This window comes from Homo sapiens, chromosome 8, assembly GCF_000001405.40.
Source record: "Homo sapiens chromosome 8, GRCh38.p14 Primary Assembly".
NCBI lineage: Eukaryota > Metazoa > Chordata > Mammalia > Primates > Hominidae > Homo > Homo sapiens.
This window is the reverse complement of record NC_000008.11, coordinates 46,998,169-48,151,601: the sequence shown is the minus strand read 5'-3', so window position 1 is coordinate 48,151,601 and position 1,153,433 is coordinate 46,998,169. Positions and strand designations below refer to the sequence as shown.

The window sequence follows — 1,153,433 nt, the reverse complement described above, 5'->3', positions numbered from 1 at the left end:
AGCTAGGGGAATGGTGTGGGTATTAGGACCTAGCATTAGGCTACCTCTGACCTTCTGGCCATCCTTGAGGAGACTCACCTGCTCCAGGCGATCCTGGGTCATCAAGCCATAATGATTGGCTGTCAAGGAGCAGATGAGCTCAATGACTAATGAGTAGATAGCGTGTACAGCGGTGCATACTCTGGGTAAAGAGATGATTCACATCCCAACACAGGACAGTCTGAGATTTCATCATGCTACTCAGAATGACATGCAAATTAAAACATGTAAGTTGCTTATTTCTGGAATTTTCCATTTAATATTTTCAGACTGTGGTTGACTGCAGGTAACTGAAACAGCAGAAGGCAAAAAGCCACAGATAAGGGGGAACGTACTTGGGGCTACATCTTCCCTTTTGCCACAGGCCTGTCACGGTACTGTGGGATCCTCTCTTTGCCTAGAAGTTTGATATTTTGTTCATCCTGGATTTTTTGGCACTAATACTGATTTTTTTAATATTGTATTGCTTATCTTGATTATTGAGTTTTGAGGGGGATCCTTAAATTTGTGCCTCAGGCAAGTCTGTCACTCACCCCACCATAATCCCAGCCCTGACCAGTTCATTGGCTTCCCATGGTTCTTAACCACACAAATGAGGGTCCACTGCGGGAACTGGTCCCACCTGTCTGTCACTCACCCAGGATACTGCCATCCCTGTCGTCTGTGTGCCTGTCACATTGGCCTCCACTCCCCTCTTCAGTGGCCCTCCCGGTCCCCTGCCTCTGCACCTGTTCCTCTCTCCCTGCAGCAGGCTCTCTCCCCGCCGCTCCTCCCCCTCACTTCCCCGGACACATCCATCTCTTTCACTGAGGGATACTACAGAATAGTTTTCTAAATAGTTCTCTCTTGGTTTCTAATTGTATATTTATTTTATTAGATTACTTGATGAATGCCTGCAGAGCCCATGAGGGTGCAGCTGCCCTAGTGCTAGACCATGTGACTGCAGGGCTCACCACAGAATTCCCCGTGCCCAGCACAAAGCCTGGCGCAAGGTGGGGATTCCATGACTATCTACAGAATGAGCAGACAGATGAGGGAATCTGCACATCTAGGTTCTAGCACAGGAGATAAATCAGCTTCACCGTGTTTCCCAGAGTGTCCTCCTCTCAGCACTAGTTTGGTGGAATAATAACAGATGTAATGTGGACTTTGTCTTGTGGACAAATAACTAAGAGAGGCCCTGGGTTCAACAAAGTTCTACATGACTTTTTAACCTCTGATATACCAATATGCATCGTGAATTTCTAAACAGAAATCTTGTAGCTCTATCTCCCAAACTGATTTGACCACAATACCATTTATTTTCATGGAATAACTTAGGGAACTAGTTTCATAACTGAGTCTGGTGGAAAAAGACAAATTGATGAGCAGAAAGTGTATGTAGCCTGGGAGAAACCAGACCTCTCCACAGGATTCACAGCCCAGGAATGGTGTGGTCAGGCATTCGTGGTAGAGGAGGAAATGCAACCCTCACCCTTTGGGTTTAATTTTACCTTTGTGGGGTTACGCACCAACTATTTCCTGTCTTTAGAGATATTAAACACCAAAATATGTGAGGCACTAAAATGGGGCTCAGGAGACTGTGATCCTCTTTTTTAGCTCCGTGACCTTGAGCAAGTCATATGGCCATGGCCACCGACAACACGAGAGCAACACCACCTACCCTGCCTATCTGGCTGTACAGAGTAAGGATCCAAAGAAATAATGAATATAATAACAACAATGGCTAGCGTTAATGATTTCCTTATTCTGTGCTAGTCGACACTTCTAGGAACTTTCCAAGTGTTATCTCATCCCATCCCTTGAAATAGACACTATTTTTACCCTTGTACAAATGACCTAATGGAGCTTCGGGAGTTCAGTAACTTTCCCAACACCACACAGCGAGGAAGCGGCCGAGTCAGGACTCAAGCTCAGAAAATCTGATTCTGGAGTCTGTGTTCTTAACTTCCACGCTCAATATGAGAGTTCTTGGCAATCCCCAAAGTGTGCAGTGAGGATATTACTCATCACCACTTCTGAACTTCGTTTTCCCACATGGTCTTAGCACACCAGGAAGATGGCATTGTGTGGAGCCAGCATCAGGTGCCTGGCGCCAGCCTGTCTTGCACCAATAGCTTGTGCCCCTGTGGAAGGCACTCAAAAATAACCACTCCACTCACTGAGCATCGGCCACCATCAGGCCCTATACTATGACTGTACTGGTTTATTAAGCAACGTGGTCAGTGGTTTACTCCCTAATCTGCCTTCCCCCACGAACAACGAAGGGAAAGGGACAGTGACTTTCCTCCTTTGTTCCCAGCCCAAGCTTCAGAAAATTGCACAGAGCAACCCTGGAGAAGGTTTCCACAAGGACAGTGTCCCCACAACATCAGAACCTGGGCACACTGGCCACTACCTCCTGCTTGCACACAGACACTCACCATGAAATCTCTCATTTCCACACTAATATTATTTTGAAGTTGAAAAAGGTAACCATGCAAAACTTCTTTTTTTTGAGACAGGGTCTCACTCTGTCACCCAGGGTAGAATGCAGTGGTGCAAACACAGCTCACTGCAGCCTCCACCTACTGGACTTAGGTGATCCTCCAACCTCAGCCCCGAGTAGCTGGGATTACAGGTGTGTACCACCATGCCCAACTATTTCTTTTTTTTGTATTCTTTGTAGAGATGGGGTTTCACCATGTTGCCCGGGCTATGAAAAACTTTTTTTGTTGTTTGTTTGTTTTTTATATTCTCCAATTTAAAACTTTTAATTAAAAAGTAAACTTAATGTCAAAAATGCAAACTTGGGGAAGACAGAAAAGATCACACACAAGGCTGGCCGGGCAGAGGCGCTCCTCACTTCCCAGACGGGGCGGCGGCCGGGCAGAGGCGCGCCTCACTTGCCAGATGGTGGGGTGGCTGGGCAGAGGGGCTTCTCATTTCCCAGACAGTGGCCGGCCAGGCAGAGGTGCTCCTCACTTCCCAGACGGTGGGCAGCCAGGCAGAGGTGCTCCTCACTTCCCAGATGGTGGGCAGCTGGGCAGAGGCACTCCTCACTTCCCAGACGGGGTGGCCAGGCAGAGGTGCTCCTTACTTGCCAGATGGAATGGCCGGGCATAGGTGCTCCTCACTTGCTAGACGGGGTGGTGGCTGGGCAGAGGCGCTCCTCATTTCCCAGACGGGGTGGTCAGGCATAGGCACTCCTCACTTGCCAGACGGGGTGACCAGGCATAGGCGCTCCTCACTTGCCAGACAGGGTGGCCGGGCAGAGGCGCTCCTCACTTCCCAGATGGTTGGCGGCCAGTCAGAGGCGCTCCTCACTTCCCAGACAGTGGGCAGCTGTATGAAAAATTTTAATTAAAACATTTCCGTTTACTCTTTTATGAGGATGTAACCAAAAGATTTGAATTGCAGCAGGTGAAATGGGAAAGGGTCAGGAGAGATGGTCTGTTCCTGAGCTCTGCCACTGAAAGCTGTGTGCTGTTGGGCAAATCTCCTAAGCTTATCTAGGCTTTGCTGTGTTCAGCTTTCAAATAAAAGGACTGTATAGATGATGACGCATGCACTTACTGTGGCCACCTGCTACTTGTTAGGCCTTGCTCAGCATACAATCCCATTATTTCCTCGCTATAGCCACATTTCGCAGACAGCAGAACAGAGACTGCGGAGACTCGGAGGCTAAATGTCCTTATCCTCTGGTAGTGGTAGGACAGTACTCAGGAAGGCAGCCCCAGGGGCTGCTCTTTTCTAAACATCCCTAAACTTCCATTTGAAAATTGCTGCATTACTGATATCCCCGAGGAGTATGAAGCTGGAGTATGAAGATGCTCCCAAGGCAGTGTCTTAGGTCGGCACACACCGCCTGAACTGCCCCATCTCTGTCAGTCAGCCTCCATGTCAGTCGGCCTCCATCACTTCCGTCCCTCTACTCCACAACTCTGTCTAAAAGCAACGTGCAGCTCTGACATTCTAGGGTTCCTATAGCCCCTGAGTAATCCTTTCCAATCCTTCACCACGCCCCTTCCCTGTCTATCTCCAAACCCTGGGATGCGGCAGAAGAGATACAACACTGGGGTGTTGCAATCTCTAGTTCCCGGAAATAGCACCTCTAAAACCAGCCTGAGCCAAGCTTGCCCAGGCGCCACCCAACAGGAGGAAAGCCTCCCCCACTGGCACAAAAGGCAGCATAACCCCAGGGCGGGTGGTGCAAAGGAGTCTACAGAACAGTTCTCTTATATCTGGATTACAATCAGCAATGAAAAGTGAAGGTACTGAGCCCGGTAGCCGGCTTTTGGGCAAGCAAGGGCAAGTGTCTGAATGGGACCCTCCAAGCCTGCACACTGGCAATCCCGTGCCAACCCCAGTGCAAGGAAACAGAAGCCATGGCCAGGGAAATGAGTGTCTTGGCAGCCCCTACTGCTGGTTTCTCAGAATTGCTCCGTCTTTTTCCAAATGAACCTCAGGAGAACCACAATTTTAAAACTTACTTCATCTGGGACAGTCGAAATTATTTTGGCAGTTCTCTGGAAGGGGGAAAAAGACAACTAATCCCTTTTCTACTCCCTCCCCATGACAAAAAGAAAAGTTACAACATAAGGCATATTGGAGCCAGTTCCCAGTCACAGAAATACATTTGAAGATCTACAATGTTGCACAATGTGCAAATTTGGAGAAGTAATTTTGAGGCTAAGTAAATGTCTGGAGACTTTATTAAAATGTCCCTTTGTCTTTGCTGGCCAAACTGGCACCTCAGGATCACAGAAGGAGCTTTTGTTTCCTCCATGACATCAAGAAGCTCTGGGTGCAAAGGGCAGTCTTCAGAGAATCCTGGAAGCAGAGTTGCTCCTGCTTCAGGGAGGATGTGCCCTTGCCACCTGCAGGGTTAGAGGGCTTTGGGATGTGCCCTTATTAGCCTTGTTTGGTTTTGTGGGGGCGGGGTTTTGGTTTCTGGGTTGTTGTTTTTTTTTGTTTGTTTGTTTTTTGTTTTTGAGACAGAGTTTCACTCTTGTTGCCCAGGCTGGAGTGCAATGGCGTGATCTCGGCTCACTGCAACCTCCGCCTCCTGGGTTCAAGTGATTCTCCTGTCTCAGCCTCCTGAGTAGCTGGGATTACAGGCGCCCGCCACTACGCCTGGCTAATTTTTGGTATTTTTAGTAGAGACGGGGTTTCACCATGTTGGCCAGGCTGGTCTGGAACTCCTGACCCCAGGTGATCCACCCACCTCGGCCTCCCGAAGTATTAGCCTTGTTTAAATATATACATGAGGCATAACTAATTTACATGCTACTGCTCTGACAGGTCTCTCCATAGTTTACCCAGAGCACAAATCTCGAAGCTGCATGAGAGCATTACACATTGGCAGTTTTGATGCCACAACCTGTGCTGATGCTTCACACCGAGAAGGACAGATCAAAGAAGAAACATGCCGGCCGGGTGCGGTGGCTCACGCCTGTAATCCCAGCACTTTGGGAGGACGAGGTGGGTGGATCACGAGGTCAGGAGATCGAGACCTTCCTGGTTAACACGGTGAAACCCCGTCTCTACTAAAAATATAAAAAATTAGCCGGGCGTGGTGGCGGGCGCCTGTAGTCCCAGCTACTCGGGAGGCTGAGGCAGGAGAATGGCGTGAACCAGGGAGGCAGAGCTTGCAGTGAGCCGAGATCGTGCCTCTGCACTCCAGCCTGGGCGACAGAGTGAGACTCCGTCTCAAATAAAAAAAAAAAAGAAAGAAAGAAACATGCCAAGGACATCAATTAAAGTGTTGGTAGGGACTTTCCACGAAAATAATTCAGAAAGATGATGAAGGACCCAAAACATACTAGCAAAAGGATTTACAGAAACCAAGTGTGAATGTGCTCGCTGAGTCCCAGAATTTCTGATTCCTGGGAAGTAGGACCCATGAACATTAAGGGGTCATTTTAGCACAAGTGAAAGGAGCAGTGGGTGAGAACGCATGACCGGAGGTCCCGGCCTTATGCGACTGACTGTCCCTCCTGGCTCCCCGCATCTGAGTGGGTTCAGGCCCGTATTAATGGAGCTGTACAGTACCCGCCCTCCAGGAGCTTGGGAGGTCTGCACCAATCCTACAAACATTTGGGGCGCCTTCTAATCACCGGGAGCTGCACCAATAGCGGTGGGGGCTGCCAAGCAAGACGCACAGGGCACCCAGATCACACACAGGACCCTTCAGCCAGGCAGAAGGAAGCACAGGAAAGTTCCAGAAAGGCTTCAGGGAGGTACAGCTCGAGTGGAATTTTAAAGGACGATTAGAAAATGGGGTTGAGCGCAGTGGCTCATGCCTGTAATCCTAGCACTTTGGGAGGCTGAGGCGGGCGGATCACCTGAGGTGAGGAGCTCCAGACCAGCCTGGCCAACATGGCGAAACCCCGTCCCTACTAAAAATACAAAAAAAATTAGCCAGGTGTGGTGGCGTGCTAGCCCCAGCTACTCGGGAGGTCGAAGCAGGAGAATCGCTTGAACCCGGGAGGCAGAGGTTGCAGTGAGCCGAGCTCGCACCACTGCACTCCAGCCAGGGTGACAGAGTGAGACTCCCTCTCAAAAAATAAAGGAAGAAAGAGGGCCGGGCGCGGTGGCTCACGCCTGTAATCCCAGCAACTTGGGAGGCCAAGGTGGACGGATCACGAGGTCAGGGGATGGAGACCATCCTGGCTAACACGGTGAAACCCCATCACTACTAAAAATACAAAAAAAAAATTAGCCAGGCATGCGCCTGTAGTCCCAGCTACTCGGGAGGCTGAGGCAGAAGAATTACTTGAACCTGGGAGGCAGAGGTTGCAGTGAGCCGAGATCACACCATTGCACTCCAGCCTAAGTGACAGAGCGAGACTCCATCTCAAAAAAAAAAAAAAAGAAAGAAAAGAAAAAGGAAGAAAGAAAGAAAACAGCCCAGTGGATGGGCAGGGGAAGTGGAAATGTCACTGGTTGGAATATTTCTCCTGAGGCAGAGAAAACAGCACCTAGACGCCTCCATAGCCCACCCCGGCCCTGTGGCCTTGGTGAGAGACCTTGCTCATTTTCTGCCCACTCTCCCACGGGCCCTCCTCTCCTTACCCTCCAACTACCCTACCTTCCCCACCCTCCATCCACCCACCCTCCTGCGGGCCCTCCCCTCCGCTCTTCACCCTGCAGCTTCCCTCCTGTGGACCCTCACCTCCCAAGCCTCTCCACAGCTTTGCAAGACACTCCCTGCACCCACGATCTCACTCCACTCCATGCACAGTGGTGCTGCTTCCTTGATTGAACCCCAACAAATTGTAGCTAATCCCTCACCTCCCACTTTCTCCTCATTGCACTCCAACCTCCCACTTTCTCCTCATTACACTCCAGTAAGAATTCTGTCTTCATCTCTTCATGAAAAAGCTTTTTCAGGCCACCCATAGCCTCCAAATTCCTAACTCAGTGACCTATCATTTGCTTTCTGGGCACTTGCTCTCTCAGCAGCATTTGAAACCACCAATGACTGCACCTTTCCTGGGAGACTGGGTTTTCCTCACTCACCTGACTGCTTCTCTTGCTTCTCTTGCGTGTATTTGCTGGCCCCTCTTCCTTTTCCTGGCCTTCAGATTCTTGTGTCCCAGGGCTTGGTTGTTCTTTGTTTCTTTTTTTGAGACAGGGTCTGGCTCTTCCACCCAGGCTGGAGTGCAGTGGTGAGTGCAATGGCCTGATCACCGCCTGCTGCAGCCTCAACCTCCTGGGCTCAAGTGATCCTCCTTCTTCAGCCTCCTGAATTGCTGGGACCACAGGCACACAGCATTGGGCCCGGCTAATTTTTGTTTCTGTTTTTTGTTATTGTTTGTTTGTTTGTTTGTTTGTTTAGAGGCAGGGTGTATTAGGCTGCTCTTGCATTGCTATAAAGAAATACCTGAGACTGAGTACTTCAAAAGAAAACCTGGCTCACGGTTCTGCAGGCTGTACAGGAGGCATAGCAGGGGATCTGCTTCTGGGGAGGCCTGGGGAAGCTTCCAATAGCTGGCGGAAGGCGAAGGGGGAGCAGGCGTCCCACATGGCGGGAGCAGGAGCAAGCGGGGGAGGTGTCACACTTTACAACAACCAGATCTGGGCAAAATCCCTCACCATCTGGAGCACAGCACCGAGCTCCGAGGGATTCTCCTGCCCTCCACCCCAACCCCATGACCAGAACGCCTCCCACCAGGCCCCACCTCCAACACTGGGGGTTACAATTCCACAGGAGATTCAGCAGCCTGGAGCTGAGTTACATGTTCAAACTTTCAGAGGCTTCCCATGGCCCATCTCCGCTTCCAGCACATTCGCCCTCCTACACATGCCGCCTCGCTGTGCACAGCAAGCCCTGCGGGAAAGGCCGCCGGGCCTAAGAAGGGCTTTCCTCGCGAGAAGGCCCAGGCAGAGAAGTCCCCCTTTTATCCCCGATGTGGCCGTGGGAGAATTTGACCGTGGGGGCTCTGTCGTTCACCTAGCTTCTGGTCCCATAACTAAGCAATAGCGGAAGAGTAAAGCAAAGCCAGAGACGGATAGTCCTGGGGCCTTGGCGACATGGTGGTGTCTCAGACAAACAAACCCTGCTCACCTATTTCTAGAATGTCGGCAATAGATCACCAGTTTCCCTACAGTTTAAGTCAACCTGAGTTGGGGTTTATTTTACCCGCATCCAAAAGCATCATGAGGTTGCGCTTCCTTCTCCCACGCCGCATGGCTGGCCTCCTTTCTGTCTGGAGCACGCGCCAAGCCTGCTCCTGCCACAGGGCCTTCGCACTGCTTGTTCCTGCGTGGAGTGCACTGTCCAGAATCTTAGCCAAACTGCTCTTAGTTCAAGCATCACCTGGTCACAGGGACCTCCCTGACCTCCTAGCTAGAGGACCACACTCCCACACCGCTTTTATGCCACACTTTCTGTCTTATTGCCGTCTTTACGCCACAGCATCTATCATTACATTACAAGGTCCTATTTATCTGCATGCTTTTTTTTTTTCTTGAGATGGAATCTCACTCTGTCGCCCAGGATGTAGTGCAATGGCATGATCTTGGCTCACTGCAACCTCCGCCTCCTGGGTTCAAGCGATTCTTCTGCTTCAGCCTCCCGAGTAGCTGGGTTTACAGGCCAGAGCCACCACAGCCAGCTACTTTTTGTATTTTTGGTAGAGACAGGGTTTCACCATGTTGGCCAGGCTGGTCTCAAACTCCTGACCTCAGGTAATCCGCCCGCCTCGGCTTCCTAAAGTGCTGGGATTATAGGCATGAGCCACTGCACCTGGCCTGCACATTTATTTTCTGCCTCCCCTGCTAGAATGTATGCCCGCACGAGGGCAGGGACAAGGGGGCATGTAGATTACAACCTGGTACTTAGTAAGTGTTCAGTAAATATCCTTTAAATAAAATGTGGCAAGAGAACACAGCACATTAGAAGGACTGCAAGTATTTCTGTGTGCAAGGCTAGCAGAGAAGGCAGGAGGGAATGAGAGGTAAATGCCAGATCCTTAAGAACCTTACATTGTATCCTAAGATTAATGGACAGCCACAGATGAACTGTGAGAAGGAGCACTATACACTGCAGCACAGCAGACAGGAGGGGAGAGACCATTCAGAAAACTGTTCCACTCATCTAGGCCAAGAAATGTGACTCAAACCAAAGACAGTGGCTTTGGGATGGAGAATACAGAATGGATTGGGTTCATGAGGCATTAGTAAAGGATTGGCGGCTTGGCCTCCCACTGAGGGCAGTGAGCTAATGAAAGGGAAGCATCAAGAACAACATCCAGGCTTCTGTTTGGACAGTGTGGTGCCAGTCATGGAGCCAGGGCCTGGCGAGGCAGCTGATTCGCATTTGGAGGAAATTAGTCTGACTCTGAATATGTTGATTTTGAGACACTCAGGACATTCCCAGGTAGAGATGCATAGTTACCATCAGAGACACAGGTCTGGAGCATAGAGGAAGGGTCTGTCCTAGAAACAGGGCCTGGAGATTGCAGTTCAGCCTTGAGAGTGTGGGGGTCATGCAGGAAGACCACAGAGAACCTAGAAAAGGAAGAGAAGACACCTGGAGACAAACCCTAAAGAGCACTAACATCTGAGAAGCATGGAGAGAGAAACTGCTAAGAGACTGAGAAAAAGTAGCCCAGATGAAGAAAACACCAGAAGTGCATGATTTTATGAAAGTTAAGAGAATATTGCAAAGAGGAGTGGTCAAGTGATATGAGAACTAAAACATGCTCATTTGACTTGGTAGCCAAGAAGTTTTTGGTAATCTGAGCAAAACCATTTTGGGGACGGTGGGCGCAAAAGCCAGATTGTTGTTGTTTGTGGAGTGAAGAGATGAGTGAGTAGGTATGACTCAGGGAGACCGCATCCTTCCTGGGTGTTCAGCTGTAGCCAGCATTCCCCATCCTTCCAGCTCCGAGGCTTCTTTCCAAAACACCAGGAAGGGAAATAACATTTGCTCTAAAATCGCTGGCACCATGACCATCTTTACTGTATAAATGACAGTGAAGTCACCTACTTTTGGAAGGGCACAACTTCCTTAAAACTGTCACAAAATTAAAATGCAAACAATACAGAAACGCATGATGTACAAGTCCTCTTCCCTCTCTCCCAAATCCTGTCCCTTCCCTCTGGGTAACTGCTGAGGACACTTGGCTGCATGCCCTTCCAGAACTTTTTCTATGTGTTTACATAGATTTCATTCAACAAGCACATTTTGAGTGCCTGTTGTCTGCTAGATCCCTTGTGCATAGAGATTTTTTTCTTGCTGCTTTTGAGATAAACAAGAATTTCACCAAATATATATTGGAGAATAAGTGTATGTATCTATATATCTAACTCGTGTTTTGTAATACCCCATAATATTTCACAAGATCTATATATGTACCAAAAATGTTTACTATTCCCCCCTTAATGGGCACGAAGGTTGCATCCAATTTTCACTATGTAATAATGCAAGATATATGTTATTGTTTATTCATTTTGTGTTTATAGGCAAGTATTCATATAAGACATATTCCAAAAATAGAAATACTGGGTCAAAAATGTGCATTTTTAACTTTTCCAGATCCTGCCAAATTTTGATGGCCATTGCTAAAATGGCACCGAAACAGCTGCACTCGAATGCACTGGGGGGTGAGAGGGCATCTTTTCCTGGGCCCCACCTCCTCAGATACAGTCTCAGCCTCCTGAACGTTGTCCAATCTCACCAATGAACCATGACATCTCACTGATGTTTGTATGTACATTCCCCTCATTTTTAGTGAGGATGAACATCTTTGCAGTATTGATTGGTCATTAGTAGGGTTTTTTTTCTTTTTTCCCTCTTGGGCTTGACTTTACTGCCTCTTCTATCATTTATCTTCTTCTTTCATTGACTGGTGTGCACTCTTCAACTATTACAGCTATGGCCTTTTTTCTGTTACATGTGTGGCAGATATTTTCTCTGGCTCTTTAGCTTGTGTTTAAACTTTGCTTATGGTGTCATTCACTAATCAGAAGTGGTTTGGTTCAAGGAGGGAAAGAGAAGGGAAACTGACATTTACACCAACAATATGCATATGTTGTCTCTTACATATATTTCATTAATACCTATAGCATCTCTATGACATAGGTATTATTATTTCTAATTTTTTTAAAGTAAAAATCTTAGGCATTAAAAGAGGTTACCTGCTCAAGATCACCCAGTGAGTAACTGAAACCTCACCTGGAATTCACATCTATTGGTACAATTCCAAAATCAAGTTTTCCCCCAAAGCATCTTTTCTAGTTTCATTATCTATTTCTGGGTAGATGTTTGAGGGGAATGATTAAATATAGGTTCTTGTAGATTATACCTTTATATAAAAGTGACAGATCCTTACTAAAAATTTAAAAATTAAAAAAAAGAAGTGGCTGGGGTTTCTATTTTGTTTTGGTTTTGTTGGTCAAATCTGTCTATCATTTACTCTATGGTTATTGGATTTTGAGTCTTGCCTAGTAAACCCTTTGTAACCCCAAAGTCATGAAAATATCCCCTTATATTTTCTTATAGCACTTTTTCAAGGTTTAGGTTTTCCATTTTCGGAATGTATTTCCTCTAGAATTTTCTTGTGTATTTGGTGAAAGACAGGACTCTTTTTCCCTCCACTGGGGAGGCAACTTCCCAAAGGCATTTACTAGATAGTTCATCCTTTTTCTACTACTCATTACACACTCTCCCAGGCCCCAACTTCTCTATATCCAAGGACAGGTGATGTGATGTGGTAGCCTTTAGGCCACATCAATTTGAAAATATTTTGGTCAATAGAAAAGTGATCAAAAATATATTTCAGAGTCTTACTGAAAGTCCACCAATGGTTTCCAGTCTTTGTCAACTTCCTTGCAGCCTCAAATCTCTGTCTCCCCACCAGGAAAGGCCACTGCTGGAGGCAGTTGCATTGCCACTGAGGCTGTGCCCTCCACATGGGAGGGGCTGGATGACTGCTGGCATGTCACCAGGAAAGCCCCCATGAAATGACTGCGTCTCCATTGATTTTCCTCCATGGCAGCTTCTCTGCAAAAGGCCTTTGTTCTTTCACTGACATTTGCAAGTTGTTAGGGCTTAAAGTAAGAAAGGGAATATTTCAAGAGGAAAAGCTTTTCTTCCCAAGAATAGTCAAGAAAGTTGGGAGAGATTAGTGAAACAATAGATTCTAGAGGCAACACGGTTTTCATGACTTTTTCAAAAGGAAAGAAAATACTTTATTACCACAAACTGATTTATTTGAGTGGATCAAACCAGCGTGCTGCAGCTCACTTCTGTTGTGCAATTGTCCTTTAATGCATGACCACCACCTGGCAGAACTTCCTTCTCACAGTGAACAAGAGCAAATGGTCTTTCACTAACTATGCAGATAACTTTGTTTCAAACCTCATGGAAGTAGTTGATACAGTTATACTTCTGTTTATTTTTTATTGTATTTTTTTAATTCCTCAAATGCATGGTCCATGCTGTCCAAGGTCTCTGGGTGTGTATAAGCAACTTTTAATTATACCATCTTTTTTTTATTTTTTGAGACAGGGTCTCACTCTGTCACCCAGGCTGAAGTGCAGTGGCTCGATCTCATCTCACTGCAGCCTCGACCTCCCAGGCTCAGGCGATCCTCCCACCTCAGCCTCCCAAGTAGCTGCTGGGACTATAGGTGTACACCACCACACCCAGCTAATTTTTTTTTTTTTTTTTTTTTTTTTGTAGAGATAGGATTTTGCCATGTTGCCCAGGCTGGTCTCGAACTCCTGGGCTCAAGCAATCTGCCCACCTCAGCCTCCCAAAGTGCTGGGATTTACAGGCGTGAGCCCCTGTGCCTGGCCTAATTATATTATCTTTTGAAAACCTCTACCACAGGCTGGGTGCAGTGGTTCACGCCTGTAATCTCAGCACTTTGGGAGGCTGAGGCAGATGGATCATGAGGTCAGGAGTTCGAGACCAGCCTGGCCAACATGGTGAAACCCCATCTTGACTAAAAATACAAAAATTAGCCAGGCATGGTGGTGCGTGCCTATAGTCCCAGCCACTTGGGAGGCTGAGGCAGGAGAATCACTTGAACCTGGGAAGTGTTGGTTGCAGCGAGCCAAGATCATGCCACTGCTCTCCAGCCTGGGCAACAGAGCAAGATTCCGTCTCAAAAAAAAAAAAAATTATACCACCAATCAGGCAATACACATAATTTGAATAAATGGTTCAAAATGAGCACCTGCATTGCAGACCTTTGAGAGACCACAGATTGCTAAACGGCCACACGCACGAATAGCATAAACCCATATTGAGCCAAAAAAAAATTAGAAATGCTAAGTTCCAGATTCTAACATACCCACCGACTGTCTGCGGAACACGCACTTTTGAATTATTTTGTAGTATAAATGTGGATCCCTCATTATCCATTGTGACCATGTGACACAATCAGCTGAAATTGGAATTTGGCTCTTCCTGTGTGCAGGTGATGTGGCCCAACTTTCCATGAATAAAGGAGCTTTCTCTATTACACTGAGTCAAGTAGCTCAGAGCTTGGTTTACACCGGAGCTCATGGAGAGACTAGTGTCAGTCCAACTTAAAGACTCAGGAGAAGTTACCGCCATGCTGTGGCATGGCGTGGCAACCCCACATGGCCGTGTCTGGGAGACTGAGGGCTGCGAATACACTCCAGGTGCCTAGTTCACAGCAGAGATACCCCAATTTAAACCAACGACAGCCACCATCTCCTTCAGGTTGCTGCCAGCAATAGCCTCCACCTTCCTAGATTTGCCCTACATTTGTTTGCGCAGATTTTCTGGTCACCATATCAGGGAGGCACATATGATGAAATGGCAAACCTTCTCAGCTTACTGAAGCGGCAGCAGTGCATGGAATCCTCATGCTTTGAATCTCTCTCACTTCTGCCGCAGCTCTTTCTTGAGCTCCCTGCTGTTACGGGCTCCTGTGATAACAGTAGCCCCGCCCAGGTAACTCAGGCTGATCTCCTTACCGCCTGTGCCACAGAACGTGAGATAAGCAAGGAAAACTATTTCCTCCTGCTGAAGGGTTGCCGGGGGCAGAGTGGGGCATCTTTGAGGGCAATTTTAGAAACTCTGCTTACCACAGCTATGAACACGGCTGCATGCCTCCTTGTAGGTGGCCTGTAGTATGTCATGAAGTTCCCAAATTGGCAGTTTTCTTTCCTATAATTTTGGGATAACAACCCTTTTTCAGGATTCAGCACATCATGAGAGTGATTGCAAATTCGGGTCAAACATTTGTTTGCAAATATGTGATTGCTGCAGCACAAATCCTCAGCAAGTAGAACATGCTGTGTTGACCCTAATTCCCTCAGACAACGCTCTCTAGCGCCTGCCCTGCCCACTGAAAGGGACTGCATTCTGAAGATCCCTCCAGGAGCGGCAATTGCACAATGGGCTCATTCTCACTTGTTTCATCTGCCCTGCGACAATGCCCAGGGACTCAGGGAGTAATTGAGGGGTTTAGTGAAGTGGTGAAGTTAAGGGAGATGACAGGTTTGACCTGATGAAGCGACAGCAAAAGGCCATTACCTCCATGTCTGAGGGGCAAGGGGAGGGGTGCTTACCAGCTCACTGAGACCTCAGGTAAAGGAACATAGCCATCCCTAACCCACTGCCTGGCAGGGAAAAGCCAGGGGATAAACACCTTGGCACTCTCTTCTCCCCTCTCCACTGTCTCACTGGGGCCTTCCATTGGCTGAGCCCAACCAGAAGCCAGAAGGAAAGGGAGCCTGGCAGATGCAGGCAACAGAGACCAGCTTTCCATCACATGGAGCAGGATGAGCAAGGTGGAAATATAGTGACCTGAGTATCAAGGAGGAAGAGGGTATTGGTCATGACCAACAACCCACGATCTCCACAGCTTTCTATAGCAGTCACGCTCTCCAGGGCCAAGTGCAGCACTGCTCCATGTCATCTTCCTCCAGAACGGGGTCAACAGAGTATCTCCTTTCAAAGCACATCCAGTCTTATGGCCAAGAATAAAGAGGCCATCCCCATACCAGCTGCAAAAGCATCTGCCTGGAAACAGCTCACATTCACTCTGCACACACTTCATTGGCCTAGGGTATATCACGTAGCTGCTCCGGAGTTTTAAAATGTGGTGATGCATAACTTCCCACTGTGAGAGGTATCATAAGGAGGAAAACCAGAAAATCTGACAAACAGGCATGCAACATTACGTAAAAGGGAAGAGTGGGCGTCATCTTCAAAGCCAGCACCTATGCATCTCACCACTCCTGCTTCCTGTCTCTCTTGACTCTTCTTCCATCTTGTCCACACGATTACACTGGGTTCACCTAAGAAAAGGCATAAAAATGCATACAAGGCCAGGCACAGTGGCTCACGCCTGTAATCCCAACACTTTGGGAGGCCAAGGCAGGTGGATCACGAGGTCAAGAGATTGAGAACATCCTGGCCAACATGGTGAAACCCTGTCTCTACTAAAAATACAAAAAGTAGCTGGATGTGGTGGCACACGCCTGTAATCCCTGCTACTAGGGAGGCTGAGGCACAAGAATCACTTGAACCTGGTAAGTGGAGGTTGCAGTGAGCCGAGATCGTGCCACTGCACTCCAGCCTGGTGACAGAGCAAGACTCTGTCTCAAACAACTCCGTCTCAAACAAACAAACAAAAAAAAGTACAGCCAAAGGATAGTAACTCAGTAGAGGAAGAATGGTTATTTCAACAAATTGGAGATCCACAAATTATTAGGAAAATGAATGTCAACCTCAACCTCACACTTCATATAAAAGTTACCTTAAAATGGGATGGGCACGATGGCTCATGCCTGTAATCCCAGCACTTTGGGAGGCCAAAGCAGGTGTATCACCTGAGGTCAGGAGTTCGAGACCAGCCTGGCCAACATGGTGAAACATCATCTCTACTAAAAATATAAAGATTAGCCAGGCATGGTGGCGGGTGCCTGTAATCCCAGTTACTCAGGAGGCTGAGGCAGGAGAATCACTTGAAACCGGAAGGCGGAGGTTGCAGTGAGCCGAGATCATGCCACTGCACTCCAGCCTGGGCAAGAAGATCGAAACTGCATCTCAAAATAAATAAATAAATAAATAAAGTTACCTCAAAATGGATCTCAGGTTTAAACATAACACTACAAAACTTTTAGATAAAAAAAATGGAGAAAATCTTCAGGAACTAGGTAGGGCTTAGGAAGATTTCTTAGATCTGACACCAAAAGCACAATCCATAAAAGAAAAACATATCAGTAAATTGGACTTCACCAAAAGTAAAATCTATTGCTCTGCAAAAGACTCTGTTAAGAGGATGAGAAGGCAAACTACAAACTGGGAGACAATATCTGCATATCGTCCACCTGACAAAGGTCTCCTATCTAGAACACATAAAGAACTCTGAAAGCTCAACAGTAATTTTTGAAAATCCAATTAAAAACTGAGCAAACACATAAAGAGACATTTCACTGAAGAGGACATATGGATGGCAAGCACATGAAAAGATGCTCCACATCATTAGCTATTAGAGAAATGAACATTAAGAACACAATGAGGCCGGGTGCAGTGGCTCACGCCTGTAATCCCAAAACTTTGGGAGGCCAAGGCAGGTGAATCGCTTGAGCTCAGGAGTTTGAGACCAGCCTGGGCAACATGGCAAAACCCCGTCTCTACCAAAAATACAAAAATTAGCCAGGCGTGGTAGCATGCATCTGTGGTTCCAGCTACTCAGGAGGCTAAGGCAGGAGAATCACTTGAGCCCAGGAGGTCGAGGCTGTACTGAGCCATGTTCATGCCACTGCACTCCAGCCTTGGTGACAAAGTGAGGCTGTCTCAAAAAAAAAAAAAAAAAAAAGAAAAGGAAAAGAACACAATGAGAATCACCACACAACTATTACAATAGCTAAAATTAGAAATAGTGACAATACCACACACTGGTGAGGATACATAAAAACTGGTTCTCTTATACATTGTTAGTGGAAATGTAAAAGGGTAGAGTCACTCAGAAAACCAATCAGCAGTTTCTTCACAAATGAAAGATATACCTGGCTGGGCACGGCAGCTCACACTTGTAATCCCAGCACTTTGGGAGGCTGAGGCAGGCAGATCACCTAAGGTCAGGAGTTCGAGACCAGCCTGGCCAACATGGTAAAACCTTTTCTCTACTAAAAATACAAAATTAGCCAGGCATGGTGGCATGTGCCTGTAATCCCAGCTACTCGGGAGGCTGAGGCAGGAGAATCGCTTAAACCTGGGAGGCGGAGGTTGCAGTGAGCAGAGATCACGCCATTGCACTCCAACCTGGGCAACAAGAGTGACACTCTGTCTCAAAAAAAAAAAAAAAAATTAAGAAAGATATACCTATCATACCACCAATCCTGAGCATTCGTACCAGAAAAATGAAGATGTATACCCACACAAAAGATTCTACACAATTGTTCATGGTAGCCTTATTTGTGATAGCCAAAAACTAGAAACAACTCAAATGTCCTACGGCAGGTGAATGTTTAGACAAACTGTGATGCACTTGTACCATGGCCCCCTACTCAGCAGAAAAAAGAACTAACACTTGACACATGCAACAATTTGGGTGTGTCTCAAGGGCATTAGGCTGAGGGGAAAATGTCAATATCAAAAGTCACATGCTGTATGATTCCATTATATAAAGTCCTTGAAATGACAAAATTAGAGAAATGGAAAAAAGACGAGCGCCCAGGTGAGTGATGATGGGGGGCCGGGGTGGAAGGAGAACGGTGAAGGGGTGGCACAGTGGGATTGTCGTGGGGCTGGAGGAGCTCCAGCCTGGCTCTGGTGCTGCTTATCCTAACCCGCCCACATGATAAACAGAACCGCACACACCTCGAACCAGTGTCAGGTCCTGGCTTTGATTCTGCGCTATGTTTACAAAACTTGTACCCACTGGGGGAAACTGGGGGAAGCACTGAATCTACCCATACATTTTCACAGCTTCCTGTGAACCTATAATTATTTCAAATAAGAAGTTTTTAAAAATCTGAGCAGAATCTAGAAAATGTGAAGAATGCATATACTCTAGAACTCAGCAAAAATATCCCAGTAACAAACAGTTTGAAAATGTATTCTTTAAAAGATACACATGAAAAAAATACAAAACAACTAACACTAAATCTAACAAAAGATAAATAAGATTTTTGTGAGGAAAATTATAAAACTTTATTAAAATATCTTTCTAAAGAATTTAAACAGAGAAATAAGCCATCATGTTTGTGGATTAAAATACTAAATATAATAGAGATATTAGTTCTTCCCCAGTGGATCTATAGATTCAATGCAATTTCATTTGAAACCCAACAAGTTTTTTTGTGAAACTTGATAAACTGATTGAAAAATGCATAGGAGTAAAAAGCAGAGAATAGCCAAGACACTCCTAAAATAAGAATAAGGTGTAAGGAATTGACTCACAGATATCAAAAATCATTGTGAAACTACAGAAAGTAGGATAATGTGGTACTTATTTAGAGACAGACAAATTGACAAAGAGAACAGAATGGAGGCTAGACCTAGACCAGCACACGAATGGAAGTTTTCTGTATGCCCAAGCTGGTATTGCAGATTAGCAGAGAAAAGATGATTATTCAATAAATGGTGGTGGGACATTGATTATACCTATGGAAAAAAATGAAATTAGATTCTTAGCACACACCATATACAAAAATCAATTCTAGTATATTGAAGACAAAGGAGAAAAGCAAAAACCACAAAATTTAAAAGGCAAAATATGAACACATCAAGACAGTGAGGAATTTCTTAAAATACCGCAGCAAAAACATAAAGGGAAAGATTGATGATTTCTACTAAACTAAAATGTTTAAATTCTGTTCTAAAAAGACCTTATAAAGGGAATGAAAAAAAATTCTCTGGGAGAAAATATTTGCCACATCTGTAACTGACAAAGGATTATTGTCTATAACATATATATAAAGAACTGTATCAGTAAACAACTCTGAGATGAAATGGGGAAAGGCTTGAAAACACTTCACAGAGAGAAATAAAAAACGGCTCTAAGTACATGAAAACGCACAAGCTCATTAGCAGCCACAACAAGAAACCATTTCATACCCAGCAGACTGGCAAAGATTTTAACGTTGACAATACCAGCGCTTGGGAAGGGGAAGGATGTGGAACTCTGTGCACATGCCCAGTGGAAAGTAATTGTTACAACCCATTTGGAAAAAAAAAAAAAAAAACCATTTGGAAACCAACCGAGCAGAATCTAGAAAATGTGAAGAAGGCATGTGCTCTATGACCCCTCAACTCAACCTCTGGGGAAAAAAGGGCCTTGGAGACCTGCTGTGTCTGTGCAGGAAGAGATGGAAGAGAGTGGGCACAGTGGCTCTTTCTGCAGTAGCAGAAAGCCAGACGCCAATCCAATGTCCATAACAAAAGGATGGTATACTCCTTCAACTAAAATCCAGATGGCAGGGAAAGTAGATAAATCACAGTTACACAAAAAACATGGATAAATCTCAGAGACACACAGAACTGAATGAAACTAGAAATCACAGAATAATATATAAAGTATGATTCTGTTTATTTTAAACTCAAAAATCAGAAAAACCAAACTAGCTGTTGTTTAAAATAACAAACGTGTGGAAGAACTGTGAAGAAAATCAAGGGAGGGATAAACACAAAATTTAGGATACAGTACTTGGAGGGGACAGAAGAAAGGGATGGCTCCGGAGGGACCTAGAGACCTCAAACAGGATGGTGGCCTTTTACTTAAACTGGAAATTGAGTCTACGGGCATTACACACATAGTTAAGTGCATGTTATGCATATTTTCAAAATTACAAAAATAAAAGGAAACCGAGAGGCTCCGTGGGAACCACTTGATTCTCACTGAAACTGATGGAGGGGAAGGAGGGTGCCACCTCCCTGCCATTCCCAAGGCCCGCGCTCAGGCAGCTGCTTCCGACCCCCGGGGACGCCCGCCCCGTGGACCAAACACACACTATCATTTCCTAAGTGTGGGAGCACGGGAGTAAAGGAGCACGACTGGGCCGCTCATCACTGGGAGAGGCGGGCAGGGAAGGAGCAGTAGGGGGAGAAGCGGGACAACCCCTGGCCGCCACCCTCCACCACGGTCCGCATTCTGCCGTTGGCCTCGGCCCAGCGTGCTTTCCTCTGCTAGCCAGCCAGGTCCTACTGTGTGTTGGGGGTAAGGGGGAAGCAAGGCTATTCTGAATCTCCACTCCACGGCCTCTCTCCCTCTCCTCCCAAATGCTCCTCCTTCAGGCCACATCCTGACGCAGCTGCTGACACCCTCATATTCAGCATCCACCGTAAGCTTTTTCATTTGCTCCCAGTGAACATTTTCAGGGATGTCAAGGAGGAGGAGGAAAGGGGGTGCCATCGGGAAGGGCTGGCAATGACAAGGCCAGGGATGGTGAAGAGACCCTGCAATTAGTTCCTGACCTCCATCTCACCTCAAGCCCAAGTCCTGCCATTTCAACTCAGGGAACTTGTTTCTGGCCACTGCTGGGGCCGCCTCCTCCACTGTGGGCGCTCAGCTGCCCGGTGTCCTGCCAGTCCCCTCCCTAAACCAGGATCACTGCGCGGAGGTCACCTGGAATCACCCGTACTTGTGGGTCCTAGACACCCTGTGACTCATTAATGTCCCTGGTGCCAAGAAGCTACAGCAGGAAAATTCACTACAGCAGGAAAATTTCTCTGTTATCTCAGAGAAGCCCACCTGAAGAGGCAGTCCTCGCCAGATCTCCGCTTATCGCCTCTGTGTGAGCACAAGAATTATGGTGTCTTATCAAGCAGCATTTTCCCGCCGAATTAAGGGGAACGGTCCATTTGCCCTCTGACCTTTTGGAAAAGTAACCACTGGGCGCCTTTCTGGTGTGGTGGAAAATCACAGCATAGGCGCTTCTAAAGCACAGGCTATAAAACATTCTTCATGTCTTGTTCAAATCTTCAAAGCTCCCCAGTTGAAGCTCTCAGCTTGACAGCGTCCAGCTAACTCCTCCGCCTTGAGCTCTCTGTGCCTTTGGGGCCTGGGCCGCTGCTGCTTCCTTGCAACTCCAAGGAGCCTAATCAGACTTCAGATGCCCACAAGCGCTTCTTCTTTCTTCTCTACCTCTCCCTAAAAAGAAAAAACAATCATGTTGGCAAAAGGGAAATGGAACAAGGCAAATCCAGTTTATACAAATGCATCAGAGAGGTTTAGTGCTTTTCTCCTAAAAATATTCACCCATAGGCAGGGCAGGGTGGCTCACACCTGTAATCCCAGCACTTTGGGACGCCGAGATGGGTGAATCACAAGGTCAAGCGACAGAGACTATCCTGGCCAACATGGTGAAACCCCGTCTCTACTAAAAATACAAAAATTAGCTGGGTGTGGTGGCATGCACCTGTAGTCCCAGCTACTCGAGAGGCTGAGGCAGGAGAATCGCTTGAACCTTGGAGGTGGAGGTTGCAGTGAGCCGAGATCGCGCCATTGCACTCCAGCCTGGCGACAGAGCGAGACTCCATCTCAAATATATATATATATATATTCACCCATAAATCTGTAAAAGGAAAGGCTTGTAACAAACAGCTGCATCTGTTTCTACCCCGTGTCCTCAAAGCTGATACCACACAAGATACCAAGGAGGCTTCCAAAGACTTGAGGCAGAAGTCTTCAGTGTTCAAACATCCATTACGTTTTTGAGCCACTTTTTTCATTATTTAGGTCAATAAAGTCCAGTAACCAAAAGAAAGCAGGAAGGAGGGGTCAAAAGCCAGAAAGGAGCTGTGATCTATGAGTGGTTATAACACCCTGGCCAAAGCAAGGACATCCAACTAAACTTAGACAACATCATAGTGATTAAACAGTCCCAAAAATGATCAGAAATGTGTGACATTTGGTCCAGGCGTGGTGGATCATGCCTGTAATCCCAGCACTTTGGGAGGCTGAGGTGAGTGGATGACCTGAGGTCAGGAGTTAGGGACCAGCCTGACCAACATAGTGAAATCCCATCTCTACTAAAACTACAAAACAATTAGCGGGCCATGGTGGTGAACACCTGTAATCCCAGCTACTCAGGAGGCTGAGGCAGGAGAATCGCTTAAACATGGGAGGCAGAGGCTGCAGTGAGCCGAGATTGCACCACTGCACTCCAGCCTGGGTGACAGAGCAAGACTCCATCTCCAAAAAAAGAAAGAAAGAGAGAGAGAGGGAAAGAAAGAAAGAAAGAAAGAAAGAAAGAAAGAAAGAAAGAAAGAAAGAAAGAAAGAAAGAAAGAAGGAAGAGGGAGGGAGGGAGGGAATGAAGGAAGGAAGGAAGGAAGGAAAAAAGAAGAAAGAAAGAAAGAAAGAAGGAAAGCAGTGTGGCATTTAGGGAAAATACATCAATCAAGATTATCACTTCTATAAGAAGGCAAATCTTGGTAACCAGAAATATAAGAGGATCCTTCCAAGAAGGAGCCAGTGAAGCAATGAGATTGAGGTGGAGACAGATAGAAGGGCGGGGAAAAGGTGTGCACCACGCAAGCCACTGGGAGCACTGGAGTTTAATTCCATGGGCAATCCAAATAAGCACACTTCGCAACTCCTTCCTTTAAGGAACTTACTTTACAATTGCAACTCTAATACCCAGAAGAAGTGAAAACAGGCACTGAGAGAAAGACTTGTGCACACGTTTACAACAGCATTATTCACAACAGCCAAAAGGTGGAAATGGCCCGAATGTTAGTCAACAGATGACTGGATAAACACAATGTGTGGATGCATCACGCATGCGGGGGTGCAGGACAGAGCTGGCAGTGGGGCGGGGGCCACTGAGGATGGGACCTGACAGCCGGGTCCTAGGCCAAGAGAGCGCTGCAGGCATTCCGGGAGAAATACCTGCACACAAAGACCTCATTGCGAATTACTATTATGTATAAGTACAATAAATAGCTTAAGCAGGTGAAGATTAAATTAATACAAGATAGGGCTGGAAAGGTATTTGCAGGAGACAGTGGGAAATAGCCAAGTTTGTAAAATGGTAATAAAAGGTTTTGACATATTTTGGCTTCAGATAAAAGACATAAATGCCCTCTCGGGGGAAAAAAACATATCCTTGTCAATAATTATGTAACATGATTAACTCTATCCCTCTGGCCTTGCAGCTCACCCAACAGAACAGCCCAGGCCTCTCCTCTCCTCAGCTCCTGCAGAGGAACACAGAGTGGTGAATGCCCACCAAGCACCTTCCCACAGACTCAGCCTGGAGTTTGTTTCAGACCCTGTCTAGGTTGTCCACAGAGAAGGCATGTGTCCTCTTCCACTATTTCCTCCTAATGGTTGTTAGGGCAAAAAGTGAATATTCCAGATTGCCATACTCATGAAAGCTACTAAACTATACAAGGGGGCTGGGCACAGTGGCTCACACCTATAATCCTAGCACTTTGGGAGGCCAAGGCCAGTGGATCATCTGAGGTCAGGAGTTTGAGACCAGCCTGGCCAACATGGCGAAACCACGTCTCTACTAAAAATACAAAAAAATGTTAGCCAGGCATGGTGGCACACACCCATAGTCCCAGCTACTCGGGAGGCTGAGGTAGGAGAATCGCTTGAACCCGGAGGCAGAGGTTGCAGTGAGCCAAGATCACATCACTGCACTCCAGCCTGGGCGACAGACCAAGACTCCATCTCAAAAAATCATAAATAAATAAACCATACAAGGGGAGATTCTGAACTTACCAGAAACAGCTCTTATTTTCCAAAGAATGAGTATCATTCAAATGTATAAAACAAAGAAATGACGAGCCAAGTGGAGCACATAATCAGAACAGAGGTGCATTTCAAAGCCAGCAGATTTCTAGCATGGATGCAGTGGGGCCACGTCAGTGCTCATGAACTCTAGGGACAACATACACCTGGGGCCATGCTCCGTCTCTCTCCCTGCGGATGTCAGCACCTTGCCAAGAGACAGGCACTAGGAGAGGAGGTTGTGCTCTGGACCCAAAACATGGATGAAGGAAGAAAGTGACAAAATGCAGAACATGCCCAAGCTGCTGGCATGGCTCATGCCTCAGGCCTCCCAGTCCAGCACCTGTGCCCCCCCAGGTCCCACTTTGATTCTAGAATGGACCCTCGACTCTCAGCAGGGCCCAGGCAGGAAGCAGTCAGCCAGCTGCGCAGCTCTTTGCATGCCTGATTCACCCTTATCAATCATGTGCTCTTCCCTAACCAAGGAAATAAGGTTCTGTGCCGCCAGAAACATACAGCTTCCCGAACCCTGCCTATTTTCCTTCAAGACTGTCTTCAGAAACACATGAATATGCTTCCTCTGCGCTTTATTAATGTTCATATTGAGAGAAATAGCAACGACCTGCCAGAGATGCTAAATGGGTGAGCAGAGGAAAGTCTACCATGCACACGTGTGTGAGTGATAAGTTCTCCACCAGAGAATAGGTTTTGAGGAGAACAGGGGAAAGATACAACCCCAGCTCCATCCAGATGTATCTATGCTCACATGGAATGGGCTTCCTTTCGCAGAGCACAGGGGCCTTTCTTCCTTTATGAGAACAGGCACTCCCTTCTGTTGATCACTAGGAAATGGGGGGAGAAAAGTTATTTGATAAAAGGGTAGGGATCTCTCTCCCTCCCAACCAATTCCAGAGGGAGGCTGAACAGGAGGCGGCGCCCTTTCTCTCTGGCCCTGGTCATCTCACAGCCCTACCCCACGCCACCTGACTCAGACCTTGTTCTGTGGATGCCCAGACCAGGTTGTTCTCCATCAGCCCTGGATTCCAGCAAAGTTCAGAGAACAAAAGGGACACCTGCACACAGAGGAGGAGGAGCCCCTGGCTACTCGTGGGAGCGCAGACCTCAGTGGGCAAACCCTCCCTTCTGAGGGTCACCTCATCACAGAGGCCTCAGCCTGAGTCTCCGCCAACCAGTGAGAAGCGGGCAGGGTCGGGGGGATACAGAAGCGTAGCTGCCCTGCAAGGAAGAGCCAGACTGTGTTTACTGCTGGGGGTGGATGGCACCAGCTCCACACACAAAGAATGAAATGCACACAGAGCTCATCTGACATAGTACATGTGCTCCTCAAGTTGGCCCTGGTCAGGCACCAGGGACACTGAAAATGAGTGCAGCACAGCCCTCCTGCTCAGCACGGCAGCCGGGCCAGCACCACAGGGGGTGCCTGAGCCCAAAGCCCATCAGTAGGGTGACCATGGCGAACAGTAACCCACTTTGTCTTTCAAAATAGCTAGAACAGTCCCAATGTTTCCAGGGTAAAGAAATGACAAGCATTTGATTTGAGCGTGGCAGCTCACGCCTGTAATCCCAGCACTTCGGGAGGCCAAGATGGGCGTATCACCTGAGGTTAGGAGTTCGAGACTAGCCTAGCCAACATGGTGAAACCCCGCCTCTATTAAAAACACAAAAATTGGTGGGGCATGGTGGCATGTGCCTGTGGTCCCAGCTCTTCAGATATGAGGCAGGAGAATCGCTTGAACCCAGGAGGTTGAGGTTGCAGTGAGCTGAAATCGCACCACTGCACTTCAGCCTGGGCGACAGAGCAAGACTCTGTCTCAAAAAAAAAAAAAAAAAAAAATTTAAAAACAACAAAAGCTGTCATGAACATGAACCAAGGTTAAATCCAACAGCTACTCTTTAGTGAAAATAGCATGATAAACTTTATCTATTGACTTCAACAAAGCAGAGAAGCAGTCCCTGATTTCATTTGAAGGAAGCACCTTGAAGCTTTGTTAAAAAAAAAAAAACATTGAAATGAGAGCATCCGAATGCTAAAATCAGCCAATTGCTTAAACCAACAAAATAAACTCAATCTACTTCTAAGCACCTGGTTTTGTTTCAACTCGTTCTTTAAGAGAACTGAAGGTGCCCAGCGCCAGGCAGGGCAGAGAATTCCTCTAGTAACCTTAGACTCAATAGAGCAAAACTGAAAACAACAAATTATTCTCCCCCTTCCAGCTTTCTATATGCATTTATTTAATGTAAGCATGCTTGATGAATGCCACAAAACAGGTAAGGCCTGGTGTTCCCGGAGTCTGATAGTCACTTCTGGTGACTGGGGCAGCTGGATCTTGGACTCAGAGGGGCCCTGGACCCTAAGCTTGTTCATGGCACCTCTGTCTTGTGTCTCTGGAGCTGTTTGGTAAAACAAGCATTTGAATGTCCAGACTCATGCGGTGCCTTTCACCAGGGAGTGTTAGAACCCTTTGCAAATCTGAGCTCGCTCATCTGCAGCACATGGTATGTTCAGCTGGGGAGGGCTCGGGCCATTTCTGCCAGAAGGGCAGGGCTGAGTGTGTCTCCAGGAGCCCCCACCTCAGACCAGATGCCCAGACCCCAAATAAATCGCCCAAGTAATCTAAGCTAACGAGTGTCTTGGGGGTTGGCTCCATTATCCACATAGCAGCCTAAATCTCCTCCTCTCCTTCTCTTGGGGCCACAGTCCATAAATCTGAATGGCTTAAGAAGAGAAGGGGCCTCAGCTCTCCACAATTCCATCCAGCAAAAACTGGACCTCAGGCTCGTGGTTTCACAGCCGGAGCCCCCTCAGCTACCATGCCAGGCAGCAGAAGCCATGGCAGGCCACCAAGCCTGCCACCAGCAATGGACCAAAGGGATGAATTTGTCAGACAAGGGAAAATATTTCAAAGGAATATTCACTGCAACAAGAAACAGATGCCTCAAAATCTAGGTAAACACTCAAGGCATCTTCCGAAGCCCTCCAGTTTGGATTGGACTTGGTCAAGGAGGGGCCCAGATCACAAGAACCCACTTCCTGGGGACTAAAACTTGGCATTTATAGATGCACCAAGACTCCTCTAACACGGCTACTGATTGTTGCACAGTCGAGATCTAGGGCAGACCACTGTGGCTAAAATGGGACTGCCAGGGGTCTGCAGGCACTTCCCAGCAGCACCTGTGGCTCTGGGGACCAAACCCACAGACCGGAAACTCTCTCAGGACACTCTGGGTCTGGAACGCACTTGCTCTTTGAGAATTCGACTTTTTAATATCTTACTCTTCTAAAAAAGCTGTCTCTCTTCTAGACTGCTGGGGTTCACAGTGAACATCTGAGTGATCATAATGCATCAGTAGATGGAAAATCAGATTATGGGATGCAGAGGTCTTAGAGATGAGAGGCAACAGAATGGAAGGAGTATTTATGGAAGCAAAGATTTTGCTCAAGACAGATGCAGCCGAGCAGGCCTTGGGAGCAGAGAGATCACGGCAGGGGCACATAGCTTCATTTAATGACAAAAGAAACCACCTTAAGAAAAACATAACCTTTGTATCACAGATGACATTTCACTACAGGGAACGAGTAATGTAAAACATGTTATCTGCTCATCACAGAAACTTCTTTCCTCACCTAAGAGCTGAGAGCATTGTTTGTGGTCTCTAAAACGCTTCTGATCAAGTCAAGGCCCCCCAGTGAATAAACAGGATCTAGGCACCTACTTGGTTGCTGCTGCCTGCCTCTGACATGTGAACGAGACTTTCTGTGAACAGGACTTTTGCCTTGAACAGCCTCAGTGATCTCCACCTGAAAATTCAACACTTAACTTCAGAAGAAGATTCGCCTTTATTCCATTCCACTTATGCTGCAGTTGGGAGAGCCTCCACCCCAGCCCAGGGCCTAGGGGGAGAAAGGGGCTCCCAAAGGGCTGGTGGCTGCGGCCAGGTTCCCAAGAAATGACAGCAAACAGTCAAATCACAGCCTGAACTCACTTTGCAAAGGACTCGCCACCTTCTCTGCTTCTGCCCAGGTTGGGGGGAACGGGGGAGCTGTTCTACAGAGTCTGTCTCTACCACCCCTTCCTCCAGGTGGAAGAAAGCCCCCCACTCCCGTTTGCTGTGAAACACTGATTTGAATACCCCATTTCCTTCTCTAGGCCAGTGCAGGCAAATGGAGCAAACCAGGCTGAATTCCCCGTCCCAGGCAACAGGGTTCTATCCTGCTCTGAGATAGAAAAGTTTCCTGTCGTGGGGTCAGGCCTACTGTCATGAAGAAAAGCTATTACTTTCAAGAATAAAACATTCTTAAAAACCACTCATCTGATATAAAAGATTCTCTGCTCTTCCCCTTCCCACACATACTTAGCCACTGGGAATGGAAACATTTTAGTAAAAGCCTTTGGGAAAATCTGGATGACTGCAGAGGATGAAGAACTTTAAAATGTCTGAGTTTGTCAGACACAGTAACATATTTCAAAGGAGCACTCACTTCAACAGAAAATAATACCTGTCACCCAGCACGTACACAGTGTTACTATTTTCATGGTAATTTGGAAAATAATGAGTTTGATTTTTGAAAGCAGATATAAGATACTTTAAAACCATATCGTGAATATCAAAAATGAATCTGTAAGTTAATGCAATGTCATACAAGACTTGAAAACATGTTTAAATACGTAGTTCAAAATTATATCTACTCTATTGATTACAATTGCAATACAACACAACCTCATATTAAAAAACAAATAGGGCCTGGCACAGTAGCTCACACCTGTAATCCCAGCACTTTGGGAGGCCAAGGCAGGCAGATCTTGTGCCTAGGAGAACAGCCTGGGCAATATGGTGAAACCCAGTCTCCACCAAAAAATACAAAAATTAGCCAGGTGCGGTGGTGCACTCCCGTAGTCCCAGCTACTTGGGAGGCTGAGGTGGAAAGATTGCTTGAGCCTGAGAGTCAAGGTGGCAATGAGCTGTGTTTGTGCCACTGCACTACAGCATGGGTGACAGAGCGAGACCCTGTCTCAAAAAAAAAGAAAAAAAATGAAAGAAAAGAAAAAGCTGCAGGTTCCCCATGCAATGAAAGTGATATTCTTGTGTTTAGATATATTTTTGCTACTTATTAAATACAAATGTTACAGGCGATGTGGAGAAGCGGGTGGGGGGATGATTCTCCCCAGGGCACACCCGGGAGAGGAGGCTGTATGGCCCTGCCTCCAGGAGAAATTTCTCCAGCAACCAGTTCATCCTGCAGCTGCACGACAGTGATGCGAACCCTCTCATAACACACAACCAAAAGTAAAATCCACGTGCTGTACAAATTCATCCCTACCTGACACAGCCAAGAAAAAGCACTTGATTTTAAAATTGAAGAAAAAAAAAATCTCTCAAGCCATTAGTATTGTTAGTATTGCCCTAATAAAACCATTCCAACATTAATGAAAGTAACTTGTAGTACACTTACGATCCCACCACCTTAAAAAATCACTTTTATCTTCCACATTTTCAAAACATTTCAACCTTATGATAACTCCATAAGCTGCGCACAGAAAAAAAATCACTTCCAGCTTTGATAAAACTCAGTTGAGAGAAAACAATCCCCCCCCCAGATATTTATAAGAACTAGGAAAGTGACTGATCAAAACAAGGCATGCTTCCTACATAGAGTATTTTGAAACCCGACACACCTACATTTCTTTCTCTCAGTTCCAAACATGCCCAGGAGAAGTTGCACAGATTTCCTGGGTATAGGGAACAGATGTGTAAAGCACCTGACACTGACCCAAATTATAATTGACTTTCAGTCAATTCCATCACTAAAGTAGGGCTGGCCCGTGGAGCAAGTGCAAAACTTAGAGGCTTCTCTATGGTTTCTGCACCCTCTTTATCATAATCTCATTTAGTTCTTACAGCAAATGAAACTGTTTCCAAACAAAACAGTCACCCATGGATGGGGAATCGCGCTCAGAACTTATTCAACTTAATCTTAAAAGTGTAATTCCGGAAATTCATCAGGATTTGCAAAGCAACACGGACTTGCTATGTGCATGCTCCTCCTAGTGACTAAACTGGGGAAATGAAAAAGATTTTTCAAAGTTGCATCCACTCCATGTCTAACTCTCGGTACTGGGAAGCATGGGCTCCCCTAATCCTGCGCGGAGACCACCCACCAGACAGTCTCGCCTGTGCGTTCTCCATGTTGTGTAGTGAACTCTGTCCTGCCGTGGGTCTTCAGCTTATAAAAACTTCCCGGGAGAAAGGCCTGTTCTGTTCTTGGTTTAGCAGATGACATTTCAGAAGGCCAGTGCTCATGTCCAGCACTTCACAAATAACAACTCACGCAGACCTCAGCACGTTTACCTTCAATGTCCAGCGTCTGAGAGGGTCTCGGCATCTACAGGCACTGCTATTTCTGTGTCAAATATCACCTTGTTTCACCTTATTTTTAAGCCAGATTTCTTGTGACTCCCATTAAAAATGTAAAAAAAGAGACCAACATGGTGTTTATGAGTTCTAAAAAATACGCTAATATTTTTATTAAAATACACAGTATCTGGGGAGACTTGAGGGCTCCCCAGGCAACATCAGCACTGTGCAGGTGGGGAGGGGCTGGGGCTGGAGGCCAGGCCTCCAGGGAAGTGCTCCAGCAGCAAGTTCATCCTACAGCTGCATGACGTTGACAGGGACCCTTTCACAAAGCAGTCAAAAGTAAAATCCAAGTGCTGTACAAATTCATCTTAAGCTCAAAATGCTGCAGAGAACCTTTTTGTCACAGCATAAGGAAAAGTCACTTGTGAGTTTCCTGAGCCCTCTGGTGTTCCAGAGCCCTGTTCTGTTTATACCATCCTAGGGATCCTAGCCTTCAAGGAGATGAAACCCCACGCCAGACAGAAAGGTGTAAGGCACAGGCGGGCCAATGTCTGAAATGCAAGAGGCACTTGTCTGAGCGTCTCTCGCTCCCCATGCCCCAGCACCTCTCCCTCCTCCACGCACTGACCCTGCAGTCCTCCAGGGCCCTTTCTCGCCCCTCAATGCTGCAGCCAGTGGGACAGTGCTAAATGTGTGTCCATACATATCCCTTCTCAGCTCAAGACCCCGAAGTGGCTGCCCATGTCCCTCAGGGGGAAAACAGTGTCTTCACTGACTGGCCCACGGGCTCTGACCCCTCTCACCATCCTGACTGCTCCCTCTCCTCCTGGGCCTCCCTTCTCATCTCCACCAAAGCCGGCCTGGCCTCCTATTAGAAGGTGAAACCTGAGCTGGGAGCAGTGGCTCACACCTGTAATCCCAGCACTTCAGGAGGCCAAAGTGGGAGGATCATTTGAGGCCAAGGAGTTTGAGACCAGCCTTATCTCCAAAAAAGAACTTTTTAAAAAAAAATTAGCCAGGCACAGTGACATGGCTGTAGTCCCAGCGAGTCAGGAGGCGGAAGTGGGAGGATCACCTGAGTCCAGGATTTCGAGGCTGCAGTGAGTCACGATTGCGCCACAGCACTCCAGCCTGAGTGAGAGTGAGACCCCGTCTCAAAAAAAAAAGGAAAAAAAGAAGTGAGACCTCCCACCCCACCCCCACATCCTCGTGGTCGTTCGCCGGCTGAGCACTCAACAAGATGTTCTAGGTACTTGTTTACTGAGCTATTTCAAGCACAAAGAACATGGATAATAAGATAAATATTATTTTGTCACATTTTCTTCTCTTTTTTTGAAATAAGGTCTGTCACCCAGGCTGGAGTGCAGTGGCATGATCTTGGCTCTCTGCAGCCTCAGCCTCCCAGGCTCAAGTGTTCCTCCCACCTCAGCCTCCTGAGTAGCTGGGACTACAGGTGCTCGTCACCACACCCAACTCATTTTGTACTTTTCATAGAAACAGAGATTTGCCATGTTGCCCAAGCTGGTCTCAACCTCCTGGGCTCAAGCAATCCACCTGCCTCAGCCTCCCAAAATGCTGGGATTACAGGCGTAAGCCACAGCACCCAGCCTTTACTTCCTTTTCTAATGAACATAACTTCACGGATCACTTTGAAGCCCATGCGCCACCCTTCCTCCCCAGAGGAAAGCATTTCCATCATCCCCATGTGTACTCAGATGCTCTCACTACCATGGGCATAGAGGCTCCCTGTACGTCTTCACACTGTCTTCCCTCTGTCGGGTCTGCGTCCAGATTTCCTCATTTCATAAGGACACCAGTCCATATTGGATTAGGGCCCACCCTAATGACCTCATCTTAACTTGGTTTTCTCTGTAAAGACCCTATTCCCCAATAAGGTCCCATTCTGAGATACTGGGAGTTAGGACTTCAGGAGATCTTCTTGGAGGGACACAAATCAACCCAGAAGAGTCTGCTATATTTTTTCTCTCAAAGTTTTAGAGTTTTGCTTTTCACATGTAGGCCTGCATTTATCTGGAACTGGTTTTTGAGTATGACAGGGAATCTCATTCATTTCCTGTCTGCATAACCTCTCCTCCTGGCGCCTCATATGGAAGAGTCCATTCTTCCCCAGGAGTTCCCAAAGATCCCTCTGCCTTGGATCTAGTTTCTATACACATGTGAGTCTATCTCTGGGCTTTTTCTCCTCTGCTTAATTGAGCTATTTCTTATTTCTGTCTCTTAATTACATAATTGTATAAAGGGACTTGCTATCTGGTAGGAATAACACTCTCTCTTGGTACTTCCTCTCCAGATTGGGTTTTTACTGTTTATAGCTGTTAGAGTTTCCAAGAGAATCTTGGGATCAACATCTCAGGCTTTAACAAAAGTCAGTTGATATTTGATTGGTATTGTACTAATTAATCAGGGAGAAGTGACATTTCTTATATTAATACTTCCCAACAGTGCACACAATCTCACTTCTTACTCGCTCATACATTCGACGAAGTCTTACTGTTTAGTCCAGACATATCTGCACAAGTTCATTTCATTTGTTATAACCTACAAGTTGTTAAGTTCTGTTTCTCTGGAGAACCCAGATTAATACAATGCCAAACAGTTTTTTTAACTACTTCAAATTACTCTGTGACTACCTCCCTTCCCCTCCTCATATTAATAAAGACAAGAAAATTCTGGTGTCAAACAAGGTGTTGGAGGTAAGGGCTGTGAAAGCTCCTAACATCAAAAGCCAGTGCTGGCCAGGCATGGTAGCTCACGCCTGTAACCCCAGCACTTTGGGAGGCCAAGTGGGGAAGATCACTTGAGCCCAGGAGTTCAAGACCAGCCTGGCCAACATGGTGAAACCCTGTCTCTACAAAAATTACAAAAATTAGCCAGGCATGATGTCGTGCTCCTGTAGTCCCAGCTACTCGGGAGGCTGAGGCAGGAGGATGGCTTGACCCTGGAAGGTCAAGGCTGCAGTGAGCTGTGCTTGCACCACTGCATTCCAGCCTGGGCAACAAACCGAGACCCTGCCTAAAAAAATAAAATAAAATAAAAAAGCCAATTAGCCTGGCATGATGGCTCATGCTTCTAATCCCAGCACTTTGGGAGGCCAAGGTGGGTGGATCACAAGGTCAGGAGATCGAGAAGAGCCCCACCTCTACTAAAAATACAAAAAAATTAGCCAAGCATGGTGGTGGGTGCCTGTAGTCTCAGCTACTCCGGAGGCTGAGACAGGAGAATGGCGTGAACCCGGGAAGTGGAGCTTGCAGTGAGCCAAGATCGCACCACTGCACTCCAGCCTGGGCGACAGAGCGAGACTCTGTCTCAAAAAAAAAAAAAAAAGAAAAAGAAAAAGGCCAATAGTGGCATCTACCATTCTAGTGCAACGCCAAAGATGTCATTCCTCAACTCTTCATGTTACATCTCTCACCCACTAAGATTATAGAAAACACAGCCAATGTAGTCCCAGGGTTTGTAGTAGGGAAAAAAAAAAAAACAATGGTGGCAAAGCTTTACACTCTTGCCTTGCCCTTTTGATTTCCTCAGCTGTGATTCACACAGCTGCATGATGCTCCCTGCTCTCGAGGGAGGACCGCACAGGCAGGAGGGCCCATTCCACACACTGCTCGACAGACCCAGGGCTGTTGGGCCCCGAGAGCCATGGAAGAATAGGGCAGGCAGCCTCAACACACACTGGGACATTCTCTAAGGAGCAGTGGGGCTGGGATCATAGACATGCTTGTGAGCATATGTAAGGTGCCTCTCTGGGGACTTGCAGAAATAACAGAAAGGGGATGCTCTGCAGGAGGGGAGGAGAAGTACTCTATGGGCCTGGGAGACCAGGAGCCTAGGTTGTCAACATGGTTGTCAATAGGAAGGAGACTATCATGAATGCCTGTGTGGTTGCCTGCCCTACACAGCAGTGTCCTTGGAAAGACCCCTATACCCCACCTCAGTCCCTATGGTCTGAGTGTGGCCCATCCCATCCTCTAGCTAGAAAGTTTTTGCTGGAGGCCAGAGGGCTTCCATTCACCCAGGCCAGACGGCCTGGCAAATGAGGACTATGAGCTCCTGGATGGAAAGGAAAGGCCAGGTAGCGCAGGCAGCAACCCCAGGATTCCACAGGAGCAACTGAGGGGTGGCAATCTGGGTTTCCAGGCAGAAGAGATCCCGCCTAGGGTTGCCTCCACCTCATGGGTGGAAAGTGGGGTGTGAGAGTGCAGGAGTCCCCCTGCGAAAAAGCCCACACAGAGGCCAAAGGCATGAAGCAACCAATTCCTTGGCAGCCAACTGCATTTTTACTGGCCTGTGATGCATGTGACACACCCAATGCAGGTCACTCCATGAAGGACATGGATAAAAAGTCATCTGTGCCTAATCAAAACCATTATGAAACTAACCGTGCAAGAGCAGAAACTTCCTTAAGTGAGAGTCAACCTTTGATGGAGGGTTTCAGCAAACACAACCACTAACAACATCTTCTTGTTCAAGCAGGAACAAGACAAGACATTCGGGCCTGGCTGGCTGGGCCTCAGGTCTGTAATCCCAGCACTTTGGGAGGCCAAGGCGGGCAGATCACAAGGTAACAAATTCTAGACCAACCTGGCCAACATGGTGAAACTACATCTCTACTAAAATTACAAAAAGTAGCCAGGTGTGGTGGCTGGTGCCTGTAATCCCACCTACTTGGGAGTCCGAGGCAGGAGAATTGCTTGAACCCTGGAGGCGTAGGTTGCAGTGAGTCAAGATCATGCCACTGAACTCCAGCCTGGGCGACAGAGCCAGACTCCATCTCAAAACAAACAAACAAAAAAGACAAGACGTTCACCACCAACACTCTGTCTAACAAAGCTGAGGTTCAAACCAATGCTACAAAGAAAAGGAAGAGTACTAGAATGGAAGAGAAAAGGCTTACTATGTGTGGACGACTAGAACTTTTGAATGATGAAATAGAATATAAGCAGTGTGAAAAGTGACAGGCTGGGAGAAACTGTTTTCAACGCACGTAAAAACCAATGGATTAATAGCCAACATTTATCAACAGTTTCTATAAAACCAACAGGGGGCCGGGCATGGTGGCTCATGCTTATAATTCCAGCACTTTGGGAGGCCACAATGGATGGGTCACTTGAGGTCAGGAGTTTGAGATCAGCCTGGCCAACATGGTGAAACCCTGTCTCTACTAAAAATACAAAAATTAGCCAGGTGTGATGGTGCACGCCTGTAATCCCAGCTACTTGGGAGACTGAGACAGGAGAATTGTACCTGGGAGGTGGAGGCTGCAGTGAGCCGAGATGGCGCCACTGAATTCCAGCCTGGGCGATGAGTGAAACTCCGTCTCAAAAAAAAAAAAAAAAAAGAAACAAAATTATTTAAATAAAGCTGAAAATTTAAATTTGTAATTTGTTTTTTAAAAAAACTAATTACAGGTGTGTGTTGGAGTCAAAATGTGAAACTTGTGTTCAACATTTGCTGAGGTTATTTAAGTCTTTACCTTTGTAGAAATAAAGATTTCCAAAATAGTTACACAGGGCCAATTAGCTGGGCATGGTGACAGGAGCCTGCAATCCCAGCTACTTGGGAGGCTGAGGGAAGAGAATCTCTTGAACCCGGAAAGTAGAGGTTACAGTGAGCCGAGATCGCACCACCACTGCACTCCAGCCTGGGTGACAGAGCGAGACTCTGTCTCAAAAAAAAAAAAAAAAAAAAAAAAGGGAAGAAAAGATACTTCCCCCCTCAAAAAAGTAATTCCCAGAAGAGATGCAAATGGGTGATAAATATCTGAAAACGAGCACAATATCATCAGTCATTATGGAGATAAAGATTGAATCTTAATGAGATACAAAATTTTACACACAGGATCTCTCCTCTAGAAATATTCACACATGTGCACAAAGAGGTTCATACAAATTTATTCTTTGCAGCATCATCAGTAATGACGAAAACTAAAAATTGACCTGAATGTTGGACCAACTGTGTGCAGGAGTCAAAGTGACTAACATGCAGCCACTTAAAGCATGGGGTGGACCCACATATACTGCCAGGGAAAGGCTGATAAAACACATTGTTAGATTCAAAAAAAAAAAAAAAGGAGGCGGGGGTGCGGGCACAGTGGCTCACACCTGTAATCCTAGCACTTTGGGAGGCCAAGGGGGGCAGATCGCAAGGTAGGAGTTTGAGACCAGCCTGGCCAACATGATGAAACCCTGTCTCTACTAAAAATACAAAAATTAGCTGGTGTGGTGGCCTGTGCCTATAATCCCAGCTACTCGGGAGGCTGAGACACAAGAATCACTTGAACCCAGGAGGCGGAGGTTACAGTGAGGCAAGACCGTGCATCTGCACTCCAGCCTGGCGACAGAGCGAGACTCAGTCTCAAAGAAAAAAAAAAAAAAAACCAAGCCATGGAGCATTACACGTAGAATAAATCCATTTATGCTGTTTTAAAAATATGTAAACACAAGAATAATGGACCCTCTCCAAGGCTGTAAGAAATGCGCATTTTATTTTTGTTTTTTAAGTGTGCAATGGTATTGAGAAACCAACTATTAATATTTTATAAATGGATTTGTTGGGCTGGGCGTGGTAGCTCACACCTGTAATCCCAGCACTTTGGGAGGCCGAGGCGGGTGGATCACGAGGTCAGGAGATCAGACCATCCTGGCTAACACGGTGAAACCCCTTCTCTACTGAAAATACAAAAAAAATTAGCCGGGTGTGGTGGCGGGCGCCTGTAGTCCCAGCTACTCGGGAGGCTGAGGCAGGAGAATGGCATGAACCGGGGAGGCAGAGCTTCCAATGAGCCGAGATCTCGCCACTGCACTCCAGCCGGGGGCGAAGGAGCGAGACTCCGTATCAAAAAAAAAAAAAAAAGTTGGTGTGAATTCTGTAAATGTTTGGTAGAGTTCAGCAGCAAAGCATTTGGGCCTGAGCTTTTCTTTGTGGTTAGTTTTTTTTTTTAATTACTAATTTGATCTCTTTTCTTTTTGTAGTTCTATTCAGATTTTCTGTTTCTTCTTGAGTTAGTTTTTTAGTTTGTGTCTTTCTAGGAACTTGTCTTTGTTATCTAGCGTGTTGGCATAATCCTTTTTATTTCTCTAAGGTCAGTAATAATACCCCTGATTGGAGTCATTTCAGTCTTCACTCTTTTTATTTTCTTGGTCAGTCTAGTTAAAGGCTTGTCAATTTTGCCCATGTACAGACTCAGCAGAACTCAAGGTGTCAAGAGACACCTGATGCCATCTGAGTCCCACTCTCATGTGTAGTGGTGGTTCAGCAAGCGCTTATCCCTCCATGCATGCTCCAGAATCTCACTCTCTTCCCTTCCCCTCAATGACATTCAAATAGCATTGAAATTTCCTATTTTGGAAAACTTTATTTCTACAAAGGTAAAGGCTTAAATAACCTCAGCAAATGTTGAGCACAAGTTTCACATTTTGACTCCATCTAAAAAATTAAAACCAGCAGAATGATCAAACAATGACACATAATATCATTAGAAAATATATGTAGCATCGGCCAGGTGCGGTGGCTCACACCTGTAATCCCCAGCACTTTGGGAGGCTGAGGTGGGCGGATCATCTGAGGTCAGGAGTTCGAGACCAGCCTGGTCAACATGGTGAAACCCCATCTCTACTACAAATACAAAAATTAGCCAGGCATGGTGGCAGGCACCTGTAATCCCAGCTACTTGGGAGGCTGAGGCAAGAGAATTGCTTGAACCCAAGAGGCAGAGGTTGTAGTGAGCTGAGATCCATACCATTGCACTCCAGCCTGGGGGACAAGAGCGAGACTTTGTCTCGAAAAAAAAAAAAAATATGTAGCATCCTGGCCAGGTGCGGTGGCTCATGCTTGTATTCCCAACACTTTGGGAGGCCAAGGCAGGTGGATCACTTGAGGTCAGGAGTTCGAGACCAGCCTGGCCAACATGGTGAAACCCCGTCTCTACTAAAAATACAAAAATTAGCGGGGCGTGGTGGCATCTGCCTGTAGTCCCAGCTACTCTGGAGGCTGAGGCAGGAGAATCACTTGAACCTGGGAGGCAGAGGTTGCAGTGAGCTGAGATCACACCACTGCACTCCAGCCTGGGCAACAGAACAAGACTCTGTCTCAAAAAAAAAAAAAGAAAGAAAGAAAATATATGTAGCATCCATGATCAACTTACTTTGAAGTCATTTTCCCTCTGTTAACTAAGATTATTTAACCAGCCTCCAAAGTGGATGACCTAAGTACTAAAATGTTAGAACCTGAAACCCGGACAGTCTCATAATTTTCAGAAGGACAACAGGGTCCTTGTACCTGCCTTACTGCTATGGCTTCCTGAAGTCACTGCCTGGGCAAGGAAAGGACGTCTCATGTGCTGTGCACTTAAAGGATATGGGCCAGTGGCCGTTCATTTCTTCTCTGTAATAAAGAAGTGATAAGAGTTGGACTTAAGTCCTAATATCGGTGGTGGCCTGGACAAGGACAAGATAATAACATGAAAGAAGCAGCCTTCACAGCCACCTTTTCTTGAAACTCACATCTGTGCCCCTGCACACAGTGTGCAAGTGTACACACACACACACACCTGAACTAACCCCAAAATAGAGAGATGCAGAGAGAGATCTGAGCAGAACTAAAAGTTTGATGCACAGCTCCAGCTGCAGCATGACCTGGAATCAGGCTCATCCAAGTCATAACAGTTTGTTCCAGAAAAGAACAAGGTTTGACTGTAGGTATTCATGTTCTCTGCAGTCTTTCCCTCAGATCCCGAGCTCATTTTGTCCAATAATTTGTGCATCAATTTTGGTGGTAAGAACGCTGAGAAGCAGGATGGCACTACACATGCACTCTCGGGACAGCCATGATCCTGTAGGGAGGGAGGGAAAGACATAGAAGAGCAGTGAACATTATCTATACCATGTGGAGGACTGAGGCTTGCTCTACTAATTACAGATGAGGAATCTAGCAGGTTGACTCTCAGATTTAAACACTAAACAAAGGGTCAAAAACTTAAATACAAGAGTAACTGTGGCTGGATCAAGGTGACATCAGCCTTGCTAGGCTGATGACAGTGAGAAGCTCCTCCCTACCCATCAGAGATGAACAAATGAGTGAAGCAGGGTGCTATGGACTGAACTGTATCTCCCCCAAATTCATATGGTGAAGCCCTAACCCCAAATATCATTGTATCATTGGCAATGGGCCTTTGGGAGGGGTTAGGGTTAGATGAGGCCATGAGGGTAGGCTCCTCATGATGGGGTTGGTAGCCTTATAAGGAGGGAAAGAGGGCTGTCTCTCTCTCCTCCATGTGAGGACACAATGTGGTGGCTGGCTGCAAGCTAGGAAGGGGTCCTCACCAGATAGCAAATCAGCCAGCACCTTGATCTTGGATTCCCAGCTTCCGGAACTGTGAGAAATAAATTTCCATTTTTTAAGTCACCCAAACTGTGCTGTTTTGTTATAGAGACTCAAGAGAATTGATACAAGAAGCAATCACAGAGCTGGGTCTTAACTGAGCCCTAGGTGTCCGTTCCTACAGATTCACAGAGGAATGATTGGGAACATTGTCACTTTCACGGGACTACACCGTGTGTGTGTGTGTGTGTGTGTGTGTGTGTGTGTGTGTGTAAATATATATAATGGCTCTGACCTTAAAAAGGTCAGGACTCCAGCCTAAACAACATAAGAAGACTCCAGTTCTACAAAAAATTTAAAAATTAGCACAATGGTGCACAGCTGTAGTCCCAGCTCTTCAGGAGGCTGAGGCAGGAGGATCACTTGAGTCCGGGAGGTCGAGGCTGTGGTGAGCTATGATTGTGTCACTACACTCCAGCCTGGATGACAGAGTGAGACCCTGTCTCAAAAAAGAAAAAAAAAATAGAGGTTAGGACATGGCAAAGAAGGATGTCAATATAAAATAAGAGTATTACCCTACATTCAATTTTCTGTCATTGCAGACGCTGAGACACATATGATAATCACACAATCCAGCAAGAAATACTTGCAAACTTATAATTATCTTACTAATAAGACATGCTAACCTCACAAAAATTTCCCAGATGCATTTTTATAGCACATATATTTTCATAGCAGCATTTCCCAGTGGATAACACTATTGTATAATCAATCTTATTGATATTTTGGAAGATAAATGTAACATGGACCATGGGAGTCTACAAATTACTTTCTCGTTGGGAGCACATCAATCTAGTGAAGGAAAGAGTGTCCCAAGATGTCTGATTGTTTTAGACCAACAATTTTCAAATCAATTGGTGCAGAATTCCTCACTGCTTCAGGGAAATGGAGCACTGGGATGGGAGGTCAGGGGAAGGGCTCCACGCTCCTCCAGCACCGCCCCTCACCCACAGCTGAGCCACTTTTATCTAGTTCACATACTGTACATAAAAATCGTGGGGTTTATGTGTATCTTATATTGTATACAGTTTATGATTTCATGTTACATGTTTATATACTTCTATCTCTGCTAGAACTCATAAATTGACAAAAAATACTATTTATAATAGGATAAAAAACTAAAAGATTGGGGGTACACTGAAACTACTAAATATTATTGAGAGAAATCAAATAAAACAAAAATAAATGGAAGACCGGGAGTAGTGGCTCATGCCTGTAACCCTAACACTTTGGGAAGCCGAGGCACGCAGATCACTTGAGGCCAGGAGTTCGAGACCAGCCTGGCCAATATGGTGAAACCCAGTATCTACTAAAAATACAAAAAAAAATTAGCCAGGCATGGTGGTGCACACCTGTAATCCCAGCTACTCGGGAGGCTGAGGTGGGAGGATTGCTTGAACCCAAGAGGCAGAGGTTGCTGTGAGTCGAGATTGCACCACTGCACACTCCAGCCTGGATGACAGAGCAAGACTCCATCTCAAATAAATAAATAAATGGAGAGATACTGTATTAGTCAGGGTTCTCCAGAGAAACAGAATATACATATTCTAAAAACACATATATTCTGAGAAAGGGAGAGAGAGAGATTTATTATAAGGAATTTACTGGGCTGGGCATGGTGACTCTTACTTGTAATCTCAGCCCTTTGCCCACAAAAAAGAAAAAAAAAAAAAAAAGCTATAGTCCTGTGTGATTCTGGAGGCCGGCCAGCCAGTCTGAATATCTGCAGGGTGAGCCAGCAGTAAGGAGAGCTGGAGACTGAAGGCTTCAGGCTGAGGCGGGGAGGCTTAAGACCCAGGAAGAACCAGTGTTTCCGTTTGAGTCTGAAGGAAGGAAAATGCCAATGTCCCAGCTCGAAGGCAGGCAGGAGGAACCTTCTCTTACTCGAGGAGCCCTTTTGTGACTCTTTTTTCTCTTGGTGTTTCATTGTGGATGCTTTCTATTGCTATGTAGTTAACTTCACTACTACGTATTATTCTTCAGTGTCTAATCCCATTCAGTTAGGATGAATTCCTAATCCTATCAATTCTGCTTTTCATCTCAGACATTGTGGTTTTTACTTCTAGAAGTTCAACTTGAGTCTTTTTTATATTTTCTGTGTCACTACTTAACATGTTCAATCTTTCCTGTAGCTTCTTGAATGTATCAAATGCAGTTATAACTGTTTTAACGTTCTTGTTTGCTCATTCTATACCTACGTTATTTCTGGGTCAGTTTTGATGATTTTTCTCCTCATTGTGGATCTTATTTTCCTATTCCTTTGCATGCTAGGCAATTTTTTTTATTACCAATGTGATTGTCAGGTGCTAGACTTTTTTGTATTCCTAAAATAATCTTGAGTTTTGGACATAGTTCATTTCTTTTTTTTTTTTTTTTTTTTTTTTTTTTTTTTTTTTTTTTTTTGAGACGGAGTCTAGCTCTGTCGCCCAGGCTGGAGTGAAGTGGCGCAATTTTGGCTCACTGCAACCTCTGCCTCCTGGGTTCAAGTGATTCTCCTGCCTCAGCCGCCCGAATAGCTGGGATTACAGGCGCCCACCACCACGCCCAGCTAATTTTTGTATTTTTAGTAGCAACGTGGTTTCACTGTGTTGGCCAGGCTGGTCTTGAACTCCTGACCTCGTGATCCGCCCACCTCAGCCTCCCAAAGGGCTGGGATTACAGGCGTGAGCCACCGTGCCCAGCCATAGTACATTTCTTTAAAACAGTTTGATCCTTTTAGATCTTGCCTTTAAACTTTGCAAAGCAGGACCAGGTCAGCATTTAGTCTCTGGTCAATGTATCCTCATAACAAACTGGCTTTTCCCCATTTATCCAGCTGTCTTTGAATATTAAAAGTTGGACTTTTCAAGGGAAAAATTATCTTCACGACTGAGGCAAAACCCTTCTGGGTGTTCTGCCTGACTGCTGGGGGAGCAGGCTCTGTCTCAGGTCCCAGGTGAGCTCTGAGGAGTGGGCTTCGGATCATCCCAGGTGTCTCTTTCCCCAGCCTCAGGTGCTTTTTTCACACTCGTACTAATCTGTACTGAGCTGGATACTCAATGGGGACCTCTGGAGACCTCCAGAGTTCTTTCTTACTGTGCAGCTCTCTCCTCGCCAGCACTCTGCCCTGCAAAATCCAGCCATCCTGGCCTCCCAGATTCCCAGCTATGCCTCCCAAGTCAGGGAGGCTGTGGGCTTTTCCTGGGTTCTCCCTCCCATGCCACAACCTGGAAACTCCCTGCACGCGGCAAGCTGGGGCGGCTGCGGGACTCATCTCCCTTGTTTCCCATCTTCATTGCTTGATATCCATGGTTTTATATCTTCTGTGTGGATTTTTGGTTGCTTCGGGTAAGAGAATATATTTGGTCCCTGTTAAAGAAATGTCTATCCTTATCTGTGCAAGTACCCTATAGCAAAACAAGTGAAAATTATGAACAAGTATTTCATCATGGACTTTTTCATGATGTTGAAGCAACTGCCAATATGATGCAGGAGATTCAAACCACTACAAAGAGGAAAGACGAGGACACAAAAAATATTTCATAAGGAAATAGAGTATTTTTTTAATGACTAGCAGACCTTGGAAAAGAAGTGGAAGGAAAGAAAATCACAAAAATGAAAGAAAAACTGGAAGTAACACAAGGGAGACTAAGCATTGCCAAAAACCCAGGAAGAGCTGGAGAAGAGAGAATTAGAAAAGCAGGAAAAAGGAAATGGAAGCAAATAATTAAAAAAAAAAATCAGAGAGAAACTAACTGCTATGGATGAATGGCAATGGCGGCCCAATTTATGTATAAGATGAAAACAAAAATAATGAGACAAACTAAATATTTAAAAATATAACTCAAGAAAGTGTCCCAGAACTAGGAGAAGACATAAATCTACCATGTCCGAGAAAAAATTGACACAAAGCATTCAGCACTGAGGCATATTCCAAAAAGCCTGTATAGGCTGGGCACGGTAGCTCACGCCTGTAATCCCAGCACTTTGGGAGGCTATGGCAGATGGATCACCTGAGGTCAGGAGTTCAAGACCAGCCTGGCCAAAATGGCGAAACCCCATCTCTACTGAAAATACAACAATTAGCCAGGCGTGGTGGTGTGTGCCTGTAATCCCAGCTAATCAGGAGGCTGAGGCAGGAGAATAGCTTGAACCCTAGCTAGGAGGCGGAGGTTGCAGTGAGCCAAGATCGCACCATTGCACTCGAGCTGGGGCAACAAAGCAAGATTCTGTCTCAAAAAAAGAAAAGAAGAAGAAAACAAAAAGCCTGTGTACATCAAGGTAAAAAGTTCAAGTCACCCATAAGTAGAGGCAGCAGGGAGTGGATGAGGCTGACCCCAAGGCTCTGCCCATCAATGTTCAATGCTAGAAGACAGTGGAGCAATGTATAAATGTGCTCAAGGAAAGAACAAATAGCCTGAGAACTTTATATACAGCCAAGCTGTCATTCAAGAATTAAGCTAAAAGATTAAAAAGCCTCAACCTCCTGTTTTCCATAAGTTTGTCTTTAGAAACTACCAAAGAATGAATGTCAGCCAACCAAACATAACAGGAAAAACTACTGCAAAAAAGAAGCTAGTGGTGGTGGCTCACACCTGTAATCCTAGCACTTTGGGAGACTGAGGGCAGGAGGATCACTTGAGCCCAGGAGTTCAAGACCAGCCTGGGCAACATAGTGAGACCCCATCTCTACAAAATAATACAAAAATTAGCCAGGTGTGGTGGCACACACCAAGTAGTCCCAGCTACTTGGGAGGCTGAGGTGGGAGGATCAATTGAACCCAGGAGGTTGAAGCTGCAGTGAGCCATGATCAAGCCACTGCACTTCAGCCTGGGCAACATAGCAAGACCCTATGTCAAAAAAAAGCAGGGGTAGGCCAGGTGTGGTGGCTCATGCCTGTAATGCCAACACTTTGGGAGGCCGAGGCAGGTGGATCACAAGGTCAAGAGATCGAAACCATCCTGGCCAATATGGTGAAAACCCATCTCTACTAAAAATACAAAAATTAGCCAGGCATGGTGGTGTGCACCTGTAGTCCCAGCTACTCAGGAGGCTGAGGCAGGAGAATCACTTGAACCCAGGAGGCAGAGGTTGCAGTGAGCCAAGTTTGTGCCACTGCATTCCAGCTTGGCCACAGATCAAGACTCAGTCTCAAAAAAAAAAAAAAAGTGGGGCTGGCAAGAATAGTACTAACATTAAAACAAATATGATTACAGAATAATACAAATATTATAAATACTGGCAACTAAATATAATAATCAAAAATTGGAAAGGGAAGGGAGAGAAGTTGGCAGCTGACAGCTTTCACATGAGATCCCCCCGCCTGAGGTTAAGTCTTTTCTGGGGGCAGTGCACATGCAACGCTGGTCCATGCACGCGTCTGAGGGCCCAGTGCCCTCCCTGGATCCGCAGCACTCTAAAGGGCCTCCCCAGCTTCAGAGCACCTCAGGGACTGGCTGCAGCTTCTACTGTGACCATCTCACATCTCAACCCTCTTCTGGGGTACAGAGGCCCTGCCACTTGGGCCACACAACTCAGGAAAGCCTATGATATTAGAGGTATCTGCAGTGAGGAAAGACAGCAGGTGGAGCAGTGTCTTAAGGCAGGTCCCTCCAGGACCGCCAGGCCTTAAGCAATGCCCTGTTGGCTGGAGCAGACAATTACACCTTTCGAGAATGGCTCTTGGTGCACTACTGGCCCTGGGAGAGAGAGTGTGCATGATCATAGCCAACCAGGTGGCCGAGCAGCCAGGGCTGCCACGATGGCAGGCTCTGTCGGACCTACTAAGCCACAGGTCCAGTGAGCCCATCACCTCACCTTGCAGGGAGCAAGCCACTGGGAAGGGAAGGGGTGCCCGGGGTCAGGCACAATCCAGACCAGAACGGGCAGCGAGCCCACAAGCCAGCGCTCTGAACATCACGCCACCCCCATCATCACCTCAGTGTCCTCCCCCGGCGCACACCTGTGGCCACACTGGGAGGCAGCAAGTCTGGACCAGCTCATCCAGGAAGAGCAAGGCCCACATAGCTCCAGTGCTGGTCCCTGGCATGCACCACAGCCCCACCGAGGGCAGCCCCGCGAGGCGGCAGCCCCTGGCCCACACCCACCATCCCTGTGGCCTGAGGTTGGAACACACAGGGACTTGTGGAAGAGGCAGCAGGCTCGGCTGGCAGGGAGGGGCCTGAAGGAAAACAACGGGAAGCCAGAGACATGGAGGACAAAGGAAGGGGCCGCGGCGGCCCTGTGGGAGTGGCACAGAGCACCATGCCCACCACAGAAGAGACATCCAACACCCAGGCAAGCAGAGTGGCTCAGCAGTCGACATCAGCGCGTCTGTCATCAGCCACCTTGGGGCCGGCACGGCAGGCACATGCAGAGAGTGTCAACGGTAGAAGGAAAGGTGGAGGCCAAAGGGCCACAGGGCCATTCTTCCAACCACCGCTGTTCAGTGTGCCACCCACTTGTGACAGCAACCGACACAGGGCCCTGTACACCACCACGCCAGAGATGGTCAACCAGATCCCTGGGGCACAGAAGGTCTGCTGGAGCCCTTTCCCTGGGAAGGGTGGCTTCACCCTGCCTGGAACAGATATCCTCTCAGGATGGGTCAGCCCTTCCTGCCTCACACCCTGTTCCTAGGGGCAGCCAGGACCAGGACTGTCTGATGGACATAAAGGCCCAGCTCCCTAAATTCTGACGGTTCTGAAGGGCCGTCACTCTGTTGTGACTGCATCACAGCTCACATTCTCCCTCTGCCCAATCCTGATCTTTTTACTCCCAGGAGTGTTGCTCCCAGGAGGAATTCTCAACAACCTCCCTGCATGAAAAGCTCCACCTCACAGCCTGCGTCCTGGAGACCTACTTGCAACAGGGGGCCAGGCTAGAGACAGAAAGACCAGCCCAGGACAGTGTGTGTGGACACCTCTCCACACAACTCACTGTTGGTCCGGACCAGAAGGCTAGGCACAGTCTAGTGTTAGGTTCCCAAAAACAAAGCAGTTGATTCTGATCTCTGAGTTTCCATCAAGGGACCCAGGCAGCGGCTCACAGACCTGAAGGTGCATCCAGGGTCTGGGCCTCTGGATTAGAGAATCAGGATTCCAAGAGAGAACAAGAAGAAAGCTGTTAAACTGGCGAATACACTTAACAACAACAAGGACCCCATTTGCAGCCACAGGCTGTGATGCAACTTGCATTAAGTAAATAAAAATCATAAAATAAAATATGCCCTGTGTGAATTTTAAAACAACCAGAACAGAGGCTGGGCATGGTGGCTCATGCCTGTAATCCCAGCACTTTAGGAGGCTGAGGAGGGCAGATCACCTGAGGTCAGGAGTTTGAGACCAGCCTGGCTAACATGGTGAAACCCCATCTCTACTAAAAATACAAAAAATTAGCTGGGCATGGTGGTGCACGCCTGTAGTCCCAGCTACTGGGGAGACAGGAGAATCACTTGAACCCAGGCGACAGAGGTTCCAGTAAGCTGAGATCGCATCACTGCATTCCAGCCTGGGCGACAGAGCAAGACTTTGTCACAAAAATAAAAACACACACAGAACTGCTTGGCTTGAATATGACAGCAAGGATGAGAACATCAGTTTTCTGACTCGGAAAATGGGTTGTGTCTGGAGGAGAGCTTATTATTAAGCTGGATTAAACCACACTAAAATAATGTCTCTGCAGTCAGCTAGATGATCCCTATCAACGGCCTTCAGTGAGTTGATCCATAGTGACACAAAGCAAGGTGCTGTTCTTAAGGTGCTGTTCTTAAGGTGCTATTCGCAAGGTGCTATTCTTAATCCCCGCAAAACATGAAAATAGGCAAAGTCATACAAATCCTGAAATGATTGAAATATGGCTAATATGGCTCCCTAAGAAAACTGCCAACTCTGATAAGTCAAGGAGAAATAGAGATTTAGTTACTGTATCCCCCTTTCCATTCTGCTTTCTCTTTCTTTCCTTTTTTTTTTTTTTTTTTTATTTTGGATGGACTCTTGCTCTGTTGCCCAGGCTGGAGTGCAATGGCACAATCTCGGCTCACTGCAACCTCCATCTCACAGGTTCAAGCAATTCTTCTGCCTCAGCCTCCCGAATAGCTGGGATTACAGGCACCTGCCATTATGCCCGGCTGATTTTTGTATTTTTGTAGAGACAGGGTTTCACCATGTTGGCCAGGCTGGTCTTGAACTCCTGACCTCAGGTGATCTGCCCGCCTCTGCCTCCCAAAGTGCTGGGATTACAGGCATGAGCCACTGTGCCCAGCCTCTTTCCTCTTTTCTCGGAGGTCTCTTTTCCTGCCACAAAAGCCAGAAATTACCAAATAAAAACAAGCCCTTGAAATCATATAAGGCTATTTGCAGGGACTGACTCAAAAAGATGATTCTGATATCTGTCTTCCTAGAACTTTAATTTTTATAGATGCCATATTTATAAACTTCATATTAATCCTAATATCTCTATTCAATTTATCAAATGAATATAGCAAGATATCTAAGCAATTCAATATTTCAAATTTTCTTATAATTTTATCATAGTTCATTAAATGATCTTCGATATATTAAAACAAGATAAACCCTGTAGATATAAAGACTATAGTCAAATCCCTGTTGAGACATAACCAAATAAGGTGGCAAAAGTGATAAAATAATAATTTAGGGCCCTAGAGAAAATATGGGTTCTAATTCAATACTGGAAATACTAGAAATTCAATCAGAAAGCAAACAACAGCCCTCCTGGCATTTGGTTTTCTCAACCAATATTCTGATGTTAACCAACAGTTTTATGTCCCTGGTAACTCTGGTACATTCTCTGTTTGCTTATCTAAGATCAGTCTCTGTTTACAATGGGTTTCCTTTTTTTAAAACTGCCAGGGGCCAGGCACGGTGGCTCATGCCTGTAATCCCAGAACTTTGGGAGGCTGAGGCAGGCAGATCACTTGAGGTCAGGAGTTCTAGACCAGCCTGGACAACACAGTGAAACCCCGTCTCTACTAAAAATATAAAAATTAGCCAGGTGTGGTGGTACGTGCCTGTAATCCCAGCTACTCGGGAGACTGAGGCAGGAGAATCACTTGAAACCAGAAGGTGGAGGTTGCAGTGAGCCAAATGGTGCCACTGCACTCCAGCCTGGGCGGCAGAGCAAGCTTCCATCTCAGTCAATCAATCAATCAGTCAATCAATAAAAATAAAACTGCCAGGATCATTTGAGGAAACTCTATCCATAGTTTCTCTGAACATGGTTGCCACATATTGAAATGGCACATAGCATTTCATAAAAGGAAGTGTGGGCGTGCTCCCCTCGCAGGTTTCTGAACCCTCATCCCTGCCTCCCACAGCCAGGCTGGCTCCACCTCGCCGCATGTCTTCCGCCAACAGACTCAGAACTACAAGGGAAGGGAGTCGTACTCAAGGTAACCTACTTTTTTAAGAGCAACAGAGGAAGACAAAGGGCTTCAGAACTACCTAGGTTTCACTTATGTGTTCACAGCATGATATAAAAAATGAATCTTCAGGAGAATCAAAAGGAAAAGCACCTTCATGCTCTGAGGACATGCATTTGGTTTCTGATGAGTCTCTCTAGAAACCTGTGTTTTTATGCACACACTCCTCTCACCCAAGCTGGACTCCCTCCATGTACACAGCGCTGAATGCTATGGTCGGCTCTGATTTCTGTTGTGTCACATGAAAGGCAATTGCAATAAAACATGTATGCACATTTTTACGTTTATAAAGTGCCTGATACTAAACAAGTCTGGTATTTGCAAAATTTCAGCTTTTATTTAGCAAAACCAAAAGTAAAACAAACAAATGCCCTGTTTCTCTTAGGAACTGCCTACTGGCAAAAACAGCTCTGGTCAAACACAGGAATTTTTGCTCCCAGAAGGCCAAGATAACACATGTGCCTATAAATAGCAAAGAAGCTGTTCTGGAAAGTAATACATGAAAATGGGCTATGTCAAGCTTCTTTCTCTCTGAGTCTTGCATCAGCCCCAGTGAATTTCCTCAAATGGCTGCCTTGCTGAGCCTGCTTATTTTCAAGTCAGTCTGGTCACCTCCAGCTATTGCCTTCACTACCAGGTCAGAAGAAACAGATGGGCTTTTTGCAGGTACTACTTTATCCAGAGCACTGCCAAGTGACACCATTACTCACCCAGATTAGTACTGTTTTTCTCTGAATCATCAAGGCTGTTAACTGTAACAACAGAATAGAAAGCACTATGTTATTCAGGTGTTCTTTATTTAGCTTAAGTTTTAGGTGTCTCCACTACTTCCCAATTCAGCTGGATGGGAATTGACAACTTACTTGATGAGCTGGTATTTCAGAATTCAGTCAGCTCCAGTTTTAGCAATATTCCACTCCTTTCTTTGCATATTGCCAACCAGGAACGTCTGTCCTGGAAAAACCAAGGAGGCAGAGTAAGATGGTAGAACAGATGGCTCCACCAATCTTCCTTCCCCTGCAAGGACACCAGTTTAACAACCATCTACACACACAAAAAAAAAAAAAACCTTCATGAGAACCAAAAATCAGGTGGACACTCACAGTACCGGGTTGTAACTTCATATCACTGAAAGAGGCACTGAGGAGTTAGGAAAAACAGTCCTGAATCACCAATGCCACCCCTCCCCAACCCCTGGCAGTGGCTGCATGGTGCCCAGAGCATCTCTGTGCACTGGGGAGAGGGAGAGCATAGCAATCGTGAGGCCTAAAACTCAATGCTGCCCTGTTATAGCAGAAAAGAAAGCCAGACCAAACTCAGCTGATGCTCACCCAGGAAGGGAGCATTTAAATCAGCCCTGGCCAGAGTGGAGATGCCCATCCCAGCGATCTGAATCTGAGCTGCTACAAGCCTTGCCACCATAAGCTGAAGTGCTCTGGCACCCTACATCAACTAGAAAGGCACTCTAGGTCACAAGGACTGCAACTTCTAGGACAATCCTAGTGCTCAACTGTGCCCAGAGCCAGAGGATTGGGGGGGCACATGACATACTGAGACACCAGCCAGGGCAGCTAAGGGAGTGCTGGCATCACTCCTCCCTTAACCCCAGGCTGCACGGCTCATGGCTCCAAACAAGACCCCTTTCGTTTGCTTGAGGAGAGAAGACAGATGAGTGGGGTGGACTTTGTCTTGTATCTTGGATGTCGGCTCAGCCCTAGCAGGATAGGGCAATGGGCAGAGTCACAAGGCCCCCTTTCCAGGCCCTAGTGCCTAGATGATATTTCTAGACACACCCTGGGCCAAAAGGAAACCTGCTGCCTTGAAGGGAAGGACCCAGTCCTGGCGGATTCATTACCTGCTAACTGAAGAGCCCTTGAGCCCTGAATAACCAGCACCAACACCTAGGTACCACATCAGGGCCTTGGCTGAGACTCTGAGGCTCAGCACATTCCCAGCTGTGGTGGCTATGGGGCAAGACTCCTCCCACTTGAGGAAAGGAGAGGAAAAAGTAAAGGCGATTTTGTCTTGCACCTTAGGTACCAGCTAGGCCACAGGGGAGTAAAGCACCAAGTGGGCTGTTGGGTCCCTGATTCCAGGACTTGGCCAGAGGGGTGCCTGCTGCCCTGATGGGTGAGTCCTCGGCCAGATAGCATTCACCACAAGCTGAATGAAGAGCACTTGGGACTCAACGGAACATTGGCAATAGTCTGGCAGTACTCCCCATGGGTGGTCATGGGGTGAGGCTCTGCTGCCTTAGAAAGGGAAGGGAAGAGTGGGAAAGACTGCATCTTGTGGGTTCAGTGCCAGTTCAGCCACACTACAATAGAACACAAAGTAGACTTCTAAGGCTTTTTACTCTAGTTCCTGGCTCCCAGACAGCACCTTTAGACCTGTCCAGGGCCTAGGAGAACTTGCCAGCTTGAAAGGAAGGTCACAGGCCTGGCTGGCGTTGCTACCAGCTAATTGTAGAGTCCCAGGGCCTTGAGAAAGCATGGGTAGTAGCCAGGGAGTGGCTACAGCAGGCCTTGAGCAAGACCCAGTTCTGTGCTGGCTTCAGGTCTGACCCAGCACGGTCCTAGTGCTGGTGGCCACAGGGGTACTTGTGTCTCTCATCCCCAGGTCCATGTAGCTCAGAACCGAGAGAGAATTTTCATTTGTCTGGGAGAAAGTAAGGGAAAAGAACAACAGTCTGCCTGGTAATCCAGGGAATTCTTCCAGATCTTGTCCAAGACCATCAAGGCCATACCTCTACAAGTCTACAAGAACCACAGGGGCTTGGGATGACCCCTAATGCAGATACATCCTAGATAAAAACATTTAAGTCCTTTTGAATATCTGGAAAGCATTCCCAAGATGGACAGATTCAAACAAGCCCAGACTGAGAAAACTACAATAAATACCTAACTCTTGAATGCCCAGACACAAACAGACATCTACAAGTATCAAGACCATCCAGGAAAACATAACCTCCCCAAATGAATTGAATAAGTCACCAGGGATGAATCCTGGAGAAACAGAGATATGTGACCTTTCAGACAGAGAATTCAAAATAGCTGTCTTGAGAAAACTCGAAGAAATTCAAGATAACACAGAGAAGGAATTCAGAATTCTATCAGATAAAGAGATTGAAATAATTTAAAAGAATCAAGCAGAAATTCTGGAGCTGAAAAATGCAATTGGCATACTAAAGAATGCATCAGAGTCTTTTAAAAGCAAAACTGATCAAGCAAAAGAATTAGTGAGCTTGAAGACAGGCTATTTGAAAATACACAGAGAAGGCTGGGCATCGTGGCTCATGCCTATAATCCCAGCACTTTGGGAGGCTGAGGCAGGTGGATCAACTGAGGTCAGGAGTTCAAGACCAGCCTGGCCACCACGGTGAAACCCATCTCTACTAAAAATACAAAAATTAACTGGGTGTAGTGATGGGTGCCTGTAATCCCAGCTATTCAGGAGCCTGAGGCAGGAGAATTGCTTGAAACTGGGAAGCAAAGTTTGCAGTGAGCTGAGATCACACCACTGCACTCCAGCCTGGGCAACAGAGCGAGACTTCATCTCAAAAAAAAATAAAAAGAAAAAAAGAAAATACACAGAGGAGACCAAAAAGAAGAATTTTTTTTAAAAATGAAGCACACCTAAAGGATTTAGAAAATAACCTCAAAAGGTCAAATCTAAGACTTACTGGCCTTAAATAGGAGGTAGAGAAAAAAATAGGGGTAGAAAGTTTATTCAAAGGAATAAAAACAGAATTTCCCAAACCTAGAGAAAGACATAAATATCCAAGTACAAGAAAGTTAAAGAACACAAAGCAGATTTAACTGAAAGAAGACTACCTCAGGACATTTAATAAACAAACTCCCAAAGGTCAAGGATAAAGAAAGGATCCTAAAAGCAGGAGAAAAAAAAAAAAAACATACAATGGAGCTCCATTACGTCTGAGAGCAGACTTTTCAGTGGAAACCTTACAGGCCAGGAGAGAGTGGCATAGCATATTTAAAGTGCTGAAGGAAAAAAAACTTTTACCCTAGAATGGTATATCTGGTGAAAATATCCTTCAAACATGAAGGAATAATAAAGATTTTCCCAGACAGACAAAAGCTGAGAGATTTCATCAATGCCAGACCTGTCCTACAGGAAATGCTAAAGGGAGGACTTTGACCAGAAAAAATAAAGGACATTTTGAGCAATAAGAAATCATCTGAAGGTTCAAAACTTGCTGGTAATAATAAGTACTCAGAAAAACACAGAATATTATAATACTGTAACTGTGGTGTTTAAAGTACTCTGAAGTAGAATGACTAAATAATGAACAATTAAAAATAATAACCACAAGAAGAAAAATAATAATAATAACTACAACTTTTGAGACAGAGACAGTACAATAAAATATAAATAGAAACAACAAAAAGTTTAAAAGTGAGGAGATAAAGTTAAGGCATAGAGTCTTCATTAGTTTTCTTTTTGCTTGTTTGTTTCTTTATGCAAACAGTGTTATCAGTTTAAAATAATAAGTTATAAGATAGTATTTGTAAGCTTCGTAGTAACCTCAAATAAAAAAATTCAATGAATACACAAAAAATAAAAAGCAAGAAACTAAATCGTATCAACTGGGAAAATCATCTCCTCTAAAAGGAAGACAGAAAAGAAAGAAAGAGAAGACCACAAAACGACCAGAAAACAAATAACAAAATGGCAGGAGTAACTTCTTACATATCAGTAATAACATTGAAAGCAAAGGGACTAAACTCTTCAATCAAAAGATATAGAGTGAATGAATGGGTAAAAAAATAAAATAAATTTTAAAAAATGATCTGTTGCCTACAAGAAACACACTTTACCTGTAAAGACACACATAGACTGAAGGGATGGAAAAAGATAAAATTCCATGCCAAAGGAAACCAAAAAAGAACAGGAGTAGCTGTATTTATATCAGAAAAAAATAGATTTAAAGACAACTATAAGAAGAGACAAAGAAGGTCACTATATGATAAAGAGATCAATTCAACAAGAGGATATAACAATTTTAAATATATATGCACCCAACACTGGAACACCCACATATATAAAGCAAATATTATTAGAGCTAAAGGGTGTCATAGGCCCCAATACAATAATAACTAGAGACTTTAACACCCCACTTTTAGCACTGGACAAATGTTTCAGACCAAAAATCAACAAAGAAACATTGGACTTAATCTGCACTATAAACCAAATGGACCTAATAGATTAACAGATATTTACAGAACATTTCATCCAATGGCTGCAGAATACACATTCCTCTTTTTTTTTTTTTTTTTTTTTTTAGATGGAGTCTAACTCTATTGCCCAGGCTGGAATGTGGTGACATGATCTCGGTTCACTGCAACCTTCGCCTCCCAGGTTCAAGCAATTGTCGTTATTCCCAAGCAGCTGGAATTACAGAAGTGCACCACCATACCCGGCCAAATTTTGTATTTTTAGTAGAGACTAGGTTTCACCATGTTGCCCAGGCTGGTTTCAAACTCCTAAGCTCAGGTGTTCTGCCAGCCTTGGCCTCCCAAAGTGCTGGGATTACAGGCATGAGCCACCACACCTGGGCCAGAATATACATTGTTTTCTTCAGCACGTACATCATTCTCAAAAATAGACCATATGTTAGGTCACAAAACAAGTCTAAAAACATTCAAAAAAATGAAATAATATCAAGCATCTTCTCTGACCACAATGGAATAAAATTAGAAACTAATGACAAGAAGAATTTTGGAAACTATACAAATACATGGAAATTAAACAATACGCTCCTGAATGACCAGTAAGTCAATGAAGAAATTAACAAAGAAATTGAAAAATTTCTGGCAACAAATCATAACCAAAACACAGCATACCAAAATCTTAGTACTATAAAAGCAGGACTAACAGGAAAGTTGATAGCTATAAGCGCCTATATCAAAAAAGAAGAAAAACTTCAAAGAAACAATCAAATGATACATCCTAAAAAATTAGAAAAGCAAGAGCAAACTGAACCCAAAATTAGTAGAAGAAAAGAAATAATAAAAATCAGAGAATAAATAAATGAAATTGAAATGAAGAAAACAATACAAAGATCAATGAAACAAAAAGTTGGCTTTTTGGGAAGTTAAACAAAATTGGCAAACCTTTAGCCAGACTAAGAAAAAAAGAGAGAAGATCCAAATAAATAAAATCATAGTTGAAAAAGGATACATTAACAGCTGATACCACAGAAATTCAAAGGATCATTAGTAGCTACTATGAGCAACTATATCCCAATAAATTGGAAAATCTAGAAGAAATGGACAAATTCGTAGACACATACAACCTACCAAGACTGAACCACGAAGGAAACCACAATCTGAACAGACCAGTAACAAATAACAAGATCAAAGCCATAAAAAAAGTCTCCCACCAAAGAAAAGTCTGGCACTTTGGGAGGCTGAGGCAGGCAGATCACCTGAGATCAGGAGTTCAAGACCAGCCTGGTCAACATAGTGAAACCCCATCTCCACTAAAAATACAAAAATTAGCTGGGAGTGGTGGCACACACCTGCAGTCCCAGCTACTTAGGAGGCTAAAGCAGGAGAATTGCTTGAACCCAAGAGATGGAGGTTGCAGTGAGCTGAGATTGCACCACTGCACTCCAGCCTAGGTGACAGAGTGAGACTCTGTCTCAAAAAAAAAAAAACAAAAAAAAAAAAAAGAAAAGAAAAGAAAAAGAAAAGCCCAGAACCCAATGGCTTCACTGCTGAATTCTACCAAACATTTAAAGAACTAATACCAACCCTACTCAAACTATTCGGAAAAATAGAGGAGGAAGGAATCCTTCCAAACTCACTCTACAAGGCCAGTATTACCCTGATACCAAAACCAGATAAAGACACATAAAGAAAGAAAGAAAGAAAGAAAGAAAGAAAGAAAGAAAGAAAGAAAGAAAGAAAGAAAGAAAGAAAGGAAGAAAGAAAAAGAAAACTACAGGCCAATATCTCTGATGAATATTGACGCAAAAATCCTCAACAAAATACAAGCAAACTGAATTCAACAATACATTAGAAAGATCATTTATCATGACCAATGGGATTTATCTCTGGGATGCAAGGATGGTTCAACATACACAAATCAATCAATATGATACATCATATCAACAGACTGCAAAATGAAAACCATATGATTAAAAAAAAAAGAAAACTGGCCGGGCGTGGTGGCTCACGCCTGTAATCCCAGCACTTTGGGAGGCCAAGGCAGGCAGATCACAAGGTCAGGAGATCAAGACCTTCCTGGCTAACACGGTGAAACCCCGTCTCTACTAAAAATACAAAAAATTAGCCAGGCATGGTGGCGGGTGCCTGTAGTCCCAGCTACTCGGGAGGCTGAGGCAGGAGAATGGTATGAACCTGGGAGGTGGAGTTTGCAGTGAGCCGAGATCATGCCACTGCACTCCCGCCTGGGTGACAGAGCAAGACTCTGTCTCAAAAAAAAAAGAAAGAAAAAGAAAAAAAAAAAGAAAACCATATGATCATTTCAATTGATGAGAAACAGACCCACAGCTAGTATCGTATTGCATGGGGAAAAACTAAAAGCCTTTCCTCTAAGACCTGGAACATGACAAGGATGTCACTTTTACCATTGTTATTCAAGATAGTACTGGAAGTCCTAGCTAGAACAATCAGAAAAGAGAAAGAAATAAAGGGCATCCAAATCAGAAAGGAAAAAGTCAAATTATCTTTGTTTGCAGATGATATGATCTTATATTTGGAAAAACCTAAAGACTCCACAAAAAAACTATTAGAACTGATAAATTTAGTAAATTTGCAGGATACGAAATCAGTATACAAAATCAGTAGCATTTCTACCTGCCAACAGTGAACAATCTAAAAAAGAAATTTTAAAAGTAATCAACTTAAAATAGTCACAAATAAAATTAAATACCTAGGAATTAACCAAAGTAATAAAAGATCGCTATAATGAAAACTATAAAATGATGAAAGAAATTGAAGAGGATACCAAAAAAAATGAAAAAATATTCCATGTTCATGAATTGGAAGGATCAATATTGTTAAAATATCCATACTGCCCAAAGCAATCCACAGATTCAATGCAATCCCTATCAAAATACCAATGACATTCTTCAAAGAAATAGAAAAAAAGAACCCTACAGTTTATATGGAACCACAAAAGACTCAGAATAGCCAAGGCTATCCTAAGCAAAAAGAACAAAACTGGAGGAATCACATTACCTGACTTCAAATGATACTACAGAGCTATAATAACCAAAACAACATGGTACTAGCATAAAAACATTCACATAGGCCAACGGAATTGAATACAAAACCCAGAAACAAATTCACACATGTACAGTGAACTTATTTTTAACAAAGGAGCCAAGAACATACACTGAGGAAAAGACAGCTTCTTCAATAAATGGTGCTGGGAAAACAAGTATCCATATGCAGAAGAATGAAAGTAGACCTCTATCTCTCACCATATTTAAAAAAAAACAAATAAAAATGGATTCAAGACTTAAATCTAAAAACTCAAACTATGAAACTACTACAAGAAGACAGAAGAGAAACTCTCCAGGACTTTGGTCTGGGCAAAAATTTCTCCACAAGCACAGGCAACCAAAGCAAAAATGGAAAAATAGGATCACATCAAGTTAAAAAGCTTCTGCACAGCAAAGGAAACTATCAACAAAGTGAAGAGACAACCCCACAGTATGGGAGAAAATATTTGCAGACTGCCCATCTGACAGGAGATTAATAACCAGAATATATAAGGAGCTCAAACAACTCTATAGGAAAAAAATCTAATAATCCAATTTAAAATGGCCCAAATATTTGAAATAGCCATTTCTCAAAAGAAGACATACAAGTTCTGGCGCAGTGGCTCATGCCTGTAATCCCAACACTTTGGGAGGCCGAGGTGGGAGGATCACTTGAGCCCAGGAGTTCAAGGCCAGCCTGGGCAACATGGAGAAACCCTGTCTCTACAAAAAATACAAAAATTTGCCAGGCATGATGGCATGTGCCTATAGTCCCAGCTACTCAGGGAGCTGAGGTGGGAGGACTGCTTGAGCCTGAGAAGTGGAGATTGCAGTGAGCCAAGATTATGCTAGTGTACTCCAGCCTGGGTAACAGAGTGAGACTCTGTCTTTAAAAAAAAAAAAAAAAAAAAAAAAAAAAAAACCTACAAACAAATGGCAAACAGGCATATCAAAAGGTGCTCAACATCACTGATCATCAGAGAACAGAGACATGCAAATCAAAACCACAATGAGATATCATTTCACCCTATTTAAAATGGCTTTTATCCAAAAGACAGGCAATAACAAATACTGGTGAGTATGTGGAGAAAAGGGAACCTTCATACACTGTTGGTGGGAATGTAAATTAGTAAAACTACTATGGAGAACAGTTTGGAGGTCCCTCAAAAAGCTAAAGAGAGAGCTACCATATGATCCAGCAATCTCACTGCTGGGTATATACCCAAAAGAAAGGAAATCAGTATATCAAAGAGATTTCTGCACTCCCATGTTTGTTGCAGCACTGTTCACAATAGCCAAGATTTGGAAGCATCCTAAGTGTCCATCAACAAATGAATGGATAAAGAAAATGTGGTACATGTACACATGGAGTACTACTCAGCTGTAAAAAAAAGAAAAAAAATGAGATCCTGTCATTTGCAACAACATGAATGGAAATGGAGGTCATTATGCTATTGAAATAAGCCAGGCACTGAAAGACAAACATCTCATATTCTCACTTATTTGTGGGAATCTAAAAATCAAAACAATTGCCTGAGGTCAGGAGTCCGAGACTAGCCTGGCCAACATGGTGAAACCCCATCCCTACTAAAAATACAAAAATTAGTTGGGCATGGTGGTGTGCGCCTGTAATCCCAGCTACTGGGGAGGCTGAGGCAGAAGAATCGCTTGAACCCAGGAGGTGGAGGCTGCAGTGAGCTGAGATTGCACCACTGCACTCCAGCCTGGGCGACAGAGCAAGACTTTGTCTCAGAAAAAATAATAATAATAATAATAATCACATACTACTTGAAAATAAACAAAGGCAGTACATATTCAAGACAGTAGGAAATAGTTTAAAGTCATACTCAAAGGAAAACTTGTAACATTGATTTCATGAAAAACAAGAGTGAAAATAAATTAACTCATCTTCCACTACAAGAAAGTGGTAATAACAATGGTAGCTAACATGCATTGAGGGTTCGTATGTTCTCAGTGTTTCATGTGTATTACTTCATTTAATTCTCATGCCACACTACAATACAGGCATGATTATATTGTCATTTTACTGATGAGGGCACTGAGGCTCAGTGTCTACTAAACACACTGGTACAACAAACTGAGAGGAAGCTTCCACAGCCCATGCTGTTAACACTGAACTGTCTATGACTCAGATAAAAACAGCAAAAAAAGCCAGAGCAAGCAGAGAGCAGATACTACAGAAAAAAAACAGAAGTGAATGAAATGGAAAATATAATTTTCAAGAAATATAGAAAGAACAAAATATATTTGACAAGTAGTATAAATACTAAAGAAAACAATAACCTCAGAAGTTTAAGGTTAATCCCCAAATAGGTGATATGTTCTGAATGCTCTAAGGGAGAATTATACCAAAGCTTTAATGAGCCTATTATTATTATAAACTGTTCCACAGAGCAGAACATGTTGGGAAGCTTCTAAATTCATTATCTTACTACCACAAATCCTAGTATAACCCTGATAATCAAATTATACTGTAACAGAACAATTAAGAAAAGCTCAAAAATGCAAAAAAATCAATAAGTAAATGTCCCTATGAATAAAACTGCAAATATTTGTAAAAAGTAGCATACAAAAGCCATCAATATATTAAAATTATTATAGTACAACAGTAACACATGGAAAATTTATCATTACCACATTTAGCAATATAACTCGCCTTATTAATAAATATTACTTTCTAGGCTGAGCCCAGTGGCTCATGCCTATAATCCCAGCACTTTAGGAGGCTGAGGCAGGCAGATCACCAGAGGTCAGAAGTTCAAGACCAACTTAGCCAACATGGTGAAACCCCGTCTCTACTAAAAATACAAAAGTTAGTCGGGCGTGGTGGCGGGTGCTTGTAATCCCAGCTACTTGGGAGGCTGAGGCAGGAGAATCACTTGAACCCAAGACACAGAGGTTGCAGTGAACAGAGATCACACTACCACACTCCAGGCTGGGCAAAGTGAGACTGTCTCAAAAAAAAAAAAAAAAACTTTCTAAAACAAATGACCGTGAAAGTTAAAAGTTGATCAACAGGTTGGAAGTAACTTTGTTGTTAATACATATAACAGAAGAAAAATATTAAACTTCGAAAAATATACAAAAAGAGTTCATACATAAGATGAATACCTAAACACAAAAAAACAAACAAGGAGTAAATAGCAAGGGAAATACAAAGGAATAAGCTTATTAGAAGATGACCAGGCAGGGCGTGGTGGCTCCTACCTGTAATCCCAGAATTTTGGAAGGCCATGGCAGGAGGATCACCTGAGCCCAGGAGTTTGAGACCAGACTGGGCAACATAGCAAGTCCCCATGTATAAAAAAAAGAAATGAGCCAGGCACAGGGGTGCATTCCCAGCTACCCGGGAGGCTGAGGTAGGAGGATGACTTGAGACCAGGAGTTCCAGGCTGCAGTGAGCTCTGATTATACCACTGCACTACAGCCTGGATAACAGATTGAGACTCTGTCTCAATCTGTATGCTTGAGGAAATGGATTATGTTGTCTACTCTTGGTTAGAACATAAATTGGTTCAGCCTTTGAAAAGAAAATCTGGCAGCTTTCTCTTAAATTTTTGAGTTTGCCATTTCTAGGGAATGATCCTACAGAAATACGCATTTATAAGAGTACGTACAAAAGCTGTTCACTGCAGAATTATTAAGAGAAAAAAGTAGATGTTCACCAATAGCAGTTTATTAACCTGATACACCCATAGCATGGAATGCTGTGAGCAATGAAAAAGAAAAAGGTAATTTATATGTATAAACATGGAAAGATCTCCAAGACAATGTAAAAAACAACAAAAATATGTGCAGGATATATAGTCAATATGGTACCACTTAAGTAAAAACAAACACACGAACTCCCAAACTCTTTTTCTAACCTTACATAAATATGTATGTAAATATATAGAAACCAATATGAAATAACAAAGGCAAAATTGTTAAAGGTGGTTATTTTGGGAGAGAAATGGAATTAACAAGGGAGAGGAGGTTGCTGTAGGAATAGGGGCTTGCATTTTAACATTTTCCTTAAAAATAAGCAAATATTATCTTAAATATATATATATATATATAAAATTTACATTAGCAAAATGAGAAAGTCCTAGAAATATGCAGACATTATAAAACACTATTGGCAAAATAAAGGCTCAAACCAAAAAAGTGACAGACCAATTTTTGGTTCAAATAATGGTTCTCAACCCAGGTGCCATAAAGTGAAGACTATGAATTTGATAGCATATTAAAATTAAGACATATGGCAAATGACTGGGGGAAATTATCCTCAATACATATGACAGATAGTAGCTAATTTCCTTAAGAAGGGATGGTCACAAAACAATGAAGGGGGACAAATGAACGACTGAAAAATGGGTGAACAGCCAGGCGTGGTGATGTGCACCTGTGGTCCCAACTACTCAAGAGGCCAATGCAGGAGGATTGCTTGAGCCCAGAAATTGGAGGCTTCGGTAACCTATGACTGTGCCACTGCACTTCAGCCTGGGTGGCACAGAGACCTTGTCTCTAAAAAAACGTTTTTAATTAAAAATTTAGGCCAGGTGAGGTGGCTCTTGCCTGTAATCCCAGCACTTTGGGAGGCCGAGGCGGGCGGATCACCTGAGGTCAGGAGTTCAAGGCCATCCTGACCAGCATGGAGAAACCCTGTCTCTACTAAAAATACAAAATTAGCCGGGTGTAGTGGTGCATGCCTGTAATCCCAGCTACTCCGGAAGCTGAGGCAGGAGAATTGCTTGACCCAGGACGCAGAGGTTGCAGTGAGCCGAGATCACGCCATTGCACTCCAGCCTGGGCAACAAGAGCAAAACTCTGTCTCAAAAAAAAAAAAAATTTAGAAATCGAAAAATGAGTGAAATATTTGAGAAGGCTGTGAACAGAGAAATGACAAAAAGTTATCAACTATGACCACCTTTATTGTTAGCAATGAAATTACAACCGGGTGGGCGCAATGGCTCATGCCTGTAATCCCAGAAGTTTGGGAGATCGAGGCGAGTGGATCACCTGAGGTCAAGAGTTCAAAACCAGCCTGGCCAACATGGCGAAACCCCATCTCTACTAAAAATACAAAAATTAGCCAGGCGTGGTGGCATGCGCCTGTAATCCCAGCTACTCGGGAAACTGAGGCAGGAGAATCGCTCGAACCCAGGAGGCAGAGGTTGCAGTGAGCTGAGATCGTGCCACTGCACTCCAGCCTGGGGAATAGAGCGCGACTCTGTCTCAAAAAAAAAAAAAAAAAAGCAAGAAAGGAAAAAAAAATAAAAGAAATTAAAACCAACATCCTTTTTACATATCAAGTTGACAAAGATGATACATTTTTATTATAAGTCCAGTGATCCTCAATATGTGAGAAAATAGACCCTTTTACATTATAGGCTGGGTGGAAAAAAAACAAAAACTTTTTCCTCTGCTCTCACAACACAGTAATCAACACAGAAGACTCTATGACCACACATGTGGGGATTTCTCTCCATCAAACAAGCATACAATCAATTCTGCTGTGGACACCATCTGGGTGTCCTCCAATTCAACTGGAACGCTATCTACCTGGACATAGCATCAGATCCCACAGGCCCACAGGACTGGCCTCCAATTCTAATGACAATGGCAAGCCCCAGTTTGTTTTATCTGTGCTTCTGACAGACTGGCTATAAATCAGGTTTCCACCACCCCCTCTTTGAATTCAATTAATCTGCCTAGAGCAGCTCACAGCACTCAGAAAAACACTTATATTTATCAGTTTATTATGAAGGATATTGCAAAAAGTACAGATAAAGAGATGCATAGGGCCAGGTATGGAGGGAGCCAAGCACTACCTTCCAGGAAGTTCTAACCAGAAGGTCTCTAAATCCAGTCCTTTTGGGGTTTTTATGAAGGCTTCATTACATAGGCATGATGGATTAAACTACAGGCTATTGGTGATCAACTCAAGCTTCAGCTTCTCTCCCCTCCATGGAAATTGGGTTTGGAGCTGAAAATCTCACCCCTCTAATGTTGCCTTCTTCTTTCCTATGAGCAGCCCCAACCTGGAGCTACCTAGGGGCCTCCAGCCACCAGTCAGCTCATTAGCATGCATCCAAAAAAAGACATCACTTTGAAGATTCCTAGGATTTAGGCCATGTTGCCCAGCCTGGTCTCAAACTTCTGGGCTGAAGAGATCCTCCCATCTCCAACTCTCAAAGTGCTGAAATTACAGGTGTGAGCCACCATGCCCCGCCACAGGACTGCTTTTTCATAAGTCATGGATATACTCCATGATTTTAATCCCATTAAGTCCAAGCATTTAAATGACCACTCCTCCTTTGAAAGTTACAATAAAATATTCAAAGTAATGAATGATAAAAACATTGTTACCAGTACTGGAAAATACAAGAGTCATGAGCTTTGAGACATTTCTCTTGCACTGTAGAGATGTGCATGGTTCTCAATCCCAAGGGAGCAGCACAAGGTGTAGTAATTACCAATCCCAGAGGACGACTCTAAATGCATCTATCCATTGCATCTTGGTATAGCATTCACCCAAGTGAACATAATGCAGACAAGCACTGGATGGAACAAGGCTTTACCTACCTGCAGAGAGAGGAGACAGTGGAAGTGGAATATTAGTTTCAGTGGTGTCCGTCAGTCCCCCATGGCTAGCAGCCAACCCTAACACCATTCCAGGACAGAGGGCAATTTGGCTGCTCATACCCCTCTCCTGCAGCAGCTCCAGAAGGACCCTGACTTCTGTCAGTATAGTGTGAAATACTGAACACTGGGGGTACACCTGGGAGTAGTTGATGCGCACTCTGAAGCTAAATAAAGGAACAATGAGTCTGAAACAGGGAAAGTGTCACTTGGAACGGAAGTATTCCGGGCTCCAGGTCCAGTCTTATGTAGCCCAGTGGGGTCAAAGACTGCACACACGAGACTTTTTCCCAGGCAGTTCAACGAAGTTCTGAATGCGTCAGACTTGTTTTGCACCACTAAAGAGTAAAATATGCTCAAATTTAAGCTGACATCTTACTTATACAAGTCATGTAAAGGAAGAAATGACATGGTTGAATGTTAGATTTGCTGGTTTAATGACAATTTCAGTGTTGTACAAAAGCCATGAATGTCCCTCATAAATGCCTATTGATGTAATGTAAAATTAATCATCTACTAATCAGCAAAGAATATTACCAACATTGGCCAGACACAGTGGCTCGCACCTGTAATCCCAGCACTTTGGGAGGCCAAGGGAGGTGGATCACTAGAGGTCAGGAGTTTGAGACCAGCCTGGCCAACATGGTGAAACCCCATCTCTACTAAAAATGCAAAACAATTAGCCAGGTATGGTGGCGGGTGCCTATAGTCCCAGCTACTTGGGAGGCTGAGGCAGGAGAATCACTTGAACCCGGGAGGCAGAGGTTGCAGTGAGCCGAGATTGTGCCACTGCACTTCAGCCTGGGCAACAGAGTGAGACTCTGTCTTTAAAAAAAAAAAAAAAAAAAAGGAATATTACCAACATCTGAACAAAATATTCATGATTCATCAGCAGCTGGACTTGAAACATAAGTAAAGTTCTTAAAATAGCTAGTGGGTCCATTGAAGGAAATGAGAATATCCTTCAAATTTAGAATAGAGTGAGAGTGGTATAATACGTCACCAAAATTTATTTCAGATGTAAATCATTTAGAAAAAGAGAAGATGAATTAAAGTCATAAGTTATCTCAGAAGGCTTGGAAAAAAGGAAGAATAGTAATGAAAGGAGAATGTAACATACGTATAAAACAAATGTTCTTTTCTTCACAAAGCAACAAAGAATGAAACAGTGTCAGAAATCCCTCCCCTCACCCTCCTTGTCTCTTAAAGTCCTTGGAATGAGACATCAAGTCTGGGAAAAGAAAGCTGTTGACCCTTAATGAGGCCACCAGGCAAACGAGGGTAGAAAAGATTAAGTTCTGATGTAAATATTTACGTAAAATCTGGTATTTGTCACACCTGAGCATTGCCAGTCTCAGTCTGATTAATAAAATTATTCAGAATCACCCTCCTCCAATCAATGCTCTCCCCACCTGACCCTGATTTCTCCAGATGACTCCAGAGTAGAATAATATTTAAACAAAAGACATCCCCACTTTTTCTTAAAGGTCTTTTGGCGAACACACGTGGTTCTTAAACTGCCATGCATCAGGGGCAGGGGCAAGGCTTCTTACAACACAGATCTGCAGATCTCCGGGTTTGAGGGTTACAAGGATGCTGCTGGTCTCAGGGCCACAATGTGAGAACCACACAGCTAGACGGTTTTCAGAGTTAAGTGCTATTGATTCATCATATATTTGGCCAACAAAAGTTCTAAGTTTTTAGACTGTCCCAAATGTTTCACATGAAAGCAAATCAGGAGAGCATCTTCCTATGCAGTGGAGCCTGGGAAAGCTGGGTGAGACTCAGGGAAAAATGCATAAAGCTCCACCCTTTCCGCTGTCAGGCCCTGCCCACGGCTACTTAAGCCCACCCTGGCCTGCTGGTGCTCAGATCCTTGCAGGGGACAGCAGTGGTTAGAGCGTGCTGCTGGTTCTGGGTGCACCCGGGAGCTCACCGCATCCTATGACCTGGGAGCGGATTCAGAGGACAGGACAGAACACTTGGGTAAGTGAATCTCTGTCTGTCTCATTTGTTTATTCCCACTTTCTTAAGGAGCACATACTTCTCACCACACACACACACTCACTCTACCCTTCATATTAGGGGTCAAAAAAGGAGTAAGGGACCCTGGGAGTGCAGGTTTCTAATCATGTCTGCATCTAAGAACAGTGGGGTCTCACCTGGCTCCTCCTGTGAGCAGTACCCCAGCCTGGCCTCAAGATCCATGCCAGCCTCACCCAGCTTCTCCTTCTCCCCTCTCAGAAACTCAGACCCAGGAGGGGGCTCCTCACCAGGACCCCGGGGTACTTTTCATCATCACCTAAGGCTTCACCACACTCACTTCCGTCTTTACCAAAATCCCACAATATCCCATTTCCCTTTCCTAACCATGAGGGACAATCACAGAAGCCACTGGGCTCTGCCCTTCCCTGGAGCTTCTTCAGAGTCACCATGTGCATCAGTAATATACCACGTGTTCTTACTGCCATTGCCCCACAGCTCACCCCCAGCCCTCAGGGACTCTCCTGTCTCTCCCAGCTACTCCCCAAACCACTGTGAATTTCTGACACAGTCAGCCCGTCACACCCAGGAATTACGTAGAAACTAACAGACCTCACTGGGATCCTCCCCTATGACTCCCACCCCTTCAGCTCCAGCCCTCAGGGACTCTCCCATGTCTCCTAGTTACTTTCTAATCATCCCCAGATGTCTCCAACTGACTGTTGCCCCCCAACACTCAAGAATCACCTACAGACGCAAATCTGAGTGCCCTCCTCCACGCTGTCTCTCATCTCTTCTCCTGCAGCCCTTTGGGACTCTCCAGTGCCTCCCAGCTCCTCTCCAGCCATCCCCATATTTCTCCTGGGGGCAGCCCCTAACACCCAGGAGACCCCTAGAAACTCACAGGCCTTCCTGGAATCCTCCCCCCTGTCTCCACTCCCAGCCCTCAGGGACTCTCCCATGTCTCCCAGCTCCTCTCCAACCATCCCCAGATTCCGAACCCCCCCACACCCAGGAATCACCTAAAAACCCACAGACCTCCCTGAGATCCTCCCCCATCTCTCTCACCTCTTCACCCCCATTCCTTAGGGACTCCTGTGTCTCCCAGCTCTGGTCCAACCATCTTCAGTTTTCTGCAGGAGCCAGCCCCAGGCACCTAGGAGACCCCTAGAAACTCACAGACCTCACCAGTTTATTCTCCCACAACCTCCGTCTACACTGCAGTGGCCCCCACATATTCCCCAGTGGCCCGCACCCATCTCCGTTCACACTCAGACACTCCCAGGGCCTCACAGCCACTCCCCATTATTGTCCTTCAGCTTATAGTGCTGGCCAATCTACTGGCCAGCATGATCCGCTTACCTGTCCATTTCCCCACATTCCTGGTCAGGGTCCCACATCCAGCCACAGAAGAGCCCCTCCTGCGTTCCACGCAGGCCTGTCCTTCTTGCTACTGTCACACACTTGCCAGCAGAAGAGGCCCCTCTAATGGCCGACATCACCACCCAGGTTATCATTACCCCTCAGCTGGGCATCTGGACCCTCCTGCCTGCCGATGTGGCTGCCAGCGCCCATGGCAGTGTGAACCCCAGTCTGTCTGCAGCCCTGCGGGTGACCCTCCTGTCTGTCAGTGACACTATTGGTGTGAGCCTCCATTTTCAGATCTCTGATTTGTAAATATGACCATGTTCCCTTCTCTCTGTTTCTTCCATTCACAGGACGTCTCATTCTCTTTGTTTCTGTCTCCATTTCAAACATTTACTCATTTTTTTCCCTTTTTCACTACATCTGCCCCAGTCTCAAAATGGATGCCCTAGATAAGATTCACCCATTTAAGGTGATGGATTGAATGGCTTTTAGTATATTCATAATTGCGCACAGCCGATTTTAATCAGTTTTATAACATTATATCACCCCTCCCCCAAGGAACCCTATAAACATTAGTCATTCCTCACACTGTCTCCAAGCCCCACCCCCAACAACAACCTCTGCCCTAGGTAACGGCTCCATAGAGAGCTCTCCCCTATCTCTATAGATTTGCCTATTCTGGGTATTTCCTATGAACAGAATAACACAATATGTGAGCCTGTGCAACTGTCTTTTTACTTAGCATAATGTTTTCAAGGTTCATCCACATTGTAGAATTACCCACAGTTTCATTCATTTTATGGCCAAGTGATACTCGATTGCATGAATATGCTCCTGGGGATGCTAATGAGTTGATGGGCATTAGGTTGTTTCTACTTTTTTGCTTTTGTGAATAATGCTGCTATGAACACTGCTGTACACTATTTGGTGTGGACATCTTTATACCCAGGAGTGGAACTCCTGGGTCATATGAAGACTTATGTGACAAAAACATGTTGAGGAACTCCCAGATTATTTTCCAACATGGCTGTAGCATTTGACAGTCCCACCAGCAATGCAGGAATGTTTCAGCTTCTTTGCATCCTCATCAGCATTTGTCATTATCTGCTTTTCCGTTCTGGCCATTCTGGTGAGTGTGAAGTGTCACCATTGTTGTTTTGACTTGCATTTCCCTAAGGACTGAGGATGCAGAGAATCATTTCATGTGTTTCTTGTCTATTTGTGTATCTTCTTTGGAGAAATATCTACTGCAATCCTTTGCCTATTTAAAAATTGGATTATTTTTCTTCTTTTTATTGAGTAGTGAGAATTCTTTTTGTAATCTAAATGCAAGTTCCCTATCAGGTATATGATTGCAAATATTTTATCCCATTTTGTGGTTGTCTTTTCACATTTGAATCACAAAAGGTTTTGCTTTTTATGAAGTACAATTATTGTATTTTCTTTTGTCGCTTGTGGTTTTGATGCCACATCTTAAAAGCCTTCATCTCACCTGCAGTGATATTTTCTTCTAAGATTTTATCTTTTTTTGTTTTATTATTTTTTATTTTTTAAGATTTTATCTTTATTTTTTTATTTTTCTTTTGAGACAGAGTTTCGCTCTGTTGCCCAGGCTGGAGTGCAATGGCACAATCTCGGCTCACTGCAGCCTCTGCCTCCAGGGTTTAAGCAGTTCTCCTGCCTCAGCCTTCTGAGTAGATGAGATTACAGGCACGTGCCACCACGCCCGGCTAATGTTTGTATTTTTTTTTAATAGAGACAGGATTTCACCATGTTGGCCAGGCCTGGTCTGGAACTCCTGACCTCAGGTAATCCGCCTGCCTCAGTCTCTCAAAGTGCTGGGGTTACAGGCGTGAGCCACTGCACCCGGCCAGATTTTATCTTTTTAGCTCTTAAATTTAGATCCATAGTCACCTTGGAGTTAATTTTTGTGTGTGGTCTGAGAAAGGTATCCAACATTATTCTTTTGTATGAGGGTATCCTATTGTGCCAGCACCATTTGATAAGAAGAGGATTCCTGGCCAGCCACGGTGGCTCATGCCTGTAATCCCAGCATTTTGGGAGGCCAAGGCGGGTGGATCACCTGAGAGGTCAGGAGTTTGAGATCAGCCTGGCCAACATGGTCAAACCCCGTCTCTACCAAAAATACAAAAATCAGCCAGGCATGGTGGTGCCCACCTGTAATCCCAGCTACTCGGGAGGCTGAGGCAGGAGAATCACTTGAACTCGGGAGGCAGAGGTTGTAGTGAGCTGAGATCACACCACTGCACTCCATCCTGGGCAAGAGAGTGAGACTGCATCTCAAAAAAAAAAAAAAAAAGGGTTCCTACCCACAATTAGTTTTCTCAGCACACTCTGAAAATCAATGGACTGCAAATGTAATGGCTTACTTCTGGGCTCTGTTTATTCCCTTCATCTATATCTCTATGTCTGTATCCCAGTACCATATGGTCATGATTATTGTTATCTTGCAGGATGCTTTAACATAGGGAAGAGTCTTCTAATTCTGTTTATTTCTTTGAAGATTGTTTTAGTTATTCTGGGTCCTTGGCATTTTCTGTATGAATTTTAGGATCAGCTTACCAATTTCTGCGAACTCGCCAACTAGGCTTTTGATGGGAAGTATGTGGAATTGACACAGGAATTATCTCAGTTACTTTGCCAGTCGGGACCTCTGGCCGGCGACACCCCCCCAACCCCGGACCTTGCTCAGCCCCGGGACTGCCACTGGTGGTGCCCCAGCCCACCTGTGTTACAGCTTGGTGGCTCCTGAGTTTTTGTCCTGTGTCCAAGAAGAATGAGGATACACTGACAGTTGAAGGGTAAGGATAGGCGGAGAATTTTATCGAGCAGTGGAATAGCTCTCAGTGGAGAGGCGATGCGGAAGGGTGGGTAAGGGGGTCCCCCACCTCCGCAGTCGGGTGGTTTTCTTCTCTCAGCGTGGCTGGGCCCTGGGCTTTTTATGAATTCAGAATGGGAAATGTTTGCTGATTGGTTTGTGAGTATGCGAAAAAGGTTAAAGCAAAGACACCACTCAAAGGTGGACATGACAGTGTAGAAAATCAATTAGGAAAGATTAGGTATACGTAAAATAGATGAAGGGTGGGGATCAATCAGAGGAGAAAGCATGACAAATGGGAAGACAGGTTCTCAATCCAGTCCGAAGATTTAACTTGTAGCTTGGCTTTCAAGCTTTAAACTGCCTTCAGCTTGGGGGTGGGGTTTCACCGGGGACTCGCCCCTATCTGCCTGGGCATTTGGCTGCCTCCTGTCACTATCAGAATGTGTAGAACACTTTGGGAATTATTACCATCCCAGCAATATGAAGTCTTTCCATCCACGAACGTTTTTTGTCTTTCCATTTATTTATGCCATCTATAATTTCAACAATATTTTGTAGTTTTCAAGGTATACGTTTTGTATTTTTTGGTCAGGCTTATTGCAAGTATTTTATTCTTTTTGATGCTATTGTAAATGGAATTGTTAAATTTCATTTTCAGACTGTTCATTGTTATTGTGTGGAAATTTAATTCATATTTGTATATTGATCTTGTATCCTGAAACCTTGCTGGACGCATTTCTTAGTTCTAATAGTTGTTTTAATGGTTTCCTTAAGATATTCTATATGTAGGATAATGTCTGCAGGGAATAGAGATTGTTTTTCTTCTTCCTTTCTAATCTAGATGCCTTTTATTGCCTAATTTCCCTGGCTAGAAACTCTGGTACAATCTTGAATAGAAGTAGCAAAAGTGGACATCTTTGTCTTTCTTATTCATGACGTGAAGGGGACATTCAGTATTTTGCCATTAAACATTGGTCTTTTGTAGGTTTTTTTTTGTGTGTGTGTAGCTGTTCTTTATCAGGTTAAGGAAGCTCCCCTCTGTTTACAGTTTTTTAAGCATTCGTATTATGAAGTGGGCTGTATTTTTTCAAATGCACTTTTCGTGTCGATTGAGATTGTCATGTGGTTTTTGTTTTTATTGATATTGATATTGATAATTGATATTTATGTTTCACATTTAGTTCTCCAAGAACTCTCCTTCAGGACTCATATTCCTAGTCATGATCTTTGCGTTTTTGCTCTGTTTTGAGATATTTCTTCTATTCGACATTCAAGTCCACACTATAGTTGAAATATGCCAAAATTTCCCTTTTTATCTCCTATTTCAAATGTTTAAATTTCAGAAACTGATTAAGTTTCTGCTTTTAGTACCACCAAGCGTCTTCCCCTTCCTCCCTTCCTTACTCCTCCCCCTTTCCTTCTTTTACTTTCTTCCCTCCTTCCCTTTCTTACTTCTTGTATGTTTCCTATGTTTCCATGTCAAATCCTTCAGAGTTCTCAGTACGATTTCACTGTTGTTATGTACCAGAGTCTCTCTCCCATGGTTCCCCGTCAATTGTAAACATCTACTGGTTTCTTTCAAGTCATTCAGTATCCTTTCATTAGTTACACCTTTTTTGCCTTATATAGCTACTCCTGGATTTTCGATGGTGTTATGTGCTGATCAACCCATCATAACTCAAAAATGCATTTAATATCCCAATGAACCAATTGTAAAGTTAGGGGAAAAAGATAATGGAAGAGCGATTAGACAAAAAAAGAAATCAAAAGTATTTAGATTGGAAAAGGAGAAAAACTATTTGCAAATAATAGGATCTTAGATATAGAAAAGCCTAAATAGTTTATGCAGAAAAGCTATTAGAGTTAATAAACTACTTCAGCAAAATTGCAGGATACAAGACCAATATACAAAAACCAGTTGTAGCAATAATCCAAAATTCAAATTAGGAGAACAGTTCCAGGTATGATAGCATCAAAAAGAGTAACATATGTAGGGATAAACTAAAATGGAAGTGCAAACTTATATGCTGAAAACCACAAAATATTGTTAAAAGAAACTAAAGAAGATATAAGTAAATGAAAAGTCATCTCATGTTCATGTGTTGGAAGATGTAATATTAAGATGGCAATACTCCCCAAAGCAATCTACAGCTTCATTGCAATCTCTACCAAAACTTCAACAGCCCTTTTTTTTTTTTTTGGCATAAATGGACAAGCTGATCCTAAAATTTATACAAAAATGCAAGGAACCCAGAATAGCCAAAACAGTCTTGAAAAATAAAACTGGGCCTGAACAGAACAAAAAGTGGAGGATGGGAGAACTTGTCCCTTCTACCTGATGTTTCAGCTGGGACATCAGTCTTCACCTGCCCTTGGACTAAGACTTACGTCGTCAGCTCTCCCAGTTCTCAGGTCTTTGAACTCAGACTTTCCTGCATCTCCAGCTTACAGACAGCACATGGTGATACTTCTCTACCTCCATAATCACGTGAGCCAGGTCCTCATAATAAATCTCTATCTATCAATTCATCTGTTGGTTCTGTTTCTCTGGAGAACCCTCTACAGTGACCTTGGACTAGGCAACAGTTTCTTAGATAAGATCCCAAAAATACAAGTCACCAAAAAAAAAAAAATAGAAAAATTGGGCTGCATCAGAATTAAAAACATTTTTTTGCATCAAAGGATAATATTAAGAAAGTAAAGAGACAATCCAAAGAATGGGAAAAATATTCACAAGCTATATATTTGATAAGATCCAGATAAGCTATATATTTGATAAGTATCCAGAATACATATAGAAAAACTCTTACAAGTCAACAAAAAATGGGCCAGGCATGGTGGCTCATGCCTGTAATCCCAGCACTTTGGGAGGCCATGGCGGGTGGATCACCTGAGGTCAGGAGTTTGAGACCAGACTGGACAATACAGCAAAACCCCGTCTCTACTAAAAATACAAAAATTAGCCAGGCGTGGTGGCACATGCCCGTAGCCCCAGCTACTCAGGAGGCTGAGGCAGGAGAATTGCTTGAACCCAGAAGCAGAGTTTGCAGGGAGCCGAGATCGTGCCACTGAACTCCAGCCTGGGCAATAGAGCAAGACTCCATCTCAAAAAAAAAAAAAAAAAAAGACAACCTAAATTTCAAAATGAACAAAACAGCTGGGCACAGTGGCTCACACCTGTAATCCCAGCACTTTGGGAGCCTGAGGCAAGTGGATCATTTGAGGTCAGGAGTTTGAGACCAGCCTGGCCAACATGGTGAAACCCTATCTCTACAAAAATTAGCCGGGTGTGGTAGCACGTGCCTGTAATCCCAGCTACTTGGGAGGCTGAGGCAGGAGAATCACTTGAACCCGGGAGGCGGAGGTTGCAGTGAGCCAACCGAGATCATACCACTGCACTCCAGTCTGGATGACAGAGCGAGACTCCATCTAAAAAAAAAAAAAAAAGGCCAGGCGCACGGTGGCTCACACCTATAATCCCAGCACTTTGGGAGGCCGAAGCGGGCAGATCACCTGAGGTCAGGAGTTCAAGACCAGCCTGACCAACATGGAGAAACCCCATCTCTACTAAAAAGACAAAATTAGCCAGGCATGGTGGCACATGCCTGTAATCCCAGCTACTTGGAGGCTAAGGCAGGAGAATCACTTGAACCCAGGAGGCGGAGGTTGCGGTGAGCCGACATCGTGCCATTGCACTCCAGCCTGGGTGACAAGACAGAAACTCCATCTCAAAAAATAAAATAAAAAGGCCAGGCATGGTGGCTCATGCCTGTGATCCCAGCACTTTGGGAGGCTGAGGCGGGTGGATCACTTGAGGTCAGGAGTTTGAGACCAGCCTGGCTAACATGGTGAAACCCTGTCTCTATTAAAATACAAAAATTGTCTAGGTGTGGTGGTGCACGCCTGTAACCCCAGCTACTCGGGAGGCTGAGGCAGGAGAATCACTTGAACCCGGGAGGCAGAGTTTGCAGTAAATCGAGATTGCACCACTGAGTGACAGAGCCTGAGTGACAGAGCGAGAGACTCCATCTTAAAAAATAAAAAATAAAATAAAAATTTAAAAAATCAAATGAGCAAAAGAGTTGGACAGGATTTCTCCAAAGATACACAAATAACCAGTAAGCACATGAAAAGATGTTCAGCAGCACTAGTAATTTAAAAAAAACTGTGAAACCCCGTCTCTACTAAAAATACAAAAAAAAAAATAGCTGGACATGGTGACAGGCACATGTAGTCCCAGCTACTCAGGAGGCTGAGGCAGGAGAATGGCACAAACCCAGGAGGTGGAGCTGGCAGTGAGCTGAGATCGTGCCACTGCACTCCACCCTGGGCAACAGAGCGAGACTCCATCTCAAAAAAAAAAAAAAAAAAAAAAAACACACACACAATGAAATACCACTTCACACCCACCAGGAAGGCTAGAATTTAAAAGATGAGCAATAACAAGTGTTGGTGAGGACAGGGAGAAATTGAAACTCTCATCCACTGCTGGTGAGGATGTGAAATGGTACAGCCACTTTGGAAAACATGCTAACAGTTCCTCAAATGGTGAAGCATAGCTTCTGTATGACTCAGCAATTCCACCCCTACCCAACAGAAATGAAAACGTCCACACAAAAACTTGTACACAAACGTGTATAGCAATATTATTTATAATAGCCAAAAGGTGCAAACAGCCCAAATGTTCATTATTCTGGAATGTTCTGGAATTAGTGGTAATGGTTACACAATCTTGTGGCTATAACAAAAAACACTGAATTGTACACTTTAAAATGGTGCATTTTATGGTATGTAGTTTATATTTCAGATAAAAAATAAATAGAAATGAAAAGCCCATGGAAATAGAGGCATGCCAGAACCTCACCTCCCAGCCATTCCTGTCCTCCGAGCTCAGCACCACCAAGGTTAGAACTGAGTGGGCCTCATAGAATGGCAGGGCCACATTCCAGCACTGGTCAACATGATTTCAAGTCTAGTGACCACCCTGGGCACACGAGTCATTCATGCTTAGAAGAGTAGGTCTGATGTGGATGTTGGTCACCCCCCTCTAATAAAGAGCCCACTGGGGCTGGGTGCAGTGGCTCACACCTGTAATCCCAACACTTTGGGAGGCCGAGGCAGGCAGATCACGTGAGGTTGGGAGTTCAAGACCAGCCTGACCAACATGGAGAAACCCTGTCTCTACTAAAACTACAAAATTAGCCAGGCGTGGTGATGCATGCCTATAAGCCCAGCTACTCAGGAGGCTGAGGCAGGAGAATTGCTTGAACCCGGGAGGCGGAGGTTGCAGTGAGCCAAAATCGCACCATTGCACTCCAGCCTGGGCAACAAGAGCCAAACTCTGTCTCAGAAAAAAATAAAAATAAAAATAAAAAAAGCCCACTGGGCAGCGTTTCATATGAAGTTAACTTAAAGGTGGACTGGCTTCCCCTATATGCTCTACCTCCACATGTCCAGGGTGCATCTGACACATCCAAAGAGGACCTGTCTAGCCCCTACATGGTTACCCTGGAGACTGAAAGGTCTATATTTCTGGTGGGCCGCACCAACCAGCAGGGCATGTGCCAATACCTGGGCCCCAGTAAGCACTTGATAAAGACTGACTGAAGCATGAATAAACTACACCATGAACAACACTTCCAGATTCCATCTACAGCTTGTATTAGGACAGAAAAGCAAGGCAATCATAAACCTACTCATAGCTCACGTGACCATGGAAAGGGCATGCATGGAGCTGGGCTTCAGAAACCACAGGAGCCAGCCCTGAGTCACAGCACCTTCCCCTCTGTCCAACCCCACGTCTGTCTCTGTGGGCCAGCTTGTCCTCTCAGACTGCTTTCACCCTCACTTGGGGAATTATGGCCCACAGCATCCCCTCTCTCCCATATCACACACATCTGCCCTCAGGGGCCACTAATCAATGTCCACCTCTCAGATGAAAGCAAAGAGGCCAACAGTGGGTGTCTCCCACACTGCTTTGCAAAATGTTTTTCAAATTATACAGAACTCATGAAAATTTCATTCCAGGCTACAACATAAATATTTAGAACCTGAGCTGACAAAAAATGTTCTGAGTCATCGTGGGGGATTATTTGTACCTTTACTGTTTGCCTAGAGAAAACAGTTCCAAAAAGCAGTACATCTGTTGACAAAAACATACTTCTCAGTGATGAAATTATTTTCAACACAAAGGCTGCTCGTAATGAAACTATTCCCATCTTTGGTTCTAGCAGGATCCACCCATAACATAGCTGATCCTTGACAAGTAGCTGACTTCTTCGTGGCCCAGGGAACACATCTTGAAACTCAGTGGTAACCAAATAGTTAGAGCCACCATTCAATGAGAAATATTCTCAAAAGAAAGTATTTCGGCCAGGCGCGGTGGCTCACACCTGTAAGCACTTTGGGAGGCTGAGGCAGGCAGAGCACCTGAGGTCAGGAGTTTGAGACCAGCCTGACTAACATGGAGAAACCCCGTCTCTACTAAAGATAGAAAATTAGCCAGGCATGGCTGGGCACAGTGTGGGCTTTTGTGTGTTCATATACATACAAAAGCTCTGAAGTTTGAAGTAGTTGAAACTCAGCTTGAGAATATGTTTCTTTACATCCTAAAGGAAAAAAAAAAGTGATTTCCAAGGTAGCATCTTGGAAAGCTCCCTACCTAGCCCTAGGGTAGATCACTAGGAGGTAGATATGCAGAGGCAGAGCCCAGCAGGGATTCAGCCTGGGTTTGGGTGAGCTGACTCAGGTTTCTCTAATGCTGGTGGGAGGGATGGCATTTGAACTCAGACCGTCTAACAGGCTTCCCCCCATCCCTCACAAGCCAGGCCAGAGGATGAGCCCTGGTGTGATGCCGTAATTCTTACTCATGTCTAAAAGAAGGTATGCATTTTATCACTGTGGCCTTTTAAATCAAGAATACAGTGCTTTATGTGTGGTAGACATCTGGCTATCTGTCGCTGGGTTCTAGGGTGTGGTTTCCATGGGCAGAAGGATGTTCCTAGTAAAACTGTGGCCAGTGTAGTTTTGTTGTTTCCATTATCCTCTCCCAGCCCATGGTTGGAAGAGAACCATGAGTTTTTTAAAATACTGATATCCTTGTGTTAAACTATGCTTCAACCCTCCTCCACTAGCACAAGTCTTCAGCAAAATTGGCCAAACCCAAAAAGCTGATATCACTTACAGGATATCAGCTTTCATTAGTGGAGTAAGGGATCAGAGTCCTGTCCAGTTGGGCGGGGAGGGAAAGGAGTGAGCAGCAGTCATAGGAGGCAAGATTCAGAACAGAGATCCAAGGTTTCAACAGATGCAGGATCCTGGAAACAAGAATGACCCTGTGAGTGGTCACTGCTCCGTGATTTGAAGGATAGATTAGGGGAAGTGTGCCATCCACAGTACACAGGCTACAGGATCAGTTGCTCTGTTCAATATTAAAACATGGAAGAACCCAAGTAGACTGCAGAATTAAGAGCTATCCAAGGAGCTTACACTTGGCTCACAGGATTTTCTTGTTGTTGTTGTTGTTGTTGTTGTTGTTGTTGTTGTTGTTAATTCTTTAAAATAAGAAATAGCTGGTGAAGTTAGGGGGAGGGAGAGTATAGGGATAGATTTGCTCATGGATATAAAATTACAGCTAGATAGGAGGCATGAGTTCCAGTGCTCTATATGACTGTAGGATGACTATATAATAACAATGATATATCATATAGGCCAGGCACAGTGGCTCACGCCTGTAATCCCAGCACTTTGGGAGGCCAAGGCAGGCAGATCACCTGAGGTCAGGAGTTGGAGACCAGCCTGGCCAACGTGGTGAAACCCCATCTCTACTAAAAATACAAAAATTAGCTGGGTGTGGTGGCAGGCGCCTGTAATCCCAGCTACTCTGGAGGCTGAGGCAGGAGAATCGCTTGAAGCTGAGAGGCGGAGATTGCAGTGAGCCAAGATCGCACCGTTGCACTCCAGCCTGAGGGACAAGAGCAAGACTTTGTCTAAAAAAAAAGAAAGAAAGAAAGGAGAGAGAGAGAGAGAGAGAGAAAAGAAAGGAAAGAAAATTAGCCAGGCGTGGTGGTACATGCCTATAATCCCAGCTACTCGGGAGGCTGAGGCAGGAGAATTGCTTGAACCAGGGAGGCGGAGGTTGCAGTGAGCCGAGATCACGCCATTGCACTCCAGCCTGGGCAATAAGAGTGAAACTCTGTCTCAGAAAAAAAAAAGAAATTATCTCAAAATTAGAGAAGAGTCATATTCAACCAAAAGTGCTAACAGAGGCCTTAGATAAATAACAACGTAATCTCAGAAAAATGTTTGTAGTGCTTGGAACACATTACAAGGCTTTCTACCTCACAAATTGACAAATATCTACTATGTATCTATTTGTATCTATCTGTCATATATCTATTGACCCTGGTCATTTAAAAATGTTTCAGGAGTGTATACTGAGTTAAAGCCCCTCCACAGTTCTGCCGCGCTGAGATGAGACCTGAGTAAGAGGCCGCGCTCTTCCGCTATACACTGGCGTTTCTACCTCACCCCACAGCTTGTTTCTACCCGCCCTGACCCTCACACCCAGGTGCTCTGCCAGCAGCAGGCAGGGTGGCTGGCGCTGGCGAGCATGGCACACACACCACGACAAGCACTTTGTGACTTCCATCTCATTATTTCCCTTTATCAATACAGCTTGAGGGAGAGAGAAATAAGCATGACCTGCAATTTTTAGTGGAAAAGGTAACATTTAAACTTGGCCTTAACAGATGGAAGGACACTTTTGGGATATAAAACCTACCTACTATGTTTTTCCCTGAAATAAATTTCATTCATTCTGCAAAAGGAAGCAGTCATGTGCCTGGAACAGGGATGAGGAGGAGGAGCTTCCCAGGCCTGGGGAAAGGGCAAGTGTGCCCGGAGATGAAGGTTAGAATCTGCGAGGTGGCATCAGGTGAAGGGCCCTGCAAACACAGCCTAGAAGACTCAGTGCTGCAGGTGCACACCCACAGATCATCTACAAGGTGCCCAACCTCAGCAAGGGGATGTGCCAGAGACATCATAAAGATTATTGTACACACAGCCCAGATGGGAACATCTAAAAGGAAACTGATTTTCGTGATGTGGCAATGTTAAAATTTAAATATTTGTGGTGAAATTGCCCTCTATGCCCATCCCTGCCCACACACAAATATACCAAATACACAGGCTCTGAGAGTCAGAAGGTCTCAAGTCAAAAGTCTGGAGCTGGAGAACACCAGAGGAAGTTCCAGCAGAGGGCCATGAAAAGTGAGTGGGGAGAGTGTTAGGGAGACAAAACCAAAATAGCCAAGGACACCGTGGTGAGATCGTGCCTGCTCCTCTGTAAAGAGAATTTGAGTATATGCACCCCAAACATGGTCTACATTTCCTACTCCACGGTGCCCGCCAGACACACTTCCATTAAGCCTCCTCCCAAACCACTGTTTATTAGGCCCTTTGCTCCTCAAAGTGTGGTCTGCCAACCAGTGGCCATCATGGGAAGCCTGTAAGAAACAGAACCTCAGGTCCCACCATAGACCTACTGAATTAGCATCTGCACTTTAACAAACCCTCAGGAATGCCATTAAAATCTGAGAAGCACTGGTGTATACCAAAATGATGTCCTTTCAAAAGACAGACTGTACACTACATATGAATAAAACTATCATTCTGTGTGCCTCCCACAGGACCAGCAAGGTTCCATACACCATAAAGCATTCTATGCTTTTAGAATACACGGTGTAGGCCAGGCACAGTGGCTCATGCCTTATACCCAGCACTTTGGGAGGCCAAGAAAGGAGGATCACTTGAGCTCAGGAGTCCAAGACCAAACTGGGCAACATGGCAAGACCCCATCTCCACAAAAACTGCAAAACTTAGCTGGGCATAGTGGCTCATGCCAGTAATCCCAGCACTTTGGGAGGCCAAGAAAGGCAGATCACTTGAGCTCAGGAGTTCAAGACCAACCTGAGCAACATGGCAAGACCCCATCTCTACAAGAAATGCAAAAATTATCCGGGCACAGTGGCTCATGCCTGTTATCCCAGCACTTTAGGAGGCCAAGGCAGGTGATGATTTGAGCTCAGGAGTTCGAGACCAGCCTGGGCAACATGCCGAAACCCTGTCTCTACAAAAATTGCAAAAATTAGCTGGTCATGGTGGCCCATGCCAATATTCACAGCTATTCAGGAAGCTGAGGTGGGAGGATCACTTGAGCCCAGGTGACAGAGGTTGCAGTGAGTTGAGATACCACCACTGCACTCCAGCCTGAGTGACACAGCGAGACCCTGTCTCAGAACACACACACACACACCACACACGTAGATTAAATGACTGAGAAGTTAGCACCAAGAAATTGACTACTCCAGTTTCCATTTTGTCAAGACTAAACTATTCCCGAGAATGTGTGGGCTGTCCAGAGTCTAAGAGGTAAAGCTCAATATCACTGATCATTAGAGAAATGCAAATCAAAACCACAATGAGATACCATTTCACACCAGTCAGAATGGCTATTAGTAAAAAGCCAAAAAAACAACAGATGCTGGCGAGGTTGTGGAGAAAGGGTAATACTTATACACTGTTGGTGTGAGTGTGAATTAGTTCAACCATTGTAAAAAGCACTATGGCGATTCCTCAAAGAGGTAAAAGCAAAACTGCCATTTGACCCAGCAATCCCATTACTGGGTATATACCCAGAGGAATATAAAACATTCTACCATAAAGACGCATGCAAATGTTCATTGCAGCACTGTTCACAATAGCAAAGACATGGAATCAACCTAAATGTCCATCAATGACAGACTGGATAAAAGAAAATGTGGTACGTATATACCGTAGAATACTACGCAGCCATAAAAAAAGACAAGATCATGTCTTTTGCGGGAACATAAATGGAGCTGGAGGCTATCATTCTTAGCAAACTAACAGGAATAGAATACCAAATACCACATGTTCTCACTTATAAATTGGGGCTAAATAAGAACTTGTGAACACAAAGAAGGAAACAACAGACACCGGGGTCTAGAGGTGGGAGGAGGGAGAGGAGCAGAAAAGATAACTATTGGGTGCCAGGCTTAATACCTGGGTGATGAAATAATATGTACAACAAAACCCCGTAACATGTTTACCTATGTAACAAACCATCACATGTACCCCCAAACCTAAAAGTTAAAAAAAAAATTTTTTTTTTGAGACAGGGTCTTTGTCACCCAGTCTGGAGTCCAGTTGTGCGATCACAGCTCACTGCAGCCTCGTTGACCTCCTGGGTTCAAGTGATCCTCCCACCCCAGCTTCCCAAGTAGCTGAAACATGCCCAGCTATTTTTGTATTTTGTGTAAAGACAGGGTTTCACCATGTTGCCCAGGCTGGTCTCAAACTCCTGGGCTCAAGTGACCCACCCACCTCGGCCTCTCAAAGTTCTGGGATTGTACGGGGGTGAGCCACTGTGCCCAGCCAACAATATAACTCTTTTTTTTTTTTTTTTTTTTTTTTTTTTTGAGATGGAGTCTTGCTCTGTCGCCAGTGGCGTGATCTTGGCTCACTGCAACCTCCGCCTCCCAGACTCAAGCGATTCTCCTGTTTCAGCCTCCCAAGTAGCTGGGATTACAGGCACACGCCGCCATGCCCGGCTAATTTTTTGTATTTCAGTAGAGATGCGGTTGCACCATGTTGCCTAGACTGGTCTCAAACTCCTGAGCTCAGGCAATCCACCTGCCTTGGCCTCCCAAAGTGCTAGGATTACAGGCGTGAGCCACCGCGCCCGGCTTAACTCTTTTTTTTTTTTTCTTTTTTTTTTTCCGAGACGGAGTGCCACTCTCGCCCGGGCTGGAGTGCAGTGGCGCAATCTCGGCTCACCGAAAGCTCCGCCTCCCAGGTTCACGCCATTCTCCTGCTTCAGCCTCCTGAGTAGCTGAGACTACAGGCGCCCATCACTACGCCTGGCTAATTTTTTTGTATTTTTTTAGTAGAGACGGGGTTTCATCGTGTTAGCCAGGATGGTCTCGATCTCCTGACCTCGTGATCTGCCCGCCTCGGCCTCCCAAAGTGCTGAGATTACAGGCGTGAGCCACGGCGCCCGGCCCCGGCTTATCTCTTTAATGAATACAGTTACCAAACACCAGGATGAGGAGCAAACTCTTTATATTTAGGTATAGTTTATATTATCCTTAAAAGGCAAGCTATTAATAACACTTGTAGCGCTTTTCAACAACCTCAGAAATTTAGTCCTGGCTGGGCATGGTGGTTCACACCTGTAATCCCAGCTCTTTGGGAGACCGAGAAGAGAGGTTGACTTGAGCCCAGCAGTTCCAGACCAGCTTGGGCAACAAGGCAAAACTCCATCTCTATTAAAAATACACAAAATTAGCTGGGCGTGGTGGGGCACGCCTGTAGTCTCAGCTACTCAGGAGGCTGAGACACGAGAATTGCTCGAAACCAGGAGGGAGAGGTTACAGTGAGCTGAGATGGTGCCACTGCACTCTAGTCTTGAGTGACACAGCAATACTCCATCTTAAATAAATAAATAAATAAATAAATAAACAGCCTATCTCTAAGTTCCACCACATTGTACATGTGAGAAAAGAGGCTGTATATCTTCAGCATCTAACAGTGCCTGCCCAAAGGCAAGGATTAATAAGACAGAAGCCCTAGTCTCAAGATTTGCTGGAAGCACCACCCACTGATGCTTATTAAAAGTAGAAATCGACTTTCTTTCACAATTCATATGACTTCACTGTGATTACATTCACAAGTGACTAGTGGAAAAGATAAGCTTAAAATGTAATCTCCTTTTTCTAATTAATCATGTTACTTTACATAGGTTGCATATATGAAGAATTGAGTTTCCTATTATAATGTAGTTAAACCATGGACTTTTCAACCCAAGCTTTGTGAACCTGGCTTTCCATTACCAGTAAGTTACCTCTTTCCAATGGACCTCATCTTAATGGCCTGCTGCTGGTACCAAAGCAATTGTGCCCAACCTGAGATGCATCCATCAGGGCCCCTGCGGCAAGACGTGCAGGGGCGTCCTCTCAGCAGTGTGGGGGCATCAAGAATCACAAACATCCAGAAGCATATCTGTTCACCTTTGACCACGGGCAGAAATTAACTTAATTCAGAATGCACAAATGCCTTAATGGCATCCCATATGACCTCTTTTAAAAAACCAACCCATTCTTTACACAGAAGTACAGGCTTGATGCAAATGTATATATTATTATTATTATTATTATTATTATTATTAGAGACGGAGTCTCACTCTGTTGCCAAGCTGGAGTACAGTGGCATGATCTCGGCTCACTGCAACCTCAGCCTCCCGAGTAGCTGGGACTACAAGCACATGCCACCACGCCCAGCTAATTTTTGTATTTTTAGTAGAGATGGGATTTTACCATGTTGTCCAGGATGGTCTCAATCTCTATACCTTGTGATCCACCTGCCTCAGCCTCCCAAAGTGCTGGGATTACAGGCGTGAGCCACCATGCCCGGCCACAAATGCAAATCTTAACATAGACTAAGCATTCTTAGATTAATAACATTAAGAAATGCTACCATTTATTGATCAATCACTCTGCATCAGACCGTGATTAAACCTATTCATGTTATTTCATTAAATGACAACTCAGAGGCAAGCACAACCTTTACAGAATAAACTGAAGGTTACAGGGCTAACTGCCCACAGTCGCAGGGCAAAGGGCAAAATAGGTGTTTTCCCTAGGATTTGCAGTAGATTCCTCTGGACTGCTCTTCATTTATCAATAGTACTATCCAGTTCGGCTTAGAACATCATGCTAATGGCTTCATTTATCCATATTACTGTCCAGTACAGCTTAGAACATTGTGATAATTGCTTCATTTATCCATATTACTGTCCAGTTAAGCTTAGAACATTATGCTAATGGCTTCATTTCACAATATTACTATCCAGTTCGGTTTAGAATATCATGCCAATGGCTTCACTTATCCATATTACTATCCAGTTCCGCTTACAACATTATGCTAATGGGTAGTTACACTCTACCAGATAGGAGGTGCCAGATGAGGGACCGGCAGACTTGATCATCATCTCTGTAACCAGGAGTTGACAATAATGTACATATATTTACCTATGAACTCAATATTATCATCTACATACAAGTACCAAGTAAGCAGCCTTTTATAAGGACTTAACATGGGGAGGGTTTAATAACAAGCATGCCAACATGTTTGATAAACACAACTTAATAAAGTTCACATTTCATTAAAAATTACCTAGTTTTTAGCAATGAAGCTTTTTTTGTTTTTTTTGAGGCGGAGTCTTGCTCTGTCACCCAGGCTGGAATGCAGTGGCACGATCTCAGCTCACTGCAACCTCCGCCTCCCAAGTTCAAGCGATTCTCATGCCTCAGCCTCCCAAGTAGCTGGGACCACAGGCACGCACCTCCATGCCCGGCTAATTTTTGTATTTTTAGTAGAGACGGGATTTCACCATGTTGGCCAGACTGGTTTCGAACTCCTGACCTCAGGTGATCTGGCTGCCTCAGCCTTCCAAAGTGCTGGGGTTACAGGCGTGAGCCACTCTGCCGGGCCCACTTTATAATTTTAAAAGATCTTGCAGTTTTGTTACAGGTCTAAAGAAGAAGAAAAAAAAAGATCTAAGAGCCTAAGTTCAATGTATGCACTAAACAATAGTTTAACAAAAATAATTCAAGACAATACTAAGTCCACAAGAACTTTCCTTCTCAAAGGGATCCATATGTTACTAAAATTTAAAAACCGATGCAATTAATTTACTCTTCTTGTGAACTCAATTATTTTCACTTGAGTATTAGGATAACTGAAAACGTACCCAATACCCACTTTAAATTTGTCTGAATAATCATTGCAATTATCCAGATTTTTTTACATTATAGCAACAAAAAGGTAATTTATAATAATGGATGTAATCGGAACATTTGACCACCATTACTTAAGTGGCTAATGTGGCGTGATAAAGAATGAAACAATATATTTATCAATTATCAACTGTGGAAAAAATCTGTTCTTCAAGTTAAAGGCTGATAAACTACAAGGGCTATCAAATGTAATAAAGCATTAGCAAGTATCAAGTATCATGTTTATTAATTATAAATGGATGAAAGTCTTTAAATAAAAAACAGGACATTCAGTATTAAAACTAATTTTACTACATTTTAATATGAGGATGTCCTGTTAAAATCTCATTTCATGATGTGATTTTTCAGTATTACCCTGTAATCTATTATTAAAAGGAAAAAAAAAACTGAGCTGGGCAAGGTGACTCATGCCTGTAATCCCAGCACTTTGGGGGGCCAAGGCAGGAGGATTGCTTGAGGCCAGGAGTTTGACACCTGCCTGGACAACATAGCGAGACCGTCTCTACAAAAAAATTTTTAAAAATTAGCCGAGTGTGGTGGTGTGTGCCTGTGGTTTAGCTGCTCGGGAGGCTGAGGCAGGAGGACTGCTTGTTTAAAAAAAAAAAAAAAAAAAGCCTCCTTGTAATCCTTGAACAATATTTTTCTTTCATTACTCAACTACTGTACTGAACAAGCAATGCAAAGTATTCACTATGGATAAGATCAACAATTTGCTTTTCTATTGACCACAGGTTTCTTTTGACTATTGGTTTCTTAGTGCCAACTAAGAATAACAACTCTGCTTTGGTATAATCTTTTAACTGCCAAAATTTCTGGATAAAGTAGCTGCTCACTATTGACAATGACAAGATAGAAGAATTCACACATTGAGTCTATCTATTTGGCAGCAAATGGATCACTGCACAACACTTAACATGGTATTTGGTCAGTTAAACACTGGAGAAAGGATAATCCCTGGAATCTCTATAAGAAAACAACATCTATCAGCCTTTATCATTTACTTCACAAATTAACCTGAAGCAAAAACTTTTCAGATGGTCTTATAGACTACACAGAAATATGAGATGCCAGCCAGGGGTGGTGGCTCATGCCTGTTATCCCAGCATTTGGAAGGCTAAGGCAGGAAGATCACTTGAGGCCAAGAGTTTCAGACCAGCCTATACAACAGAGACCCAGTCTCTACCAAAAACAAAAAACAAAACAACAACAACAACAGCAAAAACAGACATGGTGGCGTGCACCGGTAGTCCCAGCTACTCAGGAAGCTGAGGCGGGACGATCACTGGAGCCCAGGATAGCCAAGGGTAAAGTAAATCGTGATCGCACCAATGCACTCCAGCCTGGGTGATAGTGCAAGACCCTGTCTCTAAAAAAAAAAAAAAAAAAAAAAAAAAAATTTAATTTTAAACATGAGATGGAGCAGATTCTTAGGAATTTTTTAGATGAAAAGATCCTATTAAGGATATAAACACCATAGCAACCTCCTCATATCCAATGGTTTTTTTCAATCATGTAACTCACTCCTTGAGTTTGCACAACTCCTTTATTGAAACAAAATGGACTTTAACTTGTCACTTATTTCCTATATCATTAAATACCTTCATTAATTTTCTCTTCAGAAAATACTTATTGTGTATCTTTATTTTCAACACTCCACAATACTTTTAAATAAACAACATTTTCAGTATGAACTATGGTAAGATTTCATCATTCTATAAGGCATATTATTTAGGAGGTATTCCTTCCTATGCATTTCCTATTTTACAGTAAACTCAGTATCAGGTAAAAATTAACTGCTAATGTTCCTATCAACAATTCATCCATTCCTTTTTATGACACTTTTATCTTGTATACAAAAAAATACACAATTTTCCCAAACCTTGAGGAGTTGAATTTTGTGTGTGTGTGACAATAATTAAAAGCCAGTCAAGTTGGTACTGGAAAATCATTTTGATACTTATCAGAAAAGTAAAAGCAGTGCTTTTCGATCCATCCCAGCAATAAATGATACTATGATATTACACATACAGATGCCTAAAAAGCATACTATAAAAGGAAAATTCCTGAAATGCCTCCAAAATCCTATTATGCATACTAGACTTTATCATCAGTACTTATATTCTTCAAAATGTACCTAATACAGTCACATGCTCATTAAAAGAGTTGATACAGTTTTGATGGCAGGCTACAGTTCCCTGCTGTCTTTCCATGATGCATCAGCAGAACCATTCAAAGCCACACACACCAAACCTATTAAGAAAAAAGCATTCATAATTCCCAGCTGTGTCCTCTACATTTTCCAAACAATATTAATTTCACATGTATTTATCAATATTATATATTTAGTGGGAATTAACATTAAAATCAACATATTGTTCTTAAGTAATCCAGACTAATAAACCATGAGTCAAACAAATCTACTCTGCGAAAACCTCAAATCACTCTGTGTGATAAATTATTTTAATAACATAAAGCTATAAATTTTCTCTATTTTTATATCCAAGACTAAATACCATTGACTATCCTTCAAAATGTTTATGTTCCAAAATCCTGTAGTTACACATAAACCCACAACAAAAGACATTACTTTAGAATGGTAGAAAAAAATATTTTTAAAAATTGTCAATTCTTAAAATTGGTTAAGTAATTAAAACCATTAAATCATAACACTGACCTAACAGGACAAGAAGTTTCTTTTGGTAATCTTTATTAGTATATGATCATCCTCAAGGGTCTCACTTGCTAGCCTTTTAAACAAATTTCTAAGGCAAATTTACAGTTCATTTAAAAGGTAATAAATACCACACACTCCTACAACCTTAGCCACTTTACAAAACAAAGGAAAAATTTCTTCCAAATGTTATTATAATTAAGAGCTTTTCTATATTAATTCCTCTTACAGTCTCCCAGTGTGTCTTAGATTGCCAAGTACATCTTGATTGTGACATGCAAAATGGATTCTGCTTTAGAAATGGGTTAATTGGCATGCAGATTTCTGCAGAGATCCATAATCCCACAAACAAGAGGGGAAATGAACATTATAGGGCTGACTCTGACAACATGTACTTGGCAGGGGAAGGCGGCAGGGGGTTGGCAACTTCACAATGGTGGATTTGGGGGAAGGAAACAGGACAAGAGACTGAGGTACCCAGACCCTCATCCTGCCAACAGCATTCACGTAGTTACTAGCTTCCATGTATAATAAGACACATTTTCAAAATGGAAAGGAGGTTATCAGAGAGACGGATTCAGATCATCAGTTACCATTAGACTACAGTTTCATTCAATTTAATCTTTAACCATTAAAAATTTTTAAAGACTATATTTCAAGGTAATAGTTCATTTCAAATTTAACAAATTACAAATGCACTAATTTGTATGTATGTGTATGTTCTCTATGTGTCATCTTAAAGCATTTTAAACATTTTTGATAATTAAAATGCAACAGCCATGTTGAAATTAATGTTTACATAAACTGTCAGTGACTTTATTGGCCAAGAAAAGGTAGCTCAAAGCTTTAACTTTATATGAGCTTGATAAAAGCCTTTCAGGGCATGTTTGAGAAATGTGCTCTACTATAAAAGTAACTATTTTAATATACAGCCAAGGTCAATTATTAATATTTTTCTTTTTTTTTTTTTTTTTGAGATGGAGTCTTGCTCTGTTGCCCAGGCTGGAGCAGTGGTGCGCTCTCGGCACTGCAACCTCTGTCTGCCAGTTTCAAGTAGTTCTCCTGCCCAGCCTCCCGAGTAGCTGGGACTACAAGTACCCACCACCACACCTGGCTAATTTTTTGTATTTTTAGTAGAGACAGGGTTTCATCATGTTGGCCAGGCTGGTCTCAAGCTCCTGACCTCAAGTGATCTGCCCGTCTCAGCCTCCCAAAGTGCTGGGATTAGCGGCATGAGCCACCACATGGCCAATACTTTATAAGCAAAGTTTAAACAACTAATTTAATATTTGATAAGGTTTTGGTTTGCCTATATATACTGGGGTAAAGTATGACACAAATTATTAAGCTTGACAAAATAAAAGTAGACTTTACCTGACCACCTTTCTATATTCTTCAGTGAATTCATCAAACAGCATTTTCAACAAAGCTTTGGATCCAGTACTTTGAAGTGAAACAGTGACCTAAAGCCTCACGTCACTTTGGTGAAAGCGGAACATAAATGACTTTTCAACTTCAGAGTTCATATTTGTTAGAGTAGAGAATACGAGGAATGAATAAAGTTATCCTTGTTAGTATTAAAAGCCCTAATTGGAAGAGAAAAGTCTCCAATTAGTTGACCCTATTTATTAACCAAAAGCTTCACAGAAAAACAACTAAAAAAGATATTATGCTTTAAAAAATGGGATATATATTTGGATAATTTGCAACCTATAATCCTAAAAGAACTGCCAGAATGCAAAGATCTTTTTAATATTATTATTTCTGGTGAAATCAAACTCAAAATATAATACCTAGGACTCCTTGTCCAAAGAAGAAATTAAACTAGATAATTTCTTTTCTGAAATAGTCTGCAAATTATAATTCACAAGAAGTACACAAAATAGGGTAAATAAAAGTGTGTATACATGAAAAGCTACAATAATTCCAATTTTTGCTTCCCTGGCAAGGTACTGTACATATACATCAACATAATAGAAATGGCACAGTCTCTGAGGACACGTTTCACATTTTATTTACATTTTAAGACTAACTTTAATCTCAAAATCACATATCCATACACCTATTTCCTTTTTGTTGACTTCACTTAAACTTAAATGCATGGTTTGTTAAACAAAGACTGTAAACAAATATTTACCATGTCTGTTACATGTAACACACAAGAACAGCTTTTAACAGGAATTCATCAACTCCCCCCAACATTTTTTATTATAAATACAGGTATCAAAACAATCCTGAACATATTTTTGATACTACTAGTAGTCAGCACCCACATTGCTTCAAAAATTAACACATCTGTGACAATATTCATTGTACCTGCTACTTTTTAAACAATTTCAACTGCAGCTCTCTTTCACTAAGTAAGATGGGTAAAGCATGCCATTTCTGTTTTCTTGAGATTTTTACTTTTTAGAAACACACATGCTTCCACTGCCATCTGACACTTCTCCACACGCTTTCATCTTGTAAACCTGAATTCTATTTCGAGTACTCCAGGTTTATGTTTAAATGACAGTGCCTTTCAAGAGAAAAAAAATTGTGCTGCATTTTTCCTCCTGTTACCTGAAAACATAATGGGTGTACATATATTAAATATATTCTTACAAATGTCCAGGTCATGTTTACCAGCTGGAATTCTTTTACTTAATGTGTATTTTGCATTGTGATATTTAATCAAGACATTAACATGAGTAGAAGGTTGTTGATTTAAGACAAGTTTGAGATCCACTAAAATTAATTGTTGTATGTTTGTCCTTCTGGTGGCTGTGGAAGCTTCATATTTTCTTTGGACATCATTAGACGTCTTAGCTCTTGAAGTACAACTTTAATGCTATATGAATTTTGCCATTTTGCTAACACTGGTATGCTCCGGGCATCCACCTGAAAGGGGAGGAAAGAGTACAGTTAACTAGCAAGTTTAAAGTACTATGGCACCAATTTGTTAAGCATATTTTAATAAGAATGATTTTGAAAATTCATAGCTTGCCTCTATTTTCACAAAACATACACTATGGAATTACTAATACCATAATTAGTATATTTTATCATAATTAGTTTAATATTTTGGGAAAATATAAAGACATAAAACATACAGTGAACTTTGGTCATCAGAAATAAATGTTATATTAAATAACTACTTTGTCAATAAATTTACCAATTCTTTCTTAATGGAGTAAGGTCAAAAGGTTCCTCTCCATTTCCAATGCCACCGCCCAAAATCTGGGGAATTATCTCACACTGAGATTTAGACAAAAGCTACTAACCTGATCTCTTCTTTCAGATTTTTCTTTCCAATGTATTCTACGCACTATTCCTAATTATTCTTTCCTTTTTTTTTTTTTTTTTTTTTTTTGAGACAGAGTCTCACTCTGTCACCCAGGCTGGAGTACAGTGGTGCGATCCTGGCTCACTGCAACTTCCGCCTCCCAGGTTCAAGAAATTCTCCTGCCTCATGAGGCCTCCCAAGTAGCTGGGATTACAGGCACCTGCCACCACGCCAGGCTAATTTTTCTATTTTTCGTAGAGACAGGGTTTCACCATGTTGCCCAGACTGGTCTTGAACTCCTGAGCTCAAGTGATCTACCTGCCTCAGCCTCCCAAAGTGCTGGGATTACAGGCATGAACCACGGCACCCGACCCAAATTAATCTTCTGTGAAAGAGCAACAGAATGGGGATGGAGCTCCTTGCAAGCCCATTCCCAGTTAACTGTCAGCATTTGACCTGTCCTGCAGTTCCCTGGAAAACTCCACTCACACAGAGCTTTCCTTTATCTGACCTCAGAGCTCACATATCTTCACTCACCTCCTACCTTGGGCATTTGTCAAAAAAAGTTGAGTCAAACAGGAAGGTGGGCCGGATGCGGTGGCTCACGCCTGTAATCCCAACGTTTTGGGAGGCCAAGGCGGGCGGATCACAAGGTCAGGAGTTTGAGACCAGCATGGCCAACATAGATAGTGAAACCCCGCCTCTACTAAAAATACAAAAATTAGCCAGGTGTGGTGGCACGTGCCTGTACTCCCAGCTACTTGGGAGGCTGAGGCAGGAGAATCACTTGAACCTGGGAGGTGGAGGCTGCAGTGAGCCGAGACCACGCCATTGCACTCCAGCCTGGGCGACAGACTGAGACTCTGTCTCCAAAAAAAAAAAGCAGGAAGGTAACCAAAATACTTAAGCAGACAAGCTGGGAAACGAAGTGTCTCCAAACAGGCCTGGGAATCTAGAAGACCACACACATGTGTAGGGCTGCGCACAGGCTTATGAAAGAGCTGAGAAGGCCATAAGCTGTCATCTACAGCTGACCTCAAGCAACATATAAGACTATATACAGGCTGGGAATGGTGGCTCACGCCTGTAATCCTAGCACTTTGGGAGGCCGAGGCGGGCGGATTGCCTGAGTTCAGGAGTTCGAGAACAGCCTGGGCAACACAGTGAAACCCCGTCTCTACTAAAATACAATAATATTTGTATTTATAAATATATAATAATATAATATTTAGCATGGTGGTGTGCACCTGCAGTCCCACCCACTCAGGAGGTTGAGGCAGGATAATTGTTTGCATCTGGGAGGCGGAGGTTGCAGTGAGCTGAGATCGTGACACTGCACTCCACCCTGGGCGACAGAGCAAGACTCCATCTCCAAACAAAAAAGATTATATACAAGTAGGACCTATCCCAGAAACACAAGATAGATTCAATATTTTAAAAATCAGAGTAATATATCATATTAACAGAACAGAGAACAAAAACCATGATCATCTCAATGGATGCAAAAAAGCATCTGACAAAATCCAAAAACCTTTCATGATATAAATACTCAATAAATTAGGAATAGAAGGAAACTACCCTCCAACCTAACAGGAATCTACAAAAAACTTAGAGCTAACATCATATTTAATAAAGACCAAATACTTTCCTCCTAAGATGAAGAATAAGATAAGGATGTCCATTCTCATCACTTTTTATATTTTCTTTTTTTTTTTTTTTTTGAGACAGGGTCTCACTCGTTGCCCAGGCTAGAGTGCAGTGCAGTGGCACAATTGTGGCTTACTGCAGCTTCGACCTCCCTGGGCTCAGGTGATCCTCCCACCTCAGCCTCCCAAGTTGCTGGGACTACAGGCGCACACCACCACAGGCCCGGCTACTTTCACTCACTGCAACCCATGCCTCCCCAGTTCAAGCGATTCTCCTGCCTCAGCCTCCCAAGTAGCTAGGATTACAGGTGCTCACCACCATACCCGGCTAATTTTTTGTATTTTTAGTAGACACAGGGTTTCACTATGTTGGCCAGGCTGGTCTCGAACTCCTGACCTCATGATCCACCCGCCTCAGCCTCCCAAAGTGCTGGGATTACAGGCATGAGCCACCACGCCCGGCCAATTTTTGTATTTTTTATAGAGACAGGGTTTCGTCATCTTGGCCAGGCTGGTCTCAAACTCCTGGGCTCAAGGGATCTGCACACCTCGGCCTCACAAACCACTGGGATTACAGGCATGAGCCGCCACCACCACCTGGCCCCGTTCTCATCACTTCCATTCAACATTGTACTGGAGAGGTTCTAGCCAGGACAATTAACAAAGAAGCGAAATAAAAGGCACCCTGATTAGAAAGAAAAGAAGTAAAACTACCTCTATTTGCAGAAGAAATACAAGAAATGATCTGGTATATAGACAATTCAAAGGAATCCACTAAAGAAATTATTAGAGCTAATAAACAAGTTCATCAAGGCAACAAGATACAGGTTCCATATACAATAATTAGTTTTTCTTTACACTTGCAACAATCTGAAATAAAAATTAATAAAATACCTAAGTATAAATTTAACAAAAGTGTAAAACTTGTGCACTGAAAACTGTAAAATATCTCCCCTCCCTCCTTCCTACCACCCTCCTCTCCTACCTCCCCCTTTCCCTCCCTCCCCAGAAAAAAGAGAAAAAAAAAATTAAATAGAAATAATTTAAAGGTCGGGTGCAGTGGCTCATGCCTGTAATCCCAGCACTTTGGGAGGGCGAGGTGGGCAGATCACCTAAGTTCGGAAGTTCGAGACCAGCCTGGCCAACATGGCAAAACCCCCGTCTCTACTAAAAATACAAAAATTAGCCGGGCGTGGTGGTACATGCCTGTGATCCCAGATACTTGGGAGGCCGAGACACAGGAATTGCTTGAGCCCAGGAGGCAGAGGTTGCAGTGAACTGAGATCACGCCACTGCACTCCAGCCTGGGCAACAGAGCTAGACTCCATCTCAAAAAAATAAATAAATAAAAATAATTTTTAAAAACTGTAAAATATAGTTGATAGAAATTAAAGAGCTAAATAAATATACATGGGTCAGAAGACTTATTACTGTGAAGATGACAATATTCATCAAGTTAATTTAGAGATTCAATACAACTCCTATTAAAATTTCAACTGCTTTTTTCTTGCTTGCAGAAATGAACAGGCTTATCTTAAAATTCATAAGCAAATGCAAGAAACCCAGAATAGCCAAAACAATATTAAAAAAAGAAGAACAAAGTTATGATTTCAAAACTTATTACAGGCCAGGCGTGGTGGCTCACTCCTGTAACCCCAGCACTTTGGGAGGCCAAGGCAGGCAGATCAACTTGAGGCTGGGAGTTCAAGACCAGCCTGGCCAACATGGTAAAACCCCATCTCTACTAAAAATACAAAAAATTAGCCAGGCGTGGTGGCGCATGCCTGTGATCCCAGCTACTTGGGAGGCTGAGGCACGAGAACTGCTTGAGTCCAGGAGGTGGAGGTTCCAGTGAGCCAAGATCGCACCACCGCAATCCAGCCTGGGCGGCACAGCAAGACTCTGTCTCAAAAACAAACAAAAAAACTTACTACAAAGCTACGGTAGTCCAGAAAGGCAGGCCAGGTGCAGTGGCTCACACCTGTAATCCCAATACTTTGGGAGAGATAGGCGGGTGGATCTCTTGAGCCCAGGAGTTCGAGACCAGCCTGGCCAAGATGACGAAACCCTGTCTCCTTTTCCTTTTTTTGAAGGTGATTGTTTATGTTGTTATGTTTTAATTTCTTGCTTTTTATTTGGGGTTAGCAAGGATGTGGAGAAGCTGGGAACCTGCATACACTAGTGGTAGCAATGTAAGATGGCCTATTCACTTTAGAAAACTGTCTTGACAGTTCCTCAAAAACTAAAACATAGATACCGTATGACCCAACAATTCCACTCCTAAATATATATCCAAAAGAAATGAAAATATTTGCCCACTCAAAAACTTGTATACAAATATTCATAGCAACAGTATTCATGATAGCCAAAAGTAGAAAAATAGAAATATCTACTAGGTGATAAATGGATAAATAAAATGGGATCTCCATACAATGGAATATTGTCCAACAATAAAAAGGAATAAAGTACCAATACACAATACAAACATGGGTAAATCTTGAAAACATTACGTTAAGTCGCCAAAGAACACATACTCTATGATTCTATTTATATGAAACATCCAGAATGGGCAAATCTATAAAGACAGAAAGTGGGCTGGGCACCGTGGCTCACGCCTGTAATCCCAGCACTTTGGGAGGCTGAGGAGGGCAGATCACAAGGTCAGGAGATACAGACCATCCTGGCTAACACAGTGAAACCCCGTCTCTACTAAAAATACAAAAAATTAGCCCCGTGTGGTGGCGGGCGCCTGTAGTCCCAGCTACTTGGGAGGCTGAGGCAGGAGAATGGCATGAACCCAGGAGGCAGAGCTTGCAGTGAGCCAAGCCATTGCACTCCAGCCTGGGCGACAGAGTGAGACTCTGCCTCAAAAAAAAAAAAAAAAGACAGAAAGTGGATTAATGGTTGTTTAGGTCTAAGGGAGATGGGATGGGAAATGACAACTGATGGGCACAGATTTGCTTTGGGAAGAACAAAAATGTTCCAAACCTGGGTCATGGCAGTGATTCCACAATGTTGTGAATACTAAAAACCCTTGAATTTTACCCTTTAAATGGGTGAATTGTATGGTATGTGAATTATATCACCATAAAAGTGTTTGAAAGTAGAAAAGAAAAATAATTTTAGAGTGATATTTATTTTAGAAACTAACAGCAGGCGCAATGGCTCACACTTGTAATCCCAGCACTTTGGTAGGCTGAGGTGGGTGGATCGCCTGAAATCAGGAGTTCAAGACCAGCCTGGCCAACATAGTGAAACCCCGTCTCTACTAAAAATACAAAAAATTAGCTGGTCATGTTGGCGGGCGCCTGTAATCCCAGCTACTAGGGAGGCTGAGGCAGGAGAGTCACTTGAACCCAGGAGGCGGAGGTTGCAGTGAGCCAAGATCGCACCATTGCACTCTACCCTGGGCAATAAGAGCGAAACTCCGTCTCAAAAAAAAAAAAAAAAGGAAAAGAAACTAACTAAAAGAGTAAGAAAAATGTTACAATGGTAAGGTACATTTAAAATGCTTCCTCTAACACTTTCACTTTAAAGAGTGGCAACCTCCTTAGCCTATTTTAAATAGATTCCATAACTGAACAGTTTATAAAAATAAGTAGAGAGAATACCAAGCTATTTCTAAATCAGAAACAAACACTTCCAGCTGTAAATGGTAGTTAAATAAACATAAGTGATTGCAAATCCTGTGAAATACCAACAGGGTGCAGAAAAAAAAAAAGAAACATTGGAGGAAAAGAAAAAAAAGATGAAGAGAGAGGACGCAGTAAAGAGCATGAGAAAATAAATATCATGTCAGAATAAAATCTGCATCTTATCAGTCTACAACATACAATGACCTCCAAAATGTGAGATCTCACTGCATAAGACAATAAAATTTACACTTCAGAGTGCTAACCACCCACAGGGAATAACTTTGCCTCGTCGTATTAAATACGTATAAACTAAAATTACTAAAGCAACACCCACCATCAATGCCTATGAACTACAATTCATGAGACACTTAAACAGCCTCAAAATATAAAAACTATCCTGGCACAATCACCAATGTGAAATTCTGTACCATTTACTAGTTATAAAAGTAATAATCCAAACTCTTAGATGTAAATGAAGAGAAAAACAGATGTCCAATATATTCACCCTACCCACAACCCTCTATACACACATCTACACTCCAATAATGATTAAAATCAGTATTTATTTTTCTATTTCCCAGTCCCCATTCCAGATTGACAGTAAGAAGGGTTGGTGGGAATATACATTCAGAGGGTCCTGTTATACACCACTGGTGGGGCTGACATTGACCCAGCCGGGAGGAAAGCAGCTTGGCAATATTCAAGCTGAAGAAAGCCCCACGCCACGGCACACTTCTAGATGTATTCCCGAGAGCAGCACTACTCAAGGTGTGTCCATGGAAAGGGGCAGGCCACGAACTGAATTCTATTGCTCCTTGACAAGATACACATTGCAATTGAGAGTAAGAACTTAGAAAGTTTTATAGCAATCTGACGGAGAACATTTTAATTTAAAAATTTTAAACTTGGCCAGACGTGGTGGCTCAAGCCTGTAATCCCACCCAGCACTCTGGGAGGCCGAGGCAGGCAGATCACCTGAGGTCAGGAGTTGAACACCAGCCTGGCCAACGTGGTGAAACCCCATCTCTACTAAAAATACAAAAATTAGCCAGGCATGGTGGCAGGCACCTGTAATCCCAGCTACTCGGGAGGCTAAGGCAGGAGAATCGCTTGAACCCAGGAGGAAGAGGTTGCAGTGAGCTGAGATCATGCCATTGCACTCCAGCCTGGACAACAAGAGCAAAACCTCATCTCAAAAAAAAAAAAAACAGGAAGGGGAAACAAGAGAAAGCCACACACAGAATTAACTCTATTTATAATGTAGTCTTTGTACTAATAAGAAAAAAATCTAGCTGGGCAGGGTGGCTCACGCCTGTAATCTCAGCACTTTGGGAGGCCGAGGCGGGCGGATCATTTGAGGTCAGGAGTTTGAGACCAGCCTAACCAACATGGTGAAACCCTGTCTCTATTAAAAATACAAAAAAATTAGCTGGACGTGGTGGCACATGCCTGTGGTCCCAGCTACTTGGGAGGCTGAGGCAAGAGAATTGCTTGAACCTGGGAGACAGAGGTTGCAGTGAGCCAAGATCGCGTGACTGCACTCCAGCCTGGGAGACAGAGTGAGACTCCATCTCAAAAAAAAAAAAAAAAAAATTAAAAGATCTGTTACAAATAAGACAAATGTTAACATTTGACAAAGCTAGGTGAAGGACACATAGATGCTGGTTCTATCATTCTCTAAAACTTCTATTATGTTAGAAACATTTCTTTTAAAAACAAAAAAATAAATTTATAGTTAAGTGCAACAAAAGAATAAGAGTGACTCTAACAGAGCAATAGAAGGGACATAATTCAAGTTGGAACATCAATAAAGATACTAAAAAGTGGAATTTAGGCTGGGTGCGGTGGCTCATGCCTGTAATCCCAGCACTTTGGGAGGCCAACGCGGGTCAGGAGTCTGAGACCAGCCTGGCCAACATGGCAAACCCCCATCTGTATTAAATTAGCCAGGTGTTGTGGCACACACTTGTAGTCCCAGCTACTTGGGAGGCTAAGGCAGCAGAATCACTTAAACCCAGGAGATGGAGGTTGCAGTGAGCGAGATCATGCCACTGCACTCCAGCCTGAGTGACAGAGTGAGACTCTGTCTCAATAAAAAAGAAAGTGGAATTTACAGTGAGAAATGAAGGACCCATAGGAGTTAGCCAGACTGGGGAGGAAGGAGGAAGAACAGAAGTGCAAAGGTCTTGAGACCAAACGAAAGGCATGCAGGCCAGTGTGCACCTTGAGCACTCCCAGTGAGCCATGGCAAGAAGCATGCATGCTGAGGCTGATGCCCCTAAAGGAATCTGAAGTGCAGAAATGACACGACGCAATTTGTCTCTTAGGAGGATCCCTCTGGCTGCTAACTTTGGAAAGACTGGAAGGGATTTTAAAAAGTAGAATCAGAGACGTTGTTGCAAGAGTCCAGGAAATAAATGATGGCCAATATTCACTTGGTGGCAATGTAAATAGAAAAATAAGACCTAAATCCAGTCACATTTGGAACATAAAACTGACAAGGCTTAATGATAAATGGGTTGGGGGAAGGGAGGTAGAGAGGGAGGCAAAATATCAACTACTGGACCAAAAGCCCAAGAGATCAGATAAGCTTATTAGAGGTAGGTCTGAAATTTAATCTAAATTTCCTAGCTTCCATGACAATGTAGAACACACCATTAGTTACTTAATTTACAGAAGCTATAATGTAAAAACAAAACAGTAGTGGAGAAAACCAGATATGTCTAGTAGCAAAATCTAACAAAGGTCTTCTTCATAAAGGCAATGCTGTGTGTCACACAGGACATTCCCTAAATAATATCTTTTCTGTGTACTCATATGCTTTATAATCCTGCTCCTATCAAATTTCTTAAAAATAGATAAGTGTGCATAATTTCTAGAATAATCACTGAAAGAACACAAACAGAATGAAAGAAGTTGAGAACAACCATTCCAAAAGTAGGCAAGAAACATGTAGAAAAATAGAAACCACCAAATAAGATGATCTGTTTAAACCTGAACATGTCAGTAATTAAGAATATTAAATGTAAATGGACTAAATGCTCCCAGTAAATCACAAAGACTGACCAACTGAGGACTGTGAGGGCTGGAGAGACTCTCAGGTCCCAGCTCTGAGTTGGCACAGGGGTGGGGGGGTGTTAATGGCCCAGCAGGTGCAGGGCTAAGGTTTCCAATGACCTTTCCCAGCTTCTTCCTTTCTCAGGGTCATGCTTTATTTGGCCTGGTGCCTCCCTGCTGGATGCACCAGCCAATCTGGGGCCCCGCCTCAGACCTGCGTATTAGGTTGGGGTTGAGGGGCAGGGAGCTGGCTGTGAATCCAAGATTCAACTTGTTGCCAGAAGTACAGTTATATGAAGGGGAAATTGAGCAAATAAGTAAATGCACTGGGAAGCATGGGAGCCAGGTTTCTCAACTGGAAAGGAAGAATCATAGAACAAACCCTATAGTTTTAGAATAAAATTAGTGGGAGTTGTTAGTATAAACTCGTGATTTTTAACAGATGGTAAACAGATGAGAAGGAAAGAGAGAAGGAGAGAAGAAAGGAGGATGAATTTGTGTACATATGTGATACATTTGTAGTACAAAATACACTGGTAGAGAGAGGGAACGCAGGGATGGGATGAGAAATCAAGGATACTGAGGCCCTATTTCCTAAGATGGATGATACTCATTTTATGATGATGATATGTTATTTTGCTTCCTAAAATGTATTTTGTATGTGGCGTGCTCTCAACATGGCACCAAGAGAGCCTAGGCTTCAAAGACTTATCATGAACTTAACAATCTACTCATACTGGAAATTCAGCTGTTTCTACTAACTAACTTGTGTGGGTCAAGCAGGGCATGTCATTTTGTTTAAAGAGACAATGGGCTGGACACAGTGGCTCACGCCTGTAATCCCAGCACTTTGGGAGGCCAAGGTGGGCAGATCACTTGAGGTCAGGAGTTGAGTCCAGCCTGGCCAACATGACGAAACCCCATCTCTACCAAAAAATACAAAAATTAGATGGGCTTGGTGGCATGTGCCTTGTAGTCTCACATACTTGGGAGGCTGAAGTGGGAGAATCACTTGAGGCCACAGGAAGTGGGGGAGTACCACTGCACTACAGCCTGGGGGACAGAGTGAAACCCAAAAATAAATAGACAATGATGCTCAGCCATGACTGTTTCAACACAGACATATTTGCTCTTTAAAGAAAAAAACCCTTCATGAATATTCATCCTTTTCATGAACAGTCATCCTTTTAATCCCACCAAATGTACCTTAACCCTCAGAAAAGTAACATTCAAAGAGAAATAATGATCATCTCTTTTTTTTTTTTTTTTTGAGACGGAGTTTCGCTCTTTCACCCAGGCTGGAGTGCAGTGGCACAATCTCTACAAGCGTGAGCCACCATGCCCCGCCCAATAATGGTCATCTTTTTACCAAATAAAGATCAACTGAAATATGACTATTAAGGCAATTAAAACCCTAAGAAAACTTTTGGCCAGGCACAGTGGCTCATACCTGTAATCCCAGCACTTTGGGAGGCCGAGCCGGGCGGATCAACTAAGGTCAGGAGTTCGAGACCAGCCTGGCCATTGTGAAACCCCGTCTCTACAAAAATACAAAAATTAACTGGGCATGATGGCAGGTGCCTGTAATCCCAGCTACTCGGGAGGTTGAGGCAGGAGAATCACTTGAAGCCGGGAGGCAGAGGTTGCAGTGAGCCAAGATCGCACAATTGTACTCCAGCCTGGGTGACAGAGTGAGACTCTGTTTCAAAAAAAAAAGAAAAGAAAAAAAAAGTTTTAACCACCACATGCATCTATTCTAGGCAAGTACATTAAGGTTTTTAAGGATGGCCTAATTTATATTAATAAAAGAAAAACAACATAATGCAACCTTCTTTAGACTTTTGGCTTAACAAAGGTCCTCTTTTAAAAACTTTCTCCTAACTACATATTAATATCTTACATATATTATGGTGTGTGTACGTATAATATATAACTCTATACATTATGTTATATAAAACCAAAATGACTATATTAACTTACCATCCCACTGGAATTATTTATTCCGTTCATATTAATTTTTGTTACAAATCTAACTGACGGAGGAGCTTCTGGGTATTTAGGTCCACATTCTACTTTCAGGCTATATATTCTGTTTTCATAATTTGTCTGGAAGGCAAAAAACAAAAAGATAATCAAAATAACAATACCTAAAATATTAATGTCTAAGTGCTAAAAAAAAAAAAGGGAAAGTACAATATGAATGTACGTAAGACAGTGTTTATGATTAAGAATTTATTTTTCTACATTCAAATTTATTTCACCTATATGGTGAGAAAAAATGCAATAAGCATACTTAAAAATTGAGATTTTACAAAATTAATTCCATGAGATTTTACAAAATTAATTCTACAAAGTATTATCAATATGATCCCAAGTTGCTTTTGTGATAAAAATGATGCCTGTAACAAATTAGAACGAAGAAGGAAAAACGAAAAAGCAAACCACTTAAATTTAGATTTTGCTAAAAAGTTTACATTGTAGAGGGAGGGGCTACTTGAGACTTGTGTTAAACATATATGAAGGTTTCTGTTTTACAGAACAGTTCTGCTTATTCCTATTGTCCCAGAATTGACTATTAACAGTGCCTCCTTTCATTCTCAAAAGGGTCTTGTTGGATAACAAATTATATGATTATCCTACTAAATATGGCAATCAATAACTTCTAGCAAAAGAGAAAACCCCATATTATACTATTTTGCAGCAATAAAACATAATTATTTTATGTCCCCTGTTAGTTATACTTACGTTGCCACTTCATTAATTTTGAGGTTCATTAAATCCCATTATCTGAATTCAGAGATACAATGGCAAACTTTATGTTTACACATCATTTTCAAATAGGTATCAAACTTAAAGCTTCTAGATTATCCAGGGCTTATTTTCATGCCTATAAATTAACTCTTCTTTCTGCTATGGCTTTTGTTCACTCTGTTAACTTATTAGTGTACCATTAAAACAGCAAAGTAAAAAATAAATGAATCCTCACCTTGACTCAAGAGATTAAAAAGAAAAAAAAATTGTTTTAAAGAGAATTATAATTATTGAAACTTTAAATTTTCTAAATTATAATTAAAATAACATAAAAATATATACATAAATAAATGAAAGTGAAAAATTTAATATCTGCTGGCTGCTGTATAAGACCAGAGAGGGAGGAAGCTAACCAACCATCTACAGATCTCACCTACTCAAACTGATCCCATCCCCATAAACAAGAGCTATCCAAATGGAGGTCAGATTTGCAGTATTAAACTACTCTAATGTAAAACCTATGCAACAATGTTATATGTATGTTATTAAATATTTCAATACTTTAAGAAAAAAAGAGCTATATAAAACTCATCTGAGATTAATAGCAAGCAAATATTAATAATATCCCCAGCACTTTCAATATATAAAAATGACTAAAATCAGATAGATCTCATGATTATCTTGGCTGTGATTCTCCAATCTGGATGCATATCAGACTCCCCTATGATACAGCAATTCTATTCCTAGGCATTTACCCAAGCGAAATGGAAACAAACACATGTTCACAAAAAGACTTCTACAAGAATGCCCATAGCAGCTTTATTTGTAAAAGCAAGAAAGTAGATTAAATCCAAATGTCCATAAAAAGAAGTGATAAACACATTGTGGTATATCCATACAGTAAAATACTATTCAACAATAAAAAGAAACACACTCCTACTACATGAGATAACACAACTGAATTGCTCAGACTTCATGCTGAGTAAAGAACCGTAAGTGTACACACTACATGACCCTACTTACCAAAGCTCTACAACACGCAAATCTCTCAGGTGTGGGAAAGCGCAAAGGGAGCTTTCTGGAATGACAGGAATGTTCTGTATCTCAGTAGGGGTAACAAGCTACATTTGTCAAACTCATGGCACATCTGTGCATTTCACTACATGTAAATTCTACCTCAATTCCTTTTGTTTAAAAAAAAAAAAAAAAAAACCCAAAGCTCTTTTCTGAAAGATTTTATGTAAACAAAAAAAAATTTAATCCCAAAGCTAGCCTATTAATCTAATCCAATTCTTACAGTAAATATCACCCTAACTTCTGACACCTTTGATTTTATCCCCTCTAAATTTTAAATTAACAGGCTGGGTGTGGTGGCTCATGCCTGTAATCCCAGCCCTTTGGGAGGCCAAAGGCGGGCAGACTGCCTGAGGTCAGGAGTTCGAGACCAGCCTGGCCAACATGGTGAAACCCCGTCTCTATTAAAAATACAAAAATTGGTAGCACACGCCTGTAATCCCAGCTAGTCGGGAGGCTGAGGCAGGAGAATCACCTGAACTCGGGAGGTGGCAACTGCAGTGAGCTGAGATCACGCCACTGCACTCCAGCCTGGGTGGCAAAGCAAGACTGTCTCAAAAAAAAAAAAAATTTTAATTAACAGTCAAGTTTTTCTGTTATCTAATAAAAAGCAAGAGCAAAAAAAAGAGGAGAAAAACAAACTAATATTTACTAAGTCAAGTACTCAGGTATTCTCCTATTATCTAATCATTATTTCACTTAATTCTCACACTGTTTCTATTTTAAAGATGGGGACAGTACCTTCATTAAATATGAGAAAACTTGAAAAAGTACTAAACTCTAGTGACAACAAATATTGCTTCAGAAAACTGAACACAAAAACATAGAAAAACAAAACTGCTAATCATATAAATCCAAATAAATACTAGAACAACATAAAAAATGAGGGATCTGGCTGGACATGGTGGCTCACACCTGTAATCCTAACACTTTGGGAGGCCGAAGGGAGTGGATCACCTGAGGTTGGGAGTTCGAGACCAGCTTGACCAACATGGAGAAACCCCATCTCTACTAAAAATACAAAATTAGCCGGGCATGGTGTCGCATGCCTGTAATCCCAGCTACTCAGGAGCCTGAGGCAGGAGAATCACTTGAACCTGGGAGGCAGAGGTTGCGGTGAGCCCGAGATAGTGTCACTGAACTCCAGCCTGGGCAACAAGAGCAAAGCTCCATCTCAAAAAAAAAAAAAAAGAGGGACCTTAGTCAATAAAGTACAAAAAATAAAAAACAACTGGCCAGGCACAGTGGTTCACGCCTATAATCCTAGCACTTTGGGAGGCCACGGCAGGTGGGCCATTTGAGCCCAGGAGTTTGAGACCCGTCTGGGCAACACAGTGAGACCCCCATCTCTACACACACACACACACAAATTAGCCAGGTATGGTGGTGTACCCCTATAGTCCCAGCTACTCAGAAGGCTAAGGTGGGAGGATTGTTTGAGCCCAGGGGGTCCAGGCTGTGAGGTGTGATCGGGCCACTACACTCCAGCCTGGTTGACAGAGTGAGACTATCTCAAAATAAAATAAAATAAAAATAAAAAACAACGAACCATGTAACATGTTAAAAGTCTTCCTCCTCTCAACCGGGCACGGCGGCTCACGCCTGTAATCCTAGCACTTTGCGAAGGCCGAGGTGGGCGGATCATCTGAGGTCGGGAGTCTGAGACCAGCCTGAGCAACATGGAGAAACCCTGTCCCCACTAAAAATACAAAATTAGGCCAGACGCGGTGGCTCACGCCTGTAATCCCAGCACTTTGGGAGGCCGAGGCGGGTGGATCACAAGGTCAGGAGATCGAGACCATCCCGGCTAACATGGTGAAACCCCATCTCTACTAAAAATACAAAAAATCAGCAGGGCGTGGTGACAGGCCCCTGTAGTCCCACTACTCGGGAGGCTAAGGCAGGAGAATGGTATGAACGCGGGAGGCAGAGCTTGCAGTGAGCCGAGATGGCGCCACTGCACTCCAGCCTGAGCGACTGAGCAAGACTCCGTCTCAAAAAAAAAAATAAAAATACAAAATTAGCTGGGAGTGGTGGCACATGCCTGTAATCCCAGCTACTAGGGAGGCTGAGGCAGGAAAACCGCTTGAACCTGGGAGGCGGAGGTTGCGGTGATCTGAGATTACACCATTGCACTTTAGCCTGGGCAACAAGAGCCAAACTCTGTCTCAAAAACAAACAAACAAAAAAGTCTTCCTCCTCTCCTGGCTAGATGTAGATACTCTACCCTGGGGACAAAATTGTTCTCAACATTGCACCTTCTAAGGAGAAAACAACTGTGGTAAGATACCAACTCCTGCCTGTTTTATGAAAAGGCAACTGAATATGCCTGCTGTGACCTGCCTTCAAGAGAACTGAGAAGGTGATGCAGAGAAGATCATCAGGTGGTGAGCAGAGGCCAGTTCCAGAAGAAGCCTGTGCCTTTGCAGGGCACACCCTCCTACCTCTGCCTGGCACTCAAAGGAAGTGAGGGGGTCTCTGATGAGGTTCAGGACATACTATCCCAAAATACGGCACCTTGGCACTTAAGAAAACAGCAGAAGCAAGGTTACTCTTACCTTACCTTCGCCCCCTTCTCCCCTGAAGCAGACCCTAAAATCTAGCTGACCTCCCCACGAAGTAGGTAGGTCATGAGAACCACTCCAAAGGGGTCTTGTCTTATGCCAAGAAAGGAATGAAATCCAAAGACACAGGAATAATGTGAACAAACAGGCCCTGGTAAGTTCCCCCAGTTTATTACCTAGTGTGTTACCATCAGATCCAATCACGCTGTTGCATCACTGTCCACTCTTCATCAAATTTAGCATAAAAATACACGGTTTCCCTGTTTCTTTGGGTCTTCCTTTCTGAATGTTCCCATGTCATGTAAAACTTAAATAAATTTGTATGCTTTTCTCTGCTTTTTATTATAAGTGCCTCAGCGTGAAGCTTGAGACAAGTGAGGAAAGGCTATTATGACCTTTTCTCTCCTGCAGCTCCAAAACCACCACCCACAGGGAATGGAGGACCACAGTAGCATTTTGTCTGTGTGCCCTGAGAGGGGAGAGAGTTGCAGAGAAGCAGCCTTCACCCCCATCCCAGTGGATAGAGTTTCCTGAGGTTCGGTGACACCAGGAATGGCAACTAGTTGGGGCATCCTGCAGGGGACCCCAACCGGGTGAAAGACCAAGCAGGAACCGGTCCACGACAGCTAGGAACTGTGCTGTGGGTCAGCCCACAAGACCACTGATGAACTCATCACAAGTTCCAAAACATTCTTAAAGTCTGCTGCAGGCAGTGGCTAGAGAAAAACGAAATCTAAATAATTTCAAATTTATATTCTACCAAGTTCTGACTGTTAAATCTTCAAATCAGTAAGTCAGAATGTTCATCAATTATAAGCGCTTTTTTTAAACCAAACAGACCACAGTAATGATGTTCACAGGCAGTGAAAATCAAGGCTTCCATTATATATACCAAGTCATATGGAACTCTATCCATCAACATATCAACATTATATTTCCTTCCTAAAATGTCTTCAGGAAAAAATAGAGCAAGGGAGTAAACAGGGAGCCTATCAGTGTAGGAGTGTGCATGAATTTTGCAAAGGAACACCAGAAAACAACATAAAACACACACTAATTCATTCTCTATAATTAATGTTGCTAATTACCTGATACATTTTTCTTTTGTAATAATCAGGAGGGGCTGGGTGCAGTGGCTCACACCTGTAATCCCAGCATTTTGGGAGGCCAAGGCAGGTGGATCACTTGAGGCCAGGAGTTCGAGACCAGCCTGGCCGACATGGTGAAACCCCATCTCTACAAAAACTACAAATATTAGCCAGCAGTGGTGGTGCACACCACCTCAGGAGGCTGAGGTGGAAGGATCGCTTGAGCCCAGGAGGCTGAGATTGCAGTATGCTGAGATCACACCACTGCACTCCAGCCTGGGTGGCTGAACAAGATGTTGTCTCAATAATCATCATCATCATCATCATCATCATCATCAGGAGGAACTCTAAACTCTACCCAAGAGCAAAACAGTTAAAATGCTCTCATCATAAGGTAGCAACCAGTATACAAAACCAAAGACTTAAAAAACCCTTCAAATGTGTGCTCTTTCCAACAAGCCAAAAACATTAGAGAGACAAATTTCAAAGATTCACTGCAGGGAGTGCAGTGGATGGGACCATTAAGTAAGGAATGCAATGTAAAAAAAAAAAAAAATCCCAAGCTAGAAAAAAAGACTAAAAGACTTTGAGTAAAAATAAAACTTCATAAACCCAAGAAAGACAAAGTACAATGGGCCAGTTGCCAACCATACTAGAAAAAAATGTAAGAATCATAGACTTTTTATAGATGAAGAAGCTGAGACCTACAGCATTTCTATGGCATGTGAAGTGTCAGAGGGCAAATAGCAACATGCACTCAATGCAAACCAATTTAGAAACCCTCAGGTTCACACAAGAGGTAACATGTTACGTCAAAATGACTGCTCTCCCCACATACCCCCTCCATTTCCTCACCTTTTCTCCTCTCTATCTGGAATGTTCTCCATCCCCATCACCACCTTCTGAAATCCTACCAGTCAGTCCTTTAGGGATCATTCCAAAGGCAACTTCCTCCACTGTTCAGCCTTCCTCAATTATTCCAGCTAGAAGAAACATATTCTAAAGTCCCGTAGTGAACTTGCTCTGTCATATTTAGAATCTGTCATTTGTACTGATTTTTTCTCCCTTACTAAACTGCAAAACTTTGATGGCAATGACCATATCAACCTTCCTCCCCCCAATCCTCTACGTAATCGAGCATTATATCCTGCACGTGGGAAGCATCAATAAATGTAAACAAAATAAAAAGGAACTATTTTAGAAGTTATCATAATTGCTTATTTTAATATCAATAGTATAAAATTAAATGCTAACTTTAACAATAAGTATTAATAGAAAAAATATAATTTATAACACTGACCCTTGGTGGCCCAATAATCATGCCTGTCCACCTTGTAAGTGTCATATCTTCATCATCTTCAAGGCCCCAGCTAACTGTACCGTCGCCTACTCCTTTTTGTCCTTCTTCAAGTTCTTCCAACAAGCGAAAATTACGAGGAACTTTAACTCCTATACAAAAGAACGTCAGTGTAAATGTAAAAAGCTCATAATTATAAGAGCTACACGTATTTAAATTCAGCTTTTTCCAAATTAACCTTTATAAATTATTTCCCAAAAAGACCAAATCCCCTTTAAAAAGCATTCTGCTCCAGAAAATGCTGAATCTAATAACCCCTCAAAATGAAAACACTAAAGAAAGCACTGTACCAAACATTAACAGCAGTATACAACGTGTATATAAATTCCTCATCAATTTTATACTGATGTAAGTCAATCAACCATAAGGAAATCGTTTTCCCTATTTGATGTTTCTGTTACAGCCAAGGACTCTGCACCAATCAAACAGGCATGCCCAGAAAGTTCATAGAAGCCAAAGTTCATTAATATATACTCTCTAATGATTTTCAAAGAGTAGAATTATGTTCCATCTTAGAAAGTGCACCAGAAGGTACTGTCTTTTAGAATCCTGAAGCAGTCCCACCCAACCTGTCTCAAAAAAAAAAAAAAAAGAATGAGGAGTGAACCTTCATGTGAGGGGCATGTGAAAACAGAATCTGTCAGAGAGTAAACAGACCATGGACTTCTAAAGCAAATTCACACATCAAAGTTCAAATAATGGTGCAAAACCACCTCCTGTGAACAACTGACTTGGCTTTCAGTATGTCTCTTTAAAGAAAACATTATCATTTTATATGAGTTTCTTAAATGCTATTGGTAATATGGAGTTTAATTTTATGCACCTTAGATAATACATTTTTTAATGTGTTTGTGAGATTTTCATGGATGGTTTTTCAAAATTCCTAATTTTAGTTAGTAAGGATTTGACTTTGGGAAGACAGAAAACCTTTCAAGTAAAATGAATAGGCTTATATACATAAAGAAACTTCTTAATGAATTTAAAAGTGATCCTGTGAAAAACATAATTCCAGTGACATGGATGCCTAAATTTAAAAGAGTGGATACGGCTGGGCCTGTAATCCCAGCACTTTGGGAGGCCGAGGCAGGCAGATCACCTGAGATTGGGAGTTCGTGACCAGCCTGACCAACATGGAGGAACCCCATCTCTATTAGAAATACGAAATTAGCCGGGCATGGTGGCACATGCCTGGAATCCCAGCTACTCGGGAGGCTGAGGCAGGAGAATCGCTTGAACCCGGGAGGTGGAGGTTGCGGTGAGCCAAGATCACACCATTGCACACCAGCCTGGGCAACAAGAGAGAAATTCCATTTAAAAAAAAAAAAAAGAAGAGTGTTTACACAAGTAAAGTGTGTCTGCTTTTTAAGAGTTTATTCAGTTTAGGAAGGGGAGTCAAAATTTGTACTTGATTTCAATTTATTGTTATCTGAAATTGAAAGTATTCCTACCTTTTTTTGCTTTCGTGTATATGCAAAGGTAAATATTTATTAATCAAACCTTATAAATTTGAGGTGATTTTAGCCTGATTTCTCAGAACTTTTAATTTGTCTGTGTAGAAATGGGTTTACTAAATATTTTTAGACAATTTCTTAAGTATCTACTTTTATTTGCATACAGTAAGTTAGGAAAGACATTTAATGTTCCTCATACACCTGCTGTGTTATTTTGTGTGTGTGAGACAGAGTCTCGCTCTGTAGCCGAGCCAACCTCCACCTCCCAGGTTCAAGCTATTCTCCTGCCTCAGCCTCTCAAATAGCTGGGATTACAGGCGTGCAACACCATGCCCGGCTAATTTTTGTATTTTTAGTAAAGATGGAGTTTCACCGTGTTGGCCAGACTGGTCTGGAACATTTAATGTTCCAGAGGCGGAGGCTGCAGTGAGCCGAGATCGCACCACTGCACTCCAGCCTAGACGACAGAGCGAGACTCTGTCTTAAAAAAAAAAAAAAAACAACAAAAAAGGCCGGGCACAGTGGCTCACGCCTGTAATCCCAGCACTTTGGGAGGCCGAGGTGGGCAGATCACGAGGTCAGGAGATCGAGACCATCCTGGCTAACACGGTGAAACCCTGTCTCTAGTAAAAATACAAAAAATTAGCCAGGCGTGGTGGCGGGCGCCTGTAGTCCCAGCTACTCGGGAGGCTGAGGCAGGAGAATGGTGTGAACCCAGGAGGCAGAGCTTGCAGTGAGCCGAGATCGCACCACTGCACTCCAGCCTGGGTGACAGAGTGAGACTCTGTCTCACACACACACACACACAAAAAAAAAAAAAAAAAAAAAACCCAGCCTGGCCAACATGATGAAACCCCATCTCTACTAAAAATACAAAAATAAGCCAGGCATGCTGGTGCACACCTGTAATCCCAACCAGCTACTTGGAAGGCTGCTGCAGAATCGCTTGAACCCAGGAGGTGGAGGCTGAAGTGAGCCGAGATCAAGCCCCTGCCCGGGAGACAGAGCGAGACTGTCTCAAAAACAAAAACAAAACAAAAAAAGAAAAAACAGAGGGGACACTTTCCTAGATTTTAAGACTTCCTCATCAGCTAAAGAAATCATTAAGAAAATATGGAATCAGTACAGAAATGGACAGACTAATGAAAAAGAAAAGCCCCAAAGCAGACATATCATATATGAAAATGTGCTTCTTAGTAGAGGCAACACTAAAAGTCAGTAAAGAGAATAGAGGCATGACAACCAAATGCAATCTTGGTATCAGGAAAAATATTATTATCATTATTTTGCTTTAAAGAACAGTAGTGGTGAAATCTGAATAGGGCTGGTAGATAATAGTCCTCTATCAACATTAATTTCCTGATTTTGATAATTCTATTGTAAGAAAATGTCCTAGTTGAAGAATGTAGGGGTGAAGAGACAGTATCTGTTAACTTACCCTTGAATGGTTCCCCCAAAAAACAAAATCGAATGTGAAGGGAGGGGGGAAGAGAGAGTACACACAAGAGCAAGCAAAAATGTTAAACATCAACATTTGATGGATCTGCATGAAGGTATATGGGAATCCTTCGTACTACTTATGTTAACTTTTCTGCAAATCTGAAGTTATTTCAAAAGAAAAAAAAAAAAAAAAGTAGAAAAGGCTGGGCATGGTGGCGGCTCACACTTGTAAACCCAGCATTTTGGGAGGCAAAGGTAGGCCAATCAACTGAGCCCAGGAGTTGGAAACCAGCCTGGGCAACATGGCAAGACCCCATCTCTACAAAAAATACAAAAATTAGCCAGGTGTGGTAGCTGGCACATGCCTGTGGTCCCAGCTATTCAGAAGGTGGGGATCACCTGAGCCCAGGGAGGTCAAGACTGCAGTGATCTGTGATCACACCACTGCACTCCAGCCTGGGCCACAGAGTGAAACCCTGTCTCAAAAGAGAAGGAAAAAAAAAGTAGGAAAAGTTAATGGTGTTGGAACACTTTACCAATATGAAAAAATAAAATTAGAACCCAATCTGATCTCATAGTATACATAAAAATCAATTATAGGCAGATTAAATGAAAAGATAAGCCACAGACTGAAAAAGGATGTGAATAACATATAGAAGACAAGAACGTTATTCAAAATACAGAAATAATTCCTCCTAGAAATCAACAAGGAAAAGAAAACCCTAGAGAACAATGAGAACATATTAGGAATAAGGTTTACAGAAAACAGTAATGACCAACAAACATAAAAATATGTTCAACCTCATCAGTAATCAGGGAATCATAACGGCTTATTCTAGCCACCAAACTGACAAATACTAAGTCTGATAATTCTTGATCTGGGCAAACGTGTAGATATTGGAAGTTCATTCACTGCTGAGATTAGAATAAACTGGTATAGAAGCTATAAATAAACATAGTTTTTATACATATATACATATGTAGCAAAAAGTATAAAGGTGTTAGTGGAAAAGATATTTAAAAATCAGGGGTCGGGCGAGGCACGGTGGCTCACGCCAGTAATCCCAACACTTTACGAGGCCAAGGCAGGTGGATCACCTGAGGGCAGGAGTTCGAGACCAGCCTGGCCAGCATGGTCAAACCCGTCTCTACTAAAAATACAAACCCATCTCTACTAAAAATTCTCCTAAGGCAGGAGAATCGCATGAACCCAAGAGGCAGAGGTTGCGGTGAGCTGGGATCACGCCACTGCACTTCAGCCTGGGTGACAGAGCAAGACTCTGTCTCAAAAAAAAAAAAAAAAAATCAGGATTATTGGGCCAGGTGTGGTGGCTCATGCCTGTAATCCCAACACTTTGGGAGACTGAGATGGGCAAATCACTTGAGTTCAACACCAGCCTGGTCAACACAGTGAAACCCTGTCTCTACTAAAAATACAAAAAACTCGCTGGGTGGCTGGACATGGTAGCTCACGCCTGTAATCCCAGCACTTTGAGAGGCTGAGGCAGGCGGATCATTTGAGGTCAGGAGTTCGAGACCAGCCTGGCCAACATGGTGAAACCCCATCTCTACTAAAAACACAAAAGAATTAGCCAAGCATGGTGGCGTGCGCCTGTAGTCCCAGCTACCTGGGAGGCTGAGGCAGGAGAATCACCTGAACCTGGGAGGCAGAGGTTGTAGTGAGCCAAGATTGTGCCACTGCACTCCAGCCTGGGAGACAGAGCGAAACTCTGTCTCAAAAAAAAAAAAAATTAGCTGGGCATGGTGGTGCGCACCTGTAGTCCCAGCTACTCAGGAGACTAAGGCGGGAGGATCACTTGCACAGGAAGCAGAGGTTGTAGTAAGCCAAGATCACGCCACTACACTCCATTTTGGGTGACGGAGTCCGACTCTGTCTCAAAATAAATAAATAAATACAAATAATAAAAATCAGGATATTGATGACCTCTGGGCAAAGAGAAAGTGGCCTAGGACTAAGAAGTGAAAATAGGACTTTAAATGTACTAGAAATGTTCTGTTTCCAAAAAACAATCTGAAGCAAGAATTTATTAGAATGTGAATAGCCAGGGTGGGTATATGTGTATTCACGTATTTTCCTGGTGTTTGAAATATTTTATTTAAAAAGAAAAGGGAGGATTGGACGGGTGGAGCCAAAAAAGGCGTGGGGAGGACATTACAAAAGAGAGAGAGAATGCTGGGCAATGTTTGGGGACTGCAACTGAGTATGAGAGCAAAGAGTCAGAAATGGCCTGGAAGGGCACCCTTAGCAATTCAGCCTTTATCTGCAGCAATGAGGATTCAGGGAGGGGTTTTAAGCATAAACTTCACTTTGCTGCAACGTGGGAATGGATTGGGAGGTAAGAGGAGGAGAAAAGTATCAGCTGTTATAAAAGACCAAGAAACAGGATGATCAGGGAAGAAGTGTTAAGCACTCAGTTAACTGAGACAAAGTTGTGGTTCATTTTACTGTTGTAATTCTTTGGTTTTATTTATTTATTTCCATTTTAACAGCACCAAATGTCTACTGTGAGCCAAAGAATTGTGGCTAGGCCCATGATCTAGCCATGATAGTCAAAGTCCTGCTCTTGTGGAGCTTAAAGTTCAGCAGGGCATCAAGACACAGAAACCACAATTAGAGAAGGAGAAGCGTAAGAAGGAGGAGGTAACATCATAAAGCGAGAGTTTTGCTCTACTAAGAACCTAACCAGATGACTGAGCAAAGTGCTTTCTTTTTATACTTTGCATACTTCTACTAAACTGTATCAGTGGTATACATACAACTTTTTGTCTACCCCAATATATCTCAATGACCAACACACAAGAGCCTAGTACAGGAAGGCAACCCACTGCCCTGGGGAGAAGAGGCAAAAGAAAGGAGAAATCCTATCACTTTGCTTCCTTCCCCCACCTCTATCCCTAGTCAGAATCCCTGCTGAAACACATTATTTCTAAAGCCTTATCCTTTCATAGACTGATTCTAAAAGAAACAACCAATCCCTGTGATGCCCAAAATGTCACTTCCTAAAACTTCATAACCTATATACGTATTTTTCTGAGACAGAGTCTTGCTCTTGTCGCCCAGGACAGAGTGCAATGGCACGATCTCGGCTCACTGCAACCTTTGCTTCCAGGGTTCAAGTGATTCTCCTGCCTCAGCCTTCCAAGTAGCTGGGATTACAGGTGCCTGCCACGATGCATGGCTAATATTTGTATTTTTAGTAGAGACGGGGTTTCGCCATGTTGGCCAGGCTTGGTCTCAAACTCCTGACCTTGTGATCCGCCCACCTTGGCCTCCCAAAGTGCTGGCATTACAGGCGTGAGCCACCGCGCCTGGCCAGCTCATATATATTAACTATCTGTCATGAGTCAAGAATCTGGATACCACAAATACCCTGAGATTTGATCTATACATTCTATGCACACAATGAAAGATCACATGTACCCCCACAAAATATGTAAAATATTATGTATCAACATCAATTGAAAAAATATTTTTGAGTCGGCCAGGCAGTGGCTCATGCCTGTAATCCCAGCACTTTGGGAGGCCAAGGCGGGTGGATCACAAGGTCAGGAGTTTAAGACCAGCCTGGACAAGATGATGAAACCCCGTCTCTAGCCTAAAGATACAAAAAATTAGCCCGGCGTGGTGGTGCGTGCCTGTAATCCCAGCTACTCAGGAGGCTGAGGAAGGAGAATTTCTTGAACCCAGGTGGCAGAGGTTGCAGTGAGCCAAGATCGCACCACTGCACTCCTGCCTCAGTGACAGAGTGAGACTCTGTCTCAAAAAATATATATTTTTTTGAGTCAAGAATCATTATACTCTATACCAAATTAAAGATGGCCACAAATTCTTTGCTATTCCTCCCACTAGTAAGTGAAGTCTGATTTTCCTCCTCCTTTAATATTCCTTCATTTCATTTGGAGCACTACTTAAGAACATCAGACATGACCCTATCCTAAGAAATTTTTTTTTTTAATTGGCCAGGTGTGGTGGCTCACACCTGTAATCTTAACACTTTGGGAGGCCAAGGTGGGAGGATCGCTTGAGCCCAGGAGTTCAAGACAAGCCTGAGCAACATGCAAAACCCCATCTCTACAAAAAAATGCAAAAATTAGCCAGGCATGGTGGTGCACAGCTGTAGTCTGAGCTGCTCCGGAGGCTAACATGGAAGGATCACTTGAGCCTGGGAGGTAGAGGCTGCAGTGAGCCATGTTTGTTCACGCCACCACACTCTAGCCTGGGTGACAGAGTGAGATTCGGTCTCAAAAAAAAAAAAAAAAAAAAGAAAGGCAAGGGGAGAAAAGTAATAATTACAAGGTATACAACTTCCAATTTTTTTTTTGAGACGGAGTGTCACTCTGTCACCCAGGCTACAGTGCAGCGGCATGATCTCAGCTCACTGCAACCTCCGCCTCATGAGTTTAAGTGATTCTCCTGCCTCAGCCTCCTGAGTAGCTCTGGCATAGTGGCATGTACCTGTAATTCCAGCTCCTGCGAGGCTGAGGCAGGAGAATCACTTGAACCCGGGCCCAGTCTCAAAAAAAAAAAAAAAAAAAAAGCATACATACATATACACACACACACACACACACACACACACAAAAAAAAAAAAACAATAATTTTTAAATATGTATTGTGATTTGACTTAAATGCTACTTTGTGAAATTTCCCCTCAGGACAAAAAAACAGGGCGCAGAATGCCTGCAGAGTGCTGTGAGCCATCCTCCACCCTCCAGGCCCAGGCACACCCCTCCTCCCCTTGAAGCTGCGCAAACCTTCCTACCTGTTTTATCAGTAGAAGAGGGGAGCAGTGGCAGGGCGCGGTGGCTCATGCCTGTAATCCCAGCACTTTGGGAGGCCAAGGTGGGTATATCACCTGAGGTTAGGAGTTTGTGACCAGCCTGTCCAATATGGTGAAACCCCGTCTCTACTAAAAATACCAAAAAAAAATTAGCTGGGCATGGTGGTGCACACCTGTAGTCCCAGCTACTCTGGAGGCTGAGACATGAGAATTGCTTGAACCCGGGAGGCAGAAGTAGCAGTGAGCTGAGATTGTGCCACTGCACTACAGCCTCGGCGACAGAGTGAGACTCCACCTCCAAAAAAAAAAAAAAAAAAAAAAAAAGAATAAATAGGGAAGCAGCAATGCTAAGGCCAGTTCTGGCACTCACCTTGTAAGAGGAATGCTAACTTCTGCTTTCGTTCTTTTGGAAGCCAACCATCATGTAAGAATTCTGAACACCCTGACACCACCGGGATGTGAGGAAGTCCTAACTGGCCACCTGGAGAGGCTGCAGGGAGGGGGAGCAAGGCGTCCCGGGCAACAAGCCTATCCCTTCACCAGCTGATGCAACCACATGAGTGACTCTAAGTGAAACCAGCAGAAGAACCACCCAGTCAACTCCCATATTATAAGAAAAAAATCAATCATCGTTTGAAGCCACAAAGTTTTGATGTAATTTGTTACACAGCAATAAATAAATGAAGGGAGGGGGGTTGGAAAAGCAATCTGAACAAAAATGTTTATTTGGCAGTGCAAAAACTTAAGAAGCCAATTGGTATACATTCAGGCAAACTATGTCACATAATTTAAAATATTATATAAAGTCATTTTAAACTACATGAATTATATTAATTGTGTATAAGTTAAAAAAAAAGGGGGGGTGGGGGAGACCTAATAGCAGCACATATATTTTGATCATAATTCTAAAAAAAACTCTCATGTATACATCAGTATGGATCCAAAGACAAACTACAATTGACTTTTAAAATTCATTGGGAGTGAGGAATCTTTAAAAAAAGAAAACAGGGCAAGTGCGGTGGCTCACGCCTGTAATCCCAGCACTTTGGGAGGCCAAGGCAGGGGGATCACAAGGTCAGGAGTTCGAGACCAGCCTGGCCAACATAGTGAAACCCCATCTCTACTAAAAATACAAAAAAATTAGCCTGGCTTCATGGTGGCGGGAATCTGTAATCCCAGCTACTTGGGAGGCTGAGGCAGGAGAATCGCTTTAACCCAGGAGGTGGAGGATGCAGTGAGCCAAGATGGCACCACTGCACTCCAGCCCGGTGACAGTGCGAGACTCCATCTCAAAAAAAAAAAAGGAAAAGAAAACAGAGGTCAAATATTAAGACAGAATAAAAACAGTGGTTACCAAGGTTGGAGCTGGAAAGGAAATAGGGAGCTATAGACCAAGGGATACAAAGTAGCAGGTATGTAGGATGAACAAGTCTGCAGATCTAATGAACAGCATGAGGACTTTCTTCTTTTTTTTAGCAACAGGGTCTCCCTCTATTGCCCAGGCTAGAGCACAGTGGCTTAATCAAAACTCACTGCAGCCTCATCCACCTAGGCTCAAGCGATCCTCCCACCTTAGCCTCCCAAGTTGCTGGGACTACAGTCGCATGCCAACATGCAAGGTAATTTTTGTATTTTTTGTAGAGACGGGGTTTTGCCATGTTGCCCAGGCTAGTCTCGAACTCCTGGGCTCAAGTGATCAGCCTGCCTCGGCCTCCCAAAGTGCTAGGATTATAGATATGAGCCCGCACCCAGCCATGAGGACTTTTAATAAGAGTTTGCTATAGTCAGGATTTTTGCTCTTGCCACAGGGAGGAAAACAGGTAACTGTAAGATGATGAATATGTTAATTTGACTCACTATAGTAACCATTTTCCTATATATCTCATAACATGATATATATGCCTTAAATACACACAATAAATTTTATTTTAAAAAAACAAGGAATGAGCCAGGTGTGGTGGCTCATGCCTGTAGTCCCAGCACTTTGGGAGGCCAAGGCAGGAGGATTACTTGAGTCCAGGAGTTCGAGACCAGCCTGGCCAACACGGTGAAACCCCATCTCTACTAAAAATACAAAAATTAGCCAGCGTGGTGGTGAAAGCCCATAATCCCAGTTACTCAGGTGGCAGAGGCAGGAGAATCGCTTGAACCTGGGAGGCAGAGGTTGCAGTGAGCTGACATCACACCACTGCACTCCAGCCTGGGCAACAGAGAAAGACACCGTCTCAGGAAAAAAAAAATGGAAAAAGAATAAAAAAAATCACTGAGTCTTTTTGCCTTGTAAAGTTGTTAGAATATCTGAGGACACTAAGAAAAGTCAAGTCTTTTCAAGCAAATGAGTCCTTCATGTGATAACTTTACTCTGTCTTGTACTCTGGATGGTATGCCCCTGCTCCTTTCAAGGCATCCTCAGTGGAATTCCTTGCTGAGTGGGTCTGCCATCCTATCCGCTTTTAACACTCATCCAGCAAAGAAATGAGTATGAATCATAAGCCCCACCACAGTTCTACACTCAGGAAAACTGTTCCAGAATCCTAACTGGGCCCATAACCCCCACTGGCTGTTTCAAAAACATCAGTTACAACCCCACTCTCAAGAACACTATTTGTTGACATTAATAATGTCAATAATGTCAATAATACACAATTATTGACATCAAAGCATATGCTGGGGTGTGTGTGCATGTGTGTCTGCGTGTTTGTTTTGAGACAGGGACTCTGTCGCCATGGCTCACTACAGCCTCAAATTCCTAGGCTCAAGAGATCCTTCCACGTCAGCCTCCAGAGTAGCTGGGACTGCAGGCATGCACCGCCACACGCAGCTAATTTTTAAAATATTTTTAGTAGAGACAAGGTCTTGCTAGGCTGCCCAGGCTGGTCTCAAACTCCCAGGCTCAAGGGGTCCTCCTGCCTCAGCCTCCCAAAGTACTGAGATTATAGGTGTGAGCCCCATGCCCAGCTACACTTTTTCTGAACTTTAAATTTGAAATACATCCATCATTCAGACACTGTGAATTTATACAAATAGATTTAATACTAAAAACTATATTTATATAATTCACCAAAAAAAATCAGAAGGTAATATTCTTTTGCTGAAATGAAGGTTTACCAGATAAACCAATTTTCAACTTTAGCCTCTAAAATATTTCAAAAAATTGTATGAGATTAAAAATATATTTCAATAGAATACATTTAAGTTTAAATTGATCACAATTGCTTAGTATTCAGTTAACAAATGAGAACACGTCAGTATGTTTGTAGAATCCAGTATTTGAAATCTATTATATATTCACCTCAATGTGGGCATCTTAACAGTTTTTTTAAATACTGTCTTTGATCAAATCTAAGATGGCATAACCAACTACATGATACCATAATTTTAAAAAATTTAAACACTCTACCAATTAAACTACAACACATATATCCACTTCGGATATTTCAATGTGTTTTAGAATTGATGAAATATAGCAGAAAAAAATGTAATTTATAAAAACAAAATTTACTCACACCTGCAATCCCAGCACTTTGGGAGGCCAAGGCGGGTGGATCATGAGGTCAGGAGATTGAGACCATCCTGGATAACATGGTGAAACCCCCGTCTCTACTAAAAATACAAAAAATTAGCCGAGAGTGGTGGCACACACCTCTACTCGGGAGGCTGAGGCAGGAGAATCGCTTGAATTTGGGAGGCGGAGGTTGCAGTGAGCCAAGATCACATCACTGCACTCCAGCCTGGGTGACAGAGCAAGACTCCGTCTCAAAAAAGAAAAAAACAAATTCAAGTCAAACTTCGTACATCTGAAGCATCTGTACTACACTTTCAAACACAAGTGGAAAAACCTCTGGATTAGAGGATTTGCAAAGTATCTCAATTCTGTGGTGTGGAGAATACATTACATACAGGAGAAATTAATCATACTACTGTTACTCTTTAGGTTGTAACCAAAACCACCCTACCCCCAGCCACTGCCAAAAAATCACCACCTATATGGAGAGTTCATTTAGAATCTATTTGTTAGATATTAACTCAGCTAGATAAGGGGAAAATAAGCGGCTTCATGATTTTAGATTTAATGAATATATATGAACTAAAATATTCTTTTAGTAGTTTTACTTCAGAAAAGCAAACTAAAAATAAAACAGTGAAATATTACAATCTACAAAAAGGAAAGGCTAAGTTGTTTTTTTGTTGTTGTTGTTGGGGGGGGTTTGTTTGTTTGTTTTGAGACAGAGTCTTGCTCTGTCACCCAGGCTGGAGTGCAGTGGCACCATCTCAGCTCACTGCAACCTCTGCCTCCCAGGTTCAAGTGCTTCTCCTGGCTCAGCCTCCGAAGTAGCTGGGATTACAGGTGCCTGCCACCACACCTGGCTAATTTTTGTTTTTGTGTTTTGGTTTTTTATTTTTGAGACAGAGTCTCGCTCTGTGGCCCAGAGCCACAATGAAGGGCAATGGTGCAATCTCAGCTCACTGCAACCTCCACTTCCCAGGTTCAAGAGATTCTCCCGCCTCAGCCTCCCAAATAGCTGGGACTACAGGCATGTACCACTACTCCTGGCTAATTTTTGTATTTTTAGTAGAGACGGGGTTTCACCGTGTTGGCCAAGCTGGTCTCAAACTCCTGACTTCAAGTGATCCGCCCACCTCAGCCTCCCAAAGTGCTGGGATTACAGGAGTGAGCCACCATGCCTAGCCAGTTTTTGTTTTGTTTTTTGTTTTTGAGACAGGGTCTCACTCTGTCACCCAGGCTGGAGTACACGATCTCAACTCACTGCAACCTCCACCTCCCAGGCTTAAGCAATTCTCCCACCTCAGCCCCACAAGTAGCTGGCACCACTGGCGCATGCCACTACATCCAGCTAATTTTTGTATTTTTAGTAGAGACAGGGTTTCGCCATGTTGCCCAGGCTGGTCTCGAACTCCTGGGCTCAAGTGATCTGCCTGCCTGGGCCTCCCAACATGCTGGGATTAGAAGCGTGAGCCACTGCGCCCAGCCTGAAAAGCTAGGTTTTACTTGAGTCCTTTATTTTCTCATTATTAAATCTCTGACATAGAAAGAAACTGTACCATAGAAAATGATGACACAACAGGCACTTGATAAACACCTGGTGAATTTATGGCAAATGTTTGTTTTTAATCTTTCTCTCAATATGTATAAACTGACAGCAGATGTTGCTGATACTGAACACAGAATCCTTTCCCCAGGACATTACTATCTCGTGGGGAAGACAACCATGTAAGTGAATACATCCAAATATAATGCAGTAAGTTATTGCAGAAGATTTCACCTGGATACACTACAGATATCCCAATGAGATAAGCCAATGAATGTAGCAGTTACTTCACATTCTCCAGTGAGGTAGCTAAGAATGTTTATTGCAGAACTATCAAGGGAGACTTCCCTTAGAATACACTAGGGAGTGGAAGAAAGTTAAGTAAGCTAATATATTCTGGTTCCTCTCTAGTTTTAATTTCTAAGTAAAATTAGGATGGCATGCACTTTAAAAGATGTGAGGTCTTCTAACGGAGACTATTAAATGGGCATAACTGCTCACCTGTGAGTCCAGGAAGCTGTAGCTGGCTTCCACAGTCAGAAAGCCATATTAAGCAAAATAAACAGATATCTCTCCAAATCACTGTTTATGAGGTAAAAACTTGAGAAAATTAAAGACTTCTCAATAACATAAGTATTTCCTCTGAGGACATAACCATTTACATCAGTACTGTTTAGTAAACAACAATCAATAATTTAGGTAGCAGATGACAATGGCATGAAGAGCAGTACACCAAGCAATGCACTGTCTGTACTTTTCAAGAACATTCCAATCCATAAATTGAAAAACCTCTGGCATAATTATACTACTTCCAAAGAATAAAACTGTTTACAGTATGCATGGTATCTGGCTATCGAACTTTTTTTAGTGAGATTAAACCTCACCTGGCAAGAAGAGCTCAGACTCCTGCCCTTCTGTCATACAGTAATCACAACCAGAGCATCAACTAGAATTCACAGTACTTCATCAGGTTGTTTTTATTCATTTATATTTTAGTTTCTGACCATATCCTGCATGAAACATGGTTCTCTGATGTTTGTGTGTTCATTTTAGAGACAGGGTCTTACTCTGTTGCCCAGGCTGGTGGGCAGTGGTACAATCATGTCTCACTGCAACCTCGAACTTCTGGGCACAAGTGATCCTCCTGCCTTAGCCTCCTGAGGAGCTGGAACTATAGGCACACAGCATTGTGCCCAGCTAATTTTTTTATTTTTTTGTAGAGACAGGATCTCGGTACGTTGCCCAGGCTGCTCTCAAACTCCTGACCTCAAGTGATCTGCCTACCTTGGCCTCCTACTGCACCTGGCCTGAACATTATTGTTTTTAAAACAAAGTACCAGCTAGATGATGAGCTACATACAAAAAGCCAGAATCTGCATTTAAATGAAGTAGAAAAAAAATTAATTGGTCTTCATCAAAATTTTAAACTTTTGGGTTCCAAAGGACAACATCAAGAAAGTGAAGACAATCTACAGAATGAAAGAAAATACTTGCAAACCATACATCTGATAAAGGACTTGTATCCAGAATACATAAAGAACTCCGATAACTCAACAATAAAAAGACAAACAGCCCAATTTAAAAATGGGTAAAGGGGTCGGGTGCAGTAGCTCACACCTGTAATCCCAACACTTTGGGAGGCCGAGGTAGGCAGATCACTTGAGGTCAGGAGTTTGAGACAAGCCTGGCCAACATGGTGAAACTCCGTCTCTACTAAAACTACAAAAAAAATTAGCTGTGTTGGTCTGGACACAGTGGCTCACGCCTGTAATTCCAGCACTTTGGGAGGCCGAGGTGGGCAGATCACCTGAGGTCAGGAGTTCGAGATTAGCCTGACCAACATGGTGAAACCCCATCTCTAATAAAAATACAAAATTCGCCAGGTGTGGTGGCACATGCCTGTAATCCCAGCTACTTGAGAGGCTGAGGCAGGAGAATTGCTTGAACTCAGGAGGCAGAGGTTGCAGTGAGCCAAGATTGCGCCATTGCACTCCAGCCTGGGCAACGAGAACGAAACTCTGTCTCAAAAAAAAAAAAAAAAAGAAAACAGCCGGGTGTGGTGGCACACACCTGTAATCCTAACTACTCTGGAGGCTAACGTGGGAGGATCACTTGAACCTGGGAGATGGAGGTTGCAGTGAGCTGAGATCATGACACTGCACTCCGGCCTGGATGACAATGCAAGACTCCAGCTCAAAAATAAATAAATAAATAAAAATGAGTAAAGGGGCCAGGCACAGTGGCTCATGCCTGTAAATCCCAGCACTTTGGGAGGCCAAGGCAGGCAGATCACGAGGTCAGCAGTTCAAGACCAGCCTGGCCAACATGGTGAAATCCCATTTCTACTAAAAATACAAAAATTAGCCAGGCGTGGTGGTGGGCACCTGTAATCCCAGCTACTTGGGAGGTTGAGGCAGGAGAATCGCTTGAACCCAGGAGGCAGAGGTTGCAGTGAGCCAAGACCGCGCCATTGCACTCCAGCCTGGGCGAGAGCGAGACTCCGTCTCAAAAACAAAAAAAAAATGAATAAAGAATCTGAATAGACATTTCTCCAAAGAAGATATATAAATAGCCAGTAAAGGGCCAGGTGCAGTGGCTTACGCCTGTAATGCCACAATTCTGGGAGGCTGAGGCAGGTGGATCACTTGAGCCAAGCAATTCAAGACCACCCTGGGCAACATGGTGAAACACCATCTCTACTAAAAATACAAAAATTACCCAGGCATAAAGGCGCGTGCCTGCAGTCCCAGCTACTCAGGAGGCTGAGGCAGGAGAATCACTTGGGTATAGGAGGTGGAGACTGCAGTAAGCCAAGACTGCACCACTACATTCCAGCCTGGACAACAGAACAAGAACCTGTCTCAAAAAATTAAATAAATAAATAAAAACTAGTAAGCACATGAAAAGATACTCAATAACACTAGTTATCAGGGAAATGCAAATCAAAACCACAATGAGATACCACTTAACACCCACTAGAATGGCTACAATCAAAGTCAGATAATAAGTGTTGGTAAGGATGTGGAGAAACTGGGACCTTCATATACTGCTGGTAGGAATATAAAATGGTCTCCTTTTGGGCCCGGGCAGAGTGGCTCATGCCTGTAATCCCAGCACTTTGGGAGTTCAAGGCAGGGAGATCACTTGAGGTCAAGAGATCAAGACCAGCCCGGCCAACTTGGCAAAATCCAGTCTCTACTAAAAACACAAAAATTAGACAGGCATGGTAGCGCAGGCTTGTCATCCAAGCTACGTGGCATCCAAGCTACGTGGGAGGCTGAGGCAGGAGGATCACTTGAGCCCAAGAGGCTGAGGTTGCAGTGGACTGAGATCACACCACTGCACTCCAGCCTGGGCAACAGAGCGAGACTCCGTCTCGAAAAAAAAGAAGTCTCCCTTTGGAAAACAGCCTAGCAGTTCCTCAAACAGCTAAACATAGTTAACATGACCCAGCAGTTCCACTCCTAGGTATCTACTCAAGCGGGGCGGGGGTGGAACGTGTACATAAATGTTTACAGCAGCCTTATTCCCAATAGCCAGATGGTGGAAAACACCACCAACATGATGAATGAATAAACAAAAATGTGGTGTATCCAATGCACTGGAATATTCTTCAGCCATAAAAACATGTAAATACTGATACATGCTACAACATGGATGACCCTTAAAAACATTACGCTAAGTGAAAGAAGCCAGTCACAAAAGACCACATAATATATAAATCTACACATATGAAAGTACAGAATGGGTAAATCTATTGAGACAGATTATAGTAGTCAGGGGCTGAGGTTTGGAGGTATAGAACAGTGAGAGCTAAAGGGTACAGAGTTTCTTTCTGAGGTGATAAAATGTTCTAAAATGACCACAGTTACATATATCTGTGAACATGCCAGAAATCAGTGAATTGTACACTTTAAATAGACAACTGTATGGTATGTGAATTATATCTCAGTAAAGTTGTCTTGAAACAACAGCTCCCTGAAACCAAACTCAATATTCATTTACATCTCCATCCACCAGAAGTTCAGCTTTCTTATGAAGCATCCCTCAAAGGTGTGGTCAAATCCTAGAGGAAACTGGCCCTTTTCCATAGAACTTTAGATTTTAGTAACCACTTCATAAGCCCTAGAGAGAATAAGAAGCCCGGGTTACATAGCTGTTGTCCAATCTTCCCAGTCCCAAAACTCCTGGAACCAAGTTCTTCCTACCCGATAATATACAGTTTTATCTAGAGGCAGCCTACTTGGGGAAGTAGGTAAAAGGAAGAATAAAATGAAAAAAAAAAAGAAAGGAACAGTACTAAATATTCTAAAGGGTCACTTTAGGAATAACAGCTGCAATACTGAAATGTTTAGGATAACTCATCAGGTTGTAAATTCTACCTCTGATACAGAGATACGTTTCTATCAAACACTTAAAACACTCCCAATAACCTCCCTTTCCCTCGCCTCCCTTAGATAAACCTCAGATAGAAAATCCAGAGCCCGGTGCGGTGGCTCACGCCTGTAATCCCAGCACTTTGGGAGACCAAGGCAGGCGGATCACGAGGTCAGGAGATTGAGACCATCCTGGCTAACACGGAGAAACCCCGACTCTACAAAAAATACAAAAAAATTAGCCGGTCGTGGTGGCGGGTGCCTATAGTCCCAGCTACTCGGAAGGCTGAGGCAAGAGAATGGCGTGAACCCAGGAGGCGGAGCTTGCAGTGAGCCGAGATCACGCCACTGCACTCCAGCCTGGGCAACAGAGCAAGACTCCATCTCAAAAAAAAAAGAAAGAAAAAAAAAAGAAAATCCAGATTTAGGCCAGGCACGGTGGCTCACGCCTATAATCCCAACACTTTGGGAGGCCAAGGCGGGCAGATTACTTGATGTCAGGAGTTCAAGACCAGCCTGGTCAATATGGTGAAACCCTTTTCTCTACTAAAATACAAAAAAAAAATAATAATAATCAGCTAAGTGTGGTGGTGCACACCTGTAATCCCAGCTACTCAGGAGGCTGAGGCAGGAGAATTGCTTGAACCCTGCACAAGTTGCAGTGAGCCGAGATCGCACCACTACACTCCAGCCTGGATGACAGAGTGAGACTCCATCTCAAAAAAAAAAAAGAAAAGAAAAGAAAATCACAGATTTATAAGAATCACTGGCCAGGCATGGTGGCTCACGCCTGTAATCCCAGCACTTTGGGAGGCCGAGGCAGGCAGATCATGAGGGTCAGGAGATCGAGACCATCTCCTGGCTAACACGGTGAAACCCCGTTTCTACTAAAAATACAACAAGCTAGCCGGGCGTGGTGGCACACGCCTGTAGTTCCAGCTACTCGGGAGGCTGAAGCTGGAGAATCACTTGAACCCAGGAAGCGGAGGTTGCAGTGAGCTGAGATTGCACCACTGCACTCCAGCCCGGGCAACAGAACAAGACTCGTTCTAAAAAAAAAAAAAAAAATCAGTAAGGGAACAAATAATATATATGTATTTACCTGCAATACCAAATATGTGCTTACAAAAAAGATTTATGTGAATATTGACCAGCATTTAGCCACTGAAATCGCTTTTTCTAAATTTTTGTTACTCATTTCAATAAAATCCTTCACACCTTAAAAGAACATGGAGTTTTAATATTCTATTAATGCCTTTAGACTCTATCAAGTATTTTGTCTTGATCCTTAACAGCATTTATCTGTAAAATAACATCACTGGGTTTCCAGGAAATAAAAGCAACCAAGGCATACGTAGGATACAGTGTGATACAGAAGCAGTATTTAAGAATCTCTTTTTTTTTTTTTTGAGACGGAGTTTAGCTCTTGTTGCCCAGGCTGGTGTGCAATGGCGCGATCTCGGCTCACCACAACCTCCATCTCCCAGGTTCAAGCGATTCTCCTACCTCAGTCTCCTGAGTAGCTGGGATTACAGGCATGTGCCACCATGCCCAGCTAATTTTGTATTTTCAGTAGAGACGGGGTTTCTCCATGTTGGTCAGGCTGGTCTCCAACTCCTGACCTCAGGTGATCCACCTACCCTGGCCTCCCAAAGTGCTGGGATTACAGGCATGAGCTACCATACCCAGCCAAGAGTCTTAAATCAAGATACCAGCTCTGGACTCAACATCTAGCTAAAAAATCCTGCAAAAGCCATTTCATATCTGTATTTCTACTGCTCATCTATAAAATGAACTTGGTCTAGAGTCCAGGCAATCCATAACATATATTCTATTAAACTGTTTTTTCTATTTCTATTTAAAAGTACCTATACACAGCCACAAGGATTTATCTCCTTCTAAGGTTTGAAACAGCTGCTGAGTTCCAGCTTACTGAAAATACCATCTGCTCTCACACAAATCAGCTAAGACTTTATAAACAAGAATAAAGCACTCCCAAACCCAGTCCTGAAGTCCCATCTTACATATGTCAAACTTATTTTAATCAGCTCTTTGAAAAAGAGCCTTTGAAAAAGTGAACTACGTTTGAAACAAACTTTCAAACATTGATTTTTTTTGTTTGTTTTTTTGAGACAGGGTCTCATTCTGCCACCCAAGCTGGAGTACAGTGGCGCAATCTTGGCTCAATGCAACCTCTGCCTCCTGGGTTCAAGTGATTCTCCCACCTCAGCCTCCCAAGTAGCTGGAGCTATAAGCAAGCACCATCATGCCTGGCTAATTTTTTTTTGCATTTTTAATAGAGATAGGGTATCACCATGTTGGCCAGGCTGGTCTCAAACTCCTGACCTCAAGTGATCCTCCTGCCTTGGCCTTCCAAAGTGCTGGGATTACAGGCGTAAGCCACTACTGCGCGCCCAGCCTGAACACTGAATGTTACTGTTTATTCTAGTTTGAATGCCTCATATCCACTTCTATCAAGTTTCATGTTAGGCTGGGCATGGTGGCTCACACCTGTGATCCCAGCACTTTGGGAGGCCGAGGCAGGTGGATCACCTGATGTCAGGAATTCAAGACCAGCCTGGCAAACATGGTGAAACCCCGTCTCTACTAAAAATACAAAAATCAGCTGAGCGTGGTGGTGCGTGCGTGTAGTCACAGCTACTCAGGAGGCTGAGGCAGGAGAATCACTTGAACCCAGGAGGCGGAGGTCGCAGTGAGCCAAGATCGCGCCACCGCACTACAGCCTGGCGATAGAGCAATACTCTGTCTCAAAAAAAAAAAAAAGTATATCTAAAGAAAAAGTAGCAAAAAAACTGTACAAATATGGAGAAAGTTATAAGTATATGGCTACAGGTTGAAGGGTCTCCAACCAGATTCAACCCAAATAAGACTACTCCAAGACATGTTATAACCAAACTGTCAAAGATCAAAGACAAAGAGAGAATCCTCAAGGCAGCAAGAGAAAAGAAGCAAATAACATATAAGAGACTTCCAATATACCTAGCAGCAGACTTCTCAACAGAAAACTTAGAGGCCAGGGGAGAGTGAGATGATACATTTAAAGCGCTCGCAGGGGCTGGGCTCACACCTGTAACCCCAGCACTTTGGGAGGCTGAGGCAGGCAGATCACTTAAGCCCAAGAGTTCAAGACCAGTCTGGGCAACAGACCTTGTCTCTCTTTAAAAAAAAAAAAAAATGCGACCAGGAAAAAATCTGTCCTTTAGACAAAGCTGTCTGTCCCAGGACAAAGCTGTTCTTCAGAAACAAAGGATAAAGACTTTCTCAGGCAAGCAAAAGCTGAAGGAGTTTATCACCACAAGACCTGCCTTACAAGAAATGCTATGGGAAGTTCTTCAAGCTGAAAGAAAAGGATACTGATGAGTAACACAAAAACATCTGAAAGTATAAAACTCACTGGGAAAAGTAAACACAAGGTCAACTTCAGAATACACTAATACTGTAATGGTGGAGTGTAAATTACTTGTATCTTTAGTAGGAAGGTTAAAAGACAAAACTATTGAAAGTAACTACAATAATTTGTAAAGGAATATGCAATATAAAAAGATGCAGGCTGGGCGTGGTGGTTCATGCCTGTAATCCCAGCACTTTGAGAGGCCAAGGCAGGTGGATTACCTGAGGTCAGGAGTTCGAGAGCAGCCTAGCCAACATGGTGAAACCCCATCTCCACTAAAAATACAAAAATTAGTGGGGTGTGGTGGCAGCCGCCTGTAATCAGCTACTCAGGAGGCTGAGGCAGGAGAATCACATGAACCCGGGAGGCGAAGGTTGCAGTAAGCCAAGATCAGATCATTGCACTCCAGCCTGGGTGACAAGAACGACACTGTCTCCAAAAAAAAAAAAAGATCCAAACTGTGACATCAAAAATTCAAAATGGGAGAGTAGGGTAAAAGTATAAAGGATTTTTTAGGCCATCAAGGCTAAGTTGTTATTAGTTTAAAATAACCTTTTGTAACTGTAAGATCTTTTCTGTAAGCCTCATGGTAACCACAAAGCAAAAACCTATATGCCAGGCGTGGTGGCTCACCCCTGCAATCCCAGCACTTTGGGAGGCTGAGGCAGGTGGATCATCTGAGGTAAGGAGTTCCAGACCAGCCTGACCAACATGGTAAAACCCGGTCTCTACTAAAAATTAGCCAGACATGGTGGCGCATACCTGTAATGGCAGCTACTCAGGAGGCTGAGGCAGGAGAATTGCTCGAACCCAGGAGGCAGAGGTTGCACTGAGCCAAGATCACACCACTGCACTCCAGCCTGGGTGACAGAGCAAAACTCCATCTCAAAAAAAAAAAGAGAGCCAGGCGCATTGGCTCATACCTGTAATCCCAGCACTTTGGGAAGATGAGGTGGGTGGATCACCTGAGGTCAAGAGTTCAAGACCGGCCGGGCGCAGTGGCTCACGCTTGTAATCCCAGCACTTTGGGAGGCCAAGGCGGGCAGATCACGAGGTCAGGAGATTGAGACCATCCTCACTAACACGGTGAAACCCCATCTCTACTAAAAATACAAAATATTAGCCGGGCGTGGTGGTGGGCACCTGTAGTCCCAGCTACTCAGGAGGATGAGGCAGGAGAATGGCATGAACCTGGGAGGCAGAGCTTACAGTGAGCCAAGATTGCACCACTGCACTCCAGCGTGGGCGACAGAGCGAGACTCCGTCTCAAAAAAAAAAAAAAAAAAAAGGGTTCGAGACCAGCCTAGCCAACACAGTGAAACCCTGTCTCTACTAAAAATACAAAAAATTAGCTGGGCGTGGTGGCGGCCACCTGTAAGCCCAACTACTAAGGAGGCTGAGACAGGAGAATTGCTTGAACCCAGGAGGCAGAGGTTGCAGTGAGCCGGGATCACGCCATTGCACTCCAGCCTGGGAAACAAGAGTGAAAATCCATCTTAAAAAAAAAAAAAAAAACCTATAATAGATAAAACATAAAAAGCAATAACAAGCCAGCAGAGTGGATCATGCCTGAAACCCCAGTGCTCTGGAGCCCAAGGTGGGAGAAGCACTTGAGGCCAGGAGTTCAAAGCTAGCCTGGGCAATATAGCAAGACGTTGTCTCTACAAAAATTAAAAAAAAAAAAAAAATTAGCTGGGCATCGTGGCACATGCCTGCATTCCTAGCTACTCAGGAGGCTGAGGCAGGAGGATCACTCCAGCCCAGGAGTTCAAACCCGCTTGCGCAACATGGCAAGACCCCGTATCTACAAGAAAATAAAATTAGCCAGGTTTGGTGGCACACACCTATAGTCCTAGCTACTCCAAAGGCTGAGGCAAGAAGACGGCTTGAGCCCATGAGTTGGAGGTTATAGTGAGCTATGACCAGGTCAGAGCAACACACTGTCTCAAAAAATAAAAAGGCGAGGAATCAAAAACATACTACTAGAGAAAATCAACCACCAAAGAAGACCATAGGAGAGGAAGAAAGGAGCTACAAAACAAATAGGAAACAATTAACAGGATGGCAGTATTAACTCATCTATCAATAATTACTCTAAATGTAAATGAATTAAATTATTTAATCAAGACATAGAGTGACTGAATGGTTAAAAAAAACAAGACCCAACTATATGCTGCCAATAAAAGACTCACCTCACCTGTACGGACACATGTAGACTGAAGGTGAAGGAATGGAAAAAGATATGCCATGCAAATGGAAATCAAGAGAGAACAAGACCCTATAATCCCAGCATTCTGAAAGGCCAAGGAGGGAAAATTGTTTGAGCCCAGGAGTTTGAAAGCATCCTGAGCAACATGTTGAGACCCCATCTCTACAAAAAATATAAAAAATTAGCAAGGCATAGTGGCATGCATCTGTGGTCAGCTACACAGGAGGCTGAGGTAGGAAAATCACTGATCTCAATAGTTCAAGGCTGCAGTGAGCCATGTTCACGCCACTGCACTCTAGCCTAGATAGGGAGACCTTGTCTCAAAAAAAAAAAAAAAGAGAGACAGAGAGAGAGAAAGCCCAAGAATTGCTTCACTTATATCAGATAAAATTATTTTTGTTTTTCTTTTTAGACAGAGTCTCACTCACTCTGTTGCCCAGGTTGGAGTACAGTCGCAGGATCTTGGCTCACTGTAACCTCCACCTCCTGAGTTCAAGCAATTATCCTGCCTCAGCCTCCCAAGTGGAATTATAGGCATATGGCACCATGCCTGGCTAATTTTTTTTTTTGAAACGGAGTCTAGCTCTGTCACCCAGGCTGAAGTGCAGTGGCGCAATCTCGGCTCACTGCAGCCTCCACCTCCCAGGTTCACGTGATTCTCCTGCCTCAGCCTCCTGAGTAGCTGGGATTACAGGCATGTGCCACCACGCCTGGCTAATTTTTGTATTTTTAGTAGAGACGGGGTTTCACCATGTTGGTCAGGCTGTTCTCAAACTCCTAACCTCATGATCCGCCAGCCTCAGCCTCCCAAAGTGCTGGGATTACAGGCATGAGCCACCATGCCCTGCCGTTTTTTTGAGACAGTCTCGCTCTGTTGCCCAGGCTGGAGGGCAGTGGCGCAATCAAGGCTCACTGCAATCTCCCGACTCCCAGGTTCACACGATTCTCCTGCCTCAGCCTCCCGAGTAGCTGGTACTACAGGAGCCCACCACCACGCCCAATTTTTGTTTGTTTTGTTTTGAGCAGGAGTCTTGTTCTGTCACCCAGGCTGGAGTGCAGTGCCGTGATCTCGGCTTACTGCAACCTCTGCCTCCCAGGTTCAAGCAATTCTCTGCCTCAGCCTCCCAAGTAGCTGGGGTCACAGGCGCCCGCCACCACACCTGGCTAATTTTTGTATTTTTAGTAGAGATGGGGTTTCACCATTTTGGCCAGGCTGGTCTTGAACTCCCAACCTCGTGCTCCACCTGCCTTGGCCTCTCAAAGTGCTGGGATTACAGGTGTGAGCCACCGCTCCTGGTCCAATTTTTGTATTTTTAATAGAGATGGGATTTCGCCATGTTGGCCAGGTTGGTCTTGAACTCCTGATCTCAAGTGATCCGCCCGCCTCGGCCTCCCAAAGTGCTGGGATTACAGGCATGAGCCACTATGCCTGGCCCCCAATAAAATAGATTTTTAAATCAAAAACTGTAAAAAAAAGATAGAGAAGGTCATTATGTAATAACAAAGGGGTCAATTTAGCAAGAGAATAATTGTAAATATATATGCACCCAACATCAAAGCACCTAAATATATAAAGCAAATATTAATAGATCTGAAAGATAGGTTGTACTACAGTAACAGTAGGAGATTTTCACACCTCACAATTAGCAATGCACAGATCATGCAGACAGAAAGCCAACAAGGAAACATGAGACTTAAGCTACACTATAGAACAAATGGACCTAAAAGACATACACAGAACATACCATTCAACAGTGGCATAATACATTATTTTAAGCTGCACATGGAACATTCTCAAGGATAGATCATATGTCAAGCCACAAAATAAGTCTTAACAAATTTAAGAAGATGGAAATCATATCAAATATCTTTTCTGACCACAATGGTATAAAACTAGAAATCATTAACAGGAGGATCTTCAGAAAATTCACAAAAACATGGAAGTTAAACACATGCTCTTGAACAACCAATAGGTCAATGAAGATATTAAAAAACAAATTAGGAAGTTTATTGAAAAAAATGAAAACTGAAACACACAGCATACAAAGCCTATGGAATACAGCAAAAGCAGTTTTAAGACAGAAGTTTTTATAACAATAAACACTGACATCATATGTCTTCTGCAAACAGGAACAGTTTAACTTCTTTTCCAATTAAGATGCCTTGTATTTCTTTCTCTTGTCTTATTGCTCTTTCTAGGACTTCCAGTATTATGTTGAACAGAAGTGGCAAAATTGGGCATTGTGCAGCTGGGCATGGTGGCTCACACCTGTAATCCCAGCACTTTGGGAGGCCGAGGCGTGTGGATCACCTGAGGTCAGGAGTTCGAGACCAGCCTGGCCAACATGGCGAAACCCCATCTCTACTAAAAATACAAAACATTAGCCAGGTATGGTGGCGTGCACCTGTAGTCCCAGCTACTCGGGAGGCTGAGGTGAGAGCCTGGGAAGTTGAGGCTGCAGCGAGCCGTGACTATGCCACTGCACTCCAGCCTGGGTGACAGGTTGAGACTGTCTCAGGAAAAAAAAAAAAAAAAAGGCAATCTATGAAACTACTAGAAAACAGGAAGAAAAGTCAATGGCATTGGTCTGGGCAATGATTTTTGGAGGATATGACCTCAAAAGCACACTCAACAAAAGCAAAAACAGACAATTTGGATCACATAAAACTAAAAATCTCCTGCACTGCAAAGGAAACAATAAAGAGAGAACTGGCAGGCGCGGTGGCTCTCGCCTGTAATCCTAGCACTTTGGGAGGCTGAGGCAGGCAGACCACCTGAGGTCGGGAGTTTATTACCAGCCTGACCAACATGGAGAAATCCCGTCTCTACTAAAAATACAAAATTAGCAGTGCATGGTGGCACATGCCTGTAATCCCAGCTACTTAGGAGGCTGAAGCAGGAGAATCCCTTGAACCCAGGAGGCAGAGCTTGCAGTGAGCTGAGATCGTGCCATTGCACTCCAGCCTGGGCAACAAGAGCGAAACTCCACCAAAAAAAAAAAAAAGAGAGAGAGAACATACAGAATGGTTCACTATACTCGTAAACTATATATCTGATAAGGGGTTAATAACCAAAATATATAAGGAACTCCATTCAATACCAAGAAAATAACCTCATGTAAAAATGGGTAAAAGATCTGAATAGACATTTCTCAAAAGACATACAAATGGCCAAGAGGTATATGAAAAAAATTCTCAACATCACTAATCATCAAAGAAATGCAAAAAAAAACCCACATGAGGTATCACCTCACTCCCATTAAAATGGCTATAATCAAAAGGATGAAAGATGAGGCCAAGCGCAGTGGCTCACGCCTGTAATCCCAGCACTTTGGGAGGCCAAGGCAGGTGGATCACCTGAGGTCGGGCGTTTGAGACCAGCCTAGCCTGGCCAACATGGTGAAATCATGTCTCTACTAACAATATGAAAATTAGCCAGGCATGGTGGCGGGTGCCTGTAATCCCAGCTACTCGGGAGGCTAAGACAGGAGAATCGCTTGAACCTGGAGGTGGAGGTTGCAGTCAACTGACATCTCGCCACTGCACTCCAGCCTAGGCGACAGAGCGAGACTCTGTCTCAATTAAAAAAAAAAAAAAAAAAAGGCTGGGCACGGCGGCTCACGCCTGTAATCCCAGTACCTTGGGAGGCCAAGGTGGGAAGATCACCTGAGGTTGGGAGTTCGAGAGCAGCCTCACCAACATGGAGAAACCCCGTCTCTAATAAAAATACAAAATTAGCCAGGCATGGTGGTGCGTGGCTGTAATCCCAGCTACTCGGGAGGCTGAGGCAGGAGAATTGCTTGAACCCAGGAGGTGGAGGTTGCAATGAGCCGAGATCATGCCATTGCACTCCAGCCTGGGCAACAAGAGCCAAACTCCGTCTCAAAAAAAAAAAGATGACAGATAACAAGTGTTGGTGAGTATGTGGTGATAAAGGATAATCTAAGCATGCTGTTGGTGGGAATGTGAATTAGTACAACCATATGGAGAAAGAAGAGTATGGAGTTCCTCAAAAACCTAAAAACAGAGCTACCGTATGATCCAGTAATCCTGCTACTGCATATATAGCCAAAGAAAATAAAATCAGTATGTCAAAGAGAGGCCTGCACTCCCATTTTATTGCAGCACTACTCAAAATATGCAAGATATAGAATCAACCTAAGTATCCATCAACCAACAAATGGATAGGCTGAGCGCGGTGGCTCACGCCTGTAATCCCCATACTTTGGGAGGCCGAGGCAGATGGATTGCTTGAGGTCAGGAGTTTGAGACCAACCTGGCCAATATGGTGAAACCCCATCTCTACTAAAATACAAAAATTAGCCGGGCTTGGCGGCGGGTGCCAGTAATCCCAGCTACTAGGGAGCCTGAGGCAGGAGAATTGCTTGAACCCAGGAGGTGGAGGTTGCAGTGAGCTGAGAACGCGCCACTGCACTCCAGCCTGGGTGACAGAGTGAGACTCCGTCTCAAAAAAAAAAAAAAAAAAAACCACACAGACAAATGGATAAAGAACATGTGGTATACGTATACAGTGGGACACTGTTCCAATCATAAAAAAGAAGGAAATTCTCTCATTTCCAACAACATGGATGAACCTGGAGAACATTATGTTAACTGAAATAACACAGGCACAGAAAGACAAATACATATTATCTCACTCATATATGGAGTCAAAATTGATCTCACAGAAGTAGACAGGAGATGGTGGTTACCAGAGGTTAGGATGGTTGGGGTTACGGGGGTGGGGATTGGGAAGATGTTAGACAAAGGATACGTAATTACAGTCAGGAGGAACAAGTTTAAGAGCACTACTGTATAGCATGGTGATTAGTTAACAACATACTGTATTCTTGAAAAATACTCAGTAGCTATTAAGTATTCTCACCACAAAAATGATAACTATGTGAGATAATGTATTTGGTAATTAGCTAGATTTAACCATTCCACAATGTACAGATAATGTACTTCAAAACATTAGCAAGCATTGTTCAAATTAATTTTTTTTTTGACACAGTGTCTTGCTCTGTCGCCCAGGCAGGAGTGCAGTGACACGATCACAGCTCACTGCAGCCTCAACCTCCCAGGCTCAACCCATACTCTACCTCAGCCTCCCAAGTAGCTGGGACTGCAGGTGCACATCACCACACCCAGCTAATTTTTGCATTTTTTGTAGAGATGGGATTTTCTTGTATTGCCCAGGCTGGTCTTGAACTCCTAGGCTCTAGTAATCCACCCACCTCGACCTCCCAAAGTGCTGGGACTACAGGTGGAAGCCACTGCACCCAGCCTCAAGCTACTCTTGACAAGCCTTATTTTTTTTTTTTTTTTTTTTTGGAGATGGAGTCTCGCTCTGTCACTCGGGCTGGAGTGCAGTGGCACAATCTCAGCTCACTGCAAGCTCCGCCTCCCGGGTTCATGCCATTCTACTGCTTCAGTCTCCCCAGTAGCCAGGACTACAGGTGCCTGTCACCACGCCCGGCTAGTTTTTTGTATTTTTGGTAGAGACGGGGTTTCACCATGTTAGCCAGGATGGTCTTGATCTCTTGACTTCGTGAACCACCCACCTCGGCCTCCCAAAGTGCTAGGATTACGGGCGTGAGCCACCACGCCCAGCCAACAAGCTTTTTTTAATGAAATAAAACATTTTAATTCTTAATATCTGATACTTTAAATTATGACATACTAAATATTAATTTTACTGGTTTCATTTTCCTGCACATTTTTTTTTTTTTTTTTTTTGAGGCAGAGTCTCTCTCTGTTGCCCAGACTGGAGTGCAGTGGAGCAATCTCAGCTCACTGCAAGCTTCGACTCCCAGGTTCACACCATTCTCCTGCCTCAGCCTCCCGAGTAGCTGGGACTACAGGCGCCCATCACCACACTCGGCTAATTTTTTGTATTTTTAGTAGAGATAGGGTTTCACTGTGTTAGCCAGGATGGTCTCCCATCTCCTGACCTCGTGATCCGCCCCCCTCAGCCTCCCAAAGTGCTGGGATTACAGGCGTGAGCCACCATGCCCGGCCCTTTCCTGCATATTTCTAAACAGGGAGAGTTCTTAATGTGTTGACATTTTTGAAGGTCTCAGAATAACCATAATTTTCCCAATTATTAAGACTGCTTTGGGTAGTTTTTTGCATGGCCATTTTTACCTCTGCCAACTGCCGTTCAAAGGACTGCCTGTACAGTGAGGTTGTACCATATTATCAAAAGCATGTTTATCAAGAGAATTCAGGCTCCCAAATGACCTAGAAAAATCAACCAGGCCAGTTATGGAAGCCTCAAGAGGGAAATACACTAGACTACCATAGTTCAGCTCTTCTATCGTTTAGTTCCCAAGTTCTAGGTTATGATTTAAACTATGTAATTCTCTTCTATCACCACACCCGAGTTCTGTCCATATCCAAGTATCTTCATCTAAAGAGGAAAACAAGATGATGTTGTCCAATCTTTTCACAGATGGGATGGGAAAAGCAATGTTTAGTGATTAACTGACATGCCCATGGTGGCACAGTAGTCTGTCAGGGGCAGCAGGGAACTCAGAACACTGCTAAACTAGTTCTTCCAGTATATACAATGCTACCCACTTCTGAAGAAGGCAATTAGTAGGTTATATTTTGGTTTTGTTTTCTGCCTACATAGCAGAAAACATATTCTTTCATCAATTTTTTCTGAGTTTCTCATAACTCAAAGACATTTTCCAGGCATCTACAGTCAGAGACTAGAGCTTCACTGTACCATTAATATTACCTAAGTGATAAATGTAAAACGTTTCATGTGGGCCGGGCGCGGTGGCTCACGCCTGTAATCCCAGCACTTTGGGAGGCCGAGGCGGATGGATCACGAGGTCAGGAGATCGAGACCATCCCGGCTAACACGGTGAAACCCCACTTCTACTAAAAATACAAAAAAAATTAACCGGGCATGGTGGCAGGCGCCTATAGTCCCAGCTACTTCGGAGGCTGAGGCCACAGAATGGCATGAACCCAGGAGGCAGTGCTTGCAGTGAGCCAAGATCACGCCACTGCACTCCAGCCTGGGCCACAGAGCGAGACTTCATCTCAAAAAAAAAAAAAAAGTTTCACGTTACAATGTAATGTGGTATCCTGGATGAAGTCCTAGGACAGCAAAAGTACATTAAAGAAAAACTAAGGAAATCTGAACTTTAGTTAATAATAAATGTGTCAATATTGGTTCCTTAATTGTGACAAGTGTACCATACCAATATAAGAAATTAACAGCGAAGCCAGATGCAGTGGCTCACACCAGTGATCCCAGCACTTTGGGAGGCCAAGGCGGGCGGATCATGAGGCCAGGAGTTTGAAACCAGCCTGGCCAACATGGTGAAACCCTGTCTCTACTAAAAATACAAAAAATTATCCGGGTGTGACAGCACACACCTGTAATCCCAGCTACTCGGGAGGCTGAGGCAGGAGAATCACTTGAACCCAGGAGGCAGAGGTTGCAGTGAGCCCAGATCACGCCACTGCTCTCTAGCCTGGGCGACAGAGCAAGACTCCATCCCGAAAGAAAAAAAAAGGAAATTGACAGGGAAAACTGAATGTGAGGTGCATGGAAACTTTCTGTACTATCTTCACAACTTTTCTGTAAAACTAAAACTATTGTATTTTTTTAAAACTATTGCACACGCTTTTTTTCTTTTTTTTTCTGAGATGGAGTCTCACTCTTCTTACCCAGGCTGGAATGCAATGGCGTGCTCTCGGCTCACCACAACCTCTGCCTCCCGGGTTCAAGAGATTCTCCTGCCTCAGCCTTCCGAGTAGCTGGAATTACAGGCATGTGCCACCACGCCCGGATAATTTTGTATTTTTAGTAGAGACATGGTTTCTCCATGTTGGTCCAGCTGGTCTCAACCTCCCGACCTCAGGTAATCCGCCCACCTCGGCCTCCCAAAGTGCTGGGATTACAGGTGTGAGCCACCCCACCCGGCCTGCACATACTTTTCTATCTAAACTAATTGTTATTATTAATGCTGGAATCTAATAAAATTTTGAATCATGAGTACTAAACAGTATCAAATTTCTATTCCCGAGAGTAGCTTCTTAACCTCTGTCCTGTGAAATACTCTTGAATTGCATGGGTAACTCTGTCTCTTGGAAAAGGAGAACCTAGCTGGTGAGGGCTACGTTCCCCTTTCATCCATAAGAAGGATCTAAGAGTCTGAAACAAGGATTGTGCTAAGAAGGGAAGTGTGAAAGGGAGTAATTAAGATTCATGTTCTGAGAAATATTCCAAATTCAGAGTTCTTCATAATGGAGAGCGCATCAGACTAAGGGTAAAAGACCTGGATTCTAGTCTTGCCTGTACTAGTAACCACCTATGTATAGCCTTTTACTTGTTTGAGCCTCAGTTTTCTCATCTGCAAAATAAGAAGACCAGATGGGATGGCCAAAAATGTTTCTGCTTAGAAGTCTCCGTCTGGCCAGGCACAGTGGCTCAAACCTGTAATCCTAACCTCAGGCCAGGGCAGGAGGGTCACTTGAGTCCAGGAGTTCAGACTACACTGGATAACATACGGAGACCCTGTCTCTACAAATAATTTAAAAATTAGCCAGGTGTGGCAATGCGTGCCTGTGTTCGCAGCTACTCGGGAGGCTGAGGTAGGAGGATCACCTGACCCCAGCAGGTCGAGGCTGCAGTGAGCCATGATCGCATGCCACTGCATTCCAACCTGGGCAACACAGCAAGACTCCGTCTCAAAAAGTCTCAGTCTAATTAAAAGTTTTTTCCTTCCAAAATTCTCTTCCAGTAGAAGGAAGGGTTAAAGGGGCTAAGGTATATGATGCACACTGAACTAAAGATCAAAACATATTTGTCAGGGTTTTTCTTTTTGGCCTCTTAAACAACTGTTATCGAGATACTTTGGCTTAAATAAAAAACACGTGTATTAGACCAAGCTCAGTGGTTTATGCCTGTAATCCCAGAACTTTGGGAGGCCGGAGCAGATGGATTACCTGAGGTTAGCAGTTTGAGACCAGCCTGGCCAACATGGTGAAACCCCATCTCTACTAGAAAAAATATATATACAATAAATTAGCTGGGCGTGGTGGTGCATGCCTGTAAACCCAGCTACTCAGAATGCTGAGGCAGGAGAATTGCTTAAACCCAGGAGGAAGAGGCTGCAGTCAGCCGAGATCGCACCATTGCACTCCAGCCTGAGCAACAAGGCGAGACTCCGTTTCAAACAAACACGTGCATTACATCGATGTAGCTCATCTAATTTTAAATTTTAAGCTGTATCATGCTGCTTTCACAAATACACAGGTACTATTTACTTCCCATGTTACCAAAAAGCAAACAAAAGTATAGCTAATAGTAAAATTAAAACTAATTAATAGGCTGGGCACTGTGGCTCACACCTGTAATCCCAGCACTTTGGGAGGCCAAGGTGGGCGGATTGCCTGGGGTCAGGAGTTTGAGACCAGTCTGGACAACATGATGAAAACCTGTCCCTACTAAAAAAAAAAAAAAAAATACAAAAAAAATATATATATACAAAAAAATTTGCTGGGCGTGGTGGCATGCACCTGTAATCCCAGCTACTCAAGAGGCTGAGGCAGAGGAATTGCTTGAACCAGGGAGGTGGAAGTTGCAGTGAGCCGAGATCATGCCCTTGCACTCCAGCCTGGGCAAAGAAGCGAGAGACTCAGTCTCAAAAAAAAAAAAAAACAAACAAACCCAGGCGCAGTGGCTCACACCTGTAATCCCAGCAATTTGGGAGGCCGGATCACGAGGTCAAGAGATCAAGACCATCCTGGCCAATATGGTGAAACCCCGTCTCTACTAAATATACAAAAAATTAGCTGGGCATGGTGGCACGCGCCTGTTGTCCCAGCTACTCAGGAGACTGAGGCAGGAGAATCGCTTGAGCCCGGGAGGCGGAGGTTGCAGTGAGCCGAGATCGCGCCACTGCACTCCAGCCTGGGTGACAGAGCAAGACTGCGTCTCAAAAAAAAAAAAAAAAAAAACTAGTAGATGGGAACGGTGGCTCACCCCTGTAATCCAGCACTTTGGGAGGCTGAGGCGGGTGGATCACCTGAGGTGAGGAGGGTGCAGTGAGCCAAGATCATGCCACTGCACTCCAGCCTGGGCAATGCAGCGAGACTCCATCTCAAAAAAAAAAAAAAAATACAGACTCCCTATGTACAATATGCTAATAATTTATCAGTAATCTTTATAATTTATATTCAACTTCCAAAACAACTAAAAGTGATTAACAAAAAGTATTTGCCATTAATATCATCTAACCTTTGGTCTTTTCAAAATATTAACATACACTCATGTATAGTGTTATGAAAAAATTGTGTTTAATAATGCAACCCACAAAAGGAAAATGAAAAGTATTAAATTAAAATGCATTATTTTATTACTAAATTTTCAAAAATCTATAAGAGGTCCTAAGCACAACTGTTATAAAGATATGGCCCCGTTAACGAGCACAGATTAGATTTCAGCAAGCACAGTAAAGTCATAACACTAAAATTCCACTTTTAAAACAATCCTTGCCTTACTAGCTAGCTGACCCAAGTATGTATACTACCCCAACACTAGAACTGCTAAAGATCTTAAAACCTATGACACCTATATGTAATAAAGATGTAAAAGACACCACTTAATTAAAATGTATGCAGAATGTATCCTGAGGTATTACTCTAAAGCAACAATTACAACATATATTCAAAGCCTTCCATTTCAGTACATATAGATTTGAAAATTCATTTTATTATGCAATGATGGCATAAACTATTAAATCACACTGCTCTATACTCTTGTTTCAACGAAGACTAGGAAAAGGCAGATCAGGCCGAGCGCGGTGGCTCACACCTGTAATTCCAGCACTCTGGGAGGCCGAAGTGGGCGGATCACCTGAGGTCAGGAGTTCGAGACCAGTCTGGCCAACATGACAAAACCCCGTCTCTACTAAAAATACAAAAATTAGCCGGGCCTGGTGGCACGCGCCTGTAATCCCAGCTACTTGGGAGGCTGAGGCAGGAGAATCACTTGAACCTGGGAGGTGGAGGTTGCAGTGAGCCGAGATCACACCACTGCATTCCAACTGGGCAACAGGGTGAGCCTCTGACTCAAAAAAAAAAAAAAAAAGAAAAGAAAAGAAAAAGGCAGATCACACGGGTTAACATTTTTAAATGTAAACTAAAGCTTAACGTTTTTAACATTTCTGAAATGGTCTAATGTCTAAAACCTCAACGTTAATACTTGTGTGCTCACAGGAAACCAAACATTGTATTCAGTAGGAAAGAGGAGTTGAACAGCTTATCTAAGAAACCACTTGTTCTTCAATTAGCTTTCATCTTGCTCTGGTCTTTTATTTTGTTTGCACTGCAGTTTTCCTCATAAATAATAAAAAGATCACACGTATTCAGTCAGGTAAGAAAGATCCTCTCGCTCTTATTTTAAGGAGCAATCGTCCTCTACTCCCCAACCCATGTCAAGGAGAGTCCAAAGGAATGGGACCCCTACTCTGATCCAGGACACCTCTTGGCCTGACCCATCTTCGGTGCCGGTTGGCCTGACCCATCTTCGGTGCCGGAGGTTGACACCCGCCCACCTTGGGCCTCCTCGCCTCCCTCCCGTAGAGCCTTCAGCCTACAACTCGGACCCGCGCCCGCCGGAACCTACGGGGGCGCCCGCGCGGGAGCCACCCCGCCCCCAGCCCGCCGGCGCGCGGCCGACGCGCGAGCACGACCCGCCAACCCGACGGCCGCCGGGGCCTCGGCGCCGGTCCCACCCGGTCCCAGGCTACGCTCTGCGGAGAGCGCGGCATTCGAGACAGCGCACTCGGGCTTCTCCCGCACGGTCAGCGCTCGGGCGCCAGCAGCAGACGGAGGGGCAGAGCCGGGTCGGAGCGGAAAATCACGCAGCCCGGCCCGGGAACCGACCTGTGGAGACCGCCATCTTCTCCTGCAGCCCGACGCAGCCGCCCGCACGCACGCACGAACCGTCGCGCGTCACTTCCGGGAGCGCGCCGCCCTGCACGCGTCACAGCGGACTCCGCCCCCGGCGGGCGCGGGGCGACCCGAGGGACAGCGCGCACGTGGGCCGAGGGGTCGCGGGGCCTCGCTGCTGTTTCCGCAATTCCCTTGTGAATCCCGCTCTCAAAATGAAACGCTAAAGAATAAGTTCATGAGGGCCGGGCGCGGTGGCTCACGTCTGTAATCCCAGCACTTTGGGAGGCCGAGGCGATCGGATCACCCGAGGTCAGGAGTTCGAAACCAGCCTGGCCAACATGGCGAAACCCCGTCTCTACTAAAAATACAAAAATTAGCCGGACGTGGTGGCGCGCGCCTGTAATCCCAGCTATTTGGGAGGCTGAGGCACGAGAATCGTTTGAACCGGGGAGGCGGAGGGGCAATGAGCCGCGATTGCGCCACTGCACTCCAGCCTGGACAACAGAGCGAGACTCCGCCTCAAAAAAATAAATAAAAATAAGTGGGCATTGACAGATTTGCGTTGATAAACGATTCAAAAGAGTTGGACAATAAATTTGAACAGCTAGGGATGCTGAGGTGGGAGGGTCACGTGAGCCCAAGAGGTGAGGCTGCAGTGAGCAGAAATCGCTGCACTCCAGCCTGGGCAACAGAGGGAGACTCCATTTCAAAAAAAAAAAAGAAAGAAAGAAAAAGGAAAGTAATACAGGCTGGGCGCCGAAGCTCACTTCTGTAATCCTAACACTTTGGGAGGCTGAGGCAGGAGGATGGCTTGAACCCAAGACTTTGAGACCAGCTTGGACAACATAGTGATACCTAGTCTCTACATAAAACTGAAAAAAAAAAAAAAAAAAGATTTTTCACATCCCTTGTAGGTTGTATTCCTAGGTATTTTTATTCTCTTTGTAGCAATTGTGAATGGGAGTTCACTCATGATTTGGCTCTCTGTTTGTCTGTTATTAGTGTATAGGAATGCTTGTGATTTTTGCACATTGATTTTGTATCCTGAGACTTTGCTGAAGTTGCTTGTCAGCTTAAGAAGATTTGGGGCTGAGACTATGGGGTTTTCTAAATATACAATCATGTCATCTGCAAACAGAGACAATTTGACTTCCTCTTTTCCTAATTGAATACCCTTTATTTCTTTCTCTTGCCTGATTGCCCTGGCCAGAACTTCCAATACTATGTTGAATAGGAGTGGTGAGAGAGGGCATCTTTGTCTTGTGCCGGCTTTCAAAGGGAATGCTTTTGGCCGGGCATGGATCCCAGCACTTTGGGAGGCGGAGGCGGGCGGATCACGAGGTCAGAAGATCAAGACCATCTTGGCTAACACAGTGAAACCCTGTCTCTACTAAAAAAAAAAAAATACAAAAAATTAGCCAGGCATGGTGGCAGGCCCCTGTAGTCCCAGCTACTCGGGAGGCTGAGGCAGGAGAATGGCGTGAACCCGGGAGTTGGAGCTTGCAGTGAACCGAGATGGCGACACTGCACTCCACCCCAGCCTAGGGGACAGAGCGAGACTCCATCTCAAAATAAAAAAAAATAAAAAATAAAAAGAATCCTTCATTCCAGTTTTCGCCCATTCAGTATGATATTGGCTGTGGGTTTGTCGTAAATAGCTCTTATTATTTTGAGATACATTCCATCAATGCCTAGTTTATTGAGAGTTTTTAGCATGAAGGGCTGTTGAATTTTGTCGAAGCCTTTTCTGCATCTATTGAGATAATCATGTGGTTTTTGTCATTGGTTCTGTTTATGTGATGGATTACATTTATTGATTTGCATATGTTGAAGCAGCCTTGCATCCCAGGGATGAAGCCGACTTGATCTTGGTGGATAAGCTTTTTTGATGTGCTGCTGGATTCGGTTTGCCAGTATTTTATTGAGTATTTTCGCATCAATGTTCATCAGGGGTATTGAGCCCACGTAGCCAAGGCAATCGTAAGCAAAAGGAACAAAGCTGGAGGCATCACACTACCTACCTGACTTCAAACTATACTGCGAGGCTACAGTAAAAAAAATTGCCTAGTACTGGTACCAAAACAGATATATAGATCAATGGAACAGAACAGAGGCCTCAGAAATAACTCCACATATCTACAACCATCTGATCTTTGACAAACCTGACAAAAACAAGCAATGGGGAAAGGATTCCTTATTTAATAAATGGTGTTGGGAAAACTGGGTAGCCATATGCAGAAAGCTGGAACTGGATCCCTTCCTTACACCTTATACAAAAATTAACTCAAGATGGATTAAAGACTTAAACGTAAGACCTAAAACCATAAAAACCCTAGAAGAAAACCTAGGCAATACCATTCAGGATGTAGGCATGGGCAAAGACTTCATGACTAAAACACCAAAAGCAATGGCAACAAAAGCCAAAATTGACAAATGGAATCTGATTAAACTAAAGAGCTTCTGCACAGCAAAAGAAACTACCATGAGAGTGAACAGGCAACCTATAGAATGGGAGAAAATTTTTGCAATCTATCCATCTGACAAAGGGCCAATATATAGAATCTACAAAGAACTTAAACAGATTTACAAGAAAAAAATAAGTCCATCAAAAAGTGGGCAAAGGATATGAACAGACACTTCTCAAATGAAGACATTTATGCAGCCAACAAACATGAAAAAAAGCTCATCATCACTGGTCATTAGGGAAATGCAAATCAAAACCACAATGAGCTACCATCTCACACCAGGTAGAATGGTGATCATTAAAAAGTCAGGAAACAACAGATGCTGGAGAGGATGTGGAGAAATAGGAATGCTTTTACACTGTTGGTGGGAGTATAAATTAGTTCAACCATTGTGGAAGACAGTGTGGCGATTCCTCAAGGATCTAGAACTAGAAATACCATTTGACCCAGCAATCCCATTACTGGGTATATACCCAAAGCATTATAAATCATTCTACTATAAAGACACATGCACATGTATATTTATTGTGGCACTGTTCACAATAGCAAAGACTTGGAACCAACCCAAATGGCCATCAGTGATAGACTGCATAAAGAAAATGTGGCAAATATACACCATGGAATACTATGCAGCCATAAATTAGGATGAGTTCATGTCCTTTGCAGGAACATGGATGATGCTGGAAACCGTCATTCTCAGCAAACTATCACAAGAACAGAAAACCAAACACCTCATGTTCTCACTTATAAGTGGGAGTTGAACAGTGAGAACACATGGACACAGGGAGGGGAACATCACACACTGGGGCCTGTCAGGGGTTGGGGGCTAGGGGAGGGATAGCATTAGGAGAAATACGTAATGTAGATGACAGGTTGATGGGTGTAGCAAACCACCATGGCACGTGTATACCTCTGTAACAAACCTGCATGTTCTGCCCCTGTTCCCCAGAATTTAAATTAAAAAAAAAAAAAAAGGAGAAAAAGTAGTTAAGAGAAAAAAAAAAAAGCTGGCATTCTGGTTCGTGCCTGTAGCCTCAACTACTCAGGAGGATGAGATGGGAGGATCACTTGAGCCAGGAGGTTAAGGCTTCAGTGAGTTATGATGGCACCACTGTAATACAGCCTGGGCAACAGAATGAGACACTGTCTTAAAAAAAAAAATGCAGGGGGCCAGGTGCGGTGGCTCACGCCTGTAATCCCAACACTTCAGGAGGCCAAGGCAGGTGGATCACAAGGTCGGGAATTCAATACCAGCCTGGCCAAAATGGTGAAACCCTCCCTCTACTAAAAATAGAAAAATTAGCCAGGTATGGTGGCGGCCACCTGTAATCCCAGCTACTTGGGAGGCTGAGGCAGAGAATTGCTTGAACCCAAGAGGCGGAGGTTGCAGTGAGCTGAGATCACACCACTGCACTCCAGCCTGGATGACAAGAGCGAGACTCTGCCTCAAAAAAAAAACAAAAAAACAAAACAAAAAAAAAAAACAGAAGAGGAAATAAAGAAGAATCATAATATACTATCCTTATCTACTCTCAAGCCACTGTAACTTGACAAGCCAAAATGAGACTGTTTTTCTCACAAAGGGACCTGACACAATAACCTAACTGAAATTTCTTACCAGTGCAGAGAAAAACTCTAATATTATCATCAAATTATTAAACTTTCCCCAAGTTTGTCTGCTGAGTTCTAGTGACCTCAGCATTATATACTTAGCAACAGCCTCTAGCTGACCTATCCTAAATATCAATATTTCTTAAACACCACATTTATTATGTCCTTACTGATTGAGAAAACCTGCATTTGCTTCCTTTTGCCTACCACCAGATTGGTAGTAAGTTTCATATTGATTGCCAGTAATGATTATCTGAAGAGCCATTTCTAAGACCATATCCAAGTTCAGCAGAAAAAAAGTCTTGTCATCCCATGTTGGTGTAACTACCATAGGTAGTTATAGCAGAAAATGGTCCATTTACCACCCTGGCCAAGGATGCCAAGCCCAAACACCACGGCCTGATTTTCACAACCTACCAGAACCCAGCCTCCACTGATACCTCCTGAATGATTTCCCATCTCTCTCCAGTGGATGCCCACACTCAGCCAAGCCGCCTCTCAGGTGCACTATTGCCACTGCCCTGGTTGTTTCTCCACCTGAGATACCACATCTCTCCTCCACCTTTCAACATCCTGTCCTCCCTTAAGGCCAAATTGAAATCCCACTTCTCTGAATCCTTTCCTGATTTATTTTTCTTGTCTTTTCATTAAACTGATCTGCTCTTTTAGTCTGTACTAAGAAGTTAGTACAGCAAAAAAACTAATATGTTCTCTCTGTAACATGAAAATCAGATCCATTTTAATCCACTTGACTTTTTAACCCTCAGAGTTGTGGGGCCTCAATAGCCAAGACATTCATGGACCCTCCCACTAGCAGGAAGCTCAGTACCTGCGATCAAAGCACACTCACACACATGCACACACAGAAAAACCCATTATGCGCCCTGGGAACATTGTTGCCTTGACATTTTCATGCTATCTCCCCTGTAATTTAAATTTGGAACTGGGCTTCTTTCTCCTGTTGAGGACAAAGTTCAACCACTTAAAGTGTTTGGTCTAAAGCTTACTCTTCTCCACTTTCATTATGTTTTCCCTGTTTACGGTGCCATCCAATTATGGAATCTGATGGTTAATTCCCAGTGCTCATCCCACTTGACCTGCCAGCAGCTTCTAGAGCAATCAACAATTCTGTTATCTGAGAACTAAATTCTCTCTTTTTTTTTTTTTTTTTTGTTTGAGACAGAGTCTTGCTCTGTCGCCCAGGCTGTAGTGCAGTGGCGCAATCTTGGCTCACTGCAACCTCCACCTCCCGAGTTCAAGCGATTCTCCTGCCTCAGCCTCCCAAGTAGCTGGGACTACAGGCATGCGCCACCATGCCCAGCTAATTTTTGTATTTTTAGCAGAGACGGGGTTTCACCATGTTGGCCAGGATGGTCTCAATCTCTTGACCTCATGATTCGCCTTCTTCGGCCTCCCAAAGTGCTGGGATTACAGGTGTCAGCCACTGCGCCTGGCCAATTCTCTCTTTCTTTTTTAACGACATGATATTTTGAAATACGTATACATTACGGAATGGCTAAATCAACTTAATTAACATATGCATTACCATACGTATCATATTCTGGTAAGGACACTTAAAATCTATTCTCAGCCATTTGCAAGAATACAGTACGTTGTTATTAACTATAGATCTGAATTTATTCCTCCTATCTAACTGACATTTTGTATCCTTTGACCAACATCTCCCCAATCCCCCCACACCCTGGTAACCACTGTTTTTCCTTTCCTTTCCTTTTTCCTTTCCCCTCCCCTCCCCTTCTCCTCTCCTCTCAGTTTCACCATATTGCCCAGGCTAGTCTCCAACTCCTGAGGTCAAGCAATCTGCCCACCTCGGCTTCCCAAAGTGCTGGGATTACAGGTGTGAGCCACCATGCCTGGCCTCCATTCCTTACTTTTGAGTTGAAATTATTTTATATTCCACAAGTAAGTGAGATAATGTAATATTTATCTTTCTGTGCCTGGCTTATTTCACTTTAATATAAGGTCCTCCAGGTTCACCCACATTGTAACAAATGACTGTTTCTTTCTTTTTAAGACTGAGTAGTATTCTACTGTGTACATATATGCCACATTATCTTTATCCATTCATCCACTGATGGACACAAGTCAATTCTGTATCTTGAGGCTATTGTGAATAATATTTGCAGTGGTTTGAATGTGTCCCCCAAAGATCAAGTGTGGGAAACAATCCCCAATGCAACAATGTTAAGAGGTACGACCTTTAATTAATTATTAGATCATAAGCCTCTGCTTCTTTTTGGAATGTCTTTTTGGATCTGTTGCCCTTTTTTTTTTTCTGAGTCGGAGTTTCACTCGTTTCCCAGGCTGGCATGCAATAGCGCAATCTCAGCTCACTGCAACCTCCACCTCCTGGGTTCAAGCGATTCTCCTGCCTCAGCCTTCCAAGCAGCTGGGATTACAGGCATGCGCCACCACGTCCGGCTCATTTTGTATTTTTAGTAGAGATGGGGTTTCACTATGTTGGTCAGGCTGGTCTCAAACTCCTGACCTCAAGTGATCCACCCGCCTTGGACTCCCACAGTGCTGGGATTACAGGCATGAGCCACTGTGCTGAGCCTGTTGCCCATTTTTAAATCAGGTTATTTGCTTTCTTGCTTTTGAGTTGTTTGAGTTCCTTATATATTTTTGATATTAAGCTCTTTTCAGATGTATGGTTTGCAAATATTTTCTCCCATTCTGTGGGTTGTTTTTTCTGGAGGACCAATTTTTCACTTGGCTTCAAAGCTACCACACTTTCATAGTGTTTTTTTGTTTTGTTTTGTTTTTGAGACAGGGTCTTACTCTGTTGCCCAGCCTGGAGTGCAGTGGCACCATCACAGCTCACTGCAGCCCTAACCTCCCAGGCTCAAGTGATCCTTCACTTCAGCCTCTTGAGTAGCTGGGACTACAGATACATGCCACAATGTCTGGCTAATCTGTTGTATTTTTTGTAGAGACAGGTTTCACCATGTTGCCCAGGCTCACCTCAAACTCTTGAGCTCAAGTGATCCGCCCACCTCGGTCTCCCAAAGTGCTAGGATTACAGGCATGTCCTAGTGTTTTAAAGGTAGTAGGTTTGGTCAGGAGGCAGGAGCAAGAGGAAAATGTGGGTAACAGCCTTAATTGTATTTTCCATGGGAAGGAACAGGAAAGGAATGACAAGCAGGCTTAGCATTGGCTGCTAAGCCAATGCTAAGCGGGCTCTGAGGCATAAGGGCTGTCCCTAATTGTCGGTTACTTTGTCCTTGAATGATTAAGTTGGGAAAATAGTGTCCAGAGTGTGAGAGCTCAATAATGAAGGTGGTGAGGGAGCGCACTCGGTTGGTTTGTATTTGAAAGGCTCAATCCACAAAGTGCTGTTTACTATCTCTAGGAATTAGCTAACACTGAGAGGGGCCATCCTTCAAGGGTCCACAAGGCCTCAAGTCGTCAATGCATCAAAATACAGAGAAACACCTGGTCCTTCTGCTACTTCACTTGCCATTTATTCTGAGTCTTCCTCTTCTACATGAATTCATAGTATTGAGGACTAGTTCTTTTTTTTTTTTTTTTTTTTTTTTTTTTGAGGCAAAGTCTCCCTCTGTTGCCCAGGCTGGAGTGCAGTGACGTGATCTCCACTCACTGCAGGCTCCGCCTCCTGGGTTCATGCCATTCTCCTGCCTCAGCCTCCCAAGTAGCTGGGACTACAGGTGCCCGCCTCCATACCCAGCTAATTTTTTTGTATTTTTAGTAGAGACAGGGTTTCACCATGTTAGCCAGGATGGTCTCTATCTCCTGACCTCGTGATCTGCCCACCTCGGCCTCCCAAAGTGCTGGGATTACAGGCATGAGCCACTGCACCCAGCCATTGAGGACTAGTTCTTAGTGGCCTTATCAGAGCCCCAGCAGCAGAGAGTGGTTGGCTTGCAGGTGGTAAAATAATTTACCAACAACAGTTTAGGTTTGAAAAGGAAAGTTATATTAGATAACACATTGCAGCAGACTGCAACAGGGCGCTTCGGCAAGAGAGGACTGAGCTGCACAGTGGATTTTACTTAGGAGTATTTATGGACCTTAAAGTGGGAGACTAAGGATAATTTGGACCATCTTAGCCACACATGTCATGATAAGTGATTACATCTGTAGACATTTTGGTGCCATGATGTCAGCAAGGGTTGCACAATGAGTTTCAACATGCATACATTCCAGAGACGTATAGAAATTCTAGTTAAGGGAGGAGACCACCCCTCATATTGTCTTATGCCCAATTTCTGCCTCCAAAGAAAGAAGATGTAAAAACTAAAAGGCAGAAATGAAATCCACAGGCAGACAGCCTGGTGCCATGGCCTGGGCCTGGTAGTTAAAGATCAACCCCTGACCTAACCGGTTATGTTATCTATAGATTCCAAACATTGTATGGAAAAGCATTGTGAAAATCCCTGTCCTGTTCTGTTCCATTCTGATTACTGGTGCATGCAAGCCCCCTGCTTGCTCAATCGATCACAACCCTTTCATGTGGACCCCCTTAGAGTTGTCAGCCCTTAAAAGGGACAGGAATTGCTCAATCGGGGAGCTCGGTTTTTGAGACGTGAGTCTGCCGATGCTCCCGACCGTATAAAGCTCCTTCCTTCTTTAACCCAGTGTCTGAGGAGTTTTGTCTGTGGCTCATCCTGCTACATACTTACTTATAAGTTTTTTGTAAAGAAGCTTGGTACCAGATGCTGGCTTTAGATAATAGGGAAGTCTGGGCTGGGCGCAGTGGCTCATGCCTGTAATCACAGCACTTTGGGAGGCCGAGGCATGCAGATCACAAGGTCAGGAGATCAAGACCATCCTGGCTAACATGGTGAAACCCCGTCTCTACTAAAAATACAAAAAAAAAATTAGCTGGGCATGGTGGAACATGCCTGTAATCCCAGCTACTCGGGAGGCTGAGGCAGGAGAATCACTTGAACCTGGGAGGCAGAGGTTGCAGTGAGCCAATATTGTGCCACTGCACTCCAGCCTGGCGACAGAGCAAGACTCCATCTCAAAAAAAAAAAAAGGGGAAGTCTAATTACTTATGAATTCCTCAGATAAGGAGTATTGCCTCTGGATGGTCCACTTGATAGCCACCAGGTGATCTTTGCTCTCCTCAGTTCTCAGTCCTTGGATATTGTTAGGGACAAACTGCCCAAAGAAAGCTTCTTTGGTGCTGCCCACCCCTCCCCCTAATGCTCTGCAACTCTTCTCTGTGCCACCCACCCTTCCCCAAGTCTCTTTACATTTCTAAGCCCTTATCAAGGGCCATGGTGAAGCCAGCCGACTTTCACTTATCAGACCTTGCTGCGATAAGCAAACCCCAATTACAAACCACTCAGACCGCATAGGGGAAGGTTGTGGGAAGCATAAACAAACTTTACCTACACCCTCCTGTAATAAACGTCACAAGGTGATATGTGGCAAAATTAACCAGCAAACAACCCCAGGATGCGGCCATACCAAAGAACTCCCTCAAGCTACTTTCCCCAATATAAACCCCTCATTCTGTAAGCTTGGTGCTGCTTCCCTTGACTGTTAAGGGGTCAGCCGGCAGGTTAATAAAAACTTGCTCGCCTGACTTTGGGTCTATTTTTCCTTTCTCTTGGCTGACCTTACATTCTGGTGCCGAAACCGGGAAGGGGATAGACTCTGGCCGGCTCTCGCTCTCTGTCTCTCTCTCTCTCACTCTCTCTTTCTCTCTCTCTCTCCCCCTCCCTCCCCTATCACCTATCTCCTGGCCAGTCTCTCCCCTTCCCTGAACCTGCCGAAGTCCCAGAGAATCTCCTAGACTCTCCCACTGCTGACGACTTCATCCACCATCAAAGCCTCCGCCAGGGTGAGTAAAAAGAGACTGTTGCTGTTCTCCGAAACCCTTGACCGCCTGTCTCTCAGTTTCCAAAAGACCCAGCCCTGGGTCAAGGGCTTCCTCCGGCCTCCAGGCTTCTGGTTCCTCTGTGTCAGGGACACCTGACACGGCGGTTACCTTCTCTATTCCAGACAAGTTCCCCAGGAAAGGGAACGCCCTCTTCCACGTCCTTGTCACCGGCAGTCTCTTCTTCTTCTACGTGCGCCCCTACTTCCATTCATAATAGGAGCCTTTCAGTCTGCTCCTTCTAAAACTACCTGCCTTGGGTGCCTCCTATGCAATCTCAATACTCTTGGCCTCCGTTCAGAAATCTGCCCTAAAAGGCTTATCTTTTACTGTAATACCGCGTGACCTCAATACAAATTAGACCATGACTCCCAATGGTCCGAAAATGGCACTTTCGATTCCAACGTGCTCAGAGACTTAAGACAACTTTTGTCACCGCAATGGGAAGTGGTCTGAGATTCCTTATGTTCTGGCTTTCTTTACTCTCTGTAGTCATCCTTCCCTCTGCCAGTCTTGCTCTACTTTTCAAATTATCCTCGCCCGCTCCAAACTCCACTCGCCTCCTGCTCCCCTCACCCCAATAGCCCCAGCCGATGACTTCGCCTCCTTTGATCCCACTGATTTTTCCCCTCCTTGACAACATCCTAATCCTCCACCAGAACAGCATGACCCCCCCACCGTATGCCTCCACTCCGGCTCTACCTCCGTCTCTCCAACCATCCCGCCTCCTACTCTGAGTCCTCCCCGTCTCCACCCCTTACTCGTCCTCGAGCCCAGCATGCCCAGCAGCCCGCTCCCTTGCTTCCTCTCCGGGAAGTGGCAGGGGCCAAAGGGATTGTCTGTGTCCACGTCCCCTTTTCCCTCTCTGATTTCTCCCAAACTGAGGAACGTCTGGGGTCCTTGTCCTCCCATCCCGACACTTATATGAAAGAATTTAAATATCTCACCCAGACTTATGAACTTACTTGGCATGATCTCTATATTATTCTGTATTCTACCCTCCTTCTGGATGAGAAGGAAACAATGTGACTTGCAGCCCAGGCCCATGCGGATGACTTCCATTGGCAAGATTTTACTGGCCAGTAGGGGCCGCTGCAGTCCCCCTGGGAAGAGCCTACCTGGGAATATTAACCCCCAGACACCAGCCGGGCCTCCCGTAATCATATGATTACTTGCCTCATTGCAGGCCTTAACAAAACTGCCCATAAGGGTGTACATTTCGAAAAACTCAAAGAAACCTCCCAAAAGGCCGATGAAAACCCTGCCCAATTCCTTTCTCGCCTTATAGAGGCTCTCCAAAAATATACCCATGTCAATCCTGCCTCCCAGGAAGGAACTATTGTTCTTAACACCCATTTTTTCCCCAATCTGCCCCCGACATCCAGCGCATATTTAAAAAGGCTGAAGATGGCCCTCAAACCCCACAACAAGACCTCCTTAACCTGGCTTTCAAAGTCTTTAATAGCAGGGATGAGCAAAATAAATTAGAGAAAGCCCAAAGAGATCGTGCTAAATACCAACTTCTAGCAGCGGCTATCCATCAACCCAGCCATATTACCCAAGGGCACAAAGACCTGATAGCAGCAAACCTCCTGGGCCTTGTTTTAAGTGTGGCAAAGAAGGCCACTGGGCATGGGCATGTCCTAACCCTCGAGTACCAAAGAGCCCTTGCCCAGTCTGCCAGCAGACAGGCCACTGGAAGTCCCTCTGTCCTCTCAGCAAACGGACAGACAAGCCTGCTCCTCAGAGCCACCACCCCTTCAGCAAGACAAAAAGTGAAGAATTGCTTGCACTCCCACAGCTCCTCGGCCTAGCCACTGAAGACTGACAAGGCCCAGGGCCCCTGGCCCCCACTGCCATCACTGCATGGAGCCCAGTGTAACTCTACTGGTAGCAGGTAAGCCGATCTCTTTTTTAATCGATAGCGGGGCCACCTACTGGGCTTTGCCTGAATTTTCAGGACCCACTCATGCCTCCCAGATCTCAGTTGTGGGGCTTGACGGACTCATCTCATGTTAGTCCACGCGCCACCAGACCCCTTACTTGCTCTCTGTTTGATACTGTTTTCTCACACTCTTTCCTTATCATGCCTCATTGCCCTACCCCCCATCCTAGGCCAAGACCTTTTAGCCAAATTCAAAGATTCTATCACCTTTTTCTGCCTTCCTCAACCAGAGTCCCTCCTACTCCTTTGCGCTAGTCTGGCCCCTGAGCCCTCTCCCCAGTACCCACTTCCCACCTCTCTTGTAAACCCAATAGTATGGGACACCACCACCCCTTCCCTAGCTGCTCACCGTGACCCCATCAAAATCCAGTTAAAAGACCCCTCTAAATTTCTCAATGTCCCCCCAATATCCCATCTCCCTAACCCACCAAAAAGGCTCACAGCCAGTCACAAGCTCTGCTCACGCAGTCTTCTTAGGCCAACACATTTTCCATATAACACCCCCATCCTCTTGGTTAAAATATCAGATGGCTCATACCAACTCATCCAAGACCTCCAAGCCATCAATCAGGCCATCCTTCCTATTCATCCCATAGTCCCTAACCCCTATACACTTCTCTCTTTCATTCCCTCCAACACTACCCACTACACTGCTATTGACCTGAAAGATGCCTTTTTAACTATTCCCCTTCACCCTGATTCCCAAAACCTCTTTGCTTTTACCTGGACTGACCCTGACACCCTCCAGTCACAACAACTCACCTGGACTGTCCTCCCTCAAGTCTTCAGAGATAGCCCTCATTTCTTTAGACAAGTTTTAGCTTGAAATCTCACCTCCTTAAACCTTTCCCCCAGCTGTCTTCTTCATTACGTGGACGAACTTCTCCTTTGCAGCCCCTCTCTAGAAGACTCTCAAACCCACACAGTCTCTCTCTTAAACTTTCTTGCCACCAAAGGGTATAGAGTCTCCCCCTCCAAAGCTCAATTTTCCAGCTCCGTAGTAACTTACCTAAGAGTTCAACTTTCCTCTGGGGACCAGGCTATGACCCTGCCCAAGAGGCACTAATAGATAATCTGCCCCCGCCCCACCAAAAGGAAACTCCTTTCCTTCCTAGGACTAGCGGGCTTTTTTAGAATATGGATTCCCAACTTTGCCCTCCTAGCTCACCCCCTGTATGAAGCAGCCAAAGGCCCCCTCAATGAGCCCCTAAATCCCTCACATAACATATTCCCCATCTTCCGCAAACTTCAAACTGCTCTTGTCACTGCACCAGCTCTGTCCTTACCTGATATCTCCCAACCTTTCACTCTCTCCTTTTTTTTTTTTTTTTTTTCAGAAGGAGTCTTGCTCTGTCGCCCAGGCTGGAGTGCGGTGGCGCGATCTTGGCTCACTGCAAGCTCTGCCTCCCAGGTTCAAGCCATTCTCCTGCCTCAGCCTCCCAAATGGCTGGGACTACAGGCACCCGCCACCATGCCCGGCTAATTTTTTGTATTTTTAGTAGAGATGGGGTTTCACTGTGTTAGCCAGGATGGTCTCGATCTCCTGACCTCATGATCCACCCGCCTTGGCCTCCCAAAGTGCTGGGATTACAGGTGTGAGCTGCCGCACCCAGCCCAACCTTTCACTCTCTATACTGCTGAAAGCTGAGGAATAGCCCTTGGTGTCTTAGGGCAACAGAAAGGAGACCCTCCTTCCTTTGCCCCTGTAGCCTACCTCTCTAAACAATTAGGCAACACAGTCGGAGGATGGCCAACCTGTCTTAGAGCGCTAGCAGCAGCAGCCGCTTTAGCTCTAGAAAGCAGGAAACTAACATTTAGTCAAAATACCACCATCTATAGTCCTCATAATCTACAGGATCTCCTCTCCTCCCGAGAATTAGGCTCCCTTCCTCCTTCCCAGATTCAGTTACTTCATGCCCTCTTTTGTTACGGGAAGTCAGGGACCCTGAATGGAGGGACTGACTGGAGCCAAGGCAGAAGAACATAAATTGTAAAGATTTCGTGGACATTTATCAGTTCCTAAAATTAATACTTTTATAATTTCTTATGCCTGTCTTTACTGCAGTCTCTGAACATAAATTGTGAAGATTTCATGGACATTTATCAGTTCTCAAAATTAATACTTTTATAATTTCTTATGCCTGTCTTTACTGCAGTCTCTGAACATAAATTGTGAAGATTTCATGGACATTTATCACTTCCCCAATCAATACTCATAATTTCTTATGCCTGTCTTTACTTTAATCTCTTATTCCTGTTATCTTCATAAGCTGAGAATGTATGTCACCTCAGGACCACTATTGTACAAATTGATTGTAAAATATGTGTGTTGAATAATATGAAATCAGCACACCCTGAAAAAGAACAGAATAACAGTGATTTTCAGGGAACAAGGAAAGATAACCATAAGGTCTAACTGCCTGTGGGGTCGGGCAGAACAGAGCCATATTTTTCTTCTTGCAGAGAGCCTCTAGACGGACATATGAGTAGGAGAATTATTGCCGAATTCTTTTCCCAGCAAGAAATATTAATAATTGAGACCCTGGGGAAGGAATGCATTCCTGGGGGTAGGTCTATAGATGGCTGCTCTGGGAGTGTCTGTCTTATGCGATTGAGATAAGGACTGAAATACACCCTGGTCTCCTGCAGTACCCTCAGGCTTACTAGGATTGGGAAATTCCAGCCTGGTAAATTCTAGTCAGACCGGTTGTCTGCTCTCGAACCCTGTTTCCTGTTAAGATGTTTATCAAGACAATGTATGAACAGCGGGACATAGGCCCTCATCAGTAATTCTAATTTTGCCTTGCCTTGTGACCTTTATTGCCCTCTGAAGCACGTGATCTTTGTGACTTACTCCCTGTTCATACACCCCTTCCCCTTTTAAAATCCCTAATAAAAACTTGCTGGTTTTGTGGCTCGGGGTTGCCATCACTGTGTTCTACCAATATGTGATGACACCCCCGGAGGCCCAGCTGTAAAATTTCTCTCTTTGTACTCTTTCACTTTATTTCTCAGACCAGCCGACACTTAGGGAAAATAGAAAGAACCTACATTGAAATATCGGGGGCTGGTTCCCCCGATACTCTTTATCAAAAATCCCAAATTCAGTCTCGCCAAAAGTGCTCACCTCACCCAGCATCCTTACTCCCTGTATCTTCTTCCCCTCCTACTCATTCTTGCACTGACATCCAAGATCACCTGCAGCCATACTTTCCCAACATTTCCTCCAAGCCTCTCACCAACCCTGACGACCAGCTATTTATAGATGGCTCCTCTTCCTGTCCCACTTGCTCCCCCAAAATTGCTGGGTATGCAGTTGTTTCCCTTGACCAAGTAACTGAAGCTAAGCCCCTACCTCCAGGAACCTCCTCTCAAAAAGCTGAACTCATAGCTCTCAACAGAGCCCTAACCGTTTCCAAAGGCAGACGAGTCAATATTTACACAGACTCCAAATATGCCTATCACATTCTTCATTCCCACGCCACCATCTGGCAAGAGACGGGATTTCTCACTGCCAAAGGGACCCCTATCACTAACGGCTCCCTTATTTACCAACTCCTTCAGGCCACTAGGATTACTCAGACTTACTAGGCTTACATCTCCCAACTGAGGCAGGAGTTATACACTGTCAGGGACATCAAATGGGACAGATAAAATCTCAGGAGGGAACATAGAGGCTGATGAGGCAGCAAAAGAAGCCTCCCTTTCTTCCGCTCCTGCCTCCCTCCTCCTCATTACCCCTGCAATCCAACCTCAATACTCCCCTACTGAGAAGGCCTTATTACTGCAACAAGGAACCTTCCTCCAGGGGGACTGCCTAGTTAAGGACCAGAAGCTAGTTCTTCCCCAGGGACAAACCGACAAAATCCTGACATCCCTCCACCAATCCTTCCATACTGGTGCATGTCCCCTGTATCTCCTCCTCCACCCATATTTCTTCTTCCCTCACCTATTCACCTCACTAAAAAACATAACTTCAAATTGTCATATATGCTCTGTCACCTCCTCTCAAGGAGCCCTCCATTCCCCATCTATTCCTGCACACCAGCTAAGAGGAATACTCCCAGGGGAACACTGGCAAATAGACTTCACCCACATGCCTCCTGTCAAAAACACAAGATTCCTTCTCACTCTTATAGACACCTTCTCTGGGTGGGTGGAGGCATTTCCTACCTCTTCAGAAAAAGCCGCAGTAGTCTCCCAGATCCTCATCACAGAAATCATCCCTAGGTTTAGTCTCCCTTGCTCCATTCAATCAGACAATGGCCCTGCCTTCATTTCCCAAATCACCCAACAGGTCTCCCAGCCCCTTGGCGTCCACTGGTGCCTCCATATCCCATATTGACCCCAGTCATTAGGAAAAGTCAAAAGGGCAAATGGAATCCTTAAAACTCAGTTGACCAAACTCACTCTAGAAGTCCAGAGGCCCTGGACTTCCCTCCTACCCATAGCTCTAGCCCGCATCAGAGCCAACCCAAAAGCACCCTCCTTCCTCAGCCCATTTGAATTAATGTATGGATGCCCTTTCCTCTTACAAAACAGGCCTCCTTCTGATTTTCAATTAGGAGAATACCTCCCAACACTCTCCCTCATCTGCCATCTCCTCCGCAAACAGGCAGACCAGGCCCTCCCAAAACTGAATAAACTCCCCACTGACCACAGCCTCCTACCAGGAGAACATGTTTTCCTAAAAGCCCTTAACCCAACCAGCCTTTAACCAAAAGGGGAAGGCACTTTCCAGGTCATCCTTACAACCCCTACTGCAGCCAAACTCTCAGGACATACCTCCTGGTATCACCTTTCCAGGTTAAAGAGAGCTCCCACCTCCAATCTACTGACCTGCACTTCACCAACTTCTAATCGGTATTCCAGCACATTCCTCGGGCCAAACTGAGTCTGCCTCACATCCATCCCAGAAGAAACTTCACATCAGTAAATCCATCCATCTCAAACAGGTTTAAACTACTATTACAACTAGCCTCCTTTAATGGAAACACTCTATTACACCTTAATTGCAGGCATTATAGTACTTACCCTGTATAGTGCAATTCCTTTCGATTGGAATACCAGCCAAAAACCCTCCCTCACTTTAGCCTTCTGCCTAATTGTTATCCGTATAGCAGGAATCACAATCACTAACAAACAAACATTCCCACATCCTCCCTAGATGCCCTGCTTTTGTCTATCCTGCTGCTTCACTCTCTTCCTCACTCCCTCTCACAAGATATTTCCTAGTTCCGCCCATGGAACAACACCCTGGAAGCCTTTTTTGAGTGGATAACCGACCTTTTCTTCCAAGGCTCTCTATGGCTTCACTCTGGTGAAACCGAACTATTTACTTTTCTGCTCACTCTCTTCCTTTCTAACCCATCTCAGAATCAATACCCCAACCCTTCTTTCAGCCCAACCAATACCTATAACCCCTGAACACCTATACAGAACACTTAGTCTCACACACTCCTTACTAAAAAACTCCAATTCCTCCCTGGCAAGAGACTGCTGGCTCTGCGTATCCCTCTTCTCCACAACATACAATGCAATCCCTGCCTCAGCCTATAACTGGACTTCCACCCAAGTAACCTACCATCCCGAAATCCTCATTAACAGCCGCCTCGAACTCGACATGCCGGCATTAACAGAAATCTCCCCCAACTTAGCTAGCGAGTTCTGGCTCTTACAACCTTACATCCCTACTTACGCAACGTATCCCCCTACCACAGCCATGATAAACCCATATTAGGAGCCATAACAACCCACACAATCTTATCCTATGCAGCACCACTGGGCGTCCAATGACATCTACCCTCTGGCATTCCCCTCGGCAACCTGAATTCCAAACTGTGCAACTATACCCTACGACTCAAACCTTCCACTGAACATACTACTCTCAAAGCTGCCAACAATAAAGACAGGCTTCATTTCTCTAGCCCCCCCTGGCCCTTGACACCTCCCACCTCCTTAATAAAAATTCAGAGTACTGTAATGGCTGACACTTCCCCTGTTTATCCCTCTTCCCTTGGCTGCCCTCTCCATGCACCATCCCTGCACCCATCACCTGCGACTGTCTCCTTATCCCAACATTCAGCAACACTCCCACATGGATCTTAGTGGACACAAAATGCTTCCTTTTACACAAGGAAAAAGAACCCAAAAGCCTCCCGGACTAAACCAAACACCCCTTTACAACCACTTACACCAGCAGCCCTAGCCAGGACCCTAGGAGTATGGATGCATGAGAATAACAAAATAATACATCTTTTTAGCACACACAATCAGTTCTGTCTACCAAGCTAAGGTATACTTTTCCTATGTGGTACCTCAACTTATATTTGCCTCCCTTCTAACTGGACGGGCACCTGCACCCTGGTTTTCCTCAGTCCAAAAATCAATGTTGCCCAGGAGACCAACCCCTACCAATACCCCTATCCGACACTGCCGTGCTATACAATTCATACCTCTATTAGTAGCCCTTGGAATAACTACAGGAGTTGGAACTGGGATTATGGGATTAACCATCTCCATTTCCTATTACCAATCCCTCTCCAAAGACCTCACAGATAGCTTGGAAGAGATAGCCAAATACTCTCCAATCACAAATAGATTCTTTAGCGGTGGTGGTTCTTCAAAACCGCAGAGGCTTACACCTACTCACAGCCGAAAAAGAAGGACTATGCCTTTTTCTAGATGAACAGTGTTGCTTTTATCTTAACCAATCTGGCTTAGTATAAGATGCTGTAAAAATATAAAGGACCGAGCACAAAAAATTAAAGAAAACATCCTGCGATGGCCAGCGTGGCCCTCCCAGTCCTTTAGTAGCTGGTTTCCATGGCTAATGCCCGTCCTAGGCCCAGCCATAACCATTCATCTTTTTCTAGCATTCAGCCCTTGTCTCCTATGCCTTCTCACCCAGTTTTTACAGGACCCTATCAGCGCTTTCACCCACGGGACAATACAAAATATGATGCTGCTCCAGGAATACCAGAGGCTCCAAGAACAGCAGTCCCTACCGTCCAGCCTTCCCCGACAACTGTCGCCCTCTCCCAGTAAGAAGCAGCCAGATGATAACAGCACCCCTCTTCCATTACCTATTAAAAGTCTGGCATGAGAGGGACAACTGCCCCGAGAAAGCTTCTTTGTGCTGCCCACCCCTCCCCCAATGCTCTGCAATTCTTCTCCATGCCGCCCACCCTTCCCCAAGCCTCTTTACGTTTCTAAGCCCTTATGTAGTCGCTACGGTGAAGCCAACAGACTTCACTTATCAGACCTTGCTGCGATAAGCAAACCCCAATAACAAACCATCCAGACCGCACAGGGGGAGGTTGTGGGAAGCACAAACAAACTTTACTACACCCTCCTGTAATAAATGTCACAAGGTGATATGTGGCAAAATTAACCAGCAAACAACCCTGGGATGCAACCATACCAAAAAACTCCCTCAAACTTCCCTCCCCAATATAAACCCCTCATTCTGTAAGCTTGGTGCTGCTTCCCTTGACTATTAAGGGGGCAGCCGACAGGTTAATAAAAACTTGCTCACCTGACTTTGGGTCTATTTTTCCTTTCTCTCGGCTGATCTTACAGATATCTTTTTATCTCTCTCTACATTCACTTGGTGATCACACAATTAGGCTCATCACTTTAAGTGGCATCCATTTTTTTTTTTTTATTGTTTGTTTGGTTTGAGATGGAGTTTCGCTCGTCGCCCAAGCTGGAGTGCAGTGGCACGATCTCGGCTCACTGCAGCCTCTGCCTCCCAGGTTCAAGCGATTCTCCCGCCTCAGCCTCCCAAGTAGCTGGGATTACAGGCATGCACCACTATGCCCCGCTAATTTTTGTATTTTTAGTACAGATGGGTTTTCACCATGTTGGCCAGGCTGGTCTCGAACCCCAGAACTCAGGTGATCTGCCCGCTTCGGCCTCCCAAAGTGCAGGGATTACAGGCGTGAGCCACTGCGCCTGGGCAGCATCCGTATATTTCCACTCCCAATTTCTTATCTGAAGCCCGAAACCCTCCCATAAATTCTATGCTCTAATATCTAACTGCCTACTCAGGTTAGCATCTAAAAGGCTGTGTATTAGATGTCTCAAATTTAATTCAACTCCTATATTCTTCCCCAACAGAGTTCTACTGGAAGCCTTTTCTTTTTCTTTTTCTTTTTCTTTTTTTTTTTTTTTTTGAGACAGAGTCTTGCACCGTCGCCCCGGCTGAGTGCAGTGGTGCGATCTCAGCTCCCTGCAACCTCCGCCTCTCGGGTTCAAGCGATTCTCCTGCCTCAGCCTCCCAAGTAATTGGTATTACAGGTCCCGCCACCACACCCAGCTAATTTTTTGTATTTTTAGTAGAGATGGGGTTTCACTATGTTGGTCAGGCTGATCTCAAACTCCTGACCTCGTGATCCGCCTGCCTCAGCCTCCTAAAGTCCTGGAATTACAGGTGTGAGCCGCTGTGCCCGGCCAGAAACCTTTTCTTTCTTAGTAAACAACAAATCCATTCTTGCTGAGGCCAAAATCCTTGGAGTCATCTGATTTTAATTGCTTTCCCATATACCAGCAATCATCAAGTAGAATCTGAAATTTAAAACAAAATACTGAAACTGCCTTTGCAAAAATCATAACTGAGAAATATTACAATGAAAGAGATCCATCTTGCTTCTAACCCCCAGGCTGTCATTGTTCATTCCTGGGCCTAGGTTGAACTAACTTTGGGAGGAACTTAGTTTATAGTTTAGCTTTGAAACAAAGACAACAACCCTTTCCCAAAACAAGCCTTCCTGGAGACTAGACTGCCTTTGCAGGACTAACAAATTAGCCACAGGATTAGAAATTACAGTTTAGGAGCCATACTGCTGGAGGCTGCAAGATTCTAAACCTCTCCAAATTGCTCCTAGGGATAACATCACTATTGCAAAACCTAAGATCAGTGCTTGAGATATTTTGCAGACACTGCACTTGATTCATCAGCTGGCACCAATCAGATCGATAAACTGGCTCATCTGGTCTTGTGGCCCCCACCCAGGAACTGACTTAGCAGTGACAAGAGGACAGCTTTGACTCCCATCTCTGACCCGACCAATCAGAACTCCCAACTCACTGGCCCCCTACTCAGCAAATTTTTTTTTTTTTTTTTTGGAGACAGAGTTTTACTCTGTCGCCCACGGTGGAGTGCAGTGGCATGATGTCGGCTCACTACAACCTCTACCCCCCGGGTTCAAGCAATTCTCCTGCCTCAGCCTCCCGAGTAGCTGGGACTACAGGCGCACGCTGCCATGCCCAGCTAATTTTTTGTATTTTAGTAGAGACGTGGTTTCACGTGTTGCGCAGGCTGTTCTCAAACTCCTGAACTCAGGCAATCCGCCCGCCTCGGCCTCCCAAAGTGCTAGGATTACAGGCATGAGCCACCGCACCAGGCAGCAAATTATTCTTAAAAACTCCAATTCTCGAATTCTCGGGGAGACCGATTGGAGTAATAATAAAACTCTGGGCCAGACACGGTGGCTCACACCTGTAGTCCCAGCACTTTGGGAGGCTGAAGCAGGTGGATCACCTGAGGTCAGGAGTTCAAGAACCAGACTGGCCAACATGGTGAAGCCCCATCTCTACTAAAAATACAAAAATTAGCTGGTGTGGTGGCGTGTGCCTGTAATCCCAGCTACTCTGGAGGCTGAGGCAGGAGAATCGCTTGAACCCGGGAGGTGGAGGTTACAGTGAGCCAAGATCACGCCACTGCACTCCAGCCTGGGTGACAGAGGGAGACTCCGTCTCAAAAAAAAAAAAAAAAAAAAAAGTGGGACGTTTGAGAGGTGATGAGGTCATTAGGGTTCTGCTGTAATGAATGGATGATAGCCCTTATAAAATGGCTCAGGGGAACTAGCTAGCTCCCTTTCCACCTCTTACACCATGTGAGGACACATGTGTTCCTGCCCTCCAGAGGATGCAGCATTCCGGTAGCCATCTGGGAAGCAGAGACTGAGCCCTTACCAGACATCACACCTATTGGCACTTTGCTCTTGGACTTCCCAGCCTCCAGAACTGGGAGGAATAAATTCTGTTCTTTATAAACTACCCAGTCTCAGATATTTTATTATAGCAGCACAAATAATTAATAAAAAATTAATTAATTATTTTTTTTAAATGCCTCTCCATCCTAGGAAGCCTAGCCAAGGTCCTGCTATCCTATAGGTTTCAGTGACTTTCTCTCTTCTTGCGATCCCCAAAATGTCCTGAGGTTCCTGGGCCTGTGCGAAGTGACCGTCCCTTACACATCGCAAGGGAAACATGTGAGGGAATCTTGTGTACAAGATACAAAGCCAGCTTTTTCCTTCAAGGGGCCGTATTGGCTCCATGGAGTCAATCTTAGTTCCTAAAAGTTGTGTGATTATATCTGAAAATATGACATTTCAGTCAAAGCTTTGGTAACATGACTAATGTTTCCAATTGTGTCTTGGTACAAAGAGAGCAGATTCTTACTGAACTTATGCAAATAATTATATTGCCATGAAAATAAAAATACTAATAGTTTCTGAATTCTGCAGGGATAAAGTAGGAAGAAAAGATAAATGTTTACATTCTTTGTACAAAATTATAACTTACCAAATTGCTGTAAGCAATAGATAGCTTAGGAGAAAAGAAAATGGTATTCATATTATAATGATACTGATAAGGAAATTTTGTTATTTCAAGACATACAATATTTTAAGATAATAACTAGAATTAAGACTAATACTATGGTATCAGGACTATCAGATTTCTAGGAACTTTATGTAATTTCTTGAACACTAGTACTAACTATACCCAAAAATGTATGACTTAAAGAAGGTAAAACATCACTTTTCATTTGATAATACTTCCTATGCAAATTTAACATATCAAATAAGCTTAATTATTTTAATATCTTCCCTAAGGAGGGAAAAAAATTCTTTTGAGATAATGTAGGGGCCCTTGGAACATTCCAAAGTAATTTCAAGGTCAAAAGAACTTAATTTAGAAGTTGATTTTGGGAAGTTGTAAAAAATGTCAAAAGGTTTAAAATACTCAAATAGTACCACAGGTCACTGTGAAATATTTAGTTACACAAAGAGACTGGGTGCGGTGGCTCACACCTGTAATCTCCGCACTTTGGGAGGCCGAGGTGGGAGGATCCCCTGAAGTCAGGAGTTCAAGACCAGCCTGACCAACATGGTGAAAACCCTGTCTCTACGAAAAATACAAAAATTAGCCGGGCATGGGGGCACGAGCCTGTAATCCCAGCTACTCAGGAGGCTGAGGCAGAACAATCACTTGAACCCAGGAGGCGAAGGTTTCAGTGAGCTGAGATCGCGCCACTGAACTCCAGCCTGGGCAACAGAATGAGACTCAGTCATACAGTCAAAAGATTTTAAAGACAAAGACAGAAAGTTACAGAGTTGTAGGGAAAACATCCACTCTTTTAATAGAGAGGACTCAGTTTTCTTAAGTAATGAAAGACCTGATAAAACACAAGATCAAGTACAGGAAATTATTTTGATAAAACACAAAATCTTTCTTTGGCAGATTACTTAAAAGGTGAAGAAAAACCTCTTATAATTTTTTCCTTCCGTCCTTCCTTCCCTCCTCCTCCTTCCTGCTCCCTCCCTCTCTTCCTTTCCTTTTCTTTTTCCTTTCCTTTCCCTCTCTTTCTCTTTCTTTCTTTCTTTCCTTTTTTTTTTTTTTTTGACAGAGTCTCACTCTATCGCTCAGGCTACAGTGCAGTGGCACAATCTTGGCTCACTGCAACCTCTGCCTCCGGATTCAAGCGATTCTTCTGCCTCAGCCTCCCTAATAGCTGGGACTACAGGTGTGTGCCACCACACCCGGCTAATTTTTGTACTTTTAGTAGAGATGGGGTTTCACCATATTGGCCAGGCTGGTCTCGAACTCCTGACCTCAAGTGATCTGCCCGCCTGGGCCTCCCAAAGTGCTGGGATTATAAGCATGATCCACTGCACTCAGCCACAATTTCTTCTTACTTCAGAATTCTAAACGTTAGGCATGGTGGCTCACAACATGTTAACCAGCCTGGGAATCATAGCAAGACCCTGTATCTACAAAAAATAAATTGGCTGGGTGTGGTGGCTCACGCCTGTAATCCCAGCACTTCGGGAGGCTGAGGCTGGCGGATCACGAGGTCAGGAGATCAAGAACATCCTGGCTAACACGGTGAAACCCCGTCTCTACTAAAAATACAAAAAATTATCCGGGCGTGGTGGCGGGCGCCTGTAGTCCCAGCTACTCGGGAGGCTGAGGCAGGAGAATGGCGTGAACCCAGGAGGCGGAGGTTGCAGTGAGCCGAGATCACGCCATTGCACTCCAGCCTGGGCGACAGGGTGAGACTCCATCTCAAAAAATAAAAAAATAAAAAAAAATTATTCGAGAATGGTGGCATATGCCTATAGTCATAATTACTTGGGAGACTAAGACAGTAGGATTGCTTGAACCAGAAGTTTGAGGTTACAGTGGCCTATGATTGCACCACTGCACTCCAGCCTGGGTGACAGAACAACACTCCATCATTGATTGATTGATTGATTCTGTTGCCCAGGTTGGAGTGCAATGATGCCACCTTGGCTCACTGTAAACTCCGCCTCCCAAATTCCAGTGATTCTCCTGCTTTAGCCTCCAAAGTAGCTGGAATTACCAACGTGCACCACCAGGCCCGGATAATTTTTGTTTTTAGTACTCCTGACCTCGTGATCCGCCCGCCTTGGCTCCCGAAGTGCTGGGATTACAGGCGTGAGCCACTGTGCCCAGCCAATATTTATTTATTTTATTTTATTTTATTATTACTATTATTATTATTATTATTATTATTTTGAGACAGAGTCTCTCACGCCCAGGCTGGAGTGCAGTGGCGTGATCTCGGCTCACTGCAAGCTCTGCCTCCCAGGTTCACGCCATTCTCCTGCCTCAGCATCCCGATTAGCTAGGACTACAGGAGCCTGCCACCACGTCCAGCTAATTTTTTGTATTTTTAGTAGAGACAGGGTTTCACCATGTTAGCCAGGATGGTCTCGATCTCCTGACCTTGTCATCTGCCCACCTTGGTCTCCCAAAGTGCTGGGATTATAGGCGTGAGCCACTGCGCCTGGCCAATATTTTTTTAAAGATGGGGTGTTGGCTGGGCTCGGTGGCTCACATCTCTAATCCCAGCACTCTGGGAAGCTGAGGTGGTGTATCACCTGAGGTCAGGAGTTCGAGACCAGCCTGGCCAACATGGTGAAACCCCATCTCTACTAAAGATATAAAAAATTAGCCTGGCGTGGTGGCGCATGCCTGTAATCCCAGCTACTCGGGAGGCTGAGGCAGGAGAACAGCTTGAACCCGGGATGTGGAGGTTGCAGTGAGCTGAGATCATGCCACCGCACTCCAGCCTGGGCAACAGAGTGAGACTCTGTCTCAAAAAAAAAAAAAATTAGCTTGGCACAGTGGCACACGCCTGTAGTCCCAGCCAGCTAGCCGGGAGACTGAGGTGGGAGGATCAATTGGGTCCTGGAGGTCAAGGCTGCAGTGAGCTGTGATTGCACCACTGCACTCCAGTCTGGGTGAGATAGGTTAAGATCCTATCTCAAACAAAACAAAACAAAACACCTCCCCTAAACCCACAAACTTTCCAACTGGGGCCACCATAATTCTAATTTTTTTTTTTTTTGAGACTGCATATCACTCTTGTTGCCCAGGCTGGAGTGCAACAGCACGATCTTGGCTCACTGCAACCTCGCCTCCCAGGTTCAAGCGATTCTCCTGCCTCAGCCTCCTGAGTAGCTGAGATTACAGGCATGTACCACCATGCCCAGCTAATTTTGTATTTTTAGTAGAGATGGAGTTTCAACATTTTGGTCAGGCTGGTCTCGAACTCCTGACCAGAGGTGGTCTACCTGCCTCGGCCTCCCAAAGTGCTGGGATTACAGGTGTGAGCCACCGCAACTAGGCATTATTTTTTTACCATATGTACCCATATCTCTAGAAATGCACAGGTTCTGAGCAGGAGTCCCAGACTCCTTGGATTCAGATGAACCTATTATTTTCTGACTTCTTGAAACATTACCTACCTGAGACTTCCCGCAGAACCCAGGTTGAATCCAATCTGATGTCTGGCCCTAGTCTGAATGAAAAATGCTCAAATAAACTCCTAAGTTGCCACAAGTTGTGAAAACTTGTATCTATCAAGGGGGCTTATCGATGCAGGTAGAAAAACAAGCACAATGGCTTCACCAGTGCCCCTACAGGTGGCTCATTGCTGCAGGTGCCACCCTCAGTGCCCTCCTTCAGATCCTCACTTCTGACAGGGCTACTATGAGATAAACTTAGGCATATATATTCAAATTTTAAAGTTTATTTGAGCAGACAAGGCAGCACCAGACCATAAGAAAACCTTCGTAAGGTGTTCATGGAAGCAAGACAAGTTTAAAAAAAAAATATATATATATATGTATTTATTTATTTATATATTTATATTTAATCCCTGAATAGCTGGGATTACAGGTGTAAGCCACCAAGCCCGGCTATAAAATATATTGAATGCAGGGGCTGGGCACGGTGGCTCACACCTGTAATCCCAGCACTTGGGGAGGCCGAGGTGGGCAGATCACCTGGAGTTCGAGACCAGCCTGGCCAACATGGTGAAACCCTGTCGCTACTAAAAATACAAAAATCAGCCAGGTGTGGTGGCACACGCCTGTTGTACCAGCTACTCGGGAGGCTGAGGCAGAAGAATTGCTTGAACCTGGGAGTTGGAGGCTGCAGTGAGCTGAGACCACACCATTGCACTCCAGTCTGGGTAACAGAGTGAGACTGTCTCAAAAACAACAACAACAACAACAACAACAACTACAAAAAAAAAAAAAAGGAAATCGAGGGAACATATGAACAAAAATGAGAATATCAACAAAGAGATAGAAATTACTAAAACGAGGCCAGGAACAGTTGTTCATGCCTGTAATCCCAGGCATGATTACAAAAAAAAAAAAAAATTAGCCAGGCATGGTGGCACACGTTTGTAATCCCAGCTACTCAGGAGACTGAGACAGGAGAACCACTTGAACCCATGAGGTGGAGGTTGCAGTGAGCCAAGATTGGTTCTGTTCAGCCTGGGCGACAGGAAAAAAAAAAAAAAAAAAAAAAAAAAAGCATCCATTAAAGGCTGGGTGCAGGGGCACATACTTGTAATCTTAGTATTTTGGGAGGCAGACGCAGGATGATTGCTGAGGCCAGGAGTTTGAAAAAAGCCTGGGCAAGGTAGCAAGACCCCATCTCTAAAAATTAGCTAGGCATCATGGTGTGTGCCTGTAGTCCCAGCTATTCAGGAGGCTGAGGTAGGAGGATCACTTGACCCCAGGAGTTTGAGGCTGCAGTGAGCTACGATCACACCACTGCACTCCAGCCTGGGTGACAGAGGGATACCCTCTGTCTTTAAAAAAAAAAAAAAAAAAAAAAGGCCGGGCACGATGGCTCACACCTATAATCCCAGCACTTTGGGAGGCCGAGGTGGGCGGATCATCTGAGTCCAGGAGTTCAAGACCAGCCTGGCCAACATGGTGCAACCCCGTCTCTACTAAAAATAAAAAAAATTAGCTAGGCCTGGTGGTGGGCGCCTGTAATCCCAGCTACTAGGGAGGCTGAGGCAGGAGAATCGCTTGAACCCGGGAGGTGGGGGTTGCAGTGAGCTGAGATCGCACCACTGCACTGCAGCCTGGGTGACAGAGACAGGCTCTGTTTCAAAAAAACAAAACAAAACAAAACAAAACAAAACAAAAAAGCAAACTTGATAAAATAATATCATTAAAGGAATGTCAGAGTGAAGGGTATATGGAAACTATACTGTTCTTGCAACTTTTGTGTAAGTTTGAAATTATTTCTATTTTTTTTTTTTTTTGAGATGGGAGTCTTGCTCTGTTGCCCAGGCTGGGATGCAGTGGTATGATCTTGGCTCACCACAACCTCTGCCTCCCGGGTTCAAGCGATTCTACTGCCTCAGCCTCCTGAATAGCTGGGACTACAGGCACGCACTACCATGCCCGGCTAATTTTTTTTTTGTATTTTTAGTAGAGACGGGGTTTCACTATGTCAGCCAGGCTGGTCTTGAACTCCTGACCTCGGGTGATCCATCCGCCTCAGCCTCCCAAAGTGCTGGGATTACAGGTGTGAGCCACAGTGCCTGGTCATGAAATTAGTTCAAAATAATAGTTTAAAAAACTGAATTACAGAAGAATTTTAAGAGTTTCTTAGATTTAGTAAGCAACAGCAGTTTTTAAAAGTATTTCCTAACTGATGTGCTGAGTCATTAAATTCTGGGTTTCCTCATTCCTCTTATTAGTTGTGTACTCCTTTAGATGGAGTTGGTTTTATCTATGATGGATGCTGAAGGAGAATGGCACATGCATTCTCCAATCAAATAAAGCAAGTCGTTTTAATTAGCAATACTAGATATCTCCTGGGTTCCATGAGATTATGAGGCATACCCTCTAAGGGAATACTTATAAGAATTTATGGGGCAGGACTGTAATTCCTCTTATTCCTCCACTCTACAGCCTAATACTTCGCTGTTTTCAAGAATGCCTTCTGACTTTTACACCTTCACCCTCCTTTCATAGGAGTTATCTCTACTAACATGTAACAAGCATCTAGCGCCAAGCACCAGGTACTGCACTGAAGGATACGACCATTCCTTCTCTCAAGAAACTTATGACCAGTAGGCAGGTTACAGACATAAACAAGTTTGCTAAATAACTACAATTTTTTTTTTCTTTTGAGATGGAGTCTCACTCTGTCACCCAGGCGAGTGCAAGGGCATGATCTCGTCTCACTGCAACCTCCGCCTCCTGGGTTCAAGTGATTCAGCCTCCTGAGTAGCTGGGATTACAGGCACCTGCCACCATGCCCAGCTAATTTCTGTATTTTTAGTAGAGATGGAGTCTCACCATGTTGGTCAGGCTGGTCTCGAACTCCTGACCTCTTGATCCGCCTGCCTCGGCATCCCAAAGTGTTGGGATTATAGGCGTGAGCCATTGTGCCTGGCCAAATTTTAGTTTTTATTGAAAGTATAGAATGCTTCATGGATTTGTGTGTCAAACTTTGTGCAGGGGCCATGATAATCTTTTGTGTATCATTCCAATTCTCACATATGTGTGGCTGAAGCAAGCACTGAATTATTTTAGACTCTGGAGAAAACAAAGTTTACTGAATTAAACTGAGATTCACTATGATGGAACCTGACAGCAACAGGACAACCCCATTATTTTCATTCTACTAAAATCCCCTTAAAATGAAACTATACACACACTTCATCTACAGTTGAATATACCTTCAACTTGGTATTCAAATACTAGGTTTAGAAAAATATTACTAGTACATAAACTTCAGGGGGAAATCATCTTAGTCAATAAGTACAGATTATTTAATTATTGTTCGACTTATGATTTTTCAACTTTACATGGTATAAAGCTGTTACAATTTCAATGTTCTTCAAATTTTGAATTTTGACTGACCTTTTCTTGTGTTACCAATGTGGTACACAAGACATTTAACACTTTATTTGAGACAGTATCACACCATCGCCAGGCTGGAGTGCAGTGGCATGATTTCCGCTCACTGTAACCTCCACCTCCGGGGTTCAAGCAATTCTCCTGCCTCAGCCTCCTGAGTAGCTGAGATTATAGGCACTCACCACCACACTGAGCTAATTTTTTTTTTATTTTTAGTAGAGACAGGGTTTGGCCATGTTGGCCAGACTGGTCTTGAACTCCTCACTTCAGGATCCACCTGCCTTGGCCTCCCAAAGTGTTGGGATTACAGGCGTGAGCCACTGCACCCAACCGTAACACTTTATTGTAAAATAGGCTTTGTTTTGCACTATTTTACTCAACCATAGGCTGATTTAAGTATGCTCAGCCTTTTTAAGGTAGGCTAGGCTAAGGTATGTTTGGTAGATTAGGTGTATTAAAAACATTTTCGACTTAGGATATTTAATACAGCATTCTACTGCTAACATTTTAATGCTATTTAAATATTCAATTAGATCTTTTTTTTTTTCTTTTTTTGAGATGGAGTCTCACTCTGTTGCCCAGCCTGGAGTGCAGTGGCATGATCTCGGCTCACTGCAAGCTCCGCCTCCTAGGTTCATGTCATTCTCCTGCCTCAGCCTCCAGAGTAGCTGGGACTACAGGTGCCCGCCACCAGGCCCGGCTAATTTTTTTTGTATTTTTAGTAGAGACGGGGTTTCACAGTGTTAGCCAGGATGGTCTCGATCTCCTGACCTCATGATCCAGCCATCTCGGCCTCCCAAAGTGCTGGGATTACAGGTGTGAGCCACCGCGCCCGGCCAGATCTATCATTTTCTATGGATACTTTATTAAAAAATGTTGATTCCAAGTTATAAAAAAGGCCCAACTCATATGATTTAAAGGTTTCAGAAATTATTTATTGTAGTAGTACTTACACGTAAGATTTTAGCCTATGGTCATTTTATAAAGATGACTGTTAGGATTTAATTCACATTTAAAGAAAATGAGATTCGTTATATTATGGTGTTTTTTATGACCTATAAAATACTTACCCCTACAAATTTCCATAAATGTAGTGGTTAGTAAAGCTTTTTTCTTACTGAAAAATAATGCCAGGTAACCAAGTATTATTCCTTCCATCATTTATTTAGGAAAAAGTTTTATGTATTAGGGTAAAGTGGTAGAAGTTAACCTAGAATCTAATAATCTCCAATCACCCATTCCTGATCTAATAGTAGCCATGAGAAAAAATCTCTAGAAAGAATCATACCTCTCAAAAAATAAAAAATAAAACAAAGGCTGGGTGCAGTGGCTCACACCTGTAATCTCAGCACTTCCGGAAGTTGAGGTGGGCAGATCGCTTGAGCCTAGGCATATCGCTTGCAGCCTGGGCAACGTGGCGAAGCCGTCTCTACCAAAAAATACAAAAAGTAGCCGGGCATAGTGACATACACCTGAGCCCAGGAGGTTAAGCCTACATTGAGCCGTGATTGTACCAGTGTACTCTAGCCAGGGTGACAGAGTAAGACCCTATCTCAAAAAAAGAAGTGCCATAAAAAAGAAAGGCTCTAGCCCTTTACCAATGAGGTGATATGCCCAGGCTATGCCTGTCATCAAATCCATAAGCATACTGATGATGGCCATGAGAAAGTCCAGCACACAAACCATGCCCCAGACTGCATCTGTGCATACACAGAGTAAAAGCCCTGCTGCTATACTATAAAATGGCACCTGAAAATAATCTCTACGGTATGTTTGAAAATTGGCAGGTTTTTTTTTTTTTTTTTTTTTTGAGACAGTCTCACTCTATTGCTGAGGCTGGAGTGCAGTGGCGCGATCTTGGCTCACTGCAACCTCTGCCGCCTGGGTTTAAGCGATTCTCCTGCCTCAACCTCCCGAGTAGCTGGGATTACAGGCGCATGCCATCAAGCCCAGCTAATTTTTTGTTATCTTTACTAGAGACGGGGTTTCACCATCTTGGCTAGGCTGGTCTTGAACTCCTGACCTCATGATCCACCCACATTGGCCTCCCAAAGTGCTGGGATTACAGGTGTGAGCCACCGCGCCCGGCCAGCATAGTATTTTTATTTATAACGTGAAAAAAATGAAAACAGATACTTCACTACAAATATTGAACCCAAGTTAGAAAATTTTTATGCAGCCAAACCATGACTTTAAGCTCTATTTACACTGATGGCGGCCAACTGAGATGCAGACCACACCCATGTGGCGTGCAGCAAGCAGGACATGCAGGGAGCCTTCCTTGCTCACAAGGCTTCAGAGCAAGCGCACGGTCTTCCCAGTCACTGTCAGGAAATCATCATCTGCCAGGGCACGCAGTGCTTCTTCAAACATATCTTTAGTAATTGCCTGTGGGGAAGAGAAAGAAAATAAATATTGTACACGTCAAGTCCCTCCTTTACCTGTTAGAAACACAATAATTATAATGTTAAAGTACCACCCAGAATCTTTCTCTTTTTGGTGGCTGTACACATGCCTTATGCTCTAAATCAGGAGTGGAGTAGCCAGATGGTCCATGTGGTAGACTTGGCATCTGTATAGTCCACGTTGTAACTATCAACTCTGCCCTCTCAGTCACAACACAGCGATGGAAAGTGGACCAGCACTGAAAGACTGCATAGTTCTTTTCACTAAACAACTACCTTACTTATTTACAAAAGGACACCCAAATATTTCATACCTAAAGCAAACTTATAACAACTATGAAAGGGGCATAACAATTTTTTCTTTTTTTTTTTTTTTGAGATGGAGTTCCGCTCTGGTGCCCAGGCTGGAGAGCAATGGTGGGATCTCAGCTTACTGCAACCTCCGCCTCCCAGGTTCAAGCAATTCTCCTGCCTAAGCCTCCTGAGTAGCTAGGATTTCAGGTGCTTATCACCACATCCAGCTAATTTTTGTATTTTTAATAGAGACAGGGTTTCACCATATTGGTCAGGCTGGTTTCAAACTCCTGGCTGCAAGTGATCTGCCCACCTCAGCGTCCCAAATGAGATTACAGGCGTGAGCTACTGCACCCAGCCAAAAATTTTAATTGTGATTATTTCTTGATGATGGCTTATGGTTCATCTTCCTTTTCTTCATTCTTCTCTATATTTATTATTTAATAAATAAAGGAAAAAAACCCAAAAGCAATATTAAGGAAAAAGAGAAAGCTCTATCAAACAAAAAATACATATAAACACTTACTATGTCAGATTGTCCCCGAATATCTTCAAAAAGTTGCTGGTATTTTAGAGCTGGTGTTTTGCCCTTAGATAAAATAAGCTTTTTCAATGCTTCAGCTAATTCTTCTTTCCGTTTACGAGAGGTGGCACTCATCCCTGATTTAAAAAGAAATCAATGAAAACATTTTTGCTATTATGAAATGAAATGCTTCAAATTCTCAAAAATATTCCTTTAGTAGTATCACCTAGAAAGATAAGGCGACAGGGGCTGAGTACATTTGAAGGGAATGAGTTTTTAATTATTTGGAAATTTCTGTAAGCCACTAGCTGCTGCTTTCCTTAACAGTCTACACATCTGTGCAGCAAGCAGCTGCTGCTAAGAAACAAACAACTTCTCTAAAATGGGTTAACAAAACTTCCCAGACAGTCAAGGAGACAGAATCTCCTTAAAACTATACACAAAACTGGAATTGAACAATGAGAACACACGGACACAGGAAGGGGAACATCACACACCAGGGCCTGTTGTGGGGTGGGGGGAGGGGGGAGGGATAGCATTTGGAGATACACGTAATGTTAAATGACGAGTTACTGGGTACAGCACACCAACATGGCACATGCGTACATATGTAACTAAACTGCACGTTGTGCACATGTACCCTAAAACTTAAAGTATAAAAAAAAAAAACAAAAAAAAACTATACACAAAACTGTGTGTGTTAATCAATATTTTTATCAAGATAAGATTAAAGGGCAACTTTCATCAGATTCTCAAAGGGGTCCTAATCCAAAAAAGGTTAAGAACTTCTGTTTCAAATGATTTAACTGTTAGCTTAAATCTGACATATAAACTACATGCATATTGAAATAATTTTCAAAAGCTTTTCTGTTCACTGAAAATAACGAACCCGTAGTAAGAATAGATATGTCCACGATGCCAGTCCGGGGATCAGTTGCAGACTGCTTCAGAGCTTCCCGATGGAGGCGTTTGGCCTCTTCCACATCAATGGCTTCAACTTTGTTAGACAATCTTACTTTAGCATGGGCTTCTGCTAAGCGGATTAATGACTCTAGCTGTCGAGGGTATGCAGAAACCATTCCCCGGCTACTGCCAATCTTCCTCATGTCTACATAAGCCTATTGTAGGTAGAAAAACAAAAGCAAAAGCAAACCTCCTTGGTGACAACTTTAGTTTTGTGGGTGAATTTTGAACACTTAGGCTTCCATTAAGTAAACGGAACTCAGATATGGTCCTGGGCCCCGGAGCTCATCAAGTGGTAGAGACTACACAGACAGACCACAGAAATCGCAGGTGAAGACATCAACGTGCAGCGTGCAGTGGTGGGTGAACATATTCCAACTGGGAGATGCTTGGGAAGAATTCTTGGAGAGGGTGGCATCTAACGTAGCTCTGAAGAACAGAGACGGGCATGGCGTGGCAGAGGGAAGGAATGTGGCATGTGGGGAGAGGAGAAGGCTGTGAGCACTCATAGGGAGAATCAGGCCTGTCTGGGAAAAGTGCTCACATGGGGCACAATGGGGCTCATAAGGATTGCTGGGAGAATGCTGCAAAGGTAAGTTGTATCAATTTCACATACAGATGACACAGTCTTATTTCTTCATTAACAACCCCCAAGACTATGACACACAAAAAAATTACATAATGTCTGTAACTTTCATCTTAGAATTTTTAGGAGCTCAGTTAGGATGCAAAGCTCATCAAAGCACCAGGAACCTTCTTAATATCACAATGCTTGAATAACCTAAATGTGCCATCATGCACTTCAGCTCATGTACCAGGATGCTGAAAAGTGAACCTAAAAGACAGCTCATTCTGTTTTTTACAAGCAAAAGGAAGCTTACAGAAACTGGATGACTTTTTCAGTTTCCAAATTACTGTGTAGTGTTGCCTCTATTTGAAACCAGGTCTTTGATCTTAAATTCACTATGCTTGTAAGTACTTAAACATATAAAGTGTGTGTACTACCTACATAAATGAACTATTTCCCCCTTTTGCAACATTTGGAAAGATCAATTTTGCAATATGGGAGGAAGTAATAAACAGTTATAAAAAATAGTATATTGCTAGGCGCGGTGGCTCACGCCTGTAATCCCAGCACTTTGGGAGGCCGAGGCAGGCGGATCACGAGGTCAGGAGATCGAGACCATCCTAACACAGTGAAACCCCGTCTCTACTAAAAATACAAAAAATTAGCCAGGCGTGGTGGTGGGTGCCTGTAATCCCAGCTACTCAGGAGGCTGAGGCAGGAGAATGGCGTGAATCCGGGAGGTGGAGCTTGCAGTGAGCCGAGATCGCGCCACTGCAGTCCAGCCTGGGGGACACAGCGAGACTCCGTCTCACAAAAAAAAAAAAAAGAAAAGTTTATTATTCTTAGGCCCAGCATGGTGGCTTGCGCCTGCAATCCTAACACTTTGGGAGGCAGAGGCTGGCGCATCACTTGAGGTCAGGATTTCAAGACCAGCCTGGCCAACACGGTGAAACTCTGTCTCTACTAAAAATACAAAAATTAGCCGGAGTGGTTGTGGGCACCTGTAATCCCAGCTAATAGGGAGGCTGAAGCAGGAGAATCGCTTGAACCCAGAAGCACAGGCCACAGGCTGCAGTAAGCCGAGATCAAGCCACTGCACTCCAGCCTGGGCAAGAGAGCCAGGCTCTGTCTCAAAACAAGGAAGAGAACAGTATGTTATTCGTAACAAAATAATTAATATTTTAAAGGAGATGATTGGTCAGTTACATTAATGCTGTGGGCTACAGGCACAGTAAGCCTTTTTTCAGCAGGGTTACCTCGATGAGAGCCTGGCTGGCTTCCTCACTTAGCCGCGGCATGATGGTGCTGTGCGCGTAGGCAATGTAGTCCTTTAGCACCGCCATGTCCAGGAGCTCCTCCTCTGCCTGCTCCTCGCTCTGGTAGTACAGTGCGACCAGGTGGTGAGCCAGACGCCTGTCATAGGCTTCGTCCTGAGGGTCCAGCAAGAGGAAGATCAAATCAAACCTAAGAAAACAAAGTAAAAATACTGTTTTTCCAGCACCTTGTGAGGCCGAGGCAGGTGGATCACCTGAGGTTGGTAGTTTGAGACCAGCCTGGCCAACACGGTGAAACCTTGTCTCTACTAAAAATGCAACAATTAGCCAGGAGTGGTGGTGCCTGCCTGTAATCCCAGCTACTTGGGAGGCTGAAGCAGGAGAATCGCTTGAACCTGGAAGGCGAAGGTTGCGGTGAGCCAAGTTCGCGTCACTGCACTCCAGCCTGGCCGACAGAGGGAGACTCTGTCTCAAAAAAACAAACAAAAAAACCCAAAACAACAACAAAAAAACTGTTTTCCTAGTTGAGACACCAATACACCTACAAACGACGTACTAAAGACTGCTTGAGCACCACAGATGTGCAGTCAATGTGCACCCTGTGAGCGCCATCAGGGAGAAGCATCTTTGCCTGGTGTGGAAAGGGCCTTCGTGTCCATCCACTCACCCCACTCACCCTGTGCTGTCCCTAGTCCTTAGGTCGGCCCAGGGAACGGCTGGGGACCAATCAGCTGAGTCAAAGGAAGTCTTCCCTTAGGGAAACGTTACTATAATTTTGACGATGGAAAGTTTTTTTTTTTTTTTTTTTTTTGAGACAGAGTCTCACTCTGTAGCCCAAGCTAGAGTGAAGTGGTATGATCTCAGCTCACTGCAATCTCCACTCCCCCAGGCTCAAGCAATTCTTGTGCCTCCTCAGCCTCCCGAGTAGCTGGGATTACAGGCATGCGCCGCCACGCCGGGCTAATTTTTTGTATTTTAGTAGAGATGGGGTTTCATCAAGTTGCCCAGGGTGGCCTCAAACTCCTGAGCTCAGGCGATCCACCCACCTCAGCCTCCCAAAGTGCTGGAATTACAGGTGTGAGTCACTGTACCTGGCTGACAATGGAAAGATTTGAATGAAAACACATTCAACTGTTTTTTTGGGAAAAAAAACTTCTGTCAAAAAAAAAGAAAAAAAAGCAAGTAATTAAAACCTAAAATCCATTTATGAAAAATGTCCAATATTTGTAGTGGGGCCAAGAGTGAAGATTATGTGATTGCACTTTAATAAATCTAACTTTTCAGAGCCTCATCTACTGTACGGAATTGTTCTCTGTTGACTCTCAGCAGTGGCTTTAGGACTAAGAGTAGTGAGTGACAGCCATGTGTAAACGGCGTGGGAGGTAAACATCCCAACTGCTTAAAAAACAAATGAGAACACACATCATCCTTGTCGTGAAAACTCTTGACCAACCAAATTTGAAACATCTTGATAAGAGTGAAGAGTTTCCATTAGCAGTTGCTGAAATCTTAGTAGCTCCTTTTCAATCTCACCCTGAATATTCTACAAATGAACAAAATAAAAATCTGTTTTAATACCTTGATAATAAAGTATGAGGCAGCTGGATGTTTTCAATGGTTGTTTTTTTAGGATTCCACTGAGACTCAATGGGATTTGCTGCTGCCAGGACAGAGGTGCGCGCATTGAGCTGACAGATGATCCCAGCCTATCAGAGCAAAGAGTGCAGTTAGAAGCCTCTCCCTGACGCTGGCAATTAACAAGCACCGTCTTCGCCCGGCCACCTACTAAACCCATATTCCCTCCACTGAGTTTCTATTGCCTGAGCCATGTTGCCTTTACTGACTTCAGCAGTTCACCTGGATAAGCCCTGTCCTCAGATTCATGCCAAGGACTGAGTTTAGATGAATGTGTGCTATAACCACATCTTTCTCAGGAAGCAGGCACCTTGCAAGAGCTTTAGGACAAATTCAAGGCTAGTACAGCAATAAAGACAAAACGTGACACCCTGTAGAAGACATGTTGAGATTTAGCTGAAATATGATGTGGAAAGCACTTATCAATCTCCCCAAGTTAGAACCAAGGTAGCACAGCACAGTTCCACAGACCCTGTCTTTCAAGGGTCCACATATTTTAAACACGTCCATGTTCACGGTGGAGAAGGCGACTCACCTTTGCAATGGACAGAGTCTGCTGTTCCATGACTTCATGCAATACCGATCTTGTACTTTCATTCATCTTGTCGAACTCATCGATACAGCAGATGCCGTTGTCACTCAGGACAAGAGCACCTGTCTGCAGGACCAGCTGCCTTGTCTCAGGGTCTTTCATTACGTACGCAGTGAGGCCAACTGCACTGGAGCCCTTCCCAGACGTGTACTGGCCCCTGGGGACGAGGTTGTACACGTACTGCAGCAGCTGGGACTTGCTGGTACCAGGGTCGCCACACAGCAAGATGTTGATCTCAGCCCGAAATTTGCCCCTTCCAGTGTGACTAAAATCCTTCCTTGTCCCGCCAAAGAGCTGAAGCAAAATTCCCTAAATAATCAGAGACATGTCTAAACATTCATTTTCTGCACAGTTAACTGAGATGTAGTTTAAACTTTAGAGGTACTTTTCTCTCTTATAAAGAACTACAATTAAGAAATCACAGGAAGGTATAAAAAGGCTCGTGAAAGTGCTTGATATGCTTTAAGTTATCACTGACCAGTTCATCAGCACCTATCATTACACCAGAATGGTGGCCATGCAAGTCCCTATTCTGACACTGTGTGGCCTCTTCTGTTTAGAAACCTAAGTTTAGACCAGAGATGAGGATAGACAATGCTATGATTCTTCTCAACCAATGGCAAGTCAGGTTGCCAGCACTTGCTCTAACAGGCCACAACTCTGTCCTTTATGGCGGATGGCTCGAGTGGCGGAGTGGATGTTTATACTATTTGATCCCAAAGAATTGTAAATCCCAACCCCTAGTTTAAAATCCACTGTTACCTTCTTTATATCTTCATGTTCATAAATGCTTGGAGCCAAGGCTGAAGCAAGCCTCTCATAAATGTCTGGTTTCCTGGAAAGTTCCTTAAGCAATTCCACACGTTTCTCTGAAAAAAGTTTCTGTTCTGCTTCTTCATCAAGGCCATGCAGACGTTTTGCATCCGTTTTCCGATAATGAATGACATCAATGTGGGTTTTGTAGACAGACTTCACATTACTCACTCTTGGATTGACTCGAATAGGCACAGCTCGATAGATGCCTGAGGGCACAACCAGGAGATGCACTTTTACCTTCCCATATCTTCCTCCGAGTGGCTCAGCAACCAGCGTAGGCAACAGGTGCACTTCAGAGCGAGGCACCACGTCGGGCTGGCCCTGGAAAGGGTGAGCTCCACCGTCTCTTAAATGACCCTCCCAAGCCCAGGACTCAGGCCCACATTGCAAAGCTCCCGCTTGCTATGAGCAAGCAGGGAAATAGCAGCAGGAAACGGACAAGCTCGAAAGAACCAAGGTGGCTCATGTCTGTAATCCTAGCACTTTGGGAGGCTGAGGCAGGCGGATCACCTGAGGTTGGGAGTTCGAGACCACCCTAATCAACAAGGAGAACCCTGTCTCTACTAAAAATACAAAAATTAGCCGGGCGTGGTGGCACATGCCTGTAATCCCAGCTACTCGGGAGGCTGAGGCAGGAGAATGGCTTGAACCTGGGAGGCGGAGGTTGCGGTGAGCCAAGATGGTGCCATTGGACTCCAGCCTGGGTGACGAGAGCAAAACTCCGTCTCAAAAACAAAACAAAACAAAATGAAACAAAACAAAACAAAACAAAACAAAAGAGAAAGAACCCAGGTTTCTGCAAATGATAGACCCGAGGACGTGTTCACCTGGGCCCACTAGTCAGCAGTGCTCCAGGGCAACTGTAGCTACGTGAGCATGCCCACGGGCACAGTCACCCTGAGGGTGAAATGGAGCTGCTGTGCTTCTAGCTCAATGCTGGGTTCGTGGTTGTTTTTAATAAGCAGTATTTTTACTTCCCTAAGTTGAGTGTACAGAATCTGCCTAGCACTTACTTGACTGCAACAAAATGCTAAAATCCTCCAGTCATTAAAACTAGACTAGGTCCCCCCAACCTACCCACCACCCCCGACAAAAGCATGCAAATCATGCATTCTTCTGGAAGCCAGGCTCCTCACATACAGAGGTCTGATCTGATGTTCGTCTTTTCTGGATTTCAAACCAGAAGGCTTTAACTCCAGGCTGATTCCTGCAGCTTTTGGAGAAAGCCTGGCCTTTCCCCGTTACAGCTATCTCAACGCAATGGCACAGAGCACTGTCCTTGTTTATTCAGTGGGTCAGTGTAATTCTTGTTTAACACAACAAACCAGTTTACACACATTCTTAGAATACACACTATTCTTCACTCCAATATAGGCTAGGGATGGAAGATTATGTTTAAAGTGGCCCGGAATGATTTATCTCACAGAGCAGCATTGATACTTATTTCACATCTACACAGCACTTTCCACAGCCCCTTGGCCCCAAACACTCTCACACATGTATCATCACATTAACTCCACTTTGTAGGTGAGGAAACAAAAATATTGGACTAAATACTTTATCAAAGGTTTCAGGGTAGCAGGACTGGAAATGCGCACGTCACTCACTAAAAACTACGCATTCTTTCAAATTCTCCATGACTTCAAGTACTTTTACGACGGAAGATTGCCAGTGATAACTGCGGGACTTCACACTGGGGAAGAAACAGGGTGAGCACTGCCTCACTGAAGACAAGAGCCGATGCGTGGTGTGCCCCAGGCCCTCCGCTCAGGAGCAGATTCAGGCACTCCGCGACCGTCGCCACCTTGCCCATCAATGAAGAACCGTGCTGCCATCAACACTCCCTTGCCCCCAACCAAAATCCATTGTGACTCTACAGCATCAAAAGGAGGACTGCCACACTCATATGGTGCTGTGCAAAGAGCACTCTTGTGGCAGCAAGAGAAGGAGACCTGGGTCCTGGGTTCTGATTTACCGTGGCATCTGAGCTACTGCTGTCTATGCATCCCTGAACCTCAGCTTCTACACATGGAAACAAGTCACTGACTCATTTTTCTCTGTAACAAACAAATGTTAACCCTTGGCTATACATTTGGGAAATTAAGTAAAAATTACTTAAAACTCCAGCATTGGTGAGTAATACTTCTCTGAGCTGATGGCATAACTCAAAACTTTACCCATACAAGCCTGTCTGAGGCTGCTCTCTCATGATGCCAACAGTACTGACTTGAGACACACACAGCTCCAGGATACTGAGGTATCAAGAGGCGAGTGACCACACGAACCATGAGCTCCAACATTCAAGTTTGGGAAGAACTGAACAATTTCATACTGCTGGGCCATGGTACTCAGTTAAAAAGGTGGCAGATAAAGCAGGGATATACCCCACAGTCTCAAAGACAAGCAGTGACAACTGGAGGTAGAACTGGACCTGTGACCAAGTCCAATGACTCACTAAAGCACAGCATTGAAAGCAAGCCAGACATGCTCAAGTGCTGGTGCAAACCTACACTCTTACCTGTAACATTCACTCTGTCCCCAGGCTGGACCTTGTCAACGAGATCATTGTGAGCAAACAGGATAACTGTGTGTGGTGTCTGCCCTGCAGGCATGTCTTCCGGAGACTCCTGAAGCTTGATCTGAAGGTCAGCAAACAGAGAACATGTGGGCCACAAAGAGAGGGCAGGGGGACAAAATCTGCATGTCTTTGTACTGCTTTTGCCATATAAGGCTGCAGTGCATATCCCCACATAAATGATTGTCCATGTTTCTCATTATTTCCTTAGAAATTACTTCTTCTAAAGAAGTTGCTGCAACAGACAGCAACAAAACAGGGGAAGGAATGTAGGGAGCTGCGGTGGGGGAAGCTGAGATGCTTTTCATAAAGCAGGGTCGAGGAAGGCCTTTCCAAACCAGGTACCCTCTGAGAGGCCTAAGGATGCTGGGCTTTTCTCTAAGCCACTTTGGGGGCCTGCATGATTCTGAGAATAGGAGGCCATGTGCTCCTGCGGAGCAGGGTGCCTGCCTTTCTGTCTCCAGCTCTCCATCCCATGCAACATTAAAGAAACCATGCACACGCAGTCACAGAAAAACTCAAATCCTGTCCTCCCACATCTTTACAGTCACAATCACGGTAAATAAGCAATTTTCTACCTTCCCCTCACTTTTTTCTGTCATTTTAATAACTTCATCTTAAAATTTCATGAATATAGAGAAAAAAGACCAAACTTCTTAGACAGTAAAATTTGTGAAAAAATTTCAGAAAAATTCCTCAATCCTTTACCAATGGAAAAAGCAGAATGACATTTAACCAAGTATTCTCATCTCAAACGTTTGAAGCATTTTAGGCCATGAAAATACAGTGTCTCTAACAACAGACAGTGCCACTGGCAACAGCACAGGGACAGTGCCCTGAAGCAGGGGCTTTGCGTGCTCTGCATATTTAGCCCATAGGCCACTAACGAAACCCACAAGACCAGAGAGGGATGGATGCCATTCGGGAAGTGAGGCTCAGGGTCCGAGGGACAAGTTATAGTTGGCCTTTTGAGGATACAGACAGGCAAAGCATAGCCTGGGGGGCCAGGGTGGCTGCGCACCATCTGCTTGTCAGAGAAGAGGGAGCGGTTGTGGATGAGTGCCATGCTGTGGGTGGTGTGGCAGCGCCCGCACACACTGGGCTCTGCAATGCGGCCGCGGTCCATCTCCACCCGGGTCGTGTGGGCACACACTTGGCACTGGAAGAAGGCCTCCTGCATCTCGGGAATCAGCTGGGATGTCCTGATCACCATGCCGCTGATGGTGATGAGCTGGTCAATGTCTGTGAGGGGAGAAGAGAGGTCAGCACACCTGACCTGAGGTGTGGAGGTCCAGGAATAGCTGGGATCACAGACAGGAGCTAGGTGCCCAAGACTCTGCCTAGGGCGACCTTTCTGTGTCCAGTCATCTGCAGGCTATGTCTTCAGGAGACTCTCAAGCCCAGCGAACCTCTGGCCCTTCTTCCTCAGGGCCCCTGTCCAGCAGGCATCCCTCGTTCCCTTCTTGTCTGCCTACCCTGCTCCCTGCCTCCTGCCTCACTCACCTGGCCTCCTGTATGACACCCTGCTGTGTCAGGAAAAAAGCCAGACAGCCTGGACTGAGTCCTGACCCTAGCCTTTCTGTGTACATTTTGTGTCCCCTATAGAATGGGGTGGTATCAGCACCTATCCCAGAGCCAAGGACTGAACGTGCCAATGTACTTCAAGCCTAGTAAGAGCACCTGGTAGAGAAAAAGTCCTCTATACTTTAAAGTCATTATTATCCACACAGGAGAACCCCTTAGATGCTCTGATCTTTCACTCTTGCTCGTTTCCTCTATTATTTGAACCTTTCCTGACAGACAACTTTTTCCCTTTGAAGGTCCCACTGCCCGCAACTAATTTCCCCTGCTGGTTTCAGACAAGCTACCCTGTTCTGGCCTGTATTTAGCCACTGCTAGCCGTGAAGATCACCCTATCCTGCCACTGATTCATGAGACCTCTACAATTTTGTTGTTGTTGAGATGGGGTCTTAACCTGTTGCCCAGACTGGAGTACAGTGGTGCAATCACTGCTCACTGAAGCCTCAACCTGCCAGGCTCAAGTAAGCCCGTCACCTCAGCCTCCCAGAGTGCTAGGATTACATGTGTGAGCCACTGTGCCTTGCTAATTTCTTCTTAAAAAGAGATGGAGTCTCTTATGTCACTCAAGCTGGTCTCAAACTCCTGGCCTCAAGTGATCCTCAAATCTTTAAAATCTAATTTTTTTTTTTTTTTGAGACAGGGTCTCATTCTGTCACCCAGGCTGGAGTGCAATGGCACAGCCTCTGCTCAGTGCAACCTCCGCCTCCCGGGTTCAAGCGTTTCTCCTGCCTCAGCCTCCCGAGAGTAGCCGGGACTACAGGCGTGTGCCACCATGCCCTGGTAATTTTTCTATTTTTAGTAAAGGAGTTTTGCCATGTTGGCCAGGCTGGTCTCAAACTCCTGACCTCAGGTGATCCGCCTGCCTCGGCCTCCTGAAGTGCTGGGATTATAGGCGTGAGCCACTGTGCCCGGCCAATAGTCACATCTCTTATATCAGAAACTTCAATTAAATTTAAAAAGTATAGGGGGTTCATAAGTATATAGGATAACTGAATCTATATTATTGTCAATTTATAATCCGTCACCTTGACTACCACCGCCAATTACTTCTTTCATAATTTCTCAATGAAAACAAGGCTATTTTCATGTAAGGCATTTTCCTTCAACAAAAGTAATCCTATGAAAAATACATTACCTTCTGGATTCAGGTTTCTCATATTCTTAGTCTTCAATGCGTTGAATGGTCTTACTTGAATCTGATGTTCTAAGATTGAGTCAGGGTAACGGTCAAAGAAGATTTCATTGACAGCCATGTCAAAAGTTGGAATAACTTCCTGTAAAAACAAATATGAAGATGTATTTGTATTCATATCTCAGTGTTAAATATAATAAAGGCATGTCAGATTAGCAAAGTATAAAAAGACAACATGTCATGTCCCCAAAGTATTACCCTACAGAATCATGCACGTGCTGTTTTCAAATTTAGGTATGCTGAACTATCTATTTCTGCATATTTTCAATTGGGTTAAATTTCATAATTTATACGAAAGTGCCTTCTTGATGTATACTGGCATATTCTTTGCTTTCTATTAGAAGGGAAAAAGATTTTGACCTCACACTTTATTTTCCTTCTATAATGAAGTGATACCAAAGTAAGTTTTTTATTTATTTATTTTTAATTTTTGAGGCAGAGTTTCACTCTTGTTGCCCAGGCTGGAGTGCAACAGCATGATCTTGGCTCACTGCAACCTCTGCCTCTGGGATTCAAGTAATTCTCCTGCCTCAGCCTCCCGAGTAGCTGGGATTACAGGCATTTGCCACCACGCCTGACTAATTTTGTATTTTTAATAGAGACGGGGTTTCTCCACGTTGGTCAGGCTGGTCTTGAACTCCCAACCTCAGGTGATCTGCCTGCCTCGGCCTCCCAAAGTGCTGGGATCACAGGCATGAGCCACCGTGCCTGGCGATACCAAAGTAAGTTAAATCATATTTATTCAAATTTCTTAACATATGGTTCCCATTTTACAGATGAGGAAACAGCTTTTGGTTGGCTAAGGAACTTGACCAAGGTTATGCAGCCAGTAATCAGCAAAACCAAGATTCAAAAACCAAGTCTGCTTGCCTCCAAAGACTACACCCAGAGTCAACAGAGCTGATACTTCATTAATAGAAACTGACCTGAGGCTTAGAAGTAAAAGTCTACAGTACAATATATTCTTTCAAAGCAGCAGGAAGTATGTAATTCATTTAAAGTATTTCCATTTAAGATAACTTACTTCATGAAACCCAAGAAGCTATCAGTTTTAAGATTCATCATTTTTCTACATGAAAAACACTGCCAAGTAAACCATAACCTGTCATTGATAGTAATACAAGTCCCACTTTCAGGAACATTAAAATGTGAAAAAAAAATGTTCATCTTAAAGGAGATGATACATAGTTTTTTTTTGTTTGTTTGAGATGGAATCTCACTGTTGCCCAGGCTGGAGAGCAGTGGTGCCATCTCGGCTCACTGCACCTCTGCCTCCGGGGTTCAAGTGATTCTATCGCTTCAGACTCCCGAGTAGCTGGGACTACAGGCATGCACCACCATGTCTGGCTAATTTTTGTATTTTTTAGTACAGATGGGGTTTCACTTTGTTGCCCAGGCTGGTCTCAAACTTCCGACCTCAAGTGATCCATTTGCCTCGGCGTCCTAAAGTGCTGGGATTATAGGTGTGAGCCACCACACCGGGCCAAAGGAGATGATACTCAGTTTCTTAAAGTGTTTGCGCATACTATCTTCATTACTGAAGAATTTCTGTTATCTGGAAACATTCTTTCTAGACTGTTACTAAAATTCATCAAGGTCAAAGCTAAATTCTTACCTGTGGGTAAGAGATGAGTTGTCTGTACAAATTTTTGTCAAATGATTTGATGTGTTCACAGTTCACATTTAAAAATGGCTCACCAATAACATTAATCTAGAAAATAAAAATGAACAAGTTATATTTTGCTAATTTAACTATTTTAAAACACGTAACTTGAATTTAAAGAGTATTTGATTACCTCCCCAAGTCGTTGCATGTATAGAGGTTCAGTAATATCTATGCCAACATTTTCTTCTTCTTTAGCCAGAGGGTCAATAAAACGCTGAAGAAATCTCTTTAAGTGGAGAGAAAACTGTATTAGGCATATAGCATTTGGGAACAGGCAACTACTAAAAACACACAAAGTTATGAGTATGTCACTATCAGGAGACAGAAATAAATAATATTTTTCTTCCTTTTTCTTTTCTAAAATTTAATTTGGAGATGGAGTCTCACTATATTGGTCAGGCTGCTATCAAACTCCTGGCCTCAAGTGATCCTCCCACCTTGGCCTCCCAAAGTACTGGGATTATAGGTGTGAGCCACCACAGGTGGCCCTTCTAGTCATTATGGCTACTTAGATATAGATTATAAACACGGTCTCCCAACATTTTCAGAGCCCAAAGTAAGAATTTTAATACATGTAGCTCACCTGAAAGTTTTCTTTGCATGCTGCCACATTTACATCTGTTCCCCAGATCACAAGTTTTTGGCCTAGAGACTGCTCACTTGCCACTATATCTTCTGCTGCTGCCTACACAGAAAAACATGACAGAATCATGAAAACAGAGTTACCCACATGATACCCGCCATAAGATGGTTTCAGGAGACTGCATACTCACCCCGTCAGACTGCAGATCCACTTGCAGGCCCTTCTGTGCAGAGCCCAGGTCAGGCCTCTGTCTCACAGGTGTGCCCCTAACACCACTTCTTGGGGTTCCCTCTACCCGAGAGCTGGGAGTGCCGTATGTCAGTGGTGAACTAACATCAAAGTCAAGAGGGATAGCTATAAAAACAAAATTAGGAAATTCTGGTGGCATATCAAACCTGAAATTACAGCATGTTGTCTGTTGATCTATACCATCTAATCGCAACAGCAAACTGAATATTTATTGCAACCTGCGGTGGCTGAGATTCTGAGCACTCTTAAATGTTCTATTAAAAAAAAGCACCAGAGAAGCTGCTTCCTCTGCTCACTAAGCCCTAAAACTACTATTTTCTGCACTCCGTTCAGCTCCTCTGGTTAAGAACATGCTCAGTCACGTGCAGAGGGGATGCTTTAGGCGTTATGCCAACTGTTATAAAGCCAGTAAACCTGAGCAGATAAAGCATCAGCTGTGTATCAAGCACAGCAAAACCAAGATCTTCAGACACGCACCTGAAGAATGCATTTGGGGAGGGCTGGAAAACAGCACGTCCTGCGCAGCAGGGCTCTGCAGGTCCACTCCAGGCGAGGTTGGCATCGGCTGCAACTCCCCCGTGGAGGTGGAATCCTCGCCTCTACGTCTCTGAGAGGGAGATGACCTGGCATCCTCACTCCGAGCTTGTGTCACACAAAACAGAAAAGACAGCCATTAACTTTCAGGGCCGGCCTTCCTGGATTTGTCTTTTCCTTGGGGCATTATGACTCACCACTGAACCAAACCAAACAGAGGCAAATGGCAATCGAATTAAGCAGCACCCAGGCCACAGCCTGCTGTGGGTGTCTGTGCGCACCAAGCGGCAGCGCCCAGCCCGAGGCTGAGCGCCCGGGTCCCGCGCACCCACCCAGCGCTGCCAGCTGCGGCGAGAGGGCAGACGGGGCGGCGCCGGGGGCTGTAGTGGGCCCGGCTCGGGGGACTCACGCGTCTGGGCGGGGGTGGCCCTTCCACGCCGGCTGCCGCGGCGGCTCGGGGTCGACGCCGGGGACGACATAGTGCTCGGAGTACCTGCGCGACAAGGACAAGCTCGGGCCGGGCCCGCCTCCCGGCTTCCCTGCCCTGCTCCGCAGCGCGGACGTTCCCGTCGGCTCCGCGCCACGCCCTCCCCGCCGGCGCGCGGTTACCGTGGAAAGGCGGCCGCTTGCCGACGACGCTCGCGGACTCCGAGTCCACCTGGCGAGTAGCGCTCCCAAACCGCGAGACCCAGAGTTCCCGCCGGCGGCAAGGTCGTCTCCGCCCCTGGCGGGGCCTCACCAATCACAGCGGCGCTCGTACGTGGCTCCGCCTCCGGGAGGCGCCACTGCGCATCGGCAGGGGGGGACAGTGCCGCTTCTTTCAGCGCCCGTGCGTAAACCAGAAGTAGGCCTCGCTCGGCCCCCCTTGGTCCAGATGGTCTGACCCCCTGCGCGGCAGCGTTTTCGCGGGAAAACTGGGTCCTACAGCACCAGCTCTCGGGGTGTGTTCCTCTAGCGTTGGCTAGGGAGCGTGTGCTTCTTTATCCCTTAGGCGTTTTTGGTTAATAAGGACATTACAGATGCATTTCTCACTTAAAGATTTTTTTTATTAAAAAAAATTAAGGACGGGAGGTGGTGGGGATGGTCTCATTATGTTGCCCAGACTGGTCTCGAACTCCTGCGATCCCCCCGCCTCAGCTTCCTAAAGTGTTGGGACTGCAGGCGGGCATCACCGCCCCCGACCGCGTTTGTCGTTTTTTATCGAGGAACAAACTTGGAACTCTTGACCTAGGCCCCTCGCTTGTTTTATCTGCCTCTGGTATTTATTTAGCCAAGTCCAACACCAAGTAGCCACCCAAACTACCTCCGCAGGTCAGACGTTTTTCCTTAGGTTTCCATGTTGATTCGGGCCAAAGAGGCGCGCTTACTGGCCAGGCCTTCCCGCAGGGGTCCCCGGGAAAGTTCCTGCCGCCGCGCCCCGCAGCCCCGCCTCCGCGCGTAGGGGCATTTCCGGGTCCGGGCCGAGCGGGCGCACGCGCGGGAGCGGGACTCGGCGGCATGGCGGGCTCCGGAGCCGGTGTGCGTTGCTCCCTGCTGCGGCTGCAGGAGACCTTGTCCGCTGCGGACCGCTGCGGTGCTGCCCTGGCCGGTCATCAACTGATCCGCGGCCTGGGGCAGGAATGCGTCCTGAGCAGCAGCCCCGCGGTGCTGGGTGGGTACCGGCCCGAGCTGGGCCGCGGGTGGGTCCTGGCTTCCCGAGTCGTTCTGGAGCCGGGCAGCCCGGCGCTTCTCTGTGTTTAGATGACGGTATTTTGAAGTACAGCAATTAGATTCTTGGGGGAATTTCTGTGTATGTGTATAAAGGGATTTGTCATACTGCTTTTTACCCCCTAGTATTAGAGGAAAGATATTTTAAAGCCAAAGTTGGTGAAAACGACCCCTAATATGGCAATCATTGCTATGCAGAGTGGGGGGCAGGGCAAGAGAAATAATTTTTTTTTTTTTTGAGACGGAGTCTCGCTCTGTCGCCCAGGCTGGAGTGAAGTGGCGCGATCTCGGCTCACTGCAACCTCCGCCTCCCGGGTTCAAGCTATTCTCCTGCCTCAGCCCCCCGAGTAGCTGGGATTACAGGCGCGCGCCACCACGCCCGGCTAATTTTTTTGTATTTTTAGTAGAGATGGGGTTTCACCATGTTGGTCAGGCTGGTCTCGAACTCCTGACCTCGTGATCCCCCCGCCTCGGCCTCCCAAAGTGCTGGGATTACAGACGTGAGCCACCGGGCCCGGCCAAGAGAAAGTATTTTCTTTCACCTGAATCTCGCCTAATCCCACCAGTACCTTTTCCAAACCCCTCTATTTGCCGTTCCTACTTTGAGAAAAATTGAAGAAATGTAATTGAAGTCATGTTCTTTTAACTCTTTAGCAATGCCTGGGTGGGAACTTTTTCCCCTTTGTAGTAAAAGTGCCTCTTTTTAGCATTTTAAATATTCAAATACTTAATTATGTGGATCTCCTGTATTCCTTCTTTAAAACACGAGTATGCAGACCTTGATGTTGTGCCCTATTAAAAGGTGAGATTTTCTTCCGGAGGGTCTAGTAGTGAATATGGTGTAGGAATAACTTAAACAGTTTAAACTAGATGCTATATGTGGCACGGTGCGGTGGCTCATGCCTGTAATCCCAGCACTTTGGGAGGCTGTGGCAGCTGGATCACCTGAGGTCAGGAGATGGAGACCAACCTGACCAGTATGGTGAAACCTTGTCTCTACTAAAAATACAAAAATTAACTGGGCATGGTGGCGAGCGCCTGTAGTCCCAGCTATTCGGGAGGCTGAGACAGGAGAATGTCTTGAACCCAGGAGAAGGAGATTGCAGTGAGCCGAGATTGTGCCACTGCACTCCAGCCTGGGCAACAGAGCACGACTCCGTCCCAAAAAAAAAAAAAAAAAGATGCTATATACATGTATCCTATATGTACTCTATCTGTTGTCAAGAATATATTAACAATGGGGAAATATCAAACAAAAAACTAACATTGCGTGATTACTTTCTCTTCTCAGGGTTTCAAATTTAGAATTCATTTTTGTTCGTTTAGTAACTTGTTTCTAAAGCACTTCCAAGTTTACCTTCCATTTATGCCATATCTCCTTTCACTTGAGAGATTCCAGGGGAAGTGTATTAGTTCCTTATTGCTGCTGTAACAATTACCACAAGCTTAGTGGTTTAAAACAGCACAGGTCTGTTACTCTTACAGTTCCCACTGTAAGGGGGATTCTGTGAGTCAGAATCCCACACAGGTCTCACCAAGCTAGAACCAAAGTACCAGACAGGGCTGCTTTCTTTCTGAAGGCTCTTGGGGAGGATCCATTGCCTTATTCATTCAGGTTATATAGGATTGAGGTCCCTGACATTCCATACTTCTTGAAGCTGTCCCCTTTCCTTGGATCACAGCTCCCTTCCCTTGGTCTTCAAGGCCAGCAACAGCATGTCAAGTCCCCCTAACTAGAGGTTTGGAATCTCCCGCTTTCCCAACTTCCTGTCTCTCTGACCCACTCTTCTTCATCTCCTTACTTTAAGGGCCTGTGTGATTACATTGGGCTCTCTGGATAATCCAGTATGATCTTCCCATTTTAAGGTCAGCTGATTAGCTACCTTAATTCCATCTGCAAGCTCAATTTCCTTTTGCTATATACATTTAACATATTCACAAGATGTGACCCCAGGGATTGGGATGCAGGCATCTTTGGGGCCATTATTTTGCGTACTGCATCCCTGTGGAACATTGTCTAGAATTTTCTGCTTTGTTTTAATACAGCAACCTTGGGTTAGTGTTTTATATTTATAAGGCTGCCTTGAAAACCGTTGCAACCTTGGCCAGGCGCGGTGGCTCACGCCTGTAATCCCAGCACTTTGGGAGGCCGAGGCGGGCTGATCGTGAGGTCAGGAGATCGAGACCATCCTGGCTAACACGGTGAAACCCCGTCTCTACTAAAAATACAAAAAAAAAATTAGCCGGGCATGGTGGTGGGCACCTTTAGTCCCAGCTACTTGGGAGGCTGAGATAGGAGAATGGCGTGAACCCGGGAGGCGGAGGTTGCAGTGAGCCGAGATCGCGCCGCTGCACTCCAGCCTGGGCGACAGAGCGAGACTCCATCTCAAAAAAAATAATAAGAAAATCATTGCAACCCCTTTAGGAGTGGTTTACATGATGCTCTTGGCACTCTCTTAACTTGTTTACTTATTTTTTTGAACAGCATTACAGACATCTTTAGTTTTTTCCAGAGATTTCGGTTTGCTTGTATTTGTCCGGAAGTCACTCAACAGTATTGAAGTAAGTTGACAATTTTGGTTTTGCTTTTCTTGTATATTCCTGGAGTGACTCCTCTTACCCATATTTACAATATGTATCTCTTTCATTACAGTTTCGTGAATGTAGAGAAGAAATCCTAAAGTTTTTATGTATTTTCTTAGAAAAAATGGGCCAGAAGATCGCACCTTACTCTGTTGAAATTAAGGTAAGAATTAAAAAACATACCTTATTACATTATATATCAACATCTGTTTTAACTTATGGTGTGAGGAACTTGGATTTTTATTTTAAAGATAAAACATTTTCCTTTCTCATTGGGGAATTTGCTTATTTCTGCTTCATTGTGTTACAAATGAAGTGGGCTCTTCATTAGGTTTTTTTTTTTTTTTTTTTTTTTGGAGAAGGAGTTTTGCTCTTGTTGCCCATTAGTTATTTAGATTTAGTAAGCTAAGGCCTTTGTGAGAGAAACTACTTTGATAATTTTTTTTAATAACTATCTTAATACTTTTTTTTCCTGAGGAGGTGGCAGTGGCACCCTGGGCTCCCTGGGGCCCTGATGGCCTCTTGATAACTTCACTGCAGCCTGGGCGACAAGAGCAAAACTCCATCTCAAAAAATAATAATTTTTATTTTGTATTTTTTTATTTTTATTGTTTATTTGTTTTTATTTTGTGAGACAGGGTTTTGCTCTGTCATCCAGGCTGGAGTGCAGTGGTGCAATCATGGCTCACTGCAGCCTCCATCTCGTGGGCTCAGGTGATTCTCACACCTCAGCCTCCCAAGTTGCTGGGACCACAGGATGTGCCACTATGTCCAGCTAATTTTTGTATTTTTTTTTTTTTTTGTAGAGACAGGGTTTCGCCTTGTTGCCTAGGCTGGTCTTGAACTCCTGGGCTTAAGTGATCTTCCCGTCTCCGCCTCCCAAATTGCTTACAGGCACGAACCACACTGTAATCCTCAAAGGGATTACAGGCATGAACCACACTGTAATCCTCAAAGGGATTATAGGCGTGAACCACAGAGTCCCGTGAATACTTTCAGGCTGGAGTGCAGTGGCACAGTCTTGGCTCACTGCAACCTCCGTCTCCCGGGTTCAAGCGATTCTCCTCCCTCAGCCTCCTGAGTAGCTGGGATTACAGGCGTGCACCACCGTACCTGGCTAATTTTTATATTTTTAGTAGAGATAGGGTTTCACCATGCTGGCCAGGCTGGTCTCGAACTCCTGACCTCAGGTGATCGCCTACCTCCGCCTCCCAAAGTGTTGGGATTATAGGCATGAGCCACTATGCCCGGCCTAATGTTATATTTTCCACAGCTAAATACTGAATTTTGGTATTGCTCCTCTTGGAGAAGTAGTTTCAGGTATTGCTGAGTCTTAGTTTTTATATCTTATTGATGATTTTGGTTATTTTTTTTTTAAAACCTAGAACACTTGTACCAGTGTTTATACAAAAGATAGAGCTGCTAAATGTAAAATTCCAGCCCTGGACCTTCTTATTAAGGTAATTATGTTTCTAAGTACACGTATTTTACATTAAACATGTAACTTTTAAAAGAAAATCAGAGTTTTGAGTTGTGTTTTGGGTGATGTGTTTGGGGAAGGATAGGATCTAATCACATTGATGTGTGGGTAAGATGCACATTCTCCAACCATCACCTGACAATACCCTGGCTTTTTGTTTTCAGACTCTTCTGGGTAGTAAAAGAAGAATTCTGAGTTGTGAGGAGAATGAAGGAGGAAAATGACTAAGGAATTTATTGCTCTTTCATTTATCACCCTTACTGGCTTTGGCAAAACCTAATGCTATTAGGAATTGCTGAAAGATCACCTTATATCTCTGAGGTTTTTCCTAAAACCTTAGCAATGGGAAAGAGTTCATATGTTTTCTTTTTTTTTTTTTTTTTTTTTTTTTTGAGACGGAGTCTCGCTCTGTCGCCCAGGCTGGAGTGCAGTGGCGGGATCTCGGCTCACTGCAAGCTCCGCCTCCCGGGTTCACGCCATTCTCCTGCCTCAGCCTCCCAAGTAGCTGGGACTACAGGCGCCCGCCACTACGCCCGGCTAATTTTTTGTATTTTTAGTAGAGACGAGGTTTCACCGTTTTAGCCGGGATGGTCTCGATCTCCTGACCTCGTGATCCGCCCGCCTCGGCCTCCCAAAGTGCTGGGATTACAGGTGTGAGCCACCGCGCCCGGCCCATATGTTTTCTTTTCTTTCTTTTTTTGAGACAGAGTCTTGTTCTGTCATTCAGGCTGGAGTGCAGTGGCGCAATCTCGGCTCACTGCAACTTCTGTCTCCCAGGTTCAAGCGATTCTCCTGCCTCAGCCTCCTGAGTAGCTGGGATTACAGGCATGTGCCACCATGCCTGGCTAATTTTTGTATTTTTAGTAGAGACGGGGTTTTACTGTGTTGGTCACACTGGTCTCGAACTCCTGACCTCGTAATCCGCCTGCTTGGGCCTCCCAAAGTGCTAGGATTACAGGCGTGAGCCACTGTCTGGCGGGAATCAGTTGATACGTTGCAGTTAAGTGGTTGTTGGGGTCACTGTGACCTGTTTCTGTTTTTTTTGTATTTGTATTTTAGAATTCCTTTGTTTCTGGTTGCTCCTTGGTTTTGTAGGCTTCTGGGAGAAAGGTTCTAGTCATGTTGTTGGTTTCTTGGGAACGTAACACACCTAGAGCATTCTTCCCCTGATGTTCTTCCACCATACCCATCTCAACCTCTAATTCCCAGATAAGCTGGGTGGATGTGAATCCTGTGAGACCAAGTGTAAATCCTTGAGACACACCTAATTCTGAACCTTTGCTGTGGACAGATGCACTGAGATAGAGGAATCCCGTTATTTCCCTCTTTAGAGAGAATGCTAATTTGTATTGTGTTTTTTTTCTTGATTCCCGCACTACATTGATGTACTAATTTGTATTCTTTTAGTTACTTCAGACTTTTAGAAGTTCTAGACTCATGGATGAATTTAAAATTGGAGAATTATTTAGTAAATTCTATGGAGAACTTGCATTGAAAAAAAAAATACCAGATACAGGTGAGATGCATTTACATGTTATTTTCAAATAGTTTAGCAAATTAATATTAACAAATTATTAGCATAAGACTTAGGTTTTCTCTACCAAGGTCTTATTTTACAGTCGAATACTTTTTGCTGAAAATAAACCAAAATGGAACCAAACAAAAACAACATGTGAAGACTTCCCTTCACAAAAATGTTAATTTTTACAAAATTATTCCTGTAAATAGAAAACTCACAAGATATGACAAATATGATTAATACATTTGCATAAAACTTAGGAAAGAATGCAGTCCTAAAAGCTTTATATTTTATATCTCTTACTGTAAAATCAATTTTGAACTTTATTTTATTTTATTTTCTTCATACATTTTGGTTAGTTTAACTTATTTAAATGTAGTTTGAGGCCTTCACTTGTCTAAAATTTTCTTTTCAGTTTTAGAAAAAGTATATGAGCTCCTAGGATTATTGGGTGAAGTTCATCCTAGTGAGATGATAAATAATGCAGAAAACCTGTTCCGCGCTTTTCTGGGTGAACTTAAGACCCAGGTATGATGAACTTTATGACATTCTGCTTCCATAGATGTGGTTGTGTTTTTCTCTTGTAATGACATCTTCTTAAATCTTTTCTTTTAGATGACATCAGCAGTAAGAGAGCCCAAACTACCTGTTCTGGCAGGATGTCTGAAGGGGTTGTCCTCACTTCTGTGCAACTTCACTAAGTCCATGGAAGAAGGTATTGCTTGGCTTCACTTGATTTTCTTTATTCAAAAACTGTAAGTCTAACCAGCAATGCCTGATTATTTCTTTGAACTCTTAACCAATCCTGAATTTACATACAGTAGTGAGAAATAATCTAGAGGGACCTGTGGGCCCTCCCGAGTTCCCCTGATGATGACATCTTTCCCAACTACAGCACAACAGCAAGGTGGGCATTAACATTGATGTTGTCCACTGAGCTTTGTCAGATCTCACCAGTTTAACGTGCACACATTTGTGTATGTGTATTTAGTTCTGTGCAGTTGTTTAAAATTTTATTTATTTTTTTTGAGACAGAATCTTGCTCTGTCGCTCAGGCTGGAGTGCAGTGGTACTTTCTTGGCTCACTGCAACCTCTGCTTCCCAGGTTCAAGCAGTTCTTCACTTCAGCCTCCTGAATAGCTGGGACTATAGGCACGCACCACCACACCTGGCAAATTACTTTCTTTTTTTTTTTAAACAGAGTCTCGCTCCGTAGCCCAGGGTGGAGTGCAGTGGCTCGATCTCAGGTCACTGCAGCCTCTGCCTCCCTGGTTCAAGTGATTCTCCTGCCTCAGCCTCCCGAGTACCTGGGATTACAGGCACTCGCCACTAAATGGCAAATTTTTTTTGTATTTTTAGTAGAGATGGGGTTTCACCATGTTGGCCAGGCTGGTTTCGAACTCCTGACCTCAAATGATCTGCCTGCCTTGGCCTCCCAAAGTGCTGGGATTACAGGCATGAGCCACCGCACCCGGCCTAATTTTTGTATTTTTAGTAGAGATGGGGTTTCACCATGTTGGCCAGGCTGTTCTCAAACTCATGGGCTCTGGTGATCCGCCTGCCTCAACTTCCTAAAGTTCTGGGATTACAGGCATGAGCCATTGCACCTGGCCCTTTTTAATTCTTTTTTTTTCTTTTTATAATTGAGACAGGGTATCATTATGTTGCCCAGGCTGGTCTTGAACTCCTGGGCTCAAGTAATCTGTCCACCTTGATCTCCCAAAGTGCTGGGATTATAGGCATGAGCCACCACACCTAGCGAGTTTTGTGTAATTCTGTCACGTGTATGTACCATTGTAATCAAGGTATTGAACAGATTGATTAGCACAAGGGTCCCAATGTGCTACTGACTTAGAGCCATAGTTAATCTCTTCCCCCATCTTGGCCACCTGATAACCCTTCATCTGTCTCCATCTGTGGTTTCGTCATTTCAAAAAGTTACACAGATGAACTCATGGTATGTAGCTTTTCCTGTGTGGCTTATTTCACTTAGCATAGTGTCTTTCAGGTTTGTCCATATCCTGATATGTCAGCATTGTCTTTTTTTTTGAAGGCTGAATCATATTCCTGTGTGTATTTACTGCATTTTGTTGATTCATTCATCCGTATATGGGCACTTGGTTTGCCTCTACTTACTGGTTATTCTCAGTAGTATTGCCATGATCATTGTTGTACAGAAATCTGTTGGCAGTCCCTGCTGTTGATTCTTTTGGATATATACTTAGAATTGTGATTGTTGGGTTGTATGGTAACCTTAGTTTTAATTTTCTGAGAAATCGTCATACTGTTTTTCACAGTAGCTGCAGCATTTTACATTCCCACCAACAGTGCACAAGGGTTGCAGCTTCTCCACATCCTTACTAACTTGTCATTTTCTGTGTTTTTGGTAGCAGACATCCTAATGCCTAATGGTTGCGAAGGGATATCTCGTGGTTTTGATTTCCGTTTCCCTGATGATGAGTGACGTTGGTTGTGCATCTTTTCATGTACTCACCATTTGTGTGCCTTTAGAGAAATGTCTGTTCAGATCTTTTGCCCATTTTTTAGGTTAATTGGTTTGTTTGACTTTTTGTTGAGTTGTAGATATCATTTTCTTTCTTTCTTTCTTTCCTTTTTTTTTGGAGACAGGGTCTTGCTCTGTCACCCAGGCTGGAGAGCAGTGGCTCAAACATGGCTCACTGCACCCTCAACTTCTTGGGCTCAAGGGAACCTCCCACATTAGCCTCCCAAGTAGCTAGGACCACAGGTGTATACCTGATATTAAAAAATGTTTTGTAGAGACACGGTCTTGCCTTATTGCCCAGGCTGGTTTCAAGCTCTTGGGCTCAAGTGATCCTCCTGCCTTGGCTCCCCAGAGTACTAGGGTTGCAGGTGTGAGCCACTGTGCCTAGCCAGATACCAGTTTCTTAACAGATACATGATACATGAGTTGCAAATATTTTCTGTCTCCCTTTTTCTTTTCTTTTTTTTTTCTGAGACAGGGTCTCACTCTGTTGCCCAGGCTGGAGTGCAGTGATGCTAGCATGGCTCTCTGCCTGCCTCCACCTCCTGGGCTCAAGTGATCCTCCTACCTCCGCCTCCCAAGTAGCTGGGACCACAGGCATGTGCCACCACAGATGGGTAATTTTTGTACTTTTTGAAGAGACATGGTTTCCCCATGTTGCCCAGGCTGGTCTCCAACCAAGAGATCTGCCCACCTTGGCCTCCCAAAGTGCTGGGATTACAGGTGTGAGCCGCTGCACCTGGCCCTTCTCTCATTTTTTGAGTTGCCTTTTCACTGTGTTGATTATGTCCTTTGGTACACAAAAATCCCTTGTTTTGCTAAAGTTCAGTTTTTTTATTTTTTTTATTTTTTTAAGAGATGGGGTCTCCCCAGGCAAAAGTACAGTGGCTACTCACAGATGCAATCATGGCTCACTGCAGTCTTGAACTCCTGACTCAAGCAGTTCTCCCACCTCAGCATCAAAAATAGCTGAGACTATAGGCACCACCATGCCTGGCTCCTTTTATATTTTGCAGAGATGGAGTCTCGCTGTGTTGCCCAGGCTGGTATTGAACTCCTCCCATCAAGTGACCCTCCCACCTCAGTCTCCAAAGCATTGGGATTATAGGCATGACCTGCCACGCCTGGCCAATGAAATTCTTTTCTTTTTTTGAAAGGACAAATATAACTTTTTATCCTGAAATAATCTTTTTTTTTTTTTTTTTTCCGGAGTCTTGCTCTGTCGCCCAGGCTGGAGTGCAGTGGCATGATCTTGGCTCACTGCAAGCTCCCCCTTCCGGGTTCACGCCATTCTCCCGCCTAAGCCTCCCGAGTAGCTGGGACTACAGGCACCCGCCACCACGCCCAGCTAATTTTGTTTTTGTATTTTTAGCAGAGACGGGGTTTCACCGTGTTAGCCAGGATGGTCTCATTCTCCTCACCTCGTGATCTGCCCGGCTCGGCCTCCCAAAGTGCTGGGATTACAGGTGTGAACCACTGTGCCTGGCCGATCCTAAAATAATCTTAAGGGGAGGGAAAAAGCTCCTTTGCTCTTCCTTATCACTTTTTTTTTTTTTTTTGAGACAGAGTTTCACTCTTGTCACCCAGCCTGGAGTGCAATGGCGCGATCTTGGCTCACTGCAACCTCTGCCTCCTGGGTTCAAGCCTTTCTCTTGCCTCAGCCTCCCGAGTAGCTGGGATTACAGGCGTGTGCCACCATGCTCAGCGGATTTTTGTATTTTTAGTAAAGATGGGGTTTCACCATGTTGGCCAGGCTGGTCTCCAACTCCTGACCTCAGGTGATCCACCTGCCTCGGCCTCCCAAAGTGCTGGGATTACAAGGCATGAGCCACCACCCCTGGCCTCCTTATCACTTTATCTTCAAGTAATTACCAAATGTTTGGACCTACTTTGTTTTTCTTCCATTAGGTTGAAACTTACAAAATTACTTATATCCAATGATTTTTTTTTAACCTATGTAGGCAGCAGTTTCATTTTAAGCTAATGTTTCTACCCATGCCTTCTTCCTTGCTTATCAAGATTGTTAGAGTAGCCCTGTGTAATTTTCCTTCGTGTCTTCTCTCTCCTCTCTCCTGTATCCTATGGCTCCCACTTCCTCAGCTTCTTTTCAACTGTCACCCCTCTTAGGAAGCATTTATGATTCCCCTGAGGTGAGCACTTCCTCTGGCCTCTGTACTCCCCTCTGTGACAGCACTTACGGTCATATTTTAAGTTTGTTAGGTCATATGTTTAATTCTCTCCTTTGACCCTGTTGGCAGGTGATGTTGCTTATTTGTCTTTATGTTTACTTGGCTTATAAATCAGCACTCAGTGAACATATATAGTGGAAGGAAAATAGTAGCACTTAGTGCTCATTTATTGTGTGTTAAGGACTATTCTAGACGTGTTGCAAGGCAAGTTCCTGTAATGACTCTTCATGGCAGGTAAAATGTCTCTGTTGTATAGATTAGTAAACTGCCACTCAGACAGGTTAAGTAACTTGCCCCAAGTTACACAGTGACTTGCGTGGTTAGGAGAATAATGGCCACCAGGGTGTCCCATCCTAATCCCTGTTATGCTTCATGGCATAGCGGAATTAAGGTTGCTAATCAGCTGACCTTGAACTGAAGAGATGATCCTGGATCATCCCCATGGGCTTGGTGTGATCACAGGGTCCTTAAATGTGGAAGAGGGAGGCACAGAGGAGGTCAGAGGAAGGGGATCTGGAAGGCGGCAGGAGCCAAGGCATGGGGGTGCCTCTGGAGGCTGGAGAAGTGAGAAAAGGGTTCTCCCCTAGAGCCTCTTGGAAGGAGCACAGCCCTGCTGATGCCTTAAATTTAGCTCAATATGAGAATCATTTCAGACTTCTCACCTTTAGAATTATAGGTAATAAATCTGTATTGTTTTAAACTATTAAGTTTGTGGTAAGTTGTTATGGCAACACTAGGAAACTAATATAGCTAACAAATGGCAAGTCTGGGATTTAAGCCTTGGTCTGAGGCTAAAATTTATACTTTTTTTGTGATGCCATGATCATGTGACTTCAAGCACTAAATACTAATTCATGGGTACATATATATAAGGCACCCAGGGCCGGGCGCGGTGGCTCACGCCTGTAATCCCAGCACTTTGGGAGGCTGAGGTGGGCGGATCACCTGAGGCTGGGAGTTCGAGACCAGCCTGACCAACATGGAGAAACCCCGTCTCTACTAAAAAATACAAAAAATTAGCTGGGCGTGGTGGCGCATGCCTGTAATCCCAGCTACTCAGGAGGCTGAGGCAGGAGAATCACTTGAACCTGGGAGGCGGAGGTTGCAGTGAGCTGAGATCGCGCCATTGCACTCCAGCCTGGGCGACAAGAACAAAACTCTGTCTCAAAAAAAAAAAAAAAACAAGGCACCCAGGAAATACAGACTGTATGAATGACTTATAAAAATAATTGTAAGGCCAGGCAAGGTGGCTCCCGCCTGTAATCCCAGCACTTTGGGAGGCTGAGGTGGGCAGATCACAAGGTCAAGAGATCGAGACCATCCTGGCCAACGTGGTGAAATCCCGTCTCTACTAAAAATACAAAAATTAGCTGGGCATGGTGGCACATGCCTGTAATCTTGAACCTGGGAGGCAGAGGCTGCAGTGACCCGAGATCGCGCCACTGCCCTCCAGCCTGGCAACAGAGCAAGACTCCATCTCAAAAAAAATTTTTATATATATACATATATATAAACGCGTGTGTGTGTGTGTGTGTGTGTGTGTGCAAATATATTTTTTTTGAGACAGGGTCTCACTTTGTTATCCAGGCTGTAGTGCAGTGCTGTGATATGGGCTCACTGCATCCTCAACCTCCTGGGCTCAAATGATGCTCCCACCGTGGTCCTCCCCAAGTAGCTGGGGACTATAGGTGCATGCCACCATGTCCTGCTAATTTTTATTTTATTTTTCTTTTTGAGACTTGAGTCTTGCCCTGTCACCTAGACTGGAGTGCAGTGGCGCGATCTTGGCTCACTGTAACCTCTGCCTCCCACGTTCAAGTGATTCTTGTGCCTGAGCCTCCCAAGTAGCTGGGATTATAGGTGCGCAATGCCATGTCCAGCTAATTTTTGTGTTTTTAGTAGAGACGGGGTTTCACCATGTTGCCCAGGCTGGTCTTGAACTCCTGGGCTCAAGCAATCCACCTGCCTTGGCCTCCAAAGTGCCGGGATTACAGGCATAAGCCACTGTACCCGGCCCCAACTAATTTTTGTATTTTTTGTAGAGATGGGGTTTCACCATGTCGGTCAGGCTTGTCTTGAACTCCTGAGCTGAAGCAATCCACCCGCCTTACCCTCCCAAAGGTGCTCAGATTACAGGCTTGAGGCACTGTGCCTGGCCATGGGTGCCATCTATCTAAAGAGTGATGAACTTGGTGTTAAACCAGTAATTGAAATCACCAAGTTCCTACCATCATGAGCTCAGTCTAGTGGAGGAGACAGATGAACAAATAAAGCAGCTCTGCTGATTTTGGGGTTCAGCAGTGCCCAGAGGTGGGGTGTAGTGAAGAGGAATGCCAGAATTTGGAGAGGTGGAGCACACGACCCACGGGTACTTTCTGAGGATGTAACGCAGAAGTCGTGATCAGAAGGAGGAGAGGGAGACAGCTGGGGAAGTGCTGGGAAGAGCAGTCATTCCAGGCAGCAGCTGCTCAGCACCTGGCCCCATGCTCGGCCAGTCTCTAGCCCTGTGCTTAGCCTGCGTGCAGTGGTCCGAGGGTCCACAAGAGCTGGTGTGTCAAGAGTGTGGAGGTACACAAAGTGGGCCAGGGTGAGATGGGAAGGACGCAGGGTTGGTGTTTGACAGTTTTCTGAGCTGGGATCTCATTCCAGATGGAATGGGAGCCAGAGCTTTTCAAAAAGGAGTGGATGTGGGCCAAGAGATGTTTCACAGGGGTCTGCCTGACTGCTGTTGGGTGTGGGATGTGAGTTAGTGTAGGATTGAGAGACTGTGAGTGAGGGACTGAGGGCTGTGCAGTGACTCCTAAGCTGAATGGGATGGGAGAGACCGGGTTTTTTGTAGAAACCTGGCCTTTTGTGTTGGATATATTTAACTAGAGACACTTAGGAAGCATCCAGGCTTAGATATCAGGTGTGCAGTTGTGCGTGTAACAGGGGATCTTGCAGCAGAAATCAGACTTCAGGCTATACATTTGGAGGTCTTCATCACGTAGGTAGTATTTAAAGTTAGGAGTGTGAGCAAGATGAGGAGGGGGTGAGAGTGCAGAGACCAGGCGGAGGGTCTCAAGAGAGTGCTGAGGAGGCAGTGCAGGGCTGCCTCGCATCCGGTGGAGTTTGGGGAGGAGGAGGAACTGGCAGTAAGTGGTGGGTTCAGCTCCACGAGAACCACATCCATTGAACATTGGAGAAATGGGACCTCTAGAGTGAAGAGCGGGAGGAAGTGGAGGCCATTTGTAGAAAACATGCTAGACAAATCTTGTAATGGAAGAGAGTAAAGAAATGGGCTGTGGCTGATGGGAGATGTGGGGGTAAGAGAGGGGTTTTTTTTTGAGGCAGAGTCTTGTTGGAGTGCAGTGGCACGATCTTGGCTCACTGCAGCCTCTGCCTCCCGAGTTCAAGCAATTCTCATGCCTCAGCCTACCAAGTAGCTGGGATTACCGGTATGCGCCACCACACCCAGCTAATTTTTCCTATTTTTAGTAGAGACGGGGTTTCACTGTGTTGGCCAGGCTGGTCTCAAACTCCTGACCTCAGGTGATCTGCCCACCTTGGCCTCCCAAAGTGCTGGGATTACAGGTGTGAGCCACTGCACCTGGCCAAGAGGGGGTTTAAAAAGTAGAAGTAGGCCGGGCGTGGTGGCTCACACCTGTAATCCCGGCACTTTGGGAGGCTGAGGCAGGTGTATCATGAGGTCAGGAGTTCAAGACCAGCTTGGCCAAGATAGTGAAACCCCATCTCTACTAAAAATACAAAACAATTAGCCGGGCGTGGTGGCAGGCGCCTGTAATCCCAGCTACTCGGGAGGCTGAGACAGGAGAATAGCTTGAACCCAGGAAGTGGAGGTTGTGGTGAGCTGAGATCGTGCCACTGCACTCCAGCCTGGGTGATAGAGTGAAACTCGGTGTCAAAAAAAAAGGATAGAATTTTCACACCTATGTTCCTAGCAGCAAGTCCATAGTGAGCCAAAGGGCCAGAACCACCCAAGTGTTCATCCAGGGATGAATGGATAAGCAAAATATGGCACGTAGACACAATGGAACATTACTTAGACTTAAAAAGGCAGGAAAGTCTGACACATGCTGCAGCATGGATGAACCTTGCAGACAGGATGCTAAGTGGAATAAGCCAGCCACGAAAGGCAAACAATGTGTGGTTTCACTCACACGAGGTACTTAGAGTAGTCAGATTCACAGAGACAAAGTAAAATAGAGGTTACTGGGGCTGGGGGAGGGGAAATGGGAGTTAGTGTTTGATGGGCACCCTTCTGTTATTGATGGTGAAAACATTTTGGGTATAGACAATAGTGATGGTTACACAACAGTGTGAATATGTTTAGTGCCAACGAATTGTATCTGTACACATTGTTTAAATGATAAATATGTCTGTTTTACCACATTGAAAAAAACAGATACAAGACCATGCTTCTACAGGGAGTGGGCCACTAGAGGGAGGGGCTGCAGGAGAGTGGACTGTGGAGGGCAGAGCCTGGAGAAGTCTGTCCTTGCTAAGTCCCCACCCTAAACCCACTGTGTACTGTGGGTGTCCTTGTGTCTGCACACTTGCGTTTATTAACATGACTATTTTCTATCTGAATGACCTTTTCCCCAACTAGTACCTATTCTTTCAGTCTTAGAACAAATGCTACCATATCTGGAAAGCCTTTATAGAATACTCATAGTCAGAAGAAATCTGCTTGTCATGAATTCCAAAGTAGCTTTTTTTGTATCTCATTTATGCCACCATTCTGCAACCATACAGATGTTTCTCTGCTTTAAGGCCTCTCTGACCACATTCTCTCTCCACCTCCTATCACATCATCATCAGGGCTCTGTCTCAAATATGTCAGTCCTTGCAATGAAAAGCAAACAGTTCTTGAGTCTCTGCTGATTACAAGTCACTGTTAGAAGGGTAGAGAAATTAGTGATGAATAAAGCATGACTCTATAGCTACAATGAATAATGTGGTGGGAGACAGTTATGCAAATAATTGTGATGTCAGTCAGGCCAGGATTAGAGCCTCATGTTATAGTTATGTGCCTGTTTTATCTTCCCTTTTAGTTAATAAGTATGCTGAGGTCAAAGATCATAATTTATTTGTATTTGTAATTGTCATAATATCTTGGCATGTACTATGTTTTTTTTTCTGTTTTTTTTTTTTTTTTAATTTTTTTCTTACATGTACTAGGTGTTGAATAAATGCCTGGGTGTATTGGGGAGAATGGTATGTTTGGCCATGAGTAAGTTACTTTATTTAATCCTCCAGACTATCCTAAAAGGTATATACGGTCCCTATTGCAAATAAGAAAATTGAGGCTCTGAGAGATTATCTAACAGAGCTTTTAAGTGATGAGTTGGTGTTTAAATCTCTTAGAGCTTGTAAGTGATAGGTTGGTGCTTAAACCATGTCTTTGTTATTCCAGATTTTCTTTCTGTTTTCTCGCAGTCATAACCGTGCAGCAGTAATAACTTGCAACTTTAGCTGGATGGAATGATGAAAGATGTTTCTCCTGAATTCACAAGAGATTAATGGGGTTAATATAGGTGTCAAGCTGTCTGTAAAGTGTGTTATGTGATACTGTTATTACGATTTGTAACAGGCTTCTTGGTATTTCCCTAGATCCCCAGACTTCAAGGGAGATTTTTAATTTTGTACTAAAGGCAATTCGTCCTCAGGTAGGATTAATATTACTATTAATATTATTCTAATGCCTTTACAGTGCAGACTTTCAAATACTGATGGTGAATTTTTCTTTTCTAAAATAGATTGATCTGAAGAGATATGCTGTGCCCTCAGGTAGGATTCTGTTTATAATGAGGTATAATATTTTAGATTACTAAATTAACATCTCAAGTAAGCTTTTGCTTAAACTTTGAATGAAAGCAAATGTGATAACATCTGTGATGTTTCACACACAGTTATTTACAGGGAGGCTTTCGGTGACTTAGTAAGCTCTGGTTGAAATGCTGATACTCAGGTTACATGGTTGAAAGCACTTTATTTTAGGGTATCTTTCAGGGGATCCAGGCTGTTTGATTCTGACTTTGCCTCAATGAATCCTGATTCCACTTCTGACCCTTGTTTTGGGATTTGTCAGCCAAGTTATGGGCCTGTTAATTGGTAGTGTTAGAGCTCTGACAGGAATCCCTGGGTTACTGTAGTGTAATGGTACTAGATCTTCCTGAGCACAGTGTTGACTTTGACATATCCCTGCAGGTTTGTTGGTTTTCTGTTCTGTGTTATGTCGTCTGATTTTAAATATAATGGCATTTGCATTTGCAGCTGGCTTGCGCCTATTTGCCCTGCATGCATCTCAGTTTAGCACCTGCCTTCTGGACAACTACGTGTCTCTATTTGAAGTCTTGTTAAAGTGGTGTGCCCACACAAATGTAGAATTGAAAAAAGCTGCACTTTCAGCCCTGGAATCCTTTCTGAAACAGGTACCACAAATTCAACTGTCATTTAACAATATTTCTTTCACACACAGAATTAAATTCCCTTTGCATGCATGCATGTTTGAAAATAAATACAAGTTGATCTGTAGCTTCTGTAGTATTTAAAGCAGAAAGATGTTGATCAGCCAGCCATATGGGAGGCAGCCAGACTGAAAGAGAGCTAGGGAGATGCCAGATTTGATTAGGGCCTCAGAGCCTAGATTGAGACAAGTGTAATGGAGCAAAGACGTGGTGAGGTGATGGCCGGAAGGGCTGGGAGGTCAGGGCTGGAGAGTGGGTGGAGGGCTGAGGGGAGCCCCATCTCTCCTGGAAGAGGAGGGCTAGCTGTCTCCAGGGGATAGATGCTTGTGTGTCAACTTGAAAACAAGGGGTGCCTCTTTGCCATTGTGGATTTTCCACCTGGATAGGAGGTGGTTACAGAATCTGTACCTGCGTATGTGGAAGCTTGTCTGGTCGGCTGAGGAGACCGTGCTTGTCATTCTGAGCACTGGTCTCCAGGATGTCCTGGGTGTCCAGAGGTGGCTGCAGGGGCCTGGCCATTAAGGAAGTGGACTTCTGGGGTTGCTCTGAGGGAAAGGACTGGAGATTCACAACAAATGTTTTCTTAGGGGCCCTGCTGTACATGGGTAAACAGTAGCTGCATTCACAGGGTATCCATGCAAACCTGTGTGAACAGTGTGGCAGTTGTGTTAGCCTGAGAGTCACAGCCGGGATGTGTGGAAGGAGAAGAGAGAGCACTGGCATCCTTTTTTCATGTCTGGGCCTGCCTTCCAAAAAACTGAGCCGATGGGCCTCATCTTTGGCCTCTGCCTCTGCCGCCTGTCCCTCTCGCCTCCTTAGTCTCCCTGCTGTACTTGGCCTTCCCGTCAGACTTGTGTTCCCCCTGAAGTCACTCTTGGCTTTGAGGTTACCTTGGTCCTTCTCATAAAACTCCTGTTACGCTGAACTTGGCTGGCCTTACTTGCTAAGGGAAATAAAAATCAGAGGAATTATTTTTTACTGATTCATATGAATATGTTTGGATCTCAGTAAACATTTACTGCGATAAACATCTTGACAGAGAGAATTTCATGCCTTGTTAGCAAGGAGGAGTGTCCGGAATGTGTGCAGAGGGATCATCCCTGGTGGCACCCTGGGGGCCTTGTTCCCTAGCGATGCCTGCCTTTCCTAGCACAGGGCTGGGTGGGGCGTGGGCCTGCAGGGAAGCCGGCCAGCCCTCCCTCCACTGCGCTGGTTGTCTTTAATGAGCCACGCAGACATCTCTGTTTCACATCCTTGCCAGAGACTTTTCAGTCCCCCACTCCAATTCTTAATGAAAACTACATTGAATAGATTTTAGAGTTTCATTGAGGAAATATATTCTACCTGCTAATCTCTACCTCGTGAGAAAGTTATTTGAGCTTAGTCAGGGGAGAAGTTCAAGAGAACTATCCTCAATGCTGCCCTCAGGGCTGATGCCTGTTGCAAGTTTGGGAGTTTGCAATATACCCTCAAATTTGATACTCACATCTATGGTTTATTACAGCTAAAGGGCCCAGATAAAAATCAACCGAAGGAAGCGGCACACAGTGCAGAGATGAAGAAAGTACCAAATGTGGATCTTCCCTGGTCCTCTCCCCGCAGAGTCAGGGCAGCATTCCTTTCCCAGCATCCATGTGTGGAGCATTGACTGGGTGCTCCCCCAAACCTCTGTGTTTGGGGTTTCCCTTGGGGCCCCACCCTGTAGGCATAGTGGGTTGTTGGGTCTCGGCTTCCAGGGATGCTGTGTGACCCAAAGCTCCCATTCCGAGTCACATTGTTACCAGGTGTGGTCAGCTCCACCCTGAGTCCCATTATTAGATCATCCCTTGTGACCTGAGGCCCCAGGCAAGGAGAGGCACCCTCTTTCCCTCCTTCTTCAGAATAGGGAGTGAGGAGAGAGGAAGAAAGAGGGAAAGAGGACTTTACATAAAGGATACATAATTTTTTGGCCTTTTTTCCACTATGTTGAATATATTTTCCTCACAGTGACATCTATATGATGTGTTTTTTTTGTTGCTGTTTTTTTGGTTTTTTTTTTTTTTTGAGATGGAGTTTTGCTCTGTCACCCAGGCTGGAGTGCAGTAGCGCAAGCTTGGGTTACTGCAACCTCTGCCTCCTGCGTTTAAGCAATTCTCGTGCCTCAGCCTCCCAAATAGTTGGGATTATAGGCACCTGCCACCGTGCCTGGATAATTTTTGTATTTTTGTTAGAGACAGGGTTTCACCATGTTGGCCAGGCTGACCTCAGGTCATCCACCCTTCTTGGCCTCCCAAAGGGCTGGGATGACAGGCGTGAGCTACTGCGCCCGGCCAACATCTGTGTGATTAATTTTCAGTGGCAGTGTAATATATGATATTTATGAGCCATAGTGTTTTAATCTGTCCTCTGTCTGCTACTGTTGAATAATTATTTTCAAGTCTTTAATACTATATCCAGGAAATAGTTGAATAAAGATGCGTTAAAAACATGCTTACTGGGAATACAATAATAGAAAATTAGCATTATAGTATATAATATTTGCTATTCTGTAATTAAGTAAAATGCTGTTGTTTACTTCTTGAGAAACATTTATGATATGTTTTGTGAAGAAGGAAATTATGAAACAGTATATACAATGTTTCATTCTTCTAAAACAAATAAGGAGCAAAGTTCCCCGAAGGTCAGGCGCTAAGACCTAGTGGCTTTAGGGGGATTGGGAAGTGTATGGATAAGTTGGCAGTGGAAGGTGGATTTTTTTTTCTGCCTTTGATAATTGTCTAGATAGATTTCTTCCATTCTTATTCTGGGCAGTCTTTGTGCTGAAATGGGGAATGCTCTTTGAATACCTGTATTAGTTCTTGCATTTAGGCTCTTGTCTCTTGGTTTGGTAAATAATGATCTATTTGCTTCTCAGACGACATTTTCCCCTTGCATCACTTAATTTAAGCTTTATAGTTTGTAGCTTATTTTTTTGAAAACTGAGATGCTTTGTCTTTCTGATTGTTCTGAACTCTATTTATTGATGACGTCTGAAGTCACTGGTCCCCTGACAGCTCTCTTTCACCCTGTGGGTGACAGGTGAGATTGTTCTGAACTCTGTTTATTGACGATGTCTGAAGTCACTGGTCCCCTGACAGCTCTCTTTCACCCTGTGGGTGACAGGTGAGCTCTAAAGACTGCTCTTTGCTTCCTCAGAGAGCCTTAATTCAAAACCTGTTTTTGGTTTTTTTTTTTTTTTTTTTTCAGACTTATGTGTATCCTTGGTCTCTTAGTCCCTTCTCTAGGAAAAATGTATCACATAGCCTTATTTAAGACACTTTTCTGAACCTGATAGAGACTAAGCAAAATGGAAGCAAAGGGTCTTTATGATTAAAAGCAATTGCGTGTAACTATAACAGTACATTAGTAGCATCTAAACAGTTCTAGTTTTTCCATGTTTGTATAGATTCCATTGCTATTAAATATTTCCAAAAAAATAAATATTATGTATTTGCAGGTTTCTAATATGGTGGCGAAAAATGCAGAAATGCATAAAAATAAACTGCAGTACTTTATGGAGCAGTTTTATGGAATCATCAGAAATGTGGATTCGAACAACAAGGAGTTATCTATTGCTATCCGTGGATATGGACTTTTTGCAGGAGTATGTCTCATTAACTTACTCTATTTTGTCTTGGTTTCACGTGATTGTTTAAAGGAATCTAATTCATTGCATTTTGAATAGTGTCTAATACTTGTAACAATACAGTAGACCCTTGAATAACATGGGCGTGAACTGCACAGGCTCACTTACATGCAGATGTTTTTCTACCATACGGATCAAAAATACAGTGTGTGCTGGATGTGAAACTTATATAGAGGGCTGACCTTTTGTATATGAGGCTTCCACAGGGTGACTGTGGGACTTGAGTATGCATGGATTTAGGTATACTGAGGAGGCCTGGAACCAATCCCTCCCGCATGTACTGAGGGTCACTGTATTAGTATTGTTTATTAACAGTTAAGATTTCTTCAGTGTCTGCTGTGTACTAGAATTCTTTACATGTGGTATCTCAAAATCTCCTAACCCTTAGGAGCTCAGTATTACTCTGTTTTGCAGATTAGCAAACTGAGATGCAGAGAAATTAGGAAACTTGTCAAGAGACTCAGAATTGACAGAACCAAGGCATAAGTCCAAGTGTGAAGAATAGAAACACCATGTTTCCCCTCTGTGCTATGCTGCTCCTTATTCCTAAAGTAAAATTGTAGTTGATTTCACAACGTTTTAGGAAGAGAAGTTAAAAAAAAAGTTTATATGACAGAAAGAGATATATTTAAGAATATTAGCTAGGTGTGGCGGCCCACACCTGTAATCTCACCATCTCACCGCTTTGGGAGGCCGAGGCGGGCAGATTGCCTGAGGTCAGGGGTTTGAGACCAGCCTGGCCAAGGTGGTAAAACCCTGTCTGTACTAAAAATACAAAAATTAGCCGGGCATGGTAGCACATACCTGTAATCCCAACTGCTTGGGAGGCTGAGGCAGGAGAATCTCTTAAACTCAGGAGGCAGAGGTGGCAGTGAGCTGTGATCGAGCCACTGCACTCCAATCTGGGCAACAGAGACACTATCTCTTAAAAATTTTTTTTTAAAGAAAAAATATTGAGAATAACCCTAGTTATTTCCTCTTAGTGGAATTCTGTGACTTCTGCTTTGTAGAAAAAACAACTGATTTCTTTTTTCTTCCTACAATCTCTCCCTTTTTTTCTTCTTTCTTTTTTTCTTTCTTTTTTTTTTTTAATTTTTGAGTTGGAGTTTCGCTTTTGTTGCCCAGGCTGGAGTGCGATGGCATGACCTCGGCTCACCACAACCTCCACCTCCCGGGTTCAAGCAATTCTCCTGCCTCAGCCTCCCAAGTGCTGGGATTACAGGCATGCTCCACCACACCTGGGTATTTTTTTTTTTGTATTTTTAGTAGAGACAGGGTTTCTCCATGTTGGTCAGGCTGGTCCCGAACTCCCGACCTCAGGTGATCCGCCCACCTTGGCCTCCCAAAGTGCTGGGATTACAGGCATGAGCCACCGCTCCTGGCCTCTCCCTTTTTCCTTTCTTTTTCTTTTTTGCCTCTCAGGCTGGAGTGTAGTGGTACAATCATAACTCACTGTAGCCCTGACCTCTAGGGCTAAGCAATCCTGCTGCCTTAACTTCCCGAGTAACTGGGACCACAGACATGAGCCACCATGCCCAGCAAATTTTTTAATCTTTCGTAGAGACGATATCTCACTTCGTTACACAGACTGTTCATGAACTCCTGGCTTCAAGCAAACCTCCCGCCTCAGTCCCCAAAGCACTGGACTTACAGCTGTAAGCCACAGTGCCCAGCCTTTCCCTTTTTCTTAATCTTCATCTCCATTTGTCTCTGTTGGCGACTTTAAATATGCTTAGGGCAGAAGAAACAGAATGGCAGAAGGCTCTGAGCTAAAAGATTGCATGAGATTTTCCCTTTACACAGTGATCTATCCCCACTTGAGCTTGTCCCTGTGGCTAGAGCATGATAGGCAGGAGAGGGGAAATGGATCTGAAGAGGTGCACCATCAGATCCTCGGGGAGCCTGGACTAGATTCAGAAGTCCTAGAAAAGAAGCCTTGGAAAAGTCTGAAATTGAGCAATTACATTAGCGCATTTGTGAGTCTGAAAAAATGGCTCTGGTGTGGTAGGGTGTGTGACATGGAGCATCTTCCAGTCATGTATGGACTCCTGGCCTCTCCTGTAGGTGGACAGCCTTGGGGCAGGGACTGCCTCTCATTTGTCCTCAGTACCCACTGTCTAAACAGTGCCTAGAACATAGCTGACAACCAATAAATGCTTCCTGTGTGAATAAATATTTAAAATGTGGTTACAGATTATTATACAAAGCATCTTTATAATGAGATATATTTTATTTATTTATTTATTTTTTGAGGTGGAACCTCACTGTTGCCCAGGCTGGAGTGCAGTGGCGCGATCTCAGCTCACCGCAACCTCCGCTTCCTGGGTTCAAGTGATTCTCCTGCCTCAGCCTCTTGAGTAGCTGGGATTACAGTTGTGCGCCACCATGCCTGGCCAATTTTTTTTTTTTTTTTTTTAAGTAGAGACGGGGTTTCACCATGGTGGTCAGGCTGGTCTCAAACTCGTGACCTCAAGTGATCTGCCCGCCTCGGCCTCCCAAAGTGCTGGGATTACAGGCATGGGCCGCCGCACCCGGCCAGATACTGTATTTTATATCTGTATTTCTTCTTAATTAAAAAGCTTGTGGCTGGGCACAGTGGCTCCCGCCTGTAATCCCAGCACTTTGGGAGGCTGAGGTGGGCAGATCACCTGAGGTCGGGAGTTTGAGACCAGCCTGACCAACACGGAGAAACCCTGTCTCTACTTAATACAAAAAAAAAAAAAAAATAGCCAGGCGTGGTGGCACATGCCTGTAATCCCAGCTACTCGGGAGGCTGAAGCGGGAGAATCACTTGAACCTGGGAGTTGGAGGTTGTGGTGAGCTGAGATCACGCCATTGCACTCCAGCCTGGACAAGAGCGAAACTTCGTCTCAAAAAAAAAAGAAGCCTTGTTAAACTTGTGTTTATAATCACATGGCTTAACATGACACCTTAAATATTATTTTGATCTTGATAAGATTGATGAAGACTTCTGTTTTACCTTTTCTAAAGCCGTGCAAGGTTATAAACGCAAAAGATGTTGACTTCATGTACGTTGAGCTCATTCAGCGCTGCAAGCAGATGTTCCTCACCCAGACAGACACTGGTGACGACCGTGTTTATCAGATGCCAAGCTTCCTCCAGTCTGTTGCAAGCGTCTTGCTGTACCTTGACACAGTAAGTGAACTAAACTGAGCACAATTTTAAGTATTTAATCTTCATTTCTTCAAATAATTTGATGGAGTCATACAATACATTTAGTGTAGGCACTGTTGGGAACAACATGACAGTTTTAGTTAGTACTTTGTGGCAATAGAATTATTGTCATGAAACTCGATTTTTTGTTATCCAGAACAGGAAAAAAATATTTGTTTCTCCTTCCATCTTTCTGAAAGATTTGGAATTGTTGCTTGGGATAGAATTGCACCTCAAGACAATTTTTACTCTGAGTGTGTGTTTTTTTTTTAAGGCAATCACAGTAATACATGTTAAGCAGCAGGTTAGATGACAAACCATGTTTTTCTTTTAATAAGTATCTAATTCAGTTGTAATTACTTTGAATATTTGTATTATTCCTGTATTCATTGATTACCTCCTCTAACTCACGGTTTGCTGATTATTTCCGGTAGGTTCCTGAGGTGTATACTCCAGTTCTGGAGCACCTCGTGGTGATGCAGATAGACAGTTTCCCACAGTACAGTCCAAAAATGCAGCTGGTGTGTTGCAGAGCCATAGTGAAGGTGTTCCTAGCTTTGGCAGCAAAAGGGCCAGTTCTCAGGAATTGCATTAGTACTGTGGGTAAGTTTGCAATTTATTGTATTTATGAGTAATGATGGATAATTAACACATTATTTGATATAGGTAAAGAGAATCTGGTTACCAAATTCTTTTGTATCTTTGACACAACTTTTGAACTCCTAAATTTTGGTAGACCAAAATCTTTTCCTTTTTTTCATCCTATTACCTCTGAATTTTAATAGTTCTATTAATAGAACTATTAATTTTAATAGTTTTTTTTCATTTTTTTTGGTGACAAGAGTCTCGCTCTGTCCCCCAGGCTGGAGTGCAGTGGCATGATCTTGGCTCACTGCAACCACTGCCTCCTGGGTTCAAGCGATTCTCTTGCCTCAGCTTCCAGAGTAGCTGGGACTACAGGCGCCCGCCACCATGCCCGGCTAATTTTTGTAGTTTTAGTAGAGACAGGGTTTCACCATATTGGCTAGGCTGGTCTCGAACTCCTGACCTTTTGATCCACCTGCCTCAGCCTCCCAAAGTGCTGGGATTACAGGCATGAGCCACCGCGCCTGGCCAATAGTTTTAAGTTTTAAAATTAAAGCCGTGAATGAACTTAGAAAATAAATTGAGAGGTAAAGTTGGGTTCCAAAATATAATGACTGTTTGTTTTTTTTTGTGAGTTTTGATTCTGTTTTTCAGTGTTTCCTTCATTTTTGTTTTCTTTTTCTTTTTTCAGTGCATCAGGGTTTAATCAGAATATGTTCTAAACCAGTGGTCCTTCCAAAGGTAAATTCTGAATTTAATGTTTAGAAAATTAATCTGTTATCACTGAAAGCTAGGAATGTTGCTGAGGTTTTCGAATATAATTTTGCAAAAGTGGCCGTTCTTTTCTTAGTTATTAGCAATGCCTTACATTTTGAAAAGTGTAGGACATAATACCTCTATATTTTGTTAGGTGAATACACTTCTAAGGTATGAAACATCTTTAAGCATAACTTTAGGTTTTATACATTTTTGTAAATCAGAAATGTTTTCTCTCTTGAAACTCTAGGACAAATTGCTAAGGGAGGCATATCTTAGTTCCCAGAAATTATAGGACATATGATGAGATGAAAGATTGAACTATGTACGAAAGCAAGATAAATGATGATAGCACATTCAGTGGATATTGTATTGAAGTACTTGTTGGTGTATCACAGTTTTAGTCACAGAAGAATCACATATTTTTCCGTTATCTATTTATTTATTTATTTATTTTTTGAGACAGAGTCTCGCTCTGTCACCCAGGCTGGAGTGCAGTGGCACGATCTTGGCTCACTGCAACCTTCCCCTCCAAGGTTCAAGCGATTCTCCTGTCTTAGCCTCCCAAGTAGCTGGTATTACAGGCGACCGCCACCTTGCCCAGCCAATTTTTGTGTTTAGAGTAGAGACATTTTGCCATGTTGGCCAGGCTGGTTTCAAACTCTTGACCTCAGGTGATCCGCCCACCTTGGCCTCCCAGAGTGCTGGGATTACAGGTGTGAGCCACCGCACCTGGCCTTAGCTTTTTAAATTATGCTTTTTTAATACGATGTCTTCCTTAATCATATGGTCTCCTATGGGTGGCAGTTTAATTTAGAAAATTCTGAAAACCAGCATGTTCTGGCAGCAGTGCTGCTTCTGAGAATCCATCACTACATATTGTCATGCTGTCTTTCTGGCCAGGGCCCTGAGTCTGAATCTGAAGACCACCGTGCTTCAGGGGAAGTCAGAACTGGCAAATGGAAGGTGCCCACATACAAAGACTACGTGGATCTCTTCAGACATCTCCTGAGCTCTGACCAGATGATGGTAACATTTACCATTGAAAGCCATAAATGTACCTTACTTCCTTTATTAGTCTCCATAGTTTAGACATAAGACTTATTTCAGAATTATATTTTACTAACTTTCAAAAGTTTAAAACAGTGTACTTCAAAAATAAAAAATTAAAACCGTATGAATCAGGAAGTTAGAATGAGAGTGGAAATAAATGAATTGAAAGAAACACAGACATAGAACTCCTTTAACATTAGTTACTGTAGCTGAGTCCTCATTTTAGCTTTAAATAGCAGGATGGTATAGCTCATGCTAAGCTGTTCTTCCTAACAGGTCCAGCCTGAGGATGGATATATATGTATTTGTACGTATGTATGTATGTGTACGTTTATATATGTGTGCATATTTAGTTATGTATGCACATAAGTATATGTGCATGTACTTACATGTACACAGACATAAAAGATATAGTGTCTATATATGCATATTACACATATTTGTGTTTATACATACACATCCACAGATTAATTGGGGTAAATGCTTTGACAAGGATTGGCCTAAATCTTCTCACTTACTGCTGTATACAGAGTAAGTATTTGTTACATGACTGGATAAATGACATCTGACTGAAATGATGCTGTTATAATAATTTAGGAAGGTATCTTGCAACTTGAAAACTTCCAGGTAAATCTGCTGCAGTTTATCATCACTGTTTCCATAATACCCAAACCGGCACATACATCTGTGTATGTGTCTTAATGCTTATAAAATACTAATACATTTTTGCACAAGATTTTGAAGTTTATTGTTTTTCTTTATTTAAAGGATTCTATTTTAGCAGATGAAGCATTTTTCTCTGTGAATTCCTCCAGTGAAAGTCTGAATCATTTACTTTATGATGAATTTGTAAAATCCGTTTTGAAGATTGTTGAGAAATTGGATCTTACACTTGAAATACAGACTGTTGGGGAACAAGAGGTTAGAAATTTTTATCAGTAGTAATTTTTCATCATTTTTGTATCAGCTGTCTTTGCATATAAATATTTAGGGGACAATAGCACATTTGTAGAGGAGAACTGGAGAAAATTTGGTTCTTCAGGATTATTATGTGCCACTGATGCATTTCTGTTGGATGTAACCTATTGTATAGAAAATGTTGTTACTAGATGGTTCAAAAAGTAATTTATATATGTTAATTTTTTTTTTGAAAAAATTATTTACTAGGTTCATTTGTTTCTTATTCCTTAGCAATAGTAAAGAGTGACAGAAATCTTATTTTATGTAGAAATGACTTTGTATGGGATAGGGAAACCTGGGGTTGCTCTTGTTTATAGTTAAGGAAACTCCAAATTGTGGTACAAGGTGTTAAATGTGTTCCTGATATAGGAAAATATAGATAATAGGAAGAGAAATAAGAAAATGCCCTCCCTTTTTTTCACACCCAATTTTCCTAGCCTGAGTTAAAGATAAGTCATGGCTTAGGCCTGGCGCGGTAGCTGAAACCTGTAATCCCAGGACTTTGGGAGGCCGAGGCAGGCAGATCACGAGGTCAGGAGATTGAGACCATCCTGGCTAACACGATGAAACCCCGTCTCTACTAAAAAATACAAAAAAAGGCCAGGCGCGGTGGCTCATGCCTGTAATCCCAGCACTTTGGGAGGCCGAGGCAGGCGGATCACAAGGTCAGGAGATCGAGACCATCCTGGCTAACACGGTGAAACCTCGTCTCTACTAAAAATACAAAAAATTAGCCAGGCATGGTGGCGGGCGCCTGTAGTCCCAGCTGCTCGGGAGGCTGAGGCAGGAGAATGGCATGAACCTGGGAGGTGGAGGTTGCAGTGAGCCGAGATTGCACCACTGCACTCCAGCCTGGGCGACAGAGCGAGACTCTGTCTCAAAACAAACAAACAAACAAACAAACAAACAAAATACAAAAAAAATGAGCCGGGCGTGGTGGCGGGCACCTGTAATCCCAGGTACTCAGGAGGCAGAGGCAGGAGAATGGCGTGAACCCGGGAGGCGGAGCTTGCAGTGAGCTGAGATTGCGCCACTGCACTCCAGCCTGGGTGACAGAGTGAGACTCCATCTCAAAAAAACAAAAGGATAAGTCATGGCTTAAGTCTGGAGCTGCCCTGCTCTGGTCCGAGGCATTGGTGGTAACTGGACTCCATGGTAATTTGGCTGGTGAGAAAGAACTAAGATCCTGGGAAGGTGTCTTGCTTGCTTTCGACTGCAGTGATTGTTTCAGACCAGATGGTGCTGATTCGAGTTCATGCGTCAGTACCTCCACTGCAGTCCTGAGAAGTTAGACAAGAGGCAATGGGGAGGATGTGCAGAGGAAACATGAAGGGACACAGTACAAGCCGGTGGTCACATCAGCTTTATTGCACTTGGAGTATTCTGTTTTTCATGCGGGATGATAGGTAGCAACACTGATGTGTGGTTTATTGCTCTCTGTGCTTTGCAAATGTCTAAAATAATTTTATTAAAAAAAAAAAAAACTTGCCCAAAGGGACTTCCTGGAACTGTGTCAGCTGACAGACCTGCATTTTAGAACATGTGTGTTCATTGCTGTCTTCAGTGGCTTCCCTTTCTCCTCTGTTCCCTGCCCTTCCAGCTTCATTCCAACAGATCAATGACCACCTGTTAGCACTTCCCAGATATATTTGGTCTCCAGCCTCCTCCTCCCTTGTTGGTTCCTGCTCTGTATTTCTAACTACTTGTGCAACATTTTAATTTGAATACACAGTTGTGTTTGGTAACACAAATTTGGTGACACAAACTTAGCGTGTTTAAAACTGATCTTCATGCACTTCCAAAATACCACATTTTTCATTTATCTTTCTTACTACTGTTAATAATTTCTCTATTTCTCTTTTTCTTCACTTGAAATCTCTAGGTCACCTATTAAAATTCTATCTCTGTCAAGGCATTATTGCTAGCTCCCTCAAGAAGTGCTGCCCACCTCTGGCATTTTCCTATTTGTCCCATTCTCTCATCACTTCCTGTGAGTCCTTTTGGTTAACGCTTTCTGCAAGTCCTGCCCTTCTTATCAGACCATAGGTCTTGAGCACCCATCTTGGTCTTTCTCGCTGTTGCAATCTTTCTTCGTAGCATCAGGCCTTGACCATGAAGTCAGTTGGAAAGTTATTTGTTGAGTGATTCGTGATTGAATGGTACAATGTTTCTTTGCTACAATTACTCTTTAAGAATGGAGATGAGGCGCCTGGTGTTTGGATGATCCCAACTTCAGATCCAGCGGCTAACTTGCATCCAGCTAAACCTAAAGATTTTTCGGCTTTCATTAACCTGGTGGAATTTTGCAGGTATTTGGTAAAATTCTAATTATTTAAGAATGAAAATGATTGTTAGTTATTGGCTGTAATATAGGAAATTCCTTATATAGATGTAAGAAATGAAATAATAGGCCGGGTTCGGTGGCTCACGCCTGTAATCCCAGCACTTTGGGAGGCCGAGGCAGGTGGATCACGAGGTCAGGAGATCAAGACTATCCTGGCTAACATGGTGAAACCCCATCTCTACTAAAGATACAAAAAATTCGCCGGGCATAGTGTCAGGCGCCTGTAGTCCCAGCTACTCGGGAGGCTGAGGCAGGAGAATGGCATGAACCCGGGAGGTGGAGCTTGCAGTGAGCCGAGACTGCGCCACTGCACTCCAGCCTGAGCAACGGAGCGAGACTCCGTCTCAAAAAATAAATAAATAACAAATAATAAAAGACAAAATCTGTAATCGATTATATAGATCTTTAAAATATATCTAAGTGTACTAGGTTACAGTTTTCATTTTTTATATTTAAAAGATCCTCAGGTAGAGAAAAATGGATTATAGATATAACTAAACATTTTAGGATACCTCAAAATGTTACGTGATGGGTTTGTAGCTTAGTTGTTCGATTATGTCCCTTACAATTTTAAGATCAGAATGATACAAATTTCTACCTTCAATTTCTAATTTGTTTTTACAGAGAGATTCTCCCTGAGAAACAAGCAGAATTTTTTGAACCATGGGTGTACTCATTTTCATATGAATTAATTTTGCAATCTACAAGGTTGCCCCTCATCAGTGGTTTCTACAAATTGCTTTCTATTACAGTAAGAAATGCCAAGAAAATAAAATATTTCGAGGTGAGTCTTTCTTGCAGGATGTTGAATCTTGCGTTTTTTTAGGTCATGAGTATATATAAATGTATCATAAAATATGTGATTGTGGCCTATGCAGTTTTAAAGTCTACTAATTTTATTCTATGTGTTTAAAAAAATTGATATGTGAATGGCAGTTGGATAGCACTCTAAAAAGCTAGCAGCATTTTTTGCCCTGATGCTCAAACACCTGGCTAATTATGTAAGATTAACAAGGCCTCTCAAAGTATGGTCCCAGGACCGGCAGCCTTGAGCATTGCTTTCTGCATCACAAACCTTGGGGGCAGGTCTCTGCTGCCCTGCTAAGCACCACCAGGTGATTCTGGCACCCAGTGAAGTTTGAGAACAACTGGATTAGCATTCTCGACGCTCCAGTCAGTCACATGAGGAGCCCACCTGGGTAATTACAGGGTGAGATGAGGAAGAGGGAATGGACTTAGCTGTGTGCTTGGCTTCTCACTAGCTGCCACCTTCCCTCCTCTTGTTCTGACTAGCCTGTGCCTTGAAATGTCTGCAGAGCTGATTCTGCCTCCTGTCTTCATTAGATGTTGGTAACTTGAAATGGATTCACCCCTCTGAAGACAGGCTAGGAACTACTGGATTGGGATACAGTCTCCCGATTCTTGTTCAGTGTACTAACTTGCTGTTTTATTTGACAGGGAGTTAGTCCAAAGAGTCTGAAACACTCTCCTGAAGACCCAGAAAAGTATTCTTGCTTTGCTTTATTTGTGAAATTTGGCAAAGAGGTAATTTTTAAATGATTTATCTTAGTGTTATCATGAACTGTTTTTAAATGAATATCTATTGAAAAAATCCTAGTGATCATAAATAATTATTTTAAGAATTGGGGCTGGGTGCGGTGGCTCATGCCCTTAATCCCAGCACTTTGGGAGGCCGAGGTGGGAGGATCACAAGGTCAGTAGTTCGAGACCAGCCTGACCAATGTAGTGAAACCGTGTCTCTACTAAAAATACAAAAATTAGCCAGGCGTGGTGGTGCACGCCTGTAATCCCAGCTCCTCAGTAGGCTGTGAGGCTGAGGCAGGAGAACTGATTGAACCCTGGAGGCAGAAGTTGCAGTGAGCTGAGATTGCACTACTGTACTCCAGGCTGGGTGACACAGCGAGACTCTGTCTCAAAAAAAAACAATTGTGTCAGGTTAGGAGGCTGGGGGAGGAGAATCGCTTGAACCCGGGAGATGGAGGTTGCAGTGAGCCGAGATAGTGCCACTGCACTCCAGCCTGGGGAACAGAGCAAGACTGTGTCTCAAAAAAAAAAATAAATAAATAAATAAATAAAAATAAAAATGTGTTTGCTAAATCTGGAGCGGGACTAAGGTCCTAAAAAAACTAATTAGAGGAAGTTATTGTGCTTCAAAAGTCCCTCAGCCAGGCACTTTGGTTCGTGCCTGTAATCCTAGCACTTTGGGAGGCCAAGGTGGGTGGATCACTTGAGGGCAGGAGTTCAAGACCAGCCTGGCCAACATGGCGAAATCCCATCTGTACTAAAAATACAAAAAATTAGCCAGGTGTGGTTGTACATGCCTGTAATCCCACCTACTTGGGATGCCGAGGCAGGAGAATCGCTTGAAGGATGGCAGAGGTTGCAGTGAGCCGAGATTGCACCATGCACTCCAGCCTGGCTGACAGCACGACTCTATCTTACAAAAAAAAAAAAAAAAAAAGTCCCTCAAGCTCTCTTAACATAATTCAGTTGAGTGATGACAACTCAAGATGAAATAGATTCTTGTTTTTCCATGTAGTAGGTATTAAGCATTTCGACAAATTAACTTTCCTGGAGGTTAGTGTGTAATTTGTAAGTGAATGTGGTCATGTCAATAAAGGCTACGTGCCAATTTTTGTATTTGAGAATAGGGCAAATACTTTTTAGTTGATTTTCAAATGTAGGCTCTATTCAGATATACATTACTGTCTTCTTTCTTGTTAAGGTGGCAGTTAAAATGAAGCAGTACAAAGATGAACTTTTGGCCTCTTGTTTGACCTTTCTTCTGTCCTTGCCACACAACATCATTGAACTCGATGTTAGAGCCTACGTTCCTGCACTGCAGGTAGGCGTTGTCTTGAACAGAGCCATCTCTTCATCGCTGTTGTGAGTCCCAGAGCACATAGAAACACCATCCTCTTGCCCTGGCAGTCCCAGCAGGCGTTTCCTCACAGGCGTGCCCGGGTCAGGGTCTGCTTCTGCCACTTACTGGCTTTGGGACTTAGACCCTTGGTGACTCTGAACTGCACTTGGAGGTCGATGTGAGAGTTAAACCTGTGTGCCTTGAAAGGCTGCGGTATACCACAGCCACAGAGACAGCTGCTTGCTTTCCTCCTAATTACCTGGACTGAACTCTCCAGCGGTGTCGGGCATCCAGTAATAAAAAGGAGTATTAATTAGAAATCACAATTACTTGGTGTTTTTTTCCTCTAAATCTTATATTTCCTGCGTTTCAGTTTAACTTGTTTGTATTAACATACAGATGGCTTTCAAACTGGGCCTGAGCTATACCCCCTTGGCAGAAGTAGGCCTGAATGCTCTAGAAGAATGGTCAATTTATATTGACAGACATGTAATGCAGCCTTATTACAAAGACATTCTCCCCTGCCTGGATGGATACCTGAAGACTTCAGCCTTGTCAGGTAATGTTTAGAAGAATTGTGATGTGTATTGTAATTAAAATGGAAATGGAGTAACTATAATAGGTAGGACTGTATTTTTGTAACTTCTGAAATTTAAGCCCAGTGTGTTCAAAATATGTTTGATTGCTATTTTTGTAATTTCCCTAATTTATCTGACTCTAATTGTGATAAAGAAATATAGTTGAGGTATTAAAAAATTTTTCATTTACTCACTTATAGCTTACTAAGATTTATAAAATCTTCAAAGACAAGTACTGTCTTCAATACCTTGAAATTTTTATGACTCCTAATACACTGCTTTGCAAAAAAAACTTGTTGAATAAATCAGTCAGGAATTAAACACTTCAGAAAATTCAACAGTAATTTTGTATTTTTACTTTCACTAGATTTTTATTGCTTTTTAAAACATAACTGGTGAAGCACACTAATGGTAGCTAAGAATTGCGAAAAAAATGTCATCATAGAAAAAACAGGTTTGGGAAAAGAGTCAAAGAAAAAAATTATCTGCCCAGGTCAAAATATTACTAGTCAAGAAAAGAAAAAGTAGGACTTCAGAGTTGGGGTGGGGCACAGACTTAAACTGGAATGAAAAGAGACATTGTCATCCGATGCAAGCAAAAAGATTCTGTTGGGAGAAAGACTGAAGTATTTGTAAGAATTTAAGCTTTACTATCTTCACAGTAGAAGTCAAGTATTAATTTATAAGGTTTTTTTCTTCATGAGGCCAAAAAAAGAAATACAGAAAAAAAATTGTGAGGTTTTACCTGTGTAAATCATTATTTTATTGTTAAATCTTATTGGCTTGGAAACATTAAGTGAAAGTTGTGTGACAGATTTCATGCACTGTGTCTCCTTTTTCTGACATCCTCAGTGCATATGCAGAGTTCATGAAGAAAGAGTCACGATTTTTTTACAGATTGTAATAACAAGCATATTTTAGAGACCAAAATTACAAACTAGTTAACCTTTATAGCTTTTAAAATTCACATTTATATAAGGAGTGCCATTATTTGAGTATTCATGACAAATACATCACTTAGTAAAATGAATATATCTGATAGCATATATCTTTATAGTATTTAATTTTCTTTTTTGAGTTCTGTTAACTCATTGAAAAGTTTTAGATTAGTAAAGGAAGTTACTGTGATTGTTTTAAAGGATTTGCCTGTTAAACATGTACCCTATCTAGATGATTCGATAATTGAGAAAAGCAGAAAGTAAGCAAAATTAGGTGACAAAACAAAATCTATCATGTTAGAGACAGAAGTTAGTGTTTTAATAACTTTTTTTGATGTATCAAACTTCCAGAACAATTGCAGGAACAGTAAAAAGAACTCCATGTGTTCTATCTAGATTCACCAGTTATTAAGATTTTGTACCATTTATGTTGTTGCATGTACTTTCTCTATTGTGTGTTTGTGCATGTTTTTATATTTACATGGGACATTTTTTTTGGAACCGTTTGTGAATAAGCCGAAGGTGTCATAGATCTTGAAGACTTCATTGTATATTTCTTAAGAGTGAGGACATTCTTTTACGTAACTACAGTATTATTATCAAAATCCAGAAAAATAACATGGATACATATTCTTCCAAGTAACAGTCAATAGGCACATTTTTCACTTGCCCTATTAATTTCTTTTTTTAGCTGCATTTTTCCTGGTTTAGAATTCAGTGTAGGATCATGTGTTACTTTTAGTTGTAACTCTTTAGCTTTCTTTAATGTGGGATAGTTCTTCAACCTTTCTTAGTTCTCATGACTTGACATTTTGAAGGCTGCAGGCCAGTTATTTTGTACAGTGTCCTTCTATGTGGGTTTGTCTGATGTTTCCTCTTGATGAGTTTTGGGCTGTGCCTTTTTGACAGACGCTGGGTTCTCTTCAGGACACTTGGTGCCTTTGCTGGTTGTTTCCACTGTAACCATTTGGTCAGTGTTTGCATCATCTTTTTGTGGTTGTCAGGTTACTGTTTTTCTCTCTGTGTGAGTTAGTAATTTGAGGCATTCCATGCTCCACTTTCTGGAGTGATCAGTCCTGAGGCCTTTAGGTGGTACAGAGGAAGGTAGATGCTGGGCAGGGGGAGGTCCCAGGTGCTCCCAAGGGTGTGAGGAGGTCATCCCCCATGGGGTGGCCTGGCATGGGGTTTACCCAAGCCAGATGAGGCACCCACGTGTTGGGACAGCTGTCTGGGATGTTGGGGTGCAGGCAGGGTGAGAAGGGCGATGGAGGTAGTAGTTTGGTTACATACAGGAGATTGAACAAATACATAAATTCATTGAGAATAAGGGAAACTAGGTTTCTCATGTTGAAGTGAGCTACAAATACAGAAAGACAGGAAACTGGAATGGACACTGTGGAGTTGCATTGGAAGTGGGTATATCAGTGTGAACCCATGGTCCTCCGTCTCCCTCTGCCTCTCCCCAGTTATATATGTGCATTCACTTATGGATGCATCTAAATAAATGTGAAAATAGAACTGAGAGAGAGAGAGTGTGTGTTTGTGTGTTACATGTACTCTGGCCACTGAAGGGACCTCTAGGAGTGTGGTATCTGAATAGTAACAAGCAAACCTGGCACCCAGGTCATGGCCTCCAAATCTCATTTTCCTTTTTTTTATTATTATTATTATTATTTTGAGACAGAGTCTCACTCTGTTTCCCAGGCGGGAGAGCAGTGGTGCAATCTTGGCTCACTGAAACCTCTGCCTGCTGGGCTCAAGTGGTCCTTCCACCTCAGCCTCCCAAGTAGTTGAGACTACAGGCATGCACCACCACGCCCAGCTAATTTTTGTATTTTTAGTAGAGATGGGGGTCTCACTATGTTGACCAGACTGGTCTCGAACTCCTGACCTCAAGTCATCTGCCCACCTCGGCCTCCCAAAGTGCTGGGGTTACAGGCATGAGCTACCATGCCCAGACCCACACCTCATTTTCCATTAATGGAACCAGGACTCCTTGGTTCCAACCTGGGGCCGGGAAAATATATTATGAACTTAGAATACTGTATTTTATAGAACATCCGGAAAGTAAGGACCTATTCAAAGCATGATGGGGGAAATGTCACAGGCAAAAGTAGTGATGACTTGAGCATCAAAATAAATAACTTTAGAAACGTTATAACCCAGGTAATCAAATAGGAAGCAGTGAGCATGTGCAGATATAAATAAGTAAAATGAGTAAGTTAAAGTTTCCTAGTGGTTTTTTTTGTTTGATTGTTTGGTGTGTAATAAGTTCTTATAAACTTAGCTTAAATTAGCACCCATTGATTATTTCGTAGATTTGTAGGACACAAGTCCAAATGGGCTCAGCTGGGTTCTCTGTTAAGTCATGTGACTGAATTCAAGGTGTTGGCTAGTCCAGGCTTGTTCACTCCCCATCTAGGTTGTTGGCAGGATTCAGTTCCATGTGATTGGAGGACCAAGGTTCCTGTCTCCTTGCTGACTGACGGCTGGAGCATGATTCTCAATTCCTGGAGGCCTCTGAGTGTCCTCCTAGGTGGCCCCTACACCTTCACAGCCAGCATGGCACTTTTTGAAGTACCATGGTTTTAAAGTACCTCAGCCAAACACGTACTAATGATTGAGAGTGAAAATGGTGATTTTACAGCATAGACACCTGGTAGAGCCCTTCTTTGCCCACTGACTAGCAGTAGGACTTGTGGGCCACACGTGCATCCTGATGTGACTTGCTGAGGGGAACTCAGTGCCACTCTGGGCCTCTTCTGTCAAAGACACATGGCCTGAATCTCCTTTTTCAGACAGTGAAGTCAGTGTAAAGCTCAGAAAATTTTTCTGGTAAGACAGTGAATCTTTGCTGTCTTGGCAGATTACATAGAATGATTTCTTGGCTGCACACAGTGGCTCACGCCTGTAATCCCATAACTTGGGTGGATCACCTGAGGTCAGGAGTTTGAGACCAGCCTGGCAAACATGGTGAAACCGTGTCTCTACTAAAAAGAAAAAAAATTAGCCTGGCATGATGGCGCACACCTGTAATCCCAGCTACTTGGGAGGCTGAGACCAGAGAACCACTTGAACCCGGGAGGCAGAGGTTGCAGTGAGCCGAGATCACGCCGTTGCACTCCAGCCTGGGCGACAGAGTGAGACTTCATCTCAAAAAAAAAAAAAAAGAATGACTTCTCATGGTACAGGCAAAGTCCTTGATCAGTAAACCAAAGAAGCAAACTTTTCAAGATTAAGTGACCTTTGCTAAAAATTTAACTCATCTCATACTATCTTTTTAGGCTCAGATAGTCGCTTTCCGAGATTTGTCCTGTGTTAATGTCCTTTCATATTCTGAAACCAATTGACACAACTTTCAAACACCAGTTCCCAGGGTGTCTGGGAGATCAGAACTCTTCTCATTGAAATACAGAGATGTTATGCATGTTAACATGACCTCCAAATCAATCAATAAGTCTTTAAAACATTATTTCTGTTTCCAATATAGTAACTGCTACTAGTTCTAACCCACAAAACAAAGATTTATGGGGTCAGTCCTAATTCTGGAAAGAGATCCAGACATGAAAATGTCTGAGATTCACTGTTTTATGAGGAACTACCCTCCTTACTTAAAAATGAAAAGCAGGCTGGGTGCAGTGGCTCACACCTGTAATCCCACGTACCATTTTGATTGACCGAGGGATGAGGATCACTTAAGGCCAGGAGTTCGAGACCAGTCTGGGCAACATAAGGAGACCTTATCTTTACAATTTTTTTTTTTTTGAGACGAAATATCGCTCTGTTACCCAGGCTGGAGTGCAGTTGCGTGATCTTGGCTCACTGCAACCTCCGCCTCCCGGGTTCAAGCAGTTCTCCTGCCTCAGCTTCCCAAGTGGCTGGGATTACAGGTGCGCACCACTGCACCTGGCTAATTTCGTTACAAAAATTTTAAAAATTAGCTGGATGTGGTGGTATACGCCTGTGGTTTCAGCTACTTGGGAGGCTGAGGTGGGAGGATTGCTCAAGCCTGGGAGGTCAAGGCTGCAATAAGTCATGATTGCACCACTGCACCATAGCCTGGGTGACAGAGTGAGACCCTTCTGAAGAAAGAAAAAAGAAAAATCAGGCTGGGTGCTGTGGCTCACACCTGTAATCCAAGAAAAATGAAAAATCAGGCTGGGTGCAGTGGCTCACGCCTGTAATCCCAGCACTTAGGGAGGCCGAGGTAGGCAGATCACGTGAAGTCATGAGTTCGAGACCAACCTGGCCAACATGGCAAAACCCTGGCTCTACTAAAAATACAAAAATTATCTGGGTGTGGTGGCACACACCTGTAATCCCGGCTACTCGGGAGGCTGAGGCAGAATTGTTTGAACCCAGGAGGTGGAGGTTGCAGTGAGTGGAGATTGTGCCACTGCACTCCAGCCTGGGTGACAGAGCAAGACTCTGTCTCAAAAAGAAAATCAAAAGCATGCATGCAATTGTATTTCTGTACTATTCTTCTAATATAGCCACACAACCACTTGTTAATTATATAATTACTAAACTCATGTTTCACGTAGAAAACTGGAGTGGGAAATTGAGAATTGCCTTACACACCAGCAGTATGTCAGACTCATGGAGCTCACAGATACCACTGTCTGCAGCCCCCCAAGAGACAGCATGCACGTGCCTGTTAGCATGACCCAAGGCTCCTACCTTCAACGGCCTATAAAAGCAAAAAGGAAAAGCACATAAACACAAAAATTGTGCCTTTTCATCAGTATTTCAGTATTCTATTAATATTTTCCTTAGAAATTATCAAAGTACCCAACCATCCAAAGTATCCATTAACTCAGTCAGTCCAAGGTTGCAAATTGCCTAAAGATAATAGAGATTATCTTCCAGTTGGCATGCTGCACAACGTAATTACTTGGGAAATAAAAAGTTTACCCAGATAATGATTCAATTTAGTTGGACATAAACTTATTACATTTTTCATTTTTTTTTCTTTTTTTTTTGAGATGGAGTCTCGCTCTGTCGCCCAGGCTGGAGCGCAGTGGCGTGATCTTGGCTCACTGCAAGCTCCACCTCCTGGGTTCACGCCATTCTCCTGCCGCAGCCTCCCGAGTAGCTGGGAATACAGGTGCCCGCCACCACGCCTGGCTAATTTTTTTGTATTTTTAGTAGAGATGGGGGTTTCACCATGTTATCCAGGATAGTCTAGATCTCCTGACCTCGTGATCCGCCCCCCTCGGCCTCCCAAAGTGCTGGGATTACAGGCGTGAGCCACCCGTGCCCAGCCACATTTTTCATAATCTTAAAAGTTGTATGGGACTGTTTCAGATGTTGAAAAATTTCTGGAGATGGATGTGGTGATGGTTGGACAACATTGTGAATGTAATTAATGCCACTCAATTATATACCTAAAAATGGTTAAAAGAGTACATTTCATGTTATGTATATTACACCACAGTTTTAAAAAACGTTATGAGAAGTAATGTTAGCTTATTAGCCGGAATAACTATAGGGAAAACAAACACAAGTAGAATAAAGTGCATGTTCGTGTTATATTTAATACTGATAGATAAAATACATTTATTTAAACCAAAATATTAAACTTGTCTCTTTACCACAGATGTGCCTTAATTATGTGAATATTCCTAAATGATCCCAAATTGTTTTCTGTACGATTTTTAAAATCTAGCACATTTAAAACACTGTTAGTTCAACTTCCTTATTTTTGGAGAATTTTAGGAATACTCAATTTACATATCTGTATAAATCAGGACAGAGCTCCTTTAAGAGACTTTATAATCTAATTTATCAATACCCCCCAAATACAGGAGAACATTATACACAAAATTAGATATAGGCCTTTGTTAATTATAGACACATACTTGCAAAGACACATAGAGAGCTTAGTAAATAGTTTCAGTTCTGCAATTTGAGCCAAAAACCAGGAGATACAGACATAGCCGACACCAGCTCGGTCATGGAGTCCCTAACCCAGGAGCGCTAGAGGAATTAAAGACACACACACAGAAATATAGAGTGTGGAGTGGTGAATCAGGGGGCTGACAGCCTTCAGAGCTGAGAGCCAGGAACAGAGATTTACCCACATATTTATTGACAGCAAGCCAGTGATAAGCATCGTTTCTATAGATTATAGATTAACTAAAATGGGAAACAAAGGGATGGGCTGAAACAAAGGGATGGGCTCTGGCTAGTTATCTGTAGCAGGAGCATGTCCTTAAGGCACAGATGCCTCATGCTATTGTTTGTGGTTCAGGAACGCCTTAAGTTATTTTCTGCCCTGGGTGGGTCAGGTGTTCCTTGCCCTCATTCTAATAAACCCACAACTTTCAGTGTGGACATCATGGCCATCACGAACATGTCGCAGTGCTGCAGAGATTTTGTTTATGGCCAGATTTGGGGGCCTGTTCCCCAACAGACATAGAAAATGCTGAATAGTCCAGATATCAAAGATCTGTTTTTTCCAGTGAACTAAAAATTCTTAACTTATTGGAGCTCAAAAAAAAAAAAAAAAAACCACTAAAAACTGGATTCTCTTATCATCTCTGGCCCATCAGAGAGTAGAACTCTTTAACATCTTATAGAAAGGAAAAGAACTAGCTAGAGAGAGCAGAGCTAAGATCCCACTGCCAGGGATTCATTCTGGAACCAAGAGAAGACTTGCTGGAGTTAAACCACCGGCAGGTGCCCTCCCGCGGCGCAGCTCACCTGGCTGTGTCAGTGAATGCACTGGACATCTCAGAACTTTTGGAAATGACTTTATAGTTGTAGAACTATGACTCTGCAGAGAAAAAATGAACATGTGTCAAAGTTTAATTCAGCAGTTAATAAAGGAAATAGTAAAATGTTACAACTGGTTCCCATAACCTGAGTCTAATCATGAGAAAACATTAGACAAATGCATATGGAGAGACCACGTATGAAATTACTGGCATATGATTTTTTAAATGTCCAAATTATGAAATGCAAGGTAATACTGAAGAACAGCTTCAGTCTAAAAGAGACTAAAGAGATAGGTCAACTAAGTGCAATATGCTGTCCTGAATTAAAAACATTCTTAGGTGAATGCTGAACTCGGAGTGGTGCTGAGGAGTGAATGTTGATAATCTGGTTTGGATGGTTGTGTGGCAGTTGTGTGGGAGACTGTCCTTGTGGAAAACACACATTGAAGCATTCGGGGCAGTGGGGTGTTGAGTCGGTCACTTACCCTCAGTGCTTCAGGAAAGAAGTTATATACTCTCCATCCTCTGTAAGTTTATGATTGCTTAAAAAAAAAAAGGAATTTATTCGGGGTACTTCAACACTGTAAATAGTCTTGTTCCTCATCAAGCTCACCATAATAGTTTTAGTATCCACTGACTATTCTTCTGAATCAGGTATTACTTTGATGGTTGCAAAATGGTGATTTTCTACCCCCATCATTTCTTTCATCCTAGTTGATGTTCTACTGCAAGAAACAATTTTCCCCGTTATTTATTTATCTGTATTAGTAAGATTTGTGGATTCTTATTTTTTCAGTGGGTCTAATCTTTTGCCATCATGATTGGTTTTGAAGCCCACATTGTCCCAGATTTGGCCCGAGTGTGATGCGTGGGAGCCACTCCTGCTCCATGAGATGATTCATGCTCTTCTCGACCCTGGAGTCAGACACTTCCCAAGGAGCCATGTTCCTTTTGGCAGACAGTGATGTTTAAAAGCAACCACCATTTATATTTTTTGTTTTAGAAACTTAATTTTTTTAAATCATAATTTAGGATTTTAATGTTTCTATTTGACAATATAGTTTGTTGCCTCTAATGTACATTAAATGAATGAATGAGTGCTATTTTAAATTTATTTTCGTTTACTATTGATAGATGAGACCAAGAATAACTGGGAAGTGTCAGCTCTTTCTCGGGCTGCCCAGAAAGGATTTAATAAAGTGGTGTTAAAGCATCTGAAGAAGACAAAGAACCTTTCATCAGTAAGAAGTCCTTTGTATTTTCTGTACCTTACATAATGCAGAGATCAGATTCTAACACTTGTGAAAAGTAAAAATCTTCATTTAAAATGTTAGTTGTTTTTGTATACAAAGTAGAGTACAATATAAAAATAATTTTAATATATTGACCAGGCATGGTGGCGCACACCTGTAATCCCAGCACTTTAGGAGGGTGAGGTGGGTGGATCGCTTGAGCTCAGCCTGGGCAACATAGGAAGACCCTGTCTCTATTAAAAAATACAAAAAATTAGCTGGGTGTGGTGGCGCATGCCTGTGGCCCCAGCTACTTGGGAGGCTGAGGTGGGAGAATCACCTGTGCCCAGGAAGTTGAGGCTGTAGTGAGCAAGATCACACCACTGCACTCCAGCCTGGGCAATGGGAGTGGCCTGACAAAAAAAATTAATATATTTTTAGCTATGAAAATATAAACTATATTAACTGTTTTGTTTATTTTTTTGGTCTTGTTTTTCTGTTCATTCCTGCCCTCAAATGTATTTAGTGGATAATAAAAGGTAAACTGGTTCATATTAAATAAGCAAGTCAGAATACTGATACCAGGGATATGTAAGACTTTCATTTATGCTTAGATCTTAAATATGTCATATTATCAGGTTCAGTTTGTTCCAGTTTTCTTTTTTGTTCTTTTATGGCTTTTTGGTGATAATTCCTTGGGGCAAGTTTTCTCGAGATGAGCCATACGATGTGATAGTAAAATATGACGTAAATAGAGAAAATTGAGTTAGAATAGGGAAAATAGCTATTTTTGGAATGAAGTAAGAATTAAAATTTGAAAAACTTTTAACATCTAAAACTGATAATGCAAACTCTAGGGTCAGTTCTTCTCACCTCATTATTTTGGGCATCTTTTGATTGAGAGACTAGAATGAAACTAGAAATGGCGGCATAAAAGTTTTTATAATTTTATGGCACAGCAGGATAAAATAAATATATCTCTAGTTTTACAAATAAAATTTCTTTTTTTCTTATCGATTTAATTTTTTTTTGAGGCAGGATCTCATGTTGTCACCCAGGGTGGAGTGCATTGGTGTGATCTCAGCTCACTGCAGCTTCAACCTCCCAGGCTCAAGTGATCCTCCCGCCTCAGCCACCCGAGTAGCTGGGACCACAGGCATGTGCCACTATGCCCAGCTAATTTTTGTATTTTTCGTAGAGATGGGTTTTGCATTGTTGCCCAGGCTGGTCTTGAACTCCTGGGGTTAAGCAATCCGCCCACCTCAGCCTCTCAAATGCTGGGATTACAGACGTGTGCCACTGTGCTTTGCCAAAATTTTTGTACAGATACACAATGCCTGTTCCTTAGCACTATGGTTCTCTAACTGTGACCCCTGGGGGATCCAGGGTGCAAGGCCAAAGCTATTTTTACTCCGTTAATTTGCACCACGGTATTATGATGGAGAACACTGTTGATTCTCTAGCGTTGACTCTGAGCACAGATTTTTAAAAATACTCCGTGTGTGAGGCAGGAGGTGCACCTGAAGCAGGCCTGCGTAGAAAAGTGTGACAGCTATCTGGAGAAAAAGCACTGTGTGGTGCTTTGAACTGGGAGCTGAAGTAGCCACTGCTTTGTGGACACAATTTTTATTGAAATGACAACTGAAAGGCACACTGAGGTTATTCATAGGTGGATATATGCAGACATTTTCTCTAAAATGAACCGAGCCTGCCACTTTGAGGAAAACTTCTGAAAATCTGTTGCCAATGATAAAATTTAAGCTTTTAAGTGAACTGTAAAGTTTTGGAGAACTTGTAACTATTGCAGTAAGTTTGATAGCTTCTCATTACTTAAAGATTTTTTTTTTTTTATTTTGAGATGGAGTCTCGCTACGTTGCCCAGGCTGGAGTGCTCACTGCAACCTCCACCTCCTGGGTTCAAGCGATTCTCCTGCCTCAGCCTTCTGAGGAGCTGGGATTACAGGTGCGTGCCACCACGCCTGGCTAATTGTTTTATTTTTAGTAGAGACGGGCTTTCACCATGTTGGTGAAAGGCTGGTCTCGAACTCCTGACCTCGTGATCTGCCCACCTTGGCCTCCCAAAATGCTGGGATACAGGTGTGAGCCACTGCGCCCAGCCTAAGATTTTTTTCTAATAAGATTGGTGGTGATATTTGCTTATGTGATTTTTTGCATATATAATGAAATGTGTCAACATTTGGAATATCTGCACAATCCAGTGAACCAGTATTTTCAGATGAGGAATACATGATGTTTCCAAATTATACATGGATGAAAAATCCACTCAAAGTGCAAGATCAGCCACTGGATTTTAACATAGTAGAGTACGTAGAGTTCATGATAAGAATTCAGATTCGACATTGTAACTAACCTTTAAGAAACTACGCTGGTTCAGTTTTGGTGTGATATCAAAGAAGAATAACTACAGTTAGCTAAAAAGACTATTTAAAATTTCTTGCCTGGTTTTCCAACTGCAATATCGGTGTGAGGACCAAACTGTCTCCCAGTGAGCTACACTGTAAACGGATCTGCACTACTGTGGAATGGCCACTTTGCCCAGAGTTTCATTTGTTTGAAAAATATAGTTACTTTTTATAACATGTAATGGGTTTAGTAGTTTAACTATTTACATAGTTTCTGTGTTTCAATTTCTAATGTCATTAATACTGATAAACAGGACCTACATAAAACAGCTCTTTGGGGGTCCTTGATATTTCTTAAGAGTGGAAAGGATCCTGCCAAAAAGTTTGGAACTGCGGTTCTAGGAAATGGACATCCAAGTGGGTGGCAAAGAGTTTTTTCCTATGTCTTCTATTTAATCTTTAACCCATTTGTAATCACATATATACAATTGTTCAAATTTACAGAACGAAGCAATATCCTTAGAAGAAATAAGAATTAGAGTAGTACAAATGCTTGGATCTCTAGGAGGACAAATAAACAAAAATCTTCTGACAGGTAAACTTCTTTTAAAATAAATAACCTCTGTAGATATATTTGTGCTTTTATTTGGATGTATCCAGGTCATAATATATTCTGAATATTTGCTCCTATATGTGATTTATATATTTCTAAATAAGATTATAAAGAATAATATCTTGCCTAATGGTTTGACTGTATCCGTAAAATTGGAATAATTCAGTATACTGGTAGAACATATGTTCTAGCTTGACTTGTTAAGCATGTTATCCAGTTTGAAACAATGTAATTTGATACTCTTTTCCATATTAGTGTCGGGAATTCCAAGTTAATCTCTTTGAGATCCAATATTGTTAATATTATGATATTTTTAGAAATTTTTCCAAATGAGAATTACCATTTTTGATTAGTAGGCTGCGTGTGGTGGCTCACGCCTGTAATTCCAGCACTTTGGGAGGCTGAGGTGGGAAGATTGCCTGCGCTCAGGAGTTTGAGACTAGCTTGGGCAACAACATGGCAAGAAGCTGTCTCTATTATTTTAATTTAAAAGAATCAGCTTTTTTTTTTTTTTTTCCCCTCGCTCTGTTGCCCAAGCTGGAATGCAGTGGCACAATCTTGGCTCACTGCAACCTCCGCCTCCCAGGTTCAAGCGATTCTCCTGCCTCAGGCTCCTGAATAGCTGGGATTACAGACAGACGCCACCATGCCTGGCTAATTTTTTGTATTTTTAGTAGAGATGGGGTTTCACCATGTTGGCCAGGCTGGTCTTCAACTCCTGACCTCAGGTGATCCACCAGCCTCGGCCTCCCAAAGTGCTGGGATCACTGGTGTGAGCTACCATGCCCCACTGTGCCTGGCCAAAAGTCTACATTTTTGATTAGTAAAAATTCCTCTGTATTTTTACTTTTGAAATTTGGTGTTAAATATACCAGTGACTTTTGGTTATTTAGGGAGTTAGAGCCTGTATTTGGAAAGTGTTTCAAAGAGATTTTTTTTTTAAGTAAAAATTTTGTTCATTGACTTTCTTCTACAAAATACTTTAAGTAACTCTTACTGAATTTGGATATTAAACATTTGAGACTATTAGGCTTGTTTAAAAGTAATTTTACTTTAAATTAAATCGAGTGATTTCTGATGTTGTAATTACATATCTGAGGCAAAAGAAAAGGGAAAGATGAATGAAGTGCTTCACTTTAATAGAATGTAGAACAGCTGGCATTAGAAATGTTTTGATTTGTGAATAATTCTGACACTAATAAAAAGAAAAAAAGTGTTTCATTCTTCTTAAATCTTTTCTAACAGTCACGTCCTCAGATGAGATGATGAAGAGCTATGTGGCCTGGGACAGAGAGAAGCGGCTGAGCTTTGCAGTGCCCTTTAGAGAGATGAAACCTGTCATTTTCCTGGATGTGTTCCTGCCTCGAGTCACAGAATTAGCGCTCACAGCCAGTGACAGACAAACTAAAGTACTTCTATTTTTCATTTCACCCATTATTTAGATCCTATTGCTTTAAAAATACATATTGCTTAGGATATAGAGAACATGTTTCAGCCATTCCAATATTAGTAATTTTGTATTTTCTGTAATATAGTAATTAGAAAACTACTTACTTATTAGAAGTCAGTGTCATTGATAAATGTAAGTTAAGTATAAATCATCTTAATAGGTAATTGGGCTGGGCATGGTGGCTCATGCCTGTAATCCCAGCACTTTGGGAGGCCGAGGCAGGCAGATCACTTGAGGTCAGGAGTTTGAGACCAGCCTGGCCAACATGGTAAAACCTGATCTTTACTAAAAATACAAAAATTAGGTGTGCTGGCATGCGAGTGTAGTCTCAGCTACTCGGTAGGCTGAGGCAGGAGAATCGTTTGAACCTGGGAGGCAGTGGTTGCAGCAAGCCGAGATTACGCCACTGGATTCCAGCCTGGGAGACAGAGCGAGACTCCGTCTCAAAAAAAAAAAATTGCCTTTCAAAACGTTAATATACCAAAAGCTCTTCATTATATAAAATGGAACATAAAGGGCATTTGAGAGTGATATTCGGGCTATGCTTGGTTATCCCCTTAACTCTGGGAGATTAGAAACAGATAATCTCAAATTTTCATACAGGCATAGCATACCTTGGTGATACTGCAGGTTCAGCTCCAGACCAAAGCAATAAAGTTAATATCTCAGTGTAGCAAATCACACTAGTTTTTTGGTTTTTCAGTACATGTAAAAGTTATGTTTACACTATACTCTGGTCTATTTAGTGTGCAATAGCATTAGAACTTTATATACATACTTTAAAATGCTTTATTGCTTAAAAATGCTAACAAAGTGAGCACATGCTGTTGGAAGAATTGAGCCAATAGAATTTCTCAATGCAGGGTTGCCACAGACCTTCAATTTGTTAAAAAACACATTGTGTCCAAAGCTCCATAAAATGAGGTATGCGTGTATTAATTTGTAAATTTTCTATAGTGCTTCAAAAAATATTTTTACTTAAAGTGATAGTTGAAAATGTGCTAACAGATGAAGCAAAGTTATATAGTTCTTTAATATGGCAACAGTGAAATATACTTCCCAGTTTCTAAAGCTTTTACATTTTAATTCTTTGTTCTTGGATAAAAAAACAAAGTGAACAGAATCATTAGTTTTATAGAACAAGAAATGTTAATTCCAGTTAATTTATATTTGGGTTACATGATAGTTATGTGCAATGAAATTTTTCTTCTTAAAGGCTAAATTGAGTGACATTTCAAATATTCTCTTGTCATCAACGTGATAACTTAAACATTGCTGACCTCCTGGTCTGTTTTAGGTTGCAGCCTGTGAACTTTTACATAGCATGGTTATGTTTATGTTGGGCAAAGCCACGCAGATGCCAGAAGGGGGACAGGGAGCCCCACCCATGTACCAGCTCTATAAGCGGACGTTTCCTGTGCTGCTTCGACTTGCGTGTGATGTTGATCAGGTAAGGGCTTTGAATCTGAAATAGTTGTAAAATTTCTAAAAGTTTGGTTTGTCTAATTCAGTGGTCAGCAGAGCAGTGGAATTACCTGGAGATGGTTAGGAACGATACTGCTCCCTGACTGCTACCCCAGGTGCTCTGGTTTAATTGGTCATGGGCATGACCTGGGCACCAGGACTTCTAAAAGCTCTCCCCTCCACTTTCAGTGTGTCTCGGAGTTTGGGAATCGCTGTTGTAGTTAAAAGTTACTGAGAGTCCAGGCATCTAAAGGTGAATTAGCTGTCACCCCTCTCATGGACAAACGTAGTCTTTCACAAAGGGAAGAAGAGAGAAATAACCATGGGCCGCGCGCGGTGGCTCACATCTGTAATCCCAGCACTTTGGGAGGCTGAGGTAGGCGGATCACCTGAGGTCAGGAGTTGAAGACCAGCCTGGCCAACATGATAAAACCCCCGTCTCTACTAAAAATACAAAATTTATCTAGGCGTGGTGGTGCGCATCTGTAATCCCAGCTACTTGAGAGGCTGAGGCATGAGAATCACTTGAACCCAGGAGGTGGAGATTGCAGTGCTCTGAGATCACGCCACTGCACTCTAGTTTGGGAGACAGAGTGAGACTCATTCTCAAAAAAAAAAATAAATAAATAAATAAAAAATAGCTATGGCTGGCAAGTGGCCTATACTATGACTTTATGGACAAATCCTTCACTGCTGCCATGAAGCAGAAAAAGGTAAGAAATCTTCTCAGTTCATTTTATGAATCTAGCATGACCTGGATATCAGGGTACACACTTAAAAAAGAAAATGAAATGCAAAACTCATTCAAAATGCAGCTGGAAAATTCTGCAGTATACATGAGTGGATATAGTCCAGCAGTATGTTCAGATGCACTGTGATTAAATAGAGCTCATAGTGAAAACTGGAAACTTACCACAGAAATAGATTTAACGTAGCAATGAACCTCTCCATGGAAGCCTGGAAGGCATTTGGCAGCTCCTGATAAACTAGGAGTAGTTTCACATGATGTTTAATGTGATAGAATGTCTGCCTGAATCTTGCAGCCAGGTCATCCTCTGTGTGAAGCACTGACACTCCCTTGTGCTTCCACCCAGCATGGGAGCATGGCCTGTTTCTGGGAGTGGTCAGTGCTTTACTTGGAGTTAGTTAAACTCTGCATGGACAGAGCCTGGTGTTCCTTGCTTCCTCTCCAGCATCTACCCCAGCACTTGGCACTTGGCAATCAAAAGACACTTGTCAGCGGGCCAGTAAGGCTAGGATATCAGCCCCACTAACTATTTGGGAGATTCTATTCAATACTGTAAGATAAGAAAATCATAGAAGGACTATTAAGAAGGAGAAAAGATTATTATAATTGTTTTCAAAATCTGGAAGGCCCAAGAGTAAGCATATCAGCTGATAAACTCTAAGAATTAATAAAGGAAAAAGCTGATGAATTATAAACACATAATTCTCATATATCTTTTTTCATATATTATTCTCATATATTTCATATATTAGTATTGACCACTTGGAAAATATGTCTATAAACATCTTATTCATAACAGCATCAAAAAAAAAATGTCTAGGAATAAACTTCAATGTGCCAGGCAAACATATTTTATGACTATAGAAGATGAATAGCTTATGTACCTGAGGTAGAAGTCATTATTGAAAAAAACGTCGTTTCCCCAAATCAATTGATAACTCTGGTGTAATTCCAGTAAAAAATCCAGAATTAATTTTATTTTTGAACTTAAAAGAATAATCTGAAGGAGTAATTGCTTGAGCCTAATAAGCAAGACACATTTTGAAAGGGTTGCACGCTGGAGGGAGTCTTGTGTAGTAGATGTTGAAAAGTGGCCTTATGGAGTATAAGAGGCTGAACCAGCGCACAGATGGCTCAGTGGGAGAGCTAGGTGCTGGGAAATGGCCCCTTGTGTGTATATGAAAATTGTGTCTATGGTAGGGGGTTATTTAAGTGGGAAATGGGTCATTTAATAAATGGTATTAGGTCAAATGACTAACATGTTAAAGAAAAAGTTATTCATGACATTCGTTAAGATGTTAAGGAAAACTATTAAAGGGGAGGCTACTCCAGTGGGCCTTTACACTGCTGTAGAGGGATTGGGCTCTACTCCAAATACTTATTGACCAGGGGGATTGATAGCCAAGGAGCAGGGTCAGGGTCAGTGGATGGAAAATAACTAAGAGGAATATTGGGGGAACCAGCCCCCAGTATTTCAACGTAGGTTCTTTTCTATTTTCCCTAAGTGTCGGCCGGTCTGAGAAATAAAGAGAAAGAGTACAAAGAGAGAAATGTTACACCCGGGACCGTGATGACAACCCCGAGCCGCAAAACCAGCAGATTTTTATTAGGGATTTTAAAAGAGGAGCGGGTATATGAACTGGGAGTAGGTCACAAAGATCACGTGCTTCAGAGGGCAATAAAGGTCACAAGGCAAGGCAAAATTAGAATTACTGATGAGGGCCTATGTCCCACTGTGGATTGTCTTGATAAACATCTTAACAGGAAACAGGGTTCGAGGGCAGACAACCAATCTGACTAGAATTTACCAGGCTGGAATTTCCCAATCCTGGTAAGCCTGAGGGTACTGCAGGAGACAAGGCCATATTTCAGTCCTTATCTCAACTGCATAAGACAGACACTCCCAGAGCAGCTGTCTATAGACCTACCCCTAGGAATGCATTCCTTCCCCAGGGTCATTCCTTGCTGGGAAAAGAATTCAGCGATATTTCTCCTACTTGCACATCCGTCTATAGGCTTTCTATGAGAAGAAAACTGTGGCTGTGTTCTGCCTGACCCTGTAGGCAGTCAGACCTTATGGTTATCTTCCCTTGCTTGTTACCTGAAAATCGCTGTTATTCTGTTCTTTTTCAGTGTGCACTGATTTCATATTGTTCAAGCACACATATTTTACAATCAATTTGTACGGTAGTGGTCCTGAGGTGATGTACATTCTCAGCTTACGAAGATAACAGGATTAAGAGATTAAAGACAGGCATAAGAAATTATAAGAGTATTGATTGGGGAAGTGATGAATGTCCATGAAATCTTCACAATTTATGTTCAGAGACTGCAGTAAAGAGAGGTGTAAGAAATTATAAAAGTATTAATTTTGGGAACTGATAAATGTCCATGAAATCTTCACAATTTACGTTCTTCTGCCTCGGCTCCAACCGGTCCCTCCGTGTGGGGTCCCTGACTTCCCACAACAGAAGAAACATCAGGCATAAAGAGGATTGTGGCTAAACCAATCCTAAGAGTGTTATGGCTGAAGATGGGCCAGGGTGACCAGACACTGCCTGGGGGCTGGGGGGAGATGAGGAATTAGATTATATATCAAGGGGAGGAGTTTTCACTGAACTGACTCAGCGGAGTTCTTGGTGAAACTGGACTAATAGAGATGAACATGGAAGCCCAGAAATCAAGGCCTAGTTGAGAAGAGTTCAGAGGAGCCTGACTAGAGTTAGGGTAAGGAAGAGGGGCTTTGTCACAAGTGAAGAAACTAACTGTAAATCAATAAGATTTAGAAGGAAAAACGAACTATAAATAAATTACAGAAAAATGTAATGACCACATAGCATATCTGTCTGTGTATATCTTTAGGTCTTTTTTGTTGATAACACATCAGTTTATAATATTAAAATGTTCAAAGATAAAAATGAACGTTCACGTCACCCCTTTCACCTGCTTGTTCCCTGGGAAAAGATGTTAGATCCTCTGTAAAGTCTGGAGAATGTCTTTATAATAACACATCTTGACATGTGCATAGATGTTTTGTTAACAAAAAGTAGACTCGTAGCATTTCAAAACGTTTTCTTCTGTGTGCAGTGTGATTTCTGCTCCTTGGATGGATTTCATTACTTTTCTATAATCAGCATCCTTCTGTGTCTTTCTATAAAGTTTGTACAGATAGGGAGACACATAAAAGTGTTAATGTATTGATAGTTTTGACCTTATAAATGTTTAAGACTACTGAATGGCACAAAACCAACATTGTAACATGTATAATGTGCAACATACTACTGAAGAGATCAGATTTTAAAATGGACAAATGTATAAAGAAAAAAATAGGCAGCTCATAAAAGAAGAAATGTAAATGGCCGATGGAATGTATCTTAAAATAGTCAACCGTTTTGTAAACAAGGAACTTCAAATTAAAATGATATTGGCTACTGTCAAATATTTAAAAGATGAACAATGTTTGGTGTTGCCAAGGGCACAAGGAAAGGACCCTGCGTGTCATGGTTGGTGGGGCGACACAGGCACAGTGCTCTGCAGCTGGGCTCGGATTGAGTGACCACAGTCCTGGCCTAGCAGCTTCCTTACAAGAGAGCTGCTTAAACAGTGTGCTCAGGACTCTCCACTCTGTATGGTAGTCATAATTTAGAAATACTTGCATTTCTAGCTGTAGGGTTCTGGTAGCTTGGTTGTGGTCCATAGTTGAGGTACTGGGTGGCTACTGAAAACATTGGTAGAGTGCATATGTTTACGTGGAAAGTACTCTAAGAAGAAACCAGTTACTGGTTTCTTCCAGGAAGACAGGAGCTCTGCCTCCTTGGCAGATTTATTTTTATTTTTACACGTGTATATACACATATTTAAATGTATATAAATTGGCCGGGGGTCAGGAGTTTGAGACCAGCCCGGCCAACATGGTGAAACCCTGTTGCTACTAAAAATACAAAAATTAGCCGGGCGTGGTGGTGGACGCCTGTAATCCCAGCTACTTGGGAGGCTGAGACAGGAGAATCACTTGAACCCGGGAGTCAGAGGTCGCAGTGAGCCCAGATTTCACCACTGCGCTCTAGCCTGGGTGACAGAGTAAGACTCTGTCTCAAAAAAAAAAAAAAAAAAAGGTATATAAATAAAATATTTTGAAAGTCGACAGTGGTTACCTTTGGGATGTAGGATTGTAGAGGGATGATTTTCTATAAAGGGGTATGTCTGTATTGTGTGTGTGTGTGTGTGTGTGTGTGTATATATATATATATAGCTATGTATACATGTATTAAAAAACTTATGTACTAAGAATAAAACAGTATGATTCTTGGCCAGGCGCGGTGGCTCACGCCTGTAATCCCAGCACTTTGGGAGGCCGAGGTGGGTGGATCACAAGGTCAGGAGATCAAGACCATCCTGGCTAACACGGTGAAACCCTGTCTCTACTAAAGGTACAGAAAATTAGCCGGGCGTGGTGGCGGGTGCCTGTAGTCCCAGCTACTCGGGAGGCTGAGGCAGGAGAATGGCGTGGACCCGGGAGGCGGAGCTTGCAGTGAGCAGAGACTGCGCGCCACTGCACTCCAGCCTGGGCGACAGAGCGAGACTCCGTCTCAAAAAAAAAACACCAGTATGATTCTTTTGTGGAAAAAAAAGTGATGCTTTAAGACCAGGTTAAACTTTCAAACTGAAAGTTAAGACCCTTTTATATTGATTAATTTTAAAAATTGCTTCATAGAGGCCAGTGAAGGTATTAGGGGAAAAAAATAGCTTCAAAGACTAGAAAGACTGTTTGGAAGAGTCTCTGTGTTGTTTAGTCTGAGCCCTGGGACATTTTGCATCATTTTTGAGGTGATATTAACTACAGTATGGACCTCTAATATCAAAGTACTTAATTGTTGAGCTCAATAACCGTGGGGAATAAAGGTCTCCTGGATGGCTCAGTACTCCTATAAAAGCCCTGGCCTCTGAGGCAGAAATGTACAGGATATCAGTGTAGGGAGTGTTCACCTTAACTTCCACCACAAGCATTTTACTTTTTTTTTTTTTGACGGAATCTCACTGTGTCTGGAGTGCAGTGGGACGATCTCGGCTCACTGCAACCTCCACCTCCCAGTTCAAGCGATTTTCCTGCTTTAGCCTCCCAAGTAGCTGGGGTTACAGGTGACCACCACCACACCCGGCTAATTTTTGGATTTTTATTAGTGAAGAGGTTTCACTGTTTTGGCCAGAGTGGTCACAAACTCCTGACCTCAAGTGATCCGCCCTCCTCAGCCTCCCAAAGTGCTGGGATTACATCGTGCCTGGCCATTTTAATTTTTTTTTTAGACACGGTGTCCCTCTGTCACTCATGCTGGAGTGCAGTAGTGCAGTCATAGTTCCCTAAAGCCTCCACCTCCTGGGCCCAAGCCATCCACCCATCTCAGCCTCCTGAGTAGCTGGGACTACAGGCACGCACCACCGTGCCTAGCTAGTTAAAAAATAATTTTTTGAGAGACAAGGTCTTCCTATGTTGCCCAGGATGGTCTTGAAGTGGCTTCAAAAGACCCTCCCGACTTGGCCTCTCAAAATGCTGGGATTATGGGCATGAACCACTGCGCCTGGCCAGCATTTTACTCTCATGTATAATGAGGGTTAGATCTGTAGCAGTTTATCTAGCTAATTGCTCTGATCCACTTCTCTTTTTGCTCCAAGATGGCCACATGGTCACACCTCCACCAGGCCACTAGGTTACACTTCCAAGCCTCCAGGAAGACAGGAGCTCTGCCTTCTTGGGTATGGATTTACTTGTCATAAGGGAGGAGCCCAGACCTGGAGACATCTTGGATTTTACAAAGCCAGGGAGCACGGGGCTACCTGGCCCCTGGAGAGGCTTTATTTATGTTCCAGAAGATTAGACCTAGGATCCTTTTCATCCTATCTCCATAGAGGTTTTCCTCCCTCCTTTTGGCAGCAGTGGGAGAGGCAGCTTCCTCTTTGTCCTGTATATAAACAGATTAAATCTGTTTTTCTATGTTCCTCCCCTGTGGTACTGGCTTTGAATTTGTGTATATAGGACATTGATTGGGTTTCATTTTGTCACCACAAGGGGAGACAGTTAGGCTGTGGGGAACCACAGGGTTGTTATTTGCTTTGTACAATAGTTGAATAGCGACTAGATTGTCTGTAATCCAGGATATCTTGTGTGCACGTTCAAGATCAAATGAATAAAGATGAGTATTACAAAGCCAACAATATGTATCCTAAATTGCCCTCCCAATCAGAGGAACAATGAGCTTTTGTTGCATATTTTTCTTTGCTGGACTCTTCATCATGGAATTTAACTGGAAAAGGAAACTAATGGGGCTGGGGATGGTGGCTCATACCTGTAATCCCTGCACGTTGGGAGGCTGAGGCAGGAGGATCACTTGAGGCCAGGAGTTCAAGGCCAACCTAGGCAACATAGTGGAACCCTGTCTCTACAAAAAAAAAATTTTAAGTTAACTGGGTGTGGTGGTACATGCCTGTAGTCCAGCTATTCTGGAGGTTGAGGTGGGAGGGGACCACTTGAGCCTGAACTAAAAAAGGAAACTAATACAACCATGGTAGTAGTATTACTTAATTTTATACTGCAAATGGCATTTAAATGGAACCCTTTACAGCGTAACATTTCTTTAACATGAAGGGAATTAACTTTAATGGTATTGTTTCTTCAGGTGACAAGGCAACTGTATGAGCCACTAGTTATGCAGCTGATTCACTGGTTCACTAACAACAAGAAATTTGAAAGTCAGGATACTGTTGCCTTACTAGAAGCTATATTGGTAAGTAATAGTTGATTCTTTTCCTCTTACTCCCATCGATTAGTTGTATTTGATGTTTGTTTATTTATTTATGTTTTTGAGACAGTCTTGCTCCGTCGCCCAGGCTGGAATGCAGTGGCACGATCTTGGCTCACTGCAACCTGCGCCTCCCAGGATCAAGCAATTCTCCTGTCTCAGCCTCCTGAATAGCTGGGACTACAGGTGCACACCACCATGCCTGCCTAATTTTTTGTATTTCAATCAGAGACAGCGTTTCACTTTGTTGGCCAGGCTGGTCTTAGTCCTGACCTCAAGTGATCCGCCCACCTTGGCAGTGAGCCAGGCACAGTGGCTCACGCCTGTAATCCAACACTTTGGGAGGCCGAGGCATGCAGATTGCATGAGCCCAGGAGTTGGAAACCAACCAGGCCAACATGGAGAAACCCTGTCTCTACTAAAAATAGAAAAATTAGCTGGCATGGTGTTACACACCTGTAGTGCCAGCTCGCCAGGTGGCTTAGGCATGAGAATTGCTTCAACCTGGGAGACAAAGGTTGCAGTGAGCTGAGATTGCGCTACTGCACTCCAGTCTGGGCGACAGAGTGAGACTCTGTCTCAAAAACAAAGAATAAGAAGAATTTCTGAGTATATCCAATTTTCTCCTATACTCAGATTCAATAACTAAAGGGCCCTGGAAACAGCAGTTCACCTTTTACACAGAACTCTCCTGACACGGAGAAGCATTGTCTTAGAATTTGGTCGCCAGCTCACTGAGGGCAGAGGCAGTGAGGCCAGCTAAATTGTAGTTTTTTTTTGATGCTTATTTTACTATAAATTTTGAACCTGTGCAAATAAGTTTATGTCTCCTGCACAGCCCTGGTTATGCTGCTGGCAGTGTACTCTGAGTGTGATCTTTCTTAGTCATGTTACGGGTAGGGGAGAGTGACTGAACATTCGTTAGGGTGGTGACATAATTAAACCTGTAGTTTAATTCCCTGCAGTGTCTACCAGTGAATCCTACCTATAATAAATACAGTTAGCTAAAGTTAATTTATGGCTTATTTACATTCAGATGTTTTCATTATAATGTTTCTGTTAAAAAGTTTTTATTTTAGTTGTTTTCTGTTTCTTTTCTCCCTTTTGATCCTTGAAGGTAGATTAAGTAAGAGATTAAGAAAGAAATCTGATAAGTAAAACGAGATAGTTGAGGAAAGAAAAGGTAAAGAAGCAGCATGAACTCGGTAGCACGGCACTCAAGTGAAGGAGGGCCGTGGGTTTCCTGGTGAGAGCTGCTCTTCCCTGCATCACCACTTGGCGCTGGTGACCTCTGCTCTGAAAAGCAGGAAGCACCCTCTCCTCCCATTACCATGGCTTGTGTTACCTTTTTGGATTCTAATTACCTCTGCAAGAAAGGATTTTATATGTAGCAGATAACTGGAAGTGTTAGGCAGAACTCTCTTAATTCATTGTTGAGTGTACGTTTTCAAGTTAAACTTTTCCTTTGTAGATCTGAGACAGCGTCATGACTAGAAGGCAACAAAGCATAAAGTAGAATACATCTCTGTGTGGTCGTTGGTCAAATGTCCATAGCTGTTTTCGGCAGGGCCTTTATGGGGTCTGCTCTTCATGCCTCCATAGGATTTTCCTTTATGGAGCAGTACAGTTTCTTTGGAACTTCAAAGGGTCTTATTCTCTTTGACTTCAATATGCAAAGTGTCTCAAAAGCTGTTATGGGGTAAAATCAACAATCAAAATTCCTCTGGAATTCTTAGGATATAGCCATTTTCTTTTTTTTCAGGGAAGGGAAAGATTGTTTTGTTATAATTAAAGTTTTCTCTCCCCTCTTCATGGCTTTTCAGTTTATTAATTTGTTTAAAAGAAAATGTTTTCATTATATCAGAAGGAAATAGTTATTCAAGCCTAGATTCTGGATACACTATGGAGATTGGTTTTACTAATGTTTATTTTTTTCTTGACTAGTGCTATAAATTAATTTTTAACATACTTTAGTTATGCTCAGAGATAGACCAAGGGTATTCAGTTGTCAGTGGTTATAAAAATTAGTACAATCAAGGTCTCTTTGTTTTGTTTCAGGATGGAATTGTGGACCCTGTTGACAGTACTTTAAGAGATTTTTGTGGTCGGTGTATTCGAGAATTCCTTAAATGGTCCATTAAGCAAATAACACCACAGCAGCAGGAGAAGAGTCCAGTAAACACCAAATCGCTTTTCAAGCGACTTTATAGCCTTGCGCTTCACCCCAATGCTTTCAAGAGGCTGGGAGCATCACTTGCCTTTAATAATATCTACAGGGAATTCAGGTTTGTAAGCTACACAACAGAGAAGAGAAACTTGTGGTTTTGAAAGGTGACTTGGAGTTTCACTCTGTGTATCCGTGTGTCATATTTCCTGCATTTAGTAAGTAATTATGTGCTGGATGCTGTGCTGTCTTCTGGAAATTAAAAAGTGAATTAAAATTCAGTTTGCACTCCAGAAGCTTGGAAACTGCTGAGAAATGCATGTAAACACTGTCTCAGCCATTTTGGAAATGCAACAAAAGACACATATACAGGGGCTTTGGGTGCACAGAGGAGGAGTAGCTGATCCAGGGTGAGCAAGTTTGCTGTGGCCTCTTGCTAGGGTTTATATTGGAGATGAGACTTGAAGGATAAATGGAAGTCAGCCAAGGCATTTTAGATCAAAGTTAGTGGGTGGTGGGGGGGTAGAGATAAGAAATAGGAAGGTGTCTGAGGCGATAAAGTCCTTTGAGGTTTGGAGGCAGGTGTCGTGAGGCTGGCGAGGAGGGCTCTGCTTGCTGTAGTAAGGAGCGTAGGTCACCGCTAGTGACAGAGGATCTGTGGAGTAGTGGGTGCAGGGAGAGATGCATTTAGATTTCCTCCTAAAATCCACTTGCTGGTAGCTGTGTAGAGAGTGGGTCTGAGTAGACTGAAGACTGGAACACCAGTGAACAGGCCATTTCAGAGGTCCAAGGTAAAAGACAAGTGGTCACTGACCTAAGGTAGTGGTGTTCATTCATTCATCCAGCATTCCTTATTAGGAATATTGTGTACCACATTTACCTGTGTAACCTCACATCCTGCACATGTACCCCTGAACTTAAAAGATGAAGAAAAAAAAAATGATGTGCCAGACCTGTGTCTATGTTGGAGGTATAACGATACAGCCCTTCGTGAGGGTTACATTTCAGAAGGACACATAGATAATAATTAGCCACATAGGCAAATGAGCAGTTCTGCAGATGCAAGGGACAGAGGCACTTGTGTGGAAACAGAGCGTGTGCTGCCTCTTTGGCTCATGTAGCTTTCCTCTAGTCTGCTCTTGAGGAAGTATCTTTGAGAAGTGTTTTAGGTTGTTTCATGGTTTTTCTTTTCTATTTTTTTTTGTTTTTGTTTTTGGAGACAGAGTCTTGCTCTGTCACCCAGGCTGGAGTGCAGTGGTGCGATCTCGGCTCACTGCAACCTCTGCTTCCCAGGTTCAAGCGATTTGCCTGCCTCAGTCTTCCAAGTAGGTGGGATTACAGGCGCCCGCCACTACGCATGGCTAATTTTTGTGTTTTTAGTAGAGACTGGGTTTCACCATGTTAGTCAAGCTGGTCTTGAACTCCTGACCTCAGGTGATCCCTGCCTCAGCCTCCCAAAGTTCTAGGATTACAGGTGTGAGCCACTGCACCTGTTTCATGTTTTAAGACAGAGCCCCCCCACCCCGCCCTTTTTTTCGTCTGAGACAGGGTCTTGCTCTGTTGCTCAGGCTGGAGTGCAGTGGGGGGATCATGACTCAACCTCAACCTCCTGAGCTCAAGTGGTCCTCCTGCCTCAGCCTCCCAGGTAGCTGGGACCACAGGTGTGCACCACTGCACCCAACTAATTTTTTTTTTTTAATTTTTTGTAGAGACAGGGTGTCACTTTGTTGCCCAGGCTGGTCTCGAACTCCAGGGCTCAAGTGATCTTTATAGGCATGCACCACCACACCCAGCTGAGCCTTTAAAAAAACAACAACAAAAAAACAATTTTTTTTTTTTTTGAGCTGGAGTCTTGCTCTGTTGCCCAGGCTGGAGTGCAGTGGCAGGATCTCGGCTCACTGCAAGCTCCACCTCCCGGGTTCATGCCATTCTCCTGCCTCAGCCTCCCGAGTAGCTGGGGCTACAGGCGCCTGCCACCGCGCCCAGCTAATTTTTTGTATTTTTAGTAGAGACGGGGTTTCACTGTGGTCTCGATCTCCTGACCTCGTGATCCACCTGCCTCGGCCTCCCAAAGTGCTGGGATTACAGGCGTGAGCCACCGCACCCGGCCACAAAAAACAAATTTAATTAATGTGTGCCTTCTTTAATTCCATTCCTTCTTTTCTTTGTCCTTTCTGCTTTATTGTTTTCTTAGGTGAGGTTTCCTATTCTTTATTTTACAGGGAAGAAGAGTCTCTGGTGGAACAGTTTGTGTTTGAAGCCTTGGTGATATACATGGAGAGTCTGGCCTTAGCACATGCAGATGAGAAGTCCTTAGGTACGTTTTGCTTCAGTGTTCTGTGTGCGTTACAGGTCTGAAGAGTTTCCCCAATGAGGAGTTAAGGCTCGTGTGATTCTCTTATAAGGTTTTTTTTTTCCCAAGAGTTCTATAAATTAATAAATGTGAAGAGAATCCCCTTCAGTGCCTCAAACCCAGCTTGTTAATAATTTTTTCATGCCCTTATTTTCTTTGACTCACCATGTACTCCTGGTGGCCATTGAGGTTGACCCTGGTTGGTTGCAGATTCTGCCCAGGGCAGGGGAGACAACGAAGCCAGTCAGACACTATGATGCTGTGATGACAGAACATGAAACTGTGCAGATATGGTGCTGAAGAAACTGGATGTGGTAACCACTGAGATGTGGTCAGTGCCTCTGCACTCACTCGTGATCATTTAGAAAGTAGAAAGTGGATCTCATTACAGGACTGTGATAGAGTTGTTTCATCCATGATGAAGGAATATTATAAAGATATTAAGTCAGAAGTAGGCTAAAATAGCTAAGAGAGTAATAAATGATTACAATTAAATTCTATGCAAGAAGCTATTAGGAACTACATAGAGTTGTTGAGCTAGAAGACTTCTTAACTCCCCGTTGGTCCCAGCACATGATGTAGTTGGGGCACAGAGGCTCAGGCGTGTCATTGACTGAGACGGCCACACAGCTGTGGCAGGAGTTTATCACTGATACGGGTCTTGACTTATTTTATTTTATTTGTTTATTTTTTGTGATGGGGTTTTGCTCTTGTCACCCAGGCTGGAGTGCAGTGGTGCGATCTCAGCTCACTGCAACCTCCGCCTCCTGGGTTCAAGCGATTCTCCTGCCTCAGCCTCCCGAGTAGCTGAGACTACAGGGACCTGCCACCACGCCTGGCTAATTTTTGTATTTTTAGTAGAGATGTTTCTCCATGTTAGCCTGGCTGGTCTATAACTCCTGACCTTACGTGATCCACCTGCCTCAGCCTCCCAAAATGCTGGGATTACAGGCATGAGCCACTGCGCCTGGCAACTTTGTTTATTTTTTAAAAAGACAGACTGAGCTCTGTTATCCTTCATGTTGATAGTCTACTGTGGGCAAAAATGTGTAAAATTTAGTCCTCATTGTCAAATTGCTTAAATTTGCTTTGTTTATCTTGATTTCCCATATGGGTGAATTTTTTCAACGAGTGAAACTTTTTTTGTGATCACGGACATATTTAAAAAACATAGAAAACTTTTTCTTGGTGACACAGGTCAAAATAAGATGTATAAGGCTCCTTTCCTAAATAATTCCAGACTTCTGTGAGTGACTTCACCATCTTACCTCTGTTGTACTTCTCCAGAGGCTGTATTACCAAACGATACCGTAGTTTATCCTGCATAGGAAGGGAGGTCAAGGGATTTACACCCCTTTAAAATAGCCACATTGAAGTCCACAGGCTCTGGCCTGGTATGTGGGTTTTGTAATACCTGCAAAGTCTCTTCCATCTCAGGTCCATTAGGAGAGGCTGTGCTTTGGGTGGCCGTGGTGTTGGTGGTACAGTTTCTAGTTAGGTATGGCATTGCTCTGAGTGTGTGCATGTGTTTGTGCGTGCACGCACCATGCTATCCTGCAGTCTTAAATAGGGGTTTTGTGTTCATTTTTGAATATGCAGTGTGAATCATTTATCTAATTTTATTATTCTTAGGGATGAAAACATATTAAATCTATAGTAAAATTACCTTTTCAGTTAAAAATTAGGCCAACACATTTATAATACAAATTTAATAATAATCAGCTATATATGCCTTCTTTGGAAATATGTCTCTGTACTTGAGAACAGGTACAATTCAACAGTGTTGTGATGCCATTGATCACCTATGCCGCATCATTGAAAAGAAGCATGTTTCTTTAAATAAAGCAAAGAAACGACGTTTGCCGCGGTAGGTGATCTTGCTTCCTTTTCCGTCTTTTCCCACAACATAAAACTAATTCACAGCTAATGAAGGACAACCTGGGATGGATCTGTGGAAGTATAAGGAATTACTTCCTAAACAAGGAATGTGTGGAAGTCTGAAGAGTTCGTTTTCCAAAAACGTTAAAAAGCTTTGTGTTTGAAAATACTTGGTTTAAGGGATAAGGTATAAGGTATTTGATCTGGGTTGAGATAGTACATACAAATTGAAAATTAGTTTTGTAACAGACGTTTTATTTAATATGCACTAATTTTGAACATGTTTTGATGTGGATGATTTGACTAGAATATGCATGAACCATTATTCCGTAAATTTTGAAGTGTATGAACTGAATGTTCAAATAGTAACATTTTGACAGACATGGAATTATAAAATTAGGAAATGAAACTGCTTAGAGCCAACCAAGGCTGGGATGTTGGCCAGTGGTTTCCAGTTTTTGCCCTTATTCCATCCTAGTGGTGTTGCCTTCTCCAGTAGGGTGAGTGCCCTCCATAAGCCCCTCCAGATCTCTGCAGGGTATCTGGGGACATCTGTTATCCATGCTAGTGACCGCCACTCTGGAGAAGCACAGTCCCATGTGGACTGGATTATTAATATTTTCTCAGTTGTTTTAAAAGTTGATTCTTCCAGATTCTACTATTAACTTACGATATCAGTTTAGTTCATTGGTTCTAACTTTAGCATACATTAGAATTGCCTGGAGATCTAGTTAAAACACAGATTGCTGGGCTGGCCCCACCCTCAATTTCTGTGTACCCCTGGGGTAGGGCCAGATAATTTGGATTTATAACAAGTGCACAGGTAATGTTGGAACAGCTGTCCAGGGACCACACTTTGAGAAGCACTGCTTTACAAGGTATATTGCAAAGGAAACATGAAAATACTTAGTGCTGTTCTTTTAAGGAGAACTTTTTAATTTTTCCCCACATGAAAAAATGAACATGAGCAGCATTTAGGACCCATTTCACCTATGTTATTTTGATTGCATCTAATTATAATACATTAAAAATAAGTCGAATGCCTTTTAGTGAGATTTCTACATATATCTGTGTGATAAAGATGAGTTTATGATTTCTAGAGCCTTGGTAGCTGAATGTTGCATGTTGGAGAGGGACTAATGACAGTATGCTGTCTCTGTGCAGAGGATTTCCACCTTCCGCATCATTGTGTTTATTGGATCTGGTCAAGTGGCTTTTAGCTCATTGTGGGAGGCCCCAGACAGAATGTCGACACAAATCCATTGAACTCTTTTATAAATTCGTTCCTTTATTGCCAGGTATGGTAATCTGTATATCTTTAATTTCACCACGGTGCTTTATTATCCCATTTAAAAGAAGTAAAGAAGAATTGAGTAATTGGGTATCATTGCAGTTAACATGGTATTCAGTTAAGATTCAGAATATTAACAGTTGATGAGGTAATGCAGTTCTGTTTCAGCATGTGATTAATAAGAAATTGCCAGCATCCTAAGTCTGAATGATCTCAAATCATATTAAAGGAAAGCAGTGAACCTGTGCTTTTCAGTAATTACTAAACCATTAAACTGCTTATGGACTGAAATAATGACAAGTTTCTCAGGAATAAATGTATTGCTCAGTTTTGTCCATTAAGTCCAAACCTAGGTTTGATAGCTTGGGAGTGGGGAAGCTGTGCTCAGGACAGATCAAGCCCTGCCTTCCCCCATTGTGGGCTGTCACAGCCCTGTGCCATGTGTGGAGAGTGCCTCAGGTTAGATGGGTGTGCTGGTTCCTTGGCAAAAGTTGGGGTGGAGTTTTTTTTTTTTTTTTTTTGAGACGGAGTCTCGCTCTTTTGCCCAGGCTGGACTGCAGTGGCGCTATCTCAGCTCACTGCAAGCTCCACCTCCTGGGTTCACGCCGTTCTCTTGCCTCATCCTCCCAAGTAGCTGGGACTACAGGCACCCGCCACCGCGTCCGGCTAATTTTTTGTATTTTTAGTAGAGACGGGGTTTCACCGTGTTAGCCAGGATGGTCTCTATCTGCTGACCTCGTGATCCACCCGCCTTGGCCTCCCAAAGTGCTGGGATTACAGGCGTCAGCCACTGCACCTGGCCTGGGGTGGAGTTCTGTCTGGGCTTTTTCTTCATGGAACAAGAGGAAAAAAGTTACTTTATATATTTCCAGGCTTCTAAAACTAAAAAGGACTTTACATTTTGTCATACTATAGGATATATTATAATGTTATATACTACATATTATATACTATAGAGTATGTATAAATACATACTATAACTGAATTAGATTATTTTATATATGCTATATAAATAATGAAGTATAAATTTACTATATCATTTTACATGTATAATAGAAATGTATATCTGTGTTTTAATTTAGATAATTGTTTAAAAAACATTAGCATTTAAAAAAATTTTTTTTCCCCCGAGACAGAGTCTTGCTCTGTCGCCTGGGCTAGAGTGCAATGGCACGATCTTGGCTCACTGCAGCCTCTGCGCCCTGGGTTCAAGCAATTCTCCTGCCTCATCCTCCAGAGTAGCTGGGATTACAGGCGTGTGCTACCACGCCCGGCTAATTTTTGTGTTTTTAGTAGAGACGGGGTTTCACCATGTTGGCCAGTCTGGTCTCAAACTCCTGACCTCGTAATCTGCCAGCCTCTGCCTCCCAAAGTGCTGGGATTGCAGGTGTGAGCTACCACGCCTGGCCTAGCATTTTCAGTTTGCTTAATGTGTTTAGCTAACAACTTTTTTTTTTATATGTTAAGTCATTCTCACAGCAACCTTGTGAAATTAGTCATTGAAGAGTGGACCAGTGGCTGGGGAAGGGCTGGAGGGCAGTGGGCAGCATTTTTCCTATATTTAGTAGAAACCGAGACCCTGATAGCATGTTGGTAGAGCTGCTTATGGGCAGACCACTATCTCACATTGAGTCTGTGACTCTGGTAGCACATAGGATTTCTTGTGACCTCAGCTGTACTGATCTCAGGCATTTCTAGTGCTGTTCTCTTCTCAGTTGCCTGTGATACGGACCTCATGTATTCTGAACTAAATAGAGTTCCACCTCTCAGCATTGTGTTTTGTTGGACAAAGGCTGCTAGGTAGTAGGTGAGCCTTGCCCTTCTTCCAACAGGTAATTTGTATAACATTAAGGAGCCTTCCTTGATTTATCTCTTCTGTGGCCTTGCAGGGTGTAGCCACCTTTCTCCTTTGGTATCTTTATCCTCCAGTGGCTATTTTTGTTTTCTTTTATTTTTTTCCTTTTCAGTTTTAGAGACAAAGTCTCACTATGTTGTCCGGGCTGGACACGAACTCCTAGGCTCATGTGATCCTCTTGCCTCAACCTCCTTAGTAGCTGGGACTGCAGGTGTGCAGCACCTGTTTGTTTTTAAGAGACAGGGTCTCACTCTGTTGCCCAGGCTAGGTAGGTTGCAGTGACATGATTATAGTTCACTGCAGCCATAAACTGAGCTTAAGTGATCCTCCTGCCCCAGCCTCATGAGTAGCTGGGAACACAGGCATGTGCTACCAGGCCTGGCTCATTTTTAAGTTTTTTTGTAGAGATAGGGTCTTGGTATTAATATGTTGCCCAGGCTAGTCTTGAGTCCTGACCCCAAGCAGTCCTCCTGCCTTGGCTTCCCAAAGTGCTGGAATTACAGGTACAAGCCATTGCATCTAGCTTCCTTCAGTGGTTTTTAAGCGTCTGTGTCAGGTGTCTCTTTAGCTCACTGTGTAGCAGCAGTCCTGGGTACAGGAACACCCAGATCAGTAGGGCTTGACGACAGGTGCAGGGTTGTCCCTCTGACATGTGTCCAAGAGAGACAGCTCCTGGCGGCTTCTGAATACTGAGACTCAGCGTGGTCCAGGCCCAGAAACAGACAGCAGGTCCTCGGTGGAGACCAAGGAAGAAGTAGGGCTGGGCAGGCTCCCCAACCCCAAGCGTGCTTGTCTGCGTCTTCAGCTTCTCTGTCTTCTTGTGATGTACCCTTGTCTGCTCTCTCTCGATCTGCCTTTTTGTGTCCTTTCTTTCTATCATTTTTCTTCTGTCACTCTTGATGTAGAATTTAAATATCTTACTATTTATTTTTTGCTCATTATTATACATTTCTTTGTCTCTTAGTGAAAGTAACAGAACATTACAGAATATTCCTCCTCTTAATATACAAAATGTTCTCTCTTTCTTTCTTTTTTTTATACCGAGTCTCACTCTGTAGCTGAGGATGTAATGCAGTGGCGTGATCTTGGCTCACTGCAACCTCCCCCTCGTTTAAGCGATTCTCCTGCCTCAGCCTCCTGAGTAGCTGAGACCACAGGCGCGCACCACCACGCCTGGCTGATTTTTGTATTTTTAGTAGAGATGGGGTTTCACCATGTTGGCCAGGCTGGTCATGAACTCTTGACCTCAAGTGATCCGCCCATCTCAGCCCCCCAAAGTGCTGGGATTACAGACCTGAGCCACCACCCCCGGCTGAATGTTCTGTTTTTAATACATCAGAGATACATGTTTTGAATTCTTCATTAGAGTCAGAATGATTTGACATTTTCAGTGCTACTGATTTCAGAGCATACAAAATGCAGTTTTATGTATTTATCTTTTTAATTTAGAAGAAGTTTAATATTTAAAAGAAAATTTCCTGGAAAAAACGGCTCATTCGATTCTCTTATTTAACAAACACTGCACTTACTGTGTGGTAGACGTTATTCTAAGCACATGTTCAAATATTAACTACTTTAATTCAGCTAATTTTTGTAACAGCCCCAGAGGTAGATATTATTGTTCTCATTTGCAAATGCTGTTTTGTGACTTAAAGGAATAATAATTTTTAAATAAAAAGGCAGGGGAAAGAGTATTAGTATGCAGCTACTCCAAATGGTGTCCAACTATTTTTATAATGTTTGAGGAACCTGAAGAGAATGGCTGTGGTGGAAATACCTTCTTGGAAGTAATTACAGTGAAACAAGTTGAATGCGTAGTAAAATGAAAAAAGATTGTCCCATAACATTTTGAAATTTTAGGTACAAAGATTAGATTAAAGAAATGTAGGTATATGTGTGCATTTTAATTTTGTTTCTTTTTAAAGGCAACAGATCCCCTAATTTGTGGCTGAAAGATGTTCTCAAGGAAGAAGGTGTCTCTTTTCTCATCAACACCTTTGAGGGGGGTGGCTGTGGCCAGCCCTCGGGCATCCTGGCCCAGCCCACCCTCTTGTACCTTCGGGGGCCATTCAGCCTGCAGGCCACGCTATGCTGGCTGGACCTGCTCCTGGCCGCGTTGGAGTGCTACAACACGTTCATTGGCGAGAGAACTGTAGGAGCGCTCCAGGTCCTAGGTAGGTCACCCTTGCCTTATTCTGGTGTGTGTCGTGCTGCCAGAGTCACCCTGGGCAGTGGCTCTGCCAGGTCAGAATCCCAGCGACATGATGGTAGGTGCTGTGCACCACCTTGCCCGTGCTTTCATGTCACTTCTCTGCAAGGGTTCCATTCTTCACACTTCAAAGTTGACAAATACAGTGTTCTCATAGCTTTATATAATTGAAAAAGTTACACTTTCTGGTGTATTGTAAATGTTGACATTTTAAATACACAAAACTGTTAATATTACTTAAAAAAAACGTATTCCATGAACAATGAATACTGTAGCAGTTTTATGTACAGCATCATTGGCTTTAAAATATAGCTGCTTTATTGGAAATTTTGCAGAGTCCCTTAATTCATATTCTCATTTCCTACCCTTCAAATGATTTTATCCTAAAGTATTAAGTTTTTTTTGCTTAAGATTTTACTATATCCCTATCTACGTCTTTTTAATGAAAAGATGTACATATTTAAAGATTCCTTGGCTGGGTGCAGAGGCTCTCTCCTGTAATCCCAGCACTTTGGGAAGCCGAGGCAGGAGGACCACTTGAGCCCAGGAGGTTGAGACCAGCCTGGGCAACACGGCGAGACACTATCTGTACAAAAAATACTAAAGTTAGTCAGGCGTGGTGATGCACATCTGTGATCCCAGCTACTGGGGAGTCTGAGGTGGGAGGATCGCTTGAGCCTGGAAGGTTGAGGCTACAGTGAGCCGTGATTGTGCCACTGTACTCTAGCCTGGGCGATAGAGTGAGACCGTGTCTCAAAAAAAATTTTCTTCTGTGTTACTATTATATTTGTTATTAGTGCACATTACATTTTTTACTGCCACAACAACAAATATAATAAAAATTTTGGTAATTATTACACATAAAATGTAAAATTATGCGGTTGGAATTTTATTTTTGTACGTATAGATTTTAGTATTAAAAAAACTTGTTCATGGCCGGACGCGGTGGCTCACACCTGTAATCCCAGCAATTTGGGAGGCCGAGATGGGCACATCACCTGAGGTGAGGAGTTCGAAACCAGTCTGGCCAACATGGCGAAATCCCGTATCTACCAAAAATACAAAAATTAGTCAGGCATGGTGGCAGGTCCCTGTTAATCCCAGCTACTCGGGAGGCTGAGGCACAAGAATTGTTTGAACCCCGGAGGCGGAGGTTGCAGTGAGCTGAGATCGCACCAGAGCACTCCAGCCTGGGTGACACCGTCTCAGAAAATAAAACCAAAACAAAAAAAACTTGTTCACATAAATAAGTGCCATATTTGGTTTATTCTAAAATGTACATTTTCCCATATTTAACAGATCCATGGTTGCAGTGTGTCTTACAATCCAATATTCTATTGGATTCAAGGATATTTGGTTTTTGAGAATAATTAGTTTTTTTCTTTTTTGAAATGGAGTCTCCGTCGCCCAGGCTGGAGTGCAGTGGCGCGATCTTGGCTCACTGCAAGCTCATCCTCCCGGGATCATGCCATTCTCCTGCCTCAGCCTCCCTAGTAGCTGGGACTACAGGTGCCCGCCACCACGCCCAGCTAATTTTTTGTATTTTTAGTAGAGACGGGGTTTCACTGTGTTAGCCAGGATGGTCTCGATCTCCTGACCTCGTGATCCGCCTGCCTCGGCCTCCCAAAGTGCTGGGATTACAGGTGTGAGCCACCGCGCCCGGCTGAGAATAATTCTTAATATAAGTTATCTCAGTTCTTGGAATACATCAAAATACATGTTATCAAAATTATTTTTAACGAGGTCAGTTGACAGTTTGGATTGACTTTCCTTAAATTATGTTGGAAACAAAGAATTAGAAACCATGAGACTTACAAAAAGGCTTTCCTACTCAATTGTTGCCTTTACTCTTTCAACAGTGTACAAGTATTTTAAATTGTCCCTTGGCACTCTAAAGGGCTGTGCACCTTGGAGTAATAAACTACAGTTAGACTGGAGAGAGGTGAGGGTGGGTCTGTCTTTCATTAAGCAGGAGAGTCCTGATGAACAACCTGAGATGGGAAAGGAGAACAAGCTCCAGGGTGTTTTCAGACAAACGAGTTTTATGACAAAGCCCGTTTGAGGATTGATCTGAAAGTTGATTCCATAAGATGACTGGTGCCTGTCCACACCTGCTTGAAGACTGCTCCATAATTTGTCTCTGTCCTTTGAAGGACAGGATTTTTTATTTTTTCATTATTAATAACATTCATTATTGATAACAGTGCTAAAAAGAAGATTCTTACAACCACATCTCTTCAATTCTGCAGTCATTTCATTAGGTTAAAATTTCAGTGCTGGATCAAAGCATAATGAGTTTTTAAACATTTGATAGAAATTGGCATGCATATTTTTAAAAACTTGGTACGAATTGCCAAATTGCCCTTTAAAATGAGCATATTAATTTATCTTCTCACATGTAATGTTTGGGAATAAAGACCTGACTTTCCATCAATGTGTCCTTTGATATGAGAAAAAATAAATGCCACTTTATTCAGCTATTATTAAGCTGTTTGTTTCTTTTGAAAAATTTTGAATTTTTGCTGAACGTATACCATGCCTATACTTACAGAAGCAATTTTATGTTAATCTTAGTGGAGTTGAAAGGAAGCATATATTAATACTTTAATATAATTGCTTCTAGGTACTGAAGCCCAGTCTTCACTTTTGAAAGCAGTGGCTTTCTTCTTAGAAAGCATTGCCATGCATGACATTATAGCAGCAGAAAAGTGCTTTGGCACTGGGGCAGCAGGTAACAGAACAAGCCCACAAGAGGGAGAAAGGTACAACTACAGCAAATGCACCGTTGTGGTCCGGATTATGGAGTTTACCACGACTCTGCTAAACACCTCCCCGGAAGGATGGAAGGTAGGCTGCTCTGTTAATTTGAGGTCAGTTTTTGGTACTGGAAAACTACTTCAAAGGTTTCTGTTAGAAGGGGTTTTGGCTTTTAATAAAAATTTATCATTATTATTATTATTATTATTATTATTATATTTCATCCTCTCAACCCAGCTTTTCCTGACTTCAGGAAGAACCAGGAAGAGAAGGCTAGGTTTTGGCTTTTCTAAAACTTTGCATTGTCAGAAGTTATATGTCAAAATCAATTTGTCAATTTGTTTTAGTTGACAAAAACTGTATTTATGGTATACAGCATGATGTTTTGATATGCTCTGCCTTGTGGTATGGCTAAATCAAGCTAATTAACGTATCTGTTACCTCATATATGTAACATTTTTTCTGATGGGAACTTTTCAATCTATTTTCTTAGCAATTTGCAAAATTACAATGCATCGTTATTAACTACAGTCATCATGATGAATGATCTATTGAAAATCATGAAACTTTGCATGTCCTTCAGAGTTTCACTGTGTGAATAAAATATAAAATAGTTTTTTCTAATTGTTTTATTGGATGCTGTATTTTATGCTATGATCAAACATCTACCTTAGGAAACACACACTCGCAAATATTTATAGATGTATCCATGAGGCTTATTGTATAAACAAACTCCAGTCAGTTCATTCAGGGAATCTCTGCCAGGTGCCTGTGGCACGCCAGGCCCTGGGATGCAGCAGTGTCCTGAGTCAGGGGCGGGGAAACCCTGTCCATGGACACAACCTCACCTGCTGCCTGCTCCGTAGATAAAGCTAAATAGGAGCATGGCTGTGCGCCTCTGTCCACCTGTTGTCTGTGCTGCTTTCTTATCAGACGCGTAAGGAGTTGAAGCAGAGACTGTCTAGCCCACAAACCTCAAGTGTTTACTGTGCCCCCGTTTTACAGAGAAACTCTGCCCACCTCTCCCTTAGTCAGGCAGAAGTTCCCAACCTTGTGGGCCCTGCACTTTGGTGAAAATAGAAGTGCTGGCTGACGAAGTGTTTTTATCAAACAATCTGTTACAGCTCCTGAAGAAGGACTTGTGTAATACACACCTGATGAGAGTCCTGGTGCAGACGCTGTGTGAGCCCGCAAGCATAGGTTTCAACATCGGAGACGTCCAGGTTATGGCTCATCTTCCTGATGTTTGTGTGAATCTGATGAAAGCTCTAAAGATGTCCCCATACAAAGATATCCTAGAGACCCATCTGAGAGAGAAAATAACAGCACAGAGGTGGGTACTTGGGTCACAATCGGGGACATGTTGTCCTGGAATTTCAGGCCCTAGTATGTTGCCGTGCTCCTGCAGCTGCTCCTGCTTCCTCAGGGAAGGCTTATATCAGTGGGATGTTTGCTGCCAGTGACCTCAATAGTTGTTTAGAAAACACATTTAACTAGTGCCTTCCCTGTACCAAACTTAAGCAAACTTCAGACATGGTTAGCGCCATGTTTGATCTCCATGCTAGCTTAGTGCGTGTGGATCCTGTTAGATGTTGCCTCTGTTTGCTTCATAACAGTGCAAACATTTTTTTCAGTGTATCTTGATAATTTAACGAGATCAGAGCTCACCTAATTTACTGTTTTGTCACATGGCCAGCATTGAGGAGCTTTGTGCCGTCAACTTGTATGGCCCTGACGCGCAAGTGGACAGGAGCAGGCTGGCTGCTGTTGTGTCTGCCTGTAAACAGCTTCACAGAGCTGGGCTTCTGCATAATATATTACCGTCTCAGGTAACTATAACTTATTGTTTTTACATTTATTTTAGCTTTAGTATGATAATTAGTGTATTTATTTATATTATTTCTTAAAAGTCCTTTATGTATTGAGCATGCTGAAATGGGAATTATAGAAATACTTGCTCAAGACATGTAGATATTATGTATCTGTATATCTATGATATATCAATATAAATATGAAAGCAAATGTAAAAATTTATAAATATAAAATGAAAGTAAAATAAAGGACATTTAGGTATTTACAGAGCAGCTTTCTGAAAAACTTTAGGAACTGCTGTTGTGCCTTTGTGGCAAGACAACACAAATGAAGAATCTAGCATAGAAAGCAAGGTTGAGCCAGATACAGTGGCTCATACTTGTAATCCCAGCACTTTGGGAGGCTCAGATAGGAGGATTGCTTGAGGCCAGAAGTTTGAGACCGACCCAGGCAACATGGCAGGAATTCATCTCTACAAACAATTAAAAAACAACAACAACAAAAAAAAACATTGTCCAGGAGTGGGTGCCGCGGACCCGTAGTCCCAGCTACTCAGGAGGCTGAGGTGGGAGGATTGCTTGAGCTTGGAAGCCTGAGAATGCAGTGAGCCACGATTGTGTCACTGCACTCCAGCCTGGGCGACAGAGCAAGACCCTGTCTCACAATAGCAAGAACAACAAAAGCAAAGTTGAATTAAAATTTTTCTGAATATTGGAAGGTAGTTGTCAGTGCTATCTGAAGTGGGTTTTTTATTTAATGAGAGGAGTGAAGTTGTTTTTTTCTAAGAAATATCTTTTTGCTAGGCATTTCAGTGTTGGCTTCCTTTTAGTCCACAGATTTGCATCATTCTGTTGGCACAGAACTTCTTTCCCTGGTTTATAAAGGCATTGCCCCTGGAGATGAGAGACAGTGTCTGCCTTCTCTAGACCTCAGTTGTAAGCAGCTGGCCAGCGGACTTCTGGAGTTAGCCTTTGCTTTTGGAGGACTGGTAGGAAAAACGCCTCTGCATGCTGCACTCCCCTAATAATAGAAATACATATGTCACTTGCAGGTGTCTCTAGAAACTGTGGAATTTGGGTAGTAAGGTTTTAGCTGGACAAGTATTGTATGATTTGCATGAGCCAACTTTCTAAAAGATTATTTTCTCAATAGTTAAAAAAAAAAAGAACGGAATAGAACAACATTCTTTTTAAATAGAGGTTTTGTCTATCCCACTTTGTTTCCAAAAGGAATTAGCTAGAGAACGTTTTGTGACTATGAAGCTGAGTCATGTTGACATGTGGCCTCTTCTCCTCTCCTTGGTGGTCCTTCACATGGATGATTGGGAGGGCCTCTGAAGGATAATCCCAGAGGAACCAGAGTCTCCAAAAAAATATTCTCATGGCTCTTTGAACCATGCAGGGCTGGCCTTAAATAGTCCCTGCTGTAGCTGAAATCTGCAGCCAGCCCTCTGTGTTCACTCCATCCCAACTTTCTTTCTTCTGTAGCAGAAACCCCTTTTTCACCCCTTTGTCCGATTAATGTAAACAATTACATATTTAAATTGTCTAAAAATACTCACCCTTAATAGACTATCCTCAAAGCAACAACACTGGGGTAGGCAGATGGCTTGAGCCCAGGAGTTTGAGACCATCCTGGACAACATAGCGAGACCCTGTTTCTACAAAAAAATTTAAAAAATTAGCCAGGTATGGTGGCACATGCTTGTAGTCCCAGCTACACAAGAGGCTGAGGTGGGAAGATCGCTTGAGCCCAGGAAGTCAAGGCTGTAGTGAGTCATGATCATGCCACTGCACTCCAGCCTGGGCAACAGAGTGACACCCTGTCTTTAAAAAACAACAAGGCTGGGCAGGGTGACTTATTGCCTGTAATCCTAGCACTTTGAGAGGCCAAGGCGGGTGAATTGCTTGAGGTCAGGAGTTCGAGACCAGCCTGAACTACATGGTGAAATGCTGTCTCTACTAAAAATACAAAAATTAGCCAGGTGTGGTAGAACGCACTTGTAATTCCAGATACTCGGGGGTGCTGAGGCCGGAGAATTGCTTGAACCTAGGAGGTGGAGGTTTGCAGTGAGCCGAGATCGTGCCACTGTACTCCAGCCTGGGCAACAGAGCGAGACCCTGTCTCAAAAAATAAAACACAACAACAAGACTTTTGGACATTTGGAAGAAATATGGGTCAAGGAAGATTTCTTTCCCAAAATGAAACCTAGAAAATGGAGGCTAGTTGAAATATATACAATTTCAGCTTGAATCCAGGCTTCACATATCAGGCTCTTTTTAGACCTGTGTCATTTTCCAATTTCAAAGTTATCAGTTGCCCAAGGGTCTTTCTGTGCCATGCAAAGATGTGCCCCAGTTATGGTACTTCTCCTTTCTTTTTCCCAGTGTGAGCGCCTTGTGAGTCTTCTCCTGAACCCAGCGGTGCTGTCCACGGCGTCCTTGGGCAGCTCACAGGGCAGCGTCATCCACTTCTCCCATGGGGAGTATTTCTATAGCTTGTTCTCAGAAACGATCAACACGGAATTATTGAAAAATCTGGATCTTGCTGTATTGGAGCTCATGCAGTCTTCAGTGGATAATACCAAAATGGTAACAAAGTTTCCCTTTAAATAAACTGTTTTTTTTGTTTGTTTGTTTGTTTGAGACAGAGTCTTGCACTTTCGCCCAGGCTGGAGTGCAGTGGCACGATCTCTGCTGACTGCAACCTCTGCATCCCAGATTGAAGCGATTCTCCTGCCTCAGCCTCCCGAGTAGCTGGGATTACAGGCACCCGCCACCACACCTAGCTAATTTTTTGTATTTTTAGTAGAGACGGAGTTTCACTATGTTGGCCAGGCTGGTCTTGAACTCCTGACCTCGTGATCCGCCCAGTTTGGCCTCCCGAAGTGCTGGGATTACAGGCGTGAGCCACTGCACCCGGTCAATATTTTCTTATATAATCCTTATAAAAGGGTTGCCATATTCCTGAAATATTTCATTAAAGTATGACAAGACTTTTTCCTATAAGGTTGAAAGCTCTTGCTTTTAACAAACTCAGAAAAACCCAAAACATACCCCTTATCAATAGTTAATGAATATTAGGCCAGGCATGGTGGCTCATGCCTGTAATCCCAGCACTTTGGGAGGTGGAGGTGAGCGGATCATCAGAGGTCAGGAATTCAAGCCCAGCCTGGCGAACATGGCAAAACCTTGTTTCTACTAAAAATACAAAAAATTAGCCAGGCATGGTGGTGTGTGCCTGTAATCCCAGCTACTCAGGAGGCTGAGGCAGGAGAATTTCTTGAACCTGAGAGGCGGAGGTTGCAGTGAGCTGAGATCATGCCCACTGCACTCCAGCCTGAGTAATGAAGCGAGACTCTGTCTTAAAAAAGTAAGAAATAGCTAATGAGTGTTATTGGATGTTAAAACATTGATTGTTTTTTCTATTCCCTTATGCTTTGCAAATTTCTAAGCCTAAATATTATAAGGCACAGCTATGCAGGGTATTGACATTTGCCAAGATGTGGCTTTGGAGCTTACAAACCCGTCCTGGGGCCCAGAGCTGGCTTTGCATTCATACCAGCTGCAGGCAGGTCTCTGCACCCCGGTAGACCTCTCTGTTCTCAGAGTTCTCTTGTGGCCTCGATGCTGAGTTATCATTTCTGGCATGTTCCTGCTGTGTCCCCCTTTCTCCCTGGAGATCAGTATTTAATATATAGTTGACTTTCGTTTGCTAAACCTCTGGGATTTTGAAATTTAACTTGTTCTGTGGACAGAAACTGTTAACTGTTGATATGACCATTTTAAGGGAGAGTACATGATGTCCTAAGTTGAGCTTTTATTGCAAACAGTGCTTTTCTGTTGTAGGGGAATCTTTTGTGGTAGATTGCAGTAGGAATTTGTATTCTTTAAAATTAGAAATAAAATCGTAGTAGATGACACTCAGATTTAACATTCTGATTTCTTAAACTATGACCTCTGATGGAAATGATAGAAAAAACATACGCCTTTGACCTCTATTCCTTCCCTAAATTCCTCTAAAGTAACAGAATGAGATTTTTAAAACACCTCTACAATCTCAAAGGACACAGAGAAAAGGACTTCCAAGAGTGACAAGAGTTGTAAATCAAAAGGACAGGTGTGGCAGACTGCATGCAGAGTTTGAGATAGCAGCGAGGTGATGCAGCCTTCGGAAGTTGGGGTCCACACGTGCTGAGCCCCAGCAGGGCAGACATGCGAGCAGGGGTGAGCAGAGGCTGAGAAGAGAGGATTGGGCAAAGGCCAGCTCTCCCCTGCAGGGCAGCCTCCTGTCTCTGCTGCTGGGGGTCTGATCCTCCCCACTTGAGGAGAAGGCAGGAGGCAGTGACTCCCTGGAGAGGATAGAGACCTCCAGACTGGGGGCTCTGGCATGGCTGAATATGTGGATACCATCAGGAAAAGAGGAAAGTTAAGTACTAACCTACCTAAATTCTAGACTTTCAGGCTGTCTGCCCTTTCCCTCTGAATACTTTCAGTTCAGCATCTGCCCTTGGCAGGGCACCAGAATATCCTGACAAGCCCTAAGAGAAAATAAAGATGCAGGCATCATAGCCAGCTGGGTCAGTGACAGTGATCCTCCCCACCAGCGAGCCCTGCACGCTGCACAGCGCTTCCAGGCAGGTGATACCTGTGAGCCGGCAGCCCAGGGGCTCAGGCACCTGAGGAAAGGGACGCCAGAGGGCGTAGCGGGACACAGGCAACTGTGGCAAGGCCTGTTCAGTGAGATGGAAATGTAAGCTGGAGAAAAAAAACTGAAAGATGAGAGACAAAACTGTGAAATAAGAATTGCTATGGAGAATGAACATCAGAGAACAAAAAAGGCTCTTGGGAATTAAGCATAGGCATCAGAAATTAAAAATGAAATGAGTTTGGAAGGTAAACTTGAGTAACTCTCACAGAGAGTAGAGTGAAAGACAAAACAGAAAACACGAGAGAAAAGAGGAGGAGACTAGGGATTCATGCATGAGGTTGAGCAGCAGGGCCTTGGCTCCGGAGGGCAGGGGTCAGGAGTGGCATTTGCTGAGGACACAGCTCCAGAGGAGCCCAGAAGCAAAGGCTTTGAGTTTCCAGGTAGAAGAGGGCCATGGAGTGTCCAGCATGGTGCACAGAAACAGCTCCACGTGGAGCACATTTCTTGAGAATTCAGAACCGTGGGGTTTCACTACAATAAAAGATTCTCAGGTTTCCACTGGAGAAAAAGCAGTTATGTGTGAAAGGATCTAGAAATTGAATGACATATGTCTTCTCAGCGGCAGTGTGGACATTGCAAGACTTGAACCAGATTTCTTCCATAGTTCATAAGAGAAATCTTCAGCCTAGAGTTCTGAATCCAGCTGGATTATCCATTATGTGAGAGTGGAATACAGATGTTTTAGACATGCCAGATCCCCAAGAGGTCCCTGTGCACTCTCATCACGATGCTGCTGGGTAGAGAGTGATCAGGCAGTGAGCCAAGACAGGGGAAGGTGCTGGATACAGTATGTCGGCCCCGCACAGAGGCGTGGATGGCCCAGCACCAGGTCCAGCACCAGCATTGCAGATCAAGAGCTGAGTTGCCACAGAAATGGGGCAGATAGACCTGATAGGCTTAGAGGGCTTGCAGCAATTTCATAACTTGGGAGAGTTTGATGACGAATTAATGACAGACACATTGAAAAGAGCAATGAAAGCAAACAAGGTTAGCTTCAGAGAGTACAAAATGTGCAAAAAGGGAAAAGCATTGTTTCTACTTGGAACATCTGTGAAAAATGTTTGCATAGTCAGAATGACAGGAATAGTGCATGTTAATCTGACCAAAATTAGCCTGTCACTCTGTTGCAGGAGTGGTGGTGAGACAGAAAATGTGGGTGTGCATGTATGATGGTAGTTGAACAAGAAGTGTGCGTTTGCGTGTGTGCATGTTTGCTTGTGTGTGTACACCTGTGTGTGCTAGTGTGTGCCTGTATGGTGGTGGTGGGACCGGAAGTATGTGCTTGGGTGCATGTTTGCTTATGTGTGTACATCTGTGTGCTTGTGCATGCATGTACAGTGGTGGTGGGATAGGAAGTGTGCATTTGTGCATATGTGCATATTTGTGTGCTTGTGCGTGTACACCTGTGTGTGCTTGTGCATGCATGTACAGTGGTGGTGGTGGTGACAGAAGAGAGCTGACTCCTTTTTCCTAGACTGCGCAGACTAGGAAAGCCAGGAGAAGCTGGATGAGCCTGATGACATAGCTAAGGCCACCCTGTACTTTGTGGAAAAACTATGGTTAAAGTGTACCTCAAATCAAACTCGAGGAGTTTTGAAGTAGATAAACATCTATTATAGAAATAGCTTATTTATTTTCCAAGAATAGCTTTGAAATAAAGGTAAATTTTGTTTTCTGTCATTCTCAAAATTAAGAATTTTTCTTCACTCACAACGAAATTGTCTCAGGTGAGTGCCGTTTTGAACGGCATGTTAGACCAGAGCTTCAGGGAGCGAGCAAACCAGAAACACCAAGGACTGAAACTTGCGACTACAATTCTGCAACACTGGAAGAAGTGTGATTCATGGTGGGCCAAAGATTCCCCTCTCGAAACTAAAATGGCAGTGCTGGCCTTACTGGCAAAAATTTTACAGGTATTCAATTCCTTTAAAAAGCAGTCATGTTTATTCTTCTGAACTCTGTAACTTGTGTCTTTAAAATTTGATGGAGGTTGCTCCAAAAGCTCATTGGTTTGACAAATAAGAAAATATTTTGACAGGATGGTTGCTTATATTTACCTTTTTAAACTTTTTCCATTATTTATTAGACTTACTATTTCTTATGCTATATCTTTTTAAAGTACCTTTGCATGTATTGTCCTAACAGATAGTATTACAATGTTTTACAATAAGATTGTGAAAATATTATTGAAGCCCAAAATTAAATTAACAATTCATTTCTGGAATTTAAACATTTGAGCAATGGGCTAAAGGAAATAGAGATGTAATATACAAATGTGTCCTGTTTTTCTTTTCCTTCCTTTAGATTGATTCATCTGTATCTTTTAATACAAGTCATGGTTCATTCCCTGAAGTCTTTACAACATATATTAGTCTACTTGCTGACACAAAGCTGGATCTACATTTAAAGGTAAACAGTGAAATATTTATTTTTTTGGATTACATTCTCTTCTGTTTTCGTATTTTTTATTTGTGATGTTTTTTATTTTTTATTATGGAAAATTTCAAACGTGTTCAAATGTAGGGAGACTAGCACAGTAATCCCCCGTACTTATTAGCCAGTCTCGATAACCATCCTGTGTGGGTGTGTTTGTTTCACCTGTGCGGTCAACCCACCCGTCAGCAGGCAAGGAAGGCCAAGCAGGCCGGGTGTGTTATCTGACCTGTATCTGCTTCAGTTCAGTGTGCCTCTCCAAGACATGAGAACATTTCTTTCTTTCTTGCTTGCTTGCTTGCTTTCTTGCTTTCTTGCTTTCTTGCTTTCTTTTTTTTTTTTTTTTTTAGACAGTCTCGCTCTGTCACCCAGGCTGAAGTACAGTGGCACAATCATGGCTCACTGCAACCTCCGCCTCTTGGGTTCAAGTGATTCTTGTGCCTCAGCCTCCCAAGTAGCTGGGATCACAGGTGTGCGCCACCAGGCCTGGCTAATGTTTTTATTTTTAGTATATTTCACCATAGTGGCCAGGCTGGTCTCAAACTCCTGACTTCAAGTGATCTGCCTGCCTCGGCCTCCCAAAGTGCTGGGGTTACAGGTGTGAGCCACCACACCCGGCCTAGAACATTTCTTTTAAAGTATAAGATTATCATATTTGGATGAATTAACATTTGTGTTTGCATACATATTATTTAAATTGGCTTTTTGTGCTATAATGACTTTATTACTCAGTCATTTTTCTATTAAAATAATATAAAAATTTTTGGTGATTTTTAGGGTCAAGAATTAATAAATACTGTCATTTTAAGGGTTACTAATTTTAAAGTCCTAGAACAATTAGATTTTAAACCCTACTGAAAAGTGGCCTTAATTCAAGGGACCTTTTTACTGGATAAAGGGGATAATTCTTTGGAATTTTCTGCTGTGTGATTAATCAAGTTTCCCATTTCTCCATAGACAGTCTTGGAATTTTCTGCCATGCGAGGGAGAACAGGAGTCAACTCCTAGTTCTTGTTAAGCTCAGTATGAAGTTCTTCTGTAGTTCTGCAATGTGTAGTTGTAAACTCCTCCTTAGGTTATTCAAAATGTTCTTTCTACACAAAGCTTGTACAGTACATTTTTACTAGGTTCATTATTTGTAGAAGAGGAAGCACATACCGAATCAGCACCATGTCCCATTTATTTATGTGTCCATAGCTGGCGTCAACCAACTAGCCTGGGTAAGAGTCAAAGCTGAGGTATAGGCTGGGTGCGGTGGCTCACGCCTGTAATCGCAACATTTTGGGAGGCCAAGGCAGGTGAATCTCCTGAGGGCAGGAGTTTGAGACCAGCCTGGCCAACATGGCAAAACCCCGTCTCTATGAAAAATATGAAAAGAATTAGCCAGGCATAGTGGCAGGCGCCTGTAATCCCAGCTACTCTGGAGGCTGAGGCAGGGAGAATCACTTGAACCCGGGAGGCGGAGGTTGCAGTGAGCCTACTAAGATCATGCCACTGCTCTCCAGCCTGGGTGACAGAGTGAGACTCTGTCTCAAAAAAAAAAAAAAAAAAAAAAAAGCTGAGGTATAGAATTGTATTCATGTTGGTTTTTAATATAATTTAGAAATTATGGTGAAGCCATTCATTGATTCCACATAATGCTTTATTTGCAATGTCTTACAGTAATTTTATTTATTCTGTAGGATATATAAGCCATAATTCGTGCAGTTTCTTATGTCTGTCTTGCTCCACAGGGCCAAGCTGTCACTCTTCTTCCATTCTTCACCAGCCTCACTGGAGGCAGTCTGGAGGAACTTAGACGTGTTCTGGAGCAGCTCATCGTTGCTCACTTCCCCATGCAGTCCAGGGAATTTCCTCCAGGAACTCCGCGGTTCAATAATTATGTGGACTGCATGAAAAAGGTTAGTTTCTAGTAGTATCAAGTAAAATTAAAACACTGTTTTTTTTTTCTTGTTACATATCTTGATGAAAAGAGGTGAGTAAAATATCCACAATCAGAGAAGTTGTAAACCACCCAATAGGTTATTCAAAATGTTCTTTCTACACAAAGCTTGTACAGTACATTTTTACTAGGGTCATTATTTGTAGAAGAGGAAGCACATACTGAATCAGCACCATGTCCCATTTATTTATGTGTGTGTGGCCTGAGAATTCATTTAATTCACTTGGAAAGCAGTGACAGGAGTATATGTGAATCCACTGGAATTTGTTTTTTTCTCCCATTTTTAATTGTGAAATATTTTATGTGTAAAATGGAATGTGTAAAATATATGTAAGTTATGAAGAGTAATACCAAAAGAAGCTAAGAAATAGAATATTACCAATAATTTCCAGTTTCTAAAATTTAATAGAGTAGCGATTATTTGAGAAGCATTTCGTGATTATCCCTAATATGATAGGTTGAGCATCCCTTATCTGAAATGCTTGGAACCAGAAGTGTTTCGGATTTTGGAATGTTTGTGTATACATGAGATATCCCGGGGATAGGACTCAAGTCTGGACATAGACATGAAATACATTGGTGTTTTTTGTTTTGTTTTGTTTTCTTTTGTTTTGAGACAGAGTCTTGCTCTGTCGTCTAGGCTGAAGTGCAGTGGAAACTGCACACAACAGTTTCAGAGATGAAAGAAGGTATTATGTCCATGAGATAGGATAAGGATCCTTGGAAATTAAATATGCAGAAGCAAAATTTAAATAAAACATACTTGTTCTATTCTGAAGATAAAATTAAGGGTATCTCCTAGAAAGCAGAACAGAAACTGAGATGGAGAAGGGGAGAGTCAAGATGAGAACATCGGGGGAGCGGCCTGGGATATCCCCTCTGTAGCGAGGACGGTGTGGAAAAGATGCACATTACCAGAATCAGAGTAAGGGCGAGAGTCCCTGGCATGGTGAAGGAGGGGGGCCTGTTGAAGGCACGTCTCCATGTACTCTCAGAACCTGAGATGCAGAGAAGAGTAGCATCTGCAAAACCTAAAAAGAATAGGGGCTAGGTACAGTGGCTCACGCCTGTAATCCCAGCACTTTGGGTGGCCGAGGAGGGCAGATCACCAGGTCAGGAGATCGAGACCATCCTGGCTAACACGGTGAAACCCCGTCTCTACTAAAAATACAAACAATTAGCCAGGCGTGGTGGCGGGCGCCTGTAGTCCCAGCTACTCGGAAGGCTGAGGCAGGATAATGGCGTGAAACCTGGGAGGCGGAGTTTGCAGTGAGCCGAGATCGTGTCACTGCACTCCAGCCTGGGCAACAGAGCAAGACTGTGTCTCCAAAAAAAAAAAAAAAAAACCTAAAAAAAAACCTAGAAAGAATCTAGGCTCAGTATATAGTGAACATTGATATATACCAGCCACTCAACAATATTTGTAAAAATGACAGAAATACTGGTATTTGTTAAGTCTGTGAAATTCTGGTGTATTTTTCTGTATGTTATATTTTTTATTATATAAGAAACTTTTTATATTTTTAGTATATAATTTAACTATTGAAGCAAAAGTAAAACCCAACAAAATTTTAATGATGTTGATGTATTTTTTCTAGTTTCTAGATGCATTGGAATTATCTCAAAGCCCTATGTTGTTGGAATTGATGACAGAAGTTCTTTGTCGGGAACAGCAGCATGTCATGGAAGAATTATTTCAATCCAGTTTCAGGAGGATTGCCAGAAGGTAAGTCATTCTGGCCTGGGATCTCAGGAACCATACGCATTTCAGTTTTGTGGGAAATTATCCTCTCTGTTCCAAAAAAAAAGCTGAGTGGCAATTATATTCTTGCTACTAAACTTTATTTTAGTTTTTTGTCTTTAAAACAAAACTTTTATTATTATAATTTTCAAACATACACAAAGCTAGAGGAAGAGTATAAATAAGGCCCCAGATTGAACAAAGTTCAGCATTTTCCAAGCTTCATCTTGGCCTTTTATCATTTTTCTTTTTTGCTACTGCTATTGTAATTTAAAGCAAATCTGTGACACCATGTCGTTTCACCTCTTAAATCCTTCTGTATATGTCTCTTAAAGCAGTTTTCTTGAATAGCCATAGTACCATTATCAACTGAACGAAATTATCAGTAATTCCATAGTCAGATTTCCTCAGTAGTCTCAAACAAGATGACAGTGTTGGCTTATTTGAAATTTGGTCCAAACAAGGTTCATACATGGCATTTCACTGTTATGTCTCTTCAGTCTGCATTTAAAACAGTCTCCTCTATTATTTATTTTGTTTTTGGAGATACTTGGACACTTGTCCTGTATAATGTCTTATATTCTGGATTTATCTGATTCTTTTGCTTTCATTGAACTTCTTCCTCTAGCCCTTGGATTTTCTGTAAATGGAAAGTTATGTCTAAAAGCACAGTTAGATTCAGGTTGAAATTTTGGCAAGACTAATAGTTGATACTTTATACTTCTTATTCACGGCATTAGGAGGTGCATAATGTCTGGTGATCCTGCTTTTAGTGATGCTAGGATTGACTAGCCATGTGCATGATTGTATTTTCCTCATGGTTTAGCTCTATTTATGATGATTGCCCTGAATCACTTATTTCATTAAGAGTTGCAAATGGCCATTTTTCTGATTCTTTTATTCCTTCTAAATTTAGTGCCTGGAATTACAGTGTAATGAAGGTCTCATCACTCGGATTGTTTGGTTACCAAAAATGCAATTTAGTATTTTAGCAAAAATACAGTGGGAAGGATAGGACATATCTGATTGTTGATTTTTTTTTTTTTTTGAGACAGAGTCTGGCTCTGTAACCCAGGCTGGAGTGCGGTGGCATGATCTTGGCTCATTGCAGCCTCTGTCTTCTGGGTTCAAATGATTCTCCTGCGTCAGCCTCCCGAGTAGCTGGGATTACAGGCACACGCCAACACACTGGCTAATTTTTGTATTTTTAGTAGAGACGGGGTCTCACCATGTTGGCCAGGCTGGTTCCGAACTCCTGACCTCAAATGATCTGCTTGCCTCGGCCTCCCTAAGTGCTGGGATTACAGATGTGAGCCATCCCGCCTGGCCCCGATTATTGATTTTTGAAGTAAGGGTTTGATGCCATGGCTACTCCTCATAGTAAACTTCCAATGAATTTTTAAAATTGGCATTTATCTATATTGAATTTGTAAATATCCATGTAAATTTGTCTTGAGTTGTATTTTACAGATCATAAACTTCACCCACTGTAAGTATATAGTTCCATGATTTTTAGGTAGTTTATTGAGTATGCAACCAGCACCATATAACATTTTTATTCCCCAGTAAGACCCCACAGGACCATTTACAGTTGACTGCCATTGCTGATCCTAGCTCCACGCAAACACTAATCTACTTTCTGTCTTTATAAATCTGCCTTCTCTGGACATTTTATATAAGTGGAATCATACAATATGTGATCTCTTATTCCTGGCTTCTTTGTTCAGCGTAATATTTTTGATGTTCATCCATGACATAGTTCATTCCTTTCTACTGATATTTTTAAAAATATCATAATTAACCAACTATAAAACAGAATTCTGCACGGCAGCAGAACACATTCTTTTGGAGCATACCTGCAGCATTCTTTAGGACAGACTATATACTAGACCATAAAAACAAGTCTTGATAAATTTTAAAAGATTGAAATCATACAAAGCATGTTCTCTGTCCAAAGTGAAGTTAAATTAGAATTCAACAACACAAGGAAATTTTGGGAATCTGAAAATGTTTGTAAATAATATATTTCTAAATAGCCCTTGGGTGAAATAAGAAATTACAAAGGAAGTCAGATAGCATTTTGATCTGAATAAAATAAGAATAAAGCTTATCCAAATGTGATGCAACTAAATAGGTGTTCAGAGGGAAATTTGTATCTTTTAATTCCTGTGTTTGAAAATAGGAAAGATTTAAATTAGTAATCTGAACTTTTTACCTTAAAATCTAGAAAAAGAAAAAAACTAAACCAAGGTAATACAAAGGAAGGGAATAGGAAACAGAAAAATGGTGGAGAAAAATCAGTATTTGTTTTCACAATCAAAGCTAAAGGAGTTGACAAACCATTAGCTAGGCTAGCCAAAAATAAAGGAAGAACCACAGTTTGTCAAAACTAAGAATGAAAAGAGGTGGATATTACCACTGACCTCTCAGAAACTGTAAGAAGATTATAAGCGAATATTACGAAAAATATTAGGCCAGCAAATTCAGCAACTTAAGCAAAATGGGCAAATTCATAGAAAGTCGTAAATTACCAAAACTGACTCAAGAAGAAATAAAATGTGTGAATACACCCCCAACAAGTAATCAAATTGAATTAATAATTAAAAATCTTTCTGTGAAGGAAATCCCAGACCTACATAGCTTTTTTGTTTTTTTGGATGCAAGGTCACACTCTGTTATCCAGGCTGGAGTGCAGTGGTCAAGGCTCACTGCAGCCTTGACCTCCTCCTGGGTTCAGGCAATCCTCCCACTTCAGCCTCGTGAGTAGCTGGGACTACAGGCATGTACCACCACACCAGCTAGTTTTGTATTTTTTATATACACACAGGGTTTTGCCATATTGCCCAGGCTGGTCTTGAACTCCTGGGCTCAAGCGATCTGCCTGCCTCGGCCTTCCAAAGTGCTGGGATTACAGTCACGAGCCACTGTGCCTGGCCTCCAGATAGCTACTAGTGAATTTTGTCAAAAGAGTCTCACTTTGTCTCCCATGCTGTAGTGCAGTGGCTCACAGCAGTCTCTGCCTCCTGAGTTCAAGTGATTCTTGTGCCTCAGCCTGCTGAGTAGCTGAGACTACAGGCACACACCACCACACTTGGGTAATTCTTTGTATTTTTAGTAGACACAGGGTTTCGCCGTGTTGCCCAGGCTGGTCTCAAAGTCCTGAGCTCAGGCAATCCTCCCGCCTCAGCCGCCCAAAGTGTTAGGATTACAGGCGTGAGCCACAGTGCTCGGCCCAGATATGTAATATATTTTTGTTTTTGTTGGTACATAGGTGCATATATTTATGGGGTACATGAGATATTTTGATACATGTGTATAATGTGTAATAATCACACTTTGATACAGGTGTATAATGTGTAATCAGGTCAGGGTGACTGAAGTATTCATCACCTCATTTATCCCTTCTTTGCATGAGAAATAATCCAGTTATACTCTTAATTATTTAAAAATGTAAAATATTGGCTAGGCGCAGTGGCTCATGCCTGTAATCCCAGCACTTTGGGAGGCCAAGGCGGGCAGATCATAAGGTCAGGAGATCGAGACCATCCTGGCTAACAAGGTGAAACCCTGTCTCTACTAAAAATACAAAAAAAAAAAATTAGCCGGGCGTGGTGGTGGGCGCCTGTAGTCCCAGCTACCCGGGAGGCTGAGGCAGGAGAATGACGTGAACCCGGGAGGCAGGTGACTGAGCGAGACTCCGTCTCAAAAAAAAAAAAAAAAAAAATAGCAAAATACCATTGACTGTAATCACCCTATTCTGCCATCAAATACTAGATCTTATTTATTCTATCTAACCATGTTTTTGTACCCATTAACTATCCCCATTTCCCCCTCCCTCTTACCCTTTCCAGCCTCTGGTAACCGTCTTTCTATTCTCTATCTCCATGAGTTCAATTGTTTTAATGATTTTTGGATGCCACAAGTAAGTGAGAACGCGCAAAGATTGTCTTTCTGTGCCTTACTTATTTCACATAAGATACTGATTTCCAGTTCCATTCACGTTTTTCCAAATGACAGTATCTCATTCCTTTTTGATGGCTGGATAGTACTCCACTGTGTATATTTTCTTTATCCATTTGTCTGTTGATGGACACATACGTTGCTTCCAAGTTTTGGCTGTTGTGAACAGTGCTGCAGTAAACATGGGAGTGCAAGTACCTCTTCGATATACTGATTTCCTTTCTTCACCCAGGCTGGAGTGCAGTGGCATGATCTCGGCTCACTGCAACCTCTGCCTCCCAGGTGCAAGTAATTCTTCTGTCTCAGCTTCCCTCCCGAGTAGCTGGGGTTACAGATGAGTGCCACCTTGCCCAGCTCATTTTTTTTGTATGTTTAGTAGAGATGGGTTTTCACCATGTTGGCCAGGCTTATCTTGAACTCCAGACCTCAGGTGATCCACCCGCTTTGGCCTCCCAAAGTGCTGGGATTACAGGCTTGAGCCAACTCGCTTGGCCTATTTTTTTTTTTTTTTTTTTTTTTTTGAGATGGAGTCTTGCTGTGTCACCCAGGCTGTGTGTATACCTAACAGTGAGATTGCTGGATCATATGGAAGTTCTATTTTTAGTTTTTTCAGCAACCTCCATGCTGTTCTCCATACTGGCTGTACAATTTATATCCTTTGTCCACATTATTTCAGTTTTTTGGAATGTATTAAGACTTGTTTTGTGGCCTAACATATGCTCTATCCTTGAGAATGATCCATGTGCCTATCAGGGTAATGTGTTTTCTGCAGCCATTGAGTCAGATGTTCTGTAAACATCTGTAAGGTTCATTTAGTCTGTAGTGCTGATTGAGTATGATGTTTCTTTGTTGACTGATTTTCTGTTTGGAAGATCTGTCCAATCCTGAAGGCGGGGTGTTGAAGTCTTCAGCTGTTGTTGCATTATGGTCTGTCTCACCCCTTTAGCTCTAATATTTGATTTATATATCTGAGTGCTGCAGTGACCGGTGCATATATATTTACAATTGTTATATCCTCTTGCTGAATTGACCCCTTAATCATTATATAATGACTTCAAAAATCCCTTTTTATACTTTTTGTCTTGAAATCTATTTTGTCTGATGTAAGTACAGCTACTCCTGCTCTGTTTTGGTTTCCATTGGCATGAAATATCTTTTTTCATCCCTTTATTTTCAATCTGTGTGGATGTTTATAGGTGAAGTGTGTTTCTTGCAGGCAACAGATCATTTTTTTTTTTTTTTTTTTTACTTTTTTATATCAGTTTAGCCACTTTATTTTTATTGGACAGTTCAATCCATTTACATTCAATGTTGTTGTTGATAAGTGTGGACTTCTACCATTTGTTATTTGTTTTCTGGTCATTTTGTGGTCTTTCCTCCTTGCTTCCCTTCCTGTCTTCCTTTTAGTGAAGGTTATTTTCTCGGGTCATATGTTTTAATTTCTAGCTTTTTATTTTTGTGTGTTTGTTGTATGTTATTTTTGATTTGAGGTTACCGTGAGGCTTGCAAATGATATAACTCATTTTAAACTGCTGACAGCGGAACACTGATTGGATAAACAAACACATGAGCAAGAGAAAAAACTAATAAAAATTATACACTTTAATCTCATCTTCCGCTTTTTAAACGTTTTGCTGTTTCAAGTTATACCTTATTACACTGTCTATATCTGGAAAAGTTATTATTTTTGATAAATTTATCTTTTTAGTCTTTCTACTCAAAATATAAGTAGTTTACATACCACAATTACAGTGTTACAATATTCTATGGTTTTCTTTGTACTTATTAGTGAGTTTTATACTTCAGGTGATTTCTTATTGCTCATTAATGTCCTTTTCTTTCATATTAAAGAACTCCTGGCCAGGCGTGGTGGCTCACGCCTGTAATCCCAGCACTTTGGGAGGCCGAGGCTGGTGGATCTCCTGAGGTCAGGAGTTTGAGACCAACCTGGTCAACATGATGAAACCCTGTCTCTACTAAAAATAAGCCAGGCGTGGTGGCGGGTGCCTGTAATCTCAGCTACTCAGAAGGCTGAGGCAGGAGAATCGCTTGAACCCTGGAGGTGGAGGTCGCAGTGAGCTAAGATCGTGCCACTGCACTCCAGCCTGGGCAAGAAGAGCGAAACTCCATCTTAAAAAAACAAAAACAACAACAACAAAAAAAACTCCTTTTATCATTTCTTGTAGCATTTATCTTGTGGTATTGATAAAATCCTTTAGCTTATGTTTTCTGGGAAAGTCTTCATGCTTGAAGGATATTTTTATTGGATATACTGTTCTAGGAAAAAATGTTTTTCCTTCAACATCTTCAATATGTCATACCACTCTGTCTTCGCCTGTAAAGTTTCCACCCATAAGTCTGCTACCAAATGTATTGGCACTCCTTTGTATGTTACTTGTTTCTTTCCCCTTGCTTCTCTTGGGATCCTTTCTTTATTCTTGACTTCTGGGTGATTGCTTGTTAAATGCCTTGAGGTAGTTTTATTTGGGTTAAATCTGCTTGGTGCTCTATAACCTTCTTATACTTGAATATTGCTATCTTTCTCAATAGGTTTGGAAAGTTCTCTGTTATTATCCCTTTGAAAAAACTTTCTACCCCTGTCTCCCGCTACCTTTTCTTTAAGACCAGTAAGTCTTTGATTTGCCCTTTTGAGGCTCTTTTCTAGATCTTGTAGGTATGCTTCATTGTTTTTTATTCTGTTTTCTTTTGTCCCCTCTGTGTATTTTCAAATAGCCTGCCTACATGTTCATTAATTCTTTCTTCTGCTTAATCAGTCCTGCTTTTAAGAGACTCCAGTGCATTCTTCAGTATGTCATCTGCATTTTTCAGATTGATAATTTCTGCTTGATTCTTTTTAATTTTTTCAATCTCTTTGTTTAATTTATCTGATAAGATTCTGGATTCCTTTTCTGTATTATGTTGAATTTTGTTGGCCTTCCTCAAAACAGCTATTTTGAATTCTCTGTCTGAAAGGTGACATATCTCTGTCTCTCTTGGATTGGTGTTGGTGCATTATTTAGTTGATTTGGTGAAGTCATGTTTTCTTGGCTGGTTTTGATGGTTGTGGATGTTCATTGATATCAGGGCATTAAAGATTTTAGGTATTTATTGTAGTCTTCTGGGCTTGTTTATATACTTCCTTCTTGGGAAGACTTTCCAGGTATTTGTAGGTACTTGGGGGTATGATCTAAGTCTTTGGTCACTGAAGCCATGTCTGCTTTAGGGGCCACCCTAAGTCCTAATCTGCTGTAGGAGGCACCCCAAACCCAGTAGCACTGTGGTTCTTACAGACTTATAGAGGTACCACCTTAGTGGTCTTGGTACAATCTTGGAAAATTCCCTGGATTACCAGGCAGAGACTCTTGTTTCCTTTACTTACTTTTCTCAAACAAATGGAGTCTCTCTGTCTGTGCTGATTACCTGTAGCTGGGGGAACGGTAATATGAGCACCTCTGTAGCCACCACCATTGGGACTGCATGAGGTCAGACCTGAAGCACAGCACAGCACAGCACTGGGTCTCACTGAAGGCCTTCAGTGACCACTGCCTGGCTACTGCCTGTGTTCATTCAAGGCCCAGTGGCTGTACAATCAGCAGGAGGCAAATCTAGCCAGTCTTGTGTTCTTTCCTTCAAGACAGTGATTTCTCCCTGGCTCCAGGTGGGTCAAGAGATGCCATCTATGAGCCAGGCCTAGAGTTGGGAACTGTAGGAATTTACCTGGTGCTCTATTCCACTGCAGTTGAGCTGGCAGCCAAGCTGCAAAACAAAGTCCTTTTCATTCTTCCCTCTCCTTTCCTAAAATAAAGAAGTCTCTGCCTGTGGTCACCATTGCCCCAGGCCTGCAGTGAGGACTGCCTGGCTACTGCTGATTTTCACTCAAGGCTCAAGGGCTCTGTAGTCAGCTTGTGGTGAATGCTGCCAGTCCTGAGTTTCTCCCTTCAGGGTAGTGGGCTCCCCTCTGGCCCAGGGCAGGTCCAGAAATCCTAAGAGCCAAGGCCTAGAACTGGGGACCTCAGAAGCCCGCTTGGGATGTTGCCCCTCTGTGGCCAAGCTGGTGCCCATGTTGCAAGGCATGAAACATTATGCAAGTCTCCTTTACTCTTACTTCTCCTTCTCTCAAGCAGAAATGGTTTCTCCCTGTGGCCACCACAACTGGGAATGTGCTGGGTCACACTCGAAGCCAGCGTGGCCCTGGGTCTTAACCAAGGCCCACGGCAAGTACTACCTGGTTAGCACTGATAATTCGTCACCCAAAGGCTCTTTAGTCAGTAGGTGATGAATCCCATCAGACTGAGCCCTTCCCTTCAAGGCAGCAGGTTCCCTTCTGGCCCAGAGTGTGTCTAAAAATGTCGTCTGGGAGCCAGGACCTGGAGTGAGGGACTCAGGATTCTCCCTGGTGCCCTGTTCTGCTGTGGCTGAGCTGGTATCCCAGTTGCAAGACAAAGTCCTCTTTACTCTCCCCTTCCTGTCCTCAAGCAGAAGAAAGGAATCACTTTTATTACTGCAAGCTGTACTACTTGGGTTTGGGGAGGCATGGCCAAGCACTCCCATAGTGGCCACAGCTGGTATCTCAGGTTATGTGCCCCCCAAGTCCACTTGTTCTGAGCCCAGCCCAGCACGAGGACTTGCCCAAGAATTGCAATTGTTGTCATCTTAGTTGCTTTTCAAGTTTGTTTGGGACCCCAAGGCACTTTAGCCCATGGTGGCAGGGCTTGCCAGAATGTAGTTTCTGACCACTGGGATGGACAGTTTGCTTCTGATTAGGGCTGGTCTAAATGTTCTCCCAGTGAGTGCTGGCTAAATTCTGCCCTGGGTTGGTTTCTGCTGTGACAGGACATCGCTGAGTTCCAATGCAAAGTGCCCCGTCACTGTGCTTTTCCTCCCCCAAGTGCACAGCTTCTGTGTCCTGCGTGCAATTGCTGCTGGGGGATGAGGAAGGAGTGGTGTAGCTGATTGAAGACTATCTTTCTTAGTTTCTTCAGTGCCTCTTTCCTTAATACGAAGTTAAAACCAGGTACAATGATCACTCACCTGATTTTTGGTTCTTATGAAAGTGCTTTTTTATACAGATAGTTGTTCATTTTGGCGTTCTGCGGGGGAGACAATCACTGGAGGCTTCTATTTAGCCTTCTTGGTCCACTCCTTCCATTGAATTTTATCATTCATTCATTCATTTATTATTTTTGAGATAAGGTCTTGCTCTATTGCCCATACTGGAGGGCAGTGGCATGATCATGGCTCACTGCAGCCTTGACTTCTGGGCTCAAGTGGTCTTCCTTCAGCCTGCCTAGTAGCTGGAACTACAGGCATGCTATCACGCCCAGCCTTTTTTCTTCTTTCTTTTTTTTTTTTTAAACGTAGAGAGGTTCTTCCTAAATTGCCTGGGCTGGTCTTGAACTCATAAGCTCAGATGATCCTTCTTTCTCAGCCTCCAAATTGCTGGGATTACAAGTGTGAGCCGCCATACCCGGAATTAAAATATTTAAAAAGAAATTGTACCAGTAGTTCATAAACCCTTCAGGATATAGAGGAGGAAGGAATACTTCCCAACTCCTTTTGTGAGGCGAGTAACAAGACCAACATAAGAGAAAGACAGCACAAGAAAACTATAGACCAGTAAGTATCCTTCATGAATATAAACACAAAAATTTTTAAAGATACATTAAGCTATTCAGCAACACCCACAAAACATTATACGCCATAACCTATTGGTGTTTATTGTAAGAATGAAAGGTTGCTTTTCTCTCTGGGAATCAGTTAGTCTTAGATACCATATAATAGAATAAAGGAAGAAAACTCATTATAATTTCAGTAGATGCAGGAAGACTTTTGACAAACTACAACATCCATTTGTGATAAAACTGACAAAGGCTGTCTATGAAAAACCAATAGCCAACAAAATATGTAATAGTGAAGGAGTGCATGCTTCCTCCTGAGATTGGGAACAAGGCCAGAGAGCCTGAAAAAATAAACAAAAATAAATAAAAGGCAACTAAATTTTTTACTATTAAAATTTTTTTCTTATTCTTTTTTCTGTTTTACAGGATTTTAATGTAACTTCTTTTCTTATTCCTTTACGCTGTGCATCTTGTTCTCTTTTCCTTTCTAATGTTTCCAGTGATAGTCTATAATTACTCAATGGCTTTACAATATGCACAAAATACTTTCAAAAATAACAATACCAGTATGATTACATAGAATAATGACAGCTAGATGAAGTTTAAATTTTTCATTTTAGCTATAATTTTCTTAGTACATGCCATCTAAGGATATACAGTCAAATTTTGTGTTCCAAAATCATTTGATGTAGTTTTTTCTTGATGTGTGGTTATTACACCAATTAGTAGTGCTTATTTAACTTTCAAATTTTAGAAATTTTGTTTTTTCTTTTGACTCAATTTTCATTTTGAACATGTATGATATTTACATGACTAAAATCAAAGCTATATAATGAGCTGCAATTCAGAGGATCTTCCTTCCATCTCGGGCCCTTCTCTTGTTCCTCTTTTGCCCCATCACCTTCCTATCTCTTCCACTTGTGTCTTGTACAGATCTCGCCCTATCAGCATATAGAAATCTTCCTCATTCTTTGTCTTAAAAAATTAGTGTTTAATTCTTCATTGCAAAGAAATATCATAGTATTTTAAAGTAGCCCTTTGCCAATGGACTTCTGGGTTCAATCTTTTGCTGTTAAACATAATGCCACAGGGAAGCCAGATGCAGTGGCTTACACCTGTAATCCCAGTGCTTTGGGAGGCTGAGGCAGGAGGATCACTTGAGCCCAGGAGTTTGAGACCAGCCTGAGCAACGTAGCAGAACCCCATCATTACAAAAAATATTTTAAAATAATAATAATAATGCTGTTGTGAATAGCCTTGTGTTTATATCATCTTGTATTTGCCCGTGTATCTTTGGGGTAGATTCCTAAATGCAGATGAAAAGGTAAGTACATTTGTAATTTTGCCAGGTATGTCTGTATTGCTTCTTTTGGGGCTGTATTATTTGCATTCCTCCCTTATTTGTAATATACTAGTGTATCTGTTTCACTACTGTCTGGCCAACATTGTGAAACATTCAGATTTTTTCCAATTTATAGGTGAGAAAGGGTTTCCCTTTGTTACCTTAATTTTTCTTTTATTATGAGTAAAGTCAGGCATATTTTTATATATTTAATTTGCATTTTTCAGTAAATCATCTGTGGGCCCATTTTTAACATTAGGTCTTTGCTCTTTTTATTTTGCTTCTCCTTACTATCTTAGCTTTTTAGGTAAGAGTCAGATGTTTTATGTGCATCTCTACTGTGCTTGCTAGTGGAAAGCTCCTCAAGAGAAAATGAGCCTAGGATGGTGCCTGTGTTATTCCTTTCAGGCTGCTATAGCAGAATAGCACAGAGTGGGTGGCCTATAAAACAACAGAAAAGTATTTCTCATGGTTCTGGAGGCTGGGAAGTCCAAGAACGTGCTGCCAGTTGATGGAGTGTCTAATGACAGCCCGCTTGCCTGCTTTATAGGCAGCACCTTCTCTCTGAGTCATCCATGGTAGAAGGGGCAAAGAACTCTCTAGGGCCTCTTTTTTTTTTTTTTTTTTTTTTTGCGACGGAGTTTCTCTATTGTTGCCCAGGCAGGAGTACAATGGTGTGATCTCAGCTCACTGCAACCTCTGCCTTCTGGGTTCAAGCAATTCTCCTGCCTCAGCCTCCTGAGTAGCTGGGTTTACAGGCATTTGCCACCATGCCTGGCTAATTTTTGTATTTTTAGTAGAGACGGGGTTTCGCCATGTTGGCCAGGCTGGTCTCAAACTCCTGACCTCAGGTGATCCACCCGCCTCGGCCTCCCGAAGTGCTGGGATTACAGGCATGAGCCACTGCACCCGGCCTCTGGGACCTCTTATATAAGGGCACTGATCACCTCCCAACAGCCTTACCTCCTAATACAATCACACCGGGGATCAGGGTTTCAACATAGGAATTTGGGGAGTCTTAAACATTCAGTCCATTATAGTACCCAAATAAACTTTGCAAATCCTGTATGGCATCTAGTAGTGTCCTATAGTCTTTTTATGACTGAGTTACTTTCTGAATCTAGTATTTTTGACCTGGTTATCTAACTTCATAGCATCAGAATTTTAATGGCCATTTAGTCTTAACCCTCTTATTTTTACAGATGAAGATACTAACTCTGCATTCTTAATTTATAGATTTATAGACAAAACTTTATAGGTGATTATTCAAATATATTATTTTCAGGTGAGAAAATAAAGGACCAGATAGACAGGTATATTTCTGTTTGGGAAATAGCAATGGTGGTTCACTGGTAGGGAGAAACTAGAATTTTAAAATCATAACTTCTGAATTTTTTTTTTTTTTTTGAGACGGAGTCTCACTCTGTTGCCAGGCTGGAGTGCAGTGGTGCGACGGCTCACTGCACCCTCTGCCTCCCATGTTCAAGTGTTTCTCCTGCCTCAGCCTCCAGAGTAGCTGGGACTAGAGGCGCACACCACCACGCCCAGCTAATTTTTGTATTCTTAGTAGAGACAGGGTTTCACCATATTGGCCAGGGTGGTCTCGATCTCCTGACCTCATGATCTGCCAGCCTCGGCCTCCCAAAGTGCTGGGATTACAGGCGTGAGCCACCACGCCCAGCCAACTTCTGAGTTTTATATCCTAGAAATGTGTCTATTTTTTAGGCTTGAGATTCTTCTAGAGCCTTCCAGATGTTCTTTAAGCAAGACCAGATTTGAAAGTAAATGAAACATTCTTCTTTTTAATGCCCATGTTTGATTTGAAGATTTTGGGGAGTGGATAAAAGTAGTATGGTTCATGTGCAAATGCTTTTTGTGTTTTGTGGATTTTGCATATATATAGTCCTTAAAGTTATTTTTGTAATTTGTAATCACTGGTGTTTACTTTGCCTGTTATGTAGTAGGCACTCATAAAGTTCCTCTTCAAAGCAGGGATGTTCATATAATTTTATCTTGTTTTCTTAGGGGTTCATGTGTCACACAAGTAGGCCTTCTGGAAAGCGTGTATGAAATGTTCAGGAAGGATGACCCCCGCCTAAGTTTCACACGCCAGTCCTTTGTGGACCGCTCCCTCCTCACTCTGCTGTGGCACTGTAGCCTGGATGCTTTGAGAGAATTCTTCAGCACAATTGTGGTGGATGCCATTGATGTGTTGAAGTCCAGGTTTACAAAGGTATCATACGCCTTAAATCAGTAATAAGAAGTGAGCAGCCTACTTGACTGGTGTGCCTAGACACTGCTGTGTGCTCAGTCACATGGCCTCTGCTGTTCAAGGAGTGTGCCACATAACAGTCTGTGGCTACATGGGATCTGCCTTTATTTCCTGTGGCTTCTGTAACAACTTAACGCAAATTTGGATATTCTCTTACACTTCTGGAGGCCAGAAGTCCAGAATCAGTTTCACTGGGCTGACATCACAGTGTTGTCAGGGCCACGCTCACTCTGGGAACTCAGGGAAGAGCTGTTCCTGGCGGTCCTAGGGGCTGCCAGCATTGCTTGGCTTGTGCTGGTTTCACCCTGGTCTCTTCCTCCCTGGTCACATTTCCATTTCCTGTCTATCTAATCTCCCTACACATCCTTCTTACAAGGTTGCCTGTGATTTCATTTATGGCCTACCCACCTGTACAATCCAAAATAATCTCCTCATCACAAGGCCCTTAACTAAATTTTGTCTACAAAGTCCTTTTTTGCCACATGAGGAGGTAGGTTTCAGGGATGAGGGCATCTTTTGGATACTTTTTGTGGGGCGAGGGCAGGATGTATCACTCAGCCTCCCTCGGAATCCTGTTGGGAAATACTATGAATACCCAGATGCTGCATTGTTAATGCAGACTTCAAAATAGCTGAGAATTTTGGATTTTCACCTGTTGTTCCCATGTCTTCAGTAAGATTTTGTGCAAACATTTTCTACCCTTGGCTCACTATTTGGATGTCACACATTATTTCCTGCTTCACCAGTGTAACATATCAATGCTTATATTCGTGTTCTAGACCTGGACAATTGCATGCTTTCTTATTGAAGTGATTTAGCATTTTTGACTGTTAAAATTCTGTCTGTCTAAAGGATATTAAGTATTAAATTTGATATATTCTATAAGATGTATTTCATGTTTAATAAGACCAAAGATAATTATTTTTTACCTTTTTGAAGCTAAATGAATCTACCTTTGATACTCAAATCACCAAGAAGATGGGCTACTATAAGATTCTAGACGTGATGTATTCTCGCCTTCCCAAAGATGATGTTCATGCTAAGGAATCAAAAATTAATCAAGTTTTCCATGGCTCGTGTATTACAGAAGGAAATGAACTTACAAAGACATTGATTAAGTAAGATTTTACTTAATTTTGGATTCTATTTTATTTATCAATGCTTTGGGTACATATATTTTTATGTATGTATATAGTGTGAATAAATATTTTATTTAGATACTGAGCTTTTATAGTTTTCTTCTTATAAACCACTTAGGTGAACTTTAATTAGGGCGTTAATTTAGGGTGTATTGGATAACAGTTGTTTTATCTTGTACTAATATTTTACAAATAATAAAACTTTTTCCTTTTACTGTTCTTTTCCTACTGTTTTTCCCCTTGAATAGCTTGATATATTTTTAGTGCTGTGATTTTCAGTAACAAAAGATTTAGAGTATTTTATTTTTTCTGAGATTTGAAATTAAAGGCATAGTAAATATTTTTTAACAGGCATTCTAAACAATACAAAAGTAATCAAATGTATTTTCTCTAAAACTTGTCTTTTAATGGAGTTCTCCTCCTAGTAAATATTGAACACAGACTTTTGCCGTATCACATTTTGCATCACCAAACAAATTCATTATTACCCTCCTCTTACTTGGTGCTGTCTTACCTCATCAGTGAATGATGTCACCGTTCAGTCATGACTAGGCTGTTGTCTGTCCTCCTTGCTTCCTTCCCTCTCTTTACTTACTGCACTTGATGCCGTTGCGTCACTGACCACTGTGTTGCAAGATCCATGTATATATGCTGCCTTTGCTGTGAGATGGATGACATGTTCCTTTTCATATTCCCAGTGCCTAATACTCTGCCTGGCACAAGCCTGACCCTCGAGAAAGGCTGAATGGCATTAGGTCCTGTTGTCTGGCATTGTTGGGCTTGAGCAGTGATTGCCATGTTGTGTGAATTGATTTGTCACATGGATCTCTCTGCAGATTGTGCTACGATGCATTTACAGAGAACATGGCAGGAGAGAATCAGCTGCTGGAGAGGAGAAGACTTTACCATTGTGCAGCATACAACTGCGCCATATCTGTCATCTGCTGTGTCTTCAATGAGTTAAAATTTTACCAAGGTTTTCTGTTTAGTGAAAAACCAGAAAAGGTAGGCCACTCCTACGGTGTGCACTATTGTTATTGTAGGAGTTCAAAAGTTAGATTATATCAGTCAAACTTACAGATAATTTATACCATCTTATATTAAAGATGTGGTTCGTTTAATTCTGCATAGGTATATTTAAAGCTGGAGTGCTTTTCCATGAGCTATTACATAGCATTAATTCTAAAGTAACATCGATTATGAGGATCTTCACCATTCAGCTATTTTTATATGATTCTTTGTATTCACAGAACTTGCTTATTTTTGAAAATCTGATCGACCTGAAGCGCCGCTATAATTTTCCTGTAGAAGTTGAGGTGAGTGAAATTTTCAATGTTAAAAAAAACTTATCAAGTGCTCACAAAGAAAACCATATTATGTCAAACACGTTAAGTTGCCAATATTCAAGTCGGCTTTCAACAAAAACTGGTGGTTTCATGTGGTTTCTATAAAATCTGGCAATTGTAGCTTCAGATACAATCTCAGGCAACTACAAAATTTGTCAGAACTTGATTTCATCTCTTGACATGTGTAGGAAAGACGGTGCCAGTAAAAGGAAGTGTTAGGACATATCCCAGAAGTTGTTTTCTAAGTGAATTGCTCCAGTCAAAGAAGTTGAGATCCTTACAGTGGCCTTGCTTGGGCAACGTGGCAGGATCATGGAAAAGTCATGGGTTAACTGGAAGACTTGCTCTGGCAGATGGGACAAGGTTTGTTTTAGCCAAGCTCAGATTGACATGCCAGCCTCAGCAGTTGGGCAGTTGGTGAGAATGTGGTGGTTGCTGCCTTCAGCACCCATTGGAAATGGGAAGGTGGGCAGAGAGCTGAGCTCATCCACCATGGCGTGCACTTTCCCCACACAGCTGCTGACCTCTACCATGTCTTAGTGCTTCACCACTACATGTGAATGCTGATCCTGCCTTGTACTTCTTCTGAACAAGACTAGGATTGTTTTCTAGGCATATGTTCAAAGAACTAAAAAACAACAAAATTAGCACCAGTTTATTAAGCGTGTAGACACATGCTGTATGTTACTTCTATATTTTACAACAATTACAAGCACTATGATATATCATAACTAGATTTGAATAAATTGAGGTTCAGAGATAAATAGAATTTATCAGCAGTCCAGGCATAAGAGTTTGGTACACACTGTACGCAGTGAGCTGTACCAGAGCTGAGATGGAGGTTAAGTGCCTGGGCCGAGTTCTGTGGGAATCTGCAGGAAGGGCTTTCCTTAAGGGACACTCACTAGTCTCTTTTTGAGGTTATTTTTGAGTGCTTTTAAATTTGTTTTGTTTTGTTTAAAAATTTATAATTTTTTTTTTGCCAGATTGCTACTAAAACAGAAAAAGTATCACTATTATTATAAAATGTTTTACATTGTTTATTTGTTCTTCCCAATAGGTTCCTATGGAAAGAAAGAAAAAGTACATTGAAATTAGGAAAGAAGCCAGAGAAGCAGCAAATGGGGATTCAGGTAGGATGTTTTCAAAATCATGAGAAAGGATTCAAATCGATGGGTTATTTTGTTTTGTTTTGTTCTAAGACAAATAGAGGAGTAAAGTATTTTTTATGTAAATAGAAAATACTTTAAGTACCCTAAAACATTGAAATTGACTTTGAAAAAGTATTTTAAGTGGCAAATGGAATTATATTTTGAAAGAAATGTACTTAGCTAAACTTAGCTGCATAGAAAGGTCTCAGAGTGGCCAGACGGGGTTCAGATATGTTACACTTTTTTAAAAATACAAAATTAGCTTGGTGTCTTATTGTTTGCATATGGATTGTGTTTGTATGTTGTTTAGATACATTCAGAAGTCTACATTAGAATACAAGTCCTTTCGAGCCACTCTTCTGTGCCCAGCCTCACTGTGGGTTCCCATCTCCGGCAGGACAGAGCTGCTCAAGGCCCCTGACCTGCCGACTCCCTCCCCTGCAGCCCTTCTTACTGCTCACTCCAGCATATGGCTCTTGCCTGTGCCTTGTAGGCGCCAGGCCTGCTTTTGCCCTAGGTCGTGTGCACTTGCAGTTTCCTCTAATACCCTCAACCCCAGGTATTAGCATACCTCATGACATTTTGTTTAATGTCAACCCCTGAAGTAGACTCTTCCTGGCCTCCCTATTTAAAATTAGTCCACTATCCCTCTATATGCTCCTTGTTTTTGTTTTTTGCTTAATTTTTCCTTATAGCTTTATCATCATTTCTTGATATGAGAATAAAATTTGGACCAGTTTTCTAAATCTCTTAGGTGTTTTGGATTAGCTGCTTTTCAGTGGTATTTCTTCCCACATTTTTGTTAGACTTAATGGGCAAAATGTACATCATCAAAATTTTAAATGCAAAGAAAATGTGTTAATCATATGCAAAATTGGACCAGTATAACAATTTCCTTGTCTATGACAGAATAACTGCTTGATAACAACAAAAAGAAAATGAGGTCTTTTCCCCATTTCTTTTTTGCTTTCTTAATCTGGATAATAGGTTAATAATCACTGGCTTGATGAAAACCTTAGATTAAAATGTGCTTTAATTTTCATATCATTTGAATTTAGAGAAATACATTTCTTACTAATTATGTTTGAATACATGTAATTTTCTCCTTTTTTATATTTCAGATGGTCCTTCCTATATGTCTTCCCTGTCATATTTGGCAGACAGTACCCTGAGTGAGGAAATGAGTCAATTTGATTTCTCAACCGGAGTTCAGAGCTATTCATACAGCTCCCAAGACCCTAGACCTGCCACTGGTCGTTTTCGGAGACGGGTGATCACATTTCACATACTAAAAGAATATTGTCGATGTTTGTGAAGAAAGGGGGTCACAGCTATGCCTTGCTGTTACTACAGGAAGCCAGTTCTCTGTCCATTGACAACCCTCGGAGTATAGAGTTAATTTGGAGAATTTTCCAAGATCTAATTCCTAGCCTTTTATTCTGTAGACTCAGCAGTCAGATATCATCAGCACAGTAGGAGGTCAGAGGTCAACATAGCAAAGATGCTCTGACCTGAGGTGCACTCCCGGGGAGTCACCATACAGACGGTTCAGGGGGTCACATAGCAGAGACATCTGACCTGAGGAGCCACCCTGAGGAGTGACCATAGATGGGGGTCAGGGGTCAGTGTAACAGAGACATCTGACCTCAGGAGCCACCCTGTGGAATGACTGGGCAGACGGGACGGGGACTATGTACTTGGGATGCAAGGAAGACATGAAATCCTTCTTATCTGTTAATTGTACAGTGAGTGTATTTGATATTATTACCAGATTATCATTATTACCTAAGTGTTTGTTATATGCTGTTGCCCCAGAAAGAGCCTCCCACATCCACTGCCTTGTCCACTGAATGTTAACTGTACCCTCTGCTCTCCTGGGCCCTCCCTTTCGCAGGAGCAGCGGGACCCCACGGTGCATGATGATGTGCTGGAGCTGGAGATGGACGAGCTCAATCGGCATGAGTGCATGGCGCCCCTGACGGCCCTGGTCAAGCACATGCACAGAAGCCTGGGCCCGCCTCAAGGAGAAGAGGTGCTTTTCCCACTCATCTTACCTGTTAATACTATATTCATTGGTGTCATACTGAGAATGAACATTTAATATTGAAAACAAAACCAAACTGCTTATCAAATAAATGTGATTTTTTTTTGTTCATGTCTTACTTTGTCCTTGTTTTCCCATAATATCAAAATGTATCATTATTTTATTCCACGTTTTAAGGTAATTTTGAATGTTTTATTTTAGGATTCAGTGCCAAGAGATCTTCCTTCTTGGATGAAATTCCTCCATGGCAAACTGGGAAATCCAATAGTACCATTAAATATCCGTCTCTTCTTAGCCAAGCTTGTTATTAATACAGAAGAGGTAAGTAATTGATTATTTCTTTATTCTTTGAATAGATTCTGTAAGTCTGTTTATTCAATTCTATGAATGAATCAATTGCAATTCTATGAATATACTTAAAAACACACACAAAAAAGGAAAATATAAAGGGGCAGAGCATGACATTTTTGTTCTCTGATTAGCCACCCAATATTTATCTACTTGTTCATCACCATTCTTTTATCGTTTTTAACATATGTAAATTCACCTCTCGTGAGTTAGAAGTGGTCTTTGTATAAAGTACATGTAGCTGCTTTCTTACGGCTGCCAACGTTCTTTCCTTATAGTAGGAAAAAAAAAAGCGGGGGGTGGAGCGGGGGAGAAAATATTCCTGTTAACTCTATATGAAAAACAGCGGACTCTTAGGCAATTGCTGAGTTCGTGAGGTAGGAGCATCTTGGAGTCCATTTTGGAAAGGCCTTTGAGCTAGACGTGGTGAAGTGCAGTGAGAGTTTGCACTAGGCAGGGAAGGAGTAGCATAGCACGGGTGGTCCCTGGGTGAGCCAAGCAGGTCTGCACTGACTGCCTGGGCTGTGGGAGTGTGGTCTGGACCAGAGCCAGGCCAGGCCATCCAGAGCTATGCAGAGGGTTGGGCTCATTCATTGAGCACCAGGGAACCACTAAGGGCACTAAGTGGTGGGGTGACACCATCCACTTGGCTCCGTAGAAGGTCATTCTGGGCAGCTCTGCAGACATGGCGAGTCTGTCAGGACATCCCTGACAGGCTGCTCTAGGGCTGCAGCAGCACCTTCTTTCCTCGGGGCTCACTTGATTCTTCACACCCTGGGCACATGGTCTCAGGGTGCCATACTGGGGGGACTCAGACAGCCGTGGCCTGAGATCAAGCTGCTGGCAGGGTTGGTTCCTTCGAGAGCTATGAGAGAGCCTGGTCCAGGCTACTCCTAGCATCCGGCAGCCTCAAGCACTATGTGGTGTGTCACAGGCATTCTCCCTGTGTCTTCACCTCATCTTCCCCCTTGTATCTGTCTCTGTGTCCTGATTTCCTCTTTTAATAAGGACACCAGTCATATTTGATTAGGGCCCACACTAATGCCTTCACTTTAACGTGCTTACCTCGCTTTTGGCTTTAGGTCCAGTCATAGTATAAAATTTTAGCTGATGGAAGATACAGTCTTGTATTAATATTTTGGCAATTTAAGACCATTCTTTGATGTTTGACTTTTACATCCTCTTGTAGGTCTTTCGCCCTTACGCGAAGCACTGGCTTAGCCCCTTGCTGCAGCTGGCTGCTTCTGAAAACAATGGAGGAGAAGGAATTCACTACATGGTGGTTGAGATAGTGGCCACTATTCTTTCATGGACAGGCTTGGCCACTCCAACAGTAAGGATTGATGCATCTTTTATGTTAATATATTATCCTTTGCCAATAGCCTATAGAGCCTATGACACATAATTCAGGTCCCTCTCACTGACTGTGCTATGGTTTTCAGCATTTGTTGCTACATTGCTGGTGTGCTCCTAAACCAAATGGCCTCAGCCTGCTTTGGTTTTGTTTTGTTTCCTTTGCCTTTGGTAATTCGTCTGACCTTGCTTTTATTATGAAGCTGTCAGGTGTTTGTTTTGTTTTGTTTGCTGCCTTTACTTGCCTTAGAAATGAGATTGCAAATTTATTAAAACTATGTGTAAACTGAATTTCAACCAACCCTGAATGGGAGGCTCTGAGGACTCCTGCCTTGAAGTCCCTGGATTTTGGCATTTGTGCCATCTTCTCTACTCCCAGAGTATTGACTAATACCAGCAATGGCAAGATTAGGGCTAAAGCAGTAGCTGCCAGATGATAACACCATGTTATGTTGAGGCAAATGCAGTACCCACCAGTGTAGACATGTGTGTGTGTGTTGGTGCTTTGCCTACTCATTTAAAACTGTGGACACTGACAGCATACAAACGTTTTCATGTGAGGAGATGGTAAGAACAGTCTGTATTAAATATAATATACACATGCGGGGCTAGGCATGATGGCTCACACCTGTAATCCCAGCACTTTGGGAGACCAAGGCAGGCAGATCACTTAAGGTCAGGAGTTTGAGACCAGCCTGGCCAACATGGTGAAACCTTATCTGTACTAAAAAAATGCAAAAATTAACTGGACATGGTGCTGCATGTCTATAATCCTAGCTATTCGGGAGGCTGAGGCAGGAGAATTGCTTAAACCCGGGAGGCGGAGGTTGTGGTGAGCTGAAATGGCACTACTGTAGCTCCAGCCTGGGCGACAGAGTGAGACTACGTTCCCCCAGCTCCACCACCACCCCCCCACCACAAAAAAATACGTGGAGCTTTCTCACACGCTTGTCTCTGGATGTACCTATCTCATTTGTTTCACAGTTAACCAAATTTAGATTTCTTTGTCTTAGTGTAATGAAATACTTTGTTTTCTGCTTAATAAAATGAAAAAATTAAGAGGGGTTCAGTTTAACAAGGGTCCGTTGAAAGAGATTGATGTAGCTGTCAGTGGCTCAGCTGAACTCAAGAGAGTGGAACTGCCGGGCTCGAGGTAGCTGAATAAAGCAACAGCAAGCCAGAAAGGTTGCCGTGAAGCTTTTACTCACTCTGGAGTCATGGGAGTGAGAGGCTAACACTGGAGGGAGACTCCCCTTGTTCTGTTTGCCCCTAGAGTGGTGCACTGCTCAGCAGCCAGATGGATTAGCACAGACAAGGGCCGTCTCACCATTGAGAGGCCCTGAACAGGAGGCTCTGCAGTTTTATAGGGAAGAGCTGAGTCAGAAAGCACTGGATACTGAGTCGGAGTGGGGAAAGCACCTTCATGCTGCTCCCCTGCCCTGCAGGCGACCCCTGTCCAGGGCCTCAGATAAAGAGTCCTAGGCATGGAGGCTCCAGGGAGGAAGGCAGAGGTGCATGCATGGGGCATGGTGGCTAGCAGCCTGCACCCTGGACGGCAACTCTGAGATTGCAGCGCCGGCGGTGCCTGGTCCTCTTGCCAGGTCAGCCTTTGTTGTTACCTGTTTCTGAAAAATCACAGGGCTTTCAACAGGAGCCGGACTCCTGTAAAATGCCAGATTTCTTTTATAAATGAACTTGAGTTAAAAAATGCTTTCCAGAATGGAATGCCGCATATTAATACAGAATTTCTGTACCTTTTCAGGGGGTCCCTAAAGATGAAGTGTTAGCAAATCGATTGCTTAATTTCCTAATGAAACATGTCTTTCATCCAAAAAGAGCTGTGTTTAGACACAACCTTGAAATTATAAAGACCCTTGTCGAGTGCTGGAAGGATTGTTTATCCATCCCTTATAGGTATGTTTACTGGTTTTTGCAGTATTGTTTAGAAATTTAGGTTAAAATGTAGTGTGTCGTAAATGATGATTACAGTGAAATTTAATTACATGAAATGATAGGAGGAAGAAAATAATTTATTGTTACTAATAAAACCACAGCCTCCAGAGTGTGGCACCAGATGCGTGTCTCGCACCCTCCAGTGGCCCTGCCCTCCGCCTCAGCTTGCCTCTGATGTCCCCACGCTGGGGAGGGGCACTACCTTCCGTTGGCCCATGGGGTAGAGGGTGGTGGGAGGTAGGTAGGATTTGTGCGTAATTCCTTTTTTTGTAGCCTGAGGCAAGCTAAAACTTCCAAAAAGTTTTGCTATCAACTAAGGGAGAATTTAGGCAAATAATTAAAATACGAGGGCGATAAAATTGCCAGTGTTACAAAGCTGGAGGAACCTGGATGTGAACAGGAGGTATTAGCAAGCAGGGATATTGGATATGGGAAAAGAAAAAGAAAGCATTTCTGTAAAGTCAAAGCTAGACCTGGGGAAGAAACAGAAATAAAGAAAAAGCATTTCTTACCCTGAAGATTAGCTTTAGAAAATTCTGTATTTGGCCGGGCACGGTGGCTCACGCCTTAATCCCGGCTCTTTGGGAGGCCGAGGCGGGCGGATTACGAGGTCAGGAGATCGAGACCATCCTGGCTAACACAGTGAAACCCCGTCTCTACTAAAAAAATACAAAAAATTAGCCAGGTGTGGTGGCGGGCGTCTGTAGTCCCAGCTGCTTGGGAGGCTGAGGCAGGAGAATGGCGTGAACCCAGGGGGCAGAGCTTGCAGCAAGCCGAGATCATGCCAACTGCACTCCAGCCTGGGCGACAAAGCGAGACTCCAAGACTCCGTCTCAGTCACGCCACTGCACTCCAGCCTGGGCGAGAGTCAGACTCTGTCTCAAAAAAATAAAATTCTGTATTTGTCTTCCTGCTTCTTACTTGATTATGCAACAGTCTCAATTTTCTCCTTTGTGCTTATGTTTCAGGTTAATATTTGAAAAGTTTTCCGGTAAAGATCCTAATTCTAAAGACAACTCAGTAGGGATTCAATTGCTAGGCATCGTGATGGCCAATGACCTGCCTCCCTATGACCCACAGTGTGGCATCCAGAGTAGCGAGTACGTGTTTGCTTGATTATTTTTTAGGTCACGTCTACCCAAACTGGATTGACAGACTTCAGTATGGTGCAGTTTTGATAATTTTAAGGACCAGACCCATGCTACAAATGTTTCTGGGCCAGGCACGGTGGCTCATGCCTGTAATTCTAACACGTTTGAGAGGCCAAGGCAGGAGGATTGCTTGAGTCCAGGAGTTCAAGACCAGCCTGGACAGCATAGCAAGACCGCATCTATACCAAAAAAATTCTTGTCTGCCTAAATTTAGGAAGATGGATTTAGATTTTTTTGGAAGAAATGTTTGGGGCAAATGAGAAATGTAGGTGTTTAAAACAGTGTGATTTTTTCATATCCATGCTGGAAGGTGAGAGGTGTTAAGTATTTCTTATTTTCTAAACTGATATTCTGAACATTTATCCCCAAAAGTAATGCAGGCCCCTCGGAAGGCTTTGTTCTGGGCTCTCTGACGGTGAGGGCTGGTAGACGCTGGGCTGCACCATCCCGCCTGGGAGCTAGGGCAGCTGGGTGTGACATGTCAAGACAAGAGGCCTCAGAAAGATGGTTCCGGGACATCATAAAAGGAGCAGGACATCTTTGTCCTGCTCCTGAGGGTTGTGAAGTCAGTGTTGATTCCTGGCCACTCCCTGGGTTTCCGCCTGCCCTGCCCAATCACTCTCTCTGTTTGGTCCTCCGTGTTGGCCCCCCAGCACCGTCGGACCAGTTACTGGTGCCAGAGATGACACATGACCTCAGGGCTGAGGCAGCCAGCTTCGCGGCAGCCTCAGTGGGAACTCGGCTCCTTTTAGACAGTCACTGGCTGGGGCTTTGGCTTCTACACTGGGATAACCTTGCAGAGTCCCCTGAGTGCTGACAGTGAATGGGTGGCTCCCTGGGAAGCCTCCTCACACAGACGGCACTGGGAGTATGCTCTTTCTCATTTTATTGTCCTTGTCCTGCTATAGTAGGTGGGTTTTGAAAGGGAGTCAGTGTCCCGTGATCTTGGATAGTAGCTCTTTCTGTCACTGCACCTTTCTGTCTGTTCAGCCTTGTGGGATGGTCCAGCTGCAGCGGTTCTGCATGATGGGACAGCAGACTGCCCTATGCTTTTCTGGTTATGACATCGGGCACCCTTACGTACATGCTGATGTGTGCATTTGTGCATGGAATTTGCATCACATTCTATATTTAGATTTCCTCAACTTAGGCTGTCAATATGACATGAGAAGGAAAATTGTCATTTATATTTGTGGAACAACAGAATGGTTTATTTGATGCATATGTCTTTTCTGTGTTTATTGTAGATACTTCCAGGCTTTGGTGAATAATATGTCCTTTGTAAGATATAAAGAAGTGTATGCCGCTGCAGCAGAAGTTCTAGGACTTATACTTCGATATGTTATGGAGAGAAAAAACGTGAGTGTGCTACACAATTTTCAATAAATACCTCTTACTCTGTTTTGATTTGTTATGACCCTTGATACTTATATGTTTATTTCTTGTATGGTATTAGAAACAAAATGGGCATCTGCATTTATTAAAATTTTACTGTTTCTTACTATAATATAGCAAATATAATACTCAGTTTTTTAGAGAGGGCACATGATTTTTAAACACCTTGGAAACTTGGTGAACGTGGAGAGATCAGCAACCGACTTGGTAATGTAAAATCAGGATGAGAGTATTTAACCAGCTTTTATTACTATGAACTTGGTCTCAGGATTTCCTTGTGGAGGAAATTGTCCTGGTAGATAGCTGCTGTCCTCCCCCAGTCCATTCCTCCCCTTGCAGTTTTTGGTGTAGCTGTTGAACAGGGGCAGGGATCTCCCAGGCGACCCTCTCAGTACTGCTGCCTTGCCCACTGGACAGGACTGTGAGATGAGCCTAACTGAACGTTTAAGTGCAGTGCGCTGTTCAGATAAGAGGACTGAATGAAGAAGTAACATGTTCTTTATTGTTTTAAAGTCTTTTTAGAGCTGGGTTCTTGCTCTGTCACCTGGGCTGGAGTGCAGTGGTGTAATCATAGCACACTGCAGCCTTGCACTCCTGGGCTCAAGCCATCCTCCCACCTTAGCCTCCCGAGTAGCTGGGACTACAGGCATATGCCACCATGCTTGGCTAATTTTTGTATTTTTTGTAGAAACAAGGTTTCGCCATGTTGCCCAAGCAGGGTGGTGGGTTTCAGGTTCATCACTGGGATAAGGTGCTCTGTGGATCCCTGGGGATCTTGCTGCTGCAGAGCCTGTCTGGGTGGCCCAGCTGGTCACACCCTGAGGACACTCTTGGCTCCCGTCCTCCTCCTGTGGCAGCCCCCTCTCCCTTTCGTCAGCTGCATTTCCCTGAACACCTCCACAGCTCGGCTTTGGCCTCACTCACTGCTCCCCTGCCCGCCTCGTCCAGCCTCATGGCTTTATGTAGACTGCCTTTATGTTCATGATTCTCCAGTTTGCAACCCCAGCTCAGTTACTCTCCTGAAAGAAAGGACAGAGTAGAGTCCAGGCCATAGTCACTGTTGGGCTGGATGAGGAGAGGCTCAGGAGAAGCCAGGTGGTCCTGAGCAGGCACCAGTGGGCCCAGTGCTGTGATTGGACCCTTGTCCATGTCACCAAGTATGGATTTGTTTGGATTTAAAATAAAATTAAGATGACCCCTTTGGGAAGATCAAATATTACTTGTAATTCATTTTAGGGATTATCAGCTATTTTTGTAAATAAACAGATTTTTAAAATTCAGTAGAACTTTTTTACAAGATGATTCTAACATCCCTAAATATGAGGTTTAAATCTACATAATATGTTTCATTTCCACCATAAATGGAGCAGGTTACAGCAGATCCCCAGGTTTAATCTCTCATGACTTAAATTTCAACTTAAGAATAAAAAACACTTCTGTTTTACGTATTTTTTTCTGAATATAAAAGTGATACGGATTTATCGTAGAAATTTGGAAAGCAGAGTAAACATAAAGAAGTTGGTAAGAGGCCGGGTGCTGTGGCTCATGCCTATAATCCCGGCACTTTGGGAGGCCAAGGCAGGCAGATCACTTGAGGTCAGGAGTTCAAGACCAGCCTGGCCAACATAGTGAAACCCTGCCTCCACAAAAAATACAAAAATTAGCTGGGCATGGTGGCACACTCCCATAATCCCAGCTACTCGGGAGGCTGAAGCAGGAGAATCCCTTGAACCTGGGAGGCAGAGGTTGGAGTGAGCTGAGATCACACCACTGCACTCCAGCCTGGGCGACAGAGTGAGACTCCATCTCAAAAAAAATAAAAAGAAGTCAGTAAGAGAGGCTCGCACTCTTCCCACGCAATGTCCCTCAGCACCTGTGGCACACAGCTCCACTGTTCTTGGTCTCTGTTATTCATACTGTTTTATAACTTGCTTTCTTTACTTGCTAGATTGTGATCATTTCATTGTGTTGTCGTATTAAATACTTTTAATAAAAAGACATCTGATTAATTGGTAGGGTAATACTATGTGTATTCTATATGGGGTTCAGGCCGTTGAAATTTGTGGTTTTGTGTTAAGGGTTTTCCTTAAGATAATTTAAAAATAGCCTCATACTACAGATTCGGTATCTCTATTCCAAAATGCTTGGGACCAGGAGTGTTTCCATTTTCTGGTTTTGCAATATTTTCATGATAGTTTCTGTTTGAGCATCCCTAATTCAAAAATTCAAAATTCAAATGCTCCAGTGAACGTTTTGTTGAGTGTCATGCTGAGGCTCAAAACGTTTTGCATTTTGGAGGATTCTGGATTTTCAGATTTGAGGCGCTCAGTCTGTGTTGAGTTTGCATTGAAAAACTGTTCGGTCTGTGTGCCTTTGAAACGTTGCCTACCCCTCTTTCTGATGTTTGTGAGGAAGGAGGTGAGCCAGGAAGGACAGCAGTGTTTTCCGTTGCTTCCTGCCAGTGGACTCTACTGAGTACTTCTCTGTGTGGAGGACATTTGAGGACTTCCTGGTTCTAGGGATGCAGTAGGGAACAGGACAGGTCATGTCCCTGCCCTTGGGGAGCTGGCATTTGGGGAGGGGAGACAGATGGTACACAGATGAATATATAACAGGTAGCAACACTTGGTGAAAAGAGGCAGGACATGAGCAGACAGTACAGTGATGGGGACTGCTGTGTGAATAGAATTGCTTGAAAATTCTAGTCCATGTGAATATTTTTTATCAGAAATCTGAACACCATAAAATATGTCTCAAACAATATTTAGCCATTTAGCTTAGCTTCTCAAAGGACTTACTGGTCCTACCAAGTGTTTTGGTGTCAGTAGGAAACACTGATCTTCATTGATCTGACATCTACACGAGCCAGACACCTGGGTGCTCAGCACAGAGCACAGTGATGTGGACTGGCTCACCGAGGTGTAGGAACTCAAGGATCCAGAGCCTAAGGGTGTGCGATGGTCAGTGTAGACCAGCAGACATCCCCAGCACCTACTGTCCCATCATCTACCTTGTAGGTGACAACATTGAGCACCTTTGTTGGGCTCACTTAAATACTCAAGATAAACTTTGCTTTCAATGCTTAACCTACATTTCCACTTTTGTGTATTTGAAAATAAACTTAATTTTTCAGATACTGGAGGAGTCTCTGTGTGAACTGGTTGCGAAACAATTGAAGCAACATCAGAATACTATGGAGGACAAGTTTATTGTGTGCTTGAACAAAGTGACCAAGAGCTTCCCTCCTCTTGCAGACAGGTATGGGCTGTCCAGGGATCCTTTCGGGGCAGGAGGGTCCTCGGCCCTCCTCTCACCAGTTCCCTTCCCCGCCAGGTTCATGAATGCTGTGTTCTTTCTGCTGCCAAAATTTCATGGAGTGTTGAAAACACTCTGTCTGGAGGTGGTACTTTGTCGTGTGGAGGGAATGACAGAGCTGTACTTCCAGTTAAAGAGCAAGGACTTCGTTCAAGTCATGAGACATAGGTGAGTGAACACTAGCCCTGCTCTTGGGTCCCACTGGCTCATAAAGCGTTAATTTATTAAGACGTCTCCAACTCAAGAAGAACCTGTGGGTTTCCATGATATACACATTTGTGAAGTTGGAATCTCTGAAGAAAAGGTGAAGGCACCATAAGAATAGGATATCTGCTGAGGTGGGCCTGCTCTCTGCTCCCTTGGCCTGGCATCTTGGGGAGCCACATCCCAGGGCGTGTTTTTCATCCATAAATGAAGGAGGTGGCCTATGGGGTTACCTTGGCTCTCTTCAGATTTAAAATGTATGCTTTTGAGTTCTGTACCTATTTTGCCAGGTGAGAGCTTCTGTTAATGTGTTTAAATTGTTCATTTATTTTCAAAATTGCAACATAACATAAAAGTATATGTTAAAAGAGAAAGCTGCTGATCACTTACATTATATTATTTCCCTGTCCCTGTACTCTTTTCCAGTCTTAGTCTATTAGTCCATATACCTTTTTTTTTTTTTTCATTTTTTTCAACTTTTATTTTTGAATAAGGAAGTACAAGTGCAGGTTTGTTACGAAGGTATATTGCGTAATGCTGAGGTTTGGTGTACAGATGAATCTGTCACTCAGGTAGTGACCATAGTACCTAGTAGTTAGTTTTTCAACTCTTGCCTCATATCCTCCCTTCCCCTTCTTCTGTTCCCCAGTGTCTGTTGTTCCTGACTTTATGTCTATGTGTACTCAGTGTTTAGCTCCCACATATGAGTAAGTACATGCAGTATTTGCTTTTCTGTTTCTGTACTAGTTCACTTAGGACAGTGGCCTCCAGCTGCATCCATGTTGCTGCAAAGGACATTTCATTCTTTTTTATGGCTGCCTAATATTCCATGGTATATATGTACCATTTTCTTTATCCAGTCCACCATTGATGGGCACCTGGGTTGATTCCATGTCTTAGCTGTTGTAAATGGTGCTGTAGTGAACATATGGGTGCATGTGTCTTTTTGGTAGAAAGATTTATTTTCCTTTGCGTATATACCCAGTAATGGGATTGCTGGATCAAATGATAGTTCAACTCTCACTTCCTTGAGAAGTCTCCAAACTGCTTTCCACAGTGGCTGAACTAATTTACATTCCCACCAACCATGTATAAGTGTTCCTTTTTCTCTGCAGCCTTGCCAATATCTGCCAGATTTTTAACTTTTTAAGAAAACCATTCTGACTGGTGTGAGATGGTATCTCATTTGCATTTCTCTGATGATTTGTGATGATGACTTTTATATATATATATATATATATATTTGTTGGCCGCTTTTATGTCTTTTGAGAAGTATCCATGTCTTTTGCTCATTTTTTAATGGGGTCACTTTTTACTTGTTGAATTAAGTTTTTTATGGATTCTGGATATTAGACCTTCGTTAGGTGCATAGTTTGTGACTATTTTGAATATTTTCTCCCATTCTATAGGTTGTCTGTTTACCCTCTTGATAGTATCTCTTGCTGCACAGAATCTCTTTAATTTAACTAGGTCCTGCTGGTCAATTTTTGTTTTTGTTGCAGTTTCTTTTTAGAACTTAGTCATAAATTCTTTGCTAAGGCTGATATTGAGAAGGGTATTTCCTAGATTTTCTTCTAGTATTTTTGTAATTTGAAGTCTTACATTGAAGTCTGTAATCCATCTTAATTTTTTTATGTGGTGATAGGCAGGGCTCTAGTTTCATTCTTTTGCATATGGTTAGCCAGTTAGCACCATTTATTGAATGAGGCATCTTTTCCCCACAGCTTATTTTTGTTGACTTTGTCAAAGATCAGATGGTTCGGCTTTATTTCTGGGTTCTCCATTCTGTTCTATTGGTCTGTGTGTCTGTGTTTTTTTGTATTTTGTTTTTTCCCCCGACCAGTACCATGCTGTTTTGATTATTGTATCCCTGTAGTATAGTGAAGTTGGGTAATACGATGTTCTGGCTTTGTTCTTTTTGCTTAGAATTGTTTTGGCTATTCGGGCTCTTTTTTGGTTTCATATGAATTTTAGAATAGTTTTTTCCAATTCTGTGAAAAGTGACATAGGTAGTTTGATAGGAATAGCATTGAATCTGTAGATTGCTTTGGGCAGAATGGCTATTCTAACAATATTGATTCTTCTAATCCGTTTTTTCATTTATTTGTATCATCTCTGATTTCTTTCAGCAGTGTTTTATAGTCCTCCTTGTAGAGATCTTTCACCTCCTTGGTTAGCTGTATTCTTAGGTGTTTTATTCTTTTCTTTGCTATTGTAAATAGGCTTACATTCTTGATTTGGATCTCAGCTGTAATGTTATTGGTGTATAGAAATGTTACTGATTTTTGTACATTGATTTTGTATCCTAGAACTTTACTCAAGTCATTTATCAGTTCTAGGAACGTTTTGTCAGAGTCTTTAGGGTTTTCTGGGTATAGAATCATACCATCAGAGAAGAGGAATAGTTTGATTTCTTCTTTTCCTATTTGAATATGTTTTATTTCTTTCTCTTGCTTGATTGTTCTGTGTAGGACTTTGAGTACTGTGTTGAATAGGAGTGATGAGAGTGGGCATCCTTGTCTTTTCCAGTTTTCAAGGGGAATGCTTCCAGTTTTTACCATCATTCAGTATCATGTAGGCTGTGGGTTTGTCATAGATGATTGTTATTATTTTGAGGAATATTCCTTTGATGCCTGGTTTGTTGAGGGTTTTTATCATGCAAGGATGTTGGATTTTTTTCTTTTTCTTTTTTTTTTTTTTTTGAGGCAGAGTCTCCCTCTGTTACCCAGGCTGGAGTGCAGTGGCGTGACCTCAGCTCACTGCAACCTCTGCCTCCCAGGTTTAAGCGATTCTCCTGCCTCAGCCTCCTGAGTAAGTGGGATTACAGGCACATGCCACCATGCCTGGCTAATTTTTGTATTTTTAGTAGAGACAGGGTTTTATCATGTTGACCAGGCTGGTCTCGAACTCCTGACCTCAAATGATCCATCCATCTCAGCTTCCCAAAGTGCTAGGATTATAGGCGTGAGCCACTGCACCTGGCCCAGAATGTTGGATTTTATTGAAAGCTTTTTCTCCATTTATTGAAATGATCATATGGCTTTTGTTTTTAATTCTGTTTATGTGGTGAATCACATTATTGATTTGTGTATGTTGAACCAACCTCGCATTCTAGGAATAAAGCACACTTGATTGTCACGCATTGACTTTTAGTTGTGTTGTTGGATTCAATTTGCTAGTATTTCGTTGAGGATTTTTTCATCTGTGTTCATCAGGGATTTGGCCTGACGTTTTCTTTTTTCATTGTGTCCTGCCAGATTTTGGTATCAGGATGATGCTGGCTTCAGAGAATGAGTCAGGGAGGAGTCCTTCCTCCTTGGTTTTGTGAAATAGTTTCAGTAGGATTCGTACCAATTCTTTGTATGTCTGGTAGAATTCAGCTGTGAATCCATCTGCCCTGGGTTTTTTGTTTTCTGCTTTTTTTTTTTTTGCTTGGTAAGTTTTTTTCATTATTGATTTAATTTAGGAGCTCCTGATTGGTCTGTTCAGGTTTTTGTTTGTTTGTTTGTTTGTTTGTTTTTAATTTCTGGTTCAATCTTGGGAGGTTGTATGTTTCCAGGAATGTATCTATTTCCTCTAGGTTTCCTAATTTGCTTACGTAGAGTGTTCACAATAGTCTCTGAGGATCTTTTGTATTGCTGTGGGATCAGGTATGATGTTATCTTTGTCATTTCTTATTGTGCTTATTTAGATCTTCTGTCTGTCTGTCTCTGTCTCCCTCTATTGATCTAGCTTGTGGTCTATCTCGTTTATTCTTTCAAATAATCAACTTTTGGTTTTGTTGAATCTTTGTGTAGATTTTTGGATCACAATTTCATTCAATTCCACTCTGGATTTTGGTTATTTCTTTTCTTCTGCTGTCTTTAGGGTTGGTTTGTTTTGTTTTGGTTGGTTTTAAGGTGGAGTCTCACCGTGTTGCCCAGGCTGGAGTGCAGTGGTAGCGATCTCGGCTCACTGCAACCTCCACCTCCCGGGTTCAAGCTATTCTTTTGCCTCAGCCTCTTTCCTGAGTAGCTGGGACTAGAGGTGCACACCACCACGCCTGGCTAATTTTTTTGTATTTTAAGTAGAGACAGGGTTTCACTATGTTGGTCAGGCTGGTCTCAAACTCCTGACCTCAAATGATCCTCCTGCCTCAACCTCCCAAAGTGGGTACAGGCATCAGCCTCTGCACCCGGACTTGGTTTGTTCTTATTTTTCTAGTTTATATGCGATGTTTGATTATTGATTTGAGGTCTTTCCAGCATTTTGATGTAGGCATTTAGTGTCCCTGTTTTCCTTAATTGAAAAAAATTTTTTGATTCTTGCCTTAATTTTGTTGTTTTCTCAATAGTCATTTAGGAGTAGGTTGTTTAATTTTTATGTAATTGTATGGTTTTGAGAGGTCTTGGTATTGATTTCTATTTTTATTGTACTGTGGTCTGAGTGTGTGCTTGGTATGATTTTGAATTTTTTTTTAATTTATTGAGGCTTGCTTTATGGCTGAGCATGTGGTTGATCTTAGAGTATGTTCCATGTGCAGATGAGAAGAATGTATATTCTGGTATATTAGGTGGAGTATGCTGTAGATGTATTGGGTCCGATTGTTCAAGTGTTGAGTTTAAGTCCAGAATTTGTTAGTTTTCTGCCTTCCTGATCTATCTAACACTGTCAGTAGAGTGTTAGTTTCCCACTATTATTGAGTGCCTGTGTAAGTCTCTTCATAGATCTAAAAGAACTTATTTTATGAATCTGGGTGCTCCAAAGTTAGGTACTTATATATGTAGTATAGTTAAGTCTTCTTATTGAATTGAACCCTTTGGCATTATGTAATGTCCTTTTTTGTCCTTTTTAACTATTGTTGGTTTAAAGTTATTTTATCTGATAAAAGAATAGTGACTGCTGCACTTTTTCATTTTCTGTTTTTGTGATAGATCTTTCTCCATCCTTTTACTTTGAGCCTGTGGGTGTTGTTACATGTGAGATGGGTCTCTTGAAGAGAGAAGATAGTTGAGTTTTATTTTTTTAAATCCAACTTGCCACTGCGTGGCTTTTAAGAGGGGCCTTTAGACCATTTACATTCAAGGTTTATATTGATATGTGAGGTTTTGATCCTGTTGTCGTGTTGTTACCTGGTTGTTTTGTAGACTTAACTGTGTAGTTGCTTTATAGTATCTGTGGGCTATGTACTTAAGTATGTTTTTGTGGTAGCAGGTATTGTTCTTCTGTTTCATGTTTAGCACTCCCTTAAGGACCTCTTACAAGACAGGTCTAATAGTAACAAATTCCCTTAATGTTTCCTTGTCTGAAAAGGACTTTATTTTTTCTTTCCTTATGAAACTTAGTTTGGCAGGATATTAAATTCTTGGTTGGAATTTGTTTTCTTCAAGGATGCTGAAAATAGGCCCCAGTCTCTTCTGGTTTTTAAGGTTTCTGCTGAGAGGCCCGCTGGTAGCCTGATGGGGTTCTCTCAGTATGTGAGCTGACCCTTATTTCTAGCTGCCTTTAAAATTTTTTCTTTCACATCGACCTTGGAAAATCTGATAACTATGTGTCTTGGGGATGGTCTTGTATAGTATGTCACAGGGGTTCTATGAATTTCTTGAATTTGCATGCCCACCTACCTCTAGTGAGATAGGGAACATTTTCATGGACTATATCCTCAAATATATTTTCCAAGTTGTCTCTTTCAGGAATTCCAATAAGTCATAGGTTTGGTTCTTTTTACATATAATGGATTTTTACATAATCCATTATTTTTTAGAGATTTTATTTAAAAATTCTTTTTTCTTTATTTTTTTCTGACTGGGTTGATTTGAAGGACTGGTCTTCAAGCTCTGAGATTCTTTCCTTAGCTTGGTCTATTCTTTTGTTAATGTTTCCAACTGTATTATGAAATTCCTGTAGTGAATCTTTCAAAACCGGAAGTTCAGTTTGGTTCCTTTTCTTTTCTTTTCCTTTGTTTTGTTTTCGACAGGGTCTTGCTGTGTAACCCAGGCCGAAGTGCAGTGGTTGTGGCCGTGACTTACTGCTGCAGCCTCGACCTCTCAAGCTCAGGTGATCCTCCCATCTCAGTCTCCTGAGGAGCTGGGACCACAGGCATGCACCACCATGCCCAGCTAATGATTTATATTTTTGCAGAGATGGGGTTTCATCATGTTGCCCAGGCTGGTCTCAAACTCCCCAACTGAAGCAATCTACCTGCCTCAGCTTCCCAAAGTGGTGGGGATTACAGGTGTGATCCACCACGCCTGGCTTGTTCATTCTTAAAATGGCTATGTTGCCTTTTGACTCTTGAATCATTTTACTGGATTTCTTGGATTGAATTTCAGCCTTCTCCTGGATCTTGAGCTTTCTCGCCATCCGGATTCTGAATTCTATTTCTGTCATTTCAGCCATTTCAATCTGTCTGCAAACCATTGCTGAGAGGTTAGGACAGTTGTTTGGAGGTGAGAAGATACTTTGAATTGCCAGAGTGTTTGCACAAATTCTTTCTCATCTGAGAGGGCTGGTGTTCCTTTATCTTTTTGGAGTTGCTTCTGCTTGGATGGGACCTTTTGTTTTCTTATTCATCATTTTCCTTGAGGGTTTGACTGTGGTGTATGCTGAGTATAGTCAACTGGCTCCCTTTCTGGGTGTTCTCAGCTGGCTGAGGCTCTGTATAGGCTCTCCTGAGGCTCTGTATAGGATCTCTCCTGTATAGGATCTCTCTAGGTTCCTGCATTGGGTTTCACAGGTGATGGATACTAGAAGAATTTTTTTTAGTGATATAATTCAGACTATGATCCAGTATATGGTGCTTAAGGATAAGGGCTAGCAGATAGACTCTTAGATTACAGTGCGTTCAGCACAGTGCTCTGTGCTGGGGGTAGGGGAAGGGAGATGACCCCCTCACCAAGTTCATTCCCAGGCCTTAGAGGAGCCCCTTCCAATCACTGGCACCATACCCACATTTCCTGAACCCCAAGGGGGGCCCTGGTGGGCTGCACTCCCCATCCCTTAGCAGTAGCCTGAGCTGAAGGTTAGGTCACCAGGAGACCTGCAGCATTCCAGAGGCCCACTGGTCCTCTGTGCTTGGCAAAGTCAGAGAGGGTTGTGGGGTATGTCTCTGGGTGGTCTGTTGGTATAGTAGGTCAAGGGTGGGGGATCTCAGGGCAGGGTGATGTTGTCGTGGTTGTGCAGCTGGTGAGGTGCCCACAGCCTGGGGTTTTTTGCCCAGCACACAGTTGTGGGGACTGCCCAGTTCACGTTCCCTTGACCAAGTCTGCTGGTGTCTGCCCTTGTAGCTAGCCTGACCAGCCAGTTTTATGCCATGCTTTCTGCGCCCAGATCACTGGGCTGTTAGGTGTTTCAGGCCACAGGGTCCCTCAGGCAGATGCAAAGCTGGCAAACAGGCCTCACCCTTCCCAGACCAGCCTTGTGGAAGGGGACTTACCCAGCACTCATGCTGGAACACAAACCCACGTCTCACTCTACTCAGTGTTCTAAGCAGAGCTTAAGTTCTGGCCACAGATCTCAGCTCTGTATTCCTGAACGATGTGCTTAGACCCTGGGGGGCTGAGACCAGGCCCACAGCTTTGTCCTCTGTCCCCTTGGAATCAAGCACTGTGCTGGGGTTGCCGAAGTGCTCCAAGGCCACTGGCAAAGCACTCAGGCTGGGTAATGGAGGCTATGCTGTGTGTATGCTCTTGTGGGAGCAGCTGGGGTTGGGAGTGCCTGGGAAGTTGACAGATAGGCGTGTAGATCAGCCTCTCCCCAGACCCACAGGAAGGACAGCCCTGCTCTTTCCCAGCCCAGCATTCAGCAGGGGATAGAGTGACTCAGAGCAAGGTGAGAACCTGGGGGCATGGGTGCCTGGGGTTGCATTTGCTGGAGCTGCTCCACACTGAGTGAGACCTGCTGGGCTCCACATAGGCTGGTGCTCTGCCTGTGCCTTCTCTCTGACAGTTCCCTACCAATTCAAATGTCTTTGGGGTTGTGGGATCTCTTGTGGCTAGTATCCCAGAGCTCCACGGCGAGCGTGGATTGCCCCATATAGTCACTCCACTCACCCCTTCCTTAGGACCTGATTAGGGCCAGGTCCTGGCACCCGGAGACTGTGCAGGCTTCCCAGCTTCCTCCCTCTTCAGCCTCAGTGTCTGTGTTGCCTCTCTATTGATGCTCAGTGCTTTCTTTCCAAAGATGTCTTCGAAGCATGTTGGTTTACTCATTTTGCTCTGTTTTGGTGGGAGAGGCCCTCCTGGCTATGTCTATTCAGCCATCTTGTCCCCCTCCTATGTAAATATTTTTACACAGCAATAAACATGCATTGTGTCAGTAACAAAAAATGTATGTCACTGTCCTAATATCCTTACATTCACTGAGTATCTACTGTATGAAGCATTCAGCTGGGTGCTATAAGGAGTCAAAATAAGGAAATAGATATTTGCCTCATTTAGAGCTCAGATTGTACTTCACTATACACCATGCCAGGTAGCTCTTGAAGTCCTTTTAAAAAATACTTTGCCATTATTAGGTTTTTCTAAAAATAAACTTTTTATATTGAAGTAATTTTGCATTTACAGAAAAGTTGAAAGATAGTACACATAATTTCCATATACACCCTTTACCCAACTTTCCCCCTTACATAATCTTGGTACATTTGTCAAAAGTAAGAAATTAACATTAGAACATTACTATTTACCAAACTAGACTTTACTTCCATTTCACCAATTTCCTTCTAATATCCTTTTTCTATTTCAGGATCCAGTGTAGGGTAGCACATGAAGTAATTTGTCTTATATTTGATAATCTAGTCCATGATCATTTTAAGAATATAAGTTTTATATAAGTGTAGCGTTATCTATTATAACTAATTTTGAAACAAAGAAGAAAAAGTTGCCTGTCATACTTTGAAAGTGCAATAATAAAAATAGCTAAATTTGTGTGTTTTTAAAATCTCTCCCATAGAGATGATGAAAGACAAAAAGTATGTTTGGACATAATTTATAAGATGATGCCAAAGTTAAAACCAGTAGAACTCCGAGAACTTCTGAACCCCGTTGTGGAATTCGTTTCCCATCCTTCTACAACATGTAGGGAACAAATGTATAATATTCTCATGTGGATTCATGATAATTACAGGTAAGCTATACATTGACTATTTTATTTTGTTACTTTTTTGAGATAAGGTCTTGCTCTGTCGACGAGGCTGGAGTACAGGGGCACAAACACAGGTCACTGCAGTCTCAACCTCCTCCTGGGCTCAGTTGATCCTTCCATCTCAGCCTTTTGCGTAGCTGGGTCTATGGGTGTGCACCACCATACCTGGCTAATTTTGTTTATTTTTTGTGGAGACGGGGTTTCACCTTGTTGCCTGGGCAACATTAACATTTTAGGGATCATTTGGGTCCCCTTAGCAATCTGGAACATAATAACACATTTTTTTTTACCATATGATTAATAATTAAAACATGTATTTTGGTATATCTAATTGTATCCTTTTAAAAACTCATTTCACATATGTGTGTGAAAAAATCAGAGTGAAAAAGTGTGGTGTTGTGCTTATAAAACCTATTTTCATAGTTGTCCTTTTAAGATCTTGCAAAGACTAAGGAGATGAACTCTGCCAGGACCACCGGGCACTACCACACCACCACAGCTGAGCGTCACAGGACCGCTGGGCCTCCTGTGGGCCCATCCTCCTGTTCCACTCAGCTCCTGCTGGGAGCAAGGATGGGTTCTCAAGGCTTGTGCACACACCCATGAGTGGGGCAAGCTGTGATTTGGAGATCTAAAGTCTAATGGGAAAACAAGCCTTTTAAAATTGAATTCTAGATGGTGTTACTGTAGTTGAACAAAAGGGCCAGAAGAGAGCATTAATGTTGTGACATTTTGCTGTTTTCTCAAGCAGAGATCCAGAAAGTGAGACAGATAATGACTCCCAGGAAATATTTAAGTTGGCAAAAGATGTGCTGATTCAAGGATTGATCGATGAGAACCCTGGACTTCAGTACGTGAATAACTGGGCTGGGACAATTAAATGTTAAGGGTATTGCTTTCAAAGGTAGCATAGAGTATTTTTCAGGAGTTTTAGAAATGTATTTGCAGTATTAGCATTTTCTCTGCTTTCTGCATTTCACAATATTTAGTAAAAGAGTATTTTAAAGCACATTATGAAGAGTAAGGCTTTACAATCCTGACAACTTAAAAATAACACTCTTGAAAAAGTCATATGGACCAAATGCTGTATGGTAGGGCAGTGAGTTAAAGTGTTTCAAAATGAAAAGAAAGTCTGTAATGACAATTCTTCTGTTTCCCATTTAACACACATAGTTGAGATCATGCTGTAAGTATTAATGTTGAAAATAAAGTGTTTGAAACTTTAGAAATGAGAGGAAACTGTAATATTAGTTATATATGAAAGTGTGAATGATGATTGTTACCCTCTAAAATGCCTGTCCTGAGTAAGTCAGTTATATGTGTTTCTTACCAAATACTGATTATATAAGAAGAGGGGTAAACTTTTTATTATTATTATGTTTTTTAGAGATGAGGTCTTGCTCTGGCACCCAGGCTGGAGTGCAGTAGTGTAACTGTAGCTCACTGTAGCCTCTGACTCCTGGGTTCGTATGATCCTCCTCCCTCAGCCTCCTGAGTAGCTGGGACTACAGGCATAACGCCAACAGGCTTGGCTGATTTTTTATTTTTTGTAAAGATAGGGTCTTGCTATGTTACCCAAGTTAGGCTTCAATGCCTGGCCTCAATCCTCCTGACTTGGTTTGCCAAAGTGCCGGGATTTTAAGTGTGAGCACTGCACCCAGCCTCAATATAAGAAGCCATATACTTTTTATATGTTTCTGTATATTACTTATTTTTCCATTCTGCTATAATTTTAAATTCATTGAGCTTCTTAAAATTGTATTTGGATTTCATATGCATTCATAAATTATAAGACCTAATTTGGTATGTATGTATGTATGTGCACCAACTACATACATACATTTATTTTATTTTATTTTTTTGAGATGGAGTCTCACTCTGTCACCCAGGCTGGAGTGCAGTAGCATGATTTCAGCTCATTGCAACCTCCGCCTCCTAGGTTCAAGCGATTCTCCTGCCTCAGCCTCCCGAGTAGCTGGGACTACAGGTGGGTGCCACCATGCCCAGCTAATTTTTGTATTTTTAGTAGAGACGGGGTTTCACCATGTTGGTCAGGCTGGTCTTGAACTCCTGAAGTCAGGTGATCCACCCACCTCAGCCTCCCAAAGTGCTGGGATTACACGCCTGAGCCACTGCACCTGACCCCTAATTTGGTATTTAATTAATATATGTTTTGAGTATTTTATGGCAGTAATTTTTATAATGGATTGTTTTGGCAAGGCAGTGAAGGATTTTGTGTAATTTCTTAAATTTTTTTTTTTTGTTTCAAATAGTTAATATTATGTACTCATCGTTGAAAACTTCCCAGAGAATAGAGATAAGAGAATAAAATCACCCAGTTTCTCCCCTCCCCTCTGTGGCATAAAAAATATGCTACATTTTTTGTAATATTCTCTTCCTTCAGTGGATATGTTTCATAACTCAGACTATATTTTTGATATAGTTGAAGGTGGTTTCCCTCTCTGTTAAGCTTCATGTGGGTGAAGAGCTGTGCCTTCTCCACAGGACACCCTGTACAGCACATTCTTTCCCATTTGCCATTGTCTAAGCAATATACTTTTTTCTCTTTGCTTTTCAGATTAATTATTCGAAATTTCTGGAGCCATGAAACTAGGTTACCTTCAAATACCTTGGACCGGTTGCTGGCACTAAATTCCTTATATTCTCCTAAGATAGAAGTGCACTTTTTAAGTTTAGCAACAAATTTTCTGCTCGAAATGACCAGCATGAGCCCAGATTATCCAAACCCCATGTTCGAGCATCCTCTGTCAGAATGCGAATTTCAGGTAATGTGGTCTTCTCTCTCATAGTAGTGAATATTATAGGCTTTTCCTGTTCATGAACATTTTTAATAGCTTTGACTGGCTCTTTGCCTTCTCAGAATACACATTCCTTTCTGAAAAGGAAAGGGAAGGCTCGTGCCTCTGCTTCAGCCACCTGGAGGTCCACTGGCCTCACCCTCTTGGCCTCCACTAGATTTCCCTTGTCAGGATCGCCATTGCTTTCCCTCCCCTCATTCCTCCCAATCCACAGTGGATGCTGAGCTTGTCCTGTCTCGCAGCAGCCTAAACAGTGGGATGATGGGCAGGTTGCAGGGAGCTCCTGGGGTAGGGCCCCTCCTGTCCCACTCACAAGCTCAGGATCTGTCCCAGTGGCACGTGTGTATGTGGACAAGCTGGGTCGCTTGACTCATTGCATTTGGGTTGTGGTGCTGAGCATGATATCAAACCTTTTTATGCAAACATTAAGAAAGCTGGGTTTTCTCACTCGATAGTTAACTAGTTTTTCTAGTTGGCAAATCAGTTAAAACTTTTAAATTAGAGAAGGTTCTTCTTCAGCTGCATATGAAGTTATGGTACAAATATGCTGATGGTACCATTAGATTTTAAATAGAAATATATCAGTGTTCCTAAAAAAGGAGCATTATTTCATTTGAAACTTTATTTCATTTGAAACTTTCTTATGTACAGGAATATACCATTGATTCTGATTGGCGTTTCCGAAGTACTGTTCTCACTCCGATGTTTGTGGAGACCCAGGCCTCCCAGGGCACTCTCCAGACCCGTACCCAGGAAGGGTCCCTCTCAGCTCGCTGGCCAGTGGCAGGGCAGATAAGGGCCACCCAGCAGCAGCATGACTTCACACTGACACAGACTGCAGGTAACAGTGACCCTGCCCGCTGGCCATGTATACAGCACCCTGACCTCTGTGGGCAGCTTCTGTCACAACAGTGTTGGGCTTTTGTGAGAGAAGTAAGGGATAATAGCAAAAAGCGTTAAGAACCCAAGGAAGATGTCATTCAAAAGAGGGGGTTCCTATAACAGTCAAACTCATGGAAACAGAAAGTAGAGTGCCAGGTGCCAGGGTCTGGGGAGGAGGAATGGGGATTTATAGTTTAATGGGTACAGAATTTCAGTTTTGCAAGAGGAAAAGTGCTGTGGAGGCAGGGTGCAGTGACTCATTCCTGTTATTCCAGCTGGGGCAGGAGGATCAGTTGAGCCCAGGAGTTCCGCACCAGCCTGGGCAACATGGAAAGACTCCATCTCTACAAAACAATTTTACAAATTAGCTGGGCATGGTGGCGCACGCCTGTAGTTAGTCCCAGCTACGGGGGAAGCTGAGGCGGGGAATGGCTCGAGCCCAGAAGTTCAAGGCTGCAGTGATCTGTGATCACGCCACTGCACCCTGCCTTGGGCAAAAGAGCAAGGCCCTGTCTCAAAAAAAAAAACCAAAAAGCAACTCTGGACATGGAAGATGTTGATGGTTGTACAGCAGCGTAAATGTCCTTAATGCCATTGAACTGTGCACCTAAGAATGATTGAAATGGTAAATTTTATGTATATTTTCCTTTTTTTTTTTTTTTTTTTTTTTTTTTTTGAGACAGAGTCCTGCTCTGTCACCAGGCTGGAGCTGGAGTGAGTGGCACGATCTTGGCTCACTGCAACCTCTGCCTCCTGGGTTCAAGCGATTCCTCTGCCTCAGCCTCCTGAGTAGCTGGAACTACAGGCGCGCACCACCTCGCCTGGCTAAATTTTTGTATTTTAGTAGAGATGGGATTTCACCACATTGGCCAGATGGTCTAGATATCCTGACCTTGTGAGCCACCACGCCCAGCCTGTTTTGCTACAATTTTTCTAAAAAAGAAATGGATTATTTCTGACCAGAAAGATCAGGGAAAGTTTCAGTATATGTATGTTTTGGTTTTGGTTTGGTACAGAAAAACATAGTGTAGCAAATTTAAGACATCTTATCACCAAAGCAGAGTAGAGGTAAACCAAATTCATTTACTAGATTTATAGTTATTAAACTGTTCTTTCTCAGATGGTTTAACTGCTTCCTTTGATGAGCAAAGTACAAATTGTAGAGTAACATATCTTAATCCTTTTATATAAACTCTTTAACGTTTCTCCTTTGTGTAATTTTTTTGCACATTTTGTTGGTTCTGGAAGTGGGACTAATATGAATAATCACAATTGAAATTCTGTGACACTAATATTAGAAGTCAGGGGGCCGGGCGCTGTGGCTCACGCCTGTAATCCCAGCACTTTGGGCGGCCGAGGCGGGCGGATCACGAGGTCAGGAGATCGAGACCATCCTGGCTAACACGGTGAAACCCCGTCTCTACTAAAAATACAAAAAATTAGCCGGGCGTGGTAGCGGGCGCCTGTAGTCCCAGCTACTCGGGAGGCTGAGGCAGGAGAATGGCGTGAACCCGGGAGGCGGAGCTTGCAGTGAGCCGAGATCGCGCCACTGCACTCCAGCCTGGGCCACAGAGCGAGACTCCGTCTCAAAAAAAAAAAAAAAAAAAAAAGTCAGGGGTTCTTAGCACCTTTCAGTAGATAACAAAGTGTTATTCCTGTGGTGGGAGCAAGTGGCGTGTTTCTTACTTTACAAATGGGGACACTGCGGTCCAGGGGCACTGAGGCGCACGTACCTGGTTTTCCTTGGGGCATACCCTGGGACCTGACAGAGCCTCTGCCCAGGGTTGGAGTTGAGCACGGAGGCCTAGGGTGCCACCAGGTGTGTCCTGGCAGGTGGTCCTGCCCCGTGCACAGAGCTGGGTGATGCTGAGTGCCTGACCTCTCTGATTGCATGTCACAGATGGAAGAAGCTCATTTGATTGGCTGACCGGGAGCAGCACTGACCCGCTGGTCGACCACACCAGTCCCTCATCTGACTCCTTGCTGTTTGCCCACAAGAGGAGTGAAAGGTTACAGAGAGCACCCTTGAAGTCAGTGGGGCCTGATTTTGGGAAAAAAAGGCTGGGCCTTCCAGGGGACGAGGTGGATAACAAAGTGAAAGGTAAGCTGGGTTGCTGAGTGTGCTTAAAATAGCTTCCCCACTAAATTACTGCAGAGCTCAGGTCTGGGGACATTTCTGACTGTATCCATGTTTCCTTCTCATTCGTAATCAAGCCCTTTAAAATTCAGTTAATGTTGCCTAGGCACTCACCATGCTGAAGAAATTGTTTTCTGGGAGTTCCAGAAGAATCCTTCAGTAAGTTATACTCGATCCATTGTTGAGTGATCTTCTGGAGCAGTAAGAGTGGGTGAGGCATTTATAAAGGGGTGATTGTAACAAGAGGTGGAATTAGCAAGCATGGTCTAGGGCTAGAGGGCTTAATACAGGTGGAGAATGAGGAGAGCGTCCAAAAAGACTGGGTGGAGGAAGAGCATTTGAGAGGAGCCTTGGAGCTGGGGGTGCAGGAAGGGAAAGGATGAAAAGGACAGGGATGGAGAAGTGTCAGGGTGGGTAGGCTCAGATCGATTCTGCAGTCCAGGTGAAGGGACGCTTCGGGGCATGCTAGAGTAACGGCAAAGGGTGCTGTGAGGACAGTCTTGTGGGTGTGGGGGTGTATGTCGAACTTCAGCTTTAGGAAGCAGCCTTGTAACGCACCGAGCAGAGGAAGGCACGGGGACTGAATGCCCTTCTCTGAGGTTTGTGTGGGGCAGAAGTGGAGTGATGGGGACTGGAGGCAGGCACCAGGACCTGGTCTTGGCTAACAGATGACCAGAACTAGACGGGTGCCGAGAGGCTGGAAGCAGCTTTTTGTGAGAAAGAAGTGAGGCTCTGGGAGGGAACAAGGGCCCAGAGGAAGGACATGTGCAGAGAGGAAAGGGCCCATGACAGAACCCTGGGGGAGCGCCAGCAGGGAAGCTCAGCTCTGTGGAAGTAAACTTAGAAGAACTTAGAAGCAAAGCTCCCTGCCTTCTTATCTAATCGTAGGAACTGAAACACAGGCAACAAAACTTGCTTTACTCCACCACTCTCTCATACTTTTCAGTCACAAACCTGTGGCCCACACACAGTTCTCTAAATGGAACCTGGAGAGGTCAGTGTGGCCCACCTTTTGGCATGTGCTGTGAGTTGAAGGAGTGCTGGTGGCGGTTGTTCAGGTGGAGCCACCTGGGTGCTGAGAATGGGGTCAGCAGCAGGGAGCTTTCTCTGGGATCTGATGGCTTGGTGGTCTGGCGGGAGTGCTGCTGTGGAGCTCCATACGTGGGGCCCCTGGACTCCCTGCTTTGCAGGGCTGCGGGCGCCAGGCCTGGTGCCATCCTCCTTGGGGATGCTTTGTGAGAACGTGGGTCTTTTCTCTGTGGATGCTCTCGGGATCTTCTCTTTTAAACCAGTGTTCTGACATTGCGCACAAGTGTCCTTGGGCGTAGATCCGTTTCAGTCTGTTTTTCTGGGCATATGGCGGGAGCTTCCAGGCCGCTGACTCTCACCTTCCAGTTCTGGAGCATCATCACAGGTGATTTTGTTGAGTTCTTCATCTCAGTTTGCTGTTTTCTCTTTTTGGAGTCCTAGTGCTTAGATATCTCACCTGCGTGAGTGTCCTTCTGAGGTGTCATATTTTTTCCTTTTCCTCTTTTCTGGGAAATCCCTTCAACCTTATCTTTCAACCTGTGCTTTTAAGTTATGACACGTTTCAGTTTCCATGAGCTTTTTTTCATGCTCTGAACATTTCTTCAGTTCCTACTCTTCTCTTTCTGATAAATGATCATGTTTTGAAATTTTTTCCTGCATGATCTGCTTTTAACAGTTGCTCTTTCCTTGTTGCTTACTTTGGCTTGTGTTGTTCATATTTGAAACTTTCCTTAGAACCTGTCGTGATTTGGAGGTTAAGGCTGGTGTCTCCTGGTGGGGTACTAAACAGGCATTTGGAATCATACGGGTTAGGAGTGTTGCGGTCACCTGTCCCTGGTCAGGTTGCCACAGTCCCGAGGGAGGCTGGTCTGCACCAGGTGTTGAAGCCTCCGAGGCAGCTCCTCTCTAGTTCAGTTAGCCAGAGGCAAAGCACTGCCAGGCGAGTTGGGCGGGGGTTCAGAAGGTGGCTGCGTGCCCTCCCTGGGCCTCCCTCTGGAGGGGCCTGGCCCGTTCAGCGCTCATGCCTGCTGAATCCACTGCTGAGCAGTTCCAGTTGCAGCTGTGGCCCCTGCACTCCTGCTCCCGGTCGCTGCCTCTGCGGCACCTGTAGGTTTTGTCTTTGAGGAAACCCGAGGTGAAAATGAACCAGCAGAGCCAAGTGTCTGGGCGGCGGGGAGTAACTGGGCCTGCTTTCCCTCTCCAGGTGCGGCCGGCCGGACGGACCTACTACGACTGCGCAGACGGTTTATGAGGGACCAGGAGAAGCTCAGTTTGATGTATGCCAGAAAAGGCGTTGCTGAGCAAAAACGAGAGAAGGTTTGTATCTTGTCAAGAATTTGATCAGAACGATGCAGTTTCTGTCACAGGATACAGACGAAGTGAACAGGCTTCCTGCCAGACACTGCCTCCAATGTCACCTGCAAACCAGGTTGCGGGACTGCTCCAAACCAGCCTCCTGGGGCTCCCCCACAGGGATGCAGCCCTCATGGCGCTCTGGTGGGGGTCCAGGAGTGCGCCCAGTTCTCTCCGCGGGTGGAAGTGTGGCCGGCCTGGGATCAGCCGGCTGATCCCAGGCCTACCTCAAGGCCCGCGCCCTGGCAGGACTTCACTGGCCCTCGCTTCAGGGACCAATGCGGCGGGAGGGCAGCTGGGGGCTGGGACCCACGGTGCCCCGAGGACAGGTGGCCAGGAGGGCCTTCCCGTGGCGTGGAGACTCCGTAGCCGCGGCGTCCATTCCGCCTAGAAATGGGTCATTAGGATGCATTTGTAAGAAGGGGGTAGGACGGATCGTTAAGAAAAATCCCTCGCGGTGCTCCAGTTCAGCGCCAGCCGCCGCCGCCACAGGAGCGGCTCCATCCACATCTGGGTGTGAAGCCCTGGAAGTGGGGCGCTGTGCCGGCCCCCTCCCCAAGCCCTGCCGCCCAGCCATGCTTGTGGAGCCTGAGGCCTCCCGGGCTGCGCCCCCGGGGCACTGTTTTGCCCCCTCGGAGGGGAGCTTTGGGCTCTGCAGCTGCCTGGGAGCAGAGGCAGCCGGAGGGCAGGACCTTGGGGCGGAAGTGGGGACCGGCTGCCGGCCTCGTTCTCAGTGAGACTTTCCAGAGATGCAGCTCTCCAGCCGGTTTTTAAATACTTCTAAATCAAATTTTCCGATTTTATAAATATTCTGATTATAGGGAATGTTTAAAGCCTTTCCACTGCTTGTTGTGTAGTGATTTTATTTTGGATGCAGTGTTTGCCCTAGACGGTAAAGTACGGCGACTGAGCCTCTGCGAGCATCAGTTCCCACCACTTCGCCCTCATGGTTCAGGGGATCCTGGCAGCCTCATAGCTCATGCACGACTAGTTTCCTTCAATGAGAATGCTCATCTTCTTCTTTGGTTCTGGTGCTTATAGGAAATCAAGAGTGAGTTAAAAATGAAGCAGGATGCCCAGGTCGTTCTGTACAGAAGCTACCGGCACGGAGACCTTCCTGACATTCAGATCAAGCACAGCAGCCTCATCACCCCGTTACAGGCCGTGGCCCAGGTCAGTTTTTGCCGCTGCGTTTTCTGTTGACAGGTTAAAATCTGTTTCCAGTTCAGGGGTTTGCCTATGTGAGGAAACATGGCTGAGGCTGTCCTGCAACATAGATGAGGTGTTGGTTTGTCCTCAACGGTGGACTTGGTATAAAGACCTTGCTCCAAGTCCTGGCTCTGCCATTTCCTAGTTCCATGACTTCTTTACACATGCGGAGACTCTGAGATCATCAGTGCTGAAGACGTTATTTATCGTTATTTATCAGGATTACCACTGCATTTGTCTGAACAAAGGGAGCATAAATGAAGGAATTTGTACCTAGCACTCAGGAATCAGTGGATTGTAGACATGGAAACCTGTCTACCACGTGTTACATAAAAACAGCAGGTTACCAAACAGGTGTAAAAGTGTACACACCAGTAAAAGACACATGCCAGTGACTTATCTCTTTATGGTATAATTATGGGCGATACTTATTTTCTTTTTTCCTAAACCACATTTTCTGGGTGCTCTATTCTGTTCCATTGGTCTGTGTGTCTGTTTTTGTACCAGTACCATGCTTTTTGGTTACTGCAGCCTTATAGTATTGTTTGAAGTTGGGTAGTGCGGTGCTTCTAGTTTTGTTCTTTTTGCTTAGGATTGCTTTGGCTATACGGGCTCTTTTTTGGTTCCATATGAATTTTAGAATAGTTTTTTCTAGTTCTGTGATAAATGATGTTGGTAGTTTGATAGAATTAGCATTGATTCTGTAGATTGCCTTGAGCAGAATGGCCATTTTAACGATATTGATGCTTCTAATCCGTGAATATGGAATGTGTTTCCCTTTATTTGTGTCATTCTTTTATGATTTCTTTCGGCAGTGTTTTTTAGTTCTCCTTGTAAAGATCTTTCACCTTCTTGGTTAAGTGTATTCCTAGGTATTTTATTCTTTCTGTGGCTGTTGTAAACGGGATTGTGCTTTTGATTTAGCCATATTTTCTAAAATTTTATATAGTAATCACTAGAACTTCTTATAACAAGATAAATATATTACTTAAAATAAACAATAAGGAATAAATCAAATTTGTATGTTTTAGTCATACATAGCTTTTATCAAAGTAATTTTTTGCATTTGATGATTAGATTTATTTTTTAAATATTAAGTATAATCTTAAATCAGTAGAATTTCACAGTAAACTTTTCAAGTATTTAATTTTTGGCTATAGTAACTTAAGTGTAAACCATTGCTTTTAATGTTCTTTTCAACAATATGCAAAAATCACACTTGATTTAAGAACATTCATTTAATAATGTAATTTGTTCATAAAACATCAAAAATGGATTATCATTATATTGTAAACATAATTAAAATAGGTCTTAGACATGAAAAAAGAACATGATCCCAAAAAGCAGCACAAGTCTCACCTCCTTCAGAGGCAAACGTGTAGCAAAATTAACAAAAAGATATTAACAGAATTGACCTGTCAATTATAATATGATAGAAAACTTATTAACAGGGAAGATCCCTAGAAGATTACACAAAGTAATTTTTAAACTTTATTTATCATGCTTTCATGCCTCCATTTAGCAAAAATAGACACTATATGCCAGGAACTGTTGTTGGCGCTGATGTCACAGCATGAATAAATAAAGGGAGTATACTGTGGCCATGAAGTGTGCGAGGGTTAGGGCTGTAAATGATTAGGTAGTGTGCTATTTGCGGGAGCTGATGCTCAGAAGAAGCCTTTGATGGTTTCAATAGTTTAAAGTGGTCAGGTGGTGGGACCTTGAAAATTAACACTGGCATTTTATTTAAGCTCATCAGTTATTTTAAGCTTTACCATGGTGCTGATAGGAGAAAAATACCTAAACATTTAATCTTTCTCTGAGATTTTATGAAGTGCTGCACTAAGCACTGGCTGCACTTTATCTGGGCTAATCTTCCCCGCAGCCCAATGTGATGTGTTCTGGTAGCCCCCATTTAAAGATTGGAGACCCAGACTTAACTCAGGAGAGAAGCTATGTCATTATGTATTGATTAAGCCAGCTTTTAAATGTATCTCTCTGGGCCAAAAGTCCATGTTTCCATAACATACATCAAACAGATACATTTGGTTAAATTCCAAATGCTCCCCTTGTCAATGCCTGCTAAGTCTTTCCAAATAGAATTGAGAGGTATAATAGATGTGTTTGCAACAGTTTGTATTTTCCAAGCTCTGATAGTATTGGTGATTTATAGCATTTTTGCTTCAGATCCTAATTTGTCTTTGTTTTGAATTTTTTACAGAGGGACCCAATAATTGCAAAACAGCTCTTTAGCAGCTTGTTTTCTGGAATTTTGAAAGAGATGGATAAATTTAAGACACTGTCTGAAAAAAACAACATCACTCAAAAGTTGCTTCAAGACTTCAATCGTTTTCTTAATACCACCTTCTCTTTCTTTCCACCCTTTGTCTCTTGTATTCAGGTAAAGTCTGCACACACTTCATCAAATATACATTGTTTGCTGTGGCTTCACATGGCCTTTCCATCATCACTATGTTTCCCGTGTTGAGACTCTTGATAACCTGGTGTTTAACAGAGTAAGATGTACTATTTGGGTTACCACTTCCCAAATGAGTAGATGTAATTTATTTTTTCCCCCCAGAAAAACCGATATGTGACAGAATAACCAGAAATCAAACATGTTACGTTTTATTTTGTAATAAGCCAGTCCCTTCAGTGTTTTTGATGAAACCCTTCATTTATTTAGTTGTCTTTCCTTATGTAGTATTTCACCAAATTCTTTCTGCTTCCTGACTACTGTCAAAAGATGTTGACTGAGTACCCGCCTGGCTTTATTCTAGGTGGCTGGGCCACATTGATGAAGAGGCAAAAATTCCTTTCCTCCCGACCTTACATTCCCATTAATAGATGGGTAATAGGCAACCCACAGGGAGATGTAGAAAGGGACATTAGGTAGTAGTTAAGTGTCATAGTACTTGAGTAATAGGGAAGTGTTAAAGCAGTGTAAGATAGTAATGAAGCAGGTAAGCAGGTGCCTCTTGATGGGGTAGGGTGTGTTTGCCTAGATGCAGTGGTCAGAGAAGTCCTTTCCAAGGCAACACAGCCTGAGCAGAAAATCTAATTTAATATTCAGTTACTACTTAAATATGTTTGTCAGAAGATTATTTTTCATGTAAGAAATGTTTTCTGTGCCATTCAAAGTATGGATTATATAAAATTCCCTAGTAGAAAATCTTTTTGATTCATTTTAGTATTTTTGTATCTAGTGACCTTTTCTGAAGTAATTACTAATTTATATTCTTCAATATTGTTTATCGGTAGTATTGGTTTACAAACGAATTGGTTAATACTTTTCTGAAATGAAATACTTAGTTTTTTGTTTTATTCTTTTTGATGGAACGAGAAACTGTCAGTATAAATTTCTTTATACATTAGCTCCGTTTTTTATTGGTTTCTAATTTACGTGTGTGTGTGTGTGTGTGTGTGTGTGTGTGTGTGTGTGTGTGTGTGATCTTCATATTTTGATAGGTGCTTTTCTTGCTTTAAATTGATCCCTGGAATGGAAGCGTAAAATTAAAAGGTCATTTCCTCCTTTGAGCAAATTGAATATTGTTGGAAAATGTGTTAATAGCATTACACAGAGAAACTTCTGGTGATATCACTACCCACATGGGTACCTTTTATGTTTAGTAAAGTATGTTACTCCTTGTGAAGACATGGTCCAAGTACCACAAGCTAAACAGCTGGTTGTATGTGTGGTTTCACAGGACATTAGCTGTCAGCACGCAGCCCTGCTGAGCCTCGACCCAGCGGCTGTTAGCGCTGGTTGCCTGGCCAGCCTACAGCAGCCCGTGGGCATCCGCCTGCTAGAGGAGGCTCTGCTCCGCCTGCTGCCTGCTGAGCTGCCTGCCAAGCGAGTCCGTGGGAAGGCCCGCCTCCCTCCTGATGTCCTCAGATGGGTGGAGCTTGCTAAGTAAGTGTGAGGTCAGGTGCTCTTGGGAGCACACTGGATTTGACCAAAGCAATACGGAAAACACTTGGCTTCATTTGGCAGAAAATGAGCTAATAAAGTTGATAGTAACACTAATGTGAAATTTAAAAGAAAAGTCTTTCAGGCTGAGTACCATTCTCAAAGGCAAGAACAGTTGCCACAACAAGTAATGTCTTGCTCAAGGAAAGAGAACGTTATTTAAACCTGCTGATTTCTTTCAGTATATGATTTTTTGGACTCAGTATTATTCACCAAGTTTAGTTTCTTGTAAAGTGTAGCTGTGAATCATAGTTCCTAATATTTTATGTTATTTCCTGCTTCACTACACTGAATGGAGGAAGATTTAGTATTTTCAGCAGGACTCAAGATTTTAGAAAGAGTTTAAATCAGTTAGTTTATTTGGGATAAACAGATTCCATTTTCTAGTTATACCATTTTCCATTATGTCTGATTCTTCCCTTCTCTGTGATCTCATCATATGAAAGCCTAATTCTGAGGAGGTTGTTAGGTTAAGATTGAAATTTAACTTGAACTTCATTTTGTAGTGCAGATTTTTAGAGCTTTAGGTTTTAAGAGAAAAGATAGTAAAAGTAAGGGAGGGGATCCTTGTGCTTCGTGCTGTTTTGTAGTTAATTCATGTCTGTCCTGATTGAGCACTGAGTGTACAAGTGCTGTGCCAGGCACCAAAGAGACATGAAATTGGATTAGACATTGATCACAGACTCACAAAACTAGCAATCTAGTAGGAAATGTATGTACTTTACACATAAATAAATCATAATTGAAGTAGGAGGTGGTGAGCACTGAGAGAGACAAGATAAAATGCCAGGGCCATTCAGAGAGGGCCTCTGAGCTATGCTGATTTTACCTAGGAACCGTTTTCTCCTGTTGCTTCAGATGTGTAAGTGAACAGGAAGTGACACCTTGTATGTTTACTATTTCCAGGAGTGGTAAACATACATAATGTGTATTTGCTAAGTAAGTGAAGCAAACAACTTTTAAGGGCCTAAACTTTAAACATTTTTTTCTAACTGTATTAAGTACATTCTCATACTTTTGTGATATTTTTGCATTCCTTGCAGAGCATTGTGAACATAGTTTAGCTTTTTTTTTTTTTTTTTTTTTTTTTTTTTGAGACAGTCTTGCTCTGTCGCCAGTTGGAGTGCAGTGGCACAATCTTGGCTCACTGCAACCTCCACCTCCCGGGTTCAAGCGATTCTCCTGCCTCAGCCTCCCAAGTAGCTGGGATTACAGGCACCTGCCACCACGCCCAGCTAATTTTTGTATTTTTAGTAGAGATGGGGTTTCACCGTGTTAGCCAGGATCCGCCCGCCCCGGCCTCCCAAAGTGCTGGGATTGCAGCCATGAGCCACCACACCCGGCCTTAGCCTTTTTTTTGATATGTCATGGCCATTGTTCTAACCATGTTATAGTGAACATAATCCAGGGACAATGGAACCAGTATAGGGGTATGTAGGTGATCTCTTTCCTGAGTCTATGCAGAATGTAGCTCTCCCTCTTCCCTGACTCTGGGGCCATGAGCTGCTGCTCCATCACCTACCTACCCACCCACCTTTACTGCTGATTTATTACCCCTAACATTCTGTAATCAGGGCAATAAGAGAGCTGCATCTACTAGATTTTATTGAATTCAGAATTCATAAGCTCTAGGAGAGAACCTGTAGGGCTCTTTTGATGTAAATGCAAGAGGCTTAGTACCCAGAAGGGAACTGAACAGCAGGAGAACTAAGGAGGGAGCAGTCCTTGGCTGGCTGGTTTAGGAAGAAATAACATTTGGGTTGAGACTGCAAGATGGAAAGAAATTTCCTGGAGGAAGGGAACAAACCCCATAAACACTTTGAGAATATCATGGACTGGGAAGCTTGATTGAAAGGGTCAAGCCAGAATTTTGTTAAGGTAAAGAGATGAATGAATGCTCCAACAAATTGAGATGGTCCATAGAACATGGATTAAACATGGCATCAGTAGTCAGGATTATTTTTTCTTTTGCTTCTGGGTTTTTTGGAGCTAGACAAGGATTCCAAATGGTTCGCCTGTAGATATTATAATGGATTAATACTGGAGAACCTTATGTAATGACACATCTTATACACTGTGAACCTTTGATATTTTCAGATTCCACCTTTTTTTTTTTTTTTTTTTTTTTTTGAGGCGGAGTCTTGCTGTTGCCCAGGCTGGAGTGCAGTAGGGTGATTGGTTCACTGCAACCTCCACCTCCTGGGTTCAAGCAGTTCTCTGCCTCAGCCTCCCAAGTAGCTGGGACTACAGGCATGCGCCACCATGCCCAGCTAATTTTTTGTATTTTTAGTAGAGACGGGGTTTCACCATGTTGGCCAGGCTGATCTGAACTCCTGACCTCAGGTGAGCCGCCACGCCCGTCCCAGATTCCACTTTAAATGCACATCTGAATAATTTCTGGCTTATGTATGATTAAAGTTATAAAACCTAAGGGCAACTTCATAGTTTCTTAAATTTTATATTTTTAGCAAAATTAAAGTAACACTTTATGTCTCTTGTTAATATAATGTGTGGCAACTTGATTTACTATCATTTCATTAGAATAAATACTTTTAAAATACTGGAGTGTTCATTGATTTGGCCTTTTTGATTTGTTTTGTAGGCTGTATAGATCAATTGGAGAATACGACGTCCTCCGTGGGATTTTTACCAGTGAGATAGGAACAAAGCAAATCACTCAGAGTGCATTATTAGCAGAAGCCAGAAGTGATTATTCTGAAGCTGCTAAGCAGTATGATGAGGTAAAATTGATCTCTGGCAAAATATGACATTTACTTCAACACTTTTGTTTTCTGCTGAACTATGACTTTAAGCAAAACGAGGTACAGCAGATCCTTGTTGGTTCAATGTCTTTTCGTTACAATGTTGATGAGGAAGAAAATTGGTTTCCTTATAGGTTGTTCACTTAAGTTAGGGCCTACCATACTATGAAACTGTATATTATTTCTCTGCTCTTACACAGTTTCTGTTTGAATAGGTTGTTTTCTTTCAGTTAGTTAAAAAAAAAAATTATAAAGAAATTGTATTAGGCTGTTCTTGCATTTCTGTAGAGAAATACCTGACACTGGGCAATTTATAAAGAAAAGAGGTTTAATTGGTTCACGGTTCCACGGGCTGCACAGGAAGTATGGTGCTGCCTTCTGCTTGGCTTCAGGGGAGGCCTTGGGAAGCTTTTATGCATTGGTAGAAGGCGAAGCAGGAGTAGGCATTTCACATGGTGAAAGGCAGTAGCAAAAGAGAGACAGTTGGGGAGGGGGTGCCATATACTTTTATTTATTTAGAGGCAGAGTCTCATTCTGTCACCCAGGCTGGAGTGCAGTGGCACTATCATGGCTCCCAGGCTCCGGCGGTCCTCCCACCTCAGCCACCTGAGTAGCTGGGACTTCAGGCATGCACCAACATGCCTGGCTAATTTTTGAAATTTTTTTGTAGAGATGAGGTGTCACTATGTTGCCCAGGCTGGTTGGGAACTCCTGAGCTCAAGCCATCATGCCTGGGCCTCCCAAAGTGCTAGGATCACTCATCACCAAGGGAATGGCCCACTTCATTCATGAGGGATCTGCCCCCCATTGATCCAAACACCTCTCACCAGGCCCCACCTCTGACATTGAGGATTACATTTCAACATGAGGTTTAGGTGGGGACACATATTCAAATTACATCAGAGGTAAAGAAGAATTTGGGAAGATGAATATAAGTTCAGTTTTGTACATTCCGTCAGTGGCTATTCAAGTGTAGGTGTTGAAATTCAGGGTCTGTGACCTGTGAGACTCTTCAATGAGCAGTCCAGGTTTTGTTTGTTTGTTTGTTTTTGAGAGTCTCACTCTGTCGCCCACGCTGGAGTGCAGTGGCGCAATCTGGGCTCACTGCAAGCTCTGCCTTCCGGGTTCACGCCATTCTCCTGCCTCAGCCTCCCGAGTAGCTGGGACTACAGGTGCCCGCCACCACGCCCGGCTAATTTTTTGTATTTTTAGTAGAGATGGGGTTTCACCGTGTTAGCCAGGATGGTCTCGATCTCCTGACCTTGTGATCCGCCCGCCTCGGCCTCCCAAAGTGCTGGGATTACAGGCTTGAGCCACCGCTCCCAGCCGAGCAGCCCAGGTTTTAAAATCCTCTGCAATTTTCTACAAATGTCCTGTATTCTAATTTTATTCTAAGAACTTGTTACGTGGTAAATAACCCCCAGTAGAGATGTAAATCAAGTTATTGTGATTGAAAGTCTTCAGTCTTAGTAATTGGTTTCATTGGTAAGTTTCTCAGAGAAATGGCTTCCTCCTAGTTAGGATTTTTGTGGCTTTTTTTTTTTTTTCTCTCTTAAAACAGGGTCACCCAGGCTGCAGTGCAGTGACACAATCTCAGCTTACTGCAGCCTCAACCTCCTGGGCCCAAGTGATCTTCTCACCTCAGCCTCCCAAGTAGCTGGGACTGCAGGTGCTTGCCATCGTACCTAGCTAGTTTTTGTGTTTTTTGTAGAGAGTTTTTGCGTTTTTTGTAGGCCATGTTGCCTAGGCTAGTCTCAAACTCCTGGGCTCAGGTGATCCATGTGCGTTAGCCTCCCACAGTGGTGGGATCACAGGCGTGAGCCAGCGTGCCCAGCTGGGTTTTTCTATTCATTTAGTACTGTAGGATTCCTTTTGGTTTTTCTTCCATTCAGTGTTACTCTGAATAGCTTCTCTTTTCTCTCTCCTTTCCGTAAATCTGAAAAGGATTGTTTTTAGTGTGATTGTTACATTCCTCCTTTTTACGTGTTCTCATTGGTATTCTTTCCAACTTTGTAAAATAATTTTATTAACTTTTCTCCACTAGGCTCTCAATAAACAAGACTGGGTAGATGGTGAGCCCACAGAAGCCGAGAAGGATTTTTGGGAACTTGCATCCCTTGACTGTTACAACCACCTTGCTGAGTGGAAATCACTTGAATACTGTTCTACAGCCAGTATAGACAGTGAGAACCCCCCAGACCTAAATAAAATCTGGAGTGAACCATTTTATCAGGTGGGTAAAATTATTTTAAGTGATTGAAATAATTATTTTAGATAGGTGTTTTCTACTTAACAAAATTGTTTAAAACATTTCAAAAACAGGTAGTACTTGTGAAGCACTAGGGAATTGCATGACCTGAGTCCACCTACAAACCCCATAGTATTGTTAAATCTCTTATCACTTTTAGCTAATCATCTTTTCAAAGTGAATGCAATGCATTTTAAAATAAATATTAACATTCCTAGTATGACTACATAGGAGCATATTTCCTGTTGTCTCTTATATTACAAGAAGTCGCCCCGGATCACTGGCTAAACACAGGCCTCCCAGCTCCTGTGACAAGAGGCTCTCCGCTTTTCTCCACACCATACCTATCCTGACTGTGCTTGTAAATTCCTCAGTTTGTACGTAACATCCAAATCATCTTCCAGCCAAAAGTAGTTCCCATTTTTTGTAGAACGTGTTCCTATATATTTTGTGGTTACAAAACAAGCTATTTTAGATGAATTTGTTTTAAAAATTGGAGGTTTACTGTTTCAGACATCAAACATCATCGCTTTGACTTTAAATCTTGACCTGTGAAAGTATAGCAAAGAATATAATAGAAATAAAATAATTAGACATACTCAAATTGGCCTTCTGTAGTTACAAGTATATTTTTATGTTCCTTAGGAAACATATCTACCTTACATGATCCGCAGCAAGCTGAAGCTGCTGCTCCAGGGAGAGGCTGACCAGTCCCTGCTGACATTTATTGACAAAGCTATGCACGGGGAGCTCCAGAAGGCGATTCTAGAGCTTCATTACAGTCAAGAGCTGAGTCTGCTTTACCTCCTGCAAGATGATGTTGACAGAGCCAAATATTACATTCAAAATGGCATTCAGAGTTTTATGCAGGTAATACTATATATTATATATATATGCTTGTATATATATAGTGTATATATATATTATAATGTGGATCTATCTGAAATATACTATTTTTAGGATATTTTTAAAACTCAGTAAACTCATGAAAAAAATCAACAAAAATTTTCAAGTACTATTTTCATACCACCTATTTCCTTCTTTCTGTTCTTCCAATAATGCTGTTCATTCTGTCCTTTATCTTAATGCCTTTTTAAATCTTTTTTTTCTATTTTAGAAAGGTTTCATTTTTTTTCCTTTTTGTTACCTTTCTCATACTCTTAAAGAACACTTGAGAGTAGGGTGTTTTTTTGTTTGTTTGTTTGTTTTTTGAGACCAAGTTTCTCTTTTGTCGCCTAGACAGTGGAGTGCAATGGCGCAATCTGGTTCAAGTGATTCTCCTGCCTCAGCCTCCCGGGTAGCTGGGATTACAGGCCCTCGGCTAATTTTAGTATTTTTAGTAGAGACGAGGTTTAACCATGTTGGCCAGGCTGGTCTTGAACTCCTGACGTCAGGTGATTCACCTGCCTCAGTCTCCCAAAGTGCTGGGATTACAGACGTGAGCCAACGCTCCTGACCAAGAGTAGACTTTTCTATTTGGGGTAGCGGAATGGAAGTTTGGTTGCTTTGTAGAGAAGAGCAGGGGTTGATCTTTCCTGATTGTTTGCTGCCACTCTTTCTTTCCTTTTTGCTTTTCTGCGAATCTTTTCCTGACAGTTGTTTGTTTGTAAGTGAATGTCTTGTATAAAGTTTATTAATAACATTTAGTATAGGTTAGTGACATTTAGCATAGAAGCATATTCATTCATTGTTTTCATTTTTATTTAATGTGTTGAAGTTGATTAGCACTCTTGAGGAAGTTTATCAAAAAAAGAATTGGCTTCTGTAGTCAGCAGTTTTACATTATAGGATGTTAGGATTGTTAAAACTTGGTGGCAAGTCGAGGCAGTGATAGCCTGGTGATGTCAGTTTTATTGATTTCATTGAGCCAAAATGTTATTGAAACCTTAAATTTTTTTTTAAAATTTAAACTATTTGTTAACTGTCTGTGATCTAATTATTAACCATTCTGAGGCATATTTATAGAATAATTGCTACATTTCATAATTTAGAGTACTGTTAAAAACTTAAAGTCACAGCTTGATTGATTTATAACATGGCATTTGTAAATGCCCTTTTTTTTTTTTTTTTTTTTTAAGAATTATTCTAGTATTGATGTCCTCTTACACCAAAGTAGACTCACCAAATTGCAGTCTGTACAGGCTTTAACAGAAATTCAGGAGTTCATCAGCTTTATAAGCAAACAAGGTAATTTTTTTCATCGGTCTTTTTTTTTCATTTCTAATTGTGGAAGAGTTTTAGCATCTAAATTATTTTCTGCTTAGTGAAAGTGCATGTTTCTTAATGTATGGGTTGGAAACTCCATCGAATTTCCTCTACAAATACCTATTTTCAGATCATTGAAATAAATGTTTAAAATGGTCAGGCAGAGTTCTAGGCATCAGGGCTGCAAAGTGAAAGAAAACATGTTGCTTACCTTAATGAAGCTTTTGGAGTAGCGGGGTGACTCCAGAGGATACCTGCCCACAAGGATGGTGGGGCCCACCCTGGCCTGAGAGGGTGCAGGACTCCTGGAGGAGGGTCCTGAGCAGTGGGGAAGAGGCAGGGGCTTGCAGACGGAAAGCTGTGGTGCCCCTGAGGTGCACGCTGAGGGCTCTGGGTGCCCTGGCTTGAAGGGAGGGCAGGAAGGCTGCGGGCAGCAGGGCCCACATCAGGAAGGCCTTTGTATCGCTGATGAGTGGGTTTTATCCCAGTGCCTATGGGAGGCCACCCAAGAGTCTAAGGGGAAGAGTACATCTTTGCAAAGGTAAAATGTTTTGTTTGTTAATCTGAATTTCATTTTTGTCCTAAATAATTAAAATTAATTACAAAAGATGCTTTCAGAATACTGATAAAAACTGATATTTATGTCTACCTAGTTATTTTCTATTTTAATTTTGGAAAATTATTTTTCAAGTACATATTAATCATATTAATGACGTATCATTTATTAAGTGCATTCTACTTTCAGGAGCTATGTTAATCTCTTTATCAATATTACCTAGTCTTTTTTTTTTTTTTTTTTTTTTTTGAGACGGAGTCTCACTCTGTTTCGCAGGCTGGAGTGCAGTGGCGGGATCTCGGCTCACTGCAAGCTCTGCCTCCCGGGTTCATGCCATTCTCCTGCCTCAGCCTCCCAAGTAGCTGGGACTATAGGCTCCCGCCACCATGCCTGGCTAATTTTTTGTATTTTTAGTAGAGATGGGGTTTCACCATGTTAGCCAGGATGGTCTCGATCTCCTGACCTCGTGATCCGCCCGCCTCGGCCTCCCAAAGTGCTGGGGTACAGGCATGAGCCACCGTGCCTGGCCAATATTACCTAGTCTTTATAACAACTTTATGAGATGGATTTTTTTCTCCTCATTTTTTAGAGGCTTATAGAGATTGAATGACTTGCCTAAGCTAATAAGTGAAAGATTTTAATTTTGAACCCAGGACTGTCTCATCTAATCTTGTGTTCCTGACTGCTGTTTTCCCCCAACAGAAAGAAAAACACATTAACAATGTGAATTTTCAGTTTTGTGAAGATTATTATGAATCTCTTTGCTGAGACCTTTGAGGCCAGAATGTTTTGGACACTAGAAATATTACCTGTGTACATGCCAGGGGCTAGGGCAGTATTCTGTAACTCTACAGCTTAAGTTATGAATATTCACATTGATGCCATAAACAAAGACTAAGTAGCCCTATACCAATGAAGATCAGATTTTTTTTGCCAAGAAAATTTGCTTCAACCCCATGAAAATCTTTTTAGTTATCAGTGCTTTTTAGATTTTGATATTACAGATGGACTGTAGACCTGTAATAAATGTAAAAAGAATTTGTGCATGTTTATTTCTCCATCTTTATTCTCTGTCCTTAAGCAATTGAGTTTAAATGTCAGAATATATTAAATTTAGTATGGTAACTTTGTGTTCCTTTTGTAAAAGAAAGGACTTTTTTGTAATTTGGGCAGGAAGTTTGAATTTTCTATTTACTGATAATGACCTTTGTCATTTGATCTTATAATTGAGCTGTGTGTATAGTCACCCTCTAATACTATTTTTAGGCAATTTATCATCTCAAGTTCCCCTTAAGAGACTTCTGAACACCTGGACAAACAGATATCCAGATGCTAAAATGGACCCAATGAACATCTGGGATGACATCATCACAAATCGGTAAGACGTGGTCCCTTTCAGTCAAATGTGGATTGTTTTTTGAAATTGTTGGAATGGTTTTTCTTCCAAACCATGGTTTAGAGAAATGTGGGATTTGAGCCTAGCACAGCTGTTTTCCATCCTTCCTGTTTCCCATGTAAGTAGTTCCGATAGAGCTCTCCGTGTCTGCAGTGTCCTCTTTCCCGCTTGCCCTGTGGGGACGCTGCTGTCGGGAGGTGCTGGTGGCTGATCCTGAACCTGCACCTCCAGGAAGGGAGACAGGGTCAGTGTGCATTTGCTTCTCTCACAACGGAATGTTAAGTAGTTAGATGACAACAAAGAAGACGACTACATAATGATTTTTATTATCCTATTTTTTATAACTAGGATTTTTGACATTCTTGCCTCCTACCTCCCAACTCCATTACACAGTCATGTGTCACTTTCCCAGGTCTCAGGTCATGTTCATGTCCTCATCTTCTCCATCCTGTAACTAACCTGTGGAATCCATAGGGCAGGTACTAACCATGTAATAAAATCAGAGAGGTTTATGGCACACAAATGTGTGTAGGAAATAGGACTTAAGGACTCTGACCCCAAGTGTCATGGTCTCCCATTATTTCCTCCACTACTACTTTTTTTTTTTTTTTAAACTTTTTATTTTGAGATGAGTTCTTGTGGAAAAGTTGCAAGAAAAGTAGTACTCTCCTGGGTTCTTTAACCCAGATTCACTGATTTTTTAAATAACATTTTAAACATTTTTCCATGTTAGTATTTGTATTTTTTTCTTTTCTACCAGACCCTACATATTATTTATTTTCTGAACCGGTTGTGAGCGTAAGCTGGATACATACCTTTGCCTCGTTATAGATCAGTGTTCATTTCTTAAGAAAAAGAATTTTTCTTTATGTAACTACTGTTCAGTGATGAACCTTGGTGCTTTCATTTTTCCTCTACAGCCCAATTTCAGTTTTGTTAATTGTCCCAGTAATGTCCTTTGTGGCATTTTCTCTACCTCTACAACAAGATCAGTACAGAATGATGGACTCTATTTATCTGATGTGTCTTTTTAGTCCCCTGAAAGGCTTTGTGTGTCCTAATACTGCCACTTTTGAGGAATGTTCCTCTGTTTGGGTTTGTCTTACGTTTCCTCATGGTGGGACTCAGGTGATCTGTCTCTGGCCAGAATACTTCTCAGGCTAGCAAATCACACGTGGGGCACAGTGTCCATCTGCCTTTTACTGGTGATAATTTTTTTTTTTTTGATGCAGTCTTTTTGCCCAGGCTGGAGTGCGGTGGCACAATCTCAGCTCACTGCAACCTCCGCCTCCCAGGTTCAAGCGATTCTCCTGCCTCAACCCCCCAAGTAGCTGGGATTACAGGCACGCACTACCATGCCCGGCTAAATTTTGTATTTTTAGTAGAGATGGGGTTTCACCATGTTGGCCAAGCTGGTCTTGAACTCCTGACCTCAAGTGATCCTCAAGTGAGCCTTGGCCTCCCAAAGTAATGGGATTACAGGCATTACTTACCATGCCCAGCCTGGTGATAATAATTTTGATTGTTTGGTCTCTCCACTGTATAATGCCATTTTTTTGCTTTTCTTTTGCAACTAACAAATAAATGTAGGAGCTGCTTTGAGACATACAAATGTCCTGCTTCTCCTAAGACTTATCCCTCTGTATTTCACATTTGTGGATGACTCCTGGCCCAAACCAGTGTTGACAATAATGGTTGCAAAATTATAATTTCCAACTCTACCATTCATTTATATTAGTCTACATCTTATTGTAAGCAGGCACCCTTCCTTCTGTTTACTTACTTATTTACTTTTTAAAGATTATCAATAAAGACTCAGGGATTCAAATTTTATTTAGTGGGATATAACCTATACTGTCCTTATTTATTTTGTGTTCAATTATCTCAGATTTGGCCAACAGGCTCCCCTTTAAGCTAACAAATCAGGCTCATCTTACCTGTCTTCTACTGTTTTCTTTTAGAAATGTTATGGTTTTAGGTCTTACATTGAGGTCTCTGATGCACTGGAAGAAAATTTTTGTAAATGGCGTGAGGTAGGGGTAGGTGTTTACTTTTTCCATATAGATATCTATCTAGCCGCATTTGTTCAAAAGTCTTTCATAATTGAGTCACCTTGGCAATTTTTTTGAAACTCAATTGACCACATATGTGTGGGTCTATTTCTGGATGCTCTATTGTAGCCCTTGCTTTGTGTTTTTTTCACAATAGCAAACTGCCTTCATTTATATCACTTTATAGTACGTTTTGAAGTCAGACAGGATGAGTTCTCGAACTTTTCTTTTTTTTGAGACAGGGTCTTACTCTGTCACCCGATAATGGCTCATTGCAGTCTCAGCCTCCCAGGTTTAAGCAGTCCTCCCACTTCAGCCTCTCAAGTAGCTGGGACCACAGGCGTGCGCCACCATGCCTGGCTAATTTTTTTGTCTTTTTTTGTGGAGACAGGGTTTCACTATGTTGCCCAGGATGGTATGTAACTCCTGGGCTCAAGCAACACGCCCACCTCAGCCTCCCAGTGTGCTGGGATTACAGGCATGAACCATGGCACCTGGCTCAACTTTCTTTATGAAAACTACTTTATTTTAGTTGATCTGCATTTCTATTTACATTTTAGAATCTGCTTGTCAATTTGTATAAAGAAAAACTGCTGAGATTTTGATTGGGACTGTATTGACTATAGTTTAATTTGGGGAGTTGCTATCTTAACAATATAGAGTTATCGAGTTCATTAATATGGCATATCTCTGTTAATTTAGATATCTTTAATTTCAGTGATTTGTATTTTTTCAGTATGGAGATCTTGGATGTCTTTTGTGATTTATTCCTAAGTATTTTATGTTTTTTGGCACTGTTATAGATGGATTTATTTTTAAAATTGTATTATTTTCCAATTATTTGCTGCTAATGTAATTGCTTTTTATATATTAACTTTGTATCTTTGCTAACATGGTAGTTTTAGTTCTTGTTTTGCAGGTTCTCTGGGATTTTCTATCATATCATCTGCCGATAGAGCCACCTTTCTTTCTTTCTGAACTTTATGCCATTTATTTCATTTTCCTGCTTTGTTAAAACCATGAGGACCTCAAGTACAATCTTGAATATACGTGCTAAAATGAGCATCTTAGTTTTATTCCTGATGTTAGAGAAGATAGTTCACTCACTCAGCTTTAAAAAATAATTTTTTTGTAAATGCCTTTTATCAGATTGAGGAAATTCCCTTCTATTCCAGGTTTTCTGAGAGTTTTGTTTTATCATGAATGAATGTCGAATTTTATCAAACACTTTTTCTGCAACAGCTTAATCATATTGTTTTTCTCCTTTATTGTGTTTATGAAGTATTAGCTTTGATGCTTTTTAAATATGAAGCCAATCTTGCATTCTTAGGGTAAACCCAATACGGTCATGATGATCCCTTAAGGATTTTAGCATCTACATCCAAGTGGGATATTGGTGTGTAATTTTCTTTTTTGTAATATCTTCATCAGGTTTTGGTATTAGGGTTATCATGGCCTCATAAGATGAGTAAGGCATGTTCCCTTCTCTATTTTAAAAAAAGTTTATGGCCAGGCGTGGTGGCTTATGCCTCTAATTCCAGCACTTTGGGAGGCCAAGGTGGGCGGATCACCTGAGGTCAGGAGTTCAAGACCAGCCTGACAAACATGGACAAAACCTGTCTCTACTAAAAATATAAAATTAGCCGAGCATGGTGGCACATGCCTGTAATCCTAGCTACTCGGAGGCTGAGGCAGGAGAATCGCTTGAACCCGGGAGGCAGAGGTTGCGGTGAGGCAAGATCGTACCATTGCACTCCAGCCTGGGCAACAAGAGCAAAACTCCGTCTCCAAAGGAAAAAAAAAAATTATATAAGATCCTCATTATTTCATACTTGAATATTTGATAGGATTTACCAGTGAAACCTATCCTATTTGGGCATGGGTTTTCCCTTGGGGAAGATTTTTGATAATGTATATAATTTCCTTAGTCAATACTGATAGAGAATTTAAACTTTCTATTTCTGGCTGGGCATGGTGGCTTACACCTGTAATCCCAGCACTTTAGGAGGCCGAGGTGGGTGGATCATTTGAGGTCAGGAGTTGGAGACCAGCCTGGCCAATATGGTGAAGCCCTGCCTCTACTAAAAATACAAAAATTAGCTGAATGTGGTGGTGGGCACCTGTAGTCCCAGCTACTCAGGAGGCTGAGGTAGGAGAATCACTTGAACCCAGGAGGTGGAGGTTGCAGTGAGCAGAGATCGTGCCATTGCATTCCAGCCTGGGAGACAGAGCAAGATTCTGTCTCAAAATAAATAAATAAATAAATAAATAAATAAATAAATAAATATAAAATTCTATTTTTGTGTCATTTTTGTTAAATTGTATTTTTCAATCACTTTGTCCATTTTCTTTTTAAATTTCTGCCTTCTTTATTTGTTTTTTAAAGTAAATTTGTCCATTTCATCAAAGTCATCAAATTATTGGTATAATGTTCACATTATTCTCATCCTTTTTATTATTTGTAGTGTCTGTGGAGGGAACCCCCTTTTTCATTCCAGATATTGGTTATTTGTGTTCTCTTTTTTAACACTTGATTCATCTGGGTAAAGGTTTGTGTCAGTTTTGCTTTTTCAAAGGATCAGTTTTTTACTTTGTTAATTTTCTTTATTATTTGTCTGTTTTCTATTTAATTGATTTCTAGTATCGTCTTTACTATTTTTTTCTTTTCCTCTTACCTTATATTTGCTTTTCTTTTTCTAGTTTCTTTAGGTGGAAACTGTTGATTTTATACCTTTTCTTCCTCCTAATATAAGCATTTAAAGTTATTTGTGTCCCTGTAAAGTACTGCTTTAGCTGCATTCTGCACATTTTGGTATGTCATTCAGTTCAACGTATTTTTCTAACTCTCATGTGACTTGATCCATTAAATATTTAAGTGTTTTAATTTCCAAATACCTGGGTTTTCTGGCTATCTTAGTGATTTCTAAATTCCACTGTGGTCAGAAAACACCCTCTGTATGATTTTGATCCTTTTAAATTTTATTGAGACTTCTTTTATGTGCCAACATATGGTCTATTTTAGTAAATACCTATGTAAACTTGAAAATTTTTGTATATTCTGCAGTTCCTGGGTATCAGGTTTTATAAATTTCAATGAGATCAAGGTAGTCAGGGATACTTTTCAGATCTTCCATGTCTTTACTGCTTGTTTGTGTAGTTCCATCACTGCTGAGAAAAGGATGTCAAAATCTCCTATGATTGTAGAATTGTCTGTTTCTGCCTTTACTTCTGTGTATTTTTACGTACTGTATTTTGATTCTGTTATTAGGTACATACATATGGATAACTGCTGTCTTCCTAATGAAATTATTTTTATTATACATTAAGTTCTGGGATACATGTGCAGAATGTGCAGGTTTGTTACATAGGTATACACATGCCACGGTGGAAATACTTTTTTTTTGTGATGGAATTTTGCTCTAGTTGCCCAGGCTGGAGTGCAGTGGCATGATCTTGGCTCACTGCAACCTGCATCACCCAGGTTCAAGCCATTCTCCTGCCTCAGCCTCCCGAGTAGCCGGGTTTACAGGCATGTGCCACCACGCCCAGCTAATTTTGTATTTTTTAGTAGAGACAGGGTTTCGCCATGTTGGTCAGGCTGGTCTCGAACTCCTGACCTTAGGTGATCCACCCACCTCAGCCTTCCAAAGTGCTGGGATTACAGGCGTGAACCACCATGCCCTGCCAAAATACTCCTTTTATCATTATGAAGTAATGATATGTTGATGTGTGTGTGGATGGATTTCATGTGTGTTTATCTGTGAAGTAACATATAATGAAAACACCACTAGATAACACTGTACTTTCAACAGTCATACATATTCTAAAGAACATATGTGGTTTTCCTCACATATTCTTTAGAACATAAGTATGTGTTCTTTATTATACTTACCACACTGTACTCATCATTTATTCCTAAGACCCAAGTTTTTCTCTTGTGTCATTTTCCTTTAGCCTAAAAATCTTCGTTTAGCAGTTCTTGTAATGCAGGTCTACTTGTGATGAACTCTTGTTAGTTTTTTCCTTCTCTGAAGATATCTTTATTTCTCTGTCATTCCTGAAGGACACTTTCTCAGAATGTATAATCTGGGTAGATTCTCCCTGCCCCTTGTAGTATCTTTTGGCTGCTGTGTCTCTGAAGATAATGTCCTCGTTATTCCCATCGTTGTGGCCCACATGTAATGTGTCATATTTTTCTGGCTGCATTCAAGATTTTTTTTCTTTATCATTGGTTATCAGCAGTTTGATTATGATGTGTCTAGGCCTGGTTCTCTTTGAATTTATCCCATCTGAAGTTCACTTACCTTCTTGAATCTGTACCTTTTTGTCACCAGATTTGGGGAGTTTTCAGTCATTGTGTTTCTTCAAATGCTTTTTGTCCAAATTTCTCTTGGTCTCTTTGTGGGAATGCAGTTACACATACATCGTGCCTTTTGACATTGTTCCATAGGTCCCTGACTCTGTTCATTTTTATTGTCTTTTTTTGTTGTTTATTCATCAGATTAGATCATTTCTATTGATTTGTCTTCAATCTTACTGTTATTTTCTTTTGTCTTACTTGTTCTTCTAGTAAGTCTGTCTAGTGACTGTTTTATCTTAGGTATTGTATTTTCCAGTTGTAAACTTTCCATTTGGTTTATTAAAAAATATTTTCTCTTTTTCTACTGAGATGCGCACCTTTTCATTTATTGCATGTGTGTTTTTCTTGACCTCCTGGAGCATAGTTAACATAGCTGCTTTAAGGTCCTTGTATGATCATTCCAGCATATGGGTCAGCATAGAGTTGGCATCTGTTTTCTGTTGAGATGGATACATTCTCCTGATTCTTTTTATCAGTTAATTTTTGAATGTAACTTGTGAATATAGTAGTCGCTTCTTATCTGTAGGAGTTCAAAGATCCCCAGTGGAATCCTGAAACCATGGATAATACCAAACCTTATGTATACTGTTTTTACCTATACATACACACATATGATAAAGCTTAATTTGTAAATTTGTACTCTTAGGCAGTAAGAGTAACAGCAATAACAATAATAAAGTAGAATAATTCAAACAGTATACTATAATAAACGTTATGTGAGTGTGGTCTGTCTCTCTCAAAATATCTTATTGCACTATATCTCCAGTAACTGAAGCCAGGGAAAGCAAAACTGCAGGTAAGATAAGGGGGACTACTGGATTCTCTTGTGTAGATGCTGGCTTATAATTCTGTAGCTGGTGATCTGTTTAGATAGTAGGCTCTGTCTTTCCTTTTGTTGGTTGAAACCTCAGTTCCTGTCCAAACCTGTGCTGTTTTGAGTCTGTCTGCACATGCACACTTCAGGGCAGCCTGAGCCTGGTGGGTTCATGTGCAGAACTAGAGGATTTTTCTCTGGTTCTCTCCCCTCCAGGATTCTCCCTGTAGCCCCTGTCTGCCTGGACTCCTTTTCCTGTTCCCCTGGGTAGAATGCAGCAGGCTTGTCTTAAGGATCTCAGTCACATTGCCACCACACTCCACAGGGGCAAAAGAGAGTAAGACAGAGAGGAAACAGGAAGCTCATCCCAATAGCAGACCTTCCCAGTTTTGATTTCCCTGCGCATACATACAGTCTGCCATCTTTTATTCACTCAGAGTTCTTGGGGAGTTGTATTTTATCCAGTTTCTAGTTGTTGTCAGCAGAGGATAGGCCACAAGGGGCTCACAGTGCCATACCGGATCCAGACTCTTGTTTTTAGAAAAGATGGTTCTCTTCTTGGTTTATTCTCCCTGATTTGATGTGAGAACATGTCACGCAGTGTAACTCTTCTCTGCCTTTGTTTAATTTGTTCCCTCTGTCTGGGACTCCCTTGTCAACTCCACTCCTAAAATTGCATGCACCCTTCACAGCCCAAGGAAGTCTGTCTCATTCTGTGGACGTTCCCACCTCCCTTTCCTGAGATCCCAGGCACTTTATTCACACTGGTAGGAGACATTTATGGATCCAGTCATTCATTATTTATTGAAATGTTAATCCAGTACCCACTTGTATTTATTTTTATGATTAAAAACAGTGAAAGCTTAAAATCAGTGGTAGCTTTAGGGAATGAGCCAGCACTGTGGTTGGTGTGGGGATGAGGAGCCCAGAGCAGTGTGGTGAGAACAGGAAATGGCCAGCAAGGGTTGTATCTTGGGAGTAACAAAAAAAGAGGAAAAAGGAAAAAGAGATGTGAAGCATGATGGTTTATCTTCCTGCAGTGTTTCCTTCTCCCCTCCCCTCCCCCTCCCTCCCATACCCTCCCTTCCCCTCTACTCCCCTGCACTCCCCTCCCCTCTCCTTTCCTCTCCTTTTTTCCTCTTTTTCCTTTCCTTTTCTTCTTTCCTTTCTTTCTTTCCTTCCACGCACAGGGTCTTGCTGTGCCACCCAGGCTGGAGTGCAGTGGTGCAGTCATAGCTCACTGCAGCCTCAAATTCCTGAGCTCAGGCGATCTTCCTGAGTAGCTGGGAATACAGGCTCACGCCACCATGCCCAGCTAATTTTTACATTTTTTGTCGAGATGAGGTATCACTATGTTGCCCAGGGTGTTCTCGAACTCCCTGGCCATACTGTTTCTAAGAAATTGGAAATGAGTTCCTGGAAAAACAACAGAAATTTACTTGATGGTTGATCAGGGATGAGCTTTGTATATTAGGGCCCTTTGTCAGTGTTACTAATATTAATAGAAATAAAATTACTTGGACAGAATCATACATGTAAATTATGATTCAAATAAAAAGAATTTTGAAGTTGGGCATGGTGGCACACGCCTATTGTTTCAGCTTCTTGGGAGGCTGAGGCAGGAGGATTGCTTGAGCCCAGGAATTCAAGGCTGTAGTGTGCTATGATTACATCTGTGAATAACTACTGCACTACAGGCTGGGCAATATAGTGAGGCCTGTCTCTAAAATAATAATAATTTAATAGCAACCTAGACTTCTCTTTTAAATTTTCATGGCTGGGCATGGTGGCTCATATCTGTAATCCCAGCCTTTAGAAGGATTCCTTGAGCCCAGGAGCTCGAGACCAGCCTGGCAACATAGCAAGCCTCCGTTTCTACAAAAAAGTGTAAAACTTAGCTTGATGCGGTAGCACGCACCTGTAACCAACCCCGGCTATTTGGGAGGCTGAGGGAAGAGGATTGTGTGAGCTTAGGAGGTCGAGGCTGCAGTGAGCTGTGATTGCACCACTACACTCCAACATGGGCAACAGAGCAAGACCCTGTCTCAAAAAAATAAAAAAGAAAATTTTCAGTGATTTTAAACTGTTTACTGTTATGTATTTATCACCTTAAGTTGGGACATATAAGGAGCAAAATGGCTCAACACAGGGTATGTTACCCATTCATCAAAAGATAAAATTTAGGCCAGACATGATAGCTCACTCCTGTAATCCCAGCACTTTGGGAGCCCAAGGCAGGTGACCCAAGGATCACCTGAGGGTCAGGAGTTCAAGACCAGCCTGGCCAACATGGTGAAACCCCGTCTCTACTAAAAATACAAAAATTATCTGGGTGTGGTAGTGCACGCCTGTAGTCCCAGCTACTCAGGAGGCTGAGGCAGGAGAATCGCTTGAACCCAGAAGGTGGAGGTTGCAGTAAGTCGAGATCGTGCCACTGCACTCCATCCTGGGCGACAGAATGAGACTCCATCTCAAAAAAAAAATAAGTAGGCCGGGTGCGGTGGCTCACGCCTGTAATCCTAGCACTTTGGGAGGCCAAGGTGGCCAGATAACGAGATCAGGAGATCGAGACCATCCTGGCTAACACAGTGAAACCCCGTCTCTACTAAAAATACAAAAAATTAGCCGGGTGTAGTGGCAGGCGCCTGTAGTCCCAGCTACTCAGGAGGCTGAGGCAGGAGAATGACGTGAACCCGGGAGGCAGAGCATGCCGTGAGCCTAGATGGTGCCACTGCACTCCAGCCTGGGCAACAGAGTGAGACTCCATCTCAAAAAAAAAAGAACAAACATTTACTAAGGTTTAGAATTTCTGCCTGTAATTGCTATCCAGCAGCTTCCTATTCCTGAGTCTGTGACATTGTCTCATTTTTCTTTGTGTAGATGTTTCTTTCTCAGCAAAATAGAGGAGAAGCTTACCCCTCTTCCAGAAGATAATAGTATGAATGTGGATCAAGATGGAGACCCCAGTGACAGGATGGAAGTGCAAGAGCAGGAAGAAGATATCAGCTCCCTGATCAGGAGTTGCAAGTTTTCCATGAAAATGAAGATGATAGACAGTGCCCGGAAGCAGGTGGGTACTCGTGTCTGTCCTCCCTGCTGTGTCACAGGATTTTGCTAAATTAGCTTTTCTCTAATTTTAGCTTTTCTTTAGAGTCTGAACCTTAAAATAATTGGTAGGTGTTATTTTTTTTCTCTCTTTATAAGTAAACTTGGCCGGGTGCAGTGGCTCACACCTGTAATCTCAGCATTTTGAGAGGCCAAGGCAGGCGGATCACTTGAGCCCAGAAATTAGAGACCAGCTTGGGCAACAGAATGAGAGCCTGTCTCAGAGAAAAAGGAAACTTGAAGGAGCACTTATTCAAAACTCTCCAGAAAGCCTCTAGAGTTTATTATATTCCTGTTAATCATTTCAAAATGATTGTTAGCTGTTACTTGAAAAGCAGATAAACCTAATGTCAAGTTTGATCGTTAACAAAATGAATCCTTACCAGTTAGTTACAAATTATTTTTAGGTTTACTTTGTAGGAATTATCATTTAATACTAGGACCCCTTCTTGATATTAAGTATACATTGCTTAAAAATTGCATGTAATCTATTTAAATGTATATAATCTTTAAACATACTACAGAAGCTTGCTATGTTAATGACCCTCTATCAATTGCTATTGCAAGGCAAAGGATGATATTCTAGTAGAAATAATACTTCTTTTTTGTAGCTTTAAATGCTCATTTATAGATTTTTCTTTGGATGAGTGTAATATCAAGTAAGAATTTTTATATTGCAAATAACAGAAAATCCAATTAGAGGCAGGCAGAGCAGGAACTGGATGAGAGAAAAGCAGGGTGTGGCCAGAAGGGGCGATCTGAACTGAAGGACTTAGTGGTGAGGGAGTTGGGGTCATGGGGAGAGGACCCAGTGTAGTTAGGAAACTGTCTGGCATGATGAGGGGAAAGACATGTTCCCTGCCATTGTTACTGTCTAGTAAGAGTGGGGGCTGCACACATGATGACAACAGCACTGGTGGGCAAAGAAGAGAGATGTCAGCAAAGCCTGGAGGGCGCAGGGAAGAGAAGAGCTTCTGCCTTGGACAGGGAGGTGTCTGGGGAAGGGGGATGTGATTTAGGGTAGGCTTTATGGGCATGGAAGGATTTGGACATGGGATGGCACTGGGTTTGCAGAGGGCGGGAGACTGCATCCTTACCGGGATCAGGAGGCCATTGAAGGTTCCATGCATGCTGGCTAGTTGTAAGCTGTGTGGGAGATTGACAGCTCTGGGGAAAGCAAAGGCAGAGAAAGACCAGGAAGCTCCACACTAGGGGAGTGGGGTGGGAGTGAGCAGGGCAAGAGAGGTGCTCTGTAAGGAGATCCAGGAGAACCTGAGGTGACAGGAGTGATGAGAGTGTCTGGCTAGAAACAACTCGGATTTCTAGCCTGGGCGGTTGAAATGGCAGTAATTAGGAAGACCAAAGTCTGATGAAAATGTCTTTTGAAGCTTGAGAGAGAATTAGAGGTGTAGATTTAAAAAGACATCCATATAAGCAACTAAATAAAAAATGGGTCAATTGTATTCAGAATTAAAACTGTCGTGCCTTACCTGAGAAGCTGAAGAATGTATAAAGACAACTCATGTAATGGGAGAAACTATTTCCTGATCACATATCTGATAAGGGTCTAGTATCCAGAATTCATAAAGAATGCTTCACAACTGAACAACAAAGAGTCAAACAACCCAATTAAGAAATGGGCATGAAGTGTTTGAATAGACATTTATCCAAAGAAGATAGGCAAATGGCCAACCAGCTCATGCAAAGATGCTCAGTATCCCTAGGCTTGAGGGAAATGCAAATCAAATCCACAAGGAGAGACCGCTTCACACCCACTGGGATGGCTGGAAGCAAATACACAGATAACAAAGCTTGGAGAAGATGGGGGAAACTGGAACCCTTCTGCACTGCTGGTGGGAATGTAAAATGGTGCATCTGCTGTGGAAAACAGTCTGGCATTTCCTCAAAAAGTTAAACGTAGAGGCTAGTCCAAGTGCAGTGGTTTTTGCAACTAATTGATCACAAACATTTAAGATTTCTTTGTTGATTCTCCACTTCTGATGCTTCACTTGACTATACTTAAAAAAAAAAAAATGTTGAGGCCGGGCGCGATGGCTCACGCTTGTAATCCCAGCACTTTGGGAGGCCGAGACAGGTGGATCACCTGAGGTCAGGGGTTCGAGACCAGCCTGACCAACACGGTGAAACCCCGTCTCTACTAAAAATACAAAAATTAGCCGGATGTGGTGGCACATGCCTGTAATCCCAGCTACTCGGGAGGCTGAGGCAGGAGAATCGCTTGAACCTGGGAGGTGGAGGTTGCAGAGAGCCAAGATTGTGCCACTGTGCTCCAGCCTGGTGACAAGAGCAAAACTTTGCCTCAAAAACAAAACAAAACAAAACAGTTGAACAGAGGTACCATATGACCCGACAATTCCACTCCCAGACCCATGAGAAACAAAAGCTTAAGCTCACATGGAAATTCATACACAAATGTTCACAGGAGCATTATTCAAAATAGCTGGAAAGGTGGAAACAACCCAAATAAGATGTGGCATGTCCAGCCGGGTGCAGTGGCTCAGGCCTGTAATTCCAGCACTTTGAGAGGCCAAGGCGGGTGGATCACTTGACGTCAGGAGTTTGAGATCAGTCTGGCCAACATGGCGAAACTCCATCTCTACTAAAAATACAAAAATTAGCCAGATGTGGTAGCACACACTTGTAATCCCAGGTACTTGGGAGACTGAGGCAGGAGAATTGTTTGAACCCAGGAGGCACAGGTTGCAGTGAGCCGAGATTGTGCCATTGCACTCCAGCCTGGGCAATAAGAGTGAAACTCCATCTCAAAAAAAAAAAAAAAAAAAAGTGGCATGTCCGTGCAATGGAGTATTATTCAGCCATAAGGAGGAAAGAAGTGCTGACAGGTGCTGCAACATGCATGAACCTAGAAAACATCATGCTAAGTAAAAGATGCGAGACACAAAATCACCACTTATTTTCTGATACCATTGTTACAGAATGTCTGGTGTAGGCAAATCCATAGAGACAGGAAGGGAATTTATTGTTGCCAATGGCTGGGTAGTGACTCTGAACAGACAGTGAATTTCTTTTTGGGGTAGTGAAAATGTTCTGGAATTAGGGGTGGTGGTTGTACAGCTTTGTAAATATACTAAAAAATACTGAATTGTACCCACCCTGCCACACCCCCTGGAATTTTTTTTTTTTTTTGGAGACTTGCTCTGTTGCCCAGGCTGGAGTACACAGCAGCTCACTGCAGCCTCAACCTCCCAGGTTCAAGTGATCCTACTACCTTAGTGTCCAGAGTAGCTGGGACTATAGGCACGTGCCATGGTGCTGGCTAATTTTTTAAATTTTTTAGAGACGGGGTCTTACCATGTTGCCTAGTCTGGTTTCAAATTCCTAGACTCAGGTAATCCTCCCTCTTTGGCCTTCCAAAATGCTGGGATTACAGGCCTGAGCCACTAAACCTGGCCTGAATTGTACTCTTTAAATATGAATTATATCCCAGTGATAAATTTAGAGACATAATTGAAGCTAAAGAAATGGATTCGCTACTCTAAGGTGGATTGTGTCGTGCAAAGGGGGAAGCAGGCCAATTAGAAACTTCTGTCACTTGTGTATCATCATACCACCTTCTCTCTTTTTATTGTATTCATACAGAACAATTTCTCACTTGCTATGAAACTACTGAAGGAGCTGCATAAAGAGTCAAAAACCAGAGACGATTGGCTGGTGAGCTGGGTGCAGAGCTACTGCCGCCTGAGCCACTGCCGGAGCCGGTCCCAGGGCTGCTCTGAGCAGGTGCTCACTGTGCTGAAAACAGTCTCTTTGTTGGGTAAGTTGACCGCTTTTATCCACTTATATCTTAAAGGGCTGTGTTATATTGTCTTGTGTATCTTCCTCTTCTTTGTGCTGCATCATCTGACATTTGGGAGGTAAATCTTTGCAGTAATTTCAGGGAATATAGCAAAGTGAGCCAGAGAATGATAGTTTAATTATTTTGAAAACTTTGTGTTTGCATATAAGATGTAAACAAACATGAAAAGCCATTTCAGCCTGGGCGCAGTGGCTCACGCCTGTAATCCGAGCAATTTGGGCGACCGAGGTGGGTGGATCACGAGGTCAGGAGATCGAGAACATCCTGGCCAACGTGATGAAACCCCATCTCTACTAAAAATACAAAAACTAGGCTGGGCATGGTGGCTCACGCCTGTAATCCCAGCACTTTGGGAGGCTGAGGCAGGCAGATCATGAGGTCAGGAGATCGAGACCATCCTGGCTAACACAGTGAAACCCCGTCTCCACTGAAAATACAAAAAAATTAACCAGGCATGGTGGTGGGCGCCTGTAGTCCCAGCTACTCGGGAGGCTGAGGCAGGAGAATGGTGTGAACCCGGGAGGTAGAGCTTGCAGTGAACTGAGATCACGCCACTGCACTCCACCCTGGACGACAGAGAAAGACTCCATCTCAAAAAGAAAAAAAAAAATTACAAAAACTAGCCGGGCGTGGTGGCAGGCGCCTGTCTTCGAAGCTGCTCTGGAGGCTGAGGCAGGAGAATGAACCTGGGAGGCGGAGGTTGCAGCGAGCCAAAATCGCGCCACTGCACTCCAGCCTGGATGACAACAGCAAAACTCCGTCTCTCAAAAAAAAAAAAAAAAAAGCCATTTCCTCCCAAAATAGTTTAGTCTTTAAGACTACATTAAAGGAAGAAAGCTTTCTTGTACAGGTTTGGGTTTGGTCCCCCGCTCTGTTGCCCTGTGTCTGAGGGTGTGTGCTAGCATTCTGATCAGGCATGATCCAGCTGGTTCCCAGACCAGCTCTTAAGCATCAGCCTCAATAAAGGTGTCTAGAGGAGAAGCACTCTTTGTACACTGATCCCAAGAGCAGAAGATCATCCTAGTTGGATGTGGTGGCACGCACCCATAGTCCCAGCTACTGGGGAGTCTGAGGCGGGAGGATGGCTTGAGATCAGGAGTTCGAGGCTGCAGTGAGCCATGATTGTGCCTGTGTGAGTAGCCACTGTATTCTGGCCTGGGCAGTGTAGTGAGACCCTGTTTCTAAAAAAAGAAGAAGAAGAAGAAAATTATCCTTATGATTGCTAAATAATTATATGGGCTTTTTTGAGGGGAAGAGGAGGAGTTTGCTGATGTTAATATTAGTATCCATATACCCATATAATAATAATTACACAGAGTATGGTTGTAGTTCATAACAGCCTTGCATGATAAGCAGGGCCAGTAGTTGTGATCCTGTATGTGAGATAACTTTGGCAGAGAACTGTCACATCATGGGCAAGGAGGGCATGTGGTTGATCAGGCCTCCTAGTTTCAACACTGTTATCGCACCTCTGGACACTGCAGACTTAGCCAGCGCTGGTTCAGTTACTTGCCCAGAACCACACAGTCAAAGCAGAACTAGAACTTTAAATGTAGCAGTGCCTGTTGCTTCATTAGCTATGGGCCACAGTGCCAATTTAAAGATCTACTCTGGATTATTAATATATGTACAAACACATTAGTACCCATTTCCTATTTTTTATAACAGAATTAGGTGCTTTGAAAAATTGCAGAATGATGATGCTTGAATAAAAAGTTAATTCATAAAGTTTCAATTGCTTAGCCTCTGTGGGCTTTGATACAGTTACTTCTAACAAAGAACATTTTTCATTAATATGTGAGTTCAAGAAATTCCCTAGTCAGTATTTGAAGTCAGTTTCTTATACTTTCAACATTTATTTTTATTAATTTCTTAATAGAAAACAACTTTTAGGCCAAGCATGTTGGCTCACACTTGTAATCTCAGTGCTTTGGGAGGCCAAGGTGGGCAGATTGCTAGAGCTCAGGAGTTCGAGACCAGCGTGGGCAACATGGCGAAACCCCATCTCTACCAAAAATACAAAAAATAGCCGGGCATGGTGGTGCAAGCCTGTAGTCCCAGCTAATTGGGAGGTTGAGGTGGGAGGATCGCTTGAGCCTGGTAGGCAGGGGTTGCAGTGAGCCAAAATCGTGTCGTTGCACTCCAGCCTGGGTAACAGAGCGAGACCCTATCCCAAAAACAAAAGAAAAGAAAACTTCTATAGACAATGAATTTCTTCTTTTTAATTCCACACACACATACAAAATTTTGTTTTGTTTTGTTTTTTTAATCCAACAGATGAGAACAACGTGTCAAGCTACTTAAGCAAAAATATTCTGGCTTTCCGTGACCAGAACATTCTCTTGGGTACAACTTACAGGATCATAGCGAATGCTCTCAGCAGTGAGCCAGCCTGCCTTGCTGAAATCGAGGAGGACAAGGCTAGAAGAATCTTAGAGCTTTCTGGATCCAGTTCAGAGGATTCAGAGAAGGTAATACTGGAGGAATGTTTTACGCTAGTGTGCTGTGTATGTCTTCAATGTGCAGTGTTCAGGCTACAGGAAAGTAATAATAAGGATGTTGCTTTGTGTTTTTAAAATATATTTGACAGTTATGCACAGCCAATTTTCTTTTTATTTATGTATTTGTTTTTATTTATTTATTTTCTAAATTATTATTATACTTTAAGTTTTAGGGTACATGTGCACAATGTGCAGGTTAGTTACATATGTATACATGTGCCATGCTGGTGTGCTGCACCCATTAACTCATCATTTAGCATTAGGTATATCTCCTAATGCTATCCCTCCCCCTTCCCCCCACCCCACAACAGTCCCCAGAGTATGATGTTCCCCTTCCTGTGTCCATGTGTTCTCATTGTTCAGTTCCCACCTATGAGTGAGAACATGTGGTGTTTGATTTTTTGTCCTTGCGATAGTTTACTGAGAATGATGATTTCCAATTTCATCCATGTCCCTACAAAGGACATGAACTCATCATTTTTTATGGCTGCATAGTATTCCATGGTGTATATGTGCCACATTTTCTTAATCCAGTCTATCATTGTTGGACATTTGGGTTGGTTCCAAGTCTTTGCTATTGTGAATAGTGCCGCAATAAACATACGTGTGCATGTGTCTTTATAGCAGCATGATTTATAGTCCTTTGGGTATATACCCAGTAATGGGATGGCACGCACAGCCAATTTTCTTATGTGGAAAATTGACATACTCCGTGCTTCCTATTTATTTGAATGACACAAATTTTTTAATATTAAAAATCATGAATTTTAAATTTTTTTGAATTAAAAGAACTGTAGACCGTTCTTTTATGACTTTTGTTAATTAAATTTCCCCACCCATCACCATTCAGACGTCCCACCAGCTTATGGAACAAATCAGCCTTTTCTGCATTTTTATTTAGTGCCTGCTTTGCTTAGCTTCTTGCCGATTATTTTGTTTTTTTCAATAGTTACCTGCTTCCGTCTCATTCACTATGTCCTGCCTCACCTCAGTTGTGGGGCCTTGTCTTCTCCTTCCATGATGCTACTAGCATCTGTGCAGGACACTGAGTGCAGGAGCCGACTTCCATCTCCCTCTTATATTCCCGACAGCCACGCACTCCACTGACCAGACCCAGCTCTGTGTTGCTTGTGCACCATCTGGCCCGCGCTGGGCTTGCATTTTTGTTTGGCCAGTTGTTACCTGCTGAGGATCTTGCTGGAATTGCTTGCTCCTTCACAGCCAGGGTGGACTCTTGTTTTTCCAGTTCCATAGCTTCAGTGTTATTTTGGAGCTGTTGATCCATTTATGTGTCATGAGTCACAAATGGAAAGCAGAGTTCTTTGAGAAAGCTTCAGTCATGCTCATGGGTTTAGGTCTCTGTGAATTCCAGGTGATCGCGGGTCTGTACCAGAGAGCATTCCAGCACCTCTCTGAGGCTGTGCAGGCGGCTGAGGAGGAGGCCCAGCCTCCCTCCTGGAGCTGTGGGCCTGCAGCTGGGGTGATTGATGCTTACATGACGCTGGCAGATTTCTGTGACCAACAGCTGCGCAAGGAGGAAGAGAATGCATCAGGTGAATTGAAAATTAAAAAGCTAGTGTTCCATTATGTCAGCATAAAGTCTTATGAATTTTGTACATACCTTTGGTCTCCTCTTTGTTTGTTTTCAAATTACAAATATTTTGAAAATCCTACTGTCTTTTTAAGAGACAATGGCAGCCGGGTGCAGTGGATCACTTGAGGCCAGGAGTTCAAGACCAGCCTGGCCAACGTGGTGAAACCCCAACTCTACTAAGAATACAAAAAAATTAGCTGGGCGTGGTGGCCCATGCCTGTAGTCCCAGCTACTCAGGAGGCTGGGGCAGGAGAATTGCTTGAACCCAGGAGGCAGAGGTTGCAGTGAGCCGATATCCACTACTGCACACCAGCCTGGGTGACAGAGCGAGACTCCATCTCAAAAAAAAAAAAGAGAGAGACAATGGCCTCTCTAAGCAACATGACCTACATTTAAATGGAGTCAAGTGGTCCTCTGTTTCCATTTGTTTAATTTCTACTTTGATATTTTGCTTGCAGCTTCAATATTACTGGCTCGTGTGGCCTGCTTCATGCTCCTGGAATAAATTCAATAACCACCAGTTGCCCCTTATGTTCCCAGCCCAGGATTCAAACTGTGCTTCATGCAGAATGGGCACTCTAATGGAAGGATTTGGCTCCAGGATAGATACAAAACTGTACCTGGTGTTTGTTGGTGTAAAGTGGTAGTTAAGAAGAGAACAATGACACTACAAAATACAAGCCAAAAAGGGAAAGTGTTAGCATTTAACATCATAGTTTATGGATATTGGGATACATTGACCATTGCTTTCTTCTTTGGTGTCCTTGATAGTTATTGATTCTGCAGAACTGCAGGCGTATCCAGCACTTGTGGTGGAGAAAATGTTGAAAGCTTTAAAATTAAATTCCAATGAAGCCAGATTGAAGTTTCCTAGATTACTTCAGATTATAGAACGGTATCCAGAGGAGACTTTGAGCCTCATGACAAAAGAGGTTGGTGTCTTTATTCTACTTGGCGGTAAGGAACTTTACAGAACTTAAAGATACGCTTATTTATATTCAAACGCGTTAGTGTGTGCAGTGCATGTATTATAGCTTTTCCCAGCCAGCTGTGAATTCTGCTACATTCTGAGGACATAGGTAATTTAAAGCTGCAAAAACGAGTTTTCGCATTTACCCATTTTCCTCTGTGGGTGTTGATAAAAACACTGTGTCTGAACAAGGATCCAGAGAGATGGAGACGGGGTGTGTGGGATGGTAACGGGATCTTGTGTGGGAAACTTGTTGCCCCTGCAGATGAGGCTGTGGCCAGTCACATTTGCTGTGCCCAGTGCTCACCTGTCATTTAGCCCAAAGGGAGTGAGCAAGGTTCAGCTTGCATCCCACCTCCCAGGAGCACAGCATCTGCCAGCAGCACGGTGTCCAGAGGGGTCTGGGAGCATGAGTGAGGGGTCAGCGTATGGACATGGGAGGAACCCGCACCCTTCCATGTGACCTGCCCCTTGGCCCCACCAAGGGCTGCACTGCCAGCTGCACTCCTGTCCTTTGGGCTCTGTCTGTGTGCAGGAGGGTTCCACTGACTTCATTTGCAAAGTGTAGGGCCTCTGAAAGGCTTCGTAGTTGACATTTATAGACGTGTAACTGGAAGATAGGGCCAAGCTTTGAGTTGAAAATGTAATAGTTCAAAAAGGGTTACATGGTTCGTTCTCTATTAGCTTTGCATGGTGAGTTTTTAAATAATGTTGATCTCTGGGCTGCGGGGACCCAGTTTGACTTTTAGGGCCCTAACCACTCCTTCCACCTTTTTCTGCATTCTGAATAGTAGACTTTCTCAGTAGGTATTAAACAGGTTAAGGTAAATTCAGAAGTGCAACATGTATGTGTTTTTCTTCAAGATAAGTGAGCAAATAACTTCATTATGATTTTATTTTTTTCCAATATAATATTTATACATGATAAAAACAGCATTTGAATTTGTGAGGACATGAAGTATTCACTCCACGTTGTCAAAACACCCAGTAGACACGTGCAGTGAAGCCAGTAGCCTCTCTCGTGAGCTTACATGAGCTGTGTGGACTGATCCTTCCTCACACGCCATGCTGTCCTCAGCTCACACGTGCACTCAGGAAGCTTGCCCATACTCAAGCCTCACTCTAGCATTGCAGACACATCAGGTTTTATCTTCAGAAAGACACCTTAAAAGTATCAGAGGAAAATGTGAACACATTTTTTTAAATGGTCTTGGAATGAAGAGACAAAAACCAGAATCCATGAAGGAAAATAGTTTGACTTCTATACAGAAAAAGAAAATACCGTATACAAAGTTAAAAAAATAAAAAGCCAGGTGCAGTGGCTCACGCCTGTAATCTCACCACTTTGGGAGGCCAAGGTGGGCAGATCACGAGGTCAGCAGTTCGAGACCAGCCTGGCCAACACGGTGAAACCCTACTAAAGAAACAAAAATTAGCCGGGCGTGGTGGCGAGCACCTGTAAACCCAGCTACTCGGGAGGCTGAGGCAGGAAAATCACTTGAACCCAGGAGGTGGAGGTTGCAGTGAGCCGAGGTGGCGCCACTGCACTCTAGCCTAGACGACAGAGCAAGACTCTGTCTCAAAAAAAACAACAACAACAAAAAAAAAAATGAAGAAAAACGTTTGCAACACATATAAGAAACAAAAAGCTGACTTCGGCAATCTACAAAATAAATGGTCACAATAGACCAGTAGAAAATGGTGGGAGGAAATGCATGCGTGATTAAAGGATGTAAGGCAAATAAACATGGAACATACAGCCTCACTAATAATGTAAGTTGAAAATTTAAATTAGGTGTTTTTCACTTCTCAGATTGACAGTGATTTTATTTTTATTTATTTATTTATTTTTTATTTTTTTGGTGACGGAGTCTCGCTGTCACCCAGGCTGGAGTGCAGTGGCGTGATCTCGGCTCGACAGTGATTTTAAAAGATGATTATGTGCAGTGTTGGTAAAGACTTTAGAAAGTAGTCAGTCTAATACTTTCAGAAATGAAAATTTGAAAAATTCTTTACCGTGGCTCATGCCTGTAATCCCAGCACTTTGGGAGGCCGAGGTGGGCGGATCATGAGGTCAGGAGATTGAGACCATCCTGGCTAACACAGTGGAACCCTGTCTCTACTAAAAATACAAAAATTAGCTGGGCATGATGGCACATGCCTGTAGTCCCAGCTACTCGGGAGGCTGAGGCAGGAGAATCACTTGAACCCAGGAGGCGGAGGTTGCAGTGAGCCGAGATGGCGCCACTGCACTCCAGCCTGGGCGACACAGTGAGACTCTTGTCTCATAAAAAAAAAAAAAAATTCCATACCAATGTTTATTACAATTTTTAAAGTTGACACTGTAATTTTAGTTCTAGGAATTTATCCTACAGGTATATAGCACAAAGAGTTACGTGTACAGGGGACCAGGCGCGGTGGCTCATGCCTGTAATCCCAGCACTTTGGGAGGCCGAAGCGGGTGGATCACCTGAGGTCAGGAGTTCAAGACCAGTCTGGCCAACGTGGCGAAACTTGTCTCTACTAAAAGTACAAAAATTAGCTGGGTATGGTGACGAGTGTTTGTAATCCCAGCTACTCGGAAGGCTGAGGTAGAAAGAATTGCTAAAACCCAGAAAGCAAAGGTTGCAGTGAGCTGAGATCACGCCACAGCACTCCAGCCTGAGCGATACAGTGAGACTCCATCTCAAAAGAAAAAAAAAAAAAAAAAGGCCGGGTGCGGTGGCTCACGCCTGTAATCCCAGCCCTTTGGGAGGTCGAGGTGGGCCGATCACGAGGTCACGAGATTGAGACCATCCTGGCTTACATGGTGAAACCCCATCTCTACTAAAAATACAAAAAATTAGCCAGGCGTGGTGGCAGGCGCCTGTAGTCCCAGCTACTCGGGAGGCTGAAGTAGGAGAATGGCGTAAACCTGGGAGGCGGAGCTTGCAGTGAGCCGAGATCACACCACTGCACTCCAGCCTGGGTGACAATGAGACTCTGTCTCAAGAAAAAAAAAAAAAAAAGAGTTGGCCAGGCACGGTGGCTCACGCCTATAGTCCCAGCACTTTGGGAGGCCGATGTGGGCAGGTCACGAGGTCAAGAGATTGAGACCATCCTGGCCAACATGGTGAAACCCCCATCTCTACTAAAAATACGAAAATTAGCTGGGCATGGTGGCGCACCTGTAGTCCCAGCTACTCAGAAGTCTGAGGCAGGAAGATTGCTTAAACCCAGGAGGCGGAGGTTGCAGTGAGCCAAGATCATGCCACTGCACTCCAGCCTGGCGACAGAGCGAGACCCCATCTCAAAAAAATAAATAAATAAATAAAGTTATGTGTACAGGGATGTCTACTGCAGCATTACCTGTGATAAAAAATTGAAATATTCATTATAGAGCAGTAAACAACATGGAATACTACATAGCCGCCAGGAGGAATGAAGTAGAAGATTTTTCTATACATCTGTCTAAGAACAACCAGCAGCAGCTGTCTCGTGTGATTCCATTCTTGCAACAAAAGACTGTTCTCCTGCACAGAAAGTGCCTGGGAGAGTCCAGTGGTTGCCGCAGCAGAAGAGAGCTAGGGGATGGAAGACTTGTTTTGTACTTGCGTTTTTATACTTCTGAGTTTTCTTTATTTTGGACATATGTTACTTTTATAACAGATGATGTGAGATGTTTTACTCAGCATTAAGTTTCAGCTCTCTGTTTTAGATCTCTTCCGTTCCCTGCTGGCAGTTCATCAGCTGGATCAGCCACATGGTGGCCTTACTGGACAAAGACCAAGCCGTTGCTGTTCAGCACTCTGTGGAAGAAATCACTGATAACTACCCGCAGGCTATTGTTTATCCCTTCATCATAAGCAGCGAAAGCTATTCCTTCAAGGATACTTCTACTGGTCATAAGAATAAGGAGTTTGTGGCAAGGTAGGTAATATTACAGAAGGAATAGGTTGATCAAATACTATAGGTTATAAAAATGTGGTTAAAGCACACACGTGGACACTACATTTGTTTTCAAATTAATTAGAGTTGTCATTGAAGAATAATCTTAGCCGTCGCTTTGTTGAATATATCTATTCTGGGTATGTTACTTGTTATAGGATGTATCTCCTTTAAATACTTTCATCTTACACTGCTAACAAAACATTCTGCTCATATGGTCATGATTGCTTGGGATAGACTAGATGAGATGATTTTTGAAATCAGCTCCTGAAATTGTCCTGTAATTTAAAATACACAGAACGACTCTTCCTTTTAATTAGGACTCAGTAGATGGCCTCAAGTGTCATCCTGTCCACTCTTAAACGGATTTATGAGTTGAGACCGATGATGAGTGAGCAGTAGTGCGCAACTATTTCAAGGATGCTTTGTACACAAACTGTGTAGTGTTGTAGTGACATTCTCCATCATGAGGTTTTGGGGTTTTTTGTTTGTTTTTAATTATGAGCAGATCTGCCTCATTATTTTGAATGTATTGATTTCAACAAGATGAAGAAAAGCGCTGGCATCTTTTTTTTTTTTTTTTTTTTTAGTTTTTTTAAATTAATTTATTTTTATTTTTATTTCTTTATTTTTTATTTTTTTTTTGAGACAGAGTATTGTGCTGTCACCTAGTGCAGTGCAATCTCGGCTGCAACCTCCACCTCCCAGGTTTAAGCAGTTCTCCCTGCCTCAGCCTCCTGAGTAGCTGGGATTACAAGCGTGTGCCACCATGCCCAGCTAATTTTTGTATTTTTAGTAGCGACAGGGTTTTGCCACCTTGGCCAGGCTGGTCTCGAACTCCTGACCTCAGGTGACCTCAGGTGATCCGCCCACCTTGGCCTCCCAAAGTGCTAGGATTACAGGCGTGAGCCACCATGCCCAGCTGAGGCCCAGCTTCTGTTGCAGTTAATGGGTGGCTTATCTGTGAACACACCCCTGCCCTACTGAGGCCCTGCCCACCATACTGTTTCTCTGAACAGACAGCTATTGTCTTGAAAAATGAAAGAAGAGAAAAAGATGTGAGAGACAGTGTGTCAAGAAAGTGACCTTGCTGGGCATGATGGTCTGTGCCTATAATACCAACTACTTGGGAGGCCGAGGTGGAAGAATCGCTTGAGGCCAAGAGTTCATGACCAGCCTTGGCAACATAGTGAGATCTCATCTCTAAAATAGTAAAATAAAAATAAGCTAAGCATGGTGGTGCGTGACTGTACTTCCAACTACTTAGGAGGCTGAGGTGGGAGAATTGCTTGAGTACAGGAATTCAAGGCTGCAGTGAGCTATGACTGAACTTGTGAGTTGCCACTGCAGTCCAACCTGGACATCATAGTGAGAACCTGTTTTTTAAAAAGTGACCTTTTCTTTCATAATGTAACTTCAGAAACTATATATCGCGTTATATACGTCAAAACGTCAACATCAGTTGCAAGATTTGCTTTTATCTAAGAGCAGCTCTTTTTTTATTTTAATTTTTAATTTTTATGGGTACATAGTAGGTGTCTATGTTTATGGGGTACATGGGATATTTTGATACAGGCATACAGTGTGTAACAATCACATCAGGGTAAGTGGAGTATCCATCACTTCAAGGATTTATCATTTCTTTGTGTTATAAACATTCCAGTTATACTCTTTTAGTTATTTTTAAATGTACAATAAAAATTTACTGTAGTCAGGCCGGGTGCGGTGGCTCACGCCTGTAATCCCAGCACTTTGGGAGGCTGAAGTGGGCGGATCAGGAGGTCAGGAGATCGAGACCATCCTGGCTAATGCGGTGAAACCCCATCTCTACTAAAAATACAAAAAATTAGCCGGGCATGGTGGCAGGTGCCTATAGTCCCAGCTACTTGGGAGGCTGAGGCAGGAGAATGGCGTGAACCCGGGAGGCGGAGCTTGCAGTGAGCCGAGATCAAGCCACTGCACTCCAGCCTGGGTGACAGAGCAAAACTCTGTCTCAACAAAAAAAAAAAAAAAAAAATTTTACTGTGGTCACCCTGTTGTGCCACTAAATACTAGATCCTGTTTTTCCTAACTATATTTTTGTGCCCATTAACCATCCCCGCTTTCCACCTCCCCTCCCCACGAGTTCAGTTGTTTTAATTTTTAGCTTCCACAAATGAGTAAGAACATGTGAAGTTTTTCTGTGCCTGACTTATTTCACATAATGTCCTTCAGTTCCATCCATGTTGTTTCAAGTGACAGGATCTCATTCTTTTTTATGGCTAAATAGTACTCTATTGCATGTATGTACTGCATTTTCTTCATTCATTTGTCTGTTGATGGACACTTAGGTTGCTTCCAAATTTTGGCCGTTGTGAATAGTGCTGCAATAAACATGGGAGTGCAGATATCATACTGATATCCTTTCTTTTGGGTATATATCCAGTAGTGGGATTTCTGGATTATATGGTACTTCTAGTTGTAGTTTTTTTAGGAATCTCCATAGTGTTCTTCATAGTGGTTGTATGAGTTTACATTCCCACCAATAGTATACAAGGGTTCCTCTCTCTACATCCTTACCAGCATTCGTTATTGCTGGGGGTGAGATGATACCTCGTTGTGGTTTTGATTTGCATTTCTCTGATGTTCATTGATGTTGAGCATGTTTTTATATACCTGTTTACCATTTGTATGTTTTCTTTTGAGAAATGTCTATTCAGATCCTTTGCCCCATTTTAAAATGAGATTGGATTTTTTTTTCCTGTTGAGTTGTTTGAGCTTGTTATGTATTTTGGTTGTTTTTTGTTTGTTTGTTTTTGAGGCGGTGTATTGCTCTGTTGCCCAGGGTAGAGTGCAGTGGCGCAATCTCTGCTCACTGCAACCTGCGCCTCCCGGGTTCAAGCGATTCTCCTGCCTCAGCCTCCTGAGTAGCTGGGATTACAGGCAGGCGCCACCATGCCCCGCTAATTTTTGTATTTTTAGTAGGGACAGGGTTTCACCATGTTGGCCAGGCTGGTCTCGAACGCCTGACCTCGTGATCTGCCCACCTTGGCCTCCCATAGTGCTGGGATTACAGACATGAGCCACTGCGCCCGGCCATATTTTGCTTATTAATTCCTTGTCAGATGGGTAGTTTGCAAATGTTTTCTCCCATTCTGTGGGTTGTCCCTTCACTTTATTGTTTCCTTTGCTGTGCAGAAGCTTTTTGACTTGATGTGATCCTCCTGTTTGTCCATTTTAAATTTGGTTGCATGTGCCTGTGGGGTATTACTGAAGAAATCTTTGTGCCCAGACCAGTGTCCTGGAGAGTTTCCTGTTTTTGTTTTTGTTTTTGTAGTTTTATTGGTTGAGATCTTAGGTTTAAGTCTTTAATCTATTTGGATTTGATTTTTGTATGTGGTGAGAGATAGGGGTCTAGTTTCATTATTCTGCATATGGATACCCAGTTTTCCCAGGACCATTTATTGGAGACTGTCCTTTCCCTGATGTATGTTCTTGGCACATTTGTGAAAAAATGGATTCACTGCAGGTGTGTGAATTTATTTCTGGGTTCTCTATTCTGTTCCATTGGCTTATGTGTCTGTGTTTATGCCAGTGTCATGCTGTTTGGGTTACTATAGCTCTGTAATATAATTTGAAGTTAGATAATGTGATTGTGCCAGTTTTATTCTTTTTGCTCAGGGTGGCTTTGGCTTTTTGCTCTGGGTCTTTTGTGGTTCCATACAAATTTTAGGATTATTTTTCCTATGTCTGTGAAGAATGTCATTGGTATTTTGATAAGGATTGTGTTGACTCTGTAGATTGCTTTGGGTAGTGTGGACAGATTTAACAGTATTGATTCTTCCCATCCATGAACATGAAGTAACTTTGCATTTCTTTGAGTCCTCTTCAATTTCTTTCATCCATGTTTTACAGTTTTCATTGTAGAGATCTTTCATTTCTTTGGCGAAGTTTATTCCTAAGTATTTTCTTTTATTTGTGGCTATTGTAAATAGAATTACTTCTATGATTTCTGTTTCAGATTGTTCACTGTTGGCATATAGAAATGCTACTGATTTTTGTATGTTGATTTTTGTATCTGCAGCTTTACTGAATTTATCAGTTCTGATGGTTTTGTGGTGGAGTCTTTAGGTGCCTCCAAATATAAGATCGTATCATCTGCAAGCAAGGATAATTTGACTTCTTCCTTTCTAATATAGATACCCTTTATTTCTTTCTCTTGTCAGCTTGCTCTAGCTAAGACTCCCAGTAGTATGTGGAATAACAGTGGGCATCCTTAACATGTTCAAGATCTTAGAGAAAGGTTTTCAGTTTTTCAGTGTTCAGTATGACACTAGCTGTGAGTGTGTTGTACATGGCTTTTATTGTGTTGAGATATGTTCCTTCTATACCTAATTTTTTGAGAGTTTTTTTTATCATGAAGGGATGTTGAATTTTATCAAATGCTTTTTCAACATCCGTTAAAATGATCAGTGGTTTTTGTCCTTTATTCTGTTGTGTAGATATGATTGATTTGTGTATTTGATCTATCCTTGATTGATTTGATCTATCCTTGCATCTCTAGAATAGGTCCCACTTGGTCATGATGAATAATCTTTTTAATGTGCTGTTGAATTTGGTTTGCAAGTATTTTGTTGAGGATTTTTGCATTAATGTTCATCAGGGATATTGGCCTGTAGTTTTCCTTTTATTTGATACGTCTTTACCTGGTTTTGGTATCAGGATAATACTGGCCTTGTAGAATGAGTTTGGACGTATTCCCTCCTCCCTTGTGTTTTGGAATAGTTTGAGTAGGATCGGTATTAATTCTTTTTTAAGAACCTCATCTCTTGATAGAATAGATGCTTCTTGCTTCATTTAACATTGGGTGGAATTTTAAATTACTATGTAGTTGGTTATATATATATGATATGTATAAATTATACTTAGTTATATATAACATACATTATTTTATATATGTATAATATATAACTTATATATGTATGGTATATAAAATATATATTGATTTTTGGAAGATATTTGATTGCCTAAACTTTGTAAATTTTTTTAAATAGGATTAAAAGTAAGTTGGATCAAGGAGGAGTGATTCAAGATTTTATTAATGCCTTAGATCAGCTCTCTAATCCTGAACTGCTCTTTAAGGTAATGATAGAACGGCTTCTGGCACATAAAACATATAAGTTGGGTAAAACTTAATTGCAATCTAGCTTGATTTTTTTCTTACTTTTTTTTTCCCCTGACAGGATTGGAGCAATGATGTAAGAGCTGAACTAGCAAAAACCCCTGTAAATAAAAAAAACATTGAAAAAATGTATGAAAGAATGTATGCAGCCTTGGGTGACCCAAAGGCTCCAGGCCTGGGGGCCTTTAGAAGGAAGTTTATTCAGGTATGGACTGGCACAGCCTGCTATTTTGATAGCAGAGTCGTTGTGACAGTCAATAGTTACATTATTAAATGTAATAATATTTGTATTAAATGTAATCATTAATTTAACAGTTCTGCATTTAAAATGTCTGTTGAATGCTTTAGGTCTCATGCTTTCTGTGACACATTGATAACATTTTTAGGTCGGCTGGTAGCAGGTGAGTCAGTAGGTAAAACCTCAGAGTTTCATTACACGTTGTTCATGCTCAGATTTTTAGATCTGAAAGTTACATATAGATTGGGATTTCCAATTCTTCAAATGGCTTGAATATTGGGCCAAGAAAATATTTGTGTGTTAAATAAGCTGATAAGTATTTTCAAGCACTTAGTTCGGGGCACAGTTCTGGGTGCTCAGGAGATACATGGAGAAGACAGATCCAGTCCCCAAATACAAAGGGGTTATGTGACAAAACTGCTCACCAAGAGCTGTGCCTAGGACAAGTGTGGTAAGTGTGAGATCTTTCAGAGGGTGCTGGAGTTGGAAGGGAAACACACCATCATTTGATGAGAATGATGGAGCAAGTAGACTGCAGTCAGCCCAGTTGCTACACCTTTGCAGCCTGCTTGGCTCCTTCTCTCCCTCCTCCATCTGGAGACTTGCCCTTGGGCTTGGCGTCAGCATCATTTCTCCTTTAGAGCCTTTCCCAACCCTCCCCACGCAGGGATCTCCAGAAGAGTCGAATGTTCTTCCTCTCTCACCTAAAACAGCTTACTTTACAATCTCTCTGTTTAGCATGGGTCATACTGACTTTTCTTTCTAGTTTTTGTCAAAATTACTTTTATTCATTAAACCTCAAGAAATTTAAGGGCATAGATAAGTCTTGGAACTCTTGTTGCCAGAGTTCTCAAGTTCCACCATGTATAGGGCAAAGGAAGAGCTTTATCCTTTTTAAATAACTGCTTTGTTACTATATAATTCACATGGTCCTTAAGTCATCCATTTAAAGCATACAATGCAGTAGTTTTACATATATTCACAGAGTCATGAAATCATCACCATATCAATTTTAGTACATTTTCATCACCAGAAAAAAGAAACCCATACCCATTAGCAGCAGGGCCTCCACATAGCCTCCAGCCTAGCCTGCCCCCAGCACACTGCTACCTCAGCCAGTGTGCACGTTGTGTCGGAATTCATGGCCACTTTGTTGCTGGAAGCCCTGAGACTTCCCTGCAGGGCTGTCCATGGGGAGCACAGTTCTTACCCCTGCAGCAGCACCTGATCCTGCCCAAGCCTGCAGGGTGCAGAAAGGCCTCCCTTGTTCCTTTCAGGCAGGAGATGTGTTTGGAGTTTTATTTCTAGTACCTTAGAAAATCTATCCAGAACTTTTCCACCTTGTACCAAATCAAAAATAACTTGCATTCGTTCAAAGAATAATCTACCAAAGCGAAGTGCCTCAAATATCACTTTAGAGGATCCTTAAGGGCATTATGTCTTTCAGATAGGATGATGCTGATTATGTTTGGAAATAGCTAATCTTTCTAAGAATTGAAAATTGTTTTCTACATTTTTCATCCACTTACAGATCAAAGAAGAAATCTGTTTTATATATGTCAATTTTCCTATAGTGGATTGTCTTAAAATAGAGCACGTTTGATTTACACCAGATTTATGTTGTGACATTAGTTACAAATTTGGTAAAAACATTTCTAATTAGAGATGATCAGGTAAATCTTGACAACTGTTGAGTAACTGCTAGTAATGCTCTTGAGATTTATTTTTTATTTGATATCAGATTTATAATTCAAGTAAATATCTGAGTAGAAGCTAATGCAAAGAGATAATTACTATATTCTAAGGTAGAGTACTTATAATAATTGCTTTTAGAAATAAACATATCTGCTGGGCATGGTGGCTCACACCTGTAATCCCAGCACTTTGGGAGCGCGAGGCGGGCGGATCACTGGGTCAGGAGTTCGAGACCAGTCTGGCCAACATGGTGAAACCCATCTTTACTAAAAATACAAAAATTAGCCAGGCACGGTGGTGTGCACCTGTAGTCCCAGCTACTCAGGAGGGTGAGGCAAGAGAATCACTTGAACCCAGGAGGCAGAGGTTGCAGTGAGCCGAGATCGCACCACCGCACTCTAGCCTGGGTGACAGAGCAAGACTCTGTCTCAAAAAAAAAAAAAAAAAAAAAAAAGATTAAATAATATTTTTTCTGGTTTATTACCCAAAATAATAGCTTGAAAGACTCTTAATAAAGAAAGTAGCATTCTTAAATTTTTCTCTTCAGCTGGTATCAGAAATTATGAGCCATTTATTTCTATTGAACTACTTCCTTTATTTTGTTGTTTTTAACTTTGTTCCTAGTTATTTGTGTCATCATAATGATGTAGACCACTAACTAGACAATGAGTGCACAGAGGTTAAATGACTTCGCCAAGTTTTTAAAGCCCTTATTAGGATTTATAACTAAAAGTCACTACTAACCATGTTTTTGTTTTTTGTTTTTGAGACTGAGTCTCGATCTGTCGCCCAGGCTGGAGTGCGGTGGCATGATCTCGGCTCACTGCAACCTCCGCCTCCCGGATTCAAGCAATTATTCTGCCTCCGCCTCCTGAGTAGCTGGGACTACAGGCGAGTGCCACCGCGCTTGGCTAATTTTTTTTATTTTTAGTAGAGATGGGGTTTCACCATATTGGCCAGGCTGGTCTTGAGCTCCTGACCTCGTGATCCACCCACCTCAGCCTCCCAAAGTGCTGGGATTACAGGCATGAGCCACCGCGCCTGGTCAACCATGTCATTTATTTATTTATTTGAGGTGGAGTCTCACTCTATCACCCAGGCTGGAGTGCAGTGGCGCGATCTCGGCTCACTGCAACCTCCGCCTCCCGGGTTCAAGTGATTCTCCTGCCTCAGCCTCCCGAGTAGCTGGGATTACAGGCATGAGCCACCACACCCGACTAATTTTTTGTATTTTAAGTGGGTACAGGGTTTCACAATGTTGGCCAGGCTTGTCTCGAACTCCTGAGCTCAAGTGATCCACCTGCCTCGGCCTCCCAAAGTGCTGGGATTACAGGCATTAACCGTGTCACTTATAATGGAACACAAGAAACAAAAGGCAGACTGGATGTTTTAGAGTATTGAAATATTCAAGGAAAGCAAAACTATAATTTTTTTTTTTTTTAGAGACACGGTCTCACTCGGATACCCAGGCTGGAGTGCAGTGGCATCATCATAGTTCACTGTCACTTCAGACTCCTGGGCTCAATAGCGATCCTCCCACTTCAGCCTCCTGAGTAGATGGAACTACAGGCATGTGCCATCACACCCAGCTAATGTTTTTATTTTTTGTAGAGTTGGGGTCTTGCTATGTTGCCCGGGTTGGTCTCAAACTCCTTGGCTCAAGTAATCCTACTATCTTGGACTCCCAAAGTGCTGGGATTACAGGCATGAGCCACCATGCCCAACCAAAACTATACATCTTAAAAGCAGAGAAGAAACATATACCATTGAGCACTCCATTCATTACACTTATAAGCTTAGAGCCTTTTCCAAAGTCCAAACTAAACATCAGTCTTTATAGTAAATTCTTACTAATTTCAGACTTTTGGAAAAGAATTTGATAAACATTTTGGGAAAGGAGGTTCTAAACTACTGAGAATGAAGCTCAGTGACTTCAACGACATTACCAACATGCTACTTTTAAAAATGAACAAAGACTCAAAGCCCCCTGGGAATCTGAAAGAATGTTCACCCTGGATGAGCGACTTCAAAGTGGAGTTCCTGAGAAATGAGCTGGAGATTCCCGGTGAGTTAACCTCCAGGGGTGACAAAACTGTACTGTCAGGAGCACAGCACTGTAATAAGAACTCGTGGTTTCTGGAATAGTGATACTGGGATATTGACAGTTATTTCTTTTTTTAAAGAATTTTAAAATTCACCGAATTTTTCATCATTAGGAAAATCCATAATTATGAATGAGCACACATTACTAAATGTTTAATGAGATTATAGTTCTTATATTTCTGATTCTGACAAAAGTTCAGATTTTCATTTGGTAATAATGGTAAACAGCAATCATAGATTTCCTCTGAATGTATTCATGCTATGCTCCTGAATAACTTTTCTTCAGAAATATACAGGTATAGAGGCAGATTACTTCCTGGGATGTGTACACAGTTCCATTTAAAGTGACAAGTTTTTAAAAAAAAAAAAAAGTGACAAGTTAATGATAAGTCACTGACCTGCAGGAAAAAAGATCATAATATTAAGGATAGAGATGCACAGCAAATTGGCCAGATTTCAAGGCGTGACTTTTTCAGAGGAAACCTGTGTACATTCCATTTTCCTCACCCCGAATTTGCCAGAGGAAAAAAAGTTTTAATCTGGTTGTTCATATTCTCATTTCAGTGGGTATAAGAAAAAACATATTTGGAGAAACACTTTTCTTTGTTATTAATAATGACTATGCAGTTGCATATGGTTCATTTCAAGAAAAACATTTAAATGTCAGCCTTGTCATATGCAGCTTGATTGGCCTTGAGAATATGCAGTGTTCTAGTCAATGCATCATTTTTTCTACTTAGGATTTGTCCATGCTATTAGAATAGAGTGCTAACTTCCATAATCAGTCAAAATGAGAAATAACTTTTTTTTTTTTTTTGCGATGGAGTCTTGCTGTGTCACCCAGGCTGGAGTGCAGTGACGCAGTCTCGGCTCACTGCAAGCTCTGCCTCCCGAGTTCACGCCATTCTCCTGCCTCAGCCTCCCGAGTAGCTGGGACTATAGGCGCCCACCACCACACCCGGCCAATTTTTTGTATTTTTAGTAGAGACGGGGCTTCACCATGTAAGCCAGGATGGTCTCTGTCTCCTGACCTCATGATCTGCTCGCCTTGGCCTCCCAAAGTGCTGGGATTACAGGCGTGAGCCACTGTGCCCGGCCGAGAAATAACATTTTTTTTAAAGTCAGTTCCCTTTAAGTGAAAACTTTTCAGTAAAAGGTTTTATCATGTTAGATTGGCTTTTTAAAAAGTAGATCAAGAGGCATGTTTTAAAATACAGGCGGTTGTCTAACAAGCTGTTCCTAAGCAAGGTTCTGGTTTGTTTTAGGTCAGTATGACGGTAGGGGAAAGCCATTGCCAGAGTACCACGTGCGAATCGCCGGGTTTGATGAGCGGGTAGGTGTGAGGGTGTGTGACCCAGTCCCTGTCCTGATGAACGTTCTTCAGATGAGAATGATCTGTTTGCCTTTAGTATATGAGACAACGGCCCATGTTGATCACAGATATATCAAGTTTAGCATATTTACTGAATTCCTCTTTTTTTTTTTGAGACGGAGTCTTGCCCTGTTGCCTGGGCTGGAGTGCAATGGGACGGTCTCGGCTCACTGCAACCTCTGCCTCCCGGGTTCAAACGATTCTCCTGCCTCAGCCTCCCGAGTAGCTGGGATTACAGGCGCACGCCATCACGCCCAGCTCTGTTTTTTGAATTTTTAGTAGAGACAGGGTTTCACCATGTTGGCTAGGCTGGTCTTGAACTCCTGACCTCATGATCCATCCACCTCCGCCTCCGCAAAGTGCTGGGATTACAGGTGTGAGCCACTATGCCCGGGCTTTTTTTTTTTTTTTCTTTTTTTTTTTTGAGACAAGAGTCTCATTCTGTCAGCCAGGCTGGAGTGCAGTGGCCCATTCTCAGCTCGTTGCAACCTCCACACCCTGGGTTCGGGCGATTCTCCATGTCTCAGCCTCCCTAGTAGCTGGGATACAGGTGTGCGCCACCATGCCTGGCTAATTTTTGTATTTTTAGTAGAGACAAGGTTTGACCATGTTGGCCAGACTGGTCTCGAACTCCTGAGCTCAAGTGATCTACCTGCCCCATCCTTCCAAAGTGCTGGGATTACAGGCGTAAGCCACTGCTCCCGGCCCTGGGTTTCTTAATATATTATGTCTCCAGTGTTTGAACAACAGTTCTATTTAAGATATCATAAACTCAAAGAGTAAGCTGTGTGTGAGTATCCACTATAAAATATGTGTAGCATTAGCTTACTACTGTAGAAAGTTTGCATGTTGGCTGTTGCTGCTTGCTAAAGATATCCACATTCATAAGCAAGTATTTATAATCAGGAATACAACATTTCTGCGGGCACAGCAGTCAGGCACAAGCAGGTAGCAGAAATTCGTTGCTGGCCTGGGCGCTCTGCTCTTTGGCACTGTCTTCAGAGGGCGGCCCCACGGAGGAATGCTCACAGCCACTCTGGCTTTTCCCTCTGAGTTTGACACGTGGCTAGCCTGTGCCCTGAGATGACATTCTGATTTTTGAAGGTGACAGTCATGGCGTCTCTGCGAAGGCCCAAGCGCATCATCATCCGTGGCCATGACGAGAGGGAACACCCTTTCCTGGTGAAGGGTGGCGAGGACCTGCGGCAGGACCAGCGCGTGGAGCAGCTCTTCCAGGTCATGAATGGGATCCTGGCCCAAGACTCCGCCTGCAGCCAGAGGGCCCTGCAGCTGAGGACCTATAGCGTTGTGCCCATGACCTCCAGGTAACTGCCAGGCTGCTCCCAGCCAGTAGGCTGCTGCATATTGCTTGGCGTCCACGGGACTGTTTTTCTAGTGAAGAAAGAGCAGTTTGGGTTTACTCGTTAACCTTTTATTCTCCCTTTCAGGTTAGGATTAATTGAGTGGCTTGAAAATACTGTTACCTTGAAGGACCTTCTTTTGAACACCATGTCCCAAGAGGAGAAGGCGGCTTACCTGAGGTAAGGGCGGCCACACGCCCTGCTCCCCCAGCAGTCGCCTCCCCTCACTTCTCCAGTGGCAGGTCGGGGCCGTGACAGGCGCGCTCGAGAGCCCACACTGCCTGCCCCGCAGTCTGCTGGCTGGGTCAATAAACCAAATGGAGTGCTGGCTGCTAACCAGTAGTTGCAGATATTTTACCGTAATACAAAATATTTATTAACTTTGGGTGGGGGGAAGAAAAATTGTTGAAGGAAATAAATAATAATAAAATTATCAGATAACATGTAGTAAAACATTTTCTGTGGGCTAGGTACTGTTCTCAATTTTTAACGTGTATGAACCAATTTACTTCTCACCAACAACCTGCAAGGTAAGTATTATTATCACTGCTATACAGATGAGGAAGCTGAGGCCCAGAAAGGTCAAGTAACCTGTCCTGTGTCACTTAGCCTGTAAAGTGGGGTAGCTGGGATTACTAGTAATTCTAGGTCATGATGTGGATGCTTTTTTATTTTTCTGTATCCTTTTCTCTATTTTCCAAGTTTTCTACAATTAACATGTACATTTTAACCACAAGGTTTTTTTTATTTCCTTTTTGTTTTTGTAAAGAAAAACAAGGACAACATGAGAAACATTTTGAGGGTTGACAGATTTTGACAACCAAAGTTGACAGGTTTGGGTGACAAGCTGTAGGATAAAGGAACAGCTTCAGGGCTTCTTTCTCTTTGATGTTCTCTGATTCTTTTTTAAAAGTTTTTAAATAGGAGCAGTGTTCCCTTCAGTCAGGAAAGATTTCTGAAAATATCAAACATATTCTTATCAAACTCATATTCCCAGGTGATAATTACTCTACAGGGCAGTGTTCACCAACTTTTAGTTCCAGACATTTGAGTCCTTTGCTTAGAATTGTTTCTACTTTCCCTGGAAGACAGGGCAACTGATGAGCACGCTTCCTGGAGTCTCACAAATTGCAGATCTGGCCCTGGCACTGAGGCTCTGCCTGACAATGCAGGTGCCAAGCAGGTGTCGCCTTTCCTGTGGTACCTGCCTGCATTTGTGGGATGGAATGGTAGCGTGGAACCGCACAGGATTAACATAGGTACCAGGAGAGTTGAAAGCACCTTACATAATGGAATTATGAAAATAATTTCCAACTGCCTTTTTACAGGGCACTTCCAATACCCATTATTTAAATCCTTGCTGTTTTTTTTCTTAATTCAGCATGTTACAGTGTTTTGTTTTTTTGAGACAGAGTCTCTCTCTATCACCAGGCTGGAGTGCAGTGGCGTGATCTCGGCTCACTGTGGTCTCCGCTTCCCGGGTTCCAGCAATTCTCCTGCCTCAGCCTTCCGAGTAGCTGAGATTACAGGCGTGCACCACCATGCCCAGCTAATTTTTGTATTTTTAGTAGGGATGGGATTTCACTATGTTGGCCAGGATGATCTTGATCTCTTGACCTCGTGATCCGCCCCCATTGGCCTCCTAAAGTACTGGGATTACAGGCCTGAGCCACTGCGCCCGGCCTACAGTTTTATAACCTAAGAATTTTCATCTCAGTTTAAACTAGGAGGAGAGAATTTTAAGATGGAGTGGACTACTTTTAAAGCTAACTTTAATAGCAACTCAGAAAAGATTTCACCTGAAGTGATTGAATTGCTAAGTCACACGTGAAACTGTTCTGTCTTTAGATTTTATCGGGAAAACTTGTTAAAGCTTTCCACACAAAAGTACTTAAACATACGTGTATCACATTGTTTCCCATTGCCCAGGTACTGCCTTTTTCCTAGGAAACACTGAAAACAGCTTTTCAAGTTCACTTAAACATCCATTGTCATTTAAGAAAATATTTTCTCATAGGAGTGCAGAAGCCTTATTGGAAGAAAAAAGAAAAACAAAATATTTTCTCATACTTACTATGGATTGTGTGTATATCTACCTATTGGAAATATAAAGAAAGATGTGGCACTGGCTGGGCGCAGTAGCTCACGCCTGTAATCCCAGCACTTTGGGAGGCCAAGGTGGGCGGATCGCCTGAGGTCAGGAATTCGAGACCAGTCTGGTCAACATGGCAAAACCCTGTCTCTACTGAAAATAGAAAAATTAGCTGGGTGTAGTGGCGGGCGCCTGTAATCCCAGCCACTTAGGAGGCTGAGGCATGAGAATTGCTTGAACCCAGGAGGTAGAGGTTGTAGCAAGCCGAGATTGCACCAATGCACTCCAGCCTGGGCGACAGAGTAAGACTCTGTCTCAAAAAAAAAAAAAAAAAAAAGACAAAACAAAACAAAAGAAAAAGAGGCCAGGCGTGGTGGCTCACACCTGTAATCCCAGCACTTTGGGAGGCCGAGGCGGGCGGATCACGAGGTCAGGCATTCGAGACCAGCCTGGCCAACGTGGTGAAACCCCGTCTCTACTAAAAATACAGAAATTAGCTGAGCATGGTGGCATTTGCCTGTAATCCCAGCTACTCAGGAAGCTGAAGCAGGAGAATCACTTGAATCCATGAGGCAGAGGTTGCAGTGGGCCAAGATCGCACCACTGCACTCCAGCCTGGCGACAGAGCTAGACTCCCATCTCAAAAAAACAAAAGAAAAAGATGTGGAAGTGGTCTAAATAAAGATAAAAACAGACATAATCCATCTTTAGCAAAACTGTGCGGGCTTTTTGGCTATGGTAGTGACATGGCCTGAGGCTTCCAGCAGCCGCCTGTGGTGCTGTCGCCCTCTTGCTATGGTTCTTTCTAGGTCAAAGTTTCAGAATTGCATGCCTGGTTAATAAACAGTTATGTTTAGTTCATCTTATTCCTCTCTATGTCAGTGGGAAATTTGTTGGATCTGATGGTTTTGTACCTGAATTTTTCATAGGCAATAGCTTGGATTTCTTTAGGAGTAATTAAGAATGAATAATGGTATATTGAAATTCAAGATCCAGAGTAATGTGGGTTCAATGTTAATATTGAATATGGTTAAAAGTCTTATTATTTTTTCCTGCCTCTTTGCTATTTTTCAATGAATTCTTGGTGATCTTTGCCTTTGAAATCACATAATGCTAAAATCTTCCTAATTCCAATTCCCCTTTTCTCACTCATTAGTGATCCCAGGGCACCGCCGTGTGAATATAAAGATTGGCTGACAAAAATGTCAGGAAAACATGATGTTGGAGCTTACATGCTAATGTATAAGTAAGTTTGGTTTTGATTTTTCTTTGTATTAGTTAGTTCATTCTTCTGCAAATTGCATGTTTTCTTTTGATTCTTAGCTTTGCCTCAGAGAGATCATCAAGATTATTCGATATTTGAGTCTCAATATAAACAAAAAGTTTTAAAATTTAAATTTTAAGTCAGAGAAATTTTTTCTAATTAGATGTTTCTATTATTAAATCATAGGGGCGCTAATCGTACTGAAACAGTCACGTCTTTTAGAAAACGAGAAAGTAAAGTGCCTGCTGATCTCTTAAAGTAAGTACCCTTCTGCCCTCACCCTTAGTGGGATCACAGCAGCCGCACAGCTGTGTCTCTTTTGTAGGCGGGCCTTCGTGAGGATGAGTACAAGCCCTGAGGCTTTCCTGGCGCTCCGCTCCCACTTCGCCAGCTCTCACGCTCTGATATGCATCAGCCACTGGATCCTCGGGATTGGAGACAGACATCTGAACAACTTTATGGTGGCCATGGAGACTGGCGGCGTGATCGGGATCGACTTTGGGCATGCGTTTGGATCCGCTACACAGGTGCACTTGCTGTGCTCTCGTGATCCTGGGCAAGGCGAGAGTCATCATAGGACTTTCAACAACCTCCAGAAATAGACAGTTTTTAAGGAAAAACAACATATTAGTTAGATTCGTTTTGTCATGGTCATTGAATGCAGAAAGGGATAATCACTTAGTTCAGCCTCATTCAGTCAGGTCACAGAAGTCATGGTGATCAGTGATATCATCAGAGCCGGTAATTAAATGTGTTCGCAGATCAAAGGAAGACTCTAAGAAAGTTTTAGGAAGCCCCGTAATAAAAATGTCTGGTCAAAAATGTGATACAGATCTTTTCTCTGGTTAACCTCTGAATGTTTTGGATCATCCTTCTCAATCTCTGCGGCCCTGTGTCCTGTGCACGTGGGTTTTGCATTGAGGGATAACTCAAGCCGAGGGGGTTACTCTCGAGCATAGGAACTCACATCTGTGTAGCTGATTTCAAGGGAAGCAGAGTCTGTATTTTTACTAAATGTGAACAGTAACTATGTGAGGATGCTGCCATTTGTGCTCGGTACTTTGAGAGTTCTGGCTTACATATTCTGCTCCTTGCCTTTTTTCTTGTTTAGTTTCTGCCAGTCCCTGAGTTGATGCCTTTTCGGCTAACTCGCCAGTTTATCAATCTGATGTTACCAATGAAAGAAACGGGCCTTATGTACAGCATCATGGTACACGCACTCCGGGCCTTCCGCTCAGACCCTGGCCTGCTCACCAACACCATGGATGTGTTTGTCAAGGAGCCCTCCTTTGATTGGAAAGTAGGTTTTGTTTCATGTGCACTTTTCACTTTTGTGACAGTGTCCCCGTGATCAAGCTGGTATCTCTCGTGTATGATGGAAGTGCATTGAGTCATGTTGATGAAAATATTTACATTATTTTGTACAGCATTTCTCAAAGTTAGTATTTAGGATTGTCTGCTTGAAAACCAGTTAAGAGGCTGGGCCCAGTGGCTCACACCTATAATCCCAAAACTTTGGGAGGCAGAGACGGGAGGATCACCTGAGGTCAGGAGTTGGAGACCAGCCTGGCCAACATGGTAAAACCCTGTCTCTACTAAAAATACAGAAATTAGCTGGGCGTGGTAACGCACACCTGTAATCCCAGCTCCTTGGGAGGCTGAGGCAGGAGAATGGCTTGAAACCAGGAGGCAGAGGTTGCAGTGAGCCGAGATCACGCCACTGCACTCCAGCCTGGGTGACAAGAGTGAAACTCCGCCTCAAAAAAAAAAAAATTAACAGGCAAAACCTTTATTTGGAGAAATAAGGGGACTGCTGAGGCCCCTCGTCTCGTGATGTGTGTGCCATGGAGTCTGTATGAACAGCTTTGTAGCTGTAGAAAGCAAGGCTGCTCCTGGTTATAGATGTTTGTTTACTTTAAGATCATTACTAGATTTAATCTGTTTGGGCATGATTGTATATACCATTATGATCAGCCGGGAAAATCATGTTCTTTTCTTCTAGAATTTTGAACAGAAAATGCTGAAAAAAGGAGGGTCATGGATTCAAGAAATAAATGTTGCTGAAAAAAATTGGTACCCCCGACAGAAAATATGTTACGCTAAGAGAAAGTTAGCAGGTGCCAATCCAGCAGTCATTACTTGGTAAGATTTTTATATGTGGAAAAAACTAACGGACTACCGACATGCTACTGTTTCTCGAGGAGCCAACATATATACAAAGTGCTGAGCTCTTGACACTCTGTTAGCATGACTTCTCTGCTTTCATTGAGGAGGAAAGCAGGGCTTAGAGAGGCTGACTTCCCCAAAGCCAGGGCAAGGCCTGCAACTCTGACGTATGTGACCCCTGCACTGTCTTCAGGTTTAAACTCAGTCCCTGGAACAGTGGCGCCAATTGGAGAAACAGAAGGTGCACTCTTAGACAGTTGCCAGAATATTGTTACATGCATGAGGAGACTTAGGTTTTAAATTTGCTTTTGTCCTTTTTAGGGCGTTTGACCCTGATGAATATAGTACCTAGGTATGAAAAGCACTGTGTGGGCTTGTTAGATGAGAATTCAATTTGGGTTGGCTTTTAGGTTAGCCTTAAAGTTTTCTCTTGTTGAGGTCTAAAGCAAATAGAAATTTATGGAGATGATTCATAGGAATGAAAAAAGTTGGACTTTAGAATTAAGTAATAGTGGCAATCTATTGTCAACTTATTTTTGACAAGGGTGCCAAGACCATTCAGTGACCTTTCCAACAAATAGCGCTGGCAAAAGAATGAAGTTAGGTCCTTGTTTCACACCATGTGGAAAAATTAATTCAGAATGGATCAGAGAGCTAAGTGTAAGAGTCAAAACTATAAAACACTTAGAAATAGGAGTAAATCAGCTGGGCGTGGTGGCTCACGCCTCAACACTTTGGGAGGCCAAGGCTAGTGGATCACTTGAGGTCAGGAGTTCGAGACCACCCTGGCCATCAAGGTGAAACCCCATCTCTACTAAAAATACAAAAATTAGCTGGGCATGGTGGTGCGCACCTGTAATCCCAGCTGCTAGGGAGGCTGAGGGAGGAGAATGACTTGAACCTGGGGAGGCGGAGGTTGCAGTGAGCCAAGATGGCACCACTGTACTCCAGCCTAGGCGACAAAGTGAGACTCTGCCTCAGAAAAAAAAAAAAAAAAGGAATAGGAGTAAATCATCCTGACCTTGGATTTTGTTGTGATACTTGCCATTTTTTAGGTATGACACTGAAAGCACAAGCAAGAAACAAATATATACATTGGACTTCATCAAAATTAAACAATTTTGTGCTTCACAGAGTGCTATCAAGAAGGTGTTTCAGCCTTCCAAATGGGATAAAATATTTGCAAGTCATGTATCTGATATGGGACTTGTATCTAGAATACATTAAAAAAACTCTTATTGCCTAATAATAGGTAGATAGATAACCCAATTAAAAATGGTCAGGGCTGGGCGCAGTGGCTCACACCTGTAATCCCAGCTACTAGGGAGGCTGAGGCAGGAGAATCACTTGAACCCAGGAGGCAGAGGTTGCAGTGAGCCGAGATCACGCCATTGCACTCCGGCCTGGGTGACAGAGCAAGACCCTGTCTCAAAAAAAAAAAAAAAAAAAAAAAAATGGTCAAAAGACTTGAACTGACATTTCTTTAATGAAAATATACAAATGGCCAATAAGCGGCATGCAAAAATGCTCAACGTCACTAGTCATCAGGGAAATCCAAGTGAGATACTACCTCACACCTGCTAGGATGGCTATTAATTAATTAATTTATTTATTTATTTATTTATTTATTTTTGAGACAAAGTCTTGCTCTGTCACCCAGGCTGGAGTGCAATGGCACGATATGGACTCACTGCAACCCCCACCTCCTGGGTTCAAGCGATCCTCCTGTCCGAGCCTCCTGAGTAGCTGGAATTATAGGTTCATGCTACCACGCCTGGTAATTTTTGTATTTTTAGTAGAAATGGGGTTTCGCCATGTTGGCCAGGCTGGTCTTGAACTCCTGACCTCAGGCGAGCCACCACGCCTTGCCAGATGACTATAATTTTAAAATGGGGCTAATGCAGTGGCTCACACCTGTAATCCCAGCACTTTGGGAGGCCAAGGCAGGAGGATAACTAGAGCCCGGGAGTTCAAGTCTAGCCTGGGCAACATAGCAAGACCCTGTCTCTACCAAAAATTTTTAAAACTTTCTCTTTTTTTAATTAAAAAAAAAGGAATCTAACAAGTGTTGAGGATGTAGAGAAGGTGGACTCCTCATACTCTGCTGGTGGGAGTGGGAAAAGGTGCAGCTGCTGTGGGAAAGTGGCAGTTCTTCACAAAGTTAAACATAGAGTTACCATTGGACCCATCAATGCCACTCCTAGGTGAATCCTAGGAATTCACTCAGGAGAAGTGAAGGCATACATTCACACAAAAACTTGAGCAGCATAATTCATGTTCTGTTTTCCTACAAATCCAGTCTTTGACTTCAAGGTTATAAGCCACAGAAAATACTCTGTGAGTGATGACGTGGGGAATGTGTTTGGATAGGATCACTAGGGATGCAGGCAACAAAGGACAATGACACATGCTTTGTGTTTTCTGTGTTTGTTTTTTTTCCAGTGATGAGCTACTCCTGGGTCATGAGAAGGCCCCTGCCTTCAGAGACTATGTGGCTGTGGCACGAGGAAGCAAAGATCACAACATTCGTGCCCAAGAACCAGAGAGTGGGCTTTCAGAAGAGACTCAAGTGAAGTGCCTGATGGACCAGGCAACAGACCCCAACATCCTTGGCAGAACCTGGGAAGGATGGGAGCCCTGGATGTGAGGTCTGTGGGAGTCTGCAGATAGAAAGCATTACATTGTTTAAAGAATCTACTATACTTTGGTTGGCAGCATTCCATGAGCTGATTTTCCTGAAACACTAAAGAGAAATGTCTTTTGTGCTACAGTTTCGTAGCATGAGTTTAAATCAAGATTATGATGAGTAAATGTGTATGGGTTAAATCAAAGATAAGGTTATAGTAACATCAAAGATTAGGTGAGGTTTATAGAAAGATAGATATCCAGGCTTACCAAAGTATTAAGTCAAGAATATAATATGTGATCAGCTTTCAAAGCATTTACAAGTGCTGCAAGTTAGTGAAACAGCTGTCTCCGTAAATGGAGGAAATGTGGGGAAGCCTTGGAATGCCCTTCTGGTTCTGGCACATTGGAAAGCACACTCAGAAGGCTTCATCACCAAGATTTTGGGAGAGTAAAGCTAAGTATAGTTGATGTAACATTGTAGAAGCAGCATAGGAACAATAAGAACAATAGGTAAAGCTATAATTATGGCTTATATTTAGAAATGACTGCATTTGATATTTTAGGATATTTTTCTAGGTTTTTTCCTTTCATTTTATTCTCTTCTAGTTTTGACATTTTATGATAGATTTGCTCTCTAGAAGGAAACGTCTTTATTTAGGAGGGCAAAAATTTTGGTCATAGCATTCACTTTTGCTATTCCAATCTACAACTGGAAGATACATAAAAGTGCTTTGCATTGAATTTGGGATAACTTCAAAAATCCCATGGTTGTTGTTAGGGATAGTACTAAGCATTTCAGTTCCAGGAGAATAAAAGAAATTCCTATTTGAAATGAATTCCTCATTTGGAGGAAAAAAAGCATGCATTCTAGCACAACAAGATGAAATTATGGAATACAAAAGTGGCTCCTTCCCATGTGCAGTCCCTGTCCCCCCCCGCCAGTCCTCCACACCCAAACTGTTTCTGATTGGCTTTTAGCTTTTTGTTGTTTTTTTTTTTCCTTCTAACACTTGTATTTGGAGGCTCTTCTGTGATTTTGAGAAGTATACTCTTGAGTGTTTAATAAAGTTTTTTTCCAAAAGTAGTGTGTATCTCTTTTATGCAGTTTCAAGAGCAAAATATTCATCTTACAAAATAGTTTATTATATTACTTGCCTAGTTTGTTCTGATAAATGCGGGTTAAATGCATTATGGCATTTAAAATAAACATTTATGGCCAGGCACAATGGCGTACACTTGTGATCCAAGCATGTTGGGAGGCCAAGGCTTGAACTCCTTGAGCCCAGGAGTTAAAGACCAACGTGGGCAACATAATGAGATCCCATGTCTATTTTTAAAAATAACAAATTTATCTTCTCAACAAATGACACCTATTGAACCAAATTTCATCTGTAAAGAAAAATAAGTAATCGTGTGTGTGAAAAATCTGGTGCACATGATCTAGTAAATATTTTTGCACAAAAATGACCAAAGTAAGCCCACTTTGGAGTAAGTTGATAATATATTGTTTTCTGTAACAACTAATTAGCTATAATTCTTGCTTGAGTCCTGATAATTCGGGCTACATTCATTAAATGGATCACCTACATTGTGGGAAACCCTGTTTTTTTAATGACTACTTTTCATATCAATAGAAGTTGATTGTTACAGCCAGGTGTGGCAGCTCACGCCTGTAATTCCAGCACTTTAGGAGGCCGAGGCGGGTGGATCACCTGAGGTCGGGAGTTCGAGACCAGCCTGACCAACATGGAGAAACCCCGTCTGCACTAAAAGTACAAAATTAGCCAGGCGTGGTGGTGCATGCCTGTAATCCCAGCTACTCGGGAGGCTGAAGCAGGAGAATCGCTTGAACCCAGGAGGCGGAGGTTGCGGTGAGCCAAGATCATGCCATTGCACTCCAGCCTGGGCAACAAGAGCAAAACTCAGTCTCAAAAAAAAAAAAAAAAAAAAAAAGATTGTTACAGGTTGTGTGTGTGGTTCCAGTCTCAAAGCTGTGTGCTCAAAAAGTTCATCATTGCTCACGAGAATGCAGTAAGAAGAAACATGCTGTGTACAGCATTCAGAAAACATTCATAAAGTTACACTAGATGTTAAATGGTCATTACACAACGAAGGAACTGCACATCTGAATCATCACTGGGGCTCAAACTTTAACTTGTGATTCTTGCTGAATAAGAATATTTGATTTGGAAACCAAACAAAAAACACTTAACACTGATTACAATTACAAGGAAATATGAATGATATGAATGGTAATATTTACATTATAAACAGATTTTGATATTCAGGTTGTATATGAAACATTTGTTCTTCAACCCCAAAATAACCCAGGAAGTTTCCGATTTAAGCTTAATGAAGACTTGAATGATCCCATGCTTATGAATATTTATTTTAGTAGTTTGTCAGACTAAAAACCCAAGTATATAATAAACTCCTTTAGGACAAGTACTGTGTCCTAATCACTATCTTGTCAACACCTAATAGTCTGGCACATGATAGTCAACAGAACAAAGCCATAGGAATAATTTAGTAAAGAATTCAACTTTTAAAAACTATAAGAAATATAAATTATTGGCTGGGCGTGGTGGCTCATGCCTATAATCCCAGCACTTTGGGAGGCTGAGGCGGTGGATCACGAGGTCAGGAAATCAAGACCATCCTGGCTAACACGGTGAAACCCCGTCTCTACTAAAAATAGAAAAAATTAGCCAGGCGTGGTGGCAGGCGCCTATAGTCCTAGCTACTCAGGAGGCGGGAGAATGGCATGAACCGGGGAGGCGGAGCTTGCAGTGAGCTGAGATGGCGCCACTGCACTCCAGCCTGGGCGACAAAGCGAGACTCTGTCTCAAAAAAATAAGTACATAAAAATTATTTCACTGACGAGAATTTTTAAAGCACCGTTTATTAACTAATGACCAGTAACTTTTTTTTTTTGAGATTCACTGTTGCCCAGGCTGGAGTGCATTGGCGCTTTCTCAGCTCACTGCAACCTCCACCTCCCGGGTTCAAGTGATTCTCCTGCCTCAGCCTCCCGAGTAGCCAGGACTAGTGGCGCGCACCACCACGCCCGGCTAATTTTTGTACTTTAAATTTTGTATTTTGTGTTTTTAGTAGAGATAGGGTTTCACCATGTTGGCCAGGCTGGTCTCAAACTCCTGACAGGTGATCTGCCTGCCTCAGCCTCCCAAAGTGTTGGGATTACAGGCGTGAGCCACTGCACCTGTCCTGCCAAAAACTCTTTGAGCTTCAGAATGTTGTCTGTATTAAAATGAAAATACAGCTCTGGAGTTGCATGAAGTTGCTTTTGAATATTTTATGAAAGTAAAGAATTTAGGGATCATGCCACTGCACTCCAGCCTGGGCGACACACTTATTTTTGAGACAGTGTCTCAAAAAAAGAAATTAAGGATCAGCTTTTCAAAAAGTGAAAAGGCCATTGGGCTTTGATAGGAATTGCATTGAATCTGCAGATTGCTTTGGGTAATTGCCATCTTAACAATACTGTATTTCAATCCACGAGCACAGAATGCATTTCCACTTATTTATATCTTGTTTAGTTTCTTTCAACAATGGTTTGCAATTTTCAGTAGTTTTAAATATTTCTAATGTTTTGTTTCCTTGGTTAAATGTATTCCTAGCTATTTTGTTCTTTTGGATATTGTTGTAAATGGAATTGTTTTTCCTAACTTTGTTTCCAGATTATTCATTGCTAGTGTATACAAATGCTTATTTTGTGTGTTGGTCTTTTCTCCTGCAACTTTGCTGAATTAACTTAATAGCTTTAGTATTTATTTTTTGTATTTCGGATTTTCTGTATATAGGATGATGTCTTCTGTGCGTAGAGACAGTTTTATTTCTTTTCCAATTTGACTACCTTTTCTTTTTTCTTACCTAATTGTTCTGGCTAGAACATTCAGCACAATGCTGAGCAGCAGTGGTAAAAGTGGGCATCCTTCTCTTGTTCCTAGTCTTAGGGAGAAAGTTTTCATCTCTTACCATTGAGTGTGATGTTAGCTGTGGGTTTTCTTTTCTTTTTTTTCTTTTTTTTTTTTTTTTGAGACGGAGTCTTGCTCTGTCACCCAGGCTGGAGTGCAGTGGTCTGCAACCTCCGCCTCCCGGGTTCAAGCGATTCTCCTGCCTCAGCCTCCTGAGTAGCTGGGATACAGGCGTGCACCACCACACGGGCTAACTTTTTGTATTTTTAGTAGAGATGGGGTTTCATGGTGTTGGCCAGGATGGTCCTGATCTCCTAATCTCGTGATCCACCCGCTTCGGCCTCCCAAAGTGCTGGGATTACAGGTGTGAGCCACTGTGCCCGGCCAGCTGTGGGTTTTCATAAATGCCCTTTATCATGTTGAAGAAGTTCCTTCTAAGTTTGGTAAGTGTTTTTATTATGAAATGGTGAATTTTCCCAAGTGGTTTTTTTTTTTTTTTTGGCATCAAAATGAACCTGTGGTTTTTCTCCTTTAGTCTATAAATGTCATGTATTATATCGATTTATATTTGTATATTGAACCACACTTTCTTTGCTGGGATGAATTCTACCTGGCCATGGTGAATAATCCTTTATAATTGTTGGTTTTAGTTTGCTAATATTTCATCGAGGATTTTTGCATCAAGAGGAGATATTAATCTCTAGTTTTCTTGTGGTGCCTTTGTCTGACCTTGTTATCAGGGTAGTGTTGGCTTCATAAAATGGGTTAGAAAGTTTTCCTTCCTCTGATATTTACTGGAAGAGTTTGAGAAAGATTTGGTATTAATTATTTAAAGGTTTTGTGGAATTCAACAGTGAAGGCATGTGGTGCTAGTTTTGTCTTCGTTGGAGGTTTTTCATCGCTGATTCAATCACTGCTTGTTATAGATCTGTTCACATTTTCTATTTTTTCTTGAGTCAGTTTTGGTAATTTGTGTGTTTCTAGGAATTTGTCCATTTCATCCAGTTTATCTAATGCACTGGCATTTATTTCGGTAAGGTTAGTGGTAGTGTCCCTGTGTTCATTTCTGATAGTTATTTGTTTTTTCTTTTTCTTAATATAGCTTAATCATTTTTAGCTTTATAGGTAAAGGTGAGTCAATTTTGTTAGCCTCTTCAAAGAACCAACTTTGTTTTGTTGATTTTGTTTTTCCCTTTTTTTTTTCTTTTTTCTTTCTTTCTTTTTTTTTTTTTTTTTTTGAGACAGGGTCTCTCTCTGTTGCCAAGGCTAGAGTGCAGTGGCGTGATCTCGGCTCACTGCAACCTCCACCTCCCAGTTTTAAGCGATTCTCCTGCTTTAGCCTCCCAAGTAGCTGGGATTTCACAGGTACCCACCATCACACCCGGCTAGTTTTTGTATTTTATTTTTATTTTTATTTTTTCGAGACGGAGTCTTGCTGTTGTCCCCTGGGCTGGAGTGCAATGGCGCAATCTTGGCTTACTGCCACCTTTGCCTCCTGGCTTCCAGCAATTCTCCTACCTCAGCCTCCTGAGTAGCTGAGATTACAAGCACCTGCCACTACATCCAGCTAATTTTTGTATTTTTAGTGGAGACCGGGTTTCACCGTGTTGGCCAGGCTGGCCGCGAACTGCTGACCTCAGGTGATCCACCTGCCTCGGCCTCCCAAAGTGCTGGGATTACAGGTATGAGCCACCGCGCCTGGCCATTTTTGTATTATTAGCAGAGACAGGGTTTCACCATGGTGGCCAGGCTGGTCTTGAATTCCTGATCCCAAGTGATTGAGATTTGATTTGTGTCCCTTAGGTTTAGATGGTTGATAGTGTTGTTCAAGTCTGCTATTTCCTTATTGTTATGTTTAGATGTTCCATTATTGACAATGGGGTATTGAGGTCTCCAACTATTATTTTATTTTAATTTTTTTGAGGTGGAGTCTCATTCCATCTCCCAGACTGGAGTGCAGTGGCATGGTCTCAGCTCACTGCAACCTCCGCCTCCCGGGTTCAAGCAATTCCCCTGCCTCAGCCTCCCGAGTAGCTGGGACTACAGGCACCTGCCACCATGCCCAGCTGAGTTTTGTATTTGTATTTGTATTTTTTTTAGTAGAGACGGGGTTTTGCCATGTTGGCCAGGCCAATCCCGAAATCCTGACCTCAAGCGATCCACCCACCTCGACCTCCCAAAGTGCCTGGATTACAGGCGTGAGCCACCATGCCCAACCTTCAACTATTATTTTCGATCTGTCTCTTCTCCCTTCAGTTCAATGTTTGCTTCATATGTTTTGGAGATTTGCTGTTTGGCGTTTGTGTCTTTATAATTCTTACAATGTTTTTGATGGACTGACCTTTTATCAATATCTAACGTCCCTTTTTTTTATCTCTTGTAACAAGTTTTGACTTAAAGTCTTATAAAGTCTTATTTTCTGTTATTAGTAGTCACGCCAGCTTTCTTTTTTTTTTTTTTTTTTTTTTTTGAGACAGAGTTTTGCTCTTGTTGCCCAGACTGGAGTGCAATGGCACAATCTCAGCCATGCCAGCTTTCTGTTGGTTACTAATGCATGGAAAATATTTTTCCATCCTTTCACTGTAAATCTCGTTGTGCCTTTGGATTTAAGTCACCTGTAGATAGCATGTAGTTAGGTCATGTTTTTAAAATCCATTCTGCCAATCTCTCTTTCAGTTGGTGGATTAAATACATTTACATTCAAAATGATTTTTGATTAGGAACAACTTCTGTCACTTTGCTGTTTGTTTTCTATAAATTTCAATCTTTTTCCCCTAAATTCCTCCAATAGTGTTTTGTATTTGATTGATTTTGCTAGTATTCCATTTGAATTCCCTCGTTTTCTTTTCTGTATGTTTTAAAGTTTTATCTTAGTGGTTATCCTGGTGATTATAATTAATAGCTTAAATTTCTAAGAATATAGTTTGAATTGATACAACTTAGCTATTGAGTTGTTTGAGCTCCTTATATATTCAGGTTATGAATCCATTATCAAATGGGTAGTTTGCAAATATTTTTTCCCATTCTGCGGGTTGTTTTTTACTATGTTGATTATTTTGCTGTGCAGCTTTTTGGCTTGATGTAATCCCAACTGTCCATTTCGGTTGCCTGCGCTTTTGAGGCCTTATGCAAAACATTTTTGCCCAGACCAATGTCCTGGAGAGTTTCCAAACCAACATTTTCTTGTAGTAGTTTCACAGTTTCAGGTCTTAGATTCAAGTCTTTAATCCATTTCTGTGATTTTTGTGTAAAGTGAGAGTTAGGGGTGTCCACATTCTGCATGTGGATATCCAGTTTTCCCAGCACCATTTATTGAAAACTGTCGTTTCCCCCATTGTAAGTTCTGGGTGCCTTTGTAGAAGATGAGTTGGTTATAAATGCGTGGATTTATATCTGGATTTTCTATTCTGTCTCATTGATCTATGTGTCTGTTTTTATGCCAGTTCCATGCTATTTTGGTTACTATAGCTTTGTAATAAATTTTGAAGAAAGGTTGTGTGATGCCAGCTTTGTTCTTTTTGCTCAGGATTACTTTGGCTATTCGGCATCTTTTTTAGTTCCATACAAATTTTAGGATTTTTTTTTTTCTATTTCTGTGAAGAATGTCATTGGTATTTTGATAGGGATCGCATTGAATGTGTAAATTGCTTTGGGGCAGAATTGTCATTTTAACAATATTCATTCTTCAAGACCATAAGCATGGAATATCTTTCACTTTTTTTGTGTCCTCTTCTGTTGTTTGTTTTTGAGACAGGGTCTCAGTCTGTTGCCCAGGCTGGAGTGCAGTGGTGCTATCATGGCTCACTGCAGCCTTGACCTTCTGGGCTCAGGTGATTCTCCCACTTCAGCCTCCTGAGTAGCTGAGACTACAGGCTCACGCCACGATGCCTGGCTAATGTTTTGTATTTTTAGTAGAGATGGGGTTTCACCATGTTGCCCAGGCTGGTCTCGAACTCCTGGACTCAAACAGTCTGCCCACCTTGGCCTCCCAAAGTGCTGAGATTACAGGTTTGAGCCACCGCGCCCAGCCCACACATTAACTTTATAACAATAAACAAAAGTCCTCTGTATTGGGGGAACCCACCCCCAATATTTCAACGTATGTTTTCTATTTTCCCTAAGTGTCGGCTGGTCTGAGAAATAAAGAGTACAAAAGAGAAATTTTACAGCTCGGCCTCCCGGGGTGACATCACATGTCGGCAGGTTCCGTGATGCCCACCTGAGCTGCAAAACCAGCAAGTTTTTATTAGGGATTTCAAAAGGGGAGGGGGGTATGAATAGGGAGTGGGTTACAGAGATCACATGCTTCAAATGGCAATAAAAGATCACAAGGGCAGAAGGGCAGAGCAAGGTCACAAGGCCAGGGTGAAATTAGAATTACCAGTGAGGTTCCATGTCCTGCTGTGCATGCATTGTCATTGGTAAACATCTTAACAGGAAACAGGGTTCAAGAGCAGAGAACCGGTCTGACTAGAATTCTCCAGGCTGGAATTTCCTAATCCTAGCAAGCCTGAGGGCAGTGCAGGAGACCAGGGCATATTTCATCCCCTATCTTCAACTGCATAAGGCAGACACCCCCAGAGTGGCCGTCCATAGGCCTCCCCTAGGAATGCATTCCGTTCCCAGGGTTATTCCTCACTGGGGAAAGAATTCAGCGATATTTTTCCTACTCGTTTTTTGCAATAAGAAAAATATGACTGTTCTGTCCAGCCCCACAGGCAGTCAGACCTTATGGTTATCTCCCTTGCCCTGAACATTGCTGTTATCCTGTTCTTTTTCAGGGTGCCCAGACTTCATATTGTTCAAACACACGTTTTACAATTTGTGGAGTTAACACAGTCATTACAGGGTCCTGAGGCAACATACATCCTCAGTTTACAAAGATGACGGGATTAAGAGATTAAAGTAAAGACAGGCATAGGAAGTTGTAAGAGTATTGATCGGGGAAGTGATAAATGTCCATGAAATCACAATTTATGTTCTGCCGTGGCTTCAGCCGGTCCCTCTGTTCAGGGTCCCTGACTTCCTGCAACACTCTGAACTCTACTGATACACAAAGTAGTTAATGATAAATGCATTTATGCTCACCTGAGACAAAGGAGGAAAAAAAAATTGGTCAAATTGATAGAAAATGAAACCTTACGTACAAAGTCCCTGGAGACCACAGAAACCGAAAGGATCAAGTGGCCTGGGCTCTCCAGTGGAGTGGTGAGGGAACCCAAAGGCAGTAGTGGGAAGTGGGGCGACTGGAATGAGCTTCTGAAGGAACGGCCATCAGTTATGACAGATCTGGTCAATTCATTGTATCTCGTGAACACTGCCGAGAGCAGCTCCTTGGTGCCTAGGCCGCGCTAAGGGGAGTGCACCCAAGGGGAACAGACCCGAGGGAGGGTGCGGGTAGGTGGGAAGCGGAGCTATGAGAGGAGACCCGTGGGAGCCGCCATCCCGTGTGCCCCCTCCTCTGCGGGCAGAAAGTCCGCGTGGGCGGCCCTGTCGCCGGGGCCTCCCTCCTTGCCTGCACCCCTGCTTATCAGAGGGGCCCCCGGGGGCAGGGGCGAGCCCTTTCCTCCTGGCTGCGACCCAGCCCCTGCGGCTGACCTGGGACGCCAGAGCCTCAGGGTGCAGCACTGGGTTGTGAGCCCCAGACCCACACCCCTCTTGTTTTGGGAAAACTGAATAAAACCCCAGCGCCAGGGACCTGATGGGGACGGAGTTTCCCCAGAGACGGCCAGACGGACTTGGCGCCGCTCGGTCTTCAGAAGCTGCTGCGTCTCCCGGGCCTGCAGGTGTCCGCCACGCCCTTGATGGTGTGGAAGGCGCCTCTGTGCGCGGGGTCCCCGGGCCTTCTCACAGCACCGCCTCCCACCGCGGATCCAGCCGCTCTCCACGCTTGGGGAAGGGAGGCATCGGGTCCAGCCCGCTTGGGATCCAGCTCCCGGCCTGGAGGGCGAGACACAACGTTTTCAACGCTGCAGAGCGTCAGGGGCTAGGCCCAGAGCAGGCAGCGGTAAGGGAGAGGGGCACACACAACCACACCACACACACCCCATCACACACCACACAAACGATACACAACCACACCACACACCCCATCGCACACCACACAACCACACCAAACACATCCCATCACACACACAACACACACAACTACACACACACCATCATACACCACACACACCCACAATACACCCCATCACACACCACACGCACAACCACACACACATCACACACGCCATCAACCACACCACACAGAACCACACCACACACCCCATCACACACACACCACACACACATCACACACATCCCATCACACACATCACCACACCACACACCCCATCACACCACACAACCATACCACACACCCCATCACACAACCACACACACCATCACGCACACACCACACAACCACACCACACACCATGACACACACATATACACCACACACACCACACCACAGGCTCCACACAGCATCACACACAGCATCATACACACCACACACAATTACCCCACACACATCAAACCACACCACACACACCCCACACTCATATCACACACACCACACAGACACACACACTCACACACACTAGGAGGTTCATTGCAAGGAACTGCCTTAGAAGACTTGGTCTGGCGTGGCCGGGCCAGTCTGAATCCTCTCGGGCCAGCGTGAAGCCACCGTCCCAGGGGGACTGTTTCTGGGGGACTTGGCTGCAGCCCTGAGCCCTGTCGCCTGCCTGGATCCTGCCCACGCAGGTGGTCCAGGGGCGTCTCCTCGGCCGGTGAAGATGCTGGTCCCACCTACACGAGACTGGGTCACTGCGGACTGAGCCCAGCCCGGCGGCGCAGAAAGAGGACAGTAGCGGCTAGGGAAGACGCGCACTTCCCTCACGGAGAATAATGGGTCTGTACGCATTGACTCAGACAATGTCTTTATCTGTTGGGTTACAATCTGCTGCTATGCTGTTCCTCTTGTTGCTCAACTTCACTTTCACACATTTTGTCACTGCAGGATGTTTGCCCTGGACCCAGCCAGACATCCCAAGACATTCGTCCCGGGACGACAGAATGGGGTTTAGAAACCAGGGGCTGGGCGCCGCGCGTGCTGTGACTGGTTGGCACTGAGAAACACCGATTGTTAGCAGAACAGACTAAAACGCTAATTCCCGGCCTCACGTGCAACTTGGAGGAAGCCTTCCCAAGGGGTCGGGGCACAGGCTTCTCTGCAGGGGAAGGGAGCAACCATGCGCAGTTTCCTGGCTCAGGCAGCGCAGACCTGACCGCCCACCCCTGGACTTCTTTTACATGAGAGAGAAAACCTTTAGACCTGTTAAGTCAGATATTTTGGACTGCCTGTTACCCCAAATGAAACCGAATACACAGGAGCTTGCTTTTTTAGCAAGGCTACAGTCCTACAGCATTCACACAGTAAAAGTCACATACAGCAAAGAGGCGCACACAACTAAATGAGTCTACAATTGAGTACTGCGTTTCAGCTCACTTGAGATGTGCCTGAATCTAAGATGCACCCAGACTTTATGTGCCACGGAGAAAGAAAAATGCTTCCATTTAAACAATGACCCAGGCTGGGCGCGGTGGCTCACGCCTGTAATCCCAGCACTTTCAGAGGCCGAGGTGGGTGGATCACCTGAATTCAGGAGTTACCAGTCTGGCCAGTGTGGTGAAACCCCGTCTCTACTAAAAAATATAAAACTAGCCGGGCGTGGTGGCACATGCCTGTAATCCCAGCTACTCGGGAGGCTGAGGCAGGAGAATCGCTTGAACCCGGGAGGCGTAGGTTGCGGTGAGCCGAGATCGTGCCATTGCACTCCAGCCTGGGCAAAAAGAGCAAAACTCCACCTAAAAAAAAGAAAAAAAAAAAAGGGGGCAATGACGCAAAGCTTCCATCTATCTTTTTATTATCATTATTATTTTTTCTTTTTTTTTTTTTTGAGACAGAGGCTCACTCTATTGCCCAGGCTGGAGCGCAGTGGCACAATCTCAGCTCTTGGCAACCTCTGCCTCCTGAGTTCAAGCGATTCTCCTGTCTCAGCCTCCTGAGTAGCGGGGACTACAGGCGCGCACCACCACGCCCGGCTAATTTTTGTATTTTTAGTAGAGACCGTGTTTCACCATGTTAGTCAGGCTGGTCTTGAACTCCTGACTTCATGATCTGCCCTCCTTGGCCTCCCAAAGTGCTGGGATTACAGGCGTGAGCCACCGCGCCCGACCTATTTATTTATTTATTTATTTGTTTATTTATTTATTTGTTCATTCCACTCTTGTTGCCCAGGCTGGAGTGCAATGGGAAGATCTAGGCTCACTGCAACCTCTGCCTCCCAGGGTCAAGCGATTCTCCTGCCTCAGCCCCTCAAGTAGCTGGGATCACAGGCGTACACCACCACACCCGGCTAATTTTGTATTTTTAGTAGAGACGGAGTTTCATCATGTTGGCCAGGATGATCTTGACCTCAGGTGATCCGCCCGCCTCGGCTTCCTAAAGTGCTGAGATTACAGGCATAAGCCACCGCGCCAGGCCCCAAATATCTTTTTAAAAGTAGATTGTGTATTGCCTAAAGACTTTTTTCCCTGTCGTTACCTTAATTGGTGAATTATAAAGTCTCCTACGTATTTATTTATATTTATCCTTTTATTGAGATAAAATTCACAACATATCACTCTCCATTTAAATCATTTTAGTGGCTGGGCGCAGTGGCTCATGCCTGTAATTCCAGCACTTTGGGAGCCCAAGTGGGCGGATCACTTGAGGTCAGGAGTTCAAGACCAGCCTGGCTAACATGGTGAAATCCCGTCTCTACTGAAAAAAATATATATATATTAGCCAAGTGTGGTGGTGGGTGCCTGTAATCCCAGCTACTCAGAAGGCTGAGGCAGGAGAATAGCTTGAACCTGGGAAGCAGAGGTTGCAATGAGCCGAGATTGTGCCATTGCACTCCAGCTTGGGCGTCAGAGCAAGACTCTGTCTCAAAAAAATAAATAAATAAATAAATAAATAAATAAATAAATAATTTTAAAGTGTATAATCCAGTGGCATTTAGTACTTTCACAGTGTTGGGCATACAATATTTCTATCTAGTTCTAATTTTCAATACAGCCAAAGGAAACCCCTCCCCATTAAGCAGGCACTCCCCACCGTCAGGTCCTGGCAGCCAAAATCTGCTTCTATAGAAGCAGATTGTCTGTACAGATTTGCCTCTTCTGGATGTTTATACAAACAGAATCATACACCATGTGCCTGTTAGGGTCTGGCTTTTTTCATTTGGCAAATGTTTCTGAGGCTCATCCATGTTGTAACATGTATCAGTACATGTTCCTTTTCAGGACTGAATAAGATTCCATGTTATTGATACATCACATTTTATTTATTCATCTGTTGCTGGACAGTTGGGTTCAAAAGGTTGTTTCCACCTTTTGGCTACTATGAATAATGAACATTCATATACAAATTGGTGTGTGAATGCCTGTTTTCAGTTCTTCAGAGGTACATAACCAGTAGCAGAATTTGTTGGTCATATGGTGATTCTATGTTTAACTTTTTGAGAAACTTCTTCCAAACTGTTATCCACAGCAACTGCACCATTTTACATTCCCAGTATACACCAGTAATGTGTGAGGACTCCAGTTTCTCCACATCCTTGAAAAACACCTTTTATTGGGTGGCTGGCAAGATAGACAAATAGGAACAGCTCCAGTCTGCAGCTCCCAGTAAGATCAACACAGAAGGTGGGTGATTTCTACATTTCCAACTGAGGTACCTAGTTCTTCTCATTGGGATTGATTAGACAGTGGGTGCAGCCCATGGAGGGCAAGCCAAAGCAGAGTGGGGCATTGTCTCACACAGGAAGTGCAAGGGGTCAGGGAATTCCCTCCGCTATCCAAAGGAAGCCATGAGGGACCATGCTGTGAGGAACAGTGCCTTCCAGCCCAGATACTACGCCTTTCTCATGGTCTTCACAACCCCGCAGACCGGGAGATTCCTTCGGGTGCCTATGCTGCCAGGGCCCTGTGTTTCAAGCACAAAACTGAGTGGCCGTTTGGGCAGACACTGAGCTAGCTGCAGGAGTTTTTTCATACCCCAGTGGCAGCTGGAACGCCAGGGAGACAGAACTGTTCACTCCCCTAGAAAGGGGGCTGAAGCCAGGGAGCCAAATGGTCTTGCTCAGCAGATACCACACCCACAGAGCCCAGCAAGCTAAGATCCACTGGCTTCAAATTGTCACTGTCAGCACAGCAGTCTGAAATCAACCTGTGGTGCTCGAGCTTGATGGGGGAGGCAGTCTGCCATTACTGAGGCTTGAGTAGGCGGTTCTCCCCTCACAGTGTAAACAAAGACACTGGGAAGTTCAGACTGGGCAGAGCCCACCTCAGCTCAGCAAAGCCACTGTAGCCAGACTGCCTCACTAGATTCCTCCTATGTGGTCAGGGCATCTCTGAAAGAAAAGCAGCAGCCTTGGTGAGGGGCTTATAGATAAAACTTCCATCTCCCTGAGACAGAGTACCTGGGGGAAGGGGCAGCTGCGGGCTCAGCTTCAGCCTACTTAAACATTCCTGCCTGCCGGCTCTGAAGAGAAGAGCGGATCTCCCAGCACAGTGCTCGAGCTCTGCTAAGGGACAGACTGCCTCCTCAAGTGGGTCCCTGACCCCTGTGCCTTCTGACTGGGAGATATCTCCCAGCAGGGGTGGGCAGACACCTCATACAGGAGGGCTCCAGCTGGCATCTGGTGGGTGCCCCTCTGGGATGAAGCTTCCAGAGGAAGAAACAAGCAGCAATCTTTGCTGTTCTGCAATCTTTGCTGTTCTGCAGCCTCCGCTGGTGATACCCAGGCAAACGGGGTCTGGAGTGGACCTCCAGCAAACTCCAGCAGACCTGCAGCAGAGGGGCCTGACTGTTAGAAGGAAAACTAACAAACAGAAAGGAATAGTATCAACGTCAACAAAAAGGACGTCCACACAGAAACCCCATCCAAAGGTCACCAACATCAAAGACCAAAGTTAGATAAATCCACGAAGATGAGGAAAATCCAGCACAAAAAGGCTGAAAATTCCAAAAACCAGAATGCCTCTTCTCCTCCAAATGATCACAACTCCTTGCCAGCAAGGGAACAAAACTGGATGGAGAATGAATTTGATAAATTGACAGAAGTAGGCTTCAGAAGGTGGGTAATAACAAACTCCTCCGAGCTAAAGGAGCATGTTCTAACCCAATGCAAGGAAGCTAAGAACCTTGAAAAAAATGTTAGAGGAATTGCTAACTAGAAAAACCAGTTTAGAGAAGAACATAAATGACCTGATGGAGCTGAAAAAACACAGCACAAGAACTTTGTGAAGCATACACAAGTTATCAATTGCCAAATTGATCAAGTGGAAGAAAGGATATCAGAGATTGAAGATCAACTTAATGAAATAGATCATGAAGACAAGCTTAGAGAAAAAAGAATGAAAAGGAATGAACAACGCCTCCAAGAAATAGGGGTCTATGTGAAAAGAAGACCAAACCTATGTTTGAGCTCCTGAAGGAAGCACTAAATATGGAAAGGAAAAACTGGTACCAGACACTGCAAACACATGCCAAATTGTCAAGACCATTGACACTATGAAGAAGCTGCATCAATTAGTGGGCAAAATAACAAGCAAACATCATAATGACAGGATCAAATTCACACATAACAGTATTAATACCCCCAATTAAAAGACACAGACTGGCAAATTGGATAGAGTCAAGACCCATCTGTGTGCTGTATTCAGGAGACTCATCTCACATGCAGAGATACACATTGGCTCAAAATAAAGGGATGGAGGAATATTTACCAAGCAAACAGAAAGCAAAAAAAAAAAAAAAAAAAAAAAAGGAGGGGTTGCCATCCTAGTCTTTGATAAAACAGACTTTAAGCCAACAAAGATCAACAAAGACAAAGAAGGGCATTACATAACAGCAAAGTGATCAATGCAACCAGAAGAGCTAACTCTCCTGAATATATATGCACCCAATACAGGAGTACCCACATTCATAAAGCAAGTTCTTAGAGACCTACAAAGAGACTTAGACTCCCACACAATAATAGTGGGAGACTTTAACACCCCACTGTCAATATTAGACAGATCAACGAGACAGAAGGTTAACAAGGATATTCAGGACTTGAACTCAATTCTGGACCAAGTGGACCCAATAGACATCTACAGAACTCTCCACCCCAAATCAACAGAATATACATTTTTTTCAGCACCACATCACACTTATTCTAAAATTGACCACATAATTGGAAGTAAAACATTCCTCAGCAAATGCAAAATAATGGAAATCATAACAAACAATCTCTCAGACCACACAGTGCAATCAAATTAGAACTCAGGATTAAGAAACTCACTCAAGGCCCGGCATGGAGGCTCATGCCTGTAATCCCAGCACTTTGGGAGGCTGAGGTGGGCAGATCATGAGGTCAGGAGATCGAGACCATCCTGGCTAACATGGTAAAACCCTGTCTCTACTAAAAATACAAAAAGTTAGCCAGGCATGGCATGGTGGTGGGCACTTGTAGTCCCAGCTACTTGGGAAGCTGAGGCAGGAGAATGGCATGAACCCGGGAGGTGGAACTTGCAGTAAGCCAAGATCACGCCACTGCACTCCAGCCTGGGCGACAGAGTGAGACTCCATCTCAAAAAAAAAAAAAAAAAAAGAAAGAAAAAAGAAAAAAAAAGAAACTCAATCAAAACTGCACAACTACACGGAAATTGAATAACCTGCTCCTGAATGACTACTGGGTAAATAATGATATTAAGGCAGAAATAAGTAAGTTCTTTGAAACCAAAGAAAACAAAGACACAACATAACAGAATCTCTGGGACACAGCTAAAGCAATGTTTAGAGGGAAATTTATAGCACTAAATGCCCACAGGAGAAAGTGGAAAAGATCTAAAATCAACACCCTAACATCATGGTTAAAAGAACTAGAGAAGCAAGAGCAAACAAATTCAAAAGCTAGCAGAAGACAAGAAATAACTAAGATCAGAGCAGAAAAAAAGGAGATAGAGACAGAAAAAAACCCTTCAAAAATTCAATGAATCAGCCGGGCACTGTGGCTGATGCCTGTAATCCCAGCACTTTGGTAGGCCAAAGCGGGCAGATCACCTGAGGTCAGGAATTCGAGACCAGCTTGGCCAACATGGTGAAACCCCATCTCTACTAAAAATACAAAAATTAGCCAGGCATGGTGGTGCACACCTGTAATACCAGCTACCCAGGAGGCTGAGGCAGGAGAATTGCTGGAACCCGGGAGGCAGAGGCTGCAGTGAGCTGAGATCACACCACTGCACTCCAGCCTGGGCGACAGAGCAAGACTCCGTCTAAAAACAAACAAAAAAAAATCAATGAATCCAGGAGCTGGTTTTTTGAAAAGATTAACAAAGTAGATAGACCACTAGCCAATAAAAAATAATAAAGGGAATATCACCACTGACCTTCCAGAAATACAAACTACCATTAGGGAATACTATAAACACCTCTATGCAAATAAACTAGAAAATCTAGAAGAAATGGATAAATTCCTGGACACATACACCTTCCAAAGACTAAACCAGGAAGAAGTCGAATCCCTGAATAGACCAATAACAAGTTCTGAAATTGAGGCAGTAATTAATAGCCTACCAGCCAAAAAAAGTGCAGGACCAGATGGATTGACAGCTGAATTCTACCAGAGGTACAAAGAGAAGCTGGTACCATTCCTTCTGAAACTAATTCAAACAACAGAAAAAGAGAGACTCTTTCCTAACTCATTTTATGAGGCCAGCATCATCCTGATACCAAAACATGGCAGAGACACAACAAAAAAAGAAAATTTCAGGCCAATATCCCTGATGAACATCTATGTGAAAATCCTCAATAAAATACTGGCAAACCGAATCCGGCAGCACATCAAAAAGCTTATCCACCACGATCAAATCTGCTTCATCCCTGGGATGCAAGGCTATTTCAACATACACAAATTAATAAATGTAATCCATCACATAAACAGAACCAATGACACAAAAGCCACATGATTATCTAGATAGATGCAGAAAAGGCCTTTGATGTAATTCAACACCACTTCATGCTAAAAACTCTCACTAAACTAGGTATTGATGGAACGTATCTCAAAATAATAAGAACAATTTATGACAAACCCACAGCCAATATCATACTGAATGGGCAAAAGCTGGAAGCATTCTCATTGAAAACGGGCATAAGACAAGGATGCCTTCTCTCACCACTCCTATTGAACATAGTATTGGAAGTTCTGGCCAGGGCAATCAGGCAAGAGAAAGAAATAAAGGGTATTTAAATAGGAAGAGAGGAATTCAAATTGTCTCTGTTTCCAGATGACATAATTGTATATTTGTAAAATCCCATTGTCTCAGCGCAAAATCTCCTAAAGCTGATAATTTTGCAACTTCAGCAAAGTCTCAGGACACAAAATCAATATGCAAAAATCACAAGCATTCCTATACACCAACAATAAACAAACAGAGATCCAAATCATGAGTGAACTCCCATTCACAATTGCTACAAAGAGAATAAAATCCCTAGGAATACAACTTACAAGGGATGTGAAGGACCTCTTCAAGGAGAACTACAAACCACTGCTCAAGGAAATAAGACAGGACACAAATGGAAAAACATTCCATGTTCATGCATAGGAAGAATCAATATTGTGAAAATGGCCATACCGCCCAAAGTAATTAATAGATTCAGTGCCATCCCCATCAAGCTACCAGTCACTTTCTTCACAGAATTAAAAAATTAGTTTAAATTTCATATGGAACCAAAAAAGAGCCCACATAGCCAAGACAATCCTAAGCAAAAAGAAGAAAGCTGGAGGCATCATGCCACCTGACTTCAAACTATACTACAAGGCTATAGTAACCAAATCAGCATGGTGCTGGTACCAAAACAGATATATAGACAAATGGAATAGAACAGAGGCCATAGAAATAATGCCACACATCTACAACCATCTGATCTTTGACAAACCTGCCAGAAACAAGCAATGGGGAAATGATTCCCTATTTAATAAATGGTGTTAGGAAAACTGGCTAGCCATATGCAGAAAACTGAAACTGGACCCCTTCCTTACACCTTATACAAAAATTAACTCAAGATGGATTAAAGACTTAAACATAAGACCTAAAACCATAAAAATCCTAGGCTGGGCACAGTGGCTCATGCCTGTAATCCCAGCACTTTGGGAGCCCGAGGCAGGCTGATCACGAGATCAGGAGATTGAGACATCCTGGCTAACATAGTGAAACCCCATCTCTACTAAATATTCAAAAAAAATCCAGGCATGGTGGCACGGGCCTGTAGTCCCAACTACTCTGGAGGCTGAGGCAGGAGAATCACTTGAACCCGGGAGGCGGAGGTTGCAATGAGCCAAGATTGCGCCACTGCACTCCAGCCTGGGTGACAGGGTAAGACTCTGTCTCAAAAAAGCAAAACAAAACAAACAAACAAAAAACAAACCCTAGAAGAAAACCTAGGCAATACCATTCAGGACGTAGGCATGGGCAAATGACTTCATGACTAAAACACTAAAAGCAATGGGAAGAAAAGCCAAAATTAACAAATGGGATCTAATTAAACTAAAGAGCTTCTGCACAGCAAAAGAAACTATCATCAGAGTGAACAGGCAACCTACAGAATGGGAGAACATTTTTGCAATCTACTCATCTGACAAAGGGCTAATATCCAGAATCTACAAAGAACTTAAACAACTTTACAAGAAAAAAAAAACAACCCCATCAAAAAGTGGGTGAAGGATATGAACAGACACTTCTCAAAAGAAGACATTTATGTGGCCAACATACATATGAAAAAAAGCTCATCATCACCGGTCATAGGTGTATGTGTCCAGGAATTTATCCATTTCCTCTAGATTTTCTAGTTTATTTGTGTAGAGGTGTTTATAATATTCTCTGATGGTAATTTGTATTTCTGTGGGATTGGTGGTGATACCCCTTTTATCATTTTTGATTGCATCTGTTTGATTCTTCTCTCTTTTCTTCTTTATTAGACTTGCTAGTGGTCTATTTGTTAATCCAATTTGCCAGTCTGTGTCTTTTAATTGGGGCATTTAGCCAATTTACATTTAAGGTTAATGTTGTTATATGTGAATTTGATCTTGTCATTTTGATGTTCACTGGTTATTTTGCCCACTAATTGATGCAGTTTCTTCATAGCACTGATGGTCTTTACAATTTGGCATGTTTTTGGAGTGGCTATTACCAGTTGTTTATTTCCATGTTTACTGCTTCCTTCAGGAGCTCTTGTAGGGCAGGACTGGTGGTTACAAAATCTCTCAGCATTTGCTTGTCTGTAAAGGATTTTATTTCTCCTTCACTTATGAAGCTTAGTTTGGCTGGATGTGAAATTCTGGGTTGAAAATTCTTTTCTTGAAGAATGATGAAAATTTGCCTCAACTCTCTTCTGGGTTGTAGGGTTTCTGCAGAGAGATCCACTGTTAGTCTGATGGGATTCCCTTTATGGGTAACCTGACCTTTCTCTCTGGCTGCCCTTAACACTTTTTCCTTCATTTCAATCTTGGTGAATGTGACAATTATGTGTCTTGGGGTTGCTCTTCTTGAGGAGTATCTTTGCAGTCTTCTCTGTATTTCCTGAATTTGAATGTTGGCCTGTCCTGCTAGGTTGGGGAAGTTCTCCTGGATAATATCCTGAAGAGTGTTTTCCAACTTGGTTCCATTCTCCCCATCACTTTCAGGTACACCAATCAAACGTAGGTTTCACCTTTTCACATAGGCCCATATTTCTTGGAGACTTTGTTCATTTCTTTTTACTCTTCTTTCTCTAACCTTGTTTTCTAGCTTTATTTCATTACTTTGATCTTCAATCACTGATACCATTTCTTCCACTTCATTGAATCAGCTATTGAAGCTTGTATGTGCATCACATAGTTCTCATGCCATGGTTTTCAGCTCCATCAGGTCATTTGAGGTCTTCTCTACACTGTTTATTCTAGTTAGCCATTCATCTAATCTTTTTTCAAGGTTTTTAGTTTCCTTGCGATGGGTTCAAACATCCTCCTTTAGCTCAGAGAAGTTTGTTATTACGGACCTTCTGAAGCCTACTTCTGTCAACTCGTCAAAGTCATTCTCCATCCAGCTTTGTTCTGTTGCTGGTGAGCAGCCGTGATCCTTTGGAGGAGAAGGGGCATTCTGATTTTTAGAATTTTCAGCTTTTCTGCTCTGGTTTCTCCCCATCTTTGTGGTTTTATCTACCTTTGGTCTTTGATGTTGGTGACCTACAGATGGGGTTTTGGTGTGGATGACCGTTTTGTTGATGTTGATCCTATTCCTTTCTGTTTGTTAGTTTTCCTTCTAACACTCAGATCTCTCAGTTGCAGGTCTGTTGGAGTTTGCTGGAGTTCCATTCCAGACCCTGTTTGCCTGGGTACCACCAACGGAGGCTGCAGAACAGCAAAGATTGCAGAAAAGCAAATATTGCTGCCTGATCCTTCCTCTGGAAGCTTTGTCCCAGAGAGGCAGCTGCCTATATGAGGTGTCTATCAGCCCCTACTGGGAGGTGTCTCCCAGTTAGGCTACACGGGGCTGAGGGACCCACTTGAGGAGGCAGTCTGTCTGTTCTGAGTTCAAACACCATGCTGAAAGAACCCTGCTCTCTTCAGAGCTGTCAGACAGGGAATTTAAGTCTGCAGAAGTTGTCTGCTGCGTTTTATTCAGATATGCCCTGCCTACAGAGGTGGAGTCTAGAGGCAGTAGGCCTTGTTGAGCTGTGGTGGGCCCCGCCCAGTTTGAGCTTTGTTTACCTACTCAAGCCTCAGCAATGGTGGATGCCCCTCCCCCAGCCAGGCTGCCGCCTCTCAGACTGCTGTGCTAGCAGTGAGCAAGGCTCTGTGGGCATGAGACCCGCTGAGTCTGGCACGGGAGAGAATCACCTTGTCCGCCGGTTGCTAAGACCTTGGGAAAAGTCCAGTATTTGGGCGGGGAGTGCCCCGTTTTTCCAGGTAGTCTGTCATGGCTTCCCTTGGCTAGGAAAGGGAAATCCCCCAACCCCTCGTGCTTCCCGGGTAAGGCAACGCACCGCCCTGCTTCAGCTTGCCCTCTGTGGGCTGTACCCACTGTCTAACCAGTCCCAATGAGATGAACCACGTACCTCTGTTGGAAATGCAGAAATCACCTGTCTTCTGTGTCAATAACGCTGGGAGCTGCAGAACGCAGCCGTTCCTATTCGACCATCTTAGAACACCCTCCAATTTTATCTGAGCGCTTTTCATTTCTTGTTGGCCATTTGTATGTCTTCTTTGGAGAAAAGGCTATTCAAGTTCTTTGCCTATCTTGTAACTGGGTTGTCTTTTTGTTGTTGAGTTCTAAGAGTTCTTTATATATTCTGGATACTAGACATTTATCAGAAAATGGTCTGCAAATATTTTCTCCCATTCACTGGCTTCACTTTTCACTCTATGGTGTCCTTTGGTGCACAAACATTTTAATTTTGATGACGTCCAATTTATCTATTTTTTTCTTTTGTTGATTGTGCTTTTCATGTCATTACTAAGAATCCATCAACAAAATGAAGGTCATGAAGATTTACTCCTATGTTTTCTTCAGAGTTTGATGGTTTTAGCCCTTACATTTATATCTTTGATCCACTTTCATTTAATTTTCCTATGTGGTGTGGTGTAGGAGCCAAAATTAAATCTTTTGCTTGTATATGCCCTGTTGTTTCAGCATTTTTTTTTTTTTGAGACTGAGTCTCGCTCTGTCGCCCAGGCTGGAGTGCAGTGGCACAATCTTGGCTCACTGAAACCTCCACTTCCTGGGTTCAAGCAATTCTTCTGCCTCAGCTTCCTGAGCAGCTGGGACTACAGGCATGAGCCACCACTCCTGGCTAATTTTTTTTTTTTTATGTATTTTTAGTAGAGACAGGGTTTCACCACATTGGTCAGGCTGGTCTCGAACACCTGACCTCATGTGATCCACCTGCCTCGGCCTCCCAAAGTGTTGGGATTATGGGCGTGAGCCACTACACCTGGCCCAGCATTTGTTTAAGAGACTATTCTTTCCTCATTGGATGGTCTTATGTGTTTATTTCTTGACTCATGATTCTATTCTATTGATCTATATGTCTATGCAGCACCATATTGTGTTGTTTACTATAATTTTGTAGTAAGTTTTGAAATTGGAAAGTGTGGGCCCTCAAAATTTGTTATTTTTTTCCCTAAGATTGTGTTGAGGTTCAGATCTGTTACAATTATATATATGAACCTGAGAATCAGCTTTTCTAGTTTTGCAAAAAGGACAATTTTGAGTTTGATAGGAAATGCACTGAATCTGTAGATTGCTTTGGGCAATTTTGTCATCATAACAATATTAAGTCTTTCAGTCCATGACATGGGATTTCTTTCCAATTATTTACATTTCATTACAATATTTTGTAATTTTCAGTGTATAAGACACTTAATGTTTCAGGTCTTTGGTTAAATTTATTCCTAAGTATTTTATTCTTTTCAATGCTACCATGAGTAAAATGTTTTTTTTTAATTTCTCTTTCAGATTGTTCATTGCTAGTGTACCAAAATACAACTGATATTTGCACGTTGATCTTGTACCCAGCATCTTTGCTAATTTTATTTATTTAGCTCTAACAGATTTTTGTGAATTAAAAAATGTTTTCTATAAATTTAATGTCCTCTGGAACAGATACAATTTTACTTCTGCATTTCCATTTTGTTTGCCATTGATTTCTTTTTCTTGCCTAATTGCTCTGGCTAGAATTTCTAATATGGTGTGTGTAGAAAGCAGGTACACTTGTTGTTCTTATCTTAGAGAGAAACAGTTTTTGTCTCTCCCTATTGAGTATGATGTTAGCTGTGGCTTTTTCATAAGTGCTAATTATTCTGTTGATGACAGTCTCTTATATTCTTATTTTGTTGAGTGTTTTTGTCAAGAAATGGTGTTGGATTTTGTCAAATGCTTTTTCTGCATTAATTGAGATAATCATATAGGTTTTTTTCCTTCATTGTATTAATGTAGCATTGACTGATCTTTTTTTTGTATGCACAATTTGCCATGTATTTCTGGAATAAATCCTACATGGTTGATATGTATAATCTGTGTAAAAGGTAGTTGGACTAAGCTTTGGTAGGTTCTTAGTTTTTATTTTATTTTTTTGAGGATTTCTGCATTCCGTATATTCACTGGGATGTTGTTCTGCAAATTTTCTTTCCTTTTTTCTTTTCTTTTCTTTCTTTCTTTTTTTTTTTTAAAGACGGGGTCTTGGGCTGGGGCAGTGGCTCACGCCTGTAATCCCAGCACTTTGGGAGGCCAAGGCGGGTGGATCACTTGAGGTCAGGAGTTCAAGGCCAGCCAGCCAACATGGAGAAACCCTGTCTCTACTAAAAATACAAAAAATTAGCCTGTAGTAGCTATTCAGGAGACTGAGGCAAGAGAATCACTTGAACCCAGGAGATGGAGGTTGCAGTGGGGAGAGATCATGCCACTGCACTCCAGCCTGGCTGACAGAGTGAGACTCCCTCTCAAAAAAAAAAAAAAAGTGGGGGGCTCACTCTGTCACCCAGGCTGGAGTGCAGTGGCACGATCACGGCTCACTGCAGCCTCAACCTCCTGGGCTCAAGCGACCATGCCTGGCCAGTTCGCAAATTTTCTTCTCTTGTGATATCTTCATTTGGCCTTGGCATCAGGTAGTATTTATATGGCTTTATAGAATGAGTCAGAAAATGTTCCCTCCTCTTCTTCTTTTTGGGAAGCTTTGAGAAGGATTGATGTTAATTTTTCTTTTTCTTTTTTCTTTTTTTTTTTTTGAGCTGGAGTCTCACTCTGTCGCCCAGGCTGGAGTGCAGTGGTGTGATCTCCGCTCACCGCTACCTACGCCTCCTGGATTCAAGCGATTCTCCTGCCTCAGCCTCCTAAGTAGCTGGGATTATAGGCACATGCCACCACGACTGGCTAATTTTTGTATTTTTAGTAGAGATGGGGTTTCACCATGTTGGTCAGGCTAGTCTCGAACTCCTGATCTCAAATGATCTGCCCACCTTGGCCTCCCAAAGTGCTGGGATTACAGGCGTGAGCCACCATGCCCAGCCAATTTTTCTTTAAATGTTTGTTATAATTCACCAGTGAAGCCATCTTGCCCTGAGCTTATTTTTGTTGAAATAATGTTTGATTACTAATTCAAAAACGTTATAAATTTGCTCAGATTTTCCATTTCTTCTTGAGTTAGTTTTAGTAGTTTGTTTCTAGGAATTTGTTCATCTAGGTTATTTAATTTGTTGGTGTATAATTTATCATATTATTCTCATGATCTTTTTATTTATATAAGGTTTATAGTGATGGCCTAGTTTCTTATTGGTTTTCATAATCTGACTCTTCTTTTTCTCTGCTCAGTCTAGTTAAATCTAGTTGAATGTTTGTCATTTTTTGTTAATCTTGTTAAAAGAGCCAAATTTTGGTTTTATTGATTGTATTATTTTTCTGTTCTTTCTGTCTTTTTTTTTTCTGTCTGTAATCTTTATTAATCCTTTCTTCTGCTAACTTTGGGCTTAGCTTGTTCTTTTTTTTTTCTGGTTCCCTAATGTGTAAAATGATTGATCTGGGAGATTCCTTTTTCTCTTTTTAAAATGTAGGCATATATTGCTATAAATCTCCCTCCGAACACCATTTTCACTATGTCTCATAAGTTTGGATATGTTCTATTTTTGTGTTGATTTATCCCAAAAAAGCATTTTCTAATTTCAGCTGTAAGTTTTTCTTTTGCCCATTGTATGTTGTGTAAGTTCCACATTATTTGTGAAAACTGAGTTTTCCTTCTATTTTTGATTTCTAGCCAGAGAAAGATTGCAGTCAGAGAAGATGCTTTGTCTTATTTCAGTCCTTTAAATCTGTCAAACTTGTTTGTGACCTAACATGTTATCTGTCCTAGAGAATGTCCCATTTGCAATTCAGAAGAATGTGTATTCTGCTGTTGCTGAGTGAAACAGTCAATGTATGTCCATTAAGTCTAGTTGGTGTATATATAGTGTTCTTTAAGGACTCTATTTTGTTATTCATATTGAAAATGAGGTATTTAAACTCCAACGATTATTATAAAACTATCTATTTCTTCCCTCACCTCTGTCAAATTTTCCTTCATGTATTTTGGGACTTTTTTTTGATATGTATATCTGTAAAACTGATTTATCTTCTTGATAGATTGACCATTTTATCTACATATAATGTCTTTGTCTCCTGTAACAAGTTTTGACTTAAAGTCTATTTTGTTTGATATCATATAATCCACCTCAACACATTTTTTACCATCTGCATTTCTACTAATTAAAAAGCACTTCTATCATTTTGCTTTTTTTCCCCTGTAAGCTTCATTTTATTTTTGTTCCTGAATTCAACTAATATTGCCTTCTTTTGTTTGATTTTTTTCTACCATACCATTTCCCGCCACTTATTACCCTTATATTTAATGTAAAGAATATATGGTAAAGAAAGGGGAAATGGGCCAGGTGCGGTGGTTCACCCCTTAGCACTTTGGGAGGCAGATGTGGGTGGATCACGAGGTCAGGAGTTCAAGATCAGCCCAGCCAATGTGGTGAAACCCTGTCTCTACTAAAAATACAAAAATTAGCCAGGTGTGTTGGTGCATGCCTGTAGTCCCAGCTACTCAGGAGGCTGAGGCAGGACAATCGCTTGAGCCTGGCAGGTGGAGGTTGCAGTGAGCTGAGACTGTGCCATTGCACTCCAGGCTGGGTGACAGAATGACTCCATCTCAAAAAATAAATAAATAAATAAATAAATAAACAAACAAACAAACAAACAAACAAACAAATAAAAGATAGGGGAAATGACTTGGCCAGGTGCGGTGGCTCACACCTGTAATCCTAGCATTTTGGGAGGCCAAGGCAGGTGGATTGCCTGAGCTCAGGAGTTCGAGACCAGTCTGGGCAACACGGTGAAACCCCGCCTCTACTAAAGTACAAAAAGTTAGCCAGGCGTGGTGGCCTGTGCCTGTAGTCCCAGCTACTTGGGAGGCTGAGGCAGGAGAATTGCTTGAACCGGGGAGGCGGAGGTTGCAGTGAACCGAGATCGCGCCACTGCACTCCATCCTGGGCACAGAGCGAGACTCCATCTCCAGAAAAAAAAAGGGAGGGGAGAAATGACTTGCCTAAGGTCATACACAAAATTCCCTTCATTTCAGAAAATCTTACTGAGTGCAAAATATGTGCCTAAAAGAGTGAGAGATACTAGAGAAAAATAGTGTTGCAGCTCTTAACCTCACAGTATTTGCATTCTATTAGGAGAGACCAGGTTTTCTTTTTATTTAAATCTCCAGTTTACTTGATATTTTGCTCCTTTAAAAAAACAGACTTTATGTTTAGAGCAGTTTTATGTTCACAGAAAAATTTAGTGAAAGGTAGAATGCCCATAGGTCTCCTTGCTCCCATCCCAATGCACACCCCCTCCTTCACCACCAACAATCTGAGCCAGCGTGGTGCATTTTCTACAATCCATGAACCAACATTAACACACTGTTATCAACCAGTATCCATAGTTTACATTAGTGTTCACTCTTGGTGTTGTACATCCTGTGAGTTTAAACAAATGTATAATGACATGTATCTACTATTATAGTATCATACAGACTGGTTTCAGCGCCCTAAAAATTCCCTATGCTCTACCTACTCATCCCTCCCTCCTTCCCTCTCAACCTCTGGCAACCAGTGATATTTTCACTGTGTCCATAGTTTTCCCTTTTCTTGGATATCACAGAGTTGGAATCATACAGCATGTAGGTAGCCTTTTCAGATGTGTTTCTTTCGCTAATATGAATTTAAGTTTCCTCCGTGTCTTTTCACGGCTAGAAGCTGGGTGTACCACAGTTTATCCATTCACCTACCAGAAGACATCTTCTAGTACACCACTTTGATTCCCTTATTTCCATTTCCGTATGTATTTTTAGGTTTTGTGTTAGCGTTTACTCTGGGGAATAACGATTAACTTTATAATAACCAAGTTTTAATTAAATACCAACTGAGTTTCATAGCATACAAAGACTCTGTTCCTTTACAGCTCTGTTGTGCCCCTCTTCCCACACTTTATGTTGTAGTATCACAAACTGCATCTTTATATATTGTGTGCCTGTTAACATAGCTTTACAATTATTGTTTCAGGGGTTTGTCTTTTAAACTATTTAGTAAAATGAAAAAGGAACTTATAAACCAAAGGGTGTTTTTATATTTACCTATGTAGCTACATTTACCATTGTTCTTTATTTTTGCATGTGTTTGAGTTACTGTTTGATGTCCTTTTGTTTCAGCCTGGAAGACTTCCTTTAGGATTTCTAGAGCAGGTCTATTGGTGAAATACATCAGTTTTTGTTTAGCTGGAAATGTCTTAATGTCTCAATTTTTGCTGGATATAGTATTTCTGGTTGACTTTTTTCCTTTTATCCCACTGTCTCCTGACCACCATGGTTTTGATGAAAAACTGATTATTAATTTTATTCAGGATCTCTTGTATGTGATGAGTCACTTGGCTCTTGCAGCTTTCCAGATTGTCTCTTTTTGTTTGGTGTTCAATAATTTGACTATAGTGTTTCTTAGTATGGATCTCTTTGAGTTTGTTCTACTTGGTGTTGTTGAACTTCTTGGATGCGTAGAATTCATGTATTTCACAAAATATGGGACATTTTGGCTATTCTTTCTTTCTTTTTTTTTTTTTGAAATGGAGTCTCACTGTCCCCCAGGCTGGAGTGCAGTGGCACAATCTCAGCTCACTGCAACCTTCGCCTCCCAGGTTCAAGTGATTCTCCTGCCTCAGCCTCCCTAGTAGCTGAGATTACAGGTGCCCACCACCATGTCTGGCTAATTTTTGTATTTTTAGTAGAGATGGTCTTGAATTCCTGACCTCAGGTGATCCGTCCACCTTGGCCTCCCAAAGTGCTGGGATTACAGGCATGATCCACTGTGCCCGGCCTATTATTTATTTAGGTAGTCTTTCTGCTACTTTCTCTTTGTCTCCTCTTTCTGGGACTCTCATTATGCATATGTTGATCTACTTGATGATATCCCACAGGTCCCTTAGGCTTGGTTCACTTTTCTTCATTCTTTTCTTTTGTGCTTCCCGGGCTGCATAATTTCAATTGTCCTATATTCAAGTTTGCTGATTCTTTCTCTTTCTTTCCTTTTTCTTTCCTTTCCTTCCTTTCCCTCCTTTCCCTCCCTCCCTCTCTTTTTCTTTGTCTCTCTCTTTTCTCTTTCTTTTCTTTCTTTCTTTCCTTCTTTCTCTCTCTCTCTTTCTTTCTTTCCCTTCCTCCCTCCCTCCCTCTCTCTCTTTCTCTTTCTTTCTTTTGATGGAGTCTTGCTCTGTTGCCCAGGCTGCAGTGCAGTGGCACGACCTCGGCTCACTGCAACCTCTGCCTCCCAGGTTCAACAGATTCTCCTGCCTTGGCCTCCCAAGTAGCTGACATTACAGGCATGCGCCACCATCCCCAGCTAATTTTCTTTGGATTTTTATTAGAGACAGGGTTTCACCAAGTTGGTCAGCCTGGTCTCAATCTCCTGACCTCAAATGATCTGCCTGCCTCGGCCTCCCAAAGTGCTGGGATTACAGGTGTGGGCCACTGCATCCAGTCTGATGATTATTTCTGGTGCCTGTTTAAACCTGTTTGTTGTTGTAACCTCCTAGTGATTTTTCATTTCATTTCAGCTCCAGAATTTCTAATTGGTTCTTTTTGGTAATTTCTCTCTCTTAACTGATATTCTCTATTCGGTGATACTTCATGCTCCTGGCTTCCTTTAGTCCTTTGTACATGGTTTACCCTAACTCTGAGCATTTTAAAGACATGTGATTTAGTTTTTGTCCACTAAGTAAGTCCAGTGTCTGGCTTCCTCAGGGATAGTTTCTATTAATTTCTTCAGAGTATGCTTGTGAATGGTTTATACTTTCTTGTTTCTTTGCATGCTTCATAAATGTTTGTCAAAAACTCAGCATTTTGATAATTACAATGTGGCAACTCTGCAAAGTAGATTCCGCCCCCACCCTCCACCCCTGCCAAGGGTTTGTTGTTGCTATTTGTTGTGGGCTGTTGTTACTTGTTACTGACTTTTCAAAACTACTTTTGTAACATCTGTATTGTGTTTGTTGTGTGAGGCCACTGAAGTCTGTGTTCCATTAGCTTAGTGGTCAGCTAGTATTTTTAACAGAGTAACCTTAAATGCCCAAAGCCCCCAACCCATAAAAGAAAGAGAGAGAGAAAAAAAAAGTACCTACAGAAACTCTTCCAGTCTTTAGAGACTGGCTCTGTGTTGGCATACTCCTTTAACACTTAGCCAGGTTGTTTATAATTCTGTCTTAGCTTTCTCTTCTTGAATGTGCACATCTTGAAGGTCAGCCAGAAGTGGAGGCTTGAGGTCTTCTCAGGCCTTTTCTGAGCACTCCGCCCACGCTGGGCATGCACGTAATTCCCTGGTACACGCAAGAGCTTTTAATGGCCCTTATTCCCCACTTATGTTCTTCCTCAAGCTCTTCCTTCCTAGACTTTTTGGTCTTTCTATTGCTTGTCTCAGGCTCCTACAGCCAGTACTTTTGCCCTTGCTGCTCTTGGCAAATGCCCAAATGCAAACGCTATCCTTGCTCTAGTCCATCAGGGAGCTGTCAGCCCGGTCCAAGCACACTCCCGTTTCTTTGAGAACAGAGTCTGTGTTGTTCACTCTGGCACTAGCAGCCTGCATCAGGAGTTCATGCTGCCATCTTCATGGCCACCAACAATCTGGAGAAGGAGGGATGGCAAGCAGGCAGTTTAAAACACCAAAGTGCTTTCTTAGTACATTGCAGCAGCTTCTTTCTTCATTATACTTTCCCCAGTTGCTGTAAGTTTGTGGCTAGATTTCAGAGTTCTGTAAAAGTTGATTAGGACAGCTTTTGCCAGCTGTATTTGTGGAGTGATGGAGCACTGGAATTCTTTACTCTGCCATTTTTGGTGATGTTGCTTCTCTCATATTTCTTAAAATTTTGATTTTGTACTCATAGAAAGAACTTCATTTCTTTTAGACATTGATTTTAATAATATATCACTCTTACGTGCATGTAAAAAGGACAATATAAGTAAATTGCTTAAGATGTTCCCAAATGTTTTCATGTTCACTCACTGTCTCCTCTGAATCACTTTTCATTTCAGAGTCATTGCCCTGCAGGTTTTTACACACCACTGCTCTTCATTCCATCAAGACAGCGAGCGATGTAGCATTTCTTTAGAAAGTGCTCTCCGCCATCATCCTCAGGATTCACTCCCAGCCACTGGCACCCATATGTGGACAAAGACAAATATCCTAACTGACACTCTGGACAACAGTGATTGTCACATGCATCCCAATTTCAATAAAATATAAAAAAAGTGCACTTAATAATTGACAAGATGTGGGATGTATTTTTCCTGAGAAGTCAGATGAGGAAGTGATTAAGTAAGTCACAGAAAGCACCATCGAGGCAGGCACCATTGCTCTTGCCAGCAGAGTAGTGCAGAGGAGAAAGAGCTCTCGGTGGAACCATCAGCTTCACACACAGGAAACCAGGCAGGTCCTGGGTATTTGGAGTTGAGTCAGGTGCCAGTTGTTGTGAGAGGAAATTGACTTCTTGAAGTGGGCAGTGGAGGGCTCCCACTTGAGAACTGAAACTCCATCCTCTAGGCCAAGAAAACATCAGCAGATTCTAAGGAACACAGTGACGGGACGGGCTCTCTTGGGTGGCCATCTGGAGAATGGATTGGAAAGGGAGAGCAAGCTGTGAGTCCAGACCTGCTGCACCCTTCCTGGGGGAGCAGGTGCAGCTGCAGCATCACTGCCATCAAGGAGGCAGCTGGGGACCTGGGGTGCAAGGAGGCTGGCAGAGGGGCTACTGGGTGTGGGCCAGGGAGGGATGAATCCACCTGATAAAAATGTAGGCTGGGAAGACAAATTGCTTTTCCTTTTCTGTTGAGGAGAATGTGAGCAGGTATTTGGCAGGTGGGACACCCAACCCACAGAATCCAATTCTTGTTGTCAGTTCTGGCTACTTTACAATCTGGGGACTCAGCCTTTTAGATTCCAGAAGCTGAAGTGCACATAGAAATTGTTACCAATCACAGCAGGTTTCAATGACATGCACAAGCTTTAACAGCATGAGGGGTGCGTGACCCCAACAACCACTGGTTTTGTTCCTTTGACTCTGTCTTTCCTTTTCCAAACTCACACATTGCGAATAAGGTTCATCCTGAAAAGTCAGTATTTTTGGATATAAACATGTAACATATAAAAATTTCATGGCCGGGTGCGGTGGCTCACGCCTGTAATCCCAGCACTTTGGGAGGCCAAGGCAGGCAGATTACCTGAGGCCAGCAGCTGGAGACCAGCCTGGCCAACATGGTGAAACCTCGTCTCTACTAAAAATACAAAAATTAACTGGGCGTGGTGGCACACACCTATAATCCCAGCTACTCGGGAGGCTGAGGCAGGAGAATTGCTTGAGCCGGGGACATGGAGGTTGCAGTGAGCCAAGATTGTGCCACTGTACTCCAGCCTGGCCAACAGAGCGAGACTCTATCTAAAAAAAAAAAAAAATCGCTATTGTGACCCAAAACTCGGGAAAATAAGCCATAAATTTAAAATAGCCCGAAGGCAGAAGGGAAACAAAACCATCTAATCTGATAGCTGAGAATAACAATCTGAAGAAAGCACTAAAAAGTTTCCCACCTCTTGAAACTTCATTTCATATTTACGTTTAGAGAGCACTCCTCAAAAACGTTTTATTTTTTCAGACTGTAATTTGGAGCAGAACTGCTCTTCTGCCATTTCAATTATCCAAATATGATCCCTAGGATGAGAGAGAGCTGAATTATGGTCAACTTCGTCCTATGAATGAAGGGGAGCCAGATTGGCTTTTGGACCCCAACAAACAGCTTATATTAACTCAAACACATTTTAACCGTTTTCAACCTCCTGAATTTCTTTTTTTTTTTTTTTTTTTGAGACGGAGTCTCGCTCTGTCGCCCAGGCTGGAGTGCAGTGGCGGGATCTCGGCTCGCTGCAACCTCCGCCTCCCTGGTTCACGTCATTCTGCTGCCTCAGCCTCCCTAGTAGTTGGGACTAGAGGCGCCTGCCACCATGCCTGGCTAATTTTTTGTGTTTTTAGTAGACACGGGGTTTCACCTTGTTAGCCAGGATGGTCTCGATTTCCTGACTTTGTGATCTGCCCGCCTCGGCCTCCCAAAGTGCTGGGATTACAGGCGTGAGCCACCGCGTCCCGCCTTTTTTTTTTTTTTTTTTTTTTTTTTTTTGATACGGAGTTTCACTCTGTCGCCTAGGCTGGAGTGCAATGGTGTGATCTCGGCTCACTGCAACCTCCGCCTCCAGGGTTCAAGCGATTCTCCTGCCTCAGCCTCCCAAGTTAGCTGGGGTTACAGGCACCTGCCATCATGCCCGGCTAATTTTTGTATTTTTGTAGAGACAGGGTTTCACGATGTTGGCCAGGCTGGTCTTGAACTCTTGAACTCAGGTGACCCGCCCACCTCGGCCTCTCAAAGTGCTGGGATTACAAGCGTGAGCTACTGCACCAGGCCTAGGCAAGAACTTTCTAACCGCTTCCTGTAAAGCACCTCAATATGCATCACTGTCATGTAAACTCAACTTAGTGTTAATAAATGTAGCTTTGGGAGGCAGAGGCGGGTGGATCACGAGGACAGAAGAACGAAACCATCCTGGCTAACACGGTGAAACCCGTCTCTACTTAAAATACAAAAAATTAGCCGGGTGTGGTGTCACGGGCCTGTAATCCCAGCTTCTCCGGAGGCTGAGGCAGGAGAATCGCTTGAACCCGGGAAGCGGACGTTGCAGTGAGCTGAGATCGCGCCACTGCACTCAAGCCTGGCGACAGAGCAAGACTCCGTCTCAAAAATAAAGATAAAAATAAAAATAAAATGTAACTATATTGACTATCGGAATCAGTAAATCATCTCACTGAAAATAGTCTCTGAGTTGTTTTTAGGAGGATATGGTTATCCCTTATAAATATTGATTTTGCATTCCCTAAGTGATTAGGGAGGGCTTTAATAGTGTTTCTATGGCTTCTGAAATATATGAGAACAAAACAATTTGTGCTAGAACTTTTTCTGGATGTGCGTAAGTCCACACTCTATGCATTGCTGGATTTCAGTCTTAATAGGTAATTAATTGTGTGACATCATCATTGTGTACCCTCTGAGTAACTCTAAAGAAATATGTTTGTTCTTTAGGAAACCTATTAAATATCCCATAGTGCAACGTTAGAAATGACCTCTGGAACTGACTGCAGAAACTGCACAGCAGTTAGTAGAGCTTGGTGTTCCGACGCAGATCTGGTGAGAGGCCTGCGCAGGAAGAGACTCGACATGGAGCAGGTGTGACTAGCGATAGTGATTTAATGGATTTGGGCCCGACATGGTGGCTCACGCCTGTAATCCCAGCACTTTGGGAGGCTGAGGCCGGCGAATCTCTTAAGCCCAGGAGTTTGAAACCAGCCTGGACAATATTGTGAGATCCCATCTCAATTTTTTTTTTGAGATGGAGTCTCGCTCTGTCGCCCAGGCTGGAGTGCAATGGAACGATCTCGGCTCACTGCAACCTCCGCCTCCCGGGTTCAAGCGATTCTCCTGCCTCAGCCTCCCGAGTAGCTGGGATTACAGGCGCACGCCACTACGCTTGGCTAATTTTTGTATTTTTAGTAGAAATGGGGTTTCACCATGTTGACCAGGCTGGTTTCAAACTCCTGACCTCAAGTGATCCGCCCACCTCAGCCTCCCAAAATGCTGGGATTACCGGCATGAGCCACTGTGCTCGGCTGAAAAAAACCATATTTTTAATTTAAAATAATAAATGGGTCTGACCAGAAATGCCTGCCTCAAATTGCAGGACACATGACAAAGCCCATTCTTACTTAAGACATTTTCAGTGTGCGATGGGTCTACCGGGATGTAACCCCATCGTGAGTCGAGGCCCATCTGCACCCTGCTATAGCTACTGGTAGATCTTACCTGTTTCCCAAAAAGGACCCAACTACTTTAGGTTCAAGGCACTTTTTTGGAATATTTAACAGGGAAAGAGCCTGGAACTAAAAACAGGTCTAACGCAAGATGCCGCCACACGATGGCACTGCTTCCGTAGACCTGGAAGAAACGCGGGCGCGGGAGCTGGCGGCGGACGCCCGGGTCTGCGGGGTCGGGGAGTAGCGTCCGGCCGGAGAGCCCGCACCTCGAGGAGCCGGCGGAGGACGCGGTGTCGTGACCGCGTCTCCCCCATCTGCTCTGCTTTTGGCGACAGCGTCCCGTCGGCCTTTCGGCCAGGACGCAGCAGCCGCGTCTCTGGGCCTCGACCCCCAGGGCCGGCCGGACCCGGGACCTCCGAGGAGAGCAGCGAGAACCGGCCCGGATTCCCCGAGGCGCCCGAGTGCGGTGCGGGCAGCCCTCCCCGCCTGCCAGGCCGCCGCTGTCCCCACGTCTGGTCCCCCACGCCTCTTCCCGCATCTGGTCCCACGGTGGAGGCGCGGGGCGAGGGCCTCACGCGCGTGCCCACGGTCGGGGGGCGTCCTTGGACGCGCGGGTCCTCTCCCACGGGTCTCCACCCCCCGCCCTCCGGCGACAGGAGCCGGCCTGGGACGCGCGCGCTGCGGCCAAGTCCTGGTTTTGATTTCACTCCCAACCCCGAGGAGCGAGGAGGTTCCAAGCCCACAAACAGGAAGAAGAGAAGGCCCTGGAGTGCTGGCAGAGGGAGTGTCATTCCCAGCAGCGCAGCGCAGGCCGGCCCGGGCCGGGGAGGGAGCAGCAGCGCGGGCACCCTCCTGCAACGTGGGCTGGGGGTCCCCAGGGCCGGGGAGGGGGCCCCGGGGAGGAACTGAGAGGGGGCGCGCCCCGGGAAGGCTCGGGGCGGCTCCGGGGGGCTCCCAGGGCGCCCCCGCCCCTTCCCCCGCGGCCCCGGGGCGCCCCCGCGGTGCCGGAGTCGGGGCGGGGCGTGCACGTCAGCCGGGGCTAGAAAAGGCGGCGGGGCTGGGCCCAGCGAGGTGACAGCCTCGCTTGGACGCAGAGCCCGGCCCGACGCCGCCATGAGCGCCGCGCTCTTCAGCCTGGACGGCCCGGCGCGCGGCGCGCCCTGGCCTGCGGAGCCTGCGCCCTTCTACGAACCGGGCCGGGCGGGCAAGCCGGGCCGCGGGGCCGAGCCAGGGGCCCTAGGCGAGCCAGGCGCCGCCGCCCCCGCCATGTACGACGACGAGAGCGCCATCGACTTCAGCGCCTACATCGACTCCATGGCCGCCGTGCCCACCCTGGAGCTGTGCCACGACGAGCTCTTCGCCGACCTCTTCAACAGCAATCACAAGGCGGGCGGCGCGGGGCCCCTGGAGCTTCTTCCCGGCGGCCCCGCGCGCCCCTTGGGCCCGGGCCCTGCCGCTCCCCGCCTGCTCAAGCGCGAGCCCGACTGGGGCGACGGCGACGCGCCCGGCTCGCTGTTGCCCGCGCAGGTGGCCGCGTGCGCACAGACCGTGGTGAGCTTGGCGGCCGCAGGGCAGCCCACCCCGCCCACGTCGCCGGAGCCGCCGCGCAGCAGCCCCAGGCAGACCCCCGCGCCCGGCCCCGCCCGGGAGAAGAGCGCCGGCAAGAGGGGCCCGGACCGCGGCAGCCCCGAGTACCGGCAGCGGCGCGAGCGCAACAACATCGCCGTGCGCAAGAGCCGCGACAAGGCCAAGCGGCGCAACCAGGAGATGCAGCAGAAGTTGGTGGAGCTGTCGGCTGAGAACGAGAAGCTGCACCAGCGCGTGGAGCAGCTCACGCGGGACCTGGCCGGCCTCCGGCAGTTCTTCAAGCAGCTGCCCAGCCCGCCCTTCCTGCCGGCCGCCGGGACAGCAGACTGCCGGTAACGCGCGGCCGGGGCGGGAGAGACTCAGCAACGACCCATACCTCAGACCCGACGGCCCGGAGCGGAGCGCGCCCTGCCCTGGCGCAGCCAGAGCCGCCGGGTGCCCGCTGCAGTTTCTTGGGACATAGGAGCGCAAAGAAGCTACAGCCTGGACTTACCACCACTAAACTGCGAGAGAAGCTAAACGTGTTTATTTTCCCTTAAATTATTTTTGTAATGGTAGCTTTTTCTACATCTTACTCCTGTTGATGCAGCTAAGGTACATTTGTAAAAAGAAAAAAAACCAGACTTTTCAGACAAACCCTTTGTATTGTAGATAAGAGGAAAAGACTGAGCATGCTCACTTTTTTATATTAATTTTTACAGTATTTGTAAGAATAAAGCAGCATTTGAAATCGCCCCTGCTTCCTATATTCGCAGTGACTCCCGCCCGCCCGCCGGTGGCGCAGGACCCGGCTCGGGAAGGGTGCGTTCCGGACCCGCAGCCAGCGAGCACCAGGGAGCCCGGGCGCCAGGTGTGTGTGTGGGGGGGGCGGGGGGATGGGGCGCAGGCCCGAGCTACTCAGGAGAGAGGGTCTGTCGCTTTTAAAACGCATTAAAGGCTCTCTCCTGGCCTTATTTAACTTGCCTAAGCTAGGTGGAGCACGGCTGAGCTCAGGTAAGCTAGCAGCTTTCCAGCAGAAGGTGTTCTCCCGAAGAACGCAGACCTGGGGAAGGGTTGACTTTTTGGGGGCCCCTGCTGAGAACAGTTCAAGAGCTCCCTAACTGTAGAGGCTGCTGGAGGGGCGAGGGGCAGAACCCCGGGCTGAATCATCTCCCGCTTTCCCGGGACTTTGCTTTCACTTTCCTCAGTCTTGTGGACAGAGTCAAGTAGATTTTCAAAAGTGCTCCAGAAAGGCCGGAATAGTCATGTAGTGGATGAAAAGGGCAGTCACAAAACTGCTTAAGACCAGCTGTCTTGCCAGTAATTGCAGTGCTTTAAGATTTAATTAAAAAGCCGCCTGCCTTTAACCCAAGAACACTTGGTATTAGGGCACCATGTCTTGGTCACGGCTGCTACGTGTATCTGATGTAGTTAACCATGGCCTGTCATGATTATATTGCTATAAGGAAGGGAACAAAATCTTTATAGTGTCCAAAGATAATTAATTCTTGGTTTAAATCTTTGCCAGCAAAGCAAATATCCGACTGACTGCTCCTTAGTCTGTGATCTTTGCTCTCCGTGCACATTACCCAGCCTAATTAAAACAGGTGTGTGTGGTGGAGCCAGCTATCCCCACCACCATTCAGCAGAGACACGATCACACCAGTTCAGAGAGCTACACTTTATGGGTAACAGTTTCACCTGTGATACAGTTCCCTAGAACATTTTCCCAAAAGTAGTGAACTGCAAAGTGCTTAGGTTTGACATTTATTGTAGCAGAACAGTAATATCACAGTATGGGACAAAGGTTTACACTTTGCAGGGTATTCTTTGGGGGAATGTTAAATACTGTAATAAAAACATGTTCAATCATGGTAAAATGTTCAACTTGTTAAAATTACAAATGAACAAAAAAAATTTTTTTCTCATATATTGCCTAAATACCAAATGAAGAGCTTAAACTTAAGATTCAATGTGAAAACGAGTAAATATGTTCCTAAATTTGCAGAAAATAAAAGATAAACTGTAGAAAAAGGTATTTTGATTTACAGTTCACAAAACTGTATCTGAACATTTCCCCAGAAAAATCTAAGTTTCATTTCAAGATCGTAAACTACGTTCACTGTGTCCATAGTTAACAAATAACTACCCCAAATCACCACCACCACCACCACCCTTGCAGCCACATTGCAAAGTTCACAGATCCTGCGGCAACCGCTAGTGTTCTGCAGAGGCCCCTCCTGCACTCAGAAGCTCGATTTCCTCCAATCCAATGCAGCTGGTCGGGTGGGCGGTTACGGACTGGACAAAACAATTTAACAACCCCACTTCCTTTCCGAGGACACTCTTCACTTCGTAGCTCTGCAGTGATAAAAGGCACGCTGGTTAAAGCAAACAGCCTGGGACGTACTGTTCCCAACAACACGGAAAACCAGAGAGCCAGAGTGGAAGGCCCTTTCCCCAGTCCACGACCTTCCACTCCTCAAATGGCTGAGAACAGTGGTAGGAAGGAGAAACAAATGAAGAGCCACTACACACACACACACACACACACACCCACACACACACACACCCACACACCCATTTATTTTAGCAAGTGAAGGAACTACCCCATTCTGGTAACTGAATTGTTTTTACTTGGGACACGATGCACACAGACTCTGCTGGGAAGGCCGGGGCTGGGCACACAGTGCCCACAGCTGTCTCCCACTTCCTTTAGGACACTTCCTCAATCTAGCAACACTTCCGGTTGAGGGATTTCCTGGTGCTTTGCCCCAAACTTCCTTCCTTAATAGGATTCCATTTCTTCTAGAGTTATACTGGGCTAAAATCCTCTGTGTTTTTGTAATGAGACTTCGCTTTTTCTTCTAATTCTTTTTGGTTAGTCCCAGGTGAGTTTCGTCTCCAGATGAGACAGGTACAGGGAGTCCTTGGCCCCCATCCCTGACCAGGCTGAGAGGGTGTGGTGCACCCCATTATAGATCAAGCTGCAGAATGCTGTTGCGGGTAGGGCTGAAAATAAAGGCTCAGAAGCACTGAGATATTCCATCTCTGGCTTTCTGGGAGATTAAAGCCCTAGAAGGCAATGTCACTTGCAGAGTAATATCATGGGCACCCCACACTCCTCCTCTGTGCAAGGCATTTGGCAGTTGCTACAGCAGTTCTGTTTGGTGTCTATTAACTCACCCCTCCCATCGTTATGGTGTCATGGCCAAAGAGACTGAGGCTGGAGAAGCCAGACAACGTGGCCAAAGCAGGTAGAATGTGGCTCCTTGGTGCCCTTCCCTTCAAAGGTGTGAGTCTCACTGCCTTTCCCTGAGTTTGAGCTGGCCTCAGTGTCTGGCTTCTCATGAACACAGTGCGGTGGAAGGGACACCAAGTGATGTTCCACGCCTGGTCAGGAAAGGTGCCCAGCTTCCAGCTGGCCCGTGGGATCCACACACATGCTGTGAGGGGGTCCGGCCAGAGCTGTGGCCTGGACGTAGGAGCCTTCTGTGACTCCCACCGGCCTTGGGGGCACCCGCTAATGCCCAGTGGAGCTATCCGGATGAAGCCCTGTCCAAACAAGAGTTCTGTGCACAGAATGAATATTGATGCCACCAAGTTTTGAGATGGTTTGTTTTGTAAAAATAAATGTCAGGATCAGTCTGGGATGTGAACGCTACTGACGCCAACTCGTGGGGGGACTTTGATTTTCCCATTTGTAAGACAGGCGTGGTGCCTATTCAGTGTGCTCTGTCAAGAGTTTTGGCTTCCTTGGTGAAAAAGAATAAAGTCAACAGGATGGTTTAATGTAGTGATGGGGGAAGTGGGTGTCACTGGTCAAGACAGGCAAAGAGAAGGAACTTGGTAATGGAAGCTGAGGCCTTCCCAAGGGCTCTGAGGTGGCATGGACGGCAAGTGCAGCTGCTCACTCGCTCACACATGGGGTTTATTATGATCCCATGTGGGCCCGTCACTGAAGAGATGGCAGTGAGCAGGACAGTCTCCAGGCTGCTGGACTGGAGGGGACACCAGGGGATACAGAAGCAGAAGCAGGGTCACCGCACGGGGAGGGAGGGTGGAGGCGGCATATGCGCTGGACACCCTTCTGGTGTCTTAGAGTTTCAGTTAGTCTTGCATGTTTGTGCAAGTGTGAAACAGATGACCCTATGGTCTTCTGGAGTAAAAGTATGCAATTCTGACTTGGAAAAAGCCAGCAAAAAATCATTTATTTGTAAAATGTTAGGTTTGGCTATATTATCCTGTAAATGGAGTTTAAAATTTTTTATTACTTTTTTTGAGACTGAGTCTTGCTCTGTCACCCAGGCTGGAATGGAGTGGTGTGAGCTTGGCTCACTGCAACCTCTGCCTCCTGGGTTCAAGCAGTTCTCCTGCCTCAGCCTTCCAAGTAGCTGGGATTACAGGTGCGCACCACCATGCCTGGCTAATTTTTTAATTTTTAATAGAGATGGGTTTTCACCATGTTGGCCAGGCTGGTCTGGAACTCTTGACCTCAGGTGATCTGCCCGACTGGGCCTCCCAAAGTGCTGGGATTACAGGCATCAGCCACTGTGTCCAAGTAATAAATCTTTTATGTGTGGGAGAAATTAACATGGAGAGGTTTAAACAACCATATTAGCAAACTCCCAAGCACTATTCATATGAATGTGTGTCTGCATATGTGTAAAATGTGCTCTCTTTTAAAAAATCACTATATATGTTCCTTTAACTTTTCTGAAAGCTAAGGAAACAAACTTCAAGTTCCATGCCACAATAATGTTACTATTGAGAAATGAGATGCACAACTACAGACAATCCTACTGTTTTCACATCTGCAGCTTGACCACATTACAGTAAAGGCATAAAACTTAACACTCAAGTATCTTAACCGAAACAGTACATTTGCCCCAGGGAATGGAGTTTTACAGTTCTTGTGGAAAGCCCCAATTTGATTCTCTGAATTTTGGTGAATGTGTATGCTCACCCAGAAAACTGACAGAATCCATACTGGGTATCTCTCAGCTAACATCTCTACCCAGGCCCCTCTGGCACCCATCTTCTATCAGCTTCTTTCCAGATCCGCAGTAAAGACCTGATCAGCCACTGTGAATAGAGCTGGGCATGGAGTAAAGAGCCTCCTAAGTTGTCTACTTCCAGGCTTGGAACTTACCCCACAGTCCACTGGTATTGGCCCTGAAACCAGAGCACCCAAAAAGGTGATACTAAGGCTGCTGCCACCCTCTGGCCCTCACCCAATGCACACACATACACACATGTACGCATGTGTCCAGCATATGTGCATACACAGCATAGTCAAGTGGACACATACACATGCACACGGGCATGGGCAAAGGTGCTCTGATGCACACATACTGCATAAATGTGCACACACGTGCACTCAGGTACACACACCTTTGAGCTCTTTATAAGCAGGGCTTTTACCTATGGGAATATTCTAGTTGACAAGTTAAATGTGTAGGAGGAACAAGCACCTTAGCCAGAAGGAAACCAAGTGAAGGAAGGAGGATTTCTGCCAGGGTTCCTGGTCTCTGGATCTCTAAAGAGGGGTGGGGATTGGAACGGGTGTCAAGCACTGTCCATTGCTGGAGACTTCCTGGATGGTGACCAGGGATGCCAGGCAGCTGCTGCCACAGCACCGTCCCACCCTTCTGAGTAGCATGGAGCAGCTGGAGAGCTGTGTGCCATGCCCAAGAGTTGGTTGAATCTGTTGAGGTTGTGGGTTTTGGTTCGTTTTATCATGCGTTCTCAAACAGGGGCGTTTCTAATGCTTTCTCCCAACATTCTCCATCAAGATGTGTTCCCTGAAAACTCAGATCTGCCACCTTTAGCACCTACTCAAACTTCTACCTGGTCAGCTGTGGGCAGTTCCCCCCTTTCTGGGCACTGCCTCCTCCTTTCTTCCTCCCTACCCCCAGGACTCAGACAAGGAGACAAGGAATTGGCTGACAGGCACTGCTGTGTGGTCGGTTGCCTGTTATACACTTAAACTTCCTTAAGGACAGAAAAGCACATATGCTGTTCCCCATTATGCTCCTTGGGCTGGCTCCCAACTCTGCAGGTGGTCACTCTGTGGCGTAACGATGACTTTCCCTCTGTGGGATGTCTTTGCCTTGGGCACTGCACTCATCCCCCTAGCAGGGAAATATGGGCTCTACCTTGCTGGGACATTGGGAGGTTGAACAGGGAAATGTGAGAATGCGGGAGGCTCAGTTCCTGGCCTGTAGTGATGACTCACCTTTTGCACCACTGGGGAACACTTGCTGATGAGCCTCCACAGCCCGGCCTCAGCATCAGTCCCTGTGTGCAGCAGCTCAGGGGACAATTCCGAGCTGGAGCTCGGGGTCACTGAGGAGCTTTAAAGCTGGTGGGTGTTGTGCCAGGAGGGAGCAGAAGCCCTTTTTTTTTTTTTTCTGAGACGGAGTCTTGCTCTGTCGCCCAGGCTGGAGTATGGCACAATCTCAGCTCACTGCAACCTCTACCTCCCCAGTTCCAGTGATTCTCCTGCCTCAGCCTCCCGAGTAGCTGGGGTTACAGATGCGCACCACCACACCCAGCTTTTTTGTATTTTTAGTAGAGATGGGGTGTCACCATGTTGGCCAGGCTGGTCTCGAACTCCTGACCTCAGGTGATCCGCCCGCCTCGGCCTCTCAAAGTGCTGGGATTACAGGCATGAGCCACCATGCCCAGCCAAGAGCAGAAACTCTTTAGAGCTTGCAGGTAATTCTAGTGTATAGTCACTTGTGATCCTCAAAGATCCCGCTCATAGACTTATCCATGTTCCAATTTAATCCAACTCTGACAGACATGGTTTAGATGAGAGAGGACAAACTGCTGCTCTGCCTTGCGGGGCTGCTGGCCCCTCCTGAGGTGCAGTGGGTGAGAGGGTGGCAGGGGTAGTGGGGCAGGGAGGAGTCTCCATAGGACAGGTCAAGTCACCACAAATGTGGGTTGGATACTTGGGAGGCTGAGGCAGGGGGATCGTTTGAGCCCAGGAGTTCGAGGCTGTAGTGAGCTTATGGTTGTGTCACTGCACTCCAGCCTGGATGACAGAGTAAGACTCTGCCTAAAAAAAAATTCTGGCTAGAATCTGGCCATGGGGACCCATTAGACAAAGACCCCTTATTTAACTGACCACAGAGCTCCAGGCATGATCGGCCTCCCCAGTCACCACACTCCCTTCCAGCGTGGCCCAAGTCAGCTCCCTGGTTGTGGAGCCCACTCTGGTTCCAGATGTCTCTTGTGAACTGGGGCTGTGCCCAGGGGCCACTGAGTGGCTGGTCCCCTTCTGTGGCTATTCCATGAGCCACTTGTGGTGCTTTTAAATGGCTTTCACAAGACACAGGTGGCATCTCTAGGACAGATGTCTCATTTATGTGGGTCAAATTTCACACAGCAGAAACTCTTTGGCCCATCAATTATATATTTAGGTGGCTTTTCTTGGAGGAGCCACCCTGCTTTACTAAGATTCACCACAGTGACTCTCAGGGCAGGACAGTCACATTACCAGTTATTCAGAGTCTGGAATACCCAGTGTTTAAAAAAAGAAAAAAAAAAGCATCTTGGGGAATTCCATCCTATTAACATGACACCTTGGCAGTAGGACTCCAACCTGAAGACTGTGGTGCTGTAATCAAAGCCAGGGGGCAGGCTGGGTGCAGCGGCTCATGCCTGTAATCCCATCACTTTGGGAGGCCAAGGTTGGAGGATCACCTGAGGTCAAGAGTTCGAGACCAGCCTGGCCAGCATGGTGAAACCCCATCTCTACTAAAAATACAAAAATTAGCTGGGAGTGGTGGCTCATGCCTGTAGTCTCAGCTACTCGGGAGGGTGAGGCAGGAGAATCGCTTGAACCTGGGAGGCGGAGGTTGCAGTGAGCTGAGATCACGCCACTGTGCTCTAGCCTGGACAGAGAATGAGACTCTGTCTAAAAACAAAAACAAAAACAAACAAAAAAGCCAGGGGACAGATTCCTGCATCTACCTCAACAATGATCTAAAATAACCTCATTTCCACAGAGGAAAGGAACCTATCAGTCTGAATGGCAGACATATCTGCATTTCACTCTCGAGTGTCTACACCACTTCCTAGTGGGATGGGTTGTAATAGAACACATTTGGGAGTGGGGGCTTCCTCTGGGGATGAGTTGCTCATGCAGGCTACTGAGTGTGCGGCCCCCTGGGCTGGGCCCCCTGCACTTACCCCATCTTCACCGGCGGCAAACCTCAGCAGGGAGGAAATGCTGCGCTGCAACAGCTGCAACAGCAGAAGCAGGGCTGGGTTAAACTCCCTCCAACACAGTAAGTGCTCAAGTTAAATCACTCATTCCCGAAAATTAACATGTTATATCCAAACCACCTGTCTTCAGAGCTTCAGTCTCACGGCCTTAGGTCAAAGATGTGTTTTAACATGGAGAGACTGTGTTCACATAGGGTGCATCCTCCCACCTTTCCTAGGGAAGCTCCTAGGACCTAGAGGGAGTTCCAGATGCAAGCCATCCCAGCCGAGTCCCAGCGCCTCTGCAGGCGTACAGGAGGACGTGCACCTGCTTCAGCTCTGTCTCACCTTCGCTATGTTGGAGTGAGCTAGGAGTGCGTGCGTGCTCTGGCCTGGCTCCTACCTTGACCTTCACTCTGCACTGCGGTCTTGAGCGGCAGTCCAGGAAGACCTGCAGGTGCCTCTTGAGAACAGGAGATGTGACCACCCGGGAGCAGTCCCCACAGGAAAAGGCGCCTCTGGTATATGAAAAGCCAAGGAAAGACAAGGCCCCGGGAGGCACAAGTCAGGAAAGCTCCAGTGGGAGACATTTTCTTAAACATGAGTGTCTGCTGAGCTAGAAAACGGGGCTTTACTCTCAGAATCAAGTTTCTGAGAGAGGCCTGCAGCTGCCTGGACTCAGCCTGTCCAAGGGATGAACATTAGCTTCGAGTAGCACGAGTAGCACTGGCTGGAGGCCGAAGAGGGGAGCAGAGGAGGGGATGCTGAGCCTCCCAGGAAGGGAGGTCAGGGCCTGGGAGGCCAGGGGTCAGGCTGCCCCCTGGCCCGGAAGAGAAAGTCTGCTCTCAGCTGCCAGCACAGCCACTGTTGTGTGCTACCCTGCATGCCTGCACATGTGCTCATCTCTTCCACACAGTCCAGTGATGGCTTGTGTAAGGCCACCAGCCCAGATATGCCAAGGAGACATTTGCTCTTTGCTTTGTGTGTGTTTTTTTTTTCCTTTTCTTTGAGATGGAGTCTCGCTCTCTCTCTGTTACCCAGGTTGGAGTGCAGTGGTGCGATTTCGGCTCACTGCAACCTCCACCTCCCCCTGGTTCAAGTGATTCTCCCACTTCAGCCTCTGGAGTAGCTGGGACTACAGGTGTGTGCCACCATGCCCGGCTAATTTTTGTATTTTTAAAATTAATAATAGAGATGGGGTTTCACCGTGTTGGCCAGGCTGGTCTTCAACTCCTGACCTCAAGTGATCCACTTGGCCTCCCACAGTATTGGGATTACAGGCGTGAGACACTGCACCTGGCCGATCTTTGCTTTTTTTTTTCTCTTTTTCTTTTTGAGACAGAGTCTCACTCTGTCACCAGGCTGGAGTGCAGTGGTGTGATCTCGGCTCACTGCAACCTCTGACTCCCCGTTTCGAGAGATTCTCCTGCCTCAGCCTCCCAAGCAGCTGGGATTACAGGCACGCGCCACCATGCCCAGCTAATGTTTGTATTTTTAGTAGAGACTGGGTTTTGCCATGTTGGCCAGGATGGTCTGGATCTCCTTACCTTATGATCCGCCTGCCTTGGCCTCCCAAAGTGCTGGGATTACAGGCGTGAGCCACCATGCCCAGTCTCTTTGCTTTTTAAGAAGCAGAAAAGTAATGAGCCTGTCCCTTTCTATCACATGACACTGCACTTGGGAGGCCGGAGGACTGACTTCATAGGGACAGACTGCACTGACACTGGCCCAGACCCTGAGGGAGGGCAGCATAGTGGGGTGGGCAGGGACATCTGTCCAGTAGCTGCTCACTGTAAAAGTGGTCTCTGTAAACGTCTGCACCTTTCACAAAAGCTAGGCTATACAGTCACCAAGTTTTTTTCACTTATTCATGTTTGTCCTGTTTTTTTAATTCTCCTGGCTGATAATAAAGGAGGTGGGGACAAAACCCAGCACATCTATCTCATAACAGGAGCAGCTGCAAGAAACAGCAGAAATCTCAGTAAGGAAAACCCACTGGGCCCCAGAGGCCTCTTCCCTTGCTGCTCAGCAGAGGCAGAGGTTGCCCCTTGAGCTCTCGAGGGAGTCACCTGAGGTAGCAAGGCCCAGGTTCTGGGGCTGGGTTGCTTCTGTGCCCTTTCAGTTCTAGGGCTTTCAGGACAGCTCCTGTCCCCTTACCTGTCTTCCGGCCTCTGTTCCAATCTCCCGTTGCCACACATGTCACACACAGGCCATGAGAAAGCAGTGCTCTCGTCCACGCCAACCACAGTGCCTAGGCCCAAGAGAAGGAAAGCCCACCTCAGAGGCGGCTCTGCCCTCTCTGACTCCTCTGCTCCTCCACGTGCAGAGGACAACATGAGGGGCCTCGTGATTTTTGCCTTACTTGGGAGTTTATATACATGTTCCTAAGATTTTTATAATTTCCACTTATTGTACAAAGAAAAATTATAACAATAAGAAGTACGTTTTAAAACTTGCCTGCATATTACCACCTAACTGAAGTATTTTTGTTGGGATATTTTTCCAGATGCATAGGTAGTTACATCGCCACAGCTGAGCCGGCCCTCAGTCCCTCAAACATTCCCCATATTGCATATTTAGGTCTGTGCTTTTTCTGTAGCACAGTAGTAGTATATAGACTCCTTAACACAGTAATGAGTGTTTGAGCTATGATTATGCCACTGCACTCCAGCCTGGGTGACAGGGCAAGACCCTGTCCCCACTCCCCAAAAAAAAGATGAAATAAATGGTGAATTGACAAATGGAAAAGACACCTGAGACGTGTGTCAAAGACACCTCTGGGCATCCCAGAGGGTCATGGCTTCCTGAGGAAGGGAGTGAGGGGGGTCCACAAGACAGCCAGGGCGGGCCACACGGGGCCTCAGCCAACTCTGCACACCATGGCAGGGCTGAGGCCGGGTGAGCACAGTTGGTCAGTGCTTGCTGGGGATTGGGATGGTCTGATTTTCTTGGATGTGAAGCATTGTAGATATCATCTAGATACACCACCAAATCGCAGATGTCCTTGTTGAAAAGCGGTGAAATTAGATGTTTGAAGAAAAAGTAAAATCTGAGTTTCTAGAAAAATAGAAAGGTCTTCCTTTCCACTCTTGGCACAAAAAATTTCATTCCTCACTAAAACCAGCATTGGGAGAAAATTTATCTTTAGAGGATAAAACAGAAGTATGAGAATGAGTAGGCTTGGTTTATTAAAGTGCATTCATGCAATGCATACTTGAATGACTTTTTAAAAATGAAAATAATAGATCTTGATTTTGAAAAGGCTGCCCTAGCTAATGACATTGTCAAAGTGGGTCAAAGGGATGAAAAGCAAAGTCAATAAAGGCTCGTAATGCAGCTGGAAAGCAGTGTTGACTAATTCACAATGGGCAGGCACATGAGGAGGTGCAAGTGGAGAAAGGAGCCGGGGCATCCCCAAGCCCCAGAGCACATCTGCCACTGTGGCCTGGCTCCTGCCCAGGGCCTGCAGGCCCACCAAAGGCCCACTCACTGGTTTACTGATGTTTGGTAAATGACTGCTACCTTAATAAAAAGTAGACTGCTACCAGCCAAAGTTCCTTTTTATCCTAGGATATCCATGGGTGTTAATAGCATTTACATTTATATGGGATTAAGCAATTTCCTTCCAATTAGAGAATAAGGCAAGAGTTGAGGAAATACATTTCATCTGAGGTCCATAAGCCATTGTGGAAATCTTTTCTGGCAACCCTAAATAAATTTCAAGAGATGGCTGGGAAGTGTATGATTAAACATTCACTTAAGGTTGGGCACAGTGGCTCATGCCTGTAATTCCAGCACTTTGGGCAGCCGAGGTGGGAGGATCACGAGGTCAAGAGATCGAGACCATCCTGGCCAACACAGTGAAACTCCGTCTCTACTGAAAATACAAAAATTAGCCAGGCGTGGTGGCACGCGCCTGTAGTCCCAGCTCCTCGGGAGGCTGAGGCAGGAGAATCGCTTGAACCCAGGAGGCAGAGGTTGTAGTCAGCCGAGATCACGCCACTATACTCAAGCCTGGTGACAGAGAGAGACTCTATCTCAAAAAAACAAAAACAAAAACAAAAGACATTCACTTAAATGAGCATCAGAAAGAAAAAGATAGTTTACATCAGGGTTGAGGACACCATACTCATGAACTTGCCAGCAGTTTGCCATTAAGTCTTTAGTTTGCTTGTCTTATGTGCAGAAATGTCTTGTAATTAGGTTTGGGAAAGGTGTATTGCTTAGTTACAAACACATCTTTTTAAAAAGGTCCTTTCAAAGGGTCCTCAGGATGGGTGGGTCTGGCGCTCACCACGCCTGGTGCACACATTTCTTCAGTAACTTGAACTCTGCTATACCCTCTTCCTCCCTATCTCCTGATGGAAAGAAGTCAGGGCTCACAAGTCTTCTATTTAGAAGCTGGAGCCTGGGTTTAGATAGGACTTCACCCCTCTTTCCACAGAGATGTGAGCCTGCTGCATCCCTTCCTACAGCCCTGCACCAGGTCCCATCGCTAGTGAGTGGTGGACAGAGAGGTGGTGAGCAGAGTGAGGGAGGGAAAACCAGCGCTGCCAAACGACTTCACCCCAGAAGACACAGCAGAGAAACATTTCCGCACACCCCAGAGCTGCCACTCAGGGAGAATAGAGACGAGGAGGCCTTGTGACACCAGCAAGGAGTGAGTGTCTCCCCCTCACCCCATCACTGAGACCTGGATGGACAGAGGGATGCTGCCAGCTCTCAGTGAGTGACTGCTCCATGCTCAGAATATATTCAGGGTCCTTTTAAACTCTGCTCAGAGAAAATGTTCAGTACTCAGCCATCTGAGACCCAGATGCTCAGCTGGTTCAGCTGCTGGGAGAGCTGCCCAAGCCCTAGCACCAACTCTCTGCAGATGTGAAGGGGTCCCCTTGGAGCCATGCAGCGGACATGTCATCACTGAGATCTTCTGGACCAGGGCAGAGCAGAACAGAGCAAATCTGAGGTGCTGAGATGGGGGCAACTGCTATTGCCAAACAGCAGTGAGGACTCCAGCCTTGCCTGGATCTGATGGAGGTGGGCAGACCTGTGGCTGGTGGGTGTGCAGGCTGAGGACTGTGTAGGAGTAGGTCACTGCCTAGCTGCTACCTTGCTATGGACATTCCTGCATGTGAGGCTTGGATAATCTTTGTTATTTTGCAGCTGGGGGTTTGTTTTCTCTTAATGCCTAGTTGACTGGTTCTCATTAAAGGATCTGGCAGCACTCAGCCCTGCCTCTGTGATAAGTCTGTTTACAAATCTTGAACCCTACATGAGGGCCTGCAGGGCAGCTGTAGAACAGGCCCGGAAGCAGAAGAGGCCCACAGGGAATGCTACATGAAAATGGCGAGATATGAGGAAAATGAAATGTCAGAAACTTGAATCTATATAAAGAAAGGAAGAATACTAGAGAAGGAATAAATGAAGGTAAAATAAAATCTTTTACATTTCTAATTCTAAATTGATAGAAAAGATAATAGTTTATTTAAATAATAATGATAATGTAATCAATGATTATACCTTTTGAGTAAGTGAAATGCATAACAGGAGTGTTACAAGGGATGGGAAGGAAAAAAAAAAGAAATCAGGAACACTCTGATAGAAGGTACCTGCATTACCTGTGAAGCAGGACAGTGTTATTTGAAAGTGGACTTGATTGGCTGTAAAGTGTATTGCAAACTCCAGGGTAACCACTAGAAAAACTTAAAAATAAGTATAATTGGGCTGGGCGTGGTGGCTCACGCCTGTAATCCCAGCACTTTGGGAGGCCAAGGTGGGAGGATCGTGAGGTCAGGAGATCGAGACCATCCTGGCTAACACAGTGAAACCCTGTCTCTACTAAAAATACTAAAAATTAGCCGGGCATGGTGGCGGGTGCCTGTAGTCCCAGCTACTCAGGAGGCTGAGGCAGAAGAATGGCATGAACCCGGGAGGCGGAGCTTGCAGTGACTTGAGATCGCACCACTGCACTCCAGCCTGGGCGACAGAGCGAGACTCCTTCTCCAGAAAAAAAAAAAAAAAAAAAAGTATAATTGATATTTTGAAAGAAAAGAGAAAATGGAATCATAATGTTCAATAAAAATCAGAATAGGCAGAGAGTGGAAGATAAAGAAACAAGTGGGTCAATGAATAGAAAACAGTTATAAATACAGTTGATATTATCTCAGTTATATGAATAATCACTTTAAATGAGAATGGTCTCAATACACAAATTAAATGACAGAGACTATCGGAGTGAACAAAAAACAAGAACCAACTATATGTTGTTTATATAAAGACACATGGCTAGCCACAATGGCTCACACTTGTAATCACAGCACTTTGGAAGGCCAAGGCCGGGGGATCACTTGAGGTCAGGAGTTTGAGAGCAGCCTGGGCAACACAGTGAAACTCTGTGTCAACAACAACAACAACAACAACAACAATAACAACAACAAAAATTAACTGGGCATGGTGGTGTGTGCCATCCCAGTAGTCCTAGTTACTCGGGAGGCTGACGTGGGAGTATTGCTTTAGCTCAAGAGTTCAAGGTTGCAGTTAGCTATGATCACACCAATGCACTCCAGCCTGGATGATGCTGTCTTAAAAATATTAAAACCAAAATATGGCCAGGAGTTTGAGAGCAGCCTGGACAATACAGCAAGACCCCATCTCAAGAAAAAAAAAAAGGATGAAAAAACCAATAAAAAATCCAAAACATTTCTGGTTCCAAGCATTTCGGATATGGGATACTCAACTTGTATAGAATGATTTTCATCTTTGAGAATCAATCTGTAGAAAATGTGTGCAAAGCTTAATTATAGTTATACAACAGAATGTTACCAATCTTAACAATATAAAGTGCAGATGCAAAGGTAGGTAGATGGAAAAGAAGAGTGTAATAAAAGAAGGGAAGGAGAGCTAATATTATTTTCTTCCAAAGTGATACTATCTCCAGCAAATGGAAGAACAAAACCCCTCTGGCTAACATCATAATCAATGGTGAGAAAATACATGGTTAACCCTTAAGATTAAGAACAGGGCAAGGATGTTCCCACTACTGCTATTCTACATGGTACTGATAGTCCTAGCTAATGCAGTAAGACAAGAAAATAAAATAAAAGATACACAGATTGAGAAGGAAGAAAGAAAACTGTTCACAGATGACCTAGTATTCTATGGAGAAAATCTCAAAGAAACAACAAAAGACCACTGGAACTACTAAGTGATTACAGCAAAGTTGCAGGGTTAATATCAAAAAGTTAATTGTTTTCCTATGAAACTCAATGAACGATTGGAATTTGAAATTAAAAATAATACTATTTACAATAGCAACAAAATAAATGAAATACTTAGGTATAAATCTAACAAAATATGTACAAGATCTGTATGAGGAAAACTAAAAAACTCTTCTGAAAGATATCAAAGAAGATATAAATAAATGCAAAGATATTCCATGTTCATGGATAAGAAGGCTCTAGTATTACAACATGTCATTTTTTCCCCACCTGATCTACAGACTCAACACTATCCTAATCAAAATCTCATCAAGTTATTTTGTGGATATCAACAAACTGATTCTAAAGTTTATATGGAGAGGCAAAATGACCTAGAATAGCCAAGACAATATTGAAGAACAAGAACAAAGTTGGAAAACTGACAGTACCCGACTTCAAGACTTAAAAGTCGCAGTAATTGGCCGGGCGCGGTGGCTCACGCCTGTAATCCCAGCACTTTGGGAGGCCAAAGTGGGTGGATCACGAGGTCAGGAGATTGAGACCAACCTGGCTAACATGGTGAAACCCCGTCTCTACTAAAAATACAAAAAAAAAATTAGCCGGGCATGGTGGCAGGTGCCTGTAGTCCCAGCTACTTGGGAGGCTGAGGCAGGAGAATGGCGTGAACCCGGGAGGCGGAGCTTGCAGTGAGCCAAGATCGTGCCACTGCACTCCAGCCTGGGTAACTGAGCAAGACTCTGTCTCAAAAAAAAAAAAAAGTTTCAATAATTAAGATGGTGTACTGGTAGCAAAAGAACAAATAGATCAAGGGAACACAGACCCTCATAAATATAGTCACCTGATCTTTGACAAAGGAACAAAGACATTTCAATGGAGAAAGAACAGTCTTTTCAACAAATGGTGCCAGAACAACTAGATTTCCACAGGCAAAAAAATGAATCTAGACATAGATCTTACATCTTTTACAAAAATTAATTCAAAATGGATCATAGACTTAAATGTAAAACACGAAACTCCTAGAAAGAAAACAGGAGAAAATCTAGATGATCATGGGTTTTACAATGAGTTTTTAGATGTAACACCAGAAATGCAATTCGTGAAAGAAACAACTGATGTGAGACTTCATTAAAATTAAAACTTATGGTTTGCAAAAAGACTTATTAAGAGTATGAAAAGGGCCAGAAGCGGTGGCTCATGCCTGTAATCCCAGCAGTTTGGGAGGCCTAGGTGGGTGGATCACCTGAGGTCAGGAGTTCAAGACCAGCCTGGCTAACATGGCAAAACCCAGTCTCTACTAAACATAAAAAAACTAGCTGGGCATGGTGGCAGGCGCCTGTAATCCCAGCTACTCAGGAGGATAAGGGAGGAGAATTGCTTGAACCAGCGGGGTGGAAGTTGCAGTGAGCCAAGACTGCACCACTGCACTCCAGCCTGGGCAACAGAGAGAGACTCCATCTCAAAAAAGAAAAAAAAAAGTATGAAAAGACAAGCCATGAACTGGGAAAAATATTTGCAAAAGACACATCTGATCAAGGACTGTTAACACTTAAAACTCAACAATAAGAAAATGAACAACCCAATTAAAAAATGGGCAAATGATTTGAACAGACAAATCATCAAAGAGGTTGACAAATAACCATATGAAAAGATGCTAAATGTCATATGTCATTAAGGAATTGCAAATTGAAGCAGCAGTGAGATACTACTACACATCTATTAGAATGGCAAAAATCCAAAACACTAGTAACACCAAATGCTGGTGAGGATGTGGATCAAGAGGAGCTCTTATTCATTGCTGGTGGGAATGCAAAATGATACAGCCAACTTTGGAAGACGGCTTAGCAGTTACTTCGAAAACTAAACATATGATCCAGCAATCATACTTCTTGGTATTTACCCACGAGTTGAAAACTTATGCCCACACAAAAACCTTCACAAACGTCTATTGCAGCCTCATTAATAATTGCCAAAACTTGGAAGCAAACCAGAAAACTGTGGTACATCCATGCAATGGAATACTATTCAGTGCTAAAAAGAAATGCGCTATCAAGCCATGAAAAGATGTGGAGGAACCTTAAATGCATATTGCTAACGGAAATAAGCTAATCTGAAAAGGTTGCATACTGCATGATTCCAACTATATGACATTCTGGACAAGGCCAAACTACAGAGACAGTACAAAGAAGAGTGGCTGCCAGTAGTCAGTGGGGAGGGAGGGATGAAGAGCCAGAGCACAGGATTTTTAGGGTGGTGAAACTATTCTGTATGATACACTAATGGTAACGGTAGTACATGGTATTATACATCTGTCAAAACCAACAGAACTGTACAACACAAACAGAGAATGCTGGCTCCCCTGGGTGTGGGGGGGCATGGGAGCCCTGGCTCCTGTAAATGTAAGGAGCATTGGGTTCCTTGAGTGCGGGTTGACTGTGGGAGATGTGGGGGCCTTGGCTTCCCTGGTTTCCTTCAGTGTGGGAGATGTGGGGGCCCTGGCTTCCCTGGGTGTGAGGAGCATTGAGACTCTGGCTCCCTTGGCTTTCCCAGGAGTAGGAACCCCTGGTCCCTCCAGCCTGGCTCCTAGGGCACTCACCCCTTGTTAGCCCAGTGCCTGGGCCAGCTGTAGCTGCTTGGAGAAGGCAAATTCCCAGCTGCTGGCAATGCTGGCCGTAATCAGACTGGCCAGACACAACTGGTGCTTATATGCTTTCTATTTTTTTTTTTTGATACGGAGTCTCGCTCTGTCGCCCAGGCTGGAGTGCAGTGGTGCAGTCTCGGCTCACTGCAAGCTCTGCCTCCCAGGTTCACGCCATTCTCCTGCCTCAGCCTCCCGAGTAGCTGGGACTACAGGTGCCTGCCACCATGCCCAGCTAATTTTTTTGTATTTTTAGTAGAGACAGGGTTTCACTGTGTTAGCCAGGATGGTCTCGATCTCCTGACCTCGTGATCCGCCTGCCTCGGCCTCCCCAAGTGCTGGGATTACAGGCATGAACCACCACGCCCAGCCTGGTACTTACATCGTTTCTATGAAGCTTAGGATGGCAGGGCTGCTTCCCTGTTCAGGCCACTAAAGTGACTTTAGGTTCCTAGGACATTTACTAACTGACGTTGAGAGGCCTAGAACTTCTCATTGGCAAACCAATGGTGCCTGTGTTTAGTGCTGTCTCTGTGCCATGCAGGCCACCTCCCCCAGTACCCACTCCCTTCCTGCTCACCACCTCACCTCAGTATTCACCCACAGCTCTCTCACAGGGAAGACCTGTGAGGGTTTCCAACTTTTCTCTATTTAGAAGGAGCCCTGCGTAGGGGAAGGGAGAGCATCAAGAATAGCTAATGTATGCTGGGCTTAATACCTGGGTGATGGGTTGATCTGTGCAGCAAACCACCATGGCACACGTCTACCTATTTAACAAACCTGCACGTCCTGCACATGTACCCCAGAACTTAAAAGTTGAGGGGAAAAAAAAAGAATCCTGCCATTGCTTGGCCAAGACCGTATTTCTATTCTTCAATATTTCTATAAAAGAAAATGAAGTTTATAGGTAATGTCTGAATGTCTCACTGTGGTTTACACTTTATAAAATAAAGTTTTATCAACGTGCAATGAAAAAATGAAAGGTGACTTAAACCATGAGGATAGTAATTCATCTTCCTGACTAGTGCTCATGTTAAAAAAATAAAAAGGAGCCCTTGCCTCCAATGAGGTACAGAAAAATGAAAAAAAAAAAGAGCCAAAGATAAGTAGTTTAAGCATATTTCTTAAGTGAATTTGAGAAGGAAAAACTGCCTAAATACAACTGGCTTAGTCAGAAACGTTGATCCCACCAATTTGTAAAATGAGGGCACAGAAAAAAAAAATAATTTTCATCTTAATACATGCAAAATACATGAACCAATCAGAGCATGTTTCCTCCCCTGTTTAGAAATCTTGCTTCTTTGCTTTTAGTTGGGAACAGCATTGGATGAGCAAAGGACAAATGTGTGTTTGATCTCCGTATGTGACTGATATGATGCCCTCTCTACTGCACATGGAGGCAAGCACGTAGCTTTAGTAGTGCATGCCTCCACTGTTACTGTCCATTCAAACCTTGGAATAAAAGCACAGATCCCGGCTACAAGCTTTGAAATGTGGCTTGGGTGGACTGGATACAGGGAACCCCAGCCTCTAGAGTCCTTCAATGTGTCTGGCATATGGACACTGGGCTTGGACCTGTGCAGCTGTTTTTGATTAAGGAGGGTGCCAACAGCATGTGCCCCAGGGCTGCTCTCATTTTAGAAAGGTGTTACACTCAGCAAAGCCCACAGAGGTCTGAAGGCAGCAGCCGAGTGTTAGGAATGGCATCTTGTGCTGCTCTCCTTCCAGTGGTTAGGTGCTTAAGAATCTGAACTGCTGATCTCTAGAACACCTAAATTTGCTACCAGGAACAGAGCTTTGTGACAGATCAAACTGCCTATTGATTACATTACACATATTTAGTTTTCAACACCCATTTGAAGGTTCAGTTTAAGTAAGGTGGGGCCTAAGGATGACTGAGCCTCATCAGTGTTCCCAGCTGCTGCCAACACAGCTAATGCCCAACAGGGAGGTCACTGCACTAAGTCACATGAGGCTGCATCTGACCACCTAGAGCAAAGTTCCCTCAGTGTACCAACAGGCAGGCCTACTGCCACAGGCACAAAAGGTGAGGATCTGCCTCTGTGTGCACCTGTGGCACTCATTGGCCGTAGTTAGGAATGGGTTAGGGAAACCCTCCTTGGGGTTCTTCAGGTACACATTTTCTCATGAGACACTGCTATGGGTGGTGGCGATTCTTCTGGTCATAAAATAACAGGGTCCCATGCAGCCTAACTGGTTTGTGGCATGGCTGTGACTCTCAGACCCAGAGCTGAGACCTTCACTGTGGGATGTTCTCCCTGAGCCCCTGACTAATCCTGGCCTCTGGGAGAGCTGAGGGGGTGGGAGAAGAACAGGTAGCAACCAGTGAAGAGAATGAAGGTGGAAGGGATGTCCTTATACATGAGCCTGGAGACCAGCAAGCCCTGGAAGCGAGCGATGGGTCACTGCCAAAGGCACACAAATAGCACATGCGCCCCAGGGACCAGGCTGCATCCCTCTGCACCATATGCCCTGTCCCTGTAGCCGGTCTGCTCAGGGACACAGTGCTGCTGTACACCAAAGAGCAGCTCCACGCTGGCTCACGTGGGCCAGGCAGTCTGCTCCACCCCTGCAGACCCTCTTCTTCCTGCCAATCATCTCTCCCTGCTTTGCATCACAGTCTCTGGGGCTGCAGAATTTCTTCATTAAAAAATCTGACCATATAATCTCCACATGGCCAGGGAAAGCAGAGCAATACACAAGCAACTGGGTCCCCTGCTGCCCTTCTTGGTCCCTGCCCCTCTCCCATCACTTGGGAGGGTTTATAACTGCTCCCAGCACTTCTGTGGGTTTTCCATGTGCCCTTCCACCTGCTCTTACAGCCTTGCCCAACTCTACTTGACAAATCCTGATGGTCCTAAGGCCACCCACCCTCTGCAGTCAGTGGCTGCAGCCCTCAGACATCCCTCCCTCCCTTCCTGACTCCTGGTACCAGTACTGAGATGTCTGTTTTCTCCACTGGACTCAGAGCTTCAAAGCCCCCAAAGCCTCCTGAGCATTATCTCATTTAATTCTCAACAGTGTTTTGAGGCTGATTCCGTTAGCCCTATTTTACAGATGAGAAAATGGAGGCCCCATATGACCCATCACCCCATAACTGCAGTAATGTGTTAGCATTAACCCCAAAAGGAGATGCACAGAAGAGAAAATCCAAATGGCCTCAACACAGTGAAAAGAATGTGAAAGCAACAATGGAATCACAAGAGTTTTCTGTTTATCAATTATAAAAAGTCAGGAACTAGTTATAGGTAAGGGTGAGGAACACCAGCCATCTTAGACATTACGCTCGGAATTCTGAATTTTGATATGCTTTGAACCGGCTGGGTGCCGTGGTTCACACCTGTAATTCCAGAACTTTGGGAGGCCGAGGTGGGTGGATCACCTGAGGTCAGGAGTTCAAGACCAGCCTGGCCAACACGGCAAAATCTCTATTAAAAATACAAAAAGTAGCCAGGTGTGGTGGTGCATGCCTGTAGTCCCAGCTACTTGGGAGGCTGAGGCAGGAGATTCTCTTGAACCCAGTAGGCAGAGGTTGCAGTGAGCTGAGATCATGCCATTGCACTCCAGCCTGGGTGACAGACAGACTCTGTCTCCAAAAAAAAAAAAAAAAAAAGAAAAAAGAGAGAGGCACAAACCCCTAGTGTAGCCACTTTGGAAAACACTGGTGTTCTTCAAAAAGGTTAAAAATGCAGGGTTACCATATGACTTAGCAATTCCAGTCCTGGATTCATACCCCAAATTTCAAAACAGGCGTTCAAACAAAACCTTGTCCATGAATATTCATAGCAGCTTTATTCGTAGTAGCCAAAAAGTAGAAACAACCCAAATGAAATGTCCATCAACTGAGGAAAGGATAAACAAAATGTGGCATATCTGTGCAATGAAATGTTATTATGCCATAAAAGAAATACACACTGCATTGTGGATGAACCTTGAAAACATTTATGCTGATTGAAAGATGCTAATCATGAAAGATCACATAGTATGTTAGGTTTGTGCAAAAGTAATCACGGCTCTTTCCATTACTTTTAATGGCAAAAACCACAATTATTTTTGCACCAGCCTAAATATTATTCCAGTTAACATGAAGTGTCCAGAATAGGCTGGGGGCGGTGGCTCACACCTGTAATCCCAGCATTTTGGGAGGCCGAGGAGAGGAGATCACCTGAGGTCAGGAGTTCGAGACCAGCCTGGCCAACATGGTGAAACCTTGTCTCTAATAAAAATAAAAAAATTAGCCGGGCATGGTGGTGCACGCCTGTAATCCCAGCTACTTGGGAGGCTGAGGCAGGAAAATTGCTTGATCCCAGGAGGTAGAGGTTGCAGTGAGCAGAGATCACACCACTGCACTCCAGCCTGGGTGACAGAGCGAGACTCCATCTCAAAACAAAAACAAAAACAAAAACAAAAAACCCCCCCAAAAAGCAGAACAGGCAAATTCATAGAAGCAAACAGTAGATTGGTGGTTTCCTAAGACTAGGGTGTGGGAGGGTGGGTGGTAACGGGGCGTGAATGATAACGGGTATGGGTTTTTGTTCTAAAATTAGATTGTAGTGATCTTTGCACAATTCTGTGAATACTAAAAACACTTTAAAGGAGTGAATTATAGGGTATTACTGAGTTATAGCTCAATAAAGTTGTTTAAAAAGTCCATAAACCCCAAGCCGCTGAAATCCTCCTTTACAGAAATCAGTAGAGATTGATGTCCAAGAATGTTTATTACAGCCTTGTTTAATAATTGCAAAAACACGAGAGATCCTGGATGTCCATGAGTGGAGGAAGAGTTTATTCATATGAGGGGATGCTATGCAACTATTAAACTCTTGAGTTTGACCTCTCCCCCCACCTGGACGGACATCCCTCCTAGAGGGAAGCAAGTGGCAGAATAATGTGCAGTAAATCATTTGACTTGCAAGAACGCATACACCCTCAAGGCGGGCAGCTGTGTCTCCTGGATGCGCCAGCACAGGCAGGAAGCCGGGGACAGAGGGTGGGCTGTTAACTTTCTCTTATTTTTCACTAGTTCCACTAGACATGTATGACTTTTATTACTAAGTTTTATAAAGTTAAAAAAGAGAAAATAATAATGCTATTTTCAGCTCCAGACTCACATATCTAACCAGCTACTGAAACATCTCAGATGTATGTAAAACACGCAAACTCTCCCGACAGAACTGAGCAGGTCCCCTCAAAGCTGACTTTGCCTGCCACATCCTACTTAATGAACAGCACCACTGTTACCTCAACTGAGCCAGGAGCTCGGAGGTTGTCAGATGTCTTCTGCCTCCATCTATGCCCAATTCATCGCTCAACCTGCCGATTTCCCTAAGTCCATCCTTGGATTTCCTTCTCTACCTCTGCCACCCAGTCCCTCCACTCTGCTCTGCAGGGAGGACATCAGACCAGGCCGCCTGTACCAATGACAGAACACACTCCTGACACCACCAGCCTGGTGGGCCCACCAGCCTCAGCTTGGTCCCACCTCCATCTGGCTGCCTGTCCTGCCTCTTCCCAGACACCCCTGCTCACCAACTTTCTCATGCCAGTGGCCTTACGAAGTCCTGCTCTCTTCCCAGGAATGTTCCTCCTGCTCCATCCCTGACCTAAGTAGTCTCATCTATGCTTCAGAGCTCAGCTTGAGGCTCCTGTCTTTGGGAAGCCTTCCCTGAGTTCCCCACTAAGACGTGGGCCCAGGTTATCAGCGGCTAGAGCACTCAGAGCCTGAGGATAGGCCTGTCTGTGTTCGTCTGATTCACATCTTTCTGTGCAGACTCGAGTCTGATACCAAGAACAATTTCTGCTTTTGTTCTTTATGTATCCAGTGTCTGGAACTTAGCGGGTGCTCCACAAATACTTGTTGAATAAATGAGTAAATGAATATAAAGTATAACAGTTAAGAAAGTATAAGCACCAATTCCTGTGAGATGGCTGCCTACCTTGAACACTGCAGATGGAGTTGACAGGTGTTGCAGAGTCCAGGCTGTCGAGCATCACCGGGCCAGGCAGCTCACAGGAACTTGCACCAGAGACCACACTCAAAAGGGGCTTCTGAAGCAAGAGGACAGTTCGTTCAGCACAAACAATCCGACCTGCCGACAGAGACACTTCAGGTTATTGAAGCCTTGAAGAAAAAGTGAATTGTGCCCATAATGGCAGTCTCCTTTGCTACCCCTCGAGTCATGCAGGTGAAGGTGCAGTTATGGGACTGTGTCCAGCAGCACGTTCATTGTGTGTGCACACTCCTGAACCCCATGAGCTAAGCTAAAAAAGCACTCAAATGTGAGATTCAAGTCAATCCACACAGGGTAAATTATGTGGCATGTGAATTATGACTCAATAAAAATTAAAAAAGATAGCTGAGGCAGGATTTTAGTTTGATCCCTGGAAAAAGGGGCTGGCTGATCTAAGTATACGCATTTATAATATTCTAGCTTTTGGTTTGTTTGTGGAGTCTGCAGCAGTATGGGGTGCCACCAGCAGGCAATTCTGGAGTGAGCACAGCATCTCCATGGAGCTGGTTCTGCCCAGGTGGCTGCTACAGGGTCAGTGAAGGCTGGAGGCTGGTACATGGGCCATGTCTGTGATGGGCTCCGTGAAGGTGCCGGCAGCGTCCAAGCAACAAGGAGGCATCCAGAGGCCACAAGAGGTATTCTATGGGCACGGATCAGTCGCCCCTGCATCAAAGCTGTGGAGACGCAAGCACACCCTGGTCACGGAGAGCGTCCTTGAAGAAGAGGCTGTGAGGGGCAGCCCCAGCGAGTGCCTCCAGGACTTCAGAGCCCAGCACACACAAGGGGGCCACATAGACCAGCAGGGTTTTGGGGAGCCTGGGGTCTCTCTCCTCCTTCGTTTGCAGAGTGACATCGGTCACTAGCAGCCAGATCTCCCTTTGCTCCAGAAGCAGCAGACTCTTCAGCTACAATTTGAAGACACAATAAAGATTAATTATTATACCAAAAAATGTTTTAAAAGCATTTAAAAGCAGAAGTTATACATATACTAACAATTTAAGATATTATTTCAAAAACACTTTAAAACATACACTAGACTTTGCACATCTTGGTCACTAGCCCCATGTGCCCTGGGTGCCTCGACTTTGCACCTGGTTAAAGGCTTCCTTGGTTGGGAACAGGCCACCCTTCCCTGGCAGCATTCCATTTGTCCACTGACATCCTCAGGCTGAATCCATTGTTCTTTTCCTCCTGATCCTCTGTTTATATACTTAGAATGTTAATTACAACATTGTTTCCTGTGTAGTACATACATATTATTCTTTCCAGCCAGTTGTAAGTTTCCTGAGGGTTAGGAACAGATCTTACTTGCCCTCAGACTTTGTACAGGGCCTTGGTATAAAGCTGGTGTCGCATATTTGTTGCATCTGCAACAGGTTTTATTATTTTCTTTTCTTCTTTCCTTCTATATTTTTTCATTTTTTTCTTATCTTCAAAACTTGTAATGCCTTTTCAAGTTCCATTAGACTGGTATTCTGCCCTTTCCTTTTGGTCAGGGCTTAGGATTCAGTAGACGCAAATGGGGCCAAGGATGGTCAGCAGGGCCAGGGCCTGAGGATGTGGCCAGTTGGAGGTTCAGCTGGTGTTGCTGGCACAGACGGTGTGGTCAGGCTGAGAATTCCACATGGCCAGTTAACAGGACTGGGCAGAGAAGGTCACTTGTGTGGTGCGTAGCTGAGGGTTGGGGTGAAGGAAGTGGCCTACATTGTCAGGAGGTTGATTATATACAGGAAGTATGAATAAGTAATATTGAGGAAAATGAAGCCAAGCTTCTTACTGTTGGAGAAGCGAGTTATACATATAGAAATAAGAAAACTTAGAATAAATTCTGTGGTAATGATCTAGAGTTGGAAGTATTGGTATGAAATAATGATTTTAGATAGATAGAAATATAGAAGTAGATATAGTTGTGTGTGTATGTGGATGAATATACACACACATTTCCTTCCTCTGTCCACTGAGAGGGCAGAGAGGCAATGATATCTCAATAGCAGGAAGCCCACCTAGAACCCGGATCTTGGCTTCTAAGTAACATTCTTAACCAGCCACAGTGGCACAAGTGACTCAGGAGCAGTCTCAACTACTTGGGAGGCTGAGGTGAGGGCATCGCTTGAGCTCAGGAGTTTGAGGCTGTGGTGCACCAAGATCATGCCTGTGAAGAGCCACTGCATTTCAGCGTAGTGAACATAGCAAGATGCCATCTCTGAAAAACTAAAACTAAAACTAAAAAAACCCCAAAACCAAAAAGCCATTCTCCATTAAAATCAACCAGAGCTTCTTGAAAAGATGGCTGACTCCAGAGCACAGAAAGCAAAAGATGAGTTTGACGCATCTTACTGTGTCAGAAAATAAGGAGGTACTCAAAGAATGACGGGCATGTGTCCAAAGGACACAGGAACCAGCTTAAATATGGTAAAATTGAGCATCAAAATGAATACAGTAATAGATATAACTTGCTGAATAAAAGATGAATTCATTGGTCCATACTGATATTTAATAAGTGGGCTGGGCACAGTGGCTCATACCTGTAATCCCAGCACGTTGGGAGGCTGAGGCGGGAGGATTACTTGAGCCCAGCTGGGCCAATATAGTGAGACCCCATCTCTACAAAAAATAAAATAAAGCTGGGTGTGGTGGCGAGTGCCTGTAGTCCCAGCTACTTGGGAGGCTGAGGTAGGAGAATTGCTTGGGCCCAAGAGGTCAATGTTGCAGTGAGCTGTGATGGTACCACTGCACTACAGCCCGGATGACAGAACAAGACCGCCTTCTCAAAGAAAAAAAAAATTAAAAAAATTAGTGGGCCAGTCGTGGTGGCTCATGCCTGTAATCTCAGCACTTTGGGAGGCCGAGGCAGGCGGATAACCTGAGGTCGGGAGTTCAAGACCAGCCTGACCAACATGGAGAAACCCCATCTCTACTAAAAGCACAAAATTAGCCAGGCGTGGAGGCACATGGATGTAATCCCAGCTACTCGGGAGGCTAAGGAAGGAGAATTGCTTGAACCCAGGAGGCAGAGGTTGCGGTGAGCTGAGATTGCACCATTGCATTCCAGCCTGGGCAACAAGAGCGAAACTCCGTCTCAAAAAAAAAAAAAAAGGTGAATATTTCAGGAAGGGCAAAGCTTTCTATAAGGTTATCTGTGGGTGGGAGTTCTGACAACCTCCAAAGATTTTATATGCTCTTTGTAAATACTTTGGATTTGGCCAGTGGTCTCTCTTTCAATCTATTAATGAACCAAAATGTTCTAATCTCCTTTGAAATTAATTATGAAATTATCTCTACTATTGGGGTTATGAACAAAGTCAGTAACAATCAAATCAACTGTAAAAAGACATCAGTAACTAATTAAAGCAGTACTACCACTACACTGCTAAAATTTTATTAAAAATAGGTTTCTTCTCTGGCCAGGCGTGGTAATCCCAGCACATTGGGAGACCAAGGCGGGTGGATCACTTGAGGTCAGGAGTTCGAGAGCAGCCTGGCCAACATGGTGAAACCCTGTCTCTACTAAAAATATAAAAATTAGCTAGGTGTGATGGTGCATGCCTGTAATTCCTGCTCCTCTGGAGGCTGAGGCATGAGAATTGCTTGAACCCAGTAGGCGGAGGTTGCAGTGTGCTGAGATCATACCACTGCAACTCCAGCCTGACTGACAGAGCATCTCAAAAAAAAAAAAAAATTGGTGAATATTTCAGGAAGGGCAAAGATTTCTGTAAGATTATCTGAGGTTGGAGGTTCTGAAAATGTCCAAAAATTTTAGATGCTTTTGTAAATACTCTGGATTTGGCCAGTGGTCTCTCTTTCAATCTATTAATATACCAAAATGTTCTAATCTCCTTTGAAATTAACTATAAAATTGTCCTACTATTGGGGTTATGAACAAAGTCAGTAACAATAAAATTATCTGTAAAAAGACATCAGTAACTAATGAAAGCAGTACTAGTACTACCACTACATTGCTAAAAGTTTATTAAAAATAGATTTCTTCTCTGGCCGGGCATGGTGGCTCACGCCTGTAATCCCAGCACTTTGGGAGGCCAAGGTGGGTGGATCACTTGAGGTCAGGAGTTCGAGACTAGCCTGGCCAACATGGTAAAACCCCATCTCTACTAAAAATACCAAAATTAGGCTGGGCGCCGTGGCTTACGCCTGTAATCCCAGCACTTTGGGAGGCAGAGGCGGGTGAATCACCTGAGGTCAGGAGTTCGAGACCAGCCTGGCTAACATTGTGAAACCCTGTCTCTACTAAAAATACAAAAATTAGCTGGTGTGGTGGTGCATGCCTGTAATTCCAGCTACTCGGGAGGTGGAGACAGGAGAATTGCTTGAACCTGGGAGGTGGAGGTTGCAGTGAGCCGAGGTCATGCCACTGCACTCCAGCGTGGGCGACAGAGAGAGACTCCATCTCAAAAACAAACAAACAAAAATTAGCCGGGTGTAGTGGCGGATGCCTGTAATCCCAGCTACTCGAGAGGCTAAGGCAAGAAAATCTCTTGAACACGGGAGGCAGAGGTTGCAGTGAGCCAAGATTGCGTCACTCCATTCCAACCTGGGCAACAGAGTGAGATTCCATCTCAAAAAAAAAAAAAAAGTCTTCTTACTCATAATTGCCAAAACCTGGAAACAACCAAGATGTCCTTCAGTATGTGAATGAATAACTAAACTGAACTATGTGGTACATCCAGACAATGGAACATTATTCAGCACTCAAAAGGAAACGAGCTATCTAGCCATGAAGTCACAGAAACTTAAATGCATATTATTAAGTGAAAGAAGTCCGTCTGAAAGGCTACAGACTCTAAGATTCCAACTTTATACAATATTCTGAAAAGGCAAAACTATGGAGATGGTAAAAATAAGAATGTTTGCCAGGGATTTGTGGGGAGGGGGAATAAACACGTGGAGCAGATTTTTAGGTCACTGAAACTGCTCCATATGATACTATGATCGTAGATACATGGCATTACATATTTGTGCAAACCCATAAAATTACACCACCAAGAGTGAACCCTCATGTAAACTGTGGACTCTGGGTGAGTACGATGTGTCAATGCAGGTTCATTAGTTGTGAGCAATGTGCTGTCCTGGTAGGGATGTTGATAATGGGGAGGCTGTGCATGTGTGGGAGTAGAAGGTGTATGGAAAATCTCTGTACCTTCCTCTCAATTTTGCTGTGAACCTAAAACTGCTCTAAAAGAAAAAAGTCTAATAAAAATTTTTATAGCCCTGTGTAATCAGGGAAAGTTTTTTGTTTGTTTGTTTGTTTTTGAGACGGAGTCTCGCTCTGTCGCCCAGGCTGGAGTGTAGTGGCACAATTTCGGCTCACTGCAACTTCTGTCTCCCAGGTTCAAGTGATTCTCCAGCCTCAGACTCCCGGGTAGCTGGGATTACAGGCACCTGCCATCATGCCCGGCTAATTTTTGTATTTTTGTAGAGACAGGGCTTCACCACATTGGCCAGGCTGGTTTCAAACTCCTGACCTCAGCTGATCCACCTGCCTCGGCCTCCCAAAGTGCTGGGATTACAGGCGTAAGCCACCGTGTCCGGCCCAGGAAAAGTATTTAAGCATAGATGATATAGACACCTATAATGCTAGTAATAAGGCAAAAATATTACCAATGCAAATTTATCAGGAAAAAATAGATCTCTCCCACACAAATATGCCCAATTAATTTTTGACAAAAGTGCAACAGCAATTTAATGGAGGAAGGACGATATATCAACAAATGGTGCTGGAATGAATGGATATCCAAAGGTGAAAAAATTAACCTTGACCTAAACCACACACCTTATACAAAACCCAACTCCAAATGCATCATGGACTTGGAAGGTAAAGTGTAAAATTAAATCTTCTGGAAAAGAACACAAAAGAATAACTTTGGGACCTATGACTAGGCAAAGAGACTTGACTTCTCTTAGACTTGACAACAAAACTGTGATCTGTAAGAGAAAAATCTGGTAAATCTGACTGCATCAAAATTAAAAACTTCTACTATGTTAAGAAAAATCATTAAAAGGATAAAAATAGAATTTAGAGATCCTGAGAAAATATTTGCAAATCCTGTATCTGACAAAGGTTTTGTATTTAAAAAATAGAAATAACTTTAAAGACTCAACAATAAACCAACAAACAAGCAACCCAATTAGACAATAGGCAAAAGATGTAAACAGGGATTTTACCAAAGAGGACATATGGATGGCAAGTAAACACATGAAAAGATGTTCAACATTATTAGTCCTTTGGATGAATCTCTAGACAATACTGTTGGCCGACACCTTATATTTCTTTAATGAATTTTTTTTTTTTTTTTTTTGAGAAAGAGTCTCACTCTGTCACCCAGGCTGGAGTGCAATGGAGCGATCTTGGCTCACTCAACCTCTGCCTCCCAGGTTCAAGCCATTCTCCTGCCTCAGCCTCCCAAGTAGCTGGGACTACAGGCGTGCACCACCATACCCAGCTAATTTTTTGTAGTTTTAGTAGAGATGGGGTTTTACCACGTTTGACAGGCTCATCTCCAATTCCTGACCTCAGATGATGTACCTGCCTCGGCCTCCCAAAGTGCTGGTATTACAGGTGTGAGCCACAGCACTGGGCCTAAAAACAAAATTTAAATAGAGACGGAGTCTCACTATGTTGGCCAAGGTGGTCTTGGGCTCCTGGCCTCAAGTGATCCTCCTGCCTCAGCCTCCCAAAGTGCTGAGATTAAAGGTGTGAGGCACTGCGACTGGCCACTGCTAAGATTTCAGACTTCTGGCCTCCGGAAGTGTGAGAGAATACATTTCTATTGTTTTAAGCTATCTAGTTTTTGGAACTTTATATGGTAATCCTAGTAGGAAACTAATACAGATAAATACTGCATGGTTCTATTCATGTAACAACCATAAGACAACATAATTATAATGACAGAGAACATGTGAGTGGTTGCCAGCGCTAGGGATGAAAAAAGGATCGACGTGGCTATAAAGGCGAACACAGGAATCGTTGGTGATGGCACAGCGGAGGATTCTGACTGCAGTGACAGTGATGCAAGGCTGTACATGTGACAAAACTGCAAGAAGTGCACGCACACATACACACACAAACACACAGAGTGCACACGTGGCTGCTGAAACCTGAATGTGCTCCATGGATTGTTCCTGTGTCAGTTTCTTGTTTTTTGTTGTTGTTGTTGTTGAGACAGAGTCTCACTCTGTCGCCCAGGCTGGAGTGCAGTGGCGTGGTCTTGGCTCACTGCAAGCTCCGCCTCCCAGGTTCACACCATTCTCCCGCCCCAGCCTCCCAAGTAGCTGGGACTACAGGCGCCTGCCACCACGCCCGGCTAATTTTTTTGTATTTTTAGTAGAGACAGGGTTTCACCATGTTAGCCAGGATGGTCTCAATCTCCTGACCTTGTGATCCACCCGCCTTGGCCTCCCAAAGTTCTGGGATTACAGGTGTGAGCCACCGCGCCCAGCTGGTTTTGGTTTTTACTGTGGTTACTGTGGGTGTGGGATATTGACATGGGGGTGGAGGGGTGCACCAGACCCCCCGTGTATTTCTTTGCAATCTACTGTGAAACTATAATTATTACAAAATAAAAGTTAAATATGAAAACTATCTTTTTCACCTTCATGACTTAGTCATTAGTGTAACGGAAATACAACTGAATCTGCTTTTTTTTTTTTTGAGACAGGGTCTCACTCTGTCAGCCAGGCTGGAGTGGAGTGGTGCAATCACAGCTCACTGCAGCAACCTCCTGGGCTCAAGGGATCCTCCCATGTCAGCCTCCCAAGTAGCTGAGATGATAGGCATGCAGCACCATGCCTGGCTAATTTTTAATTTTTTTGTAGAGACGGGGTCGTGCTTTGTTGACCAGGTTGGTCTGGAACTCCTGGCCTCAAGAGATCCTCTAGCCTCAGTCTCCCAAAGTGCTAGGATGACAGGCGTGAGCCACCACGCCTAGTCTGGGTCTGTTTTTATGACTGGAGTTCCAGCAATGACTCATGGTGCCATTCTGAAAGTCAACCCTCACTGCCAAGGATGCAGGCCACTGGCTTAACTACGGACTGGCCCCAGGAGTCAGCTTATTTCTATTCCTTCTTGAGACAGCTGGTTTCTGGTGATTCTTTTACACACAAAAGCAGACTATAGGAGACAGACAGAATTTCAGTGGATCATGGAACCTGTTCCATTGGGTTCCAGGTCTTTGACTGTTTTGTGGCTATAGGACTACTGATTCCTAGGCACACATGCCCACTGGAAGCCATGCTCACTGAAAGCTGCACTTGGCACTGGTGGGAGCCTGTTTCTTGGATAGGAGGGGATTAACATTATCTTCTCTACCTCCCTGAGGGAGGACCCCTTCACAGGGCAAGGTGGATGACCTGCTTCACTCTTGGTCTTTCTCTGCCCCAGAGCTCCCCTCCAACTGGCTTTGGTGCAAGCATTTTGACACCTGCTTTCTTTACTTTCAACCTCGGTCTCAGCCAGAGGGCCGTGGGCAGGAGTGTTAGCTGCAACTGCCACGTGGCTGCTCTGAGGACAGCATTCTCCCTATGGGTGAAAGGCACCTGCACAGAGAGCCACCGCCTGGCCCATGACCCAGAAGAGCAGGAATGTGCCAGATGCCAGGGGCATCCCTACACACACTGACCCCTCTCAAGGTAGGCAGAGGAGCGTGAAGTCAGTCTTAGGTCTCCTCAGGCTTGGAAAGTATGGGACATAGCACGTGCCCTGCCTCGTCCTTGCTGGGAGCCCTATCCTCCTATCTCCTGAGCCGGACACTGGGGTGCTCACAGGGAGCACCACTGAGGGACTCATGCCAATCATTCTCCATTTCTTCATGAGAGGCACTGATCAGCTGTCAAATGATGAAAAGGGGAACAGATGAAGAGAAAACAAAGGAAAAAGGGTATTTCAAAACTCCTAAATTCATCCTAGAACAATCCAATATGGTGAGAGAATGTTACACCCATTTGACAGACAAGGACATGAGACAACGCGGTGAAGTACCTGCACAAGCTCAGTCAGCATGTGGTTGGGGGTGGGGGTGTGTTGCGTCCCTGCCCCACCCCCAGGGCACCAGGTAACTGAGGGACCGTGGAGCCAGGAAGCACCAGGGGACACTGGGCTGAGTAAGAGTCAGGAAACCCACACCAGGCTCCACCAGGGTTTGGTTGTGTGTATCAGAGACAGCAGATAACCAGGCCTAGCCTTGGTCTTCTCCACTTGGAATTAGGAACAGTGACACTATTGCTGCTGAGATAAAATGATATGTACATGAGAATGGTTTGAAAATCTGAAAAATCTCTGACAGAATTAAAGGTGGTGAAGTATTGATAATAAAAAATAAAGAGCTAAATGTGGTTCGTTTATATTCACAACTCAGCCCTCTGATTTCCTTTCTGTGGGCAAGACTCTATGTGCTGGCAAGCACTAGCTAATCCACAGGTTAAGCTGCAGAAACACACACACACTTTCTGCAGAGAAGGAAAGGAAACGCAATTGACAGTTACTAACATATCACCTAAAGCACACTCCTTACATCTGAAATGTAAAAATTAAATTGAGATAAAGCCTTAAAGTACTTTCATATGACGATCATATGTATCAGCGCTGTGTTCTTGCGCAGCACCTATGGCATCCTTAGGTAACAAGCTTGCATCCTACTCGGTGGCCGTCAGTAGATGGCCCTCCCCGTCTCCTCTCCCTGACACACACCGCACTGTGCATTCAGTACAACCTACGGGACACCAGGAGACACTTGGGTTGTTTTTCTTTCTGCGTCAGAGTTCCTGTGTCCTCCAGCCATGCTCAGCACCTGAAGAACGTCAGCAAACCATGGCCTGTGGGCTAGGCCTGTAAGCTAAGTATGGTTTTTATGTTTATTCAAGGTTCTTACATTTTTAAATGGTTAAAAAACCGTAAGAATATTTTGTGACAAGTAAAAATTAAGTTAAATTCAAATTTTGGTGTCTGTAAATAAAGGTTTCTGAAACACAGCCCTGCTCATTCATTTGTGAATGACAACATGGCTGCTTTTGCACTGCAAGGTGGAGCTGAGTAGTTGCTATGAAAACCATACAACCCAAGAAGCCTAAAATATTGACTATCTGGCTCTTTACAGAAACAGTCTGCCCACTACCCCTGATGCAGATGGAAGAGAAGTTGATTTAACATGCTTGTGATAACACTGATTTAATGATACTCGTATATATGCAATTCATCAAGAACTTGACTAGAAGTTATGAAACATATTCTTTTAGTCACTCTCTTATTCTTCCACTGTCGAAGAATGATCAGAGAAATGCAAAGAATTTGTTCAAAATAAATGCACAACAGAAAATAACTCTGGATAACTTAAGCGGAAGAGAAAGGCTCCAAAACCAGGCAGCTGAATTGGGTTGTATGCAACCATGAATGCTTTGAAGAGATTCCTAACAAGCGTGTCGGGGTGAAATGGCATGAGGTCTGGGTGTGCTTTAGCATACTTCAGCAACAAAAAGAAAAGTGAGGGGTGTGAGTGTCAGATCTTGATAACCAGGCATAGTATGATTAGAAGACAGCCCCTGGTGCCACCCCCACCACTGTCCCCCGACTCGTGGTGCACTGGGGCACCTGGCCGAGGTTGCTGGCCAAGGTGCCAGCCTCCTGCCCTCCCTTGAGACTGCTTGCTGGGCAATTCCTGAGTATTCTGGCCTGGCTGGTAGCTGGTGATCCACCGACAGCCCAGGTGAGTGCAGGCATCTGGGGCCTGGTTTGCTCCACTCATACACACCCTCAAGGAGGCAATGTGTGGGGCACTCACTCTCTCCTGCACCATGGCAGATGCACCCGGTGCACATTGCCCATGAGTGGACAAGAGTTTAACAAACAGGATGTTCTCAATCCCTCTTGGGTGATTAGATCTACATGGATATTCCTCCATAAGGTAAGGGCTGGCAGAGGTTTCTAGCAGAATGTAGTCCATGCATTCAAACTGGCAAGCAGGTCTCCTTCCCTCCTCTACTCCTAGTTGATTGATAGCAAGCTCCTCTAGGCCACTGCTCCCTAGAACAGCCCAAGGCCTCACAGGGACCATGGAGGTGGGATGGGGGGGCTTTCAGTTTTGAAGGCTCTAAAAGTTCCCAGAAGTAGCTGAGCTCGATCCTGAGATTCCCACTTCTACCACATAAATGAGGTTTCTCCATCTCTTTCCTTTCTTCAACCTGCCTAAGTGTCGGGAAAGAATGAACATTACTGGGCTGAGAAGCTTTGGGGACAGGGTTGTACCTGGGTGTCTTACACCCCAGTGCTTAGCACAGTGGCTGGTAGTCTGCATCTGTAAAAGGAATGGATTTACTGCCACTTCAGTATATGGGGCATGCTTAACTGGACTTTAAAAACACTTCTCTGTTTTGGCAATGCATTAATTTCCAAAGGAGATTACCCTTTAATAAACCTCTAACACCGTGTGTGTGTGTGTGTGTGTGTGTGTGTGTGTGTGTGTAAGAGAGAGAGAGAGAGAGAGAGAGAGAGAGAGAGAGAGAGAGAGAAAGGCTGAGAGATTGAGAGATTGAGAGAGATTATTACCTGTGGTTTTTGGTAAATCACCGTGGCATAGAAACTGCAACGGGTACCAAGATCATTCATCTGGAAAGGAATTAGAAAAGGTTGGCAGCATTACACGAAGCACACAGACGTGGCCAATACCTAAAAAACCTGTTAGAAACAAAGACATTACCTGGAGAATGTCTCTTAAGCAGCGGGTAACTGGAGGCTGGTAAAGCTTATAAATGGGGTCTTCGTCAATTATATCAATTTGTCCCAGATTTGGATGAGCTGTGAGGATGTAACACAAGGCTGGAGGAGGCAGATGAGTTTTTATCTGTTTAAATGAGACAAAGGTAGAAGGTGAATGTATTGTTAAAAGACTCAAAAAGAGGAGATATTATTAAAATCTCCTCTTTAATATATACATATTTGCTTACAGGTGCATCCTCTCTCTGGAATGCTATACAAGGAATGGATTGCATTGTTTACTTCTGGGACCAACTATAAGAACTTCCATACTTATGAACCTATTAATTCAAGGTTTCATTTTAGAAATCTTTCGGGGTATACTGAAAATATCATCTAGAAATTACTTCCTCTTAAGTAATCTAGAAATGGCTTTTTTTTGAGACAGAGTTGCACTCTCGTTGGCTGGAGTGCAATGGCACGATCTTGGCTCACTACAACGTCTGCCTCATGGGTTCAAGCGATTCTCCTGCCTCAGCCTCCCGAGTAGCTGGCATTACAGCCATGAGCCACAATGCCCAGCTAACTTTGTATTTTTAGTAGAGACGGGGTTTCTCCATGTTGGTCAGGCTGATCTTGAACTCCCGACCTCAGGTGATCTGCCTGCCTCGGCCTCCCAAGTGCTGGGATTACAGGCATGAGCCACCGTGTGCTTTGACAACTACTATGCTGTTTAGCACAGTTCAGGGTCACAGACTTAGCACTACTAAGAAGTCAGCCACAACCTAAGGAAGACAGCCCCAGTTTTGTTTTGGGACCTCTGGCCCAAAGCAGCAGCTGGCTAGCCTGCTGGAAAAGGCTCAGGAGGGAGAGGAGGGAACACTTTCCATCCATTTTGCTGCTTCTGAGACACTCTCATAAACAAGCAGGACAATGGAAGTTCCTGGCTACCCAGGACGTTGTACGAATGTCTATGGATTGTATTGAGTTCCTGCTCCAATTGGTAACTGAGTGTTGGTTCTATGAATGACTAGAAGTTCGTGGGAAAAATTCTATATGTTTACTTTAGTACAAGGCTGAGACCCCAACTGTTCCAACAGTATGTGAGGGTTGTGGTTTAAGCATTCATCATAAGTTAACTTCAAGAAAATGCTGTGCAGCACAGTAGGGAAGGCAGCCAGAGCTTGGTCTCCAGGCACCTGAATCCCAATCCTGGCTCATATTCATGCATCACTACAAAGGAACTGACTGCATGGGGGCTCCTTGTTGCCACTGGAGCAGGGGACACAGACCATGTGAGTGACAGTGATGACGCCTGGCTTGGCACCTGGCATGGAGTAGTCTGTGACTGGGGAAGTTTTTCCAGTGCCGGGCTTACCTCTTCACAGGGCTGGTCGCGGCCAGGTGTTTTCAGAGGTATCGCTGGGGGCCACAGGGTGTCAATCAAACTGAAAATCCCCGCTGTCCTGGAACAAGAAAAGTCAAAGGTATTCATCATCAGACATCCCTTACTGAGTACTTGGCCAGTGAGCTGGTAGAATGCTTAACAGACTCTAATGCCTAAGGCCATGGAACTACAATTCGAGATGTGTGGCGATTCAGAGGGGGAAGAAGGCACACAGACAGATGGACAGACACTGTGGGAAACCAACTGCACAACAGGAACTTGCTCACTAAATTAGGATCCATCCACACAGTGAAATAGTATACGGTCACTGAAATGGTTACAAAGAAAATACTTATGGACATGGAAACATGTTTGTGATACCCTGCTAAGAAAAAAGCAGGCAACAAATTAACTCTCTCTCACTCTCTGTGTGTGTGTGTATGTATGTGTATCTATGCATGCATCTATATATATTAAGCCAAAGGAAAAGACTGAAGCCTATAAGAATGTTTTTAGTGGTTATCTGAGTAGAGTTTGGAGGTGATATTTACTTTCTTCCTGTGGATTGGGTATTTTGTATATTTTCCCCAAACAGATATGTATTACTTATGTAAGAAAAGTTATCTGGGCTGGGTGCGGTGGCTCATGCCTATAATCCCAGCACTTTGGGAGGCTGAGGCGGATGGATCACCTGAGGTCAGCAGTTCAGGACCAGCCTGGCCAACATGGTGAAACCCTGTCTCCACTAAAAATACAAAAATTAGCCGGGCATGATGGCGGATGCCTGTAATCCCAGCTACTCGGGAGGTTGAGGCAGGAAAATCGCTTGAACCCGGGAGGCGGAGGTTGCAGTGAGCTGAGATCACATCATTGCAGTCCAGCTGGGTGACAAGAGCCAAACTCCGTCTCAAAAAAAAAAAGTTATCTGAAGTAAAATATATAGAGGGACACAAAAGGACAAACAGTTATGATTTCAGTTGTATGGTTCTCACCTTAGATCTGACTGCACTTCCGAGACCTGGCTCTAACCTTTACCTGAGCCCCTTGTTAACAGAGATGGGGAACAGCAGGGCCCCTGGAGTCAAGAAACTCATCTTGCTTAAGCTCTGCCTTTTATACACTGTGAGACCTTGAGAAAATGCTTGGACCTTGTGTCAGCCCTTCTGGGAAACTGGGGGATGCTGCTGGCATTATTGCAAGGAGTAAAGGAAGTAAAGAACGTATGTGCAGCACCTACTAAGGTTTCTACGCTCAGAGTGAGTGTCCAACACATTAGCCACTTGATGTTACTATAGTTATCAGTATTGTCATTGCTAAAGCCATAAACTTTTATGCTGTTTTTTGCTAAAAAATCTGCCCAGTTGAAGACAGGATTTTAATCCTAGTGTTACTTTGTGAAGAAACAGAGTAAAATTAAGAGCATGATAAAAGATGAGTGTAAAAAAAATTTCTTTATACAGTATAGAAAAATAAACAACCCTTTCCAGACAGTGACAGAGTGCTTATCAATTTCCCTAAAAATTTGGAGTTTCCCAAAAAGTGTTCTGCGAAGTGTAACCCATGAGAACAGAACTCCCTGTTCGGCCATTGTTGCTGTGTGGCACATCTGCGGCTGGCAGGACCCTCACATGCTACAGTGGGACTGGACATGGCAGAGGGCCTAGAGAGCCCCGTGTAAAAGGCACCTGTGACATATTGTTTTATTTTAAACTAAAGCTTCTCCCATTTATAACCATGAAACCCTTTTTGGTGTCATTACTAATAATGTCCTGAGAAACTAGCGTTCCCTTGGAATTCTGACAAATGCTGTTCTAGAAGCACACAGCCATAGGAAAGTTCTATTTGAATTTAATGACTTTTATTTAGAGGATGCTACCAGCTAATTAAAAAAGTTTAGACATATTATACATTTATTTAATGCACAATGCTTAGCTGAAGAATGGCTATGAGTTAAATAAAATGCTTAGTCTCATAAAAAATCAGCTTCTCCACTGTTTTTAAAAACTATTTTTAAAAATAGATAATGGTTTGGATGGCCACTGTTGCCTTGTGAAGCAGAGTTGTCTGGGGGCAGCTGACACATTCATTTAAATGACTCCCGCCTCTGCTGGGCATAGACTTGGTGTAGAAGCTCACTTTTGGCACAGTTAAAAAGTGTATTGTTCCTCTCACTGCAATTCATTCTTTACTATTCATTTTGTTACACAGGAAACATTCTTTTAAAAAAGTGATCCTTTAAAAATATGTTTAAGCAACAAACAGTCTGACAGGGGAGTGGCCACCATTAGTCTGTCTTTTCAAAGATTAATAAACATTTTTATTTAAAAAGTTTAAAATATAAAGTTTAATTAGAGAAAAAAGGGACATACAGATTAATTCATTATGCTTATGATTTGATAACTTAATTATGTTGGAATAAATTTCATGGGGTATACCTTAATTTATAGATTGCATAAAATGAGCCTGCAGACAAATTCAGGTCATTAATCTGTGACAACAAGTTTGTGGAGCAGACAAGGAGAGAAGCAGGGCCAGCTGTCCTACTCACCAGGTCCCTAGTCTGGCAGGCTCTGCAGCAGTCAGCAGCTCACCCAGCAGCTCCCACAAGACTGCCAGAGAGCATGGGGGGAGGTCAAGTCAGCTACCCATCAGTGAAGGGAGAGCCACGTTTCCCATCACACTCAGTCACAGTTCATCTGACCTCTAAAAATCAGCTGTATTTGAAGAGCGGCAAGAAGAAGGCTGGGGGGTGGTGCAGGACACGCGGAGAAGAAAGGAGACAGCATGGTACATGGCATAGGCAGGGAACAGGGACAGCCTGGGAGCCTCCTCTGCGCACTCACTTGGGGGCTGTGGCAGACCCACCTGCAGCACAGGCTGCAGAACACGCAGCTGCTCCTGGAGGCGGGAGGAGGGAGGCAGGAGGCCTGGCAGGAGCCCACGCGTGCTTTCCTAAAGTCACGCTCAGGAAGCTGAAAGACTTTCAGTGCTATGTTTTTATTATAGTAACCAGTGTATTTTTTAAGTGGAAAGATATCAAGATCTATACACATGTTAAAATTGTATCTACCAAGTTATACTTAAAATGGTTAAAATTGTAAATTTTATAGTATGTTATTTTACCACAATGAAAATTATATTTACCATAAAAATAAATATAAGTGTTGTTTTTATCTTTTTTCTTTCTTTTTTTTTTTTAACAGGGTCTCTCGCTCTGTCATCCAGGCTGGAGTGGAGCAATCATGGCTCACTGAGGCCAACCCTACGGCTGTTTTCAAGTCTTCCACACTCTTTAAAGGAAGGCCACCCCGACATGTCACGAGTCAATGAAATGTAAGAGGCACTTTCTGAGAACATGTTCTCACTTATAAAAAAGCCCTTGGAGACACCCCTCAAGAGAGATAGAGTAAGGATGGGGGCACCACATCACTTACATCTCATGAGGGCCCCATGGAGAGACTGAGACTGGGCTGTACTGGAGATGAGGGCCACGCGGAAGGAGTCCTGCCAACTCACGTCCTCCAGGGCTGAGCCTGCACACTCCAACCCCATGATGCTGCAGGTGATGTGCATTTGCTCAGAGGAAAGCTGGCTGCAGACTTGGGGATAGAAAGGACACTGTCCACCTTCCACGGCAGAAATTCTGAATCTCTCTCAGCTTCATCTTCCTCCCTTGTAGGATTCTGTGATTCTCTAATTCCTAGTGCTGCTGCTATCCCTCGCTGACATGTGCCTCTGTTTGAGGAGGAAAGACAGTTCCAAAGTCTCCAGTGCTAGGTGTGGGTGCTGAAGCAGACACCTTTCTATGAGAGTGTGGCAGCATGGGGCGCTAGAAACAACCAGCCATCTGTGATAAGTGCCTTCTGCAGGCTGACAGGTGAGCTTGGCTGACTGAAGACTTTTTGTGTTACAAAGTGCTCTCTGGTGCAAAGCAGAATTGCACCTGAACATTTCCAATCTATTTGTAAAGAAAAATTTACAAAGACAGAGCCATTAACTTTAATTTTAAAAACATTTCCAAATTTGCTGTTTTAGTAATTACCAGATCCTTGAGAGAGAAAAAAATACTCTAAACATTATAAAGGGTTAGGAATAAACAAATGGAGATATTTATACGGAGCAAAGTTAACTTCTTAGAATGAAAAAAAACCAATTTTCTTGTCTGAATTTTGTTGTTGGTAACATATTTTGGAAGCTGTCAAAATCTAAGTAGAAAACAAATCACAAAGGAAGAGAACCAACTTGAGACCATCTTCAGAAAAAAATTACAAATTCAGTTCAAGAGTCGGAAGTGATGTCAAAGGACAGATGTTTCTCCTTAGTAAACAAACTAGAGCTGAGGTTTCCCATCGTGCGACAAGAAAGGTGCATGGAAATGAGTAAGGTGCAGATAACTTTAACTGGGTGCCTCCATTTCCTGAATTCCTAAAAAGGCAGCCCCAGCATCACTCATGAGCTCAGAAGTGAGGATGGGGCAAGTCCTGGGGCAATAGAAATCAGCTGCGGACCAAGAAGAGAGTGGGAGTGGCACCACGCCCAAGAGGAGTCTCAGAAATATACAATAGATGAAGGAAGCAGGGTTCCCACCTCACTGCCATTGAAACAATGCTAAATTTACATATTTTTACACACATTTTATGGATATTTTGGTGTAGCAAATGATCTACCTCCTCTGGCCTCATTATAGCTGGTGTTATTTATCTTGATTGGTAGATGACAAATGTCATTTGGAAAACCAACCATTCAAAGTAAGGGCAACCAAGATTTCCACTCTCCAGTCCACTGGAAGAAAGTAAACATGGAAAGTCTTCTTTGCACACCGGAACATTAGCTGATATTACCAGCTTGCTTGCCTATTCTCTTAGTTATTTCAGGGCTTATTTTTTCCATCTGATACTGTCTCATCCAACTAACTCTCAAATCTTCACAGGACAATTTAAAACTGCCTGAACCACTTTCTTTTGGGTGTGGATAGAGTGGAATTTGCTCTAGGAGATTTAAGCCACAATGGTGCTGTGGACAACAGAAAACGGGAAGATAACAAGGAAGCACCTGGCCCATGATGGACTCACCCTCAGAGAGCTTGGAATCATTTTTTTTTTAACCAAGCATGTATTCTGGGTATAAAATGTTCTTAAAATTTGTCATGTTGCTGCTAATTTCTCTGTACCTGTTACTGCTGTAGGACTCATACCTCTCCAAGAGAGTTCATTTGGATAGTGGAATACTTTAGACTAGTCATTCTTAAAGTGGGGTCTGGGGGTCGCTGGAGGTTCCGAGAGCCTTTCAGGCAGCCTACAAGGCCAAAACTGTTTTCTGCCAAGTCTTTATTTTTCTTTCTCACTTCCATTCTCTCATGAGTGTACAGTGGTGTTTTCTAGAGGCCCATGATGTGTGATATTACAACAGACTGAAGGCAGAGCACAGATGATAATCCATCATCTCCTGTTCAACCAGTGAAGAGACCTGCAAAACACAGGGCAATGTGACTCTCATTGCTAAATATGTTTTTGTGTTTTAGGAAATATTTTTCATAAAAAATGTTATTTAGGTTGTCATCTAATAGGTTGATTATAGATGCTTTTAGGTAAATTAATGTGTTAAATCTTTTTCAGTTTTAATTTCTAATAAGGTGAATACTGATTAACTCATATTTTTTTTTAAAAAAACCTCTTTGGGCCCTCATTTTTTATATTACACACATACACACACCCCAAATATATATATTTTTTGGAGATAGAGTCTTGCTCTGTCACCCAGGCTGGAGTGCAGTGGTGTGACCTCCTAGGCTCAAGCAATCCTCTGGCCTTAGCCTCCCAAGTAGCTGGGACTACAGGTGTGCACCACCATTCCTGGCTAATTTTTAAAATTTTTCGTACAGGATGGGGTTTCACTATGTTTCCCAGACTGGTCTCCAATGTTTGGCCTCAAGTGATCCTCCTGCCTTGGCCTCCCAAAGTGCTAGGATTACAGGTGTGAGCCATCATGCCTGGCCAGTCCTCATTCATTTTTATTTTTTTCTTTCCTCCCCGCTTATCTTTTACATGGTCATGTTCTTTAGATTGTCTCCCCTCTCTCAGTCTGTCTCCCTTTCCTGCCCACTGCTGGCCACACACTACACATCTTCCCCCACACAGCAGGGTCTCTACGTGCCAGAGACAACAGACTTTTCAGACATATCTGGTAGGCTGTATTTTAAGATATAATTTCAGTGCAGTCTAAGAAACAATTTCCTATTTGTTGCTGAATCATTATTAATAGTGTCCAATAAACTTAGATAGGAATCCTATTTTGAGTTACAAAGGTAAATTCCCATTCATTGTAAAATTAGGTCAATGCATGTGGGTTATTTATAAATAATGTAACACTTCCTATAACTCCATTCTTTCCTGTGGCTCCACACTCGACATAAAAATAGTAGTTTTAGGAGCAGGCCAACCTGCAGTGTTGAGAAAGACCTGTGGAGACTGAGGAAGTCTCTCTGGACCGGAAAGGAGCTCTTCATGTGGCTCCTGGGGCTAGGGCCATGCTCCCACACTCCCACCCTGGAGGACCACCTCTGAGAAGGGCTCTTAGCGCTGCTGTGGCTCCCACTGCATGAATGTCACATCAGTGCCAAAGAGAACAGCAAAGGCCGAGCAGTCTTGAAGAGGCAATTCCTGTAAGAATCACTGTTGGGTTCTGTACAAGGACATAGGTGAGAAGAGGCACAGAGGTCACCCCTGATGCCACTCTGAGGCGCCTCTGCCCCACCTCACCCTGTGTTCCGGGGCTGGTCACCACCGAGATCCTCTGGCTTAGTTAGTGCTGCCTGTTTTGTGTCCTCACGAGAATGTGAACCTCCTGAGGGCAGGCTCTATGTGTCTGTTCTCTGTGGAATCCCAGTGCCTAGATGACAGACTGGTGCCTGGGAGGCGCATAACGCTGGCATGGCACGAGGCCATGGATCTGGCATACTAGCTAGCAGGGCCGGCAGGACTCTTCAATCCCACCGGCCAGTACTGCACAGTAAGGACACATGGCATTTCAGCAATGCCGGCACCTGTCACATATCACAAGTGTCCCTCAACGCTTCAGTATGAGAATTTTTCATGAGCCCTGATTTCTTCTGTAAGAAACCCATGGCTTCTGATACATTTCTTTAACCTAAATTCACTTGTTCATTTCATTCATTTAATATTAAACTCTAGGCTAGTTGGTGACACAGTTTAGGTATATAATTAAGGAGTAAAAATAATGCCTTCCAGAAGATAGCTTATCTACTTTTATGTCACCCTTATACACACAAAAAAACAATACTTGAGTGAATTAAACTTTTGCCTTCATACTGAAATGGATTTCCTCCAACAAGATTTGTTCTGCTAGGCAGACAGCAACAAATAGCCCAAGAGATCATGAACAAACTGGTAGGAGCCATGGAAACCTTAAGACTCTAACAAGATTAGAATAGCAGTGATTAAAATGTACCATTAGGCTGGTGGGATGGTAAAATGAGGCCATCGCTCTGGAAAGCTGCGTGGCAGCAATCCAGCCATTCATCTCCTTGCTGTCTATCCAAGAGAACTGAGAACTGACATCCACACAGAAACTTGCATATGAATGTTTGCAGCAGGATTATTCAAGGTACCCAGAAAGTAGAAACAACCCAAATGTCCATCAACTGTTGAATGGATAAATAAATTTGATGTATCTATGTCATGAAATATTATTCAGCCATAAAAAGAATGAAATTCTGGCCGGGTGTGGTGGCTCACACCTGTAATCCCAGCACTTTGGGAGGATGAGGCAGGTCGGTCACCGGAGGTCAGGAGTTCGAATTAGCTGGGTGTGGTGGCATGCACCTGTAATCCCAGCTACTCTGGAGGCTGAGGCAGGAGAATCGCTTGAACCCAGGAGGCAGAGGTTGCAGTGAGCCAAGATCGCACCATTGCACTCCAGCCTGGGCAACAAGCAAGAAACTCAGTCTCAAAGAAAAAAAAAAAAAAAAAAAAAAAGGAAATTCTGATACATGTTACATCATGGATGGACCTTAAAAACATTCTGCTAAAGTGAAAGACACCAAAGGTCACATCTGTATGGTTCCACTGACAGGAAACGTCCAGAACGGGCAAATCCACAGAGACGGAAAGCAGAGGAGTGGCTGCTGGGGGAGAGAAAGTGCGGAGCTCCTGCTGAAGGTACAAGGTTTCTTTCTGAGGTGATGAAAATGTGCCAGAATTAGGGTGCTGGTTGCACAACTTTGTGAGTAAAATAAAAACCAATGATTCGTACACTTTAAAAAGGGTAAATTTTTAGTATGTAAATTACATCTCAGTCAAGCTATTACTTAAAAAGTGTCATTAACTTAAGACAGGGGCCACTAATCAGGAGACCACTAAACCTGACCTGAAATACTTCCATTGCTATACTTTCTTGAACTCTGCTTAATGATTTTCCTACGAACATTATCTTTCTTCTGTCCTCAAAGCCCCCATTCAAAACTAATCTCAAAGCTTCCAGGAAATGAAAAACTGGGGACTTCTGCAATAAAAGAGTAGTGCTGCTATCTTCACTGGAAAGCTGACACAGAGCCCAGGAGCAGCACAGGGTTGGGAGCGAGCCCAGTGGCTTCAGCACTCTACTTTTGGAGTGGTTGCGCTTCCTTTTCCTAAGTCAAGCTAGCGGAATACTAATTCCATGTAACCCCCGGTGTGCCCATCGGTCCTGCTAAGCCACAGGAGCGGGTCTTGAGCACCAGACAGGACAGCCCTGCACTGTGGCTCTTCAGAGGACAGAGACAGCACCTGTGCTGGGCCAAGGGTTTGTGGCAGCACAAGAGAACATGGCTTAGAATACAAAGAAAAATACTTCCTTGGGTTTCCACAACTATATAAAACTGTGGCCATGTGAATTTCATACTTAAACCCTCTTCTATGACATAAGATATTGCAGAACAGTAAAATGCACACCATAAAGCAGTATTTCAGTAATACTTCTGGTGTGTCCTGGAGCAGCCCTTCAACCACCGTGGTGGGACAGCCAGGAAGGGAAACTGATCAGGCATTCTGACTCCAGAGATTGATCTCCGCTAAGAATAGCCTATGAATACCGTATAGATGTGGGAACTTACGAAACATTTCCAAAGCAAGTTCACTGAATTTCAGGAAGATATTTTTCTTTTTCTTTTCTCTCTTTTTTTTTTTTTTTTTTTTGAGACGGAGTCTTGCTCTGTTGTCCAAGCTGAAGTGCACTGGTGCAATCTTGGCTCACCACAACCTCCGCCTCCTAGGTTTAAGTGATTCTCGTGTTTCGGGCTCCCAGTAGCTGGGATTACAGGCGTGCACCACCATGCAGGGCTAATTTTTGTATTTTTAGTAGAGATGGGGTTTTGCCATGTTGCTCAGGATGGACTCAAACTCCTGACCTCAAGCAATCTGCTCTCCTCGGCCTCCAAAAGTGCTGGGATTACAGGCATGAGCCACTGCACCCAGCCAGCAAGATATTTTTCAGATTGTAGCTAGTTGGAGAAACTGAAAGAAGGAAATTAAAACACACATCTGAAATTAAGCCCTTTGCACTATTCCTTTGAATCTCTGCTTAAATTTATATAATTATATAAGATAAATTTGTAACTCTGGAATGTCTCACATTTTACAGGACATCTGCTAGTTTTATTTATTTTTTGAGATGGAATCTCGCCTTGTCACCCAGGCTGGAGTGCAATGGTGCGATCTTGGCTCACTGCAACCTCCGCCTCCTGGGTTCAAGTGATTGTCCTGCCTCAGCGTCCAAAGCAGCTGCAACTACAGGCGCATGCCACCATGCCTGGTTAATTTTTGTATTTTTAGTAGAGATGGAGTTTCTCCATGTTGGCAAGGCTGGTCTTGAACTTTTGGCCTCAAGTGATGTGCCCACCTCAGCCTCCGCAAGTGCTGGGATTCCAGGCGTGAGCCACCGTGCCCAGCCTGCTAGTTTTATTTAAAAATGTCTTTTGTTAAAGACAGGGCATTAAAAATAATATATGTATATAAATTATATAAAAATAATATAATAATATATAAAGAAAAAATCCTCCTAATCAACTCTTGACTCAAGATTGGGGACATAAAATTATCAAGTAGTATAATTTAGTAACTTTGTAAAAAAAAATGTTCTTTACACACTTCTGTTCTACTTCATTGGGAAATTACACACACAGGCGCACGTGCACGCGCACCCCTCACCCCCCCCACACACTCTCTCAACTTCACAGGAAATGAAGAGCTCCTGAAACATGTTGCTATCTGTAACTCTGCAAACAGTTCTCTCTTCTGTCCTGGTGGTACTTATTATTCCAAAAGCCTCACATGATCCACTCGCTCACCAGCGTGGAGGTGGAAAAACCCACACTACCACACAAAATCTGTCAGCCCATATCTCTTATAGACACGTGTAAGTTTTTTTTTTTAACCAAATATTATAAGTGTGCTCTGATACTTAACAAAAATGCTTGTCTCCTTACAATTCATCTTATTATCTTGAATTCACACATCAAGTAGCCTCCCCTCATATAATGTTTCAAAGACTGAAACTGTTGAGTCCTATTAAAATAATTTACATTGACGTGCCAAATAATGAAGAAGAAAACAACAAAATACCCTTTATCAAGCGACCAGGCTTCAACCTGATCAGTAAGCAGCCTGCAGTGTGCCACGGCTGGCCTTGGGGAGGGGTGGGACACCGGCATTGGAGTGTGCCTCATCAGAGCTCCCATGCCACCCCCAGTCACGGAGAGTTGCAGACGAGAAGGGGCTGTGGCTTATGTCACAGTCAGACATCTGGTGTGGACTCTGTTCTACCCATGCCTCCTCTGCAAGGTACCCAGTACCATGAAGCTAGGCTATGCTTCAAGCTGCCAGAATGGATGCAGAATTTGCTTGGGAGCCATGTGAAAGTGAGCTTTAACCCCACTTTCCTACTTTCCAGTTGTATGGCATAGAGTAAAATCTTTATTCCTGATGAGCTTCAAGCTCCTCATCTGTGAAGTGGGTAAAATAATATCTGCTTCTGAGACTTATTTTGAAGATCACACAAAACGGACCTAATTGGCCTGCGATAAACGGTAGCTCTTGACTTTTACACTTCACTGTTTCCCTTGGTACTCAAGTTAATCTCATTTTACCTGAAGGAGACACAGACCCATAGCCTCTGCTGGGAGTGTTCTGGTTAAAGGTAAGCCAACCAACCCGGGAGAGCTATGGGTCCAGAAGCCATTTCAAAAACACTTGATGCTTCCTGCGGCCCTGCCTGGGGGTCATGAAAACAAGTCCAGTTACATACTCTGGCCAGGCAGTCCCACTTTGGGAATGCTATCCGCTCCCCCTCCAAAAATTGGTACTTCTGCCGATAAAAAGACAAGCCACCTACAACACATAAATTATACACAACCAATGAAGGACTACTACTCAGAATATATAAAGCTCAACACCCCAAAAGAAAAATAAACAAAAGACTTGAACAGCACTTCATCAAAGTGGAAACACAAATGGAAATACACAGCAAAAGGCTCTCAGCCTCAGCGGTAATCAGGAACTGGAATTTAAACCACAGTGAATTCCACTACAGATCTACCAGTTTGAAAAAAATGCAGGCCAGAAAAAAGATAATGAAAAAGACACCTAAGTGTACCAAATAATGGAAAGACAGCAGAGCAGCAGGAACTCTACTATGCTAACAGAAATGGAGGCTGAACTCCGCTCCTGGAAGACAGTTTAGCACTATCCATTGAAGGTGAGGAACACCCCACCCCCACGATGTGCACACCTGTGCCCTAGGGGATACACAGCAAGGGCTCCTGCCGCTGCCAGCAGTGGTCGGAAATGCCTAGAACAACTGCATGAACAAAGAGACTATGGTAAATGCATAAAATGGAATGAAAACGAATAAACCGGAGCTACCTGCAATAGACAGAAGAAACTTACAAGGTTTATTGGTTTAAAACTATGTTGTTTCCGTCCTCTTTTGTAAGGGTCCCCCACACCAGGGTCCTTTTGTGTGCAGCTGGGGCCGCGGCATCTCTAGTGAGCAAAAAAAGCAAAACACGGCCGGGCGTGGTGGCTCACGCCTGTAATCCCAGCACTTTGGGAGGCCGAGGCGGGCGGATCTCGAGGTCAGGAGATCGAGACCATCCTGACTAACACAGTAAAAGCCCGTCTCTACTGAACATACAAAAACTTAGCCGGGCATGGTGGCGGGCGCCTGTAGTCCCAGCTACTAGGGAGACTAAGAATGGTGTGAATCCAGGAGGCGGGGCTTGCAGTGAGCCAAGATTGCACCACTGCACTCCAGCCTGGGCAACAGAGAGAGACTCCGTCTCAAAAAATAAATAAATAAAATAAAATAAAAAGCAAAACACAAAGAATGCACAAGCATGATGCTGTTTCCATAAAGTTCAAAAACAGGTAAACCTATACGCATGCACACACACACACACACACACACACACACTTTTTTTTTTTGACAGCCAGGTCTCAATCTGTCACCCAGTGATTCTCCCATCTCAGCCTCCCAAGTAGCTAGGACTACAAGTGTGCACCACCACACTCGGCTAATTTTTTACTTTTTGTAGAGATAAGGCCTCACTATGTTGCCCAGGCTGGTCTCAAACTCCTGGCCTCAAGTGATCCTTCTGTCTTGGCCTCCCGAAGTGCTGGAATTACAGGCGTGAGCCACTGTGCCCAGCCTAAATATATTTCTAAAGATGTACAAAAAGTAGTATAACTGTAAAGAAAAACATGGAAACACTCTCAGAAGTGTGAAGATCTTTAGGATCAGGGTAGGGGCAGCAGGTGGCTTCTGGATACCCACCATGTTTATTGAATTACAGTGGTGGCTTAATGAGTGAGCTTTATTTATTCACTTATTATTTGTTACAATCTACAATTATGCCCTCTTTCATATGCTTGTTATATTTCACAGTAAAGAAGGTTAAAATATAAGCTCAATACATACAGGAGATACAGACAGAGATATACAAGGAAGTGTGTTGCAGCACTGCTTTGAAGTGGTAAACACCAGAAACAACCTGAATGTCTATCAGGAGAGGGACATCCTGGTGAAATTAAGTGAAAAACGCAAACCATATCTTTTTGTTTATAGATATGTCTACATTCGTGGAGAAAGATGTGAAAGATTACTTACCGGGGTAAATATCCAGTGGGTAAAAGGTAAAAGAGAGATTATTAAATTGTTGTTATAATTTATGTTAATTCTGTTAACAGCAACAACCAACAAAACAGTGGCTATATTATTATCACATTTATGGATCATACTGAAAGTCCTAATCTGAGGCCTTTTACAAATGTATGGTCCAGGTTCAATGGCTTCATCACAACCCACTCCGTTGTTGGTGGCTTGAGAAAGAGAAGTAAATTATCTTGCTTTTATTTAACAGTAATGAAAACTACTAAAAGTAATGATATTAAAAGTAATGGTAAAAACTGCAATTACTTTTGCACTAACCTTTTTTAAAAGCTAATTATTTTTGTTAATAAGTATCTAAGTAAACTTTGAAAAAAAAAAAGAACCCTAACTAAACCAAAAGCAGGCAGTGTAATTATTTACTATGGATTTAATACTCCTAGTTACTCAAGACAATCCTACTATAGATAGTTTATTGCTGTTGTTTAACAAAAACAGTGGAAAATACCAAGAATCTAAATTAATATCAACATCACTGACAAGAAATAATCAGATTTTTATTTTGAGGGCCAGGGGTTATAAATATAAAACAAATGAGAAATTTATAGAAATGAATTCCCCTAAAACTGGAAGTAATTAAATGTCAGCTGTAGTACTGAAAATCAGACTTTGGAATTTGGTGCACCTGTCTTAAGACCCAGCTCACATACAGGGATCCAAATTACTTAATGTCAGTGAACTTCAGGGTCTTATCTAAAAAATAAATACCATGATCTAATTTATTAGCTAGTTTGAAGGTAAAATGAAAAAATAGAGTGACTCTAGTGACACTCAAGCTTTCTTTTCTTTCCACTTTCAGCATCCCGTATTAACAGAGATTTTCTTGGCAAATTATAAAGATTTAAGTATTTTTTCCAAAATTCAAATCTGTAAGATTTTCCAATTTTGAGAATTCAGCTAATAATAGCATATTTAAAGTAAATATTTGGATTTTTTATTTGAGATTAATACAGGAACATTTCTATTCTGCTTCTGAATCATACTGCTACCCAGTGTCCCCATGGTAGCAACTACTGCCGCAAGCTATTAACCCGAGAGGAAGAAAGAAGAACTATGGAACATGTGAAATGTTTATATGGGCAATTAATCCACAACAGATGCTTTCAGACTATGCTGCTGGACTCCTAAGGAGCTGGGTGGGGAGCCATGGTGGCCCAACTCATCCACCTTCCAGAACAAACAACTTCACATAATTTGTTTTATAAGCTTCCCCTTCCCCTTCCCTTCTCTCTCCTCCTTGCTTCCTTCCTTCCCTCCCTCCCTTTCCTTGTGTATAGACAGGTCTCGAGATGTTGCCGAGGCTGGTCTTGAACTCCTGCACCCAAGTGATCCTCTTGCCTTGGCCTCCCAAAGTGCTGGGATTACAGGTATGAGCCATCGTGCCTGAACAGATTTCTATTAAAGAAAAACAGGGCCAGGTACGGTGGCTCACACCTGTAATCCCAGCACTTTGGGAGGCCGAGGTGGGCAAATCATGAGGTCAAGAGATTGAGACCATACTGGCAACATGGTGAAACCCCGTCTCTACTAAAAATACAAAAATTAGCTGGGCATGGTGGTGTGCACCTGTAGTCCCAGCTATTCGGGAGGTTGAGACAGGAGAATCGCTTGAACCTGGGAGGTGGAGGTTGCAGTGAGCAGAGATTAAAAAAAAAGAAAGAAAAACAAAAACTGAAAGTCTTAAAACCACTGATCTCTGCCAATGCACTCCAGCCTGGGCGACAGAGAGAGACTGTCTCAAAAAAATAAATAAATAAATAAATAAATAAATAAATAAATAAATAAAACCACTGACCTCCTACTGGTAGATAATTATAATTTCTGTGGTAAGAAGGACAGTGAAGGGTAGGGTGGGGGAAATATTTTTAAGAGAAGAAATGATTTAAAAAAAGAATAAAACAAAACCCTGCCCATTTACTGAATTCTAGACTTACTGTGCTGCAAGGTAAATTAACTAGTTAAATTACTAACCTGGAGGGATAAGTGGTATTTGTTTTTATGCTGTCATATCAGCTGATCTTCCATTTGTTTTTTGTTTGTTTGTTTGTTTTTTGAGACGGAGTTTTGCTCTTGTTGCCCAGGCTGGAGTGCAATGGCATGATTGGCTCACTGCAACCTCTGCCTCCAGGGTTCAAGCGATTCTCCGGCCTCAGCCTCCCAAATAGCTGGGATTACAGGCATCTGCCACCACGCCCGGCTATATTTTCAGTAGAGACAGGGTTTCACCATGTTGGCCAGGCTGGTCTCGAACCTCTGACCTCAGGTGATCCACCTGCCTCAGCCTCTCAAAGTGCTGGGATTACAGGTGTAATGGGCGCCCGGCCCATTTGGTTTCTTTTATCCCTGTTTTAACTAGATCTCTCTGTACAAATCCCACTGGCTTAATTTCCATTCCTTCCCATTATTGGGTAATTGACAATGCCTAGCAATGTCCAACTGGATGATTTATATTCTTCCTTGGGAAAAACATGGAACACTTTCAAACTGTATCATTTTTCTAAATTACTTCTGATTTCTTTCCTCTACCCATTTTGTTTGTAAAAACAAGACAACAAAGTCTTGGGTCAGTGCTGGCTGGATTTCTACTTTTTCAATTAAGTAGAAAGAGAAAGTCTGAGGAAGAAGGGAAAAGCAACTTCTTACATGGTGGTTTACATTGCACAAGGTACTTCTATGAATGTGATCTCATTAAATCCTCCTAACAACTTTTGGAAGTAGATTTATCCTTGTTGATAACTAAGGATGGGATTAGTACCAATCAACCAGCAAATTTAAAAACCAATGTATTAACCAAGACATATGGATTCTAAAGCCAGAGCTGTGAATCAGTGCTGAATCACAGCTTCTCCCCTCAGTGATCAGGATGCTCCTAGAAGTTTTTGTTGTTGTTGTTTTAACCAGCAAGTCCCCTTGAGTAAGCTTGGCCCTCACAGTCAAATAATTCAGAGCTAACTCGGTTATACTGTGTTCCTTGGTTATGTGGGAGTAGGTAGTGGAGTGAGGGAGGAAGAATAAAGTCACTTTTGAGAACACTTCTAAAAAATTTGTTTTTATAGCCAAGAAAAAATTTTAACAGTTTGTTAGGTTCAGATTTCATCATTTATTAATCAGGTTTTTTTTTTTTTTTTTTTTTTTTTGAGACAGAGTCTTGTTCTGTCACCCAGGCTGGAGTGCAGTGGTGTGATCTTGGCTCACTGCAACCTCTGCTTCCTGGGTTCAAGTAATTCTCCCTGCCTCAGCCTACTGAGTAGCTGGGAGTACAGGCACGTGCCTCTATGCCAAGCTAATTTTTTGCATTTTTAGTATAGACGGGGTTTCATCATGTTACCCAGGATGGTCTCGATCTCCTGACCTCGTGATCCACCCGCCTCAGCCACCCAAAGTGCTGGAATTACAGGTGTGAGCCACCATGCCCGGCCAAATTGGGTTTTTATTGAACACTGTGCTAACTGCTACAGAAGATACAAAAATAACACTTGGCCCTGAACAACAGCCTATTTTTGGTCAAAAGATGGTCTGACCAAAGTTGAGTATCCCTAATCTGAAATTCAAAACCTTTTGTGCACTGATGTGACACTCAAAGGAAATGCTCTTTGGAGTATTTTGGATTTCATATTTTCCCATTAGGGATGCTCAACCAGTAAGTATAATGCACATATTTCAAAATTCATAAAAATCAGAAATTTGAAACACTCCTAGTCCTAAGCATTTCAGAAAAGGGATGCTCAACTTGTACTGGGAAAATAAGTTTATGGGTAGAGGGTAAGGTCATTTTACTCTGAGCGCTTTCCCACGGGCCTCTGCCTAGAAACTAGAACCTATGAGTCCCAGCCAAAGGGCTCCTCCCCTGCTGAACAAAGAAGATGAGGGGGATGTTCACCCACTACAGCAAAAGTGTTATTAACCTGCTGCTCTCTGGAGTGTAAATGCCTTGAGGGCAGGAGCTATGACTTCACAAGCCCATGCTAAGGTGCTGTTTGCTGAAAGAATAAGTGAAGCCATAGCAACATACAGAAGACTGTAGTCAAAGCAGAACTTTTATCTAATTGACAATAATGTGAGCTTATTTTTGTTGAGTAGTGGTAAATATAGTCTAAAAGTTTTAAATAGTTTTAGCTTCAGTAGTAGAAGGGTAGGTACTCAGGGCAGGAATGCTGGGAATTGTTAATGCTTAGCCTACACAGTTCAAACAGAATCTCTCAGACGGTTTGTGGTTCTCATTCATCCTCCTTCCTGTGATCAAACAGATGGGTGTTCCAAGCCTGATCACAGTCCCTTGTCTTCCCTTTGCATGCTTTAATCACTCTTGATTTTCACTCTCATTGATAGTGAAAGTAGATTACATACAGTAGATATAAAATCAGGTTTCTTATCTTAAGGATAAGAGATCTTCCACTGAAAGACAAAAGTGATGGCTGGTTTAGAGGGGTGCCCATTTTAATAAACAAATCCGTGTTCTTATTTCCCCAAAATACCCTTACTGGCCAAGGTTAATAACTGGCATTTCCTCCTTTTTGAGCCCCTATTCCTTATGTTATACCTTTTTGATAAATGTGGAATTATGCCCAGAAGTTCCATTGAGAAACTATTATTTTCCAACTGAACTTATGAAATAGTTGTAGTTATTTTCATAACAGCATAAGCACTTTCTAGACATTCAGTTTTCTTTTTTAAACTTGAGGTAAAATTAATATAACATAAAATTATACTAAGAAAATAACTAAAGGAAATTAAAACCTCATGAAATTAGTCATGTTAAAGTATGCAATTCAGTGGTATTTAGTACATTCAGAATGTTGTGCACACACTACCTCTATTAAATTGCAGAATATTTCCATATCCCAAAGTAGACCCCAACCCCATTAGCAGTCACTCCCACTTCCTCTCCTCTCAGGCCCTGGCAGCCCATCTGCTGTCTCCATAGATTTGCCTGGTCTGGACATTTCACAATACGGGAGTCACAAGGCATGAGACCTTTTGTGTCTGGGTTTTTTTTTTTTTTTTTTTTTGGACTTAGCATCATGTTTTTGAGGTCCTTCCATGTTGTAGCATGCTCCTTTTAGTTAGTTCACTTTGGACGTAATAAAAACCTCTTTTATGGCCCATTTCATGTCTTCTCTTAAAGATGTTTCCTTCCTTTACTTCCAGTTCTCTCTGTTTGCATTGGGGTGATGTTTTAGGACAACGACCACCTTGGTTTAATTGTATCACTTTTGAATTTTATTATTGGTGCTATATCCCATATTCTTCTGGTCTAAGCACATAAATTCCTCCTTTTTTCCCTCCTTAATTAAATCACTGAAGATTCATGACTGTTTAGCTGCTAATTAAAATGAAGAAACTAAAACTTGGAAGTATAATATTGCTCAGGTTGCTGTATTTCTACACACTCCTTTATTATTCTAATGAGAAAATAAGTCTTTGTAAATTAAAGATTCAACTTTTCAACTTCTGATTTTCTTCATTGTTCTTATGCAAAATACACATTATCAAAATTATTTTAAGCAGATTATTAAGATAAAGACTCCTTGTATAAGAATCAATTAATGTGTTCATAGTAAAGCAACCAAATATATAAGGAAGTGAAGAAACAGTTGAAGCCTTAGAGAGTTATAAATTCTAATAATGATTTGTGTGACTTGGGACTAAGACCTTAGATTTAAAAAATATGTTTCCTTTAAAATAAGTCACGATCTCTATTAATCTTGGATTAGACTCACTAGTAAAAATAATTGTCAGTTTACAGTAACAATAAAGACACTCAGAAATAAAGCGATTAAACAAAAATCAGGAAAACAGACTTCATCTTCCTAAAATGTAACCAATCCAAAGAAAATGTTTTGTAGAGCTTACTGTACCTTCTAAAATGCTCTATGTTAAAAAAAAAATCGCAATCCGGATGCTTAGAATGCATTATTTTAGCAGAAGATCTTACAAAGAGATACTTTACAATAGTTAAATATTGGCCCAAAAAACCCCAGTCTTAAAGGACAATAAAATTAAATTTTGACTTAAAATACTAGTGGGAGGTAACATTTGGCAGAAAGAAAAAAACTATAGGGAAAACACAAAACATACTCCTAAACTGATGAAGGGCTTGAAGTAACAGCATGCTGCTCAGGTAGAAGGTGTCTACTGTTGCTGCTCTGAGCAGTCCTGGTCTCAAGATTCGCATTCTCTCTCTCTCTCTTTTTGTTTTTTGAGATGGAGTCTTGCTCTTTCGTCCAGGCTGGAGCGCAATGGCGTGATCTCGGCTCACTGCAACCTCCGCCTCCCGGTTCAAGTGATTCGCCTACCTCTGCCTCCTGAGTAGCTGGGATTAGAGGTGCATGCCACTATGTGGCACGCCTGCCTGGCTAGAAACTCCTGACCTCAGGTGATCTGCCTCTCGGCCTCCCAAAGTGCTGGGATTACAGGTGTGAGCCATTGAGCCCAGCCCAGCACTCTATCTTAAGTGGTACTTTATTCTCCTTTCAGAAACTTCGGTGAAGTCACCAGGAACAATTTTATTTTTCAAAATCATGAAAGAATTCTTAGAAATGTCCTTTGAAGCAGGGTTTCTAAGCATAGCAATTAAGAAAGAGATTCTGGACCTCAAACCCCAAGGGAAGTGTGTGGCTTTTTAAAAGGGTGGCCTTTTTGAAGAAGGAAAATCAAAGGAAGTAAATTACTATTGAAGTTTCTTACCCACGGAGAGCTCTTACCACTACATATTTCCTGTTAAAGGAGCCTCTGAAATGATTCTCCAATACATAACCCGGCCCAGTAAACTTGTGTGGAATGATTCCTAAGGGTTCCCTCTCCAGCACTTTGGTGTACCCCAGTCTCACTCAGCTGGATGGAACGTGATGGGCTCTGCGGGAGACTGAAGGCCCCAGCATCCTGCCCAGTCACAGCTGGGCTGGCTGGTGGACCCTGGGCCAGTCACCCCACCTCTATCTCAGGCCCTCTTCTGTAAGACTGGGTGGACATTGAGCTTCCTCCTCTGTAATTGACTTTTGTGAAGACTAAAAGGAAAAGGGAAAGTGCAATGCATACAACTTTTTTTCCTGTGAAAAATTCATAATGAACACTCACACTCTTGCCATCCGTGATAAAGTGCTTTCACCACATGCCCATGTTCACTTTCCCTTAAATTAGTGAGGACACCGAGGGTCTGTGTCCAGAGGCACATGGCTAGCGTGGTTGTCACCTGCACCGCACACAGACTCTGTCACCTGCACCGCATACAGTAATGGGTCGCCACCCTTACTGCTAAAATTGAGCTCCAATAATTATGAAGTATAAACACACATTTAAATCTTGCTGACAAAAGTTCTAAGATTAACCCAAGAAAACACCTAATGTGCATCCCACAAATACAAATTATTTGCTTATCATGTGTCAGAAATTCTGCTATCTACAGAAAATATAACGGTAAATGAGAAACAGCACCTGCCCTGAGGGAGCCTACCAACCAGCAGGCAACTGTGAAATATGGCGGCTGGGCATGCAATTGACACACCTTCACTGACTGTCTATGTGCAGACACCCTACAAGGAACAGTTGTAATGATGATGAAGCCATCATAGGTCCATTAGACTTGGAGCCCAGTGGCGCAGCACATGGCACAGGCCAGCACTGGAGGGGATGGAGGCAGGCGGGCACATGGCACAGGCCAGCACTGGAGGGGATGGAGGCAGGCGGGCACATGGCACAGGCCAGCACTGGAGGGGATGGGGGAAGTGGGCACCTGGCACAGGCCAGCACTGGAAGGGGTGGGGGGAGGTAGGCACCTGACACAGGCCAGCACAGGAGCGGATGGGGGCAGGTGGGCACCTGGCACAGGCCAGCACTGGAGGGGGCGGGGGAAGGTGGGGACCTGGCACAGGCCAGCACTGGAGGGGATGGGGAAGGCAGGCACGTGCCATGGGCCAGCACTGGAGAGCAGCCCTTGTATGATGCATCTATGATGCACTGGAGGGCTCCTCATATGAATGGCATGATGTTCTCATATTATTCATCAAAAAAGGGGCACACTCAAACCTATACCAGTGACACTGCTCACTGACATTAAAACATGCGTCTGTGTTGGGCCACAGGCTAGCAGACATCCCACACAGCCCTAGGCACAGGCACCAGAGTGAGCTGCAAGGTTACCTCCATGGTGCCAGAGGGCACCCTGGTGGTGGTTGCAGCAGGAGGCAAGGGAGGCAGTGCTGGGCCCTTAATGAGGGTGCAGCATGAGACTGGCCTGTGAGGGAAAAGGGGGTTAAATAAAGCCTGGGAAACTAGTGCAGAGGCTAGCAGGGCAGTGGGCTGGGAATCCCACTGGGGGCTACAAAGGAACTTTCTATCCTGACTCAGATGGTTATTTTTCTGAGCATGTTGACTGAGCTTGGCTTCTGATATAAAGCTTATCACCACTTAATCTGCTGCCGTAAAAATCAAATTTGGTGTTTAGACAATAGCTTCTCAATTGGCTCATTCTCTGAAATGCACTTCCTCCCCTCACCTTTTCATGGAAACTGACCAGGGCAGTGGTCCTCGCCTTGCCTCACTCCCCAGGGGATGAAATGGCTGTGTGGGCCTGGGAGCTTGTTCTCCCTTCCATTTTAGCCCTTAGCCCATGCCTTTCCTGTTCTCTCCAGAGCTCCTACATCTTACCCCACCCTCTGCACCCCCTCCAAAGTGGGTGCTCTGAGCCTCCGCTCTCTGTGTGGGTGCTTGCTAGGTGGTGCTGCATCACCAGCTATCCTTCTGAGTCTCCCCTTGGCTTCCATGCTGCTCTGAGTGTGGAGGAAGTGAGCTGTTTTGTGCTCCTGGCATGTGCCACAGCTCCTGAGAGCTCCCTATGTACCACTTCTCTGTTCCCCTTCCTTCAGCTGTGGGAAAAGTTTCCAGCCTTGTGGCCCTATCCCAATCTCTCCCTCAATTTCCCATCTATTGCAGGTACAGGAGTAGACAGTCTTACTCCATTTTTGTGTTTATGACCTCTTCTCTTCTTCACTCAAAAACTCATATCGACCCTCATTTCTCTGGAACCAATGCAAAATCCCTAATAATAGGATTTAGGCTTTATCTAGCAGACTTTATACCTCAGTATATTCTGGTTTGTGATAAATCCCCCAAATCTGGCACACAGCTCAATGCCATGGCAACTAGCTGGGAGCATAGTACAAACAGGGACTAAATAATATTTACTGAATAAGTGAGAGAATTAACTTTTTCTTTTTTTTTTTTTTTGAGGTGGAGGTCTCACTATGTTGCCCTGGCTGGTCTCGAACTCCTGAGCTCAAGCGATCTGCCCGTCTTGGCATCCCAAAGTGCTAGGTTACAGGCAAGAGCCACTGCACCCAGTCATAATCTCTCTTGAATAAACCCTCTTACTTCCCCTTTTGCATCTCTCTCTCTAAATCCTACATTTGTCTCCACAGATAACATCTCACCAATTTAGAGACACTTTTCTTTCTGCTAGATCAAGATGTTTAAAGCATTTGTTCTCACTTCTTTCATGAAACCTTCTGAGATCAGTCAGCTAAGATCTAGTTAATTGAATCATCAACTACTCTAATACTTCTGCCTGTCCTGTTTTGGGTTGAAAGGGACACAATTCAAGGTCAAAGACCATGTCAGTTGCTTCCTTTGTCATTCTCAACACTCAGACAGCACCCTCTGTAGACACTGAGTATTGACAAAATGCTCTTCAGTAAGAGCTTCTCCAGTACACTACTGTAAAACGGCCCTTCAAGAGGCCTACAGAAAATAGTACCTATAAATTAATAATATATTTTGGACTCTGTGGTTGTTTTAACAAGTTGGGAAATAAATACCAGATTTTTGAACTGAAAGAGGTCTCCTTTCCCCACTCCCCACAAAATAATTTGTTAGCTATAGTTTCTATACCTATGATAGGTTAACATATTTCAGGGAATTTCTTTTCTTTTTCTCAGTATTGCCCTGGCAAATACAAATAAAAGCATATAATAAACAGCAACAAAAAATGAAGTTCACACACAGAATTATGACACCAAAGCCACGTGACTTCTCAGCTTGTTTGGCCTACTAAAGTGCCGCACAGGCCACTTGGGAGGACAGAGGTCGGTGGTCGGGGGCAGGTTGGGGGGTGGCCCTTAGTAGAGAGTCATTGAGGAATAGCAGGTGTGCCCCGGAGAGGAAGGAAGCACAGGCCATGCTGCATGTTCTGCGGTGAGCATACATCAGACTGGCACTGTTGTGAAAACTGTACAGTTTTTAAACCGAAGCTCAGGCTGTTTTTCTGACTCTTCTTCCTCTGACCAGTCGACATAGACACTCAAATCCAAAAAATTAGTCCGTCAGAGAAACAAAAGCTATGATGCTGTTTTTCTGCGAGCCTCTGGACCAAAGCAGGTGGCTGGAGCGGTGCTCCCTGCATAGGCATCTGGCAGCATGTGTGCCTGCCTGGTGGCTCTGTGATCACAAGTTCCCTGCAACACAGCCATTCAACAGCGGGTAGGGCTGAGTGATATTTCATCACCAGAACTGTGGATCAGATGAAATTTAGATCTGGTAGGCCAGATCTAAGAGGCTCTGTGACTTAGCCCAAACATACAACTATCTTCCAATTGGGAAAAGGTTATTTTCGGTATTAGATACTGAAATTATAAAATTAATCATTTTAGCTTGAATTTGGGGAAGTATATTTTGTTAAGGTTTATGAGAAGCATATTTTGTTAAAGTTTACGAGAATTGCTATGAAACACAATAATTTGGAAAAAAAAAAAGAGAGAGAATGTTGTGTTTACTGGGCCATGGATGGATGATGTCACTAATAAGCAATTATAACATCCCACATTCCAAAACTATTTAATAATTTGTTTTGAAGAAATATAGCTTCCAAAAGAACAAGAACACAATCTAAACATTTATTTGGATGTTTTGCATGGCAAAATATAATTAAATATATAAAATAATCTCAACCTAAAAAAGCATCAAATATTAGTCACCAACTTTAACAAGGAAGGAGGTTCAAAAGTTTATCAGTAAATGAATTTGTTGGAATACTCAATGCATTTCCCATGGCAAAAACATTTCCCATGTAAATGTTACAGACGGTTAGGCTTCTAGTGCCAACCACAAAAACTAGATTAAATGTTAGGTACATGTATGGCTATAAAGAAGAATGGTGAAAGAACAGGACCTTTAGAGAGACAAAGATTCCCAGGTCCTGTCTGGCTGTGTCCTTCCCCAGCAGTATTTCTGTAAGATGCTACGTCCTGCAGTCTCCAGCCAGAACAGCTGCCTCTGGCCTGGAGCACAGCTGGAACATCCTGTGGCGGGAGCCCCCTCGTGTCCTTGCCAGGCTCAGGTGGGTGGCAGCCGAGTGAAAGAGCCCTCCCCTCTAAACGACCCTGATGGTTACCATAACTACACTTAGTCTTCAGATGCTTGTGAGTCTGAAATGTTTACAATGAATATTCTTTTCTTTTTGAGATAGAGTGTCGCTCTGTCACCCAGGCTGGAGTGCAGTGGTGCAATCTCAGCTCACTGCAACCTCTGCCTCGAGGTTTCAAGCAATTCTCATGCCTCAGCCTAAGTAGCTGGGACTACAGGCATGTGCCACCATGCCCAGCTAATTTTTATTTTTTATTTTTAGTAGAGATAGGGTTTTGACATGTTGGCTAGGCTGGTCTCAAACTCCTGGCCTCAAGTGATCAGCCTGCCTTGGCTTCCCAAAGTGTGAGGAGCCACCGTGCCTGGCCTACAATGAATATTCTAATGAGGACTAAAATGAGGTTCAGTCTTAATAAGGGTAAGACTCATGTGACCCAACCAAGCTTTTCTCGTATCTAGACATGCTTTCCAAATATCTGGATGAACTGCATTCCCCAAATACATAATGCAATTAAATTATAATATAGCTGCCTGTTTACAAACAAGAGGAAGTATTTATTATAAAACATAGCTGGCCGGGCGTGGTAGCTCACGCCTGTAATCCCAGCACTTTGGGAGGCTGAGGTGGGTGGATCACCTGAGGTCAGGAGTTTGAGACCAGCCTGACCAACATGGTGAAACCCTGTCTCTACTAAATACAGAAAATTAGCTGGGCGTAGTGGCGCATGCCTGTAATTCCAGCTACTTGGGAGGCTGAGGCAGGAGAATCGCTTGAATCTGGGAGGCAGAGGTTGCAGTGAGCCAAGACGGCGCCATTGCACTCCAGCCTGGGTAACAAGAGCGAAACTCTGTCTCAAAAACAAAATAAAACAAGACAAAACAAAAAACAAAAAAACCAAAAACCAAACCAAACCAAAACAAAACACAGCTATACAGATCAATGAAAATGTGCTCTTATCTACTCAGGGCTTACAGGGGATATGTCTCCCAGGAAAACAAGCTCTTGGGCAGAGCTGTCACTCAGCAGTACGGTGCCACAGGAAAGAGAGACAGGACTCAAAGTCAAGGCCTGTGGGAGAGCTAAATGCCTACTGAGCTCAGTCAAGGAAATGCTCACTAAACATTCACCATTTAGAATGGCCACAGCCAGAGTGGTCATGATGCAAACTACTGGAGGATACTATCAATAAATGTTCCAAAAGCAGAATATCATACACTCAGAACTGGACTTTTCCTCCTTCCGATACTGTTATAGCTCAGATGTTACTATAATTTAATATAAACATCAACAAGAGAGCTAAAATAACAAACCATTTAAAGAAAGAGATGTAACAAGAAGATTGAGAAAACCCCCAATTCACTGTATGACTGGATAGTTCCATTAAAAATGTTTCTTTTTTTTTTCCCCCTAATTCATAGATTAGAATGATTACTGGAGATGTAACAGGCACAGATAGGCCAGATCTTTGTAACACTCCACCTCTGCCTATCAAAAACAACATTTTAGGGCGAGGTGCCATGAAACCTGGCAGAGAACAATGCTTGCTTACTTTGGAAAGTGCAAAGACATGACAACTTAAGAATTTTGCTTAAAGCTCACAAAATGTCTTTTCACTAAATTAGATTTTCATTTACACAACCTACCACCCAAAGATGCTTTATTGTTATAGTGAAGAAAACACTTACAAAAGACAGATTTTCATAATTAAAAGACATACATAACATTTTAATCTTCTTTTAATAAAATTATGAATCATGAAATCTGCCTAATTCTTTTCGTTGTCAATTGAAATTCTTCCCCTAAAGATACTTTATAGATTCCACTCAACTCCTGGCCTTGTTTTATGGGCAAACTCTAGGATCCTGGTTTATTGCCTTTTAATTTTAAAAATAAAATTAGAGACAAAAGACTAAGAAAAAGAACCAACAATTGTAGCAAATTGGATGCCATTCCTGCACGTTCTCACCTTCCTCTGGTGACTTTCTGTAGAACCTTCATTCCCACCAGGCTGCAAGACTTCCCTTCCAACTGTCTTGCCTTCGACATGGTGAACTCCAAGTGCACTTCACCGAACATTCCACAGGCATCTTGTACCAGAAGGCAGGCTCTGTAAAAAACCATTCACATTTGTCTTTGAGGAGGCAGTTTGGATTAATACAGAGATCAAGATTTCCCTCTTCTTCATTATAAAGCCACTATATACTGCTGTGACTGGTCAATATAATTTAAAGAAAGTAAAGAAAAACCAAGGGGGGAAAAAAAAAAGAAATCCACTGTAGTCATCTTCCTAAATGGGTGAGTCAGGATTAAAAAAACGTTGAATTCAAGATATCCTTTCTGTATGTGTTCATGCAGGTGTTTGAACCACCATCCACAGGCATGAAACTAAAACCTAAGCCAAATATGGCTGAAAAGTACCTCAAGATGACCATTCTCTTAAACCAAATACATTACCTAGAAACAGAGTGTCCTTTTCCCATTTTTACCGTTTCCCATGAAAGAAATATTTGCTTTGTGTGGATGCTCGATACTGAGAAAAGCTGCAGGATAACATTACGATAAGAACAACAATAAGAGGCATTCTCTGCGACAGTACACGTTTAGACACGCATATCCCAGCAGGATAAAACCTGGTGTCCCAGCTTGCAGCAACACAGCCATGATGGACAGCCAGCGACATGATGGGATTCCCCCCAGCTTTTAAGTTTAGATGATGTTACTCATGAGAGCCTATTTATGACTGAATTTCCAATCCTCTTATTTTGTAACTGAAGTAAATGAAGCTTATTTATCACAAAATGACATATTCTCAGAAAACATTTCACGGAGCCTGAAGAAATTATAGTCAGTAAATAACATCACAAAATGGACATAAAAACTGTTCTAAAGATAAGAATGTGAAAAAAGCACATGTTGGAGGAGAACAGATGAAGCCAGGAGCCTTAAGTGCTGCCTTGGCAAAAGGGTCAAGAACTGTAGACTCCTTAATGAAGTCTTCCAGGCCCACAGGGCCAGCTGGTTTGCAAGAGAAGCAGAAATATATCCTGTCTGAAAAAAAGCACCTTTACTTGGATTGCTAGTTCACCATGGAATAAGACCAAACAAAGATGTGCTCAAATAAAAATCAAACACAAAGAAACAAACCATCATGTGGGAATAGTCAAAAGAAGTAACACCAGACCTGCTGGGGACTTGAGATATTAGAATTAATGAATAGAAAATATAGAATAACTGTTTTAAAGAGGTAAAAGGTCCCCAAAATATGAATAGGAGACAAGAAACTACATAAAATGACTTGATAGATTTGAAGAAGGATGAAATCACATTTTCAAAAAGGAAAGCTACATTTATTGAAATAAAAATATTCACTGAGTAGGTGTAACAAATGGCTATATGCATCTGAAAAGTGTATATATGAGATCTGAGGTATAAATCTGAATAAATTACTCAGAATATAGCTTGAGAAGTGAGAGGAAAAAAACATGAGAGAAGGTGCAGAAATAGAGGAGAGTGAGAAGGTCTAACACGTCTAATAGGAATTTCAGTAAAACAAGACAGAGGAGGGGAAGCAATAATATGTAGTTACAGTGATTGAGAATTTTTCCCAACTGATTTAAGATACAGGAAGAAAAACAAATACCAAGTGGGGCTGGCCATAGTGGCTCACACCTGTAATCCCAGCACTTTGGTAGGCCAAGGTGGGAGGATTACTTGAACTGAGGGGTTTAAGACCAGCCTGGACAATGTATTGAGATCTTGTCTCTAGGAAAAATTTTAAAAAATTTAGCTGGGTATGATGGCGAACGCCCATAGTCCCAACTACTTCAGGGGCTGAGGTGGGAGGATCACTTCAGCCCAGGAGGTTGAGGCTTAAGTGAGCTGTCATCATGTCACTGCACTCCAGCCTGGGCAACAGAGCAAGACCCTGTCTCAAAACAAAAACAAAGGGGGGAAAAAGACCAAACAAATACCAAGCAAGACAACGAAATGGAAATCCAACTAATATACTCACTGTAATGAAACTAGAGAATACCAAAGACTATGAGCTGTTAAAAGCAAGAAGCACACAAATAAGATTTTAAAAGTACACACAATGAGAAGATTTAGAAGATAGTACATCTGCAAAGGAACACAAATTTGACTTAAATCAACCTTCTAAAGAGCAATGAATGACGCCAGAAGACATGGAATATTTTCAGAATTCTGAAAGCCATCTCAGAACTGTACCAGCAAAACTCCTTTCAAGAATGATGGTAAAATAAGGACATTTTAATTTTTTTATTTGTATTTATTTATTTATTTATTTATTTATTTATTTATTTTGAGATGGAGTCTTGCTCTGCTGCCCAGGCTGGGGTGCAGTGGAGCAATCTCAGCTCACCGCAACCTCCATCTCCCGTGTTCAAGTGATTCTCTTGCCTCAGCCTCCTGAGTAGCTGTGATTACAGGAGCCCACTGCCACACCTGGCTAATTTTTGTATTTTTAGTAGAGATGGGGTTTCTCCATGTTGGGCAGGCTGGTCTCGAATTCCTGGCCTCAAGTGATCTGCCTACCTCGGTCTCCCAAAGTGTTGGGATTACAGGCGTGAGCCACCCCGCCTGGCCTGGGACATTTTTAGACAAAGAAAAACTAGGAGCATTTTCTACCTACAGAACCTGACGTATTTACTGATTTACTAATTACTAAAATGATTTCTAGACCAGGTGCAGTGGTTGACACCTGTAATCCCAGCACTTTGGGAGGCTGAGGCGAGAGGATCACTTGAGTCTAGGAGTTCGAGATTAGCCTGGGCAACAAAGTGAGACCCTGTCTCTACAATAAATAAAAAAATTAGCTGGGTATGGTGGTGCACGGTTGTGGTCTCAGCTACTCAGAAGGCTGAGGTGGGAGGATCCCTTGAGCCCAAGAGTTTGAGGGTTGCAATGAGCTACGACTGTGCCACTGCACTCCAGCCTGGGTGGCACAGTGAGACCCTGTCTCAAAAAAACAAATAAAATGATTTCTAAATTACGTACTCTAGGAATAAGGAAATTATTGTGGAATAAAGGCCTGAGATACAAGGACTAATGAGCAAAAATACAAACAACCCAAAATAAACACAGGACAGAATAACAACACAATTAATAATATTAAAGGTGTAGAGCTGAAAAACTGAAAATGGATAGCAATGAAATCAAACGGGCAGTGACTGGAGCTCAAATGTTCCCAAGTCCTCATATCACTCTAAGCCTGGAGTTAAGATATTAACTTAAGTATAGTGTATGCGGTACAATTTCAAGGATAATCACCAAAGAACAGAAACAGGGAATATAACCTCCTAATCACTAGAGGAAAAAAAATGGAATGAGAAATATAGGAAAACACAAAGAAAAAACATTAAATGGCCAAGAAAATAAAGTTGTTGGTAATCGATCCACAAACTTTATGGGCAGTTTGGCTGGGTATAGATTTCTAGATGGGAACTAATTTTTCCATTCATAGTCTAATCTTGTTTTGTTTCCCTCTCTTCTCTCCAAGTCTGAGGTCTTTTTTAGTTTCCAGTATGCTACCTGAGAGCAGGTATAAAAGTATACGTTTTGATGTTGAATTTATAATGTCTTTTTTTTGGTATATACACCATTTAAAGGCCTCCTTACCTCCTAGTTAACTCCTCACGTGACTTGCTTCTCCATTCCATAACTAAATAGGGAAGTCCAGGCCAAGCCTTGGGGACCAGGACATGTAGGGGAACTGGAGGTAGGACCAGGCTGCATTTCCTAGGAGGAGTCTCCAGGCTCTTCTGTTAGAGAACAACCCATGGTGGCCCCTACCCCTCCACATGTGATTACATTAAGGCCTGGTCATCTCCTACTGATACCCCCAAGACTTTGCTTTAAATGTTATTTTATTTTTATTGATTAATTCTTTTGAAACAGAGTCTCACTCTGTTGCCAGGCTGGAGTGCAGTGGCGTAATCTCGACCCACTGCAACCTCCGCCTCCTGGGTTCAAGCAATTCTCCTGCCTCAGCCTCCCGAGTAGCTGGGACTATAGGTGTATGCCACCACGCCCGGCTAATTTTTGTATTTTTAGTAGAGACGGGGTTTCACCATGTTGGCCAAGATGGTCTCCATCTCTTGACCTCGTGATCCACCCGCCTTGGCCTCCCAAAGTGCTGGGATTACAGGCGTGAGTCACTGTGCCCGGCCTGTGTTATTTTTTTAACCTATGCAAAAGTCAAGACAAACACAAAAATCCCCACAGATCCAAATACAAAGTTTCTATATTTTTGATTGTGTTGAGAAGGGAGAGGTATGGAACTGGCTACTACCTTTGCCTTTAAGTTTGCCCTGACGTTTTCCTTTGTCTCAAATAACAAGGAAGGGTGCTTCTGTCTATTCTTTTGCCCTAGAGACGAGTTATCACTCTTCTTCTCCTGGTATTCACACCCACCACACATGCTCTCCCACTCTGTTTTGCTCACACAGCTGCAGCTCAGAGGCAGGCTGGCTCAGGCCCGAGGTGGAGTCATCACCCCCCTGGTTCGACTGGATTGGAACTGTGGCATTCCACAGACTGCCCAGACCAGCGTCAGCTTATCAGCAGCCTGCGCTGAATTCCACCCACTTGTCAATGCTTTCTGCCCAGTGAAACGCTATCTCCTAAAATCAGTGCTAGTGTGACAGGTCTGAGCAGAAAAGTGTCCCCATGACTTACTTGTTTTTCCTGAACTGCCAGGTATTTACCATAAATTTTATCATATTCAATGGAACACAAATGGCTTCCCGGGGGGCAGCATTATGTTAATAACTTTGGATCTTGCAAAAGTTGCTTATCTGTATGAGCTTGAACTTACTCATTTTTAACACAAAATAAGAGAATCTAATTCAGAGGGCTGTTGTGAGCATTGAAGTCATTCACATGATATAGTGATTTAGGGCATGGTAGAGTGACTGGTAGATAAATCTTTTCTTGGTGGGGTACTTAGGTCAATTTTTATAATAAAATTTTGTAAGTTTCTCCATATAGCTCTTGTACATGTTTTGTTAGATCTACGCCTAGACTGTCTATGGTTTTGTGTTCTATTTTAAATGGTGTTTTGTTTGTTGTTGTGTGTTGCTGGTGTGTAGAAATACAATGGCCTTGTATATTGAACTTTTGTAATCCATCAATTACTATTTGTAATCCGTTTAGTGTACTTTCATGCAATCATTTCATAATTCCAATTTTGCTTCTTATTTTCTTTTATGGCTGCCTTTTAGGACCTTCAGGGCAATGCTGGAGAAGCCAGTGACTGGGCATCCTTATTTTGTTCCAGCTTTAAAGAAAAAGTCTTGAATGTTTTATAGTCACTAATGTTTGCTTTTATTGTTGGTAGTTTTTCATTTTTGGTTTTTTGTAGATGTCCTTCACCCAGTTAGGGAGTCCTAGTTTGTCAAGGAATTTTTTTTTTTTTTAAATCATGAATGGATGTTGGAGCTTATCAAATGCTTTATCTGTATTAATTTAAATAATTGCTTCCCCCTTTAACACGTTAATGTGGCAAATGACAATTTCAAATTCTTTCTGAGTATTAAAGTAGTTTTTCACTTTTGATGTAAAGCCAAGATCCTATTTGCTATGTCTTATTTAGAAATTTTGTCTCTAGGTCTATTAATGATATTGGTCTTTAATTTTATTTTTCATACTACATTTGGTATCAAGATCATTTATATCAGCTTCACAGAACAAGTTGATTACCTTTTCTTTTGAAAATTTTAGATAAAAATTCTAAGTATAAGACTCACATAATCTGTGTTTTGACAGTTAGAAATAATTAGGTAATAAAATCATTTAGCTTTAGTGTTTTCTTTCCTGAGAAGATTCTGAACTACCAGCTCAACATCTCTAATGATAACTGGACTATTTGAACTTTTTAATTTTTTTCTTAAGATATTTTGGTAATATATTTTTCTAGGGATTTTTCCATCTTGTCTATTTTCAAACTTAATAGCATGAAGATGCTACAGTATTCTTACATTTGTTTTTTTCAAGTTTTATTAATATTACTAAAAAATATGTAATGCTTCATGAATTTGCATGTCATCCTTGCCCAGGGGCCACGCTAATCTTCTCTGTAGCTTTCCAATTACAGTATACGTGCTGCCAAAGTGAGCACATATATGTTTCCAATTCCTGATGGGACTGATATCCCTAATTTTCCTTTTTACTATTATTTATCTTCTCTTTATCAGTTTTACCACAGGATTATTATTTCTTGCTTTTGTTTAGTCACTGTTTATGTCATTAATTTCTACTCACATTTATAATCTTTTTTTCCATTTTCTTTGGACTTATTCTATTATGCCTTTCCTATTTCTTATGTTGGAGGCTTAGATCATTAGTTTGCAGCCTTTCTCTCAAGCTATCCTACTTCAGCCTCCTGAGTAGCTAGGACTACAGGCACATGCCACCGTGCCTGGCTTTTTTTTTTTTTTTTTTTTTTTTTCCCTTTTGAAGAGACGAGGTCTTGCTATGCTGCCTGGGCTGGTCTCAAACTTTGGCCTCTTGCGATCCTTCTGCCTTGGACTCTCAAAATGCTGGGATTATCAACATGAGCCACTGTGTCCAGTCCTTTCTTCTTTTTGTTTATTTTTATTTATTTATTTGAGACCGAGTCTCCCTCTGTTGCCCAGGCTGGAGTGCAATGGCATGATCTCGGGTCACTGCAACCTCTGCCTCCCAGGTTCAAGCGATTCTTGTGCCTCAGCCTCCCAAGTAGCTGGGACTACAGGCGTGCACCACCACACCCGGCTAATTTTTGTAGTTTTAATAGAGACGGGGTTTCACCATGTTGGCCATGCTGGTCTTGAACTCCTGACCTCAGGTCATCTGCCTGCCTTGGCCTCCCAAAGTGCTGGGATTACAGGCGTGAACCACTGCACCTGGCCCCTTTCTTCTTTTTAAAGTTGAGCTAATTTGACTAAAATTTATTCTAAATATCAAGTTAATGACATCACATAAATTTTAATATTTAGTATTTTTATTATCAGTTGTAGATATTTTAAAATTGTCATTATTTCTTTTTTGATCCAACAGGAAGTATTTTTCAAATTTTATAGGGATTTTTAAATATATGTTTTTGTTATTAACTCTTATTGCATTCATTGTATGTTGCTATACACATTACTCCCACAAATTTGAAGCTTAAAATACAAACATTAATTTTTTTCATAGTGTATGTGGGTTAGAGGTTCATCATCTTGACAGCAGTCAGTTAGTGCCAGATCCTGTTCTATTTGCATTCTTCTCCTCAAAAGGCCCTTAGGAGCTAGGCTATTATTATCCCTATTTAGCACATAGAAGACTGTAGATCAGAAAGGTTTACTATCTTGCCCAAAAACCATACAACATTAAATAAGCAAACTAACAATAAAATGAAATGATATATAAGCATATTTGATATAAATATCTCTTTAAATTTATAAAAGTGGGGAAATACCAGCCTAATTTCCAGAGCTAAACCTCCATCAGAATTCAAGTGCAGGTGAAATTGATTTATATACCACTGTAGTCAGCAATAAGGAATAGATCATCAGTCTAAAGCACTGTGTTCTAAGAGAACTCTCTGCAAGGATGGAATAAATGTTCTATGTCTATGTTGTCTAATGTGGTAGCCACTAGCCATATGTGGCTACTGAGCACTTGAGATGTGGCTGATGTGACTGAGGAACTACATTTTTAATTTTATTTAATTTTAATTAGTTTAAATATAAATAATCACATGTGGCTAGTAGCCACCCTATTGGACAGCACAGTTTAAAGGCCTACAGAACTGGAAGAACCAAAAACTATGAATACTTAAAAATTGGTTAATCAACCTTTCAAACACAGTAATTAAAAAGTGATGAATTTTTAAAGTGACTAGGGAAACCACGGCATAAATAAATAAGAGGTTATTTCAAATAGCCTTCAATTTAAAGCTTTTCCAAATTATGTTCTATAAAAAAATGCAAAAAATTTATGTTTTATCCAACACTAATATTCACAGAGTATTAATAGGTGTTTCTCAAAAATTAGCACTATCAACAAAATGTTAGCAATATTTTCTCTGAAATGTATTTTAACATATCAAAACCATACATAATTACTACTGTGTTCAATCTCCTTGATAATATGATATTTTACACCCAAGAATGCCAGGGAATCCCTGAGTGGTCACCTGATGCAGAAAGACATGATTTTAGGTCCTCACCTTGTGTATCAGCAGTATTTAGCAGGTGATATGCAGAAGAATGTATCGCCTATTTTAAGACAACTAGTCTTAACATTTCCACAGATATGTATGACATTATTTAATTTGTAGTGGCTATAAGATATTTATATAGTACAAACTAATTTCTCATGGTTCTGTGACTGAAGGAAATTTTATGTAAGAATTAGGGTTCTGCAGCTAATAATTAGGTCTAGTCCAAACAAGTAAAAAGCTAGAATACTTCAAAATGAAGATGAACGACAGTGGTCTTTGGTTTCTATAAAAATGAAAAGGTGAGCTAAGATAAAACAATTAGTGTTCAATCCTACTGACCTAACCTCAGGGATTAAAGGCCAGAAGGAAAGTATGGTGTAAGTAATTTGTTTCTTTCAGCATTTTGAAGATATATCCCAGTGCCTTCTGGCCTCCATTGTTTCTGATGAGAAGTCAGCTAGACTGTCACTGGGGCTCCCTTGTATTAATATATGATGAGTCATGTTTCCTTTGTTGTTTTCAAGATTTTCTCTTTATCTCTGGTTTTCCACATTTTGACTTTGAGGTGTCTGGGTGTATGTAATATGTTACAAATTTTAACTTATTAAAATTTTGCATCAAATTTGATAAGTGCTCAGCCATTATTTCTTCAAATATTTTCGGCATCATCCTCTCTCTCTCGCACTCTCATTACACATATTTTGGTGCACTTAATCATGTCCAACATTTTTATGAGGTTCTCTTTCGTTTCCTCCATTCTTTTCTCCCTTTCAGATTGCATAATCTTAATTTCTTTTTTTTTTTTTGAGACAGGGTCTCACTCTGCACCCAGGCTGGAGTGCAGTGGCACAATCTTGGCTCACTGCAGCCTCGATCTCCCAGGCTCAAGTGATGCTTCCACTGCGGCCTCCCAAGTCCACCACACCTGGCTAATTTTTTTTTTTTTTTTTTTTTTTTGTAGAGATGGGGTTTTCCATGTTGCCCAGGCTGGTCTCAAACTCCTGAGCTGAAGTGATCCACTAGCCTTGGCCTCCCAAAATGCTTGGATTACAGGTGTGAGCTTCCATGCGCAGCCTCATTATCTTAATTTCAAGTCCACGAATTCTTTGTTGTGCTGTCTCAAACCTACTATTGAGCCCTTCTGGTGAATTTTTCACTTTGGTTGTTGTTCTTTTCAACAACAGAATTTCTATTTGGTTCTTTTCATAGTTTGTATCTTTTTATTGACACTCTGTTTGGTTAGACATTGTTAACATATGTTCCTTTAATTCTTTAGACATGGTTTCCTTTAGTTCTTTGAATATAGTTATAATGGCTGGTTTGAAATCTTTTGTCGGCTAAATCAAACATCTGGACCTCTCCAAATGCAGTTTCTATTGCCTGCTTCCCACCTACCCCCACTAGTCTTCCGGGCTTGCCTCTCTAGCATGAAGCCTCCAACCTATGGGTGAGCTGGAGTGGGACAGTCAGGTCCGTATTCTTGGCCTGACTCATTTGCTGGGTGATGAGAGATGCTGGAGGCTGGCCATGAAGGGTGAAATGTACCCTACACTGGGGGCTGGGGGAAGAGGGGACCATCTTCTTGACTGGACCCCCTAGAGTAGAGCCCCAGGTTAGTCTCTAGAAAGTGAGTTTGGATGGTGGAGGAGTGGGTCGTGGCTCACAGGCCACACACTTGCCGTTCTCACTTAGATTTAGTAGTTATTTTTGATTCCATTCATAGAATGTTTCTCCATTTGCTGTATGCCCTTAGGACAATTTCTAGAGATTTTAAATGCTTGTCTTTCATAATTTTCTCCAGCTAAATGTTTGTTGGAGAGAGAATCCACTGTGTCCTCATTCTGCTATTCTGAAAGCTGGTCTTCTGTTTCTTTGATTTATTTCCATTGGAAATAAAGATTCTCTAGATGATTAGCATGTGTCGTGTGAGAAAACAAAATGGCTCTTTAGCCCTTATTTATAAGTCTTGAGAGTATTTGGAAACTATCCATTCTGAATTTGTACACAAGTGTGAGCTGTTATTTCTTGAGACATCTTGATTTGCTTGAACACAAGAAATGAGCCAAGTACAAAATTGCCAAGCCAGATAATGGAAGTGCAACACATGCAGTGAGGCATGAAGGGCTGCAGAGCCATGAAGTAAGTGTCACAAGATCCTTAATAACAAAAGCACTTGGGGGTTTGTCATTGTGCTCCAAAATAGTGCCTTGGCCTTCTTAGGGTTTCTAGTAAATCAATGATCCATCCATTCATGTGCTAAATACAGCAGGACTGCCTCCTGGATAGGCCCTCTGTGAGGTGCTAGGTACAGGGTAGTGGGCAAACAGTCCCTGCCCTCTGTGTTTCTTGGCAAGAGAGACCAATCACACACAAGTGTGCAACTACAGACTGTGTGAGTGATAGGAAGGAAATAAAGAGTGCTGTGAGAGATAGCACTGGGGTGGTGGGATGGTCTAGTCAGGCTTGTCAGGGAAGGCTTCTTAAAGGAAGGTGACCTTTAGGCCGAGCCTAAAGAGAGAGAAGCAACCAGTTATGCAAAGGCTGAGAGAACACTGAAAATAGAGAGCATAGCATGTATGAAACCCTAGGACGGGAAAGAGGTTTTCCGTGGCTGAGAAACTGGAAGGAGGCTAGAAGATAATAAGAAAGACAAGACAGGTGTCTTAGTCCATTTGAGCTGCTCTAACAAAAATACCACAGACTGGGTGGGTCATAAACAATAGAAATGTATTGCTCACAGTTCTGGAGGCTGGGAAGTCCCAGATCAAGGCACCAGCAGGTTTGGCATCTGGTTGAGGGCCTGCTGCCTCACAGACAGCTGTCTTTTCAAAGCAACCTCCTATAGCGGAAGGGTCAATGACTCTCTTGGGCCTCTTTTATAAGGATGTTAATCCCAAAGGCCCCACCCCCTAATACCTTGCGGGTAAAGATTTCAACATATGAATTTTGGGGGAGATGCAAACATTCAGACCATAGCAATAGGAGAAAGCAGGGATAAGAGGAAAGACTATTTATTGCATTATTCTTAATTTAAAATTAAACATATTTATGAAAAATTAAAAATTTGATAAAAATTATTTTCTCTTGGAAGGAAGGGAATAATGGCACTGGTGAGGGAAAGGGTTTTGTGGGGAGTTTGCTTGAAGAGAGAACTTTTAGACAGTCTCCTTAGACCCAGTGGGAGTCCACTGCCCTAATCAATGACAAATGCCTGAGAGGAAGGAGTGAAGGTGCAAAGTAGTGCTCATTGGCTAGTATGTTTTCTTTTGTTTATATAGTGTTAAAAGTTTTCAGAAACTAGTAACTAAAATTAAGAACTGGAAGACTTTACATAAAATTCAACTTTCTAGTTATCTTGAGAAACTTGCAACCCCGGTAGCACTAGGTCAACACCCACAGTGGCTGCCTCAGGATGAGGCATGGGCTTGTGAGTCCATCCTGGTGCCCTCCCCTCCACGCCTGGTCCCAGTCCTCAGATGCTGCCACCCTCTTTGCCTCTTTGGCTTCTGTCAGCATGTGAGAAGGCATTCGAGAAACATTTCAAGGCAGAGGCTGGAGAGCACAGTTGTGAGTAAGGGATGCGGGACAGAGCGCCTGCACTGGCCTGAGGTTCGGAGGAGGTGAGTAGGTGTGGAGAGTGAAGAGCAGCCTCGGCATCAGGCATAGGATGGGCCTCATTTCAGAGAACAAGGAGCTGTGGAAGAACCCAGAGGCTGCTCAAGTGACTCGAGGCAGGATGCAAGTGAGAACGGGGCTGACTAACACAGAACTGGGAAGGGCAAACTGCTCTATGGAGAATGTGACTCAAACCAGCAGGGCAGAAGCATTGGGATCCCAGCTCTGCCACTATCGACAAGGCACAGAAGCTCTCTGGGCTGAGAGTCCTTTTATAAGACAAGTGGATATTCTCTAGAAGTCCTTTCAGTTATTTTTGTTTAAGGAACGTTAAATCTTTGTGTATCTATAGAGAAGGCTGCAACTGCAGCTGCAGCTCAGGCACCAGCACCCAAGTTGAGGAGCAGACGCTCACTGTGTGTGGTTGTGCTCTGCAAGACAACCAGCAGACACCAGCACGATCCTTAGTAAGCTCTGAAATATTGGGAACCAGTGGCTAGCCAGGCCACGGCGGGCTCAAGAGATCTGACATCTTAAAGTTATCTGATTAATGTTCATAAAACGGAGCTTCCACTTTGGGAAGCAGTTGAGTACATTCCTTTGCTGTCCTGCCATAGAATACCCACTGCCAAGGCAAAGGTATGCATCCAGTACACCACACTCTCCGCTGCTAGCGATCTTGAGCTAAGGCTTGGGCTGCAGGCGACTTCTCTGCCCTATGCAGCACTGAGCATGGTTGGTGGGTCCCTTATACCTGGTGTGAGGGGATGCTGCTATCTATAGGAGTGATTAACTTAGATAAGTGCTTAGAACAGCCATGATAAAATATCTCACAGAGAAGTAGGACATGTGTGTTTAGAATGAGAGTCTCACAACTGCACTGATTCCATCAGCCAGAGAGCCATTCAAAACTTCTTGGAATAACAGTCCGTCAAGTGAATTCCACTTATTTAATGTTTAAGATCAATGCTTCTGCCACAGACACACCCCAATAACCCCCACTTTCATGACTATAAGACGGTGGTGCAGGGGAGCAGGCACCACATGACACGAATGGACACGGACACTAGGAGTTTGGGTACCTGCACAATCCAGATTATGTGAATTTGTTTCACACCCAGTTAAGTGCCTGCATCTCTTCTGTGCTCAAAATCTTGGTTTCCTTCACCTACCAGACAAATGCGCATTGTTACACATGCAGTTAACTGACAAGAAAATAGGGTTCCCTCTCATTAAGGGCCAGCTCTCCTAAGTCCTGAAGCCAGGTGTCTGCATTTTTATAAAAGGCCTAATCTCATGGGAAGGGGCTCACAGGAAGGTGCTTGAGAGTGGCACAGGGTATACCATTTCACATAGATGCGGCCTTATGACGGTGACCTCATCATTCAGCTACAGCTGTTTTGCTTTGTAAGGTAAAGCTCCACTGTGGGTAAAGCAATACATAACCATTAGAATACCATGTCTACAGCGGGTCCCTGCCCCTAGCCACCCACACTTCACCCCTCTCAACTGGGAAAACAAGGCAGCAGTCAGAAAGTGGTTCCAGGGGAACAGGGTAGCAGCAGAATCACCTGTTTCAGCCATCAGCTGCCATTCCGCAGGACTTTGATTCTGTGCATTTCTGAGCCATGAGGGTGAGGCCTGGACCATGTTGGAAGAGCCGATTAAAACTGGTGCCAGATGAAACCACATTCCACAGTGCATTCCCAGCAACATAAAATAATACAGATAAGAGGTTCCCTGTTCACGTTGGAAGTATAAAAGTCCATTATGAAGTGAATATTTGTCTTTAAGAATTTTTTTTTCCTTTTCTTACCAACTTAATGTCCATTATGCCAATTAAAGAGTATTTCAAAAACTGTAAAAATACGTCTTGTTTATCTGTAAAGGCAACAGAACAAATCACAAGGAATAAAAAAATAAAACTCTTAATTTTGTAGGGGAAGTTGTGGGAGTACAATTTAATTTCTCTTTTAAAAAAGTTTTAACTGTCCCTTCCTCCTTTCCAAAGCTACGTGTTTTCCCTTTCTTTCATTCACTGGCTCAGTTTCATAGCTACACGAATGAAGGACAGCGAGAGCACAGCAAACGTGTGTGCCTGCGCACGCATGTGCTGAGAGGGCAGATTAAGTGGCTATGTGGGATGTTTACGTGAGTTATGGGAGCAGTTCTTAGCAGTCCACCAAGAATTCCCGGAATCGGAGTCAGGCCCGGCTGTTTCATTCTAGGTCACTGTCAACTTAAGCAGCCTCTAAAGATCAACAAAGACCTGCCCTCCACTTTATAATCTCTTACGAAGCTTCAACCCAAGGAAAAAAACCAAGAAATCAGAGGATGAAGTGATAAGAAGAGAGAGAGAAAAAAAGGGAGCATGGGGACAGAAGAGGGCTGGAACCTGAGCGCAAGGGAGCCGCTGAGAAAAGGCGGGGGCGAGAAGGGCCAGAGCGAGGGCGGGGCGGGGTGGGGGCGGGGACGCATTGGGGGCGGGGGCCTCGCCCACTCCTGTAGCCGCCTGGGAGGAGGGCCGACCGGGAAACCAGAGACAGCAGGACATTGTGTTCTTCTTCTCAAAAAACAACCAGCCTCTGCGCTCCCAAAGTAAACAGTTAATCCTGTTGTTTATCTTTTTAACATGAGATGTTAGCACGACTTCTACTGCACAGAAATGTTTTTTATTCATTTAAAAATCATATTTTCTCTTTGCTGAAATAAAAATGTGACATGTAAACTTTTAAATATCAATGAACCGAAAGGAATAACAATCTTACTTTGCTAAAAGTGACAACCAAAAGAAGAGGGAAAAAAACCTCAGCCTTTTTCCCCTTCTGAGACAAGGCCACCCTCCGTCTCCCAGGCTGGAGTACCGTGCTGTCATCTCGGCTCCCTGCAGCCTCAACTCCTGGGCTCAACTGGTCCTCCCACCTCAGCCTCCAGAGTAGCTGGGACCACAGGCGCACTCACCACCTCGCCCAGCTAATTTTTGTATTTTTGGTAGAGACGGGGCTAGGCCATGTTGCCCAGGCTGGTCTCAAACTCCTGGACTCAAGTGATCCACCAGCCTCAGCCTCCCAATGTGCTGGGACTGTAAGTGTAAGCCACTGTGCGGCGCTGAGAAGAGTCTTTTCTTTTTTTTTTTTTTTTTTGAGATGGAGATGGAGTTTTGCTCTTGTTGATCAGGCTGGAATGCAATTGCGCTATCTTGGCTCACTGCAATCTCCACCTCGCCGGTCCAAGCGATTCTCCTGCCTTAGCCTCCTGAGTAGCTGGGATTACAGGTGCCTGCCACCACGCCCTGCTAATTTTTTGTATTTTTAGTAGAGATGGGGTTTCGCTACGTTGGCCAGGCTGGTCTCGAACTCCTGACCTCAGGCGATCCACTGGCCTCGACCTCCCAAAGTGCTGGGATTACAGGCGTGAGCCACCAAGTCTGGCCGAGAAAGGCCTTTTCCATACTCACACACCATCTTTATTGTAGAAAAACATTGTGCTGCTGAGATTAACAACAACAACAACAACAACAACAACAACAACAACAACAACAGTAACAAAACCCTGCTGCAAGCTTGGTCTTTAAGGAAGACACAAATAAAACCGCTGACACAACTGGTGCCAGTCTGGACTTTGATTTGTTTATTGCCGGTGAATATCGAACTATTTTTTTTTTTTTGAGATGGAGTTTCTCTCTTGTTGCCCAGGCTGGAGTGCAATGGCGCAATCTCGGCTCACTGCAACCTCTGCCTCCTGGGTTCAAGCGATTCTCCTACCTCAGCCTCCCGAGTAGCTGGGACTACAAGCATGTGCCACTATGCCCAGCTGATTTTGCATTTTTAGTAGAGACAGGGTTTCTCCATGTTGGTCAGGCTGGTCTCAAACTTCCGACCTCAGGTGATCCGCCCGCCTCGGCCTCCCAAAGTGCTGGGATTACAGGTGTAAGCCACGGCACCCGGCCAAGACGTCGTATAATTTGATAGACATTTACCCATGGAACACGTTTTCAAAGATACCTCTTTTGCCTTTTTTTTTCTTTTTCTTTTTCTTTTTTTTTTTTTTTTTTTTGAGACAGGGTCTCAATCTGTTGCCCAGGCTGGTGTGCAGTGGCATGATCACGGCTCAGTGCAGCCTCAACCTCCTGGGCTCAAGTGATCATTCCACTGCAGTCTCCCAAACGGCTGGGACTAAGGCCTGTGCTACCGTGTCCAGCTAAATTTTTAAATTTTTTGTAGAAATGGGGTCTCACTATATTGCTCAGGCTGGTCTGGAACTCATGGGCTCAAGGGATCTTCCTGCTTTGGCTTCCCAAAGTGCTGGGATTGGAGGCAAGAGCCATTGCTTCAAGCCTGCCTTTTTATTAATTGAAATTTTTATTGAGTTAATTGTAGAGTCACATGCAGTCCTAAGAAATACCACAGAGAGAACCCCTGTACACTTCACCCAGTTACCCCAATAGTATAAACTATATGTACTAGTAAACAATAGTACAATACCACAACTAGGATATTGACATTGTTAAAACCTGCCACTCTTTTACTTGTATGTGTGTCACATATTTAGTTTGATACAGTTTTATCACCTGTGTAGGATCCTGTACCTTCTACCACAGTCAAAATACTGAACAGTTCCATCACCATAAGGGTCCCTCAGGCTGCCCTTTAATAACCCACCTCCTTCCATCTCCCAACCCTCATGACTAACATCAGAAAAACATTCATCTGTCCTCTCTTCTAAAATTTTTGCCATTTCAAAAATGTTACAAAAATTGAATCATCCAGTATACAATTTTTGGGATTGGATTTTTTTTTTCCTCAGCACAATTCCCTGGTAAGTAAAACAAGCTATTATGCCTTTTATTTTTATAACAGCTTTACTGAGGTATAATTCACATGCCATAGAATGGACCTGTTTATATTGTAGCAAAATACACATAACATAAAATTTACCATTTTAATCCTTTTAAAGTGTACCACAGTGGCATTAAGTACATTCACAATGTTCTGCAACCATCAGCACTATCTAATTCCAGGATATTTTTATCATCCCAAAAGGAAACCTCCATCCATCAATTACTCCTATTCTCCCCTCCCCTGAGTCCCTGGCAACAATTGATTGGATTTCTGCCTCTATGGATTTGCCTGTTCTAGTTATTTCACATAAATGGACTCATATGATATGTGGCCTTCTATGTCTAACTTCTTTTCACTTAGCATGATGTTTTCTAGGTTCACTCATGTTATAGCATGGATCAGTGTTTCATTCCTTTTTGTTGCTGAATGATATTCCATTACATGGATATATCACATTTATTTATCTTCTATCAGCTGACAGATATTGCAGTTGTTTTGACATTTTTGCATTGTGAGTAATGTTGCCATGGAGTGACTCTGTAGAAGTTACATGGATATACGTTTTCAATTCTCAAGAGTATATACCTAGGAGTGAAAATTCTGGGTTATATGGTAATTCCATGTTTAACTTTTTGGGGAACTGCCAGACTGTTTCTCAAAATGGCTGCAACATTTTGCATTCTCACTAGTAGTGTGCCAAGATTCCAACTTCTCCACATCCTGAATTTATCCATACTTGGTATTGTCCTTCTTTTTATTATTGCCATCCTAGTGACTGTGAAGTGGTATCTCACTGTGGTTTTTATTTGCATTTCCCTAGTATCTAATGATGTTGATCATCATGTGCTTACTGTCCATTTGCATTATCTTTGAATAAATGTCTATTTGAATTTTTTAACCATCTTTTATTTGGGTATCTTTTTATTGTTGAGTAGTAAGTGTTCTTTACATATTCTGGATACAAGTCCCCTATCAGACTAGTGATTTGCAAATTTGTTTTTTGAGACGTTAAAGTTTTTAATTTCGATGAAGTCTCATTTATGTATTTTTTCTTTTGTTGTTTATGATTTTGGTGTCACATCTAAGAAACCATTGCCTAATATGTACGGTTAGGAAGATACAGTCCTACATTATCTTCTGAGAAATTTAGTTCTTACATTAGATCTGTGATTCATTTTGCAGTAATTTTTGTGTATGGTATGAGGCAGGTGTCCACCTTAATTCTTTTATATGTGGATACCTAGTCATTCCAAAACCATTGATTGGAATGACTCTTCTTTCTCCATTGAATTGCCTGACACCCATGTCAAAAATCAATGGACCAAAAATGTAAGGCATTATGCCTTTTTAAGAACATATATATCTTTAAAGACTTAAATGTTAGACCCAAAACCATAAAAACCCGAGAAGAAAACCTAGGCAATACCATTCAGGACACAGGCATGGGCAAGGACTTCATGTCTAAAACACCAAAAGCAATGGCAACAAAAGCCAAAATTGACAAATGCGATCTAATTAAACTAAAGAGCTTCTGCACAGCAAAAGAAACTACCATCACAGTGAACAGGCAACCTACAGAATGGGAGAAAATTTTTGCAATCTACTCATCTGACAAAGGGCTAATATCCAGAATCTACAATGAACTCCAACAAATTTACAAGAAAAAAACAAACAACCCCATCAAAAAGTGGGCGAAGGATATGAACAGACACTTCTCAAAAGAAGACATTTATGCAGCCAAAAGACACATGAAAAAATGCTCATCATCACTGGCCATCAGAGAAATACAAATCAAAACCACAATGAGATACCATCTCACACTAGTTAGAATGGTGATCATTAAAAAGTCAGGAAACAACAGGTGCTGGAGAGGATGTGGAGAAACAGGAACAGTTTTACTGTTGGTGGGACTGTGGACTAGTTCAACCATTGTGGAAGTCAGTGTGGCGATTCCTCAGGGATCTAGAACTAGAGATACCATTTGACCCAGCCATCCCATTACTGGGTATATACCCAAAGGATTATAAATCATGCTGCTATAAAGACACATGCACATGTATGTTTATTGTGGCACCATTCACAATAGCAAAGACCTGGAACCAACCCATATGTCCAACAATAATAGACTGGATTAAGAAAATGTGGCACATATACACCATGGAACACTATGCAGCCATAAAAAAGGATGAGTTTATGTCCTTTGTAGGGACATGGATGAAGCTGGAAACCATCATTCTCAGCAAACTATCACAGGGACAGAAAACCAAACACCGCATGTTCTCACTCATAGGTAGGAATTGAACAATGAGAACACGTGGACACAGGAAGGGGAACATGACACACCGGGGCCTGTTGTGGGGTGGGAGGAGGGGGGAGGGATAGCATTAGGAGATATACCTAATGTTAAATGACGAGTTACTGGGTGCAGCACACCAACATGGCACGTGTATACATATGTAACAAACCTGCACATTGTGCACATGTACCCTAAAACTTAAAGTATATATAAAAAAAGAACATATATATCATGCCAGTCGTATTAAAAGATAATGTCTTATATGAGTGTAGGTCTTTAAGAAAGAAAAGAGTCTAAACCTTCTCAAGAGGATCAACCAGAGTTTTAGTTTATCATTGGCAAAGTGTTATATGAGTGCATCTATATTTCGTAGGGTACACAGAATAAAATCACTGCTGCATTTATTTAGGCCAATGAATACAGAGCTAATGTAACTGGCCAGTATCTCTCTTTCTCTAGATCTGTTACTTTACCATCATTATGCAGAGATCCCTCTTGAAGAATGCCCCACTGTTCTCCCAGTCACTGAGTCTCAAAACCTGGAAGTACTCTATTTCCTTTCACATCCAGTTGCTGTAACCTGTCTATTTTCCCTCCGCATCACCTTTTTAATATTCTCCTCCTCATCCCCATTGTCACGGTCTTGCCTTGCTTGTGGCCCTTCCTGCCACCTACATGGATTAGGCAGGTGCTTCCCAACCTGTCTCTTAAACCCTGTTCTTTCCTTTCTTCTAACCCCTCCTGCAGGTTGCTGCTACAGTGCTCCTTCTTATCGAATAGAGTTAATCATGTCACTCACCTGGCCAGAGAACTTTGGGAGTATCCCAATGGCTCCTGCATGCCTCTTGGTACACACATGGTGGGGCCTAAGAAGATCAAGATGCTGCTACCACGCCCCTATCTGTCTTGGCTCCCGCCTGTTCCCCTCATGGAATCTGATAGTCCTTGCCACTCCCACTCATCTAAGTATCATTTTTCAAAGTCAAACTGAAACTCCATGTCTTATATGAAGACTTCTCTTATTCCCATAGTGTAAACAATTCTTTTTCCTTTTTTTCCTTTGCATTAAAAGTGGTTTGTTTTTTTTTTGTCTTTTAGTTCTCATCACATTTACTATGTATTATAATAACTTGAGGAGCTCTTTTCTCTCTCCTGGAAGTTTCTTGAAGGCAGGAATCTTATTTCTTATTCCGTATGTACATGTCAGAGCCCTTAGCTCAGAGACTTATGCATTATAGATAATATATGTTTGTTACACCAAGTTGAGTTAATCAACAGGCATTTATTCAGCCCTCCTGGGGAAAAGGGACATAAGACATAGTTCCTGCCCTTGGGGACAATGTGAGGTAGTTCACAAACCAAAACATATATTGCTACAAAGTATACAAGTGGGAAAGGAAGAACTTAGTGAAGTTGTAAATTAGGACAAGAACAATGAAGGAAAAGAGGGAGCGAGGAAGGAGGGATCTACACTAAGAAAGTTTACTGCTCAAAATGTGCCATCAGCTCAGCATCCCTGGGCACACTGTGGTCTTATTTTCTCTCATGCATTCCCCAACCGACTACCAAATGAGAGGCCATTTGGTATTCCTACTTTCCCATGCCTATTCATCACTGAAACCTGAGAGGCCAAGGATTTGTAACTGGGTATAGAGTAAGGAACAAGACACAGGCCTGGGGATGCAAGTTTTGGTGGTGCCATGGGTAAGTTAGTGTCCTACAGCTTCCCCTGAGCCATCAAAGGGCATGTTGGCCCACGCAAGAGTCACACAGGCTTTCAGAGGCAGGGTTCTTGGAGGGAATAAAGCCTGTAAACCCTGAGGCTCCATTCCATGGAATGGATTAGCATCCCTCCTGTGCCTGGTGAGTGGCATCAGTCATGGACAGTCTAAGGAGAATGAGAAGACAGTTGCTTATATAGTCTTCAGGCTCTGTAGTTCCAGTATGGGACTAGATTAGAGTCTAATGAACTGGGTGAGGTGGGGGTAAACTGCTACTGTAGTGGGCCTACTAGCACAACAGGAAACACAGTGTTGAATCATCCTTAGGTGATTCGCTTCTGAATCAGGGTTTCACATTCTAAGCTGACTGACTGGCTTGGAAACCAGTCCTGTCTAATGCAATGGCTTATAAATCACCTGTTTTTTGTGAAGTATGCATACATGTTCTACCTGCTCTGACCCTACCAAATAAAAAAATCAAACTGCCTTGGCAAATGCATACATACAAGGCTTTCTTCTTTTTCAAATATCAATGGTAATTTTGTAAATTCTGCAATCCTAAGAAAACCTGTTTTAGAAACAATATCACTGAGAAATATTAAATTGTTTTGATACATTTTTCAGTGAAGTAATTTCAAATTTGAAGACGAACCATATTCAGTTTACTGTACTTAAGACAGCAGACAATGGCCACTTTTAGAAGACAACTCTATTTCTCAGAGAGAAGGAAGGTTCCCAGGTAGGAATTAGTTTTGTTTCCAGCCCGCCCACCTTGGAGCTGCCTGCCGTGCCCAGCTGACATCCTCCTGCTGCCTGCCCAGCCTGCCCTTTCCACTGGACCTGGGTGCCCAGCAAAACACGGCCTCTAGGACTTTGCTTTGCAGTGCTCACCACCTAGCCTAGGTGTATCTCTTCTCTCTCTGCACATTGGCTCCAAATGCTCAGTGCAGTCTCTGCTGGGAGCGTATGTCACTCTCTCTTTCCTGCCAACCTTCCTGCCAACCTTTGAGAAAGTGTGGGCCTCACATTTCCATTTGATTGCCTCCTACTCACTTTTCTGATCATTTTAAAAAGTTTTTATTTAATTTCTGACCCTTATTTATTTTTTAAAAATTTCAATAGCTTTTGGGGGTACAAGCGATTTTTGGTTACACAGATGAATTGTATAGTGTTGAAGTCTGAGATTTTGAGGTTTTAGTGCACCCATCACCCGAGTAGTGTACAGTGTACCCAATATGTAGTCTTTTATTCTTCACCCTCTCCCACTCTCCCCCATCTAAGTCTCTGTAGTGCATTATATCACTTTGTATGCCTCTGTGTGCTGGCAGCTTAGCTCCCATTTGTAAGTGAGAACATACAGTATTTGGTTTTCCATTCCTGAGTTACTTCATTTAGAATAATGGCCTCCAGCTCCATCCAAGCTGCTGCAAAAGCCATTATTTTGTTCTTTTTTTTATGGCTGAGAAGTATTCCATGGTGTGTATAGTGATTTTTCTTTATCTACTCATTGTGTGATGGATGGTCACTTAGGTTGGTTCCCTATCTTTGTAATTGTGAATTGTGCTGCAATAAATATATGTGTATAGGTGTCTTTTTTTATATAATGATTTACTTTCCTTTGGGTAGATACCCAGCAGTGGAAATGTTGAATCAAATGGCAGATCTACTTTTAGCTCTTTAAGGAATCTCCATACTGTTTTCCATAGACCTGTACTAATTTACATTCCCACCAGTACTGTATAAGCGTTCCCCTTTCACCACGTCCGTTCCAGTATCTATTGTTTCTTAACTTTCAAAATAATGTCCATTCTTGAGGGGGTAAGGTGCTATCTCACTGCGGTTTTAATTTGGATTTCCCTGATAATTAGTGATGTTGAGCATTTTTTCATGTTTGTTGGCCATTTGTAAGTCATCTTTTGAGAAATATCTATTCATGTCATTTGCCTACTTTTTGATGGGATTACTTGTCTTTCTCTTTTTTCCTTGCTGATTTGCTTGAGTTCTTTGTAGATTCTAGATATTAGTCCTTTGTCAGATGCACAGTTTACAAATATTTTCTCTCATTCTGTGAGTTGTCTGTTTGATGATTATTTCTGTTGCTGTGCAGAAGCTTCTTAATTAGGTCCCATTTATTTATTTTTGTCTTTGTTGTAATTGCTTTTGGGTTCTTAGCCATGAATTTTTTGCTTAGGGGATGTCCAGAAGAGTTTTTCCTGGGTTATCTTCTAGAATTTTTATGGTTTCAGGTCTTAGATTTAAGTCTTTGATCCATCTTGAGTTTATTTTGTATAAGGTGAGAGATGAGGATCCAGTTTCATTCCTCTCCATGTGGCTTTTCAGTTTTCCCATCACCAATGATTAAATAGGGTGTCCTTCCCCTAATCTATGTTTTTATATGCTTTGTTGAAGACCTATTAACTGTAAGTATTTGGCCTTATTTCTTGGGCTATTCTTTTCCAGTGGTCTGTGTATCTACTTTTATATCAGCACCACGCTGTTTTGGTAACTATAGCCTTATAGTATAATTTGAAGTCAGGAAACATGACACCTCCAGATTTATTCTTTTTGCTTACTATTGCTTTGGCTATTCAGGCTCTTTTTTGGTGCCTATGAATTTTAGGACTGTTTTTTCTAATTCTGTGAAAAATGATGTTGGTATTTTGATAGGAATTGCATTAAATCTGTAGGTTGCTTTGGGCAGCACGACCATTTTCATGATGGTCATTCTTCCAATCCATGAGATGAGACGAGACGTGCTTACATTTGTTTCTGTCATCTATGATCATTTCCAGCAGTGTTTTCCGGTTCTCTTTATCTTTCACCTCCTTGGTTAAGTATATTCCTAAGTATTTTATTCTAATTTTTGCAGCTATTGTTAAGAAAGACTGGGTTCTTGATTTGATTCCCCGCTTGGTCATTGTTGGTGTATAGCAGTGCTACTGATTTTTGTACATTGATTTTGTACTCTAAGACTCTGCTGAATTTGTTTATCAAATCTAGATGTCTTTTGGAGGAGTCTTTAGGGTTTTCTAGGTATACAATCATATCAGTGGCAGACAGTAACAGTTTGACTTCCTCTTTTCCAATCTGGGTGCCCTTTAATTCTGTAGCCTGATTGTTCTGGCTAGCACTCCCAGTACTATGTTGAATAGAAGGGTGACAGTGGGCATCCTTGTCTTGTTCCAGTTATCAAGGGGAATGCTTTCAGCTTTTCCCCATTCAGTATGATGTTGGCTGTGGGTTCGTCATATACGGTTTTTATTACTGTGAGGTATGTCCCTTCTATGCCAGGTTTGTGGAGAGTTTTTATCATAAAGGGATGCTGGATTTTATTGAATGCTTTTTCTGCATCTATTAAAATGATCATATGATTTTTGTTTTTTTATTTTGTTAATGTGATGTATCATATTTATTGACCTGTATATGTTAAACCATCCCTGTAAAAAGTTTTAAATCTCAAATTTACTAAAAAGTTCTAAATACAGTAAAAATCATGTTTTTTTCCCCTGAATTATTTGAGGGTAACTTCTTGACATGATACCCCTTCATTCCCAAATACTTTTGTGTGTTTTTCCTACAAATAAGGACTTTTTCCCATATAGCCGCTCTACAGCCATAAGAGGAGGACATGAACCCTGATCTTCCCTCCACCTAATCTTCCTACTCACTCATGTTTCACCCATTGCCCTGGTAATGTCCTGTATAGCAAAAGGAGATAGTTCAGAATCGGGCTGCATTTAGTTGTCATGTCTCTTAATACTCTGCAGTCTGGAATGGTTCCTCAGTCTTTCCTTGACTTTCATAACCCTGACATTTTGGAAGGAAACAGTTCAGGTATTCTGTACAGCATGAACCCTCATTTTGGGTTTGTCTGATTTCTTCTCATTGTGAGATTCAGTTGATCTATCATTGGTAAAAATAACACAGAAGTGATGCTGTGTGCTTTTTTTTTTTTGCATTCTTCCCACTTTTTCTTGACAGGCTCTTTCTATGCTGCCTAGGCTAGAGTATAGTGGGTATTCACAGGAATGATCATTGTGCACTACAACCTCAAACTCCTGGGCTCCAGTGATCCTCTCACCTCAGCGTCCTGAGTGGCTGGGACTATAGGTGTGCATCCTGGGCCGGCTTCTAATTACATTCTGTGTATTAAAATAATTACATTATTTTAATTTGTCCCAATACTGATGACGCTGACTTTTTAAAACTTAAGGTGATGTCCGTCAGGCTTCTCAACTATAAGTTACTCTTTTTCCTTTTGAAGTTAAAAAACATTGTGTAGGAGATACTGTGAAACCGTCTAATATCCTATTCCTTATCAAATTTCCAATTCATTCATTTTCTTAAATTATTTTTCATTTGTTTTCATCGAGTCTTACTGAATGGTTTATAATCTATAACTATCCCTTATTTTGATGCATGAATTGCCCCAGATTTGGCTAGTTGGGGACTCTTTCAAGCTAGCTTCGGTGTCCTTTTTCTTTTTGATGTCCCCATCATTCTTTGAGAACATTCTTACTTTCTAACATAACAAGATTTCAAGGCTCATCTTGTATTTTATCTCATCCAAACTTGGAATCAGTCACTTTGCCAATTCCCTTCAGGTATTTAGAAGCTACTATCTGGCACTAGGTGTGCTCATTGCTACTGACGTATCACTGTCCCAGAGCCTCTTAGTAGAGCTGGGAAGTGTGTGCACACATACACCCTCTCACACAAACAGACACTGACTTCTGTTCATTCACCCATCCATCTTGAAAAGTACGAGTTTATACTACCCTAATTCTGATCAAACATGACAGGGTTCATTTTACTTTTCTCCCTTTTGGTATTTGTGACTCACAGGTCCCTCAACAAACTCAACATGTTTAAAACCATCATCTCAGCTCTCTCCAACTCTGTTCTCCCTCCTGAATTTTCTGTCTCGTTTAATGGTATCACCATTCATCTTGTTGCCCAAACCTTAGAATCCTTCTGGATCCCTCCCTTTTCTCCACCTCCCACATCCAATCATTCAGAGTGCTAAGTTGAATTAACTTTCTACCTCTTGGATATCTCCAGTTCTGCACCATGTCTTTATCCACCAGCTTGCCCTAATGGAGGACTCAGACTCTCTTGCTTCTCACACAGTCATTTAGAATCACTTCTACAGGGGTTCCAGATTTTCTAATGGCTTTGTATCACACGTGGAATAAAATCCAAAGGCCTTATTATCATGGCTTTCTAGACCTCCTCACGATCAGAGTCCCAACCCTACCCTTTCTACCTCTCTGACCTTCATGTATGTGATGCACAGAAACACTGGCCTCCTTGTCATTCCACAAACATGCCAAACAGATCCCTTCTTGCATCCTCAAGTACCAGATCTCCCTGCTGAGATGCTCTCCCTACACATTTACATGACTTACTCACCCATCTCCATTCAAGTATTAACTTGTCAGTGAGACTTTCCTTGAGTCTTATGTAAAAATAGCAGCCCTCCACCTTCACTGTCCCTTATCTTGCTTTATTTGAAGTTGTAACCATCATTTCTCTCTCTCTCTCTCTCTCCCTCTCTCCCTCTCTCTCTCTCCCTCTCTCTCTCTCTCTCTCTCTCTCTCTCTCTCTCTCTTTCGAGATGGAGTCTCACTCTGTCACCCAGGCTAGAGTGCAGTGGCGCAATCTCGGCTCCTGCAACCTCCGCCGCCTGAGTTCAAGCGATTCTCCTGCCTCAGCCTCCTGAGTAGCTGAGATTATAGGCGTGCACCAACACGCCTGGCTAATTTTTGTATTTTTAGTAGAGATAGGTTTTCACCATGCTGGCCAGGCTGGTCTCGAACTCCTGATCTCAGGGGATCCACCCACCTCGGCCTCCCAAAGTGCTGGGATTACAGGCGTGAGCCACTGCGCCTGGGCTTACTTTCTTACATTATATCTATTGGTCTGTGGCCAGTCTTCCCCCAAATAATGGCAGTTCCAATGGTGTATGGATTTATTTATTTATTTTGGCCCTTATTTCTTGCTGTATCCCTAACACCTAGAACAATGCTTGAAACACAGTAGGCACACAATAAATATTTGTTGAATGGATAAATGTTTCAGCATGGTCTTCTTAATTATATTACACAGTTGCTTAACATTATATCAAGCTGTATGTCATATTATTCAACTAAATAATCCCCCACACTGACATTTAGGTTGCTTCTATTTTCCCCATTATTATAGGTATTGCTACCATGAAGAAGAACAGCGTTTATGTGTAGTTTTTGTTTAGTTTTCATGAATTAAATTTCTAGGGAGTATTGGGTCAAAGAGTATAACATTATTGCTGTATATACTGCTTTCCAAAATATATATAACGTCTAAACATTTCAAGATAAATAACTATATATAAAGTCCTTTCATTTTTCTGAGTAATATATATAATTCAAAATTTAAAGGTATATGGTGACAAATTTCCCTCTGTCCAGCTCCCGTCCTCCATCCTCTAGTTCCCAGCTACCCCTCACAGATAATCACTGTTACTTGTTTCTCACATATGCTTCAAAAGTTTCTCTCTATATATTCAAGGAATATAGCCCATTTCAAGCATCCCACCATTCCTTCAATGTAACCAATGTCATAGATTTTTCTGTGACAGTTCATTGTTTCCTCATTCTTCTTGTAGCCATATAGAGAGCTGCATAGTATTCTACTATGAGCACGTGCCATAATTTTTAATTTCCTAATGCTGACCTTCAGGCCATTTCCACTTGCTATCACAAAGAATGGGGCAAGGAATAAGCTTGTATTTCATATATACACAAGTATATCTGTTGGATAAATTCCAAGAAGTAGAAGTGCTGGGTCAAAGAGCTGACCTGTTTAAAATTCACACACACACATCTGTATATACACATGCCAAGGTGCTCTCTCTGGAGTGGTGACAATGTACTCTCCCTCCACCAAAGGAAGAGTGTTTATTGCCCCTCAGCCTCACCAAACAAAAGTTACTAAAATTTTAGATTTCTGCAAAATTGGTAGGGGAAAAATAATAGTGTTATTTTAATTCATATTTTTTATCATGAGACATTGAGCATCTTTTCCTTTTATGAACTGTGTATTCATACCCTTTGCCCATTTTTATACTGAGTTGTCAGTCTTCCCTACTAATTTCTATGAGTACCTCATGTACTAGAAAGAGTGGCTCTTTGTAATACAAATCATACATATATATTCTCAATTTGCCATTTAACTTTTAATTTTGTCATGTAGGCTTAATTTTTTCTTTTGGATCCATGGATGTTGAATCAAGAAAAATCTTGAAAAATCAAGAAAAAACTTCCACCTCAAGATACTTCTCCCACTATTTCTTCTAGAACTTTTACGATTTCAGTTTTTAAATCTTTGATTCATTTGTAACCTATCTTGGTGTAAGATTAAAGTGTAAATCGAATTCATTTCTTTTTCCAGATGGCTAACCTACTGTCCTTACCCATTTATTGAATGGTTCATCTTTCCCTATTGATTTGAAATGTATTATTAACTAAGTTCCTGTATATATTTGGGACTCTCTATTCCACTGGTTTATCTACTACTTTAAGGTGAAAAAAATCCTTTAACTTAAAATTAACCTTAGAAAGTGGCTTTCATTAATTTCTGTTTCCCATAGCTAGATGTTATTTATCTTACAGTGTTTTTATAAAGACTAGAGAAGATAATTCCTTCCCGGGTCCAGTGCCTGGCCTTCACGTGCTTACCTCTCTCCTCCACGGTAAGCGCATATCCAATTTGACTCCTTCAGCTTGGTGTCTTAGAGGTCTCCACCTCAACAAGGCCATCACTAGAATTCTGGCCTCCCCCAGTCACCCCTCACCTCAATGACCACACCACCACCAGTCCAACAACCTCACAGTCATCCTTGAGCCCCCACTTCCTATCATCCCACATCTGATTTTTAGCTGTTACTGTAAACCATATCTCTAAAACAGACCCTGAGCCTTTCTGCTTTTCACCATAAGCACTCTGGTCCAGGTCGTCAGTCTGACCTGGCTGGATTTTTGAAATAGCCTAACTTGTTTCCTGTTCCTATTCTTGTACCTCCACATTCCATTTGATCTGGAGCAGCTGGAGTGATCTTTTCAAAGCACAGATTGGATCACATGTATCTCATGCTGAAAACCTTAAAGGCTTCTCACTGTCCTTGGAATGAAGTCTAAACTTCTGGCACCTGGCTCTTCTGTGTGCTAATCATCTGTCTCAGCCCCTGGGTACATCTCTACATCCCAGGTACACTGGCCTCTCTTCTGCTCCTAGAACACAGCAAGTCCATCCTTTTCTTTGCAATAGCTGGTGTCTTTGCATGGAAAGTGTGTCTCCTGGAGCTTTTCGTGGCTGACTCCACTTCATCCGTTAGGTTTCACCTTGAAGCTCTCCCTCTTCAGCTTCCCCTCACTGCTCATTCCAAGGTGACCTTGATGCTCCTATCCAGGTTACTCCATATCATGGCACACAGTATTATGTCTCATAATAATTGGGAGTGCTTTTTGAGCACTTAGCATTCACCATGTACTAGGACCTGTTCTAAGTGCTTTTTGAGTATTATCTCATTAATATATCAATCACATAAGGAGATACCATCATAACCTCCATTTTACAAATGAGAAAAGTAAAGTATAAGGTAATTTGTCCAAGGTTACCTGGCTACAAACCAATTGAAAATGATCTTATTTACTTTATTCTGGAGAGCCGGCCCCTTGTCTGTTTTGTTCATTGCTCTATATTCCTAAACCCAACACGAGGAGGTGCTTCATAATTTTGTAATGCCTAGCAAGCACTCAGTAAATGAAGGTAACACGATTACGTCATCATCACAGAATGTGCCACATGAAACAACTTGCGTGATAGTGGGGCACAGCTGTGGGGCACAGCTAAGAAGGAGAGAGACCTGACATCAGCTTCCGTTCAGATTTATGCTGTGCTTGGCTGTCCTACCTAACCCTTCCTGCCAGGTATGCAAGTAAAGGGATGGCTGGGGAGGCAGAAAGTGGAGCCTGCAATCTCCAGGGCCCTTCTTCCTTGATAAACACCACAGGACTGGCTTGGCCATGTGGCTAAACTTGGGTGTGAGGTGGAGTGACTGCTAACGACCAGCCACCAGCACTCCATCTTCACAGCAGCCAGGATAGACTGAGGGTGGAATGCAGAGGTTCCAGGACAGACTGAGGGTACAGCCCGTAAGTTCCAGAAATGTAAACATCACACTCGAAGCCTCTGTTGATACTGTTTAAACAGTGTAGTTAAAAAGCATTTACATGTCACTAACTATATGAATGACCTCAAAAAGGTGTATCTACTTGAACAAAACATAACATAAAAAACCCAATCTCTAGTAATATTCTACAGTCATGATCAAATATAGCTGAATTTCTATTTCATGAGGGCAGGAATGAAAGTCTTTCCATTTTGAATAATACTGTTTATATTAAAGCTTTTGAATACACAGTTTAGGTTTTTCATGGCAAATGCTTTTTTGTGTATATAATATACATAGGAAATATTCCACTAATTATTGAGTTGCAGCTTTCTCTAAAATAGAAGTTGCGGTCAGGCACAATGGCTCACGCCTGTAATCCCAGAACTTTGGGAGGTCAAGGTGGGAGGATCACTTGAGCCTAGGAGTTTGAGAGCAGGCTGGGCAAGATGATGAAACCGTCTCTAGAAAACAACAACAACAACAACAACAACAACAACACTAGCCAGGTGTGGTGATATGTGCCTTAAGTCCCAGCTACTCTGGAGGCTGAGGTGGGAGGATTGTTTGAGCATGGGAGACTAAGGCTGCAGTGAGCTGTGACTGCACCACTGCACTCCAGCCTGGGTAAGAGAGGAAGACTGTCTCAAAACAAACAAATAAAAAATTAAAATAAATAAAATAGAAGTTGCAGTTATAGAAGTATGGCAAATACTACAGAATGCAGACTAGAAGGTAAAGAGTTATACCTATTAGTCATCTGAATATTAAAATTTTCAGACTTTAGATATGGACTGAATTTGACTTACAATACATTCAGTTAAAAAAAAAGCATCCCACAGTTGTGTAAGTATTATTCATGTTTTAAGGCCTTTATAAACCTCAACAGTTATCTAGGTATAAGATGTTAGCTGAGAAGACTAAATATACTAACAATGATTTTCAATGCAGTAGAACAAAGTAGAACCAACTAAAATAATCCAGATTCAATCAATAACAGTCCATATGCTAGAATCCATATGTATGATTAAGATCTTCATAATTTCCCAAATTTGCAAAAATTTGCAATATTTGTACATGTTCCTGCCTTCTATCAAATCCCATTGTTTTTCCATTTATTTATTTATTTAGAGACAGGGTCTCACTCTGCTGCCATCATGGCTCACTGCAGCCTTGAGCTCCTGGCCTCAAACGATCCTCTTGCCTCAGCCTCTCAAGTAGCTAAGACTACAGGCGTGCACCATCATGCCCAGCTAATTTTTAAATTTTTAGTAGAGACGGGGTCTCACTTTGTTGCCCAGGCTGGTCTCAGACTCCTGGCTTCAAGCAATCCTCCTGCCTCCCAAAGTGCCGGGATTAAAGGGATAAATCACCGTGGCCAGTCCACAGTTGCTTTTCAACCTTCCCTAAAGTTTCCTCTTTTATTGGTGAGCTTTCTTGCATACGAAAAACATTAACACTTTAGAAGAGTTTATGACAGGTCCCAAAGAAGTCAGCGGGCTGTCTTGACCTATAAATGCTGAGCCTCAGAGTGCGGGTTCACTCACTGGCCTCACATAGCAAGCACATGTCGAATTCTTTTTCTTTTTTTTTTTTTTTTTGAGACGGAGTCTCGCTCTGTCGCCCAGGCTGGAGTGCAGTGGCACGATCTTGGCTCACAGCAACCTCCACCTCCTGGGTTCACACCATTCACCTGCCTCAGCCTCCCGAGTAGCTGGGACTACAGGCGCCCACCACCACACCCGGCTAACTTTTGTATTTTTAGTTTAGTTTTACCGTGTTAGCCAGGATGGTCTTGATCTCCTTACTTCGTGATCCGCCTGCCTCGGCCTCCCAAAGTGCTGGGATTACAGGTGTCTGCCACTGTGCCCAGCCACATGTCGAATTCTTGACCCATAAAGTCACTGCTCCATACACACAGTGGCCACCTTCACAGCATCCTCAACCAAGGCCTTCAATGCAAATCCTTGAATGCCAGGGCTGCTCCCACACGTGCGCAGAGTCCACTCTGGCTGGAATACCATGCCAGGGCCCGAGGCTCTGCACAGCTCTGCTGCCACTGTGAGTCCCCATTAGGATGTAAGTAGGTGAAGCCTACCTTCCCAGAGTGCTGGCTTTCTTTCCTCTGCCCAGCTGCTGGCAGGTATTCCATCTCAGTTCACCACTGAGCACCCAGAAGTTTAGGGAATTCAATGTCGTCTCAACCAGTTCTTACACATGGTGGGCTGGGTAAGATGCAGCAGTCAGCTGGGCTTCTATGTCAGGCAGTAAGTGGCCAAGTTTCCCTGCTTCAGTTGGTCCATCCCTTGAGTGTTCATCCTCCTCCCTTGAGAGGCTGCAGGGGAGCCCAGCAGCACTCCAGCCACATGTGGCATTCCTTCATGCTTGTGTTAGTACCACTACCTTTTACTTAAATTTCAAGAACTGTTAAAGCTTAGCATTATTACTTTAAGCACTTACTACTCACTATCATTAAACATATATTTGTAATGGCCATACTGTTTTAAAACGTCTCATCTATAGTAGGCACTCTACTAAGTAAATGCATCGAATTGAATCTTGCTTGAGATATAAAGCAGGAATGAATCTATAACAAATCTTACATCACAGAAATAAAAAATATTCAAAAATAACACAAGTTCATGCTTGGATATAGCAAGTAGTACAGAGAAAAGTCAAAATTGATTAGTCTGGCTGGGCACAGTGGCTCACACCTGTATCACCAGTGCTTTGGGAGGCCAAGGCTGGAGTATGGCTTGAGGACAGGGGTTGGAGGGTGCCGTAAGCTATGATCATGTCACTGCACTCCAGTCTGCGTGACAGTGAGATCCTGTCTCTAAATAAAATTAAATTAAAAATTACCTAGTCTTATTTAATTTCTTAGTGTTTGCAATATCTATTTGCATTAACATTTGCTTATTTAAAAACATTTTAAAGTGTACCTCAAATATGCATACCCTTTTTCAGCATCTAATTAAAAATTTCCTTTTAAAAATCACAGCTCAGCCAGGCGCAGTGGCTCCCGCCTGTAATCCTAGCGCTTTGGGAGGCCGAGATGGGCAGATTGCCTCAGCTCAGGAGTTCGAGACCAGCCTGGGCAACACGGTGAAACCCCGTCTCTACCAAAATACAAAAAAAAAAAAAAAAAAAAAAAAAAAAAAAAAAAAAAAAAAAAGCTGGGTGTGGCAGTGTGTACCTGTAGTTCCAGCTACTTGGGAGGCTGAGGCAGGAGAACTGCTTGAACCCAGGAAGTGGAGGTTGCAGAGAGCTGAGATCGTGCCACTGCACTCCAGCCTGGGCGATAGAGCGAGGCTCCGTCTCAAAAACAACAACAACAAAAAACAAACAAAAAATCACAGTTCAATGGTTGTAGTCCATAGCATAAAATTTTATACTTTTCATACTTACTACCAAGTAATACATATAAAAATATTTGGACTTTGAATTCTTTTAGAAAGATAGAACATTAAGTTAAAGGACAAAACATTTTTTCCTCACGCCACCCTCTCTCTTTTTATATGCTACATTCTACAGCTAATGGCATTCTAAAATGAAATTTTAGGACTGTGGGACTTTGTTGTTATTGTCTGCTTTGATCATATGTTTTTACTTCTCTCTTCCTAAGAGTTCTTTCTAACTCTTTTGGTGGGTACGAAGGAGTCCAATCGCCTTCTATGGGCCTTCCTAACTCCAGAGGCCGGTCAGCAAACTCTACCCAACTCAGGTTCCCCTGTGACTTGGGACCTGTCAATCAGAGCAGAGGGCCTAACTGTGCTACTTCTGCCAGCAGGCATAACATTAACAAAAGATCTCAGGGTGTTGGCCAATAGCTCTGCAGCATTAAATGGCAGGAATGGGGCATCCAGTGTGTTGATTCAGCTTGCAGCCCACACTAAGTGGTTCGAAAGCTGGAAGGCAACAGCTCTGGGGGTCATGCAGTTCCCTGCTGTCGGCTGTGGCTCTGGGGATGCACGTGAGCTGACTTGCCATATTTCTGGTTGTACTAATAGAAGAGGCAGCAGCTTCCATGGCAGTATTGCTTAAAAGCCACTTAAAATCCATTAATAAATCTCTCTTTTTTTTTTTTTGTCACCCAGGCTGGAGTGCAATGGTGCGATCTCGGCTTACTACAACCTCTGCCTCCGGGTTCAAGCGATTCTCCTGCCTCGGCCTCCCGTGTAGCTGGGACTACAGATGTGCAACATCAAGCCCGGCTAATTTTTGTATTTTTAGTAGAGATGGGGTTTCACCATGTTTGCCTGGCTGGTCTTGAACTCCTGACCTCAAGTGACCCACCCGCCTCGGCCTCCCAGAGTGCTGGGATAACAGGCGCGAGCCACTGCACCTGGCCAATAAATCTCCTTCTGTTTAAGTTGGATAGAAAAGATTCATCACTGGGCCTGAAACATTCAATATGTAGTCGAATATGAAGATTCCACATCTAATATTTGATACGTGGAAGTGAAGTTATAGGGTAAAGGAACGCCATACACTCTTCCCTAGATAAATCAACAACTACAACTAAAAGTCAAAAACAAAATCATGAACAAATCCAACAATTTTGTGTCCACTTTTGTCCAGAAATAATGTATCTCTCTGAGAGACAAGTGAAATAAGGAGTGAACCATTTCACTTACCTAGTCTAGAAATCCCTAGAGAGCAGACTTAATTAATTTGCTGCACTGAGGTATTTTAATATATATTCATTGTTATGACTTATGCAACAAAACACTTTTTATAATGTGTGAAGAACTACAGAACTTCTCCATGGGAGCCACACATACAACAAAGGAGCACACGTGGACGATTCCACCTTCCCTCCCATGTACTGTTAGTGTCATTTCACCAAAGACAACCATAACTAGAACACTCCTTAGCTAGCATACCAAACTTTTATAAAAACAGAAATTCTGAGGCTAAAAGAAAGCTTTTACTATTTGACAATTGGTAGTTAAAATACCTAGTTCCTATCTAGCCAAACAATATTTTAAGAAGTATTTGAGAATGCACATTCTTTCAATACCATCATCACAGATCACAGAAACCATGGTATCTAGGCACCAGAGACTCATAAAAAGAATGGTAAATCATTCAGAGAGCCTTATTTTGAATAGGAACCGTTCATGCCGATGATATCCTGAAATGATTTAGAGTATGTGATAATGCTGGCATGTAGTTAAGAAGCCTGGAGAGGAGATAAAGGAAAAGTGAGGCCCACCAGGGATCTGGAATGGCACAGGGAGTTACTGAGGCTGACAGAAATTCTCACACTATCTCCTCCAGAAATACTTCAGGAAGGCAGTAAATGATAAAAGTATTGTCTATGGAGATAGGATACCAGTGATACTGAAAAATGAGCGACAGGAAAGAAATAGCAAATTAGTAAACAACTAAATAAAGTCTATCTATAGAACAGTTTTGAGAAAAGGATCTTTTCCTGGGGCTATAGAAGCTCTCCCAGTAGCAAGAGGTACATATCAAACATTCCACAACCGAGCATTCATACTTCTAAAGCCTCTATCTGGCCATGACTACCAATGCTAGTATCAACTCTATGCAATAAAATGCATTTGGGCCGGGTATGGTGGCTCACGCCTGTAATCCCAGCACTTTGGGAGGCTGAGGGAAGGGAATCACCTGAGTTCAGGAGTCTGAGACCAGCCTGGGCAATAGTGAGACCCTGTCTCTTTTTTAAATAAATAAATAAATTGCACTTGTATTTCCTTCATCTTCTTGTACCTCTTGGTATCTAATACCATTCTTGAAAAAAAGGAGCCAGGTCTCCTTGGAAAAATGGCTGATTCCAGGATGAAGGCAGAAAATATACAAGATAAGCCTAGCACATCTTACAGTGACAGGGAGTAAAGAAGTACTCAAAACAAAACAAAACAGAACACTCAAAATTATGGGAGTATATCAAAGGGATACAGATATCAATTGAAATAACTCCAAGGGAAAAAAACTGGAACAATGTGAACAACAAAATAAATAAAATAGTATTGGATTATAACTCAAAGTGTAAAATAAATATGTACAAGTCCATAGTGATATAAATAATTGAAAAAAAAAGTAGAGAAGAGACAAATCTCACATGCAGAGGAATTCCAAACAACTGCTCCACCATCAAACAAGGGGATTGGAGCTCTCTGTTCCTTAGGTGTGCATTGTGCATGATGGCTTCCTTCCAAAGACTTTAGGATGGAAAGGAGGAAAAAGTACAGTAACTTCATAGTGCAGAAACCTGACAAGTACTACCTCAGGGAGGTGATCAAGGTCAGTATCAACAGCAGGAACTCATGTTGACAGAGTGTACACTGGATACGACATGATGAAAACTGTACTTTATCCTGTGGTTTTCCTCCTAAGAACACGTAACTCACATAACTCCAATCTCATCATATGTAATAAATCAGACAAATTCCAGTTAAGGAGATTTTTTTCTTTTTTGAGAGCACGTCTTGCTCTGTCGCCCAGGCTTGAGTGCAGTGGTACCATCTCGGCTCATTGCAACCTCTGCCTCCTGGGTTTAAGCAATTCTCCCACCTCAGCCTCCCGAGTAGCTGGGACTGCAGGTGCGTGCCACCATGCCCAGCTAATTTTTGTATTTTTAGTAGAGAAGGGATTTCACCATGTTGGCCAGGCTGGTCTTGAACTGTGGGCCTCAAGTGATCCATCCACCTTGGCCTCCCAAAGTGCTGGGATTGCAGGCGTAAGCCACCGCATTGGGCACAGTTAAGGACATTCTACAAAATACCTAACACTCCTCAAAACTGTTAAAGTCATAAAAGAGAAGTCTCAAAAGTTGTGACAGCCAAGAGGAGCCTGAGGAGACATGGCAACTGAGTATAATGTGGTGTCCTGAATGGGATCCTGGAGCATAATTAGGTAACACTAGGTAAACACTAAGGAAATGCGAATAAAGTACATACTTTAGTTAATTAAAAAATCACATCTATGTGCTTTCCAAAAGTAGAATATATTTGTGTTGGACATACTATTTGAGTCTACGAAGACAATGGTGAATGTCTGTCAATTCCAGGACCCCTCACCCTCCTGCCAAGGCTCCTGGTTGAGATTTGGTAATCAATACCCTCAGAAGGAACAGTACTCTCACGACAGGCATGATTATCTTACTGTTCTGTCACTAGTAAATGTTTCCAAATAGCTGCAATTTTAGACAATCTCTTTTTTTTTTTTTTTTGAGATAGGGTCTTGCTCTGTTGCTTAGGCTGGAGTGCAGTGGTACGATCATGGCTCGCTGCAGCCTTGAACTCCCAGGCTCAAGTGATCCTTCCACCTCAGCTTCCCAAGTAGCAGGGACTACAGGCACTACACTACACCTGGCTAATTATTTTTTTCTTAGAGATGTGGGCTCACTATGTTGCCCAGGCTGGTCTCGAACTCCTGGGCTCAAGTGATCCTCCAGCCTCGGCCTCCCAAAGTGCTGGGATTACAGGCATGAGCCACCGCGCCTGGCCAACTTGGCTGTTTAATGCAAAGGTCTAGCTTTTGATCTGTCTTGGCTTTTGCCATGCCTTCCCCACTAAGCTTAATCACTTCCAGTTTTTTATTTACAGTGAGAGATGTGCAACTCTTCCTTTCATCTGAACACTTCGAGGCCACTGGAGGCTTACTGACTTCTCTAATTTCAATATTGTTGTGTTTCAGGGAATAGGGAGGTCACAAAAGAGGGAAAGAGATGGAGGAACAGCCAGTTAGTAGAGGAGCCAGAACACACACATTTGCTGATTAAATTTGGCATCCAATATAGGTGTGGTTGGTGGTGTCCTGAAACAATTACAATACCAACATAAAAGATCACTGATCACAGATCATCATAACAGATAATAATAATGAAGGGATTTGAAATATTATGAGAATTGCCAAAATGTGATAGAGACATGAGGTGAACACATGCTGTTGGAAAAATGATACTGATAGAACTGCTTGATGCAGGGTTGCCACAAGCCCTCAAGTAGTAAATAAATGCTCTATCTGCAAAGTGCAGTAAAGTGAAGCATAATAAAGTGAGCCATGCCTGTATAGCATTCACAAATTACTGCAAAGCTTTTCTGACTAAAGTTCTCTACATATAAGGAAATAGTTACCTTTGTGGGTGGGTCTCCTTATCCAAGGCTACACAGAAAGCCAACATGTATGTCTGCCCAATTTTCACCCACTGGGAAGCAGGTAAGCATGTCAGCTTTCTCCTTCCTCCCAGAGGTCAGAAGCACCTTCACCCAAATATCCTCTTCTTAGGGTAATCTGTTCTTTTTTAATTTTTTTTTTAGAGACAGGGTCTTGCTATGTTGCCCCAGCTGGAGTGCACTGCCTATTCATAGGCATGATCATAGCATACCACAGACTCAAACTCTTGCTTCAAGTGATTCTCTGACCTCAGCCTCCTGATAGATGGGACTACAGGTGCCACTGCGCCTGGCCAGGGCAATCTGTTTTTTGATGCTTGGTTATAGTTCTTCCACAGTTTATTTATTTTTTTTAAATTTTGAGGGTACATAGTACGTGTATATATTTATGGGGGTACAAGAGATATTTTGATACAGGCATACAACACTTAATCACATCAGGGTAGATGGGGTATCCCTCAAGCATTTATCCTTTCATTGTTTTACAAATAAGCCAATTTAATCTTTTAGTTATTTTATTTTATTTTTTTGAGACAGTCACTCTGTCACCCAGGCTGGAGAGGAGTGGCATAATCTCGGCTCACTGCAACCTCCACCTCCCAGGTTCAAGCGATTCTTGGGCCTCAGCCTCCCGAGTAGCTGGGATTATAGGCATGTGCCATCATGTCCAGCTAATTTTTGTATTTTTTTTTTTTAAGTAGAGACAGGGTTTCACCATGTTGGCGGCCTCCCACAGTGCTGTGATTATAGGTGTCAGCCACCGCACTCAGCCTATAACTATATCTTTATATCTTTGGACCCATTAACCATCTCCCTTTCCCCCAACCCACAGTTCTTTTAACTGACAACACAGCAAACTTTAGGACTCCATTTTCAAGAAAAGTGTTACTTGATCATACAAATGCTTTACTGGGGCCAGGTGATCGATCATTACAGCCAGATAAATGAGATGCACTGGTGAAATCTGGATGGTGAAAAACTTTCTCCAGCTGTTCAATTCTCCATTCATTTCTGTGGAGGCAGTACACTACAAAGCAGAAAACAAATGTTCTGTGGAAGCTAAGTCAGCAAAGGTTGCCTGGCCCAGGCGTGAGAGGATGGTGTGGGTACAGGCTCTGAGCCAGGGGAGTAGTTTGCACTGCTCAATGACAGCTCGCCCTCCCACTCAGCCATGGTGGGCAGGGGTACCACAGCCAGGCCTGGACCAGGTGAGCAGGGTGTCCTCTGGCTCTTGGGCAGTGCAGTGCATGACGCTAAAAAAACACAATGGCTTTAATGAACATCCTTACTAATTTCAGGGTCTCTATAGAGTGGAGGTTTTCCGCTGGAAGAATTCAGTGAGTCAGAATATTAAGTTTCCTTTCTCACTTTTGTATTTGGAAAAGTTCTTTTTTCATTTTTTTTTTTAATTTGTTTTTTGAGATGGATTCTTGCTCTGTCGCCCAGGCTTCTGGGCAGTGGCATGATCTCGGCTCACCACAACCTCTGCCTCCCGGGTTCAAGCAATTCTCTGCCTCAGCCTGCTGAGTAGCTGGGATTACAGGCACCCGCCACCATGCCTGGCTAATTTTTGTATTTTTAGTAGAGACGGGGTTTCACCATCTTGGCCAGGCTGGTCTTGAACTCTGACCTCGTGATCCATCCACCCTGGCCTCCCAAAGTGCTGGGATTACAGGCATGAGCCACCATGCCCGGCCCTTTTTTCGTTGTTTTTCAAAGTTGCATTGAGGATCTAACTAGACAGGAGTCACGGTAATTCTTTTTTTTTTTTTTTTGAGACAGGGTCTTACTCTGTCACGCAGGCTGGGGTGCAGTGGCACGATCTTGGCTCACTGCAGCCTCAATCTCCTAGGCTCAATCCATCCAACTGCCATCAGCCTCCAGAGTAGCTGGGACTATTGGCATGCACCACCACACTCAGCTACATTTTTGTATTTTTGGTAGAGATCAGGTTTTGCCATGTTGCTCAGGCTGGTTCTGAACCCCGGGCTCAAGCAATCTGCCCACCTCAGCCTCCCAAAGTGTTGAGATTACAGGCGAGAGCCACCACGCTCAGCCTCAAGGTTATTTTTAACTTATTAAGTTCATTATGCTTTTTTCAAGCCATAATACTGCCCTGTACTTTGAGTATACCTAATAAACATTAACTGAGGGTGATGAGGAATGCAGTCAGTAAACAGTATCTCCCACCCCCACTTCCTGAGTGTCTGCCCAGGTTGCCCATGTTGGTCTTGAACTCCTTACCTCAAGCAATCCTCTTGCCCTGGCCTCCCAAAGCCACCATGCTTGGTTTTTGTTTTTTTTTTTTTTTCAATCATTTGCATATCTAGTCTTCAAAAAGAAAAAACCTAAATCTTTCCATATCCTCTTATACACATCAGATGGCATGGCCTGGAGGTCCAACAGCAGCAGGTGAGAACATTCTCCTTGGTTCATGGTCCTGTTGCTTCTGCTGCCATCCCCCTCCTATAAAGAAGACTGTAGTCCTTTCCTGGCTACCCACACAGTCAACAAAAGCAGGAGGAGACAAGGAAACACTTCCTTGTCTTGACTTCCTTCCTTCATTAGAGTCTCAGATGACTGGCTTTTTGTTTATAAATATTTTCTAGACATAAAAAAATGCAAATAATATTAATTTGCCTAACTCCTGATTACAGACACTTATCATGACAGCCAGGTTTCTCACAAGTTAAGCTGACAGATAAATGCTCATGCCTCAAATGAAAGTATTACTTGTATTTTTCAATTCTGTACTAGTGGTAGTTTCCGTTAGAGTGAATGAGAATAATTGTTTTTATGCTGTTACCAGTGTTTCTAAATGGTCACTGTTCTACTGAGCACAGAATGTGAAATAAGTTGGATGCTACATTTATAGAGGCAAATTGCCTTATGCCCTTGTTGGCTTGAAGGTGCAGAGGCAGACAGACCTGGTTTCAAGTTCCAGCTCAGCCTGGGAGCTTCCGCTGCAGGCCCCTTGGCTGATTCCTCTGAGCAATGGGGAACTCACCCACCCTTGGAGATACTGTCCTCTCCAGAACTGCTGTGCAGCGTGCCCCTGAAAGGCCAGCTACTGCTCGGAGATTTTGTGTGCTTTATTCATTAGTTCCTCAAAAAAACAAAAAACAAAAAAACAAGACTAAACAAAAGACAAAAAACAGGCACTTGGGATCTTGCAGTTTCTCAACCAAGCTGCCTTCTTTTCCCCTGAGTATGTAAAGTCAAACTGAAATGCTGTGCAGTGGGAATGAGGACCATTAGAGTTTGCCGACATTCTTTGGCTAAGAGCAAAAAAAAGTTTTATGATTTCAATTTAAAATAAATATTATAAAACAGACTAGAAGATAATATGTAAAATAATTATACTGGGAGTAGAAGTAAAATAATTTTTCTATTTTTGCAAATTTTGAAACCTATAATGGTACTTAAAATTACATGAAAAATACTAATGAACCAGGCTGTCACATTATTTTATGCACAAGATGGGCTGTGAGTGCAGTGAAAGGGTGTGATGTTGAGCAATGTTGCTTGCATTTTGCATTTTGCCAAGCCTAGCCCAGGCCTGGGTACCATGTGTTAACTCTCAAATTTCAGAGTAGGCGAAACTTTGCAGTTTGCTTGAAGAAGATGAAATGGTAGTTCAACTCGGTATTTCACTCTCAGTAGGGTGAACCACAGTACAGCACATGTCGTGATTAAATTAAAACGTAAATATTTTTTGTAGTACATAATGAAAAAGGTTGTGAAGAACATGCTTCCTAGCCACCCTTCCCCCTGCCATTTCTCTAAAAATAGTCCATTCCAGAGGATTTAACTGAAAATATGCTGCATTTGGGTGCTGGGGAGGGGGATGTGTGTGCAGAATTCTCTTTTACATCTGTGACTCCTGCAAAAATATCTGGCAGTACATTCAGTTCTATGTCTTCAAGCCTCTCAGGGCCAATTTAAAATATTATTATAAATGCTCATAGTTATCATCACCTAACTGATCTAAAGCAATAAAACAGTTGGCCTTTTGGTTTTCTCAGACCATCCCGAGGTAAGGGCTGAATTCTCAATGTTGGTCTCATTAGAAAGACTTAATTTGTTAGAAAGTAAATTTCATTATAAATTAAGGAGCTGTATTTCACTGGCCTTCCAGAAAACAAACTACCATTGTAATTTGTATGTTGATTCTCTGAATTTCTGGTGAACAGTGACTTTGAAGAGTCAAATAAGAATTCTTTATCAACTCTTCCTTCCTCTTTTATATGTCCCAAATAAATAAAATCCAAATCTGTTTTAGAGACACACATTTCCTCTTTCACCATTTTCTCTGATAAATTTATTGTGATGAATCATAAATCCAGTACTTTTCTGTGTTGCTTTTTAGTTTGAACATATTCAGTAATATTTGTGTGGTTTTAGAATTCATTTATTAATGCATGCCATATGCAACCACCAGGAGGTAAGACCCAGTTGACTGTCAACAAAAGCCTCAGCTCTTACTTTGAAGAACTATAAATTGACCCTAAGACAGATTTTTCTAAAAACCTATTGTTATAACCGAGGGCACAGAGAATGCAAAGTCTTCAACTAAAGACTGCAATCTTTCTTTTCCCCATGGTTACAAAGCCTTGGGGCAGTCACAAGTTTGGGTCTAGGGTGCCCGTCTGCCCACTTCAGAGTCAGAGGATCCATGGGTTGCATGAGGCAGGGCAGAGACTTGGAAAGAGAAAGGGCTTATTTTCTGCCTCTACCATCCAGTGCCTATGTGACCTTTGGGAGTGGTCAGAGATGAGGGCCTCAGCCTCTTCATCGCTGTCTCTCTCCGTCCCTCCCTCCGACGCCCTCATCCTGGCCTCTGCCTGCCTCTTCCCTCAGGGTGCTGGGGGCTGTTGTTGAGTTCTTGTTCTCACAGTCTGTAGGTTGCCCTTTAAGAAGGCCTGGGATTCCGTGTTACAGGGGTACTGTGCCTTCTGCCCCATGGTTGTAGCTTTTACTTTCTTGAGTCAACAGGGCATAATAAATGGATGTGGTCTATATCCCATGTGAACAAGAACCAGGAACGTCGGATCAGCCATACAGGTGCATGGGAAGACCATAGGGGGCTATAGGTCACGTGGTATTTTCTGAGTAAAGAGTTACAACATTTGACCTATGCACACCTGTAAAGGCTGGGATGACAGCCAAGGCCAATGTGTGGGTAACTGAGACAAGCTACAGGTCCTCTTAAGTCCTATTGCCCTGGAAAGGCCAACTACGCTTCTCAGAAGGCAGTTTCAGATCACCCAGGATGGATGTAGGGAACTGCATCTGTTATGTGGACAGTAAACAGTAGTATTTATAGCAATGGAAAGTTCTAGGGCAAAGCACTTCACACATTTCTTTAACACTCTAAAACAATGTATATAAAGTATATTATTCTGTCCACTCAGTACTGGGAAAACTGAAGCTCAGAGCAATTAAGTAAGTTGCCCCAGGTCACAAACCTGTAGAGACCAGAGCTGGCACCGGAATTTTGAGCTTTTGATGACAAATCCTGGATGCTTTTCCACTCCTCTCTACTGCTCTTTTCAACGTTTACATTAAATATTGCTTTCATCATATTTTACATGTTTTTCCTTCTGAGGCTCTTCTATTTTCCCCAGTATTCCTTCTTTCACTTGTGAACAATAAATTCTCCTATAAGGGTTTTAATTTTTACTTTATCTTGGTTCAAAAATTCAATTTGCTACGTGTATTATTTTGTAATTTAACATATTTGAGACAAAGTATGGTGAGAAAACTTGACATTTCAAAATGTCACATCATTTTACCTCATGTGACAGAAGCTATTTTATCTAAAAATTAACATATGAATACATTCAGCACTGTAATTTTACATTTTTTCTGCATATAGTTCAAAATATATAAGTACATATTTGTACCTTCAAGTATTATTTTGATGTGCAGTATGGGAACTTGGAACTATAGTAAAAAAGTGGCTGAAAATTCCCTTTTATCCCTTTAAGAAAAGTCAAGGGAAATACCAGACATAAAGAAATTTACCTATTTATATAGATTAGAGGTTGGCAAATTATGGCCTGTGGGCCAAATTTTGCCTGTCCCCGATTTTTATACATAAAGTTTCTTTTTTTGAGACAGAGTATCGTTCTGTCACCCAGGCTGGAGTGCAGTAGCACGATCTCGGCTCACTGCAACCTCCACCTCTCCTAGGTTCAATGGTTCTCTTGCTTCAGCCTCCTGAGTAGCTGGGATTACAGGTTCATGCCGCCACACCCAGCTAATTTTTGTATCTTTAGTAGAGAAGGGGCTTCACTATGTTGGCCAGGCTGGTCTCGAACTCCTGACCTCAGGTGATCCACCTGCCTCGGCCTCCCAAAGTGTTGGGATTACAGGCATGAGCCACCACACCTGGCCCTTTGTACCTAAAGTTCTACTGGCACACAGCCACATCCATCTATCTAGATATTATTGTCTGCGGCTGCTTTCAGTGTTTCAGACTGATGCTTTCAGACTGTGGTATGGCCCGCCAAGCCTAAAATAATATGCTTGCCAATACCTGCTATGTATAAATAAAATAAAACCCCCAAAACCCAGACCTACTGGGTGTCCAGCATCTCATCTTTGTTATCTCACTTAATCTACTAAACAATCTCCTGTGAGGTGGATGACAATTGTGTCCCTACTACCATCCTAACACATATGATTACTAAACTCCTAATACTGTCTACCCTATTCTAGGGGAAAAGACAGCATCAGGAAGAATCAAACGAAACTTTTCCTTAAGTCATCTAGCTAAACTGTGAGAGATGCCTGCATCTCTTCAAACAGCTGCTGTGACCCTTAAAGGGAGAATCTCAGTCCTTATATTTTTACAACTTAATCATTTAGCACTTTTCAAAGGCCCTAAACTCATTTTTGCAAATAAATTAAGTTTAAATGGAGGATACATTTTCAATGAGACTGATCCAGAAAGTAGCTGAGCCCTACAGATTTTCAGCTACTTGAGAATATTGGCTAAGTTGGTTTATACTTTAATCCCAAAACAAGCCACACCAAAAAACCAACAAACATTCTCCATTCGATGTTTTTTATCTCCCATTTCCATTTTGTTAGACAGAAGTCAGTATATGTGTATTCATGATACACAGGTTGACTATTCCCTACCCAAATTGCTTGGGACAGGAGTTTTTTTTCAGATTTGAAATATTTGCATAGACATAATAAGATATCTTGGGGATGGGACCCAAGTCTAAACATGACATTCATTTATGTTTCATATATTCCTTATACAGATAGCCTGAAGGTAATTTTATGCATTTTATTTTTATTTTAAATTATTTTATACATGAAACAAAGTTGTGTACACTGACTCATAAGAAAGAAAAGGTGTCACTATTTCAGCCACTCATGCTGGTGCTCAACAAGTTTTGGCTTAGGGATGCTCAACTTATATTAATGTATCCTAAACTAATGATTCTTAAAATTGTTAATTTTTGCCTTTAGTCAGAATTCTACCCATGAAAACATGGAACAATTCTGTTGAACTTTGTCAGAAATGGTTGGTTAAATTATTCTCTATCCCCATAAGATGATGATTCCTTGCTGTTACTGGAGGAAAAACAACCTTCTCTAACCAATTTTTAAAACACCATGGGGAAAACATCCCAAGTAGCCAAAATTTAGCTTTCTTTAAAAGCATTATCTCAGGAAGCATGTTCTGTGGAAGGATGGCTAGTTTAATAGGGAAAGCCATCTATATTTTTGAGTCTCTCGTTTGTTTTTAAGGATGGATCTGAATAGCACCTAGGGAGTTCCTGCATTTTAAGGAAGCCATTCTAAATCACATCCCATGACAGAATGAGTGAGTTCATGTAAACACAGTCAGTGGTATCATGAGTAACAAAATCTGTTTTCATCAGAAGCCCTTCATCCTGCGTAAGAGACCTGTGCACTACCAGGCAGCCCAGGCTAATGTTAACCAGTTCCAGCTGGTCCGCTGCTATAAAAAGAACTAATGAAAACACAAATGCTAACTTCTCCATTCCACTCCGGCCAGTACGTCAAGGCTGCACAAAGACAGCCCTTTCCAAATGCTCTCAGTGAATGAACCGGCGGGTCTGGTTCTCTAAACTTGTTTACTGAACAGAGTGTGCAGGGGACTCGCTGAGCACCGATGGGGGTGCTGGGGGCCAGGGAGGGGGGAGGAATCACATGATCTGTCAGTGCACAAAGCCAAATTTCCCGTTTGGATTTAGTTCTATAACACATAGAAGGAAGAGAAAGTTTTCAAAAGCAGAGACAGAGTATCCTGAGCAATTTCTTAAACACATACACACACTTAGGGTACTTTGGTTTTCGTATGAAAATATATATCACAGATAAATTAATGCCTTATCAAATATTCAAAATTCTTAAGTAAAGGGAAACATTTTTTTTGTGACATCAGAAATTCCTACTAGCGGTAAATCATTTCTTTTTTTTTAAATTTTTATTATTATTATACTTTAAGTTTTAGGGTACATGTGCACAACGTGCAGGTTTGTTACATATGTATACATGTGCCATGTTGCTGTGCTGCACCCATTAACTTGTCATTTAGCATTAGGTATATCTCCTAATGCTATCCCTCCCCGCTCCCGCCACCCCACAACAGTCCCCAGAGTGTGATCTTCCCCTTCCTGTGTCCATGTATTCTCATTGTTCAATTCCCACCTATGAGTGAGAACATGCGGTGTTCGGTTTTTTGTCCTTGTGATAGTTTGCTGAGAATGATGGTTTCCACCTTCATCCATGTCCCTACAAAGGACGTGAACTCATCATTTTTTATGGCTGCATAGTATTCCATGGTGTATATGTGCCACATTTGCTTAATCCAGTCTATCGCTGTTGGACATATGGGTTGGTTCCTGGTCTTTGCTATTGTGAATAGTGCCACAATAAACATACGTGTGCATGTGTCTTTATAGCAGCATGATTTATAATCCTTTGGGTATATACCCAGTAATGGGATGGCTGGGTCAAATGGTATTTCTAGTTCTAGATCCCTGAGGAATCGCCACACTGACTTCCACAATGGTTGAACTAGTTTACAGTCCCACCAACAGTGTAAAAGTGTTCCTATTTCTCCACATCCTCCCCAGCACCTGTTGTTTCCTGACTTTTTAATGATTGCCATTCTAACTGGCATGAGATGGTATCTCATTGTGGTTTTGATTTGCATTTCTCTGATGGCCAGTGACGATGAGCATTTTTTCATGTGTTTTCTGGCTGCATAAATGTCTTCTTTTGAGAGTGTCTGTTCATATCCTTCGCCCATTTGTTGATGGGGTTGTTTGTTTTTTTCTTGTAAATTTGTTTGAGTTCATTGTAGATTCTGGATATTAGCCCTTTGTCAGATGAGTAGGTTGTGAAAATTTCCTCCCGTTCTGTAGGTTGCCTGTTCACTCTGATGGTAGTTTCTTTTGCTGTGCAGAAGCTCTTTAGTTTAATTAGATCCCATTTGTTAATTTTGGCTTTTGTTGCCATTGCTTTGGGTGTTTTAGTCATGGAGTCCTTGCCCATGCCTATCTCCTGAATGGTATTGCCTAGGTTTTCTTCTAGGGTTTTTATGGTTTTAGGTCTAACATGTAAGTCTTTAATCCATCTTGAATTAATTTGTGTATAAGGTGTAAGGAAGGTATCCAGTTTCAGCTTTCTACATATGGCTAGCCAGTTTTCCCAGCACCATTTATTAAATAGGGAATCCTTTCCCCATTGCTTGTTTTTCTCAGGTTTGTCAAAGATCAGATAGTTGTAGATATGCGGCATTATTTCTGAGGGCTCTGTTCTGTTCCATTGGTCTATATCTCTGTTTTGGTACCAGTACCATGCTGTTTTGGTTACTGTAGCCTTGTAGTATAGTTTGAAGTCAGGTAGTGTGATACCTCCAGCTTTGTTCTTTTGGCTTAGGACTGACTTGGCAATGCGGGCTCTTTTTTGGTTCCATATGAACTTTCAAGTAGTTTTTTCCAATTCTGTGAAGAAAGTCACTGGTAGCTTGATGGGGATGGCACTGAATCTATAAATTACCTTGGGCAGTATGGCCATTTTCATGATATTGATTCTTCCTACCCATGAGCATGGAATGTTCTTCCATTTGTTTGTATCCTCTTTTATTTCATTGAGCAGTGGTTTGTAGTTCTCCTTGAAGAGGTCCTTCACGTCCCTTGTAAGTTGGATTCCTAGGTATTTTATTCTCTTTGAAGCAATTGTGAATGGGAGTTCACTCATGATTTGGCTCTCTGTTTGCCTGTTATTGGTGTATAAGAATGCTTGTGATTTTTGCACATTGATTTTGTATCCTGAGACTTTGCTGAAGTTGCTTATCAGCTTAAGGAGATTTTGGGCTGAAACAATGGGGTTTTCTAGATATGCAATCATGTCATCTGTAAACAGGGACAATTTGACTTCCTCTTTTCCTAACTGAATACCCTTTATTTCCTTCTCCTGCCTGACTGCCCTGGCCAGAACTTCCAACACTATGTTGAATAGGAGTGGTGAGAGAGGGCATCCCTGTCTTGTGCCAGTTTTCAAAGGAAATGCTTCCAGTTTTTGCCCATTCAGTATGATATTGGCTGTGGGTTTGCCATAGATAGCTCTTATTATTTTGAGGTACGTCTCATCAATACCTAATTTATTGAGAGTTTTTAGCATGAAGGTTGTTGAATTTTGTCAAAGGCCTTTTGTGCCTCTATTGAGATAATCATGTAGTTTTTGTCTTTGGTTCTGTTTATATGCTGGATTACATTTATTGATTTGTGTATGTTGAACCAGCCTTGCATCCCAGGGATGAAGCCCACTTGATCATGGTGGATAAGCTTTTTGAGGTGCTGCTGGATTCGATTTGCCAGTATTTTATTGAGGATTTTTGCATCAATGTTCATCAAGGACATTGGTCTAAAATTCTCTTTTTTGGTTGTGTCTCTGCCAGGCTTTGGTATCAGGATGATGCCGGCCTCATAAAATGAGTTAGGGAGGATTCCCTCTTTTTCTATTGATTGGAATAGTTTCAGAAGGAATGGTACCAGCTCCTCCTTGTACCTCTGGTAGAATTCGGCTTTGAATCCATATGGTCCTGGACTTTTTTTGGTTGGTAAGGTATTGATTATTGCCTCAATTTCAGAGCCTGTTATTGGTCTATTCAGAGATTCAACTTCTTCCTGGTTTAGTCTTGGGAGGATGTATGTGTCGAGGAATGTATCCATTTCTTCTAGATTTTCTAGTTTATTTGCGTAGAGGTGTTTATAGTATTCTCTGATGGTAGTTTGTATTTCTGTGGGATCGGTGGTGATATCCCCTTTATCATTTTTTATTGCGTCTCTTTGATTCTTCTCTCTTTTCTTCTTTATTAGTCTTGCTAGTGGTCTATCAATTTTGTTGATCTTTTCAAAAAACCAGGTCCTGGATTCATTAATTTTTTGAAGGGTTTTTTGTGTCTCTGTCTTCTTCAGTTCTGCTCTGATCTTAGTTATTTCTTGCCTTCTGCTAGCTTTTGAATGTGTTTGCTCTTGCTTTTCTAGTTCTTTTAATTGTGATGTTAGGGTGTCAATTTTAGATCTTTCCTGCTTTGTGTTGTGGGCATTTAGTGCTATCAATTTCCCTCTACACACTGCTTTGAATGTGTCCCAGAGATTCTGGTATGTTGTGTCTTTGTTCTCATTGGTTTCAAAGAACATCTTTATTTCTGCCTTCATTTCGTTATGTACCCAGTAGTCATTCAGGAGCAGGTTGTTCAGTTTCCATGTAGTTGAGCAGTTTTGAGTGACTTTCTTAATCCTGAGTTCTAGTTTGATTGCACTGTGGTCTGAGAGACAGTTTGTTATAATTTCTGTTCTTTTACATTTGCTGAGGAGTGCTTTACTTCCAACTATGTGGTCAATTTTGGAATAGGTGTGTTGTGGTGCTGAAAAGAATGTATATTCTGTTGATTTGGGATGGACAGTTCTGTAGATGTCTATTAGTTCCACTTGGTGCAGAGCTGAGTTCAATTCCTGAATATCCTTGTTAACTTTCTGTCTCGTTGATCTGTCTAATGTTGACAGTGGGGTGTTAAAGTCTCCCATTATTATTGTGTGGGAGTCTAAGTCTCTGTAAGTCACTCAGGACTTGCTTTATGAATCTGGGTGCTCCTGTATTGGGTGCATATATATTTCAGATAGTTAGTTCTTCTTGTTTAATTGATCCCTTTACCATTATGTAATGGCCTTCTTTGTCTCTTTTGATCTTTGTTGGTTTAAAGTCTGTTTTATCAGAGACTAGGATTGCAACCCCTGCCTTTTTCTGTTTTCCATTTGCTTGGTAGATCTTCCTCCATCCCTTCATTTTGGGCCTATATGTGTCTCTGCACGTGAGATGGGTTTCCTCAGTCTCAGCACACTGATGGGTCTTGACTCTTTATCCAATTTGCCAGTCTGTGTCTTTTAATTGGAGCATTTAGCCCATTTACATTCAAAGTTAATATCGTTATGTGTGAATTTGATCCTTTCATTATGATGTCAGCTGGCTATTTTGCTTGTTAGTTGATGCAGTTTCTTCCTAGCCTCGATGGTCTTTACAATTTGGCATGTTTTTGCAGTGGCTGGTACCAGATGTTCCTTTCCATGTTTAGTGCTTCCTTCAGGAACTCTTTTAGGGCAGGCCTGGTGGTGACAAAATCTCTCAGCATTTGCTTGTCTGTGGTAAATCATTTCTTATTCAGTGACTTACTTTACAAGAGGAGGCAATCTTATGATAAAGAGATGATCCTCATTTTAATTCTTTACATGGCTAAAAAACTCCAAGCTGTTAGTGCACTACAAGGTCCTGTGGCAATTTCTCTCATCTTCATCTCACAGATGGACAGACTAGGGCGTAGCGGATACTGAGACTGCTGTGGGCCACGCTGCTTAGTGGCAAAAAGAACATGGGTGTCCTGGCACTCACAAGTGTTTTTCTACTCCATCTCATTCTAGATGTGGCTAAGTGAACATGGCCAAGAATAAACCAAAGAGGGTGCCTGGATAATTTCATATTATGGGCTTGACCTAACCTAGCCTTTTAATGTATGAGGTTACTTGCAACGTCAACTGAAAATTTAGGGAGTTGACCTGACATTTTTTCATTTTCTTGAAGAGGCTCAAAGTGTGATTCAATTAGTTATCCTGGTGGATGAAAGGGTTTTCGCCTCATCCATGCAGGGCCGATGCTGTGCCTGGGACATTAATCTGTAGTACAGATGCTAACTCTCGAGTCACCCCCATCCTCCTGGGACGCCAGCCCCTACTTCCCATGACATCCTGTCATTAACTCCACCTTCTGTGCACCCCCTAGCTGGCTGTGAGGCTGCAGCAGGTGAGGCAGAGCACCAAAGGAGACCCGCGTCAGGTCAGCAGTGCCTGAGTATAGGCCTGACTCAGGCCGAGTCTTACCTCTAATCAGCCCTTGGAGGACTATGCCTCCTGTGGCCAGGAGGCCAGAAGCTTAGGGAACGTCACAGGCTGTACAGCTGCTCCAAGCGGTGGGTCTCTGACTTCAAGTCTAAACCTTCTCCTGCCCTCTCCCCAGGCCTATTATTTTCCAAGTTATCAAGGTTGAAAACTTCAAAGCCATCTTTAGACCTTTTTGTTTTCCTTACTCCTCAAATCCTAACCATTGCTGAATCCAGATTTTTTCATCACTCAAGAAGCCCTTCTCTTGCATCCATTCCTCTGCTGGGCCTCCCTGCAGGGCTGACAGGGCTGAGCACCTCGCCCTGGACATTCAAGCTCTGAACTCTGCTTCCTGCCTGCCACTAAGACACTACTTGGATCATATCAAATGCCTCAGCAGTTTGCCCATAAGATAATTCTCAAGCCCTCTGCAACATGATCTCAATCTACCTTTCCAGTCTTATCTTGCAATGACTTCCCTCCATCTCACTCTGTCGCCTAGGCTGGAGTGCAATGGCACGATCTCCAGTCACTGCAACCTCCGCCTCCCGGGTTCAAGCAATTCTCCCGCCTCAGCCTCCTGAGTAGCTGGGACTACAGGCACCCACCATCATGCCTGGCTAATTTTTGTAGAGACAGGGTTTCACCATGTTGGCCAGACTGGTATTGAACTCCTGACCTCAGGTGATCTGCCTGCCTTGGCCTCCCATACTTGAACTTTTAAAGTTTGAAAATCTGACTGTAGTCTAGGCACTCAACTTAGAACTGAGCACACCTTTGATTTCTCTAATAAACATTTATGGGGGCCCTGTATTCACACAGCTCTGTGCCAGACGGCACTGAGAGGCCTGGGCCAAATGGATATGTGCACACACAGGCAAGAAAGGGCAGAGCCCCTTCCTTCAAAGACGCTCAGGTCATCAAGAGAGAGGCGCGCACAATAAGACAGAAGCGAGAACAGAGATGAGAGGATGAAGAGATCACATAACCCAAATCTACAATCTACAGACGAGGCAGCCAAGGCAGGGTGAGACTACATGACATGCCCAGATGATTCATTTGGGCTTCACTTTCAAGATGATTCATGTAAGGAATTATTAAAAAATGGAATGATCCAGACATTTGGAATTAGATAGTGGTGATGGTCACAATAACATTGTGAACACACTAAAACCCATATGAATTGGCCGGGCGTGGTGGCTCACGCCTGTAATCCCAGCACTTTGGGAGGCCAAGGTGGGCGGATCACAAGGTCAGGAGATCGAGACCATCCTGGCCAACATGGTGAAACCCCGTCTCTACTAAAATACAAAAAATTAGCTGGGCATGGTGGTGTGCACCTGTAGTCCCAGCTACTTGGGAGGCTGAGGCTGGGGACTTGCTTGAACCCAGGAGGCGGAGACTGCAGTGAGCTGAGATTGTGCCACTGCACTCCAGCCTGGTGACAGAGTGAGACTCCATCTCAAAAAAACAAAAACAAAAACCCAGTGAGAATTGTATACCCTTTAAAATGGTTTAAATGGGCCAGGCATGCTAGCTAATGCCTGTAATCACAGCACTTTGGGAGGCCGAGGTGGGTGGATCGCCTGGGGTCAGGAGATTGAGACCATCCTGGCCAACATGGTGAAACCCCGTCTCTACTAAAATACAAAAAATTAGCCGGGCGTGGTGATGTGTGCCTGTAGTCCCAGCTACACGGGAGGCTGAGGCAGGGAACTCGTTTGAACCCGGGAGGTGGAGATTGCAGTTAGCCGAGATCACGCCACTGCACTCCAGCCTGATGACAGAGAGAGATTCTGTCTCAAAAAAACCCCAAAGAAACAAAAAAACAAAACCGATGAATTGTGTATACCCTTTAAAATGGTTTAAATGGGCCGGGTGCGGTGGCTCATCCCTGTAATCCCAGCACTTTGGGAGGCTGAGGCGGGTGGATCACCTGGGGTCAGGAGTTCGAGACCAGCCTGGCCAACATGGCGAAAACCCGTCTCTACTAAAAATAAAAAAATTAGCCAGGTGTGGTGCCTGTAATCCCAGTTACTTGGAAGGGTGAGGCAGGAAAACTGCTTGAACCCGGGATGCAGAGGTTGCAGTGAGCCAAGATCACGCCACTGCACTCCAGCCTCGGTGACAGAGTGAGACTCCGTCTCAAAAAAAAAAAAAAAAAAAGGTTTAAATGGTGAGTTTCATCTCATAATCAAAACAAAACCAAATGATCCCATGTTACCATCACAGAGAGATCTAACTTGTCCTTCTCAAAACCTGGCTGAACTTTGTCTTTCAAAATGTCTTCCTTGACTACTCCTGGCAGCTGCTGTAATTCTCTGATCTGTATCCTGCTAGTACGCTTTCTATTAATAGCTTGCATTCTATTAGAATAGAACACATGCATGTGTATGAATACATCCTCTCTATCTTCCTGAAAAGATAGTGGGCTCCTTCAGCACAGACATGATATAGAATTCTCTGGTCAATCTTTAGCATAAACTTTCTTCTCTTCCTTCCTTTCCTCCTTATTCCTTTTTTCATTTAACTACACCACCTTAAAGGCAGCACGGTGGGGGAAATAGAATACATGTGCTGAGCAGGTGGCTAAAATTATTTTGTAACTAATATTAATAGAGTTGCTCTTAAAGACATTAAAGAGCCAGAGGAGAAAAGAATGTGAAGCTCAGCACTATAAAGACTTAGCACTTGTGGTTCCAGCTACTCAAGAGGCTGAAGCAGGAAAATCACTTGAGCCCAGGAGGTTGATGAGGCTGCAGTGAGCCATGACTGGGCCTAGGCAACAGAGTGAGACCCCATCCCTTAAAAAAAAAAAAAAGGGTAATATACATATATGCATATTCAGAGTATCATGTAGAAAAAGCAAACAGACTGATCCTATGTGACCCTACATGACCCTGAGAGGAAGCGTCAGTTCCAAGGGGCAGAAGATCCAGGGAGAGAGGTTCAAGCTCAAGATAGGAGAGAGCCTTCTAGGAAAGGGAGCTGCACAGGGGCTGCAGTAGAGCAATGTGCCACCATGGGAGGTGCTCAAATGTGCAGCTGAGACGAAGTAGTAAATCAATAATTTGTAACTAGTATTTAAGGGCCAATTGAACTCTTAAGATTCCATGATTCTGTTAACACCAAAAAGACATTTAAACCAAGACCCCAAACATCTAAATTATTTAAAGCTGAATAATCCTACCACCTAAAAAGACATATGCAGAGATTCATTGTGTAGAATTATATCTCAGAGCACACAAGATCAACTCCATGACTAAAACCAACTTAATCATTAACAAATCTTAAAGCTGGCCAGGACTCTGTTTTAGATTATTCATTACAAAAGGCTAATTTTTAACACAGGTAACCCATTCACATAGTTCAAAATTCAAACTTCTCCCTTCTATTCCTAACTGCCTCATTCTCCCATGGGGCAATTAAAGTTGCCAGCTTCTTGTGTATCTTCCAAAGATATTTCATGCATAGAAAGAACATTAGTGCCTATGGCACTTTGTTTTAACCAAATGGTAACACACTTTTGTGCTTGTTTTGGACCTTGTTCATTTATTATAATAATCCTTGTGATCATTCCATATTAACACAGACTGTTCACATTCCTTAATTTTAGATGACAGCATAGTATCCCATTTTTGACATTGATATTGTTCCTAAACTAAGTTGTAAGTTCTCATAAATAAAGCTAAAAAGACCAATGGAACTAAAAAACGATTACTTTAAAAGTTGGTTGCTCAGCTGTTCTTACCTCAAAGTACACACACACACAAACTATTTTAATTATATAAAACAATTATATGCGGGTTTTTAAAACTAAGGCCTTGTATATAGTAATAAATTACTTGCCAGGTAATTCTGAGAAAATAACACAATTGTTTATCTCCTTCGTGTATAATATGCACTGACATGTTTTCAAAATTTATATTTAGAAAATAAAATTATTAAAATCTATAGCTGAATAAAAAAATTAATTCCTGCTAAAATTTATAGAATGTTTACTGTGCAACCTATCTATCACCCTTGGTAATATTATATTACAGTTTGAGTTAATGTATGCACCTTAAAGGGAAAAATTTTTTTTAATTCATATCAGATTTTAATAAACTCAGTTTGGTTTTCCTTCAAGACTGAATAATGATAGCCGGACTGTATAGAATGAAGAGGATGACAGGAAAAGCCTTTACACCGATAGATGGATCTCTTTTGCAGAAGATAAAGGAATGAGATTATATTACTTAAAAAAAAAATCCAGCCAAACCAACTAGAAAATGACACGAGAGGAATTCTGATTCAAACACAAACCACGTACACAAAAGCGTGTTAACTCTGCATTGGTCTCCTGACTTTAGAGATCCTTGCCCAATACATTAAACCTCTGCAGTGCACTTACTGGCATTAAAGATATCTTTTGGCCTAAAGGAAATCTATTAGAACATAGCGTACCCAAAGCTGTGGCAAGTCTTGATGACATGATTGTCACTGCCCTGAAGACTGGGGCTTGTCTCTGGCGCACCCCAAGAACTGAGCAGCAGCTGAACACCAACAATGTGGCTCAGAGAAGCAATATTCATTTTAAGTTAGTACTTCCCACTCCCAAAATGGCATAAAGTAATCTAAGGTCAGTATTTTGGAAACATTAGCTCATATCATCCAGGACAAAACTTATTATGGAGGTGGCTTTTATTCATACAGATATTTTAGGACAGGAGCTGTTTTTTCTCTCTTTTGTACATGCCACTGTTTGCACTGCAGGATGATGTGACACAGTAGGCACTTGACAAAGGTCTATTAATGGAACAACATCTCTTATATATTATCCTATTTAACACTTGCAACAAAAGGCAACTTACAACAGGCCTTATTATTTCCATTTGACAGCACTGAAGGGTGATGCTGCATCTTTTGATGGCCCTAATGTCCATAAACTGATGAATGGATACAATCTGATATATTTATCCACTGCAAAATTATGTTTAAGGTCTTAGAAGTGCCCCCAATCCTATACCATTAATCCTGAAACAAACATGAATAACAGTTGACTTCAAAGACTACTCAGAAATTTAGCTTGTATGCCACGCCTTCTCTGATGTTGTTGTCTATGTCACAAATGCTCTTGCTTCAGACTATCTTAGGTACCAATGGAGGTAACAGTGCATGCTCCAGCTTCACCTCCCAGGCATTATAAAATGGGAGTTTAAAAATAGCTTAATTTTCTTAAAAAGTAACTTCATAGACACCAGACAAATCATGATTGCTACCTGAGCCAGCAACTATGATTAATGCCAGCAGAGATACATCATGTTGATAGTATGTACCTTTGATAGGATGTAATGAAAATGGAATTTTATGTAGGCAATCTTTTTCTCCCAAATCCATACCTGTCTAAATATATATAAAAAAAACACAAAATAAGGGATCCTCTACAAAATATCTGTCCAGTAATCCTCAAAATTGTCCTGGTAATAAAAAGCAAAAAGCATTTAAGAAAGTCTACAGGAGCCTAAGGAGACATGACAATGAGATGTAATGTGCTATCACGAATGGGGTGCTGCAACAGAAAATGGACATCAGGGAAAATCTAAGGAGATTTAAATAAAGTATGAACTTCAGTGAATAATATTGTGACAATACTGCTTAATTAATTGTTATGTATGTGTCATAATAATGTAAGATGTAACAACAGGGGAAACTGGGTATGGAGTACGTGGGAACACTCTGTATTTGGGAATGCTCTGTATTATCTTCGCAAACTTTTCTATACAGCTAAAACTATTTTAAAATGAGAAGCATGTTAAAAGTAATTAAATAAAAAAGTAATGATACGTACATATTTGTAAATTCCCACTATAGAGAATATCACTGCAAAGAAGGATCCAGTAGAATTGAACTGGTTCTATATCCTGATGACTCAAAGCAATTATTTCAGTAATTTGGTTATAAACACCTTCTCTACTAAGAATCACTGTAGGTAACACACTTCTCTGATTCCTAACTATATAGTATATAAAATTTAAAAAGTGTGATTATACTGTGCAGAAAAAGCACTTGACAAAATCCAAGATTCTTTCAGGACAAAAAAGACTCAACAAAGCAGGAAAAGAAGGAACTTCCTCAACCTGGCATAGGGCATTGATGAAAACTCCACAGCTAACACACTCAATGGTGAAAGAATGAGAGCTCTCCCCAAGATCAGGAACAAAACAATGATTCCTGCTTTTGCTACTTCCATTCAACGCTGTACTGGAAATTCTACCTACAGCAATTAAGAAAAAGAAATAAATAAAAAACAAATTGGAAAGGAAGAAGTAAAACTGTCTTTACTCGCGATGACAATCTTTTATGTAGAAAATTTTTTAAAAATCCACAAAAATCTGTTACAGCTAAAAACTTCAGCAAAGTTGCAGGATACAAGATCAACAAACAAAAATAAGTTGTTTTTTTTATACACTAGCAATGAACAATCTGAAAAGAAAATTAAGAAACAAACTGGTTTATAATAACATCAAAATAATAAAATAGAAATGTAAATAAGGAAATATAAGACTTGTACAATGAAAACTCCAAAACATTTCTGAAAGAAATTAAAGAAGACCTAAATAAATGGAAAGGCATCTTGTCTTCATGAACTGAAAAACTGAATATTATTAAGCTACTGCCATATAGTGATTCAATGCAATCCTTATCAAAAACCAATGGTTTTTGATAAGGCTCACCAGCCTGGCCAATACGGCGAAACTCCTTTTCCACTAAAAATACAAGAATTAGCCGGGCATGGTGGAGTGCCTGGGGTTTAGTGGAGATGTCCATTACAGTGTGTGCACCTGTATTCCCAGCTACTTGGGAGACTGAGGCAGGAGAATTGCTGGAACCCGAGAGGCGGAGGTTGCAGTGAGCCAAGATAGTGCCACTGTATTCCAGCCTGTGCGACAGAGTGAGACTCTGGCCGAAAAAAAAAAAAAAAAAAGGCTATTTTCGCAGAAATAGAAATGTCAATCCTAAGATTAAGGGGGAATTGCAATGAGCTAGCCAAATTAATTTAAAATGTCCCCAATACCTAAATGCATACACAGGCTAAAACTGTAACATTCTTGAACAAAAACACAGGAGTAAATCTTCATGACCTTGGATTTGATAACAGTTCTTAGAAAAGATACCAAAAGCACAAGCAACAAAAGAAAAAATAGACAATTTGAGTGTCATCAAACATAAAACTTGGCTGGGCATAGTGACTCACCCTTACAATCCCAGCACTTTGAGAAGCTCGCCTGAGTCCAAGAGTTTGAGGCTGCAGTGAGCTATAATCCCACCACTGCACTCCAGCCTGGGTGACAGAGCAAGACCCTGTCTCTTTAAAAAAAAAAAAAATTAAAACTTCTGTGTATCAAAGGACACTATCAAGAAAGTAAAAAGACAACCTACAGGATGGGAGGAAAATTTCGCAAAGCATGTATATTATAGGGGTCTTATATCTACAATATATAAAAATAGAACTCTTACAGAAATGCAAATCAAAACCACAATGAGATACCATCTCATGTCAGTCAGGATGGTGATTATTAAAAAGTCAAGAAACAACAGATGCTGGTGAGGCTGTGGAGAAATAGGAACACTGTTACACTGTTGATGGGAATATAAATTAGTTTAACCATTGTGGAAGACAGTGTGGTGATTCCTCAAAGACCTAGAACCAGAAATACCATTTGACTCAGCAATCTCATTACTGGGTATACACCCAAAGGAATATAATGTATCTTCATTCTATGATGAAGATACATGCATGCATATGTTCACTGCAGCATTATTCACAATAGCAAAGACAGAATCAACCCAAATGCCCACCAATGATAGACTGGATAAAGCAAATGTGGTACATATACACCATGGAATACTATGCAGCCATAAAAGGAACAAGATCGGCTGGGCGTGGTGGCTTACGCCTATAATTCCAGCACTTTGGGAGGCCGAGGTGGGCGGATCATGAGGTCAGGAGATCAAGACCATCCTGGCCAACAGGGTGAAACCCCGTCTCCACTAACATACAAAAAAAATTAGCCAGGCATTGTGGTGCACGTCTGTAGTCCCAGCTACCTGGGAGGCTGAGGCAGGAGAACTGCTTGAACCCAGGAGGCAGAGGTTGCAGTGAGCTGAGATCATGCCACCACTGCACTCCAGCCTGGCAACACAGCGAGACTCCATCTAAAAAAATTAAAAAATAAAAAAAAAAAGAAGGAACGAGATCATGTCCTTTGCAGGGACGTGGATATGGAGCTGGGAGCCGTTATCCCCAGCAGAATATCACAGGAACAGAAAACCAAACGCTACATGTTCTCACTTACAAGGGGGAGCTGAACAATGAGAACTTATGGACACAGGGAAGGGAACAACACACACTGGGGCCTGTATGGGGTAGGGAGTGGGGAAAGGGAGAGCCTCAGGATAAATAGCTAATGCATGTGGGGCTTAATACCCAGGTGATGGGTTGATAGGTGCAGCAAACTACCATGGCACACATTTACCTATGTAACAAAGCTGCACATCCTGCACATGTAACCTGGAACTTAAAATAAAATAAAATAAAATAAGAAAACTCTTACAACTCAACAATAAAAATACAATATAATTTTAAAAAAAGACTTGAAAAATCATTTCTCCATAGTAGATATGCAAATGGACAATGAGCACATGAAAAGAAGCTCATCATCAGTCATTAGAGAGATGTGAATAAAAGCCACAGTGAGATACCACTTCACACCCATTAGGATGGTTATTGTTACAAAAAGAAAATAGCAAGTGCTGGCGAGGATGTGGAGAAATTGCACCACTGGTGAAAATTTAAAATGATGTAGCCACTGTGGAAAACAGTAGGGTGGTTCCTCAAAAAGTTAAACACATAATTACCATATGACCCAGTAACTTACTCCTAAGCATATCTACACCAAGAGAAATGAAAACAGATGTCCACAGAAAAACTTCTGTGCAGATGTTCGTAGCAACATTATTCATAATAGCCAAAAAGTGAAAACAACACAAATGTCCATAAACTGATAAATGCATAAGATGTGATATATCTATACAACAGAATATTATTCAGCCATAAAAAGAAATGAAATACTGGTACATGCTACAGCATGGATGAGCCTTGAAAACATTATCCTAAGTTTAAGAAGCCAGACACAAAAGGTCAGATGCTGTTATCATTCTATTTGTATGAAATATTCAGAATAGACAAATACACAGAAACAGAAAGCAGACTGGTGGTTGCAATGGGCTGGGGAAGGGGTTAGTGGGGAGGGACTGCTTAATATGTACAGGATTTCCTTTGGTGTGACTGAACTGTTTTGGAATGATATAGAGTTGGTAGTACAGCATTGTGAATGTGCTACCACTGAATTACATACTTTAAAATGGCCAATTTTATGTTAATTTTATATCAGTAAATAAACAAATAAATATAAGTTAATGCATACATACACATACAATTCACATGGTTCTAGCAGGCATTCAGGGAGCCTGCCGCATAGCATCCATTTCCTCCGTGGCGGCAGTGACTGGAAACAGTCTCTTCTTATGGAAGCTTCCAGGTAGTGTATAAAGCGGACACATATAAATGCATATAAGTAAATGGGCATACTTAGTGTTGTTTTTACCACAATATTAACAGAGCACACTCTGTCCAGGCAGAGGTGACAGATGAGTCATAGTTGCCACAAGGCCTAAAAGTCACAGTGCTCACAGGTATGTGGCTTCATCGTTGCTCCTCAGCTCCTTGGGCTATACTCTCCCCAACTTTCCACCCAAACATAAAACAGAGACCAGATATTAATATTTAGGAAGCACCTGGAAGAAGTTCAAAACTGAAACATAAAAGTAAATTACCAGATAGTGCTTTTATGGTCTGCCATTAGGAATGACACTTTCTCCCAAATATGTGGTAGCTCTTGAACATATATCATTTCAGGAAATCTTGTTCTAGCCTTTTCTGAAGAGAGAATGATGCAACCATGAGCTGAGTACAAGCCAGAATTACGTTCAAAAATTTTAAAGACAAGATTTCCTGGTATCCTTGCTGTCACTGCAGTTTCCCACTTTTCCATAGCTCTTGAGGAGATAGGTCCTCAGAGATGTTCAGCTTCTCCTCATTCAATGTCTGTGGGATTCCAGAGTAGTCAGCGTTCTATTTAACTTACCTGTGTGCAAAGACTCGAGGTACAAAGCTGAATAAGCCACTTCTGAAGTTTTCCAAAAGTCTGATTTCATTGGGAGGCATCAAGAAGATTTTGACATTTATTTCACTCTTCTTCCCACTCCATAGCAGGCAAATATAATCTAGTCCTCTCTTGTTCCCTCCTCTAGGAGCTGTAGACAACCTGCACTGAGATTCCACACCAAAGAAAGGAAGGGTGGTCTTGCGCTTATGGGAAACCAGGTGGCAGGCCAGGTACGTGTGGAAGGCCTCACACAGTTGCCTTGACATACAACTACCAGAGGCCTGAGGAGTCTCTCCCCACAAGCTACCTCTTGACGGCTCAGTTCTCCTTTTTTGTTTAATTCAAATGATGAGTTCCTTCCTCTCAGGTAATTTTATTTCATTCAATGTTAAATGTCATATTTTAATTCTTCTATCATCTGCCTGTGGTTGCTTAATTTTTGCTTGAACTTTCAGTTCTATATTAATTGTAATAAATGCTTTAAAACCCTTACATCATTATCGACTGAATTCTCTATTTTCTTTTTTTTTTGAGATGGAGTCTCGCTCTGTTGCCCAGGCTGGAGTGCAGTGGTGTGATCTGGGCTCACTGCAAGCTCCGCCTCCTGGGTTGACGCCACTCTCCTGCCTCAGCCTCCCAAGTAGCTGGGACTACAGGCACCAGCCACCATGCCTGGCTAATTTTTTGTATTTTTAGTAGAGACGGGGTTTCACTGTGTTAGCCAGGATGGTCTCGATCTCCTGACCTCGTGATCTGCCCGTCTCGGCCTCCCAAAGTGCTGGGATTACAGGCGTGAGACACCGGGCCCAGCCTCTATTTTCTTTATAAACATCTTCACCCAAGAGCTGCCCTTGTTCCTCCCTTGCCACTTTCCTAAGTGTCCCTCCTTGTGCTGTTCCCTGTTTGTTTACACTGACTGAATATTCTTCAGGGACCTTGGTTCCCAGTGTCTCATCCTCTATCTGATTGGAACAGACTAGACATCACCTCTGTCCCAAAGCAGAGTATTCCTGGCAATTTCTAGCTCACTGGCATTCTCATCAATCTCCTTAGACAAACAACAACATTTGTAGCACAACTCCATGGACTGGTTCATCCTGAGAAGAGAAGGGGAGCCACAACCTCACCCCACCTTCTCAGCTGCTCAATCAGCCATTGCTGTTTCCCATCAACCCATACTTGCTGGGTGTCTACTGCATTCATGGTCCAGTACCAAAACCAGATGAGTCACAGCCCCTGACCTCTGAGGACTTATTTATGGTTAAATGAGACAACTGAAGTAAAGAAAACACGTAGAGCTTATTTTGAAGGCAATGACAAGTATCAGTGCAATGTTTAATACCTGGTTGTTAGTCTCACTATATAATCAAGCATCTGTCACTGTCTTTTGTATCTGTGCAAATAAATGTGAAAATTCAGACCATTTATAATACCAGTGCCAGAGCAGCAAGTGAGGAAGAAACAAGGGCATCTGTTCATGTATAATCCTCTCTCGTGGGAAGGGGGTGTCCAACCCAAGAATTGCTCTACAGGATTTTTGCTCCAGTTCCCTGTGGAGAAAGAGCTGAGCTGGCTCAAGCCATTGAGAACTGTGGAGCCAAGAAATCAGCACAACAAGGGTGAGCCTACCAAACCCGCCAGCTGGCTGCACCAAGTGCTCTGGGTCTAGCAGCAGCTGGGAGAGAGGGCAGAGTAGGTCATTTGACAGAGGCAAAAGGGGAGGAGAGGGGCAGCAAGGTGCGGTGGCTCAGCTAGAGGAGGAAGTCAAGTTGGGTCAGGCTTGATCTCATCCTTTCTCTGCTTCATGCCCACAGAGGCACGTGGCACTGTGTGCTTGCATCTGGCCACCCCTGAAGACTCTGCCAGGCTGTGTGCTCTGTCTCCCATGGCTCTTCTCTGTGCCGTCATCTCAGCAAAGCACATTCCAGAGCTGCAGTCTGACTCACAGGAAAGTGTGATCTAGTGTGATCACAGTGCTGCTCCAGATTGCAGCTGCAGGAATGGGGTGGGGGTACGGTGGGAAGAGTAGGGAGACTGTTCCAGGTCTCCAGTCTCTTTTAGGAACAAAAGTTTCCAGAGAAAGGAGGTCAGAAACAGGGAGGAAAAAATTCCATGGCTTTTATATAGGGCCACCTTGAAATCCTTCTTGATCTTCATGGATGACAGGTGCTGGAAAATCACCATGGCCAGGTTAAGACGCAAACTTAGAATGGTGGTTACACATAGCATAATCTGGAAAATTACTCTTGCTGTTTTCATTCTATTACCAAAACTTCATAATTGTCTGTACTCACATCCCCAGGCTGTTGCCATTCCATTTCACTTTTCCCTTTAAGTCTATCACTGGTTTAATATATAGGAAAAAAGAGCATGAAAACTTTCACAGCAGTTTTCATATTATCCGTAAGTTCACCAAGAAAGTTATTCAATGTGTATAGCTATAAATGATAACATGGGTCAAATGATACAGGTTGGTATTATCAAGTGTTTAAAGAGCGTGTACATATTACTTTCATATTATTTACACCTCTAACTCTACTCTGAAACTATTACTTTTTCAATCAGATAGCTGTAACCAAACACTAGATCAATAAAATGATAAAAGCTAAAAGAGACAAAGGGTGGAGAAATGGATCCATTTTCTGCCACCTACAAAGGAAGAAATGCTATGCACACAAAGACGTAACAGTGCAAACTGTAACAAATGCCAAAAATAAGATATACATTTAAATAAAATATAAAGACTACTACTAGTACTAAACATAATCTCTAACTACAAGGAGGGTCCAACCCACAATGTTGGACCATACACACAAATTAACTCAAAATGGATCACAGACCAAAATATAAGGGCAAAAGCTATAAAATTCTTAGAAGAAAACACAGAAGTATGTTTGCATAACCTTGGATTCACCAATGGTTTCTTAGCTATGACCCTGAAAACACAAGCAATAATAATAACAAAAATGACAAATTGGACCTCATTAAAATGATAAATCTTTGTGTTTCAAAGGACACTATCAAAAAAGTGAAAAACTCCACAGAATGGGAAAAAATATTTGCAAATGATAAAGGACTTATACAGAGAACTCTTACAATTCAACAACAAAAAATAATCCAACTTTAAAAATAGGCAAAGGACTTGAAAGACATTTCTCTAAAGAAGATATACAAATGGCCAATAGCCTATGAAAAGATGCTCAGCCGGGTGCGGTGGCTCACGCCTGTAATCCCAACACTTTGGGAGGCCGAGGCAGGCAGATGATGAGGTCGAGAGATAGAGACCATCCAGGCCAACATGGTGAAACCCCGTCTCTACTAAAAATACAAAAAATTAGCTGGGCGTGGTAGCGCACACGCACGTGTAGTCCCAGCTACTCGGGAGGCTGAGGCAGAAGAATCGCCTGGAACCAGGAGGCCGAGGTTGCAGTGAGCTGAGATCGTGCCACTGCACTCCGCCCTGGCGACAGAGCGAGACTCCATCTCAAAAAATAAAAAATAAAAAAAAGAAAAGATGCTCAACATTGTTAGTCATCAGGAAATGCAAATCAAAGCCACAATGAGATACCCACTTCAGACACACATGGATGGCTACAATAAGAAAGACAACAATAACAAATTTTGGAGTGGATGTGGAGAAAGTGGAACCCTGGTATATTTTACATTGCTGATGGGAATGTAAAATCGTGTAGCCACTTTGGAAAATACTGTGGCAGTCCCTCAGAAAATCAAACATAGAGTTACCTTATGACTCAGCAATTCCATGCCTAGGTATATATTCAAGAGAAATGAAAATATATCCACACAAAAAACTTGTATGCAGATATTCATAGTAGCACTATTCATGTTAATCATAAAGTGGAAACAACTCAGATGTGCATCAACTCAAAAGAGAAATAAAATATGGTATATTCACAGAAAATGGATTATTATTCATCCATAACAAGGAATGAAGTACTGAAACATGTCACAACATGGATAAACCTTAAAAATATTATGCTAGGTAAAAGAAGCCAGTCACGAAAGATTTGTGATTTTATGTATATGAAGTATCCAGAATAAGCAAATCTGTAGCGACAAAAAGTAGATGAGTGGTTGCCAGGGGCTGGGAAGAATTGGGAATTGGCAGTCAATTGGTATGGGGTTTCTTTTTGAGGTTGCAGAAAGTTCTAATATCGTATTATAGTTATGATTGCACAAGTCTGTAATTACAATAAACACAATTGAATTGTACACTTTAAATAAATGAATTTTATGGGATGTGAATTATGTATCAATAAAGCTCTTTAAAAATGTGATAGAGATAAGATAGATTCCTTCAGGTCCCCATGAGTCAAGTTCCAATTTCTAGATTGGAACTATGTATACATGACAGAACCATAAACACTAGACTGTAATTCCATGGGTTCTGATATGTCTTTATTCTTACAGTAAGTTGGCATGTGGACAGGAAGAATGGCAAAGAATATAAAGGGTCTGGATGTCAATTAGTAAAATAAGCAGTAGTAAGACTACTTCTACTACTAGAATTAGCCTTTGTGTGTGTTTGGACAGTGGAGAAAGACTCTTGGATCAAGCTTACTAGATTTCTTTTGAAAATATCTGACCACATTTTCAGGGAGTCAAAATGGTTGACTACCTTTTCAAAAGAAATTTAGTAAGCTTGATGCAAGAGTCTTTTTCCACTGTCCAAACACACACAAAGGCTAAGGCCCCTAATCATCACATCCATGATCTACTAGTGCATGTTCCTCATTAGGCTTTAATATTGAGCCAGGGCTGAGAAGAAACAATGTCAAATGGCCTTGGATATCATAAGGACTGCCAATAACTGTTTTAGAGAGGAAACAAGCAAAGGTTAAGAATAGATGGGCAGCTGAGATTAAAAGGTTTACTTAAGACTCATGGACACAGAACTAATTAATTAAGGGATGATTTAAATTTATTGAATGAGCAAAGGTAAGAACAAACCTAAGGCATGGGCTATGGCATCAATTACAAGGACATGCAAAAAAAATGATACTCTGCACTCACAATCTTTCACATTACAATAAAAAATATTCAAATCATTGAAAAGGAACAATTCCAACTTTTCTACAACAGGAAGAAGCAAAGAGACTTCAGAAATAAAGAAAGTATGAGTGACAACAACCACCTTATGAAAATGTGATGCTAAGCAGATGGATGAATAGTCATTCTGCCAGCTCTGGCAGTATGTGGTGGTACATAAAAGAAAAGCAGGTGAAATGGTCCCCTGTGTTGTTGACGAGGGAGCTGTCTTCCCTTCAGGCTCTTTAACTGTAGACAGGCATATGCCACCGTTACAGCGAAGGAATGTATGCCACCCTGTCTCCATACAGAGAAAAGGAGGCAGAGTCAAGAATATCTCCCAACTGTTTAGTGGGAAGAAAAGTAACGGTTCACAACCAGGGAGAAGAGCTGTATTCACCCAGCAGGACACAGCAGGTGAGCACACAGCTGGGGAATCAGTGTGCCACAGCTGACCAGCTTTTCAAAAGGAGTCTAGTAAGCTTTATCCAAGAGTCTTTCTCCACTGTCCAAACACATGCAAAGGCTAATGCCCCTAATCATCACATCCACGATCTACTAGTGCATGTTCCTCATTCGGCCTTAATCTGAACCATTCTCACCATCAGGAGTTTGGGATCCTTGTTTTTTGTTTGTTTGTTTGTTTGTTTTTTTGAGATGGAGTCTCGCTCTGTTGCCCAGGCTGGAGTGCAGTGGTGCGATCTCGGCTCACTGCAAGCTCCACCTCCTGGGTTCACGCCATTCTCCTGCCTCAGCCTCCCTAGTAGCTGGGACTACAGGTGCCCACCACCACGCCCAGCTAATTTTTTTTTTTTTGTATTTTTAGTAAAGACGGGGTTTCATCGTGTTAGCCAGGATGGTCTCGATCTCTTGACCTCGTGATCCACCCACCTCGGCCTCCCAAAGTGCTGGGATTACAGGCATGAGCCACTGTGCCCAGCCGGGATCTTTGTTTAATGCTCTGGACAAAGTAAAAAAATTTCCAACCACAGTATCAGCACCATTCAACACTGGCCCCAGCATTAGGGCAGTTTTCTGCAATATGTTTATTCCAGAGGAACTTCCGTATCTCCATCATTTAGACAGCAGTGGTCACACTTCACATACAAATTTACACAAATGCTTCTTTTCCAAAGTAAATGGGCATCAACTCCTTGTTGATGGGAGTGCTAGGGGTAGAGGTGGGGAATGAGGTGGCCAAAAGCATAGAAATAAAAATCACCTTCAAGCAAGCTTCCTCAGCAGCCAGATGGCAGACTCAGTACCAACACTGAGTGCTGATTTGTAATGCGATAGCTTGTCTTTGCTTAGTTCAGGTTTCTATTATTGTAGCAATGCTCTTTACCACTATTTTTTTTAAGCATCTATGCTTACTGTTAAAGAGTGAGTGAGCTGCTTTTTACTGAGTGCTTGTCATATGGGAAGCATCCTGCTGAGTACTTCACATACATCATCCCAATCAGTCCTCACCACCAGTCTGCATTATAGTATTATAATACCAATTTCACAGACAAGGAAACACAATTTGCCCCAGTCTCCCTGCTAAATGTCCTGTCACCAGTGAACCCACACCAGTCTGATTCCAGATTTTTTGTTCTTTCCATTAAACCACCAGCCTCTATGCATATTTAAAAGAAAAATGGTACCTGCATACACATTAGGAAACAAGAGACAGAATGCCCTCATTGCAGTTCTTTTGTTCTATGTAAATTTGGACATTGTCATCCTCGTATGCATCAACAAAACATTTGTTATCCAAGCTTGCTTCTCCTCTGGCATCCCACCCACTCTACTCTGCTAAGTGAGCTTCTGTGCTCACTGCTCCCTACACCTCCTGCTCGTGAAGTGACCCAGCAACTCCTCCCAAATCTGGGGCACAGATTTTCAGTGCTCACTTTATTAGACTTTGCAGTACTATGGGTCCCCTCCCACATGGAAGCACCATCCTGAGCGCTTGCCACGAGCTCTGGTTTCCTCTTGGCTTCACCAGCCCAGCCTCCTCTGTCTCCTCAGTGGGCTCCTCTTCTACCTGCTTTCCAATGCAAGAGGACCTTGGAGTTCAATGCCTGCATTTCTTCTTTCCTTTGTCTCTATTGTTTCCCTAAAGTGACCTCCTCCACAGCCCTGGCTGTAGACTTGGCTGTGACAGGACACTGCTGCCTTGCACTCACACGCATTAGTGCCTTTGGAGCTTGGCACCATAAACAAATATAACCTGCTGACACCCGCAAACAAAATGAATGTACATACAAAGATACATACTGACCAGACATAGGCTGAGAGCTCCCAAACATTCATGTCCAATCTAAAACCCTCTGGGCGTAAGGTATGTACGTCCAGCTTTCTCACAGGACATCTCTTCTTCGATGTCTCATAGGAATCTCAAACTTAGTAGGCCTAGACTGCATTCTCAAGCTTTCTTCCAGACCTGCTCTCACTATAGTTTTTCTCATCTCAGCAAATGGGAACATCCTTCAACTAAATAACTCAAGCTGAGGCTCACTCTCTGAACATTCCCTTCTACTTTGCTCCTCCCCCAACCAATCCATTATGAAGCCATCACACACATCTAGACCACGGATCTTTTCTCTAGCTCTGGCAAAGCCACAGGAGACTCAGGAACCCACCAGTCCTCTCTGACCTGGACTACGGCAGTAGCTGCTTCCTGCGTCTCTCTGCTTTCACTAGGCCCTGCCCCATGTGCCCATCTTACTAAACCCCTGGTAGCTAAAGCTGACTTTCAAGCAGGGCAACCTCATTCTTGGTCAGTGGGCAGCCACAGCAAACACTGCAGCTCCTGCACATGGTCCACTAGGCTGTGGCCGGTTGCGTGCCTGGGATCTCTTGCTGGCCTGTGCAGCATGGTCATGCTGGCTTCTCCCTCCTGTCCAAGAGCTTTTCAAAGGTATTCTCTCTTCTGTGAGCAATTCTCTTTCATCTTCTCTTTACCTAACACCTAAACTTAAATAGTACTGCCTTAGAACACCATCTTTGAACCCTCTAAACTAAATTATGTCCATTCTCCATTGTGCCCTATTTTTTCTCACCAGGGTACTTATTGCAACTTGTAATCATAAATGCATTTGTTGTAAAGTATTTTGTGTGGGATCTCCCACTAGAACTATGCTCCAGGAGCACAGAGACAATGTCTGGTTTTGTTAACCACTGCAGGCCCAGGACCTGGTCCAGGGCATGGTGGATTTTTTTTTCCCTTAGTGGAAAGAAGGAATAAATATACAACATGAGAATAAAGCAAAGGCCAAAAGACCAAAAAGAGGAGTAAAACATCAAGGTATGGAAAAAGGAAAATGTGCTTTTCTTCTGAGTTCAGCTCAGTGAATTTCTCCAGCTTTTTGTCTGAAGACACGACTATTTAGCACGTTCTGTCCTCTTGCAAAGGACTAACTCTCCACTTTAAAATATTTCTGCAATGAAGGGCAAGAAAGAATTTGCATCTCTAAAGGACAGAGATTACATTAGTTGGCCGGGTATGGTGGCTCACGCCTGTAGTCCTAGTACTTTGGAAAGCCAAGGCAGGAGGATTGCTTGAGGTTACAAGTTTGAGATCAGCCTGGGCAACAGAGTGAGACCCTATCTCTACCAAAAAAAAAAAAAAAAAATTAGCTGGGTATGGTGGCACGTGCCTGTGGTTCCAACTACTTGGAGGCTGAGGTGGAAGGACTGCTCGAGCCCAGGAGGTTGAGGCTGCAGTAAGCCATGATTGCTCCACTGCACTCCAGCCTAGGCAACAGAGCAAGACCATGTTTCAAAAAAAAGAAAAAAATAAATTACTGGTCCCTAGGTTAAATATCTCAAGAAGAAAGGAAGAGAATGTTTTAGAAAGGGAGAAAGAAAGGTGATGTCTGCTGGCAATCACCATGGGCTTGGAGTGAGGTAATATGGTCTGGACCTGCACCACCAGGACACAGAGAATCACTAAGGAATCATCACTTTCTCTCTTTGCCTCAGTTTTCATTATAAGTTACCTCGAAGGCCAGTGCTCCCTTTCTGTTAAAAAAAAAAAAGCCTATGGCTTTATTAGTCATGCATTTATCTAATGATCATTCAACATGTAGTCTATCTATAAAAAAGGTGTGTTTGGGCTCTGAACAGACTGCCTACCCTGTGGTTAGGGAGCACCTTCTGCATCAGTTTTTTGTTACCTTTGATTTTAGTGATTTATAAAACTTAAGTTTGCGTTGGTTACTCTGACCTACAACACCTTGAGAAACCTCACAGAAACGTTTTCATTAATAGCTCAAGTTACAGGAAGTCATCCAGAAGAACAATGGACAGGGGACTCTAACATACTATATTTCTGAAATGTAAAGTCTATTTCTGATAATGTTTCACAGTGCAGAGGACATGAATCTTTTGAGAGAATCTATCTGACCCTGAATAGGACTAGCTGCTTCAAAAAATTTTCTTTTAATTTCGAGGTTGGCACTAATTGAGCTGTCAGCTTTCAGAAGATAAGCTGTTACTGGTATCAGAAAAGTGACACTGACCGAGGACTGGGAACAGACTGAGATTGACACCTACGATCAAGGTGTGAAGTAAACTTAAGACAGAAATTTACCACAGGGTTTCATCAGCAACCACCTGACCTGGGCTGGGTGGGGAAGGGGCAACTATTGTGGCAAACAAATCTGCCATAAGACACCGCTGTTTCTTTTCACCCAGGCTTAATTTCTTCTGACATGGTAATTTCTGGACTTCACAGAAAACACACAGTAATCAAGGTTGTCTTTAAGTTCACGGATAGTTTGAAAGATCTCTGGGGTAGAGCAGATAATGACAAGAGCTCAAGAAAAGCCATTCTGAAAGACAAGGAGACCAGACTTAGAGCTGCCTTTAGTTGAAAGGGGTCACTGCTTATGCAATTTTCCTTCTTCTGTGTGTGTTGTGCTGATGAGTCTGTACTAACTGAGCCCAACTTTGTCCATCCTGTGGGACCCACAGAGCATTCCATATGTCATCTATGATCAGGAAGCTGAAAGCAGGAATCACAGGCAGAAAATCTTCCAGGCTACACATCTGCATCTTCTAATAATATTCGTGCTACATGTACATGTATAAAAAACTGCCTTAGAATGCATACTGCTAAATGTGTCTCGAAGGCAGATATATTCTCTAAGTTTTTCTTTCTAAATATATTAGCAAAGAATTAGTAGTGAATAAAGTACAGTTTTACTTCTATATTAATTTGATATGTAAACTAGAGAGCCTGATCATTATCACTGCAAAATAATCTAGAAAATATTAATGATCAGATCTTCTTGTACCCAAAGACATCTCAGCAGCCCTGTCCTCAAACTCAAGGCTAGCACTACGGCCGTTAGTTCCAAAGTTCATCTTTGTACACAGTCCAACCAAGTCTCCCCAGGGCAAAACACTTGCACTTCTGCTGCCCTGGACAACTTGACCCTGGGTCAGCCTTAATCTAAACACGGCTTGGTTCTAACTCAATTTTCTCCCTTTTCTTTTTGAGACGGAAGTCTCATCTGTCCCCAGGCTGGAGTGCAGTGGCACGATCTTGGCTCACTGCAACCTCCGCCTCCCTGTTTAAGCGATTCTTCTGCCTCAGTCTCCAGAGTAGCTGGGACTGCAGGCACGCACCACCATGCCCAACTAATTTTCGTATTTTTAGTAGAGACGGGGTTTCACCATGTTGGCCAGGATGGTCTCGATCCCCTGACCTCGAGATCCGCCCGCCTCGGCCTCCCAAAGTGCTGGGATTACAGGCATGAGCCACCGCGCCTAGCCTCTCCCTTTTCTTTTAAACTCTAACACTCTACAACCATGCCATCTGGGATTCTATATCCCATTCATTTTTCTTTGTGTCTACCTGTGTCAGCAGTGAGATCCTCCTTGAGGCTGTGTTTCCTCATCTGCAAAGTGGAAATAATATTGTCTAGCCTCGATATTGTGCAATCTCAGATGTGCTACAGAAAATGCATCACACAGAATGCATATTCATTAACTCTGAATAACTGGATGTTGTTTTCTTGTTTTTGAAGTTCATGCCTGGCCTTCTTTCAGTCTACCACAAGGATATTCTCATTAGATATGTCACCACATGTATTCCAAAGTACAACTCCAAAGCATTCACAATGCAACTCACATCGGTAGCATTTCACCAGATTTTAGCTTCTAGTTTTTCTCTCTTTGCTAAACAAGTAAAACAAGTACCACTGAAGGACCTAGAGGGACAGCCTTCATAACGTGCATTGGTTGTGATTAGTCATAGGAAGCAACCGCACTGTCAGTTTTGTCGTTCTTTCTCGTCAGGGTGATTCAGTTCCCCACTGTCTCTGTTTCCTCGTCCCCTTGGAGTGTGTGGTCTGTGTACTGAGATGAGGAAGCTCTACCAAGTTCCTCATTGCCAAGGTAACTAGTATCCCCTTCTTCAAAACCTAACACTGGATATGTGTCATTAAAAAGGCCAAGCAAAACAAAAACACAAAACAAAAACCTATGTCTGATGTGTAACTGTCTTGGAAAATTCTATATAAATTTACCACAGATTTAGGGCAAAGGGTAGAAGACTGGTCTACATCTACAAGCCATGATAAATACCTTAAAACTGATTTAATGGATTTTACAAACATACATATTCCAAAAAAGAATCTTTTTTCTGTAATTCCAAAAGAAACATTCTCCAACTCTAGACCTCAAGACGACTTTCTCAAATTCATAGTATTTTCAAATAAAGTGCCTCCACTTGAAGATGATTCATAATTCACACCGGAGTATAGGTATCCTGTTTCTCTCTCTGGCATCAGAAGGCAGCATAATGATAGGATGATTGCATTGTCTTTATATTAGAGATGGGGTCTTGCTCTCTTGCTTTGCCCAGGCTGGTCTCAAACTCCTGGGCTCAAGTGACCTGCCTGCCTAGGGCTCCTCCCAAAGTGCTGGGATTATATGTGTGAGCAACCATGCCCGGCCAGGATGATTGTTAAGTACTATTTCTTCACTACGTGTTTTCTTATTAATAGTTAAACAAAACCAAACTGATGAAGTAGCATCTATACTTTTAATTTCTATTCTGTTGGAAATCCATGTTACTTCTTTGAGGGCAATTATCATTGCCAGAGATAACTTCAAAAGGCTATGCCAGACTGGGCGTGGTGGCTCACGCCAGTAATACCAGCACTTTGGGAGGCCGAGGCGGGTGGATCACTTGAGGCCAGGAGTTTGAGACCAGCCTGGCCAACATAGCAAAACCTTGTCTCTACTAAAAATACAAAAATTAGCCAGGCATGGTGGTGCAAGCCTGTAATCCCAGCTACTTGGGCACGAGAATCTCTTGAACTCCAGAGGCAGAGATTGCAAAAAGAAAAAAGGCTATGCTGAGGCTCTGATGTAAACAAACAAACCTCTCTGTCAATCATGCGTCTACAGCTATCTGTAAGAACCAACACCAGGAAGGGCCTAAATCTGAGTAGAGACAACATCACTTCTACTACATTTGTCTGCACTTAACTGCATTGGATGGTGCAGACAGACGACATTTACATCATTGCAGAAAGTTGTATTAGGCAGTACTGATGCAGATGGTTTGATACAGTACTCTCTGAAAGCCACAGGTTTACCAATTGCCATTATTTACTCAGGTTTTCGAGACATATAAAACTGGATGTTGCAAATGGTCTTTTGAGGTATGACAACCACATGTCTTGGCTTTTCCAGAATAATACCAATATTTCTTGCATTTGTATTACTTTCAAGAACATGAACCATTAAAGGTAAAACAAAATGCAGCAAATTTAATTTTTAATAGGACTTTAAAATTAAATAGATAGATAAAATCCTTCATCATGCCATGTATCCCAAATTTTGATGCAAGGAAAAACAAAAACAGCTCACGTATATGGTGAATGCAGCTAAGAACGTGCTCTGAGAAGAGGCTCCACTTTCTAGAGCACTCTGTCTAAGTGACTCTTCACCTCTGCCCCACACCAGCATCTTGGCACTCACCGAGTTCCAGCTGGGTCTGTGTGTCCTGAGCTGGCCCCCTGCTGACCCCTGGTGCTGTCTCTGCTGGGAAGAGAATACACTCTTTGCACCACCACTCGGACTCCAGCTCCTGGCCACGAGGCAGCTCCCTGGCTTTCCACCACATCCAGGAGAGAATCCCTCAGGGGAGTGCTGGTTGGGATGCGCTGTTTTGCTTCTTTGTGCCCATGGGTCCAGGCTGTCCCTGTAGTGGCTACACCACTACACACAACCTGGCCAAGACACATAAAGGGAACAGTTTCAAGACTCACAAAGTTTCAGTTCGGCTAACAACAAGCAACATGCTGCACACCAAATAATGACATCCTTAAGCAGCCACCCAATGGATCTGCACTACACTGAAGTGATGATGAAGATGAAAATAAAGGAACTTGTGGCATGGGGCTCTGGGCCTGCCAGGTGGCTAAGACTGCAAGCTGAAGGCGAGTGAAAGAACAAGGACCACAGCAGGATGTTTGCTATACCAGGCAGGTCTTTGAAAACACACAGGAAGTTCTGCTAATAAAATAATTCATGATAATTCAATAAATTTTTCTCTTTTGAGGTAAGAATTCCAACAGAACAAACTAAAAATGAAGATAAAAGAATGACTAGGGATAATACAAATGCTTCATTTTATTAAGTTCTTGTATGTGCAATCTCCTAGGCTGAGCATTTTACATGCTCACATATTCTCCCAACAACCCCTTACGTAGTATCAGCTGTCATAATAAAACAACAACACTTCTAGAGTGCTTCCTATATTCCAGGCTTTTAAATGTACATATTAAACATGCTTACCCTCACACAATCACCCAAGAAGATAGATAATATCACACCTCCATTTTACAGATAAGAAAACTGAGACATAGAGACCACAGATCTTGCCCAAGATGACCCAGCAGGAAGTGGCTGAGGCAGGATTTGAACCAGGTCATCTGGCTCCAAAGTTCACACGTTTAACCATTATGCTACAAGTAGTTTCATTATCACTGTCACAGGACAAAAATGAATCTCATGGGATTAATATTACATAGCTGTTTAAAACTATATGTTAAAACAGTAATGTGCTCTGGGCCATATTTTTGATGTTATAATTAAATTGATTCGAGAGTCTTCCTTTTTGCATAATCCTCTCCAGATACTTCTTTTGATAGTCAAAGAGAGATTTTGCTTGACTGGCTGGCACAAAAGAGGCTGAAAGTTTGTCTACTTTTCTTTCGTATTCTTCCTCCCTTGATCTGTCAGTCTCAGGAAGCATTCTGTTCAGCGACAACTTATATAACCCAGAGATCTTGAGGCCAGTGCACTGGGAGCCACACAAACATTCAGTGCTTAGGGTGGTCCCAGGGGCCATTCATGCCCACAGCAAGTGAATTTTAGTGGTTCCCTAAATTCATCTTGGCACATGATCATGGCTTAGGATCAGTAAAATTCCAAAAAACAACTCCAGCATATAAACTCAAGCTTATGCAGTTCTTTTTATTCCAAGGGATAATACATATTGTGGAAAAGCAAAATATGATTTTTTAAATAAATAAAGGAGGGCTTTAAAAATTCTTAGACATTACAAGAATAGAGAAAATGAACGTTGTCAAATACCAGCATGCACTGTATAATGATGCTTCTGTCAACAATGGACAGCATGTTTGACCGTGGTCTCATAAAACTATGATGGAGACGAAAAATTCCTGTTGCCTAGTGATGTATTCACATGTTTGTGGTAATGCTGGTGTAAACAAAAGTAGTGTGTTGCCCATGGACACAGGAAGGGGAAGATCACACACTGGGGCCTGTTGTGGAGTGGGGGAAAGGGGTAGGGATAGCATTAGGAGATATACCTAATGCTAAATGACGAGTTAATGGGTGCAGCACACCAACATGGAACATGTATACATATGTAACAAACCTGCACGTTGTGCACATGTACCCTAAAACTTAAAGTATAAAAAAAAAGGTAGTGTGTTGCCAGTTGCATAAAAGTCTAGCACATCCTGTTATGTACAGTATCTAATATTTGATAATAATAAACAATGTTACTGGCTTATGTATTTACTGTACTATACTTTTTATTGTTATTTTAGAGTATTCTACTTGTTAAAAAACAAGTTATCTGTAAAACATCCTTAGACAGGTACTTCAGAAGGTATCCAGAAGAAGGCATTGTTATCCAAGGAGATGACAGCTTCATGCATGTTACTGTCCCTCAACACATTCCAGTGGGACAAGATGTGGAGGTGGAAGATGGTGATATTGATGGCCCTGACCCTGTGAAGATCTAGGCTATTGTGTATGTTTGTGTTTTAGTTTACAACAAAAAAAGTTTTAAAAGTAAAAAAATAAAAATAAAAATAGAAAAAAGGATATAAAGAAAAAATATTTTTTATAGCTGTACAATGTATTTGTGTTGTAAGCTAAGTGTTGCTATAAAAGAGTAAAAAAGTTAATGAAAAATTTAAAGTTTATAAAGCTAGAAAGTTACAGTAAATTAAGGTTAACTTATTACTGAAGAAAAAAATTTAATTTAGTGTAGTGCAAGTGTTCAGGGTTTATAAAGTCTACAGTAGTGTCCGAGGCCTTCACATTCACTCCCCACTCACTCACTGACTCATCGAGAGCAACTTCCAGTTCTACGGGCTCCATTTATGGTAAATACCCTATACAGGTGCACCATTTTTTATCTTTTGGACTGTATTTTTACTATCCTTTTTCTATGTTTAGATACGTTTACATACACAAGTACTTGCCACCATGCAGGTTTGTAGCCTAGAAGCAATCAGCCATACCATATAGCCTAGGTGTGTAGTAGGCTGGACCATCTAGGTTTGTGTAAGTGCACGCTATGATGGTCACACAATGACAAAATCACCTAATGACAAATTTCTCAGACCATATCCCTGTTAAGTGATGCATGACTCTATTTTAATAAATTAGAATAAAGATTAAAGACACATAATTAGAAAGATGAAATACTGTAACAAGAGCACCACTAAATGCTGAACTGAACTATAATATATTCAGGCGTAACAGTAAGTTCATGCAGCATACATCCTTGTGGTGGGGTTTTTGGAGGGAGACAAAAGGCTAACATCTTCACTTACACTGAAGCCCTTCCAAATCCAGTCACTAACATTATTACAAGCATAAAACCTTTAGGCCAATAGGAGTTTACCTGGATTTCAGGTGAATTATTTGTTAGACCCTTAATTACAAACATCTGGGCCAAAGAGATGCTTCTTCTTGGAAGGGGTATGTCCGGACAGTACACTTCACAAGTTTTTTCTGAATCTTCTTTGGCAACAACTTTCTCACAAAAGTAAGTATTCAGAATAACAGGGCAACTTCCACTTGGAATAATCAGTTTTTGCCTGGAAAAGAGAAAGACATGCAACAGTTTCTTTGCAATATTGGGGTCCCCTCATATTCTTGCTAAATCAGGAATGCAAAGAGCAATGACTCGCCTGCTATGGACAGCTAAAGCCAAGCCCACCCACAGAGGCACAGCTGTCCTTCATGCTCCAGCATGGCCACCAGTAGTCTGACTTCACTGTTCTAGTGAAAGCCCTGTGTCAGGAAGGGATGGAAGAAGGCTAAGTCCCTGGGCTTGGGCTCCCTTGTGCCCTCCCAGTATGGCCTCAAGACCCCTCAGGGGGAAATACGGAGGATAAACAAAAACTGTCACAGCCTCAAAAAAGTGCCCAAACAATGAAATAAAATGTACAAATAAAACCTTCAGAAATTTTGATAGCTCTTTCAAAGAACATACCATTAAATGCCAAAGGAGCATCTACCTTTGCTATCAAACTGACTATAGTTGCTGAATACCTCACATTTAAGTATTAATAGAAAAGGAGTCAGGAAATAGAGCAGACAAAATTCTCCTGGTTCTTCTCAGTCCTTGGACAAGAGAAAACACTTTAATGCCTATTCCTTAAAACATGGCGCTGCTTAATATTAAAAATTTGGGACTTCTGATTCTGGGAGGACGGAGTATCACACTTTCCCCTATTCCTCTAATTAAGTACAACTAAAATGCCTGATATTATATGTAAAGTAAACATAAGAAGACACCGAGAGGTGGAGAGAAGAGACCAACAGGCTAAAACCTAGAGACCTCAGGACTTCAGGAATGAGGCAGTGGCAAGTTCCTGGGTTTTCTTTTTCTTTTCTTTTTCTTTTTTTGAGACATGGTCTCGGCTCTGTCGCCCAGGCTGGAGTGCAGTGGCATGGTCTCAGCTCACTGAAACCTCTGCCTCCTGGATTCAAATAATTCTCGTGCCTCAGCCTCCTGAGTAGCTGGAATAACAGGCATGAATCACCATGCCCAGTATTTTTTTTTAGTTTTTTAGTAGAGAGAAGGTTTTGCCATGTTGGCCAGATTGGTCTCAAACTCCTGACTTCAAGTGATCCACCCACCTTGGCCTCCCGAAGTGCTAGGATTACAGATGTGAGCCACTGTGCCCGGCCCTGGGTTTTCTTTTTGCCTCTTATATCTCAGGTTTTGAGCTGAAGGAGCCAGCAACCCGGAAACAGTAACATGTGCTGACAAAAAGCTCTACCAAAGCCTGCTCTCTTTAACCAAGGACCAAGGAAGGGGCAGCCTAGAAAGGCAGAAAACTCTTAGATGGTAACTGCTCTACTCTAGGTAAACATCATGAAAAACCTATGACTTGTCCCTATGCATGCTAGCACAGGCCAAGTGAAGACCTGGACTTCCCCCCTCATTGGGCTGTAATGAGAGCACCCCAGTATCCCAGCTGGGATACCAGAGAAGGTGGGCCAAGGAGCTTTCTTTTCCTTTTTCTTTTTTTTGAGATGGAGTCTTACTCTGTCGCCCAGCTGGGGGCACGATCTCAGCTCACTGCAACCTCTGCCTCCCAAGTTCAAGTGATTCTCCCACCTCAGCCTCCCAAATAGCTGGGACTACAGGCGCCCACCATCATGTCCAGCTAATTCTTTTTTTTTTTTTTTTTTTTTTTTTTGTAGAGACTGGGTTTCATCATGGTGACCAGGCTGGTCTCAAACTCCTGACCTCAGGTGATTTGCCCGCCTCGGCCTCCCAAAGTGCTGGGATTACAGGCGTGAGCCACCGTGCCTGGAGGACTTTGATCTCCCACAGGCCTGCAACGAGTACTCCCCTCATTGTGACAATGGAGAGACTACCTGGGGGCCTGGACTTCACCTCCTCCTGACAGTAGTAACCAAGCAACACTCCCTGCCCCTCTGGGGTGGTGCCAGAGGAAGTGTGGCAGAGAATCAGGATTTTCACCGCTGCTCAGTGGTGCTGAGGCCACCCTTCCCTCCTACCCCTCAGCAGAAGGCATGTGAGGAACAGCAACAAGGCTTCCCTGGCCCTCCCAGCCAGGGTGGTGTCAGCAGAGGCTTAGCAGGGAGCTGGAACTCATACCCCTGCCCAGCAGGAACAAGGAGTCTCTCCCTCTCTCAACTGTCAACTGAGGAACCTGGACTTCCCTCTCCACGTGGCAGTAACAACCCACTCCACTCCTCACTTTCTCCTACCAGAGCAGTGTCAGATGAAGCTACCTAAAAGAGGTTTCAATAAGATCCAGAGTCTCAAAACATAATACTCCAAATGTCCATGTTTCTATCAAAAATCACTTGTTATACTAAGAACCATGAAAAATCTCAACTTGAATGAATAAAGACAGTTAATAGATGTCAATACTGAGATAACATAAAGGTTAGAATTATCTGGCAAAGATTCTAAAGCAGCCATTTAAAAAAGCTTTAATAAGCAACCTTGACGCACTTGAGACAAATGAAAAAAAATAGTCTCAGCAAATAAACAGAATAAATATTTCTTAAAAATGGAAGTTTCAGAACTAAAAAAATAGTGAAAATAAAAGAATAGGTTCAACAGCAGAAAGGAGGAGAAAGAGAAAAGAATCAATAAAGTCGAAGATAAAAATAATAAAAATTACCCAATATAAATAATAAAGGGAAAACAGACTTAAAAAAAAAGTAAAAAACCTGGCTGGGCATGGTGGCTCATGCCTGTAATCCCAGTGTTTTGGGAGGCCGAGGCGGGCGATCACCTGAGGTCAGGAGTTCGAGACCAGCCTGACCAACATGAAGAAACCCTATCTCTACTAAAAAATACATAATTAGCTGGGCGTGGTGGGGCATGGCTGTAATCCCAGCTACTCGGGAGGCTGAGGCAGGAGAATCGCTTGAACCTGGGAGGTGGAGGTTGTGGTGAGCCAAGATCGCACCATTGCACTCCAACCCGGGCAACAAAAGCAAAACTCCTCTTCAAAAAACAAACAAAAAACCCCCAACAGAACCAAGGACCTGTGGGAAGAAAGAAATAGAAATGGAAGGCTATAGATAAAATAATACAGGTACATACAAGAGGCTTTCCTACTCCTCTTGAGTTTTCTAAATTTTTATTGTAACAAAAATTATAACATTGTCTGAGGTGGTTCTAAATGTATGCAGATAAAACATTAAAGACAATCATATTATAAATAGGGAGGGAGGACTTCTACTCGTGCGTGAGGCAAGCGGAGCCGGAGACTAGACCAGAGGCCGAACTCGGGTTCTGATAAGATGGCAGGGCTGCCCCGCAGGATCATCAAGGAAACCCAGGGTTTGCTGGCAGAACCAGTTCCTGGCATCAAAGCAGAACCAGATGAGAGCAATGCCTGTTATTTTCATGTGGTCATTGCTGGCTCTCAGGATTCCTTCCCCCTTTGAGGGAGGGACTTTTAAACTTGAACTATTCCTTCCAGAAGAATACTCAATGGCAGCCCCTACAGTATGTTTCATGACCAAAATTTATCATCCTAATGTAGACAAGTTGGGAAGAATATGTTTCGATATTTTGAAAGGTAACTGGTCCCCAGCACTGCAGATCCGCACACAGTTCTGCTATCAACCCAGGCCTTGTTATGTGCTCCCAATCCAGACGATCCATTAGCAAATGATGTAGCAGAGCAGTGGAAGACCAACAAAGCCCAAGCCATAGAAACAGCTAGAGCATGAACTAGGCTATATGCCATGAATAATATTTAAATTGATCCGATCATCAAGTGTGCATCACTTCTCCTGTTCTGCCAAGACTTCCTCCTTTTTGTTTGCATTTAATGGACACAGTCTTAGAAACATTACTGAATAAAAAAGCCCAGACATCTTCAGTCCTTTGGTGATTAAATGCACATTAGCAAATCTATGTCTTGTCCTGATTCACTGTCATAAAGCATGAGCAGAAGCTAGAAGTATCATCTGGATTGTTGTGAAACGTTTAAAAGCAGTGCCCCCCCGCCCCGTTTCTATTTACTTCCCCCATCCTGGTTTAAGTATAAAGCACTGTGAATGAAGGTAGTTGTCCGGTTAGCTGCAGGGATGTGCGTGTTTTTCTTTATTTTATTTTTTTTGAGGGGGGAGGTAGTTTAATTTTATGGGTTCCTTTCCCCCTTTTTTGGTGATCTAATTGCATTGGTTAAAAGCAGCTAACCAGGTCTTTAGAATATGCTCTCTAGCCAAGTCTAACTTTATTTAGATGCTGTAGATGGACAAGCTTGATTGATTGAACCAAAATGGGAACATTAAACAAACATCACAGCCCTCACTAATAACACTGCTGTCAAATGTAGATTCCCCCCTTCAAAAAAAGCTTGTGACCATTTTGTATGGCTTGTCTGGAAATTTCTGCAAATCTTATGTTTTAGTAAAATGTTTTTTGTTATTCTAAAAGATAAATAAATAAATAAATAAATAAATAAATAAATAGGGAGGGAAAGGGGATATAAAGGGAGGTATGGTTTCTATACTTCACGGAAACTGGTAAAATTTTGACCCAGTAGACTGTGCTAAGTTACATATATGTAATACCCAGAGCAAGCAATAAAATATCTATAAAAAGAGATATACACCAAAACGTTATAAATAAAATTCTAAAAAAATTAATGTTCAAGTAACCCATATGAAACCAGGAAAAATAAAACAAAAAAAAAAACCAGAGAACAAAGAAAACAAAAAGTAAAAAGGTACACTTAAGCCCTAATGTATCAATAATTACACTGAGGATAAATGGTCTAAATAAACCAATTAAAAGACAGAGATTGGCAGAGTAAATTTATGATCCATCTATATGCCGTCTACAAGAAACTCACTTCAAATACAGACATATAGGTAGGATGAAAGTAAAAAATGAGAAAAGATACATCATGTAAACATTGATTAAAATATAGTGGGAGTGCTATATTAATATCAGATGAAGTAGATTTCAGAGCACAGAAAACTCCAAATATAGAAAGGCACATTACATAATGACACAAAGATCAATCCACCATGAAGACATAGCAATCCTAAATGTATCTGCAACAAACAACATAGATTCAAAATACATGAAGCAAAAACTGATAAAACTCAAAGAATAGACAAATCCACAATTAGAATTGCAGACATCAACATCTCTCCCTCAACATTTGATAGAACTAGAGAGAATATCAGAAAGAATACAGAAGAGCACAACACCACCATCAATAAACAGGTTCTAGCTGACATTATAGAATACTCCACCAAACAACAGCAGAATACATATTTTTTTCAGGTGCCCACAAAATGCATGTGCCATAAGACACATATAAACAAATTTAAAAGAACTGAAATCATATAGAGTATATTCTCTAATCACAGTACAATCAAACTAAAAATCAATAACAGAATGATAACATGAAATTCTCCAAACACTTTGAAATTAAACAACATATTTCTAAATAATCCAAGGGTCAAAGAGGAAGTCTCAATGAAAATGTAAAAACAAACACTGAACTAAATGAAAATACAAATTTAACCTATCAAAACTTGTGAGAAACAGCTGAAGTGATACTGAGAGGAAATTTTACAGAACTTAAAGCTTACATTAAAAAAGAAAAAAGTCTCAAATCAATAATCTAAGTTCTTACCTCAAAAACCTAGAAAAAAGTAGAGCAAAATAAACTCAGAGAAAGTGAAAAGAAATAATTTTTTTTTTTTTTTTTGAGACAGAGTCTTGCTCTGTCACCTGGGCTGGAGTGCAGTGGCACGATCTCGGTTCACTGCAATCTCCGCTACCTGGGTTCAAGCAATTCTCCTGCCTCAGCCTCCTGAGTAGCTGGGATTACAGGTGCCCACCACCAGTCCCGGCTAATTTTTATATTTTTAAAGTAGAGACCAGGTTTCATTCACCATGTTGGTCAGGATGGTCTCAAACTCCTGATCTCAGGTGATCCACCCACCCCAGCCTCTCAAAGTGCTGGGATTACAGGGGTGAGTCACCGTACCCAGCTGGAAATAATTAAAGAGCAGAAATAAATAAAATTGAACAGAAAAACAACAGAGAAAAAAACAATGCAATAGAGTTATTTGAAAAGATCAATGAATTGACTAAAAAATGAAAAAAGGCAGAAGATACAAATTACCAATATCAAGAATAAGACGGAGGCTGTCACTACAGGCCCTGTACATATCACAAGGCTAGGTAAAGTACAATGGACAAGTCTACATACATTCTCACAACTTAGATGAAATGGACAAATTTCTCAAAAAGAAACAAAAATAACTACCACAACTCATGCTATATGAAACAGATTATTTGAATAGCCTATAACTATTAAGGAAAATAAATATGTAATTTTTTTTTTTTGTTTTGAGATGGAGTCATGCTCTGTTGCCCAGGCTGCAGTGCAGTGGTGTGATCTCGGTTCACTGCAACCTCCTCTGCCTGCTGGGTTCAAGCAATTCTCCTGCCTCAGCCTCCCGAGTAGCTGGGACTACAGGCGCGCGCCACCATGCCCGGCAAATTTTTTTGCATTTTTAATAGAGATGGGGGTTTCACCATGCTAGCCAGGCTGGTCTCAAACCCCTAACCTAGTGATCCGCCGCCCTCGGCCTCCCAAAGTGCTGGGATTATAGGTGTGAGCCACCATGCCCGGCCAAATTTGTAATTTTAAAACTCCCAAAAGTGGTATCTCCAGGTCCAGATACTTTCACTGGAGAATTCTAACAAATGGGAAAAGAAGAACTAGCACCAATTCTACACACTGTCTTCTAGAAAACAGAAGAGGAGGAAACACTTCCAATCCCTTTTATAAAGCAAGTATTACTCTGATACTAAAACCAAAGACAGTACAAAAAAAAAAAAAAAAAAAAACAAACTATAAACCAATATACCTCAATAACACAGATACAAAATTCTTTAACAATATGTTAGCAAATAGAATTTAGCAATGTATAAAAGAAGTTATGCAATATGACCAAGTGGTGTTAATTCCAGGCAAGATGGCCTTGTTTGGTATTTGAAAATCACCTTCACCAAGTTGAAGGCTGAAGGAGAAAAATCAGATGATTACATTAGCAATGTGAAAAAACCACTTGACATAATTCAACGTCCATCCTTAATAATAATTTTAAAAAACCTCTGAAATCAGAAAGAGAACTTCCACAGCTTAATAAAGAATTATCAACAGAAATCCCACAACTAGCATTAAAATTAATGATGAAAGAGTAGATGCTTGCCACCTAAGATGGAAAACAAGGCAAAAATTTCCTCCCTCACAACTTTGATTCAACATAGTACCAGAAGTTCTAGCTAGTGCAATAAGACAAGATAGGTGGGGAAAGGCATACAGATTAAAAAGAATAAATAAAAATGTCCTTATTTAAAGGTGGCATGATTGCTTACACAGGAAATGGCAAGGAATCTACAAAATAACTCCTAGAACTATTAAGCAAGGTTGAAGAAACCAACACACACAAAAATTAGGTGTATTTCTACATATTGTCAATGAATTCATGGACACCAAAATGGGAAAAACATACCATTTAAAATTGTAAAACTAAAAAAAAAAAAAGACCAAAATAACCCATGTCAGTGTGAATCTCACAAAACATGTAATGACTTATATGCTGAAGCTACAAAACACTGATAAAATAAATCAAAGATCTTAACAAATGGAAGACATATTTATGGATTGAAAAACTCAAAATCATAAAGATGCCAAAATCAAGGAGCTCCCCAAATGGATCTATAGGCTTAAAGAAATTCCCATCAATTCCAGCATGATTTTGTTTGCAGATACATACGTGTATATATATATATATATATATATATATATATATATATATATATATATATATATATATATATGCTAATTTTAAAAGTTGCAAGGAAAGGCAAAGGAACTAACATAGCTAAAACAATTTTGAAAAAGAATGAAGTAAAGGAGATCACTTTCCCTAATTTAAAGACTTATTTTATAACTATAATAACCAATATTATATGGTGTTATTGAAGGGATAGACACATAGATCAATGAAACAGAAGAACCCAGAAATATACTACACAAATATGCCCAACTGATTTTTTTTTTAAATTGATCTCCACAGTGTGATTTTTGTTTGTTTTTGTTTTAGAGATAGGGTCTCACTATGTTGCCCAGGCCAGCCTCAAACTCCTGGGATCAGGTGATCTTCCTGCTTTAGCTTCCTGACTAGATGGGACCACAGATACACTGTGCACCACCATGCTCAGCACCAGTTGATTTTTTTTTTTTTTTTTTTTTTTGAGGCAGGGTCTTGCTCTGTCGCCCAGGCTGGAGTGCAATGGCAACATCTCGGCTCACAGCAACCTCCGTCTGCCTCCCAGGTTCAAGTGATTCTCCTACCTCAGCCTCTCGGGTAGCTGGGACTGCAGGTGCGCCACCATGCCCCGTTATTTTTTTTGTATTTTTTTGGTAGAGATGGGGTTTCACCATGTTGGCCAGACTGGCCTTGAAGTCCTGACCTCAAGTAATCTTCTCGTCTCTGCCTCCCAGAAATAGGCCCCTGTGCGCAGCCTACCAACTGATTTTTGACAAAAGTGCCAAGGCAATTCAATTAAGGAAGGATAGACTTTGGATAATCATAGGCAGAAAAATATAAGCTTTAACCTCATTCTCACAACTTATATACCATTTAACTCAAAATTGATGATGAATATAAACGTAAACTATAAAACGAGAAAAATGTTAGGGAAAAATTTAAGAGAAAATCTTTAGGATCTAGGACTAGGGAAAGAGTACTTAGACTTAAGATAAAAAATTTGATCTGTTTAAAATGAACTTGAGGCCGAGCGCAGTGGCTCACGTCTGTAATCCCAGCACTTTGGGAGGCCAAGGCTGACGGATCAACTGAGATCGGGAGTTCGAGACCAGCCTTGCCAACATGGTGAAACCTCTGTCTCTACTAAAAATACAAAAATTAGCCAGGTGTGCTGGCACGTGCCTGTAGTTCCAGCTACTCGGGAGGGTGAGGCAGGAGAACTGTTTGAACCCAGGAGGCGGAGGTTGCAGTGAGCTGAGGTCTTGCCACTGCACTCCAGCCTGGTCGACAGAGCGAGACTCCCTCTCAAAAACAAGCTAACAACAACAAAAAAAACTTGATAAACTAGAACTTATCAAAACTGAAAACTTTTGCTCTAAGAAAGACCCCCTTTGGAGGATGGAAAGACAAGCTAGAGACATAGGGAAAATCATTTCAATTTCAAACCACATACCAAGAAAGGACTAGTATTTAGAACATATAGAGAATTCTGAAAACCACACAGTATAAAAAATGAACAATCCAATTAAGAAACAACAGGTATGAACAGACATTTCATTGAAAAGCTATATAAATGGCACATTAGCACAAGGAAAGATGTTCTACATCATTAGCCATTAAGAAAATGCACATTAAAACCACAGTGAGGCAAAATGGCTAAAACAAAACATAATATCAACATTGAATGCTGGCAAGGATGTGGAGAAACTACATTGCTCATATACTGCTGGCAGAAATGTAAAATTGTATAACTACTCTGGAAAAGTTTGGCAGTTTTTTTCTTTTGGAAAAAAAACCCCACAAAACTAAGCACGCAACTACCAAACAACCTAGCATTTGTACTCCTGGGCATTTATCTCAGAGAAATGAAAACTTATGTTCATATGAAGACCTACATATGAATGTTAGCAGCTTTATTAATAATAGTCCCAAACTGGCAACAACCTAAATGTCTATCAATGGGTGAATGGTTAAACAAAATGTTAAATCCATATCATGGAATACTATTCAGCAATAAAAAGAAACAGACTATTGATACAGACAATGACTTGTATTAATCTCCAGAGAATGATGCTAAGTGAAAAAAGCCAATACCTAAAGAAGTGGAGAGCATATTTTGGTTGCTATGGTTTGAATATGTGCCCCTCCAAAACTCATGTTGAAGCTTAATCCCCAATGTGGCAGTATTGAGAGGTGGAGCCTTAAAGAGATGACTGGGTCATGAGGGCTCTGCTCTCATGAATGGATTAATCCACTCATGAATTAATGGACTAATGGGTTATCATGGGAGTGGGATTGGCGGTTTTACAAGAGGTAGAGAGACCTGACCTAGCATGCTCAGCTCTCTTGCCATGTAATGGTGGTGCCATCTCAAGACTCTGCAGAGTCTCCACCAGCAAGAAGGCCCTCACCAGATGCAACCCCTCGACCTCCATAAGTGTAAGAAATAAATTCAGGCTCCATAAGTGTAAGAAATAAATCCCTCTTCTTTATAAGTTACCCAGTTTCAGGTATTCTGTTATAAGCAACAGAAAATAAGACAGTGGTTGCCAGGGGTTTAGGTTGTGGGGTGGGGGTAGGGAAAGGAGAAAGAAGGAAGTTGATCTGTCTGTATTATTTTGTACAACTAAATGTAAATCTACAATTATCTAAAAATAAAAAATTTAATAAAAAATAGACATTGTATAACATTAATCAATCTAAAACAACATTCCTCTCAATCATCCCACTAGTCATTTTATGTTCATGAGTTTTCCAGTCTTTAAGACTTCCATATATTAAGAAAAAACACCAATTAACAATGGTCAGTATCTAATTTCTGTCCAATTATCAGTACTAGTTACACAAACTTAAGTTTTGGCTTTATGCAAAATTTCTAGTACTCAAATTTCCCTGATAGAAGATAAAATGCTTATTTTTAACTTCACGTACTATGTTCTGGGCTCAACTTGCCTAACACGGAGGCATATGATTAATTATACGTAAAGCTTATACTCCCATGATTTCTTTTCAAGAGGTAGAGTCTCATTCTCTAATTGTCATTTATCCTAGATACATTTTTTTCTTAGTATCTAATACCTAATAAATTTCCATATAATTTTTCCAATACAAACTTGACATAATATTATTTTAAGCCAATAGCCGATAGGTATGGTAACCCAGAGATAAGGAAAAAAGTTGTGAGAAAGAGAGAAAGGAAGGGCAGGGGCAGATGGAGTGGGAGGGGGAAAGGCAGAGAAAGCCACAGGAGAATAAAAGGGTACGGTGGGTGCAGTGTCTGGCACTGCCTGGGGCTGACTGCAGATCTGATGCACACTGTCAGGTGGATGAAAGGTGTTATAAACTTCTAGCTTTTTGATTCAAGTTAATTTTTTAAAGATATGATAAAGTAATACTGTTTTAACAGCTAAGAAGAAGGAAGCAGTAGGTAAAGTGTATGTGTGTATTTAGAACCTCCTAGTTTGCAGATAAACATACCAATATTAGAACTATGTATGTTCTGCCCAGTCCAAGGTGTTAAGGCCATTCTTCCCAACTCAAGTTACTCAAATTAAATTAGTCTAGAACAGAAATTATTCATAAGGAAATTTAGTTTGTTGCTTTAAACCTTATTAAGTAACAAAATGATGGTCCTTAGGATACAGAAAATACAGTAAGCCTCTTAAAACAGATACAAGCAAGTTTTGATTAGCATATTACCTGTTTCTGCAGAAATGTTATTGAAAATACTTAATTCTCTAATTTAAGGTAAACATATATTTGAAATCTTGTCCATTCTTCTCATATACTCACAAGTCTCCTTTATCCCCCAAAGATAACTACACAGGTAAGCATTAATCTAAGTAGATCCAAAAGATCATAGTTTCTGAATTAGGGAATCTGAATGAGTTTAAAGTATGATTCAGCATAATGTGAAAAGCCTGAAATTTTAGTCACAAATATAACGTGACTAAATATGATATGATCTATATGATCTGGGAAATCAAGTCACATAATAGCACAAATCAAATAGATTTGTGAGGCAAATGGATATGGGAAAGATCTTGAAATCCATCTCCAGGTCCATTTGGTTCATTCCACTCTCCCTTTAATGACCACTTGTGACACAGCGGACACGGTGACAGGGGACTGGGAATCCAGTCCAGGACAACAAGGCTGCTAAGAGGACAGTTTCACTGTAAAGGAAAAGGTTGTGACTCGGATGTGATGCTCCAAGGGCGGCCCCTCTGGGAGCTGCTAGGAGGCTTCCCAGGAGAGGCAGGACAAAGTGTGCTGTGGGTGTGTGAAGGGAGAGGAAGGGAGCACATGGGCACTGCCCAGGGACAAGGACTGCACTTTGGAGTCAATGTAATCAGCATGCCACACTATCACATCATCAAGTTTCTGCAGAAAAAATTCATGTTCTGTTTCCTTTATTAGCAGGCAGAGGAAATCACATCTTTTAAACATTCATATCTATAGTACCAGTGCTATCTATCTAGATAGCATGAACTTTCCATTTCTTTTTATGCTGCAATCAATCCAACACCACGTGGTGTGGCCTTTACAATCTCTCTACAGATCTCATTGTCACAAATGTTATATGACAAACAAAAAGCACGTTGATATAGCATGTATAGATTGAGACTGAACATTCAGCATGTTTAGCTTTTGTGAAGATTGAACTGAAACTAAGAACAAAACCTAAGTTGTTAAATCTCACGTGATAAGTCACACATATACCCAACACTACCAATGAACATTATCATGATGTTGGACTCCCACTGATACTTTTTTTTTTTTTTTTTTGAGATGGAGTCTCGCTCTGTCACCCAGGCTGGAGTGCAGTGGCGCGATCTTGGCTCACTGCACGCTCCGCCTCCTGGGTTCACGCAATTCTCCTGCCTCAGCCTCCCAAGTAGCTGGGACTACAGGCGCCCGCCACCACGCCCGGCTAATTTTTTTTTTTTTTGTATTTTTAGTAGAGACAGGGTTGCATTCTTACAAGAAACTTTTGAGGATATGCATTTACTTTCCAGTAAATTCTCAGAGCATACTTGAGAAGTTGGTGGCCATAGTGGTAGGACAGGCTAAAATGTGGAAGAGTTACACACACAAATAAACTACACAAAAAAAACTAGACATAACAGTCTTCAGTGAAGTCTAAGTGCTAGAGTTTCTGGTGGAAAGCTTTTAAAAATATACGTGTGTGTGTGTGTGTCTGGTGGAAAGCTTTTAAAAATATGTGTGTGTGTGTGTGTGTGTGTGTGTGTGTGTGTGTGTGTGTAATTTGTTGTTGTTGTTTAATGGAGTCTTGCTATGTTGCCCAGACAACAAGTGACCCTTCAGCCTCTGCCTCCGAAAGTGTTAGGATTACAGGAATGTGTCACCACACCTGGCTGCTTTTTTTAAAAAATAGAGAATATTGTATGATCAATAAAAATGACAATGTGTCAAAATGTTTTCTGATTACATCTCAGAAATGGCTGCCTAAACAAACGCTTTGCATTAAGAACTATTTCCACTTCTCACCTGAGAATGTTATATACGTGGAACTCAATTAAACAGGGAACAATTTAATAGACTTAAGAAAAAGTAATTGAGACTAAAAGACCAAAGAAGGAAAACCATGTGAAACATCTTTTCATTTTCTATCACTATCAGCACTGTCAACGGTGAAATACCCTCCTAGCAACTTGTTTTAGGAATTCCCAGTTTCACGAAAGATGTTTACTTTTATTTTCCTACTAGTTAGGTTTTCTTGATTTTTTTCTGTGCTTAGCAACAAATTAAATCAAGAATACATTTTACACTGAATATGTAGATAGGGACAATGTAACTAACATGTAGATTACTATAACTACCTTAAAAAACAAGCAGTTTTTTTTTTTTTTGAGATGGAGTCCCACTCTTGTCACCCAGGCTGGAGTGCAGTGCTGCAATCTTGGCGGCTCACCGCAACCTATGCCTCCCAGGTACAAGCAATTCTCCTGCTTCAGACTCCAGAGTAGCTGAGATTACAGGCACCCGCCACCACGCCTGGCTAATTTTTGTATTTTTAGTAGAGACAGGGTTTCACCATGTTGGCCAGGCTGGTCTCGAACTCCTGACCTCAGGTGATCCACCCACTTCAGCCTCCCAAAGTGCTGGGATTACAGGAGTGAGCCACCATGCCCAGTCACAGTATTTATTCCAAATCATAAATTAGGATCGATTTGCTTGTTTACTGTCAAGGAAGAATGTGTTTTCGTCTGTGGAGAGTGGCAAAGAGGATTAGTGGATTAATAGGTATTAATGCAGTGACAGAAAGAAAACAAAGGCAAATAGAAATTTTTTTCTTCCTTCCTTCTCCTCCCTTTTTTCCTTCCCTCTTTTAATGGTTAGCTATCTAAAGGGGGATAGATTGAGAACTGAAGTTGTCAGAAAATATAATCTACATTTTTCTTTTCATGGAAGGCATGCTTGGGATAATGTCGTTTACAATTCAGTTTCAACTCTGGGACCCACTGGCCAAAGGCTGAAGCTGGATGGTAGATGCATCTTCTGTCTGTCCAGCAGGGCTACTATGCTGGAGCGCCTTATACAGGGAGAGATACTGTGGTGATCATGCTACAGGTGTATATTTTTTAACTGACTCATTAATTTGGGGGAGAAAACCCAGCCTTTCACTCAAAAACATGACCCCACTTATAACTGGGGAATCAAAGAAAGCCCTCGTTTAATTCTAGCTTTGCAAACTTACTAATATCTACTTAGGAAAACATTATTTTTCAATTTAGACTATGAGTTAAAATCACTTTGAAAATGAAAATGACTGGGTTTTTCACTAGATTTACTGAAAATAAAAAATAAACTAGGATCTCTGGGTGGGGGCTAGCTGAGAGGGCTTCAAGTTCATAGAGAGACATATACCAGGAAACAACAAAACACAGTAGGTTACCGGTGCTGCAATAGAAAGAATATGGCCTTCTACACGGGAGACAGAAGATGGACTTAATCATGTTAATTAAGTCCCTTCTAGAATGTTGCCTCTGTGAGAGAAGGGGCTTTGGCTGGGTGGCTCACCAGTGCCTGGAAAATCAATGATTTTGGAATGAATGTCATTCCTTCTTCCAGTTTCCTGGGAAAAGTTGCTCTTTTCTCTGTGCTCCAATGGTGCTTTCCACACTGTCATGTTCAAGGGTCTGCCTCTACAACTAAAAACTGAACTTCTAGAATACAACAGCTGTTTCTTTTTTTGCCTTTCTTTTTTATTAGGTACTTCACAGTATCTGACATGTGCAAGGGTCTCAACAGATGTTTACTAAATTAATGGATAAACACACATTCACATTTACAGGGAATAGAGGAAGGCAGGAGAGTACATTTGAAACAGATAAACCAGACCTTGTAACAACTGAGTCCCGGGTGTTTTAATGTAGGCATCTAAGAATGGCATAAATTTAAAATAAAGGCTTAGAATAAAAACGCTGGGTGGCATGTGACCAAGCACGTGAGAATCTAATGCACAGCACACGATGACATGGGAGGAAGGAGAGGACGTATAGGTTTTTGACCTAAAAACTCTGGAATTAAATCCTGGCTTTGCCACTTACAAGCTGTGTGGCTGTGGACAAATTTAATGTCTTTGTGACTCGGTTTTTATAAATCGGGAGCATTCAGAGTAGATGTAAGCACTACACAGATTTCTTGTGAAAATGAAATTAATGAATTGATGCAGAGTTCCGAGAAGAGCTTCCCACGTGCAAGGGCTCAGTGGGAAGGATGGTCGGCACTGCTGCTGTCACTACTGTGAATTATACCTTCAGCAATTTCAAATTAGTTGTTGTCTATTGTTTAGCAAAAACTAGGGTTATTTAGTGTTACTTACTCAAAACCTATTATCTTTATCCTCCTAAATATTAAAAAGAATCACAATCATTAGCAGTGGATATCACTTTTCCATCACCTGCTCATATACACAACATTTACACTGAGCCTTCTTTGCTACCCATACTAGCTGGTTAGAGTCTGATGGCTTTAATTCACTTGCTATGCTCTTAGTCCTCTTCACAACAACCCCACAGGGTAAACATGACTATTCCCATCTTCGGAGGAGGTTAAATAACAACCAACTAATTGTATACCACTAGTCCTAGTCCATGACAGGGCTGTAATACAAACCAACTGGCTTCAAAGCCAGTCTGTTCTCTTTCCAAGATACCAGACCATCTCCCAGGAGGGAGGACAGGACTCCCTACTTGGATATGGGTAAGGAAGATCCTGCCACAATCAACCCTGGAGGAACCAACATATGGGAAAGGGAAGGGACACAAACTGACGGGGCAGTTGGCTAGCCAGGCACACGATTAGATGGGGCTCACATGAAGGCATGAAATTGGGTTGGGGGTGGGGATGGTGGGGTAGAGGAAACTATGCTTCTCTATCTGCTGACAGTTATCAAGTGTTAGGCAGTTTGGCAAGTTACCATGGAAAGATTTATATGTACTGTACAAGGGTCCCTGTGGTGACAGAACCTTGAAAGCCACCTTCTACATTGTGTTGGCCAGTAAGGTAGCCACTGGGCCATGTAGCTAATCATATTTAAATGAAATAAAGTAAAATGAAATAAAATAATTTTAAAATGCAGTTCCTGGGTTGCATGACCCAGATTTCTGGTATTCAGTGTGGCTAGTGACTACCATAGTGGACAGCACAAAAAATAGAACATTTCCATCAATGCAGAAAATTCTGTGGGGTTATCATAATTCTGGTTCTCAAGACAGACAATAAATCACATTCTAGTTACTTAGTAAATTCTTTTTGACTGACTGGATTTGAAAAGGGCTACGATATCTCAGTGACTTTCAGTGCTAAATTCACAGGCTTTGACACCACCTCTGTTTGTGACTTTGGACACCTGCATCAGTACACCAGCATGAAATATGACTCTGACAAGGCAATGTCAATAGTGCTTGCTACTAATGGATTTGTTAAAATAGCAAAATATTCTGCCCACCTTCCCAGCCATTTAGTGACTGGGTACCACTCCTCCTCACCAAAAATCAGATTTACTCTAATAAAACTTTAAAAATACAAGTCTTAGAAAATGACTCTAAACTGAAGCATAAAGATAATTTCAGAAATAAGAAGTTTAAGCCTCATATTCCTTTTATTTTCAGCTTCTTATTTGACAAGACTTCATTCAAAGGTGTTTCTCTACCTTCCTACCCAAGTCAGACAGTTACATATAACTAAGAAACTGATAAAAATATTGACTATAAAAGACTGGCATTTATGATTGTATGTGCTACTTTAAAATTCCCCAAGTGTACTTGTCTAATTCCCTTTTTATCAGAATAAATACAACACTGAGGAACAGACCATATTTTATATGATTTATTCATGTATGAAAGTGAACAATATAGTAAATAAATGCATTTTTTTCTAATTTAGATTCACACTATGGCAGTAGGATCTGTCTACAGGGTTTGGTTTATGAGTCTAGCACTCAAAAGTAACAAGTTTCAGACATTTGGCTTCATTGAAGCACCTTGTTACTAGGTCAGTAGTAGCATAGCGCTATGGCTGAGTTTCCATACATATGATTTCTGGGTAAAGAACTGTACTTGTTCTATTTGATTATTATTATTATTTTTTTTTTGAGATGGAGTCTCGCTCTGCTGCCCAGGCTGGAGTGCAATGGCGCCATCTCTGCTCATTGCAAGCTCTGCCTCCCAGGTTCACGCCATTCTCCTGCCTCAGCCTCCCAAGTAGCTGGGATTACAGGTGCCTGCCACCATGCCCGGCTAATTTTTTGTATTTTTAGTAGAGACAGGGTTTCACCGTGTTAGCCAGGATGATCTCAATCTCCTGACCTCGTGATCTGCCCGCCTCGGCCTCCCAAAGTGCTGGGATTACAGGCGTGAGCCACCGCACCCGGCTGATTATGTTTTTTGAAAATCATGAGTAGCAACCTTTATAATGAGATTCAAATGTATGTATTAACAAGTGAAGTGCATAGTGTAGTCTTGAAAGAAAACTGAATACCTTAGTATCAGTTATGATTAGTCTTTAAGTTATCATTCCAACCCTGAGTTATAAAGCAACTCCTGAATACAAATCTAAATACATTCCCACTCTTGCCAGCACTACTCTTCCCAGGCCAACCATAAATCTTTATCTTACAGCCTTATATCTCCCAGTGTGACTCTAGAGCAGATATTTTCAAATGTTTGCAGGAATCAGAATCACAGCCTTGTTGAAACAGGTTGCCGGGTCCCACCTCCAGACTTTGATTCAGCAGGTCTGGGGTGGGGCCCCCTAATGTGCATTTTTAACAAGTTCCAAGGTTATGTTGATGCTATTGGACCCACAACCACATTTTGAGTATTACTACTCTTAAAAAAAACCCACACAAGACCATTTACCTCTACCTAATTTTACTTAAGTATAGTTGTTCCTAGATGTCTACAAGGGATTGCTTCCAGGATCCCCGCGGATACAAAAATCTGCACTTTCTCAAGCTGGTCCTCCATACACACAGGATGCCTGCGAATACTGTATTTTGATCTGCATTTGGTTGTGGATGCAGAACCCACCAATACGGTGGGCCACCTTTATTTATTGAAAAAAATCTGTGTACAAGTGGACCCACACAGTTCAAATCCATGTTGTTTAAGATGCAACTGTACCGAGCACACATCTCAAGTTTACCCTTTTTGGCTGATGAAACAGCTACTCAACTCTCAGGATAGGATGTAGGGTAAATGACAAGAAACCTTTCTATGGAGCCTGTCCACTTTGCCAGTCCTGGCAGGAACTGCTTGGTGTTCCATGACATCAGGTTGATTTCTGTACTCAGGACAGCTATAGGATTTTAATGCATGAACTTGTTGACATGAACAGTTTAACTTTCTAGCTTTCTAACTAACAATAAAGATCTCACTCCATGAGATAGAAGAAAAATGTAAAAATCATAACTTAAGTCTCTAGGCCCACAGCTCAATTGCTGCAGAGAAAATCACAATTTGAAGAACATCTTTCTTCACTTGACTGATTTGACAAAGGCTCCTAAGCATCTCATCTGTGGAATCAATAAGTCATGCCAACAATACGCACATTTTATAATAAACATCCAATTCACCATTACACATTTTTCTCCAGGTGAAAACTATTTGGAGTGGTACTGTTGTATGGCAGGTCAAATACAGAACATGAATTCTAAAGACACGAATTCAAGTCTCAGTTTTGTCACATACAAGCCATAATATCACCTAAACTAATGGAATCCATTTTATCTTGTATACAGGTATAACGATATTTATATTAGAGCATTTTAAGGCAATAATGGATATGAAGGTATTTGATCCATTAGACTGCTTTATAAAAATGATATTTATGGCCAGGTGTGGTGGCTCATGCCTGTAATCCCAGCACTTTGGGAGGCCAAGGTGGGCAGATCATCTGAGGTCAGGAGTTTGAGACCGGCCTGGTCAACATGGTGAAATCCTGTCTGTACTAAAAATATACAAATTAGCCAGGTGTCCTGGCCCACACCTGTAATCCTAGCTACTTGGGAGGCTGAAGCACGAGGATAGTTTGAACCTGGGAGGCACAGGTTGCAATGAGTCAAGATCGTGCCACTGCACTCCACCCTTGGCAATAGAGTAAGACCCTGTCTCAGGCTGGGTCCAGTGGCTCATGCCTGTAATCCCAGCACTTTGGGAGGCCAAGGCGGACGGATCACCTGAGGTCAGGAGTTCGAGACATGCCTGGCCAACATGGGGAAACCCCGTCTCTACTAAAAATACATAATTAGCTGGGTGTGGTGGCATGTGCCTGTAATCCTAGCTGCTCTGGAGGCTGAGGCAGGAGAACTGCTTGAACCCCGGAGGCGGAGGCTGCAGTGAGCTGAAATTGTGCCATTGCATTCCAGCCTGGGCAAGAGTGAGACTCCGTCTCAAAATAAATAAATAAATAAAATAAAAATAAATAAATAATAAAAAAGACCTTGTCAAAAAAATGTTTATTATTCTTCAAAGATATTCGATTTATAATATGCCTATTGTAGAAAATTTTCAAAATAGTATTTCTCACATAACAGATCGTTTAAAATTATCACTTAACTACAAATTAAAGATAAACAAAAAAAAAAAGAAACTTTTTTTTTTTTTTAAAAGGAATCTCGCTCTGTCGCCCAGGCTGGAAAGCAGTGGCGCGATCTCGGCTCACTGCAACCTCCGCCTGCCAGGTTCAAGTGATTCTCCTGCCTCAGCCTCCTAAGTAGCTGGGATTATAGGTGCGCACCACCATGCCCAGCTAATTTTTGTATTTTCAGTAGAGACGGGGTTTCACCATGTTGGTCAGGCTGGTCTCGAACTCCTGACCTTGTGATCCACCTGCCTTGGCCTCCCAAAGGGCTGGGATTACAAGTGTGAGCCACTGCGCCTGGCCGAAGCTTTTTTCTTTCTTTTTTTTTTTTTTTTTGAGACGGAGTCTCTCTCTGTCGCCCAGGCTGGAGTGCAGTGGCGCGATCTCGGCTCACTGCAAGCTCCGCCTCCCGGGTTCACGCCATTCTCCTGCCTCAGCCTCCTGAGTAGCTGGGACTACAGGCGCCCACTACCACGCCCGGCTAATTTTTTTTTTGTATTTTTAGTAGAGACGGGGTTTCACCGTGTTAGCCAGGATGGTCTCGATCTCCTGACCTCGTGATCCGCCCGCCTCGGCCTCCCAAAGTGCTGGGATTACAGGCGTGAGCCACCGCGCCCGGCCAGCTTTTTTCTTAACTACAGAAGTTAAGAAATATTTAGTGTATTCTTTTAAATCAGAAATGTATAAATTTCCAAACACACAGGTAACAAAGCCAACTTCATTTCTAGGATGTCAATAACCACAAACCTGAATGGTGGGGACCACCTTCAAAGAAAACAAGACACTTAGAAACAAAAAGATGAAGTGGCAATTCCCAAGACAAGCAGGGGTCAGAATAAATGACTCGATTTCTACTTAGGCTAATTTTTATTAGAGTTCTGGGAAGAATAACCTGACTCAGGATAGGATGAAGAACCAATCACATCAGCAATAACAGCTCAGGGGTTCTGTTTTGTTTTCTGGTTTAAAAATTCTAGTTGAACTGAAAATGCTGACAAAGTTAAAAAAAAATCAAGAAACATCATAGTAATTATTCACATGAATAATAATCTGTAAATAGATTCAGATCATCACAAATCAGCAAAAGCAGAAAGCCAATAGTGTACTTTAAAAGGTATAAAAAGGAATTCTAGTAATGGTCACCATAATACAGATTGCCTTGATAAAAGTTGACACTGTTCATATGTAAAACTTTCCCTCTCCTCCCCTCCCCTCCCCTCCCCTCTCCTCTTCTCAAGATCGAGTCTTACTCTGTCGCCCAGGCTGCCTCCCGGGTTCAAGCAATTCTCCTGCCTCAGCCTCCAGAGGAGCTGGGATTACAGGTGCCTGCCACTACGCCCAAGTAATTTTTGTTTTTATTTTTTTTTATTTTTATTTTTTAGTATTTTTAGTAGAGATGGGGTTTTGCCATGTTGGCCTGGCTGGTCTTGCTCCTGACCTCAAGTGATCCACCCGCCTCAGCCTCCAAAAGTGCTGAGATTACAGGCGTGAGCCACCACATCCGGCCTGTAGAACATGTTTTAATGGTTGGATGTTTTGATGTCACAAGGTTGTAGAAGCAGAAGTAAAACTGGAGATGGCACAAGATAAGAACAGATTATATTATTTGAATAATGCAACTGAGAATAAAAAGGGAAAAAAACAAATCAAATGAATTGAAAAGTGTTTTTCTAAAATCCACAAAATATCCTAAATTGAACTTCCAGTCAAAAATTTATGTAGGCATTCAGAACAAAAGGATTCACACTGACTGGCAATAAAAGGATTTTTGGAAGACAATGACCACAAGAAAGATGAAACTGACATTACAAACATAAAAGAATCAACAAAGTAAGACCAAGAAATATTGTCCTCAGAAATCATAAAGCCCAACTTTAATTATTACCACATAGAGGCAAGCACTAAGCTTAGTTTAGCTTCAAACAGAACAAACCTCAGCTAAAATAGATAAATGTGCAAGGCTGGTTAAAAGACAATGCTTTGAATTCTTAAAGCAGTAGGAACATTCTTGGATTAAAAGTCTGTTTTACAGAGGAAGCATAATTTCTCTTGAATGACGCTGCTTATTTTCACAAACAAAGAAATTAGGGCAACAAGGACAGCAAAAACCTCAGAATGTCACATAGCAACCAAGGCACAGCAGAACTATAGCAGGGCGTGTATCATATGCTAACATCAAAATAATACCCTAAGGTGAGATTCAACTACCTGCCTACGAGAAACACTACAATAAGCAGAGTCAGAAACATATGCACAATTATTGGTCTTCCAAAAGTGAGACTGGTGGCCTGAGCAGGAAAACTGCATCTCTACAGCTACCAGAGGCTGCAGTCCAAAGAGGAAAACATCCGGGGCAGGAATGAAGCCTCCCAGACTTTGCTTCTCCTCCAACTTACTCCTGTCACCTTCCTCCAGGCTGATGAGGATGGAACATAGACCTGGCCCTGGTCTCCGACATCATGTTGCCCCCTACAAATGTGATGGCTCAGCAGGGGGGTATCTTGCAGGGCCTGAGGGCTGCTGGGCAGCTACTGCGCTCATGACAGACCCCTCAATATACTCTGACCTTCCTGCCTTATCACAGAGGACTACTGAGTGTGCCCTGCCTGAAGGTAAAGTGTGTGGCTACAGAGAAGTCAGTACTAGGCCATTATACTTTCAAATCTTCATCCTCCAAGTTTGGTAACACTAACTTGAAACATAAACTTTTAACTAGTCACTTACTGTGCCCACACACACTTCCAAGTCTCTCCAGGGGCTCACTGTGCTAAGCCTGCCGAAAAACAATCAGGACAAACACCAAGTGGACTTTTCACTCGTAACTTCACTGTGTAGACTTTCTGATTTATAATTTAGACAACTCATTTTAAATAGAACTTCAAGTCATTTTATACTTTAGGTATATTTGTCTTAAACTTATTACCTGAAAAATTAATGTAAATGGGTTTTTACTTAACAAACCCAAAATGCTGTTTGTTAAAATAAAGACAAACATAGAAAAATTTGTTTTCATCAACGATGTCATTCTCTTGTCTGCAGGGTATCTTATTTAGCACGCTTCTCTTCCTGCACTGGGCTTAGGGAGCTTCCTTGGGGACAGGCAGCGGCACTGCCCCTGGTCCATGAGAGATGCTGTGTCAATGTGTGGGAGAGCTCAAGAGGGAAACAGACCCATCCGATGGAAGCCTTTTTCATCTTTTATTTCTGTCTCAAAAATGTTTCTCAATTGCAAACCACATCTTCAAAGGAAACAATACAGGAATCGTACAAGTTATTTATTTATTTATTTATTTATTTATTTATTTATTTTAATTTAATTTTGAGATGGAGTCTTGCTCTGTCGCCAGGCAGGAGTGGCAGTGGCGCAATCTCAGCTCGCTGCAACCTCCACCTCCTGGGTTCAAGTGATTCTCCTGCCTCAGCCTCCCGAGTAGCTGGGACTACAGGTGTCCGCCACCATGCCCAGCTAACTTTTGTATTTTTAGTAGAGATGGGGTTTCACCACATTAGCCAGGATGGTCTCGATCTTTTCACCTTGTGATCCACCCGCCTCGAACTCCCGAAGTGCTGGGATTACAGGCATGAGCCACCGTGCCCGGCCCTCATACAAGTTTTTACACCTTTTTTTGACCAGTTTATTACTGATAATATCTTATCGACTGAATTCTTGGCCTCCTAAAATTGATAGTTAAAGATAGATGTATGTTAAGATTGTAAACTATCACTGTGCTGGGCTATAAATACAATGGTAAGGATTATCTAAGTTACCTTTATCAAAATAAACAGATTATTGATATGACATTCAAAACAGTCTGTGGTACCCTCTCAGGAAAACAAAATACTACCTAAATATTTTATATTATATCAAATATTACACTATTTCAGTTAAATTTTTTTCTAGTACATTTACTGAGCACTCACTACATACAAGAGATTACTTGGTACACCAATGGTTAGAAATGACAACAGAACCAACTTAAAAGTAAGCTTGATCTATTAGAAGAGGGAAAGCATAATATAATGTTATTATATTTATTTAATACAGTGTTCTCTCATCCACGGTTTTGTTTTTTGTGGTTTCAGTTATCCTCAGAACACCAAGGTACGAAAATAGGTGAGCACAGTACAATAAGATATTTTAGGAGACCACATTCACATAATTTTTATCACAGTATATTGTTATAATTGTTCTACTTTATTATTGTTGTTGTTAATCTTTACTTTGCCTTATTTATAAATTAACCTTTATCACAGGTATGTATGCATAGGCAAAAACAGTTTATACAAGGTTGAGTACTATGTATCCACTGGAGGTATTGGAATATATCCTCCTTGAATAAGGCGGCACTAGTATAATGTTTAATAATGGCAATTATGCTTATTGCTATAATGTTTGTATTTTATATATTAATTAAATTTGCATTTTATAAATTACTTTCCTTAAGTTACCTCATTTGATTCTTGTAACAATTCTGGGAGGGAAGTAGGATATATATGATTCTATTTTTCATTTTATTTCATTATTATTTTATTTCCTCCTCCCCCTGAGCTTTATTGAAATAAAATTGGCAAATAAAAATCAAATACATATAAGAGGGACACAATGTGATGTCTGAAGTACGTATAGAGTGTGAAATGACTGCCACAGCATTAACATCTCCATCTACTCACATGTTCTATGTGTATGCTTACAATACTTAAGATCCACTCTCTCAGCAAATGTCAAATATACATTAACTGTAGATACCATGCTGTCCGTTAGGTCTCCAGAACTTACTCATCTTATAAATGAAAGTTTGGACCCCTTAACTAATATCTCTCCATTTCTCCCACCCTCAAGCCCTGGTACACCCTTCTACTCTGTTTCTACGAGTTCAACTTTTTTTTTTTTTGAGACAGAGTCTCGCTCCGTAGCCCAAGCTGGAGTGCCGTGGTGCGATCTCGGCTCACTGCAACTTCTGCCTCCCGGGTTCAAGCAATTCTCCTGTCTCAGCTTCCCGAGTAGCTGGGACTACAGGCGCCCACCACTACACCTGGCTAATTTTTGTATTTTTAGTAGAGACGGGGTTTCACCATATTGGCCAGGCTGGTTTCGAACTCCTGACCTTGTGATCCGCCCACCTAGGCCTTCCAAAGTGCTGGGATTATAGGCGTGAGCCACCACACCCGGCTAAAACCTTTCATCTTAATCATTACTCTTATTGTATATCTTCTTTGCAGAAAGAATCTTTTCAGATTCTTTGCCCATTTTAAAAATTAGGTTGTCTTTTTATTACTGAGTGGTAAGAATTTTTTATATATTCTCTATGTAACTCTCTTATCAAATATATGATCTGCATATACTCCCCTCCATTCTGTGGGTTAACTTTTCACTTTCTTGATAGTGTCTTTTGAAGCACAAAAGTTCTTAATCTTGATGATGTGCAATATTTTTTTCCTTTTATTGCTTATGCTTTTAGTGTCATACCTAAGAATCCATCACCACATTCAAGGTCAGGAAGATTTCTTCTTGTGTTTTATTCTAGGAGTTTTATACTTTTGGCTCTTACATTTAGGTCTCTGATTCATTTTGAGTTAATTTTTGTATATGTTTAAGGTAAAGATCTCTATTATTTTGCATGTGGATATCTGGTAGTCCCAGCACCATCTGTGGAAGACCATTATTCTTTCCCCCTTGAATGATCTTGGTACCTTTGTTGAAAATCAACTGACCATAGAGGGGTTTAGAGGGCTTTCTAATACATTTCATTGGTCGACATGTTTATCTTTATGTCAACACTGTCTTGAATACTGTAGCTTTGTAGCACTTTTTTAAATTGGAAAGGGTGAGTCCTATAACTTTCTTCTTTTTCAAGGCTGTTTTGGCTATTCTGGGTCTCTTGGGTTTACATATGAATTCCCATGATCATCTTGTTAATTCTACAAAGAAGCCAGATGGGATTCTAATAGGAATCATGTTGAATCTACAGATCAATTTGGTGAGTATTGCCTTCTTAACCCTATTAATCTCTTTCAACATTGTTTTGTAGTTTTCAGAGTGTATTACACTTGTTTTATTAAATTTATTTCTAAGTATTTTATTCCTTTTGGTGCCACTGTAAATAAAATTGGTTTAATTTCATTTTCAGATTGTTCATTGCATTGTACAGAAATACAGCTGATTTTTCTATACTGACCTTGTACCCTGCAACCTTGCTAAGCTCATTACTTCTATCAGTTCTTTTTAGTGAATTCCTTAGGATTTTCTACATTTGAAATCATGTCATCTGTGAATAGAGAAAATTTCACTTCTTCCTTTCCAACATGGAAGCTTTTTAATTCCTTTTCTTGCCTAATTGTCCTGGGTAGAAACTCCAGTACAATATTCAACAGAAGTGGTAAAAATGGATATCCTTCTCTTATTCTATTGTAACTGGAAAATATACTCTGTAAGACCTGAATATTTTAACTTATTAAGACTTGTTTGATGGTTTAACAAATAATCTATCCTGGAAAATGTTCCATGTGCACTTGACAAGAATGGGTATTATGTTGTTAGGTGGGAATATTCTGCACGTCTGTTAGGTTTAATTGCTTTACAGTGTTGTTCAAGTCCAATATTTCCTACTGATCTTCTTTCTAGTTGTTCTAATCCCTATTGAAAGTGGGAGTAATTAAGTCTCTAATTATTATTTTAGAACTGTCTATTTCTCCCTTTGACTCTGTCAATTTTTACTTCTTATATTCTGGGGCACCTTTGTTAGGTGTATATATATCTGTTATCTCTTCTTGCTGTATTGAACCTTTTAATTAATATATAGTGTCCTTTATCTCTTGTAACTGCTTTTGATTTAAAGTTTATTTTATCTACAATGATATACCTATCTTGGTTCTCTTTTAGTTAATATTTGCATAGAATATCTTTTTCCATCTTTTAACTTTCAACCCCTTCTGTCCTCATATGTAAAGTATGTCTCTTGTAGACAGCATATAGATGAATCCTGTTTTTTTAAATGTAATCTTCTAATCTCTATCTTTTCATAGTTGAATTTCATCCATTTACATTTTTTCCATTTTTAATTGTTATCCATTTACATTCAATGTGATTACTGATAAAGAAGGATTTATGCCTGCTCTCCACTCCATGTTTGGGCTTTAACAGTTTGACTCTAATATATCTTGGCATTAATCTCATAGTGTTTATCTTGCTTGGAGTACATTGAGCTCATGGTGGCATATATTCAGTTCTTTCCTTTTGGCGGGGATGTTTTGCTCCATTATTTCTTTAAATATTTTTTCTGCCCCTTTCTCTTTCTCTTCTGATACGTGAAAATCCTCTTTGCTCACCCTGGCTCCAGTGTGCTGCACCAGGAAGGCTTGTGGACTGACAGCTGCCTGCCATGAGGTTGAGGGTGGAAGATGGTAGCTGCTACAATGTGAAAGCTGAACTTGACCATGATTTTCTGAAATTTACCAGAGACTTTGCCCCTGGATGCTACAAGTGTTCTTCTATACTCAGAGTTCCAAAATAGTTGTCTCACACAGTTCCTTACACAATTAATTCAATTGTTTTGGTGAAGGCACAATTTCCTGGAGCTTTCTACTCTGCCATCTACCCTGATACCATTCCAATAACAACTAATATTTACTGAGTACTTAGTCTGTGCCAAGTATTGTTCTAACACTTTTCATCTTCATATTGGCCCTATAAAGAAGTGTATTACGAAGATCTCCATTTTACAGATAAACCGAGGTAGATTAATGAGCCTAATCAAAGAGATGAGGAATGGTTGATCCAGGACACAAACAAGGTAGATTCATGCTCGTAACTACCAAACTCTCCATATATTAATATATATTTCTATAAAGTGGGAAAATGCCTTAAAAAATCATCAAGGCATGTTATACATTTTGAAAATAAGAAAATAGGCCAGGAGTGATGTCTCATGCCTGTAATCCCAGAACTCTGGGAGGCTGGCGGGGAGGTTTGCTTGAGCCCAGGAGTTCAAAGCCAGTATGAGACCGCCATCTCTACATAAAAATTATTTAAACATTTCTAGGTGTGGTGGCACATGCCTATGGTCCCAGCTACTTGGGAGGCTGAGGCAGGAGGATGCTTGAGCCCAGGAAGTCAAGGCTGCAGTGAGCTGTGATTATGCCTCTGCACTTCAGCCTGGGTGACAAAGCAAGACTCTGTCTCAAAAAAAAAAAAAAAAAAAAAAAGAAAAAGAAAAGAAAAGAAAAGAAGAAAACAAAAGTTCAAGTTAGTGCACTGTCCAAAGGTCACACATACGGTCTGTTAATGGCAAAGCACTGATGATAAGTTTGTCTCCTAATTGCCAGCCCCTTCCTACCATACTAACCTCACTTCTCTGAGTAACTGAGCTTTTGGAGTCTGAATGAAAATGTTTTTCTAGTAGCAGGATCTTTGAATGCAATGGCAGAGTCCAGAATTCACATTCTTCAGAAATATTGTTTATCCTCAGGCCGGGCGGGGTGGCTCACACCTGTAATCTCAGCACTTTGGGAGGCCGAGGCAGGTGGGTCAACTGAGGTCGGGAGTTCGAGACCTGCCTGACCAACATGGAGAAACCCCGTCTCTACTAAAAATACAAAATTAGCCGGGCGTGGTGGCGCATGGCTGTAATCCCAGCTACTCGGGAGGCTGAGGCAGGAGAATTGCTTGAACCCGGGAGGCAGAGGTTGCGGTGAGCCGAGATCGCACCATTGCACTCCAGCATGGGCAACGAGAGCAAAACTAAAAAAAGAAAAAAAATATATATATATATATAGTTTATCCTCCAAAACCAGTGTAATCCCCATTTCCTGCTCTCATGAATTAAATGCAACCAGAAAAAAAGACCTCCCCACCTGTCTCTATTATCTGCACAGAACTCCCTATCTTATACTGTGATTACTTATGTACTTGCATATTTAAAATCTTCCAACCAGAGAACAAATTGTGTTTTCTAGTTATTTATCTGTTCCATATTCCTTAACCTGATGACTTATATATATTAGAGTTTGACCAAATATTTGCTGAATGAATGATAAATAAAACCTTGCTTCCCAGAACCACACATTAATTCTACTTAAAATATCACTTCCACAGTATCACATCTACACTAAGATATCTGTGATGGCTCAGAATAAAGTCCAAAGATTTTAAAGTGATATTCAAGGCCATTCAATCCCCACAAGAGGCTCACCTGTTCTTTGGGACTGAAACCTTGATTTGTGTACTTCTCGGTGCCTAATGTTGTGTCCTGCACATAGCAGGTGATCAGTAACTACTGACTGAGTGAAAGGAGCTCAAACTATAGTAAATGTCATTTAAGATTGATTTACATGTCACTGCACTCTAGCCTGTGCGACAGAGCGAGGCTCCTTCTCAAAAAATAAAAAAAATAAAAAAGTAACAGTGCTTCCAGATAGAGTTATGAAATCTCTTTCCCAGGAGAACTTCAAAAATAAAAAAAGATACTCAGTGACTGAGTATCCCTACTGTCTGGAGGCAAGAAGCTGGACTTTATAAGTCCTTTCTAGTCCTACAATTCTATGACTACTCACTTAAAGCTGCATTATTAGCCAACTGGAAGAAAAGGGAAGTAGATCTGTACCTGTGACTGAATATGGAATTTCAGACAAATCATTTAAGGTTAGGAGGGAAAAAATTTCAAGTTTAAGAAAGAAAAAAATGCCAGGCACGGTGGCTCACGCCTGTAATCCCAGCACTTTGGGAGGCTGAGGCGGGCAGATCACCTGAGGTCGGGAATTCAAGACCAGCCTGACCAACATGGAGAAACCCCACCTCTACTAAAAGTACAAAACTAGCTGGGCATGGTGGCTCATGCCTGTAGTCCCAGCTACTTGGGAGGCTGAGGGAGGAGAATCGCTTGAACCTGGGAGACGGAGGTTGTGGTGAGCCAAGATTGTGCCACTGCACTCCAGCCTGTGCAACAAGAGCTGAAACTCCATCTCAAAAAAAAAAAAAAAAAAAAAAAAAAAAAATATATATATATATATATATATGAGTATAAATATCACATTCTTATCCATAACTATTAATATACCTGGTATATGGTGGTTATATAGTTTTCAGCCACATAGTAGAATGTCCCCTTTGTTGTCTTATTTTTTCTATTTTTAAACCTTTAATATCAAAATCTTGTTAATATAGGTTAAACAATATGGGATTGTTTAAATAATTTGAGACAGCAAATGAAGAAATATTATGTAAATATTTGAATAGTATATAAGGACTATATAATCATGCATAAATGTTTAATAAAATATTAAGTAAAAAAGCATAATGTAAAATGGCATGGCTAATTTAATTGCAACAATAAAAAAAGAATACAAATGAGTAAAGACTATAAAATATTTTTAAATATTTGTAGTTGTATTAAATATAATAGTGGGATAATTAGGGATATTTTACATTTTTAAAAGGTATAAACTATTTTTTTCTGTATCATATCTGTAAGAATTCCACAGAAATAAAATTTTAATGGTAATATTTAAACTTATTTAAAATGTTTCTAAAAGCCTAGAATGGTACAAGGTTCTTTATTTTCACTTTTAAAATGTTAAAATAAAAAGAATTTCCTTAGATATACTTTAGAACTCAGTGTAAACATCACTCTGTACTCTAACTCAATGTTGCTTCTCTTTACTGCCCAATGCATGCATGTCCCCCAAACAGGAAGTCAGCCTTCTTCAATTTCTCTCTCTTCTCTCTTCTCCTCTTTCTTTTTGAGACGGAATTTCACCCTTCTTGTCCAGGCTGGAGTGCAATGGCGTGATCTTGGTTCACCGCAACCTCTGCCTCCCAGGTTCAAGCTATTCTTCTGCCTCGGCCTCCCAAGCAGCTGGGATTACAGGCATGTGCCACCACACCCAGCTAATTTTGTATTTTTAGTAAAGATGGGGTTTCTCCATGTTGGTCAGGCTGGTCTTGAACTACTGACCTCAGGTGATCTGCCCGCCTCAGCCTCCCAAAGTGCTGGCATTACAGGCATGAGCGAGTGTGCCTGGCCGTCAATGAATTTCTTTTACACAAAGGCAATAAGCCTAAAATAAAATAAATCTGTGCCCAGTTTTGCTTGATACTTCTTGCAATAAGGAACTGCAAAATAATAAGCTCAAGTTGAACAAGGAAATATTTTTAGTAGGTTTATCTGAAAAATGATGAAATGATGTATTATATATATCAAACTATTTTATTTTTAAAACTAGTCTACTTTTAAAGAAAAGCGCAGTGTAATAATGAATGATGAAAATTTCCTTAACTACTGAATTCTTTTTTTTTTTTTTTCTTTTTGGAGACGGAATCTTGCTCTGATGCCCAGAATGGAGTGCAGTGGTGTGATCTCTGCTCACTGCAACTTCTGCCTCCCGAGTTCAAGAGATTCTCCTGCCTCAGCCTCCTGAATAGCTGGAACTACAGGCATGTGCCACCACACCCAGCTAATTTTTTAATTGGTAGTAGAGACAGGGTTTCACCATGTTAGCTGGGCTGGTCTTGAACTCCCAACCTCAGGTGATCCACCCGCTTTGGCCTCCCAAAGTGTTGGGATTACAGGCGTGAGCCACCGCACCCAGCCTAACTACTAAATTCTGTAAAAAGTCGGGCGTGGTGGCTCATGCCTGTAATCCCAGCACTTTGGGAGGCTGAGCCGGGCAGATCACAAAGTCAAGAGATCGAGACCATCCTGGCCAATATGGCGAAACCCGGTCTCTACTAATAATATAAAAATTAGCTGGGCATGGTGGTATGCACCTGTAGTCCCAGCTACTCGGGAGGCTGAGGAAGGAGAGTCGCTTGAACCCGGGAGGTGGAGGTTGCAGTGAACTGAGATCGTGCCACTGCACTCCAGCCTGGTGACAGAGCGAGACTCCGCCTCAAAAAAAAAAAAAAAAAAAAAAAAAGAAAAGAAAAAAGAAGCAAATATTTAAATATGATTTCCCAAAGGGACTAAATAATGGCTAAGTATAAGGAAAGGGATTTAAGTTCTTCTTCACACTTTATAAGTTTTACTACATCAAAAGACATTTAACCTCAGACTGAACAGGAAAGTAATCAAGTAGCTGAAAGACTGGTCAGATATTGTGTTAAATAGACATTTCCTCTCTCTTACTTCCAACAAGAGCAACTAAAAAATTATTCATAGGTATTAATCCCACACAGATGTCCTATAACTCAAATACCTGACTTAAAAACTTCTGAAAACTTGCCCAGTTTCTCCCAGAATTAGAATAAAATTTAGATCACCTTAGAGACAATGAGCAGTTCCATCTTTAGGAGTATTCTTACCAAGCTGATAGCATGCCAACGATCTGGACCCTTGCAGATTCTAAGTCTTATTTTCTTAACCACTAGCACCTAGCCAGGCTTATCCTCGCATGTGACAGTCGATAGGGGCACAATGGTACATGACAACCTGAGGCACAGTGACAAGTGATGTGGCCAAGTGGAGAACATGGGATTTGGAATCCCACAGATTTGGGTTTCAAGAGGGCCCATGTGGGGCCAGGTGCGATGGCTCACACCTGTATAATCCCAACATTTTGGGAGGCTGAGGCGAAGAATAGCTTGAATCCTGGAATTTGAGATCAGCCTGTGCAACATAGGGAGACCCCATCTCTACTAAAAAAAAAAGAAAAATGAGTCAGGTGTCATGGTGCACGCTGGTAATCTCAGCTACTTGGTGAGCCGAGGCAGGAGGATCGCTTGAGCCTAGGAGTTCGAGGCTGCAGTGAGCCCTGACGGGGCCACTGCACTTCAGCCTAGGCGACAGGGTGTGACCATGTTTCAAAAAAGAAAAAAAGAGGGCCTGTGTGATCTGAGCTGCCTCCCTCACTCCCTCAGTGGGCTTTAGTGAGAATTTAATGAACAAAACATGTAGTAGTCCTTGATGAAGACTACCTTATTTCTTTCCTTCATTGACAAAAAAAAAAAAAAAAGAGAAAAGAGTAAAGTACTGTTTCTAATTAGCCCAGTGATTCTAAATACTGGGAAGCATATTTGCCAAAAAAAATTGTCATACATCAAAACAGAGTTAAGAAATTCTTTCTAGCCTTCATTCAGCAACTTTCTCAAGAGAGAGATAAAGGCTAGACTGAACGTGCATTCAGGCTGGATGAGTAAGAGAAGCTGGAGGGGTGAAGTTTGGCGGGGATGAAGGGTGGGACAGTGGCACAGGAGTAGGAATAAGTCTCTTCCCTGTTCTCTTCCCTTCTTCCCACACCCTATAACTTTAAACAAATCTATACACATTCACAAATGGGGAAAGCTAAGTCCTTTGCTGCCAAAATGAAACAGCGGCAACCACAAGGGCAGCTGATTCTGGACTGCGCGCAGTCTTCAGCCTTCTGACACCCAGCAGCAACAGCGTCAGCAAAGGCAGTCACCTCAGGTGACAATGACATCTCTCAGCTTTTCTCCGCTGACTTTGAGGTGGAGCGCCCTGTGTGTTTGGTCCTACCAGTGAACCTTGCCTCCATGGGGGCCGAGGGTGCAGAGGAGAGAGAAATCCTTTCACAAAGACCAGGCAAGCCCTTCAGACAATGCCCTGTCCGGTGCCCCAGAGCATGTCCATTGTTCTCATTTCACCCCTGAAGGAAACCAAGGACTCTGATGTCCTCAGCCTCAAAACTGAGAATTCACAACCTCCACCACTGACCAACTGTTACACAGGTAATATTAAAATCAACAAAAACTATTTAAAATTAGATACCTTTTTAAACCAATGAAATGTTATGACATCAATAAGATGGTCACAAATACCATCCAAGGAATGGGGAAATCTACATTATATAATGCCAAATGGCAAGAGGAGAAGAAAATCACGCCTAGGGCTATAGCTGTTAACTAGGTGAAATTATTATAAGTGGATGTGATCACTCTAAGATACATATAAAGGAAGCATAAAAGAGACAAGAGAAACAAATCTTTTTCTGGTTATAAAAGAAGTGAACATTATAAAAACTTGGAAAGATTGGAAAAGGAGGAAAAAATCACAAGGCAGACAGCCGAACACTTGTGTAATTCCCTCACCTCTTTCTTTGAACATATTTTGTGGTTTGTAGTCATGCTTTACAAACAAAATTCAGTATTCCACTTCTCAGTATTATTTCAAAACCACTTCTTTGTATCAGTGTACGAGATATAATGTGTCAGTTACCGTACATGTTATACAAGGCTATATGTCGACCCATAGTAACCCTTACGTATAGGATGGGCATAAGAAGGGCAGCTAGTGGGAGAGATGGTACAAGGGACCCAGGGAAGAGGGTGAGAAAGCTGCCAGAGGGAGATGGGGGAGGATCCCAGGAGGGGCAGGGGTGGGCACTGCAGCTAGACTAGCAAGTCAGAAATGGCAAAGGTACAGAGGAGGCAAAAAGGATGCAAGCTGGAAAAAGCCAATGGATTTAAAAGTCAGTTGATCAGAGACTGACTGCTGAGCAGCCAATCTCAGCAGAGAAGTAGCAGCTAAAGATCAACTGCAGCGGGCTGAGAAAAGTATGTGAAATCTGGACACAGTGTAGAGAGGCTGCTGGCAGCTTCTTCAAGTGGTTGAGGGAGGCGTCCTGAAGCCTGGCTTAAGGGGACACAGTTCAGAGGAAGAAGCAAATGAGCAAGGTACTGAACAGGTTTGGGATTAAATGTTAAATCAGTTCTGCTTGGAGACTCCAGGTGGAAACTCCAAAAGAAATACAATACTCTAATTGAGAAATACTTTTCTACCTGCTATGCTGCCACACAGACATGATACTTCATAGACTCTGGCAGTACAGCCTGGGTCTCACTTGAACATATGCGCCATGGAGGAAGTCATTAAGTCATTAAAACAACAGCAAAAATGTTAGGCCACTCATGTTCGATGGCAGGCATTGTGCCAGGCACTCTGCTGCTTTATCCAGTGGAGCATCCTGGTGGCTCTGTGAAGGAGATGCTATTATTACCACAAGTTTGAAGCTGAGGAAGCTGACAACCTGGCAAACTGGAATGAAGAAGCTAGGTGTGAACTACCTCTGCTTTAGGTAATCTAACGCTACACCCAGAAAGGAGGCCCTGGGGTCACCGAAGAATGAAACAGTTTCATTGTGCAGCAGAGCACAGAAGGGACCATTTAAAGTGAATTGTGTATGTCTTTGGAGGAAAATACACACAGATGCTAACTCTTAAAGTGGCAAAATGTGGGAGTCTCTATGGACTTAAAAATGGCTAGATCACCCTACGATCCATATAAAGGAAGGATAGGAGAACAGCAAGGCAAAAGAAGTATTTTCTGATTATGAAAGTCATAAATGGCCATTATAGATAACTTAGAAAAATAAAAAAAGTAAAAGAAGAAAAAATCATCATCAGCCAGACAGGCACAATGAACATGTAATTCTGTGGGAACATGTAAAAGCAGTCACACTGGGTTTCTGGAACTTTTGTACCTGAGCAAACCCAGGAGATTCTGGTGGAGTGCTTCTACAGTCTGAACTTATAAGCAGAAACTGGAAGGCTTTTCAGGGAACTGAGGACTTGAAGCAACAGCCAGCTGCAAGAGGACAGCTGCAGGCGGGACGAAGGGAAAAGGGCACACCAGGCTACCCAGTACTCAAAGACACAAGGATGGAGCTGGTGAGGGACTAGTTTGGGGATTCCAGAAAAGATGCTGGGCCCAAGAATCTGTACAGTGGAGAGGAGAAGTCTTCCCTTGGCCTACCAGCACTATATGTGAAAGTGATATTGGAAAAGAGAGTCAAGATTGTAAAAATATCCCACAAGGTGAGAGAACAGCCATTCCTATCAGAAGAGCTGGGCAAATGCCAAGTTTCACACTGACAGTTGCATCTCATAGTCAAAGAGTTAATATCAGGGAAAATGATGAAATGCTCTTTAGTTCAGCCAACAAAATGACCACTTTTGATAAGATGTATGGCTTGTCAATGTAAGCACACCTGTCAGGTGTGGCCTATCAACATAAGCAAGGAAATTTTACCATTTTAGGGTATCTATGTCTGTTTTCCCAAAGGGAATAAGAATTTCACTTTAAACAGATAACATTATGTTAATGTTATTCTTATCAGCAGGTCGTCTTTCACAAATTACTTAAAAGCGAGACCAACAATCAGTTTCTGTTTGTGTTTGTTAAAGTCAACCTGCTCAGAAAGAGAAAACTTGGATTTGGGTAATGGAAGATACAAGATGCAATCACATAGAGTCTTTCCTACCAATTATTTCATAATTTATTTCACTTCATGTTCTTCACAAAGGAAGCAAGGAACATGGTACCACATGCTACTGCCCCTTGTTCTCATCTTTAAACCCACTCCAACAGGCATAGGGGACACTTCTGGGTCAAGCCATACCTGAGACTCCTGTCTTCTCAACAACACTTGCATTTAAAAAAGGCCCCACGAATTATCAGGATCACCCCTACAAAGACGAACATACAATTGTTTCTTTATGCTGCCATGGAACTTGCAGACAGGCAAGCAAAGGCCTGGGTAACTGGATGACCAGCTCACAGGGGAGGGGGTCAGAGGCTGAGGAAGGGGGACACTTGTGTGTTCCAATCTGGTCAACTGGACTGTGCAAACCTTCTGTTTCCAATGGAACACACATATGTAAGGAAGACAGTAACAGCCAGGCAGGGTACAGCAGCTTTAGTCAGAGGGCACACTGGTATATACTTATGGATGGTTAAATGTAACACATTTGTTCAGTACTGAATTGTTATTATTCCAATTGTTAGTATATTACTTTAAAATGTCCACTATTTATGCAAGTGAGTTTTTTAACCTCTGTATAACTAAAGTGTTTTTATTTTCCTTTTATATTATACAGTTGACTGTTTAAAGGAACACTCCAAAATGAACTAGTGACAAACTAGAGAAATGAAACAAGAGCAAACATTCTTCGAAGACTAAAACCAGCAACCACAAAGGATGTTAAAATCTACAGATAAGGGCCAGATACAGCACAAGATCCATCACTGCCTTATTTCACTGGCTTGTTACATGGTTAATTTGGAATTCAAACTTACATTTAAAAAACGGTGAAGCTGGGCTGGTGCGGTGGCTCACGCCTGTAATCTCAGCACTTTGGGAGGCCAAGGGCGGGTGGATCACGAGGTCAGATCGACACTCATCCCGGCTAACACAGTGAAACCCTGTCTCTACTAAAAATACAAAAAAATTAGCTGGGCGTGGTGGTGGGCGCCTGTAGTCCGAGCTACTTGGGAGGCTGAGGCAGGAGAATGGTGTGAACCCAGGAGGCGGAGCTTGCACTGAGCTGAGATCGTGCCACTGCAGTCCAGCCTGGGCGACAGAGCGAGACTCCTTCTCAAAAAAACAAAGAAACAAAAAAAAAGGTGAAGCTAGATACTTATCCAGGGTTTGTGAAGACAATCACCATTCACAAATGCTGAGTGTAACCTTAACTTACCCATTATCTACTGGCATCTTGCTGGAACACTGCAGAACCTATCCTCTTTGGGGGCAAATAATTTGTGTTCAATCGGAGCTACAAAAAGACTCAAGATATATGATTTATATTTATATGATATAAATATTCCTATCAAAGCTCAAGAAAAGAGCTCTGTTTAAAAAAATACATTAGAACTACTATATAACAGTGTACCCAACCTGGCTGTTTTCTTTTTTAAAACAAATTTTATTTTATTTTAGATTCTTTATTTTATTTTAGATTTAAGGGATACACATGCAGGTTTGTTAAATGAGCACATTGCATGATGCTGATGTTTGGGCTTCTACTGATGCTGTCACCTCAACAGTGAACATAGTACCAAGTAAGTAGTTTTTCAACCTTGCCCTGCTCCCTCCCTCCCCTCTTTTGGGGTTTCCAGTGTCCATTATTCCTATCTTTATGTACATGTGTACCCAGTAGTTAGCTTCTACTAACAAGTGATTAAATGTGGTGTTTGGTTGTGTTTCTGCGTTAATTCACTTAGAATAATGGCCTCCAGCTGCATCCATGTTCCTGCAAAGGCCATCGATTTCATTTTTTATGGCTGCAAAGTATTCCATGGTGTGTATGTACCACATTTTTTTTAATCTAGTCCACTGCTATAGGGCACCCAGGCTGATTCCAGGTCGCTGCTATTGTGAATAACAGTAAAGCCCATTTCTACACAGAAGCATTAAAGTAGAAAACTGTCTTCCTTAAATAAATTAAAGAGCACAAAAGTCTTGTGCGTATCTCAAAAGGTCTTAATTGTCTTTAGTGATATACCAAAGGTTCATGAACTTAGAAATGAGATGAGTCTACTTATACATAATGTTGGCCAACAACATTATTTAAGTATTTAAGAGATAGCCAACCATAGTGTGGTCTTCAGGCTGTGTAGGAAGGGTTCAGCCAACACCTGTTTTTGCCCTCCAGGTTATTCACACTTTAATACAGTAACAATGACATAGCTTAGCATGTTTTTTAAAAATAAGAAATACATACACCAAATATTATATAATCAGTTTCTGACTTGCAAACAGTTTAGGACATAACCAAAAAGGTACACAGATTAGCATGAAAGACTTTGCCATATGACGCTCATAATCTCCCTGCAACTGCCCTTCTTGTTATCAGTTCAGAACAGAGGTGCAGCAACTGGCCTGGACAGGCGCCTTCTCTAAGACAGCATCAAGACGTAGGTTCCTAGGGTTCAGGAATATTTTTCTAATTTATTCAGATACGCCTGCCGCATTGACTACCCAAAGGTCACCCCCTTTTTTCCATCTTCTCCTTCTCTCCACTTCATGGAGGCATACTTCCACAGTATCTGAACTTGACTCAAAATTATTTTTCTCAGAGAAATAATATTATAAATGTGGCTATGAGGAGCCGAAGTCTCATTATCAGTAAAATGTTATAATGCATTAGTATAAAACAGACTTTTGGGGGCTGGCCTGGGAATGCAGCTATGATTTCCACTGCTGCTCTCTGGGAAAATGCAGTCTAAGTTCTAAGCAAAGAACTTTTGGGAAACAACCTGTTCATACTTAAGGGTGTGTCCTTTGAAATCAGAAAGCAAAAAGTAGCAAAGTGGGGACATAAAAACACCTTAATTTATATTTACTATGCTGGCTGGGCGCGGTGGTTCATGCCTGGAATCTCAGCATTTTGGGAGGCCGAAGTGGGAGGGCTGCTTGAGGCCAGGAGTTCAAGACCAGCCTAGACAACATAGCAACACCCCTTCTCTATCAAAAATTTAAAAAATTATCTGGGAATGGGAGTGTCATGTACCTGTAGTCCCAGCTACTCAGGAGGCTGAGGTGGAAGGATCACATCAGCCCAGGAGTGTGAGGCTGCAGTAAGCCGTGATTGTGCCACTATGCTCCACTCTGGGCAAAACAAAGCAAGACCCCATCTCTATAAAAAACAAAAACAAAATAAGAAAATAAACTTACTAAGCTTTACTCCTCATCCCATGACCTGTGACAACTTCTACTCCTAAATATCCACCTGTAGATTTAAATTACAACATGTAGTTTAGGCATTATAGGTTGCTGGCTAACCAAAGGATTTCATTCCTCAAGTAAGCCCAAGTACCTAGGGCTAAAACAGTTCTGGCTTGGAAGCAATGCTTACTTTGCAGGTAGAGCCCCAGATTAAACCCAGTGTCTCTAGAGTAGAATGAAGCCAATGAATGGAAGGAAGAGGTGGAGGCAGGCTGAGATTCAGTATGGAACAATCATTAGGGAAGCTAAGCCAGTGAACAAAAATTGCACATCCAGCCAGCCAGCCCCACTGAGGCCATCTAAGATCAGCCAGCTATCTTCAGATCTCAGTTGTGGTTCTATGCTTGAGACTGCTAGGCCTACAGGCTAATTCTCATTGGCTGGCTTCTCTTTGGCCTAGCAGAGATGGAAAATCGTCCCTGGCTGACAATAGACAATGTAACAGGAGTTGGTATGGCCTTCAGGGAGCATCAGAAATTGGGCATCTGTGTAGGGTCATATAAAAACTCATTAACATACCTATAACATCTTTAAAATCTTAGAAAACTAAGAGTTTTTGCTTCTATTATTTTATTTAGTTCCCATAACAACCCTGTCAGACAGACAGACTACTGTCAACATTCTGACTTGATGAATGAAAAAGTAAGGCTCTGATAACTGTCCAAAATTTCTTTGCTGGAAATTACAGTGTGGTATTATTTCCATGCTACTGTGATTTCTACCAGATGGAGTAAGAACTCACATTCACAGAGTGGCTTGATACCCATCCCCTCGAGAATGTCTCACTGGCCATTGAGAGGATACAGGCCATGTATTCAGAAAATCACAGGTCTCCCTTCACAAAGAAGCCACATCATACAGTGCAAAGAATACACATACCCCACTCCTAGCTCCAACTATTAGCACCTCCATCAAAATGGAATATACACAGGAAGGAACATGAGTTCCATTACACTTCAGCTGTTAACACTATAGATTTTTAAAAAATTACTGCTTCTATTGCTCAATTTTTGAGGAACCAAATTAAAAGTTACTAGATTATATTATTATACACAAGTATCTATCTCCCAGTTTCTTCTGTAGAACGTGTCTATTTCCCCAGTGAGATTTTAGTGATGCAAGGGACTGGAGTTGACTCTTCTATTTATTGAATCTCTACAGTATGCAACAAGTACTAGGCACATCCTAGGCACCAAGAGATACATACTGGAATGAATATTTCTCAATTCTTTGAGAAAGTCATTCTTATCTTGGAATTGTTATTTTATAGAAATAAAGTGGCATGGCTGGATTCATTTCTAACATATTCTAATTGCTTTATTTCTAGGAGTCCATATACAGCTTCTAAAATCTACCCTTTGGGAAAGTCAAATAATGATCATAAGTACAGAGTGGGAGGAAGGCTAGCAAAACAGAGACAGAAGACAGAATAGAAAGGAACAGATTATACCACTTTATACCACTTGTTTACTCATAAGTACTCTAGGTTAGATCAAGACTAAGATTTAGGAAAAAAAATTTGCTATTAATTTCTAGACCAAGAACTGGAAGCATAAAAGTCTGGTATTTCCAAATGATCAAACTTACAGGCCACCTGCTTTTGAAAATTTAACTGTGCAATATGTATTTAAACACAAAGAAGAGAGGAGGTTCCAAGATGGCTGAATAGGAACAGCTCCAGTCTACAGCTCCAAGCGTGAATGACGCAGAAGACAGGTGATTTCTGCATTTCCAACTGAGTTACAGGGTTCATATCACTGGGGCTTGTCGGACAGTGGGTGCAGCCCACAAAGTGTGAGCCGAAGCAGGGTGGGGCACTGCCTCACCCGGGAAGCGCAAGGGGTCGGGGAATTCCCTTTCCTAGGAAGGGAAGCCGTGACAGACAGTACCTAGAAAATCGGGACACTACCACCCTAATACTGCACTTTTCCAAATGGTCTTAGCAAATGGCACACCAGGAGATTATATCCCGCGCATGGCTCAGAGGGTTCCATGCCCACGGAGCCTAGCTCAATGCTAGCACAGCAGTCTGAGATCGAACTGCAAGGCGACAGCGAGGCTGGGGGAGGGACGTCTGCCATTGCTGAGGCTTGAGTAGGTAAACAAAGTGCCGGGAAGTTCAAACTGGGTGGAGCCTATCACAGCTCAAGGAGGCCTGCCTGCTTATGCAGATTCCACCTCTGGGGGCAGGGCATAGCTGAACAAAAGGCAGCAGCCAATTTCTGCAGACTTAAACGTACCTGTCTGACAGCTTTGAAGAGAGTAGTGGTTCTCCCAGCACGGAGTTTGAGATCTGAGAACGGACAGACTGCCTCCTCAAGTGGGTCCCTGACCCTCGAGTAGCCTAACTGGGAGACACCTCCCAGTAGGGGCAGACTGAAACCTCATATAGCCAGGTGCCCCACTGAGACGAAGATCTGAGAGGAAGGATCAGGCAGCAACATTTGCCGTTCTGCAGTATTTGCTGTTCTGCAGCCTCTGCTGATGATACCAAGGCAAATAGGGTCTGGAGTGGACCTCCAGCAAACTCCAACAGACCTGCAGCTGAGGGTCCTGATTGTTGGAAGGAAAACAAACAAACAGGAAGGACATCCACACCAAAACCCCATCGGTACATCACCATCATCAAAGACCAAAGTAGTTAAAACCACAAAGATGGGGAGAAACCAAAGCAGAATAGCTGAAAATTCTAAAAATCAGAGTGCCTCTTCTCCTCCAAAGGAAGACAGTTCCTTGCCAGCAACAGAGCAAAGCTGGACAGAGAATGACTTTGACAAACTGAGAGAAGAAGGCTTCAGATGATCGTAACAACAAACTTCTCCGAGCTAAAGGAGGATGTTCGAACCCATCGCAAAGAAGCTAAAAAACTTGAAAAAAGATTAGACGAATGGCTAACTAGAATAAAGAGTGTAGAGAAGACCTTACATGATCTGATGGAGCTGAAAACCATGGCATGAGAACTACGTGATGCACACACAAGCTTCAGAAGCTGATTCAATCAACTGGAAGAAAGGGTATCAGTGATTGAAGACCAAATGAATGAAATGAAGCAAGAAGAGAAGTTTAGAGAAAAAAGAGTAAAAAGAAACGAACAATGCCTCCAAAAAATATGGGACTATGTGAAAAGACCAAATCTATGTCTGATTGGTGTACCTGAAAGTGACGGGGAGAATGGAACCAAGTTGGAAAACACTCTTCAGGATATTATCCAGGAGAACTTCCCCAACATTCAAATTCAGGAAATACAGAGAATGCCACAAAGACACTCCTCGAGAAGAGCAACCCCAAGACACATAATTGTCAGATTCACCAAGGTTGAAATGGAAGAAAAAATGTTAAGGGCAGCCAGAGAGAAAGGTCGAGTTACCCACAAAGGGAAGCCCATCAGACTAACAGCGGATCTCTTGGCAGACACTCCACAAGCCAGAAGAGAGTGGGGGCCGATATTCAACATTCTTAAAGAAAAGAATTTTCAACCCAGAATTTCATACCCAGCCAAACTAAGCTTCATAAATGAAGGAGAAACAAAATCCTTTACAGACAAACAAATGTTGAGAGATTTTTGTCACCACCAGGCCTGCCATGCAAGAGCTCCTGAAGGAAGCACTAAACATGGAAAGGAACAACTGGTACCAGCCACTGCAAAAACATGCCAAATTGTAAAGACCATCAATGCTAGGAAGAAACTGCATCAACTAATGAGCAAAATAACCAGCTAACATCAAAATGACAGCACCAAATTCATACATAACAATATTAACCTTAAATGTAAATGGGCTAAATGCTCCAATTAAAAGACACAGACTGGCAAATTGGATAAAGAGTCAAGACACATCAGTGTGCTGTGTTCAGGAGACCCATCTCACATGCAGAGACACAAATAGGCTCAAAACAAAGGGATGGAGGAAGATCTACCAAGCAAATGGAAAACAAAAAAAAAGCAGGGGTTGCAATCCTAGTCTCTAATAAAACAACAAAGATCAAAAGAGACAAAGAAGGCCATTACATAATGGTAAAGGGATCAATTCAACAAGAAGAGCTAACTATCTTAAATATATATGCACCCAATACAGGAGCACCCAGATTCATAAAGGAAGTACTTAGAGACCTATAAAGAGACTTAGACTCCCACACAATAATAATGGGAGACTTTAACACCCCACTGTAAATATTAGACAGATCAACGTGACAGAAAGTAAACAAGGATATCCAGGTCTTGAACTCAGCTCTGCACCTAGCAGACCTAATAGACATCTACAGAACTCTCCACCCAAAATCAACAGATTATATATTCTTCTCAGCACCACATCGCACTTATTCCAAAATTGACCACATAGTTGGAAGTAAAGCACTCCTCAGCAAATGTAAAAGAACAAAAATTGTAACAAACTGTCTCTCAGACCACAGTGCAATCAAACTAGAACTCAGGATTAAGAAACTCACTCAAAACCACTCTACTACATGGGAACTGAACAACCTGCTCCTGAATGACTACTGGGTACATAACGAAATGAAGGCAGAAATAAAGATGTTCTCTGAAACCAATGAGAACAAAGGCACAACCTAACAGAATCTCTGGGACACATTCAAAGCAGTGTGTAGAGGGAAACTTACAGCATTAAATGCCCATAAAAGAAAGCAGGAAAGTTCTAAAATTGACACCCTAACATCACAATTAAAAGAACTAGAGAAGCAAGAGCAAAAAAATTCAAAAGCTAGCAGAAGGCAAGAAATAACTAAGATCTGAGCAGAACTGAAGGAGATAGAGACACAAAAAACCCTTCAAAAAATTAATGAATCCAGGAGCTGGTTTTTTGAAATGATCGACAAAATTGATAGACCGCTAGCAAGACTGATAAAGAAGAAAAGAGAGAAGAATCAGATAGACGTAATAAAAAATAATAAAAAGGATATCACCACCGATCCCACAGAAATACAAACTATCATCAGAGAATACTATAAACACCTCTACACAAATAAACTAGAAAATCTAGAAGAAATGGATACATTCCTGGACACATACACCCTCCCAAGACTAAACCAGGAAGAAGTTGAATCTCTCAATAGACTGATAACAGGCTCTGAAATTGAGGCAATAATTAATAGTCTACCAACCAAAAAAAGTTCAGGACCAGATGGATTCACAGCCAAATTCCACCAGAGGAACAAAGAGGAGCTGGTACCATTGGTTCTGAAACTATTCACATCAATAGAAAAAGAGGGAATCCTCCCTAACTCATATTATGAGGCCAGCATCATCCTGATACCAAAGCCTGGCAGAGACACAACAAAAAAGGAGAATTTTAGACCAATATCCCTGATGAACATCCATGTGAAAATCCTCAATAAAATACTGGCAAACCAAATCCAGCAGCACATCAAAAAGCTTATCCACCACGAGCAAGTTGGCTTCATCCCTGGGATGCAAGGCTGGTTCAACATACGCAAATCAATAAATGTAATCCATCACATTAAACAAAACCAAAGACAAAAACCACATGATTATCTCAATAGATGCAGAAAAGGCCTTTGACAAAATTCAACAACGCTTCATGCTAAAAACTCTCAATAAATTAGGTACTGATGGAACATATCTCAAAATAATAAGAGCTATTTATGACAAACCCACAGCCAATATCATACTGAATGGGCAAAAGCTGGAAGCATTCCTTTTGAAAACCGGCACAAGACAGGGATGCCCTCCTTCACGACTTCTATTCAATATAGTGTTGGAAGTTCTGGCCAGGGCAATCAGGAAAGAGAAAGAAATAAAGGGTATTCAATTAGGAAATGAGGAAGTCAAATTGTTCCTGTTTGCAGATGCCATGATTGTATATTTAGAAAACCCCATTGTCTCAGCCCCAAAGATCCTTAAGCTGATAAGCAACTGCAGCAAAGTCTCAGGATACAAAATCAATGTGCAAAAATCACAAGCATTCCTATATACACCAATAACAGACAAAGGGAGAGCCAAATCATGAGTGAACTGCCATTCACAACTGCTTCAAAGAGAATAAAAAACCTAGGAATCCAACTTACTAGGGATGTGAAGGACCTCTTCAGGGAGAACTACAAACCACTACTCAATGAAATAAAAGAGGACACAAACAAATGGAAGAACATTCCATGCTCATGGATAGGAAGAATCAATATCGTGAAAATGGCCATACTGCCCAAGGTAATTTATAGATTCAATGCCATCCGCATCAAGCTACCAATGACTTTCTTCACAGAATTGGAAAAAACTACTTTAAAGTTCATATGGAACCAAAAAGGAGCCTGCATAGCAAAGACAATCCTAAGCAAAATCACCAAAGCTGGAGGTATCACACTACTTGACTTTAAACTATACTACAAGGCTACAGTAACAAAAACAGGATGGTACTGGTACCAAAACAGAGATACAGACCAATGGAATAGAACAGAGCCCTCAGAAATAATACCACACATCTACAACCACCTGATCTTTGACAAATCTGACAAAAACAAGAAATGGGGAAAGGATTCCCTATTTAATAAATGGTGCTGGGAAAACTGGCTAGCCATATGTAGAAAGCTGAAACTGGATCCCTTCTTTACACCTTATACAAAAATTAATTCAAGATGGATTAAAGACTTAAATGTTAGACCTAAAACCATAAAAACCCTAGAAGAAAACCTAGGCAATACCATTCAGGACATAGGCATGGGCAAGGACTCCATGACTAAAACACCCAAAGCAATGGCAACGAAAGCCAAAATTGACAAATGGGGTCTAATTAAACTAAAGAGCTTCTGCACGGCAAAAGAAACTACCATCAGAGTGAACAGGCAACCTACAGAATAGGAGAACATTTTTGCAATCTACTCATCTGAAAAAGGGCTAATATCCAGAATCTACAAAGAACTCAAACAAATTTACAAGAAAAAACAACCCCATCAAAAAGTGGGTGAAGGATATGAACAGACACTTCTCAAGGGAAGACATTTATGCAGCCAACAGACATATGAAAACATGCTCATCATCACTGGCCATCAGAGAAATGCAAATCAAAACCACAATGAGATAGTATCTCACACCAGTTAGAATGGCAATCATTAAAAAGTCAGGAAACAACAGGTGCTGGACAGGATGTGCAGAAATAGGAACACTTTTACACTGTTGGTGGGACTGTAAACTAGTTCAACTATTGTGGAAGAGAGTGTGACGACTCCTCTAGGATCTAGAACTAGAAATACCATTTGACCCAACGAGCCCATTACTGGGTATATACCCAAAGGATTATAAATCATGCTGCTATAAAGACACATGCACACATATGTTTATTGCAGCAATATTCACAATAGCAAAGACTTGGAACCAACCCAAATGTCCATCAATGATAGACTGGATTAAGAAAATTGGCACATATACACCATGGAATACTATGCAGCCATAAGAAAGGATGAGTTCATGTCCTTTGTTAGGGACATGGATGAAGCTGGAAACCATCATTCTGAGCAAACTATCACAAGGACAGAAAACCAAACACCGCATGTTCTCACTTATAGGTGGGAAGTGAACCATGAGAACACTTACACACAGGGTGGGGAACATCACACACTGGGACATGTCATGGGGTAGGGGGAGAAGGGAGGGATAGCATTAGGAGATATACCTAATGTAAATGATGAATTAATGGGTGCAGCACAGCAACATGGCACATGTATACATATATAACAAACCTGCACGTTGTGCACATGTACCCTAGAACTTAAAGTATAATAAAAATAAATAAATAAACACAAAGAGGAATGAGGATATTCAAACACACAAGAAAGAATATTTCCAGTTGTCTCCTAAAATGATTTTTCATTAGTCCTTTCATCATTCTTACTTTTTCCCTTTTGTTCTGTTTTTTGAGATGAAGTTCCGCTCTGTTGCCCAGGCCGGAGTGCAGTGGTGCAATCGCAGCTGACTGCAACTTCAGCCTCCCAGGTTCAAGTGATTCTCCTGCCTCAGCCTCCCGAGTAGCTGGGATTAGAGGCACCCGTCACCACACCTAGCTAATTTTTGTATTTTTAGTAGAGACAGGGTTTCACCATGTTGGCCAGGCTGGTCTCGAACTCCTGACCTCAGGTGATCCACCAGCCTCGGCCTCCCAAAGTGATGGGATTACAGGCGTGAGCCACCACATTCAGCCAATTTTTACTTAAAAAGCTTAAGATATCATCTATTTATTCTATTTTCTTCCCTTCTTTGTGTTAATGTGCATAGCAGACTTAATCACTGCATATGTAATTATCAATTCACTTCGTCTGTATAATTCATGTACCACGAATTCATACTTTATCATATAAATTATTGAGTTTTAGTTTAAGGCAAAAGCTACTTTTTCTTATCTTCTAATTAACAATAGAAAAATGACAGAAACATTTCCAAACACTTGGAAACTAAACAACACACTCCAAAATATCTATGAGTCAAACAGGAAGTCTCAGGAAATTAAAAAAAAATACATTAAACTGAATGAAAATGAAAAGATTACATATCAAAATTGGTGGGATGAAGCGAAAGCAGTGCTGAGAGGGAATTTTATAGGGCTAAATGCATATATGAGCTCTTTCCGTGCCTAATGCAGCCATGGCTGGTGGTCCCAAGAAGCATCTAAAGTGGGTAGCAGCTCCAAATCACTGGATGCTGGATAAATTGTCCAGTGTGTTTGTTCATCGTCCATCCCCCAGTCCCCACAAGTTGAGAGAGTGTCTCCCCGTCATCATTTTCCTAAGGAACAGACTTAAGTATGCCTTGACAGGAGGTGAAATAAAGAAGATTTGTGGCCCACCGTGGCAGCTCATGCCTGTAATCCCAGTACTTTGGGAGGCTGAGGCGGGCGGATCACGAGGTCAAGAGATCAAGACCATCCTAGCCAACATGGTGAAACTGTGTCTCTACCAAAAATACAAAAATTAGCTGGGCGTGGTGGTGGGCACCTGTAATCCCAGCTACTCAGGAGGCCGAGGCTGAGCCAGGAGAATTGCTTAAACCCAGGAGGCGGAGGTTGCAGTGAGCCAAGATCATGCCACTGCATTCCAGCCTGGCGACAGAGCGAGACTCCATCTCAAAAATAAATAAATAAATTAAAAATATACAAAAAAAGAGAAGATTTGCATGCAGTGGTTCATTAAGATTGATGGCAACGTTCGAACTGATATAACCCACCCTGCTGGATTCATAGATGTCATGGGCATTGACTAGATGGGAGAGAATTTTCGTCTCATCTATGACACCAAGGGTTGCTTTGCTGTACATCGTGTTACACCTGAGGAGCCCAAGTACAAGTTGTGCAAAGTGAGAAAAATCTTCGTGGGCACAAAAGGAATCCCTCATCTGGTGACTCATGATGCTCGCATCATCTGCTACCCTGATCCCCTCCATCAAGGTGAATGATCCCATTCAGATTGATTTGGAAACTGGCAAGATCACTGATTTCATCAAGTTTGACACTGGTAACCTGTGGATGGTGACTGGAGGTGCTAACTTGGGAAGAACTGGTGTCATTACCCACAGAGAGAGGCACCCTTGATCTTTTGATGTGGTTCACGTGAAAGATGCCAATGGAACAGCTTTGCCACCTGGCTTTCCAACGTTTTTGTTACTGGCAAGGGCAACAAACCATTAATTTCTCTTCCCTGAGGAAACGTATACGCCTCACCATTGCTGAAGACGGAGACAAGAGACTGGCAGCCAAACACAGCAGTAGGTGACATGGTCTCTTGGTGACAAATTAGATCTTTGTACATAATTAAAAATAATGTGGCATAATTAATAAAAATAAATTTAAAAAGATGTGTATACGAGAAAAGGTTCAAATCAACAATCTAGGCTACCTCTCCAGGAACTTAGGAAAACAAGAGCAAAATAAACCCACAGCAAGCTGAGAAAAGGAAATAATAGATTAGAGCAGAAATCAATGAAGCTGAAAATAAAAAATGAAGAAAATTCATGAAACAAATCTGGTTCATGGATAAGATCAGTAAGATTGACAAATGTCTAGCAAGACTGACAAAGAAACAGAGAACATGTGAATTACCAATATCTGGAGTGAAAAAGGGAATATCACTATAGACCATGTAGACATCAAAAGGATAACAAGGGAATACTATGGACAAGTCTGCACACAAAATTTGACATGTTAGGTAAAATAAACCAGTTCCTTGAAAAAATACAAACTACCACAAGTCACCCAATATAAAACTGATTATTTGAATAGCCCTATGACTACTAAGTAAATTGGTATTGTGATTTCAAAATTTCCCAAACAGGTATCTCCAGGCTCAGACACCTTCATTATTGAATTCTACCAAACACTTAAGAAACAATTAGTATCAATTCTCCATAATCTTTTTCACGAAATAGAAGAGGAGGGAATACTTCCCAATCCATTTTATGAACCTAGAATTACGCTGGTATCAAAACAAAACAGTACAAAAACTATAGGCCAATATGCTTTATGAATATAGATGTAAAAATCCTTAGCAAATAAAATTCAGTAATATGTAAAAAATATATATACATCATAACAAAGATGAGTTTATTCCAGGGATGCAAGGCTAGTTCAACATTTGAAAATCAATCTATGTAATCTACCACATTAAATTATAAAGAAAAAATCATATGATCACATAAATCAGTACAGAAAAACCACTTGACAAAAATAAACACCCTCTCATGTTAAAACTTCTCAGAAAACTAGAAATTGAGGGAAATTTCCTCAATTTGGTAGAGAACATCTATAAAAAACCTATAGTTAATATTATATTTATTGGGGAAAGACTGAAAACTTTCCTCTAAGATTAGGAACAAGCCAGAATGTCTATTCTCACTTCTGCTATTCAGTGTAGTACCGGAAGTTCTAGCCAGTGCAATAAGGCAAGAAAAGGAAAGAAAGGGCATACAGATCAGAGAACAAGAATTAAACTAAACCTATTTACAGATGACATGATTGCCTATGGAGAAGTTATGAAAGAATCTACAAAAAACTTCTAAAACTAATAAATGAGTTCAGCAAAACTGCAGGGCACAAAAATCAACACACAAAAATCAATTATATTTCAATATACTAGCAAACTAGAATACATGGACACCAAAATTTTAAAAAACAACACTTTTTATAATTTTAGAAAAAGAAAGAAAAAAAGGCCGGGCACAGTGGCTCACACCTGTAATCCTAGCACTTTGGGAGGCCAAAGAGGGCGAATCACTTAGGTCAGGAATTCGAAACCAGCCTGGCCAATATAGTGAAACCCCATCTCTACTAAAAATACAAAAATTGGCTGGAAATCGCTTGAACCCAGGAGGCAGAGGTTGCAGTGAGCTGAGATCGCACCACTGCACTCCAGCCTGGGCGAGACAGTGAGACTCCGTTTCAACAAAAAAAAAAAAAAAAGAAAGAAAGAAAGAAAGAAAGAAAGAAAGAAAGAAAGAAAGAAAGAAAAGATAAAAAGAAAGACTTTGGTGTAAATCTAACAAAATACCTGTAAGAGCTGTATGCTAAAGCTACAAAATGCTAATGAAAGAAATAAAAGAAGAATCATACAAATGAAGAGTCATACTGTGTTCATGAACTGAAAGACTTCATTATGTCATATAATTAGTAGTTCAATTCTTTCCAAAATAATATACATTTAACACAATTCCTACTGAAGTTCCAGAAGATTTTTTTGTGGAGATAAAATTACTCTAAAATTTATATGACAAAGCAAAGGAACTAGAACAGCTAAAACAATTTTGAAAAAGAATACAGTGCTATGAACGTGATTTCAAGACATACAGCTTCTGTAGTCATGACTGTGTGATGGTACAAAGAAACACACACAACGATCAACGGAACAGAACACCCAGAAATAGATCTATGTGATTTTTGACAAAGGTGCAAAAAGCAATTCATTGAAGGGAAGAAGTCCTTTTCAACAAATGGTGGAGAAATTGGACACCCACAGGCAAAAAACAGAAAAACCAAAACCTTCCACCTAAGTCTCACACCTTATATGAAAAGTAACTCAAAATAGATCATAGAGTTAAATACAAAATGACACAGGAGAAAATCTTTTGGATTTACAGCTACGTGAAGAGTTCTTAGACGTGACATCAAAAACACAATTCATAAAAGGAAAAATTGGTAATTTGAATTTCATTAAAATTAAAACTTATTCTGGTAGACCTTGTTGAGAAGATATGAAAAATATAAGCCAGAGATTGCAATTAAGGACTAGTATCCAGAATATATTAAGAACCCTCAAAATTTCACAATAAAATAGCAAACAATCCAATTAGAAAATGAGCAAAAAACAAGAACACATATTTCACTGAAGAGAATAAATAAATGGCAAATGAGCACATGAAAAGATGCTTGATGCCATTAGCATGCAAAATAAAAATAAAACCCTAAGCCTCCCAACCAACTGAACAGAACCCTCTTGGCCAAAGGGACCACAGAGAAACCCTAAAAAACAAAGTCCTGGGCCATGACAGGATAAGAGGTTGGTTACGCCTCAGTATGCTCCTTCCTTATTAACCTTTAACCAGAATTCTTCCCTAAGGAGTAAGCGGAAACCAACTCCAGAAAACAAGAAACAGATGATTCATTCCTTTATCGCCTTCAGCCAATTATCTGAGGCCAAAACCAGGCTCCCTCTCCCTCTTTGAAGTTTTGATGTGACAGCCCACCAGCTTGACAATGCATCCCTTCCTAAAAACTGACCACCATATCTCTGGACCAGTTCTAACTGACTAGCAGAGGATGTGCTATGAGGGTTTTCAGGTCCTCTGTTTCACCTTTTGATGCCAGAGGGCCAAAAATTCCACCCCTGGATCATGCTAATGCCATCATTTTTTTAACATGTGACCTATGAAGAGGCATGAAGCTCAGTTGTGCTTTTTTCATAAATCTTCATGACTCCTTCTATAGCTAAATTTGAATATGTATACTTAGCCAACCCATTGGGCATAAATACCTGTGTTAGGCTTTCCTCTCTTAAATTGCTTGTTCTCAGCTTTTGCCAAAGGCTGCATTTCCCAGCCAGCAGTGTGCCACCCTTTATGAGAAATAAAGCTCTCCTTTCCAAATTTTTGAACCTCATGATTCTTCAGTTGACAAGCATTAGGGAAATGCACATTAAAACCACAATGAGATATCACTATCTATCTATCAGAATAAAAATTTAAAAATAGTGACAACATCAAATGCTGGTATGGAGAAACTGGATCACTCACACATTACTCGTGGCAATGTAAAATGAAATAGCCACTCTAAAAACCAGTTTGGCAGTTTCTTAAACAACTAAACATGCAACAACAATAGGACTCAGCAATTGCACTCTTGGGTATTTATCCCAGAAAAGTGAAAACTTACCTTCACACAAAAACCTGTAGACAAATGTTCATACCAGCACTATTCATAAAAGTTGGACGTCCTTCCATGGGTGAATAGTTAAACAAACTGATATACCCCCATGCCAGGGACGTCCACTCTGCAGTAAAAAGTAACTACTTATACATGCAACAACTGGGATGAATCTCCAGAAAATTATCCCAAGTGAAAAAAGCCAATTTCAAAAGGTTACAAACTATATGATTCCATTTCCATAGCATTATTGAAATGCAAAATAATAAGAACATAAAGTAGACTAGCAATTGCTAGGGGTTCTGGAGGGTGACAGGGTGGAAGAAAATAGTATGCCTATGAAGAGTGGCAGGAAGGATCCTTTGGTGTTGAAACTATTATATCTTGACTACATTCATAACAAGATCTGGTTTTTACATTGTATGACAGTTCTGCAAGATATTACCCTTAGTGGAAACTGGGTAAAGGATACATAGGATCTTTCTGTATTACTTTTCACAACTGCATGCGAATCTACAATTACCTCAAAATAAAAAGTTTAATTAAAAATCTCTGCACTTGGATGCCTCTCATCAGCTCCAGGTGTATACATTAACTGAAAGATTTTCAAGCAGGGGAAGTGCTTTGATTTACTTTTTTTAAAAAAAATCCTTAGCTACTGTGTGGAATCTGAATTAGAAACCAGTGGGACAGGTATTCCAAGGGAGCGGTAAGTCTTCTTTAACGTCAGCTTTCCCCCTTCAGAAATCTCTGCTCTGATCCCTTATCACTCTCCAGTCACTCACGCAACTCTGGGCATTCACAGGGTCTCCTCGGATTTGCCTCTGGTTACATTCACCACAACCCTCATCCAGGTACCCATAAAGTAACAAATGGTTGGCAACCACCCACCCAGCCCAGAATTTTCTCTTTCACAATCTTAGTCATTAGAAAATGAAAGTTAATCTCTGGTGTACATGGGGATGTTAGACAAAGATTAAAAAAAAAAAAAAAGAAAATGACAGTTAAGACGACGTTGCTTACAGAAATCTTCTTCCTTAATTAACTTTGCTGTAGTTTCTTCTTGAGACTTTGTAGACCTTCATTTGATCAGGAGAGACAGCAAGTGCATGTGTTTAACTGATTTGACTGGGGTTTCCAGAATGTGCCTGGGGGACTTTCAGTAAAGATCAGATAGAAGTATGTGTATGCATGTGGATTAGGTAAGTATAGTATAAACATATTTATTTTTCTGAGATGGAGTCTCATTCTGTCGCCCAAGCTGGAGTGCAGTGGCGCAATCTCGGCTCACTGCAGCCTCAGCCTCCCGGGTTCAAGCAATTCTCCCACCTCAGCCTCCCGAGTTCAAGCAATTCTCCCACCTCAGCCTCCCGAATAGCTGAGACTACAGGTGTGCACCACCAAACTCAGCTAATTTTTTTGTATTTTTAGTAGAGATGGGGTTTCACCAGGTTGGCTAGGCTGGTCTTGAACTCCTGACCTCAGGTGATCCACCTGCCTTGGCCTCCCAAAGTGTTGGGATTCCAGGTGTGAGTCACTGTGCCCAGCCCATATTTTCTTCTAATAATTGATAATTACTGTAAAAATAAGATAAAACTACTATATTTCTGAGCTTTTATGTGAAATGTGCAAGAATTGCCACAGGCCTAATTCTGAGTGTTGCTAGCATTAACATAAAGGAAAATCACCTACTAAATACAGTAAGTTTTAAAAGTTCTTCTATTCACTATATTTTAAACTGTTTCAAAAGTATTTCCCTTCCCATGGGAAGATATATACACTATTGTGGTGAAAAGCAAGTGTCTGAGTCAGAAAGACCCAGGCTGGAGCCCCAGCTCAGCATCTTACTGGTGGTATAGACATGAGCAAGTTTCCTCACCTGTAAAACAAAAATGGCTCCAATTTCTAACTGTTAGGATTATTGTGAAGATTGAATAAGATAATTCATGTAAATAATTCAGTACAAAGACAGGTTGGTAGTATGTTCTTTTAAGAGTGTTAATTGGTTGGGCGCAGTGGCTCGTGCCTGTAATCCCAGCATTTTGGGAGGCCGAGGAAGGCGGACCACTTGAGGTCAGGAGTTCAAGACCAGCCTGGTCAACATGGTAAAACCCCACCTCTATTAAAAATACAAAAATTAGCCAGGTGTGATGGTAGACACCTGTATTCCCAGCAACTTGGGAGGCTGAGGCAGGAAAATCGCATGAACCTGAGAAGTAGAGGTTGTAGTGAGCTGAGACCGCGCCACTGCACTCCAGCCTAGGCAACAGAGTGAGACGCTCAAAACAAGAGTGTTAATTAAAACCACTGTTTTTTCAATAAAGTAAAATCAGAAAAATTCCATTATCCATTAACTCACTTAATAGTTATTTCATGAATACCTACTATGTCCCAGTCACAAAGTTTCATAAAACAGGCCCTGACTTAAAGCTGACTACCTATCTAGGGGCAATGGGGGGAAAGACAAGAAGAAAACGAAGAAGAAAATGACCACAGAGGGTGGTAAGTAGTACTGGCAATACTGTAAATCATTCAGATTAGAAGCATGCCTTGGAAGATAGTCTTCTAAACTAAAGATGTAGTTAGAGAAAGTTCCTAAGAGGAGACAATGCCCAGCCTTGGTAGGCTGGCCACAGGGGCAGAAGAGGGCTAGGGACTGCCTAAAAGAGGGTCAAAATATTTTATTGTCATTTTGCAATTATATATTTTTTGAATGCTTTTCCTGGTAAAATAAGTTTTCAAAAAATATCATCCTGTAGTAACAGGGATACTTTTTAAATAAAATTCAAAAGTAAGTTAAAATAACCAATTTTACTTTCTTTTTCACTTATTTGAATATAAAAAGTTAGCAAATTCTTTTTGGATGACATCAATATTTATTTTCCCCTATGCTTCAGGCTGGCCTACACACTCTCCATCAAAGGAGAAACCGCGAGAACAATTTTATTGCTTCTGTTTCATTGGAAGTTTTGGTCCTAAATTAGCCTTATAACCTTCTTATGATATTATTCAAAAAAGTGTTTAGGATTCAAACCTTGTCTCAGCAGAGTCCCTCAAACTGTGAACTACACAAGTTCCAAGGGTTTATTTACCTCCTATCAAGCATAATGTGGGGGAATAATACAGTCAACTTGGAGCAATAAATTCAGCAAAACTGTGCTTCCCTTTTCCTCTTATTTGCTGTCTCTCAGGGCCACAGAATATTTTTACTTCTTTCTTTAAAAGTTGGGTTAGGATAAGAAGGAAGCCAGTCCAATCCATAATCCATGCACTAGAAAGGCCAGGCCAGCTTCCCACCATGGAGAGAGAGGAACCCAGCTGCTAGCAGACAGTCCTAACAAGGCTGCAGGTCTCACAACAAGCACTCAAACCAACACCTGATAGCATCCCTTGGGAAAAGGGTTTTTTTTTTTTTTAAGAAGAAAAGTGAAGGACCTTAAGATTGTCAGGTATGCACCAAACCCCACTTCCCAGGACTGAATACTGTCCCCTCTTGGACACGAGTCTTGATTTATAAAGCATTTACATGAGTGGATTAGAAAAACACCAGAATAACAGTCAAGTGGCCAAAGGACATGGCCAGAAAAACCACCAAAAAGGACATATGAAATGCTTGAAAAAGTGTTCAATCTCTTTAATTTAAAAAATGCAAATTAAAATGAGATGTCATTTATCTTCTAAAGTGAAATAAAATAACAATTAATAACATTGAAAAGTCTCAGCACTGCCTTGAGCCCCAGGTAGGATGGGCCCTGTGTGGTCCTTGTCTGGCTAAGGGAGGTGGCCTCGCTCTGGGCACTGCATACCCACCGTCTCTTCTGTGCCTTTTAATGATGTAAGAAAGGACTTACATATGATGGTGTGCTGATAAGGAAAAAATTACCAGTATATAAAATCTTAATACATTTTTAAAAAGGTTAATCTCCGCTAGTGCAGTAACGGGTAGTTTCTAGTCTCTTTATCTATCACATCTCTCAGCATTTTTTTCAAATATCCCACAATAGGCCGGGCATGGTGGCTCATGCCTGTAATCCCAGCACTTTGGGAGGCTGAAGCGGGTGGATCACCTGAGGTCAGGAGTTCGAGACCAGCCTGGCCAACCTGGTGAAACCACGTCTCTACTAAAAAAACAAAAATTAGCTGGGCGTGGTGGCAGGTGCCTGTAATCCCAGCTACTTGGGAGGCTGGGGCAGGAGAATCACTTGAACCTGGGAAGCGGAGGTTGCAGTGAGCCGAGATCGTGCCACTGAACTCCAGCCTGGGTGACAGAGTGAGACTCTGTCTCAAAAAAAAAAAAAAAAAAAAAGAAAAGAAAAAAGGCAAAACCAAAACAAATATCCCACAATAATCATTTCTTGCCCTTATTATTGGAAACAAATAAATCTATTCATAAAGAGAAAAATATGATTCAATTTATATAAATTTCCTTTTGAAGGCTTTGGTTTACTCTCTATTTTATAAAGCAAGACAGAGAGCTATATCAAATTTATAGAGGCAAAACCTGAAAACTCAAATATTAAATATAATTACTTGGACCAGAATAAAGCTGCTCAAAACCGAGAAAGAAAAACAGCAGTGTCTGACAATGAACATTAATTTACTTACTTTGTTCTTTTTTTTGAGGCAGAGTCTCACTCTGTTGTCTAGGTTGGGGTGCAGTGGCATGATCTCGTCTCATTGCAACCTCCACCTCCCAGGTTCAAGCAATTCTCTCGCCTCAGCCTCCCTAGTAGCTGGGACTACAGGCACCTACCACCACACCCTAGCTAATTTTTGTATTTTAGTAGAGACGGGGTTTCACCATGTTGGCCAGGCCGGTCTCGAACTCCTGACCTCAGGTGATCTATTGCCTTGGCCTTCCAAAGTGCTGGGATTACAGGCGTGAACCACCACGCCCAGCCTTAATTTATTTTCATAGTATTTTCTCCTTCCAAAGTTAATCTTCTCAGCAACCTCTGGGAACTCCTATTTTTTCTTTATTTTTATTTTGAGACGGAGTCTAGCTCTATTGCCCAGGCTGGAATACAGTGGCACGATCCCGGCTCACTGCAACTTCTGCCTCCCAGGTTCAAGCAATTCTCCTGTCTCAGCCTCCTGAGTAGCTGAGATTATATGCGCGAGTCACCACGCCTGACTAATTTTTGTATTTTTAGTAGAGATGGGGTTTCACCGTTTTCCAGGCTGGTCTCGAACTCCTGACCTCAAATGATCCGCCCGCCTCAGCCTCCCAAACTGTTGGGATTACAGGTGTGAGCCACCATGTCTGGCCCTGTTTTTTCATTCTTTAAAAAATTAATATACTAATTTTTAGAGTAGCTTTAGGTTTATGAAGAAATGAAGCAGAAATACTGAGAGTTCCCATATACCCTCTCACCTATCTCAGTTTCCCTATTAACATCTTGCATTAATGTGATACATTTATTACAGCTGGTGAGCCAATATTGACACCTTATTGAGTAAAGTTCATAGTTTACATTGGGTTCACTCTTCGTGTTGTACAGGTCTATGGGTTTTGGCAAATGCATAATGACACGTGTCCACCATTACAGTATCATACAGAAGTTTCACTGCTCTAAACATACCCTGTCCACCACCTATTCATCTCTCCCTCCCTCTAAACCCCATGGATCTTTTTACTATTTCCATAGTTTTGCCTTTTCCAGAATGTCAGTTAGAATTATACAGCATGCAGCCTTTTTAGATTGGTTTCTTTCACTTAGCAATATGCATTTAAGGTTCCTCTATGTTTTTTCATGGCTTGACAGCTCATTTCATTTTGTCACTGAGTAATATTCTATTGTGTGGATGAATATGCACCAGTATGTTTATCCATTCACCTACTGGAGACATCTCGGTTACTTCCAAGTTTTTGGTAATTATGAATAAAGCTGCTATAAGCATTTATGCTCATGTTTGTATAGGCATGCTTTCAACAATTATTTGGATAAATATCAAAAAGTGCAATTGCTGGATCATATGGTAAGAATATGTGTATTTTTGTAACAAAGTGCTGAAGTGCCTTCCAAAGTGGCTGTTCCAATTTGCACTTCCATCAGCAATGAATGATAGTTCTGTTCTTCCATATCCTTCCCTACATTTGGTGTTGTGTGTTTTGACTGTTAGCCATTCTAATAGATGTCTAGTGGTATCTCATTGCTGTTTCAATTTGCAATTCCTGATGACACATGATGTCAAGCATCTTTTAATGTGATTATCTGCCATCTGTACATCTCCTTAATGAGTTGTCTGTTCAGAGCTTTTATTAATTTTTTAATTGGGTTGTCTGTTTTCTTACTGAGTTTTAAAAGTTCTTAGTATATTCTGAGTACAAGTTCTTTACAAGATATGTCCATGGCTTGTCTTCATTGTCTTAACAGTGTCTTTCACAGAGCAGAATTTAAAAATTTTAACAAAGTTCATCTTGTAAACTTTTTCTCTCACAGATAGTGCCTTTGGTCACTGCCAAACTTAAAGTCATCTAGATTCTCTTCTATCTTATATTCTAGTTTTATAGTTTCACATTTTACATTTAGGTCTATGATCTATTTTGAGTTACTTTTTGGTGTAAGATCTGTGTCTAGATTCATTCTTTTTTATGTAGATGTTCAGGTGTTCCAGCACAATTTCTTGAAAAGATTATTTTTCCATTAAATATCCTTTGCTTCTTTGTCAAAGATCAGTTGACTATATTTATGTCAATTTCTTGTTCTATATTTTGTTCCATTGACCTATTTGGCTATTCTTTTTCCTGTATCACTGCCTTGATTACTTACCATAATTCTTGAAGTTGGATAATGTCACTTCTCTTTGTTCTCTTTCAGTATTGAGTCGGCTATTGTAGGTATTTTGCATTTCAACAGAAACTTTAGAATCAGTTTGTTGATAACCATGAAATAACTTATAGGCATTTTGATTGGAATTACACTGAATCTACAAATCAAGTTGGGAAGAACTGACATCTTAATAACATTGAGTCTTCTTATCTATGAACGTGGAATACCTGTTTAGCTCTTCTTTGATTTCTTCATCAGAATTTTGTACATTTCTTCATGTAGATCTTATATATATATATATTTTTAGATTATACCTGTTTGATTTTTTTGATGCAAATGTAAATGGCATTGTTTTTATTCTCTAATTGTTCATTGCTAGTATATAAGTAACTGACTATTACATATTAACATATTCTGCAGCCTTGCTATAATCACATCCTAGGTTCAGGAATTTTTTGGTGATTCTCTGGAATTTCTACATACACAATCACGTTATCTGCAAATAAGGACAACTTTATTTCATCCCTCACAATCTGTGAGTGGTGAAAAGGGCATCCTTCCTTGTCTTGCTCCTGCTCTCAGTGGGAAAACATCTAGTTTCTCACCATTAAGTATGATGTCAGCTGCAGGTTTCTTTGCAGAGGTTCTTTAACAAGTTGAGGATGTGTCTTCTATTGCTAGTTTGCTGACTATTTTTTTTTAACATCAAAAAATGGGTGTTGGATTTTGTCGAATCCTTTTCTTCCATCTATTCATAAGATTTGATTTTTCTTCTTTAGCCTGTTGGTGTGATGGATTACATTAATTGTTTTTTGAATGGTAAACTTGGTCAGGGTAGATAATTCTTTTTATATGTGTTAGATTTGATTTGTCAACATGTTGTTAACTATTTATGTATCTACATTCATGAGAGGCACTGATCCTTAAGTTTCCCTTTCTTATAATGTCTTTGCCTGATTTTTAATACTGGTCTCATAGAATTAGTTATTTGTTATCTGCAAATAAGGACAGCTTTATTTCATCCCTCACAATCTGTGAGTGGTGAAAAGGGCATCCTTCCTTGTCTTGCTCCTGCACTTAGTGCTTAAGTGTTTCCTTAAGTTTCTATTTTCTGGGAAAGATTATAGAGTACTCCTTCTGCTTCTATTTTCTGGATGAGATTGCAGAAAATAGGTATAATTTCTGCCCTAAATGTTTGGTAGAATTTACCAGTGAACCCAGCAGTGCTTTCTGCTTGGAAAGGTTATTACTGATTTTCTTTAATAAATGCAGGTCTATTCAGATTATCTGTTTCTCCTTGTGCGAGTTTTGGTAGAGTGTGTCTTTCACGTAATTGGTCTATTTCAACTAGGTTAATGAATTTGTGGGCAGAGAGTTTTCCAAAATATTACTTTATTATCCTTTTAGTATCTATGGGATCAGTAGTAATGGTCACTCTTTCACTGTGGATATTAGTAATTTCTGTCTTTTTTCCTTTTTTCTTAATCTGGCTCCACATTTATCAATTTTATTAATCGTTCAAAGAACCAGCTTTTTTTTTCTGTTGATTTTCTCTAATTTCCTGTTTTCGATTTCATTAATTTCTGCCTAATTTTTCTTTTTAACCTTTATTTTAGGTTTGAGAGTACATGTGAAGGTTTGTTACATAGGTAAACATGGGTCATGGGGGTTTTTTGTATGTATTATTTCACCACTCAGGTATTAGGCCCAGTACCCAACAGTTATCTTTTCTGCTATTCTCCCTCCTCCCACCCTCCCTCTTCAAGTTGACCTCAGTGTCTGCTGTCTCCTTCTTTGTGTTCTTAAGTTCTTATCATTTAGCTCCCACTTTTAAGTGAGAACATGTGGTATTTGGCTTTCTGTTCCTGTGTTACTTTGCTAAGCATAATAGGCTCCAGCTCCAACCATGTTCCTGCAAAAGACATGATCTTGTTCATTTTTATGGCTGCATAGTATTCCATGGTGTATATGTACATTTTCTTTGTCCAGTCTACTGTTGATGGGCATTTAGGTTGATTCCATGTCTTTGCTATTGTGAACAGTGCTGCAATAAACATTCACATGGATGTGTCTTTATGGTATAATGATTTATATTCCTCTAGGCATATACCAAGTGTATTAGTCTGTTCTTATGTTGCTAAGAACAAACACCCAGGACTCGGAAATTTATGAAGAGAAGAGGTTTAATCGACTCACAGTTCTGCATGGCTGGGATGGCCTCGGGAAACTTACAATCATGGTGCAAGGCACCTCTTCACAGGGCAGCAGGAGAGAGAATGAGTGCCAGCAGGGGAAATACCAGTCACTCACAAAACCATCAGATCTCATGAGAACTCACTCACTATCACTAGAACAGCACAGGAAAAATGGTCCCCATGATTCAATTACCTCCACCTGGTCCCGCCCTTGACACGTGGGGATTATTACAATTCAAGGTGAGATTTGGGTGGGGACACAGAGCCAAACCTTATCACCCAGTAATGGGATCACTGGGTTGAATGGCAGTTCTGCTTTTAGCCCCTTGAGGAATCACCATACTGCTTTCCACAATGGCTGAACTAATTTACACTCCCACCAACAGTGTATTAGGGTTCCCTTTTCTCTGCAGCCTCGCCAGCAACTGTTATTTTTTGACGTTTTAATAATAGCTATTCTGACTGGTGTGAGATGGTATGTAATTGTGGTTTTGATTTGCATTTCTCTAATGATCAGTGATGTTGAGGTTTTTTTTCCCCCATATGCTTGTTGGCCACATGTATGTCTTCTTTTGAGAAGTGTCCATTCATGTCCTTTACTCACTTTTTAATGGGTTTTCTCTTGTAAATTTGTTTAAGTTCCTTATAGATGCTGGATATTAGACCTTTGTCAGATGCATAGTTTGCAAATATTTTCTCCCACTCCGTAGGCTGTTTACTCCTTCTAGTTTCTTTTGCTGTGCAGAAGCTCTTTAGTTTAGTTAGATCCCACTTGTCAATTTTTGCTTTTGTTGTGACTGCTTTTGGTGTCTTTGTCATGAAATCTTTGCCCATTCCTATGTCGAGGATGGTACTGCCTAAGTTGTCTTCCAGGGTTTTTATAGTTTGGGATTTTACATTTAATTCTTTAATCCACTTTGAGTTGAGAATTTTTATTATCTTATTTATTAATTATTGGTAAAAATTATTTTGTTCCTTCTATTTATGATTTAATTCACTCTTCTTTTTCTGGTTTCCTAAAGTGGAAGTTTAGATTTACTGATTTAAATATTTTTTCTTTTCTATTGTGTACATTCAATGCTATAAATTTTCTTTACACTGCTTTCACTGAAACTTACAAATTTGGTTATGTTGTATTTTCATTTTCACTTTGTTAAAATATTTTAAATTTCTCTTGGGATTTCTTGATGTGTGTTAGAAGTGTACTGTTTAACTTCCAAGTATTTTGTTACTGAGTTCCAATTTAATTCCATTATGGTCTGAAACATACTCTGTATGATCCTATCATTTAAATTTGCTAAGATGTGTTTTATGGTCCAGAATTTGGTCTGCCTTGGTGAATGTTTTGCATGAGCTTGAGAAGAATGTATATTCTGCTGCTGTTGAATGAAGTATTCTATAAATGTAAATTAGATTCTGTTGATTGTGTTGTTCAGTTCAACAATGCCTTTATTGAGTTCTGCCTGATGGATCTGTCAATTACTTATAAAAGAGTGTTGAAGTCTCCAGCTGTAATAGTGGTTTTGTCTGTTTTACTTTGCAGTTCTATCAGTTTTTTGCCTTATGTGTTTTAAATCTGTTGTCACATAAATACACATTAAGGGCTGTTACGCCATCTTGGAGAACTGATCCTTTTTCATTATGTAATACTCCCTCTTTATCTTTGATAATTTTTCTTGCTCTAAAATTGGCTTTGTTTGAAATTAATATAGGTACTCCAGCTTTCTGTTGATCAATGTTAGCATCCCTATCTGTGTTTTTATATTTAAAATGAGGTTCTTATAGGCAACTTGTAGTTGAGTTTTATTTTTGTTTAAATCCACTCTGGGCCAGGCGTGGTGGCTCATGCCTATAATCCCAGCACTTTGGGAGGCCAAGGCAGGTGGATCACCTGAGGTCGGGAGTTCGAGACCAGCCTGATCAACATGGAGAAACCCCATCTCTACTAAAAATATAAAATTAGCCAGGCATGGTGGTGCATGCCTGTAATCCCAGCAAGGTGGGAGGCTGAGGCAGGAGAATTGCTTGAACCTGGGAGGGGAGGTTGCAGTGAGCCGAGATCGCGCCATTGCATTCCAGCCTGGGAAACAAAATAACCAAACACTGTCTCAAAAAAAAAAAAAAAAAAAATCCACTCTGACAATCTTTGTCTTTTAATTAGAGTTCAGATCACTGATCTTTAAAGCAATTATTGATACAGCAGGACTGATATCTACTATTTGTTACTGTCTTCTATTATTTGCCCTTGTCTTTCTGTTATTGTATTCTACTCTTTTTCTGCCTATAGTTTTAATTGGCCATTTTATATGATTCTATTTTTTTCTTCTCTTAATGTAATAATTTTTGTCGTATGCCACATAATGGTGGTTCAGTAAATGGCAGACTGCATATATGACAGTGGTCCCGTAAGTTTATCATGGAGCTGAAAGATTCTTACTGCCTAGTAATGTTGTCCTGAGAAATTGACTAATAAGACTTTCTTGGAACTGGAACAGAAATGCATACCGGAAGAAGAGGTAAGAGAAAAGGAAACTGCAGGAGAAGAAACAGAAGTAGAATCCCCAAGAAAATTCTCACTGAAGGGTTTAGCAGAAGCTTTTACAGACCTCAACAGGCTCCTTAAAAAGTCTTCTGAAAACACAAACCCCAGTACCAAAAGGTTTTCATTAATGTTGAGGAATGTTCACGGTGTATTCTCTGCTTATAAGCAAATCTATGATGATAAAGCAACAAACCAAGTGATCTACCATGGATATATTTCTAAAAGGAATGACATCTCCTCAAGAAGAGCCTCAGGCAGGTCCTTCAGGATATTTTCCAGAAGGCATTGTTGTCATGGGAAATGACAGCTCCATTCACATTACTGCCCATGAAGGCCAGCCAGTGGGACAAGTTGTAGAGGTAGAAGACAGTGTGACATTGATGATCCTGACCCCATGTAGGCCTAGGCTAATGTTTGTGTATCTCCATTTTTAGCAAAAAAACTTTACAAGTTTTTAAAAAAGGTTGGGTACAGTGACTCACGCCTGTAATACCTTTGGGAGGCCAAGGTGGGAAGAACACTTGTGGCTAGGAGTTTGGGACCAACCTGCGCAACATAGCGAGAAACATTTTTAAAAAATAGCTGGGCATGGTGGCATGCCTGGAGTCCTAACTACTTGGAATGCTTAAGTGGGAGGGTCGCTTGTGCCCAGGAGTTTGAGGCTGCAGTAAGCCATGACTGCGCCACTGCACTCCAGTCTGGGGGATGCACAACCTTGCCTTTAAAAAAAAAAAGTTATAAAAAATTTTAATAGAAAAAAATTTTAGAATAGGGATATAAAAAATATTTTTGAAATAATTTTGTACAACTGTACAATGTGTTATAAGCCAAGTGTTACTACAAAAGGATAAAAAATTAAGAAAAATTGTTTATGAAGTAAAAAAGTTACAGTAAACTAAGGTTAATTTATTATTAAAGAAAGAAATGCTTTTTTATAAATTTAGTGTAGCCTAGGTGTTCAGTGTTTATATAAAGTCTACAGTAGTGCATAGTAATGTTCTATACCTTCACATTCACTCACCACTCACTCACTGATGGCCCCTGACCCCAGAACAACTTCCAGTCCTGCAAGCTCCATTACAGACAGGTAAGTGCCCTATAGAGGGGCACCATTTTTAACCTTTATACCATAGTTTTACTGTACGTTTTCTATGTTTAGATATTTTTTTTTTCTGACACCATGGTTCTAAAGGTGTTTTGTTTTGTATTTGACACAGAGTCTCGCAGTGTCACCCAGGCTGGAGTGCACAGGCCCGATCTCAGCTCACTGCAACCTCCACCTCCCAGGTTCAAGTGATTCTTGTGCCTCAGCCTCCCGAGTAGCTGGGATTACAGGCGAGTGTCACCACACCCAGCTGGGGTTTCACCATTTTGGCCAGGCTGGTCTGGAACTCCTGGCCTCAAGTTATCTGCCTACTTCAGCCTCCCAAAGTGCTGGGATTACAGACATGAGCCACTGCATTTAGATATGTTTAGACACACAAATATTTATCATTTTGTTACAATGTTCCATGGTGTTCAGTATAGTTACATGCTATACAAGTGTGTAGCCTAGGAGCAGTAGGCTATACCATACAGCCTAGATGTGTAGTAGGCTATATCACCTAGGCTTGTATAAGTGCCCTTATGATGTCTGCATAATGATGAAATCACCTAATAATGCATTTCTCAGAACATATCCCCATCATTAAGTGATATATGATTGTACTTCCTTTTTTACTTTTTTATGTGGTTCCTCTTGAGTTTGATGTGCATTTAAAAGTAATTCAAGTCCACTTTTAAATAACACTATGCAACTCCATGGGTGGCACAAGTACTTTACAATAACAAAATATTTCTAATTCCTCCTTGTATCTCTTATAATATTGCTGTCATTCATTTCATTTATACATGAACTATGACCACTGAATACATTTTAGCTATTATTTTAAAGAAACTTATGTGTTAGATCAATTGAGGTTTTATTTTACCTACATTTTTTCCTTCACTTATAATCCTCCTTTCTTTATGTATATCTCAATTTCTGATCTATATTATTTTCCTTCCTTTTGAATAATTTCTTTTAACATTTCTTGCAAGGTAGCCTTAGTAGTGACAAATTGTCTCAGTTTTTGTCTGGGCTAGTGTTTTATTTTTTTGTCACCATTGAAGGATATTTTTGCTAGATATAGGATTCTAACTTGGTGAATTTTTTACTTCAATACTTTATTTTTATTTTTTATTTTATTTATTTATTTTTTGAGATGGAGTCTCGCTCTGTTGCCCAGGCGTGCAGTGATGTGATCTCGGCTCACTGCAACCTCCACCTCCTGGGCTCAAACGATTCTCCTGCTTCAGCCTCCCAAGTAGCTGGGATTACAGGTGCGTGTCACCATGCCCGGTTAATTTTTTGTATTTTTAGTAGAGATGGGGTATCACCATCACCAGGATGGTCTCGATCTCCTGACCTCATGGTCCTCCTGCCTCAGCCTCCCAAAGTGTTAGGATTACAGGCCCGAGCCACCGGGCCCGGCCTCCTTTAATACTTTAAATATTGTGCTACATCTTTTTGTTTGCAAGATTTCTGAAGGGAAGTCTGATGTAATTCTTATTCTTCTTCCGCTATAGGTGGTATGTTTCTGCCAGCTTCCCCTCTGGTGTTTTTTCTTTGTCTGTAATTTTCTGCAGGTTAAGTATGATATGCTTAAGCGTAGATTTTGTTTTATTTATCCTGTTGGTGTTTAAGCTTCCTGCATCTGTGGTTTGGAACCTATCATTAATTTGGAAAAATTCTTTTTTTGACTTCCTGTCTTTCCTCTCCTCTGGTATTCCCATTACACATATGCCATACCCTTTGCAAATGTCCCAGAGTTCTTGAATATTATGTTCCCTTTTTTTTTTCACTCTTTTTTCTTTTTGTATTTTAGTTTTGGGAGTCTTGGTTGACATTTCTTCAAGCTCACTAATTCTTTCAGTGGCCATGTCCAGTCTACTGATGAGCCCATCGAAGGCATTCTTCACTTCTGTTATGGTGCCTTCGGTTTCTAGGATTTCCTTTTGATCTTTCCTAAGGTTTCCATTTCTCTCCTTCACCCACCTGTTCTTGCCTGTTGTCCAATCTTCCCTTTAGAGCCCCTAACATATTAATCTTAGGAATTAAAAAAAATCCTAGTCTGATTAATTCTAACACCTCTGCAAAACCAGAGTCTGGTTCTAATGCTTGCTCTGTTTCTTCAAACTGTGACTTATTTGTCTTTTAGAACGCCTAGTAATTTTTTGTTGTTGAAAGCCAGACAATGATATATTGTGTGAGACAGACTGCAGTATAAAGATCTTTAGTATAAGGTTTTAAAACTTCACTTTTCAATATTTTTTATCTTTCCCATTTTACATGAGATATGTATTTAAACAAGCAGATGCTGGACTTCTAGGGGAAAGTATCAAGGATTCCTTTCTCACTTCTTTTTTGCAAAGACAGATTGGCCCCATGTGAACAGCTATATAGAAAAAAGTGATGAAACTGTCCTTGGTTTTACAACGATTTATTTTAAAAAATTACAATTATCCAGTGGAACAACATATGTGAGGTTTGTTATTATCATGTTGTTGCTGTTGTTGAAACAGGGAGAGTCCTGGAACAGAAAGATCAGAGCTGGATGAGCAAGCCACTAACGGAGAGAGTCTTTCCACAGAACCAGTATTTTCCCCATCCACTTCTCCATGAGATGTCAATCAAGACACACCATCTCCAAGTAGATAGCTTTTAAAAAAAGATATACCACTGGTAAAAGTAATTTAGGAAAGCAAGAAAACAATGACAGCAATATGCTTGTGTGCCTTCACCATTTCACGTCCATTAAAAGAATAGTAGCTCTCTGTCCAAAGATGGAAATAGAAAAATAAAATAAAACAGTAGCCCACAGGCAACATCTGGTGAACCCAACCAAGACTGGTGCCAGTGGGGGCCATCTGGCGAACCATACTGATCCCAAGCTGGTCGCCAAGGCCAACACCTACAGAGGCTACATCTGGTTGACCTGGCGACTTTAATGATGGGCCGTCTTTATTGTTTGCTAGAGTGTTTTCCGAAGCTAAAATTTTCTCTGGTGTCCATGTTTTTGTCTCCCCTGTTATCTTTGAGTTTCTCTACAGCCTTCTTAAATAAGGTCTGAGATGCTCAGTTCTTTCCATTTTATTCCTCTGTTACTACACAGGAGCCTTGCTGATGTGGTGGTATGGTGTCAGGGTATGGGAGGTGTTCTATAGTCCTATGATGAGGTCTAGGTCTTTAGTAAGCCTGTGCCTCTGGGCTGAGATCTTGACAGGTGCTTCTAAGCTTTTTTCTCCCCAGAGAAACAGGAAGGCTGGAGGAAATCTGGAGTTGGTGTTGGCGTTTTTCCTTCCCCCCAAGTTAACTGGGCTCCAATAAAACTCCAATTGGTCAGACTCTGGTAAAACAGTTTCTCTTGAGGGCTGAATGCTCCGGTATACTGTTAAATGGCTACCTTTCCCTTCCCCCGATACAAGCACAATGGGTTGTTCCCTGATCTTCACAGTGAGAACCTAGCAGGGTTCCTAGACATAGAACATAAAACATAAAACAAAAGTGTGCCCCCTCTCTCCAAGACAGGACCCCCTGGAGTGTAACTTGCAAGCTTGTCCACACCGAGCCTCTGGCAATGTGTGAATTAATTGAAGTTTTCTTAGGCTGCTTCTGAGTTCTGCTGGATACGTCCCCTTCAGGTCTTTTGCTCTGGGAAGCTGTGATTCTCTGTTTATTTGCCTGTCATTTGCTCCAATTTGGGGGGCAGCTGTTTGTTCTGTGACAATTCTCTGATGAAGCTAAAAACCATTGATTTTTAGTTTGTTCAACTTTTTCTTATTGTGAAGACAGGAATGACAACTTCCACCTGCCTTATATGCCAGACTAGAAACCAGAAGTCAGAACTCCTGCTTTGGACTGCTTCATTTTGACCTATTTAAACACTGTCTTGTTACAGTTCCTGGATGTTCAGTTGCCACATCCCTGCAGCACCCTGCAGTTAGCTCTGGGAATCTCCTGAACGGTTTCATTTCTGTACATTTGGTTCCTCTAAACACCAGGCAGCTGAATGCACCATCTCCATAAAACAGCCAAGAAGAAGCAGGGTTCATTTTTTTTCTTTTTGCTCGTGGTCTGCCACTATGTGACAGTTACATGGTTTTTAAGGCTTCTTAGCCAATGAAGACTAGATTTTGCTCCCTGTGACCAAAATCCATGCCTTAAATTTTCTGATTTCTCTCTTAGCACCTAGCAAAGTAACAGTAAGGTAGCAGGACTCTGCTCTTTGTTAATAGTAAACTCAAAATTTATTGATGTTTAATCTGGCTCTAATCCAATGGACCAGACCAGAATTAAATAACCAAGAACAGTGAGAAATGCACATGTTGTGATGTCAGCAAGGCCACTTGCTGACCCCAGGCATCATTGCAATGTTCCTTATTTCAGTACTGGATGCACTGCCTCAGTGTGAGGAAGCTGAGCCTGGGAACAGCCCCACAACAGAACATCTTTCCTTTCTGTCCCTTCCGCAAATTCAGAGGCTCTAAGTTTAACTCAGGGGAATACAAGATTCGTAAGGACACATAGGCTGGTGCCACTATATGCTTCTGGATTCCTTCTGATCCACACTATGCTAAGTTTTGCCAGGTATCTTAAGGGGTGGCTGGAACTACACTGAGCAGATTGCATCACATTTTCTACAACTGCAGGGAAAAGGGGTAAGCCCCCCACACTTCCCACAAATCCAGACAGCATGTACACAACCTGGTGTTCTCTCAGGACAACTCAGTAGGCACAGCCAGGTCCAACTAGCCAGCAGTGCTACCACCGTGCCTTGTGATTTTTTTTTTTTTTTTTTTGAGGCAGGGTCTCACTCTGTCTACCCAGGGTGGAGTGCAGTGGCTTCTGGGCTCAAGCGATTCTCCTGCCTGAGCTGCCTGAGTAGTTGAGACTAAAGGCGTATGCCACCACGTCTGGCTAATTTTTGTATTTTTGGTAGAGATGGGGTTTCACCATGTTGGCCAGGCTGGTCTCGAACTCCTGACCTCAGGTGATCCGCCCACCCTGGCCTCCCAAAATGCTGGGATTACAGGCGTGAGCCACCGCGCCCAGCTGTGACCTCTTTTTATAAGTTCTTTCTTCATACAGAAAACTTTGGAAAGAGGGAGAACATAAAATTTTCTAAGTTTTCACCTATGTTGGTTAAAGAAAAAGAAAGTAGGTTATTCAGTTAGTAATGCCAAAGCTAGAACCATAGAAAGAAAGATACTTTTTTTCCTTTTGTTTTCCAGGCTCCTATTCTGGTAAATGGACTATCAGGATTCTCCACAGAATCTTGTGACGACAAGGCAGCAAGCAGCTGCCCTTTGGCACAACATGTAAATGAACTCAGTCACCCCCTGGGTTTTTCCCTCTTCTTTCCCTGCTCTTTAGGAGGACACAGAATCATAGGGAGTAACTAGCTGAAGTTTGCTCTGTACTTTAACAGCAGGCAGGAAGCCAAACTGCAAATACAATGACCAGATTCAGTTTTCAAGCAAACACTGGAACTGAATTCACCCTAGTCCGGGAAGAATGCCTCGGATCAGAACTAGCAGGAAATCCAATTCAAAACAGGGTGTGTCATCCCTAATTCATAGTGTGGCCTTTACACCTTTCATGAAGTCCTTTGGAAATAAAAGCTTCCTTCTGTAAAAGATCTCCCCTAAAAACTACATTTTACTAAATTGTATCAGAAATCTCTTGCAGGAGATATCTTAATTCCCAAGACCAGCACCCTTGGTACAAAGTGTTAGCTCCACTCTTTCTCCTTTGAATACTGAGTATTAAACTTTTAGAATTTATTAATAATTACTTAGTTCTCCCAATTCCCTTCCAACCTCTGAGTGTTCTCTGACATCATGCAGTAGCAACTCCTTTCTTGTTCTCTGGGTCACTTGAATAACTTAATATGAAAATGCTTTGAGACCTTCAGAGAATCAGGACAGTCGCATACTTTGGCCCAGGCACCCGCAAGACGTGCCAGGAGGTTTACGTGCCTGTCTCTCTGCCTCTAGCTGGCTGGGGTTGTCCCACGGCTCTGAGGAGGGACACACGCAAATGCTGAGAGCCTGCAGTTCCTCGGGGGTGGTCAGGAGAGTACAGGACCTGCTGCCCATGGCTGACCTACCAAAATAGTGCTGCGACTATAGGATCCCAGAGGGGCTGCAGTTAGGCATGTGAAACAGTGAGCCACATGCCAAATACACACATTTTAATCTGGATGTACATGGGAGGAGAGTATATGAGAAATGACGAAGCACAGGCTTCCTAAACTGGTTTAGGAGAAGAGGAGGAGGAGATTTCTCATCCACACAATGACAGTACTTTTTATGTTAATTCTTAGTTTGCATAATCTAGTTTCAGGTGGAGAGTCGCCTGATTTACCTAATAAAATACAGGATGCCCAGGTAAATGTAAATTTCAGATAAACAATGAATAATTTTTTTAGCATACATGTGCCTGATAGTTTATCTAAAGTTTACATTTACCTGGCACCCTTTATTTCATTTGGTAACCTAACTCAGATGTCAATTCTAATTAATTCATCTCTAAAATAACTTTTGGTGGTATTTTAGAAGCTACCACACCAGGTATCCTTCCGACACTTCAGGACACTTAATCTGTCATTGTGTTTTTTCATAGGTGTGTGGACAAAACTGCCATCTCCTCACCTCATACGGGAAAACAGAGAGGCCTGCAGTTCTGTGGGAAGACTTCAAAACAGCTCTCAAAAAGTAAAATTGTATCACCAGAGAAACTGGGTTATGTAATGGTGCATACCACACTTCTGTTTTCCTGAGGAAGTTAGCACTTCTTATTGAGAAGGCTGCGGCCTGATCATGCTGTTATTACCACTAAAAAACAAAAATCTGTGAGGCCCCCAGAGGCTGCCCAGCACTATGTAACAGGGAAAAGAGAGGCAGGCCTGGGTGCAGGGTGGTCGCATCCATGATCCAGCCTGACCCCCATCACCAGCCGGCAGGGAGACAGACTCACACTGAAGATAAAGCAGAGCTGCTGTACTGGCTGGACTTGAGGTGGTTTAAGTTGGCAGCTACATCGAAGGACTTCTGAAAAGCTCAAGTGACAGTTACACCTTTGCACTCTCCACATTCAGCTGGCCTTTTCCCTCAAAACATGGATAATCTTCAAACCTCCCTGAACAGGTGGAAATGCGTCTTTCCTCTAAGCCAAGTTCTCAGTCCACATTAGTCCATACTTGGCTACAGAATTGACGTTTGTGGCCACAATCCTACTAGAAATGACCTTTGGGTAATATCCTTATCTTGTTGATCTAGTTAGGGTCAAGTAAAACGAAATAGGTTTTCAATCAAATACTAAGAAGCTCACAAAATGGAATTTAGGTGAAAACACACCAAAGTAGTATTAAAGTTCAAATTCCAAAAGAAATACTTGCATTAAAAAAGAAAAGCCATGCATGGTGGCTCGCTATGCCTGTAGTCCCAACAATTCGAGGTGGGAGGATTGCCTGAGCCTGGGAGGTCGAGGCTGCAGTGAGCTGAGATTGTGACACTGTACTCCAGCCTGGGGGACAGGGTGAGACCCTCGCTCAAAAAATAAAATAAAATAAAATAAATAAATAAAAAATAGAAAGAAAGAAAGCAAACCACACACACACATACAACAAAAAAAGATCACTTTAAATCTTTAAACTATTCCTTTCAAAACAATGTGACAGAAACATCATCAGGTTACTAGAGATTTCACAAATAATGCATAATAAAGAGCTTTCTCAGAAACAGAGTACTACCACCTAATGAAAAAATAAAACCTATCCAAAACCAAGAATCTTCAGTAAATAAAATGCTTTTAGCATTAAAAACTAATAAGATAGCTTTAAAAACCATGTTTTTAAAAATTGCAACAAATACTTCTTACTTTTAACTGTCTTTTTTAACAGAGCAAAGCAATGGAATATTGTGCATCCCACACAGTGACATTGTGTGATTTTGGGTAGGAACACATTTGAACCCTAACCAACCTTGGCAGGAGGAGAGGGTGAGGGAGTCATTTGACCTGGGGTCATGCTGGTAACCGGGACATAGAGACTTCCTCTTTCCCTCTGAGCTCACAGGCCCTTCCCATTTCCACACTGGCTCGGATCCTTCAGCAGCCTTTCCTGCTGCTGACAACCAAATGGAGAAAATAAATGAATTTTAAAACAGTTATTTTCTTCACAGATTTAGGGAAAGACACCATGGGAGGGAAAACACATGTGGGTAAATACAAAATACAGTTACATATTTATTGTGGATGCTGCAGAAACCCCAGAGTCAAAGCACATGCTCCATTGGGAAGAGTGGCGCACAGGAGGAGAGGCTGACCCCTTCAGTATCACAGTTCTTTTTCTCCTGCTCATTCATGTTTCTTTTTTTCTTTTCTTTTTTTTTTTTTTTTGAGACAGACTCTCGCTCTTGTCGCCCAAGCTGCCAGGCTGGAGTACAGTGGCACGATCTCGGCTCACTGCAATCTCTGTCTCTCAGGTTCAAGCGATTCTCCTGCCTCAGCCTTCCCAGTAGCTGGGATTACAGGCACCTGCCACCATGCATGGCTAATTTTTGTATTTTTAGTAGACACGGGGTTTCACCATGTTGGCCAGGCTGGTCTCGAACTCCTGACCTCAAGTGATCCACCCGCCTCCGCCTCCCCAAGTGCTGGGATTATAGGCATAAGCCATCGTGCCTGGCCTCATTCATATATTTCTAAGAACTAGGAACATATTTCATTAACACAAAACACTCCCCAATCTTGTTGATTAGATTTCAAAACTAACTGGAAGAATTCCAAATGCAAAATGGATCTCTCTTCTAAGCTGTCTTGAGTAGAGGAAAATAAAAAAATAAAGAGTGGCCAGGCGCGGTGGCTCACGCCTGTAATCCCAGCACTTTGGGAGGCTGAGGTGGGCGGATCACGAGGTCAGGAGTTCAAGACCAGCCTGGCCAACATGGTGAAACCCCATCTCTACTAAAAACACAAAAATTAGCTGGGCATGGTGGTGCGTGCCTGTAATCCCAGCTACTCCGGAGGCTAAGGCAGGAGAATTGCTTGAATGGGGACCCAGGAGGCGGAGGTTACAGTGAGCCGAGATTGTGCTGACAGAGTGAGACTCGGTCTCAAAAAAAAAAAAAAGAAAAAAAAATCACAACAAAACGACTGGGTATTGTTTCTGGTATCTTCCATGTAGGTTCTGTAATTTCTTCATTTATAGCCACACACGTCCCATAATACCCAAGACAGAAATTTCTGGTATTAATTATTTGCTCTTAAGGAGAAAGCAGTAAGGAAAGGAAGAAATGTGAAACACAGTTATTACTAGTTGATTAGCCAAAGCATGTCCAATTAAATCTCTGGTAAAACTGAATGAGGTTGACCTCAACTTTGCCTTGGAACAGCTCCCTAGAAACAAGGAAGGGTTCAGAGGCATACATGGATCCCATCCAATCTTTGTGACGTATCACCCCATTCTTCGGAGCCTCTCTATTGACAGACGTCTTGGATCCAACATTCATTCTCAAAATGGTACACATGCATTTTCCTCTAAAGAAGTGAAGTCTTTTTACTATTCTTCAGAGCAAGGCCATGTCTATACTTACATTGATGCCATATGGAGCAGCAGGACGATGTCATGCTGGACCCATAAAGGGAAGGTCACAGTTCTGGAGCCATATCCCTGGAAAAGTCTTTGAGCCTCATCCAGTTTGTTAAGATTTTCTCAGGGCCATCAGCAAACCCTACTTTCATCTACAGATCATAGGATGGCAAGATGGGGTTCTTTTGGGAAGTCATGTCCAGTGTCACACAGCTTTGTGATCCACTGGTGGTGGGAATTCAGCAAGTTATTTAACCTTGATGACTTCAGTTTCCCCATCTGCAAATTTACAGTAATACCTCCCTTCCATTTGTGTTAAGGATGAAAAGAAATAGCCTACACAAAGCATTAAATACAGTTAGCTTCTTTTTTGAAAGGAATAAGTTAAGAATTTTCATGCCACTTCCAGCACACGGTCTTGTGCTGCCAAAGATTAGACTGAAAGGGGTGGGAATTGGCTCTGGGGCTGAGAGAGAAAAATATTCATGGTACAAAGATTCTCAAGGCTAGATTTTTAAATGAACAAACTACTCTTTAGCCAGACTTCTGGGAGCTTGCTTGATACAAGCATAAAATTAAACAATTCAACTTTTGTTCAATTCATATCAGACACTCAACATATACCAGTTTCAAAAGGAAGAAAAAAGATGAATGGAACAGGTCCCTCTCATCTATGGGGCTTACACACGTTCAACTGATCATTAACAAGCTGGGGGATCATTTAATGAGCCAGCTGATCAATGCAGGAATGTATACAGAGCTTATAAAATATTTGCCTCTCTGTGTTACAAGAGGCGTGTCCCTAAAATTCCTGTTTATAAGTTTTCAGGAAAACTAAAGATAACTAAGTGGGAATCAAATAACAGATACTCCATATTCAAATACAACTATATTATCTATAGTCAAGTTCAGGCTATAAGATTATTGGTAGCTAACCCCTTTCCTCCCACAGGATTCAGGATGAATTTGTGCTATACCAATTGGTATAAGGGCTTAATATAATGACGAGAGGTAGAATTTTAAAATCTGTCACACTCTATGCTCATTGACTAATTCGGTTGTCTTTGATCATATACCTTGTTTAAAAATTTTTAAAGATCATGTCTCCAATCAAGCATATGTATTTATAAATTAATCTTTTTATTTTTTTTGGAAACTTGTTATAACATATAATCAAAGTATCTTTTTTGTTTGTTGAGGCAGGGTCTTGCTCTGTTACTTAGGCTAGAGTGCAGTGGTGCCATCACAGCTCAGTGCAGCCTTGACCTCCTGGACTAAAACAATCCTGCCACCTCAGCTTCCCAAGTAGTCGGGACTGCAGGCCTGTGCCACCATGCCTGGCTAATTTAAATTTTTTTTTACTACAGACAGGGTCTCGCCATATTGCCCAGACTAGTTCTGAACTCCCAGTCTCAAGTGATCTTCCCTCCTTACTTTGGATTCCCAAAAGTGTTCGGATTACAGGCGTGAGCCACTGCGCTTGACCAAAGCCATCTTTTAAAAAACTTTGTTATGGGGCTTAAAAGAACACATGGTGGCCAGGCACAGTGACTCACTTCTGTAATCCCTGCATTTTGGGAGACTGAGGTAGGTGTGTCACCTGAGGTCAGGAGTTTGAGACCAACCTGGCTAACATGATGAAACCCCGCCTCTACTAAAAAGACAAAAATTAGTTGGGCATGGTGGCATGCGCCTGTAATCCCAGCTACTCAGGAGGCTGATGCAGGAGAATTGCTTGAACCCAGGAGGCAGAGGTTACAGTGAGCTGAGATCGCGCCACTGCATTCCAGCCTGGGCAACAAGAGCGAAACTCTGTCTCCAAAACAACAACAACAACAACAACAACAACAACAACAAAACACATAGCCAGGTCAGAGAACTGTCCACTCTATCATTTTCTTGATCATATGTACTTGGCATTATTAAATTATTTCCAACCTATAGTTCTTTACAGGAATCTTAGAGCTTGGCTTTCAAAGGTTTCACCAATTATTCACATTTCTTCATTTTGCTAACGTAAGACTTTAAAAGTAGCATAAGACTTGAGGCCAGGCACGGTGGATCACGCCTGTAATCCCAGCACTTTGGGAGGCCAAGGCGGGCGGATCACAAGGTCAGTAGACCGAGACCATCCTGGCTAACACAGTGAAACCCTGTCTTTACTAAAAATACAAAAACTAGCCAGGCGTGGTGGCAGGCGCCTGTAGTTCCAGCTACTTGGGAGGCTGAGGCAGGAGAATGGCGTGAACTCGGGAGGCAGAGCTTGCAGTGAGCCGAGATTGCGCCACTGCATTCCAGCCTGGGCGACAGAGCAAGACTCCGTCTCAAAAAAAAAAAAAAAAGTAGCAGAAGACTTCAGTGATATAACAACATGCCCTATCACCCCAGTTCTAGCGAGTGGCTGTCACTAGATGTGAGGCTCTGGTGTGAGTGTGCTCCTGCTTCCCAATGCCTTCAGCACAGCGTCTAGACACATAATGGGACCACCATAACATTTCTTGGTCAAATAAAGAGAAAAGCATCATAAATCAAATAAAAATATTTGTTCCAAATATTCAAAAAGGAAATGCTGTAAACATTTGTACACTTCTAACAGAGATAATTAGGTGAAGCCCAAGGCAAAATACTTACCATTCCAAGAATGTTGTAGCCAATTAAATGGAGCAGCAGGTTCTATAATTTAATTTCTATTAATAAGTTCCTGAATATAATAATAAGCACATCACAAGAATACACCTGAACTTTTAGGATGCCTGCATGTCTAGCATGAGGTGAAAGTGGAACTAACAAAGTGCCTGGCTGCTGTGCCAGACCAATGTATCTATGAATTGCCACCAATGCACTCTTTCACATGGAGAATATCTGTGAATACTCACTGAATAGCCTACAATTACTTTAAATATTTTTTAAAAGTATTAACAACCTTAGAATTTAAAGTAAAAACTCCAACTACAGAATGTATATTAGCTTAACGAAAGAGATTAGAATGAAAAAGAAAAGCTATAACACAATGAAATAGAATACAGAGGCAAGAACTCTTATGATGTATAGGAATATAATATACAATAGGAGAAGCATTTAAAATCAGTGAGGGAAAATTATTCAGAAAGTAGTGCTGATAAAATTGTTTGAAAAGTAATTAAAATTAATCTCTACCCTCAAATGATACATCAAAATAAATTTCAGATGGATTAAAGAGTTAAATACGAATAATGAAACCACGAAAATTAGCAAATTTTTCATTGATTTCATGATTACAAGATGTTCTCACTGTGAATAATTTCACAAATTTCTTTTCAAATTATTTAGTGCCTACATACTATTGATAGCTTTAGGTTAAAAGTATGTTTTTTTCTGAGAAAACTACAATCAGGATAGATGAACATAATCATTTTGGATACCTAATGAATTTGACACAAATATATCAACAGAATATTGTGTAGACAGACTAGCTAATGAGGGAGAAGCCCACTCTTTTCTGAGCCCTCAGGGATCAGCAGCCTCAGGGACATCTGTGGCCATGGATATGCACCTCATATCAAGCACCCAGTGTCTGTGGGCATGGGGAGGGTTGGTATTAGAGTATAAAGGATTGATGAGGAACTCTCTGTATCTTAGTAGCAGACTTTTATTTTGCAAGTAATAGTAATAATTATTTTTTTAAGTGGGGGTATTTCAGAATTTAAAGGTGTATCTGCCAGGCACGGTGGCTCACACCTGTCATCCTAGAACTTTGGGAGGTCGAGACGGGTTGATCACTTGAGGTCAGAAGTTCAAGACTAGCCTGGCCAACTTGGGGAAAATCTGTCACTATTAAAAATGCAAAAAATTAGCTGGGCGTGGTGGCAGGTTCCTGTAATCCCAGCTACTTGGGAGGCTGAGGCAGGAGAATTGCTTGAACCTGGGAGGCAGAGGTTGCAGTGAGCCGAGATCGTGCCACTGTACTCCAGCCTGGGCGACAAGTCATTAGGGAAATGCAAATCAAAACCACAATTAAATACCACTTCACACCCATTAGAATGGCAATTATCAAAAAAAGAAAATAACAAGTGTTGGTGAGAATGTGGAGAAACTGAAACTCCCATGCATTGCTGGTAGGAATATAAAATGATGCAACCTCTGTGGAAAACAATATGGTAGTTCCTTAAGAAGTCAAACCATAAAATCCAGCAATTCCACTCCTAGATCTATAGCCGAAAAAAAATTGAGAGCAGAAACTAAGCAGATACTTGTATACTTATGTTCACAGAAGCATTATTCACACAGTAGTCAAGAAGTGAAAACAAACCTAATATTTCACAGGATGAACAGATGAATGGATAAAAAAAATGTGGCATATACATACAATAGAATATTATTCAGCCTTAAAAAAGGAAGGAAATTCTGACACATAACGTGGATGAACTTTGAAAACATTATGCTAAGTAAAATAAGCCAGACACAAAATAACAAATATTGTATGATTCCACTTAAGAGTTACCTAGAATAGGTAACTTCAAACAGGCAGAAAGTAGAATAGAGGTTGCTAGGGACTTGTGGGGAGAAGGAGTTAGTGTTTAGTAGGCACCAGAGTTCATGCCGGGGATGATGAAAAAGTTCTGGAAATGAAGAGCGGTGTTGGTTGCACCACATTATGATTGTAGTTAATACCACTGAAAATACATCTAAAAATGGTTAAAATGGTAATTTTTATGTTATGCATATTTTACCACAATTTTTTTTAAAAGCATTTCATGAGGCTGGGTATGATGGTTCATGCCTGCAATCCCAGCACTTTGGGAGGCCGAGCCAAAGAACTAACTACTTGAGCCCAGACATTCAAGACCAGCCTGGGCAACGAAGGCAGACTTTGTGTCTTAAAAAGCAGACACTGGCCGGGCGCAGTGGCTCACGCCTGTAATCCCAGCACTTCGGGAGGCCGAGGCGGGCGGATCACGAGGTCAGGAGATCGAGACCATCCTGGCTAATACGGTGAAACCCTGTATCTACTAAAAATACAAAAAATTAGGCTGGTGTGGTGGTGAGCGCCTGTAGTCCCAGCTACTCAGGAGGCTGAGGCAGGAGAATCGCTTGAACCCGGGAGTGGAGGTTGCAGTGAGCCAAGATCACACCACTGCACTCCAGCCTGGGTGACAGAGCGAGACTCCGTCTCAAAAAGGAAAAAAAGGCATTTCATGGACTGTATGTGTATACACACAAAAGCTTACAGAGGAAATGTATTTCTGCCTCAAGGAAGAGCAATTTCATTTATTCAGTCAACAAATGGATTAAATATCTATACGCTTATGAGATCTGCATAGAAAAACAGGTCAGACAATTTAGACCTAGAATTTCATACAGTACTGGGAATGAGAGACAAAATACAATAAAGTCCTGTAAGTGCTATTATAGAGCCATATATGTCACTATTCTGGTCCTAAGATTTGTAGATTAGCCTCCCAAGGGGATTGGGACACTTCCCAAGGATCCTTGGGGACAGTGGCAGGCCTTAATTATACCCCACCTTCATCACTTTCAGTCTTTTCTATACCAGAGGACATCAAAGCTCAGGACAACCACATAACAGTATTCAGTTGATTCTCAAGACAGAATTATCAGGCAGATGTTGACAAGGTTCTTCTTTGCTAAGTGTTTGGAGAACACACACTTAAAAAAGCAGAGAACAATCCCTCATATTTTGAACTATGAGCTTAATTCTGTAAGTAATTCCTCATAAGCACCAAAATAGGTCACTGGTTTCTTTAGCAGAAGATCTTTTAGCAGAAGAAACTGGCAGATAGAAAATTTAAGTAATGGGCTATTGTCAGAAAGCACACTAGAATCAGTTGAAGGCTAGTGGGGGTCAGATGTGGAGGTTAAGCCTCCACAGCACAGTGTGGCCCAGCCTCCCATTTCCATCCCCTACCCTGCCCTGGGACCTCTGTTCAAAAGGAGGACATATGCTCTTCCTTTTGCTGAACTTTAAAGAAAACAGGAAATCGTGTTTAAAATAATTTCTATGATTTTGTGAATCCTTATGATTAACAAATAGCCATTCAAATTCCTCAGAAATGATGAAAAATATAAACCTCAGAAACATAAGGGTAGAATGAATGTCTTTGAAAAGCATAGCCTTTTACAGCCTTTGAAAGCAGTCAGAGGTGCTTGTGAAACCATGTGTGCTGTTTTGGGTGTTGGCCTCAAAGCACATACAAATATAACTTGTAGTATATTGTTTATTTGTTTTTCCTTTTCAGATATCTTAATATCAGTCACCTAAATACTTATATTTCCCTTATCTCCCTCATCATATTCTGATTTCTATTTTTTATGTCTCTCCTAACATTGCCTATTCAAATTACTTTCAATCAGTAACTCTGACAGCCTCAGAATCACATCCAAAAAACCACTTCCACAGACTTTAGCACAGATTTGAGCATACCCCTCTTTTATGCCTCACTGTTTCTTTAGATTTCTACCATAGTAACTGAAAAGTAACACTATACATATTTCTGTAGACACATCCCCTGCAGTGGGCTCCCAGCGCCTCCCTCCCCTCAAACAGGTAACAAGGAGCACATTTTCCTTTTCTCCATGTCATCAGCACCAACACAGAGCAGTGAGTGCATGTTTGTAGAATTGATAGACAAGTGCATTTGGGATATATTAACTTTATGAGACCAGGGATGAGTTTAGGTGATGAGTTTTTGTTTTAGAAATCCCTGTACCAAACCCAATCTAGCAGTCATTTCTATACCAAATGAATGAAAAAAACCTCAATCAGTAACTTCAGAGTCAGACAATTTAACGAATGTAAAATATACAGGACACAAGCAGGCATATTAAAGGCAACAAATGCTAGTTTTTCTCTGTACTCCTGTCAGCTAATACTTAAATTGTTATTATTAGATTCACGGACTTTTGATCAGATACAAAAGGTGCAATGCCATGGACCTTTTTCTGCAGCACTCTCCTGAATGCAAGTACTATGTGACTTTCACATTATAGAACCCATGGTGAGTCACCAACCACAGCCCAAGAAGGCACATGGTTCACCTGTGGGCAAGAGGCAGAGAGAACAACAGTAGGGTGACTATAGCAAAAACAACCTGTTTTCCAAATTCTAATAATAGACTGTAGGAAAACACACATTTAGACACACCTCTAACCCTAGAACTTGTAGCCATTTTAAAGCTATTAACATAGATCCCATGCCAAGCAATAGTCTCTCCTCCTCCCTCACCCTTATATCTAAAAATAAAATGAAACATTACAGCCACATATTTTGCTTGCCTCAGCCAATAGCTCAAAAAACCCCCTCAAGTCCTACTGTTGCTGGATCAGTCCACTGTATACTATGAGTCAGCACTTCTCCAGATTTCTGGAAATTCCTCACCAGCAACATGACCTACAAGAGGAAGCCAACTTTCCATTTCAATGTATAACAGGAAGTATTCAAACAGATTTCACCTAAACTGGAGAACTGTTGTTAATGTAACTGCTGTTATATCAAAATGAGTCCAAATCTACTGAAAGACATCAAGTTGTTTTTTTAAAAAGTATAACATTTTATTTTAAAATACAGACGTATAGATTGTAATTAGCTAAACCCGTATAGTGATTTTGAACAGAGGTACTTTAGTGGCTGGAAGACAAGAAAAACACAAACTTTTCAATTACTGTCTATTTTTCTATTACACATATTATTGCAGAGTTGTAAGACTTGGGCAAAACCTGTTTGTTAAGAATCTGTTTTGTTTTGAATATCTGGTTTGAGCAGTAATGTACAGAAATAACATTGGAAGTGTAAATATTTTGAGAAAAGACATTCTGCAGCAGATGCTAAAATAGAGTTTACCTCTCTCAATGATTGGCTTAAATTTGTTTGAACAGCACAAATTATGTTAATAGATTACAGAGATTTTATGTTTCAGAAGTGACCTTTCAGAATATTAACAGACCTTAAAACAGCCTGTAGATTAACTAGAGGGTTATTTCATCAGGGTCCTTGCTTTTACAGTCAGAAAGCTGCTTTCATAGTTAAAATGTCAACTACAAGAAGTCGTTTTTCCATAATTCTTACAGAGTTTCAAGACTTAAGTTCAGTAAAAAGCCAAATAGCTTAGTTATTACAGTCATTAATAAATTTATTTAACATTCGTGCCGCATCGGAATGCAAGACATCTGTTTCTAATTTCAATTTTGGCTCAGAATAAAAGTGCCTCCCCCGCAATACTTTGATTATAAACTGTCCTTTTCCTCCTCTCTTTTTTTCTTCTTTGGAAGCTGCTGTCCTTCATTCTTGCTGGAAGCCACCTGACCACTGCCAGGAAGAGGAATGCAAAACATTCCCAGGAGCAGCCGTGACGTCAGCGCCACATTCCACCTCTCCGTGGTCAGGGCTGTCGGGAAGCTCCAGCCTCCAGCAAAACCACTGGGAGAGATAGCAGCTGAGGCCTGCACTAAATCATATTATACTAAAACCTCCTTCATGTTATGCTCTAAAAATGCACAATGTCTTCCTCCCAAAACAGAGAGAGGGGGAACAGAGCTGGCTTTATAAGCCATATTTACTGTTTATCTTCAAAACACTTTTGGACTTGGGGGAGGAGAAAAACAAGTAAAAACTGATTAACAACAATCCTCAGTGGACCAATCACCATAGGCAACAGTGTGTAGACAGGGTGAGACGAACAACACAAGAGTTTGGGTTTCAGCTAGCACATCCCCCTCTATTAAACCATCCTCAACAACCCAGTCGCTAAGCTCCCTCTCAGGAGAAAGACAAAAGTCCCACTCAAGGATGCTTTAGAAATGATAAGAAAGTAGTGGATGTGGGGAGGCGCATGGGATGAAGACGGCAGCGGAGCAACAGAAGACGCTGAGAGAGTTCGTGGTGGTGATGGGCACTGAGCAGGACCGGGCCTGCTTCTTCCTCGAGTCGGCTACCTGGGACTTGCAGATTGCGCTAGCGAGCTTTTATGAGGACAGAGGGGAAGAAGACATCATAACCATTTCACAGGCAACCCCCAGTTCAGTGTCCAGAGGCACAGCCCCTAGTGATAATAGAGTGACATCCTTTAGAGATCTCACTCATGACCAAGATGAGGATGAGGAAGAGGAGGAAGGCCAGAGGTTTTATGCCGGGGCCTCAGAGAGAAGTGGACAGCAGATTGTTGGCCCTCCCAGAAAGAAAAGTTCCAATGAGCTGGTGGATGATCTCTTTAAAGGTGCCAAAGAGCATGGAGCTGTAGCTGTGGAGCGAGTGACCAACAGACCTGGAGAGACCAGTACACCAAGACCATTTGCCGGAGATGGCTATGGCCTTGGGGCAGCACCAGAGGAAGAGTCTGCTTATGTGGCAGGAGAAAAGAGACATCATTCCAACCAAGATGTTCATGTAGTACTGAAACTCTGCAAGAGTGGATTCAGCCTGGATAATGGAGGACTCAGAAGCTACTGAGACCCATCCGATGCCCAGTTTCTGGAGTCTATCCACAGAAGGGAGGTGCCAGCAGAGCTGTGGAGGCTAGCTCACAGTGGACAGGCGAACTTGGATATGGAGGAACATCAGGACGAGGACTTTATGAAGTCCAAATAAGCCTTCAAAGCCTTCACTGGCGAGGGTCAGACACCGAGCAGCACTGCCCCCTAGGTGTTGAGTACCATCTCTCCAGTCCAACTGGCAGAAAATGAAGCCAAAGCCAGCTCTTCCATCTTAATCGTCGAATCAGAGACTACCACAAACATCCAAATTCGGCTTGCAGACGGTGGGAGGCTGGTGCAGAAATTTAACCACAGCCACAGGATCAGCAACATCCAACTCTTCATTGTGGATGCCCGGCCAGCCATGGCTGCCACCAGCTTTATCCTCATGACTACTTTCCCAAACAAAGAGCTGGCTGACGAGAGCTGGACCCTGAAGGAAGCCAACCTGCTCAATGCTGCCATCATGCAGTGGTGAACCTAACTGCCCAGGCAGCTGCCTGGCCTCTCTCCTGTGTTTCTCACAGCCAGTGGCCATGCCCCATGGGGATCATCCCTCCTGCCCCCTTGTACACACCAGTAGTCCAGTGTGACATCTCCTCCACAGCTCTAGGTTCTTAGGTGTTGGTTGAACATTTGTTTTCTCCTTAGTTGTATTTCCTGGGTTTTTGTGATGATCAATGGACTTTAATGAAAAAAATAAAAATAACCAAAAACAAGTAGTGGATGTATTTTCACTAAAAAGAAATATTATATAGACATAGAAACTGAAGATTGTAATTATTGCAAAAAATTCCAAACATACACATAATTCTTATACAATTTTTCACTTGTAACTTCCTAGACTCTATCAACAATTCAACAAGTATATTTGTTAACTGTTTGTGCAACTACATTATACACAACATTTTGTTTTTTTTTTGCAAATACTCTACTGAATATTTCCCCATTCTATTTAATATATTATGATCTTTCATACTTTATGAAACTCTAAAACTGTAAAATAATTTTTGGGAGGGAGAGAAGAGTTCTATTGCAAAAAAAAATGCTTTATGCACATAATTTTTTTATGCTAAACAATTTCCTTGGAATAAACTTGCAGGCATGGACATCTAGATTAAGTATGCAATTTCTTTTGACATTTGCTACATATTGCTATGCTAATTTCCAAAAGAACTGTACTCAGTAAGACAATTACACATTTCAGCCTCCGCACTGTAACTCTGTCAGCATTTGTGTGTGCACACATAATTACACATAGAGTTGACACAGACATTTTGCCAAGATATTTTAATTTAACTTTTTTTGATTAATAATGAGACTGAAGATTCCTTCATGAGTTGGGTTTTGGGCAACTTCTGAGGTGAGAATTTTTAGGAAAAAAAACCCCCACATTGCAAGTAATGATTATAGCTGAAATCGAAATGCAGATTTTACCTTCATCCAAACAAAAAAAATTGCTGTATTTGAGTTTCTTAATAATACATGCTGTTTTTAGGAGCATCAACATTTGACATGACACAAATTGTAGTTTCTGGATAGGGAGTGTGTGTGGTGTACAGATGTGTGTTAAGTGTGTGTCGTGTGTGTGTGTGTGCATGTGTGTGGTATGTGCATAAGTGGTATGTGATGTGTGGTGTGTGTGTCACGTATGTGTGAGTGCATCATATTATACGCATGCACACATCCACGTGCCACCATGGTATTTGTGTTGTAACAAAAGAGGACAAGAAGTCAAGAGATATACGTTGTAGACCTAGTTCTGCCCCAGAAAAGTTAATTACCTTTTCTGAATTTCTTTCCTCATCTGTAAGAATCTAGTTTTACGAATACCATACAGTTATCTAAAGAGGAAGTAAGAAAATAAATGTGAAAGTAGGCTGAAAAGTTATGCGACTTGCTTTTTTGTCTGTTAGATGTTGTAATATGTTACTAGAGAAAGATATCCAAGGTATAAAACTGGGAGTTCATCACAGTTGCCAAAATGCCAGTCTATAAGTGGCACTCTCCTGGGCCCTAAAACCAAGTACCTTAAAACTTCTACCTTCTGCATAGTTTAACAGCCCCCTGTAATAGAAACTAGAATAGCTAGATGCCAGGAATGTCTTGATAAAATACAGATGTAGAAATATAGACTTAGGGGGATCTACCATGTCTCCTGCTTACCCACCTCGTAACTACACTCCCAAGAGGCTACAGACAGGAATTCCGGCCAGCATTGCAGATGCTGCCTCAAGGGCTTCCGGATTTCTACAAGAACAGGAATGGCTGAGGTAGCAGAGCTAAGTGTCCAGAGGCAAGAGGATCTGGCTAACATAACAAGCCGAAGGGCCAAAGTGTGTGTAAGCTAGCTGGGTATTTGGGAATGGACAGTTAATGAGAGGGTCTGTAGGGCCAGAGTAGTGGGAAAGCCTCAGACACTCTAATCTGATCTGTAGGCAGGTGACAGAGGCCTAGAGGGATCCAGCACGACAGCCTCAATAGCCGCTCTTCTCTCGTCCAACAGCCTCTCACTGAAGGAGTGGCTGGTCCTTTAAGAAAGAACACTTCCATTTTATATACATATATATATATAAAATGGAAGGACACTTCCATAATACATAATCATGTAACAAGTCTTTCTTCTACCCATTCCCAAAGGATGTGCAGCTACTTTTGAGGAGAAAAAGAAACAACCGGACTTCTCAGCACTTATTGGACATTCTCCCGGAGGACTCAACACCTCTGTGTCCTGATGGTGGGGTGGAAGCTGCGTGGGGGTCAGATACAAATGGAGACTGTGGTATTATTACCTGCCAGAACCTGGGTTTACAGATGGGATCTACACTTACACACAGGGAGAATTTCCACAGTTGTGTCTTGACCTATGCAGTGAGCATTGTTAGAATTCGAGGGGCTCAAGAAAAGCTTCTGAACTTCTCTTCCCTGCCACAATAGCAACCGAAAGCAACACGGCATCTTTTAGAGGAACTGCAAAAATTAATGCCACTGTCAAAGATTTGAAAGGTTCAGGGTGGTGACTCCTATCACATCTCTTTTTGTGTGTGCAGCCCTGTGCAGAAGACACATAGGTCTTTGAGAATGACAGTGGATTATACCAAACTTTATCAAGGAGAAACTCCAGTTAATCAAACTCAGTATATCAAGTCAATGCATTCCCTTATCTGGTGTGCAGCTACTGATATGACAAAAGTGGTATGTGTTTGCATGTACGTGTTTTCCTATCCCAATAGCAGGAAAACAGAAAGCTACTTGCTTTCACCATCTTGCCTGAGCACTGTGTCAATTCTGGTTCTGTGCCATAACTCAGTCTATAGGAACGTCAATCATCCTACCAGCCCACAAGACATGATGGCATCATGCTGATAGGATTTGTTAGTGAGAAGTAACAATACCTGAGAATAGCTTGTTAAGGCAAGTATTTGCAGGAGGGCAGAGAACACATTCCTCCAGTCTGCTCCCAGGGTAGCCTTTTGAGTACTACCTTGATCTATTTACTGAGTAACCCATAATTACTCAATCCAGTATTGAGTGGGCCAAGAAAAAGCCCTCCATATGGGCTAGGATGGAAGGCAAGCAACTCTGCCCTTGCTCATGTGGCCAATGAACTGGGATACTCGAAGTCAAAACAGAAGAGTGGGAAGTCCCAAGGTTTTGGGGTCACACAATACTCTATATAGCAAGTAACTATTTTCCTTTTGATACACACAGATTGGCTTAATACTGGCTCCTAGTGGAGAATGAACAGCTGACATTTCATGTTAGTTAACTGTGAAAACATGGCCATGGGACCCACATGAACTGGGTATTGGGGCTACAGAGAAGGACATGTCCAGGATACTGTGTCCTCAAGTAAAAGTCATATATATATAGCATATTTAGGTGTGAATAGCATCCAAAATTAAGTTCCGTCAACAAGAAGCTTATATTACTGATGTGCCTACTCTTGCATCCTGCCATCCTTCCCTCAGCCCCCCACCAGGGCTCATGGGAAAGTCTGCATGACCAGCTGTCTGAGGAGCTCGTATCCAGATGGAGCAACACGATATGAGCAGCTGAAATCGGCTGTTACAGCTTTGCAGCTTCCTTCACAGAAGGCCCTGACAGAGGAGCAGAGCTTCCCATGGCATGTCTTGGGTCCAGTCTGCCCAGAAGAGATGGCATGAGGTATCAATCACACTGATTCATGGGCAGCAGCAACTACTGAGCTAAACCATTGGGAAGACGCTTTATGGGCACATATCATGGACTATCTGACCCAACTGAAAGACAGCTTGCAGTACAAGCCTCTACTCACAAAGAATCAGAACTTACATTGACCAGCACAGACAAAGGAGGAAGAAGACTGAGGAGCTGGCAGCAGGTGGCTGGGAAGAGGCATATGGGTGGATTTCTTGAACCAGGAGTAAGACAGATACGGTGTCCATCTGAATGCTTACTGGAGAGAAGGCTCTCAAAAACCAGGTGGACATGATAAATCACCCTATGAATGCTTGTCTCACTCTCTCCACAGTAGCCCAGAGGTTGTTTAGTGGGCTCATTAGCAAAGTGACCACAGTGGTAGAAGTACAACATGGGCAGCCTCCCTGCACAGAGCTCAGCTATTTCCCAACACAGTGGAGTGTCAACTTGCTAGGAACAACAATCGATTTGGAGGGACCGCCTGCTACATAATAACCGGTTAATTACACTCAATCCCTTCTATCATGACAGGATACCATTTTATCCTCACTAGAAGATATGCCTACTCAGGTTTGGTTTTGTCTTCACTGTCTGCCAGTAACACTGCATATGTCCGTAAACCCACTAAGTAATACATTTGGATACTTTAGGGCATGTAGACCACAAAATGGGTAGTAACCACTTGTAGAAATGAGAAGTCTAATAATTATGCATACTTCTTCCTCTCTCGGTGTGGCAAGTATATATTTATGCATGTTAACTAATTTCCTTTCTCCATTTCCCCAGTTTTAGATAGGGTCTATTGGTGATATTAGCCTTGCAATTCATTCTATAGGTTACAGGATCCCAGAATTCTAAGACAGAACACTGCCTAAATTAGAGAAAGAAAGAACGATCACCCTGAGAACCTGCACTGGTGGAACCAACTGCAGAAACAAACGAGATTTTGGGACTGCCCTCTAGGTAGAGTGAGACCCTCATTATTTCTATACGGGAGAGCTGTATGATGGTGTAAATAAATTGTTGCTGCTGTTGTTTGGAAATGTAAGGGGGGTTTATGTTGACACAGAACACACAAACATGCAGCTGAAATAGCAGCATTTGTGCTGAACTGTCTAGTAGCTGCCCTCCTCCCTGTGTTACTTCCAGGTGGGTAGGAAGCAGCCAAACATGTTCTGCTTAGAAAGCCTCGCCTGGATTCTGTCATCTGCAACTGAGCTCTCAACTCTTGTAGCATTACAAGAAACAAAGGAGGTACTATACATGCAGAAATGGTTTGAGAAAGTATAGAAACATCTACAGAAGGCATAATTTTCCATTTTATAGTTTAAGATTCAGAAAATGATGAGTCAGAAGATACATTCAATGTGCCAGGAGGGCAATACTCAAAAATAATGGAATTACATACACTGAAATTATGCCCAAGATATAGGCTAAGTATACTTATGGTTGAGAAGTGACGGAAAAAAATTCACAAAAGGTAACGGTTCGGAGAGAGTGAACACTAATATCCTTAGTAGGGAAGCCCGGGTGGCACTGCTAGTGTTGTCACTAGATGACCACAGATCAGTGCAGTTGAAATGCTGCTGTACCGAATAGGAACAGCTCCAGTCTACAGCTCCCAGCGTGACCAACGCAGAAGACCGGGGATTTCTGCATTTCCAACTGAGGTATCGCACTGGGGAGTATCGGAAAGTGGGCGCAGCGGACCGAGCATGAGCCGAAGCAGGGCGAGGCACTGCCTCACCCGGGAAGCGCAAGGGGTCAGGGAATTCCCTTTCCTAGTCAAAGAAAGGGGTGACAGATGGCACCTGGAAAATTGGGTCACTCCCACCCTAATACTGCGCTTTTCCAATGGTCATAGCATATGGCACACCAGGAGATTATATCCCGCACATGGCTTGGAGGGTCCTATGCCCACAGAGCCCTGCTCATTGCTAGCACAGCAGTCTGAGATCAAGCTGCAAGGCGGCAGCGAGGCTTGGGGAGAGGCGCCCGCCATTGCTGAGGCTTGGGTAGGTAAACAAAGTGGCGGGGAAGCTCGAACTGGGTGGAGCCCACCGCAGCTCAAGGAGGCCTGCCTGCCTGCCTCTGTAGCCTCCACCTCTGGGGGCAGGACATAGCCAAACAAAAGACAGCAGAATCCTTTGCAGACTGAAATGTCCCTGTCTGACAGCCTTGAAGGGAGTAGTGGTTCTCCCAGCACTCAGATGGAGATCTGAGAATGGACAGACTGCCTCCTCAAGTGGGTCTCTGACCCCTGAGTAGCCTAACTGGGAGGCACCCTTCAGTAGGGGCAGACTGACACCTCACACGGCCGGGTACTCCGCTGAGACAAAACTTCCAGAGAAACGATCAGGCAGCAACATTTGCTGTTCACCAATATCAGCCACTCTGCAGCGTCTGCTGCTGATATCCAGGCAAACAGGGTCTGGAGTGGACCTCCGGCAAACTCCAACAGACCTGCAGCTGAGGGTCCTGACTGTTAGAAGGAAAACTAACAGAAAGGATATCCACTCCAAAACCCCATCTGTACGTCACTATCATCAAAGACACAAAGGTAGATAAAACCACAAAGATGGAGAAAAAACAGAGCAGAAAAACTGGAAACTCTAAAAATCAGAGTGCCTCTCCTCCTCCAAAGGAACACAGCTCCTCACCAGCAATGGAACAAAGCTGGACGGAGAATGACTTTGACGAGTTGAGAGAAGAAGGCTTCAGATGATCAAACTACTCCGAGCTAAAGGAGGAAGTTTGCACCCATGGCAAAGAAGTTAAAAACCTTGAAAAAAGATTAGACGAATGGCTAACTAGAATAACCAATGCAGAGAAGTCCTTAAAGGACCTCATGGAGCTGAAAACCAAGGCACGAGAACTATGTGACAAATGCACAAGCCTCAGTAGCCGATTCGATCAACTAGAAGAAAGGGTATCAGTGATAGAAGATCAAATGAATGAAATGAAGTGAGAAGAGAAGTTTAGAGAAAAAAGAAAAAAAAGAAACGAACAAAGCCTCCAAGAAATATGGGACTATGTGAAAAGACCAAATCTATGTCTGACTGGTGTACCTCAAAGTGACGAGGAGAATGGAACCAAGCTGGAAAACACTCTGCAGGATATTATCCAGGAGAACTTCCCCAATCTAGCAAGGCAGGCCAACATTCAAATTCAGGAAATACAGAGAACGCCACAAAGACACTCCTCGAGAAGAGCAACTCCAAGACACATAATTGTCAGATTCACCAAGGTTGAAATGGAGGAAAAAACGTTAACAGCACCCAGAGAGAAAGGTGAGGTTACCCACAAAGGGAAGCCCATCAGACTAACAGCTGGTCTCTCGGCAGAAACTCTACAAGCCAGAAGAGAGTGGGGGCCAATATTCAACATTCTTAAAGAAAAGAATTTTCAACCCAGAATTTCATATCCAGCCAAACTAAGCTTCATGAGTGAAGGAGAAATAAAATCCTTTACAGACAAACAAATGCTGAGAGATTTTGTCACCACCAGGCCTGCCCTAAAAGAGCTCCTGAAGGAAGCACTAAACATGGAAAGGAACAACCGGTACCAGCCACTGCAAAAACATGCCAAATTGTAAAGACTATAGATGGTAGGAAGAAAATGCATTAACTAATGAGCAAAATAACCACCTAACATCATAAAGACAGGATCAAATTCACACATAACAATATTAACCTTAAATGTGAATGGGCTAAATGCGCCAATTAAAAGACACAGACTGGCAAATTGGATAGAGTCGAGACCCATCAGTGTGCTGTATTGAGGAAACCCATCTCACGTGCAGAGACACACATAGGCTCAAAATAAACGGATGGAGGAAGATCTACCAAGCAAATGGAAAACAAAAAACGGCAGGGGTTGCAATCCTAGTGTCTGATAAAACAGACTTTAAACCAACAAAGATCAAAAGAGACAAAGAAGGCCATTACATAATGGTAAAGGGATCATTCAACAAGAAGAGCTAACTATCCTAAATATATATGCACCCAATACAGGAGCACCCAGACTCATAAAGCAAGTCCTTAGAGACCTACAGAGAGACTTAGACTCCCACACAGTAACAATGCGAGACTTTAACACCCCACTGTCAACATTAGATATATCAACGAGACAGAAAGTTAACAAGGATATTCAGGAATTGAACTCAGTTCTGCACCAAGCGGAACTAATAGGCATCTACAGAACTCTCCACCCAAAATCAACAGAATATACATTCTTTTCAGCACCACAACACACCTATTCCAAAACTGACCACATAGTTGGAAGTAAAGCACTCCTCAGCAAATGTAAAAGAAGAGAAATTATAACAAACTCTCTCTCAGACCACAGTGCAATCAAACTAGAACTCAGGATTAAGAAACTCACTCAAAACTGCTCAACTACATGGAAACTGCACAACGTGCTCCTGAATGACTACTGAGTACATAACGAAATGAAGGCTGAAATAAAGATGTTCTTTGAAACCAATGAGAACAAAGACACAACATACCAGAATCTCTGGGACATATTCAAAGCAGTGTGTAGAGGGAAATTTATAGCACTAAATGCCCATAAGAGAAAGCAGGAAAGATCTAAAATTGACACCCTAACATCAAAATTAAAAGAACTAGAGAAACAAGAGCAAACACATTCAAAAGCTAGCAGAAGGCAAGAAATAACTAAGATCAGAGCAGAACCGAAGGAAATAGAGACACGAAAAACCCTTCAAAAAATCAATGAATCCAGGAGCTGGGTTTTGAAAAGATCAACAAAATTCATAGACTGCTAGCAAGACTAATAAAGAAAAGAGAGAAGAATCAAATAGACGCAATAAAAAATGATAAAGGAGGTATCACCACCGATCCCACAGAAACACAAACTACCATCAGAGAATAATATAAACACCTCTACGCAAATAAACTAGAAAATCTAGAAGAAATGGATAAATTCCTGCACACATACACCCTCCCAAGACTAAACCAGGAAGAAGTTGAATCTCTGAATAGACCAATAACAGGCTCTGAAATTGAGGCAATAATTAATAGCTTACCAACCAAAAAAGCCCCGGACCAGATGGATTCACAGCCGAATTCTATCAGAGGTACAAGGAGGAGCTGGTACCATTCCTTCTGAAACTATTCCAATCAACAGAAAAAGAGGGAATCGTCCCTAACTCATTTTATGAGGCCAGCATCATCCTGATACCAAAGCCTGGCAGAGACACAACAAAAAAAGACAATTTTAGACCAATATCCTTGATGCACATCGACAGAATCCTCAATAAAATACTGGCAAACCGAATCCAGCATCACATCAAAAAACTTATCGACCATGATCAAGTGGGCTTCATCCCTGGGATGCAAGGCTGGTTCAACATACACAAATCAATAAACATAATCCAGCATATAAACAGAACCAATGACAAAAACCATATGATTATCTGAATAGAGGCAGAAAAGGCCTTTGACAAAATTCAACAACCCTTCATGCTAAAAACTCTCAATAAATTAGGTATTGATGGGACGTATCTCAAAATAATAAGAGCTATCTATGACAAACCCACAGCCAATATCATACTGAATGGGCAAAAACTGGAAGCATTCCCTTTGAAAACTCGCACAAGACAGGGATGCCCTCTCTCACCACTCCTATTCAACATGGTGTTGGAAGTTCTGGCCAGGGCAATCAGGCAGGAGAAAGAAATAAAGGGTATTCAATTAGGAAAAGAGGAAGTCAAATTGTCCCTGTTTGCAGATGACATGATTATATTTCTAGAAAACCCCATCATCTCAGCCCAAAATCTCCTTAAGCTGACAGGCAACTTCAGCAAAGTCTCAGGATACAAAATCAATGTGCAAAAATCACAAGCATTCTTATACACCAATAACAGACAAACAGAGAGCCAAATCATGAGTGAACTCCCATTCACAATTGCTTCAAAGAGAATAAAATACCTAGGAATCCAACTTACAAGGGATGTGAAGGACCTCTTCAAGGAGAACTACAAACCACTGCTCAATGAAATAAAAGAGGATACAAACAAACAGAAGAACATTCCATGCTCATGGATAGGAAGAATCAATATTGTGAAAATGGCCATGATGCCCAAGGTAATTTATAGATTCAATGCCATCCCCATCAAGCTACCAATGACTTTCTTCACAGAATTGGAAAAAACTACTTTAAAGTTCCTATGGAACCAAAAAAGAGTCCGGATCCCCAAGTCAATCCTAAGCCAAAAGAACAAAGCTGGAAGCATCACGCTACCTGACTTCAAACTATACTACAAGGCCACAGTAACCAAAACAGCATGGTACTGGTACCAAAACAGAGATATAGATCAATGGAACAGAACAGAGACCTCAGAAATAATGCCGCATATCTACAACCATCAGATCTTTGACAAACCTGACAAAAACAAGCAATGGGGAAAGGATTCCCTATTTAATAAATGGTGCTGGGAAAACTGGCTAGCCATATGTAGAAAGCTGAAACTGGATCCCTTCCTTACACCTTATATAAAAATTAATTCAAGATGGATTAAAGACTTACATGTTAGACCTAAAACCATAAAAACCCTAGAAGAAAACCTAGGCAATACCATTCAGGACATAGGCATGGGCAAGGACTTCACATCTAAACCACCAAAAGCAATGGCAACAAAAGCCAAAACTGACAAATGGGATTCAATTAAACTAAAGAGCTTCTGCACGGCAAAAGAAACTACCATCAGAGTGAACAGGCAACCTAAGAATGAGAGAACATTTTTGCAATCTACCCATCTGACAAAGGGCTAATATCCAGAATCTACAATGAACTCAAACAAATTTACAAGAAAAAAACAAACAACCCTATCAACAAGTGGGTGAAGGATATGAACAGACACTTCTCAAAAGAAGACATTTATGCAGCCAAAAGACACATGAAAAAATGCTCATCATCACTGGCCATCAGAGAAATACAAATCAAAACCACAATGAGATACCATCTTACACCAGTTAGAATGGTGATAATTAAAAAGTCAGGAAACAACAGGTGCTGGAGAGGATGTAGAGAAATAGGAACACTTTTACACTGTTGGTGGGACTGTAAACTAGTTCAACCATTGTGGAAGTCAGTGTGGCGATTCCTCAGGGATCTAGAACTAGAAATACCATTTGACCCAGCCAGCCCATTACTCGGTATATACCCAAAGGATTATAAATCATGCTGCTATAAAGACACATGCATATGTATGTTTATTGTGGCACTATTCACAATAGCAAAGACTTGGAACCAACCCAAACGTCCATCAATGATAGACTGGATTAAGAAAATGTGGCACATATACACCATGGAATACTATGCAGCCATAAAAAAGGATGAGTTCATGTCCTTTGTAGGGATATGGATGAAGCTGGAAACCATCAATCTCAGCAAACTATCGCAAGGACAAAAAACCAAACACTGCATGTTCTCACTCATAGGTGAGAACTGAACAATGAGAACACATGGACACAGGAAGGGGAACATCACACACCAGGGCCTGTTGTGGGTGGGGTGGGGGCAGGGTGGAGGGATAGCATTAGGAGATATACCTAATGTTAAATGACGAGTTACTGGGTGTAGCATACCGACATGGCACATGTATACATATGTAACTAACCTGCACGTTGTGCACATGTACCCTAAAACTTAAAAGTATAATAAAAAAAATTATGGCTGTGTTCCTGGAAAAATTTTCCACAGATGGCTAAATGAGTCTAGTAAACAAAATAAAACAACAAAAATCAAGGGTAAAAAAAAAAAAAAAGAAATGCTGCCGTATCATTTGATGGTCTCTACTTCTGAAAGTCATGGTGCTCAATTGTCCACAAGTAGTTCAAATGTTTTAATGAAGCCAAAGTGGTTCTAGAGCCATTCCAGGGATTCAAGTCTGCTTGACAGGAGAGAGCCTGGGGTGGAACTATATTTTAGAGGAAACCCCAAAGCTCTAAGAAACTGTCTGAGCCAACACTGGTGCAAACATACATCCGTCATTTGGATGATACCAGTCTATATTCTAAAAGTCTGACAGTCATAGACTTTGCATGAACTTCTGTCATTAGTTACATGTCAGTGCAGTACAGCCAAGAACCATGCATCAAGCAATGTGTTACGTACTCTTCATATTTTCTCTGCTTAGTATTACCAAAGCAATTTTCCATCAGTCAAGAGGCATTTATTGAGTTCCTCCTGGGCAGACAGCAGTAAAGGCTCACTGATCCACATAAATGGTTTTTATGGTTTCTTTTGCTAAACAGTTAGAATTTCTGATACTGAAAGTTAACTGAAGGAAAACAGAGGTCTTTGCTTCTAGATGGTAATGAAAAACCCTCGTGGTAGTGATTACAAATATTTTCTTAAATGAGCAAAATAGGTACATATTGCGACACTGTTTATTCAGTACGTCATCAAAAAGCTAAATGAAGAAACACTGAATTTGGGATCAAAATGAACCAGCTAAGTAAGGGCACGGCAATTACTCAATATAGATATAAAAGATATTCTTAACATTATGCCTTTCTTTTATAGCAAAGACAATGGAGTATATCATACACTATGGACTGGTTGAACATAAATGCAAACATGTTAGGTCTAAGTTGGTGTGGCAAATGTACAAGTCTTGACCTGATAGATGTGATATTCTCTCCCTTAGGCAGCAAAGGAAAAGCCCAGAAAATAGCACAGAGTATCTAGGATATACCAGCAGTAACAGTCAAAAAAACTTCATCCTGGTCCTATTTTTATAGTCAGAATACAGACAATCTTCCTAGAGACTATCTGGGAAGGTCATAAACACTGAAAGCATTCATTGTAACTCATAACTTAAGCATTGTTTTGTATTACTGCTTTATTTTAAAACAAAAAAGCTATTTTTCAATAATGTTCTGGGTTGCTTTTAAAAATGGTGATTTGATTATTACAGTGTGTTAGATCATAAAAGAGCATATTTAACCTGGGTTGCTTTGATAAAGAAACTGCTGACCTCAGTTATTCAAGATGGAACGTTTGCCAATAAGTGCCTTTGTTGCTCATTACCAGAATGATGCAAAGGAACTTTTAGATCAACTGGCCAACAATGTGCTTCCCTTTGGCCTATCACTGCCAAAACAAGGGAGAGAAAGAGAGACAGAGAGAGAGAGGCATCATCTGTCCTCCAGTCTTATAAGAAAACACACATCGGTCTTTTTCTTTGTTTCAACATTGAAAGTTACAGTTAATTCTTGACATTATGTTTGTATTGATGTTATAGTCAATTCAGAAAAGAAAGCAGTGCTCACCTTGCTTACCCGCTCCTCTTTGGGTACCTCTAAATAACTCTGCTGTGCAAATGCATGCCTTCTTTCAGCAACGAAGCACTGTATGTAACTGCCACAATTCCCTTTGTTAAACTAACATAATGAACAGGCTCTCCACATGAAGACTCTGCCTTAGGTAGTTTCCTTGCTAGCCTGTCTTTAGAGTGATGCCTGACAACAGCTGTCGAAAGACCAGATGGACTGTAGACAGATACTCCAAGCCCTCTAAAACACTATATTTACATGCAATGTCAATTTAAACTAAACCCTTTACCCTTGTAGAACTAATAATTCCATCAAGCCTTACCAAAAAAAATCAAGCAAAATTAAAAGCTATGGTTATGCTAAATGAAAAGTTGTAAAAAGCTTATTCCTTTTAAGTGCACATAGACATTCTCCCAAACAGACCATATGCTCAGTAAATTCAAAATGATGGAAGTCATGCAAGGTATCTTATTTGACCACGGCGAAATGAAATTTGAAATCAACAGCACTAAGAAATTTGGAAAATTCACAAAGATGTGGAACTTAAATGACACACCCCTAAATAACCAATAGGCCAATGAAGCAATCACAGGGACATTAGAAAATACTTTGAGATTAATGAAAAGGAAAATACAACAAAGCACAACTTATGACATCAAGCTAAAGCAGTGCTTAGAAGAGTATTTATATTTGTGAATGACTGTATTAAAAAAGACAGACCTCAAATCAACAAAAACTTTCATCTTAAGAAACCAGAAAAATAAGAAAAAACAAAACCCAAAGCACGCACAGGAAGAAAATAACAAAGATTAAGCAGAAATACATGAAATAGAGAATAGAAAACAATAAAGGAAACCAATGAAACCAAAAGATGGTTGTTTGAAAAGACCAACAAAATCAACAAACTATTAGCTAGGGTGACCAAGAAAAAATGAGAGAAGGCTCAAATTGTGAAAATCAGAATCGAAAGAGAGGAAGCACTACCAAGCTTACAGAAAGCAAAGGGATTCTATAGCACACTAAAAGGAAATAAACTGAGCAACCGTAAGCCAACAAATGAGAAAATGGAAGTAAAATGGACAAACTTCTAGAAAGGCACAAACTCCCAAAACTGACAGGTAGAAATTAAAAATCTGAATAAATCTATTACAAATAAAGAAATTAAGTCAGTAACTTAAAACTTCTGACAAACAAACAAACAAACAAACAAACAAACAAACATAGGCCCAGATAGTTTCAGTGGTGAATTCTACCAAATGTTTAAAGAGAAATTCATAACAATCTTTTACAAACTCAAAAAAAAAAAAAAAAAAGAGTAGGGAATTCATTCTATGAGGTCAATAGTATTACTCTCACACCAAAATAAAAGACATCACAAGAAAATTCCAGACCCATATCTCTTATGAGTATATATGCAAAAACTCTCACAAAATGTGAGCAAACCAAATCCAGCAACACATAAAACGGATTATATACCACAACTAAATGAGATTTATACCACGAATCATAGGTTGCTTTACCACTTGAAACTCAATTAATGTAACAGAATCATCTCACTAAAGAAAAAAAGTGACATAATCATCTAAATAGACACAGAAAAAGCATTTTACTAAATTTAATACATGTTCATGATGAAAACACTCAAGAACTTCAGAAATACAAGACAACTTCCTCAAACTGACAAACAGCATCCACAAAAGCCCTACAACTAACATCAGACTTAATGGTGAATGCTTTCCCTGAACACTTTCCCCCTAAGATCCACAAAAGGACAAAGATGTCTGCTCTGACACTTCTATTCGACATTGTACTAGAGGTTCCAGTCAGGGAAATGAGGCAAGGGGGGAATAAATAAAGGCATCCTGATTGAAAAGCAAGAAGTAAAACTCCCTATTAGCAGATGACGTAATCTTGTATATAATAAAGAATCTTAAAAAAACTGTTATGAGTAATAAATGAGTTTAACAAGTTTATATGATACAAGATCAATATACAAAAATTAATTGTATTTATCTTAAATTTAAATTGTATTTCTATATGATCAGACAATATGAAAATGAAATTAAAAACAAAAATTTCATTTACAATAGTATCAAAAAACACTTGACGGGATGGTACATAGACCTAAAGTCAATAGTGGCATAAGGACAGAAATATAAATCAATGGGAAAGAATTGATCCTTGAACTTACAGTGAATTGATTTTCAACAAGAGTGCCAAGAAAATTGAAGAAGAAGAAAGTTATATTTTCAAAAATGGTGCTAGAACTGGATATTCTCAGGCAAAAGAATGATTTTGAACCCCTTTTTACATCATACACAAAAATTAACTCAAAATAGATTACAGATCTAAAAGGAAGAGCTAAAACTATGAAAGTCTTGAAAGAAAAAATTGGAGCAAATATTTGAAACCTCGGACCAGGCAATGGCTCCTTAGATATGATACCAAAAGGACACGTGACAAAAATAAAAAAATAGATAAGCTGGAATGAAAAGTAGTAGCTAATGGGTACAGGGTTTCTATTCGGGGTAATGAAAACATTCTCATGGTTGTACAACTCTGTGAGTATATAAAAAACCACTTAACTATACATTTTAAAATGAAGAATTGTATACTATGTTAATTATATCTTTTTTTTTTTTTGGGTGGGAGGGGGTAAAGCAGCTCTCATATACCTGTTTTATACATCCTTTTAGATGATACTTGTACCATCTCAGAGGACAAGGAGACAAAGACTGAGGTGAAATTCCCAATGTGCCCACAGTCCCAAGTGATCTGGATACAAGTGAACAAAATATTCATTTAGTAAAAGCCAGCTCAATTCCTGGACATGTGCACTATGCAATAGAAGGGTGCTGTGGTTAAAATGCATGTTCTTGGTGGCAATATTGTTGCCATGTTATTTCAATCAGATTCTTGGTCTATGCAATACACATACAAGATAACAAGATAAGTTTCCAAACAGTAACTTTACAAAAATACTGTCACTGAAATAGAGTTGGTTACAACTCAAAAGACTCACTGGGGTGGCCCTGTCTTATGAATGGAGAACATTACAAAAGTCACCTGTAGCCCTATACCACTTCCCCTTCACTGGGGTGAAAACATAAATAAATCATGCAAATGAACACCCTACTAAAAGATGCATAAATTTTTCATAGATGGATTGAAAAATAAGAAGTATCTCACTTCACTCCTAAGAACTAGCAGGGCAAGCTGAGTGAGAGTGAAAGAAATCCTTAGAGATGGGAAGTCTCCCTTGCTTTCAAGAGGGGAGGAGGAAGGTCTCAATCTCACATCCTAATAGCCATAGTAAAAGCAATACAAAGTGGCATGCCACTTACTAGAAACACTTGTACTTCACAGTTTGTGAAAGACTTTCAGATATATAATCTCATTTGATCCTCACAAAAGCCTTGTAAAATCTAGTATCCTAAGCCGTATTGTTTCTGATCAAATCAGAGACTACATTGTGATTTATAAATCCTGTAAATTCAATCAATATGAAATCTGAAAGTATAAACAAACCGTTCATTCAGTGTAATTTTTAAAATATTTATTTACACTAATATTTATTTCTATTTTCATTGACACTGTATTTGAAAAATGTTATTTCTCAAAAATGAGGTGGGAGGATTGTCTGAGCCTGGGGAGGTCAAGGCTGCAGTGAGCTGTGATGGTGCCACTGTACTCCAGCCTGGGCAACAGAGTGAGACCCTGTCTTTAAAAAAAAAAAAAATTCTAGGCCAGGCATGGTGGCTTACACTTGTAGTCCCAGCTAATTAGGAGGCTGAGGCAGGAGGATTACTTGAGCCCAGGAGTTCAAGACCAGCCTGGGCAACATAGACACCCCCATTTCCATGAAAAATTTAAAAACTAGCCAGGCATGGTGGCACATGGGTGGAGTCCCAGCTACAAAAGAGGCTGAGGCAGGAGGATCGCTTAAGCCCAGGAGTTGGAGGCTGCAGTGAGGTATAACTGTGCCACTGCATTCCAGCCTGGGGAGGTGAGGGGAAGGAGAAAAGAAGGAAGGAGGGAGGGAAGGAGGCAATGAAACCTTCCATAATTTGCTCTCCCCCTTATGCTTTTTGAAGGGAACATAAAATTGTTTTAAAGGGATGCTCTATTTAATAAAAAATAAAGCTTTGTGTTAACTTGGGATGGGGGAAGCGTTTATTCATTCTAGATAGTAAATATCCAGCTCCTAAGGGACCAGAGTCTTACTATAATAATAATATAAAAAACCCAAAACCTTCAAAATCTATCAACTCCTGGATGCAAAAGTATTCTTAAAGAATTGTCACTAGATGGAACATTTTCAAGTCCTATGACAGAACGAGAAAAAACAGTAAGATTTTCTCATCATCTAAGCCCTGCTGCTACCACTCCAGGCTGCTGGGCCTCTCCCAGGCTCCAGACCTCTGCTCTGATCACCAGGACAACAGCAGCCATCAGGGTTTGCAATTCTTCTTTCAGGGTGTTACTGAAAAATAAGTAGGCTTTAAAAATTTAAAAATCTACATTTAACATTTTCATATTTGATCCTGAAGTGTTAAAAAACAAAGCACAATACTTGAAAGACATCCTATTTTTGGAGTCCCACAGCATTAATTTCCTTTCTTAAATGTTTTCTGGAAAATAAATTTTAAAACCTGTTTAATATATTAAAATAATAATGGTATTTGTGGCATTAACTCTGGGTTTCTTATTGGTAGCAGGTTTAACGATAATAACATCAAACCTATATGGAATATATGAGTTTTTCCACAATGTCATTCCAAATTATAACAAATTCTATTACTGGAAATCTGTCCTGTGTATGGCACCATACCATATTCATTGTTTCTGCTCTTAAGGAGCTAGCAGTCTCCAAAGCAGAAAGATAGAACAAACCTATGTATAACCCTTGCATTAGCAGAATATGACAGGTGCTATCTGCGAAGTTCTATTTAAACACACACACACACACACACACACACACACACACACTCACTCTCTCTCTCTCTCTCTCTCTCCAATGGCTCAAACACTAGAGAAAGCCCATCCAGCTGGAAGGTATCAGTAGAGACTTCATTGGGAAGTAGAATTTGAGATGTCTTAAATGAACAGTCAAGATACTCCAGGCACAATGAGGGTGGAAATACCAGGAATATTGAGTTAGTTCATTAATTGGGCCAAAGAATGAATGGCAGAACAACAGAAAATGCACTTGGAGAAGCTGCATGAAGGAAAACTTGTATACTGAGAAGCGGGCTCTAACATACATCTCAAGGAACCATCTAAGATTTCTGAACAGACGAGCAATACGGCCAGACGTATGCTTCCTAAATTTACATAATAGCTGTGACAACACACAAAGGAGGACCAAAAATGGCTTGAGAAAAGAAGGGCCCAGAAGTAGGCAGGTAACCAGCTAAAGGCCATTGCAATGATTCAGAGAAGAGGTAAAAGGGCAGCAGTGAAAATGGAAAAGAAAAGGAACCAAAGAGTCATTCTGGAGGAAGTCTATGACAAGGCACTCATTTGTCACTAATAATTTGGTATTCCATGCTAATCACTGATTTACAATCAGCAGGGTGCAAGAAGTGAATTCATTAGGGCTAAAATGCACCATGGTTTATCTGTTTCTTGGGGATGAGAGACCTGGCTGATTTTCAAAACCAACCCCTCCGTAGAGGAAATGGCCTTTGTGAGAAGCCTGCCTGCTTGCCAGATACTGGTCTTATACCTTGGGAAGAATAAAATTATGTGTAGGTGCAGTCCAGGCCACGTCTGTGTCTGGCAGATGGAAATCAGGGGAGAGTCATACCATGCACTAAAGACATGGTATGTAGGTTGGGAGTTTGCTACTAGAGAACAGCCTGGGCCATTCTTGGCACATCATGTCCACCCAGCTTTTTCACATGTAGCACAGGGAAGGGGTGAATCTGATGCACAGGGGTCTAGTTATGCAGGCTTCTCTTTTCAGGTTGGGGAGTGAGAGACCTGGGCACTATCCACAGGTAGTGTCACATGGTTAACCATAAGACAGCGTCACCTCGTTCCTCCTGTACTGCCTGGCCTTCTGGGGCCTGGCTCCTTCTCACATCATTGTAGGTTGCTGTGTGGTTAGAGACCTCGGCATAGGATCACTGTAAAAACAAAAGGTTCAATATTGGCTGGTTTTCTTTTTCTTTTTTTTAAGAGACAGGGTCTCACTATGTTGCCCAGGCTGGAGTGGAGTGCAGGATCATACTTCACTACAGCCTTGAACTCATGGGCTCAAACTATCTTCCTGCCTCAGCCTCTTGGAGCAGCTGGGACTACAGGTGTACGCCACCATGCCAAGCTAATACTGGGGCCACACCCTTCTGGAACACCAAAGCAGACAGCAGAGAACAGCAACTCTGAACAGCTGCCCCTGGCCCTCAGCACGTTTACTGTATTTGTGTTCTTCTGATCTCTGCACGTAGGTTTGGTGGCTACCTCAGGTAGCTGCTCTGCCTCAACATTTTTTTTTTGAAATTCTTTCAGACTTATAGAAAACATGCCAGATTCATGAACTATATATATATATATATAGTTGTGGTCACTGTGGCTACTGATATTATTATATTGCTGAACCACAGATAATAAACTGCAGATATCATGGCCGTTTAATTCTAAATAGGTCTGGATCTGTTTCTTTTTTTCTTTTAAATAAACAGAATTTTATTTATTGACCGCCTTTAAGAAAAATTCCATATACTGACAGAAACATAAAAATATTTAGTCATTTTTAATTCAATATATATTCTGACAGTGTTTATTCTATTTTTTCAATTTAGGTAAAATTTAGTGAAAACTATTGCTTCAGTAAAAAACTTAAACGACCCATTTATGATTATAATACTGTTTTAACAACTTCTGTATTCATGTTGATTTATTTCTGAATACGTCTTTTTAAAGTTTGAAGTACCACGAAATGTGAGGCATGCTTTTTGTAGTTACAAGTTTTGGCTAAAAATGTTTTTGACACGTGTAGAAAGTCTTTTTCAGTGATTATATTTTATTTTATTATTATACTTTAAGTTCTAGGGTACACGTACACAACGTGCAGGTTTGTTACATATGTATACATGTGCCACATTGGTGTGCTGCACCCATTCACCGTCATTTACATTAGGTATATCTCATAATGCTATCCCTCCCCTCTCCCCGCACCCTAGCACAGGCCCTGGTATGTGATGTTCCCCTTCCTGTGTCCAAGTGTTCTCATTTTCCAATTCTCACCTATGAGTGAGAACATGTGGTGTTTGGTTTTTTGTCCTTGCGATAGTTTGCTGAGAATGATGGTTTCCAGCTTCACCCATGTCCCTACAAAGGACATGAACTCATCCTTTTTTATGGCTACATAGTATTCCATGGTGTATATGTGCCACATTTTCTTAATCCAGTCTATCATTGTTGGACATTTGGGTTGGTTCCAAGTCTTTGCTACTGTGAATAGTGCCACAATAAACGTACATGTGCATGTGTCTTTACAGCAGCATGATTCATAATCCTTTCGGTATATACCCAGTAATGGGATGGCTGGGTCAAATGGTATTTCTAGTTCTAGATCCTTGAGGAATCGCCACACTGTCTTCCACAATGGTTGAACCAGTTTAGTCCCACCAACACTGTAAAAGTGTTCCTGTTTCTCCACATCCTCTCCAGCACCTGTTGTTTCCTGACTTTTTAATGATCGCCATTCTAACTGGTGTGACATGGTATCTCATTGTGGTTTTGATTTGCATTTCTCTGATGGCCAGTGATGATGAGCAATTTTTCATGTGTCTGTTGACTGCATAAATGTCTTCCCCTGCAAAGTGTCTATTCATATCCTTCGCCCACTTTTTGATGGGGTTGTTTTTTCCTGTAAATTTGTTTGAGTTCTTTGTAGATTCTGGATATTAGCCCTTTTTCAGATGAGTAGATTGCAAAAATGTTCTCCCATTCTGTAGGTTGCCTGTTCACTCTGATGGTAGTTTCTTTTGCTGTGCAGAAGCTCTTTAGTTTAATTAGACCCCATTTGTCAATTTTGGCTTTTGTTGCCATTGCTTTGGGTGTTTTAGTCATGGAGTCCTTGCCCATGCCTATGTCCTGAATGGTATTGCCTAGGTTTTCTTCTAGGGTTTTTATGGTTTTAGGTCTAACATTTAAGTCTTTAATCCATCTTGAATTAATTGGTGTATAAGGTGTAAGGAAGGGATCCAGTTTCAGCTTTCTACATATGGCTAGCCAGTTTTCCCAGCACCATTTATTAAATAGGGAATCCTTTCCCCATTGCTTGTTTTTGTCAGGTTTGCCAAAGATCAGATGGTTGTAGATGTGTGGTATTATTTCTGACGGCTCTGTTCTGTTCCATTGGTCTGTATCTCTGTTTTGGTACCAGTACCATGCTGTTTTGGTTACTGTAGCCTTGTAGTATAGTTTAAAGTCAAATAGTGTGATGCTTCCAGCTTTGTTCTTTTGGCTTAAGATTGTCTTGGCAATGTGGCTCTTTTTTGGTTCCATAGGAACTTTAAAGAATTTTTTTCCAATTCTGTGAAGAAAGTCATTGGTAGCTTGATGGGGATGGCACTGAATCTATAAATTACCTTGGGCAGTATGGCCATTTTCCCAATATTGATTCTTCCTATCCACGAGGATGGAATGTTCTTCCATTTGTTTGTGTCCTCTTTTATTTCATTGAGCAGTGGTTTGTAGTTCTCCTTGAAGAGGTCCTTCACATCCCTTGTAAGTTGGATTCCCAGGTATTTTATTCTTTTTGAAGCAACTGTGAATGGGAGTTCACTCATGATTTGGCTCTCTGTTTGTCTGTTATTGGTGTATAAGAATGCTTGTGATTTTTGCACATTGATTTTGTATCTTGAGACTTTGCTGAAGTTGCTTATCAGCTTAAGGAGATTTTGGGGTGAGACGATGGGGTTTTCTAAATATACAATCATGTCATCTGCAAACAGGGACAATTTGACTTCCTCTTTTCCTAATTGAATACCCTTTATTTCTTTCTCCTGCCTGACTGCCCTGGCCAGAACTTCCAACACTATGTTGAATAGGAGTGGTGAGAGAGGGCATCCCTGTCTTGTGCGAGTTTTCAAAGGGAATGCTTCCAGTTTTTGCCCATTCAGTATGATATTGGCTGTGGGTTTGTCATAGATAGCTCTTATTATTTTGAGATACGTCCCATCAATACCTAATTTATTGAGAGTTTTTAGCATGAAGGGCTGTTGAATTTTGTCAAAGGTCTTTTCTGCATCTATTAAGATAATCATGTGGTTTTTGTCTTTGGTTCCGTTTATATGCTGGATTACATTTATTGATTTGCGTATGTTGAACCTGCCTTGCATCCCCGGGATGAAGCCCACTTGATCATGGTGGATAAGCTTTTTGATGGGCTGCTGCATTCGGTTTGCCAGTATTTTACTGAGGATTTTTGAATCAATGTTCATCAGGGATATTGGTCTAAAATTGTCTTTTTTTGTGTGTCTCTGCCAGGCTTTGGTATCAGGATGATACTGGTCTCATAAAATAAGTTAAGGAGGATTCCCTCTTTTTCTGTTGATTGGAATAGTTTCAGAAGGAATGGTACCAGCTCCTCCTTGTACCTCTGGTAGAATTCAGCTGTGAATCCTTCTGGTCATGGACTTTCTTTGGTTGGTAGGCTATTAATTATTGCCTCAATTTCAGAGCCTGTTATTGGTCTATTCAGGCATTCAACTTCTTCCTGGTTTAGTCTTGGAAGGGTGTATGTGTCCAGGAATTTATCCATTTCTTCTAGATTTTCTAGTTTATTTGCGTAGAGGTGTTTATAGTATTCTCTGATGGTAGTTTGCATTTCTGTGGGACCGGTGGTGATATCCCCTTTATCATTTTTTATTGTGTCTATCTGATTCTTCTCTCTTTTCTTATTAGGTCTTGCTAGTGGTCTATCAATTTGTTGATCCTTTCAAAAAACCAGCTCGTGGATTCATTGATTTTTTGAAGGGTTTTTTGTGTCTCTGTCTTCTTCAGTTCTGCTCTGATCTTAGTTATTTCTTGCCTTCTGCTAGCTTTTGAATGTGTTCGCTCTTGCTTATCTAGTTCTTTTAATTGTGATGTTAGGGTGTCAATTTTAGATCTTTCCTGCTTTCTCTTGTGGGCATTTAGTGCGATAAATTTCCCTCTACACACTGCTTTGAATGTGTCCCAGAGATTCTGGCATGTTGTGTCTTTGTTCTCGTTGGTTTCAAAGAACATCTTTATTTCAGCCTTCATTTCGTTATGTACCCAGTAGTCATTCAGGAGCACGTTGTGCAGTTTCCATGTAGTTGAGTGGTTTTGAGTGAGTTTCTTAATCCTGAGTTCTAGTTTGAGTGCACTGTGGTCTGAGAGACAGTTTGTTATAATTTCTGTTCTTATACATTTGCTGAGGAGTGCTTTACTTCCAACTATGTGGTCAATTTTGGAGTAAGTACGAAGTGGTGCTGGGAAGAATGTATATTCTGTTGATTTTGGGTGGAGAGTTCTGTAGATGTCTATTAGGTCCTCTAGGTGCAGAGCTGAGTTCAATTCCTGGATATCCTTTTTAACTTTCTGTCTCGTTGATCTGTCTAATGTTGACAGTGGGGTGTTAAAGTCTCCCATTATTATTGTGTGGGAGTCTAAGTCTCTTTGTAGGTCTCTAAGGACTTGCTTTATGAGTCTGGGTGCTCCTGTACTGGGTGCATATATATTTAGGTTAGTTAGCTCTTCTTGTTGAATTGATCCCTTCACCATTATGTAATGGCCAACTTTGTCTCTTTTCATCTTTGTTGGTTTAAAGTCTGTTTCATGAGAGACTAGGATTGCAACCCCTTTTTGTTTTGTTTTGTTTTCCATTTGCTTGGTAGATCTTCCTCCATCCCTTTGTTTTGAGCCTATGTGTGTCTCTGCACATCAGATGGGTCTCCTGAATACAGCACACTGATGGATCTTCACTGTTTATCCAATTTGCCAGTCTGTGTCTTTTAATTGGAGCATTTAGCCCATTTACATTTAAGGTTAATATTGTTATATGTGAATTTGATCCTGTCATTATGATGTTAGCTGGTTATTTTGCTCGTTAGTTAATGCAGTTTCTTCCTAGCATTGATGGTCTTTACAATTTGGCATGTTTTTGCAGTGGCTGCTACCAGTTGTTCCTTTCCGCGTTTAGTGCTTCCTTCAGGAGCTCTTTTAGGGCAGGCCTGGTGGTGACAAAATCTCTCAGCATTTGCTTGTCTGTAAAGGATTTTATTTCTCCTTCACTTATGAAGCGTAGTTTGGCTGGATATGAAATTCTGGGTTGAAAATTCTTTTCTTTAAGAATGTTGAATATCGGCCCCCACTCTCTTCTGGCTTGCGGAGTGTCTGCCGAGAGATCCGCTGTTAGTCTGATGGGCTTCCCTTTGTGGGTAACCCGACCTTTCTCTCTGGGTGCTCTTAACATTTTTTCCTCCATTTCAACCTTGGTGAATGTGACAATTATGTGTCTTGGAGTTGCTCTTCTCGAGGAGTATCTTTGTGGCGTTCTCTATTTCCTGAATTTGAATGTTGGTCTGCCTCACTAGGTTGGGGAAGTTCTCCTGGATAATATCCGCAGAGTGTTTTCCAGGTTGGTTCCATTCTCCCCGTCACTTTCAGGTACACCAATCAGACGTAGATTTGGTCTTTTCACATAGTCCCATATTTCTTGGAGGCTTTGTTTGCTTCTTTTTGCTCTTTTTTCTCTAAACTTCTTTTGTTGCTTCATTTCATTCATTTGATCTCCAGTCTCTGATACCTTTTCTTTCAGTTGATCAAATAGGCTTCTGAAGCTTGTGCATTTGTCACATAGTTCTTGTGCCGTGGTTTTCAGCTCAATCAGGTCATTTAAGGACTTCTCTACACTGGTTATTCTAGTTAGCCATTCGTCTAATCTTTTTTCAAGGTTTTTAGCTGCTTTGCGATGGGTTCAAACTTCTTCCTTTAGCTCAGAGAAGTTTGATCATCTGAAGCCTTCATCTCTCAACTCGTCAAAGTCGTCATTCTCTGTCCAGCTTTGTTCCGTTGCTGGCGAGGAGCTGCATTCCTTTAGAGGGGGACAGGCGCTCTGATTTGTAGAATTTTCAGCTTTTCTGCTCTGTTTTTTCCCCATCTTTGTGGCTGTATCTACCTTTGGTCTTTGATGATGATGATGTATAGATGGGGTTTTGGTGTGGATGTCCTTGCTGTTTGTTAGTTTTCCTTGTAACAGGACCCTCTGCTGCAGGTCTGTTGGAGTTTGCTGGAGGTCCACTCCAGACCCTGTTTGCCTGGGTATCAGCAGCGGAGGCTGCAGAACAGACAATATTGCAGAACGGCAAATGCTGCTGCCTGATCGTTCCTCTGGAAGCTTTGTCTCAGAGGGGTGAAGTGTCAGGTGTTAGGTGTCAGTCTCCCCCTACTGGGGGGTGCCTCCCAGTTAGGCTACTCGGGGGTCAAGGACCCACTTGAGGAGGCAGTCTGTCCGTTCTCAGATCTCAGACTCTGTGCTGGGAGAACCACTGCTCTCTCGAAGCTGTCAGACAGGGACATTTAAGTCTGCAGAGGTTTCTGCTGCCTTTTGTTTGGCTATGCCCTGCCCGCAGAGGTGGAGTTTACAGAGGCAGGCAAGCCTCCTTGAGCTGTCGTGGGCTCCACCCAGTTCGAGCTTCCTGGCTGCTTTGTTTACCTACTCAAGCCTCAGCAATGGCAGGCGCCCCTCCCCCAGCCTCGCTGCCGCCTTGCAGTTTGATCTCAGACTGTACTAGCTGTATTAGCAATGAGCGAGGCTCCGTGCGCGTGGGACCCTCCGAGCCTTGCACGGGATATAATCTCCTGGTGTGCCATTTGCTAAGACCATTGGAAAACCACTGTGTTAGGGTGGGAGTGACCCGATTTTCCAGGCGTCGTCTATCACAGCTTCCCTTGGCTAGGAAAGGGAATTCCCTGACCCCTTGCACTTCCCGGGTGAGGCCATGCCTCGCCCTGCTTCAGCTCACGCTTGGTGGGCTGCACCCACTGTCCTGTACCCAGTGTCCGACAAGCCCAAGTGAGATGAACCCGGAACCTCAGTTGGAAATGCAGATATCACCCATCTTCTGTGTCGCTTATGCTGGGAGCTGTAGACTGGAGCTGTTCCTATTCAGCTGTCTTGGAACTGCCGTCCGGGTCTGGATCTGTTTCTAAGAACACAGCCATTCCCTTTGAACGCCACAATGTGGTAAACACATTCAGGAAATGTGACATTGATACAATACTGTAATCCAAGACGCAATCCATGTTCAAATATTACTACTGGTCCCAATGATGTCTTTTATAACAATTCTTTTCTAATCCAGGATCACAATTGTGTCTGGTATCAGCTTTTTGATGCCTGGTTTTTACTGTTGCTTTTATATGCCCAGAACTACGAGACCATCTCCCCCAAATACACCCATCTGCAGTAACTGAGCCTCAGGAAACCTAACAGCATGAGCCACTGCATGAGGAGGATAAGGGACCAGTGTCACTGTGCCTCTGCCACCATGTTCTGCTCTGGAGGATGGATTTACCTTCAAGGAGGTGCTGCATACAGGACTATGAGGTTCACCAGGACCTCAGGAGGAGGACCTGGCCCAGGACAGCTGAGCCCACCCTAGGTGAGATGGCCCACCTTGTTAGGCTTTACCAACAAATTCACAGCAGATGCGAAGAGCAGTGGGATCTGCTCTCAAAGGGTTGATATGTATAAAGCCCTTAAAAGACAAGTGAACGCTCATCAAAAGTTACTATTTTCATTGCTATGATTGCTTCTATTGGGTTCCTGACTTTGGTGAAGAAAATTACACCTGCAACTTCCCTTCACTCATTCCGCACTTTATTAAGTGACTTCTTTCGGTGAGGTCACGTGTCAAGCACTTGGTCTATCTTCGCTTGTGGAGAATACTCCTACAACCCCAGCTATGGAAACCTGAGAACCCGTTCAATCAAATTACTCTGGAAATAGACAATCATAGAAATCGTTTGCTAACTTGATAAAGATGCATCGACATTTTTTTTTTTTTAACACGAAGCTGTACTTGGTAATTTTCCAGGTTTCAAGTTGGGTATCAAAATTCTCTTTTGAGAGCTTTCTCTAGTAAAACTGGAACTCCACCCCATCCTCTCTCATACTCGCTTCTAAGAATGCACAGGAGCCACTTCACTCAAGTAGCTAGAATCCAATGACACATACCACAGAGGTGACCAAGGTTTTCAGATCACAACCATAATGAACCTGAAAGTCTATACAGCTGGGACTGCTGATTTTACTCTGGGCCACAGATCCCCATGACAATCAAATATAAAGGGATCTTCTCCCTAGAAAAAAGAGCATACATTAACCTTCACAGAATCCCTATCCCAGAGTTAAGAGAATGATACTGTTCATCAATTCCTTTGTCTTGTCTTTGGAGTTCAGCTTCTTAGTCACCTCCCTCAGAGATAATCTGTGCAACTACCTATCCTAAACGGGCCATCCATTCCTCTACACTGACTACTTTTGGGAATACAGTCACCTCAAAGGGGCAGCAGAGGGAAATGACTTGGTGCTACAGGGAGTATCTCTTCAGGGCTTATTAGAACCAAGAAAGGCATTTATCCTGCCCTGTTTGGGGTGTGGACAGACTGCGTATCTTACCTCTTGGGCTGCCATTTTCTATTAATTCTTTTTGCCTGGCAGGAAATAAAAAAGTTGATATAAGCTGGATGGCTGTAAAGATTTTTAACAGACAAAAACAAACAAGGCTTACTTTAAAATAAGTAATTATCCCAAGATAAAAGAATAAAAGAAAGTTTTAAAAAGACAACCCCAAGCGTAAAATAAAAGACACACACACAAACAAAACAAAACAAAACAAAACAAAACAAACAAAAAAAAACCAAGTAGCTATGACTCTCTGAATGGGAAAGAGCACGGTCTCTATAGCTGGGTCAGCAAGAATAGGAAAGCCCAGACCTGTCCCCTGACTCTGGGCACCACCCACTGTGGAGGGGCAGAGGGGCGGCCTTTCCTTGGGGAGGGGGCAGCCAGCAAGTGGGAATTTTACAGGGTCAGGATTGAGTAAGGAAAGGAGTAGAAACACTTCTTAAAAACACAGCTGCTGAGATCGCACCACTGCACTCCAGCTTGGGCGACAGTGCGAGACTCTGTCTCAAACAAAACAAAACAAAACAAAAAAAAACAAAACACAGCTGCCCATGAGGACTCAGGTGGGGAGGGGGCATCAAACCCACAATAGAAAGGTCAGAGGAATCAGGAGCTGCGCCCTCCTCCCTCATATCTTGCCAACTTCTTTTCAGGAAGCATCTCTGAAGTCTATGCCTGGGCTCAGTGCATAGACTGGAGCCCTATAGAAACCTCTCTCCAAACACTTTTCACCTGCAGTTGCCTCGCTTGTCATTTCTCCCCTTCACTAGGTAGTAGGATGAGGAAAAGATCTGTGCCCCAGCACCTACAGCCTCAGAGAACATCTGCTCCATCAGTATCTGCTGGCCCTGCACATGAGAATGCAAGCAAAGGCATCAGCTAGAGATGGTCTCATCTAGGAGACGAAGTCATGAGACTTTTTTTTTTGAGACAGGGCCTCGCTCTGTAGCCCAGGCTGGAATGCAGTGGCACATCTGAGCTCACTGAAACCTCCAGCTCCCGGGCTCAGGTGATCTTCCCACCTCAGCCTCCTGAGTAGCTGGGACTATAGGCACACCCCACTATGCTCGGCTCAGCCTCCCAAAGTGCTGGGATTAGGTCAGAAATGGAAAGATGTATATGAGATTGAGGAATCCCAAAGGGTACAAAAAATAGGAATGAATATGCGTTTGAGAGAAGATTTCAAAGCATAGAGGTAAACACTGAGGGTGGAACTGCTCATGACAATATCAGCAACAGAAGGGAAGTACGTACTTCAGGTACAAATACCCACTGACCACGCTCAACATGTGCTGTATATAACCTGTAAACTGAGTCCTCACATGAAAACTGACAGATGCTAAGACATGAAGAACCATGCCAAAATGTGTTATTTACTCCAAATAGAACAATACATGAAAAATGTTGGCTTTAGTCTACATTAAAAGTGATATTATCAACTATTTGCAATTGAAGGCAGATCACTACCTTACCTAAAATGCAGCTGAATATTTTAAGAACAAAGGGCAGAGACTAAGAACTCCACTATCTCCAGAGAGTTCCCTTCAATGACTTCAAGTGGTCCTTTCTAGTCTTTTTTAAAACTCAATTATGTAGAGTCAACCTTGTCAATCATATAATCAGCTTGGTCACTCACATGGGCTGGTCTCCCACAATTGTTTTCCTACCTCCAAGTTCTTTTTTTTCCTTTGTATTCATTCTGTCCATAGTCATTAAATACACATTGAACACAAACACTGAAGTGGCCAGAAATACAGTGGTAAGCAAAACAGGCAGTGCCCTGATGGAGCCTCCCAGGTTCAGGCGATTCTCCTGCCTCAGACTCCAGAGTAGCTGGGATTACAGGCATGTGCCACCCTGCCTTGCTAATTTTTCTATCTTTTTTTAGTAGAGACGGAGTTTCTCCATGTTGGCCAGGCTGGTCTCGAACTCCTGGCCTCAAGTGATCTGCCCACCTCGGCCTCCCAATGTGCTGGAATTACAGGCATGAGCCAACGCATCTGGCCAACCATCAATCTTGGAACTTAGAGCTGCATTACAACTCTCAGTTTTTCACTTAACATTATATATACAAATGTCCAATTATATATCTCTTTCCCCAGATCTCTCTCATACAATACAAAACCTAAACAGAATGTAATGACGAGAAAAGACCATTACACCTTATAGCAGTCATAACACTGTGATAGTGACCAAGAAGTCAGTCAGAAGACAGCAGCACCTCACATATATTCAACAGTAACATCACAAAGATAGCATTAGAGCGGTGATTCCTGTGCTGTCTTTCAAGAAAGAGCCTTCACCTTTTCTGCCATTACCACCATCACTATTCAACAATCTCATCATGGCAGCTGGCTTTGCCAATTATCTTGAACTAACTTTTCAATGTCTCTTTTTGCTTTCATAACAAAGAGTGGTTGCTTTTATCAACATTCCATAAGGTCCAGCAAGGTTAATAAAATTACCATTAAAGCCTCTGAAGTTTGTACAATGACAAATCAAACCCATTCCCAATGTAGGGCTTAATCATTATAAAGGAATGAAGAAACCTCTCATAGGGCCTCAGGAATAGATGCTGAGACCCTTCCTGCTCACTTGGCTCATCTGGACAGGAAGGAGAAGATGCTGTGCCTTTTCCAGACTCTCAGCTGTGCCTCATATAAACTCTGAAATCCAAGTCAGGCCACATGGGAGCACACAGGCTGTGCGCCGATCCCTGAGAGCAGCGAGAACACTTGATCCCAGATTGTACACTTTCAGTTTATATGAACGAAGCTGTTCACCATTCTGACATTTGACGTCATCCACCAACTACCCACTAACACTATCTATTAGTGCAGAATGCTTGGAATTTCCTCATTTTTAAGAGCTGGAAAGTTTCAAGTACAGACCTTACATTTTAACAAAATAGTACATGCTATTACTTTCAGGGATTTAGGACCTTTCCTCCTGGATTACTCAATTAGGACATACTCATCTAATCAAATACTTAACCCACACATTAAGAGACAAACATGTTTGTATCTAAGATATAGCTTTTAAACAATTCCATGAACACTGTAGGGTAACATTTTAAATCAGGTAACTGCTTAATTGCTTTCCTCCTAATCTTCTACTTTAGACATTAAATCCATCTTGCCTTTTCTTTATATTCACCTCTAAATCTTCAGTGCCCAGCACAGTATTCAACTGTGGCCAGGCTGGTCTCGAACTTAGGCAGGCTCTCATGAGTAGTGGATGGATACATTTTTCTTCATTAGGTAGACTTTAAACAGGAAAATACTGGTAAAATAGGTGAAGAAGTTCTCCAAGATATTATTTTACTTTTTCTTTCACCCTGAGCCTCAAATGAGATGAATTCACCTTTTTTGGCTGGTGGTCAAATCTTTTTACTGTGATTCATTTAAAGCTCAAAACATCATGAGGCACAAACTAAGAGAAACTGGATGCTAAACACTGAAGAAGCTATTGTAGTTCTCACAGCACTATGGACTTGAACTGTTAGTGTTCCTAGCTGCTGTTCAGTTCTTGGGCACAAGCTATTCTGCTTTCTAAAACTGATAAGCCTTACTTCCCCAAACTTACAGTTCTATTAGTCTACAAGAACTTTCCACTAGAATGTGTAGCAAATTCCTTTCTGACAAGTTGCCCTGAGCCCCTCCCTTCCTGGTCTGAAAAGAGCAGGCTGGCTTCAGGCCACTCCCCAGCCCCTGCTCATGGCTGCTTTACCACCTGAAGGAGAACCTCAGCCACAGGATCAGGTGCAGCTCTCCCTGCATTCCCCCCTACTGCCCCACTTTACTTGGGGAGTGGAATTCCGCTGTGGGCTGTGCTGCTAAGCTCACCACAGGAGCCTGTTTATGACCTTGAGACAGAAGTTGTACCTGCTATGGGAGTCAGAGCAGGGGAAACCTTCTCTTATAAGATACTTTCCAGCAAAGTAAGACAGAATTGTGCTCCACATGTCTTTCTTTTCTTTCCTTTCTTTCTTTTTTTTTTTTTTTGAGAGAGTCTCACTCTGTTGCCCAGGCTGGAGTGCACTGGTGCAATCTCGGCTCACTGCAGCCTCCGCCTCCCAGGTTCAAGCAATTCTCCTGCTTCAGCCTCCTGAGTAGCTGGGATTACAGGCGCCCACCACCACTCCAGCTAATTTTCTGTATTTTTAGTAGAGACAGGGTTTTACCATGTTGGCCAGGCTGATCTCGAACTCCTGGCCTCAAGTGATCTGCCTGCCTCAGTCTCTCAGTGTTGGAATTACAGGCGTGAGCCACTGCACCCCGCCCCACATCCCTTTCTTTAAATTTTTTTTTTCACTGATTTTATATCACTTTTGGATGAGATGAATACCTTCCTAACCAAAACAAAGAACAAATGGAAAAAAACAACTCAAAAGCAAATCATGTATTATTACAACAAGCTAAGAACGGCTTGGATGAGTAAGTGCCTCTGCTAATTAAACACGGCTTCCAATTAATTCCTCAGAAATCAAAGTTATCTTCTGTGGTGAATATTTCCCTACATTCAACAGGTTTAGAGCTATAATTGTAGGTAAAGCATTCAGTTACACACTTCATAGCCAATTTAGGAAGGTCCACCTGATGTCTCACAGCAATTACACTTTATGAGCATTTTACTGGGATCTCCTTTTTGATGGAGAGATGAGTATCTGTGAACACTGAGAAATGCTGCCACTTTTTGGAGAAGAATCTTGAAGACTTAAACCACAGTGACTGTGTGTTCATATGAACCCAAACTGTCCTTGCTAGGATGAATGTGGCTCTGCAGCAGGGGCTCCCCAGTGCTGTGTTCCGGCACATGCTGATCTTAGGCTCCTCACTTTCTGCAACCTCAGCTGACTTTTAAAGCAGTTAGTTCATCTGCACTCAACCAAGAAATGAAACATAACCGAGGTCTGTCCTTCCTGCTTCTTCTGTCTCTGTGAAGGTGCCACCATCTCCCAGTCATGGCAGCCTAAAACTTCCAAGATGAAACTGTCACGCACAACCCCAATCCTCATCCTTGGCACTCTCAGAAGTCTGTCCCTTCTTGCTGCTGGTTAATCCTCCCCACCACGCTGTCACCACCCCGCTGGTTGCTCCTCCTCTCACTGCTTTTTGCTTCCTCAGAGGTGTGTTTGTCGTCAGGCTGGATGCCCAGCCCACCCTCAATTCATTCTTCACATTATTTCTGTCGGGTTTTCTAAAACACAGACCTGATGCGTGTCCTCTGGTACTCCTTGTGCCTTCCATACTGCATCTTTTCCTCACACGAAGTGTCAGCCCTTCACGCCCTGGGTGCTGCTAGCACTCTAGCTTCAACCTTCAACTCTAGCTTCAACCATACCACTTCCCCTTCACATGTTCCACTTGGGCAAGTTACCCTGCCCCTTGCTGCCCCTAATCCTGCAGCCAGCCCCTCCAATTCCTCCTTCCCAGCTAAGCGCAGCTGTCTTTCCTGGGGGTGCCTCCCCTAGGGCTCTGCCTCCCCATGCTCCCCTCTGAGCCCTGGCAGGCTCCCCCTGCACCCTGTGTGGCAACTGTCTACTTACAGGATGGTCATTTCTACCAAGACCCTGAAATGGCTGCATCCTCAGCACTCCACACTAAAGATATTCACTGAATGAAACAAAGGATGAAAGTATGCCAGCAGTATAACTTTAAACTCACTGCCACTTTAATACTTATTGAGGGACAATCTGCAAGAAGCCATCATTTATTGAGCAGTAGCTTAAAAGTTTGGCTCTTTTACTCTCTCCTCTAGATAGCTTAAGGAATATTCCAGGACTAGATTTCTAAAATTACCTCTACTATATGAAATATTACAAATTACTATGAATGATAAAATAGTTAAAATTAATTGAGCATTGGCCAGGTACAGTGGCTCACGCCTGTAATCTCAGCACTTTGGGAGGCCAAGGCAGGCAGATCACTTGAGGCCAGGAGTTCAAGACCAGCCTGGGCAACATGGCAAAACTCTGTCTCTACAAAATACAAAAATTAGCTGGGCGTGGTCGCCAAGCGCCTGTAATCCCAGTTACTCAGGGGGCTGAGGAAGAACTGCTTGGACCCTGGAGGCAGAGGTTGCAGTGAGCTGAGATAGCACCACTGCACTCCAACCTGGGCAACAGAGCGAGACTCTGTCTCAAAAAAAAAAAATATATTGCGCATCTTCTATATACAGACTCTGGTACCAGACTCCACGTTTCATTAAGTGTTTCATAGGCCCTGAAGTGTTTTTAATCTCCATTTTACTCATTAGGAAACTATGCTCAGAGATGCTTAAAACTTTCCCATGATAAGAGGGCCAATAAATACTACAGAATATACAATTTCACTGAGCTGTTACTCTGGCAGCTTGTACTAACAGATATTAACAGAAATTGTTCTCATTTAAACAGGTTATATTTGTTCTCCTGTATTATTTTATTTCTGTATTATAGCTTCCTCCTCATAAGGAAATTTTTCTAAGGTGTCACTACCAGATATTGCTGTTTTTCTTGTTAACAGATCTGTTTTTGGGCAGAGCCCTGAGCCTTGGTGTTGACCGAGTCTCCTACTTTAACGCAGCCTGCTGCTTCTCTTGCATACAGATTTGTGCATTCTGTGAATCCTGGTATTTTTCTAAGCCAATTAAAATCAATTTTTAAACAAGATAGGATGAAAAATAAACAAGCAAATAAATGAGAACTGGTGACTTAGACACACCCTTAGTTCGGTGAAGAATCAGAAGGACTGGGTTGGGGTGGTCCAGGCAGGGGTGAAGGGAGTCTCGGAGGTGGTGAGGTGAGAAAGGGGCAAGGTGTGTCTCAGGAGGAACAGAAGGCCACCTGCGGGGAACTGTGTGACTCACAATGGCACGACTGTGTCTTGCAACTTAACTGCAATCAAACTGGACTATCATTTATTGAACTGCTGCTGCTTATTGGCCGCATGCTGGGTGCTTTCACATGGTATTTTCATATCTCCTCATCACCCTAATGAAGTAGCTGTAAATGCTGTGTCACAGCTGTGGAAAAGGGAATTCGTGGCAATCAAGGAGCCTGTCCAATCTCGATCACAAACTCAAGAGCCATCACTCCAATGCCAGTGCTCTTATAACTCTGCCCTCCAGTAGCTGAACCCTGTTATTTCATGGCAGTCCCCTGGAGCGTAGACACAACAGACCATCCGTCAAGCAATGCCTAAACTCACAGCTCCAAGAACACTGTCACACTTCGACACTGTAACACAATGGCTACCCAACTTAATGAATACACAAAAGCTTTAACTTTTGTGTTACAATGGCTACCCTTAAATTGGTCCTGCCTGATATTCACACATCACAGAAGGCTAGAAACAATTTCTGTAAGAAAAACCTCAAAGAGGTAAATCTAACAACTGTATTTCCTCTTAAATGATCTATAAACATTTCTTAAATGCTATGTCTTTTATTAAAAAGAAACCAATAACCAAAAAAATAGACTTTTCTTTTTCCAGTTATAATATTGTATCAAACCTCCCACAACTCTTCCACTGCTAAATTTGACTGGCTTTACAAAAAGGGGTGCGGGGGGCGGATACTGTATTGGTTTAGATAAAGAAACCTTAACCATTTACTTCTTATCTTTTTGGATCATTTTATATGTGTCTTCTTGGCTCTAGTACCAATACACTTATTATTTCCTCTCCTCAGCACTGCATTCTCCAAGTGACATAAAAGGCAAGAAACATGTAGCCTTTTATTATAATTTTTCTTTCACAGAAAAGAGTTACATTCAAATGCTTAGGTACATACAAGGCTACCCATTACCTAAAGATTATCAAAGTGATATTTTACTTGCAATTTTATTGTAATAGAAATTACTCTTTAAGTTAGTGCATGGCTTTAAAGATCACTGCATGATCTTCGGATTATTTTAATTACAAAATAATGGTCTGACACACAACTATTCCTCAGTATCTGTTTCTTTACATGACAGGTAGGAAAGAAGTTAAAAATAAAGTAAGTATGAGACAACAGACCAGACATCTTTGCTATCTTTCATGACTGCACTCCAATCCGAGCATGCTCTGGGCCCGGCAGGGCATGCCCTGGGAGAAATGTGAATTGAGGGCAGGGTGTGCTAACAGCCTGTCTTCCTAGCAGATCGGCTAACCCAGGAGAGAAGGGACCAGCAGGTATACGAACTCAGCTACATTCATCTTCTGAGCTGCATGTGAGGACAATATTGCTGTTTCAAGTGGTACAAATAAAAAGCTTCCTTTCCCAACACACTCTCTTATTTGTCCACTGTCATGTTAGTAGTTGAAGAAAATCTATGAAACACTTCCAGGAACATCAAGCTGCTTCACCAGAGGTCTAAAGGAGCTTAAAGCAACATAACAGAATTGGCTTTCCATAACTTTGTGTTTTTGAAACTACTGGGAAAAATGACAATAGATAAAATCCAAGCTGACCTAAAAGCCAAAGAATTAAATGTTACTTATGGCTTAGCCACAGATGTAACTGCTTTCAGCAAATCAATTACAGTTAAAAACTGTACTCTTCTCTGCAACATGAAAATAACAAATTCTACTGACATTCTACAAAAGAGAACAGGTAATAAATTAACTCTGTGTTGGACTGAATTCTCATTTCTTAAATCAATTCTTTAAAAAACCCTTAGGATTCTAGATGTCAGAATAAATCAAACAGGTGTTTTATCTTTTTTGTTGACACAGAAAAATATCTGAAGCCAACTTTGAAAAGGGAAGAGATTGAGAACTCCATTTTCACATTACTGATTTGTCTGAAGGAGAAAATATGCCAGACGGCAGCCTGACCAGTTCACAGATCTCCTAAAGGCAAAGAGCTGCCCGTCACTCCCACCAGAAAGAGAACCAACACTCAGAATTACTCCTGGGAGTGAGATGTTGTGACTGGGGCTAGAATAATAGGCACTGGCATTCCCACATTTATACCCTTTGCATTATTCCCACAAGATTGTATCTCTCAAACAGCTAAAGACAGCATATTTATTGAGAAAAATTATTAAGCCTACAATAAATAAGACATTTTCAAAATACTACTTCTGAATTTTCAGAATACACATGGGTATTCGACACAGAATTAAAAGACCTATTTTATGAGAACTATACTCCACAATATGCTGAGGATTCACGGTCAAATATATAGAAAGACAGGACCTCCACTTAGCAATCATTCATCAGACAGGTTTGATATTTTTCCTTTTGGTCAGTTTTTTTCACTCAATAAGGAATGCTGAAGGGATTCTAGATAGCATGATCACACAGGTTGGAAAGAGAACTCGCCTACGTGAGAACAACTGGAAGCCCAGCAATCATGCCTGCTCGTGTTCTCCTTGTCTGCTTGGCACCAATTTAGCAAGAAAGCACTATTGTTGGGTGAACACCACCTACCTCTCCTACTGTAAGCCCTCTGGCCTATAAGGTGTGGATGAGAATAAAAACTTTCCAACCATTTGTATCTTAGCTGGGGTAGGATGATTCACTGAACCATGTATTTTCATAGCTGCAAATACTAGCATACAAATTCCCATCCTCCTCCTGGTTCCTCACAAATCAGTTGGGATCTAATTTCCAGATCCTGTGAGAAAACATGAAGACTATATGGCTACACTGGTCTTGCAAAGCCAAGATTTCCATTTAAGCCACAAATCATACTTGCCTGCACTCCAGAAGCTCATAGTGTAGAAAAGAAGGCAGAAATACAACCACAGATCCTATTGAATGTGCTAAAATAGACGCGTGTGGAAGGCACCATGGTGTCATGCACAATAGAGGGACCAAGTATGTCCAGCGTTGGGAAAAAGATGGCAGTGAAGGTACAAAGGAAAGCAGCAGGAGAATTATGAGCTTTTCAGGCAGACCAGGGGTGGGAAAGGTTACTCCAGGAAGAATTCACAGAGCCCACAAAGCGGGGAGACACAATGGGAACCCTCAGTGATCACAATAAGCCCCTATCATTTTGAGAACAAGCCAAGTCAAAGGCCATCTCTATCCTAATCCTTTGCCTTTAGCTTATAGATTATGTTGAAAAAAGAAAACAAGCTGGAAAAAGTAAGGAAAACCTTCTTCATTCTAGCTGGGACATGTGTGGGTATAACACGTTATGCTTCTAAGCTGTGAACTCACAGAAGACAGAGAATATGCTTGCTTCCAAGACCCTGTAAGCTAGAATAAATCTGTATTAAATTATAAAATATTTTGTTCATGTATATAATTAACCTGACGGGTGTGTTATGTGTCCAAAAGCATGAGTGTGCTAAGTGGTGTGTTCTTCCAGGCGGCAGCCCTGGAGAGAGTGCAGGGGCTGGCACAGCCTGACCATCCAGGCAATCGCAGGTTGTACTGAGGCCAGTAAACTCATGGGTGTGCTGGTTAACACCCGACCCCCAGAAGACCACGGCCAGAAAGGAAAGATTTTCTTAAGCAGTGAAATTGTTTGCTTTTCCAGTCTTTACCTTTGTGATAAAGAATAAAAATGGACCCATTGAGAGGCTGCATTAGATATGAAGCATTCCATTCATTCAATAATGTTTAATATTTAACCATAAGTTTATTGCTCTAACTATAAAGTCCTTAACCAGGGCTTCAAAGCTAGATCAAAACTATCTTATATCTCTGACAGGTAATTACTTGGGTTGTTGCATGAAAATTACTTATTTTGAGGTCAGTGATGTCTAGCTTCTCTGAAGTAAATAAACTGTGCTCTAGATAGAAAAAGTACAGTATCCTCTCAATAACTCACATTCTTTCAGAAACAAAATAGCACATCTCACCTCTATGACTTCACTTAGTTTACACTACATGTGTGATATCAGCAGTGTTTTACTTGACCCTTGAACACCTGTAATACTTTGCAAAATATTATGTTACAATTCTCTGAAGAATTTCTCCTGTGACCCACTGGCCCCTTAACCCAGAACACTCTCCTGGAACGCTGGTCATCACTTCTCCCTCTGTGGCCACCTCATCAGTGGTCTCAACAGAGTGTCCACCCTTCAGGTCAGTCAGACACAAGCTCTCTACCAAGACTTCTTGAGTTACATGATCAGACCTTGCAGGGTGACAGCCATCATCCCAATCTCTCCTAGGAGACAATGTGAAGGAGGGGTTAGCCCCAGAGCAGCAGACTAGCACAGGGACGTCTGCAACAAGCTACAGCTTTGTTCAACACAGCAAGGCCTTGACTGCAGCCTTCCTGTGCAGCATTTACTACTTTCAGGGAGACTGTATAGAAAATGGGGAAGATACAGAAAAACTCTGAGGGTTACTGCAAGGTTAAAGGAGATTCAGGAATTGGGCAATGTACCGGCATACAGTGAACATGAATGTAAAAGTCTGCAATCACCACTCTTATACTATTTATAAGTCTAATGATTAATCAGTTGGGGCATAACTGGAATTTTGGAAACTTGTGAGCTCACAGACATTACAATAAAGGAATTATTGCCCTTAATTCAATATACCCATTCCTAATATGAGAACTAAGTTTTACTAAATATTTTATTATAAATTGTAAATTTACTACACAAGTATGAATTTGGGTTAGAAAACTAATTTATGAACTGAAACAAACACCAGAGAAGAAGTAGCCAATAATAACTTTTAATTGCTCCCTTCTTTTTATATCCATTTTTATTGTCATAAAACATATTATCATTTTGACCATTTTAAGTGGACTATTCTGAGGCATTAAGTATATACATGATGTTATATAACCTTCAACATTATCTACTTCCAGAACACTTTCATTTCCCGAACTGTTTTCCTTAGTAATTGTGCCTTCTTATATTTCCAGCAGAAGTGCAAAAGCATTCCAATTTCTTTGCATCTTTGCCAACAATTGTTATTCTCAGTGGTCTTTGATCAAAAAGTGGTATTTCATTGCGGCTTTGATTTGCATTACCCTAAAGACTAATGATGTGGAGTGTTTTTCATGTGTTTATTGGCAATTAGTATATCTTTTTTGGATAAATGTCCATTATAGTCCTTTGCTCATTTTTGAACTGGGCTGTTTTTTTTTTTTTTTTTGACATTGAATTATAGGAATTCCCTATATATTCTGGATAGTAATCCATTAGCAGATATACAATTTGAAAATCTTTTCACACTGTATGGGTTGACTTTTCACTCTTTTGACAGTGTTCTTTGATGCAGGAAACTTCCAAATTTTGATAGAGTTCAACTTAACTATTTTTTTCCTTTGTTGCCTGTGCTTTTGGTGTCATATCCAAGAAATCACTGCCAAACGCAGTGTCATCAAGACATTCCCCTATATTTTCATCTAATGGTTTTATAGTTTTGGCTCTTAAGAGTTTCAGTCGGCCGGGCATGGTGGCTCAAGCCTGTAATCCCAGCACTTTGGGAGGCCAAGGCGGGCGGATCACAAGGTCAGGAGATCGAGACCATCCTGGCTAACACGGTGAAACCCCGTCTCTACTAAAAATACAAAAAATTAGCTGGGCGTGGTGGCGGGCACCTGTAGTCCCAGCTGCTTGGGAGGCTGAGGCAGGAGAATGGCGGGAACCCAGGAGGCAGAGCTTGCAGTGAGCCGAGATCACGCCACTGCACTCCAGCCTGGGCTACAGAGCCAGACTCCGTCTCAAAAAAAAAAGAGTTTTAGTCTTTTAATGTATTTTAAGTTGATTTTTGTATATGGTGTAAAACAAGGGCTCAATGTCATTAATTTGCACAGGGATTTCCAATTTTCCCATTTGTTGAAAAAGACTGTTCTTCATATTGAATGATCATAGTGCCCTTGTCAAAACTCACTTCATGGTCAGGCGTGGTAGCTCGTAACTGACCAGCAGTTTGGGAGGCTGAGGTGGGCAGATCACCTGAGGTTAGGAGTTCGAGCCTGGGCAACGTGGTGAAACCCTGTCTCTACCAAAAAGACAAAAATTAGCTGGGCGTGGTGGTGGGCGCCTGTAATTCCAGCTACTTGGGAGGCTGAGGTAGGAGAATTGCTTAAATCTGGGAGGTGGAGGTTGCGGTGAGCCGAGATCGTGTCGCTGCACTCCAGGCTGGACGGCAGAGCAAGATTCCATCTCAAAAAACAAAAAACAAAAACAAAAACGAAAAACAAAACTCACTTCACCATATATGTAAGAGTTCTTATTTGTGGGCCCTCTATTCTATGCCATTGATCTCTATCTCTCTCCTTATACTAGTACCCTACTGTTTTAATTGCTGTAGATTTATATTAAGATTTGAAATCAGGAATTGTGAGTCCTACATATTTGCTCTTCCTTTTCAAAATTTTTTGGCTACTTGAGGTCTGCTGATAGTCCATATGAATATTCGAATAGATTTTCTACAAAAATGCTGTTGGAATTTTGATAGGGATTGCACTGAATCTGTAGATTGCTTGGTAGGATATTGTCATCTTAACAATATTAAAGCCTGAAATTCATGAACACGGGATGTCCTTATATTTATTTATGTCTTCCTTAATTTATTTCAGCAATGTTTTGTAGTTTTCTTCTTTACCTTTTAAGTTCAGGGGTACATGTACAGGTTTGTTATATAGGTAACATATAATAGAAATTTGTTGTACGGATTATTTCATCACCCAGGTATTAAGCCTAGTACTCATTAGTTATTTTTCCTGATCCTCTCCCTCCTTCCGCCCACCCTCCAGTAGGCCCCCATGTCTGTTGTTCCTCTCTGTGTGTCAATGTGTTCTCATAATTTAGTGCCCACTTATAAGTGAGAACATGTGGTATTTGGTTTCCTGTTCACACATTAGTTTGTTTAGGATAATAGTCTCTAGCTCCATTCATGTTTCTGTAAAATCACGACCTCATTTTTTTTTTTATGGCTGCATGGTATTCTGTAGTATATACACACCACATTTTCTTTGTTCAGTCTACCGTTGATGGGCATTTAGGTTGATTCCATTTTTTTGCTATTGTCAACAATGCTGCAACAAACATATGCTTGCCTGCGTCTTTATGGTAGAATGATTTATATTCCTTTGGGTATATATACCCAGTAATGGGATTTCTGAGTCAAATGAGAGTTCTGATTTGAGCTCTTTGAGGAATGGCAATGCTGTTTTCCACAGGAATGGCAATACTGTTTTCCACAATGGTTGAAGGAATTTATACTCCCACCAACAGTGTACAAACATTCCTTTTTCTCCACAACCTTGCCAGCAGCTGTTATTTTTTTGACTTTTTAATAATAGCCATTCTAATTGGTGTGAGATGGTATCTCATTGTGGTTCTGATTTGCATTTCTCTAATGATAAGTGATGTTCAGCTTTTTTTCATGTGCTTGTTGGCCATATGAATGTCTTCTTTTGAAAAGTGTCTGTTCATGTCATTTGCTTACTTTTTAAAGAGGCTTTTTGTTTTTTCCTTGTAAATATGTTTAAGTTCCTTATAAATGCTGGATATTAGACCTTTGTCAGATGTGTAGTCTGCAAAATTTTTCTCCCTTTCTGTAGGCTGTCGATAGTTGTCTCTGTTGATAGTTTCTTTTGCCGTGCAGAGGCTCTTTGATTTAATTAGATCCCATATGTCAATTTTTCCTTTTGTTGCAATTGCTGCTGGTGTCTTCATAATGAAATCTTTGCCTAAATTTTATGTCCAGAGCGGTACTGCCTGGGTTGTCTTGCAGCATTTTTAGTTTTAAGTTTTACATTTTTGATCCATCTTGAGTTATTTTTATATAAGCAAAGGGTCCAAGGCTCAATCTTCTGCATGTGGCTAGCCAGCTATCCCAACACCATTTATTGAATGGAGTCCTTTTCCTATTGCTTGTTTTTGTCAGCACTGTCAAGGATCAGATGACTGTAGGTGTGCGGCCTTATTTTTGGGTTGTTTATTCTGTTCCATTGGTCTATGTGTCTGTTTTTGTACCAGTACTATACTGTCTTTGTTACTGCAGCCCTGTTGTATAGATTGAAGTCAGGTAGCATAACACCTCCAGCTTTGTTCTTTTTGCTCAGGACTGCCTTGGCTATTTGGGCTCATTTTTGGATACATGTGAATTTGAAAATAGTTTTTATTAGTTAAGTGAAAAATGTCATTGGTAGTTTGATAGGAATAGTATTGAAATCTGTAAATTACTTTTGGCAGTATGGTCATGTTAATGCTATTGATTCTTCCTATTAATGAGCATGGAATATTTTTCCATTTATTTGTGTCATCTCCGATTTCTTTAAGCAGTGTTTTGTAGTACTCGTAGAGATCTTTCACCTCCTTGGTCAGTTCTATTACTAGGTATTTTATTCTTTTTGTGGCAAGTGTGATTGGGATTGCATTCCTGATTTGGCTCTCAGCTTGATGGCTGGTGTATAGAAATGCTAGTGAATTTTGCGCACTGATTTTGCATCCTGAGACTTTGTTGAAGCTGTTTATCAGCTTAAGGAGCTTTTGGGCCCAAGACTATGGGGTTTTCTAGATAGAGGATCATGTCTTCTGCAAACAGGAATAATTTGATTTCCTCTATTCCTATTTAGATGCCTTTTATTTATTTCTATTGCCTGACTGTCCTGGCCAGGGCTTCCAATACAATGTTGAATAGGAGTGGTGAGAGAGGGCATCCTTGTCTTGGGCTGGTTTTCAAGGGGAATGCTTCCCATTTTTGTCCATTCAGTATGATGTTGGCTGTGGGTTTTTTATACATGGCTCTTCTTATTTTGAGGTATGTTCCTTCAATATGTAATTCAGAGTTTTAACATGAAAGGGTTTTGAATTTTATCAAGAGCGTTTTCTGCATCTATTGAGATAATCATGTGGTTTTTGTCTTTAGTTCTGTTTATGTAATGGATCACATTTATTGATTTGCATATGTTGAACCAATCTTGCATCCCAGGGATAAAGCCAACTTGATCGTGGTGGATAAGCTTTTTGATGTGTTGCGGACTCAGTTTGTCAGTATTTTGTTTAGGATTTTTGCATTGATGTTTATCAAAAATATTGGCCTAAAGTTTTCTTTTTTGTTGTGTCTGTGCCAGGTTTTGATATTAGCATGATGCTGGCCTCATAGAATGAGATGGGGTGAATCCCTCCTCCTCAATTTTTCGGAATAGTTTCAGTAGGAATGATACCAGCTCTTCTTTGTACATCTGGTAGAATTCAGCTGTGAATCTGTCTGGTCCTGGGCTTTTTTTGGTTGGCAGGGTATTTATTACTGACTCGATTTTGGAGCTCATTACTGGTCTGTTCAAAAATTCAATTTCTTCCTAGTTCAATCCTGGGAGGGTGCATGCATCCAGGAATTTATCCATTCCCTCTACATTTTCTAGTTTGTTTGCATAGAGATGTTCATAATATTCTCTGATGGTTATTTGTATTTCTGTGGGGTCAGTGGTGATATCACCTTTGTGATTTCTAATTGTGTTTATTTGGATCTTCTCTTTTCTTCTGTTTAGTCTAGCTAGCAGTCTATTTTTTATATCTATCTATCTATCTATCTATCTATCTATCTATCTATATATATATATATTTTTTTTTTTTTTCAAAAAAAACTAACTCCTAGATCTTTTGAAAGGTTTTTCATGTCTTGATTACCTTCAGTCCAGCTCTGACTTTGGTTATTTCTTATGTTCTGCTAGCTTCTGAGTTGGTTTGCTTTTGGTTTTCTAGTTCTTTTAGTTGTGATGCCAGGTTGTTAAATTGGAATCTAACTTTTTTTTTTTTGTATTTTTCGTAGAGACGGGGTTTCACCATGTTGACCAGGCTGGTCTTGAACTCCTGACCTCAAGTGATCCGCCTGCCTTGGCCTCCCAAAGTGCTGGGATTACAGGCGTGAGCCACTGCACCTAGCCAATCTTTCTAACTTTTTGATGTGAGTGTTTAGTGCCACAAATTTCCGTCTTAACACTGCCTTAGCTATGTTCCAGAGATTCTGGTATGCTGTATCTTAGTTCTCACTAGTTTCAAAGAACTTCTTGATTTCAGCTCTAATTTTATTATTTACCCAGAAATCATTCAGGAGCAGATTACTCAATTTCCATGTAATTGTACGGTTTTGATCAAATTTCTTAGCCCTGATTTCTAATTTGATTGTGCCGTGGTCTGACAGAATGGCTGTTATGATTTCACTTCTTTTGCATTTGCAGAAGAGTGTTTTATGTCCAATTATGTGGTCAATCTTAGAGTATGTGCTATGTAATAATGAGAAGAATGTATATTCTGTAGCTTTTGGGTAGAGTTCTGTATATGTTTATCAGGTCCATCTGACCCAGTGCTGAGTTTAGGTCCTGAACATCTTTGTTAATTTTCTGCCTTGATGATCTGTTTAATATTGTCAGTGGGGTGTTGAAATCTCCCACTACTATTGTGTGGGAGTTTAAGTCTCTTTGAAGGTTTCCAAGAACTTGCTTTACGGATCTAGGTGCTCCTGTGTTGGGTGTATATATATTTAGGGGAGTTATGTCTTCTTGTTGAATTGAACCCTTTACCATTATGTAATGTGATTCTTTGTCTTTTTTGATCTTCGTCGGTTTAGTCATTTTGTCTGAAATGAGGACTGCAACCCCTGCCTTTTTGTTTTCCATTTGCTTGGTAGATTTTTCTTTTCATCCCTTTATTTTGAGCCTATGGGTGTCACTGCATGTGAGATGGGTCTCTTGAAGACAACATACTACTGGGTCTGTTATGTATTTTTTTTGATGGAGTCTTGCTCTGTTGCCCAGGCAGGAGTGCAGTGGTGTGATCCTGGCTCAGCGCAACCTCCATCTCCCAGGTTCAAGTGATTCTCCTGCCTCAGCCTCCCTCAGTAGCTGGGATTACAGACATATGTCACCACGCCCAGCTAATTTTTTTGTATTTTTAGTAGAGATGGGGTTTCACCATGTTGGCCAGGCTGGTCTCAAACTCCTGATCTCAAATGATCTGCCCGCCTTGACCTCCCAAAGTGCTGGGATTACAGGCTTGAGCCACGTGCCCAGCCGTCTATTGGGCCTTGAATCTTTATCCAGCTTGCCACGCTGTGCCTTTTAATTTGGGCACTTAGCCTATTTCCATTCAAGGTTCGTATTGATATGTGTGGATCTGATCCTGTCATCATGATGGTAGTTGGTTATTATGTAGACTTGTCTGGTTGCTTTATAGTGTCACTGCTCTGTGTACTTAAGTAACTTATGGTAGTGGCTGATAATGGTCTTTCCTTTAGATACTTAGTGCTTGCCTCAGAAGCTTGCGTAAGTCAGGTCAGGTAGTAACAAATTCCCTCAGCATTTGCTTGTCTGAAAAGGATCCTATTTGCCTTCACTTATGAGGCTTAGTTTGGCTGGATATGACATTCTTGGTTGGAATTTCTTTCTTTAAGAATGTTGAGTGGTCAGGCCCGGTGGCTCATGCCCATAATCCTAGCACTTTGGGAGGCCGAGGCAGGTGGATCACCTGAGGTCAGGAGTTCAAGACCAGCCTGGCCAACATGGTGAAACGTCATCTAAAAATACAAAAATTAGCCAGGTGTGGTGGTGCATGCCTCTAGTCCCAGCTACTTGGGAGGCTGAGGCAGGAGAATCACTTGAACCCGGGAGGCTGAGGTTGCAGTGAGGCAAAACTTTGCCAAGACACTCCTGCCTGGGTGACAGAGAGAGCAACAGAGCAAGATTCCTCCTCAAAATAGAAAAAAACAAAAGAAAAATGAGGCAAGGTGAGGCGAGGCAAGGACGGGATGGGATGGGACAGGAGGGGAGGGGAGGGGAGAGGACAGGACAGGACAGGACAGGACAGGACTAGACAAGACAAAAGGGTTCTTTGCCTCCTGGGATTCCAGAGGCTTGTGGTGAGAGCAGGTTGCTGCTTGTCAGTTCAACTCAGCCATTCCCCCAGAGTCACCAGGGGCTAGGAAGGAGTCCCAGTATGCAGTAGCCCTGTGTCGGGTTCCCAGCTTCCTATCCCTTCAGCCCAGCTTCTGTTTATTCCTTCCATCCACTGTCAGTACCTTCCCTCTGAAGATCTGTTAGGAATGCACCAGGTCTTCCCGGTTCCTTGGTGACAGCTGTTCCACCTTAACTGCATCTAGCTGGCCATCTTGCCCAAATTTGTTTTGTAGTTTTTATTGTAAGAGTCTGGCATCTACTTATTTTCCTAAGTGGTTTTTAAAAAATACTATTGTAGTCGATACTGTTTACTTAAATTCATTTTTTAGATTATGCACTGCTATTGATAAAAATCCAACTAATTTTTGTATATTAATCTGCATTGTGCAACTTTCCTCAATTTACTAACGTGCTCTGTGTGTGTGTGTGTGTGTGTGTGTGTGTGTGTGTGTGTGTGTATAATCTTTAGGGTTTTCTACATATAAGGTCATGCCATCTCTGAATAGAGATAATTTTCTTTCTTTCTTTCCAATCTAGATTCTTTTCTTTTTCTTGCCTAAGTGCTTTGGTCAGAACTTCTAATACTATCTTAAATGGAAGGGTGAAAGCAACCATCTTTGCCTTGTTTCTGATTTTAGAGGGAAAGCTTCTAAGTTGTCATCATTTGGTATGTTAGCTATGGGTTTTTCATAACTGCTGTATGTTAGGCTGAGGAAGTAATCTTATGTTCCCAGTTTGTTGAGTGTTTTTATCACAAAGTGCTGGATTCTGTCAAATGCTTTTCCTGCATCAATTAAAACAATTGTATGGTTTTTCTCCTTCACTCCATTAATGTGGTATATTACATGAATTGGTTTTTGTGAACTATTCTTGTATTCTGGGAAATCCCTTTTGGAAATGGGGTATAACTCTTTTAATCTGCTGCTCAATACAATTTGCTAGAATGTTGTTGAGGATTTTTTCATCAATATTCATCAGGGATACTGGTCTCCAGTTTTCTTGTAAAATCTTTGTCTATTTTTTTTTTAACAGGGTAATGCTAGCCTCAGGGAATGAGTTAGGAAGTGGTCCTTTCCCTTCAATTTTTGGGAGGAATTTGAGAACAACTGGTGTTAATTCTTCTTTAAATGTTTGGTAGAATTTACTCATGAATCCATCTGATAGCGAGTCTTTCTTCATTGGAAGGTTTTTTCTTTTCCTTTTTTTTTTTTGAGACGGAGTCTTGCTCTGTCACCCAGGCTGGAGTGTAGTGGTGTGATCTCGGCTCACTGCAAGCTCCACCTCCCAGGTTCATGGCATTCTCCTGCCTCAGCCTCCCGAGTAGCTGAAACTACGGGCGCCCACCACCATGCCCAGCTAATTTTTTTTGTATTTTTTAGTAGAGATGGGGTTTCACCATGTTAGCCAGGATGGTCTTGATCTCCTGACCTCATGATCCGCTTGCCTCAGCCTCCCAAAGTGCTGGGATTACAGGCGTGAGTCACCGCGCCCGGCCATTGGAAGGTTTTTATTACCGATTTAATATCCTTACCAGTTATAGGTCTATTCAGATTTTTTATTTCTTCATGAGTCAGTTCTTGCACACTGTTTTTGTAGAAAATTGTACATTTCATCTAGGTTACCCAATTTGTTGGTGTTCAGTTGTTCATAGGATTCTCATATAATCCTTTTCATTTCTGTAAAATCAGTAATAGTCTCTTCAGTTTTGATTCTAGTAATTTGACCAGTTTTTTCGTGGTCAATCTAGCTAAAGTTTGGTCTATTTTGCTGACTTCTGCAAAGATGTGATGTCTTTAGAAATGCTCTCTGATTTTCTCTAATGTTTGTACTCTTTCATCTCCACTCTAATCTTTATTTTTTCCATCCTTCTGCTAGCATTGCATTTAGTTTGCTCTTCTTTTTTTCTAGTACCTTAACATGTACAGATAGGTTATTGATTTAATATCTTTCTCTTCTTCAATATATGTACTTACATCCATAAATTTCCAACTTCATAATGCTTTCATGTCATCCCGTAAGTTTTAGTACATTATGTTTTCGTTTTCATTCATCTCAATAGTTTCTTCTTGGAGATTTGGGGGGAAAATGATAGACAGGAGGCAGGACTAGATTGCAGCCCTCACCCGGACAGACAGCAGCTCACAGAGACTCGCATCATGAACTTTGGCTCCAGAACTACTGCAGGAATATACCAGGAAAGCCAAGAGAATCCACAGACCCTCTGAAGGAAGCAGATTGCTCCTTCAGGACCCAAGAGACACCCTAAATACTGTGTTGGTATCGTTGGCAGAGAAACCTCAAGACGGTTCACATTACAGGACTCTGTGCAGACAACCCTCGGTACTAGTCGAGGGCTTGGCAGCCCTGCTGAATGGCTAGATCCAGAAGAGAAATAATAATCACTACAGCTTGGCTCTCAGGAAGCCACATCCCTAGGAAAAGGCAGAGAGTACTACATCAAGGGAACATCCTGTGGGACAAAAGAATCTGAACACTAGCCCTGAGTGCCAGATCTTCCCTCTGACATAGCCTACGCAAAGAAGAAGAAACCAGAAAAACAATTCCGGTAATATGACAAAACAAGGTGCTTTAACACCCCCCAAAAATCACACCAGCTCACCAGGAAGGGATCCAAACCAAGAAGAAATCTCTGATTTACCTAAAAAAGAATTCATAATACCAATTATTATGCGAATCAAGGAGGCATCAGAGAAAGATAAAGTCCAATTTAAGGAAATAAAAAAAAAGATACAAGAAATGAGGGGAGAAATCTTCAGTGAAATAGCATAAATTAAAAAAAAATCACAACTTCAGGAAATAAAACAGTGAAATGCAAAATGTTCTGGGAAGTCTCAGCAATAAAACTGAACAAGCAGAAGAAACAACCTCAGAGCTCAAAGACAAGGTTTTTGAATTAACTCAATCCATCAAAGAGAAAGAAAAAATAATTAAAAAACAAACAGGCTGGGCGCAGTGGCTCACACCTATAATCCCAGCACTTTGGGAGGTGAAGGTGGGCAGATCACGAGGTCAAGAGATCGAGACCATCTTGGTCAACATGGTGAAAACCCATCTCTACTAGAAATACAAAAATTAGCTGGACCTGGTGGCAGGTGCCTGTAGTCCCAGATACCTGGGAGGCTGAGGCAGGAGAATCGCTTGAATCCGGGAGTGAGCCGAGATTGTGCCACTGCACTCCAGCCTGGTGACAGAGCGAGACTCCATCTAAAACAAAGAACAAAGCCTCCAAGAAGTTTGGGATTCTGTTAAATGACCAAACCTAAGAATAACTGGTGTTCCTGAGGAAGAAGAAAAATCTAAACATTTGTAAAACATATTTGGGGAAATAATTGAGAAAAACTTCCCTGGCCTTGCTAGAGATCTAGACATCCAAATACAAGAACGAACATCTGGGAAATTCATCACAAAAGATCATTGCCTAGGCATACTGTCATCAGGTTATCTAAGTCAAAATGAAGAATCTTAAGAGCTGTGAGGCAAAAGCACCAGGTAACCTAAAAAGAAAAACTGATCAGATTAACAGCAGATTTCTCAGCAGACACCCTACAAGTTAGAAGGGATTGGGGCCCTATCTTCAGCCTCCTTAAACAAAACAATTATCAGCCAAGAACTTTGTATCAAGTGAAACTAAGCTTCATAAATGAAGGAAAGATACAGTCTTTATCAGAAAAACAAATGCTGAGAGAATTCGCCACTACCAAGCCAGCACTATGAGAACTGCTAAATGGAGGTCTAAATCTTGAAACAAATCCTGGAAACACATGAAAGCAGAACCTCTTTAAAGCATAAGTCTCACAGGACCTATAAAACAAAAATATAATAATTAAAAAAGCCACCAAGGTATACAGCCAACAAATAGCATGATGAATGAAACAGTACCTCACATCTCAATACTAATGTTGAGTGTAAATGGCTTAAATGCTCCACTTAAAAGAAACAGAATAGCAGAATGGATAAGAAGTATCTGCTGCTTTCAAGAGACTTACCTAACACATAAGGACTCAGATAAACTTAAGGTAAAGGGGTGTAAAAAGACAGCCCACGCAAATGAACACCAAAACTGAGCAGGAGTAGCTATTTTTATAACAGACAAAACAAACTTTAAAGCAACAGCAGTTAAAAAGGACAGAAAAAAATAGCAAAAACCACAATTACTTTTGCACCAACCTAATATAAAAGGCCTTGTCCAAAACGAAAATATCACAATCCTAAATATTCTATGCACCTAACACTGGAGCTCCTAAATTTATAAAACAATTACTACTAGACATAAGTAACGAGATAGACAGCAACAAAAATAATAGTGGAGGACTTCAACACTCCACTGATAGGACTAGACAGGTCATCAAGACAGAAAGTCAACAAACAAACAATGGATTTAAACTATGCCCTGGAACAAATGGACTTAACATATTTACAAAATATTCTACCCAACAAACACAGAATATACATTCTATTCATCAGTGTATGGAACTTTCTCCAAGATAGACCATATGATAGGCCACAAAACAAGTCACAATCAATTTAAGAAAACTGAAATTATATCAAGTACTCTTTCAGACCACAGTGGAATAAAAATGGAAATCAACTCCAAAAGGAACCTTCAAAACCATGCAAATACATGGAAATTAAATAACCTGCTCCTGAATGATTACTGGGTCAACAGTGAAATCAAGATGGAAATTAAAAAATTATTCAAACTGAAAGATAATAGTGACACAACCTATCAAAAGCCCTGGGAGACGGCAAAGGTGGTGGTAAGAGGAAACTTCATAGCCTTAAATGCCCACAACAAAAAGTCTGAAACAGTACAAACAGACAATCTAAGGAACTAGAGAAACACCTCAAGGAACTAGAGAAACAACAACAAACCAAACCCAAACCAGCAGAAGAAAGGAAATAACCAAGATCAAAACAGAACTAAATGAAATTGAAACAAAAAAAATACAAACGATAAATGAAACAAAAAGCTGGTTCTTTGAAAAGATAAACTGACAGATCATTAGCAAGATTAACCAAGAAAAGGAGAGAGAAGATCCAAATAAGCTCAATTAGAAAAGAAATGGGAGATATCAAGACTGACACCACAGAAATACAAAAGATTATCTAAGGCTACTATAAACACCTTTATGCACATCAACTAGAAAACCTAGAGGATGCTGAATAAATTCCTGGAAAGATACAGGAAGCTTAAATCAGGAAGAATTAGAAACCCTGAACAGACCAATAAAAAGCAGCGAGGTTGAAACGGTAATAAAAGAATTACCAAGAAAAAAAACTTCCAGGACCAGACAGATTCACAGCTGAATTCTACCAGACATTCAAAGAACTGGTACCAATCCTATTGACACTATTACACAAGATAGAGAAAGAGGCAATCCTCCCTAAATCATTCTATGAAGCCAGGATCACCCTAATAACAAAACCAGGAAAGCACATAAGACATGCAAAAAAACTACAGACCAATAACCCTGATGAAAACAGAAGCAAAAACCCTTAACAAAATACTAGCTAACCGCATCCAACTATCAAAAAGACAATCCACCATGATCAAGTGTGTTTCATACCAGGGATGCAGGGACAATTTAACATATGCAAATCAATAAATGTGATACACCACATAAAAAGAATTAAAAACAAAAATCACATGACCACCTCAACAGACACAGTTTAAATAAAGCATTTCACAAAAGCTGGCATCCCTCAAAATCTGGCATCCCTTTTTGATTAAAATCCTCAGCAAAATCAGCATACAAGGATGTACCTCAATGTAATAAACCCACAGCCAACATAATACTGAATGGGGAAAAGTTGAAAGCATTCCCTCAGAGAACTGGAATACGACAAGGATGTCCACTTTCACCATTTCTATTCAACATAGTACTAGAAGTCCTAGCCAGAGCCATCAGACAAGAGAAAGAAGTAAAAGGCATCTAGATCAGTAAAGAGGAAGTCAGACTGTCACTGTTTGCTGATGATATGATTGCATACCTAGAAAACCCTAAAGACTCCTCCGAAAAGCTCCTAGAATGGATAAACGAATTCAGCAAAGTTTTAGGATACAAAATTAATGTACACAAATCAGGAGCTCTGCTACACAGCATCAATGACCAAGCTGAGAATCAAATAAAAAACTCAACCCCTTTTATAATAGCTGCAATAAAATAAAATAAAATAAAATAAAATAAAATAAAATAAAATAAAATAAAATAAAATAAAATAAAATACTTAGGAATATGCTTAACCAAAGAGGTAAAAGGCCTCTGCAAGGAAAACTAAAAAACACTGCTGAAAGAAGTCAGAGATGACACAAACAAATGTAAACACATCCCATGCTCATGGATGGGTAGAATCAATATTGTGAAAATGACCATACTGCCAAAAGCAATCTACAAATGCAATGCAATTCCCATCAAAATACCACCATCATTCTTCACAGAACTAGAAAACACAATCCTAAAATTTACCAAAGAGCCCACATAGCCAAAGCAAGACTAAGCCAAAAGAATAAATCTGGAGGCATGACATTACCTGATTTCAAACTAGACTATAAGGCCATAGCCACCAAAACAGCATGGTGCTGGTATAAAAATAGGCACAGAGAACACTGGAACAGAATAGAGAACCCAGAAATAAACCCAAATACTTACAGCCACTGATCTTTGACAAAGTAAACAAAAACATAAAGTGGGGAAAGGACACCCTATTCAGCACAAATGGTGCTGGGGAAACTGGCAAGCCAAATGTAAGACAATGAGAAACTGGATCCTCAGCTGTCACCTTATACAAAAATCAACTCAAGATGGATCAAGGACTTCAATCTAAGACCTGAAACTGTAAAATTTCCAGAAGATAACATCGGAAAAACCCTAGTAGACATGGGCTTAGACAAAGTTTTCATGACCAAGAACCCAAAAGCAAATGCAACAAAAACAAAGAGGTGGAACTTAATTAAACTAAAGAGCTTTTGCATGGCAAAAGCAACAGTCAGCAAAGTAACAGACAACTCACAGAGCGGGAGAAAATCTTCACAATCTATATATCTGACAAAGTACTAATATCCAGAATCTACAAGGAACTCAAACAAATTAGCAACAATCCAAACAAAAAGGGGGTTAAGGATATGAACAGACAATTCTCAAAAGAAGATATACAAATGGCCAATGAACATATGAAAAAATGCTCAACATCACCAATGATCACGGAAATGGAAGTCAACACCACAATGCGGTACCACCTTACTTCCTGCAAGAATGGCCATAATCAAAACATCAAAAAATAATAGATGTTGATGTGGATGCGGTGAAAAGGGAACACTAATACACTGCTGGTGAGAATGTAAATGAGTACAACCACTATGGAAAACAGTGTGGAGATTCCTTAAAGAACTAAAAGTAGAACTACCATTTGACCTAGCAATCCCACTACTGGGTATTGACCCAGAGGAAAAGAAGTTGTTACAGGAAAAAAATACTGGCACATGCATGTTTATAGTGGCACAATTTGCAATTGCAAAAATGTGGAACCAGTCCAAATGCCCACCAATCAACGAGTCAATAAAGAAACTGTGGTGTATATACACACCATGGAATACTACTCAGCCATAAAAAGGAATGAATTAATGTCATTCGCAGCAACTTAGATGGGATTGGAGATTTTTATTCTAAGTGAAATAACTCAGGTATGGAAAAACAAACATCGTATGTTCTCACTCATAAGTGGGAGCTAAGCTATGAGGATGCAAAGGCGTAAGAATGATACAGTGGACTTTGGGGGTTGGGGAAGGGTGGGAAGTGGGTGAGGAAAAGACTACAAATTGGGTTCAGTGTATACTGCTTGGGTGATGGGTGCACCAAAGTCTCACAAATTGCCACTAAAGAACTTACTCATGTAACCAAATGCCACCTGTTTCCCAAAAACCTATGGAAATAAATTAATTTAAAAAAGAGAAAATAAAACCTTGGACCAAATGGTTATATAAGGCTGTGTTGTTTAATTTCCACATGTTTATTAATTTTACAGTTTCCTTCTGTTAGTGATTTCTAGGGTTCATTCCATTGTGAACAGAAAAGATATTCGGTAATTTGAAAGTTTTAAAATGTATTAGTTTGCTAGAGCTATCGTAACAAAATATCAGTCTGAGTGACTTAGCCAAAATGTATTGTCTCACATTTCTGGATGCTGGAGGTACAAGATCAAGATGTTAAGTAGGCCTGGTTTATTCTGAGGCCTCTCTCCTTGGCTTGTCTCTCTCACTGTGTCCCCACATGGCACTTTCTCTAGGTGCATACATCTCCTTGTTATAAGCACACCAGTCATATTAAATTAGGACCCACTCTAACCTTAATTACCTCTTTAAAGGCTCTATCTCCATATAGCCTGAGGTGTAATGGGAGTTAGGACTGTAGCATATAAATTGCAGGGGAACAAAATTCAATTCATAACACTTTGTTTTGTGGCTTAACATATGGTCTAACCCAGACAATGTAATGCGTGCACTCAAGAATGGGTATTATATTTTTGAATGGAATGTTTTACACATGTTAGGTCTAATTGGTTTATACAGCTGTTGAATCCTTTATTTCCTTACGGCTCTCCTGCATGTTTGTTCTGTCCATTATTGAAAGTGGGTATTAAAGTCTTCAACAATTAACGTAGATCTATTTCTCCTTTCAATTCTGTCCATTTTTACTTCATATATTTTGGGGCTCCTTTGTTAAGTGTGTATATATTTAAAATTATTTTATGTTTTTGCTGTGTTAAACCTTTTATCAATTTATAATGTCCTCTGCATCCCTTGTAAACTTTTTTAGATTTAACAAGTCAATTTTGTCTGATAATAATATAGTCACCCCTGTTCTTTTTTAGCATTTTCATTCTTTCGCTATCAACCATTTTGTATCCTTATGTTTAATTTGATTCTCTTGTAGATGGCTTATAGGTGGATTCTTGTTTTGTTTTATCTTTTCTACCAATTGCTACCTTTTAAGAACTGCATTTCATTCATTTACATGATTATCAATAGAGAAGAAATTCACTTTTTCCTTATGCCTTATACACTTTTTTCTTATGCCTTACATACTTTTTGCTTTTCAATTACTTCATTACTAGATATTTTTCTGTTTTTTTTGTGTGTCTGTGTGTGTGTTTCATTTTAATTTGCTTCTTTTCTCCCATTCTCTATATTAGTTATTTTCTTAATAATTTTCTGGGAAATTACAATCAATATCTTAAATAACAACATCCTTTGAATAATACTAACTAAGTTTCAATGGTCTACAAGCACTCTGCTCCTCTACATCTCTACCCCCTCCCTTTTTATTCTGATTGTCACAGACTATATCTTTATACGTTATATGCATCCTAATATAGATTTGTAAGTATTATTAAATGCACTTGCCCATAAAATTATATAGGAAAAAGAGAAATAACAAACAATACCAAAAGCACAGTAACATTGGCTTTTACATTTACCTATGCAACTACCTTGACCAATACTCTTTATTTTTTTCTTTTGGCTTCAAATTGCTGTTTAGTATTTCTTCCTTTCAGCCTGAAGGACTTGCTGTAGCATTTTTTGTCTATCAGTAATGAACTACTTAGGGTTTTATAATATTTGGAAATGTGTTAATTTCTCCTTTATTCTTATTTATTATTATTATTTTTTTTTGAGACAGCAGTTTGATGTGTTGTCTGGGCTGGAGGGAATGCAGTGGCTGTTCACACACATGCTCATAGCACACTGTAGCCTCAAGTTCCTGGGTTCCAGCAATCTTCCTCCCTCAGTCTCCCAAGTCATTGAGGCTATAGATGCAAGCCACCATGCCCAGCTTCATCTCCTTTATTCTTAAAGATATTGTTTTCAGATATACAATCTTGGTTGACAGTTTCTTTCAGGTCTTTTATTTTTATTTTTATTATACTTTAAGTTCTAGGGTACATGTATACCATGTGCAGGTTTGTTACATATGTACACATGTGCCATGTTGGTGTGCTGAACCCATTAACTCACTGTTTACATTAGGTATATCTCCTAATCCTATCCCTTCCCCGCTTCCCCACCCCCGCACCCCACCACAGGCCCTGGTGTGTGATGTTTCCCTTCCTGTGTCCAAGTGTTCTCATTTTCCACTTCCCACCTAAGAGTGAGAACATGCGGTGTTTGGTTTTTTGTCCCTGTGATAGTTTGCTGAGAATGATGGCTTCCAGCTTCATTCATATCCCTACAAAGGACATGAACTCATCCTATTTTATGGCTGCATGGTATTCCATGGTGTGTATGTGCCACATTTTCTTAATCCAGTATATTATTGATGGACATTTGGGTTGGTTCCAAGTCTTTGCTATTGTGAATAGTGCCACAGTAAACGTACATGCGCATGTGTCTTTATAGCAGCATGATTTATAATCCTTTGGGTATATACCCAGTAATGGGATGGCTGGGTCAAATGGTAATTCTAGTTCTAGATCCTTGAGGAATTGCTGCACTGTCTTCCACAATGGTTGAACCAGTTTACAGTCCCACCAATGCTGTAAAAGTGTTCCTATTTCTCCACATCCTCCAGCACCTGTTGTTTCCTGACTTTTTAATGATCACCATTCTAACTGGTGTAAGATGGTATCTCACTGTGGTTTTGATTTGCATTTCTCTGATAGCTAGTGATAATGAGCATTTTTTCATGTGTCTGTTGGCTGCATAAATGTCTTCCTTTGAGAAGTGTCTGTTCATACCCTTTGCCCAGTTTTTGATGGGGCTGTCTGTTTTTTTCTTACAAGAAACCTAGGTTTTCTTCTAGGGTTTTTATGCTTTTAGATCTAACATTTAAGGCTTTAATCCATCTTGAATTTATTTTTGTATAAGGTGTAAGGAAGGGATCCAGTTTCAGCTTTCTACATATGGCTAGCCAGTTTTTCCAGCACCATTTATTAAATAGGGAATCCTTTCCCCATTTCTTGTTTTTGTCAAAGATCAGATGGTTGTAGATGTGTGGTATTATTTCTGAGGGCTCTGTTCTGTTCCATTGGTCTGTATCTCTGTTTTGGTACCAGTACCATGGTGTTTTTGTTACTGTAGCCTTGTAGTATAGTTTGAAGTCAGGCAGCGTGATGCCTCCAGCTTTGCTCTTTTGGCTTAAAATTCTCTTGGCAATGCGGGCTCCCCTCTGGTTCCATATGAACTGCAAAGCAGCCCTCTCCAACTCTGTGAAGAAAGTCATTCATAGCTCGATGAGGGTGGCATTAAATCCATAAATTACCCTGGGCAGTATGGCCATTTTCACAACACTGATTCTTCCTATCCATGAGCATGGAATGTTTGTTCCTCCATTTGTCTGTATCCTCTTTTATTTCATTGAGCAGTGGTTTGTAGTTCTCCTTGAAGAGGTCCTTCACATCCCTTCTAAGTTGGATTCCCAGGTATTTCATTCTCTTTGAAGCAACTGTGAGTGGGAGTTCACTCATGATTTGGCTCTCTGTTTGTCTGTTATTGGTGTATAAGAATGCTTGTGATTTTTGTACATTGATTTTGTATCCTGAGACTTTGCTGAAGCTGCTTATCAGCTTGAGGAGATCTTGGGCTGCGATGATGGGGCCCTCTAACTATATATTCATGTCATCTACAAACAGGGACAATTTGACTTCCTCTTTTCCTAATTGAATACCCTTTATTTCTTTCTCCTGCCTGACTACCCTGGCCAGAACTTCCAACACTATGTTGAATAGGAGTGGTGAGAGAGGGCATCCCTGTCTTGTGCCAGTTTTCAAAGGGAATGCTTCCAGTTTCTGCCCATTCAGTATGATATTGGCTGTGGGTCTGTCATAAATAGCTCTTATTATTTTGAGATACGTCCCATCAATACCTAATTTATTGAGAGTTTTTAGCATGAAGGTTGTTGAATTTTGTCAAAGGCCTTTTCTGCATCTATTGAGATAATGATGTGGTTTTTGTCTTTGGTTCTGTTTATATGCTGGATTACGTTTATTGATTTGCATATGTTGAACCAGCCTTGCATCCCAGGGATGAAGCCCACTTGATCATGGTGGATAAGCTTTTTGATGTGCTGCTGGATTCGGTTTGCCAGTATTTGATTCAGGATTTCTGCATTGATGTTCATCAGGGATATTGGTCTAAAATTGTCTTTTTTTGTTGTGTCTCTGCCAGGCTTTGGTATCAGGATGATGCTGGCCTCATAAAATGAGTTAGGGAAGATTCTTTCAGGTCTTTAAATACATCATCCCAGTGCTTTCTGGCCCCCATAGTTTCTTTTTTTTGCTTGTTTCGTTTTCTCATTGATTGATCGATTTTGGACCTCACAGTTTCTGATAAGAAATAAGCTGTTAATATTATTGAGGATCCCTTATACGTAGCAAGTTGCCTCTCTCTTGCTGCTTTCAATACACCATCTTTGTCTTTGGGTTTCATCAACTTCACTACTATGTGCCTTGGTGTGGACCTCTTTGACTTTATTATGCTTGAAGTACATTGGCCTTCTTGGGTATGTACATTAAAGATTTTCATCAAATTTGAGGAGTTATGTTATTCTTCAAGAATTTCAAATTAGCCTTTCAAGTGGTAGCAATTACCATGCCACATTCCCTAGCTCCACAATCCTGGTTCAGATTGCTGGGACCAGGGCTGATTATGTGTTTTGATTGCTAATTGCTGCGCTTGATCACTGAGGGGCTGGCACAAAAGCTGGCAGACATTGTTCCTCAGCCATTATTCTTCAAATATTTTTTCTGGTGTTTCCTCCCTCTCTTCTCTTCTCCTTCTGGTACTCCTATAATACACAGGGTTCTACATTTGATAGTGTCCCACAGGTGCTTCGGGCTCTGTTCATTTTTTTCATTCTGCTTCTCAGACAGAAGGAGTTCAATTTTCTTTTCTTCAAGTTCAATGAGCCTGTGTTCTGCCTCCTCAAATCTTCTGTGGAATCTTTCTAGTGTGTGTGTGTGTGTGTGTGTGTGTGTTTTGGCAGGGTTTCACAATGTCGCCTAGGCTGGAGTGCAGTGGTGTGATCTCAACTCACTGCAACCTGCGCCTCCCAGGTTCAAACCATTCTTGTGCCTCAGCCTCCCAAGTAGCTGGACTGCAGGAGTGCACCACCATATCCAGGTAATTTTTGCATTTTTTATAGAGATGGGGTTTCTTCATGGTGCGCAGGCTGGTCTTGAACTCCTGGACTCAAGCAATCCACTCACCTCAGCCTCCCAAATTGCTGGGATTACAGGCGTTAAGTCACCACACCCAATCTCTAGTGTGTTTTTGAAATTTAAATTATTGTACTTTCAGCTCCAGAATTTCTCTTTGGTTTTTAAATAATTTCAGTATCTTTACTGATATTTTCATTTTGTTTTGATACCATTTTCCTGATTTCCCTTAGTTATTTATCTATGGGTTCCCTTTAACTCCTTGAACATATTTAAGACAACTGATTTCACATTTTTGACTAATAATTCCAATATCTCAATTTCCTCAAGGATGGCTATGTAAAATTATGTTTTTCCTGTATTGGGCCATATTTTCCTGTTTGTGTGTTTTGTAATTTTTTGTTGAGAATTGGACATTTGAGTAGTACTTTATAAAAACTCTGGGAATCTAATTATCCCACTCCTCAGGGATCGCAGAATCTTACCTGCTGAAGACTGGAATTGTCCATCTGTGATTTTTCCAAATTATACTTTAATATTTGCTGTAAGTGTTCAACTGGACTGTAGAATTCCACAACAGGCACTTCATGTGGTTCCTTCCAGGTTGGTAGTTATTTCGATAGAGGGATGGATTTCTGGAACTTCCTACTCTACACCATTTTCATGACATCACTCTTCTCAGTTGCTCTCTTTACTCAGTATCTTAGATTAGGAAGAGCATGGTAATTTGTTTGCTAATATTTTGTTCAAATGTTGCCATTTCTGCTTCCCTCTACTGGAAACAACAATATACATTTGCATATGAGAGACTCTGAGCAGTCCTACAATACAACAACTGGTACACATTTGAGGAGCCTTTTCCAAACTTATTTGAGCACAAAACACTTTAATCATATTTCTATGAACACCCTGCTATAGTCTGAATGTGTTTCCTGAAGTTCATGCATTGGAAACCTAATTTCCAATGCAGCAGTATTGGGAGGTGGGACCTAATAAATTATGAGGGTGCTACCTTCCTGAATGGATTTATGTCATTACCATAGGAGTGGGCTAGCTATCACAAGAATGGCCTTGTTATAAAAGCAAGTTTGGCTCCCTCTTGCTTTTGTGCTCTCTTGCCCTTTCACCTTCTGCCATGGGAAGATGAAAAACGAAGGCCCTCAACAAATAGTGGTGCTATGCTCTTGGACTTCCCAGCTTCTAGAACCATAAGACAAATGAATTTTTTTCTTTTTTTGAGACAGAGTCTTACTCTGTTACCCAGGCTGAAGTGCAGTAGTGGGATCATGGCTCAATGCAGCCTTGACCTCCTTGGGCTCAGGTGATTCTCCCACCTCAGCCTCCCAAGGAGCTGGGACTACATGCATGCACCATCGTGCCTGGCTAATTTTTGTATTTTTTGTAGAGATGGGGTTTGCCCAGGCTGCTCACGAACTCCTGGACTCAAGCAATCCACTGCCTGCCTCGGCCTCCCAAAGTGTTGGCATTATAGACATAATTCACTGCACTGGGCTGACAAATTTCTATTGCTTATAAATTATGCAGTCTCAGGTTTTCTGTTATAGCATCACAAAACAGACTAAGATACACCCCATTGAAAAGCGTCATCTAACTTCACTTCCTCCTCATGTAGAATAAATGACTGCCTTCCTTATCTTCCTTCCAGTTTTTCAGATTATCCAGATTATCCTCATAGTCTATATCTTTTCCCTTTTCATACTGCATTAATTTTCTTTCCTAGTTATTTCCTCTCAAGACACCCTGTAATTTTGACGGAAAAGACTAAATTCCTTGTTGTCCCAACAGAAGATAATCTCACCCAGTAAACAAAGTTTTCATCGTTAGTACTGCTTTGGTCTCTTCAATAGGAGCCAGCAATTTATTTATTTCAAAGAATCTCATGTGGCAAATATAAAACAGGAACCAAAGCAGTTGTGAATAGGCCCATGGGCTCCACCTCTGTCCTCTACCAATTACCACACATGGGTTATACTAAAAACCCAGACGAGCTGACAGAGTTTCTCTTTTGGAATCATAACCTCTCTTGTGTTTTTACTCTAGGCTCTAATTACTGCTGACACCAAAAAACTACCATTGACTGGGCCCCACAAATCAATCCCAAGTCTCCCATTTCAGTACATGGCATGATCATTCACTTGTTTGCTCAAGCCAAAGACTTAGTTGTCTTCCTTGTTTCCTATCTTTACTTAAATACCACATCAAACCCATCAGCAAACCCTGTTGCCTCTAACTCCAAAATATATTCCAAATCCACTATTCACCATCATAGTCCAAAGCACCACCTTTTTCCACACTTGAGCTACTCCCACAGCCTCCGAGATGCATTTATTCTGCCCTTCCACCCCCAGTCATCCTCCACAGACTTTAAAGGGTGAATCAGATCATAATGTCTCTCCTGTAAATCTCAGCTTGTTAACACTGCACACAGGGAGGTTCTCCAGATTCACTTTCTGCTGCTACTGCCTTGGAATTTCTACTTCGTACACAAAGCACTACATATACCCCTGCATACGTCTTACACTAGGCCATTCTGACTTTTTGGTCTTTACTCATGTGGTCTCCTCTACTCCAAATGCCCTCATAGTCCCTCCCCTGCTTCTTTCTAACATAGCCCTTTTAGCTCAGATAGGGCATCACCAACTTCAGGAAGCTACCCCTGACACCCTATCTCTCGGTCTGTAGTCTCCCCAAGCACACACACACACATAAACACAGGTACACACACATACTCTCACATACATAACCACCCACCCTACTGACCTACCTACTGGCTGTGCTTACCTCCTCAATCCTCTTGCAACCTCTGTACAGATATCTATTACTACGCCTACAGTGGTCTTTTATAACTTGTTTATATTACTTTTCTCTTCCACCACACTGTGAGCTCCTTAAGGGCAGAAACAATTTGACATTCATGTTGAATGTTGTATTCCCAGGAATTCTAGTACAAGGCTTATTAAAGAGTAAGTAAGTAAACATTCAGTAAATCTTTTTAAATGAATGTACAAATCAACAAAGTCTCATTCAATTAGGGAGGATAAACAAGGCTGACAACATCTTCATGATGATTTAATACAATATTAATCATATAGTTACTGAGTGCCTACTATGTTTCAAGCATTATTCTAGGCAACGGGAATACAGTAGTAAAAAAATTTTTGAATTGAATGTTTTAGCCAAAGCAATAAGACATTAAGCAGATAAAGAAGCATGAGTATTGGGAAGGAAATAACAAAATTATTATTCTAAGTGATATAACTATAAAAAGAAAAGCTGTCACCAGTAAATAAATACAAGAAAAAGTACAGTCATATCTTGGAGATACTGGAAGTATAGCTGCAGACCACTCCAATAAAGTTATTATCACAATAAAGCAAGTCACATGAATTTTTGTTTCCCATTGCATATAAAAGTTATGTTTACACTATATTATAGCCTATAAGGTGTGCAACAGCATTGTATCTAAAAAAAGTGCATACCTTAGTCAAAAACACTTTATTGGTAAAAAATGCAGCCTTCAGTAAGTCATAATCTTTTTGCTGAGAGAGGGTCTTGCCTTGATGGTGATTGCTACTGACTGATTGGGGTGGTGGTGTGTGAAGGCTGGAGTGGCTGTGGCAATTTCTTAGAGAACAATAAAGTTTGCTGCATCAACTGACTCTTCCTTTCTAGAAAGATTTCTCTGTAGCATGAGATACTGTTTGATGGCATTACTGGAACTTCTTTCAGAATTGCAGTAAATCCTCTCAAACCTGATGCTGCTTTATCAATCAAGTTTATGGAATACTCTAAATTCTTTGTTGTCCTCTCAACAATGTTCACAGCATCTTCACCAGGATTATATTCCATCTAAAGAAACCCGTTTCTGGCCAGGCGCGGTGGCTCACGCCTGTAGTCCCAGCACTTTGGGAGTCTGAGGCAGGCGGATTACCTGAGGTCAGGAGTTCGACACCAGCCTGGCCAACATGGTGAAACCCCATCTCTACTAAAAATACAAAAATTAGCCGTGTGTGGTGGCACACGCCTGTAATCCCAGCTACTAGGGAGGCTGAGGCAGAAGAAATGCTTGAGCCCGGGAGGCGGAGGTTGCAGTGAGCCGAGACTGTGCCACTGCGCTTCAGCCTGGCTGACAGAGCAAGACTCTGTCTCAAAAAAACAAAACAAAACAAAACAGAAAAACAGTTTCTTTGCTCATTCATAAGAACCAACTCCTCATCCATTAAAGTTAGGAGATTTTAGCAATTCAGTCCCATCTTCAGGCTTTACTTCTAATTTGAGTTCTCTTGCTTTTTCCACCGCATGTGCAGTTATTTCCTCCACTGAAGTTTTAAACCCCTGAAGTCACTGAAGAGGGTTGGAATCAACTCTTTCCATACTCCTGATAATGTTGATATTTTGACCTCCTCCCATGAATCATGAATGTTCTTAATGGGAGGTAGAATGGTGAGTCCTTTCAGGAAGGTTTTCAGTTTACTTTGCCCAGACCCTTGAAAGGTGGCTGGACATGGTAGTTCACACCTGTAATCCCAGCACTTTGGGAAGCCGAAGTGGGTGGATCACGAGGTCACGAGTTCCAGACCAGCCTGACCAATATGGTGAAACCCTGTCTCTACTAAAAATACAAAAATTAGCCAGGCGTGGTGGCGCACACCTGTAATCCCAGCTACTCAGGAGGCTGAGGCAGGAGAATCACTTGAACCTGGGAGGCGGAGGTTGCAGTAAGCTGAGATTGCACCACTGCACTCCAGCCTGGGCAACAGACTGAGACTCCATCTCATTTAAAAAAAAAAAAAAAAAAGGAATCATTATCTATGGCAGTTAAAAGCAAGACTTGAAAAGTCAAAATTACCCCTTGATCCACAGGTTACAGAATGGATGTTGTGTTAGCAGTCATGAAAACGACGTTCATCTCCTTGTACATCTAGAGCTCTTGGCTGACTAGGTGCATTGTCAATGAGGGGTAGTATTTTAAAAGAAAATTTTTTTTCTCAGTAGTAGGTCTCAAAAGTTTGGCTTAAAGTATTCACTAAGCCATTCTGTAAACAGATGTGCTGTTATCCAGGTTTTATTGTTCCATTTATAGAGCACAAGCGAGTAGATTTAGCATAATTCTTAAAGACCCTAGAATTTTCAAAATGGTAAATGAACACTGGATTCAATTTAAAGTCACCAGCTGTATTAGACCTTAATAAAAGAGTCAGCCTGTCCTTGGAAGCTTTGAAGCCAGGCATTGACTTTTCCTCGCCAGCTATGAAAGTCCTAGGTGATATCTTCTTCAAATATAAGGCTGTTTCACCTACACTGAAAATCTGTTGTTTAGTGTAGCCACCTTCATTAATGATCTTAGCTATATCTTCTGGATAATTTGCTGCAGTTTCTCTGTCAGCACTTGCTACTTCATCTTGTAATTTTATGTTATGGGGGAGTTTCTTAAATCTCATGAATCAACTTCTGCTAGCTTCAAATTTTTCTTCTGAAGCTTCCTCACCTCTCTCAGACTTCAAAGAATTGTAGAAGGTTAGGGTTTCGCTCTGGATTAGGCTTGGTTTAAGGGAATGTCATGGCTTGTTTGAGCTCCTATCCAGACAACTCAAACTTTCTCCATATTAGCAATAAGGCAGCTTTGCTTTCTCAATATTTGTGTGCTCACTGGAATAGCACTTTTTATTTCCTTCAAGAACTTTTCCTTTTCATTCATAACTTGTCTAACTGGCACAAGAAGCCTAACTGGCACAAGAGGCCTAGCTTTTAGCCTACCTTGCCTTTTGACATGCTTTCCTCACTAAGCTTAATCATTTCTAGCTTTTGGTTTAAAGTAAAAGATGTGCAATTCTTCCTTTCATGTGAACACTTAGAGGGCATATTAGGGCGATTAATTGGCCAGATTTCAATACTGTTGTGTCTCATGGAATAGGGAGGTCTGAGGAGAGAAAGTAAGATGGGGGAACATCCGGTCAATGGAGCAGTTAGAGCACACACAGTATTTATCAATTAAGTTTGCCATCCTATATGGCCACGGTTCATGGCATCTCGAAATAATTACAACAGTGATATCAAAGATCACTTATCACGGATCACCATAATAGATAATAATTATGAAAACTCTGAAATACTGGGATAATTATTCAAATGTGATATAGAGACAGGTGAGCACATGCTGTTAGAAAAATGGCACTGGTAGACTTGTTGGATTCAGGGTTGACAAACCTTCAATTTGTAAAAAGTGCAACATGTGTTTAGTGCTATACAAGCAAAAAAGCATAGTAAAATAAGGTGGGCTATATTCGATGTGACCAGCTGCAGAGACTCTACTATGAGGTTTACAGATGACTTAACAATATCAAGGAGTCAAAGCAGCAACAGCAAAAACGAAACACATACCCTTTACTATACTAAAACAGTTCCTAAAAGCGACTTTGAAACAATATCTGAAGTACATACCAAACTACATATATAACAATATCTACTACATAGCTGTTTATGATAGTAAAAGAACCAATATGTACCACATCCTGAGAATATGGAAAGTGTTTTAAAAACTATATCACACTGTGCAGCCATAAAAAATGTTGAGTGTGGTGTGATGAGAAACTGGCAGCAGCTGAGACAGCTTCAACCTTTACAGGTTACTATGGAAATCATATATCAAAAGGCTCAAAACCCACTGGTATTCTATGACCAATAATTTCTACTTCTAGAAATAGTCTAAGAACCAAATCAGAAGGGAGGTATAATGATAAATATTTCACCCAAGCAGTGTTTAAAACAGCTAAAAATAGAAAGCAACCTTAACAATTCTAAATAAGAGGATGTTTAAATTACCACATGTCCATATAGTGGAATACTAAGTAGTGACTAAAAAGATGACGATATGAATGGACCGATGGAAGGGTATACTCATGACAATAGGGAAAGTCAGACTTCGCTCTTCCAGCATACTGGGATGTGTATTCTGAGGAGAAGCAAAGTATCTGGCACAGGGGATACCAATAAATACTTCTGAATGAATGAGAGGTGTCCTGGTTGTCTCTGGATACACTCTCACACACTTAACCTCTCACCTGCCCTCATTCTGGAGTTAGATTTCATGGCAGGATGTAATCAGGCAGATGGTTTCTACCTTCCTCTCTCCCCAGTATCATTAAAGTAAATTCCTTCATTTGTTTTTTCTAGTATATCTGTGTTCAAGTGGTGAGATGTTTCTTTGGAATCATTATAAAGCTTTCAGTTTGCTTGAGTAGTAAAAGCTGTTTATTCATTAGTTAATAAATGTTGAAACTATGGGACATGAGATTCATTATACTATTTTATTTTTACATGTCTGAAATTATATAGATTAATGCATTTTTTTGTAAGTTGGTGACTTATATAATTCTATGACTATTTCATAATGCAATTAATTGGAGGCAAGACATTTTACTTCTATCTTTATTTTCAGATTGCCAGAGGCAAAGCTGCATTACACCTCACTGGAATCCAATGAGAGTTTACCAGGTAATATCTACAGAGGGCTCTGAGCTCCTCGGGGTAAGCAGCCATTGTACCTAAACTCATATTTATTACTACAGGACCAACAGGAGTATCTAAAGTCTATTGATTCTTTTAAAAAACTGTGCCCATGTTAAAAAAAAAAAACAGTTTAAATGAACACAGAAGGGTGCTAGTGGGAAAAGGACAGCCAGTCCACAAGGAAAAATATATTCACTATTATTTCTCAAGTTTCCATAAAAAAAAAAAAGACTAGTCCTTTAAAAAATTATTTTGGTTTTGTTTTGTTAAGTATGAGGTGTTTTTTTTTTTTTTTTTTTTGGCGACAGGGTCTTGCTCTGTCGCCCAGGCTGGAATGCAGTGGTGCAATCTCGGCTCCCTGCAACCCCCACCTCCTGGGCTCAAGCGATTCTTTCACCTTTGCCTCCCGAGTAGCTGGGACCACAGGCACGCACCACCCATACCCAGCTAATTTTTGTATTTTTAGTAGAGATGGGGTTTCGCCATGTTGGCCAGGCTGGTCTCGAACTCCTGACCTCAAATGACCCACCTGCCTTGGCCTCCTAAACTGCTGGGATTATAGGCGTGAACTAATGCGCCCGGCCTCTTCTATTTTCTTAAGCATTATATGCTGAATATAGGCAAATAATCTCTTGACAGCCCACAGGCATTCCTGTGGAGAGTAACACCCAGGGGTTGTTTGGTAAGATCCAGACCTACAAACATTCCAAAGTCTAATGATAATAACTCATTTACTTGTAAAGTCTAAGGAGTCAGTGGGATTTAGAAATTCTTGGTCATATAAATCTTTGTAGATAATCTTGATCTAATTTTACTTCTCATAAGCCCAAGAAAATGTCCTACATTTAAAGCCTCTAAAACATCTTCCCTGAAGAAAAATAATCATATTTAGATATTAAAAAAACAAGGTCATTTAATAAATGCATTTTAAAACATATAAAGGTGTGCCAAAAAAATGAGAAGTTGAGAAGGGAACAGGCCTGGTGGCTCAGGCCTATAATCCCAGAACTTTGGGAGGCCAATGTGGGAGGACTGCTTGAGGCCAGGCGTTTGAGACCAGCCTAGGCAACATAGCAAGACTCTGTCTCTACAAAAAATAGAAAAAGAAAAAAAGAATTTAAAAAGCTGAGGAGGGAGGAGTTTTTTAAAAAATAATAACAATAAAAGACTCTGCCACCACAAATGAACTTAGACACTAATGAAAGAGCTAAATTCCACAAGGGAGTAAAACTAAGGGGTGAACAAAGAAGATCCAAATGAGGACAGATTTCTGAAGGAGGGAAGACAGGTTCAAGGTAAGAGATGCTGACAGAAGTCCTGTGCTGCTGTGCACTCCATGAACACGGAGAGGGGAGCATCACATCAGAACCCTGCCAGACACTACCTTTAAAGCCCTACTCCGTGAATGCAGAGATTAACCTACCCTAAAAAACCTATCAATCTGTTTTTAATCTAGTAAGTTAAACCTAAACTTATTATAGAAAAATAGGCAGGATTACATAACTTACATATAGATTGTGTATAGTCACTGGGATGTGTTAAATACATAATTGAATATTTAAGAATTTAAAAATCCTGGAAGATTATACTCCAAATTATTAACAGCAGTCATCTAGAATGAGTGTGATTAATTGAAGAGGTGAGGGTAAGAGGATTCACTTTCTAAGTTATATATTTCTGAATTGTTTTAACTTTTACAATGCATACTTGAAAATAAATGTTTAAGGCAAATATTTAAAGTAAAAAAGAAAGGAAGCAATTATTAGGAGGAAAGTTCTAAAAATTAAGCTTAATGAGATGTGAGTAGTCCTAGCAGTTATTAAAACACCATATAAAACTATAGTAACTGAAATAGTATAATACTAGCATGTGCAAATACAGTTACATTAAAAGAGTAAATAGCCCAAAATATATGTAGGTATTTAGTACATGATAAAGGCAGCATTAAAATTGTATGAAGAAAAAACAGAATGTTCAATAAATAATGTTGGGACTCCTCGTGGCCATTTGGAAAAAAATAAAATTGCATTCACTACCTCACATATTACCCATAAAGATAAATTCCAGGAGTGTCAAAAGATTTAAATGTAAAAATTTTTAAATCGATGAAAGTCTTAGAATAAAACATAGAATAACTTTTACACCTCATAGTAAGGAAAACCTTTCTATCTATGATACAAAACCCAGAAGCTATAAAAGATGGCTAAAATCAACCACAGAAAAACAGAAAAGTTCTGCTCATCAAAAACAAAGCAACAAAACAAACCCCTGCCCCCTAAAAACGTAAAAAGTCAAATGGTAAATGGGGAACGAACTAACTGCAATGTATATGACTGACAAGGCACTACTTTTTTTTTTAATCATTTATAAAAAGATGGTAGAAATCACCAGGACCAAAGTGACCAAAGAGAAGAAAGGTCAAAAGCTATCAATGGACATAAAATGAAATTCAAGTGGTTCTTAAAAACATGTAGAAAAATGCCTAAGCCCATTTTATATAAGAGAAATATGAATTAAAATGATAAACATCATATTTCCAATTTTTAACTTGGTCTAGATCAACAAAGTAGGTTTGTAAAGGAGAAGAAAAAGGCACTTCAGGCATTGCCAGTGGGAACGTAAAATGGTGCCATTTGACAAAGTCTGCTAAAATTAAAGAAGCACTGATCCAGCAATAATATTTATAAAAATTTATCCTATAGCCCTTCCTCATACATACAAAATGAAAACTTATAAAAAATTACGAAAAAATTAATAATTAGCTCTTAAAACAAGGCTGCTCAAACTTTTCCTCAAAAGTAGTATGATTTTCTTCTATTCATGGTAAAAATCAATATCCCACTGCAAAAGACAGCACACATAGTATCCTTTAAAATAATTTCTGATCCAATAATGACCATTTTTGCTCCTGCAATTCAAACACTAGTATATCTTAATTCATGCTTTTTATCCTCCCAAGTGACTAAGAAATATTTAATTAATGTGTGTTATCCTACTGTCACATAATGCCTGTTAACAAAATTATTTTTCTAAGAAATATAAAAACAAAAACAGCCAGATCTTATAACACATCACTTGGGCAAGAGTCTTAATATGGTTGTTTCCTCAACCCTCTCACCCCAAATTATCAGAAATATGCTGACAGAACTAGAAATGAGCTATCAGAGACAATCCAGTGCTTCTCTGACAGAAAACCCACGTCCAATCCTGGCTCTCTTCCTCTCGCATTGCTCTATGATAAAGTGACAAAAATGTAACTGATAAAAATGTCTTTTCTTACGAGGCTGACTCACAGTTGGTGACTGCTGGATTAAGTTCTGCGCACTCACCAGGGAGGGAAGATCCGGACAGTGTCCTGGGGACGGCCCCTGAGGTAGCCTGCAGTCTCCTTGGTGAAGAGAACTTTCAGGCCAGCTCCAGGCCTGGGAGCCACACTTTGGGAGGAGCTGGTGGCTGGTGACCCCAATAACTGCTCACACATGGCAACTTGCATGGCACATTCCTCATGCAGCTCTAAAATTTTCACAGTTAATACACCAGATTTTCTACCTAGAAGTTGAAGAAAAGAACAAAGCAAAAATGAAATCAAAAGACAGATGGTTCAAGCGTGAATAAAGTGTCATGAAAAAAAGATCCACATGCAGATAGCACTCTTCACCTGGAGAAAATGGTCTCCACATTTTGCAAAGTAAAACAGAGACACTACGATGCTCACTATAACACTTTTCTTTAATCAAAATAGGCCTGCATGTTGCATTTAATACATGGATTTTAAGCAGCATAAAATAAAGTCTTCTGTCATGAAGAAATAGTCCTGTACAAATAGAAACCTTAGACCCGTCATTTTAAGGAGCATGCGTTTTACTCCAAGTCTGAAATCCTTTGATGACCACAAGGAGAATATGGCCACTGTGGATTCTTCTTAAGGATGGACCCTCCTCTTTATTATCTGTTTTGATTCTCTGCTTTGAAATCATGTATGTTACTAGCTGGCTGCAGCTGTTCCAATGATCAGAAAGGCTAACAGTTGAAGAGTTATGTGGACTGCTGGGTATTAGAGCTCTAGATTGAAATGGGTGGAATTTGATCTGGATTCAAGTGCTGGTTTCCTTATTAAGTTGGCCAAGTTCCATGGCATTCAACTGTTAAATTGTCTTATGTGTAAAATGGAGATCCTGCCACCTGCCCCAGGAAACATTTGTTCAGATTAAATGAGATAACTGAAGTTGATAGTGTGCATAGCCTATACCCCAGAAATCTTAGGTAGGTACCCAGAAACTGTCAGATGCACCAATATACCTAAACAAGGATACACATCTCAGCGTTGTTTATAAGAGTAGAAAACTGCACCCAGCATAAATCAGAAAGATGGGTAAACCATGGTGTGTTCATACAACAGAACACTGTACGGCACTTAAAATGAGGTGAAGTAGACGTCTAAGAATCAGATGGAGAGGTCTCAAGAAATGAAAGGGGATAAACAGGATATACAGAGTATGACACCTATAATGTAATTTTAAAAAACACAGAAATCAATACAATAGTTTATGAATACAAGATGAGTATAAAAACATAAATAGAAGGATTCACAGAAAAGTCATGAAAGCCACTGTCTCTAAGGAGAGAGAAAGAGGAGTATGACTCAGGAGGGGAACCCAGAGGGTTTCAAATTTATGTGTCATATTGTTTCTATTATAAAACTATGGGAAACTAAAAAAAGACAAAGGATTGACATGTGTTACTAATTCTAGGCAGTGAGCATGCTTATGTGTTTCTATTATTCTCTGTGCTTTTTAATTAAAAAAAATAAAAAAATACATAAACTGAGAACAACAAAAATGAAGGGTACAACATACTGCCTTGTTAATAACAGATACTCACTAATATGAGTTTCTTTACCACTTCAGCCAACTAGGTTAATAGTGAATAGTAAAAATTAATATTTAGACGGTGCTAAGATTTTAATCATCTATTTCTTTCTCCCTCTCACTTTTTTTTCATTCATTTCCCATTCAACCCCAAATTTTTCATCCCTTCCTTTATGTAGGTGTCCATGACACATGTCCATATACTGGGCCCTGGGCCACCTTGCCTCCCCTAAGCACTGTCTTGGACAACTATTTCTTAAGGCAACTATTTCTGGGCACTGTCTTGGACAACTATTTCTTAAGGCAAGAAAACAGAATGGGGGAAGGATATGAATAAGCACAATGTACAAGCAGCATATAACGAGCTTCTGCTGGTCACTCTAGGGAAGGGAACAGAGGAATGAAACCAACTTGTAAAGAAAGGCACTAAGAAGTGAACACACAGATGCTTCGCCACAACAGGCATTTTGTTAATGAAAAGTAGCTCATCTTCAATTGGTAAACTGGAAAAGAAATCAGGATAATGTGGAAGTCACTTCAGTCCACAAAGCTTTTTTTCCTCAGCAGGGCAGCCAGAGCAGTGTGTACAGAATTAGAGTCTTCAGAAGCAAAGGGAAAAGCCCTAGATTGAGGAGCTACAGCGGCCACAGGAGCATTTTGAGACATAATTTAAGAATTTTTAAAACTTGTACCTATACTCAACTCAGGGCTCATTCCCAGCAATGCACAGGCCTGAAACCTCCCCTGTCTCCCACTGACAGCAGCAGCTGTCAGGGCTCCATGGCCACTTCTGCTCTCAAGCACCCAGGGGTCTGCTCAAGTTCAAGTGTGCCAGCTGAGCACAGGCTCTTGGTTCTGCGCACTGTGGCAGCCCCCAGCCATGCTCAGCTGCCTGCCCAAGCAGCACAAGCTCTCTTCAGAAACTAATTCTTGTCTTGGGCAGCTCAAGTCCCCATAGACCCTGACAGATTTTATAAATGCAGGCTATTACAGAAATACATAAATAGTATTACAGAAGAAATACTTATGTACCTAAGATGCATCATACTGCCTGACTACAGTTTCTTCAAAGATTACTTTATAGCAGCATGATTTAGAGTTCTTTGGGTATACATCCAGTAATGGGATGGCTGGGTCAAATGGTATTTCTAGTTCTAGATCCCTGAGGAATCACCACACTGACTTCCACAATGGTTGAACTAGTTTACAGTCCCACCAACAGTGTAAAAGTGTTCCTATTTCTCCACATCCTCTCCAGCACCTGTTGTTTCCTGACTTTTTAATGACTGCCATTCTAACTGGTGTGAGATGGTATCTCATTGTGGTTTTGATTTGCATTTCTCTGATGGCCAGTGATGATGAGCATTTTTTCATGTGTTTTTTGGCTGCATAAATGTCTTCTTTTGAGAAGTGTCTGTTCATGTCCTTTGCCCACTTTTTGATGGGGTTGTTTTTTATTGCGGCATTATTCACAATAGCAAAGACTTGGAACCAACCCAAATGTCCAACAATGATAGACTGGATTAAGAAAATGTGGCACATATACACCATGGAATACTATGCAGCCATAAAAAATGATGAGTTCATGTCCTTTGTAGGGACATGGATGAAATTGGAAAGCATCATTCTCAGTAAACTATCGCAAGAACAAAAAACCAAACACCACATATTCTCACTCACAGGTGGGAATTGAACGATGAGATCACATGGACACAGGAAGGGGAATATCACACTCTGGGGACTGTGGTGGGGTGGGGGGAGGGGGAGGGATAGCATTGGGAAATATACCTAATGCTAGATGACGAGTTAGCGGGTGCAGCGCACCAGCATGGCACATGTATACATATGTAACTAACCTGCACAATGTGCACATGTACCCTAAAACTTAAAGTATAAAAAAAAAAGATTTCTATGATAAATCTTGACAGTATTCCAGTAACTATGAATTTTGATCAAGATCTATAGCACCAAATAACTTGTAAAATAACATTTTATGATGTTGGCTATCACTGCAGTGCTGCACACAGCAGCTCATGTGGTGACTAAATAGGCCTTGGAAGCAATACTGAGCGGCGCTCCCATGGCTGTGACACTAGGTCAGGGACAGGGCTACCCTTTACACTGAGCATTCTAAAGCTCTTTCTACAAAACATCCTCCAGGGCCTTCCTTCCCAGGAGAAAAAAAAGCAGGGTAAGCTCCTCCTTGTCTGAGAGAGAAAAAAGCAAGGGACGACTTATACCAAAAATGTGCTTGAGGCAAGCTTTTATTTTATTTTTAGAGACAGGGTCTTGCTCTGTCGCCCAGGCGGGAGTACAATGGTATGACCTTGGCTTACTGCAGCCTCGATAACCTGGGCTCAAGGGATCCTCCCACCTCAGCCTCTCAAGTAGCTGGGATGACAGGCTCGCACCACCATAACATCCAGCTAATTTTCTTATTTTTTTGTAGAGACAGGGTCTCACTTTATTGCCCAGGCTGGTCTTGAAGTCCTGGGCTCAAGTGATCTTCCTGCCTCAGCCTCTCAAAGTGCTGGGATTACAGGTGTGAGCCACCATGCCTGGCAGAAGCAAGCTTTTAATCCAAGCAGGGGATATACTCATTTTACAAACAAAGGACAATGTTTTGCAATTAGATGACTAGTACATAAAAGGCCATTTTAGTGCTACCAGGCAACATTTTCCATAACTGCTACAAGACAGCCAAAATATCACCTTGTCCAGGAAGTGTTTTCTGAATCCCAGCCAGAAGCAACTATTCCTTCCCTTGAAAATCCCCAAATACTTTAACTCTCTTGTAAGAGTGTCCTCCGTTTTAAATGGACACAGTAGCGGCTACCCCAAGAGCACTACAATCACAGGTGCAAACACAGCAAATGTACCACGAAGTGCCTGGCCATGCAAGGATGGCAGCCACTGTCACTGCCATCAGCTCTTCAAGGCATTTTCAAGGCCATTCTCATACTCGATTCACAACAACCCTACGAAATAGGTAAGGAACATATTAATCTCCCTTTGTGGCAGATGAGAAAACTGAAAAATAAAGCTAGCTGCTCATGTGACTTTCTCAAGAACAGAGAGGATGACTGGCAGGTCTAATCCCAGTAATCAAATATCCTTACAAGCCAAGGACCAAAATGTCTCTCAGATAAATGCCAGTTAAGAATAGGAAATTGTGAGTGATGGGGTGTTTCCCCCCTACTTCATTATGCTAAGACATAGGGCTTGTTTAAAACGCACAGACAGACAATGTTTCAGGTTGAGAAACGGACTCTGAGGCCTATTGCTGTGGCTGGACACAGTGAGGGTTTCAACAGAACTTGCACTGAAAAAGAAGATAACTTGTCAAGTGCTAATCATCAAAGAGAAAGTGCCACAAAGATCAAATGGAGACCACAAATACTAATATACAATAGCAAAGATGTTAAACGATTAAGAAACAGGAACAGAAAGATTCAATGAAGAAGATACACCAAGAGATCTAGTAATTTCTATCCATGCATATGCCTAGCAGATGAAACATAATTCTTAGTTAAAAATGGACAGTATTCAACTTCAAGAATAACAACATTTGCTGAATAACTGCATGAATTCGTTATTTAATCAGCTAACTGCTCTTTGAAAAGTCTTTTGTTTTAAACAACCAAGAGGCCACACACACACACACACACACACACACAGATCTGAGCAAATGACTGAGCATGGTGGCTCACACCTGTAACCCCGGCACTTTGGGAAGCCAGGGCGGGAGGACAGCTTGAGGCCAGGAGCTCGAGGCCAGGAGTTCAAGACCAGCCTGAGCAGCACAGTGAGACCCCCCAGCTTTACAAAAATAAAAATATAAAAATGAGTCAGGCACAGTGGAGTATACTGTAGTTTCAGCTACTTGAGAGGCTGAGGCAGGAGGTTATCTTGAGCCCAGGAATTTGAGGTTATAGTCAGCTATGATCACAACACTGCACTAACTGGCCTCCCTAGTCAAGTACCTGACTCACAGAGTGAGACCCTGTCTCTCAAAAAAAAGAAAAAAAATGAAAAAAAGAAACACAAAACAATAAATTGAGCAAATGATAGAATAACAAAATATGTCTGTGACTACTGAGTTAAATGCCTTTTTTGTTGTTGTTGAAATATACAGGTAGTCAGGGTCCAATTATACTCACGTCAACTCAAGTCTTCCTAAGTAGGTTATATTGAATTAATATATGAGTATAACAAATAACTATACAAGAAAGGACAAAGTGAAGCAAGTTAGTATGAGGGGAGAGATACTGAAACTATTCTCCGTGAAGCAAGTTAGTATGAGGGGAGAGATACTGAAATTATTCTCCGTGAAGCAAGTTAGTATGAGGGGAGAGATACTGAAATTATTCTCCAATAGAGGGCAGGAACATCTGTAAGTCTTTCTAACAGAAATACTTTTCATAACATAATTGTTGCCACTAATGTTAAGTTGTCCATTTTCCAAACACTGACCCCATGGTAATTTGGAATTTTCCTCCTACATTATCGCTCTGTCTCTCTTTATCTTCAGAGATATCCCAAAAGGCTAGCCTGCCCAGTTATCTTGCTCTAAAACATATGTTCTAGTATTCCCTGAAATTGGTACTTTTGTCTTCTTCAGGTCAATTCATCAAGTGTCCACCGTTCCTTTTCCCTCTCTCTCTCACCCAGCATGCATGTGAGTGTGCAGACACACACACATACACACACAGAGAATCATGAGCAAGCAGCAGGGGTCAGGAATGGACATCAGGGGGTTTTAAAGTCCATCTGCTTCCCATGTGGACAGGACCTCTGTCTTTAATAAACACTCTAACACTGGTTACCACCAGCTGTGATGATAATAATTCATCTTGCTGCACTCACTCCAAACTACCATGCTATATATTCAGTGTACATTTTACTATTTTTGAAATAGTATTTTATAGCTTTCCCCCAAAAATAATACATGTATCCATTACTACAATGGTTTTATTTGGGGTGTTTCTGTTAGTTACTTGTGAAGTTTAGTATCTTTAACGAACTCTATGCCCTATTTTACTGACTTCTCATAGCATTTTGGGGCTCCTAGCATTGTAAAATGAAGAAGGTGTATACCCTGCTCTACGTTTTTCCTCCCCAACATGCTACACAATTTTAATTAAACATAATTCCACTTTCATTGTCAAGGTTAATGTTCACAGTATACCCTATAACCTATGCCAAATCTCCATGCTCCAGCCATAGTCTGACTCCAAGAGTTAACAAATAATCAACAAATTTACATTAGCACAATTATATAAACAAAATTCAATATCTGACCAGGGTCTTAGGATTGCATTTAAATGAGAATATCTCAGACTTAGGTCAAATGATTTGACTGTAATAATTCTTACGATCATTTAGGCCTTCCAAATGCCAAAAGAAAAAGGACTATCATTCTGGCGGCCCCAGCATACCCATTAGTAGTCTTAGCTTTCCCCAAAAGTTCACTACAGCTTTTTAGAGAACAGCCCATTCATGTTCTGCCTAGACTAAATGTGGTCGGCTGGAGCCTGGGCAGGGAAAAAGAAGATCGAATCAGTTCAGAATGATGAAGCAGGGAAGAAACAGGTCTTCTATCTTCAGATGTGTGAACCAGGGTGTTTCCTCTGGGTGTGATGGGAAGCCAGCAGGGAAGTCAAATGATGAGCCGTGTTGAGAACAGACTGAAGAGGACAAGGGATTAAGTAGGGAAGCTAGTTAGGAGGGTCTGCAGCAATCCAGGATGGATGATGGTGTCTGGGATCTAGGGAGTGACAGGAGAGGTAAGAAATGCTCAGATTCTAGATATTCTTTGAAGGTAGAGCCAATAGAACTTGTTAATGGACTAGGAGTGAATATGAGACAGAGTACAAGAATGACTCCAGTGGGTTTGGCCTGAGCAAGAATAAGAACAGAATTAACATTTACTGAGACAGTAAAGATTTCTAGACAAATATTTCTTTTCTGGGAGGTGCAGGTAGTATGAGAATACTGGTATCAAGACATAAATTTTTAATACATTAAGACTGAGATGCCTCTTAGTTACTACAATAGTCTGGCACTAACTGACCTCCCCAGTCTAGTACCTGATTCTTCCAACCTACTCTTCATAAGGCCCACCTGAATGGTATTCTTAAATGTAGATGTAATGATAGCCACCCTGACTGGATTAAATCCAAACTACTTCCCATTGTATGGAAAGTCCTTTGTTACCTGTTACTTCTTACTGCTCTAGCCTCAAATCCCGTAGCTTCCTTCAAGCAATTTAAAATTATTTCTATGACAAGGTGAAAAATAAGCAATTGTGCATTAAGACAGTTCCATCACTGTCTCCCTGGTGAGTTTCTCCCTGGGCATGACTCTCCTTTCCACTCTGCAGTTTATCATTTCTCTTTATGTTATCACTGTACTTCTTGTTTATACCTCTGATTTAAAAAAGTAAACAATTTCATCTATTAAACCATGAACTCTGTGTTGCACCTGGATCAGTACCAATAAATATGTAAGAAATGAATGACTCCTAATACAAACTGATGTAAAGCATGTGGGGGACTCTGTTTCCAGTCTTGATTTCACTGCTAACCATGATGCTCCTGACCCATCTCCCCTTCATCTCAACTGCACTTTGCGTGTACCCAGAGAATACAAATTAAACTATGACTCAAATGATGCTCCAAAGAGAAAAACAAATAAAACATTCCAAAATCAAATCCAAATGACGTTTTATCTATTCACTGTATTGTACCATTTTTTCATTAACATGCACTAAAAACTTAATTGTATTTACTTGTTTATATTGTTTTTTCTTTTGAGAAGTTACAACTACACCTAATTTTACCAGTGATTCTCAAACACATAGCACTGATATGCTCCCATAAGTATTCAGTAAGTAAATACCTGTTAAAGTATTGATTGTGTTATTAATGATTGGTAAATCAAAATTTTAATTCTGAGTAAATCTTATAAGATGCCATCGATTCATTTCACAGATAACTTCAGGATAAAATTCATAAAGCTGTAAGCAGGAGATCCTGATTATAATATCTAAAAAAACAAATTCTGGAGAAATTCACACATTTATCCTATGAAGAGCACAATTCATTTTTGTTTAAAATTTATGCTCCCCCATAAAATTTTAAGTCATCTGGCAATGATGAATAGACACATTTCTTTACCACAACTGCTTACTAAACTGTAAACAATTGTGCTTTCACTTCTTGATTCCACATTTTTTGCCTTTTCACCAGTTTAAAATATTCTTCTCCAAAAGCCACAATTATTCTAAGCATGAAACAGAAATCTGAAACCCAACTCTTAAAAAAAACCCAAAAACAAAAAAGTAGACAAGACTGACCAGGCGATCAAAAAGTTTTCACAATCCCCAGTGACGAGAGCAGTCAAAGCCTAGCTGAGCACCTCCGCCTCCAGGGTCACAGTGTCACAGTGACCCCACCTCCCACTAGGCATGTCGCTGTGACTCATTCCGTAGGAATAGCTTGTTCGGAAGGTGAGTGGGCAATGAAATGTCCAATTTTAAAAGAAATTCCACGTGAGAATAAAGCATACAAAGGCTCTAGAAAAGCAACAGATCCCTAAGCGAAGTTAAGCCAAACAACAGGGGTGTGTTACAGATTGAATGTTGGTGTCCCCTCAAAATTCCTATGTTGAAGTCCTAACCTTCAGTCTGGTTGTATTTGGAGATGGGGGCTCCAAGGAAGTAATTGAGGTTAAATGAGGTCATAAGGGTAGCCTGATCTGACAGGCTTAGTCTCCTTGTAAGAGACTGGAGGACTTGTTCTTTCCATGCACACACACGGGAAAGGCTCTGTGAGCACACAGCAAGAAGGCGACTGCCTAAAACCAGTAAAAGGGCTCTCACCAGGACTCCACCATGCTGCACCCTGGCTACCAGCCTCCAGCACTGTGAGAAAGAACTGTCTGCTCTTTACGTCACAGTCTGTGGGATTTTGTGATGGCAGCCTGAGCTGAGATGGGACAATGCGATACATACAGGACCGCCCAACACACACACTGACACTGATGACCAGCCATGCCTTCCACTCTGAGTATCGAGAATACGAGTTCTTCTTTCTTGAAAACTTCTTCATTTAAAACACCTTATTTCATACAACTATAGATGATAATTTTGGCTCAGAAAATAGGATTAAAATGGTGTCCAGTAATCACACTGAAAACAACTTTTAAAAGGTCATATGGCTAATGACAAAGTACAGAATTAGATATTTAAGTATTTCTATTTTTATAAATGTGGCATCAACTGAGAAACAAATGTGTTGGGAAAAACTGCAAGAATCCAATGTTAAAATAGCAAGTTACTAATTATGGGTGGTCACTATAATCTTCCTAAACCCACCTTTAAACCATCCTGTGGAATGCCAGGAGCACGTGGGCATCCGGCCTCTCTACCATGAGGCCAACACACTGAATCTCTGTAGCACAGAGAGTTGAAAATATGCTTACTAATGAACTGACAGAGTCCAGCGCGTCCCCACTGTCACTTTATCCTTGATTCTTAAACTCCAACATCAATCCGGCCCCTGCCATAATGACTATCGATAAAGGACATTCTAATGAACAACTTCTAATTCATCCTAAGTTGGGTGGAAACAGGCAAAACCTATGATGAGCCAGAATAAGGCATGTCCAAATGGAGCATGGCAAATTCATAACCCCTAGATACAAGGAGGTGTTTGTGTCTTGCTGCCATCTTCCCATGGCATTTCAACAAATGGGTAGGGAAGAGAAGAAAAAGGAGAAGAGAAATTAGCTTAAGGATTAAAATAGGTAATGTAGTAACAAAAACACAGAGCGACCATTACCGTGAAGTGCCTCTCCTGAAAGGTGTGCAGAAGACCAGGGAGCACCAGTGCTGGGAAGGCTCACCAGTGTCAGACACAAAAGACACAAAAGTTAAAAGACACAAAGTAAAAAGCACTCTGAGAGAGACTTTCACATGGGAATAACAGACAAGGCAGGGGAAAACAGCAATACCAAATTTAAAAAGTGGAAATAGGAGGGATAGCTTTAGGAGATATACCTAATGCTAAATGACGAGTTAATGGGTGCAGCACACCAGCATGGCACATGTATACATATGTAACTAACCTGCACATTGTGCACATGTATCCTAAAACTTAAAGTATAATAATAATAAAATAAAATAAAAAAAATATATATAAGCTGCAGAAAAGTACAGACCAGAAAAAAAAAAAAAGTGGAAATAACCCAAGGTTTAACAAAGTCACCCTTTGTCAGTAAAAAAACTGCAGCGCAGATGAAGTAACCCACATAGGTCTTCAGCCCTGGCCAAGTTTGGACCAGAACCAACACTGCCTGATGAGGGCTATTCCTGCACTCTGTGATGCCATGTTGTAACATTTTTAAATTACTGGGCATGGCTCAGGGATGCCCTATACATCTTTGTAGCTCTTTGTGCAGTTCTTATTTGCTTATATTTTGGGGAATTAACTGTATTAACTACAGGATACTGGAAGTATAGTTACAAACAAACCATTAAGAGATAAAAGTGCATGTCTTAGGCCTGGTGCCCAGCTTATCCCATGAAAGCCACGGCTTTGACCCATGGAGATATTGCGTGCTGTGCACACGGAGGTGGGGGGCCACAGAAAGGGGGCAGTGAGAAATGAGTCCAAGGCAGCTGGGCTGAGTGTGTGACAAAGAATGTCACACAAAAGAGTTTACAGGTATGGTATGGTATTAAGTACCCCTTCCTCTATTTCTAGGTCCCACCATTATTTTTAATAAAATTATCAAATAACTTGGCATTATTAAATTCTAGTAAGAACTCTTTACTGTTCCGTTAATACAAACTTAAAATGGTCACTGGAAATTATGATATTTTCTGACATGGAATCCTACCTCTAACAGTGAACAAACTAGTATCACAGTTTGTTTCCTGACTTGAATAGTTCAGCCTCAGTATTCACGCAAAATCTTCTGGCTCACGACTACAAAGAACAATACTAAATATCATTGCTGCACTGAAACGTGGGTAAGGATATAACAGAGGGAAAAATAAAGTCTGAACACTAGTTGGCTTTGTGGTTTTATTGGTCAGAGGGAAGCTGGAGATAATCCAGAGTCAGCTCCCCTGACCCCAGAGGAAAGGGGATATAAGAAAAGGAACAGAAGCAAAACCTCTCTGGCCAAATCAGAGCTGACCCACGCTGAGTGGGCACTGGCAGTATCCCTTCAACTGAAACACAGGGAGGGAGAAGACAACATAGCAAAGAAGTTTAAGGACAAATTTTAAATGACTTTTTAAAAGATGCTGACCTACAAAATTAACAACCCTTCTTTAATCCGTGTTATTCGCATTTCTTAAATCTAAAAAAACAAATTGTTTTTAATAATGTTTCATGTTACATAAAAAAATCCCCAGAGAAACTAAAGATTTTAAAGGCAAAAAATATTGCCAAGAATTGGCTAAATAAGCAGCTCACCATACACCTACCTTTTCTGGGTTTAAATACATAATACTAGGAGACTTAGATTAGATCATATGTATTTTCTAACACTTATTTTTTAATTAAATAAAGGGATCTTATTTTACCAACTGACTTGCTTTGGTAGGAATGACCAGTCTACCATTTTCTACCCCAAGTTAGGCTTTAATTATTGGAAAATACCGCATCAAAGAAATTAGTGAAATCTTGTAGACACCCACGTATCTACACAGGATTCTTTGTTCACCCTCCTGCTCACACCACTTTCTGTATAGAAATTGCTGATCCCAGGCTGGGCATGGTAGTTCATGCCTATAATCCCAGCACTTTGGGAGGCCAAGGCAGATAGATCACTTGAGGTCAGAAGTTCGAGACCAGCCTGGCCAATGTGGTGAAACCACGTCTCTACAAAAAAATACAAAAATTAGCCAGGCGTCGTGGCGCACGTCTGTAATCCCAACTACTCAGGAGGCTGAGACGGGAGAATCACTTGAACACGGGAGGCAGAGGTTACAGTGAGCTGAGATTGTGCCACTGCATTCCAGCCTGGGGTGACAGAGTGAGACTGTGTCTCAAAACAAAAAGAAAAAAAGAAAAAAGAAATCGCCGACCCCAACTTTCATTCTTCTTCTCCCAGCCACTCAAGTGGTGACCCTGGACCACAACCCCATCTCAGGGGCCCCCAGCCTCAGAGGAGTTCCTGGAAGCAGTAAGAAATAGGTGGGGGACCAGATTTCTGGCTACACGCTTGCGACAAGACCGAGGAAACCCCACTCTGTGGGCTGCACTGTGGGGCACCACATCCACTGCTCCTGAGGTAGCCTGACGGTCAGGGACGCCCCAGCCTCCCCGTTCCCCTGCATCTGGTGCACAGAGACGCTCACCTAAGGTTCACACAGGTAACAAGGAGGGTGCAGAAGTATTGGAGATTACATACCAAGCCTGTCAGGCTGTTGGCAGATAATCTTGTCCAAGGAAAAAGGATCACTACACTCCTCATTCTGGAAAACTACCGCACTATAAAAACCAGTCTTGTTATTGAATTTTTCACTTCCTGACATAGAAGTATTAATTTTTTAGTACTTCATAAGTAAAATTCAGGGTGGAGTTTTCTATCACTTCACATCTATCTCCCTATAATGGTAAAAACAATATTTGATTTTGACAAATTTCTTTTTTTGTAAAAGGCATATTTAAAAAAAAAAAACCCTGTCCCAACCCTTTTCCAATGGTAATCCTTGTTAACTGCTTCTGACAATTTATTTTATATTTATAATATTTATAAAGTATTTATAATATTTATGAATGTTTCCAACCCATTATATAATGTGAAGAAAGTCTAAAAGCATTAGAAGTGTCCAGGAGTGTTATCCTGAGTATTTAATCATAATCATCAGAATATGGAAATAGTATATGATTTCAGTTTCTCTTGAAATTGTATAAATACAATATTATTCAAGGAATAAGTCATCAGAGTTTTTCTCCTTTACAAATCCTAAGAAATAATACTTTATTCTCTTAGGCTTTGTTTCTTTCTCTCTTCTAATTCTTCAAAACGTACTTCAATAAATGGAAAGTTACAGATTATTGCTATGGTCTGAATGTGTCCCCCAAAGTTAATGTGCTGGAAGCTTAATCTCCAACACAGCAGTGTTGAAAGGTGATCTTTAAGAGGTGACTAGATCCTGAGGCTCTGCCCTCTATGGATTAATGTCATTATCATGGGAGTTGGTTCCTCATTAAAGGATGAGTTCTACCACCTTCCTCTCCCTCTCTCACACTTCTTTTCCCTTCTGGTGAGGCGGATATTAGGCTTCCCAGCCTCCAGGCAGGTGAGAAATAAATTTCTTTATCAATTATCCAGTCTGTGGTGTTCTATTATGGCAAAACAAAACAGACTAAGACAGTTATTAAAACATCTTCAAGTGTAAAATATGGTTTTGTTTCCTTCTAAAGAATAAAACTTTAATATCTTACAAAAGGAAGCAAGGAAAAATGAATTATAATGTTATGATGGAATCAGACAGTTCTATCAATGATGATAATCTACTTGTTGCTTAATAAATGTTGAATGAAAGTAGTAAGGAACAAAGTAAAAAAAAAAAAGATAAGCCAAAATATTATAGCCATTTGGCAAGAAAGAATAAAAAGGCATAAGGCATCAATTTACAATATTGCTGTAGTGAGTTAAAAAATACTGAATAGAAAACCATCTATTTCTATTCTATGGTTTTTTGTTTTGTTTTGCTTTGTTTTTTTTGAGACTGTGTCTCGCCCTGTTGCCCAGGCTGTAGTGCAATGGCATGATCTCAGCTCACTGCAAACTCCGCCTCCCGGGTTTAAGTGACTCTCCTGCCTCAGCCTCCCAAGTAGCTGGGATTACAGGAGTGTGTGCCCCCATGGCTGGTTAATTTTTTTTTTTTTTTGTATCGTAGTAGAGGCAGGGTTTCACCATGTTGGCCAGGCTGGTCTTGAACTCCTGACCTCGTGATCTGCCTGCCTCAGCCTCCCAAAGTGCTGGGATTACAGGCGTGAGTCACCGTGCCCAGCCTATTTCTATTCTTTAAGTACTGGTAGTAATACGGGTACCTTCTATATAACACTTGTTAAGCTGTGTATCTGTGTTTTCTGTAGTTTCTTATATTTCAATACAAAATGATAATTCAATAAAAGCAAATATTAACATGACAAAGGTACTCCTAAACCAAAATTTTGTCCCACCCTCAATTTTCCAAAGGTTTAAGTTGTACTCACTTTTTACTGTGTGAATATAATGTATACTAAATAAACTGCTTCTTACTGAACTTCAATAATAACCTAAAGAAATCTTTCAAATATAATAATTTTATACAAGAAAAAATATTTAAAATATGGAACATTTAAAATCTATTACACAAAATATAATTTTTCTAGCAAGAACAAATAGATAGCAAAACTTCCACCATCCCAAAACTGTTTAGGCACCTCACATTGATATTCTGGCTGAGAAACTAGACAGAGGTTGTATTTACCCACTGTAAATATGAAGCTCGCTTCCATAGCCTGTCCTGCACAGCTCCTACCATGCCCATGCAGACCCTGCACTTTACTAACCTGTCCCGATTTTCTCTCTCTGCTTGTCATCCATCTAGTCCACTAAAAGAGAAGGTCTAAGGGTGCAGTGACCAGATCTTGCTTATTCACAGTGTATCTTTAGAGCCCAGCAAGGAGCCTGGCACACTGGAGGCCCCTGCTGAGCAACTGCTGAGTAAATGAATGTGACCTGCCAGCTTGGTACCTGTGACCCTCACTTCCCACTATCCCATCTCCACCACCAGATATAGTGACCAGTAAAGCATTTACTTCACACAACAAGAATAAACACAGAAATATGAGCATATATAAAATTTTCATCTGGATGATTGAAAAACACTGAGAATATTACTTGGTTGCTTACCCTCTATAATACAATTTAAATAAGAATCATTTTTTTAAATTAGCTAACGGAAGTGATCTTAAATTTCAAAAATAAAGTATCTTGCTTAAGAATAGGCAGTTAAAGTCTGGGCAAGGTGGTTAATGTCTGTAATTCTAGCACTTTGGGAGGCCGAGGCAGGCTCTACTAAAAATACAAAAATTACCCAGGGGTGGTGGCAGGCGCCTGTAATCCCAGCATACTCAGAAGGCACAAAAATTGTCTGGACCCAGGAGGCGGAGGTTACAGTGAGCCAAGGCTGCGCCACTGCACTCCAGCCTGCACAACAGAGCAAGACCTTTCCCTTTCCCCCAAAAAATTTCATCATGAAAAATAATTTATCTGAAGCCCATCAATTTCTTTGTTATCACTGGTTCTTCTTTTTTCTTTACTCTCTTCCTGTATAACAAAGAAGGTTTTTTGCATTTAAGAACATCTAAGGGTCCGGGTATGGTGGCTAACGCCTGTAATTCCAATTCATTGGGAGACTGAGAAGGGAGGTTCCCTTGAGGCCAAGAGTTCGAGACCAGCCTGGAAAACATAGGAAGACTCCATTTCTGTAGAGAAAAAAAAGAAATTTTTTTTTAAACAGCTGGGTGTGGTGGCATGTGACTGTAGTCCCAGCCACTCTGGAGGTTGAGGTAGCAGGAGCCCTTGAGCCCAGGCGGTTAAGGCTGCAGTGAATTGTGATGGTGCCACTGTACTCATGCCTGGGCAACAGAGGGAGACCCTACTCAAAAAAATAAAAGAACATTTGTAACTACTTTTAGTTTTAAAAACTATGATATCAAACATATTGTGAAAAAAATTGTCACCCTGTTACTAAACAGAGATCAAACAACGGAGCCAGGGTGCAACCACTGCTGCACTCACATCTCCTGAACTCAGTTCTGCCCAGACCTGCCCCTAAAACAAGTAGGCTATGAACATGGGCCACCAAGTTAGGCTGCCCAATGTAAATCTGGCTCTGCTACCCACTGGCAGGCACACAAGGCTGTACCCATCCATATTCTCCTGTGTCTGCATTGTCCTCATCTCTAAAATAAGGAGAGCAGGACCTAACTGGAAGGGTAATTGTGATTAATATACATGCAAAATGCTTTGAGTATCACTTAGTAATCACTGTTCACCATCATGCAGATAATGAGCAAAGCAATGTTGGAAACTGTTTCCTCTTTTAAAAAAAGAAAAATACAATGATTCGTGAAGATAAATAGAACGTATTTTCCCCTTGCCTCTATAGCTGTCCATTCTCTATGCCACAGCTACATTTTAAAGTGCAGGTTTCCAAGGCACTACCTTGGAAGTGAAACCCAGCCAAGGCCTCCAGGCCCTGCATGATCTGGGCTCCCCTGCCCACCCCATGCCATTTCATCAAACTGCATTCTCTGCAAGGCCTTTGGGTGCAACATCTGTGCTTTTTGCTGCTCTTTTATTTTTTTATTTTTATTTTTTTTTCAGACAGGGTCTTGCTCTGTTGCCCAGATAGCAGTGCAGTGGCGTGATCTCGGCTCACAAAAACCTCTGCCTCCCAGGTTCAAGTGATTCTCATGCCTCAGCTTCCAGAATAGCTGGGATTGTAGGCGTGAACCACCACACCTGGCTAGTTTTTCTGTATTTTTAGTACTTTTTCGCCATATTGGTGAGACTGGTCTCAAACTCCTGGCCTCAAGTGATCACCTGCCTCAGCCTCCCAAAGTGCTGGGATTACAGACATGAGCCACTGTGCCTGGCTCTTGCTGCTCTATTTTTTTTTTTTTTTTGAGACAGAGTCTCGCTCTGTTACCTAGTCTGGAGTGTGGTGGCGTAATCTCGGCTCACTGAAACTTCCACCTCCCAGTTCAAGCGATTCTCCTGTAACAGCCTCCCGAGTAGCTGGGATTACAGGAGCCCACAACATGCCAATTTTTGCATTTTTAGAAGAGACGGGGTTTCACCATGTTGGCCAGGCTGGTCTCGAACTCCTGACCTTGTGATCCACCCACTTCGGCTTCCCAAATTGCTGGGATTATAAGCATGAGACACCACACCCGGCCTTTGGCTGTTCTTTTAAAGTCAAACTCAATACCTTCTCAGTGTATCACAAAGAATCTTGAGATATATGTCTTTTATACTGAAATGTACTAGAAGCCACCAACAAGGAAGATAACATTGATTCTTAAAAGTTACAAGTAGGAGTTATAAAACAGCCCAGCAAAGTCAGCTACTCAGGAGGGAACAAAGGAAAAACTGACATCCACATACCAAAGATGTTAAAAAAAAATTTCTTAAGCCTAGAAAGATGTATTAGAATTCACTGCAGAGGGGTGGAGCCAAGATGGCCCAACAGGAACAGCTCCAGTCTACATCTCCCAGCGTGAGCGACACAAAAGACATATGATTTCTGCATTTCCAACTGAGGTACCGGGTTCACCTCACTGGGGATGGTCAGACAGTGGGTGCAGGACAGTGGCTGCAGCACAAAGAGCGTGAGCCGAAGCAGGGCGAGACATCGCCTCACCCGGGAAGCACAAGGGGTCAGGGAATTCCCTTTCCTAGCTAAGGAAAGGGGTGACAGATGGCACCTGGAAAATCGGGTCACTCCCACCCTAATACTGCGCTTTTCCAATGGTCTTAGCAAATGGCACACCAGGAGATTGTATCCCGCACGTGGCTCGGAGGGTCCTACGCCCACAGAGCCTCGCTCATTGCTAGCACAGCAGTCTGAAATCAAACTGCAAGGGGGCAGTGAGGCTGGGGGAGGGGAGCCCGCCATTGCTGAGGCTTGAGTAGGTAAACAAAGCAGCCAGGAAGCTCAAACGGGGTGGAGCCCACTGGAGCTCAAGGAGGCCTGCCTGCCTCTGTAGACTCCACCTCTGGGGGCAGGACATAGCCAAACAAAAGGCAGCAGAAACCTCTGCTGACTCAAAAGTCCCTGTCTGACAGCTTTGAAGAGAGTAGTGGTTCTCCCAGCACGCAGCTGGAGATCTGAGAACGGACACACTGCCTCCTCAAGTGGGGCCCTGACCTCCGAGTAGCCCAACTGTGAGGCACCCCTGAGTAGGGGCAGACTGACACCTCACACAGCCAGGTACTCCTCTGAGACAAAACTTCCAGAAACAATCAGGCTGCAACATTTGCTGTTCACCAATATTGGCTGTTCTGCAGCCTCCGCTGCTGATACCCAGGCAATCAGGGTCTGGAGTGGACCTCCAGCAAACTCCAACAGACCTGCAGCTGAGGGTCCTGACTGTTAGAAGGAAAATTAACAAACAGAAAAGGAAATCCACACCAAAACCCCATCTGTACGTCACCATCGTCAAAGACCAAAGGTAGATAAAACCACAAAGATGGGGAAAAAACAGAGCAGAAAAACTAAAAATTCTAAAAAGCAGAGAGCCTCTCCTCCTCCAAAGGAACGCAACTCCTCACCAGGAACGGAACAAAGCTGGATGGAGAATGACTTTCACAAGTTGAGAGAAGAAGGCTACAGATGATCAAACTACTCCGAGCTAAAGCAGGAAGTTCAAACCCATGGCAAAGAAGTTAAAAACCTTGAAAAAAGATTAGACGAATGGCTAACTAGAATAACCAATGCAGAGAAGTCATTTCAGGACCTCATGGAGCTAAAAACCACAACAAGAGAACGACAGGACGAACCCACAAGCCTCAGTGGCCAATTCAATCAACTGGAAGAAAGGGTATCAGTGATGGAAGATAAAATGAATGAAATGAAGTGAGAAGAGAAGTTTAGAGAAAAAAGAATTAAAAGAAATGAACAAAGCCTCCAAGAAATATAGGACTATGTGAAAAGACCAAATCTACGTCTGATTGGTGTACCCGAAAGTGACAGGGAGAATGGAACCAAGTTGGAAAACACTCTGCAGGATATTATCCAGGAGAACTTCCCCAATCTAGCAAGGCAGGCCAAAATTCAGATTCAGCAAATACAGAGAACAGCACAAAGATACTGTTCAAGAAGAGCAACTCCAAGACACATAATTGTCAGATTCACCAAAGTTGAAATGGAGGAAAAAATGTTAAGGGCAGCCAGAGAGAAAGGTGGGGTTACCCACAAAGTGAAGCCCATCAGACTAACAGCTGACATCTTTGCAGAAACTCTGCAAGCCAGAAGATAATGGGGGCCAATATTCAACATTCTTAAAGAAAATAATTTTCAACCCAGAATTTCATATCCAGCCAAACTAAGCTTCATAAGTGAAGGAGAAATAAAATTGTTTCAAACAAATGTTGGGAGATTTTGTCACCACCAGGCCTGCCCTAAAAGAGCTCCTGAAGGAAGCACTAAACATGAAAAGGAATAACTGGTACCAGGCATTGCAAAAACATGACAAATTGTAAAGACCATCGAGGCTAAGAAGAAACTGCATCAACTAATGAGCAAAATAACCAGGTAACATCATAATGACGGGATCAAATTCACACCTAACAATATTAACTTTAAATGTAAATGGGCTAAATGTGCCAATTAAAAGACACAGACTGGCAAATTGGATAAAGAGTCAAGACCCATCAGTGTGCTGCATTCAGGAAACCCATCTCATTTGCAGAGACACACATAGGCTCAAAATAAAAGGATGGAGGAAGATCTAAAAGCAAATGGAAAACAAAAAAAGGCAGGGGTTGCAATCCTAGTCTCTGATAAAACAGACTTTAAACCAACAAAGATCAAAAGAGACAAAGAAGGCCATTACATAATGGTAAAGGGATCAATTCAACAAGAAGAGCTAACTATCCTAAATATATATGCACCTAATACAGGAGCACCCAGACTCATAAAGCAAGTCCTTAGAGACCTAAAAAGAGACTTAGACTCCCACACAATAATAATGGGAGGCTTTAAAACCCCACTGTCAACATTAGACAGATCAACGAGACACAAAGTTAACAAGGATACCCAGGAATTGAACTCAGCTCTGCACCAAGTGGACCTAATAGACATCTACAGAACTCTCCACCCCAAATCAACAGAATATACATTCTTCTCAGCACCACACCACACCTATTCCAAAACTGACCACATAGTTGGAAATAAAGCACTCCTCAGGAAATGTAAAAGAACAGAAATTATAACAAACTGTCTCTCAGACCACAGTTCAAACTAGAACTCAGGATTAAGAAACTCACTCAAAACTGCTCAACTACATGGAAACTGAACAACCTGCTCCTGAATGACTACTGGGTACATAACGAAATGAAGGCAGAAATAAAGATGTTCTTTGAAACCAACGAGAACAAAGACGCAACATACCGGAATCTCTGGGACATATTCAAAGCAGTGTGTAGAGGGAAATTTATAGCACTAAATGCCCACAAGAGAAAGCAGGAAAGATCTAAAATTAACACCCTAACATCACAATTAAAAGAACTAGAAAAGCAAGAGCAAACACACTCAACAGCTAGCAGAAGGCAAGAAATAACTAAGATCAGAGCAGAACTGAAGGAAATAGAGACACAAAAACCCTTCAAAAAAATCAATGAATCCAGGAGCTGGTTTTTTGAAAAGATCAACAAAATTGATAGACTACTAGCAAGACTAATAAAGAAGAAAAGAGAGAAGAATCAAATAGACGCAATAAAAATTGATAAAGGGGATATCACCACCGATCCCACAGAAATACAAACTACCATCAGAGAATAATATAGACACCTCTACGCAAATAAACTAGAAAATCTAGAAGAAATGGATAAATTCCTGGACACATACACCCTTCCAAGACTAAACCAGGAAGAAGTTGAATCCCTGAATAGACCAATAACAGGCTCTGAAATTGAGGCAATAATTAATAGCTTACCAAACAAAAAAAGTCCAGGACCAGATGGATTCACAGCCGAATTCTACCAGAGATACAAGGAGGAGCTGGTATCTTTCCTTCTGAAACTATTCCAATCAACAGAAAAAGAGGGAATCCTCCCTCACTCATTTTATCAGGCCAGCATCATCCTGATACCAAAGCCTGGCAGAGACACAACCAAAAAAGAGAATTTTAGACCAATATCCCTGAGGAACATCGATGCAAAAATCCTCAATAAAACACTGGCACACCGAATCCAGCAGCACATCAAAAAGCTTATCTACCATGATCAAGTGGGCTTCATCCATGGGATGCAAGGCTGGTTCAACATATGCAAATCAATAAACGTAACCCAGCATATAAACAAAACCAATGACAAAAACCACATGAATATCTCAATAGATGTAGAAAAGCCCTTTGACAAAATTCAACAACCTTCATGCTAGAAACTCTCAACAAATTAGGTATTGATGGGACGTATCTCAAAACAGTAAGACCTATCTATGACAAACCCACAGCCAGTATCGTGCTGAATGGGCAAAAACTGGAAGCATTCCCTTTGAAAACTGCACAAGACAGGGATGCCCTCTCTCACCACTCCTATTCAACATAGTGTTGGAAGTTCTGGCCAGGGCAATCAGGCAGGAGAAGGAAATAAAGGGTATTCAACTAGGAAAACAGGAAGTCAAATTGTCCCTGTTTGCAGATGACATGATTGTATATCTAGAAAAACCCATCGTCTCAGCCCAAAATCTCCTTAAGCTGACAGGCAACTTCAGCAAAGTCTCAGGATACAAAATCAATTTGCAAAAATCACAAGCATTCTTATATACCAATAACAAACAGAGAGCCACATCCTGAGTGAATTCCCATACACAATTGCTTCAAAGAGAATAAAATACCTAGGAATCCAACTTACAAGGGATGGGAAGGACCTCTTCAAGGAGAACTACAAACCACTGCTCAACAAAATAAAAGAGGATACAAACAAATGGAAGAACATTCCATGCTCATGGATAGGAAGAATCAATATTGGGAAAATGGGCATACTGTCCAAGGTAATTTATGGATTCAGTGCTATCCCCATCAAGCTACCAATGACTTTCATCACAGAATTGGAAAAAAATACTTTAAAGTTCATATGGAACCAAAAAGAGCCCGCATTGCCAGGTCAATCCTAAGCCAAAAGAACAAAGCTGGAGGCATCACGCTACCTGACTTCAAACTATACTACAAGGCTACAGTAACAAAAACACCATGGTACTGGTGCCAAAACAGAGACATAGACCAATGGAACAAAACAGAGCCCTCGGAAATAATGCCACATATCTACAACTATCTGATCTTTGACAAAGCTGACAAAAACAAGAAATGGGGAAAGGATTCCCTATTTAATAAATGGTGCTGGGAAAACTGGCTAGCCATATGTAGAAAGCTGAAACTGGATCCCTTCCTTACACCTTATACAAAAATTAATTCAAGATGGATTAAAGACTTACATGTTAGACCTAAAACCATAAAAACCCTAGAAGAAAACCTAGGCAATACCATTCAGGACATAGGTATGGGCAAGGACTTCACGTCTAAAACACCAAAAGCAATGGCAACAAAAGCCAAAATTGACAAATGGGATCTAATTAAACTAAAGAGCTTCTGCAGAGCAAAAGAAACTACCATCAGAGTGAACAGGCAACCTATAGAATGGGAGACAATTTTTGCAGTCTACCCATCTGACAAAGGGCTAATATCCAGAATCTACAATGAACTCAAACAAATTTACAAGAAAAAAACAACCCCATCAACAAGTGGGCAAAGGATATGAACAGACACTTCTCACAAGAAGACATTTATGCAGCCAAGAGACACATGAAAAAATGCTCACCATCACTGGCCATCAGAGAAATGCAAATCGAAACCACAATGAGATACCATGTCACACCAGTTAGAATGGCGATCATTAAAAAGTCAGGAAACAACAGGTGCTGGAGAGGATGTGAAGAAATAGGAACACTTTTACGCTGTTGGTGGGACTGTAAACTAGTTCAATCATTGTGGAAGTCAGTGTGGCGATTCCTCAGGGATCTAGAACTAGAAATACCATTTGACCCAGCCATCCCATTACTGGGTATATACCCAAAGGATTATAAATCATGCTGCTATAAAGACACATGCACATGTATGTTTATTGTGGCACTATTCACAATAGCAAAGACTTGGAACCAACCCAAATGTCCAAAAATCATAGACTGGATTAAGAAAATGTGGCACATATACACCATGGAATACTATGCAGCCATAAAAAAAGGATGAGTTCATGTCCTTTGTAGGGACATGGATGAAGCTGGAAACCATCACTCTCAGCAAATTATCGCAAGGACAAAAAACCAAACACCGCGTGTTCTCACTCATAGGTGGGAACTGAACAATGAGAACACATGGACACAGGAAGGGGAACATCACACACCAGGGCCTGTTGTGGGTGGGGTGGGGGCAGGGTGGAGGGATAGCATTAGGAGATATACCTAATGTTAAATGACGAGTTAATGGGTGCAGCACACCAACATGGCACATATATACATATGTAAGAAACCTGCATGTTGTGCACATGTACCCTAAAACTTAAAGTATAAAAAAAAAGAATTCATTGAAATATTTGGTATTCTTATGCCTTTTTTAATGAAACAAAACATGCCCTTACCATAACACCTGACAATCGCAATCTTGATCATTTATCCCAGAAAAATAAAAACATGTTCACTCAAAAACTGGTACACAAATGTTCACAGCACCTTTTATTTTTAATGACTCAAATATGGAAACAACCCAAAGGCCCTTCATCAACAAATAGTTCAACAAACTGTGGCACATTTGTACCATGGAATACTACCGAGCAATACGGAGTGGGTTATTGACATACACAACAACTTGGATAAATCTCCGGGGAATTAAACTAAGTGAAAAATCTCAATCCCAAAAGGTTATAAACTATATTATTCCATTTCTATAACTTATTTTATTTTTTGAAACAGAGTCTTGCTCTGTCACCCAGGCTGGAGTGCAGTGGCGCCATCTCGGCTCACTGCAAACTCTGCCTCCGGGGTTCAAGTAATTCTCTGCCTCAGCCTCCTGCGTAGCTGAGATTACAGGCGCCTGCCACCACACCTGGCTAATTTTTGTATTTTTAGTAGAGGCAGGGTTTCACCATGTTGGCCAGGCTGGTCTCAAACTCCTGACCTTGTGATCTGCCGGCCTTGGTCTCCCAAAGTGCTGGAATTACAGGTGTGAGCATTTTTAGATAACAAACTATGGAAATGTTTAACAGATTAGTGGCTGCAAGGCATCAGGGAGGAGAGTGGGAAAGAGATGACTGTGGCTATAAAGGGTGGCATGAGAATCCTTGGGGTGATGGACCCTTCTGTGTCTGGACTATGTGATAGTCACATGAATCTAAACAAGTATCTTAGTCCATCTTGGCTGTTACAACAAAAAAACCAGAGCTGTGTGGCTTCGAAGCAACAGAAATTTGTTTCTCACAGTTCTGCAGGCTGGGAAGTCCAAGATCAACGCTCTGGCAGACTCTGTGCCTAGTGAGAGCCTACATTCTCACAGTTGGATTCTTCTTGCTGTATCCTCCTCACACAGTGGAAGGATGAGCTAGCTCTCTACGGTCTCTTCTAATTCCCTTCATGAGGGCTCCACCTCATGACCTAATCACTTTCCAAAAGCCTTACTTACCTCCTAATACCAACAAACTGGTGATTAGGTTTCAACATGAATTTTGGGAGCATACAAAAATTCAGACCACAGTAACAGGTGATAAGATTACATAAAACAAAAAATACACACAGAAATAAATGCATGTAAAATTGGTGAAATCTGAGCAGGGTCAATGGACTGTATTGGAGATCATCATCCTGGCTGTCCTGTCATTCTACAGTTATAAAAGATGTCATTACCGGGGGAAACTGGGGGCATGGTACAAGGGATCTCTCAGTATTATTTCTAACTGCATGTCAATCTACAATTATTTTTAAATACAAAGTGTTTTAAAAGGGCAGAATAGGCCGGGCATGGTGGCTCATACCTGTAATCCCAGCACTCTGGGAGGCCGAGGCGGGAGGATCACGAGGTCAGGAGATCAAGACCATCCTGGCTAACACGGTGAAACCCTATCTGTACTAAAAATACAAAAAATTAGCCAGGCGTGGTGGCGGGTGCCTGTAGTCCCAGCTACTCGGGAGGCTGAGGCAGGAGAATGGTGTGAACCCAGGAGGCGGAGCTTGCAGTGAGCTGAGATGGTGCCACTGCACTCCAGCCTGGGCAACAGAGCGAGACTCTGCCTCAAAGAAAAAAAACAAAACAAAACAAAACAAAAACGGGCAGAATAATGTGTTAGAGACATTCCAACATTTTAAATCATTTGATCATTTATCCCAGAAAAATAAAAACATATGTTCACTCAAAAACTGGTATACAAATGTTCACAGCACGTTTTATTTGTAATGACTCAAATATGGAAACGACCCAAAGGCCCTTCAGTCAACGAACAGTTAAACAAACTGTGGCACATTCGTACCATGCAATAGTACCCAGCAATATAAGGGAGTGGGATACTGACATACACAACAACTTGAATAAATATACAGACAAAAACAGACCTCTCAACTGTGGGGTAATTAAATACTCCCCAAATGGAAGACACGTGGAAAGAAAGATCTCAAGCTAAATCATTATAATCGACAGATCAATTTTGTAAGCCATAATTTCTCATCTCTGAAGCAGATAAATAAGGAGAATCTTAGTTTGACATGCTACACTTAATATCTAGAACAAAATTTAAGAAGTGATATTGTAAGGAACATTTCAAGTAAGTTATGTTTTTGTTTTGAGCCAAACAAAAAAAATCACCTTTTTCTCCCTTCATTCTGGACCACCAGTCATACATGTTTAACTTGGTATTTTTCTATCCAGAGAAGCAGAAGACACTCTGTCAACTACATACTTGACAATTTGATCAATTCACTATAGTGAGTAACCGGGATGACAACGCCTAGTGAATTCTATGTGTATTAATATCAATAATTAAGAAGACAATCTGCCACTTCCCATCAAAATCATAAGACTTTAGGACATCCTATACAGTTCCACAATTTACACAGTCTCTGCAACCTTCAAACCTATGTCCTATGCTTCACCAATTAGTGCTGTCTCAAGAATGTGATACAGACCTACATTTTGTAAGATTTTTTTCAAAAGAAAAACATTTGTATTAATACTTCTAATTTTGCTAACTCCTCAATCCCTTGTCTTCTTAAGCCTAACTTTCTCCAGCCCAAACAGAGTAACTAATGAAGGTCTGTAGAGATTAACAAACTTCGACTTGACAGTTCAAATCTGGCCTTAGTCATCTATAGCATATACTCAACCTACAGTTTTTTTTATCTGGAAAATAAGGAAAGCAAACTCTTCTAGAAGATTAGTTTGCATATGAAATGATTTAATACGTAGTAAGCCTTCAGCATTGTACCCACCAACATCAAACCTCCAAATGTGATACAACAATGAGGATCATGTTGAAGGGGGAAACAGGACAGACAGAACCCAAACTATTTAAGAATTTATGATCCAATTCAAAGTTCGCCCATGTTTTGCTCCTACTTGGAAGATATTTACAATTTGTCAATGCTATAATAACATCAGCAAAATTCAAGACAGCTACCTGAACTAAACATGCAAAGTCCAATTTGGACTATTTGGTTATTCTCCACTAGCAAGATCAAGAGGAAACTGGCAGAGGATTAAAATGATTATTTTCATATGGCAGAAGAGTGGCAGGGTTTGAAAGAGCATGGCACTGGGAACCAGGAGGCCTGGCTTTGGCCCTGTCTCTTCCTTGGCTAGATAATCAGAGCAAGTCACCTCCCTCCTCTAGGCAATCTGCCAAAGAGGAGCTTGGACTGGAATGTCTCTAAGAGTCCTCACAGAATTAGCATTCCATCTCCTCATGTGGAAAAAGGAAACAAAAGCGCTGCATGAATGTCAACGCAGTATGCAAATGATATCTTCAGGTTCTGGCCTTTTAGGCCGCCAGTAGCCAGAGTCCTGTGTGCCATGCTCCTCTTTTCCATCTGATAGTTCACCATCCACCACAACCCAACACAAAGCTAATGTTGTAACTAAGAACTCAAAGTGGCCTTCCTGAAACCCAATAATGCAAATATTTATATCCAGTTGAAAGAAATTCAAGCTTGCCATTCTCTCATATCATTACTTCAAAAGAAGGGAGTCAAAAGAAGGAGGAGCCATTTGAGAATTTAAGTGGCAAGGAAATATTTTTCTGGTTCAAGCAGAACAAAAGAAGTTTATAATGCATAGAACCACAAACTAAATTGAAAGCAATGAGTGACACACAAATTAAACAGAAACTATTTAGAGATGGAGGGAAGTAGATTATAAGAAACAGTGGTCACTCCAGTTCCAGGTCATTCACATTTGAGAGGTTAAATATACACATGCAAATACTTATAAATAGGAGAACATGAAGAATCACTGAAAGACTAAAATGAGATAACATACTGTAGAATTACAAATAGTTCCTGCTGATTTTTATTAAATAACTCTGGAAATAAAATAATCACAAGTTAAGGATATGGATGGTAGTGTGTTACTGACTGTAGCCCATGTTGGCCAGAGTGATTAGGATGATTTCAAGCAGGGATTCCTGTCTCTACCAGACCAATGAAAGTCATTTTGGGCACTTCTGGTAAAATATTGGAAAGAAAGCATTCTTTTTATCGGACTTGAAGAGGAGAGTTACCACACAGAGAATGACCGCCAGCCTTTCCAACCAATATGCCTGAAGCATGGTCCCTGTGGCATTCAATTACAAGTCCCATTAAATTCTTTTTTTGTGTCTAAGCCAATGTGCTATTAAGACTTCCCTAAATTCTAAATAACAAATGGAAGAACATTAAATGCTCATGGGTAGGAAGAATCAATATTGTGAAAATGGCCATACTGTCCAAGGTAATTTATAGATTCAATGCCATCCCCATCAAGCTACCAATGACTTTCTTCACAGAACTGGAAAAAACTACTTGAAAGTTCATATGGAACCAAAAAAGAGCCCGCATTGCCAAGTCAATCCTAAGCCAAAAGAACAAAGCTGGAGGCATCACACTACCTGACTTCAAACTATGCTACAAGGCTACAGTAACAAAAACACCATGGTACTGGTACCAAAACAGAGATATAGACCAATGGAACAGAACAGAGGCCTCAGAAATAATGCTGCATATCTACAACTATCTGATCTTTGACAAAGCTGACAAAAACAAGAAATGGGGAAAGGAATCCTTATTTAATAAATGGTGCTGGGAAAACTAGGTAGCGATATGTAGAAAGCTGAAACTGGATCCCTTCCTTACACCTTATACAAAAATTAATTCAAGATGAATTAAAGACTTAAATGTTAGACCTAAAACCATAAAAACCCTAGAAGAAAACCTAGGCAATACCATTCAGGACATGGGCATGGGCAAGGACTTCATGTCTAAAACACCAAAAGCAATGGCAACAAAAGCCAAAATTGACAAATGGGATCTAATTAAACTAAAGAGCTTCTGCACAGCAAAAGAAACTACCATCAGAGTGAACAGGCAACCTACAGAATGGGAGAAAACTTTCGCAATCTACTCATCTGACAAAGCTAATATCCAGAATCTACAATGAACTCAAACAAATTTACAAGAAAAAAACAACCCCATCAACAAGTGGGCAAAGGATATGAACAGACACTTCTCACAAGAAGACATTTATGCAGCCAAGAGACACATGAAAAAATGCTCACCATCACTGGCCATCAGAGAAATGCAAATCGAAACCACAATGAGATACCATGTCACACCAGTTAGAATGGTGATCATTAAAAAGTCAGGAAACAACGGGTGCTGGAGAGGATGTGAAGAAATAGGAACACTTTTACACTGTTGGTGGGACTGTAAACTAGTTCAATCATTGTGGAAGTCAGTGTGGCGATTCCTCAGGGATCTAGATCTAGAATTACCATTTGACCCAGCCATCCCATTACTGGGTATATACCCAAAGGATTATAAATCATGCTGTTATAAAGACACATGCACACGTATGTTTACTGTGGCACTATTCACAATAGCAAAGACTTGGAACCAACCCAAATGTCCAATAATGATAGACTGGATTAAGAAAATGTGGCATATATACACCATGAAATACTATGCAGCCATAAAAAAGGATGAGTTCATGTCCTTTGTAGGGACATGGATGAAGCTGGAAGCCATTATTCTCAGCAAACTATCGCAAGGACAAAAAACCGAACACCACGTGTTCTCACTCATAGGTGGGAAATGAACAATGAGAACACATGGACACAGGAAGGGGAACATCACACACTGAGGCCTGTTGTGGGGTTGGGGGAGCGGGGAGGGATAACATTAGGAGATATATGTAATGCTAAATGACGAGTTAATGGGTGCAGCACACCAACATGGCACATATATACATATGTAAGAAACCTGCACGTTGTGCACATGTACCCTAAAACTTAAAATATAATAATAATAATAAAAAAGACTTCTCTAAATAATAAGACCAGGCAAACTTTATGTTTGCCTGGCCTTCAGGGTGGTCAAATGAGTTGTAAAGATTATTATTTAATGTCATAATCATTAATATAAAAAAACGCCAAGAAACAAAGTCGTAAGTATAACAATGGATTGACCCACAGATATGTATAGAAGAAAAAGTGACTGGGCATGATGGCTCACACCTGTAATCCCAGCACTTTGGGAGGCTGAGGTGGGTGCGTCACCTGAGGTCAGGAGTTCGAGATCAGCTTGCCCAGCATGGCGAAACCCCATCTCAACTAAAAATACAAAAATTAGCCAGGCGTGATGGCAGGCACCTATAGTCCCAGCTACTCCGGGGGTTGAGGAGGAGAATCGCTTGAACTCAGGATACGGAGGTTGCAGTGAGTCAGGATCTTGCCACTACACTCCAGCCTGGGTGACAGAGCGAGATGCTGTCTCAAAAAAAAAAAGGTAAAATAAAATAAAAAAAGAAAAAGTATTCTTGGGTCATATATATTAGGTCATCCTGATACATATATATGTATTTCATATTATAGTACTTTAATGCAAGAATGTGAGAGAAGGCAATTGCTAAGCGACAGCTGGGAAAGGAGTTTTTTGTATTTTTTTAGAGACAGGGTCTTGCTGTGTCACACAGGCTGGTGTGCAGAGGTGCGATCATAGCTCACTGTAACCTAGAACTCCTAGGCTCAAGCAATTCTCACATCTCAGCCTCTCGAGTAGTTAGGACTATAGACGTGTGCCACCACGTACAGTTAATTTTTAAATTTTTGCAGCGAATGGGTTTCACTACATTGCTCAGGCTGGCCTTGAACTCTTGGCCTCAAGTGATCCTCCCGTCTTGGCCTCCCAAAGGATGGAGATTACAGGCATGAGCCACCACACCTGGCCTCGGAAAGGATTTTAAAAGGAATAAATGAGATAAGAATTGAAAAGTCTTCTAAAGAAATGTGTAATATAATAGTTGAGAACATAACAGTTGAGTGATCTATTTAGAAGAATATATTATTGGGAACGGGGAGATCAACTCTAAGAATAATGTTTCTTAAATTCTAGCATGTGCAGAAACCACCTGGGAACCTATTAAAATGTATATCCCAATGATCCCTCAGGAAAGACTAATAATAGTTGGTTTGGAATACATGACTGGGCCCACACCTACCCATCCCCTACTCTAGATGGAGGGAACACACAGGAAAAAACTACCAAATCAGCACTGTTTAGGAGGAGAGGAGGCTTTTCTAGACATGTGGAATCTTTTCAATATCAAGCAATTTGTTGAAAAACAAGAGTTTTCAGTCATTAGACCTTGGAGGAATAAACTCATTTGTTGGAATAATTTCTGAGACCTATATGACACCTGAAAAAAAAAAAGTCAGTTTTCAGAGTACAAGTCCTTGACATCCATGATTAAGTTTATTCCTAAGTATTTCATTCTTTTTCTTTTCTTTTTGAGACAGAGTCTCACTCTGTCGCCAGGCTGGAGTGCAGTGGCACAACCTTGGCTCACTGAAGACTCCGCCTCCTGGGTTCAAGCGATTCTCTTGCCTCAGCCTCCCGTGTAGCTGGGACTACAGGCGTGCACCACCACGCCCAGCTAATTTTTATATTTTTAGTAGAGATGGGGTTTCACCATGTTGGCCAGGATGGTCTCGATCTCTTGACCTCATGATCTGCCCGCCTCAGCCTCCTAAAGTGCTGGGATTACAGGCGTGAGCCATCATGCCCGGTCCCGAATTTCATTCTTTTTGATGTTATTGTAAATGAGACTGCTTTCTTAATTTCCAAGAGAAAAGAAAATATCTCGTTGTTAATATACAGAAATTTCATTGTTACTATATGGAAATGCAATTGATTTTGGTATGTTGATTTTTAATCCTGCTACTATGTTGAATTCATTTATTAGTTCTAACTTTTTTTTGGCAGGGGCAGGGTGTCTTATAGGGTTTTCTAGATATAAGATCATGTTATCTGCAAACGGAGACAGCTTTACCTCTTGCTTTCCAACTTGGATATCTTTTATCTCTTTTTCTTGACTAATAGTGCTCTGGCTACAGAAGCAGAGACTGCAATGGTGGCTGCCAATAGAGAGGTATTTGTCAAAGGGTACAACGTTTTGATTATATAAGCTAAACCAGTCCTAGAGATCTGCAGTACAGAATCATGCCTATAGTTAACATACTGTATTGTATTCTTAAAATTTTGCTAAGAGGAGCTGGGCACGGTGGAAAAAGCCTGTGGTCTTAGCCAGTCGGGAGGCTGAAGTGAGAGAATTTGCTTGAGCCCAAGAGTTTGAGGCTACATGATTATGTCACTACACTCCAGCCTGGGCAACGGTGAGACCCTGTCTCTAAATAATGAAATAAAACAAAATAAATTTTGCTAAGAGGGTAGAGTGCTCTTAATGATAAGAATAGAACAAAATTTTTGGAGGTCAAGGGTAGATTTATAGCACAGATTGTGGTGATGTTTTCATAAGAGTATGCTTATTTTTAAACTCATCAAGTTAAATATATTTACTATATATAGTTTTTATATGTTAAAATTAGAATGTTGGAAAAAATTTTTAAAAAGTCATGAAAATATTAACAATTAACTTCATATATTTTAATGTAAGAATTCTTTTAACTAAAATATTTTTTTACACATTGTCTCAGATTCCTGCACAAGCCTTACCTGAAAGTGTCTTTTGGTAAGAAATACATTGATGTCTCCACAAAGAAATAGCAGATCTCTCTCGATTCTGCAGTCCATTTAGTCTTTCTGCTAGTCCACCTCTGTTTAATGAATTATAATGTATTAAGTTTAGTTAAAAGGAAAACTTCAGAATCACTGGAACATTTATATTGTATACCCCCCAACCAGAGACAAACAGATAAAACATGCAAAATTTTAACGTATATTTGTTACCACATTATCTTCCCAGAGGCCATATCCTCATAAGTCAGTTTTTTGTTTTCTTAGAAGCTTGGTTTTCTGATTCTTAGAAATATGGGCTAATATTATGTCCAAAAACATCACATTCTTGGAAATATGACAGCTAAATATCAGCTTACCTATTTTTCTATTCTTTCTTAGTTCATTTATTCAATCCTAAAACAAGCACTGCTTACTTACCACCTGCTATATGCTGGCACCTAGCACTTCGTTAGGTACCAGGGACACAAGGACAGCTATGAGTGCTGCCATGGAGGTGGGAAAGCTCCCAATGAGCTCAGCACATAGGAGCAAAGAAATGTAAAGTGGGCTCAGAGTTCCAGTCAAGAATAACTTTGCCAACTGTTGATAGAACACTCAAATAAGAGCACTTGGGTATGGGTCCCTTATTTGGACTCCAGAGATATTTGAGTATCAATCACAAACACACAGCAAAGATACCAATGTTATAAAAAAGAAAACTTCCATGTATAGCAGAAAGACAATTTATAACGACAGACATGCAGGCACTGCAGAAGAGCATTAACCTATCAATGAACACATATACTTACTGAGATATATTTATGCTTATAAATATATAGGTGTATGTAAATTATAAGTAAATAAATACATGCATATGTAGAGAGAAAGAGAAGTTATCAACTACTAACATAACTATAATTTCAAGAAAAATTAAGATCAGTTGTTAATTACCACTATAGCTACATGCTATATCGGGTATCAATGTATTATCTCATAAGTTTATTATCTTGTTACCAATTCATTAATCATTTCACTACATTACCTTTATTCAAATAATATCCCTTTGAGACTGAAAGAACAGATATCAGTACCCACTGCACAGATGATAAAACCAGAATTTAGAGAGAGGTTAAGAAACTTCTCCAGCATTACGTAACTAACCAGATGAGGAACTAGCTGTTAAAACCAGAATGGACTTAGTGCAGCACGTGGCATTTAGTAAACCTTCAAAAAATGCCCATGATTGGTGTAACTGTTTTTGTTATGTTTTTCACTTGCAGCCTATATACAGATCTTTCCATTATGATGGAAATATTTTAATAAATACATAATATTGCTAGTATTAATACCTATAGAGACACCTAGTATGTTTTCCTATAGGTTACTATTTCTGAATATACTTGCGTGTAGTACATGTAACAGAAAAAAAGTTAAAACCTCTTATGCTCAGAAATATGCCATAGCACCTCTACATGTCAACCTCTACTTCCTATTAAGCCCTTCTTCATATCATTCTGTTTACATGAAGTAACTCGTTTATGCTTCCCCTTTACACAACACCGTGAAGTAGGTACTATTATTATTCCACTTTATAGATGACAAACTGAGGCACCAAGATGTTAAACATCTGTCCAAGGTGAAATGTCTAATGAGTGGTGTAGCTGGATGCACGCCTAGGCAGTCTGGTTCCAGAGTTCAAACTCTTAGTCTTGATAATATACCTAGCACCTCTTAAACAGTATTATTTAAAATGATATGCACAATAAATACAAGAAGCAAATGCTGTATTCTTTGCCCAACTATCTAGAACATTATTTGCCAAATGTTGCTTTTCAATGCTGTGACCTTACAGAAAAAAAAAAAAAAAGGCAAAATGAACTCTGAAAAAACTATCTGGTTAAAGTCAAGCCTAGAACCTCGTAAGAAAACTGTGCAGATTACAGGATGAAAGGTAAAAGCAACAGTAAACATGCACAGGCGCTCTCTACACACAGCAGTATCTGGAGCCCTCAGAAAAAATCTGCATCTCACCTGAGTTTGGCCATTAGGGCCTGTTATGCAGGGAATTCCAGTCACATGCACTTGAACTTAAGAACTTGAGCTTAGGAAACACCATGTCCTCTAATCAACAATCCTATTTCTAGTAAAAACATATCTCATGTTAAAAAAAATTAAGTCATACCAAAAGTTCAGGAAGGCCCTGCCATCTATATCCAAATTAACTCTTTTGAACGTAGCCAGATAAGTTATTTATAAAGGCCAAACTCCGATGGAATAAAAATATGATGAATTCACTCAGCAAGTTAAGATATCCTAATTATCTTTTCTATAAAATTAACAGACTGGTAACCTATCTCAAAAGATGACTGGTATCAATTTGACATTGGTAAACATTTCTATAAAAACAATATGGAGAAGTAAAGAAGGATAAAGATTCAAAAATATTCCAACTGATTTACAGTCAAAATATTTTTAATAAGCTATACAACCAGGTAAAGAATAAACAATTAAAATGACTGTAAATACAATATTTTAAAATTTTGGTTTATTTTTATTATACTTTAAGTTCTGGAATACATGTGCACAATGTGCAGGTTTGTTAAATATACATATATATATACACACACACATATATACACACACACACACACACACACACACACACACGTGCCATGTTGGTGTGCTGCACCCGTTAACTCGTCATCTACATTAGGTATTTCTCCTAATGCTATCCCTCCCCCATCCCCCCACCACATGACAGGCCCCGGTGTGTGATGTTCCCCTTCCTGTGTCCAAGTGATCTCACCGTTCAACTCCTACATATGAGTGAGAACATGCGGTGTCTGGTTCTCCTTCCCTGCGACAGTTTCCTCAGAATGATGGTTTCCAGCTTCATCCATGTCCCTAACAAAGGACATGAACTCATCCTTTCTTACAGCTGCATAGCACTCCATGGAGTATATGTGCCATATTTTCTTAATCCACTCTATCACTGAAGGACATTTGGGCTGGTTCCAAGTCTTGGCTATTGTGAATAGTGCCACAATAAACATACGTGTCAATGTGTCTTTATAGCAGCATGATTTATAATCTTTTGGGTATATATCCAGTAATAGGATTGCTGGGTCAAATGGTATTTCTAGTTCTAGATCCTTGAGGAATCGCCACACTGTCTTCCACAATGGTTGAACCAGTTTACAGTCCCACCAACAGTGTAAAAGTGTTCCTATTTCTCTCCACATCCTCTCCAGCACCCGTTGTTTCCTGACTTTTTAATGATCGCCATTCTAACTGGTGTGACATGGTATCTCATTGTGGTTTTGATTTGCATTTCTCTGATGGCCAGTGATGATGAGCATTTTTTCATGTGTCTATTGGCTGCATAAATGTCCTCCCTTGAGAACTGTCTGTTCATATCCCTTGCCCACTTTTTGATTGGGTTGTTTGATTCTTTCTTGTAAATTTGTTTAAGTTCTTTATAGATTCTGGATATTAGCCCTTTGTCAGATGGGTAGACTGCAAAAATTTTCTCCCATTTTGTAGGTTGCCTGTTCACTCTGATGGTAGTTTCTTTTGCTGTGCAGAAGCTCTTTAGTTTAATTAGATCCCACTTGTCAATTTTGGCTTTTGTTGCCATTGCTTTTGGTGTTTTAGACATAAAGTCCTTGCCCTTGCCTATGGCCTGAATGGTATTGCCTAGGTTTTCTTCTAGGGTTTTTAAGATTTAGGTTTAACATTTAATGCTTTAATCCATCTTGAATTAATTTTTGTATAAGGTGTAAGGAAGGGATCCAGTTTCAGCTTTCTACATATGGCTGGCCAGTTTTCCCAGCACCATTTATTAAATAGGGAATCCTTTCCCCATTTCTTCTTTCTGTCAGGTTTGTCAAGGATCAGATGGTTTTAGATGTGTGGTATTATTTTCAAAGGCTCTGTTTTGTTCCATTGGTCTGTATCTCTGTTTTGGTACCAGTACCATGCTGCTTTGCTTACTGTAGCTTTGTAGTATAGTTTGAAGTCAGGTAGCGTGATGCCTCCAGCTTTGTTCTTTTGGCTTAGGATTGTCTTGGCAATGCGGCTCTTTTTGGTTCCATATGAACTTTGAAGTATTTTTTTCCAATTCTGTGAAGAAAGTCATTGGTAGCTTGATGGGGATGGCATTGAATCTATAAATTACCTTGGGTAATATGGCCATTTTCCCAATATTGATTCTTCCTATCCAAGAGCATGAAATGTTCTTCCATTTATTTGTTTCCTCTTTTATTTCGTTGAGGAGTGGTTTATAGTTCTCCTTGAAGAGGTCCTTCACATCCCTTGTAAGTTGGATTCCTAGGTATTTTATTCTTTTTGAAGCAATTGTGAATGGGAGTTCACTCATAATTTGGCTGTTTTGTCTGTTATTGGTGTATAAGAATGCTTGTGATTTTTGCACATTGATTTTGTATCCCAAGACTTTGCTGAATTTGCTTATCAGCTTAAGGAGATTTTGGGCTGAGACGATGGGGTTTTCTAAATGTACAATCCTGTCATCTGCAAACAGGGACAATTTGACTTCCTCTTTTCCTAACTGAACACCCTTTATTTCTTTCTCTTGCCTGATTGCCCTGGCCAGAACTTCCAACGCTATGTTGAATAGGAGTGGTGAGAGAGGGCATCCCTGTCTTGTGCCAGTTTTCAAAGGAAATGCTTCCAGTTTTTGCTCATTCAGTATGATATTGGCTGTGGGTTTGTCATAAATACCTCTTATTATTTTGAGATATGTCCGATATATACCTAATTTATTGAGAGTTTTTAGCATGAAGGGCTGTTGCAATTTTGTCAAAGGCCTTTTCTGCATCTATTGAGATATTCATGTGGTTTTTGTCTTTTGTTCTGTTTATATAATGGATTACGTTTACTGATTTGCGTATGCTGAACCACCCTTGCATCCCAGGGATGAAGCCAACTTGATTGTGGTGGATAAGCTTTTTCATGTGCTGCTGCATTCAGTTTGCCAGTATTTTATTGAGGATTTTTGCATTGATGTTCATCAGAGATATTGGTCTAAAATTGTCTTTTTTTGTTGTGTCTCTGCCAGGCTTTGGTATCAGGATGATGCTGGCCTCATAAAATGAATTAGAGAGCATTCTCTCTTTTTCTATTGATTGGAATAGTTTCAGAAGTAATGGTACCAGCTCCTCTTTGTACTTCTGGTAGAATTCGGCTGTGAATCCGTCTGGTCCTGGACTTTTTTTTGTTGGTAGGCTATTAATTATTGCCTCATTTTCAGAACCTGTTATTGGTCTATTCAGGGATTCAGCTTCTTCCTGGTTTAGTCTGGTGAGGGTGTATGTGTGCTGGAATTTATCCATTTCTTCTAGATTTTCTAGTTTATTTGCGTAGAGGTGTTTATAGCATTCTCTGATGGTAGTTTGTGTTTCTGTGGGACTGGTGGTGATATTCCCTTTATCATTTTTTATTGTGTCTATTTGATTCTTCTCTCTTTTCTTCTTTATTAGTCCTGCTAGCAGTCTATCAATTTCGTTCATCTTTTCAAAAAACCAGCTCCTGGATTCACTGATTTTTTGAAGGGTTTTTTGTCTCTATCTCCTTCAGTTCTGCTCTGATCTTAGTTATTTCTTGCCTTCTGCTAGCTTTTGAATGTGTTGGCTCTTGCTTCTCTAGTTCTGTTAATTGTGATGTTAGGGTGTTAATTTTAGATCTTTCCTGCTTTCTCTTGTGGGCATTTAGTGCTATAAATTTCCCTCTACACACTGCTTTAAATGTGTCCCAGAGATTCTCGTAGTGGGACACCAGTACCATTTGATTGCACTGTGGTCTCAGAGACATTTTGTTATAATTTCTGTTCTTTTACATTTGCTGAGGAATGCTTTACTTCCAACTATGTGGTGAATTTTGGAATAAGTGCGATGTGGTGCTGAGAAGAATGTATATTCTCTTGATTTGGGGTGGAGAGTTCTGTAGATGTCTATTAGGTCTGCTAGGTGCAGAGCTGAGTTCAATTCCTGGATATCCTTGTTAACTTTCTGTCTCATTGATCTGTCTAATGTTGACAGTGGGGTGTACAAGTCTCCCATTATTACTGTGTGGGAGTCTAAGTCTCTTTGTAGGTCTCTAAGGACTTGCTTTATGAATCTGGGTGCTCTTGTATTGTGTGCACATATATTTAGGATAGTTAGCTCTTCTTGTTGAATTGATCCCTTTACCATTATGTAATGGCCTTCTTTGTCTCTTTTGATCTTTGTTGGCTTAAAGTCTGTTTTATCAGAGACAAGGATTGCAACCCCTGCTTTTTTTTTGTTTTCCATTTGCTTGGTAGATCTTTCTCCATCCCTTCATTTTGAGCCTATGTGTGTCTCTGCACGTGAGATGGGTTTCCTGAATACAGCACACTGATGGGTCTGGACTCTTTATCCAGTTTGCTAGTCTCTGTCTTTTAATTGGAGAGTTTGGCCCATTTATATTTAAGGTTTATATTGTTATGTGTGAATTTGATCCTGTCATTATGATGTTAGCTGGTTATTTTGCTCGTTAGTTGATGCAGTTTCTTCCTAGCCTCAATGGTCTTTACAATTTGGCATGTTTTTGCAGTGGCTGGTACCAGTTGCTCCTTTCCATGTTTAGTGCTTTCTTCAGGAGCTCTTGTAAGGCAGGTCTGGTGGTGACAAAATCTCTCAGCATTTGTTTCAAAGGATTTTATTTCTCCTTCACTTATGAAGCGTAGTTTGGCTGGATATGAAATTCTGGGTTGAAAATTCTTTTCTTTAAGAATGTTGAATATTGGCCCCCCACTCTATTCTGGCTTCTAGAGTGTCTGCCGAGAGATTCTCTGTTAGTCTGATGGGCTTCTCTTTGTGAGTAACCCGACCTTTCTCTCTGGCTGCCCTTAACATTTCTTCCTCCATTTCAACCTTGATGAATGTGACAATTATGTGTCTTGGAGTTGCTCTTCTCGAGGAGTATCTTGGTGGCATTCTCTGTATTTCCTGAATTTGAATGTTGGCCTGCCTCGCTAGATTGGGGCAGTTCTCCTGGATAATATCCTGAAGAGTGTTTTCCAACATGGTTCCATTCTCCCTGTAACTTTCAGGTACACCAATCAGACGTAGATTTTGTCTTTTCAAGATATAATAAGCACTGTGAAAAACAACTTGACCATCAAACTGGGGAGATATATATAGCTTTATTATTACCAACACACTTAAATATCTAACAATTTTGCATTGGTGTTTGTTACTTATGCTTTGAATAGTTCCACAAATTTAAAAAAAAAAAAAAAAAGAAAGAAAGAAAAAGAAGTCCAAAGAGACTGAGTGACATTTCCTGCAGGGCAAACCAGAAAGAGAAGGGCCAATGTGCTCCATCCTTCAAATGTCAACTACCTCTCTCAATCCTTGCTACCTGGTCTTTATCAGGTAAAAAAGTTCTTTTTAATCACCACAAACCACCATCCCTTCATCAAAAGCAGACAAGGCAGTCACAGGCCTTTCTAGTCAGCTCAGTAAAACAGGAAGTCTTCCAGTTTGAAGACCTGAGACTAACAACCCTAAGCACATCAATCTCATTTTTAGTATTTAAGCATAGTAACTTCAAAACAGACATCCTCATTTAGTTGTTCCTAGAAATCACAAGAAGAAAATGATCAATTGCATGCTGTTTGAGCAGCTTCAGCCACTTCTAGGAACGTCCCCTCCACCTTCTGTTGAGGACTCCCTGACAGTGACCTGACCTTAAACAGCACTGTGTTGTCTCCCCTACCCTCTCACTGGGCCTGAAAGGCCAGGAAGGATGGCCTTGCTCTTCACTGCAGCTTCAAGACCATCTGGTAGCCTCCCTTACGTTCCAGCTCCAACTCAGCCTGCCCAATGCCAGGGAAGGCAACTGGCACTGACCTGCCACCCTTAGAGGCCTTATCTCCTGGGTTATGGCCACCATTCTTGCTGATGTCAGTGCCCGCCCAGCTCCAAGATGGTGTCCTCCACTCGCCTCAGCCACTCTAATCTTGAAGTCCCGAACTGCCTCCCTCCAGCGGCTCAACTCTGGGCGCCCGTCATCGTTACTGCCCCAGCTCATCACCTCTAGTAGCGTTACTCTGTAAGTGTTTGACCAACCTTTTCCCCAGTCCTCAATCAGTGAGTTCTACCCCAACTCACCATGCTCCACATCCTGCACATTCTCATTCTCACTTTACCCAGCTTAGGCTTCACGGGTCATTATTATTGCTACTCTCGGAACTCCTGTCAACCCCTTTTAGTGTGCCCCTGGACCATCCTTGTGCTCTGCCCACATGGGCAGCCCAAGGGTCGAATCCACACTGGCTGATAGGTCTCAAACTCAGTCCATGACCACGACTTCCCAACAGGGCCTGATCCTGTCAGACAGCCCTGGAGCCCTTCTCCAGTTCATCTGTCCCCACTACATGCCCGTGTCACAGATTCTCTCTCCTCAGACCTCCACAACTCCGTTCTCATCCTCCCTGTCAGCTAATGAAGGACTGCCCTATTTACTGGAATAGAATTGATCGGAAAGAACTAGTTCCCAAGCCAGATACATGTGCCTGTAACAGCAGGGACTCTGCCTTCCCAGCTGTCCGTGGATGGCCTGTCTGCTCCTCACCAGGTCCATCCTGGCACCTGCATGGGTGCTGCCCGCCCTGGCCATGGGTGCACACTCTGAACTCCTGACAAGGTCACCCCCATTTGTGCCTCCCTTCACCACGACAGAGACAACTCCATCAGTTGTCCCCTCCCTCCCCTGCCTCAGCAGTTTCCTGTTTTCTCCTGGACTTCCCTATCAACATACAAACATGATGAAATTTCTATCACCTTTAAAATAAGAAACCTTGACCCTCACATTCACTTTCAACTAACACACTTTGATCTGCTCTCCTTAAAGCAAAACTTCTCCAGAGTTCCATCGTGCTGTCTTCAGTTTCTCTCTTTCCATTCTCTCGAGTCCATGGCAGTCTGCTTTGCCTGGTCACGCCGCTGAGACGGCTGCACACCCTGCCTTTCACCGTGGAATCACAGAGGTCAGCCCTGGCAGCATCTGTCACAGTGGGTCACCCTCTCTCCTCACTTGCCTCAGCACACCATGCTCCCTTTGCTTTGGCTCCTCCCTCAGCAGTCTCTCCCTCCACACCCCAACTTTGGCAGAGCACCCAGGACTCAGGCCTTGGACAGGTTCTCCTCTCGCCCAGCACTGGATCTCCTGTGACCTGACCTAGCTCATGCTTCAAAAGATCTGGACACTGCAGTCTACGCATTCACATCTCCAACGCCAGGCCTGCCCGTGGACTGCAGACCCATAGTCCCACTAAGATGTATAATGTCTAACTGAAAATGGCCAAAAGCCTCATGATTGTCAACCAAAGATACAAAACCAAAAGCACCTGCTCCACTGCACACTCCATTCTTCCAGCTGCTCAATGAGGCATCTCCTCAGGGCTTCCCTGAGTCTGTTTCAAACTGAAATGTCCTCCCCCACCTCTGGACCCTTTTCTGTCCCCCTTTTCTGCTTTTTCTCCATAAAATTTCTCTCTCTGAGTTGACATCTATTTTACTTCTTGGCTCCTTATTGCCCTTCCCTCGACACAAGCGGGGCTCCATTCACCTTTGCTCTCTGTTATGAGCAACCATTCCACTTTGCTTGCTCCTGTGCATGAACAGTGCTTGGCAAGTGGTCGGCCCTCAGCAGGGCTGGGGACATGACTTTCTGTAATCGCATGGCATCACCTTCACCAACAAAAACATGCTAATTCCTTTAATGGGCTTCCCTCCCTTTCTTCCCAGAGACTATTACAAACCACCTTCTATTACAAATTACATTCTACTACTATTACAAATTACATTCTTTTTTTGAGGCCACAACTTCTTCGCTTTGGGCATAAGGCCTCCTGTCTCGTGGTGAGTAGGCACAAATGGATCTCTGTGCCCTGACCATCCCACTAAACTCGGCCACATCCTCAAGCTCTTTCCTCCACTGGTGTCTTCAAGCTGGGGCTCTCCTCTCCACCTTCCTTCCCTACCTCTTCTCCAGGATGCTGATGTAGCCATGGTGCGAACTCTGTTTATTCGGACCCCCACTGTTTTCAAAATCTGTCTCTCCTATTCCCTGCACCCTCTCTAGAGGCTGGATCTTTTCAAGGTGACTGGCAATACGGAAGAGAGTAATCGAAACCCTCCTGCCTGGGTCCCAGTTCCCACATAAGAGCCATGACCCTGTCGTCACTCCTTGAACCGTGTGCTACTTCAGCCACAGACCCTGGGCTCCCCTCAGTGCATGCCAGGCTGGTCTTCTTATGATGTAACAATATCATCCGTGGATCCAACACCTACGCTCTTCATGATCATATTTACTCTTTCTACTGAAACTCCTTTGCTTTGAAATGCTCTATTACTTTTGCTTTTGTGGCAATGCTTCCTACAGGTTCTCTTTCTTTCTTTTTTTTGTTGTTGTTTTTAGAGACGGAGTCTTGCCCTGTTGCCCAGGCTGGAGTGCAATGGCACGATCTCAGCTCACTGCAACCTCCGCCTCCCAGATTCAAGCAATTCTCCTGCCTCGGCCTCCTGTGTAGCTGGGATTACAGGTGCGCACCTCCACGCCCAGCTAATTTTTGTATTTTTAGTAGAGATGGGGTTTCACCATGTTGGCCAGGCTGGTCTCGAACTCCTGACCTTGTGATCCACCCACCTCGGCTTCCCAAAGTGCTGGGATTACAGGCGTGAGCCACCGCGCCCGGCCTCTCTTTCTTACCTTCATTGAGTCTTTGCTTGGCATTGTTTGGTCAAACAACAAAGAGCACCTTGTATTACACGGGGTTGGGGAAGGTCCCTACAGGCTCCTTCACGTTATCTTTCCTGCTTTGCTCACCATGGCCACAGCCCAGCCCCTGACTGACACTGTAGTTCATGGCACACCAGATACGTCTCATCTGTGGGTTCTGCTCTCTCATACTTTTTTGCACTTGCAAGTGTTGCCCTGGCAGATCTCTCTCATAAAAGTAATCTGACACGATTTACACATACTTCCATTTCCCTTTTTACATTATAAGTTACTCAAGAACAGAACAATTACACACTTGTCTCCACAGCACCTAGAACACTGACTCTCAATAACATTTGATAACCCAAATAAATCTCCATTAAGAAAGGCAGTCACATCTGCTGGGCATGAGTAAAGCCATGACCCTCAACTTCGATGAACATTCCATTAATCAGCTCCAGAATTTAGGACTTCATATACAAGTATCTTAAAATTAACATTTTAGATATTTGGGTTTTTAAAGAAAGAGAAAAATTTAAAAAGAGTATTTAAAAGGGTATAATTTAACCTTAAAAGCTTCTTCTTTGCTGAATTTTCTGGAGTCCTGGGAAACTTAGCTGTGGGTTTCTGAGGTGTATGCAAAATGGTCTCTGTTGATTTTGTCCTTGGATCTATCAGTCTCTCCATAATCTGTCTTGCATCCGATGCAAACTGCACGTGGTATTTGTGAGGGGATTCTGAATCAATGAGTAGGACATTTTCCAAATCATCTTCTTTTTCACTATCTGATGAATACTCTAAAATTTCTATAGAACTTGGCTGAAAAAAAATTAAAAGAAAGGCATATTTTTAAATACAAAGGATACTTTATTCAAGTCCACATTTATATACATCTATCATTCCATTCCCTTACAGTTACAGCTCTTGAAGGACCTTTTTGAATACAGTATCTGCAGCTTTAACTTCTGTTCTGACAAAATCCAAAAGTAACCAAGACAAAGATAAGAAGGGGTTAAATCAACTGTAAGCCAGACTTTATCTCACAGAACCCACAAAAATAAGTACAAATACTTCAATCTTCTTTCAGGAAACTACAAGACAGTACCACACATAGAGGCAATCTCCAAAACTGAACTAATAACACTCATCTGAAAGGCTGATGATCGTCACTACAATCTGACAGCTACTGGAAAGAAAGTATTTCTTGGATTTTGAAATTTAACATGAAGCTAAATTGTCTCTTCAGGTATAAATCATTTAATTTGCCAAAAGAAGTCCCCAAGGGTAAAGATAAAGACTTGACTCTCTCCATACAATTATATAATTATTTTCCAGAGACTAGTTTGAAATTGCAAATACCAACAGGAACTATTTAAGAATATGAGTCATTGTCTCCTTTTCCTAAGATTTCCTAAAATGTTTCTTTCTCCAACTCAGATTTCTAAACTTTCAAAATAATAATTTTTTGAAAACTGTATAATTATAAAACAAGAATTCATATCGTATGGCCAATAAAAAAGAAAAAAAATTATATGGCTAATTCTGGAGGGAAAAATCAAAACCTTTTCTGATGTTTTCTGTCTTTGCCAAGACACATGCCAAATTTAAAGCACAATAGGATTTTATTTTCCTGTTACTTGATTGTATAGGTCAATCCCATGTTATTCTGTGTCAGCAACAATTCATCCTTCAATATTCTAACTTCCAGTGCACTAAAAGTCCCATCTAATTCACTACCTAAATATTGGAGGTGGCACTAGAATTTACATCATTAGCAAATCTACATAAAACAAAAGGCCTTTTTTTCTGAGGATTATATGGTTAAATTCTTTCTTCTTTTTTCTTTGAGATGGAGTCTCACTCTGTCACCCAGGCTGGAGTGCAGTGGCATGATCTCGGCTCATTGCTACTTCTGCTTCTCGGGTAGAAGTGATTCTCCTGCCTCAGCCTCCCAAGTAGCTGGGATTACAGGTGCCCAGCACGATGCCCAGCTAATTTTTGTACATTTAGTAGAGACGGGGTTTCACCATGTTGGCCAGGCTGGTCTCGAACTCCTGACCTCAAGTGATCCACCCATCTCAGCCTCCCAAAGTGCTGGGATAACAGGCATGAACCACCAACCCCAGCCAAACTCTTTTTAAGAGTCAAAAAAAGGAACCATCCATCTCCATACCTCGTCAAAAAAACTGCTTGGGTAGTCACCTTCTATCAGGCACACTGAAAATAAGAAAAAGTAAATGTCTAAATTTCTAAAATAAATGCAGAGCTTAGTTCTACTGTCCTCACCATTTTAGTTTTGTGCCTAACTCACTCCAGGTACTTGTTAACCCATTAGTAACCATTGGGGCACAGATCTGCCTCACAAGAGAGATTGTGAATAAACAATCAAATTGGGCCACCAAGAGATCCAGAGCAGTTCAGAATGAAAATGAAGCTGACACTAAAACCCTTTACGTATTACTTAAGAACTCCATATTTAATTAACTTCATCTTTTCTGTTATGAGATGTCTTAAGTACCATAAAATTTTGCCCTTTGTCCTACAGCACTGTCTCTCAACCTTGGCACTCTTGACATTTGGGACTGGACCATGAGGTGGGCCGACGTGTGTGCAATGGGGTGCTTGGCAGCACCCTCGCCTCTCCCCGCTAGATGACAGGAGCACTGCCCCACCAGTCAGGACAATCAAAAAGGTCTCCGGAAGTTGCCAAATGTCCCCTGGGGGCAAAATCACCCCCAGTTGAGAACCACTATCCTAGAAATAAGTCAACAAATAACCAACCACAGGCGGCTTGGGCTGGGGACTCACGTGCAACCATGAAGAGGATTCATGCTGCTTGTGAGGATGGGGGAGGCCAGACCCAGATAGTTATGAAACACTGGTAGGAATGCTGCCATGGAGGTACTGCTGGGGCTCCAAGGAGAACACATAAGAAGGGCAACAAAGCCAAGAGGGGCACAGGGAAAGAGAAGAGTTAAGTGTCAGAAAAGGTCTGTTTCTGGCTGGGTGGGTGTAATCCCAGCACTTTGGAAGGCTAAGGCAGGCAGATCACTTGAGGCCAGGAGTTTGAAAGCAGCCTGGCCAACATGGCGAAGCTCTGTCTCTACTAAAAATACAAAAATTAGCCCGGTGTGGTGGCACACACCTGTAGTCCCAGCTATTGGGCAAGCTGAGGCAGGAGAATGGCTTTAGACCCTGGGAGGTGGAGGTTGCAGTGAGCTAAGATCACACCACTGCACTCCAGCCTGGGTGACAGAGTGAGAAGAAAGGAAGCAGGGGATGGGAGGGGAGGGGAGGACGAAAGACAGGACAAAGGACAAAGGACGGAAGGACGGAAGGAAGGAAGGAAGGGAAAGGGAGAGAGAGAGAGAAACAAAGAAAGGATGGAAAAGAAGGGAGAAGGGGAAGGGAAGGAAAAGAAAAGAAAGACAGAAAGAAAGAGAACGAAAGAATGAAAGGAAGGAAAGGAAAGGAAAGGAAAGGAAAGGAAAGGAAAGGAAAGGAAAGGAAAGGAAAGGAAAAAGGAAAGGGAAAAGAAAAGAGAAAAGAGAAAAGAAAAGAAAAAAAAAGAAAAGAAAAGAGGTTTGCTTCCCAGAATCTGGCACCTGAAGTTCAATGCTAAGTGTGGATTAATTAGGCAGAGAGAGGAGGGAAGGACATTCCAGGGAGAAGAAAGAGGAGGACCAAGATTCTGAGGCAGGAGAGAGCCACTGACAGCTTGACGCAGGAGCCAACAACCTCAGATGGTAATGTGGAATTGACCATTCGAACAACATTTGAATGGTGATACAGAGAGGGAGGAAACTACGCTGGTGTGGGGGAGGGCAGCTAGCTAGAAGGCTTTTCCATAGTCTAAGCAAGACATTGAGAGGATCTGAGAGGTAGTGGGAATAGAGAGGTGGACTGAAAAGAAAATGAGGAAAAGGATGCAATAACACTTGAGGACCAAATTCAACAGCAGGAAATACATTCAGGCAGGAGTTGCTAATATTCAAGCTAGTTTTGATGTGTGAATGTTGTGTGCCTATGGGATACCTGGGGAAAAACTGGTCAACAGGCAGTGGCTCTGCAGGTCTGGAGTTCTAAGAGTGATGTGGGATGGAAACACAACTTCAGAAATCATGAGAATCAGGATGTGAAGGCACGAGGGCTGGAGAAGACTATCTATGGAAAATTATGTGAAAGGAAGAAGAGAAGGTCCAAATTGGAACCTTGGAAATAGCAACAACATTCATGCTGTCTTCAGGTGACAAGAGACTGAAAAGTGTTCTGCATTTGACAAAAGAGAAATTGTACAGATACAATAAATCCATGGGACCTTGGTAAGAATGTGCCTTAAAGAATAAACGGAAGATAAAATGAAAACAGCAGACCTGATAATTTGTTTTAGAAAGTTTGGATAGGCATATTTAATTTTCTTTCCCAGAAAGGATGGCATAAAAAGGTACATGTGCTCAGCTGTGAACAACCTGGTACGACGATGCTTAAGTTAAAATCATGAAAACCATGAAGTCCAAATGAATTTCCTCAGTGAAGAATTTAACATCAGTAAGACTGGTAAGACTTAGCAGCTCAGGTAGTACTTCAAAATTCTCAGCATCAACCCATAACAAATTTTAGGTACCTTTGGCTTAAGCTATTGCTTCCTCAGTGAGAATTAGCTAATATCTAAGAATATACTGAATGCCAACTACCCACATGCTATGTTAGCTGCTACAGCAGTATAAAGAAATTTTCAAGTCCATCCTTGCTCTTGCATCCTTATACCCAATTTAAAAACTGAAGGAAAAACTAAACTAAAAATACAAAGCAAACATACCCTGCATACAGCAGATGTAGAAATGGAGAAGACCACTTGGAGTGGTAGTAGCCTAGAAGGTCCTTCCCCATAAAGGTGGTGTCTGACTCGAACACTGTTGTGGTCTCAGCCCTACTCCCTACTAGTGGGCTACCTTAGGGAATTTATTTAACTTCCCTAAGGTAGTTTCTTTGATGAGGTTGTTTCCCCATCTTCAAATTGGAGATGCAGTAATAAATGCTAACATATAAGCATTTAGCAAATGTTAGCTATGCTTTTTAGCCCATATAGTTTACATGTCGTTTGGTTTTAAATTTAATATTTTAAAATTTGTACTTATTTTTCTGTTAAAACTTTTTTCTTGGTTTCTTTTCTTTTCTTTCTTTTTTTTTTTTTTTTTTGAGACGGAGTCTGGCTCTGTCGCCGAGGCTGGAGTGCAGTGGCGCAATCTCGGCTCACTGCAAGCTCCGCCTCCCAGGTTCACGCCGTTCTCCTGCCTCAGCCTCCCGAGTAGCTGGGACTACAGGCGCCCGCCACTACGCCCAGCTAATTTTTTGTATTTTTAGTAGAGACGGGGTTTCACCATGTTAGCCAGGATGGTCTCGATCTCCTGACCTCGTGATCCGCCCGCCTTGGCCTCCCAAAGTGCTGGGATTACAGGCGTGAGCCACCACGCCCGGCCTTTTTTCTTGGTTTCTAAGAAGATTTCTATACAAAAGACAATGAGGAACACCAAGAATGTCTTCTGTAGACAACCAAAAAGACAAATACTGTCTTAACCCACAGAGCAAATCCTGGATTCTTCGTGTAGTCATTTTTTAATTAATTATTTACTTTGTTTGTTTTTTGTTTTTTTAAGACAGGATCTCACTCCGTTGCCCAGGCTGAAGTGTGGTGGCGTGAACACAGCTCACTGCAGCCTTGACTCTCCTGGGATTGAGTGATCCTCCCACCTCAGCCTCTCAAGTAGCTGAAGCTACAGATGTGTGCCACCATACCTGGCTATTTTTAAATTTTTTTTTGTAGAGACAAGGTCTCACTTTGTTGCCCAGGATGGTCTCAAATTCCTGAGCTCAAGCCATCCTCCCACCTCAGCCTCCCAAAGTGCTGGGATTACAGGTGTGAGCTGCTGCACCCGGCCCATGTAGTCATTTCTAACAGGAACCAAGGCAGAAGGAACACCTTTAGGAAAGGATAACTAGAAGCCATCATTTTAGCATATGGTATTTTAGAATATCCCCCACGTCCATAACCCCAGATGAACACGGAGGAACTCTCATACCACGGACAGAGAGGACCTACTGGCTCACCGGACACCAGCTGTCTTGGCCTAAGCCCGACTGTGAGAAACACACGATCTTTCAGAAAGGATATGTACAGGTGTGCATGTGTGCACAGACAAGTGTGTGCCAGAGAGGGTGGAAGAGAGAGGGAATAGTCAGAAATAGGTCAAAGGCAACTGCAGGTTCATAGGTTCAAGCTTATATTTCCTTTCTACATTGTAGAATCAGACTAACGAGAAAGGAGGGCCATAAGTTTTGGAACAAGACAGATTTGTTTTTGATCACAGCTCAACTGTTTAATTACTTTGTTACTTTGAACAAGTTGACTCCCCCATTCCCAGCTTAATCATCCAAAAATGGAAAAATTCTTTGAGAAATATTTTAAGATACAGATAATGACTATTTATTATGAAATATTTAACGGCACAGAAAGGTAGGAAAAAAAAATAACAAGTAGATGTACCCATCACCTTCTGTCAAATTTTAACACGATGCAAGTTTTTCTTTAGTTTTTTTTTTTTTTAATGGTATGGTTGATATGTCCTATATTTCTCTTTCTATGCCTGTTCTCCTTAGAGGCAACTCTCTCCTGAATTTGGCATTTCATTATTATCTGCTTTTTTTTTTTAATAGCACACATACAAATGAACTATTTTGCAAGGACACAGCAGCTGTAGATCATTAATTTTCATTGCTATAAAGTATTCTGACTATACCACTTTTTACTTATCTATTTCACTGTTGGTAGACACTTAAGAGTTTTGTAAATTTTCACATTAAAACAAAACTGTAACATGTGTGTACTATACTTGTTTCACTGGGCACATACATGCTAGCTTCTCAGTGGTATACACTAGCCCAGTGGATTCTTGGACAGTCCATTCTCAACTACACTGGCAACTGGGAGATGGCTCTGTAGAGACCCTGTGCTGACAGAAATGCCCATCAGCAGTGTTTGAAAGCTGTGGCACATTATCAGCATCACTGAGTAATTTTAAACTTTTAAATGTATACATATCTGATGGGTGTGAAATGTTTTATCTCTCCTACTTAAGTGTGCACATCCCAGATCATTCACAGGGTTGAGCCTCTTTGCACTTGTTAATTGGCTCTTCACATTTCTTCCTGTGTGTTCATATCCTTTAACCATTTCTCCAGTAGGAGAGAAAATGAATTTTTCAATCATCTGGATCTATGTGTTCCATAGAGAGAAGGTGGTCAGAAAATTGTTATTAAAATTTTAAAGTGACAGAAGAAAGACCCGGTATACACCACTGACATCTTTCCCAGTACCTTAAAAACATCAACCACATTTCTTAACCACAGTTATTCCTGATAGGTTGCCTACTGCTGCCACATGGTGACCCAATGTACTTGGGCGAAATTTTTGTTCCATGGAAACTTTTTTTTTTTTTTTTTTTTTTTGAGATGGAGTCTTGCTCTGTCGCCCAGGCTGGAATGCAGTGGCACCATCTCAGCTCACTGCAAGCTCTGCCTTCCGGGTTCACGCCATTCTCCTGCCTCAGCCTCCTGAATAGCTGGGACTACAGGTGCCCACCACCACGCCCAGCTAATTTTTTGTATTTTTAGTACAGACGGGGTTTCACCGTGTTAGCCAGGATGGTCTTGATCTCCTGACCTCGTGATCTGCCCGCCTCGGCCTCCCAAAGTGCTGGGATTACAGGTGTGAGCCACCGTGCCCGGCCGGAAACTTTTATCCTTTACCAAATCATCCTTACAAAAAAAATTACTTTGCGCAAATGATGAATTTCAAGAACAAAGATTTAAATTTGTTTTTCTTTTAAAACACTTACATTTTCCATATTTTTCCTATTTTTGCAAAGGTAACCAACTGATGCCCTCTTGAAACTTTCACAGATTACTTCCTTCAGATATATAGCCCAGTTACAGAAATAATACAGATGAGTAAGTCAGGATCTTTTATAGCATTAAAACATCTGCAATGGTCAAATGCACAGAGCAAAGAATGACTATGTAGCTATTATCATAATCTGCTAATGTTTAAATACAATAAAGTTATTATCATCAGGACTTTTTTTCCTCCTTGATGTAAGCAAGTTTGGGAGGAGGAGTCTTCTGATTTAGTGAGTAAATATCACAAACAACAACACTGGCATGAGGCAAGGAGTAGTTTTTATGAAGCCAGTCAACAAAGACAACAGTCTGGTCCTATTTCCATTGCAATATACTAACATGACCTTGGTTGAAGCCATCTACAATTTCTCAAAACCATAAAGTATTCAATACTGGCTCCGTTTCCAAAGTTAGCAATACTGCTGTAGTACACATCTGTTGCAATTTATTTCTGACTCCTCTTTTCAGAGAACAAATATGTCTCTGTCCACAGAAGGAAACCCTTCAACCTCTGGCAGCCATGGGGTTATGGACATCTCACATCTCAGTGGCCATGTGTCTAGGATAAGACTTCTGTCAGGGGTCAGAGCTGATTGGCCTCAGGTAGACAACTGACCAATGCTAAGCCAATCAGATTTTTTTCCTCCAGATTTTGAACTGACGTAGAGTCTGGGAAGTGGAAGTTAAGCTACACTAATGACAAACCTCTAGACGAAAAGTCCATGAGCTCATGCTGGTGAGGTTCCCAGGGCTGCCCCAAGGTTCAGTTCATCCTTCAACTTCATCTTAAGTTACTCAAGATTTGCAGTACTGTTCTAGTGAATTTTCTCTTCTTTTAAAACCAGCTACATTTGGTTCCTGTTATTTGCAACCAAAAGGATATTTACCTGAAAAATATCTCCAAATAGAGAAAATATTAAATAAATATTTATTCAGTACACACCATGTACAAGGTATTATGGAATAGAGAAAATATGATGAGACACACTTCCATAAAGAGCTTGAAATAAAATAAAGCAGATATAAGTATGGCTCACACTAGTGCTCCAAATGGACAAAAAATGGAGCCCTTATTTCTGGTTGATCTAAAACCAGCAGACATAGTGGAAGAGGTAAAACCTATACTGGGTCTCAGAGGATTAGAAAATTCTCAACCGATAAAGATACAGAAAGAGAGAAGAAAGCACCTAAGGCAGGAAAGTACAATGACCTTCATGACCTACAGACGAGTCTAGACAACTGAGAGTTTAGAGTTCATACTGGGAGGCAAGAGACAGTGATGTGAAAAACATAATCCTATGGATTGGGTGAGGAGCAAGCTGTGGAGGATCTTGAATGTCAGGTTTAACAGTTTAGATATCACTGAAGAAAGCAGAAAGCTTTTGAAGATTTCCAAGTAGGCAAGGAGCATGAACTTGGAAGACACGTTGAGAAGACTGTTGTGGAGACTGCAAATGGGATGTATTTGAAGAAGGGAAATGCTCATGCAGTGAGTTACTGTAAATATCCCGGCCAACTTCTCTCCATTTCAGAGCTGCCCATCTTCCCTTAAAGGGTTCAATTCACATATTCACAAATATCTCAATACAACAAGTTCAAAATCAAACTCCTGATATGTTCCTCAAAACCAGTTGTTTGCCTCAGTATCACCTGGATCAATAATACCACATGCCACCTATGTGCAAGTCAGAAGTCCCTTGATATTCAATTCATGACTAAGTTTTACCTCTAAAACTAACAAGGATGTGCCCCCTTCTCTCCACCCATTCCCACCTGGCACCACAATGGCTGTGACTCATAGCTGGTCTCTTGCTCCACTCCTGCCCTCCTGCCAGGGTCTGCCCTACACACCACAATCAGAACAACCTAAGTCAGAGCATTCCATGCTCTTAAGATCCTATAAACAACTTCCCAGTACACCTAGGATGCCATTCAATGCCCCCCACCTGCCCTGTGGTCTCTAAGCCCTCAGGTGGCCCCTGCTCCCACCAGGCCTCCATTCATAGCTGTCTGCCTCCTCGCTGCTCCCCAGCGCTTCTGACGTGCTTTCAGGTTTCTACACTATATTCTTCCCTGCCTGTGGATGCCATAGCCCTTTCTGCCCTAGAATATGCTTCCTCATTCCCACCCCAAATCTTTCCCTAAGTCTTTCTCATGTTTCAAGGTTTCAGCTTAAATATCCCCTCATCACACAGGTCTGCCTTCAGCACCCTAGCAGAAATTGGTGAGTGCTGGGGCTGGGGCAACAGCAGTAAGTTCAATCTATATCTGTATCTATATCTATATCTATATCTATATCTATATCTATATCTATATCTATATCTATATCTATATCTCTCTCTCTCTTTCTCTCTCTCTCTCCCCTCGTCCCCCCACTTCCTCCTTATTTTCTGGAACATGAGAAAATTAGGCTCCCTTCAACTATAGTAAAACAGAAAAAATAACCACAACAATATCATCATCATCAAGTTCTTATACTAGGCTCCACCAGTTTTGAAATATTTATAAATGTATTAACTCATTTATTTCTCACAACTGAATGAAAAACAGTGATGGAAAACTACTCATTATATCTAAATATCAGTAACTGTACTGGGAGAGGCTGTCCTATACATGGGAACACATGAGGGATGACACTTCAGTGGCTTGCTCGAGCCCCCACAGCAATCCAGTAACAGAGGTAGGAAGCAGCCCACTTCCTACCACTCCTGACTCCACTCTTCCAAAATGCTGTTCCACCTCTCCAGGCATACACACCTGATTTCCTCAGTGAATCTCAAAGCAACAGTTAATAACTAGGAGCCTCAGTGTAACCAAAAAATTTTAAAATATACATATATAAAGTATATGAATACTTACGTCAAGTAGAATTACCCCATTAAATTTAAAGAATTTCCCTCAAGCTTTTTTCATTCAAGCAAGGAAAATTCTAAAAAAGAAAATAAATGAAGGGCAACTACACTTACCAAATAATAAATCATACTGTAGAACTATAGTTATTAAAAGCTTGGTACCAACACAGGAATAGACTATCCAATGATTGATATTCCTGAAGTATACCCAAATTGATATTCCTTAAGTATACCTACATAGAAATAAGATTGCATATAAAAATAATAAAAATAAGAGTGCAAAAGAAACTTACTTGGGAATAACTACCTATCCAGAGAGAAAAAAAAAGCTGGATCCCTCTCTATTTACACCAAAATCAATTTCCAAAGGATCAAAAAATCAAAATATTTTTATAAAGAACTAAAACAAAATATGGATACATTTTAAAAATAATTGTAAACTGGAGAAAGGTTTTTCTAGTATGACACAAAGTCCATAGAAGAAATGACAGACCACATAAAAATTTAACTGTGTCCAAAAATTTCCCCAAGTAGAAACATTTAAAAGAGAGCAAACTGGTAAAACAACAACAACAAAAGAGGACAAAAAAGAAAAAATCTGCCACAATTAACAAGCAGTTTGTTTTCTTTGATGTACAAAAAACTCCCATGAATCAATAAGAAATGGGAAGCCAACCCAATGGAAAAAATGAGCAAAATATGCAAAAAGGCATTCCAAGGAAACGTGATACAAACTACCAATACAAGATGATCAGTCTCCCTGGGAACCACAGGCCGGCAGAAGCACTTGGCCACTGACAGAAAGAGTGAATTCCTGTGACTGTGCTGGGAGACTAAAAGCAAGGTATGTTAAAACTTAAAATGTAAATACTTTTAACCTATCAATTCTCTTACAGGGTCTATTCATTCAACTGTCCAGACTCATATGTACATGAAGGCATAGCGTAGCATACTTTATATGTAAAGAACACCCAAAACCAAAAAACTGGAATCATCCATTAATCAAGTGCTGGTTATGGTATTTATACAAGAAAATATCATGCAGCCATTAGAAACAATGTGACAGATCCATAAGTCTTGATAAGAATACAGAAAATTACAAAACTAATGTATATATAGGAAGACCTTACGGGTGAGAAAAACAAAAAAATACAGAAGAACACATACAGATATTCTTATATACACAGAACAGTTCTTGAAGACTACACAAGAAACAACAATGATTAATTCTGGGAGCTGAGGTTATTATTCTTTGCTTTAACTACTGTTCTAATTGAAATTTTTTCCATAAGTATGTATTTTTTATTTAAAAATATTTAAAATTTAGTAAATTAAAAGTAGAGAGTATAAAAGGACCTAGAGGATCCAGACACTCAGGTGACAAAAGAGGAAACAAAACAAAACAAAATGGAGGGAGAAGGAACAAAAGAGAGAGACTGGCAAGAAGTGATCTCATGGGTAGGAGAGGACACATTATTTCAATCTGTTAAGTAACTAGGGATGTTTGTTCTCCCTTCAAAATGAGCAGAACAAGAAATAAATAAATATTTCTTAGGCCATCTAGATAAACAAAAATATATCAGTGGCCACTGACTTGAGTCGGCAATGGAATTTTTTAGCAGAGGATCTGAGTTCATGGCCTCCAGCCCAGAGGGTGAGAGGGAGGAGGAGGAGAGGACGGCAGGGGTGTGAGGGAAGCCCCGCATCTGTCTAAACTGGCAGCTGCTGCTCAGAGCGAACCGCCTCCCGCAATACAGGCAATCTGCCCAATAACTAGCAGAGTTTCTTCAAGGGAAGATAAAGAAATCTGAAACCTAAGTGAATTTTCCTAATTGTAAAATGTTTGCCACTAACTGAAAAAACAAAATGTTTTTAAACATGGTATAAGGGCACTACAGCCTGCGGATACCAGTTTCTATACAAATTACGCTGAAGTACTAAAAAAAAGAAAAAGTAATTTCTAATAATATTTCCAACTTTTCTTCAATGCTAGGTTTCATCAGTCTTACGTAACACAAAAGCTTTATTTTAGTAGTTTCAAAGTAAATAGAAAACCAGAAGTATCAGTAAAGCTATACTTTTTCAAAGGCTAACAAAAACGTACATATACAACTACACAAGAACAAAGATTTGAGAGTAGTTTCACCAGAAACATTGATGTTTTGCTTTACTGAGGGGGCTGGGTGGGCTTAAAAATGAGTGGTAAACTCTCATTCACTAATTAATTCAACAAACCAATACATGCTAATGTAGCCCTAAGAATTCAGTAGGGAAAAATGGAATCCTTCATAAACTGTTGTCATTTTTGTTCAGGTGAATTCTCTTTCCAGTTTTAGAGTTTTGTGAATGCATTACCAAAACAGTAAGTTGCGAGAATTAAATACCATATATCAAAACATGAACATTTTATACTAATAATACCTGGTGGTATTCAGGCCTAACAAGTTCACTGAAACCCTGCACTGCAAAAGGTGAACAGACTACCTGGAATTTCTGTCCTTGAGTCAAAAAGATAAAAGCAAATAATCAAAATGGCAAGCCCAAGCCTCCTTTCTACTAATTATAAAGATTATAGTTAAAAAACACAAATATATAGTTTTACTTATAAAAATAATTTTCTAAAGCATAAATTAAATACAAGTGTGTGCCTGCAGGTGGATGTATAGAAAGAGAGCACACAGGTCCTCTTGCACAAAGGCAAATAAATCAACAGAACCATCAGCAGTGGCGACAACGCTCTAAATCTATTTTCTTAGAATGATGATGAACTTGGGCAAATTCACCCACACTCATTAAATAGGGCTTTGAGACACTGGAGTCTGGGGGTCAGTGGTAAAGTCTGTGCATTCTGACTTGTCTCCACCTCCAACTCCACTGATGAAATGCTCTGGCAAATTAAGTTAATACAGCATTTTAATGTAGTAATTCAGCACACTGGCAAGTGCTGATTCATTTCCGGCCCATTACTTTAATAACTATTATTCTAAAACAGTTCAGTAACCAAATAGTACCAATGAAAACACTTCAGAGAAAGAGTCAGTTGGTTCAAGTGATATACTAGAAGAGGCCAAAGTTCATGCCAGCCAGGATAATGGTATTAATTGAAACAGATAAAATATTAGGGAGCAAAGAAAGAAGAAATAAAATACTATTTGGAGTTTTAAATGCTCAAGAGGACCAGCACAAAGACACAGAGCACCTGGCAGGAGGCTGGAAAAGCAGCTGTTTGGCAAAGAGACCATGGAGAAGAAAAGATCCCAGTGAGATGCCCCTGTGGTGGGTAGGGTGAGGATGCAGCAGTGCCCTAACTCCTGGGCTTCCAACAGTTCGGGGGCATTTCTACAGCTTTGCCTCACCACAGACAGCCTCCCACAGGCTGTATACTAGGAGTTAAAATGACTCCACAATTCCGTTTCTTTTGGGGATTCTTTATTTTGACAATCTGTAATACTGGGCAGTCAAAACGATAAGAAAAAGACCTATTGCTTCTCTAACTTGAAATCTTCCAGTTTTTTGGTAATGTATGCAATGGGGGGAAGTGGTGCATAAAAGGAGAAATGCGGGCATATACTTATAGGAGCTGACCAGAAAAAACAATTTTAAAATGCTACAATTCTCTAAAGAGGTGGATATTCAACAGTATCACTTTTTCTTTAAAAAAAATAACAAACTTCAGGCTGGGCCTGGTGGCTCATGCCTGTTAATCCCAGCACTTTGGGAGGCCGAGGTGGGTGGATCACGAAGTCAAGAGATCGAGACCATCCTAGCCGACATGGTGAAACCACGTCTCTACTAAAAATACAAAAATTGGCTGGGTGTGGTGGTGCACTCCTGTAGTCCCAGCTACTCCAGAGGCTGAGGCAGGAGAATCGTTTGAACCCAGGAGGCAGAGGTTGCAGTGAGTTAAGATTGCATCACTGTACTCCAGCCTGGCAACAGAGCGAGATTCCATCTCAAAAAAAGAGAAAAAACTTTAAATTTAAAAATTAATTAGCACAATGCTTTATATAATTCAATTGCTACTCTTTAAGCTAATGTTACTTCCTGTAATCTTACCTACACATTTCTTTATGAAATGTTCAGAAAAACTTCTTGTGATTGCCCTGAATACCTGAAGTGCTACCCTTGAACTGCAGTGTCCCAGTTCCTATCAATCAAATCTTAATCTAAGTCCATGTATGACAGTCTACACGTGTAGGGTCCTCCTAGATGAAAACCTGTGTCTGCTATCAAGTCAGGAAGACATTGAAGTCTAATTTCAAGATGAAGCAGTGCCTCTTTGGTATGAAACAAATTAGCCAGATGAAACACCATTCTTTAATGTTCAGAAATTAAAGCTCTTGATTCTAAAATTTATAGAAAGGTCACACCAAGAGCAATAATGGAATATCACTAATAAATTATCACATCCTTATTTTAAAATTACACCTTTGTAGCTAAATGCTACCCAGCTGGTAGAACAAAGGGAGGATGGTAACTAAACTAATATCATTATTTGAGATAACCAATCATAAGAAATAAAACTTCACTTGACTCATATTTCATGCAAAAACAAAAGTCTCAAGTCTTTGGTCTTGGCCAACATGCAAAGGCGTGCCACGGGGCGGCTCTGTGAGGACACCTTGTGCGCCTGGTGCCACGTGGGGCAGGTCCAGCTGAGCCCAGACTCGCAGGCCAGGTGAGCTGCCCATGCCACTTCCTGCCAATCGCTGGTTTCTGCTCTCTGAGGCCTCCCACCCAATTACTGACCAGGCCCAGACCTGCCCGAATAGGATCTTCTGAGAACACCCAGAGCAGTGTTATGCCAAGTTCACCCTGCCTATCCTGAGTTCAGCCTCCCTTTCTTAAAGTCACACTACAAACGAGCACAGTCAGTAGCACCATAAGGAAAGAACAAAGAGTCAGAAGGCCCTGGCTGCCTAGAAGCTTTTAAATCCCATACAAACCACTGTTTTAAGGAGGTTGGATGGTAAGAGCAACAACAAAAATGCTACAGAAGATACACCATGGCAAGTAAAATAATCAAAACCAAGACTGCTCTTCACACTGAGGGGAATGAAAGAGTACTGGTGGCTGACAGGTCAATAGATTTGGTTATCATATGCCTGCGTTTCCACTCTCACTTCTAAAATGAAATTTATTCATGTAACACATTAACTGAGTGCCTGTGTATCAGGAATCATTCTGGGTACAATGGGTACAGAGGGAGGGAAGGAGGGAGGGACCCAAAGTCTTTATCCACAGGTCTATTACCCCAGTGCAGCCATGGCACACATACACACATTAATTCATGTAGAATGCTCTCTGTTTACGCGTTAAGAACTTCACTGGTTGTGTGGAAAAGAACAGCAAAACAACACAAAATAAAGAGTATATTGGACTCCCAGTTGCTAACAAAATTTTATTTTCTATTGAATTAAAACCAATAAAGCAACACCAATTCCAGACAATAGAAAGGCTTAAGCCACCAATAAGAGATCTCCTTTCACTGTTTACATGGTGTGCTTTTTGTGACTGAAACTTTATCCGTGAAAATCAGCCAGCTAGTGAGAGGCAAAACAAAAGCTACAGGTTTTCTCATACATTCAAGGAAAAAAATATTTTCTGAGGTAAACAGGTTTAACAAGCTACACCCATAGTTACACCTCTGAAAACCACCTGGCTTGCCTTCCTTAAACTAGATACATGTTTCCAACCTCAGCTGCAGCTCAGTGAGAAGGAGAGAACTTAACTCAAACCTATGGACTGGCTTACAGAAGCCCCCTCCACCTATCGTCAGCCTGGCACCTGCTCTGAGGAGCCCAAGGAGAAATGACAGACAGCGGGGCAAGAGGGGAGGGGAATCACGAGGCTCAAGAAAGGCACCTGCCGGGTCAAAGTTCACCAAGCAGGAGTGGAGGGTGGAGAAGGCGGCAGTGACCAGGGCCAGGGGGCTCCACAGCAAACAGCAGGCCCCGCCCAGCAACACGGTCCTCCGAGGTCCTGACGCACCTTGTCTGCAGTGATCACAGATGAAAAGTACCCCCTTCTCCAAAAAAAAATAGTGTACACCTGTGGAATTCTGACACAAACTGTGATACGACCTGTCTGGCCATTCTGTGTGTTTTAAAACCTGCTCAGTGAGTGTGAGTCCTGAGCTGCTGCAAGGGAGCCTTCTGCCAGGCCCAGGCAGGGGCAGCACGCGTTGCTGTGGTGCAGGCTGAGAGGTCATCGACTCAGACCTACACTCAAAACCTGGGCCTCAAAATTAGTAGAAACAAACACGATGGCATGTTTTAAAAATAAATCTGTTCACTTATGCCCCTGGACCCAAGGCAAGACAGGTTGCTTCTGGTTATGAGCCAAGCTTTATTTTTATTCAAGGCAAAGAATTAAAATGCTACACAATGGGTGGGGAAAATGGAAGAAATTGAGAGAGAAGTCCTGAGAAGGTAGCAAATTTCAGAGGAATCAAGCCAGGTGAGTGTTCTAGGATAACAAAAGCAATAAAGAAAAGCAAAAGCAGTAACCAGTGAGTGGACAGCCCTGAGCTGTGGGCCCAGGGGGTGCTCCTCACCCAGAAGCTCCACAAGGAGCAAAGGCAACAGGGATCAAGGGGACACAGAGCTCCGCAGGCACATGGGCTTGAATACACTCAGGTGAATAAAGTTAAACAGGCCTTGTCATAGGCCCCAGAAACCTTGAATATGCTTGTGTGCACTGTGCCCTCTACGAGGAGTCTGCAGTAAGTAGTCTTTCCTAAACTCCTTTAGCCACAATTTAACCAGTGTTTCACTGTACCTCATGGAGCTGAATTCTCTAAAATCTTATATTTTAATCATTTTAATGAAAAGCTCTTGCAAGTGAAGTTTTCCATGATTTCTTCTTTCACCCAATTCACCCAGGCTGGAGGGCAGTGATGCTATCTTGGCTCACTACAACCTCCGCCTCCCAGGTGTACCACAGCCTCCCGAGTAGCTGGAACTGCAGGTGTGCACCACCACACCTGGCTAATTTTTGTATTTTTTGTGGAGATGGGGTTTCATCATGCTGCCCAGGCTGGTCCCAAACTCCTGGACTCAAGCCATCCGCCCACTCCTAAAGTGCTAGGATTACAGGCGTGAGCCACCAAGCCCAGCCTCTTCTAACTTCTTATTATATGTTGAATATAGGCGAATAATCTCATGACAGCCCACAGGCATTCCTGTGGAAAGCCATTATTTTGGACTCTGAGGTAGTGCAGTTCTGCTTCCCGGCTGGGCTTCCTTCCCTCTGGCTACATGTAGGCTGCTCTGCTCGCTGGCCCCACTCCTAGGGTGCCGGATACTGCCCTAACAGCCTTTTCTGGCTGATGCCAAAGCCACGAGCCCCTTCCAGTTTGCCTTGGGTTTAGGGGCCAGATAACAGCAAGACTCAATGTGGACACTAGGAGGACTATAAAGATGAATAAAATATAGGTTCTGCTCTTTAGAGATTTACATCTGGCTACTTGTTCACAATTAAGCTGAGCCACTGAGAGCTCAAAACACTCAACTGTAAAGCAAATCTACTAGCAATTATTTCAGAGTCCCAGGGCCCCCTTCAAGATCCAAGGTTAGCTCCAAAGGCACCGGCTGGACTTTTGGCAAGTGCCACCTTGCCATCTTGCCATCTTAGGTGTACATAATGATCCTTCTTTGAAATAATCAAACTTGAGCAAAATAATCCTCATGAGATTACTTTGGGGTGAAAGAAGACAAATGAGGTAAACTGACACAAGATTAAATGAATTATATGCAGTTGTTCACAGTCACACAAGTTAACAGAAAAATCTCAGGAACCACCACTATCCACACAGTATCTTATACACAATGTACCAGGCTCTGTCTAGAAAATAATGGAAGCCAGAAGAATAAGAGAGTAAAATCTATATGTATGTAGATAACATTTAACTTTGATAGCTGCAATTACAAAGAAAGGCAAAATGAATTCTCTTTAAAGAACAAATTTGTCCTATGTATTTTTCCATAACCATGACATTCAACAAGTGTGATTTCCCAAGGACTTTAGTATTAAGGAATTTGAAAGGTGTCATGTTTCATAATGCTTGTTTCATCATTATTTCAATAGTGAAAAGATAGTCTTTAATATACTGTTGGGAATTTTATTGGCCACAATGAGCTAAAACAATATTATAGACATAAGTCATCTCTGAAAATAATTACTCTTTGATATTCATGCAAGAACATGAACTATGGGAAAAAGTGCCAGGTACTCTCAGTCCCTAAGAAAAACTAGAAATGTCAAAGGTAGTGCTGGAAACCCCACTCTTGGGAAGACACTTGGTTTAAGTTATGAATTCAAACAAAACAATGTTTATCTTGGTGTAACTTTACCCATAACTTTAAGTACTATAAAGTTATCCTGGGCTTGATTTATAGAATCATATAAGTGTTTCTTAAATGAAGATAAGATACTGCTGAATAAAAATAATCAAGGCACTAAAAGGACATTTTGTAATATAAGTACAACTAGCAGAACATGTTGTGTTTCTGAAATATATGCTACTAGAGATTCTTATTATGGAGAGCTTGGGAATGAATTAGCAGGCTGAGTTGCTCCAACCTGTTCAGGTGACTGGCCCTTGACGCGGCCACTTGGGAACTGAGTTCTTGGAATATTCTGATAGAAATGTTTGCATGCTTGAAACCTTGACCACTCTGTCTACACAGTCTGTGCAAACAACATACTTTATGGTGAAACCTGCTGTTTCCTCCTGAGGGACTGCAGTTTCAGTAGCTGTGGTCAGTCACACAGGCCCTGTGAATCTACAAAACTGAATCAGAATAAAAATCCTCAACTGTTAGGACCAAGTGACAATATTTGCACATAATGAACTGCCATAATTCATTGCTAGAGGAACTAAGTGTGTCCTGTGCAACTCCCATGGAACTGGACACTTGGAGGCTTGTGCCTGGTCTCCTCTAGACTGCTCCCAACACATCTTTCCCACTTGCTTCCTTTGCTGTAATAAACTGCAGTCATGAGTATACCTACTTCTAAGTCCTAGGACTCCTTCTAGCAAAGCACTGAACTTGGAGATAATCTTAGGGACCCCAAACACACAAAGTTTATCGGATTGTATTAATTTTATCACATTTCCTATCATTTCAGTACAGTGAGATGTAAAAACCAGTCTATACAACCCTGGTGGTAATCAGGTATAGCTAAATACATTAAAAATAGTAACTTAAAGGACTTAAAAGAAATACCAGTCCCCAGAGATGGAAGCCATTTAGGGTTAAATGAATGTGGCTGTGGCTAGAAAGCAAATCACCATCCAGAACAGGGGTCAGCAAGCTTTTCTATAAAGGACTATATGGTAAATATTTTAGGTTTTGTGGGCCATGCAGTGTCTGTCACAAATACCCAACCTTGCCACTGTAATGCGACGGCAGCCAGAGATAACACATGAACTAGTGAGTGTGGTTGTACTCCAATAAAACTTTATTTATGGAGACAGGTGATAGGCCAGATTTGGCCTGTAAGCTATAGTTTGCCAACCCCAATCCAGAACAAATGCACTTCAATAAAAATGATGTTTCTCAATTTCTTTACTAGGTTAAAAAAAATTTTTTTTTTTAAGGAAAATCTCAAGATGTTTTTCCTCATCACTCAATGTACCTTGATATGCTACAAAACTCTAAAATTCAGATGACCTACACTACAAGTATAGTGATTTTGAAAATTCAACTTACTATTTATTGGAACCTACTATGACCTTAGTACAACATCAAATGTTCTGAAGAGACATTGATGTATGGGATCCTGCCACTGGCACTGGGATATTCCAGACTGGTTAATGTTGCCCTGTATGGGTTTTCTAATGCTTCACAACAAATCACCACAAACTTAGCAACTTAAAACACGACCCATTTATCAGCTCACAGCTCTGTTCAAACTTTATCTGGGTAAACAGAAGGCTGGGCATGACATGACCGGGTTCTATATACAGGGCTTCCCAAGGCCAAAAGCAAGGTCCTGGCTGGGGTCCCTTGTCATCTGGAGCTCAGGATCCTCTTCCAATCACACCTGCTTGGGGTGTGATTCAGTTCCTTCCACACTGGGGTCCCTGTTTCCTTGCAAGCAATTGAGGCTGCTCTCAACTTCAAAAGGCTGCTCACATTACTTGGCACGTGATCTCATCCATGTTTAAAGCTAGCCAGAAATAAATAATCTTTTTGCTCTTCAATTCCTGCTCAGTTCCTGTAACTGGCTCTTACAACAAAAAGGTTTAATTTACCTAGATTCAGTGTTGCTCAGAGACCTCAAAGTGTGTCTAACACAATCAAAGTCCCTAAAAAGGCACAGTGAGAGATGATTTTGAAATGATTTTTTTCTTAGAAATAATTCTATCCTAAGGTCATGTAAAATGATGGATTTCCTGGGATTAATAACAAACTTCCTGGGAACACTGTCTCAGCATTAACATAATCTTAAGCATTCAGGTAATGTAGAACTTTGAATTAAGTCAAACTTAAAAAGCTTTTCTATTGTGCTAGATTCTTAATAATGCTTCTAAGAGCCCCAAATGTATTCAAATTCCTTTCTTCAACATCTACAACTTACTGATTTAATGACAACTGTATTAAAAGAAACTGAACAAAACAAGACATTTCTGGGCACAGTGGTGCGCACCTGTAGTCTCAGCTACTCAGGGAGATCCCCTGAGCCCAGGAATTCGAGGCCAGCCTATGCAACACAGCCAGACACTGCCTCTTTAAAAAAATTTTTCTAGTAGCTTGAGAACATGGAACAATTAAACCTATTTCTTTGAAGGCCGTGCTTTAGAAAACAATTGTTATTTTTGTTTTCTTAATAGCTATTAACAGCCGGCGCAGTGGCTCATGCCTGTAATGCCAGCACTTTGGGAGGCCGAGGCGGGCAGATCATGAGGTCAGGAGTTCGAGACCAGCTTGGCCAACATAGTGAAACCCCGTCTCTACTAAAAATACAAAAATTAGCTGGGCACGGTGGTGTGCGCCTGTAATTCCAGCTACTTGGAAGGTTGAAGCAGGAGAACTGCTTGAAGCTGGGAGGTGGAGGTTGTGGTGAGCCACGATTGAACCACTGCACTCCAGCCTGGGCAACAGAGTGCGACTCTGGCTCAAAAAAAAAAAAAAAAAAAAAAAAAAGCCTATTAACTCTTAACTCAATCTATTCCCCACTGCCCCTCAAAAGAATAAAACTTTTAAACTAGACAAAGCAAAGTAAGAAAATCTTATCCCTTGAAAACTGTCCATCAACCTTGGCTACACATCTCTCTGGCCTTGTCTGTTATAATTAAATGTCTGGGGTTTTTTGGGGGAAGAGGTGGACCAAGTCTTGCTCTGTTGCCCAGGCTGGAGTGCAGTGGTGCGATCTCGGCTCACTGCAACCTCCACTGCCCGGGTTCAAGTGATCTCCTGCCTCAGCCTCCTGAGTAGCTGGGACTACAGGTCTCCGCCACCACACTTGGCTAATTTTTTATTTTTAGTAGAAACAGGGTTTCACCATGTTGGCCAGGCTGGTCTCAAACTTCCTAACTTCAAGTGATCTGCCCATCTTGGCCTCTCAAAGTGCTGGGATTACAGGCATGAGACACAATGCCCCACCTAAACGTGTGTTTTAAAATCACATTCTTGAAACAGAAGGCTTTGTCTCCTTGATTAAATTAGGTATAACTGAAAGCCAAGCTGTCCATAACAAATTAGAAGATTAAAACTTAGCTAAAAATGAAGAAAACATCTAAAACTAAATTCATGAAGAGCCCTGGGATGGAGACAAACAGGAAGATATTCTCTTCTGACAGACATGAAGTAAACCAAAAGTCCACCTGACTGGATATTTAGACTTAAAACTACATATGCAAGACAAAATAATTTAGCCTAAATAATTTGAAAATATAACCAAAATGGGACAATTTATATTTCTAGGCAATAAAGTTTAATTACTTTTGAATAGATACAGTCTTTATTTTACAAGTTTAAATGAGTAACTCAGGATATAAAGCAAATAATTTCTTTTTCCCTAAGAGACAGGGTCTCACTATGTTGCCCAGGCTGGTCTCGAACTCCTCGGCTCAAGTGATCCTTCTATCTCAGCCTCCCAAAGTGTTAGGATTACAGGCATGAGCCACCATGCCTGGCCAGCAAAAAAAGTTTTAATGGAACTGCTTACTATTATCCTGTTTTAACTTCTAGAGAAATGTCAGGTTTATCTATTTATTTTCTTCTAAAATCCCTTTTGATAGACTTTCTCCAAATCTGTCCCTAATCCTAGCTTTTAAATTTTCCAGATGAATAAGAGAAAAAAAGACGTCTCAGTAGAAACCATCACCACACCTAGAATGAATAAAACAAACGAACCTAAAACAGCACACACCAACAGGTCAAAAACAGCTCAACTTTCTTTACAAGAACAAATAAAACAGAAACACATGCCTACCAGGGCTGACTGTATGTAGCACTTTAAAAAGTAAACCTCAGGGGTAAGTACTTACCACAACTTATTTCTCCTAGGCCTGTGCCCTTGTATATTTATTAATAACTGAAAATCATTACCATTCACATTTGATTTATCTTTTTAATTTGGAATTTTAAAAAATTGATTTTAAGCCAGAAAACTGCATTTCAACACAATCAAATATTAATGTGAGTTCTACAGAAGTTTTAAATAATAGCAGTTTGGGCCTACCACTAACACCCTCCTTGATTTGCAAAGACGATGGATGACTTAATCTACTGAAAATCACCGAAGCAATATGGCTAGAGCATATACTTCACACCCACATAATGAAAAGCACTGACTTTTATACCTACGTAACAAAACTGCATGTTCTGCACATGTACCCCAGAACTTAAAGTATAATAACAAAAATAAAAATTAAAAAAAAAAGAAAAAAAATCCCACCTAAACTACTGCCACATTTTAAACCTTGAAATTTCAAGTACTTTGAATGCACATCTCCCTCAAATTGCCAAACACCACACAAAGTACTAATGTGTACCAACCATATGCCCAATTTTCTCCACACTATAAGTAAAACTTTGCTTGGATCAGAAATGTTTAATATACCCTAAATAAGAGTGACACAATGATAGTCTCTAATTCTTTTGAAATAAAAATTGGCAAGTTAGGAAATTAGTCTATGGAATTTTTAACAAATGTGATTTTTTTAAATTTATGCTTTTCAATTAGGAAATAGGAGACTCCTATCTGAAATACTACTTCTCTGGTGAACTGAAGATTTTTAATAATTTTATACTATCATTCCAGGAATACATTCCACAGTAGTGTACTGAATATTTTCAGGTGTATCTCCAATTTCCAGTTAGATCACAAGGTTCATAATTAAGAAATACATTCTTGGAGATCCTAATCCTAGCCTTATCATCTCTTCCTTTTCATTGCCCTCACGACTAGCACAGTACCTAACCCCTGCTAAGAATTTCAGGCATAGTGTTCTGTTAGGGGTGTAACCTGGTTTTGCAAAGTCTCTGAGCCTTACTGTCTCCAACTTCAGAGAAAGAATAATAAATACCTATCAGGTACAATGTTCATTATTTGGGTAATGGGTACACTAGAAGCCCAATCACCATTAGTATGCAATATACCCATGTAACAAACATGCACATGTACCCTATGAATCTAAAAATTTAAAAAGTTGTAAAAGAATAATACCTATTCCACAAAATCATCATGAGGATTAAATGAAAGACATTATAAAATTATTATATTATTATTATTATTATCATTATTTTTGAGACGGAGTCTCGCTCTGTCACCCAGGCTGGAGTGCAGTGGCACAATCTAGGCTCATTGCAACTTCCCCCTCCCAGGTTCAAGCGATTCTCCTGCCTCAGCTTCCCAAGTAGCTGGGATTACAGGCATGCACCACCACACCTGGCTAATTTTTTGTATTTTTAGTAGAGATGGGGTTTCACCATGTTGGTCAGGCTGGTCTCGAACTCCTCACCTCAGGTGATCCGCCCACCTCAGACTCCCAAAGTTAAAATTCTTAAGGACAGGGATAGTAGCTTGTCTCCCTAATGCCTAGCACCGGCTATGCAAAGATAAGCCTTCCTATCGTTACTCACCCATCAAACACTAATTACATGTTTACTATGAGCCTGACAATGTCCTAGGCTGGGGACAAACGATAAATAAAACATTTTTCTTGACCTCAGAAACTCAAAGTACAGAAGAAGGATCAGAAAGGCAAATACATCAAAAACATCAGAGTCACAGGTGCTGTAATAGATCAGGGACATGGGTGGACTTGAGTTTCTAGGCATGGAAGTTGATGGGGAAGTCTTCCCAGAAGAGGTGACTTGAAAATGAGTAAATGTTTCATAGGCTGGGGCCAAGACTGGGAAGAGAAGGGTGCTCCTGCAAAGCAATAGCAGGAGAACAGAGATGGAGGAATGAACACTTGAATAGTCCACCATGTTTGGAGAGTCACCATGTAGTCAATACGGCAGAACCAGGGGACAAATAATATGAGCGGTTAGGCTGAAAGGAGATTAACACATCACAGAAAGCTCCAAGCAGAAGATTTCTGTCTTACCTGGTGGAATCTAGCCAGTTACTTCCTATTAATTTTTTGAAGCAATGCACTATGTGACAGAGGCTTTATTTCATGACCTCTTTTGATTCTTACTACAGCCCTATGAGATAGAAATTATTATACCCATTTTACAGAGAAGTAAACCATTACACTGAATGTGTCTCCCCCCAAGATTCCTATGTTGAAATCTAATCCAAAACGTGGAGGTGAGGCCTTTGGGAGGTGAGTAGGTCATGAGAGTGGAGCTTTATAAGCAGAGTTCAAAGAGCTAGCTTGTTCTTTCTGCCATGTGAGCATATGAGAAGTTGGCAGACTGCAACCTGGAAAAGGGCCCTCACCAGAACCAGACCATGCTGGCACCCTGAGCTCTGACTTCCAGCCCCTAAAACTGAGAAATTTCTGTTGTTTATAAGCCACCTAAGAAGCTGAGACTCAAAAAGGTTAAGTAAGTTGCTCCAGGCACAGTTAGTGACCAGTGGGCTCCAACCTGGCTGTCTGAGCCCAGGTTGTCCATGCTCTTAATCCCTGTGATCTACATAAGGGTTTTCAATTTTTTTTCAAACTTCTTTGGACCACAACACACATTTCACCTGGAAAGACAGAAGTGTCAGTAATTGAAACAACAGTTTCATGTAGTGGCATCTATACTTTAATGGTTTTCTTTTTTTTTTCCTTAAAAAAAAAAAAAAAAACCTGCTTGTGTTATCCAAGGAGGCACAAGTGATCAACAGTCCCACTGCTGCTTGTAAGCCATGTAGGCTAGACAGTCTGCCTTTGGATTCTACCTTGTGTAGGTCCTTGGTGACCAGCACAGTGGAGGTCAGAGGCAGAAGCTGGACTGCAGTTAGCATGGGGGGATGGGAGAGGAGACACTAGAGACAGCAAACCTAGACAACTATCTCAACAGGGTTTGTTAAGCAGGAGCAGGAAATGTGGCAGGGGCTACAGGGAACTGTGGTTGAAAAAGGTGAGGTTATTTTTTTAACTTAAAATTTTTTTTTCATATTCAGTGGCCAGTTACTAGATTTTTAAAAATCTACTATGCGAGAGAATATAAAATAAATAAATGTTGGCCAGGCACGGTGGCTCATGCCTGTAATCACAGCACTTTGGGAGGCTGAGGTGGGTGGATCCCAAGGTCAGGAGTTTGAGACCAGCCTTTCACCAACATGGTGAAACCCTGTCTCTATTAAAGATAAAAAAAAAATTAGCCAGACATGATGGCGCGCACCTGTAATCCCTGATGCTCGGGAGGCTGAGGCAGGAGAATCGCTTGAACCCAGGAGGCAGAGGTTGCAGTGAGCCCAGATCGCACCATTGCATTCCAGCCTGGGCGACAGCGCAAAACTCCGTCTCAAAAAAAAAAAAAAAAAAAAAAAAATCTTGACCTCTTCACTTACTGAAAGCTTCTGCTTATCTGATCTCTAAATAACAACAGCAGAAAAATATTTTTGTGTGTGATATACTGTTTCTTATGTGTTGGGAGCCCTAGAGACAACTGCTCTATATGAATAGCAACACAGAGAAAATCAACATTGCGCCTCCTATGCAGTTGATACAGAAGGCAACTAAAGAGGTCCCTTCTGCCTTCTAAGGAGACAGATTTCTTTCTCCATAAGATGTTACACACAGGAAAAGACACTCCAGAGTCCACGACCACATTTGTAATCACCACTCACTTCATAGGTTAATTACTGCTGACCTATCGTTGTGCCTACAAGACCATCTTTTTCGGAGACAATCATGAAGCCAGGTCCTGAAAAGAAAGATGAAACTAACAGAAGAGACTTACAGTGCAGAAAATAAAGAAAATGGAAGATGAAAAAAAAAAAAGAGATTTCTTTACATTGTGTTAAAGGAAAAGACTCTCCCTTAAAATGGGGGGTAGGGAACCCTTAAAAAACAAAAAAAAATCCAGACAAACCAAGAAAGTCACCATTGGAAATTAATGAATTTAATAGGACTATAAGGGAAAACAGCACTGGACCATAAGATCTTTTTTAGACTGTGGTTAAAATATTTCCTTTCCGCATGCATTTTGTTCTCCAATGATCAGGCTCTTAAATATATCTCTAGAAAAGAAGTCCTTTCTACAAAGTATCCTCTTCATAACTGCCATTCAGAACACCAACTGCCTATTATGACACAGCAACCAAGAAACATTTGGGCTTGTATTGGGGACAATCAACTTGTGACTTCCTGCTAGACTTTCTCAATTCACATGATGATGAAATGGCTAGTGTTGCAATGCACTTATGGCTTTAGATAAAAACATAGGCACCCAAGACAGAAGTGGCCAAAGAGGGCAGTACCCAGCAGGAAGTTGTTCCTACAAAGGAAATTGCAGTTTCTAAGATGAAGAGGAAGTCAAGAGGGAGAATTAAGTGTCTCAAGGGCTTGAGAAAATATTGAAGAAACTACTTGTGGTCTCAAATACAGTTAAAATACTAAGTAGTCCACGCTGTCATTAATTATAAATTCAAAACTTTAACAATGCAATTTGGGGTAAAGCTAGTCCACAAAAGGTAAATCATGTCTGTGTAACCTTTGTTGTTAGAAGCTGCCTCTCTTACTCCTTGCAGAAACCTTTTCTGAAAAAATACCTGATAATGATACCAACTGAAAGGGACAGAGGGGAAGAACACTCTCACTCACCTGTTCCTGCACAATGTGAGAATCTTAGTCACATTTCTCTTCATTTTATGATATCCTGCAATGTCCTCTTCATATACAAACCCACTCCCCAATAAGCTTCTAGTTTCTATGTAATAAATGGCTACCTTCTAAAGTTTGTTCGTTCTCACGTGCCTATGAAACACATACTGGACACAGAGACACATTACCAGTCATTTATCTGGCATCACAGCAGTTTACTACAACTTTCATAAGTTCTAACAAACCTCTGATAGAAGCTGTTTCCAGCCCTTTCATCTCTAGACATTTCAACCATATGGGGACTTCGTATCTCACCTATTTATTTCCCTTTTCAGTTTTTAAAAATCGTGCCCAGAATTCTTTGATGCTAATAAACATTCACAGAACAGACCTTTTCCATCACTAAACAGGAAACTGAATATTGCATGTATGTTTTACACTCAATAGGCTGTATAAAGTTATTAGTGATATTAACAAGGAGACTATTGATCATTTTTCATAAAAGATCACACATGATCTTCTTTTCCATAGGTTAGTCATATGTTAACCACTTCTGCGCAGAAAAGACATGCGCATTGAAGGCAAGCATGAAAAACATGCCCATACATGGCAATTTTCTTGTCTCATCAAGACCACAGCATGTTTACCAAGATGGCTGGCAAGATGACACCAGGATCCAAGGATCTGCTTTTTAATTCTAATTACTGAAATCTTATCTTAGTTTTCAGTATTTCACAGAAAGCCATCTGCACTCAGCAGTGGGATCTCCCTAGCAAAATCCTTTTTTTTTTTTTTTTTTTTTTTTTTTTTTTTTTTTTTTTTGACTTCTCAACTCCTTCTGACTCTGTTAACAACCACTGACATATGCTATGGACTGAATGTTGTGTCCTCCCCAAAACTTGTACATTGAAACTAATCACCAATGTGGTGGTATGAGAAGGTGGGACTTTTGGGAGGTAATCAGGTTAAGGGGGTGGAACTCTCAGGAATGGGATTAGTGCCCTTATTAAAAAGGTCCCAGAGAGCTGCCTTGTCCCTTCCACCATGTGAGGTTACACCAAAAAGATGGCTACCTATGAACCAGGAAGCTGCCCTCACCAGACACCAAATCTGCTGACACCCTGACCTTGGACTTCCCAGCCTCCAGAACTGTGAGAAATGCATTTCCATTGTTTATACGCCACTCGATCTGTGGTACTTTGGTACAGCAGCCCCAGTGGACTAGGATAACAAGCATCGTCCTACAATTTCTAATTTGGCTTTGAATCACTGTTCCTATAATCTCCAGCTTGCCTTCTTTCCTCCAGCTGCTTATTTTCTCCAACTAGCATTTCACAATTCCTTCCTACGTTCGTTCACTGAATACATTCAGGCTGAAAACCAAGTATCTGCTACAATGCTGCTGCTACAACACTGAGCAAGACTTGGGCGGGTTATGGACACACTCCACTAAGTGCTATGAAAGGAGTGGAGTGGGCTGGCCATGGGAAGGGTGGCAATGTGGGCTAAGTGGTAGAATTTCTTACCAACCATTTAACTTCTTTCTAGTCCCATATTCCCACTGTCTTAAATTTGTGAGTTTATATAATGGTCTATACTACCTGTAACTTTCAACTGTTGTTCAAAAACTTTGTTAGTTTCCTATTGCTGTGTAACAAATTACCGCAAACTTAGTGGCTTAAAGCAACACTCATTTATTAGCTCCCAGCTCCAGAAGTCAGAAGTCTGGCCATGTTTTAACTGGGTCCCCTGCTCAGAGTGTCACAAAGATGAAATCAAGGTGGTGGTGGAGCTTAGTTCTCCTCTGGGAGCTCTGGAGAAAAATCCAATTCCAAGCTCATTCTTTGTACTAGCAGAATTCAGCTCCTGCAGTGATAGGACTGAGGTCCCTGTTTCCTTGTTGGCTATCAACTGGGGTTTGCTCTGGGCTCCTGGATACTGCTGCATTCCTTGCCAGGTAGTCCTCTCCATCTCCAAGCCAGCAACAGCACATAAACCCCTCTCCTGCTTCGAATCTCTTACCTCCTCAGCTTCTGACCTCTAAATACAGGTTTAAAGGGCTCTGGCAAATGGGTCAAGCCCACTGACAATAAATTCCCTTCTCGAAGTCAACTGTGCCATATATTAAACATAATCACAGGAGTATAAGCCACCCTAGTCACACAGTCCCATGGATTATGCAATATATACTGGTAGTGGGTCTACTGGAGGTCATTTAGAATTCTACCTACCACAATTTACAAGGAAAAAACAAAAACTTGGCATCAATAAAGAATTTTATGGCACTAATTAGAAATGCAGTTCTGAGATTCTTTAGTTTTCAATCCTGAGAGCAGAATAACCAAAAAAAATCATAGGTAACTCCCAAATCTATTTCTCCAACCCTTTTAGCCTTAATCTATACATCTTTGCAAATACCCAAGACGCACTTAAACTTGATTATTTCATTCAACTTTACCTGATAAAACTGACTTAATATCCTCCCCCTTTCTCAGATTTCTACTATACCACCAGGCGCCAGCCTGCCAAGATCTCCACTTTCGAGGGATTATCATTTACTCTATGTTATCTTTAACATCAAACAGAAACTAATTCAACAACCAATCTTAACAACTTGCCCTTCCTCGCCACTCTGAAACACACTTCGTACCTAGAGCAGAATCATTAGAAACACTGGTCTCCTGCACTGACCTCCCTTCTCTTTCCTGTTCTTTCTGTCTGTGCACAGCCTTGCCCTATCCTACACATATCTCCCAAGAAAGTCCCTAACACTGTGCTCCATGCTCTCCTCTTCAGGAACCACAGCCCCCACAATCTAATCACAGCTATCCAAGCTCCTCATCCCAGCACTTAAGGCTAACAGTGTCCCCTGGACCCCAAAGTCATACTCCAAACCCCGTCATCCAATGCCACACCACACCCTCAGTCCCTGGGACGCCTCACCTTCTGACCCCACCTTCAGCCTCTGTTCAGCTGCTCTCTCAGGCAGACACACCCAAGCAGGGAACGGTCAGCTCCAAAAAGACGTCTCATCACTCTCATCTGCAACTTACTTGCTGTCCTCTGACCTATACCACCTGGTTTTATCTTTACCTTGCTTTGGCTTCATGTCTTTTTTTTAATAGGTACATTTTACCTTTCCCACTGTATCAGGAACTCTGTGTGTTTGTGTGTGTGTGTGTGTGTGTGCTTGTGCATGTATGTGTAAACATACATATTTTTTCTTATCCCATAGCATTTATGCAGCACACACAAGAAATTAAATGCATTTTGCTTTTCTTTTTTCTCACAATCCAATCTGCACTTCCTGTCCTGACCTTTCACCTATTTTTATAATCTCTTTATCTTTACTTGCCTGGAAGAAGTCTTTAGAATAGAGGTTAATAAAATAGGTCATCCACCCTTGCCTCTGCATGAATGAATTAACAGCATAAATAACAGCCCAGAGGCATAGAAAAGTACATTTATTTCATGTTTCAATTAAATAAAATTTAAAACTCTTAAAACAGGAGTAAACAAAAAATTCTAGGAAAAAGGTCAAGAAGCTTTAATGCAGGAAAAGGAACAGAACTTGGAAAATGTGCATTTTCACATGCAAAAGATGGGAAACAATCTGAAAGTCCGCCTAGAGAGGACAGCTAAACAGATGAGGGTACTGCCATGCAATGCAAGGCTGCACACCATGGGGGTTAAAAAAGAAACCTTCCCATGTTGCTCGGAAAGACCCGAGGCATGCTAAGATGTGCATGGGTCTCCTGAGCAGTTGTGGAACTTGCTGCCATGTGTCTATAAAGGGCAGGCAACATATCTTCAAAAACATTTATTTAAGTCTCTGGAAGAACACAATAATGATGTTTGCCGATAGGGAAAGGTAAATGGGGACAGGTGTGAGGAGGCTTCCATCCTTTCTCATGCCACTTGGACCACGTGAATGTGGAAGGTGGCCAGGGAGACCCTCTCTGCAAGTCCAGGAATAGGGCGGATTCACCCACAGATTGTTATAAAGTTCAATGTCCAGGAAGGAGCTTGATGCCTCCAAAGGAAAAACACATGTATGTCTTTGCCTGTTCTAGGTTCTCTGGCAGAAGGAAACAAGCCATGCAGGTCTTACTCTCCAAAATACTTGCAGACTCCTTTTGCTACAGATGCTGTGCTGTACATGCACAGAGAAGCACAAGTTGTAATGGCCACAGGCTTGCTGTGGGGAAGACGGAGGGCAGCAGCAGGGTTCTGCCAGGGCACCCACACATGACGGGGCATAAAGGCCCATCCATCTGCTACCTGCCTCCATGCATGCAGGGAAAGTCAGGAAAATCACCTGAGACTCCACAGGATTTACAGATTCAAGACAAGGTCTGATTACAAACTCAGAAAAAAGGTAATGATTACAGGCAAATCTGCTTTTTAACAGACTTTTTTTTGGATTATCAGGCTGGCATTATCAGAAAATGCCACCGAAAAGACTTCCTGAAAAACATAGTATTTAAAAACCTCAAATCATAGTAAGATTTGCTGCAACTGAAAGAAACCAAATGAACATTGGATATATTCCAAATGAGAATTCTATTTGTGAACTGAAGAAAAACTGGGGCCTGCCAAACTGATAATTAAACAACTGCGCACCCCGAACCAACTAGTGGAATGACTCCCTCCTTCTGGGGTAGGTTCGTCACACCTTACATACTGAAAAACAAAACTTGCATTGAAGCTCTGCATCAAAAACACTTCTTGGAACAAGAGCCAGGGTTCTTTTGATTACTTTTGACCCAAATTAGGCCAACACGATGGCAGTAACTCTCCAGGTGAACTTCAGCTGGGAGCTACCAGGAGGCTCCAGCTGCAGAATACAGGTCAAGGACACAGAAGGGACCAAAGGAACATCGACTCATAGTAACCCTGGCTTGCTGTCCAAGAAGGCAGAAGCCCTGTGAGAGTCTAGAAGAGGCTGAGGTCAGTTTCAAGCCTATACAGGATTAAATGTGACCAGTTACTGTTCTAGGCAAAATGTACAAAATACTTTCATCAAGAACCAAACGTTTTATTTCCTATTTAGCTGAAGAATTAATACTTTTACAGAAGCAATGAGTGAGCACAAAAAGCTTATTTTCCCATTCTCCATGTTCTCTCCTGAAACAATGATCCAAGTGTATTTAGAACAAAGAATCCTACCTTCAAATGAGTGTAGACCCTCTACAGGGGTATCTACCACGTTCCTTCATGTCCCCAAAATAGCTCATAGACCTTGCTAGAAGAGAGTGATGTGATTTTCCTTACCTACCACCAAAATGAAAGAGAGAGAGACAGAGAGAGAAAAAAAAAAAAAACCTACAGAACAGAAAAACCACCTAGATACCACTCTGGTAGCTGGCCACCACACCCTCCTAACTAGAACGTGAGCTCAGGGGTCCCCAAACTGAACTGTAGTATAGAGCACAGTTCAGTTCTATGGATGGCAAAATCAGAAAGGGAGTATTTTTTTTAAAATATCATTTCGATAACATAAATAACTGTTCACTACGGTTCCAAACATAAGCATTGTGGAAAGTAGCTATCCAACAAGCTTCCTCCCCAGAGATCACTGCCAGAGCCTGGGGCGGGAAGAAGGGAAACTAGGAGAGTGAAGAGTCTGAAATACTCTTTGACCTAATTTTTTTTTTTTTTTTTTAAAAAAGGTTGGGCGTGGTAGCTCACGCCTGTAATCTCAGGCTGAGGTGGGTGGATCTAGAGGTCAGGAGATCGAGACCATTCTGGCTAACACAGTGAAACCCCATCTCTACTAAAAATACAAAAAAATTAGCCGGGAGTAGCGGCGGGCGCCTGTAGTCCCAGCTACTTGGGAGGCTGAGGCAGGAGAATGGTGTGAACCCGGGAGGCACAGCTTGCAGCAAGCTGAGATTGCACCACTGCACTCCAGCCTGGGTGACAGAGCAAGACTCTGTCTCAAAAAAAAAAAAAAAAAAAAAAAAGAGAGATAAAGAAAAAAACAGCTTTAATTTCTATACCTTTTAATTCCCTCAGAGATGCTTTTGCTACATGAACTCGTCTAGGGGACTCTGTGGAGCTTACTGTAATGTGAGCCCTGAGAAACTTACTGCCCTGTCAATTTACCAGGTAGAGACAACACATCTGTGCTGACCATCTGCAGGCGGAATAGGATTTGGTGAGAACAGGTATGTTGTCTAATGGGCGATGTTGGCCAGAAAAAAGAACACTGGCTGGGCGTGGTAGCTCACGCCTGTAATCCCAGCACTTTGAGAAGCCAAAGCGGGTGAATCACTTGAAGTTAGGAGTTCAAGACCAGCATGGCCAACATGGTGAAACTCTGTTTCTACTAAAAATACAAAAAAAATTAGCCGGGCATGGTGGCACATGCCTGTAGTCCCAGCTACTCGGGAGGCTGAAGCAGAATTGCTTGAACCTGGGAGGTGGAGGTTGCAGTAAGCTGAGATTGTGCCACTGCACTCCAGCCTGGGTGACAGAGTCAGACTCCGTCTCGAAAAACAAAACAAAACAAACCAACAAAAAACACCATATATGAGTGTTCATTCCTTCTCTTTACATTTTTTTGTTTTTTCTCTTTACACTTTTGTGTGCCTGATCTATTTCATTTAAAACAAAGACAGAGGAAGACACAATCAATATACATTCTAAAACTGGCAGAGATCTGGCATACCAATGTGTAGTGATGTGTGGTCAAAGAGCAAGGGGAGGAAATGCTGGAGATGACACTGGGTCCGGGCCCTTCATACCAGGGGAGATGTGTTCAAGGCAGCCTTCCGAGCCACAGGATGCATAGGAGGACTCATTAGTCCTGACTCCCAGTAGTAAGCAATAGCACTTAGGGAGTTTTCAACTCTGCGGCTAATCACAATCATTACAGGTCTTTAAAAGCGATACAATGGATTCTGTCAGCACTATAAAAGGCAGTCACACTCTCAGCAGAATCTCTCAGGCTGTGGCACCATAGGCCACGTCTAGGACAGCACAGCTGGCCTCCACTGAGCTGACCTCAAATGAGTGTACCACACTTGCATGCAAATACACAGGTGGCACACCCACTGCTGCAGCACCCAGTTCCACACCTGCCAAGCTTCGGCACCTGTGATCACACTTCTGGCCACCAGTACGCTGTGCTGGGCTCACTGTGGATACTTCGAGGTCTACCTCTGACTATCAAGGGCTGAAAAAAATGTGTAGCACGTGGAGCCTCTGGTCTGGACAATTATACCAAAAGGCAGTCTGGGAGCACATGTGCTGTCCCTCACAACTAAGGGTCCCTGCATCCCTAACTTTCATCATGAAGGGCCTGTTCTCTCAAACCATATGGAGCCAACTAAAATAAAGCCTGGCCTCAGGCTGGTGCTCCTGTCCTTGCCTGCCCTCATCTGTCTTACATTCCTCATCTCCCCTAAACTGTAGTTCTCCGACCTGCAAGCCTGCTGCTCAGCATGGCCCTCTGAGATCTCAGTGACTCTCAAACCAGCGAATCCACCTATAGAGCTGTTAAAACAAGGAGGGTGGAGCCCCACCCCAGAGTTTGATTCAGAGGTGGCAGAAGCGTCTGAGAATGTGCATTGCTGACAAGTTCCCAGCTGCTGTAGTCAGTGGTTGGAGGAGCATCCTTTGAGAAACACAGCTCTAACTAGCACTCATATGTGAATATTTGGTTTTGGTTCCTACCTGCCTAACCCAGCCTCATCCAACCTAAGCTCATTAGCTCTGGGACTGTGGACTGCCCAATTCACAAGTGGGATGCCCATCCCCACCCAGGCCCTTCCTGGGAGCCACAGTGTGCCACAGATCCACAAACCAGCAGCACTGAGTGCTCATCCTGTCTCCTCCTAACCAATGGTCAGATGGATGGAAGGCTCAACTGAATTCTTATAAAAATTAATGATTTATTCCCATGATAAATTCATGCACTGCCTTGTGGCTGACAATGCAGTTTTCCTCCTCCTGATGCTCCATATGAACATCACCACAAGTTCTAGAAGTAGGTATTACCATTTCCAATTTACAGATGATAAAACTGAGGTCAGAGGTACCTGAGATCACAGCACTGGGACTTTTGCTACCTTCTTTTAAGTAACTGTGGTCATGTAATCCATTTATCAGTTGAACATTTTTTACACTTTTATCAGCATCACTTATTTATTTTTAATATTAAAAAATCATGAGCATTTTTTAAAAGTGTGAAATAATATGTGAATGCTCACCATACACTCCAGAAGTACTGGTTGAATCAAAGTCTTATCCTACCATGAACACAAACAGCACCAAAGCAGTGTCTGTGGTCCAGCACGTCCAAGAAGAAGGCTGAAAACACCACCAGATACCTTCAAGCACTGGACACAAACTGGTGACCAGTAGACAAATTTTTGCCCCACAGACTTTTTCACTTCTGTTTTTTGTTTTGTTTTGTTTTTCATTTGAACTAGCTGCCAACATGTAGAAAGTGGGAGATTTCACATACTTATCTGGACAACAGCCAGCTCTCTTAAAACTGAGAAGACCTGACAACGCTGGAATCACATCCTTTCAAGGCACACGTAGCTGGCTGGAGTTTACCAACAGCCCCGGTGCTCAGCCATGGCAGCCTCTCCAGTCAAACAGAGCCCTCTAAGCCTACGGGTTTTCACCACCTGCCTGGTCCACAGGCAGTCATAGGCTCCTGCCCTGGAGCTTATTCTGTAATATAGTTAAAATAGATCAATGACAAACAACTTGAGCAAAATTAATTTCTCCTGGCTTACCAAATTAAAACAGAAGAATGATACAGTTTGGCTACTTAGGGACTACCGAGAAATAGTAGAAAATTCACTAACCACACAGCAATTAGACGAAGAGCCTGATTCTTGTTGCCTCTCTCCAGGGAAAGGCAGTCCCTCTATTTCTTTTTTTTTTTTTTTTTTTTTTTTTTTGAGATGGAGTCTCATTCTGTTGTTGCCCAGGCTGGAGCACAGTGGCGCGATCTCCGCTCACTGCAACCTCCGCCTCCCGGGTTCATGCCATTGTCCTGCCTCAGCCTCCCGAGTAGCTGGGACTACAGGCGCCCGCCACCACGCCCAGCTAATTTTTTGTATTTTTAGTAGAGATGGGCTTTCATCATGTTAGCCAGGATGGTCTCAATCTCCTGACCTTGTGATCCGCCCGCCTCGGCCTCCCAAAGCACTGGGATTACAGGCGTGAGCCACTGCACCCAGCCCAGTCCCTCTATTTCAATGAGAGAGAGTGATAAATTGTTCCAGGCTCTTTCAAACACTTTGACATACATGCATACATATGTAGAAAATACAGCATGGAAGCCAATACTTATCACAGTATCATAGCTTGTTCTTACGAAGTATCCCATTTTTTAAGAGAAAGAGGCTGGCAGCACATTCCAAAATGAAAACCACTAATTATGATATATTCTTGAGTCAAAAAACAATCATAACACACAGAAACAAGGACTATACTTTCTTCAGAGACAGGATGCTCTCTACCCGCTATAGAATAATCACAAACTCTATAGGGCACAATGCTGAGTGATCAAAATCTCATTTAACATCTACCTGTAGTTAATTGATTTTCTAGAAATATGGGAAAAAAGAATTTAAACAAATTCATCCTCTACCCATGCATGTCACTGCAGAAAAGGTGACTCATAAAATCACTATCTTGCATTCATCAACTCTTTTTTCCTTTTTGCCCCTTTGAGGACAGCCCAGAAGAAAGGCTGTTCCAGGTTCCTTTGCATGCTCTGACACACAAAGGGGACCCAGGACTCCTAAACAAACAGGGCCCTTGACCCATGGTGCTTTCCAAAAAAGAGAAGTTCGAAGTTTGAAACTTTCATCGAATGTGCCAAGGTGGATATTATAAAACAACACTATACAAAATTTGTTAAAAAAAAACTTTTTTTTTTTTTTTTGAGACGGAGTCTCGCTCTGTCGCCCAGGCCGGACTGCGGACTGCAGTGGCGCAATCTCGGCTCACTGCAAGCTCCGCTTCCCGGGTTCACGCCATTCTCCTGCCTCAGCCTCCCGAGTAGCTGGGACTACAGGCGCCCGTAAAAAAAAACTTTTTTTTTTAACAATTTTTTTAACTGGTGGGAGGGAATCAGATCTCTGTGCTCAATCCTATAAACAGATGTCTCTGAAATCCTAGTCATGCTAGAGTTAGTGTCTTAACATGAAAACAAACTGTACAAAAATGTTAACTCCAATTGCCTCCACCTAGAGACTACCAGAAATTTATGTGATCACAGGTTATTTTATTAATAGAGAGAAAAATCAATTGAGATTTATTTGTGCTGCAATGGGTGGGAGGAGTATGTCTGTATATATGTATCCTACGTCCTAACTTCCTAAATGTAAATACCAATGGGCAGGACTAAAGCCCATAAAAGCAGAAAATGGACATAAAATGTTTAAAATTCTGCTACTGAAGTAATATAGGGATCAGATAATGCAATTGAACTGCAAAACAAATTTTAATGAGACAATCCAAGCCAATGCCATGCCATGTTTAGAAATAGCAACAGGGAGAAATGACATGGCTTGAGTTCATCATTTCTTCTTCACAAGATTGTTGTGGGAAAGCTGTAGAGAGATCTTAGCCTCAAACCTTAATCTTAAAATCTAGTGTTAGATCCTGTCTTCTGACACCTCAGGAAAACAGGCCAAACTCAGAAGTGAGTATACATTGTAAATTTATCATTTCTAACATAAGGTATTTGAGAAAAAAATAAGATAATCTCTCAATATTTATTTCTTTAAAAATTAAAAAAAATAAATGACCAGGCAAGGAGGCTCACATCTGTGATCCTAGCAACTCAGGAGGCTGAGGCGGTAGAATCACTTGTGCCCAGGAGTTTGAGACCAGCTGGGGCAACATAGTGAAACTCTATCTCTATAAAACTTTTTATAAAAATTAGCTACGGTGGTGTGCCATGTCTGTAGTCCCAGCTAATCAGGAGGCTGAGGCTAGAGGATTCCTTGAGCCCAGGAGGAGTTCAAGGCTGCAGTGAGCCATGATCACACCTGTGAACAGCCACTGCACTCCACTGTGGGCAACAGAGCGAGACCTAAAACAAATGAATATGCAAACAAAAATAAAAAATAAAATAGTCTGCCGAACAGTCATTTACTGGTTAACAGGTCTGGAAAACAAGGATGCTAATTCTCACCAGGTTGGAGAGGAAAGACTGCCAGAGTGAATGTAAACCACACATATATTCGTGACTACATGCAAGCCTGCTGAAATCACAGGTGAGTACTTCTTATTTAATGCTCTCCAGTATCATTTACTGACCTTCATGTGGCCTTAAACACTAGACGATTAACATGTATGAGATCTCCTTTCCTTTCTCCTTATATCCTCTCCATTTCCTTCCCTAATTTTTTTTCAGAACTCCAACTTCCACACTTCAAATTTCTTTCTTAAAAGTGAAAAACAAAACAAAAGCACATATTTATGGAAATGAGTACTATGCTCATTGTGCTTGCCTTCTTAGAAGTTCAATTCAATTGAAACAAAAGAACCAAAAATTATATGGTGAGGAAAATAAATGCTACCTTGCTCCATCATACCACAGAAAGAATGTAACCCATAACCAGAGTAAAACGATGGACGAAAAATAAGATAAATAAAGAAGTTTGATTTGAGCGAATTTCTTCTCTTGGCCATCTAAGCCCCTCCACTCCATCTTTTCTTCGGGCAGATATCCTAGAGCTAAGCCTGGTGGATGTCTCAAGTAACCACGAGACATACACTGAGCAGGGCAGAGTGCTGCCATCTCCCACGCAGGACAGATAAGCAGAGCGAGTTCTGACAGGTAGTTATGGCGTGGGTGTCGGGACATGGGAACCAGGTGGAATGATTTTCCTTTCTTCATACCAAATACCAAAGTGTGCCAAGGTCCAGAAATTTGGATGCCAGACTCTTAGTAAAAGATGAACAAGAAGCAGGCTAGCATAGAAATCTTATCTGTTCTCTTATAAGCCTAGCCAATAAATTCACACTCTTTCCCCTAATTTCCTACCTATTTAAGAAAATATGTTACACAAGCACTCAACTTAAACTGACTAGTAGAACACAATGGGATTCTTCTCTTATGATCTAATTCTAAGATTCCCTTGGTTGTTCTCATTCTGCCCCTTCCTGGCAAGTAATGCTAGGCAACTTTTTAATTTATTTGAGACACAGCCAAGTTACCCCATATGCAAAATAAACCCCATTTCAACAGGGTCATTGAGGAAACTGAGTGAGAAAATATGTGTAAAATAGATTCTGCAGCACCCCACATGGTAGGTAGGTGCTCACAGAACAGCAGCTTCATTTACTGTACGCATTTTAAAAACCAAAGTTCAGTATCCAAATTTTTCTAGGACTTTATGTTCATACTGGTCTTACTTTAGGTAACAGATGCAAACCACCCCCTATCCCCTGCTACCACCCACTGCAAATGTGCTGTCTGTGCAATCATGTTTTCCACTAAAATTTCTTCTGGAAATATAAGTTATACAATCATAGCCACATAGTCAACCCATGGGACACTTCAGCTTTGTTAATGAGCAGTCTACTTAAAATTTAACTATCGTATATAATCCTGGTAATAGGTTTTCAAATGACCAAGCCATGTGATCATTAGACACTCCTTTCTTTAACTATTTTTCCTAATTAAGTGCAGAATCTTTCTCCACTTAATTCTTCCCATGGTTGCAAATTTTGATTATATCAGGAGACATATTTGGTTAAATACTCTCAGCTCCCACAGGAATGCGTCGATATTGATGAGCACTCTGAGGGGGCCTTCACTGAATGAGAAATTATGCTCCCAAGACAGCGACTCTGATCCCTTAACTTTATCCCATCACCTTCATTTCAGGAGTAAAACTGTTTCATAAAAGTAGAGAAATTTAAGGGAATAAGTATAAACCAAAAAGTATAATATCACCAATTCTATTTTCACGAGGACTTAATGTTTAAACAGTTGTATCTATTACGCTGTTATCACAGATACAGGTATTTCAATCATTAGCTCATGAGCATACAAGTCTTTGCCACCAGTTTTAGTCCCTGCCACTACTTGTCCACATGTGTTGTGTCTGCTACATTCATTCATTCACTCACTCATTCATGATGATCCTGGCCCTCAAGGAACCTGCAGCCTATTTGGGGAGAGAGGTAAATAAGGCAATGATTACCAAGAGCTATGCCAAGGCTCTTGGCACTATTGTGATGTGATACCCAAGCCCAGCTCTTGACTAACAACTGCAAAAGAGCCACCACGGGGAAGTGGGAGGAAGCAGTAAACTCCTTCCGGAATTTAACAGGAAAAGGTTTTCTGAGAAATCTATGCACATTCAATCTACATTTAAAAAATATTTAATAGTGTTTAGAGGTCCTTGGAAGAACAATGAATAAATATTTTTGTCAAAGGAAGATTTAATGGGAAAACATGTAACTTCCATTCGAACTTCACTGGACTCTGATTAAAGTAGCCCAGCCAATGTAACCCATGCAGAAAAATGTCCCAAAGGAATGGTTATAATATAGCTTTCTGATAATGTTTGGTTTTAAATACTTAATCTATGTCTGTAAAAACATATGCTTGTGATTTATTTGCTTCACTTATTTTTCATGTATGTGTGATATCAAATAGGTTCCCAGACATAAATGCTCCGTTACCGCAAATCTGAGCTGTGGTTGTTACGCATTCACTGTTCAGGTTTTAAGTACCTGGTGAGCAACTGTAGGCTAGGCATTCTATCAGATTCTAGAAAGGCATTAATGAATACGGACATAATGAATGATCACAAAAATGCTAATTACCAGACATGAGCAAAAAAAAAAAAAATCACACATTCCAACAGATACTAAGGCAGTATTTTTTTTTTTTTTTTTTTTTACAAAAAACCTTCATCGGCCAGGCATGGTGGCTCACGCCTGTAATCCCAGCACTTTGGGAGGCCAAGGTGGGTGGACCACCTGAGGCCAGGAGTTTAGTGACCAGCTGGCCAATGTGCTGAAACCCTGTCTTTACTTAAAATACAAAAATTATTTAGGCGTGGTGGCGGGTGCCTGTAATCCGAGCTACTCAAGAGGCTGAGGCAGGAGAATCACTTGAACTGGGGAAGCAGAGGTTGCAGTGAGCCGAGATCGCTTCACTGCACTCCAGCCTGGGTGACAAAAGTGAAACTCCAGCTCAAGAAAAGAAAAACAAAAAACCTTCATTAGGGCTTGGTGTGGTAGCTCATGCCTGTAATCCCAACACTCTGGGAGGCCGAGGCAGGAGGATCATTTGAGTCCAGGAGTTTGAGAGCAGCCTGGGCAACACAGCAAGACCACCATCTCTACAAAAAATTTCAAAATTAGCCAGGCATGGTGGTACGTGCCTACAGTCCCAGCTACTCAAGAGGCTGAGGCAGGAGGATCACCTGAGCCCAAGAATTCAAGACTGCAGTGTGCTATGACTGCATCACTGCACTTCAGCCTGGGCAACAGAGTGAGACCCTGTTTCTAAAAAAAAATAAAAAATTTAAAATAAATAAATGAAAACAGTCATCAGTATAAACATAAATTTATTACCTTGGTTAAATACTACAATGAACAGAAAAAACATTAGCATCTGAACGTCTTGTAAGCTAGTTGTAAGGCAGAATATGTTTGTTCACTCAGAAATCAAATTTTTTAAAAAAAATTATTTAAATATGCGTAATTCTCAGGCAAAACTGATAAGTGCCAAATGAGTGATCAATAAGCTCCAATCCTTAGCTTTTTGTATACTGGTTGCATTTTTAATGCAAAAAAATGCACTTCTGTGGCTGAAAAAAAAAAAAGATGGCAAACGAAATAAAGAAACTGAGGAAGAACTATGAGTGAAGGAATAAAATACATAAACATGAATATATCTTCATAGGTATATACACCTTATCAAACACTATATTTTTGTAGCTTCTAAGTCACCTTTCCCAACTTTTTAATTCACATATATGATTGAGAAAGGCACTTTGTGAATATATTTTCTTTAAAGATATAAAATAATACCTTAAAATGATACAGCAGAGTCAATACGTTATACGGTAGATTCTAATCTGGTATGGTTAGGAGAGCTGTTATTTCACCAAATCAGGCATGGAAAATCAGTAAATAGACAAGAATGTGATACTAGTATCAAAGCGTTGTCTGTATATGAAGCCTTAAAAGCAAAAAAACCCCATAACCCTGAAAAAAACAAAAGTATTAATAAGCTTGTTTTAAAACAACTGATTTCCCAGACCCACCTAACATGCAAAGACAAGAGGAACATTCCTCACTCAGTCAGAATCTACACTGAAACTTATGTGAATGAACTTGACCCGGGCTGGCAGCAATCCAGCAATCTTCGTCACTGAATGACTTAACAGAACACTGTGTTCTTGGCAAAAGCACAAAAAATGTGTTGAAATCCACACTAAAAAAAAAAAAAAAATCTCAGTATAGATTTAAATCAATTTTAAAATACAATGATAAAAGATACTAAAATATAATAAGGGATTTTCAGTGTTTGGTACATATTTAATTCAGGTAACATTTTTACCCTCATGCCATTTTGGTCACTTTCAATCTTCCCTTGAACAATTGCTCCAACCCTCTCCCCACCACACTAAACCTACGCTCTGGCCTCCTCCTGTGTTACAACTTCTCCAACACTGTACCTGGAAAATTCCAAAGCAACCTAAGCTTGCATATTAGGGAGGGACAGCAAGAAAAGCCAGAAACAATGTGTTGACTCACTTCCGTGGAAAGCCCTAGAGAAAAATCTAGGCCACAGTTCAGCACTCTCACGCGTTGCAGCTGGAGCAGGTAAGAGGCGGTGAAGTTATGTCATTCTCACACAGGTCCTGCTAATTCGGCCACAAGGGTAAGATGCAAATGAGAAGGTAAGTAAAATACAATCTGGCGTATATATAAGTATGCAGGCAGTCTACACACTTTCAGAAAAAATACGATTTTAATTATTTTGACTCCCACCATGTTTGATGCTATTTAGAACTTAACTTTTTGAATAAAAATTTAACAAAATTAAGTTGAACAAAATTGTATCATATTTGGAAAGAATAACTTTTTTTTTTTTTTTTTTTTTTTGAGATAGAGTCCCGCTCTGTCGCCTGGCTGGAGTGCAGTGGCATGATCTTGGCTCACTGCAACCTTTGCCTCCTGGGTTCAAGCAATTCTCCTGCCTCAGCCTCCCAAGTAGCTGGGACTACAAGTGCATGCCACCACGCCCAGCTAATTTTTGTATTTTTAGTAGAGATGGGGTTTCACCACGTTGGCCAGGATGGTCTCGATCTCTCAACCTCATCGACTCGGCCTACCAAAGCATTGAGATTACAGGCGTGAGCCACCACGCCTGGCAGAAAGAATAACTTTTCAAGTTACTTTACTTAGTTTTTGCCATCCTCCTTTTCCCCTACTTTAAATTTTGCGTCTCCCAGAATGCCATCCTTGTTATATAACATCATGATAGTTCATTCTCACCATTAGCAAAAGCAGTTCACAACCACCTCATACTCTGGGGAAAACCTACACAAGGCCTAAAGCGTTCAGAGTGAACAAGATCCAAACCACAAACATTTAGCAGTCTACGCTGGCAGAATCCACCACAATGAAAAATGTTTAGCCCTTCCTTTCACCCCTCAACATTGTAGTTTTCAGTCTTAATTTTTCACCACATTTACTGCTAGTGGCTAAAATAAATCAGATCTCTCATCCCATAGCAACACATATCCAATGTCTAGGCTAAGACACATAGACATATAAAGCCTTTAACTGTAATGTTTATATTTTACAGCCTAGACTCCAGATGAAAACAAGAAGTACACGGTCAAATTATTTTCTTTCTTTCTTTTTTTTTTTTTTGTTGAGATGGAGTCTGGCTCTGTCACCAGGCTGGAGTGTAGTAGCGCGATCTTGGCTCACTGCGACCTCCGCCTCCCGGGTTCAAGTGATTCTCCTGCCTCAGCCTCCCGAGTAGCTGGGATTACAGGCACGCACCATCACGCCCGGATAATTTTTGTATTTTTAGTAGAGACGGGGTTTCATCAAGTTGGCCAGGATAGTCTCGATCTCTTGACCTCGTGATCCACCTGTCTCGGCCTCCCAAAGTGCTGGGATTACAGGCGTGAGCCACTGCGCCCAGCCCAAATTATCCTCTAACACAGTAAAATGTTTAAAGGATCCTGAACATCTGTTCTTTCAAAATTATAATATACAGTTATCCCTCAGTAAGCATAGGGGATTGCTTCTAGGACCTGCTCACTCCGATGACAAGAAAATCCAAGGATGCTCAAGTTCCTGATCTAAAATGATGTAGTATTTGAATATAACATTATATACATCCTCCTGTATACTTTAATTCATCTCTAGACTAGTTATAATGCCTAACACAATGCCTACGTATCACTTCATTCAGTGTAGTACTCAATGTGGCAAAATCAAGTTTTGTTTTTTGGAACTTTGTAGAATTTGTCTTTCCAAATATTTTTGGTCCATGGTTGATTGAATCCACATATCCCATGGATATGGAGGGCTAACTGTACTTTAAAAGTTATGCTTTCAAAATTAAGACATCATTTTGTTTAACTTGTGTTCAAAAAGTTAAGTTCTAGGTATCATCTTCCCCACCCTATGGTCCCATACTCCAGCCTGCAATGAGTATTAAACACACCTGTTTCATCCCAGCTCTTTACCACATTTTCTACTTTAAATGTGGTAAATCCCACTCGGTCTTCAAAACCCAACTCAGTTTCCTTTCTGAACTCACCTACCTTCTTCACACTGCTTTTAAAACATGGGACCTCAAAATAATAATCAATTCTGAGAGGATATGTTTCAAGACCCCCAGTGGATGTCTGAAAACATGGATAGCACCAAACGCTATATTCACCATAGATTTTCCCATGAATACATGCCTATGATGAAGCTTAATTTATAAATCAGACACAGTAAAGAGATTAACAACATAATAATAGAACGATTGTAACAACATGCCAGCATTACTATTCTTGCATTTTGGGGTCACTATTAAGTAAAGTAAGAGTGACGTGAACACAGCACTGAGATGTTGTGATAGTCAATCTGATAACAGACCAGCTACGAAGAGACTAACAGGCAGGAGCATCTACAGGATGGACAGGTGGGACAAAACAGGGGATTCATGTCCCAGATGAGACAGAATGGGGTGACAAGAGATTTCATCATGCAGTTGAGAATGGTGTGGGTGTGCTCTAAAATTAATCACTCCTAGAATTTTCCATTTAATACTTTCAGATTATGGCTGATCACAAGTAACTAAGGCCTCAGAAAACCAAACTGTGGATAAAGGGGGGATTACTGTGTATCACACAGAAGTTGTTTCTCAAATGTTATAGTACTGCTTTCAAATTTAAACTTTCATTTAAGCCAGCCATTCTTGACCATAGTATGATGAGGGCTGTGGTCAACAGCTAGGAAAAGATGTTAGATATGGTCGCAAAATAATAAAGTACTATAAGGTTTACATTTGCTCCTTTATTTAAGAAATTAGGCCAGGCACAGTGGCACACGCCTGTAACCCCAGCACTTTGGGAGGCCGAGGCAGGCAGATCACTTAATGTCAAGAGTTCAAGACCAACCTGGACAACATGGTGAAACCCCATCTCTACTAAAAATACAAAAGTTAGCCAGGCATGGTGGCACACGCCTGTAATCCCAGCTAAGTGGGAGGCTAAGGCAGAAGAATCGCTTGAACCCAGGAGGTAGAGGTTGCAGTGGGCCGAGATTGCGCCACTGTACTTCAGCATGGGTGACAGAGCGAGACTCTATCTTTTATTTATGACACATAAATTATAACAAGTGTCATCTTTCACGTGTCAAGGAAAAAAAGGTTTAAAATCGCTAATCTTAGCAATCACACTCAGAGCTGCTCAGAGCATTTTCTTGGGAATCTGCAAATATTCTTTGTTATAATTTACATAATTCCATTCATACAAATTTCATTAAAATGGGGATTACAATAACAGCAAATTTGTTGGATTATTAAGAAAAACCCGATCATTCCAAGATGGCTGAATAGGAACAGCTCCAGTCTAAAGCTCCCAGCATGAGCGACGCAGAAGACGGGTGATTTCTGCATTTCCAAAGGAGGTACCGGGTTCATCTCACTGGGACTGGCTGGACAGTGGGTGCAGCCCACGGAGTGTGAGCCGAAGCAGGGCGGGGCATCGCCTCACCCAGGAAGCACAAAGGGTCAGGGAATTCCCTTTCCTAGCCAAGGGAAGCCATGACAGATGGTCCCTGGAAAATCGGGACACTCCCGCCCTAATACTGCGCTTTTCCAATGGTCTTAGCAAACAGCACACCAGGACATTACATCCCGCGCCGGGCTCAGTGGGTCCCACGCCCACGGACCCTTGCTCACTGGTAGCACAGCAGTCCGAGATAGAACTGCGAGGTGGCAGCGATGCTGGGGGAGGTGCGACTGCCATTGCTGAGGCTTCAGTAGGTAAACAAACTGGCCAGGAAGCTCGAACTGGCTGGAGCCCACTGCAGCTCAACAAGCCTGCCTGCCTCTGTAGCCTCCACCTCTGGGGGCAGGGCATAGCTGAACAAAAGGCAGCAGAAACTTCTGCAGACTTAAACATCCCTGTCTGACAGCTTTGAAGAAAGCAGTGGTTCTCCTAGAATGGAGTTTGAGATCTGAGAACAGACACACTGCCTCCTCAAGGGGGTCCCTGACCCCCAAGCAGCCTAACTGGGAGACATCTCCCAGTAGGGGCTGACTGACACCTCATACAGCCGGGTGCCCCTCTGAGACGAAGCTCCCAGAGGAAGGATCAGGCAGCAACATTTGCTGTTCTGCAATATTTGCTGTTCTGCAGCCTCCACTGGTGATCCCCAGGCAAACAGGGTCTGGAGTGGACCTCCAACAAACTTCAACAGACCTGCAGCTGAGGGTCCTGTTAGAAGGAAAACCAACAAAGAGACAGGAATAGCATCAACATCAACAAAAAGGACATCCACACTAAAACCCCATCTGTAGGTCACCATCATCAAAGACCAAAGGTAGATAAAACCACAAAGTTGGGGAGAAACCAGAGCAGAAAAGCTGAAAATTCTAAAAACCAGAGGGCCTCTTCCCCTCCAAAGGATCGCAGCTCCTCACGAGCAATCAAATAAAGCTGGACGGAGAATGACTTTGACAAGTTGACAGAAGTAGGCTTCAGAATATCGGTAATAACAAACTTCTCAAAGCTAAAGGAGGATGTTTAAACCCATCGTAAGGAAGCTAAAAACGTTGAAAAAAGATTAGACAAATGGCTAACTAGGATAAATAGCGCAGAGAAGACCTTAAATGAACTGATGGAGCTGAAAGCCACGGCACGAGAACTACGTGACGCATGCACAAGCTTCAGCAGCCGATTCATTGAAGTGGAAGACAGATGACTGAAGATCAAATGAATGAAATGAAGCGAAAAGAGAAGTTTAGAGAAAAAAGAGTAAAAAGAAACGAACAAACCCTCCAAGAAATATGAGACTATGTGAAAACACTAAATCTATGTTTGATTGGTGTACCTGAAAGTTACAGGGAGAATGGAACCAAGATGGAAAACACTCTTCAGCATATTATCCATTATCCAGGAAAACTTCCCCAACTTCGCAAGGCAGGTCAACATTCAAAATCAGAAAATACAGAGAACGACACAAAGATACTCCTCGAGAAGAGCAACTCCAAGACACATAATTGTCAGATTCACCAAGGTTGAAATGAAGGAAAAAATGTTAAGGGCAGCCAGAGAGAAAGGTCAGGTTACGCACAAAGGGAAGCCCATCAGACTAACAGAGGATATCTCGGCAGACACTCTGCAAGTCAGAAGAGAGTGGGGGCCAATATTCAACATTCTTAAAGAAAAGAATTTTCAACCCAGAATTTCACATCCAGCCAAACTAAGCTTCAAAAGTGAAGGAGAAATAAAATCCTTTATAGAAAAGCAAATGCTGAGAGAGTTTGTCACCACCAGGCCTGCCCTAAAAGAACTCCTGAAGGAAGCACTAAACATGAAAAGGAACAACCAGTACCAGCCACTGCAAAAACATGCCAAATTGTAAAGACCATCGAGGCTAGGAAGAAACTGCATCAAATAACGAGCAAAATAACCAGCTAACATCATAATGACGGGATCAAATTCACACCTAACAATATTAAATTTAAATGTAAATGGGCTAAATGCCCCAATTAAAAGACACAGACGAGCAAATTGGATAGAGCCAGGACCCATCAGTGTGCTGTATTCAGGAGACCCAACTCACCTGCAAAGACACACATAGGCTCAAAACAAAGGAACGGAGGAAGATCTACCAAGCAAACGGAAAACAAACAAAAAAAAGCAGGGGTTGCAATCCTAGTCTGATAAAACAGACTTTAAACCAACAAAGATCAAAAGAGACAAAGAAGGCCATTACATAATGGTAAAGGGATCAACAAGAAGAGCTAACTATCCTAAATATGTATGCACCCAATAAAGAAGCACCCAGATTCATAAAGCAAGTCCTTACAGATCTACAAAGAGACTTAAAGACTCCTACTACACAATAATAATGGGAGACTTTAACACCCCACTGTCAATATTAGACAGATCAACGAGACAGAAAGTTAACAAGGATATCCAGGAATTGAACTCAGCTCTGCACCTAGTGGACCTAATAGACATCTACAGAACTCTCCACCCAAAATCAACAGAAAATACATTCTTCTCAGCACCACATCACACTTATTCCAAAATTCACCACATAGTCGGAAGTAAAGCACTCCGCAGCAAATGTAAAAGAACAGAAATCATAACAAACTGTCTCTCAGACCACAGTGCAATCAAGTTAGATCTCAGGATTAAGAAACTCACTCAAAACTGCTCAACTACATGGAAACTGAACAACCTGCTCCTGAATGACTACTGGGTAAATAACAAAATGAAGGCAAAAATAAAGGTGTTCTTTGAAACCAGTGAGAACAAAGACACAACATACCAGAATCTCTGGGACACATTTAAAGCAGTGTGTAGAGGGAAATTTATAGCTCTAAATGCCCACAAGAGGAAAGATCTAAAATCGACACCCTAACATCACAATTAACAGAACTAGAGCAGCAAGAGCAAACACCTTCAAAAGCTAGCAGAAGGCAAGAAATAACTAAGATCAGAGCAGAACTGAAGGAGACAGAGACACAAAAAAACCCTTCAAAAAATCAATGAATCCAGGGGCTGTTTTTTTGAAAAGATCAGCAAAATAGACCACTAGAGAGACTAAGAAGAAAAGAGAGAAGAATCAAATAGATGCAATAAAAAATGATAAAGGGGATATCACCACCAATCCCACAGAAATACAAACTACCATCAGAGAATACTATAAACACCTCTACGCAAATAAACTAGAAAATCTAGAAGAAATGGGTAAATTCCTGCAAACATACACCCTCCCAAGACTAAACCAGGAAGAAGTTAAATCTCTGAATAGACCAATAACAGGTTCTGAAATTGAGACAATAGCCTACCAAGCAAAAAAAGTCCAGGACCAGACAGATTCACAACCAAATTCTACCAGAGGTACAAAGAGGAGCTGGCACCATTCCTTCTGAAACTATTTCAATCAATAGAAAAAGAGGGAATCCTCCCTAATTCATTTTATGAGGCCAGCATCATCGTGATACCAAAGCCTGGCAGAGACACATCAAAAAAAGAGAGTTTTAGACCAACATCCTGATGAACATCAATGCAAAAATCCACAATTAAATATTGGCAAACTGAATGCAGCAGCACATGAAAAAACGTATCCACCACGAACAAGTCGGCTTCATCCCTGGGATGCAAGGCTGCTTCATTCAATATACGCAAATCAATAAACGTAATCCATCACATAAACAGAACCAACGACAAAAACCACATGATTATCTCAATAGATGCAGAAAAGGCCTTTGACAAAATTCAACAGTACTTCATGCTAAAAACTCTCAATAAACTAGGTATTGATGGACTGTATCTCAAAATAATAAGAGCTATTTATGACAAACCCACAGCCAATGTCATGCTGAATGGGCAAAAACTAGAAGCATTCCCTTTGAAAACTGGCACAAGACAGGCATGCCCTCTCTCACCACATGTATTCAACATAGTGTTAGAAATTCTGGCCACGGCAATCAGGCAAGAGAAAGAAATAAAGGGTTTTCAATTAGGAAAAGAGGAAGTCAAACTGTCCCTGTTTGCAGATGACATCATTGTATATTTAGAAAACCCCATCGTCTCAACCCCAAATCTCCTTAAACTGGTAAGTAACTTCAGCAAAGTCTCGGGATACAAAATCAATGTGCAAAAATCACAAGCATTCCTATACACCAATAAGAGACAAACAGACAGCCAAATCATGAGTGAACTCCCATTCACAATTGCTTCAAAGAGAATAAAATACCTAGCAATCCAACTTACAAGGGATTTGAAGGACCTCTTCAAGGAGAACTACAAACCACTGCTCAATGAAATAAAAGAGGACACAAACAAATGCAAGAACATTCCATGCTCATGGATAGGAAGAATCAGTATCGTAAAAATGGCCATAATGCCCAAGGTAATTTATAGATTCAATGCCATCCCCAACAAGCTACCAATGACTTTCTTCACAGAATTGAAAAAAAGTGTTTTAGCGTTCATATGGAACCGAAAAAGAGCCCGCATTGCCAAGTCAATCCTAAGCCAAAAGAACAAAGCTGGAGGCATCACACTACCTGACTTCAAACTATACTACAAGGCTACAGTAACCAAAACAGCATGGTACTGGTACCAAAACAGAGATATAGACCTATGGAACAAAACAGAGCCCTCAGAAATAATACCACACATCTATAACCATGTGATCTTTGACAAATCTGACAAAAACAAGAAATGGGGAAAGGATTCCCTATTTAATAAATGGTGCTGGGAAAACTGGCTAGCCATATGTAGAAAGCTGAAACTGGATCCCTTCCTTACACCTTATATAAAAATTATTTCAAGATGGATTAAAGACTTAAATGTTAGACCTGAAACCATAAAAACCCTAGAAGAAAACCTAGGCAATACCATTCAGGACATAGGCATGGGCAAGGACTTCATGTCTAAAACACCAAAAGCAATGGCAACAAAAGCCAAAATTGACAAATGGGATCTAATTAAAGAGCTCTGCACAGCAAAAGAAACTACCATCAGAGTGAACAGGCAACCTATAGAATGGGAGAAAATTTTTGCAATCTATCCATCTGAAAAAGGGCTAATATCCAGAATCTACAAAGAGCTTAAACAAATTTACAAGAAAAAATCAAACAGCCCCATCAAAAAGTGGGCAAAGGACATGAACAGACACTTCTCAAAAGAAGACACTTATGCAGCAACAGACACATGAAAAAATGCTCATCATCACTGGCCATCAGAGAAATACAAATCAAAACCACAATGAGATACCATCTCACACCAGTGAGAATGGCAATCATTAAAAAGTCAGGAAACAACAGATGCTGGAGAGGATGTGGAGAGATAGGAATGCTTTTACACCGTTGGTGAGACTGTAAACTGGTTCAACCACTGTGGAAGACAGTGTGGTGATTCCTCAAGGATCTAGAACTAGAAATACCATTTGACCCAGCCATCCCATTACTGGGTATATACCCAAAGGATTATAAATCATGCTATTATAAAGACACATACACACGGATGTTTACTGCGGCACTATTCACAATAGCAAAGACTTGGAACCAACCCAAATGTCCAACAATGATAGACTGGATTAAGAAAATGTGGCACATATACACCATGGAATACCATGCAGCCATAAAAAAGGATGAGTTCATGTCCTTTGTAGGGACATGGATGAAGGTGGAAACCATCATTCTGAACAAACTATCGCAAGGACAGAAAACCAAACACCGCATGTTCTCACTCATAGGTGGGAATTGAACAATGAGAACACTTGGACACAGCGTGGGGAATATCACACACCGGGACTTGTCGTGGGGTGGGGGGAGGGGGTAGGGATAGCATTCGGAGAAATACCTAATGTAGATGACGAGTTAATGGGTGCAGCACACCAACATGGCACATGTATACACATGTAACAAACCTTCACGTTGTGCACATGTACCCTAGAACTTGACGTATAATAATAATAAAAAAAAAAAGAAAAAGCCAACAAAATACATAAAATGGCCCAGTAGAGTCTGCCACAGAAGATTAAATACGTAAGAATGTCCTACAAGCATTTTCTTTTCCCCCCCGAAGGACAATTCTCCAGGTGACCTTGGATGGACCCAGTTCTCCCTGATCCTCCCTGTATTCTTAAGAATTAACTGTAGAAACTTCTGGGAATGAAACATCCTGAGAAAGGGAAGGACTGGCAGGAGAAGCCCAGGTTCTGTTTAAATCCCTGCCCGAAACAGGATGTCCTTCCACACTTTAGCCCATCAGTTCTGTGGCCCCTAGAGTATAAAACCCATGTCACGCTGCTTTCTGAGGTCCTGCAGCTGTGTTGAAAGTGAAGCACACGCAGATGAGACTCCATCCACCCCAGGCAGCTTTCCTCAGCTTTGAGAGACTGGCGCACAAGAAATCCTCAGGCTTCTTCTGGCCCTCACTACCTGTCTGTAAGTAATAAAGCAGCTTCCCGTAAGTTCTGTCTCACTGAACTTGGACAAGTTGGTAACCAGTGCACAGTGACCCTGTTTCACACCCTCCACTTCATTAGTTCATTGATTCAGCAAACATTTAGTGAGTATCTAGCACATGTCAACCTCTATGCTAGGTACTGGGAATGAGAAATATTAACCTAAAGAAGAGACTCGAGTCTCTCCCCTAACACAAAAGTCCAGCTTTCAGATACCTGATGTCAAAAATGGTACAGATAAAGGGAATCTTTGTTTTCCTATTTTGCATCTTAATTTTAATACTGTCAATCAGATTTTTATATTCCAAATAAATGTTTTATATTAAAGGCACTCTGTATTCTCAAACACTAGAATTTTTATTGGGTATTTAAAAAAGAAAAAATACCATCAATAAACAAAACAAGGCTACAATCTTCAAAACTTCTCCTAAGAGTTAACATGGATGATATGACATCCACCTAAACACAATATTAATTTACTAGTATAATAAAGTTAGAACAGCTAGATAATGAGCTTGGAGAGTGTGTGTCTCAACAATTTCCAATCAAACAGAACCCTAGATGCGACTGGGAGATTTGTTTTTATAAATTATGTACATATTCTGAAATATCTGCTCATAAATATGACTAGTCTGGTTTTAAGAACATGTTGGGAAAATGCTCCCAGTGACTCTATTAATACAGTACAGCCTAAAGTCAGAAAGAAAGGGTAGCCAAGAGAGGTATCTGCACTAAAGGTACATAAATATTTAAACACCAGCGTCGATAAGAAAGGAAATAATAAGAAAGGAGTGTACAATGTGTGCTAAAAGCTACCTTTATAAATATAAAAAATAAGACATTTCAGGCCGGGTGCACTTGATCATACCTGTAATCCCAGAACTTCGGGAGGACGAGGCAGGTGGATCACCTGAGGTCAAGAGTTCGAAACCAACCTGGCCAACATGGTGAAACCACTTCTCTATGAAAAATACAAAAATTAGCCGGGTGTGGTGGCGTGCACTTCTAATCCTAGCTACTCGGGAGCCTGAGGTGGGAGAATCACTTGAATCCGGGAGGCGGAGGCTGCAGTGGGCCAAGACCTCACCACTGCACTCCAGCCTGGGTGACAGAGCAAGACTCCATCTCAAAAAAAAAAAAAAAAAAAAAAAAAAGACCTTTGAAAGTACAATAGAAGATGGGTGAGAAATATGAGGAAGAGAATCTGCCTTGTGTTCCCATGACAACTAAACAGGTAGGGCGGCATGGGGGAGCCCATGCAGGAGGTCAGGCCTGCCCTAGGCTGCTTTCCCAGCTCTAAAATTCAGACAATTCCATATGACGATAAACAAATGGAAATGTCTCCCAAACTAGACAAAATCCTCCTCCCATACTAAATCTTAGTACAAATAGTTAGACTTCTTTAACAGTTTCCTTAAATACACAATTTCACATAAAATATCTTTTTCGAGATCGCTAGAAATAGTAATAAAAAGGTGAAGAATGGAAAAAAGCCCGATAGAAGGCAGAGCTGCAGCAAATACATTGGTGGTATTCTCCATGCGCAACTCCGAGAAACACGTCCTGTGTGGTTTTGGCAGGGACTGCAGAGGGGAAGATTCTGTAGGAGCTGCTGAGAATGCCAAGCCAGATAGTGCTGCTGCTTTCTATGTGCTGTGATGAGAAGTTATAATAGATGGCAATAAAGGTCTAGCAAAGGAATCTGAAAAATGCTCCTGGATGCACACAGGAATATTCCCATATGTTTTTCCACCATGAGCGACAAATGTTACTAGTGGCTCTGGAAACCAAAACTTAGGAAGTGGGTATCAACAATGTAAAACTTAGACAACAGCAAACACAGGGGTGGAGATCCAGGTGTAGGGAAAAAAAAGTTCTGTTTTGCATAAGAATTATCTGCAACAAAGTAAAACATTAAACTGAGAAAAAAAATTGAAAATGGAACAGAAAATGGAATTTAGTATTTACTAACCTATTATTACTAATTTAAATGTGTGGAATACTTTTTAGTTCCCAATTTTTTTTTTAAACAAACAAAAACCATGCATGTTTATTTATCTCTAAAGGCCCTGACCTGCAACCAAAGTCCTGCTGGTATTATTCTTCCCATAGGTTTTAAGTTACTTACACAGAAATTCTTCTGCTATGAGACATTTTTAAGAACATATTCTTACATATGGAAAGGGAATATCATACTACCTCATAGCCTTGCTGTGAAAATTAAATGGCATAGACAAATATGTCAGGAAAGGTTATCTATCAGTACACTGTTTCAACTCCAATTTTTCTAATGCCAACTGAGTGTACTGCAATTCAATTCTGACATTAACTACCTGAGTTAGCACAGACCCCACAGGTGAAGGGTAAAGTCCTCCACAAGGCTGCCCTCACTTCTGATATGTCAGTCTCAGGAACGGGCATCCCCCCCAAGCTGACTGGCTACAGAGGGGCTCCCACAGTCCATTCAGGTTTAATAATTCACTACAACTCATAGAACTCAGGAAAAGTGCTACACTTACAACTAGTTTAACTATAAAAGATACACACAGGGTGAGGTTTGGGAAGGTCCCAGACACAGAGCTTCCATAACCTCTCCTAACTCCATGATGTGGAGCCAGGATGCATCAGTCTCCAGACACTGATGTGTTTGCTAACCAGGAAGAGCCACTGAGCTTTAGTATCCAGAATTTTAAGTTTCATTATGCAGGAATGATTGATTACATCAGTGACCTCCCTAGAGTTCAGGTGGCTGAAGGCCCAGCCTTCTAAACATGTGTTTGGTATTTCTAGTGATGAACCTTCAGAGATCTCCACCTAATTACGCAACAAAGACACTCCAAGGATTTTTGGGGTTTTTTTGGTTGTTGTTGTTTTGTTTTTTCACACACGGTCTCACTCTGTCACCCAGACTGGAGTGCAGTGGCGCAATGTCGGCTCACTGCAACCTTCGCCTCCTGGGTTCAAGTGATTCTCCCACCTCAGACTCCTGAGTAGCTGAGACTACAGGGTGCCACCATGTCCAGACAGTTTTTGTATTTTTAGTAGAGACGGGGTTTCGCCATGTTAGCCAGCCTCATCTCAAACTCCTGACCTCAAGTGATCTACCCACCTCGGCCTCCCAAAGTGCTGGGATTACAAGCATGAGCCACTGCACCTGGCCTATTCACGTTTATTGTACGTGTTGAGAAAAAGCCAGAAACCGAACTTAAACTTCGAGTCCCACGGTTATATCTCCCCTTGGGAACTCGTAGCCATAAAGGACAAAATGCCCCTAAAGCACACATTTATTGATAAAGCCCATAACCTCTTTTGTGTTAGAAACTTCATCTACTTGGAAGGTGAAGAAAGAAGGCATAATATAAAATCATAACAGCCACTAAAAATAATAAACATGAAAAACTGGAAAAGCCCCACAAAATTATACTACATCTATAATACATTTATGGAAAGACTACATTTACACTTATGGATAGAAATGAAAGCAGCAATAGAAGAATGTAAACAGTCCAGGCGCGGTGGCTCACGCCTGTAATCCCAGCAGTTTGGGAGGCCGAGGCAGGTGGATCACGAGGTCATGAGTTCCAGACCAGCCTGCCCAACATAGTGAAACCCCGTCTATACTAAAAATACAAAAAATTAGGCAGCTGTGGTGGTGGGTGCCTATAATCCCAGCTACTTGGGAGGCTGAGGCAGGAGACTTGCTTGAACCTGGGAGGCAAAGGTTGCAGTGAGCCGAGATCACACCATTGCACTCCAGTCCAGGCGACAGTGCGAGACTCCACCTCAAAAAAAAAAAAAAAAAAGATTGTAAACAGTTATGTTATGCTCAACATGTATTCAGCTTAAAGTTTTTGTTTTAAATAAAAAAGTGAGTTTTCCTTTTCACTCTAAACAGTCCTCTAAATGCAAAGAATATCCTTATCTTGTGGGTTTTTTAAATAAATACCCATTTTCACAAGCCCCAGTACTTAGTTCACTCTCATCTACTGATCTTCTCCAGGTAAGCGAAAAAAACATGGAAATTATTAAGATATAGGTTAATTACATAAAAAGAATGGTAAATAAATTTTCATCTTCAAATATTTTTCTCTGGCTACAATCACACACACATGGGGAATTAGTTTTTAATAGGAGCATGTTAGGTTAGTTCTCCATAGAAAAATAGTAGGATCATAGTAAATTCGTTCTCAGTAGAAACACAGTAAATTAAACAGAAGGGGCAATCTTATCAAAGCACAACCTAGAACATTTTCAGTTTGTTTTTTCTAAAAAAGGCAGAAAATCGCTAAACTTCCAAAAATCTAATCCCATGATTCTGTGTTAAATCTTAATTCTTGAATGGTGAATCATTTCTGAAAGATGATATTTAAAACGGAAATGTTAAATATTTAAAATCCCTCTGAGCAGTTGTACTAAGACAAATTCAAAGATCTAGTTAATAGTGACCTCTTGCTCATGAAGGTTCACTCTAAGTAGTACTTTTATCTAAACTACAACAATGCAAGCTCAATTGATTTTATTCATTTTGTCCTTTACTCTTAAAAGTAATTCCCTATTCTCACCTACATTAAGCCATTTAGGCTGAAAGACGTCAAGGCTGACCCCCCCACAACAGCTGGGATGGTATCTACTAACATAAATTTGAGCAGGACTACCCTTAGGATACGTGGAAGCCCTGGGCAAATAATTTTTTGTGAGGCCTCTTTATGTATAAATAATTTGATTTTAAAGTATATTACAAAATGATGGGCCAATGGACACTAGAATGATTTTTCAATAAAGTTTTAGAACATTAGATAGAAAATAGATACTCTTAAGTATTTATTTATTGTTCAATCATGCACAAGAACTTTCTTCAAAGTGTCCAGGCACCATCTCTAAGTTCTTCATTGTTCTATCTGCTTTTCCTGGCTGATTTCCTAACTTTCACCCAAGAAAAAGGCAACAACACTAGTATTGCTCACAATGCCATGGCTCCCATGACATGTTAGTATTGAAACAACATATATCTGCTGCAGTTCATTAATGCCATTTATTTAATGCTGGTTCAATCATTACTAATGATGCTGCATCTTCCACTGTAATATATACGAATACAAACTTCCAATGACTCTCTCAAAGGTAGTTATTGTGTTTCATTTGACAATTTCAAACTTTCTGGTCATGTTAAATTTATATGGGGAATTTCATACCATAAAAGTAGAACAACATATCTTTTAACCATGTCCCATCTTGAAATCTTCAGGCCAAGCTTACCACTAGATCATTACAAGAATGTAATCTCTTTCCATTTGGAATGCACCTGTGGCCTCCCACACACCACCACCAGGAAAGGGACAGGCAAGAGACCTACAGGCTGGGGATAAGAGTACAGAAATGGAAAAGCTTACTCTAAACTTCATATAGAGACACAAAAGAATAAGAAGAACCAAAACAACCTTGAAAAAGAAATCAAAGTTATAGGACTCTCACTTTCCAATTTTAAAACCTATTATAAAATTACATTAATTAAGGTAAGGTGAAACTGACATGAGGATAGACATATAGACCAATGGAACTGAATAGAAAATCCAGAAATAAACCTATACACCTACAGTAAACTAATTTTTCACAAGGGTGCCATGACCTTGAAATACTAAAAGAACACTCTGCTTAAAACATGGTGCTACAACAGCTGAATATTCACATGCAAAGTAATAAATCTGGACACCTACCTAACACACTACCAAAAAAGTTAATTCAAAACGGACCATACACCTAATTGAAAAGCTGAAACTATAAAGATCTTAGAAGAAAACACAGGTATAAATCTTCATGACCTTTTTTTTTTTTTTTAAACAATGGTTTCTTACATGTGACACAAAAAGCAGCAGCAACCAAAAACATACTAAAAACAAAAACTTTTATGGAAAAAAAGATGGTATTAAGGAGGTGAAAATAAAACCCAATGATGGGAAAAAATATTTACAAATCATACATCTGGGAAAAAAAAAGACTTGTACACCGAATACATACGGAACTCTGACAAGTCAATAATAAAAACACAAATAAAGGCCAGGTGTGGTGGCTCATGCTTATAATCCCAGCACTTTGGGAGGCTGAGGCAGGAAGATCACTTGAGTCCAGAAGTTCAAGACAAGCCTGGGCAACACAGCAGAACCTTGTCTCTACAAAAAAATTAAACAATTAGCCAGAGGTGGTGGTAGGCCCCTCTGTAGTCCCAGTTACTCAGGAGGCAGAGGTGGAAGGTCAGGTTGAACCCAGGAGGTCGAGGCTGTCGTAAGTTATCATCAGACCCCTGCACTCCAGCCTGGGTGATAGAGCAAGACTCTGTCTCAAAAAAGAAGCAAAACCAAACAAAACACACACACACAAGCCAATTGAAAAATGGGCAAAGAATTTAAATAGACGTTTCTCCAAAGAACATATACAAATGGCCAATAAGCACATGAAAATATCCTTAGCCATTAGAGAAATGCAAATCAAAACAAAAAAGATACCATTCCACACCCACTTAGAATGCTATAATGAAAAGTGAGGTGAAGGGCTGTGTTGATAAGAATATGGAGAAACTGCAGACCCTCAAACATTTCTAGTGGGAATGCAGAACAGTGCAGCCACTTCAGAGAAAAATGTCAGTTCCTTAAAAAGTGAAATACAAAGATAACATGATCTAACAATTTGACTTCTAGGTATATATACAAGAGAACTGCACACATATTGAAACCAACTCCAACAGTCCCACAGTTTTTTAATACAAACATAGAAATTATTTTAAGCTTAAAACTTATATTTATCTGAGTTCCTTCCTCAGGGAACAACCTTCTGCTCTGAGTTTCTTCCTCAGGAAATGACCTTCTGCTCTCAAAAAATATCAAAGAACTGAAATTCACCAGATCACCACATCCAAACAATGAGATGCTGGAAGCTTCATCATGATTGCTTCCTTGCCCCTCCCTAGCTCCTGTTTTGTTACACATTGTTACATTTTTTCCTGCTACCTAAACCCCTAATTTTAGTTGGTCAGGGAGAGGGATTTAAGACTGAGCTCCCATCTCCCCAGCCATAGCACCCAATTAAAGCCTTCTTCTTTGGCAATACTCTTTGTCTCAGTCACTGGCTTTCTGTGCGGCAAGCAACAGGACCTAGACCAAACCCCTGGTGTTTCAGTAACAGTATGTTCACAGAAAAACTTGTGGATCAATTTCAGAGCAACAGTATTCATAACAGCCAAAAAGTGTAAAAACACCAAACATAAAACAAGTGGTGAACAGATTTTTAAAATGTGCTACATCTATACAATGGACTACTACTAACCTCCAAAACCGAAAAGCAAACAGGGAAGAGACTGAAAAAAATAGAGTATCTAAGAAGTGTGGGAAAACTATAATAAAATGTACACTTAATGGGAATACCAGAAGCAGAGAAAAAGGGACATTAGAAATATTTGAAACAACAATGACTGAGAATCTCCCCAAATTACTGTTACACACCAAACCACACACAGATCCGAGAAACTAAGAACAGCAAGCTAGACAAATGCAGAATTAAAAAAAAAAAAGCAAAAACTTAGGCATATCATTTTTCAACTACAGAAAAATCTAACAAAAACAAATTTCTGAAGGAAGTTGAAGGGGGTGAAAACACCTTATTTACAGAGAAGCAAAGATAACAACTTCTTCTCAGAAACAGTGCAAGCAAGAGTAGACTGAAATGTTTAAACTGTTGTGAGAGGCCTGGGCATGGTGGCTCACGCCTGTAATCCCCACTTTGGGAGGCCGACGTGGGTGTATCACTTGAGGCCAGGAGTTCAAGACCAGCCTGGCCACCATGGCAAAACCCCGTCTTTACTAAAAATATAAAAATTAGCCAGATATGGTGGTGCACACCTGTAATCCTAGCTACTCGGGAGGCTGAGGCAAGAGAATCACTTGAACCTGGGAGGTGGAGGTTGCAGTAAGCTGAGATTGCACCACTGCACTCCAGCCTGGGCAAGAGAACGAGACTCCCATTTCAAAAAGAAACCAAAACAAACAAACAAAAAACCACATAAACAAAGAATGAACTGTTGTGAGAAAAAAAATTACCAATCTAGAATTCTGTAGTGAGTAAAATCATACTTCAAAACTGAAGGAAAAATATCTTGTCAGATGAACAAAAATTGAGTCACTTTGTTGCCAAAAAAACTGCCTTGCAAGAAGTATTAAAAGAAGTTCTACAGAAGAAAGAAAATAATATAGGTCGGAAATTCAGTTCTACATAAAGAAAGGAAGAGCTGATGAAGGAATAAATTAGACAGTAAAATTTTATTTTTTTATTCTTAATTGACCTAACAGATAATGGTTTGGTCAAAATAGTAACAGCAACATGTATTCAATTATGTATGCTCTTATATGTATTTATGTATGCTTACATGTAAGTAAAATGAATGCCAGGAACAGAAGGAGAAATTAGGATAATTTTGCTATTATACTCCACATTATCTGTAAATGTGTAACAGTGTTATTGGAAAGTTGGCTTGCATTAGTTGTAAATGTATACTGCAAACTCTAAGGCAACCATTTTAAAAGCTAAGAAAGAAGTGTAAGGGATATACTAAGAAAATGAGAAAAAAATAGAATCATATAAAATGCTCAAAGAGTGGAAAATAAAAATAAGAACAAAGGACAAGAACAACAAATAGAAACCAGTAACAAATATGGTAGATATTAATCCAATTATACCAATGATGATTTTAAAAGTCAACACACCAATTAAAAGACAAATTGTCAAAATGCAATAAAAAACAAGAGCCAACTGCATGTTGTCTACAAGAAACTCACTTCATATGTAAAGATACATATAAACTAAAAGTAAATGGATTGAAGAAAGATATATCATGCTAACATTAACCAAAGAAAAGCAGGAGTAGCCTATTAATTTCAGGCAGAATACACTTAAAGCAAGGAAAGTTATCAAGGATAAAGAGGGGCATTACCCAATGATAAAGGATTCAATTGTCCAAGAAGACACAACAATCCTTTACATGTATATACCTATCAACAGAGTGTTAACATAAAGTAAAAACAAACTGCAAAGTGAAATAAATTAGTCCACTATCATAATCCGAGACTTCAAGATCTCTCACAGAAATGGACAGATTTAGCAGGCAGAAAATCCATAAAGATATATTTGAACACAATAACACCACCTATCAACTGGATATAATTGACATTTATAGACCACTTCATCCAACAATAGCAGAATACATATCCTCTAGATTACATGGAACATTCATCAAAACAGATAACATTCTAGGCCATAAAATACATGTTAACAAATTTTTAAAAACAGAAATTATATAACATCTTCTCTAAGATCAAAATAAAGATCAATTAACAGAAAGATACATGGAACATCCCAAAATATGTGAAAACTAAACAAAATACTTCTAAATACACATGGGTCAAAGAAGAAATCTGATGAGAAATTTATAAACGTTTTCAACTATATGAAAATAATACACAACTTACCAAAATTTGTGGGATGTAGTGAAAGCAATGCTTAGAGGAGAAATTTATAGCACTAAACGCATATACAGTCACATGCCACATAATGATGTTTTTGTCAATGAACACACCTCATATACAACGCTGGTCTTGTAAGATTACAATGGAGCTGAAATTCCTATTACCTAATGATGTCATGGCAGTTGTAACCTTATAGTGCAATGCATTTTTCACATGTTCATGGTGAAGCTGTTGTAAACAGACTTACTGTATGCTGCCAGCTGTATAAAACTATAGCACATATAATTATGTATGTGTTTGATAATGACTATGGTACTAATCTATGTATTTACTATACTATACTTTTTATCATTATTTTGAAGTATATTCCATGGCCAGGTGTGGTGGCTCATGCCTGTAATCCCAGAACTTTGGGAGGCTGAGGTGGGGATCACCTGAGGTCAGGAGTTTGAGACCAGCCTGGCCAACATGGTGAAACCCTGTCTCTACTAAAAATACAAAAAAATTAGCCAGGTGTAGTGGTGCATGCCTGTAATCCCAGCTACTCGGGAGGCTGAGACAGGAGAATTGCTTGAACCCAGGAGGCCGAGGTTGCAGTGAGCCAAGATTGCACCACTGCATTCCAGACTGGGTTACAGAGCAAGACTCCATCTAAAAAAATAATAACAATAATAATAAAGTATGCTCCTTTCACTTATTTTTCTTAAGTTAACTGTAAAACATCCTCAAGATCCTCAAGCAGATCCCTTCAGGAGGTATTCCAGAAGAAGGCACTGATATCATACAAGATGACAGCTCCATGAGTGTTACTGCCCCTGAAGACCTTTCAGTGGAATAAGATACGGAGGTGGAAGACAGTGATACTGATGATCCTGACCCTGTGTAGACCTAGGCTAATGTGTGTGTCTGTGCCTTAGTTTTTAACAAAAGCAATGGCAACAAAAGACAAAATTGACAAATGGGATCTAATTAAACTAAAGAGCTTCTGCACAGCAAAAGAAACTACCATCAGAGTGAACAGGCAACCTACAACATGGGAGAAAATTTTTGCAACCTACTCATCTGACAAAGGGCTAATATCCAGAATCTACAATGAACTCAAACAAATTTACAAGAAAAAAACAAACAACCCCATCAAAAAGTGGGCGAAGGACATGAACAGACACTTCTCAAAAGAAGACATTTATGCAGCCAAAAAACACATGAAGAAATGCTCATCATCACTGGCCATCAGAGAAATGCAAATCAAAACCACTATGAGATATCATCTCACACCATTTAGAATGGCAATCATTAAAAAGTCAGGAAACAACAGGTGCTGGAGAGGATGTGGAGAAATAGGAACACTTTTACACTGTTGGTGGGACTGTAAACTAGTTCAACCATTGTGGAAGTCAGTGTGGCGATTCCTCAGGGATCTAGAACTAGAAATACCATTTGACCCAGCCATCCCATTACTGGGTATATACCCAAATGAGTATAAATCATGCTGCTATAAAGACACATGCACACGTATGTTTATTGCGGCATTATTCACAATAGCAAAGACTTGGAACCAACCCAAATGTCCAACAATGATAGACTGGATTAAGAAAATGTGGCACATATACACCATGGAATACTATGCAGCCATAAAAAATGATGAGTTCATATCCTTTGTAGGGACATGGATGAAATTGGAAACCATCATTCTCAGTAAACTATCGCAAGAACAAAAAACCAAACACCGCATATTCTCACTCATAGGTGGGAATTGAACAATGAGATCACATGGACACAGGAAGGGGAATATCACACTCTGGGGACTGTGGTGGGGTCGGGGGAGGGGGGAGGGATAGCATTGGGAGATATACCTAATGCTAGATGACACATTAGTGGGTGCAGCGCACCAGCATGGCACATGTATACATATGTAACTAACCTGCACAATGTGCACATGTACCCTAAAACTTAGAGTATAATAAAAAAAAAAAAAAAAAAAAAAGAGAAAAAAAAAAAAAAAAAAAAAGTTTAAAAAAATTTTTTAAATAGAAAAAAGCTGACAGAATATATAAGCTGAGATCACGCCACTGCACTCCAGCCTGGACAACAGAGACTCTCTCTCAAAAAAAAATACTTCTGTACAGCTGAACAATATGTTTATGTTTTAAGCTAAGTGTTATTACAAAAGAGCTATTACAAAGTGGTATTACTAAAGAGTCAAAAAGTGAAAAAAATGAAGAAGAAGTAAAAACGTTACAGTAAGCTAAGATTAATTTATTATTGAAGAAAGAAAATTTTTAAAAATAAGTTTAGTGTAGTCTAAGTGTACTATGTTTATAAAGTTGATAGTAGTGTATGGTAATGTCCTAGGCCTTCACATTCACTCAACACTCACTCACTGACTCACCCAGAGCACCTTTCAGTTCTACAAGCTCCATTCATGGTAAGTGCCCTATACATGTATACCACTGTTTATCTTTTATGCCATATTATAATGTACCTTTTCTATGCTTAGATACATAAATAACTACCTTTGTGTTCCAATTGTCTACAGTATCCAGTACAGTAAAATGCTATAAAGGTTTGCAGCCTAGATATAGGCTTAACCATATAGTGTAGGTGTGTAGTAGACTAAACCACCTAGGTTTGAGTAAGAACACTCTATGATGTTCGCACAAGGACAAAATCACCTAATAATGACACATTTCTTCAGGATGTATTCTGATCACTAAATGACATCTGACTGCTTTAAAAAAGAAAAATGATCAAAATCAATAATCTAAGCTTTACCTTAGAAACTAATAATTGGCCAAAAGCCTTAACAGATATCTCTCCAAAGAAGATACAGATACAGATGGCAAATAAGTACAAGAAAAGATGCTCCACATCATATATTACCAGAGAAATGCAAATTTAAACAACACTGAGATATCATGACATACTTACTAGAATGGCTAAAATTCCTAACACTGACACCACCAAATGCTGACAAGAATATGGAGCAACAGGAACTCTTTTGCTGGTGGGAATGCAAAATGTTACAGCCACTTTGGAAGACAGTTTGGCAGTTTCTTATAAAACTAAAAATACTCTTACCAATACAATCCAATAGTTGCTCTGCTTGGTATCTACTCAAAGGAGTTGAAAGTTTATCTCCACACGGAAACTTCCAAATGTATGTTTATAGCACCTTCAATCATAATTGCCAAAACCTAGAAGCAACCCAGATGTCTCTTGGTAGATGAATGGATAAAGTGTTATATCCAGACAATGGAACATAATTCAGTGCTGAAAAGAAATAAGTTATCAAGCTATGAAAAGACATGGAGGAAAGTTCAATACATATTACTAAGTGAAAGAAGGCACTCCAAAAAAGCCATACTATATGATTCCAACTGTATGACATTCTGGATAAGGCAAAACTATAGAGATGGTAAAAAGATCAGTGGTTTCGAGAGATTAGGGTGGAGAGAATGATTACTAGGCAGAGCACAGAGGATTTTTAGTGCAGTGTCACTGCTCTGTATGACATAATGGTAGACATATATTTTTATACATTTGTTCAAACTCACAGAATATACAACGCCAAGAATTAACCCTGATAGAAACTAGTGACTTTGCGTAAGAAAGATGTGTATACACGGGTTCATCAACTGTAACAAATATACCATTCTGGTGGGGGATATGTTGATAATAGGAAAGCTATGCATATGTGGGGGAGGGAATTATGGGATACCTCTGTACCTTCCTTTCAGTTTTTCTGTAAAACTAAAGATGCTTTAAAAAAAAAAAGCACCTTAAGAAAAGCACCACCACCAAAAAAATGAAGGCATGATAAATACATTTTTAGATAAACAAAAACTGATTATTGCTTGCAGACCCACCTGATAAAATATACACACAGAATTTCTTAAGGCTGAAGGAAAGTGACCTAAGAATCCACACAAGTCCACATGAAAAATCTGGGTGTCAGTAAAAGTAATTATCTAATTAAAACTCAGCATATGTGCGTATTTGTTTTCTTAGCTGATTTTAAAAAACTGCACAAAATATGTACGTAATTGTACTATTGTACCTATAACATATAGAAATGTCATATATCTGTGAGTAACAGAAGAGTGGTGGGTGGGAACAAAGCTTTACCAAACTAAGGAAACACCACCAGATGGTAACAGGATTCCATAGGAACCAATGAAGAGAACAAAAAATGGTAAATAAGAAGGGTCATCTAACACTATAAACGTATACTTGCTCTCCTTTCTTTTCCCTTCTATAAAAGACAAAATTATACTAATAATTATAACAGATACAATATGTATAACAATAATAGCATAAAAAGGAGGAAGAGAAAGTAGAGCCATATAGTGGTAATGTTTCTATGCGTGACTGGCATAAAACTAGTAACAAATCTAAGGAAGATTTGGTTGAGATGTACCTGATAAGCACTAAAGCAACCCATGAAATCTCACTCAAAAACATATTGTAGGCTGGGTACAGTGGCTCACACCTGTAATACAACACGTTGCGAGGCCAAGGTGGACAGACCACTTGAGGCTAGGAGTTAGAGACCAGCCTGGCCAACATGGTGAAACCCTGTCTCTACAAAAAAATACAAAAATTGGGTCGGGCGCGGTGGCTCACGCCTGTAATCCCAGCACTTTGGGAGGCTGAGGCGGGCGGATCATGAGGTCAGGAGATCGAGACCATCCTGGCTAACACGGTGAAACCCCATCTCTACTAAAAATACAAAAAAATCAGCCGGGCGTGGTGGCGGGTGCCTGTAGTCCCAGCTACTCGGGAGGCTGAGGCAGGAGAATGGCGTGAACCCAGGAGGCGGAGGTTGCAGTGAGCTGAGATTACACCACTGCACTCCAGCCTGGGCGACAGAGTGAGACTCCATCTCAAAAAAAAAAAAAAATTAGCTAGGCATGGTGGCGCATGCCTGTAATCCCAGCTACTCAGGAGACTGAGGCACGAGAATTGCTTGAACCCAGGAAGTGGAGTTTGCCATGAGCCAACATTCTGCCACTGCACTCTAGCCTGTGCAACAGAGCAAGATGCTGTTTCCAAAAAGAAAAAAAAAATTGTGAAAATGACATTAGAAGAACTAAATATTGCCAAAGAAAATACTGCTTTAAAGTAAAAGAAATGAGGAAAGACTTGAGAAAAAAAACCCTGAAACATTTAGAAAAAGAAAAAGTAAACTGGTGTACATAGATGCAACTATATCAACAATAACATTAAATGTACATAAATTAACCCAGCCAAAGGTAGAGACTGTCATGCAGGATAAAAAAGTGAAGATTCCACTGTATGCTCTGCATAAGAGATACAATACACTAAACAAGGGTGTCACGACCTGCCAGTAAGGAAAGAATAATCTTTTCAACAAATGGTGCTGGGACAACCGGATTTCCATATTCAAAAAAATGAAGTTGGTACCCAACGTGGTGGCTCACGCTTGTTATCACCAACACTTTGGGAGGCTTAGGTGGGAGGATCACTTGAAGCCAGGAGTTTGAGAACAACCTGGATAACATAGCAAGACCCCATCTCTGAAAAAAAAAAAAAAAATAATTAGCCAGTCTTGGTGAAGTCTTAGCTATTTGAGAGGTCGAGGTGAGCGGATCACTTGGGCCCAGAGGTTCAAGGCTGCAGTAAGCTATGATAATGCCACTGCACTCCAGCCTGAGTGACAGAGCAAGACTTTATCTCTTTAAAAAAAAAAATGTAGTTGGACCACCTGCCTCACACCATACACAAAAATTAATTCAAAATACATCAATGGCCTAAATAGAAGAGCAAAAACCTAAGAAAACATAGATAATAGATCTTCATGATCGTGGATTTGGCAATTGTTTCTTAGATATGACACCAAGATTATGAGCAACAGAAGAAATAATAGATAAACTGAACTTTTTTCAAAACTAAAAACTATTGTGCATCCAAGAATATTGTCAAAAAAGTGAAAAAAAAAAACCAAAAAAAAAACACGGCCAGGGGTCGTGGCTCATGCCTGTAATCCCAGCACTTTCGAAGGCCAAGGTGGGTGGATCGCTTCAGCTCAGGGGTTCAAGACAAGCCTGAGCAACATGGCGAAACCCTATCTCTACAAAAATACAAAAATCAGGTCAGGTGTAGTGGCTTATGCCTATAATCCCAGCACTTTGGGAGGCCAAGACAAGTGGATCACCTGAGGTCTGGAGTTTGAGATCAGCCTGGCCAACATGGTGAAACCCCGTGTCTACTAAAAATACAAAAATTAGCCAGGCATGGTGGCACGTGCCTGTAATCCCAGCTACTTGGGAGGCTGAGACAGGAGAATCACTTAAACACAGGAGGTGGAGGTTGTAATGAGCCAAGATTGCGCCACTCCACTCCAACCTGGGCAACAGAACAGGACTCTGCCTCGAGGGGGAAAAAATTAGCCAAGTGTGCTGGTGCGTGCCTGTAGTCCCAGCTACTCGAGAGGCTGAGGTGGGAGAATTACCTGAGCCTGGGGAAGTTGGGGCTGTAGTGCTATAGTGAGCCATGATTGTGCCAGTGCACTCTAGCTGGGCAACAAAATTAAAACCCTGTCTCAAAAAAAAAAAAAAAAAAGTGAAAAAACCACCTACTGAATATGAGAAAACATTTGCCAGTCATATATTTGACAAGGGTCTAGTATCCAGAATATATAGATCATTCTCTTATAACACAACCAGAAAAAGAAATCAACAAAAAACTTGAATAGATATTTTTTCCAAGAAGATATTCAGATCACCAACCACCACATGAAACAGTGCTCATCATCATTAGCTATTAGAGAATTGCAAACCAAAACCTTAATAAGGTATCATTTCACAGCCACTAGGATTTTTTTTTTAAGTGGGTAGAAGAGACCATAATGTAAGTGCTGGCAAGGGATGTGGAGAAACTGAAACCTTTGTGCGTTGCTAACAGGAATGTAAAATGGTTCAGTCATTGCAGAAAACAGGTAGTTTTTCAAAGAGTAACATAAAATTACCATATAGTCCAGCAATTTCACTCCTTCATATATATCCAAGAGAACTGAAAACAGGTACTCCGAAATGTGTAAACCAGGGTTCTAGCAGCTCTATTCACAGTAGCCAAAGGGAGGAAATAAATACACATCAGTGGATGAATGGCTAAACAACGTGTGGCATATACATTCAATGGAACATTATCCAGCTATAAAAAGGAATGAAGTACTGATACATGCTACAATGTGGAGGAACCTCAAAAACATTTTGTTAAGAAGCCAGACACAAAAGGTCACATGCTATATGATTTCCATTTATGTGAAATAACAGAACAGGTAAAACTACAGAGACAGAAAGCAGACTGGTGTTACCAAGGACTGAGATGAGGTGGGGAATACGGAATGGATGCTTAATAGTATAGTGTCTCCTTGCAGAGTGATGAAATGTTTTAGAATGAGATACAGGTATTAGTTGCAAAACTTTGTGAATCCACCAAGTGCCACTGAATTATTCACTTTTGAATGTTAATTTGATGCTATGTGAATTTCACCTCAATAAAGTAAAATTTTTAAAAAGTAAACTGAGAGACCTGGTAACAAACTGGATGTTGCTAAAGATGTGTATGTACGTGGCAAGGCTGAAAGCAAACATTCTTTAAAGAAAAGAGTTGCATTTTCCATTATTACATAAAAGAAATTAGGTGTGGTGGCTCATGCCTGAAATCCCAGCACTTTGGGAGGCTGAGACAGGCAGATGGCTTGAGCTCAAGAATTTCAGACCAGTCTGGGCAACATGGCAAAACCTTGCCTCTCTAGAAAAAAATAAAATAAATAAATAAATACAGAAACGAGCAGGACGTGGTGGCATGCACCACTAGTCTTAGCTACTTCGGAGGCAGAGGTGGGAGGATCACCTGAGACTGGGGAGGTGGAGGCTGCAGTGAGCTGTGAGATCACACCACTGCAGTCCATTGTGAGAAACAAAGCCAGACCCTGTCTTAAAAGAAAAAAAAAGCATGGATGAAGCTTATTTTGGAAAAAGATAGAGATGGTCAAAAGAAAGGACAGTCAAGTTGCCATTATCTTCCTGTCACCTTTAGGTGTGCTGGAAGACTTCTTTCTTCCTCTTAGATCCCCTAAAATAGTGCTTAGGGCCAGGAAAATTTCAACAACCTAGTCATTGCAGAGGCATTTGGGGAAAACAGAAAGAGGAGGCAATGATCCCACCTCAGGACATCAGGCACCCATGCCCAGAAGAGTCCTCCACTCTCAAAGAAAGAGCACAAATCTCACATAACTCTGTCTCGAATGTTGAAGCTACAGCTGCCAGGGACAGAAAAAGGGATAGATTGTCTGGAGCACCATAAGATGTCTCCATGGCTTTGGAACTCAAGAAGTTGGTTAGATCAGTAACTTGTTTTAAGTAAATTCCTTCCAAAATATTTCTAATCTGAAAAACATTTTCATTACAATTGATGTTTTAAATTTTCTGGCATTTAAAAAAAGGAAAATAGACTGACCAACTGAAATAAGTCCATGAGAAACAAATCTTATCCTTCAAATTTCTCTTGTGGGCTCCTTTCTTCATACTTTCTAAGAATTTTTTACGATTACTTATACTACTTTTTCCTCTTGTCCCAGAAATGTGGAGAAAAATCAATTTCCTTATGTTGCTCTAATTTTAATATACTACCTCTAAGCAAATGCTTTCCAAATCAAGCAACCAACCTTGTGTTCTCTTCCAAATCCCAAGTGACAACATCAACTATCTAGTGTACATTCCCAATTTAACACTCTAAAAGCAAACTTATTTTTTTGCTTAAAAAATAAAATCTCCATCTTCATTTTTGAACTTCTCTTTATAGCACTATTATAGGCTAAATTGTGTCCTCCCAAATTTATACACTGAAAGTCTCAGGTCCTCAGAATGTAATGTTCTTAGAGATAAGGTCTTTAAATAAGTGAATGTTAAAATGCTGCCGTTAGGGTGGGCCCTAATCCAATCTGACTGACATCCTTATAAGAAGGGGGAGGGACACACAGAGAAGAGGCCATGTCAAGACACAGCCACCTTGCAAGCCACAGAGAGAGGCCTCAGGAGAAATCAACCCTGCCAGCACCTGGACTTGTCCCAGACGATCTTCCAGCCTCTAGGACTGTGAGAAAATAAAGTTCTGTTATTGAAGCCATCCAGTATGTAGTACTTTATCATCGCAGCACTAGCAAACTAATATAAGTACCACTTTCTCAGATATTCTAACTCAAAGCAATATAATCAACCTAGACTTCCTCTTCCTCTTCCAAGTAATTGGTGAACTGGCCAAAGAGCCCCTTTAAGGGAAGCATCTCAGGTGTAGATTTCAGAACCATTTAACCATAACCAAAGCATCCATACTACTGGAAATATTATTAGTAATATAGGTGTTAATTGCTCTAACTTGTGATTAAGGACTTCTAAAAAAGATAAAACATCTTATAAGGTTTTGATGTTGAAATCAAAAGATCTAATTTCACTTCACAGCACAGATAATAACATACTTGTCAATTTGTCTTGAGTATGGGAGCAGCAGGGTTAAAGATGCTGTTTATTTAAATGTAGACATCTGACCTATTTGTACATAAGAAGAAAAAGCTAGTAGAGAATGACAACAGACACATACATGGAAATGGGGGATGGGGGATGGGGGATAGGGGAAAGAAGGAAAGGCCATTCAGCAAAATGGCTAAGAAAACAAGGTTAAGAATCACACAGAGTTGTGTTCAAATGACAACTTTCTACTTTCTAGTTGTGTGATTTCAGACAAGATACTCAATACATATAAGTAATATAAAAATGTATTTTATTAATAGAATGGTAAGAATTAAATGAGGTATCTATAAAGACTTAATTTCATAAGAAATTTTTTATTATGATTTACAGAATAAGGTCTCTAGAAAAGAACATGTATTTCAGTTAATGTCACCAGAGAACACAATTGGATTATAACTTTTTAGCACTGTAAAGGTTATAGTATTAACTAAGACCAATAAACTAAAATTCAAGAAAATAATTTTTAGCTTAAACAAAAGTTACAGTATTATTTCTTATAAATGTTTAACTAATAGTTTCCAATCAAGATGCAATCAGGCCTTAGACACCAGAAACACAGCATTTCGTAAATAAAGGTGTCCATGGGTTCTGTAGTCACTCAGACCTCAAAGGAGATCTGAAGAAGTAGAAGACTAATTCTACTTCTAAATCTATTACAAACCCTAGGAATGTCTACCTGCACCCTAAAGGAATCTGGCATTGCTTGAATGTCTTCTATGTTCAGCTGTGTGCTGTGCCATGACTCACCAATCTTCAAAGCAACTATGTGAGGAATACGTTACTGAAGGCATTTAACAGACAAACCAATTGGATCTAAAAAAAAGTTAAATACCTGCTTAAGGCCAAGCATTCAGTGAGAGGTAGAATGGAGATCTGAGCCTAGGATGACTGACACAACACCAATGCTCAGGGCCTTTTTCTGTCTCTCAAAAAGTAAAAGCTAGAGCACTATACATTCCATGTCTACGGCAAAAACATCAAAAAAATTTCATTATCAATTGTACTGCATTACAACAACCAGAAATAAACTCAGGTGGTGGTGAGACACTGTACACTCACATTGGAAACTTCAGATTCTCTAAGATAAAAGAATTATATGACAACTACTTACATAAATACAATAACACAGGTCTATGTTCCCTGAGAAGATTTTTCACACAGAATATTATGCAAATTTCGACCAGAAATTTTTTAGAGATACTAGCAAAAACCAATATATACATCACCAAGGCTTTACAATTGTTATTATTTAGCTATGACAGTTTATCACATTTCTCTATCCATTAATCCACCTTACTTTTCTTTTTTTTTTCTCTTCTTCTTCTTTTTTTATTATACTTTACGTTTTCGGGTACATGCGCACAATGTGCAGGTTAGTTACATATGTATACATGTGCCATGTTGGTCTGCTGCACACAGTAACTCGTCATTTAACATTAGGTATACCTCCTAATGCTATCCCTCCACCCTGCCCCCACCCGACAACAGGCCCCGGCGTATGATGTTCCCCTTCTTGTGCCCCCGTGTTCTCACTTTTCAATTCCCACCTATGAGTGAGAACATGCGCTGTTTGGTTTTTTGTCCTTCTGATAGTTTGCTGAGAATGATGGTTTCCACCTTCATCCATGTCCCTACAAAGGACATGAACTCATCCTTTTTTATGGCTGCATAGTATTCCATGGTGTATATGTGCCACATTTTCTTAATCCAGTCTATCATTGTTGGACATCTGGCTTGGCTCCAAGTCTCTGCGATTGTGAATAGTCCCCCAATAAACATACGTGTGCATGTGTCTTTATAGCAGCATGATTTATAATCCTTTGGGTATATACCCAGTAATGGGATGGCTGGGTCAAATGGTATTTCTAGTTCTAGATCCCTGAGGAATCGCCACACTGACTTCCACAATAGTTGAACTAGTTTACAGTCCCACCAACGGTGTAAAAGTGTTCCTATTTCTCCACATCCTCTCCAGCACCTGTTGTTTCCTGACTTCTTAATGACTGCCATTCTAACTGGTGTGAGATGGTATCTCATTGTGGTTTCGATTTGCATTTCTCTGATGGCCAGGGATGATGAGCATCTTTTCAAGTGTCTTTTGGCTGCATAAATGTCTTCTTTTGAGAAGTGTCTGCTCATATCCTTCGACCACTTTCTGATGGCGTTTTTTTCTTGAAAATTTGTTGGAGCTCATTGTAGATTCTGGATATTAGCCCTTTGTCAGATGAGCAGACTGTAAAAATTTTCTCCCATTCTGTAGGTTGCTGTTCACTCAGATGGTAGTTTCTTTTGCTGTGCAGAAGCTCTTTCGTTTAATTAGATCCTAGTTGTCAATTTTGGCTTTCGTTGCCATTGCTTTTGGTGTTTTAGACACGAAGTCCTTGCCCATGCCCATGTCCTGAATGGTATTGCCTAGGTTTTCTTCTTGGGTTTTTATGGTTTCAGGTCTAACATTTAAGTCTTTAATCCATCTTGAATTAATTTTAGTATAAGGTGTAAGGAAGGGATCCAGTTTCACTTTTCTACATATGGCTAGCCACTTTTCCCAGCACCATTTATTAAATAGGGAATCGTTTTCCCATTTCTTGTTTTTGTCAGGTTTGTCAAAGATCAGATGGTTGTAGATATGTGGCATTATTTCTGAGGGCTCTGTTCTGTTCCATTGTTCTATATCTCTGTTTCGGTACCAGTACCATGCAGTTTTGGTTACTGCAGCCTTGTAGTATAGTTTGAAGTCAGGTAGCACGATGCCTCCAGCTTTGTTCTTTCACCTTAGGATTGACTTGGCAATACCGGCTCTTTTTTGGTTCCATATGAACTTTAAAGTAGTTTTTTCCAATTCTGTGCAGAAAGTCATTGGTAGCTTGATGGGGATCGCACTGAATCTATAAATTACCTTGGGCAGTATGGCCATTTTCATGATACTGATTCTTCCTGTCCATGAGCATGGAATGTTCTTCTGTTTGTTTGTATCCTCTTTTATTTCATTGAGCAGTGGTTTGTAGTTCTCCTTGAAGAAGTCCTTCAAATCCCTTATAAGTTGGATTCCTAGGTGTTTTATTCTCTTTGAAGCAATTGTGAATGGGAGTTCACTCATAATTTGGCTCTCTCTTTCTCTGTTATTGGTGTATAAGAATGCTTGTGATTTTTGCACATTGATTTTGTATCCTGAGACTTTGCTGAAGTTGCCTATCAGCTTAAGGAGATTTTGGGCTGAGACGATGGGGTTTTATAAATATACAATCGTATCATCTGCAAACAGGGACAATTTGACTTCCTCTTTTCCTAATTGAATACCCTTTATTTCCTTCTCCTGCCTGATTGCCCTGGCCAGAACTTCCAACACCATGTTGAATAGGAGCGGTGAGAGAGGGCATCCCTGTCTTGTGCCAGTTTTCAAAGGGAATGCTTCCAGTTTTTGCCCATTATGATATTGGCTGTGGGTTTGTCATAGATATCTCTTACTATTTTGAGATACGTCCCATCAATACCTAATTTATTGAGAGTTTTTAGCATGAAGGGTTGTTAAATTTTGTCAAAGGCCTTTTCTGCATCTATTGAGATAATCATGTGGTTTTACTCGTTGGTTCTGTTTATATGATGGATTATGTTTATTGATTTGCATATGTTGAACCTGCCTTGCATCCCAGGGATGAAGCCCACTTGATCATGGTGGATAAGCTTTTCCATGTGATGCTGGATTTGGTTTGCCAGTATTTTATTGAGGATTTTTGCATCCATGTTCATCAGGGATATTGGTCTAAAATTCTCTTTTTTTGCTGTGTCTCTGCCAGGCTTTGGTATCAGGCTGATGCTGGCCTCATAAAATGAGTTAGGGAGGATTCCCTCTTTTTCTATTGATTGGAATAGTTTCAGAAGGAATGGTACCAGCTCCTCCTTGTACCTCTGGTAGAATTCGGCTGTAAATTCATCCAGTCCTGGACTTTTTTTGTTTGGTAAGCTATTATTATCGCCTCAATTTCAGAGCCTGTTATTGGTCCGTTCAGAGATTCAACTTCTTTCTGGTTTAGTCTTGGGAGGGTGTATGTGTCCAGGAATGTATCCATTTCTTCTAGATTTTCTAGTTTATTTGCGTAGAGGTGTTTATAGTATTCTCTGATGGTAGTTTGTATTTCTGTGGGATTAGTGGTGATATCTCCTTTATCATTTTTTATTGCATCTATTTGATTCTTCTCTCTTTTCTCTTTTAGTAATCTTTCTAGCAGCCTATCAAGTTTGTTGATCTTTTCAAAAGACCAGCTCCTGGATTCACTGATTTTTTGAAGGGTTTTTTATGTCTCTATTTCCTTCAGTTCTGCTCTGATCTTAGTTATTTCTTGCCTTCTGCTAGCTTTTGAATGTGTTTGCTCTTGCTTCTCTAGTTCTTTTAATTGTGATGTTAGGGTGTCAATTTTAGATCTTTCCTGCTTTCTCTTGTGGGCATTTAGTGCTATAAATTTCCCTCTACACACTGCTTTGAATGTGTCCCAGAGATTCTGGTTATGTTGTGTCTTTGCTCTCGTTGGTTTCCAAGAACATCTTTATTTCTGCTTTCATTTCGTTATGTACCCAGTAGTCATTCAGGAGCAGGTTGTTCAGTTTCCATGTAGTTGAGCAGTTTTGAGTGAGTTTCTTAATCCTGAGTTCTAGTTTGATTGCACTGTGGTCTGAGAGACAGTTTGTTATAATTTCTGTTCTTTTAACATTTGCTGAGGAGTGCTTTACTTCCAACTATGTGGTCAATTTTGGAATAAGTGCGGTGTGGTGCTGAGAAGAATGTATATTCTGTTCATTTGGGGTGGAGGGTTCTGTAGATGTCTATTAGGTCCGCTTGGTGCAGAGTTGAGTACAATACCTGGATATCCTTGTTAACTTTCTGTCTCACTGATCTGTCTAATGTTGATAGTGGGGTGTTAAAGTCTCCCATTATTATTGTGTGGGAGTCTAAGTATCTTTGTAGGTCTCTAAGGACTTGCTTTATGAATCTGGGTGCTCCCGTATTGGGTGCATATATATTTAGGCTAGCTAGCTCTTCTTGTTGAATTGATCCCTTTACCATTACATAATGGCCTGCTTTGTCTCTTTTGATCTTTGTTGGTTTAAAGTCTGTTTTATCAGAGACTAGGATTGAAACCCCTGCCTTTTTTTGTTTTCCATTTCCTTGGTAGATCTTCCTCCATCCTTTATTTTGAGCCTGTGTGTGTCTTCTGCACATGAGATGGGTTTCCTGAATACCGCACACTGATGGGTCTTGACTCTTTATCCAATTTGCCAGTCTGTGTCTTTTTATTGGAGCATTTAGCCCATTTACATTTAAGGTTAATATTGTTATGTGTGAATTTGATCCTGTCATTATGATGTTAGCTGGTTATTTTGCTCATTAGTTGATGCAGTTTCTTCCTAGCCTTGATGGTCTTTGCAGTTTGGCATGTTTTTGCAGTGGCTGGTACTGGTTGTTCCTTTCCATGTTCAGTGCTTCCTTCAGGAGCTCTTTTAGGGCAGGCCTGGTGGTGACCAAATCTCTCAGCATTTGCTTATCTGTAAAGGATTTTATTTCTCCTTCACTCATGAAGCTTAGTTTGGCTGGATATGAAATTCTGGGTTGAAAATTCTTGTCTTTAAGAATGTTGAATATTGGCCCCCACTCTCTTCTGGCTTGTAGAGTTTCTGCCGAGAGATCCGCTGTTAGTCTGATGGGCTTCCCTTTGTGGGTAACCCGACCTTTCTCTCTGGCTGCCCTTAACATTTTTTCCTTCATTTCAACTTTGGTGAATCTGAGAATTACGTGTCTTGGAGTTGCTCTTCTCGACGAGTATCTTTGTGGCGTTCTCTGTATTTCCTGAATTTGAATGTTGGCCTGCCTTGCTAGATTGGGGAAGTTCTCCTGGATAATATCCTGCAGAGTGTTTTCCAACTTGGTTCCATTCTCCCTGTCACTTTCAGGTACACCAATGAGACGTAGATTTGGTCTTTTCACATAGTCCTATATTTCTTGGAGGCTTTGTTCGTTTCTTTTAATTCTTTTTTCTCTAAACTTCTCTTCTCACTTCATTTCATTCATTTCATCTTCCATCACTGATACCCTTTCTTCCAGTTGATCGAATCGGCTACTGAGGCTTGTGCATTCGTCACGTAGTTCTCATGCTGTGGTTTTCAGCTCCATGAGGTCCTTTAAGGACTTCTCTGCATTGGTTATTCTAGTTAGCCATTTGTCTCGTTTTTTTCCAAGGTTTTTAACTTCTTTGCCATGGGTTCGAACTTCCTCCTTTAGCTCGGAGTAGTTTGATCGTCTGAAGCCTTCTTCTCTCAACTCGTCAAAGTCACTCTCCGTCCAGCTTTGTTCCGTTGCTGGTGAGGAGCTGTGTTCCTTTGGAGGAGGAGAGGCACTCTGATTTTTAGAGTTTCCAGTTTTTCTGCTCTGTTTTTTCTCCATCTTTGTGGTTTTATCTACCTTTGGGTCTTTGATGATAGTGACGTACAGATGGGGTTTTGGAGTGGATATCCTTTCTGTTAGTTTTCCTTCTAACAGTCAGGACCCTCAGTTGCAGGTCTGCTGGAGTTTGCTGGAGGTCCACTCCACACCCTGTTTCCCTGAGTATCAGCAGTGGAGGCTGCAGAACAGCGGATACCGGTGAGCAGGAAATGTTGCTGCCTGATTGTTCCTCTGGAAGTTTTGTCTCAGAGGAGTACCCGGCCATGTGAGGTGTTAGTCTGCCCCTACTAGGGGGTGCCTCCCAGTTAAGCTACTCGGGGGGGTCAGGGACCCACTTGAGGAGGCAGTCTTTCTGTTCTCAGACCTCCAGCTGCGTGCTGGGAGAACCACTACTCTCTTCGAAGCTGCAGACATTTAAGTCTACAGAGGATTCTGCTGCCTTTTGCTTGGTTATTCCCTGCCTCCAGAGGTGGAGTCTACAGAGGCAGGCAGGCCTCCTTGAACTGTGGTGGGCTCCATCCAGTTCCAGCTTCCCTGTGGCTTTGTTTACCTACTCAAGCCTTGGCAATGGTGGGCGCCCCTCCCCCAGCCTCGCTGCTGCCTTGCAGTTTGATCTCAGACTGCTGTGCTAGCAATGAGCGAGGCTCCGCAGGTGTAGGACCCTCCGAGCCAGGCGTGGGATACAATCTCCTGGTGTGCCATCTGCTAAGACCATTGGAAAAGCGCAGTATTAGGGTGGGAGTGACCCAATTTTCCAGGTGCCATCTGTCATCCCTTTCTCCATCTAGGAAAGGGAATTCCCTGACCCCTTGCGCTTCCTGGGTGAGGTGATGCCTCGCCCTGCTTCGGCTCACGCTGGGTGCACTGTACCCACTGTCCTGCACCAACTTTCCGACACTCCCCAGTGAGATGAACCCAGTACCTTAGTTGGAAATGCAGAAATCACTCGTCTTCTACGTCGCTCAAGCTGGGAGCTCTAGACTGGAGCTGTTCCCATTCAGCCATCTTGGCTCCACCAATCCATCTTACTTTTCGATGCATTTCAAAGTTGCAGATGACAGTACACATCATCCCATTATATCTCAGCATGAACATCAATAACAAGAATTCAATGTATATTTCTATTAATATGTATTTACTTTTTTCAGTAGGTTTTATATACAATAAAAGACACACCATTTGATAAGTTTTAACATATACATATAGCACTGAACTCAAACTCCAAACAAGAAATAAAATACTTCCTATCACCCAGCAAGTTCCTCTAAGACTTTTCGCAATTAATCCCCACCCCACTATCGAAGACAGCACTGCTTTTTCTTCCATTATGTATCAATTTTGCCTGTTCTAGAACTCGATGTAAATGGAATACAGAATGTACTCTTTTGTGTAAGGTTTCTTTCACCTACCATGTATTTGAAATTCATTATGTTGTTGATGTACCAAGACAGTGTTCCTTATCATTGCTAAGTTGTATTCCATTTATGACTATACCTATTTGTTGATCCAGTCTCCAACTGGTGGGTATATGAGCTGTGTCCAGTTTCGGCCTATTATAAACACTTTTGAACAAATCTTGTAGATGTGTTTTCTTTTTCTATTAAGTAAATAACTAGGAGTAGAATTGCTAAGTCATGGGTTAGGGTAGAAAAACTCTTAATTTTATAAGAGTTCTCATTGCTCTACATATATGGTAGTATTACTCTTTAAGCTAATGGGACAAGTAAAGCAGCACCTCCTTGCAGTTTACTTTTGTATTTCCTTAATAATTGACGATGTTTAGTAACATTTTCATGTGTTCACTGGCCATTCAATATAGCATCATTTATGAAGTGTGTGTACTAATCCTTCTCCAATTAATCAAGTTGTATTTTCATTGTTCAGTTGTAGAATTTCTTTACATAGTCTTAATACAAGTCCTTTACAGATACAGGTTTTGCTATTATTTTCTTCATGTCTCTTAATGAGCAGAAGTTTTTTATTTTGAAGAAGTTTATAGAGTGTTAGGTGTTTTCTTTAAAACAGTTGCTGCTTTCTGTATCCTATCAAGGAAACCTTTGCCTGTTCTTTGTTTATTCTAAAAGCTTTATACTTTAGCTTCAACATATAGATCTATGATTCATCTTGATTTATCTTTTGGGTACCATGTGAGGTAGGGAGTCAAGGTGAACTTTCATCCATACAGATGTCTAGTTGTTCCAGCACTTTTTATTTAAAAGCCTTTCTTTTCCCTCATTGGATAGCTGTCTTTGTTAAAAATAATTTATCAGTTATCTGTTCTGCTCCATTTATATGCTTTTATATCCTTATGCTGATATCACAGTCTTCATTACTGTATTATTAGAGTAAATCTTGAAATAAGGAAATTTAAGTTTTCCACCTTGTAAATCATCAGGATTGCTTTGTATAACATAGGTCCTTTCTATCTTCATATAAACGTTATAATCAGCTTGTCAATTTCTACCAAAAGAGAAAAGTCCTGCTAAGAAAATGATTTGAACCACATTAAATTCATAGATCGACTAGGGATAACTGTGCTGTTTAACTTCCAAATATTCAGATTTTTCCTGAATATCTTATTGCTATTGGTTTCTACTTTAAATTCTACTGTAGTTACAGAGTATACTCTTTAGGATTTCAAACTTTTGAAATGTAGTGAGACATGTTTTAGGACCCATATATTATTTATCTCGGTATGCATATCATGTGTACTTGAATAGAATGTACACTCTATTTTAGTTGCCCATGATATTCTACAAATGTCAGTTAGGTCAAGGTGGCTGAAGTATTTTTACAGATCTTCTATATTCTAACTGATTTTTTGTCTAGGTTTTCTATAAGTTACAGAGTAGTGTTAAAATTTCCACCTATGACTGTAGATCTTATTAGGTATATACAAATTTATGATTACTATGTATTTCTAATGAGTTTTATCACTATGAAATGCCCTTCTTTATCTCCAGTACTGTCTTGAAGTCTACTTATCTAATATTAATATAACAACTCCATCTTATACTTACTGTTTGCATGCTACACCTTTCCTCATACATTTACTTTCAATCTATCTGTGTCATTATTTTTAAAATGCATCTCTGGTAGACAGAATACAGGAAGTCTTGTTTTCTATCCAATGTATGAATCTCTACCTTCAAATAAAACACTTAATCTATTTTCAATTAAGGTAATTATTCATAGACCTGACCTAGGTTTGTAAGTTTGCTATTTGTTTTCTTTACATCCTGATATGGTTTGGCTGTGTCTCCACCCAAATCTCATCTTGAATTGTAGTTCCCATAATCCTCACACGTCGTGGAAGGGACCTGGTGGGAGGTAACTGCATCATGGAGCAGTTACCCTCATGCTATTCTCGTGATAATGAGTGAGTTCTAAGGAGATCTGATGGTTTTATAAGGGGCTTTCCCCCAACTTTGCTCTCATTCTGTTCCTTGCTGCCACCCTGTGAAGGACATGTTTGCTTCCCCTTCCTCCATGATTGTAAGTTTCCTGAGGCCTCCCCAGCCATGCTGAACTGGGTCAATTAAACCTCTTTCCTTCATAAATTACCCAGTTTCGAGTATGTCTTTATTAGCAGTATGAGAACAGACTGACACACATCTCATTTGTTTTATATTCTGCTGTTCCTTCCTTTATACCTTTTTTCATTTTCTCTAAATACATTTCAGAATTCCATTTTGACTTCTCTTGTTTTTTAGTTATCACCTCTTTGCATTTTTTTCTTTTCCAGTGTTTGTTCTAGGAATTATAATGTATATCTTTAACTTTGCAGTGTACTTAAAGCTAATTCTACCCCTTCATAAAATAAAGACCACAGTAAGCACACAGCTCCATCAACCTAGACTCATCCTTTATACACAGCAGTCATATATAAATGCCATATTGTAACATTATAATTTCTGCTTTAAACAGTCACAACTGTATATTTCTTAATGGAGTGGGGAAGACTTACATTTTTACCAATTGCAGTGCTCTTCATTCCTGAAGTTCTGAGTTTCAGCTGGTAACACTTTCCTTCAGCTTGAAGTATCTCCTTAAACATTTCTTGTAGTATAAAGATTTTCTTAGCTAGAAAGTATGTTTTCTTATTTGGCTACAGAATTCTGAGTTGATTTTTATTTTCCCAGTACTTTAAAGGTGTTTATAGCCTGCTGGCCTGCATTATTTCTGATAAGAAGTCAGGTCTGTCAAAGATCAGATGGTTGTAGATATGTGGCATTATTTCTGAGGGCTCTGTTCTGTTCCACTGATCTATATCTCTGTTTTGGTACCAGTACCATGCAGTTTTGGTTACTGTAGCCTTGTAGTATAGTTTGAAGTCAGGTAGCGTGATGCCTCCGGCTTTGTTCTTTTGGCTTAGGATTGACTCGGCAATGCGGGCTCTTTTTTGGTTCCATATGAACTTTAAAGTAGTTTTTTCCAATTCTGTGAAGAGAGTCATTGGTAGCTTGATGGGGATGGCATTGAATCTATAAATTACCTTGGGCAGTATGGCCATTTTCACGACATTGATTCTTTCTACCCATGAGCACGGAATGTTCTTCCATTTGTTTGTATCCTCTTTTATTTCATTGAGCAGTGGTTTGTAGTTCTCCTTGAAGAGGTCCTTCACGTCCCTTGTAAGTTTGGATTCCTAGGTATTTTATTCTCTTTGAAGCAATTGTGAATGGGAGTTCACTCATGATTTGGCTCTCTGTTTGTCTGTTATTGGTCTAGAAGAATGCTTGTGATTTTTGCAAATTGATTTTGTATCCTGAGACTTTGCTGAAGTTGCTTATCAGCTTAAGGAGATTTTGGGCTGAGATGATGGTGTTTTCTAGATATGCAATCATGTCATCTGCAAACAGAGACAATTTGACTTCCTCTTTTCCTAATTGAATACCCTTTATTTCCTTCTCCTGCCTGACTGCCCTGGCCAGAACTTCCAACACTATGTTGAATAGGAGTGGTGAGAGAGGGCATCCCTGTCTTGTGCCAGTTTTCGGGAAAGGATTCCCTATTTAATAAATGGTGCTGGGAAAACTGGCTAGCCATATGTAGAAAGCTGAAACTGGATCCCTTCCTTACACCTTATACACAAATTAATTCAAGATGGATTAAAGACTTAAATGTTAGACCTAAAACCATAAAAACCCTAGAAGAAAACCTAGGCAATACCATTCAGGACATAGGCATGGGGAAGGACTTCATGTCTACAACACCAAAAGCAATGGCAACAAAAGCCAAAATTGACAAATGGGATCTAATTAAACTAAAGAGCTTCTGCACAGCACAAGAAACTACCATCAGAGTGAACAGGCAACCTACAAAATGGGAGAAAATTTTCGCAACCTACCTCATCTGACAAAGGGCTAATATCCAGAATCTACAATGAACTCAAACAAATTTACAAGAAAAAAACAAACAACCCCATCAAAAAGTGGGTGAAGGATATGAACAGACACTTCTCAAAAGAAGACATTTATGCAGCCAAAAAACACATGAAAAAATGCTCACCATCACTGGCCATCAGAGAAATGCAAATCAAAACCATAATGAGATACCATCTCACACCAGTTAGAATGGTGATCATTAAAAAGTCAGGAAACAACAGGTGCTGGAGAGGATGTGGAGAAACAGGAACACTTTTACACTGTTGGTGGGAGTGTAAACTAGTTCAACCATTGTGGAAGTCAGTGTGGCGATTCCTCAGGGATCTAGAACTAGAAATACCATTTGACCCAGCCATCCCATTACTGGGTATATACCCAAAGGACTATAAATCATGCTGCTATAAAGACACACGCACACCTATGTTTACTGCGGCACTATTCACAATAGCAAAGACTTGGAACCAACCCAAATGTCCAACAATGATAGACTGGATTAAGAAAATGTGGCACATATCCACCATGGAATACTATGCAGCCATAAAAAATGAAGAGTTCATGTCCTTTGTAGGGACATGGATCAAACTGGAAACCATCATTCTCAGCAAACTATCGCAAGGACAAAAAACCAAACACCGCATGTTCTCACTCATAGGTGGGAACTGAACAATGAGAACACTTGGACACAGGAAGGGGAACATCACACTCCGGGGACTGTTGTGGGATGGGGGAAGTGGGGAGGGATAGCATTAGGAGGTATACCTAATGTTAAATGATGAGTTAATGGGTGCAGCACACCAACATGGCACATGTATACATATGTAACAAACCCGCACATTGTGCACATGTACCCTAAAACTTAAAGTATAATAATAATATAAAAAAAAAAAGAAGTCAGCTACCATTCATTAGCATTTCTCAGGGTGCTTTCAAGATTTTTTTCTTTTTGTAGAGATGAAGTCTCACTTCGTTTCCCAGGCTGGTCTCAAACTCCTTAGCTCAAGCAATACCCCTCTTTGGCCTCCCCAAGTGTTGGCATTACAGGCATAAGCCACTGCAACTAGGCAGGATTTTTTGTCTATTATTTTCAACAGCTTCACTATAATGTACTTAAGTGTTATTTTATTGTATTTATCTTGTTTGGAATTCACTGAACTTCTTCAACATGTAAATTCATGTTTTTTACCAATTTAGGGAAATTTCCAGCCATAATTTCTCCAGAATTTTTTGACCCAATTTCCCCTGGCCTCTATTTCTAGGACTCCAAGTGTTAGACCTTTTGATATTGTCCTACCAGCCACTGAGGCTAGCTTCATTTTTTGAAATCTCTTTTTCACTTTTTAAGAAAGAATAACTTCTATGAATCCAACAACTTCAATGACTCCTTTTCTTTTCCTAATCTTCTGTAATCTCTAATCAGTTTTCATTTGAAATATTGTATTTTTTACCTATAGAATTTTCATTTAGTCCTTTTACCTAGTTTCCATTTTTCAGCTGAGGTTTCTTATCTGTTTATTCATGGTGTACATATTTTCTTTATATAACCTTAAGAAGAGTTATAACAGCTGCTAATTCTAACATAGGAGTCATATCAAGGCCAGTCTCAATTAATTGGCTTTTCACTTAAGTATGGGTCACATTTTTCTGTTTGTGTATGTGTGTGTCTACTGAATATGGATTGTATTCTGGACACTGTGCATAGTACATTTTTAGAAACTCTGGATTTGATTATGTTCTTCTGAAGACTATTTAGTTTTTTTTTGCTTAATAGGTAGGTAAGTTGGCTATACACCTCTGAACTCTTTCTTGTGCAAATGAAATATCTTTAGTTATTTTAGCCTAAGACTTTTATGCAGAATTTGGGACACCCTTCTTTATGAAAGACTACTTTATACTCACTAACTTTCTAGCTGCTAGAGTCACCCCTAACTCTGTCTTGTGGTTTTTATTCAAGCTTCCGTCACCTACACAACCAATGACCGAGTTCTGTCCTCTGGGAAACATCCACAAAAAATGAAATGCTCATCTTATACCATTCTATCTTCCAAATGTCAACATCCTTCAGTTTCTTCCTACTTTCTGTCCTCCTACTGTGCTTTCACATACTTTTTTTATATTTTGTCCAAAAGTTGTCATTGTTATTTTCAGGAAAGGTAGTCCGACATGTGCCCCTCTGTAATTATTAAAAGCACAACTCCAAAGAATTGTTTATAATACCAGAAGACTACAAAAGTGACATCCATAGTGACTTTTTTTTTTTTTTTTTTTTGAGATGGAGTCTCGTTCTGTCACCCAGGCTGGAGTGCAGCGGCGCGATCTCAGCTCACTGCGACCTCCACCTCCTGGGTTCACACCATTCTTCTGCCTCAGCCTCCCGAGTAGCTGGGACTACAGGCGCCCACCAACACGCCCGGCTAATTTTTTGTATTTTTAGTAGAGACGGGGTTTCACTGTGTTAGCCAGGATGGTCTCAAATCTCCTGACCTCGTGATCTGCCTGCCTCGGCCTCCCAAAGTGCTGGGATTACAGGCGTGAGCCACAGCGCTGGCCGACTTATTACTTTGTTTTTTGAGACAGAGTCTGTCGCCCAGGCTGGAGTGCAGTGGTGCAATCCCGGCTCACAGCAAGCTCTGCCTCCCGGGTTCACGCCATTCTCCTGCCTCAGCCTCCTGAGTAGCTGGGACTACAGGCGCCCGCCACCATGTCCGGCTAATTTTTTTTGGTATTCTTTAGAGACAGGGTTTCACTGTGTTAGCCAGAATGGTCTTGACCTCCTGACCTCGTGATCCGCCCACTTCAGCCTCCCAAAGTGCTGGGATTACAGGCGTGAGCCACTGTGCCTGGCCAACTTACTACTTTTTAACATTACACAGTTGTAACAATATTTCCTAAAGCAATCATTTTCTGTTATAGTCCTTCTTATATCAGAAAACAGAAGTATTTGGGAAATGAAAAGATGGAGAAGAAAGAGGGGAATGAAGGGAAATAAGATGACCCAGTGATACTGAAAGGGGAAGAAGGTTCATGCAAAGAAAAGGAACAATCTGACAAACTCCTTGTCCTGGCATCTTTTAAGCTAAAGTTCAGCTATACAAGAAGGGAGATGATGAAAAGATAAAATATAATTTCTGGCACAGATGCAACAATTGATATTGGTACCTACAGTTACTCACTTTCATAAAGAGAATAAAAGCCCGAAAATGCTATACTAAGATAATGAACAGATACAGTATATAATACATGAGTTATAATATAAAATAACAGTAAAAAAATACAGACTCCTCAATAAAATCTCCAACCTTTTCTTTTTACCATAAGAACACACTGGAATATAGACTTCAGTACAATGTTTCTATAATTAAATCTTTAAAATATAATCATACAAAAAGCTTGACTAAGAACTCCAGATTTCCCTTTACAAGCACTAAATTTTATCAGTTTTTATATAAGCATATATGAGAGGTTTCTAAAATGTATGATGATCAGAATTAAACTCTTTCAACTATAGGTAACTTATACGCAATCAGAGGATTCTGGGAAGATGGTGGAGTAGGAAGCACCACGCATGTGTTGCTCCACCTAGAAGATCATTGCACTGGCAGAATCTGTTCTATTTAACTATTTTGAAACTCTGGAATCTACTGAAGGCTTGTTAATGTCCAGGGGAAGGCCTGAATATAATTTTAATCACTTGCAGGTATTAGCACTAGCACAGTAGCAGCTATCCATTTGCCACCCTCAGCCCCAAGGCAGGCAGTTGTGCATGCATTCCAAGGAGCAGCTTGCGCGCAGCTTACAGGAACCAAGGACAGGCAAAAAGGACCCTCTCTTCCAAATATAGGGCATGTGTGCCCTGATCACTGAATGCTACTTCTGATCACAGAAATGGGACAAAGAGGTGGACACACATTGTTGCTTCATCTCCACTCACTGTTACAAGCCCTCTCCCACCCCCATCCCCACCCCCACCCACAAAGTAACTGCTGGGGATTTAAAGGATTTAGTTTTTCTCTTTTTCCCTTTTGGGAGTCAGATGTTAAAGACTACGGCATTTGAAAGCAACTGTATATAAGGGAAAAATTAGAAACTTCCTGCACATTCCTGGAGAAAAACTCAGGCTTAGAAAAGACTCAGAGAATCTTAAGCTTACACCTCAGGCTGATCCTTCACATACAGACAAGCCTCAAACAATAAAAATAAACAAAAACAGTAACATTAGAAAAAAAAAAAAAAAACAGCAGGCCGGGCATGGTAGCTCATGCCTATAATCTCAGCACTTTGGGAGGCTGAGGTGGGCAGATCACCTGAGGTCAGGAGTTTGAGACGAGCCTGGGCAACATGGCGAAACCCCATCTCTACTAAGAAGCACAAAAATTAGCTGGGCATGGTGGCACACACCTGTAATCCCAGCTACTTGGGAGGCTGAGGCAGGAGAATCGGCTGAACCCAGGAGGTAGAGGTTGCAGTGAGCCGAGATCACACCACTGCACTCCAGCCTGGGCAACAGAGTGAGACTCTGCCTCAAAACAAAACAAAACAAACAGCAAATGCTGGGGAAGAGGGAGAATCTAATTTCCAGACTTACCACATCATTATATTCAAATGCCCTGTTTTCAACAAAAAAATAACAAGATATACAGGAAAGTATGACACATTCAAAAGAAAAAAAAATAAAACAACACAACTGTCCTTGAAAAAGACCTGATGGCAGACCTTCCAGAGAAAGACTTTATGACAACTGTTTTAAAGTTGTTCAAAGTACTAGGGCGGGCACAGTGGCTCATGACTGTAATCCCAGCACTATGGAAGGCCAAGGCGGGAAGATCACCTGAGGTTGGCAGTTTGAGACCAGCCTGGCCAACATGGCAAAACCCCATCTCTACTAAAAATACAAAAATTAGCCGGGCATGGTGGCACACGCCTGTAATCTCAGCTACTAGGGAGGCTGAGGCATGAGAATCGCTTGAACCCGGGAGGCAGAGGTTGTAGTGAGTTGAGACTGTGCCACTGCACTCCAGCTCGGGTGACAGAGTGAGACTCTGTCTCAAAAAAAAAAAAAAAAAAAAAAACGAAATGAGAAAAGAGGCTGGGTGCGGTGGCTCACACCTGTAATCCCAGCATTTTGGGAGGCCAAGGTGGGTGGATCACCTGAGGTCAGGAGTTCGAGTCCAGCTGGGCCAACATTGTGGAACCCCATCTCTACTAAACATACAAAAATGAGCCAGGCGTGGTGGCACATGCCTGTAATCCCAGCCTCAGGAGGCTGAGGCAGGATAACTGCTTGAACCCAGGAGGCAGAGGTTGCAGTGAGCCAAGATCATGCCACTGCACTCCAGCCTGGGCGATAGAGACTCCATTAAAAAAAAAAAAGAAGAAAGAAAGAAGAAAGGAATTTAAACATTTCATGAAAAAAATCAAGTAAACACAAAAGAAGACAGTAATGCAGGAAATGAGGGCCCCCACAAAAAGCAGTAAGTTATGTAAACAACAAACAACAAAATGACAGAAATCCTTCTGTACAAATAATTTAAATTCAAATGGATTAAACTCTCCAATCAAAAGACAGAGATTGACAGAATGGAGGAGGATTCAACCATATGTTGCCTATACTAGACTTACTTTAGACTGACAGACACAGTTTGAAAATTAAAAGACAGAAAAAGATATTCCATGCAAATACTAACCAGAACAGAGTAGAGGTGGCTATACTAACAACAGAGAAAACAGTCTAAATCAAAAAAGGTTACAAGAGACAAAGGACATTATATATGAATACATGATTTGATACAACAAGAAGACAAAAATTATAAACATTTATGCACCAATTAAAAGACCTCAAAAATACATGAAGGAAAAACAGACAACTGAAGGGAGAAACAGACCTTTCTAAATAACAGATGATTAAATCAATACCCTACTTTCAATAGTGGATAGAATAACCAGATCGAAGATAAGTAAGGAAACAGAGGACCTCAGACAATAACCAACTAGATCTGACAGACATATACACAACACTGTACCCAACAATAGCATACATATTCTTCTCAAGTGAATATAGAACATTTTCCAGGATAGACCATATGTTAGGTCACAAATTAAGTAAAAAATGTGGTATAAACATACAATGGAATATTATTCAGCCTTTAAAAAGAAGGAAATTCTAGCCGGGCTCGGTGGCTCATGCCTGTAACCCCAGCACTTTGTGAGGCTGAGGTGGGCGGATCACTTGAGGTCAAGAGTTCAAGACCAGCCTGGCCAACATAGTGAAGCCCTGTCTCTAGTAAAAATACAAAAATTAGCTAGGCGTGGTGGCGTGCGCCTATAATCCCAGATACTAGGAGGCCAAGGCACAACAATCACTTGAACCCAGGAGGCGGAGGTTGCAGTGAGTCAAGATCGCACCACTGCACTCCAGCCTGGCCAACAGAGTGAGACTCCATCTCAAAAAATAAAAATAAAAAATTCTAACAACATGGATTAACCTTAAGGATATTATGCTAAGTGAAATAAACCAGTCACAGAAAAACAAATACTGTATGATTCTATTCATATGAGGTAATTACAGTAGTCAAAATCATACACAAAGTAGAATGGTGGTTGCCAGGAGCTAGGGAAAGACAGAAGGAGGAGTTACTGTTTAATGAGTACAGAATTTCAATTTTACAAGATGAAAAGAGTTCTGGAGATAGAAGGTGGTGATGGTAGTTACACAACATTATGAAGATACTCAATACCACTGAATTGCACATTTTAAAATGGTCAAAATAGTAAATTTTATGTTATGTGTATTTTAAAATGTAAAACATTGGGAAAAAAGATGAAAACAATGGGCAGTTCTTAGGCATTAACAATTAGTACACATCTAGTCATATCATTTTATTCTAACTCACTATTAAAACCGATTAAAAGCAAAACTGATTTTCAAAAATTTATATAAATAAGTAAAAATACAGAAAATTATACATATGCACATTAAATTTAGAAATGTTTTTAAAGGTTTGTCAGATCACTTTCTGCAAGATTATAATACACTCCCATGTAGTACAAAATTTTGTTTATTCCTGTTTTTTTAAACTTTTCCGTAATTCCATCTTCTATGAGTTACTGAATCATTTTTTCTACCCTTACTGATAAGAATACAAACAAAATATCTGTTTCATAAAAATGAATCCGTATTTCAAATTTGAAAGCCACATTTACTTTTCCTTTAAAACTACATGAACTACTTTCAGATCTCTTATCTGTGCCAGCCAGCTTGTTGTTTACCTTCTCACAAATGTGCCTGAGTCTCACTCACATTACTTTACATTGATTATGTCTATTAGCCTGTATTTGCATAGGAGTCACTACATAAAGTATATAAGAATGACATAACAAAGTTCACCTAAATCCAATTTCCTTCACACTTCCTGAAAAATTAGGTTATGAGAATTCACTGCTATGTCTCTGCTGCCCTCTGTAGGTATGGTGTCTTAGTCCACTTTGCTTTGCTTTAACAGAATACCACAAGATAGGTAACTTACAAAGAAAAGAAGTTTATTTCTCATAGTTATGGAGGCTGAAAATTCCAATATCAAGGTGCTGGCTCCTGGTGAGGACCTTTGTCCTACACCTTCCCATGGCAGAAAGCAGAACGACAAGTGAGGGTGAGAGCAAGGGACAGAAAATTTTTATAACAACACATTCTTGTGGTAACAAACCCACTACTGTGATAATGATATTAATCTATTCATGAGGGCAAGGCCCTCATGGCCTAATCCTAATACAGGAACCATTAAAAGGTTCTTTTAATATATACCATTCTTTTAATGTATACCATTCTCACATTGGTATAAAGATATACCTGAGACTGGGTAATTTATAAAAGACGAGGTTTAACTGGCTCACAGTTCTGCAGGCTGTACAGGAAGAATGGTGGCATATGCTTCTGGGGACACCTCAGGGAGCTTTCACTCATGGTGGGAGGCAAAGTGGGTGCAGGCACTTCACATGGTGAAAGCAGGGGGAGGAGGAAGCAGACACTTCACATGGTGAAAGCAAGAGAGCAAAGTGGGCAGTACTACACACTTTTACGTATTTATTTATTTTAATTTTTTTTAATAGAGACGAGGTCTTGCTATGTTGGCCAGGTCGGTCTCAAACTCCTGGGCTCAACTGATCCTCCCATCTTGGCCTCCCAAAGTGCTGGGGTTACAGGCAGGAGACACAGTGCCTGACCACTACACACTTTTAAATTATCAGCTCACATAAGAACTCACTCACTATTGTGAGGACAGTACCAAGGGTTTTGGTGCTAAACCATTCATGAGAAATCCACTCCCATAATCCAGTCACCTTCCACCAGGCCCCATTTCCAACAATGGAAATTACAATTCAACATGAGATTTGGGCGGGGACACAGACTCAAACTATATTAGTCCCCTATTTTAATACTGTCACCATGGTAATTAAATTTCAACAAGAGTTTTGGAGAGGACATTCAAACCATAGCAAATGCTTCTTGGAAGATACCAATAAAATAAATTATAAAAACCCAGACAAGAATAAAAAGTACTATCAACTTAATATGGAAAGTCTTATCAGTAATCAAATACATCTGTTAAATGTCCTAAAAGAAAATACCGCAGGCCAGGTGCAGTGGCTCACACCTGTAATCTCAGCACTTTGGGAGGCCGAGGTGGGTGGATCAACTGAGGTCAGGAGTTCAAGACCAGCCTGGCCAATACGGTGAAACCCTGTCTCTACTAAAAATACAAAAATTAGTTGGGCATGGTGACGGGCGCCTGTAATCCAAGCTACCATGTCATCTTTGATGAACAAGGATGCAAAAATCACCAATATACTAATAAACTGAATTCAACAGCACATTAAAAGGATCATTCACATGATCAAGTGGGATTTACCCTTGGGATGCAAAGATGGTTCAACATATGCAAATAAATAAATGTGATACACCACGTTAATAGAATGGAAGACAAAATCCATATGATCACCTGAATAGATATGGAAAGGGGTGGAGCCAAGATGGCCAAACAGGAACAGCTCCAGTCTACAGCTCCCAGCGTGAGTGACGCAGAAGACGGGTGATTTCTGCATTTCCAACTGAGGTATTGGGTTCATCTCACTGGGGAGTGTTGGACAGAGGGTGCAGCACACTGGGTGCAGTGCACCCAGCGTAAGCCGAAGCAGGGCGAGGCATCACCTCACCCGGGAAGTGCAAGGGGTCATGGAATTCCCTTTCCTAGTCACAGAAAGGAGTGACAGACAGCACCTGGAAAATCGGGTCACTCCAACCCTAATACTGCGCTTTTCTAACGGTCTTAGCAAATGGCACACCAGGAGATTATATCCCACAACTGGTTCGGAGAGTCCTACGCCCACGGAGCCTCGCTCATTGCTAGCACAGCAGTCTGAGATCAAACTGCAAGGCAGCAGCCAGGCTGCGGGAGGGGCAGCCACCATTGCCAAGGCTTGAGTAGGTAAACAAAGCCACAGGGAAGCTGGAACTGGGTGGAGCGCACCACAGCTCAAGGAGGCCTGCCTGCCTCTGTAGACTCACCTCTGGGGGCAGGGCATAACCAAACAAAACGCAGCAGAAATCTCTGCAGAATTAAATGTACCTGTCTGACAGCTTTGAAGAGAGTAGTGGTTCTCCCAGCATGCAGCTGGAGATCTGAGAACGGACACACTGCCTCCTCAAGTGGGTCCCTGACCCTCGAGTAGCCTAACTGGGAGGGACCCCCCAGTAGGGGCAGACTGACACCTCACATGGCCAGGTACTCCTCTGAGACAAAAACTTCCAGAGGAATGATCAGGCAGCAACATTTGGTATAAACCAATATTGGCTGTTCTGCAGCCTCCGCTGCTGATACCCAGGCAAACAAGGTCTGGAGTGGACCTCCACCAAACTCCAACAGACCTGCAGCTGAGGGTCCTGACTGTTAGAAGGAAAACTAACAAACACAAAGGACATGCACACCAAAACCCCATCTGTACGTCACCATCATCAAAGACCAAAGGTACATAAAACTACAAAGATGGGGAAAAAACAGAGCAGAAAAACTGGAAACTCTAAAAATCAGAGTGCCTCTCCTCCTCCAAAGGAACACAGCTCCTCACCAGCAACGGAACAAAGCTGGACGGAGAGTGACTTTGACGAGTTGAGAGAAGAAGGCTTCAGACGATCAAACTACTCCGAGCTAAAGGAGGAACTTCGAACCCATGGCAAAGAAGTTAAAAATCTTGGAAAAAAACGAGACAAATGGCTAACTAGAATAACCAATGCAGAGAAGTCCTTAAAGGACCTCATGGAGCTGAAAACCACAGCACGAGAACTACGTGACGAATGCACAAGCCTCAGTAGCCGATTCGATCAACTGGAAGAAAGGGTATCAGTGATGGAAGATGAAATGAATGAAATGAAGTGAGAAGAGAAGTTTAGAGAAAAAAGAATTAAAAGAAACGAACAAAGCCTCCAAGAAATATAGGACTATGTGAAAAGACCAAATCTACGTCTCATTGGTGTACCTGAAAGTGACAGGGAGAATGGAACCAAGTTGGAAAACACTCTGCAGGATATTATCCAGGAGAACTTCCCCAATCTAGCAAGGCAGGCCAACATTCAAATTCAGGAAATACAGAGAACGCCACAAAGATACTCGTCGAGAAGAGCAACTCCAAGACACATAATTCTCAGATTCACCAAAGTTGAAATGAAGGAAAAAATGTTAAGGGCAGCCAGAGAGAAAGGTCGGGTTACCCACAAAGGGAAGCCCATCAGACTAACAGCGGATCTCTCGGCAGAAACTCTACAAGCCAGAAGAGAGTGGGGGCCAATATTCAACATTCTTAAAGACAAGAATTTTCAACCCAGAATTTCATATCCAGCCAAACTAAGCTTCATGAGTGAAGGAGAAATAAAATCCTTTACAGATAAGCAAATGCTGAGAGATTTGGTCACCACCAGGCCTGCCCTAAAAGAGCTCCTGAAGGAAGCACTGAACATGGAAAGGAACAACCAGTACCAGCCACTGCAAAAACATGCCAAACTGCAAAGACCATCAAGGCTAGGAAGAAACTGCATCAACTAATGAGCAAAATAACCAGCTAACATCATAATGACAGGATCAAATTCACACATAACAGTAGTAACCTTAAATGTAAATGGGCTAAATGCTCCAATAAAAAGACACAGACTGGCAAATTGGATAAAGAGTCAAGACCCATCAGTGTGCGGTATTCAGGAAACCCATCTCACGTGCAGAGACACACATAGGCTCAAAATAAAGGATGAAGGAAGATCTACAAGGAAATGGAAAACAAAAAAAGGCAGGGGTTTCAATCCTAGTCTCTGATAAAACAGACTTTAAGCCAACAAAGATCAGAAGAGACAAAGAAGGCCATTTCATAATGGTAAAGGGATCATTCAACAAGAAGAGCTAACTATCCTAAATATATATGCACCCAATACGGGAGCACCCAGATTCATAAAGCAAGTCCTTAGAGACCTACAAAGATACTTAGACTCCCACACAATAATAATGGGAGACTTTAACACCCCACTATCAACATTAGACAGATCAGTGAGACAGAAAGTTAACAAGGATATCCAGGCACTGAACTCAGCTCTGGACCAAGCGGACCTAATAGACATCTACAGAACTCTCCACCCCCAATCAACAGAATACACATTCTTCTCAGTACCACACCACACCTATTCCAAATTGACCACATATTTGGAAGTAAAGCACTCCTCAGCATATGTAAAAGAACAGAAATTATAACAAACTGTCTCTCAGACCACAGTGCAATCAAACTAGAACTCAGGATTAAGAAACTCACTCAAAACCGCTCAACTACATGGAAACTGGACAATCTGCTCCTGAATGACTGCTGGGTACATAACGAAATGAAGGCAGAAATAAAGATGTTCTTGGAAACCAACAAGAACAAAGACACAACATACCAGAATCTCTGGGACACATTCAAAGCAGTGTGTAGAGGGAAATTTGTAGCACTAAATGCCCACAAGAGAAAGCAGGAAAGATCTAAAATTGACACCCTAACATCCCAATTAAAAGAACTGGAGAAGCAAGAGCAAACACATTCAAAAGCTAGCAGAGGCAAGAAATAAGATCAGAGTAGAACTGAAGGAAATAGAGACACAAAAAACCCTTCAAAAAAATCAATGAATCCAGGAGCTGGCTTTTTGAAAAGATCAACAAAACTGATAGACTGCTAGCAAGACTAATAAAGAAGAAAAGAGAGAAGAATCAGATAGACGGAATAAAAAATGATAAAGGGGATATCACCACCAATCCCACAGATATACAAACTACCATCAGAGAATACTATAAACACCTTTACACAAATAAATTAGAAAATCTAGGAGAAACGGGTAAATTCCTGGACACATACACCCTCCCAAGACTAAACCAGCAAGAAGCTGAATCTCTGAATGGACCAATAACAGGCTCTGAAATTGAGGCAATAATTAATAGCTTACCAAACAAAAAAAGTCCAGGACCAGACGGATTCACAGCCAAATTCTACCAGAGGTACAAAGAGGAGCTGGTACCATTCCTTCTGAAACTATTCCAATGAATAGAAAAAGAGGAAATCCTCCCTAACGCATTTTATGAGGCCAGCATCATCCTGATACCAAAGCCTGGCAGAGACACAACCAAAAAAGAGAATTTTAGACCAATATCCCTGATGAACATCGATGCAAAAATCCTCAATAAAACACTGGCACACCGAATCCAGCAGCACATCAAAAACCTTATCCACCATGATCAAGTGGGCTTCATCCCTGGGATGCAAGGCTGGTTCAACATACAGAAATCAATAAATGTAATCCATCATATAAACAGAACCAACGAGTAAAACCACATAATTATCTCAATAGATGCAGAAAAGGCCTTTGACAAAATTCAACAACCCTTCATGCTAAAAACTCTCAATAAATTAGGTATTGATGGGACGTATCTCAAAATAATAAGAGCTATTTATGACAAACCCACAGCCAATATCATACTGAATGGGCAAAAACTGGAAGCATTCCCTTTGAAAACGGGCACAAGACAGGGATGCCCTCTCTCACCACTCCTATTCAACATAGTGTTGGAAGTTCTGGCCAGGGCAATCAGGCAGGAGAAGGAAATAAAGGGTATTCAATTAGGAAAAGAGGAAGTCAAATTGTCCCTGTTTGCAGATGACATGATTGTATATCTAGAAAACCCCATTGCCTCAGCCCAAAATCTCCTTAAGCTGACAGGCAACTTCAGCAAAGTCTCAGGATACAAAATCAATGTGCAAAAATCACAAGCATTCTTATACACCAATAACAGACAGAGAGCCAAATCATGAGTGAACTCCCATTCACAATTGCTTCAAAGAGAATAAAATACCTAGGATTCCAACTTACAAGAGACGTGAAGGACCTCTTCAAGGAGAACTACAAACCACTGCTCAATGAAATAAAAGAGGATACAAACAAATGGAAGAACATTCCATGCTCATGGGTAGGAAGAGTCAATATCGTGAAAATGGCCACACTGCCCAAGGTAATTTATAGATTCAATGCCATCCCCATCAAGCTACCAATGACTTTCTGCACAGAATTGGAAAAAACTACTTTAAAGTTCATATGGAACCAAAAAGGAGCCTGCATTGCCAAGTCAATCCTAAGCCATAAGAACAAAGCTGGAGGCATCACGCTACCTGACTTCAAACTATACTACAAGGCTACAGTAACCAAAACACCATGGTACTGGTACCAAAACAGAGATATAGACCAATGGAACAGAACAGAGCCCTCAGAAATAATGCCGCATATCTACAACTATCTGATCTTTGACAAACCTGACAAAAACAAGAAATGGGGAAAGGATTCCCTATTTTACAAATGGTGCTGGGAAAACTGGCTAGCCATATGTAGAAAGCTGAAACCAGATCCCTTCCTTACACCTTATACAAAAATTAATTCAAGATGGATTAAAGACTTACATGTTAGACCTAAAACCATAAAAACCCTAGAAGAAAACCTAGGCAATACCATTCAGGACACAGGCATGGGCAAGGACTTCATGTCTAAAACACCAAAAGCAATGGCAACAAAAGCCAAAATTGACAAACGCCATCTAATTAAACTAAAGAGCTTCTGCACAACAAAAGAAACTACCATCAGAGTGAACAGCAACCTAAAGAATGGGAGAAAATTTTTGCAATCTACTCATCTGACAAAGGGCTAATATCCAGAATCTACAATGAACTCAAACAAATTTACAAGAAAAAAACAACCCCATCAAAAAGTGGGCAAAGGATATGAACAGACACTTCTCAAAAGAAGACATTTATACCGCCAAAAGACACGTGAAAAGATGCTCATCATCACTGGCCATCAGAGAAATGCAAATCAAAACCACGGTGAGATACCATCTCACACCAGTTAGAATGGCAATCATTAAAAAGTCAGGAAACAACAGGTACTGGAGAGGATGTGGAGAAACAGGAACACTTTTACACTGTTGGTGGGAGTGTAAACTAGTTCAACCATTGTGGAAGTCAGTGTGGCGATTCCTCAGGGATCTAGAACTAGAAATACCATTTGACCCAGCCATCCCATTACTGGGTATATACCAAAAGGATTACAAAATATGCTGCTATGAAGACACATGCCCACGTACGATTATTGCGGCACTATTCACAATAGCAAAGACTTGGAAGCAACCCAAATGTCCAACAATGATAGACTGGATTAAGAAAATGTGGCACATATTCACCATGGAATACTATGCAGCCATAAAAAATGATGAGTTCATGTCCTTTGTAGGGACATGGATGAAGCTGGAAACCATCATTCTCAGCAAACTATCACAAGGACAAAAAACCAAACAGCGCATGTTCTCACTCACAGGTGGGAAGTGAACAATGAGAACAGATGGACACAGGAAGGGGAACATCACACACCGGCGCCTGTCGTGGGGTGGGGGAGGTGGGGAGGGATAGCATTAGGAGATATACCTGATGTTAAATGACGAGTTAATGGGTGCAGCACACCGACATGGCACATGTATACATATGTAACAAACCTGCACGTTTTGCACATGTACCCTAAAACTTAAAGTATAATAATAAAAAAAAATAGATATGGAAAAAGCATGTGACACAACTCAAAATTATTTCATGATAAAAACTGTCAACACATTATGTATAGAAGGAATATATTGTGTTTATACACAATAAAGGCCATATGTAACAAGCCCACAGCTGCCATGCTCCCTGGAAAAAGGTAAAAGCTTTTCCTCTATGATCAAAAACAAGATAAGAATGCCCGCTCTTGCCACTGCTATTCAACAGAGTTAGATGTCCTGGCAAGAGCGATTAGGCAAGAGAAAGAAATAAAGGCATCCATATCAGAGGAAGAAGAGAAATCATCTGTTTGCTGATGTCATGGTCTCACATATAGAAAATGCTAACAACTTCACCAAAAAACCATTAAGTCTGATAAACAAATTCAGTAAAGTTGCAGGATACAAAATCTACAGTGTTTCTCTATTCTAAGAATGAAGTACCTGAAAAAGAAATTAAGAACTCAATCCCGTTTACAGTAGCATCGAGAAAAAGCAACTTAGAAGTAAATTTAAGGAGGCAATAGATGTATATACTAGAAAATACAAAACACTGATGAAAGATATAGTAGATGACACAAACACATGGAAAGCTATCCATATTCATGGAATGCAAGAATATTGTTAAACTATTCATACTTCCCAAAGTGATATTCAGATTCAATGCAATGCCTAACGAAATTCCAATGTCATTCTTCACAGAATAAAACAATCCTAAAACTCATATGGAACCACAAAAAACCCCAAATGGCCAAAGCGAAAAGAACAAACCTAGAGGTATCACAGTACTTGATTTTAAAACCTGTTACAAAGCTAATGTAACCAAAACAGCACAGCATAAAAACCGACCAACTAACCAATCAAACAGGGTAGAGAGCCCAGAAGTAAACCCACACATTTGTGGTCAATTATTTACAACAAACGTGCCAAGAATATACAATGGAAAGAGGACAATCCTCAATAAATTGTGCTGGGAAAACAGGTTAACCACATGCAAAAGAAAGAAATTAGACCCTTATCTCACACCATACACCAAAATCAACTAAAAATGGACTAATGACTTAAACATAAAACCTGAAACTGTAAAGCTACTGAAATAAAACATAGGGAAAATGCTCCATAACACTGGTCTGGGCAAAGATTTCTTAAATATTACCCTAAAAGCACTGACAACAAAAGCAAAAACATATGAGATTGCATCTAACTGAAAAGATTATACACAGCAAAGAAACAACAGAGCAAAAGATGTGCCATGGATTGAGAGAAAATATCTACAAACTACATATCTGATAAGGCGCTAATATCTAAAATAGACAAAGAACTCAACTCAATAGCAAGAAAACAAAGAACCCAATTTAAAAATGTGCAGAGGACCTAAACATTGCTCAAAAGATGTACAAATGGCCAACAGATATATATTAAAATGCTCATCATCACCACTCACCAGGGAAATGCAGATTAAAGCCACAATGAGGGATCACCTCACACCTGTTAGAAAGACTATCAAAAAGATGAAAGATAACAAGCGTTGGTGAGTGTGTAGCAAAAAGGGAACTTGTACATTGTTGGTGGGAATGTAAATTATCACAGCTATTATGGAGAACAGTATGAAGGTCTCTCAAAAAACTAAAAATAGAACTACCATATAATCTAGTAATCCCACTTCTGGGCCAAAGGATTGAAATCAGTATGCTAAAAAAATATCTGCACTCCCATGTTAACTGCAGTGCTATTCACAATAGCTAAGATTTGGAAGCAATCTAGGTGTCTAGACGAATGCATAAAGTAAATATAGTATATATACACCAATGGAATACTATCCAGTCTTGATAAAGAAGGAAATTCTATCATTTGCAACATGAATGAACCTGGAGGACATTACGTTAACTCAGATAAGCCAGGCACACAAAGACAAATACAGCATGATCTTACTTACATGGGGAATCTAAAAAAGTAGAACTCACAGAATTGTGGTAGAATGTTGATTACCAGAGGCTGGGAGAGAAAAGTGGATGGAGAAAGGGAAGATGCTGACTAAAGGATACAAAATTTCATTTAGACAGAAGTAATATGCTTTAGTAATCTAATACACAGAATGAAGACTATAATAATAGTGCATTGTATTTTACAATTTTTTAAAATTTATAGGCATGCAAAAAAGCAGAAAAATACAACTCATAAGGAGGACAAATAGACACAGAAATGACACAGACAGATTTACCAAAACAGCCATTAAAAACAGCTATTATAAATATACTCTGTATGTTCAAAATATAGAAGAAAGTATGTCATGTTAAGAAAAGACATGGACAATATAAAGACTCACATCAAACTTCCAGAAATGAAAAATACAATGTCAGAGATGACCAATACACTGGATAGTATTAGCTGCAGAATATACTGAAGAATTTTTAAAAAGTTATTAAACTAGAAGATGTAGCAACAGAAACCACCCAAAATGAAATGAAGGGGAAAAAACAATGACAGCAAAAATGAGACATGACGCAACACTAAGCAGCCTAATTAATATACATGTAATTGGAGTCACAGGAGGAAACGAAAAGGGGAGTCAGAAAAAAAATTAAGAAGTAAAAGCCAAAAACTTACCAAATGTGATGAAAACTACAAACTCACATACATGCAGAAAAGAGTTAACATACAAAAAATACAACAATTAGCCAGACGTGGTGGCACATGCCTGTAGGACCAGCTACTCTGGAGGCTGAGGTGAGAGGATCACTTGAGCCCAGGAGATCAAGGCTACAGTGAGCTACGATCGCACCATTGCGTTCTAGCCTGGGTGACACAGCAAGACCCTGTCTCTAAATAAATAAATAAAAATAGATTTCTATCCTTTCAGTGTAATAAACGATGGCCACGAGTACGACTATATGCTAAGTCCTGTGTATCCTCCTAGTCCACTGCTGAACCTTCTAGGGAGAGGGTGCCTATGTTACTAGCCCCTAATACAAACCCTGGGCACTGAGTCTCTAATGAGTTCCCTGGTACATAACACTTCACACATGTTGTCTAAACATTTTGCTGGAAGAATTAAGCATATACTGTGTGACTCCACTGGGAGAGGACTCGTGGAAGACAGCTGATTTAAATTTGTATCTTTTTGCCCAGGTATGGTGGCTGACATGTGCAATTCCAGCACTTTGATATATCTGCACTGGAAGAATAGCAGGATAAAAAACATTCGGTGTGCAGTGAGGGTGGGAAGTGAAAGAGAAGTGAGATCAATATTTATCCATGTTGAGAAGTACAGCACAAGCATGTTATTTAGAGATAAGTGAGTAAAGAACAAAAGAATCCCCTAAGAGTCAAAAGTGGTTGTTCTCGAGGAAGGACAGGAAAAAAAAAACAAAAAAAAAAATGACAACTATGATTAGCAAATGTTATAAAGTGAATAAAAGTTTTGAAATACTTCATTCTTACCTTGGGAAGCTCCGACAGCTTCTCATCACTTGTCAAAGACTGATTACTTGCACAAGAAGCACAGTCTGAGATTTCCACAGCACCCTCGTCATCTTCAAATTCATCACAGTCACTAGCCTCTGCCCTGTCACTGTCAATCTCCCAGTCGATAAACTGTAATTCATCTAAAAAATATAATTTTTAACTTGCTTAATTATCTCCTTAATCTTTCACTTTTATATCTCTTTTATTCTTAGCAGTTAATATATCCATGTCACTCAATAATTTTAAAAAATATATTTAGGGCCAGGCACAATAGCTCATGCCTGTAATCCTAGCGCTTTGGGAGGCCAGGGTGGGCAGAATGCCAAAACTCAGCAGTTCAAGACTAGCCTGGCCAACAAGATGAAATGCTGTCTCTATTAAAAATACAAAAAATTAGCTGGACACGGTGGCACACACCTATAGTCCCAGCTACTCAGGTGGCTGAGGCACCAGAATCGCTTGAACCCGAGAGGTGGAGGTTGTAGTGAGCCGAGATCTTGCCACTGAACTCCAGCCTGGGCAACAGAACGAGACTCTGTCTCAAAAAAAATTTAGACAGTGAAAAGTATATTTCTACTCTTATCTCAAATCACTGTTTCTCCCAAATCTTATCCCAACCCCAATTTTAAGTTAACTACTTTTATTAGGTGTTTCTGTATCTTTGTAGAGTTTCTCCAGCATGTTTAAGCAAATAAACTATGTATTGTTATTTTTTTCCTCCTTTCTTACACAGCTAGACTTTTTCACTAAACATAATTAAGAGGATGTAGTAGGATCGCTCGAGCCCAGGAGTTTGAAACTGCGGTGAGCTATGATCCACTGCACTCCAGCCTGGGTGACAGAGCATGACCTCATCTCTTAAAAAAAACAGCCACTATAATGATCATAACAGACCGAAGGTCAGACCACCACTGAGAGAAGCAGATGCATAATGGCAACGGCTTCCCACATTAACATCAAATTTAGTCACGGAAGCCAGGCAGGGGAACACATTAGAGATTTTCCAGGTTGCTGAACCTTCTCAACAGGAAGCCAGGGAGAGACAAGGGAAAAACACAAGTGCCCTCAGAGCCGCTGCCGGTATCACACATCTGTGCAGCACTCATTCATTCATTCACTCCTTCATTCATTAGACAAAGCAAATGCCTAAAAAGAGCCCATCACACCATTCGAGATACTCACAATACAAAATAAATACAATAGAGAAAACAGCACCATTCCTAGCCTGAAGTAGCCCACAAATTAATACATATTGCAATGTGATGCATGCTATGAAATAACGGGGGCTTTCGTCACAAAACTTTTGTGGTCACAAAACTTTTAAAAAGCAGGAAGACTGCTACTATTACACTTAAATTTGCATTTTACAGATGAGGAAATTGGGTCTACAATAATTTAAGAGATTTTCCAAAAGTTATAAAAACTTTTAGACAATTGGTAAAAACCAAATGGAAGGGAGGCTGGGCGCGACAGCTCACATGTGTAATCCCAGCACTTTGGGAGGCACAAACCATACTATTTACCCATTTTTATAAACTTTGTATTCTGAAATGTATGAAGACAAACCAAGTAACAATAAATTTCATTTAATATGGTTGAATCAATAATAGAACTGCTATCAGCTTATATACAATCTTAAAATACCACTTCACCTGGTAACTACTAAAAGGTCAATGATATTAATAGTTACCAAAATGAAATACAAAGTGGTCAAAAGAATTTAACTACCCTCCCGAGAAGCTGTCTGTACAAACTGAACCCTAGGTAACTAACATGAACCGTCAAGAGTTAAAAGTCATAAGCTTATTTTGAAAACATTAAGACACTGAAATACTCTATAGATGATTTGTATATTTTAAAAATTCTAAAAGGACATGATTTCCATAATTCAACATCTGTGGTTATCAACTAGGGGTGATTTTTGTCCTTCATGGGACCCTTGACAACATCTGGAGACATCTTTGGTTATCATCACTGTGGCTGGGATTCTACTGTGACCCGGCAGGTAAAGGCAAGGGACACGGCAGAATATCCTACAGGCATAGGAAGGTGTTACTCCCCATAGCAAAGAATCATCTGGCCCAAAATGTCAAGAGTGTCAAGGATGAGAAACTCTGCTTTCAATTGTCTAAAACATGACACAATATAAAACGCCATCTGAATAGAAATTTGTCAGTACGTTACACCTCTACCACACACTGGTTGTCACAGTATTTACCGAACAGGTTGGGAAGAAGGCAGTGTGGGTGTGGCACTGTGTAGACGTTGAAAGAACTGGCTATGGAGCAGAGACCTAAAATGGAATCCCAATCCATTCTCATCAGTCCAAGCTTAAGTTGTTAACTGTAAAAATAATATCTGTAATACCTATCTCTTAGAGTTTCTTAGAGTTGTTTTGAGAAATATTAAACAAGAAAATGTTTCTGAAGTGTTTAGCATAGAGGGTGGGACTCAGTAAAATCCTAACTATTAGAAAGGAATTTAATTTTCATTCTCTGGGACAAATGCCTAAAGGTGCAGTTGCTGGGCTATATGGTAATTGCATGTTTAGTCTTTAAGAAACCGCCAGACTGTTTTCCAGAGTGGCTATACCATTTTACTGTACACCTGCAATGTACTGGTGATCCAGTTTCTCCACAACCTCACCAGCATTTTGTACTGTCACTACTTTTTATTGTAGCCATTCTGATAGGTGGAATGTTAATGATAAATACTAGAAAGGAATGTAAGTTTCTTCCAATATTAAATCCAATATTTAACAGAAACTGGATTCCTAACAAAATTATCAATTTACCTTCATTACTCTGATCTTCTGGACACAATATGTTCCTGTTACAAAATCTGTCTATTCTAGAGCAATGTCCATTACCTCTCTGTAACTGAGAAAGTGTCTTATCTTCATCCGACAAATCACTTCCACTGGAGCTCCATGTTATGTCTGTAAGCCCACTGGTGCTTTTAGATGTGGTGGTTTCTGTTGAAGGAAAAGAAAGCACATAAATATGATCTCCTTATATGGTCATTTATCAGAATACAATTTTATGCATGTAATTTTGCCAAAGTCACAAATACACAAAACTCTGTGATAGGAAAAGCAATGTCTATGTCAAATCTTCCTACCTAAAGTTCTACGTACAATCTCACTAACATTCTCTGAGTTCGAAGCCAAGTTCCAAGAAGAAAAAGAAGTAGAACTGGTTAAGTTATACAAAAAAAGGAAAGTGACTAGAGCACAAATGAAAACCGGAAAAATAAGACTTGAAATAACATTTATAAAAGTATAACTTTCTGGGGTATTTGATGAAAACAAAAAATTTTTTAAAATGCAAAACACAAAGTCAAAACTTATGAGTAACAGGAATGCTTCTGTGTGCTTCCTTTGCCATGCTAAGAGCTCTGGTAGCAGGGTGCTTAAAACACTTAAGACCAAACCTTGTATTTAATTAAACTTTTTATTTTGAGATAATATTAGATTCATATATAGTTGTAAGAAATAAGAGAAAACTCTTGTATCCTTCACCCAGTCCCTCCAATGGTAATATCTTGCAAAACTGTAGTATAACACAACCAGGATACTGACACTGATCCAGTCAAGATACAGATCAATTCTATCACCACAGGATGCCTTTATTACCTTTTTATAGCTACACCATCTCCTGGCCCCATACCAATCCCTGAACTCTGTCAACCACTACTCAGTTTTGCATTTCTGTAATTTTGTCATTTTAAAAATGTTATATAATCGAGACCAGCCTGGCCAACATGGTGAAACCCTGTCTCTACTAAAAATACAAAAAATTAGCCAGGCGTGGTTGCGGGTGCCTGTAATCCCAGCTACTCAGGGGGGGCTGAGGCAGGAGAATCGCTTGAACCCAGGAGGCAGAGGTTGCAGTGAGCTGAGATCGAGCCACTGCACTCCAGCCTGGGCAACAAGAGTGAAACTCCATCTCACACACACACACACAAAAAGGTTATATAAATAAAATCACTATGTAACTTTTTAGAATTGGCTTTTTTCACTCAGAATAATTTCCTAGATATTCATCTAAGTTGTGTGTATCAACATTTATTTTCTTTTTATTACTGAATAGTACACCATGGTACTATGCACCATAGTTTGTTTAATCATTCACCTACTGAAAGACATCTGTGTTGTTTCTAGTTTGGGGCTATTATGAACAAAGCTGCTTATGAACATCTGTGTATAAGATGTTATGTGAATTTAATTTTCATTCTCTGGGACAAATGCCTAAGGGTGCACTTGCTGGGTTATATGGTAATTGCATGTTTAGTCTTTAAGAAACTGCCAGACTGTTCTCCAGAGTGGCTGTACCATTTTACTACACACCTGCAATGTACTGGTGATCCAGTCTCTCCACAACCTCACCAGCATTTTGTATTGTCACTATTTTTCATTGTAGCCATTCTGATAGGTGGAAAACCTGACAGAATGGGGCTATTTCATCTTGGCAGAATCAAAAGTCAACAGCAAACTTTTCTGATATTGGTCAGAAAAGGAATATATACCTAATAAAAATCAATTATTCTGTTTATATTCATAATTGTAAATATAATGCTAAAACATATATATGTACATATATATCTTATCCTATGCAGTATGGTATTTGATATATTTCAAAGCACATTTTAATACACTATGAAATTAAGAGATTAGATATTTATAAAATTCATGTTTTACAAAAAATAAACCTAGGCTTCATTAGATACATATTTACAGAACCCCTCTGATACAGTAAACCATGAGGAAACAAAAAAAACTCCAGCCTAGGCAACACAGTGAGACCCAATCTCTACAAAAAGTTAAAAAATTAGCTGGGCACAGTGGTACATGCCTGTAGTCCCAGCTACTTGGGAGTCTGAAGCAGGAGGACGAGTTTAAGAGCAAATGTTTGAGGCTGCAGTGAGCTATGACTGCACCACAGCACTCCATCCCGAGTGACAGGGTAAGATCCCATCTCTAAAAAAGAAAAGAAAAGAAAGCTCCTTCCCACAAGGAATATGTGTGGTCTGGAAGAAACACTAATCATGAAAAAAACTAACAATATACCAGATGTATGTCATGGAATAATGGTGGCACAAAAAAAATGGAATGTTCCACTTTGCATCGATCAGGAAAAGAGGATTCACTGACAAGATGATGTCTGAAAAAACAGTACTTACAAAGGCACAAAAACATGGAATAGTCAACATTTACTGAACACTTACTACTTTGTGCCACAAACATCTAGAATTACTGAAGTGGCCTATTGTTCACGTTATAAAAGGAAAAATAAACTATTCAGAATATTCTAAGAATCTATATCTATCTAAATAGCTAATAAAATAAACTGAGTACTTGCAAAAGACATTATCAATCTCTATCATTATTATGCATCTGAAAAATAAGTCAAGAAGGAAGTTATCAGCAGGGAGCGGTGGCTCACGCCTGTAATCCTAGACTTCGGGAGGCCGAGGTGGGTGGATCACGAGGTCAGAAGTTCAAGACCAGCCTGGCCAAGATGGTGAAACCCCATCTCTACTAAAAATACAAAAAATTAGCCAGGCATGGTTGTGGGCACCTGTAATCCCAGCTACTCGGGAGACTGAGGCAGAGAATTGCTTGAACCCAGGAGGCAGAGGTTGCAGTGAGCAGAGATCACACCACTGTACTCTAGCCTGGGTGACAGAGTGAGACATTATCTCAAAAAAAAAAAAGAAGGAAGTTATCACTATTTGCAAATTATGAAATGAATTCATGGAAAAGTCAAGAAACCAACTGAAAAATTACTACCGTTAATAAGGAAGTCCAATAAAGGTGGCAAGGTACAAACTACAATACAGAAATCAAATTTAAAGCAGTAGCAAAAACCAATAAAATACCTACAAGAAACTTAAGTGTTGCAGGAAGTCAGGGACCCCGAACAGAGGGACGAGCTGGAGCCACCGCAGAGGAACATAAATTATGTAGATTTCATTTTAATATGGACATATATCAGTTCCCAAAATTAATACTTTTACAAGTTCTTTACTTCAATCTCTGAACATAAATTGTGAAGATTTCATTTTAATATGGACCTTTATCATTCCCCAAATAATACTTTTATAATTTCTTATGCCTGTCTTTACTCTCTTAATCCTGTTATCTTCATAAACTGAGAATGTACATCACCTCAGGACCACTATCGTGTTAAACTGTACAAATTGATTGTAAAATGTGTGTTTGAACAATATGAAATCAGTGCACCTTGAAAAAGAACAGAATAACAGCGATTTTCAGGGAACAAGGGAAAACAACCATAAGGTCTGATGGCCTTTGGGGTCAGGCAGAATACAGCCATATTTTTCTTCTTGCAGAGAGCCTATAAACGGACATGCAAGTAGGGAAGATATTGCTAAATTCTTTTCCCAGCAAGGAATATTAATAATTAATACCCTGGGGAAGGAATGCATTCCTGGGGGGAGGTCTATAAACGGCCACTCTGGGAGTGTCTGTCTTATGCGGTTGGGATAAGAACTGAAATACACCCTGGTCTCCTGCAGTACCCTCAGGTTTATTAGGGTGGGGAAAAAAAATCCACCCTGGTGAATTTGAGGTCAGACCAGTTCTCTGCTCTCCAACCCTGTTTTCTGTTGTTTAAGATGTTTATCAAGACAATATGTGCACAGCTGAACATAGACCCTTATCAGGAGTTTTTGATTTCGCCCTTTGCCTTGTGATCTTTGCTTTGCCCTTTGCCTTGTGATCTTTGCTTTGCCCTTTGCCTTGTGATCTTTATTGGCCTCAGAAGCATGTGATCTTTGTTCTCCTTTTTGCCCTTTGAAGCATGTGATCTTTGTGACCTACTCCCTGTTCGTACACCCCCTCCCCTTTTGAAGTCCTTAATAAAAACCTGCTGGTTTTGTGGCTCAGGTGGGCATCACGGTCCTACTGTTATGTGATGTCACCCCTGGAGGCCCAGCTGTAAAATTCCTCTCCTTGTACTCTTTCTCTTTATTTCTCAGCTGGCCGACACTTAGGGAAAATACAAAGAACCTACGTTGAAATATTGGGGGCGGGTTCCCCCAATACTTAAGAGACATGTAAAACCAAAGTACATGTTTTTAGAAGACTTCAAAAGAACATGAAAGAACAAACAGAAAGATATATACTAAGATTCTGGATGATCTGATCAGAAAAAAATGACCTCTCACTGCCTTGAGGCTGAGCATCTTTTCATAGGTTTGAAAATCATTTATATTTCCTTTTTTGAAAGCAGTTCCTCCATAATCGTTATTTTTGCAATAGTTATCTTTTTCCCCCTAGATTAAGTTCTGATGGTTCTTTATTAGAAAGATCAGCCTTGGTCTGTGACATGAGCCACAGTATTTTCCCTGGTTTTTCTGAATTTTAAATTTTGTGTATGTACATGTAATTTTTTGTAAGCGATGTGGTCTTGCTATGTCACCCAGGATGGACTGCAGCAGCTGTACACAGGCATGATCACAGCACACTGCAGCCCCAAACTCCTGGGCTCAAGTGATCTTCCTGCCACAGCCTCCCAAGTAACTGGGACTACAGACGTATGCCACCCTATCAGACTTATATATGTAATTTTGGCCATGCTGTTTTTCCCTTTATGTTTAGGTGAATTTACCAGCTTTATTCATACAGTTTCTATGTTATGAGTCATTCATTGGAAAGGACTTCCCAAATGTAATGCCTTTTTTCAGCCAGCAGCTGTGGTGCCTGAGACGCACACCCAGGCAGGTGAGCTTCTGAGTCCATGTTCTTAACCATTATGCGTAGCTCTCAAGTCAGAGAGACCTGCAGTTGCTTTCACCATTAGTTTAGTGTGAGTATCTAAGAAAATATGTAACTGTCTGGTGCTTCTGTACCATCTAATTTAAAAGACAGGATAATCATTAGTTATGTCATTCAAAACCTCAGAGACCAGGACTCTAGATTTATAAACCCATGAATTATAGGCACCTGACTGCACAACTAGGTAGTTAAAATCACTACCAGGAATTGATTAGTAACTCATTTCACTTGCTGTAAAGAGGGTGTCCTTGATATCAAGGCTCATTCCAATGGAACCGTAGGATAAATATTAGCCACACTGAACATTTCTGGGTGCCCACTGTGTGCTAGGCACTGTCCTAGCACCTGGTGTTATGAGCTGAACTGTGTCCCCCCCCACCAAAATTCAAATGTTGAAGTCCTAACCTTCTGTACCTCAGAATGTGACTTTATTTGAAGACATGGTCTTCAAAGAGGTAATCAAATTCAAATAAGGTCATTAGGGTGGGCCTTAATCCAAGATGACTGAAATCCTTATAAGGTGAAATCTGGACACAAAGACAGACATGCACAGAGAAGACAATGTGAAGAGACCTGGGGAAGAGAGAGAGGAAGAAGGCAATCATCTACAAGCCAAGGAGAGAGGTCTAGAACAGATACTGAAGTATTAGTTTAAGACATCCTATTAACAAAAATTCCAAGATAAAAATTCTATACTACATTTTGGGTGAGGAAGTAGTATTTTTATGACAGCTGGGAAGCAGAATCAGGAACATGCTTTTGTAATGTGTGCCTAAGGTCAGAGGCTTGTCTCTGCCAACAGCTTCTGCAATTCCATCAGAAGATTATAGAATTTAAAAGATGTGTACTAGTTTACTTCATAAAGCAACACTTTATAAATTTTAAAGAAACATTTTGGCAAATTTTATTTTTCATTTGCATAGAACCTCTTCCATGTCACTTGAAATAGTAACATGGTTTAGAATGTCACAGGAAGTTAGTTCACTCTGTAGAACTCTGAATAGGCTTTCACATAGCTCCTTCTGTCATCAGACATATGAGCAACTGCTGTCATCAATCAAGTACCTACTGAAGCACCTTTAATTAGGCATTTAATCTACTATTTTTAGCTCACTTAATATTCATGATAACCCAATGATTATGCCCATTCTCCAGATACAAAACAGACTGCGAATGTTTAGCTTAGTTTTCAAAGATTAGAGAGCCAGGACACAGCAAGATCCCGGAAGTCACAAGCCCTCACTCTTCCTACACACCCACAGCGGGGCTGACTGCCTATGGCAGGAGAACCAGCGGCCTACCTGATATCCACCCCTTCTTCATTACTAATAACCCCAGTTTTCTTTAGCAGCAACATACCTATCTAAAAATCCTTAATTTCACTAAAGTATCTTTAGTGGAGGTGACCGTTTGTAACAGGTTCTAGTCAAAGGTAGAGGTACTGGGAAGCGCATTCCTTCCCAAAGGAAAGGCAAAGCTGACTTGGCGAAAATCCTCAGCACCTACACTCTTCCAAGAATTCAGCCTGTGGAATTCAGCCAACACCTCCTGACCATGAGAACCAATTCCACACTCAGGCTACAGAATTCAGAAAGAATCTAGCCCTGTGGATGTCCTGCTGCAGGAGACAAATTCAACCTCATTTATTCAAATACTCTAGTGTTTGAACAGAGTTTTCTACTACTTATTGAAAGTTCCCTAATTCATCAAGAAAGAATTTCAGAGCCTGAAGCAGTATAGTTCTTATGGCATAGGTCACATTTCTTTCCCAAATCAGATTAAAAACAAACAAACAAACAAACAAACAAACAAAACCCTGGAGCTATGAGCATGAGCTAACCTACTGGGCTCTGTGATAAAAATGAACTTAGGAAGGACACACAAAAAATGTTAGTTATCTGTAGGCAGGCAGGAGAAATGGGGTAGACGGTGACAGCGATGACAGACAAAGTTCTCAAAAATATCTTTTTACCTTATCTTGATGTTTTTTAACTATGAATATAGTCTACCCAAACCATGTCACTTTTTTAAAACAGCAAATTTTTAAAATAATCACAGAAGGATTTATTAGTCTTATATCTTCTCTGTCAAGAAATCAACAAAATAGTTACCTTGCTTGGGTCTAGGGCATAATTCAAGGTGCTTTTCTGTAATCGTCTTCTCTTCAGCTGTTAATGACTGTAGGCAAAATAATAATCATGGAATTTATGTGACAAATGCTAAAAAAAAACTTTTATAAAATATTCAAAATCTTAAACTACACTCTCCTTAACATATTCTTCTCTGATTTCCTTTACCAATTCACCAATTTCAGTAATCCCAAAGCATGTACTCCTTATATATTTATAAATTCATTCTATTTTTCCTGAATCTAAAGAGATCTGACTGACCAAAACGTTTCCCATTAACATTCAGTGTAATATCTGCTCATACATGTGACTCCAACTGCCTATGAGGTACTCATTACTACTCATACCCAAATTATCTTGAATTTGTAATAGCATTACTCTGTAAGTTACCACAAACACAAAAATTATCCAGAATATCTCATTGCCAAAAGATTCTGAATATAAAGGCATACCTTGTTTTATTGTGCTTCATAGATAAAGCATTTTTTTACAAATTGAAAATTTCTGGCAATCCTGTGTCAAGCAATTCTGTATGCCATTTTTCCAACAGCATCTGCTCACCTATAAACTTGTGTCTCTGTGTCATATTTTGATAATTATTCCAAGATTTCAAACTTTACCATTATTATTAAATCTGCTATGATGGTCTGTGATCAGTGATCTCTGGTATTACTACTGTAACTGATTTGGGGTGCCACAGTCAAAACCAATATAAGAGAGCAAAATTAATAAATGCTGTGTGTGTTCTGACTGCTCCACCAACCAGCTGTTCCTCCATCTCTTGCCTTCTCCTTAGGCCTCCTATTCTCTGCAACACACCAATATTAAAATTAAGTCAATTTAATAACCTTACAATCGCCTCAAAGTGCTCAAGCAAAGGAAGAGCTGAATGTCTCACACCTTAAATCAAAAGCTGGAAATGGCCGAGCACAGTGGCTCACGCCTGTAATCCCAGAACTCTGGGAGGCCAACGCAAGTAAATCACCTGAGATCAGGAGTTCGAGACCAGCCTGACCCACATGGTGAAACCCCATCTCTACCAAAAATACAAAAATTAGCTGGGCGTGGTGGCGGGCACCTGTAATCCCAGCTACTCGGGAGGCTGAGGCAGGAGAATCACCTGAACCTGGGAGGTGGAGGTTGCAGTGAGCCAATATCGCACCATTGCACTCCACCCCGAGCGACAGAGACAGACTCCCTCTCAAAAAAAAAAAGAAAAAGAAAAAAGAAGCTGGAAATGATTAAGCTTAGGTAGGAAGGCATGACAAAAACTAAGATAGGCTAAAAGCTAGACCTCTTGAGCCAAACCGTTAAGCCAGTTGTGAATACAAAGGGAAGCTCTTGAACGAAATTGAAAGTGCTACTCCAGTGAATACACAAATGATAAGAAAGTAAGACAGCATTATTGCTAATAGAAAGTTTTAGCAATCTGGATAGAAAATTGAATCAGCTATAACATTCCCTTAAGCCAGAGCAGAATCCAGAGCAAGGTCCTAACTCTCTTCAATTCTATGAAGGCTGAGAGAGGTGAAGAAGCTGGAGAAGAAAAGTCTGAAGCTAGCAGAGGTTGGTTCATGAAGTTTAAGAAATCATCTCCATAACATAAAAGTACAAGGTAATGCAGGAAGTGATCCAGAAGATCTAGTTAAGATCACTGATGAAGGTAGCTACGCTAAAAAACAGACTTTCAATATAGATGAAAGAGCCTTATATTAGAAGATGATGCCCTTTAAGACTTTCGTAGCTAGAGAGAAGTCAATGCTTGGCATCAAAGCTTCAAAGAACAGACTGATACTCATATTAGGGGCTAATGCAACTGGTAACATTAAGTTGAAGCCAATGCTCATGTATCATTCTGAAAATCCTAGCGCCCTTATGATAAATCTACTCTGCCTGTGCTCTATAAATGTAACAACAAAGCCTGGATGACAGCACATCTCTTTACAGCATTCTTTACTGTAATACTTTAAGCCCACTGTTGAGATCTGCTCAGAAGAAAAAGATTTCTTTCAAACTATTACTGCTGATTGACAATGCACCTGGTCACCCAAGAGCTATGATGGAGAAGTACAAGGAGATGAATGCTGTTTTCATACCTGCTAACACCACTTCCATTCTGCAGACTATGGATCATGGGGTGATTCTGACTTTCAAATCTTATTATTTCAGAAATACATGTCATATGGCTGTAGCTGCCACAGATAGTGACTCCTCTGATGGATCTGGGCAAAGTAAACTGAAAACTTTCAGAAAAATATTCACCATTCTATGTGCCATTAGGAACATTCATGATTCATGACAGAAGGTCAAAATACAGCATTAACAGGAGTTTGGAAGAAGTTGATTCCAACCCTTGTGCATGACTGAGGGGTTCAAGACTTCAGCAGAAAAACTGATGTGATAGAAACAGCAAGAGAACTAGAATTAGAAGTAGAACCTGAAGATATGACTGAATTGCTGCAATTTCCTACGAGTTGAATGGATGAAGAGTTACTTCTTACCAATGAACAAATAAAGTAGTTTCTGGAGATAAAATCTACTCCTGGTGAAAATGCTGTGAACATTGTTGAAGTGATAACAAGTAATTTAGAATATCCTATAAACTTAGTTGATAAAGCAGTGTCAGGCTTTGGAAGGATTGAGTCCAATTTTGAAAGAAGTTCTATTACTGGTCAAATGTTACCAGCATCACACGCTACTCAGTAATCTTTCATGAAAGGAATAGTAAATAGATGTGGTAAACTTCACTTTTGCCTTATTTTAGGAAACTGCCACAGCCACCCCAATCTTCAACCACCAACCATCTGATCAGTCAGCAGCCATCAGCATCAAGGCAAGACTCTCCCCCAGCAAAAAGATTATACCTTGGTGAAGGCTCCTATGATTGTTAGCATTTTTTTTAGCAACAAAGTATTTTTAAATTAGGGTATATACATTGCTTTTTTAGACATAATACTATTGCACTTAACAGACTACATTATAATATAAACATAACTTTTATAGGCACTGGGAAACCAAAGAATTCATGTGATCACTTTATTGCAATATTCACTTTATTGTGTTGGTCCTGAACCAAACCTGCAATATCTCCAGAGTACGCCTCCAGAGTAAACATGCATTTCTTGTGAAGAGTAGTATGCTCAATGGTTTCATCTTCTGAGAACATTCTTAGTAAATATCCTTCATTTACAAACAAAGAAGTAGAAAGGTTCTGCATGGATTAAAGAGGTTCAGGTGTGAGCTGGGCATGGGGGCTCACACCTATAATCCCGGCACTCTGGGAGGCGGAGGTGGGAGGATCACTTGCAGCCAGGGGTTAGAGACCAGCCTAGGCAACACAGCAAGACCCTGTCTCTACAGAAAGATTTTTAAAAATTAGCCAGGCAGCCGGGCACAGTGGCTCACGCCTGTAATCCCAGCACTTTGGAGGCCAAGGTGGGTGGATTACCTGAGGTCAGGAGTTCCAAACCAGCCTGGCCAACATGGTGAAACCCAGTCTCTACAAAAAATACAAAAATCAGCCGAGTGTGGTGGCACGCACCTGTAATCCAAGCTATTCGAGAGGCTGAGGCAGGAGAATTGCTTGAACCCGGGAGGCGGAGGTTGCAGCGAGCCAACATAGCCTCACTGCACTCCAGCCTGGGTGACAAAGTGAGACTCCGTCTCCAAAAAAAAAAAAAAATTAGCCAGGCACGGCGGCACATACCTGTAGTCCCAGCTATTTGACACGCTGAGGCAAGATAGCCTGAAGGATGCCATGAGCTATGATTGCGCCACTGTACTCCAGCCTGGGCAACAAAGTGAGACTCTGTCTCCAAAAAAAATAAATAAATAAATAAAATAAAAAAAAAATAAAAAATAAAAAGGTGAATACTAACTTACTAACTTGCCACAATTATTAAAGGAATTCAAGGAATGAAAGGCAAGAAAAGGAGTGTACCAGTTACAGTGTTCTGAAAGAATAAGAAAGGGAATTACAATGAAATGTAATTACAATGTTCTGAACACTCAGGATTTCCTCTTTGGCATTCAGGGAAAACAATTCTACAGATACTTTACCGGATTCCCAGAAGTGTTCTGAAACCCTTCTCCACACCTGAGCCATGCTTCAGAGAGAGAGGCAGCTGCCCCTGCTGTCCTGAGACCTGCTCTTCTGACCTGCAGTGGTCTTTCTCCTGGAAAGGATGGGCATTCTGTATTCCAACTCCTTTTTCTCTGTGGAGATGATTTTTAAAAGAAAAATCGAAACAAAAAAACAAAATCAACTTCATTAAATAGACATTCAGTTCACAATTTACAATCTGAAAACCTAGAAGTGGCATCAGTAAAGGTATAGTTTTTGAATGTCTCTAAATCTTCACATAAAGAGCAACCGGACAGCAAAGCCAAAAACATAGAAACACAATTAATCAGCAAACTCCAAACACAAGTGGGTAAAGACAAACCACCAACCCTCCAAAGTCTGGCATGGTATCAGTACCTGAAAGGAAAGAAGCCAAGGAAAGTAAGAGAGTCAAGGAGGCCCCCTGAGAACCTAGACATCAGTGCTCACTAGGAAGCAAAGCAAGCAACAGATCTGAGAACAGTGTCTGATAGAACTGAGAAGAGCGCCTGAAACTAGGTGAGAGCAGGGGCTCTACCGTAAGAAGATGTGAAGAGATGAGAGCAGCCTGGGCCACCTGAAACTGGTCACCCTGGACTCCCTTCTGGACCCGTCACTGAGAAAGTACTGGAAGTGGAATCCACTCAGCAGCACAGGGGTGGCAGACACACAGAAAAGGTCCAGATGAGCAGAGTCAGGGAGAATCTACAAGACAAATACACAAGTGGCCATATTTTTACAAGACCCATGAAAACAACACAAGGTATAAAAGCTATGCTGGGCCGGGTGCCATGGCTCACACCTGTAATCCCAACACTTTGGGAGGCCAAGGCAGGAGGATTCCATGAGCCCAGAGGTTCAAGACCAGCCTGGGCAACATAGCAAGACCCCATTTCTAAAAAAAAAAAAAAAACTTTTTAGTGAGCTGGGCATGGTGGCACACGACTGTAGTTCCAGCTACTCAGGAGGCTGAACCAGGAGGATCGCTTGAGCCCAGGAGTTTGAGGCTGCAGTGAGCTGACTGCACCACTGCACTTCAAGCCGGGCAACACAGTGAGAGGCCACGTCCTTAAAAAAAGAAAAATAAAAGCTATCCTGAATCCTGCTTCCTTCTATCATTTCAGAAGACACAGACATAAAAATAAGCAACAGGAAGGTATAAAAGCTAAATGCCGTATAATTATTATTAGGGAAAAACAATTAGCTAGGCGTGGTGGCATGCACCTGTAGTCCTAGCTACTCAGGAAGCTGGGGCAGGACAATCGCTTGACCCCGGAAGGCAAAGGTTGCAATGAGCCGAGAGCCTGCCACTGCACTCCAGCCTGGTGACAGAGCAAGACTCTATCTCAAAAAAAAAGAGATGAGGCCTTTGGAGGTGACTAGAACATGAAACCAGAGGCCCCACAAATGTGATTACTGTCCTTAGAAAAATTAGTCAGCAGCCTAGGCAACGTCGTGAGACCCCATGTCTACAAATTTTTTTTAGAATTAGCCAGGCATGGTGGCATGTGCCTGTAGTTCCAGCAACTTGGGAGGCTGTGGTAGGAGGATTGCTTGAGCCCAGGAGGTCAAGGCTGCAGTGAGCCATGATTGCACCACTGCATTCCAGCCTGGGTGACAGAGCAAGATCCTGTCTTTGAAAAAAAAAAAAAATAGCTGGGTGTGGTGGCATGTGCCTATAGTCCCAGCTATTCAAGAGGCTGGGGTGGGAGGATCACTTGAGCCTGGAAGGTCAAGGCTGCATCACTGATTGTGCCACTGAATTCCAGCCTCAGTGGCAGAGTGAGATCCTATCTCCAAAAACAAAAAGCAAGAAACTACAATGATATGCCACTTCACACCCACCAGAATGGCTATTAATAAAAAAAAAAAAAAAAAGAGAAAGAAAATGACAAGCACTGCCAAGGATGTGTAGCAATTATAACTTTTGTGCATGGCTGGTGGAAAAGTAAAACGTTGCAGTTGTTAAAAATTATTTGGTAGAGCCTCAAAAGTTAAACACAGCTGGGCACGGTGGCTCATGCCTGTAATCCCAGCACTCTGGGAGGCCAAGGCGGGCGAATCACAAAGTCAGGAGTTAAGACCAGCCTGACCAACATGGTGAAAACCTATCTCTACCAAAAATGCAAAAAATTAGCCGGGAATGGTGGTGTGCGCCTGTAGTCCCAGCTACTCGGGAGGCTGAGGCAGGAGAATTGCTTGAACCCAGGAGGCGGAGGTTGCAGTGAGCCAAGTTTGAGCCACTTGCACTCCAGCCTGGGCAACAAGGCGAGACTCTGTCTCAAAAAAAAAAAAAAAAAAAAAAGAGGTTAAACACAGGGTAGGGCACAATGGGTCACACCTGTAATCCCAGCACTTTAGGAGACCAAGGCAGGAGGACTACTTGAGCCCAGGAGTTCAAGACCAGTCTGGGAAACATAGCAAGTCCCTAAAAAAAAAAAAATTAGCAGGGGTGGGAATGTTCATCTGTGGTCCCAGCTACTCAGGAGGCTGAAGCGAGACAATCGCTTGAGCCCAGGAGTTTGAGGCTGCAGTAAGCTATAATCACGCCACAGTTCTGAAGCCTGGGCAACACAGCAAGACTCTGTCTCTAAAATAACATAACATAACATAACATAACATAACATAACATAACATAACATAACATAACATAACATAACAAACATAACATAAATTAAAATAAAATAAAATAAAACCACCAAGATCTAGCAATGCCACTGCTCGGTATATACCCAAAACTAAAACAGGGCCAGGCGCGGTGGCTCACGCCTGTAATCCCAGCACTTTGGGAGGCCAAGGTGGACAGATCACCTGAGATCGGGAGTTCGAGACCAGCCTGACCAACATGGAGAAACCCCGTCTCTACTAAAAATACAAAATTAGCCAGGCGTGGTGGCGCATGCCTGTAATCCCAGCTACTCGGGAGGCTGAGGCAGGAGAATCGCTTGAACCTGGGAGGCGGCAGTTGCGGTGAGCCAAGATTGTGCCATTGCACTCCAGCCTGGGAAACAAGAGTGAAACTCTGTCTCGAAAAAAAAAAAAAAAAAAGGCTGAGGAAGAAACTCATAATGCCTTACATTCCAGTGGTTTGAAGCTGTAAAAAGGAAATCCTGAACAGAAGAAGAGGGTGCTGATCATGAGACACAGCAATCAGGATTCCAATCCCCTCCACTTTAACCAGTTCTATCATTAAGTCCACCATTCAATCATGTTCAAGTCTCTAACACTACACACCATAAAAATCTCTCCCTCACCTTGACGCCATCTAGCTTGCTCACTCCCTTCTCCAGCAGCCTTATAGAGTTATCCATTTGAATATCTTATTTATTTTTCCAACCACTGCAAATTCTTTACTAGCCTTTCCATCAAAATTGTTTTCCCTTTGATTATTTTTTTCTTCAGTTTTTTATTTTGTTTCCCCTTGGTTACTGTATTTGTCCACATTATAGATGTACAAGTATATTTGTTACCTACATTTTAATAATATGTAAATGACAACTGAACATGAAATTCAATAAACTGGTTTGAAATAAGGAAGTTCTTACAGGGTAATGTACAAAGAGAAATATTTTCAAGATCTTGGTAAAAGTACATACAAAACTCAGGCACAAAGTAGGTTTCGCTTTTTTCCATAAATAAACTAGCACTTGGACAAGCGATATTGTATACTGCTTTTCTTTGGTCATAGCATTTAACAAGTACAGAATATATCTAGAGCTATACAAACTGGACAGGTAACTTTCAAATAAATTATTCATGTGTGTCTAAATATTTACAGAAATTACACCTTATTTATTCTCTTAACATTATAACAGGCAAGGCATGGTGGCTCATGCCTGTAACCCCAGCACTTTGGGAGGCCAACGCAGGCAGATCACTTGAGCCCCGGAGTTTGAGACCAGCCTGGGGAACATGGCAAAACTCCATCTGTCTAAAAAAGAAATACAAAAATTAGCCAGGCCTGGTGGCGTGTTCCTGTAGTCCCAGCTACTCAGGGGTCTGAGGCAAGAGGATTGCTTGAGCACAGGAGACCCAGGCTGCAGTGAGCTGTGATCGCACCACTGCACTCCAGCTGGGGCAACAGAAATAAGTTCCAGTCTCAAACAAACCAACAAAAAACAAAAACAAAAACAAAAAACACACGCACAGAAAATTTAAAAAAATAAATAGAAAAAAGTCATCATGGTCTATTCATCCACATTCCAAAAATATTTACTAAATACAAAATTACGTATGGGGTACCCAGCTACCAACGTGACATAACTATTTTAATGTTTTCCTACCCTATTAGAGTCTTCTGATTAGACATTATCTTCCAGTTATAACTGTAAAATAGACAGTGTTGTATTCTGCTTTTATTTAAAATAATAAAATATTTTCTTTACACAGAGGTTCCACTCATTTTAAGAATGGAAACTAAAAAATATATGCAACGCCAATGGAAATCTTATTTACACATAAGAATACATAATCTGCTTTTGATTTTATCAGAATGGAAAATATTATTCTTACCTATTTTTCAAACAACACACCCATGTAAAACTAATGACATTAAATTTAAAAAAAATAATGTACAAATTTTTAAATATATATAAGCAGTTGTATAAAAACGGGCAGGAAACAGATCCAAATGCTTATATTATCAAAATGCTTATGTTATGCTGATTATAGGTTTTATAGATTTATGGGGGATATTTTCTTTTTTCTTTTTTTTTTGAGACTGAGTCTCGCTCTCTCCCCCAGGCTGGAGTGCAGTGGCGCAATCTGGGCTCACTGCAAGCTCCACCTCCCGGGTTCACACCATTCTCCTGCCTCAGCCTCCCAAGTAGCTGGGACTACAGGCGCCCCCCACCACGCGCGGCTAATTTTTTGTATTTTCAGTAGAGACCGGGTTTCACCATGTTAGCCAGGATGGTCTCGATCTCCTGACCTCGTGATCCACCCGCCTCGGCCTCCCAAAGTGCTGGGATTACAGGCGTGAGCCACCGCGCTGGGCCTATGGGGGTATTTTCTATTGTAGTCTTTATTTTCTAGCAGCTCCACAATAGCTGTGTATTATTTTTATGATTAGTAATGAGAACAATTGTTTAAAACTGTTCTAGGCCGGGCGCGGTGGCTCATGCCTGTAATCCCAGCACTTTGGGAGGCTGAGGTGGGTGGATCACAAGGTCAGGAGTTCAAGGCCAGCCTGGCCAATCTGGTGAAAACCCGTCTCTACTAAAAATACAAAAATTAGCCGGGTGTGGTCGCGGTGCCTGTAATCACAGCTACTCAGGAGGCTGAGGCAGAAAATTGCTTGAACCCAGGAGGCGGAGGTTGCAGTGAGCCAAAATCGCGCAACTGGACTCTAGCATGGGTGATAGAGCGAGACTCCATCTCGGGAAAAAAAAAAAAAATTCTGAGGAAAACTGAATTCCAATCTAGACTTCTATTCCCGGCCAAACTATCAATCAAGGGGAAAAAATAAAAGATATTTTTAAAACGTGCAGGAACTTTACAATTTTACTTCTCGTGATTCCTTTATTAGGAAGATACTGGAGAATGTATCTCAACGAGAAGGAAAGAAGACATCTTATCTGACTAGTAATGAACATAGAATTTAAAAATTTAAGTACAGGGAGATGGAGAACAATGCAAAGGAAAATATGTAGCAATTATTTACTCTGGTGCAACAAAAATGTTCCTCATGAACTTTATAAATAAATCATAATCAATGATTGAAGAAAAAATTGTAAAATCATTTGACAATACAGTATTTTTAAATAGGGAAGGTAAAGATACTGTGCTATAACATGAAATATATCTGGTCATTATCCCAGGTTCCTGCCATAGAACTCCTACAACTCTTGCAATTTCCTAAGTGATAGGAATATCTTTTGTTATTTATAAAGAATTCCTTTGATAACTCCTAAGTTTATCCTACTGAGGTCACTTAGGGTGGGGCCCCTAGATAACTTGAGAATGGGGTCACTTAGCAAAAAGGCCAAGTGATTAGAGGATTAGTGGGTTGGTATTTTCAGCTCCACTCAGTAACCTCTGAGAAAGGAGGAGGCTGGAGATCAAGCTTTATAAAAACACTTTAACAGCCAGAACCATGGCTTACTCCTTTAATCCCAACACTTAGGGAGGTCGAGGATGGAGGATCTCTTGAGCCTGAATTTGAGACCAGCCTGTGCAACACAGCAAGACCTCATTTCTACAAAAAATACAAAAATTAGCCAGATGTGGTGGCATGAACCTGTGGTCCCAGCTGCTCAGGAGGCTGCGGTAGGAGGATAACCTGAGCCTGGGAGGTCAAAGCTGCGGTAAGTCAAGGTCAAGCTACTGCACTCCAGCCTGGGTGACAGAGCAAGACTGTATCTCAAAAAAAAAAATGAACAATTAAAAAAAAAAAACAACTCTTTAACAAGATTCGATGAGCTTCTCAGTTGCTGAACATACAGAGGTACTGGGAGGGTGGTTCGCCCAGAGAGGGCGTGGAAGCTTCAAGCACGCCACCTGCCCTCAACCTGTTCATGTCTTACTCTATCCATCTCTTCATCTGGCCGTTCATGTGCTTCTATTGAATTCCTTTATAATGTCCATGTCTTGCTCTATCCATCTCTTCATCTGGCTGTTCATCTGCTTCTACTGAATACCTTTATAAAAAATCAGTAAAGGTAAGTATTTCCCTTACTTATGTGAGCCAACATAGCAAATTAATCGAACCTAAGGAGGAAGGTTTGGGAATCCCTATTTATATTCAATTGATCAAAAATATGAGTGACAACCTACTACTTGCAATTGACCTCTGAAGTGGGGCCAGTCTCGTGGGACTGAGCCCTGAACCTGCGTGATCTCACACCATCTCCAGGTAGAGAGCATCAAAATTGGATTAAATTATAGGATACCCACTTGGTGTCTACTGGATGCTTGGTGTCAGGATAAAACACCCCACACATCTGGGCATAGAAGTGTACTGTGTTAAGCATGAGAGAAGAGGGGAAAACAGTTTGTTTTTCCTTTTTATGGGTACCTAAGTGAAAAGTCAAGTTTCTGTAACTCATTTGAAGTGGTAAAATGTTGCATATGTAGACTGTGGTAAGTTACATATGTATATTATAATACCTAAAGAAGCCATTAAGAAAACTAAAATGGGCATGGTGGCTCATGCCTATAATCCCAGCACTTTGGGATTTCATAAATACTGCTGTCCTCACCTTTCAATGTGTCCGCATGCCTAATTTCTCCTAATCGTGAGATAAGAACCCAGATTTTAGCTGAACTAAGGAGCAAAAAACCCTGCATCACTACGCACGTGCCCAGGAAAAAACTGAAAAAGGCCCTAACCTCTGAACTCTGGATCATCTCGAGGCGCTGCCCAAGGAGGAAATGAAGGTTAAACTGGCATTACAAATTGCCAAAGCATATGTCTCAACAGAGTCCCTCCGTAAAAGATGACAGACTTACTGGCTCAAAGCATTTAGGGTAATCTCTATCCAATAATCCACAGACAACTAAACTAACCACATAATGTCTTCATTAGCTACACACGACAGGCAACACAAACTTTATTAAATTCATCCAGGAAAATCATTAAACAAAATTATAGCACCAACAACAAACAGAAACCCTGGGGAGGGGATGGGAGAATTTAATATCCAGAAATTAATATGAATTACTTCAAATCATACTATTTAAAACGTCCAGTTTTCAAGCAAAAATTATAGGCCAGGCGACGTGGCTCATGCCTATAACCCCAGCACTTTGGGAGGCCAAGGCAGGTGTATCACCCGAGGCCACGAGTTCAAGACCAGCCTGGCCAACATGGTGAAAGCTCATCTCACTAAAAATACAAAAACTAGCCGGGTGTGGTGGCGCGCACCTGTAATCCCAGCTACTCAGGAGGCTGAGACTCGCTTGAACCCAGGAGGCAGAAGTTGCAGTGAACCGAGATCGTGCCATTGCACTACAGCCTGAGCAACAGAGAGAGACTCCATCTCAAAAAAAGAAAAAAAAATACAAAAATTAGCCCAGCGTGGTGGTGCCTGCTTGTAATCCCAGCTACTCAGGAGGCTGAGGCAGGAGGCTGAGGCAGGTGAATAGCTTGAACCCGGGAGGTGGAGGCTGCAGTGAGCTGAGATCATGTCATTGCACTCCAGCCTGGGCATCGTGGTGAGACTCTGTCTCAAAAAATAATAATAATTATAACACACATGAAGAAACAGGAAAGCATGATAAGGAAAAAATGTAGTCAAAAGAAAATGTCCCTGAGAGGAGCCAGAAGTTGGACTCACTAGACAATGACTTTAAATCACTTACTATAAATATATTCAAAGAAATAAAGGAAACTATATCCAAAAAGTGAAGAAAATTATAAAAATGCCTCACCAAATAGCGAATATCAATAAAGACACAGAAATTATAAAAAGACAGAACCAAACAGAAATTCAGGAGTTGAAAACTATAGTAACTGAAATGAAGAATGCACCAGAGGAGCTCAACAGCAGATTTGGCCTGGCAAAAAAAGGAATTCACAAACTTTAAATCAGACAAATGAGATTATCCAAGCTGAGAAACAGGAAAAAAAGAGTGTAAAGAAAAATGAACAGAGCCTCAGAGACCTGTGGGACACCATCAGACACACAAATATATGCATAATAAGAGTCTCAGAAGGAAGGAGAGACAGAGGTAAAAAGAATATTTGAAGAAACAAAGCCCAAAATGCTTCCTCAATTTAATGAAACATACAACCAAGAAGCTTAAAAACTCCAAATAGCATAAAATCTAAAGAGATCCACCCTAAACATACCATGTCAACTGGTGAAAAACAGAGAAAAAACTATGAAAGTAGCAAAAGAAAATATACGTCATGTACAAAACTCATCATATACAAAGGATCCTCAATAAGTGTTAACAGCTGCATTCTTGACAGAAACCATGAAGACACCCCCCTACCCTGAGGAACAGCAGAATACACATTATTCTAATGTAAACATGAAACATTCTCCGACAGACCATGTTAGGCCATAACTCAAGCTTCGATAAATTTAAAAGGAGTGAAATCATAGTAATACTGTTCTTAGACAATAATAGAATGAAATTTAAACCTTACAATAAAAATAAAATGAAAATTCACAAGTATGCAAAAATTAAACACACTCCTAAACAGCCAATAGATCAAAAAAAGAAATCATGAGAAAATTAGAAGATAACTTTAAAAGGAATGAAAACAATATACACTAAAACCTATAGATGCAGCTAAAGCAGTACTTACTGAGAAATCTGTAGCTGTAAATGACTACATTTAAAAAGAAGAAAAATCTTTAGTCAATAAAACTTCCATCTGGCAGAAATAAATGACAGAGAGAATAGAAAAACAACAAAGAATATAAAAAAAAAAGTTAGTTCCTCAAAAAGATCAACAAAATTGACAAGCTAGGCTGACCAAGGAGGTTTGGGGGCGGGGAAGAGAAGATTTAAACTACAAAACTCAGGAATAGAAGAAAGTGAGGAAGCACTACCAATTTTGCAGAAACCCAAAAGATTACAGAGAACATTATAAGGAAATAATATGAACTACATACCAACAAATTAAATAACTAAAATAAAATGAACAAATTCCGAGAAAGACAAACTAGCAAAACCGACTCAGAAATAAAAAACTGATCAGAGAGCTGTAACAAACAAAGAGATTGAGTCATAACTTTAAAACTTCCTACAAAGAAAAGCTGAGGCTCAGAGTACAACGGTGATTTATACCAAACATTTTAAGAAACAGTATCTATCCTTCACAAACTCTTCCAAAATACAGAAGAGGAAATACTTCCTAATTCACACCATGAAACCAGTATTACCCTGATAAAACCAAAACATAACAACGAAGCACAGAGCAAAACTGTTTATGAATATAGATGCAAAAATCCTCAACAAAATACTAGCAAACTGAATCCAGCAACATATACAAAGAGTTATACACCATAACCAAGAGAGATTTTTCCCAGGAATACAAAGTTAATGTAATATTGAAAATTCAATCAATGTCATATATTAACAAAATAAAGGATAAAAACCACAGTATTGTCTCAATTAGATGTAGGAAAAGCAACTGACAAAGGCCAACAACTATTCCACAGTAAAAACTCAACAAACTAGATATAGAAGGTTATTTCCTCAACCTGATAAAAATGTATATACAAAGAACCCACAGCTAACATCATACAGAATAGTTAAATACTGGATGCTTTATCCCTAAAAGAAGGAAAAAGAAAGGATGTCAACTCTTCCCACTTACATTCAATATTTGACTGGAGGTTCTAGCCATGGCAAGGAGAAGAAATAAAAGATGTCTAAATTGGAAGTAGTAAATTCATCTCTACTGACAGACAGCATGGTATTTTGTTTTCTTTCTTTTTTTTTTTTTTTTTAAGAGACATGGTTGGCCAGGTGTAGTGGCTCACGCCTGTAATCCCAGAACTTTGGGAGGCCAAGGTGGGCGGATCATGAGGTCAGGAGTTCAATACCAGCCCGGCCAACATGGTGAAAGCCCGTTTCTACTAAAAATACAAAAATTAGCCAGGCATGGTGGCACACGCCTCTAATCCCAACTACTCAGGAGGCTGAGGCAGAAGAATAGCTTGAACCCAGGAGGCAGAGGTTGCAGCGAGCTGAGATGGTACCACTGCACTCCAGCCTGGGTGACAGCGCAAGATTCTGTCTTGGGGGGAAAAAAAGATGGTCTCACTCTGTTGCCCAGGCTGGAGTGCAGTAGCACGATCATGGATCACTGAAGCTTCTACCTCCTTTAAAAAAAAAAAAAAAAAAAAAAAAGGAGAGGGTCTCACTCTGTTGCCCAGGCTGGAGTGCAGTAGCACAATCATGGCTCACTGAAGCTTCCACCTCCTCGGCTCAAGCAATCCTCTTGCCTCAGCCTCCCGAGTAGCTGGGACCACAGGCATGAGCCACCACATCCTGCTAATTTTTGTGTTTTTTGTAGAGACTCAGTTTTACCATGTTGCCCAGGCTGGTCTCGAACTCCTAGGCTGAAGTGATCCACCCGCCTCAGCCTCCCAAAGTGCTGGGATTACTGGTGTGAGCCACCATGCCTAGCTGCATGACCTTGTACACAGGAAATCCTAAGGAATCCACACTTCAGAAAACCCAAAAAATTATTAGAACCAATAAATGAGTTCAGCAAAGTTGCAGGATACAATCTCAATATTTAAAAAAATCAATGGAGCTGGGTGCGGCTGGCTCATGCCTATAATCCCAGAGCTTTGGGAGGCCAAAACAGGAGCATCCCTTGAGCCCAGGAATTTGAGACCAGCCTGGGCAACACAGCGAGACTCCATCTCTACCAAAAAATTAACAAAAAATATTAGCCACGTGCAGCAGCATGTGCCAGTAGAACTGCATTCAAAATAGCATCAAAAAGAATAAAACTCTTAGGAATAAATTTAACCAAAGAAGTGCAGGACTTTTTCACTGAAAACTGTAAAACATAGATAGAAATTAAAGAAGATCTAAATAAATGAAAAGACAACCCATGCTCATGGGAAATAATATTGTTAAGATGATAATACTCTCCAATTTGTCTATATATTCAACAAAATCAAAATCCCAGATGGCTTTCTGCAGAAATTGACAAGCTGCTATTATTCATATGGAAATGTAATGAACCCAAAACAGTTAAAAAAATCTCAAAACAGAAAACAAGTCAGAAACTCACACTTCTAATTTCAACACTGCCAAGTTACAGTAATTAAAACAGTATGGTACTAGAATAAAGGCAGACATGGAGATCAGTGGAATAGAATTCATAGACCAGAAACAAACCTTTACTTTTATGGTCAACTGATTTTCAATTAAAACAAAAAAGTGCCAAGACAATTCAAGGAGAAAGAACAATTTTTTCAACAAACAGTGTTGAAACAACTGGGTATCCACATCGAAAAGAATGAAGTTGTACCCCTACCTCACAGTGTGTAGAAAAATTAACTCCAAATGAATCACAGACCTAAATGTAAGAGCTAAAACTGTAACTCTTGGAAGAAAACATAGGAATAAATCTTTGTGACCTTGGTTTAGGCAATGATTTATTAGACATGACACCGAAAAGCACAAGAAACAAAAGAAAAAACAAATTGGACCTCATCAAAATTATTAAAAACATTTGTACTTCAATAAGAAAATGAAAAGAAAACCCAAAGAATGAGAGAAAATATCTGCAATCATACATCTTATAGGGGAACAGTATACAGAATTTTAAAGAACTCGTGATTCCACAATAAAACAGCAAATAACCCAATGAAAACGCAGCCAAATAAGCTGAATAAACATTTCTTCAAGAAGATACAGAAATGCCCAATAAGTACATGAAAAGATGCTCAATCTCATTAGGGAACTGCAAACCAAATCACAGTGAGGTAACACTTCATAACCATTAGGATGACTAAAAGTAAAAGACAGGCAATGGCAAGTGTTAGCAAGAATGTGGCAAAATTAGAATGTTCATTCCTTGCTGGTGAGACTGTAAAAGGTGCAACCACTTTGGAAAATTCTAACAGTTATCCAAAATGTAAACATACAGTTATTATGTGACCCAAAAATTCCACTGCTAGAGAAAGAAAAACTTAGGTCTACATAAAAATGCATATACAAATGTTCAACGCAGGCCAGGTGCGATGGCTCACGGATGTAATCCCAACACCTTGAGAAGCTGAGATGGGAGGATCTCTTGAGCCCAGCCAGGAGTTTGAGACCAGCCTGGGCAATATAATGAGACCGGATCTCAATTAAAAAAAAAAGTTCAAAGCAACATTATTCTTAACAGCCCAAAGGTGGAAATAATCCAAATGTCTATCAACTAATAAATGGATTTTTCAAATGCAGTATGTCCATGCAATAAAAAATTTATTCAAAATAAATAGGAATGAAGTACTGATACATGCAACAACATGTATAAACCTGGAAAACATTATTTTTAATGAAAGAAGCCAGTCACAAAATGACCACACTTTATATGAAATGTCCAGAATAGGCAAATCCATACACACCGAAAGTAGCTTAGTGGTTGCCAATGGATGAGGGAAGAGAGAATGGGGAGTGACTGACTAGTAATAGCTATGGGGTTTCTTTTTGGGGTCATGAAAATATTCTACAATTAGGAACATTTGTACAACTCTGTAAATATACTAGAAACCACTGGATTTTCCACTTTAAAAGGGTAGATTTTATTATCTATAAAACTGAATAACAACATTGCCAATGGGACTGCAAAATTATACAGATATAACCACTTTGGAAAAGTTTGTCAGTTTCTTATAGAGTTAAACATCAAATTACCATAGGTTCTGGCAATTACATACTTAGGCATTTATCTCAGAGAAATGAAAACTTATGTTCACACAAAAACCTGTACACAAATGTTTATAGCAGTTTTATTTGCAATAACCAAAACCTGAAAACAGCCTAGAGGTCCTTCAATAATAAATGTTAATCCAAACTCTGGTATATCCATTATATGGAACACTACTCAGCAATTAAAACAAAGAAACTATTGGCCAGGCACAGTGGCTCATGCCTGTAATCCTAACACTTTGAGAGGCCGAGGTGGGTGGATTGCATTGCCTGAGCTCAGGAGTTCAAGACCAGCCTGGGCAACACGGTGAAACCCTGTCTCTACTAAAATACAAAAGATTAGCCAGGCATGGCAGCAGGTGCCTGTAGTACCAGCTACTTGGGAGGCTGACGCAGGAGAATTGTTTGAACTGGGGAGGCGGAAAGTTGCAGTGAGCCGAGATCGCGCTATTGCACTCCAGCCTGGGCAAGAGAGTGAGACTCCAACTCAAAAAAAAAAAAAAAAAAGACAAAGAAACTACTGATATGCACAACAACTTCGATAAATCATGAGAGTTTTATGTTGTATTAAAAAAAAAAAAACTTCAGACCGGGCATGGTGGCTCACGCCTGTCATCCCAGCACTTTGGGATGTCGATGCGGGCAGATCACCTGATGGTATTAGGAGGTGGGGCCTTTGGCAGGTGATTAGAAGTTACGGGATTGATGCCCTTATAAAAGAGACCTTGGAGAGCTCCTTTACCTCTTCCACCATATAAAGACATGGTAAGAATATGGCTGTCTGTGAACCAGAAAGCAGGCCCTCACCAGACATGAAATCTGTCAACACTTTGATCTAGCAAGGCCCAGCCTCCAGATTTAGTTTATAAAACAATTATTCTCTATATTACTCACAATTGTCTGTGAATTTACAGTTATCTCAATAAAAATAAATGGAATGAGATGTGCAAGGGACTGCTGAGTTTTACAACAAACTTTTTTTGTACTATTTTACCTTACCTATGAACATGTATTATTTTGACTAAAAAGAAAACATGTTTTCCCTTAAATGAGGTACTCTATGCAAAGTGCTTGACATATAGAAAGCTTTCAATAAAAGCTCTCTTTCCTCTCTTTCCCTTTGGTTTGAGGAATAAGACAACCTCTAGGCCAGGCACAGTGGTTCACGCTGTAACCCCAGCACTTTGGGAGGCCAAGGAGAAAGAACGGCTTGAGGTCAGGAATTCGAGACCAGCCTCGGCAACACAGCAAGACTCTATCTCTACAAAATAAATTTAAATATTAGCCAGGCACAGTGGCATGGCCTGTGGTCCCAGCTACTCAGGAGGCCGAAATGGGAGGATCACTTGAGCCCAGGAGCTCAAGACTGCAGTGAGCCATGATAGCACCCCTGCACCCCAGCCTGGGCGACAGAGTAAGACTGTCTCAAAAAAAAAAAAAAAAAAAAAGACAACTGAGATGTCAATACTAAGTAGTCTAATTCTGAGATGTAGAGCCACCAGTAAATCATTCAATGAGACTATCAAGGCCTTAAACTGGAACCATGAGGTACTCCTACCAAGATAACTATGAGAATTTCCTGCCATCACTGAAAAACTTGAAAATGAGCCTTTTTCCTATTTCTTGTTCAAGAAGCTGAAAGACAGCAATTCCAGGGAAATCTAGAGACAAAGCAGTAGAGGATGTACAATATCTTTGTCCTCATATGATTTCTTTAATTATCATGGTGTTTCATTATTAATTGCTTTCATTATCACCAACATTTATTGAGTGTTTATATGCTCGGTATATCATCGCATGCATTCTCATAATTTAATCCTCACATCAACCCAGCAATATAGGTATTAACCCCATTTTATAAAGAAACGACAACTCAATGTTAGGTATATTGCCCTATTCAGAGAACTTGAACCCAGGAGACAGTGGTTGCAGTGAGCCGAGATCGGGCCACTGCACTCCAGCCTGGGTGGCTGAGCAAGACTCCATCTCAAAAAAAAAAAAAGAAAATCTCAAAAGGCAAGCTGCTGCCCAAGAACAGGAGTATATGTGGTCGTCCTTGGCTACTTCATAAGGAAAGGGAGAACACAAGGCACAAAGGGAAGAATCACAGCATGTTAAGGGATAGTGAGGGGCTAGGGCAGGAGAAACTCATGGAGGAGAGGGGAGTGAGGAAAGAACTAAGATACCCCAGCCTTTGAGCAACTGACTGCCCTAATCTCCCTGGGACTTAAATACCACATATCTATATATGTGATATATAGGATATATCTATATATCCTAACATCAGTTAAGAGGCAAACAACTTTCTCACTTCTCATAGGTTCGACTTTCTGAATCACCATGGGTTTCCTCCTCTTCCTCTTTCAATTGCAGTTGCCTAAATCTCACCTTCCATTTGTAGTCTGTCAACCCAGTCCTTTCTATTCTATTCCTAATTCCACCACCTTAGTCCATAACCACACCACCTTTCATCTTAAGAGTCGTGATATATCTGTGTGGCTTGTCCAAAACTGCAAAATCATTCAGCTGTACTGCTGAGGCAGATATCCGAGTCTTCGGACTAGGGTATTTCCTCCTGTTTCTTCACACCTGGAATACTTGCAAATCTTCTAAACTAGTTCTCCTTTCATTAATTCATCAGATATCTAGTACATACAAGGGATATGACAGGTATTCTGGGGAATATGGGCTGAAGAAATAGTCCCTAATCTTAAATGTCTAGAATATAAGGGAATAAAGGTGTAGACACAAATAAACCTAATGTAAGACATGGAATAGTAAGAGTTATTTACATAAAATTCCACAGACTACAGAAGAAAGTTCATTTACAGCTGGGATAATTTGGGAGGTGAAATTTGGGGTGGGCCTCAATGGATGACTAAGATTCCAATCAGCAGAAATGGGAGAACTGGCATTATTCCAAACCAAGAACATACAGAAGAAAGTTCATTTATAGCTGGGATAATTTGGGAGAAGGTGGGATTTGAAGTAGGCCTCAATGGATGATTAAGATTTCATGGCCGGGCGCAGTGGCTCACGCCTGTAATCCCAGCACTTTGGGAGGCCGAGGCGGGCGGATCACGACGTCAGGAGATCGAGACCATCCTGGCTAACACGGTGAAACCCTGTCTCTAATAAAAATTTAAAAAAAATTAGCCCGGTGTGGAGGCTGGCGCCTGTACCGAGATCGCGCCACTGCACTCCAGCCTGGGCGACAGAGCGAGACTGCGTCTCAAAAAAAAAAGGTTTCAATCAGCAGAAATGGGAGAACTGGCATTATTCCAAACCAAGAACATACGCAATTACCACCAAGGGGCAAGCAAGTACAGTGACGCAGTAGTCTAGTTTACCTATAAGATAAATAATGAGCAAAGCTGTAAAGGAATAAGACACAGATATTATGGAGGCTGTGAATAACAGGCTGAGAGCCTGAACAAAAGCAAGGTCTGGGGCAGACTACCTGGATACAAATCCTAGCTTCTTCCCTTAACTGCTGTGTGACCTTAGGCAAATTACTTAGCCTCTCTGCTGAGCCTCAGTTTCCTCATCCATAAAATGAGACTAATGGTATCTACCTCACAGGACTGTTAAAATAATTAAATTAGTTAATACATATAAAGCACTAAACACAGGATAAGTTCTGCAGTAAATTATGATGTAGCCAATAAGAAGTAAAATGAGATTTAGATAGAGGACTAACAATATAATCAAAGTAGTGCCTAAGGGAAAGTCACCTCTGAAGATGGAATGGGAGCATGCTAGCCGGCACTACACATCAACACTCCAACCATTAAGTACTTTTGAGACTGACCGAGGGAGACAGAAACAAAAAATAAATTCCTGGGAAATACTGTGGAAGCCAGCCTCCAAGGTGGCCCCTGTGATCCCCACCTCCTGGGGACCCTCTATAGTCTCCTCATACATTGTACCGGGTTGGTCCATGTAATGAATAGACAGGAGATGGGATGTCACTTCTGAGTTTAGGCTATAAAAGACACGGGGACCGATATCTTGTTGCTCTCTCTCTTGCTCTTGGGAAAGCCAGGACCCTGTTGTGAGCTGCCCTATGCAGCTGTCAAGAAACAACCACGTGAGTGAGCTTGGAACTGGATTCTCCAGCTCCAACGACCCTTTATTTGACTGCAGCCTTGTGGGAGATCCTGAACTACAACCACTTAGTTGAGCCGTTCTCAGATTCCTGAGTCTCAGAAACTCTATGATATAATAAACATTTGTTATGAACTGCTTCAGTTTTCAGCAACGTATTACACAATAGACAACTGTACGACTACTAAAAAAAATTGAGTAAAAAAAAAGAGTCTTGAAAAATGACAAGATGAAGAGACCAGAAGTGAACGTCAATTCAAAAATACTAAGATTTCTAAGTCAAGAGAAACTGTTAGGGCCTGGAGGACTAAGGGTGAGATGATGATTATGTGATGCACTAAGTTTGAGCTCTAGGGAAAGATCTAATATAGATCTGAAAGTCATCTATATAGTTAACTTCAATGTATGACATTGTCCAAAGCAAATATGGAACATGTGAAAAAGCACAAGGTCAAAAATTAGAACATGGCACGAACACAGTAAAGAGAAGAAAATGAGCTGTTGCAAGACAGGAAAACAATCATGGATGTTCCAAAAGAAATAAAAGCAGGTGGTGAATGTGTCAAACGCTCCAATGATCAAGTAAACAACTTACACTGGATTTAGCAAATTTATATATTTCCTTGATTTTTTTCACACATTAATGCTTCAGAAATCAGACTGTATCTTATAATCAAGAGGTGCCTGAAATGAATTTCTTTATTCCCTAAAGCCAGTCACAAAACTGATAGTGTGGGCTGATAATCAATGGTATTTGAGAAGCGAGAAAGCATGGTAGTGGTAAAGAAGTTGAACCAGTATATGTGGTCTATTTTTTCCAGGAAGTTTTCAAGTAAAGGCAAGAGTCAAGAAAGGAGGTCCTGTGTTTGCTTTTTAAAAACCGTTTTACTATGAGACAAACGTATTTGAAAGCAAGGAAGTTAGAAGAAACTTTAAAACGATAAAGGACACATGCCATGACAAGCACAATTAGCAGAACAAAAAAGGATGCACTCGCGGATACAGGTGCAATCAAACACCATTCAAGCAACGATTCCTAGGCACCCGCTCCCGTTCTGGAACCCGAGGCAGCGCGGTGCCCACGGATTGGGCAGTCAGCCGCACAGTCCCCTCCGAGTGCGGCAGGAAGAGAGACAGAGTTGACAGTGGATTATCCGCGGAGACGGGTAAAACCACGCCAGGATTCCCTGCGGTTTGGTACATTACACCAGAATCAAAAAGAGACAAGAGTAAGGCCAAGTACCCCCGAGGCGGACATATGCTCCCGCCCGCTGCGTCCCTCGGCGGTCCCACCCCTCGCTTTCCGTACCGCCGCTGAGGGCCCGGCCCGCACGCCTGGACCGGAGCCGGACCTGGGGGCGGTACCCCACTGCGCGGGCTTGCTCCACGCGCGCAGACGGGACCCGCCACCACCTAGCCCTTCACCCCCAACGCCCACCCTCTCTCACCCCAGCACAACGGGGCCAGCCCCGCGCCGGCCCGCCGCTTCCCCGCAACGCGGGAAACGGCGCGGCGCCCACTCCCGCCCCAGAGCCTACCTTAGAGCCCCGAGCGCGGCTGCCGCGGGGCATCTCCGGGAGCGCCGCCTGAGCGCACCGCCTCCTCAGCGCGCCGCCGTCCCACCTCGGCGCGCCGCACCGCGCCCTGCCATTGGCGGGCGCTCGGGCGCAGGGCGGGGCTTCGGCGGGGGGCAGGGCTTCTCCGGCCCCGGCGCTCCAGGGCCTCCCGGATGGCCTAGTCGGGCCCGGAGCCCGGAAGGAGTGCCCCGCGGAGAGTCGAGCTTCCTTCCCCGGGGCTGGGGGTTCCGCGGAGCTCGCTCTGGGCTGTGGCGTTGCTCGCCCGCGAGCTCCTGGGGAGTTCGGGGGAGCTGCTGGGCTGGTGCCTGGAGCGGGGGCCGCCTCCAAGTATTGTCTTTCGAATTAAGTTACTGTCGTCTGTGTTGTCAGGCAACAACTGACCTTAAATAAAAATGAAAACCAGAAGTAGGCTACACATGCAATAGGCTACACATGCAATAATGGATACTTAAGGAATGGGAGTGGCTGCTGGTGACTGGAGCAGAGAGGGTGTGGTTTCCCCATGTTTCGGGGCCGGGGGGAAGGAGTAAAGTCTGTGTTCAGAGCCCAGACGCCATGTCGGTCATCACATCACCGGGAGAACTCGTGGAGCCTGAGGAAAGGCTACGGGGTGCCAGAGTCTGAAGGGGCGGAAGATTGCATTCCTATCACGTTCGCCGTGGCGCACAGGGGCTCCGCTGGGGCCGCCGCTCCCGCAGGAGAAGTGGGCCTGAGACGGTGCGGCGTCGACCATAGCCGGCCCAGCAGAAGCCGGGGAAGGCCACAAGTGTAACTGGGTCCGAGTACTGTGAAGAAGGCGCCTCCCATGGAGAAAGCTACCGGGTAGTTTAACAAGGTGGAAAAGCGTTGGCCTGGGGAGGAGGAAAGGATGCTCAGAAAGTTGCCTCAAAAGGACGCAGAAGTGGAGGTGAATCTTCTGTTTCAGAGGCATTTTTTTGTGCCTCTGTGAGAATGCATTGCTTCCTGGTTGATCCATCTTCAGGTTTTCTCTCCGTCCTAGTCCCTGTTCTGCCACCATTCTGTGTTTGAATCTGGTACCTAAAGCCGCAGATACTTGGTTCATAGTAGATGTCCACTCTGCAGTGGCTGAAAACACGGAAGAAAAACCATCTTTGCCTGGGAAGGACATTATTGCTAGTGCCATTACTGTCAACAGTTGGAACAAGATAAACGGCATGCCCAATCTAGTTGAGGATTTTGGACACCGGGCCTCCCACTGGGACTCCGCCGAGAAACCAGGTCTGCCATTGCCACCTCCGCCGGGCCTTGCTGTCTTAGCACAGTAAGTGCACCCGACCGCGCCCGGAGTCCCCCTTTCACTCCCACAACCAGGCCTGTGGTGAGGCTCCCGCTTGTCATCTCCACCAGGAGGTGCTGTCCTGCCGAAATGTTGGGGTTTTTCTCCAAACTTCCTCCTGTTCAGAATTCGCCATCTCAGTAGTGGCATGGACATCCACCTGGCCACAGCTCACGCAGAAACCTAGGAATTTTTGTGAACACGTTTGTGTGTCTTACTAATGTGTCCACTCTCCACTACCACTGTTTCCCAGGCCACTAGTATCTTTTGCCCAGACTGCTAGTAGCTCTTAACCCATGTCCCCTAATCCACTCTTGCCCCTCACACAGCACACACATACAATCCATTCTCAACACAGACACCACAGTGAGGTTTATGCTGTCTATACTGGCCTTCCCTTTCGGTGGTCAAACGTGCCTAGCTCCTGCAGCCTTGGGGTCTAATAAGCATTTGCTCTTCCTTTTGCCTAAAAGGCTCTGGCCTCCCTCTGCCATGCCATTTCCTATGCGCCTGTCAAACCTGAACCTGGTGGCCAGCTTCCCTAAACTAGCAAGCCTGAACCTCCCTGCTCTTCCATGTCCGCAGGACCTCATGCTCTGTTGAAGATGTTATAACAATTAGAATCTAAATAATTACGAAAGTTATTTGTTTACCATGTGGTTCCACCTCCATGCTGTAAGGTAATACCATTTCTATCTTCTCCGTTTTTGTATCTCTATCAGTTAGCACAGCGTCTTCCATATACAAAGTACTCAGTTATTTACTATGGATGAACTGCTAATTGTGAAACAGAAATGACTTGCCAGAGGCTGCACAGCTAGTAACTGTTCAGGATTAGAACTCATATGTGATACCAAGGTCGATGCATTCTCCACTACACCAATCAGATCATAGTAGAATCATGAGGAATTTTTCACTTGAACATATGAACTCAGCAAAAGGGAACTGTTGATAATAAAGATGAGCCCCTGCAGAAAGGGTCTCTTAAGTCCTCTCCAGTCTTGCCTCATTTCCTCCTCAGCAAACACTCAATGGCAAACATCAAGACAAACCAGAAAGTCCTTCTTTTAACTTTTTTCTCATCAAACTTTTTGGCCTAGTTGCTGTTCTGCAGATATCTGTGGTCTTCACTCTGCTTACAGCCATCCTAAGGATTCCATGGAGATCCATGGAGTCTGGGGAGGGTGTGACTCACAGGAGGGTCTCTGCTGCACCTTCAGGGCAGCTCTCTTCCATCTGTCTTATATATGGGGCAAGATTGTATTTAAAGAAAGATCTAATATGGGGAGAAATGTTTAGAATCTACTCATCCATATTCTTTTTTAGTCTGGTAGATGACAGTGCTCTAGGCTATAAATGAATCCAAGATTTAAACGTGAAAAAATGTCAAGGTATTAGAATAAAACATGACCAGATTCCTTTATAATCTTAGAGTGGGGGAAAGGGGAGAAAGTCTTTCCAACTATGACTCAAAATGTCCTAGTCGTAATAGGAAAGATTGATCGATTCAACTACATAAAAACCCTAATTTATGCATGGCAAAAAAAACACAGTAGGCAAAGACAAATGGCAAAATTAAAGAATAGTTCATATTGATGTTATATAGAAACAGCCCCCTAAAGTATAAATTACTCTTGGAGGAGTAAGCAAGAGTATTCCTTGGGGGAAACCCAGTAGAAAATGGGCAAAGGACAAGGGCAGTTCACAGAGAAAGGAACACAAATGGCTTTTATACATATGAAAAATGTACTGTCTCACTCATGACAAGAGAAATGCAAATTTAAACTGCACACCTACCATATTGGCTAAAATCTAAGTCCTGGACAACACATATTGGGGTAAGGGCCCTCTAATGTATTGCTAACAAAAGTACAAAATTATGCAACTCCTATCAAATATGCTTCAAAATTATAAGTGTATTTACTCTTTAAGCTAGCAGTCCTACTTCTGGAAACTAATCCTACACATACACCTGCACACATATTGTCTTAGTCTGTTTTGTGCTGCTATAACAGAATATCTGAGACTGGGTAGTTTACAAAGAACAGATACTTACTTTCTCACTCTGAGAAATCTGAGATCAAGGAGCTGGCATTTGGTGTCTGGTGTGGGCCTTCCTGCTGCATCTTCACATGGCAGAAGGCAGAAGGGCAAGAAAGCAAGCTAGCTGAATGCTGCGTGAAGCCTCTTATAAGGGCCTTAATCCTATTAGTGATGGAGGAGCCTTCATGGCCTATTTGGCAACACCTGAATTTTAGAGGATACACATATGAAATGATAACACATGTGAAATGATATGTATGTAAGGGTATTTTTTGCAGCATAGTTTGCAATAGCAAAAGACTAGAAAAAATTGATATATTTGTTTACTTGGAGAGTAAGGAGACTGTTAAATGTGCCATGGTAATACCTTCATAATGATCTCCAGCTTTACTAAATGAAAAAAACAATTGACAGAATATGATTCATAGTGTGCTGCCTCTCTAGTGCAAGAAAACAGGAAAAGACCATATATTGCTTATATCTGCTTGAAGAAATGCTACATCGAAATAGATGTATAGGAAATAAAAGGGGTTACCTGGTGGAGGGGAGGAACCAAGTGATTGGGATGAGGGGAGGAGGACTTCTCCATCTCTACTTTTTTATGTTGTTTTGTATACCTATTTTTAAAACAGATTGAAAAATTAAGAAAAATGTGTACTTTGTTCTAGAGTGATGATGGTTGTACAACTGTGAATATTGTAACAAATCACTGAATGGTACACTTTAAAGGGTGATTTTATGGTATTTGAATTATATTTCAATAAAATAATTATTTTAAAAATGTTTGGTGAGGGGCTGGTAGCATCAGCAGCATCTGAGAAATTGTCAGAAATGCAAATTCTTGGACTCCATACTAGACCAATTGAATCAGAAACCTGGTGGACAAGGCCTGGCAATCTGTTTTGACAAGCCCTTCAACTGACTCTGATGCATGCTCACCTGTGAGAAGCACTGGACTGGATGCAATTGCACGGAGTAACAGGCTGTTGCACAGTGGTCTCCCACAAAACATCCGACTAGGAGATCCGTGCACTCAGGGTGGGAAGAAAAGGCCTTGTCAGCCTTTTCTTTAATCATTGACTACAATAATGTTAATAATAATAATATGACATTTATATGTGCAGGCAATGTTAATCCCTTTATATGAAATGAAAATAGTGCCTCACCTGATGGGTTAGAACACAGCAGATACATAGTAAGTGCCCAGGAAGTGTTAGCAATTATTATTATCATTTATCTCAGAAAATCTCTATGACAATTGTGTGAAGTACAATTATGATTACATATGAGATAATTGCACCACAGACATGTTATATAACTTGCAAAAAGCCACAAACCCAATAAGTGGTAAAGCCCAAAGCACAGAGGTTTTCAACTTTGGTGAATCTCACTTTATCTCTTTTTCCTGATCACACTTTGAGAACCATGGATCTAGGTTCTCAAAAGTATACAAATGGTTTATATATATATATATAAAAAGTAGGAGTGGAAAATAGAGTCAAATGCAGATTATTCAAGGAATGTGCATTCATTCATTCAACAAACAAATATTGAAGTTTACTATGTGCCAGGCCTATGTTAGGCCTTAGGCCTTAGTTGGTTTTCTTAGTCAATTTGGGTTACTATAACAACCCATCAACTAACAACCCATAACTGCATAGCTTAAAAAGAATAGAAATTTAGGCCAAGCACAGTCGCTCACACCTGTAATCCCAGCACTTTGGGAGGCCAAGGTGGGCAGATCACGAGGTCAGGAGTTCAAGACCAGCCTGGCCAACATAGTGAAACCCTGTCCCCACTAAAAATACAAAAACATTAGCCAGGCGTGGTAGTGGGGCCCCTGTAATCCTAGTTACTTGGGAGGCTGAGTCAAGAGAATCGCTTGAACCCGGGAGGCGGAGGTTGCAGTGAGCCGAGATTGCACAACTGCACACCAGCCCAGGCGACAGTGCGAGACTCCGTCTCAAGAAAAGAAAAAAAAGAATAGAAATTTATTTCTCAAAGTTCTGGAGGCTAAGAAGTCCAAGATCAAGGCTCTGGCAGATACAGTGTCTGGTAAGGGCCCATTCCTCATAGATGGCACTTCTAGTGTGTTCTCACTCACATGGTGGAAGGGGCTAGTTATCCCTTTGGGGTCTCTTTAAAGGCATTCACCCTATTCATGAGGGATTTACCCTCATTACCTACTCACTGCCAAAAGTCCCACTTTCTCTTTTTAAACTTATCTTTTAATTGACAAAAATTGTATATATTTATGTTGTACAACATGTTTTGAAATATGTATACATTGTGGAATGGCTAAATCAAGCCAATTAAAACATGCATTACCTCACATACTTAGGTTTTTTGTGGTTGAAAACACTTAAAATCTACTCTTAGCAATTTCCAAGTATATGATACATTTTGTTTGTTTGTTTGAGACAGGGTCTCACTCTGTTGCCCAGGCTGGAGTGCGATGATGCAGTCACGGCTCACTGCATCCTCAGCCTCCTGGGCTCAAGAGATCCTCTGCCTTAGTCTTCCAAGTAGCTGGAACCACAGGCGCATGCCAACACACTTGACTTTTTTTTTTTTTTTTTTAATTTTGTAGAGACAGGGTTTCACCATGCTGCCCAGGCTGGTCTCAAACTCCTGGCTTCAAGCGATCCTGCTGCCTCAGCCTCCTAAAGTGTTGGAATTACAGGCATGAGTCAGTGTGCCCACCCAATACATTGTTATTAACTACTGTCACCATCTTGTACAATAGATAGATCTCTTGAACTTATTTCTCCATCTAACTGAAATGTGGCCTATCCTACCCATCTCTCACCCCAACCCCTGATAACCATCATTCTACTCTCTGCTTCTATGAGTTTGACTTTTTTAGATTCCACATGTGAGATCAGCAGTATCTGTATTTCTGTGTCTGGCTTATTTCACTTAACATAATGTCCACCAGCTTCATACATGTGGCAAATGACAGGATTTCCTTTTTTTAAAACTGAATAGTATTCCATTGTGTATATATGCCACATTTTCCTTATCCATTCACGTGTTGATGGACACAGGTTGATTCCATATCTTGGCTATTATGAGTAATGCTGCAATGAACATGGCAGTGCAGATGTCTCTTTGACACACAGATTTCAGTTCCTTTGGGTATATACTCAGCAGTGAGATTGCAGGATCACATAGTAGTTTTATTTTTCAGTTTTCTTAGCAATGTCCATACTGTTTTTCCTTAATGGCTATATTAATTTACATTCCTTTTTAATGGCTGCATAATATTCCATTGGGTGGATTACTATTTTGTTTATCCATTAATCAATTGATGAACCTTTGTGTTGTTTCCACGTTTTGCCTATTATGAATAATGCTACGCTGAACATTTGTGGACAAGTTTTGTTTGAACACCTGTTTTCACTTGGGGGTATATATGCAGGAGGGGAATGACTAGATTATATTTACAGTTTTAGGTTTAACTTTCTGAAGAACCACAAAACTCTTTTCCACAGAAGCTGCACCATTTTATATTCCCTACAGCCATGTTAGAGGGCATCCTTGCCAATACTTATAATTTTCCCCTTTAAAAAATATTTTAACCATGCTAGTGGCTGTGAAATGGTATCTTACTGACTTTGACTTGTATTTCCATAATGATTAATGATGTTAAGCATCTTTTCATGTGCTTTTTGGCCATTTCTCTATCTTCTTTGGAGAAATATCTATTCAAATCAGTTGCCCATTTTTAAAATGGGTTGCCTTTGTTTTGGTTGGGAGTTTAAGAGTTTTTATTGTTTTGCCTGGAGTTATTACTGGCTAACACGTATCTGGGGTGTACCAAACTTGCTTTATTGAGGCAAAGTGGTACAATAAATTTTTTTTTAAATTTCTAAAATGAACTTTTAAATGAAAATCACTCACCACAACTTTACAGCACATTATCATTTGCTTTAGTGACACAAAATTAGGCTTAAATTACTGGGAATTTACAAATGCACTTTAGAGACCCTATTAACAAGAAGTCTCAACGAAGAAAAATTCAGGACCAGGTGGCTTCACTGGTAAAGTCTACCAAACATTTAAGAAGAATTAACACCCTGTAATCCCAGGACTTTGAGAAACTGAGGCAGGAGGATTGCTTGAGCCCAGGAGTTTGAGACCAGCCTGGGCAACATAGTGAGACCCTATGTCCACAATTTTTTTTTTTTTTTGAGACGGAGTCTCACTCTGTCCCCAGTCTGGAGTGCAGTGGCGTGACCTTGGCTCACTGCAACATCCACTGCCTGGGTCCAAGCAATTTTCCTGCCTCAGCCTTCCGAGTAGCTGGGACTACAGGCGCGTGCCACCACGCCCAGCTAATTTTTTTGTATTTTTAGTAGAGACAGGGTTTCACCATGTTGGCCGGGATGGTCTCAATCTCTTGACCTCGTTATCCGCCCACCTTGGCCTCCCAAAGTGTTGGGATTACAGGCGTGAGCCACTGCACCCGGCCCACAAAAAAATTTAAAAAAAAATTAGCCAGACATAGTGGCACATGCCTGTAGTCCCAGTTACTTGGGAGGGCTAAGGTGGGAGGATTGCTTGAGGTGAGGAGTTTGAGGTTGCGGTGAGCCATGATTGCAGCACTGCACTCCAGCCTGGGTAACAGAGTGACAGAGTGAGACCCTGTCTAAAAAAAAAAAAAAAAAAAGAAAGTAAAAAGGAAGAATTAACACCAGTTATTCTCAATCTCTTTTAAAAAATAAAATATGAAGGAACACTTCCCAATTCATTCTGTGAGGCCCGTATTACCCTGATACCAATGCCAGGCAAAGATACCATACAAAAAGAAAAATAGAAAGTAATTCTTGGATGTCACAAGATGGTTGACTGACTGGAAGCTCCTAGGTTCATCCCCAACTCCAACAAAAAATCAAAATATAGTGAAGAAACAACTATATTTCAATCAAAATAACTAAAGGAGAGCTCTGGAGAACAATAAAGAAACAGCAGAAACTCTGTAGAGTATGGAAACCCAGGATGGATGCACAGGGAAGGAAAGGATACACCTCATCTCTGCCACCCTATCCACTCAGGATCAGCTTGGAACCAGGAGAGCCTTCTTCCTGCAGGGAAAAGGTGAGCAGGAGGACCCCGGCAAACCCCATCACCACCGTGGACACATGCAATCTTCATTACCAGAGGCTCCCACAGTCCTCACAAGCTCTGAGCCCAACTGAGGGAGCTCCCCAGAGTTCATATGCTGAGCTATCTAAGAGAAAGAGCTGATACTGTGCCCTCCCCCATGGTCTGTGCTGCTGCTGCACTGCACCATCTTGGAACCAGAGCCACTGCTAGAGTGTGTTGTGCTCTGGGAGTGTGCAGCTATGTACCCCTTCATCCCTGTGGCTTTGCCAACACTAAAACCATCTTACCCAGTAGCACGTCATCCCCAAAACAGGCTGTTCCAAGCTCTATCCCCTAGGGCCAAGCTCCATCACCCCCATGTGAGACACTGGTGCACCCTCCCCTTATGGTTGAGCTGAAGTGACTCCCCACCTCCCAGGGACCTCAAGCATCCTACAAACCATAGCAGACACAATCCTGGTACCATGATGAGGCATGCCCTGCTCCCCAGGGACCTTATGTCTTTGGCACTCCAGAGCCAAAGGTGAGGCAGCACTTTGCCCCGGGGCTCTGAGCCTCTGGCACATTGGAGCAGTTGCACCCACCGGTGCCACAGCTGATATAGAACCATGCCCTAGGGAACTGAGCCTCCACTGACCCATGTAGCCATGCTTTCTGGGTTTTAGCTGCACCTTACACCCCAGGGAATCAGAGTTTTGCCTGAGCTGGGTCATGTCAACCTCCAGGCTAAACATCCACAGTGCCCCCCCTACCTGGAACTGGACTAGTCCCTCAAAGTCTGAGCTGCTGAGGTGCTCTACCTCTTTGGAGAGTGGAGTCATTGCTGTGCTGCTCTATTCCCCCCAGTTCCCAAGCACAGGGGCATCTTGCCATGTCCAAGTCCTTGCTGTTGCTGCCCCTAGACTCATAGAGCCTTGGCTACTGCCATGTCCCACCATCCCAGGGTCCAGAGTGACCACTGTTTGGTACCTCATCTCCCAGAACCTAAGCTCTTTTTGTAGCCTCTTGGTTCTGTGTTCCAAATTGTAGCTGTGTCCTGCTCCCCAGGACCTAAGCCTCCAGAGCACCTCTTTACTCCATAGCTGTGTCAGGGCTTCACCCTGCCCTCAGGGTCAGAACTATAGCTACATCCCAGCCCCCTCGGCCCAAACTGCTGGAGTGTGCCTCAGCAAAAGACCCTATCTTAGCAAGAGAACTGCCTCTACTTGTGCCTTGGAAATTGAACCAGTACCTCAAATCCTGAGCCCAGGAACCCAGCTTCGCAGCTGCTCTGAACACCTATGCACCTATGCCCTGAATCCCAGTGCCACTGTGGCTGCCAGTGGGTTGTGTCAGACTCTACACCAAGAGAGATCCCTTTAGTGAAGACTCTCCACTGTGGGTAAGACAGGAATAGATGGATCCCTAAGGCCCTTGCCCTAATAACCTACACAGCCATTGTCACTTCCACAAACTTCTGCAACCTAGACCACCCAGGCACTGCAGTCATTGCTGACATTCGTCACAACTGAAGAAACTGCATGCAGACTACACCAATGCACCGACACAGAAACAGAGCCACTGCACCCTGCTTAACCAACACCCTCTGGCCCATATATAGGAGAAAGTCTTCCCCTACAAAAGCCAATCTGAAAGGTTTAGAAGAAGTAACTGCACCACCAGACGCACACACATTAACACAGGGACACAAGAACATGAAAAAGCAAAGAAACAGGACACCACCAAAAGAACACAATAGTTCTTTAGTAACTGACCCCAAAGAACAGAAATTTACAAATTGCCTGAAAAGGAATTCAAATTAATGATCTTAAGGAAACTTTAGGCTGGGTGTGGTGACTTAACACCTGTAATCCCAGCACTTTGGAAGGCTGAGGTAGGAGGATCACTTGAGGCCAGGAGTTTGAGACATGCCTGGGCAACATAGTGAGATTCTGTCTCTAAAAAAAAAAAAAGAAAAGAAAAGAAAAGAAACTCCAAGAGATGCAAGGGAATACAAATAGACAAGTCAATGAAATTAGAAAAACTATTTATGATTTAAATGATAAATTCAGCAAAGAGATAGGTAGCATCAAAAAGAATCAGAAATCCTAGAGCTGAAGAAGCTAAAAAATTTATTACAGAACTTCAATAGCAGACTAGATCAAGCAGAAGAAGGAATCTCTGAACTTGAGGACAGGTTTTTTTTTTGTTGTTTTTTTTTTTTTTTTTTTGAGACGGAGTCTCGCTCTGTCGCCCAGGCTGGAGTGCAGTGGCGGGATCTCGGCTCACTGCAAGCTCCGCCTCCCGGGTTCACGCCATTCTCCTGCCTCAGCCTCCCAAGTAGCTGGGACTACAGGCGCCCGCCACTACGCCCGGCTAATTTTTTGTATTTTTAGTAGAGACGGGGTTTCACCATTTTAGCCGGGATGGTCTCGATCTCCTGACCTCGTGATCCGCCCGCCTCGGCCTCCCAAAGTGCTGGGATTACAGGCGTAAGCCACCGCGCCCGGCCGAGGACAGGTTTTTTGAAATGACTCAGAAAAAGGGAAAAAAATGAAAAAAAGTGTAGACAGCCTATGGGGCTTGTGGGACACTGTTAGGATTTTAAAGAAAGCATTGTGGATTTTAAAGAAAGAGACAAGACTGAGAAAGGAACAGAAAGGTTATTTAATGAAATAATTCCTGAAAACTTCTCAAGCCTTGGGAGAGATATGAGCATCAACATCCATGAAGCTCAAAGGATCCCCAACACAGATAAAACACAAAGAAGGATTAATATGGTTAATTTTAACAATATTACTACCATTCTACCAAAAGCAATATATGCATTCAATGCGATGCCTATCAAAATCCCAGGGGGAGGGATAGCATTAGGAGATATACCTAATGTTAAATGAGGAGTTAATGGGTGCAGCACACCAACATGGCACATGTATACATATGTAGCTAACCTGCATGTTGTGCACATGTACCCTAAAACTTAAAGTATAATAATAAAAAAAAATCCCAATGGCATTCTTTACAGAAAAAAAAAAAAAACTTTGAATTCATATGTAAACATAAAAGACCTCAAATAGCCAAAACAATTCTGAGAAAGAAAAACAAAATTGGAGGCATCATATTTCCTGATTTAGAATTATATTACAAAGCTATAGTAATAAAAACTGCAGGCCAGGCGCAGTGGCTCATGCCTGTAATCCTAGCATTTTGGAAGGCCAAGGAGGGCAGATTGCCTGTGCCCAGGAGTTCGAGACCAGCTTGGGCAACATGGTGAAACCCTGTCTCTACTAAAATACAAAAAATTAGCCTGGCATGGTGGCATGCGTCTGTAGTCCCAGCTACTCAGGAGGCTGAGGCAGGAGAATTGCATGTACCTGGGAGGCAGAGATTGCAGTGAGCCAAGATTGCACCGCTGCACTCCAGCCTGGGCGACAGAGCAAGACTCCATCTCAAAACAAAAACAAAAACAAAACAAAACAAAAAAAACAAAACTGCATGTTACTATATGTCTGCATTAAAACAGACATATAGATCAGTGGAACAGAATTGAGAGCCCAGAAATAAATCCAATTATGTGTTCAACTAATTTTTGACGAGCACCAAGAGGACACAATGGAGAAAGGATAGTCTCTTCAATAAATGGTTCATGGAAAAATGGATTTCCACATCTGAAAGACTGAAATTGGACACATCTTACATCAGACACAAAATTAAACTCAAATGAATAAAGACCTAAATGTAAGATCAGAAGCTATAAAACCCCTAAAAGGTTACATGTTGAAAGCTGCTGGAGATTGGCCTTGACAATGATTTTTTTGGATATCACACAAAAGCTCAGCCCACAAAAGCTGAAATAAATAAATGGGACTACATCAAATGAAAAGCTTCTGTACAACAAAGAACACAATCAACAAAGTGTCAGTGGATTGGGAAAAAGTATTTGCAAACCACGCATTTAATGAGGGGTTATATTCAGGCAACTCATACAACTCAATAGTAGAAAAGCAAATAACCCAATTAAAAATGGACAAAAGACCTGAATAGACATTTCTCTGAAGAAGACATAAAAGTGGCCAATGGGTATATAAACAGGTGCTCAACATCATTAATAATCAGAGAAATGCAAATAAAAACCACAGTGAGATACCACCTCATACCCATTAGGATGGCTATTATAAGAAAATCAAAAGATAACAAGTGTTGGTGAGGGTGTGGAGAAAAGGGAACTCTTGTACACTGTTGTAAGCATGTAGATTGATACTGCCATTATGGAAACAGTATGGAGGTTTCTAAGTAAATTAAAAATAGAACTACAATATGACCCAGCAATCCCTCTCCTGGACATCTACCCAAGGGAAATATACCCTTGTAAAAACATCTTCACTCTCATGTTCATTGCACCATTATTCACAATAGCCAAGATATGGAAACAACTTAAGTGTCTGTCAGTGGATGAATGGATAAAGAAACTGCAGTATATTTAAAGCTAAAATATTATTCAGCTTTAAAAAAGAATGAGACCTTGCCATATGCCACAACATGCATGAGCCTGGAGGACATTATGCTAAGTGAAATAAGCCAGACATAGGAAAAAAATATTGCATGATCTTATATAAAATCTTTTTTTTTAAAAAGAAAAAAACAAATATACAGAGCTAGAGAACAAAACAGTGCTTACCAGGAGGAGGCAGGGAGGAAATGGGGAGATGTGAGAAGACACAAAGTAGCAGATATGTAGGATGAACAAGTCTAAAAATCTAATGTACAACATGAGGACTACAGGTAATAAAGTTGTATTGTATTTGGTATTCATGCTAAGTGAGATTTTAGCTGCTCTTGTTAAAAACACACACACAAATGGGTAACTGTGATATGATGGATGTGTTAATTTGCTTCATTATAGTAACATTTTTATTATCTATATGTGTCCCATAACATCATGTTGTATACCTTAAATATACATAACAAAATTCCTTTAAAAAAGAAAAACTGGCCAGGCGCGGTGGCTCATGCCTGTAATCCCAACACTTTGGGAGGTCGAGGTGAGTGGATCATCTGAGGTCAGGAGTTCAGGACAAGCCTGGCCAACATGACGAAACCCCATCTCTACTAAAAATTCAAAAAAATTAGCCGGGCGTGGTGGTGGACTCCTGTAATCCCAGCTACTCGGGAGGCTGAAGCAGGAGAATCCCTTAAACCCAGGAGGTGGAGGTTGCAGTAAGCCGAGATCACGCCATTACACTCCAGTCTAGGCAACAAGAGCAAAACTCCATTTCCCCCAACTGCCAAAAAAAAAGAAAAACTACAGATTAATATCCCTTGTAAATACAGATGCAAAGGTCCTCAACAAAATACTAACAATCTGAGTGTAGCAGCATATTAAGAGGACTACATGCCCAACCAAATGGGATTTATCACAGAAATGCAAGGATAGTTCAAATATGAAAATCAATCAGTGTAATACATCATATTAGTGGAATGAAGGAGAAAAACCACATGATCATTTCGATTGATGCAGAGAAAGGATTTAACAAAATCTAGCACCCTTTTACGGAGAAACAAAACAAAACATGCAACAAACTGGTAGGAAACTTCCCCAGCTGGATATAGGAGTTATGAAAAACCCAAAGCTAATAGCATACTTAGTGGTGAAATAGTAAGAGCTTTCCCTCAGAAACTGGGAACAGGACAAGGATGCCTGCTTTTTCCACTTCTATTAGATGTAATACTGGAAGTTCTAGTCAGGGCAGTTAGAGAAGAAAAAGAAATAAATAACAAATAAATAGAGTAAAACTATCTCCATTCACCAATGACATTATTTTATAAATAGAAAATCCTAAAAATCCACAAAGAAACCTGTTAGCACTAATAAACAAATTCAGAAAGTTGTAAGCTATAAGATCAACATACAAATGTCATTTATACTTCTATACAACCCAGAAAGAAGATTAAGAGAATAATTTATTTATAATAGCACCTAAAATAATAAAATTGGAGGCTGGGTGTGGTGGCTTACGCGTGTAATTCCAGCACTTTGGGAGGCTGAGGTGGGCAGATCACCTGTGGTTGGGAGTTTGAGACCAGTGTGGCCAACATGATGAAACCCCGTCTCTACTAAAAATACAAAAAATTAGCCGGGCGTGGTGGTGCACATCCGTAATCCCAGCTACTCGGGAGACTGAGGCGTGAGAATCACTTGAACCTGGGAGGCCAAGGTTGCAGTGAGCGAAGATGGCACCACTGCACTCCAGCCTGGGCAACAGAGTGAGACTCTTTCTCAAAAAAAGAAAAAGATAAAAAAGAAAAAAAGGAAGTGGAAAGTTTGCACAATGAAAACACCAAAATATTGCTGAAATAAATAAATTGCAACCAAATAAATGGAAAAACATCCTATGTTCATATTTTGGAGAACTGAATGTTGTTGGGATATTAATATATGAAATGATCTAAAGATTCTATGCAATCCCTATTAAAATTCCAATGGCCAGTTTTCTAGAAGTGGAAAAGTCAGTTCTGCAATTCAGAAGGAGCTGCAAGTATCCCAAAAAGCCTACACAATCTAAAAAGAAGCACAAACTTGGTAGACTCAAACTTCCTGATTTTAAAACTTATTTCAGGTTAATTAAGCCATTCTACAATGTATACATATTTCAAAACAACGTGTACATATTTATTATATTTGCATATATTTATTCTTGCAATATATTTGCAATTTTTTGTCAATTAAAATAATAACAGAAAAAATGTATTACAAAGCTATACTAATCAAAATAGTGTGGTACTCACATAAAGACAGACATATAGACCAATAGAACAGGATTGAGAATCCAGAAATAAACCCATATATTTATGAGTAATTGATTTTCAACAAGGGAACCAAGATTGTTCAATATAGAAAACACAGTCTCTTCAACAAATGATACTGGGCAATCAGATATCCACATGAAAAGGAATGGAGTTGGATCCCTACTTCCCACCATTTACAAAAAATAAACTCAAAATGGATCAACAACCTAAATAAAAAATCTAAAACTATAAAACCCTTAGAAGAAAACATACAGTTATGTCTTTCTGACTTTGGATTTGGTAATGGATTCTTAGGTATGCCACCAAAGCAGGAGGAACAAAAGAAATGATAGGTCAGATGGATTTAATGGCAACGAAACACTTGTGTAACCAAGAACATTATCAAGAAAGTGAAAAGACAATGTACAGAATGAGAGAAAATGTTTTTAAATCATATATCTGATAAAGGTCTCATAGCCAGAATATAAAAAGAACTCATAACAACCTAACTTTTAAAACCCAAACGACCTACTTTTTAAATGACAAAGGACATGAATAGACATTTCTCTGAAGAAGATATAGCCAAGATATAGGCATGTGAAAAGATGCTTAATATTATTCATCATGAGGATAATGTGAACCAAAACCACAAGGAGATATCACTTTACAACCACTCAATGTCTATTTAAAAAAAATTGACTCAGTAATTTCATTTCCAGGTATATAGTCAAAACAATTGAAAACAGGTACTCAAACAAATATTTGGACACAAATATTCATAATATTGACAATAGCCAAAAGGCAGAAATAACGCAAATGTCCATCAGTGCATGAATGGATGAACAAAATATGGTCTATACATATGATGGAATTCACCACCAAATGAAATTAAATACTCACACACGTTACAACGTGGATGAACCTTGAAAACAAAGAAGCCAAAGCCAGGTGCGGTGGCTCACGTCTGTAATCCCAGCACTTTGGGAGGCCGAGGTGGGTGGATCACCTGAGGTCAGGAGTTTGAGTCCAGCCTGGCTAACATGGTAAAACCCCGTCTCTACCAAAAATACAAAAATTAGCTGGGTGTGGTGGCACACACCTGTAATCCCAGCTACTTGGGAGGCTGAGGCAGGAGAATCGCTTGAACCCGGGAGGGAAGCTGAGATTATACCACTGCACTCCAGCCTGGGCAACAAAGCAAGACTCTGTCTCCAAAAAACAAAACAAAACAAAGAAGCCAGACATAAAGGTCATATGAAAAATCTATAACAAACCCATAGAAACAGAAAAAAAAGTTGGTGGTTGCCATTGCTGTGGGGAGGGGAGATTGCTAATGGGTATAGTGTTTTCTGACAATGTTTTAGCACTAGAGGTAGGTGGTGGATGGACCACCTAGTGAATGTCCAAAATACCGCTGAATGATACTCTCTAAAACTTTTTTTTTTAGACGGAGTCTCGCTGTCACCCAGGCTGGAGTGCCATTGGCGTGCTCTCGGCTCACTGCAAACTTCGCCTCCTGAGTTCAAGAGATTCTCCTGCCTCAGCCTCCCAAGTAGCTGGGATTACAGCGCGCTCAGGTAATTTTTTTTCTTTTTGTATTTGTATTAGAGACGGGGTTTCACCATATTGGTGAGGCTGGTCTCAAACTCCTGACCTCAAGGGATCCACCTGCCTTGGCCTCCCAGAGTGCTGGGATTATAGGCATGAGCCACCGTGTCCAGCCTCTAAAACTCTTCATTTTATTGTATGTTTATTTCACCTCAATTTAAGAAGAAAAATTGAGAGCGTCAAAACTTGTGATCTGACCTGGTTCACTGGAGAAGGACGTAGAGGATATATGTAACCAGAGACAGATTCAGTTGCTTGCCACTTGCAGAGTCCAATTAACAAGAAAGAGGTCTGGTAGAAAGAGATTTTATTAACCAAAACGTAATGGGGAAGTGGCCATATTCCCATCTGAAGCAACCAATTTGAGTTTCTGGGGAGAAGGCAATGGTTTAAAAAAGGGGGACATGATATGGGAGGCATGCGGGAGTTGTACTGAGTACAAGGTCTGTGTGTCTTGTTTCTGTGGCTATGTTGGGTCGCAGTCCACCTGGAGCATGGGCCAGGATCATCTCAACACTGGCCCAGGTGGTTGACTAGCTGACTTGAAGTAATTTCTGGAATTTTGCAGCTGGGTCTCCAGGCTAGGTCTGCTTGTCTGTCTCAAGATTAGCCCCTGGAACTTTTAAAAAGACACATAATTAGATATTAGCATACAATTAGAGAAATGTGAAAGGAGTTTATGGTGAGAAAGGGGGGGATGTGGAAGCTATTTTAAGGCTAAGGAAAAGGTTTCTACAGTTGCTTCAAGGTTATATCTTGAAACCCAAGAGAAAGGGAAAGAAGTTTTAAAATGCATTTTGAAGTTAAGCTGCCCAGTTACACATAGAGATGGGCTGAGGGATATTACAATCCCCTTTCTCCCCCAGGGTAGAGAAGGACCTGGAGGTAAGGTGACCACCTGTCCTTTCTAAAGAAACTTGAGGCCTGGCTACAGGGTGCACACCTGTAATCTCAGCACTCTGGGAGGGCCAGGTGGGCAGATCACTTGAGGTCAGGAGTTCAAGACTAGCCTGGCCAACATGGTGAAACCCTGTCTCTACCAAAAAATGCAAAAATTAGCTGGGTGTGGTGGCGCATGACTGTAGTGCCAGCTACTCAGGAGGCTGAGGTGGGAGACTTCCTTGAACCCGGGAGGTGGAGCTTGCTATAAGCCGAGATCACGCCACTGCACTCCAGCCTGGGTGACAGAAAGAGACCCTGTCTCAAAAACAAACAAACAAACAAAAAAGAAAGTTGAGTTTGTGCAGGCTGGCACGTGGCAGGGGCTGGAAGCACCATGGACCAAGGAGAGTGCACCTGCATGGCATTGAGAGAAGGCTGAGACTTGCATGGCAGCCTCTGCCTAGTGCACTGGTGAACCGCAGTGTGGGTGGGAGGAGGGGTGGTGGCTAGTTATCAGAGTGTGGACCAAGAGGATGCTGGCCTTCTGGACTTCTGACCCAGGCTCTCAGGGGCCTGCATCTACTTTGTCCCCTGGGGAAGTGTTCATTTATCGTACCTAACTCCTGAGCCTCTGTTAAAATAATCTACCATAGTAAGAAATAAGAATAGCAAAAGCTGCAGTTTATTTGTTTATTTGGCCTCATCTCATTTATTCTCACAACAGCTCCCTGGGGGATAGGATGTTCCTGTTTACATATGGGGAAACTGAGGCCCAAGGACGGTAGTAGTATGGTTAGCAGAGGGCCTAGGGCCAGTAAGTGGCACAGCCCTGTTCAAACGCAGCCAAGCCGACTCCACAGCTTCTGGTGTGGCCCCTGCTTTGACCAAGTCTGGCTCCAACATCCATTGCTTTTTTAGTTTCTTGAGGCTGTGCTCAAGTTATTAATCATCAGTAGGCAGGGAACTTGTCTGCATTTTGTGGTTTAGACGCCTTTCTCTTTGGGGGGGTGCTTAGGCTCAGGTGGGCTGTGATTTAACGCTGACCTAGTTGGCGGGGGGGGGGGTCTATGCCCTTCTTAATTGCTTTCTCATAGCACCTGGGCTTTTCTGCCTTTTTTTCTCTGCCTGGAATAAATAGGTCAATTTGCACTCTCTAGGGGAAAAAATGTAGTTAACAAATGTTAGTGAAAGTCACAGCTATGAACTTTCTCAATTTTCCACAGTAGCTTGCACCTGATCTTGAACTTAACTGACCCTGAACTTAACTGACCCTTCACCATGACTGATATGGAGCCACCAAGACCCTGACAGTCGCCTGACCCTGACACCCAGCCTGACCATGAAGTTGACACTGAAAGACTATAACCCTCCTGCTGCATAGACCTGGGCTTTGCTCCAGCCTTAACCTACATCCTTAATTTACTCTTACTGAGAACCTGACCTTGACCCTGACCATCACACTGGCCCTCACCTGACTCTCACTCTATTTTTGATCCTGACACCCATCCTGAAAATTATCTGACCCTCACCTTCAGCCTGATCCTGACTCTGTCCCTGATCCTAAACCTCACCCCTGCTGTGAGCCTAAACCTGACCATGACCTTGACTCTCACACTCAACCCAGAGCTTGACTATCTTTTCTTTCTTACCTTGAACCTAGCCTTGACCCTGGAACTGACTCTGATGCTGATCTTCCCTCTGACATCCTTATTTTAAGGTGACCTTCACTTTGACATCCTTATTTTAAGGTGACCTTCACTTTGACCCTGACATCACACTGACTATGACCCTACCTATGGATCTCACACTCACCCACAGTCTGATCCTGACATTCACTCTGACACTGCTTGTGATGACCACCATGACCCAGCCAGACCCTAATGCTGATCCTGATCTTGACTTTGACTTTGACCCCATAACAGACCCCCCCCCCCACTCTGACCCTGACCCTCACCCTGACTCTGACTCCCAACATTTTGCTCACTCTGACATTGATCATTAACTCTAACCATTACCCGGAACCTGAATCTCACCCTGATGGTGACTCTCACCCTACCCCTGACCATGACACTCACCTTGAACTTGACATTGGCTCCTAGCCTCATCATCACCTTGACCCACATCTGGTTCTCTCCTGACCTGGTCTCTGACACTTACTTTGTCCCTGACACTGTTTGTGACTCTCAAGTAGATTCTAACCCTTGACATGACCCTGGCCCTCACCCTTTGACTCTGATGTTCACCTAACACTATTTCTGATTCTTGCCTTTGCTCTGACCTTGAACCTCATTTCTACTTGAACTCTGACACTGAATCTGACCTTGACCATCAAATTCACTCTTACCCTGACCATCACATTGTCTCTGACCCTCATTCTGATCCCAAACCTGCCCTTGACCTTTGGTATGACCCTGACCCCCTGCTGACACTCACATGGACCCTAAACTTAACAGACAACATGATCCTAACTATATTAGTTTTCTACATAACATAATTTGTTATGTAGAACATAACAAGTCACCTTAACCTAGTGGCTTAAGTGGATGCAAATTTGTAATGTTACATTATAGTTCTGTAGCTTTTGTAAGTCTGGTACAGACCTCACTGGCCTGAAATTCCTTGCTGGAGGCTCTAAAGGAGAATCTATTTCTTCACCTTTTAACTTTCTAGAGGCTTCCGCATTCCTTGGCTTATGGTCTTTCCCTCCATCCTCAAAGCCAGTAATGCTGCATTTCTGTGGCCTTCCTTTCCTAGTCACATCTCGCTTTATAACTATAGCCGGGAGAGGTCCTCTGCCTTTAAGGACTCATGTGATTGGACTCGGCCCACCTGGATAATCCAAGATAATATCCCCATAATAATATCTGAACTTACCCTCACCCAAGCCTGACCTGTATCCTCATTCTGACCCTGATCTTCACTATGATCTTGGTCCTGACCATAACCCCTAGCCTCATTGTACTCCTGAACGCCACAGATCCTAACCCGGAACCTCACTCTACTGCTGACCATGGCAATAAACCTTATTTACCTTCCATCTGCCTTTCATATGACCCTGACTCTGACCCTCATCATGAGTCTGAACCTGACATTGACTTGGATGCTGATCCGTGAAAGGCCTTTTCACCCTGATGCTGGCTGTGACCTGAATATGCCTACACTGAGTCTGATCGTGACACAGATCCTCAGATGCCCCACCTCACACTTCTCCTTACCATGGCATTGCTCTGACCTTAACCACACTGTGAGCTAGCACCTAACCCTGATATTGACCCTGACTCTAATACTACCCTCACTCAGACCTTAACTCTAAACTTGGCACCCACCCATATGCTGACCTGGACTTCTCTGTGACCCTCATCATGACATTGGTCATGACCATCACTTTCCCCTTCATCTGTTAATCTGAACCTGCAGTTCACCCTGCTCTTGACCTTGACCTAACCCCTTATCTTTACTTTGACACTACCCTAAAGCTGACTATGAAACTTGACCTTGACTCTGATTCGACTGTATCTGACCTTGACTCTGCACTGGGTTGAACAGTGACCTCAAAAAGGTACGTCCATGTCTTAACTCTTGATGTCTATGAATGTGATTTGGTAATTGAGTCTTTGCAGAAGTAATTAAGAACCTTGAGATGGGAGTGTGTAACACTGCTTCATAGTGGATTGAATGTGTACATTTGTTTAGGAATATATGTTGAAACACAGAGAAGGAGGAGACTGACTTCGAGGAGATGCACAGGAAGATGGCCATGTGGAGACAGAGGCAGACATTGGAGTGATGCTCAGAAGAAAAGGCACTCTAGGAGCCTGCAGAAGCCTCAGAGGTAAGGAAGGATTCTTCCCTAGAGCTTTTGGAGGGTGTGGTCCTGCCCACACCTGGATTTTAGACTGATCCGCACAACCACAAGATAATAATTTCCGTTGTCTTAAGTCATTCTGTTTGTGTCAATTTGTTATTCAACCCTAGGAAATGAATAAACACCCTGACCTTCACTATGACAGGGCGTCTGACATTTCCTTTGGCCTTAGCCTGACACTGACTCTCCTCCTGGCCCCAGCCCTGACACGGCCACTCACCCGAAGCTGGACTTTATCCTGGCCCTCACCATGACCCTGAGCCTGACCCTCACCATTATCCTGAACATTCTGTGTCCCTCACCCTGAGCTGCTTCTACCCTGTGCCCTCACATTCACTTAGAGCTAGACCTTGACCACCCCCTGTCCTGCAATCACCCTGATATTGAATATAACCTTCTTCATAACTTTGACGCTGACTCTGAACTTGACCCTCATCCTGATATGAACCCTGACATGAATTCTTTCATTTATTTTCATCATGAAGATCCCATGACCCTGAATCATGCTGAACATTGTCCTAACCCTGACCCTTACCCTGAGCCAACCTCACCATGATCCTGAACCTGTCCTGGCCCTGACCTGTACCTTGTGCCTCAGTCTGACCCTTACATTTTTAATGATTTATGTGAAACAGCATGTTTAATAGTGTTAGGTGAGCATGCTACCCTGTATTGAGATATGTGTTAGAAACACTGCATTTAAGCCAAGTGTGGAATGATGGACAGGAGACTTGAAGTGGGAGTAAGAGAGGGGTGGATGATGGGAAGTTGCTTGCTGGGTGCAATGTGTATTACTCCAGTGATGGATAGGCTGACTTCACCACAATGCAATGTAGCAATGTAGCAAAATTGCATTTGTATCCCATGAATATATACAAAACAAACAAAAACATGGGGTTAATATGTGTGTATGTTACTTTGTTAAATGATATGCCATAATATATTTAAGAGTGGTGGGTAAGTGTATTATTATGTATGTTTGAAACATCCTGTTTAGCAGTGTGCAGTACATGTGCTGTTATCTGTGACATATATTGAAACACTGTTTACAGAGCCCAGTGTTACTGAGTATAATGATACACATGAAAAACAGTTGAGTTTACACTGTGTGAGGCATGTAGGACTTTGTGTTTAACGAAGATAGTGTTGGCTGGGCGCAGTGGCTCACGCCTGTAATCCCAGCACTTTGGGAGGCCGAGGTGGGCGGATCATGAGGTCAGGAGTTCGAGACCAGTCTGGCCAACACAGTGAAACCCCGTCTCTACTAAAAATACAAAAGTTAGCCAGATGTGGTGGCATGTATCCCAGTTACTTGGGGGGCTGAGGCAGGAGAATTGCTTGAACCGGGGAGTCAGAGGTTGCAGGAAGCCGAGATCACACCACTGCACTCCAGCCTGGCAACAGAGTGAGACTCCGTCTCAAAAAAAAAAAAAAAAAAAAAAAAAAAAAACCAAAACCAAAACCAAAAAACAACAAAAAACAAACAAACAAAAAACCCACAAAGATAGTGTTGTGTGTTCCTGTATGTAGTGATATATATGTGAAACATTGTGCTAGCAGTGTGAGGTGTGTGCACTATTTTGTTTAGTGACATTTTGAAACTGCATTTAGGAGAGGTGCATGTGTTGCCTGCATATAGTGATATAAGGGATATATGAAATATGGGGTAAGTTAGTAGCACCTACCAAATGTGCAGTTTTTAAAAGAGAGGTGTGTGTGGTGCAGGTACTGCTTTGTTTTGGGAAATGTTAGAACACTGTGCTTACAGGACTAGGTGCATACCATCTTGAGGATTGGAATATACACAGGAAACACTGTGTTTAGCAGTGTGGAGTGCATATACTACTTTACTTAGAGATTTATGCTGAAAAACTGTATTTATCTTAGCTAAGTGCCTGTTTAATTGAGTAGAGTGATATGTGTGAAATGTGTGTAGAAGTGTGTTATGCGTATACATGTGGTTTAGTGACGTAAGTTGAAACTGTGTTTAACAGAGTTCTGTATGTGTGTTAATGAGTTTATTGTGTGTAACCAACATTGTGATATATGTGTGGGACATTGGGTTTAACATGTGGGGTGCATGTTCTGCTTGGTTTAATAATATACGTTGGAACTTGTTTAATACAGGTGGTTCATGTGATACAGAAAATAATATTTGTGAAAGAGTATGTTAACCATATGGATGCACATCCTTCACACTTTAGTGATATATACTGAACCTCTGTGTTTAGTGATATATACGAACCACTGCTAAGCTAGGGAGGTGTGTGTATGTGTGTGTGTGTGTGTGTGTGTGTGTGTGTGTTTGTGTGTTTATGGGATAAAAAATGTGGGCCGGGTGCAGTGGCTCATGCCTGTAATCCTAGCACTTTGGGAGGCTGAGGCGGGCGGATCACCTGAGGTCAGGAGTTTGAGACCAGCCTGACCAACATCAGGAAACCCCATCTCTACTAAAAATACAAAAATTAGCCGGGCATGGTGGTGTATGCCTGTAATTCCAGCTACTTGGGAGGTGGAGACAGGAGAATTGCTTGAACCTGCGAGGCGGAGGTTGCAGTGAGCCGAGATCACGCCACTGCACTCCAGCCTTGGCAACAGAGCAAGACTCCATCTCAAAAAAAAAAAAAAAAGTATGCTTAGCAGTGTTTGTATGCTCACTCCGTGAGTTTATGTGCTTTTACTATTTTGACTGGGAAAATATTTTAAAACACAGCTATGTGTATGCATTACCAAGTCAACACTATTAACAGTGTGTAGTGCATGTATTACTTTGTTTAGTGATTTCGTTTCTGCTTCTTTTCTTTTCTAATAGACCTCAGTTTTTAGAACAGTTTTAGGTTCACAGAAAAGTTGAGTGAAGGTACAGAGATTTCCCATGTACCTTCTGCCCATACATGCATAGCCTCCCCATTATCAACATCCCCACCAGAATAACACCTTTGATTGTTACAATTGATGCACCTATATTAACGTACTCTTATCACCCAGAGTCCATGGTTTACATTAGGGTTCACTCTTAGTGTTATGTATTCTATTGGTTTTAACAAATGTATAATGACATTTATCCACCATTATAGCATCATGGAGTAGTTTCAGTGCCCCCAGATCCTCAGTGCTGTACCTACTCATCCCTCCCTCTTCCTTAACCACTGGCAACCACTGATCTTTCTACTGTTTCTTTGGTTTTGCCTTTTCCAGAATTTCATATAGTTGGATTCAGACAGTATACAGACCTTTTCAGATTGCATTCTTTCACTTTGTAATATGCATTTTTTTCTCCATGTTTTTTCATGACTTGATACCCACTTCATTTCAGGGCTGAAAATACTCCATTGTCTGGATTAACCACAGTTTATTTATCCATTCTCCTACTGAAGGACATGTTGGTTGCTTTCAGGTTTTGGCAAAAGCTGCTATAAACATATGTATGCAAGTTTTGTGTGAACATAAGTTTTCAGTTCTTCTGGGTAAATGCCAAAGAGCACAGTTGCTGGATCACATGGTACAAGTATATTTAATTTTGTAAGAAACTACCAAACTATCTTCCAAAGTGGCTGCAACATTTTGCATCCCCACCAGCAATGAATGAGAGTTCCCGTTGCTCCACATCCTCACCAGCATTTGGTGCTGTCAGTGTTCTGATCTGGGTCATTCTAATTCACATGTACTGATATCTTATTTTTGTTTAAATTTGCATTTTCTTGATGACATATGATGTGGAGCATCTTTCGTATACCTGTCTGCCATTTGTATATCTTCTTTGACGAGGTGTCTGTTAAGGTTTTCTGACTAATTTTAAATGGGCTAATTTTCCTATTGTTGAATTGTGAGACTTCTTTGTATATTTTCAATAACAGTTCTTTAACAGATAAGTCTTCCGCAAATATTTTCTGCCAGTCTGTGGCTTTTTTTTTCTTTCATAGTTTTTTTTTATTATTATACTTTAAGTTTTAGGGTACATGTGCACATTGTGCAGGTTAGTTACATATGTATACATGTGCCATGCTGGTGCGCTGCACCCACTAACTCGTCATCTAGCATTAGGTATATCTCCCGATGCTATCCCTCCCCCCTCCCCCCACCCCACAACAGTCCCCAGAGTGTGATATTCCCCTTCCTGTGTCCATGTGATCTCATTGTTCAGTTCCCACCTATGAGTGAGAATATGCGGTGTTTGGTTTTTTGTTCTTGTGATAGTTTACTGAGAATGATGATTTCCAATTTCATCCATGTCCCTACAAAGGACATGAACTCATCATTTTTTATGGCTGCATAGTATTCCATGGTGTATATGTGCCACATTTTCTTAATCCAGTCTATCATTGTTGGACATTTGGGTTGGTTCCAAGTCTTTGCTATTGTGAATAATGCCACAATAAACATACATGTGCATGTGTCTTTATAGCAGCATGATTTATAGTCCTTTGGGTATATACCCAGTAATGGGATGGCTGGGTCAAATGGTATTTCCAGTTCTAGATCCCTGAGGAATCGCCACACTGACTTCCACAATGGTTGAACTAGTTTACAGTCCCACCAACAGTGAAAAAGTGTTCCTATTTCTCCACATCCTCTCCAGCACCTGTTGTTTCCTGACTTTTTAATGATTGCCATTCTAACTGGTGTGAGATGGTATCTCATTGTGGTTTTGATTTGCATTTCTCTGATGGCCAGTAATGATGAGCATTTTTTCATGTGTTTTTTGGCTGCAGTCTGTGGCTTTTTAATTCTCTTGATAGTGTATTTCACGAAGCAGATGTTTCTAATTTCAATATGACCCAGTTATCAATTTTTCTTTTATGGATCATGGCTTTAGTGTTCTGTCTAAAAGGTCATCACCAAACCCAAAGTCATCTAAGTTTTCCCCTATGTTATATTCTAGGAGTCTTATACTTCTCAGTTTTAGACTTAGGTCCGTCATCCATTTTGAGTTAATTCTTATAAAATGAATAAGGTCTATGTCTACATTCATTTTTCTTTTGCAGGTGGATGTCCAGTTGTCTCAGCACCACTTGTCGAAAAGACCAACTTTGCTACATTGTATTGCCTTTGCTTCTTTGTGAAAGATCAGTTGACTATATATAGGTGGATCTATTTCTGAGCTTGCTTTCTGTTCCATTAATCTATTTGTTTATTGTTTTGCCAGTACCACACTGTCTTGATTATTGAAGGATTATAGTAAGACTCAGAGTCTGGTAATGTCAGTTCCCCAACATTTTTCTCATCAAAATTATATTGGCTATTCTGGGTCTTTTGACTCTCAGTATAAACTATAGAATCAGTTTGTCAATATTGACAGAGTAACTTATTAAGATTTTCATTGGGATTTTATTGAATCTAAGTGGTGCAATCATGGCTCTGCAGCCTCACCCTCCCAGGCTCAAGTGATCCTCTTACCTCAGCCTCCAAGTAGCTGGGACTGCAAGTGCATGCCACCAGATCTATCTAATTTTTGTATGTTTTTGAAGAGATGAGGTTTTGCCATGTTGCTCCTACTGGTCTTGAACTACTGGGTTCAAGCGATTCCCCCACCTCAGCTTCCCAAAGTGCTGAGATTGCAGGTGTGAACCACCATGCCTGGCCAGTATTGTGTTTTTAATTTCAAATTCGACTTGTTCATCGATGGCATACATGAAAGTAATTGTATTTTGTATATTAACCTTGTATCCTGCAACCACGTTATAAGTGCTTATTATTCCAGGAGTGTTTTTGTCACTTTTTGGATGTTCTACCTAGAGGACCATGTTATCTGTGAACAAAGACAGTTTTATTTTTTTCTTCCTAATCAGTGTACCTTTTATTTCCTTTTCTTATCTTATTGCATTACCTAGGACTGCCAGTATGTGGTTGAAAAGGAATGGTGAGAGGGGACATCCTTGCCATGTTCCTGATCTTAGTGGGAATGTTTCTGCTTTCTCATCTTTAAGTATAATGTTAGCTGTAGGGATTTTTTTGGTTGTTATTCTTTATCAGGTTGAGGAAGTTCCTCCCCATTCCTAGTTTACTGGGAGTTTTGATCACGAGCGAGTGCTGAATTTTGTCAAATGCTATTTCTGCATCTACTGATATGATATTATTTTTCTTCTTTAATTTGTTGATGTGATGGGTTATGTTAACTGATTTTCAAATGTTGAGCCAGCCTTGCAAACCTGGGATAAATCCCACTTGGTTGTGGTATATAATTCTTTTTCTACACAGTTGGATTTGATTTGCTAAGTTTTGTTGAGGTTTTATATCAATGTTCATGAGAGATATTAGTCTTTAGTTATTTTTCCTTGTAAGGTCCTTTTCTTATCTTGGCATTAAGATAATATCAGCCTCATAGAATGAGTTAGGAAATATTCCCTCTACTTCTACCTTCTGAAAGAGGTTGTAGAGAATTTTTATAATTTCTTCTTTAAATGTTTGATAGATATCATCTGTGAACACATCTGGGCTTGGTTCTTTCTGTGTTGGAAAGCTTAAATATTGATCTGATTTTCTTAATAGATATAGGCCTATTCAAATTGTGTATTTCTTCTTGGGTGACTTGTGGCATATTGTGTCTTTCAAGGAATTGGTCCATTTTCACTAGGTTATCAAATTAGTGGGCATAGAGATATTGGTAGTATTCCTTTATTATCCTTTTTTTTTTTTTTTGAGACAGAGTCTTGCTCTGTTACTCAGGCTGGAGTACAGTGATGCAATCTTAACTCACTGCAACCTCCGCCTCCTGGGTTCAAGCAATTCTCCTGCCTCAGCCTCCCAAGTAGCTGGGATTACAGGTGTATGTCACCACGCCCGGCTAATTTTTGTATTTTTAGTAGAGACAGGGTTTCACCATATTGGTCAGGCTGGTCTTGCACTCCTGACCTCGTGATCTGCCCACCTCGGCCTCCCAAAGTGCTGGGATTACAGGCATGAGCCACTGCGCCTGGCCTATTATCCTTTTGATGTCTGTCAGATTTATGTAGTGTCCTCTTCCCTTCCTTTCTTCCTTCCTTCCTTTCTCTCTCTTTCTTTTTTTTTTTTTTGAGTCTTGCTCTGCCACCCAAACTGGGGTGCAGTGGCGTGATCTCGGCTCACTGCAACCTCTGCTTCCCAGGTTCAAGCGATTCTTGTGTCTCAGCCTCTCCAGTAGCTGGGATTACAGGCACACACGACCACGCCTGGCTCATTTTTGTATTTTTACTAGAGATGGAGATTTGCCATATTGGCCAGGCTGGTCTCGAACTCCTGACCTCAGGTGATCAGCCTGCCTCAGCCTCCCAAAGTGCTGGGATTGCAGCCATGAGTCACTGTGCCCGGCCCTGTGTTTCATTTCTGTTATTAATAATTAGTGTCTTCTCTTTTTTCTTAGTTAGCCTGACTAGAGGCTTATCAATGTATTGATCTTTTTTTTCAAATAACCAGCTTTTAGTTTTGTTGATTTTCTCTATTTTCTGTTTTCAATTTCATTGATTTCTGCTTAATAAGACCTTTACTTAATAATATTTTTATTATTAATATATAATATTTTTTCTTAGGTGTAGTGGGTCATGCCTGTAATTCCTATAATTCTTAGGTGTAGTGAGTCATGCCTGTAATTCCAGCCCTTTGGGAGGCCAAGGTGAGAGGATGCCTTGATTCCAGGAGTTTGAGACCAGCTTGGGCAACAGAGAGATCTTGTCTCATGAATACTAATAATAATTATTTTCTTCTTCTCCTTCTCCTTCTTCTTCCTTTTTTTGTGACGAATTCTCGCTCTGTTGCCCAGGCTGGAGTGCAATGGTGCGATCTTGGCTCACTGCAACCTCTGCCTCTGAGGTTCAAGCGATTCTCCTGCCTCAGCCTCCTGAGTAGCTAGGATTACAGGCATGTGACACCATGCCTTGGCTAATTTTTGTATTTTTAGTAGAGACGGGGTTTTGCCATCTTGGCCAGGCTGGTCTCAAACTCCTGACCTCAGGCGATCCACCTGCCTTGGCCTGCCAAAGTGCTGGGATTATGGGCATGAGCCACCATGCCTGGCCTATTTTCTTCTTCTAAATTTGGATTTAATTTGATTTTCTTTTCCCAGTTTTTTAAGGTGGAAGCTTATATTGTTAATATCAGATCTTTCTCCTTTTCTGATCTATGCATTTAATGCTATAAATTTTCCTCTAGGTCAGCTTTCACTGCATCTCACAAATTTTGTTAAGTTGTGTTTTGTTTTCATCCAGTTCACCACATTTCCTTTTTCTTTTTCTTTCTTTCTTTTTTTTTTTTTTTTTTTTTTGAGATGGAGCCTCACTGTGTCACTCAGGCTGGAATGCAGTAGTGCAATATTGGCTCACTGCAGCCTCCGTCTCCTGGGTTCAAGCGATTATCCTGCCTCAGCCTCCCAAGTAGCTGGGATTACAGGTGTGCACCACCACTCCTGGATAATTTTTGTATTTTTAGTAGAGACGGTGTTTCACCATGTTGTCCAGGCTGGTCTCAAGCTCCTGACCTCAAACGATCTGCCTGCCTTAGCCTCCCAAAGTGCTGGGATTACAGATATGAGCCACTGCATCTAGTTCAAAATATTTTCTAATTTCTCCTGAGATTTATTCTTTGAAATCTTTCTTCTTTTCTTCTTTGTGTTATTTAGAACTGTCTTGTGTAATCTTCAAATATTTTGAGATTTTCCTCTGGGCACGGTGGCTCATGCCTATAATCCCAGCACTTTGGAAGGCTGATGCGTGCAGATCACTTGAGGCCAGGAGTTTGAGACCAGCCTGGCCAACATGGTGAAACCCATCTCTACTAAAAATACAAAAATTAGCTGGACATGGTGGCACGTGCCTGTAGTCCCAGCTACTCAGGAGGCTGAGGCAGGAGAATTGCTTGAATCCAGGAGGCAGAGTTTTCAGTGAGCCAAGATCGCACTGCTGCACTTCAGCCTGGGCAACACAGTGAGACTCCATCTCAAAAAAAAAAAAATTGAGATTTTCCATCTATCTTTCTATTATCGATTTTTAGTTTAATTTCATTGTGGTCTGAGAGCAGATGTTGTATGATTTCTATTCTTTTAAATGTGTTAAGGTATGTTTTATGGCCCAGAATGTGAGCTATCTTGGCAAATGTCCCATATGAGCTTGAGAAGAAAGTGCATTCTTCTGAGCTTGGATGAAGTAGTCTATAGATGTCAGTTATATCCAGTTGGTTGATAACATTGAATTGAGTTCGCCTATGTCCTTACTAATTTTCACCTATGCCCTAACTGCCTGCTATATCCTTCCATTTCTGATAGACAGGTGTTGAAGTTGAAATATCAAACTATGAAGTTGAAATATCAATCTATAGCAGTGGATTCATCTATTTCTCCTTGCAGTTCTATCAGTTTTTGCTTTACGTATTTCCACACTTCGTTGTCAGGTACATACATTTTAAGAAGTGTTATGTCATTTTGGAGAACTGATCTATTCATCATTATGTAATACACCTCTTTTTTTTTTTTTTTTTTTTTTTTTTTTTGAGACGGAGTTTCACTCTTTGTTGCCCAGACTGGAGTGCAGTGGCACGATCTCGGTGCACTGCAACCTCTGCCTCACAGGTTCAAGTGATTCTCCTGTCTCAGCCTCCTGAGTAGCTAGGATTACAGGTGCCCACCACCATTCCTGGCTAATTTTTGTATTTTTAGTAGAGACGGGGTTTCACCGTGTTGGCCAGGCTGGTCTTGCCCTCCTGACCTCAGGTGATCCGCCCGCCTCAGCCTCCCAAAGTGCTGGATGTAGTACCCCTCTTTATCCTTGATAGCTCTTCTAGCTCTGAAGTCTATTCTGCCTGCAATTAGTATAGCTACTCTTGCTTTCATTTGATTGGTGTTAGCATGATAGCCATTTACTTTTTTTTTTTTTTTAGGCGAAGTCTCGCTCTGTCTCCCAGGCTGGAGTGCAGTGGCGCAATGTCAGCTCACTGCACGCTCCACCTCGTGTATTCACGCCATTCTCCTGCCTCAGCCTCCTGAGTAGCTGGGACTGCAGGCGCCTCCCACCATGACCGGCTAATTTTTTTGTATTTTTAGTAGAGACGGGGTTTCACCATGTTAGCCAGGATGGTCTCGATCTCCTGACGTTGTGATCCACCCGCCTCGGCCTCCCAAAGTGCTGGGATTACAGGCGTGAGCCACCACGCCCGGCCGATATCCATTTACTTTTAATCTATGTGTGTCTTTACATTTAAAGCAGGTTTTTAAAATCACTCTGACAATCTTTTGATTGGTGCATTTAAGACCACTGACATTCAACATGATTATTGATATAGTTAGACTAGTAGTATCTACCATATTTATTACTATTTTTATATTTGTTGTCTTTGTTCTTATTTTTGTCTTCTACTCTTTTTCTGCCTTCTTTGGTTTTAATTGAGCATTGTATATGATTCTTTTTTTCCTTTTCTTAGCATATTCATTTATACTTCTTTTTTCACAGGTTGCCCTAGAGTTTGCAATATACATTTACAACTAATCAAATCTCACTTTCAAATAACACTATACTACTTCACAGGTAGTTTATGTACCTTCCAATAACAAAATAATCCTAATTTCTCCCTCCCAATCCTTATATCATTACTGTCATTCATATCACTTATATATAAACATATATAGTATATATTCATAAGCATAAGTAATTGAATAGCATTATTGCTTTTATTACTTTTAACAAACTGTATCAATTAAGAATAAGAAAAATAGTGCCGGGCGCGGTGGCTCACGCCTGTAATCCCAGCACTTTGGGAGGCCGAGGCGGGCAGATCATGAGGTCAGGAGATCCAGACCATCCTGGCCTCATGGTGAAACCTCGTCTCTACTAAAAATACAAAAATTAGCTAGGCATAGTGGCACGTGCCTGTAGTCCCAGCTACTCAGGAGGCGAGGCAGGAGAATCACTTGAACCCGGGAGGCGAGGTTGCAGTGAGCTGAGATCACGCCACCGTACTCCAGCTTGTCGACAGTGTGAGACTCTGTCTCAAAAAAAAAAAAGTTTTTATTTTTCCATCACTTATTTCTTCTCTGATGCTCCTCCCTTCTTTTTGTAGTCTAAAATTCTGACCTATATCATTTTCCTTTTTTCTGAAGAATTTCTTTTAACATTTCCTACAAGGCAGATCTACTGGCAATAAATTTCCTCGATTTTGAGAAAGCATTTCTTCTTCACTTTCAAAGGATACTATTATGGAGTATAGAATTCTAGGTGTGGTTTTTTTTTCCTCTCAGTATTTAAAATACTTCACTCTACTTTCTTCTTGCTTGCATGGTTTCTGAGAAGTTGGTTAGATGTAATTCTTATCTTTGCCCTTGCTTTGGTAAGACGCTTTTTCCCTCTGGCTTCTTTCAGGACTTTATTTGGATTTTCTGTAGTTTGAAAATGATATGCCTAGGTGTAGGGTTTTTTGGCCATTTATCCAGTTTGAACTTCTTGGATCTTTGATTTATTGTCTGAGATTAATTTGAGGGAAGTTCTCAGTCATTATTGTTTCAAATGTTTCTTTTGTTCCTTTTTCTCTTCTCCTTCTGATATTTTTATTACATGTAGTCACACCTTTTGCAATTGTCCTATAGCTCTTGTAGTTTTTGTTTGTTTGTTTGTTTTTGTTTTTTGAGACAGGATTTCACTGTCACACAGGCTGGAGTACAGTGGCAAGAACATGGCTCACTGCAGCCTTAACCACCTGAACTCAAGCAATCCTTTTGCCTCAGCCTCCCAGGTAGCTGGGACTACAGCCATGAGCCACCACACCCAGCTAATTTTAAAATTGTTTTGTAGAGATGAAGGGGAGGGTCCCTATGTTGCCCAGGCTGTTCTTAAACTCCTGGGCTCAAACAATCCTCTTGCCCCAACTTCCCAAAGTGCTTCTCCAACCCGCGGTCCATAGGCCACATGCAACCCAGGACGGCTTTGAATGCGGCTCAACACAAATCCATAAACTTTTTTTTTTTTTTTTTTTTTGAGATGGAGTCTCGCTCTGTTGCCCAGGCTGGAGTGCAGTGGTGCAATCTAAGCTCACTGCAAGCTCCGCCTTCTGGGTTCACGCCTTTCTCCTGCCTCAGCCTCCCGAGTAGCTGGGACTACAGGCACCCGCCACCGTGCCCAGCTAATTTTTTGTATTTTTAGTAGAGACGGGGTTTCACCATGGTCTCGATCTCCTGACCTCGTGATCCGCCCACGTCGGCCTCCAAAAGTGCTGGGATTACAGGCGTGAGCCACCACGCCTGGCCCATAAACTTTCTTTAAAAATTATGAGTTTTTTTCCTGTGATTTTTTAAAGCTCATCAGCTATTGTTAGTGTTAGTTTATTTTATGTGTGGCCCAAGACAATCCTTCCAATGTGGTCCAGGGAAGCCAAAATATTGGACACCCATGGGCTACTGTGGAAAAAAAATAACAACCCCAGAAAATAAGTGTTGGTGAGGATAAGAAGATTTTGAAACCCTTATACACTTAATGAGAATGTAAAATGGTATAGCCACTGTGAAAAACAGTATGACCATTCCTCAAAAAATTAAACATAGAATTGCCATAAGCCAGCAATTCTACTTCTGGGTATATATCCAAAGGAATATATATCCAAAGGAATTCAAAGTAGAATCTTTTTCTTTTTTTTTTTTGAAACAGTCTTACTCTATCACCCAGGGTAGAGTGCAGTGGTGCAATCTCAGCCTCCTGGGTTCAAGCAATTCTCCTGCCTCAGCCTCTCAAGTAGCTGTGACTACAGACATGTGCCACCACACCCAGCTAATATCTTTTTGTATTTTTAGTAGAGATGGGGTTTCACCATGTTGGCCAGGCTGGTCTCGAACTCTTGACCTCAAGTGATCCTCCCACCTCAGCCTCCCAAAGTGCTGAGATTACAGGCATGAGCCACCATGCCCAGCCAAAAAGTAGAATCTTGAAGAGATATTAATACACCCATGTTCATTGTAGTGTTACTCCCAATAGCCAAAAGATAGAAGCCACTCAAGTGTCCATCAACAGATGAGTGGATAATCAAAATGTTGTATATACATACAAAGGAATATTATTCAGCCTTAAAAAGGAAAAGAATTCCGACATATGCTATTACATGGATGAATTTTAAGGACATTATGCTAAGTGAAATAAGAAAGATACAAAAAGACCGTATGATTCCACTTACATAAGGTCTGTAGAGTGAGAGCAAGAGACAGATAGGGAGAGGGAGAGAGAGAGAGAGAGAGAGAGAGAGAGAGAAATGTTGTTCAAAGCAGTTGCATCCCCAGCTCCTAGTGCAGCATTTGACAAACAGTAGAAGCTCAGTAAATATATTTTGACTGATTGCTTAAATAATAGTATTTAGTACTTTTTGAGTCTCCAAACACTTTTATAGATGTATCCCTCACTATTTGGATCAATTTGGCTTTGGCTTCAGAGAGTGAAAGTTGGGGTAACAAGAATTGCAACATCATTATTTGGTTTCTGCGTTTCATAGGGTGAAACAAGTTCAGAGGATGTTACAAGCCATGCCCAAGTCCAGACATCACTCATTTCCCCCACAGCCCAGACTTCACTGCTGCTTTCCCCACTGGTGTACCTGTACCTGAAGCAGACATTTGCCAGCCTTCTTTTTGAGACGGAGTCTCGCTCAGTAGTCACCCAGGCTGGAGTGCAGTGGCGCGATCTCGGCTCACTGCAAGCTCCGCCTCCCAGGTTCACACCATTCTCCTGCCTCAGCCTCCCGAGTAGCTGGGACTACACGCACCTGCCACTACGCCCGGCTAATTTTTTTGTATTTTTAGTAGAGATGGGGTTTCACCGTGTTAGCCAGGATGGTCTGGATCTCCTGACCTCGTGATCCGCCCATCTCGACCTCCCAAAGTGCTGGGATTACAGGCGTGAGCCACTGCGTCCAGCCGACATTTGCCAGACTTTATGGTCACTTCTATTACTTCCTCCAGGGAATGAAAGGCAGAACAGGAGTTGAGACTGCAGCCGCGGTCTTCAGCCTCCTGCACAGTGCCCCACTCTGCTGTGCACCCAGAAATACAGGATGTTGCATCCTTGGGTGCCCAAGTGGGCACCCAAGGCCCCCACTCACCACTCAGGTGAGGCTGCAGAGGCCCATGAGACAGAGTGACTTTTCCTGACTCCACCACTTGCCAGTCTATGACTTTGAACAAATCCCTTCTCTCTGAAGCTAACTTTCCTCACCTGTAAGGCAGTCATAATAGTATCTAATTCATTGTGTTGCTGTGAAGAATCAATAGGAAGCATATAAACATAGCACCTGACTCAAGGTAGATATTCAAAAGCTGTGAACATGAATATCAGGGATAAGGTTAGAACCCACTTCTTTGATTATCAGCCCTGGTCTATTTACTATAGCAAGCTACTTCTGGAAAGAAATCACTCCCACCTGCACACACACCCACTACCACACAGTGAAACTGGGCAGGAGTCCATGCATGTTAAAGGGCAGTGGCTCAGAGCTTCAGCACAGTAGAGGGAGACACTGAGCAGGAGGCTGAAGACCCAGGCTCCAGTCTCAGCTCTATAATGGAGTGGGTCTGCTGGGCGACTTGGGCAGGGCTCATAAACCTTCTGCACCTCCGGTTCTCATTTGTCAAACAGAATCAGGTCTGCCCTGATAGCTTCACAGGGAGGGCACCTCCTTAGACCTAAGCAAGTGGGGTCCTGGCCCAGAACTCCATGCCTCAGGGGTCCTGGCCTGGAACTGCCTTAAGCAAAATTTTATAAATCTTCTTCCTGTAGTTAGGCCCAGCCAGGGCTGACAGTGCCATCTGAACAGGATGCCCTGAACTCATACCAGAACCCACTTCCCCCATGTCAGGGCATGCTCCGACCCTGTAGCCCACACATGGGGTTGATCAGATGCCTCAAGGAGCAGCTCTAGGACTTGTTCAGTGGGGTCATCCCAGGTCCCCAGATCCAGGAGGTAGATTTCTCTCATTGGGTGGATTAGAATTTGTCTCAAAGAATCACACAAGACTGGGCTACTAGAATGGTAACATGCTAATTTTGGGTGACTCTCACATTGGGCACAGGATGAGTTAGTTCAGGGCTCCAGCTGTGGAGGCCCCACCTCTAGTACTTGGGCTTGAGCCAAGTGGGGGCACATGAGTGTGCTCTGGCCTGTCCATATTCTGACTACAGTACCACCTCTGGACTATAGCTGTGAGGGTGGCAGGGCCAGTGGCAGGCATTCTTTACCCTATGTAGCCTCTGCCTCTAGTATCCAGGGACATCAACCTCTACACAGAGACCCCAACTCAAATGCCAGGCAGTCCTCTAGGCTACCCCCTCAGAGGACTTTGCAGGTTGTGGTCACATAATACTTATTGGTCCTTCCGATCTTCTGATCAACATTCTCCCTTGTTTCTCATTGCTATGGTAAACTTACTCTCTCCCAGGTTGCTCCCAAACCCTGCCTGGGCCAGAAACAGGCATCCCATGTGTGAGTGGGTCCACAGCTCTCACTCCTCCACAAGCCCCTGCCTCTTCTCCCTGCTGGTACTGAGTGGCAGGCAGGAGCAAAACCAACATTGGAAGAGATCATGTCTAGCAGCACCGTGGTTATGACCCGAGGAAGTCAAGAGAAAAATGTGTTGTTCTCCACGTGTGTTGTAAAATTCTGAGAGTTAAGTTAATGGGGCAGAAATTAAATTATTGTTCACATTCTGCACACTCTGGATACACTTGAATCTATGGTCACTGTGAATGAAGCACAACAGTAACTCTTGGGAGAGTCACTGGCATCCAGTGTTCACGGCAGCATGGCAGGTGACACAGCATCATGAGTGAGACAGACCCAGCATCAGATAAATTGCATTAGGAGACTGCAGAGGCAAGGTGACTGGTGTCATTTCCATGCAAATAGGTTCTGAAGAGCCATGGCACTGTGAGTAAAAACTGTGTTGCTGCCTTTTCTGCCACTGGGAGATATGAAATTATCCAGGAATGGCGCATCTGACAAGAAAGAAGATAACTGAAAGGAAGAGATTGTGCCATGCTCTACTAGAATCTTCATATGCATAAGACATTAAGCAAATATGCAAGTATCTTTTCTCTGCCTTATTCTAAATTCTTCTTGATTATTCCCTCTAAATCACATGAGTGCAAAAATTGTGCAATGTGTCATTTAATGAAATTGTTTATACTGACAGGGCTCTGCACACTAGGTGGCTGTCCTGAACAGAGATGTTGAGGATCCAATAGGAGAGTAGATCTAAATGATTATAGAATATAAATAATGCTGGCTGAATGCTCAGGATTATACAGTCTGGCCTGATGGACACAGGACACAGGATTTGGACTTATTGGGCATTTTTCCTGAGTCTGTCCCTAATGGTATATTATGCTGAGAAATAAGAGCCATAGGCAGGTTCCAAGCTGGGATTGTTTGCCTGCTGAAAACCCTTCTGTTAACAATTCTGCTTATGGAAGCAGCTTTCATTTATCAGAAAAGGCAACTCTGCATAATAAGTTACATTGGAATAATCAGGTATTTCCTAATAGACTTGATGAGGTTCAATTTTTACCTTAAAAATGGGGATGATAATGCCTTCTCTGCCTTATAGGACATTTGTTAGACTCAGTAATATTATTATGATAATAATAATGATGATGCTAGTGATGATGATGATGTTGGTGATGGTGATGATGCTGGTGGTGGTGAAGATGCTGAGGGTGGTGATAATGCTGGGGATGGCGATGGTGTTGGTGATGGTGATGATGTTGGTTATGGTGATGATGCTGGTGATGGTGATGAGGCTGAGGATGGTGATGATGCTGAGGATGGTGATGATGCTGGGGATGGTGATGGTGATGATGCTGGTGATGGTGATGAGGCTGAGGATGGTGATGATGCTGAGGATGGTGATGATGCTGGGGATGGTGATGGTGATGATACTGGTGATGGTGATGATGATGGAGATGGCGATGAGGCTGAAGATGGTGATGATACTGGGGATGGTGATAATGCTGGTGACGGTGATGACGCTGGGGATGGTGAGGATGCTGGTAATGGTGATGATGCTGGGGATGGTGATGATGCTGCGGATGATAATGGTGATGATGCCGGTGATAGTGATGATGCCGGTGATGGTGATGATGCCGGTGATGGTGATAATGCCAGGGATGGTGATGATGCCGGTGATGGTGATGATGGCAGGGATTGTGATGATGCCAGGGATGGTGATGATGCTGGGGATGGTGATGATGCTGGGGATGGTGATGGTGATGATGTTGGTGATGATGACCTTGGGGATGGTGATGGTGTTAGTGATGGTGACAATGTTGGTAATGGTGATGACGCTGGGAATGGTGATGATATTGGTGATGGTGTGATGGTGTTGGTGATGGTGATGATGCTGATGATGGTGATGACACTGGTGATGGTGATGATGCTGGTGATGGTGATGATGCTCATGATGGTGATGATGTTGGTGATGGTGATGATGCTGAAGATGGTGATGATGCTAGGGGTGGTGATGATGCCGGGGATGGTGATGATGCTGGTGATGGTGATGATGCTGGGGATGGTGATGATGCTGGTGATGGGTGATGGTGATGATGTTGGTGATGGTGATGGTGCTGGTGATGGTGTTGATGCTGGTGATGGTGATGATGCTGAGGATGGTGAGGATGGTGATGACGCTGGTGATGGTGATGATGCTGTGGATGGTGATGATGCTGGGGTTGTGATAATGTTGGTGATGGTGATGGTGTTGGTGATTATGATGATGCTGGGGTTGGTGAGGATGCTGGGGATGGTGATGGTGCTGATACTGGGGATGGTGATGATGATGGTGTTGGTGATGGTGATAATGCTGGTGATCGTTATGATGTTGTTGATAGTGATGGTGTTGCTGATGGTGATGGTGTTGCTGATAGTGAAGATGTTGGTGAGAATAATACAGCAACAGTGCAATAGTGAAAACACTATTTATGGAGTGGATACGCTGTGATAGGGCCTGCAGTGAGCTCTCTGCAGGCATTGTCTCATTTCTTCCTCACAGCAGTACTAAGAAGCAGGTATTAATGTCTCACTATTTCAGATGAAATGTTTTCCAACCTTGTTCACTGAAGGACCTTCTTCCTGCAGCACTGAGGTTGCATGGACAGTGGCTGAGGTCAGTGGTCACCCTGTAACCCAAGCCCACCACACCTCCCCATCAAGGTATAACCCACCTTGGTCTCATTGTGCAAACTGGGGGAGCCCCTTATATCGAGTGTCAACCAAAAATAAAATCCTAAGCCCCCCAGTTGACTGAACTTACTCCCTCTGGGCCAAGGAGGACTTGAAAAACTGAATTCCTGGCCATTATGGGAAGAGAGGTTGGACACACCTCATTACACCCCCTCTCTTTTGGAGTTTAGGCACAACTGGCCAGCATTAACATTAAAATAGAGATCATGAGACTGACAGAACAGAGGTTTTTTGGCAATGAGATACCAAACTCCAACCTGGTTCTTGTATAGCAGCATCACATGGCAGATGGCAGACCCTGAAGGAAATAAAAATATTTTACCCTAAAATATACTTCAGTATATTTTGAAATGGCCCAGTAAAGCTGTCTTTTGTGGGAGAAATTTGCATCAGTAGAGAATCTCCATTCATGCAGCCAGGCCTCCCTCTCTAGGCCTTTCCCAAATCTAGGAGAGATTAACTGAGACCCTGACACCTCTAAGATCTGAGAAGAGACTCACCATCTATCCTCTCTGGTGGCTGCTACCTATGAGACTTCATCTATGTAACAAGAACCTTGGCCCCACAACCCCCTCACTTTAACTCAAGCATTCCTTCCTACTGACATCAAGTCTTTAGACAAAGCTTAAGCCTCTCAACCAACTGCCAATTAGAAAAATCTTTAAATCCACCTATACCCTGTAAGCCACCCACTTCAAGATATCTCACCTTTTCAGATGGAACCAATGGTCACTTTCCATATTTCGATTTATGATGTTACCTACAATTCTTGTCACCCTAAAATGTATAAACCCAAACTATAACCCAACCGCCTTGGGCACATTTTCTCAGGATCTGTTGAGACTATACCCTGGGCCATGGTCACTCACATTGGCTCAAGATAAACCCCGTTAAAGTATGTTACAGTTTGTTTTTTCCATTAACAGGGGTGAAGATCCCATCTCCATCTGATCATTTCAAGCTTTCATTTCTTTATCTCTATCCACTAAAAAGCAAAGAAAAAATCCTACATCACGGTATCTGTAATTTAGTGTATACTTTAAAAGGTGGTAATTTATATGAAATAAATGTTCTATAAAGCTACATATCAACATGATAAAAGTGGTGAGAGAAGTGGGCTTATTGGAAAAATGTTATTTCATTTGATTATCTAAATTTTCTTATATTTTAAAAATGAACCAGCACTTTGGGAGGCTGAGGCGGGTGGATCACGAGGTCAAGAGATCAAGACCATCCTGGCCAACATGGTGAAACCCCGTCTCTACTAAAAATACAAAAATTAGCTGGGCATGGTGGCGTGTGCCTGTAGTCCCAGCTACTCGGGAGGCTGAGGCAGGAGAATCACTTGAACCCAGGAGGTGGAGGTTCCAGTGAACCGAGATTGCACCACTGCACTCCAGCCTGGCGACAGAGCGAGACTCCATCTCAAAAACAAACAAACAAACAAACAAACAAAAAATGAAGATGTACATTTCTTATAGTAACCACAAAATGAAATGCTTGGGGGGAAAATCCAATGCAAAGTAAATAAACACATGAAAGCTTTCAGGGCCCCCACAGACTAATGATCCTCATGAGAGTGGCATGAAAGCCCCATTCTTCTGTGTCTATCTGTTGGCCGAGTTCCAAGTCTAAGAGCAAAATATGAAAGATATGGGGGTGCGGGAAGGCCTAGAGAGTGAGGAAGGACCTTGACCTCTGTTCTATATCTTCCTCCCCGACTTGCCCTGTCCCCAGCAAACCAAGAGAGTGGTTTCTGTGCAGCACCATCACCAGCACCATCATCACCATCCCAGCATCATTATAATCACCAACACCCAGGGCCACCACCTGCTGACCCACCCTGAGCACCCCTCTGCTCAGGCTGCTGGGGCCAGGCTTTCCAGGCCACACAGTCTTGGACAGGTCGAGTGGCGCAAAGGCAATGCCAAGGAGGATGCTGTGTCCCTTCTGACAGGCGAGAAAAGGGCTTCAGAAAGTTGCATGGCAAGAAAAGTCAGCCCCACTCCTGAGGCAGCTGGAAGGTGTTGGCAGTTCTTGCTGCGTCCGGGTCCTGGAGACAGAAAGCCCCGCAGCTCCAGGCATCCTAGTGCAAAGAGTCCACAGAGGCCCCTGCAGAAGAAGTAGGTGCCTAGATACCTCCCCCAGGGACTCCCACATTCTGTCCTCTTTTAATCTTCTTAAGCGGGCGTCAATATGTCGGTTTGAACAATCAAAGCAGGGAGAGACAGAATGAGAGCCCCTTTATTGGGAGAATTAGGAAATGGCTCAGCTTGGGGTTCTGACTTTCATTTGCAGCTTTTGCTTTTTGTTTTTACTTCTATTTATTTATTTATTTTCCAAACAGACCAGGATACTAGGCATTATTGCATGGCTTGCAAATTTTGGAAAAGTAGGAGGTGGAGCAGATCTCAGCTCAGACCTACTTAGGGTCATCCACCCCTAGCCTCATGAAAACCCTGGCCTGGGGCTTTGAGCTGACACCCTGACATCTTAGAACTCACAGTAAAACAGGAGTTCAGCAAGACTGGTTTCACCAGATACAGGTCACAAAGACCTCGCTGATAAAACAGGTAAAGAAGCTGGCCAAAATCTGCCAAAACCAAGATGGCAATGGAAGTGACCTCTGGCTGTCCTCACTGCTCATTATATACTAATTACAGTACATTAGCATGCTAAGAGACACTCCCAGTAGCACCATGACAGTTTACAAATGCTGTGGCAATGCCCAGAAGCTACCCCATATGGTCTGGAAGTGGGAGGAACCCTCAGTTCTGGGAATTTCCCAGCCTTGGAATTTCCTGGGAATTCCAGGACAATTCATGAATAATCCACCCCGTATTTACCATATGATCAATAAATAACCATAAAAATAGCCAACTATCAGCCCTTGAGGCTGCTCTGCCTATGGAGTAGCCACCCTGTTATTCCTTTACTTTCTTAATAAACCTGCTTTCATTTTACTCTGTCAGCTCACTTTTGAATTCCTTCCTGTGTGAAGCCAAGAACCCATGTGACCTCCAAGGCTGCACTTCAAATTTGGGATTCACCCTGTGATATCTTTTCTGGTGATCATTAAGGGATGATGGAGACCTCTCTCTGGACCACAAATTAAGACCTATCAGTACCATTTGGACCTGACAGGTGGGTCGGTCTCCTCTGTCCAGATTCAACTCCCTACCTTTCTTTCCCCTTCAATTTTGGCTGCTCTGTTCTTTCATATGCTGTTTATTTAAAGTTCGAGAAGTAACCATGAGACCTCTGCTGTGGCAGCCTGACTGCAGTCTCCCATTGTCTGGTGCCCTGGACAGGAGCCCGCCTGGCTGGCCACGTCTTTTGTAACCCACCTGGTTGCCCCTTCTCTTGTACCCTCCCTCTGTAGTTTGTAAAGATCGGCTGTTTTACTTTTCTGCTTTTAGTGCTGAAATGCATGTGCACGTTTATTCCATTGTTACATTTGTAGTCTCTGGTTTGGGCAGTTGTCTCTACTCTATGTGAGGCAGGGCACTTTCCTTGGTTGTTTGAATTTTTTTCTTTTGTTATTTTGATAGATCCCCCATTGTGCTGACCCTGGGATGCCGGGGTCACTTTATTCTGTGGTCCCAAATGTGTTTGGTATTCTGTGCTCCCCACATCCCGGCCTTTCTGCACCCCTCTGCTTTTTTTTTTTTTTAACTCTGGCCCTAAACATTTGTGTAGTTCGACTGCTTAACCTAACCACATCTCATTCCATTTGTCTTTCCTCTGTACCCTCAGTTCATTAATCAACAATACTGATTATTAATGATCTTGATAGACTGTAACCATTAAAGTTGTTTTCTCCATAGAGGGACGTATTTGAACTATTCATCATTCAAGAAAAATCCTTCTGTGTGAAGTGAGTTTTTTTATGATAGAGGAAAACTAATGAGACTATAAAAACAATTATTTTCCCACTTCGTTTTTTAGAGATGTGTTAAGTTTTGCAGCCTGTCTGGAAATGGACTTAAATATCATTAAACTGCCTTGCTGCTGGTCATATAGGCCATCTCAGGTTCTGAAAGGGAGAAGGCAAAGGTGCTGAGGTTCACTGATAACCACCCTCTGGATGCTCTGGGGTTTGTCAACATTTTAGATGGAGACTCTTATTGGCTGATACCTGGGTACTCAGTTTTTTTCAGCATTTGGAACTGTTGGCCACCCCCTGGATGCTCTGGGATGTTAGGCATTGGCATTCCTTCTAGGATTGTGGATTAGAGTCCTTTCCTAGGGGAATCTTGGTCTTGCATTTTGTATTCTACCCTAAAGTTATCATTTTCTCTAAAGTGTTTTCTTTGCTTAATGTCACGTTAACACTTTGGTACAGGAGATGAGAATTTGCAGGGGAAAATAACTGGGCTCTTGCTACACTGAGAAAAACTTTTGTGTTTAGTAGAGATCCTTGTTAGACAATGGCACATCTTTGTTTATGTGTGTGTATACATGCCTAGATGTGTTTATGTATATGTACATTTATTATGTTATGTATTGTGTGTATGGAGTACCAAATTGGCTTATAAATAAAAGAGCACTCATAAGTTCAATAAATAAGTATTTTTCAAGTTAATGTGACTTAAGTTCACTAAAATTTAGGATTACTGAAAATTCATATGTAATTCTGTATATAAAATGTGCCAAAGAAGATATCCTCTTATTGAAAAAAAATTAGACCAATTCAAACGTTATTTAAAGTGGGGGTTTTAAATGTGGATTTAGGAAGGTAATAGAAAGAAAGTAGAAAAAAAGAAAAAAAACAGTAAGTAGGGGAGAGAGATGTGAAGAGAGTTATGAATATGAAGATGTATTTTTGGTAAGGAAGGTAATAAAGAAAAGAAATTTTATATGAGAAAGAATCTTACATAGCATGTTCTTGTCCCAAAGTAGAATGATTGATTATTTAGGAAAGAGGGAAATACAGGACAAATCAGAAAGTCCAAACCTGTCATAGATGGTCTGTGTAAGTTATGATAAGGTTCATAAAAGGGAATTTATTAACAATTTTATAATTAGCCATAACTGAAAGAAAATTTATTTATAATAGTCTATCTAAATTTTGGTTCTCTATATTTAAAGAGTTGTTTCTTGTAAGTATTGGTTTGCTTTCAGTAAAATTGCAAGAAATATTGACAATTATAAAATCTGTTTCCTTTTAAGGCTTCTCATATTTATATCTGTTCCTTTTACCTTGAAAGGTTACATCTTTTGCAAGCTCAAAAATGACTACTCTAGATTCCTCCTGGGAAAACAAATATGGCACTCACCTCATGCTGTAACTGAGTAGCTAAGGCTTTGGTCTTTCATGGTGGTGGCTGGGGTTCAATTCCTGGCTTAGGGAATGAGTTATTTCTGGTTTGATACTTGTGGGACTTTTGCCATTTATTTATTCTTTTTCCTCCCATGGCCAACTTATTTCAAGGGCATTCCCCCAAGGATGGTGGGCAACACAAAGCCAATTAGCCTAATTAACCAAGTCTGATTTCCTGACTTCAATTTTCTTCGAGCTACCTTAGGGGTGATTCTAGATACAGTAAAAATCACTCACCAGCTCTTTGGAGGCAACTCATGTGTCCATGGTTAAGTTGTAACCTTAGTTAAGGCTTATTGGTTTCACCTGGGGAAATACCTGTGCGGGAAGAAAACTGTTTAAAAGCCAGAGGTTTCAGCTCTTTGTCCTGGATAGAGTCTGGTATTAAGAGATTTAAAATAATGTTTTTAAAAAAGAGCTCTATGGTTAAAAGTCAGCTTAATTAAAAATGAAGATCCAAGCTATATATATTTAAAAGGCTTTTTATTTAAAAGGTTTTTCTATTTTTGGATTTTGGGTTTTTTGGAGAAAATGTGGGTTTCTTTTGGTTTTTCTTCTAAGTTGTCTATATTATTTCTCCAGTCTGTCTTCTTGCCACCCTAATGTCTGTATGAAAGGACCTTATGTAATTTCTGAGAGTTGGGCCAGGCACGGTGGCTCACACCTGTAATCCTAGCACTTTGGGAGGCCAAGGCAGGCGGATCACGAGGTTAGGAGATCGAGACCATCCTGGCTAACACGGTGAAACCCTGTCTCTACTGAAAACACAAAAAATTATCTGGGCGTGGTGGCGGGTGCCTGTAGTCCCAGCTACTCGGGAGGCTGAGGCGGGAGAATGGCATGAACCTGGGAGGCGGAGCTTGTAGTGAATGGAGATGGTGCCACTGCACTTCAGCCTGGGTGACAGAGCAAGACTCCGTCTCAAAAAAAAAAAAAAAATTTCTGAGAGTCTGGGACTCTGAGAAAAACAGAGGAGGCACCACAGACCCTGTTTGGAGAAAAACCTCTGTTTTCCTCATGGAAACCCAGAAATTGTAAGCAGGTAGATCCTTCTCAAAATCTAAGTCTTTGATCTATTTTGCATTGTGTTACATGACCTTTTGACTTTTGGGGGCATCACAAATTGCCTTATGAAAAAACTTTTAGCCTTAGCATATAATTGAAAGCTAGAAAATATACCTTTGGGGATGGCTAGTAGCAGTTACGAGGGTGAAATACTCTGCTCTTTGCATATTTGTATAAGAAAAGCATGCTTTTGGCCACTTGGAAGATATGGAAGCATCCCAATCCCACTGAGAGGTGAGACTCCCTTGGGAGGTGGGCTAATTATTGACTGGACTAATTGGTTTTGAGTTGCCCACCAGCCTTGGGGAAATGCCCTTGCAAAAAAATGCACAGTAAAAGCATTGCACTGTCTCATCCATGGTGTTTCCTTTTTTGGGATGACCCAGGATAAGGTATAAAAATGGGATTTTTTTACCTGTGGAGATCTGTTTTGACTTCCAGCTGTGCCCACCTATTAGGCCCTAAAAACTACATGTTTTCTTGGCTTTGTTCCTGAAAACGCTTCACCCTAAAGCCAGTAATTAAGAAATTTACATCTTTAAGAAAATCTCCATGTGTCAGTATGTCTGCTTTTCTTGCCCATCTTGACTAAACTTTCACTGACACCATTTTTTCACCAAAAATTATTCCTTTAAAAATGTATATTTGGAACTGCCTGACTGACAGTTGTTTAGGGCAAGGGAAGAGATAATCAAGAGACTGTTGGTTTAAAATTAAAAAGGAAAACTTAAAAACGGGCAAATAGAAAGCCTTATCACCCTACCAGATCTACATCTGTCTGTCTATATGTGTTGTGTGTGTAATGTTTCACTACCAAAATATATAAAAGAGCTATAATTAATTGGCTTTTAAAAAGCACTTAAATATTTTGCCAGAAAAATTTTAAAAATGCCTTTTAGTTCACATGACTCATAAGCTTTTTTTTTTTTTTTTAAGAAAAGACATTTTAAAATTGCTGGTAAAACATTCTTCAAAATTTAGATATTTGGTCAAAATTAGGCAGATCACATATTAGGTTTGCTAAATGCTTTAAGATCAGAAACTGCTTTTATGACTTTTTTTTTTTGAGATGAAATTTTGCTCATGTCACCCAGGCTGGAGTGCAATGGAATGATCTCTGCTCACTGCAACCTCTGCCTGCTGGGTTCAAGTGATTCTTCTGCCTCAGCCTCCCAAGTAGCTGGGATTACAGGCACCCGCCACCATGCCCGGCTAATTTTTGTATTGTTGGTAGAGGCAGGGTTTCATCATGTTGGCCAGGCTGCTCTTGAACTCCTGACCTCAGGTTATCCGCCTGCTTCGGCCTCCCAAAGTGCTGAGATTACAGGCATGAGCTACCACACCCAGCCTTCTGTGACTTTTGATAATTGTTCCACTGGCCTGCTTTAGAGCCATTAGATTCTAGACAAGGCCTAAGGATGTGTGGAATTAGCCATGCCCCATGGCTATACTGGAAAGCATCAGGCTATCTGCGGTTCTGTGCTGTATCCTAGGCTTTTCACTTGGTACATAATTACAATTGCTCATGCTAAAAAAATAAAAATTATATGTTCTTGGGAAAAAAGGCATGAGAATGTGGTTTTAAAAATAAAGTAGGCCTGACATGGTGGCTCACGCCTGTAATCCCAGCACTTTGGGAGGCCAAGGCAGGTGGATCATGAGGTCAGGAGATTGAGACCATCCTGGCCAACATGGTGAAACCCCATTTCTATTAAAAATACAAAAATTAGCTGGGTGTGGTGGTGCGAGCCTATAATCCCAGCTACTCGGGAGGCTGAGGCAGGAGAATCACTTGAACCTAGGAGGTGGAGATTGCAGTGATCCAAGATTGGCCACTGCATTCCAGCCTGGTAACAGAGCGATACTCCATCTCAAAAAAATAAAATAAAATAAAGTAATTTTGTTTAATTTAGATGGTTTAATAATTGTTTTAAGTTAAACAAATAGGAAAAACTGAAGGTTTAAGCAAGTTGTAGAAGGTTTGTGAAAAATTAACCTTGTAAAGAATTCTGTGTGTCAGCAAGTTGACTAAAAATAAAAGGGTATTATATAGTTTTTTCATAAATTGGATATTAAAATAAAAGCACACTGATTCAGGGCCAGAATCTGATCCCATATGTCAGAATAACAGTGTGTTTTTTTTGCACATTAATCTGCTTTTTAACATAAAATTATAAAGGGTTATAAAAGGTTTATGGAAATCTTAGCATATCATCAAGCCAATTAAAATCAAATAGGTTTGTTTATAAGATTTTATTTAAAATTAGTTTTAGCATTAATGAGGCACTAACGCAAATGTAGAATTTGTTTTTTCTTTTGAACAAGATTACTGTATAATATTGAGAGACAGCCGGGTGTGGTGGCTCATGCCTGTAATCCCAGCACTTTGGGAGGCCGAGGCAGGGGGATCACCTGAGGTCAGGAGGTCAAGACCAGCCTGGCCAACATGGTGAGACCCCGTCTCTACTAAAAATACAAAAGAATTAGGTGGGCATGGTGGTGGGCACCTGTAATCTCAGCTACTCAGGAGGCTGAGGCAGGAGAATCGCTTGAACCTGGGTGGTGGAAGTTGTAGTAAGCCAAGATCGTGCCACCGTACTCCAGCCTGGGCAACAGAGTGAGACTCCATCTCAAAAAAAAAAAAAATATTGAGAGACAATAAAAGTTATTTTGCCTTTTAAATGAACTAAAACAAAAATGGAGTGAAACAGGACAGATTCAGATAGGCTTGTGCTATCTTTATTGTATCTTGTTGCTTGGAAAGCTGAGTCTCCCCTCTATCAGTAAGTAAAGGTTTTTATCTTTTTGAAATCTGCATGATCATTTTGGCTAAATAAACAAATTATAGTGACCTGGGATTTTATTTTATAATATTAAATGTTTTAAACAATTGATATTTGCCAAACTTTTCAAAATCAAATTCTAAATTATGTTTTTTTGACCTGATTAATCCCTTTTGATATTAGATTTTCCAATTTCCAAAAAAGACATATTCAGCTTATTTGATATATTAAAATTATGCATGAAGCATTGTCAAATATAAAATGGTATTTAACTTTCTTTGAGTTATGTTCATATAAATATGTTTTAGTATGTTACAAAATTACATAAAATTTCTATAATTCTGATATGTCTCAGTATATATTAGCAGAAATAATTATAATTGTTAAGTTAAATTGTTGTGTAACACAAAAATCACCAAATTTCCTTATCAATTGAGTCTTTAATTGTGGCTGTCCTAAGACTTTTGTTATCCACAGGAAGTTGTTGTCTTGTTGTAATCCTTTTCAAAAGGTGGTTTAGAATCAGCTATAGGACCCTGATGGGTACTGTTAAATACAGATCTCTGATAGCTTTAAAAATTATGCCATTGAGCCAGGCGTGGTGGCTCATGCCTGTATTCTCAGCACTTTGAGAGGCCAAGGCAGGCAGACAGCTTGAGCTTAGGAATTCCAGATCAGCCTTGGCAACATGGCGAAACCCTGTCTCTACAAAAAATACAAAAATTAGCCAGGTGTGGTGGCACATGCCTGTAGTCCCAGCTACTCATGAGGCTGAGGTGGGAGGATCGTTTGAGCCTGGAATGCAGAAGTTGCAGTGAGCTGAGATCACGCCACTGCACTTGAGCCTGGGCAACATGAGTGGGACCCTGTCTCCAACAAAAAAGAAAAATAAAGAAAAAATAAAATTAAATTTAAAAATGGTGCCATTGAAACAGAAGAAAAAACTTCTAGGACTGTTGTAGAAAGCTAATATATTCATAAGGACTGCTGGCTCAATATCCATGCTATAAAGAGTTAATAGCATAGACTAAACTAATAAAAACATGTAATCTTTTGTGATGTTTTGTGCTTTGAATGTTTCTGATCCCTTTTGTTGTTTTTTGGAGTCAAGAAAACTTCTTTTTCTTTTGAGCTATTTACAGCTTTTAGCAATTGAATAAATTACAGTCCTGTGAGCAAAATTTGGAGCATATTTCTTTCTGTCTACCTAATTTATCTAGAATTTGAAAACCATTTATGAGTACTCTTAACTTATAGCAATATAGTTATTTGCATAAGTGCAATAGAAATCTGTTTTCTTTTGTAATAGGACAGTAGTTATTTTACCAAGGCTTTGACTGGAATGGCATGCTTTTGAGTATAAACAGACTGCTTTATGGAATCAAGGTTGACATATAAGGCCAATGAAAGCCCTTTAGAAAAACTGGCCACATACCTTATCTATGCAGTACCTGTACAGTGTTCCTGACCTGTGGTAAATAAAGAATGTCACTTTCTGACAGGCCCAGGAACCTCCAGTTATCTTGGGACCTCAAGAGGAGAGGAATTCACCCAACTCATAGAGATACTTGCAAGCACAGATAAATCTGAGGCTTCTTCAGGACAAGCCTTCCTGCTGTCACAGAGGAGCTACAAAGAGAAAAACTTGCCAAAATCACTAGATCAGGTAGCAAGAGATATCTATGCCTCTGTGTAGCTGAGCTCAAGGAAAAAAGTAATTTATGTCAAAATACATTTAAAGAGGTTTATTCTGAGCCAATATGAGTGACTGCAGCCTGGGGTTACACAATCTCACGAGGTCCTGAAAAAGCATGCCTAAGGTGGTGAGATTACAGTTTGCTTTATACATTTCAGGGAGACAGGAATTGCATGTAAAGTCATAAATAAATACATGGAAGGTATGCATAGGTTCATTTAAAAAAGGCAGAATATCTCCTACTGGGGGACAGGGGCAGTGCTTTCGAGTCATAGGTGGGTTTTGAGGATTCTTTAGTGGACAGTTCATTGAGAGAGTTAAGCTATTATCTAAAGACTTGAAGTTACTAGAAAGGAACACCTGAGTTAAGATTAGTGGGTTATGGAGCCAAGGTTCTTGTTATGTAGATGAAGCCTCATAGGTGGCATCCCTCAGAGAGGATAAATGGTGAATGTCTCTTTTCAGACCTTAAAATATGTCGGGCTCTCTCCTAGATCCATGAAAGGCCTAGAAAGGGAAGGCCTGGCTGCATGAATGGAGATTCTTAAAAGATGCAAATTTCCCACAAAAACAGTTTGCAGGGCCATTTCAAAATACAGGAAAAATATATTTTGGGGTTATATATTTTTATTTCCTTCAGGGTCTGCTATCTGTCATGTGATGCTATACCAGAGTCAGGTTGGAAAGTAAGTCACATTGTACCAGATTAATACAAATCTGCCTAACTAGATGTTATGGTTTGTAGGTCCCTTAGATAGGAATTTGGGCAAGAAAAAAAAGAGTTTAGTCCTGTCCATGAAAAGAGTCAAGCTCTGTAAAGTATTTAAAGAGTTTATTCTGAGCCAAATATGAGTGACCAATGGCCTGTGACACAGCCCCAGGAGATCCTGAGAAAAAGCACCCAAGGTAGTTGGGATGCAGTGTGGTATTTTATTTTATTTTATTTTATTTTTTGAGATGGAGTTTCACTCTTGTCACCCAAGCTAGAGTACAATGGCGTCATCTCAGCTCACTGCAACCTCTGCCTCCTGGATTCATGCGATTCTCCTACCTCAGCCTCCCGAGTAGCTGGGATTACAGGTGCCCACCATGCCCAGCTAAGTTTTGTATTTTTAGTAGAGACCGGGTTTCACCACGTTGGCCAGGCTGATCTCGAACTCCTGACCTCAGGTGATCCACCTGCCTCGGCCTCCCAAAGTGCTGAGATTACAGGTGTGAGCCACTGCGCCCAACCTGCAGTGTGGTTTTATACACTTTAGGGAAACTTGAGACATCAATCAGTACATGTAAGATGTGCATTGGTTCTATCTGGAAAGGTGGGACAACTGGAAAGGTGGGGAGTGACTTCCAGGTCATAGGTGGATTTGAGGATTTTCTGACTGGCCATTGGTTAAGTCATTATTTAAAGACCTGGAATCAAAATAAAGGAATGTCTAGGTTAAGATAAGAGTTTTGGAGACCAAGGTTTTATGCAGATGAAGCCTGCAGATAACTGACTTCAGAGAGAATGGATTGTAAATGTTTCTCATCAGACTTAAAGAGTCTGTTCTATCAGTCTTAAGGTCTCTGTGTTAGTGTTCATGCTGGTCAGCTGTGCCTGAATTCCAAAAGGAAGGAAGGCATAATAAGCCGTGTTCAACTCCAGCTTCCCATCATGGCCTGAACTCGTTTTTCTGGTTAACTTTGGAATGCCCTTGGCCAAGAGGAGGGTCCATCAGTCAATTGGAAGGCTTAAAGTTTTACTTTATAGTTATCAGGCTGTAAACGGAACCACCTAGGATGTGGATCTCTGAGTCCTTTAATAAACTAACTTGTTCTGAGACTATAGGAAGATTGTGTGGAGGGAAGACCCAATGGTGTGAGGGGATTAATCCCCTGTGCTTCTCCTTGAGCTCTGGGAACTGGGGAGGAAGCAGCTGAGGGTTGGGGGTTGATTTGTCAGAGATGTTGGAACCAGAGTGACTCCATCTTGAATACGGGCTGGGTAAAATGAGGCTGAGACCTGCTGGGGTGCATTCTCAAGGGGTCAGGCATTCTTAGTCACAAGATGTTTGTAGTTAAGGGAACAGATTAATAATACTTACTAAACAGATGCAGGACTTAACAGACTCAGGAAATGTCCTGATGTCCTAGTATCTTAAGAACAAGAGCCCTCTTAGTTCTTAGTTTAAGAATATTTTGCTTTAAAGATAAAAATACAGATTCTTATGGAAGACAGTAGTTACACAAGATGAACACTGTTTTGTCATGAGCCCTTGTAGTGGAGCACATCTCCCCCATGATTTTTTTTGCTTTGCTCTCTTGTACATAAAAAGGCATTGTACCTAAGGTGGGCATGTTCCTCCTCTTGCTTTTGGAAATGCCCTGCTCTGCCTATGGAGTAGCCATTCTTTCATTCCTTTACTTTCTTAATAAACTTGCTTTCACGTTACTCTGTGGACTCTCCCTGAATTCTTTCTTGTGCAAGATCCAAGAACCCTCTCTTGGTATCTGGATCAGGACCCCTTTCTGATGGGTGGATAGATGGTGTCTGCCATGCAGCCATTGCTGAGCCAGGCTCAGGGAGAAGGGGCAGAATCTCACAGTGGACTTCAACCAGACTCAGTCTGGTGGAATATTCACAGCCACACAGGGGGCCCTAGAGGGGGCTCAGTGTGACAGCAGAAGTGAGAGGTGTGTGGGCAAAGGAGCAGTTCATTGAGACTTCAGTGGATCCAGTATAGAGGAAGAGCAACTGGCCACGTGGTTGGGGCAGAGGGCACTTTGAGAGAGGGTGGGATAAGGGGAGAGTTTCCAGAGATGAGGCCTGCGGGGGAAATGCAAGACCTCCCAAGGAATTAGCAAGTGGCTTGGTGTGTCTCATGGGGTGGGATTCTAGTCATCTGGATGGGGACAGCTGCCCTGGAGCAGCCCTGGGAGAGAGCTTAGGAAGGAGGCTCACCTGAGAGCAGCTGTGACTTCTGGAGCTGCACAGTTGATTCTTCCCAAGTGAGACACACAGAGGTTTTATTTTCATTGCCTTTTTCTCAGATTCTTGACTATGTTAACCTGGGGTAAGGGATGTGAGAGAAAGCAAGAACCCCCTTTTTAAGGGGCCTGCAGACCCCAAGCACAGAAATAAAGGAAAATCCTGAGTTCCTCTGAGGGCAATTCCAGGCACTTCGCAATCCCCAACAAGTAAATAAGTGACTTGTTAAGAAGACAACAGTAGGCTAAAACAATAGCTAAAGAGGTTAGAGTCCCAGAGATATTAGCTTTCCCTACAGAAACCAATGATAATCTCTTAGCTTATGTCCCTGAGTTGTCTTTCAGAGGCTTGGATCCCCACTGAGGACCCCACAGAAAGGATCCACTGACATATTCCCCCAGATAAAGGGGAAGTGAAGACTAAACTTTAAACGATTTTTGGTTCTAAGTTTCTTCCCAAGGGGTTTAGAGAAAGTCATTCCTCATAACCAGTTAACATTCTTCTACTGACCCCAAATGTTTAAACAAAGCTTCTCTATTTTAGTCAACTGCAAATCAGAAGATCTTTGAATCTACCTATGACCTGTAAGCCCCTGCTTCAAGATATCCCACCCTTTGGGGCCAAAAACAACATGTAACTTCTGTGTATTGATTTGTGATTTTGCCTGTAGCTTCTGCTTTCCTGAAATGTACTACTAGTTTTAAAAACCCTTATCTGCAAGCCACCGGGGAGTTCAGATTTTAAGCAGGAGCCCGCCAGATTCTCCTTGCTTGGTGCCCTGCAATAAATGCCTTCCTTTCTATTCACTGCAAAACCCTCAGTTTAGATATCTGGTTTTACTGCGCTGGGTGAGTGGACCCCAGTTAGATTCTATAACAAGCCCTGGGTGTTCTCAGGCAGCCAGGGGAGGAGGTAGTTACTGATTCTTCCCCAGTCTCTGGGGAGCATCAATCTTGCAGAAGGTGCTTCTAGGCAGAAGCCTGAGCAACAGCAGAACCTCCTGACTGATTCCCATAGGCTCAGCCTCAGGGCCTCCCAGCCCAGAGACCAGCCCACGGGTCACATTCCTTTCTCTTGCAGTGGGGTATGTGTGCATGTGCATGCATGTGCAAATGTGTGTGTGTGTGCATGTGTGTGCATGTCTTCACAAATTCATTCTGTACTACTCCTGCTTCTCTCCATCACTGTTGCCCATCTGCAGGCCGTGGCCTGTATTGCATGAGGAGGGCAGCTGTGAAATTTAGTTGGGGAGGATCCCTTCCCCTCCCCACCCTCTTAAATCCACTCAGAACTGGTGTTTCAGGGAGAGCCTTGGATTCCACAAGTCCAGTGCTTTAAAAGTGAGCCTCAGAAAGGGAGGGGAACAATTCTGTTCCTCCTGGCTGTGGCAGCTGAAAATACCTGGAAATAGATGTGCTTAGAGTCCTGAGAAGACAGGGTGGGGCCTCAAGCCCCAGACACTAGGGGGTCCTGGATCAGTGTTCCAGGCTGGAGGTGCTGGCCTCACAATGCCCCTACCTGCAACTCAGTGAGGAAAAGGGTTGCACACACACGCCCCCAACCTGCTTCCTCTCCCTTCCCTCAGTCTACAGCCTTGAGAACTAAGAGCTCACCTAAGCTTTCATCAGTCACTGCTGTATGTGTGCTCTTGTCTCTGTGTGTGTGATAGTGTTTGTAGATTTTCCCACCATACTTGGATGCTTGTATTTTTTACAGAAAAAAAAATATAGTCACTATCTGAAATATAAGACAATGAAAAGTACATAAAGTCAGCTCCTTGTCATTCATTCAGTGAATATTTATTGAGCACTAGGCCTTCCCAGATACTGGTACCGGGAGTATTGGTGTGAATACAGCAGCCACAGTGCCTGCCCTTAAGAAGCTGACATTCTAGTGAGGGAGACAGACACAAAACAAGTTAATGTGAAATTACCAAGCATGGCACATGCCTATGAAGAAAAGAATAAGGTTCTGGAAGAGAGAGGACCTCAGGGCATCTCCTAAATCCTTATCCATACCCATATCCTTACAATCAATCATGTTTTCCAATGGCTTATTTTAGTGATTTATACATCTTGGCTCAACATCAGAACCATCCGAGGAACTTTTATTTTCTGTACTATGGAAATCTATACCTCACCTGACCTCCTGAATCAGAATTTTCACCCAAGGAGCTATACATTTATGAAGCTCCACAGATTATCTTGAGACATGCAAGATTGAGGACCATTGGCCCATTTAGGAGGCTGTGCACACATGACTCCTGTTTTCTGTGGTGAAAATAGAGGCGAGCTCAACATTCCTGACCCAGCGTGTCTTTCAGATGGTTCCATAGTACCACCTCCTGAGCCGGTTCAGCTTTGGCCTGTGGGGTTCTTTTTTTTTTTTTTTTTGAGACAGAGTCTCGCTCTGTCACCCAGGCTGGAGTGCAGTGGTGCAATCTCAGCTCACTGCAACCTCCGCCTCCTGGGTTCAAGCGATTCTCCTGCCTCAGCCTCTCAACTAGCTGGGATTACAGGCACCCGGTACCATGCCTGACTAATTTTTGTACTTTTTTTTTTAAATTAGAGACGGGGTTTCATCATGTTGGCCAGGCTGGTTTCGAACTCCTGACCTCAGATGATCTGCCTGCCTAAGCCTCCCAAAGTGCTGGGATTACAGGCATGAGCCACCGCACCTGGCTGGCCTGTGGGGTTCTTGTAAGCACGGCCATGGCCCCTGCACCCAACAGTGCTTTGGTGGAATGAGAGGAAGAAGCAAAGGGGCTTCCCCACTGACCCTATTGTGCTGTGGGAGGAAGCCTGACTGGACACATGCAGGACATTGCTCTGTTTTGGAATCATGTGAGGACATGTGTGTGAGTGTGCATCTGTGTATGTGTGCTTGTGTGACTCTACATGTGTGCACGTGTGTATGTGTGATGGTGCATATCTGTCTATATGTGTGTGTACGTGCCTGTGTGCCTGGGCATGTGTGTGTGTGTGCGTATCTGTGTATATGTGCATGTGCGTCTCTGTGTGTGTATATGTGTATGTGTGACTGTGTGTGTCTGTGTGTGTGCACATTAATGGATTTAATATGTCTTTTAAAAGGAAACCCTCTTTCAAGGCAAAATTCAACTGAATTTGACTCTGCAAATATTGTCAAAGAAAGACCATTTGATTTCATGGTAATTTTTATAATTGATGGAAAAGTGAACACTCAATCTTTTTAATTAATAGACTATTTTTAGAGAAGTTTTAAGCTTACAGAAATTCAGCGGAGAGCACACATAGTTTCTAAGCATTCTTAGACTGTGGTCACCCAGTTTCTCTTATTGTTAACATCTTGCATTGGTGTGGTATGTTTGTTATAATTGACAAATAATAATTATTATAATTGACAAATAATAATAATTATTATTGACAAATAATAATAGTTATTAACTAAAATCTATAACCTACATTAGGCTTCAGCTTTGCATTATGCACTCTGAGAGTTCTGAGAAAGGCATAGTGTCTCGTATCTACCATTATGTGCCCTACAGAATAGTTCTCACATAAAAATCCTGTGTGCCACCAATTTATCCCTTCTCTCCGACACTCATTTTAAGAAAGAAAACTCTGCTGATGGAGGAACTGCTGAGGGATTCACGGCATCAGGTGTTTTAAGCTGCTCCGTGATGCTCACACTAACTTGTTCACACACAGTGCCATTTCTATTTCCGGTTATGTGATGCGTGTTTTCCTAGTTTGCTATTTTTGATGTTGGGATAAATCCCATAATATAATGGTAAATTTATCATCTTTCTCCTCAAAATCTGCAATTCTGCTGGAGGTCCTCCTTACCATTGATGGCTTCTTAGTGTGTGAGAGAGTTCACCCCCAGCCTGGCAGTGCTGCTCCGTGCCTAGGTCCCCTCAGCCCTGGGCCCCACACTGAGGTTACTGAAGACAACGCCTGGGACAGAGTCAGACCCTGCTTTGGGACGTGGTTAGAGAGCCCACCCCAGACACGGCTCTGTGGATTCCCAGTGTGCCCTCTGCTGGAGGAAGGAGGCCCTGCTACTCACTCCCAAAGAAAGTAGCAATCATTTCACTGGGGAGGGAAGAAAATGCTCCCAAGGATGGGGTTAGGTTTGCCATAAACAAGATTATGTGGCAGGAAGGAGAAAACACCTATCTCCCTCCTTCAGCCCTTGAGCTTTCCAGAGAAGGAAAGTTGGATTGAGGTCACCAAGGGCTTGGAAGAGCTGATTTGGGGAGAGGCATCAACACTCATTCCTCAGTGTCTCAGCCCTGTGTGGTCGTGGGTCTGTGTGAGGTCTCAGCATCTGCCTCTCTCAAGGTCTCTCTTAGGGGACAGCAGGGTGAAAACTGCTGCAGGAAGGGAGGGGAAGCTGATTTGCATAAATAACTTTTTCCCCTGTTGGGTCTGTAGAGCCATGAAAAGGCCATGAGGACAACAAACCCCAGCGGAGAAGCCTGGCCCACGTGACTGTCCCCACCATGGCCTGCATGATGCTTCTCCTTGGGCTCCTTGCTTATGGGTCAGGTCAGGGAAAGGGACTCTGCATCCCTGGAGGGACCACACAAAGCAGGATCCAGGTTACCCTTATCCCCATGACCATAACTCTGTCTCTCTTGTTGGTTTTAGGGGTGGATTCTCAGTCTGTGGTGACCCAGGAGCCATCACTCTCAGGGTCTCCTGGAGGGACGGTCACACTCACCTGTGCCCTGAGCTCTGGCTCAGTCTCTACCAGTCACTACCCCAGGTGGTACCAGCAGACCCCAGGCCAGGCTCCACACATGCTCATCTGCAGCCCAAACACCTGCCCTTCTGGGGTCCCTGGTCGCTTCTCTGGCTCCATCCTTGGGAACAAAGCTGCCCTCACCATCACGGGGACTCAGTAGATGATGACTCTGATCATTACTGTGTGCTGTACATGGGTAGTGGCAATTCCACAGTGATTTAAACCCATGAGGAGGTGCAACTAAAACCTCTTTACATACTCAGAAAGATTCAGCCCTTAGAAGCAAGAGAGAAGTTGAGAGGGTGGGAATGTCAACACCATGAGCTGGGAACCTCCTTGCCCCAGTGTCCTGTGCAAGGGTTCACTGCCAGGTGCCTTATCTAGTCTCTCCCAAGGTGTGTCCATCTCCCCAGTGTGACGCTTCCATGAATATGTAAACTCACGGTGAGTCACAGAGACGCCTGTGCTCCAGGAAGACTCTTCTTATTCAAAGAGAATCAACTGACATATGCTCATTCATTAATTTGTCCATGGAGACCAATTTAGTATTTCATTTATTACTGAAGTAAGGGCCTTGCCAAGTGCCTTGTTAAAAATGCAATTCTCCAACCTAGACCTACTGAATCAGAAATTTGTGTTGGTGCCTAGTAATTTGTATTTAACAAGATGTACATGAGATTTTTGTTAGCATTAATATTTGGGAAGAGCCTACTTTTATTATTATGAAATTATTCCTGGGGAATCTCTGTTTAAAATGATCTCAGGTAATATTCCATGACCCCCCTCTCCTAAATTCCCATTCAAAACCTCCAGAATGCTCAGAAACAGACTTAAAATCTCAAGCCATGGACAAATTTATAACTTTATTTCTGCAGACAGAGATGGGAGGAATTTCCAAAAACATACGTTCTTAGGTGCCAGGTGTGGTGACTCATGCCTATAATAACTAATACTTTGGGAGGCTGAGGCACGAGGATTGCTTGAGGCCAAGAGTTTGAGACCATCCTCTTCCACATAGTGAGATTCCATCACTACAAAAAAAAAAAAAAAAAAGACATAAGCCCCTTTAGGAATTTCCAAGACCATAAGTTTTCTTAGGGTACATTTAGTAGCTCATATGAATATTTCTGTTATTAGAGACCATCTCCTGTAGGATTGGCTCCAGAATCTCTTCTCCCTCTCACTGAGCTGACCTACCTGCAGCTCTGGTTCTTAGGATCTTTGTAAGACATAGGGATCAGCCTTCCCCATCCTCTACATCTTATCACAGATTATCCCAGCGGATCACAGTTCCACTGAGATCCACTCAGAACATATATATACTTGTCCTGAACAGTGTCTCTTAACATGACGCTGGCAAGATGAGGAGGACTGAGCGGTGACAAAGACTTGGAGCCACCTGGGGATGACCTGTGACTGCACGGCTGAGCTTTGCTGAGCCGACCTCAGGCTCCCTCCCTGCTCCCCTCCCCTGAGTCTGTCTCCTGGCCACCCTAGATCCAGGAGCTTCCTCTACTTGCCTGGGTTCTGGGGTCACCTCAGAGAACCTCTCAGTGAGATAAAGGAGGTGCTGTGGGGGATCTAACACACCTGAGGGCAAATTTCAAGACTGTCCTGCACAGGAAGCCCTGTGAAAAGAAACCAACCAGCCCTACCTGTGTCTGGCACCTGAGTTTTTAGTCCTGACTCCCTGGTCTCATGGCTGTGTTGAGATTGCAAATGTGCGGTTTATTATCCAGGTCAGGAGAAATCCATGACAGTTTATGAGGACAAAGAAAACAACTACCCCGTGTACTTATCACACAATTAAGACACTGGCCTACTTTGGGAGGCCGAGGTGGGTGGATCACCTGAGGTCAGGAGTTCAAGACCAGCTTGGCCAACATGATGAAACTCCATCTCTACTAAAAATACAAAAAATTAGTCAGGCACTGTGGCGGGCTCCTGTAATCCCAGCTACTTGGGAAGCTGAGGCACGAGAATCGCTTGAACCCGGGAGGCAGAGGTTGCAGTGAGCCGAGATTGTGCCACTGCACCCCAGCCTGGGCAACAAGAGTGAAAGTCTGTCTCAAAAAAAAAAAAAAAAAAAAAAAAGACACTGGCCTTTGATTTGATTTGTCAGTGCCCTGGAAGAATCCTGGAAGGAGAGGGTCAAGGTTACTTAGAAGGTGTTGGAGCTCAAACATGAGGATCAGTGGAGAAGACACCTCATGGTGACCCAGAGAGATAAAGGTGGGATCAGTTGAGAGGGTGGGAGATGGGGATTTCTTAAGGTCATTTTGTTGGCTTCTTTCTCATTGCAAAAGATTCAAATTGAAATACACACATGATTTTCCTAATAAATGCTTATGAGGCTTCCCATTAAGTTTAATTATCTTTCTTGCCTTAATGAAAATAACCTAGAAAGTAAGAAATGAAATATACTTCTGTAATTTCTTACAGATTGTGTATTTTTAGACTAGAGGAAATCATTACTTCTAAAGGAAAACTACTAGGATTGTTTGCATTTTAATCTGGGATCCTACATGATGGCTACAGATACAGCTATTGTGCAAGATTTTAACCTGGAATTTCTGCCAATTCAATAACAGAGGCAATAAAAATGGATATGAATATTATAAAGACAGAATTCATTTATTTTAAAAGTTTTGAATGCTATGAATATCTACCAAGAATAGAATACATGGTACTGAAAATTTATTAGAATGAATTTTAGAATTGCCAAATTTGCAACTAATGAAATAAAATGTATTATAAAGAGTTCAAAATCCTTATTTTTTGGTCTCAGTAGACAAAAATAAACATTGAATTTATCTATTAGAAAATAACTAGTAAATTTAGTAAATTATATAAAAGAAAATTTGAACAAATGGTACAACAGGCCAGGTGTGGTGGCTCAGGCCTGTGAATCCCAGCACTTTGGGAGGCCTAGGCGGGCAGATCTCCTGAGGTCAGGAGTTTGAGACCAGCCTGTCCAACCTGGTGAAACCCCATCTCTATTAAAAATACAAAAATTAGCCGGGTGTGATGGTGAGCACCTGTAATCCCAGCTACTTGGGAGGCTGAGGCAGGAGAATCGCTTGAACCTGGGAGGCACACTTTGCAGTGAGCCGAGATTATGCCACTGCACTCCAGCCTGGGCAACACAGCAAGATTCTGTCTCAAAAAAAAAAATTGGTAAAACATTTTCTTTTATCTGAGGACATCAAATAAAAAAAATTCAGGCCAGATGCAGTGGCTCACACCTGTAATCCCAACTACTTTACGAGGTCAAGGTGGTAGGATCTCTTGATCCCAGGAGTTCAGTACCACCCAGGGCAACATAGTGAGATCTAATCTCCAGTGAAAATTATTAAATTTAAATGTAACTAAAATTATTTAATTAAAAATAATTAAAATTAGCCAGGCATGCTGGGCTGTGCCTGTAGTCCCAGCTACTAAGGAGGCTGAGATTGGAGGATTGCTCAAGCCTGGAAGGTCGAGGCTTCCTGCTGTGAGCTGAGATCCTGCCACTGCACCACAGCATGGGCAACATGGTGCTCAAAAAACAAAACAAAACAAAAATTCAGCAAGTAGATTGGTGATGTAAATGCATTGTTATTATTTTTATCATTGTTTGCTTGTGTAGGTTTTCCTCTGAGAAGGTGGACGGAGGGTGTTAGCAGAGGAGATAGCGCAGCCCCCTTAGATATCAGAAACAGGGATCTATGGTAAATGGAAAATGCCAGTCACTTGTCGCCATGCACAGGCGGCTATACCCTCCCTGTGTCAGGCTCTGTGCCAGCAGTGATGGGCCCCATGTGCCCCCTTCAGGGTCCTGCATGCCATCTGTGCTACCCTCCAAACTCCCAAGGGCTGGGCATTGGTGCCTGTGTTGCTATGACGACTCAGCACTGTGTCCTCCCTGAGAGGGGCAGAGTCTGTAGAGGGTTCTAGTATCTGCTTCCTGTCTGATCCTCCCATGGGACAAACTTTGCATCTCACCCACCAGCCTCCTGTGTCTAAAGAATAAATGTCAGACTGCAGCTGTCTTCTCAGGTGGAACAGAGATCACCAGGAGGAGAACACACTTGTATAAACATCTCCTCCTCTTTCAGAGCAACAAAGATAAAAAGAGGCCTGAACCAGCAGCCTTCATTACAGGCAAGAGTACTGTGTCCACTGTGGCCTGGACAACTGTCTTCTTCATGCTCCACCATTATTGCACAGGTGAGGACAGAATTTGGTTGTCCAGGGTGAGCTCCTTAGCTTGTCAGCCCCTCTGGCTCAGACCCCCAAGGGACTTCACCCTGGCCCCGCCCCAGCCCCCATGTGAGTCTGCGTCTGCAGTTCTTTCTCCCAGCCTGTGCTGACTCAGCGCCCTCCCTCACTGCATTGCCTGGAGCATCAGCCACACTCACCTGCACCCTGAGCAGTGGGGCTTCAGTGTTGGTGACTGCAATGTACTGCTTCCAGCAGAGGCCAGGGAGTCCTCCCAGGTTTCTCTTGAGATACTCCTCAAACTCTAGTAAGCTACAGGGCTCTGGGGTCCCATCTGCTTCTCTGGATCCAAAGATGCCTCAGCCAATGCAGGGATTCTGCACATCCTTGGGCTGCAGCCTGAGGACAAGGCTTACTATTATTGTTGTAGCAGCTTGCAGGCTTACACAGTGCCCCAGACCCATGGGGAAGTGAGGCGCTAACCTACTCTCTTTTCCCCTTGCCTGGCGCAGTCACCCCGCTAGTGGTTCTGACCAAGTCCAGCTCAGGGGGTGACTTCTGTTGTCAGATCTTTAAATAGCAACTGATTTTCCCAAATGGATCTGACAATGTGGTACCATTTTCTTCAGTTTAACTTTTAAATCAGTTCACTTCTCATTTCTTTTCACTCTGTTCATGGTTATTCAGGAAGAAATGTTTTGTTTAAAGCTAAAAATCTCTCAGTGGAGACTTTGGAGGAGGCCCAAAGAGGCTGGTTCAGGCCATGCCCAGCTCAGGGTCCAGGAGTGATATGGAGATGCTTCTGCTCAGAGGGCGTCAGTCTGGGCCCTGGATACAGCACCCGCATGCAGGAGAGAGCTCTATTCTCTATATTAGCGATGAACCATCACTCATTTTAAAATAATCTTCCTGGAGGAACAGAAAACCATGGGGTGAGGCTGCTCTAAGAGTCACAGAAATAAACTTGGCTGGAGGGCAGAGAGGGGAGCCAGACACCAGTGGACCCAGTCATTAGTGCTGCTCATGACCTTGAGCCCCTGACCATGTGAGATTGCCAAGGTGTGGGATAAATCTAAGACATTTTAGGTGGGAAAATAAGACAAGCATCCTCATTTCTTCATGACTCAGTGAAGGCACCAGCCTTGGCTCTGTGGGTTTCCTGGAAGATGCTGGAAATGGGGGAGTATGTCATGTTGCCTAGCAGGTGTTGGGACTCAAACATGAAGATCAGTGATAAAAATAAATTAACAGAGCCAAAATAAATAAAATTAAATGTTTATAATAAGTTAAGAATAATATAATACCTTTATTTAAAGACAGGGTAAGTCATAAGGGTGGAAACAGTGGATTTACCTCAAGGCCTTTTTTTTTTTTTTTTTTGCAATGGAGTTTTGCTCTGTCGCTCAGGCTGGAGTGCAGCGGTGTGATCTTGGCTCACCACAACCTCCACCTACTGGGTTCAAGTGATTCTCCTGCCTCAGCCTCCCAAGTAGCTGGGATTACAGGTGCCCACCACCACACCTGGCTAATTTTTGTATTTTTAGTAGAGATGGGGTTTCACCATGTTGGCCAGGCTGGTCTTGAACTCCTGACCTCAGATAGTCTGCCCACTTCAGCCTCCCAAAGTGCTGGGATTACAGACGTGAGCCACTGCACCCAGCCACCTCAAGGCCTTTTTATTAACCCTTTCCCGTTGCAATATTTTCCTTTTTTTTTTAGAGTTGAGATCTTGCTTCATTGCTCAGGCTGGAGAGCAGTAGGGGGATGGGGTCACTGAAGCATTGACCTCATCTGCAAAATATTCAAATATAAAAATATTAAATAAGCATTTCAATAAATGCTGAAGAAACTTCCCATTAATTTCAGTCAATGTCTTCATAAAAATAAATATAAAATTAATGAAATAGATTATAATTCCCTAGTGTCTTAATGACAGTGCGTCTTTAACCTAGATGGGGTGCCCCACCCCTGGATCAGCCTCCTGGGTCAGCCCTACCCAGCCAGGCCCTGCACTCTGTCCCCTGCCTTATACTTTCATCCACACCCTTGTGGGCCACTGGAAAGGAGGTATCCAGCAGCCTTTTTTTTTTCTTTCTGCTGTGCTGCTCAAATGGGGGGAAGGAGGCATCCAGAACCATGAGCCATTAAAAACAACTAAGGAATAGAGAAAAGCATTAGTCCTCAAGGTGAGATACTAGGACTGTTTCTATGTTAATCTAGAACCACCCATGACGGCTGCTGACAGAGCTGTTAAGAACAAATTTAACCTGGAATACTGTCAAATCATAGTAGAAATAACAAAAAGAATAACGATATTTCAAAATGAAGATTCATTTGTTTAATTTAAGAATGTCACATATTCTACCTAGAAGATAAGAGATTTTACTACAAATTCATTAGAAGTTTCCTTCATGGCATGGACCACTGATGTCCCTGCCTTCTTGGGTGGTGTGATGTTACAGGTTGGGGCAGCATCCATGTCCCACACTCCTCGGGGTAGAAGCGGGGAGCAGAGGCAGGAGCCTGAGCCTGTGGCATTGGCTGGGCCAAGGATGACCTTACCAAGGCTTTCTCCTTGTCAGCCATCCTCACATGCAGGTGGTCTGGCAGTGGCACTGTGAAACCCAGGCACTGGAGTTTCCCCTGCATGGCCCAGTGGTGACTGTGGTGGCCATCAGCATCTGGGGCAGATAAAGCCGTGTGAGCTGGCAGGTTGTGGCCACCATTCCAACAATGCTATGTGAAATACATATATCCGAAAACAATCAATGCTGTTCCAAATGTATTAATTATGTAATAGCTGTTTTAAGTCACACAATTTTTTAAAATGACTTGAATCTAATACGTTTCTTTTATCTTTAAAACTCTCTAACATAGATTCAAGGATAAAAATGATAAATTGATCAGACGTTTTATATTATGAGTTCAGTAACGTTGTTAAAAAGTATATTCATCTAAGGTTAGGAGTGTTGTCAGAACGAGAATGCGTTCTGTAGTAAATTTGTGAAACAATAGTTTTGGAATTGCCTTACTTAGCATTCTGGTGGTTTAAAATTAGTTTATATTGTAAATATTACTTACTAGGCTTGTAGAATAAAGTGTCACTGTTTATCTTTTTTTTTCCCATTATGAGAATTTATTTATTTTTGGAGGAAATTACTTTTGTTGCACTCTTCACCTACTTATGATAAGTAATCCTAGAATGTTTGCAAAAAGCTCCTTTTGTTGTATAATAAAACAGTTGCTATTCTCGTTCCATTTATTTAAGGTCACTTTTTTTTGACTTGCTGGAGAAAATGTTTGTTCAATTATTGACAAATATTTACTGAACACCTGCTCTGTGCCACGTACTCCTGTGTCAGATGCTGGCTATTTGTTGGTGAATAAAACAGACTTTCTCCTTATAGAAATTGTGTCTAGTGAGCACAGGAGTAAATTCTGTGAGTGCTATGATGGAGAGTCAAACTGAGCGCTCTTAGATTTGCCAACATGTAACATGTTGTTCTTACCAATTTCTTTTATTAAAATAAATGTTAGCGTACAAAGATAATCTGTTTTAATGTATATTCAGAAATATCTGTTTCTATGAGTTAAGAGTATCTGCACAGATACAGCAAATAATTTATAGTAGGCATCAGATATAAATAATATAAAAGTAAATGAAGTGTTTTCCCAGAGCTTGATCTAGTTTCTGATTTGATATTTTAATAACATGCATAAAATATCACTTTATAAAGAAGAATTGTTCCACACTATAGAAACTTCCCTAACAGGTTTAAAATACCTTCTTGGAAAAATATCAACACCATCTTTAATGTGAAGGAAATCTGATTGTCCAAATACATCTGTTAAGATGTAACATATGAATAGGTAACACACTGTGTAAGATTACTTATAAGACATATTTTAAAGATTTTAAAAATACTTAATGTGCTCACTTTGTGCTATAACTTATAAAATTTCTGCTGTGTGGTGGTGACTTACTTGTAAGAAATGAGAGGTGGCAGGGCGCAGGTGCAGACTGTGGTTGGGTGGGTCAGCTGACCCCAGGGTCCTTTGAACTGATTTAGGCCACTTGCCTTGGTCTCAGAATCACCACTGTCATAGCCAGTCAGTCACAGGGCATCCAGCAGCTGCTGCAGGTTGAGAAGCAGGCCGTTGAGAAGGTGTCAGAGGCCTGCAGCCAAAAGAACCAGAGGCTGAAGCAGGCCAAAGTGGCAGTTCAGGCTGAAATTGAATAGTGCCACCTGCAGAGGGAGAAAGAGTTCAAGGCCAAGGAAGCTGTGGCACTGGGACCCCAAGGCAGCTGCAGCACGGAAGTGGAGGAGACCCAGGATAAAATGACCATCCTCCAGACCTACTTTCAGCGGAACAGGGAAGAGGGTGTGGATAACCTCTTGGCCTTTGCGGCATCCAGCCAGAAATTCATGAAAACTACGGCATAAATGGATAGGAGGAGAAGCGCCTGTTCCATGGACTGGCATTTTAGCTGCCCTCATGAAATAAGAAACTTTAGCAAGCTCTAGTTATATTCTAATGAGAAGGCATTTAATTATTTCTGTATGTTGTATAGTTGGTCCCTTCACTTTATGGAGAGCAGCAAATCCAGTTTCTTGTGCAGACATAGAACTAAATGTGTCATCCTTTTACTTCATGTTTCTTAGGAATTTAATGGTTATGTGCTGTCTGTTTTCCTATGCCTTTTGGCTCAAGTAACATATAGCAATGTTGACTTTTTCTTTTTTAGATCTAGTAAAACAACAACAACAAAACAATCTTTGAAGAAAGGAAGGGATTAAGTATTTTTCCTCTAATACTTTCTTGAAGGTCAATGAAAAAGTGGTAAATAGTTATATGTAACCTGTGTGAAGCAGCAGCCAGCCTTAAAGGAGTCCATTCCTTCCAAGGCTTAGAACAGTGACTACTGCTGTAATTGCTTAGGCTGCTGTTAGTTTCTCTTAATCAAAATTACTATGTGATAGAATTCATGTTATTACTTGGTGTACTGAAAATAATTTAAAAGTAAAGACTCTGTCGTGCAAGAAAGGAAAAAATGAGAGGCAAAGAATGTTAAAATAGAAAAAATGTTTTTATGAGAGAGTTAACCTTTTAATGGCAACTATATGTGAATAAAATTAAACCATCACTTAAAATATTCATTAGAATGAATAATAGAATAACCAAGTTCATAATTAGTAAGATAAAATATATTGTTGTTTTTTCGTTATTTTTTAATTCATATTAGAATTTCTGTCAGTGTTTGAACATTCATATTTATAGTTTGTACATTTTCACCTTCCAAGGTTTAAAATGAGAACCACACTACATCACAAAAGGTAACTAATAAACATTTCACAATTGTGTGAATATCCACTCACTCTCACTCTCTTAACTTCTTTCCTTAATTTCTTTCCTTGCTGTAATTTACAATGAAGTGTGCCCCACTCATATCTCAGCAAAGTTTCAGATATTATGGATTCATCACATGTATATTCTTTTAAAATATACTTCTGTCAACAGACTTGATAACTATTATGTACACCACAAAAACAAATTTTACATAAATTATATGGCATACTTTTATCTTTGTAATTGAAATGACACAAACTCATTTACACCAAAATTGGCAATAAGACTCAGTTTGAATATTTATTTCCTTTAAACCCCTTACCCTTTAGGGTTTTAACCTACCATGAGTCCTTAATGTAAATGTTATATACTCCAAACTATTTAACATTAGTAAGCACCCTATACAAGTAAAAATTCTGTTCAAAAGTAAAACATAGCTGTAGTAATGTTTCCAATAGAAATAAAATCTCTGCATTTCTGTGGTTATAAACTGGTATGACAAATACTGTAGAGGAAAACATTCTTATGACACAAAATTAAAAATATCAGAAAGAATTTTTTAAGTTAAAACATACACATGAACAAATAAGACATTCAAAATGAAAGTATTAAAAGAGAGAGGGAGAGAAATTCTAATTACCTGCCAGCCCCCCAGTTCTCCCTTTGCCATTGTGACTATTGGAGAAAGTTCTACACTGTGCAGAAGTCAGGGGACCACACAGGCTCTGGCACACCACGAGCTGGGCTCAGAAAAGGAGCGAGGGTATGCCAGGAGCCAGAGGGAAATGGACTTCAGAATTTTGCGTCGTCTCTCCTCGACACAGGACATAACGTTTTCTGAGCAGAGCTGGGCGTTAAGTAGGCAGATGATGTGGGTGACAGAGAGGCATCAAGACAGCTACAGGGGGGCTGCCAGGGTCCCCGGCAGAGTCACACACACAGCCAGCAGCCACAAGTCGCTTCCAATCAGTATCTTAGAGTTTCATGGTGAGTATCAGGATCTGAGGTCACTACGCTGCAGGTATTCCTGGGGCCCATTGCCCTTCCGTTAAGATTTCCCACATAATTTAAGAGGGAGTAACAGGAGCTGCCACTTGTGAGTGCCTCATAGTAGCTTAGGCTTCTGCCCTGCTGGGACCCCGCCCTTTCCTCTGACTTCTTGTCTGTAACAAGACACTGGTGTTGATTTGGAAGGGGAGCCAGACACCGGGTGCTTCCCTGACATTTGCTGGTCTCTAGCTAAGAGGTTGAGGGAACCCATACCTTAGAGCAAAAGAAGAGCAGTACAGAAGCAATATGCCTGGTTGAGAGATCTGCCTCCGCCTACATCCTTCAGTGGGGTGTATGCCATCCTGCTTTTCCATGTCACACTGAAAGAGCGCTATTAATGGAGAAGACGGAGACAATGATGATTTATTTAGGAAGTGTGCATCCCAACACTGACACATTGAGGAGAATCCTTCTGGAGCTTGTATCTCACAGAATGCCTGCCTCTGCATCACCACAATGCATGCTCACAATTTATTTTTAAAGAAAAATGGAAACAGATCCAGAAAGCCCCAATGAGCTGTTCCATTTAAGAAGAGAGGGAGTTTAAATCACAGTAACTCAAAACATAATTTCTGGGTTTATTGTGGGCCCAGGAATAGCAGAACAGGTTTTTCTACATGTAGCAGGGCCATGGTCTCCAAAAGATTTGCAATCCACTCTTAAATTTGGGGGTGCCAGGGGACAGGTCATGTGTGTGTTGGTTGTGAGAGGGGCACAATACTGCGTGCTTTTTAGAGGATATTCTCATGGCCCATCCAAGGCTTACCGCTTGGCATGTTACCCAATTCTTTAACATCCACGATGATGAACAGGTGTTAGTTCTGCACCCTGAGGTTTCAATATCCATCATGATGATCCGTGAGAAGGAACTTATTTCCTCTGCAGCACAAGTTGAGGTGTCTGGATGACAACCAACGATATTAAGCGATGCTGTGGACATGATGCCAGTCTGGCTTTTCCTGGGCCCGTTGAAAGGATTAGGCAGATGTTTAGGGCCAGCCCTCACCCAGCACAAAGCAATAAAAGATCCTTATGCTTCTTCTAGCCTGACTAGGTCAGAGCCTGCTAAGGGTTACAGACACTGAGGGGAAACAAAACAAGCAATAAAAACAAATCACAGTACAGTACACTGAGAAATCACACGTGTTCACATGCGCAGCCACTCGAGAACCACACACAACTACAACTAGAGAAGATACCGGGATTAACGTCCTTTGCTCATATCTGTTCATTAAACAAAAAACGTTATGATGCATAACATGATTGAAAGTTAACAGTAACATTTCGGGTGGGGGGCTGGGGGAGGGATAGCATTGGGAGAAATACCTAATGTAAAGGACGAGTTGATGGGTGCAGCAAACCAATATGGCACATGTATACCTATGTAACAAAACTGCACGTTGTGCACATGTACCCTAGAACTTAAAGTATAATAATAATATAAAAAATAAAAAGAAAAAAGAAAAAAGAAAAAAAAAAACCAGTAACATTTCATACTACCACAGGGTTGTGATATGCAAATTTAAAATATTTAAACAGAAAGCTTTACAAAATAATCCTATTACATAAGCAACATTCACATAGAATTATACAAGTAAATTATACAATATATTTTATTTTATTTTATTTTATTATTTTTCTTGAGACGGAGTCTTGCTCTTTCACCCAGGCTGGAGTGCGGTGGCGCAATCTCGGCTCACTGCAAGCTCCACCTCCCAGGTTAACGGCCATTCTCCTGCCTCAGCCTCCCGAGTAGCTGGGACTACTGGCGCCCACCACCACGCCCAGCTAATTTTTTGAAATTATAAAATATTTAAGCAGCAGCAACATATGCTGACATTCAAGACGAAGTGAAGCTTGGTTGTGGCACAGAGACCAATGCAAAAATAAGGAGAGGCCCCACTGCAGCCTCCACAATCTGGGGCAGGAGTGGAGAAGCCCCAGATCATACTACTTTACATCCTTCCTTCCTATATTACACATGTGTACACCTCTTAAATCTTTATGGAAATGTTTAACAAAATAATACAACCAGCTACAGCAACAATGTACTGCTATCCTGGCTCAAGGCATCTTTACCGTAACTACGAGCAGTTCTTACCAAGCAGTTCTTGAAAGGTGTAGGGGCAGGGGTTTCCGATCTTTGACCTCTTTACTTTAGATTTTTTTTTTTTTTTTTTTTTTCTGAGATGGAGTTTCGCTCTTGTTGCCCAGGCTGGAGTGCAATGGTCCAATCTCAGGTGACTGCAACCTCCCCCTCCCAGGTTCAAGCGATTCTCGTGCCTCAGCCTCCCTAGTAGCTGGGATTACAGGCGCTCGCCATCATGCCTGGCTAACTTTGTATTTTTAGCAGAGACGGGGTTTCACCATGTTGCCCAGGCTGGTCTCGAACTCCTGACGTCAGGTGATCCACCTGCCTCGGCCTCCAAAAGTGCTGGGATTACAGATGTGAGCCACTGCGCCCGGCCTGCTTCAGATTTTAATCACCCTCAGTTGGAGCTGCTTCCCCGGGGCCACTCCTCGCACTCCACATCCTGCAACTCTGTGACTTCTACCTTCAAATTCGTCCTCTCACCCTGGACCTGGAAAAGCAGGTGAGGACCCATGAACAACCCGTGGTCAGTCCCTGGGTAGCCCTCCTGGCCTGTGCAGAGCCCCGCTTGGGGGTCCTGCGTGGGCCCAGGACAGGCGGAGGGTGCACAGTGACAGTCACGGAAGCGGATGCCATCACAGTGGTGATGGAGAACACTGCAGGCCTCAGGCGGCTCGGCTCTGGCCGGGGTTGACAGATCAGCTGCTGCGGCGGCCGCGGCCGGGGTCAGACCCTGCGCCTTCCACTGCCACATTGCGCGGGTCCCAAGGTCTCTGACAGAGGGCTAGAGTCGACACCCAGCGAGCCTGTCCTGCGCGTTCCCTGCGGCTCCAGCTTTCCCCACCCGACCTCCGCCCCGCGCCGCGACCCCTCAGCGCAGAAAGAGCCAGCAAATCCCTGCGGTCCCGCCGGCGGCGTGGGCTCCCTCGGCCCCTCCCGGGTGTAGGGCACCTGCAGAGCCGCTGGGTGCGAGGGGGCCCGGCGGGTCCCAGTGCTGCCGCTGCTCCTGAGGTGGCAGCTCCCAGCGGTGGTGGCTCCAGGAGATGGAGGTTCCCTGCGGTGACGGCTCCCGGTGGCCGTGGCGGCTCCTGGAGGTGGCGGCTCCCAGCGATGGCGGCTCCCGGGAGATGGAGGCTTCTGGCGGTGGCGGCTCCCGGCTGTGGCAGCTCCCAGCGGTGGCGGCTCCTGGAAATGGAGGCTCCCGCCGGTGACTGCTCCAGGCAGTGGCGGCTCCCGGGGGTGGCTGCTTGGTCCGCTGGGCTTGGGCTGCTGGGTTCGCGGTGCTGTGTGGCCCGGCCTCCGCTTTCCTGTGCTCCTACACAACCCACGGAACCATCCCGTCTCCGAGTGGCGCTGCTCTGGCTCCCGGACCCAGGGACTGTGCCGTGTGTGTGCAGCGTGCAGCGGCTGCAGCGGCTCCGTTATTGAGTAGATGAGATGGAAGAAGAAAAAAAGAACTCCCTCCATTTGGAGAAAGAAGGAGGGGAAGGGGAGACAGCAAGCGAAAGAGGAAAAGGCTATATTGCTTTTTATGTAACTCCTTAAAATTTCAGACTGTTTATTATTCTACTCTCATTAAAATGATAAACTTCCAATGTATCTAAAAGAAAACAACCACAAAACTCAGCAAATAATACAGGAGGTAATTTGAACAAATGGTGAAATATTTTCTTTTTTTTTCTTTTTTTTTTATTATACTTTAAGTTTTAGGGTACATGTGCACATTGTGCAGGTTAGCAAATGGTGAAATATTTTCTAACCTGAGGAAAGTAATAAAAATTTCAACAACGAGTAGATAGGTTCTGTGGGCCATTTCATTATTTTATTATTGTGTGTTTGTATGTGTTTTCCCTTGAGATGGTGCGCAGGTGGGTGTCAGCAGAGGAGACAGCACAGGACCCTCAGATGCCAGAAGCAGGGATTGGTAAATGTGAAACACCAGTCACTGTCACCATGCAGGGGTGGCTGCGCCCTCCCTGTGTCAGCCTCTGTGCTGGCAGAGGTGGCCCTGGTGCCCTTTTAGGGTCCTGCCCGCACTCTGCACTCACTCAGCCAGCCCCATCTTCTAGAACTGAGGGTCATCTCCTTCTGCACTGGAGCAAGCAGCAGAGTCCTGTGGACACTGTGGCCTGGGTCCCCAGCTCCTAGGAGAAGCCCCATACAGTGACGCCTGCTGTTTCCCACAGCGCTCAGGGGTCTCTGTGGGAGCTCTTGTTCCAGGTCTGGCCTGGTGGCCTCCCTTACTACTCTGGCCTCCTGTCTGAGGCTGAGGGTGAGCATTCCCATTCAGGAGGTGAACAGAGCCCAGTGCAGCCCAGGGCCCCTACCCCCAGGGAAACGAGGCCCAAGCCTCTTGTCTGATCTCCTCTAGGACCCCTAGATCCCTTCTCTCCTCTTGTCACTAAGGCCAGAATAAGGGAAACGCAGGCACTTCTCCTTGCTGGAGCAACGATCTGAGACCTTCACTGAATTGGTAACCTTTTATCCCCCCGATATTTATGCTTAACTATTAAGATAAATCATCTCAGCCCAGTCATTGCCACAAAGGCAGGAAGCTCAGGTGGAAAATACTCTGGTCATCCCATGTGTCTGGGCATGTGACCTTGATGTGTGTTTGTGCCCATGTCTCAGGACAAGTTTTGGGTTAGGGGAGTAGTCAGCATGTGGCCCAGGGGAAAGGTGTTGAGGTTTGTGGAGTCAAAGAGGAAACTCATGCACATTAGTGCTCTTTATCTATAAGGCAGCCTGTGAAGTCTGCAGGTTCTGAGACTGTCTGCAAGTGGATCGGTAACATGCCCCAGGATGGACGACTGGGACGCCACAAAGGAAAAGACAGGCTACACAGTGAAAGTACACCTGCCCATGCCCTAGGACGCTGAAAGCGCTATGAGTGTCATTCAGTGTCTTCGGGGCTGAGTGGAAAGAGCACAGACTGCCTTTGCTCTGCTGTCACCACAACAATCAGCACAGAAGGCTTCCGTGACCAAATGTGTGGGGATTTCTCGCTCCCACAAAGCAAGCCATCAGTTTTGTAGTGGACCCCACCTGGGTGTCCTCTAACTCAACTCAGTTCTGACACTATCTACATGAAGATGGGGTCTGATCTTACAGCTTGAGGGCTCTTTCACGAAGACTGTGCCCCACTTCTTATGCCAATCACAAGCCCAGGTTGCTTCATCTGTGCTTCTGACCAAAGACCTATAAACTGAGGATCCCACAACTCCTCCTTGGCTTCAATTAATTTGCTAGAATGCCTTGCGGAACTCAGGAGAACACTTACTTAAATTCACTGGTTTATTATAAAGGATATAACCGACACAGATGAAAAGGTGCATAGGGTGAGGTATGGGAAGAGGTGCACAACCATCCAGTAACCTTCATGTGTTCAGTCCCCGAGAAGCTCTCCCAATCCAGCCCCCTTTGGGTTTTTATGGAGGCCTCATCACACAAGCTTGATGGAGTAAACTACTGACCACTGGTGATTAACCTGCAGCCCCTCTTCCCTCCATGGAGGTTGGGAGACAAGGCTGGAAGTCCCTATCCTCTAACCCTGCCTTGGTCTTTCTGGTGACTGGCCCCTATCCTGAAGCTACCTAGGGACTGCTGGCCATCAGTCATCTCAGTGGCATACAAAAAGGCATCACTTCAGTAATTCTAAACGTTTTATGAGTTGTATGATGGGAAATGGGGTCAAAGACCAAATTCATAATTTATGATATCACAGGGATGGAAAAGAAACAGGAGACCGAGGATTTCTAGCCCACACTAATCCCTGTTATGACAGATATGGAATCCCAATCCACAGGAGGCAGGAAGCTGAGAGGTGAGACAAAACCTATGAAAATCAGAGATGAGGGGCAGGTCTCAGTTTCTTGTGACTGAAGTGATAGAGCCCTGCCAGGCTCTCACTTGGATTGACAAACTAAATAAAAATATATACCCTTAAAACAAAGAACACATCTGAGTATGCATCCGAAAGAATGGAAGTTAGGATCTTGCAGAAATATCGATACACTCTTATTCATTGCAGTATTAATCACAGTTTCAAAGACAGGGAGGCAATGTAAGGTCCACTGATCAATGAATGTTTACAGAAAATGTGGTGTATAGATGCAATGGGATACTATTCAAATTCATAGAGAATTAAATCTTGCCATATGCTACAACATGGATAACACTGGAGCACATTATGCTGAGTGAAATAAGTCAGTCACAGGAGAAAAAATGCTGCCTGGCTCCATTTGTGTGAGGTCTCTATCATAGTCAGCCTAACAGCAGTGGAGTAGAATGCCAGGGGCAGAGGGAGAAGGAAATGGGGAGTCACTGCTCAAGGGCTATGAAGCTTCAGTTATGCAAGATAAGTAAGTTCTAGAGATGTGCTGTGCAACACTGTGCTTACAGTTAACAATGCTGTATAATGTACTTAAAATTTTGTTAAGAGGGTAGATTTCATGTTAAGAGATCTCATGTTAAGTGTACTTATTAAAATGGAAAAAAAAGGCCAGGTGCGGTGGCTCACGCCTGTAATCCCAGCACTTTGAGAGGCCGAGGCGGTGGATCACGAGGCCAAGAGATCGAGATCATCCCGGCCAACATGGTGAAACCCTTTCTCTACTAAAAGTACAAAAAATTAACTGGGCGTGGTGGCAGACACCCAGCTACTTGGGAGGCTGAGGCAGGAGAATCATTTGAACCAGGAGGCGGAGGTTGCAGTAAGCCGAGATTGCGCCACTGCACTCCAGCCTGGCAACAGAGCGAGACTCCGACTCAAAAAAAAAAAAAAGAAAAAAAAAACCCTTAAAAATAACAGGATGGAAAAAACATACCATGAAACCATTTACAGAAAGTTTCTGTGGCTATATTAGTGGTACTAGGAAGTGCAGAAATCCTCAGCCCTTTGTTTGTATTGGGAAAAAGATTTCAGCCAAGAGACAAGTTAACCAAAAAAGAGGGAATTTATTGAAGGAAGATAGGGAGCAGAAACTCTATGTGGCGGGACAGTACTTTGAAAGGTGCAGTTAATGAATGCATACTGCTTTTTCTCGATACTGGGGCAGGTAAAGATGGACCCTTTTCTGCATCTGTGTTGTGAGTAGCTAATCATCCACCCTGTAGTGCCATGAAGGTCAGGGCCATTTGCAAGCACAGAACCTACATTTTCTTTGTACGGTGATTCCACATGCACATATGAGTCACTGCTGGTCACTGAGTGAGGCAGCATCCTTACTCTCAGTGACCTTGCTAGTAAGCTTTCCTGGGGTTTGATAGTCAGTAATAGGTGCATGTGTAGGTATATGGATGTACGTATGTGTATATGTGTGTGTGTATATATATAGAGAGAGAGAGAGAGAGAGAGAGAGACAGAGTCAGAGAGAGCACATGAGTGCTGGGGGAGGGGAAGAGGCTTCACAGAGGTCTTGAAGCATGAGGAGTAGTTTGCCAGGAGATAGGGGATGAAGAACATTCTAGACAGATGGAAAAGGAGGAGCAAAGGCATGGAATGGGGACTAGAGAGCCTGGAGAGGGCAGAAGGGAAATGGCTGGAGGGGTCATGAAAAGCCTGGAATGCCACTCTCCAGAGATTGAGTTCCACCTTGCAGTACAGAGGATGACCTGTGGGTTTTATTTCATAAGTCATCTTCATTTCATTGCTAGTGTGCTAATTTCAGAGCATGTGTTAAGAAGGATTCCGAGGTGGGGCCAGGCACGGTGGCTCATGCCTGTAATCCCAGCACTTTGGGAGGCTGAGGTGGGTGGATGACGAGGTCAGGAGATCGAGACTCATCCTGGCTAACATGGTGAAACCCCATCTCTACTAAAAATACAAAAAAAAAATTTGTTCGGCATGGTGGCGGGCGCCTGTAGTCCCACCTACTCGGGAGGCTGAGGCAGGAGATTGGCGTGAACCCCGGAGGCGGAGCTTGCAGTCAGCTGAGATTGCGCCACTGCACTCCAGCCTGGGAGACAGAGTGAGACTCCATCTCAAAAAAAAAGAAAAAGATTCCGAGGTGGCATCAGGGCAAAAAGTGACAGATCAGTTAGCAATGTCCCCTGTACTGCAGGGGTGGAGCAGTACACTCCACTAGAGTGTACTGGGTGGGCACTAGAGATTTGCCACCCCTGCTGTAGGACAGTGAGAGCCACTGAAGGATGGGAGAGGGTTGGGGTAGAGGAGCAGGGGCTCGGTATGTGTGTTGTAGAGGATCAACCGGAAGCTCTGGGAGCACGAATCATAGGGAGGCAAGGCTAAGGTCATGTTGCCAATGAGCCAGCACTGAGTTAAAAAATATCTGAGGAGCAAATGAACCGCTGAGTGTCTACAAGGCAAAGAGTGGACATTTGCCTTGTGGAACACAAACGCCAGTATATTTTATGTGCAGAAATGTGAAAAGGAAGAGACAGAGGGACCAACGGAGACACAGAGCAGACAATGGGTGCACAAACCAGCCGTTTGTCCTTCTCAAGAGCTGCCCAGTTGGGAGTCAGCCCCACTCTCCTCAAAGGCCCTTTAGCAGAGGAGGGGACTGCAGCTCCTCCAGGTCTAGGGTGGCTTCAGGGTGGAAGGCACTCTCCCTGACATAGCTCCTCTAAGGGCTGGGCCTCTCACCTGTCTGAATCCCAGGGTGATGCCTGCACAGCCCAGAGCTTCCTAAATGCAGGTTCCCAGGAACCGACCCACTCAGCAGCTGCCTCCCCAGGGAACCCATGCAGACCAAGGGACCAGGACAAAAGGGCTTCATGGGCACTCCCTAGGTACTATTGCTGTGAATAAGCATAGGCCATTGGAAGTCACTGGCATTGAAAAGGAGACAGGGCACATGGGAAAGAATGCCTAGTAAGCATCAGAAATGGTTCAACCGTGCAGGGCAGCACATTGCAATCTGTAATTCAGAGATGCTGCCATGTCCAGTGGAGAGAGGCCTGGGAAACCAGAGGTTCATGAACAGCCAACAGATACTCCCCACCAGCACCCCTACTTCTTGTCAGGGCTAGGATTACTCCAAACTCTGAGTCCCTGGGCACTAAGGGACTGGGGCCCTGATACTCAAAAAAGCAAGCTGAAGTCTGGGCTATCCCTGGTGAGATCTGAACCTGCAGATCCAGTGGTCAGGCCGGGGGTTGCTGCCTCCCTTTGCTAGAGGCTTGGTGCCCTACGAGGGGCAATGGAAGCAATGAGACACCTCAATGGAGCAGAAACACAGAGCTGGATGTTGCCAGGCACACAGGTGTACTCCAGGACCTCTTGCATTTGGGAGCTTATAGGACCCAGAGGGAAAATGGTGCCAGGAATGCCCACAAGGTAACATCTGGAGTGGCAAGGCCTGGTGGGTCATCCGAGGGCTTGCTCTGGCTGAGAATTATGAGGTATCAGCAAGCTAGTCAATGAATTCAGTTGTGGGTGTGTGAAGGTGAGTAGCGTGATCTAGGGGCCCACATGGAAGGCCTGGAGGGGTGCTGGGGTACAGGAGACTGAGACAACATGGAGCTGGGGAGAGAACCAAGGAACCAATTGCCCAGAGAGAACAGGGAAGTCAGACAATATTCTTCTTCTGGAATCTTCTCCACCTATAGATAAAAAGCAATATATCCCCACTGGAAGCCTGATTCCCTGTCACCCCCAAAAGCCCTGGATTTGGGGACACAATAAAATCAAAAAGAGGGCTGGCCCCTTCAGAATGTAGCTCATCCCTGGATTTGAGGCGCCTGCCCAGGAGACAGGCTGGGAAATGCCTTTCATTCTTCCCTGGACAGAGCTAACTGCAGAAAGATCCTGCCAAAGGCACAGTCTGCAGACTTTTCTCCAGACCTAGGGGACCATTGCTGCCCATCCCACTATACCCTGCCCCAGCCTGTACCCTGGGTGTTGCTATCTGCATGGTCTGGGTGGGGCAGCCAGCAGGGAAGAGGACATTCTCTCCACAGGTGCTATTACCATTTTTTAATGATCCATAAAGGGGGAAGGTTAATTTCTACCTAAGGGTCCCAGTGTGGCTATGAAGAAACCATGTACCATGGGATGAGCCACTTTCTAATGGACCCTTCCCCTTGGGGAGTGGGGGGCAGAGCTGAAAGGAGGCTGGAGTGAGGACTTCACCAGTCCACTGCCAGCAATGGACCTGTCACAGGAGAAAGGGAGATGGGAGAACCAAGACGACAAAGTCCATGAGTATGGCAGGGTTAATTACTGTTATGAAGTAAGCTCAAAGGGTCAGCCTCACTGGCAGGGGCTTGGGGAGAGGGGCAGCTGGGGCTATGGCAGAACCAGAACTGATCCCCTCCCATAAAGGTTGTGCCAAAGAGCATTCCACAGCTGAAAGATCATCCTCTCTTACCTCCTCTCATTCTCCATGGGTCTCGAATGCTGGATACCTGGCTCCTTCATTCTGTAGAAAGCTGGATTGCTCAGCCGTCTTGAAAATAAACCTTTCAGGGCATAGAAGACCTAGAACTCTGCTTCCCCACGAACTTACTTACCTCTAGGTTTCCACTGTGGATGCAAAGAGCCCATTTCAGCCTGACTGCGCACTGGAGGGCATCATTCGTTCTCAGCTGGGCCACTTCGAGGAGGAAGTATTGCCTCAGCCCACTAGACTGGGGTTTGGGGAGGCATAACTGAGGAACTCCCCAGGCATCAGGCCAGTGGGAACAGTGTGGAGAAGGCTGCAAGGGGGTGGGGATGGGGGTGTTTCAGGGCTTGGTCTCCGGCAGCTCCTGTGCTGGCTAGGGAGCTGGGGTGGGGCAGGCCTGGTGAACAACATGGATAAAGGGCCGCTCGTGGTAAAGGCCTTGAAAACAAGAGAGAAAAGGGGAAATGCCACCAAACACATGGGGATTGGAATCTCCAAAACCCAAGGTTGGTGGGAATCCAGTACCATGGGGCCCCCAGAAAGCCAAGGGAGCACTGCTTGGCTTTCTCCCACCTGAGTTCCCACCTTTGGGGCACAAGGGCCACTTTTCTCCACCCCCTGCTGGAGGGGAGAGGAGCCAAGGGAAGGTCTCCCAGCCCCTGCAGACCAGGGTTGCTGCCAAGCAGCCTCCTGGCTGCCCAGTGTCTCCTAGGCTGCAGCTCAGCAGGCCCCCGGGGAGGTATTGGTTGCAAGCACGCACCTAATGGAACCAGCCAAAGATCAGTTAAATCCAGATGAGAGGGAGGGAGTTGAGGCCTTGCTTCCCACCTGCATCCCCTTCTCAACGTCCCTTAGCCAGGACAGTGCCCGTGGCTTCCAAAGTCAACCATATGGTCCATTGCTGCTCAGCCACAGGCCTCCCGCCGCCAGCCTCTGAGCTGGGCCGAGATCCATGGACCCTTCCCAGTGTCGCTCTGCTGCCTCGACATCCCATCCCCAAAACCTGATCACTGCCCCCAACACTGGCCCATCACAGAGGGTAGTGGCCTGTGTGTGCCAGTGGACGTTATTGTAGCTGCTTCTGTAATGAGGACGTGCAGGAGAAATAATTTGTGTGGAAAACACTGTCAGCCTTCCTCTCCCCGTTAGCAGTAATTCCAAGGTCAAAAACCAAAGGTTGGGGCCATGGCCTGGGCTGATGGAGACCTTGAGGTGGAATCAGCCTGCACTGCGCAATGTGACCGGCAGGGATCGCCAAACCGCCTTTTCTGCCCCCCATGTGGTATGCATGCGTGTTCTCTGCGCAGATGCAGCGTGGTATGTGTGGTGTGCGTGGTGTGCATGGTGTCAGTGGTGTGATGTGCAGCGTGGCGTCTGTACTGTGGAGAAGTAGCGCTCCAGTTCCCTGAGGACTCTCCGGCACTGCAGCAGGTTCGGGACGACTTGTGGCTGCGCCCTGGGGAAGAAACAGCTCCTGTCAGTAGCTGACTGCTGAAGACGGAACTTCGGTGTGGCTTCTTCGTGTTGCGGGTTTCTCCCGGGCGTTTTTTCCTTCATGGTGAGTACAGAAGCTTTCGTTTTCTAGAATGTTCTGTTTCTTCCTGTTAGGTTCTCCTTTTCATCTTAATCTGGTAGCATTTTAGTATTTATTTTACAGTAGTTCTCATTCCCTGAGGGCTTTGGAGGGTGGCAGCATAGGAGGCTGTGATACTTCAGGACGTTAGGACTCTTTCTGAGGGAAACTCCCCCGTGTAGACAGAGAGAGGGAAGCTCCGGCCTTGGGAGGAAGGGGAAGCCGCCCAGGCCAGGGTCGGAGTTTGGCTGCGCTGGGTCCAAGCCTCAGACGGAAGAAAAAGGATCCTAGTCACCTCCAGGGTTTGCTGATTTTTTTATCTGAGTTCCCACCTTTGGGGCACAAGGGCCACTTTTCTCCACCCCCGGCAGCGCGTGTCCCCTCCTGTCCCTCTCGTCACCCCCACTTGACGCAGGGAGTTCATGGGTTTTGCGGTGCAGCAGCTTTTCAGTTTACTGTAGCCCCTGCACGTCGATTTTTGATTTTGTTGCTTATGATTTTGGTGCCCAGTTTTAAAATGAGATCTTACCCTGTTTTACTTTCTCTTCTCTTCTCTGCCCTCCCCCCTCTGTCTCTCTCCTCTCCTCTGTCTCTCTCTCTCCTCTCTCTCTCTCTCTCTCCTCTCTCTCTCTCTCTCTCCTCTCTCTCTCTCTCTCTCTCTCCTTTCCACCCTGTGAGCTTGGATTCAAGTTGTCCTGGAAGTAAGCTCCCCCTGTAGTTTCTTACAGTTTTACGATGATTCATGGTTTCAGGTCTTGTGTTGAGGGTTTTTATTTTTTTGAGACTGAGTCTTGCTCTGTTGGCCAGGCTGGAGTGCAGTGGCACAATCTCAGTTCACTGCAATTTCTGCCTCCCAGGTTCAAGTGATTCTGCTGCCTCAGCCTCCGGTGTAGCTGGGACTACAGGTGCACACCACCACACCTGGCTAATTTTTGTAGTTTTAGTAGAGACCGGGTTTCGCCATATTGGCCAGGTTGGTCTTGAATTCCTGACCTCGTGACCTGCCTGCCTTGGCCTCCCAAAGTGCTGAGATTACAGGCGTGAGCCACCGTGCCCAGCCGTATTGAGGTTTTAAGCCCATTTGGAGTTGATTTTTTGTTGTGTAACAGAAGGGTCCTATTTCATTCTGTTGCATATGGATATCGGTTTCCTTAAAACCATGAATGAAGAAAATCTCTTATCCCCTTGTGTCTTTCTGGAAAGGCACCTGGGACAGAGGAACCACCTGCAGGCCCCACAGCCCCAGTTGAGGAGGCGTGGTGAGAAGGGGACTCGGTGTTCTGCAGCTTACCATTACCTCTGTGGCCCATCCATGGAATCTGTGAAGAGGTGTGTTGTTCGTGTGTCTCCATTTTCTGCTCACATGGAAAATCTGTGGTGTGACGGCTTCAGACTCCACAGGATGAATGAGGGTGGGGGAGAGGAGAGGAGAAAAGAAAAGAGAGGGAAAGGGGAGAGAGACAGAGGAGAGAGGAGAGGAGAGTGATGACAAGAGACAAATATGAGTGAGAAACAGAAAGAATGGACAAGATGATTAGAAGGCTGAAAGAAGGAGAGAGCAATCTAAGGTGAGAAAACACTGCACATAGAAAACATTCTGAAGGAGAGAGAAGGAGGGGCAGATCAGATAGGGGAAACAACGAGGGGGTGGAGAGAGGTTGAGAGGGTGTGACTCACCTCTGGAGGGCTGGGTTCTGTTTTTACTGGGAAGAAAAAAATGTTCTTTGTTATCAAAAGCCTTGAGTGACACCAGTGGGTCTTCCCACTCATGAACCAGCACCCAGATTGGTGAGTGCAAACACACATGCACATTCATGTGCAAACATAGATACATGCTCACATACTCAAGATACACATATATTCACATGCACACATATACACAAATGCACATGTGTATGCACGTACATGCTCATGTGCACACTTGTGTTCTCACACATACTCACATGTACATGCACAGGCACACACACACACTCACATGAACACACTGACATACACACATTAACATTTTCTGTTTGCCCCTGGTGAAATAGAGTGCTAGAAAATTTTGCCCAACCATTGTGATGTCTTTGGTAGGCAAACTGGGGGAAATTTCGTCACAGCCATGGTGCCAAGTTTTGAAGAGGTTTTTCCTACTGTGGGTGTCTCAGCATGAGCTAGGTCTTCCCTGAGAGTGGCATCTGGCCCCAGCTCCATGTGGCCCTCACCAAGTCCTGTTGCCTATACATCCTAGGTTCCATCTCCCAAAGCTGGCTTTGTCAGTGGTCTGTGAAGTGGGCTGCAGAACCACTGAAGTGTGGAAATAGAGATCAGAACTTTACATATATCTATACTTTATCTCACATTTAAAAATTTCCTTTTCCTTGTATGTGTATAATAATATCTCTATTAGTGGAGCAGAGCACTTAAATGATCATTAAATAAAAATGCAATATGGTTGCATGCTAAGAAAGATTTTGCTGTTAGTGGTATGTTATTAGGAAAGCTTGGAGTCGCTGGGACTGCCTTCTAGTCACTTTTCTCTGCATCTTTTCTTGGACACTCTTTTTGTCCGTTCTCCAGTTCAGTCAAGTGTGATTGTTTAACAATTCTCACCTCTCTTCCTTCTACCCCCATGCTTAAAAGCCTTTAGTAGCTTCACAGTGTTTTTAAATAGTTATGAATTTGAGTGTTGTTTTTTTTTTTTTTTTGAGATGGAGTCTCTTGCCCAGGCTGGAGTGCAGTGGTGCGATCTCTGCTCACTGCAACCTCCGCCTCCCAGGTTCAAGTGATTCTCTTGCCTCAGCCTCCCGAGTAGCTAGGGTTATAGGCGCATGCCATCGTGCCCAGCTAATTTTTTTTTTTTTGAGACGGAGTCTTGCTCAGTCGCCCAGGCTGGAGTGCAGTGGCGTGATCTCGGCTCACTGCAAGCTCCGCCTCCTGGGTTCACACCATTCTCCTGCCTCAGCCTCCTGGGTAGCTGGGACTACAGGTGCCTGCCACCACGCCTGGCTAATTTTTTGTGCATATTTAGTAGAGACGGGGTTTCACTATGTTAGCCAGGATGTTCTCTGTGGGGAAAAGCAAGAGAGATCAGATTGTTACTGTGTCTGTGTAGAAAGAAGTAGACATAGGAGACTCCATTTTGTTCTGTACTAAGAAAAATTCTTCTGCCTTGAGATTCTGTTAATCTATAACCTTACCCGCAACCCCGTGCTCTCTGAAACATGTGCTGTGTCAACTCAGAGTTGAATGGATTAAGGGCGGTGCAAGATGTGCTTTGTTAAACAGATGCTTGAAGGCAGCATGCTCCTTAAGAGTCATCACCACTCCCTAATCTCAAGGACACAAACACTGCGGAAGGCCGCAGGGACCTCTGCCTAGGAAAGCCAGGTATTGTCCAAGGTTTCTCCCCATGTGACAGTCTGAAATATGGCCTCGTGGGAAGGGAAAGACCTGACCGTCCCCCAGCCCGACACCCGTAAAGGGTCTGTGCTGAGGAGGATTAGTAAAAGAGGAAGGAATGCTTCTTGCAGTTGAGACAAGAGGAAGACATCTGTCTCCTGCCTGTCCCTGGGCAATGGAATGTCTCGGTATAAAACCCGATTGTATGCTCCATCTACTGAGATAGGGAAAAACTGCCTTAGGGCTGGAGGTGGGACCTGCGGGCAGCAATACTGCTTTGTAAAGCATTGAGATGTTTATGTGTATGCATATCTAAAAGCACAGCACTTAATCCTTTACATTGTCTATGATGCAAAGACCTTTGTTCACGTGTTTGTCTGCTGACCCTCTCCCCACAATTGTCTTGTGACCCTGACACATCCCCCTCTTCGAGAAACACCCACAAATGATCAATAAATACTAAGGGAACTCAGAGGCTGGCGGGATCCTCCATATGCTGAACGCTGGTTCCCCGGGTCCCCTTATTTCTTTCTCTATACTTTGTCTCTGTGTCTTTTTCTTTCCTAAGTCTCTCGTTCCACCTTATGAGAAACACCCACAGGTGTGGAGGGGCAACCCACCCCTACATTCTCGATCTCCTGACCTCAAGTGACCCACCCACCTCAGCCTCCCAAAGTGCTGGGATTACAGATGTGAGCCACCATGCCCTGGCCAAGTGTGTTTTGCTATCGTGAGTAATAATTTTTTTTTTTTGCCTGAGTTCTTTCTACCCCATAACTAGCACCCTTGGCTTCTTTGAATTTCTTGGATGAGTCTCATTCCTGCAAGCTATTTTCCCCTTGCTCGGCAAAACTTCTTCTGTGTCCTCATTGCCCACCTGTCTAACCTTGACTCATTCCCCAGGACTCTGCTTAAGTAACATTTTCTCTGGTAGGCCTTTTCTGATCCCATAGACTTACTACCTAGTCCCATAGTATCTTGTATTTTTGGTGACTACAAGAGAGTGGGGAACTTGTCTGGGTTCTGTAGATCCAGTGGTGTGCTGGTAAATGTGTAACATCTGACTCTCTGAAAAACACAAAAACATGGCTGGTAGTATTTGCACATTTCTGTGTTGTAAATAGGATTGTCATGGTCAGATTCAAGCTACCAAGCTGATGTCACTGAATGATGAGTTGGGATGAGATGCATGGTAGCACACCATCATATGATATTTCTGCCATATAGATGCAGTAGATGCATCATGAGCATAGATAATAAAATATAGTAAAATAATTAGAATATGAGGAGTTGTAGGTATTGTTTTAATATAATTTAGTTGGAAGTTTATATAATGCATTTTAATAATGACTTTATTTAACAATTAACTCTCAAAAATTCCTGAAAATTTAATAACCTGGTCTCATTCAGTGATATAAGCCAGGACTAGAGATCCCTTGTGTCAAGCACAGACAGGTCACATTGTTTTGCATTGATTGCAGACATTGGAATAAGTCAACGTGTATATGTGCTGCCATTTCTTGGAATTTACTGTGCCTTTGAATTATTGACTTAGTCGCTTATAACTGGGATGTTTTTATTATACTAGCTTTCATATGAGAGTAAGTGTGTATACAAAAGGGAAACATACACAAGTGCAACTAGATATTCAAGGGCACGCCAGTAATGCAGCTGATTCACTGAGGCATTAACATTGATCTGATAAAGTTTAATAACAGGTGATTGGCTCAGATGAATTAATTATTATAAACGTTAATCTTGATTTGTTGGGTATTCAAGGTAGAAAGGAAAACGGTGAACATGTGACTGCTTTTCACCTTCTCATTTTGCTTTTCATTTTCTTATTTACCAATCATTGAGAGGTGAATTATTAAAAAAACACTTTAGTAGTATTTGTCTGCAGCTACTACATTGCTAGTTTTGACTGAATTAGTCAGTTAACCTAACTTCCTAAATTGACTAAACATTTGACTGAAAAGATTCTTTGGAAGAAAATATAGACTATTTCACAATATTATAGTGACATATTGTGTGAAAATGTAGATTAAGGGCACTCAACACATTTCTGTTAATCCAATTATATGTTTCTACATGGATATAAGAGTAAATGCCATTCAGCCGGGCGTGGTGGCTCACATCTGTAAGCTCAGCACTTTGGGAGGCCAAGGCAGGCAGATCGTGAGGTCAGGAGATCGACACCATCCTGGCTAACATGGTGAAACCCCGTCTCTACTAAAAATACAAAAAATTAGCCAGGCATGGTGGCCGGCGCCGGTAGTCCCAGCTACTTGGGAGGCTGAGGCAGGAGAATGGCGTGAACCCAGGAGGTGGAGCTTGCAGTGAGCCGAGATCATGCCGCTGCACTCCAGCCTGGGCAACAGAGCGAGACTCCATCAAAAAAAAAAAAAAAAAAAAAAGTAAATGCCATCAGTGTTACAAAACTTGGTGCAAAATTTAGACACTTTAATAGTTGTGTAGTAGGGGATTTCAAGTATTATTTTCTAAAGGTTGACTGTTAACAATTAGGTCCTATAAAGAAAAAGTTTTTAAATGTCCTATAATGTAGTCTTTATTTTATAAGCAGTGTTTCTAGACAAAAGGGACCTTCTAAACTTTATTTCTAAAAATCAAAAGCTGTTAGAGTCAGAAAGGTTTTTAAGATTGAATCTAAGCTTTTTTTGTTGTTGTTATGAATGAGGAAACTGGAGCCACACATGAATATGAACGGCCCTGTTATGTTTGAATCTCAGTTTTGGAATGTGTGGTTTACCATTTGAATGAAGATCTGAGCAGGTAAGAGCTTATCATTGTTCCAAATGGTGTTCAGGCATACACTCTATTCTATGATGCCCCATCATCCTGGATGACTCTCCTTTTTATGTTGAATTAATGCAAGGTTATATTTGCAGAGAAAGGTAAGGAGGCATATTAAAAATCCACAGTAATGTAGATAAATTTTGTAAAATCAAATAATATTGATCACCTATTTCTATGCATTTTTCTGTTTTTCACACCTTGCTTTCCATAATGAAAGTGACATTCTGCTTTGAATCATTTCCAGCGAAGTGACTTTCAATATTATTGTCTGTGACATTTTGACAGTTAAAATGCATTTCTTAAGCCTAATGGAAATGCTGCAGTGTTTTTTCTTGTTTTCATCCCCCCCACCCACAGTGGTCCTATCTGCGCTTGTTGCCTGGGAAACTACAATGTTGAACATTTTGATATGTTTGTTGGCTTCGTATGTCTTCTTTTCAGAAGTGTCTGTTTACATCTTTTGCCCACCTTTTTTTTCTTCTTCTTCTTCTTTTTTTTTTTTTTTTTTGAGACAGAGCCTTGCTCTGTTGCCCAAGCTGGAATGCAGTGGCATGATCTCAGCTTACTGCAACCTCTGCCTCCCAGCTTCAAGCGATTCTCCTCCCTCAGCCACCTGAATAGCTGGGATTACAGGCACCTGCCACCATGCCCAGCTAATTTTTGTATTTTTAGTAGAGACAGGGTTTCACCATGTTGGCCAGGCTGGTCTTGAACTACTGACCTCAGGTGATCTGCCTGCCTCGGCCTCCCAAAGTCCTGGGATTACAGGCATGAGCCATTGTGCCTAGCCTTTTGCCCACTTTTTAATGGGATTATTCGTATTTTGCATATTGATTTAAGTTTCTTATAGATGCTAGATATTAGACTTTTGTGAATATTTTCTTCCATTCTGTAGGTTTTCTGTTTATTCTGTTGATAGTTACTTTTGTTGTGAAGAAGTTCTTTAGTTTAATTAGGTCCCACTTGTCAATTTTTGTTTTTATTGCAACTGCTATTGAGAACCTAGTCATAAATTCTTTTTTTTTTTTTTTTCAATTTGAGACAGAGTCTCACTCTATTGACCAGGCTGGAGTGCAGTGGTACAGTCTTGGCTCACTACAACTTCTGTCTCCTGGGTTCAAGCAATTCTCGTGCCTCAGCCTCCCAAGAAGCTGGGATTACAGGTGCGTACCCCCATGCCAGGGTAATTTTTTGTAATTTTAGTAGAGACGGTTTCACCATGTTGGTCAGGCTGGTCTCGAACTCCTGACCTCAGGTGATCCGCCCACCTCAGCACTCCCAAAGTGCTAGGATTACAGGTGTGAGCCACCGTGCCCGGCCTCTAGTCATAAATTCTTTCCCAAGGCTGATGTCCTGAATGGTATTTCCTAGGTTTTCTTCTAGAGTTTCCCGGCTGGGAGTTGCAATTCTTATATCAGATAAAACAGACTTTAAACCAATAAAATTAGGTAGGACAAGGAAGGGCATTATTACATAATGATAAAGGCTAACAAGAAGACTTAACTATTAAAGTCTTACACTTAAATCTTTGATCCAGTGGCAAGATAGATATAAAGCTAGATATAAAGACAAGACCCAACCATCATCAAGAGATTAATCTCACATGTAACAGTATCCACAGGCTCAAAGTAAAGGGGTGGAGAAATGTCAACCAGGTAAGAGTCGCTGTTCTTTTTTTTTTTTTTTTTTTGAGATAGGGTCTCTGTTACCCAGGCTTGAGTGTAGTGTTGTGATTACGGCTCACTGCAGCCTCAACCTCTGAGGCTTAAGTGATCCTCCCACCTCAGCCTCCAAGTAGCTGGGACTATAGGCATCTGCCACCACGCCTGGCTAATTTTTGTAGAGATGGTGTTTTGCCATGTTGCCCAGGCTGGTCTCCAGCTCTTGAGTTCAAACAATCCACCTGCCTTGGCCTCACAAAGTGCCTGGATTATAGGCATTAGTGACTGCATCTGGACTAGAAGTTGCAATTCTTTATTTATTTATTTATTCATTTATTTATTTTGAGATAGAGTCTTGCTCTGCCACCCAGGCTGGAGTGCAGTGGTGCGATCTCGGCTCACTGCAACCTCTGCCTCCCAGGTTCAAGCGATTCTTCTGCCTCAGCCTCTCGAGTAGCTGGGACTATAGGTGGGTGCCACCACGCCCAGTTAATTTTTGTATTTTTAGTAGAGATGGGGTTTTGCCATGCTGGCAAGGCTGGTTTCGAACTCCTGACCTCAAGTGATCCACCCACCTCGGCCTCCCAAAGTGCTGGGATTACAGGTGTGAGCCACCGTGCCCGGCCGGGAGTTGCAATTCTTATATCAGATAAAACAGACTTTAAACCAATAAAATTAGGTAGGACAAGGAAGGCAGTATTACATAATGATAAAGGCTAACAAGAAGACTTAACTATCCTAAATATATGTGCACCCAACACTGAAGCACCCAAATTCATAGCACAAGTTTTTCTTGTCCTACAAAATGACATAGACAACCACACAATAGTAGTGGGAGACTTCACCTCCCCACGGAAGCGTTAGTCGGATCATTAAGGCAGAAAATTAACAAAGAAATGTGGGACTTAAACTCAAAACTTGACCAATTAGACCTAATAGTCTTCTACAGAATCCTCCACTCAACAACCACAGAATACACATTCTTCTTATCTGTATGTGGAACGTATTTTAAGATGAACCATATGCTCAGCCATAAAGCAAGTCTCAATAAATAATTAAAAAAACCCTGAAATTGTACAAAGCACACTGTGAGACCACAGTGCAATAAAAATATAAACCAATAGCAGTTAAGATCTCTTAAAACAACACAAATACATGGAAATTAAACAACTTGTTCCTGAATAAATCCTGGGTGAACATTGAAATTAAGGCAGAAATAAAAAAACTTTGAAATTAATTAAAATAGGCACATAGCTTACCAGAGATTTCTGGGATTTCTCTTCACACAAGTAAAGCAGTGTGAAGAGGAAGTTTATACCTCTAAATGCCTTCATCAAAAAGTCAGAAAGATCTCAAATTGACAATTAACTGGGCACCTAAAAGAACTTGGGAACCGAAGAACCAACCAACCCCAAAGCTTGTAAGAAACACATAAATACCTAAAATCAGAGAAGAACTTAATGAAATTGAGATGCAAAAATCTATACAAAAGGTTAATGAAACCAAGAGTTGCTTCTCTGAGAAAAATAAACAATATTGATGCACTGCTAGCTGGATTAAAGATCCAAATAAGTAGAATTGGAAATGACAAAGATGGCATTACAACTGTTCTTACAGAGATGAAAGGGACCCTCAGAATACTATGAACAATTCTATACAAACAAATTAGAAAATCTGGAGGAAATGGATACATTCCTGGAAATATACAGTCTCCTAAGATTAAATCAGGAAGAGATTGGAACCTTGAGTAGACCAATACTGAACCCTGATTGAAACAGTAATATAAAACCTAGCAATGAAAAAAGTCCCTGGACCTGATGGATTCAAAGCCAAATTCTGAATTCAAAGCCTTTCTGAAACTACTCTAAAAAGTCGAGGAGGAGAGACTCCTCCTTAATTCATTCTATGAAACGAGCATCAGCCTAACACTAAAATCTGGCAGAGACATGACAAAGAAAAAAAATTTCAGGCCAATATCCCAATGAGCATAGAAGAAGAAATCCTCAACAAAATACTAGCAAACTGAATCCAGCAGCACATTGAAAAACTAATTCACCTTGATCAAATAGACTTTATTCCAGGGATGTTGGTTCAACATCTGCAATCGGTAAGTGTGATTCCCTGTATAAACAGATTAAAAGCAAAAACCATATGATTATCTCAATAGACGCAGAAAAATCTTTTGATAAAATCTTAACACCCCTTCATGATAAAAACTCTCAACAGGCTGGGCACGGCGGCTTATGCCTCTAATCCCAACACTTTGTGAGACTAACGTGGGAAGATCACTTGAGCCAAGGAGTTCAAGGCCAGCCTGAGCAACATAGTGAGACTCCCGTCTTTCAAAAAATAAGATAAATTAGCCAAGCATGGTGGTGCATGCCTGTAGTCCCAGCTACTCAGGAGGCTGAGGCAGGAGGATTGCTTGAGCCAAAGAGATGGAGGCTGCAGTGAGCTGTGATCATGCCACTGTGCTCCAGGCTGGGCAACAGAGACCTTGTCTCAAAAGATAAAATATAAAATAATAAAATATAGTAAAATATAAAATAAAATATGAGTTGCGCAGTAGATAATACAAAAGAGGTGGGAAGCTTATCTCCAGTGGAGCTTCCTGTTGCACCTGGCGGTCTTGGCTCATAACTTGGCACCTCTAAGCCCTGGGAAGGGCAGTATGGGTCAGTATTTTGTGCCAGGGCTCCATGGAGGAATGAGGAGAGGGCTGGCTGTGGAGACTTGGGGAGCATCCTGGGGATGGGGAGATGGGGAGCTCTGGAGAATGATGGGATAAATGACAGTTATGCTGAAACTTTGTGTTCTAATTCAGGGAAACACATGTGGCTTGAGGGAATTCTGTATTTGGAGATTTATGGCCAGACACCAGCAGAGTGGGAGTTTGTCACTGGTAGAAAAGGAGTCAGGAAACAGATGATGTGGCTTCACAGAGTCAGATGTGGAGAAGAATATGGCAGAGGGTGAGGAAGCAGGGAGAGGCCCTAGGCAGATGCTCAGATTCCCTGATCCTGCCTCTATGTGCTCCACATGGCCTTGGCTGGGAGACCCCAAAGAGTCTCTGCTGTGACAGATTTCATTGATTGCTCACAGCAGTCCTGGGAGTGCTGAGATAACTACTAGATAAAAACGCTGAAGGATTATCTGTCAGACATTTCTTTATTTTTTATTGATACAATGTCTCTGTTGTCTAGGCTGGAGTGCAGTGGTGCAATTTCGGCTGACTGCAACCTTGACCTCCCTGGCTCAGGTCATCCTCCCACCTCAGCCTCCCAAGCAGCTGGGACTACAGGTGCGCACTACTATGGCCAGCTAGTTTTTGTATTTTTTTTTTTTGTAGAGACAGAGTTCCTCCGTGTTGCCCAAGGTGGTCTTGAATTCCTGGACTCAGGTGATCCACCTGCTTTGGCCTCCCAAAGTGCTGGGATTACAGGTATGAGCCACTGCACCATTTTTTTAAAATTACATATTATTTATATCTTTTTATATAGTTAAAAAACTATCCCATCAAAATTCTATGCACATATTTATTAGGCCCTTAGAAGTTTCTGTGGGACAATTGTGTTGATTCAAACACACACACACACACACACACACACACACACACACACACAAATTGAGTATATTTAAGGAGAAATGCAGCAAGAATGTCTCCATCCAAGGCCACTGTTTTTAGGAGAGCAGGCTTTCTGGGGCATCTGAAGCCTCAGAGAGCCTGGTGTCTGTCCCCAGAGGTGCCTAAATAATTGAATGATGGACCACTGAGGGAGGAGAGTCATGGGCAGGTCTGGGTCTCACCTGTTCTCCAGCCAGGAGCCCTGTGTGAGCGCTCAATTTGCTGTCGCAGAAATGTGGGAAGTGTCTGGCCATTCTTATCCCATGATTAAGGCATGGCTGGCATTATGTACGAATGTATGGTGTATGCCCAACACCATATATGTACAGGCAAGCTTTATTATGCATGAACTGGATTTCACATAAAGTGGTAATTTTATTTAAAAGGGAGTCATTAAAAAGTGTAAATATCACAGTGTGGATATATGTTATCTAAAACTCCAAAAGGTAGTGAAACTGGTAACAAACTACTTCTCATCTTTGGACAGATACAACAACAGCATTAATGAAACTGGTTGCCAGACAAGTATGTACCACTTGCTCCTGTGCCTTAGGAAGAGAGGATGTTATAACATAGGCATTTTGATGCAGGGATTCATGGATAGTTGTTCCCTATTAACAATGCTAAAATTAAGTTCACATTTTTTACTTTGTGTGGGAACTGAAGACTCTTGTTCTTTTGAGGGCTACCTTTCAAGGTGTTGACCTCAAAGCCACTTGTTCCAAAATGCACCAGAGATGGGAATTTAAACCTCTTCACAAAGCAAACCACTGGTAATTCGTAGGAAGTATCCAACATTGTTTTACAACTGATCTCCAATAATATGGCAAACATCATTTCTTTGGAACACAATTTTCTTCATCCCACAAGAAGTTACAGGATAACAAAACTGGTAGTTAAATGACAACAGTCTTGTTACAAGACAGTTATTTCCCAGATGTATGTCACCAGTTCTAATTTCACAGCACTGGGGCCATGACCATGAGGTGGAACCATCCTGCGTTGCACACTGTGACCAGCAGGGGCGTTCAAACTGCCTTTTCTGCCCTTAATGGTGCACATGGGTGTTCTACCTGCAGGCACCGTGTGGCAGGTGTGGCGTCCACAGTGAGGAGAAAGTGAAGCACTCCAGGTCCCTCAGGACTTGCTGGACGGGACACTGCGGCAGCTTTGGGATGACTTGGGACTGCGCCCTTGGGAAGAGACAGCTCCTATCCACTGTGCTGACTGCTGAGGAGGGAGCTTCCTTGCAGTTTCGCCTCAGCGCAGCTCCTCAGCTGTTTTTTCTTCATTGTGAGTATAGAAGCTTTCATTTTGTGGAATGTTCTGTTATTCCCATCAGGTTCTCACTCATTTTCCTCTTTTTCTGTTAGTATTTTAGTGTGTATTTTACAGTAGTATTCATTCCCCTAGGGCTTTTGAGGGTGGCAGCATAGGAGGCTGTAGAATTTTAGGCTTTAGGACTTTTTCTGAGGGAAACTCCTATGTAGATTGAGAGAGAGGGAAACTGTCTGTGGGAGGAAGGGGAAGCCTGGCCCAGGATGGGTGTCGGAGCCACACCCTGCTTGATTGTGCTGCATCCAAGCCTCAGGTGGAAGGAAAAGAATCCCAGCCACCTCCAGAGTTTGCTGATTTTTATTTTTTTTGAGACAGGGTCTGGCTCTGTTGGCCAGGCTGGAGTGCAGTGGTGGATCTCAGCTCACTGCAACCTCTACTTCCTGGAATCAAGGGATTCTCCAGCCTCAGCCTCCTGAGTGACTGGGCCTGTGCCACCATGCCCAGCTAATTTTTTTTTTTATTTTGTTGTAGAGATGGAGTTTTGCCATGGCACCCAGGCTGGTCTCAAACTCCTGAACTCAAAGCAGTCCTCCCGCCTTGGCTTCCCAAAGTGCTGGGATTATAGGTGTGAACTACTGCACCTGGCCTGCTGAATTTTTTTTTTAAAGGCGAAAACACATGTAATTTTATTTTTGTTTAACATTAAGCTTGCCAACTTCTTTCCCTGAACAGCATTTGTCTTGTTTTGATACCCACCTACACTTATATTAGAAACGTACTGCAAACTATTTAGTGATTCCACTTTGAACTTATAGTCGTATGACTAAGATATTTTGAATATAAGCCTATCCATATGCCAGATATAAATTTCAGGAACTCTTAATGTCTCTTCTTTTACAGAAACTCTACCTCTATCCTGATGTAATTAGGTTGATTAAGAAAATTAAAGGCCATGGGCCAGAAAACTAATTTCCACAAATGCAACAAAAGGAAAAGTTTCTCCAGTAACCTCTATGCAATGGGAAATCTTTCTTTTAAGTACCAAGTGAATTTCTTCAACTGTACAATGTATTCTAATTTGAAGGTTTTCAAATATAATACAGTAACAACAAAATATAATAAAATTAAGACTATGAGAAAACAGAGTAAATGGTATAATTCAAATAATGAATAAAATAAAATGACATTATGGATTTGTAATCAACCTATAATTACATATTTAAATTTTACTTTACATACATAAGATCACAGCTAAGGAGGTTAACCATAATGTCAAATTTTATCACCAGCCACTTGTGCTATTTTATCACATTTGAAAATATTCACTCGTATTATTTACTTTAAACAGTGATCTATAAATTTGTTTAGACTATGATAATTAAGGACCTTTTCTTCTTCAGGATAACTTGAAAAATTAAATGATGTATTGACCATACTACTAAAGAAACTTTACTTTTTGATTATGGTCTCTGCATTGAAGAATTTTTCTTTAATAATTTGCAAATCTTCCCATGACCTCTCTGTTCATAGAAATATCATCTTTGAAATAACTTGTGTGAACACTTTATAAATCAAAAATGGATTCACATGACCATATTACCATAATTACCAATTTTAACAGTCTCCTACATATTTTCTATATCACTTTTCTTGATTATAAAATGTCAGTAATATGAACATGCTCTTAATATAACAGAATATTTAATTACATCAGTTTCCCATCAACACACCAAAGTCACTTAATAATTACATTGGCCATTTCCACTGATCAGCAGGAGGCTCTTCCACTGATGACTCCCATGGTTTCCACTCCCTCATTTTTCTTGCCAGATTTAGTTCATGTTCAGCCTAAAGAATCACTTCGGCCGGGCGCGGTGGCTCACGCCTGTAATCCCAGCACTTTGGGAGGCCGAGGCGGGCGGATCACGAGGTCAGGAGATCGAGACCATCCCGGCTAAAACGGTGAAACCCCGTCTCTACTAAAAATACAAAAAATTAGCCGGGTGTAGTGGCGGGCGCCTGTAGTCCCAGCTACTTGGGAGGCTGAGGCAGGAGAATGGCGTGAACCCGGGAGGCGGAGCTTGCAGTGAGCCGAGATCCCGCCACTGCACTCCAGCCTGGGCGACAGAGCGAGACTCCGTCTCAAAAAATAAAAATAAAAAAAGAATCACTTCTTCTAATTGACTGCCTTGAAGTTGGTCTTCTAATTTTTTAACTTCTGGTTCCGCTTTAACCATAGCCAGCTTCTCATTTCTAATCTCTTCTGTATACTTTCTATATGCTGCATTTTTAGGGATTTCCTCAAGAGCATCAAGAATCCTTGTGTACAATATTCTTAGCCTCTCGTGTGGAGTATTGCATACAGCCAATCCCACAAGGCCAGTGGTCTTCTTCAGCACACCGCCATGACAGTGCCGACGAGTCGATGACCTGAATTTTTTTTTTAAAATCTGGATTCCCACTGCACAGGGGCCACTTTTCTCCATCCTCTGCAGCACGTGTCCCCTCTGTCCCTCCAGTCATAGCCACCTAACCAGGGGAAGGGAACTTCCATGCTGTTTAATGCCCTTTTTGGAGAAATATCTATTCAGGGTCTCTGCCCAATTTTGGGTGGATCATACATTTTATTGTTGCTACCTAGTATTGTTTTTTTTTTCTCCCTTTTTTAAAAAATGATGCTTTAAGTTCTCGGGTACATGTGCACAACGTGCAGGTTTGTTACATATGTATATACATGTGCCATGTTGGTGTGCTGCAACTATTAAATCATCATTTACATTAGGTATTTCTCCTAATGCTATCCCTCCCCCATCCCCCCACCCCATGACAGGCCCTGGTGTGTGATGTTCCCTGCCCTGTGTCCAAGCGTTCTCTTTGTTCAGTTCCCACCTATGAGTGAGAACATGTGGTGTTTGGTTATCTGTCCTTGTGACAGTTTGCTCAGAATGATTGTTTCCAGCTTCATCCATGTCCCTACAAAGGACATGAACTCATCCTTTTTTTTTTTAATTTATTATTATTATACTTTAAGTTTTAGGGTACATGTGCACAATGTGCAGGTTAGTTACATATGTATGCATGTGTCATGCTGGTGCGCTGCAGCCACTAACTCGTCATCTAGCATTAGGTATATCTCCCAATGCTATCCCTCCCTGCCTCCTCCAACCCCACAACAGTCCCCAGAGTGTGATGTTCCCCTTCCTGTGTCCATGTGTTCTCATTGTTCAATGCCCACCTATGAGTGAGAACATGCGGTGTTTGGTTTTTTGTTCTTGCCATAGTTTACTGAGAATGATGATTTCCAATTTCATCCATGTCCCTACAAAGGATGTGAACTCATCATTTTTTATGGCTGCATAGTATTCCATGGTGTATATGTGCCACATTTTCTTAATCCAGTCTATCATTGTTGGACATTTGGGTTGGTTCCAAGTCTTTGCTATTGTGAATAATGCCGCAATAAACATACGTGTGCATGTGTCTTTATAGCAGCATGATTTATAGTCCTTTGGGTATATACCCAGTAATGGGATGGCTGGGTCAAATGGTATTTCTAGTTCTAGATCCCTGAGGAATCGCCACACTGACTTCCACAATGGTTGAACTAGTTTATAGTCCTACCAACAGTGTAAAAGTGTTCCTATTTCTCCACATCCTCTCCAGCACCTGTTGTTTCCTGACTTTTTAATGATTGCCATTCTAACTGGTGTGAGATGGTATCTCATTATGGTTTTGATTTGCATTTCTCTGATGGCCAGTGATGGTGAGCATTTTTTCATGTGTTTTTTGGCTGCATAAATGTCTTCTTTTGAGAAGTGTCTGTTCATGTCCTTTGCCCACTTTTTGATGAGGCTGTTTGTTTTTTTCTTGTAATTTGTTTGAGTTCATTGTAGATTCTGGATATTAGCCCTTTGTCAGATAAGTAGGTTGTGAAAATTTTCTCCCATTTTGTAGGTTGCCTGTTCACTCTGATGGTAGTAGTTTCTTTTGCTGTGCAGAAGCTCTTTCGTTTAATTAGATCCCATTTGTCAATTCTGGCTTTTGTTGCCATTGCTATTGGTGTTTTAGACATGAAGTCCTTGCCCATGCCTATGTCCTGAATGGTAATGCCTAGGTTTTCTTCTAGGGTTTTTATGGTTTTAGGTCTAACGTTTAAGTCTTTAATCCATGTTGAATTAATTTTTGTATAAGGTGTAAGGAAGGGATCCAGTTTCAGCTTTCTACATAAGGCTAGCCAGTTTTCCCAGCACCCTTTATTAAATAGGGAATCCTTTCCCCATTGCTTGTTTTTCTCAGGTTTGTCAAAGATCAGATAGTTGTAGAGATGTGGTGTTATTTCTGAGGGCTCTGTTCTGTTCCATTGATCTATATCTCTGTTTTGGTACCAGTACCATGCTGTTTTGGTTACTGTAGCCTTGTAGTATAGTTTGAAGTCAGGTTGTGTAATGCCTCCAGCTTTGTTCTTTTGGCTTAGGATTGTCTTGGCAATGCGGGCTATTTTTGGTTCCATATGAACTTTAAAGTAGCTTTTTCCAATTCTGTGCAGGAAGTCATTGGTAGCTTGATGGGGATGGCATTGAATCTGTAAATTACCTTGGGCAGTATGGCCATTTTCACGATATTGATTCTTCCTACCCATGAGCATGGAATGTTCTTCCATTTGTTTGTATCCTCTTTTATTTCATTGAGCAGTGGTTTGTAGTTCTCCTTGAAGAGGTCCTTCACATCCCTTGTAAGTTGGATTCCTAGGTATTTTATTCTCTTTGAAGCAATTGTGAATGGGAGTTCACTCATGATTTGGCTCTCCGTTTATCTGTTGTTGGTGTTTAAGAATGCTTGTGATTTTTGTACATTGATTTTGTATCCTGAGACTTTGCTGAAGTTGCTTATTAGCTTAAGGAGATTTTGGGCTGAGACAATGGGATTTTCTAGATATACAATCATGTCATCTGCAAACAGGGACAATTTGACTTCCTCTTTTCCTAATTGAATACCCTTTATTTCCTTCTCCTGCCTAATTGCCCTGGCCAGAACTTCCAACACTATGTTGAATAGGAGTGGTGAGAGAGGGCATCCCTGTCTTGTGCCCGTTTTCAAAGGGAATGCTTCCAGTTTTTGCCCATTCAGTATGATATTGGCTGTGGGTTTGTCATAGATAGCTCTTATTATTTTGAAATACGTCCCATCAATACCTAATTTATTGAGAGTTTTTAGCATGAAGCGTTGTTGAATTTTGTCAAAGGCCTTTTCTGCATCTATTGAGATAATCATGTGGTTTTTGTCTTTGGTTCTGTTTATATGCTGGATTACATTTATTGATTTGTGTATATTGAACCAGCCTTGCATCCCAGGGATGAAGCCCACTTGATCATGGTGGATAAGCTTTTTGATGTGCTGCTGGATTCGTTTTGCCAGTATTTTATTGAGGATTTTTGCATCAATGTTCATCAAGGATATTGGTCTAAAATTCTCTTTTTTGGTTGTGTCTCTGCCCGGCTTTGGTATCAGGATGATGCTGGCCTCATAAAATGAGTTAGGGAGGATTCCCTCTTTTTCTATTGATAGGAATAGTTTCAGAAGGAATGGTACCAGTTCATTCTTGTACCTCTGGTAGAAATCGGCTGTGAATCCATCTGGTCCTGGACTCTTTTTCATTGGTAAGCTATTGATTATTGCCACAATTTCAGCTCCTGTTATTGGTCTATTCAGAGATTCAACTTCTTCCTGGTTTAGTCTTGGGAGAGTGTATGTGTCGAGGAATTTATCCATTTCTTCTAGATTTTCTAGTTTATTTGCGTAAAGGTGTTTGTAGTGTTCTCTGATGGTAGTTTGTATTTCTGTGGGATTGGTGGGGATATCCCCTTTATCATTTTTTATTGAGTCTATTTGATTCTTCTCTCTTTTTTTCTTTATTAGTCTTGCTAGTGGTCTATCAATTTTGTTGATCCTTTCAAAAAACCAGCTCCTGGATTCATTAATTTTTTGAAGGGTTTTTTGTGTCTCTAATTCCTTCAGTTCTGCTCTGATTTTAGTTATTTCTTGCCTTCTGCTAGCTTTTGAATGTGTTTGCTCTTGCTTTTCTAGTTCTTTTAATTGTGATGTTAAGGTGTAAATTTTGGATCTTTCCTGCTTTCTCTTGTGGGCATTTAGTGCTATCAATTTCCCTCTAACACACTGCTTTGAATGCGTCCCAGAGATTCTGGTATGTTGTGTCTTTGTTCTCGTTGGTTTCAAAGAACATCTTTATTTCTGCCTTCATTTTGTTATGTACCCAGTAGTCATTCAGGAGTAGGTTGTTCAGTTTCCATGTAGTTGAGTGGTTTTGAGTGAGATTCTTAATCCTTAGTTCTAGTTTGATTGCACTGTGGTCTGAGAGACAGTTTGTTATAATTTCTGTTCTTTTACATTTGCTGAGGAGAGCTTTACTTCCAACTATGTGGTCAATTTTGGAACAGGTGTGGTGTGGTGCTGAAAAAAATGTATATTCTGTTGATTTTGGGTGGAGAGTTCTGTAGATGTCTATTAGTTCTGCTTGGTGCAGAGCTGAGTTCAATTCCTGGGAATCCTCGTTGACTTTCTGTCTCGTTGATCTGTCTAATGTTGACAGTGGGGTGTTAAAGTATCCCATTATTAATGTGTGGGAGTCTAAGTCTCTTTGTAGGTCACTCAGGACTTGCTTTATGAATCTGGGTGCTCCTGCATTAGGTGCATATATATTTAGGATAGTTAGCTCTTCTTGTTGAATTGATCCCTTTACCATTATGTAATGACCTTCTTTGTCTCTTTTGATCTTTGTTGGTTTAAAGTCTGTTTTATCAGAGACTAGGATTGCAACCCGTGCCTTTTTTTGTTTTCCATTTGCTTGGTAGATCTTCCTCCATCCTTTTATTTTGAGCCTATGTGTGTCTCTGCACATGAGATGGGTTTCCTGAATACAGCACACTGATGGGTCTTGACTCTTTATCCAATTTGCCAGTCTGTGTCTTTTAATTGGAGCATTTAGTCCATTTACATTTAAAGTTAATATTGTTAGGTGTGGATTTGATCCTGTCATTATGATGTTAGCTGGTTATTTTGCTCGTTAGTTGATGCAGTTTCTTCCTAGTCTCGATGGTCTTTACATTTTGGCATGATTTTGCAGTGGCTGGTACTGGTTGTTCCTTTCCATGTTTAGCGCTTCCTTCAAGGAGCTCTTGTAGGGCAGGCCTGGTGGTGACAAAATCTCTCAGCATTTGTTTGTCTGTAAAGTGTTTTATTTCTCCTTCACCTATGAAGCTTATTTTGGCTGGATATGAAATTCTGGGTTGAAAATTCTTGTCTTTAAGAATGTTGAATATTGGCCCCCACTCTCTTCTGGCTTGTAGAGTTTCTGCCAAGAGATCCACTGTTAGTCTGATGGGCTTCCCTTTGTGGGTAACCGGACCTTTCTCTCTGGCTGCCCTTAACATTTTTTCCTTCATTTCGACTTTGGTGAATCTGACAATTATGTGTCTTGGAGTTGCTCTTCTCGAGGAGTATCTTTGTGGCGTTCTCTGTATTTCCTGAATCTGAATGTTGGCCTGCCTTGCTAGATTGGGGAAGTTCTCCTGGATAATATCCTGCAGAGTGTTTTCTAACTTGGTTCCATTCTCCCCGTCACTTTCATGTACACCAATCAGACGTAGATTTGGTGTTTTCACATAGTCCCATATTTCTTGGAGGCTTTGCTCGTTTCTTTTTATTCTTTTTTCTCTAAACTTCCCTTCTCGCTTCATTTCATTCACTTCATCTTCCATGGCTGATACCCTTTCTTCCAGTTGATCACATTGGCTCCTGAGGCTTCTGCATTCTTCACGTAGTTCTAGAGCCTTGGTTTTCAGCTCCATCAGCTCCTTTAAGCACTTCTCTGTATTGGTTATTCTAGTTATACATTCTTCTAAACTTTTTTCAAAGTTTTCAACTTCTTTGCCTTTGGTTTGAATTTCCTCCCGTAGCTCGGAGTAATTTGATCGTCTGAGGCCTTCTTCTCTCAGCTCGTCAAAGTCATTCTCTGTCCAGCTTTATTCCGTTGCTGGTGAGGAACTGCGTTCCTTTGGAGGAGGAGAGGCACTCTGCTTTTTAGAGTTTCCAGTTTTTTTGCTCTGTTTTTTCCCCATCTTTGTGGTTTTATCTACTTTTGGTCTTTGATGATGGTGATGTACAGATGGGTTTTTGGTGTGGATGTCCTTTCTGTTTGTTAGTTTTCCTTCTAACAGACAGGACCCTCAGCTGCAGGTCTGTTGGAGTACCAGGCCGTGTGAAGTGTCAGTGTGCCCCTGCTGGGGGGTGCCTCCCAGTTAGGCTGCTCGGGGGTCAGGGGTCAGGGACCCACTTGAGGAGGCAGTCTGCCGGTTCTCAGATCTGCAGCTGCGTGCTGGGAGAACCACTGCTCTCTTCAAAGCTGTCAGACAGGGACATTTAAGTCTGCAGAGGTTACTGCTGTCTTTTTGTTTGTCTGTGCCCTGCCCCGAGAGGTGGAGCCTATAGAGGCAGGCAGGCCTCCTTGAGCTGTGGTGGGCTCCACCCAGTTCAAGCTTCCCTGCTGCTTTGTTTACCTAAGCAAGCCTGGGCAATGGCGGGCGCCCCTCCCCCAGCCTTGCTGCCGCCTTGCAGTTTGATCTGACTGCTGTGCTAGCAATCAGTGAGACTCCGTGGGCGTAGGACCCTCCGAGCCAGGTGCGGGATATAGTCTCCCGGTGCGCCATCTTTTAAGCCCGTCGGAAAAGCGCAGTATTCGGGTGGGAGTGACCCGATTTTCAGGTGCTGTCTGTCACCCCTTTCTTTGACTAGGAAAGGGAACTCCCTGACCCCTTGTGCTTCCCGAGTGAGGCAGTGCCTCGCCCTGCTTCGGCTGGTGCATGATGCACACACCCACTGACCTGCGCCCACTGTCTGGCACTCCCTAGTGAGATGAACCTGGTACCTCAGATGGAAATGCAGAAATCACCCATCTTCTGTGTCGCTCACACTTGAACTCATCCTTTTTTATGGCTGCATAGTATTCCATGGTGTATATGTGCCACATTTTCTAAATCTAGTCTATCATTGATGGAAATTTGGGTTGGTTCCAAGTCTTTGCTATTGTGAATAGTGCCACAATAAACATACTTGTACATGTGTCTTTATAGTAGCATGATTTATAATCCTTTGGACATATATCCAGTAATGGGATTGCTGGGTCAAATGGTATTTCTAGTTCTAGATCCTTGAGGAGTCGCCACACTGTCTTCCACAATGGTTGAACTAGTTTGCACTCCCACCAACAGTGTAAAAGTGTTCCTATTTCTCCACATCCTCTTCAGCACCTGTTGTTTCCTGACTTTTTAATAACTGCCATTCTAACTGGTGTGAGATGGTATCTCAATGTGGTTTTGATTTGCATTTCTCTGATGACCAGTGATGATGAGCATTTTTTCCTGTGTCTGTTGGCTGCATAACTGTCTTCATTTTTTTTTTTTAATTGGTAATAGAATTTATTCAAATTGTGCCTTAATATAGGCGCTGGGGCTTGCCCATGGTGCTCTTGATATATAAGGCCCGGACATTCTGCCAGTTTTTCTTGAGCAATGACCCCAAGAAGTTGACAGCCAGGTGAGTGTTATACACAAGCTCATCGTCTGTCATCTTCACGTGACCAACAGCTACAGCCAGACATAACACCTTCTTCATTTGGAACTTGATTGTCGACTTCACCTCATCCACTTTGGCCACCATATTTTCATTTTGTGTGAGCAGTGAAGGGAACTTTCCTGCCTTATTTAGACCTGGGCTGAGGATTCGTGGAATCTGCTTGATCAGAGACTCTGAGGCCAAAAACGCATCATACTTCTTGACCAGCTTCTTGACCAGTTTTTTATTCTTGTTGAGGTTTTTCAGCGTCTTGATGTCCATGTGGGGGATATCTATGGCCTTAGCCTCGTCACAGTGCTGCTGGTCCCCCAGGACACACACAGAGAACTTGGGGTGGGGAGTGGACTTAAGCCTGACGGTGCCCGAGAAGCGCTTGTCCTTCTGGGGGTCATAGTTCTTCAAGCTGATGTGCAACTCCATCGTCTCCAGGAACTTGTGGCGCTTGCACTGGTTCCCATGCAGGACTTCCCGCACCGCCTTGTACAGGGTGTCGCAAGAGACTTTGCTGCTCATGGCTTCTCCCGCCACGCTAACCGGAAAAGAGCAAATGTCTTCTTTTGAGACATGTCTGTTCATATCCTTTGCCCACTTTTTGATGGGGTTGTTTGTTTTTTTCTTGTACATTTGTGTAAGTTCTTTGTAGATTCTGGATATTAGCCCTTTGTCAGATGGGTAGATTGCAAAAATTTTCTCCCATTCTGTAGTTTGCCTGTTCACTTTGATGGTAGTTTCTTTCTGTGCAGAAGCTCTTTGGTTTAATTAGATCCCATTTGTCTATTTTGGCTTTTGTTGCCATTGCTTTTGGTGTTTTTTAGTCATGAAGTCTTTGCCCATGCCTGTGTCCTGAATGGAATTGCCTAGGTTTTCTTCTAGGGTTTTTATGGTTTTAGGTCTAACATTTAAGTCTTTGATCCATCTTGAATTAATTTTTGTATAAGGTGTAAGGAAGGGATCCAGTTTCAGCTTTGTACATATGGCTAGCCAGTTTTCCCAGCACCATTTATTAAGTAGGAAATCCTTTCCCCTTTTCTTGTTTTTGTCAGGTTTGTCAAAGATCAGATGGTTGTAGATGTGTGATGTTATTTCTGAGGCCTCTGTTCTGTTCCATTGGTCTATATCTCTGTTTTGGTACCAGTACCATGGTGTTTTTGTTACTGTAGCCTTGTAGTATAGTTTGAAGTCAGGTAGCATGATGCCTCCAGCTTTGTTCTTTTTGCTTAGGATTGTCTTGGCAATGTGGGCTCTTTTTTGGTTCCATAGGAACTTTAGTCTTTTCCAATTCTGTGAAGAAAGTCATTGGTAGCTTGATGGGAATGGCATTGAATCTATAAATTACCTTGGGCAGTATGGCCATTTTCATGATACTGATTCTTCCTATCTTTGAGCATGGAATGTTCTTCCATTTGTTTGTGTCCTTGTTTATTTCGTTGAGCAGTGGTTTGTAGTTCTCCTTGAAGAGGTCCTTCACATCCCTTGTAAGTTGGATTCCTAGGTAATTTATTCTCTTTGTAGCAATTGTGAATGGGAGTTCACTCATGATTTGGCTCTCTGTTTGTCTGTTATTGGTGTATAGGAATGCTTGTGACTTTTGCACATTTATTTTGTACCCTGAGACTTTGCTGAAGTTGCTTATTAGCTTAAGGAGATTTTAGGCTGAGACGATGGGGATTTCTAAATATACAATCATGGCATCTGCAAACAGGGACAATTTGACTTCCTCTTTTCCTAATTGAATACCCTTTATTTCTTTCTCTTGCCTGATTGCCCTGGCTAGAACTTCCAACACTATGTTGAATAGGAGTGGTGAGAGAGGGCATCCCTGTCTTGTGCCAGTTTTCAAAGGGAATGCTTCCAGCTTTTGCACATTCAGTATGATATTGGCTGTGGGTTTATCATAAATTATTATTTGGAGATACATTCCATCAATACCTAGTTTATTGACAGTTTTTAGCATGAACGGCTGTTGAATTTTGTCAGTGGCCTTTTCTGCATCTATTAAGATAATCACGTGGTTTTTGTCTTTGGTTCTGTTTATGTGATGGATTACATTTATTGATTTGTGTATGTTGAACCAGGCTTGCATCCCAGGGATGAAGCCAACTTGATCATGGTGGATAAGCTTTTCGATGTGCTGCTGGATTTGGTTTGCCAGTATTTTATTGAGGATTTTCGCATCAATATTCATCAGGGATATTGGTCTAAAATTCTCTTTTTGTTGTGTCTCTGCCAGGCTTTGGTATCAGGATGATGCTGGCTTCATAAAACGAGTTAGGGAGGATTCCCTCTTTTTCTATTGATAGGAATAGTTTCAGAAGGAATGGTACCAGCTCCTCTTTGTACCTCTGGTAGAATTCGGCTGTGAATCCGTCTGGTCCTGGACGTTTTTTGGTTGGTAGGCTATTAATTATTGCCTCAATTTCAGAGCCTGTTTTTGGTCTATGCAGGGATTCAGCTTCTTTCTGGTTTAGTCTTGGGAGGGTGTATGTGTGCAGGAATTTATTCATTTCTTCTAGATTTTCCAGTTTATTTGCATAGAGGTGTTTATAGTGTTCTCTGATGGTAGTTTGTATTTCTGTGGGATTGGTGGTGATAACCCCTTTATCATTTTTTATTCCGTTTATTTGATTCTTCTCTCTTTTCTTCTTTGTCTTTTCTTCTTTGTCTTGCTACCAGTCTATCAATTTTGTTGATCTTTTCAAAAAAGCAGCTCCTGGATTCATTGATTTTTTGAAGGGTTTTTTTGTGTCTCTATCTCCTTCAGTTCTGCTCTGATCTTAGTTATTTCTTGCCTTCTGCTAGCTTTTGAATTTGTTTGCTCTTGCTTGTCTAGTTCTTTTAACTGTGATGTTAGGGTGTCGATTTTAGATTTCTCCTGCTTTCTCTTGTGGGCATTTAGTGCTATAAATTTCCCTGTACACACTGCTTTAAATGTGTCCCAGAGATTCTGGTACATTGTCTTTGTTCTCATTGGTTTCAAAGAACATCTTTTTTCTGCCTTCATTTTGTTATTTACCCAGTAGTCATTCAGGAGCAGGTTGTTCAGTTTCCATGTAGTTGTGCGTTTTTGAGTGAGTTTCTTAATCCTGAGTTCTAATTTGATTGCACTGTGGTCTGAGAGACAGTTTGTTGTGATTTCTGTTCTTTTACATTTGCTGAGGAGTGCTTTACTTCCAACTATGTGGTCAATTTTGGAATAAGTGCGATGTGGTGCTGAGAAGAATGTATAATCTGTTGATTTAGGGTGGAGAGTTCTGTAGATGTCTATTAGGTCTGCTTGGTGCAGAGCTGAGTTCAAATCCTGGATATCCTTGTTAACCTTCTGTCTCATTGATCTGTGTAATATTGACAGTGGGGTGTTAAAATCTTCCATTATTATTGTGTGGGAGTCTAAGTCTCTTTGTAGGTTTTCATTTCTTTTTACTTGTTTTTCTCTAAACTTCTCTGTTTAATTTCATTAATTTGATCTTCAATCACTGATACCCTTTCTTCCACTTGATCGAATCGGCTACTGAAGCTTGTACATGTGTCACGTAGTTCTAGTGCCATGGTTTTCAGCTTCATCAGGTCATTTAAGGTCTTCTCTACACTGTTTATTCTAGTTAGCCACTCATCTAATGTTTTTTCAAGGTTTTTAGCTTCCTCGTGAAGGGTTCGAACATCCTCCTTTAGGTCAGATAAGTTTGTTATTACTGACCTTCTGAAGCCTATTTCTGTCAACTTGTCAAAGTCATTCTCCGTCCAGCTTTGTTCCGTTGCTGGCGAGGAGCTCTGATCCTTTGGAGGAGAAAAGGCGCTCTGGTTTTTAGAATTTTCAGCTATTCTGCTCCGGTTTCTCCCCATCTTTGTGGTTTTATCTACCTTTGGTCTTTGATGATGGTGACCTACAGATGGGGTTTTGGCGTGGATGTCCTTTTTGTTGATGTTGATGCTATTCCTTCCTGTTAGTTTTCCTTCCAACAGTCAGGTCCCTCAGCTGCAGGTCTGTTGGAGTTTGCTGGAGGTCCACTCCAGACCCTGTTTGCCTGGGTATCACCAGCAGAGGCTGCAGAACAGCAAATATTGCAGAACAGTAAGTATTGTTGCCTGATCCTTCCTCTGGAAGCTTCATCTCAGAAGGGCACCCGGCTGTATGAGGTGTCTCCCAGTTTGGCCACATGGGGGTCAGGGACCCACTGGAGGAGGCAGTCTGTCCGTTCTCAGAGCTCAAACACCGTGCTGGGAGAACCACTGCTGTCTTCAGAGTTGTCAGACAGGGACGTTTAAGTCTACAGAAGTTTCTGCTGCATTTTGTTCAGCTATGCCCTGCCCCCAGAGGTGGAGTTTACAGAGGCAGGCAGGCCTCCTTGGGCTGTGGTGGGCTCCACCCAGTTCGAGCTTCCCAGCTGCTTTGTTTACCTACTCAAGCCTCAGCAATGGTGGACACCCCTCCCCAAGCAGGGCTACCACCTCACAGTTTGATCTTGGACTGCTGTGCTAGCAGTGAGCAAGGCATGGGACCCATTGAGCCAGGCATGGGACCCACTGAGCCAGGCATGGGATATAATCTCCTGGTGTGCCGTTTGCTGAGACTGTTGGAAAAGCGCAGTATTTAGGTGGCAGTGTCCCGATTTTCCCGGTACAGTCTATCATGGCTTCCCTTGGCTAGGAAAGGGAAATAACCAGACCCCTTGTGCTTCCTGGGTGAGGCGATGCCCCACCCTGCTTTGGCTAACCCTCCGTGGGCTGCAGCCACTGCCCAACTGGTCCCAATGAGATGAACCAGGTACCTCAGTTGAAAGTGCAGAAATCACCCATCTTCTGTGTTGAGCACGCTGGGAGCTGCAGACCGGAGCTATTCCTATTCGGCCATCTTGGAACTGGACCACTACCTAGTATTGTTAATGTGTTGCATATTTTCCATAACAACCCATTAGCAGATATGTAATGCCTTGAAATTTTCTCCCAGCCTTTCTCATTGGGTTCATTGTTTCCTTTGCCTTGCAAAAACTTCTCACTTTCATGGAGCTATGCATGTCTATTTTTGCTTCTGTTGCTTGGAATTTTGGTGCCCAATTAAGATATTTCACAAATGATTCCATTCTCAATGAGACTGTACCCCTGTGTATTCCGTTTTTTCTTTTGTTTCTGTTCTTTTTTTTCCCCACTCCTTGCAACCTGTGAGTATGGCTTCAAATTGCCCTGAAAGTAAGCTTCCTGTCTTTTCTTATAGGAATTTTATGATGTTTCATGGTTTCAGGTCTTGTGTTGAGGTTTTGAATCCATTTTGAGTTGATTTTTGTGCATTGTGTAACAGAAGGGTCCTGTTTCATTCTTTGCATATGGATATTGGTTTTCCCAAAAGAGTTTGATGAAGAAAATCTCTCTCCCCATTGTCTCTTTCTAATCTCTGATGCTGATTTCACTTGCTTTGGAGGCATACCCAGTAGTGGGAATGTTAGATTATATGGTAGTTGTATTTTCTTTCTTTTTTTTTGAGACAGGGTCTCACTCTGTTGTCCATGCTGGGGTGCAGTGGAACAGTCTTGGCTTACTGCAGCCTCCACATCTCAGGCTCAAGAAATTTTCCCACCTCAGCCTCTGTGTACCTGGTACCACAGGCATGTGTCACCATGCCTGCCTAACTTTTGTAGATAGAGAGTTTTGCCTGTTACCTGGGCTGGTCGTGAACTCTTGAGCTCAAGCAATCTGCCCACATTGGCCTCCTGGTAGTTGTACTTTCAAATTTTGAGGGAACTCCAGCTCTTTACCGTAATGTATATACTAATTTATCTTTCCCCCAACTGGAAAAAAGAGTTCCCTTTTCTTCAAATCCATACCAGCATTCTTCTTTTTTAGATTTTTTTTTGTGTGTGTGGCTAGGAATGGTGGCTCATGCCTATAATCCAAGCACTTTGGGAGGCCGAGGTGGGTAGGATCACTTGAGCCTAAGAATTCGAGACCAGCCTAGGCAACATGGCAAAACTTTATCTGTACCAAAAATAAAAAAGTATTAGCCAGGTGTGGTGGGTGCGTGCCTGTAGTTCCAGGTACTCAGGAGGCTGAGGTGGAAGGATCACTTGTGCCCCAGAGGTTAAGACTGCAGTGAGTCATGATCCATGCCACTGCACTCCAGCCTGGGTGACAGAGTGAGTCCCTGTCTCAAAAAAAGTTTTTAAAAATATTTTTAGTAACATTCATTCCAGTAAGTGAAATGGCATCTGAATGTGTGTGTGGTTTTTTAATTTTTTTTTGGAGACTGAGGCTTGCTCTGTCACGCAGGCTGGAGTGCATTGATGAGATCTCGGCTCCCTGCAGCCTCAGCCTCCTGAGTTCAAGCAATTATCATGCCTTAGCCTCCTTAGTAGCTGGGATTACAGGCGTGCACCATGATGCCTGGCTAGTTTTTTTGTATTTTTAGTAGAGACAGGGTTTCACCACGGCCAGGCTGGTCTTGAACTCCTGACCTCAAGTGGATCCGCCCACCTCAGCCTCCCAAAGTGCTGAGATTACAGGCATGAACCACCGTGACCAACCTGAATGTGGTTTTGGAGTTCGTTTTTTTTCTGATGAGTAGTGATGTTGACCTTTTCTCTTACTTGTTGGTCAGTTTTGTATCATCTTTGCAGAGATGTTTATTCACGTCTATTCAGGGTCTTTGCCCAATTAGTTTGGATCTGTATTTTGATGCTACTTAGTATTTTTTTCTCTGTGTACATGTTTGGTACATGTACACAGTTATCACTCATGATTCCCTGAAATTTTCTAACAGTATGTATTTTTTGAGACTGAGTCTCATTCTCTCACCCAGGCTGGAGCACAGTGGCATTTCATGTCACAGTAGCAGGTATTTTGGATACTTACAGCTTTGCAATATAATTTTGATATCAGGGATTGTGAATCCTCCAAGTTGGTTTGTATTTCTCAGGATTCCTTAGATATTCAGGACCATTTGTGGTTCCATATGAACATTAGCATTGTGTATTCGTATTTCTTAAATTTCTGTGTATAATAAAATATGTAATTAGAGGGTATGCTGGTACTTTTTGTTTCCTCTGGGACATTTTGATACATGTATGTTTTTAGTAGTGATCACATCACGGTACTTAGCATATCCATTCCTTCATGAAGGTATTATTTCTCTGTTGTGAGAACATTCAAATTGCTCCCTTCTAGCTTTTTTTGAAAAAAACTTTTTTTTTTTTGTTAACCAGAGTCATCCAGCTGTGGTATAGAACACAAGAATGTGTTTGTCTTAACTAACTGCAACTTTGTTTCCATAACCAATCACTCCCAACCCCTCCTTCCACTCTTCTCAGAAGACTAGTACTGTACCTTCTACTGATTGAACGTGAAGTTTTTTTGAATTTCATATAAGTGAGATGATTCTGTGCTTATCTTTCTATGCCTGGATTATTTTATTTAACATATTTTCCAGGTTCATCTGTATGGCTCCAAATGAAAATGACATTTTCTTCTCAAGGAGTGCATTGCATTGTGCAGATATACTGCAGTTTCTTTATCCCTTCATCTGTGGATGGCCAGGTAGGTTGATTCCACATCTTGGATATTGTGAATAGTGCTTCATGAAACATGGGAAGGCAAATAACTCCTTAAGAAATGGATATCCTTTGCGTTAAATGCATACCCAGTGTGGGGATGACTAGAAGAACTAGTAATTGTATTTTTAATTTGTTGAGGAAACTCCAGCTTTTTTCACAGTATTATATACACTAATTTACATTGCGACCAATAGCGTGTAAGAGTTTCCCTTTTTCTTTTTATTTATTTATTTTTTTTGAGATGGAGTCTTGCTCAGTCGCCCAGGCTGGAGTGCAGTGGTGCGATCTCAGCTCACTGCAGGCTCTGTCTCCCGGGTTCACGCCATTCTCCTGCCTCAGCTTCCCGAGTACCTGGGACAACAAGTACCCGCCACTACACCCGGCTAATTCTTTTTCTGTATTTTTAGTAGAGATGGGGTTTCACCATGTTAGCCAGGATGGTCTTGATCTCCTGACCTCGTGATCCTCCCGTCTCGGCCTCCCAAAGTGCTGGGATTACAGGCGTGAGCCATCGCGCCCGGCTGAGTTTCCCTTTTTCAAGTCTACACTGCTGCCTTCCAAAAATTTTATTGCTGTTTATGGTCATATTCATTCTCGGTGAAGTTTGATGGTATCTGAGTGTGATTCTGACATACATGTTTGGAGTGATTAGTGATGTGGAGAAACTTTTGTTTCACTTGTGAATCAGTTTCATGTCTTCCTTGAAGAAGTGGCTGTGCTGGCCCTTTGCACATTTTTAGCTTGTGTATTTTTTAAAATCTTTTCCCCACTTAGTAGCTTTAGTGTTTGAATATGTTGGATAACAACCGCTTTCAAATTTATGATTTTCCACAGTTTTCCTCCAGTCAGTCTTTCTCCCAAGGTAGGATGCTGTCTCTTTGGGTTCATTGTTTTCTGTCCCATGCAGAAGCTCTAAAGTGTTTGTCTCACATGTTTATATTTGGTTTTGTCAGCAGTGATTTCTGTGTTCCATCACGAAAAAAAGATGGCAAATCATTGTATTGTCTATGGGTATTTTCCCCCTAATTTTTCCTTTTGTTTTTTAAAATTTCTCCTTTGCAACCTGTGTGCACAGATTCAAGTTTCCCCAAAATATACACTGACCCTGTGTTTTTTCCTTGGAGTTTTTGGTTTCAGAATTGGATTTGGGTGTTCAATTGATTTTATGTTTTTGCATATTGTGCAGCATAAGAGAACTGTTTCAGTCTTTTGCACAGGAATATCCAGTTTTCTCAACTGTTATGCCTTTGGTGAGCTTTTGCAAAATATTTTAACTATATATAATTTTGGGTTGCTTATTTGGCTTCCTCATTTTGTTCATTCAGTTGTTTTTCTGTGTGTGTGCCAGTAGCAGATCGTTTGGATCACTCTAGGTTTCCTCTTCCTTAATAATTTTTTTTTCAGCTCCTAATCTTGATTTCTAAAATAATACCTACTTGTATTTTGATTAAAGGGTGCACCTTGCAGGTTGGCCACATGGGTATATGGCAGGATAGTGAAGCTTGGGTTCCGAAGGAACCCCATCACCCAGGCAGTGAGCACAGTACCAATCAGATGGTTCTTCCACCAACATTTACTGTCTCCCTCCGTTCTCTGTCTGGTAGTCCCCAGTATCTGTGGGTGTGTTCGGTGTTTAGCTTCAGTGTATAAATGAGAACATGTGGTATTTGATTTTCTGTTCTTGCATTACTTTGCTTAGCATAGTGGCCTCCAGGTCCATCCTTGTTGCTGTTGAGGACAAGAAAATTTTTTAAGCTGTGTAGGAGTTTTTGGTGTCCATGTACTGCAAGTGTAAAAACCTAATCATCAACTGTTAATGGGCACATAGGTTGATTTTATTTTGTTTTGTTTTTTCTTATGAATAGCACTTCCAAGAACATACCAGTGTATGTGTCATTTTGAAAGAAGGCTTTATTTCCCTTTGTGTAGATACTCAGTTGTGGGATTGCTCTATTCAGATGGTAGTTCTGTTTTAAGTTCTTTGAGTAAACTTCAAACCACTTCTCACAGTGTGACAGCTGGTTTTTATTCCCACCAAGAGCGTAGCAGTGTTCGCTTTCCTCTGCTGCCTCGCCACCATGTTAATGTTTGGACTTAGGACAAATGGCCATTCTGAGTAGTGTAAGATGGTATTTCAGTGTGTGCATGAGTTGCATTTCTCTGACGATTAGTGATGTTGAGCATTTTTTCTTCTGTTGGCTGCTTGTACATCATGTCCTTTGCCCATTGTTTGATTGGATTATTTGTTTTTCTGACTCTTGATTTTTTTAAGGTCATGTTACAGTCTGGCTATTAGACCTTGGTCAGAAGCATAGTTTGGGAACATTTTCTCCCATCCTGTAGGCTATATAGGCATTTACTGTGCTGGTGATTTCTTTTGCTATCTGGCAGTCTTTCAGTTTCTTAGGCCCAACCTTTTTATTTTGGTTTTTCTTGCTGTTGCTTTTAGGGACTAAGTTATCTAAATGCTTTACCAAAGCCTATGTTGAGAAAGGTATTTCCTAGGTTTTCTTCTAGGACTTTTATAGTTTGAGGTCTTCTTCTGAAATCTTTTGCTCACCTTGAGTCAATTTTTGCATATGGTGACAGGTAGGGCTCCAGTGTTAATCTTTTGCATGTGTCTAGCTGCCTTTCCTAGTACCATTCATTGCACAGGGAGTCCTTTCTCCATTGCTGAGTTTTGAGTCTTTTCAAAGGTCAGATGGTTGTAGGTGTGTGGGATTACTTCCAGGTTCTCTATTCTGTCCAGGTGGAGGCAGGTCTATATCTCTGTCATGAAATTTGAAATCAGGGAGTGTGGTCCATCTGACGTTGTCTGGATCTTCCAGCTTGGCTTTGCAGTTTCAGGGAGTTTTGTGGTCCCACAGGAATTTTATCATTGTTTCTTTACATTGCTTTCAAAAAACAAAATTGGCCCATACATAAATGTGTACAAATAGAGGTTAGAGTGGGACATTTGGGTCCATGCATGCATTGCATAGTGATGAAATCAGGGTATTTAGCATCTATTTTTGCCTTGTAGAGTTATCATGTCTTTGAGGTGAGGACGGCCAGAACCCTCCTTTCTGGCTGTCTTGGAAACTACCCTCTGATAATGTTAGCCCTAGTCACTCTGCTGAGGAATAGAACAGCAGGTTTCATTCCTCTTATGGAACTTGTCACTATGTACCCATTTCCTATCCCTGCCCATGCCCCACCTTCCACTCCAACCCTGGCAAGCACTATGGTGCTTTCTAGGTCTATGTGAGATAAAGTGTCTTGTAGTCCTCATGAGTGAGATGATGATGATGTGAGGTTTGCCTTTCTTGGCCTAATGTGTTTCATTTACGATAATGTCCTCCAGGTTCCACTATGTTGCTGTGAATGACATGATTTCAGTATGCATGTCTAGCTGAAGAGTATTTATTTGTGAATGGGTACTGCGGTTTCTGGATCTCATTCTCTGTGGGTGGACAGGTAGGTTGATTCCTTATCTTGTCTTTTGTGACTGGTGCCACAGTCAGTATGGGAAGGCAGATACCACTTCCATGTACTGGTTTCAAGTGCTTCCACTGCACACCCAGCAGTAGCAAAGCTAAAGGAAATGGTAGTTGTATTTTTAGTTTTCTGTGGAACCTCCAACTGGTCTCTGTAGTTTGCATACTAATTTACTTTGTCAACAATTATGGATAAGAGAGCTCCCTGTTCTGGAGATTCACACAAGTGTTTGTGGTTTCCCTTGTTTTAAAATATATGAAGGCCTTTGTAATATTCATTCCACCGAGAAGGACAGGGTATCTGATCTTGTTCTGATTTTCATTTTTTTCCCATGATTAGTGATGTTAACTAAGTGTTGGTAAACTTGTTTTCAATTTTTTGTGTTCTTTGCAGAAAAGGCTATTCAGGTTCTTTGCTCAGTTTTGGCTCAGTAATTACTTTCTCTTTTCTGTTGTTTTCTGCTAATTAGTAGTGTTACTTACACATTTTCCAAAAAATGCATCAATAGCTGTGTTTTCCCTTCAAATTCTCTTATCCTTCAGATGTTTTTCCTTTTCATTCATTGTTTTAGTAGTGTTAGTTACTTATATGTTTTCCAAAAAATGCCTCAATAGCTGTGTTTTTCCTCAGAATTCTCCTATCATCCTTTAGATGTTTTTTTCTTTTCATTCACTGTTTTTATTCTTTCTTGCACACAAGCCATACAATCTGATGTGGTTTCACATGTGTGCAAAGTTTTGATTTTCCCTTGGTGACTGGTGAAGTAAAAGCAATCCACTAGCATACCAATCCATTGTCAGTGAGTTTTGATTGTTTGTATTCTTTTCTTTCCCCTATATTTTTTGTTTTCCTTTTTGCAAAGCATAAGCACAGATCCAGGTTGACCCAGGTATCTGCATACCAGACGCTTTCTCCTAGGAGAGTGATGGCTTCCAGTTTTGTGTGTAGGTCTTACGTCCATGTTGAATGGATTATTGTGAATTTCACACAGTAGGAACCCCTTTTTGTTATTTTACTAGGGATCTCGCATTTTCAGAATGATGCGATGAACAGGCTCTCCCTTCCTGTGGTGACTTTTGGGATTCTTTTCCAACATGTGCTCACTCCACATCAATTTGGGTTTGCCCCTTGGCACCCTCATCGTGTCCGTTGGCCTGTGTTACCCTGTTAATGCCAATCACATATATAGTTTGGGTAGCTAAGGCTTTGCAAAGTAATTTAAAATGGAGGCATGTGATGCACTCTACCAAGTTTGTATGTGTAGGAACTGCTTTGGGGATGCAGGGCGTTTCATTGTCCCGCAGGATTTTTAGTAGGGTGTTGTGATCCTGTTGTGAAAACAAGAATTTCCACATGGTCTATGTGTGTACTTAAAGGGTGCAGGGGACCTTCTGACATATGTACCACTAGTGTCATGATCAACCTGCAGGACCTAGCTCATTTCTGTTTCATGCTACAGACATGATTTCTTGGTGGGGAGAGCATTCCGAATCCTCCCTGCCCACTCTGTGGGATATTATGCTAGGATATTATTAAGCCTAGTCACCCTGCTGTGCTGTAGAACACCAGAATTCCTGCCTCTCATCTAAGTGTCACTTTGTAGCTGTTTCCAGTCCTCCCCCCAGCCTCTGGTACCCACTATTGACATGGATACCTCTGTGAGAAGATTGACTTTGTCAGATTCTCATGTTGGGGAGATCATGCAGAATTTGTGTTTGCCTTCCTCTGCTTGGCTTATTTCATTTAACTTAATGTCCTCCAGGTTTCTTCACCTTGCTGGAAGTGACCTGATGTCCAGAAGTTTGATGGCTGAAGAGTATTCTCTTGTGCATATATCCTTCAGTTTCTGCATGTCTTCATCTGTGGATGGACAGGTAGGTTGACTCCGTACCTTGATTATTGTCTCTAGTGCCTCATGAAACATGGGAAGGCAGGTATCTCCTTAAGGTATGAATTTCTTCTGCTTTACAGGTATACCCAGTGTTGGGATGGCTAGATGAAGAACTGGTAGTTGTACTGCTGATTCTTTCAGAAACCTCCAGATGTTTTTCCTAGTGTTTATGGGAGTTTACATTACCACCAATAGGAGATAAGAGTTCCTGTGTCTGCAAGTCTACATACACTAGCCCTTGCCTTCAGAAAAATTTATTGCTCTTTCTGGTCATACTCATCCTCCAGGGAAGTTGGACAGTATGTGAGTGTGGGTGGTTGGGATTTACATTTGGGGGATGATTGCTGATGTGAAGAAATTTTTCTGTTACCCAAGAGTCAACGTAAGGTCTTCTTTTAAGAAATGTCCACGCAGGTCCTCTGGGCATTTTCAGCTTGTGTATGGGTTTTTATGTTTTGCCCATTTAGAACCATTAGTTTCTGAAGTATGTTAGATAACAGGCTCTTCCATGATTTTTCCATAATTTTTTCCCAGTCTGTAGGATGGCTTCAGTTTGGGTTTGCTGTTTTCTCTCTGGGAAGTTAGTTGTCCTTAGCCCCACGTGGTTATATTTGCTTTCGTTAGCAGTGATTTCTGTGTCCTATTGAGAAGGGAGATGGCGAAGCCATTGTACGGTCTGTGGGTATTTGGCTCCTATGTTTTCCTTTCCTGTTTGCAGCTTAGGTGTAGGGATTCAAGTTTCCCCAAAATTGATGCTCACCCTGTGCATTTTCCTTGGAGTTTTTTGGTTTCAGGATTGCACTTACATGTTTGGTGGACTTTATGTTGCTTTTTGGATCTTGTGCAACAGAAGGGTTTATTTCAGTCCTCTGCACATGAATACCTGGTTTTTTCAACCACTGTGCCTTTGGCATGCTTCCCAGGGTGAGGTGGGGAGGGTGAGAAATGTGTTCACTGTCTGTAATTTTGGGTTGATTATATGGCCCCTTGTTTTGTCCAGTCGGTTATCTTCCTAAGTTTATGCCACTAATGTGTGGGTTAGGTTACTATAGGCTTTGTTTTGTTTTGCTTCGTGTGCGTTTTCTTGTTTTATTTACTTTTTCCTATTTTTAGTTCCAAACCTGGATTTTCTAAAACAACAGCTACTTTTATTGTGATCAAGGGGTACACCTGCAGGCCAGCTACGTGGCTATACAGCAGGATGCTGAAGCTTGGGATCCCAACGCACCTGTCACCTGGGCTGTGGAGACAGTACCAGTGGGGTTGTTCTTCCTCCAGGGCTTTCTGTTTCCATCCTTTTCCTGTCTGGTCATCCCCAGCACCTGTTGATTTCATCTTTATGTTCGGGCGTATTTGGTGTTTAGCTTCTGCTTGTCAGTGAGAACCTGCATTACTTGGTTTTTTGTTCTTGCCTTAGTTCACCCAGCCTAGTGGCCTCCAATTCCATCCATGTTGCTGCCGGGGGCATGATTTTGTTTGTGTTTGATCATCCTTGCTGGCCTTTTAGCAAAGGTATCACATTTTTTCAAATCTTATTTACTCTTGGTGGGCACCTAGGTTATTTCCACATCTTCCCACTTGGGAATAGCACTCCTGTGAACGTGCGAGGGTGTGTGTCCTTCTTGATAGAAACATTTATTTTCCTTTGGGTAGATACCCAAAGGATACCCAGGATTGCTTGGTTGGAGGGTAGTTGCTTTCCATCCATTTATTTATTTATTTATTTATTTTTTCTCTATTATTGAGAAGTCTTCAAACTGCTTTCTGCAGTATGAGGTCAATTTTGCATTCCCACCAAGAGTGTAACAGAGTTTCGTTTCCTCCGCTACCTCTCCAGCATGTTCTCTTTTGACTTTGGACTAGTGGCTGTTCTGACTGGCGTGAAATGCTGCTGTTATGATTTATGTAAGGTCCTTGTAGATTCTAGCTACTAGGACTTGGTGGAGACGCACAGTTTGGGCACATTTTCTCCCCTCCTGTAGGCTGTGTGTTAACTGTGTTGGCCGTTGCTTCCCAGCCTCTTTGCTCCTATATATAGCCATTTAAGTGAGTCCTGGCCATGTATATGTGTATAGAATTTATGTTTGCTCTATACAGTCCTGGCCCATGATTTTATGTTCTGATTTAGAATATAAACAAGAATTGAGACTTGCTAGATGAAAGAAAAAGCACTCTTCAGTGCTTCCTATGACGAGGTACACCAGCTGTCTTCTACTGCTTTAGACAGCTACATATTTGCTGGACAATAATTTTCCAGGATAAGGACAAGCCAGAGCATTCTCCACATTCATCTTCTGCTCCAGTTTCTCATGGTTATGATCAAAGCTAGACAATGACTGATCCAGGAGGCTGAGATCACAAGATGCACTGTGGTCCTCTGGTTTAAGACAGGCTAGATCATCAGACGGAGGAAATAGGTGGCCCTGTCTTCTGGATTTTCACCTCCTCTGTTTTCAGGATACTTGAAGTCAGTTTTGCTACTCAGACATGATTGAGAGAGATCCTTTTGAGTCATTTCATAGAACCACAGAATGTGCCAATGTGACAGCCAAGAAAGCAGAAAGACCAAGGCATTGAGAATTTCAGCAGTATAGCAAGAGGCAGGCAGTGGTTAGCAGACATACACTGAATAGTGAGCTCTGAGCATCCTGTGCTGCACCCTGCAGCCTGCAGGGGATGAGAACTTGCCCTTTCTTTTGCTGCCTGGCACACATGCGTGTTGTTCTCGAGACTTGGGTGCCACCTCCAGAATAAGGCCAAGAGCTTCGTTTTCTCAGGTTCCACTGCAGGAGGCATTGCAGTGGCTTCATGATGACTTGAAGCTGAGTCCACAGAGAGGAAAAAGCTCCTGTCCATGGCTGGAAAGCTGGGGGTGTGGGAAGGGGATTATCACAGTTACTCCTAGACATTCTTCTAAAATAGCACAGAACCTTTCATTTTATGGACTGTTTGTGGAAATAAAGACCACCCAAATGAGAAAAGGAAAGCCCATTTATTCAGAGTTTGCTACCCTGAAAGCAGACTCCACCTTGCCTCTTTCATCGATCAAACACAAGAAGTGTTAATGGCACAGACGCTGTCATGAAGGCGACAAGAACTCCAGAGCACTGTGATTGTCTAGCTCTACCTCATCTTGGGCAGAGGTGCTGTCATCAGTAACGTCTACAGTTAGTAATAGGTTTTTTACTCTCGTTACTATTTGTGTGACTCCCACCACTGGGAACACTGCCCTCATTGTTCACATAAACAATGAGTCAGTAATTTCTCCAGGTAGTAGCTCTGAATAGTTGAGTGGACTCATTTTGGAGCTCATATCTGAGTTGGATTTCCAGTCTTGCCCATTATATATTTAGGGTCTGTGTATATATAGACAATTCTCGAAGTACTCTTTCTACCAAAGTGGATAAAGTGTTAGTCTGAGGCAAATAGGACCATCTGTTCTGGCCACAAAGGAAGTATTTAGCAGGCGTACACAGAAACCAGGGAGATAAGTTGTTCACAGTGTAAAAACTAAGGCCTTACACCAGCTAGGTTATATAGTTGGAACTCTGTTAGTCTCTTCTCTGTGGCAGGTATTTGGCCTATTGCCCTACAAAGTCTGGTGAATTCAAATTTATAGTTACTGAGGGTCTGATCAATAGATTGTAACAAATGGTAAGATAACCAATTATTCTTATTGGCAAAATGACCAATCATTGGCATTGATATTAGTCATTATCTTTCTGGAAGAAAGGGACTCTAGCAAGTCACAGGTTGACTTTTTTAGGGTTAACTGTCAATGTAGGTGCAAGTGAAAATGCCATTCGCTATGATGCCTGTGGTCCCATCTGATGAAACCAGAATTGCCAGAAGTTTATCCAGCATATCTAGCAGTCAGGAGGATTGAGGACAGTGGCTACTCTTTGGGATTATCTAAGAATGGCATTAGAATGAGTATGTTCTGACCTAACTCTTATAATAAAGATGGAAAAAAGAGCAAAAGAGTCATTCTGAATGAATGACAAAAAGGGGTCTATAGAAAATGAGAAGGATGGTTATAAGCAAGCAGGTAAAAACCAAAACAGGAATTAGGAGTCTTGGTCTGATGTGTTAGACAGAAGCTATCCACCGTCCACTGTCATTGCTTATTCTGAAGGTGTTGGGTCAGTTGTCTGCTTGTGCAGATCAGTTGCTCCTGGAGGATCTCTGAGAATCCTCACTTTGAGATTTTCTATTTGAGTAGTCTTCCAATTGTGTGGAATTCTGAATTTCTTTTTTAGTTGTGAAATATGAACCCAAGTATTGACGTCTTGGTTTTAATGCTGTATTTGTTGCTCACCGTTCCAGATACAGTCTCTTCCAACAAAACTCAAGCAGTTTTTCTCTAGTGTTTTCTCCAATAGAAAAAATCTGCTGACAGAATGTCATTAAAAGGTTGTTTAGGATGCTATTATGGGAAAGGCTTTAGTCAGTTGCTGATAGGACTGGATGTAGTATGTGCATTCCTTGCAATAATTTGCCATGCCTGCAATAGGGTGGTAGGGCAGAGTCTATTATTGAAAGTGAAATTTCTAAACACATGGGCTTCCAGTCATTAATTCAAATAGGTATAACTGAGTGTTTCTGAGGGAGTGGATCATATGGCCATGGGCCTGGCTTGCCCTCCACTCAGAGGTGGGTAGTGCACTGCCAGTGCAGGCCTCAGGGAGGAAAGGGAGAAACAGAGATGGGAAAAGCAAAAAACGAGATACAGGAAATGCAACAGAAGCACACAAACAACAAGCACACTGACATTCATTGGGCAGGCTGTCCTCTCACCCATGGCCAGCAGCATAGGCAGCCAAGACTCAGGCAGGAAGGCCACTGACCTCAGGACCTGCAGGGTGTGGGGAGGGGAGGTGATGAGATGAACTAGTCCAGGTCACAGCTATGTATATCTGGCTTCAAGAAAATATTATTTCAAGTCAAAGTACATTTATGGAATCCTTCTGATTATATAAAAAAGCAAAGTTTCCAAAATTTGATAGTGATTACCCAACATATCCGTACACTTAGATACAGGGTTTTTCTAAAACTGGGATCAGGCCAGGTATGGTGGCTCAGGCCTGTAATCCTAGCATTTTGGGAGCGTGAGGTGGGAGGATTGCTTGAGGCCAGGAGTTGGAGACCAGCCTGGGCAACATGGTGAGATTCCCCCCCTTCCATCTTTACCAAAAATACAAAAATTAGCGGGGCATGGTGGCACAAACGTATAGTCCCAGCAACTCCAGAGGCTGAGGTAGCTCACTGGCTGCAGTGAGTCAAGATCGTGCCACTGCACTCCAGACTGAGCAACACCTCATCCCCCCTCCCCCCAAAAAATCACAATTTTAATAATTATTCTGGAGTTGGGTAAAAGAATACCCTTATTCTGGCTGGGTGTGGTGGCTCACGCCTGTAATCCTAGCACTTTGGGAGGCCGAGGTGGGCAGATCACGAGGTCAGGAGATCAAGATCATCCTGGCTAACACAGGTGAAACCTTGTCTCTACTAAAACTATACAAAATTAGCCGGATGTAGTGGCGGGCACCTGTAGTCCCAGCTACTCTGGAGGCTGAGGCAGGAGAATGGCAGGAACCTGGGAGGCGGAGCTTGCAGTGAGTAGAGATCGCACTACTGCACTCCAGCCTGGGTGACAGAGGTAGACTCCATCTCAAAAAAAAAAAAAAAAAAATACCCTTATTCTTAGGAAATACACACCTAGGGGTGATTATGTCCATAATTTCCTCTCAAATTACTAAAAAAAAGGTATGTAAATAGACAAATGATACAAAATGGAACAAAATGTTAGAAATTGGTGAGTCCCGATTAAGAGAAGAAGGAGCATTCTTGGTACTATTCTTGTAACAACATATGAAATTATATAAAAATTTTAAGTTCCTAAAACTGATTGTAGAAGTGTATGCTCAGAGTGAGCATCTATTTTGTAAAATAGCAATTAAGACCAAAACTTTAATCAGCTAAAATCTTATCAAATAAAAGTAGTGATATATTACAGTATTTTTCTTTTCTTTTCTTTTCTTTTTTTTAGTATTTATTGATCATTCTTGGGTGTTTCTCGGAGAGGGGGATGTGGCAGGGTCATAGGATAATAGTGGAGAGAAGGTCAGCAGATAAACACGTGAACAAAGGTCTCTGGTTTTCCTAGGCAGAGGTCCCTGCGGCCTTCCGCAGTGTTTGTGTCCCTGGGTGCTTGAGATGAGGGAGTGGTGATGACTCTTAATGAGCATGCTGCCTTCAAGCATCTGTTTAACAAAGCACATCTTGCACCGCCCTTAATCCATTTAACCCTGAGTTGACACAGCACATGTTTCAGAGAGCACGGCGTTGGGGGTTAGGTTATAGATTAACAGCATCCCAAGGCAGAAGAATTTTTCTTAGTACAGAACAAAATGGAGTCTCCTATGTCTACTTCTTTCTACACAGACACAGTAACAATCTGATCTCTCTTTTCCCCACATTCCCCCTTTTTCTTTTAGACAAAACCGCCATCGTCATCATGGCCCATTCTCCATGGTCGCTGTCTCTTCAGAGCTGTTGGGTACACTTCCCAGACGGGGCGGCCTGGCAGAGGTGCTCCTCACATCCCAGAGGGGGCCGCTGGGCAGAGGCGCTCCTCACATCCCATACGATGGGCGGCCAGGCAGAGACGCTCCTCACTTCCTAGATGGGGCGGCGGCTGGGCAGAGGCGCTCCTGACTTCCCAGACGGGGTGGCCAGGCAGAGGGGCTCCTCACATCCCAGACGATGGGCGGCCAGGCAGAGACGCTCCTCACTTCCTAGACGGGGTGGTGGCCGGGCAGAGGCTGTAGTCTTAGCACTTTGGGAGGCCAAGGCAGGCGGCTGGGAGGTGGAGGTTGTAGCGAGATCACACCACTGCATTCCAGCCTGGGCAACATTGAGCATTGAGTGAGCGAGACTCCGTCTGCAATCCCAGCACCTCGGGAGGCTGAGGCGGGCAGATCACTCGAGGTCAGGAGCTGGAGACCAGCCCTGCCAACACGGCGAAACCCCCTCTCCACCAAAAATACAAAAACCAGTCAGGAGTGGCGGCACGTGCTTGCAATCCCAGGCAGTCAGCAGGCCGAGGCAGGAGAATCACGGGAGCCCGAGGCAGGGAGGTTGCAGCTAGCCGAGATCACGGCAGTACAGTCCAGCCTCGGCAACAGAGGGAGACTGTAGAAAGAAAGAAAGAACTAAAGAAAGAAAAAGAAAGGAAGGCAAGCAGGCAGGCATATTACAGTATTTTTCATATCAAATCATGGTAAAGGGGCAATCACTTTTACAAGTTTCTCACCAAGCACAGTACATTTTTGTGGATTTTTCAAGAATTCAACTTCCTGTAATTCTTATCTTCCTCTACCTAAAGTGACATAGTTTACCAAGTAATTTTAAATAAGGGTTAGATTTGGTTAGATTCTCAAGGCGTCCTTTTTGAAAATCATACATTTAATTTCGATGTGGAATTGGCCTCTTTGTTTCTGAGAAAGAAATATACAAAAATACCCCCTTATTGGCCAGGGGCAGTGGCTCATGTCTGTAATCCCAGCACTTTGGGAGGCCAAGGCAGGCAGATCACAAGGTCAAGAGATCTAGACCATCCTGGCCAACATGGTGAAACCCCGTCTCTACTAAAAATACAAAAATTAGCTAGGTGTGGTGGTGCACACCTGTAGTCCCAGCTACTCGGGAGGCTGAAGCAGGAGAATTGCTTGAACCTAGGAGGCAGAGGTTGCAGTGAGCCAAGATCGCACCACTGCACTCCAGCCTGGTGACACAGTGAGACTCCATCTCAAAAACAAACAAAAAATGCCCCCTTATTAACACACAATGGCTTTCTCCTGACCATTATTTCTAGCTATGCACAGTCTTCTTACTATCTCAGCATAATCATTCTGAACTTCTTCCATTTCTCAGGTAGAAGATACAAGCCAGCTCAAGATAGATTAAAGACTTAAATGTAAGACCTGGAACTATGAAACTGCTAGAAAAAAACATAGGGAAAACTCTTCAGGACATTGGTTTAGCAAATAATTTATGGCTGAGATCTCAAAAGCACAGGCAACAAAAGCAAAAATAGATGACTGGGATATAGCTTCTGCACAGGAAAAGAAACAACACATGAAGAGACAGCCTCTTGAATGGGAGAAAATAACTGCAAATTACTCATCTGACGGGGGACTAATATGCAGAGTATACAAGGAACTCAAATTCCTCAAAAGTAACAAAACAATCCCATTGAAAATGGGCCAAGGACAGGAATAGACATTTCTCAAAAGACTTACAAATGGCTAACAGGTATATGAGAAAATTCTCAACATCATTGATCAGGGAAATGCAAATCAAAACCACAATGAGGTATCATCTCACCTCAGAATGGCTATTATTAAAAAGACAAAAAATAACAGATGCTGGTGAGAATGCAGAGAAATGGAAACTCTGTTATACTGTCAGTAGGAATGCAAATCAGTATAACCACGATGGAAACCAGTATGGAGAATTCTAAAAAACTTAAACATAGAAGTACTGTATGGTCCAACGTTTCCACTACTGGGTATTTATCCAAAGGAAAGAGTTCAGGCCGGGCGTGGTGGCTCATGCCTGTAATCCCAGCACTTTGGGAGGCTAAGGCAGGTATATCACTTGAGGTCAGGAGTTTGAGACCAGCCTGGATAACATGGAGAAACCCCATCTCCACTAAAAATACAAAAAATAATTAGCCAGGCGTTGTGGTGCACACCTGTAATCCCAGCTACCTGGGGAGGCTGAGGCAGGAGAATCACTTGAACCCAGGAAGTGGAGCTTGCGGTGAGGCGAGATTGCACCACTCAACTCCGGACTGGGTGACAGAGTGAGATTCTTTCTAAAAAATAAATAAATAAATAAATAAAAATTTAGTGTAGCAAAGGGATACCTGCATTGTCATGTTTATCACAGCACTATTCACAATAGCAAAGATACAGAATCAACCCAAGTGTCCATCAACAAATGAATAGCTAAGTAAAATGTGCAAAATGTATACAATAGAATACTATTTGGCAATAAAAAATAATGAAATCATATCATTTGCAAAAACATGGATAGATCTGGAAGTCATTATGTTAAGTGAAATAAGCCAGGCACAGAAAGACAGATACTGCAGGTTCTCACTCACATGTGGGAGCTAAAAAAACTTGATCTCATGGACACAGAGAATACAATGGCAGATACTAGAGTCCGGGAAGACCGGGTGTGTGGAAGTGAGAATGAAGAGAGGGTGGCTATTGGGTGCAAACATACAGTTAGAAGAAATAAGGTGTAATGTTTGACAGCAGACTAGGGTAGCTAAGCCACAATATTTCAAAGTAGCCAGAATACACATTCACTGCATGTAACAAACACTCGTATGTACCCTATAAATGAGTAAAATAGGTAAATAGGTAAAATATTATGGGTGTCAATGATTTTTTTTTTTTTGAGATGGAGTCTTGCTCTGTCACCCAGGCTGGAGTGCAGTGGCACGATCTCAGCTCACTGCAAACTCTGCCTGCTGGGTTCACGTCATTCTCCTGCCTCAGCCTCCTAAGTAGCTGGGACTACAGGTGCCCGCCACCACACCCGGCTAATTTTTTGTATTTTCAGTAGAGACGGGGTTTCACCGTGTTAGCCAGGATAGTCTCGATCTCCCGACCTCATGATCCGCCCACCTCAGCCTCCCAAAGTGCTGGGATTACAGGCAATGATTTTTTTAAGATAGAGAGGTTATGCCCAAGTCTCCAGAGAGGGGCCCTTTGGATCCGCACAGCACATCCTGCGTACCTGCATCCACTGCTCCACCATGCTAGTCTTGTCTGGGCCTTCATGCTCTGGCTCCCAAGGCAAGTGGTGCTGACTCAGGTGGCCACACTGTGGACCTGGGTGTTCGTGGCCCAGAAGGTGGGTGCTAGGGTCTTCCTGCCCTAATTGTTTCACTGAGACCAGATGGTCCCAGGCAGTGACAGGGCACCACTTTCTTGATCAGATCCTGGGACATATGAGGAGTGTCACCTGGCCCCTCCTCATCCCAACTAAGAGCCCAAAGTACCCCCAAGCCTGGGCCATGGCTGGGCTGGAATTCAGGAAGCCTAGGATGCGGCCAAACCTTGTGGCATCTCTGGGTTCTCAGCCCACTGAGGGTGCCCCATACAGATGATCCATGACCCATAGCTGGTGGGGAGAGACTGGCATTTCTCTGGCCCCTCCTTACTCATGCCAAGCACCCCAACTGTCCTTCCTGGTCCATCACCCTGGTCATATTCCCCAGGGCAGCTCAGGGCTTTGTTCAGCTGTCTACCATAGTCAGGTGCCTAATAAGTGCTGAGACTTGCAAGACCACCTGGGCAGATGGGTTGATGCCCTCTGGTGAGCACCCCCAGCAGCCAGGCCCCTGTCCACGTGTCTGCCTGCTCCCGCTTGTGTTTGACTGTCACAACGCTGCATGCCAGGGACACCGGCTCCCATCCCTCCTGTCGAGAAGGACACAGCAAGTGCGTGGGGGTAAGGCATTTGCCAGGTGGCACAGGTGCTGAGGGTCGGAGCTGGGATTTGAACCCAGATCATGGAACTCTGCGTGGGGGAGTGCAGGTGTGGGGATGCCCATAAACGAAGGAAGGGTGGCCCAGCCCACGGAGCCCAGCTGCTCCCTGCAACCCTGGAGGAAACTGCTCTGCCCTCAGGTGGGGAGAGGGCCCAGGAGGCCAGGCCTCCCCTTGCTTGCTGGCTCAGGGGATCACAGTGGGACAAGGCGATTTAGTGTGTGTGTCTTCTTTCTTTTTCTCTATTTCATTCAAAAGTTCATTTAGTATCAAGCAAGAGGAGCCTTAGCTTAACCCTCCAGATCAGGCAAGACTTGAGTTACAAAAGAATACATTCTTTTTGCACTCCTAATTGTCTTCCTCTCTACTTTTGTTGGCAAGAGCAGGTCTGTGTCCTAGGTTCGGAATCCATTTTTCATCCCACACCAAAGCGCTTGCTGTTTGGGTGAGCACCCTGGAGCCTGGCCACGTGGAGCTGTGTAGCAGGAGGGTCCCTGCAGGAGGGTCACAGAGCCACTGCCCGGGTCCAGCTCAACTGTGCTGACAGGGTTGCCTGATCTGGCTCCCTGGGGCTTAAAGCATCCTGTTCCCAGGATCTGCACATAGGGATGCCTTTCTGCATCTCACCGTCAGTGGTAGGTGCTCGTGCTCCTCCCCCCGCTCAGCAGGGCCTGGAGACCGTGGGCGGCTTATGTTCCACGATTTTGAGGCCATTTGCAGCGAGTTCCGCCAGGCTGCCCCTCCCCTGCAGCCGCGGCCACCTGGGCACAGCACCGCCACGAGTGTCTTCGGGGCTTTCTTCAGAGGAGACAGTCAGCATCCTCAAGTACCAGGCGCTCTGGCCCCAGTCCTGCTTGTAGACGCCTTTTCCCACGGGCTGCCTCTCCTTATCAATGGCCTGAAGCTTGGCCAGTTTCCACGAGGTCTGGCGGGAACACAAGGCTGTCACTGACATTTGTGGCACCAGAACTTACAAGCACGCGGGTTGCACACGTCGGACACTGCCACGTGCAGTAACTTGCCATCTGAGGTACGCCGCACGCGCACGCCGCAGCAGCTTGGCTTGGTGTTCTGCGCATGCGTATGTAACGGCTTGGCTTGGCGTTCGTCGCTTGGCTTGGTGTTGGTCTCTTGACTTGGCGTTCCATGCTTGGCTTGGCGTTGGTCGCTTCGCTTCGTGGTCCTCGCGTGGATTGGCATTTCCTCCCTGTGCATTCCTTTGCTGGGCTTGACCTTTTCTTGGCTGGGCTTGGCATTCCCCTGGCTGGGCTGGGGGTTTCCTTGGCGGGTGGGTGGAGGGGCTTGGCCTTTCCCCAGGTGGGCGTGGGCTTCCCTGGGTGGGCGTGGGGTGGGTGTGGGCTTCCCCCCGCCGGGTGGGAGTGGAATTTCCCCAGGTGGGTGTGGCCTTTCAAATCCTAGTATTTATCATTGGAAATATCTGATTTACATATATTCTATAAATCTAAGTATTGAAAAAATGAGCAATACCTATTCATTTGAACCCCAAGTTTCCTTTGGCTTAAAGTTTTTTTTTTTTTTTTTAGTAGAGATGGGGTTTTTGCCATGTTTCCCAGGCTGGTCTTGAACTCCTGGGCTCAAGCAATTCCACCTCAGCCTCTCAAAATGCTGGGATTACAGGTGTGACACCACGCCTGGCCTAATTTGACTTTTATCTCTGTGATTGGGACATTAAAATGAATATTATTGGCAGTATCTATCAGCTTACAGAATAATACCTTTTCCTTCCTACCATCAGTTTTTCAATTCCCCCCACATTCAAAACCTGATGTGGAACCCACATCTTATCCTAGACTTAACTGAGAACTTCATGTTAAGAGATCTTTTGAGTCCTGTGTTGGTCTTTTCTCTAGCAGATATTAGTTGGGCTTGTTCTAAACTGTCAGAGAGGTTCAAATAATGTGGCAGAAAGACATCAGTGTTTGTTTCTTCTTCTTTGCTACCAGATACATACACTGAGGCACCTTTATATCCTGTATAGTACCTTAGGCAGTAGAAAGCCCCATGTTAACCTTCCCTAGAGCAGTGGGCACCCAGTTGTGGTTGGCCCCTTGAGTGATCTATTTTCCATGATAATGAAAATCTCCCAAGCTACTTGCATCTCTTCCTCAAGATTTAAAAATATTTTCTAATTCTACCTCACAGGAAACCTTTGGAGATAATTCTCGAGATCTCAAGTAGGTTAGTTAGACTGAGAGCCAAATCTTGTTCGTGACTCATCACTGTCCATGTGTAAAAGTGGGGCTTTGTGCTTGCTTCGGCTGCACATATCCTAAAATTGGAACAATACAGAGAAAATTAGCATGGCCCCTGCATAGGGACGCTGCACAAATTTTTGAAGCATTCCATATTTTGCACAGTCACTGGAAGGTCATTTGACTATTTGCTCACTAACTCTAAGGAAACAGTGTGAATCAAAGCAAAATGGGTGCCATCTAAATATTGAAATTGTGATTTTCGCTACAAAAATATTCATGTAAGGTGGCCTATGAGATGTCCCCGGAGCTGAATAATGTGTAGAGTGTTGTGTGCAAAATATATCGTTAGTATGTGTCTCAAAAATTAGAGAATGAATTTGCAACTTCTTCATGGAACCTAAAACAAATAAAAATAGGATTTTGGTCTCCCATGTCAGCTGGAGATGAACATGGATATGAAGCATTATCCTAACAAACATCTGCGGGTTCAGAGTGTGAGTCTGTAGAGAAGGATCATTGGTCCAAGCCAGGTTTTGACATCCATCCATTGGTTTTCTGCCCTTGTTGTGATTGATAAACTCCATAATAGTGGACAATCATGTTACCTACTTTAATGAGATATTTATGAATAAATTTAATTATAAACTCTGAAATAGTTGAGATGCTGTGAGTTATAAGCCATAAAGAGTAGGACAACTAATAAACAAAAGACAATAACATTTCCTGAAAGCTACAACATTTGCATATTAGGACCTATGAACAAAATACACTTTAGGTTTTTAGACTGAGTCTTGCTCTGTTGCCAGGCTGGAGTGCAGTGGTGCGACCTTGGCACACTGCAACCTCTGCCTCCCAGGTTCAGGCGATTCTCCTGGCTCAGCCTCCCAAGTAGCTGGGACTACAGGCGCATGCCACCATGCCCACCTAATTTTTTGTATTTTTAGTAGAGACGGGGTTTCACCATGTTGGCCACGATGGTCTCGATCTCTTGACCTCGTGATCTGCCTGCCTTGGCCTCCCAAAGTGCTGGGATTACAGGTGTGAGCCACTGCGCCTAGCTACACATTGGGTTTTATTTGGGATTCGAAGATAATTTCAGTCATAAAGTTTAGGAACAGGTTATTCCATTGCTTTACTATTTCTGTGAGCATTTAAAAATTTATCTTGTTAAATCTTTATAGCTTAGTGAAATAAGGCAGCAAATTCCTCACTTTGTAGAAGAAGACATTGAGCCTAAGAGAAGTAAATTTTCCAAGAACAAATAGCTGTTCATTATGGAGCTAGGACTTCTTCAGAGTTGGGACTTTCTATTATGTCAAGCGAATGCAAGTTAATTTATTGAGTCATGGTGCCCTCAGTTTATGAGTATTTCACCTTACTTTTTTCTTTTTTAATTAGAAGCTTAATGAAAAGTTTGTAGGATGTACACATAAGTGGATGGGATAATCTTGTTTTCTGATATTCTGATATTTGAAATACTCTAAGAATTTTTCATTTGGTAAGTATTTTTATATCAGTATTAAAATAATTTTATTTATTACATTTTTATACATAGAATTTGCCAATTATTTTCTGACTATAAGGAAAAACAGATGCCAAAAAACTGTTCTGAAAACAGCAATCCAGGTAAGACTTCTTATAGTGAATTACTTTAGGTCAATTGTCCCCAACCTTTTTGCTTTTTTGGCACCAGGGATCGGTTTTGTGAAAGACAGTTTTTCCTTGGACTAGGGGAAGGTGTGGATGGTTTCAGAATTATTCAAGCACATTGCATTTATTGTGCTACTTTATATTATTATTACATTGTAATATATAATGAAATAATTATACAACTTACCATAATGTAGAATGAGTGGAATCTCTGAGCTTGTTTTCCTGCAATTAAATGGTCCCATCTGGGGGCAAAGGGAGACAGTGACAGACCATCAGGCATTAGATTCTCATAAGAAGCACACAACCTAGATCCCTCGCATGGGCAGTTAACAACAGGGTTCACGCTCCCATGAGTATCTAATGCTACCACTGATCTGACAGGAGGCGGAGCTTAGGTGGTAATATGAGCCATGGGGCATGGCTATAAATACAGATGAAGCTTCTCTGGCTTGCCTGATGCTCACCTCCTCCTGTGTGGCGTGGTTCCAAAAAGGCCATGGACTGGTACCAGTCTGTGGCCTGGGAGTTGTGGATACCTGCTCTGGGTGGTCCTACCATAGATAAAAAGTAAAAGTAAGGAAGTTTTGATCATGAACAGCAAAGCACAGGTCATGTTACATATGCTTGTACCAGCAAGGTCTCACTGTTACTGACTTTATTCCTTTTAATTTGAAATTGAAAGAGATATATTTACTTTGTTGGAACAAGATGTATTCTTGTACCTGCTGGCTAATTGTCGTGATAACAATAATTTTGTTAAAACAAGATGCTCTGCTACCATTCGCCAAAAGATTGTCATAATAAATATACAAATTGCCCAACTCTAGGCTCAGCAGATTATAATAAAAGTACAAAAATGTTTCATAATAACAAAAATGCTAGTATGCTACCTGGATGTGGACACCTAGTATATTGTACAATTCAAACTGTGTGAGAACACCTTTAATTTAACCATATGTTTATCTTTTTTTTTTTTTTTTTTGAGACGGAGTCTCTCTCTCTCTGTCCCCCAGGCTGGAGTGCAGTGGCGCGATCTCGGCTCACTGCAAGCTCCGCCTCCCGAGTTCACGCCATTCTCCTGCCTCAGCCTCCCGAGTAGCTGGGACTACAGGCACCCGCCACCAGGCCCGGCTAATTTTTTTGTATTTTTTTTAGTAGAGATGGGGTTTCACCGTGTTAGCCAGGATGGTCTCTATCTCCTGACCTCGTGATCCGCCCGCCTTGGCCTCCCAAAGTGCTGGGATTACAGGCTTGAGCCACCGCGCCCGGCCTAGCCATATGTTTATCAAAGAGCTTCTGTAAGTTAGGTTTTGTACGTTGCAGGAGACAAAGATGGACTAGATGTAGTTTTGATCTTTAAGGTGCTCATAATAGAATAGAGCTGTGTCTATTTCATTTCTATACTTTTTCAATAGAATTTACAAGGAAACATTTTTATTTATGTTTTCACCTATCTATTTAACAAATAGCTATCAAATGTCTTTTAGATACTAAGCATTTTTTTAATGCTACAGAACACAGTTAAAAATACAGACAGGAGCTTGTTGTTGTCATTGTCATTTTTATTATTTTGCTACTTTATTCAGAGCTTACTGTGTGCTAGATGCCCACTGGAAGTTTATATTTATGGTTTTATATTATATTGATTATGTGCCAGACACATGTGTTTAGGAATGAAGGCTTTAAAAAAAAAGTAGGTAGGATTTAAGGTAAGCATGCAGAGTGAGTAGATTTTTTTCTAGGTAAAGTAGCAGAAGAATGATGTTTGGCAGAAAGAACACGTAAGGAGATTGTGTGTTTGGCAGAAGGAACATCTAATGAGATTGCCTGTATGGGAGGAAGAGCAGCAAGTGCAAAAGACAAGATGCTTGAGTGAACTTTGCAGGGTTAACGAGCAGTTCACTTTTGCTAGTACAAAAAGTGTGAGATATGAGAGGTTGGGAATGAGGTGAATACTAAGCTAAGGCAAGTTTATGATAGAATTTTTAATACTATAGAAATGAGTAGCTCTTATCCCGTGGGCCATGGGAAATTTACCAGGTAGAATGCTTTGGACTGCAAATACTAGATGAGGAGTGGTTAAAACAGTAGGAACTAGAGTTGTTTTGATTGTTCAGTGATATCCTAGAATCCCACTTGTCCCTCTTTCAGCTGTGCTGTTGGCAGTGTCTTCTTCAAATCTCCTTTCATGGCTGGCTAATCTGCAACAGCTCCAAACATCTTGTTCTCAGAACACAACGTTGCAAGGGCTGCTTTTCTTCACGTTTCTTTAAATAGGGAGAAAACTTAGAAGCATGCAGTGGACTTCCTGTAACATTTCATTGGCTGGGTCACACCACATGCGCATCCCCATACTGGACACTGGGAAAGCAAATGTAATTATGTGATTAGCTTAGAATAATTGTTTCTCTTTCTGTAGCTGGGGAAGAATATTGGGATAATAAGTATCCCAATAGATTTGTGTTTCTTCTGCAAGAAAGAATTAGGAATGGCTATTGGTAGGGAGCCAGCAATGGCTGATGCACGGACTCATTGGAGAAATTTGAGCAGGGGAGTCAGGAGATTAAATTGGAGTGTTAAGGCATTCTGGCTATGGTGTAAAATAGGGGTCGTCAGGCTTTTTCTGTAAAGGACCGTGTGGGAAATATTTTAGACTATGTGGTCTCTGTCATATCTACTTAACCCTGCTGTCACAGTGAGAAAGCAACTATGGATAATATGTAAGCAAATAGGCATGACTGAGATCCAATAAAATTTTATTTAAAAAACCATAAGACAGACTGGATTTGGCCTGTGGCCTATAGTTTGTGACCCCTCATGGAGGTTGATGGAAGGTAACCATTTTAGTAAAGAAACCAGGAGACAAAGGAAGCTTTTGCAGTAGTCAGCTATAGTTTCCTTGTCATACATCCTTGGACTAGTATCAATGTATTTAAGGTTTTCACCCATCTATGGTGAAATAAAGTTAGGAATCTCAGTTATTCATTTTAAAATGTTGGCCTTTTTTGGTGTTATGCCTTTTTCATTTGTTTTGCTTAAGTTCTTTTTTCATGTAAGAAATAACATTAATAGTTGGCGGGTTTTTTTTAAACAAAAGCCATTTGATAAATGTTTATGTTCCCAGTGGCGGTGAGAATATAAAGCAGAGGCAGAAGAGAGGTATAGTCAATATGATTTAGTGATGATTGAATGAAAAAGATTTGGGGGATAGAGAGAAATCTCAGATGATTCAGAGGTTTCCAGGTGTACACTAGCATTTAACCTCGACATGAGGAAGGAGTGGGAAATTTTCTGGTGAATACAGAATAGCAAAGAGCAGCAGGTCAGCAGGAATGACTGCTTTTTTTTTTCTGTGCATGTTTAATGGGATATTCTTGTATTTTGAGTAGATAATTGGATAATCAGCATTTATAGCTGGCATCCTACTAGTTTGTCTCTCAGTAATAAGAATTGTCACAGATTCAAGAATCTGAAAGTTGATGATAAGTGTCCATGTGTATCACCATCAGTAACTGAAAGTCAGTCAGCATCCACAGAATTGGGACAGATGAACTTAATAGATAAAGATGTATATTGGAGTTGTATTTTCCTTAGGGAATGATACTCTCCATGACCTGCGTGAGTCACAGCTGCCAGAAAACAAAGAGAGAAAGGAACATATTAAAGAAGCACAGCAAATTCAGTTCTAGAGTGCCTCTGTTTGACTTCATATTATATTCTGACTTCTAAAAAATCATTTTCTGGCAAAATGTGCTTTGTGTTTCCTCCTCTCTTGCAGCCTGCAACCAAACAGAATCCCTTTTAGTGGGGCATTTTTGTGTTCTTCCTTTAACAAAAGCAACATAAAAATAACAAAAGTAAGAGAAAGAGCATTTTTTGTATAGGCTAGTATTTAAAGTAAATTTGAGAGTGAGTACTAGGATTATATTTAGAATTTAGGGACTAGATGGGAAAACTATATAGAAATCTAAAGATTGCTGACTCAAACGCAATGTGGTTTCTTTGCTTTATTTTCACAGCTCTGAATTCACAACTATTAGTTATATTTATATGCATTATAACTTTAGAAAGCACCTTCTCAAACAAATATTAAGTGATTTCTTATAGTTTCTATGACTTTATTATAGAATTGACTTTCCAAGTATTCATAACAATTTTTGAGAGTTTTCTACATAGTATCATCCCAGCTGTGTCCACATGAGCTATCTATTACCTTGTGTTAATGAATAATGGTTCACTAGGAATATTGGTTTTGGCATTTAAAGTGATTTATATCTAATGCAGATAGAACCAGAGACCATTCTTGAACATTAATGTCCAAGCATCTTAAAATTACACATAAGGCTTTCATAATCTGACTTCTGCCCCAGCCTCTATCTTTAGCTGTTTTCCCTGTGTGCCCTTTCTCTGGCATTACTGAACTGCTGGTAATGCCCTACTCACTCATCCTTCTATTGTAGGCAAATACACATTCACTCTTGCAGGCCTTACTCCCTATCTTGTTGCTTCCTGGCATACTGTCACCCTTTCCTGCCCCCTGCCCCTTTTAATCTGGCTAGCCTCAATATTTAAGTCTCTGCTTGGGCATGATTTCTAGAAAAGCCATCCCTGACATGCTTTATTTTCATTCTTTTTAAACCCTAGTGCCTGGTATGTATGTAGCAGGACTCAATAAAACATTGCTGAGTAAAATAAAGACTGTTTATTCAAAGGTGATGTGCAAAACTGTCCCCTACAGTCTTGGAGCAGAGGGGACAGACATGTGGAACAATAATGTACAGTTCAGGTGGTAAAGATGCAGTAGAAAAATCAGTAAAGTACAAAGGCAGCCTCAAGGAAAGAGGTACCTGTTTATCTGGGGAAAGACATGTAGAGTCAAGAAAGACTCCACATAGGATTGTTTTAAAAGATGAAAAAAAAATTGTCAGAATAGTGGAGGGAAACATTTTAGATATTAGGAAGACATTGTACACTAATAAAGGTATCAGCAGTGATTTTGGAAATCATTTATAAGGTACTATTAGGAAGTGGAGAACAATATACTGTGTTACCTTATATGTTTCTACTGTATTTTAAAGTTGTGTTTCTGGTGGTTTTGTTCATTTATGTTTGGTGGATGAATTTGTGAGTGAATGTCTGACATGTTTGTATGTCTTCAATCTGGTGACATCTGGTGTCTCCCCAAGTGGTTTGTTGAAGTTTTGGAGAATTATTTCTTAAGTAACTATTTCATGAAAGATTAAGCTTCATTTAAATGCTCAATTTATGAAATAAAATGAAATGTCTTAAATCTATTTTTATAAAGGCAATAGTTTTTAATTGTTCTAAGTGGTTCATTTTAATTGAATGTATGGATTTCTCTTCAGAGCAAGACTTAAAGCTGACATCAGAGGAAGAGCCACAAAGGCTTAAAGGAAGTGAAAATAGCCAGCATGAGGCATGTAAAATTTTAAATGTCGATTTCTGGTTTAATGTTGTTTTCTGTATTTTAATAATATTAGATTGTCCAAATAAAATTACCTTTCAGACTAGGCTTTGAGAATCAATAGATTCTTTTTTTAAAGAATCTTTTAATAAATTCTTAAAGTTTACCTTAATAAATTTAGCAACCTCATTAGCAGAAGAATCAATAGATTCTAAGTTAATATTTGCTATTTAACTTAAACATTATGACTCACTATTAAATTTAAAATATTCTTATTTAAAATATTCTTACCTGCTTTCTTGATTAGCTTATAGCTAATCTTTCCCTTTGGAAGAGAGGCAAAATAAATTCCAGAACTTTGTTCTTTTATTTTTACAACACCTTAACATGATAAAGTAACATCAATTATTGGATAATATTATTAAGCAATTGAAATTATGAACAGTGTAACAGTGTTGGTCCCTGAGCTGGATTCATGGTAAAGAAGTAATCATGGCCAGTGATTGAAAATCTGCAGTTTCATATTGCCAGTCACTGATGCCAAGGTTAAAGATGCATTCTGCCTTGTGGTCTGTCATTGATCTCAGGGTTTCTGTTCAGGGAGAGAACCAGATCATAAAAGCAACCCAACTGCCTATTACAAGAATCATATTTTGCAGAATGGGACCTTTGATGTTAGTGTAAAATCACAGTAACATTCTAACTTATTTCAATTGCAGAAAATCAGTACATATTATTTAAAAATTTTTATCCACTGTCATTAGTACACATTAGAATATATTAGACTTGGACTTAAGCAGATAGTGTAGATGCATAACACTATCATATTACTGTATATAATTTAAATTAAAATTTAAGAATTTGCATTTCTTTCTGTTTGATGTTGATTTCAGCTCCTAATAATTTAAAGTGTGTCTACACTCCAGTTAGTAATCTTTTAAAAAAGCACTTAAATGCACTGTAGGGACTCACTAGTTAGGGTATGGTGAAGTAAAATCTTTTCAATGAGGAAGTCTTTGCAACACTACAAATCATCTGCTAATTCATTTTTGGTAGATTTAACACATAATGAATTAAGTTTAATCCAAACAAATGGTGACACAGTTACGTTTGCTGGTTCATGTTTTTCTTCTCCCTTTGGCTAAGATAAATTATTTTTCAAGTGTTACTCAGAAGCCAGTGATGTGACAGTAGCTTAACATAGATTAAAAAGTTAATTCTTAATTTTAATTATTTATTTACTTTAGCAGGTAAATTTTAATTTTAATTATTTTCTAATTTTTCATTGTCCATACTTGATTACTTAAGAGTAAAATTATTTTAAAAGCATGTACTTCAAAAGAGCAGACATCTGAGCAATACAGCAAGCAAATTAACCTTCTATTTTTGCATCTGCAGAAAATGTCTCAAGAACCAGACATAAATAAGGATTGTGATAGAGAGGTATACCTTTATATTCAAATATTTCTGTTGAATTAGATTTTTACATTATGTTGTTTAACAAAGTGTAGTAAGTTTAGGCATGTATGATTCTATCATGTAAATAGCATAAATCATCAGTGAAAAATTTAGTATTTAACTCAGAACGCTAAGTTCTGTACATTGAGTTTTAGAGACAAACCGTAGAGATATTCTTCATCATTATGGAATAATCCTGAATGGTGCCATAAAATGGTAGGTAATGCCACTTTAGGAGCTTTGGATCAATCATTTTATCTCTTGGTTTTAGTCTGATTATCAATAGATAATGTGGCTAAAGAAGATAATCTCTTATTTTGTATATCCTCCAGCTAGAAAATTTTATGGCTATTGAATGTGAAATTTGGGGAGCATCTCATTTTCTGGAATTCCATGCTAGCACCTCAGCAGTTTTATTCTCCTCCTTGTGTTGTGGCAAACTTTGGTTCCCATGTTGCAGTGAGCACCTTTATATTTTTGATATCCCAGGAACCAAATGAAAAAAGAATAATCAAAGGCAGCGGGGGAGAAGAATATCGTAGTGTGGAAAAGGGCAATATTCCTTTCTATTCCTGAAGCCCCACAGTGTCTCATCCTCTAAATCTGACTGTTTAATGGAAAATCCAGGTGGTAAAGATGGAAGAAGACACATTTTGCATCTTTGTATTTTTATTTGTGTGCTCCCACAAGTCAGATGGGGTGACTATTTATATTAGATTCTGAAGAGTGGTTGGGAATAAAAGCACAAAATGAAGGAGGTCCCTTTTTGAAATTTTTGAAAATTATCTTATTCATTCAAACAGAAATGAAGGAAACTTTACAAAAATTTCAGTGTTATACTAATGATATAATAATTGCATCTTAAAATTGTATGGTAACAGTTCTGTATATATGATTAAATTTAAGTGTGAAATATTTTTAATAACTAAAGTAACAAACTGAGTCAAGTGATAAAATCAATTAAAATTAAAAGGTTCTTTTTATTCAATAAAGCAATAACCATCCTTAATATCAAACTTCCACTCAAGGTTGAAGAAGAAATGCAGAGGCACAGAAGTAATAACGTGGGAATATCAGAAAACCTGACTGATGGTGCCACTGCTGGCAATGGTGATGATGGATTAATTCCACAAAGAAAGAGCAGAAAGCCTGAAAATCAGCAATTTCCTAGCACAGAGAATGAAGAATATCATAGGTAAGCCTATGGCAACATTTAACAGGAGATAACTATGTGCATTCAAACTAATCCTAATTTGGGCTAATATTCATGATGAACAAATTTTATACTTTTACTAGGATATGCAGCCTTGTCTGGTAATCAGAAGAATGAAAATCAGCAAACAATGTGTTACCATTTTTTCCAGTCATTAATTTATTTGAAAAATAACCAGTATTGGCAAATGTGAGGGAAAAGGCATTTTCTTTTCTTTTTAGTGGACTTTAATTTTAGTTTTAAGGGTACATGTGCAGGTTTGTTATATAGGTAAACTATATCATGGAGATTTGGGCTACAGATTATTTCATCAGCCAGATAATAAGCAAAATACCAGATAGGTAGTTTTTTGGTGCTCTCCCTCCTGCTGCCCTCCACCCTCAAGTAGGCCCTGGTGTCTTCTTCTCCTCTTTGTGTTCATGTGTTCTCATTGTTTAGTTTCCACTAATGAGTAAGAATATGTGGCATCGGATTTTCTGTTCCTGCGTTAGTTTGCTTAGGATAATGGCCACCAGCTCCATCGGTGTTACTGTAATGGAAATGGTCTCATTGAAAAAGTCATTCTCATACCCTGTTGGTAAATACATTTTGAGTGTTAATTTAGTAGCATATTCACACACACACATATAGTAAGGATATATAATATATGTATGTTAAAGATATTTGTGTATATATGTGTATACATATTTATATACACTTATATACATTATATACATTTATATACATATATACTCGTTACATATATACTTATGTATAAGGACATTTATTACAGCATTATTATATCAACAAGCTGGAGTTACTGTAAGTCCTTATCAATAGGAAATAACTGAATTTTCAAACCCAGAAAATAATGTAGTACGCAGCCTTTTTTTTTTTTTTTTTTTTTTTTTTGAGACAGTCTCATTCTGTCGGCCAGGCTGGAATGCAGTGGCATGATCTCAGTTCACTGCAACCTCCGCCTCCCAGGCTCAGGCAATTCTCCTGCCTCAGCCTCCCGAGTAGCTGGGATTACAGGTGTGTGCCACCATGCCCGGCTAATTTTTGTATTTTTAGTAGAGACGGGGTTTCACCATGTTGGCCAGGCTGGTCTTGAACTCCTGACCTCGGGTAATCTGCCCGTCTTGGGCTCTTAAAGTGCTGGGATTACAGGCATGAGCCACCGTGCCCATCCAGTATGCAACCATTTTTTAAAAAATGAGGTTAGATCCAGAGTGTACTGATTATTTCACAATAAACGTGTATTTAAAACATTTAGTTTGATGACACATCTTAAGACAATTTTGTTAGAATTCTTGTAATATCTGCTATGTTGCAAATGGAAGCTACATGCTATGTTGACACTGTAACTTGTCAGCAACAAGATTGCTAGTTATTAAATTTTAGTTGTCAGTGCCTGAGTGCTGAAATATTGAAACCTCAATCTGAATATTGCCAAGGGATTGCACATGGGGATCTATATTTCATATAAACATTTCAGTATATTGGGTAAAACTTGTTAAAATGCATCAAAGGATCTTTGATCTACTAAACCAGGAGTTGGCCAGCTTTTTCTGCAAAGAGCCAGTTAGTAAATATTTTAGGCTTTGTGGACTATATATATTTATTCTTATGAGACAGGGTCTCGCTCTGTTGCCCAGGCTGGGGTACAGTTGCATGATCATGGCTCACTGCACCCTCGACTTTTTGGGCTCTAGTGATCCTCCCACCTCAGCCTCTCTACTAGCTAGGACCACAGGTGTGCAACATCACACCTAGCTAATTGACTCTATGGACTAGAAAGTGAATAAGCATGGCTGTGTTCCAACATACTTTATTTACAAAAACAGGCAGTGGGCTGGATTTGGCCCACAAGTGCTAATTCGCTGACTCTTGTGCTAAAAGGAAGGTGCTGCTAATACAGTGACTTTTATTTGTAAAAGTGCCCTGCACACATGACATTATTCTTCCTTTGAAAACAGAATATATTTCTGTATTCACCGCACCATAGTTTTCAACGGTGACTTCATATAATTTTTATATTCATATAATTCATATAATTATACTTCATATAATTTTCAAAATTTCATTGATAAAATAAGATTATTTTCTGCATTTTCCTGTTTTATTTCTGTTAATAGAACTCAGTATTTTACTGTGATCAATTACTTTGTATACTTGATGAGTATCAACTGTCCTAGAATTGCCTGGTTTTTATGAAGCAAGAAATACTTCCCTTGAAACTTTTAGTATTAGTCTATTTATAAGCATGAACAAAATGATAATGAGCTTATGTAATCTAGAAATGTTCAAGGGGGCTTTTAGTTCTATAATTTTAAGAATGTAATATGTTGGTCTGGCATTTTTAAATACCATATTGTATAATTTTTATAACCTTTAAAATATGTAATTATATAAAATTTGAAAACTGCACCATTTACATAAAGTTTGAAAACTACTGTTTCTTATCTATCACTATTCATGACTGTGGAAGCAAATTACATTATTCACAGTCATGACTCCTAAGTGTGATGTCCTTAAAAGAACTGTCTACACTCACAAACTCAAATTTTCTTTCCATTCACTCTTGATCTCATGCCAGTAGTCTTCAACTTCAGCACTCCTCCAAAATTGTTTTTCTCAAGGTTATCACTAATTTTTTCTGTAATAAATCTAGGCATTTTTTCTTACACCTCATTTTATTTAATTTGTCAGCAATATTTGACCCGTTGGAGGACATCTTCTCCCTAACAGCGTCTTCGCTTGGCTTTCAGGACTTCACTCCCTCAGGCTTTTCATCCTGTCTTTCTACTCTGTTCATCATGGTCTGTTTCACTTGCTCCTCCTCAGATTTCACCTTTTGTACATTGTTGTTTCCCAGGTCTCAGTCCCAAATCCTATTTCTCATGGCTCTTTCTTTCTTTCGTTCCTTTTTTTGTTTGTTTGAGACAGAGTCTCACTCTGTTGCCCAGACTGGAGTTCAGTGGCACGATCTCAGCTCACTGCAACCTCCACCTCCTGGGTTCAAGCAATTCTCCTGCTTCAGCCTCCTGAGTAGCTGGAATTACAGATGCATGCCACCATACCCGGCTAATTTTTGTATTTTTAGTAGAGACAGGGTTTCCCCATGTTGGCCAGGCTGGTCTCAAACTCCTGATCTCAGGTGATCCACCCACCGCGGCCTCCCAAAGTGCTGAGATTACAGGTGTGAGCCACTGCCCCCGGACCCTTGTGACTTTTTCTACTGTGTATATGCTAGTGATTTCCAAATGTATGTCTCCAGCTCGGTTCTCTCTCCTTAATTCCAGATCTCTATATCAACCTGCCTACTTGACATCTCTCTTTGGTTAGCTATTGGGTAGCACACACTTGTCAGCCCAAAATTGGGCTACTGATGTCCTTCCTGAAATCTACACCTCATGTAGTCTTTCCTACTTTGGTAAATGGCAACTCTTCCATTTGCTTTGCCAAAAACCTTCATGTCATTCTTGACTCATCTTTCTCTCTCTCTGATGCCTCACATCTAATCTATCAGCATATCTTATCAAGTATACTTGAAGAATATATCCAGAAGCCAGTCATATATTGTACATCTGAGTGACCATCGTCTGTAGTCTAGATGAGAGTCATAGACTGGTAATTGATAGTTCTGGTTTAAAAAAAAAATCCCTTTAAATCAATTCTTAACTCAGTGGATGTATTTAAAACATAAATCAAATTGTGTCATTCCTCTGCCCCAGCCCTTCTGATTGCCTCCCATTTCACTCTGAGTATGCATCAAAGTTCCTCCTAATAACTAAAAGACAGTACACCATCTGGCATATTATCCCTCCCACTTAAACTTCTATTTCTTATCTCCTTTGCTCTGCTTCAACCACACTGAACTTCTTGCTTTTCCTTATATATCCCTATTGTTTAAAGACTCCAGGCACACCTCTGTACTTGGCAGTTCCTTTTGTCTGGGATACTTTTCCCCCAGATATCCTCCCTGCTTACTCTTCCCATTCCTTCAGTTCTTTAATTAAAATACCCTTTCTCAGCAGGGACTTTTCTGGCCATCCCAACTTTCCCACCACTCTTCCCCTTAAACACATAAACATTTCATTTTCCTGATTTAGTTTTTCTCCTCTAACATACTGTATATTTTGCCTTATCTATTGTTGTGTGTTTATCTCATTCTCATGAATAGGATTTTTATTGTTCACTACCATATCCTCACTGCCTAGAAAAAGGCCTAACATATTGTATGTAGCTACCTAGTAAATACTTTTTTTTTTTTTTGAGACAGAGTCTCACTCTGTTGCCCAGGCTGGAGTGCAGTGGCATGATCTCGGCTTACCGCAAGCTCCACCTCCCAAGTTCATGCCATTCTCCTGCCTCAGCCTCCCAAGTAGCTGGGACTACAGGTGTCCACCACCACGCCCGGCTATTTTTTTTATACTTTTAGTAGAGTTGGGGTTTCACCATGTTTCTCAGAATGATCGCGATCTCCTGACCTCGTGATCCACCCACCTCTGCCTCCCGAAGTGCTGGGATTACAGGCGTGAGCCACCGTGCCCGGCCATAAATACTTATTAAATGAGTGAATGGAGTTTATCCTGGGTATATTGTTTGATTGATTCTCACTTAAAAAATGTTTGACATGGTTCATTCTAACAATTTTGCCTGGTAATTATATGCATTTTTTTATTCTTTTGGCTCTTTATAATGAGCTACATTCTTTATATTAATATTCCTTCATTTAGGGAGAAAAGCCCAATATTGTGGTTATTCACTATTTATTCTTTTACTGGTAATCATGATAATTGTAATTATGGCAAAATGAGTCAGAGGAATTGCAAATTTTACTGGTATTTTATCTAAAAAATTTTGAGTGGCAAATTTAATGGACTTACAAATTCTTTCCAAGGGATTATGAACCTTTGAGTGGCTTCTTGTTACCATGGCTACAAGTCAGTTTTTTCCTGAGTTTGAGTCAACTTTAACCAGAAATTTTCTATTTAAAAGTTGCCTTCCATTAACTGTTTTCAAAATGAAAGTATTTTATATTCCAGAATTGTAGACTTAATTTTAAAGTTTTGGTCAAGTTGAATTGGTTAATGAAAGCTCTCAGGAAGGTCTTCTTTTTTTTGATATATAATCTTGTCTTAACCAGAAGAGTTCTCTGCATAATTTATATCTTAAAAACAAGTGTTTTGTTTCTGTTTTTGGTATTTTTAGAAGTTTTTACTCAAGTCCTAAAATAATTTCCAGTGGGAGAATTTAGTCTCTTTGTCAGTTCATGTATGTATATGGTACTGATATTCTCTCTTTTTAAATTCCTTTTCTTGTTTACTCTCTTCTCTGTACAATAATAGTAATATTCTTATGCATGTTTACCTCATTAAAAAGTAATTACAATTTTCTGCTGGCAAATCTGGCTTTTTATATTTTGACTAAATACTAGGCTAAATGAAGAAAATTTACCAGATCATTTTATTTTCCAACAAAATCATAACTAATCAAAAACTGCTATTTTTGAAATATAAATAGTGAAATTTAGAAATTAGATATTTCTAAGGATACCCCCCAATATAGTTTCGCTTTGTGTCCCCACCCAAATCTCATGTCAAATGGTAATTTCCGGGTGTTGAGAGAAAGACCTGGTGGGAGGTGATTGGATCATGGGGTCAGTTTCCCCCATGCTGTTCTCGTGGTAGGAAGTTCTCACAAGAGCTGATGGTTTCATAAGGGGCTCTTTCCCCTTCACTTATCTCTCTCCTGCTACCTTGTGAAGAAGGTGCCTGCTTCCCCTTCCCCTTCAGCCATGATTGTACATTTCCTGAGGCCTCCTCAGCCATGTGTAACTGTGAATCAATTAAGCCTCTTTCCTTTGTGAATTACCCAGTCTCAGGTATTTCTTTATAGCAGTGTGAAAACAGACTAATACAAAGAATTGGTACCAGGGATAGTGGGATACTGCTATAAAGATAACCTGAAAATGTTGAAGCAACTATGGAACTGAGTAACAGAAAGAGGTTGTAACAGTTTGGAGGGCTCAAAAGAAGACAGGAAGACGCGGGAAAGTTTGGAACTTCCTACAGACTTGTTGAATGGTTTTTTTTTTTTTTTTTTTACCAAAATGTTGATAGTGATAGGGACAATGAAGTCCAGGCTGAGGTGGTCTTAGATAGAGATAAGGAGCTTTTTGGGAACTGGAACAAAGGTGACTCTTGCTATGTTTTAGTAAAGAGACTCACGACATTTTGCCCCTTCCGTAGAAATCTGTGAAACTTTGAACTTGAGAGAGATGATTTCAGGTATCTGGTGGAAGAAATTTCTAAGCAGCAATGCATTCCAAGTGGTGACCTGGTTGATTCTGAAAGCATTCAGCTTTATGCATTCACAAAGAGATGGTTTTAAGTTGGAACTTATGTTTAAAAAGGAAGCAGGGCATAAATTTGGAAAATTTGTAGCCTGACCATGGGGTAGAAAAGAAAAACAGCCCATTTTCTGGGGAGGAATGCAAGCTGGCCTGGGGAAAGTATCTCCAGGGCATGTCAGAGATCTTCATGGCAGCCACCCCCATCATAGACCCAGAGGCCTAGAAGGAACAAGTGGTTTCATGGGTTGGACCCAGGGCCCTGCTACTGTGTGCAGCCTCAGGACCTGGTGCCCTGTGTTCAGCTGCTACAGGTCCAGCTGTGGCTAAAAGGGGCCAAGGTGCAGCTTAGCCTTTATGAATTACCCGGTCCTCAGTATTTCTTTTTAGCAGTGTGAAAGTGGACTAATACACTCTCTCTCAGGACATTTTCCTGACTTAATCTTTCATGTTACATGTGCCACAGCTATTTTCAAAACTTCATTTAAAGGTAAACATTATTATAGTGAATAATAGAAACAGAAATATAGCTCAAATCTAATTATGATTTTCATGTTTAACAGTCATTGCCTGTATTCAGTGGACTCCAGCTTTTTAATGTAGCATTCAAATCCGTGTAGCATTCATCTATTCTTAGCTTCCAAGTATTTTACACTTTTCCTTTCAAGTTTTTAGTAAGCATCTAGACTTCGTATGCTTAATCTTTGTGCTCACATTCTGTTTTTTAACTAGAATGGTTTTCTCTTAATGATTTTTCCTAATTGGGCTCCTCTTATATTTTACCTCTTCTCTAAAGCCTTCCCTGTGCTAAAATATAACTTTTTATATATCAACTTTTACATAACACATTGTATCATAATTGTATATTACCTTGTTTTTGAAGCAGGGAATGCACATTTCCTTTTATGTTGTTTGCACTTTATAACCATTTTTTAAATTAATAAGTGGATTGAGATGGAGAAGAGTTGGAGTTTTACAAAATTTTTTTTTTTGTTCATTGTCAATAGGGTTATTGGAAAACATTGGCTTTTTATAGATTTTTTAAAATAGTGGTTTGCCTTGCATGTGAAGAAAGTAAAGAAACATGAAAATAAAAAACGGACCTCAAAATAATCTGTGATTACACCCATGTTTGAGAAGGTCAATTTACTAACTCACGGTCTGCTACAAATAAATGATGACAGCAGTTTAAGTGAAATAGATGAGGATGAAAGAAGGTAAAATTTACAAGTCCTTTATAAGAAATCTCTAGGAATACCCCATCAAAAAGTGGGCAAAGGATATGAACAGACACTTCTCAAAAGAAGACATTTACACAGCCAACAAACATATGAAAAAAAGTTCATTATCACTGGTCATTAGAGAAATGCAAATCAAAACCACAATGAGATACCATCTCATGCCAGTTAGAATGGCGATCATTAAAAAGTCAGGAAACAACAGATGCTGGAGAGGATGTTGAGAAATAGGAATGGTTTTACACTGTTAGTGGGAACGTAAACTAGTTCAACCATTGTGGAAGACAGTGTGGCAACTCCTCAGGGATCTAGAACCAGAAATAACATTTGACCCAGCAATCCCATTACATGGTAAATACCCAAAAGATTATAAATCATTCTGCTGTAAAGACACATGCACACATATGTTTATTGCAGCACTATTTACAATAGCAGAGACTTGGAACCAACCCAAATGCCCATCAATGATAGACTGGATAAAGAAAATGTGGCACATTTACACCATGGAGTACTATGCAGCCACAAAAAAGGATGAGTTCATGTCCTTTGCTGGGACATGGAGGCAGCTGGAAATATCATTCTCAGCAAACTAACACAGGAACAGAAAACCAAACACTGCATGTTCTCACTCATTAGTGGGAGTTGAACAATAACACATGGACACAGGGAGGGAACTTCACACACTGGGGTCTGTCGGGCAAGGTGAGGGATAACAGGAAAAATACTTAATGTATGTGGGACTTAAAACCTAGATGATGTGTTGATAGGCGCAGCAAATCACCATGGCACATGTATACCTATGTAACAAACCTGCACGTTTTGCACATGTATCCCAGAACTTAAAAAAAAAAAAAAGGTAGGCCAGGCGCGGTGGCTCACACCTGTAATCCCAGCACTTTGGGAGCCCGAGACAGGCAGATCACCTGAGGTCTGGAGTTTGAGACCAGCCTCATCGATATGGTGAAACCCCATCTCTACTAAAAATACAAAATTTGCCAGACATGGTGGCACATGCCTGTAATCCCAGCTACTCGGGAGGCTGAGGCAGAATTGCTCGAACCCAGGAGGCGGAGGTTGTGGTGAGCTGGGATTGCGCCATTGCTACTTGGGAGGCTGAGGCAGGAGAATTGCTTCAACCTGGGAGGTGGAGGTTGTGGTGAGCTGAGATCACACCATTGCACTCCAGCCTGGGCAACAAGAACAGAACTTCGTCTGGAAAAAAAAAAAAAAAAAAAAAAAGAAAGAAATCTCCGGGAAGGAATGTTAACACTGATTACTTTTATTTTTGGAAATAGAATAATGTAGTCTCTCAAAGCTGGAGAGTACTCAACTATATCAATGCTGTTGAAAGATTGATTACAATAAGGATTAGTGACTTTGACTAGGAGCAGTGTCAATAAATGGTAGCCATGGAACTCTGTAGTAGATGAACGTAGACAACTCTTGAGAGGAACTTTACTGAGAAAGGCAATAGAGAAATGGGCAGTAACTGAAAAAGAATGTGGGATTTGAGGATTTGAGGGAGTTTTCTCTCTTTTGGTATTTCAAAACAGAAATTTTTAGAGTTTTTTTTTTTTTACTTTTGGGAGTGATCCATAGTAGAAGAACATGTTTATGAAATGTTATTTTGTTTACTTGGTTGCATGTCTCAGCATTAGCTTGATTCATTATTTTTATGGGTGTTTAGCAAACTAATTGTCCTTAGAACTTCTATTCATGTATAGTTTTTGTTTTGTTTTGTTTTGTTTTTGAGACAGAGTCTTGCACTGTCACCCAGGCTGGAGTGCAGTGGCGCGATCTTGGCGCACTGCAACCTCTGCCTCCCAGGTTCAAGCAATTCTCCTGCCTCAGCCTCCCAAGTAGCTGGGATTACAGGCATGTGCCACCACGCCTAGCTAATTTTTGTATTTTTAGTAGAGACGGGGTTTCACCACGTTGACCAGGCTGGTCTTGAACTCCTGACCTCAAGTGAACTGCCCACCTCGGCCTCCCAAAGTGCTAGGATTACAGGGGTGAGCCACCGCACCCAGCCTATTCATGTATAGTTTTATGATTAGAGTTGTTTTTTTCAGAATTGGTTTAGAAGTGTAACATTAGTGTAACTGAACATGCAGATGATGACCTAAATCTTAAGCTATCATACACAGATTTTTAAAAATAATTATAATAAACATCCACACACTTATGCCATGATGAATAGAACTTAAATATTTCATCATAATTGTACATATTGCAGTACCTTTGACAGTAGCCATGATTTGCTGAGTTACTTACTCTAAAATATCAGGTGTATCAACTTTACAGTTGTTTAGATTCTGGGGAGTAGGGAAGGATTTTGTTCATGAACTTGAGAAAAGCAAACTATTGACAAACTATTGCAGATTATTACTTCAGGATTGTAAAGTTTGAAAGCATCAAAACCATGTTTCCCTTGGACAACAGTGTCATCAGCATGTGTTGTGTGCCCAACGAGTATTTGTTGAATGCATGAATAAACAGTTGAAGAGATGAATGAATGCCATTGATTAATTTCTTTTAAAAAATAAATTTTTAGTGTTTTGAAAGTAGTAGGTTTCCAAACTTGCCTCCGTATAAAGTCTTTTTATTTTTTTTAAAAGTGCAAGATTCAGAAATTATTAGTTATAATTATAGCCAAAAATGTAATGATAATATGGATTCATCTGCTATCATATCTCTTAAAAACACTTGGAAATAAATATTACCTTCACAGGATATTGCAAAACACACGTTTTAGAGGCAGAATTCTTGAGTTTCAATGCTGTGTAGACTACTGACCAGCTCTGTGGGCTGGGGAAATTTATATGGCCTTTCCGTGCCTAGTTTCTCCCTTTATAGAATCTCTAATATGTTACCTACCTCACAGAATTGTTATGATAATTAAAATGAGCTTGACAAATGCACAGTGCTTAGAATGATGCATAGTACCTGCATAACAAGTCCTGAAAAAGTGAATATTATCATTAAAAAGGGTTCCCCTCATATAAGAACATAAGTAATATGTTCCAAATAGGTTTTAGTGTTAGTAGAAGCTTGTTTTTATTGTAAAGGACAACAGTGAGAAGTTCTGGTATATTTATTTCTATCACATAATACAAGTAATGTGTTTTTCCTTTTGTCTTGACTGTCAGAAAGCTTGATCTAAATTTAATTCTTTGTAATGATATTATTACCATATTTTGTCTCCCTTAATGTTACTCTTTCTGTTTATAGTTTAATTCCCCTTATGGAAAATAATTATATTTACATTACCTGTTAAAAATGACCTGAACACTTAATGAAAAGAAGAAACAACTTATAAATGCAGAGATTTTATATAATAAAATAATAGTTTTGGACATTCTTTGTATTTTATGTGTTTACCATTTGTCTAAAAGGAATTGTTTCTTTTTTCAGGCCTGAAAAGAAATTTAATGAAAAGAACACGGTATTGTAAAATTAAATTATCTAAAACATTATTGTTAAGAAAAAAACACATTATAAAAGGTTAAGTGAGAATCTTTGGTTATAAAGACATGTAGTGAGGAAGAAAGGGCTTGGTCGGGCGTGGTGTTTCATGCCTGTAATCCCAGCACTTTGGGAGGCCCAGGCAGGCAGATCACAAGGTCAGGAGTTTGAGACCAGCCTGCACAACATGGTGAAACCCCGTCTCTGCTAAAAATACAAAAATTAGCCGGGTGTGGTGGCATATTCCTATAATCCCAGCTACTCGGCATGCTGAGGCAGAAGAATTGCTTGAACTTGGGAAACGGAGGTTGTAGTGAGCCGAGATGGCGCCGTTGCACTCCAGCTTGGGTAATAGAGTGAGACTCTGTAAAAAAAAAAAAAAAAAAAAAAAAAAAAAAGTGCTTAGGAAAAGAAAAAAGGGCTTAAGAAAGAGTAGCCTAGCCATTGATAATGGTACCCTTTTAAGAAAAATCTGTTGTTTTAAGAAGTGCCTGTGGTTTTGCTCATATAAAAAGATGAATAAATACCACTTCTGTACATCTAGAATATTCTGTAAATATTTTGAGGACATTTGAAGCAGTATTATTTAACTCACAGGTCAAAAGTGAAATACATTCAGTGGATGACCTTGATGACATAACGTGGCCATCTGAAATAGCCTCAGAGGATTACGATTTGCCTTACCCTAATTATGAGACTTTTATGTTGCTCACTGAACAAATCAAAATGGATTTTAACGGTAGGACCATTGCATAAGTAGAATGACTTTTTATGTATCCTACAGTAATATTTGCACACATTGCTTAGCGTTGCACCATAGAGCACTAACGTGTTATAGTGTTGCTTATCTCAGAAATATGTTTAACGTTAAAGTAGACTGAGAAATAATGTATATTGTATACCAAAGCTATGATAACTCCACGGTGCCTTTCTCAGTATGAAGGGCAGTCTCAGCATTTTTGTTGACTCTTCTTCTCTTATATGCCTTATTCTCAGATCAGGTTACCATTCTCTCCCACTCGGGATACTGCAATAACCTTAGAACTGTTTTTCTTGCTACCCCATTTCCTGAGACCATGGTCTACTCTGAAACTATAATTATTAATTTTTAAAAATTCAGATCTGATGTTATCTCTTGCTTATACCTCAGCTTACCACTTGCCATTGCTATAAGGTTAAGATTTGAATACTTGAGCTCTCTCCTGCATCATTTAATATACTTTTTTCCTCTTTGTCCTAGCTATTGTCTTAGATGTTTATTCCTGCAACTGACAGCTTTAGTGAGGCATAACTGATATACGATAGACAGCACATATATAAAACGTAAAATTTGATAAGTTTTGGCATATGTATGCACATGCAAAACCATCACCATAATCAAGACCGATAACATACCCATCATCCATAAAAGTCTCTTCCTGTCCCTTTGTATTCCCTTATTAAGAAACTACTAAATGTTTAAGTATTTGTGCTATTTTCCATTCCTATCAGCAGTATATGATAATTCTCCTTGTTCCATATCGTCATGAGCTCTTAGTACTGCTGTTTATTAGTTTTAAGTTTTTAGCCATTCCAATGGGTGCATGTTGTGCGTGTCACTATGGTGTGAATGTGCATTACCCTAAGGACTAAGAATGTTGAACATGTTCCCGAGTGCTTTATTTGCCACCTGTATATCTTCTTTAGTGAAATGGAGAGCTTATAAAGAATTAAAAATTAGGGCCGGGCGCGGTGGCTCACGCCTATAATCCCAGCACTTTGGGAGGCCGAGGCCGGTGGATCATGAGGTCAGGAGATCGAGACCATCCTGGCTAACAAGGTGAAACCCCGTCTCTACTAAAAATACAAAAAATTAGCCGGGCGCGGTGGCGGGCGCCTGTAGTCCCAGCTACTTGGGAGGCTGAGGCAGGAGAATGGCGTGAACCCGGGAAGCGGAGCTTGCAGTGAGCCGAGATTGTGCCACTGCAGTCCACAGTCCGACCTGGGCGACAGAGCGAGACTCTGTCTCAAAAAAAAAAAAAAAAAAAAAAAAAAGAATTAAAAATTAGATAGTTTTTATTCTTATTTCTTGAGTTTTAAGAGTTTTTTTTTTAATAGATTCTGGATATTATTCCTTTATTATGCTTTTTGGAAGGATTTTTTTTCCCAGTTTGTGGCTTGACCTTTTGTTTTCTTAATATATTTTAAAGAGAAGAAGTTTTTCATTTTGATGAAGTCTGATATATGTGTTCATTTAATTATGGATTTTGCTTTTTGTGTCATATCTAAAAAAGTATTTGTCCAGCACAAGGTCCCAAAGATTTTCTCCTCTGCTTTCTTGAAGAATTTTTATAGATTTAGGTCTTACATTTATATCTGTGATCCACATTGTGTACATTTTTGCTTATGGAGTGAGGTGTGGATGCAAGTTCATTTTATGGATGTGGATATCTAATTGTTCCAGCCACATATGTTGAAAAGGCTTTCTCTTTTCTCCACTACATTGCTATCGTGCATTTGTGAAAAATAAGTTGGCTGTATGTGTGTGGGTCTATTTCTGGACTGTTTGTTGTGTTCCATTGATCTACATATTCTTCTAGAGTTACACTGATAAACCAATCATAAGTTGAAAATCCATTTAATACCCCAGTAGGCTGGGATCACTCCTGTAATCCCAGCACTTTGGGAGGCTGAGATGGGCGGATCACGAGATCAGGAGACCGAGACCATCCTGTCCTGGCTAACACGGTGAAACCTCATCTCTAGTAAAAATAGAAAAAAATTAGCCAGGTGTGGTGGCAGGCGCATATATTCCCAGCTACTCGGGAGGCTGAGGCAGGAGAATGGTGTGAACCTGGGAGGTGGAGCTTGCAGTGAGCCAAGATAGCACTACTGCACTCCAGCCTGGGTGACGGAGCGAGACTCCGTCTCAAAAAAAAAATACCCCAATAAACCCATCGTACAGTTGAAAAATTCTAAGTAGAACCATCTTAAATTGGTTTCTGGCTTTCTTTATGTAGGTCTAGCATCCCTAATACCAAAATCCAAAATCAGAAATGCTCCAAAATCCAAAACTTTTTGAGTGCCAACATGATGCCACAAGTAGAAAATTTCACACTAGACCTCAAGTACACAAACTAAATTTACTAAAAGTATTCCATAAAATTACATTTAAGCTCTACGTATAAGGTGTATATAACATAAGTGTATTTTGTGTTTAGACTTGGGTTCCACCCTCGAGATATCTGATTATATATATGCAAATATTCCAAAACCCAAAACACTTTTGGTACCACACACTTTGAGAGCTATTCCACCTGTAATAGTAACACACTGTTTTCATTACTGTAAATTTATACTAAATCTTGACATCAGCCCTTTGGTTTTCTTCTTTTTTAAGGGTTATTTTGACTATGCTGGATCTTTTGCATTTCCACATGAGTTTTGGAATCAGATTGTTATTTTTTTTTTTAAAAGCCTGCTGTCAGCCGGGTGCGGTGGCTCACATCTGTAATCCCAGCACTTTGGGAGGCTGAGGCAGGCAGATCACGAGGTCAGGAGTTTGAGACCAGCCTGACCAAAATGGAGAAACCCCATCTCTACTAAAAATACAAAATTAGCCAGGTGTGGTGGCGCATGTCTGTAATCCCAGCTACTCAGGAGGCTGAGGCAGGAGAGAATCACTTGAACTGAGGAGGCAGAGGTTGCAGTGAGCCGAGATTGTGCCATTGCACTTCAGCCTGGGCAACAAGAGTGAAACTCTATCTCAAAAAAAAAAAAAGCCTGCTGTCTTTCTGGGAATTACACTGAGTTTGTATTCAATCTATACATTAATTGGGGGAGGATTGACATTTTAATGATAATGCATTGTTCCACTCCTATGAAATTGTTCCTCTCCTATGAAATTGTTCCTATTTATATAGGACAAATTTAATTTTCTCAGTAATATTTTGTAGTTTTTTAAATATGTGTTTCTTTTTTTTTTTGAGACAGAGTGTCACTCTGTCACCCAGGCTGGAGTGCAGTGGTGCAATCTTGGCTCACTGCAACCTCTGCATCCTGGGTTCAAATGATTCTCCTGCCTCAGCCTCCTGAGTAGCTGGGATTATAGGCATGAGACACCGTACCCAACTAACTTTTTTATTTTTAGTAGAGATGGGGTTTTATTATGTTGGCCAGACTGGTCTTGAACTCCTGACCTCAAGTGATCCTCCAGGCTTGGCTTCCCAAAGTGTTGGGATTATAGGTGTGAGCCACTGCACCCAGCCTTGGTGTTTCCATATTTTATCTGATTCATCAGTATCTCATTTTTTAAATGAAGTTACGATATTTTTTTAAATTTCAAGTTAATTGTTTATTGCTAGTATATAGGAATACAGCTGATTTTTGTATGTTGATTTTTGTATCCTCCAGCCTTGCTAAACTTACTTATTATTAGTTCTAGTAACTTTTTTGGTATATTTGATCATATTTTATACATACAACAATGATCATCAAATATTTTCATTCTCAAACTACTGTTTTACTAAAGATAGGAAATCTTTCAGACTTGCGGCAGAACAGTCTCTGTTGCAGCTAATCAACTCTGCCATTGTAGTATGAGAGCAGCCAGGGAGAATACATACATTAATGAACACAGCTGTGTTCCAATAAAACAAGAAGCTGGCCCACAGGTTGTAGTTTATCTGCCCCTATTATGTGATCATGGTTGTGAATAAAGACAGTTTTACTTCTTCTTTCCAACCTGGATACCTTTTATTTCTTTTTCTTGTCTGACACCACTGGCTAGAATCTTTAGCATAAAGCTTACTAAAGATTTGAAAGCAGACATTCCTGTGTTGTTCCTGATATGGGGAAAGCATTCAGTGTGTCATTGTGATACACGTTAGCTGTAGGTTTGTCATAGATGCTTTGTGTCATGCTGATGAAGTTCATTTGTATTCTTAGATTGCTGAGAGGGTTTTTTTTTTAATCAAGAATGAAATTGAATTTTATCAAATGCCTTTATCTACTGAGATAATCATAAGGTTCTTCTGTTTTAGTTTTTTAATTAGTTGAATAACTAATATTTTAATGTTAAACCAACCTTGCATTTTAGAATAAAACCCATTTGCTTAGGATGTAGGCTTTTTAAAAATAGTATATCATTGGCGCTGGACACGGTGGCTCATGCCTGTAGTTTCAGCACTTTGGGAGGTCAGAGCAGGAGGATTGCTTGAAGCTGGAGTTCGAGACCAACCTGGGCAACAAAGTTAGACCCTGTATTTATTTGTATCCAGTTTGCCAAAATTTTGTTTAGAAATTTTAAAAGACTATTTTAATGTAGTTTTAGGTTCACAGCAACATTGAGAGGTACAGAGATTGTCTGTGTAGTTCCTGTCCCCAGACATGCATAGCCTTTCCCATTATCAGTATCCCTCACTAGAGTGGTACAGTTGATATGATTGATGAACCAAAATGGCACGTCATAATCATCCGAAGTTCATAGATTATATTAGTGTGCACTCCTGGCATTCTACAATATGTGGGTTTGGAAAGGACATATATTCATCATTATAGTATTGTACAAATTATTTTTACTGCTCTAAAATTCCTTTGTGTTTCACCTGTCTGCCTTTCCTTCCCTCCTCAACCCCAGGCAACCACTGATCTTTTTACTGTATCCATAGTTTTGCCTTTTCTAGAATGTCATATAGTTGAAATCATACAGTGCATATCCTTCAGATTGGCATCTTTCACTTAGTAATATGCATTTATGTTTCCACCATGTCTTATGACATGATAGCTTATTTTTGTTTAGCATTGACTAATAGTTCATTATATGACTGTGCTAGAGGTTGTTCACTCACCTATTGGAGGATATCTTGGTTGCTTCAGAAATTGGTTAAATTTTTTGTCAACGTTCATGAGGGAGTTTTCTTTTTTGTAATATCACTGTTTGGTTCAGGGTAATGCTAGCATTATAGAATGAGTTGTGTTGTATTTCCCCACTTTATTTTTTGGGGGAGAGGTTGTGTAAAATTATATTACATCTTCCTAAAATGTTTGATAGAATTCACCAGCACAGCTGTCTGAGCTTGGAGTTTTCTCAACTTTATTTTCTTTTGTGGATATAAGGGGATTTGGGTTATCTATTTCTTCTTGATTGAGCTTTGGTAATTTTTATTTTTCAAGGAATGTGTCCATTTAATTTAAGTTGTCATGGTTAGTTACATAAAGCTCACATTATTATCTTGCCATTCTTTTAATATCTGTAGAATGTATAAAAATGTCACATTGGGCCGGGCACCGTGGCTCATGTCTGTAATTCCAGCACTTTGGGAAGCCAAAAAGGGTGTATCACCTGAGGTCAGGAGTTCGAGACCAGCCTGGCCAACATGGTGAGACCCCTCACGTCTACTAAAAATGCAAACGTTAGCTGGGCTTGGTGGCAGGCACCTGTAATCCCAGCTACTCAGGAAGCTGAGGCAGGAGAATCTCTTGAACCCAGGAGGTGGACGTTGCAGTGAGCTGAGATTGTGCCACTGCACTCCAGCCTAGACAACAGAGCGAGATTGTATCTCCAAAAAAAAAAAAAAAGTCACATTACTTATTTCTGAAATTAGTAATTTGTTATCTTTTTTATTATCAGCCTGGCTAGATCGAGGTTTATCACTTTCATTGACCTCGAACTGTTTGGTTTTATTGATTTTCCCTTTTCTGTTTTATTGGTTTTATCTTTGATGTCATCATCTGTTTGGCCTGCTGTCACAAAATACCATAGACTGGGTAGCTTATAAACAACAGAAACTGATTTCTTATATTCCTGGAGGCTGCAAAATCCAAGATCAAGGTGCCAGAAAATTGAATGTCTGGTGAGGGATCAATTCCTGGTTCCTACTTTCCCTTTTCTCCCCTGTGTGCTTCATATGACAGAAGGGGTGAATGAGCTCTCTGGTGTCTCAGATAAGGGCACTAATCCCATTCATGAGGGCTTGGATTCCATGAGCCAATTGCCTCCACAAAGCTGCAGTTCCTAATAACATCACTTCTTTGATTAAGTTTCAGCATATGAGTTTTGGGAGGACACAAATGTTCAGACCATAGCAGATATTTATTATATTATTTCCTCTGCTTCTTTTGGGTTTAATTTGCTCTCTCTCTCTCTCTTTTTTTTCTTTTTGTAGTTTCTTCTTTTTTACTTTCATAAGATAGAAGTCAAGGCCATTGATTTGAGAGTCTTCCAGTATAGACATTCAGTGCTAACTTTTTAAATGCGTTGTAGCTTTAGTCCACAAATTCTGATATGGACTATTTTCATTTTTATTCACTTCAAAATAGTTTCTAATTTCTCTTTGCATTATGTCTTTGACCTAGGGTTATTTAGATGGGTGTTACTTTGTTTCTAAATTTTTGAGTATTTTGATGAGATATTTTGTTAGTGATTTTAATTTGATTCCTTTGTGGTCAGGGATCATACTTTCTATGACTTAAATCCTTTGACTTAATTCTTTTATGAAGATTTATTGTATAGCCTAGAATATGGTCTGTTTTACTAAGTGTTCCAAGGGTAGTTGAGAAGCATTGTGTTCTTCAAGTCTACTCTCATCTTGCTGATTTTCTGCCTCCTTGTTCTATCACATATTGAGTAAGCAATACTGAAAACTCAGACTATACCTGTGAATTTGTCAATTTGTTCTATCAGTATTTTCCTCATGTATTTCAAAGCTGTTATGTTACTAGGTACATAAACATTTAGGGTTATATGTTCTTGATTAATTGAACATTTATCATGAAATGATGTTGTTTATAGCTAGTAATATTTTTTTGCTGTGAAATCTACTTTTGTATTAACATAATCATTCCTGCTTAGCTTTCTTTTGTCAACTGTGTGGTCTATATTTTTCATCCTTTTAATTTGCATCTTTACATTTAAAGTGTGTTTCTTATAGGTAGCATGGAGTAGGATCTTGCTTTTTATACAGTTTGACAATCTGTCTTTTAGGTTTTTAGGCCAGTTTTATTTATAATGTGATTATTGATATATTAATAGTTAAGTTTATCTGTCATGCTGTTTGATTTTCATTAGTTCCAGCTGTTCTTTGTTCCTTTCTTTTCCTGCTTTCTTTTCAATTAGTTATGTAATTTTTATGATTTAGTTTTATCTTTTTTTGGCTTATTGTCTATAACTCTTTTTTTGCTGTGTTAGTGGTTGCATTACAATTTGTACTGTATGATTTTAACTTATCATAGCTCACCTTCAGGCAATATTATATAATATCATATATGGCATAAGAAAATTAGAGTAGTATACTTTCATTTTCTCTCTCCCAGCCAGATTCTTCCTGGATTTGTAGGATTATAGTTTTTATTACGTTTAGAAAGTTTCTGGCCACTATCTTTATGTTTTTGTCTTTCTGTCTTCCTCCCTCTTTGGGGACTTATATATTGTTGCTTAAAATTTTCTCATAGTTCTCTGATGTCTCAAATTTATGAATTTTATTTTTTGTGATATCTAGTCTGTATTTACTTCCATCCAGTGTTGTTTTCAGTCCTAACTTTTTTTTTTGAGACCAAGTCTTGCTCTGTCACCCAGGCTGGAGTGCAGTGGCTTGATCACCACTCACTACAACCTTCGCCTCCCGGGTTCAAGCCATTCTCCTGCCTCAGCCTCCTGAGTAGCTGGGGTTATAGGTGCCTGTTACGATGGCCACCTAAATTCTTTGTATTTTCAGTAGAGATGGGGTTTCACCATGTGGGCCAGGCTGGTCTCGAACTCCTGATCTTAAGTGATCTGCCCGCCTCGGCCTCCCAAAGTGCTGGCATTACAGGTATGAGCCACTGTACCTGGCCCAGTCCTAACATTTTAATTTTAATTCCTACTAGTGCAATTTGCTTTCAAGAAATATCTTCTTTGCCTCTACTTGAGATTTATTTGGGGACACAGTTGACTTACTTATAAACAACTTGATCTTTCTGGTCTTGCTTTATGATTTGGTCTAACTTTCCACTCGAGACAAGGTGTTTCTAATAACGCTATTCTTTGCCCTGTGAAGTTTTTCCAGTATCAGTCATAGGAATGGACACTCTTCCTGGTATATTATGTGAGCAACAGGCACTGTTTCTTTTAATTTTTTAAGGATTTTTTTCGACCTGGTCTCAAGTAGTTTCCTAGCACACATATACTGTTCATTACTCTGTTAAATAAATACCCAAGAGGGTATTTTTGCAGATCTTTATTGTTCTTCTCCTATACTGTTCTCTCGTTTCCAGTGTTCTGTTTTGTGATTTCTGTCTGCCTTGATGTTTTTTTGAGCCTCTCAGCTTCGTTGTTCCAATTCAGGGAATCTGGCGGACTCTACCTCAATTTTATTTTCTCCTGTTGTCATGGCCTGGAAACTTTGTCCAGTCAGTTTGCTGGGGTGTTTGTAAATCTTACTTCATTTGTTTCCTGTCTTACAGGGATCATCGTCTTCATTACCTGCAGTCCATGTTCTTGAAAATCATTGTATTGTGTATTTTGTCTTTCTTGTTTTTGTTTCAGGCAAGAAGGTAAATCAGTATCTGCTGCTCCATTGTGGCCAGAAGCAGACTGCAGCAGAGCTTCAGCACATGCCGTAGACTAGCTAGAATGCTTTTCTACTCCCTTTACTTAACTGCTTCCTTCTCACCCTTCATTACTCAGTGTAGCCATCTCTTCCCCAGGGAAATCTTCCTGAGCCCAGTATAGATCAAATTCTGTGTTATCATAGAACTGTTTTCTTGCAGCATCTATCTGAATTTGTAATTTAGTATTTGTTTTTCACTACACCTAAAGCTAAACAAGAACAGAGTTACTGTTTGTTTTATCTGCAGAGCTCAGTAGAATGTCTTCCACATGGTAGGAACTCAGTGCATATTTGTTTGGTGTATGGATGGGTGAATGTTAAAATGCACAGGACTTTATATCCAAAAAGTACTCATATATTTTATTTCCACCTTGTTTTCCCCCAATGCAGATTCTGCTAGCCTATCAAAAATCCAGGATGCAGTTCTTTCAGATGAACACTTACTAGAACTTAAAAGTAATCACTGTGAACAACTTACAATAGAAATTGAACAAATGGAAAATATGATTCATGTACTACAAAAGAAGCTGTCTGAAACAAAAGAAACACAATTACAGTTAGAACATGAAAAAGATGAATGGGAGCAAGAACTCTCCACTTTGGGGGGAGGAGCCAAGATGGCCGAATAGGAACAGCTCCGGTCTACAGCTCCCAGTGTGAGTGATGCAGAAGATGGGTGATTTCTGCATTTCCATCTGAGGTACCGGGTTCATCTCACAAGGGAGTGCCAGACAGTGGGCACAGGTCACTGGGTGCGAGCACCGTGCGTGAGCCGAAGCAGGGCAAGGCATTGCCTCACTTGGGAAGCGCAAGGGGTCAGGGAGTTCCCTTTCCGAGTCAAAGAAAGGGGTGACGGACTCACCTGGAAAGTTGGGTCACTCCCACCCGAATATTGCGCTTCTCCGACCGGCTTAAAAAACGGCGCACCACGAGATTATATCCCGCACATAGCTGGGAGGGTCCTACGCCCACGGAGTCTCGCTGATTGCTAGCACAGCAGTCTGAGATCAAACTGCAAGGCGGCAGCAAGGCTGGGGGAGGGGCGCCCGCCATTGCCCAGGCTTGCTTAGGTAAACAAAGCAGCTGGGAAGCTCGAACTGGGTGGAGCCCACCACACCTCAAGGAGGCCTGCTTGCCTCTGTAGGCTCCACCTCTGGGGGCAGGGCACAGACAAACAAAAAGACAGCAGTAACCTCTGCAGACTTAAATGTCCCTGTCTGACAGCTTTGAAGAGAGCAGTGGTTCTCCCAGCACACAGCTGCAGATCTGAGAACCGGCAGACTGCCTCCTCAAGTGGGTCCCTGACCCCTGACCCCTGAGCAGCCTAACTGGGAGGCACCCCCCAGCAGGGGCACACTGACACCTCACGCGGCAGGGTATTCCAACAGACCTGCAGCTGAGGGTCCTGTCTGTTAGAAGGAAAACTAACAAACAGAAAGGACATCCACACCAAAAACCCATCTGTACATCACCATCATCAAAGACCAAAAGTAGATAAAACCACAAAGATGGGGAAAAAACAGAACAGAAAAATGGGAAACTCTAAAAAGCAGAGCGCCTCTCCTCCTCCAAAGGAACGCAGTTCCTCACCAGCAACGGAACAAAGCTGGACGGAGAATGACTTTGACGAGCTGAGAGAAGAAGGCTTCAGATGATCAAATTACTCCGAGCTACGGGAGGACATTCAAACCAAAGGCAAAGAAGTTGAAAACTTTGAAAAAAACTTAGGAATGTATGACCAGAATAACCAATACAGAGAAGTGCTTAAAGGAGCTGATGGAGCTGAAAACCAAGGCTCGAGAACTACGTGAAGAATGCAGAAGCCTCAGGAGCCGATGCGATCAACTGGAAGAAAGGGTATCAGCAATGGAAGATGAAATGAATGAAATGAAGTGAGAAGGGAAGTTTAGAGAAAAAAGAATAAAAAGAAATGAGCAAAGCCTCCAAGAAATATGGGACTATGTGAAAAGACCAAGTCTACGTCTGATCGGTGTACCTGAAAGTGATGGGGAGAATGGAACCAAGTTGGAAAACACTCTGCAGGATATTATCCAGGAGAACTTCCCCAATCTAGCAAGGCAGGCCAACGTTCAGATTCAGGAAATACAGAGAACGCCACAAAGATACTCCTCAAGAAGAGCAACTCCAAGACACATAATTGTCAGATTCACCAAAGTTGAAATGAAGGAAAAAATGTTAAGGGCAGCCAGAGAGAAAGGTCGGGTTACCCTCAAAGGGAAGCCCATCAGACTAACAGCGGATCTCTTGGCAGAAACCCTACAAGCCAGAAGAGAGTGGGGGCCAATATTCAACATTCTTAAAAGAATTTTCAACCCAGAATTTCATATCCAGCCAAACTAAGCTTCATAAGTGAAGGAGAAATAAAATACTTTAGAGACAAGCAAATGCTGAGAGATTTTGTCACCACCAGGCCTGCCCTAAAAGAGCTGAAGGAAGCGCTAAACATGGAAAGGAACAACCGGTACAAGCCACTGCAAAATCATGCCAAAATGTAAAGACCATCGAGACTAGGAAGAAACTGCATCAACTAACGAGCAAAATCACCAGCTAACATCATAATCACAGGATCAAATTCACACATAACAATACTAACTTTAAATGTAAATGGACTAAATGCTCCAATTAAAAGACACAGACTGGCAAATTGGATAAAGAGTCAAGACCCATCAGTGTGCTGTATTCAGGAAACCCATCTCATGTGCAGAGACACACATAGGCTCAAAATAAAAGGATGGAGGAAGATCTACCAAGCAAATGGAAAACAAAAAAAGGCACGGGTTGCAATCCTAGTCTCTGATAAAACAGACTTTAAACCAACAAAGATCAAAAGAGACAAAGAAGGTCATTACATAATGGTAAAGGGATCAATTCAACAAGAAGGGCTAACTATCCTAAATATATATGCACCCAATACAGGAGCACCCAGATTCATAAAGCAGGTCCTGAGTGACCTACAAAGAGACTTAGACTCCCACACATTAATAATGGGAGACTTTAACACCCCACTGTCAACATTAGACAGATCAACGAGACAGAAAGTCAACAAGGATACCCAGGAATTGAACTCAGCTCTGCACCAAGCAGACCTAATAGACATCTACAGAACTCTCCACCCCAAATCAACAGAATATACATTTTTTTCAGCACCACACCTATTCCAAAATTGACCACATAGTTGGAAGTAAAGCTCTCCTCAGCAAATGTAAAAGAATAGAGATTATAACAAACTATCTCTCAGACCACAGTCCAATCAAACTAGAACTCAGAATTAAGAATCTCACTCAAAACTGCTCAACTACATGGAAACTGAACAACCTGCTCCTGAATGACTACTGGATACATAACGAAATCAAGGCAGAAATAAAGATGTTCTTTGAAACCACTGAGAACAAAGACACAACATACCAGAATCTCTGGGACACATTCAAAGCAGTGTGTTAGAGGGAAATTGATAGCACTAAATGCCCACAAGAGAAAGCAGGAAAGATCTAAAATTGACACCCTAACATCACAATTAAAAGAACTAGAAAAGCAAGAGCAAACACATCCAAAAGCTAGCAGAAGGCAAGAAATAACTAAAATCAGAGCAGAACTGAAGGAAATAGAGACACAAAAAACCCCTCAAAAAATTAATGAATCCAGGAGCTGGTTTTTTGAAAGGATCAACAAAATTGATAGACCGCTAGCAAGACTAATAAAGAAAAAAAGAGAGAAGAATCAAATAGACACAATAAAAAATGTTAAAGGGGATATCACCACCGATCCCACAGAAATACAAACTACCATCAGAGAATACTACAAACACCTCTACACAAATAAACTAGAAAATCTAGAAGAAATGGATAAATTCCTCGACACCTACACTCTCCCAAGACTAAACCAGGAAGAAGTTGAATCTCTGAATAGACCAATAACAGGAGCTAAACTTGTGGCAATAATCAATAGTTTACCAACCAAAAAGAGTCCAGGACCAGATGGATTCACAGCCGAATTCTACCAGAGGTACAAGGAGGAACTGGTACCATTCCTTCTGAAACTATTCCAATCAATAGAAAAAGAGGGAATCCTCCCTAAGTCATTTTATGAGGCCAGCATCATTCTGATACCAAAGCTGGGCAGAGACACAACCAAAAAAGAGAATTTCAGACCATTATTCTTGATGAACATTGATGCAAAAATCCTCAATAAAATACTGGCAAACCGAATCCAGCAGCACATCAAAAAGTTTATCCACCATGATCAAGTGGGCTTCATCCCTGGGATGCAAGGCTGGTTCAATATACGCAAATCAATAAATGTAATTCAGCATATAAACAGAGCCAAAGACAAAAACCACATGATTACCTCAATAGATGCAGAAAAGGCCTTTGACAAAATTCAACAACCTTCATGCTAAAAACTCAATAAATTAGGTATTGATGGGACGTATTTCAAAATAATAAGAGCTGTCTATGACAAACCCACAGCCAATATCATACTAAATGGGCAAAAACTGGAAGCATTCCCTTTGAAAACTGGCACAAGACAGGGATGCCCTCTCTCACCACTCCTATTCAACATAGTGTTGGAAGTTCTGGCCAGGTTAATTAGGCAGGAGAAGGAAATAAAGGGTATTCAATTAGGAAAAGAGGAAGTCAAATTGTCCCTGTTTGCAGACGACATGATTGTATATCTAGAAAACCCCATCATCTCAGCCCCAAATCTCCTTAAGCTGATAAGCAACTTCAGCAAAGTCTCAGGATACAAAATCAATGTACAAAAATCACAAGCATTCTTATACACCAACAACAGACAAACAGAGAGCGAAATCATGAGTGAACTCCCATTCACAATTGTTTCAAAGAGAGCAAAATACCTAGGAATCCAACTTACAAGGGATGTGAAGGACCTCTTCAAGGAGAACTACAAACCACTGCTCAATGAAATAAAAGAGGATACAAACAAATGGAAGAACATTCCATGCTCATGGGTAGGAAGAATCAATATCGTGAAAATGGCCATACTGCCCAAGGTAATTTACAGATTCAATGCCATCCCCATCAAGCTACCAATGACTTCCTGCACAGAATTGGAAAAAACTACTTTAAAGTTCATATGGAAGCAAAAAAGAGCCCGCATCGCCAAGGTAATCCTAAGCCAAAAGAACAAAGCTGGAGGCATCACACTACCTGACTTCAAACTATACTACAAGGCTACAGTAACCAAAACAGCATGGTACTGGTACCAAAACAGAGATATAGATCAATGGAACAGAACAGAGCCCTCAGAAATAACACCGCATATCTACAACTATCTGATCTTTGACAAACCTGAGAAAAACAAGAAATGGGGAAAGAATTCCCTATTTAATAAATGGTGCTGGGAAAACTGGCTAGCCATATGTAGAAAGCTGAAACTGGATCCCTTCCTTACACCTTATACAAAAATCAATTCAAGATGGATTAAAGACTTAAACATTAGACCTAAAACCATAAAAACCCTAGAAGAAAACCTAGGCATTACCATTCAGGACATAGGCATGGGCAAGGACTTCATGTCTAAAACACCAAAAGCAATGGCAACAAAAGACAAAATTGACAAACGGGATCTAATTAAACTAAAGAGCTTCTGCACAGCAAAGGAAACTATCATCAGAGTGAACAGGCAACCTACAAAATGGGAGAAAATTTTCGCAACCTACTCATCTGACAAAGGGCTAATATCCAGAGTCTACAATGAACTCAAACAAATTTACAAGAAAAAAACAAACAACCCCATCAAAAAGTGGGCAAAGGACATGAACAGACACTTCTCAAAAGAAGACATTTATGCAGCCAAAAAACACATGAAAAAATGCTCATCATCACTGGCCATCAGAGAAATGCAAATCAAAACCACAATGAGATACCATCTCACACCAGTTAGAATGGCAATCATTAAAAAGTCAGGAAACAATAGGTGCTGGAGAGGATGTGGAGAAATAGGAACACTTTTACACTGTTGGTAGGACTGTAAACTGGTTCAACCATTGTGGAAGTCAGTGTGGCAATTCCTCAGGGATCTAGAAGTAGAAATACCATTTGACCCAGCCATCCCGTTACTGGGTATATACCCAAAGGACTATAAATCATGCTGCCATAAAGACACATGCACACGTATGTTTATTGCAGCATTATTCACAATAGCAAAGACTTGGAACCAACCCAAATGTCCAACAACGATAGACTGGATTAAGAAAATGTGGCACATATACACCATGGAATACTATGCAGCCATAAAAATGATGAGTTCATGTCCTTTGTAGGGACATGGATGAAACTGGAAATCATCATTCTCAGTAAACTATCGCAAGAACAAGAAACCGAACACCGCATATTCTCACTCATAGGTGGGAATTGAACAATGAGATCACATGGACACAGGAAGGGGAATATCACACTCTGGGGACTGTGGTGGGGTGGGGGGAGGGGGGAGGGATAGCATTGGGAGATATGTTTACCTATGTTTACCTATGAAACAAATCTATGCATTCTGCACATGTACTCTGGAAATTAAAATAAAAAAAACCATTTATATTAATTTACAGTTCAACTAACAGAGCATGAAGTGGCCATTTGTTTCAAGCCACAATACTTCTTTAAAACTTTATACAGTTTTATTCTTTTTTTCTCCCTGTTTAAATTTATTTATTTATATTTCAATAGCTGTTGGGGTACAAGTGGTATTTGGTTACATGGATGAATTGTATAGTGGTGAACTCTGGATTTTAGTGTACCCATCAACAATAGGTAGTTTTCATTGCTCACCTTTCTTCTACCCTTTCTTCTTCTGAGTCTCCAATATCATTATACCACTCTGCCTACCTTTACATACCCATAGCACAGCTCCCACTTATAAATGAGAACATGTGGTATTGTTCCATTCCTGAGTTACTTCACTTAGAATAAGGGCCTATAGCTCCATCCAGTTTGCTGCAAAAAGGATTATTTCATTCTTCTTTATGGCTGAGTAGTATTCTGTGGTATGGATATGTATATATACATATATATACACACTCACATATATATATGTATATATCACATTTTCTTTATTCCACTCACCAGTTAATGGACACTGGTTGATTCCATATCTTTGCATATTGTGAATTGTGCTGCAGTAAACACACATATGCAGGTGTCTTTTCGATTTAATGATTTCTTAGATACCCAGAAATGAGAATGCTGAATAGAATGATACGATCTACTTTTAGTTCTTTGAGAAATTGCCATACTGTTTTCCATATATTTTGTACTCATTTGCATTCCTACCAGCAGTGTGTATCTGTTCTCTTTTTGCCACATCCACACCACTGTCTGTTGTTTTTTGATTTTTAATAATGGCCATTCTGGCTACAGTGAGGTGATATCTTACTGTTGTTTTATTTTACATTTCCCTGATGATAAGTGATGTTTAGCATGTTTTTATGTGCTTTTTCACTATTCATACATCTTCTTTTGAGAAATGTCTATTCATGTCATGTGCACACTTTTTGATGGAATTATTTGTATTTTTCCTGCTGCTTTGTTTGAATTTCTTGTAGATTATGGATATTCATCCTTTGTTAGATTCATAATTTACAAATATTTTTCCCATTCTATGGGTTGTTGGTTTACTCTGATGGACTATTTCTTTTGCTGTGCTGAAGTTTTTAGTTTAATTAGGCCATATTTATTTATTTATTTTCATTTTTGTTGCATTTGCTTTTAGGGTCTTCATCATAAATTCATTGCCTAAGCCAGTGTTTTCAGGTCTTAGGTTTAGGCCTTTAATCCACCTTGAATTAATTTTTGGGTCTGGTTAGAGATAGAGATCCAGTTTCATTCTTCTACATGTGGCTTTTTCTCCCAGCACCATTTATTAAATAATGTGTACTTTCTCCAGTGTATGTTTTTGTATCCTTTCTCAAAGATCATTTACTTGTAAGTGGCTTTTTTTTCTGGCTTGTCTATTCTGTTCCATTGATCTATGTATCTACTTTTATACCAGTACCATGCTGTTTTTGTTACTGTAGCCTTAGAGTGTAATTTGAAGTCAGGTAATGTGATGCCAACATATTTGTTCCTTTTGCTTGATATGTCTGTTGCTATTCAGGCTCTTTTGTGGTTCTACATAAATGTCAGCAGTTTTTTTAAATAATTCTATGAAGAATGACATTGGTATTTTGATAGGAATTGTATCAAACCTGTAGACTGTTTTGGGCACTATGGTCATTTTCACAATATCAATTCTTTCAACCCATGAACATAGGATGTATTTTCATTTGTGTCATCTATTATTTTCTTCAGTGATGTTTTCCATTTATCCTTATATAGATCACTCACCTCCTTCATTAAGTATATTCCTAGGTATTTTACAGTTTTGCAGCCATTGTAAAAGGGTTTGAGTTCTTCATATTATCTCAGCTTTGTTGTAGTTGGTGTATAGTGGTGATACTGATTGGTATTCATTTATTTTGTAACCTCTGAGACTTTACTGAATTCATTTATCAAATCTAGGAGTGTTTTGTAGGAGTCTTTAGAGTTTTCTAGGTATAAGAGCATATCATTGCTGAAGAGATAGTTTGACTTCCTCTTTTCCAATTTGGATGCCCTTTATTTCTTTTGCCCAATTTCTCTGCCTAGGACTTCCCAGTTTTATTCTTAATATTCATGAAATGAAAAGTAAAATGGAAAGGGATTAGTTTATTTCACATCTTTCATACACAGATAAAATTAATTCAAAGTTCTATGTTAAAAACACATGTTATTCTTCATTGTTTAAATACTAGACCATGCCTTGTTCCAAAAGGAATTTCTAAGTTGTTTATAAAACATATAGGAATCAAGAATATAAATGGAAAGTGTTTCCAGAAAGTAAACATAAAAAGTATGGGTTAACACAGGGGTTCCCAATCCCCAGGACAAGGACCAGTACCAGTCCCTGGCCTGTTAGGAATTGGACCACACAGCAGAAGGTTAGGGGCAGGTGAGTAAGCGAAGCTTTATCTGTGTTTACAGCCACTCCCCATCACTTGCATTACCACCTGAGCTCTTCCTCCCGTCAGATCAGCGGTGGCAATAGATTGTCAAGAAGTGTGACCTGAACCCTGTAGTAAGCTGCTCATGCAGGGGATCTAGGTTGTGCACTCCTTATGAGAATCTAATGCCTGATGATCTGTCACTGTCTCCTGTCACTCCTAGATGGGACCATGTAGTTGCAGGAAAACAAGCTCAAGGTTCCCACTGATTCTACGTTATGGTGAGTTATATAATTATTTCATTATATATTACAATCAGTAATAATAGAAATAAAGTACACAATAAATGTAACGTGCTTGAATCATCCTGGAATCATCCCCCCACCTCAGGTCCGAGGAAAAATTATCTTCCAAAGAGCCAGTCCCTGGTGCCAACATGGTTGGGGACAGCTGGATTAACAGATGTGAGACCCCTTTGCCTTGTCTTGGATTAATCTGCAGATATACATTCTGTGAATGACATCTGATGGTGCCATCTTGCCCTGTAAATCATTTTAGGGATACCTCCAGTATTTCATGAAAATAAAATTTCTTCTAGTGAATTTATAAACTTGTTTAAGTACTATGTTCTTTTTAATTAGTTAATTTGAAATGATCTGTCATAATTGAGAAGTTCCTATGGCTGTGTGAAAAGAGATAATTTTCAACTTGTAAGTTAACTGAATAATTTCTAATATCCTTTTTCATAATGTTTATTGGAATTACTAGTAACAGAAACTCATCAATTAGCAAGTTGTTCTTTCCTCACTACATTTCAAGTATTTGTCCCTTGGAAAAGATTGAAGGAAGAAATTAAAAGCATGAGAACTGGAAAGAAAAAATAGTCAAGAACACAGAAATTTTATTTGTATAATAAACCTATTCAGGAAGAGCCACATCACAAAATAAACTTTTTTATTTTCTAACAAAATTAATTTTAATGTAACTATATTTAACTGTATAGATTGACCTTAAAACAAGAAGAAGAAAAGAGAAAGGATGCTGATATGTTGTATAAAAAAGGTAGTGAAGAGTTAAAAAGAAAAGAAGAGGAATATGGGAAAGATGTTGAAATTAACCAACAACTGAAACGGACTCTGAAAACACGAGCCATGGAATTGAGGACAGTAAGAAAGAATTTGGATCAGGTAAATTTCTGATGAAAACTTTATATTTCCAACTTTATATTTCATCAATATTACTTATATTCCTTTGATTTAATGTAGTATGTTATTTAGGTGTAAACACACCAAAACTGTTATCTAATTTTTATAATGAGCTATGACATTTATAGTTACAATTATTTTATTGTAAACCTTGGGATCTCAATCTGTGTTTTCAGAATAAAGAAATGGAGGATAAGTTGAGTTTAATCACTAACATAAATGCTCATTTATGGATTTTTATATTAAAATACAGGCTAAATAGCTTTCAAACTAAAATGTGTTAAATGTTTTGAAAGAAATTTTATTACACAATACTGTATCTTTATATAGGTAAGAAGTGTTTCTCCTCGTAGAGAAATTTAGCTCTCATGTATGCAATTAAAATTTGAATGATTCTTGAGGGTTAAAAATTTTTGTGTTTTAATAGGCTACTTTCTTTTAACAGTTTTATAATAGAGGTTCTGCTCTTTTAGACTTTGTTTTTCAGTCCTATTAAACCAAAAATGTACTGTATCTGTAGTTTGTGCAGGAATGAAATGATACCCAGAAGCAACTTTCCGAAGAATATAATGCTAGAATATTACTAGATGAGATACTGACTAACAAACAAAAGCAGATAAAAGTGGCTGAAAAGAAAATGAATTCTGAGATATTTTTCTTAGCCATTTTCAAATGTTTCTATATCTGTATATATTTGAAAAACCAACTATGTATTTTGGAAAGTATAAAGGATTTTTAAATCATATATATATACACACACATACAAGTATGTATATATACATGTGTATATATATATATATTCTATATATTCTTTATCATATATCTATACATGTATATATAAGATAAAGCTATGTTCTTAATTCAGCTCCATTTGCCTGCAGCGGTCGAATGGTGACGTTTACAATGGCCTCAATCCAAAGGAGAAGCATTTGATATTTTTCAATTTACAATTTCCAAAATAAGTTTTACTACTAACAACAGATTTTCTAGTTTTTGGACATTAGTTCATCTTCTTAACATATTAATGGAGAAGTCAGTTTATTCATAAAAGGAAGGTTTGTTCAGAAAAAGTTTATACAGAAAGTTTATTCAGAAAAAATTCATTCAGAAAATTTATTCAGAAAAGTCAGCTGATTCACAAAAAGGAAATTAAAGAACTTTGAGAAATTGCATCTATCCAAATATATGCATAGCTAAGGCTCTTACAGTGGTGTGGTTTATAGATTATAGGTGGTTATCAAGAGGGTATACCCAATTTTAAAAATATAGTCAAATGTATTAATCTTATATTTTATGCCTCTGGGTTTTTTTGTAATTCAGAGAAAGGCTTTTCCAATTCTGAGATTCTTAAAAATCCTCTAGTGATTTATTTTTCATGGTCTTTAAATAGATATTTAAACTTTTGGGAATTTACACTCTCTTAGGTTTGAAGTTTTGTCCAACGTTTTTTCCAGTTAAATATTCACTGTGGGAATTCTTTCATTATACAAATATACAGGTTACTCTTTAATTTCAGAAGAAATTATAACATGCCATTCTATTGAGTACTAACTAAAAGTTTCCTTTGTTTACTTAGATTTCTCTTAGCCATAAGAAAGAAAAAGGTCTCTTGCATGAAAATAGCATGTTGCAGGAAGAAATTGCCATGCTAAGACTGGAACTGGATACAATAAAACATCAGAATGAGATAAAGGAAAAGAAATATTTTGAGGACATTGAAAGTGTGAAAGAAGAGCATGATAATCTTCTAAAGGCTATAACATTGAATGAGGAAGCATTAGCAAAAACAGTATTTCAGTACAATGGACAGCTTAGCATTTTGACAACTGAGAATAAAATGCTCAGTTCTGAACTGAAGAATGTAAAACACAACAAGGAATGACTGGAAACAGAAATTCAATCATTTCATGATAGACTGGTTGCTGCTTTACATGATTGTGACCAAAGTCAGATAGCAGAAAGAGAGTCTTTCCAGAGAACAAGACATGAATGGGTTTATTTATAGGAGACAGTGAATTTTCATATGTCTAACCTAAAAGATAACAGTGAGATTCTTTCTGAACAACTCTCTAATGCTGACAGTAAAATTAACACCCTAAAAATTAAGCCCCATCACACAAGATAAACTCTGAGAGAAAAGATGGGGCAGGCTACCATCTTTCCTGTTTGGGCAACTTAGCCATTCCAGCCTGCTGGCTTTGGAGAGTACAAACTGACCAGGGGCAGAAGAGATCCCGCAGCACAGCACAGCTGCTTTACCAAATCATGGCCAGATTGCTTCTGTAAGCAGGCCCCTGATGCTGTTCCTCCTCACTGGACAGGACCTCCCAACTGGGTCCTCCAGCTACCCCCACCAGTATTCTCCAGCCAACAGAGATTTGAAACCCCCACTAGGACAGAGTTACCAGAGGAGAGGGGCAGCCACCACCTTTGAAGTTTGGGGGACTAGCCGTTCTGGCCTTCAGGCTTTGGAGAGCCCAAGCTGACCCGGGTGGAAGTAGTACCCCAGCACAGCACAGCCACCCTACGAAAACATAGCCAGCCTCTTTTTTAAGTCAGTCCCTGACCACGTTTCTCATCACTGGGTGGAGCCTTTCAACCAGGGTCTCTGGCTACCTTCACTGCTGTTCTCTGGCTGACAGAGGTTTCAGGCCCCCTGGGTCAGAGCTCCCAGCGGGAGGACCAGACTGTCATCTTTGCTGTTTGGGTGACTTAGCCATTTCAGCCTTAGGGCTTCAGAGTGTCTGAGGCGACCAGGGGCTGAAGTAAACCCCCAGCACAGCACAGCTGCTCTGCAAAAATGTGGCCAGACCTTTTTTTTTTAAATTATTTATTATTATTATTATACTTTAAGTTTTAGGGAGCATGTGCACAATATGCAGGTTAGTTACATATGTATACATGTACCATGCTGGTGCGCTGCACCCACTAACTCGTCATCTAGCATTGGGTATATCTCCCAATGCTATCCCTCCCCCCTCCCCCCACCCCACAACAGTCCCCAGAGTGTGATGTTCCCCTTCCTGTGTCCATGTGGTCTCATTGTTCAATTCCCACCTATGAGTGAGAATATGCGGTGTTTGGTTTCTTGTTCTTGCGATAGTTTACTGAGAATGATGATTTCCAGTTTCATCCATGTCCCTACAAAGGACATGAACTCATCATTTTTATGGCTGCATAGTATTCCATGGTGTATATGTGCCACATTTTCTTAATCCAGTCTATCATTGTTGGACATTTGGGTTGGTTCCAAGTCTTTGCTATTGTGAATAATGCCACAATAAACATACATGTGCATGTTTCTTTATAGCAGCATGATTTATAGTCATTTGGGTATATACCCAGCAATGGGATGGCTGGGTCAAATGGTATTTCTAGTTCTAGATCCCTGAGGAATTGCCACACTGACTTCCACAATGGTTGAACCAGTTTACAGTCCCACCAACAGTGTAAAAGTGTTCCTATTTCTCCACATCCTCTCCAGCACCTGTTGTTTCCTGACTTTTTAATGATCGCCTTTCTAACTGGTGTGAGATGGTATCTCATTGTGGTTTTGATTTGCATTTCTCTGATGGCCAGTGATGGTGAGCATTTTTTCATGTGTTTTTTGGCTGCATAAATGTCTTCTTTTGAGAAGTTTCTGTTCATGTCCTTTGCTCACTTTTTGATGGGATTGTTTGTTTTTTTCTTGTAAATTTGTTTGAGTTCATTGTAGATTCTGGATTAGCCCTTTGTCAGTTGAGCAGACCTCTTTTTTAAGCAAGTCCCTGTTCTTGTTCCTCCTGTCTAGGCAAGACTTCTCAACTTGCCTCCAGCCACCTCCTATAGGTGTGTTCAAATTGGCAACAGGTTCGTACCTCAGTGGTACAGAACTCCCAGAGGAAGGGGCAGGCTGTCGTCTTTGCCTTTTCGCAGGCTTCACTGGTGATAGCATCAGGCACTGGAAAATCTGAGGCAGCTAGGGACTGAAGTGGACTCCCAGCATGCCACAGCAGCCCTATGGAAAAGTGGCCAGACAGTTACGTGGGTGCCAGTTTCCATATCTCCTTGATGGGCAGGTCCTCCTGGCCTGAGTCTCTAGACAACCCCCGACCGAAGCTATCAAGCCAGTAGCAACTTGGCAGTTCCCTGGACAGTGCTTCCAGGAGCAACTGAAATCCTCTCTGCCACTGCCTCTGAAGTGGAACTGTCCTTGCTACCCTCAGAATATCAAGGAAGCAAAGACTTTAAGTGCTGTATCGACACCTCCCATAAGCTGAAGTTGGCTCAAGGAGCATGTCAGCCCATCTTCCACGGGTCCCACACACCCTCCACTGCTCATTACCAGACAGCGAACCCTGGCTTGGCCCGCGGCACAGACCCTCCAACCTGGCTGATTGCACTTAGTAATTGCTAACTCACATCTCTCTGGGGTAGAGCCACCAGGAGGCAAGCAAAGTGGTGGAGCAGCAAGCCAGCTCATGTGGAGCCTGGAGGTCAGGGACAGCTATCTAAGCTCCACTTGCTCTTCTGAGACACTTTACCCCAGCACTTTAGGAGTGCTGAGGTCAGACCAACCACATCTCACGTGTTAAGATTGCCCAGCAGAGATCAGGTCTGAGAGTTCGCTTCTTAATAAAGGGGACTTGCTTAAAAAAGAAGTCTGGCCACATTTCCGTAGAGCAGCTTTGCTGTGCTGGGTCTTTACTTTTGAGAGAGTTCTCCTCTCAGACCTGATATCTGCTGGGCAGTCTTGTACATGAGATGGGGCAGGTCTGACCTGAGCAATCCTTAGTCTGCTTGCCTCTCCCAGGGCCCCAGCCTGGCCACACTTGCTTACAGGGCACTCTTGGGTGCCCACACCATAGCTTCTGTGCCAGTGGACTGTGCTTGACCAGTGGAGAGCTCAGCAATGTGGCCCCTACAGGCATGCACCAGCCTGCACATTGCCTCTCCATACTGCAGCTCTTCTTTATATGGAAACTTCCTATATCACTTTGCTGGTGTGTGTCTACACAGGTGGGTTTTGCTGTACTTGCCCTACCAGCACACGGGAGTGCAGCCACACACCCCAACACATGTCAACTGCTATTGACGATGGAGCTATGGTGGGCACAGAGCCAAAAATGCCCACCCTGCCAGCACCTTGCCCTTGAGCTAATGCTGTACAGAGAAAAGGGGACCCTCTTATACCCTAAGCAACTGCTGTTGCTTGGTGGGCACAGAGAAGGCACCCAGACCTGCACTTGCCAGCACCCCACCCCAAACCAATACCTCCTCCAGTGCAACAGCACACACAGTCAGCAGGGCCCCCCTGGCCCCCCCACCCCAGCTGTCTTGCTTCCACTACTGGGTGAATGCCTGCAGGGAGGCAGGCACTTTTGCATCTGTTAGCACTCTGCTGCAGCTGCTGCGCTTTGGTCCCCCAGTACAGTGGGGACTTCAAACCTGGAGGAGGCAGGGAACAAAGTTGGGGCCCAATACAAGTTCCCCATGTTAAAGCACACAGTCCAGGAATTGGGAGCTGAGTGTTGGCCCCCTAAAATCCTCCAGAAACAAAGCCAGTTGGCTGAATCCACCTTACACCACAATCAAACTCTCAAAGTCATCAAATATGATAAAAAAAAATACCCTGTCCAAAGGTCAGCAACCTCAAAAGTTGAAGGTGTGGTAAGCCCATAATGATGAGAAAGAATCTGTGCAAGAACACTGAAAACTCAAAAAGTCAGCATGCCTTCTTTCCTCCAAATGACTGTGTCAACTCTCCAGCAAGTGTTCAGAACTGGGCTAAGGCTGAGATGTCTGAAATGATACAAGTAGAATTCAGAATATGGGTAGGAACAAAGTTCACTGAGTGAAAGAAGTATGTTGTAATCCAATGCAAGGGAGCTAAAAATCATTGTAAAACATTGCAGGAGCTAACAGACAAAATAGCCAGTATAAAGAAGAACATAACCAACCTGATAGAGCTGAAAAGCAAACTACAAGAATTTTGATAACGCAGTCACATGGTGATTGTGTGTGATTGCATTATGAAAATTCTTTTAGTGTGTGTGGGCACCCAAGAGTGCCCTGTAAGCAGGTGTGGCCAGGCTGGGGCCCTGGGAGAGGCAAGCAGACTAAGGAGTGCTGAGGTCAGACCAGCCCCATCTCATGTGCAAGACCAACTAGCAGAATAGAACAAGAAGAAAAAAGAATCTCAGAGCTTGAAAACTGGCTTTTTGAAATAAAACATGCAGACAAGAATGGGGGAAAAAAGAATGAAAAGGAATGAACAAAATCTTTGAGAAATATGGGATTATGTAAAGAGACCAAATCTATTACTGATTAATATATCTGAAAGATGAGAATGGAACCAACTTGGAAAAATATTTCAGAATATCATTCATGAGAATATTCCCAACCCAGCCAGACAGGCCAACATTCAAATTCAGGAAATCCAGAGAACCCCAGTAAGATATGCCATGAGAAGATCATCCCCAAGACACTTAATCATCAGATTCTCCAGGGTCAAAATGAAAGAAAAAAATGTTAAAAGCAGCTAGGGAGAAAGGTGAGGTCACCTACAAAGGGAATCCCAACAGACTTACAGCAGACTTCTCAGCTCAAACCCTACAAGCCAGAAGAGATTGTAGGGCCCAATATTGAACTTATTAAAAGAAGTTTCAACCCAGAATTTCATGTCCAGCCAAACTAAGCTTCATAAATGAAGAAATAGGATCCTTTTCAGAGAAGCAAATGCTGAGGGAATTCATTACCACCAGACCTGCCTTAAAACAGCTCCTGAAGGAAGCACTAACTACAGAAAGAAAAGACTATCACCAGCCACTACAAAAACGCACTGAAGTACACAGACCAGTGATGCTAAAAACCACAGACAAGTCTGCAGAATAAGCAGCCAACAGCATGATGACAGGATGAAATCCACACATATCATTACTAACCTTAAATGTAAATGGGCTAAATGCTCCAAATGAAAGACAGAGGGGCAAGCTGGATAAAGAACCAAGACCCATTTGAGTATTCTGTTTTCAAGAGACCCATCACACATGCGATGCCACACATAGGCTCAAAATAAAGGAATGGAGAAAAATCTTTCAAGCAAATGGAAAACAGGAGAAAGCAGGTGTTGCAATCCTATCCTGACAAAACAAACTTTATACCAATAAAGATTAAAAAAAAGGCAGAGAAGGACATTACAAAGATGGCCCTGACCTTTGATAAATCTTTTATTTTTGCTTGATACCAACCTGGGTTATCTTTATTTCTCAAGCCAATAGGCTAATTTGTGGAGCTTGGGGAGCTTCTCCCCTCCAGAGAGTCCCTGATCTCCCAAAATTTGGTTGCTATTTGAAGTTATTTTGCTGTACAACTCCTTTTCTGAAGTTTTACTCATTTCCAACAAGGAAGGCAAGTTTTCCTGCTTCCATGACGATGGAGAGCAGGCACCTTCTTTCTTGAGTTTCAACTTGCTTCTGACAGAGAAGGTGAGTGTGAGTTTTTTCCTGCCTCTCTATGATGGTAGAGAGCGATCATCAGCCTGAGCTTTATTTCCAGGTAAGTAGCTGAATTAGAGTTTTGTCTTAAAAATGTTCCTTAATGACTAAAAGTTAAGATTACCAACCAGCTGGTTTTAATTTCTCCTTACTGTTAGAACACTTGGTATTCATATGAATTTGTTTGTTTTGCTAAACTGTTTTTGTTTATGTTTGGGGTTTTGTTGTTTCACATTTCTCCCATGAAGTATGACCATCTTTTCCTGACTTGGTCACATCCAAAGGAATGTTCCAAATTGTGGGGAACAAAGCATCTGAATTGGCTAAAACTCCGGTAGCTGCAAAAAGAAAAAAAAATCCAGTTAGCAGAAAGGACTTTTTAAAACTTTTTTTTTTTTTAACCTATGAGGTTTCATCTATGTAACAAGGCCATCTTTTGCTAGCCAAGGCCAAACTGAAAGAGCAGTGGTGGCCACCCAATGCTAAGATTCTGCCCTGTTCACCACAGCAACCTCAGTTTGGTTCCTAAGTCTAGTTCTTTCTGGTTTGGTATTTGTGTTACTTTAAAAATACCAGCAGTTTGTCCTAGCTATGATATGGTAGTAAAATATTTAAAAGGATTTTTTTTAAGAACTCCTTGATTAGAAGTCAACTTAATTAAAAGCAAATTTCTAATATGTATATAATTATATTTAAACATAATTACATATATGTTCTAAATATATACATATATTTATATATAAACAAATACACATATGTATGTTAGAAATATGTGTTTATATATCATTATTTTTCTATTACATATACATATATTTGTGTGTGTGTGTATCTAAAAGGCCTTTCTGTGGATCTTGTTTTTTGAAAAATATTTGTTTTTCTTCTCATTCAACTGAATTATAACTCTCCATTTTACTTATGTCTGTCCCTTTTTTCTCTTGCCACCCTTGATGCCCACATAAAAGATCTAAAATAATTTCTGATAGCCTGATTGCTTACAAAAGAAGGCACCAGACTTCTTTTTGGGAGGAACCACTATTTTTGTTTATCAAATCCCATGAGTTGTAAACAGACAAGTTTTTTGCAGATATTAAACTGCTCACTTTTTAAATTGCATTGCTGGATCGTAATGGCTTTTGAGGGTGTCAAAAATCACTTTGCACAATGGGAAAGTTTTTGACTTTGGTGTGTGTAATAGCTAGGTAAGAGATATATTTTTTAGGGCAGCTTATTGGAAGAGATAGTATGCTTTTGGCCACCTGGAAGGTATGGAAACATCCCAACCCCCTACTGAATAGTGATACTGCCATGGGATATGAGCTGATTATTGAATGGGCTAATTGGCTTTTGTTGGCCACCAACCTCAGGGGAAATGTACTTGTAGTGAAATGCATGGTAAAAACATGGCATTGTCTCATCTCATAATGTTTTCCTCTTTTGAGGTCCTGAGGATTTTCTGTAAAAATGTAGTCCTTGATTTTTAGATATCTGTTCTGCCTTACAGCTCTGCCTGCATGTTAGGCCCTAGAAACTGCATGATTCCTTGGCCCTGTTTCTTAAAAAGCTCCACCCTAAAGCCAGTAAATGAAAAATCTTATGAATCCCTAAGATCTACTTCTGTGTGTCTATATGTCTAAATGTTTATATGACAAATGTATATAATGATTGAGTACCAAAAATATATAAAAGGGCTCTAATTGGCTTTTAAAAAGTTCTTAAATATTTTATCAGAAGATTAGAAACTTATACCCAAGTACTTTTTCAAGTTCATGTGACTTAAGTAGAATTTTAGCCTATAAGCTGTCTTTAAATTCATTGGTAAAAAGAAAATTCAAAATGTCTTCACAATTGTCAGCATACATTGTGGTTTAGATGTATTGGTCAAGTAGTTTTTTTCGTTTTTCTTTTTTTAAATTTTCTTGTCAAGTGGTTTTGTATTCATCTCAGCAACTATAAGATGTCAAAATTTGGCACAAAGGTTATAAATTATAAACCCAGCAGAAAACAAGGATTTTTGTTCATGTAATTTTTGATAAATAAGGCATTTAATATATTTTTTATTATACTTTAAGTTTTAGGGTACATGTGCACAATGTGCAGGTTACTTACATATGTATACATGTGCCATGTTGGTGTGCTGCACCCATTAACTTATCACTTAACATTAGGTATATCTCCTAATGCTATCCCTCCCCCCTCCCCCCACCCCACAACAGGCCCTGGTTTGTGATGTTCCCTTCCTGTGTCCATGTGTTCTCATTGTTCAATTCTCACCTATGAGTGAGAACATGTGCTGTTTGTTTTTTTGTCCTTGCGATAGTTTGCTGAGAATGATGGTTTCCAGCTTCATCCATGTCCCTACAAAGGACATGAACTCATCCTTTTTTATGGCTGCATAGTATTCCATGGTGTATATGTGCCACATTTTCTTAATCCAGTCTATCATTGTTGGACATTTGGGTTGGTGCCAAGTCTTTGCTATTGTGAATAGTGCCACAGTAAACATACATGTGCATGTGTCTTTATAGCAGCAGCATGATTTATAATCCTTTGGGTATATACCCAGTAATGGGATGGCTGGGTCAAATGGTATTTCTAGTTCTAGATCCCTGAGGAATTGCCACACTGACTTCCACAATGGTTGAGCTAATTTACAGTCCCACCAACAGTGTAAAAGTTCTCCTTATTCTCCACATCCTCTCCAGCACCTATTGTTTCCTGACTCTTTTTTTTTAACTTTTTGTTTTAAATTTTATTATTATTATACTTTAAGTTTTAGGGTACATGTGCACAACGTGCAGGTTTCTTACATATGTGTACATGTGCCATGTTGGTGTGCTGCACCCATTAACTCGTCATTTAGCATTAGGTATATCTCCTAATGCTATCCCTACCCCCTACCCCTACCCCACAACAGTTCCTGGTGTGTGATGTTCCCCTTCCTGTGTCCATGTGTTCTCATTGTTCAATTCCCACCCATGAGTGAGATAATGCGTTGTTTGGTTTTTTTGTCCTTGCGATAGTTTGCTGAGAATGATGGTTTCCAGTTTCATCTATGTCCCCACAAAGGACATGAACTCATCATTTTTTATGGCTGCATAGTATTCCATGGTGAATATGTGCCACATTTTCTTAATCCAGTCTATCATTGTTGGACATTTGGGTTGGTTTCAAGTCTTTGCTATTGTGAATAGTGCCACTATAAACATATGTGTGCATGTGTCTTTATAGCAGCATGATTTATAGTCCTTTGGGTATATACCCAGTAATGGGATGGCTGGGTCAAATGGTGTTTCTAGTACTAGATCCCTGAGGAATCACCACACTGACTTCCACAATGGTTGAACTAGTTTACAGTCCCACCAACAGTGTAAAAGTGTTCCTATTTCTCCACATCCTCTCCAGCACCTGTTGTTTCCTGAATTAATTTTTGTATAAGGTGTAAGGGAGGGATCCAGGTTCAGCTTTCTACATATGGCTAGCCAGTTTTCCCAGCACCATTTATTAAATAGGGAATCCTTTCCCGATTGCTTGTTTTTCTCAGGTTTGTCAAAGATCAGATAGTTGTAGATATGCAGCATTATTTCTGAGGGCTCTGTTCTGTTCCATTGATCTATATCTCTGTTTTGGTACCAGTACCATGCTGTTTTGGTTACTGTAGTCTTGTAGTATAGTTTGAAGTCAGGTAGCATGATGCCTCCAGCTTTGTTCTTTCGGCTTAGGATTGACTTGGCAATGTGGGCTCTTTTTTGGTTACATATGAACTTTAGTTTTTTCCAATTCTGTGAAGAAAGTCATTGGTAGCTTGATGGGGATGGCATTGAATCTATAAATTACGTTGGGCAGTATGGCCATTTTCACGATATTGATTCTTCCTACCCATGAGCATGAAATGTTCTTCCATTTGTTTGTATCCTCTTTTATTTCATTGAGCAGTGATTTGTAGTTCTCCTTGAAGAGGTCCTTCACATCCCTTGTAAGTTGGATTCCTAGGTATTTTATTCTCTTTGAAGCAATTGTGAATGGGAGTTCACTCATGATTTGGCTCTCTGTTTGTTGTTGGTGTATAAGAATGCTTGTGATTTTTGTACATTGATTTTGTATCCTGAGACTTTGCTGAAGTTGCTTATCAGCTTGAGGAGACTTTGGGCTGAGATGATGGGGTTTTCTAGATACACAATCATGTCATCTGCAAACAGGGTCAATTTGACTTCCTTTTTCCTAGTTGATTGCCCTTTATTTCCTTCTCCTGCCTGATTGCCCTGGCCAGAACTTCCAACACTATGTTGAATAGGAGTGGTGAGAGAGGGCATCCCTGTCTTGTGCCAGTTTTCAAAGGGAATGCTTCCAGTTTTTGCCAATTCAGTATGATATTGGCTGTGGGTTTGTCATAGATAGTTCTTATTATTTTGAGATACGTCCCATCAATACCTAATTTATTGAGAGTTCTTAGCATGAAGGTTGTTGAATTTTGTCAAAGCCCTTTTCTGCATCTATTGAGATAATCATGTGGTTTTTGTCTTTGGTTCTGTTTATATGCTGGATTACATTTATTGATTTGCATATGTTGAACCAGCCTTGCATCCCAGGGATGAAGCCCACTTGATCATGGTGGATAAGCTTTTTGACGTGCTGCTGCATTCGGTTTGCCAGTATTTTATTGAGGATTTTTGCATCAATGTTCATCAAGGATATTGGTCTGAAATTCTCTTTTTTTGTTGTGTCTCTGCCAGGCTTTGGTATCAGGATGATGCTGGCCTCATAAAATGAGTTAGGGAGGATTCCCTCTGTTTCTATTGATTTGAATAGTTTCAGAAGGAATGGTACCAGCTCCTCCTTGTACCTGTGGTAGAATTTGGCTGTGAATCTATCTGGTGCTGGACTTTTTTTGTTTGGTAAGCTATCAATTATTGCCTCAATTTCAGAGCCTGTTATTGGTCTATTCAGAGATTCAACTTCTTCCTGGTTTAGTCTTGGGAGAGTGTATGTGTCGAGGAATTTATCCATTTCTTCTAGATTTTCTAGTTTATTTGTGTAGAGGTGTTTACAGTATTCTCTGATGGTAGTTTGTATTTCTGTGGGATCGGTGGTGATAACTCCTTTGTAATTTTTAATTGCATCTATTTGATTCTTCTCTCTTTTCTTCTTTATTAGTCTGCTAGCAGTCTATCAATTTTGTTGATCTTTTCAAAAAACCAGCTCCTGGATTCATTGATGTTTTGAAGGGCTTTTCGTGTCTCTATTTCCTTCAGTTTTGCTCTGATCTTTGCTATTTCTTGCCTTCTGCTAGCTTTTGAATGTGTTTGCTCTTGCTTTTCTAGTTCTTTTAATTGTGATGTTAGTGTGTCAATTTTAGATCTTTCCTGCTTTCTCTTGTGGGCATTTAGTGCTATCAATTTCCCTTTACACACTGCTTTGAATGCGTCCCAGAGATTCTGGTATGTTGTGTCTTTGTTTTCATTGGTTTCAAAGAACATCTTTATTTCTGCCTTCATTTCGTTATGTACCCAGTAGTCATTCAGGAGCAGGTTGTTCAGTTTCCATGTAGTTGAGCGGTTTTGAGTGAGATTCTTAATTCTGAGTTCTAGTTTGATTGCAGTGTGGTCTGAGAGACAGTTTGTTATAATTTCTGTTCTTTTACATTCGCTGGGGAGTGCTTTACTTCCAACTATGTGGTCAATTTTGGAATAGGTGTGTTTTGGTGCTGAAAAGAATGTATATTCTGTTGATTTATGGTGGAGAGTTCTGTGGATGTCTATTAGGTCTGCTTGGTGCAGAGCTGAGTTCAATTCCTGGATATCCTTGTTAACTTTCTGTCTCGTTGATCTGTCTAATGTTGACAGTGGGGTGTTAAAGTCTCCCATTATTATTTTGTGGGAGGGTAAGTCTCTTTCTGGGTCTCTAAGGACTTGCTTTATGAATCTGGGTGCTCCTGTGTTGGGTGCATATATATTTAGGATAGTTAGCTCTTCTTGTTGGATTGATCCCTTTACCATTATGTAATGACCTTCTTTGTCTCTTTTGATCTTTGTTGGCTTAAAGTCTGTTTTATCAGAAACTAGGATTGCAACCCCTGCCTTTTTTGTTTTCCATTTGCTTGGTAGATCTTCCTGCATCCCTTTATTTTGAGCCTATGTGTGTCTCTGCATGTGAGATGGGTTTCCTGAATACAGCACACTGATGGGTCTTGACTCTTTATCCAATTTGCCAGTCTTGTGTCTTTTAATTGGAGGATTTAGCCCATTTACATTTAAGGTTAATATTGTTATGTGTGCATTTGATCCTGTCATTTTGACGTTAGCTGGTTATTTTGCTCGTTAGTTGATGCAGTTTCTTCCTAGCCTCGATGGTCTTTACTATTTGGCATGTTTTTGCAGTGGCTGGCATCATTTGTTCCTTTCCATGTTTAGTGCTTCCTTCAGGAGCTCTTGTAGGGCAGGCCTGATGGTGACAAAATCTCTCAGCTTTTGCTGGTCTGTAAAGGATTTTATTTTTCCTTCACTTATGAAGCTTAGTTTGGCTGGATATGAAATTCTGGGTTGAAAAATCGTTTCTTTAAGAATGTTGAATATTGGCCCCCACTCTCTTCTGGCTTATAGAGTTTTTGCCGAGAGATCCGCTGTTAGACTGATGGGCTTCCTTTTGTGGGTGCCCCGACATTTCTCTGTGGCTGCCCTTAACATTTTTTCCTTCATTTCAACTTTGGTGAATCTGACAATTATGTGTCTTGGAGTTGCTCTTCTCAAGGAGTATCTTTGTGGCGTTGTCTGTATTTCCTAAATTTGAATGTTGGTCTGCCTTGCTAGATTGGGGAAGTTCTCCTGGATAATATGCTGCAGAGTATTTTCCAGTCTGGTTCCATTCTCCCCGTCACTTTCAGGTACACCAATGAGACGTAGATTTGGTCTTTTCACATAGTCTCATATTTCTTGGAGGCTTTGCTCATTTCTTTTTATTCTTTTTTCTCTAAACTTCTCTTCTCCCTTCATTTCATTCATTTGATCTTCCATCACTGATACCCTTTCTTCCAGTTGATCGAATCAGCTACTGAGGCTTGTGGATTCGTCATGTAGTTCTCGTGCCATGGGTTTTAGCTCCATCTGGTCCTTTAAGGACTTCTCTGCATGGGTTATTCTAGTTAGCCGTTCATCTAATTTTTTTTTCAGGGTTTTTAGGTTCTTAGTCATAGGTTCGAACTTCCTCCTTTAGCTCGGTGTAATTTGATTGTCTCAAGCCTTCTTCTCTTGACTCATCAAAGTCATTCTCCATCCAGCTTTGTTCCATTGCTGGTGAGGAGCTGCGTTCCTTTGGAGGAGGAGAGGTGCTCTGATTTTTAGAGTTTCCAGTTTTTCTGCTCTGTTTTTTCCCCATCTTTGTGGTTTTATCTACCTTTGGTCTTCGATGATGGTGACATACAGATGGGGTTTTGGTGTGGATGTCCTTTCTGTTTGTCAGTTTTCCTTCTAACAGTCAGGACCCTCAGCTGCAGGTCTGTTGGAGTTTGCTGGAGGTCCACTCCAGACCCTGTTTGCCTGGGTATCAGCAGCAGCGGCTGCAGAACAGCAGATATTGGTGAACCACAAATGCTGCTGCCTGATCGTTCCTCTGGAAGCTTTGTCTCAGAGGAGTACCCGGCCGTGTGAGGTGTCAGTGTGCCTCTACTGGGGGTGACTCCCAGTTAGGCTTCTCGGGGGTCAGGGACCCAGTTGAGGAGGCAGTCTGTCCATTCTCAGATCTCAAGCTGGGTGTTGGGAGAACCACTATGCTCTTCAAAGCTGTCACACAGGAACATTTAAGTCTGCAGAGGTTTCTGCTGCCTTTTGTTTCTCTATGCCCTGCCCCCAGAGGTGGAGTCTACAGAGGCAGTCAGGCCTCCTTGAGCTGCAGTGGGCTCCACCCAGTTCAAGCTTCCTGGCTGCTTTGTTTACCTACTCAAGCCTCAGCAATGGCAGGTGCCCCTCCCCCAGACTTGCTGCCGCCTTGCAGTTTGATCTCAGTCTGTTGTGCTAGCAATGAGCGAGGCTCTGTGGGCGTAGGACCCTCTGAGCCAGGAGCGGGATATAATCTCCTGGTGTGCCGTTTGTTAAGACTATTGGAAAATGCAGTATTGAGCTGGGAGTGACCCGATTTTCTAGGTACCGTCTGTCACAGCTTTGCTTGGCTAGGAAAGGGAATTCCCTGACCCCTTGCGCTTCCTGGGTGTAGCGATGCCTCACCCTGCTTTGGCTCATGCTCGGTGCACTGCATCCACTGTCCTGCACCCACTGTCCAACACTTCCCAGTAAGATGAACCCAGTACCTCAGTTGGAAATGCAGAAATCACCCGTCTTCTGCGTCGCTCATGCTGGGAGTTGTAGACTGGAGCTGTTCTTATTTGGCCATCTTGGCTCCACCCCAAGACATTTAATATTGTTGATTTAATGGAAACAACTCAATCCAGAGTTATCAGTAAGAGAAACCTATTAATAAGAAATTAGGTAAATGTAATAGAATGAAAGCTTATAAATGAACATGTCATATAAGTTAAATCTTAATGTTGTATCAAATAATAGATATTAAATGTCTGGGTCATTATCAATTGTTAAATTACATCATTAAAAACATTTTCAAAATAATTATAAGATGTTTCTCACTGTCCAGGCATGGTGGCTCACATATGTGATCCCAGAACTTTGGGAGGCAGATCATGAGGTCAGGAATTTGAGACCAACCTTACAAATATGGTGAAATCCCATCTCTACTAAAAATATAAAAATTAGCTGGGAGTGGTGGTACATGCCTGTATTCCCAGCTACTCAGGAGGCTAAGGCAGGAGAATTGCTTGAACCCAGGAGGCAGAGGTTGCAGTGATCCAAGATTGTGCCATTGCACCCCTGCCTGGGGACAAAGCAAACCTCCGTCTCAAGAAAAAAAAAAAAAAAGATTATACACCCTTATAAAGTGCTGATGTGACAATTAAAGATTTCCTGCTTCCTAGGTTTTCACAAAAAATTATTACAAAAAATCAAAATTTTAATTAATTTGTGATTTTACATATAAAGTGTGCCAAAATAAGAAGTATTCCAATGAAACAAGAAAAATTGTAGGAAAAAATGAAATTAAGAAATGATAAGAAATAAAATGAAAGTAATTGTCCAATTCAAAGTTTATTAAAAGATTTCTTATATAACAAGATAAAGGAAACCATTAAGAGAGAGATTTAAAGAAAGTTAAGTTATAAAGAGGTATTTTTGTTAACAAAGATTAAAAGGAAAATAATTTTCATTCTCAGTAAACTGTCGCAAGAACAAAAAACCAAACACCGCATATTCTCACTCATAGGTGGGAATTGAACAATGAGATCACATGGACACAGGAAGGGGAATATCACACTGTGGGGACTGTGGTGGGGTGGGGGGAGGGGGGAGGGATAGCATTGGGAGATATACGTAATGCTAGATGATGAGTTAGTGGGTGCAGCACACCAGCATGGCACATGTATACATATGTAACTAACCTGCACAATGTGCACATGTACTCTAAAACTTAAAGTATAATAAAAAAAAAAGAGAAGAAAAAGAAAAAGAATCTTGTATGATAGATTTTTATCCTAAAATGAAATGGCTGGTTATTTAAGAAAGAGTATGTTTAGGACAAAACAGAAAGTCCAAGTGTGTTATAATTGGTCTGTGTAATAAGCTTCATTAAAAAAAGAATTTATTTTAAAATTGTGTATGCAATTCTGTTGGCTAGAATGGAAAGGAAATTATTCATAATAACCTTTCTAAAAAATTGGACTTTGTTTTTTTATTATTATACTGTAAGTTCTGGGATACATGTGCAGAACCTGCAGGTTTGTTACATAGGTATACAAATGCCATGGTGGTTTGCTGCACCCATCAACCTGTCATCTACATTAGGTATTTCTCCTAATGCTATCCCTCCTCTAACCCCCCACCCCTCGAGATGCCCTGGTTTGCGATGTTGCCCTCCCTAAGTCCATGTGTTCTCATTGTTCAGCTCCCACTTATGAGTGAGAACATGCAGTGTTTGGTTTTTTGTTCCTGTATTAGTTTGCAGAGAATGATGGTTTCCAGCTTCATCCATGTCCCTGCAAAGGACATGAACTCATCCTTTTTTATGGCTGCATAGTATTCCATGGTGTGTGTGTGTCACATTTTCTTTATATAGTCTATCATTGATGGGCATTTGGGTTGGTTCCAAGTCTTTGCTATTGTGAACAGTGCTGCAATAAACATACATGTACATGTGTGTTTATAGTAGAATTATTTATAATTTTTTGGGTACACACCCAGTAATGGGATTGCTGGGTCAAATGGTATTTCTGGTTCTAGATCCTTGAGGAGTCGCCACACTGTCTTCCACAGTGGTTGAACTAATTTACACTCCCACCAACAGTATAAAAGCATTTCTGTTTATCCACATCCTCTCCAGCATATGTTGTTTTCTGACTTTTTAATGATAACCATTCTAACTGACGTGAGATGGTATCTCATTGTGATTTTGATTTGCATTTCTCTAATGACCAGTGATGATGAGCTTTTTTTCATATATTTGTTGGCTGCATAAATGTCTTCTTTTGAGAAGTGTCTGTTCATATCCTTCACCCACTTATTGATGGTTTTTTTTTTTATTGTAAATTTGTTTAAGTTCTTTATAGATTCTGGATATTAGCACTTTATCAGATGGATAAATTGCAAAATTTTTCTCCCATTCTGTAGGTTGCCTGTTCAGTCTGATAGTTTCTTTTGCTTTGTGGCAGCTTTTTAGTTGAGCCCATTTGTAAATTTTGGCTTTTGTTGCCATTGCTTTTGGTGTTTTAGTCATGAAGTCTTTGCCCATGCCTGTGTCCTGAATGGTATTGCCTAGGTTTTCTTCTAGGGTTTTTATGGTTTTAGGTCTTATTAAGTCTTTAGTCCATCTTGAGTTAATTTTTGTATAAGGTGTAAGGAAGGGATCCAGTTTCAGTTTTCTGCATATGGCTAGCCAGTTTCCCCAGCACTATTTATTAAATAGGAAATCCTCTCCCCATTGCCTGTTTTTGTCAGGTTTTTCAATGATCAGATGATTTGTAGATGTTTGGCATTATTTCTGAGGCCCCTGTTCTGTTCCATTGGTCTATATATCTATTTTGGTACCAGTACCATGGTGTTTTTGTTGCTGTAGCCTTGTAGTGTAGTTTGAAATCAGGTAGCGTGATGTCTCCAGCTTTGTTCTTTTTGCTTAGGATTGTCTTGGCTATATGGGATATTTTTTGGTTTCATATGAAATTTAAAGTGGTTTTTGTAATTCTGTGAAGAAAGTCAATAGTAGCTTGATGGGGATTGCATTGAATATATAAATTACTTTGGGCAGTATTGCCATTTTCACAATATTGATTCTTTTTATGCATGAACATGAAATGTTTTTCTGTTTGTTTGTGTCCCCTTTTATTTCCTTGAGCAGTGGGTTGTAGTTCTCCTTGAAGAGGTCCTTCCCACTATTTGTAAGTTGTAATCCTAGGTATTTTATTCTCTTTGTAGCAATTGTGAATGGGAGTTCATTCATGATTTGGCTCTCTGTTCATCTATTATTGGTGTATAGGAATGCTTGTGATTTTTGCACATTGATTTTGTATCGTGAGACTTTGTTAAAGTTGCTTATCAGCTTAAGGAGATTCTGAGCTGAGATGATGGGTTTTTCTAAATATACAATCATGTCATCTGCAGAGACAATTTTACATCCTCTTTTCCTATTTGAATACTCTTTATTTCTTTCTCTTGCCTGATTGTCGTAGCCAGGACTTCCAATAATATGTTGAATAGGAGTGGTGAGAGAGGACATCATTTTCTTGTGTCGGTTTTCAAAGGGAATGCTTCTAGCTTTTGCCCATTCGGTATGATATTGGCTGTGGGTTTGTTATAAATAGCTTTTATTATTTTGAGATAGGTTCCATCAATACCTAGTTTATTGAGAGTTTTTAGCATGAAGGGATGTTGAATTTTATTGAAGGCCTTTTTTGCATCTATTGAGAAAATCATGTGGTTTTTGTCATTGGTTCTGTTTATAAGATGGATTACATTTATTGATTTACATATGTTGGACCAGCCTTGCATATCAGGGATGAAGCAAACTTGATCGTGGTAGATAAGCTTTTTGATATATTGCTGGATTTGGTTTGCCAGTATTTCATTGAGGATTTTCACATCGATGCTCATCAGGGATATTGGCCTGAAATTCTTTTTTTGTTGTGTATCTGCCAGGTTTTGGTATCAGGATAATGCTGGTCTCATAAAATGAGTTAGGGAGGAGTTCCTCTTTTTCTATTGTTTGGAATAGTTTCAGAAGGAATGATACCAGCTCCTCTTTGTACCTCTGGTAGAATTCAGCTGTCAATCTGTCTGGTCCTGGGCTTTTTTTGGTTGGTAGGCTATTACTGCCTCCATTTCAGAATTTGTTATTGGTCTATTCAGGGATTCGACATCTTCCTGGTTTAGTCTTGGGAGGGTGTATGTGTGCAGCTTTTGGTGTTGCTTTTCTGCAACTGCCATTTGCCATTGATGATAATTCTTCATTTCCTCTGGGAGTGTAAGAGGGAGAGGATGCAGTCCTCTTTGGGAGACCAAGGCAAGTGGATCGCCTGAGCTCAGGAGTTCAAAATCAGCCTGTGGGCAATATGGCAATACCCCTTCTCTGCAAATAGTTCAAAGTAATTTGGTTTGTTGGCATGTACCTGTAGTCCCAGCTACTTGGGGGCCAAGGCAGTAGGATTGCTTTAGCCCAGGAGGTCGAGGCTGCAGTGAGTGGGGATGGTGCCATGGCACTCCAGCCTGGGTAACAAAGTGAGACCCTGTCTCAAAACAAAAAACAAAAAACAAAAATGCTTTCATGTGATACTGGGCTAGACCTGTATATAAACACATAAATACTAAATTATTTTTTCTCTATCTTAATATAATTTGTTCTATGCCTTAATACTAGATAATTTAAATGTTTAGCTACCTGTGAGTTCTTTTTCTGTCATTGTCAGAGCTAGCAGGGCTTATGTCCTTTGTGTTTAAATATTTTGAATTCTGGGCCAGACACGGTGGCTCACATCTGTAATCCCAGCTTTGGGAGGCCAAGACAGGTAGACTACTTGAGGTAGGAGTTCGAGGCCAGCCTGGTCAATGTGGTGAAATCCTGTCTCTACTAAAAATACAAAAATTAGCTGGATGTAGTGGCATGTGCCTGTAGTCCTAGCTTTTGGGATGAGAGGTAGGAGGATTACTTGAACCTGGGAGGCGGAAGTTCCAGGGAGCTGAGATCATCCCACTTCACTCCAGCCTGGGTGACAGAGTGAAACTGTCAAAAAAAAAAGTCAATTCTATATATAGCTTATAAAATTGGGTAAAACAACAAAAATTACCTTTCTCTACGTGTTATCTCCAAAATTTAAAACTATTATAAATCCCACTGGGCCCAATCCATTTTTATTGCTAATGTTCCATTGCTAAAACTATATAAACACCTTTTCTCAAACGTGCAAGTACTCTTGTAGAAAAGTTGAGCATATGGGACTTTAAGGACCAGTTTTGAGGGATAAAATTAGTTTAGCTTCTTCAAATAAAGGACAGGCGCCCATGCCTAAACAGCTGACAAAATGAGAAACTGCCTCCTGGGTTCTTTCCATCCATCCCAACTATAAAGAATTTTCTACTCTCCATAAAATTGAAAGAAAATTACTGAGAGGGGGATATTAAGATACTTAGTGACAAAGTCTAATGGGTAGAATGCTCCAAGTTATGAAACTTATACAGATAAATACAGAAAGCTCTTTTAAAATCAGCCATCTTAGTATAAATTACTAAAAAGACCACACAAAAATCTTTGTGGCATAACAAAAGTCTTAATATGATTGTGTTTCACATAGCTAATTACTACAGTGTGTAACTAAAACCAAAATTATGCTAGCTCATCACATAGAAATTAAAAGAAAAACTTCAGCTGAATTAAACTTAAAAATTTACTGGAGCAATGAATGATTTGCGAATTGGTCTGCCTCCTGAGCCAGAGTAGACTCAGGCTCAGTGCAGCCACATGGTGGAAGAATGTTTATGGACAGAAAAAGGAAAGTGATATACAGAAAATTGAAGTTAGGTACAGAAACAGCTGGATTGGTTACAGCTCAATGTTTGCCTTATTTGAACATGATTTGAACAGTTGTCTACATTTGATTGGCCTAATCTCAGTGATTGGCACAAATGTAGGGTGTAGTCTGTTTATACTTTTACTTGTTATAGTTCAAGTACAGGGAAACCTTTGACCTTAACCTTTAGGCCAAACTTAACATTTGTAAGGAGGAAGCTTTAGGCTAAACTTTAACAGTTTCCCTCTTTTGGTCATCTTCTCAATTTTGAGAGATTGGTCATATTTTAGTCATTGATGTTCCTATTACTATTGTGTGTGTACTTATTTGATCTTGAAACCCATTGGGAAGTAGTAGAACAGTGGGTTTTGTAAGGTGGAAACAGGGACTTCAGATTATTTGATTTTTTTGTAAGGGTTTGAGTAGAGGGTACCTCCTTATGCTGGAACATCCTTTTTATAGGAGGAAAAAAAAACAAAAACAAAAAACAAAACCTAGTCTGTTCTAGGATGTGTGTTTTTCCTTAAAGTTTTAGTTTGATTATGTCATATTTAGCATGAGTGACTCAATTTTGGTTTGGTTCAATCTGGTCTGTTGGGGCATAATGCATGAACTCAGTCTAAAACAATAGCCTCTCATAATTTTGTTTAAAAATTCCCCCATTTTGGTCAGGTTCTCACTTAGGTGATTGACACTGTGGCCAAAACTTAGGGTCTTAGTGCTACTCTCAGTTACCATCACTTTGGGTTTCTGGTCTCAACATGTTACTTATAGGTTACAGTGTCCTCATGGTCACACACTTTTTTCAGCTCTTGTCATTCCAGTTGAAGAGAGACCATTTGACATTATAGAGTTGGCTGCATGGAAGCATTTAAAATTTTAAGGAGAATACAGTGTGCCAGGAAGACTATAGTGTATCAGAAAGATAATAACAAGAGTTTGGAGTAGTTAGTTACTTAAGGTCCTCATAAACCAAACCACCTAAAATCCAAAGAATGGGCTAAAGAGTTTGCTCACTTAAGTAAGCAGTCTCTTCATTAATGTCCGACAGCTGAATATAATACCTATTGTGATGTATTTCTTCATAGGCCACACGTGCCAGCAGCTGCACAGTTACTTCTCTGTTTAGCCAGTAAGTCATCTAGAGCAATTCTATTATTTAGCTTAGCTTTCCCAAGGGAATTTAAAGTCTGTTTTGTAACTTTAGCCTTTACAGTAGAATGTGCTATAGAACCTATCATGAGAGATACATTTGAAATCATTGCCTCTTTTACTTTAAACCATGGGAAAAATAGGACCTAACAAATGATGCCCTCCTAGAAGAGTGAAGGCTTCCTGGCAATATTCTCTTTAACCCATGATGTAGGTTAAGAGGAGTGAATAAATGTCTGTTTCCAACTGATTATGAGGCAACATATGTACCATTAAAATTTCTCACATTTGGCCTTCATCTTCCATCCATCAAGGTATAAAGTTATCCAGATGTGAGGGCGATATGGCTCTGACATCTCTTACCTCATTGATCTCCAGGTTTGATTTGGCTGATTTGGCTAGCTAGGCAGGTGTCCCCTTCCTCTCTCACTACTCCATGTGCATCCCTTTTGAAGCTGCATAGGAGGACCATTTTTTGGTCAAGGGTATATGACTAGCTGCAGTCCTCTGCTAGAACCTCCAAACAAGCTCCCAAGGTTTAAGGTTTTATATATATATAAGACTGGCTACAAAATCTTTCACAGATAAAAGTATACCCCATGAGTGTGCACAACAGATCCCCCTTTTCATGTCTATTGTTTATAGAGGCATTAGCAAGGGCAAAAATATTCAGAGTCTCATGATAGAAAAGTCTTGATCTGTGATCTTGGGAAAAGGTGTTCACATCAAGTATGCCATCTTCTGGGAGAAACTTCTCTGGTTAGCTTTACTTTAAGGGTTCCAGTGGGTGTACAGTTCCAAGACTGTGGAGGGACCCTTCTTTGTGGTGCTTTGCTGCAGTGTGGATGTTAAAGGCAGTCTTTCTCTGATGTTCTCAGAAGATCCAATCTTCAGGCTCCAGATTGTGAAGGGGTGTTGATTATTCTCAGTCAGTGAATCATAAAAAGCTTTCTTTTATGTGGTGAAAATACAGTGTGACATAATAATCTACTGTTATAACATCAGGTCTTTTTCATGGGACAGCTTTTATACAACCAGAAAACATGCATTGAAAATGATAATTCAATGAAATCCCTTTATAAATGTTGAAATGGCCTATCAGGTAGTGGAATGTATCTGAAGCTTTGATTGTCTTTCCAGGAATATGAGTTTGACAAACAAACATTGGTCATAAACTATTTTAGCAATTTAGAATTCACCACGCCAATATATATTTAACTTGGATTATTTTATCTTTTCTATGATGAGTCATGGAATGCAGAAATTTTAATAATGAAAGTTTTATGGATGGACTCAGGAAAGACAAGGCAGCTGTCCTGTTCTCCATGAGTCCATGCTTAACATTGAACTTATGCCCTCTTGAATACCAGTTGTTTCTCCAATTTAGGTTCATAGCACTAATAACAGATGGGTTTTCATAGGTAATTTGACTTAGAACATGGAATTCATTGAATTGTATATCTAAACAATTTCAGTATTGGCTTATTTAGCATGAAGTTCTGACAAAGTGTTTTCTTGTTATTCAATTAATTTTTGTTCTTCGTGAGTAGGAGTTTTAAAAACAAGTAAGTCTTTTCATTAAAGTTACAAGAATTCTTTTTTTTTTTTTTTTTTTTTTTGAGATGGAGTCTCGCTCTGTTGCCCAGGCTGGAGTGCAGTGGCACAGTCTTGGCTCACTGCAATCTCCAAGCAATTTTCCTGCCTCAGCCTCTCAAGTAGTTGGGATTACAGGTCCCTGCCACCACGCCTGGCTAATTTTTTTTTTTTTTTTTTTTTGTATTTTTAGTAGAGACAGAGTTTCACCATGTTGGCCAGGCTGGTCCCAAACTCCTGACCTTGTGATCTGCCTGCCTCGGCCTCCCAAAGAGCTGGGATTACAGGTGTGAGCCACCACATTTTGCCAAGTTTCAGGAATTCTTACACATCCAAATGATATGATTCTAAAGTTTCCAGAAACCTGTATTCAAGAGCTCTTTTCGTGGTCCTTCCCATCCTTTCAGGAACCTAAAAGACACCATATTCTAGGATATTTTGTGCTTGTGAAGTTTTCAGAAACTGCATCAGTATTAAGCAGTTAACTGTGGAAATGACGTTAAAATAGTCATAGTTACACAATTGACAAGTAAATTTGGTTATTTCTGTGGTCTACAATTTATTATAACTGTAATTATGATTGATAGCATGTATTTAGACATATTAGAATTTTAGAAATCCCATACAATGTTGTAACATAGTTTAACATTCATTAGAATATAACCTGAAGAAGGTTAGACATTTCTTATTTTGACAGTGATTCCCATGTAACTTAACATGTCATATAATCCTGTTTACCCATCTTTTGGATGCTTCAGGGGCCTCTGTAGCATCCCAAAGTTAGAAGTCAAAAAAGACTTAATTTTGAAGCTGAAATTTGATTTTGGGAAGGCTATCAAATATATTAAAGGTTTAAAACACTTGATATTATAAAATGGACTTCGAGGTCACAATAAGTCATTTAGCCAAAATAACTCAAAAAATTTTTAAAGGTAAAAATTTGACTCATTGATAGAAGACTTAGCTTTTCAAATAATCTGTGTCTTTCTCTTCTTTTTCTGTAGTTTATTTGGAGGGGAAACAAAACTTTTATTATTCTGTAATATTACATGAAAATCTTATTCAAGAGAGAATGCCAGATTTCATCTTTGCGTTAATGTACTATTAATGTCAACCCCAATTTTTAATAAAACCTTATAGACAAATTCAGTCTTTATCATTTTGACCATAAGGTGAGATTCTCATAAACTTTTGATAACCTTTTACAAATTTGTATTAAAAAGCAGTTCAGTGCTCTAATAAAACCCTTTTGTGCTTTTATTCCAATGTTCAATTTATGGAAAAACTGAATAATGCTACTTTAAATTTAGCCAATATGTTCACACACACAGTTTCTTTTACAAGATTAATTTTTCAGAAATCTTCCACAACTTGTTCAAACCTTTAGCTTTATCCTATCTAAATTAAAACAATCCTTTAACCCTCTAAACTAGGCAAAAATTTACATTCCAATGCCTTCTTATAATCTTTTACTAAAAGCACATTTCACTTTGCTCACACAGCTTCCATGTGAAATCTTTTTCAGTAGTCTCAATTACATGTTACAGTGTTAACTCTTAGCAATTTTTATTTTTGTTGAAAAACCTGGCAAGTAACTGATTTTAATTATGTACTAGGTCTGGAGCCTAGGACATCAGAAGTGCAGATAAAGTCTGACTATTTCAAGCATAGCCAGGGGGCATGGCTAATTCCACATGTCCCCAGGCCTTTCCTGGTGGCTCCAAAACAGGTAAGTTGAACAAATTTTAGAAGTCAAAGAAGCAGTTTATTTAAAGCATTTTATAAATCTAATATCTGACCTGCCTAATTTAGACCAAATGCCTTTATTTTACCAATAAACTTTAAAACTGTCTTTATTTCCCAAAGTTTACTAAAGTCAGATGAACTAAAAGGCATAACAGTTTTTATTTTTCTGAAAAAAATATTTGATTTAAGCACTCATTGATTTTTAAACCAATTAGAGCTTTTTCATTTATAAACATCACACACAACATATAAAAATACAGACAGAAGTAGATCCAGTAGTTGTAAGATTTTTTCATTTGCCAGTTTTTGTCAGTTTTGTCTTAATTGGATTACTGGCTTCAGGATGGAGTCCTTTGTGGAAGAGGGCTAGGAAAATATGCGGTTTTTAGGACCTAATAAACAGGCACAGCTGAAAGGCAAAACAGATCCCCCAAAATTTAGGGTCCCAGTTTATACTGGATCCCCAAAAAAGAAATGATCTGGAACAAGACAGTGCAATGATCCTTACCATGTATTTGGTGCAGAGCAATCCAAAACCAATTAGTTCATTTTGTGATCAGCCCATCCCTTATGGGAGCCTTATTTCTCAGTGGGGAGTGAGGACATTTCCATACTTTCTAGGTGACCAAGAACATGTTTCTCTGATTGAAACGTGCAAAGAGCTGAGTATCCCCCCCCCATAACTGCCATTTGCCATCCCCAAAAATATAGCCTTAGATTTTGTGAGGAATCTATCTGCTTTCAATTCCTGGGGTTTCGTGAGGAAAACAGAGGTTTTTCCCAAAACCAGGTCTGTGGTGCCTCCTCTGTTTTTCCCAAGGAGTTCCAGGCTGTTAGAAGTTATCTTAGTAACTGATGCATGCACAGTTAACCTCGTGTGTGCATCAAGAAAAGCAAGAAGACAAAATGGAGAAAAACAATTAAGTTAACTGAAAAGAAAATACCTTTTTTTTCCTTTTTTTTTAATGGAAAAATAAGATCGAAGAAGAGAAAAAATCAAAAAGGACTTAAATATACCTATATCTTGGATATTCTATTTTAATTAAGCTGGCTTTTACCTATAGTGCACTTTAAAAAAAAAGCCATTTTAAACTCATATTAACCTGACTTAAGCTAGGTCAAACAGCCAATATTTCTGGCTTTTTAACTATTACAAAAGTAATCTCCCAGGTGAAACCAATAAGCCTTAACTAAGGTTATGACTTAACCACGAGTGTCTGTGGTATTTTCAAAGCGGTAGTAAGCAATTTTTACAAAATCTAGACTCTCCACAGGTAGCCCAGAGAAGGAAAAATTCAAGATGGATGTCGGAAGTTGTTCATGGAGGGAAAGAGAATAAATGGCAAAGATCACACAGATATCAAACCAGAAAGGACTCATTCTCTGAGCCAAGAATTGAAACCAGGCTGCCACTGTAAAAAGGCAAAGTCTTAGCCACTAAGCTATAGCATTAGGTAATTTCCATTGCTCTTCACAGAAGGAGCCTAGAGCAGCCAGTTTTGAACTTGCAAAGGCTTTTAACTGCTCAAGATAATTTTTAGTACTATGACATGAACTCCACAATTCCTGTCCTCCAGATGGTGGAGACCAAGAGAAAGTACTACCATTTGGTAACAAGCTCCCAAGGACATAAAACTAGATGAGAGGGAATCCCCATCCATTTTTTTTTTTTTTAATGTTTCAGACACCTGCAGCAAAGTTTGTAATTGACCAGTTTACTGGACTGGCTTGAACAGTGAGCTTATGGGGGCCCTAGGCCTGCATTCTATCCTGTAGTACCCATTTTTATGACAAAATGATCCCAGTTCATGGCACAAAGTACACCAGATTTGCTACAGTTTAAGACTAGTCTCACAAATCCTTTTTTTCATTAATGAAAACTTTGCAGAGGAGATAGTGATTTTTACCATTTCTACAGCTAGTTTCCACAGAGAGAGGCAAGAAGTCTGAGGCAAGAAGTCTGAGGCAAGAAGTCTGACCCTTTTGGAGGCATGTCAAGCTTCTAGGTTCCCTTTCCCTTAGTGATCTTCGCAACCCTGCTTGCTGCCCATAGCCTTGGCCAAGCCACATTACAAAGGAAAATTACCTTTTTCTATTTCATAAAACCTATTTCTGTTTCTTAAAACCATAGGCAAAAGCCTTTCAGTTTTGCAAGATGCTTACAAGAGGTTGCATGGGGTAACCAAATTAACATTTTCTATTCTGGCCAATGCAAAATACATGTGACAAAACTCTGCTTAGTGCCCAATATCGAACCGGCAAGGGTCAGACTTGCCTCAGGTTGGGCCCTGTCATCCACTGAAAGTGAGATGGAATGAGCTTCCAACCAGGAATTTCAATATGTGGACTCTGGGCAAGATGAAAGAGCAGACAGTTGCCCTGAGTAACAGAAAAGCTAGAAAAGGGAAAAGAGAAAAATATTGTCTGTGGCGGGGTGGGGAAGGCAAAGAGCTCAGGGAGGCCAGAGAAGGACCTACCCATTGCAGTAACAGTGAATTAAAGTTCAGGGGGCTGCTTATCAGTCGTGAAGGGATCTTTTTTAGGAGTACCATCAGCTCTCGTTTCCCTATTTCAGGAGAAAAACAGTTCCCCATGTCCCATGATCCTTTACATGCCGAATCCTGTCATCCACAGCCATCAGCAGAGTGCAAGGCAGATTTAATTTCTTTAATCAGTCTTTTAAGCTGTTTGTTTTTCTGTAAAGTCTTTAAAATACTGAAGTATTTTTAGAAGCTTTTGCACATCAATAGACATCCTTCAATGAGACTGATGTAAGAACCCTTATTTTCAAATCACTTCAGTGCAGTGTTGTTCATTTAAAATGTTCCACTGTAAGTTATCTTTAGTTAAGATTTTGCCATTTCTGTAAGACTTTGCTGCTTCCGGGGCTTAATACTTATGCGTGTGTAAGCCGGAACTCAATTCTTCAGAAATTAAGGATGCCATTTTTACCACAAATATTGGCTTTGCCATCAGGTTCCCTTGATCAGCTTAGCCAGTGATTTTTTTCCTACCTAAGTGCACAAGAAAAATGAAACAAAGGAGTAGAACACAAAAATCCCTGCAAATTTCCAAAAGCCAAATTTTATGCCCCCTGCAATATTGCCATTTACCTGGGTTCTTTTTGACCCCGTCAGATGTAAGAGGCCTCTAACTGGATCCAAGACAGTTAATTACCATATTCTATCCTTGACCCAGTCCAGTTTTGGTCACGACTTCCAAACCCAGTTTGGATCAGAAATTTGCTCAAAGAAACTTGGAGCGCTCAAAACACAAATCCGTGGAACTTCAAAATCTGAGAACTTTCCATGATCCCCAGTTGCTGCGAGAAAGCAGTGGGCACTGTGGGCCCGGCAGGTACCTTGCTTGGTCACTCAGCACTCCTGGGAGTCATTAGAAGCTCTGCTTCAGATCCCACTTCTGATGCCATCTGTTAAAAGAAAAACTTTAGCCAAATTAAATTTAAAAGACTTTAATTGAGGAATAAAAGATTCATGAGTCAAGCAGCCTCCTGAGCCAGAGTAAGCTCAGGGACTCCAGTGCAGCCAACATGGTGGAAGAAGATTTATGTACATAAAAAGGGAAGTTACATAAAAAATATAGTAGTGAGGTATAGAAACAGCTGGATTGGTTACAGCTAGGAATTTGCCTTATTTGAACAGAGTTTGAACGGTTGGCTGTATATGGCCAATAGTCTGTTGTTGGCACAAGTGTAGGCTGTGGTCTGTTTACATGTCCACTTGTTATACAGGGAAGCCTTTAGGCTGAACTTAAAATATGTAAAGAGGCAGCTTTAGGCTAAACCTGATTTAACAAAGTTATACAAGTCAATTTTGTTATCTTTGGCTTTTGGTTTTTGGCTTTTATGTTGCTTTAAAATTTTTAAGAGTTGAAGAATGCCTGCCCACCCCTATTCCTGTCTGGCCTAGAATATGTCAAAGAAAAGAGTCAAACTTTGTAAAATATTTGAAGAGATTTATTCTGAGACAAATTTGAGCGACCATGGCCCATGATGCAGCCTGTAGAAGGTCCTGAGAACATATGCCCAAGGTGGTCGGGGTGCAGCTTGGTTTTATACATTTTAGAGAGGCATGAGACATCAAATACATTTAAGAAATACATTGGTTTGGTCTAGAGAGGCAGGACAACTCAAAGTGGGGGGGCTTCCAGGCTATAGGTGAATTAAAAATTTTCTGGTTGATAATTGGTTGAGTTTGTTTAAAGATCTTGGATTCATAGAAAGGGAATGTTCTGGTTAAGGTAAAAATTGTGGAGATCCAAGTTCTTTTGAAGTGTTATAGTGGCTGCCCTTAGAGACAGTAGATGACAAATGTTTCCGATTCAGATTTTAGTTACATCTCTTTAGGATTGGGAGGGTCTTGAAGAAAAAATTCCAGCTATGATAATGGAGATTGTTTACAGATGCAAATTCTCCCCCACAAATAACAGCTTTGTAGGGCCATTTCAAGATATGGCAAATAAACATGTTTTGGGGTAAAATATTTTGATTTTCTTCCTTGTCTCATAATGTTATGCCAGAGGCAGGTTGGAAAATATGTCATGATATATAGGGTTAAATAAAACCCTTCTGATGAGAATTTATGATTTGTAGGGCATGGCTCTCCAGACCCCTTAGATAGGAACGTGGGCAAGATAAAAAAAAAAAACCAGAGTTTAGTCCTCAAACATTTAAATTGGCTGTAAGTCTTTTGGCTTTAAGTCTGTTGGCCATAGGGGCCCCGTCAAGGAACAGAATCCAGGGCAGGTAGGTTCACCACTCTTGCAACAGGGAAAAAATTAAAGTTTGACTTTTTTTTTTTTTTTTTTTTTTTTTTTTTGAGACAGAGTCTTAGTCTGTTGGTTAGGCTGGAGTGCAGTGGCATGATCTCAGATCACTGCAAACTCTGCCTCCTGGGTTCAAATGATTCTTTTGCCTCAGCCTCCCAAGCAGCTGGGATTACAGGCATGCACCACCACACCTGGCTAATTTTTGCATTTTTTTGTAGAGATGGGGTTTCGTCATGTTGGTCAGGCTGGTTTTGAACTCCTGGCCTCAAGTGATCCGCCCACCTCAGTCTCCTGAAGTGCTGGGATTACCGACATGAGTCACCAAGCCCAGCCAAAGTTTCATTATTGATGTTGCCTTGCAAACGTTTGCCAGAAAGAGCAGGATGTAAAGCACAAATAAAATTCTAAGTCCCCCAACTACTAGATTTCTCAGTCAAGGAGGACCAAACAAACCTGAAAAACTAGTTCAGGCCATGATGGTAAGTGGGGTCAGACATGTCTCATTGTACACTTTTATCCTTGGAGTTGAGGCACAAGTGAACAGCATTAACATTATAATTATAACTGACAAAACAGCCTCTTTGTAACAAGAAGACCAACTCCAACCTGACTGTGGCATAACTTCACATGACAAATAACAGGACTTAAAAGAAAATCAAAGTATGCCTTAAAAGAAAATCAAAGTATTTTACCTCAAAATATATTTTTTGACATATTTTGAAATGGGCCTGCAAATCTGTCTCTTGATAAAATGCACATTCTGTAAAGAATCTCCCTCCCTTACTTGTCCTCTCCTGAAATTCTGACACCTATGATGAGAACATTCACATATATTCTTTCTGAAACCTGCTATCTAGAGGCTTCATCTACATGACAAGAACCTTGGCTTCTGCAACCTTCCCCCTTAACTGAAGTTTATTCCAACTAGGTTGTACTAATTTACATTGTATATGCATTCACTTTTTTCTTTTTCTTTTCTTTCTTTCTTTCTTTTTTTTTTTTTTTACTTTTTAATAGTAGCCATTCTGACTGGTGTGAGATGGTATCTCACTGCAGCTTGAATTTGCACTTCTCTGATGATTAGTGATGAGCATCTTTTCGTAAGCTTGCTGGCCACTTGTATGTTTTCTTTTGATAAATATCTTATTACATCCTTTGTTTGCTTTTTAATGTTTTTTGTTGTTGTTGAGTTGCTTGAGTTCCTTATAGATTTTGGATATTACTACTTTGTCAAATGCATAATTTGCAAGTATATTCTCCCATTCTTTAGGTAGTCTGTTTGCTCTGTTGATTATTTCTTTTGCTGTGCAGAAGCTCTTTGGTTTAATATAATCTGATTTGTGTATTTTTTGCTTTTGTTGCATTGACTTAGTTATAAATTCTTTGCAAAGACCAGTGTCCAGAAGAGGTTTTTTTGGCTTTTATTCTAGAGTTTTTATAGTTTCCAGTCTTAAATTTAAGTCTTTAATCCATTTTCTGTTAATTTTTATATATGGTGAGTGATAGGGGTCCTGTTTTATTCTTCTACTCGTGGCTGTTTAATTTTTTTAGGACAATTTATTGAATAGGTTGTTTTTTCCTCATTGTGTATTTTTGTTGACCGTGTTGAAGATTACGTGGTTGTAGGTGTAAGGGTCCTGTTCTGTTCCATTAGCCAGTTGGTATAATTCTGTACCGTCATCATGCTGTTTTGGTTATTACAGTCTTATAGTATAATATGAAGTCAGGTAATATGATGCTTCCAACTGTGTTACTTTTGCTTAGAATTGCTTTGGCTGTTTGGGCTTTTTTTGTTCTATGTGAATCTTAGAATTGTTTTACTAATTCCTTGAAAAATGATGGTAATAGTTTGACCAGAATGCATTGAATTTGTTTTATTTCCTTGGGCAGTATGGTCATTTAAAAGACATTGATTCTACCAAATACGTGGTTATAGGATTTTTTTATATGTTTGTTTCATCTATGATTTCTTTCATCAGTGTTTTGTCTTTACTCAGAGTGTAGTTTTCCTAACACAGGTCTTCTACCTCCTTGACTAAAATGAACATCTAGGTATTTCATGTTTGTGTGACTATTGTAAATAGGATTGAGTTCTTGATTGGGTTTTCACCTTGAACATTATTGGTGTTTAGAAATGATACTGCTTTTTGCACATTGATTTTGTATCCTGAAACATTACTGAAGTCATTTATAAAGTCTAGAAGTTTCTTGTACGAGTCTTTAGGGTTTACCAGGTATAAGATCAATAAGCAAACAGAGATCATCTGACTTTCTCTTTTCCAGTTTGGATGCCTTTCATTTCTTTCTCTTGCTTACTTGCTCAGTCTAGGACTTCAAGTAGTTTCTTGAATATAGGTGATAAAATTGGGTATCCATGTTGTGTTCCAGTTCTTAGGGAGAATACTTTCAACTTTTGCCCGTTCTGTATGATGTAGGCTGTGGATTTAGCATACATGACTTTTTTTATTTTGAGGAATGTTCCTTCAATGCCTCATTTGTTGAGGAATTTTTTTTATCATGAGGGGATATTGGATTTTATCCAATACTTTTTCTGCATCTGTTGAGATGATCATAGGGTTTTTCTTCATAGTTCTGTTTGTGTTGAATTACATTTGTTGATTTCCTTATGTTGAATTACATTTGTTGATTTCCTTATGTTGAACCATCCTTGCATCCTTTGAATAAAACCCACTTGTATGTGATGTATTACCTTTTTGATGTGCTGTTTTACTTATGTCTGGTAACATTCAGCTGTGAATCTGTATGGCCCTGGGCTCTTTCTAGTTGGGAGATTTTCTAAATTACTGTGTCAAATTAATTACCTATTATTTGTCTGCTCAGGAATTTTATAGTTTCCTGTTTCAGTCTTCTGAGGTTGTATGTATCCAGGAATTTATGTTCTGTAGATTCTCTAGTTTTTGAGCATATGCTCATAGTAGTCTCTAATAATCTTTTGTATTTTTTTGGTATTATTACAGGAGTTATTAAATTATTTTAGGTAGCCAGAAAGGGTAAAAGAGTCCTCAGTAAGGCTTTATCTTTTAATAAAAAAGCAGCCCCCCAAACATTTCTTTTTTAAAATAAAGTGGCCTGAAAAACCATAGTTGCAAGCATTGATATGCAAGCTACAGGTTTGCATATGTAAATGCAGGTAGCTAAGAGCCAGGTCCACCCAATATGGTGGTTCCCACTACTTTTTCTTTGTTGCCACATGTACGGACATCATGGTGGGGAGTCAGGTAGAGGCCACCTGTACAGGTGTCATGGCAATCAGCTAGATGGCTGAATTTGCATAATAAAAGGCCAGTTTTATTGCAGGTTATGCGAATGACATACCTGGTCAAACCAATCCCCTGGACCCTATGCAAATCAGACATCACCTCCTTGAATCTCCCAATATAAGCAACTGCTTTCCCTCCATCTGTATGGGGGAGCTGTTCTCTTCTTTCTTGCCTATTAAACTTTCTGCTCCTTAATCCACTCCACATGTGTCCATGTCACTAATTTTCTTTGTACAAGACCAAGGACCCTGGGTGTTTCCCCAAACAACAGAGCCATGTCAGTATCAGTTGAAATGTCAACTTTACTCTTTTTGATTGTGCTTATTTGAATGTTTTTGCTTTTTTTTGTTTGACCTAGCTACCAGTTTGTTAATTTTGTTTGTTCAAAGAGCCAACTTTTCATTTTGTTGATCCTTTGTATCTTTTTTCATTTCAGTCTCTTTTCCTTGGGCTGCGATGTTTGCATTTTTTGTTGTTATGCTGGCCTTGGGTTTGGTTTGTTTTTATTTCTCTAGTTCCTTGAGGTGTGACATGGGTCGTTATTTTGAGCTATTTCTGTCATTTTGACATAATTAATGCTGTAAACATTCATATTAGCATTCCTTTTGTTGTATCCCAGAGGTTTGGGTATTTTTTTGTCTCTATTTTTATTCTTTTCAAAAATTTTTTGATTTCTGCATTAATTTTTTGGTTTACCCGAAGATCATTCAAGAACAGTGTTTAGTTTCCATGTATTTGTGTAGTTTTGAGATTTCCTCTTGGTATTGATTTCTAATTTTATTCAAAATTACAATAGGATTACCGTGGTCTGAGAAGATACTTGATATTATTTTGATCTTTTTACATTTATTGAGACTTTCTTATGGTAAAACATATGGAGTACTTTTGAGAATGTTCCATGTGCAGATGAGAAAAATATACATTTTGTAGTTGTTGAGTAGGATGTTCTGTTCTGTAGGTGTCTATTTGATCCATTTGGTTTAAAGATCATTTTAAGTTCAGAGTTTCATTGTGGATTTTTATCCTTGATGATTTGTCTACTGCTGTCAGTGGGGTGTTGAAGCACCCTGCTATTACTATATTGCTGTCTGTGTCTTTCATTCAGTCTACTCATATTTGGTTAATGAACCTTGGTTTCCAGTTTGGGGTGTATGTATTTTAAGAATAGTTATATCTTCTTGTTAAATTGAATTCTTTATATAATAACCTCTTTTTTTGTTGTTGTTAATTTAATGTCTGTATTATCTGATAAAAGTACAATTGCTCCTGCTCATTTTTGTTTTCTGTTTGCATGGTACACCTTTATCCACCACTTAACTTTGAGTCTGAGTGTGTTGATTCATTAGGTGGGTTTCCTCTTGGCAGCAAATGGCTGAATCTTGTTGTCTTAAATTCAATTTGCCATTCTCTATCTCTTAAGTGGAGCACTTAGGCCATGTACATTAAAGGTTTATATTGATATATGAAATTTTATTCCTGTCATAATATTGTTATCTAGTTTCTTTGGAGTCTCAATTGTGATTGCTTCATAAGATCTGTGAGGTTTGTATTTGTATATATTTTTTAACTTTAATGATTATTTGTTTATTTATTTTGAGACAGGATCTTGCTGTGTCACCTAGGCTGGTGTGCAGTGGTGCAGTCTCAGCTCACTACAACCTCTACCTCCCAGGTTCAAGTGATTCTCCTGTCTCAACCTCCTGAGTAGCTGGGATTACAGGCCCATGCTGTCACACCCACCTTATTTTTTCTATTTTTAATAGAGATGGGGTTTCACCATGTTGGCCAGGCTGGTCTCAAACTCCTGACCTCAAGTGTTCCACTCACCTTGGCCTTGCAGAGTGCTGGAATTACAGGTGTGAGCCACCATGCCTGGCTAACAATTATTTTTGATGCAGAGGTACATGTGATTGATTGCTGCAAGGGTATATTGTACCCAGTTAGTAAGAATATTATGCAGTAGGTAGTTTATCAACCCATACCCCCCTTTCTTCCTCCCCAATCTAGTAGTTTACAGTGTCTGTTGTTCCCATGTTTATGTCTCAGTGTGCTGAATATTTAGCTTCCACTTATAAGTGAGAACATGTAGTATTTTCTGTTTCTGTGTTAATTTGGTTAGGATTATAGCCTCCAGCTTTATCCATGTTGCTTAAAAGAACATGATTTTATTCTTCTTTTGGCTGTGTAGTATTCTATGGTGTATATGTATCACATTTTCTTTGTCCAATCTACTGTTGAGGGGCAGCTGGGTTGACTTTCCATGCCTTTGTTGTTGTAAATAGCACAGTAATAAACATACAAGTGCATGTGTCTTTTGGTTTATTGATTTATTTTCTTTTGAGCATATTCCCAGTAATAGGATTGCTGGGTCTAATGGTTGATCTGTTTTAAGTTCCTTGAGATATTACAAAACTGCTTTCCCCACCAACAGTGCATAAATATTCTCTTTTCTCCACAGCCTCACCAGCATCTGTTGTTTTTTTTGACTTTTTGATAATAGCCATTCTGACTGGTGTGACAGTATCTTATTTGGTTTTGATTTGGATTTCTCTTATGATTACTGATGCTGAGCAGTTTTTTTTATATATTTCTTGGCCACTTGCATGTGTTTTTATAATGGTATGATTCTTTTGTTTCCATGTTTAGAACTTCTTTGAGCATTTCTTGCAGGGCTGGTCTAGTGGTGACAAATTTCCTTAGCATTTGCTTGTCTTTGAAAGACTTTGTCTCTGTTTTATTTGGCAGGATATAAAATTTGGGGCTGGTATTTTTGTTTTAAGAAGGCTTAAATAGGTCTTTAATCTCCTGGTCTGTAAGATTTCTGCTGAGAAGTCTGCTGTTAGTCTGACGGCATTTACTTTATAGATGATTTGATGCTTTTCTTTAGGTGCTCTTATGATTTTTTCTTCATGTTGACTTTGGATAGGCTGATGACTACATGCCTTGGTGATATTCACCTGTAAAGTAACTTCTAGTTGTTCCCTGAGCATCTTGCATTTGCATATCTACATCTCTATCAAGACCATGAAAAATTTCCTGAAGCATTTCCTAAAATGTTTTCCAAGACTTTAACTTTTTTCTCCCTCAGGCATGCCTATAACTGGTGGGTTTGGTCGCTTTACGTAATCCCATATTTTTCAAAGGCTTTGTTCATCTTTATTATTGTTGTTGAGATGGAGTTTTGAACTTGTTGCCCAGGCTGGAGTGCAATGGCGTGATCTCAGCTCACCGCAACCTCCGCCTCCTGGGTTCAAGTGATTCTCCTGCCTCAGCCTACTGAGTAGCTGGGGTTACAGGTGTGCACCACCATGCCTGGCTAATTTTGTGTTTTCAGCAGAGACGGGGTTTCTGCATATTGGTCAGGCTGGTCTTGAACTCCTGACCTCAGGTGATTGGCCCACCTCGGCCTCCCAAAGTGCTGGGATTACAGGCATGAGCCAATGTGCCTGGCCCAAAGGCTTTGTTCATTTTTAAAAATACTTTTTTAAAAAAATTTTTGTGTGAGTAGGTGAATTTGAAAGATCAGCCTTTATATTCTAAAATTCTTCTGCTTGGTCTAGGATGTTGTGAAAACTTTTGACTCTGTTTAACTTTGCATGCATTTTCAGAAGTTCTGTTTTTTAAAATCTGTCTTTCCTTTCACATTTTAAATTGTTTTTTGGTGTTTCATTGTGTTTAATTTTTAACTTTTATTTTAAATTCAGGGGTACATGTGCAGGATATTCAGGTTTGTTACATAGATCAACATATGCCATGTTGATTTGTTGCACAGATCATCTCATAACCCAGGTATTAAGTCTAGCACCCATTAGCTATTCTTCCTGATCCTTTCCCTTTTCCCACCTCCTTCCGTCCTACAGGTTCTAGTGTGCTGGATATTAGTACTGGGAGCACTATCCAGTGCTGGATATTAGACCCTTTGTCAGATGGGTAGATTGAAAAAGTTTTTTTCCCATTTTGTAGCTTTTCTGTTTACTCTGTTGATAGTTTCTTTCGCTGTGCAGAAGCTCTTTAATTTAATTAGATCTTATTCATCTGCTTTTGCTTTTGTTGCAGTTGGTCTTCATCATGAAATCTTTGCCTATGCCTGTGTCCTGAATGGTATTGCCTAGGGTTTCTTCTAGAGTTTTTACAGTTTTTGGGTTTTACATTTAAATCTTTAATCTATCTGGAGTTGGTTTTTGTATATGGTGTAAGGAAGGTTTCCAGTTTCAATTTTCTGCATATGGCTAGCCAGTTCTCCTAGCACCATTTGTTAAATAGGGAATCCTTTCCCCATTGCTCATTCTTCGTAAGTGTGTCAAAGATCAGATGGTGGTAGTTGTGTGGTCTTATTTCTGGGTTCTCTATTCTGTTCTATTTGTCTGTGTGTCTGTTCTTGTACCAGTACCATGCTATTTTTGTTTTTATAGCCCTGTAGTATAAAGTCAAGTAGTGTGATGCCTCCAGCTTTTATTTGTCTTTTTGCTTGGGATTGCCTTGGCTATTTGGGCTCTTTTTGGTTTCATATGAATTTTAAAATAGTTTGTTTCTAATTCTGTGAAGAATGTCAGTGGTAATTTAATGGGAATAGCATTGAATTGATTAATTGCTTTGGGCAACATGTTATTCTGTTTACACATGTGTATAAAGAATACCTGAGACCAAGTAATTTTTAAAGAAAAGAGGATTAATTGACTCACAATTATGCATGGCTTGGAAGGCCTCAGGAGACCTACAATTATGGCAGAAGGTGAAGGGGAAGCAAGGCACATCTTACCTGGTGGCAGGAGATAGAGAGTAAAGGGGGAACTGCCACACACGTTTGAACCATTAGACCTCATTACAACTCACTTATCATGAGAACAGCATGGGGAAAACCACCTTCATGATCCAGTTATGTCCCACTAGGTCTCTTTCCTGACATGTGGGAATTACAATTTGACATGAGATTTGGGTGGGGACACAGAGCAAAACCTTATTCCACTCCTGGATTCTCCCAAATCTCAGGTCCTCCTCACATTTGAAAATAATCACACCTTCCCAACAGTCCCCCAAACTCTTAATTCATTCCAGCATTAACTCAAACATCCAAGTCCAAAGTCTCATGTGAGACTAGGCAAGTTCCTTTCACCTATGAGCATGTAAAATAAAAAAACAAGTTAGTTATTTCTTAGATATGATGGAAGTACAGGCATTGGGTAAATGCTCCCATTCCAAATGTGAGAAATTGGCCAAAACAAAGAGGTTACAGGCCCCATGCAATTGGAGAACCCAACAGGGCAGTCATTAAATCTTAAAGCTCCAAAATAATCTCCTTTGACTCCATGCCACACTGACACAAGGCATGGCCTCCCAATGCCTTGGACAGCTTCACCCCAGTGGCTCTGCAGGGTACAGCCCCTGTTGCTGCTTACTGGGACTAGCACTGAGTGCCTTCGGCTTTTCCAGTTTATGGTGCAAACTGTCAGTGGATCTACCATTCTGGGGTCTGGAATATGGTGGCCCTCTTCTCACAGCTCCATGAGGCAGTGCTCCAGTGGGGACTGTCTGTGACATCTCCAACCCCACATTTCCCGTCTGCACTGCCCTAGTAGAGCTTCTCCATGAGAGCTTTGTCCCTGCAGCAGACTTCTGCCTGGACATCCAGGCACCTCCATATATCCTCTGAAATCTAGGTAGAGGCTCCTAAATTGTTGCCTTCTATGCACCCACAGGCTTAACAGCATGTAGAAGCCACCAAAGCTTGGGACTTGCACCCTCTGAAGCCAGTGTCTGAGCTGTACCTTGGCCTCTTTTAGCCACAGCTGGAGCTGGAGCAGCTGGGACACAGGGCTCCATGTCCCAAAGCTGCACAAAGCAGTGAGATCCTGGGCACAGTCAAGAAAACTATTTTTTTTCTCTTAGGCCTTCAGGCCTTTGATGGGAGGGGCTGCCATGAAGATCTTGAAATGCCCTGAAGACATTTTTTCCCATTGTCTTGGTTATTAACATTCACCTTCTCTTATGCAAATTTCTACAGCCACTATCTTGAATATCTCCCCAGAAAGTGCATTTTTTCCCCAACACATGGTCAGGCTGCAAGTTTTCCAAATTTTTATGCTCTGTTTTTTTTTTAAAATGTAAATTCCAATTTCAGACCATCTCTTTGTGAAGACACATGACTATACACGTTAAGAAACAGTCAGGTCATGGCCGGGTGTGGTGGCTCACGCCTGTAATCCCAGCACTTTCGAAGGCCGAAATGGGTGGATCACGAGATCAGGTGTTCGGGACCAGCCTGGCTAACATGGTGAAACCCCGTTTCTACTGAAAACACAAAAATTAGCTGGGTGTGGTGGCACGTGCCTGTAATCCTAGCTACTCAGGAGACTGAGGCAGGAAAATCATTTGAACCTGAGAGGTGGAGGTTGCAGTGAGCCAAGATCACGCCACTGCACTCCAGTTTGGGTGACAGAGCTATACGCAGTCTCAAATAAATAAACAGCCAGGTTATATCTTGAATGATTTGCTGCTTAGAAATTTCTTCTGGGATGGGCACGGTGGCGCTTGCCTGTAATCCCAACAGTTTTGGAGGTTGAGGTGGTTGGATCACTTGAGGTCAGGAGTTTGAGACCAGCCTGACCAACATGGGGAAACGGTATCTCTACAAAACGTACAAAAATTAGCTGGGTGTGGTGGCATATGCCTGTATTTCCAGTTATGCAGGAGGCTGAGATATGAGAATTGCTTGAACCCAGGAAGCGGAGATTGCAGTGAGATGAGATCACACCATGGCACTCTAGCCTGGGTGACAGAGCAAAAGTCTCTCAGAAAAAAAAAAAAAAAAAAAAATTCTTCTGCAAAGATACTCCAAATAATCTCTCTGAAGTTCCAAGATCCATAGTTCTCTAGTTTAGGGGAAAAATGCTGCCAGTCTCTGCTAAAGCATAGCAAAAGTGATTTTATTTTTGTGGCAGTTGTGAATGAGATTTAATTTATGATTTGGCTCTTGGCTTGCCTGTTGTTGTATGGGAATGCTGGTGATTTTTGCAGATTGCTTTTATGTTCTGAGACTTTGCTAAAGTTGCTTATGAGCTTTTTCTGTGAAGCTGTTGGGCTGGGATGACGGGGTTCTATTGAAATAGAATCATGTCATCTGCAAACAAAGATAGTTTGACTTCTCTTTATATTTGAATACCCTTTATTTCTTTCTCTTGCCTGATTGCCCTGGTCAGAACTTCCAATACTATGTTGAATAGGAGTGGTGAGAGAGGGCAGCTTTCTCTTGTGCTGGTTTTCAAGGGGAATGCTTTTATCTTTTGCCTATTCACTATAATAGTGGCTGTGAGTTTGTCATATAAGCTTTTATTTTGAGGTACGTTCTTTTAATACCTGGTTTACTGAGAGTTTTTAACATGAAAGCATGTTGAATTTTATCAAAGGCATTTTCTGCATCTGTTCACATAATCATGTGGTTTTTGTACCTAGTTCGGTGTATGTGATGAATCACATTTGATTTGTGTGTGTTGAATCAGCTTTGCATCCTGGGAATGAAGTCAGCTTGATTGTGATGGATAAGCTTTTTGCTGTGGTGGATAAGCATTTTTGCAGTGCTGGTGGATTCAGTTTGCCAGTATTTTGTTGAAGATTTTGGCATCAATCTTCTTCAAGAATATTGGAGTGAAGTTTTCTTTTGTTATGTCTCTGCCAGGTTTTGGTGTACTGGCCTCATAGATTGAGTTTAGCTGTTTGGAATAGTTCCAGATGGTACCAGCTCTTCTTTGTACCTCTGGTAGTATTCAGCTGTGAATTCATCTGGTCCTGGGCTTTTTTTTTTTGTTTGTTTGTAGGCATTTATTACTGCCTCAAGTTCAGAACTCATTATTGGTCTATTCAGGGATTCAGTTTCTTCCTGGTTCAGTCTTGGAAGGTTGTATGTATCCAGGATTTTATCTGTTTCTTCTAGATTTTCTAGTTTATGTGCATAGGGGTGTTTATAGTATTCCCTGATAGTTGTTTGTATTTCTGTGGGGTCAGTGGTGATATCCTTCTTATTATTTCTGGTTTTGTCTATTTGAATCTTCTCTCTTTTCTTCTTCATTAGTCTAGCTAGTGGTCTATTTTAATAATTTTTTCAAAAAACCAGCTCCTGCATATGTTGATTTTTAAAAGGGTTTTTCGTGTCTCTATCTTTTTTAGTTCAGCCCTGATTTTGATTATTTCTTGCCTTCTTCCAGCTTTGGGGTTTGTTTGCTCTTGGTTCTCTCATTCTTTTAGTTGTTATTTAGGTTGTTGACTTGAGATCTTTCTGGCTTTTTGATGTGGGCATTTAGTGCTGTAAATTTCCCTCTAACACTCCTTTAGCTGTGTCCCAGAGATTCCCAGGTGTATTGTATATTTGTTCTCATTAGTTTGAAAGAACTTCTTGATTTCTCCCTTAAGTGCATTATTTACCCTTTCAGAAGCAGGTGGTTCACCTTCCATGTAGTAATATGGTTTTGAGTGAAATTCTTAATCCTGAGTTCTAATTTGATTGTGCTGTTGTCTGAGAGACTGTTTATTGTTATTTCAGTTCTTTGGATTTGCTGAGGAGTGTTTTACTTCCAATAATGTGGTCAGTTTTACAATAAGTGCCATGTGGCGATGAGAAGGATGTATATTCTGTTTTGGGGTGGAGAGTTCTGTACATATCTATTAGGTTCACTTGATTTAGAGCTGAGTTCAGTTCCTGAATATCTTTGTTAATTTTCTGTCTCAATGATCTGTCTAATATTTTCAGTGGGGTGTTAAAGTCTCCCACTATTATTGTGTGGGAGTCTAAGTCTCTTTCTAGGTCTCTAAGAACTTGTTTTATGAATCTGGGTGCTCCTGTATTGGGTTCATACATATTTTGGATAGTTAGCACTTGTTGAATTGAGCCATTTACCATTATGTAATGCCCTTTTTTGTCTTTTTTTGGTTTTAAGTCTGTTTTTTTCAGAAACTAGGATGGCAACCCCTGCTTTTTTCAACTTTTTATTTGCTTGGTAAATTTTCCTCCATCCCTTTATTTTGAGCCTATTTGTGTCTTTGCACATGAGATGGCTCTCTTAAAGACTGCGTACCAATGGGTCTTGATTTTTTATCCGGCCTGCCAATGTGTGTCTTTTAATTGGGGCATTTAGCCCGTTTACATTTAAGGTTAAAAATATTATGTGTAGGCTGGGCGCGGTGGTTCACACCTGTAATCCCAGCACTTTGGGAGGCCAAGGCAGGTGGATCACGAGGTCAGGCGTTCGAGACCAGCCTGGTCAACATGGTGAAACCCCGTCTCTACTAAAAATACAAAAATTAGCTGGGTGTGGTGGTGCATGCATATAATCCCAGCTACTTGGGAGGCTGAGGCAAGAGAATCACTTGAACCAGGGAGTTGGAGGTTTCAGTGAGCCAAGATCATGCCACTGCACTCCAGCCTGGCGACAGAGCAAGACTGTCTCCAAAAAAAAAAATTATTAGGTGTAAATTTGATCCTGTCATCATGATGCTGCCTGATTATTTTGTAGACTTGTTTATGTGGTTGCTTCATAGTGACACTGATCTGTGTACTTCAGTGTGTTTTTGTAGTGGCTGGTAATAGTTTTACTCTTCCATATTCAGTGCTTTCTTCATGAGCTCTTGCAAGTCAGGTCTGATGGTAATGAATTCCTGTAGCATTTGCTTGTCTGCAAAGGATCTTATATCTTCTTTGCTTATGAAGGTTAGTTTGGCCATGTATGAAATTCTGGATTGGAATTTCTTTTCTTTAAGAAAGCTGAACATTGGCCTTCAATCTATTCTGTCTTGTAGGGTTTCTGCTGAGAGTTCCACTATTCATCTGATGGGCTTCCCTCTGTAGATGATGTGTCCTTTCTTTCTGGCTGCCCTTAATATGTTTCCTTCATTTGGACCTTGCAGAATCTGATGATTATGTGTCTTGGGGACGATCTTCTGTGGATTATCTTACTGGGGTCTCTGCATTTCCTGAATTTGAATGTTGGCCTGTCTAGGTAGACTGGGGAAGTTCTTCTCGGTGATGTCCTGAAATATGTTTTCCAAATTGTTTTTGTTATCCCTGTCTGTTTCATGTACTCCAGTTAGTCATAGATTCAGTCTCTGTATAATCCCATATTTCTTTGAGGTTTTGTTCATTCCTTTTTATTCTTTGTTATGTCTTCTTGCCTGCCTATTTCAGAATGCCAGTCTTCAAGCTCTGAGATTCTTTCCTTTGCTTGGTGTATTCTGCTACTAATACTTGTGATTGCATTGTGAATTTCTTGTAGTGTGTTTTTCAGCTCTATCAGGTCAGTTATGTTCCTCTTTGTACTGGCTATTTTGGCTGTCAGCTCCTGCATTGGTTTATCATGATTCTTAGCTTCCTTACAATGGGTTACAACTTGCTTTTTTAGCTCAGTGACGTTCATTTTCATCCACATTGTGAATGAAGCCTACGTGTGTCATTTTAGCTATCTGAGCCTCAGCCAAGTTCTGAATCCTTGCTGGAGAGGTGTTGTCATTTTGAAGGAGAGGGGCACTCTGGCTTTTTGAGCTTTTATTATTTTTGCACTGATTCTTTCTCATCTTTGTGGACTTACCTACCTTCGATATTTGAGGTTCCTGATCTTTGGGGGTTTTGTGTTTTTGTTGTTGTTTATCTGGTTGTCTGTTTTTCTTTTAACAGGCTGGCCACTATTTGGTAGGGCTGCTGCAGTTTGCTGGGGTTCTATTCTAGACCCTTGTTGCCTCAGTTTTTCCGGTACCTGAAGGTATCACCAGTGAAGCCTGTGAAATAGCAAAGATGGCATCCTGTTTCTTCCTCTGGTAGCTTCATCCCCGGGGGTTACTGATCTTTTTCCAGCCTGAATGCACCTGTAGGAGGTGACTGGAGACCTGGGTTGGAACATCTCACCCAGTCAGAAGGAAAGGGATCGGGGACCAACTTAAAGAAGTAGTCTGGCTATATTTTGTAGAGCAGCTGTGCTATATTGGGGATCCCTTCAGCCTCCCAATTGGTTTGGACTCTTTAAGGCCCACAGGTTGGACCAGCTGAGATGCCCAAAGAGCAAAGGTGGTGGCCTGCTTCACTCCTTAGGCACTCCATCCGAGGGAGAAATTATAACTTTGTTTGCCATAGAACATGAACAGGAGTGGCTAGAGGCTTTGGCTGAGAGATCCAGCAAGGAGGAATGGATTTCGGTCCTGTTTAAAGAAGCAGTCTGGCCATGCCTCAACAAAACAGTCATACTATACTGGGTAATTACTTTTGGCCTGGTCTGCTTAGACTCACCAAAGCCCCCAGGCTTGAATGGCCGAGTCACCCAAACAGCAAAGACGATGACGCACTCCTTCCCACAAGCATTTTTTCTCAGAGCTATCAGAACCCTGCCTGTAATATACAGGTGGGTGCGGCTGGAGGAGTGGATCAGGGACCCATTTAAAGAAGCAGTTTGGCCACACCTCAAGAAAACAATCATGCCAGGCTTCAAAACCACCTCCGCCCCTTTGGGTATGGACTCTCCATAGGTCTACGGCTGCAATGGCTGAGATGTCCAAATAACCAAGGTGGCAGCCCATCCCAAGGAGAGATCAGAACTCTGTCTATAGAATATGGGTGGGAGGGGGTGGCTGGAGGGTGGGGGTGGCTGAAAGCCCCAGTTGGGAAGTCCCATCCAGTGAGGAGGAATGGATTGGAGTCCCACTTAAAGAAGCAGTCTGACCATGTTGTGGCAAAGCAGCTGTGCTGCGCTGAGGGTACTTTTTCTTATCTGGACTTTTGGTATTCTCCACAGCCTGCAGGCTGGAACAGCTGAGTTCATCAAACAGAAAAGATGATAGTGCGCCCCTCCCTTGGGGGCTCCATCCTGTCTCAGGCAGGCTCCACCCTGTTTTTAGTGGCTGGCTGGAATTCCAAGCCAATGGGTCTTATCTTGTGAGGTGCCATTGAAGTGGGGCCCACAATCTTGCGAGGTGCCATGGAAGTGGGGCCTGCAGACTGATGCTGCTCAGCTCCCTCGATTCAGCCCCCTTCCTAGGGATATGTATGGACCTTCGACCTTGCCTGAGTTGCAGTCATCTTTGTCAGGGATCCTGGGCTCAGAGTCTGTAAAGTTCCTGGGTCTCTCTGCGTGCCTGAGCAGCTGCTCTGCTGAGACTCCACACAGCTCTTGTGTGTTGGACCCAAGGCCCCTGTGGTGTGGACTCACAGGGTGATGTCCTGATTGGAGAGTTACAAAGATCCAGGGGAGAAATGTGGTTTCCCTGGGGTCACACATTGACTCACTGCTTTTCTTGGCTGGGGGTGGGGGCTCCCTTTCCAAATTGTTTATCCGATTTCTTTGTGGTGGTTTTCAATGCTCTCGGATCTCATTAAGCTTCCTTACAAGCCATAAGTTATTTTCTTTATTTGTCATTTCAGAATTTTTATTTTGTTTAGGACCCATTTCTAGACCACTAGTGTGATCCTTATGGGTGTTATAACACTCTGTTTTTCATGGTGCTAAAGTTCTTATTCTGATTTTTTTTTTTAATCTGGAGAAGCTGTCATTTATTATTTTTGAATTCACTTTTGTTCAGATGGGATTTTACCCTCCCAAGGGTGTGACTATTTCATATGTCAAGTAGCATTTCTTTGGCTTTGCTTCTTTGTGCTATTAGGGGGCTAAGCTTTCTATAAATTGCTTGGTTGTAGATAACCTTTGTGTAGTGGTGTTCTCAAATGCTGGTTTTTTGTAGTATGTAGTAGTGGTGTACTGTGCATGTGAATAGGCTTGCTGTCTTTTGCAGAGATGGGGAGGAGGCTCATAGTTTTTCACAGCAGTGTGCACTCTGTCAGCAGGAATCATTTTGAATTTTGCCGTCCATCCTATAGACCAGTAGGTGGCACTTGTAAGAGCTAGCTGAATGCTGTGCAGTCATGTCAGCATAAGTTGTAATGGTTTTTGCAGATTGGTATCAAAGTCAGTAGGCTGTACTTGCCAGAAAGAGGCAGCTTCAGTGGTGGCAGTGAGATTTTTACCTGGCCTTTTAAAACCAAGAGAAGTGCCAGGGTATCTTAGTGATGGGCAGGGCTGTGGAGCTCCTGGGGTCCCTCTCCAGTTTTCTGCTGCCAAGGTGGCTAGAGTGGGCAATGCTAGCCATATATGGGTTGGTATATCAGTGAGCAGGCTCTTCAAGGCAGGCGTAAGTACCAGCTGTTGCAGCAGTCTAGGCACAGCTCCCAGGCTGCTGGCGCAACCCTTCAGGGAGGAATAGAGGTGTCTCTCCACCACAGAGCCCACTGAGAAGAAGAAGAGAGTGGCCCAGAGTGTTCAGCATAGCAGGTGGCAGTGGGATCCGCCCAACTCCCACACCCCTGACCTGGCAGGTCTCCCTCCAGAGTCCACCTGCTGCCAGCAGGCCAGAATGTTTAGGGTGGTCCCAAACAGTCTACATTCAGATTGTTGAACAGTTCCAGAAACTGTGGCTCTGTGACCACACCCTTTTAGGTTTAGTCTCGTGACCAAAGTGGGGGCCCAGTTACTATGACACAGCATACATTCATACCATAGTATTCTCTGTGTTCTGACAGTGGGAATTCCTCCCCTGCTGGAGGTCACATCATAAATCTCATCTCCATGCCCCTGGGTGATTGTGTTGAGTCCTGGGGAACTGGGATAAGCCCAGTAGTTTTGTCCTTTGGCCACTCAGGCTTTAGCACCTGTTGTGATCAGAAGGGGTAAACTGCTTCCAGGCCACCAACGGAACACTCAGGTAGGGCAACTGCAACTATGCCACATGTCTCAACTCCCTGTGAGAATGGTCAGGCAGGCAGTCTTTGGAGGAACTGGAAAGCATGGGGTGTGTGGCTTGAATGTTCCTCAGTCCTACAGCAATGGTGGTGGAACCTGTTTAGAGAGCAAGAGAGTGCCTTGGGCCCCACTCATTCCCTGGCCTGACAGGCAACAGCATCAAGGTATGATGCAAAGCCATCAAGGATGGGCAACAATATTATGCTTTGCTGCAGCTGCCCAGGACATGGAAGTCTTTCACTTTTTATTTAAATGCATACATTTATAAACATTGTCAGCAGAGGGATAGAGGGGCTGTACTTATATACATCAACATGTTTTGTTTTTTTATCATGCTAGGAGTTGATTTGGTTCAGGCAAATATTCTTAAAGTTTAAAATATAGAGACCTCACCATACAGAAAACACCTGTTTAATGTCTGACCTGCTCAGATTTCATTTACTTGTATTGAGAATGCTTTTTTATTTTATTTATTCATGACCTTTTACATATTTATGAGGTACATGTGATTATTTATTACATGCGTAGAATGTAGAATAAAGTCATGAGTATTTGAAGTATCAATCAGCTTATTTATAATTTTTTTGTGTTGGTAACATTTCAAGTCCTCTCTTCTAGCTACTTTGAAATATACTGTGCTATCTGTAGTCACCACACTCTGCTATCAAACATTAGAATTTATTTCTCCATTAACCAACCTCTATTCATCCCCCCTTCCACTCTCACACCTTCCCAGCCTCTGGTAGTTATAATTCTATTTTCTATCTTCATGAGGTCAACTTTTTTAGGTCCCACAAATGAATCAGAACATACAATATTTATCTTTCTCGCCTGGCATGTTTTACTTAGCATAATAACCTCCAGATCCATCCATGTCATTGTAAATGACATTTAACTTTTCAAAGACTGAAAACATTCCACTGTGCATATATACAACATTTTCTTTATGTTTTATTGACACTTTGGTTGATTTCATAGGTTTGCTATTGTGAAGAGTGCTATAAACATGTGAGTGCTGGTATCTCTTCGATATACTGATTTCTTCTCTTTTGGATAAATACCCAATAGTGGGATTGCTGGATTGTATGATAGTTCTACTTACAGTTCTTAAAGAAATGTTTGGCCAGGCATGGTGGCCATGCCTTAGAAGTTAGCAGTGGCCTATATAGTGCAGTGTGATTATGGTGATTGTTTTTTGTTTTGTTTTACCTATTCTCTCTTGTTCTTTGGCAAACAGCTTTCAGCCTTAGACAATGTGCTATGTGACATCGATGAGTCCCTTAATTTATGGCCCCTTTTCCCACAGGTTTTTATGCAGCCAATGTTATAGCTGTTGGTCTTAAGCTAAAGGTGGGTGGGTTATGGCACCCAGTGTGGGCTGGATTTAGAATATGAATTGCTACAGTTTTGTTTTGAAGAACATGGAGCATCAGCAGATGATGGGCATGTAGGGCCTCCATAAAGAGTGCAGCTGAGGGAAAGATTCACACACAGACACACACACACACACACACATATATATATATTTTTAAATTATACTTTAAGTTCTAGGGTACATGTGCACAACGTGCAGGTTTGTTACATGCAGGTTGCATATATGTGCCATGTTGGTGTGCTGCACCCATTAACTCGTCATTTACATTAGGTATATCTCCTAATGCTAAGTACAAGAGCATCATGGGTTGGGAGAGGTCAAGGTAATTATTGACCCCACCTTTTACAATTTGTCAACCAGGGTTGCAGGCCAGGAATTTAGTGCAACTAAATTTTATGTATAAACTAAAGAACTAGTGTGTAAGTGAGCTTTATGTTATGTGTGCAGATGTAGGTTGGCATTCACTTTTTGCACTATTTTAGGCTGAATTCAGCGTCTAAAGATGGGCTAATTCATGGATATACATGGCTTCCACATAGGCTTTTAAAAGCCAGTCCCCACACTGTAGTTTTAAGTTAGTCATGGATTTGTTAATCAAAATAAACTGTGATCTCGGTATTAGACCATTTTGAGACCTAAAAGGCATCCTTGCCCACAGAAGGGTAGTAGAGTTTTATTAACAAATGTGCAAAAAGACATGAGCCTTCTTATAAAAAATGGCCCCTTTTTGGGTTGACGTAAAAAAATACCTCAATGAAGCTATTATGACACCGAAGTCTAGGAAGCCTGTGTTTGGAGGACTGCGTCTCAAGAATCAGCTTTGCTCAGGAAGCCATGGGTTTAAGAGTATGCTTCAAACTTAGTATAAGAGTAAGTGCATCAGAATAACAAGAATAAAGAAATTTAGGAATATTTACCTGAAGGAAACAAAGGATTTCCTTATGAGAAAGGTTGCGGTTTTATTGGTTTGGATCAATAGATGTAAAGGGGAAACAAGACCTGTAAGGAGAGACAAAGGTAGATGGTCTACCTGTTCTCAGAAGGTTTCAGAAAAGGGGTTGTGCTTTCACTGTTGCTATATCAAAAAGAGTAACTGGAGCCTGACAAAATTTAGAGAGGAAGCAAGGCAGGATCTCAGTAGACTAGAGTAATTTCTGAGAGGGTGCGTCCAAATGCTGCAAACTGTCTCATAAGTGTTAGGAGAAACCAACTCTCCAAGCAAATATTGAGACAACTGTATGACTTGGTTACACAATATTAGAACAAATTTGAGGGCAAACGTGGGGCAGAGCAGCATAAAAAACTAAAAAAAAGGAGGTGACTTAAGGTGATGATGTATTATACACCGTTCCCTGAAGAAACATCCCCAAGCAATTTTTGGTTAGGACTCGAGGTAAGGCACAGAAAAGATCATTTATATTGGAGGGGTGTGGACAGAAGAACTATAATATGTACTGAGCGCATTATAGATGTTGGGTGATGGAGGGGTATCTTCTGGGATGGATCATCTTCCCAGGAAGCTTGACTGTAGACAAAATATGTTTGAACAGCAGATATTTTTGACAGACCCAGAACCTGCTATTTTCGACAGACCCAGAACCTGCTATTTTCATATATCTCACCATGGAAAACTCTATTAACCACAATCTAGCAGAATATACTAGTAAAATGTCTGGGCCTGAGAGCAATGGAAACGTAAACAGAAAGAACTCAGATCCTGCCAACATCATGATCCTACTTGGCAGAAGAAAAGAAACCTCTCAGGTAGGTTAATCAGCTCAGTCTTCCTGAAACTACTAGTGGAGAAAATGAAAACACTTGAGACGTATATCATAAAAGACATGACAGACAGAAAATGTTCAGAGCCTGTAGCATCCTAAACCAGAGGAAACATCATCTCTTGGGGAGTAATCATGAGAGATTTTTTTCCATGAGGCTGCAAGGAATGCAGTTCACCAGAAGCAGCTTTATTTAAGGAACTTGCTTAAATAAGAAATCCAAATTCTTACCTTAAAGTCCATAAAAGCTAAAGTCTGAAAAATTCCTGCTGTCTTTGTTGAGCAGTATGAATCCAAAGAAAGTAAAGCCTCAAATCCCAACTTAAATTCCAAACTTATTCTCTCCAACTTCTCATTCTGTTCAGTTTCAGTTAGATGAATTCTCTATATCTGCATTTCTTTCAGCAGCTACAGCCTGACTCTTTCTCGGGAATGGGAAATTCCCGAGAATTGCTCTCCAGCTGGAAAAGTTCTGGGGACTGAGGGGCAGGAGAATCTTCACTGGGAGCCAGGTTTCACAGGCCTAAGCAATTCTGTAGTGAGTGACAGCAGCCATTGTGTCTCAGGACCAAAACTATCAGCTCCTAGGATACAGTGTTGGCTACATGGCTAGGTCCACACTTACTATAGCATTAGAATGGCACTCAGTGGGGAAGTTGAGACTAAAAGGCTGAGAAAATACTGAATCAGAAGAACTTCTTAGGACCTGATGCCCAGTGGGTGAGGTGGGGGATGCTTCCACTGCAAATTTTAGAGATTAAAAGGCCAGGAATATCTCAGATGACAATAACTCAGAAAGAAGATAAGTGAATCTCAGCCCTTAACCCACTCTGGTCCCACAGTTAGGATGAATCCCATAGAGTCAAATTTAATCTCTTATGAGAGGTTTCTCTCAATTTATTTTTTATTGTGATATAATCTATATAACATAAAATCCACTGTTTAAAAGCATATAATTCAGTGATTTTTAGTATATTAACTATGTATTGTGACCATCACTAGTGTCTCACTCTTGATTATCTCTGCCACCCCAAAAAGAAACCCTTTACTGATTAGCAGTGAGTCCCAATTCTTCCCTTCTCTCATCTCCTGACAACCAGAAATCTAGTTTTTGTCTCTACAAATTTACGCAGTTTGGATAATTCATGTCAGTGGAATCAAGCCATATTGTAGCCTTTTGTGACTGGCTTCTTTCCATTAGCACAGTGTTTTCAAGATTCATCTATATTATATCATGTAGCAATACTTATTCCTTTTTATGTCTGAACATGTTTTGGAAATATACCACATTTTGTTCATTAATTCATCAGTTGATGGGCATTAAGTTGCTTCAGGATTTTAGCAATTATGCATAATGCTGCTATGAACATTTCTATCCAACTCTAATAGATTTTTAGGGTAATTCTCATGTACCCCAGACAAGCATCTCCTATAGAGTTCTTTTATCTCCTTGGGAAGATGTATTCCTAGGTTTTTGTTTGTTTTCTTTTTGTTTTCACTATAAGTGAGATTGCATTCTTGATTTGGTTCTCAGCTTGAATGTTGATTGTATATGGAAATAATACTGATATTTATATGTAGATTTTGTATCCTGAAACTTTACCACATCATTTATCAAATCTAGGAGTCTTTTGGAGGAATCCTTGGGGTTTTCTAGGTATAGAATTATATTTTCAGTGAAGAGAGATAGTGTGACTTCTTCTTTTTCTATTTGGATGCCTTTTATTTCTTTCTCTTGGCTGATTGCTGTGGTTAGGATTCCTAGTACTATGTTGAATAGGAGTGGTGTAAGTGGACATCCTTGTCTTATTCCAGTGCCAAGAGGGAAGGTTTCTAAATTTTCCCCTTCAGTATGATGTCAGCCTCAGGTCTGTCACAGATGGCTCTTCATATTTTGAGGTATGTTTCTTTGATGCCTACTTTGTTAAGGGTTTTTATCATACAGGGATGGGCTGATCAGCAGTTTAGTAAAGTTGAAACTAGTATTTCTTTTTCAGACACGTTTGAGTTTCTATAATGACCTTTGACAACAGTATGTACTGGATTCTAGAATATAATTATGTTTAGGATAACATTGCTAGTAAATGGGGATTGCTTTATTTTCTAAAACGTGCGGGTTTGGAAAACCATGATGTGCACTTTTGTATTCTCTATTAATGCTTTGGATCCTTAAAAGTGAGGCTCCTGAGTTGACTTAGGAGCGAACAAACACAATTTCTGAGGCCCTGAAAGAACTGCACCCATTCCCAAGAAAGAGTCAGGCTGTAGCTGCTGAAAGAAATGCAGATATAGAGAATTCATCTAACTGAAACTGAACAGAATGAGAAGTTGGAGAGAATACGTTTGGAATTTAAGTTGGGATTTGAGGCTTTACTTTCTTTGGATTCATACTGCTCAACAAAGACAGCAGGAATTTTTCAGACTTTAGCTTTTACGGATTTTAAGGTAAGAATTTGGATTTTTTGGAAAGATTTTAATCTTTGAATTTAATTATATCTATTGGGAAATTATTAATGAGAGGGAAATTATATTTAATTTTGGAGTATCAATAAATGTTGGCATATGATTATTGAACTATTTTATGGTCATTGAACCTCATTGCAGAAGCTTTGAGAGGCTATACTAGGCAATATGGCTGGATACAATTTAAGATAGGAAACAGAACAGAAGTGAAATTTCAGCTTTAAATTCAGAATGGTCATTAAGATCTTTCAATTAACATACCATTCGGTTTCATTTCAAAGCCAAGAGCAAAACTAAATTCTTTCAGTAGAAAGAAATATCCCAGGAAATCCCAGGAAGATCCACAAAAGAGTATGGAATGGCAGTTATTTTCTTATAACAAACATTTCTTTATTATGGTGAATGTATATATGATACATTCTGTTCTAATGATGCCTCGTGGAGTAATCTTAGAGGACATTTAAATAATTACAGAAACACGCTTAGACTAAAGTTTTTAAAAGTGTAACAAAAAATAATTTTTTTATTCAAAGGTAATGGCAAAAGTACAGAAAGTGATCATTATGTTAGCACTTAGTCTTCATCTGAAACATGGAAAGTTTATTTTGCTCTAGATTTTTTAAGCAGCTTGGTCCTATAAACATTGAAATGTTAAAAAAAAAAGTTTATGATTTTTGTCTTTTAGCTGAATCTTGTTTGCTGCTTCCATTGCCAGGTGTGAAAAAGTGGTGATCAGACTTTGGCCCTTTTGTGTTTTTTTCTTAGATCAAAGTAAAGACTTAGTTTGGCAGCTCTTCGAGCATAGGCCCTGGGAAAGAGGCTGGAAATCAAGTATGCTTTTTATGCCCTCTGAACTGTCTGTACTGAGGCTTTCCAGAATTTCCCTCACTTGCTGCTACTTTGCATACTTGTCTCTGGAAAATGAATAACTAGTACATTGCAGAGATTTTATTTTAATTTGGGGCAAGGTTTGTGGCATAAGGTTAGACCTGTTTGTAGCCTCAGTGTGGAAGACATGCTCTTCATGTTTTTTTATTTTTTTATTTTTTTAATTTTTAGATTGCATAACTCACTTAAAGGGAAAAGAAGTTTGAAGAATCTGCAGTTACCTGGCCATTTTGTTCTATAGTATTCTAGTTTTTTAGAATGTTTCAGCTTCTCCTTTAAAAATGTCTAGCATGTTTATTTGGTCAATGAATTGGCACCATGGTAGGTACTGAAAAAGAATGCCATGTATATTAAAAGTTATCTCTAGACATTTAGTTGCAGGAAGAAAATCTGAAAAAATCTCATCTAGGTATCAAATTTTAGTAGTTGTAGGGAAACTGCATATTTTTTTCTTTTTTCAAAGAGGATTAAATGAAATGTTACATAATCACATAATCAGCACTTAACATTCCACCACGCATATGATGAGTATCCAACAAATGTTGGCTTTTATTGTTACTACTCTTTTATTCTGTTCAGCCAGCTATAACCTAAGGCACACGATTTCACCCTGTGCTTGTATAATGCCTCTTGGTCTTTCTCTTTCACTTGCTCTCCTCCCACCTCACTCTCATTCTTCATCTTTCTCTTTCCACTTGCTGTGGCCAACTACATAGTCATCCTCCAAGTCCTATACCATTTTCATTTTTATCTTTTCTACCAATAACTGCCAAGCAAGTAGTACAAATTTGTATGTTTATTCTTACGAGTAAGAATTTTTTATTAAATATTGAGGCATGTTATTAACTTAAAAATTACTACTTTAGTTTAGACTGAAAGTATAAATACAAGTCACACAAACATTGTTTTGGAGGAAATTCATCTAATTTTCATGAGCTTATCTGCCCATGGACTTACCAGACTGTATACTGCAGAGAAAAGCCTGCTTCTGTTTTTCTGTGACACAATTTTGTATTCATAGAAATAATGCATATGAATGACTTCTTGGCATTTTCCTCCAATCTGGTCCTATTTACTCTTTAATGTAGAAGTTCTACAAAATTTGAGCCATTTTGGATGACATTTTGACTCATATTCATCTGGGTGGTTTTTTTTTTTAATCCAATAATTTCTGGGAAGATGTTTCACATCTCTTCCTAAAGCTTTGTGTTTTTTGGAAGTCAATCTGTACTTTCATGGATGCTTGAAAGTCAGGTTACTGCTGTTTCCAATATCTGGGCCATCTCTCAAGGACATTTGCTGATTACCACGTTAATGCTTAAAAACTAAAGTTTTTTATGAATATATCACATTAGTGTTCAGAATTAAGTCCTGACTTTGATCCAATAACCAAAGTATAATCATGGATATGATTTTTTCAAGAAATTAGAATTTCCTGGCTGAAACAGCATTGAGCCTGACTGTCAAGGGAAGGAGTTTACACTTTAACAACATTCTAAAGGAGGAATAAAGAGGGTTTACTTGATGATTTCAGAACACCAAAGGAAATAAAGTGGGCCTGATTTAGTCAATGATTCTTTAACATATGAAGAAGGGGAGATAAAGTTTTTACTTTAAAAAAAAAGTTTTTACTTTTACATCTTCAAAATACAAGATGACACTAATTTCCCATTTTAAAATTTTAACACATTGTTCTTTTACATATTTTTTTCAAGATTTTAAACTGTTAGGGGAGGTATGGTTACAACCTTTCCTCAAATATGGACTCATGGAATATAAAACTAGTATTACTGCACTAAACAAGAATCCATAGGGGGAATAAGATTTCTAATTTTCATTGCTTATATCAGGGCTCTAATGATTATAAGGTAGAATGTTTAGTAATTTTGTTCACAATGCAGATTGTATCTAATTACTAATTTTCTATTATGTTAGAAATGGAATTTGCATTTCCCAAAATGCCCACAAAATAGAATTTGGCTAAACATTTCCATGATCACATTTTCTATGATGTTGGTTTTAAAGTGACTTGAGATTGTGAAATCCTTCTATGTTGGTTTTATAGCTCTGAGGCTCTAAACTCTCATAAGTTTTGAGTAGGACCTGGAAATGATGTGATGGCATCAGATTAAACATGTCTGTTAGAGTTAATTTTTTTTTCTATATTAGTCTACAAGTGTTAGAATGCCTATACCAAAGGACTGGAGGCAAAGATGACATTTATTTTCCCATTCAACTCAAAATGTCTACTGGTAGCCTAGCTTCTTGTAAAGCTGGATTCTGGACTCAAACAGAGGTCTTTCCCTTTTCTTCTTTCCTTCCTCCCTCCCTCCTTCCCTCCCTTCCTCCCTTCCTTCCTCCCTTCCTCCCTTCTTCCCTTCCTTTCTTTCTCTGCTTCTCCTGTCTGCCTCCCACTGCATTGGCTTCATATGAAAGTTCTCCATATAACTTATAAAATTCCTAGGCTCTCTTTGCTTGATGAGAAGATGACTGCAGCAGTTTTAGGCTCAGATGAGCACAAGAGTGAAGCCCAGTGGGAAACAGTGAGCCCTTTTACTTGCAGGGGAATCACTCTGTGTCCACAAGCACCAAGGCCAGGGGAATATAATATGCTTACTGGCTTGCACGTGACACATGTTGTGCACCTTTGGAGCAGGGGTAGAGCTCACCCAAAACACATACACTAGATTGAAGGAGGAACAATCTCCAAGTTAAAATTGGGTGAGGGGAGTTATATGAGAATTGATGGGGCAAAAGGATCTTACTGTAGAAAAGTTTTATATATTCCTGAGCCTAAGCATAAAGAGTGCTGGGTTCACAGGGGCTCTTTCGACTTCTTACCACATTATTTTTTGAATGACTATTTTAAAAACTTTGGACAGAGGATTAAGATGGTGTACAGGAGGCAGGACTAGCTTGCAGCTCCCACTTGGATACAGCAGCATGTGGAGACTCACATTATGAACTTTTGCTTCAAGATCTACCACAGCAACATAGCAGGAAAGCTGAGAGAATTCACAGACCCTTTGAAGAAACTGGATTGCTGCTACAGCCTCCCCGAGGTGGTGGAAAACTGTGTCTGTTACTTTCTCAGTGCAGTGACTGGTGGTCTAGGGCAAGTTCTTGCCCTGCTCACTAGCTGTGGAGGGCATTGTGGGAGTCAGACTGGTCTTAGGGGCTGGGTGGGAATGGCACGAGGCCTGTGACTGCTGGCATTCCTGGTGGTCTTTCTCTACCCACCCTGGTAGTCAAAGACAAAGGTCATAATCTCTTGGGAGCTCTATGGCCCTGCCCACCACCTGAAAAACCTGAATACTTAGGTTTTGCCCAGGTGACCCTAGGGCAAGTTTACTTTCTCCCTATAGTACTGCAGCTGATGCAGTCATGAAAGTGCCACCTCCTAGCTGGAGGCCAACCAACACAAAACCCCCACACTAAAAAACACAACCAAGGACCCTCACAGAGTCCACTTCACTTGTCATTCTACCTCCACTGGAGCAGATGCTGGTATCCACATCTGAGAGACCTGAAGATGAATCACATCACAGGACTCTTTGCAGACACTCCCCAGTACCAGCCCAGAGCCCAGTAGCTCCACTGGGTGGCTAACCCCAGAAGACCAAAAACAATCACTGTGGTTTGGCTCTTAGGCAGCCCCATTCCTAGAGGAAGGGGGAGAACAGCACATCAAGGGAGCACCCCATGGGACAAAAGAATCTGAACAGCAGCCTTTGAGTTCCCAGATCTTCCCTCTGACATAGTCTACCCAAATGAGAACAACACTTTTGGTAATAGGACAAAACAAGGTTCTTTAACACCCCCAAAAGATCACATCAGCTCACTAGCAATGGATCCAAACCAAGATGAAATCTCTGAATTGCCAGAAAAAGAATTCAAAGGTTGATTATTAAGCTAATAAAGGAAGCACCAGAGAAAGGTGAACTCTAACTTAAATTAAAAACATGATACAGGATATGAAAGGAAAAATCTTCAGTGAAATAGCACAAATAAAAAATGATCGCAACTTCTTGAAATCAAGGACACACTTAGAGAAATGCAAAATGCCTTGGGAAGTCTCAGCAGTAGAGTCAGACAAGCAGAAGAAAGAACTTTAGAACTCAAAGACAAGGTTTGTGAATTAACCCAATCCATCAAAGACAAAAAAGAATTTTAAAAACTGAACAAAACCTCCAAGAAGCTTGGGACTATGTTAAGGATCCAAACCTAAGAATAATTGGTGTTCCCAGGGAAGAAGAGAATCTAAAAGTCTGGAAAGAATATTTGAGGGAATAATTAATGAAAACTTCCCCAGTCTTGCTGGAGATATAGACATACAAATACAAAAAGCTCAAAGAACATATAGGAAATTAATCGCAATAAGATCATCACCTAGGCACACTGTCATCAGGTTATTTAAAGTCGAGATGATGGAAAGAATCTTAAGAGTTGTGAGGCAAAAGCATGAGGTAACCTATAAAGGAAAACCTATCAGAGTAACAGCACATTTCTCAGCAGAAACCCTACACACTAGAAGGAATTGAGGTCTTATCTTTAGCCTCTTTAAACAAAACAATTATCAGCCAAGAAGTTTGTATCCAGCAAAACTAAGCTTCATAAATGAAGGAAAGATACCATCTATTTCAGACAAACAAATGTGAGAGGATTCACCACTACCAAGCTGTCACTACAAGAACGGCTAAACGGAGCTCTAAATCTTGAAACAAATCCTCAAAATACACCAAAATAGAATCTCCTTAAAGCATAAATCTCACAGGACCTATATAACAATAACACAATGAAAAAACAAAACAAGGTATTCAGGCAACAAATAGCACGATGAATAGAATAGTACTTCACATCTCATTACTAATGTTGAATGTAAATGGCCTAAATGCTCCACTTGAAAGATACAGAATGGCAGAATGGATAAGAATTCACCAACCCCTATCTCAATAGATATTGGAAAAAATGAATAAAGAAGTAACAAAGATTTGAAACTTAAGGTAGATGGTACCAGCAATCTGCTTTTCAGAACCTGTAAACATTTGCCTATTCTGACAAAGAATTCCTAACCAGCCTGCCTAATCATAGCTCTTAAAATATTGTTACACATGGTGGTTCATGCCAATATTATAGCCCCTATGGGAAAGCTACTGCTGAAAGTATCGCTTTGATATCAAATTGTATCTCCTTATCTGTCTCATGTTAAGCCTTTTTAAAAATTCTTCCATTCATTTCATAGAGATATTTGGGAACAACATTAGCTGTTCACTACACATTCAAAAATAATCTGACAGAGAACAGTGTGTGTTCATCTATGAGCTTTCTGTTTTTTTTTTTTTTGAGATGGAATTTTACTCTTTCACCCAGGTTGGAGTGCAATGGCGTGATCTCAGCTCACTGCAACCTCTTCCTTCCAGTTTCAAGCGATTCTCCTGCCTCAGCCTCCCGAGTAGCTGGGATTACAGGCACCCGCCACCACAACCAGCTAATTTTTGTATTTTTAGTAGAAACAGGATTTCAGCATGTTGGCCAGACTGGTCTCCAACTCCTGACCTCGTGATGTGCCTGCCTTGGCCGCCCAAAGTGCTGGGATTACAGGCTTGAGCCACCAGCCCAGCCTGAGTTTTCTTTTCTCTGGATTAGAGTAAAACTAATAGCTTGTGCCATGTAAAGTGAAGGCTGCATATGTGAAATGTTATTTACTGGGATTACTATAAAATGTGGGCATGTAATGGTCCATGCCTCATAGAGTGGAGTGCTATTCAAGTGAAGTATGAGTAGTTCTAAACTAAGTATGATTGGGTTAATGAGAATGTGTGTGGATCAATTTAGATAATGTCTGATTGAGGATAAGAAATATCAAATATTACCTGTAATTTTTTCAAAAGGCTTAGAAGAGGAGACATGCTGTCTAAATGTGTATAAGGGTCATCATCATTCCTTTATTATATATTCCTTAGCTTGCAAAGTTTTGCATTTTTTGGTGTTTTTTGTTTGTTTATTTGTTTTGTTTTTGAGAGAGGATCTCACTCCTGTCCCCCAGGCTGGAGTGCAGTTGCGGGATGTCTGCTTACTGCAGCCTCCATCTCCAAGGCTCAAGTATGCCCAAGGTAGAAACAAAAATATAGAAGACAATTCCACTGACTTCTCAGCTGTGGTCTGATTCTGTGAACATATTCTGGTTTGGCAGACCGTCTTGGGCCTTCAGATGATGAATGAAGGAAATGAGTTGGGAACCAGCTGACTCCTGTCATAAATGCTGTTTTCTAATCACAGCCGTGAGAGTTGCCTCTGCTCACTCTCTCTTTGTCACCTACTTTCCTCCTCTGTATTAGGAAACCAGCATAAGGAAAAGGGAATTTATTAACTTGTAAAATTTAAAAATTTCAGGTTGGAATGGCTTCAATCACATATAGTTGCTCCACTCTTTGCTCTTCTTTTCCCTGTTTTTTTCATTCCACTCCCCCCAACCCCCAGCTACCATCTGTCGATGCGGTGAAAAGTCATCAGTCTTTTCTAATATTCCTGTAAAGGACCTTAATTGATTGGTCTGGATTACATGCCCACTTGACTGACAGCTCCGTAAGAATCACATGGCCCACATGTAGTGTGCTTGTCAAAAGAAAAGATCTTTGGGCATATTTAAAATGTAACCCTTGCTCGTTACATCTTCCTTGAAAGTATCTGGACTGCAGCATTGCCTCAGGCCAATGTTCTAGCTGCAGTAAGAACTCCCCTACTTAGTGCAGTGAAAGTGTACCACATAATAATTATAGATAAGGACTAGATCTACAGTCTACAGATCTTCAACTTAAGTCTCAGTTGGGCTAATTGCATGCCTGACCTGTTGTTCCCATCTGTATTTCATTTCATTTATACTCCTATGGCTAAGCTTTAGGGTGGGCAGTTTGACCTCAGAAAGATCTCTCTCTCTCTCTCTCTCTCTGTGTATGTCTCTCTCTGTCTCTCCCCCCTCCCCCCTCCCTCCCTCTCTCCCCCCACCCCACCTCTCCTTTCTCTCCTTCTTCCTCCCTTCTCTCTCTCCAAATATGACTGGATTTCTGTTTACCTATTGCATACATTGGTTGCTCGAAAGCCTGAAATGGAGGCATTCAACAGAAATCTTGGGACTAAAATTACTGTGCTCATGCTCACAGTTGGGTCTGAGGATGCTTGCTCATAATACTAATATGTGGTCATATAATTTTGCTGATAGTGAAATCTCTAGATGTAGCTAATTTTTGACTTTCATTAATTTCCTTCTTGCCAAGTATACTGAGTCTTCTATAGCGAGCACCTGGGAAGATGTGGAGAAGAATATAAGAAGAAAGGAGTTCTGGGTAAAAAAAAATCTTGATGCCAAGTATTGAAACCTATTATAGAGCTAGCTCAACAGTGTACTGTGAAGTTTACTTATATGCATGATTTTAGCATTTCCAATTGAACTTTCTTTAAAGATCAAGGCCATTATATTGATTGACACAGTGAGCATACTTTTCTTTGGTCTTGAGAAATAGACTAGTGATATGTTTCTCTCCTGTTATGAAAATCCTATTACTTTTACTTTTGAGAGAATCAAATTTGGTTTATTATAGCCTTACATTGATACTTCTTACCCAAGTTTTGGACAGCATTCTCAAGCATATTTAACATTTACTTTGGTAGCAAGGCTGGGGTCCTATCTTACTAAGTAAATATGCATCAGATACCAAGAAAGTATTTCATACTCACCTGGTATATAAATACCTGGCTTTTAGGCATAATTTCTATGCTGTTAATTCTCTTTTGGGGAAGTAGGATAGACAGTAATCCATTCCTGGTGGGTAAGGAGGAGAGATAGCTGAGAAGTTTGAAATATTAGAAATTTAAATTTCCATCTCATACAATTAGAAAATAGGACAGACGATTACAAAAACAACTACGGACATTAGAAAAATATTCCTTGAAGATCAGGCATCTGTAAATCAGACACATAATCTTCACATTATTTGAAGTTTCAACAACTGAATATTGGTAAAATTAATGATGCCAGCCCCTCAGGTCCTGAACTTCCTTACACAAAGTGTCCTTCACTTCACCTCGGGAGTCACTCTCAGGATTGCACCTTGCATCTTGCCATTATCCACAACTTCACCTCCAAAGTCACAAAAATTAGCATTCTGCCTACTGACTACAACCTCCCATCATTCAAGACCACGCGATTATCACTTCCCACCATTCTCAAGCCCACTGGTGCTGATGGACAACTCATGCTTTACTTTCTTCCAGTGCATCTGCTCTCCCTTTTTAGCATTTCCACCTGAGATTTCTCATTTTCTCAATAATGAATCCCTCCACTAGTATTTTGGATCCCATTTTCCTCTTCCTTCTCTAGTACCTTACATTATTAATAATCCCTTCTCAATTTTGTAATTTTTATTTCTGACTGCCTCCTTCTTTTATATTTTAAACATGTTAAAGACTCTTTCATCAAAAATAACTACTTTGGTTCTCACATAGCACTCCAGTTACCCTTCTGTATTTTCTCCACACTTTTTGAAAAATTATTTGAGCTCATAGCACCATTTCCTCACCTCCCACTTACTGCTTAATCCATTCCCATTTATCGTCTGCCTATTCTGAATACCTTTCACTGAAGTCACTGGTTACTTCTGAGTGGTTTGATCCATTGCAGTGTCTCTGCCTCATTTTCTTAAGCTCTTACCATCATTCAGTGTGATAGGCTGCTTACTCCCCTCTGAGCCATTCTCTATGTCCTCAACCCCTATCACTGGGCCTTGCTAAGCTGAGATTCAATTATTCCAGGAGACCTTTCAATGATCTTCAAGGAGACTATTGAAAATTTGCCATGAAACATATTTTCTTTCATTTGGAAAAAGATGAGATTGACAAGCCATCAATTAGTCCTGAAGTATGGCATGACAAGGCTCTGTGAGTTTAAAGTGATAGAGTCAATCAGTCTTTCACTCATGGTTTCTGCTTTCCTTTTATCAGTATTTAGAAAATCAGTTTTCATTGCAAGGTTATACAAATATTTAGAAAATCAGTTTCCATTGCAAGGATATACAAATATCTGTGTTTACTTTTGTGTTTCTATAGCTTGATTTAAAAATGTAATCTTTAATCTTGTGAAATTTGTTCTGTAATAAATATTTTGGAATGTACTTAATTATTAGCAGATTGCCCCAATATTTTCATTGAGTAACTCATGTTTTCCTGTTGATTGCAAAGGCCAACTATTATAATATTTCATTCCCATCTTAATAAATACAACTCGTGAAGATCCTTACTCTCTTTATATCATGATTACTTCCCTCTTACATGTTGCATAGAATGTAGTCAAAAGAAATCTAGACACCACCTACTTCCATGGCTGTGTAAACCAAAAGAGACATTGAATCTTTCCATTAGTAATATCACAGGTATTCAGTTCTTCATCCTACACTTGTGTTCTTTTTTATGGATAATTTTTTTTTTTAGAAGGAGCTTGGAAATTTTTTATTGTTCTTGCCAAATCTTACAGCAATTTAATGTATATGAGAAAACAAAATACCACCTCTTCTATTACTGTCAAACATCAGCCTAAGAACCCTGTTTTTCTTTTTGTAATTTTTTTCTTTTACTATCTCTTTCCGGAAAAAGTGCTAATATGTTTACATTTCAAATATATTTTTTTTTTCCTGCTGGGAGTCAGGCCAGTAAGAGGAAAGCAAAATGGCAGGAGAAGCAAATAGTGATGTAGGCAGAATCAATGACACTGCTAGAATAAAAACTTTATTTCTCATATGCCTTATAAGTACCATCAGAAGAGATGCAATAAGAAAAACACTATCTAGGTTCTCAAAAGCCTAAAATCCAGTAAAAGGAGGAGAAAAGTATATAAATGTGTGTATGTTAAAAATGTAAAATAAACTAAAAAAATATACAGAATGTATCTTGAAAGATAAAATTAATTTTGATAGGTAGAGATTTGAAGAAGAGAATTGTGAGCACAAGGAAAGAATAGGTTGTATGAAGCATGAGAAATTATTAGGTAAGAGTTGGAGGTCTAACTGACTAAAACATTGGAATATATACATATATTTATATATATGGAACAGGAAAAAGAAGATAGAAATATAGGTTGGAAACTCCTGCACTCTCATGGTAAACATAAATTTTGATTTTCTCATACTCCTCTGACTGACTCTTTCAATCTTCTTACTGAGTTGTTCTTCTGATGTTCCCTGAGTTTTATCCTTGACCCAACATTCAAGACATTCTCTATGGTCACGTAGACTAATCTCCTTTATGTGTGATGCCATCAACATACATCCTGATAACTCTCAAATGTGTTTCTCTAGTTTGAATGACTAAACCCGTCTCCTAAGATCTACATCCATGTTTCCAACTACTTAACAGGTGTCTCATCTCAAATACCCCCAAATACCCCAAAATTAACATGTTGCAACTTGCTTCTTCTCTAGATTTAGTGATACTATCATTTTTCTGTTATGAAAGTGGGTACCTTATTAAACATACTCTTTGTACAATGAAGGAAATTGATCTAATAAAATATTTATTAAAGCAATTCAATAAGCATAGGAGACCATCTTCTAAGCTTTGCAACCCCCTTCTCTTTTCATAGGGCATGAAACCAGCAGCCATTTGACCTAAGGGCAGCTGGTCTATGTGCTAAGCAGTTGTCTGCAAGGAAGGCTGGTGCAAAACTCTGAGCAAGGGGGAAAAATAATGACCAGGCCAGCGAGATAATATCAGGAAATGAAACTTGAAATGTGGAAAAAGTATTGAGCAAATGACTCAGAAGTCAGAGAGAAGTACATTAGCAGAAGTCATTAGCAAAAGTACAAAGAGACAAAGAGTGAAAGGAGAGTGGTTGAGTTGCATAAAGAGAGATGTACTGGAGTTGAGTAAAGCAATTCCTATGGCCCACTATAGATCTCTAAACCTAGTAAATGCCTGATGTTCAGTAGGTACTCCATAGATTTGTGTGGATTTTCTCACTTGGAAAGAGATTATGTGGCCCCTAGAGCTTTCTGACTTTTCAAGCATATGACTCTGAGAAAAGAAGGAAGTATAGAAGGAACGGATACAGGATAAGACATTAGAAGTAATTGGGTCTAAATTAGTGTAAAAATCAAAAGGATAAACATAACAGAAAAATTTGGAGATAGACTCTTCAATACTTACGCAATACAGATAAAGGAAAAATAAAAGATGACTCCAAGTGACTGCACTTGAATAGTCTGAGATAAAGCTAAATCTTCAGTAACATTATGGAAGTTTGGAGGAGGAGTTGGTTGGAGATGATGTGGATGAGTTTGGTTTTATAAATAGGGGTTAGAGACAAGATAAAGAATATTTCTCATGAAGGAAAGAAGTATTAGTTGAATATATTAATAGTATTCTTCATAATATCTCATATTAAATACCATACAGAGTACACTAATGAATACTATTAATAAGAAAATATATTTATATTTAAAGATGTATTAAAACTATAAATTTCTTTTCAGATCATTTTCTGTAAGCTGTCAAACAGAATCTGGTATTATTATTTGTGGCATAAATTGAAATATTGTTATAAATTACATCTCATGGTTTTATTTCTCTGGTAAATGTTGCAGTTTCCTGATTGACTCCTATATTATAATGCCCTATCGGTTAGCTGTAATTTCTTATTGAGAAGACATTATCAATCCTAAGCTCCTTCATCTTAGTCAATCACCAAAATTAGTGGTGCTTATTTTCTGAAATGAATCGTAAAAGTCATTTTATAATTTGTTAAAATAAACACATTAATTTTTAATTAATTTGTTACCATATTAGAAATGTTTTCTATAATCATAATTACTAATCATTCTATCAAAGATTTTCCCCTCTCACACATAACCAAGGGCTTCCTAATTTGACTGCCATTTTTATTAGAGTGTTGTTCATCAGTACTATTACTTGTTGTGATCAATATATAATATAATATAATATAACATGATTACATATTTTCATTAGATTTATTATGATAGACAATAACTCTGTTAGGCCATTGGTCCTTTGGCATTGAGCACATTTCTGCAATTGGCCTATTGCCATCACATTTGCAAATTTTTCTTGGTTAGAAATTACGACATATTTTTTCCCTTGGGCCCAAGTTTTGTTGCCTATGTAATGAGGGAGCAGGGCTAGGTGATATTTAAGATCTCTTCACATCTAATGTTGGTTAATTTTTTTTTTATTATACTTTAAGTTTTAGGGTACACGTGCACAATGTGCAGGTTAGTTACATATGTATACATGTGCCATGCTGGTGCGCTGCACCCACTAACTCATCATCTAGCATTAGGTATATCTCCCAATGCTATCCCTCCCCCCTCTCCCGACCCCACAACAGTCCCAGAGTGTGATGTTCCCCTTCCTTAGTCCAAGTGTTCTCATAGTTCAATTCCCACCTATGAGTGAGAATATGCGGTGTTTGGTTTTTTGTCCTTGCGATAGTTTACTTAGAATGATGGTTTCCAATTTCATCCATGTCCCTACAAAGGACATGAACTCATCATTTTTTATGGCTGCATAGTATTCCATGGTGTATATGTGCCACATTTTCTTAATCCAGTCTATCATTGTTGGACATTTGGGTTGGTTCCAAGTCTTTGCTATTGTGAATAATGCCGCAAAAAACATACGTGTACATGTGTCTTTATAGCAGCATGATTTATAGTCCTTTGGGTATATACCCAGTAATGGGATGGCTGGGTCAAATGGTATGTCTAGTTCTAGATCCCTGAGGAATCACCACACTGACTTCCACAATGGTTGAACTAGATTACAGTCCCACCAACAGTGTAAAAGTGTTCCTATTTCTCCACATCCTCTCCAGCACCTGTTGTTTCCTGACTTTTTAATGATTGCCATTCTAACTGGTGTGAAATGGTATCTCACTGTGGTTTTGATTTGCATTTCTCTGATGGCCAGTGATGGTGAGCATTTTTTATGTGTTTTTTGGCTGCATAAATGTCCTCTTTTGAGAAGTGTCTGTTATGTCCTTTGCCCACCTTTTGATGGGGTTGTTTGTTTTTTTCTTGTAAATTTGTTGGAGTTCATTGTAGATTCTGCATATTAGCCCTTTGTCAGATGAGCAGGTTGCAAAAATTTTCTCCCATTTTGTAGGTTGCCTGTTCACTCTGATGGTAGTTTCTTTTGCTGTGCAGAAGCTCTTTAGTTTAATTAGATCCCGTTTGTCAATTTTGTCTTTTGTTGCCATTGCTTTTGGTGTTTTAGACATGAAGTCCTTGCCCATGCCTATGTCCTGAATGGTAATGCCTAGGTTTTCTTCTAGGGTTTTTATGGTTTTAGGTCTAACATTTAAGTCTTTAATCCATCTTGAATTAATTTTTGTATAAGGTGTAAGGAAGGGATCCAGTTTCAGCTTTCTACATACGGCTAGCCAGTTTGCCCAGCACCATTTATTAAATAGGGAATCCTTTCCCCATTGCTTGTTTTTCTCAGGTTTCTCAAAGATCAGATAGTTGTAGATATGCGGCATTATTTCTGAGGGCTCTGTTCTGTTCCATTGATCTATATCTCTGTTTTGGTACCAGTACCATGCTGTTTTGGTTACTGTAGCCTTGTGGTATAGTTTGAAGTCAGGTAGTGTGATGCCTCCAGCTTTGTTCTTTTGGCTCAGGACTGACTTGGTGATGCAGGCTCTTTTTTGGTTCCATATGAACTTTAAAGTAGTTTTTTGCAATTCTGTGAAGAAAGTCATTGGTAGCTTGATGGGGACGGCATTGAATCTATAAATTACCTTGGGCATTATGGCCATTTTCATGATATTGATTCTTCCTATCCATGAGCATGGAATGTTCTTCCATTTGTTTGCATCCTCTTTCATTTCATTGAGCAGTGGTTTGTAGTTCTCCTTGAAGAGGTCCTTCACATCCCTTGTAAGTTGGATTCCTAGGTATTTTATTCTCTTTGAAGCAGTTGTGAATGGGAGTTCACTCATGATTTGGCTCTCTGTTTGTCTGTTGTTGGTGTATAGGAATACTTGTGATTTTTGCAAATTGATTTTGTATCCTGAGACTTTGCTGAAGTTGCTTATCAGCTTAAGGAGATTTTGGGCTGACACAATGGGGTTATCTAGGTATACAATCGTGTCGTCTGCAAACAGGGACAATTTGACTTCCTCTTTTCCTAATTGAATACCCTTTATTTCCTTCTCCTGCCTAATTGCCCTGGCCAGAACTTCCAACACTGTGTTGAATAGGAGTGGTGAGAGAGGGCATCCCTGTCTTGTGCCAGTTTTCAAAGGGAATGCTTCCAGTTTTTGCCCATTCAGTATGATATTGGCTGTGGGTTTGTCATAAATAGCTCTTATTATTTTGAGATACATCCCATCAATACCTAATTTACTGAGAGTTTTTAGCATGAAGGGTTGTTGAATTTTGTCAAAGGCCTTTTCTGCATCTATTGAGATAATCATGTGGTTTTTGTCTTTGGTTCTGTTTGTATGCTGGATTACACTTATAGATTTGCGTATATTGAACCAGCCTTGCATCCCAGGGATGAAGCCCACTTGATCATGGTGGATAAGCTTTTTGATGTGTTGCTGGATTCGGTTTGCCAGTATTTTATTGAGGATTTTTGCATCAATGTTCATCAAGGATATTGGTCTAAAATTCTCTTTTTTGGTTGTGTCTCTGCCTGGCTTTGGTATCAGGATGATGCTGGCCTCATAAAATGAGTTAGGGAGGATTCCCTGTTTTTCTATTGATAGGAATAGTTTCAGAAGGAATGGTGCCAGTTCCTCCTTGTACCTCTGGTAGAATTCGGCTGTGAATCCATCTGGTCCTGGACTCTTTTTCATTGGTAAGCTATTGATTATTGCCACAATTTCAGCTCCTGTTATTGGTCTATTCAGAGATTCAACTTCTTCCTGGTTTAGTCTTGGGAGAGTGTATGTGTCGAGGAATTTATCCATTTCTTCTAGATTTTCTAGTTTATTTGCGTAGAGGTGTTTTTGGTATTCTCTGATGGTAGTTTGTATTTCTGTGGGATTGGTGGTGATATCCCCTTTATCATTTTTTATTGCATCTATTTGATTCTTCTCTCTTTTTTTCTTTATTAGTCTTGCTAGTGTTCTATCAATTTTGTTGATCCTTTCAAAAAACCAGCTCCTGGATTCGTTAATTTTTTGAAGGTTTTTTTTTGTCTCTATTTCCTTCAGTTCTGCTCTGATTTTAGTTATTTCTTGCCTTCTGCTAGCTTTCGAATGTGTTTGCTCTTGCTTTTCTAGTTCTTTTAATTGTGATGTTAAGGTGTCAATTTTGGATCTTTCCTGCTTTCTCTTGTGGGCATTTAGTGCTATGAATTTCCTTCTAACACACTGCTTTGAATGCGTCCCAGAGATTCTGGTATGTTGTGTCTTTGTTCTCATTGGTTTCAAAGAACATCTTTATTTCTGCCTTCATTTTGTTATGTACCCAGTAGTCATTCAGGAGCAGGTTGTTCAGTTTCCATGTAGTTGAGCGGTTTTGAGTGAGATTCTTAATCCTGAGTTCTAGTTTGATTGTGCTGTGGTCTGAGAGAGAGTTTGTTATAATTTCTGTTCTTTTACATTTGCTGAGGAGAGCTTTACTTCCAACTATGTGGTCAATTTTGGAATAGGTGTGGTGTGGTGCTGAAAAAAATGTATATTCTGTTGATTTGGGGTGGAGAGTTCTGTAGATGTCTATTAGGTCGTCTTGGTGCAGAGCTGAGTTCAATTCCTGGGTATCCTTGTTGACTTTCTGTCTCGTTGATCTGTCTAATGTTGACAGTGGGGTGTTAAAGTCTCCCATTATTAATATGTGGGAGTCTAAGTCTCTTTGTAGGTCACTCAGGACTTGCTTTATGAATCTGGGTGCTCCTGTATTGGGTGCATATACATTTAGGATAGTTAGCTCTTCTTGTTGAATTGATCCCTTTACCATTAAATAATGGCCTTCTTTTTCTCTTTTGATCTTTGTTGGTTTAAAGTCTGTTTTATCAGAGACTAGGATTGCAACCCCTGTCTTTTTTTATTTTCCATTTGCTTGGTAGATCTTCCTCCATCCTTTTATTTTGAGCCTATGTGTGTCTCTGCACATGAGATGGGTTTCCTGAATACAGCACACTGATGGGTCTTGACTCTTTATCCAATTTGCCAGTCTGTGTCTTTTAATTGGCGCATTTAGTCCATTTACATTTAAAGTTAATATTGTTGTGTGTGAATTTTATCCTGTCATTATGATGTTAGCTGGTTATTTTGCTCATTAGTTGATGCGGTTTCTTCCTAGTCTTGATGGTCTTTACATTTTGGCATGATTTTGCAGTGGCTGGTACTGGTTGTTCCTTTCCATGTTTAGCGCTTCCTTCAGGAGGTCTTTTAGGGCAGGACTGGTGGTGACAAAATCTCTCAGCATTTCCTTGTCTGTAAAGTATTTTATTTCTCCTTCACTTATGAAGCTTATTTTGGCTGGATATGAAATTCTGGGTTGAAAATTCTTTAAGAATGTTGAATATTGGCCCCCACTCTCTTCTGGCTTGTAGAGTTTCTGCTGAGAGATCTGCTGTTAGTCTGATGGGCTTCCCTTTGTGGGTAACCCAACCTTTCTCTGTGGCTGCACTTAACATTTTTTCCTTCATTTCAACTTTGGTGAATCTGACAATTATATGTCTTGGAGTTGCTCTTCTCGAGGAGTATCTTTGTGGCGTTCTCTGTATTTCCTGAATCTGAACGTTGGCCTGCCTTGCTAGATTGGGGAAGTTCTCCTGGATAATATCCTGCAGAGTGTTTTCCAACTTGGTTCCATTCTCCCCGTCACTTTCAGGTACACCAATGAGACGTAGATTTGGTCTTTTCACATAGTCCCATATTTCTTGGAGGCTTTGCTCGTTTCTTTTTATTCTTTTTTCTCTAAACTTCCCTTCTTGCTTCATTTCATTCATTTCATCTTCCATCGCTGATACCCTTTCTTCCAGTTGATCACATCGGCTCCTGAGGCTTTTGCATTCTTCACATAGTTCTCGAGCCTTGGTTTTCAGCTCCATCAGCTCCTTTAAGCACTTCTCTGTATTGGTTATTCTAGTTATACATTCTTTTAAATTTTTTTTCAAAGTTTTCAACTTCTTTGCCTTTGGTTTGAATGTCCTCCCATAGCTCGGAGTAATTTGATCGTCTGAAGCCTTCTCTCAGCTTGTCAAAGTCACTCTCCATCCAGCTTTGTTCCGTTGCTGGTGAGGAGCTGCGTTCCTTTGGAGGAGGAGAGGCGCTCTGCTTTTTAGAGTTTCCAGTTTTTCTGCTCTGTTTTTTCCCCATCTTTGTGGTTTTATCTACTTTTGGTCTTTGATGATGGTGATGTACAGATGGGTTTTTGGGTGGATGTCCTTTCTGTTTGTTAGTTTTCCTTCTAACAGACAGGACCCTCAGCTGCAGGTCTGTTGGAGTACCAGGCCGTGTGAGGTGTCAGTCTGCCCCTGCTGGGGGATGCCTCCCAGTTAGGCTGCTCGGGGGTCAGGGGTCAGGGACCCACTTGAGGAAGCAATCTGCCTGTTCTGAGATCTGCAGCTGCGTGCTGGGAGAACCACTGCTCTCTTCAAAGCTGTCAGACAGGGATATTTAAGTCTGCAGAGGTTACTGCTGTCTTTTTGTTTGTCTGTGCCCTGCCCCCAGAGGTGGAGCCTACAGAGGCAGGCAGGCGTCCTTGAGCTGTGGTGGGATCCACCCAGTTGGAGCTTCCCAGCTGCTTTGTTTACCTAAGCAAGCCTGGGCAATGGTGGGCGCCCCTCCCCCAGCCTCGCTGCCACCTTGCAGTTTGATCTCAGACTGCTGTGCTAGCAATCAGCGAGACTCCGTGGGCATAGGACCCTCCGAGCCAGGTGCCGGATGTAATCTCCTGGTGCACCGTTTTTTAAGCCTGGCTGAAAAGCGCACCAGGAGCCCATTGGAAAAGCGCGGTATTCGGGTGGGAGTGACCCGATTTTCCAGGTGCTGTCTGTCACCACTTTCTTTGACTAGGAAAGGGAACTCCCTGACCCCTTGCGCTTCCAGAGTGAGGCAATGCCTCGCCCTGCTTCAGCTCGTGAATGGTGCATGCACCCACTGACCTGCGCCCACTGTCTGGCACTCCCTAGTGAGATGAACCTGGTACCTCAGGTGGAAATGCAGATATCACCCGTCTTCTGCGTCGCTCACACTGGGAGCTGTAGACCAGAGCTGTTCCTATTCGGCCATCTTGGCTCCTCCTCCCTCCTTTTATGGATAGTTTGTCGAGCTCATGTTAGCTTGGGCTTGTACCTGACATATTTTTTTTTCACTGTTCTCTTGCAGACCAACCTTTATGTACTGTTAGTGTTATACACTATTTTAGTTTAATTGGTGGATTAAAACAACTCCGATTTATTACCTTCCTTTTCTGAAATTTAGAAGTCTGAAATGGGTCTCACTTGGCTAAAATCAAGGTTTCGGCAGGATGGCATTTCTTCTGGACACTCGGGAGAATCTGTTTCTCTTCCTTTTTGAACCCCTAGAGGCCACCTGCATTCCTTGGCTCTTGGCCTCACTCTTCAGTCTTCAAAAGAAGCAACATCAAGTAGTCTTCCTCATGCTGCCATCTCTGTTTCTCCATCTTCTGTCTTCCTCTTCCACCTTGAAGAGGTTGGTGATTGCATTGGACTCATCTTGATAATCTAGGATTCTCTTTCCGTTTTAAGGTGAGCTGATTAAAAATTTTAATTTGTCTGCAACCTTAATTGCCCTAAGCCATGTAACATAATATATTCACAGGTTCCAGGAGTAAGCATGTGGACCTCTTTGGGGGACCATTATTCTGCCTATCACAGATACCCCTGTTGTCTTCATTTTTCCATTTTACTACTTTCATTTTAGGTTTATTCAAAGCTTTATGCATCCAATAAATATTTGAATGCTTTTATAGAAATACAAACAGGACATGGTCCCTGAACTTGAGGAGCTGATAATTTAGTAATGTCTTTCTTATAAAACGTTATAATTTATAACATTCAGTTTCATGCAGTCACCCGAGACTGTAGATAATTGTTCTAGATATTCTATTTTATTCTGTTCTCAATATTCCAGGTGTGTGTTTTGTGTGTTTTCATTTTATAGATTGGTAACTAGAAGTTTATTGAGGTAAAGACACTCTCACCTTGATGCACAATTTGAAAGATATGGAGGTGGTATGCAAATTTCAGTGTTCTTACTTGTCCAGTGTTCTTTACTCTATAATAGTGGATATATTCTAAGAAGTTCTTACTTTGTGTATAATGAATTAAAAATCTTGAATTTATTTTCCAATAATTCAAAGATATGTAAAACAAAATAGGAGTGAGGCTTACCCTGTTTTCACAGAAATTCAAATGAAACTAGAAAACTGAGGACAATGAATGAGAGAAGCCTTGTTTTATCCATGAGGTTTAGTGACGGTCATCTACAACAGTCTAAAAGAATAAGGTTAGATATTTATTGAAGTATTATTTGAAGGGAATGCAAAGTTTAGTGAATGCTATGGCTTTTCCTCTCTTCACCTCTTGGTGCCTTCTCACCCTTACCCAGAATACAAATGAGGGTAAGCTACCTTCTCCTCCCTGCAAAATAAAGCAGTCATAGAGACTATGAAGATCTTCAAGTGAAAAGCCTGTTACCTCACTCCCTACCTGAATGCTGGCCAAGATGTAGAAACTTGGTGAGTCAGCCCCATGCTGCTAGAGCTGAGAGAGAGAAGATTCTTGAAGGAATATGCCATATGTTAACCAGAGGAGATAATTGCATGATTATTACCTTAAGAATTCTGACAACAGGGCTTTGGTGGGACTTATCCACTAGCAAGGCAAGGAGTAAGGGGCACAGAATTTACATTATGTGGAAGGTAATGAGGGGATCACATGGATCAAGTAGATATTTCAGAGAAGACCTAGGCTTGAGTGATCTGGACAGGTTCCTCTCCACAGGGCAAAGAAACCTCATCCAAAGGAGGCTATGTGGACTGAGCCGCAGAAGGAGTCTATAAGAAGTCAGCCAGACAGTGGCGATGTCAGCAAGATGGCAGAATAGAAGGTTCTTACCCTGGTTTTCTTACTGAAACACCAATTTAACAATATCTACGAATGAGAGCACCTTTGTAGGAGTTCCAGAACCCAGGGGTTGAGCACCCCAGTAGTGCACAAAAGCCCAGGAAAACTACATTAAAAAGCACAATTTAAAAATTTCCATTTTATTCATATCTCTAGTGCCAAGAAAGATGTCCTCACTCTGATTTCTCCAGTGGGTTAAAGAGAGACCAAGGTGGGTGTTCAGCTTCCCCAGCATTTGGGGCCCTTCCCAAGAGGCCCACTTCTGTCTCACCTCAAACAGAACACCGAGGAAGCAAGCATGGCTAGGCCACCTGGGGACAGCTAGGAACAAAGAAAGATGGTGGCATCTTTCGGTGGCTAGGGTGCATGGATCTTGGCAGTAGTCCACAGCCACAGTCATTGGCCTGGCCTGACTGAAGCCCCTCTCTCTGGCCTCACCTGTTCAGGAGCCAAGCCAGCTGGGCCCACACTACTGCAAAGCAGAAGCAGCAAGCTTCTTCTGACCACAGACTCTGGAGACACTGACAGAAGGCCTATCCATTCACAGATGCAACCATCTGGCTTGCCAGCATCTCAGGAGAGGCTGACTAGTGAAGGGTTTTCCCCTGGAAAAGCCAGCTTGTAAAGACTAGAAGAGGTGGCTCCTCCTTCAAATGAACCACCAATGTAAGAATACAAAGATTACAAACTACAAAAGAAAACTAACAGAGCTCCAAAAACTGACCCTAAATAGACATCTATAAATTACTTGAAATAGAACTGAAAACAATCATCTTAAAGATGTTCAGTGAACTACTAGAGAAGAGATAGATAAGCTCAGTAAGCTACTAGAGAACAGATAGATAAGCTCAGTATACTACTGGAGAATAGATAAATAAGGAAACTATATGAATAAGAAAAGTCCACAAGAGGAGGCAGAGCAAGATGGTGAAATGAAATGCTCCACTGACCGTCCTTCTGCAAGGACACCAATTTTAAAACTACATGAAAAAATGCCATAACCAAAAATCAGGTGAGCACTCATAGTACCTGGTTTTAACTTTATATCACTGAAAGAGGCACTGAAGAGACAGATAAAAAACAGTCCTGAGTTATTGACGTCACTCTTCTCCTGCCCCCAGCAGCAGCATCATGGTATGGAGATTATCTCTGGGCACTAGGGGAGGGAGAACACAGTAATTGTTAGGCATTGAACTCAGTGCTTTTCTGTTAGAGTAGAAAGGAAAACCAGACCCAACTCAGCTGATGCCTGCCCACAGAGGGAGCATTTAAACCAGCCCTAGCCGGAGGGGAATTGCTGATCTCAGTGGTCAGAACTTGTGTTCTCACAAACCTCACTACTGAGGACTACAACACTCTGTCTCCCAGTAAACTTGAAAGGCAGTTTAGACCATAAGGACTACAATGCCTAGGCAAGTCCTAGTGCTGAACTAGGCCCAGAGACAGTGGACTACAGTGGACTGGTTGGGGGCGGGGTGGGGAAACATGATCTACTTAGACACCAGCTGGGGCTGCCCAGGGAATACTGGCATCATTCTGATACAGGAACTAAAAAGATATTATTTAGGTAGATAGGGTAAAAGTCCTCAGTAAGGTTTTCCTTTCAATAAAAAGCAGCCCCCAAATAATTTTTTTTTCCTAACAAAAAGCAGCCTGAAAAATCAAGCTGCAAGCATAGACAACTTGCATAGATAAATGCTGGCAGCTGTGCCAATAGGAAAGGGATACCTGGAAGCCAGGTATAGTCAACATGGAAGTTCCCTTTTTCTGTTTTTTTTTTTTTTTTTTTTTTTTTTTTTTTTTTTTTTTTTTTTGTCACCACGTGTGCAGCACGAAGCAGGCAACATGGTGCCAGCCTGTTAGAGACCGAATTTGCATAATAAAAGATCAGGGTGGGATGGCCAGCCTCTTTGTGCACTATGTAAATGGCACACCTCGTTTAACCAATCCTCTGTGCCCTATGTAAATCAGACACCACTTCCTCAAGCTCATCTGTAAACCAACTACATCTCACTGTGAACCCGAAAACCGTTTGGGAACTCTTTGCATAAGAAAGCGCTCTTCTTTCTTTTTCCTATTAAACTTCTGCTATTAAACCCACTCCTTGTGTGTGTGTCTGTGTCCTTGATTTCCTTAGCGTGAGGCAGTGAACCTTGGGTACTACCCCAGACAAATGACACAGCTTCACTGTGGGAGCTTGTCTGGGATTATCAAGAGGGTGAGTATAGGTAGGAGTGGACCTCAACTCTGTCCTTTCATTTCAGGGCTCTCCGCCTCCATTTTATTTATTATTTTTATTTATTTATTTATTTATTTTTGTGACAGAATCTCACTATAACACTCAGGTTGGAGTGCAGTGTCATGATCTTGGTTCACTGCAACCTCTGTTTCCCAGGTTCAAGTTATTCTCGTTGCTCAGCCTCCTATGTAGCTAGAATTACAGGCATGTGCCACCACACCCAGCTAATTTTTGTATTCTTTAGTAGAGATGGGGTTTTGCCATATTGGTCAGGCTGGCCTCAAACTCCTGGCCTTAAGTGAGCTGCCCACCTCGGCCTCCCAAAGTGCTGGAATTATGTGTGAGCCGCCACACCTGGCCCTTGGCCTCCATTTTAAAATCAAATCAGACCATATATTGTGTGTCTGATGGCCATCTAGATGCCTCTAGGGTGAGCTGTGGTTCTCAAGTCTCATGACAGGCTTTTTGGAGAGAACATGGCGAATCCCCCAGTGCGCTCAGATTGCTGGGCATTTTGTCTATGTTTCAAACCGGTTTCTCTTCATGGAAGACCTAGCCATACTCTTGGGGCTGGAAGAGGTCCTGGAGCAACTGAGGATTTCTGGCCAGGGCTACACCCTGGTGTCATTCAAAGGCTTCTGGACTGACCCCAGCCTCCAACTGCCCAATCGGATTGGCAACAGTATCTCCAGCTTTTTTAATTGCAAATGTTCTCCTTTCCTATCCACGACCATCATGTCTCCTATCCTCTCTCTCTCTGTGCAATGCTGTGGGAATTTTTACAGTTCAGGGAAATAGTCCTGTTATGAAAGATCAGAAAATGCTATAGTAACTGGGAGTGTAGCTCAAGGGAATGCCGTTTTTGTAATTTTCTAGGAGCAGAAGGTCTCCCCAAGTGAGTGTTTCTACCCTTCCTCTGGCAAGCACATGGTATTTCTAGGTCAACAGCATCACTTAGTGGAATAGAAGTTCATTCCATGAGGCACATTGTTGGTCCTTTGCTGAGACACTCTAGCTTCCCAATTCTCCTCCCTTTTTGCACCCCTCTATTAGAGTCCAGGCTTTATGCCTCTTCTGTGAATAAGAAAAACTATGCCATCAATGATCAGAAGGAAAATGTCCTCTGAAACCAAATTTTAGTCTCAAAACTGTCCATCAGCAGGAAAACCATCATTTAATCACTATTTTCTTGTAAGGCATCTATCCTGCTTGTAGTTAAAATGGTACTTAAATAGTAAGGGGATTGTAAGTCCAGAAGCTAACCAGAACCATTCTCTAAGGGTAAATGCTTTAGCACAGGCCATAATTGCAGGATATAGAGTTCAATCTAGTACACCCCCTCCATTAAAGGGGCCTTGGCCAAATGCAACTATTACATAGTCTTTCCTGAGATCTGTCTTTCAGGGAGCCATGCAGATCATACAAATCTAGGAAGTGAAAGGGGAATCACAAACAGAACTAGGGCTGCATGGGTACACATGACTAAACTCATCACTTAGTTCCTCTGGTTCCATGGCTTGGGGGTCATGCTGGCAACCCTGGGTGGCATGTTTAACAAGGTGCCAGGACCCCAGGAACCAAGGAGAGGAAACAGTAGGGGGAACGCCCCCAGTGTCTTCCCCGCCACCTTGGACCATCCCAAGGAAAAGATCCTTTTTTTCTCACTTCTCTTTCTAGATCGGTATCAGACCGTTTTCAGCCTGCACTCCTCTCAAGTGTATTCTGAGAGATTGGGACTCCTTTAACTGCAAAACTTTGAAGAAAAAAGCAGTTCATTTTTCTTTGCACAAGGGGATGACATTCTTACTAGACCTTTGCAAGCACTGCAAAATCAACCCAGCTCTTTCAGCAGTCATATCAGGCAGGTGTATAGAGAATGATTCCCCAGTATTAAAGAAGTAAATTATAGAGAAACCATCTGAGGATCCCCCTTATTTGGGACCCCTTTAAGTTCCCTTCTCATTACAGGACCTTAGGCAAATAAAGGGAGACTTAGGCCAATTTTCTGACAACTCTGATAGGAAGCTTTCCAAAATTTAACTCAGATGTTTAACCTCACATGGAGGGAGGTTATGCTGCTCCTAAGCCAAACCCTCACTGCTGCTGAAAAACAGGCAGCTTTGTAGGCAGTAGAAAATTTTGGAGATGAGCAATATATCTCCTATAGTAGGTCAAAAAGGAAAAAAGGAGATAGGGAAGGTGATATGTTTTGGCTCTGTTTCCACCCAAATCTCATCTTGAATTGTACTCCCATAATTTTTATGTGTTGTGGGAGGGACGTCGTGTAACATAATTTGAATCATGGGGGTGATTTCCCCCATATTCTCATGGTAGTGAATAAGTCTCATGAGATCTGGTGGTTTTATCAGGGGTTTCTGCTTTAGCATCTTTCTCATTTTTTCTTGCCGCCGCTATATAAGAATTGCCTTTCACCTCCTGCCATGATTCTGAGGCCTCCCCAGCCATGTGGAACTGTAAAGTTCAATTAAACCTCTTTTGCTTCTCAGTCTTGGGTATGTATTTATCAGCAGCGTGAAATGGACTAATACAATAAATTGGTACCAGTAGAGTGGGTGTTGCTGAAAAGATACCTGAAAATGTGGAGGTGACTTTGGAATTGGGTAACAGTTTGCAGGGCTCAGAAGAAGACAGAAAACATGGGAAAGTTTGAAACTTTTCTAGAGACTTGCTGAATGGCTTTGACCAAAAGCCTGGTAGCAATATAGACCATAAGGTCCAGCCTGAGGTGGTCTCAGATGGAGATGAGGAACTTGGGAACTGGAGCAAAGGTGACTCTCCTTATATTTTAGCAAAGAGACTGGTGGCATTTCTCCCCTGCCCTAGAGATTTGTGGAACTTTGAACTTGAGAGAGATGATATAGGTTATCTGGCAGAAGAAATTTCTAAGCAGCAAAGCATTCAAGAGGTGATGTGGGTGCTGTTAAAGGGATTCAGTTTTATAAGGAAAGCAGAGCATGAAAGTTTGGAAAATTTGCAGCCTGACAATGTGATAGAAAAGAAAAACCCATTTTCTCAGGAGAAATTCAAGCCAGCTGCAGAAATTTGCGTAACTAATAAGCTGAATGTTAATCTTCAAGATAATGGGGAAAATGTCTCCAGGGCAAGTCAGAGGTCTTCATAGCAGTCCCTCCCATCACAGGCCAGGAGGCCTAGGAGAAAATGGTTTTGTGGACTGGGCCCAGGGTCCTCGTGCTGTGTGCAGCCTAGGGAGTTGGTGCCCTGCATCCCAGCCACTCCAGCTGTGGCTGAAAGGGGCCAACATAAAGCTTGGTCCATGGCTTCAGAGGGTGCAAGCCCCAAGACTTGGCAGCTTCCACATGGTGTGGAGCCTGTGAGTACTCGGAAGTCAAGAATTGGGGATTGGGAACCTCCACCTAGATTTCAGAAGATGTATGGAAACAACCGGATGCTCAGGCAGAAGTTTGCTGCAGGGGCAGGGTGCTTATGGAGAACCTCTGCTAGGTCAATAACAGAAGGAAAATGTGGGGTCAGAGACCCCATATATAGAGTCCCTACTGTGGCACCACCTAGTGGAGCTGCGAGAAGAAGGCCACAGTCTTCCAGACCCCAGAATGGTAAATCCACTGACAGCTTGCACTGTTCGCCTGGAAAAGTCACAGACACTCAATGCCAGCCCATGGAAGCAGCTGGGAGGGAGGCTGTACTCTGCAAAGCCACAGGGGCAGAGCTGCTCAAGACCATGGGAACCCATCTCTTGCATCAGCGTGACCTGAAAGTGAGACCTGGAGTCAAAGGAGATTATTTGGGGGCTTTAAAATTTTACAGCCCTGCTAAATTTCAGATTTGCATGGGCCCTGTAACCCCTTTGTTTTGGCCAATTTCTCCCATGTGGAATGGCTGTATTTACCCAATACCTGTACTTCCATTGTATCCAAGAGGTAACTAGCTTGCTTTTGATTTTACAGGCTCATAGGCAGAAGGGACTTGCCATGTCTCAGATAAGACTTTGGACTGTGGACTTTTGAGGTAATGCTTAAATGAGTTAAGACTTTGGGGGACGGTTGGGAAGGTGTGATTGGTTTTGAAATGTGAGGACATGAGATTTGGAGGGACCAGGGACAGAATATGGTTTGGCTCTGTGTCTCCACCCAAATCTCATGTTGAATTATACTCCGATAATTCCCATAAAGTTGTGGGAGGGACCCAGTGGGAGATAATTTGAATCATGGGAGCGGTTTCCCCCATACTGTTCTAGTGGTAGTGAATAAGTCTCACGAGATCTGGTGATTTTATCAGGGGTTTCTCTTTTGCATCTTCCTCATTTCTTTTGCCACCATGTAAGAAGGGCCTTTTGCTTCCTGCCATGATTCTGAGGCCTTTCCAGCAATGTGGAACTGTAAGTCCAATTAAGCCTCTTTTTCTTCCCAGTCTTGGGTATGTCTTTATCAGCAGTGTGACAACAGACTAATACAGAACACAAAGAAATAATGGAAACGCCATTCCCAACAGGAAGGGAAATAGTTCCTCTTGACAATCCTGATTGGAACTCCGATAGCTCCACAAACGAATGGAAAGAGAAACTCTTTTTAATGTGCATATTAGAGGGCTTACAAAGAACTAGGACCAAATCTCTTAATTACTTTAAGCTGTCCATGATAGACCAAAAACCAGATGAGAATCACACAGCCTTTATGGAAAGGCTGAGAGAGCCACTAATAAAACACACCTCCTTATCCCTTGATTCAGTAGAAGGACAGCTCATCCTAAAGGACAAGTTTATTACACAGGCAGATCCTGATATTAGAAGGAAGCTGCATAAGGAGGCTATAGGAGCAGATAGCACCTTGGAAAACCTCCTGAGGGTGAACACTTCGGTCTTTTATAATAGGGATCAGGAGGAGGTCGAGCAGAAAGAGAGGAAGCACAAGAAAACGACAGAGGCTCTAGTAGCCGCTTTGCAGGCTTACAAAGTTCAGGATCCCCATGGTGCGTCTGCTAGTGGCTATCGATGTGGAAAGTCAGGACACTTTAAGAAGGAGTACCCAGGCAGCAAGGAAAAGTCACCTCAACCCTGTCCAGCCTGTGGCAAAGACCACTACAGATCAGACTGCCCCCGGAGATGGAGGTCACCGAGTTCAGAACCAGTCTCACACATGGTCCAACAGGACTGATGGGTTCTGGAGCTCAAACCCCTGGCTGTAGTGGCTCAAACTGCCATTAGGAGCCCCAGGTGATTCTGGAAATTGGAGGAAGAAAGGTAGACCTCCTTTTTTTTTTTCTGACAGTCTCGCTCTGTCGCCCAGGCTGGAGTGGAGTGGCGCGATCTCGGCTCACTGCAAGCTCTGCCTCCTGGATTCACACCATTCTCCCCCCTTCAGCCGCCAGAGTAGGTGGGACTACAGGTGCCCACCACCACGTCTAGCTAATTTTTTTTGTATTTTTAGTAGAGACAGGGTTTCACTGTGTTAGCCAGGATGGTCTCAATCTCCTGACCTTGTGATCCGCCAACCTTGGCCACCCAAAGTACTAGGATTACAGGCGTGAGCTGCTGCATCCAGCCAGGTAGACCTCCTTCTAAACAATGGAGTCAGCCTCTCTCTCCTCTCTCTAATCCAGGCCTCCCCTCTTCTTGTGGCACCACCATGTGGGACATCTCAGGAAAAACTCTAATATTTTTCTCAACCCCTTAGTTGCACTTGGGGGGACCTATTATTTGCAAATGCCTCCAAGCCATTGCCACGGTGGTCCTACTGGTCCTAAAAGCCACCAAATTAACCTGGGAAATGACTTAACTGTTTACACCCCATATGATGTGGCAGGATTACTGTCTTCTAGCGGGGAGCCTTTGGCTAACAGACAGTTGGCTCCTTAAATATTAGGCTCTGCTGTTAGAGGATTCCACAATCCAGTTAAAAACTTGTTCTCATCTAAACCCAGCCACTTTCCTTGGGGAAACTGAACATGACTCTGAACAAGTTATAATACAGACCTATGCAGCCAGGGAAGATCTCAGGGAAACTCCCCTAGAAAATCCAGATTGGACCCTCTTCAAAGATGGGAGCTACTTTGTAGAGCAAGGGATCCATAAAGCATGATATGCAGTAGTCACTCTAAGTGACATCATTGAAAGTCTCTCTCTCTCCAGGCACAAGCACTCAATTAGCTGCACTGATAGCTCTTACAAGAGTGCTTGAATTAAGCAATTGAAAGGTAGCTAGCATTTACAGTAATTTGAAGTATGCTTTCTTAGTTCTCCATGCTCATGCTGTCATTTGGAAAGAAAGCCATTTTTTCTTACAGCTAATGCATCTCCCAAAATTACTGGTTATTATCCTCAACTTTTCCTTCCATGAGAAATAGCAGGAATGCATTGAAAGGGACATCAAAGACAACCGATAAAGCAGACAAAGAAAATACGTTTGCTGATCAGGCAGCTAAGTCAGTGGCAAGGAAGCCTCAGCGCATCAACATACTTCAAGCCCCCCTAATTTGGAAAGGCTCCATAAGAGAAATTAAACCTCAGTACTCCCCTGCAGAAATAGGATGCATCACTTCTTGAGGATATACTTTCCAGCCCTCAGAACAGCTACAGTCAGAAGATGGCAAACTCCACTTGCCAGCCTCCAGCCAATGGAAAGTTTTTAAATCCACCAGGCATTTGATTTAGGAAAGAGTAAAACTTACCAGTGTGCCCAAAAATTTTCAAGAAAGAATTTATTAAGAACAGTCAAACAGGTTGTTAATGCTTGTGAAGGCAGCAGCTTTCTCCTCAAACCCAAAGGATGGGAAGCTTTCCAGGGGAGGTCTGGCAGATAGACTTCACCCACATGCCAAAGGTGAAGGGCATTCAACACCACCTGGCATGGATAGATACTTTCACTAACTGCATAGAAACCTTTCCACCCCATACAGAAAAGGCCTCCGAGGTAATAAAGCTGTTTTTCTGTTTTGTTTTTGTTTTTTTTAAGACGTAGTTTCACTCTTGTTGCCCAGGCTGGAGTGCAATGGTGCGATCTCGGCTCACCGCAACTTCTGCCTCCCAGGTTCAAGCGATTCTTCTTCAGCCCCCCGAGTAGCTGGGATTACAGGCATGTGCCACCATGCCCAGCTAATTTTGTATTTTTAGTAGAGATGGGGTTTCTCCATGTTGGTCAAGCTGGCCTTTAACTCCCAGCTCCAAACTCTGGAGATTTGGAATTGGTGAAGGCTCTCCCTTCTCTCTCTTTGTCCTGAGCCCAAGCTGGGAAGGGCCCCACACTGTTTTTCTTTCAGCCCCCTCAGTGGTAAAAGTTACAGGTGTCAACTACTGGATTTATCACACTGGAGTCAAAGCCTGGAAAGCTGTGGGAGCAACCCCTGACAGCCCAGAGGAACATCCTGAATATCAATGTGAAGAAATAAGATATCTGAAGCTACAAATCATAAAAGATAAGTGAGAGCTACTCATCTTACTCAGTCCCACCTTTACCTCAGCAAATACTTTGTCATTTTTATGTTTCTCTTTAGATTTGCCACCAGATATTAGAACTTCTTTTTAATGCATTTTTGCAGAAAGATTTTAGTTATCCTTGGGATTACATTTATAACTTCATAGACCCCCAAAGAGAAATTCTATGTCTTGGCAAGTAAAACTTTTTGATGGAAATTATCTACTACACCACCCTTGCAGAATTATATACTCACTCTACTATTTACAGAAGGATTATATATTGTAGCAACCCCAGAGTGGAATATTGGATAAAGAGCCTCAACTACTGTAATATTTTGTGGAATTATTATCCTTATAGCAGGGATAATAGTTACTGACAGGAAGTAAACATGAAAATTTTACTATCACTAAGTTAGCTAGGACTTCTTATTGGGTTTGGTAATATGTCACACCCTAGCTATTCAATTAAGGTCATAAAGGAAGGATATTTTGGCTGGGTGCAGTGGCTCACGCCTGTAATTTCAGCACTTTGGGAGGCCAAGGTGGCTGGATCACAAGGTCAGGAGTTCAAGACCAGCCTGACCAAGATGGTCCCGAGTAGCTGGGATTACAGGCATATGCCACCATGCCCAGCTAATTTTGTATTTTTAGTAGAGATGTGGTTTCTCCATGTTGGTCAAACTGGCCTTGAACTCCTGACCTCAGGTGATCTATCCACCTTGGCCTTCCAAAGTGCTGGGCAAGATAGTGAAACCCCATCTCTTTATGAAAAATACAAATTTTTTTCATAAATTTCTGGGTGTGGTGGTGGGCACCTGTAATCCCAGCTGCTTGAGAGGCTGAGGCAGAGAATTGCTTGAACCTGGGAGACTGAGTTTGCAGTTACCCGAGATTGTGCCACTGCACCCCAGCCTGGGTGACAGAGCGAGACTCCATCTCAAAAAAAAAAAAAAAAAGATTTTATATAAGAAAGGATCTTGGATGGTAAATTCTTGTCCTAAAAGGAAATAACTGGTTGTTTAAAAAAGGGGTGTTTAGGACTACTAAGAAAGTTTAAGCATGTCATAAATGGTCTGTGGAAATTGTGAAAGGATTGATAATTGCTGGAAAAATTTAGCCAAGGTTAACACTAAAGTTACTTTAGCCACCCAAATTTAATGCCATTTATCCTAAAAAGAATGTTTTTTTTTTTTTTTTTTTTGAGATGGAGTCTCACTCTGTTGCTCAGGCTGGAGTGCAATGGCTCAATCTTGGCTCACTCCCCGATTCAAGCAATTCTCCTGCCTCAGCCTCCTGAGTAGCTGGGATTACAGGCACCCACCATCATGCTTGGCTGATTTTTGTATTTTTGTAGAAACGGGGTTTCACCATGTTGGCCAGGCTGGTCTTGAACTCCTGACCTCAGGTGGTCTGCCTGCCTTGGCCTCCCAAAATGCTGGGATTACAGGCATGAGCCACTGTGTCTGGCTAAAGAATGTTATTTTTATCTTAACGTTTCTGGTAAAGTACAGCAACATTTGGTGGAGGCAAACAAGTATTACAATCCATTAGAATAGCTAACAGGTATCAAACTCTACTGTTATGGTTATGGCCTATAGTACCCCCACTAATAATGGTAATCTTAATACTTATATTCAAACCCTATATTCTAAACTTTCTTGTAAAATTTATCTCTTTTCATCTAGAAGCAAACTCCAAATGGTGCTGCAGACAGAACCACCTACGGACACACCTTTCTTCTGAGGACCCATAGATCGACCCCAGGAGGAGCCCTAAGTGCTGTTCCCAGCACAACACTTCTTTTCAGCGGGAAGTAGCCAGAAAGAGTCGTCGTTTAACACCCCCTAATGGCAGTTAGGGATACCACTCTTGAGGAATGTGTCACTAGTAGACATAGTTATAAAGACTTGCTAAAGGAAGTTTTTAATAGACAATCCCCATTTGAGTTTTATATGTCATACTTGATACTTGAAACAAAAATTATAACAGCACTTGATATTCAAAGCAATTATATTTAAAAGTGTAAAAAATAAAAGGACTTAAATGGGAGTAATATTTCCATACTTCAAAGTCATATATCAGTAGAATGAGATATATTGTAATATCCACAGCGACTACTACAAAAACTACATACTTAAAGTGTGTACCTCTCTAAAAACACCATAAGTAAATCAAAATGAATTTTTTTTTTAAAATGTTTAACCTACAGGAAGGCAAAAAAACAACAACAAAGAAACAGGAACAAAACCAGAGGAAGCAAACAGAAAATAATAAAATAGCATACTTAAGCTCTAAGGTATCAAGAATTGCCTTAAGTGTAAATAATATGCATACAGTGATCAAAAGGCAGAGATTGACAGTGTGTTAAGTATGAGTAGTGGGGAGAAACAAAGATTATTTTAGAAAATGACCTAACTAAATTCTGTCTACAAAAACTCACTTCAAATTCAATGACAGGTAGGTCGAAAGTAAAAGAGTGAAAAATGTATATTATGCAAACAATAATCAAAAGAAAGCAGGAGTGGGTGTATTAAAACTGGAAAAGGTGGCCAGGCGCGGTGGCTTACGCCTATAATCCCAGCACTTTAGGAGGCCAAGGTGGGTGGATTGCCTGAGCTCAGGAGTTCACAACCGGCCTGGGCAACATGGTGAAACCCCATCTCTACTAAAAGACAAAAAATTAGCTGGGCATGGCAGTGTGCACCTGTAGTCCCAGCTACTCAGGAGACTGAGGCAGGAGAATTGCTAGAACCTGGGAGGCGGAGGTTGCAGTGAGCTGAGATCGCCGCACTGCACTCCATTCTGGGCAACAGAGTGAGACTTGTCTCAAAAGAAAAAAAATAAACTGGAAAAGGTAAACTTATAAAGCAAATAAAATTACCAGAGACAGAAAGGAACATTAATTACAGAAATCTGGGGCTGCCTGAGGGCCATTAGCACATGTGCTTAAGAATAAAAAAGTCTACTTTAAGCTCAGAGCAGAGAAAGATATCCCTTCACAAAGTAGTGAGTCCAGCACTTTATCTCTTGGTAAGAACATGTTCCAGGCTCAAGACACATTATTTGGCAAAGCAGAGGTCCAAAGACTGCCTGCACAAAGTGCCTTTCCCAATGATATCTATATACAAAAACATGAACCAAACCAAAACAATTTAGAGCTGACCTCACACATGACACAACATACATGCCAGTGAATCAAAGGGCTGTTGAAATCAAAATAAAGATGTAGAGCTGAATCTCTAAATTTAATGTTAAGAAAGAATTGCAATTTGAAGCATACGTATAGATTGGGTGGTCTTTGGTATGTCCAAAAAGCAGAAGGTTGGGAGTTTTATATTACTACAAAAGAGGAATGTGACATGTATTCCAGAGAGAAAATGTACTGTTTTTAGTAAAGCTTTGATTTGACTCTCTTACCTGGGTCCAGCACTTAGGTGATTTGGCTCTCTTACCTGGGTGCAATGTTGCAGGGCCTAGGTTATTTGACTTTCTACCTGGTCCTGGCTGACAGGTCGGATTATGACATATACAGGGGCCCAGCACCTGGGTGACTTCTACCTTGGCCATGCCCAAAGGTGAGATTGTGACATATACTTGGGCCTGGCACCTAGGTGATTTTACCCTCATACATGGGCAAAGCCCACAGGGAAGATGGTAACTCATTTCTGAACCCAGCTCACTGGCCATATGATGACTCTCAAACCTGGACCCAGCTAGTAGGAGAGATTTTGATTCTCATACCTGGACTAGGAACACAGTTAAGATCATGAGTCTCATAGCTATATGAAAGTATCAGAGAAAATTGTGATTCACTTACCTACTATATAAAGCCCTCAAGTGGTACACAGTGTCATAATAGGGCCTACCTCATAGGTCAGAGTGTAACTCTTCTATGCACACCAAGCCAACAGCTAGTATTGTCACACTCATATATGCACACAGCCTGCTGCTGAGGTTTTTAATCTCACATCCAGATGCAGTCAAAAGTTGCAATTGTGACTCATACATGGATCTGGTCCACAGGTGGAATGGTGACTCATTTCTGTACTAAGGCCACAGAGAGAATTGTGACTCCCATGCCTACTGTATAAAGCTCTTGGGTGGTACAGAGAGTGTCATAACAGGACCCAGCACACAGGTGAGATTGTGACTCTGATATGCACATCCAACAAACTCTTAGGACTGTCACCCTCACACAAGGACACAGCCTATTCAGGTGAGGTTCTGAATCTCACACCCAAACACAATGGAAAGGCTGATTTGACTCATTTGGGCTGGAGGAAATGGAAATAACTTTTACCTCATTTGCATTTGTGACTTTTTCACATAGAAATATTTACAAATGGACATTATAGACATTCATATAATCATGTATGTGCATATGTGTATGTGTTTATGTACCTACCTACCTATATCTATATATCTACCAAAACAGCCAAGCAGAAAAAAACCTAGGTTGGAAGTCATTTTTCTGTCACTCCTCTTGAGCCCAGGTGAATCAATTCAGCCAGTTAGTTCAGTTAAAGTAAATCAAATCAGAGCCATGCATGGCTTCCCAATTTTCTTGCACCTGTGAAAATATCCTCCCAACCTGGTACCCAAGTGTTTTAAAATCAGGAGCTCATCAAATTAGCTCAGTGGGGTACTGGCCAGCCAGCTAAGACTGGGCAGAGCTGGCTGACACCAGTGGGTGTAGCATTCAACACAATAATTCTTTGACTTGGCCAACACGTGTCACTTTTGGTACTTCAGTGACTGATGATTCTGGCCTGGTTGTCTTTTGCTTGGGTATCACATTCCCTGGCATTTATGTTCAGTGCCCAAGTCTAGTTTCAGAGAACAGATGTAGGCTTTTCTACTCCTATACAAAAGGACACTTCTCAAGCCACCAAAACTGAAAAAAGTGTACTCCTATGTCATATGTTCATAGAAAAAAGGAAGTGCCCCTGTCTTGATGGGAGCCCTAATGAAAATGAGCACTCTCAAATCTGTGTGAGAGTCTTTGTGCTGGGGCTGGTTTATCTCTGCCTTGTGTTCACCAGAATGGAAGGGGTCAACACTGACCTGCTAATGAATGACTCCCATGGCCTTATTGCGTTTTCTGCTCACAGAAGTGAGCAACAAGGGCCAGTGGTTCCTTAGTGTACATTGACTGCAGCAGGATGTATGCCACAGTGGACCTCCATTAGTTTATTTGTAGGTGTAGGTGATAGGGCAGAGAGGCCTTTACCATGTATGGAAGTTTCTTTTTATATTACCATCAGTACCAATAAATATCAATACATCTACCCTCTCTACCTAGACTCTATATAAATATCGATAATTGGCTGATGTAGAGATAGGTAGATAAAAACACACAAGATTATATGTCTCTGTAAATATTCATGTATACATACAATGTTCACCAACATACATTTTGAATAATTCTGCCTATCTTAAGCGTGTAGAACTAGACTTTTGTCATATATGGCTCTATACCATCTCAGAATAGAACACAACCATGGAATGTTGTATGTATAAACATAAACAAAGCTTCACCTTTAGGGGCAATGCCTGGCAAGTAAGCCGGCAGTATTGCCATGTAAGGCAGGCCCAGCTTAGGACAACAGGGCCCTGCTCTCCTTGGCAGATTCCTGCACTGCTCATTTCCACTGCTGAGATCCTGTCTTGATCCTTCAGCACTGCCAATTTGACTAATGAGCTGATTGGATTCACCTATGCTGAGCTTATTGGCTGAATAGATTCATCTGGGCTGAGCAAATTGAATAATTACATGTACCTGGGTTGGAGAGGATGTAAACAGAAATGGCCTTTTACCTAGGTTTTATTTGGGCTTCTTTTACATAGCCATGCTCACAAATGGACATTACATAGACATACTCATATAACCCTGTATATGTGTGATTGTTTATGTTTCTATTCATGTCTATATCTACAACAAAAAGCCCCCAAAGAAACTAGGTCAGAGATCACTTCCACTTCTATCCCCTCCATCCCAGAAGAATCCAATCAGCCAATTACCTCAGACCAAATAAATCTAGTCCAAGCCACACACCACTTCCCATTCTTGTATCTGTGGAAAAAGTCATTGTTATCTGACACTTGTGTTTTTAATTCAGGTGCTCATCAGATCACCCAGTAGGGTTCTTGTTACCCAGGTAGGACAGGCCAGAGCTGGCTGGCACCAGAGGGTGGGTGTAGACTTCAGAAAAAGGAATCATTGGCCTGGTCTTTAAGAGCCTCTTTTGGCAGTACAGCACACTTTGACTCTGGCCTAGTTTTCTTTTGCCTGAGTACCACATTCCCTGACATCTGTTTTTAGTACCACAGTCTACCTTCAGGGCACAAACCTATACTTTCTTTGCCCTACCCCAAAAGACCCTTCTCCAGCCACCAAAACCAAAAGACAAGACTGTACTCTTATGTTCCATGTTCATAGAAAAAAAGAAGAGCTCCTGTCTTGATGGGAGCCCTAGTAAGGAGTCATTATTTTTGAATTTGTGTTAGGGCCATTGGGCTGGGGCTGGTTCATTTCTGACCTGGTGTTCATAAGAAAGGGGAAAGTCAACATTGACATAGCAGTGAGTGGCTCCCATGGCCTTAGTGCATTTCTGCTGACAGAAGGGAGCAACAAGGACCAATGGCTCCTTAGCATACATTAAGTGCAGCAGGATGTATGTCACAGTGTGCTTCCATTTTCTTACTATTATAGATACAGTTTATAGGGCAGATAGGCCTCTTCATGGATGGACGTTTGATATTACTGTCAGGACCTAAAAATATCAATACTTCTACCTTCTATATCTACATCTTGTATGAATATAGATACATAGATAGAAAGATACAGATATGTATATAAATACACACACATACAGAAATATATGAGTATTTCTGTGTAAATATGCATGTATACATTGATACTTGCCAACAGACATTTTCAGTAATCCTGACAATCCTAAGGGTGCAGACTTAGTCTTTCTTCCTTCCTATAGGGCTCAATACCATCTTAGAATGAAAAACAGCCATAGAACATTGTATGTATTAACATAAAGTTTCATTTTAAGAGCAAGTCCTGGCAGGTAACCTGGCGGTACTGCTACTGCCACTTAAGGTTTTTATTTTTGTTTTTTCTTGAGATGGAGTTTTGCTCTTTCTGCCCAAGCTGGAGTGCAGTGGCACAATCTCTGCTCACTGCAACCTCAGCCTCCTGGGTTCAAGCGATTTTCCTGCCTTAGCTTTCCAAGTAGCTGGGATTACCAGTGCCTGCCACCACGCCCAGCTAATTTTTGTATTTTTAGTAGAGATGGGGTTTCATCATGTTGGACAGTCTAGTCTCAAACTCTTGACCTCAGATGATCCACCTGCCTTGGCCTCCCAAAGTGCTGGGATTACAGCCATGAGCCACCGCACCTGGCCTCCACTTAAGGTTTTTTGTCCACCTTAACAGTTCAGGGCCCTGATTCCCTTCTTGATGTAGGCCTGCATTCTTCATATCCACCACTGTGGGCCTGCCTTGATTGTTAAGCAGTTCCAATTCAGCTTATATGCTGATTGGATTCACCTAGGCTGAGCTAATTGAACAGATTCACCTGGGCTGGGCAAATTGGCTGATTAGACTCACCTGGACTGGAGGGATGCAAATGGAAGAAACTTTCACCTAGTTTTCATTTGGGCTTTTATACATAGACATACTCACAAAATGGACATTACAAAGACATAATCATATAATCCTGTGTGTGTGTTTATGGGTCTTTCTACTTATATAAATATCTACAAGAAAAGCTCCAAAAGAAAACTAGGTCAGAGGTCTTTTTTGTTTCCATCCCCTCCATCCTAGATGTATCTAATCAGATAATTAGCTCAGTCCAAGTGAACTCAATTTGAGCCACACACCACTTCCTGTTCTTGTACCTGTAAAAAAGCCTTTGTTATTTGGCACCTGAGGTTTTCTTTAATTCAGGAGCTCCTCCAACCTGCCCAGTGGTGTTATGGCCATCCAGCTAGGACCGTTAAGAAATAGCAGACACCAGTAGGTGTAGTCTTTGACACACAGAGCCTTTGGACTGGCCAGTAGGGCCGCCTTTGGCACTTGGGCACATGTTCACTCTAATCTAGTTGCCTTTTGCCCAGGAACCATGCTTTCTCACATATGCTTTCAGTGCTGCAGTTTATCTTCAGGAAACAGACCTAGAGTTTTTTTCTTTGCCCAAATAGACCCTTCTCCACAACCAACCCTGAACAACAAGAGTGTACTTGTCAGGCCGGGTGCAGTGGCACATGCCTGTAATCTCAGCACTATGGGAGGCCAAGGTGGGTGGATCACCTGAGGTCAGGAGTTTGAGACCAGCCTGGCCAACATGATGAAACCCTGTCTCTACTAAAAATACAAAAAATTAGCCAGGCGTGGTGGTGTGTGCCTGTAATCCCAGCTACTTGGGAGGTTGAGGCAAGAGAATCGCTTAAGTCCAGGAGGCAGAGGTTGCAGTGAGCCGAGATCATGCTATTGCACTCCAGCCTGGGTGACAGAATGAGACTCCATCTCAAAAAACAAATGAGCAAACAAAATTGGGTGAAGGCCTTTGGAACTAGGTCTGATTAATCTCTGGCTTGGTGTCTACTGGAAAGAAAAGGGTCATGACTGACCTGGCAGTGAATGACTCCCATGGCCTTAGGGAATTTACTGCTCACAGAAGTGAGCAGAAAGGATCAATCATTCCTTAGTATACATTGAATGCATCAGGATGTATTTAGAGTATATGTTCATTTGTGTCCTATGTAGATATCATTTATAGAGCACATAGGTCTTTACATGTATGGAAACTTTTTTAATATTATTATTTTAATACCTAGCAATACTTTTACCTTGTATATCTTTTACTCTGTATGAATATCGATATATACATATATGGATATAGGTATAGACAGGTAGATAAACACAGGCATAGAGTATTATATGAGATGCCTTTGGAAATATTCAGTGTACATTCAATATTTCCCAACAGATGTTTTCAATACTCCAGCCTATCGTAAGGGCATAGATCTTGTC

At 41.8% G+C, this 1,153,433-nt stretch overlaps 8 protein-coding genes, 7 long non-coding RNA genes, 10 pseudogenes and 1 gene segment (V, D, J or C), besides 52 other annotated features; 14 read left to right on the top strand and 12 right to left on the bottom strand.

Annotated features, from left to right (window-relative positions):
• Window positions 20,596-21,180: an enhancer, noted in NCBI's record as "H3K4me1 hESC enhancer chr8:49042982-49043566 (GRCh37/hg19 assembly coordinates)". NCBI's record gives its function as "activates a minimal SCP1, AML or CMV promoter by ChIP-STARR-seq in naive and primed H9 embryonic stem cells {active_cell/tissue: H9 hESC(naive and primed)}" and the evidence as "EXISTENCE:reporter gene assay evidence [ECO:0000049][PMID:30033119]".
• LOC107986941 (uncharacterized) lies at window positions 40,383-50,355 on the bottom strand. The gene is made up of 3 exons (XR_007060907.1): window positions 50,265-50,355; window positions 50,112-50,153; window positions 40,383-40,421 (listed from the first exon to the last, which is right to left on the bottom strand). It is a non-coding gene; the product is annotated as an uncharacterized LOC107986941 (long non-coding RNA).
• Window positions 45,549-46,199: an enhancer, noted in NCBI's record as "H3K4me1 hESC enhancer chr8:49017963-49018613 (GRCh37/hg19 assembly coordinates)". NCBI's record gives its function as "activates a minimal SCP1, AML or CMV promoter by ChIP-STARR-seq in naive H9 embryonic stem cells {active_cell/tissue: H9 hESC(naive)}" and the evidence as "EXISTENCE:reporter gene assay evidence [ECO:0000049][PMID:30033119]".
• Window positions 50,356-86,893: 36,538 nt separating the features above from the next.
• Window positions 86,894-154,165, bottom strand: UBE2V2 (ubiquitin conjugating enzyme E2 V2). Of its 3 annotated transcripts, none has more exons than XM_017013808.3 (4): window positions 154,054-154,165; window positions 108,421-108,569; window positions 101,624-101,749; window positions 86,894-90,920 (listed from the first exon to the last, which is right to left on the bottom strand). In XM_017013808.3, the coding sequence occupies exons 1-4, from the start codon at window positions 154,148-154,150 to the stop codon at window positions 90,774-90,776; spliced, it is 519 nt and encodes a 172-aa protein (XP_016869297.2). In that variant the 5' UTR covers window positions 154,151-154,165; the 3' UTR covers window positions 86,894-90,773. The 3 variants fall into 3 exon arrangements, with proteins under 3 accessions (XP_016869297.2, XP_011515885.1, NP_003341.1); XM_011517583.4 differs by lacking the exon at window positions 154,054-154,165 and adding an exon at window positions 153,200-153,367; NM_003350.3 differs by lacking the exon at window positions 154,054-154,165 and adding an exon at window positions 143,132-143,171.
• Window positions 103,306-103,506: a silencer, noted in NCBI's record as "peak7010 fragment used in MPRA reporter construct". NCBI's record gives its function as "represses an SCP1 promoter by STARR-seq MPRAs in K562 erythroleukemia cells {active_cell/tissue: K562}" and the evidence as "EXISTENCE:reporter gene assay evidence [ECO:0000049][PMID:32103011]".
• Window positions 115,885-116,385: an enhancer, noted in NCBI's record as "H3K27ac hESC enhancer chr8:48947777-48948277 (GRCh37/hg19 assembly coordinates)". NCBI's record gives its function as "activates a minimal SCP1, AML or CMV promoter by ChIP-STARR-seq in primed H9 embryonic stem cells {active_cell/tissue: H9 hESC(primed)}" and the evidence as "EXISTENCE:reporter gene assay evidence [ECO:0000049][PMID:30033119]".
• Window positions 116,386-116,886: an enhancer, noted in NCBI's record as "H3K27ac hESC enhancer chr8:48947276-48947776 (GRCh37/hg19 assembly coordinates)". NCBI's record gives its function as "activates a minimal SCP1, AML or CMV promoter by ChIP-STARR-seq in primed H9 embryonic stem cells {active_cell/tissue: H9 hESC(primed)}" and the evidence as "EXISTENCE:reporter gene assay evidence [ECO:0000049][PMID:30033119]".
• Window positions 142,776-142,975: a silencer, noted in NCBI's record as "silent region_19181". NCBI's record gives its function as "represses an Ori minimal core promoter by ATAC-STARR-seq in GM12878 lymphoblastoid cells {active_cell/tissue: GM12878}" and the evidence as "EXISTENCE:reporter gene assay evidence [ECO:0000049][PMID:35858748]".
• Window positions 143,206-143,465: a silencer, noted in NCBI's record as "silent region_19180". NCBI's record gives its function as "represses an Ori minimal core promoter by ATAC-STARR-seq in GM12878 lymphoblastoid cells {active_cell/tissue: GM12878}" and the evidence as "EXISTENCE:reporter gene assay evidence [ECO:0000049][PMID:35858748]".
• On the top strand, window positions 152,673-162,574 carry UBE2V2-AS1 (UBE2V2 antisense RNA 1). Of its 3 annotated transcripts, XR_928850.3 has the most exons (4): window positions 152,673-152,723; window positions 152,959-153,052; window positions 154,890-154,985; window positions 161,944-162,574. It is a non-coding gene; the product is annotated as a UBE2V2 antisense RNA 1 (long non-coding RNA). The 3 variants fall into 3 exon arrangements; XR_928848.3 differs by having other exon boundaries at window positions 152,673-153,052; XR_928851.3 differs by lacking the exon at window positions 161,944-162,574 and adding an exon at window positions 156,371-156,407 and having other exon boundaries at window positions 152,673-153,052.
• Window positions 154,382-154,881: an enhancer, noted in NCBI's record as "H3K4me1 hESC enhancer chr8:48909281-48909780 (GRCh37/hg19 assembly coordinates)". NCBI's record gives its function as "activates a minimal SCP1, AML or CMV promoter by ChIP-STARR-seq in primed H9 embryonic stem cells {active_cell/tissue: H9 hESC(primed)}" and the evidence as "EXISTENCE:reporter gene assay evidence [ECO:0000049][PMID:30033119]".
• RNU6-519P (RNA, U6 small nuclear 519, pseudogene) lies at window positions 172,081-172,188 on the bottom strand (annotated as a pseudogene).
• MCM4 (minichromosome maintenance complex component 4) lies at window positions 173,442-190,661 on the bottom strand. Of its 2 annotated transcripts, NM_182746.3 has the most exons (17): window positions 190,588-190,661; window positions 190,388-190,471; window positions 189,922-190,086; window positions 189,386-189,549; window positions 189,196-189,297; window positions 188,743-188,838; window positions 188,562-188,657; window positions 186,890-187,028; window positions 185,195-185,415; window positions 184,117-184,237; window positions 181,545-181,804; window positions 180,726-181,091; window positions 180,134-180,261; window positions 178,538-178,745; window positions 176,640-176,868; window positions 175,754-175,887; window positions 173,442-174,916 (listed from the first exon to the last, which is right to left on the bottom strand). In NM_182746.3, the coding sequence occupies exons 2-17, from the start codon at window positions 190,455-190,457 to the stop codon at window positions 174,824-174,826; spliced, it is 2,592 nt and encodes an 863-aa protein (NP_877423.1). In that variant the 5' UTR covers window positions 190,458-190,471; window positions 190,588-190,661; the 3' UTR covers window positions 173,442-174,823. The 2 variants fall into 2 exon arrangements, with proteins under 2 accessions (NP_877423.1, NP_005905.2); NM_005914.4 differs by having other exon boundaries at window positions 190,388-190,661.
• Window positions 177,478-177,617: a silencer, noted in NCBI's record as "silent region_19179". NCBI's record gives its function as "represses an Ori minimal core promoter by ATAC-STARR-seq in GM12878 lymphoblastoid cells {active_cell/tissue: GM12878}" and the evidence as "EXISTENCE:reporter gene assay evidence [ECO:0000049][PMID:35858748]".
• Window positions 190,228-190,627: a silencer, noted in NCBI's record as "silent region_19178". NCBI's record gives its function as "represses an Ori minimal core promoter by ATAC-STARR-seq in GM12878 lymphoblastoid cells {active_cell/tissue: GM12878}" and the evidence as "EXISTENCE:reporter gene assay evidence [ECO:0000049][PMID:35858748]".
• Window positions 190,807-190,833: a protein binding site, noted in NCBI's record as "P-ETS probe". NCBI's record gives the evidence for it as "EXISTENCE:protein binding evidence [ECO:0000024][PMID:26365772]".
• Window positions 190,807-190,833: a protein binding site, noted in NCBI's record as "P-ETS probe". NCBI's record gives the evidence for it as "EXISTENCE:protein binding evidence [ECO:0000024][PMID:26365772]".
• Window positions 190,807-191,442: a biological region, named in NCBI's record as "origin of replication upstream of MCM4".
• Window positions 190,814-191,350: an origin of replication, noted in NCBI's record as "UPR amplicon; peak of nascent starnd synthesis determined by quantitative PCR of size fractionated nascent DNA". NCBI's record gives the evidence for it as "EXISTENCE:fractionation evidence [ECO:0000100][PMID:11809796]".
• Window positions 191,298-191,597: a silencer, noted in NCBI's record as "silent region_19177". NCBI's record gives its function as "represses an Ori minimal core promoter by ATAC-STARR-seq in GM12878 lymphoblastoid cells {active_cell/tissue: GM12878}" and the evidence as "EXISTENCE:reporter gene assay evidence [ECO:0000049][PMID:35858748]".
• Window positions 191,416-191,442: a protein binding site, noted in NCBI's record as "D-ETS probe". NCBI's record gives the evidence for it as "EXISTENCE:protein binding evidence [ECO:0000024][PMID:26365772]".
• Window positions 191,416-191,442: a protein binding site, noted in NCBI's record as "D-ETS probe". NCBI's record gives the evidence for it as "EXISTENCE:protein binding evidence [ECO:0000024][PMID:26365772]".
• Window positions 191,466-378,491, top strand: PRKDC (protein kinase, DNA-activated, catalytic subunit). Of its 2 annotated transcripts, NM_006904.7 has the most exons (86): window positions 191,466-191,629; window positions 194,171-194,247; window positions 194,339-194,431; window positions 195,654-195,728; window positions 197,156-197,264; window positions 197,683-197,795; window positions 197,883-197,982; window positions 207,573-207,628; window positions 207,719-207,749; window positions 208,236-208,393; window positions 211,905-212,051; window positions 215,085-215,249; window positions 215,702-215,870; window positions 216,544-216,593; window positions 217,512-217,637; window positions 218,430-218,582; window positions 220,815-220,930; window positions 221,590-221,749; window positions 222,424-222,510; window positions 223,712-223,831; window positions 224,249-224,408; window positions 233,219-233,325; window positions 236,184-236,274; window positions 237,538-237,701; window positions 239,040-239,192; window positions 246,626-246,733; window positions 248,807-249,033; window positions 251,135-251,229; window positions 253,033-253,132; window positions 254,308-254,441; window positions 258,215-258,463; window positions 261,122-261,345; window positions 262,380-262,588; window positions 262,952-263,084; window positions 263,897-264,055; window positions 265,455-265,658; window positions 269,505-269,690; window positions 270,082-270,186; window positions 271,944-272,111; window positions 273,751-273,878; window positions 286,839-287,046; window positions 288,025-288,203; window positions 289,061-289,229; window positions 289,475-289,540; window positions 290,631-290,703; window positions 291,843-291,991; window positions 292,616-292,753; window positions 292,967-293,086; window positions 294,303-294,446; window positions 296,229-296,380; window positions 297,388-297,519; window positions 298,818-298,929; window positions 302,099-302,223; window positions 302,299-302,448; window positions 311,413-311,586; window positions 312,356-312,454; window positions 314,183-314,390; window positions 315,075-315,264; window positions 317,206-317,406; window positions 319,676-319,788; window positions 320,866-320,997; window positions 323,255-323,434; window positions 324,741-324,946; window positions 327,606-327,744; window positions 329,810-329,998; window positions 330,659-330,883; window positions 332,092-332,200; window positions 334,041-334,152; window positions 344,276-344,465; window positions 348,122-348,296; window positions 350,616-350,809; window positions 352,212-352,392; window positions 353,205-353,365; window positions 357,101-357,312; window positions 362,364-362,451; window positions 362,553-362,696; window positions 366,285-366,489; window positions 367,793-367,860; window positions 369,004-369,224; window positions 369,348-369,440; window positions 372,509-372,598; window positions 372,803-372,874; window positions 372,942-373,143; window positions 373,728-373,916; window positions 374,619-374,758; window positions 377,225-378,491. In NM_006904.7, the coding sequence occupies exons 1-86, from the start codon at window positions 191,476-191,478 to the stop codon at window positions 377,427-377,429; spliced, it is 12,387 nt and encodes a 4,128-aa protein (NP_008835.5). In that variant the 5' UTR covers window positions 191,466-191,475; the 3' UTR covers window positions 377,430-378,491. The 2 variants fall into 2 exon arrangements, with proteins under 2 accessions (NP_008835.5, NP_001075109.1); NM_001081640.2 differs by lacking the exon at window positions 369,348-369,440.
• Window positions 191,608-191,657: a silencer, noted in NCBI's record as "silent region_19176". NCBI's record gives its function as "represses an Ori minimal core promoter by ATAC-STARR-seq in GM12878 lymphoblastoid cells {active_cell/tissue: GM12878}" and the evidence as "EXISTENCE:reporter gene assay evidence [ECO:0000049][PMID:35858748]".
• Window positions 191,838-191,997: an enhancer, noted in NCBI's record as "active region_27331". NCBI's record gives its function as "activates an Ori minimal core promoter by ATAC-STARR-seq in GM12878 lymphoblastoid cells {active_cell/tissue: GM12878}" and the evidence as "EXISTENCE:reporter gene assay evidence [ECO:0000049][PMID:35858748]".
• Window positions 196,258-196,759: an enhancer, noted in NCBI's record as "H3K4me1 hESC enhancer chr8:48867403-48867904 (GRCh37/hg19 assembly coordinates)". NCBI's record gives its function as "activates a minimal SCP1, AML or CMV promoter by ChIP-STARR-seq in primed H9 embryonic stem cells {active_cell/tissue: H9 hESC(primed)}" and the evidence as "EXISTENCE:reporter gene assay evidence [ECO:0000049][PMID:30033119]".
• On the bottom strand, window positions 207,062-210,176 carry LOC105375818 (uncharacterized). Its single transcript, XR_007060906.1, has 3 exons — window positions 209,916-210,176; window positions 208,838-209,372; window positions 207,062-207,462 (listed from the first exon to the last, which is right to left on the bottom strand). It is a non-coding gene; the product is annotated as an uncharacterized LOC105375818 (long non-coding RNA).
• Window positions 227,591-228,091: an enhancer, noted in NCBI's record as "H3K27ac hESC enhancer chr8:48836071-48836571 (GRCh37/hg19 assembly coordinates)". NCBI's record gives its function as "activates a minimal SCP1, AML or CMV promoter by ChIP-STARR-seq in primed H9 embryonic stem cells {active_cell/tissue: H9 hESC(primed)}" and the evidence as "EXISTENCE:reporter gene assay evidence [ECO:0000049][PMID:30033119]".
• Window positions 251,615-251,874: an enhancer, noted in NCBI's record as "active region_27330". NCBI's record gives its function as "activates an Ori minimal core promoter by ATAC-STARR-seq in GM12878 lymphoblastoid cells {active_cell/tissue: GM12878}" and the evidence as "EXISTENCE:reporter gene assay evidence [ECO:0000049][PMID:35858748]".
• Window positions 293,253-293,752: an enhancer, noted in NCBI's record as "H3K4me1 hESC enhancer chr8:48770411-48770910 (GRCh37/hg19 assembly coordinates)". NCBI's record gives its function as "activates a minimal SCP1, AML or CMV promoter by ChIP-STARR-seq in primed H9 embryonic stem cells {active_cell/tissue: H9 hESC(primed)}" and the evidence as "EXISTENCE:reporter gene assay evidence [ECO:0000049][PMID:30033119]".
• Window positions 324,740-325,034: an enhancer, noted in NCBI's record as "tiled region #7649; K562 Activating DNase unmatched - State 14:Gen5'". NCBI's record gives its function as "activates a minimal TATA promoter and a strong SV40 promoter by Sharpr-MPRA in K562 cells {active_cell/tissue: K562}" and the evidence as "EXISTENCE:reporter gene assay evidence [ECO:0000049][PMID:27701403]".
• Window positions 325,820-326,320: an enhancer, noted in NCBI's record as "H3K4me1 hESC enhancer chr8:48737843-48738343 (GRCh37/hg19 assembly coordinates)". NCBI's record gives its function as "activates a minimal SCP1, AML or CMV promoter by ChIP-STARR-seq in naive H9 embryonic stem cells {active_cell/tissue: H9 hESC(naive)}" and the evidence as "EXISTENCE:reporter gene assay evidence [ECO:0000049][PMID:30033119]".
• Window positions 328,915-329,676: an enhancer, noted in NCBI's record as "H3K27ac-H3K4me1 hESC enhancer chr8:48734487-48735248 (GRCh37/hg19 assembly coordinates)". NCBI's record gives its function as "activates a minimal SCP1, AML or CMV promoter by ChIP-STARR-seq in primed H9 embryonic stem cells {active_cell/tissue: H9 hESC(primed)}" and the evidence as "EXISTENCE:reporter gene assay evidence [ECO:0000049][PMID:30033119]".
• Window positions 385,479-386,046: an enhancer, noted in NCBI's record as "OCT4-NANOG hESC enhancer chr8:48678117-48678684 (GRCh37/hg19 assembly coordinates)". NCBI's record gives its function as "activates a minimal SCP1, AML or CMV promoter by ChIP-STARR-seq in naive and primed H9 embryonic stem cells {active_cell/tissue: H9 hESC(naive and primed)}" and the evidence as "EXISTENCE:reporter gene assay evidence [ECO:0000049][PMID:30033119]".
• Window positions 387,068-387,207: an enhancer, noted in NCBI's record as "active region_27329". NCBI's record gives its function as "activates an Ori minimal core promoter by ATAC-STARR-seq in GM12878 lymphoblastoid cells {active_cell/tissue: GM12878}" and the evidence as "EXISTENCE:reporter gene assay evidence [ECO:0000049][PMID:35858748]".
• Window positions 398,809-399,309: an enhancer, noted in NCBI's record as "H3K4me1 hESC enhancer chr8:48664855-48665355 (GRCh37/hg19 assembly coordinates)". NCBI's record gives its function as "activates a minimal SCP1, AML or CMV promoter by ChIP-STARR-seq in naive H9 embryonic stem cells {active_cell/tissue: H9 hESC(naive)}" and the evidence as "EXISTENCE:reporter gene assay evidence [ECO:0000049][PMID:30033119]".
• Window positions 412,610-413,079: a silencer, noted in NCBI's record as "silent region_19175". NCBI's record gives its function as "represses an Ori minimal core promoter by ATAC-STARR-seq in GM12878 lymphoblastoid cells {active_cell/tissue: GM12878}" and the evidence as "EXISTENCE:reporter gene assay evidence [ECO:0000049][PMID:35858748]".
• Window positions 413,170-413,249: a silencer, noted in NCBI's record as "silent region_19174". NCBI's record gives its function as "represses an Ori minimal core promoter by ATAC-STARR-seq in GM12878 lymphoblastoid cells {active_cell/tissue: GM12878}" and the evidence as "EXISTENCE:reporter gene assay evidence [ECO:0000049][PMID:35858748]".
• Window positions 413,290-413,399: a silencer, noted in NCBI's record as "silent region_19173". NCBI's record gives its function as "represses an Ori minimal core promoter by ATAC-STARR-seq in GM12878 lymphoblastoid cells {active_cell/tissue: GM12878}" and the evidence as "EXISTENCE:reporter gene assay evidence [ECO:0000049][PMID:35858748]".
• CEBPD (CCAAT enhancer binding protein delta) lies at window positions 413,438-414,689 on the top strand. The gene has a single exon (NM_005195.4). The coding sequence runs from the start codon at window positions 413,482-413,484 to the stop codon at window positions 414,289-414,291; it is 810 nt and encodes a 269-aa protein (NP_005186.2). The 5' UTR covers window positions 413,438-413,481; the 3' UTR covers window positions 414,292-414,689.
• Window positions 413,476-414,414: an enhancer, noted in NCBI's record as "H3K27ac hESC enhancer chr8:48649750-48650688 (GRCh37/hg19 assembly coordinates)". NCBI's record gives its function as "activates a minimal SCP1, AML or CMV promoter by ChIP-STARR-seq in naive H9 embryonic stem cells {active_cell/tissue: H9 hESC(naive)}" and the evidence as "EXISTENCE:reporter gene assay evidence [ECO:0000049][PMID:30033119]".
• Window positions 413,890-414,079: a silencer, noted in NCBI's record as "silent region_19172". NCBI's record gives its function as "represses an Ori minimal core promoter by ATAC-STARR-seq in GM12878 lymphoblastoid cells {active_cell/tissue: GM12878}" and the evidence as "EXISTENCE:reporter gene assay evidence [ECO:0000049][PMID:35858748]".
• Window positions 414,690-415,295: 606 nt separating the features above from the next.
• Window positions 415,296-890,724, bottom strand: SPIDR (scaffold protein involved in DNA repair). 59 transcript variants are annotated; one of them, NM_001352958.1, is made up of 22 exons: window positions 890,611-890,724; window positions 871,585-871,740; window positions 867,508-867,574; window positions 860,465-860,569; window positions 857,572-857,735; window positions 756,581-756,624; window positions 754,976-755,226; window positions 743,641-743,741; window positions 711,060-711,279; window positions 668,233-668,267; window positions 555,596-555,791; window positions 552,406-552,656; window positions 477,661-477,801; window positions 451,112-451,199; window positions 449,738-449,881; window positions 449,587-449,646; window positions 438,730-438,940; window positions 437,961-438,113; window positions 424,309-424,402; window positions 422,555-422,669; window positions 422,137-422,190; window positions 415,601-416,295 (listed from the first exon to the last, which is right to left on the bottom strand). In NM_001352958.1, the coding sequence occupies exons 11-22, from the start codon at window positions 555,638-555,640 to the stop codon at window positions 416,152-416,154; spliced, it is 1,500 nt and encodes a 499-aa protein (NP_001339887.1). In that variant the 5' UTR covers window positions 555,641-555,791; window positions 668,233-668,267; window positions 711,060-711,279; window positions 743,641-743,741; window positions 754,976-755,226; window positions 756,581-756,624; window positions 857,572-857,735; window positions 860,465-860,569; window positions 867,508-867,574; window positions 871,585-871,740; window positions 890,611-890,724; the 3' UTR covers window positions 415,601-416,151. The 59 variants fall into 59 exon arrangements, 54 of the variants coding, with proteins under 54 accessions (XP_011515799.1, NP_001073863.1, XP_047277596.1 ...); XM_011517497.4 differs by lacking the exons at window positions 668,233-668,267; window positions 756,581-756,624 and adding an exon at window positions 418,901-419,031 and having other exon boundaries at window positions 415,296-416,295; NR_148202.1 differs by lacking the exons at window positions 668,233-668,267; window positions 756,581-756,624 and adding an exon at window positions 510,782-510,903.
• Window positions 483,725-483,831, bottom strand: RNU6-665P (RNA, U6 small nuclear 665, pseudogene; annotated as a pseudogene).
• Window positions 510,836-511,336: an enhancer, noted in NCBI's record as "H3K4me1 hESC enhancer chr8:48552828-48553328 (GRCh37/hg19 assembly coordinates)". NCBI's record gives its function as "activates a minimal SCP1, AML or CMV promoter by ChIP-STARR-seq in naive H9 embryonic stem cells {active_cell/tissue: H9 hESC(naive)}" and the evidence as "EXISTENCE:reporter gene assay evidence [ECO:0000049][PMID:30033119]".
• Window positions 541,052-541,121: a silencer, noted in NCBI's record as "silent region_19171". NCBI's record gives its function as "represses an Ori minimal core promoter by ATAC-STARR-seq in GM12878 lymphoblastoid cells {active_cell/tissue: GM12878}" and the evidence as "EXISTENCE:reporter gene assay evidence [ECO:0000049][PMID:35858748]".
• Window positions 552,583-552,642: an enhancer, noted in NCBI's record as "active region_27328". NCBI's record gives its function as "activates an Ori minimal core promoter by ATAC-STARR-seq in GM12878 lymphoblastoid cells {active_cell/tissue: GM12878}" and the evidence as "EXISTENCE:reporter gene assay evidence [ECO:0000049][PMID:35858748]".
• On the top strand, window positions 558,931-559,753 carry LOC100507422 (ubiquitin conjugating enzyme E2 N pseudogene; annotated as a pseudogene).
• Window positions 574,588-575,087: an enhancer, noted in NCBI's record as "H3K27ac hESC enhancer chr8:48489077-48489576 (GRCh37/hg19 assembly coordinates)". NCBI's record gives its function as "activates a minimal SCP1, AML or CMV promoter by ChIP-STARR-seq in primed H9 embryonic stem cells {active_cell/tissue: H9 hESC(primed)}" and the evidence as "EXISTENCE:reporter gene assay evidence [ECO:0000049][PMID:30033119]".
• Window positions 603,677-604,794, top strand: LOC100420532 (ribosomal protein S4 Y-linked 2 pseudogene; annotated as a pseudogene).
• Window positions 626,542-627,515: an enhancer, noted in NCBI's record as "H3K27ac-H3K4me1 hESC enhancer chr8:48436649-48437622 (GRCh37/hg19 assembly coordinates)". NCBI's record gives its function as "activates a minimal SCP1, AML or CMV promoter by ChIP-STARR-seq in primed H9 embryonic stem cells {active_cell/tissue: H9 hESC(primed)}" and the evidence as "EXISTENCE:reporter gene assay evidence [ECO:0000049][PMID:30033119]".
• Window positions 637,979-638,058: an enhancer, noted in NCBI's record as "active region_27327". NCBI's record gives its function as "activates an Ori minimal core promoter by ATAC-STARR-seq in GM12878 lymphoblastoid cells {active_cell/tissue: GM12878}" and the evidence as "EXISTENCE:reporter gene assay evidence [ECO:0000049][PMID:35858748]".
• Window positions 638,772-639,673: an enhancer, noted in NCBI's record as "H3K27ac-H3K4me1 hESC enhancer chr8:48424491-48425392 (GRCh37/hg19 assembly coordinates)". NCBI's record gives its function as "activates a minimal SCP1, AML or CMV promoter by ChIP-STARR-seq in primed H9 embryonic stem cells {active_cell/tissue: H9 hESC(primed)}" and the evidence as "EXISTENCE:reporter gene assay evidence [ECO:0000049][PMID:30033119]".
• Window positions 639,438-640,826, top strand: LOC100420054 (NSFL1 cofactor pseudogene; annotated as a pseudogene).
• Window positions 673,253-673,532: an enhancer, noted in NCBI's record as "active region_27326". NCBI's record gives its function as "activates an Ori minimal core promoter by ATAC-STARR-seq in GM12878 lymphoblastoid cells {active_cell/tissue: GM12878}" and the evidence as "EXISTENCE:reporter gene assay evidence [ECO:0000049][PMID:35858748]".
• Window positions 765,995-796,299, top strand: LOC107986940 (uncharacterized). Its single transcript, XR_001745888.3, has 3 exons — window positions 765,995-766,059; window positions 788,548-788,606; window positions 793,578-796,299. It is a non-coding gene; the product is annotated as an uncharacterized LOC107986940 (long non-coding RNA).
• Window positions 769,331-769,866: an enhancer, noted in NCBI's record as "H3K4me1 hESC enhancer chr8:48294300-48294835 (GRCh37/hg19 assembly coordinates)". NCBI's record gives its function as "activates a minimal SCP1, AML or CMV promoter by ChIP-STARR-seq in naive H9 embryonic stem cells {active_cell/tissue: H9 hESC(naive)}" and the evidence as "EXISTENCE:reporter gene assay evidence [ECO:0000049][PMID:30033119]".
• Window positions 769,867-770,403: an enhancer, noted in NCBI's record as "H3K4me1 hESC enhancer chr8:48293763-48294299 (GRCh37/hg19 assembly coordinates)". NCBI's record gives its function as "activates a minimal SCP1, AML or CMV promoter by ChIP-STARR-seq in naive H9 embryonic stem cells {active_cell/tissue: H9 hESC(naive)}" and the evidence as "EXISTENCE:reporter gene assay evidence [ECO:0000049][PMID:30033119]".
• Window positions 789,366-789,435: a silencer, noted in NCBI's record as "silent region_19170". NCBI's record gives its function as "represses an Ori minimal core promoter by ATAC-STARR-seq in GM12878 lymphoblastoid cells {active_cell/tissue: GM12878}" and the evidence as "EXISTENCE:reporter gene assay evidence [ECO:0000049][PMID:35858748]".
• Window positions 797,529-798,728: an enhancer, noted in NCBI's record as "P300/CBP strongly-dependent group 1 enhancer chr8:48265441-48266640 (GRCh37/hg19 assembly coordinates)". NCBI's record gives its function as "activates an origin of replication core promoter dependent on BRD2, BRD4, P300/CBP, MED14 and CDK7 cofactors, with strong dependence on P300/CBP, by STARR-seq in HCT116 cells {active_cell/tissue: HCT116}" and the evidence as "EXISTENCE:reporter gene assay evidence [ECO:0000049][PMID:35650434]".
• Window positions 872,074-872,133: an enhancer, noted in NCBI's record as "active region_27325". NCBI's record gives its function as "activates an Ori minimal core promoter by ATAC-STARR-seq in GM12878 lymphoblastoid cells {active_cell/tissue: GM12878}" and the evidence as "EXISTENCE:reporter gene assay evidence [ECO:0000049][PMID:35858748]".
• Window positions 890,401-890,950: a silencer, noted in NCBI's record as "silent region_19169". NCBI's record gives its function as "represses an Ori minimal core promoter by ATAC-STARR-seq in GM12878 lymphoblastoid cells {active_cell/tissue: GM12878}" and the evidence as "EXISTENCE:reporter gene assay evidence [ECO:0000049][PMID:35858748]".
• On the top strand, window positions 948,696-953,631 carry IGLV8OR8-1 (immunoglobulin lambda variable 8/OR8-1 (pseudogene)). The segment is given in 5 exon segments: window positions 948,696-948,750; window positions 948,853-949,148; window positions 951,182-951,190; window positions 952,976-953,260; window positions 953,504-953,631. Coding segments are annotated over 5 exon segments (764 nt in total).
• ATP6V1G1P2 (ATPase H+ transporting V1 subunit G1 pseudogene 2) lies at window positions 957,253-957,599 on the top strand (annotated as a pseudogene).
• Window positions 958,220-963,229, bottom strand: LOC124900251 (proline-rich proteoglycan 2-like). 2 transcript variants are annotated; one of them, XM_047422516.1, is made up of 2 exons: window positions 961,650-963,229; window positions 958,220-960,629 (listed from the first exon to the last, which is right to left on the bottom strand). In XM_047422516.1, exon 1 carries the CDS (start codon window positions 963,105-963,107, stop codon window positions 962,367-962,369), a length of 741 nt encoding a protein of 246 aa, XP_047278472.1. In that variant the 5' UTR covers window positions 963,108-963,229; the 3' UTR covers window positions 958,220-960,629; window positions 961,650-962,366. The 2 variants fall into 2 exon arrangements, with proteins under 2 accessions (XP_047278472.1, XP_047278473.1); XM_047422517.1 differs by having other exon boundaries at window positions 958,220-959,879.
• On the bottom strand, window positions 958,340-962,295 carry LOC100287846 (uncharacterized). Its single transcript, NR_037168.2, has one exon. It is a non-coding gene; the product is annotated as an uncharacterized LOC100287846 (long non-coding RNA).
• Window positions 972,015-972,611: an enhancer, noted in NCBI's record as "H3K27ac-H3K4me1 hESC enhancer chr8:48090614-48091210 (GRCh37/hg19 assembly coordinates)". NCBI's record gives its function as "activates a minimal SCP1, AML or CMV promoter by ChIP-STARR-seq in naive H9 embryonic stem cells {active_cell/tissue: H9 hESC(naive)}" and the evidence as "EXISTENCE:reporter gene assay evidence [ECO:0000049][PMID:30033119]".
• On the bottom strand, window positions 984,989-986,753 carry NDUFA5P12 (NADH:ubiquinone oxidoreductase subunit A5 pseudogene 12; annotated as a pseudogene).
• Window positions 993,800-994,515, bottom strand: RPL10AP2 (ribosomal protein L10a pseudogene 2; annotated as a pseudogene).
• Window positions 1,016,796-1,017,296: an enhancer, noted in NCBI's record as "H3K4me1 hESC enhancer chr8:48045929-48046429 (GRCh37/hg19 assembly coordinates)". NCBI's record gives its function as "activates a minimal SCP1, AML or CMV promoter by ChIP-STARR-seq in primed H9 embryonic stem cells {active_cell/tissue: H9 hESC(primed)}" and the evidence as "EXISTENCE:reporter gene assay evidence [ECO:0000049][PMID:30033119]".
• Window positions 1,017,297-1,017,797: an enhancer, noted in NCBI's record as "H3K4me1 hESC enhancer chr8:48045428-48045928 (GRCh37/hg19 assembly coordinates)". NCBI's record gives its function as "activates a minimal SCP1, AML or CMV promoter by ChIP-STARR-seq in primed H9 embryonic stem cells {active_cell/tissue: H9 hESC(primed)}" and the evidence as "EXISTENCE:reporter gene assay evidence [ECO:0000049][PMID:30033119]".
• On the top strand, window positions 1,018,583-1,026,755 carry LOC107986885 (uncharacterized). Of its 2 annotated transcripts, none has more exons than XR_001745708.1 (3): window positions 1,018,583-1,018,736; window positions 1,021,220-1,021,290; window positions 1,026,684-1,026,755. It is a non-coding gene; the product is annotated as an uncharacterized LOC107986885 (long non-coding RNA). The 2 variants fall into 2 exon arrangements; XR_001745707.1 differs by lacking the exon at window positions 1,018,583-1,018,736 and adding an exon at window positions 1,019,094-1,020,158.
• On the top strand, window positions 1,019,715-1,019,821 carry RNU6-819P (RNA, U6 small nuclear 819, pseudogene; annotated as a pseudogene).
• A 1,389-nt stretch (window positions 1,026,756-1,028,144) lies between the features above and the next one.
• Window positions 1,028,145-1,050,682, top strand: LOC105375817 (POTE ankyrin domain family member A-like). The gene is made up of 5 exons (XM_017014129.1): window positions 1,028,145-1,028,185; window positions 1,029,229-1,029,395; window positions 1,040,403-1,040,433; window positions 1,041,051-1,041,192; window positions 1,050,410-1,050,682. Exons 2-5 carry the CDS (start codon window positions 1,029,241-1,029,243, stop codon window positions 1,050,646-1,050,648), a joined length of 567 nt encoding a protein of 188 aa, XP_016869618.1. The 5' UTR covers window positions 1,028,145-1,028,185; window positions 1,029,229-1,029,240; the 3' UTR covers window positions 1,050,649-1,050,682.
• An 8,228-nt stretch (window positions 1,050,683-1,058,910) lies between these two features.
• LOC105375816 (putative coiled-coil domain-containing protein 144C) lies at window positions 1,058,911-1,063,526 on the top strand. 2 transcript variants are annotated; one of them, XR_928846.3, is made up of 3 exons: window positions 1,058,911-1,059,295; window positions 1,060,018-1,060,201; window positions 1,061,796-1,063,526. XR_928846.3 is itself a non-coding variant. In XM_011517651.4 (2 exons), exons 1-2 carry the CDS (start codon window positions 1,060,061-1,060,063, stop codon window positions 1,062,099-1,062,101), a joined length of 447 nt encoding a protein of 148 aa, XP_011515953.1. In that variant the 5' UTR covers window positions 1,059,724-1,060,060; the 3' UTR covers window positions 1,062,102-1,063,018. The 2 variants fall into 2 exon arrangements, 1 of the variants encoding a protein (XP_011515953.1); XM_011517651.4 differs by lacking the exon at window positions 1,058,911-1,059,295 and having other exon boundaries at window positions 1,059,724-1,060,201; window positions 1,061,796-1,063,018.
• Window positions 1,063,527-1,067,409: 3,883 nt separating this feature from the next.
• Window positions 1,067,410-1,147,959, bottom strand: LOC105375815 (uncharacterized). 5 transcript variants are annotated; one of them, XR_928842.3, is made up of 6 exons: window positions 1,147,805-1,147,959; window positions 1,122,360-1,122,444; window positions 1,110,414-1,110,495; window positions 1,089,403-1,089,719; window positions 1,075,991-1,076,150; window positions 1,067,410-1,068,032 (listed from the first exon to the last, which is right to left on the bottom strand). It is a non-coding gene; the product is annotated as an uncharacterized LOC105375815 (long non-coding RNA). The 5 variants fall into 5 exon arrangements; XR_928841.3 differs by lacking the exons at window positions 1,089,403-1,089,719; window positions 1,110,414-1,110,495; XR_928840.2 differs by lacking the exons at window positions 1,067,410-1,068,032; window positions 1,075,991-1,076,150; window positions 1,089,403-1,089,719; window positions 1,110,414-1,110,495 and adding exons at window positions 1,120,685-1,120,954; window positions 1,121,698-1,121,925.
• On the top strand, window positions 1,083,279-1,083,581 carry RN7SKP32 (RN7SK pseudogene 32; annotated as a pseudogene).
• Window positions 1,153,417-1,153,433: part of a silencer, noted in NCBI's record as "fragment chr8:47909560-47909808 (GRCh37/hg19 assembly coordinates)", that runs on past the window's edge. NCBI's record gives its function as "represses an EF-1alpha promoter that drives an FKBP-Casp9 reporter gene in an ReSE screen in HepG2 liver carcinoma cells {active_cell/tissue: HepG2}" and the evidence as "EXISTENCE:reporter gene assay evidence [ECO:0000049][PMID:32094911]".

Coding starts and splice junctions, on each gene's coding strand:
- LOC105375816 (XM_011517651.4), top strand. CDS start 1,060,061: ATGTTGTATAAAAAAGGTAGTGAAGAGTTAAAAAGAAAAGAAGAGGAA. Junction 1,060,202..1,061,795: donor TAAGAAAGAATTTGGATCAG/GTAAATTTCTGA, acceptor TTGTTTACTTAG/ATTTCTCTTAGCCATAAGAA.
- SPIDR (XM_017013268.3), bottom strand. CDS start 890,643: ATGCCCCGCGGCAGCCGCGCTCGGGGCTCTAAG. Junction 449,882..451,111: donor GCGACCAGCCCTGTGAAGAG/GTAAGCCCGGCA, acceptor TCATTTAAACAG/ATAAAAACTCATCTGCCTCC. Junction 438,941..449,586: donor TGATTTACCAAAAACCACAG/GTAATAATCTCT, acceptor TTCAAATTGTAG/CTGAAGAGTCTGCTGCTTCT.
- MCM4 (NM_005914.4), bottom strand. CDS start 190,457: ATGTCGTCCCCGGCGTCGACCCCGAGCCGCCGCGGCAGCCGGCGTGGA. Junction 188,839..189,195: donor CATGCAAAGAAAACTTTCAG/GTGAGCTACATG, acceptor CTCCACTTAAAG/AGATTTCTTCAGCGTTTTAT. Junction 181,805..184,116: donor GGACAGAGTGAATGTTACAG/GTAAGAGTGTAG, acceptor TTGTGCCCTCAG/GCATCTATCGAGCTGTGCCT.
- UBE2V2 (XM_011517583.4), bottom strand. CDS start 153,299: ATGGAAGTAGGGGCGCACGTAGAAGAAGAAGAGACTGCCGGTGACAAG. Junction 108,570..153,199: donor ACTTGTCTGGAATAGAGAAG/GTAACCGCCGTG, acceptor TCTTTTGTATAG/GAGTTAAAGTTCCTCGTAAT. Junction 90,921..101,623: donor TAAATAATTCCAGTGGGATG/GTAAGTTAATAT, acceptor CTCCCCTTTCAG/GTGGATGCCCGGAGCATACC.
- PRKDC (NM_006904.7), top strand. CDS start 191,476: ATGGCGGGCTCCGGAGCCGGTGTGCGTTGCTCCCTGCTGCGGCTGCAG. Junction 373,144..373,727: donor CGTTTGGATCCGCTACACAG/GTGCACTTGCTG, acceptor TTTCTTGTTTAG/TTTCTGCCAGTCCCTGAGTT. Junction 374,759..377,224: donor AATCCAGCAGTCATTACTTG/GTAAGATTTTTA, acceptor TTTTTTTTCCAG/TGATGAGCTACTCCTGGGTC.
- LOC105375817 (XM_017014129.1), top strand. CDS start 1,029,241: ATGCAGAGGCACAGAAGTAATAACGTGGGAATATCAGAAAACCTGACT. Junction 1,029,396..1,040,402: donor GAGAATGAAGAATATCATAG/GTAAGCCTATGG, acceptor TTCTTTTTTCAG/GCCTGAAAAGAAATTTAATG. Junction 1,040,434..1,041,050: donor AATTTAATGAAAAGAACACG/GTATTGTAAAAT, acceptor TTTAACTCACAG/GTCAAAAGTGAAATACATTC.
- CEBPD (NM_005195.4), top strand. CDS start 413,482: ATGAGCGCCGCGCTCTTCAGCCTGGACGGCCCGGCGCGCGGCGCGCCC.
- LOC124900251 (XM_047422516.1), bottom strand. CDS start 963,107: ATGGAGGGAGTTCTTTTTTTCTTCTTCCATCTCATCTACTCAATAACG.